At 41.4% G+C, this 1,115,286-nt stretch overlaps 1 protein-coding gene and 9 long non-coding RNA genes across 13 annotated transcripts; 5 read left to right on the top strand and 5 right to left on the bottom strand.

The window, feature by feature from the left end:
* Positions 1-84,467: 84,467 nt before the first annotated feature.
* On the bottom strand, positions 84,468-86,802 carry LOC120395943. The gene is made up of 3 exons (XR_005592896.1): positions 86,400-86,802; positions 85,396-85,532; positions 84,468-84,668 (listed from the first exon to the last, which is right to left on the bottom strand). It is a non-coding gene; the product is annotated as an uncharacterized LOC120395943 (long non-coding RNA).
* Positions 86,803-177,297: 90,495 nt separating this feature from the next.
* On the top strand, positions 177,298-949,343 carry FAM155A (family with sequence similarity 155 member A). Its single transcript, XM_039518247.1, has 3 exons — positions 177,298-178,125; positions 934,912-935,083; positions 949,000-949,343. Exons 1-3 carry the CDS (start codon positions 177,298-177,300, stop codon positions 949,293-949,295), a joined length of 1,296 nt encoding a protein of 431 aa, XP_039374181.1. The 3' UTR covers positions 949,296-949,343.
* Positions 207,332-213,561, top strand: LOC120393748. Its single transcript, XR_005592114.1, has 3 exons — positions 207,332-207,449; positions 212,301-212,419; positions 213,187-213,561. It is a non-coding gene; the product is annotated as an uncharacterized LOC120393748 (long non-coding RNA).
* LOC120393779 lies at positions 241,812-246,536 on the bottom strand. Its single transcript, XR_005592118.1, has 3 exons — positions 246,391-246,536; positions 242,856-242,993; positions 241,812-241,920 (listed from the first exon to the last, which is right to left on the bottom strand). It is a non-coding gene; the product is annotated as an uncharacterized LOC120393779 (long non-coding RNA).
* Positions 296,180-361,506, top strand: LOC120393756. The gene is made up of 5 exons (XR_005592115.1): positions 296,180-296,444; positions 307,834-308,011; positions 353,063-353,133; positions 353,814-353,930; positions 361,348-361,506. It is a non-coding gene; the product is annotated as an uncharacterized LOC120393756 (long non-coding RNA).
* Positions 418,921-439,922, top strand: LOC120393763. Its single transcript, XR_005592116.1, has 2 exons — positions 418,921-418,991; positions 439,010-439,922. It is a non-coding gene; the product is annotated as an uncharacterized LOC120393763 (long non-coding RNA).
* LOC120393771 lies at positions 520,317-523,390 on the bottom strand. Its single transcript, XR_005592117.1, has 3 exons — positions 522,488-523,390; positions 521,491-521,626; positions 520,317-521,384 (listed from the first exon to the last, which is right to left on the bottom strand). It is a non-coding gene; the product is annotated as an uncharacterized LOC120393771 (long non-coding RNA).
* On the bottom strand, positions 655,576-662,036 carry LOC120393786. Its single transcript, XR_005592121.1, has 3 exons — positions 661,900-662,036; positions 657,976-658,115; positions 655,576-657,346 (listed from the first exon to the last, which is right to left on the bottom strand). It is a non-coding gene; the product is annotated as an uncharacterized LOC120393786 (long non-coding RNA).
* Positions 949,344-980,561: 31,218 nt separating the features above from the next.
* LOC120382839 lies at positions 980,562-1,071,943 on the top strand. Of its 4 annotated transcripts, none has more exons than XR_005588255.1 (5): positions 980,562-981,018; positions 982,297-982,351; positions 985,351-985,439; positions 1,063,470-1,063,538; positions 1,071,778-1,071,943. It is a non-coding gene; the product is annotated as an uncharacterized LOC120382839 (long non-coding RNA). The 4 variants fall into 4 exon arrangements; XR_005588259.1 differs by lacking the exon at positions 1,071,778-1,071,943 and adding an exon at positions 1,064,577-1,064,730; XR_005588253.1 differs by lacking the exons at positions 1,063,470-1,063,538; positions 1,071,778-1,071,943 and adding an exon at positions 989,028-989,114.
* LOC120382852 lies at positions 1,030,582-1,032,787 on the bottom strand. Its single transcript, XR_005588261.1, has 3 exons — positions 1,032,704-1,032,787; positions 1,030,795-1,030,980; positions 1,030,582-1,030,696 (listed from the first exon to the last, which is right to left on the bottom strand). It is a non-coding gene; the product is annotated as an uncharacterized LOC120382852 (long non-coding RNA).
* Positions 1,071,944-1,115,286: the final 43,343 nt, after the last annotated feature.

The following is a 1,115,286-nucleotide window of genomic DNA, read 5'->3' as shown; positions in this document are numbered from 1 at the left end:
GGTCCCAGAAGACTGAAAAAGGGCAAATGTAGTACCTATAGTTAAAAGGGGGAACACTGAGGACCCAGGAAATTATAGCCCAGTCATCCTAATTTTGATATCTGGAAAGATACTGGAACAAATTACTAAACAATCAGTGTGTAAGCACCTACAGGATAATGAGATTATAAGGAATAGCCAGTATGGATTTGTCAAGAACAAATTATGCAAAACTAACCTAATTTTATTTGACAGGTTTACAGGCCTAGTAGATTAGAGGGAAGTAGTAGATGTGATTATGATACACAGACCCATTGGTGGTTCATTACTGTGTGTCAGCAACTCTTGTCAGACCTGACATACTCACTATACCTCACACACTGTTCTCATGATATTTACCCAAAAGGTGAGACGTAATATATCACTGGAAAACTAATAACACACTGATCATGAATATTCTTGAATGATGTACATATGGTAAACCCACAAAGGCCTTTATAAATATATGATGGAAATATGTGACTAAAATGTGTTTAAATCAGGCATGTCAGGGGGAGTCGATAAAGGGTATTTCTCCAGAGAAAGGAAAGAGGCCAACACCTCAAACCAGGTGTGATCAAATTCAATGGGCTATTCATTTGTAACAGAGGTTGCAGGATGTGATCATTTGTATTGTAAAAATCACTAGAAGGGGAGAAGCCAGCATGGAGACTGTACCACATGACATGGCATTCACACCCAGCAGGGAAAAGGAGCTTCTTTTCAGAGGCTTCATTTCAGAAGCCCATAGTTATCCATTACTGGACAGATAGAAGAGGCCAGGGCTCTTGTACATCTGAAAATAGTGGATCCTTCAACCATGGGAGTTGAAGTCTCTGAGAATTGAATATAGGTTAGAAACATACTTAGGCAAAGATAGTAACTTTGCTGAAGTTAAGTTTTAATCTTAAAAACATTTTTATTTTTTACTTTTGTTTGTTTGTAACCATTTCTATCCTATCATCGTACTTGGTATCACTTAAACCCCCAATTTTTCTTTAATAAACTTATTTTACTGTTACTATAAACCAATTTAGTGTTGTGATTGAAATAAGAGTGTTGTCAAAGCCCTAGTTAAATTACTGAGGTGCAGTGCCTTGTCTCTTTAAAGGAGCAACAAACTTAATAACTTCTGTGAGCATTCCAGGAGAGGGCTGGACGCTACAGAGGCAGAAAGTTTGGGTGAAATTCAACATTGAGGTGGTGTTGGGGGGTCACTCTTCTAAAAGCAACTGGGCAGTGTAAGCCAAGATGTGATCCGCATGCTTGTATGCTGGCTGTTGGTGTCAGGGCTGTGAGTCCCAGCAGCATAGCATTTAGGGCACCCAGAGTTGCAGGACAGATGGTGACACAACCCCTTACTGGTCTGGGTTGAACCCCAAAGTATCACAGTGATATATCTTGATTTTTAGGAAGGCTTCTGATACAGTCCCACAAGACATTCTCATAAGCAAACTAGGGAAATGTATCCTTGATGAAATTACTGTAAGATGGGTATAAAACTAGGTAAAAACCGTACTGAAATAGCAGTTAGCAATGGTTCATTGCCAAACTGGGAGAGCATATCTAGTGGGGTTCTACAGGGGTCTATCCTTGGTCCAATACTATTCAATATTTTCATTAATTACTGGAGTGGAGAGTATGCTTATAAAATCTGAAGATGACACCAAACTGTGAGAGTAGTATTAGAATTCAAAGTGACCTTGGAGAATTGGTCTGAAAGCAATAAAATGAAATTCAATAAAGACAAATACAAAGTGCTGCACTTAGAAAGGAAAAATCAAATATGTAAATACAAATTGGGAAATAACTGGCTAGGGAATAGTACCACTGAAAATGATCTGGGGGTTATAGTTGATTGCAAATAGAATATGAGCCAACAATGTGAGGCAGTTGCAAAAAAGGCTAATATCATTCTGGGATGTATTAACAGGAGTGTTGTATCTAGGATATAGGAAGTAATTGTTCTGCTCTACATGACACTGATGAGGCCTCACCTGGAGTGCTGTCTCTGCTTCTGGGCAGGGCCGCCCAGAGTGGGGGGCAAGTGGGCCAATTTGCCCCAGGCCCCGGGCTCCACAGGGGCCCCCACGAGAATGGCTGAGGCTCCCGCCCTGGCCCCAGCCTGACCCTGTCTCCGCCCCTCTCCCGGAGCCTCAGCGCATCCAGCAGCATCCTTGGACAGCAGTGCAGCGTGGCTCCAGTGGGGGGGCTGCAAGCTCCGCCCCGCTCAGAGCCGCATGGTAAGGGGGCGGGGCTGCAAACTCCGGGTCTAGCGGAGGGATCTCAGCCTGCAGCTTGCAGCCCCGCCCCCTTACCACACGGCTCTGAGCGGGGCGGAGCTCAGGCCCCGCCGGAGCCATGGTGCAGCTGTCGAGGGAAGCTCCTGGATGCACTGAGGCTCCGGGTAAGGGGGAAGCCGGGGGTAAGAGGCTGGGGCCAGGAGGGTTGGCTAAGGGGCAGGGAGTCCCGGGGACATTCAGGGGACAGGGAGGGGGCAGAGGTTAGGGGGGCAGTCAGGGGACAGGGAATAGGGGGGTTGGATCGTGGGCGTTCCGGGGGTCTGTCGGGACTCAGCGGGGGGGGGGGTGGATAGGGGCCGGGGCAGTCAGGGGACAGGGAGCAGGGTTGGGGTCCCGGGGTGCAGGAGAGGCTCTAAGCATTTTGCCGCCCCAAGCACGCGCTTGGCATGCTGGGGCCCGGAGCCGCCCCTGCCAGGGTGGTGTTTGGGGGGTGGGGTCTCTGGAGGACGAAGAGGGGACAAGGAGCAGGATGGGTCAGGGATTCTGAGGGGGCAATTGGGGGTCAGGAAGTGGGTGGGGCTGTTTGGGAGGCACAACCTTCCCTACCCTATAGCTCATTCAGCAGTTTGAGGCTTGCAGAAGAGCCAAGCTGTTAGCTTTTCCAGTAGGGCTACTTCCCTTTCACGTCTCAAATGCCAAATTATAGTCGATATTTAATTTCAGTCTCATAAGGAGATTCATGTCAGGGGAGGGTAGCTTCATTTAAAATTAGCCACTGGGGGAGGGCTCACATGAGAAGAGCAATATCCTTCCCAACCCTACCAAGGGAGACCCCCGCCTCCTCTACATTCCCTGAAGCTCCAGGGGGTTAATTCAGTGGTTCTCAAACTTTTATACTGGTGACCCCTTTCACATAGCAAACCTCTGAGTGTGACCCCCCCCCCTTATAAATTAAAAACCCTTTTTTTATATATTTAACACTCTTACCGAAATGTCGGGTCCGCCTAGCTGAGAGCCAATAACAGCCAGACAGGGATAAGGAAAAGTTGCTTTATTCTGCAGAAGAAAGGAGAGTTTTGCACCTTGGTACAAAGACTCTACTGGATACAAAAAGCCAAGGATCCTTTATACACACCTACAAGCAAGCTTCAACCGTATTATCATTTAATTGGTGGTTAACAAACTCGTGCAGGAACAGTATTCTTGCAATAGTGCCAGCAAAAACTAGTCTGGGACCAGCTTCAACTGCCTTGAGGCTGCCAAGGGAAGACAGTTCAAAAGTTCAGGCTGCTGTGTACGGGGGGGGGGGAAGAGGAGGGTTGTTGGTTTCCCCATAATGGCTGCTGGCTGCCATAAAGGCTACCAGCTGCTCGGGTCCAACTGTTGCCTGTTACAACACTATTATAAATGCTGGAGGCAAAGCGGGGTTTGAGGTGGAGGCTGACAGCTCGCGACCCCCAGTAATGACCTCGTGACCCCCTGAGAGGTCCTGACCCCCAGTTTGAGAACCCCTGGGTTAATTTAATTTTAGCACCCTGTGTCCATTCACATGCATGTGCTATTTTGAGCATTTCAGTTTTCACAACATAGGCTCATCCCAGATTCTGGAACAAGCTCAAATGCTCAGTTCATGGAGTATGTACATAAGCTATACTAAAGACAAACCCACAGTAATCGTCTCCAGTTTGTGAGGGACCCCATGGAGCCAGTCTCTAGGAAACAGATAAATGCATGGAGGTTAAGTCCATTAATGGCTATTAGCCAGGATGGGTAAGGAATGGTGTCCCTAGCCTCTGTTTGTCAGAGGGTGGAGATGGATGGCAGGAGAGAGATCATTTGATCATTACCTGTTAGGTTTACTCCGTCTGGGGCACTTGGCATTGGCCATTGTTGGTAGACAGGATACTGGGCTGGATGGACCTTTGGTTTGACCCAGTATGGCTGTTCTTATGTTCTAACCTAAATGAACCCAAAGTTATGGAGACAGATATGAGTCAAGGAAGCCAGCAGAGTATCAGAAACCAGGAAAAATCTCTGACTGGATGGGCTCAGGCGTTTGGTCACAAGCTGAGGTGGTTCAAAAGTTTTGGATTTTTTTTAAGCAGAATTTTTTTATTGTTTCTTTAAACAATCAAACACAGCAAGCAGCAAATATTTGGACACACACTTCTGAAACCCCCAAACCATATTCAGGTTTTGGCAGACTAATTTCAGCTTTTCAATAAAAAAAAAAAAACAACAAATTTTGAAGGAAAGCAGACATTGTCCGTGATTTTTTTCTGCTTTTTAAAACCTACTAGTCTTCGATCCAGAAAAAGTTTTGATGGAAAATATTTGTCCAACCCTTTTAATGAGCTTTAGTGCCTTTTAGCACTAGCTGATGCTGAGAACCAGTGATACCTTGTAAAGAAGTTTTCTCAAAACTGGGTTTGTGCCGAGATGCAGAAGGTTTATTTTTCCCAGGGCCGCCCATGGAGAGGGGAGCAAGTGGGGCAATTTGTGCCAGGCCCCACAGGCCCCCATGAGAACATAGTATTGTATAGTATTGCAATTTTTTTTATGGAAGGGGCCCCCAGAATTGCTTTGCCTCAGGCCCCCTGAATCCTCTGGGTGGCCCTGCTTCTGGGCACTGCATTTTAAGAAAGCTATGGACAAATTGGAGAGTCCAGAGGAGAGGAACAAAAGTGATAAAAGGTTTAAAAAACCTGACCTAGGAGGAAAGGTTAAAAAACTGGGTATGTTTTTCTTGAGAAAAGAACACTGAGGTGGAACCTGATAACTGTTCTATGGAGGACTGTGATCAATTGTTCTCCATGTCCACTGAAGGTAGGGCAAGAAGTAATTTGCTTAAATTGCAAGAAGGAAGATTTACATTAGATATTAGAAAAAAAATTCTAACTACACCTCTACCTGATATAACGCTGTCCTCGGGAGCCAAAAAATCGTACTGCGTTATAGGTGAAACTGCGTTATTTTGAACTTACTTTGATCCACCGGAGCGTGCAGCCCTACCCCCCCGGAGTGCTGCTTTACCGCATTATATCCAAATTTGTGTTATATCGGGGTAGAGGTGTATGACAATATTTAAGTAGTGGAACAGATTACCAAGGGAAGCTGTGGAATCCCTGTCACTGGAGATTTTAAAGAACAGATTGGACAAACACCTGTCAGATATGGTCTAGGTGTACTTAATCCTGCCTTAGCGGGGGGGGGGGGGGTTGGTCTAGATGACCTCTCAAGGACCCTCCCAGCTATACATTTCTATGATTCTATGAAAATCACCCCTGAATAGAGAAAAGGAAAGACTACCTACTATCTTCTCTTTGGATTCTGAAAATAGATGGGACTAAAAGAGCTCTTGAAACAAATGATGTCTTTCTAGTGGATTTTGCCCTGCAAAAGGTGTACATTATAATCTGTATTAAAATGTAGAATTTTGCAAAATCATTTTGATTTTACCTGAATAAATCCACCAAGTGCCAGGGAGCAATGCTTTTTATGATGAACTTTATTGATATGTAATTGTGATGGCCATATTCAATCTTTGCAGCTCCCTTCTGGGGGCCTTGTGGTTCTACCACACTCCACCCCAAGAAGCAGCAAGATGAGGGGAAATAAGCAGCAAAGGTGGTTCCTCCAAGCTTACTTAGAGAGGCATCTCTGAAGTAGCCATTCTGGAAACCAGAGACCTGGTTCCACACGGACTTGAAGGGCTTGCAACAGCCAGTCAGGTCTCTGCTGGTCCAGATAAAAAGAGCTGTAGGGCCTTATCAGTTCAGTTCAAGGCTGGTACCCAAGGAGTGAAAAAAGGACGCTGCTCTCTGACCAAAGGATTCTGACAATCAGACAGAGTTTATGACTGGCTGAGCTTACATAACTGGGGTTGCAGACAGTTAGGTTGTATCATCAGGTTGGGGATCTGATGATACTGGCCTTGAGATAGGGCTGGAGATAAAAGGGCCCAGTCAGAAGAGGCTCAGAGAAATAGCAGCAGAGAATTGGAATGAGCAGTGAGTGGCTGCTGTGTGTAGGGTCCCTTGACTGCAACCCAGAGTTGTTGGTAGGCCTGGTTTCACCTACTGGCACAGGTCACTCAAACCCCAAGAAGGCGACAGGGATTATTTGGAAGCCAGAACAAAGGGCTGAATTTCTAGAGCCCACACTGGGGGCTTACAATGCTAATGAGGACAAAGAGACTGTTTATTTATTGGACTCTAACAGCCCAGAAGGGGTTCGTTTGGATTTTGTGGGACATCAAAAACTGCATCATGGGATGGTGAGCCTGCCTCCATGATGCACTGCAATCCTGTCCCAGAACTACTAGTGGTAGAAGGTGGCGATTTGCAGTGGGATAGCTACCCATGGTGTACTGCTCTCTCTGTTGATGCTAGAGCACCAACTGTGGACTCTGGCTAAGCCACTGAAGAACTGATGAGAGGCTGGCTGGCAGCCTGCCAGGGGCTCTGTGGTGAGAAAAGGACTGTAGTACTGCACCTTGCCACTAGGAGGTGCTCAAGAGGTGAGTACCCCTTATCAGTATCTCACCTGACTCAGGCTATGTCTATACTACAGAGTTAAGTCGACTTAAGTTATGTCGATGATAATAAACCGCTGTAATTACATCACTTGTGCATCTTAACACAATGTTTCTTGTGTCGGCAGAGCATGTCCACAGTTTGTGCTCTAGCATGAACAGAGAGAGCAGTGCACTGTGAGTAGCTAGCCCACTGCAAATCACCACCTTCTGCTGCTAGTAATTCTGGAACTGGATCACAGTGCATCATGGGGGTGGGCTCACAGTCCCATGATGTAGTTTTCTCCATCCCATCATTCCATGGGCTTCCAACTTTTCAACTGCCCCTGTAATCTGTGTGCCCACTATCTCTAGCTGAAAGCGTAGGTCCTGCACTGCTCTCCAGTCTTGTGATGAGCATTAGGAATACAACACAGCTGATCCTGCAGTATTTCATGAGCTGCGAATCTGAAAATGAATCTGTGGTGCCTGCCCTGCTGTGTGGCATGGAAAGAAACAATTCAAGATTAATGTTGCCATTCACAGAGCAGCTGCACACAGTGGACCATCACTATTGGGCTTGCCAAACAAACACTGAGTAGTGGGATTGGATCGTGATGCAGGCATGGGATGATGAGCAGTGGCTGCATAACTTTTGGATGTGCAAAACCTCCTTCCTGGAACTATATGCAGAGCTCACCCCTGCAAGAATACAAAAATTATAACAGCCTTCAGAAAGTGAAGTGGCAATTGCTGTGTGGAAGTTGGCAACTCCAGACTGCTACCAGTCAGTTGTGAATCAGCTTGGAGTTGGGAAGTCCACCATGGGGGTTGTGATGATGCAAGTGTGCAGGGCCATTAATCATCTCCTGCTATGAGGGACTGTGACTCTTGGCAATGTGCGGGAAATAGTGGACGGCTTTGCAGCAATGGGATTCTCTAACTGTGGCAGGGCGATAGATGTTATGTATACCCCAATTTTGGCCCCAGCCATCTTGTGATGGAGTACATCAACAGAAATGGCTACTTTTCTATGGTATTACAGGTACTGGTGGATCACGAGGGACGTTTCACTGACATCAACACGGGGTGGTCTGAGAACGTGCTTGATGCACGCATCATCAGGACAACTGGTTTGTCGAGAAAGCAGAGATTTTCTTTCCAGACCAGAATATTTCAATAGGGGATGTGGAAATGCCCATAGTGATCCTGGGAGACCCAGCGTACCCCTTACTCCCATGGCTCATGAAGTCTTGCACCTAAAACCTTGGTAGCGCAAAGGAGCATTTCAACAACAGGCTCAGCAAGTGCAGAATGACTGCAGAATGTGTGTTTGCCAGATTAAAGAGTTTTTGGTGCTGCCTTTTTGGCAGTTTAGATCTCAGTGAGGAAAATATTCCTATAGTCATAGCAGCCTGCTGTGTTTTGCATCACATTTGAGAAGCTAAGGGGGAAAAGTTTCCCCAGCGGTGGAGCACTGAAGTGGATTGCCTGGCAGCTGATTTTTAGAGCCAGATACCAGAGTTATTAAAGGGGTTCAACAGGGGCTATTTGAATCAGGGAGGCTTTGAAACAGCATTTTGACAACGAATGTGCTTTCTGTAATTCATCCAGCCAGGCATTGTTTACTTGCTGCATTGAATGACCCTTGTAATGATTCCTGCCTGAGCATTAATTGCAGTCTGAAAATGTGCTGATTGGCATTATGTATGAATTTCTGCAGCAACCACTCTGTACAGGTCACAAATAAAGAGTCATATTTCTAAGACTAATTTTTTATTAAACAGCAATATACAGTGTGACGGGATCCCCAGAGTGTAGCCTGGTACTGTGGGACCACTGTGCCCCCTTAACTCTACAGCCTGGGCTGTCTCTAATGACAAGTAGCACACCCCTACAGGCCCTCTTATCACTCAGCACAACAGCATGTGGTGCCCCACACCCAGCTAGATTGCATGAATGCTACCGGAGCCACTCATGAATCACAAAGAGAAAGGCACCAGCCAAATCCTCCCAGCACTGTACCTCAGGAATATACCATCTTGCACTGTTCAAGACAAGCAGTACAAAATTATTAATTGGTTCACGACTTCATCAATGGAAAGTGAATATACACCAGCCTTTGCAAACCTGATCAATTTACCACACACTTCAGGCAAACTCACTGGTAAAGATAAACAGTAAAAAAAATTATTGATTACAAAAGATAGATTTTAAGTGATTATAAGTGATAGGCAAAAAGTCAGAGAGGTTACCAAAATAAAAGAAAATATAAGCATGCAGTCTAAACTCTCAACCCTATTAGACTAGGCAACATCTAGATAAAGCAGTTTTTTTCACCCCACTGGATATTGCAGTCCTTAAAGTACAGGTTTTACCTGGGCTAGTCTCCTCTGTTGGAGTCTTCAGTCTTCTGAGTATCTTTGTTGCTTGCAGGAGAAAGGCCAAGCATGGGCCCCATGTGTTCTGCTTTATATCCTCAGTCCCATGTCCTTGGAGAACACAAGTCCAGGAATGTCTGGTGGGCATTCCTGAGTCCCCAGGCAAGGTTGAGCAATTCCCCTGATGTAGCCTGATGCAGGTGAGTAATTGTAGCTCCCTTGCTGGACAATGACTGTTGATGGTTGTTTGACACCCCGCTGGGTGTTGGTTACTTTCCTTGCTGTTGTCTCTGGGGAGCTATTTGGCTGATTCCCCAATGTACAACATGTTTAGTGACCAACATACAACACAATCTCATAATTTCATATGCGCTAAAGATATACATACTCAGAGAGAACAGTGAGTTTCAGCCGATCATAAACTTTTCCCTGATACCTCACATGGAATGCTTTAAATGCAATATCACAATTATATACAGATGAGGAATATGGGGGTTACAGGATGTTCCCCCAAAGTATACAATGTCACACACAGATTTCCATATCTGACAAGGGACATGAAATTGAGGAGCACTTTCTCAAATATCAGAGGGGTAGCCATGTTAGTCTGGATCTGTAAAAGCAGCAAAGAGTCTTGTGGCACTTTATAGACTAACAGACGTATTGGAGCATGAGCTTTCGTGGGTGAATACCCACTTTGTCGGATGCATCCGACGAAGTGGGTATTCACCCACGAAAGCTCATGCTCCAATATGTCTGTTAGTCTATTAGGTGCCACAGGACTCTTTGCTGCTTTTACTTTTTCAAATGAGGCTTTCACTGCTGTGTGTGTAAGTCCAGCTGTCATTATGAAACATATCCCTAGATGTGGAGTGCACTGTGATGGGCCAGGAACATGCAAGGAATGTGTGTGGGAAGTCTGGGAAGGGCATGGAACACAGTTCTGTATGGTCTGCGGGAGGAGTCAAACATGGATGTGTTCTGACTGCAGCACAATCAGGGACCTCAGAATCTCTGTTTGGTTCTCTATCAGCTTTATCATCCACTCCTGCCCTGTTTCCTCTCCTGGCTCTCCAGTCTGAGTTTTTTGTTGATTGTCTCTCTGCAGCATCAGATGATTGCAGCACTTCTCTAAACATGTCCTCCTTAGTCCTCCTTGTTTGCCTCCTTGTCTGACGGAGGCGTTCTGTCTGTGTATAGGACCTGGCCCTCAAGGGCACATCTGCAGAAGCAAATAAAACAATGAACAGAGTCGGTATTGAGAGTGCACTCACAGCCTTGAGTCATAACAGTTACATACACCTCTGTTTCACGTTCCCTTGGCAAGCACACAGCATGGTGAGAGCCCTAAACATGGTGAGTTCAGCCCAGTGGAGAAGGGGCAAGAGGGCACAAAGGGCCTGAGAGGTTTCAGAAGGGGATTAATAAAAGTGCTAGGGACACTATTCCAAATACTGGCACCATTTTCCACAGGCGGGAATGATCAAAGCCGATACTCCTAAGGGTAACCAAGGATGCAAGGGCAGATCTCCTGCATGCACGTGGCTTGAGATCGGGTCCATATGCTTCTCACCTGTGTGCTGTTTTTGTTCCTGAAGAAGTAATTGCCGACTGGCGCGGCAAAGTTTCCTACAGCGGGAGAAGAAACAAAACAGCTCTGCCAAGGAACCTTCAGCAGAGGATTGCAGAGTACCTCCATGAAAGTTTCCAAGAGATCTCTATGGAGGATTCCTGGGAGATCCCATTTTGCATTAATAAACATTTCCTCAGGTCTCCCACTGTGTAGCTGTGTGGGGGAAGGAGAAGCAGATGCAAACAGTATCTAGTGTTGTTAATTACTATCCCTTCTCCCACTTGTACCATGTAACAAAGTAAAGAAGATCTCCACCTCATGTCACCACGCAGTATCAAAGCAAAATGAATACTTACTGGAGCTCCCCTTTCCTGCATCAGGCATGCCAAAGCTGGAGTACTGGGACTGGCTAGACCCCTCCAGAGTCAAAAAGAGGTCCTGGCTTGCAATGCCACTGAATGACCATGTCGCCTGTCCCCCATTCTCCTTCAGCTCCACTTCCTTATTCATTCTTCATCTTTGTGCCAGAAGGGTAGGGGCAGAACAGGAAGTATGAGAGGCAAGGCCTCCAGCTCAGTTGAGGGAGAGCCAGGGAAGGAGTTGGACCCTTCTACCCTGCTGCTGGCCCGTGAACCAGGGACCAAGCTGTATCAACCCTTGTCTCAGGAGGAGTATCCAGAGGAGCTGCTGCCTGGCAAATGCCCCGAAGAGCTGCTGGAGCTGCTGGCTGCTTGGAGAGCCTGAGGGCCTGTGAGTAATGAAGCCCTATGAAGAGGTAGGAGTAGGAGTAGCCAGGGAAACCAGACATTAGTCCAGTTGTGTTTGCTGAAGCCTCAGTCAGCATGTTTCATAAGGATCCCTGCTGACTCAGTGGCAGGTTTCCCCGCCACTGTTAGGGCCCTGGCCTGGGACCCAGTGAAGTAGGGTGGGCTCGGATCCTCCTTGCCCCTGCTGCCAACCCAACTTCTGGGATAGCAGCCTACCACTCTTAGGCCAGATGGCCTGCATTTGTTCGCTGTCTGCCCCCAGCAGGTAGCTGGGCCATAGACTGTTTGCACTCTGCCCAGCCCAGAAGGCTGAGCCTGACCGTGCTAATTCCCTGTTGACTGGTTTTCAGCCACAAGGTGGCGTCATGAGGTGGAGTTGCCTCCCTCTGATGCTGACAGGGAGGAGACACTCCAAGCCACTACAGACTCCACTGGTCACCGCCTCCAGTCCCCCTGATTTATCCACGGGGCTCTTGGCAGTGGAGGTGGGGCCACCATCAAGGATGGTGTGCAACTCCTTGTAGAAGCGGCATATCAGCACCTCACCAGAGTGGTGGTTTGCCTTTCTTGCCTTCTGGTATGCCTGCCTCAGCTGCTTGGCCTTAGCACTGCACTGCTGCATGTCCCTTTCATGCCCCTTCTCCTCCGTGCTATGAGCAATCTGCTCATAAAGATCAAAGCGCCTATGGCTGGAGAGGAGCTGTGACTGCACAGCCTCCTCTCCCCACAGACCCAGCAGATCCAACAACTCTGGTGTACTCCTGGAGGGAGCGCGGTTTGTTGTGGAAAGCCAGCACGGTCATCTGGGAAGAAGTGATGTAAACTCTCCACACCAAGGAAACAGGAAGTGGAATTTCAAAAATTCCTGGGGCTTTAAAGTGGGAGGGGTGCATGCCTGTGTACCTAGCTGCAGGGCAATGGAGTTGAAACTGCTGACCATAGCGGTCATGATGGGCATTGTGGGACACCTCCTGGAGGCCAATTAGCACAACATAAGCAAACATAATGTCTACACCAGGCGTCGGCAACCTCTGGCACGCGGCTCGCCAGGGTAAACACCCGGGCTGGCTAGGCCAGTTTGTTTATCTGCCGTGTCGGCAGGTTCAGACGATTGTGGCTCCCACTGGCCGCCGTTCGCCATTCCAGGCCAATGGGGGTGGCGGGAAACCATGGCCAGCACATCCCTCAGCCCGTGCCACTTTCCACAACCCCCATTGGCCTGGGACATCGAACCGTGGCCAGTGGGAGCCACGATCGGCCAAACCTGTCAATGCAGCAGGTAAACAAACTGGCCCGGCGAGCCGTGTGCCAGAGGTTGCCGACCCCTGCTCTAAACTGACACTGTATTGCTCTAACTTCGTGGCAAAAAGCTGTGTGCCTCTTGTTTAGGTGGCTTTATTATGTTGGCATGGGAGGAGAGTTAAATTGGTGTGAGGAGCATTGTAGTGTGTAAACCTCCACTGTTTTGTTGACGAAAGCTGACTTTTGACGACAAAACTGTGTAGTGTAGACAAGGCCTAAAACAGATTTTCTTCAATCAGTTCAAGTTGGATGTAATACTGCACTTCAGCCACATGATGGCGCCATTAGAAATAATCTAGATATTATTTGTTTGTTATGATTATTTTAATAAAATAAGTATTTGTGTAGTGATATCCTGTACTATATGAATGCCAATTGCATACATTTAGAAATACATCAATACCCTCAAGGAAGAACAAAACTTCCATTGCCTTCCCCACAGATTAAGTTTTTTTCTCCACTGGAATGAAATCTGGCAAGTTTACTTTGCATTTGAGTTCTTACAAGAACTCTTGCCAACAGAGAGAGAACTTCTAATGTGACGTAAAGCTGGCAAGATTGTGATTCAGTCTGATCTCTGGAGATCTGGGAGCATGAAGTCAAGAGCCTTCTATTAACAATGTGCAATTTTCATTCTAAATTTCAGCAGCTCCAGTGATCCTAGTTATAACTGCTGTATAGGGAATGGTGTGAGAGGCCACCCCAAATAACCTGGCACTATATAGATGTTTCCAAATCATTCTTGCAAACCAAAACCCACACTTTTAGGTTTGACCCAAATAAATCTGTTGAGTGCCAGGAAGCAATGCTTCTTATGATGGAGTTTATTGATATGTAACTCACCCAACTAGAATAGAGATTTTTTTTACATACCTATAACAAATAACAAGGGGCATGGACATTGCTGAAAGAAAAGGCCATTTGGAATTTGAATTAGTGTGCATGAACTTGTTTATACAATATATCTTAGGCTCTCAATGTGATATAATGCTGATTGAGTCTTTTAAATGAATGCCTTTTTTATGTAAATAAAAGGATGTGAATCAAACCAAAACATTTTATACATGAAAGAGACTTCTTAAATGATTACATGTGGTATTAAAGGAATAGACCTTTTAACAGAATTGCTTTTGGTACAAAAGGTTTTGATTTAACATTTACAGTGGATTTTTTTTTGTGAGAATGCATGTGTGTGGTAGATATCGCTGGTGGAATCTAAATATGCTCTTTTCTGGCTCAGGTTTGTTTGTTTTTTAAAATATGAATTTCTTTGAGCACTCAGATGCTACAGTGATGAGCATGGTATAACAACTTGGATACATGAGAAGTTGGATTTTTACACTGGCAAGGTACCCAACAGTTACATTAAAATATTGGGAGTGTCTTTTGTTTTGGAAGTACAAATGCTTATATTAAGAACAAAATGCAGTTTCCTAATTCTAGATCATTCTGTAATAATTCTGTTAGGACTACGCTAGATTCTATAATCATCATAAACTCTTAATTGATATCAGCATGTGCATATGCACAATATAATTGCTTCATACTTCATGCACCATCACCAGATAATTCACTCTGAAAGCAACTAGCCGGCTATTGTGTGAATCCAGGCAGAAGTAGGGCTTAGCAAGTATACGCAAAATGTTGTCTGAAATTACTTAACCCTTTCATACTATGAAAATAACTTTTTTTTAGTTATTTCTTGTGTCCTTATAGCAAATGGAAACAAGATGAAATTGGCACTATATGCAGTTATTAAGACCACACTGAAGGAGAGAATATGCATTTGTCTACATTACCTACTGTCTTACAGGGAAAGGAAGTCCTTTCAGTAATGTTATACTTTATTTTAACGATGTGGTAGAAGAATAGACCCTTAGATCTGCATTCTGAGCTGTGCATTGCAAGGAAAGCTCAATAGCGTGTGTGTGTGTGTGTGTGTGTGTGGAACAGAGAGGGTGATCAGACCTTAATTTTTGTATTAGAGCACTTTGTGGAAACACTTTATAAATATATGGATCAAGAATTCTGGAGATGTTCCATGCATTTCCAGTAGGCCCTCATATAAACAATCCTGGAGGTGACATTGATACTGTGCCTATTTATTATAACTCAAACTGTAATCAGATCTTCAGCAGCGAAAACAAACTTAACAAATCCAAAACTTTAATGAGAGGACATTTAAGAGATGTAGTTGTACTTCTGAGTAATAGAATAACACCAATCTTTTTGAAATTTTATAAAAAGACATTTTCCTCTGGAAGCAATGCTGTCAGCTGCTGAGTCTGAGCAGGCCCTTATTTTACTGACTTCAATTATTAGCAAGAAACAGTGCATTAAATATCCCTAGAAATACCCAGGTTTTTTAAACTCAAAATAGTAAATAGTAAGGAAATAGCAGGTCTTAATACTGGATGCTGAACACTCTCCACGTACCTTCAAGATTATTTGCATCTAGCATATTGTTTACTGATTTTTCATGTTTGCCTTTTGGTTCTGCAGAAAACAGTTGTAATTCTGTTATTCCTCTATTACTTATTTGATGCTAGACATGACTTATACGGTAGATGAAAACCTGCCATTGGGCCATATCATCTCCTCTTGTGAGAAAACTCACAGGAGGGAACCGTGTAGGAGGAAATCTGAGCAACGACAATTTTATGGAGACCTTCTCATATCTACCCCTCGGGGGGAAGGTTTGACCTCTCCTGAAGAAAAGGTTCCAGGGCCTTTCTTTCTCAGCTGATGCATCTCCAGAGATTTCCGTACATCTCGGAGGATCTAGAGGAGAACTGGGCCATTCTCATGAAGGTACCTAGTAGCTACCCTTGGTACCCTGGCAGCTCAGCTCCATTGTAACTTCACTACAAGAGGCTACTCATGGCTGTGGTAGCCACTGGGGTCCCCAAAAAGAGCTCAAAAATATTTAAAAAACATTTTCAGGCTGTATTATCTTGAAGGAACAATGCACAACCTCCTGTTACCCTGGTCCATCCAGTCTATCCTCTGCCACCCTGGACACAGCCCTCTCTGGTCTCAGAGCTCTGTCATGATCCTGCAAACATTTACACATTTGCTTAACGCTGAGAATGTGAGTAGTCCCAATGATGTGTGTTTACAGAAGCAGGGCCATTGCATGAATGTTTTATCTCATTCCTAACCCTTCCTCTGGTTTTGTCCTTGGTCACAATTCAAAATCATGCCCACAAGAACGCTTGTCTGGGAGATTAGTGTACGGAAAATTGCTGCCCATTGAGTCCTTTACAGAATGTCTCACCTTAATTTGCACATATGCTTGAGAAGATTCTTTATGTTCTTAACAGCGAGTCTCCTGTGACATCCCACAGGCTAAAGACAGGTGTTTACAGCTATGATTTATACTACATATTAAAATGCATTCAAAGAATTCCCATAAAAGATATTTCATTGCAATTCAATTTTACTGCACCACTTTGTCTAATTGTTCCATCGCTGTAAAATCAAAATGAAACACTGTAATATTAACCAGTTATAATAATTTAATAAATATACTGTAGAAATGCTTAGACCAGAGGATCGTCCTTATTCGAACTTAACATTCTAATATTGTAGTCTAATTTTTTTATTAACTGCACAGTAAATTCTCCACTCTGATATAGGAAGTAATATGACAACTAGATGACTTTTGACTAGTGCTTAAATAACATATCCTCTTGATATGGTATTAGTTTTGTCTTATTTCTGTTTTGAAGGAAGTCTGTCAGGAGAATATATTTTTTGCTTCCTTTTATTCATAACTCTTCATTGTTTGCCATTGCATTTAAGCGTTAGAAAATATTTACGATCTCCTACCAATTTTCCTTTTTCCATTTGGAAAACATTGACTCTTTCCTTTGTATCGATAACACTGAAATTAACAGGGAACACTTTCTTCTTTTTTTCTTTTAAAGTCCTTTAAATACATTCCATGTGCAGAGCAATGGTCCGAGCAATCCTGATACAGCAGATTAACTCCTCGAGGGAAACACCTTCATTCTTATATACAAGGAGGAAAGAAGAGAGAGGGTGAAAGAGTTTTAATATTTAATATTCCAAGCACACCCATAAAGCAATTTGGTCTAAATAAACAGATGGAGAAAACTGTTTACATTATAATCAAAGTTTAATCTGTATCGGATGACACCCAAGAAGTGGTGTGCTTGTTTGCATGGCAACAGCCAGAATGCACTTCCAGCTCAAAGCTTTTTCACAGCAGCACTGGTCTGGAAGTTGGTTGGAACTACACTACTATGAACAGTCTTCTTCAATAAAGATTAATTTGCTTTGGATAGAGATTTATGAATGGTGTTTGAATAACAAAAATATATCATTCTTATGTGTTGCCTTATATTTTCAAAGAATGAATAAACCATTCTAAACTCTTGTTTAGCGGCTGATCTCATGTGCCTCTTTCAGTCTCTAATGCGTTTGACATCACAGGGCTTTTTCCTCCTTCTGTGGACATCTTATAGACAGCAGTTCTGGAACTAAGAAATTATTCCAGTCATAGGGACCTTAGCAATGAACAGACTTGACTGGTGATATGCAAATGATGTCTTAAGAGATCTGCTCCTCTGCATTCTGAATAGTATGACCTCTAGTTATGTCTGAGCACTCTCTTCCCTGCTTCATCCCTCAGAAAGCTACTTTGTTCTATTATTTTAACATGAACTAGTTCTCATTAGACTTTCCACCTTGATTTGCTTTTGACACTACTTTTGCAGACCATTCCCCTAATTCTCTGTATTGATATTGCTCTCACTTGTTCATCTCTGCCTCTGGTAGTGGAATCCCCCTCCACGCCATCAGCTCCTTTGACTATCGCAACTACCCCCTCTAATGCCCACAAGTCCCCACTTGCCATACTCCAGCCCACACAGACTAATGTTGCCTACTTTCTCACATGCACAAAGCATAAGCACCTTAGATCCCAGTTCACACAGATCCATTCACTCCCCCTTAATTGCATGGTTTGGTTTTAGACTGCCCTCCTGTGAAGGATCAGTTGTTCTAGCCTCATGTTGCGTACTTCTTTGTGTTTCCTGCTGGCCCCTAGTTTGTGTATGAGGACAATTTCATTAACTCAGATAGGTGCACTCCTTTCTGAGACCAGTGGCTAAGTTTTCATTTGGTGCCCCAAGCTGAAGTAGTTGAGCACCAACTAAACAATTAATTCCCTTTTCTGCCTTATTACTTTTTTCAGCGCAAAGCCTGGTTAAAATAAATAAATAAAACACACACACAGATGTTAACAGCATTTCCTCAAGCAAAACAGTCAGATTCAATCCAGATTAGCTCAAACAAAAAGCTGCATTTATCTTAAGGTATAGCAAAGTGAGATAAATAGCAAAAGAGATTAGTAGTTTAAATTGACTGCCTGGGTTCTATGAAAAGCTTAATGCATGCTAGTGGAATCCTTAAAGACCACTTAGCTACAAAGCTAGCGTCTAAAATGTGACATGTTCCAGTCTGTTTGACTTATGTTAGCCTGCCTCCTGCCAGAACTGCATAGCGGAGTGACATACTCACTCACTCCCCTTGAGGAAATGGAATGCTCATCTTCTCAGAGCCTGGGCCAAATATAGCCCACTTCTGCTTTGTAGGTGTCTGAGAATAAATAAATGGCAATGTCTCAGGTCCTGCTGTAATTAAAAATATATATATATTAAATCTTTTTCAAAACTGACTACACTAAGCCTCATCAGGGACAATACGAAGTGAATAGGGTGCTATTTTCCTCACATTCCGTCTCATTTCTACCCAAGCTATTCAAAATTCCTTCCCTCCAATTTCCACTGTCTAAATGTCTCTTTACAGGCTGATTGATTCCAACCACTCTTTCCTGGTGCCACAAAGCTATTTTCAAGTTTGTGTAAAATGATTTTTCCATAGGCACTGGTGAGCTCTGTGGTTGCTCTAGATAGAATCCAGCTTGGTAGTTTTGAATGGGTTCTGATACTACACGGATGAGTGTAACAAACACCTCGATTGGATGTTTAAGCCTCTTTAACTCAGTGGACCTGATTCTTTGCAGCCTTGCATCTTGTGCAGTCATTTACATCTGTGCAAGATGGGTGTTAACATTCTGATTTGTTAACTGTAACAGTCCTGTCTGTCCCCATTATGGACCACGGGCATGGGGTTAGCCAGTCATATTCCAAGGCTTGGGTCCTTTAAAGTTAGGTACTCCAAGCAGGATTGACTGAATATTGGGGCCAGGTGACAAAGTCAGGTGATGATTACTGTTGTGTTAATAATTATGATATGTTAATTTCAATGAAATAAATGAACCCAGAGAGTCAAAGGTGTTAACATGACCATGTCACTGTAAAACAGTAAAAAGTTAGACTTGGTTTGGGATTTGGAGTACAGAGACCTTGGGTCTTCTTGGCAAACACACCATTAATTTTCTTTAACCTTTGATTAAAGATACAGAAAAAGGAAACACAGTTAAGGCATTTGAAAAGCATTAAGTAAAGCTTTTATTTTAACAATATCCTTAGTCCCTCTCCCTTTAACTGTAGAGAGTTTTTATAAGAAAATGTCCTTGTCTGTTGATGTTAAATATGGTAATATCGTTCCTTTTTGGGGAAAAGAGAAAAGTTAGTTGAGATGGTCTGCTACTTTTGTTAATGTTTGATCCTGCTTCCCTTAAGACAAAACAAGACAAACACACAAAAAGGAGAGAAAAGGATAGCAAAGAGAAAATGCAGCTTCTGTCTCTGGTACTGACTTTCACTTGCAACCTTACAGCTGGGGAAGCATAGGCCCAGCACAGTTTCATCAGCCACTCTGAGACCTGGCCATTGGACTGTTTAAAACATCTTTTAGCTGTCTCACTGGGCATGGGCTCATATTAGTGTTGCAAAAGAGCCAGTCTTGGCAGGCTAAGCCAGACTCAGAAGGCAAAAGGCGAGAGATAGGCAAGAGATAAAATAAGGTGAAAAAAAGAAAATGACACACCAGAGAGGTGGTGACAGCAGGCACTCAAGTCTCACATCCTGGGTGGTGATAGCATTTAGCTGGAACCACTATAAGTGGTGCTGTCATCCGAGTCCTGGTCTCTCACCCAGCCTGGTCTGAACATCTTTCAGGATCAGGACACACCAATGGTGTCATGGTGGATCTTGGGGTCTCAGGAGATGGTGAATGTGGCAGCCATGCTAAAGCTTATTCCTTCCAGTTCACCCATCTACACCATTTTGATCCCCCACCCAAAGTCTATTTTAAAGGACTTCATGAAGGAATACAATATTAAAACATTACAAACAATTAAATCAACGTTTTGCCACATTATTCTTAAAACAGAATGCTCCACAAACTTTCTGGAGCCTACCTGAAAGACCTGTTTCTCTCTACTGTCTTTTCACATTTGCTTTTGCTTGTCGCGCATTAGACAATACTGTGCCCCTTCATATAATCTTCCCTCTGCTGATGCAAGAGCCTCCTTTTCTGCAGCTTTGCTATATGGAACAACCAGGGGCGGCTCTACCTTTTTGGCCGCCCCAAGCAGTCATGAGCGGGAGGCGCCCCGGAGCCGCGGACCTCCCGCGGGCATGACTGCAGAGGGACCGCTGGTCCCGCGTGGCTCAGCTGGATCTCCCGCGGCTGCGGACGGTTCGCGCGGGTCCGGCGGCTCCGCTTGAGCTGCCGCAGTCATGCCTGCGGGAGGTCCAGCAGAGTCGCGGGACGAGCGCCCCCTCCGCAGTCATGCCTGCGGCAGGTCCAGTCGTCCCGGGGCTCACGTGGACCTCCCGCAGGCATGACTGCGGCAGGTCCGCCGGCCCAGCCTGCCACCCCCACCCCCGGTGGCAGGGGATGGATGAGCAGCGGCAGGATGAGCTGGGGCCCCAGCCTTTTGCCGCCCCCTAGATTTTGCTGCCCTAGGCACCAGCTTGTTTTGCTGGTGCCTAGAGCCGCCCCTGGGAACAACTTTTCTCCATCCCTTTGCCTGTCTGACTCTTTTTCAGCACACAACAAAAACATACATATGTATTCCTTTTAATTTCTGCCTCTGCTGTTTGCCTTCTGACTGCTTTAATTTACCCACAGTATGCTATTTTAAATAAGTGTTATTTGTAGCTTAGGCCATATACTATCATATATTTTTAAACTTTAAAGCATTTGAAGTGCACTTTGTAGTATATTATTGATGGGCAAGACTGGTTTAAAGATGGACCCTGTATTAAGAACAGTAACTATGTGAAGGAATAAGCTAACAAAATTTCTTTCTGCTTTCTAGCTGCAGCCTGCAACTGCCCAGTCCTGGTCTCCTTTGTTTTTTTGGTCCCAGTATGCAGCACTTCACAGGAAAACCAATAGATTGCATAAAGAGTGTGCAGGAAGTATGGTATCTCTATACTTCCTGAAGGACTTATTCCATAGCAGACATATTGGCTGTGATTTTCAAAGGACTTCACTAGAACGCAAAATAAGTTGTGCACCTAACTTCCTCAGGCTCATTTGGAAAATACCAAATAAAACTATAACAGTGTGTGTTATGAGAGAGAAAAGCTGAAACTATTACCCTGTAGAACTAGGTTCTGACCTTATCACCTACTTCGTTTTGCAAAATTAATTAGTTTTTAGTTAATGTTTGCACAGAAAACTGAAGATACAAGTACTATATAAATGCTAAGTACTGTTGGGTGGTCACACATGTGAATAAAATGTTTTTCTAGGTAAGTGAATGATGCATCTTCAAGATGGTCAGTCATATTTCTGAGTTGAGTACCTAGGGCTATTAAACAGTATTTTGTTCCTAGCAAATGATATTTTTTTCTCTTATGTGAAAGATAACTGGAGACACAATACAGAGATCCTTCTTCTCAACACAGGGCCCAGATGGTCTTCATTATTTCATCGAGTTTCAGTTTTTATTGCTACGAAGTTGCTATCACTATTCAAATAAAATGCTGAAGAAGATTATTTTTGACAGTAACTCAATGAACCATTACACTAGGGACAATAATCTTTATAATCTTTATAGTTGTTTTCAATGTTTAGCATAAAAAATGCACACATTGAATTGGATTCAACCACAGACTCTGCTCAGAAATTATCTTGTCCAGATAAATTCTGAAATTAGACCCTATTCTTCAAAAATATTTCCAAGAAAAGTGATTTGCCATGAAAACATTATGCTCTTTAATGCACTAAACTGATTTGTCGTTTAACAAACCAATTTGATGTGTTCTGAGTTCTAAGAATTCTCCATCAATTCTGTGGCATACGACAAACTACTGCTGGCAAAAGATCAATTTAGTATGCTCAACATCAGTAACATTATCATCTACAACAGGGCTCAGCAACCTCTGGCACGTGGCTCTCCAGGGTAAGCACTCTGGCGGGCCGGGCCAGTTTGTTTACCTGCCGCATTGGCAGGTTTGGCGGACTGTGGCTCCCACTGGCCGCGATTCGCCGTCCCTGGCCAATGGGGGTGGCGGGAAGCCGTGGCCAGCACATCCCTCGCCCACACCACTTCCTGCCGCCCCCAATGGCCTGGGACAGTGGGAGCCGCAGTCAGCTGAACCTGCTGATGCAGCCAGTAAACAAACTGGCCCGGCCCGCCGGGGTGCTTACCCTGGTGAGCTGTATGCCAGAGGTTGCCGACCTCTGATCTACAAAGAGCTGACCATTTTGTACAGATAACCTGGCTATGTACACTTATTAACACATCATTTTGTTAGCAGAAGATTGTATAGTCAAACACAAATAGCTAATAGTCTTATAATGTCAAGGAAATGGAATACTGTGCTCTGATACAACCAAACTGTGGTTCACAGTGTACCTGTTAGTGGTCCACAGAGAGAGCAATGTGGTCAGCTTCTGTTGCCTCTCCTTGTTTCCAGGTGCAAAAGTGAATTTTTAGCTCATTTTTGTAATGCACTAAACTCTTCCCTATTATTATTTTTCCATGTACTGTAACCAGCTGCTGGAAAAGGGAGTTTACAGTATGCCAATGAACTTCACAGAAAATACTAAAAACTAGGAAGTTCACAAGAACAACTGAAGACAGATATAAGACCTAGACCTTGTTTATGTTACAGGTTACTTTGGTATAAGTTATGTCACTCAGGAGGGTGAATAATCCACACCCCCGAGCAGTGTAAATTATACCGACCTAAGCACCCATTTAGACAGCACTATGTCAGTGGGAGAGCTTCTCTCATCGACATAGCTACCACCTCTCGCAGAGGCAGGAGTTATTAAGCTGATGGGAGAGCTGGCTTAGAGCATCCCCACCACAGGTGCCCCTGTAAGTGCTGTACTGTAGATGTAGCCTTAGATATGGTTAGGAAAAATTATATTCATTTTGGAAAGATGCAAGCAATGACATAAGTAAAATAATGGAAAACATAGAGATTCAAGGGGGAGGGAGAGAAACCTGTAAATTTGTGAATTTTTTACCATCCCTAGTAGTCCTAGTTTGGACACCGGTGCCTGATCAATTTTTTAAATTGGTATTTTTGATGTATCATTATTCTGTGTCCGTCTCCTAGAGTTGGTCAAAAATCTTCTGTTGTAATTATTTTCCAAAAGAAAATTGGGTTTTCAGGGAATCAAAAATTTTCTGTAGATTTTTTTTTTCAGATGAAAACCATAATATTTTGACCAAACCCCCACATATTTCCATACGGAATTGTTTCCAGTGGTATTTCTCATGCTCCCTTTCTCCTCTGTGGGCTGGGCTCCCCAGCTTGTTTTCATTTTCCATGGTATACAACTTCCCTTCACCAAGTCAAGGAGAATGGGATCTTGAGGCACCAAAACTAAACTTCTTGCATGGGGCATGCACTGGCATATCAGAATCTGAATATTTCCATTTTTGGTGGAAATATTTTGTGTTTTGATATTTTTCCTGAGTAGTCAAACTTTCTGGGGGGGAGAAAAGACCCCCATTTTCCAAACATTTCTAGTACCTACCCAGCCAACTTGAAAAATTCAACTATTATGTGAATTTTAATGTCTTGTGCTTTGTTTTTCATTACTGTTACTATATTTCTGAACAAAAATAAGTTTGAAATTCCTATCAAAGGGAAAACTTTCCTGCAGCCTTCATTATGGAATCGCTACTGCTCCACCACAGCTTATTATTGAGAGCAAATAACTCCTTCATTGCTAAGTGAGAGACTTTAGATTAAATTCAGAAATGCTGTGTACTCTTTTTGCCAACTCTTGAGTGCTCAGACATTATGTTCTCCAAAATACTGTGATTTTAATGGTAGTAAATGATGGGTTCTTGTTATTTGCTTTTGGATTTTCAAACCTTTAGAGGTGTGACAAAGTGCAAATTTTCTGTAGTACTTTTATGAATCCTATGTGTCCCCCAGCTTCCCTGTATACTTGGCATTGCTATTCCAGTAGGGGGAGATGGATTAAGTATGCTCTTAAGGCAGACTAAGAAACATAGCTAGGTGATACACATACACACTTACCTGAGCAACTGAATGGGTCATTAAAGGCACTAGTTGAAGCTGTCCCATATCAGTAGAAAAGCTGAAAACATAATGGAAAGCCCCAGTCATGAGAATATTGACACCTAGCAATCGTCCCAGAGGAGGGACCTTTCCCTGCCTCTCAGCAGTGGTTGTGAAAGCATGGCCCTGCCTGGAGAACAAAGGACAGGGAGGTGACTTATTTTCCGGAAGAGGCTGACTCCTGTCACCTGGTTCTGACTAAGGAAGTCAAAGAGAGACAGAGCCCGAAAATGGAGTTCACTACAGCTTGGACAGTAAATTGCACTGGCTTGACCAGGATGGACTATGCTTTAACCTTTATTTCTCTATGTTAACCTCAGAACTTCCAATGCTGTGTTCCAGTTGACTGACAAATCCTTCTGTTTTGAAAATGCTGCTTGGATATCACTCCAAATACTTGCTGAAGTGTGTCAGTCCCTGAAGAGTATATAAGTCTCTGCCAGGAGTCTCATGGTGTGAAACAGGAGTGCTGGAGACCAAAGGCACAAGTCTAGGAGGCAGTGAGGCCATGTGGCCTACTCTGAAGGACAAGTGGGACTCCCTGGGGGTCTGGCACACTGAAAAGATTCCTCCACATGACTGTTCCAAAGCTGAGGTGCAGCACTGATCCTGTGGACCTGTGACAAGGGGTCACAATTTCAGGCATCCCTGTAATCATGAGGGCTAGAAACATTTTAAAAAAAATATTAAACCTGGGATTTTGATGTATTTTTATGACTCTAGGAACTGGAACTTTAAGAAAAACAATAAATATCACAAGACACTCAACAGCAATGAGTGAGAGTTGGCAGCACTGTGTGTAATCAGTTGTAGCTTAAATTCTCATACATTCACTTCCTTAGACAGACATACACCCATGAAAGGAATCCAATTTGGTATAACTTACCTGCTGAGGAGCCATAGGAAGTGTAAGTATAAGTTGGGTGAAGTGGATGCTAGTCGCCTGACATTAAAGTAGGGCTGGAGGCTTCTGTAAGCTATACCTCACTTCAGCATATGTGATGCACTAACTTAGACTCTCTTACACATCAGCAAAGTTTCATTAAAGAAGCTCTAAAGGTGCTGATAAAGCTTTGCCAGCAGATCGCCCTAGTGTAACATATGCCAACACAATGAGTTTTTCTGCTGGCAGAGTGACACCATCCCCTCTGCTCCCAAATGACATTAGCTAAGTTAACAGGATCGGCGGGTAGCATTCGATTTATCGGGGATCGATATATCGTGTCTCATCTAGACGCGATATATCGATCCCCGAACGTGCTCCTGTCGACTCCGGAACTCCACCAGGGTGAGTGGCGGTAGCAGAGTTGACAGAGGGGGAGCTGCAGCCGTCGATCCTGCGCCATGAGGATGGGAGGTAAGTCGAAATGAGATACTTTGACTTCAGCTACTCTATTCCTGTAGCTGAAGTTGCGCATCTTACATCAACCCCACCCCCTAGTGTAGACCAGGCCTAACTTACAGCAACCAATGCACTTTTCAGTCTGGCCCTTTCTTTCCATTATGAGCCTGACTTTGGCTTCTGTTGACCAAACAAAACCTGAGTCCCATAATGCTTTATGACTAGGCCAAAGGTGGAGTGTAAAACCCTGCTGAGAAGCTATAGTGCCAACATAGCAATGGTATTTTCACTATACACGGAATGGAATGAAAGACTGTGAAACTGGCTCTCACAAACAAATGTATTAATCAAAATATGTCAATTGCTTTAATGCTGTAACTACAATTGTGCTTGAATAAAGTATGCTGTACAATTAAAATAAGAAAGTAGCTAATAGTAAATAAGGTATATTATATAAAATCCTTTGTATTTATCTTAAGTTTCACTGTGGAAACTTACTAAGTCAAATTGTGTAACCTCTGTTCATTGCACATGCATAGTCTGGTGGAATCTGTCAGAGAATAAGATGGATGCCTTATTGAGACTTGCAAAAGCAGTCTACCAGGTCCAGATAATTATCTGTAGTGGGCTCTGGTTGGTACAAGATGCCTCTGTATTTTGCAAAACATATATGGAGCTAGATAAGAGAAAGTCTGTAAGATCTGTGGGTAATACAGTGTTTGTTAGAGTCCTACACAATATCAATATTATATATAACATTACATATGTTTTTATAACTATGAATTGTATCCATGTTAAGCTTTTCCGAGAATGCTTTTCACTTATGCAAAGTTTCTGAACCAAAGAGAAAGGTGAAGTGCTAGATGCAGAAACATACCAGAAAGACAGGATAAGATATGATCTTGTTAATGCTTAAGCAACATACATGCTTAACTACTGTGCACAATTTACTAAGGCATGGGTTGTACAGGCGGCTCTAAGTTTTTCTGATCTCTAGAATACTATGTTAAAAACAAGATAAGAAACTGGTAAGAACCAGTGTGTAAAATCTTTGGTGATGTATGGAATCTCCTATTTTATTAGAAACAACTAGGATATAAATAGGAGCAGAAATGAGATCATAACTTTGAAACAGATTTGAGCTGCAGGGTGCTTTCTCAGAGATTGGTATATATTTACCATTCTGTGCTAATCTATCTTTAACTAATGAACACCAGCTGAATTGAGCTATCTGATGCCTCATTGATGTTAAGTCCTAGGGGCAGCCGGTGTAGGAAGCAATCACTTGAGGCCAGAGAGCAGGCAGCTAACCAAAACCTCCATTTTATTTACAGATATACAGAGAGCTCACTCGGCCGGTTGAAACCGGTTGAGCTAACCCATAATAATCTAACTCAGTTGCCATAGCAACAAAAACCATGACAACCAAATACACAACATATTCCTCCCCCCCTAATAAGAACATCCCCTAAATAAAACACACACTAGACTAGAGAAGGAGGGTAGACTGCCTCCATTCCCGGCTAAACCCTGGGGATTATTTTGCCCCATAACCGTGGGTTTGCCCTAGCTAAAGATCCAGCTGATGAGGAGGCCTTCTGTCTCTAGGTGGATTACGGCGAACTTCTGGTGTTATTGCACCCGGAAGCACTGGGGCTCAGGGTCCGCAGCACGAACAGGTGAGGAGGTGGTATCAGCTCGTGCTGGGCAAAGGCGTATCTCAGCCGCCGGCAGTAATGGAGGAGAACAGTCAGAAACAGGTGACTCGTGATTCGGTCCCTCACCAGAAGAGGTAAAGTCAGACCCCTCAACTGCAGAAGGGTCCTGAGGACTGGCATGACCTGGCAACAGCTGATCTACATGTCGCCGCCAGGTAAGATTCTCTGCAGTCCGGACTGTGTAGGAAACAGGTCCTGTTTGAGTGATGACTGTGGCCGGAACCCATTTAGCTCTGGAAGTATAATTCCGAGCCAAAACTGGCTGTCCCGGGCTAAAGGTTCGGTCTTTTGCTCTGGGTGCCCATCTGATGACTTGATATTGCTGCTGATGTTGCACAATTTGTCGGGGTTCAGAAGGTTTCAGCAGATCAAAGCAAGTGCGCAGCTGTCATCCCATCATTAGAAAGGCCGGAGATGCGTGGGTCGTAGCATGAGGTGTGTTTCTGTAGGAAAGTAAAAAGGTATCCAGATGCTTTTGAATGGAGTGTTGTCCCCTTGCTGATTTCAAAGCGTTTTTCATTGTCTGCACAAATCTTTCAGCTAATCCATTGGTGGACGGATGATATGGTGCTGACGTGATGTGGTGTATCCCATTTGCCTTCATAAAATTTTGAAACTCCTGAGAAACGAACTGCGGTCCGTTGTCGCTCACAAGTTGTTCTGGCAGACCAAAACGACTAAAGAGTCCTCGTAGTTTTTGGATAGTACTCTCTGCAGAAGTGGACTGCATTATAGAGACTTCTGGCCATTTAGAATGGGCATCTATTGCCACCAAGAACATGCTTCCTTCAAGGGGGCCAGCAAAGTCAACGTGAATACGTTGCCACGGGTTTTCAGGCCAGTCCCAAGGGTGTAGGGGTGCCCACTGGGGTGCATTCCTCACACCCTGACATGACATACAAGCTTTTGCCTTCTCTTCAATAGCGCTGTCCAGTCCAGGCCACCAAAAATAGCTTCGTGCAATTTCCTTCATGCGCACTATTCCACAGTGACCAGAATGTAACTGTTCTAACATCTGTGATCTCAGTGGTGGTGGAATAATGACACGTCTCCCCCACAACAAACAACCAGATTGGACCGATAACTCCGTCCGCTTGGACATGTAGGGAACAAGGTCGGATGAGACCGGAGAGGTTTGTCGAGATTTTCCATGCATCACCAGGTCCATAATGTGGGACAATACTGGGTCAACGCGAGTTGCCTTCTTTATCTGAGTAGCAGTGATGGGTGTATTCTCTACCTGTTCAACGTAGAAGATTTCCTTTTGGGCACTATCTTGGTGTTTGACCGGCAAAGGCAACCTTGAGAGGCCATCTGCATTGCCATGCAGAGTGGATTTCCGATATTTGATTTCATATGTGTGTGCTGAAAGTAACAATGCCCAACGTTGCATACGACTAGCAGCTAATGGGGGAATGCCTGTGTAGGGTCCAAAAATTGATGTCAGAGGTCGATGGTCTGTGAGAAGAGTAAATTTTCGCCCAAACAGGTACTGATGAAACTTCCGAATTCCAAAAACAATTCCTAATGCCTCACGTTCGATTTGGGCGTAGTTAGTGTCTGCTTTGCTTAGAGTGCGTGATGCAAAAGCAATAGGTCTCTCTTCTCCTGAAGGCATAATATGTGACACGACTGCTCCCACTCCATAAGGGGAGGCATCGCAGGCCAATTGCAGTGGTAAGGATGGATCAAAGTGCATTAGAACTTCAGAATTTAGCAATGCATCCTTAGCTTTGTTAAACGCAACATCACAGGCTTCAGTCCACTTCCAGGCCTTGTTCTGCCCAAGGAGCTCATGAAGTGGTTTTAGCAGTGTGGCTAACTGTGAGATGAACTTTCCATAATAGTTCAGGAGTCCTAGAAATGAGCACAGCTGGCTTACATTTCAAGGTGGGGGAGCCTCCACAATAGCTTTAACTTTTGCAGGGGCCTTATGAAGACCTGCAGAATCAATGATGTGTCCCAAATATTCAACAGAGGGCTTGAAGAATTCACACTTGTCTTTGCGAACTCGTAGGCCATACTCTTCCAGTCTTTGTAGGGTAGCCTCTAAATTCTTTAAGTGATCCTCTTCATTTCTTCCAGTGACCAGGATATCATCCAGATAGCACTGAACTCCTGACAAGCCACACAAGATCTGGTCCATAGCCCTCTGGAACAGGGCGGAGCAGATGTTATTCGAAGGGTAGGCGACAGTATCGATAAAGCCCCTTATGAGTCACAATAGTCAACAGCTCTTGGGACTTTTCATCGACGCATCTGTAAATATGCTTGACTCAGATCAATCTTACTGAACTTTTGTCCCCAGCCAGGCCTGCGAAGAGGTCATCGATGCGGGGAAGCGGGTATTGCTCTGCACACAACACTGGGTTGACAGTGACTTTAAAATCACCGCAAATCCGGAGAGAGCCATCTTTCTTCACGATTGGAACGATAGGAGTGGCCCATGAGCTATGGGTAACTGGTATTAGGACTCCATTGGTGACCAGGCGCTCCAGGTCTGCTTCAACTTTTGGCCTGATGGCATATGGCACAGTTCGGGCTTTCAGATATTTTGGTGGACTGTCAGGTTTAATGTTCAATGTCACAGTGATTCCCTTCATACTTCCCAAATCATCTCCAAAAACAGCAGCATGTTTCCTTAGAATAGGGGTTAGACTGGTTTCTTTTTTAGTCATCCGGTGCACTTCTGCCCAGTTCAGTTGAATCTTCCCAAGCCAAGACCTACCCATTAAGGCTGGGTAGTCACCTCTCACCACAAACAGTGGCAATTTAGCTGCCTGTCCATTGAGCTCCACCTTAACATCAATAGTGCCCAACATGGGCACAGCTTCACCTGTATACGTCTTCAGAACAGTTTTTGTTGCCTTAAGCGGAAGATGCTGTAGCTTTTCCTTATACACAGTCTCAGGAACCAGCAAGACAGCTGCACCGGTGTCTAGTTCCATGCGTATAGGTTTGCCCTCCAATAAAGGGGTTACCCAGTATTCATCTGAGCCCGCTGCCAAAGACAAAACATGCAGTGGCACTTCCTCTTGTGAGGAGGTGTCACCTTGATCATCCTGGGTCTGCTCTAGGGTATGCAATGTTCCTCTTTTTGTCGGCCAGACCACAGGCCTCTTTTTCTTTTGTTTACAGGCATACTCAATGTGTCCCTTTTTGCCACAGTGTCGACGCACCAGGTCCTTACACCAGCATTCTGATGCCTGGTGACCCAGCTTACCACAGCGGTAATATTCTTGACTCTGCACCGTTTTGTGGGTCAGTTCTTGTGACACTTTTTGCACCCTAGGGGATGCACCGATGTATTGTGCCTCCTTTGTAGCCAGTTCCATGGAGACAGCAATATCAACAGCCTTCTGTAATGTAAGCTGAGCCTCTGTCAGTAGGCGCTTCCGTATAGCTTCACTGCAGAGGCCACACACTAACCTGTCACGCAGGGCATCATTTAACATCTCTTTAAATTCACAGTGTTCTGCTAGCTTTTTTAAAATGGCTACAAATTGTACAACTGTTTCATCTTCCTTTTGGTCTCTTTTGTGGAACCTATATCTTTCAGCAATTACCAGTGGTTTTGGGGAGAAATGAGACCCCAGGATTTCCACAATGTCACTGTAAGATTTAGTCTCAGGCTTAACAGGGTGCAGTAAGCTGCGTAGCAGAGAGTAGGTTTTAGCCCCTACAACAGTTAAGAATATTGGCACCTTCTTCGCTTCTGTAATGTCATTTGCAATACCAAAAAGCTCAAAACACTCAGTATACACATGCCACTGCTCTGTATTCTCATCAAAAGGCTCCAGGGGCCTGGTCAGAGTAGCCATGATTTTTAGTTTCACTTTCACAGTCAGTGCAAACAAGCAGCTTTTTTTGTTTGTTTGTTCTTTACCTTGACTTCTACTTCCTTCTGTTACTGGAGCAGCACCAGGATCCCACCCTCGTCGCCAGTGTTAAGTCCTAGGGGCAGCCGGTGTAGGAAGCAATCACTTGAGGCCAGAGAGCAGGCAGCTAACCAAAACCTCCATTTTATTTACAGATATACAGAGAGCTCACTCAGCCGGTTGAAACCGGTTGAGCTAACCCATAATAATCTAACTCAGTTGCCATAGCAACAAAAACCATGACAACCAAATACACAACAATTGATCAATCTAAATTGAACCTCTAACTCTTCACACCTAAGCCTCAAGAAAAGTCATTTGCACTTTGAATTTTGCATGTGTGGTCTGTGACTGGCAGAGAATTCCCTCCTGCTGCCGCCCCGCATTCCCAATCTGATGCAGCTTGAACAAGCTGTACTCATATTTAAGATGTAAGATTCAAGGGGAAAATGTAGCCAGTCATGTTTTGAAAACTGAAGATTTTGCTTACAACACCAAAATAAACAGGAGTACTTGTGGCACATTAGAGACTAACAAATTTATTTGAGCATAAGCTTTGGTGGGCTACAGCATGTTCTCTGTATGCATATATCTATCTATCTATCTATCTATCTATCTATCTATCTATATATATATATCTTCTTACTATATGTTCCATTCTATGCATCTAATGAAATGGGCTGTAGCCCATGAAAGCTTATGCTCAAATAAATTTGTTAGTCTCTAAGGTGCCACATTTACTCCTGTTCTTTTTGCAGATACAGACTAACATGGCTGCTACTCTTACACCAAAATATGTTAGCTACCTAGCACTAAATACACTTTTTTGTGTCTTTAAATAAAGAAGATGAAAATAAAAAGGCCAGGAAGGTGAATGTAGAGGGAAGTGTATTAAGTAAACAATACAAAAGAGACATTTGAAAGATCTAAAACAGAAATATTACAAAATGAAGTTAAGCCACTGTGAAATAAAGGTAAGGAAAGGAAAGGCAGAGAATGACAGGATGATTGCACAAGAGGTTAAGACAAAGATAAGAAATGTTTCAAGTACACAAGGAACAAAAGGTCATCAAAAGAGACAACAGGAACTTTAAGAGATAAGGGTAATTTATTGGTAAAACATAGACAGTGCTAGAAAGAAATAGATGAATCCTGTATTGCAGTGTTCACAAAGAAATCCAGGGGCGCAGAAGTTGCCAGAGATAATAGACATACTTCTACATATCTCCTAGTGAGGAAGAAGAAACACTGACAGAAATCAGGATCTCTTCAGAACAGGTTACCAAGAAATTACAACTGCAACCTCTCTGTTCATGATCATATCAGCCTTTGTCTGATGGTCTTCATTCTAATGCCTGCCATGTGGAAGAGGTTTCCTATATTTTCCCTCCTTATCCAGCCCTGACACAATTCAGTCCTGGCAGAAACCAGGAATTCTGCTATAATAGGGACAAAGTTTGGTCAAATCTCTTCAATTCTCATATGAAACTATTTTCCCCTTGCCTATTTCTTAAACTTTTCAACATACAATAGTGATTAATTTATATGACACTCATATAGTAAACTGTAATTTATACCACACTCGTATACTGATCACTGTCATGTTTTATTTAACATGGCAGGCAATTTTTAATATCATTTGTAGGAAAAAACACTATATGGAATAAATTATTATGGAACTGTATTTAAAGATTGGCAAGACTCCAAGACTTGGTGAGATCTATAATTGGATTTTGAAGGAAGATTTCAGAGCAAAAGACCATTTATGCACATGGAGTCTGATGCAATATATAAACCCCACACTGATTAAGAAGAGGTTAACTGGAGCCTGAGAGCTCTATTAGCCCCACCTTGTTACACATGAAGCGTGTGTCAGGCTCAGTGTCGAGTTAAAAAAGGAGGCGTTCACAGTAGTTAGGGAGGATGACACCCAGGAGAGAGATTTTGTGGAGTATCTGCTCTGTGGGAAGTTCCTGACAAGAGCTAGGCAGAGAGAGAACTGTGGAAATGCTACAGGAGTGGAGTAAACTCCTGTGGTGGACCTTGGAAAATGAGCAAGATTCTAGGGAGAAGTCCTGGGAGCTATTCCTTTGGAAGAAACAATGAGACTGAAGAAGAGCCCAGGAGAGGCAGAAGATGTATTGATGACCATTATTTTGTCAGACATTGTTTAGGACTCTTGGAGGTGTGGAAATATATCATGACCTGGCCAGAAGGCCGAGCCATCACCATAGCAGACCTTAGCAGAGTTGTTGTAATGCTAGGACACTCTATGAGGGGGTGCTCTAGGATGATGAATCTATGGCAGGGCCTGATTCAATTCTCACTGTAGCCAAGGGAAAGTCCCCGTTGACACCAATGGGAGCTGTGTCAGACAAGTGGTTTGGGAAATTCATATTAATGGTGAACGACAGAATGGATTTTCAATTTAGATAAGAGTTCATGAAAAATTCTATACTTTGTTTCTCCTGATTTTTCTTTTCTCCTAATTTCATCAGTTTGAATTTCTGGAATGCCAAAATTTTTAATGTATGCAAAATGCACAGGCTAAATTCTGCTTTCATTGATAGTGGTATAGATCTGGAGGAACTCCATAGAATTTAGATTTCAGAGAGGTAGCCGTGTTATTCTGTATCATTAAAAACAACGAGAAGTCCTTGTGGCACCTTAGAGACTAACAAATTTATTTGGGCATAAGCTTTTGTGGGCTATAACCCACTTCATCGGATGCATGGAGTGAAAAATACAGTAAGCAGGTATAAATATACAGCACATGAAAAGATGGGAGTTGCCTTACCAAGTGGGGGGTCAGTGCTAATGAGGCCAATTCAATTAGGGTGGATGTGGCCCATTCCCAACAGTTGACAAGGAGGGGTGAATATGAACAGAGGGAAAATTATTTTTTGTAGTGACCCAGCCACTCCCAGTCTTTATTCAGGCCTAATTTGAGGGTGTCAAGTTTGCAAATTAATTCCAGTTCTGCAGTTTCTCATTGAAGTCTGTTTTTGAAGTTTTTTTGTTGAAGAATTGCAACTTTTAAGTCTGTTATTCAGTGTCCAGGGAGACTGAAGTGCTCTCCTACTGGTTTTTGAATGTTATAATTCTTGATGTCTGATTTGTGTCCATTTATTCTTCTGTGTAGAGACTGTCCACTTTGGCCAATGTACATGACAGAGGGGCATTGCTGGCACATGATGGCATGTATCACATTGGTAGATGTGCAGGTGAACCAGCCCCTGATGGTGTGGCTGATGTGGTTAGGTCCTATGATGGTGTCCCTTGAATAGATATGCAGACAGAGTTGGCAACAGGGTTTGTTGCAGGGATTGGTTCCTGGGTTAGTGTTTCTGTTGTGTGTTGTGTAGTTGCTGGTGAGTATTTGCTTCAGGTTGGGAGGCTGTCTGTAAGTGAGGACTGGCCTGTCTCCCCTGGTCTGTGAGAGTGAGGGTTCGTCTTTCAGGATACGTTGTAGATCCTTGATGATGCGCTGGAGAGGTTTTAGTTGGGGGCTGTAGGTGATGGCTAGTGGTGTTCTGTTATTTTATTTGTTGGGCCTGTCCTGTAGTAGGTGACTTCTGGGTACCCTTCTGGTTCTGTCAATCTGTTTCTTCACTTCCCTAGGTGGGTATTGTAGTTTTAAAAACGCTTGATAGAGATCCTGTAGGTGTTTGTCTCTGTCTGAAGGATTGTATCTTAGGACTTGGCTGTAGACAATGGATTGTGTGATGTGGTCTGGATGAAAGCTGGAGGCATGTAGGTAAGTATAGTGGTCAGTAGGATTCCAATATGGGGTGGTGTTTATGTGACTATCACTTATTTGCACTATAGTGTCCAGGAAGTGGATCTTGCGTGTGGACTGGTCCAGGCTGAGGCTGATGGAGGGGTGAAAATTGTTGAAATCCTGGTGGAATTTCTCAAGGGCCTCCTTCCCAGATTATGAAGTTGTCATCAATGTAGCGCAAGTAGAATAGAGTTGCTAGGGGACGAGAGCTGAGTGATCATTTCTCTAAGTCAGCCATAAAAATGTTGGCATACTGTGAGGCCGTGCGGGTACCCATAGCAGTGCCACTGACTTGAAGGTATAAATCGTCCCCAAATCTGAAATATTTGTGGATGAGAACAAAGTCACAAAGCTCAGCCACCAGGTTTGCCATGACATTATCAGGGATACTATCAGGGAATTTGGAGTACATCTACACTAACAACTGTTCACATGTCTATACATGTGGCTGTGCCATAACTTCCCCTATTGTCTGAAAGCATGGCTGAAGGCGAGTAGAGGCCAAATAAGCTAGAAAGCCTGAGAGATGTGGGGAAGTAGGTGCCTTGGGCTGAGTCATGGTGCTTTTAGCCATCTTAATGCAGCTAAATGCAAATGTATACACTTAGGAACAAAGAATGTAGATCATACTTACAGACTGAGTTCTCCTGATATAATTTAGTAAACATGTGTTAACGGTAACACAAAAGCATTGCACAATGATCACAATACAACTGGGTCGACATCCTCCACAGCAGAAACCCAACCCCTAAGGAGTTAACACTGTAGAAGAACCCTGCAACAGTTATCTGTAATAAGTCATTAATTACACAGACATGAAGTGCCAATGACCATTGGCTACAGGGGAACAAAACCCTCACAAAAGAATGTTGGCAAAATAATAGTGCTAATATTCCCTCTTGTGCTTTCCTAGCAGTTGCACAGGGTATGAGGGTCTTCCTCAGCACAGATGGATGTTAAACTTTTGCCTCCTGGCTGTTCAAAGATGTGCACACATATGGCACTCTGGATTTCTCTTGCCTGGCAGGAACCAAGAGCAGTGTGCATGTGGAATCTGGTTGGCTGCACAGAGTTTGCAAATCAGACTTGTCCAATGCCCACTCTGGACAGAAGTACTCTTTTACCCTCACAAACATTATGCACATTGAACAAGGAGTGCTTGTGGCACCTTCGAGACTAACAAATTTATTTGGGCATAAGCTAGCCCACGAAAGCTTATGCCAAAATAAATTTGTTAGTCTAAGATGCCACAAGTACTCCTAAAAAAAACAAACAAACCAGGAATACTTGTGGCACCTTAGAGTACACAAGTACTCCTGTTCTTTTTGCTGATTCAGACTAACACAGCTACCACTCTGAAACCTGTCATTATGCACATTGGCCTCCACTGAGCTTTCAGCCTCCCAGTCATGCACTCCAGGACCATTTTGCAGCTACACAGTTTGTAACTGAATTCACTGTTTCCAGGGTCACTGATATCTGTGTATGGTTTAACAAATCAAGTTAGGAGTGGATATGTGTGGTCCCCCAAATTAACTGTTGGCACAGACACACTGTAGAGAACCATGCCATTGCCGGGGAATAAAATCCTCCCTCCCACCCCCAAGTACAATCCCCCAAGTACATCCTGTCACCATGAACCTTTCCAGTGTTTTCCACATTGGTGACTATTAACCTGCCTCTGGGGACCACTAAATCTTGCAGAAGAACCTTTTCAGTTCACATACTTACGCCTTTTGGTGGGCAAAGTATTGAGATGTGGATGATGTCAATAGCCCTTGCACAGTTTGGAAATCCCATCCTCTCAAAGCCAGCTGTCATTTCTGGTACTTTGCTTATGGCAACCACCCGTGCATAGATGAGAGTGTTAATTGCCTCACAAACCTGTACAACCACAACTCCAATAGTGGACTTTCTAACCCCAAAGTGGGTTTTCAGATGACCTGTCACTGTCTGGTGTTCCCAGCTTTCACAGGGCAATAGCCACCTACTACTGCACCAGTATAGCTTTCCTAAATCTAATGGTTGGCACAGGAGGTGTGGTGCAAGTGCCTCACACAGCTCCATGAAGGTATGGTTCCTCATTCAGAACTTCTGAAGCCACTGATCATTATCCTAGGTTTCCAAAATGGTATGATCCCACCACACCATGCTGGTTCTCCTGGGCCAGAAGCGGCAGTCAACCCATGGCATAGCATGGCAATACCAGCAGTCACTATGTCTATTCCATGGGACCAGAGTGAATTGTCATTCACCCTCAAATGTGTGCTGTCCTGCATAAACATTTGTTCCGCAAGAATAAACAAGAGCAGAACCATATCATCATTCACTTGCTCCATGTCTTCCATCTAGTTTGGCAGGAGGGAGAGGTGGAGCAGGAACTGCTGTGGGCAAATGTGTGAAGGCAGGGGACAGGATCAACTACACAATACAAGAAGGTTCCTAGATTGTCTCTTGTGATGCATGGAACCCTGATATTAGGGTTGCTGGGTGTCCAGTTTTCAACCCGAAAGTTTGGTTGAAAAAGGGACATGGCAGTGTCCAGTCAGCTGTACTGACTGGACACCAAAAGTCCGGTTACTGTAGGTGGATGGGTGAAACACCAGGTCATCAACCTGCACTAGCCCCTGCTCAGCCAGGGCCACTTTCTACTTGCATCTCACAGGCAGGAAGGCAGCAAGCTCTGCATCAGGCTGAAGCTCTTGTCAAATCCCCAGAGCAGAGAGAGCCCAGATGGAGGGGGATAGAGGGGAATGGAGGTGGAGAAGATTGAGCAGTGACAACTCATGAGGAGAGGAGTTAACAAGGGGCAAGGCCTTGAGGGAAGAGGTAGAGCAGAGGCGGGGCCTTAGGGAACAGGCGGAGCAGGAGGGTCCCATTTTCAGAAAGTTTGCCACCCTATCTGGGATACCACCCCTGAAATGGTAGCACTAATGTCATGTAATAAAATAAGAAGTGTGGACGGGGATATATGCTTGTATAGAGTGTTTTATCTGTCTCCAGAACAACACGCTTCCATTCTACTCCATGCTGATTAGGCCTCAACTGGAGTATTGTGTCCAGTTCTGGATGCCACATTGCAGAAAAGATGTGGACAAATTAGAGAAAGTCCAGAGAAGAGCAACAAAAATGATTAAAGGTCCAGAAAACATGGCCTGTGAAGGAAGATTGAAAAAACTGAGTTTGTTTAATCTGGAAAAGAGAAGATAGAGGGGATACAATAACAGTTTTCAAGTACATAAAAGGTTGTTACAAGGAGTTAATTGCTCTTCTGAACCTCTGAGGATAGGACAAGAAGCAATGGGCTTAAATTGCAGTAAGGGAGGTTTAGGTTGGACATTAGGAAAAAAATCCTAACTGTCAGGGTGGTTGAGCATTGGAATAAATTTCCTAGGGAGGTTGTGGAATCTCCGTCACTGGAGATTTTTAAGAGCGGGTTAGACAAACACCTGTCAGGAATGCTCTAGATAAAACTTAGTCCTGCCATAAAACTTAGTCCTGCAGTTCACCGTTCCAGGTCAATGGGAGCTGCAGGAAGCAGCAGCCAGCACGTCCCTCAGTCCGCACTGCTTCCCATGGGCCCCATTGGCCTGGAGCGACGAACTGCGGCCAGTTGGAGCTGTGATCGGCCGAACCTGCAGACACAGCAGGTAAATAAACCAACCTGGCATGCCAGGGGGCTTACCCTGGTGGGCCATGGACCAAAGGTTGCCGATCCCTGTTGTACATGATCAACTAACAGAGTACATGCACCATTGTAGACATTGCTGAATTGTAATGTTATTGAATTAAAGCAGAGATCGGCAACCTCTGGCACACGGCTCGCCAGGATAAGCACCCTGGTGGGCCGGGCCAGTTTGTTTACCTGCCATGTCGGCAGGTTCGGCCAATTGCGGCTCCCACTGGCCGCAGTTCACCGTCCCAGGCCAATGGGGGTGGCAGGAAGCGCCGCGGGCCGGAGATGTGTTGGCTGTGGCTTCCCGCCACCCCCATTGGCCCGGGACAGTGAACTATGGCCAGTGGAAGCCGCGATCGGCCAAACCTTTCGACATGGTCAGTAAACAAACTGGCCCGGCCCACCAGGGTGCTTACCCTGGTGAGCCGTGTGTCAGAGGTTGCCAACCCCTGAATTAAAGCATTCTCTTTTTTACCTAAGAAACTCACACATGCTGTTACACCAGCATCAACCAAGATGATTACACTATGGTTTATGTTTGATTAATTCACTATCAGATCAACAAACCTTTAACCAAAATCCTGAGATTCCAATACCATGAAGCCAAATAGGCAAATTTAAAATTAAATTAGATTTGGATGAAATTTAATAATTTTAGATTCAGGAAAACATTCACTAGCCTGAATACTCACTAATCTGTGACTTGTACTGGTGTGAGAGAATTTATCCCTATGTTTTTAATAATGGCCATACTAATGCAAATTGTAGCTATGTGAGTGGGGAAAAAAGGCAAATTATTCTTTAGGTTATGGTAACATTTTAGTATCCCATATCTAAGCTCAGTCCCTCTCTGACAATACTTTCCATAGTGCTGATATAGGTGTATGTGATGGGGTTTGTACCCCATTAAGTACTGAATGGGTTAATGTGGGCCTTAGACACTGTGACAGAGTTCACTCACTCTGTTGAGAGCAGAAGTAGCTATGGAAAAGACAAATGAGGCAGTCCAAAGACTTTCCAAGTGTGGAAACGACTGGTGATTTAAAATCTGACTTGCAGAAACAAAGGGAAATGCTTTTAATCAGGAAGAAAAATAGAGAATTTCTTTATGGTGAACAAATTCAGATAGTTCAAAACTTTATGTTCCTAGAAGTGGTGCTTGATAGTAAGTTAACTTGGAAAAAGTCATATAGATAATGTCATACAAAAGTGTAAAAGTAGGATGAACTTACTTAAAAGTGTAGCTGGAAACAAATGGGGTGCAGATAAGAACATACTGATGATGATGTAGAGAATATTGATAAGATCAATTTCAGACTTCAGATGCCAAACTTTTGGTCCAGCTTCTAAAACAACTCTCAGAAAATTGGAACTGCTCCGGACCCATGCTCTGCAATTGGCATGTGGCACAACGATAACATCACCAATGTGTGTGCGGCAAATAGCCACCGGGGAAGCACCTACAAATCTAAGGCTGAAACTATTAGATCTAATCTTCTGGGCAAAGGTAAAGGGAATCATGAAAATAGAAGTACACAACATATTTATGAGGATTGCTGGGAGCTTAGTAGACAAAATGATTGTCACAGACTTCCTCGTACTATCAGGGTAAAAAAAATGGATAAGACATATGTAAAAAAGAAAACTTGAGAGAACTGAAAATGTTAAGTCATGGGAAATCAAATTACAGCTGGACAGTTATTCCCATTTATGGATTTTGAACTGTATGAAAAACCAGAGGGAAGTTAAAAACCAGATATTAAGACCAATGAAATTTCTGAATTTATTTATGACCGGCTTTGCCAAGTCTATACAGACAGATTGAAAGATGAGAGCATGGATAGAGTGGGATCAGCCTTCTGTGTTCCTTGTTTTGGAATCCAGAAATCTAAAAGGCTATCGAATTATGTGACCATTCTGACAGCTGAGGTAATGGCAAGACTGTTGGCACTAACCTGGATAAGTGTGACCGGCTGCAACTGTAATTGTATCTGATTCCTTGTCAGGCATAATGACAATAGAACAGGAACTTCAGAAAGCAGAAATGACATAATACAATATGTGAAATAATGTTCCTAACTATGGAAATAATGGAAGCAGGTATTTATGTAGCAATGGCATGGATTCCAGTGCGTATTGGAAATGAGATGGCTGACAAAGCAGCAAAACATGCTCTAAAAAATTAGGAGATGGATATTATGATACCTCGAAGTAGACAAGTCTTTAAAAGTGTGGTCATAAAAGAGCTTGCAAAGAATGACAAGAACTATGGCCTAAGGAAACCAAAGAATGAAGATTCCATGATTTATTCTCAAAAATCGAAGATCAGACTATACTCCACAGTCATGATGGAAAAAGTGAAGTAGTCATTTTTAGAGTGCCCAACAGGTCATTGTGCCATAAATGATAAGTGAAACTGATTAAAAAGACATAGAGACTGGCTGTGTAATGTGGACAAAACCAAAGAAACTTGATCATGTTCTGTGGCATTGTGGGCAATATGCTATGGAAAGACAGTTTCTATAAGGAAAATTGAGTCAGCATGGAATCAAACATTTTATCCTAAAAACACAAATGAGAACGTTAGGGAAATGGAACAGTGCAAAGAAAGCTTTGCTGTGTTACCTTAAGGACACTAGACAGAGTGAAAAGGATGAGACTGCTGTACCAGAAACAAAGACCAGGACAAAGACAGGCTGTAGGGAGAGAGCCTACAGTCATTCTCCGGGAAATAGAGAGGTGGTGAGGAGAAAGGCGGGGGGAGAATAAACCCTGGGATTCTAACTTGAGTTGAGAAGGCTGACAAACAGCTGGGGAGGCATAAAGCTGCCCCTGGGGTGGAGCAGGCTCTGATGGTGCACCCAGAAAGAGGGGTAGGATTTGGACTGCCAGGGATAGAAAGCCCTGGGAGGTGTTCTGTGGAGGAACAGAGAAAAGAGAACTAAAGAGGCTTAAAAGGAAAAGCCTGAGAAGGATGGAAGTTGATTAAAGTTTATATTTTTATGCTGGAATTTTGTTAGGAGATTCCAAAGGAGGACCCTGAAAGAAGGGTCAACCTAGAGAGGTTGTGGGGAAGAAGCCCTGAGAAAGGATGGGTATGAAGGCTTGAAAAACAGCAGGAAGAAGTGGGACTGTGTAGATCTGGACTGCTGGTTATAAAGTCCCTGGGCGGGAACCTGGTGTAGTGGGAGAGACACTGGCAAGATGGCATGAGTCTAGAAAAGGACATTAGAAAGTCCTGAGGCCAGGATGTAAGGACCAAGGGCCCTTAATTGGGTACATAGACTCTCTCGTGAGGGACTTTTGTTATCCCAGAAGGGTTAGACTACATATTGTGACCTGTCTGGAGGGCTGAGTTATGGGAAAAGAGATCACCACAGCAATGGAGTAACAGAGAGAGCCATATGGGGAGAGAGGTGTCACACCTGACCATGAGTGTTCCTGTGGCGAGTGAACACTTTCACAGTTTCTAAGCCTATCTGTGTAGCTATAAGGTGCTGGTTAGTGTAGTATCTATTTCAGGAAGAATAAAAGCTTACCTAAGTGGGCATTTGACATTTTGTGCCAGTTGATGGCTGGCAGCACGAGAGGGTAATGAATCACTCTGACTGCAGTATGATTGTGCTTACACAGATACCCTCGCTCACACGTGAACAAGTTTCTGATGAGCGGCCATTCCTCAGATGTTTTGTGTGAACAAAATCCCGTGCACATGAAAGTTCACAAATAGTAAATAATAAACGGGGTAAACATAGTCAAACCCACTGGCTGTTCATAATTTGAACAAATGTGCCTGAACATTCTTCACCGTATTTGACCAGCATTAGCTGAAACTATGAGCTGCCCATGAGGATTAGTTAGGAAGAAGCTGTTTAATCATTTCCTATTGTACTATAAAAATTTTGTAGGAAGCATAAATTTAGGATGTATTATCAGAGCTAAAGCTTGGTGTTAAGGCTTCCTAGCTCTATATTCTTCCAGGTTTTTTTTAGCATAAAGTTTGACTCTGAATGGGTTTTAAGCACCTGACTTGCTTAGGCACTTTTGAAAATCCCACCAGGCGTCTATATGTATCTCCATGTGCTTAAATAACATTGTAAATCTGGCCTCTAATTGTTTTTTTAAAAAATGCATTATATTAGTTTTGGTGCAGAATTAGGCCACCTAGCAGTTTATACAGGTGGCCGATCGCAGAGGAATACTAGGAAAAGAAGCCTATTTCATGTATAACCACACTGAATGTCAAAAGTCTGAAACCCAATCAAATTAATATTTTAGGTGGTCTGCCTATTGAAATTTGAGAGAGCCAGTCCTCCTATCTCTTCATCATCCTGACCCTTGGATTTATTCAAGAGAGGATTTATAGAAGTCTATACCAAGTCTGACCAGGCCTGGTGTTTTGCCCTGAGGGACTGAAATGCACCAAGGATTGTGCTGTACATGTCATGCAGCCAAATAGCCCAGATTAAACATGGTGCTCAGAAAGCAGTTATTGGATACAGATGAAGTGCTCTGACAGCAAATATGGGCACAAGAAGGGAAAGTCACAAAAACACCCAGATTGATATGTCTCTGGAAATATGTGGAGGATGGAAACAATGGAAAAACAGGTCTCCAGGGATGTTGCTGTGGAACACCAGCCAATAATAAAAAGATAGTTAGGAATGACTAATGCCCTGGTTCTCTAGACAATGGTTTGTCATGAAAGCATGGGAACCAGTTAGTGGACAATGGACCCCACTACTCAAAATCACCTTTGATTGGTCATTCCACCAGTTACTGAAAACAGGTGTGACGTGTAACCACAGAAGATAAAAGTTTTCAGACCGCTCTTTAATATTTAAGTTGAAATAGTATGACAAACTCTATTCCTTTTTATACTAGAATTAATCTTTCTGTGGGAAAATTGTTTCTCTTTGAAGAAGTGTAATTCACTGTTGTAGGATGGAATGCCTCCCTTTTTTTTTTTTTTTTTTGACATGCATATCCCTAAGGAGAAGAGTTGAAATTATGTAATTGCATAACAAAACTGAGGTTTCAATGATTATGTCTAATTAGTAATAAACATATTCTGAGAAATACCAGAAACTCTTAGCCTCAAAATCTAACTTGACTCACATGAAAGGACACAAAGTTTTTAAGAATTATGCCTGTACAGTGGAATGAATTAGTGCTTTGTGGCAATTTTTCCTCAGACTGAATTATTACATTTTCTGACTCTTAAATGGAAGCCAAAATAATCATTATCTTAAACAAAGCTATAGTATAATTAAATTATAACAAAAGGGTTCTTTTAGCAACATGATGTTTAGTCATGGAAGAAAGAAGTCTTGGATCACAGGTGGCATGATCCCAACTATATCAAACCAAGGGAACTTGACATCAAAACAATGTTGTTTATGAAAACACAAAACCCAGGGAAGGTGTGATTAATTATTCCTGTTCTTGGAGGATGTCAGAATTGATTAACAGATAAATGGCTGAATGATTCACCTCCTGCAGGTCAAAATGATTGCACAATGCTGAAATTAAAATACTTAATACCAGGGGTAGAATCAGCAGTTTTTCCATTCCAGAAGAAAGCTCAGCAGAAGATGTCAGCTACCAGCAAACCCATAAACAGTTCCATACTAGCCCTTTCTCTCATGATATATCAGAGTTCAGTGGACACAGTTAAACTTATTCTTTCCTTTTCATTCAATAAATATAAAAATCTTAAGTTCCAAGAAGAAATAAATGCCTTGTCACTCCAGGTGATAACTCCTTTTACATCAATCTCTGTCTCATACTGTTTTCATCCATCCAGTTTTGCATTACATAAAGAGTTCTTTTCAATTTGAAAGGAAAATGTGAAAATAGCGATCGGTATACAAATAGGTAATGGAATATTTGGGAAACAGACTTATACAGATCAGTATCTCTGGATGATGTGTATGAAAGGAATTGACAAATAAATTTCTTGCACACTGGCAACTTTTGAAATGTTCTGGGTTTGTGGGAAGATACCAGAGGATTAAAGAAAATCAAACATAGTACCAGCCTTCAGAAAAGGAAAGAAATATTACAGACAGTTTATTTAAATGTAACAACCATTTACCATAAATCTAACTTCTGTTTCAACTTCAAGCACCTCTCACAGTGTGTATAGTAGATAAGGCACTCTCTTGTGTTATTCTAGGTTTTGGAAGAGTACATACCTCAGTCTGTTCTCTATCCACAGAAACATATTGTAATTTCTTTTTAAATCACCCTTGGTATTCTCTTCTCTCCCCAAAACTATGCCTCCTTCTCCATTGATAAAATGGGACTAACAGTACTTCCCTCCCTCTCAAGGAACCTGTTAAGATAAATATGATTGTGAGGTGCTCAGGTACTACAGTGGTAAGCACCACAAAAAAGCCCATGAGGAAACTAATCATTCTGTGGTTAGTACCAGGTTTGAGTGTTGTGCAGTATCATGGAATCATAGAACCATAGGGTTAGAAGGCTCCGCAAGGGTCATCTAGTCTAACCCCCTGCCAAGATGCAGGATTTGTTAGGTTTAAACCATCCAAGACAGATGGCTATCCAGCCTCCTTTTGTAAAACTCCAGTGAAAGAACTTCCACAACCTCCCTAGGCAACCTGTTCCATTGCCCTTACAGTTAGGAAGTTTTTGCTGAGATTTAATCTAAATCTGCTATGCTGTAGTTTGATCCCATTGCCTATTGTCCTGCCCTCTGTGGCAAGAAAGAACAACTTTTCTCCATCTTTTTTATGGCAGCTTTTCAAGTATCTGAAGATCAGTATCATGTCCCCCCTTACTTTCTTCTATTCCAAACTAAACACATCCAGTTCCTTCAGCCTTTGCTTGTATGGCTTTCATTCCATCCCTTTGATCACCTTTGTCATTTGCCTGGATCTTTTCCAGTTTCTCTACATCCTTTCTATACATTGGTGACCAAAACTGGACACAGAACACCAGCTGAGGCCTAACCAGAACCAAGTAGAGCAGTACTATCACCTGTCATGACTTGCATGCTATGTCTCTGTTAATGCAAGCTAAAATTGCATGTGCTATTTTTTTGCAACAGCATCACATTGTTGACTCATGCTAAGGTTGTGATCCACCACAACTCCCAGATCCTTCTTAGCAGTGCTGCTGCCATGTCAGTTATCCCTCATTCTGTATTTGTCCATTTGGTTTTTCTTCCCTAAGTGCAGCACCTTACATTTATCTTTGTTGAATTTCATTTTGTTGTCTATCACCCATTTCTCCAATTTATCAAGATCCCTTCAAATTTTAGCTCTATCCTCCAAAGTGTTGGCAACCCCCTAACTATGTGTCATTTGCAAATTTGATCAGTATGCCCTCTATACCTACATCCAGGTTATTAGTAAAGATGTTACACAACACTGAACCCAAAACAGATCTCTGTGGAACCCCACTTGAGACCTCCTTCCAGTCAGACATCTTTCCATTAATAGTTACTCTTTGTTTATGGTTGTTTAACCAATTATGTATCCACTTAATGATAGTTCCGCTGAGCCCACATTTCTCCAGCTTACTTATCAGAATGTCGTGTGGGTCTGTATTAACAGCCTTGCTGAAGTCCAGGTATATTATGTCCACCGCATTCCCCCTATCCACCAAATTAGTTACCCTGTCAAAGAAGGAAATCAAGCTGGTTTGGCATGATTTGTTCATAGTAAATCTATCCTGGATGCTAGTGATTACCCCTTCATCCTCCAGGTACTTGAAAATGGAATGTTTCATCCATTGCACTAGTAGCTTCCCAGGTATTGAGGGATGTGCCCTTTTTAAATATAGGCACTACATTAGCCCTTCTCCAGTCTTTCAGGACTTTTCCTGTCATCCACGAGTTTGCAAATACTATTGCCAGTGGATCTGAGATTTCTTCAACTAACTCCTTCAGTACCCTGGGGTGAAAAGCTTTCGGCCCTGCTGACTTGAATTCATTCAAATTGGTCAGAAGATCGGAAATGTTTTTGACTTATCTTGATCTGCATCCCTTCCCTTTTGTTGTCTATGGTAACTTCACTAGTCATCTGGTCACATGTCATTTTTTGTGAGAAGACTGAAACAAAGTAGGCACTGAGCAGCTCTGCCTTCCTTTCATTTTCCATTACCAGCTCGCCTTGTCCGTTGAGCAGCAGACCCACACCATCCTTGATCTTTTTTCTCTGACATATTTGTAGAACCCCTTCTTGTTGTCTCTATTATTTCTTGCCAGCTGTAACTCATTCTTTGCCTTAGCTTTCCTGATTGTCCCTACATGGTCATGCTTTTCCCATGTATACTTCGTTGGTGACATGCCCCTACTTTCATTTCCTGTATATAAAGCCCTGCACAGATAACAATTTGTACCCATGGATGTGGATATCTGCGGATATAAATCGGTATCCATGGAACCACAAGGCTCTCCCTGGAACTGCAGCAGCAAAAGAAGCACCGTGTGGGACTGGGATAGCTCAGTGGTTTGAGCATTGGTTTGCTAAACTCAGGGTTGTGAGTTCAATCCCTGAAGGGGCCATTTAGAGATTGGGGCAAAAATCTGTCAGGGGATTGGTCCTGCTTTAAGCAGGCAATTGGTCTAGATGATCTCCTGAGGTCCCTTCCAACCCTGATATTCTATGACTCTATGCTGCTCCCAGAAGCTAGTGCCCTGTGCTAGCAGCTCCTCCAGCATGGCTGTATTGTCCCCAGCCCTGGTCACAGTGTTGGGGACCAAACTCACAGCTCTCCCTGTGTTCAAGCAGCACACCCCTGGGCTGGGGGAAGAACAGCCACAGTGGAGGAGCTGCCGGTGCTGGCTTCTGCAAGCAGCAGCCCCATGTTCTTCTCCTTTTGCTGCTGGGAGAGCCCTGTGATTCCGTGGATACTGATTTATATCCATGGATATCTGCATCTGGGGATCTAAATTTGTATCTGGGCAGGGCTCTACCTGTATGTATCCCAGTAAATAATACATGGGAACACATAATGAGTAAGAAAGCTAAAAAGACATAATAAACAGCTGCCTGATTTAAGACCTGATCCAAAGCTCACTGAAGACTTGGAAAGATCCTCAGTGATAGCAATGTATGTTGAATCAGGCCTTCACTCTGCACCATCTATCACTTGCACTGAATGAGGCCAGAGTCCTGTGTCGAAAATAGAATGTGATCATATAATTAAAGACTAGGATAATGCATATGCATGAAGGGACCAAATTAAAGTTGGATGGGAAACCTTAATTCTAGCACCTCTAACTTTTGAATTCTTGACTTTACAATCTTAATGTTCCTTTAGCAATTTTGGAGATGGGAGGGCAAAGAGGGGATGGAAGATATACATACGTTTTCAAAGCTGATAATGACACAAAGTGTGAATCTCCATATAAAATGTTTGCGGAACACAAATGAGGCCAGAGTCCTGTGTCGAAAATAGAATGTGATCATATAATTAAAGACTAGGATAATGCATATGCATGAAGGGACCAAATTAAAGTTGGATGGGAAACCTTAATTCTAGCACCTCTAACTTTTGAATTTTTGACTTTACAATCTTAATGTTCCTTTAGCAATTTTGGAGATGGGAGGGCAAAGAGGGTATGGAAGATATACATACGTTTTCAAAGCTGATAATGACACAAAGTGTGAATCTCCATATAAAATGTTTGCGGAACACAAAAGAAGCTTGTGTTCCCTGATCTATGTACAGAACTCATTTTAATGTTAGCACTGTATTTTCAAAATAAGGCAGATACATGAAAAACAGGAGGAAGAGTGAATGAAATAAGAAGACATAAGAAATTAGAAACTTGCAGGTAGTGGGCCAGATTCTTGGCCAGGTTAAATCCCTTTTGCTGCTGTAGTAGCACAAAGTGTATCTAAAGGGGCACTTAGGGCTACTTCTGCTGATGGGGAATTCCCACTTTGGGGACAGGTCCCGAGTTGCAGTAGCCCTGTGACTACTATAATTTATGCTGGTGGTCAGTCTGGCCCACAGCCAGCTCCAGGATTGAAGTCAGTGGGAAGGAGGCTTAAGAGATTGCAAGCACACTACATTTTGCAGGATGTTCTGTGTTGTATTTGAATAAGGCTCTTTGGTCTTCTGCACTGGATAGTCATGTGATGTTCCGAGATAGAAACAGCAACATACCCATTAGCCTAAGGGAAGGGGCACTGGTCAGAAGGCAATGAGTTCTAGTTTCACCTCTGTTGACTGCTCTTAATATTTCTGTATAAACCACAGCCCTTATTAATGAACAAGTCCCTAAATCCCTGTAGGTATCACTCCCCCCACCACCTTGTTTAAAATATAAGTTAACCAAGAGGTTGTACAGGGTCACTCTAGCAGAACTAGGAACAGAAGCCAAGTGTCCAATATAGCAGAGGTAACTCTCATTCACTCATCCCCATTGTTTTTTAGAAAGCATGTCCAAAATCAATGTGCTTGGCTATTGTGTCTCTAATTATTAGACCACAATCCTCTTCCAGAGCAAACAATAGACTCTAAGACTCTATAAATCCTTATCTCCAACTCTCTACTACTGTGCAACCATTTGGTTACCCTCTGGTGCAGTGTGTGTTGAGACTCCTTGAATGAGGGGTCCACAAATAACTTGCTACTTTAGCTTAAGAGTTTTCATAGATTATTATTAGTATTTTATTTATTTGAAGGCAAGAAGATATCATTATGATCATCTAGTCTGGCCTCTTGCATAACATAGACCAAAGAACCTCACCCAATAACTTCTACCGAGGTCTGTGCTGGGGATCTGAAAGTTAAGGGGCTGCTGACAACCCATGTGGGGAATATTTATGGTTGCACACAAAGGATAAGTTTGTTTTCCCCATTTTCTTTTTGATAAGAAAATAAATTGGCTAATTTAATTCACACAATGAGAAAACATCCTTTAAAAACTAGTTTTTTACTTTAAAACATTATTATGGTATGTCATGCAACAAAACAGGTCTTCCATATTTTGGTCATGTGGCATATAGTCTCAGATTTTATGGCTGAAAGATACAGGTGGCTGAAAGATAAAGGGATGACTCTCCCTTCCCCAGCTGCACCCCAGCTGCACAACTGGCATTTATAATATATTTTGTACAGCACCTAGCACAATGGGGCCCAACGTTGTTGTAGCCTTTAGGCACACCTGAAATAGAAATGTTAAGTAACTGAGGAGCAAACCTGTTCTTTAAAATGGTGGTAGAATTGGAAGTTGAAGTGAAAGCAGCTCTCTGTTATCAGAGTAATGGGCATAATCAGCATTTCCATAGCAGATCACTAGTAGCATTTCAAGGGTCGTGGGTTTTTTTTGTTTTTTTTTTCACATGGATGAACTGGGTTTTTTTTAATCTGCTTTTCCAATATATTTGGAACTACGAGGCTTTTTGTTTTCTTTGATATCAGCCATGCATGTCTTCTCTTCCCACTTTATTTTTTTCCTTCAACAAACATTTACTGGGGCTATGCTGAAATCCAAGAAGTTGCCTGGAGGGATAAATCACTTGGTCTCACCACAGCTGCTATTGCCAAATTGACAGCCCTGCAGACTGCCCATGCTATAAAGTAGAGGGCTTCTGTCTCTGTCAATCTGGCACTTTTCACAATCACTAAAATAAATAATAATAAATATCAAGTCCTGAAGTAGTCAAAATGAAATACAGTATTTATGCATTCTTTATCTCACCACATCTGCTGATGCTTCTATTCAGAGATGCTGCAATATTCACTACAACAATAAAATCGCGCTGATTCATGGACATTGCTGTACTGTTTGAGTTCCACTCACAGAACATTCTAAATGCCCATGATCATCCTCCTAAGGGTTCTGATTCCTCTTAAAAAGTACTTTTGCAATGGTCCAGCACAAGCTGTCCACAACACAGCACCATGATCACCACAGCCTCAATTTCCCCTCCAACTCACCAGTGAACTCTTATTCTTCTTCCTGGGGGAAGTTTAGTGGAATATAACAAAAATGTGTTCTGTTCCTTATCCTTACACCACGGCTTCCCCTGGCCCGTCCCAGTAACCCTTGTGTCAGGTCTTCACCAGCTCATTTGGCCCCTTCTGTAGAGTTCTACAGCTACCTGTGATGTCAAGGCTCTAGACACCAATTTTCTTGTTTCCCAGCCCCAGGGTCACCCACCATTTCTCTTAGCCTCTGCTGAAGTACATTCTAGAATGTTGTTGTGACAGATGTGAGACCTGGGAAGTATAAGGAGTTCAAATAACTATACTGAAAGGTGCCAGACAGGCATAGACTTTTGGGACAAGTGTTAAGTTGGTTTCCTGGGGAACCAGATATGGCAAATTCCAACCTTTGGTTGCTATGCCAGTGGTGGGCAACCTGCAGCCCACAGGCCACATGTGGCCCATCAGGGTAATCTGCTGGTGGGCTGCCAAACAGCGGCCATCCGCAGCTCCCAGTGGCTGTGGTTTGCCATTCCTGGCCAATGGGAGCTGCAGGAAGTGGCAGCCAGCATGTTCCTGGGGCCTGCACCACTTCCCGCAGCTCCCATTGGCTGGAAATGGCGAACCACGGCCACTGAGAGCTGCGGGCAGCCATGCAAATGTAAACAAACTGTCTGGCAGCTCTCCAGTGGATTACCCTGACGGGCTGCATGCAGCCGAGGGCCGCAGATTGCCCACCATTGTGCAATGCCCTGCTGAGAGAACCATTGACTGATGATTACCAGTTCCCAGAGACTGGAGAGCAAAGGCCCAAGATGTATAAAGAAGCAGCTGAATTGTCCAGTTGTTGTCTGGTTCCTGATGTAAAAACTGACATGAACTTGTAACCAAGGGGAAAAACCCCAGTTGGCGGGTCTGAAAGACTGACACCTGCTAGGAGTCTATTGTGGAGTTGGGCTGATCTCTTTTAAGCTTTTAGCATTAATGTAGGTTCTTATATTGCTTTTCATATATTTTCTCTGCAATGCTTTTACTCTAAGAATAAATGCAGTTTGCTTTGTGAAGTCTGGCTGGTATCTCCTATAAACTGTTATGGCCCCTGGAGAAAAAGTTAGCCACAAGTGCTAGACACTGGTCAAACCTGCTAAGAAATCACAGTGGGATGCAGAAGGACTACCAGCCTAAAACCCCAGTCTGAAGGGAGAGAGTTGTGGGTTTCCACCCCAAGAGCAGTGACAACTGGGAAGCCTAAAACCTCAAGTGGGTGCCCTCAATGAAGACAAGAGAGGGGGGAAGGAGTCAAAGGTGCAATTAACCCTGAAAATGAAACAGTCGTCCTCTAAAATGGTATGGAAAAGATGGAAAACTAAAAAGGTTCATACTGTAGCATTTTTATAAGGGATAGTATTTCCTAATTCTGAGCTAAGTGCAGAAAGATACTGTTTAAACATGTGATCCTGACATTTGTGATTGCTCAGTGCCTCTGAGGATCAGGCCTTAAACATCCACACATAGCTTTTCCAGTCTGACTTACAACACAATTGCTAATTTAAGCCTAGGTCGCTTCTAAATCACAGTGTTGTGGAAGTAGAGCAAGAACTGACAGGGATTTGAAGGGGATTTCAATGCAAACAAGACTCTGTGAGCAAGAGTCAGGCTAGCTGTTACCCTAATAACGTGAGACTTGTAGAAGCAAGGATTGTGTGAGGCAAGTGGGAAAGAACTGTGTGAGAATTTGTTGCAACCTTGTGTTAGATATGGAATGTAGACTATAGTCTAAATAGAAGTGAGAAAAATAAGATATCAAGATGACCTATGTATAAACAAAATGCAGCTGTTGCTTATTATTGTCTGTAACAAAAGGTATAAATGCTTGCTGTAATTGTTTACCTAGAGAGAGAGACCTGTTTAGCTCTCTCCCTCCATGCACTTGCTAGAGATAATAAAGTATCTGACTTTGCTGCACCCAACCAGAGAGTGAGACCCAACCATGTCAAGTGTAACAAGGAGGCTAAAAGCACTGGCAATCTCTTACAATGGTTTTGTGAGATGGATAAATGTTTGATAAATTCTACTTAAAGTAGGCAAAATGATAAAATAAGTTATAAGTTTTAGTGAAGCCAACTTTTAATGAGATCTAGATGCTTCTGAACCATGACAACCTGTGCAAACCTCTCCTGCCAAATCTCCATTTCCAGAAATTTCACTTATTAAAGAGTAAGACTAAGTGCTGGTCAGTTAGCAATGAATAATCATTTTTAGAATCACTACCTTTGGAGATAGTACTGACAGCATAACCAATTCAGCACAGTCCAGATGCCAATGAGTTAAGTTTCTAAACTGTGTTTTTCTCTAGCAAGCTTTCATGACGTACATATAAAGTTAAATTACTATTTATGGAAACCCTAGGACAATGGTATCTAAGGTGACAATGTTGTCTCTTTAAATACCTCTTCCTGGAAGCTGTCCTTTGGGATGAGAAAGCACATAATTCTGTGAGATAATTGCAGGTACTACAAGTTTGGATCCTCTGTAGAGTACAGACCTGTTGGCTGTATTTTTACTTTTTAAAAAAAATAAAAGTTGAGAAAGAACAATGCTTCCTTGAGAAATTACCTTGAACACACCTTCTTCACATTGTGTCTCCTTCAGTAAGCACTGCAGAAGAACAGCAGGGTGTTGAGCTCAGACAAACGCAGAAATCAAATGCACGTCTAGCTATTCTGTCCTGATTCTTTTAAAAACAAGTAGTGTGGCAGAGAAATACTGCAAATGGAGCGTAATGTCCTAGTCCTTCTTTTCTGTTGTTAGTAGACTACATCTCTACATGAAAATCATTATCAGTTTAATAATAGAATGGAAATTTTTTCAGAAATAAAAGAACTCCAGCACCACAACTTCAAAGCAAATAGTTTAGCACCCCTAATAGAGTCACATGTTTCCAAAACAGGAATGAAAAGAAAACATCTCCCAACTCTCAGATTTTTAAGTGAATTTAGTTCTATCCTGTCCATCAAATCTGTGGAGATTGATTCATGTGTATATCAGGAGATTCAAAGGATGTTGGGGCTTAAGCCAGCTTTTCTCCCAAAGGGAATGAGCTAAAGGAAACTTTGCAAAGTGAATTCCACAGTGTCCTTCCCTATGCAAGTTTATCCCACACAGAGGGATTATCCGGGCCACAGAGACCATAAGGTTTCTGTATCAATTTCAACGGTATTAGACTGAACCTGAAGAATATCTCTTACTCAATTATGATGGGACCAGTTTCCTTTTTCCCTGCTGGGTTCCATAAAAGTAAGTCTGCGATTTGGAGAATGCATCAGAAAGGCTGCCTCTAAAAGGGGAGCATATAGTGATGCAACCCTCACTCCCCAGGGGGCCTGGAGGTGACTGTTGCAAGACCAGTTGACACAGGGGCAGGAGCAAGGCATTTGGTAGACACATTGGTGAAAGTTCTTCCAAGAATCAGGGCTTGTTTGGAGCACCACCTGGAATCTGAAGCTATTTTACCCTAACAGAATCCCGAGGCAGTAGGCTGGGTGTGTGGGGGCGAGAAGTGTACTGGCTACACCCTCAGGTGTGACTCAATTCCCAATACTTATGCTTCACAGTGAAATTTGAAGGAATGATGATAGCCACCTCTCTGCCATATTTTATGTTTTCAGTCTGGTTTGTGTATATGAAGTCAGAAAACCCATATGGGTCTCATGAAATAAAACAATGAAAGAAGACACTGTCTCCTGGCAGGGTTATATTATGATGTCATTGGAGAAAAGCAATACCTAGCAGCAATAGAAAATGGGCAGATGGATGTGAAGGCACATTAGAAATGAAGGAAGCAATTCAGTTTGATCAGTGACTCAATGCTCAGTGGCCCAAGCCACTGATCACGTTAAATCATTGTATTAACTTCAGTCATTGTGAGGCTCCGTGATGAAGCTACTTTTAAGTGTGGGAGTTTCTTTAGAAAGGAGAAGGACCAAAAAAGGATTGTGCAATGTGCACACAATCGCTCACTACTAGTGTTAAAACATCTAACATACGTGTCATAGCACCATAATGGCAAAATAGCATTCTTCAGAAGCTTTGCTGGAACTGGTCAAGTGAGCTAATCTGACTCACATTTGGAAATGCTGTTTAACTATTGATCACCACATTACAAAGCTCCTCTATAGAAAATATTCATTTTTAAATTGTTATTTGTGTTTCAATGTCCAAATGCTTTAGTAAATTTAGCTCCATTGTGAATACAATACTGGGTATATTACTTTAAAATAAATCTTCCATGGCACATTGCGCCTTTATGGGGAAAAATTCTCTGTCAAGTTTGCCACAAATTCATTGTGGGCAGAGGGCCGGTGCTGCACATTTGACCAAGACAGAGGACTCATCACTACTAGCCACAGCCTAAAAGCTGTCTGGCAACAGCAGAGTGGGGTGGGGGGTTAGCTTCCTTAAATAGATGTACCCCTTCTCCTAAGCAATCTGTGTGGGATGGGGATGAAGCAGCCAGGCTGGAGTCATGTTGGTGCTGCTTACAACACATCTTGGAAAGCAAAAACTGCACAGTTCCAAAGGTGTCAAGACTTTAATGCCTTCAGATGTCAAAGTGTACAGGCTGGAGCGTCTGTGTGTTGTCTAGTGAAATGGTCTCACATTATGGAATTTCCTTTTCTTTCAAAAATCTTGTAACAAAAAACCTAAATGATAAGAGGACTAAAAGCTCAAAAGTCAAGGAATGACAACATTAAGGTTGCACAGTCTTAACTCTGCTCCTTTGTATGTATATATTTTGATACAGCCTTTAATTACAGGACCACATACTAATTTTCAAATAAAATTTATAGTACAATATTGTGCACACACACATCCTGTAGTACCGTACATGTGGAGTTCAGAAAATCATTTATATGAAAAGTAAAGAGTGAACTATTCTTAGAAAACATACTAAAAGAATAAGTATAATAAAACCAATAGTGAAAATGTACTGGCCAGCATAGACCACGTAACTGCAAGACACTGAAATACAAGTGCCACCAGATACATATTTTAGAGAGAACTTATCTATAAAATGACTAAATTAATACAGATATACTAGACCATTGTTACAATAAAAGTAGAGCATGTATGCTAGAATGAAAACACATTTTATTCAAGGTGCTGTGCATGGTGTGACAAAGTTTCTCCTCTACCTTGGTGGATCCTGAGCTTATTGGCAGATTTGCTTGCCTCACAGACTCACCCTGTGGGTTGGGAAACAGCCCAGAGACCTTCCCCTCTGGTAGAAGCCACAGTCCAGGTCAATTCCTCCTGTGTTTGATCAGGAGTTGGGAGGTTTGGGGGGAACCCAGGCCCATCCTCTACTCCGGGTTCCAGCCCAGGGCCCTGTGGACTACAGCTGTCTATAGTGCCTCCTGTAACAGCAGCACGACAGCTACAACTCCCTGGGCTACTTCCCCATGGCCTCTTCCCAACACCTTCTTTTTCCTCACCACCGGACCTTCCTCCTGATGTCTGATAACGCTTGTACTTCTCAGTCCTCCAACAGTATGCCTACTCACGCTCAGCTTCTTGCACACCTCTTACTCCCAGTTCCATGCATGCACAGACTTCCTCTCCTCTGACTCCCTGGCTCCTTCCAGCCTGACCGAAGTGAGCCCTTTTATAGCATCAGAGGGGCCTTAATTAGAGTCAGGTGCTTAACAGTCTCACCTGACTCTTAGCAGGTTAATTGGAGTCAGGTGTTCTCATTAGCCTGGAGCAGCCCCTGCTCTGGTCATTCAGGGAACAGAAAACTGCTTATCCAGTGGCCAGTATATCTCCCTTCTTCTACTCTGCTGTTCCCAACTGGCCTGGGTCTATCACAATAGTTATCTAATATTGTGGGTGGGAGAAGTGTATGGAATTGCCGTATTGCCACCCCAAGCATTCAAAAACCATGGGTTAGAGCCCCAAAATCATGAGATTGGCTTAAAAATAATATAATTTGGGTTATTTTAATTTGCTTTCTGCTTTTTAATCTTTAGGGTATATTTTGTTGGTGGTTTTCAAGAATTCTCCAGAACCATGGGGGCTTAAAATTAAATTATTTAAATGAAAGATTAGATTCTCACATTCACAGGACTCCAAGTGCTGAGGCATCAAAGAAAAATATAAATATCAGAAGACCTGTGATAAAATTGTGAGTTGGCAACACTGGAAATAGCATGTAATCGTATAATTAAGATTGGATCTTAATGCACAAGAGGGTAGTATCAAATGTATACAGTTAGTTTAACTTGGAAGGTATCTGATGTTTGAGAAATAAACTGTCCAACTTTAAGAAGAGTCACCATCCTTACTCGTCTCTGAGTACTCATGGATTTCAGTGGAGTAAGGCACTGCTCAGTGTGAGGAAGAATGTCAGAATTCAGCTTTTAGTGTTTTTGAATAATTGTGTCTTATCCCATTCTCTTTTCTTTTATCCAATAACTTTTGCACTCATCATGACTATTATGTGAGGTAGGAATGTTTTGAAACTAGCAAATTTTGTACAGTAGAGAGTTTTTTGTTTGTTTGTTTGTTTTTGGTTTCAGAAGAAGGGCAGTGGGGGCGGGGGGAGGGACTTGCCATTAAGAACCCAGTTGCCTTTTCATGTGTACACACAACTCTCATTGGACTTTATGGGGGTTGCATAGAACTGGCCATAAGACTTTTCTAATGTGTAAAGACTTTTCATATGTGTAAAGACTATCATATTTGTGTGAGTAAGCATTTTGCAGGAGCAACCCCTAAATAAAGATGTCAGGATTTGGCCCTGAATTTTACCTGTCTGTATGTCTATCTCACTTTTTCACACATACATGTTCTAAAACTTCAGGTGCACAGAATAAAATTAGCCTGGGGGTGATATCAAGTAGCTACACTCAATAACTGACCATTTTTAAAGAACTCAGCAGTCCCCACTGATGTCTCTTATATATGATGACAGGAAGAAACAAAGGGCCAAGTTTTATACGCCATTAACAATGTCTAGTTCACATTACAGAGCTAATTAATCAATGTCAATGAGATCAGAATTAAATATAATTGTACACTTTCCACATTGCTTTTGCCTTACAAATAAAATGGATTATTAAAAAATTCAGACTGACAAATCCTATTTTGAATGGGAGAACCGAGCTAAGTGCATACAATATACACTGTTGTAATACAGACTACAGGTGTGTCATGCTTGGCAGTCTTGTTTCATACAGCAGTGGTGCAAAACTCTTCTGTTAGTTTGTGTGTTTTTTTCAACCCTTACACCTTGTTTATATACAGAAGTTACAGGGGGTTGATTTAAATTAATTTTTAAACTGGTTTAGCTAAGCCAGTGTGAACTCTCACTATATATACTCTTATTTCTGTTTGAGTGGCTTATTTTAGGATAGCTTAAATTGATTCCGAATTGACTTTAGATAAACTGAAAAAAACCTGGTTTAAAGAAGCAAGAATGAACACAGCACTGGCATAATGAAATTGGTTTAAAATCACGTCTCAAATTAAACCAGTGCAATTTTGCCATGTAGACAAGCCCTTAGAGCATCCACTGCCTTATATCTCGTGAAATCATTTAACCTTGGGCAAAGTGGGTATGGAACACTAGCATTTCGATTTGATAGTGATTTACAATTTTGTGCTCATTTTAAACAAGCTGCATTGTACAAGGAGAATCAGGCCCTTTCAGTTTTAGATTTGAACAAAACCCGCAGGGAGAATGTTGCCCTTGCTTACAGCCCATGTAACTCCATTGAGCTCAGTGGGGCAGCTGGGGTTCTAAAGCGGAGGGAATGTGGCTACACAACTCAAAGTGAGACTCATCCGTAAAACCTAAAACTTTGCCTGTTTATGGGTCAAAACCACATGAAGCCACTGAGTGTTTCCACTTAACCCATGTCTTGGACAAATTCATTGAAATGTTCATGAATGTTAGCAAATATAGCTCAAGTTTAAAGCTACATCTACACTGGTGATTGGCCATGGGTACTGGGACATATGTAGGGTTGCCAATCCTTCAGGATTGTCCTGGAGTCTCCAGGAATTAAAGATTAGTTTTAATTCAAGATTATGTAATATGATGAAATCATCAGGAATATGTCCAACCAAAATTGGCAACTCTAGCCATGTGTATTCTCATCCATGTATCCAACAGTCGTGCAAGTATCCAACTATGCTGTGCTGGAGACGAGTATACAATCTGTACCTGGGTATACTCTCATCCACATTGTACTGTTTCTGGTACATGAGTTTAGCCCTAGCATTTCAGGGGCAGTATCCCAGGGTTCTGTGCAGCACTGAACACACTCTAGGATATGTCTTGTTGTGTTGGTGGTACTGCAGATGACTTCACATATTTGGCTATGGCAGCTTCTGCTCATCTATCTCTCTTGCCCAACTTTGTGGAAGACCTGGAGCAGTGAACAACAATGTGGTTCTGCTCCTGCTCCTTCCTGGTGTGTGTGTGTGTGTGTGTGTGTGTGTGTGTGTGTGTGTGTGTGTGTGTGTGTGTGTGTTGCAGTATGCAACCAGTGAGAACCTTGGGTAAATGGACTTGGATCTTTCTCACAAGCCAAAGATGGGTGACATAGATAGTGACTGATCCACTGATGTCCTATGACACAGTCACAGGAGACTGCCAGTGTTTCATCTGTATGTCTGTTGGTGGACCACTGCTTCTGAACGAGGAGAACCACCATGCTGTGGTGGGACCACATCATCTTGAAAGCTTGGGATGATAACCATTGACTGCTCAATTTCTGAACGAAGAAGCAGATGGTCCTGGAGTTCTGTATGGAGCTGGCCCCAAACCTACAGCAGCAGAACACTCAGGTTCCATAGACCCACACCGGCACTGAAGTGGGTGGTTATTGCTCTCTGGAAGCTGGCAATGCCAGACAGCTTCCTGTCAGTCACAAATCATTTTGGGGTGGGGAAGTCCACTGTAGGAAGTTGTGGTGGTGCAACTTTGTGAAGCTATGCACACTCTCATCTACTATAGGTGGTCATCATCATTAAAATTCCAAAAATGATAGCTGGGTTCCAGAGAATGGGGTTTCCAACTGCATAGGTAGCATCGAGGGCACCCTCATCCCCATACTTTGCCCCCCTGAAAGTTATGAGTGGATATGTCAAACAGAAAGGGTACTATTCATTTGTTCTTCAAAGCCTAGAGGACTACAAAGGCAGGTTCGTTAACACTAATGCCAGATTCACAGAAAATATTCATGGCAAGAGGATGCTGAGAAGATCGGGACTGTACTTGAAGAGGGAGGAAGAGACTGCATATCCTGAAAATGATATGGTTCAGTACAACATCTCCACACCCTGGGAGGGTGCCGTATACCTGCTCCTACCCTGGCGAATGAAACTCTGCCCTGACATCAACAACCTGGCAAAATGGGAATTACATTTTGAAATATAAATTTATATATATGCAGTGTTGTATAGCAGGTTAGAATTTCCACTTATTTAGTAAATACAAGTTTAGAAGATGATCCAAAATTGTGCAGGGTAATCCAAGAAACGTGGATTCTAAGCTTGTGGATTTCCATTACTCTTAATAACTTAATAGGTTTTATATTCATGTTCCCTCTAGTATTGAGGAATGACTAGATTAATTAAATTTGACAACAGATCAGGAAAAAAACCACATTAAAATCGCTTAAAATATGAATAACTTGCTTTGCTTCTCAAAATTGCGAACTCGCTATATTTCTGGTTGCTATTGCATTACTGTTGCTGGGACTCCACATGTCCAGCTACAGTACATCAGTTAAATTATTTGATACCTAACAACTGACTTAACAAGACATGATGCATGATTAAAATCATCAAGTTTGTCCAAGAAATGCATAATGATAGTTTTCAAAAAATGTGGTTTAAATACTTAAGAGATTTAAAACAACTTTAAACATTTGAACTCTTAAAGAGCAAAATTTGTATTTGTGTTTTTAACTGAAAATCTTACAACGTTAACATTCCAAGTTAGTTTTGGCTTACCTTATATTCCTGTGATACTTGAATGTACTGATTTAATCAAAAATACTTGGGATCTTTGAATAACAGCATTTTTGATGGGCAAATATTATTAAACTAATTACTTCTCTGTGTGAATGCCTGAAATGACCTAAAACGTCTAAAGCAGAGGTCTGATAGCAGTTGTTTGCTAATGTTTTGGTATACTGATGTTCTGATCATGAATAAATTATAATTAATTTACTTTTTAACTTGCTGGCATTCTTAACAAGGGGTGTAACCGCAGATGTCTGTGGTAAATGATCATTTGCTATTAATGTTCGTTATTACCATTGGTTAAAAAAATACTAAATTTTCAACCAAAAAAGTGACATATTTCTGATGATTATTGTGAAAATTGTCCCATTTTAGACCAGTTGTATTAATTTCTTTGGTTATGCTCAAAATATGGGAACATTAATATTTTCTAGTTCCTTAGTAATAGCATTATTGTTGTTGCTGCTAACAGAAACAACAAAGTCCAGACTAGAATCCTTATTGTAAGTAGACACTAGGGAATCTTAATTCAGTTGACTTTATGAGGCCCATTCCTGTAATGCTTGGGACTGAGAATTAACCTTACTCGCACAGGGCTATTGTAACATCTTTTACTCCTATTGAATAAAAAAAACGAGGAATCCGGTGGCACTTTAAAGACTAACAGATTTATTTGGGCATAAGCTGTCATGGGTAAAAAAAACACTTCTTCAGATGCATGGAGTGAAAATTACAGTTGTAGGCATAAGTATACTGAGGCCTGGTCTACACTACGCATTTAAACCGAATTTAGCTGTGTTAAACCGATTTAACCCTGCACCCATCCACACAATGAGGCCCTTTATATCGATATAAAGGTCTCTATAAGCCGATTTCTGTCATCCTCCCCGACGAGAGGAGTAGCATTGAAATCGGTATTGCCATGTCGGATTAGGGTTAGTGTGGCCGCGAATCGATGGTATTGGCCTCCAGGCGGTATCCCACAGTGCACCACTGTGACCGCTCTGGAAAGCAATCTGAACTCAGATGCACTGGCCAGGTAGACAGGAAAAGCCCCGCGAAGTTTTGAATTTCATTTCCGGTTTGCCCAGCGTGGAGCTGTGCTCAGCACGGGTGGCGATGCAGTCCCAAATCCAAAAAGAGCTCCAGCATGGACCGTACGGAGACAAATCCATTGTATCAGAGCTCCATTACAGAAGTCGAAATGACAAAGCATTTGAAAAAATCTCCAATCTATGATAGACAGAGGCCACAGCAGAGACTCAGCACAGTGCTGTGTGAGAAGCGTAACGGAAACCCAAAGAATCAAATGGATGCTCATGGAGGGAGGGAGGGGGTACTGAGGACTCCAGCTATCCCACAGTCCCCGCAGTCTCTGGAAAGCATTTGCATTCTTGGCTGGGCTCCAAATGCCTGAAGGGTCAAAAACATTTTCCCGGGTGTTTCAGGGTGTATGGCGTCAATTTATACCCTTCCCCCCCGCCTGAAGGAAAAGGGAAAAAATCGTTTCTCACCTTTTTTCAATGTCACCCTATGTCCACTGCATGCTGCTGGTAGACAGGGTGCTGCAGCGCTAAACCGCAGCATCCTCTCCCCTCCCCTCCCCTCGGCAGATGGTATAGTACAGAAGGACTGGTATTCATCCTCGTCATCATCCTGTGAGTGCTCCTGGCTGGCCTCGGTGAGGTCAGCCGGGGGCACCTGGGTAAAAATAGGAATGACTCCTGGTCATTCCCAGCAGATGGTACAGAACGGCTGGTAACCATCCTCATCATAGCAACTGGGGGCTGAGCTCCATCAGCCCCCCCCACCCCTTTCATGTCTAAAGAAAAGATTCTGTACTGCCTGGACTATCATAGCAGCGGGGGCTGGGCTCCTCTCCCCCCCCACCCTTTAATGTCCTGATTGGACTATCATAGCAGCTGGAGGCTTCCTCCCCCTCATTTTATCTCACTAAAAACTCAGTGTTTCTTATTCCTGCATTCTTTATTACTTCATCACACAAATGGGGGGACACTGCCACGGTAGCCCAGGAGGGTTGGGGGAGGAGGGAAGCAACAGGTGGGGTTGTTGCAGGGGCACCCCCTAGAATGGCATGCAGCTCATCATTTCTGTGGGATCTCTGGGGCTCTGACATGGAGCAGCTGTGCTCTCTGGTTCTCTAGTACACTTGCCCCATATTCTAGGCAGGACTGACTCTATTTTCAGACAAAACATAAGAAAGGAATGACCCGGGGAGTCATTCCCATTTTTGCCTATGCGCCCCCGGCCGACCTCAGCGAGGCCAGCCAGGAGCACCCATGATAGCAGCAGACGGTACAGAATGACTGATAAGCGTCATCTCATCGCCAATTTACAATGGCATGGCAGACAGTGCAATATGACTGGTAACCATCTCTGCTACCTTGCAAAGGCAAATGAATGCTGCTGTGTAGCAGTGCAGTACCGCGTCTGTCAGCAGCATCCAGTACACATACGGTGACAGTGACAAAAGGCAAAACGGGCTCCATGATTGCCATGCTATGGTGTCTGCCAGGGCAATCCAGGGAAAAAGGGCGCGAAATGATTGTCTGACGTTGCTTTCCCGGAGGAAGGATTGAGTGACGACATTTACCCAGAATCACCCGCGACACTGTTTTTCCATTGGGATCTCAACCCAGAATTCCAATGGGCAGGGGAGACTGCGGGAACTATGGGATAGCTATGGGATAGCTACCCACAGTGCAACGCTCCGGAAATCGACGCTAGCCTCGGTACATGGATGCACACCGCCGAATTAATGTGCTTAGTGTGGCCGCGTGCACTCGACTTTATACAATCTGTTTTACAAAACCGGTTTATGTAAAATCGGAATAATCCTGTAGTGTAGACATACCCTGACACATGAAGAGAAGGGAGTTACCTTGCAAGAGGAGAACCAGTGTTGACAAGGCCAATTCAGTCAGGGTGGATGCGGTCCACTCCCAATAATTGATGAGGAGGTGTCAATACCAAGAAAGGGAAAATTCAATAGTTATTTTGGATCAGATTTGTAAAGGTATGTAATCAATTAAAGATGCAGATGGGATTTTCAAAAACACCTAAACAGGTTAGGTGTCTAAGTCCCTAATTTATTTAAGTGTTCATCTGCCTCTTTACATGCATCTGACGAAGTGGGTATTCACCCACGAAAGCTCATGCTCTGATACGTCTGTTAGTCTATACCAGGGGTAGGCAACCTATGGCACGGGTGCTGAAGGCGGCACGCGAGCTGATTTTCAGTGGCACTCACACTGCCCAGGTCCTGGCCACCAGTCCGGGGGGCTCTGCATTTTAATTTAGTTTTAAATGAAGCTTCCTAAACATTTTAAAAACCTTATTTACTTTACATACAACAATAGTTTAGTTATAAATTATAGACTTATAGAAAGAGACCTTCTAAAAATCTTAAAATGTATTACTGGCATGTGAAACCTTAAATTAGAGTGAATAAATGAAGACTCGGCACATCACTTCCGAAAGGTTGCCGACCCCTGGTCTATAAGGTGCCCCAGGACTCTTTGCTGCTTTTAGGTGCTTAAATACCTTTGAAAATCTGGCCCTTACTTCCAAAATATTCCCACTGAAATCAGTCAGACTCCATATGAAGTAAAGTGCTACTCACTCTGAGTTAAGGTCCTCACAATCCAGTGCACTAGTAGCATTATAGATTTCACTAGGCCTGATATCAGAATTCATATGGGTGGTCATTGTCTCATTAAAGTTTGGATATTAAGGGCTTGATTTTACTTATGCAGTATCTGTTTAGTTTATTATAGTGGTGATTTATAGGTCCTTCAGACTAGCTCTTTAATGGATTATATTACCTGTTTTGAACATGGGAGGAATAGGGAATACCCAAGACAGCCTGAACACCAGACTTTCTTCTAACTTTATATGCATGAAGAGTTAATTACCAGAGCGTAGAAACAGTGGGGCAGGGAGGGGGAGGATTATTAGTCTCTCAGGTAACTAGACTGGAGCACGCAAAGAAGAGAGGAAGTCAGCTTTCTGGCTCTGCTGGAAATGACTAGATAGCTGAATAGAGGAAAGGGAGCTGCACTGAATTCTGGGGGTGTTTATTTTAGTGCTCTCTCTTCTGTGGAAAGATGAAATCTAAAATCCTTTGTTTTTTAAGACTGTTTGGGATATCTCATCTGAGGACCAGGGAGACCCCACATTTTGTGCTCCCATACAGGTCAAGGGATTTGCAGTTTTCCCTCCATTTAATTTTATTAGCCCGTTAAAAAAATTAATTTCTATCCCAAGGACTGGACCTGGAAACGTTGCTGACTCAGGTCCATTCTTAAAGGGACAGGGAGCCCACAGGTATACAGGGAGGCAGTGGTCTTGTGAAAGCAGAAGGGGACAATTTGCAGAATAATTCCTGACTGCTGCCTTTCTGCAGGGGTACTGGAACAATATGTATGGGGGGCGGGGGGAAGGGGCTGCTGAAAGCCACTGAACCAAACTGTAAACCCTGTGTATGACGGAAATCACTTCAAGCTAGTGATTGAGCAGCACCCCCAGTACCTCTAGTTCCAGACCCTATGCCTTTCTTCTGAGTCCAAGACTAGAGTTGCTAGGTGCAAGTGTAACCCACACACCTCCTGAGTGTGGTGTTGTGGCCCATCTAGTGGCACCGAGGCCACTTCGAGAGAGAGAAAATGAGTCTCCTCTACAGCCTTAGCTAACAGCCAGTTGGCTCTTGGCTCATGCAGTAGAAGCTAATGTACTGAGGTCCCTGGTTCAATCCTGCCTGCTGATGCGTGGGGTCTGTCAGCATTACACAAGGTAGGTAGGAGCTCCCATTAACATAGAAAGAACCATTGGTAAGAGTCTTGTACAAACCCCTGGAGGTTTTTTACTTGCTTGTGATTCCATGACAGGGCTGTTAGATTTAGCAACTTTATACGATGCTTAATAAAGGGTAACTTTAATGAACATGTTGATGTAACAGGCAATTTTTTTCAAGTGTCAGGAATTATTGGATTCTTTTAATTTCACACTGTTTCTTTACCTATTCATGGTTGGAGTAGTACTTTTTGATTTACTAGTTCCCTCAAGGTCTTTTCTTTATCAGCCTTCTATTAAAGGAAGTTCTTTTCTTTGATTTCTTTCCTGCTTTTTTTCAAGTCACTAATCTTCATGTCACATTTTTTACATAGTCATGTGTTGCCCCAGAAGACTTAACCCCAATGAGGCTGCACTCTGTTGTTTCTCTCTTAGTTCCACTGAGTCATCTTGAAACTTCTGAGTCTATTGATGAGACACTGGGAGCCACAAGGGTTTTTGGGGGAATATAGAGTCGAGATCTGCACTGTGACTAAGAGGTTGGAGGGACTTTTATCCTTAATTTTCATTGTCTGGCAGCTGATAGTCAGGTGTGATTGTACATTATATGGTTAGTCCTGCCTGGGGTACAACACGAACAACATTTTATCTCAGGAAGGCACACTCACGGGGATCTTTCTGACATAGAACTGGGGAGTGGCCACTGCTACAGTCCTTGAGTGGAGGTAGCACCCCGTCCCTTACATGACCGGTCAATCAGCTGCTAAGAGTTTGTCTACATGGCAAGTTACTGTGCGGCAAGCCAGCAGCACATCAGCTTGCCGCGCAGTAACATCCCGTGTGCATACTGCTATAGTGCAGTGAAAGACCCTGGAGTGCTATTTGGCTTATTACTACTTGGAAGTATAACAAGTCAAATAGCACTTTGGGACTTTCACTGCACTGTAGCTGGTGTGCTGGAGAGCTGCTGGCTTGCTGCACAGTAACTTGCCACGTAGACAAGCCCTAAATGATGGGCATTAGGAAAAACCTTCCTTGCAGGCTGGTTGTTCCATAATTGTCAGCTTTGGGGTGTCTTACTCCTTCCTCAGAAGCATTTGGAACTGGCCATGATAAGAGACAGGATATTGAACAAAATGACTGTAATCTGATCCAGTATGGCCATTCCAATGAGGCCTAGCCCCAGATTAAGATGGACTTTATCCTATATATATATATCAGAGGCAATTATATGCTTGTTAGTACAGCTTGAGTTTTGCTGCAATGTATGCAGCAGAAAGGCTAATCTGTGAAAAAGACTAGTAAAGAGAAATTTATATGGAATCTTTATTCAGTTGTTACTCTAGACAACTTCCCATTAGCTTCAGTATTCTTGCCTCAGTAGCAAATGAGTAAAGACTTTAGGATGGCACAGTGGTATTAATTCTTGACCTATAGCATCAGATCTGAAATAGTGTTTCTTAACAGGTTTCAGAGTAGCAGCCATGTTAGTCTGTATCTGCAAAAAGAACAGGAGTACTTGTGGCACCTTAGAGACTAACAAATTTATTTGAGCATAAGCTTTCGTGGGCTACAGCCTACTTCATTGGATGCATAAAATGAAACATAGAGATATATATACACTTACAGAGAACATGAAAAAGTGGGAGTTGCCCTACCAACTCTAAGGGCTTGGCTACACTTGAGAGTTGCAGCGCTGGTGGAGGCTTTCCAGCACTGCAACTTAGTAACTGTCCACACCTGCAAGGCACATCCAGTGCTGCAACTCCCTGGCTGCAGCGCTGGCTGAACACCTGGTCTGCTTGGGGTGTAGCGAGTGCAGTGCTGGTGATGCAGCACTGCTCGTCAGGTGTGGCCACACACCAGCGCTGTTATTGGCCTCCAGGGTATTAGGAGATATCCCAGAATACCTGTTCAGCCACTCTGCTCATCAGTTTGCACTCTACTGCTCTGGCCTCAGGTGACCCGCCCTTTAAATGCCCCGGGAATTTTAAAAATCCCCTTCCTGTTTGCTCAGCCAGGTGTGGAGTGCAATCAGTGAATCTTTCCAGGTGACCATGCCTCCACGCGCCAAACGAGCCCCAGCATGGAGCAATGGCGAGTTGCTGGACCTCATTAGTGTTTGGGGGGAGGAAGCTGTGCAGTCCCAGCTGCGCTCCAGCCGTAGGAATTACGATACCTTTGGCCAGGTATCAAAGGCCATGCTGGAAAGGGGCCATGACCGGGACATGCTGCAGTGCAGGGTTAAAGTAAAGGAGCTGCGGAGTGCCTATTACAAAGCCCGCGAGGGAAACCGCTGCTCCGGCGCTGACCCCATGACCTGCCGTTTTTACAGGGAGATGGACGCGATACTTGGGGGTGACCCCACTGCCAATCCGACGACCACGATGGACACTTCTGAGTGGGGTGGGGGACAGGAGGAGGAGGAGGAGGAGGGTGGGGAGGGGAGGAAACTGAGAGTGAAAGTACTGTGGTGGGGGGAGACACCCCAGAGTCCCAGGAGGCATGCAGCCAGGAGCTCTTCTCAAGCCAGGAGGAAGGTAGCCAATTGCAGCAGCCGGTACTTGGTGAAGGACAAGCAGAGGAGTGGGTTACCGGTAAGCGGCTTTTATTTTCAGGATGGAAATTTTTGGGAGAGGAGGGGGGGTTAGGGCTGCATGCATGCATGCATGCCTAGATGTGGAATAGTCCATTGATGTGGTCTATCACGTCGCGGTAATCGGCTGCGGTAATCTCCTCAAAAGTTTCAGCCAGAGCGTGGGCAATGCGCCTGCGCAAGTTTATAGGGAGAGCCATTGTGGTCCTTGTCCCAGTCAGGCTAACGCGTCCGCGCCACTGTGCCGCGAGGGGTGGGAGGACCATTGCTGCACACAGGCAAGCTGCATAGGGGCCAGGGCGGAATTCGCATTGCTGTAGAAGACCTTCCCGCTCTTCCCTGGTGACCCGCAGCAGCGAGATATCTTCCAGGATTAACTCCTGTGGAAAATGTTGGGAGACTGTTCAGTGCAGATGCCCCCTGTAGCTGTTTGCTGTCCCCAATGCACAGAAACCCCTGCAGAGCCCTGAAGCAATCAGTCCCCCTTACTCAACATTTCGTGGCTCCTGTTGGGTTATGTGTGCTCTGTTTGGTATGGGAAAAGTATGCTAAAGTGAAGACTGTAAACTCCTTCAGTGTGTGGGAATTATTGTCTGGATGAGATTATGAACAATACTACCCCTGTTAACTGTTGCCATTTTTGCCTTTCCAAAAGTGACCTTGACTGCTGGACTGCCCGTCTCCTCGACTGCACAGAGACTACAAAACCTAAGGAAGAAGCCACGAAAAACCAAGGAGGACATGCTGAAAGCAGTTATGGATCACTCTGCTACAGAGAGTAAAAACCTGCAGGACTGGAGAGAAAGGGAAAGCAGGATCCGCCAGAGAAACGCAGTGGCCAAGAGGAAAAGCACAGAGCAACTGCTAAGCATCCTGGCGCGCCAAGCGGACTCTATCCAGTCACTCGTAGACATGCAGGCAGAGCACTACTGTGCTGCACCCCCGTCCCCCCCCCATCCCAAAGCTTTTTCCCTTGTGCCCCAAGGTCAGCTCCAAACCCCCTTCCCCAGCATCCAGGTTCTTACCTCCACCAGCTGCCTCCAACACCTGTACATTCACCAACCAGCCGTGAGAACTACGACCCTTACCCTATGCACTCAACCCCCATCACCATGCAGTATATGCACCCTGAAGTGCAGCAGTCATTGCACAGCACGCCAGACAGGACATATGCAAACCTGTGACTGCAGTTCACCAACCCACACCCCCTGCCCTTTTAGGTTCCCAAAATGTTGTGTGTCTGTCAAGGAAGTTATTTTCTTTTCAATAAAAGAACTCTTGGCTTTGAAAACAGTCTTTATTATCGCAGAAACTGAAAGATACCTTACCCCAGTAAAGAAACAGGCACTGTAAATCATTTTAGGTAACATAGAATCCTACTAACAGTGTAACCACTGCACTTCACTCCCGTGCAAGGCAGCAAACATTACTGTTGGCTTTCAGCCTCAAATTCCTCCCCCAAGGCATCCCTAATCCTTGTAGCCCTGTGCTGGGCCTCTCTAGTAGCCCTGCTCTCTGGCTGTGCAAATTCAGCCTCCAGGACTTGAACCTCGGTGGTCCATGCCTAACTGAATGTTTCACCCTTCCCTTCACAAATATTATGGAGGGTACAGAATGCGGATATAACCGCAGGGATGCTGCTTTCCCCCAAGTCTAGCTTCCCACACAGAGATCTCCAGTGAGCTTTTAAACGGCCAAAAGCATACTCCACAGTCATTCGGCACCGGCTCAGCCTGTAGTTGAACCGGTCCTTGCTCCTGTCAAGCTTCCCTGTATAGGGTTTCATGAGCCAAGGCAATAACGGGTAAGCGGGGTCTCCAAGGATCACAATGGGCATTTCGATGTCCCCTACTGTGATCTTCCTGTCTGGGAAAAAAGTCCCTGCCTGCATCTTCCTGAACAGGCCACTGTTCCAAAAGATGCGTGCATCATGCACCTTTCCAGGCCAGCCTGTGTAAATGTCAATGAAACACCCACGGTGATCCACAAGTGCCTGAAGAACCATAGAGAAATACCCCTTCCGATTAACGTACTCGGATGCTAGGTGGGGGGGGGGGGTGCCAGAATAGGAATATGCATCCCATCTATCGCCCCTCCACAGTTAGGGAAACTCATTTGTGCAAAGCCATCCACAATGTCCTGCACATTCCCCAGAGTCACGGTTCTTCTTAGCAGGATGCGATTAATGGCCCTTTAAACCTGCATCAACACGATTCCAACGGTCGACTTTCCCACTCCAAACTGGTTCCCGACCGACTGGTAGCTGTCTGGAGTTGCCATCTTCCAGATTGCAATAGCCACCCTCTTTTCCACCATCAGGGCAGCTCTCAATCTTGTGTCCTTGCGCCGCAGGGTGGGGGCGAGCTCAGCACACAGTCCCATGAAAGTGGCTTTTCTCATCCGAAAGTTCTGCAGCCACTGCTCGTCATCCCAGACTTCCATGACGATGTGATCCCACCAGTCACTGCTTGTTTCCCGAGCCCAAAAGTGGCATTCCACGGTGCTGAGCATTTCCATGAATGCCACAAGCAATTTAGTGTCACACGCGGCAGGTGACTCGATATCATCATCGGACTCCTCACTGTCACTTTGGAGCTGAAGGAATAGCTCAACTGCCAAACGTGTTGTGCTGGCGACACTCATCAGCACAGTCCTCAGCAGCTCGGGCTCCATTTCCCACAGAAATCGCGCTTCACAGAGAGAGAGTAAAACACAGCAAGAGACTCACAATGGTGCCAAACGTGGCCGGAAAATCTGTGACTGCTGGGGTGTGAAGCAATGCACCACGGGGCGTTGGGACAGGAAGCAGAATGACCCGCACCCTTCCGTCCCCTTCCCACAACCCATGGCACCAAAATGGGACAAGGTGCTCTGTAGGATAGCTGCCCACAATGCACCTCTCAATACAGCGCTGCAAATGCTGCAAGTGTGGCCACACTGCAGCGCTGTTAGCTGTCAGTGTGGCCACACACCAGCGCTGTCCCTACACAGCTGTACGACCAGCGCTGTAACTCCCAGCGCTGCAAGTCTCAAGTGTAGTCAAGTCCTAAGAGGCTAATTCTTGAAATGATCATACCATGTTGTTCAACCAGTGTTTTGATGGTGTGATGTCACTTGCATAAATGCTGTACTCCAGAAGTGGTTTGTTGCTTCTGTATTGCCCACAATAAGTGAGTCAATCATACTAAATACCAGTTATTCCCTCCTTTGAGCTTCCTAGTACCTCCTGTCTAATTTTTGGGAGGTCTATCTCATTTTAAATGTAAGCTCTGCTGGGCATAAACTTTGTGGTATCTTACATTTTGTACAATGCTGTGCAGACTGTCTGCCTTTAGCAAATGATTGACAAGGTGGGTGAGGTAACATCTTTTATTGAGCCAGCTTCTGTTGGTGAGAGAGACAAGCTTTCAAGCTTACACAGAGCTCTTCTTCAGCTCTAGAAAACTTAGGGTATGGCTACACTTACAAATCTGCAGCGCTGGTAGTTGCAGCGCTGGTCGTCCAACTGTGCAGGGCCAGCGCTGGTGTGTGGCCACACTCACAGCTACCAGCGCTGCAGTGTGGCCACATTTGCAGCATTTGCAGCGCTGTTGGGAGTGATGAATTATGGGCAGCTATCCCAGCATTCAAGTGGCAGCAACGCGCTTTTCAAAAGAGGGGGGTGTGGGGCAGTGTGACAGGGACCCGGGGGGGGAGAGAGAGAGAGTGGATTTTTGGAACCGACACTGTGCAAAATCAGAAAAATTTCCCACCCCCTTACTGTTAACTGCAAACAACCTGCATCCAACATACTGTCTTCCCCCCTCCCCCGTTTCTCTCAAGCAAAGCAAAAACTCAACCCCTGCAGGGGTTATCTCATTTCATTGTTGACAGTAGTTACAGATTAATGACAGCAAACAGGAGCTATGTTTGAAGCAGCTCCACGGAGCCCGGAATTGACAACAAAACAAAGAGAGGCTGCATAACAAAACAAAGGGAATAATTTAGTTAAAAGCATTCTGGGATACTCCTTATACCCTGGAGGCCAATAACAGCGCTGGTGAGTGTCCACACTTGATGACCAGCGCTGCAGAACCAGCGCTGCAACCCTTATACCCCAAGCAGACCTGGGTGTACGGCCAGCGCTGCAGCCAGGGAGTTGCAGCGCTGGTTGTGCCCTGCAAGTGTGGACAGGGTGTAATTGCAGCGCTGGAAAGCCTCTACCAGCGCTGCAACTTGCAAGTGTAGCCAAGCCCTTACATAGAGTGTCACAGCTAAGGGTGGAACAGATTGTTTAGTATAAGTAGTTAATGCATATTTCAAGGGACCATTCAAGGTGAAATGGCCTGTTAACATTCCTCCAGTCATAGTGGGGAATTGAAGGGGGGCCTAAAGGCAGCTGGGGAGCATAGGTGCTGGAACTAGGGGTGCTGGGGGGGCTGCCACACCCCCTGGCATGAAGTGGTTTCCATCATATACAGGGTTTACAGCTCTCAGCACCCCCACTATTCAAATTGTTCCAGCACCCCTGCTGCAACGGGTAGTTAGTGGGTTATAGACAGGGGTGGCTCTAGGCACCAACAAAATAAGCAGGTGCTTGCAGCGGCAAATTACTAGGGGTGGCATAATGCTGGGGCCCCAGCTCTGACCTGAGGCAGTGTCCTGGGCTGGATCCTGACTGCCCTTTGTTCTCTGACCGGGTGCTGCCGGGGCTGTGTGGCAGGGCAGGGGGAGCCGGCTCAGTGGGGAGTGTGTCCCTGCCGCTTTCCTATGGGCAGTGGCCAGCCCCTCTCTGGCAGGAGCTGGTAGCACGGCCCTGCTCCGGTTGTGGAGCTCAGGGGGTGGTGACGGAACATGGAGACCGGGCGGGCTGCTCCTCCACCACCGGTTCCTCCTCGGCTTGTCCCCGCCTCGCCCACTGTGCTGCCTCCTGCCAGGGAGAGGAGTGGCAGCCCATGCTGAGCCGAACTCATGCCGCTGCACAGACTGAGCCCGCAGCCAGCTCGCGGGGGTCCCAGGGATCAGGAGGCCCGGACACGCTGCCCTGTGATCACTAGCTGCCGGCTGCTCTGCCCCGGGCCCCGGCAGCCTAACCCCACAGCTGCCCCAGCTCGCTCCACATGAGTGCTACAGGCGGTGCCCCCCACCCGGCTGGCTCTGTCCCCGGCCACGCCGCGGGGTGACCGCCCGGGACTCTGGGGTGTTGCTGAGGCTGTCCCAATCCAGAGTATCTGGGGTCTGCTGCCCCTCCAGCCATGGGAGCCCTTGGCCAGTGTGGGATCTGGGCTGCAGCCCTGCTCTCAGAGCCTCTTCCCCTCCCCATGCTGCATAGCAAGATGTGGGACCATGGGCAGGGCTGCTACAGCCATTTCAGACTGGAATTGGCGCCGGGGGAGCGGAGGTGATTGTGTCCTGGCTGGAGGGACCGGGCAGCCCCCTCCAACATCCACTGCTTGCTCCTGTCAGCATGGAGCTGCAACACCCAGCTCTGGAGGGCAGCGCCAACCCCCTGGCATGCTCGCAGGGAAGGAGAGACAGGAGGCAGAGCTGTTCTGTGTCTCCCACACTGCTCCAGGCCCCTCTGGCTACTCTGCAGCGACAGCCAGGCTGAGTAGCCTGCCAGCAGCGTGACTTAGTCTGACCCACACGGACCACATGAGCCCTGGGGTTGGTGCTGATGTCCTGCCCATTCCAAGGCCTCCAGCGCAGGGGCAGTCCTAGCTCTGCCCAGCAGACACAGCCCAGCTCACTCCTTGGCCGGCCCAGTCAGTAAATGAGTGCACTAGTCGGAAATTGTTTTATTTCACTAACTACAGAGTCTCTGTTTTCATTTTTTTTAAATTTTAAACCATCTAAAACCAAACAAAACATTGCAAAGTGCAAACGTGTAAAATCCAAAAAACAAAGTGGGGGGGGGATTTTTTTTTGCTTCGGGCAGCAAAAAACCTAGAGCCGGCCCTGGATATAGATAGTTTTAATAAGCCACAGCAGTAGTAAGTGTCTCAAGCTAAGGGCACAGGCAGCCTCTGTAGCCAATCATTCCCTACTTTCCTAGCTCACAGATCCTTTTCATTCATCAATGTATAGATCTTATGGAGTTTTCTTTAGATCTCCCTGCTAAGCATTATGCAATCTTTCTTTTACTCATTTTGCACTGGACAAGGACATTCATGAAGAGTACCTCATGCTAAAGTAGCAAAGAGTCCTGTGGCACCTTATAGACTAACAGACGTATTGGAGCATAAGCTTTTGTGGGTGAATACCCACTTCGTCGGATGCATGTAGTGGAAATTTCCAGAGGCAGGTACAAATATGCAAGCAAGAGAGAGTCAGGCTAGAGATAACGAGGTTAGTTCAATCAGGGAGGATGAGGCCCTCTTCTAGCAGTTGAGGTGTGAACACCAAGGGAGGAGAAACTGCTTTTGTAGTTGGCTAGCCATTCACAGTCCTTGTTTAATCCTGAGCTGATGGTATCAAATTTGCAGATGAACTAAAGCTCAGCAGTTTCTCTTTGAAGTCTGGTCCAGAAGTTTTTTTGCTGCAGGATGGCTACCTTTAAATCTGCTATTGTGTGTCCAGGGAGATTAAAGTGTTCTCCTACAGTTTTTTGTATATTGCCATTCCTAATATCTAATTTTTGTCCAGTTATCCTTTTTATGTAGGAACTGTCCAGTTTGGCTGATGTACATAGCAGAAGGGCATTGCTGGCATATGATGTGCAGGTGAATGAACTGATGATGGTGTGGCTGATCTGGTTAGGTCGTGTGATGTGATAGCTGCTTTCAACTACCTGAAAGGGGGTTCCAAAGAGGATGGATCTAGACTGTTCTCAGTGGTAGAAGATGACAGAACAAGGAGTAATGGTCTCAAGTTGCAGAGGGGGAGGTTTAGGTTGGATATTAGGAAAAACTTTTTCACTAGTAGGGTGGTGAAGAACTGGAATGGGTTACCTAGGGAGGTAGTGGAATCTCCTTCCTTAGAGGTTTTTAAGGTCAGGCTTGACAAAGCCCTGGCTGGGATGATTTAGTTGGGTTTGGTCCTGCTTTGAGCAGGGGGTTGGACTAGATGACCTCCTGAGGTCCCTTCCAACCCTGAGATTCTATGATTCTATGATTCTATGGTGTGGCTGATGTAGATATGTGGGCAGAGTTGGCATTGAGGTTTGTTGCATGGATTGGTTCCTGAGTTAGAGTTACTATGGTGCGGTGTGTAGTTACTGGTGAGAATATGCTTCAGGTTGGCGGGTTGTCTGTGGGTGAGGACTGGCCTGCCACCCAAGGCCTGTGAAAGTGAGGGATCGTTGTCCAGGATGGGTTGTAGATCACTGATGATGCATTGGAGAGGTTTTAGCTGGGGACTGTATGGGATGGCCAGTGGGGTTCTGTTGGTTTCTTTCTTGGGCTTGCCTTGCAGTAGGAGGCTTCTGGGTACACTTCTGGCTCTGTTGATCTGTTTCCTTATTTTCTTGTGCGGGTATCGTACTTTTGAGAATGCTTGGTGTAGATTTTGTAGGCGTTGGTCTCTGTCTGAGGGGTTGGAGCAGATGCGGTTGTATCTCAGTGCTTGGTTGCAGACAATGGATCGTGTGGTGTGTCCAGGATGGAAGCTGAAGGCATGAAGGTAGGCACAGTAGTCGCTGGGTTTTTGGTATAGGGTGGTGTTAATGTGACCATCACTTATTTGCACCGTGGTGTCTAGGAAGTGGACCTCCCGTGTAGATTGGTCCAGGCTGAGGTTGATGATGGAGTGGAAGCTGTTGAAATCGTGGTGGAATTTTTTCAGAGTTTCCTTCCCATGGGTCCAGATGATGAAGATGTCATCAATGTAGCATAGGTGGAGAAGGGGCGTGACTGGATGAGAGCTGAGGAAGCGTTGTTCCAGGTCAGCCATAAAAATGTTGGCATATTGTGGGGCCATGTGGGCGCCCATAGCAGTACTGCTGGTCTGGAGGTATATATTGTCATCAAATTTGAAATAGTTGTGTGTGAGGTGTCTAGTCTATAAGGTGCCACAGGACTCTGCTGCTTTTACAGAACCAGACTAACATGGCTACCCCTCTGATACTTAATGCTAAAGTGAACGTACAGTAAATAAATGGAATTTTTTTGTTTTAAAAGAAGAGGAATTCTTTTGTGAAAAGTTCCAAAAAGGATCAGTTTAATCCTCAGAGATTTATATGAATTGATGTATGTGAAAGGTTGTTAAGGTAATGAGATGTGTCTTTATTCGTAGTATTTTCCCCTGAGAGGTACTTCCTCAGCTTCAGCAAATGCACTTTTGGGAAGAATGCTTTGCATTTGTCTAAAGGATTTGAGATGATGAAATGACATCACAGGAAAGTTTTGTGTGTGTGTGCGTGCGCGCGCGCGCACGCGAGAGAGAGAGAGAGAGAGAGAGAGCATATGCACCCTACAAGTAAGTTTTTGGAGGTACTTCTAACAGAATTTCTGAATGCCTCCTTAGCTGTTCCTGCTGATAGGTACAGGGCCACTAAGAGAAGCTACTGTAATCTATTTTATAAATGTTTGAATGACCACTTGTAAATTATATCTGATGGTGTTATTTTTATTCAGATGCAAAGTAACTATTTAACAGGTTATACTTGCAGCAAAACTGTAGTTCTCAAAAGTACAAATACCCTCTTTTATCTGAGAAATTAAATTAAATAACGCACAAATTAGACCTTGAACTGGCATTCAGTAATTTAACTGAAATCAGGTTCTCAATTCATTTTAAAAAGTCCAATTGTTAATGAGAATGATAGTAATTATGGTTATATTTTAGAGCACTTTGAATTAGATACAATTAATTTTATCTGAAATGGCAACATTCTAATAGCCTGTATCCACCACCCTCTGCTTGTGGCATGATTTTAGCAGCTGATAACATGAGAAATATTTTAGCTAGAAACCAATTCTTTGACAACTGAGAGTTGGGAAATCTGACTTTTGAAAGGTATACAATACATTAGAGAATATATGAAAGTCGCAGAAGACACCTGAAGCCATTAGTTGACTGAAGGTTTGGACAATCATATTTTGAAGCCATTCACATCTGCAGATTTTTAAGTCTGAACTCAGGGTCTGCAGAACCAGCACTCCTCATTATCCAGGAGATGAATGACTTCCCTGAAGTTGACTGGTCAGCAAGGGGAGCTGGAGGAGGAGAAAATGTTGGAGTGGTGAGGTGTTCAGCAGCACAACATTGTATTTCTCAGGTGACTGTCACTGTGACTTTAGAGGCTCAGATCTTGCAATGTTCTCAGCCCCAGACAGGTCTGGGAGCTAGGGCTCAAGGTCCTTCTCCCACTCTAACTGATATCAATGGCAAAATTCCTGTGGAAGCTGAATTAGCCCCCAGGACTATAAGCCAGAATCTGATCTACATGTTGGGACCAGCGGATGGGCTACACAAATAATATCATTTTTCAAATTTTCAGAAGCAGATATTTGCAAGGATGTACATCTCACTCCCCCAACTGATATACACATTAATGTAAGTGCAATTCACTGACATGTATATCAGAAGCTGTGTGAATGTAAGCATAGTGTGTACAAAAGTGCATGCCATGCTTGCACTCACTGAAAATTTGAGTGAGGGCATGTCTACACTACAGACTTTGGTCAATGCAACTTACGCTGGTGTACAGCTGCCAAAGTTTGTATATCACTCAGGCACATGCATACTTGGCTGCTGAGTGGGAGTTGCACATACTCACCAGGAGTGCTTGTGTTGTTTTAAAGTATGGTGTATTACACATCGGTATCCCACTGTGCTATGTGCCATCACCCAGCACAATGCCTTTTGACGTTTCTGCAATGTTTTGTGGAATAGTAATGACTTGCCCCAGGGTTTTCTGGGAACTAGGGGTCACGTTCGTAGCATACAACTTTCTCCACCCCATTATGCCATCCATAGCCCATAATTTTCACCCCCTTTTAAAAAAAATATCCCACCTACTCAGCCGGCACTTTTCATCCTCTGCCATCTCTGAGAGAAGCATGGAGTCTGCACTATTCTCATTAATGTTGCAAATACAGAATACACAATTGTCCTGTATTTTCAGATCCTCAGGAAGTACTGCACCAACTGGGGAGATGAAGATTTCTTCAAGGGCAGTTTGGTGAGGGACATAGTGAAAAACAATTCACAGCCAGCTGCAGATGGAGCACCACTTCTGAGAAATGAGCACTGACTGGAGGGATTGCATTCAGTAGCGTAGCTGGGGAGGAGCGAGGAGAGCGGCCACTCCCCCACTGAGCACAAGTGGGGCGTTGTCAATTTCCTGGCTTCTTTGTACTCACCTGGGGGAGCTATAAAAAAAGTGCTGTGGTGCTTTTATTTTACTCACCCAGCGGTGCTCCGGGTCTTTGGTGGCAATTCGGCAGCGGGACCTTCACTCACTCCGGGTCTTCCACGGCATTTTGGTGGCGGGACCTTCAGTGCCACCGAAGAAACCTGGAGCGAGTGAAGGGCCCGCCGCTGAAGACACAGAGTGCCACCGGGTGAGTAAAAGCACTGCAGTGGGTGGTGCCTTTTTTTTTATTGCTCCCCCTTTTCCCTCCACCTGGATACGCCACTGATTGCATTACAATGCAGATTTGGGATGACAAGCAGTGGCTGCTGAATGTTCAGATGTGAACATCCTGGGTCTGAGTTCCAAGCTTGCGCCAGCTCTCTAGCCCATGAACACCAGAATGAGAGGTGCATTGACAGTGGTGATTGCACTCTGGAAGCTTGCAGTAATGGATTGCTATTGCTCAGCGGGCAATCATTTTGGAGTTGGAAAAAACACAGAAGGGGCCATTGTCATGGAAGCATGTAGGGTCATCAATTGTCTCCTGCTACACAGGACTGTGACTCTCAGCAATGTGCAAGAAATAATGGATGGATCTGCAGCAATGGGGTTCCCTAACTATGGTGGGATGATAGACAGCACCCATCCCTATTTTGGCATCAGTCACGTGGCTACAGAGTACATCATTAGAAAGGGCTACTTTATTATGGTTATGCAGGCATTGGTGGATCACCGGAGACTCTTCACTGAAATCGGCGTGGGCTGGTCAAGGAAGGTGCATGATGTACACATCTTCAAGAACACAGGACTGTGCAGAAAGCTGCAGGCAGGGACATGCTTTCCCAACTGGCAGGTGATCATTGGTGATAGTCATTTGCCAATAGTTGTTATTCTGGGGGTCCCAGGCTCATGAAGCCGTACACTGGCCACCTCAACAGCACCAAGGAAAGATATAGTTACTGGCCCAGCAGGTGCAAAATGGCAATTGAATGTGCTTTTGGTAGCACAGGCACCGACTTCCCAAAGTGATGCAGGGCGCTTGTTCCCCGTCTCTGCCCCAGGCCCCACCACCTTCTCCCAAGGCCCTACCCACACCCCACCTCTTCCCACCCCCGCTCCACCCCTGCTCTGCATCTTCCTGCCCTCACTCCATCCCCGCCCAGTTCCACTCCCTCTCCTGAGTGCACTGCGTCCTCACTCCTCCTTCTCCTTCCCAGCCTCCCACATGCCGCAAGCGAGTTGATCGCAGCAGACACGAGGCATGGGGAGGGAGGGGGAGGCGCTGATTCATGGGGCCTGCCAGTGGGCGGGAGGCACTGGGGGGATTGTGGGGAGCTGATGGGGGGGCTGCCGGTGGGTGCTGAGTACCCAATATTTTTTCCCTGTGGGTGCTTCAGTCCCAGATCACCCACAGAGTCAACACCTATGTTTGGTAGATTAAACGGACACTTTTGGTGTTTACTCATTAGACTGGATCTCAGTGAGAAAAATATCCCAATGGTTGTGGCTGCTTATTGTGTCTGCATAATATCTGTGAGGTAAAGGACTCCACCAGGGCAGAGGTGGAACAGCTGTTTGCTGACTTTGAACAGCGAAACACAAGGGCTATTACGAGAGCCCAGTGTGCAGCTATGCAGTGAAAGGAGGCTTTGAAAGACCACTTTAACAGTCAGCCACAGGAGTGTTCTGTGCCGACTTGTTCTCTCGGCCTGGAGCTTTGGGGGCTGCTAAGAATTGTGCAGAGCTTAGTGTACATTTAGAAACATGACTGGGTGCTTTCTTCAAGCTATGAATTCTGTGGTGCGTGGTGTGCATTCCCTGTTTGCTTTGAGTACAGCGACGCATTCTGCAATATTTGTTGTGAACTAATAAAGATAATTTGAGTCTCCAAAAATAGAACTTAATTGAATGGAAAAACAGTGCAGAAACGAATGTACAAAACATCACAGGCTATGGAATACACTTTTTAACATAGCTTAATAGGGTGAGAATTTAAAATTAGAAAGGAAGTAAATATTTAGTCCACTTGAGTAAACAAATATAGTTTGCTGTGGTTGCACATTCACTAACCAGTGAGAACCACAACTGGTGTATGTGAAGTTATGGTTTTCCTTGCTGTCTCTTGGTGTGGAGTGGTAGGGATAATGATGCATCTTGTGATGTCAAGTGGGATGTGTATGGGTGAAGTCTAGGGAGCACTGAACCCGAGTTTTCCAAGGACTGCAAAGGGTGGAGAATGTAAAGGGTGGAGACTCCAGGATTTTTGGACTTGTAGTTACACCAGCATCTGTAGTATTTGGGTTTGCTCCCTGAGAAGACCCATAAGAAGGCATTCAGCAGCCATGGAGAGGACACCCCTAAGCCTGCCGTACCAGAAGCTGCTGATAAATACAGTCTGATATACCACTGGATTTACTGTCACAAGGGAAAAGGAAAGATAAAGGAAGGGAGTTTTGAAACTTATTACCAAACACAGTTTTAATACGAATTGTTTATTGGAACTTCAGGTTTTGAGCACCTCAGCACACCATTGTTCTCTAGCTCCAGCAATGTTAATATGGCCTGCCAGGGACAAAGAGGGGAAGGCTTTTCTGTTACATGAAGCTATAAAATCTTTGTCCCTATCCATGAGTACAGTGATAGGGCAGTGACACTGAATATTGGCACTATTTTCCACAGGCAGTGGCAATTTTAGCTGATTTCTCACTCCTGAGGGTCACAAAGGCACAGAGAACATCCATCTCTTGAATTCATCACTTTGTAGTCAAAGAGAGGTCCTGTTTGGCATCCTTTAAACAAGTCCCTATGATTTAACATTTTTATCAATGACCTGAAGGAAAACATAAAATCATCACTTATAATGTCAAAGAGACAAGATGGGTGAGCTAATATGTTTTATTGGACCAAATTCTGTTGGTGTCTCTCTCTCAGAAGTTGGCCCATTAAAACATATTAGCTCACCCACCTTGTCTCTCTAAAATCCTGGGACTGACATGTCTACAACTACACTACATACATCTCCAATAATGTTAGCAGATGACTCAAAGATTGAAGGAGTAGTAAATAATGAAGAGGACAGGTCACTGATACAGAGTGATTTGGATCACTTGGTAAGATGAGTGCAAGCAAACAATATGCATTTAGTAAAGTTATACATCTAGGAACAAAGAATCCAGGCCATATTTACAGGATGAGGGACTCCATCCACCGTGACCTCCTAGTCTTTTTTTGAGAGTCACTGCCCAGAATAATCAGCTGAACATCAGCTCCCAATGTGATGCTGTGGCTAAAGGGGCTAACATGATCCTTGGATGTATGAACAGCAGTAAGGAGGTTATATTTGTTATGCTGGCAGATCAGGTGCCAGCTCATGTCCAGGCCCCTAGGCATCAACTGTACACTGACAAATTCATAGCTGGAAAGCAGTCTGGCTCACTCGTGTGTTAGTGTTGTTAAAATAGGTATTAGGTTAATGAAAATGTATTTAGTGTTTAGACTTCATGAAATGCTTGGAAGTTGCTGAATGCATTAATCTCACTTATAATATCTCTATCCTATGTTAAAAGGTAATATGTAAATGTTTACTCTATAATTATAACAGCTTTCACACTGAAACCATAAACCCCCACAGTCAGGAGCCAAGTGTGAAATACTAGTTTGCCACAGGAGGTGTTATCTCCTGCCCAACAAAAGAAGGCCATAGACACCAGACAAACCATTGTGGAACAGCAGAGGACAAAAGACTTTGTTGATTGCCACCCCCCTACCCCAGCCATGAAGAGGAGACGAGCATCAGGACTCATCCCATCAGCTTGAACTCTGGGGGGATCGGAATAAGAATCTCTGACAGGAAGAAACTGCATTTCTATTCTGCTTGGACTTGGAGAGGGCAAGATTTCTAAGCATAAGCAAGGGATTCCCTGTTGCTTAGCCTGAGTTAGCCCTAGAGGGCATATTGAGCTTACATATTACAGGAGCTTCTATTACCTTTTGAAACCTAAGACTAACTAATTTGTGTGTATATGTTTACCTGCTTTAACCTTGTAAATAACTCTTCTTTCCTTTTCCTAGTTAATAATTAGTTTATTACAGGATTGGCTACAAGAATTGTCTTTGGTGTAGGCTCTAAGGCGCAACTGACCTGAGGTAAGTGACTGGCCCTTTGGAACAGGGAGTAACCTGAATATTATTGTGATTTTTGGCAAGATAACCTGGGAGCAAGATAGATCAGAGTACCCAGAGTGACTGTCTGTGCCTCTCTGGTTAGGCTGTTATAGTGCTTGAGGAGTTCACCCTTGATATGTAATTGGTGAAATCTAAGTATAGAACTCATAGTCAATCTGGGGTTTGTGCCCTGGTTTGTAACAGTCTGCTCTGTAGCTGGTACTCAGGCGCTTGAGCCACTCCGGACAGCTTCACAATATTATCTCTGAATTTGGCACTGGTGTGACCGCTGCTAAAATACTGCATCCCAGTTCTGGTGTCCACAATTCAAGAAGGGTGTTAATAAATTACATAAGGTTCAGAAAAGAGCTGCAAGATTGATGAAAAGATTAGAAAACATGCCTTGAGTGATAGATTTAACTGATTACAGTCTATAATGACCTGCACTGGGGAACAGAAATTTGATAAAGGGCTCTTCAGTCTAGTAGACAATGGTATAGCAAAGTCCAATGGCTGGAAGTTGAAGATAGACAAATTCTGACTGGAAATAAGGAATTGATTGTTAACAGTGAGGGTAATTAACCGCTGGAAAAATTTACCACATGTGGTGGTGGATTCTCCATCACAGGCAATTTTGAAATCAAGATTAGATGTGTTTCTAAAATGGGAATTAATTCAGGGACATTCTATTGTCTGCATTATACAGGAGGCACCTACGCCAAGTCAGTCACTTAGGTAGTCCATGGTCCAGGAGCTGAAGCTGTCTCTGTCTTCTGCTCACGCTTGATAGCTCACTCACACTCTGCACACATTTCATGGTGTGCTCGCTATCTTTTGTGCTAATGTTGTCCCTCTGCCTATTGGTGGCCTGCCTCTGAGCCTTCTGATGTGGGGTCTGGCAGCTCTCATGTCTCAATCATGCTCAGAGCATGTCTGCGAGAGCAGGCCCCACTAGAAAGATAAATGTTTCTCTCACCCATTTGGGTATTCAGCTTGGGCTCTGAGCGGCTCATTAGCTGTGGGCGATAGCAGTGCTTATGCCACGTTGAAAACACAGAGACTAAAGTGCCTATGGGGGTTAGGTGGCACCTGAATGGTGGCTCTGAATGTGGCAGTCACACCTACATGGTGAACATAGGCACCTATCTGCCTGTTTAGACCTTAATTTCTTTTAAAACCCTGGCTTCACAGTAATACAACTAATAAATGTTTGTAAATTGATTTGAGTGCCTTGGGCAGAAGGCACTCTAGCATTCTAAAGTAGAGTTATTCAGGCTTTTACCTTGACTCCTTTCCTGAGCCTCACACACTTTTTCTCGATGTATATACACCTCTACCTTGATATAACTTGGGAGCCAAAAAATCTTAGCGCATTATAGGTGAAACCGCGTTATATCGAACTTGCTTTGATCCATCGGAGTGCGCAGCCCCACCCCCCTGGAGCACTGCTTTACCGCGTTATATCCAAATTCATGTTATGTCAGGTCACGTTATATCGAGGTAGAGGTGTATTTACAAAGATCTTATGACCATCTTATATTTATGAAGTGTTGTGTCTATTTATATTTGTATTTTGTTGTTGTATTATGCGCTAGACCCTATTGCTAAGGCATGAAGAGTCAATGGTAATTAAGATTTCTGTTAGAGGTAAAATACTTATGAAAAATCAAATGAAATATGCTAGTTTTCCCTCTGAGTTGATTCAGCAAAAGTAGACAATCTGCAGATTGTTTCGAAGAAAGAGAAAAGGGCAGCTCTTTTTTTGTCTCATTTTAAAATAAATACATATTTTGAAGGTGTGAATTTCATGGTGCCTTAGTATTCATGGCACAGTCAAGAATAGGCTTTAGGAAATGTAGAGTGAAACTGATTTGTCCTACAATAAGGACCAGTGTAAATGGCTGATGACAATGTGTGAAATAAATACACGGTTATTTCAATACTACGAAGAAAGTGTTATTAATGGTGAATAGCAAAATCACTGACCTCACATGGTGTGACAAAGTGGGAATTTTCTGTAATATTTTTGAGTCCTATGTGTGCATAAGTTTCCCTCTGTACTGTGCATTGTTCATGGAGGAATAAGGGTTAAGTCTGCTCTTGGAGGCAGCTCAGGACTTGAAGTGTGGCTATCACCCTGGTGTCAGAGCCGCAGTAAATGGGTTGGTAAGGAACTGCCTGGAACCTGCTGAAAGAGACTCATATTAACGCCAAATTTGAATGAGACAATGTGAAGCCCCAGTGACCAGAACATCGACACCTAGGAAACAGTGACCAGAAGAAGGAGATTTCCCCCCACCTCTCAGCAGGAAAGCTGAGCAGAGAACAAAGGCCTGAGACATGACAGGCAGGAGATAAAGGGTTGGCTTCTGGAAGAGGCTTCTGATCTCACTAGGGTCCAAGGACAAAGGGATAGGGACAGAGACCGAAACAGAATTTGTCACAGCTTGCCTGTCTTTTTGCACTAGTTTTGCCAGGACGGGCTATGCCTCTCTACACTAACCTAAGGACTTCAGCTTCTGTATGCCAGATGACTAATAAATTGTTACCTTGTGTGGTCGTATGGTCTAGTGGCCAGTGTCAATAAAGCGGCCTTTCCTCCAAAAGCATGGCCCAATGATTGCTTTCAATAAGCGGCCCTTCCACTCCAGGCGGCCTGGCACAGTGGCTGGAGTCAATAGAGTAGCCCACCCCTACGGGATTGTGTGGCCGATTGGCCCTTTGGGGAAGTGGGGTGCCACTTAGGGGTGTGTGGTGCCCAGGGTAGGGGGACTTGGGCCCTCCATGCTCCTCCGAGTCCCAGCCCAGAGGGGGCTCACCACTGAGTCAGCAGGGATCCTCCCAAAACATGTTGACTGGTTCCCTGGTTCACTAACCAGAGAACAGTCTAATTCGCATGGGCTGCTTCCTACCCTTTCTCCCTTGGTGATGCTCCACAGTTCCCCCGGGTCTCTGGGATCCTCGGGTAGCATAGCTCCTGCTGGTGCATTCTCTTCTCCGGGCTCATCAGGTAGCCTGCAGTCCATCTGGAGCTCTGCGTGCCATGGGTCTGTAATCAGAGACTGTATCATCTCCCTGGATAGAGCCTGCAGTCTGTATCCTCCCCTTTCAGCAGCATGCCCAGACTGAGTTGGGTTGCTTCCTTTTATACTCTGCCTCCAAGCTGAGCATGCACAGCGGAGTCGGAGGGGTGGGGCTTCCTCAGCCTGCAAACCGTTTCGGAGCTGGTGTGGGGTAGGTACACCCGTCATACTTTGTTTGAAAAGGCTCCTTACTGTTGCTGCAAATACTCACTGAGAGCATTGCAACCTGGAGAAGGGGTTCAGTACAAGCCTCCTGCAGGAATGTGGCTTGGCTGGATTCATTGCAAAGAGCCATGGATAGACACTGGGATTGCAGGTGCCCAAAGGCCCAGCTCTGAAGTCTTGCAGGTCATGGATCTGCCGCTATGGAGTTGTGTGGGTCTTTGGGGCCCAGACCACTAAAGGGGTCACTCCCAAGCGATTGGTCACAGTCTGGGGCATAGATCAGACCCTGTGGGTCTTTGACACATGGTAGCAGCTATTCACTATAATTAAGCTCCACTAACTTCACTTTGGGATTTCCCCTGATATTTATGGTTCAGAGGACACCATCCTAACTGTCAGAAGCTCAGTGTACTCTGGACGCAAGCCTCAGAGTTTATTTTCAGCGGCTTACATCAGTGAAGCCAGGATTCTTCCTGATTCCAGATATTTCCCTCGTGGTCTATTCCATTGGGCCAATTCCCTTCCCATAGGCTTGATCAGGGGCACTCCCAGAAATCTCTTTACATTTACAGGGTACATATAACATACAGCACTGGTTGGGTTCCAGTCCAAAGCTTCTTCTCCACCAACCTCCCACCCCAAGCAAGACACAAAATGGAGTCACCCACCGACATCCATCTCTGGGCCCTAGGCAAAACCTCCTCATGCTCACTTCCCTCCAGGGCTCTCTGCTGCCCCTCTGGCTCCCCCACGCAGGCACTCACCTCACCTCCCCATACCTGAGGCAGGTCTTGAGGATGTTTATGAGTGAGTCCTGTAGGCAGAGCAGAGAGGACATGGGCTGCTGGAAGTGGGACAAAGCTGAGGAGAACCCCTGTGGTGGGGTGTGTGTGGAGCTTTGGTATAGGGGCTGGCCCTGTGGCAGCAGTGAGGAGCAGCATCACTGGCAACCACAGTGCCCACTCAGATTTGGTCCAGCGGCCCCTCCATCTTGATGAGGGGTAGGGCAGCCTGGCACACCTAAAACTGAGTAAGTGATGTTCCGACCTGGTGCATGAGGGTTGCAGTGCCACACAGGTTTGGCCCTGTGGCCCCTCCATCATGACCTGAAAGGAGCTGTGACCCTTGTCTGCCAGGTCACAATGCCACTCACTCAAGGTTGGCCCCACTGTCCCTCCCCTTTGTCATGATAGAGGGCCATGGGGCCAAACCTCAGTGAGCAGTGGAGTGGCCACTGCTGCTGCTCCTCACCACTGTTGTGGGGCCAGCTCTGCCCCTGCCAATGGTACACACCGTGCATATAGCTGGGCTTGGTGCTATGGTTATTGAAGTCAATGGCAAACCGCCCACTGTGATGCTGCAGGATCAGGATCTTACTCCTCAGTGAAAGGAACCTCCTCCCATTTGCTCAGTTTTCTCCCACTATCTCTTTGTAGCAATGGGCAAAAGCCATCCATCTTCCCCAGAATAACATATTGATATATGTGTTATAAGTAAAGAAAAATAAACTTTTTTTCTGAAGCCACATAGTGTTTAGTGCAGTTGTCACTAAATATCCTCTGCGTATGATTTGTAAAGGACAACATAAAATAAACCAAAGGATTTCAATGGAAATACTGACATACCCTTGCTCCCTTATTATAATATTGAATTGTAACAGGAGCTCAAAGTCTGCTTGGCTATTTCACTGGTATGAGAAGGCAGTTGATAAATTGGAGAGGGTTCAGAGAAGAGACACAAGAATGATTGAACGATTAGAACACATGCTTTATAGTGACTCAGCTCCTTGAGTCAGTCTATTTAGCTTAACAAAGAGAAGGTTAAGGGGTGACTTGATAACAGTCTATAAGTCTCTGCATGGGGAACACATATATAATAATGGGCTCTTCACTCTACTAGCAGAGAAAGGTATAACACAATTTTATGACTGGCAGCTGAAGCTAGACAAATTCAGACTGGATATAAGGTGTACATTTTTAAATGTGAGTAAATAGCCACTGGAACAATTTATCAAAGGTCATGGTTGATTTTCAATCACTGAATTGTTAAATCAAGATTGGATAATTTTCTAAAAATAATGTGCTCTAGCAATTATTGTGTGGAAGTTCTCTGGCCGGTGTTACACATGAGATCAGACTAGATGATAACAATATTCCTTTCTGGCTATGGAATCTAGGAATCTATTTTAAAAAGTCTTTTAAAAAGAATGTGACCATCCAGTAAATTACCATGGTATTTAAATGCTGTAAACCGTTGTCTATTTCAAATTTATTGTAATATATTAAAAGGAGGATAAATTTTCAATCTTCAGTAAAGAAGTTCTCAGTGTAGTATAATTATTCATATAGCTAAAATATTTTGTAAGGGCCTGCTCTTGAAATACTTGCAACTACAGCCAGTCTGAGGTTTTTGTAACAAAACCAGAAGATTAATTTTACTGATTTGAGAAGCAGGGAGGGCAATTATAGTCTCATCTTAATGTTCATGATGCACAAATATCCTATTAAACTTTAATATGAGTTGCAAGTGGAAAAAAAATGCAACAAAATCTACAATAAACTGTTTAGTATGCACTGACATTCCCAGTCAAATAGAAAATATTAGATCTATAAATCTTAATTTTCAAAACCAGTGGGAGCTACAGGTTGGAATAGAGATACAGGCATAGTCATACATTAAGACTAGGATACTATAAACAAAAAATATATCTAATGCTTTGAATATTTAAAAAAAAATTCCAGATAGCTGATTTTTCCAGGGGAAACATCAAGTTTTTCTGACTAATATCCTTCATTATTCATTTTCTGTAGTGTAAAACTAAGTACATTAAACAGCTGTGAAGGAACACATTAGCTCAGCCATTCTCAAACGTATTTGATTACGCCCCCCACTTCTTTGTGTCTGTAGTAGTTTAAGCCCCCTCCACCACACAAGTACATATACTGATAAAAAAATCAACAATATTCCCTAAATATTAAAAACAGTAAGGCATTGATTCAGAAATGAAAAAAAAAGCCAGATATTTCCACTCCCTTTTAAAAAAAAAATGTGGTTGTCCATGAGAGCAGCCTGGGAAGCTGGAAGTAGCCTGGGCAGCTGTGAGACAGGAGGTGAGGAGAGCAGGGTGTAGGGTGAGAAAGCAGTGCAGCTCTCAGTGGTGATGGGGAAGCTCTGTGCACGGGGGGCTGGTGTGAAGGCACAGCAGCAAGTGGCGGCTGCTGGCCGGGTGCCAGTTCTGAAGGCAGCACTGCTGCCAACAGCAGTGCAGAAGTAAGGGTGGCATGGTATGCCATTGCCATCTTTACTTTTCCTCTGCTGGTAGTGGCAGTGCTGGCTTCACAGGCTAAGCGGTGGGAAAGTGGCAGCTGCTGATTGGGTGCCCAGTCTGAAGGCAGCACTGCTGCCAGCAGCAATGCGGAAGTGAGGGTGGCATGGGCTATTCACTGCTGTAGGTTAAATGTGCGCAGTAAGTTTTTTTCCTAAAGCTTCTCAGCCTCTTCCCCCAGAATACATTTCATGCCCCCCGGTTTGAAAAACTTTGCACCAGCTGATCAGACGGCAGCAAGGTGCATTGGGTTTATAACACTGAAACACCATATTTTCTTTACATTTCCATGACCTGTTCTGGTGAGGATGGCAACGGAGTGAGGGCACATTGCTCACAGCTGGTATTGGAGAGCTGTGAAATAAAGGAAACTGAGAGGCAGGGTGTGTTATACAACATCTGCTCCTAAACGGAGTCAATAAGATGCAACCTGCTTGCATAAGCAGAAATATGTCAAGTTAAATGGAGCAGGAGCAGTGATGAAGGTAGGGTGCTTGGAAGTTGTGAAAATAAACAAGTGGCACATATTAACATTTGTAGACACCAGTCAACTGCTCAACTGGGCTGGTGCTTTCCCAGTGACACTTCCATTTATTAAAACCACAGTGGAACCGTGGGATTTCACCTGTCGACATGCTGCAGAGGAGGAATATTATAAATTGGGCAGTGCCGACTTGGGAAATATCCATGCCTGAAATGAACTTCAGAAGCCTTGAGAGCAGGTGGAGGGAATATATAACAAATGCTCTATGTTGGCTCTTGGACCAGCCAAGTAATTTAGGGTAAATGAGCACCAGTGGAACACGATGACAGGAAAAATCAGAGGAGGTTTAATTTACTGCCAGAAACAGAGCTTGAAGTGAAAAGAGAGATGGACTTGGGGGAACAAACAAACAAAAAACCCTGAGTAAGAGAGAGCCCACACACAGGCTTCTATTATTTATTTCCAGGGAGAACTGGATCATCTGTTGCCCTGATTCTGTAGCCTTCATGAGACCTTTTCATTCTTATTCATGGCTATCTTTTGCCTTCTTGTTCAAGGTGAACAGGAACAGTGCGCGCATTTTGGATAAAATAGAAAAGAAAAGTACATCCAGAGACACTGCCTCACTCATTTCTCTATAAAGGAGAACTTGCCCCACTCTGCTTTGACTTTGAAAGCCAGGATGCTATAATACAAAGCTAGAGAGCAACAACAGGAGAAAGAAATGGCGAGGCATAGCCAAAATAGAAAATATGTGTTTTGAGATAGGAACTGAAGAGAGCAAATGTGACAATAGGATTCAGAAACGCTGACATGGGGTTGCAGAAGAGAAGGTGTTATGTGTATGGCACTGGCCCTAGTTACCTGAGAACTCACTTATTCTTCTGCAACAATGATTTTGTATGACAGCTTTGTGCCAGTGGCAAAATAAAGCTGTTGACAAACGAGGGAAGAAATGAATCTGCAGGAGACAGACCTTTCACAGGAGCCAGAGCAAGACAATTCAGCTCACTGCCAGAATGGCCAAGCACTTCACCATATTCTGAAGGAAAGGCAAAATCCATCTCTTTGAGTTAGTTTTCCTGCAATAACACTCTCAAATGTGTCAATGGCTTTATGTCTTGTATACATGTTTTTAAAAAACCCAAATGATAACTGTAAGTGTGTTCCTGCCACCAGGAAGAAATATCTTTGTTTGTTTTCAAGTAAAGAGTTCCGGTAACATTATGATGGGTGACCTTAGGGAAGCTTAGGTATATAGTGTTTGAACCAGTGGTAGTGAGTATGTAGATCAGGGCAGGGAGTGGAATGGAGAGAAAATAAAATGTACTTTTCTCCCAGAGCAGACGTTTGCCCCCTGAGGGTTGTGGGGGGAGAATTGGCAGCAGGAAGAAGTACTAGTAACGTTGCTTCTTGCTGTGTATGAGAAGGGCTTGTGCCTACAGCACATACTAAGTATATGGCCACTAGCTTCATCTCAGTTGTCAAATCATTCTCCTTTTAGGGCTACACACTGAGCAAAGCTCAACTCACTTTATGTCAGTGGTGACTTACAGCTTTTAGTGAGTTAACATGAAAAACAGCATGGGAGCAAACACATTTACATAATGCCACTGGAAACAACATAAAATACAAAGTCGCTTGTGTCACCAATGCTGTATTCACTGCACTGCCAATATCCTGTGTCATTATCCAGTGCTTGTAAACATTTTAAAAATATAATTACAAAAACAGATTTTTTTTTTTAAGGTTTCATTTTGTGAAGCCCCCGTGGCTGGCAGCATACACTGTATCATCTAGAGTGCCAGATGCCAGCTTGTTTTGTTGCTGTTTGGTTTACAGTTATGCATTGGTAAGTGGGTGCGGACCCTCAGCTTTGTTCCTTTGTCTCCCTTTATTTAATTGCTTTGTTTATACTTTCATAAGTGGATGGCGTTGTGTAAGTCACACTTTTGTTAGAGCTGAGTAAAGCAGTGGGCCAGATCTTGAGGTGGGCTATGCCCATTTTGTGCTGCATCAGAGGCTAAATCTCAGAGCTGGTGTCAATGGCCATCGGAGGATCACCCTGCCACATGGAGATTGCCTAGTGGTGTAGAACCCTCAGAACAGCTCCTATGTCATTTCTATCCGCAGGAGGCATAGCTGGAGCAAAGCTGGCATTTCCAACACATCTCCGTGCCCTGCTGATCCCTGACTTCCATTATGGTCCCAAAAGCCATTGGCAGCCCCTGTGACTTGGAACTGTTTTCAGGCTGTTCTCGTTGATTCTGGAAGACCACACTGCAGCCTCAGGGAGTGCTATAATGTAGCTTTATGCCACTTTTGTACCTGCCCTCCTGACCTGCTCTTTGAATCTTTGGCAGTTGGTGAAAGTTTGGCCCCATATATATATATATTTTTGGAACCATCATGGCAGCAGAATATTTGTAATAAATGTAAAAGCAGACCTGTAAAATATTTAAGTTGAAGTCATTCTTTAAACAAATCCCTTCCAATAGATGGGTTGGCATTCTTTTCTGCCTTCAGGGCCCAGCTTGCCAGTTTTTAGATTCCTGATGGGGTGTTTTCTTCCAGCTGTTGGTTTTCCCAGGAAGACTGGATTACATTTCTAAATCCCATAAAGCCCAGATGACACTGCACCTATTTTCAAACTCTATTTTCTGAAAGTAGTATCTGAAAAGATCACACTCCATAGTGTATAGGAATGGAATGGTATCCCTTTAACTCAGAGGAGAGCAAACTATGGCCCGCAGGCCACATCCGGCCCTTGAGACCGTCCTGCCCGGACCCTAAGCTCCTGGCTCGGGAGGCTAGCCCCCTGCCCCTCCCCTGCTGTACCCCTTCCCCTGCAGCCTCAGCTCGCTTGCCCCACCACCGGCACAATGCCCTGGGTGACAGGACTGTGAGCTCCTGGGGCAGCACAGCTGCAGAGCCCAGCCTGACCCTGTGCTCTGTGCTGCATGGTGGCGGTGGCGGCAGTGTGGTGCGGCTATAGCCGGGCAGTGCGGCTGTAGCACCGCCAGGTAAGGGGCATCGCGGTAAGGAGGCAGGAAGCAGGGGGGGGTTGGATAGAGGGCAGGGGAGTTTGGGGTGGTGGTCAGGGGGCGGGGGTGTGGAGAGTGGTTGGGGCGGTCAGAGGGCAGGGAACAGGAGTTGAATGGGGTTAGGGGTCAGGGGGCAGTTAGGAACGAGATGGGGGTTGGATGGGGAGGCGGGGTTCTGGGGGCGGTCAGGGACAGGGAGTGGGGTGTTCGGATGGGGCAGGCGTACCCAGGGGCAGATAAGAGGTAGAGGCTTGGCCCCCTCCCTCCCCAACCAGCCCTCTATACAATTTACAAAACCTGATGCAGCCCTCAGGCCAAAAAGTTTGCCCGCCCCTGCTTTAACTAGTTTGGGAGCCCTCTAGTGGTGCACACCCTTTCAGTGTACTGTATTAGAAGACACCAGATCCCAGCTAGAGCAGCAGCATGTAGATACAGGTAGGCCTTGCATGTTGTAGATATTTGGTAAATGCTTATTTGGACCCTAGCATGTTTGTGTGCATATTATGTATGTTATGTAAAGAGAGGGAAAGAAAACTTCAAAACCAACACACACAGTGTCAATGAAAAACTGTTTCAGTATAAAAAATAAACCTGTATTTGCCTGAAGTCTAACCCAACCTCCTGCTCAGAGCAGGACCAATCCCCAAATGGCTCCCTCAAGGATTGAACTCACAATGCTGGGGTTAATAAGCCAATGCTCAAACCACTGAGCTATCCCTCCCTCCTTTCTGCTTCTTTGGAAGAAATTTTGAAAAGGACAATACACATTTCAGAAGTGGCTTGCTTGAATGGCCTCTAGAATTGCCATGACTTGGCCACATAAGTGCTAGTGTTGCTACTGTTATTGACCTTTTCCCAGGTTATTTTAATAATTTCTACTCTCTATTGCACTCTATTAAATCAGACCAGAAAAGTGTTATTGCCTAGGACAGGTAGAAGTGTTATCTGAGTAAGTCTAAGGGTCAAGCTTCCTGCCTGCTGCATAGAAACAAGAAGGGAGGCTAGGGGAGGGCTGAGCGACAGAAGTCACAACAGCACTGAGCTGCCAGTAGAGGGCAGGGGTTGAGTGGGATTACAGCAAATAAAACCAAGTTGCCTCAGGACTAGTGGAAGAGAGCGGCTGGTCAGAGCAATAGAATTGAGTTGCCAGTCAGTGAGGGGGACATGAGTTTAGCTGATGCCTATGACACAAACAATGCCTTGAATCAAGTGTATGGAACATTATAGAAGGTCACTGCTGCATGTTACTCAGGCTGAGCAACATGCAAAACATGTTACCTTTGCAGAGAGATATGTAATGGATGGGTAGGGGAGAGATTGGACTGGGGATTTTCAACCACAGTCTGGTCATTCAAGGGCAATTGTGCACGCCCAAAAGGCAAACAATTGGTTTAATTTGGTGTCCAAGCCACTGGGGGCTTTGTAGGACAATAAAATGCAGTTACTTGCTAGTGCAAAATACAATTTGATTGTAGGGGGAAGATAGCACTTTCTATTACTTTATAAAAATCAGACAAATGTAACTGCTACTTATACACTAATGTCAAGGCGGACAATGGGGTTCATACAGAGGTTGCCTCCTCTGCTGAGGTCATGACCTATAGTGGTAAGGGTTCCCAGAGCCGCCGTTTCCTTCAGGGCAGAAAGGCCTAGTGGCAAGTATCCCAGGCACTAGCGCCTAACGTTAATAGTTAATGACTGTAGTGTGTAATACCATAGTCGCAGGCTGTACAGTCTAGGCATAGGTACAGGGTGGTGAATCTGGGCCCATCCTATTCCATCAGGTTCCAACCCTGGGCCCTATGGAACCAATCAACCCCTGGAGGAGGGTTCAGGTCTGTATGTCTCCCACTGTGCCTCCTGGATCGCTTCCTACCCTAAGCCTACCTCAGGTATCTCCTCAGCTGGCAGCAGCTCAGTGTCCCTTCGTTCCCCCTGGTCAACTGGGTCTCCGTGATGCAATCAGGGTCCCCAGCCTTGGCAGTCTGGAATCTCTGTGGTTCTTCCACAGGAGCCTGGAGCACACATCTGCTCTCCTCCTCAGCCAGCCTAGACTGAACTAAGCTGCTTCCTTTTATATACTTCTTCCACCAGGAGGCTGCCCAGCGAGGACAAGGTGGTATGGCCTCTTGGGCCCAATGTAGTTGGTTAACCCCTGCCTGACCAGTGCGGGGATCATACACACATCCCCATATTAACTATAATAAATACATTTGTATAAAAATTTTGTACATGTCTTTCAACATCAAAGTGTCTGGGATTCACCAAACCACCTTCTTGGGTTTTTTGGTTGAAAAATATAATATCAGCCTGAATCAGTAAAGGTTGATGTTGAAGGTCCTGGACCATGTAAGCATAAAACACATGGCACAGAATTTTTTTGAATTTCTTACCATACTCTTAACTGTAAAAAGGTTTTCCAGAATTCATTAAAATCTAAGTATTCATAGATTATCTATCAGAAAAGAAATTTGTATGTGAAGATAAGACCTTTGGACATGTTTCCCTACATTCACAAGACTGCTGTGATGCTCATGTGAAATTAATGGAACAAGGAAATGTGTCACTTTGCCTCCAAAAGGTTCTTAGTAGTTTGCCACCTTGCTTAGCATGGTTTATGCAGTTACCAAGTATGTTTTTAATTTTAGAGATTTTAAAATACTCTGCAACTTGCAGATAGGGTGACCAGATAGCAAGTGTGAAAAATCAAGACAGGGGGTGGGGAGTAATAGGAGCCTATATAAGAAAAAGACCCAAAAATCGGGACTGTCCCTATAAAATCGAGACATCTGGTCACCCTACTTGCAGACAAATTGTCCTTAGCATACTTCCATCCAAGATTAAGAGCCACATACTGAAAATTTTTAAACAGGCAGTTACAAAGTCTCTTAGGGAATGGTCTTGGAAATGAATACAGAAAGTTAGTTTTTTCATTGTGCTTGCTGATAGGTCAGTAGCTGAGAAAGTTGGTGTACATCAGATTTGTGCAAGATGAGAATCCTTATAACTTTCTCTTTATTGACATAGAATTTGGGAGAGCCTGGGGTATCATACAGGTTTCTCTCGTTCAGGGGTTATTAGGGAGGAGTTAACATAGGTCCATCTACACCAGCTGTATGTTGCCTAGGGATTCCCACTAGAACTCCTTTGGTGGCTGGTTATGCTGGCTTTCTCATTCCTTTGTCTAGTGGGCAGGAGACTACTTCACAAACCATGACCACTGGTTTAGTTTTCCCAATGGAGAGGGAAGCTCAGTTTATGAATTGAACTTCCTTGTGATCCCTAGAGGTGATCCGTCTAGATCAGGATTGAGGTACATTGGCAGAACAGTGCAAGAAAGCCCGAGCTGTTGGATCCCATATTGGGCCGCTTCTACAAATAAACAAAGGACTTATGTCTTCAGTGGCGTGAATCTGGAACCATTCATAAGCATTAAATTCAGAAGAAAAACATAGAAGAGTGTCTGTGCTATGTCTCCTGTGGTTGTTAGTCTTTTTGCCATTGGTGGAGGATCACATGTTCATTTCAGTTCTTCTTGTCATATGGTGTGTTAAAGATTAGATTTAGAAGGAGGATAAAGCAGTCGCTTCCATACTCACCATAATGCTATGTGACTCTCATAAATTGTTGCTGTTTGCGTTAGCAATGTTGGCCATGTCATTGCATATTTAGGGCCAGATCCATAGCCCAGTGATGTCAAGTGAACTTTATCCATTGGCTTCCATGGTCTTTGAATCAGAACTTATTTGTATCTTTCCTGCTGCTCTACATATACCAATCTAATAAACAACACATAAGAAAATAAGAATGGCCATACTGGGTCAGACCAATGGTCCATCTAGCCCAGCATCCTGTCTTCTGACAGTGGCCAATGCCAGATGTTTCAGCAGGAATGACCAGAACAAGTAATCATCATCCATCCCCATCACCCATTCCCAGCTTCTGGCAAACAGAGACTAGGGACACTTATGTGTCAGTGATGGTCAGTTGATGGTGATAAAGAGGATATCATTCACCGAGTTAGCATATTTCAGGTAGTTTAATATTGTTTAGAAATCAGAATTATTTGCATGGTTAAGCTGAGACTGGCTTTCTCCCAAAAGCTGTATAATATTACAGTTAGAAAGTACTAATTGATGGGCAAAGGGAATCAACCAAAATAAATTGCAGAATAATATTATGGATTCAAGTAAAATCTTTTTCTTGTTAAGCTTCACATATATAAATTAATAATGAAATATTCCAATATCACTGTACACTGTATCTCTCAAACCAGGCCATTGCAAATTTGATGCCTCATGTATGCCTCATACATGTCTTTGAACACTTTGGTTCAAGATCATACAAGGTGCTGAGCACATCTTGTGAGGAAAGATACGCTAAAGATTGTGAGATACTTTAGTAACGGGGGTCATATAAGTATCTTAGATAAGTGCCCTCAGCTCCTAAAATGACTGCATTGGCTCTGGTGTGACAGCCTGCATGATATACGGTATAAAGTACTGTGGGGAAGAGAGTGATTTTAAATAAGAGTGGAGCTAAACTGGAAGGGGAATTGAACAGTGAGATCTGATTCTGTGAGGGACTGAACACTTCCTGGTTGTTGTTGAGCATCCTTTACTCCCATCACAGCCAGTCTCCTTGTGATTTCATACCCGAGTTAAGTGCCTCATCATGGAGACACTGACATCCTCATCACTGGCTCATCTAATTTGCATAATGAGTGTCCATACACCCATTATGCAAATGAGAAAGAAAGAAAAAAGAAATAAGGGAAACCATCGTAAAAATAGCCTCCTATTTAGTTTCCTCAATCCTTAGTTTTAATGTTTTTTTCCTAAAGTACTACATTAAATTCTACAGGATTTAGAAGGAAACCAGGCCAAAGTTTGTAGCTTTTTATGCTTCAATACTTCTGATGTGTTTGGTGTTATACAAAAGTCTCTCTTGTGTCCTAATGCTATAACCAAATATGGCCAGATTCTGCAAATCCTCCAAGTGACATACCTTTTGATTTCTGAGGAAACTCTGCATGCAGGATCAAGCTGGTAATCAGGATGTTACTTGGGGGGTGGGGGGGGGAGGCAATAAAATAAATGTAAATTCCCTTAATCCATTCTATACAGTGCTTAGGCACTATACTGGTGAGAGCTATAGAAAACCTTATTGAGATCAACTGAGAATAGCAGTAAGAATATAAAAAGTTCTGAAGTAAAATAGACCTCACCATATTTACCTTAAAACCAACATAAATTAAAATAGTAGAGCATGATTCAATATAGACAAAAGCAAAGAGCAGAAGTGCTGTGAACTGTGTGGAATCTCTCTTGATTATACAGTAAGGTTCTACAATTGAACACTTCAGCCCAGTCCCTGGTCTCCAGTAAGGCTGTCCACCGTTGTCATAATGGCACAAAGCAGCCTTAAAATGATCCTAACGGGGCAGCTGAGAAGTCCCTCAAGTGGGGCAATCCCAGATAATGTAGTGTGACCATCAGGAATAGAGGGAGTGCCCCTCATGGGGTCCTGCACTCACCAGAGTTTTGCCAGGCCCAAGGTAAGGCTTTCAAAGATTGATAAGCCTCTGTTTTTAGCAAAGATATTGTTTCAGCTTTGAAGTGCTATAAGCCATGTTAGCCTCTAACTAAGCTACCTAGTGTTGTTTATTTATTTGCCTTACAGCAGCTTCTCAAGATTCAGATTTTTGTATTTGCTTTTACAGTGATTTTCTGATGCCAGCTTTCCAGGTGGTGATGACTAGTCCTGAGTCACATGTTTCCATGCCGTCTTTTGAGTCATGATTTCAAACATCCCTAGAATTCTCTCCCGGTATATTCAGAAGGGGTTGAAGGATTCTAAATATATTAAAGTCTGGTTCTTGGGCATTAAGACTGCATTGAGCTAAACAGGCAAAAAACAATGGAGCTAGATAATAATACTTTGCATTTCCATAGCGCTTTCTATATGAGGATCTCAAAGATTTTCACAAATGTTAATGAAGCAAACCTTACAGCAGACACATGAGTCATGTAAGCAGTATTAGAGTCCCTATTTTCCAACTGAAGAGGCTGAGGTACTAATGGTTAAGTTATTGTTTAACATCACATAAGACATTTATGATTGTCAGGACCAGATCCCAGATCATCTGACTCAGTTTTGAGATTCAGACACAAGACAATTCATCCTCTCACAATTACATTGCAAATTTACTTACAGGTATATGACTGTTGGATATTTTTAAGTGTGACCAGCAAAGAGGCCTCTAGGGAAGCTATGTACAAAATAAGGGAATTCCTTTTATTAGACTCCATTTGAGCACCCAATGAATCTGTGACTTGGGCTGAGGGGAAAGTGATCAGGAACAGTCAGCATGGATTCACCAAGGGCAAGTCATGCCTGACTAACCTAATTGCCTTCTATGATGAGATAACCGGCTCTGTGGATGAGGGGAAAGCAGTGGATGTGCTATTTCTGGTCTTTAGCAAAGCCTTTGATACAGTCTCCCACAGCATTCTTGCCAGCAAGTTAAAGAAGTATGGGCTGGATGAATGGACGGTAAGGTGGATAGAAAACTGGCTAGATGGTCGGGCTCAACGGTTAGTGATCAATTGTTCCATGTCTAATTGGCAGCCGGTATCAAGTGGAGTGCCCCAAGGATCGGTGCTGGGGCCGGTTTTGTTCAATATCTTCATTAATGATCTGGAGGATGGTGTGGACTGCACCCTTAGCAAGTTTGCAGATGACACTAAACTGGGAGGAGTGGTTGATACAGTGGAGGGACGGATAGGATACAGAGGGACCTAGACAAATTAGAGGATTGGGCCAAAAGAAATATGATGAGGTTCAACAAGGACAAGTGCAGAGTCCTGCACTTAGGACGGAAGAATCCCATGCACTGCTACAGACTAGGGACCAAATGGCTGGGCAGCAGTTCTGCAGAAAAGGACCTAGGGGTTACGGTGGATGAAAAGCTGAATATGAGTCAACAGTGTGCCCTTGTTGCCAAGAAGGCTAATGGCATTTTGGGTTGTATAAGTAGGGGCATTTCCAGCAGATCGAGGGATGTGATCGTTCCCCTCTATTCAGCACTGGTGAGGCCTCATTTGGAGTACTGTGTCCAGTTTTGGGCCCCACACTACAAGAAGGATGTGGATAAATTGGAGAGAGTCTAGCGGAGGGCAACAAAAATGATTAGGGGGCTGGAGCACATGATTTATGAGGAGAGGCTGAGGGAACTGAGATTGTTTAGCCTGCAGAAGAGAAGAATGAGGGGGGATTTGATAGCTGCTTTCAACTAGTTGAAAGGGGGTTCCAAAGAGGATGGATCTAGACTGTTCTCAGTGGTAGAAGATGACAGAACAAGGAGTAATGGTCTCAAGTTGCAGAGGGGGAGGTTTAGGTTGGATATTAGGGAAAAACTTTTTCACTAGGATGGTGGTGAAGCACTGGAATTGGTTACCTAGGGAGGTGGTGGAATCTCCTTCCTTAGAGGTTTTTAAGGTCAGGCTTGACAAAGCCCTGGCTGGGATGATTTAGTTGGGTTTGGTCCTGCTTTGAGCAAGGGATTGGACTAGATGACCTCCTGAGGTCCCTTCCAACCCTTAGATTCTATGATTCTATGGACTTTTTTAAGCCTGTTCTACTAGTCCAGGCTTAGCTTTCTGTTCCTCTCCCAAAGAACTGAATGTAACCCAGGTAATGAGACATTTTAAAATGGAACCTTAAACAATTCTATGTGAAGAGAGGAGCTTTACTGAGCTCTACTTTCTAGGCTTACACCAGAAATTCTGAACACTAAGGGTGGAGGGGGAGCTTCAGACTTTCTAAGGCTGTGTGGTGAGACAAGTAATTCAGTAATTAATAATAAATGTGGGAGGGGGGATTGAGGAGGGGCTAAGCATCAGCTCATAATGCTACTCACTCAAATTTGGCCAGGCAGCTGGGCCAAGTTGAGTGGCATTGCGACCCCATGCACCAGATTTGGCCCTTCCTCTTTTGCAGTTCTTCTGGTTCCCATCATCTGAGCAAACAACTGCTTTCCAGTACCAAACAAGCCCAAATCACTCAGAGTGACATTAGCAACACTAATGGAGATAAAGGGTGTTTTTATAAATGTCTCTGATTTCCCTTTTGAACAGATACATTAGCAATGTTAGGTGGCAATAGCATTCTTGTTATGGTAAGGGAAGGTCCAAGTAAAAACATAAATAAAATAATGCTAAGGTACGGCTTGATTCAAAAATAAAAAGTTGAGAACCCCATGTATTACACCAATGCTCTTCCCATTGATTTTAATGGGAATTGGATCAGGCCCTGTACAGTCTAAACAATGCAAGATTTCATCAAATGCAATGAAACACAGAGATAGAATATAAGGGCCAGTGAGGGGCAAAATGCACATTAAAAAAATCAGGATTCTTAGTGACAGTAGAATCTGGCAGAAGCAGGAAAAATCCTAACAATGACAGTGAACTGATAACATGAACAAGAAAAAAAACTCCAACTGCTATGATGTAGGGACCAAACACACATGAGTAAGAGTCTGTAGCTTCTTTTCTGCCAAGGAAATTAATTTAATCCAAGTCACAGAACAGTTTTTAACCTTTCTTTCAGAAACAAATTCTTCAGCTTGAAAATGCCAGTGCAATCTGAACAAATGCATCTCCCGATGTTACTTAATCTCCAGCTATGTCTAGTCCACCCCCACAACCCCTCTGTCTGGGAGAAATTCTAACAAGCTCCCCACCACCCCCACCCCCCACTCCCTCCTCCTTCCTGTCATCAAGCCCCAGATCCCCAGCCAGGTACCTAGCCATCCTGAAAAGAAGTGTTTTTCACACTGGGAATAGTTTCTTTTTCAGTAGAGAAATCCCCTTCTTCTACCACCTCCAGTTTGCTAGAGCTAAGCTTTCCACAGTGCTGAATTTTCTTCCCCCTTGCAAACACCCACAGGTTCTGCAGTGATAAGAGTACAAACAGCAAACACTCACCAAAACCACGCAGCTCCACTGCTTCCCCCAAAACACTCAGTCCCACTCCTTCAGCAAGCCCAGCAGCAGCCATATGTTACACATTAAAGACAGCCAAAGAGGTTAATACTCTTCTATTTGCTGCCGACATTGATAGAAAAGATTGCAAAATTTAAAAAAAAAGTGTTCATTTTTCTTAACTTGGAAGCAAATCGTCTACATTTCTCCACAGTTAAAATCACGGAAAGTTTCATATTTGAATGTATTAATGGATCATTCCATGCCTTTCTGTAATTATTACAGTGTGTAACTATAGGGATGTATTTGATTTTTCTCCAAGATGAATTATCTCTCCCCTATAATACATACTATTTTATTAAAATTAACATACAATAAACCACTGGTTTTGTATGAGCAATCCTTTTTCTGGGATCAGATAACGAGCCCCAAATTTACTGTTTCTAAGCAAGGTGCCAGAGACCTTCCAGCAGAAGTGTGTATCTTCTGGGTTGCATTTGAGAAGCTTTACATTGTTATGATACTGAATAATCCAAAAACCAACAGCAGTCCAAAAGGCCTGAATCTGCACTCTTCACTCAAAGAAATTCTCCCCTTATATTTTCAAAGTTGACTTCAGTGGGAGTTTTGCTTTTGCAAGATCTAACCCAAGGACCACAACAACTTAATGTATGGAAAAGATCCAGCTGGAGGATGCAAAAATGAACTGGGGGAGATTTTCAAAAGTCAGCAACATTGGCCTAATTCTGTTCCCACTGAATTGCAGTGAGTTTTACCATTGTCTCCACTGGAAGCAGAGGTAGGCCAATGCTGAGCACTTTTGAAATTCCACCTGTGCATGTGTGTGTGTCTGTATGTTTAAAACAATATTTAAAAAATAGTGGCGGCGGGGTGTCTTAGCTTTTCTATAGGCCATGCCTGAACACCTCTTTACACTTATCTTTGTTCAGTACTGCCCTTTTTATTTAGTAAAATTTCTTGAACAATAGTCATTTGTGGGGAACAGTTGCTTCTTTGCATATTTTTTCATATTCTTCTTTAATGAGCCAACCCAGAGGGCTGTCGGTTATGTAACCATCATTAACAAACCCCTGCAAACTGAAAACCCATCTCTTACCTCCAAGCTTTAACATAGGATTTGTTATTCCTGATCAGCTTACTGGTCAATCTGCTCTAGTATCCTTTCTATGACAGTGACTAGTACCAGATGCCTCAAAGAGCAAGAAACCTCAGAACAGACAATTTTGGAAAAATCTGCCTATGGTGAGATTTCTTTTTAACCCCAGGCAGTCAGTGGTTAGCTTATGTCAAACATCCTTAGGATTTACAGCCTTTTGTTTATCCTACCTAATTTATTGGTGGATGTTCTCATTATTAATATAAATGTATAATATTACTTTGAATCCTGTTAAGATATTGGATTTAATATCTAGTGGCAGTGAGTTCCACAGATTGTGCTTTCTTTAAAAGAAAATCCTTTTCAGTTTGAAATTTGCTGTTTTTAATTTCATTGGGTGTCCCCTTATTCCTTCTAAAAATGCTAGAACAAGTAAAAGTCTACTTCCCTAGACCATTAACTGTTTTACTTCCCTTTATCAAGTTACCACTTACCTATTTCCCTGCAAAATAATGACCTAACTTCCTCCTGCCCCTCTTTTTCAACCCCATTACAATTGTATATGGTATTCTTCATTTCCTGTAATAAACTCTTGCACAGTGGTACTCTGCTTTTCTAAACAGTTTCATTCATTTAATTGACCGAATTCTATTCTGACTGTCACCCTGAAGAGAGTATGGCTTTAGGCTTAAACTTAGATTAGATTTTTAAGCCTCCACTGATGTGTCCTCCATTGGCTGTGGTGCCTAAGAAATTAACTCATTTAGAACAAAATTGCATTTGAACAGGACAATGGGGAAATCAAAATAAATCTTTGCATTCCTTAGACCTGAAAGACTCACAGGACCTGAATCTCAAAGGATATTTGCAGCTAATACACACCATTCCCTGAATCAAGCTAGGGAGATGTTACTGACTTTATCGGAGAACAAAAATGTTAACAAAGGCCTGGAACCGTGAAGTCAGTGGAAAGAGTTGGACGCTGCATAGAGCTCAAAGTCAAAAAGAAAAGCAAGTATGACACTAATATTCTTCACATTCTGCTTTCAAGTCCTTTGAAAGTGCATCTTGATCTGAAATAGGAGAAACACATCTAGGTTAATGACTAAGGAAAGCCAATTATTTGAGTAATATCCTATGGGTTAAATTCTTCCCTAAGTATGCAGTATTAGAAGTACAAGACTGAACAGATGATTTGGGGGTGGGCCGCTGCAGACCAGACACTGATTCCCATCATTACTTTAAAAATAGTTCTTCCCAAGACTTTGCTATCATTCTATGGTTCCCTCTTCCTGTAATTTAAACTGTTCTGTTATGAAAGGAATTTAATTTAAAAGATGATAAATTGATTGTTTGAGCAATTTGTCTCCCACTAGCCTCTAATATAGGGCCTTCAGGAGGAGTCTTAAACTCCTAATGACCTCACTGGGTACTAGTTATACCACAGGGCTGGAACAATCCCTTGTTTAAAGTACAGAGTAAATTAAATTCCAGGCTATACAAGCTTTGAAGAAGTGTTACAGATTAGAGGGTAGCTGCACTAACTGACTTTGAAGATGCTAATTATTTTTACTCAGTACTGTCAATTTTCAATGATAATAATTTTATAATTGTAGTGATTTAAAATGGACAAAGATGTTACGTGGAGTTGCAACAGGGTGACAACAGTTTGTACAAACAAGGAGAGGGAAAATGGGATTTTGCTTTGCAACTTAACATTTCATAACTTTATTGGAGTCAAAAGTTTGCAAAAACAAGAGTCAGGAATTTCCCAAAACTCAATGACCTTGTAGAACTTAAGCAAAAGGAGTAATTCGTCCAATAAGATAAAGGAAAACCACTAAAAATTGTTAGAATCATAATTTCCTGTTTATCTCTCTTTAAAAAATACAGCTGAGAGTCCTGAATTAGGATTTTAAATGTGGATGGCTGCAAAGATGCTATTATTTGAGTAATATTTCAATATTACATGTATCTGGTATAACATCATTAGAGTTTCTTTTTGGTAGCCAGGAAAACTATGAGCCGCTATAAGTTAGAAACCAACACACCAATATTTTCATTGTGTAGCAGCTTTCAGTGTTGATGGTGGCCTCATATTTGATGAGAAAATATGAAAGTCGCTTTTACAAATAAGTGTAAAACAGAATTTTTTTTTCTGCCCAGCTCTCATTATAATGGGAAATTTAAAAAAAATTGAAATGGAAAGTCATTTCAAAACAGAATAATCAAAATGTTGAAATAGGATATTGTCACCACCACTACTGTTTTCTCCTAAATGAAATCTCAGCAAAATGAATACTGTTTCCCAAAGCATTTAGACTTCAGTGGAACTACATTCTCTGCCTGAAAATTGTTCCACCACAGTTTTTCAGACCACCTCTTCTTATGAAGGAATAATGATCCATTTGGAGGATTATATGGGAAACATTTTGGTATGAGTTTTAAGCTGTTTAATATATTATGGGAGATACAGTATAAATAGGGAGCTCTGTGAGGTAGTTTACTGAAACTTCGTATGAGCTTCTAACTGTTCCCCTTCCATTCCTGCAAAAGAGTGACTGACTTACTTATCTGAGGGACCGTGACCAGTGCCAGGTCACACTGAATTTGCTTCTGCAGCAGCCTTGGCCCATTTTAAACATTGCAAAAGATGAATTGGTGCCATAAAGGAGTGAACTTGGCTTTTAATGATTTTTGATCATTAGAAACTAATGAAATAAGAAATCAATGATGTTGCACTGCTTGCTCTTAGTGCAAACATAGGTGGGATTGACAAGCCTGAGCCTTTGATTTTTTAAAGATGGAAACAATCATTGCACAGCACCTATGGCCTTCCCAGAAGCAAAGTGGTAGGGCCCAATTATGGAGCTTTTACTCCTGGTAATGAGCAGTTACTCATGTGGGAGGTCCTACTGCAGTGACACTGGTCATGTGAATAAATTTTCACCAATGTGGCTAAAGGTTCCCAATCAGGTGGGAAGCTAGGTTTTTCCCTGTTGATCAATGTACCCTTTGATATTGAACATGCGCTGCATTTGCTTTTTACATTTAATTCCCCTCTGGGTTTTCTTAAAAAAATACCGGTAGTTGATGGGAGGATGGAGAAAGGGGAAATCATAGAAAAACCCCAAACATAATCCTACTCTACACAGAGCCATCCTTGTTACATTTGGCTAGATGAGATAATTTGTGAGGTATTTAAATCAGCCCCAAGCTCTCACCATTCCTTATAAACTGAAGCGAAAAATAACTATTTAAAAGTTCTATGAAAAGCTCCAATACAACAGCCCATCTTCTTCCTTCCTCAGAACACCCCTTGCTGCAAAAATATAAATTCATCTGATGGTTGGTCTTCTCTATGCAGCTCTCATGCTCCATAGCACTTCTCTTTGGCACACAATGTATAGTTTAGCCAGGAGAAGTAATATGGAGTGTGGAATCTCTTTGTTATAAGGACCCAGGGGCTCTGATTCAACAAAACTGTTAAGCATATGCCTAAGTCCCATTGATTTCAGTGGAGCTTAAGCACATGCTTGAAGTTAAACATATGCTTTGCTAAATCAGGGTCAGAAGTAGCAAATGAAAGCATCTGGTACAAGGACTGTCATTTTTTCTCACAGGTGTCGGGGTCATTGGGGAATGGATAAGAAATCATATATGTGGAATAGAAAATGACAGACCAAAGAATGTTAGAAGATATTTCCATGGTCCCTATTAGAATAGTTCTTGAGCATCTTACAGTTCCTAATATATCCTATCAACATCCTTGTGAGATATAGAAGTTCTATTATCCCCATTCTGCAGACAGAGAAATGCAATACAAATTTTAGGTAACTTGCTTAAGGTCACCCAAGAAGTTTGTGGCAGAGCAGGAAATGGAATCCAAGTTTCCCAAGTCCGCAGCTAGTGCTCTAACCACTAAAGCATCTTACCCCAATGAAAGGAGAGGAATGCGTCAAAGGACAAGTTCATTTTCGACATGGGTGTACTGAATACAAATATATGAAACTTTAAATTTCTCTGTACATTAGTGCCAAAGAAAGTTTCAATCTTACAGACTTCATTCAGAGACCATCCACTGTTTTCTGTCAGAGTGCTGTATTATGCTCTCATTGAGAGAATTTTTAATCAGAATTTGGAAAGTGGCACTCAGAATTACATCTGGTACAGCCATCAGCACTGATATAGTAACAACACTTTCTGCTTGCTCTAGAGCAGATATAAGAAGTTCAGAAGGACAGGTGGGTGAACAAGTAGGAATGTCACAAAGTTTGATCACTTAGGTTATTCTAACTACACCATAAAAATGAATGAAAACTGCACAAGAAAATAAGGGAACAGTTATTCCAAAATCAAATACCAACTCATACTATATTAAATATCCTTGTGAAAGTAAGCTGGTGTCATCAGGAGATGGTAGTGTGACTACACTGGAATAATAGTACTTGTTATGAAAAGTTTGCCTTATGATAGGCACCTTGGAAATACCTAAGATAGAACAAAAAAACTTTGGAAACTACAAAATCATGCTTCTTATGTTTGGCATAGTCTAGTTAGACTATGGCTATCTTATTTCTGAGTAAAGTCTGGAGCTATTCATTTGATGTTGTGACGAATCAGCAATCCTGCTGAGGACTTTAATAAGCTACCTACCAAGGAAAAATCTCCACTTTAAGCAGACTGGCTAGCTGCCATTGGTTGCTGTGCTATTTCGAGAAACTGTAACTTGCCCAAAAGATAAGTGAATGGACCACAGTGCTGGCTGGCAGTATCTCAGTTTGTATAATCTATGTTGGGTCCCCAGTATGTATATGTAACATTGTTCTCCTGTAGATGGACTATTACACCTGATTGATTGTATGCGACTGTGTGGTGTCTAGCCTACAGATGTTATAAGCCATAATACTAAGAAAAAATAATAACTAAGCCTTCAGCCCAAGCAGTAAAGGTCTGATATTTAGAGTAAAAAAATATGACTACTTAATGATGTTCCTGATGTTGCAGGTGTAGAATTTAGCTAACAACTAGAACTGGGCTGGAAATGGTATTCCCATCCTGTGAACATTGTCGAGATTTCAGAAAGTGTTTCATGCTCTGAGTGGGAACGAAGTCCAAAAAAAAAAAAATCATATCAGGTAAATTGAAGTGTTTCATTTTGCTTTTGTCCTTTTAAAATTTGTTTTTACATTTTTACTGTAAATTAACAAAATTTGAAACAGTCATTTCAACTCAGAAAACAAATCTTTATTTAAAAACTGTCAACACAGGATGAAAAAAAATCAAAATGGGGTATTAATCAAAACCAACCCTTCCCTCATGAACAATTTTGGTTTAGGTGAAACACCATTTTCTGAGGGAAAAGTTCCCAGCCAGCTCTATTGACAGAGATAGTATCTGCTGTTTTGTAGCCACAGATTTGTTACAAAGTTAGAATGATAAAACCATATGGGGCATTGTTGGCACATGATGGTGTATATTACATTGGTGGATGTGCAGGTGAATGAACCGGTGATGTTGTGGCTGATCTGGTTAGGTCCTGTGATGGTGTCACTGGTGTAGATATGTGGGCAAAGTTGGCATCGAGGTTTGTTGCATAGATTGGTTCCTGAGTTAGAGTTGCTATGGTGCGGTGTGTGGTTGCTGGTGAGAATATGCTTAAGGTTGGTGGGATGTCTGTAGGCGAGGACTGGCCTGCCTCCCAAGGCCTATGAAAGTGAGGGATCATTGTCCAGGATGGGTTGTAGATCACTGATGATGCGTTGGAGAGGTTTTAGCTGAGGACTGTAGGTGATGTCCAGTGGGGTTCTGTTGGTTTCTTTCTTGGGCTTGTCTTGCAGCAGGAGGCTTCTGGGTACACTTTTGGCTCTGTTGATTTGTTTCCTTATTTCCTCATGCAGGTATCGTAGTTTTGAGAATGCTTGAGAATGCTTGGGACCTTGGGACTGAAGTTGAAAAATCCATTGCTATCTACATACTGCACAGACCACAGTGAGAGATTATGCCATACACTATCAAAGAAACTGAGGAACCACCTGATCAGCATCCTCAGTTTATAATGCACTACAAGCCTCTGTTGCTTTTCTGCTGTACTTTTGCCTAGCCAGATATTCCTCCATTCTGTATATATGTATCTGATTTAAAATTTCCTACGTGCAGTACTTTGTACTTGTCTTTATTGAATTTCATCTTATTGATTTCAGACCATACTCCAATTTATCAAGGTCATTTTAAAATTTAATCCTGTCCAAAATGCTTTAAACCCTTCCCATCTTGGTATAACCCGCACATTTTATAACCATAATCTCCACTCCATCATTCAAGTCATTTATGAAAATATTGACTACTACCTGGCCCAGGACAGACTCCACTTGATATGTACTTCTAGTTTGACAGTGAGCCACTGATAACTACTCTGAGTTCTGTGGGTCTACTCCAGAGCCCACTGAAGTCAGTGGAAAGATTTGGATCTGGCCTGATAATGGTATATTTTTGTAACAAACATTACATATTTCCTTAAGTTTTAATGAAAAAACCAGCAGCACAGCTGAGTTCATAGGCTGTTTATAAACAACTACATTTTGAGTAAAATATGTTTTTATGTCTTATATACAGAGTTATAAAATGTATTCTTCAATGTCAATCTTCTCAACTGCCATAAAAAGATAGGAAGAAAGTGCCTATCCTATCCTCTACAGAGCTGGTTGGAAAATGGAAATCCCTTCACACAAAACACTTAAACATCTTTGAATTTGTTTTGTATCAAATCAGGATGAAAAGTTAAAATTGCAAACATTTTTGGGGGCAGAAATTTATAGAAAAATTCTATTTTGTGAAAGCCAAAAGTTTGGCTTGCAGGCTGCCTGCCTGGAAGGCTCTCATCAGTTTCAATTTCTTCCTGATAAGAGCCCTCTAGGTGACCTGGCAGCCAAACTTCCAGGCTTTCCACCTCACTGCCTCTTCCTTTCCAGTTGCCATAGAGGCAGCCAATCTGAGGCAAAAGTGGAGAGCTAGGTTTCTCAAGCTGCCAGCCTGCCCCAGCTCGGCTGCAGCTCCATGGTTGCCTGACTGGAAGAAAGTGAAATTGCCAGCAGCCTGACAGGTGGGCAGCCACAGAGCCATCATTTTGATTTACCCATTTGGGGAAAAAAACTAACCATTTGTTTCTGAAAAATTGATATTTTCCATATGAACATTTTGATTTTGTGAGAAGTGCCAAAATTTCTGGCCAGCTCTAATAATCTCTGATTTAATTTTTTTTTTGGTAATTACATCTTCATGCTGGTTGTGTGTGTCTCTGTGTGTGTGTGTAACTTAGCAAAGATTAATGAAATTTTTCTAAACATTTTCAAGCTCCTTACTGTCACCTCCAGTTTTGGGCATGGGGGACATAATGTCTACATAATTAAGACCTGATTATGAAAAGGCTTAAGCACAGGGATACTTTTAAGCATGTGTGTTGTTATAGCTCTCAGTGGGACTGCTTCTGTGGATAGCTATTTAAGTTTTTCAGGATTGGAGCCTTAATCAGAGCAGAGGCTTTGCATTGAAAACAATATTGTAAAAAAAAATTGACACACATTTTTATCGGCCTTGGAACTTATAATTGTACCCATAAATCAAGCTTGTTCTTCCATTAGAAAACAAAGTATTGCTGGACATAGTTACATGTGACCTATCTTTTTTAAAATTAAAAACAAACCATTGTAAATAATTGATGAGTTACTGTCTATGCATGGTCATTTTTAATTGCTAAGAAGTTTCTGACATGTTCAGCTTACATCTGGCTGTATTGTTATCCTGCTGATTACACTGAAGTCAGATAACTGATTTATTGCCATATTTTAGACCTGGAACTAGGTTTTAATAAAGCCAGATGGGTTTTAGCGTAAGCAATATATTTTAATCTATGTCTTAAATATAACATGAAGGCTTAAAAGGTTAGGGGGGTGGGAAGCAATTATTCATCAGAAATATTGCTACTGTGACAGTAATGTGACTTATGAAATATACTACGTGGTCCTCCAATAACTAGAAACAACCAGGATTATTAAATAAATTATTTGCAACAAGGTCATGCAAGCAACAGTGTCACTTTTAAATATGAATTTTGTAATGTACTGACTAATGTGTACCACTGCCCTCTACTGAAGAAAACATAGGATCCAAGAGCATATCATAATGAACCCTAACGCTATTATCAGCATCTCATAGCTCAGTGGTTAGGGGCACTTTCTGAGCAGGTAAATTATTACTGCAGAAGGGGACTTGAACTGGGTGGGGATCTCCCTGATGCTGGGGGAGGATCTCCCTGATGCTGGGGGAGTATCCTAACCACTTGGCTAAAAGTTACAAGAGAGGCAACCACACCTCCTCTGGCTGGATTTTGAATGAGGTCTGATCTAGCAGGTGTGTTTAGAGCATACCTAACAAATGAGGTTGGTATGATAGGCAGAAGAACATCTGTCTTTCCCCAGTTTATCATGCTGGGATGTAAGAGGGAGATAGGTGTCTAGAGAGAGGCAGGAGTTATCTGAGGCAGAAACTTTGATGCCTAAGGGACTTTTACAGTGAAAGTTTAGGCATCTACAGTGTTAGGCAGCAGCTGTGTGGGGGGTTTTCAATCACAGTAGTGCCTAAAACCTGGGTCTTAGAGACCCGAGTCTGGTGTTTAAGCACCTATGTAACATTGTTGCTCTGGCTGTGATTAACTATGAATTTGTTTGCACAACTGCAGTATGTCTGAAGTTTATTTGAAGTGTTTTAATGTAATATTTTGCTACCTTTGCTAAGAGAATGCATAATGCAATTATAATGAAAGAGCTTGTGGTTTATCATAGCAATAGCTGTGTCTGAGCATGCATGCATTCCAAGGAGATAAACATCTCTCAGCTTGTATTATTGAGACGTTACATTGAAACATTTCACTTTAAGGAGAGTGGCAATAATTAGTCCTAATACCTTAGTGACATTTTTATTAAATAAGAAAGTTCATTTTTAAAACTGTTTTTTCCCCCAAAAAACACTTGTTAGAAATATTTGTCACTGTTTCAGTGTCTCTGTAGCTGTGAATTTTTCTCAGCAGAAGCTGCCAGTTGGCTGCTATTGCCAGCAGGAGGTCCAGTCTGATGATTGATATTAGGATTTAGGGAAGGCAGAGCCATATGCATGCAGGACAAAAATAAGCAGACTTTGCACGTTGTTCTAAGGTGATTTAGACTCTTTTGAGGTTAACCCTGAATTCCATAGTCTGGATTCTTCTCTACACAGGAAGAAATCAGGCGTGACTCTAATGAAGGCAGTTGTAAGTGAGAGGGGAATCAGGCCCCCTGAGCACTAATTTAAATCAAATAGACAAGATGGCAATTTCCTACATTTCCTAATTGGTTTGTGTGTAATTTTTTTAAAAAAGATTTTAAAACATAAACAACAAACTATAGGGTGTGTAAAGAAATATGATGCATAGAGGTATACGCATTATTTTAATTTAATGGACAAAAGACCTAGGTCCAGATCCTCAAATCAATAGGAGTCAGGTACTGAAATACCACTGAGGATCTGGGACTTAAAGTCCTAATTCTGTCTTCCTGCATGTTTGCTCATAGGGAAAAACTAGGTCCCTATTGTTTAGGGACTAGGTGAAGACAGGAAAGCGAAATTACCATCCATAAAAAACTTCTTAACTCGTTATAACTGAATAATCCACTGCATTCAGTCACTGATATGACTGCACATATATAACTGTATTTTCTATTCCTACCAACATAAATACACACTCTGGGTATGTCTACACTATGGGATTATTCCGATTTTACATAAACTGGTTTAGTAAAACAGATTGTATAAAATCGAGTGCACGCGGCCACACTAAGCACATTAATTCGGTGGTGTGCGTCCACGGTCCGAGGCTAGCATCGATTTCTGGAGCATTGCACTGTGGGTAGCTATTCCGTAGCTATCCCATAGTTCCTGCAGTCTCCCCCGCCCCTTGGAATTCTGGGTTGAGATCCCAGTGCTTGATGGGCAAAAATCATTATAGCGGGTGGTTCTGGGTAAATGTCGTCAGTCACTCCTTCCTCTGGGAAAGCAATGGAAGACAATCATTTCGCGCCCTTTTTCCCTGGATTGCCCTGGCAGATGCCATAGCATGCCAACCATGGAGCCTGTTTTGCCTTTTGTCACTGTCACCGTATGTGTACTAGATGCCGCTAACAGAGGTGATTCAGCAGCGCTACACAGCAGCATTCATTTGCTTTTGCATGATAGCAGAGATGGTTATCAGCCGTTCTGTACCATCTGCTTCCATTGTAAATTGACAATGAGATGATGGTTACCAGTCCTTCTGTACTGTACTCTCTGCTGCTATCATGGGTGCCCCTGGCTGAGGTCGGCCGGGGGCGCAAAAGACATAAATGGGAATGCCTCCCCGAGTCAATCCTTCCTTTATGGTATCTAAAAATAGAATCAGTCCTGCCTAGAGTATGGGGCAAGTGTACTAGAGAAACAGTGTATCAGAGAACCAGAAAGCACAGCTGCTCCGTGTCAGATCCCGCAGAAATGATGAGCTGCATGCCATTCACAGGGGGTGCCCCTGCAACAACCCCACCTGTTGATTCCCTCCTCCCCCAGCCTTCCTGGGCTACCATTGCAGTGTCCCCCCATTTGTGTGATGAAGTAATAAAGAATGCAGGAATAAGAAACAGTGACTTGTTAGTGAGATAAAATGAGGGGAAGCCAGCCTTCAGCTGCTATGATAGTCCAGACAGGACATTAAGCGGTGTGGGGGAGAGGATCCCAGCATCCCGCTGCTATGATAGTCCAGGCAGAACAGAATCTTTTCTTTACACATGAAGAGCGGGGGCTGATGGAGCTCAGCCCCCTGTTGCTATGATGAAGACGGTTACCAGCTGTTCTGTACCATCTACTGGGAAGTAGTAGCACTCATGGGCTGATGATGAGGACGGATACCAGTCCTTCTGCACTGCACCATCTGCCACAAGGCTGATGATGATGACAGATATCAGTCATACTGCACCATCTGCCACCAGGGAGGGGGAAAGAGGGTACTACAATTCATTGCCGCAGCATCGCATCTACTAGCAGCATTCAGTAGACATAGGGTGACATTTAAAAGAGTCAAGAGACGATTTTTTCCCTTTTACTTCTGGGGGTGGGGGGGTAGGTAAATTGACGAGCTATGCCCTGAACCACCCCGGACAATGTGTTTGACCCTACAGGCATTGGGAGCTCAGCCAAGAATGCAAATGCTTTTCGGAGACTGCAGGAACTGTGGGATAGCTTGAGTCCTCAGTCCCCCCTCACTCCCTCCATGAGCATCCATTTGATTCTGTGGCTTTCCGTTACGCTTGTCACGCAGCAGTGTGCTGAGTCCCTGCTGTGGCCTCTGTCTGGAGATTTTTAAAAAATGCTTTGGAATTTCATCTTCTGTAACGGAGCTCTGATAGAACAGATTTGTCTGCCCATACAGCGATCACATCCTTACGGTCCATGCTGGAGCTCTTTTTGGATTTGGGACTGCATCGCCACCCGTGCTGATCGGAGCTCCACGCTGGGCAAACAGGAAATGATATTCAAAAGTTCGCGGGGCTTTTCCTGTCTACCTGGCCACTGCATCCGAGTTCTGATTGCTGTCCAGAGCGGTCACAGTGGTGCACTGTGGGATACCACCCGGAGGCCAATACCGTCGATTTGCGGCCGCACTAACCCTAATCCGATATGGTAATACCGATATTAGTGCTACTCCTCTCATTGGGGAGGAGTACAGAAACCGGTTTAAAGAGCCCTTTATAGCGATATAATGGGCCTCTTAGTGTGGACGGTTGTGGCGTTAAATCGGTTTAACGCTCCTAAAATCAGTTTAAACGCATAGTGTAGACCAGGCCTCTCTCTAATAGGACTTAAAAATATTTTAGTAAGATGCTCTTCTTGGCAGTTAGATGTAGTGGTTAGTACACTGCCAAAAGTGAAATCCCTGCAAGCTGCATGGAAACTTTTTAAAGATACCATAATAGAGACTCAGCTTAAATGTATACTTCAAATTAAAATACTTACATAGTAAGAGAACCAAAAAACGTGCCACCGTGGCTAAACACCCATGTAAAAGAAGCAGAGAGAGGCAAAAGGGCATCCTTTAAAATGGGTCGGCAACCTATGGCACGCATGCCAAAGACGGCACGCGAGCCGATTTTTAATGGCACGCGGCTGCCTGCTGGGACTCCGCCGTGCCATTAAAAATTCTGCCTGGCGCAGCAAGCCGCAGGGTCCGCGGGGTCCGCGGTTCCGGGCTGGAGCACCGGGTCGAGCGCAGCAAGCCATCGTCCCCTCCCCCGCCTTCTCCCCTCCCCTGGAGCCCTGCCGCCGCGCACGCAGAGCTCTGGGGGCCGGGGCTGTGTGCTCCCCCGGGGCAGTGTTTGGCTCCGCAGGGAGGGAAAGATGCTCCCTGCTCAACCGGAGCTGTGCCGCTGCGTGCGCAGCGCTCTAAGGGGCGGGGCTGTGCACTCCCATGGGGTAGTGTATCTGGCTCTGCTTGGAGCCTCAAGGTAAGGAGTCCGGGGCTGGGGGGCTTGGATAAGGGGTGGGGGCAGTCAGGGGACAGGGAGCAGGGTGGGTTGGATGGGGGTGGGATCCCGGGCGGGGTGGTTAGGGGCAGGGGGTCTCTGGAGGGGGCAGTCAGGGAGCAGGGGAGGTTGGGGGGGGCCTGGGAGTCCCGGGGTCTGTCAGGAGGCAGGGGGTGGATAGGGGTCAGGGCAGTCAGGGGACAGGGAGCAAGAAGGGTCCTGGGGGGGGCAGTTAGGGTGGGGGGTCTCTGTAGGGGGTTGTCAGGAGACAAGGACCTGGGGTTGGATGACTCAGAAGTTCGGGGTGGGGGCTTTCAGGAGGCAGGGATGTGGAGAGGGGTTGCAGCAGGCAGGGAGCAGGGGGAGGGTTGGATGGGTCGGGAGTTCTGGGGGTCCTGTCAGGGGGCGGGAAGTGGTTGGATGGGGCATGGGAATCTCGGGAGTCTGTCTGGGGATGGGGGGTGTATAAGGGTTGAAGCAGTCAGGGGACAGGTAGGGGGTAAGGTCCTAGGGGGCAGTCAGGGGACAAGGAGCAGGGAGGCTTAGATAGGGGATGGGGTCCTGGGGGGAGCTTAGGGGCAGGGGTCCCAGGAGGGGGTAGTCAGGGGACAAGGAGCAAGGGTGTTGGGGGTTCTGAGGGGGGCAGTCACCCAGCACTCTGCCCTGAACCCTGACCCCCCCCACACACACCGCCCTCTGCCCTGAGCCCTGTGCCCCGCACACACCCCAGACCCCTGCCCTGGGCCCTGTACCTCCCTCATACACACCCAGACCTCTGCTTGACTTCTTCACACACACCCCCACCACCCCTGCACATACCCAGCCCCCCCCCGCCCTGACATCTGCACCCCCCTCACATGCCCCAGCCCTCTGCCCTGACTCTTGCACTGCCCACATACCCAGCCCCCACATCCCCACCCTCACCCTGAGCACCAAACAGGAGCTCCTGCACCTCCCCCCCACATTCCCACCTGCACCCCTCACATCATATGGGAGCTGCCCAGGTAAGTGCCCCACACCCAAACCTTCTGCCCCCAACCCTGAGCCCCCTCCCTCATTCTAGCTCCTGGCCAGACCCTACACCCCCAGCCCTGTGCTCAGTGCACTCCCACCCTCAGCTCAGTGCAGAGAGAGGAAGAGAATGGGCCAGAACCAGAGAGAAGGTAGGTACCCACTGTATGTGGGCAGGGCCAGGACCCCATACTGGCAGCAAGCTGAGTGGGTCCGGCAGTCAGGATCCTGGCTGGCAGGAGCTGGCGGATGGAACCCCAGACCGGCAGTGGGCTGAGCGACTCAGCCCACTGCCGGTCTGGGATCCCGGCCGCCGGCCCCGCACAGCCTGCTGCCGGTCTGGGGTTCTGGCTGCTGGACCCTTGCCAGCCAGGGTCCTGGCCACAGGGTCCTGGCCACAGGCCCCGCTCAGTCCGCTGCCGACCTAGGTGAACAGAACCCCAGACGAGCAGTGGGCTGAGTGGGCCGGCAGCGTAAGATCAACATTTTAATTTAATTTTAAATGAAGCTTCTTAAACATTTTGAAAACCTTGTTTATTTTACAATACAACACTAGTTTAGTTATATAATACATAGACTTATAGAGAGAGACCTTCTACAAAACATTAACATGTATTACCGGCACGCGAAACCTTAAATTAGAGTGAATAAATGAAGACGCGGCACACCACTTGTGAAAGGTTGCCAACCCCTGCTTTAAAAAGTGGAAGTTAAATCCTATTGAGGAAAATAGAAAGGAGCATAAATTCTGGCAAGTGAAGTGTAAACATATAATTAGGAAGGCCAAAAAAGAATTTGAAGAATAGCTAGACAAAGACTAAAAAAAAAATAGTAACAACTTTTTAAAGTACATCAGAAGCAGGAAGCTAAACAACCAGTGGGGCCACTGGATGATTGAGGTGCTAAAGGAGCACTCAAGGATGATAAGGCCATTGCAGAGAAACTAAATTAATTCTTTGCATCAGTCTTTGCATCTTTGCATCTGATGGCTGAGGATGTGAGGGAGATTCCCAGATCTTAGCCATTCTTTTTAGTTGACATTAGTGGAGGTTTTGGAACAAACTGATAAATTAAACAGTAATAAGTCACCAGGACCAGATGGTATCACCCAAGATTTCTGAAGGAACTCAAATGTGAAATTGCAGAACTACTAACTGTGGTTTGTAACCTATCAATTAAATCAGCTTCTGTACCAAATGACTGGAAGATAGCTAATGTGACACCAATTTTTTAAAAGGGCTCCAGAGGTGATCCTGGCAAGTACAGTACTGGGCAAACTGGTTGAAACTATAATAAAGAGCAGAATTGTCAGACACATAGATGAACATAATTTGTTGGGGAAGAGTCAACATGGTTTTTACAAAGGGAAATCATGCCTCACCAATCTGCTAGAATTCTTTGAGGGGGCAACAAGCATTTGGACAAGGGGGATCCAGTGGATATAATGTATTTAGATTTTCAGAAAGCCTTTGACAAGATTCCTCACCAAAGGCTCTTAAGCTGTCATGGGATAAGAGGGTAAGTCCTCTCATGGATCGGTAACTGGTTAAAAAGATAGGAAACAAAGGGTCGGAATAAAAATTGTCAGTTTTCAGAATGGAGAGAGATAAATAGTGGTATTCCCCAAGGTGTCTGTACTGAGCCCAGTCCTATTCAACATATTCATAAATGATCTGGAAAAAGGGATAAACAGTGAGGTGGCAAAATTTGCAGATGAGACAAAATGACTCAAGATAGTTAAGTCTAAAGCAGACTGCGAAGAGCTACAAAGGGATCTCACAAAACTGGGTGAAAGGGCAATAAAATATCACGTGAAATTCAATGTTGATAAATGCAAAGTAATGCACACTGGAAAACATAATCCCTAAATTATGGGGTCTAAATTAGCTGTTACCACTCAAGAAAGTGATCTTGGAGTCATTGTGGATAGTTCTCTGAAATATGCACTCAATGTGCCATGGCAGTCAAAAAAGCTAACAGAATGTTGGGAATCATTAAGAAAGGTATCAGATATCAGAGGGGTAGCTGTGTTAGTCTGGTTCTGTAGAAGCAGCAAAGAATCCTGTGGCACCTTATAGATTAACAGATGTTTTGCAGCATGAGCTTTCGTGGGTGAATACGAAAGCATCTTGCATCCGAAGAAGTGGGTATTCGCCCACGAAAGCTCATGCTGCAAAACGTCTGTTAGTCTATAAGGTGCCAAAGGTATCAGAGGGGTAGCCGTGTTAGTCTGGATCTGTAAAAGCAGCAAAGAGTCCTGTGGCACCTTATAGACTAACAGACGTATTGGAGCATGAGCTTTCATGGGTGAATACCCACTTCGTCGGATGCATGAACCTTAAGAAAGGGATACTGCATGCAGATGTGGTTGCCCCATCTCAAAAAGATATATTCAGAAAAGGTTCAGAAAAGGGTAACAAAAATTATTAGGAGTATGGAACAGCTTTTGTATGAGGAGTGATTAATAAGGTTGAGACTGTTCATCTTGGAAAACAGATGGCTAAGAGGGAATATGATAGAGGTCTATTAACTCATGACTGTTGTGGAGAAAGTAAATAAAGAAGTGTTATTTACTCCTTTTCATAACACAAGAACTAGGGCTCACCAAATGAAATTAATAAGCAACAGGTTTAAAACAAACAAAAGGAAGTTTTTCTTCACACAACGCACAGTCAACCTGTGGAACTCTTTGCCAGAAGATGTTGTGAAGGCCAAGGCTATAACAGGGTTCAAAAAAGAATTAGATAAATTAATGAAGGATGGGTCCATCAATGGCTATTAGCCAGAATGTGCAAGGATGGTGTCCCTAGCCTCTGTTTGCCAGAAGCTGGGAATGGGCGACAGGGGATGGATCACTTGATGATTACCTGTTCTGTTCACTCCCTCGGTGGCACCTGGCCACTGTCAGAAGACAAGATACTGGGCTAGATGGATTTTTGGCTTAACTCATTATGTTCTTATGATATGTTCTTCATTCATAGTCTCTGCTGCTGCACCCCTCAGTAATTTTCCCCCTCTTCATCAGTTTCTTTGCCAGATGCATACAGAGTTTGTATGGCCACATCTCTCGTAGAGGCATACAGAGGCAGTTTCTGGATGGTGGAAAAAACATTTGCTTGAGAAGCAAGTGTGTGCCTATCTTGATTTATTGAGATAAAGAGGAACCATTCAGTAACAGCACCCTCTTCATTGGTAGGTTTGCCAACTCTAGAAACAGAGACAGATGCTTCTTTGATCAAACTGTGCTATTGGGGGGAACTCCATAGCTGGATTCATTTGGCAGATATAAAAAAAAGTCACTATTTGTCTCGAGGTTTCTATGCAGAAAAGCAGCAGGGAATGATGAATTCTCAACCTTCTGCTTATGCTCCCAGTTCCTGCTTCCCTCCTTTCCACTTGTGGAAAAATAATAGGCAAGCAGAGAGATACCTGCTGTTCCTCCTCCGCTGGCAGCTTGTCTGTGCATACACTCTAGTTTACAATGTCTGACAGATTTCTTGATGATCCTGGGGAAGCCTGGCAAGATTAGCTATGTACAGTGTGAGTGGAGGAGCAGCTCTGTTGTGAAGGACTCTGATTGCGTGTTTGCAGTCCAGGAACCCTTTCCAAATGCAGGATTTCAAAAGACATTAAACTCTTGCTTTTAAGACAGTAAAAAGCTACAAATACAACAGTGTCAGGAAATGTTACTTCTTTGTTCCGCGCTGTAGTTAGGACCCTAACCACTGACTAGCTGAACAGAAAGTTAGGCAGTAAGGTGTCCACCACTATTAAGATAGATCTTCTTTTTAATATCGATTTCCTCTGAGGTAACCAGAGACCAGGGAATTTGGCATGCTCATCAGTATTCCTTCTAGTTAACTATTACCCCAAAATATAAATCCTTTGGTGATATCAATGTTTGGCTGAAATATTCAGGTATAATTGGCAGTTTCTTCTGCAGCATCCATGACTTATATGCAAAATTAGCATGTCTGCTGATTTTATGATGTGCTTGCCTAAAGGAAAATCCAGAAGGCTATGATTGCTCTTTTCTGGAGGACTAAAACTCAGATTTTATTCAAGCTTTGGCCACTGAAAAGGTGAGATGAATAATAGCTTGTTGTATGAACCAGGCAAGGTACTAACAAACTTCAACAGGACTTTCTTTTTAAAGTGGAAACCTCTTTACCAAGCTGCTGCTAAGCACCCTCTGTAACTCTCACTCTGCATCCTCAACTCATCTCCCCCTCCTTCCTGTTTCCTGTCCCTTCAGACTCCCAGCAGCCATTGCTCCCAGTTCTAATAATTACAAGCAACATCTAAACACCACATAGCTGCATCATGAAAGTTACTGTATGGCATCCATAAAGCCTTGCTAGGGAATGTGATCTGTAATTCAATACCAGAAAGGCATAACTTAGCAACTGAACCAGTTAATATGTCCTCTCAGAGAGCGGACCACCCAGGGCCGGCTCCAGGCACCAGCAAAGGAAGCAGGTGCCTGGAGCTGCCCATAGAAAGGGGCGGCACTCCATCCGTGATTGGGGAGGCACGTCTGGGTCTTTGGCGGCAATTCAGTGGCGGGTCCTTCACTCCCCTTCTTCTTCTTCGGCGGCACTTCAGCGGCAGCTCAATTGTTTTTTGTTTTTGTTTTGTTTTTTTCCTACGCCGCTTGCGGTGGCAAAAAGGCTGGCGCCTGCCCTGGGACCACCACATCTGTACTGCCTGAAACATACATTTGGAAATAAACAAAATGAGAAGTTGATGAGACTTTAATGATCATGATGTCTAACTTCAATTAGATGCGGTGGGAGCTCACTAATTTTCTCTTGGCTAGTTCACAAAACGCTTGATTCTTGGGAAATCTCTGCTCCCCCCAGCAAAGATTTAAGAGCAGTGAGCTGTTGTGAGGTCTCATATTAATAAGACTTTCCTAGTTTAATAAAATATACAGTGCCTGCTTTATGGTATGTTGACAGGTATAGCTTAGTTTTGTGATAAATTATACCCTTATTGCATGGGCCATATTCACTCTATGTAATTGTCACAGTTCAGGGTAACCACAGGGTTACCCTCTTTCAGCTTCCATCTCCCCAGCTGTTGCCTTTCTTGGGTGGAGACACATGTCTCTTTCCCTTGTGACCAGGGTATTCCCAAGCTGTACAGTTACCTGCCTTCACTGAGTCATTCCCCAGCCTAAACAAACCTGCTTGTTTTCTCTTCACAGACATATCAGAAGCAATTACACTGTTATCTAAGTTACCACAGAGTTCTTTCTAAGCAAGCCTACTTTATTCTTAGGATAAAAAGCATTACAGAGAAAACATATTAAAACACTAAAAGACACACATGCCAATAAGCCTAGGAGACATCATCTGTCAGGCTCTGGGATCTAGGCAGTCAGGCCTGGTGGTCAGAGCCAACCAGAGAGTCAGGAGTGGGCCCAGGGCAGCGCTGAAACCGGGGCCTGTGGGCAGGCTTTGTGTCAGAACAGAGGTCAGAGTCCATAGAGAAGCCAAATCAGGATTGGAGTCTAGGTGCAGGCTGATGGTCAAAGCCCAGTTGGAGTCAGTTCACCAGAGCTTCAGTTCAGAATAGGCACCCAGTCTTACGAGGCCTTAGTAGATCAAGTCCTTCCAATCCTCCCCTAAGGATTGGGGACCTCTGTGGACCAGGAGTCCTGGTATTTGCTAGATAAGGAAGAAAGTCCTGTCAGCCAAAATGTAGTCTTTTTATCCAAAAATCTTTTTCTTTGTCTGTGGGTCTCTGGAGAATCCAGTGTAAACTAGTTATGCATATCTCCCCAGGGGCTGATAGCAGAGGAGGTTCATTAGCATCCCTGTCCCTACTAAAGAAGATACATGCCATGCCACAACAACATGTACACAATTGCATTTTAAATACAACGTGCTCCAAAGGTGTTAACACAAATTTGATAAGGTTTAACTCAGCTCAGTAAAGCTTATTTTAATTCCATAAGGTTTGTTCAGTACATTATGGGATATTGTCAATTGTCACAGTAACTTCACAGAATTCAGCGGTGTTGTGCCCACTACGGCTAAATTGGTATCCATTTATTAAAATAGAAATTTCATAAACATTTTGTGATGGTTATCCATAGAAAGGTTCCTAAGCATTAGTGAGAACTAGGGTCTGACAAAACCCATTAAAGTCATTTGGGTTGGTCCCACAGACTTTGTTGGGAATTGGATCAGGTCCTTAGTATAGCAGTCTCATTGACATCACTGGGATTACACAAAAGTGTAAAGTTAACATATGAATAAGTGTTTGCAGGACTGGAGTATATAATATATGCTTCCTAGAACTGTAGTTTTTGCCTGAGGGGACAAATTTATTCCTCATGACTGAACTGAAGTCAACTCAAGCATGGATTTGATTTATGGTCCATAAAGTATATATTATTCAGAGGACCAATAATTAATATAATTGTATTATTGCATATTTAGACTGCAAGGCCTATTTATTTACTTTTGTTTTAAAAAAAAGCTTTACATAGTGCTGAGATTTTATCGAGGATATAAAACTGATTAGATTTGGCTACTTTAGTTCATATAATTAGTTCAAATGAAAAGCTTCCTACAGATATGTCTGAGTGCCGGAGAAATCGTAAAGTACAATTCTAAATAGTCCCATTTATATGAGTGGTGCAATTTGAGGCCCAGTCCTATTCCCATTAAAGTATTCTGCAAAATTCCCAATGAATTCACTGGTTCTGAATCAGTCCTTTATTTAACATGGTCATCTATAGCTATGTGTGAATTTAAAATAAGTAATCAATTTGCACAAATTGGAACCAATGTCAAGGTCTAATATCACTTCCAACTTGTTTAAACCAAAACACTCTCTACAGTTTCTCAGAAATATCCTGAAAGAACAGATAGGCTTTGAAACAAATTCTGGCTCTGCACATTGGATAAAGCAGGTTTAAAGTAAGTAGATGATTCACACAAGCTGAGAATCTAGCTCATAACATTTTACCAAGATGTCTCTCACTATATAAGCCAAAATATAATATATATATTTCAGCTTATTCATGGCAAAAAGTGTTTGTCTCAAAATTAAAGAATTAACAAAATGGGTATAGTTCTTTTAACATCTGTTCTGTTTCCACTGGATGATATTATGAAAAATATAAACAGAAATATCTTCCAGTAATTATGAAAAAATATTTTTCAGATGAAAACCTGCCACCAACAATGACAGAAAGCAAACACAGGACTGGATATTTACCTAATCATTGATCTTCTTTTGTAAATCAGATCTTCAGCTCTGCACGAATCATTTAGCTTAATAGTCACAAAGAATTTCATTTTGCTGTATGTTCATACAGGATATTGTCTCTATAGTTGCCCAATCAGGATGACTTTCCCTCCTATTTAACCTCTTTTCTTTCTGCATTTTTTAATGTGAACAAGGCTCCCACAAACAGGAGGTTGGCAGCATAGATACTTTAAACAACAGTAACTCTTTTATTTCTCTTTTCCTCCTTCCTCAGCTTCTGTAGATTCAAATACTTTCACTGGTGATGCAGAAATGACCTCTTCTGAACAGACCATGTGACACATGTTAAGCATATTCAGTGTTTACAAATAATGTTTCCACATATACTCTAGATATTCACATGCAGGTTTTTCTTTACCCAGCCATTTCAACTCAGACTCCTGGAATTCCAGATATAGCTTAAGAAATAATCTTCTGTGTGATGGGTTGGATCACAGAAATCCCCAAGGGAGCTGCCAACTGATGTGCCAAGACTACCTCTGCTCCTGTTTTCCCTGCCAGTTCAAAACTCCAGCACCCTGTCTTGCTGAGCCAGACACTCCCATCTGCTCTAACAAAGACCAGGGTCTGAATTACTTGCCCCAAAGCTGCAGGTTTACCTGAAAGCAGCTAATAGAAGTGTGCTTGTCTTTAACATCCAGATACCCAACTCCCAATGGGGTCTAAACCCAAATAAATCTGTTTTACCCTGGATAAAGCTTATGCAGGGTAAACTCATAAATTGTTCGCCCTCTAGAACACTGATAGAGAGAGATGCACAGCTGTTTGCCCCCCCCAGGTACTAATACATACTCTGAGTTAACTAATAAGTAAAAAGTGATTTTATTAAATACAGAAAGTAGGATTTAAGTGGTTCCAAGTAGTAACAGACAGAACAAAGTCAGTCACCAAGCAAAATAAAATAAAATGCACAAATCTATGTCTAATCAAACTGAATACAGATAAGATCCTCACCAGTTCCAGAATGCTCCCTTTTACAGACTAATCTCCTTTTAGCCTGGGTCCAGCAATCATTCACATAAAATATGTTTTATTTTCTCCTTTTGTGTATTGCAGTGAAGCCAGAGATATATTAGAATATCATTTTTCTGTTTTCCATGTATGTAAATGCTGTACATAGTGCAGTTTTACCAGGGCATAAGATCCCTCTGGTAAGTATTTTCAGCAAGTTGTATCTCTTCACTACATCTTGGCAGTGCCCTGATATTCACTGCATTTCAAATGTGCATTCTGGTGTAACAATCCACTTGAGGTAAGGCAACAGAGTATCTCAGCCACATAGACTCAATAATACCCTGTGCACCTACATCTGCATTGTTGTTGTTGTTGTTGCTTTTCTGTTAAAATGTCTTCTTTTACTAATAGACTGGTACATTATGCTGTAAATATGTACCACAAGCTTTGCATATTTGCAGGGCCTTTACCATTTACTTATATCACTCTTACCCTGCCACCTTTACATGGCCTTAAAAATTAACACAATTCCTTTTTAATAGTCTTCCAAGGTCTGGGTTTCTTTTATGTGCCTGGGTATCTGAATTCATATAAAGGAACAAACCATGTGTCTGAGGGGTGGATGTATCCTTTAGTACTCACATTACAATAATCTTTGAAGAAAATATTTCCATGATGCCAAGGAAGTTCCACAACCTAATGCAATAACACTAAGACTCCTATTTTTTTGGTCTTTTTTTTCTTTTTAAATGTAGAGGGCCAGATCATAAACCTATGTAAATCCATGTTGCTTTACTGAAGTTAATAAGCTACCTTGATTTACACCAACTGAAAATAAGTTTACTAGAATTTTAAAAAAAGCCAGTAGCAAGGAGTCATTTTATGTTATTTTGTGTATTCATAATGCACATCTCTGGATACATTTGTATATTATGCATATACACTACATATACTCACTGTCATTGATTTGGTTGGGCTCCTGAGTAGCTTGTCTCTCTCCCCGCCCTCCCCGGTCACTGTCCTTTCAATCCTCCCCATCAGACAGATAACTACCACAGCTAATTACTCCAGCTTTCAAAGCAAGTTTCATGTTATTTTTCAGAGATGGTGTGACATACCAGTGTCCAATCTAGACTAATGATCAGCTGTGTCAGCCCTATCCTGCAGCCTTGAGTGTCTTACAATGCTTTGCTGAAGTAGCTCCCACCTGGGCCACTCACAAACAGCCTTCCAGCATGCAAGCTATATCTTGAGTTACACTCTGGCTCTGACCAACTTTGGTTATACTTCAGGGTGACCCCAAGACACCTCCAGTCTTAGATTTCCCCTCAGAAATGTATGCCCTGTACTGCCCAGCCCTCTCCTGGACAATACAAGTTATATTAAGCCCATTATTTCTTTAAAAGAATAATATGTGCACAACTTGTCACCGCAAATGGAGTTGCCCAGACACTTCAATTTAAATACACTGGATGAGATAAAACAATAAAACAAGTTTATTAACTACCAAGAAACAGATTTTAAGTGAGTACAAGTAATGAGGCATAAAGAAATACAAGAAAAATACAGATAAAATGCTACTGGTGCGTAACTCAACAAACTATGATAAATTCAAAGCAAAGTTCTCTCACCACATGCTCTCAGTAGTCTCTCCCAAGAGTCCAATGAAGGCTTCTGTTGTTGCTTCAGGTGCAATCAATGCAGTGGGCAGGGAGAGTGGGGGGTGGTGCCTTGGGGTGTTTGTCACTCCTTTTTATATTCCTGTCCCCCATTTGAGAAGCATTTCCAGCTGGAAGCAAGGCGACAGGCAGTTTGTGTGGAAGGAAACTCTTTGCTAAAACATAGATTTTTCACCCCCTTTCCTGACAAAGAATGGCCACTTAGCAGGTAATCGTCCATCAGTCTTGTTTATACCTGGCTGAGACAGCTTACTCTTTGTCTCAAGAAACTGGTTTGGCCACTTCACAGACTTCTCTAGAAAACATACTTTTAGTCATGATCTCAGTTTATGTTTATAACTTCACATATAAGTCTACTACATACATTTTGCCATAATAGTACTGATCAGCAAATTATGAGTTTTTAAGTGATACCTCACAAGGCTTGCCTTGTACCAAAACAATGACAATAGTGTGTAGGCTGTGAACACAAACGTATGTTCTGTCACTGATGGGCTCAAACCAGAACACAGAATTTGACATCTCACTCCTTTCCCTTCTTGAAATTCTGTACTACAGATAGAAACGTTACAATCAAACATTTCTAAAATGGACCAAGCTGGAGCACCAAACCCAAGCACTCTGCACTTCAGGGAACATTGTACTCAAATCTGATTCCAGATCTGAATATAAACTTCACTACTCTGTCTAATCTCTGCTATTAATTGAGGCCAGAATAAATGTTATTCATGATGAACTGACTCAGAAGATTTTTTTCCCTATAAATATTTTATTTAATATGTTTTGATCTGAAACTTCACTGAACCTATTTAGAATTTCCCTGTTTTATTAGAACAAAATAGTCATAACCAAGTACACCTTTCAGAGCTGTTAATTAAAAGGGCTTGTTGAGATAAATAAACACATATGCTGTTGATTAACTTCTTTTTAGAGGTCAACAGTTGGGCTCTCCTGCCGTGCTTATGTTAATTGTTGTCCAAAATTTTACCAGGAACTGTTTTGCCCATATGGCACTCGGTGAACATGTTTGTAAATATAGGGTCTGTAGAGAGAAATGAAAATAGGAAAACTATAGTATATATAGAGCAACCTAATGCTTCACCTGCTCTATTATGATATATAATCTGCAGTGGTGATTAAATATGTGTGTGCACATTATATACATGTATACAAGAGAGAAATAGTTATTTATATAGAGAATATTTATCAGAATAACGAGAATATATACTGTACTTAGAGCTGCAGACGGAGGCTCAGATTATTGGGAATAACGAGTTCCCAAGGCTTGAAAAAAGCAAAAGAGACTCTCAGAAGTGAGTATAATGTCCAAAACTGCACGGCAAGGACATTATTGCCCACTGGAGGTCACATTTCTCAACCCAAGAGGCATTGCCATTCCCTACAAAACATATATAGACAGATGGTTCTAGTTAGTTATATCCCTTGAAGATGACTTTGTTACAAATGTGTATTGCAAAAAAGCAGACAAAATGGTGTTTGTCCCTTGATTCTCATTTATGATTTCTAAAGATGGTCTTTTGTTTTCAGAAAATAATTTCTTATTTTTTTTGTTTATTACTCTTTGTTTTTTACATTTATAAATACAAGGTTCTGACTTCCATCATTTTGCTGAAGGACTGTGGCAAGTTCTTTGAAAAAGCTCAATGGTGACATCTTAGCAGTATTTATACTTGAGATGCTGAGATTCAATATTGCCTTTTATCAGAGAGGTAGCTGTGTTAGTCTGGTTCTGTAAAAGCAGCAAAGAATCCTGTGGCACCTTATAGACTAACAGACGTTTTGCAGCATGAGCTTTCGTGGGTGAATGCCCACTTCGTCGGATGCCTTTATCACACTTCTACTTGGAGCTAGGAAAGCTGTTAGTCAAGTTTCAACTTCAAGCAGTGATATCATCATCCAGGTCTTTCAAGGATCTTGGGAAAAACCTCCACCAAAAAGAAGTCAGAACTGATATTTTCTTTTTTATATAAAGAAAAGGGGAAAATGAAACACTTTGAACAAAACCCAGAACCTTGAAGCTCGTTTTCTTTTTTAACTTCATTAAGAATTAAACAAAGGGCAGAAAGTAGATTTAGATTACATTCGATTTCCTGATTACTATGAGATGGCAGCTGGCCAGAACCAAATCTGTATATCATAATACCTGTAAATTCTCAAGGGAGTGGGGATGGTTCTGATCTCATTTCCCTCATGTTAGCCAATACATATATGTCAGGCATAGTATACACCATATCAACAGGTATTATGTGCCTGCTATTAGTGTGTGTGTGTGTGTGCGTGTTTTGGGAAGTTATGTTTACTGAATGTATTATGCTCTCCCCACTATTCTGGTTGCCCATGTCAGGTATCCCACGGCACTCTGCAAAGCTGAAGTCAGCTTTGGCATTAGAAAATAGGCCTGCCAAAGCCAAGATACATGAATGGTGTGTCCTAGCACAGGTTGGGATGTATTTCTACACCAAACTGGTTTGGCATGAAGTATCTGAAACAGAGATAAGGAAAGTACAGAACCAAACAAGTTAAGGAACTGTTATTAACTGATGGGTTGTATTTTAGTGACATATAGAGAGGTTTGTAACTTCTAAAACCATACTATAAATACAGCTAGTTTAAATGCATATTTCCAAAGCACACCTTCTGTGTAAGGTGAACACACTTCAATAATTTGCTTCCCAGAAGGAGTATATATACATATATATATTATACATATATATATTATAATCTCCTTTTCATGTTGTACTGTTTTGTTGTTAGGTGATAAATGTAGCTAAGTTTGGTTATTTGGTCTCTTGAATATTTTTAAGAATGAACTGCGGGTGTAGTCAAACAATCAGCTACACTTTTTAGTCAATACTCAGCAGATTGACCATTCATTGCTCCTCTGTCTTTGGTTCACACCTTCCAAGATTGGATAACACTTACTACCAGAGTTCCTGGCTAACGTTGACTCTTGTGACTACCCCTGATCAGATGGCCCTGACTGTAAAGGAAAAAGAGGATAATGTCAGAAATTTCCTCTCATCTGGCAGAAGAAAAACAGTTACATGATACAAGAACATTGCTAACAGAGCTAACCATCTGGCTGTCTCCCCTCTCATTGAAGTGACTGTGGCTTCTGTTCAAGAACAAGGTGAGAAGCCATGAGGCTGCCATCTGCCAATGGGAAGCACTTATGTAATGGACTCTTGTTTAGTTAGAAGGGACAGAACTGAAGTAATGCTCTGGAAGGTGTTAGCCTGAGGTGTAGGATGCAGGAAGGAAAGCAATGGGAAGAGCATTTCAGATTTTGTCTATGGTGTAAAAATACAATAAGTATCAAACATGTCCTGATTTCTCATCTTTTGTCATCTGGCTCATTTGAATGGTGGCCAATCCCCCTATCCTTTGGATAGCTTTGGGCTGAATGGACAACTTCCTCACAGGAGAGAAGCTGTTACTCCTGGCTCAGGAAGAGCTCTCTGACCACTGCGTGATAAGCTGCCTTTGACCTTATACTAGGTGTGGCTGAAAAAAATGATTTTTTTTAAGATATCACAGATGTTTGTGATTTTTGTGTGTGATATCTTTGAGAAATGTTTCCCACTTTTTGACCTGCTCTTGTTTATATGCAGACAGCATTCTTCTCCACTCTCTGTATGCCCTGCAGATCCCTCCTGTGGCCTCCTACATCATCACAGCATCCAGCCATTTTATCCATAGCCTCTCCCTTGGTTCTTTGCTGTTTAGGATCGAAAACCCCCAAGACAAGCCTCCTTGCTCAGCATGCTCCTTTCTCCCCCTTCCTCAGACAGTTACACTTCCCTGCCTTCTTCCTTTTCTGAGGTTGCCCAGCTTGGCCTACTCACTTTGTGCTGCCCAAAGGAACATGTGGTTTGGAAATAAGTTTTCCTCTGGGTTCTTTGGTTCTTCAGTCTGTCTGCATGAACTGTAATTACAAACTCTAATAAGGAATGGGCATTGCACCTGAAATGACTCATCAGCCATTCCATTGTTTGTATCAGCAGTGGGACAGAGAGACCACTGAAATTAACATAAAGTAGTTGTCTTCTTCCCTTAGCTCAGCTCTTTTGGCTTGTGCCTCTTTTCCATAACACCCAAACTCAAAGGAGATAAAGAGGAAGCCATCAGTATCCCCCCCCACACACACACACACATCACACTCTCCCCCTGGGTAAAAGCGGAGGGGATCAATCTCTGGCACATCTTGGAGATTTCCCCTGCCTCTAGACCTCAACCCAAAATGCCTCTAATTTCACATTCCACCCAGTGCAGGCAAACTAAAAAACCCTGAAGGTTAAAAGCACCTAGATCACTTAAATAAGTTCAGGTACATTTGGCAGTGCTTCCCACCACACATGTAGTACCCATATATCTATCTGTAAGTAGTCTGAGTAAATTACCCTGATTGAGCTGGTGCAATTCATGGCCACCCAATCCAGGAGGAAGGTGAATGAAAGAGAGAAGGGAGAAAATCAGACATGATTCAGCTACAGGGAGTAACAGACAGATGGCATTTTTATTCAAAAAAGGCCTTTTCCCACTTAGCTGGTATTTACATGGCATATTTTCCAGGATTCCAGAATAGCCACCAGGTTTCCTGGAAGTGATCTCATAAGACACAGCTCATCTGCCAATATCAGCACTTATCTTCTTGGGCAAACTTTGCAGGGCACCCATTAACTCTGTTGAAGAGTATCTTCCAAGTGCCAGGCAAGGCATTACAGTTAATGATGGTAGATGCTTGTGGAGAGTATCTGTTTCTGACAGTTCTGTTATCCTGTAAGAAACAGATTGCATGTTATTGTTGGACCTGTACAGCTGAGTTCAGCTCACCGTACCTATGCTTCCTTCTTTCCACCTAACAATAGCCTCATGCAGCACAGAACAAACAAAAATTGGATTTCACTATAAGTTGTATATTTAAAACTGTATTCAAATTGTATGCTACTATTTTACATTTCAGGCTTTTGCCTCATCCTGCTTGCAGGCTATGAAGCACTATTGGGGGGTATGTGGTCTTCATCTAGCAGCTGTCAGTCAGCAGATAGACAGCCTAGAATAAAGTCTGGTGAGTTGGACCTCTCTGTTTCAGGGAGAAGCCTGCTTCGTCTCTCTCAGTTTTGGAGTTCTTATATGTTATCCTTCTGAATTCTAAGAAATAAAGTCGTGCTACATTTTAGCCTTCTAGAAAGAGTATTTTACTTCTCTGTTTATATGCCATAAAACATAACACAATAGCAGTGTAGTGGCCCTTCCCAAACCATAATAATGGAGCTTTTCCTGTAGCTCTCTGAGTTATTTGGCACAGGCTCTGAGAAGAAATCCAAAGACTTTCAGGAGAAATTTCACATTTTAAATCAGCAAATAAAAACGGAGCAGAACTAGCTGCTAGCACATTCCTTTATTTCACTGGCAGTATAATGGTTATGACTATGCATTTTTATGGGCAAAAAACAACCAACCAAATCCACCCCCAATCTCTCATAAAACTCCGAAATGCCAGGAGAACTGAACATATAGGTTAACTGCCTGAGCTTTGGTCAACTCCCAGACTGCTGCACTGAGCAGCACTGCATGGGGAAGAGGTGACCAGCCCTCTGTGGAGAAAGAAGTGGTTCGAGACTATTTAGAAAAACTGGACAAGCACAAGTCCATGCAGCTGGATGCGCTGCATCTGAGGGTGCTAAAAGAGTTGGAGGATGTGATTGCAGAGCCATTGGCCATTATCTTTGAAAACTCATGGCGATCGGGGGAGGTCCCGGATGACTGGAAAAAGGCTAATGTAGTTCCCATCTTTAAAAAAGGGAAGAAGGAGGATCTGGGGAACTACAGGCCAGTCAGCCTCACTCCGTCCCTGGAAAAATCATGGAACAGGTCCTCAAGGAATCATTCTGAAGCACTTAGAGGAGAGGAAAGTGATCAGGAACAGTCAGCATGGATTCACCAAGGGCAAGTCATGCCTGACTAACCTAATTGTCTTCTATGAAGAGATAACTGGGACTAAGGATGAGGAGAAAGCAGTGGATGTGTTATTCCTTGACTTTAGCAAAGCTTTTGATATGGTCTCCCACAGTATTCTTGCCATCAAGTTAAAGAAGTATGGGCTGGATGAATGGACTATACGGTGGATAGAAACTGGCTAGATCGTCGGGCTCAATAAGTAGTGATCAATGGGTCCATGTCTAGTTGGCAGATGGTTTCAAGTGGAGTGCCCGAAGGGTCAGTCCTCAGGCCGGTTTTGTTCAATATCTTCATTAATGATCTGGAGGATGGCGTGGGCTGCACTCTCAGCAAGTTTGCAGTGGGAGAGGTTTAGGTTGGATATTAGGAAAACCTTTTTCACTAGGAGGGTAGTGAAGCACTGGAATGGGTTACCTAGGGAGGTGGTGGAATCTCCTTCCTTAGAGGTTTTTAAGGTCAGGCTTGACAAAGCCCTGGCTGGGATGATTTAGTTGGGGATTGGTCCTGCTTTGAGCTGGGGGTTGGACTAGATGACCTCCTGAGGTCCCTTCCAACCCTGATATTCTATGATTCTATGATTCTAAAATATTCAGCTGTTTTGGTTGTTTCAGAACCTCAGATCATGTTAATGTGTTTTTTTCTTTTCTACAAAAGTACAATATCATAGTGAAACCTCTTAATCACATGTGATTTGATGATAAGATGGGGATAATAATATTGAAAAGGTGAATGCTAAGAGTTTAATTCTCTTGTGATATTAGCTCACTCTGTACAAAGGCTGCAATGTTTTCTGGCCAGCTCCTCAGCTGGGGTGTGTAGCTCCATTGACTTCTGTGGAGCTATGCTGATTTATGTGAGCTGAGGATTTGGCTTATACTGTTTGTTTAGTTGAACTGAAGCTGCCCTCTTCAATATCATTCACTAAAAACAATTTAAATAAGTAACTTCCCTCAAAGTGTACCTATAAATAAGAAACCTAGGCGATAGCACCTTGCTTAATTTAGTACATATGCATGCTCACATGCTAAAGCTGTTTATGATAATAAATGCACTGTCTAATGCTCAGAAACCTGTTTTTGAAGTTCAGAGCAATGTAGCCTTGGGTTAAGTAGTTGTGTAGGAGTGAATATTACCAGCAGGAGTAACAGTAATGAGTATTCATTACAATTTAACGCATTGCTGATCACTTAGATTATTATAGAATATTTATTAGATTTTTAAAATCATTTCTTCTTCCTTTACTTTCTATTAAAAATGCCTGCTTTAGTTGTTTTTTTGAGATGCCACTTTAAATTTCAGGGGTTTTCCTAGACCTACTTGAAGGCAATGAAGCTTTGTAGGAAAGCATGCAGTTTGGGGCTAGGAGCAGTCAGTTCTGCAGCCAGCCAGCCTGGAATAAGGTGGGATGAGTTGTGTCTCTGTTTCAGGAAGCAGCCTGCTTTGCCTCTGTTGGTTTTGGGGTTCTTGTATGTAACCATTCTGAATTCTGAAGAATAAAGTAGTGTTACGTTGCCACCTTCCATCTAGAGTATTTATATTTTTATCTAATTTCTCTGTGTGTATGCCATGAGCATAACACCTATAAAACATGGAGGAAAATCATTTTACAACTTTATTCCATGTTTTCATGTGATCAATTGCAACTCATCCCTGCCAAACAAGGAAGGTTATTTCAAACATTGTACTTTCACTAAGAATGATAGATTATTTAATGAGTTTTACAGAGAAAAGAAAAGTTTGCAATGAGCTTGTCTGTTGTGATTAGGTTAATGTAGGTCAGACTGACTTCCTTATTCATATAGAAGAACCACTGATCCCACTGAAGCTAAGGGAGATTTGCCATAGCCTAACTTCTTTGGGACCGATGAGTTTTGCCACTGAGCCCCCTATGATTTGGGGTGTATATTTTTGTTGTGTTGTAGTCTGCTAATATACATACTTATCACTTGCTTGGGTTTTTTAATACATCATGATTATTTTATTTTTTGATTAATTTAAGATGTTAGGGCAAAGTAATGAGTAATATTCCAATATCCCTTTTGTTTAATGATCTGTATAACACAATACTAAGAGGACCACATTCTCTGCTGATGTAATTGGGTGTAGCTCATTGGGCTGATGTCCCTGATATGTGGTTAATCTGCAAAGCCAGAACCTTTTCTTGTCCTTACACTAGTTGCAACCCTGATTTTTGATCTACTTCCCTCCCCATGCATAGACGTGCTCATAAATACTGTTAGCACAGTTATGTTCAATTGCATGAAGCAGTACACACAACAATATGCTTTCACCCAAATACACTCACATAGTCAGATTCATCTTCCTCATATAAAGATAGTCAGACACTGACATGCACTAACACACTCCAAATTACAGCCCCCAGGGAGACATGCACTAACACATGGTCAACCCTTCATTCCCCACATGCACAAAAACATACTTTGAAAGTAAATGCCCTCCAATCTCAACATGCTCCAGTATAACATATACACAAACACATGTGCTTCCTTCTTTCTCCTCCTCCCTTGCTGGGTGATTCCAATTGAAGTATAGGTAGCTCTCTCTCCCTTTCTCCTTCAATTGCACAGTGTGTTGCTGTGAAAACAAAACCAATTTTAGCATCAGGGATATTTTCAAGCTTCCCCGCCCATCCTGGGTCTGCTGCTAGATTCTTCAGTTGCCATGGTGAGCAAGGGTGTAGGCAATTCCTTCAGTGGGGGGCGGGAGGGGGACATGAAGTGAATGCTAATTTGAGGAAAACTGGCAATACCCTGTTTTTTAAACCAATACTTGTTTGTAAATGAAGGTTATTCCTCCTCAGGCATTAGCAGGGCAACAAAGAAAAAGGTTATAAAAATTATGCACTCCTTGAAATAAACACCTTACTTCTTGTATGATTAAAAAAAAAGCAGAAATACAAGGAAGAGAAAAGTAATCTAGTGGTTAGAGGAGGGAAATGGAAATAGAGGCCTGGATTTTGTTTCAGGCTCCACCACTGACTTGCTGGGTGGTTATAAGCAACACACTTAGGGCTAGATTATGGCAGTGGTAGGAAGTATTGCAATAACAATGGTATGAAGCTTCAGTGCACCAGTAAAAACTCTGGGACATGGTGGTCCCTTTGGAGCTCCCAGGAGTTCAATCACTATGCCACCCCAAGAGAGAAGCTGTCTTCTTTATGTGTAGCCAGCTCTTCTGGCAAGTGCAGAGGGAGATGGGACCACTGAGTGATGCCTGGGGTAACCCTCACACTGTGGTGTCCTTGCACTCAAGAGGTGGGATTTGCACTTGCGCAGATACCAGCACAAGGTCTATGCACCATTTTAAGACCTATTTTGAAGGTTTAAATGGAACTTAAGTAGTATAAATGCCTTATGCTGGGCCGCCACAGAAGCATGAACCCCTTCTCCTGGTGCAAGGAATCCCTTTGGGCCAGACCCATGCATAAGAGAAACAAGATGGTGAGAAACCAGGTTTGTCCCCCCCCACCACTCTGTTAGGCACTTATGCATGTTTTAAACACAAGCTGGCCTCTGGCTTCACTGCGCCCTGCCTTTGTTGTCTGTAAACTAGTGATTGTGATGGTTGGCACTTGATAGACATGTCACTAGTGGCTAGGGGGTCAGTTCTTCCTTAATGAAAAGAGGAGTTGATAGGGGACCCAGGCCTTCCACTCCACTGGACTCCAGCACAGGGCCCTACGGCTGCCCTCCCTGAGCCACTTCCTGCTCCTCCACCAATTCTATAGGCTAGACTTTGCAGGCTGTAGCAAAAGGTACTGAAGAAAAGGTATCGACTGCTCATTTAGTCTGTGTGGACCTAGCAGGTAGGCTCCTCTTTTCCCAGAGGAACTGCCCAGAATCCCTGCTCAGGAGCCTCTGTCTTCTCCCTGCCTTGTCAGACCCCTTCTGAGCTTCCTGGCTTCCTTTTAAGCTCCATTTCCCTCTTTAACCCCTACATTTCTAGCACAGAGTTTATACACCACGTCACAGTGACAATAATTTGCACTTACTTTATAAAGTGAGTTCCAGCTGAGGATCGCATAATGTTTTACAGACCTGAATTAGTTTCACTTCACAACTTTCCCAGTATTAATTCCAGTTGCCAGGTGGTAGAGGTTCTGTGAAAATGTTTGAAAATTTCAAAATAATGTTTGGCATATTTTGAAATGTAACAATTTTTCATTTATTTGAAATTTTTTAATAGAATTTTTTGGTGTTTTATGGCTCTGTTTTTTCCTCTTTTCTCTCCCTTCCAGTCTGCTGCCATTTTTTTCCATTTTGCCACTGGACAAGGCAAAGAAAAAAGAAATGGATGAAATAAATGAAAACCAAGATAAATTTTTTCTCTTGAGTTTCATAATAAAGGGATGATTTTTTGGGCGGGGGAGGGGGAAGAAAATAAAACCTCACATAAAATCTGGGGTTTTTTTTAGAAAAGGCAATTTGATGAAAAAAAAGTTTGTTCAAATAACTTTGACCACCTATACCCGTCAGGTATGTCAGTATTTCATTTCACAGATGACAGAACAAAGACAGAGAGATTAAGGCCAATATTTTCGAAAGTAGTGATTGATTTTCTGTACTTTAAGTTCTGAATGCTGCACTTGACATTTAGTGTTCCAGATGTACCGAGCACCCACAATTGCAGTTGAATTAAAAGGGAGCAGAGGAAAGCTCAGTACCTCAGAAAAGTCAGGCTAATGGTGTGTCAAGTTAAGCTCTCAAAATCTGTGGCTAATTATGAATAAGTGTGATTTGCAGCATGTCACTGATGAGTGGCCAAATTAACGTAGGGCTGAACTGTGGCTTTGCCACAAGCCCTGAATATGGGGCAGTGTGTTGTGGTGCTGCCCCAGGAGCAGATGGAGTATCAGATTGTGATTCAGAGAGACACAAACTGCCTCCCATTTCTCTCCCATCTGGTCAAGGGGGACACATACCCTGTGTCAGCCCTCTATCCGGCACAGTGTACGTCCCCAGCTTGTTCAGCATATTGCATTGAGGGTTGTATGGAGACAAAACTCCACCAGGTCTCTGACCCCACACACCTGTTCAGCTGCACTGGAGGGAGAATAGAGACTCTTTTGAGTTTACTTTTCTGCTGCACTGCTACCTGTTTTAAGGGTGATAGGCCCAGGAGAATAAGGCATCCCTTAAACCCTCTTACTTTCCTGCGTGGGCTTCTCAGGCTGGCCATGATCTGGCCTTTATTGTCTAACTTAAGTATTATTAAGGTCAAGGAAGCTATGCCTGCTTACACTGGTAGTGCAGAGCCAGGACTTCTAACTCCCAGGTCTCTGTGGTACAGGTCACAGTGCTTTATGTATCATGGCCCTCATTACAATAGCCAACTTTGCAAACTGTTCCCACACCACAACAATCAAGAAAAGAAGATTATTTCTGCAATATTTCAGGTACTACAGTGTGATAACTGTTGGTAGTGACTGAGTTCTTGTTAGTAAATATTGTTCCCACTTGTCATAGGGTTAAATTGTGAAGCATAATTAGCATCTGTAAAGTGCCTTGAGATCCTTTTCTGTAAGGCTGTATATAAATGTCAAGCTTTGCATTTGTTAGATAATTATGCCAAGAAAATAGTTAGTGCATATCGACTTTATCATTAAAAAAAAATTGTATAGGATTAACCGCCTTACTGCTGAATGAAGTATTGAGTACACACAGTGATCGTGGTCCTCCAGCGCAGCTAGATGTGCAATGTCTGGGAGAACTCTTCCTGGCAATCTATGGATCTGAACAGAAATTCTTTGGAATTTCCTGCAGCTGGGACAAGGTTAATATTGAAATAGGTGTTTCAGATGTCACTGCTGTATCCTTAACAATAGTGTGCTCCAGTAATGTTTCCTAAATAAAAAGATGACTAATAATGCTTCACACACTATAGAGCACAGCAAATGTTCAAGTCAAACTACATGTCTTCCAGGCATTTCTACTGATACTGTAAACAGAGTGATTCACTGTATCCAGAAATTGATGATCTGCCCTATTGCTTTTGTCTGTAACTGTTCACAAGCTATGGGTGCATAAACAATTAAAAAAAGAATTAAATAAAACAGTGACTAGGGTATTTATATTTCAAATATTCACAGTGTCATAAGGAAGAGTAAGTAGTGTTTGGGGTGTGACAGAAGCTAATGACACGTTACTGCAACTTCCATGACAAATGAGCCTAATGGACCTAGGGTTGTATTTTAGGCACTTAAGCAGTTTAGGCATCTAAGAATCCCATTGATTTCTCAGGGCTGCCCGGGGGGGGGGGGGGGGCAAGGGGGACAATTTGCCCCAGGCCCCAGGCTCTCCAGAGCAGGGCCGCCCAGAGAGTGGGGCAAGAGAGGCAATTTGCCCCAGGCCCCACAGGGACCCCCATGAGAGTTTTTCGGGGCCCCTGGAGCAGGGTCCTTCACTCGATCTGGGGGGCCCGGACAACTCTTGCGGGGCCGGGCCCCTGGAGCATCTTCTGCTCCTGGTCTTCGCCGGTGGGGGGTCCTTCTGCTCTGGGGCCCCCCGCCGGCGAATTACTGCTGAAGCGGGACCCGCCGTTGAAGTGCAGCCGGGTCTTCGGCGGTAATTTGGTGGCGGGGGGCCCTTCCATTCTGGGGCCTGCTGCCAAAGTGCCCCAAAGACCCATGGAAGGCCCCCTGCCGCCGAATTACCGCCAAAGACCTGGCTGCACTTTGGCGGCGGGTCCTGCTTCGGCGGCAATTCAGCTGCGGGGAGCCCCCGCCGCGGGTCTTCGGGGCACTTTGGCGGTGGGTCCCGGAATGGAAGGGCCCCCCAACGCTGAATTACCGCCGAAGCAGGGGCCCCCCACTGCCGAAGGCCCCAGGCCCCCGGAATCCTCTGGGCGGCCCTGCTCCACGGGCCCCACGAGGCCTGTCCCAGTGGCGGTCCGGGTCTTTGGCGGCATTTCGGCAGCAGGGGGCCCTTCAGTCACTCCAGGTCTTCGTTGTCATTTCGGCAGCGGGGGGCCCTTCAGTGCTGCTGAAGACACGGAGCGACTGAAGGGCCCCCGCCACCGAAATGCCGCCGAAGACCCAGACTGCTGCTGGGTGAATACAAGTGCCGCAGCTCCCCCACTTTGCCCCAGGCCCCCTGAATTCGCTGGGCAGCCCTGTAATTTCTGTTAGGTTGCAGAGAGTAATCAGTGCTGAATTTGGCCCAGTATGTATGAAATACATCAAAGTTTGTGCAGCCCTTAGATTATGTAAAGCTCTGTAAGCTCAATCCTCAAAGATGCTGAGTATGTTGACCCCAGTTCAGCAAAGCACTGAGCTAAATTTAAACACAAGTCATTTCATCCCTATTCATCAAAACACCTAAACATGTGATTAACTTGAAGCATGTGCTTAAGTCCCATTGATGTCAATATTTTGTTAGTATGTTGAGAGAAAATAATGGTCCCTCCAGGATGTCCTCTCACTAGGGTGACCATATTTCTCTATGCTAAATACGGGACACATGGTAAAATTTCTCATATTCAAGTGAGTTCAATGGCAATCAATGAGAACTATACAATACAAACGTTCAAATTAACATCAAGTTGACTGAGCCTGTTAACAAGAAATACAGTGTAGTTGGATTCTTTTTATTTACCTTCTTATCTTTAAGGCTTTAGGATTCACACAGGGAGGGGTGACACATACACTCCCCTACCCCCCCACACACACATGTGGGGAGAGGTGACACACACTCCCATACCCCCTCTCACTTGGGGGCAGGGGTGGGGGTGGTGACTGACCAACTGACCAACCTGACCCTCCCTGCCTGGTTCTCTCCACCCTCCATGCCTGGCTGGGCCCTCGGAACACTTCCCAAAGCAACACATGGAGGGGGGGGGGCATGTAGGGGCATATGCCCCCCCTCCCCATATTGTGGCCAGCAGCAGTCTTTTGGCACTCTGTGGGAGGGAAGGGATGGGAGCTGCTTCCAGCCATAGGGGAGATGGGGAAGGGATGACCTGGCCCATGTCTTTGCAGAGCTCATCTCTTCTCCCGTCCCTCACCCCCTCTCCCCTGTGGCTGGAAGCAGCTTGTCCCTTCCTGTCCGCACAGTATCAAAAGGAAAGACAGCTAACACCTCCAGGCTGCTGCTGGCCACCGTCATAACCCAGCCTCCTCCTGTTCCCTCCGGCTACAGCATGGGCAGGAAGGGGTGAAGCCCTAAGGACACATTGTGCACCAGGGTCCAGGGAACCTGACTGCAGGGGCTTCAGCGAACCTGGCAAGAGAGGTGGCTCAGCAGCAGAGGGTGCCTAGGGGGTGGAGCAGCCCCATGCTCCCTGGAGGCAGGACCCAGGGTAGGGGGGGCAGTTGAAGTGGGTGCTAAGCCGCTGCCTGGGGGGCTGCTGTGGAGTCTGCAGGGTTGGGGCACGAACAGGCTGGAAATTGCTTCACCCGGACTCCAGCGCTTAGCTGAGGCTCAGAGAGGTTTCCCTGTGCCAGCGCTGTGCGGGGCTTTGGCACACACAGGGCTCGGCTCCTCCTGGCCAGCACACCCGGCCAGAGGGTCTTGGGCTTTCCCAGGGCACCAGCGCAACCCGAGGCAGTGGGGGAAGGAAGGAGCCTGCTGGCCAGGCTGTTGGTGAACTGAGCGCTCCGACCAGGGGCTGGTTCTCTGCACAGCGCTGGGAGTGGGACGTGCCCTGTTGGGGGAGATATGGAGGAGCAGCGGGGCTGGTTAGGGGAGGTGATGGAGCAAAGCAGGGAGAGGACAGTGGGAGGGGGAGCATGTAAATGGCCACTGGGTGTGCAGGAGAAGTGACACATAATCAGCCAGCGCCTGGCACCTGCCCTCACTCCCCAGCCACCACAGTTGACAGCGTGCATACAGTGATGTCTGGAAATGGGATGGGGGGTGGGGCCCTGCTGGCCGAGTGTCGGCACGCAGTGGGGGCTGCACTGATGGACCAGCAGGGTGAGCGGCCAGCCCCATGAGCTGCAGCTTTGCCCCACCACCAGCCTTGTACACCCACCCCCATTGTTGGTCATTGGATCACTGGTGGTGGGCGGTTTGCTGGCGAGCAGGGATCCAGCCAGCAGCAGGACCCACTAGTACTGATGGGGGTAGGGGGGAGACAGAAAATACAGGACAATTTGCCCATTTTTAAGAAAAAGTCGGGACACATGCAGGAAGGCTTAAATATGGGATTGTCCCTTTAAAAACGGGATGTCTGGTCACCCTACCTCTAACCAATATTCCTAAATCCCACATTAAAAGCCATTAGTGTTTTTATGGCTTGTATAATTTTTTTAGAAAGATTTTCTTCATTTGTAATGATATTATAGTGAAGTCATCCTTATAAAGCTGAATCGTTAAGAAACACTATCTGTTTAAGGATCTTTGGCAACTTAAACTTCTCAGTAAGCTTCAGAATCTTCAAGCTTAAAATCAGTGAAATGTTTCTTTTGCTTTTTGCCTTTTTTTTCAATTAGAGGCAGACTTAACTGAAGCTGGATCAAAATTTCACAAAATGGGCTAGTTTCAACTTTCTATGGACATTTGTAGTAAGATCTACAATTATTTCACGAATATGTATGCTCCAAATATTGACAGGAAAACCCAATGAACTTCCCAATTATTTTCCATTGCCAGAAAGAGATAATCAGCCAAAAAACATTTGCTATTCTATCCCAGGCCTAAAGCCAAAATTGTGGGATCCAAGAGAAAGCTAAATGTATCTGAAACTGTTCTGATACTAACTCCAAAACCTTCCCCCAAATGAAATAGTTCACGATAAGTTCGGCCAAGGTTTTCAAAAGTGATCAGTGATATTGGGTGCCTCAACCGTTGCATGCTCAACTTGAGGCACTTAAAGGGGCCTAATTTTCAGAGTGCTGACACCTACCTCTGATCATTTTAAAGGAGTGTCAAGTTCAGTACCCCAAAACTGAGGCATACAAAATCATGACCCACTTTTGAAAATCTTGGCCCTTCAGCAGCAGAAAGTTTTTTGAGGCAGGGTGTTATTACTGCTTCCTGTTGGGTAGTGTACGCAATTAAATTTAATACAAGCAAGTTTTATAAATTACCTGCAGTAATGTAGCCATGAGATTTTACTATTTCACAAATAGTCACTAATTATAAGAAGTAACCACTTCATAAGTAGTCATAATAATAATTGGAGATATACCAATCTCCTAGAACTGGAAGGAACCTTGAAAGGTTATGGAGTCCAGCCCCCTATCTTCACTAGCAGGAACAGTTTTTGCCCCAGAACCCTAAGTGGCCCCCTCAAGGATTGAACTCATAACTGTGGGTTTAACAGGCCAATGCTCAAACCACTGAGCCATCCCTCCCCGTCCTCAAGAAAAGTTTATCCAGAGCAGACAGAAGTTCTATCAGACAGATTTGGTGAATCTCAACAAAAGAACAGCATGAAGTTTCCCCTTCCCATTATGAAACAGTGTTCACCTGCATAGACAGAGAAATGTAAGATTCAACGTATTCGACTTGTGACAAAGTGACTTTCCAGCCAGGGAGCCCCTTCAAGGTTAGGTGTGGCATTGCAGGATTTTTCCCCATTAAATTTCTGTTGATGGTCTGTCCAGGCCCGCTAGTGCTCCTCTTTGCCTTTTGCCTTGGCCCGCTGGCCAGATCACTTTTGACTCTTGCCTCTTTTAGGGTAATTCAGAGTCTAGTCCAAAAAGACACAACCTCCCCCAAAATCTAGTAGCCTCTATGACAGGCTCTTGGCCCCCATCTGGGGCTCATTGTTCTTGACCTCTTCAGTCTGGAAGCATGCCTTTTCCCCCTTGGTCTGAGACAGCAGTAGGGGAACCCAGGTCCACCATCTCCTCTGGTTTCCAGCCCAGGGACTCCATTTCAGGGGGCTGAGGGGAGGTGAACACCACTATTTCAGCTGTGGGTTTATGGCTCCTCAGAGGTTCTTCCCAGCTGGTAACTGAGGAGCTTCTGCAAAGCTGCTCCCAGCCTCTCTTGTATTTCAGATAGTCTTTCTGTTGCCCCTACAGTACTCTCCCTGGAGCTGGGGTTATGGGTCAGGCAGTCCCTCCATTACTCTCCTCAAGGGGTCCCCCAGCTCTCCTCCCAGGAGCTGGCCTTGTAACTTGGGCCAGCTGTAGGGCCTCAGTCAGGGCTGCCCAGAGGATTCCTGGGGCCTGGGGTCTTTGGCAGCGGGGGGCCCCCACTTCGGCGGTAATTCGGCTGAGGGGGCCCTTCCGTTCCGGGGCCCACCGCTGAAGTGCCCCAAAGACCCGCGGCGGGGGCTCCCCGCCGCTGAATTGCCGCCGAAGCGGGACCCGCCACCAAAGTGCAGCCGGGTCTTCGGTGGTATTCGGCGGAAGGGGGCCCCTGCTGCGGGTCTTCGGGGCACTTCAGCGGCGGGCCCCGGAACGGAAGGGCCCCCCGCCGCTGAATTACCACCAAAGACCCAGCTGCACTTCAGCGGCGGGTCCTGCTTCAGCGGCAATTCAGCAATTCCTGAAAAATTCTCGGGGGGGCCCCTGTGGGGCCCAGGGCCTGGGGCAAATTGCCCCTCTTGCCCCCCCCTTCTGGGCGGCCCTGGCCTCAGTTCACCTTTTCTTCAACTGGCTCCTTTCTCCCAAAATAGTCCCCATGATCAGGAGCTTTGTCAAGCCAGTCTCCTCTTACGGGTATCTCCCACCTGGTAGCTAGTGGGGAGAGGTCTGTCCTTCTCACGGGGTTTGTTTTCTTTCTTTCTTTCTTTCTTTCTTTCTTTCTTTCTTTCTTTCTTTCTTTCTTTCTCCACCAGCTTCAGTTTTCACTTAATCAAAATCTATATCTTCTCACTCTGTCCTGTATCCTTAAAAAAGCACAGTAATGCTTTTTAAATGCTACCCTCATTCCTGGTACTCTCATCAATCCTTTCAGAATATATTCTTTCACCTTGAGGCATCTTGGTTCTTCATAAAGAACCTGTCTTTCTGTAAAATTGTCCCTGCATTGCCATAGCAGATGCTCAACTGTACCTTTAACTTTGCATATTTCTCACAACCCATCTTTCTGCCTGTTTAGTACACATAAATTCTACTCAGGTCACAATTACCTGTTTGCTCTCTAAATATAGATACTTCGCTTCTTATATCAAAACTATGAAGTATAACATTGTCTTGAACTTTAGGACATATTTTGTAGACCCCTGATCCTTTTTTCTCTTTGGTCCATAGTCCTTGCCATTCCTTCTTAAATTCTCTTTTAACCAAACTTTTGAATTCCTGTTTACTCAGAGTGATCTTTATATATATTTTAAAGGCATTTTTCACTGTTCCGGCCATTCTAAACTTGGCTTCTTCCTTTCAAGGCTCCTTCTCTTAAGATTGTCTTGCCTCACAGGCACAGCAAGGTGGGGCTGCCTGAGTTTGAGTCCCACCTTGGGGTACTCTTATCTGAGCCTTTCCCTTTTGTTTACTGTGATTCCCTCAAGAAGACAAGACAGTTGCTAAGCCCTTGTTCCTGGTATGGCTTGGCAAGCATCAGACATCACCTCAGAAAGTGGTAGCCTGTGTCAGGCCCTCAGAGACTCTTGCAGGCAAGGCTGTGCTCTATCTGCAGTCTCTTTTTTTCTTGCTCTCCCATCCCCATGGGATGCAGACAAGGTGGGCTGTGTGGCTCTCTTGAGTCATCAAGGAAAGTAGGACAAGGATGAGGAAGAAACATTGGGCCCCATGGGAGGTAGGGCTAGGAGGAAGAAGAAACTGCGACCACCACCCTTTTCTACTTCAGGAAGCCTGGCCAGTCACAGGTGCCAGATGGAAAGCAGACAGCCCTGCAATGAGCTGCAGGAGCAGCAAAGGGCCCTTGAGAAGGCCTCTGACATCTCGAATTCCATACACTACTTTTGGAAAGCTCAAGATTGGCAAAAGGCAAGCTTGGAAAGGGGAAGACCAGTAGTTGGCAGGATTCAAACATCCACCCAATGGATTTTTACTGTCGCCTTAACTTATCAGAAGCATGTTGTCTGTTATCAGTGTTCTTTCCTTCCCTGAGACATTCATTTCGTACAATTTGTATTCCAAAGTGATCTGTGAGGGCTAAGTGGAGGTGGTAAGGTCTGGGGGGAAATAGCAATATTTAGCTTTATGTCTCAGTGAGAATTCAACAGAGTCCATTGATATCCATGGATAGACCACCCAGATGGGAATATGGTTAGGTCTTTATCTCAGCAAAGATACAATTATTATAGCCCTACTTCCAAACCCAAAGATTAGATCCAGAGTCTGCCCATATGCATGAATTGAGCCCATCTACATGTTTGAACATCTCTTATACAAGAGGTAAGGACAGGAGTTCAACTCTCCTTGTGCAGGACCTGAAAGCAGTTTACATACTTAATAATATGATAATTAAGCTATATACTGGGTCATTTCTCTTACCACTAAAATGCAGCCACCCTTGGGTTAAACATGGCAGCTGTTTAACTGAACACAAAAAATGCTACACAGCATGGTAAAAATGGAAAACAATATTATATCCAATTGAAACTTCAGGAATATAATCACCTCTGGTGGTATTTTGGTTAGGACATTAGAATTAATAAAAACAAATCTTCTGGAAATTGTCATAAGACTTTACAAATGGTCAGAACATGAGTTTTATGTCGGATTTTAAAAATGACACCTCCAGTAGCACATTATCCTCTAGTACCATGCTAGGACATTGATTCAGCACAGAGTCAGTGGTTCAGAAGGATCTAGGTATTCCTTTGTGATATCTATGCCAAGTACTTTTCCACATTGACCTGTGCTAGCTTGTGAAATCTGACCAGATCCTAGAACACAATGTTATGTCTAAAGAGAATTTTTCTTTAAAATATTGAAATCAAGAGAAAGTAAGAGTGTTAGAGTGATTTTGGCAGGTCAAGAAAAAGTTCTAAAATAAAAAAGTTCTAAAATAAAAAGTTCTAAAATAAAATAAAATTTGAAGAACAAATCGACAGGGAACAGGATAAGAAACTGTTCAAGTAAATCAGTAGTAAGAAGCCTAGAGTCATCTGAAATCCAATAAATCCTCTAGACTTCCAAAGGGGGACGATCAGAAAAGACAGTGAAAGTGGATACAGAGATTGCAGGAAAGCTACAGGATTTCTTTTGCATTAGTCTCCATTAAAAATTATGATGAACAGATGCTTATCCTGTGATTGCACTTATTATGCAGCTAAAGCAAAGCTTTATCAGCAATACATATATTAAAAGGTAAGGGAGAAAATCTCAATAAAACCAAATGCCAAATGCTATTTATTCAAATTAATTTATTAAGGGAGTAGTAGAAAGAAGTATTGGAGCTCCTATCCAATATATGGAGTTTATCATTAGAAGCAGTCACTGTCATGGGGGACTGTAAGGCAGTCAATATTTTGCCAATACACCTCTACCCCGATATAATGCTGTCCTTGGGATCCAAAAAATCTTACCGCATTATAGGAGAAACCGTGTTATATCGAACTTGCTTTGATTCGCCGGAGCGTGCAGCCCCACCCCACCGGAGCACTGTTTTACTGCATCATATCCGAATTCATGTTATATTGGGTCGCCTTATATCGGGGTAGAGGTGTATTTCAAAAAAGAGCTAAGAGTGATCTTAAGAATTAGATCATGAACTCCACTGCAATATCAGGACCTGTACATGAGAAAATTATTAAACATGGTTACAAAGCACCTAGAAGAGTATAACTGGAGAGGTAAAAACCAAAATGGTTTCTGTAAAAGTATATTATGCTTCTCCCTCCTTTTTTTTTTTTTTTTTGAGAATTCTCTGAAAGAAGTAACTACAGGGGAACTGGTAGACGTAACTTGTACAGCTTTTCAAATGGCTTCTGTTGAAGTTTCTTATGATGGGCTATTTAAGAAAATTTGATAGCCACAAGGTGAGCAGCCAAGTTGATTAAAATGGGTAAACTAGAAAGCAAATAGTAGAGGTTATAATGGAGTACCAGAAGGATCAATACTGAGGGTAACATTTTCAAAAGCCCCTAAATCACTTAGTAGTAGAGTTGAATTAATAACTGATTTCTTGCTACAGTGGATGAACATAAAAGTAATCAAAAATGTTCATTTCAATGTTAACCAAATTTGATTTTTTTTCAGTTTTCTAACTAAAATGAAACTGCCTACCCCCCCCAACAAAAGTTTCAGATGAAAACCCACCTGAAAAAAGGGAAAAAAACCAAAACAAAACAATAGTTTGGGATTTTTGCCTTTGTTTTTTTTGGGGGGGGGGGGATGTATTTTGAAAGGCAGAATGTTTCATTTTTAAATGATCAAAATGAACAATTTCCATTTTTTTTTTGCTAAAACCATTAGCCAAATTCAACCCAAATTTGTGAATAGTTTCAGTGCCCCTGAAATGCATGTTTTGATTAATTTACTGTCAGGCAGAAGGAGGGTCTAACCACAGGTCTCCCATGTCTTATGTGAGTGTCCTAACAACAGGGCTATTGGGTGGATGGGTGTGGTGATGGTAGAGCAGTAGCAGCACCCCTTTCACCTCCTCCTCATTTTTTTTTTAAAGGACTGTCCTGCATGAGGAAACTTAGTGCCAGGAGAGGGTTCACAGCTATGAATCCATAGCAGAGATAGACACCTAACTCTCTTTGAGGGGTTGGGTGTAGTAAATTCCGTTAGGCACCTCTCTTCACCTTTAGACAACATAGAAACTTTATTAATCTGGCTCTTGAGCACTTTTGACAATTTTACTCTAGCTCATTTATTAATTATCTGGAAATATTGTGCCAAATTATCTGAGCTATACCAATTTACACTGACAGAGTTTGTCTCGTTAGCTGTATGACATGACAAACAAGTGTTAGAAGAATTTTCATGAAATGAATAACACTTTTTTTTGTTTCACATAAAAGAAAGTGCTTGTTTGATACAAAATTCTATAAAATCTCTCCCCTGAAAAAGCATAACACATGCAAAAGTTCAAGCCTAAAGAATCAGGCTCAGAATGGAAAGTTAGCTGCAACCTTAACTCTAAAAAAAACTTGTTAAAATGATCTGATCATGATATAGAGGTATTTGATATCACACATTCCTTCAAATTGCATGTTTTACCAAGTGTGGAAATCCTCTCTGGCAGCTGACTTTGGTTTCCAGAGCACACCTTGCTATCATGACCCACTGTGGTTGGTCACCTCCTGTTTCTTGAAAAAGAATTGTAAAAGAAAAGAAGTGGTTCTCATTTGATCAAACAAGAATGACTATTGAGTTAATTTAGCCCAGATTCATAAATGGGTGAAGGCACCTAAACCACCAAATTAGGCTCCTCCGCCCCAGTTTTGGGTTTCAATGAAATCCACAACACTTGGCTGATTCCTAATCCTGTAGGTCCACAATAGAAACTGCAACCTGTGTAAAATATAAAGCCTACTCATGATACACAAGAACAAAATTCCTTGTGTTGAGTGCTGTCTTTAGGCATGATCCTGCAGCCCTTACTCACAGAAACAGTTCCACTGAACTGTTCTCAGGAGTAAAGGCTGCAGTACTGGGCCTTTAGCCCAATATGACGAAGTGCAAAGCGAGACATAACTGTGTGTGCTGTGAAAGGAGATTCTATGCTCTACTAAGAGTGAGGATCTTTGATGTTTAGTTTTTTTTCTTTGAGTAATATGAAAGCTTCAGGGGAGTTGAATCAGCTAAAATTCCTGTACATAGATATAAAAAAGCTTGACACATCTCACTGCAGAGCTAGTGCTAAATATGATGACACTTTAGCTAGCAGGCAGTTGAGAGGTGTGTGACCATGGGAAACAGATGTTAGAGAATTAATAAGTGTGTTTACGTTCCATGTGGTGAAATATTTAGGAATTATTGTAATAGCAAGGTTTGACAGCTCATGTAAGTTGTTTGTATTGTATAGAAGCTGCAAGTGACAGAAATAATGTGACTAAGATTGTTCTAAAAGAGAAGCATAAGTTGTCAGACTTCTGTGTGAGTCTTGCTGTTAGACTTTCTAACACAGCTACTTGAGGGTCATTGTGTGAAGGTACTTGGATTATAACCACCACTAAAAGGTAAGAAAGCCTCAGTTCCTCAGGGATGGACTTTCTTCACAAAGGGGCAGCAAGCTTATCACAACAGCTGACTAGAAGCTAGTGACTTGTGAGTTCATGGTGAAAGATTTTCCTGGTGAAGATTAAATGGAAACCTAAAGCCTGAGAAGAAGAAGTGTCTTGATGAAAATGTCAAGCCTAGAAGAATGTAAGAATGAAGGAAATTAGTTCATTTCCATTGGGATTTGAAACTACATTTTGGATTCCCACTAAGGACCGAAAATAATTCTTTCTTCTCAAAGCATCTTCACAAATTTTAATAAGAACCGAGGAATAATTATTTTATTACCATTAATGTTATTAATTTTATGGTATAAATTGTTGTTAGTCCATTATTAATTTTACTGTACTTATTAAATATCTATGTTATGTTCATCACTGTACATGACAATGATACATGGGGAGAGATTTGTCAAAGGAACAAATTACAGACACATAGCTCCCTTAACTTCATTGAGAATTAGGCACAAATGGCAGTTAGGCACCTTTAAAAAACTCCATTAGGTCCCAGCACCTCTGCAAATAAAACTAACAGCCCCTTCTTACAATGAAGAATTTGACTTGACATGAACACACTGAGAGTTATTCTCTGAATATTTGTGTGAGGAAATGAGAATTTACTGCTGAAGGCAATCATATGGCAAAGAGGTCACTGAGGACTGAGGTGCTGATCCTATAAAGTTATGCTTAACTTCACATACCAAGAGTAGTCCCGTTAAAGTATGTGCATACATCTTTACAGGCTCATGAAGTATTTTGACCTGCAATCCATTATTATTGGTGATGAAGTGTATGAAGGAAAGAATCCAGCTTGACATTCTGATCCCAGAATTAGTTTTGTAGGGTGGAAGATAGAAAAGACATAGTTTAATGGTAGGTGGGCCTGATGTTACCCATAAGAACATAAGAATGGCTGAACTGGGTCAGACCAAAGGTCCATCTACCAACAGTGGCCAATGCCAGGTGCCCCAGAGGGAGTGAAGCTAACAGGTAATGATCCAGTGATCTCTCTCCTGCCATCCATCTCCACCCTCTGACAAACAGAGGCTAGGGACACCTTTCCTTACCCATCCTGGCTAATAGCCATTAATGGGCTTAACCTCCATGAATTTATCCAGTTCTCTTTTAAACCCTGTTATAGTCCTACCCATCTTGAGTATGTACCTTACTTCTCATATAGTCTCATTGAAACTGAGCATGTTTGACATGAAAAATATTGAGAGACATTAAACATGATGCCCGCACAGTGCCATTTAGTTTTCGGTTTTCTGAGTAGAGCAGCAACTCTTTCAAAGCTTTTATTCTCGGGATAGTAAAAAATTTTAGAAATCCACAGTTTTGATGACGTTAATTGAAATTTTGATAAAACAGGGGAAAGTGTAAAAATGTTCACAAAAATTCAGAAGTTTTACCCAAAGTAAAAACAAAAGTGTTAATGCAAATTCTTGAGAAAATTGTATCCCATTTTTGACCATCTCTATCACATTCTCTTTTTTCTGTCTTGGACAACTATGGTTTGAAAACGTCTTACATGTGGATGATATGTGGAAAGGAAGGGTTGGGGCTGTTTAGTGAATATAATAATCTTCTAAAGAACAATAAAGTTCATTCAGCTTGGATGCGGGGTGGGTGTGGGGGTGGGATGGGTGAATCTGTGAAATGGTGTAAAGGGAACTCCTAAATTCTAAAGTTCATTTTTTGATGAAGAACTTGAAAACCTAAAGTCATTGCGAGTCCCAGTTAGAGAAAGGGTATTAGACTAAGTGGAAAATACTTTAAAATGCCTAAGTCCTATTTTCAAATGTCACTTCAGCTAGGTCTACTAGAGGGGTATGAATTGCAGTGCACACTAGTGTGCTGTACTTTAATGCCCCTGTGTGCACTGCAGGCATGAACTAGTGTGAGTTAATATAGAGTTCTTTAAACAGAACTAAGTTAACATGAACATGAACTAGGTACCTTTTAGTACATTCCTTCAGTGTCCACATGTGGGAGTTACAGCACAATACGCTAGTGCACACTGCAATTTACACCCCCGTACTCTGAAATACAAGACTGTATAGGCCCCTAAAGGCAGGATTCACAAAAAGACTGCCATGTTAGGCACCTGAATCCCACCAGCAGGCACCACTGGGATTCATAAACCCCTGCTCAGCTGCCACCTAACTCTGTATGTGCCAAAACTCACTTGGTGCCTAAATTTTTGTAGTAAAAGTTCCCTAGCTGCCTATGTTTCTGCTTCTGAGCATGTGCCCTGCAGCCCCATGCCAGGCATCTGGACACCTGAGTCCCAGAGCAATGCCTAACTTGCCTGTAGGGCCCAATTTGGTATTCATACTCAGATCCCTCCTACCTGATCAGGGCCCTAAAGGTCAGCTTACAAAACTACCAAGGGGCAAAGAGGCTCTCCTATGTAACTTTTAGCCCAGTGATTAGGTTATACACCTGGGATGTGAGAGATCCCCAGTTCAAGTCCCCCTCCACCTGAGGGATAAAAGGGATTTAAAGAAGTATTTGCTACCTCTCATGTAAGTGCCCTAACCATCAGGCTATCGGATAGTTTGATATCAGGCTCTCTCAGTCTCTCCTGTTGAAGCTGTTTCACTGTGGATAAATAATTTCAAAAGATAGTGGAGCAGGGGGACTGGCTTCTGGGTCTTCCACTTTGCAGGTAAGCTCGCTAACCATCAGACTACAGAGAGCACCATGTCTATGTTTCCTTGTGCATTTAACCCCAAGTGACATTTGCAAATGGGACTTAGACTCCCAAGTCACTAAGGTGCTTTTGAAAATGTTATCCTTGAATGGACAAGTGGTGTGTGATCCCCTATGACAATTCCCACATTACTGTGAAAAGGTAATCAGTTTGCAGTTTCAGTGATATATACCATTAAGGCAAAAATAGGTTGGGCCACCAATAGCTTTGATATTTGGGACAGTCCATTCTTTAGTAACCATCTGTATCTTTGGAGTTCAGTGGATCCTGAGTTAGGGCTTGTGTACATCACCCCACATTTTGGTCTCCAGGGGCGTGAACTGCAGCACACACCAAAATGCTGCATGTAGATGTTGTTAACATAAACTAAAGGTACTCAGTTCGCCTCAGTGTAGTGCTGTTTGAAGATGCCAGTAGTGTCTATATGTGACAGTTACAGTGCAGCATTTTGGTGCACATGGCATTTCTCACTCCCATAATGCAGTGTAGACATAGGTTGAGGGCATCTACTCTACAAACTTTGGTCTACACCAGTCATTTCAGCATAAAGGTACCACAGTTCATATATTGCTTCTGCCCGTGCATACTTGGCTCCATGTGTCAGTGTTGTGTGTACTCACCAGGATTTCTTGTTTTGATGCACAGTGTGGTGCACCATGGACAGGTATCCCAGTGTGCAACTTGCCACTATCCAGGGCACTGTCTTTGGGGAAGTTTTGGCAATGCATGGTGAGGCAGAAATGAATCATACAAGGGTGACTGGGAACAAGGGGTCAAGTTCCCATCATGTGTCTTTCTCCATCTCATAATGACATCTCTATCCCATAATTTTTGGTCTTATTTTGAAAAACCCATGAACCCACATGAGACTTGTCGCTGTCCACCATCTCTGGCAAAAGCATGGAGTCTTCACAGATCTGCACTGTGGTCACGAGCGTTACAAGCACAGGACACACAATCCTCCAGTATTTGCAGAGCCACAGGAAGAGTCAGAGGGAACATGACAATCTCCTGGAGGGCAAATTGCTGTGAGACATAGCAAAAACAATTCAAGATTGTTGGCGGAGTTCACAGAACGGCCGAAAATGGTGAAGCATCATTTCTGGACCTGAGAAATGAGCACTGACTGGTGGGATCGCATTGTAATGCAGGCTTGGGATGCTGAACAGTGGCTGCAGAACTTTTGGATGCACAAGGCCATGTTCTTGGATCTGTGTGCCGAGCTCTCCCAGGCTTCCAGCACAGGGACTCCAGAATGAGAGCTGCACTGACAGGATAAGAGAGTGGCGAGTGCACTGTGGAAACTTGCAATGCTGGATTGCTACCAGTCTATAGGAAATCATTTTGGAATTGTAAAATCCCCTGTGGGGGCCATTGTCATGCAAGTGTTCAGGGCCATTAATTATCTCCTGCTATGCAGGACTGTGACTCTCTGCACTGTGCAGGACATAATGAATGGATTTACAGCAACAGGGTTCCCGAACTGTGCTAGAGTGATAGATAGTACACCTGTCCTTATTTTGGCACCCAGACCAACTTGCCACAGTACATCAACACAAAAGGCGACTTATCTATGGTTATGCAAGTGTTGGTGGGTTACCAGGGATGCTTCACCAACATCAATGTTGGCTGGTCAGGCAAGGAGCATGACACTTGCGTTTTTAAGAACATAGAACTGTTCAGAAAGCTGTGTGCAGGGAAATTCTATCCTGACTGGTGGACTGTCATTGGGGATGCTGAAATGGCTGTAGTGAACCTGGGGGACCCAGCATACCCCTTAAGCCCCTAGCTCATGAAGCCATACACTGGCCACCTCCACAGCACCAAGAAAAGATTCAGCTACTGGCTCAGCAGTGTAGAATAACATAGAATGTGTTTTGGGGAGACTGAAGGGACCCTGGCCTTGTTTAATCACAAGACTGGATCAGTGAGAAAAATATCCCAATGGTTATAACTGCCTGCTATGTCCTGCATAATATCTGTGAAGCGAAGGGAGGAAAGTTGCTACTGGGGTGGAGGGCAGAGGTGGAGTGACTCTCTGCTGAGTTTTAATAGTCAGGCACAAGGGCTATAAAAAGAGCTCAATGCAGAGTTATATGGCTCAGGGAGGCTTTGAAAGAGCACTTTAACAGCCAGCCGCAGTAATAGTGCAGTGGTTTACTGTGCACCAGCTGGCCCTGCAGTCCGGGGGCTTGTTAGGAATTGTGTGGTTGTTGGTGCACATCTCTGCATATAACACTGACAATGCACCTACTGATTTTGTGGTGCTTGCTGTACATTTATAATGATTACACTTTTTTCACTGATCCTATGAGTTGTGTCACAGTGTGCAACAACACGTGGGTGCTTTCACTACTGCCAGGCATTCTGCAGCATAAGTTGGGAACTAATAAATATGAATGATTCGTCAAACAATAGAGCTTTATTGAGTAACGAAAACACTTCAAAAATTCTCTGCAAGTAAAAAGCAAAACCATTAAAACCATAATAAATTTATTGGACAGAGTTTAAAGAAGGGGAAAGAACATTCTTGTCCATTTTAACTACCATACATCAACCATGACTTTCGCAGGTCCGTGTGTGAAGTTGTAGTTGTCCTTACTATCCCCCAGGGTGGAGTGGTAGGGTAGGGTTGGGGCCCCAATGCCACATGCATTGTTGGGGTGGGAGGTGTAGGAAAGTGCTATACTGGAGTTCTCCAAGGACTACAAAGGGAGGCAAGCCTGGGATTATTGAACCAGTAGGTGCACAAGAGTCTGCATCATCAGTTTGCTGCCAGAGTAGCCCCATTATGTCCTGTTCTTTTTCCTCTCCTTTACCTGCTGGAATTACTGGGCGTTTCTGATGTCCGCTCTTTCCTTCTCCAGGCTGTCTGCAATGTTCACCCACAAGGCTCTGTAATCATGGGCTGATGGTAGTAAGGTTTGCAGGATCTAGCTGAACATGTCCTCCCAAGTCCTCTTCTTTCTCCTGCTTATCTGGGTCAGGTGTTCTGCAGGTGTGAATGGAAAATTGCTTAAGGCCTCAATGTCAGCAGCTGCAGATAAAACACACAGTATAGTCACAATGAAAAGTGAAAGTTAAGATTCAGACCTCTCTCCCGAAAGTTTTCAACAAGACACGCTTATTGACACTTCTGCTTCAGAGTGCATGTGCACAGTTCCATTCACAGCACCAGCCATGGTGAGGATGGCCCACCAGGGGTGAGGGAAATCAGGAGGGAATTGCTCAGTTGCATGGAACTATGAGTATAGGGCAGTGGACTGAATGCTGGCACCATTTTTCGACAAGCTGTGGGGATGTTAGCTGATATCTTACTCCTGAGTATAACAAAGGCAGAAAGAGCACAGCTGCTGCTGGTGTCCCAAAAGCTGCCTGGGCCACATGCTACCAGCCTGTGTACTGCAATGGTGCCTGCAGAAGTTATTGCCGACTGCCATGAGAAAGTGTCCTACCGTGGAAGAAGAAATAAGGAAGCCCTCCCTAGAAACCTTTGGGAGAGGATTGCAGAGTACCTCCATGAACGTTTCATTGTGATCTCTCAGGAGGATTCACGGAACATCTCTGCGTACATAAACAAACTGTTCTGCATGCTCCTCCCCTGCACCTTCTGCCTAACTCTACAAGGGAATGAAAAGTGGATAACAGTGCTGCTACCTCTCTTTGTTGTACCACTACCTCTTCTAGTAAGAGTAAATTAATGAAAAGTTGATAGCTGTGTCCTGCCAAGTTGGGGACGCCATCACTGTAATGGGAAATTAATTTACTCACTTACCTAAAGGTCCTTTTCCTGCATCAGGCTCATCTGTGCTCGGCAGCTGGGACTGAATAGACTGCGGTGGAGTCTCAAATAGGCCTTGGCTCACAGCATAGCTGGACCCCCCACCTCCCACCCTGGTCACCTATCTCTCATCCTCTTCCTTTTTCATCTCCACCTCCTTCTCATCCTTGCTGTTTGATAGGGGCCTGTGACTCAGGGTGCTCACAGGTATCCACAATGGTGTGTGGGATGGAGATAGATTATCTGCCAACTATGGCATATCAGTCTTTCTAAAAGTGTCAGGTCTGTGGCTTAGCACCAGATCAATTGCTGTCCTCCCTGGCCTTCTAATACGCCTGATGCAGTTCCTTCGCTTTCATGCAGCACGGCTGCTGATCCTTGTCTTACCCCTTCTCTTGCATCCCCCGTGCAATCTGCTCACAGATGTCCACGTTTCTATGGCCTGCACAGCCTCTTCTTCCCACAGGCCAAGGAGATCCAATATCTCCTGTCTACTTTAAGTTGGAGCACATCCGGAGCATGTAGCTGGCATGGTTGGGTACACAACAACAGAGAGCTGCTAGGTGTGCTCCTCAAGATGGACAATCAGGAAAAGACATTTAGAAAATTTGCATGGTTTTAAAGGGTGGCAGGGGGGGCTACTGTTATCTGTGACTCCTGGGCAGTGTTCACAATTGTGACCAGAGCACAGTGCTTAATTTGTAATGAAAGAAGTGCCAGGGGTCAAGCAATTAGGTGCCAGGGCTCAAGCAAATTTTGACTTTAATAACAGACACAGCAATCCTAGACTGCTAGGGCTATGAACTGCCAAGCCTAGAAGTGCCGGAGCTCAGCCTGGCAAACACTGGCAGAAATTAAGCGCTGTCAGAGCAGTCAGAGTCAGGCATTGCAGGACAGCCACTGGAGGACTGTTAGGGCTGACATAGGTAATGCAGTGCTGTATCAACCTCAGTACATGGCTTAACCCTGGGGAGATGGTGTTACTATGTTGGTATAATAGAGAGCGTACATTGGTGGGAGGCAGATTTAAGTATATATGGATGCACAAGTAGGTTAATGCAAGACATCTTACATCATCCTAACTTTGTAGGTCTTAGTCTACATTAGTCTCACGTAATTCTAGTTAAGCAGAATTGATGATTAAGACTACCATTGACTTCAGTGGGCTTTGGATCAGACTCCTGTATCTTGTGGAAATAACCTCATAGCCTTTCAAGTTTTTAAGAAGACACTGTTTAAACAGGCATATCCGAAATTATATGCACAAACTTCACTAGCTTTTTTATTCATTTAAAGACACACCAGTGTTTTTGGTTAAAGTTAATCTTGTAAATTGTATTCCTCTTCAGATGCTCACATTTGTAGTTAAGATTTTCATAGTGATATTTAATTCATGTTTATATACTGACTACTTGATGAGTTTATAAAATATGCAGCTGAAAAGTAGCATAGTTTAATAATACTGCTTTTCATCAACTTGTCTTTTCCCACATTTCCTTTAGATAATACATTAGCAACCTATTTCTTTACACAAAGGAGTGCTAATTAACCTGTGGATCTTGGGTGATTGTTTCATGGTTACCTCTGGCTACAAGCTCCCCTTAAAACTACAAAAAGAAAAACTAATTGTTTCTTAAGGATGGTGATAGGTGGATGGAGTACATATTTTTTCAACTACTGGTTTGCTAAAAATGAAGCATTCTTCCATCTTCATTCATTATTACCAGAATCTTTATATTCTTACTACTTCTACTATCAACAAATTCTAATAGGTAAATTATACAGTCCTTAATTAAACAAAACTCGCATTGAATCCAAAAGAAGTTTTGCTCTGTTAGCGATCACAGATAGGGTGCTATGCATATAAGTGTTCTGCTACTTTTGAGAACAATGACTAAAAGAAGCAAGCCAGATAGCATGGATGAGCCCTGGAGTACCACAAAGGACTCCTTGAATCAACCTAATTGGAGTAAGCCTTACAATGGAGCAGGTCTCAGCATCTTTCCTCTACCATGTGATTTTGAGTCTATTTGATATTATTAAGTACCTAGTGTGTCACCCTTGCTTAGGTTATGACATGAAAAATAAAAGGAAATAATTATGTACATGTATATTCTTGTAATATATGCAATAAAGAGTTAAAAACAAAAACAAAAAACAGACATCCTCATCCAAATATACCATATAGAACATAGTACTTCCATAAAACAAGGAAATTCCCACACAAAAATATTAAGTTGTATATTAGTTAAGATTGCTTAAAAATAATAACCACCAATCCAAACAATAAAAATCTAGGGAATCATTGAAATTATGTCAAATGTATTAGTTAGCAACTGACTGACATTAGTTTTTGGAAAGCACAGTCTTCATGCAGCCTCATTCAACACATGTGCATCAACCTCCAATTCATAAACAAACATCTCACCAGAAAACTTTAACCAACGCAAACAAATGTAGCCAAGTTGTTAGTAATATGACACCAGCTCACGTGTCCCTTTATGGTCTTATGAATTATTTTTAAAATCGCTGGAATCCTTTTCTGGATAAAATAGTCAATGGCCTCTGCTACTTTTTTCTTGTGTTGTTTTAAAACTATGTTTCACTTTTGCCTCACAAAAGCAATACAATATCTGTGCTATAATAATTCTTTAGCTCTTCAGGTTTTAATCAGATTGAAAACGGTAGCTGCTTTTGTGCTCTGGCATGTGACATAATACTGAACAGTCACAGGTGTCAATTTTCTTTGTCACTCTCTACCTTTAACAAAAATCATTCAACTATTAAAATTGTGGAACACTTTTACCGATGAAAAAATTTAATTTCATAGAAAGACTCAGTAGAAATAGATCTTGAAAGTGACTGAAGAAACTGTTCAAAGGTATTCCACTTAGAGGTATTACAGAAGTTAAATGAAACCAAAATGCAAGCATAAATTGCCTACTGCTTGACAGGCAGAGAAGCTGTACGTACTCAACAGAATTAGGTGTGCAGAAAAGGAGATAAATCAGTCAAGCTAATGGTCTGGTTAGGGAAAATATAAGAAAGCTACAAAATGTTTTGGGGAAGTTTATAATATAGAGGGATTGTGTGTTTCAGATAATGATGATGTTAATGGTTCTTTTAAAGAATTTTATTCCCAGTGAGATAGCTGACCATGACTGGAACAAATCGATTAAAAAATGATATGGAACAATTCTTGAGGGCATTATATTTGCCAACCTTCTCTAATGAGAAAGGGGAAGATTTCAGAGAGAAGTAAGGACTTGATTCTACATGAAGGGTGGAGTCCTGCTCTCAGCTAGGCACTAGTGGTGGGAAGAAAGTTTAGACAGCCTCCTTCTCCCTTTTCTTTCCCCTTTCCCCCTTCACATATTCCTTCCCTAACCATCTGAGTAGCTGCAGGACACGATCTCTCCTATGTGTTCAAGTAAGGACTAGAAGGACCATTCAATAGGTGGGCCCAAGGAGGCATGGACTGATGGCCAATTAGCAGCACATATTAGCAGGTGATGCAAATTGTTCCTTTTTAAACAATCTTAAGAGGACCATCTAAAATGTGGGCCAAGCACCATGTCTCAAAAAAACCCAAAAACAAACAAACAAAAAAGCATGGGCTGATGGCCAGTACTTAGCAGCACACATTAGCAGGGGTTACACACTGCTCCTTTTTAGAGCAGCAGCAAAGTGAACCCAATCACACACGCCCATGCTCACAATGTGGAATCATGGCTGGACCAACAGAGGACATGTCTGCCAGTGTTCTGGCTGTTCCTTGCAGCACCGTCTAGGGCAGGGTTTAGCCAAAATGTCTGCAGCTGTCCGAGCTGTGCAATCCATGTTTCATCCCCACGGTTGGGAAGCATGACAGGGCTGTCTCTGGACTGGATTCTAAAAGGATACAATAACTGAACAAGAAGATGGAGTTTCCCAGAGTTACTCAGAGTAGCCCCAAAAAGACTTTTGGGAAACTGGCAGATTACTACATCTCTGCTACCTTTTGAAATTATAGACTGTGACTCGCTTGTACATATATTTTACCTGCTTTAACCTCTCAATAACTCTCATTCCTTTTTCTTAGCTAATGCACCTTTAGTTCATTTACTACAGAATTGCCTATCAGCACTGTCTTTGGTGTGGTATCTGGGATGTAAATGGATCTACGTGAGTGTCTGGTTTCTTGGGACTGGGTATAACCTCAATAGTTTGTGACTTTTGGTGTAAGTGACCATTTATTACATAGTCCAACTTGCCTGGAGTGGACTATGGGGGTCTGGAGTGTCTAAGCTGGACACTCTAATAGACTGGAGTGTCTAAGTGGGACTGACTGTGACTCCATTATAAGACTGTTGTAGTACTTTGGAGTTCACATTTGGTACTAGGTTGGTGAAATCTAATTATAGAACATATCACCAACAGGAATGTCTGCCTGCTTTTTGACAGTCTGCCGGCACTCATGGTTGTCAGCCACTCTAGACAGCATAACAGCTGACAGACTGAAGAAGAGCTCTGTGTAAGCTCGAAAGCTTGTCTTTCTCACCAACAGATGTTGGTCCAATAAAAGGTATTACCTCACCCACCTTGTCTCTCTAATATCCTGGGACCAACACTGCATAGGATAATCTATTGACAGAACACAATGGAAGCCTGAAAAAGAAAAAAAATGTCTTCTTTAGCCAAGAGGTAAAGCAGCTCAGAAGCAGGACTATTCATGTAAATGACCTCCCTTCCTTCTGTGCTTCATAATCACATGTAAGATCTGTCACCTCCAGTTATATAACTCACAGGAATTATTAGAGTTTCACATTAGTAGTAACTCTCCTGCATATTCAGAGGTGGGTGGACTACTGGCTTTGGTGTAAATTTATGGGCTGTGATAAGGAAAGTTTTATAAAATATTTCACAGGAGTCAGAGGGATGTCATTTACTGTGGTGTTTATGTCCCTGAGAGGCTTCCTCTATGATCAGAGTCCTTCTGGGACTCTCTCTTTATGATTTCTATATATTCTTAACTGCTTAATCCTGCCCAATATTTTGTTCCCAGAACATCTAGGTCCTGGCAATGGAAACAATTAAAGTTTCTATGCTGATTTGGTTTCCTCTGTTGTCAAAACTTTAAAAAAATGGGTACAAGGTTCTGTTCACTAGTATGTGGAGCCATGAGAATGTGTATTGATGGCTATTCTGTAGCTTTATTCCTTCCTCTGTGAGAGGGCTCAAAGGGTGGACATGTCATGTGTACTTTCTTGTTTACTCTAATGTTATCACATGCAGAATTCCACAAAGTTCTATCTTGTCATCATGTCTTTTCATGTACACTGAGTGTTTTAACAAGACATATTGGCCTTCATTCTCACTAATACATAAATACCATTCAGACTTATCTGTGTTCATCAGGCCTTGGTGATGGTTTTTGTGTTCTCCCCATGTCTGACAGAAGAAGTGGAGTAAAAAGTTATTTCATTTAGTAAGGACCAGAGAGAGCTGTGAGGTGCTTCAGAAAGACATAAACAACTTAGGTGAATGGACAACACGATGCAAATGAAATTCAATATAAATAAATGAAAAGTAATGAACATTGGAAGGAAAAAAGAATTACTTGTACAACATACAAGTTTCTAAATTAATTACATCAGTTCAAGAAAGGGAGCTGGGCATCACTGTAGACAGCTCAATGTGCAGCTGCAGCCGAAAAGCAAACAAGATGTTAGGATGCATAAGGAATGAAATGGTGAATTATACAAAGACTATTATAGTGTCTTTATAGAAATTAATGGTACAGTGTCATCTGCAATACTGTGTGCCGTTATAGTAAAAAAGGATATTGCAGAAGTAGAGGGAGTTCAGAGAAGAGTGAGAATGATAAAAAGCATTACAATTTTGTCATATAAAGGCAGATGGAAAAAAATGGGATTGTTTACCTTAGAAAACAGATGAATAAAAGAGGGAACATGATAAAAGTACATACAATAATGAATGGCCTAGAGAAGGTAGATTGGGAACTTCTGTTTTCATAACATGAGTAAAGGGAGACTGAACGAAATTAAAAGGTGGGAAATTAAATATAATAAAAAGAAATACTATTTCACTCAATGTGTAATTAAACTATGGAACTCATTGCCACAGAAAGTTTTTGAGGTCAAGAATTTAACAAGATTCAAAAGGGGTTACACATTTATATGGATATCAAGATTATTCAGAGTTATCACAATTACTTATAAATATAATATCAAAGGGATATTAAACCTTTTGCTTCAGGGATTAAGCTAGTCTTTAAATGTTAGAGATCAAGATATGAACTAATGTGTATGGAGGGGGTGCGGGGGCATGTTACCCAGCACATGCCTACTGTGAGGATCTTGCACCTTCCTGTGGAGCATTTGCTTCTGATCACTCTCAGAGACAGGATACTGGACTTGATGGACCTTGGTCTGGTCCAGCATAGTAATTCCTATGAGACTGTACCAGCTAGGACTCAATTTGTATAAAAAAGAAATTATACTGACAGATATAGGGAAGTAGCTAAAGAAATGGGTGGAGATTCTGAATGGACGTATTGTCAGAGATGTTTTCTGGCTATTGCCAATACATTTCACTGCTGAGAGTCATTTTCAGTCCACAGTCCACAATGGTTCCTGAGTCTCAGATAACAGCTATGACACATAGGTGGAAAAAGGTGCTATGATTGACTCAGAGGCTTCAACCATTCTCTCTCTGATGTGGACCTTGCCCTCTGATGTGGTCTATGCCTCTACAGCTTCAAACTAGAGTACTGCAGTATACTCTACTCCAGGACTAAAGAATACTTAAAAGCTTTAGGGCCATTATGAGCACATAACGCCAATGCTGTGATATCTATCCAGGGATTCTGTTATATTCTGCTTATATGTAACTGACTATTTTTTTACTGATATATGCAGTAGTGTTATAGCCAGGTCAGTCCCAGGATATGAGAGAGACAATGTGGGTGAGGTAACATCTTTTATGGAACCAACTTCTGTTCGTGAGAAGGAAGCTTTCAAGCTTACACAGAGCTCTTCTTCAGGTGAGCTTGAAAACTTGTCTCTCTCACCAACAGAAATTGGTCCATTAAAAGATGTTACCTCACCCACATTGTCTATTTTTACTGATGTAAGGCATAGATTTACTTCTGCAATGGGTGTAGATATAAGTTCATAAATAAATAAAATAAACATACAAGGGACATGTGCCTAATGAAGTGCTAATATTATAATTAGGTCTGTGTGAATAATTCACCACAAACTATTTGATTAATTTTTCTGTTCAGATAATATCTGTGAGCTGATCATGATATCCTTGAACATATGTGTTATTCAGATTTATGGAACAAATACCTTTAAAATATGTTGGTTTGTTCATCAATATTCATGTTGCTAAACTGTGATTGTTCAGATAAAACACATGATATTGTTTTTTTTCCTTGACTAGATAAGTCTGAAAGCACTTCCTGTGTCAATATTGTGAGTCACTTGGTAATTCATTTTCTGTGAATGTTTGTGATGGCAAACAGAATCATTTACAAGTTTGCAGAAAAGGAATGTGAATATGGCCAAGTTAAAATCATTTGAACATTCAAATTAATATTCACAAACTCTTTTTTATTTTGGATTATACATTGTACAGGAATGGTAGAAAATTGGTAAGGGAAGTAAAGGGACACAAGGAGAAATTTATGGCCAGCAGAGTTAAGAACAATAAGAAGTTGTTCTTAAAGTATATTAGGAACAAAATGCTATTGGTTCATTACTATACAGAAATAGTAGAATTATCAATAATAATGTGGAAAAGACAGAAGTGTTCAATAAATATTTCTGTTCTGTATTTGGGGAAAAACAGAAGATGTATCTGGTATCTCAGAGGATGTTAAACAGCAGCTACTAAATTTAAACACTTTAAAACCAATAGGTCCAGATAACTTGCATCCAGGAGATTTAAAAGAGCTAAGTGATGTGCTCAATGGATTGTTAATGCTGATTTTCAATAAGTCTTGGAACACTGGGGAATTTCCAGATGAATAGAAGAAAGCTAATGTTGTGTCAATATATAAAAGTGGTAAATGGGATGATCTGGTAATTATAGGCCTGTCAGTCTGACATCAATCCTGGATAATGGAGAGGCTGATATGGGTCTTGATTAATGAAGAATTAAAGGGTAATATAATTAATGCCAGTCAACATGTGTTTGTGGGACATAGATCCAGTCAAACTAACTTGATGTCTTTTTTTTATGAGATTACAAGTTTGGTTTATGAAGATAATAGCGTTGATATAATATACATAGACTTCTCTAAGGTGTTTGACTTGGTACTGCTGACATTTTGATTAAAAAACTAAAATGTTACAAAATTAATATGGCACAGATTAAATGGATTAAAAACTGACTAACTAGTTGGTCTCAAAATGTAATTGTAAATAGGGAATCATCATTGATTGGGTGATTTCTAGGGGGGTCCCACAGGAAGTGGCTCTTGGCCCTAATCTATTTAATATTTTTATCAATGGTCTGGAAGAAAATAGTAAATCATCTCTGGTAAAGTTTACAGAGACAGGGCATACAAATCGTGGGAGTGATAAATAATGAAGAAGACAGGTCACTAATACAGAACAACCTAGACCGCTTGGTAAACTAGACACAAGAAAACAATATTATTTTTACATGGCTAAATGTAAAGGCATACAGTTAAAGACAAAGAATGTCAGTCATACAGGATGAGGTCTCTATCCTGGAAAGCAGTGACCCCGAAAGAGATGAAGAGGTCATGGTAGGTAATCAGCTGAATATGAGCTTCCAGTGTGGTGCTGTGACCAAAAGGGCTAATACAATCCTTGGATTCTAAATGGGGGAATCTCAATTACGAATAGAGAAGTTATTTTACCTCTGTAGTTGGCACTGATGCGACCACTGCTGGAATATTGTGCCCAGTTCTGGTATCAACTATTCAACAATAATATTGATAAATTGGAGAGGGTTCAGAAAAGAGCCATGAGAATGACTAAAGGAGTAGAAAACATGCCTTATAGTGATGCACTCAAGGAGATCAATCCATGTAGTTTAACAAAAAGAAGATGAAAGGGGTGGCTTGATCACATTCTATAAGTAGCTACACGGGGAGCAAATATTTGATAATGGGTGCTCCAGTAATAGAAAAAGGTATAACATGATCCAATCACCGACAGTTGAATCTAGACAAATTCAGATTGCAAATAAGGTGTACATTTTTAACAGTGAGAGTAATTAATCATTGCAACAATTTATTAAGGATCAGGGTGATTCTCCATCATTGTCAACTTTTAAATCAATACTGGATGTTTTTCTAAAAGATATGCTCTAGGAATTATTTTGGGGAAATTTTCTGGCCTGTGTTATACAGGAGTTCAGAGTAGATGATCAAAGTATTCCCTTCTGGCCTTGGAATCTTTGAATCTATACATCTGGTTCTAGATACAATGGAATGTTGCATGTTTAATTTAAAAAAAAAAGGGGGGGGGGACCTGCTAGCAGATTTTGCTGCAGTGAATCAGTCAATTTGCTGCCAGTATAAATCAAAATAAACAAGTTGCTTCAAACTTTTACGTGGGAATAGGGAAAGAAGCCCAAAATCTAGCTCTAAAATCTCTCAGGCAGTCAAAAATGGAGGATTTAGTTTTCCACATTATTTTTAATTCTCATCAGTGCTGTCATTTGGAATAGTTTTCCACTTCTTGGGCACCTGTCAACTATCCTCTCCTTATACTGCCATTTAAAACAAAGTTCTTTTTGAAAGTCTTTCCTAAATGATCTACCAAGGACACCTATTTTAATTACAGGTTAGTTTTAAAAATATAAAATTATTTAAGCATTGCTAACAAGAAATATGGGAAACAAATCCATGTTCTGGGTTTCCTGGGGAAACTCTCTCTCTCTCTCTCTCTCTCTCTCTCTCTCTTAAGGTTCTCCATGGGCCCATCACAAAAATATGTATAAGCTATTCTCCCAATAAGCACTGTTTGCATCACACTGTTTTCTTCTTTCTTGCCACTACTGCTAAGTGGCAAAAAGTATGTTCAATATTGTTTTGTACTCTGGTGAACACCCTTATTTTTAGGATGTATTTTAGCAACTGTTTACCTACCCCCACTTTTAATTTGATTTAAAAAATACTTTAGCCCTAGATCTAACTTATCAATTTTGCAGCCAATATGTATTTGTTTATGGATGTGAGGGGTAGGGAGACAATTGTGTTCATAATGGAAAGTCAGTTGTAACCTTAACTATGGAGTGACTGTTGCCATTCCATAATTTGCCTATTTATTGTAGGTTTCTTTATAATATCAATCAGTGTTTAAACTATGAGCCTGACCCTTAGCTGGTGAAATCTGTGGATCTCTATTGATTTCAATATATACTGAGGATCTGGCTGTATGTAGGTGTGGGGTCTGTGTGTGCGCACTGTATTTGTGATTAGTCTTACTACATATATACCTTCTAGGAGAACATAGTATTAAAATGGAAAGGAAAGGAAATTTAGTTGAGTCTATTAAAGGAAATAAAAACATAACATGAATTACAAGCTTTAAAGTAGGCAGAAGAAATAATATTTTGTACATTTATGCAGATGATAGTTTTAATTACTATCAAATCCTACATGTTGTCTGCTTGCTAGTTTCAATTTAAGGGAAACCTTTAAGAAATATTTACCTGGGCAGATGTCTCATTGAGATATTTGTGAATAAATATTGTAAAGAACTATGGAATCTTTCAGTAATTAACTTCAATTTTTTTTTACTTTGTAATTAAGAAAAATATAGTTCAAGTTAAAAATACAGGACACAGTGTTTTGCTTTATTAAGAAAGACCCAAATCCTCTGTTCCCTCTTCAGTCAGAATAATTTATTTGTGATCAACTTGAGAACAAAGATGCTGTATAAAGGCTTCCAAAAGGCCACACAGCCACAGTGGCTTCCTAATTGTAGAATGAGAGGGTCCATATAGTAGCAGATTCTCCAGCCTCACAATCCTTCCTGCCTTCCTCCTTCATCTGCTCACCTATCATAAAAGAGCCTTTGCACATTGCCACGCTAAGATCACTGGGTTTTGCAGCATGTATAGCATACCCGTGCAGGTCCCTGGCATTCTTTTCTATTTGAGAGTTGTTCATACACTTACCTGTGATGCTGTGTATAAGAAAGGTTACCATTTATATCACTGTTCTTACCACTGTTACATAATTTCCATACATTTTATACAGTGTCTCATGTAAGGTGTCAATGGAAAAGTTATGATTTGCTAAGTATAATTTTCCTACTTTATGCAGGTATGATCTTTGTATCTGAAGTTATGAATGTTGGCTATGTGCTTGCATCTTAAATCTGTGTTGTATTCCTGAGTGACACCCTCCAGATAGCTCTCTAGCCTTGATATAGATCTACGTGTTGATAGCCCATCAAGGACACTCCGCTATCACAGTGGGCCATGGAAGAAACTCATTCTACCCAAATAGCTTTTCCTGAGGATGCCTCAGACAGCAAAGAGCCAATGGCCATCCCCAATGATTCAGCAAATCATGTAAGAACATATGATATGCTCATGTGACCCGGGACTTCATCTTGGGCCAGTAACTTTCCATGCACCTGGTCTGTGGGCTTTGTTTGGGACAGTAAATATCCAGACATATGGCAGAGGTTATAAAAAGACTCCTGAGATATCTCCATTTTGCCTCTTTTCTGCTTTAATTATCTGGACTGTGGATTTACAACTAAAAGGAGCATCTTGAATTCTGGACTGAAGACTTTCCCATCTTTTGGAAGTTACCAGAGAGACTTTTGCAAGCCAGTAGTCTATTCCATCACTGCTATAAACCTGATATAAGGACTTTGCAATAATTTGTATGTATGTGATCTGTTAAACATTTATAAATCTCTTCTTTTCTTTTATTAATAAATCTTTAGTTAGTTTACTAAGGATTGGCCGACAGCGTGATATTTGGGTAAGATCAGAGATTCATATTGACCTGGAGTAAGTATCTGATACTTTGGGATTAGTATGAACCTCACATATGGAGAATTAGGTTTTCAGTAACCCCTCTCTATATTAGACCTATTTATTTGGATCGGCGCTAAGGCCTGAAATGCCTAAAGGGAACTGTGTTTGGCTTCTGGTTAACCAGTATGGTACTGCAGAAGCTCTTTTCTTAATGGATTGGTGAATCTAATTATAGGATAAACCACCAGTTTTGGGGGATTGTCTGCCCTATTTCTTGCACTTTGCCCTGAGTGTTGCATTCTCTGTGTTGCCCTTCCAGGCACCCAGTCACACTTACACCTATCTATCCATCGATCCGTCCCATCAACATAGTATCTCAACAGTTCCTAGGTAAATTAAATCTGTATGGCGAAGTCACTAGTTAACCTTATGGCACTGTTTGCCCTTCCTCTCCTCTTGTTGGCTATATTAGAGTCTGTTTGGGGAACACATTTGTTTTTTGGTTGAAATACATTGTCAAAGAAATAGGGACGATCTTCTAATATTTCCTGAACGCAGTAAGATTCTGGATGAATCTAGCTGTCTCTGGAAATCAACAACACGTTATTGTCATTGGCATACTGTTGAGAATGATGTCCCACAAAGCCCTTTGGAAATTATTGTGGTGAAGGAGAGCTAGGGTGTTTACCTGAGGGAACCCACCTCCACCATCTGAGGAAGTGGAACCCATCACTACTAAGTGTTTTGTTGGATAGAAAAATGTTTGGATCCATTTTAGAACTGCATCTTCTCTTCCCACTACATGATGTATGTGGGTCAGTAGCATCTTGCGACTGATTGTGTCCAAAACTGCAAAGAAGCAAGAAGAAGGAGCTTTCAGATAGTACCTGAGGCTGCCAATTTCCATGAGAAAGTTGTTTTTTAGTGTTTCCAAAGTATGCTGGACCCCTGCTGGAAGTCTGAATGTGAAACATTCTTTAAGGTTGGTTGTCATTAGCTTACATCTTTCATTCGAGACAATTAGGGATTATTAATAATTCTTAATAACAATTAATGACAAATAACTCTTCCCTTTAGATTCCAGATTCCTAAGTGTTGTTCTGGGAAAAAGATGTTGGCTCACAGATTTGTATATTAAACTTGTAATAAAATTTTAAATTCGCAATTTCAAAAATGATGTACCACCTATACTCGTTCATAAGCCAAATTTTTTTAGTAAAAAAGGAAAGCACCAGAGAAAGGGGTCGGCTTATGAATGGGTATAGAGACGCAGAGGTGGGACACAGCCCCTGCCCCCTACAGAGGGAGCAAGGAGAGGCAGCACAGCCAGCAGAGCCAGAAGAGAAGAGGCGGGGCCAGAGTCTATCTGCTTCTGGCCATGCTGCTCTTCCCCCAGCCTCCGAAGCAACTGCAGCTCCGCAGCTGGCAGGCTGCAGCCGTGCCACTCGGCCCTGCCCCCCAGAGCAGGCTGTGGCCACGCTTCCGGAGCACGCTGTGGCTGTGCTGCCCGGCCCAGCCCACTGGAACATGCTGCGGCCGCACCGCCCAGTCTGGCCCACCAGAGCAGTCTGCAGCCACGCTGCCTAGCCTGCCAGAACAGCTCCAGCCAGGCCAGAGACATCTGCCTCTGGCCCTTCCCAGATAAGGTGGGAAGGGATGGGATGGGGAGAGTGTGGGGGTCCCAGGCTAGGGGTGGGGTCATGTGCGATGTAGTCACAGGGGTTACTCCCCCGACTCTCAGCTTCTCCCCCACAAAAAATTTCCCCACTAGTTGCTGTCCCGGCCCGTCAGAGTAAGCAGCTGGCGTGCTGGGATGCTTTGTTTACTTAGGTTTGCCTCCGTGCCTGGACGCTTGAGGTAAACAAACCATCTTGGCCCACTAGTGGCTTATCCTGAAGGCCTAGGAGCCAAAGTTTGCTGACCCCTGAATTATAGGGTCGGCTTATGAACGGGTTATAAAAATTTTCTATTTTTACTTATCCATCTTGGGGGGGTTGGCTTATAAACAAACCGACTTATGATCAAGTATATACGGTATGTATTTTGGTTAAGTACCAATGGTTTTCAAAATTACTTAATTACCCAGAGATGCAGATAGGCACCTAGTAGGATTTATAAAAGCACGTTGCCAGGTTAGGTGCCTAACTCTTATTGATTTAAAAATATTTTTTAAAACCAATTTTTAAAAAATCACAACAAAAAATCTAATTTTTTGGCCAGCCCTAATGATCACCTTTTAACTCCCCTTGACATCAATGTAATCTATGGCCAGTTCATTGGCTACTATTTATATATGTAAACATATCTCCATTTACTACTACCTGTTTCTGATCTGTCCTGACCCCAGTTTATCTGTTTATCTACCTATTGTATCTTTTCAAAATCCTACATTATGAGCTTTCTGGAGCCTTCTTCCCCAGTAGGTCTCTGCACATTGATTAGCACTCCTAGGTGCAGCTATAATATAAATAATAAGAAGGAGAAGGTAATTTAGGGAATTAACAGAATTATATTTTCTTTCTCTTTTATAACAAGAGTATAAAATTAGAATTTTCTGCCTTTTCATTGACATACATGGTAAAGAAAATACATAGCTATCACCTTCACTTGTATATCAAAGTAACAATTATTTACTGAGGGAAAAAAAAAAGAAAAAAACTTTCTTCAGGACTGCACCTTGAGGTAGGGGAAAGCTTGTGTGTTCCAAAGATCCTGATAGTTATGCTGTCAGGAGTTTGAACTTCCTGTAGAGCCATCCAAGTCAAAGGATACTTCACAATATATATGCAACTGAAAACTGACACCAGCAATCCATGACCCAGGTACAGTACATTAGAATTCCATATAAATGTGAAAATTGTATACAGGAATATAGAAAGTCATCCATGTGCTCATTACTCACCTAGTAGCTATCTCATTAACCTGAAGCCACAATGTGATGTTTACATTCAGGTCAAACACATCAAATGAGTTGTAGGTGGATCCTGGGCAGACAACAAGTACTTGAGTCAGCACACAACTTGAGTCAGACACCATCTGCACAGTAATGCTATGAAAGAGCTTTCTGTTAAAAAAAAATCTTTCTCCCTCATTGGCACATGGCACTGTAGCGACATGAGTGAAGTCAATGCATTCCATTTCCTTGGACAAAGGTGAACTCTGAGGAAAGTCCCAATCGTTCTCAATGTACTGCTCATATTTCTCTGATATTAGGAATATTATCATGTTATTGGCATACAAGAACAGAGGAGCTATGAAATGTCCAATACATTTGGACACAAAAACTAGTACAATTTCAGACACCTCACCAGCTAAACTTTTTGAAGAACCTGTAGCCAGAACACAAAGACTTAGCATTATATTTTAAAGGCAGGAGATGAGGTGGGTGTTGAGTGGCAAACTGTGGAGATAGCAGTTTGCACAACCCATTTATGACATCTGTCCAAATAAAATTGTTGGAATCAGTCAGCGTCAGTATTCTGGTTCCATAATGTATATTCTTACCTAAGTCTAGTTCTTTATGTCATGTCTAATCATCAGGGCATACATAAAAAAATTACGATGGGATGGTTCTGAATATATTTCCTGTAAAGGAGAATGAAAAGAGGAGACCACAGAGATATTTCAATTAACTTGTTAAATATGTTCTTGCACACCTGCCTGGTGTGTGTGGGTGGTGGTTATTGCGTGTTGTGTAATGGAGGTACATGGAAAAAAGAAAAGAAAAAGAAATAGATCAATATGAGTGTGAACTCATCAGCATGGGAGCTGATTCAAAGGTCACTGAAGTCAATGTAAACACTTCCATTTATTTTAGATCTTTGGAGTCATACCCGATAAGCAGAACTGCCCCCCACTCCCTTTTTAAAAAAACACCTGCTTTTGTGGACTTAAGAAAAATATATTTAAAATCAAAGGAGAATGTCTACAAGGGCGGCAGGGAATGAAACACTTAGATGTTCTATGTTGGTTCTTGTCTCACAATCACAATCATATTATCCTTGTTATGGACAAAATACAGAAAATAAAACCTCTGAATCTCTCTTCAATTTGTATATTAAAATGCATATGCGCCTGATAAGTTGAATAAAGTAAAAACAAATTATAGAATATGTTGAAAATACTGAAATAAGTAACTGATGAATAAGTCTGTTGAGGACATAGCAGCAGAAGCATGATCTATAGATGTTCCCATTAAAATCTATCCAAATCACTACATCTAAAACCAAACAGTATATGTAGGAAAAACTATTAAAGTGCCCAGTCTTGCTTTTTTATATAAGGAATGAAGGATCAGATTCTAAATGCAGGGAAATGTAAGGTATTCCTCCTGTAAAGTGAATATTTCCAGTTGTAATTGCCACAACACTAACAGTGTCAGTAAAGCCAATTAACTCAGCTAACTCAGCTAACAAAACAAGATTTACTATATTAAAAAAAATAACCTGCTGCAGGACTTTACAAAAGCTAGTATTCAACAAATGTACAGAATACTCTTCTTAGTGTAAACCCCAGCTATAAAAACACACACACAACAAAGACAAGATAATAATCACAAAGCTATTTATATGGTTTATGTTATAAATCTTCTGAAAGACATACATACTGTCATAGCTTGTAAGCCTGATGGAACAGTTTCTTTTGGTGCTCGTTATATATTGAACACAAGTTTCAGAGCAGGAGAAGAAGGCAACAGACATTTGTAGATTATTACATGTATATTATAAGGTAGAGTTTAAAGATGACTGTTTTAAAATATTTGTTGTCTTTTATATGAGACTAACTTTTTACCCACTAAAATTATCTGTAGCCAATTCTTGTTTCTTGTTAAGATTTGCTAAAAATGCGGAATAAGAAAACTCATAGAGAATCGCTTACGAAATTGTTTCCAGACTCTTAAATGTTGTGCATAGCTTATTCCAATAGATTTTGCACTGAGATAAAATAGTAAATAAATTAGTTGTACTGTGGACTATGAGTCAAAGAATTAAAAGAACATAAACTCTTTAATTCCACTCTTAGAATCACTACCTGGTAAAGTTAATTTACACCGAACTAAGCAACATCCAAGGGATCAATCTGGAGAACATCTGTTGACTCTTGCTTACTAGCAGACTTGCATGAGTTCTTCAAGCTTGCCAAGCTTTGGCAGGCAAGAAGTAATAAGTACTTCCAATAAGAAGTCAGTACTACATACCACCAGAGTTGTTATTAAAACAAAAACAAAAACAAAGTCCTTAGTAAGAATGCTGAGAGTGAGGGCATACTTTTATAATATTTGTGGACAAAAGTTAGCTCTGACTTTTATATCCAAATAACCAATAGTTAACTCATAGTTAAATCAAATTCTAGCTATTCACACCAAAACTATCATAGAAAAAGTATTAATGGAAATCTAAGGGATGATCAATCAGTCACTTTATATATCTGAAGAATTTCCCTCCACATGTAATGAAATTGCTGATTTTCCCATTCTGTAGCATTACTCTTCCCCGCCCCACCATCTGAGCTCCAAGACCTAACACTAAGGGGCACCAGAGAACTGAACTGTAGCAGTTCAGATCCAGCAGGAACCAGCTGCTGCAGATGTCTGCATCAAATCAACATCATAACTTATTTGTTGGCGGGGAGAAATGGGGATTTGGAAGAGATACAGAAGAGGAAACAACACATCAGTTTGATACATTCCCTGGTATAGAAAATCAGATCTGAGATGAAAGCAAAGGAATACAAATTGCAAGAATTACTTTGTAATTTCCCCATTATATTTTATTACTAAATGTCAGTTTAGTGATCGTATATTTTCCAAACAAATGTGGAGGACACCGAATAAAATGCTACATAATACCATATATGTATAATTCCTATCAGAATGACTGTGAATTTAGCTAAACCTTGGGGAAGTGTCACTAAAGAAGTAATTTACACACACACACACACACACACACACACACACACACACACACACGAGCCAGAGCCACTAACATCTTTATCAGTGCACTCTGTTTTGCATGGGGGTCTGAGTAAAATGTTGATCCTGCCAAATCCTGCCACTTTTTTACCTCAGCCCTCCATATTCCACCACCTAAACAGAGAACAAGTTTAGCCACTCCTATTGTATGGGTCAGAGGAAAAAAAACAAACCAAATAAACAACAAAAACTACCTGACCCCAACATATACCAGAGCAACAGTATCACAAAAACCCAGATCCAGCACCTGCATCCTGGTGGATGCAGTCCTTTTCAGGGCCCATCCCATAAATTCCATTGCTTAAACAAGTTTAGCTGTTCCAACTCCAGGAAAATGGAAATCCAAATGCCAATGAATCCTGGTGGAACAGAACCACAAAATCATGATATCTGGAACCGGTTGGATCATGCCTGTTTTTTTCACACTAACCTGCTCCTCCCCCTGCACAAATAGCAAGTTTAGTTACTCTCGTACCAAAATAATAAAAAAAAGAAACAAAAAATTCAGACATCAACATATCCCAATGCAAAAATCCAGAGTTGACACCTGCATCCTAATGGATCCTGAACGTTTTTTGCCCCAAACCTCCAAATCATTAGAATTAAAGTACCAAACTGAAATATGTTAAGGGTTGGCAGATTATGTGTTCTGATTGACTAGGAACTGTGATGTGGTCTGATTGACTGCTGTATAGTTTTTCTTTTAATATTAATGTTCAGTAGTTTTAAATGAACTTCACTCAGATTTTAAGGCCCATTGGGGCCATTATGATGATCTATTCTGGGCCCCTTGCTTAATACAGGCCAAAGAATTTCTCCATGAAACCCATAACTTCTGGTTGAGCTATAGAATATATTTTAGAAAAATATCCAGTCTTGATTTAAGACTTCAAGTGATAGAAAATCCACCACCTCCCTAGGTAAGTTGTCCCCCTGGTTAGTTATTGTCACTGTTAAAAATGTGCACTTTATTTCTAGCTTGCATTTGTCTAGTTTCCACTTCCAACCATTGGATCTTTTTATTCTCTTGGATACTAAATTAAAGAGTCACCTACTATCATGAATCTCTTCCCTCTGTGGGTACTTGTAGATTGTGATAATAGATTTATAGATATATAGGGCTGAAAGGGACCTCTAAAGGTCCCCCTTGTCCCCACTCCCCATTTTCAGGCAAGACCAAGTATATCTAGTACACCTCTACCCCGATATAATGCTGTCCTCGGGAGCCAAAAAATCTTACTGCGTTATAGGTGAAACCATGTTATATCAAACTTGCTTTGATCCGTTGGAGTGTGCAGCCCTGCCCCCTTCCTTCCCCCCTCGGAGCGCTGCTTTACCACGTTACATCCGAATTCATGTTATATCGGGTCACGTTATATCGGGATAGAGGTGTATATTATAGTGTAGCTCTCATTTGCTAAGGAATAAATACATGACTGACTAAATAATGGGGAGGGATTACATTTTATGAAGTACAATGGGTACATTTAAAAAGATTCATCCTGTATTTAGAGATATTACAAGTCTCACCAATATTCTCTATCTTTAAAATGAAGATGACCACCTCTAAAACTGAAATCCATTTTTAAGAGCATCCACTGTGAAAGGAAAGATAAATAACACTACTGATATATGTATAACATGACCAAAACATTGAGATGAATTCTTGTAAATGAAGACTCCACTTTAATTGCATGAGTTGGTTGTTCAGTGCCAAAACCCTTGCCAGACATATTCTGTGGTACTGTTGCACCACAATATGCTAGGATTCTGATTATTCTAGTGGACTATTGGATGCTGCATATGTACTGCATCTAAATGGTATTCTGAAGGATATGCAGCCAAAAAAATAGCCAGATCCAGCAAGATATAAGTGCCAAATTAGAGTTGTAAAGTTTTGGGCTGGGATGTTTTGGTGTCCAGTGGTTTTTTATTTTGTTTTTAGATTTTCTTTTTGGTGTGGTTGTCTTGAATAATAAAGGCAAAAATTGTTCTCTGTTTTGATGGTACAATTTCAGGGTTTTGGGGGAAAATGTAGCAGGATCCAGATGCTGGATCCAAGTGTTTGTGTCACTGTTACACTCAGGTGTATCAGGGTCAGGATTCTGAAGATACACGGGGCTACACGGGTTCTTTATTTAGGCAGTGGAATTTGAGGTTCCAGATGGCAGTTGGGGTGCTGCAGTGCTATTGCACTGTGGTGCTTTGGAGGTCTAGGAGTTATGTCAAGTGACATATGGACGGATAGACTTCGTTTTCATGTGGGCAGTGGAATATTGAGTAATGGGGGCCAAAACACCCTGGCATGATCCAGCTCTCACCCAGACCCTGACACTGTATCTGACACGAGCCATTTGCTGGTTGAGATGACACGGGGCACACACAAAGGACTCACCCAGAGGCAGATCCCGCCAGCCATCACCCTGCGGGGAGGGGGTGGCTCGGGGGCCACAAAGGGAAGGAAGAAGGAGCCACTGGTGGGAGCAAAGGCAAGAGCCGTGAAGCTGGAGCTTAGGACGTGGCGAAGCCAGGCGAGTGGCGCGGGCTGAGGAGGTGCGCTCCGGAAGCCCTGTGGTGGGGCCATGTGGTCCTCGGTGCCTTTCCCCACCTCCGTGGGCAGGCGGAGGAAGAGCGGCTGCCAATGCGCCAGGATAGAGCGAGCTCGGCGCGGGAGGAGATGACGCAAAAGACAGAGCTCCCCCCAAAAAAGTGCTTCTCCAGGACGAAGATGGCGGCAACTTAGCCCAGGGACCAAAGATGACTGTGGCCATCGGGAGGCAAAACCCAGGCAAGCCCGCCCCGCGTGCCGGGGGAGAACGCGCCCGGCGGCAGCAGCAGCAGCCGCCGCCGCCGCAGCAGCTCACTGTCACCAGCCGCCGCGGCAGCAGCCGCCGCCTCCTCCTCCTCCTCTTCAGCATCCTCAGCCGCGCTCCGGGAGCCCTGCAGCAGCGCCGCTCCGGCTAGAGCGCGGGGGGGAGGGAGCGGGGAAGACGGAGACCGGGGTGCAGGCATCTGTGCCAGGGCTCTGGGCTCAGGAGGAGGAGAAGCCGCTCCGGCAGCGCTAGGCAAGAGAGAGGCAAGGCAGGCAGGGGAGCTGCTCCCCTCAAGCCGTCCGTCGCCAGCGGGGGAAGCGGCATGCAGCTGGCAGGGGGCAGCCGGCTTTTCTCAGGAGAGCGATGGAGATCTGCTATCTGACAATGCCTGGGTGAGAGGAGGGGAAGAAAAGAAGCAGCCAGCCAACCCCACCACCAGCCGCCACTACCACTGTCACCACCAGCACCAGCACCACCACCACCTCCTCCTCCTCCTCTCTCTGCATTGTTGCTCTCATCTGCTCCACCGTACTCTGTATTGGATGGATCTGTGGTGAGACCCAGCCGGATCCACCTGCAAAACCCAACAACATTTCAATAGGGAGAGGACGAAGAAGAAAAAGAAGAAGAAGAAAGAAGAGGAAGAAGAGAGAGAGGGAGGGAGAGTGGACGAACGAAAGCGGGAGAGAGAGAGAGAAAGGAAGGCAAGAAAATCCCCCCCAATCTTTTAAGTCAATGCATATTGTGGTGACACTGGCAACGGAGCCCTCACGGTGGAGTCGGCCAGGGCTGTGCGTTCCCAAAATATGACCAGGGGTGCTTGGATGTGCAGTCGGCAGTACGATGACGGCCTAAAAATCTGCTTTGCACCCCGGGAGAACGAGAAACCCTTCACTGATTCAGAGAGGGCTCAGAAATGGCGACTGTCCCTGGCATCGCTCTTGTTTTTCACAGTCCTGCTCTCTGATCATTTGTGGTTCTGTGCCGAAGCCAAACTCACCAGGACCAGAGACAAGGAGCAGCAGCAGCAGCAGCCCGAGCATCCGGAGCGGGAGCTACTCTCTAGCATGGGGGAGCCCTCGCCTGCAGCACAGGCGGCCCATAGACTCCTCTCCTCCTCATTACCCACCCTGCCTCCCTCCCCCAGCAGCAGCAGCAGCAGCGGTGGCAGCAGCAACAATAATAACAATAACAACAACAACAACAAGGCTATTTTTCTAGGGAACTCTACCAAACCTTTTTGGCGCCTGGAGACGTGTTACCCGCAGAGCTCCGCATCTGGCCAGTGTTTCAGCGTGGAGGATGCGGACTCTGTGTGCCGGAGGAGATGGAGCCGGGAGCAGCAGGTGACGGGGAATCATCCGCCTCCGAGCTGGAACTTGACGGATTTTTACCTTTCCTTTTGTAATTCCTACACCCTTTGGGAGTTGTTCACCGGGTTGTCCAATCCGGACACTTTGAACTGCAGTCTGGATGTGGTGCTGGAGGGGGAAGGCTCCTGCAGCCAGTGCGTCCAGGCTTACCAGCGCTACGACCAGCACGCTCAGGAGAAATACGAAGAGTTTGAGGTTATGCTCCAGAAATATTTACAATCGGATGAATACTCGGTGAAATCGTGTCCTGAGGATTGTAAGGTAGGAGCCCTGCTGTGTTTTATGCTCTCTTTCATTGATGGGCCGGCTGGTTGCTTTCCTTTTTTTTTTCTTTTTTTTTTTGGTGGTGGTGTTTTTAATTCGGGTGCTGATGGCTTTAATTATTCGGGAGGAATTGTCTCTTCGAGTGGAAACTGACAAGGGGCCCTTATTTACGCATTGCTTGCAAGGAAAAGAAGAGTGATCCTTGGTCCGCCGGGAGTGCAGAGCTGGATTTCCCCTACTCATGAATATGCGATTGGCTCAAACTCGGCTGCCTGCTTCCACAGGGCTTGGATGCGGCTTGGCAGAGAGGCAGGGGTAGGGGCTGCATGCCAATTAGCAGGACCTAGTACGGCAGTGGGGTGTGAATGGGCTGCCCCTGGTTGTTGACGATCTGGAGCGGACGTGGGAAGTTGGTTGTTCCGCAGGATCAGCTGCGTGGTTGCTTGGCGTTTGTGTAGGCACTGGGTGGCAAAAAAAAGTGTCTGTTTCGGTGCGCTCCGGGGGAACTTTCTGATTGCTGTGTAAGCGACGTGACTCTGTCTTAACTTTCAACAAGTTACTGGTTGTCCTGGGCTTTTGTGTTGAATCTCAGTGTAGTCAATTGATGACTTATGTCCAGTCTTAGCTGACTTGCAAGTCGTCTTGTCTTAGAGCTTCCTTCCAGAAGCAAGATGCTCTCCAGAATCTCTGAAGGACAAATGTTTCGGTGACTTGGCGTAGCATTATGAATACTGATGTGTTGTTCTCTTTAACATGTGCAATTGTGATGGGATTCCGGAGGAATCAAGAATGAGCATTTCCTAATGTACGAACAGAGATTGTGGCAATACAGGCATGTGTAAAAAGGAAGACGTTCCAGGTGACCATCTATGTGTGCGTATATGTCTGTGTCTGAAGTCTGCTCTACACAATCTGTGGAGTGGGGAAGAGCTCAAGGACTAGAGTAGCTGTAAACAGATACTGCAGTGACCTTTACTAGGGAAGTAATGATGACAGAATTTCAATAAACCTCATCGTTATTCTTTATGTATCCCCCATGCTTATTCAGAGCGATCCAAAGAGATTATTTTTCTTCATAAGCAAACAGTGTCCCACCTTGGCTCTTAGGTAACTGTCTCTCCACTTTGCACAAGACTAGTTGGCCCAGCTCTCAAGGCGGGAAAGCTCAGTGAAAGGGGCCGTGTTTGGTGCTTAAAATACAAAGTCTGTGGTTTTTTAAATATTTTTTTGAACAACCAAACAATCTACATGGCTTCTGCTCTGAACTGGCTTGCCTGAATTTTCTTGATTATCTACTGCATTGGTACCTTAACAAATCCAAACCAAATCCTGCTTTAGAAATCTGAACCAACTGAGCACAGCAGCACAAATTACCTATCTGAACAGAAGGCTTTTCTGGTGATCATATTTAACAAGAGAACCTGATCCCACACCCCTTAGTGCCTTTTAACTTTAACAGGGCCTTCTGGTATCGTTTGATGATTACAATATATGCCTTACAGAATCCCATCATGTTGAATATGGGCAGTACTAATAAATGTAGCTTATGTATACTGCTCAGAGGACAAATATATGCATGTCCAACAGCCCAATAATGTTATCTCATTATGTGAATAAAACCCGATGTTATCAGCAAGAAAAATATGTCAATAGAGTTTTTATCATTAAGTTCAATAGGAATGAAAGCAACTCACAAAGCAATTTTGAACCTGCATTTCCTGGATCATTTAACCGTATGTGTATATGTAAACACACACCACATGCATTTTATACTTAGACTACAGTGTAAATATCTTTTATCTCGATATTGGCTGATTTGGAGGCAATAGAAAATTTTGTTCAAAAGTTATCCTGCTAAGGGCTAAAAGTGTGAGGGCATCATTACCATTTCGGTAACTCCTTCACCTGGAAATTGATCTCCTGCCTTGTCCTGCCAAATGATCAATATTTACATTCTTAACATGATGTTTTAAATCATAGGCTGGTTTGACTGGACTTTTTCACCATCCCATTAACAGTTACTTTACCAGATATCATATCATGTGAGAAAGGAGAAATTGCACAGAATACTAATTATACAATACTGTATATTATTTCTTTTTTTTTCCCAGTGGGGCTTGATGTGAATAAATGTTCTAAATAAGTCTTCGGAAGAGAAAAAAATTAAACCAATCACATTTTTTAAAAAATATATAGAAAATATTCCTACTTGTACCTTTCAGCAAGAAAAGGGGAACAGGGGCAAAATGAAATACAGAGCAAATTACTAATTTGGGTTGGGGTTGCATGAATCTGCCAGTGCTGTTCTACTGTGTATTGAGAATTTGTCCAGCCAATCTATGTGACAAAGTGAAGGCGAAACAAGAACAAAAATGCTAGTAGTGTTATTCCTTTTGGAAGATATGACAAAGAAGTGGTTTTTATGTGTGATAATTAATGATCAGAATCAAAGCCCTACTCCTGTTACACTGGCTCTTTTCTAAAAGAGTTGCTGTCCGAGGTGCTGAAAGACAGAGCACAATGCTTACTGCTCACATAGTATGAAAACACTGGAGATATATAACTATGTTACATGTTCTCTCCCTGAATTTATGTGCCCACATCTTTTAGGGCATTTTCAAATCTTATATATCACTGTGTGAAATCCAATCATTTGGCAGTCTTAAGCAGTCTAGCACTGCATATGATGTATAGTAAGTGATTTTGTGTACTGTATACTCAATTGTATGCACATGCAACTATAAAGTCCTATGCTTTGTTTTTATTTTAAGAAAAATGCTCTATCTGGGGGAAATGACCCATTTAAAAACAAAATAAATTGAAAATTCCACTTTACTATCTTGTTTTATTCTTTATAAATACTTGATTTATTAAACTAAAATAGGAAACAGCTTTGCTAATGTACTCAAATCTGTGATAATGTCTAGATGATATTTAAGAATTATGTTAAAGGATCAACATCTAACATCTGATGGCCAAACAGAAATTTGACATCTAATCATATATATTTGTTCTACCCCATTTGACTGATTAATGTGGTGTACTGCTTTTTACTGTGTATTAAAAGATAATATGAAAAATAATGAATTTACTCAATAGTCATGTATATAAAGACAGGTCAGAAGTGAAATAAGAAAACCTATTAAAGAAATCTGTTTGCATTTAAGAACGTTTTAGTATTCTGGGAGAGTAGCTACATTCTGGAGGAGAAGAGAGTATTTCATCCAGTTAACAATGTTTAGTTGATTACAAAATCAGGAAAAGTTACTATGACTACCACTCACTGTAACATTTATATTCTGCTGGACCCTCTACTCTTCCTTACCCCAGCAACCTCAAGAAACAATTGATTCGGAGATTAATAAGTGCAATTATGACATTACTTGTTCTCTCATGCAAATTATTTTACCTTTCAGTAATTATAATGTAAATCACAATTAGCAATTATTGCATAGTTTTTTACTGTATCATTCTGAAATAGTGACTTTATATTTTCATCTTTTTCCCTAAAAGTGAGATTTTTATGAGTTATTGGACTTTCTTCTCTAAATGATCTAAGGTTCATTGAATGTCTAGTAGTTTCTGGGGTTTGTTTTAGTCATGTTTTATATTATGGCAATATGTTTGTAGTCAGAAATTGTTTGGGTTAGTATAAATTCACTTTTAGATAGTATGTGATGCTGAATTTCATATTTAGGCTCCTAGATCATCAAAATAAAAGCATATTAATTAAGTAAAAAGAAATTGCTTCCTGTAACATCAGTAGATCTTGCTTTTAAATGTTACACATATCTGTGTATTTAAATTTGATGCAGATTAGAGTAGTTACTTTAAATTCTCAAGGTTCAGATACTTATGTTTGACAATGCCACATAAACGACATACACAATGTATACTGGTTGAGGTTTAGGTTGAGCTTTTCTGTGGATTTGTTCCTGTTTTACAGACACTAGTTATTATTGTTGTCTCACTGTAATTTTATTTTGGTTTCAAAAATTATTGATCAACTTGCATAAATCTGGTGTCTCCAAACATTTTTTTATTTGCTTTGATAATCACACATACTAGGAATGTACAAAACAAGAAGTACAACAAAGAAAAAAACATTTATTTTAATGCATTTAAATATTGGGGCAGATTCTTAGTTGATGCAAATTAGTGTAGCTCCACTGACTTTAATAGTTATTCTGAGTTACAACGGGTGAGAATCTGAACCATTATCTATTTTAAACTTTGATTTTTTACAACAGAAATTGCTTTTGTTCTGTAAAAATTAAGAAACATTTTGAACTAATGTTTACATCTGGTGAAATTATGGTAATTGTGATTGATAATATCCATATATTCTTGCTAACCAGGAATAACTGATACTGTATATAAATGGTATTGGGTTGATGTTAGAAGACGCAGTTCCTAATAATGAGTTGTCAGCTTTCCGTCAGGGGAAATACTCAAGTTCTTATTCTTAAGTCAGAAGTCTATTGCTTTTCTGGAATAGAGGAAGATTCTGGCTGCTTCTGAGTCTTAACTGGGTCAAAGCACTAAGTAGGCCATACAAATGTAAAGGTTTTTTAAATGCTGGTTTTGGAGACAGAGAATATTTTCTGTATGGAAAGCATTTAAGCTGGAGAACATTCTTTGCAGACGCATTTATTAATGCTTGTAGTTACTGAACAAAACAGCTAGCATCTCAGAGACAATTATTTTACTGTAAGAAACTAAAGTGTTTGAAATAAGAACTTGCTGCCCTTTGTCAATACTAGTTTAAATACTGCAGTGTGTAATTAATGTATTTTCATGGATTATCATTATTCTCTTTTAATGCTAGGATACCAGAGTAGAAAAATTAGAAGATATGCCAATATTTTTACTCTTTTTGTTAAAGAAAATGGGTCAATTCCTGCTGGAAAATCTGTCACCTAACATCAATGAGATGACTGAGCAAGGGCATCAGGCTTGGGCCCACAACTCTAAAACTATTTTGTGCATTACAGTCCTTCATTGCTAAGCTCCCCATTGAAATTGGTTTAAGGAAATTGGCATGGCAGCTTCAATATATTTCGTCAGTCTGAGCCTTATCCAAAGTCCAAATCAGTGGGAGTACTTCCATTACTATAATGGGCTTTGGATCAGGCCCTAGATATCCTATAGGATGATACATAAAACAAATACATGATAAATATTAAATAATATTTAATCAGTTCAGATTTGCAATTTTAAGTCCACACTGCTAGCAAATTTGTAAAAATAGTTGAATTCTAATGCTACTTAGTTAAAAAATATGGGTTCCTGAGTATTATTATTATCGTAAGTATTCAGTTGATCAGTGAATATAGCTGGTATGCTTCTACACCTGGTTTTCATTTGATCACTGTGTTCAACTCTTATTAAGGAAGAGGTTACTCTAGAGCATTTTAAAATAATTAAAATTACATTATTTCTCATTTCATTGGAAATATCATGGTTTGTATGAACCATGAGTTTACTGTTGTACTTTTTTTTTTTCTAAATAGAAGATGCACTGTAATTGGATTTTGGTTTAAGCTCTTAGTTAAGTAGGCAGAGAAGAACAGATGAGAAATTTGAAACCAAATTTCAGGTGATGAGAACCTTTCTATTACAAAGGTCGAATAGCCCAGTATTTGACATAAAGTTACTTAGGAGTTTCGGTCACACAGCAATATTTATAATTTAATACATTGGGGAGTGATTCTTAAAATTAATCACTAAGAGTGAAGTCTTATGATTTGGCACTGGTGGACAGTGTCTAGTATAAAAGGCAATGGTAAAAATTGAATTACAAAGTTGATATTTAAAAAAACCTCTGGAAATGTAGTGTTTATTTTTAAAACTTCTTTAAATATGAATAACATATATTATATTGTAGGAAATTATGATCAGTTTGTTCTGAAGTAAAATTATTTTCATGTGTACAGTTCAAAATACATCATGTAATTTGGATAACTGCACAAACTGATGTTTGTGCATTTTTCTTTGCTGAACTGAATGTAAAAAGTTAAACCAAAAGTGTAATTTCCCCCCCTGGAAATTAGTTTGTGGATTTGACATGTGGCAGAACTCAATACCTCTATTATAGTGCATTACGGCTTTATTGTAATTAAGGGCCTGATCCTGACTCAATTTAAGTCAATGGCAACACTCCCATTTGCATCAATGAGTTTTGGACTGATCCCTAATCTCTCAATTCAACAAACTACTTAAATACATGCCCAATCTTAAGTACGTAACTAGTGCCAATCAAATCAATAAGATTATTCACATGCTTAAACTTAAGTATTTACTCAAGTGCTTTGCTGTTCCAGGGCCAGAGTGCTCAGTAGCTTGTCAGATCAACCCCTTAAAGATCAAATTTCTCATGACCTTAAATCTATCCTAAAGACTGGATTAGTATCAGCTGCCATTGCACATGTGGGGATGTTAGAGCCATATAGGATATGTTCATGCTGTGTTTGAAAACCTGTGGTAATAAGTCTCAGAGCCTGGGCCTAAAGACTTAGGCTCACAGGAGCTTGTGTCAGTGATGAGCTGCCAAAATCTTAACAACCGGTTCCCCAGCGGGTCCGGTTCCCCATCCGACCCCCGCCCACGTCTTGCCCCTGACTGCCCCCCTCAGAACCTGCAACCCATCAACCTCCCCTGCTTCTTGTCCCCTGACCACCACCCCCCGAGACCCCCGCACCCTAACTGCCCCCCACGACCCCACCCCCTACCCAACTCGCCCCACTCCCTGTTCCCTGACTGCCCGACCCCTTCCACCACCACCCCAACAGACCCCCAGAACTCATGCCTACCCAACCCCCCCCCCCCGTTCCCCAGCCCCTGACTGCCCCCCCAGAACCTCTGTCCCCTCCAACCCCTCCTCCCAGCCCCGGCCTGGCCCCCTTACCATGCTGCTCAGGGCAGCTTGCATGGACGCCGCGTGGCCGCTGGAGCTCGCCCCCCCCCATGCCGCTCAAAGCGGCAGGAGCTGCCGAGCTGCCCAGAGCGCTGACTCTGGTGGCCCGGCGTGCTGTGGCTCTGCGAGGGGGGGGGAAGCAGAAGAGGGGCTGGGGGAGCCTCCTCAGCTGGGAGCTCAGGCGGGCCGGACAGGATGTCCTGCGGGCCGGATGTGTCCTGCGGACCGGAGTTTGCCCACCCTCCCGCCCCTTTAACAGCCAGTTCTATGCCGGCTTCTAAATTTAACAACTGGTTCTTGTGAACCGGTGGGAACCGGCTCCAGTTCACCACTGGCTTGTGTTATGGTACTAAAAACCAACAGTTTAACTGTTTGTGCCCAGACTGGAGCTTGGAACCTGAAACCCTCACTCCTCCCTGGGCTTCAGAGCCTGGACTCCAGCCTGAGCCCAAATGTCTACAGAGCTGTTTTTAGCACCGTAGCATGAGGCCAAGTCTGTAGGCCCAGGTTCTGAGACTAGGTTTTAAAACACAGCATAGACATACACATAGTGGTAGGTTTCATTGCTCTGCCTTCAAGCCTCCATTACACACTGGTTCATTTGGATATACCTTGTACAGTTTGCAGATGATGCAGAAGACTCTTTTCTTCATCCCCCTTTCCTATTAGGGAAAATCATCAGAAAGTTGAATACAGTTTGTCATTTATAATGCCTGAAGATCACTTGGTCTTTACTCGATCCTTTGTCACAAGAAACTCACACTGAGATTGGTGCATGTTTTGCTTCATGCTCGCCTGAGTAAGGATTGCCTAAAAGGGTAAAGACAACACACAAATTGTATTCTTTAGTATCACTAAGACACCTCAGAAAACAAAAAGTGACAGCAGTATTAAAATTAGGCTTGTGGAATGTTGTGTTGAAATGCTAATTCCAATGCAGATTGAGTGGGTTTGGTTATGCATGCTGGTATTTGGTGCTGTCTTGCACCAGCATGGACATATCACCAGGTTCATGGGACCTGCACACAGTCTCATGGGAAAATGTGCGAGGAGAGCAATCTGTGTTTTAGAGATGTGAATGGGAGTAAATGTATTAGATTATGTGATTATATCAGTGTTAAATAGGATGAGAGTGGTCTAGCTTTTTGAGGGGGCAGGGGGGCAGACTCTGCAATAGTATTTGTGTCTGACTCTCACAAAAGCAAATCTTGTGAGAACAGGGTGTAAAAGAATGGTGGTCTGGTTGTTTCCCTCCTTATAAGATATTCTGAGGGGTGTGTGTGTGTGTCTGAGAGAGAGAGAGGGAGGTGGATGGATTCCAACAGCTTTAATCATCTTCTTCTCTCAGACCATGCAAGAGGGGAATTCCAAGCCCAGCTATAATCCCCTACAACCCTCTTCACTCAGTATACACAGCTCTGCTCCCTGGGTATACTCAGAAACACAACTGCTTGTTTTAGTGAATAACATGGTTTCACTACATTTTAGTCTTGTAAACACTGTAGAGCCATCATAGCCAAGAAAGCAAGTGAGCTTTAGCCTGTTAAATTCCAGTTATAGGGTCAGGTTGACTGCTTGAAAGCAAGTAAAGGCAATGGAGTTGCACTGCTGTCACTGAGGGCATGTTTTAGCCTTCAAAAACTCTATTTTTTCATGATGAAGATGATGAAGATGTGTGAGATGGAAGGAATGCAGCTTGACTTTTGGAATTCTGGTTGAGTTACTTGTAAGCGCAGCATGTGATATGTGGAAGTCCTGGATCATTCCTGTGAGATCTGCACTTGGAAAGGTCTCCCCAAGTATGTTCCCCAGCTCATGCCCAAATTTGGATTCAGCTCTCTGTGGGTGTCTGGACTGTGGGAAGGGTGAAGATTGGGTGAGCAAGAGAAGATGTGGGCAGGCCAGGAGTGAAGCTGTAGGTTGGGGGGGGGGGAGGGGAAGAAGGGGGTGAATGCACATTATCTGCCCTTACAGTCTCACAGAGATGTTTTGGAAAAGAAAATATATTATTAGTATTATCATTTGTGCTAAGCTCCATCTTCAGAAGTTTCAGGGACAACTGCAGCTGGAAGGAACCTTGGTAGCCTGGGTCCAAAGAACTACACTGCCAAGGAGCCAGAAATGGGGGCAGGCAGGTGCCAATGACACAGTTCAAGAACTTCACATGAATGTCATGGCCTCCTGAACATCCTTGAGGATCTGTCTTTTTTCAGGATGCTGCAGGATGGGGGCAAATCTCCCCCCATCCCTGATAGGATGATGCAGAAAGAGATTCTTATGGGGATTTCTTCCCTGTGATGGTAAAACCTAGGAGATGGGATGATCTGAACTGAACTTATTAACAGGAAATATACATGGGATGAGATTTCCAAAAGTGCTGTGCTCTTTTTGAAGTCAACGAGAGGTTTTCCATTGTCATTAATGGGATCATAGCTAGGGCAAAGGGGCACTTTTGAATGAAGTAATTAATTTTTCAGATGTATCTAGTGCAACATTTAAAGAAGCAGCAATTTTAAAATGGGTTATTTTAGTATTGCTTGAATACAAGATGTTCTATGGTCTTCAGGCAAATCAGAAGCATTTTCTCAGGGAATGTGTGTAATTCCAGTAGTTATAAAAATATCTTGAATGAGTCCTGAATGTGTGTTTAATTCTGGGTGGTCCTTACTTCTGCACAGTTGATCATTAGTTGATTTTATTTGCCTGAGTACAACATGCAGATGTCACTGACAGCCTGGCCAGTGGGTGGCTGAAGGAAATAAAGAAAGAACTGGATGGGTACCTTGAAAGGTCACTGAGTCTAGCCCTGTGCCTTCACTAGCAAGACTAAGTACCGCTTTTGCCTCAGATACCTAAGTGGCCTCCCTCAAGGATTGAGCTCACAATGGCTGGGTTTGGCAAACCACTGAGCTATCCCTCCCCCTGCCTAAAGCAGCACAAGCAACATGTTGTGATTGGTGTTCTCTCTGTCAGGGCTGATGGAGCTATTGATCAAGGTGACAAGGTAACAACATGCAGATGGAATCTAGAGCATGTCAAGCTACTTCATCTTTGTGGAGTATTGTCATTGCAGTGAGTCCTTTCATTACATGTTCAACATATTAGCAATCAAAACCGTAAGGAAATTTCTCATGAAAGTAAAGAAAAAAATAGATAGTCTGTGATAAGTAGCTGATAATGTTTCTCACTTTGTCAGTCATTCTTTTAGGAAACAAACAGACCTGTTTTAGAATTTATTGTGCATTTCTGATCATTTTTCTACTTTGGTTAACATGCTTTTTATTTGTCAAGAGTTACACTTATGGGAGATACTGCCCTTTTCATCACATTTAAATTTGTATCATTATGCATCCACTTAGGAATATAGTTTTGATATAAGGTTTTATTATATAAGGATTATTTTGAAGAACTCTAATATGTATTAAAGCAAATTAGAAAAGTTAATTATATTATCTCTCAGATTAACATGCTACAGTAATTGAGTTCTAAATACTAAATTATAAACAACCAACATTTCTAAATGTGTTATTACAAATTATCTTCATTAGGTGAGAATCCTTCCGGGGTATATCAATATATTTATACAAGTGACAGCTTAGAAATTAGCAAGATTTTACTGGGTTTTGCTTTAAAGTAAAGTTTAGTTTGTAACAACAACAAAAAAAGAAAAAAACAAAGTAAATGGAGGATTATTTTCAAATGTCACATTCTGGCTTTTATTGACACTATATTATTGTAGAATAGATACCACACGTAAATGAATCCTGAAAATTTACTCAACAAAAAGTGAATGGAAATCACACTTGAGTACCCTTAACATTTTTATCATATATGATGTTTGTTCAGAATAGGCTTTTATACAGAAATGTGTTGTGAATAATAGGAACACCTTATTTAGTAACAGCTGCAATAAAAGTGCTTCTATACTGAGAGACTTATAACTGAGCTGTAAAAGGAAATCACTCCAGTCTGAAACTTGGTGTAGAAGCACTCAGTCTAGGAGTAAGAATTCTTTACAATATATAAATTAAAATAGCTCTTTCATGTTCAAGATATCAGAGCAGAAAAAGAAACAAACAGAATTAGGCCCATGTGAATTAAAACTCCAAAATATGAAATGCAGAAGATAAATTTGATTCAGATTACTGAATTTGCTCTATGAACCTTGCTAGAAAAGGGGAAACACAAAATGATTTTTAAAACGCCCAGTTTCCTGTACTAGACTGATTATATTAATTTGCTGTTGATGTCAGACTAATGCTGTTTCTATTCTTTGTTGCTGTGTTTGGTCTTGATCCCATTCTCCTATTCTATTGATTTTTCAGACATACCATGGCAAAATACGATGCACCTAATTTGTTAAAGCTATGAAGGGAAAAATTACTGAGAGACAGCTCAGCAGAATTAATTTGCTTCTTCTAAACAACAGTATAGGTCATTCACCAGTGTTGTTAGGGATGATACTAGTTAATACAGAGCAACTCCATCAACTTCTAGATTTACACTGGTGCATCTGAGTTCAGAATCTAATAGAGCTGGTTGGAAAACAGAATTTCTGTTCCTTGGGAAATTGCAACATTTCAAAATTTGTTTTCATTCTGAATGGGAATGAAAAGGAAAAGTTTGAAATTACACACAGAAGGGAAATTCTGAAATTTTTTGATTCAGAAACATTGAAATATGTAAAGTCAAAACATTTTGTTTCAATATCATCAAAAAGTTTTATTCTGATAATGGTAAAACATTATAATGTAATATAAATTAAACAAACTATATTATTTTAAATTTAATATGCACTATTACAATTGATATAATATAAAAACAAAAATAATCACAATTATAGCAAAAACAAAACATTTTTACCTTATTGAAATGAAATGTTTCAGCATCATTAGAATAATAAATGATTCATTTAAACTTTTTCTCATAAAAAAATTCATAATGTTGCTGTAAACTGCATTTTCAGATGGAAAATGGTTCAAAATGTCACCAGCTCTAATAAATAGTATTGGAATATGATTGGCAGATCAGACTCACAGGGTTGTCAATATTTCAGATAATGAATGATCGGGGAAGTGTTTTCTTATGCAGGCAAAGCAAAATAAAGTCATTATATGTTAACTGATCCAATTGCAATAGATGATGTATCTTAAAGAATTACTTTAATGGATTAACTTATGAACACTTTTTCCTAATAAAACATCAGAGAAGACATTTTTCTGGTACATTTTAATCTGTTTTTTAGGTAGATGGCTCAAGTTATGACAAAAAATATTTAAGACTGTCTGTCATTGAGGGCTGATTCTGTCTTACTGGCTCGTTTAAGCAGAGCTTGTATACACAATAGAAAGGCAACATTTTAAACATTAATTCCCTTATAAATAAATGAGTTGTGGTGGAGTTAAAATGGAGGATATGTCAGTAACCTAAAGGTAAAATCCTTACAAGAAAGTTTCAGTTAGCAATATCTTTATGAGGAGAGGAGCCAGGAAAAGTCAAAGTTCAGAGGATTCTTACATGAAACACAAACTTTGCAAGTATTAAAATTGCAGATAATGAATCAAAACAACCTTATCTCTGCCCCCTTGACTATTTCAATTCTCTTCTTTATTCCTTTATAGATACTTTGTATTGAGCAATTTTATTTGGACCAATGACTTTTTCTAAAGACTTTAAGAAGTCCCCAGCTATTTTACTTATACAGCTTGCAGGTGGAGTAGTAAAGATATGCATACAGATCACTGGTTTATAAATGAGGCTTGGATCATTGGTTGGCATATGAAATTATAAGGCCAGATCATATAAAGTGCTGTATACCTTTTGTACTTAACAAGATAGGGCCCATTAATGGGGACTCAGGAACAATTACTCTCAATATGCTATTTACCTAACCAGGAATTTGTAAATAAGATTTTTCTTTTCCATATAGAGTGTGTAGGATGTAAAGAAGCCTGGAATTGGGACAAGTGTGATTAAGAACAAGGCCTTCTAGTTGTTGTGGTACCCAAGGAAAGTGAAGTTCTTTATTAGGGATGGATAGGCTGAGTTTTTTGGGGGCAGCTTTAAATGCGAGGAGTTAAGTTACTTTGGATACCTTAAGTGTGAATTTTAATACTTTCAGATGTTTGGGCTTAAACTGAATTTGGAATTTTCCTGCTTCCTCAGAATTTTTTTTTAATCATTAAAAATTTCTTCTAAGAATTTTCAGCCTTAAATTGCTGAATGTATCCTGTGACTCTTAATCTCACATTAATGAACTTTTGGTCTAAAATTTCTTAGTTTTCCATAGAGGCCTAACATGATACTGAGCAAAGAATGGAGCTTTGGGCTGGAGAAGGGTGGAGAGTGGGAAAGGAAAGATGTGGCATTCTCTCTTTCTTTTAGAATTCTTGAAGTCTGTAGAGGATATTCATGCCTCTTGAAGTTCCTAGGAGACATCTAGAACTCCCTGTGAACCTTATTAGCTCACCACGAGGGGGCCCAGTTCTCTTCACCTCACAAACTCAAGAGCCTTTCAGACCCCACCACTCTACATTGCTTGCAAGTGTCAGGAGGCTTGTTGGGACCCCCAATCTCCTCCCCACACAAGCCTTAATGTAAGCTGTACAGTTAAAATATCACAATTTCACGCCACACAGAGTGTAATCTATACACAGAGGTACACATGCCACACAAAACCTGAGCGCATGGGCTTTATGTGGGGAATTACTCAGGTATTGAAGAGAATGAAATCTACTCCCAACCTTCACGCAATATCCAAATCAGCTCAGCAGCTTCTTTAGGGCTTCTACAACCCCTGGGCTGGAGAAGGGGTTGTAAACTGCAGGGTATGGATTTGTGATGCCTGGATCCATGCAGTCATGGTCCCAGTGCCTATGCTGCAGTTCTTTCAGTCTGTTCCAAGTCTCCTTCTGCTGGGCCTATATGGGGGTAGAACACAGCGGAGGTGTGGAGTCCTTCTACATATCTTCTTGGCAGCTCCCAATCCTCCATGCAGCAGAACCACAGCAGTTATGCTGCACTGAGGGCCTTCTGTGGTGCCTGTACTGTCGTGTGAATTTCACCTGCAGAGAGCACAACATAGAGTCACACTTTCCCTGTATTTGAACGTCACCAAATAGAGTTTTCAATCTATAGATAAATTAAGTTTAGGAAGCCGCTGCTCTGAACTTTAGGACTACAGAAAATATCAAAGCAACAGTGGAAACAGAGCTTATATTGAGAAAAATAAGTGAGCAAGAATAAGATGTCTGATCTTCTTCCATAACACACTCCCATACCTTCCTACTTATTTTCTTGTCTTCCTACTAAGAGAGGATTATAGGGCACTGCTCAATCTGGATTCTAGATGGCCAGGGAGCTGATAACCAGATACTAAGGAAAACCGAAGTGATTTATTTTCTTTTTAAAATGATACCATTTCAATTTATCTGTAAAGATTTCAGTTTACTTAGATTTTCAGCAGACAGGACAACACTGTAGCTATGGCTATAGATTAAGTCCTGTTTCTTCACATATTAAAGCTGCTTTCTCAGAGGACTTCAGGGATTAAAGAAATACTTCTTTATAACTTGGGAAGGGTCTAAAACACTGAAACGTTGTTATTGCAAGCTGCAGTATTTTGAATAATTCTTGTAGACTATTGCATATTGAATTTTTTAATAACGGAAACTTAAAATGCTGCTTCATTTGAACATTAAGAACTTATATAAATTCTCTTTGGCAGTTGCAGGGTTAAAAAAAATAAACATCAGTGAAATATACCATGTCTAGAGATAGTCTTAAATAAGCTTGTGATGTTACACTCCATAATGTTTTATGGAAATATGCTTATGAGTGTATCATAGAAGATTAGGGTTGGAAGGGGCTTCAGAAGGTTATCTAGTCCAACCCCCTGCTTAAAGCAGGACCAATCCCCAGACAGATATCTACCCCAGCTCCCTAAATGGCCCTCTCAAGGATTGAATTTACAACTGTGGGTTTAGCAGGCCAATGCTCAAACCACCAAGCTATCCCTCCCCTCAATGTGATGTAAATATGATGTAACTGAAATATGCTTTATACAAAAGGTCTCTTGTAAGGTATCATTACAAAGCTTATAATCTACTGAGTGTGTTCATCCTATCTGTATGTATGTATCATTCTTGTATCTGAAGCTAGAAATATAAAGTATAACTCTGAGGTCCTATTGTAATTCTGCAAACTGTAGGCCATTGATGATGGTTTAGAATCTTGATGGCTCCCATTGACTAGGACAATTGGTTGTAAATGGCTCTGTTTACTTGCAAGCCTTCCTGTGTTTGTGTACAAGAATGGTGGAATCCATCTTAAACCTGGTGCTTTTCCATTTAGAAGGAGGGGTGGGGATCTAGAGAGACAAAAGATTCCCACCTTGTGCCAAAACTATGAAAGGGGGTGGAAGAGAGCAAAGGAGGTCCCAATCATGAGAAAGCCCCAGCTTTTCACCTACTAAGTGTAGTCAAGCCCCAGCGCTGGAAAAACCTCCCCAGCTGTCTCCCCCACCAGCCCCCCCCTGGGAATAATACAGCGCTGCAGAGGGTGTGTTTCACACCCTGCAGATGCCTGCTGGAACTAACAAGGACTGTACCAGGGAAAGGATTGGGCCCAGACTCGGAAGGCATCTAGTCTGTGAAAGAAGCTTATTGGAACATCTCTGAGGGTGAGATTTACCTGTAAAATGTTTCTTAATGTATTAGGCTAAGACCTGCGGGTTTTGTTTCATTTTGCTTGGTAACTTACTTTGTTCTGTCTGTTATTACTTGAAACCACTTAAACCCTACTTTTTATACTAAATAAAATTACTTTTGTTTATTGGTTAACCCAGAGTAAGCGATTAATAGCTGGGGGAGCAAACAGCTGTGCATATCTCTCTATCAGTGTTATAGAGGATGGACAATTTATGAGTTTACCCTGTATAAGCTTTATAGAGTAAAATGGATTTATTTGGGGTTTGGATCCTATTGGAAACTGGGTGTCTGGGTGCTGGAGAAAGGTGACCTGCTGAGCAGTTTTTGGTTAAAGTCTGCAACTTTGGGGGCATGGACCAGACTAGGGTCTGTTGCAGCAGGTTAGCATGTTTGGCTCAACAAGGCAGGGTTCTGGAGTCCCAAGCTGGCAGGGAAAATGGGCTCAGAGGTAACGTCAGCACATCAGGTGACAGTCCAAAGAGGGTCTCTGTGACTGAACCCATCACAAAGCTTACCACACTTTTTGGAAGAATACTGGGTTATTTGTACTCCTCTTCCTAGAAATTAAGACAACAAAGAGTGCACCACTGACCGCTCTGGACAGCATTCTCAACTCGGATGCACTGGCCAGGTAGACATCATCACAGGTGACCACGCACAGCTCATCAGCACAGGTGACCATGCACAGCTCATCAGCACAGCTGCTCCCAGCCCTCACAAGCAACTATTGCAGAGAATGACGCCCTGTTTAATGATTGATTTGCCCTGAGGACTTGGGATGTTAACATGTCCGGGGATTGAGAGAAATCCTCCAGGACATCTCGATGAAAGCGCTTGCAGAAGGTTTCTGGGCAAGGCATCCTTGTTCTGCCCACCGTGGTAGGACACTTTACCATGCCATGCATGTGTAAGTAATCAGGTATCATTGACTGCTGGCATTCAAGAAGCATCCGCTCTTTATCTTGTTCTGTTATCCTCAGCAAAGTGATATCGTTCAGGATAACCTGGTTAAAAATCAGGAATTTAAGTATTTTCTACTGGGTTCGTGGAATGCAGCAGCTTAAAAACACTTTCCTGATGATCTTTTCTGTTTGGTCATAGCCATGCGTTGGGGGGTAAATCACTGACACAGTGGGGCTTACATGCATGGCATGCAAGCTGATGAATCCTGCCCCTGGACTGTGTGTGAGAGATCTGTAACCCAGAGATGCAAGCAGTCACTATTAAGATGAAAAGAAATCACATGTGCTATGTAAGGTGAATAGTGCTTTTCACTGTGAAAGAGTATAACCATTGTTCTGTAAAATGTATCTTTCTAAATATTTATCTCCTCCATCCCAAAGGCTAGCACAGATAAGGCGGAGGAAAAAAAGACGCGAGATGAGATGTGTTCAGATATTATGGAAGTTTTATGAATGAAAGAGCTCATCTGAAGAAGTGGAAGGAGTGGTCAAATTCAAAGAGGAGGAAAGAGGTGAGTGAGGAGAGGAGGAGGAGGACAAGATGAGAGAGGTGGCGGCAGCAGGAAGGGAAAGCGAAAATCAGCGGCGGAGGAAGATCAGCGGTGGCGGGATGCAACTCTGGGGCTGCGCAGGATCACAGAGTGCCGCTGCAGCCCTGTATAAACCCCCCCCCTCACCATGTTCCAAAATAAAGAATTAATGCTTTTAAATGTGTTCATCAACAAACACAGCAGTCACACTGTACCTGGCCATTGATGCAGGTGATTTGCCTCAGCCTCCCACCCCGCCATAAAGGTCTCCCCTTACTCTCACAGAGATTGTGGAGAATACAGCGCAGCAGCAATAACATGGACATTGGTTTGGCTGAGGTCCACCATTCTGCACTTGCTCAGCCTGTAATTGAACAGATCCTGACCACTGTCAGGCATTTCAACATCCCCAACTGTTATTTTCTGGTCTGGGAAGTAAGTCCCTTGCTGCAGCCGTTTAAAAGAGTGTAGTCTTCTGGCCATCCCACGTGGATGTTTGTGAAACGTCCTTTGTGATCCCAGTGCTTGCAGCACCATTGCAGTTAGGGAATCCCATTGCAGCAAAGCCATCCACTATGGCCTGCACGTTTCCCAGCAGTCACAACCGCAGCTTAGTGATTGCTTTGGCTACTTGCATCACAGCAGGATTTTCCAACTCCAAATTGATTCCCGACTGACCGGTAGCTGTCTGGTGTTGCAGCTTCCACAGGGCTATCGCCACGCGCTCTCTACTGTGAGGGCTGCTCTCATCTTGGTATTATGGCGTTTCAGGGCACCACACCTGCAACACAATGCGGTCCCACCAGTCAGTGCTTGTTTCCCGGGCCAAAAATCGGTTCAATGGATAGAATCTGCCCCATTACCATCAGGATATAATTCTGTGTCCACGTCCTCATCACTGTCATCGGGTCCTGGTTCAGCATATACTGCACGAGTGCGCGAGGTGTGTAAAAATCCACGATTTGCGGTATGGAGCTGAGCAGGGTCCATGCTTGTTTTGCCCCATCAGGCACTGGGATCTCAAGACCATGGACGCACACCACCGATTTAATGTGTTTAGTGTGGTTTTATAAAATCTGTTTTACAAAACCGGTTTATGCAAATTCGGAATAGTCCCGTAGTGTAGACGTACCCAAACTCTCAACTGTATAGACATTCCATAGTATCTAGTGGGTTAAACTTTTTAATGCTTAGTAGTGGCTGAAAAGTTTTCTTACCTTGGCCACACTGGTGACTTGAATTAGGGACAAAATAAGACAGGAAAAGTGATCCATTGGCTTAGTAAAAAGAGAGAAACAAATCATTTGTTGAAGTGATATCAGCATGTTTGATTGATTGAAACATCAAGGGAAGACCTGCAGGTGATCAGCATTTACTTCACTAACAGATGCTAGTAAGCTAACAGGAATTGCTGGTGAGGATGTCACAGGCCCAAGATCATTTTGCCAGTTGGAAAAAGCAATTGGAGCAGCATATAAACAAAAATGCAGATATATAATTTTCATAAATACAATTATAGATCGAATACCTGTGCCTTATTAAGAGTATATAGGAAAATGACTAATGCATGTATTTGATCTCTCTCAGGTAATCATTGAAATGGTATATGCTGAGATCCCACTCCTCTAATTAGCAAGCTGAACAGTAGAGACCTCTGATGTATTAACTTATGTATTTTCCATCTGCAGAAATATAGGAATTGACATACTGGACCAGCCCAGTGAGCCATCCAGTTCAGTATCCTGTCTCTGGCAGTGAATGGAGGGAGGTGAAATAAACTGTGTACCAGACAGTTGTGAAACACTTTGCTGATGGAGAATGTTTCTTCCTAACTCACACTAGGCAGTGGTTGGCATATAAACATTCATGCTCGGGGACATATCTTTTCTCTATATATTATTTTATAACTGTGAGTGCTCATTATGGAGGAGCTGTGGTAGGGACTCTATTGTTAGGGTAACATTTGAAAATGAGCTTAAAATGGAATATAAATCTTTTTTTTTCTCTAAAAGCCCGTTGTCTTTCAGTGAGAAAATTCACACAGAGCTGGTTTGTAGGCCCTTTGAAGTTTTGGTTTTGTTTCTCTTTGTAATTCTTAATGTGGCTCTGGCTGGAATTGTTCTTTGGTAGCTTTATAATCTATTGTTGATGGGTATCTGAAAAAAACCTATTGTAACCTACACAAAATTTGGTAGAGAGGTGTAACTTTTATGGTAATTTTAAAAACGTTGGATTTCAGGTTATTTTTGTCCATTATACACCATAAGCAAAAATTTATGCACCAACTGTTAGAGAAAGTTTATGTGCAGCTGTGCATAAACCTTCTTTGCTGTTTGTGTCACTGCACATACACTTGGTGCCACTCATGGACAGCTGTTGACGCAAACGGATATTTGTGTGCAGCTTCTATGCATAATGGAGAAGAATTTATTTGTGGCTTCTGTGCATATCTGAAAAGGGTCTTATAGGCAGCTGCTGCCACAAGAGTTTATGGGCAGCTTCAGCTCCTGTCACATAGGGTTCATGTGCAGCAGCTGCTGGTGCATAAAGCCTTCTCTATTAACAGTTACACTAACCTTATGTTTGCAATGCAGTTGAAGGTGTGTTTTGCAGCTTGGGTGGGCTTACCTGTGCTAGATTTAATTTAGCTAGCACGCTAAAAATAGAAGGGAAGATGTGACATCATGGGCTTCAGCGTTGGCTAGCAATGTATGTACCATGGGTCCCTGGTGTGCTTGTACAGCCCACTCTGAATAGCTGTATCTTCATTGCTATTTTAAGCGTGCTAACTAGATTTAAGCTAGCACATGTATGTCTACCCAAGCTGCAAATCACACCTTTTATTGCAGTGTTGACATACACTTAGCAGTTGCACGACACCAGCCCCTAGCTTAGGAACTCTAAACCACTAGGAAATTAATGTACAAAAATCTTTGTTGTGAAGCTATTATTGTTGCTCCTCATATGACGTACTTGACACAAACCAGCAAAAGCAAGGAAATGGCCAGTTAAATGACTTCACAGTACACACCCTCTTCTCCTTCACCCATATGCAAAACTACTTCCCATTATTAAAACTACCATTCACCTTGTTGGATGAAAAAAGAGATCCACTTCAATTTAAGCTTAAACAGTTTCTTTTAGCCTTTATCGTGCACATTTTAAGACAATGCTGTTATTTATGAATTGCATATACATGCAAAAACAAAGGTGAGAAAAGTAAATGATCAAGTTGCTTTCCTAGGGGACAAGGTAATTCTTTTCAAATCTCTGGTCTCTGTTAGGTTTGCCCCTGTGTCTTCTCCACTCTCTCTTAGTGTCAATCACCTATCTTTTATCCCCTGTTCCATAACTTTGCACTGTCTCATCTTACAGGTTACCTCAAATGTGTACCTATCTATTCTAAACCCCTAATTAAAATAATCACATGATTAAATCACAACAACTAACCTGTACAAATATATTTTTGCTTATACTGCTAAAACATATTTTTATCTGTCTACTTTCGTTATGCCCCCTGACTCCACCCAGTTGTTATCTTACAATAATTGGTATTCTTCTTGCTGGTCTGTTGTTTTGTCCTTGAGTTTTTGCTTGTTAGCTTGTCTTGTTGGGGGCTGCACCTGGAGCTAACAGGTCCCTCTTGACACTCTGCTTCACCATGCTATTTGCACAGACCAAAAGTATTACATATAAGATGCACAAACCAGTTTCATGGTTTACACAATTCTGAAGCTGTTTCATCTAAATTCTGAAATGCTGCATCTGCAAGGACCTACAAGAAGCAAAATTATTTTATATTTTCATATAATACCATACATAATATTCACTTCTCTAACATTTAGTATATATATTTGACTAACACTGTTCATTACAGAGTTCTCTAACAACCTCAACCTTCCATTCTCCCCACAGCCCTTTAACCCTCTCCTATCACTATTAGTTATGGATGTCAGGGCAGTAGTGTGTTGTGCTAGGTGAGGATAGATTGATATAAGGGTTGATTGAAAATAATCATCCCTGGGGGGCAGAGATAAGGTTGTGGCATGTGGACTGTCACTGATCTCTGAACCTCCTCTGTTTCTTAAGATAGTTTGCCTACAGCTAAATACTGTATTACAGGTGAGGACATATTATTGATTTATATAATGAGACTGTAATATCATCAGTATTCTTTTCCATCCCATTTCCACTGCTGCAAAAAAAGCAAAAACATCATTCTTGGATGTATTAGCAGGAGTGTTGTAAGCAAGAAGCAGAAAGTAATTCTTCCATTCTACTCCGTGTTAATTAGGCCTCAGCTCCAGGCACCACATTTCAGGGTAGATGTAGACAAATTGGAGAAAGTCCAGAGAAGAGAAACAAAAATGATTAAAGGTCTAGAAAACATGACCTATGAGAAAAATTGGGTTTTGTTTAGTCTGCAGAAGAGAAGACTGAGAGGGAAAATGATAACAGTTTCCAAAGACATTAAAAGGAGGGAGAAAAAATGTTCCCCTTAACCTCTGAGAATAGGGCAAGAAGCAATGGGCTTAAATTGCAACAAGGGTGATTTAGGTTGGAGATTAGGAAAAAATTCCTAACTGTCAGGGTAGTTTCTCACTGGAATACATTGCCTAGGGATGTTGTGGAATCTCCATCATTGGAGACTTTTAAGAGCAGGTTAGACAAACACGTGTCAGGGATGGTCTAGATAAAACTTAGTCCTGCCATGAGTGCACGGGACTAGACTAGATTACCTTTCTATGTCCCTTCCAGTCCTATGATTCTATGATATGTTCAAAGAATTCAAATATGTTAGTGAGGCACATAAGCCATAGTGCTTTGTTTCTGTCTTATCATGTTCATCTAGGTGTTTCAGAATTCTATTTTTAATTATTGCTTCAACCAGTTTATCTGGTACTGATATACAGCTTACTGGTTTGCAAGTCAGGATTCCACCTTCCCGAACGCACCACTTGTTTAAAAGATAAATACAACAGTTGTTCTCTTTCAGGCCTTAGGATGGTAACGGATTTTAATGAGAAATTAAATGGTTTTGTTTTATTATTGTTCTTAAATTGCTTTAGAATTCTTGGATAAATGGCATCCTGTCTTAGGGATGTGTTGATCTTTAATTTATCAATACGTTCCTCTTCTGACACTTGAATCTTTGAATGTACCTTAAATTTATTACTTGAAAAGAATAGGTATCTCTCCAGCATTCTCTGTGGTGAAGAGCAATGTAAATAAATCATTCTGATTCTGCGCAATATCCTTATGTTCCTTTTACTCCCTGGCAGACTAAGGGAGCCACCAATTCTCTTGCAGGTTCATATTTCTGATATATTTAAAAAGTTTTTTATAGCTTAGGCTATTCACTCATCATATTCCTCTTAGCCCTCTTACTCCCCTTTTTATATGTTACCCACCATAGTTTATCCTTGAGGATGGCCTTAAGTTACCAGTGCCAAGTGCATATATTAACCACTTGATAATTAGGGAAATAAACTGGGCAGCCTTCCACTCAGATGAAACTGCTTTTGGTATTCTACCTCCATACTTAAATAGGACTTTTTACTCTGTGACTGGTGGCTAGGCTGTACTAGGCTTTAAGTTAGAGGCTAAGGGCTGGTTTTCACTATGGGGGTAAGTTGACCTAAATTATGCTACTCTAGCTATGTGAATACATAGCTGGAGTAGACATAACTTAGGTCGACTAACCCCAGTGTCTTCACTGCGCTGTATAGATGAGAGACACTCTCCAGTCGACTTCCCTTGCTCTTCTCGGAGAGCTGGAGTATGGGGGTCAACCAAAGAACCCTCTACCATTGATTTAGTGGGTCTTCACTAGATCTGCTAAATCGATCCCTGCTGCATCGATTGCAGCAGCGTCAATCTGCCCGTAGTGAAGACCAGCCCTAAGATATTTGTAGTTTATTTAATGGGTTTTTCTTTACTTTAAGCTGATAAGAAATCAAGCAGCCTACTCATCATCAGTGCTGAATACCCACTCAGGCCAAACTCCTTTGTGTTCACTCTATCAGTGTTTTACTCTGTCTGGGTTTTCTCTCTGCTTGAGATTTTGTGATGTAAAATTACTGTAGCACAAAAATTCTGTCGGGGGGGAGGGTATTCCAGTATTTCAAAAATATTTTTCATCCCAAATTGGGACAAAATGTTAAAATACTGACATTTTTCACAGAACAGAAAGACCAAAACATTTCCATTGGGAAATGCTAAAACATTTTGTTTTGAATTTTTTATTGGAATGGGACATTTCAACATTCCTGAAACAAAATATTATATGAACTGAAATAATCTGTGTCTCCCTGAGCTACCAGGTTGTGTCTGTAATCTGTGATGCTTCATGAGAGTTGTATTTTATGTGCCTCGTGCCATAGTCTCCTTTATGAGCCATGAGTACATTTCCCATGAAGCTTCATGGCTCTCATGTTGCATTGCATCAGTTCATCTAGAGGGGATACTATAATGCATCATAAGAGATGCAGTACAGCCAGGTAGTCTAGACCATAAAGGATAATAGGGAAGGAGGCACATAAAATACAGCTTCCATGAAGCACCACAGCAGCACAGATTAGTTTGTCTTTAGTTAATTCTCATTTCAGTGCCTGATCTCAGTGTGTGCACTGTGCAGAATGCTTTAAACCACTAAAGATTAAAAAGTTTGAAACTTATAAAATGTATGTATGTACACTGAAGCAAGAGATCTATGGAAAATTTTATTTCACTCTGTAATACCGTCTCCTGGGGCTTTCAGTAACTAACGTGTCTGTTGCAGCTATGACACATGTTAGAGGGATACAATGTACACTCCACTCACTAATAGTGGTGTTGCAGAGGGAGTGGGATTATTGTCTCCTTTCTCTTCCATTCTCAGCTCCCATCCAAGTCATGTGCACCTGCAGGGTTACTGTCATGGAGCAATGTCTGTGCTCCTCAAATTGATTTAACAGAGGTAAGTGGGGAGGAGAATATAAGACAGTAAAGTGGAAGAGGGGTTTCTAGCATACAATCTCCCCCTGTGTGGCCTCAAAGGGCACAATCAAGCTCTTTCTCTGGAGATCTACCCTCCAGTAATAGCCTTAATAATAAAACTGTCCCCTCCTCTTAAAATATACTGTCCATATCCGGAAGGAAACAGAATGAAACAAACCACTTTAAATCCAGGTGTTCCCATTCCAACAACATTTCTAGACATGTAAAAGAATAGAGTATGATGGTAATAAAACTGCCCTTTTCAGTCTAAAAAGTTCTCAGATTCCATAGCAGATGAATCAATAGTTTTCTAGCTAAGTCATTGTCCTCAAGTTGACAAATGTTCTAAAGATAATTTTATACAAATAGGGGCAGCTCTTGCCCTGGTGTAAGCAAGTGCAGCTCCATGGATTGCAGAGTAGCTGCTCCTGCTTCATTCCGAGCTAGATTTGGCCCATGCTACTTCCTAAAAGCACATTTCAGCAAAAATACTGAGAGGCAGATCCTCAGTTTGATTTTAAACCAGTGTATCTCTGTGGAAGTCAGAGGTGGTGAGCACCTGCAGTCACCATTGACATCAATGGATTTATGTCAGTTTATACCAAGCTGAGGATCTGGCCCTAGGGTATAATGTTGCTTAAAGGCCAAATTCTGCTCTTGGGCACATATGAATGCCTCATGTTGACTTGTATGAAGCCTCATGTGTCTATCTGAGGGCAGAGTTCTTATGCTAAGGAAAAAAATAACTTTTTAAATGTATTCAAACCCACGTAGTTAATGGGAACTGAATGTGATCACTTCTGAAAATCAGGCCACATTTATTGAGAAACCTAAATATGGATTAGGTGGCTAATATTAGGGGCAGAAATTTGAAAGTTTTGAATGATGTCTCTAAAAGTCTCAAATAATAATTGTAGATATTTTTACAACAGCTACTGACCACCATGCTGAACAGTCCAGAAATCCATACTAACCTCCATATATTTTCAAATACAACATTTTAAATGATGAAGATAGCCTGAGGTCATGTCATTGCCCCTAATACCAATAGGTTATACTCTGTCACTGATCTACTATCTTTGTTGAGTGTAGCACCCCTGTCAATCTGTGAGAAGAAGCACTCTGGGTTTACACAGTCCTTCCTTTCACTGACTGACAAGAGGTGCAACATCCAGAGACACATGCATACAGACAGCACAACTTCCAGCTACATGTCACAGCAGGCAGTGTGGGTTCTGCTCCGAAAGCACAACCCCAAGATACTTGAGCTAAATCTTCATCAGCTGTCAGTGGTATTAAGGCTTGTAAACCAGTCACTAGAAACTGACATCACACACACACTTTAACTTGTCTTATATAATATTCTGTCTAATTGAGGTTGGCAGTACATAGATCAGGGCCGGCTCTAGGCTTTTTGATGCCCCAAGCAAAAAAATGTTTGGCTGCCCCCCACCCCAGTCCTGGGCTCTCACCCCTCCCCTACCAGTGCCCTCCCACACCTGCACCCCCTGCTGCCCAGCCCTGGGCTCTCTCTTTCTCCCCCCGCCCCCCGCTGTCCCAGCCCTGGGCTCCCCCCACACCAATTCTGACTCTTCCCACTCCCCCCTTGCCTCCAGCCGGTCCAATGCTAGCAGGGTCGGGGTAAGCAGTGGGGCTCCCAGGACGTGCCTCAGCCCAGGGTCCCTCCAGCCGGGGCTCCCGCCTCCAGGACTGGCCTGGACCCAGGGGGGCAGAGCTGGGGGACTGCCCCGGCAGGGGGCTGAGGAGCCGGGGCAGGGTAGCCCCAGAGGGAGCGGAGCCCCGGAGAGCGGGACGCGGGCCCCGCCTGGCAGCACCCTGCCCTCTATGGCCCCGCTGCTGCTGCTGCTTCTGGCCGCCCTGCCACACTCCCTGGGTGGCTCAGGCCGCTTCGCCCAGCCCCGGCTGCGGCGCTGGGGGGCGGCTGCCTTGCGGCACCTGCAGGCGGCTCTGTGTGCCCTGTGGGGCGGCCCCCAGCCTGACTGTCCCCCGCTTGGAGCCTGCCTGGCCCAGCCACAACATGCGGGCGCTGCTCCCCCGCGGCGCGAACCACAGCAGCCCCAGGGCACCCCCCCCCCCCGCCCCGGCTCTAGGCTTTTGCCACCAGAAGAAAAAAAAAAGAAAAAAAAAAAAAAAAGATGGCCGGAATGTCATCCCTGAAAATGTGCCGTCCCAAGCACAAGCTTGGTTTGCTGGTGCCTAGACCCAGCCCTGACATAGATAGAGACTTAGCCAGTATGTTATACAGTGCATCTGCTATCTTTTTAGTAAGATAGGCAGATTGATAGAAGTGCTGGTAAAAGGTTTGATATGGCTTGATGACTGGTATTATAGGGCATGCTTGTGCGCACTGCTATGTATAGTGATAATGGATAACTGTTTGGATTAAATGAAACTCATTCTTCTTCCTAAGGTACTACTTTTTGAAGGCCGACTCAACCACCTAACAGTAAAATGCCTGTATTTCTGAACTAATTTTCCTTCTCTTCCCACAAAATCAGTTAATGTGTAGAGTCCTGCACGGATACAAAATTTGTATCCACATCCGATCTGCAAAAATGGTCTGCAGATATAAAGCAGATATCCGTGGATTTGCAGGGCTTTATTCATGTGTTTTTCTTCTTTTTCCTTAGTGAGACAGTCTATCACTTACCATCTATCTCTACTGTATATGCTGTATTATAAAACCGCAGCAACTACTATTATGAAACAGCTTCCAAAATACTGTCATATTTGGATGACGCACAGCACTGGGCACCAATGCTTTGGTGTTGTATTTTAGTATACAGAAGTCTGTGTTTTAAAATACATCAGCAAAGTAACTTTTACCTCATAATCAACACCATCAAAGGACCATCCATTTCAGGGTCTCAGCACACACTGCATGTTGATTTTAACTAAATTTTGTTTAGCAAAAACCCTAAACAAAGAATTTTACTAATGTCAGAAAGTCCTGTTTTGACAAATTTGGAATGGAATATTTTGATTTTCATTTCAAAATGACTTATCAAAACAAAATTCTGAAATATACACGTATGTATATAAGTTTAAAAAGGTCAAAATCAGAACCAAATTTATTTTGGAATCTTGTTTTATAAGAATTTTTTTAAAAAATGGTTTCAAATATTTTTGAAATTCCAGCATTTGCCACAAATTTCTCCTGCCTAACTTGACTGGCAATTCCTGGCCACTGAAATGGTCCATTGGGGCTATAGGAAGACAGAGTAAAATATAGCAGTCCTTACAATATTCTCAGTTTTGCTGGTGTTGCAAGATCAGGGGCTGCAAAGATAGCATTCTTGCAGTCCTGTCCCGGAGCTGTGCTGAACTCAGCTTCTTCATAGCTGATCTTTATCTACATATTTTGGGCCAGAGGACCTTATTCAAAATATCTTACTCATGATAGAGCCGGCTTCCATGTTCCCCTCACTGCTTACTCTGTGGAGTGTCTTTCACAAACTTAGATTACACAGGTTTTGTGGAAAAATGGGGGAAGAGAGTTAAATCTCACCCATTAAGTTATTCAAAACTTTATACACAAAAGCTGCTTTTCAAAATTATTTTTCCAGTGTGCATACACAGCTACCATTAAAAATAAGATGAGCCGAATGTGTGCATGAGGGCAAATTAATCACCTCCCTGAGAATTAGCTGTTTTTAAAAACCTGTCACTTTCAAAACCCACCTATTTCTACTAGTTTTTTAATCCTGAATATGGTTACATTTCCATGTGTTTCTACTTGAGAAGTGGATAAACTGTTTTGCACTGAGAACACTAAAATTGCATGTAGATTGAGAATCTGTATGAAAAGTTACAACCCAATTCACATTAAAATAGAAAGGTTATAAAGCTCTCAAAACTCTCTTAAATAGAAAATTTGACAGGCCGATACAGTAAATATAGGCCTTCTACAGCATGAGGCTTCTTGTGTCTAATACCTGTAATATTCTATCCACAGAATTGAGCTCTTGACATCTCTTAGGGAGGAAATCTACACAAAATGTTAAGTTAAAAACCTAGGTAGCTTTAATGAAGCTAAATAAAAAGGTATTACGTAGAGGGCATATTACAAACTACAGTTGCCTGTTAACTTTGGGAATCAAATATGCCGTGGACTTCTAGTAGTGTCACAGCTATTGGGGATCAGATACATTTATTTCAATGTCTAAGAGACATAATATGGATCTATTAGAATGTTAGGTTTTGCTTTATCTCTTTCGAATTTGTTTCTTAGACCTGTCATCTCTAAACAGAAGAAAAGCTTGCTTAGTAAGTACAGCCATCTACTGTTGGCTTGTTTATTTTTTTCAGGCAAGGATTGTTGACAGATCATTTCCATCTCTAGGGCCAAATCCCACAGCCCATGGTCAGACAAAACACCCTTTGGCGTCAGTAGGAGTTTTAGTTGGGTATGGATGGCAGAACTGGTCTCTAATATGCATGACTGTTATGCTGGGCTAGTATTGGGCAACCAGTCAGTTAAGAGTACACAATATGACTTTACATTCTGTCATATTTAAAAGCATCACTGTAGCTGAAAATGGGAGACTCTATACTGCTTATGTTGAACCTTGTAAGCTGGTGCGTACTACTCCTTTGGGAGTAGCAAATATGAGAGTTCTGTGAGTGTTCACATGGAACAGGGGCTGGTCACTCCAGAGGGACACTTGGAGGACTCAGTGGTTGATGTGTGCCTGTCGCTAAGCTGTACAGAGAGAGCAAGGACTATGGAGACCTGGAAGAAGTGGTTGCATTGCCAGAGGCTAAGGGCAGGTAGTAGCATGATGCCTCCCAACCCTGGATACTCCTGCGAAGCATCACAGTGTTCCACAAAATACTTATGCAATTAGGACTTCACCGTGAGAGATACTGAACACTTGCAACTGTAATTGAAGCCACTAGTCCCACTCAATGAAAGTGAGTCAAAAAATATTGGGCCCTGTGAGAGAGCAGAGGAAGTGAGGGAGCTGTCTGTAGTCTGGAGCAGGTTTGCTAAATGAGCCAACTAGAGACACCTGGAGGGAACTGCAAGCAGCTGGTTCCTCATAAGAGAACTGAAGCAAGTCTTTAAGAGGGAGCTGGCTCTGGGAAATCTGTGAGGGAATCAGCTTTGAGCAGAGTAGCTGCAAGCTGATCTCAAACTGGATTACTTCCTTGGAACTGACAGACGGCTCTGTGAAGAAATCCTTTTGCTCACTCAGACTCTGAGGTAAGAACCATGCCTGGGGCCAGATTTTGGGACCTTGAGTTTTACTTCTGAGTTTGTTTTGTCTGAATAAACCCAGACTCCAGTAAGTGTGTGTGACACAGGGGCCCATTTGTGTTTCATCACTACTGTGTATCAGCAGCTTGTGTCAGGCCTGACATATTCACTATATCTAACACACTATACTCACTGTTGTCATGATATATACCCAGAAGGTAACATGTAAGATATCATTGGAAAACTAATAACTCATTGATTAATAAAATTTCTGTGTAATGTGTGTATATATGGAGTGTGTACAAAAAGTTATGGATATGTGCTAGAATCATGTTTGTTTGGCATAAGCACAGTTTGCCCTAGACAAAGGAATGTGTATTTGTGTCTCTGGCCAGCCTGGTTGTCAGGCAGAGACAATGAAGGTACATTTATGTAAAAGATAACCTAATCCCCTTATTCTTCTCAGAGTTCTTTGACCCTTTCTCAAGATGCAGGATGATCTGGTACTGTTCTTCCTATCCTGGGGATTTCCCATTCCCCTGCTGATTCATATGTAAATGTCGCTTCTACTCTTCTGATTCCACACAATGCTACCTTCCCTTCTGTTTGGGAGAAAACCTTTCTCTTCTGTGTTTGGTCACAGATTTTAAAGCATAGTATCATTAAGTAGCCATACTTCCTTATGTACTGTTAATACTTACATTTCAAAATGATGTTAATCACCATTGTGTCACAGGCTTTCATACTTTACTTGATATACTTTTACAATATAGTAATAGTGTATACAGTCCATTGATTCAATTACTTATCTATTGAAGTGCAGACCACCACAAGAGGCTATATGTGCCACTCACTAGGTTGATGTCTGTTTACCTGTTACGTAAATGTGCCTTCATTGTCTCTGCCTGACCACCTGGCTGTTCAGACACAAACATGTTCCTTTGTCTAGGACACACTGGGTGTCTGCATTGTTTGTTTGCAAAACACATTTTAAGACATAATTTTATCATATCCATAATCCTTCATATACATGCATCATGCAAGAATATTAATGATCAGTGAGTTAAAAGTTTTCCAACGATGATATACCCCAAAGTTGGCATATACATTGTGACAACAGTGTGTTAGGTGTAGTAAGGATGTCAGGCCTGGCAAGAGTTGCTGATACAGAGTAGTGAACCACAAATTAAGTCCCTGTGTCACAGGGTGGTGACAGAATGAGCAAATATGTGGAGTCTGTGTCAAGGAGAACAAAGAGAAGAGCAGGGCAGAGGCACTCCAGCTGTGCGAAGGTGCACGGGGGCATCCAACATGTTTGCAGGCTGTTAGCCTGTAACTGATTTATGTATCTGAATAAATGGGTTTTATTTAGGGATTCTCTGGATTTGAAGAGTTTGAAAGTTTCCCTCCCAGGCTGCAGAACACTAGGAGAGACACTCCTTTACCATGGCTTAGACCTCAGGACAGCAGTAGCAACCGCAGCCCTTCTGTTCTGCATCCATGGGGGAATTTGGTCTGTAGGTCTTCAGTGTCACAGATGCCCTGGCCACCTCCCTGTTGCTTGATTTCCCCAAATCCTTGTGCACCTTGGAGAAAAAGATGGCCCTTCAGGAAGGATAAACATGGAGAATGGGAGTTTCTCTGCACAGGTTCTCCGAATGAGAGGTGTTCTGTGCAGTAGAACTTCGTTAGTTTTGCTCCCCTGGAGGCCTTACACAGCCCTCCTTCAACTTGGCTGGACTGAACTTGAAGGGAGAAGGGGCTGCATTCTTTCTCCCCACCCCCCAATGTAAAAAACCAGAAAAATATTACAATGGAGTGAGGGGGACATCCCAAGCCATTGGATTTACTGAAAAACAAAAGCAATGCAGCTTCAAATTAGTTTCCATGCAGAAACAAGGATCAGGGGATCTAATGAGCTGAATCATTCTAGATATATGTGCTACTTCTCATTAGCAAATGGTAACAAATAGTTTTGTTCCAATGCATCATCCATGGATTAGCTTGGAGGCTGAACTTAACAAATTTATCTTTAACAGCGGTCTGTACTTCAGTGGAACTTTGACCATCACTGAGACAATGTAGCCTGGTGTAATTTCAAAATTATTTCTAAGCATTACAGCACTGACTCCAAAATCATCATAATTTTTACTATTCACACAATTCCGAGATAGTGGAAGATGTTAAGAGAGACTTTTATTATATTTGATAGATGAAAGATTAGGCCAAATCTTCATCAGGGATTGCCTGGGGCTTAGGGAGGGAAGGAAGGAAGGAGGGAAATAAAGGAAGCAGAAGCTTCTTTGATCCCCTGTGTCCCAGTGGCTCATGAAGGAGGGGGGAGAGTTCTCAGTCATAAACCATCATTACAACAGGGAAACCCAAATGTATATTTTCTGTAGATGAAGGAGAAGCTAATAAAGAAGGGGACTGGGCTGAAACAGTGAGTTTGATGTTTTCTATCTAGTTATTGTTCATCACAATGGCAACTGAAGGAAGTAGGTTATTCCTATTAGCTTGTCCTGGTAGCCATATAAACACAGGTTGGGAGTCTGTCCTCTTGCTCCAGCTCTGAGCTTGAGGAATATTCCTGTCGGTCTACCTCGTGTCATGGATGTAGCATTGGAGATACTGGGGTTGTATTTGATTTCCTGCCATTCTGTTCTCCTCCACCTATTTTTGGAGAGATTCCAGAAGACTGGAAAAGGGCAAATATAGTGCCCACCTATAATATGAGGAATAAAAGGTAAATAAGGACAGCCAGGGAATTACAGACCAGTCATCTTAACTTCTGTACCTGGAAAGATAATGGAGCAAATAATCAATTTGCAAACATCTAGAAGATAATAATGTGATAAGTAATGGTCAGCATGGATTTGTCAAGAATAAATCACGTTAAACAAAACTGATAGCTTTCTTTGACAGGGTAACAAGTCTTGTGGATAGGGGGAAGTGGTAGACGTGGTATAGCTTGATGTTAGTAAAGCTTTTGATACTGTCTCACATGACCTTTTCATAAACTAGAGAAATGCAACTTAGATGGAGCTACTATAAGGTGAGTGCGAAACTGGTTGGAAAACCATTCCCAGGGAGAAGTTATCAGTGGGTCACAGTCATGCTGGAAGGACATAACAAGTGGGTTCCCGCTGGCATCAGTTCTGCATCCAGTTCTGTTCAATATCTTAATAATAGGTATATCTCCAATCTCCTAGAACTGGAAGGGACCTTGAGAGGTCATCGAGTCCAGCCCCCTGCCTTCACTAGCAGGACCAAGGATCTTTCAGAATGATTTAGTTGCAGAGAATACACTTATAAAGTTTGCGGACGATACCAAGCTGGAAGGGGTTGTAAGTGCTTTAGAGGGTAGGATTAAAATTCAAAATGATCTGGACAAACTGGAGAAATGGTCAGAAGTAAATAGGATGAAATTCAATAAGGACAAATGCAAAGTACTCCATCTAAGAAGGAACAATCAGTTGCACACATACAAAATGGGAAATTACTGCCTAGGAAGGAGTACTGCGGACAGGGATCTGGTGGTCTTAGTGGACCACAAGCTAAATATGAGTCAACAGTGTAACGCTGTTGCAAAAAAAGGCGAATATCAGTCTGAGGTGTATTAGCAGGAGTGCTGTAAGCAAGACAAGAAGTAATTCTTCCACTCTGCTCTGCTCTGATTAGGCCTCAACTGCAGTATTGTCGGGTGAAAGTGAGCCGGTATGGGCCGGTACAGCGTACTGGTAAGAAGTGGCTGCCAGTACTGGCATACTGTACACAGCTGATGTTAAAGTTACAAGGAGGAGGGAGAAAAATTCTTTTTCTTAACTTCTGAGGATAGGACAAGAAGCAATGGGCTTAAATTGCAGCAAGGGAGGTTTAGGTTGGACATTGGGAAAAACTTGCTAACTGTCAGGGTGGTTAAGATCTGGAATAAATTACCTAGGGAGATTGTGGAATCTCCATCATTGGAGATTTTTTTTAAGAGCAGGTTAGACAAACACCTATCAGGAGTAGTCTAGATAATATTTAGTTCTGCCATGAGTGCAGAGGACTGGATTATATAACCTCTCAAGGTCCCTTCCAGTCCTGTGATTCTATTGCCAATTCTTGGTGTTCAAAAAACGTGAGTTAGGCTCCCAAAATAATGAGATTTTAAAAGAATTCTGATTTTTTTTGTTTGTTTGATTCCCCCCTCCCCATTTGCTTTCTGGTTTTTGAGGTTTCAGGCTTCAAATTTTCCAGCATTCCTTAGCAAATATAAGGACTAGAAATGCATAGACGCCAACTCCGTGGGTGCTCTGGGGCTGGAGCACCCCTGGGGGAAAAATGGTGGGTGCTGAGCACCCACCAGCAGCTTCCTGCCCCTCCCCCAGCTTGCCTCTGCTCCGCCTCCTCCCTTGAGTATGTTGCGTGCCCACTTTTTCTCCCTGGCTCCCACCGCTTGCATTGCAAAGCAGCTATTTCACACAGCTGGGAGGAGAGGGAACACAGTGGGCTCGGGGAAGAGGCAGGGATTTGGGGAAGGGGTCCAATAGGGGCAAGGATGGGGCAGAGTTGAGGTGGGGACTTTGGGGAAGGGGTTGGAATGAATGGAGTTGGGGCGGGGCTGGGGGAGGGGGTGATGAGCAAGCACCCACCAGTGCCAGGGAAAGTTGGCACCTATGTTGAAATGTTCTTTTTTAAAAAAAGATAAACTGAGATTTGCTCCTAATAACATGACTCCAGGAGTTGGGGCTTTCAGAAAACCACCAGATAGTAAGAGAGTTGGCTACAGTGGAATGGGGCTGGCATTGCACTGAGCTTAGCTGTTTTTGGGTGTCTTTAATGCAAGTTTCATGAATATTTATTTTTTCCTAGTCTTTTTGCTGTGCCACTGCAGGTAGATCTATGCCCTGGACTGCGGTGATGTGTCAGGATCATAAGAACTTCTGTTATTCAAGGGGAAGAACTTTAGGTCAGCCCTCGCATCTCTAAAGGTGATTTTGTAAAGACTATGTGGTTCTTTTAGTAAAGTTGTGGCTGGTTTAGGCAGATTTCACAAGAAACTGGGAGAGCACGTGTCTGTGGCAGAGTTAAGAAAACTGAAACATCTTGAAGAAAACAGAATGTTGTCGTTCATTCCTTTTTTAAAAATAAGACTCAAATGTAAAGAGAGCTGGAAAATACTGGTTTATAGTTTGAAACTGTATAACAGCACAAGACAAGTCTACAAAGGAATATTAATAAGTGTTGCTGTAGCCGAGTTGATCCCAGGATATTAGAGACAGTGAAGGAGGTAATATCTTTTTTTACTGGGCCACCTTCTGTTGATGAGAGACTCAGGCTTACACAGACCTCTTCTTCAGGTCTTGATACAGATATACTCATAAGACTCTGGGTATTATTTCTGTTCTAAGCAGGGCTGCAACTACAATGCAAACTGCTTTATTATTAATAGAGAGAAAAGGTGGATGAAGTGCGTGCGCCTTCTCTCTCTCTCTCTCATAATTTTTTTTTTATTGGGCTAACTTCTCTTTGTTAGACCTGAAGCAGAGCTCTGTGTAAGATCGAAAGCTTGTTTCTCTCACCAACAGAAGTTGGTCCAATATAACCAGAGTCTTATGAATATATCTTTATTAGTTGTAAAGAGAAGCTGGAATGATCTTCAGATTCATAAAAAGGTCAGAGTTATATGAACTGACAATAAATAAGATAGATATACACCGTTATACATTAATGTTCTTGTGCCATTATTTATACACAGAACCCCAGCCACAGAAATCCTGGACCTACTGAAGTCAAATGCCATTAACTTCATAGGGGCTGAGATTTCACCCATGATATTTTCTATGCCTGAAGCATTACTGCAGAATGCACCCAGAAGCACTGTACTCCAGAATCTAAGCTTTCATTGGAAAAAACAAAACAAGTTTCTAGCCCTTATAGTTTTGAAGATAAATTTCAAAATGTGAACCAAGCATTAAAATGTTTTCTTTTGAAAGTCTGTGAACTGACTGCATGAAACAATATGCTCTAGTAAACAATAGTGCATATGGCTGCTTTATATTTGCAGTGAGATGTTAACTCTCAAACTTAACATTGTTAAAATGATCACTAATTAAATTGTTCAATGCACAAATATTCAACTAACATTTATTTCTCTCTGTTGGATGCAATTATGTGTATGTGAGGGGATTAACAGTTTTATCCACATTCTGGGTGACAAAATCCAAGCCTACCTCCCAAGCATTATCAGGTGACCAAACTCCACTTGGCTATTCTTCAGTATTCTGCAGTCAGCAAAAATCAGTAGTGCAACAATAGTAGTAAATCTTCACATAAGGTATATCTGCACTGCAACTAATGACGCACAACTGGCCCAGCTCAGTTGACTTTGGATGGGGCTGTTGGGCTATAAAATTGCAGTGTAGATGTTCAAGGTCTGGCTGGAGCCCAGGCTCTGAGACACTGCTGGGGTGCAGGGTCTCAGACCCCAGGCTCCAGCCTGAGCCTGAACATCTACACTGCAATTTTGTAGCCCTGCAGCCCAAATCCTGTGAGCCAGAGTCAGCTGATCCAGGCTCTGAGACTTGGTGCCTTTTTTTTTTAATCAGTGTGGACGCACCCTTATTTACTCTAAAGAGCCGGCTTCTCCTCCGGTGCTGACATCCTTAAGCCCCCTTATGCCCTTGCTTGGCCTCAGAAGCCAGGCCATGACTTGGCCCAAAATGAGGCTCCTATTTTATTCCAGTAATGAAATGACAAGATTCATAGTGGGCTAGCTATTTTAGACATACCGAGTGCAATCATTAAAAGTACCCCACCCAAGGATCTGGCTGTCCTGTGAAATCTTTTAGTGTTACAGACAGTGATTCTTTTCATATGTGGTCAAGTGTGAGCATCTTTTGTCTGGATAGAGAATCCTGAAGACTGTATCTACAGCTAGGCAAGAGTTTTAAGTTAGAAATACCAGCATCTGCTTTGAATAGCAATTAAATGTCCTATGGTTGGAAGTCTTTGTGCAGTCAACCTGCCAGTTGCTGACACCATTTTCAGCATCTTCTTTGATTAGATTTGTTCCTAGGGTGGTTAGATGCCATAACGCTGAAACTTTAGGTTTCCCAGCATTTCAAATACTGAACCTGTTTTTGCAATGATGGGATTTAAAAAAAATAAAATAAAAAATTCCTAGTATAGAAAAAAGCTAAAGGAGAGGTTTAATGTATGAGGCACAGATTAAAATTCATAGATAGGCCCAATAAGAGATTACTTCACCCACCTTGTCTCAGTCATAAAATCAGACAGATTAGTGATGCTGCTTGCTAAACATGATTAGAAATGTGGGTGTGATATCCCTCTGCACTACTCCAGTTTTACGTTGGTGTAGCTCCATTGATTCTAATGGAGTGAGTTTGGAAGGTGGAATTGTGTGCTTAACTTTGCAGCTCCATGTGACAATGATAAGGTGCTATGTACATTTTATGAATAGACTAGAAAAGAACATCCAGAGTCACTGTCACCCATGATCAAGAAATCAACACTCTAGAAGTCCCATACTCTGCTTTTGCTACTTGTAAGTCAGGACAACACATAGAATATAAATATAAAATGTGGTATACAGTATATTATTCATCTTCAAAAAACATCTCACCAGCAACCGCACACCATACAACATAAACACTAACCCAGGAACCTATCCTTGCAACAAAGCCCGATGCCAGCTCTGTCCACATATCCATTCAAGTGACACCATCATAGGACCTAATCACATCAGACACGCCATCAGGGGCTCATACACCTGCACATCTACCAACGTGATATATGCCATCATGTGCCAGCAATGCCCCTCTGCCATGTACATTGGCCAAACCGGACAGTCTCTACGCAAAATAATAAATGGACACAAATCTGACATCAGGAATCATAACATTCAAAAACCAGTGGGAGAACACTTCAACCTCTCTAACCACTCAGTGACAGACTTGAAGGTGGCAATTTTGCAACAAAAAAACTTCAAAAACAGACTCCAAAGAGAAACTGCTGAACTTGAATTAATATGCAAACTAGATACTATTAACTGTGGCCTAAACAAAGACTGGGAATGGTTGGGTCATTACACCAATTGAATCTATTTCCCTATGTTAAGTTCTCCTCACACCTTCTATGGGCCATCTTAATTATCACTTCAAAAAGTTTTTTTCCTCCTGCTAGCGATAGCTCATCTCAATTGATTGCATACCAACAGGCAGAGTCTATACTTCCACCTTTTCATGTTCTCTGTATGTATAAATATCCCCTGTCTGTGTGTTCCATTCTATGCATCCGAAGAAGTGAGCTGCAGCTCACGAAAGCTCATGCTCAAATAAATTTGTTAGTCTTTAAGGTGTCACAAGTACTCCTGCTTTTTTGCGGATACAGACTAACACGGCTGCTACTCTGAAACCTGAAATGACTGTGTTTAACTTTATACATTGTGAGCAGACCCACTCAAGTCAGGTTAAGGAGTTGATAAGTTTTAGCAGTATTGGGGCCTTAATGTATATGTTGCTGTTGAGCTAGATTTTGAATCTTGAAATTTGGTTCATTCATTAGTCAATGGCTACAGAAATAATCCAGATTTGAACATATACCTTTTCAGCAGATGTTGGCAAAATGCCATGAGTCATTTTTATTGGATTTCACTCTGTTCAAATGCCCTTTAATGTCACCCTCATTACAATTTACACATTTTCATGGGTCAGGTGCTCAGGATGGGAATGAGGCTTCTCTTTTTGTAAACTTGATGTTCATCTGGGGTCACTTCTTCTATTTATCAGATTTTAGCCAACAAAACTGCCACAGATAATGACAGCCACTTCTGCCCAAAGGTGCTATCAGATAACTCCCACACCCACCATCCACTCACACTCTTCCACATTGACACTATATGCTTGAGATAACTGACTGACTTGAGCAGTGAAGCGCTGGTGGGTTTGATACCATTCCATCTAAATAGTTTAGGAAAACTTCTAAGCATGGAATTTTGTCCATGCAAGGTACTGAGACTTTCATCTGTGTGGCTTTCCCACTAACAAGCCAGGAGTGGCACAGTGTTATCATTATGCACTAAAGAGGACTGGCGTGTTTTTTTTTTTTTTTACCAAGCTGATAATTGGAAACTTGGCACGTAGATGCTTCAGCTGATGCAGCTGTCCATCTGCTTGATGGAAGTAGCAAAATGAAGCACACTATACAACTTCTTCACCAACCACACTGAATCTGTATTTGAGACCAAAAGCAATTCAAGGTGTTGGCTTTGATCTCGAAAGTTGTATATGGTTTAGGCCAGGGGTTCTCAGGACAAATTTTTGGTCTCTGAGGCCACCGACTCTTGCTGGTGGCCACTCTCATGCTTTTTCCTAAAATACTTGATTGGTTTTAGGAAAAACAAATAAATATGCACATATACACATCCAAATCATTGTAACTTATTTATTGCTAGCTAGTAAGTCTGCTGTGAAAAGTGATATTAACAAATATACAAGTATCATTTTTCACAGCAGACTTACTCAGCCCTGGAAAGCCTGGGGACAAATTAAGCCCTGGAGGGCAGGCCAGGGGAGGCAACAGGGGGCTAGAGCCTGAAGCCCTGCCGCTGGGGCCTGCTGCTGTGCAGCTGCAGCCTGGGACTGGAGCCCGAAGCCCCATGCCCAGAGCCTGTCAGCCCAGGGCTGAAGCCCAAAGCCTGAGCCGCACCACGCCAGGGAAAGCGGGGAACTCACTGGGTGCCTGCTCCTCCAGCATTGTACCCCAGGTGTCTCCGGGGGCGGGGGGCAACCCATGCTAGTGGCCCCAGCAACCAATGCCAAGGTGGGGCATCCGGGAGCACAAAAGAGTGGGAGGGGCCACCGATTTGTCCCCCTCTCCACCAGCCCAGGAGGCTGTGGCTGCAAGAAAAGTCCCTAGTGGCCACATGAGGCTATGGTGGCCGTATTTGAGAAATGCTGGCTTAGGCACTAGCTCTTTGGAATATCACACCTCTTTCTGGGTACCACCGCCACCACAGTAGTAGTAAAGTCCAGCTGGAGCGCTCAAGCTAAACAGTGGGAATAGTATTAAGAACTGTTCTCAGTAATGGAGTCAATACTCTGGAGATCTGTCTGAAGCTGACTGACATTTACAGAATGACCCGATGCCCATCTCTCAAGAGTATATCTAGACTGTAGTTTTAGCCTGTTTTTATCCCACTCTGTGACAGATTTTTGTTCCAATCTGCCTGGAGCATCAGGTGATCAGGTTGATGCCACAGGATCGTTTGGGGAGGAGATGACATAACACAGCAAGTGTTTAAATTTTAAAGCTTTATTAATAAAATACAGCCGCGAGTGCTGGGAATGCTCCCATGTCACTTGGGGGAAGAAAGAAAGCAATAGAGCCCCAAGCCCTTTCATACTTTCATACTTACCCACGCACTACCCAAAGCTGGCCAGGCCTGGGTGTAACGTAAGAAGAAGAGGAGAAGGGATGGATGGGATGTGCTGGCCGCTGCTTCCCGCCATCCCCATTGGCCTGGAGTGGCAAACTGCGGCCAGTGGGAGCCGCGATCGGCCAAACCTGTGGATGCGGCAGATAAACAAACTGGCCTGGCCTGCCAGGGGGCTTACCCTGGCAGGCCGCATGCCAAAGGTTGCCAATCCCTGGACTAGATGGTCACAGTGGTCCCTTTTCATCTTGGACTCTATGATAGCCTTAACCCACATACATATGGGAGAACCAGCCCACCATAAGACATTTTGGCTTTTTGTCAAGACAGCTTGCAGCATCACTGCATTGAAACTGGCTTGAAGTAAACTAATAGTGAAGATAAAAGTTAAACCACTCATTTTAAAATATATTAATTTCATTGTCAAACTATGAGTAGTTGTTGGATTTCTTAGAATCAAAGCATGATTCATATAATTACTGTATTATGATTAGCTTTATTAAAGGACTGAACATATTCTAAAGGTTTGACAAATGAAAGGGAAACTAAATGTGAAGAAATAGGCAGAAGTTCTACATTCAGTATTTAAATTAATATAGTCATTGTTGGGCATCCAATCTCTTTCTCTCAAGATTACTTCTGAATGGGAGGTTACTGTACTCTGACTTCCTTCAGCTCAACTGAAGCACTTTTGTAAGCCTATCTGTATTACAGATTAATTTTTTGCCTTCTATTTAGAGTCTTATGGGTGTACGTTTTAATATATATAATTTACTATTCAAATTATTTTAGCTATTAAGACATCAGTTTTCAGGTTTGGTTTTGGTTTTTTCCTCTTTCCTCAGCCCCTTGGTTTATGGGCTGAAAACATATCTGAGAACTTACGCTTTTGTCAATTTTCAGAAACATGTAGCTGCCATGTGCCTTGTTCTGCTCTACTGAAAAATGAATTAGCAATTTTCCCATGTATTGATGCTAGGCAAGGTAATGTAACGCTAAAAACCAATTCCAATAAATTATAGTATGATATATGTATATGAAGGAGGCTCAGGTCTCCAAAAGAAATGGAACAGAACAAAAGTATCTTTTTTTTTTTTTTTAAAGACTGATTGTGAGACTCATATCATTAGATATGCATTACTTTCATACAGGTAATTCATATTGTGACTAATTGTGCAGAGAAATAATAAACAGGAATAGTGATACTTAGAATAATGAATGGAGAATATCACATTTATAAATAGTTTTGAACTCTGCTGCATCTCTAATACCAAATGCTAACATTTCTCAAGAGAAATGGTCAGTGAATCATACTACTAAATATTACTAGAAGTATTCAAGTTCTAACTATATTTCCTCTTTGTCTCATCTTATCTATATATCTGAGGACCAGAGTCTGCACCCTAGAGTAGCACATTACTCAGCAAGTAGACCAGTTGAAATTTATCCAGACTATTTGCAAAATAAGGTATTACCTAGTGGAAGTAAAACTGGCAGGTTCTGTCCCTAAATCTGGGAATGATAATATGTAATTTGAGAACATTATTAAGTGTGAGAGGAATATATGGCAATACATACTCTTTTTATAAATATTTTTATGTGAAGTTGATTTCAACTTGATTGAAAAGCAGCTTTTCTCTATCAAGATGGAGTTTTCAGAAGATAAGCAGTTTGCTGTATCCTCGTTCTAGACTCGAGAGGTAGAAGAAGGAAGGAACTAATAAGTTCACTTATTTTCAATGTTTCTGATGAATAAATGTTGAGTGACTGGTTGTATCCCTATGGTTTTTCCAGTTAGCTACTTTTGTACGATTTTCATGTTTAATTTTCAATACATTGGTGACACAATGTCACCTTAAGACCTTTCACCCAGATAAGACCATGCCAGCTTCCTTAAAAATGATCTTATGAATCCAGAATTTTGGTATTGTGGGGGAGGAGTGTCACAGATGTAAGTCTCTGTTATGCAAAATTTTTAAATTGCCTATTTAAGTGAGACTTTTCCAAATTGATGTTTGCTAACAATGACATACAGTCCACTCTGACCTCTTACCAGCCTCTCCCAGTGCCCAAAGGAGGCCCACTAGCAAGAAGCACAGTGCCAGCAGGACATCACTGTCTGGCTCCTTGACTGCAGTTTCACCTCCTAGTCCATGAGAATTCAGAAGACAGTGAAAGTAGAAGAGTTTACAACCCTCCTGTTATCTTAAGTATCTTATTTTTCCCTTTGTCAATTTTTTGCTCTTGCTTTTATTAACTGGGAGATATCTCAGCCCTTTTGATTTTTAGGATGTGGCAGTGATAGAGTGAATGTGTCCATCATGTCTCTGTGAACACCCACAAAAGAGAAGGCTCCTGAAAGAAATGTTCGCAATGTTTGAATAGCCCTAAATATTGATTTTAATGAGTAATTTTATAAGACTTTTCTGTTTCTGATGTTTAAAAGGCCTAGGAAGTTTGAGATTGTCATCTGTAACTTCTGGCAAATAAAAGTTGTCAAACTTCTGTCAGAATCTTTTGGAGAGGGGAGGAAAGGATTAACCACCATGTAGGAATTAAAGGAAGCTTTATAATTGGCTCTGAGGTTGTGGTCCAGACATTAGATAATTTGGTTCCAATATTAAACTATTTAACAATTCAAATTACCAATTTGATTGACTTGGATCAAATTCTTAAATTTGTATTTATAATCACACAGACAACTACTTCCTTCGTATTTGCATAAGGATTGATTATTTTTTATATTTGATTTGAGTAATTTAATGATTTAACTTCAATCCAATATTGGGTCTCACTTGTTTCATTTGATTTTGATTTAATAGATGTAATGCTTTGTTTAGTTTAATATTAATAGCTTAGCTTTGGTGATATGTTTTCTTGGTTTTATTTGGTTTTTAGTGTTTTAATAAAATTGATAAAAAGACATTGTCACATCTTTCAATAAGCAGTGTGGATCCAGAAGCTGAGGACCTAGGTGGCTATTAACTGGATAATCTAAAAACCAGACTAGCTCCCCCTAATTAGTCTCTGATTCTCACAGAAATTATGTGGATTAGAGACATGGCACATATGCCAGTTACTCAAAGGAAGCTGCATTTTCTGTCATAAATTATGCTGTAGACATTATGGCAGGATTTAAGACATGCTCTTGCTGTGAAAACAGAAGCAAAATGCTCTCACTTCTATTTTTTTTTAATGCTCAGAAAGAAACAGCATTACAATTTATCTAGAACACAAAAATTGACTTGGATCCCAAATATTCCTTTCTTCATTCTTACAGGTATGAAGAAAACCTGCTGAAATCAATAGGAGTCTTTCAGCTGACTTTGTTAGGCTTTGGATCAGGCTCTTAGATGGTACTTGTCTTCTAAAGCAGTAGTTCTCAACCAGGGGTACACAGAGGTCTTCTGGGGGGTATGTAAATTCATCTAGATATTTGCCTAGTTTTACAACCAGTTTCATAAAAAGCACTAGCAAAGTCAGTACAAACTAAAATTTCATACAGACTATGACTTGTTTATACTGCTCTATATACTATACACTGAAATCTGAGTACAACATTTATATACCAATCCATGTATTTTATAATTATATGGTAAAATGAGAAAGTCAGCAATTTTTCAGTAATAGTGTGCTGTGTCATCTTTGTATTTTGGTCAAACACCATGCAAAAATATCTATCAAAATTTCACATTTTGTCTACATGAACACTTGCGGTAAGCTGGGGTGTGACTCTACTCACACTAGCCTACTGGGGACTAACTATCCCTGTGAAGCCTGCTTATGTGCATTAACAGTTTTTGTTAATCTGCTTTGATCTGGCCCTTTTAAAAACAGGACTAGATGAAAGCATATAACATGCTTACTACAAACTAAATGTTCATATAGAAAACTCCAAAATCAACTTTTTTTGCTGATTTTTTTTTCATTGAAACTGTTGATCTTTTTTTCGCAATCTCTAGAAATAGCCTATTGTCTAAAGTAGCATTGCTGACTACATTAGCAATGCAAAATTCTGTGGTTACTCTAGAAGTGAGAGAAGTATGGTTTAAATGATGCTTAATCAGAAAGGGCATGCTCCTATTGAAATCACAAGGAAAACACCTATTGATTTCAGTGGTGCAGGAAAAGTTGAGATCACTTGTAAAAAACATGGACTTTGTGAAGAATATGCATTACCAGTTGCTATGAAATGGTATAAGCCCCACTACTGCTAGTGGTTCTATGAAGGGGGACCTTGGTGCTGATGTTGGATTTGCCTGCATGAAACAATTCTCAGATCTGAGGCCAACCTGTATCAAGTAAAATGACATCAGTTATAGGAAAGGAGTAAGAGGAGAGAGAAGTTGTCCAAGGTTTATTTGTTGAAGATTGATTTCCATTAGAATTGGGTTTATAAATATCTGAAGTGCATGTAATAGTAGATCAGTTTAACAAAAAGAGCACTTTGAAATTTTATCTTGGTAGGCATTTTATATGATAGAAATGTCATTGATTAGGAAATGAAGGAGAATCAAACACAAATACAGAGATGACTTTAAGTGGCAAGCTACAGCTTTCCCTCTAATCCGAGGGAAAACTTGCTCCCCCCTCAAAGTACCAGGCATTTACGTGGGCCCAGGATGATGACAGATAACCAACATTCAGAGTGTGCCCCCTTCAATCTAACACCAAGAACTGAGCCCACTTCCAACTCCTGTGCCCCCATCCCACACGGGTGAATAAGGGTATGCACATTGGTTATCTCAGTCTGTGAAAACTTAAGGTCGTCCCTTCCTATAGGTCAGGGATCAGCAACCTTTGGCACGCAGCCTGCCAGCACATCCCTCGGCCTGCACCGCTTCCCGCAGCCCCCATTGGCCTGAAGCTGCAAACCGCAGCCAATGGGAGCTGCCATCGGCCGAACCTGCAGACGCGTCAGGCAAACAAACTGGCCCAACCTGCCAGGGTGCTTACCTTGGTGAGCCGCGTGTCACAGGTTGCCATTCCCTGCTATAGGTCAACAGGTTCCCAACCATTTTCTCAGACAAAATTACAAACTCCCCTTATTAAATGTATAGCTTTAAAATCCTGTCCTTACTCTTCAATACCCTAAATCCAGGCTACTAGGCTGCTATGCTGCTTTTGGAAAGCTGGGGAACACTAGACACCTTGTCAACTTTGCCCAGAGGTGGGAAAATATTCTTTCATGATCCCAGTGGTCTGGTGAGGCTCATAGCAATTTGAAACTGAGCATTTTGGGCATGGCTATACTTGCAGACATAAAGCTCTATGAGTTAGACCCGCCTTCGTAGAGCACAGTAGGGAAAGCACTGCAGTCTGTCTACACTGACAGCTTCAAGCGCACGGGCGTGGCCACATTTGCGGCACTTGCAGCGGCATTGGGAGCGGTGCATTATGGGCAGCTATCCCAGCATGCAAGTGACTGCAACGTGCTTTTTCAAATGGGGGTGGGGGTGGAGTGTGACAGGGATTGTGATGTGTGTATGTGGGAGGAGAGAGTGGGTTTTTGGGGTGCCGAGAGTGTCAGCATGCTGTCTTGTAAGTTCAGACTTCCCCCTCCCCCCCGCCTCTCTCTGACTCACTCAAAGCAAATAAATAAATAAATGGTAAATGTTTGCTTTTTTCTCGGAGCTGATAAGTAGCCAGCTACTCTGAAAAGGAGCTTTCAAAGGGCATTTCTGCATTCCTGCAGCCGATTTCACAACAATGACAAGAGTGGCCACTTGAATTAAGGGATTATGGGATGTTTCCGGAGGCTGATCACAGCGCAGTAATGCAACACCTCGTTCACACTGGCTGTGGTGCTCTAGTGGGGGCGCAACAAACGTTATTCCACCCCCTGAGGTGGAGTACCAGCAGCGCTGTAGCTGCGGAGTCAGAGCGCTCTACGTGCCTTGCCAGTATGGACGGGTAGTGAGCTAGGGCGCCTGGGGCTGCTTTATTGCGCTGTAACTCACAAGTGTAGCCAAGGCCTTAGTTTACACTTTTCCTTCCTATAGAACAGGGAGGGTTGGGCACCAAGACTAATTGCTGTTCACCTAGTAGGGCTTCACGTACAGCAAGTGGATAGGGGAGGGCACGAGAGGCAGTCAGAGCTCCCTTCCTTCTACGGAATAGCTAACATGGAGGCAGAGAAATCTCTCCTTCTCCCTTGCCCCACTTGCCTGAATAGGGGCTCCTTATGTTTACAGTGTTCCCCACATGCGTTCTGGGAATGGTGGTGGAAGGAAAGGCTCTGCTGCATTTAACTGGGCATGCCTCTTCTTTTCTCCTTCCCTCCTCACTCTTTCTAGTATCCAGTAGCTGTCTAACACTGCAGGTCTGATCAAACACCCCCTTCTCTTTCACCTCCTGGCCAAAGAGAGGAAGGACACTCAAAAACATAGAAAGTTGACAAGGATCTCTTCTTGATTGTTCTAAACCTGATCTCTTGGTTCACTCTGTCAAATCATTTGAACTTTTACCCGTTGAGAGAGATAATGATGAAGAAATGAGAAAAGGTGCATAAAAGAAACCAGGTGACAGTGAAATCTATCAAATAAAATGAATGTAGTAGTGTGTCCTCTGTATTATATTATCTTTATTTATTTAATAGTGTTCTAGAACTGCAAAAGTACAACCTTCAGAAAGTTGTATTCCTGCTGACAGCTCTCCTGCTATTTTATAGCACATCTGCTATAGTTAATGGTCTATCGCAGTTTACATTGTAAGTTCTGATTTTTTTCTAAGGCTTTATAACAACAAAATTCTTAGGCTCTCATCTGGGAGACTCTTTTTTTTTAAAAAAAAAAGTTTGGTTTAAATGGTTCAGCCCTGTTTAAATTGGAGGACAAAAAAACTTTTGTTCCTATCTTTACATATAATGAGCCAAATTCTGTTTCTGTAAACAGGCACACTTCCCCTGAAGTAAATTAGCAGTTTTGACACCAGTAGAGACTTTGGCCTATGCTCTGTATGTTGTTTATCTTGGTGCCAAAACCAGGGAATTTTGCAGTCTGCAATGTATTAGATATTTCCTTCTCCCCCGCCCCACCTTTTCTTTTTTTGGTGTGTATCTTTTCCTCCGCCCGCCCCTCCCCCTCCCTCCGTGCTCTTTATTAGGGATTTTAAATGTGTACATGTACTGACCCATCGCAGTATAACAGGCAGATTATAGAGCCAAGATATTCAGAAGTGAGATTCTACAGTTATGTTCCTAAATCCCTATGGAGGCCCCTAAACAAGACTTCTGATTTTCAGAAGTGCTGATCACAGGCCACTCCCAACAATAATTTTTGAAAACATTATAAGCTCCATCCTTTGAAGTTGCTGAGCACTCTGGACCAATGCTTAAGCACTTTGCAGGATTAGGCCAGAATGCTCACCACCTCACAGGATCGGACCTTACATGCAATTGAGATACCTGTTGAGGCCATTTGGCAATGGAAGCTAGTTAAGAAAGATGCATATCACATATGTGCTCTGTGAGATGCACTAAAGCACTTATTTATTTTAACAATTAAAGTGAATTAAGAGCCAAAATACAAAAACAAATACCACCTGTTCATGAGTGCTACGTGAATATGTGCACCCAAAAAAGGAATTTAGGCCCCAATTCTGCTCTTGCCTATTCATGAGAGGACCCTTACGCTGCTAATTTCAGTGAGACTCCTTGGAGGCAGCTGGGTATGCCTGTGTAGAGTCAGTGGCAGGATCAAGGCCTAAAAACTCCTGACTACAGGAGTAAACTCTAACTCCAGCTCAAGTTTCTCTTTGGGCCTGTATTACTACTTGAGGTGTCTAAATGCTACCCCAGCTGTGTGACTGCATCTCCCCGCCCCCAGCAGTTGTTTACCTCATCTTTGTATAGGAGGAGCATCTCCCATCCAAAGATTTAATATTTTCTTCTCTATTTGGAGGAAAACAAAAACATAGCACCAAGTGCTGCAATGAGATACTCATCTACATCCACTAAAGTTAGTAAAAATGTGCATGGGTACAGGTGTCTACCTAGGCACATCTCATTGCAAGGTCAAGGCCCAAGTTATTTGACAAATGCTATAAACAGCCAAGTAACCCAATGCCACCCTTGAAGACAAAACTGCATAATAAAACCACATTCTTTAATGTAACTAATCACAAATGCCAATACTTGCAACAGTGTGCCTACCCATTCACCAACTTAAGCTTCCCAACAGGTCAGTTGCCCAAGGTCAAAGTTCACACTACCCTCTCTGATATAAGAAGCCTGATTTCTAACATCCCCTTCCTCCCCGCCTCCCCCTGGCTGCACAGAAAGCTCTGTTTTGCAGTGAGGATACCACAGTAAGTAGTAGCTTCTTGTTATATTGTATTGTTGCATAAGCAAATACAGTTTAAGAGCTGCAATCAGCACAATACAGTAGCTCTAAATATACATAAATCATTGTTAGACTCCAGTTCTCTCTGGGTTGCATGATTGTAACCTTAATTTTTAAATAACCTTTTATTTATTTACTTTTACCCAGAAAGAACATTAATTCCTTCCAAACACTTTATTTTTTTGTTTAAATCTTAGAGTGACTCAAACATCCTTTTTTAGCCAGTATTCTCTTAGTCCTGGAAGTGTCAGGATTTCTTAAGAATCTCTTCCTTTCCCCCTGCCCCTGTAAATCTGTTGGCCAGCAAAAAAAAATTTTTTTTTTAATTTAAGCCAACTCTCTCTCCCACCGCCTCCCAATTCTTCTTTTCATATAGTGTCACTGACTTTTTCCTAATGTTCATTTTTTACCTCCTTTTCTGTAAAGTTATTAGACACAATACTTAAAGCAAGCCATTAGATCACCAGTAAATGTGATGTAGCTAGCTGGATGGAGTTCCCCAGACACCATCATGTTCAACTGCAGCTGAGAAACTGCAGAAAGGCCCAGCAATCATTAATACTAAGGTACTTTTAGATCTTTTGCTGATGTGCTACAGTGGTTTGGATGATCCACTCTTTCCTAGACATACATGATTGTAAAAGTAATTCAAATGCAACAATGGTTGAACTTAGATATTAGTGGTATGTCAGTCTGGTTAGTTTAATTTTATTTGGACAAGGAGATCATGAACCCTTGCATGCATCACCCATAGGAGATGTGAGCATGATGCTGCATCCTCACTCTCCTCAGACTTCTATTGATGGGACTTTGAGTTGCATAAGGAGTGCAGAATTTGGCCAACGTATTTTTGAAGAATAAATAGATTTAACATGCATGTCTAATGTTAAAGAAAAGCTTATCTAATGTCTTAGATAAATTGTTCATTTCTGGGAAGGTATGACCTCTGTAGCTTAGCAAGGTGAATGAGAGCTGAGTAATTCCTACATGACTGCTGGTGAAACAGGCTGACATCCACATCCATTTTATGTGAAACTTTAGGAGAGGTGAAGGTAGTGATTTGGGAGGGTTCTCATGCCTTAGAACGAGGCAAAATTTTTTGATTGAAAATGTTTTTAAAGAAAAATGCAGCTTTGCTGGCACCAGAACATTTTGTGGATGCCATTTTTGCTTAAAAAAATCTAAAAAAAAAAAATCAAAATTTCATTTAGACATTTTTGAAAATGTTTATTTTTCTCATTTGAAACAGTTGTTTCAAAATTCTTTATTTACTTTAAAAATAAAAAATCAAACATTTTAAATCAAATTAATCTTTTACTTTTGATTCACCAAAATTTTGGAATAAATTCATTTTTGGTTTGTCCTGCCACAATTTAAAAAAAAAAACTTTTATACAGAATTGGCAGCAAACCAAAAAAATCCATTATTCTCACAGCTCTGCTCTAGGTTTCCCAAGAATTAAAATATGAAAGAGTTCTGACAACACTCGTGTTTCCCTGCTGTATTTCAAGTATTTGCCAGGAATGTGAAGTGTAAAAACCCTTAACAAATACACACGAAAATTAATATAAATTAAGCCTGCAGTTTCTTATGAATAACTAGAACATCAGTAGATAGCATTATTGATCTACAACCTTATTTATAGTTTAACGTTACTGGATTTCTATTTTGTAAAGTTAACTCTTATTTCAAACAATATGCAGTTCTATTGATCACTGAAACCCCTCCAACCTGCTATTCACAAAAACTGTTTCTGGCAGAATCCTCTTGATGCCATCTACTGCATTACACGGTCAGGTTCACCTTCTATTTTCTGTTCCTACTCCTTTTAATATAGCAATCTGAGGAAACAGATTACCTGGCTGTGAAACATATTTCTCCAGCAGCAGGATCTGGCTCAGTGGCAAGCTCCTTAGACAACTATTTTGGCACTGATAGATAATTGGACAATAGATGACTCCTGGACCTCTGCCTTGTAGTTAAACTGCTGATGTGTTGTCTAAGTTGTCTTCCCTGCTTCTTTCTATATTCTTTATGCCCTGGCTTGATTATGTATAGTATTATGTTTGTGATATAAGCCAGGTCCTCCTCTCCATTGCAAATGCCACAATAAATAGTGTGTGTGTGCGCGCTCGGGTCAGAGAATCCCATTCCCTCTTAAAAGAGTGGAAAAAATTAAATGTCTTTCTATGAAGATCTCGATTTTACTGTAGGATTAGAAACAATTATTTAGGGCATTGTTTCTTGGAGGGAAGTAAGCAATTCATTTCCTTCCTCAGCAGGGTTCAAATAAACAGTCCTCGCTCTTACTTACAGGTGGGCTGATAAATCGAGGGATTCCTTTTTGGCAAGTTTAAGGGGGAAGTTTGTTTCTTTTTGTGGCACAGGAAACAATGTCTACACTGCAGCTGGGAGCAAGCCTCGCAGCCCAGATAGACAGACTTGCGCTAGCCCATCTTGAGAAAGCATGCTAAAAATAGCAGTGTGGATGTCATAGCAAGCAGGGCCAGTACTTTGGGCTAGCTGTCCAAGCCCACCTGACCCCTGCCACTATCGAGCTAATGCGACTCCATCTATTTGAGCTGGGAGGATCCCTGCTGCAGTGTAGACACACCCTAAAAGATCACAGGTCCCAGTTCCTTGGCTCCAGAGCACTTAAGGCCTTTGCTCACTGTATAGATGAGTTCCTGGAGAGAGTCTATTGGTGTATTTGAGAGTAATTAAATACACTCTAATATCTATGTTATAAAGAGATTCTACTTCTGAGTGAGCTCTGGTTTCTCGGACCATGAATCCCAAAATAGCAGGCTGCTGATAAAACACCTACTAGTCCACCTCCCGTTTCTTCCTCTATCCATGATTTATGAGGAAATGTGTCCAAGCAGTATAAAGAAACCTCACTGTTTTGTGATGTTCAAATTGTTGGTATGTGATAACCAGTTTCATAAATGAAGCAAGTATTTCAATACACAGTCATTTTATACTTGTATTTATCTCTTCAGTATATAATATAGTAATCCATTTGAGAACAACCTGAAGCTGCAAATAACATTTTACATTCCAGTGATTTACAGTGTAATAGTGATACACAAATGGTGGGAAAATAAAAGGAAGTATATAATCTGTCATGAGGGAGGATCTTGCTTGTGTGGCAGCTTCAGGATTCATGCACCCTAGGCTGTTTAAGATTTTGAGATAAGTGTTTTGTCAGGTACAACATTACTTGAGTCTGTCAAGCACCTAAAAAGCATCACAGGAATCCAATATTAATTGGAGTCTAGACGGGTACGTTGTGGCTGAAACATGTTGGTTTGAAGCTTTAAATGAAGTTGGCAAGCTGTCTGGTTGCTTAATTCATAGAGATTGTAGGAGACATGATTTGGGTTCATGGATTCCAAGGCCAGAAGGGAAAATTGTGATCATCTAGTTTAACCTCCTGTATAGCACAGGACACAAAACTTTCTTAAAATCCACTGAGCATATCTCTTAGAAAAACATCTCATCTCGATGTAAAAATTATCAGTGATGGACAAACCACCAGGACCCTTGGTAAATTGTTCCAAGGTTAATACGCTAACTGTTAAAAATGTGCACCTTATTTATAGTCTGAATTTATCCAGCTTCCAGACATAGGATTATGTCCTACCTTTTTTAGCTAAACCGAAGAGCCCATTATTAAATATTTCTTCCCCATGTAGATACTTATAGACTGTAATCAAGTCACCCCATAACTTTCTTTTTGTTACACAAAATAGATTGAGCTCCTTTAGTCTATCACTGTAAGGCATGCTTTCCAATCCTTGAATCGTTTTCATGCCTCTTCTCTGAACCCTCTCCAATTTTTCAACATCCTTCTTGAAGGATATGGACTGTTCATTAGTCACTGTTAAAAACTTGGCCATTACCTTTCTGTACAGTCACCAGTCTTATGGACGGACCGGATCACTGGGTCCCACATGCTCCTAAGCAAACTGGATCTGGACAGAGTCTAGTCACTGTTTCTAGCCCTGGGTTTATAGGGTCATACACCCAGACTCAGATTACATGGCTGACACCATCTCCTCCTTGGGACCTGGGACTTGACAGTCTAGCCACCCTAGATCCTAAAACCAGTGCCATAGACCTCCTAAGCTGCCCCAGTCATATACACATGTTCCCCCAGAGCCACCAAAGCTGTGAGTGCTCTGGTCTTCTAGTTTAATCCCTTTTTGGGGACATAGCCAACATTTACATTTGCATTAACAAAGTTCATAACAGATAAGAAATGAAAGATCCATAATCAACACTATGGAGTATAATGGCTAGTACTTCCCTAGTAAATAGTACACAGACCTGACATCTTGGAAGTAGAACCTGCAACAAAAATTAGGTGAATAATTGTCTTCACCACTGAAACTGGCAAAATATTTCACACCTGATTGTGTTCTCAGTTACAGGTATGGACATGAGTGATACTACTGGAAGTCAGTGGAGTTTCAAGAGTGTAAAACAATCATGTGGATGCAGAATCAGGCTCTATGAATTTGTGGAAAATTACTTTTAATATTTTCATCAGACTTTTGTGAAAAACAAAAAAACATTTTTGACCTGAAAGAGAGAGTCCCATTTAAAGACACCCTTTCTTGTTACCAAAATATTACGGGCTTTGGGGGGGGAGGGGATGGTGAATGTGTGCCTCAGACAAATGTGCTTAAATTAAATGAATTACCATGGTTTTTCCAAAGGGAAACTATTTCACCATTTTTATCCCCATTCTCTAAGTTCCATTGCACAAATGATGATGATTTCATAGATAAATTAAGAGATTGCTAAAGTGTAAAGGCAGATGGGATCATTGTGATTGACTAGCTTGACCTAGTTTAGTCTATAACACAGGTCATAGGACGTCCCTAAATTAATTCCTGTTTGAACTAGAGAATATATGTATTTTAGGAAAAGAAATTCAATCTTGATTTGAAATTTTCCAGTGATGGAGACTCCATCCATCACAGTCTTTGGTAAATAGTGTCAAGGGTTAATTTCCATTACTGTGAAAAATGTGTGCCTTATTTCCAATCTGAATTTATCTAAGGTCAAATCACAAATACTATAAAAATACCAATGAATAATGGAACTCCCGCAACTTCCCTTGGGGAACTATTTCACATCCTAAACAAGATTATTTTTTACAAAATGTAGCTTATGTTTTCCTTTGCTTAATTGCCTCCCATTACTATGTTTACCTTAAACAAGTCCTCTACCTCCATAGTATTTACACACCTTGAATAAATCTGTTAGGATATGTTGCTGCACTTCTGCTTATTCCAGTGAGACACTTGAAATAAGAAGCAGCCAATCCTTTAAGAGTGTGTGTTTAAAGCCTGATTTTCTACATTCACATTTACAGCACCTTTCTCTTAAAAATTCTCTTCCCTCTCTCCCTACGTGGCATTTGCTGTCATATAAAACCTGATATTAGTTTGGTGTGCTTGCCTTGTTTCCTTAGAAACCTTTCTGAGTGATTTCCTGTAAAGGAAATTATCATCCCACATTTAGGAAGGTACAGTTACAACTGAATAATGTTTTGACAGAATTATCAAAATTAAATTGCACACTTTACGATAGCATCACATCTGAATTAACCTAATGTATATTTTTGATTCGTAAATGCTTTCTCCTCCATTCTGAGCTGCAGACTAATGTCCATCTTTAAAAAGTCATCAAGTGAAAAAAGGTCAAGGCTAACCCGGGGAAAGAAGCATTATATAGAGTAATTTCACTTTTGAAAATGTGGTTTTTTAGAGGCTCTAAATGGGAACACATGCAGTTTTGAGACAATATTTGCATTAGAATCAGAAAATGTTCTCATAATTTTGTAATGTTTGCTGCAAAGCCTGTTTATTAGTAGTACAATGCATCAGGATTTGTTATATTTTATCAGAGTTCAACTCCAGTACTAACAGTTGGATTGGGATTTTAAGGCCCTCATCCTGTAATCTCTGAGTCCACCCACACAGATCCGATTGCAGGATTGGGTTCTAAAATCCTGTGGCTCTTACAAGGTGCTCAAACATGCAGAGGGAATCCATTTGTTTTATCTAGCTTTGGGAGAATCAGTAACAGATTGACTTGTACTGCTCATGGTGATTTTTTTTTGTATTTGTATGTACAGAAAAACGTATATTCCTCATACAATCATATTACTGGTACCATGGTGCCACATTGTTGGTAATGGTTTTTTTTATTAAAATGTAAATCAAATGGAAAAAGCACTGGAGTGATGCACAAATGACACTGTTGTTAGGGGCTGATTTGACAAAATTAATGCATCTTACTGCAAGTTTGCACGAGTGTGAATTATTTACTCAGAGTGATGGAGCTGTTGTGAAGAATCCACATAAGCTGTGCTGGACATAATTTTAGCATAGTATACACACGTATACCCACATCATTAGGGTTACCATTTCTGTGGCAGTATCCCAGGGATCTGTTCATCACCAGGTGTCACTCTATTGGCTGAATTTTTGGTACTGTCCCCTGTCTTCATCTGTTTGCTGATGGCAGTGCCTGATCATGTCACCCTTCACTGTTATCCCCTGCAAAACTGTGTGGAAGAGATGGAACGCTTGGATGATGATCTGGTCCTGCTCCTTATTGTGGGACACATGGTTATGCAGTGGAGTGGGTGCTTAGTGATATGCTGGGTGGAATTTCGGCAGCAATTTCTGACACTTTGAAGATGTTGGTCAATGACCATTGATTTAGCTCACATTGTACAGATATGGTGAATTCCAGTATTGTCATGTTATGCCCTTCAGTTGACCATCATTTCTGGTGCAGGGAAACAAGCCTGGTGTGGTGGAATCGCATCATCCTGGGAGGACCAGCAGTGAAGTCAGAAATTCCAAATAAAGAAACTGACCTTCATGGAGCTGTGTGAGGAGCTTGCACCAACCCTCCAGTGCCAGAACACTTGATTCAGGGAAGCAATACTAGTTCAGAAGCAAGTTGCTATTGCCTTGTGGAAGCTGGCTACACCAGGCAGCTGTAGGTCCAATGCAAACCATTTTGGGGTGGGAAAGCCCACACTTGGTTCATCATGGCGCAGGTTTGTGAGACAATGAACACAGTGATTTATCTACAGGTAGCTGCCTTAAGAAAAGGTCCAGAAATAATAGCTGGATTCAAAAGATGGTGTTTCTGTGCAAGGGCTATCAATGGCACTCATGTCCCAAAACTTTGCCCACCACAATGGGCAAGTGAGTATGCGAACTGAAGAGTTTTCTTTCCACTTGTTCTTCAAGGCTTAGCGGACCACAGAGGCAGATTCCTGAATACAAATGTGGGAAATATTAGAATGGTTCATGACGTCAGGGTGCTGAGGGGATCAGGGTTGTATTTAAAGGGGGAAGAAGTGACTTTATTTCCTCAAAATGATATTGTTCTGTTTGGCTTGTGTATGCCAACTATTATTTTAGAGACCCTGCTCCAGATATGGGTCAGAAAACTGTACCCTGACATCAATGACCCTGGACAAAGGGAAATCAATTACAAGCTAAGTAGCTGCAGAAAGGTCATGGATTGCATGTTTGGTAAGCTTAAAGCTCATTGGCAATGCCTGTACATCCATCTGGATGCCAATGTGGCAAATGCTGTTTGTATAATTGTTGACTACTGCATACTACGTAACATTTGTAAAGGTAAAGGAGCATGCTTCCATCCTGGGTGGGATCAAGACAAGTCTGTTCAGGCAGCTGGATCCTACCCATTTGCACACTGATTCTGGCTCCCAGTGGGCAAAGAATATCAGGGACACCATATGTGCACACATCTTGGCACAGCAGAGGATGACATCTGCTTGTGCCGAGGGACACCTTCATATCCTATGAAACTGCTGGAAATGCACATGAGGTAACAACACTGATGCAGACTTGCAGGGATACATAGCTTTATGGGTTTTGTTCCTCTGTGGCTGAAAGTCATTAGCCATTCATTTGTGTAACATTGAGGACTTTCAAGGTTGTGAGGTCATATGGTTAGTCATCACTTTTGGGTTTGTTTGAACATAATAAAACTATAACATTCTTGTTGTAATTCAGACCTACTTGGAAATTAAACTTACATGATGACTTCATTGGTATTGACAATAACATTTTGAAGGTAAATCAATGTTTTAGAAAAAGTAAACATGAACGTCAGGGAAGAGTATTTAATCTGCTGGCTGAGAGCGTCTCTAATACTGTACTTAACTATTTTATATATATAATGTAAAATCTGCAGTGCAGTGGTATACAAAAATGAATTACCCATAGGGCTAGTTACCTGAATTAATGGGCACAGGGCAAGTGAGGTGGTCAAAAGGGACTGATCCATCTCCATGGGAATTATTTTTACATTCCAAACACCTGAAAAAGCTTGAAACAACCACCATTGTTTGTAAAAGTCAGTGCCAGGTAAATGTTGCCTTATACTTCTGCAAAACATGGAATTTCCACCCAAATTAAACCTTTCTGCCCTGAGCCTCACAACAGGTATCATTTAGTCCTGGAGCTGTAATAGCTCTTTTGTATATAACAATGAAACCTCTGATATGAGATGGCTCTGCAGATCTAGAAATGAGAATTTTTTACATTCTCAGCTTCCCAGTGGGGCCCAACAATTAATCCAAGCCCTAGAGATTTCTGAGTAGTACATTTATAGTGACATTTTTATGAGTATTAAAAAAAAAATTTTGAGTGCATTATTAGAGGTGTGTTAAAATTTTTCTCCCTGTGACCCTTGCATAGTTACGTACATTGGTAATTAAGCCAACCTGCTTTAGAGACAGATGGATATGAAATAAAGTTCCAATAAAAAGTTAAGACTCAACATTTATCTAAATACTTTAATGTAGCATTGAATGGCATGTAGAGAAAACATTATTGTGGAGTGAGGGTAAGAGGTTTTCACCAGCACTCGGTAGGGGCTGACTACATAATTTATTCATGCCTTTGCCACTCATGAGTGGAGCTGTGCAATTAGCTGATTTTTCTTTTATGGTGGTGGCCAAAATGGAAATAAATAATTGAGTTGACCTGAAACAAATTTTAAAATGGTTTGGTGAAATGAAAAAGTTGAAAACAAATATTTTGGGATCAAATAGGCATTTTTCAAAAGGCATTTTAAATTGAAAAATTAAAACATCTCACTTAGAAAATGTCAATGTTTCATTTTGACTTTCTTGGATTTTTTTTCTAACTAAAACAATTGGTGAATTTGACATGAATTTGTGAAATGTGATTGCATTTGAAAAATATTGCCCAGCTCTACTCACGAGTAATGTGGTTACCCTAAAAGCATGCTGCTGAAAGCTATATTTTACATATCACACCACAACGTGTGTGTGTGTGTGTATATATAGATAGATAGATAGATAGGGGGTGGGGTTGTATTACAGTAGTGTCTAGAGGTTCCAGCTGTAACTGGCACTAGCTGTTCATTGTGTTGAGCAATGTACAGACACACAGTACCCCAAATTGCTTGTACTCTAAATGGTAAATGAGGTTTGCCAGGGATGTCTGTAAGTACAATACTATTCATTAAACAAACCCTGTTTAATCTTAATGCTGTATTATGAAAAGACCTTTGAATTGGGAAAACATACTTTTTTGCTGATGATCAGTGTTGTCTGTTTATTGTGGATTACTGACATGGATATGACAAGTTTCCCCTCATTGTTAATCATTTCCATAAAATTGTAAACTATTCCAACTAGTCTCTTTCTGGGATGTTGTATTTCATGTGGTTTAATGAACTTCGACTAATTACTTACTTCACAAACTTATGAGGATTAATGATTCCCCAGAAATTAACCTTTTGAATTTTACTCTTTAAATAATACTGGTTTTAGGATACTTTAGACCTGTGGTGCTCAAACTTTTTCAGTTGCGCACCCTCTTACCAGTAACAGAATCTGTCCTTACCCCCCTTCCTCCAATACTCACAGCCAAGGCTTCCTCAGCAGCGGAGTTTGGGATGAAGGTAGAGCTGGGGATGGGAGAGGAGCTGGGGCTAGAGGCAGAGCTGAGAGAGTGAATGATGGCAGAGCCAGACTGGGGGCATAGTTGAGCTGTGGCTGTGGTCGGAGCTGGTCTGGGGGGAGAAGGAATGGGGGCGGAGCCAGGCTGGGGGCAGATAAGGGGGCAGAGTGGAGCTGTGGCTGTGGTCGGAGCTGGTCTCAAGGTGGAGAGCGAATGAGGGCAGAGCTGGTCTGGGGCCAGAGCAGTGAGTGGAATGGATCTGCATCTGCGGGTGGAGCAGGGCTGGAATGTGGCACTTCCTCCCTGCACCCACATTGGGGCTGGCCCCAGCCCAGCCACACGTCCCCTCCCCCCAAAAAAACATTCATCTGCCCCCTCCTAGGAGGGTTTGCCCCCAAAATTGGGGACCACTGCTTTAGAGGCAAGAGTGTATGTGCTGAAAACACTATAGAAATGCATTTATTATTGAAATGACTTGTGAAAGATGCTGGAAAGACAGCTAAAGAGACTGAAGTCTTTGGGTTATCCAAAGAAATCCGCAGGGGAAATAGTAGCATGATCCTCCCCATTCTGTTCTTTAATGCAGTGGTTCTCAATCAGGGGTACGTGTACCCCTGGGGGTACTCAGAAGTCTTCCATGGAGTACATCAATTCATTTAGATATTTGCCTAGTTTTATAACAGGTTACATAAAAAGCACTAAGAACATAAGAATGGCCATACTGGGTCAGACCAAAAGTCCATCCAGCCCAGTATCCTGTCTACCGACAGTGGCCAATGCTAGGTGCCCCAGAGGGAGTGAACCTAACAGATAATGATCAAGTGATCTCTCTTCTGCCATCCATCTCCACCCTCTGACAAATAGAGGCTAGGGACACCATTCCTTACCCATCTGGCTAATAGCCATTAATGGTCTTAATCTCCATGAATTTATCTAGTTCTCTTTTAAACCCTGTTATACTCCTAGCCTCCACAACCGCCTCAGGCAAAGAGTTCCACAGGTCGACTGTGTGCTGTGTGAAGAACTTCCTTTTATTTGTTTTAAACTTGCTGCCCATTAATTTCATTTGGTGGCTCTGAGTTCTTCTATTATGGGAACAAGTAAATACCTTTTCCTTATGCACTTTGTCCACACCACTCGTGATTTTATATAACTCTATCATATACCCTCTTAGTCTCCTCTTTTTTACTAGCGAAGTCAGTACAAACTAAAATTTCATACAGACAAAATGAGAAAGCAAGCAATTTTTCAGTAATAGTGTGCTGTGACACGTGTATTTTTATGTCTGATTTTTGTAAGCAAGTACAGTTATTCCTCACTTAAAGTTGTCACGGTTAACATTGTTGCGTTGTTACATTGCTGATCAATTAGAGAACATGCTCGTTTAAAGTTGCACAATGCTCCCTTATAACGTTGTTTGGCAGCTGCCTGCTTCGTCCACTGCTTGCAGGAAGAGCAGCCCATTGCAGCTAGCAGGTGGGGACTTGGAACCAGTGTGGGCCAGCAGCCCCCCTATTAGCTCCCCTAAGTTCCCTGTGTGGCAGCCGCCCAGCAGGCTATCACTTGCTGGGCAGTTCAGCTGTCCCTCCCCTCACTGCCACGTGCTGCTCCTGCCCTCTGCCTTGGAGCTGCTCCCGGAAGCCTCCTGCTTGCTGTGCAGAGGTAGGGGGAAGAGGGATGCTATGTCAGGGTGTTCCCCTCCCCCCATTCCTGCCCCCCTAGCTCCTATACCTCATCTCCACAGAGCAGCAGGTGCGGGTAGGGGTGGAGGGGACATGACAGGGCTCAGGAGGGGGAGCTTGCTGGCAGCAGCTGATGTCTCACCTTGTTGATCTACTTAAAAGGCAATGTACTTAGAGTGGCATCAGCATACTTAAAGGGGCAATGCGTGTCTCTCTCTCTCACACATGGTGTGTGTCTCTGTCTCTCTCTGCCATGCTGTCTCCCCTCCCTCCATTCGTGCTGCCTTGTAGAGTGTGATGCAACATTAACAACTATGTGTTAACCCTTGAGGGCTCAGCCAAGTGCTAGTTCATCATTTAGCAACAAGGCATTCCCTGGGAAATATTCCACCCTCTGACTTTACCACCTCAGCAATCTCACCTCACAATCATCATTGCTGTGTATAGTATTAAATTGTTTGTTTAAAACTTATACTCTGTGTGTGTGTGTGTGTGTGTGTGTATATATGTGTGTGTGTATATATATATATATATAAAAATAGTCTTTTGTCTGGTGAAAAAAAAATTCCTACACCCCCCTTCCGCTCCCACATTTACATTAATTCTTAAGGGGAAATTGGATTCACTTAACATTGTTTCACTTAAAGTAGCATTTTTTTCAAGAACATAACTACAACGTTAAGCAAGGTGTTACTGTAGTTTTTAAAGTGAGGTGAAACTTGGGGATACACAAGACAAATCAGACTCCTGAAAGATGTACAGCAGTCTGGAAAGGTTGATAGCCACTGCCCTAGCACAATGTTTCCCATTTGGTTGTGGGCATATGCACCGACTTCCCCCCTGCCCAGTCGGTGCTGGACCCCTCCCCACTCCTGGCCCCACCTCTGCACTGCCCTCGCCCCACCCCATTCCACTCCTTCCCCAAAGTCCCTGCCCCCGACCCGGTGCACTCGGGGGAGGAGGCGTGTCCCCGTTCCTCCCCTTCCTTCCTGTAAAGTCTTAAGCACCGCCAAACAGCTGTTAGGCGGTGGGGGGTGGGGGGAGAGTAGCAGGGATGCAGTGCACTCAGGACGGGGGGAGGAGGTGAGGAAGTGGGTGCTTGGCCGCTGGTAAGTGCGGAGCACCTGCTAATCTTTCCCTGTGGCTACGTCTATACTACCTGCCCAGGTCGGCGGGTAGCGTTCGACTTCTCGGAGTTCGATATATCGCGTCTCATCTAGACGCGATATATCGAACTCCGAACGCGCTCCTGTCGACTCCGGAACTCCACCACCGCAAACGGCGGTGGCGGAGTCGACGGGGGAGCCGCGGACTTCGATCCCGCGGCGTCTGGACGGGTGAGTAGTTCGAACTAAGGTAGTTCGAGTTCAGCTACGCTATTTGCGTAGCTGAATTTGCGTACCTTAGTTCGACCCCTCTCCCGCTAGTGTAGACCAGGCCTGTGAGTGCTCCAGCCCCGGAGCACCCACAAAGTCAGCACCTATGGTTGTGGGAAGGTTCTGGGTGAGTTGTGTGTGCCCCAGACAGAGGCACTTCCCTAGTCTTCCCTTCACCTTCTATACTCTCACTTCCCCTGGGCAGAAGGGAGCAGGAGCTGGGTAGCAGCAGCAGCACAGAAGAAATGGCTGGAATCAGCAAGTGGCCAGTAGCCTGGTAGTGATCATGGCCTGGCCGCAGGGGGCCAAGGGGCCAGCTGAGGCTGCAGGAGCGGGCTGGGCTGAGAGAATAACAGCAAGGGGCCTGGGAGGAGAGGCTGAGCAGAAGGCTTGGACTGAGGATGAGGGGAGGGGAGAGCAGAGGTAAGGGTACATCTCCCCAAAAGACACAAATGTACTTAATGGGCCCCCTTACTTGAAAGTTTGGGAACTGCTGCCTAACTTCTTCTGCAAGGATATGAGAGCAGCACATTGTTCTTCCTCAATCTCTCTTGTGAGACTGTTGTTTTGAAAGGTTACAAAGAACCCCTCTGAAGTACCTCAGTAAATGCATAACTTTTATTGAAGTACAGAAAAGTTCCAGAGTGGAACAATCAAAGGCAACAGTCTAGTCATCCGAAGAAGTGGGTATTCACCCACGAAAGCTCATGCTGCAAAACGTCTGTTAGTCTATAAGGTGCCACAGGATTCTTTGCTGCTTTTAGTCTAGTCAAGATTCTCTGCACAGCTCTCAGTATTTCATTGCACAGTTCTGGCTTCAGATTCCAGCTGCTGAGAGCTGAAGACTCAAATATTAGTTGCAGCAATCTAGCACATTTTACTGCTTCAGGTCATTGATAGGAGCTCAGCAGCTCACATGAACTTCAGTTTTGCTCATCTTCATACACTTTAGGTACTGAACTGAAATAAAACTGTGCAATGGACCTACATAAAGGCAATCAATTATTGTCCTTTTTCAAACTCTTTTTTGTGAAATGGACATTTGGTCTTCTAGGCTGGACTTCAATCAGCGGCATGTACTTGGAGTCCTGCTTTGCCTAGAACAGAGCTGTGCAAAGAGATGCCAAAAAAAAAAAGAGTAAAGGATAGTTTAGAATTGGTTAGATTGTGATTGCTCAATTTATCATTACTTCTTTGTCTCCATGGGAGTTGCTGTGGATCTAGAAAACTGTCTCATTGGGCCACTGGATAGCCATCCAATGGCATCCACTCCCAGTCACTGGAGATGAAAAGTAATCCATTACAAATGGTTTCTTCCATTACAAATCCCTTGATCTATCCAGTCACCATGTTTCTTTCCTCCAATAGGTGGAAATAAATGCTTATAAAAACAAAAGCATTAGAACAGTTTTTTTCTGTGCAGAGGAGCAAAAAATATTGGGATGGAGTTTGAAAAAGCTCAGCTCACCTTTCTTGTGATGTGTATTATGACTGCTAAACTCGTCAGCATTTTGTGCTCTGTCTCATTTGGTTAATCAAATGGAAAGATCTGATTCTGAATATCAGTTACTATGCATCAAAAGGATCAGAAACATGTCATACAGAGATGACGTTTATATTTTGTGGTGCAGTGGACTTATCTACAGTTGCAGCTCACTGTTATTAGCAAGGCCTATAGACTAGTTGCTACAACTTAGAGTATAAATGGTGGAAGAGGAAGACTTTAGTTTTAATTATTTGTAAGGAATCTTTTCAAAAAGACAGATAAGACTCTGTTTTATTAAAAGTGCTATCTGCTATTTAAGACTAAGCAGAAAATTGCCCAAATGAGAAATAATATGAAATGGTAATTCAAATGCCCCTTTTGTTTCCTTGGACACTTTAAGATCTTTATCACCTGCTGAGTGCCTGGCACAATGAATAAACACTGGAGTCGCAGGCTCGTAGCATTAAATAGATTCTGACTAGAGGACAAAACACTTCCCATTACTATCTATCTGCTCTATTATTCAAATAAAAAAATGCAGGTTTAAAATTTCTAGAAAAAAGTTCATCTCTTTAGTTGGTGGTTCTTAGAAAAAAATTGTTTACCTATCTTTCCTGAAAGTGATAGGTTTCTTCACAAGGCAAAAATTAAACCCATATTACACCAACCAATGCCCTGAAGAAAAGAATGCAATTTAGGAGTCTAATCACTTAGAGAGAAAACACACATGGATTTATATCTGTGAAAAATAGCACACATCCTTTTTATGCAGAATTGCCTCTCTAGAGTGAGTTCATTGGAAAAAGTTAGGAATGTAGTGGGTGGTGGGGACAAGTATAAGAGTAATAAGGAGGTGGTTAATGCATCTTCTACAAAAGTCATTTATAATTGGGCCAGCCTAGTATTCTTATGGTGGTGTCATGGCACATTAAGTTTGGGAAATAAGAGTTTAGGAGTTGAAATGAGTTCTTTGATTCTGGCCCAGTTGGGCTTGGAAGCTTTTTATTAAAGCAGTATATTTAGCTTTTGATTGTAGCATGATAGCTTCCCATCACTCTAATGTCCTGCCTGAAGAGCATTAGTGAGTTTCTGAAAAAGGAACATTCAGACTTTTTCAGGTAGAGTGGCAAGATGATTGCGCAGCAGAAGTTCCTTTAAAAAAACAACAACAATACTTTTGTCTGACAGTTAGATTTTCACTACAGTTGTTACAAGTAAACAGCTAAAAATATTGTAATTGAAAGACTAGAGAAAAGAGAATACTTTGCACTTCTATAATACCTTTCATTTGAAAATATCAAAGCACTTTACAAGCAACCACTCCTTGAATTCCACCCAGGGAGGTAGGGAACTATAACTATTTTGCAGATTGGTAAACTGAGGCACAGAGAGTAAAGTGCTTGACCAAATTGTCAGAGTGACTTATTAGCAAGGCCAGGAATAGATCCTATTGTTCGGACTGACCATCCCAGGCTAGTGGCCAAATATTACACGGTGGATTTGAAAAAAATGGTAAAAGTTACAAATTACTTGGGCACAAGGCTGGTCCTGACCACTGCAAGCTGCCTTAGCTGCTCAGATCACATAATGCCCCTGGCAAGACACTGGAACACCTTTAAACTTTTTAAAAGCAGGAAATGGTAGCACCCTCTTTGGTGATGAGCATGCTGGAATTTTGCTGGATGTGTGTGTGTTGCCCATTGTTATATTACCAGAGCCAACAGAGAAGGAGATAGATCCAGAGGAAGCTTATGGAAAGACAGCTATCTCCTGTCGTGGCTTTAATGTTCTGGGTGCAAAACTGAAACTAGTAGGAAAGTGAGATTTTGCACTGAGGAGGAGGAGGAGAGTACAGAGCCCCCAAAACATTTAAATGGACAGGACATCACACAAGCATCTATACTTCCCCTTTCAGCTCAGAACTGGGATGCATCACACTAAAGGACAGATGGCATATACTATTTCTTCCTCCTCCATCCCTTCTTCTTCTCTATTTGCACTCAGTCTCAACGTATTTTCCACCAAGTCTCTGCTCCTATTTTTAATCCTCCTGACTCACTCCATGGCTTATATTACTGCTTGCTTACTCCTTATCATGTCTTTTATGTGTTCTGCTCTTCTTTGCCTTTGTTTTCTCCCTCTGCTCCTTGCATGACTCCCTGCCGCATAGTGCTGTACATGTGGGAAGGTCCCCCTGGAGCAGGCCAGGAAACTGAATTTCAGTCCTGTGGGGAAAAAAACATTTTTGGCGGGGAGGAGATTCATTCTGAAGCTGAACAATTGATTAAAAATTCTCCCCCTGGGAAGCCATGGAGCTAGCCAGCCTGGAATCTGGAAATTGAGGCAGTTTAGGGAGCCTCAGAGCCCTGTATCATGGGTAACCTGCCACTTGGGCTGTGGGGGAACTGGGATTCCCAGGTACCCAGGTTGTCCACTAGCTGGGGAGTGAGGCAGCCAGCCAGGCAGGCTGTGGGGGCATTGGAGAACCCAGGGAGGCAGACAGCCTGCCTGCCTGGTTTCCATCCAAACTTTTGCTAGAATCGACACATTTCTGTCATATCAGCATTTTCTGACAGAAAAGTGTTCTATCCGAAGATTTTCAACCTTCCCCAAAATCTCTGCTGTCTTTTTAAATCTCTGCTGCCTTTTAGCAGACCGTGAACATATCACCTTACCAGCTATCTCTTGGCCCTTTCCCAGGGCTTATTATTCCCTAGGCCTTTTCATATATTTACATAGTCATCTGTTCAGTACTTGTGTGTTCTGCACTTTCATGCTTCCTTTTTAATTCAAGGACAGTAGTGGCTGCTGAAATGCTTCCCCCTACTGTTGATTACTGGGTACGCGATTGTTCATTGCAATGGTGGTAGGGTTTCTGAGCAGATACTTTTACAGATTTCTACCAACAGCTGATCTCTATAATAAGGATGAGACACCAAGGAATGGTGACAGATCCTGACCCATGCTATCTAAATGGCCCCTAATGCCATAGCATCTGAGTATCCCACATTCATCAAGGTGTTATCCTCACAATGTCTGGTGAGGCAGGGAAGTACTGCTATCGCCAGTTTGCAAAGGGGGAGCTGAGAGTCAGAGATTAAGGTGCAAGTTTATGATAGAACCTGGAATTGAACCTAGCTCTCCCAAGCTCTAGGCAGCTCTAATCACTGGACCATGAAAGAAAAGAAGATTGAAGGAGAATTTTTAAACTAAGCGCCCTCTGTCCTGCTCTGGCCATCTGAGACGTTCTGCCAGTCTGGGAGATTCCTTAGCTGACATAGCTGGCTGTGATCCATACCCTCCTGGTGTAAGGGGAATACTAGGGATTGGGGGTGGGGGTGTAAATAGATTGCCCCTGGGGTGGTGATATGGACATAGCTTAGAGAATCAATGAGGCTGCTCTAAAATTATTCTGGGGATAGGAAATGTGAAGATCAGTGGGAGGATTGGGGAGCTGAAAATCTTTCTCCTTCCCCCTGCACCAGCACTCAGTACAGCAAAGGATTCAGCCATGAAATCTCAGTAGTTCTCACAGTCCACTGATTCTAAGGACTGCTGTGATTAAGCTGAGCAGATAGCAAGTATGAAAAATCGGGACGGGGGCGGGGGGTAATAGGAGTCTATATAAGAAAAAGCCCCAAATATCAGGACTGTCCCTATAAAATCAGGACATCTGGTCACCCTAGCTGTGATAGGTGCATCTTCTTTCTAGATGTGCACTAGCTGGGTCAGGGCCGCCCAGAGGATTCAGGGGGCCTGGGGTCTTTGGCGGTGGGGGGCCCCCGCTGCCGAATTACGACTGAAGACCCGCCCCATGACCCGCCGCCAAAGTGCCGGAAGGACCCCACAGCGGGTCTTAGGGGCACTTCGGCGGCGAGTCCCAGAGCGGAAGGACCCCCCCGCCACCGAATTGCCGCCGCCGACCTGGAGCGGAAGAAGCTCCGGGGGCCCAGGCCCCGCGAGAGTTTTCTGGGGCCCCTGGAGCGAGTGAAGGACCCCGCTCCAGGGCCCCTGAAAAACTTTCATGGGGGCCCCTGCGGGGCCCAGGGCCTGAGGTGTCCCTCTTGCCCCTCCTCCCCCGTCTGGGCGGCCCTGAGCTGGGTTACATGCCTATTAGAGTCATAAGTGACTTACAGGCCTCTCTGTTCCAGTGCACTTATTTGCACAATTTAGTTCTCTGTCTGCAATTTTGTGCTCATGAAGAAGGCTTATCTCCATGAGTTTTGCCTCTCTCCTAGCAGTGAGATTACATTAGCTTGCAGTAAACTCACTTAAGGTGTATTGTTCCTACTACCACTCTACTGGCCTCCTTTTTCATCAGAGGAAATGATGGTACCTCATTTCATGGTCTTAAGTGGTGTTGAGCTTTTACATTAATAAAGATGAATTCCATTAGCAGTCTTGTCTATCAGTCAAATGTTAATTCATCTAAAATGTAAACACTCGTACATGACAAGAAAAGAGTGCCAGAAAATAGCTTTAAATGAATTGACCTGTGTTACTTAGAGTTATTAACCTGTCACAGCAGCGATGGAATAAAATTTCTTTTAAGCATGTCATAGTCTCTCATTCTATCATTTCCACCCTTCCTCTCTTCTTTTGCTGTACACGCTCAGGGAATCCAAACAATAGTGGGTTATGTACCAGAAATGGTTGGAATTTTTTTCATTAAATCTCTTTTCATAGAATATCCCAATTGGTGAAAATTGAAACTATCTGCTGAAAAGAGTCATTTTTGACTAATTTCCCATTTAGAAAAAAATGTTAAAAAGATTGAAAAATTGTCTGTCTCGTTCTGACCATTTCTAAAAGGGAAATGTCCTTTTTTAGGTCAACATGACTTTGTTTTGTAACTTACATTAGTTTATAGTAAAAACAAAACAACAACAAAAAACAGGTTGAAATGAAAATGTATCAAAATATTTTCACCTGATCCATTTTTTCCCCCACTGGATTTTCCATGATTTAAAATTTTTGAGATTGACTTTTTGTCCTAATTCAAGAAGTGAACAAAAATTGAAATTTCAAAAATTCTCTCTGGATGAAAAAACTATTTCAAAATCGATCATATAATTTTATTGAAATAAATCTTCATGTTTGAAGAGCAGATACATTTCAACACACAGATCTTGTGAGAAGGGCTACTTTAGAAAACTACAGCAGCCGTAGTATTAAGTGAATGGTTTCATTGAATTGTAGCAGCAGAATTGAGATAATTTTTTCCTCTGATTTGTTTTTATGGCTAGTGTCTCTGAGATAACCGTGATATGCAGGGGCTGAAATGTTGAATAAGCTACAGCTTCTACTGCAGCTTTATTTTTAAAGCATTTTTATGATCAAATATAATGTAAATGAAAGCAGAAACTAAAGAGAAGGAAGTTCATGTATTTATAATGTACAAAATTGTGCCTCACTGAATCAGCATGTGCCATAAAAGCTTTTGGTGATTAGAAATGTTAAATGGTTTTATGGAAAGGTGATGTTTAAATTGGTCCTTTCCTGGAAGAAGAGAGCAAACTATTGAATCAACTCTCAGAGCTCCTGTACAAAAATCAAATTTCATCTAACTGACTATAGCCAATGGATATTATGGAAAGTATTTACTGTGCCGCTCTGACTTACTTGCTGGAATGGAGCAATCGGAGTGGGGGAGGTAGGAACTTAAGTATAAGGATTAAAACATAAAGACAGAGAATGTAGGTGCATGTTTTCAATTGTGAATATGCTACATTTTTTAAACTGGGACAGTGAGAGCATATTGCTTTAAAAAATACTATCAATACAGCACTCTCATGCTTGACTCTCGTATTCCCAGGGTGAGTCCCCATTCTTTAAGGTTTTTTGAGCACTAGAGTCAGTGGCAATAATGGGAGTATGCAAAATATCTCAAAGTGATGAACGAACAGCTCAAATCAAGACACAGTGCCACAACCCAGAGCAAATTGAACAATCAAGGGACATCAAAATGTCTAGAGATGCCACGCATGATAGACAAATTTCTAGGGAGATGAACAGGTAGGGACTGAAGTGGAATCAAGCCATGGAAGTACTGTGGAACTGAACAAATGGGCAATCGGGAGTTTAAAGAACCAGGCAGGTCAAGAGAGTACCACAGCACAAAACAAACATATTATGCAGCTGCAAGACAGGTCATTGGCAAAGGATTCTTGTAAAAACAGGCTGGGAGGCAGCATTTTGGCTGCTGCCAGGGCAGCTCCTTCATTCACAATAAGCAAAAAAGAACGGATTGAAAGGTGCTGGCTTCTGAAGCAACGGTTGTTGGTAGTACAGTAAAACCAGCACTAATGCATGTTGCTTCTACTGCTCTGTTAAAGCCCCAAGTCCTAAAAATGAGAGGAATTCTACAGAGTGAAGGAGATCCAGGATGAACATCAGTAGGATGATGCCTGCAAAGAATCAGATTTACAGGTAAGTAGGTTTTCTCTTCACCTACCAAGTGAAGATAAGTATGATAATACACTAATGTTATTTTTTATTATTTTGTGTCTCCCAAAAGTGTTACAGGTGCTTCCTAGAGGATAAAGAAAGAAACATTCTCTTTCTAAAAATAAATCTAATATTCAAAATTTTAGGTGTGACAGTCAGTAGACAGGAACCGGCATGTGGAAAGACAAGGGTTAGAATGATAAGATTATATAGTTACTCAGGTTAGAAGTGTGTGCAGTTTGGGTGTTTAGATCAATGTGTGTTTATATCTGTGAATAAAACAGGCAAGAGAAATAAGACAGTGAATGTTTTATTTTGCTTACAGTGGGTGATTACTATTTTTAGCTGTTTGTTTACATATTGTTAGTCTTCCTATGTATTACATATAAAGTAGGATTGAAGACGTGAGTCATCTCATCCCTACCTGATTTCCTTCCTAGCTACTGCATTTCTGTTTTCTCCATACACATGGACAAATACTACTGTTCTCATGTCAGCTTTCTCCAGACTTGATTCCTTATTCAGTGCTTTTCTTCTCATTGTCTGGTCCCTTCCTCCCTTCAGCAGCTACTAGTGTCCTTCTCAATCACCGAAATCTTGGCCCTGTTGAAGTCAATGGGAATTTTCCAATTGACTTTAGCGGGGCCAGGATTTCACCAGAGCTGTGGGTGGAGCCTTCCTCATAATTGATAGCTCACTATTTTTGCAGGAGCACCAGCAAAAGAAACATTTGGGAAAAGACTCTGCCTTTCTCCCACACACTCCTCTAGCTCTGGGTCACTGTAACAGTGTGAGTTGCCTAAGGGTGACTCACCGCTCTGTGCACTTTGTAAGCATCCCCACATGGGAGGGGCCAAACTGATGAGATAATTAAGCAACAGGTGATTAAACCAGTTATCAAGGTAATTCAGCTCATTGGCTGAGGACAATTAAAAGAGGAACAGGAAGAGATAGGGAGAGGGGAAAGAGAGGCTAGAAAAGCACAGAATTTCAGGATGGTGTGGTGTTTAGATGTTGCTTGTAATTACTAGAACGGGGAGCACTGACTGTTGGGAGTCTGAAAGGACAGGAAACAGGAAGGAGGGGGGAGGAATTGAGGAGGCAGAGTGAGAGTTACAGAGGGTGCGGCAGCAGCTTGGTAAAGAGGTTTCCACTTTAAAAAAATAGTCCTGTTGAAGTTTGTTAGTCCTTGCCTGGTTGATACAAGAGGTGGTGAGGTAGCTTTCCCTGGGTCTGGGGAGGAGGTAAAATCCTTTATGCTGTGGAGAACAAGAATTTGTATAGCACAATGTAAATAAAGCACATGGTGTTGAACTTGCCATGGGAATGTGTAAGGACTGTTCATAGCAAGGAATCCAGCATGAGAGAACCCTGCCGTGTCACAGTCGCTCACATAGTATGGTAGGTGCAGAGATACCATGGAGATGGATGAAGTTTAAAACCCCAAGATAGATAAGTAGACATGTTAATGTCCTTGCCAGAGGAACATTCTGATAATAGAAACTATTATAATAGTCTCGGGTAAGAAATGTAAACAGATATAGCTACAGGGAAACAGACCAGAACCAAGTTAAAAATAAGAATTTAAATGTGTTGTGTGAATATTCTGAACTCTTGCAGCCTAAATGAAAGCACCTAGCTTCCTTTTTCCTGTGATGTGACATATTTCATGTCATCAATCTTTTGTGTCCAAGCACGTCAGATCAACATTGACAGTAAAGTGATTTTTTTTCTTGAGCCATGTAGAATGTTTGTTATTATGTCACTAGAAATGTGTATTTCATTTTTTAATTAAAAAGTGTGAACTAATTAATTATTGAGAGGAAGTCTACAAAAATATTCATTTTGGAATATTAAAAATGCAGGACTTTTTTTCAGGCAGACTACATAGCAAACACTCTGCAGACATTTTGTTGCCAGCTTTTGGATTTTGATTTAAGAAAGGCTTTCTAGGCTTCTACAATATTTTACCAACCAGTGACTTCTTTCCTGCTGTTACTAAGCTGTAGGCTAGAAATTGCAATAGACTATAAGCTTCTGATTCTGTGACGGAAATATCAATGTTGTGCTAACAAACAATTCTTTTTTACTAATTTTTTTTTAGCTATTTAAAAACTAAGGGTTCTACCTCTGAGGTGGATTTGAGCAACATAAATTGTTACAATATTTACTTGGAAATAAACATCTAGGGTGTTGTTTATTTAATATGCTTCAGAGCTCTGCAGGAATACATAAACACACTCATTCATTTATACACACACACACACATATTCAGGCAACTTTGACAAGGAAGACAAGAAAAGAGCTTTGGTGTTCTGGATACTTCAGCTGTTTTATGAATAAAGTAGCTTAAATTGATGAGTATTCAGTATTACCAAGCGGCACCTTCCACACATGAACTTTCTTTTTAACAGGAAGAATATATTTAAGTCATAAAAGTCAGAGATGGGAGAGCCCTGTCTAGATAGGTCCCAATTCAGTAAAACATTTAATCATGTATTTAAGTCCATCCCTACCAAGCAAAGAATGTAAATATTTGCATAAATCCATGCCACCCAGATCCAGCAAAGCTATTAAACATGAGAGGGATGGACTTCAACAGGTACTTAAAGTTAATCACATGATTAAATGCTTTGCTGATTTAGGACAATGGTCCCCAATATTAATGAAGTATTGGATATTAAACTGGTATTACACAGGACATAAAAACTTAAAACAATCCATGCTAACTGAGCCCCAATCTGACAAACATGCACATGCTTAAGTTTAACAGTTGAGAATTCCCATTCACTTCCGTGCATTATGCATCTGCATAAGTGTTTGAAGGAATTGGGTCTAATTGATATTACTGCGTGTGCTTTCACAGCCAGAGTTGTGTTTTTAAGACAAACTATGGAAAGGTGAAGACTTGATGTAAGATGGAGTACCTGGTTCAATGTTATCAGCCCAAAGATGATTTGATATTTGCTCCAGCATAACATAGTTTAGCCAGCTACCTGTATTTAGAAAGCCATTGGGCCTAATTCTAATCGCACGCCAGCTTTATGCTAACTTAACTCCATTGACGTCTATGTAAATAGTCCAGATTTACATTGATGTGAGATCAGATTTAATTTCTAATTTGCAGTTATATGTGGCACTGGGAATATAGTATGTAAGGAACTCCTCATCAATTCTTTATATGGTACTATTTTGCAGAAGAAGATTGTCAATTGCTGCAGAGGTTATATCTTACAAAAATATGGTATGTTTTTACAAACCACAGAGGACAGCTTGTCTGTTTTGGTTTCCATTCAGTCCATATCCACCAGATATAAAATGATGGTTCATAAAGTCCTAATGACACTTTGCTGTCCCTTGATTAAATGTCTTTGGTATCTGCTATTGCATTAGATGATTTCCACAATGGAGAATGTTCAGTAGAAATGTTCTGGCACAGGTAATTTTTGTGTAGCCATATAATGTTTGTTTCCTTTTACCTTAATTTTTAATGTGTGAGAGCATAGCATTTACATACCATACTATGACCATTCTAAATATTATTTTAGAAACCACACAAACTACTTGTGATCTCTCTGCCAACTTTTCTATAGACGGAGGAATAATATCTGAATTGAGATTGCCCATGACAAAAAAAAGGTTTGATACACCCTGCTAAATTTCTTATGGACACATTTCAAACTAATTACATTCATCATTTAATTAATGAATTCATGTGTAAAGACTCAGAAACAGTGATTAAATCCCCACTTTAAATTGCAAAACTTAATTCAGCCCTGAATATGAAACTGTAACCAGCACCTACATACATTCTTTATTTTCATTTATTCTGGATATACTGCTTTTATGTGCTGTCCAGTCAGTAGTTTAACTGGAAGTGTTTGGAAAATTAACCTAATGAAGTTTGGCTATGTTTATTTTCCTAATCAGAAACTGTATTTTAAATAGACTTGCACAGTTCATTTAATGAGTCTTTTTTCCTGGAATCAAAGTGGAAAGTGGAGCTGCAGTACCCTGGAAGGTACAATTTAGAATATGACATTGTTTATCTTCCTAATCTCAGGCAGCAAAAATATGAAATCCTAAAAAGTAAAATAATTGTTTTATTCCATAGCAAAACTAAACAATAACAGTGAGTGCCCAATACTAGCAGAGAGTGACTTTTTTTTTATCAATAGGCCACCACCAAGTATTTTCCCTCATGTTTTCTCTTGACTACTGTTCAACTAAAGGTGTGAAGAGGAGGAATTAATATAATGAATGAGACAGCCAGGTGTAGTCTTTATAAACAAATAACTTTTAAAAAATACCACTTACAGGTGGGGAATTTTTAGCTATTTGTCTGCACGTTAGGCATATCACCATCTAGCATGCCTTGATCAATGTATGAATGAAAGTAGATGAGACTGCCAGGACTTATGGGTTTCTATTGCATCTATGTGAAAGCAGTGACTTCCAATTTGCAACCATTCACATGCAGAAACTCAGTCTCATGAGAATGAAATTTTGCAGTTAAAAAATTCCACTAGTTCCAACCCTGAAGCCACTTTCCATGGTGAAAGAATTGTTCTCCTCCCTCCCCACAAGTATGTTCTGCCCCTATATTTACCACCCCAAATGACTGCATAAATCGTGGCTTATTATGCCAAGGCCTGGAGGAAATTGTGCAAAGCTTGCACTTCTGATGGGCTTTGGTTACCTAGATCTGCTTTGCCATTTCAGAAGCTCCCAGATCATCTCATAGCATCTCATAGCATCCTCTGGCTGATTTTCTTCACAGGACAGATTTGAATTATGACTCCCTTGAAGAATTTGATGTCTCATGAACAAAGTTCATTGCCCAGCTAGGTTTTTTTTTTCAGCTTCACCTTGCAACATCTGCAAAATCCTGTCTGGACATTGCATAGCTTTTTATAAATTGAGGAAAGGGAAGGCTTGCATGGATATGCAGTGGATCAATTAGAATCCCAGGTCCCTCTGAGAACAAGGTGAGTTTGAGATTCCAATGGGACCATGAATACCTGCCCCCTGACCTAAGAGCACAACTTATCCCAATGCTAGCCCTCTATGCAAAGTCTATGTAATATGTTCACAGACTCCTCTCCAGCTGTCCTGAGGGACATTACATGGCTTAATCTCTCCCGATCATACTCCCTGCTTGTACTTTATATTCCCAATAATTTCTCACATATTCTAGGTCCCCTCAAGTTCACATCAGAAGACCCAGCAAACCCCGACTCTTCCCATAGCATGTACACGTCCACCTAGTTCTCCTAACATTCCTGATGCACCCTCCATGAACCAACTAATCCATCTGAATCTTGAATTCCATCCACTGGTGCCGTACCTTTTGTTGTCTTCCAAGCATCCACATGTACTGCTCAAGTCCTCCCTCCCCCACACCAAATCTATATACTGTCCCCTTTTTCACTGCACAGTCTGTGGCCCACCAAAAAAACCTATTCTTGCTCCTTACTGGAAACTTAATCTTTTCTGTAAGGAGGTCCTTTCACACCAGATGTTTGCAACAACACTATCTCTTTTGGAGACAAATGGGCTGGTAGCAAAGAATTTTGCTGGGGAAGCCTATTTAGTTAAGCCAAGTTTTTTTTTCTCAGGGGACATGCCTTTCAGGATACAGCAGGATCTGAAGGTAGGCACCACTGGATTCTCCTGGCTGCAGGTGGAAGTTTCTGGGAGGAGTTGCTAGTTTAACTCTTTCTGCTGGAGCCTTATTCTTCTGTGGGGAGCTACCCACGTAAATTCCCTAGATCAGGTTCTCCACCTAAGGGGTGGATGAATAGACAGATAGTCTTGACGCTAATATTCTTCTGCTTCCCCAAAAAGTGGGAAGAGGAGCTCAACAGGGAATCTGAAGACCAGCAAGGGGAATGAAGACCCAGGGAGAATTGTACTATGCGTATTGCTGTACATTTACTTAATGTTCTGCTGGGAGCCAACTCTGCTTTAAACCTGCCACAGTCTGTCACCATCTAGAGCCAGTCTTCCTCACTTGTCAGGGGCCAAACTCTGCTCTATAGCTGATCAGAAAAGGAGAAACATTTGGCAAAAAGTGACTCTTTAGGAAAAATTTCAGTATTCTTTCAAATATGTTTGGTGTTCAGCACTGTGATTTGCACTGGAACTACCTTTTCTACTGCCCTAGTTTTGCCTGTATTTTAGTACTGGCTCTGCCAGATGTTCAGCTGTCCTTTGTCTGAGAGCTGGTGACTCTCCCTACCTACCATTCTTTCAGAGATCAGTAACCTGCCCACATCCTTCACCCCAGTGTTTCCTGGATATTTTTAGGTGGCACTGGATTTGTCTGTCCAAAATAAAATCCCACACTCTCACATGCAGAGACAGGAAAAGATGGATTACCAAGGATGGCTAGATGCTGGGAATGGGTGACGGGGGATGGATTACTTGATGATTACCTGTTCTGTTCATTCCCTCTGGGGCACCTGGCATTGGCCACGTTTGGAAGACAGGATACTGGGCTAGATGGACTTTTGGACTGACCCAGTACAGCCGTTATGTTCTTACACTGTTTTCCCCAAAAATGACACATCAGGTCAGTGACAGAGCTGGGAATAGAATTTAGATTCTCCTGACTAGCTAACATTACTCTTATTTTTTTTGTTGGCTTTCTATTTCTAAGTTTGTATTTGTGACCGGGGACCCACTGGGGGGCCTGCTGAGGTAACTCAGTTAGGGTGAATTGCAAAGAATGGGGCAGATAATCCACAATGCTGGTGGATATTTTCCATACTTAGATTTACCAAGACAGCATAAAACAGCTTCTTTATTACCTCACTGGTTGTCCAGAAACCAACAGCACAGTTTCCTTAAAGTAACCTAGCCTCAGGCCTCCATCCAGATACCCAAGTCAAATATGATGAATATTTCTGAAAATCTTATTTCATCATAGAAAAGAAAAGAGTCTACCAATCCCAAAGGATCAGACACATTACCTCCCAGGTTAATGACTATTCCAGATCTTACCCAAATACACACTGCAGCCAATTCTTGTTAACTAGACTAAAATTTATTAAAAAAGAAAAGGGAGAGAGTATGGTTAGAAGATCAATATATATACAGACATGAGTTCAATTCTTGAGGTTCAGATGCATAGCAGAGATGGTGAGCTTTGTTGTTGCAAAGAGTTCCTTTAGAATTTAGTTCATACGTTATAGTCCAATATCCTATTTCAGGGTGGTCCAGTCAGAACTGGGATCTCAGTCCTTGTGGCTTAGGTTTCCCCTGCATGAAACCTCAGGCAGCTCTGAGATAAACAGGATTAGGACCCAAGGCTCTCTTATACAATTTCAGGTCTTCTTTGACAAGTTGGAGTCCCTTGGGGAACAACAGGTAATCAGTGCGTCTTTGAAGTGGGTCCATCACCGGAACTTAGCTATATGAATTAACATAAGACAATTGCCTGTTTCTCCACCATTCACCGATGATTTGCTATATATTTCAAAGAGAGATGAATACAGCGGTATCCTGTGTTTACAATTCATTTAAATGCTAGAATGTTCTTTTGATCTTTGAATGATCAGAATACAGCATAGATGGGGACTGTTGATTACATTGTTGACCAGTACCCATATATATATATGTAAATACACAAAAACACAAAGATTATCTTCCCATATGTCTTTATGGGTTGAATTTGAGTCATTTATTTTGCAGGATATTTATATCTGGCCATGCATCACAGTATTATAGATTAGACAAGTTAACCGTCAGTTAAGAGGAAAAAAATACATTCTAGATGGGAAGCAATGAGTCTATGTAGAGAAATAGCTTCACAGTTTTTTCTGAGATTGCGAGTGTGACATACCCCAAAGTGCAGACTTGACTTTTGAGCAGCGGTGTCCCCTTAATTCTCCAGCCCCGGGTGTCTCTTAAGCTACTCTGCTAGTGAAAAGCATTCTCTCCAGGTTCTGCTCACAGCCATTAGCATATAAAGGCACATCTAACGAAGTTACATAAATGCTGTCCCAGACACTGGTACAGGTGTTGCCACTGTATCTGTCCATATCCTTCAGTCCCAGCCTTGCACCTGAGAAATGTGCATTTTACACAGTTCGAGTCTTCTTCCTGCCCCCAAAGAAGGTAAACTCCATTAAAAGTTTGTCATTCAATCAAAGGGTAATAAATATGCGACAGCCTTTGTTAACCTGAGATTCCCCAGACACTTCAACCAAAAACACACTGGATTAGATAAACAATTAAACAAGTTCATTAACTAAGGATAGATTTTAAGTGTTTAAGGAATAAAAGTCAAAATTAGTACCAAAAGAAATAAAAGCTAAAACTGCAATCTAATTCCTGAACTTTACCAAGCTAAATAAGATTTGAAGTAAACAGCTTTCTTACCTCAGAAGCTGCTGCATGCAGTTCAGTTTTTAGTTCCCAGGTTGGATTTCCTTTCAGTCTGGGACCACTCTCCTTAGTCCAGTGTCCATTAATGTTCTGAGCAGGGAGAGGTAATGAGGAAGCCATAGTTTTTTATTTTATACCCTCCTCCTCTCTCTGAGGATTGCACCCTTCCTGCGATTAAGGCATTCAGTCTGGCATTTGTGAGATTCAAAGCATCTTCCAGATAAATTGTAAATTTTTTATTCACACCTTCTGCTTACATGAGGGATGACATCCAAATCTTTTCTTTACAGTCCCCCCTGGTGGTGAATGGTTGCTTTGATAGCTAATACTTTTCTAACACCTGTGGTCAGTTCTTTGTTCACATTCGGGAGCTAATCTTTGGGCATTCCGCAGATTTACATGTTTCAATAACAAACATATAGCAAAATATTATCTCCATATACAATGCTGATATACATGTTTTAACAGGGCAGTGATGTTCAATAGATTGTGACTTTTCAAATGATACCTCATGAGGCATACTTTCTACAAAATATATCCTGCCCATATAAAAGTCTATAACACTTCCTGTGTATATAGAATGTGTAAATTGATTTAGCAATTCAAACCATTAGTCATATTATTTATTTTAAGGTCCTTATTTATGTTTATTATATTTCAGTATTGTCATTGTATGATGAGAGATGGACACTGAACTGGATTGAGTATGTGCGTCCCTACAACCTATAATGTGGAAGACATTCTCACTATTGAAGTTAATATCAGAGAGATTGGACAGATGTTCCAGTGTACTGAGTGAGATGGGGAGCTTGAGTTGTTGGCAAAATAGTCAAAGTGAAGTCTTTTCGGGGAAGTGGTAGGTAGTTGTAGACGTGGAGGATATAGATGAAGAACATCAAAGATGCACAAATATCATATTTTCTCCAATAGATAGTGAAACTTGCACTAGACAACCACCACATTTCTGGTACAGAGCAGTTTTCTTAGTCTGAAATATGCAGTAGTTAGTTTCTCAGAATAGGTCTTTCTGTCCCAGTGGTTATGAATAGATTCTGGCCTTCCTTAGAGTCCCAATTAAAACTGTTTCTCTTCACAAATTTTCAACGAGTATGCTGCTTCAATATATCATCTTTTAGGGAAGGCTTTCTTTAATATGGACTAACTACCCAGCAACTCACATTTTTCACTTATATGTGACATGATCAAATTTAGGCTCAAGACTTTTATCTTTTCCTACCTATTTTTTGTGCTATTTAATATTAGTCAGTGGCTGAGAGTGGAAGGGGGAGAGGGGGATGTTCAGTCTGCATTTCCTGGATGTGGCCATAAATAGATGAAAAAATGTTTAAAATAATATATGATCTAGAATATACTAAACATATGTGATATAATGTCAGTGCATGCAAGTTGATGAAAGTAGGACTTACTTTTAACCTAAATTGATGATGTTAGGGGAGGCAACATATTTCATAATCTGATTCATTACAAGGTAAATTATGTACTTTCTACAGGAGTAGGCCAGTGAATATAAATGTAGTATCTTAGCACTTCCAACCATTTTTCATGGTGTTTATTATAAGGTCTTGTGTTTATTGTCCATTATTATTTCAATATTATCATTGTATTCAGTATCTGTGTTAATTTTCAACAAATATTCACTGGTGGCAAAGCAGACGCATACCCGTTTATATTGATTTTGCTTTTGATTCCAGCAATTGGCTTAAGTGAGTGCCTCTGTGTTACCTTGGAAACAAATGGAGACTTGACTTTGAGTGGCTATACACCCAAAATTATGGGTGGAGTTTTGAGTGCTGCAGTGTGAATGTGCGGTACAGAATAATAAGATAACCATTGTAAAGATTATTCCATGAAAAAGAAGAAATCCAGATAATATGATAAAAGCAGTATAATGTTGGAGACTGATGAGAGAGAATAAGGAAAATAGAGTAATTCTACCGAGCAAGCTGCTTTTAAATTCATAAGGTTGGCGTTAAAGTTGCACATTTAATATGGAAAAATCCCCAAACATTGGTGAGAGTAATACTAGTGTTGGTATTTATTTATTTCCAAAATATTGAAAATAGCAACATTTCTGTGTGAAAGTGCTATAATGTCTTTTCTCTGTATAATAACAATACAACCTTGATTACCTACATAGCACAGGGACATTGACTGCATAGGATAACTGAAGTTTCAGATGATCCAGGGAATATTCAGTAGATCCGTTTTAGGCACCTTAATCAGGCAAGACTCCTGTTGAAGTCAATGAGAACTTGACCTAAGGTCTGACTGGTAAAGAAATTCAGAATTTTGCCCAGTCTAATAAAACATACTCATTATTTTGATAAAAGGTTATTTTGGGTCAATGTTTGGATAATCAAGGCAATAGTATAATAAAATTGCTATTTTGGCTTTCAGAATTTGATTTTCGGAATTTCCTTTTGCTTATACAGTGTGAACATAAATATTGCTTTGTATTCCCATCAAGACATAATTTAAGAGTAGAAATGAAGCTGAAATATTAAGCGACAGGAAATTCTGAAAATATAATGACCTGAATGTGCCTGTGGTTTGCAGGTATTATTGAATTAATCCTCATGAAGTCCCAATATGATAGGGAGGCATTATTATTATACCCATTTTACAGAAGGCGAGATTTAGACTCAGAGGTTGAGAATTAGTCTAAATTCTCACAGGAAGTTTGTGGGAGTACAAGAAATAGTACATCCAGGTAGCCTCATTCTCAGTTGTGTGTCTCTAGACCAGGGATCAGCAACCTTTCAGAAGTGGTGTGCCAAGTCTTCATTTATTCACTCTGATTTAAGGTTTTGCGTGCCAGTAATACATTTTAACGTTTTTAGAAGGTCTCTTTCTATAAGTCTATAATATATGACTAAACTATTGTTGTATGTAAAGCAAATAAGGTTTTAAAAATGTTTAAGAAGGTTCATTTAAAATTAAATTAAAATGCAGAGCCCCCCAGACTGGTGGCCAGGACCCAGGCAGTGTGAGTGCCACTGAAAATCAGCTCGCGTGCTGCCTTTGGCATGCATGCCATAGGTTGCCTACCCCTGTTCTAGACTTTCATTCAGGAAAGCACTTAAACATGTAAGTAGGCCCACTGAAGTCAATGGAATTTTACCACATGCATAAGTGCTTTGCTGAACTGAAACTATAGAATACTACACAATTGTGCCCCAATCATGTATAAAGTTGTCTTACACTTAGTAGATCTGCAACAGCAATAAAAAGTCATGGTTGGGATCATTTCGCACAGATTTTTCTATTCTTCAGGCTCGTTTCCAGACTTACAGATGAACTTTCTGTTAATCATTAGAAACAATTAAAAGTGATTTTAATAAATCCTCTAGGTAATGCCTGTGAGCTGCCATCATTTATTTTTTAATTCTGTATAGAAATTGCATTTAGTTGCAAAAAATGTATGCTCACAAGAGAAACACAAAATCACAGTAAGCCATATAAAATTAGCAGTTTTCAATAGGTTAAATGAACACTGTATTCCCCAAAAAATCACATCCCATAAATCTTTATTTATGTTACTAGTAAAAATTAGAATTTGCTTTTTATTTTTGAAAAGCTTGTGTTACTTAAAAAACATTGTGTTACTCAGTAGATTGTTCAAAATCTATGAGATGAGTCCTGCAAGTCCTTATTCATGTGCACAGTTTTGACTTTGACTTTGCAGTATTTGTGTAATGACTACTCAGATATAAGGATAGGCAGGATCAGCCCCTAATTTACTTTTCACTTTTTATAGTTGTTTCTCATATTTTTTAGTTTCATTTAGTTTTGACAATGAATGCAGTCTTCTGTCACATTAAGTACATTTGAGTTGTCCTTTGTCAGTGTTATCTTATAGCTTGCATCTATTAGCTCAGAACTAGTCTGTTTGAATTGCCAATAGAATTCCTGAAGAATTGGTTTCCTTTGTAAAACATCATGAAAATGTTACTATTCATATAAAGCTGTAAATCTTCTCTACCTCCACACAAGGAAAAACTACAAAAAATGTGCATTTTACTATCAGAGAGTTCTTTTATTATATTTTTGCCCCCTTTTTGGCTCTGACAGCTAATTAATGTTTGGGACCCTGGAAATGTTCCAGCTGGAGTAGAAATAGATGAAAAAGTCTGGTATGTTCTTTGATTGAATCTTGTTTATTGACAAGAAATGCATGAAGTCCTGCTTCTCTGAACTTGAGGGACACCCCCTGCCCCCCCAAAAGGCAGTTTGTTAGCATAAAGGTCCAAGCTGCATTCATCCAGGATATCAAACCAGACTTCTCTCTAGGCTTCTTCAGGTTTGCACCATGCTCACAGGCTGCTGCTTGGCTTTCTTCCTGGTTCTCAGTCTCTGTATTTTCTGTTTTCCGTAACACCCACCCACATAAATTTACTGAAAACAATACTCAGCAAAAGCTCCTGGGTGGGTTCACATATTCCTTTTGTTTTAGGTGTGGGCTTAAATTTATAGGCATGTTAATTGAAGAGTGTGTTCACACCTGTTAACCTCAGTGAGGTTTTAACTCAACCCCTAACAAGGTCTCAATGAGCTCATAGTAATATATAGTCACATCTTGATATAATTCACACTAAATTTTCCTGGCTCACTTCACAGAACTATTATAAATAAAGAACATTAAAGTTAGGTCAAAAAAGTCACTGGCTATTAAAATGGCATTGTGGTAATCTATACTGATTCTCCTTTAATCATGAAATGTGTTTACAGATCCAAACAACATTTTTCAGATTGCTAGCAATTCAAATTCAAATTAACACATAATCAGCTTGACGAAGTGGTGTTGATTTTCCAAACTCTACTATTTTCTAGGGGAAGGGATAGCTCAGTGGTTTGAGCATTGGCCTGCTTAAACCCAGTGTTGTGAGTTCAATCCTTGAGGGAGCCACTTAGGGATCTAGGGCAAAAATTGGTCCTGCTAGTGAAGGCAGGGGGCTGGACTCAATGACCTTTCAAGGTCCCTTCCAGTTCTAGGAGATTGGTATATCTCCAGTTATTACCTTTCTGCTTTGTACCTTGTCACTGGCAATAAAAATTCCAGAATCAGAACTTTTCTGGCATTGTTGTTGTTGATGGCACATTATGCAAAATCAAATGCAGTTTGCCCTTCTGCAGCTGTTTTAACTCTATGGCAGTAAGAATATTTTCAGGTGTTAAGCGATCACTGGACTAATTTCATAAACTTGCCTAGATTGCTCTGGTGGTAGTATTAGAAACACAAATATATAAAGGCCCACCTCCCCAAGAGTTTGGAGTTGAATAATACAATCAAAACAACTGCATGGAGAGGCTTTCCTGCTCTCCAGTTGTGATGGAATTCCTAAAACATTGTATATTACCAGTACTTCCTTTCTGCGAGCAATAGGCCTGATTCTGATCTCATAGCCACTAGTTTTATCTCTAGTGGCTTTATTCTCTGTTCCAGCTGAGCTATGCTGCCCTTTCTTAGACTGACACAGGGCCATTCTAGTAATATGAGTATAACCAGAGCTCAGCAGCAGGTGCTGTGAAGGGGAGTGTTGGAATAGAGGGAAATTCCCAAGCTGTAGCAGCAGATGAATATATGGGCTTTTTGAAGCGCCAGAGAGAGGCACAAAAGTGCAGTTAAGCCACAGAGAATTGGGATTGTTCACTTCAGTGGAGTTTCCCCTGACTGGTAGTGGCATAAGTCAGAAGCGAATCAGGCCCATTTTCCTTGGGTGAAAGGTCAATAGCAAAACTCCAGTTTGTTCCAGTCAGACCAGGATTCTACTCTTTGATTCCATACCATCTGGTTATGCTCTTGGGAGCTGGGAATGATTGTTACTAATAATGTCCATGTCTTCTGATTCCTGTGAGGTTCTGCAACTTGCAACAATATAGCTGTATTTATGACACTGTTCTTCGGCGCTTTCAGCACAGACCTGATTGTTTTTTGTTTTTCATCTGAATGCATTTGGCCTGTTGTTGAGTCAGGATTTGTGTGTCCTTCTGGGCTTTACTTGGCTCAGTAACCAATGAGTGGTGTCAGCCAAAGGCAACAGATATTTGCAGTGTCAGGGTGCCATTTTAAGAGTCTTTTTTCCTGATCAGAACCAAACTTTGACCTTTAAACTGCAACTGGCATACTTATATGGTATATTTTATTGATTTATTTATGACTGAGCTCATTAAACACAGCTGCACTCAATGATCAGGAGAAAATGAGCCAAAAACAACACAAGGCGTGATCTGACTGAAGGAAACAAAGGGAAATGGTTGTTTTATGCCTACTATGTGATGATTATCTAGTTCCCTCAGTGGAGCAGCACTTTTAAGGCAGACAACTTCCAGCAAAGCTCAGGCATCACTAAAAATGATGGGGAGCAATAATGCACAATCTCTTCAGCACTAAAGGTTGCATTGTCAGCTGGCCAGGAACCTTCAAATGCTTCAACCATATGTAAATGTACATAATCTTGGCTGAGACTCCTGCTTAGTACCTCTGCATATCAAGGATTTTAATTATATATAAATGCATCCACAGGCACTAGGTAGGATTCATAAGCAAGCAGTCCCAGCAGTGCAACAGAGGGGCTAAGATAACTAATATCTGTTAGTGTTCCATTGCTCTAATTGGATTTTGGGTGTGCTCAGACAATGAGGATGTGCACAGCTCTCTTCGTCAAGCAGCAGTAAGGACAGCTGAAGAGTGCTTTGCCCCAGACCTTCATTGTTCTGCTTGTTCTGCTCTGGAGTGGGGCCATCTAGAGATATTGACCTAGCACGGTTTTAGTAACTTAGGGCACAACTAATCCCCAGTTGAGCAATGCAAATATTTGGAGAAATGATCAAGTGATGTCTTACAGTACAAAAAGTGAAGCATGTATGGCAATGATCAACATGCATAGTCTTATGTGTATAAAACACCAGCAGCCTAGAGGTCAAAATGATGTCTGTGTAAAAAGTCCTGTACTGTACTGACACCTACTCTTCTGTAGCACTGGAAAATAACAAATATTTGTTCATGGTTATAACCATTGTTTACAGGTAATAAAGGTGAATAAGGCATGCCCCTGTTGCCGGCACAAAAGGCCTGAGGCGACAGCAACAGTGGTTCGTTGCCCGGAGTGCCTCGCTCCAATTAGACACACCAGGGTGGAGAAGCAAAAAAAAAGGTTTATTTGAGATCTCAAAGCGCACGTGCTCGGAGACACACGTCTCAGATCAAGCACCCCTCATACAAGCAGCTCTCTCTTTATACATGATTTTAGCTAAGCATGTCTATTACCCCCAATGCCCAGCTCCCCCCTTCCCCCCCTCTTCTTCCCTCCCTTCTAGTTCCCATACATCAAGCACATTATGAAGCAGCAATTATATTGAGCTGGTTAAATCATACTTGGCAAAAAAACATATTATCTCGTTAGTAACTTTTCTTGACCGGTCATTCTGTTTCACTCCCTTCAGCCAGGTGCAAGCAGGCTGTATAATTGCCTCCTGGTACTGATAACTAGTTGCCACACATTCCATTCTTTCCATCTAGCCTGTGGGGTTAATTAAAGTCTAAACATGGAAGCGGTTCGGAAAAGCAGAGGCCTAATACAGGGAGCCTTCATTGGCACTGTCATTTTCCACCCCTCTGTCAACACTGGGCCATGCCTGGTGCCACCAACACCCCCATGGTGGTGTCAATGCATTCAAATGTCTGCATTCAAATGTCTACCCTATCAACTTTTGATGGTACTTCCTGTGCCTACCATGGTGACCATGGGTAATGGGGAATCTGGTTTCGATTCTAGAGAGAGGTCCTGAGAAACAGCTTTCACATCCAAGGAAAGCAGCAGGCGTGCAAATTACCCACTCCCGACCATGGGAGGTAGTGATGAACAATAATACGAATACAGGACTCTTTCAAGGCCCTATAATTGGAATGAGTAAACAGCCCAGGTTGGCTCTCAGTTTAGCAATATGAACTTAGATGTGTTTCTCATTAATCTCCCTCCATAGCTCTACCTACCTATCATCCCAGCCACCTTTTGCCTGAGACAACCCCCTCAGGATGGGGTGGCCTCACCAGGTATACACCTTTTGTATATTACCATAATCTATTTTAAAGCATGGAAATGAATGATTTAGATATGAATATCTGTATACTGCTGATCACAGTGGTCACCATTCATATGCTCATATTTGCCCAGTTACCACATGTGAGAGATCACAGTTGTTCCCTTTTACTTAGAATATAAAATAAGTGGGTGGTGTGTCTTGTTTATTTTAATGGAGAATATTGTCAGGGGGAAAAAACATGGTTAAAGAGGTAAGCAAATCAGAACTCCTAGGATAGCAATCTGCTCTCCCTCGTGTGTTTCAAATGTAAACTGTGCTTTATGTTCTTAGAGTTGCATAAAACATGAAATATCTCCAGTCTTTGAACATGCTCCAGTCAATGAATTACATACCTGGTCAGTGACAGCCAGGCATTGTTTATGAGTACTCAAATGTATATAATTCATCTCTGGCAGGAGTTAGTCTCTTTGCTCTACTTCTTTGGACCTGCAGGTTAGTACAGAATCCTTCACAGTATGTACACAAAGCAAAGGGCAAAATCATTCATAGGGCATGTACATAGCCCTCCACTATGAAAGGTAGTGCATATGTATGAGTTAGACTGTTGTAAAATAAGAGTAAGAAAAAAAATGATGGAAGACGTGTGTCTGAATGAGTTCATCTCTTTATTTTGAGTTCACTCATCATTTCATTGGTCAGGTAGAATTATAGTTAGGAACCCGTGGGTACTAATCTTGGCTCTAGCACTTACTACTTTTGTAACCCTGGACACGTCCTCTTCGAGAAAATGCTGCTCCCTTTGGATAGGTGCACATGGTCCCAAAAGTAGCAGAACCAACACAGTCTAAGTGTGTGTATGTGCGGGTTATAAGGAGGCCTCAGAGAGGGGGATACCACACTGCACCATCATCATGCAGCGGGGTCCCTAGGCATGGGCTGAGGGAAGGGTCAAAGTGTGGCCAATAATTCCATGTGCTACTTGAATCTACTGGCCAACCCCTCACTTGTAGGGAATTCATTGAGGCTTTCACTGAAGCCTATAAGCCATAATAAAAGATGTGGAGTGGCTGCCTGACTGCTCTATGCACTGTTTGCTGGCTGTGGTGGGAGGAGTGTGAACCCACCAAATCATATAGAAGTCCTCTGCACAAAGTTCATTTACTCAGGGTTTGTACACGCATTTGGGAGGAGATTTTCAAATGCTCATATGGCAGTTAGGCAAACCAACTGCCAGTGAACGTTAATGGGTGTTAGCGCCTAATTGCCATTTGTTCTTTTGAAAATTTTCCCCTTTGTTCTTAGAATCAAATCCCATAATTATTATTTAGGAAAAATCCTGTGCAAGGAAGTTTTGCCCGAGTAAGAACTGCAAGATTTTGCCTCAGTCCTTGGTTTTCCCATCTCTAAAATGAGTGTAATACCAGCCTACTTTGCAAAGCTGGTGTTGTGAGATTAATGAATGATGTAATGTTTGCAAAGCACTTTGAAGCTGTAAAGCATTGTTTAAGTGCTCAGTGTTATAACTTTGTGTGTTTGTCTTTAGTGGTCTTTTACCACCTGCAAAGTGATGTGTCCAGTATATAGTTACCATTGGACACTATATAAGTAAGTGTACTGCTTTTTGCTATGAAAATATAATTCTGTGATGGCCTATTTTCTAGACTGCATTATCTTCTTGTGCGTATGTAATTGAAAGATGGGAAGGAAAGACAGGATGTAACTTCTCACTCTGTTATGCTGATATAAAACTGGGGTGGCAGAATGGAGATTTGGGCCTGAACAATGGAATGTCATTAAAAAAAGCCCAGCTATGATGCCCTATATTCCAGCCCCCAACCATCATAGTACCAAATCAGTTGTTCACTTCTACAAAATAAAAAATGGAGCTGTAAATTCTAACATAGAATTGGAGAGAGAAACAAAGATTGTAAACTTTTAGGGACAGGGGTGTCTTTTTGTTCAGTACTTTGGAGAACAGGGTCCTGGTCCATGAGTGGAGCTCCTACGTAACATCCAATACAAATAAATTAATAGTAACACAAGTAGAGAAAACTCCATTACATTCCAGAAAATCAGCATCTAACGCTTAATCCTGCAAATAAATCTTAATTATTGAAGGCAACTACTTGACTTCAGTGTAATGGCATATATAATGGTGATCTCTTGAAAATTATATTCTGGCTGTAATAGCAGAGCTCTGACACTGTGGTGATGGGCACTGTTTATGAAGATACATTGAGTGAGATTAGAATGTGAGGAGTGACAATATTGTTCAAGAATTGAATACAAATTCCAGTGCTTTAAAAAAAAAATCCGAAGTGCTTATCTGCTTCATTGTACAGTTAAAGATGGAGTGGCCATTTGTTTAGGAACTTTGTAACTTTTCCATCTTGATAAAGCTGTGAAAATTGTAATCTAAAAGTAACTGTAAATCAATGTAATCTTGTTTTTTATTTTTTTTTAAATTGCACAGTCATAGCAGGCAAGGTGGTACCTTTTTTCTCTTGTTTTCAGGACATTTTTGCTGATGGCTTCAGTAGGACATTCTTAACTCTCCAGGCATATGGTGAAGAAACTGTCTGAGACATTTGATTCATTATGCTTCATAAAAAAACACAAATTTTATAGGGAAGTCTGAGTATTTGATCTGATGGATGTGTTTGATGCAGTCTTTGGTAACTTAAAAACTACATTGATCAGAGTGAGACTTTTGACACTATTCCAGGGACTTTACTTTTTTGATTATTATTTTTACTATCGAAACATGAGACCATATTGTGTCATCGATTTGGCATGTAATAAGGTTGCACCAGTATAATTGAAAGGCAAATTTGGCCCATTGCTCTTAAAACTTAATTTTCTTCTTCCCAAAACTATGCTAGGCAGACCAGTTGGCTCCAGGCAGCTCCCGTTTAAGTGTAGTAATAGCATTAAACCAACTTAATGTGACAAATGGCAAAAAGCACTTTGCAGAAATTTCATTCAGAGAAAAGAATGAGTTGGGAAGTTGGGGCGGAGGGGGGAAGGTTGCAAATGAATATGCTTATGTTTTCATTGCACATATCTACAGCCAAGGTTAGGAACCAGAGTAAAGAGACAGAAAATTTGGTAAATCTTTAAGTCGAAACATACAGAAATGACTGTCTTTCAGTGTTACAAAGATCTCAAATTAAAATCCATTCTGACTCAAGTGAGTGTTATGCTGGCAATGTAGGGTATACTTTTAGTTACTCTCTGACGGGGTGTTAATTGTCAACTTTCCATCTCTAGGAAAATCTCTTGAAGAATGGACTCTACTGAACTAATGCACTTAATTTCTTAGCGACAGCTGCCAAGGTGCTGCCAAACCCATCTCTTATTACCTTTTCATTGCATTTTCTTGTTGTTCCTTGTATATAAGAGAAGAACCATATCAAAGCATTCCCTGCGACTCCGTTATAATTGCACCCTCTGTTAGTAATTGCTCATCCATTCAAAAAGCTTAGCTGCAATATTTTGAAACAAATTGACATCATTCTAGTACTGCAGCTAATCTACTATTCAGGAAGGCATAACAGGGGATGTCTTATTGCTGTGCTTTCTATGCATGGGTACTTTGGAAAGAAAATTAGCTTTGGAGGCAGCGTTTGAATATTGTAATGAAATCATTATACCTAACAGACTGTAATTTTTAGATTTCAGTTGATACCAAGTAGCCCTGTTTTAGAATAATTTTTCTTTAATGTTGGGATTATGAATGTCTTAATATTTCATTACATGTTGTACACTTTTGTCATTAGTTTACATTAAAGCTCTGAAAGTCTATTATATGGAAATGATAGAAATGCTTAAAGACCTTTAACAGGCAGACTGACAGCTTCTATGGAAACACTAATAGTGATACATTGTGCAAATCAATTTCTTTGAAATGTGATGGTCAGGTTTGTGTAGGCTAGCTTTCTTTAATGCATTGCATGTCAGGAAAATGTGTATTGCTAGATTTTAAAGGTAGAAGGATACATAATGTCCCCTTCATAGCAGGGGATTTTTCAAAATATAAGATTCCCACAGAATGTAAAAAAGGGTAGTTGGAAAGTTATGTTATGAGGGATGGCAAGCAATATCAAGAGGTAGTAAAGGTTTTCCTTCATCTTATTATTCAGGAGCAGTAAATGACTTTGACTTGAATTATAGCATTTGACTCTTTGCCAGGAGGTAAACAGTGGAATAAATACTGACAAATGAATACAAATGATAATTTTGCCAGATAACATAAATATGTAGCATTTTGACAGATAAAGAAAAGCATTTGAAAAACATTTTCTACCAAATAGTCATTTTAAAGTGAAGGCAGTTTGAACATTAGATCCTTCCTGGTTCTGCTGCATGCCCTGATGGTGTAAGTGTAGTAAGAGTCTCTTTGTAGTTTTGACTTAATGTAGTAGGATGCTGTCAAGGCTAGCAGAGTAAAAATTACACTTGCCAAATTTGTTTTGGTTTGCAGGCAGGCACAAACATTTTGCACCATTCCTGTGCTGCTCCAGCCTTCTTTGGTTTAGTGAGAAGTCAGGGCCTGGATGTTCATGAGCTTTGTTCTCACGGGGACAAAGCATGCTGTTTGAGCAGGATGAGGGATGAAGTGTGTGTGAGTGTAAGAGGAGTTGTTATTTTTCCCTAAACCCCAAAACCTACTTCTCTCCTCGAAGAACAAAACACAGGAAAACTCAAGCTAACCCACTAAGTTCTTTATTAAATGAAACAAAAATCAAATACTAGTCAAATCACTTGATAAGCATATTTTTTCTCACACATAAAAGGAACACACATCATAATAAATAAAAATCTTGCTACTCTGTAAATAGAACACAGCTATAGTTCCTGGTAATTAGGTACAGACAGTCTTTTTAGTATTTGCCCTTAGATACCTATTTGCCAGCACTTAACCCATTACAAAGTTTTAACCAGATCAATGCAAATGTGAGGGCAATACACTTAACCAATGCTGCCATGGTTGATCTGGAGTGCAGGACTCTTAAAAATTAGCAAACTGAATTCAACTGTCAGATTAGCACTGAGACTTTGATAGTACTGTTAGCAGCCTGTCTCTCATATTTTACATTTTATTTTTGTGGTTGAAGCAAATGGCAAAGTCTTTCTTATCATGCTCTTCTCTGCATTCTTGGATGACATCTGAACTAGGATGCAGTCTCTGCAGTTTTGCTTTTCAGCTATATAAGTAGGAGTATGTCCTGGCCCTAATACTTTTTAATCTATACACCACAGATATATCAGCGACAGAGTCAAGGAAATTCATGTATGTGGATGATATTGCCCTAGCTGTTCAGCATACAAGCCTCCATACCATCAGCTGCACCCTAACCTGAGATCTTAGCACAATGGCTGATTATTTCCAATGCTGGAAACTTAGGCCTAACCCCCCCCCAAACAAACAAACAAACAAACATGGTAACTGCTTTCCATCTGAACAATAAAATGGCTAATACCAAACTTGATGTGCAGTTCTACAGTGAGAGCATCAGACACAAAGCTAATCCAAAGTATCTTGGTGTTACACTGGACTGGAGTTTGACCTTTCAACAACACCTTGAAGACACCTGCGATAAGGTCAGGTCTTGTGTCGCGCTTATCAGAAAATTGGCTGGAACATCATGGGGCTCCAATCCACGGACCTTATGAACCGCAACAATTGCCTTGGTATATTCTGCAGTTGATTATTGTGCTCCAGTTTGGTCTCATAGCAGTCACACTAAACTCCTTGACACTCAATTCAGTAATGCTATGCACATAGTGTTGGGGACGTGCAAATCTACTTCAGTTGACTGGCTCCCGGTCCTATTGCACATCCAGCCTTCACAGATTAGAAGAGCTGCTCAACATCTCACTTTTTTAATCATATCAATGCAAATATGGGGATCTCATTGCACCATGACATGCAGAACCCACTAAAGATAAGATTAAAATCCTACAACCCTCTGTGGAACTGTATCAATATCCTTACACCCAACTTTGATGATGACGCTCAATGGAGAGTCACATGGAGCACTTTGACTGCTCAAAACAAACAGCTTGTTGTTGATCCTCCGGAGCAGTGTTTCCCAAACTTGGGACACCACTTGTGTAGGGAAAGCCCCTGGCAGGCTGGGCTGGTTTGTTTACCTGCCCCATCCGCAGGTTCCACCGAGTGCGGCTCCCACTGGCTGAGGTTCGCTGCTACAGGCCAATGGGAGCCACGATCGGCGGAACCTGCAGACAGGGCAGGTAAACAAACTGGCCCAGCCCACCAGGGGCTTTCCCTACACAAGCGGCATCCCAAGTTTGGGAAACACTGCTCTGGAAGAACCAGAGTTTTGATTTGTGTTGGAAAGACTGGTGCAGATTGAATTGCATCAGGACATCTCATGGGAAATATGAACAAGCCCTCTTTAAATGGAAAATGAAGCAAACATCTGTATGCAGGGCCGCCCAGAGGATTCAGGGGGCCTGGGGTCTTCAGTGGTGGGGGGCCCCCGCTTCGGTGGTATTTCGGTGGCAGGGGGTCCTTCCGCTCCGGGACCCGCCACCGAAGTGCCCCGAAGACCCATGGCGGGGGCCCCCCGCCACCGAATTACTGCCAAAGACATGGTATTTCGGCGGTGGGTCCCACTTCGGCGGTAATTCGGCAGCGGGGGGTCCTTCTGCCCCGGAGCGAATGAAGGACCCCGCTCCAGGGGCCCCAAAAAACTCTCGTGGGGCCCCTGCGGGGCCCGGGGCAAATTGCCCCACTTGCCCCCCCTCTCTGGGCGGCCCTGCAGCCTGTATGCGACTGTGATCTCCAGGCACAAATGATGAAGCACATCATATCTGAATGTCCCCTTCGTTCTTTTGCCGGGAACTTGAAGGACATTCACCAACTTGCTGCTGCGAAAATGTACTGGCTATCAAACTTAGATATAAATGTGTAGTTGTTGCTACCCAAGACATATGAAAGAATAAGTAGGAATAGATTTCCCCCCCCCTGAATGGACACTCTTAGTCAATTATTGTGACTTTTCCTGATCAAAACCCATTTTGGATTAATATAAATGTTGATTATTTTAATTATATATATTATATATATCCAGGGCAATTATTTCTTTAAACTGTTCATTATGTGAAAGTGTTTGTGTTAGTATAAAAGAAGGGTGCATGTTCAAGTCATTTTGTTTCAATTGTTATGGTATAATCATTGGTTGGTTTTTGCCATTGTTTGGTGTTGAAGGTAAGCAGAGATGGTTCCTGAATGCCTCTGATGCTGAAGATTTTCTGGAAGGCAGACTCAAATTGTCATTGTGGTGGTTTGGATGAGTCAGAAGTCTTACCTGTAGAATCATCACTGCTCAGTGTACTTCCACTGAACAGTCAGTGTTTCATTCAATTTGATCTTGAAGGATCCAATTTTTTTTTTTGCATTGCCTGACGTGAGCAAAATCTTTTATCATGTTAACTCCTGTTTACATTTAGCTTTAAAATGATCCATTATCCTTACTTTAGTTGCCTAAAATTACCTTCAGCTTTAGGCATGCTGAGTCAGATAAATTCTTTTAGTGATTGCTGGTAATCACGAAACACTAAGTCATTTGTAGTATTAATCATTTGCTATAGTTTGAATGAGAAACACCCTCCTAGTAAATTCAGCACTAATAAGACTGGAATATAAAATGAACTAACTAGCTTCATTTAAAATCATGGTATCAGATGTCCTGCACAGCTTCCAAAAGTTTCTAGATTCTAGCAAAGTCCTATCAGTTCACAACTCCATTCACGACCATCTCTGCAACATCCGTTTAATGCCAGCTCATACTAATATACTAGCCATGCTTGCTCTCCCATCACCACTAATCCATTCCCCTTCCTCTCTTGGTTCCTTGCATTGGCTTAACAAGAATCCTGAATAACTCTTCCAAAATATTAAGAGGGAAGTGATGAGCTCAAGTTTTCATTCACAGATTCAAAAAAGAATTGCACGTTTCTAGTATCCAAAAAAATTCAAATATGTGCTATGTTAATATGAATGCTTCAGAGTGAAAAAAGTTAAAAAAAAATCTTGGTAAAATCCACTGGCTTGTTTTTGTTTGTTTTGATAGTTTTTTATTTTTCTGAAAAAAACCTACATTTTTATTATTTATTATTTTATTATTCATTTTTATTTATTATTTATATTGTCTAATGATTAAACAAAAATAATTGGATTTATAAACTTTTGCAAACTTTTTCTTTAAACTTTCTGTCAGCTCAAACAAAGCAATGTTCCTCCAACATGATTCCACTCTTTCATATCAGCCTTAAGCTACTAGGTTTAATCCTCTTGTTGTTAGTGTTGTATATTTTTCATCCCCTATTAATAGCTGCTTCACCTCACATAGGCGCTGATTCAGGAAAGCAGCCCTACTCATGAATGCATTTACGCATGGGACTAAGGTTAAGCTCATGCTTAAGTGAGTTCCTGAGTAAGGATGGACTCAAATTTATGCTGAAGTGCTTTCCTGAATTGGTTCCTTAGAAGGCAAACCTCTGCATTCTGTTGTTGTTGTTGTCAGAGGAAGCTTTAGATTGGTCTTCAGAGTAGACCTCCTTTAGTAGAACTTAGTGTAGTAATGTAGCCTGGATCAGAGAGGAAAGATTACAATGGGTATTCCATAATGGGATGCTTTGTTCCATAATTCCCCATTTTTTTATTTTTTTGCACCTTCTTTTGAAACATCTCTTGTTGTTGTTTGTATTACCATATGTGACGATGCAGTTCTGGCGGGACCCAACTGAGAGTGTCAATTCAGGACCAATTGCTCAAACAGGGCAGTCACAGCCCAAGGCTGGGGTTTTTCCACCTCTAAGGCAAACCAAACCAGCCAGACAAAAATGACTTCGGTTTCACCCCACTGGCTAACCACAAGTCACACAAGCAATTTCCTTAGACACTCCAGTCTCCCAGTATCACCACCAGTCCCACTCGTCCTGGGGATGAATGGTTATAAAAACCAACACCCCAATAAAAGAAAACGGTTCTCTCGATCCCAAAGAATCAAGCCCCAGACCCAGGTCAATATACACATTAGCTCTTACCCACAAATCACGCTGTTGCCAATCCTTTAGAATCTAAAATCTAAAGGTTTATTCGTAAAGGGGAAAAGGTAGAGATGAGAGCTAGAATTGGTTAAATGGAATCAATTACATACAGTAATGGCAAAGTTCTTAGTTCAGGCTTGTAGCAGTGATGGAGTAAACTGCAGGTTTAAATCAAGTCTCTGGAGTACATCCCCCGCTGGGATGGGTCATCAGTCCTTTGTGCAGAACTTCAGTTTGTAGCAAAGTCCCTCCAGAGGTATGAAGCAGGATTGAAGACAAGATGGAGAAGAGGCATCAGCTTTATATAGGCTCTTCCAGGTGTAAGAACCTCTTTGTCTTTACTGTGGAAAATTACAGCAAAATGGAGTCTGGAGTCACATGGGCCAGTCCCTGCATACTTTGCTGAGTCACAAGGAGTGTCTGCCTTCTCTCCATGGGTCAATTGTGTAGCTGATGGTCCTTAATGGGCCATCAAGCAGGCTAGACAGAGCTAACACCAACTTGTCTGGGATGTTTCCCAGAAGCACAGCACCAATTTGAAATACAGACAGTATAGAGACAATATTCATAACTTCAACTAAAAATGATACATGCACACAAACAGCATAATCATAACCAGCAACCCATAACCTGGTCTTAGACACCTTATATGACCCCCTTTACCTAAGATTTGATGCCACTACAGGACCTTGGTTGCAACCCTTGTTCTATATGGTCCCAATTTATATCAATAACGTCACACCATAGCACCTAGGAGCCCTAGTCACAGACCAGGATCCCATTGTTCTAGGCGCTGTACAAAAACAACTGTCAGAGACAGGATACTGGAATAGAAAGTCTACTGGTCTCATCTCATAGGCTAAGTCCTCTGTTCCTATGTATGAATATCAGGAAAAACATTAAGAGTGAGGTAAGTTAGATTCTACAGTAGTCTTCAAAGGCAGAAGACATATTTATTGACACAGGCTGCAACTAGACTGATAACCCATCATAATAAGCACTGTAAAAGCATGAAGTGGCAAGTGGCCATTCCCCGCCCCAGGAAACTTATCTAAATATACAGGACAGATAAGGTTAGAAGAAAATTAGTAGTAGTAATATGCTTGTTTTACAGATGGAGAATTTAAGCACAGAGAAATTAAATGACATGTAAGATCACAAGGAAACTCTGTGGTTGAGTCAGGAACTGAATCCAGACCTCTTGAGTATGGCTTTGGTGGTAAAACGAACCAAAAAAAAAATCACTTACGATCAAACAAAACTTTTAAAATTTCTCAGTGAAATGAAAAAGAAAAAAAATACTTGGTTTGTTTCCTTTTGGGGGCTTTAAAATGCTTTAAAAATGTTTCAAAATAAGATACAGGGAAATTCTGAAATAAAACATCTTTCCTAAATGACTAGTTGAAATGTTTCATTTCAGCAATGCCAAAATAAACTAGTGTTTTGACACTTCTGATTTTATTTTTGTAACCACAAATTCACAAATAGTTTGTTGACCTGAAGCTGCATTTTTCAGTGAAAACTCTATTTGCATGAAAACTTCTGCCTAGCTTTTCTCTTGAGTTCTAGCCCATTTCCTTTACCCCAAAGATCATCCTTCCTCTCTCTTCACACTTAAAACAAGACTGAATGAACACATTAGTAAATACACTGTAAAGAACAACCCCTCCTGGGAAAGAGAGATGTCAGATTATCTAAAAGGTCTTTTCCATCTTTAACTCTTATGATTCTACAACCATGTATCCAAAACAGCCTGCCCAGTTCTTAAACCCTGGTTTAAGGAGAAACCATTCTAAATTGTCCTTCTTTCTCAACTGCTACAGCAGAATTCCCCCCCCCCCCCCGCCGTGTCTCAAAATGTGCTCTACCTTTTTAATCTTTACATTGAACAATCAAATCAATCTAGTTATTGCTTAGGCCCTGTCTACATTAAAGGTGCTATATCAGCATAGCTTTCGTTCCATAGCTGCATTCCATAGCCCTGTAGTGTAGACACAATCTACAGCAGGGATCGGCAATCTTTGGCATGTGGCTCGCCAGGGTAAGCCCCCTGGTGGGCCGGGCCGGTTTATTTACCTGCTGCGTCCACAGGTCCAGCTGATTGCAGATCTCACTGGCTGCAGTTTGCTGCTCCAGGCAAACGAGGGTTTCGGGAAGTGGCGCGGGCCGAGGGATGTGCTGGCCACAGCTTCTCGCAGCCCTCATTGGCCTGGAACGGCAAACCGCGGCCAGTGGGAGCCGCAATCGGCCGAACCTGCACACATGGCAGGTAAGCAAACTGGCCCGGCCCGCCGGGGGCTTACCCTGGTGGGCCACGTGCCGAAGGCTGCTGATCCCTGGCCTACAGTGACAAAAGTTTTTTTTTCCATCCCTGGAACTCGACCTCCCCGATGACGGTTGGTTGATGGAAGCATTCTTCTGTTGACCTAGCTAGATCTACACTGGCACTCAGGGATATGAATTTTTCACACCCCTGAGTGTCATAATTTTTTCATCCTAAATTTTAAATATAGACCTGGCTCTAGTGATCTGCATTTGCCCAGAAATGCCTATGCATTTAAATATTTTCCCTCATGTTCTCATGTGAACTTTTTGACCCTGGTCTATATCTTGTCCTCCATCAAGTTTTGATGATGTGCAAAACTGCTCCTGCATTTATGCATGTGGAAAATTGCACATGGTTTGAAAGTAACATGGATAACTAATTCTGTGTCGGTATCTGGACTTTTACTCACACAAACAGTTTTCTAGGTTTTGCTCCTTGTGGCCTGCATTTTTTTCTTTTTAAAATTGAGCCCTATGGATTTAAGTACATGATTCTCTTTTGTACACATCTGCAGTAGGGAAGTTCTATTATACCTATTTTACAGTAGGAGCAGATTCACAGAGAGAGGCTAAAGGCCAGATTCACAAAGGTTTTTAGCCACCTAAAAATTCAGATAGGTGCCTACTGGGGTTTGCAAAGTACCTAAGCAGGTTAGATACCTAAACTCCTGTTTACTTACTTGCTTTGTAAATCCTACTTAGGCACCCAGATACCTTTGTACATCTCTTTACCCAGAGTCATACAGGAAGTCTGTGGCAGATCAGGGCCTTGAACCTAGGACTCTGTTTTTAGTGTTGATAGATTAAATTGAAACAGGACATATCTACTTCGGATTTTTCTTTTTCTATTCTCTGTAGTTTCTATGATGATTCTTCTTATGAAAGGAGGCCCATTTTGGGCTGGTGACTGTTACTTTTTTTTTTCTCTGAGCTGGATTGCAAACTAATATGAGGTTTCTTTAAAAGTTGTATTAATTTTAAAGAATTTGCAATGACTGCAAAACCCTTTCAAACAAAACTTTGTAGCTGTGATAATTTTTTTTAAAAAATACACTCATAGCTGGCTAATCTGTTTGCTTTATCCAAGTCTGGATACCTGAATTTATAATATACTGTGTAGGAGTGAGTGACTTGATAATCTGAAGTCCCAATAGAAATTGATTGAGATTAACGAAATCTGACTCACAGATGTATTGCTAATGAGAAAAACTTAAAGCCGGGGAGGGGGGAAAGAGAAGACAATCCTACATTACAGCATTGAAACTTTAATTGTTGTTGTGAAAGTAGATACAATAATTAAGACATAAAAGCAGACTCCTGCATGAGTACTGACTAGTGACAACTAATTTAACTTTACTGCAGTTGAATAATTAGGACTGATTGAAGTGACTCAGGATTCCACTTCTATGCTAGCAATATTGTAAATAAAAAGGCAAAATGTTTTTATTTGGATTTGTTAGCTCAATCTAAGCAGTGTTTGCTAGACCTCAGTGCAGGCTGTTACTCCTTACCCTCTTACCACGGCAAGTTCTTGTTAGAAACCAATATTTCATTCCACACAGTGAAAAGGGTTGTAGGAGAGGCTTCTTGCCATATTTCAGTGTTAGAAAATATGAATTTATAGTGGCCAAGCATCTTTCATGTAGATGGTCCTGGGCATTCCTTAATACTGAGCATTGACTGCTGATCAACTTGAAATGAATTGACAAGTGGTCTGCCTATTGAAGAGTATAGATTAGTCTTTTTCTTGTTTGTGTGTTCAATCCACTTTACCTTATTTTCAGTAAAATTAAATAAATGAATAAGCCTTTAACTAGAGCCCATCTATTATTTGGGGGGGGAGGGGGAGAGGGCTGGCCTGTTCACTAGAGGAGATTGTTATAATTTCCTTTTCAACTCTTTATTGAAAGATTCTCATGACTACAACCTCTGAGTATCAAATATTTTACAAATTTAGCAAGTGCACTCTGTGTAAGGCAGGGGTCGGCAACCTCTGGCATATGGCTCCCTGGCGGGCTGGGCCAGTTTGTTTACCTGCCGCGTTGGCCGGTTTGGCCAATCGCGGCTCCCAGTGGCCGCGGTTCACTGTCCCAGGCCAATGGTAGCGTCAGGAAGCCACGGACAGCACATCCCTCGCCCGTGCCACTTTCCGCAGCCCCCATTGGCCTGGGACAGCGAACCGTGGCCAGTGGGAGCCGCGATCGGCCTTACCTGCCAATGCGGCAGGTAAACAAACTGGCCACATGCCAGAGGTTGCCGACCCCTGGTGTAAGGATTAGTGCAAAATGAATATCTTACTATACACTCCTGATTTTGGTGATGCCTCTGTGCTGTGCTTCTCTAAAACATTTCAACTATAAGTACAATTACTATTGTCTTGAAATTAGCTACCCTGGTTAGTTAATAATTTGTAGTGCTGTCAATTAATCACAGTTAACTCAAGCGATTAACTCAAAACAAATTAAATCAATTAAAAATAATTGCAATTAATCACAGTTTGAATTAGACTGTTAATAGAATACCATTGACATTTCATATTTTGGATCTTTTTCTACATTTCAAATACATTGATTTCAATTACAACACAGAATACAAAGTGTACTGTGCTCACTTTATATTACTGTTTTTTATTACAAATATTTGCACAGTAAAAAAGATAAACACCAGAGGACACGCTTCCATGCTAATGACACTAATTTAAAAAAAAGTGTTAATTAAATTTGTGACTGACCTCCTTGGGGGAGCATTGTATGTCTCCTGTTCTTTGGTTTTACCCTCATTTTGCCATATATTTTATGTTATAGCAGTCTTGGATGACCCAGCATGTTGTTTGTTTTAAGAACACTTTTTCAATTCAGATTTGACAAAACGCAAAGAGAGATTTCTAAAGATAGCTACAGTATTCAAACCAAAGTTTAAGAATCTGAAGTGCCTTCCGAAATCTGAAAAAGATGAGATGTGTAGCATGCTTTCAAAAGTCTTAAAAGAGCAACACTCCAATGCAGAAACTACAGAATCCGAACCACCAAAAAAGAAAATAAATCTTCGTTGGTGGCATCCGAGTCAGATAATGAAAATGAACGTGCATCAGCCAGCACTACTTCGGATTGTTATTGAGCTGAACCCATCATCAGAACTGAAACTTGTCCTCTGGAAAAAGGTGGACCACAAATTTAGTCCTCAGGGACCATACACCAATGGAGCATTAGCATTACAAAGCAGAACTCTACCATATCCCTTCCAGTCCAAGTAGGTTGGAGAATGGGATGGATATTTGGCTCAGGAGCTGCTCAGAGGACGTCAGCTTGCCATCTACAGTTAGAGTATGGCCCCTTTGTGCCATCTAATCAAAACAAAGATATAGAATTGTAAACCAGAATTTGGCCCAGTTTATATGAAGAGAGTTGAACATTTCATAATTTGAGTGGCTTGAATAAAATATTAATGACTAGTTTATCCAAATCCTTTCCATCAGTTGGCTAATGAACTTCATAAATACAATAGAATCTTAGAGTTACAAGCACCTTGGGAATGGAAGTTGTTTGTAATTCTGAAATGTTCGTAACTCTGAACAAAATGTTATGGATGTTCTTTTAAAGGCTTACAACTGAACATTGACTTAATACAGCTTTGAAACTTTACTATGCAGAAGAAAAATGCTGCTTTCCCTTTATTTATTTTTTTGTAGTTTACATTTAACACAGTACTGTAGTTGCTTTTTTTTTTTTGGTCTCTGCTGCTGCCTGATTGTGTACTTCTGGTTCCAAATGATGTGTGTTTGACTGGTCAGTTCGTAACTCCGGTGTTCATTACTCTGAGGTTCTACTGTATGTTGTTTTTCATTTATCATGCCAGCTCTACCGATATAAGACATCACCTAGTATTTTATCAAGGAACTGACCTATCCTTTTATTAGTCTTCCTGTGGAGTTCCTAACAAATGATCTGCCAAAGCCTTGACAAGGTGGACTAAGAGCTTCCACCCAACATAATTTATTTTAGCACTTATTTACCTAACTCACCACTTAAAATACAGGAATCTTACTGATTCCCACTTTGCTAACTGTTGTTATGCCAATTGTTGTTATGCCAGAATTTCCCAATTGTTGTTATGCCAGAAAATGGTGACCTCTCCTTCAACAGGAAATAGTAGTGGCATTATCAGATGCCACTGTATAGTAACTGTGGGGAGAGGGGGGGAAATGGGTGAGGGGAATGCATTTTTAATAGTGACCACTGTATGTTATACAAATCAACATTAAAAATACCAACAACCTAAAAACCACAACGCAACATCAATATATAGAAAGCTGGACCATTAATGTTTCACTGTGTAGTCTTAATTCCTTGTGTGCACAGTGCTTAGAATGTTTTTTACTGGTTTGAGAGAGATTTCCCCCACACACAGGGTTTATCTGCAGAATTGATAATCTCTCAAATTGGCAGAAATATATTAGTTGAGCACTGTAAAGTCTGTATTTAGTTTAGTGTAAAGATTAACTCAGCCCATAGGGCCTAATTCAGCTCTGATGAAATACTAGTGAAGTCAGTTTGGTTGCTCCCTCTTACTCTAGGTCTGAATTTGCCTGTAGTCTTAAGTTTGGTCACGAAGGAAGGATGTTTTCAACTTTTTTTCTCATGGTAGTTGAAGGGAATATATTGTACAAACAAAATAATTGCACTGGAAAGCACGGACTGTATCTTTTTTTGTCATTCTTTTTAAGAATGGGATGTGAGAAGCTGAGAGGATTTAAAGGCTTTTTAGTTGAAATGGAGCCATATTCTCTTCTGTTACACTGGAGAAACTTCTGGTGACTTCAGTTGGCACATTGTCTAAATATTACTATTGATAAACTAAGATCCCCAGTTTAATCGTAAACAAAAGTAATGGAAGTCAGCTGTTACTAGTGGGATGGGTCTGTGAAAGACAAATTATGTTTACTTAGCGGGCCTTTTCTGTCACACCATTCAATTTAAACTTGCCACAAAAAATACCTACTCAACTACTGTAGAATATTTTGTTCACTGAAAATAAGGGAGTACTAACTGTACTTCTCCTATGTTGGTAGATCACTTGAAAGGTTACATTTAGTATATTCTGACAGCTTTTATTTTTGACTAATCTAGTCTTACATAAGGAAGGCATACTAAAATATAATAAAATTTTTCTGGTTTATATACTCCGAGGACTTTATTAGTACAATTTTATAATCAGCTGATTGAGGCAAGGGTCTTGTGGAAAAAACAGGGCCAGCTCTAGGCACCAGCAAACCAAGCACGTGCTTGGGGTGGCACATTTTCAGGGATGGCATTCTAGCCACCTCTTTTTTTTTCTTTCCGTCAGCAAAAGCTTAGAGCCAGCCCTGGCAGTAGCAGGGTGTCATGCGCTGGGGGGTGCCATGGGGCCGCTGCAGTTTGCGCCGCGGGGGAGCAGCACCCGCACCTTGTGGCTGGGCCAGGCAGGCTCCGAGCGGGGGATGCTCGGGCTGGGGGCCGCCCCGCGGGTCACATGGAGCTGCCTGAAGGTGCCGCAAGGCGGCCGCCCCCCAGCACTGCAGCCGGGGCTGGATGAAGCGGCCCGAGCCGCCCAGGGACTGCAGCAGGGCGGCCAGAAGCAGCAGCAGCAGCGGGGCCATAGAGGGCGGGGCACAGCCGTGCGAGGCTCACGTCCCGCTCTCCGGGGCTCCGCTCCCTCTTGGGCTACCCTGCCCCGTCTCCTCAGCCCCCTGCTGGGGCAGTCCCCCGGCTCTGCCCTCCCGGGTCCCAACCGGTCCTGGAGGCGGGAGTCCTGGCTGGAGGTACCCTGGGCTGAGACGCAGCCCGGGAGCCCCACTGCTTACCCTGACCCTGCTAGTGCCGGACTGGCTGGAGGCGAGGGGAAGACAGCGGAGTCAGCAGTAGGAGTGGGGGAGAGCCCAGGGCTGGGATGGCAGGGGGTGTGGGTGGAGGGGGGAGCCCAGTGCTGGGGAGGTAGGGGGTTTGGGGAAGAGAGAGCCCAGGGCTGGGGCAGCAGAGGGTGTGGGTGGGGGGCAGCCAACATTTTTTTTGCTTGGGGTGGCAAAAAACCTAGAGCTGGCCCTGGGAAAGAATACTGTGATCCTGTAACTAAAGACCGTATCATGATGCATACACACAAAGAGGGGAGCAATTTAGAATGTAGCATTCTCTAATTTTTGAGTGCTTGTCTGTGTAACCATAATGTTTTAAACATAATTTTGGGGATGTAATATGTATTAACATTGAATATTCATGAGCACTAATACCCTGGTAGCTATCTTTTTACAAAGGTTTCTTACCTTTCTTTAAGAATATAAAGAATTTGAAAGTGAAGAGGGGCACAGAGGGGAAGAGGGAATGCACAGAGAATGATGGTGAGAAAGGAGGGTGTATTGGGTATTGTTGAAAAAAGAAGGAAGGTTTCAGTATTTTTGCAATGAAAATGAGTTTTTAAAAACCTGGAAAGTGGTATTTATAGGAACTATAGAAAGAAATAAGCGCAGCAACACATGGACACTCTAACGCTTACATATAGCTAGTGGATGGCTCAGGGAAATTGGTGAAGGAGGGTAACATTCCTAAAAAGCACCTAAGTGACTTAGGTTACTAAATCTCATTTTCAGAAGTGACTTTAGGTCCTTAGGAGCCTACATCTCAATGAAAATTGCTTTTGAAAGTTTTACTCACAATTAGAGCTGTGCAGAGAATGATAATTCTATTGCACGGAGGATTTTGATATTTTAAAATTTAGTTTCTTCCAATTTTGGGAAAAATCCAAAACTTTTGGAATTCCTTGCATAAGGGAATGGAGCCCCATCCCTGAGGCACACCATCTGGTGGGCGGCCCTACTGCCAAGAAGCCGCAGGTCTGAGAGCTTGATGGCTATGGCTTCCAGGCTATTGGCTCCCCATCATCCCACCTGGAAGTCTGGTGAGGCGCCAGATGGGCAAGCTGGCAGGAAGAGTTCTGTCAGGCCCCTGCTTGTGTTCCATCAAAAGTTGAGTGAAACCAAAGTGTCTCCAGAGCATTTTTATGAATTGACATTTTCTGATGGAAAAATGTTCTGTTTTGAGAATTTCTAATCAGCTCTACCCACAATTCCTTCTGGCTAGTCAGTGTTTATAACTTCAGAATGAAGTGTTAAGCTATGAGTAGTGATAAGATTGACCTTATTTGGTAAGCCAAATAGATTTGGCTGATCAGATATAGCCATACTATTTGCACAGAGGCCAAAGAATGAATAGGCAGTCGGTCACGGTCTCACCCCTAAGATGTAGATCCTCCAGAATAGTTCAGAGGCATGTTGATGTTGTGGTATCAGAAAGATGGCACTGCTTCTGCCCACGCTGTACATGTTCTGTAGAAAAACAGATTTAATTTTTCTGGGCTATCATTTGCAGCAGAGATGTAGCCTGATCTGTGAAGAAGGATTCATGTGTGATAAAGGGGATTTGCCAAAATTTGACTGGACTGGGAAATGAATGAGCAAATAAAAAACATGCACAGACCAAGTTGGCTGTAACAAAAGGTCAGTGTAACCATGGCAATATAAAAATGTTTTCTTTTATGGTTTGTTTAGTTAGGGTTGTATTAGAAAAAGGAGAGTGTGTGGGAATTCCTCAGTTTTTCCAAGGAATCAGAGCTTTAAGAAAATCTTTGAAAATATCTGATTGTATTAGCAGTTAGATCTTTAAGTGATAACCTTCGTGAATGAAAATGTGGGGAAAAACTTCAACTTTAAACCTCACTATGCTGAAATTTAGCATAACACACAACTTAGGTTTCTCTACCCCCATTGCATCACATTAGTTAATGTTTTCCATTGACACCTTCCAGCATAAAAAGCTTTGTGTCCATATATGGCAATATTAATGTGATTTCTTGTTTAGAGATTTGTCCACTTTAGATATGACAAACAGAATCTCACTATAAAGTCTACTCTTATTTTGCCTACATCAATACCTGTTAGCAGTACAGCTACATTTAAATAAGGTTCACTCAGGTCCTATGGATTTGTGTCTAATGTATTTAATTTTTTTGAATACATTGATGATATTTCTGAAAACACTGAAAATGTTATGTCTTGGGTAGATCATGGTAGGTATATTTAAAAACTGAAGCACCTGTCAGAAAAATGTACAGAAAAATGGGTCGTGTGTATCATATATTCTTTTAGAATATTAAAAGTGTATAGGCTTTTACAATCTATTTGTAGTCCATTAATTTTATAAGACCTAATCCTGCTCCAATTGCAGTCAATGGTCATAACTTTTCATGGCTATAATACAATTAACAAAATGTAATTTTCAGAATAATGCTCTAAATATTTTTGTTTATGTTTTCAACCAGACATTGTTTCTCAATGTAAAGCCTGTAAACTGAACTGCCGTTGAAAATCTGAGTAATCTCACCTTCAACCACATGACTTATGCCTAAATTGAAATGGTTAAAGGTGCAAATACTCAAATTTGCACCTATGATTGAATTTCAGGTGCTAATTTTATGGGTGCAAATAGAGGGACCACCTTTTGGAAAAAGTACTGTTCAATATTAACCCACATGTTCATAACAGTTTAACTTAAAACAATTAAACAGAAAACTACAGTGATTTCAACATAAATATTGTAATTTGGACGTATACATTGTAATGTATTTTTCAAGCTCTTATTCAAATTGAAAGCCCTTTTTTTGTTTTATACAGTAATCTGAAGCTTCACTTTGCCTAAATTTTGTCATCTTTGATCCATTAAGATGCAAACTTACTGAAAAGAAATCTGAGGAAAGTATGGCTCTCAGTGGATTTCTAGTGTCTAAAAGGAAAACAAAGAAAGTTCCTTTAAGAGTTTCAAGGAGAATATTATAAGGTTTTCTGTGAAATTAACAATAATTTTATTTTTAAAAGTATGGTATATTTAAGGACATCTTCACTACTCACATACAAAATACAGTAGAGTAACTTTGAAAAAAAAAAGTGAGCCAGATTTTGACAGCTTTCCTTACATGGGGTGTAACTTACTACTCAAATAGTTCCACTGAAATCTATGTTGCTGCTCGTGGGACAAAGTACTACTAGATATGAGAGGCACAATAAGGCTTGGGGGAGTGGGTTTGTATATCTGTCTTTAACTCAGTTCTATGGTCCAGATTCAGAAGGACAACGGAGGAAGTGAAATGAAAAAGAACAGAGGATTTGCTTCTTCAACCTCTGCTCACATTGAGCATTACATTATATTGTGAGTAGTTCTACTGAGTTCCATGGGACTACTCACATGAGTAAATGCTACTAAGTGTGAGTAAGGGACACAGTACAAATGTTCAAATTAACATCAAGTTGACTGAGCCCCTGTTAAAAACAAACACTGTGTAGTTGGATTCTTTTTATTTACCTTCTTATCTTTAATGCTTTGGAGTTCACATGGGGAGGGGTGACATACACACCTATACCTCCCCCCCCACACACGGAGAAAGGTGATACACACACACACACATCCAGGGGGGTGAGCGACTGACCCAACCCTCCCTGCCCGGCACTCTCTGCCCTCCATGCCTGGCTGGGCACCCAGGACACTTTGTAGCAACGTGTGGGGGGGCACACAGTATCATATGTCCCCCCTCCCCAGATTGTGGCCAGCAGCAGCTTTTTGACACTCTGTGGGAAGGAAGGGATGGGAGCTGCTTCCAGCCGGAGTGGGGAGGGGGAGTAATGACCTGACCCATGTCATTGCAGAGCTCATATCTTCTCCCCCTCCACCCCGGGCTGGAAGCAGCTTGTCCCTTCCTGCCCACACAGTGTTGAAAGGCAGCTAACACCTCCAGGCTGCTGCTGGCCACCGACATAACCCAGCTGCCTCCTGTCCCCCAATTACAGTGTGGGCAGGAAGGGGTTAAGGCCTAAGGACGCATTGTGCACCAGGGCCCAGGGAACCTGACTGCAGGGGCTTCAGCAAACCCAGCCAGAGAGGTGGCTCAGCAGCAGAGGGTGCCTAGGGGATGGAGCAGCCTCACGCTCCCTGGGGGAAGGACCAAGGATGCTGTGGAAGCAAGTGAAGACGGTGCTAAGCCCCTGCTGCTGTGGAACCTGCAGGTTTTGGGTGCGAACAGGCTGGAAATTGCTCCCTCCCCTCTCCAGAGCTTAACTGCAGGGCAGAGAGGCTTCCCATGCCAGTGCTGTGCGGGGCTTTGGCACACACAGGGCTCGGCTCCTCCTGGCCAGCGCTCTGGGCCAGAGGGTCTTGAGCTTTCCCAGGGTGCTGGCCCAGCCCGAGGCAGTGGGGGAAGGAAGGAGCCTGCTGGCCAGGCTGTTGGTGAGCTGAGCGCTCCAACCAGGGGCTGGTTCTCTGCACAGCGCTGGGAGCGGGATGTGCTCCATCGGGGGAGATATGGAGGAGCAGCGGGGAGATGAAGGGGCAAAGCAGGAAGAGGACAGTGGGAGGGGGAGCATGTAAATGGCCGCTGGGTGGGCAGGAGAAGTGACACATAACCGACCACTGCCTGGCACCTGCCCTCACTCCCCAGCCACCAGAGCTCGCAGCCCGTGCTCGCGGGAAATGGGATGGGGGCAGGGCCCTGCTGGCCGAGTGCCAGCACGCAGCGGGGGCTGCACTGATGGACCAGCAGGAGGAGCAGCCAGCCCCACGAGCTGAACCTTTGCCCCACCACCAGCCTTGCACACCCACCCCCATGGTCTGCCACTGGATCCCTCCGCCCCCAACTCACAACTGGTGGGGGGGTGGCTGGCGAGCAGGGATCCAGCCAGCAGCAGGATCTGACTGGGAGGAGACAGAAAATATGGGACAAATTGATCGTTTTTAGGAAAAAGTCGGGACATCTGCAGTGCAGCTTAAATATTGGACTGTCCATTTAAAAATGGGACGTCTGGTCACCCTAGCCAGGATTTCACTCCTGGAATCTGATTCTGTATTGAAAAGATTACTGTGCATATGCCTTTGGCATTGCCATCTGTTTATATTACTCAGCCATTGTGACTAGCAATCCGAACAAAGCAAAACGCACTTAGGCCTGGATGCACAAAAGGAGTTTGGCATTGTGAAGCTAAGTATCACAATGCCTAAGTTTGGGGGGGCTAGAAAATCCCTGTGATTCACAAAGCCCAAGTTACATGCCTAAATGGGGAAAAGATGGCAACGTTAGACTGCAGTTCACAAAAGCCAGCACTGTGGGAAGGGAGCAACCTAAGTTAGCCAGTGGGAGATGCTGACGAGAGGGGTATGTGCTAAACCCCTCCCCTCTCGTGGATGTAGATGCCTAAATACAGGCTGCAAGGAGGTGCCTAAGTCTGCTAGCAGTTCTCAGCTGCGAACCCTCTCCTGGAATTAGGCACCTACTCTATTTTAGCAAGAAGTTGATTGGAGGGGTAGGAGGAGCTCCGTCATGGCTTTTAGCCCAGTGGTTAGAGTATTCACCTGGGATGTGGGGGATCCCTGGTTCAAGTTCTCTCTCTGCTTGAGGAGGTGAAGGGATTTGAACAGGGATCTGCCACCTCTCAGGTGAGTGCTCTAACCATGTGGCAATGGGTAATTGTGATGTGGGGGCTCCTTCAGTCTCTCCTGTTGAAACTGTTGCACTCTGGATAAACACATGAAGTGTTACTTGGGAGGGAGGGATGGAGAGGGAGCGAGAATAGGAAGGAAAGACAGAACAATCATGAGTGACTGTAGCCTGGTTGTTAGTACACTCACCTAGGATGCAGGGGACTCAGGATCCACTCCCCCTGCTCCAGTAACTGTCCCCCTGCTTCCTCTGCAGATTTGTGTGAACTCATCTGAGCAGCCTAATTAGTTAGGCACCCTCTGAGCATGCCCACTGGATGGGACCCCACATGCAAGTTAGATGTTTGACCACCTATCCTCCCCTGGTTTGTGAATCACACTGGGATGTAGGTGGGAGACAGACATCTGTGTGTCTAGAGTGGGGCAGTGTTGTGCATGATTAGAGGCAGAAACATAGGTGTCTAGGGAACTTCTACTGCAAAAACGTAGGTGTCGAGCTATTTTAGACACCTACAATGTTCAATGAATGCCTTGTGCATCACAGTGGTCCCCAAACCTAAAACAGGTGCCTAAAACAGGGACTAAGGCTCCTAATTCCTTTTGTACATCCGGGCCGTAGTTCTTTGGCAGAGTTCAGCAACAAGCGTTAGAAGCCAGAAATGAGTTTTGTGTTGTGAGAGAGCTTTCTTTTTGGTTTTGTAAACCTGAAAAATGACCAAATCAAGTTCAATGAAGGGTTAACAATCCTTGGCCTGTGACCTCACATACTAATTATCCAGATTGAGGGCTTTGTCAGACCTACCTCTGCTCAGGTGTGAAAGTGGGAAGGGGAATAAGAGGGTGCTACAAATTCTTTGTATATTCTTGTGCAGGGTCCTGTCTCCTCTCTTCACCAGCCAGAAGAACTAAACTATTTGTGGGGTGGGGAGGGAGAGGTGCATACTACACACTATTAAAATGTCTGCCTCGGTGCACTCCTGGAGGCACTGGCCTGCCCTCAGGTTCAGAGGAGCTCCTCACCATTTTCCAGTGTATGCAGTGGCTTAAAGCCAGAGTCCAGACCTGAACATGTATTGCAGTAAACTGAAATAGACAAAAACCTGTAAATCGTGACTCCCCCTTAATTACACCATAGCTGTATTACTAGGAGGCACTTCTGTAGGAATGTTAAGAATGGAATTTATGGTGGAAAGTCAATCGTACATTAAATGGAGGCTTTAAACATTTTATCGGCTGTACTTCAGTAAATCTATATAACTAGCTTTTTAAAAAACATGATTAGTTTAATTGTTTTTGAATATGTAATAGGCAAAGCTCCAAAAGCCCTGCAGACAAAAAGACAAGTGACTCACGAGGTCTGCTAAAGGTCAAAGAAAATTGATATTGAAATCAAGAAAACCACAAAGAGGAAATAAAAGAATAAATGTCAAAGACAATGAGATTGTGGAAAGGAGAAAGTTAATAAACCCCAAAAAGGAACAAAATATTAAGAGAAGAGAATGAAAGTTTAAGTTATGAAATATTTAATTGAATAGTAATCCCAGACAAAGAGAGAGCAGATATTTGTATATTGAATGTTGTTTAAAATGTGGCTATTGACCAAATAGGTTATCTTTGTAACTGAGCTCTGCATCGGAGAATATTGGGGGTGGGGTATAGAAAGGGAACATAAGTTCTCCCTTTACCTCTCTGCCCAAAGGTTCACGAGTTTGGGCATGACCGTGTGGGAAGTCTCTAAATGGTCATACTCACACTTTGAGTGTGAGGGTAGAGAAGGATGGGGAATGGACAGAGTTTTGACTCTGCTGTCAGCATGCAGGCCAGCAGAGCTGTGCGAGAGTAGAGAATTACTGCATAGTGTAAAGGGCTGTAGTAAATTATTTCCACCTTGGAACAAGTGGGAAGCTGGGAAGAAAACAAACGCTCATGCTTCAGGCTTCATTGGGCCACCTGCAGGGGTCAAGAGGGGACTGTATGCCAACCCCAGCGTATTCTGCGGGTGTTTTGGTCTCCTTCCTCTGAAGAAGATGACCTGGCTGGAGACGGGACACTGGATAGGGTTGGCCAGTTCTCTGTGGTGGCTCTGAGCATTCTCTCTCTCAGGTTCTTGGCTGGCTGGTTCTTGCTCACATGTAATTGGCAGAGACCTTGGTGGCATTTCAGCTTCCTCTGCAGCATATTTGCCAGGATTGTCTGGGTATCTCTCAATCATATCCCTGCAATTGCAGGAGCTTTGGGAAGTGGTGCACCTCAGTCCCTCCTGTTCTCTCACAGTTGCAAACAATAGTCTCGACTCTGGTGGGCAGTAATACTTTGGTCTAACTTGGGATTTTGGGTTTAGTGGGTGCTGGTTAGCATTAGTAGCTTGTGATATACAGAAGGTATTGCCTGATTTTAGGGAATTAATATTATTGTTTATATAATATAGGTTATAGGCTCACCAACTGATCTGATCAGAGGATAATATGGTTTTTGTCCCAGAATCAGGCTACATAGAGTCTTGCAAGGATCCATCAGGATGTATGACAAAGACATTCACACTAAGAACATAATACACCCTTCGAGACTTTGATTGACATAAATGAAAATTTTTAATAAATTGAAAAGCCATCATCACTCGCACCCTTCCTTGAGAACCTAGTGGTAAGAGACACAGGACCAGCCTCATCTCTTGCATGCCAAAAGAGTCCAGTGGTCCAGGTTCTTCAGTGCCCGAGTGGAAGATGAAAAACTCAGGAGGAGCTAGAAAGCCAGAAAACAAAGCCAAGGAAAACCCAAGAAAAACTGACCTAAAACTAACTAGCTAAACATGGTGGGTTGCCCTTCTTATAGAGCCTCAGCAGGATGTGTCCAAACTGCTATGTCCAAACTTAATTCCCTTACCCACATAATATCGGGCAGTGCTTACTCCATAGCCTGGCATAGTCATATGTGTTAATGACCATTAACTCATTCTCACTTCTGTTATTTCTGGCCTGAATAGGTTTGGTGGTTATTTCCATGTCCTTCATGATGTACCTGTTAAGTGGTCTACCAATTGCCCTTCATAAACTTATCTATGCCAAAGGTCACAAACATAGGCATGCTAACTTGCTTTAGCTCATCATACAGGATGTGGCCTATAGGTTCCTTGCATTACTGCCAAAATACTCTATTATAAAACTATAAAGCTGTTATCTATTATAATAAAACAAACAACAAACCCTTAGAAAGATGTAATAAATCAAGCAAGCAGGCTAGCCCTATGGGATACAGAGGTCAGACTAGATGATCTGGTGGTCCCTTCAAGCCTTAAACTCTATGTCTCTAAGTACGATTGAGTCAGAATTTTTCCCCAGTTCAGCAGCTATTTACAGGGCATACACAAAGCTCAATCTAGTCTTATTTTGTATTTTTTCATGATAAATGTTCCTAGGGCCCAATCTTTCATTTCCAAGTAAACCAAACAAAGAGAAAAGCTTTTATTTTCCTGCCTGTTTCTTACATTTAGAAATATCTGGAATATAAAATCTTGTTTATCCTGTTTTCCACTGCCAACACCTGAAGGGCAGTGCCGAACTGTCCCGATAGCACCATCCACTGGCTGGCCCAGCAGAGCTGCATGAATTCCCTGGCAACACCCCTAACAAGCACCATAATTCTTTCTCTCTGGTGCACTCTAAGTAGCACTGGTCAGAAATTTTCTGGGAAAATGTGGTTTCTGCAAAATTGAAATTTTTCCAGAAGAAAATTAGATTTTGCAGGAAAAAAAAATCATTTTTCCATTGGAAAAAAATGACATAGTTTTGCTTCAGTTGAGCTGATGTTAATCTGTACCCACTTGATCTGCTGCAGTGGCTAGTGGGAGTTGTAGTTCTGGTTCCTCATAGCCCCATTGTCCCCTATGGGCATGACTCCTTGGCCAGGCTATCTATCCCATGATGGACCCGGGTCTCCCTTCTGGCTTAGCTACCTTATCACATCATGGGAGTCCCGTGACCATGTTGAATCATGGGAGGTGTAGTTTGGCCTGAGAGCCTGACCCACAGGGTAGAATGGGGGCATGAGGCACCCAAACTACATCTCCCATGAGCCACTGCAGTCAAATTCCTGCATCAAAATGTTCCATTTCCAGTTGGTTCAACATTAAACTGTAATGGCTCATGGGAGATGCAGTTTAATGTTGAACCAACTGGAAATGGATCATTTTGATGCAGGAATGTCACAGTTCATTTAGATCAAAAGTGTCAAAGTCAATATTTTGATATTTCTGAATCTAAATTTTTGACATTTTGACACTTTGTCTGAATTCAGGAAGAAAATAAATGTAAAAATATTGGAATTTCTTGTGAGACAGAAATTCTGATTTTTCAATCAGTTCTAACTGTAAGGCATCCTAAAGACTGAGAGAATAGGAACAGATTGCCTCCTTGCTTAGGAATATAAACACGCTCTGGATAATGGGGACTGTTAGTGGAGAGCCCGCTTTAATCAAATCTGACAAGTAATTTGCGAGGTAAGAAAGTGGCCACTAGCTTTTGATCAGAGGTCACCTACAACTAACTGCAGAGTGAGGGAGAAATACAGTTGCCCTGTTCCTTTTCCTTATAGGCCAACCAAAGCTCATTCTTCCCTAAGGCAGGCAATTCTTGCTATTATGTTCAAGATGTTCTTTAGGAAACTGCTGACATGAAAATTCCAGCCCCAGTTTGTATTCTTTCCTAGTCCTTTATCTCTGGCTTCCTTGCTCCACTATAAACGTCTATATTTCAGGATTCATAAGAAATCTCATCCTCTAGCTAGCATACTGGGCCTGGCATTTTAGTCATGCCCTTTACAATCAGAGTTGAATTGAACCAAAGAGTCACAGCAGAGGAACCTCCCCGAGACGTGTAGAATAAAAAAAAAACCTTGCAGTTAACTCAAATTTACCACAAAGATAGAGTAAAACTGCATTGTCAAGAGTCAGATTCAGGGTAGTCACTAAAGTTCCTCTAATGCTGCCAAGCTAATTCTGTGCCAGCCCAAAATATTTAAAACATGGAGAATGGAAAATCCAAGATCAACAAAAGTGCTAAGTCATAATTCCTCTCTCTTCCAAAATGTTGAGTAAATTTCCCTTCCTGAACTGTCCTTCTAATAAGTCTGCACTGATCCATAAAAAAGTGAATTTAAGGCACTGGGTTGGCTAGGTGCTAATGCAAATAATTTGTTTATGCCCAATATCCTCCAAGAATACTTGTGCAGGTTTCATTCTAAGCACTTTCAAAATACTCCAGCCTCTTACAAATATCTCTATATTATTCTCTGTGCTATTTATTAGGCTAATAGGCTTAAACAAACCAAAGCAATATTTCAGAACTTGTTCAGTCTGACTGGGCCTTTTCAATAATGTAGCCAAGACATAATTTTCTATTTTGTTACCTCTACTACAAAACAAAAAGGAAAGCATTCCTTCCTATTAATTTACATTAGTAGAACAACTGAGAGTTCCAACTCCTATTTAATTCTGTTCTCTTTAAAATGTGGCTCCTTTTTAAACACATACAATCAAAAACTAAATTAGCAGAAATGTGTTTGAATTGGCTCATTACGTTCCACTGCTTAGCTGGAATGACAAGCTGATTTTAGTGCTGCACCGCATTTGTTCATGCAAGGTGTTTTTGCCATTGTGTGTTTTTCAGTGCACATTCTCTACATAACTAAAATATGTCAAGCTCATTCCAATTTAATCTGGTATTAGGATTCCAGAAATGACTTGCTGTGGGAAAACTACAAACATGTTAAATGAAGTGCCATATTGAAATGTGTCTAAGCAGTCAGTGATATTAATGCAGTAGCTAACAGTCATGGTGTGATGAAAAACAGCAAATTGGGGGTGAGGAGGAAGCTGAAGGATTTGAGAAAAGAACTCTTATTTTAACTTCTCAGTTAGTGAGTTTCCTGTAAAATAGTGTTGGTTTGTGTGAGGTGGGGGCTGTTCAACTGATCTTAATAAGGACTTTAGACTATTTTTAGGCAACACGGGTAATATTATCTGCAAAAGTCTACTATGCTGGAATATTATTCAGTGTAAAAGGATGTGTAAGTAAATACATAACATGAATCTGCTGTTTGGATTTTAGCTTAAATATCTTTATAGCAAAGGCTACTCTGACAGAAATTACAGTTTCTCTACTAAAGCAGACGTTGACGTTCTTCGCAATACTATATGTTGAAGATGTTCTTTAGGAACTTATGTGTAGTTTCAGATCCTGTTTTTATTGTGCTTTTCTGACTCTCCTTGCCCATATCCAAGTGCTGTGAATGTCAGGCAAGGTTAATAAGAAGTGAGCCAGAATTGGATGAAATCATGATTTCTTGAGGCCTGTACGTGCTGTAGGAAACTTAAAAAATAAGCCAACCAACAAACATCCCAATTTTCCTTGTTTCTAATTTAATTGACTAATCCCATTTTTGTGCTTCACTTTCTGCGTACTAACAGACTAATTTTTGACCTAATCGAATGAACGCATCGAGTAAAAAATAAGGTTTATAGAAGAGCACAAGACCTACCTCTGAACTGCCATAAGAAAGGTACACTCCATTCTGATTATTGGCAGCCTCCAGGGATGAGAGAAGAAGAACATTTCAAGTGAACAATTGTTGGTCTGCAGCTCCGAGCAACCACCCAGGATGTCTGAAACTCTGTTTGTTTATTTTGGTGTGTAAATTTGGGCTTAGGAGCCTAACGTTAAGCACCCATTTTATAAAATATTGGCCCTGGCCTCTGTCTTCTCACACAGTCTTCATAAAATATGCTACCCATTGACTCAAATATAGCTGGTCAGAATAGCTAAATCAGCTTGATACACTTTTTACTTAAAGTAGTCAGATTTAGGGCCTGATCTAATGGCCATTTAAGTCAATGGGAATCTTTTAATTGATTAGGCCTATCAGGCGTGGCCAAACGGCAGCTCGCAAGCTGCATGCGGCTCTTTGACAGGACAGCTACGCTTCGTGGAGCACGCAGCTTCAGCCCCACAGGTCGGGGGCACCGAGGCTTGGGACTTCCCCCTGCAGTGGGGAAAGCTGGTGCTTGTGGCTCCAGCCCTGTGGCGGGGCGCAGAGGCTTAGGGCTCCCACTGCAGCAGGATCAGCCGGTGCTCATGGCTCCAGCCCCGGGGGGGCACAGGGGCTCAGGGTTTCACCCCACAGTGGGGTGAGTCGGAGCTGATGGCTTCAGCCCTGCAAGGGGAGGAGAGCGCAGAGGCTCAGGGTTTCACCCTGCAGTGGGGTGAGTCAGAGCTCACGGCTTCAGCCCTGCAAGGGTGGGGGTGCTTATGCTTGAGTCTTTATCCCTATAGGAAGCAGCGAGGGCGTTCTCAGGGCTTCAGCCGTGCAGGAGGAGGCGAGCTGGTACTCGGGTCTTCGGCCTTGCAGGTGGTGCCTAGGCTTTGGCTTCAGCTGCACATGCTCATTCTAACAGGAAATGGCATCACTGTAGTGCTGTGCAGACCTCGTGTTCTGTGATTTCCCTGCATGCTGCATGCTACCGGCTGTGTTTACTGTTCATAAATCACATTTGAATAATTTTAGATTAAGTGTTAACCCTATGTTAATTTTGTGGATGACAGTGACATCTTCAAACTGTAAGACATGCAAGTATTAAGAAGAAAGCCCAAGTTTTCAGCCAGAATGGGAGGAAGATTTTGAATTTACTAGTAAACGAGGCAAACCTCTGTGCCTAATCTGCAATGCTTTGCTACAAAGCAAGCAACTTGAAATGTCACTACGAAACAGCTCACAATAACTTTTCGTCTAAGTACCCTTCTGGATCAGAATTAAGGAAAAACAAGCTAACCACATTAAAATTATGCCTCAACAGTCAACAGACACTACTTTCCACATTCATAAGGAAGCTGACACAATGACTGAAGCTATTTTGTTATGGTATGTAATATTGCTCATGCTAAACATCCATATTTTGATGAAGAATTTAAGAAGAATATTGCAGAAGTGGTTTCAATTTTAGATCAAAGTAATACAAAACTTCAATGACTAATAAAGCAAATTCCAATTTTGTGCCACACTATGCAGAGGAGGATCTCCCAGATCAGTGCTAATGTTGCAAGCAACAAGCAAAATGATCTAAGGAATTCTCTATCATTCAGCTGTCGATGAATCTACAAATATTCAAGATAAACCACAACTGGCAATATTTGTTTGCTGTTTCCGCAGATGTAATTGTGAAAGAAGAAATGTTGGACTTAATGATTCTAAAACAAACAACCCACTCAGCAGTGGGGAGAGGGATAGCTCAGTGGTTGGAGCATTGGCCTGCTAAACTCAGGATTGTGAGCTCAATCCTTGAGGGGGCCACTTAGGGATCTGGGGCAAAATCAGTACTTGGTCCTGCTAGTGAAGGCAGGGGGCTGGACTCAATGCCCTTTCAGGGTCCCTTCCAGTTCCTTGAGATAGGTATAGCTCAGGGTTTCTCAAACAGGGGTCACCACTTGTGCTGGTGTGTTTACCTGGTTTGGCTGATTGTGGCTTCCACTGGCTGCTCTGGCCCAATAGGGGCTGCTGCTTCCATTGGCCCAGAGCAGCAATCCACAGCCAGTGGGAGCTACAATCAGCCAGACCTGCAGACAGGGCAGGTCAACACACCAGCCCATCAGGGGCTTTCTCTACACAAGCAGAAGCCCTGGTATAGCTTCATTTTTTTTTGTTAGTATTGACTTAAAGAACACACTTGACAAAGCATTGACAAATCCCAATGTACACTGGATAAACTTATCAGTGTTGCAATGGATGGAGCACTTGCCATGGTGGAGAAAAAATGTAGGCCTTACCAAACTCTTGAAAAGCATTCCCAAATTTCCAGAGTTTCTCCCTGATCATTGTGTCATCTATCATGAACATCTCACAGGCAGATACTTCAAGTATGAAAATGTTACAAAAATAGTCCAAGAAATTGTCATTTTCATCCACAGTTCAAAAATGCAATTGAAGAGCTGGATCTGGAAGACAAACCTAACAATGTCTCTTTCTACTGTATTGTGAGGTGGTTATCAACCAGAAAGGTCTTAAATAGGCTCCAGCAATTCCACAAACCTATCAGCACTTTCCTTGAAGAAAAGGAAAAGTCCTATCCACAACTGAAAGATAAGCAATGGATGCAGGAACTGATGTTTTTCACTGATATTATGGAACATCTGCAAACTCTCTAATTGGTACTCCAAAGGAAGGATAAGATTATTTCAGAACTTACTCAGACAGTCTTAAGCCTCCAGAACAAGTTAAAGTGTCTGCAAAGAGACATATTGTTAAGAGGCTTCAGCCACTTCCCCCATCTCAGGAGTAGAGTAAACACATTCCCTGAAATAAAAACCTCAAGAAATACAGAAGTAAATTACAAGGACTGCTTGATGACTTTCAGGCCAGGTTTGAAGACATGCAGAAGCTGGGATCCTGCTTCACCTTTCTTGTAAACCTATTCATGGTTAATGTGATCAGTGACAGCTGTCCGAGTCCCAAAACCATGGTTACAGAAACATCAACTGTAGAAATAGAACTACTGGAACTCCAGGAAGACTGGGCTCTAAAGATAATGCATAAATCACAGTCTACAATTGAGTTCTGGAAGCAAGTTCCAGGAACGAAGTATCCTCAACTCAAGAAGACTAGCATACGACTCATTTCAATTTCTGGCACAACATACTGCTGTGAATCTCTGTACTGTACTCATCAAATCAAAACACTGTGTGGTCCTTACAAATTAACATCTGACCAAGCTCCTCTGTACAGCCTTGACAATGTATCAACCAGATTTCCGAAGATTTATGACCCGGATGGAGACCCACCAGGCCTCTAGCTCTAGCAGAAATTAGCCATGATACAGTAAGTAGGATGTTAATATTTTTGAAAATGTATTTCTAAATGTTGTGGGTGTCTTGTGGCTCTCGAACGTCTGAAGATTGTCGTATGTGGCTCAGAGTGTCAGTAAGTTTGGCTACCCATGCATAGATAGTAGGATTCTTGCCTCTGGACCAGAAAGTTAAGGGTTTATGTCTATCTCTTGGACTTGGTCAGATACACATTCCTGACATTGCAGTGTACAAAATGAGGAGTGTGCACTATTAGAGCTGTTCATGAGAAAGGTTTAAACATCCTATATCACTTCTTTTCTCTCTAGCAGGTGTCCCAGTAGAAATAAGTTGTTTTCAACAAAAGTTGTATCCGTTTCTGAATATGGTTTGTTTGATTTGTTTATTCTAACAATTTTTTTTCAATCACTGTGGAATTCAGACTGGGGTGATCACTTGTCCAGCTTTTGGAAAGCTAAATCAGGGACCCATTTTAGCCAAAAAAGAAACTTATAAACAACATGGTACCACCCAAACTAATAGTTTGTAGTAGTATCATAGATTGGCTAGCTTTAGCAAAGCCTGTCCCAGGACTATTTCATGCCTGGGAACTCCTTTCCCTGGGCAGGTGGAAAGTGTTCAAAGTAGCCCAAAGGACAGCATGGCTGCTCAGATCAGTCTTTTCTCCAAGGTGAACATATTTCCCTTCAGCCAGTGGGTATTCTGAGGTACCCTTCTGAGGTACCACCCTTTGGGACAGCTGTAATTAGTTCCAGCTACAGAGAATCTTTCTCCCTAGTGCCAGCATCAACCCCTTCTTTACCTATCAGATGAATAGGTTGTATAAACTCCATGACAGTAACAATGACTTCTCACACTCTCTACAAGCTAGCATCTCTTTTTGTCTTTCGAATATATACTCTTGGGATAATCTTGCCATTACTTTAAACTAACCTAGGGGAAAAGTTATCCGCAAGGGGAAGATAAGGAGTTTATCTTTGGCTTCTCCCTGTCATTCTTTGCTCACATCCAGGCTCTTGCCAAGTTTTGTCACTTCTCCCTCTCTAGCAATTTGAACATTGTCCTCTTCCTCACCATCCTCACTGCCAAAAGCCTGCCTCAGTCTATGATAATCTTTGACCTGAGCTGCTTTAATCTTCTCTGGCCTACCTGACTCTTTACTCTCTCCATTTTACTCCCCTTAAATTGACTCAAATTCATCTTCCTCATAAAGTTCAAATTCCTTGATCTAGCTCTTAAGGGACATTCCTACCCTGGCTCCTGTCTTCTCTCTCTTTGTTGTCCTGTGGCTCTCAGTCACTTGCCTTCATGGCATTTCTTCAGACTCCTCACTATGTCAAGAAAAAATAACCCCCTGAGAGTGTGCTGAGCATCAGCATCATCACTCCTCCTCAAAATCCAGTTTCACTTTAATTTCTGGCACATTCTGTTGGTCCTGCGCTTGCTACTCCCCTCCTGACACAACACAGGATTGTTTGGTAATTAGCGGAATTTATCAGATTTGCTTACACGTATCATTTACATCATCTTTATCTGTTTCACTCCTTTCCCTTCCCCCTCCTTTGCCTCTTATTTTCAGTTTCTATGTTTGACTAATTTAAGTTGCAAACTCTTCAGGGATGAGACTATGTCTTTTTATTCTCTGTAGAGTGCTGTGCAAACTTACAGCGTTATAGAAATATTTAATGATTATTGTTAACTATATGGACCTATTTGCAGGAATATTTCACTATCAATAAAACAAGCTTTTAAAAACTCTTTGGAAAGCCTCAATCTGGATAGTCACGTCTATCTGAAGCTCCCACTCCATAGTATCTGAGCATCTCACAACTTTTCATTTATATGTCTTCCCAAGACCCCTGTGAAGTAAAGTGTGATTATCCACATTTAGCAGATGGGGACTGAGGCATAGGCAGAGTAGGTGGCTTGCTAAAGGGCAAACGAGAAGTCTGTAGTAGAGCATGAACCCATTTCTGCAGTCCCAAATTAATACTAACCACTCGACCATCCTTCCTCTATGCATAAGATTTGAATTATGCTCGTAGGTATAGTCTCTCTAGTATTGAAACTGCTTTTATTGCCTAAAGAATATCACCAGAATTATGGTCAGATTTGGGTAAGCCCATACTTTATCACTTCACAATTATCTAATACATTTCTACTGGATTCCATGATAAATCAGTTGGTCTGATATTCAAATGCTTCAGTTTCTTAAAAAGATTCCAACATGAGTATGTATGTACTAGAAATGGGTAGTTATTTAGGTACCCATTTGCTTCACTGCACGTAGGTGCCAAAATCAGGTTTACTCGAGTAACGCCCAAGTTGTTACATCAGTAGAAGCATTACCCAGAGGGTATTACTCTCTGAGGTAACTGTGTATAACAATTAGAGAAGCTAGATATTCAAAATCGCCTAACCTCAGAACTCCTCTGTTTAGAGATGCTTGGGTCTAGATCTGTAGTTCATTCAATTTCTGTTACATATAGGCCTGGATGCACAAATGGACTTAAGTTCCTAAAACAGGGATTTAGGGGACTAAATCCCAGCGTCAGCACCGCAGTGATGCACAAAACTCCTGCCAAACCCTGTAGGCATTTACAATCACTCAACACTGAATTTTTTGCAGTGAAAGTTCCCTAGGCACCAATGTTTCTGCTTCTGGGCATGTGCAGTGCTGCCTGTCTCTAGTCATCTGGTCTCCTATCACCTGCCTAAAACCCAGAGCAATTCACAAACTGGGGGCCCTCTGAGCATGCCTACTGGATCGGGCCCCTCAGCAAGTTCACACAAAACAGATGTGGGAGGGAGAGAAAAGGGATGCCTTCCCTTTTACCTTAGTGTACTCATCTGGGATGTGGGAGACCCCCCACCCAGTTCAAGTCACCTCTCCACCTAAGAGGGAGAGGGTATTTGAATAAGGATCAGCCCCTTCTAAGGGTGGTACTCTAACCAATGGGTTGTGGGTTACTGTATTGTAGCGAGTTCTCTTAATCTCTCCCGTTGGAACTGTTGCACTCTGGATAACTAAAGTGTCATTGGAGCTGGAGGACTGGCACCTGGGTGAGTGCTGTAATGCCTGGACTACAGAGTCATTCTCATGCTTGTGCTCTCTCTGGTCTGCATGACTTTTGAAGTATTTATAGAGCGTGCAACAGCTTCAATGGGAGAGACTGAGGGACTGCCCCCCCACACACACACATGATAATATCCCAGAGTCCAATGATTGGAGCACTCAACTGAGAGAGGTAGATCCCTGTTTTAATGACATCTCCCCCTCAGCTGGAAAGAGGGATTTGAACTCAACGTCTCCCACATCTCAGCTGAGTACCCTATTCACTGGCCTCAAATATATGAGGGACTACATCGCCTTCTCAGTAAAATGGCATAGGTGTCTAACTCCAGGAGATGATTCATAGCTGAGAATTACTAGCACAGATAGGTGCCTAATTCTGAGAAAGGGGTGGGGCTTTGCATACACCCCTCTGGTTGGTATCTCCCCATTTGATAGCTTAGGTTGGTCTCTACCTAGCATAGTGACCTCTGTGAATCACTGTCTCTCCCCATTCACTGTATAGGAGCCTAGGTACCGAACGCAGATTTTGTGAATTGCAATGATTTGCTAGGTGCCTAAAAGTTAGGCACTTAGGACTGACTGCTCAAAAGGAATTAGGCTCCTAACTTCTATTTGGGCATTCGGGCCCATGATGCTCAGCATCAAAACATCTAACTACTGTTGTGTTGTTCTAAATTATCACAAATAACACATCATCCCTGTTTCTGGCCATTGCATTGGTTTGTTGTAATATTTTACAATCACTTTTTAAACAAACAAACAAACAAACAATCAACTATTATTGCTTTTCTAAAGCACTTCAGAGCTTCTGAGCTTCCTACATCATTGATTTGCTGATTCCCTTTATATCAGGACAAGTTCTGAAATATTCATTAGCTACTTTTATTACCAGCCCCACAGATCTTCATTATAAGCAAATCTCAACAAAATTTTGGGCCAGATAGGCTGGATTGTATTCTTAATAGGTAATACAGGATACATAAAGGTCTCAGACATAATTTGAGGCACCTTTGTCTCTGATAGCAGAAATCACAAACTTAGGTCCATCTTGTAGTCTTTTATTATTTTTTATTATTAATAATTATTTGTATTGCTGTAGAGACTAGAGGCTCCAGTCATGTATTGGGGTGCATTGTGCTAGGTACTATCCACTGTTTTGGACTTGTATCCATCACTGATACTGCTGTGTAGTGCAAATATCTGTGAGAGATATTAAACCAGTGTCCCTTCTGCCTTTTTCTCTACTGGGAGAAATCAAAGTTCTCTAAAACACTGAGGAATAAATTACTTCTTTCATTTTAATGTCCATTAGAAAGTAAGTTATTGGCTTGCTCATAATGATGTCTTTCTTTTCCTAAAAATTCCAATATCTAGCTCTTTACTTTGTAATATGGCTTTGTTAGTTATTTTGAATATATTGGTTGCTGCTTAACATTTTCATTTTTATATGATTTTACAGAATTTATTCACCTCTTTTTGGGAGCTATATCAAGTCCAGCATATATGTTTAGTTACAAATAAATAGCATCTGTATTTAATATTTTTTTAAAGAAATACATTTATTCCAATATGACAGGTTGATAGTGTTTTCTATCAGAGAATCTCACATCTCTTTACAAACTTTCTGAATTAAACTCAAAAATTCTTGTGAACTAGGTTAAGAATTAAAGTACACACCTGAGGGAATTGAGTATATGATTTGTGGATGGTTAGACAAGATATCTGTGGCATTCCCAGGATGAGAACAGAGGTCTTCTGGCTTGAGCCCTGTATAGATACTAAATTTATATTTGAGGATATAAAGCAGATATCCAAGAAGCTGCAGGATCTACTAGGAATGGCAGCGGCGAAAGCAGCTACACGTTGGGCCACTGCTCGCAGGAGCCGCTGCCCCACATAGTCTGCTTTTTCAGAATGGCTGTACCACCCCCAGCCCTGCCTTGCAAGCTCCTCGACTAGCGTGACCAAGAACAGTTGCCACTGAGCCTGGTGCTTTCACGGCTGCCATTCACAGTAGATCCCTGCAGCTCCTCAGATATCCAATTTATATCCGTGGATATAAATTTGGTATCTGCACTGGGCCCTACCTCTGGCTTCTATGGCTCTACTTTAACCACAGAGCCATCTGTCCTCACTAGCAAAAGAGGGGGAAAAATAAGGAAGATAATTAAGGGAAATTATAGAAGATAATTCAGGAGAATTATAAACCAGTCAGTCTAACTTCAATACCTGGAAAGATACTGAAACAAATTATTAAAACAATCAATTGAAAAAACCTAGAGACTAATAGGTTTATGAGGAATAGCCACCCTGGATTTGTCAAGAACAAATCATGTTGCAGCAACCTAATTTCCTTCTTTGACAGGGTTTCTGGACTAGGGGACAGGGGAAACAGTAGACATGGTATGTCTTGATTTTTACTAAGTCTTTAGATACTCTCCCACATGACATTCTCATTATCAAACTAGGGCAATGAGGGGTGGGTGCACAACCAGTTGAAAGACGGTATTCAAAAATAATTATCAGTGGTTTGCTGTCAAACTGGGAGGATGTATCCCTCCACATTGGTTAGTTCTGGGTCTGGTACTATTCAATATTTTCATTAATGACTTGGATAATGAAGTGGAGAGTGTGCTTATAAAATTTTCAGGTGATGCCAACCTGGGAGGAATTGCTGGCTATTTTCAGGACAGAATTAGAATTCAAAATTACCATAACAAATTGGAGAATTGGTCTGAAATCAACAAGATGAAAATCAATAAGGATAAGTCCAAAGTACTTCACTTAAGAACGAAAAATCAAATGCACCATTACAAAATGAGCAGTTACTGGGTATTGCTAAAAAGGATATGGGAGTTATACTGGGTCAAAAATTGAATGAGTCAACAATGTGATGCAGTTGCTAAAAATCATTCTGGGATGCATTAACATAAGCATTGTATGAAAGACAAGGGAAGTAATTGTCCCACTCTACTCAGAACTGGCGAGGCCTATGAGGGAAGGTTAAAAAACTACAAATTTAGTTTTGAGAAAAGAAGACTGAGGCATGACCTGATAAGTCTTCAATTATGTTAAGGGTTGTGATAAAGAGGACTGTGGTCAACTGCTCTACATGTCCATTGAAGATAGGTCAAGAAGAAATGGGCTTAATTTGCAGCAAGAGAAAATTAGGTTCCATATTAGGAAAAACTTTCTAGTGAAGGGCTAGAATAGGCTTCCAATGGAGGTTTTAGAATCCTCATCATTTTTAAGAACAGGTAGACAAACACCTGTCAGTGGTGGTCTAGGTAGGTATATTTCATCCTGGGGGCTTGACTTGATGACTTCTTGAGGTCCCTTTTAGCCCTACATTTCTATGATTCTATAAAGAGCTGGATGATTCACCTGTCTTTTCTAAAACTGTGTCCACACAGCAAACTTGAATCGGTACAAAGCTCTCCCACAGCCGGAGGTGTGTACTTATCTTTTGCTTAGACATGTGCTTCTAGGGTTCAGATGTGGACAATTGGGGGAATTATGGCACAGCCATGTGTACTGTCATGCCCATAGTGTAGATATACCCTAATAGTTCTTTGCCTTTGTACCATATTGCTTATACAGTAGTCAAAAATGTGATCTGTGTCTCTTAAGACATGTTTCAGCAGGCCAGTCAATTCCCACTTTCAAATTTGGTTGGGTACATATGTTAATTTCATAACCATTTAAGTATATTCCCACAAGGTTAATTTGTGTCATATTCAATGTAAGTACTTGATGTCTACTGGTAACCATTGAATAAAAGCCTGAACACCAGCATGATATGTCTGGGGAAAGTTCTCTAATTATCGAGAGAAAAGATGATCATTTACACCTTGCTCAGTATTTCCTTGAAGTAAACAGAGCTCATTCCTAAAAGGGAAGTAAATAAAAGCAATTCAGGAACATGTCTGTTACGATGTGATTGAAACAGACAAATCTGTATAACAATGTAAGTTGTTTGAGATCGCTGGCTGTGTGTATTGATTGTTCATATCATACTGTAAGTTAAGATTAAAAAGTCCAAGATTCATATTCCCCAGAGCATTTTATTCAATTTGTACAAAGAAGCCTGCAAAAAAATGGGCTTTCCCAAACGTTCCTGCCACCTAAATCTAGATCACAGCACATTGTGAAGTTGTATTTATCTTTTTGGACTTATAGTGAATTGACAGTAGTCTTGGAGGACCTGATTCTGCTCCCATTGGTGGTACTTTTGTCATTGAGTTTAATGAGAGTAGCATCTGGGCTGGTAGTTCCAAAATCCTCTTGAAAGCATTTGAGTGAATACAATTCTGTGAACTCTTTAAATCCAACAAAATGATTGTATTCTGATCTATGTTTTATTTCTTGTGAATTTAACAGTCATGCAGCAATTTAAGCAGGGAAACACAGAAAATAGACATGAGGTGGCATTTTAGTGGCAAGTGCTTTTATACATTGTTTACGTTGCAAGGTTTTTATGACTAGTTTTTCCCCATTAGTATTAAGATGGAACATCTCAAAGCAGTGAGATTTCAGGGCTTGTAGGGAAGTAAGCATCTGTGTGTTGTCTTCAGTGATTCAGTTATTTAGCTAAACCTGCTATTAATGTTCACATCCATTGGAGACTTTTTTTCTGCAATCTCTACAGCAATCTGCAATCTGCTTAACTGTTTCTGCTTATAGTACTGATGCTTGGTAGTCACAGCTATAACCCAGAAGGAGGAAATGCAAATTGAAGCACTAATTTACAGCCCTTAAACGTCTGACAGAGAGTGGTGAAAGCTTTTGTGAATATATTTTGATAGTTTTTGAGGGGGAGTGGATGAAGTGAGACTTAAAGGAAAAAATACTCTTATGTTCTTTGGTTTTAGCAACAGTTTCATGCTCTGTCTCAGGTGCTATAGTACTACCTGCCTTGAGCTGTAAGTATTAAGACCTAGATTTGTAAAGATAGGTGTTTTTCTGATCAGCATTGCAAAGCCTGTGTTATTTAGACCAGTGGTTCTCAACCAGGGGATACGCATTGGCCTTCCAGGAGGTACATCAACTCACCTAGATATTTGCCTAGGCTACATAAAAAGCACTAGAGCAGTCAGTACAAACTAAAATTTCGTACAAACTATGACTTGTTTATACTTGCTCATGTGAGCAAGGAACGGAGCACTAGGTGCTATATTTCTAAAAATATAATAGAAATCTAAGTGGCATGAAGCAAGGTGTAAGCATACAAATTAAATCACAATACAACCAGATTTATAGATTCATGGAAGATGAAATGAAAAGAAATAATTGCTCCATTTAAAGCCTGGTATTCCTGTTATTCTCCAAAGTATAAAGAAACATTTTGTTTGCCTTTCTGTGGAGTGACAGTTGCACCTGTCAGCTGAAGATGCATGTTGCCTAATAAATTATTTTGTTTGAGAATGACTTGCTGGTGATGAATTATTTGCAAGTGCAGTTTCATTTTGCCATCACAGAAGGAATAGTCACTACCTAGGGGCAATATTGCACCAGTATTCAGCCATGAGTGTAATTTCCATTGTAAATGATTGACAGTTTCATATCTGGTGATCTGATTGAACTAGTCTTCTGGGAAGCCTGATAAAAATTAAAATCAATTGTTACCTGACCTTAGGGTGTTCAGTGTCTGAAAGAGGATTTAGTAATGAAACACTTAGAACAAAACAAGAAACCAAACAAGCAAGCTGGTAATTCTGACACTGCAATCCATTAGTTCAGAGTTTTAGGTGAAGAAATCTGGATCTGATTCTACTCTTGATCACACCATTGTAAATCAGGAATGGTCACATTAGGAGCAGCAGAAGCATAGATGTCAAGAATTTATACTGATATAAAACTGCTGTGAAAGCAGAATCATGCCTATTGGGTAAAATTCCCAGAAGCACCTAATTGTCCTATGAGCCGAAGTCCCGCTGAAAGCCAATTTAAATCAATGTATATTATTATTTACATTAATTTATGACTCTAAAGTTAAGTTTAAAGTGGAAATATAAATAATACTATGAATAAGGGTGGAGCTGAATTCAACAAAATTTTGAAATGGAAAATTATCTAAATATTCAAAATTAACCAAATCCCTGCACCACTGAGCAAATGCTCATGTTTACGATCTGAATGTTTTAGAGCTGATTTTATAGAAATAAAGTTATGATTTCTTGTGATTCTTTCTTTCATTTTGTATTTTTTAAAAGTGAAGTCATCAAAGATCTGTTTTTCTTGCATTTTGTCGTCATAATGAAATCATATCAGTGGTGTGTTCCTGACTTAGCTTTTTGTGGAAATAAATAATTTTATTCCACTAATCTGCAGGAAAAAAAACACAGTTTTTTCACATTGACATATGTTCTTAGTTGGGAAATAAACTGATGTCATAGACTGCCACTGGAAAATAGACTTATTTTCTTCCTCCCCCATGAAATGAAATTGCAGCATATGTTCCAATTTATGAAGTTCCAAATGAGTTATACTTTTTTTCTTGCAAGTTCAAAAAAATTCTCCTTTCCTGGTAAACAAGTACACTTTTTCCAGCTGCATGCCAAAAAAAAAAAAATCTTTCAGTTTTTGTGAAAAATAGTTGTATATTTGAGGCAAGTTTACAATGTTTGACTAGAAAAAAGCAGATATATATTTGTTATTTTGCAAGTATAGTGTTTCATGTTAATGGAACTCCAAGTGACACCATCTTCTGCCCTCCCTTACTGAGACTCTGAAGTCCTGTCACTATGCACTGGGCCAAATTTACAACTGGGAATAGTTGTGTTGGTAATTCTAAGGTCCTGGTCAGGAACCTACAGAGGATTTTCCCTAGACTTTACAGATAGCACTATCATTTTTTGCTCAGCCCTAGTTATATATGTATATTAAATGATGTAGTTGGTAGATTTTACTATTGCTAAACTGTCATACAAAAACTTTCCTGACATTATGACAAAGCTCTTCCCTGACAATATGCCAGTAGATGAGGTGAACTTGAGAGAGAGAACATCTTTCTTTTTAAAGGAAAATTGCTATGTGCTGTGCTCCTATAGCATTTCAGTGAAGATGCTATTATGCCAATGGGAGAGCTTCTCCTGTCCGTGTAGTTAATCCACTTCTGTGAGAGGCAGTAGCTATGTCGACAGGAGAAGCCCTCCCACTGACATAGTGCTGTCTACGCTGGGGGATAGGTCAGCATAACTGCGTCACTCAGGGACCTGTATTTTTCACACCCCAGAGCAATGTAGTTATACTGATGCACATTTGTAGTGTAGACCTGGCTTTAGTCAGGGGCTGACAGTAAATAATAATAGTATTGGTTATCATTGAGCATTGTGGGGGTCTGCAACTTTTTTTTCCTATTGCCTTTTCTTTTGCATCTCAGGCCAAATCTATACTATAAATGTACACTGGCATAACTACGTCACTCAGGGGTGTGAAAAATCCACATCCCTGAGTGACGCAATTATACTGGCCTAACCCCCGGTGTAGACAGCACTACGTCGAAGGGAGGGCTTCTCTCCTTGGCATAGCCTCTCACAGAGAGGATTAAATACCTTGATAGGAGAAGCTCTCCCGTCAGCGTAGTAGCGTCTTCACTGAAGCACTGCAGCAGGGCTACTGCGTCGTTTGAAGTGTAGATCTGCCCTTGCTCATTGTATCACTTCTATTAGTTTATATTTATTATTTTATTTTATTGTCTACATTGCAGCTGCACCTAGAGGCATTAGTCAGAGTTTGTGCTAGCCATTGTACAATGCCTCCTAATGGGACTACTCACTTGCCTAAAGTTTTATGCTCAAGCAGCAATATCTTCCTGAATCTGGGCTTTATAGAGTACATTTAGAGAGTGCATGCATATGTGGTGAATTAGGAGTTCCTTTAGAATTATGTCATTGGTTTATTCTCAGCTGTTTGTTTCTTTTGTGCATCAATTTTCTTTGAATTTTTTTCCTTGCATCCACTGAAAGGGATGAGCAAGAAAGAATTGTAGATGCTCTTCTCCAGCGATGCTTAGAAAATATGAATAAAGGATCTGACAATCGGGATATCCCTGTAAAATTAAGACTGCCAGCAGTAGCATGGCTCAGACTATACTGACATAATTTTAGAGATTTGTCTAAAAGGCTGTATGCACTTGCTGCAATCTAATTTAAGCTCAATTAAAAACTTGAAACTGAGCATTTAAAATATTGAACAATTAATTTTACAGTGATCCAGAGCATACATTGTCACAGAGAAGTATGTGTGTGGGAGGGAGTTGTTTGCTACTAAGGGTTCTTTTTTTCCCTTCCATTGATGACATATACTCTTCCCTGTGCTTCTTTAGGACTGCTGCTGGTCCAGAACACACTTGTGAAAATTGATAGTCACAGTATACAGGCCACAAGGAGTACATTAGAGCAGTGTAAACTCCGCAGAGCTGGGGAACACTGTTAAGACATGCATTTGTAATAAGGAGAGGAAACAACACCTTGAAAACTGTAAAAGGAACCAAAGGCATTCAAGTGAGTATTTACAACTAATGCATATCCGGCAATACATGAATCAGGTTAATAATGACAACTCTCTGTATATACTGGCATCACTAGTCAGCCACAAAGATTTAGCATAAAGTTCCTTTTCTTCAAAACATATTGGGCCGAATTATAATCTTATAATCCACACCGCATAGGTGTCAGTATGTTTCTGTGCTGCCCCAGGAGCAGGGCAGTTAGCAGAAGTGAGGAGCATGCAGAACTGAAAGTAGCTCATGTTAATGTGGCAGGCTAAAAACACTCCTGCAGGGATCCAGGAAGGGCAGACATTTTCTCCTAAAATACACCATAAGCAAATGTCTAGAGCAGCTGTAAATGATGATGAGGTAATAAGAACCATGGGATTTGCCTCCCTCCCTGCCCTCGAAATCCAGCACTAAACATGTTGTGTGTGGCTGCAGGTATACTGGGTATGGCATGCTCGTGTGCTGCTCTTCTACATTGACTCTTAGAGATGCACTTGGCTACCTCGTGCCTGCTTGCATGTATACACTGTAGTGTGGACATAGCCTAAGAGTGCCAGGAATTCAGGAACCAAGATTGTAGCTGCCTCTTGTGCAAGAGAAGAATACTCTTTGCAATCCGTATCCCAATTCTATCTGTTTATATGGCCCCCATCATCTCAGCATAAGAATGCCTCACTTCCATTAATGAGATTCTCCTCAGAACATTGTTTTGAGGTAAGGAATTAACATTATCTTCATTTTATAGATAGAGATTAAGTGGAAAGGAATGGTGTGACTTACTTAATGTCACACAGGAAATTGTGGCTCAGTTGAGAATTGATTCTAGATGGAATACTCCACCTTAACCAGCCTCTTTCCTCCCTTTGGTGTATCTATGTAAAGGTAGACAACAATGCAGCGCAAGACTCTTTACAAGTGGTGGGCAAACATCCAAAAGTTCAGTGCTTCAGTGCTTGAATATTTCTGCTTTTGGTCTGGAAGTGAACCAGAGGATGCAAAGTAGAGTGATTTGTTTTTGCATGTGTGTCTGTTAAAATGTGTTAATTCAGTTTGTTTTGTTCAGAGGTTTAGCCTAGCTCTCAATTTATCTGAAGTGGTTCCCCATCCTAACAACAAACTGGCTTTAAACGATGTCCCCCAAAAGTATAATCATCCCACAATCAATTTACTACCAGACTTTATTGTAGACTGCATTGAACTCTGAATGGTCGTGAGATCTCACAATAGAGTTACAGCAGGAAGATTTCACTTTTTGGTGATCACCTCTAGAACAGTGTTTCCTCTTTTTTGTGGAGTAACTAATTATCAACTGTTTTAAAGTGAGGAGAAAGCAGGAGTATAAAATGCATAATGTCAACACAGGGTGTAATTCATAGAGCAATCTTATTATCAGGAAATAATTGGACTGAAAGCATGCATTCAGATTGATGGAGAGGGTTCATTTGTAGAATAATTAAGTGGGAACAGGATTGTGATGCTTTGTTAAAACAATAATCTGGTTCCCAAATTGGTAATCTGAGATTGAAGGTTGAAACATTAATGTTGAGAAGAAAAATGGCTGGTTTCTGATTGTATGCATAATAGAAATGACAGCAAACATCATGAGTTTATTTAAAAGTTTTAGCCAGGGTATAGTAATGTGCACACTTTGCAGCAAGTAACCATAGGTTGGTCAGGATAGTTCCTTGTGAGCCATCTATGGTAATGAGAGATTCGTCCTTTTTCCTTGCCCAGGCTGCATGTTGTGATGGTGGTTTAGAGCCTGACTGGAATCAAGCTGGCAACCTGGAGCTCAAAGGCTCTATATCTCATTACCAGTCCCCTGAGCCCTGTTTTATGTGTTGATTTTCATTAAAATCACTCTGCCACTATTTGTTTATATAAGATTCCCTGAGGAAGCTCTAGCTGGCAGTTTATAATGCAGATGCTGTTTGTTTGGTCCAAAGCCCATGGCCTTGTGAAAATTCCAAGTGTTTAAGAGTATTCGTTCCTAAAAGGCAAGTTAGTAAGCTTTCTAAAGAGTATTTTCAACCACTAAAACTTCGTAGTTGTATTTTTTTTAACAACTGGCAGCCTTGACCTTACTATAGTCTTTGTCCTGTGTAACATACTTGACCCTGAATCCTTTCATTTTCTATTACTTTTGATCAAGAACCTCACTGCTGTAGCTTGTACATTAAATGCGGTGCTCTGGAGTCATCTTTGTATTTTAGAGTAGATTGAAAGAGACAAGGCAGCTGCTATAGGTCAGATGTGATGGGAGATCTGAGTGTCATAATAAGCTGATTTCTTCGTAACTCACAGCAAAGAAGCACACAGGCAGCCAGCTCTTGCAGCTTCTCAGCAGACTAAAGACTAATTTGAGGGGGGAATGATAGCCTATCCAGACCCACACAAAGCCCTGGCCAGTCCAATATTTTATTAGAGTGCCTGCCTGGCTAAACTACACGAATTAGACTCTACCCGCCCCCAAGATCAGGAGGCAGCCGGATCTTCTTGAGTAAAGTGGCATCTCTCTTGGCCTCTGATGCACCAAGTGTTGTTGTTAGTCCTTGCTCTTAGCCACACCATTCCCTTGGTGATTTCCTATTGCAGGGGAAGGTGAATTCTTCTGAACCTGAGCCCCTATGATGGTTAGTAGACTCATTTAAGAGGACTCAGCCTATATTGTTATCTATAAAAACAGTTTGCACCTGAGAAACAGGGGACCCCATGCAGTCTACCTGCATTTCCAAGTATTAAAGTGAAAGGTGTTACCTGTTCTGAAATATATTCAAAAGACTCATTCTATGTGGAATTCCTCCAGTTCAAAAGCTGCTCCACTCAAAGCAGCCAATCCAATTAATTAACCCCTGCTCTCCAGGACTCCAAGTTTCCTGACTAACTGTCCTCAAACTAGATCCAGTTATGTCCTCCTGTAAAAAAAAATCTTCCATTCCCCATAAAAATATTGCCATTGAAAGGATGTCCTGCATAGGAATATTGAAGGGACCATGCGGCACAACTATGCAGTAATGATCTTTCAACTCATGATCTCCATTTATGACTTTGTACATCTCCAGGGCAGTTTTATAAAATGAATAGTAGAGCTTCAAGCCCACCAGCTAGCTGCCTAGGGAAAGAAGAGTGCTAATGTGTAAAATGTCAACCTAATAGTAATGCTGCAAGAGCCTTATCCCACATGGTGCGGAGTACTCTCAATTCCAATTCACTTCATTTGAAATTAAGAGCACTCATCACACTACAAGATTTGCCTTTAGATTATGATAATACTTTGCACTTACATAGTGTTTTTCATCCATAGATCTCAAAGCACTTTATAAAGCTGAGTGAGTGTATCTCTCTCCACTTCACAAATGGGGGCAAATGAGATACCAAGAGGTTAAGTTACTTGCTCAGTCGCAAAGCTGGCCAGTGGCTGAGCAGAAAACAGAAGCCAGGTTTCCTGGATACTAGGCTGGGCCTATACAGTGATGTAGTGCCAGTGATCATTATAGTGTCAGCTAGCTCTGTAAGGTACTTGATCACAAGTCAATGCATTGTCTTCATCAGTAGATGGAAGGAGACTGCATGGACAAGTGGATGTACTCTAAGGCTCCCAGGCTAAATGATTATCAGAACTGGTTGGGGAGGAAAAAAATAGTGAAAAACATAAACAAAAATCATGTAAATCCAAATTTCACTTGGAAATCTTTCAGGTTTTGAGTTTAGGGTTTCATTTTTGCCAGGAAAACCTGACACATTTTGTTGGAAAGGAAAATGTTCCTTGGAAACTTTTGTTCAGAGGAAAAAGCTATTTTCCATTGAAAATCTTATTTATCATGCATCTTTCACCCAGCTGTAGTAATTATATGAAAAGTAAATGTAGAAGTTGGCTGTGAAAATGTTGGATCCTCCTTAGCTGTTCTCATCCTGGAAGAGTTTGTGGCCTCTCTTATTTGAAAGACTCTTACAGTTGCTCCCAGTCAACAAAGTTTCATTCTGGGCCTCCGGCATCTCAGGTGTTGATCCCTTTTTTATGTACTGACCACCACACCTAGGATTTTCACCAAGATTATAGTGCTTCAGAAGTATTCATATGTGAAATACTGATATTTACACAACTATCTGTAAATTGGACCCAAGGTGAGATAATCGTGTTTCTGACCATCATGGTAAAAATTTTCTCCTTGAGCAAATTACACATTTTTGTGAATTAGCCCCAGTGGAAATTTGGAATTGTCCATCAAAAGACATTTTCTAGGACTCATTAGACACAATCAAAAATGCTACCCAAGATTTCATTTTCATTTGAATAACTATTAGACTTGTGGAACAAAACTAACTTGCTACTCTAGTCATGCTGTGGGCCTGCATCATTTTAATATATTTTGTAGGAGGATATGCAAAATTGACGTAGCTTTTGAAGTATGCCAGAAGCATGTCAATAATGATCATAAATAAAACACACACGCACACCCCGACTGCAACAAAGAAATCCCTAGAAGTAAGTGGTCAGATGTCATTAGGGTTAAACCACTCTTAGCAAAGCTGGTGAAATTCGTAACTAGCTAGAAATTTTATTTCACTTTGCCAGTATGTGGTGCTTGGAGGGTACTATTATAAAAAGGTTAACTGTTTAAAGATAAGCAGTCTTTTATCTCTGCAAGTGGTTCGTGCTCATGGGCTATGTCTACACTGCACACCACCGGTGATGGCGTGTAGGGTACGCGTATCTACATGCCACAATGAAAAGCAAGCTGCATCCATATTGCAATGCATAGCTACATGTAGCAGTAAAAGACTCTGACTGGGGGGAGGCAATGGGGAAAGGCATTGTGGAGCTGCCAGAGTCTTTCCCAGCTACCCACCTCCCCTTCCAGAGCCTTTCCCTGCAGCAGGGAAAGACTCCAACCGAGGGACCCTACACTGTTAAAAATAGTGTATATATGAGAGGCACTGGTTGGGCATGTAGAGGTCTGTGTAGGGTAAGTACTCATAGGGTTCAGGTGTGTATTTGGATGTAGAAAAATTGGAAAGAGTACAGCAGAGGGCAACAAAAATGATTAGGGGGCTGGAGCACATGACTTATGAGGAGAGGCTGAGGGAACTGGGATTGTTTAGTCTGCAGAAGAGAAGAATGAGGGGGGATTTGATAGAAGCCTTCAACTACCTGAAGAGGGGTTCCAAAGAGGATGGAGCTTGGCTGTTCTCAGTGGTGGCAGATGACAGAACAAGGAGCAATGATCTCAAGTTGCAGTGGGGGAGGTTTAGGTTGGACATTAGGAAAAACTTTTTCACTAGGAGGGTGGTGAAGCACTGGAATGGGTTACCTAGGGAGATGGTGGAATCTCCTTCCTTAGAGGTTTTTTAAGGTCAGGCTTGACAAAGCCCTGGCTGGGATGATTTAGTTGGTGTTGGTCCTGCTTTGAGCAGGGGATTGGACTAGATGACCTCCTGAGGTCCCTTCCAACCCTGATATTCTATGATACTATGTTACTCACCTAAGCATTGCCTCACCATCTACACTGCTCTTTCTACCCATGCTTAGCAGGCGTTTAGTGCAGAGGTCAGCAACCTCTGGTACGCGGCTCGCCAGGTTAAGCACCCTGGTGGGCGGGGCCAGTTTACCTGCCGTGTCGGCAGGTTCAGCTGATCGCGGCTCCCACTAGCCGCGGTTCGCTGTCCCAGGCCAATGGGGGCAGTGGGAAGCAGCACGGGCAAGGGATGTGCTGGCCACGGCTTCCTGCCGCCCCCATTGGCCTGGGATGGCTAACTGCGGCCAATGGGAGCCGTAATTAGCCGAACCTGCCGATGCGGCAGGTAAACAAACTGGCCCGGCCTGCCAGGGTGCTTACCCTGGTGAGCCGCGTGCCAGAGGCTGCCGACCCCTGGTTTAGTGTCTGTGCTCACACACCGCTGTAACGAGTGTGCAATGCAGACATACCCACAGAAGAAAACATATGGTGACTTCAAAACTTCTGTGAGAATTGAAATAATCATCTACATCAGTATTTCTCAATCTGGGGGTCGTGGGATGGGTTTAGTGGGGTTGCACATGCAGGCCCAGCATTAGGGGGTGGCAAGAAAGGCAATTGCCCAGGGCCCCATGCCACAGGGGGCCCTGTGAAACTAAGTTACATTCTTCAGCCCCAGCCCTGGCTCTGGGTGGCGGGACTCAGGCTTCAACCATGCTGCCTAGGGCTGACACATTTAACTTAGTTTTGTGGAGCCCTCTATGGTGTGGGGCCCCAGGCAATTGTTCTGCTTCCCACCACCTAAGGCCAGCCCTAATTATTATTCATAATTTACTCAATGATATTTAAAGTAGGGAGGGGGTGCGGTGTCACAATATTTTTTAGTCCAAAGTAGGTCACCAGCATAAAAAGGTTGAGAGACACGGATCTATAACACGAAATGTTGGACTTAACCATCAGTTTGTGATCTAGCCCATTGCAAGGAGGAATTGCATTGCCTCTGGAGCAGCCCTGGGGGAAACCACAATCCTGGTCTTCCAGCTGCTTCAGGGATAGAGTAAACTGCCACAGGTTTTTATCTGTCACAGCACGTGCTCCCTGCCATCATAACTACGCTTCCAAGAATACTGGGGAGGTGGGGTCAAGGCTCCACCAACTTCCCATCCTCTTCTGCGTATCTGCATGATATGGATATACAGTGGATCTGCAGAGCCTGCTTTCCTCTGCATGTGCAGGAAGTGGTGGTGTGGTGCACCAGTACAAGAGAGAAAAGAGTGTGTTACACCTTCTTACTCTCTTTTGCTGGCACATAGGATGGCCCATGATCTATCCATAATCAGGACCTAGATCAGTGAGGTGAGTATTAATACATCTCTGAAGCTGGTGCTTTTATGAAGTACATTTTTCTATAAGTAGTTTAGAAGTTCTGTGTAGAAATATATACAGTGGAAGAATGCATTGCTAAACATGACAAGGAAGGGAAATTGACTTCCTCAATTTATAAAAATGTGCATAGCTTATGGAAATAATAATGCAATATTTAATATAGTTTTGCACATTGCATGTGGATATCTACATTTGTATTAACCACTTGAAATAGATTATACACGAATAAGAGACATCATAAAGCAAAAAGGCACTGCCAGGATGTCATTTTCCTCCCAACTAAGCCCATCATGCCCTTAAATCCAGCAAGGACATTATTTCATGATTAAAAAAAAAAATCCCAAACCTCTGGATGATACCAGGCAGTGAAATTTTTGATGATAGAAGATGGAGTTATCACTTTAGAATGTTTAAGGGCGTATTCAGCGGAGCAGAGTGGGTCACATAGATTAATCTATTTCGGGTCTGTTTTATCACCTAGCCAACTTACTTCCTAAATTAGGCCTGCCACCTCTCAGGCTTTCACCCAGATACTATGTCAGGTTTTTTTTAATGCTGTGTCTGGTGTGAGGTTGAAGACTGCATTTGTCAAGTTTTATATTATTTTATTTTTATTAACTGTAAAACAAATTCAGGTTTTGAACATCCACATACCATACTGCTGCTGCACCATTTTTACATCTTACTATTTTTAGGATTTTGTTTTTAGCCTTCTCCTTTTTTCCCTCGGTTCTTTGTTTTTCAAGGAGTTCATTTTCAATTCTCTCAATATTTTTTTTAAGATAATGAAGTTGGTCCCATTACTGGAGAAGGCATCGGAAGGTTCACAATAGAGCAATGTATTATTAGCTCTTTAATGTTCCACTGTAGTGAGGCTGATCTGTTGTGAATACTGTTCTACACAGGCTACCAAGTGAACATCTATATATGATTATACATATCTCCCACAAGGCTGATGGTTGGTTTTGTGGGTGGGAAATTCAATCCTTCCCTAAATCTTTGGAAATTTATGGTGAAACTTGAAAAAGCCATTTGTTGAGTCCTTTTTCAGAGCTTGTAAGTTTGATTAGAGCTTTAAAATTAAGACCAGCATGGGGGGCAAAGTTAAAAAGACAAATTTTTCAACTCACCATAAGCTTATCGTTTTGTATCCACGACTCGTGATTATTTCTGGATCTTTTAGTCTTTAGACCTTACAGCAAAAGATTCTAATGTCTATTTAGATTGTAAACTGTTTGCAGCAGGGACTGTCTTTTTTGTTCTGTGTTTGTACAGCACCTAGGACAGTGGGGTCCTGGTCCATAACTGGGGCTCATAGGAACTACTGCAATACAAATAATTGATAACACCCCTGCTGCCCCCCCCCCACAAATTTAACAATAAGCTGTTTGGACACATTTATATCTGCTGTCTGATGTGAGCAGCTGTACATAGGAATTAGCTTGGTGTACTGTATGGGCACTGTGGGTGAGCATCAACTCTCTATTATGAAGTGTGCACTAACTATGTGTGTGCACGTGCCTGATGTATGCACACAGTTATGTAACCCCCTGCTTGCTTGGAGTGACGCTCTGTCCCCCTCTAATAAAGGGTGCCTACGCTTACCTGATGTACTCTTGAAAAAATAGACCTAAACTAATAAGCTTGGTGTGATTAGTATGATGTGATTTAATGTTGGTAATGTTTTAAAGAAGAGGCATATTTACAAGATTTAAAAAATGCAAAATAAAATCTCTATTTAGAGATGGCTATCTAGGATCTGGATGCAGATTAGGTTTGAGTTAAGCTTCAAGGTTCATATTTGAGGCTGTAAAGTGGCTCAAGCAATATACAATTAACTATTGTGATGGATAAAGTTGTCTGATTCTTCTCAGGGCTCTGTAATGGGGACAGAGTTAAGGTAATACGAGTACCTTAATTGTGGAATTCCATTTTCAAAGGTTTTGATTTCTTGGAAGTTTAGTCTGTAGTCTGGGTTTCTAATGTTTTGTTTATAGTTTTAACTTGAATGTCCTTACATAATCATAGAAATGTAGGACTGGAAGGGACCTGAAGGTCATCTAGTTCAGTCCCCTCCACTCCCCATGCTGAGGCAGGACCAAGGATACCTAGACAATCCCTGACAGGTGTTTGTCTAATCTGTTCTTAAAAACCTCCAAAGACAGAAATTCCACAACCTCCCTTGAAATCCTATTTCAGTACTTAAATATCCTTATAGTTAGAAAGTTTTTCCTAATATTTAACCTAAATCTCCCTTGCTGCAGATTAAGCCCATTGCTACTTGTCCTATCTTCAGTAGACATGGAGAACAATTGATCACCACCTTCTTTATAACAGGCTCTAATGGGGTTCACTTGGGGCCAGCAGGCCTAAGGGGCAGGCTGTGGCTCAACAGAGTCTTGGGATGGCCTTGCCAAGCAATCTGAAGGTCTGGCAATCAAATTAGTCCACCATCCCCTGGTGCTCCCCCAGATTCCCTCAGTTGGGTAGAGGAGGAGGAAGCAGGAGGGAGAAAAGTAGGAGGACCCAGGCCCCTTCTCTCCACTAGGTCCTTGCCCAAGGAGCAAGGGGTGAGGAAAGTCTCAGTCCTCTCTAGCTGGTACAACAGACCTGCATCCCCTGGGCCACTTCCTACCCCCTTCTGTTCTCTATTCAATTTGGGGCATGATCATGGCATTCTGCTTCCTTCTTAGCAATGGATTGCTCCCCAAATAATAATTCAGTCAGTCGCATCTTCCCAGTTTACTTTCCAGTGTCCACTTGCTCCCCCTTGTAAGAGAGAAGTCTGGGGAGAACAGAGGGGTCAGGCCCTTGGGTCTTACTCACATTCCAGACCCTTCCCCTGTAGATCTGTCTGTCCCAGATGCCTTCCATATGGAACATGATCTGAAGCTGCTGGGGATGGGGAGAGTATTGGCCTGATACTACTCCACAGCTCCCTCAGCCTTAGTGTGGGGTCTGTAAACCGCATCACACAGCCCTTAGTATATCTGAAGATTTATCAGGTTCCAACTCAGTCTTCTCTTCTCAAGAATAAACATGCCCAGTTTTTTAAACTTTCCTCATAGGTCGTGTTTTCTAAACCTTTTATCCTCTTTGTTGCTCTCCTCTAGACTACCTCCAATTTGTCCACGTCCTTCCTAAAGTGTGGTGCACTGAAATGGACACAAGACCCCAGCTGAAGCCCCACCAGAGCCAAGTAGACAGTTACCTCCAGGGTCTTACACACAATACTCCTGTTAAATCACCCCAGAATTATATTAGCCTTTTAATTTTTTGCAACTGTATCACATTGTTGACTCATACTCAATTTGTGCTTCATTATAACTACAGATCCTTTTCATCAGTACTGTAGCCTAGCCAGTTATTCCTCATGTTGTAGTTGTGCATTTGATTTTTTTTCTTCCCAAGTGTAGTACTTTGCTCTTATGTTTACTGAATTTCATCTTGTTGATTTCAGACCAATTCTCCAGTTTGTCAGGGTTAATTTGAATTATAATCCTGTCCTCCGAAGCACTAGGAACCCCTCCCAGCTTGTTGTCACCCACAATCTTTATAAGCATACTTTCCACTCCATTACCAAGTCATTAATAAAATTAATGAATAGTACCAGACCCAGGGCATACCCCTCTGAGACCCAACTAGAGATGCCGCCCTGCCCCAGTTTGACAATATATATGAAAATGTAGAAAAAAATCAATATTTCAATTGGTATTCTATTGTTTAACAGTGCAATTAAAACTGTGATTAATTGTGATTTTTTTAAAATCGTGATTCATTTTTTTAAGTTAATCACATGAGTTAACTGCGATTAATTGACAGCCCTAATAAGCAGTAAATACCCATTAACTCTCTGCACTGCAGATTATGCATCAAAGAGATGTAAGATGATGGTGCAAGAGTTCAAATTGTCAATATGTGTTCGTAATATGCTTCTACACTGAAACTATTCTTTATGACAAATTTCATGACAAAGAGAAAATCTTTTCAGTGGATAAACTCCTAAGCATTCACTTAATTGGCCAAATGAAAAATGTTAGAATGTGAGTGCTATAATATTTCTACTTGTTGAAATATCTTTAAGAGCAGAACAATTTTAGAAAATTAAGATAATTAAGTGTAGAAAATGTAGTGACACATATGACAGATTTTTTAGAAATTGAGATTTTAAAATAAATAATATACCTATTATAGGATTGAACTCAATAATTTAAGAAGTAATGTCAATACTTTATCATCAAACATGCATAGTCTATTGAGGATGCTTGTGCCAGGTAGAGTGACCACCATGGTTGATATCGCACCAGGCATTTATGTAGTGGAGTTCCCAGATCTGGCTCTATCCTGAGAATCCACTGTCTCAGGGGTGGCCCTGTAAGTGGTGCCAGATATAGCCAGTGCATGCATCCTTTCATGAGTCAGTGGAGAGTTTGGTGTGTTGGGGTGTTTTTGCTCATCCCGATTATGTGGCCAAAGAGTGTGAAACACTGCTTTTGAATATAATCAGTTGAAGGAAGGACGGGTCTCTGCAAAATTGTAACATTTCACACAAAGTCAAACCACTTTGGCACTGACAGAGCATATGGAGTGCCTCCAGCTGCTCCAAGTCTTCCTGTAAGAGTCCAGTCCAGGTTTCTGATTCATATAGCAATATATGTAGTGGACAGGTCTGATAGATCCTGAACTTTGTCTCAATGCAAAGGCATTTTTGTGTCCATAACTGAGCCATGGATTTCATGCATATGTCAAATATCTGGTTTGCTGTGACCGTTTAAACTTTGCTTGCAGCCAAGGTAGATAAACTCATCAATGCTCTCCGTGGTACTCGACACTACCTGCACCAGGAGTTCTAATGGCCCAACTCTGAAACCTTGTTTTTCTGCCATGAGATGTTCAACCCCATAGTGTGAGAATCTAGATTTCATTTTATTTAAAAAGTAAATTTCTAGTCCTCATTGTTATAAAGGAAAGCTAGAAAATATAACTCCTAAAGGATCCAACACCAGAAAGCAAATAAAAATAACCCCAAATATATTATTTAAACATCTTATTTTTTAAACCAATCTAACTGTATTTGAGGCCCTACTCATGATTTTTGCACACTTGGGGTTGGGAAAACTGTGATAGTAATGGTAATGCTTTTTTAAAGTACATAAAATCATATAGATGTAGGACTATAAGGGACCTCGATAAGTCATCTAGTTCAGGCCCCTGCACTGGGGCAGGACTAAGTATTATCTAGAGCAGGGATCCGCAACCTTTGGCACGTGGCCCATCAGGGAAATCCTCTGGTGGGCCGGGACAGTTTGTTTACCTGCAGCGTCCGCAGGTTTGGCCAATCGCAGCTCCCACTGTCTGCGGTTCACTGTTCCAGGCCAATGGAGGCTGCGGGAAGCAGCAGCCAGCACATCCCTCCTGTTCGGGCCTGCCAGTGGATTTCTTTGACGGGCCACATGCCAAAGGTTGCCGATCCCTGATCTAGAGCAGTGATACTCAGACTGAGGCTCCTGAGCCGCAAGTGGCTCTTTAATGTGTCTCCTGCGGCTCTTTGCAGCACATGATATTAAAACACTGTGTGATCTAATTATTAACCAATCAGGATGCTTTTACTATGTTATTAACCAGTTGTAGAACACTTGGTCAGTCATTTTGCTGGGAGTATTATATAATAATCATCACCGGTGATCCCTCAATTCGAGGATGATCTCTACCACAGATTTGCATATGGGTCCTGAGATGACTCAAGCGTTCTATCCTGGAACCACAGATCGGTCCACAGTAGGTACAAACATTTCCTGGTGGGTCAGCTGCCTGCTGGAAGATAGTTCTTTCTTTTTTCCTTCTCTCTCTCTCTCTTTTCTGCTTTGAGGGCAAGATGCTTCTCATCAAAGCTGGCCACTGCCTGATGGAGGATGTGGCGCCATTTAGGTCTGTTGGTGGCTTTCTCCTCCCAGCTTGTGATGTCCACATCAGTTTTCTTGAGATACACTTAAATATTAAATGAACCAATGAATTCACACTACTGTGGCTCTTTTGGGTAATGGTCAGAGCTAATTTGGCTCCTGAACCACTGAGGTCAGAGTATCACTGATCTAGACCATCCCTGACAGGTGTTTGTCTAACCTGTTTTTACAAATCTCCAATGATAGAGATTCCACAACCTCCCTAGGTAATTTGTTCCAGTGCTCAACTACCTTCACAGTTAGGAAACTTTTTTCCTAATTTCTAACTTAAAACTCCCTTGCTGCAATTTAAGCCCATTACTGCTTGTCCTGTCCTCACTGGATAAGGATAACAATTTATCACCCTCGTTTTTAGAATAACCTTTTACGTACTTGAAGACTGTTTTCATTTCCCCCCTCACTCTTCTCTTCTTCACACTAGGTAAACCTAATTATTTTTCAATCTTTTCTTGTAGGTCATGTTTTCTAGCTCTGTAATTATTTTTGTTGCTCTCCTCTGGACTTTCTCCAATTTGTCCACATCTTTTCTGAAGTGTGGTGCCCAGAACTGGACACAATACTCCAGTTAAGGCATTATCAGTGCCGAGTAGAGTGGATGAATTGCATCTCACATCTTGCTTATAACTCTCCAGCTAATACATCCCAGAAAAATGTTTGCTTTTTCAGTCTGTGCTCTACTGTAACCCCCCCCAGATCCTTTTCTTCAGTACTCCTTCCTAAAAAGTCATTTCTCATTTTGTATTTGTGCAATTTACTATTGCTTCCTAAGTGTAATATTTTGTATTTGTCCATATTGAACATCATCCTATTTAATTCAGACCAGTTTTTCAAGATCATTTTGATTTTTAACCTTGTCCTCTGAAGCACTCACAAGCCCTCCCAGCTGGATATTGTCAGCAACTTTATAAGTGTATTCTCTATGCCATTATCCAAATTATGTATGAAGAGCCAGACCAGGACAGATTGCATTGGGATCCCATTTGATATCCCTTCCAGCTTGATTGTGAACCATTGATAACTACTCCTTGAGTACAGTTTTCCAACCAGCTGTGCACCCACCTTATAGTAGGTATATATAGTCTATTTTGCTCTAGTTTTTTAATGAGAATATCATGGGAGACAGTATCAAAAGCCTTACTAAAGTTGAGATATGTCACAACCACTGCTTTTCTCACATCCACCAGGCTTGTTACCCTGTCAAAGAAGGATATTAGGTTGATTTGACATAATTAGCTCTTTACAAATCCATGTTGACTGTTACTTATTACCTTATTTTCTTCTAGGTGCTTACAAATTGCTCGTTTGATTATTTGCTTCATTATCTTTCTCGGTATTGAAGTTAACTGGACTTGTATATAATTCCCTGAGTTGTTCTTATTCCCCTTTTTTATAGATGTTTGCCCTTTTCTAGTTCTCTGAGATCTCTCCTGTCTTCCATGAGGTCTCAGAGATGATCACTAATGACTCAGATTTCTTAGGATGTATTTTATCAGGCCCTGCCAACTTGAAGACCTCTAACTTGTCAAAGGGCAAGTCTACACTACAAAATTAAGTCAGTGGAAGATACATTGACACTTCAGTAATTAAATCACTTTTGCGGGTCTACACTATGTTCCTTGTGTCAAGCAGTGCGTGTCCTCACCAGGAGCACTTGCACCTATTTAACTGTCAGTGTGCGGCATTATGGGATGGCTTCTGATAGGTAGCAACAGTCAATGTAAGCAACCCAAGTCTAGACTCTACACTGACACTGCATCCACCTAACTACATCAACTGAAGTGCCACGCCTCTCGCACACATGGAGTTATTAAGTCAGTATAGTGAGCAAGTTATATTGTTACATCGGTGGTTGCTACATTTTAGTGTAGACACTTACAGAGTTAGGTCAATGTAGGCAGCATTACCTTCATCTAACTCTGTAGTGTAGAACAGGTCCAGTCATGTGAATGGGGGGGAGGGATAGCTCAGTGGTTTGAGCATTGGCCTGCTAAACCCCAGCTTGTGAGTTCAATCCTTGAGAGGGCCCCTTAGGGATCTAGGGCAAAAATTAGTACTTGGTCCTGCTAGTGAAGGCAGGGGGCTGGACTCAATGACCTTTCAAAGGTCTCTTCCAGTTCTAGGAATAAAAATGTATGTATATCTCCAATTATTATTATTTTTAATTATCCCACCAAGTTTCTGTAATGCAATGTGTTGCATTTGTGATTATTCACTAGGATTTCTAGTTCTTCCTGTTTATTGCCCATACTTCTTGCATTAGAATACAGACATCTAAGATGTTCATTAGATTTTCCCCTCTATATTCCCTCATCTCTCTTCTGTCACTGCTATGATTGCCTATGAACCCCCCACAGATTCCGAGCCTTAACCTAGGTCTCCAAGTTTTGGACTTACCTGTGGTCTTTTGTCTCCTGCACTGTCAAACCATATTTAAAGCCCGCCTCGCTAGATTAGTCAGTCTATCCGAAGATCCCTTTTCTTTTCCTTGATAGGTGGGCCCCATCTCTGCTCAGCAGTCCTTCTTGGAACAGCATCCTGTGGTTCGAGGAAGCTTCTTGGCAACACCAGGCCATGCATTCTCTTCCAGGATGTGTCTGTCTCTGCTTGGGCTCCTACCCTGGACTGAAAGTATCAGTGAGAACACCACCTGCACACCCCATTCCTTCACCCTCACTCCCAGAGCCCTGTAGTCATTTTTGATCTACTCAGGGACATACCTTGCAGTATTATTAGAGTACTAATGTGTGAGATGCTTGGGGTAATAGTCAGAGGGCCAGATGATCCTCCGCAATCCTTCCATAATGTCTCCGATATGGGTCCCTGGCAGTCAGCACACCTCCTGGGATGCCATGTCAAGCTGGTAGATAGATGCCTTCATCCTTCTTAGAAGGGAGTCACTGATCATTTGTTTCCTTTGTTTCCTCTTGCGAGCATTGACTGTGATACTCCTAGCTTTGGGGGTACATGGCTTCTTCTCTTTCACCTTTTGGGGAGATTCCTCATTTCCAGGGCAATATACCAATTTTTGTATCTCTCTGCATGGTGGGGATGGGAGTTGGGTGGAGCAAGACCTGCTGCTAGAAGTAACCAGCAGCTTCAAGTAACCAGCAGCTCCTGTGAAGAAGCTGTCTCCTCCTCCCCTGTTGGTGCTACTGGATTCCTCTCCATATAGATAGCTTCCTCAACCTTGGATGTCTCTATATGCACGTTTTCAATTAATTCCTTGTGTGCACGAATGCTTCTAAGCCTAGCCACCTCCTCCTGTAGCTCTCCCACCTGCTTCCTGAGACACAGCTCTCACACTGGATGGTCTCCTCTGCCTGGCTTTCTGTGATGGGGAAATGCAGACCACCGTCTCTGTAAGTCCATGCCAGGACCTGGCAGAAGCATCCATGGTCAAGTTCTCTGTCTGGGCCTAGGTGCAGGTGGAGGAGCCAGGAAGTGCTTTGGCATTGGAGATGTGTTAGCATGGGAGATGCGGCCTTTCTGAACCATGCTGATTTTATTCTTTCTCCCTCCTGCAATATGGCTTTGACTTAACTACCTTAACTCAGTACTAGATAGTGAGACTGAGTAGCTATCACATGACTAATCGGACTTCTCATTCATTGATTCTTTACAGTAAGTCCTGTTTCTCTGAACACAGCAGGAATCAAACAGCAGGAGACAATTTCTTTGCTCATAGTTCCAAGTCCCTTCCCAGCCAGCACTTAGCCTAAAATCTCTCACTCTCTTAGCCTTTTTTCCCCCCTCTGAGCCACATTTCCAGTATTTGTTGTGACTGTGTCCTTGGCTTTCTACTACTTTTCTGTTTTTTCTCCTGCTTTTCTGTTTCTTTCTCTCTCTCCCCCCACCCCATATTAACAAAACCCCTCTACCCATATAGCTCCATTTCTGTGGTGTTGCACGTGTCTTTATTTTGGACAGTGACATGTATTACATGTGTTCTGGGTGGAGGCTCCTTTTGTTTAATCCATCTGGTTCCATAAAAGAACTTAATAGCTTCTTATAACTATCTTAAATGGAAGGCAATGGGTATGCCCTACCAGCTTCAATGAGGTTTCACCCATCCCTTAATACTCAGAGTTCTCAACCAAGAGGTCTTCACCATTTTTCTTCATTCCTCATATTTGTGATGATTTCATTGCCTTTTTTTCCTCTCTCAGTACCACTAGCTTAGTCCAAACTTACTCCAGTTTGACTGCTTTGCAAGGCTTTACTAGCCTAAGAAATATTAGATTCATGAATAACATGCTGAGCCACTGCCTTTGACTAACTCTCTTCATTCCACATTAATATTCAGAACATGAATAGTATATCATGAGACACAAAATCATTTTAAGAAATGTGCTGCTGATTGTATATAGAAAAACAAATCAGCAATAATTAAATATTTTATGTTAAGGTTCTATAAAATCTCAGTGGGGAGTCACATACACATTTTTAAATCCTTTGAAAACAAAAACTGTCTTAGAGGTAAAATATTTGTTTATATTTAAAGTAATATTATTAAATAAAGGTAACTATATGCGTTAAATATCTTTATGTCTATTTTTAAGTGCCTTTGAAGTGATTAATGGGGTCTGCTATATGTGATGGGTGCTAGTTGGATGGGTGTTTAGATAAACCTCTTGTACATTATGGAAATGGACCTAGATTGCAAGAACTCCAGTTTTTGTAAAGTTTGTTTTCAGTGTAATTCCAAATCCAGTTTTCGCAATTTGGGCTTTTACCAGTACTCCCTCATTTCAGGCTCTGTTATTTGTTAGTATGCATCAACACTATTCAATGGGAAAAGAGCAATTTTAGCTTTTTGATGTTTTCCAGATGAATGAATAGAAAACAGCATTAGCAGAAAAATACCAGTGTCAGTGCATAGGGATTGTACTGCCTAAGCTACATTCTCTCCTTTCCTCCCACTTCTGAATGCCCGTATGGAGGCTCAATAGGACTCAGGCCTGTGCAAAGAGGCCTGTTCGATTACCAGGGGCGGCTCTAGAAAGTAGGCTGCCCCAAGCAGCGGGGAGCGCTGCGCCGCCCTTCCCCGGTCCCGCGGCGGGTCCCGTCTTCCCGCGGCTCCGGTTGAGCTCCCGCCGGCATGCGTGCGGCAGGTCCACCGGAGCCCGGGACGAGCGGACCTGCCACCGGCCTGCCCGCGGGCGCTCAACCCGAGCCGCGGGAAGCCGGGACCCGCCGCAGTCCTGCCTGCGGCAGGTCCGCTCGTCCCGGGCTCCGGTGGAGCTGCCGCAGGCATGCCGGCGGGAGCTCCACCGGAGCCAAATGCCGCCCCCCCGGGAAACGGCCGCCCCACGCGCCTGCTTGGCGCGCTGGTGTCTAGAGCCGCCCCTGTCGATTACTATGAACGGAGAAATATATTCCTGTAATGAATTATGAACTCTCTTTCACCTCAACAGCCTATCATTAGAGACAGATACTATTCCTGTAAACTCGCCTCCTTCCCAAAATTGAGATGGAGAGAGGCCTTGAAGCAAGGCCTGAATTCAAGTTCTGTCAGGTTATATTAGGTTAGCAAGTTCCAAAGTTGAGTGTGCCTTGCCTGCAGCTTACTCATAGTTAAACGAAGAAGGAAGATGTCACTTGCACATCTCAGCTGATCTTAACTGCAATGGGATAGACATCACTGTGCCAAAGAGACATGTTCAGTGGGTTGGAAAACCTAGATGGGATTTTTCAGGAAAAAACCATGAACAGTGTGTGCTAGCTATTTTTTTTCAGTGCTTGACTTTATATAACACTCAGAATTATCAGCACAAACCTAACATATTTGAAAGGTTTATATGATATGAGAAACGTTGGCCTGTAACTTAATTGTGAATGAAATCTTGAACTATTCAAAAATGATACAATGGAAGTGATGAGATGATCAAGGTTAATGTTACACCTACTCAGAATATTAGGAATCCGTTTGAAAGTTATACTGCAGATTTGTCTCTTTTCTTATACTCTAGACTCTAAACTGCTTGGGGCAGGGCCATCTTTTTGCTCTGTGTTTGTACAACACTTAGCACAATTGGGTCTTGGCCTATGTCTGGTGCTAAAAGGTGCTACCACAATACAAATAATAATAGTGATAGCAATAATAAGGAGAATGGATGGAATCCCTGGGAAGAGAGGTATGATTAGTAAGTGGAATTAAATGCTACTGTGAATGGATGTTGAAGACAGGGTGCGAGTAGAATTGTGAACTGTGAGGGAAGCTTGGTTTGCTAGAATTTAGAAATGTTTGGAAGCTAGGCAGGGCATCTGTGATACTATAGTTCTATATAAAGCTGACTAATTCTTCTTTTGTTTCACTCGCACAGTGTTGAATTCATTAGGTGGTTTTTTGTCATTCTAATGATAGCGCATGTAAAAACTGCTGTTCAGTCTTGCAAATGGAGAGTTAGTGTTTTACGATTACCAAACAGCCATGTATGAATTACTTATTTAATTCATGATGGTTAAAGTTGAAGGAATTGGTAGGAAATAAGTGACTACATGGACTAAAGTCATGAAGACACATAGTATGTGTTTTGTGTTTCATTTAATAAAATTTGGATATTTTTCCCTCAGTTACCTCTTAAACAGGGCAAAAAAGTTTTTGCTTTTACTGCTGGTAAGGGAAAAAACCATAACCAGAGATGTAATCTTTGGGGTAGGCAAGATCAAAATCATTTAGCACTTTATAACTGCACATGCAAGTGAACTGCAGTTAGTGAAGCTAAGAGAGTATACGGGGAATGTATTCCCTGAAGGAGACTAGTCAGCAGGATTCTGCATCACTCAAGTTTTCACATGGTCTTCAAGTGTGTGCCAATATGGAGCATAGTACAGGAATCCAATCCTGAGGTGACCATACTTTGCAGGCAAGCAATTTGGCCAGCAGATGTAAGTTTTCAGTGCTGTAGGCACAAAGCTGCTGCCTTAGGTCCAGTGAGCCATTCGCACATTACTGAAATCTGAGAAATGAAGCAGTTGTATAGCTCCTGCTTCAGTCGTCGCACAAATTTTACCAAGGAATATTTATAGGGTTTCAGTGGGAAAGTATTTAGTATAAAAAAGCATTTCAGTTTATAAGTCTGTTAGTTGTATCTAACATTTATTGAGCTGATTTCACTACCATTAACATGGGGAAGTGCAAAATGGTGAGGGTTCTGTTAGGGGAAACCAATTTTTAGATCCATCCAGGGCACCATATTTTGGAATCCAGCTGCCAGAGGCAGCTTAAGGGATGCACTGGTTTAGTACAGGCCAGACTCCTTTCCATGTGGGCCCGGCCCATTTCCTTTGCTGAATCAGCCAGCTTCAAGTCACCTGAGGGAGCAGTGAGCTGTGGTGGATTGTGTGGTATACAGAGGACTGTGCTAGAATTACAAGCTATCACTTTAAGAGTGGTGCTAGTGGGCATCCAAGTCCTGCTTGCAGGCTAGGGGGCTGTATACCAGCAAAGCGGCGTGAGCAGCCAGTCTCAGAGCAAGGTGGGGTGAGTTGTGACTCTTTGTTTTAGAGAGCAGCCTGCTTTTCTCTCTCTCTGTTTTTTGTTCTTGTGTCTGATGGTTCTGAAGTCTCAGAAACAAAGTAGTGTTAAGTTACAACTGTCCAGCAAGTGTATTTGTTTTTATCTAATTGCTCTGTGTGTATGCTGTGAACATAACAGATTGCACAACTGGCATACCTTCCAGGCAGACTTTCTGCCACCATGGGCTACAGCTTGTGTTCCATTAGCTTCTGCTAGTGAAACTCAGGAACTGATTCGTATTCCACAATGTACAGTGTATTCTGAAAACCAGATGGTACATTTGTTATTTCCTGGCACTATACCAGCACCAACACCCCAATAAGCCTCCCCTTTACCACTGTTGTCCTAGAGGTGTTTCAAGAGCGCACCCCCCGGGGATATAAAAAGATGGCCTTTAAGCAGGTACTGCAGGGTTGTCTGGATGGGGGACTACTGGATCTTAGTTTAAGTAAGACCTCATGGTATTACTGTTGGTGAGATATGCTCACTTATCCAGGTGCTGAGGAAACATATTTGAGGTATATTTAGGTCTGGAGTTTAAGTTTATTACATGTATGAGTCTGAGATGGCACCTGTCTGGTTTATGTGACAGTAGTGCACATACAGGGTAGTCTGTCACCTCCAGCCACCAAATGATAAATTAAAACAACAACAACAACAAAGTTGTTTTATGTTGAACTACCTATATCAGGGGTCAGCAGCCTTTCAGAAGTGGTGTGCCGAGTCCTCATTTATTCACTCTAATTTAAGGTTTTGCGTGCCAGTAATACATTTTAACGTTTTTAGAAGGTCTCTTTCTATAAGTCTATAATATATAACTAAACTATTGTTTTATGTAAAGTAAATAAGGTTTTTTAAATGTTTAAGGAGCTTCATTTAAAATTAAATTAAAATGCAGAGCCCCCCGGACCGGTGGCCAGGACCCGGGCAGTGTGAGTGCCACTGAAAATCAGCTCGTGTGCCACCTTTGGCGTGCATGCCATAGGTTGCCTACCCCTGACCTATATAAATGTTTAGTTCAATCAGTACAGTATTCCTTCTGTTTGTTCATTTGAAACTAAATGTTTTTATGTTATCCCACATGTTTTAGTTTTCAGAGTGCTATAAAATTTTGTATTTAAAACACAATTGCATTGTGGAAATTGTCAGGTAGAAGTTGGACTTTTGTCAGCTAGGTAGGGGAAAATTGGAGATTTTGACACCAATAAAGATGTGGAAAGTAGCTTGCGGTTGTGTGATAGGCATATTAATCGGATGTTTGTGCTGAAATCATCAGCAGTTTAATAGTTGATAATGTTAATATTTCAGTTGTCATTATTAGAGGTTCAGTTAACACCCTAGTAAGAGGATTGAGACAGTTCGCACCTCTCCGAATGATTGTTTCAGGAGGTGTGCAGACTCAGGAACATATCACTGTTTCACTCTGAACTCAGTACATGTATAATAAGTTTTCTTTATAAGTCCTAGAAAGTTAATATTTTATTTGAAAAAAACATAATTCAGAGATCAAGGGTGGATTCTGCTACAAATTCCACAACCACAGAATCAGAGAGAAGACAGGACCCTATACATAACCAGTGAAGACCTTTGAGATCTGAGATCTTTCAATACAGTTTATATAGCAAGGCACTTTTTCCAGCCACCTAAACAAAAACACCAGATTTGGGGCCAGATCCTCAGCGGATGTAAAATGGCACAGACCCATGGAAGGCCATGGAGCTATTCACAGGAGCCCAGGGTTTGGCCCATTATACCTGACTGACAGACTCAAAGTAGCAAATTACAATTGACTAGAGAGTAGAATTATTTGAAAGACGGTACCACTGTCTGCTAGTGACTCTTTTAGGAAATCGTACCAAATTTATGTAATATTGTACCATGCAAACTAATGTGTGTAAAATTAACATAACTGTTTAAAATAACATTTCCCTCATTTCTAGGTTGCTTATTCACAACCTGCAAAAGGAAGCATGTATCCAGATTAGTATTATATATCCAAGTAATTGCAGATATAGATCAAGAAAGCATGTTCAAGAAACAGTGGATAGCAAAATTCTTGTTTTTATATAATCAGTTCTGCAAATCAAACACTTCTTTTACTCACCTATGGCTCTGCAGTTTTATTGAAAACTTCCCTCCCTCCTGTTGTTTATTCTCTACAACAGCAAATGTGTTAGCAGTATTTTGTTTATCTTTAAATAAAATTTGCTTAGTAGGAAGTGAATAGGAAAATAAAAATGCAGTTCAAAGCTTATTTACTGCATGTAGAACAACTAGATTAAATGTGATGACAATTATTTTGCCACCAAAGAGTTCTTATTGCACTCTACTAGAAATGCAGTTGAAATATTTATTCAGTGGTCCCATAATTAATCGACAAACAATAAAATCACCTTCACATTTGTATTCTCTTGTCCCTCTGGCAATTCCCAAAGGCTTAATTCCTATTATTAAGCTACATTTTAAAAAAATGGACTGTATAGATGACTCTCAAGCTACTGGTAAACTGACAGATTAAATAAAGGATTTATATTGCTTCATTTATTTAAAAAATGTAAAAACTGTTTTTAGGAGCTATTCTGTGATTATAATGGGGACTTATAGCCAAATTTCCTCCCAGCTCTGTGTGGGGTCCAAGATAAGGGCAAGTCACTTGACCACTCTGTGTCTCAGTTTACTCACCTGTAAAATAGGGAAAATACAGACCTACTAGTACCTTATAAGGTGCAGAGATAAAGCTTTAACACTTCTAAATCACTTCAAAACCCTCACATGAAATATGATACATAAAGTGTAAAGTATACTACTAATAATGATAGCTTATTAATTCTATTCTCTTCAGTGGGTTTCCTCCAATCCTAATTGCCCCATATATCAGTGATTATGAGGCATAGGTATTTTCTTAGAAAAAACATTGCAATTAATTGTTTATGGCAAACTATCCTGTGTCGTTTCCTTAATGCAATACAAAATAACAAAGGCTGAGAAATTAATTTTGACCTTAAAAAACTAATTCCAGTAAAAAAAAAAAAACAAACTAGTCAAACCAAGGAGAGGTGAAGAGCAGAGAATGCTCTGGACAAATCAAAGGAAATTTTAATTCCTGTATTTACAGCTTCATTCTCTCCCATGCAAGCCAATGAAAAAACTCTCATTAACTTTAATGGTTCAGGATCAAACCCTTAGTGCTCAGCTCCTGCAACAATAGGTGCCCTAGAAATAACTTGGATAAATCATGTTTACTTACAGAAAATAAAAATAGCTAATTAATAGCTAACAGCTAAAACGATCAAAACATGTATCGTCTTTCCCATTCATGATACAGGATGCAGTAAGAGTTCTGAACAGATACCAAGAGTCAGATTACAGTGCAGTGTTTCAAGGTCAGCAGGTTTTGTATTCTGGCAACTGATAGGCCAATGATGGTCTTCATTTTGCCTTTTGTAACAAACAAACTTGTCCAGTGTTTCATCATCTCCATTGTCTAATATACTGAACTAATGAGTCTGATTCTTGCCCTTCACAATACATAGACAATATTTACACTAGTACAAGTGGGCATTAAACACCACCCAGGCCGAATGTGTACTCATGTGTAAATGATGCATTGGTGTAATGATGACTCAAGATGCAGGGCAATGACGAATCAGGCCGATTTATGGGCAACTGTGATTTAGAACCTTGAAGATTTTTTTAATGTATTTGTTTATATTTCACAGTAAAGTTAATTACATATCCCTTGCCGACATATTTATGTATCTCTCCACATTTCTTATTCTTATCCAAATGTATTTGCATATCCCTAGGATCTTTGTATGATACAGAGCTGATTATTTGCAGGCTCAAATCACTCATGAGTCTTACTAGTCAAATTGATGTTTGTGGACCATTTTTACCACCTCCATTAGAAGAATATATTTATATATATACATACATACTTTTAAGACCAAGTTAATCATCTGCAGATCCTGATATGATTTAATGTTAATGTATTATATTAGTTTGGCCTGGCAGAATGGCCACCAATTATGCTACAAGAACTGTATACCTATTTTCTCAATTGTCAATTTGCCTGAACCAAATGATCAGGAATATGAAGCCTGTAGTTTGTTCTGTTTTTAAAATAGCTGCATTTTGTTAAAATTTTTTACATTTTTAAAAAAATCGTTTTTAGTTTTACTAGTTTTGGAACGATTATATTCAATAATATACAGAAGGGGTCGGCAACCTTTGGCACGTGGCTCGCTAGGGTAATCACCCTGGCGGGCCGGGCCAGTTTGTTTACCTGCCGTGTCCACAGGTTCGGCCAATTGCGGCTCCCACTGGCCACGGTTCACCGTCCCAGGCCAGTGGGGGTGGCAGGGGCTGAGGGATGTGCTGGCCGCATACCAGAGGTTGCGGACCCCTGATATACAGTTTGGAACATAATATTCAGTAAAAACTAAAAAAACAGAAGAAAAAATAATACCATATAACCAAAAGAACATTACTCCCTTTTCTATTACAGTAGCACCTGCTACTTTAAGGGACTTTTGGCCAGATATTGAAAGGATTTAGGCACCTAAAGATGCAGATAGATTCTTAAAGGTAGTTTCAAAACTGTTTAGACATTTTCCAAAATTCCTCTAGGCACCAATCTGCATCTTTCGGTGCCTAAATACCTTTAAAGATCTGCCCTTTTTATACTCAAAAGTTTCTTATAACCCTCTATTATAAATTCATTAACACTTAGTGTTACCATCCCTTTGGCCTGTGAGCCATTTGGTATGAATAATAAATATTACTTAATTTTCCCATGCATCCGACGAAGTGGGTATTCACCCACGAAAGCTCATGCTCCAATAGTCTGTTAGTCTATAAGGTGCCACAGGACTCTTTGCTGCTTTTAATTTTTATATGTTCACAATAACTAACTAAGGGTATGTCTACACTACGGGATTATTCCGATTTTACAGAAACCATTTTTAAAAACAGATTGTATAAAGTCTAGTGCACGCGGCCACACTAAGCACATTAATTCGGCGGTGTGCGTCCATGTACCGAGACTAGCGTCGATTTCCAGAGCGTTGCACTGTGGGTAGCTATCCCATAGTTCCCGCAGTCTCCCCCACCCATTGGAATTCTGGGTTGAGATCCCAATGCATGATTGGGCAAAAACAGTGTCGCGGGTGATTCTGGGTAAATGTCGTCACTCAATCCTTCCTCCGTGAAAGCAACGGCAGACAATCAGACGGTGCAATAGAGATGATTATCATCCTTATTGCACCGTCTGCCATTGTAAATTGGCGATGAGATTATGGTTATCAGTCATTTTGCTCCGTTTGCATTTGGAAATTGGTGATGACGGTTATCAATCCTTTTGTACCGTCTGCTGCTGTCATGGGTGCTCCTGGCTGGCCTCGCTGAGGTCGGCTGGGGGCGCATGGACAAAAATGGGAATGACACCCTGGGTCATTCCCTTCTTTATGTTTTGTCTAAAAATAGAGTCAGTCCTGCCCAGAATATGGGGCAAGTGTACTAGAGAACCAGAGAGCACAGTCGCTCCATGTCAGAGCCCCAGAGATCCTGCAGAAATGATGAGCTGCATGCCATTCTCAGGGGTGCCCCTGCAACAACCCCACCCATTGCTTCCCTCCTCCCCCAACCCTCCTGGGCTACCGTGGCAGTGTCCCCCCATTTGTATGATGAAGTAATAAAGAATGCAGGAATAAGAAACACTGACTTTTAGTGAGATAAAGTGAGGGGGAGGCAGCCTCCAGCTGCTATGATAGTCCAGGCAGTACAGAATCTTTTCTTTAGACATGACGAGGGGGGGGGGGCTGATAGAGCTCAGCCTCCAGTTGCTATGATGAGGACAGTTACCAAGCCTTTTGTACCATCTGCCGGGAATGACCGGGAGTCATTCCTATTTTTACCCAGGCGCCCCCGGCCGACCTCACCAAGGCCAGCCAGGAGCACTCACGGGCTGATGATGACGATGGATATCAGTCATATTGTACCGTCTGCCACCGGGAAGGGGATGCTGGTGTTCAGCGCTGCAGCACCCCGTCTACCAGCAGCATGCAGGAGACACAGGGTGACATTGAAAAAAGTCGAGAAACTATTTTTTTCCCTTTTCTTTCAGGGGGAGGGGAAGGATGTAAATTGACAACATACACCCTGAAACACCCGGGAAAATGTTTTTGACCCTTCAGCATTTGGAGCTCAGCCAAGAATGCAAATGCTTTTCGGAGACTGTGGGGACTGTGGGATAGCTGGAGTCCTCAGTACCCCCTCCCTCCCTCCATGAGCGTCCATTTGATTCTTTGGCTTTCCGTTACGCTTCTCATGCAGCACTGTGCTGAGTCCCTGCTGTGGCCTCTGTCTATCATAGCCTGGATATTTTTTCAAATGCTTTGTCATTTTGTCTTCTGTAACGGAGCTCTGATACAACAGATTTGTCTCCCCATACAGCGATCAGATCCAGTATCTCCCGTACGGTCCATGCTGGAGCTCTTTTTGGATTTGGGACTGCATCGCCACTTGTGCTGATCAGAGCTCCACGCTGGGCAAACAGGAAATGAAATTCAAAAGTTCGCGGGGCTTTTCCTGTCTACCTGGCCAGTGCATCCAAGTTCAGATTGCTTTCCAGAGCGGTCACAATGGTGCACTGTGGGATACCGCCCGGAGGCCAATACCGTCGATTTGCGGCCACACTAACCCTAATCTGACATGGCAATACCGATTTCAGCGCTACTCCTCTCGTCGGGGAGGAGTACAGAAATCGGTTTAAAGAGCCCTTTATATCGATATAAAGGGCCTCATTGTGTGGACGGGTGCAGGGTTAAATCAGTTTAACGCTGATAAATTCAGTTTAATCGCGTAGTGTAGACCAGGCCTAATCTTCACAACTCTCTCTAAGGCAGATGGATCCATGGAATGATCTCTATTTAAAGATCGGGAAACTGAAACAATGCCCAACGATGGATTGTTACCGTTTGTTTTTCCTCATCTGTTTTACAAGGGAACCAGAAAAGAATAAAGAAAAGGGATGTTGTTCACACACTAAATTATGGCCAATGAACCTCAAGCTTAGCCTGTCACACCCCTGTTGTGCCTAGTCTGGGACTTCTTGAGCAGAGATTGCCAACGGCATTAAACAGTTTGAAATGGTTTTTAAACCTATATCTCCAGAGTCAAAGGATGAAATCACCAAATGTAGTTTCCTGATTTTCAGTTTATGATAATGCAGCCGTCACTTGTTGGTTTGGCTGAACTGGAAGTGTAAAGTCACACCGGCATCTTGGCTGATGTTATGAGGAACAATAAAACCCTACAGACATTGAAGGCTAGACACTTAGTTCCCACCTTCAAAGCCTGACCAGCCCATCCATGAGAGTGCCTCATAGGCCCAATGCTTTGTCCAGCATGGCTCATCCTAGGTTTAGGCCACTGTTCACACCCGTTTCTCATTGCCCCAGCACCTTTCACTGGTTCTGCCCCCTCTGCCCCCCTCTGCTAGTTTTCCCACTTTGCTCAGGGTTTTGCCAGAACCTTTTTACAAGATACAAGGGGTTTCCCCTCACACACACTTTTGTTAGATAAAGGAACAATGTCAAGCTGTTTTGCAGCTCTATCTCCAATAATTAATGGCAAAACGATTTTTACCATAACTAACATGAGTCTCACCAACTGTATAGGTTTCCAAGTTTGAGCAGTCCTCAAGCTCACATGGTCTAGGACCTTCATGTTAATGTGACTGACAGATGGTATTTTTTGGCTGTTTTTCAAATTCACTTAAATTTCTCTTAAATTGAGAGGGTTGTTTCTTTTTAAGAGCTATGTTTGTATACAGGTTTCGTTGAAGTAGGAAGATTTCACTGAATGACTAGATCAGGAGTCGGCAATCTCTGGCATGCGGCTCACCAAGGTAAGCACCTTGGAGGGCCAGACCAGTTTATTTACCTGCCGCATCGGCAGGTTCGGTGGACTGTGGCTCCCACTGGCCACGGTTCACCATCCCAGGCCAATGGGGGCGGCGGGAAGCAGTGCGGGTGAGGGATGTGCTGGCCGCATGCTTACTCTGGAGAGCCGTGTGCCAGAGGTTGCTGACCCCTGGACTAGATAATAATTCACTGCAAGTAACAAGATGACACAGGTTCACTTTCTTTACCATCCAAATAAGTAGTTGGGATCATACCTTCTAACAATCTTGCACTGTTCACTACTTTTAGCAGAAATCCTACCAGCGGTTTCTCAAATCCCTTCAGTTTTCCCCCTCAAGTATTGATTTATCTGACTGCCTATTTTAGAAGAAAAAGAGCTCTGTACATTCAAAAGCTTGTTTCTTTCACCAACAGAAGTTGGTCCAATAAAAAATATTACCCCACCCACCTTATCTCTCTAATATCCTGGGACCAACACAGCTACAACAACACTGCATATTTCAGCAACAGGCATTTATTGTGTTTCTGTATATTTCTCTTTGAAGTTACTACATGAAGTTTGCACCACATGCAAACTCAAACAAGTGATGCCAAAGCATTCAGACAAGTGAGATGAAGGTGGATCAGTATGAATATGCACTAACTCTTTTTGCTGAGCCAAGATCAGGCCATTTCCCTGGAATATATGCATGCAGGTTAAAAGTGGTCTGGCTGGTGGGAATGTGCCTGGGAGAAATAAGAAGAAAAAGGACCTTGGTTGGGGCAATCTGGGTAGGTGGGTTAGAGGACATGAGGTCAGAGAGAAGGGATAATGGCTAGAGTGCAGGGGGCTTTAGTTAGTGTGTGTGTGTGTGGGGGGGTGTTAAAAAGGGCATGGGGCTCAGCAGGGAGGGTAGAGAGGTAGGAGAATCTTAACTGTGAGTGGGTGCTTTACCTGGGAATAAGGCAGCTTCATAGAAGCATAGAAATGAAGTCTGGATAGGACCTTAAGAGAGCATCTAGTCTGGCCCACAATGCTGAGGCAGGACCAAGGATACCTAGACAATTCCTGACAGGTGATTGTCCAACCTATTCTTAAAAACCTCCAATGACAAGGATTCCACAACCTCCATTGGAAGCCTGTCCCAGTACTTAAATATGCTTATAAATAGAAAAAAAAATCTGATCTTAATCTCCTTTGCTGCAGATGAAGCTCATTGATTTTTGTTCTACTTTCAGTGAACATGGAGAACAATGATTACTGTCCTCTTTATAACAGCCCTTAACAAATTTGAAGACTGTTACCAGGTTGCCATTCACTCTTCTTTTCTGAAGCCTAAACATGCCAAGCTTTTTTTAGCCTTTCCTCATTGCTCAGGTATTCTAAATGTCTTATCATTTTTGTTGCTCTTCTCTAGACTGCCTCCAGTTATTCCATATCTTTTTTTAAAGTGTAGCACCCAAAACTGGACATAGCACTCCAGCTGAGCCCTCCAGTGCCAAGAAAAATAGAACAATTACCTCCCACATCTTACATCTGACAATCCTGATAATACACCGCAGAATAACAGCAGCCTTTTTAGCAACTGCAGGACACTGTTGGCTCAAATTCCAGTTGTGATCCACTGTAACTCCCAGAGCCCTTTCAGCAATATGACTGCCTAGACAGTTATTCCTCATTTTGTAGCTGTGCATGTGATTTTCCCTTCCTAAGTGTAATACACTGGACTTGTCTTTATTGAATTTCATTCTATTGATTTCAGACCAATTCTCAAGTTTATCAGGGTCATTTTGAATTCTAATCCTTTCTTCCAAGTTGGTAGTAACCCCTCCCAGCTTGGTGTCATCCACAAATTTTATAAGCATACTCTCCACTACATTATCCTAGTCATTAATAAATATGTTGGATAGTACTGGATCCAGGGCAGACTGCTGTGGAACCCCACTAGATACGGCCACCCAAGACGACAGTGAACCATTGATAACTATTCTTTCAATATGGTTTTTCAACCAGTTTTGCACCCACCTTACAGTAATTTCATCTAGACCACATTTTATCTAGTTTGTTTATGGGAATGTCATGTTGACTGTGTCAAAAGCCTTACATGAATCATATTATATCACATCTGCTGCTTACTGCTTTTCCCTCATCCACTAGGCCAGCCACCCTGTTAGACAAAGAAATTAGGTTGGTTTGGCATGATTTGTTCTTGATTCCTTAGAACCATATTATCCTCCAGTTGCTTGCAAACTGATTATTTAATAATTCACCTCCTTGAGATCTTTCTTTTCAACAGCTCCGGCCCCACAGCGGAACCCTTGGATGCCCTTAATACTCGGCAAACTGTACAGGCAGGTGACTCTCCTTAGTCCTGTAACCAGGCTTTTACACTGGATCTGACTGACCATTCCCACCCCCTCAACTTCCCTGCAGAAACAGAAGGGCAGCCTTCTGTGCTCCCTTCCTTCCTACTCTGCAGATGCCAGGAGGTAGCCTCTGCAGGGAAGGATTGCAGAGGGATCACCTAGTGGGTAGCAGCTTCCTATGTTGGGGCTCTCTGATGCTGGGGTTCCTTGCGGTCACAGGTTTGGCAGCCACTCAAAACTGGCCCTCTATATTTGTGTCTTTTGGGATGACAGGAGCTCTGGCAATGTGATATGGGACATCCCAAGCTTGCCTCGGTGGCTTGGCACAAGCCGAAGGGTAGGTTTTATCGAAAGACAGCCAGCTGGGCAACAGACAAGAGTACAGTGTGAAAGATTTTTTCCAACAAGCTCGTGTACCACAGTTTGGGAACTGCTATACAGTCTAAAGGCCATTAACAAGATCAGAGTGGTAGTGTACTCCAAACTAATTTTACCCTCATTTGTGGTTCATTAAAAAGAATTTTAAAAAAAGCTTTCCAGTCATCATGATTACAGTAATATAGAACCAGCCAATCCCAGGCTTATTATCCATTACTTACAGATTATACGAGGTATATTTGCAAAAAAGATACTTTAAGAATTTTGACTCTAAGTGATAGCCGAAGGCTTACCTGAAAAGAGAGACATCATTATATTCAATGAAATGTTATACCTGGAAGATCACAAGGATATCCACAACAAATCAAATCCACCACATAAATACATGCTACCCTAGCAAAATATCAGTTAACTGTGATGTTTCCCCCTTAACTTTCAAAACTATTAGTGATGTTATTTTGCCTGGAGATGACTAGCTACCTCAGTAGAACTCTCATAGCTAAAGCCCAGTAAATGCCTTTGAAATCATAGGGGCTCAGTTCCATTTTAGCAAGGTACACTGACGCCAATGTGACTATTCACATATAGAAAATTAGGCATGTGCCTAAGTATCTTAATGATTCACAGCTTAGTCACCAAGATGCCATCAAAGGAAAACCAAACACAGAAATGAAGTAACAAGACCTTACTTTCAGATGAAACCAACCTATTACATCTCCGGTTGACTGATGCTCCATTCCCAGACAGGAAACGCACAATGCCAACTCGAAGGTCTTCTCATATTCAGGGGAGGAAACCCACTCCTGTGGTCTAGGGTGCAACACCATGGCTGATCTCTCAGACCCCCTTTGCTACAGCAGCTCACACACTCTTGGACCAAAGCGCTTGACCCTTTACCACGCATGGACAATCGGCCCTCTCACGGAGTCAAAAATTATGTCCTTATAGAGTGGAAGCATCAGAGAGAGAGAGAGAGAGAGAGAGTCTAACATACTAAGTACATTCCGGATTCCGTCACTGCTCCTGCATTTTTGTCCATTTGATTGTAGATGCTGCACCAGGCTCAACAGGCTACAGTCTGGCTTTACCAGAGTTGCTACAACCATGCCCTGGTTTCCTCTGGTTTTCTCCCCACGCTGTGACTGTGGGACACTTTGCCAGACAATAACTCAAGTGGTGGAAGAGTGCTCAGCCTGACATCTGGAAGGCAGTTTACAATGCCTAGCCTCCATTGATACAGAGACCATCCTCTGGCTACAAAACCTCTGATGTCTGCGTACGAGAGAGAGAGAGGGGTCCTACTTTCTTAGACCAACTAACTTGTCTATTCCAGCTGTAGTCAAGACAGTGAAGACACTGATAGTTCAGCAAACATTCTGTAATGACTCTTATTATGGGATGTCTGCACTGCAGCTGGGAGCGTGCTTCCCAGTGCAGGTAGACACACACTAGGTCTGCTTGAGCTACTGCGCTAAAAATAGCCACATAGTTGTGGTAGCACAGGCAGCGGCAGCTTGGGGTAGCCACCTGAGAATATACCCAGGGGGCAAAACATATATTTACGCAGCCAGGAAGTTGCAACCTGTGCTACTTCATGTACTCTGTTCTATTTAATGTATTGACTTCAGCAAGAGCTGCATATATCTGTCTACCTGCACTGGGAAGCATGCTCCCAGCTGCAGTGCAGACATACAATGGAGCAATGCAATGTTAAGACAAATATGATTATTTAAATACTTCCTAAAAAGAAATGGATTGGTCAAATACAAAAGTAATCTTTTATGATACATACAATTGTGAAGGACATGGGAGAGTGAAAGAAATCCATAAATATTACAGTTTATAACAAAGCAAGAACACTGAGGATTAAAAGCCAACATCTTTTATGAGATCCAGATGCCACAACGTATAAGACTTCATGCACAGAGACTGGGTGCAAGTGGCGACCACAACTTTTATTAATTATTATTTTGTTCAATAACAGAACCAGACGAGGAACAGCCAGGCAGCTCATTCCAATATAAACTACCCAGCAGGATAAATCCAGTGCAGTTCCCATGCAAACTGTCGTAAAACGGGAATAATCTTCATGAGGAAACTACCACTAACTCCTCCCCATCCCCTTGCAAAATTCACCAAGGGATCAGGAGCCAAAAGGACACAGGAGCAAGTAGGCCACATCTTTTCCTTGTGCAAGCCCTTTTGTCTCCTTTCATAGCAAGTGCCCAGTCAGATGCTACATGGTTAAAGCCCAGGACTGCACTGGCAACTTTGGCCCCTCTTCTATTTTATTTCGCCTGCACAGGACATCAGCAATATAGTTGTAATAGATAACTATCAAAACTGTCCTCCTAGATCTAGCAAATGTCCCTTGAGCTCTGAGGAAGGTGGAAAAACCCACACTGCTACATGCCAAGTCTGTGATGTGGGATGAATTTATGCTTGTTCCAATTTTTCTTTTACAAACCTGAAAAGTGATCATCAAAAACTTATCAATGCTGACATGAGATGGCTATCTCCTTGGAAGGTGTTGACACATCTCTTTGAACTTGGTCCGAAGTACAAATTTTCCTCAGTGATTTTAGTTTTAAATGTGCTGGTTGCTTTGCCAATGAGCAATGGCTGTCGAGACTGGCCTATTTAACTGAGTTGTTCATGTGTCTCAATGAGCTGAACACCAGTTTACTGAGACTGAAAACTATACTTTTAATGTTGATGACAAAACAAGGGCAGTAATAAAGAAACTGCAATGTACAGCATGAGAAAGAGAAAAGGGAAATTGGCAAACACTCCCGACCTTGAAAAAATTCCTCATTGAAATTGAATTGCAAGTTCATCCTCACCTCCCTGCTGACATAAAACGTCATAAAATGCCTGAATTTGGTCACTAAGTTTAATACATACTTCCATGAAATAGAAGACACCCTGCCAGATGTCTTCTTGGCAAAGGAAAACGAAGAGTTGATTGAGCTGTCACAGGATAGTGGACTCAAGCTCGAATTCAATGAAGTGCCAGCTCAGTGACTTTCAGATGAGAAGGAAAGAGGAGTTTAGCCTGATATCAGAAAAAAAAAAAGCCTTGAAATGTTTGTGCCCCTCAGAACTACCTATCTCTGCAAGATTGTTTTTTCTTCCCTGATTGCCATTAAAAACAAATACAGGATGAACTTCAATTCAGAGCCAGACCTTTGGTTGAAGCTCACCAGTATCTCACCTTACATGAAGCCCACAATGTTCTGTGAGGCAAGCACCCCTTTCTCCACTTTTTCATTTTTTTCCAAGAGCTGCTCAAAACGTTTGATATTTTTCTTGATTTAAATTATGTAAAAAAGGAAGCAAAGTGAACTTTGGCTCATGTTCATCAATAATTCAGATAAAAATTAGCAGAGTCTTTGATTGAAATTAGACATGTTAAAAGTCAAGCTGTTGATGTAGTACAGCAGCATACCAAAATATATCAAGACATCATTTAAGACATTTAATTGGCATCCTTAGGCATTTATTTTGCTATAGAATCCAGAAGTACTTAAGCCTATTTAGGCCTAAACAAGTGTGTACAAGGAGAAACTTGCATGTAGTACTTAATTTTTTTAAGAAGGTGGTATGTGAAACAATACAATTTGGGAACTACTGATTTAGAGTATTCGATAAGGGAATTTCTGGAACATTTGATTTTGCTGAATCAAGGATGTGATATCATGAACTTTCCAGGAGGAATACCCCAATCAATTCATTTTGTCATGTGTTCACAAATTAAAAGTTGTCTCTGGTGTTAAAATAAAGATCTAGTCTCAATATTGAAAGAAATATTGTGATGTAGATTTTATTAAAGAACTATCAGTTCTTTTGCTTAGTGCTGAAATGTACTGCACTGTGCAAAGGAAATAACCAAGCCTGCAATCCTAGAGAGACTTATGCAGGTGATTAACTGAATACACTGTGAATAGTCCCATTGACTTCAATGGAATGACTCGCAATATGTTGAAGTTAGACATCTACGTAAATCTCTGTAGGATCGGGCATTGAACTGTAAATCTTAAACTGATTTTCTACTCAGAAGCTATGGATAGTGTGAAAGAGAGAGACGAACCTTGGGTCAAATTCTCTTTTTCTTATTCTTTTAAGTAGCATAATTGAATAAATGCCATGGAAATCAGAATTTTATTCATCCATATTTTGTCTTGATCTCAGAAGGATAGATTTTTTTTCTGTACATCATGTGTACATTTCCTCAATTGTTATTGTTTATATTATTATTTGTATTGTATTTGTATATAGCTCGATACACTAATCAAGGATTAAGGCACTATTGTGTTAGCAGAAGGTTATCCCATGACAGCCTGCTGCATGGTTTCTTGTACCTTCCTCTAATGCATCTGATTCTGACCAGGATATTGGATTAAAAGGGCCATTGGTCTGATCCAGTAACTGCATTCCTATGTCCTGTACAGACATGCGATAAAAGCCAGTTACTGCCCTAAAGAATCAAAATTAGGACTGGTTAACATTTTTTTTCAGGGAGGAGCGGGATCAAAATGTATTTAATTGCAAAATGGTCTTTTTTCAAAATTGAAACTTCTTGTGAAAAACTTTCCTCTGTTTTGAACTTTTCTGGGTTTTTTTTTCATTCAGAAAAATGGAAAACATAGCCAGTTCTTCATTTTGTGGTTGTTCTTCTCTCTTTCCCTTCCTTCTCCACATTTTCCTTCCAGTCTCCTCCTCTCCCCTTTCCCTTTCTCGGTGGCAACTTGGAAAAAGGAAAGCAGATGAGAAAGGGGAAAAAGAAAAGGGGTTGGAAAGAGGTAAAAAGGAAAAGGAAAAATTGAAAAAATTTGAAACAAACTTTCAATAACATTTTTGGGAAACTTTTTAAATAAATAAAAATATATATTCATTTTTTAACCCCGTGGAATGAGAATGGCTTCAAAATGTTTGAAAACTTTTACAAAAAAAATATCTTTCAGGATTTGCCCAGGTCTAGGTAAGTGACTTAATAAAATGTGTATATAATTACCACTATTGCTTGAGAAGAAAGGTCTATAAATTTATTGCTACTAACCTAAATTGATAGGGATTATCCTAATGTTCATGGCATAGACTCTTAACACATTACTGTTCTCTCACACATTAAAATGCTTTGTAGCCTCTGATTTTCAGAGCACATTTTTAAGCAGACAGAAAATAATTTCTGACTTATTTTGGTTAACTAAATGCTTGGATCTGATTTTCTTTGTGTGTTTCAAAAGAATAATGGAAATATGGTGATGGACTGTGGTTCGTGCGTTTAAATGACATTTTTAAAATGTTATATTTTAATTGTGTTACATCAGAGTGATAGGAGTTGGTTAATGTGTCTTCATGATGTGTTCTGAGGTCTACATGGTAGCGCAAAACTCATCGCTTGTGTCTTTAATTCATGTCAGTAACAAATATTGAGTGAATTCATTACTGCTTAATAGAGAAACAGTTATGTAAGCTAGATATTGCAAGAGAAGAAAGACATTTTAAAAAGGTAGGTTATCATGACCTTCAACAGCACTGTGTCACAAACAATGGATGTTTGAAACACAGTTGGATCACTAATCATAAATATTCAGGCACAGATGAACTTCATTTTCAGTGGGCATGACCCTGCCTCCGGTGACTGTAACTGGTCAAAACTTAGAAAGGAAGTGCTGGAAACGTGTTGTGCAAGACTTGACCAAATAAACAGGATTCTGTTCCATAGTCTAGTACTAACAGATATATTGGAGTATAAGCTTTCGTGGGTGAATACCCACTTCAAGGTATTTACCCACAAAAGCTTATGCTCCAATACGTCTGTTAGTCTATAAGGTGCCACAGGACTCTTTGTTGCTTTTTACAGATCCAGACTAACACGGCTACCCCTCTGATACATAGTCTAGTACTGTCCTCCTCCTCCCACTCCTTCAAATGACAATTACCTGAGCAAAAGAAAGAGCAGGCTGTATTTTGCCAGTTAAGAACATTAAACACTAATGGTTAATGTCATCTTGATTTGTGAGACACTGGCCAGTGTTGCAGGGTTATATAAACTTAATGTTGCTGCTTTTGTGAGGTGATTATTCTGATGACTGCCAGTTGGGTGTCACATTAATAGACCAGATCAGAATCAGCTCTGTACCATTAGTGACTAAAATCCCCTTAATCAGCACTGCAGGCCTGTCTCAGCTATTGGCAGGAAACTGGGAGTGTTTCCACAGCATGGAACTTTCCTGCTGATTTAACCCGTTGGAAGGAAGCTTTGCTGTAAAGCAGGTTATTTTTCTGGAGCTTTGGAGATGAGGCTTGTTTCTTCTTTGTTGCTCTTGGTTCCTGGCCCACTGACATTTTTCACAATAAATCTGTCAGTATTCCTGTATTACCAACAGATTAAAATGTAACACACTGTTAATGTCCTGGATGGTGTATCTCATGTAGATCCCATTCGTAACTTCTAAATGAGTTAAAATCCACAGCTAAAATTTATGTATGTGTCAATCTCCATTGTGTGTAATTGAATCTAGCAGAAGAAACAGTTCATAAACACAAAATTTTAGTGGCTGTTGTAACTCTTGATTTAAATGATGTGTGGATGATTAACTATGAGATTTGCAGAATGATCGTACTTCTTGGATCCAATTTAGTTCACACATAAATGGGAAAATAAGAAACATTTATTAAAACAGAATGGGAAAACATTTTAGATTGTAATTCTGGTTATATTCTATGTCACATGGAAGGATTGAGTGGAGTTGTTTATTATGTTTGTTCTGAATGCAACATCTCCTTTTTCAAAGCAATTTGTTGACAGCAGCATATTTCCCAACCTGCAAAGGCCCAAATATGGCATGCAATCTATGAAAGACAGCTAAATTGAGTAGCAAACAAAATATTTTATACAAGGAAGTTTAAATGCTCTGTAACTAATTTCTCTATCTTAAATAGCTCTTTCTATAACTACAGTTTCATGATTCTTTATTCTGATGTAATACATAGAAATATGTTCTATATTTCTGATGTAAATAATTTCCCCCAAATTGGACTTTAGGTTACTTTAGGATTAAACGAATGTCATCCCTTGAAATCATGTATGCTTGAGAGGTATGAACAGCAACAGCAGGATTGCAATCAACATAAATGTAGAAACATGCAAAATAAAAATGAATAAGCTCCTCAAATAATAGCATACTGTACAACAGACATTTGATGGGTAAGCTAGACTTCTGAGAGAATAAAATCTTTAAATGACCTTTCCTGTGTCCTTTTATATTTACCAGTGTGTTTGCACTCTTCAAACCTGGTTTCTCAGTATGGAATCCTGTTATTAACTGTCGCAGATGTCACACGGGACTGCTTCTATCGCTGCTTGCTTTAGGTCCAGCTTGTAAAACTGAAGATAAGACTTCACTGAACTATATACAGTATTTTTAATTAATTGCATTTCATTTTTATCCTTTATATTACCTACCATTCCAGACAAAATTCAGTTCTGATGAGCATAACAGCTTTTCTAGAGGTAAAAGTGGTCATGGCTTTAAAGTCTGATACCAAGGGACTTTCTAAATTTAGAAATGGGAACATATTATCAGAAAAGGGAAATGTCTTGGTGTTCCTTTGGACCCATCTTTCTCATATAGCCATAGAAAGACTTGAGATGTTGCAGTTTAAAGGTGTGACATGTTTATTTAGTCAAGCTATTTCAGGGGGTGTGTTTTTACATGCATTAATTTTTATTTTCTCTCCTTTTTGAGCCCCACAGAGTTTGATCATAGTAAGTGAACCACCTGACTTTACAGGTGGACTGACGCAATAAATATTCTTACTAAAATTCTTAAAGCTGTCTAAAAATCTTTTCTATCATATGTGGCATGTGACAAAATATATGATGATGTGATGGGGTATAAAATTTAGATATCATGATGATGAACGATGCAGTCATTTGCGATGACATTCTAAACCCCTTGCAATGATCCCAAATTCATGCTGCTAAAACCTTTATACACACCCTCATGTATAGAGTTGGTCAGGAATTTTTCATCAGAATAATTTTCTGGTGGACAACGCCCTTTTTGTAAATTCAGAATTTCCCGTGAGATATGAAAATGATGGCACCCCAGCTTGATGCTTGTAAGGCTTATATACACAGACACATTATAGAACTGCAAAGTGTCATACAGTTGGTAGCAGAAACTAAGAGAGATCTTAAGACAAAAGACAGAAAAGACACACACGTACTGTGTATATGTGTACATGTATATGTTTATACCTACATGTAATTGAGAGTCCACAATTACACCTGCAGTTGGATAACTTGTAGCCTTTATATATCCTCCAGCAAAGCTAGTATTGATAATTACCTTGATCTTCGAATTAATCGTATATACTAAAAACTACTGAAAAAAACAATTAAAGAACTAACAAATCAATTTCTTAAGTGTGAGTCACATTATACAGAAATAAATTAAGCAGGTTACCATGGAACCAACTCCCCCTGCTCCTCTCCCCCCCCCCCCAAAAAAAAAGCTGTTAAACAAAGCCAAAATAGTGATAAAGAAATTTGAATTGCCTTTGGAGCTGATTTTCATCCAGATGCAAAAAAGCTATAAAAGAGCTATTAAAGAAGCTACCCATTCGTTGTCAATTCATAATGATTTCATAAAGTAAATCATACAAGCCTTCAGTGATATCTTTCCAGCCATCTCCTGTGTCTAGTTTGTAGGCCACTGAACCCATAATTTCTGACCTTCCTTGTTACAGAGTTGGAGAAAACCTAACTGGGAAACATTTTTTTTTCTCTCTCAATTAAAATTTTGTGGGATCTCTAGCTTACCAAGCAACTTTATAGTAAATGGAGAAATTCAGGATTCAGTCCTCTTTTTAACAGCATGCATGTTAGTCTGAAGGAGCAGATATCCAAAGGTAGAATATTTGTGAAAGACAAAGTGGGGAATTCAAATGTTTTATTAGTATGAAACTAATAGTTAGAAAATATTAGCTGTCCCAGAATAGTCTGAGTTGTAGAAATATTGTAGCAGGTTCAGCGAATAAATCAAATGTACCAATTTATTTATTTTTTCCTGGTTTTTCCAGAGAAGAGGAATAAATGCACTTTTCACTGCTACAGTTTTTTGACTCTTCTTAACACTAGGAACAATAGTAATTTCATCACCGAGATGTTTAGTAAAAGTTCTACTATTGCAGAATAGGAAATGAGGGTATGATCATTGATTAAATTTAATGAAATTTAACCTCAAATACAGCAGAGATGTATTTGTGTAATGCCTAACAGAGGAAAGGAGAGGTATTGTAAATGCAGTAGCATATCACAATTTATTTAGCAAAAGGCAAAGTAAACTACAGAAACAGACAGAGGAGAAAATATGTTTTCTGAACATAAATTTATTGAACAGTTAGAGACATGAAATGTGTCATTTAGAGAGGGGAAATTATTTGGGATTAGTTTGCAAATAAATCACTGGCACTCAGTGATCCTAATATAATACTTGGGCATTGATTCAGCACAGACTTAGTGCTACCTATTAATTCATTAAATATATTCACCTCAGAACCTTGCATTTTCCTTTGAGGGCTCCCATCCAAATACTGACCAAACCTGACCCTGGGCTTATTTCTAATGAGATCATATTGCTCAAGAACCTGTGACTGCTGGCACTGGGCCTGGACCAATGTCAGCTGAAGTCAGTGGAAAGACTCCCATAGACTTCATTGACTTTTAGTTCAGGCCCATGATGTGTAAAGTGAAAATGAGACCAGAAAAAGGCAAAGGAAAGACAGAAGATAAACATTTGAGCTTCAAGATAATACCTACGTGCTCTAATAGTATGCTTTGTGGCTATACTTAAGAAAAAAATTGGCTTTAAGTCAGGCTATTTCCCAGGATTTAAAATTGTCAGGCATTTTCAAACATCATTAATAGCTCCCCAGTAATGAATCTTTAGCCTGTCAGACATGACTTCTCCACATGTTGTCATTTCTCCTGGTTAACTTTTAACTCATGATCTTTCCTGTATATAATTTCAGTGGTTAACGCTCTCACATACAGTTCTTGAATGTTCTGCTTTCCTTCTAAGTGGACTATGCCATTTCCATATGTGGGGTGCCTGTTTAAAGTTTACTCATTCTGCAGTAACTGGTACTGTGGTTCACAGGGGGGTAAAGAAATTCAATTTTCATTCATGCATGGACATGTATACACATCTCATTGGATAAATAAAATGATGGCAATAGATAGTACTGCAAGCTCAAGTGTAAAATTTGATTCATGTTTATCTTTTTGGCAAGCTAGCCATTACACCATGTAGTAGGATATAGCTACACATAAATAACACAATGCAAATCATTTAAAAGGAACTTCAGTAAAAGATGGTTTTGTCTGAGTATTTCTGGGATGACATAAAACATTTAAATCACTGTTACAATATTTTAAAACTGACTTATTGCTCTGTTGAACCCAGACAGTATTATGGTTGATTAAACTTGACTCCTTCTTGACACAGGTGAACTAATTCTTTTATTCCCAAAGTGATGATGTTTCAAATTTTTTGACAGAACACTGGAAATGAGTAGGTAGGATTTTCTTATCTCTGTGCTCTGTTCACAGAATATCTACTTCCAGGGTGCTGTCCACAGGAGCTCCACAGTCTTCCAAAGTATTGCACAAGTTCATGGCAAGAAACTCTGTGATTCAGCTCAGGAAGTAGATGGGGGTGCATAGGGCTACCTAGGTAGCTGGTCAGTCCTCAGTATAACTTAGAGCAGCTTCAGGTTTCTCCAACATGTGCTGTCTGCCAACAGCATCGAGGGTTAATTCTGACAGTTGGGGATCAGTCAGATGTGAGTCTCAGGGTATGTCTACACTACGAAATTAGGTCAAATTTATAGAAGTTGTTTTTTTAGAAATCGTTTTTATACAGTTGATTGTGTGTATCCCCACACAAAATGCTCTAGAGTGCATTAAGTCGGCAGACTGCGTCCACAGTACTGAGGCTACCGTCGACTTCTGGAGTGTTGCGCTGTGGGTCGCTGTGGGTAGCTATTCCACAGTTCCTGCAGTCTCCGCTGCCCATTGGAATTCTAGGTTGAGATCCCAATGCCTGATGGGGCAAAAACAGTGTCGCACGTGGTTCTGGGTACATGTCGTCAGGCCTCCCTCTCCCTCCATCCCTCCGTGAAAGCAATGGCATACAATCGTTTCACACCTTTTCTCCTGCTCAGCTCACTGTCACCGTACGTCTCCTGGGTGTTTGCAGCAGGGCCAGCTCCAGACCCCAGCGAGCCAAGCAGGCGCATGGGGCGGCATTGTCCTGGCAGGGTGGCATTTGGCTCCGGCAGACCTTCCGCAGTCATGCCTGCGGGAGGTCCACCGGAGCCCCGGGACGAGCGGACCTGCCACAGGCATGACTGCGGAGGGTCCCCTCTTCCCGCGGCTCCGCTTGAGCTCCCGCAGGCATGACTGCAGCGGGTGCGCTGGTCCTGCGGCTCGGACGGAGCTCCCGCAGGCATACCTGTGGATGCTCCACCGGAGCCGCGGGACCACGGGACCGTCCGCAGGCACTTCTGCCCCGGCCGCGGGACCGGGGAAGGGCGGCGTGAGCGGCGCGGTGCGCCGCCCTGCTTGGGGCGGCTGAATTTCTAGAGCCGCCCCTGGCTGGCAGACGTGGGACTGCATTGCTACACAGCAGCAGCTCATTGCCTTTTGGCAGCAGACGGTGCATTATGCCTGGTAGCCATCATCGTAGTATTCCTGGGTGTTCTTTTAGCTGACCTCGGTGAGGTTGGTCAGGGACGACTGGGCAGACATGGGAGTGACTCAGCCAGGTCATTCCCATCTTCTGGCGAGCAGCCAGGAGATGACGATGGCTAGCAGTCGTACTGCACCATCTGCTACCAGCCTAAGATGTAAAAGATAGATGGAGTGTAAAAGATAGATGTAAAAGATAGTGGATCAAAACAAGAAATTGACCCGATTTGTTTTGTGAAATCAACGGCCTGCTAAACCCAGGGTTTTGAGTTCAATCCTTGAGGGGGCCATTCTGTGTGACAGTTGTTTCTGTTTCTCCTCGATGCAAAGCCACCCCTTTGTTGATTTTAATTCCCTGTAAGCCATGTTGTCAGTCGCTCCTCCCTCCGTCAGAGCAACGGCAGACAATTGTTTCACACAAAACCAGGCGAGGAGGCGACGGCAGCCCGGTGACGAGAGTGATGAGGACATAGACGTGGTCATAGACTTCTCACAAAGTACGGGCCGGGCAATGTGCCCCAGCAATGTGCACATCATGCTGATGAGCTCTGCATGAGCTCTGCATGGTCACCTGTGCTGATCAGCTCGCCATGCTGGCCAAACAGGAAATGAAATTCAAACGTTTGCTTGCCTTTTCCTGTCTACCTGGCCAGTGCATCTGAATTGAGAGCGCTGTCCAGAGTGGTCACAATGGAGCACTCTGGGATAGCTCCTGGAGGCCACACTACCACAAATTTGACCCGGCAAGGCTGATTTCAGTGCTAAACCCCTCGTCGGAGGTGGAGTAAAGAAATAGATTTAAAGAGCTCTTTAAGTCAAAAAAAGGGCTTCATTGTGTGGACGGGTCCAGGGTTAAATCGAGGTAACACTGGTAAATTCGACCTAAAGTTGTAGTGTAGACCAGGCCTCAGTCACACACTTGTTCCTCTAATCACAGACAGAGGGGTGAAGTAGGAGCTAATATGGAAACTGTGCCATACAAGGTTTTGCCTAAGCTGGGGAAATTTCCAATGACTAGATCCACCTGCTTTGGGAGAGCTTCGTGCCAGCACAATGATGCAAAGTCCCCTAATGTAGCAGAGAATGTGGCCTCATATATCTAAATCTAATCATCTTACCATAGAGCTCATCACCTGAATGCCACTTACCTCTTGCTGAAATAGAAGGCTAAGTAATCCTCTCCCTTCTGATAAAATGAAAGTAGTCACCTGTCAATCAGTCTGTGTCAATTAACCCAACTCAGAACCATACATGTATACCCTATATGCATATATAATTTTGCTCAGAATTGTATATGTATTATATCTTGGATGATATATATCCCTAACTAAATATTATTTAGAGCAGGAATAGTCAATTATTTTTTGCCAAGGTCCAAATTTGTTGTTCAAGGTATAGTGAAGGTCCAGACTCCAGAGAAAATAATAAAAAACCCAGCAACAATAACGATACATGATCAATAATAATAATAAGAATGATTAAATAAAAAGATTTGGGTTCCATTTAAAAGTATCTGGTGGTCTGGGTTTGGCCTGCGATCTGCCTTTTGACTATCCCTGGTTTGGAGCTTTTTGAAAGCATGTATCTCACCTGTTTGTCTCCTTTTATTGACAACTGCCACAACAGAGGACACAATATTCTGAACAGACTCTGAGTACAGCTGGGCAGTCCTTGGATTGTGTGCCATTGAAGCTTGTGGATTTGTTATGTGATGAATAGAGCTCTCTAATATTATTTCCTCACTATTCAGTCTTTCATGTATCCATCTGCTGCAATGCTCAGATTCTTGCCTTGCAGTATATCTGGTTCTGGAAAATCTCTAAATAATCACATAATTGAAAGAATCACACACTTCATGTGAGTGGTGTGTGCAGAGATCACACTTGCAAATGTAGAATCACTGTACAGTACTGCAGTGTCCTCCTACCAGGAAAAAAAAATCAAGAGATGTTTCAGCACTTCTGCTCACATACAGCCAGTCAGCAGGATTATTGTAATCAGATATAAAATTCAGTGACAGAACACATTTTAGCAACATGCAGCAGGCGTTCAGAGGGATGGATATTTGAATTCTCTAGGAGAAGCATAACATATAGAGGAGAGGAGACCTGTGAAAAGGGAAATCCCTTCAAAGGGATATTTCAGATTCTGCCTGCTGAGAGGAATTGCACATTAACTCCCCCCACCACCATGCAGCAATTGATACCTTGTTGAGTGAAAGCAGGCGTTGTACCACATGGTGGTGAGTGATGGTGTTATGCAGATTCTTTAACAAAATGTGTATTGCAAAATATTTACTGCATGTTCTAACCCCAAAGGCTGACATTAGAAATGTGAGGAACACTTGACCCAGAGCCAAGAGGAAATCTGTGTGTGGAGGCCTAACAGGGTAAGGCTGATGGTGTGTTTGTTATTACTGATTCATTTGTATTCTGTGCATTAATTCTGATAGTAAAGGATACATTCAGATAGTAAAGGATACATTCTGATAGTAAAGGATACATTCCTGTTACCTAGCATGTGTTCTGTGCATCTCATCCACAGGAGCTGCAGCTAGGTGAGGAAGAGATATTCCCTAATGCAGTGGTTTTCAAGCAGGGGTACACATACATACTCCTGGAACGTTTTCCGGGGGCACATCAACTCATCTAGATATTTCCCTAGTTTTACATAAAGCTACATAAAAAGCACTAGCAAAGTCAGTACAAACTAAAATGTCATACAGATAAAATGAGATACTAAGCAGTTTTTCAGTAGTGTGCTGTGACACTTTTTTGTATTTTTATGTCTGATTTTGTAGTTTTTAAGTGAGGTGAAGCTTGGGGGTATGCAAGACAAATCAGACTCCTGAAAGGGGTACAGTAGTCTGGAAAGGTTGAGAACCACTGCCATCATGCCACTATGCATATGGTGTAATGTGTAGAGTGATCAGACCAGTCTGGAGGCAATAACCAATCTGTACTTTATACCTTGAACTAAAATAAAAGTGTGAAATTTGATGTTCAAAAAGGATTTTGTACTTTTAAAAAAATGGAAACCTCATGAGCCTGTTCTGGTGTGATTTTTCAGCTCAGCTTCCACACAATGATCACTGAAAAGCATGGGATTCATTTAGCCTGCCAAGTACTCCCTGCCTCGTGTTTGCAGTGCAATTCTGGAGAAGCTTTGGAGACCTGAGTTTCTGAGGTAATGAAGGTTAGGATTTAGGCAGACATTTGCAATGCTCTGTTTGATGAGGTGAAAGGATAACTTATTACCAAGTTATATATTATAGTAAAGTGTAAAAGATGAAAATGTATTTGAGGATTAAAGGCTAATTAAGCTATCATATGAGTGGTTGGACAGCTCAGAGAGGCTGGCTGATTCATTCAGTGCCTTTGGCTTGTGGTACTGAACAGAATTAGGAAATAAGAGGACACAGCCCTCAAGAGTTTCCAACTGAAGAGCTGGATGATAGTAGCCTTACTCACACTGAATATTACCCGACTCCCTCAATACTCCCTTTGAAGTCAATAGGACTACTTGGGAGTAAGATGCTACTAAACCAGAGTAACCGTCAAGCAAGGACAAAACAAGGTGATGGATGGGTGAGAGGAGCTAAACTTAGGTTCTGACTTTATTGAACACAGTAACGAAAATCTCTCAGTGAATGCCGCTAAATGCATAACAAGGAAACAAGATGGGGATAAGAGCAAACTCTTGTTTGCCTTTTGACATCAGACTAACATGTGGCCCGCACATACATTTTCAATGTTTAAATATGAGGGCTTAGATAGCCACATACTTTCTGTTCAAGTCAATGGGGGCTGTGAGGCTAAATCACAATGTAATTTTATTTAACTTTGAATTGTTCACAGATGGGATTATTAACAGCAATGCATAAGGAGTAGTCTAAACACATAGACACAGGTGCCTCCATAATATGTGGTGTAAGAGAGAATTGTGAGGTCATGAAGGTTAGGGTGACTATTTTATTATTTTAAATAATGTTATATTGGTTAATTGCCACATTTTTGATGAGCTGCTGCTGAAATATGTATCAGACTACCTCAATACCTCATTAGCTTTTGATGACTACTGACCAACTGCATTTATTCAATTGATCTCCATGTGTGCCTATGGATAGCCTATATGTGTCTGTAGGTATTGCATGAAAATATATTAGCAAAATAAAGAAAAAAAGACAGGCTAGGCCAGAAAATGCTAATCAGAAAATACAGATGCAGTGAGAGATACATCTTCCTGAAAGCAGCATTTTTAGGCTGCTGGTATATTACAACATTTATCAGGCATGCATCATACTGCTATTCCAGAGAACCTGGATATACAAAGTGCATTTAGAAATCTTACAGGTGTTGAAGGAGCAAACCCATTGTCAGTGATTCAGGAGGGCTCTTTTGATTAAGTGAATGGAGTTCTAAGATTTTTGTATTAAAATTATTATAAAACATTATTTGAATCTTTGATTTTTTCCAAAGATTTGATTTTTCCAAAGATCTGGTCCTTGACATAAATGCTTCTGAGCAACAGTACTCTCCATAGTTAGCTCTCAGTTGTTCAAACCTCAGAGGTCTTCCTTACAGGTGTTGAAGCATTTATCACTTGTAAGAAAGTTGCTTCATGTTTGTTTTATCACAAGCAAAAGAGGCCACTGAGGTTTAGAGTATGTGATTTCTGTTCGTATTTAGCTTGGTAGTCACTGCATCATTCTAGTCTAGAAATAAGACTGAATATGTTAGTTCTTCTTTGAAACTGACAATTAAAAACTTGACTTCAGGGATACAGAGAGGCCCCTTTGAGATGAGACTGAAATGAGATTGAAGTTTTGCTACTGGAAAGCTGGAGTGAGTTATTCTATGCAATGATGTTTGTATTCTTTATTTAAGCATTCCTCGGCATACTCCTATGCTACAAGCTTGAGCAATCAAAGGGTCAGGTTTGGGATTTAAAAGCTACCTCAGGATATTGCAATGCATTAGGGAAAGTGAGATTATTATTGTTGCCTCTTTTAATGCAGCAACCACACTAACATCTGAAAAAGAAATGCCTGGAGGGCAAAAGGGCGGGGTAGATGTAGAAAGCTGAAGTATAAAGGCAAAATTGCCTTCAGAGAGCAGAACTTTTTTGTTTCTGGAGAATTTCAGCCATTTCTAAATATTGGGGGGATGAGGGGGGAGCAAATCACCCTTGTGCAAAAGCTAATGCATTATTTTAATCTCACTCCAGCCATATTCTGGGATATGAGATCCTAACAAATCAGGAATCAACTGGCAGTAGCGACAGGCTTTACTGGATTATTAGGAGAGAATTTTTGTTTGAGTGCAGTTGGGATACCATGGAAGAGAAGTGATAACAGATCTGTTTTCCAGTGGTTATTAGGACTATCAGGGTTCAAGAACTGCATGTAGCAGTGTTCATATTTCTTCCATTAAGTGGATTTGAAAGTAAAAAAATAATTTATGGAATTTAGGGCAAGTATTTTTTTTTCAAAACACCACAATTGTGTGTTTTGAAAAGAATTAACCATCTCTACTGTTTTAAAGCCAAAAGGCTCTTAATGTTCATGAACATTCAGCAGTATTTTCAAGTTTATTTTACTTAGAACTCAAATCAGATTTATTCTGGTTTTAAAGAAAGCAAATAGTTCAAAAGCAACCATCCTGTATTTCCAGAGAGATTAAAACTAGAGCTGGCCAGAGGATGACAACTCAGTTTTGTGACAGCTTTCAGAATTTGCTTCTGTTCCACTTTGGAATGAAAACAAAACCTTTGGAATATTTTCAAAAATGAAATTGCGTTGAAATATTCAAATTTTTTAAACTGCAATGATTCAGGTTTTTGGAAGTTTTTTTCTCTCTCTCTCTCTCTGCCTCACTTCTTGGAGTGACTGGGGAGCTTACCTGGGACCTCAGAAAGCTTCCTGTTGAAAACATAGTCAAAATTGATGTTTCTGAAAAATGTTTAAACTTCAGCAAAACAGCATTTTCAATAGGAAAAAACCCTATATAAATACAGGAAGAGAAGTAAGAAGCAAAGACTACGCTCAGTGAATTATCTAGGGAATATGAAAAATTAATTGCTGCAGTCAGATTTCAAGAAGAGAGCAGGTTAGTTGAGAATATTAGGAAGAACAAATTAGTATTTTAAATGAAAAATACTTAGCAGATGTATTACTCTGACAGGTACTAGTTTGACAAGCCTGGAAGGCTTTTGTTTATCCATGGAACAGAGCTGGTCATATTGAGCCTGATTCTTCACTTTGGTACGTTTGTTTTACCCCAGTATAACATTATGGACTTCCGTAGAGTTACATGGTTGTAAAACGTATACACCCAGAGTTGAGAGTCAAACCCACTATCACTTAGCAATGTAAGGAGTTACATTTCCATTTTAATTTTAGTACATTAAACCTCAGTTTTGCACTTTACTCCTGTGAGTAATCTCAATGAAGTCATTGTGACAACGCACATTCTTAAATTTAAAAATCTGTATTTTTGCTAGACTGGAGGCTTATGTACCATGGAAAGTAGTATGTCACATAGTTTAAGTTGAGAACATTTTCAAGTTTACATGCATAAGGAAAGTAAGGCAAACAAATCATATAATTTAACATGTAGCATTTATTCAAACTTAATTAGATTTTGCTCTTATAGTTAATAATTAAGTATCTGGATCAATGGAAAATATTCAGCTTTTCTTTTATAACTCAAATTAACATTTTAAAAATTGATGTCTTTTCTAAAATCTTTCCAGTGACATTTCCTGCTTTTAATTTAAAAACATTACAAAAATATATGTAACAGGATATAATTATTAGCTTGGGAGGACAGCAGGAAAAGCAGGATGGGCATGGCTTTTTAACTAGCTTATTATTGACCAGCAGCAGGCATGCAGAGTAATAACATATGCTGATATCACCAAAATTGGAACTATGGTTAACACCTTAGTGACACAGGTAATTTTCAAACAGATATGAACATAAGAATGTTCATGCTAGGTCAGACCAATGATCCATCTAGCCCAGTATCCTGTCTTCTGATAGTGGCTTGTGCCAGATGCTTCAGCGAGATTGAACAGAATAGGGTAATTTATCAAGTGATCCATCCCTGTTGTCCAGTCCCAGCTTCTGGCACTCAGTGGTTTAGAAGAATTTAGGGCATGTAGTTGCATGCCTGACTCTGACAGGGTATACTTGTCTCTTTGAGGCTCCCTGATAGAGGCATTGTGGTCCTACGGCTCCCTGCCTCAGAAAAGGAGCAATAAAGGTGGGTCCTCCAGGCTTGCCTAAAAAGACTGTAGGGAAGCAGCCAATCAGAGCCCAGCAGGCTCAGTTAAAAGGAGTTTCAGGGCCTGAGCAGATCAGTTCCCAGCTGGGACTAGACAGGACAAGTCAGAGAGACTTTCCAGGTAAGGAGGGCTTCGGGGGACCCTGTGCAAAGAGAGGACATGACAAATAGGACCCAAGGACTGTAACCTAAGGTAACAGGTGAAGGTGATGAAATCAAGTGGGAAGCAGCCCAGGGAATAGCAGCACCAACCAAGTAGAGGAAGCAGCATACGGCTGCTGTTTATAGGGTCCCTGGGTTGGGACCTGGAGTGGTGGGTGGGTCCAGGTCCCTCCCACCGGCCACTGGAGAAGTGGCCTGAGACCCAAGGAGGGGATAAGACTCTGAAATAAAAGCCCAAGAAAGAGACTAGGAGTTTAACCAGGCCCAGAGATGGAGCTGAAGACCCTGAAAAGGGCCAATCATTTGTTGAACTTTGTTATCCCCAGAAGGGGACTGAAGTTAAGGAGTAACCTGTGTGGAGAGCTGGGACTCTGGAGAACCGCTAAAGGTAAAGAGTCTCCAGGGAGAAAGCCCTGGGAGCACTAGCTTATAACAGGGCAGGGACAGACTAAAAGCTAGCCCAGAAAGGGCTGAGAACTGAGACCAGAGATACCAACAAGGGCATAGTGATAGTCTTTGTTGGCCCTTTGTTACCCTGGAAGGTGTTCATTCATTTTAGACCATGTGTGACTTACATAGAGGTTTGAGCCAGTGAAGACCTGCCTGATGAGTGCAACGGCCAACGGGGAGCACCACAAGCAGAGAGAGAAAGAGTGCAGGTTAGCACCCAGCCGACAGGAGGCATTCCTGAGAGGCGAGTGCTCCCCATCACACTGATTGTCTTGGCTAAAAGCCATTGACAGACCTATCCTCCATGAACTTAGCTAATTCTTTTTGGAACCCAGTTATACTTTTGGTTTTCACAACATCACCTAGCAATGAGTTCCACAGGTTGACTCTGTGTTGTGTGAAGCAGTGCTTCCTTACGTTTGTTTTAAACCTGCTGCCTATTAATTTCATTGGATGATTCCTGGCTCTTGTGTTATGTGAAGGGATAAATAACACTTATTCACTTTCCCCACACCAGTCAGGGTTTTATAGACCTCTATCATATCCCCTCCCCCTTAACATCTCTTTTCTAAGCTGCACAATCCAGTCTTTTTAAACTCTCCTCGTATGAAAGCTGTTCCATACCCCTAATCATTTTTGTTGCCCTTCTCTGTACTTTTTCTAATTTTAATATCTTTTTTGGGATGTAAGCCCATCAGTAGAGTAGTCACTGAAATTGCTGACAGGTTTTAATATGAACAGATAAAATAACACATTTAATAGCTAAAAATTGTACCTCTTGCTTTTCTGGGTGATGAACTGGAAGATACTGACAGTAAAGGTGATTAAGGCCCTGATTCAGTGAGTTACTTAAAAATGTGTCTTACTTTAAGTACCTTGCTGATTCCAGGTTTTAGTTCCTGATCTTTCAAACACTTATGCAGATGCATAACTCTAATCATGTACTTCTGTAGTCATATAACTGTCTGTACAAGTCTTAGCAATTACAGCAATCATAAAAATGATCATGCATTGTTCATTTGCCACTATGGAAGCCAATAATGTACTAGATTTCATGGGAATTATGAACAAGAGAAGGGAGATTATTAGAATAACACCTTGATTTCATGAAGGTCCCAGGTGATGGTCTACAAATCTTCATCAAATAAGGAAACTGTGAAGTAAACTACAAAAAGAATGGTTTTTAGTAGGGTATTCTGTGTTAATTTTTTCAAAATGCAATACAGTTTTTTATTAAGTATGAGTCATTCAGATATTACAAATAAGAGTACAAGGCTGTAGGGCTACTGTTGCCCCTTTTGAACTGAGTGGCTAGTCAAACTTTGGAGCCCTGTTGGTGTTCCAACTAGGAGCAGAAATTAATTAAATAGATATTTCTTTGATGCAGTTTTGCATATGTACAATGAATTTACAAAGCCCCATGCCTCTGAATTCAGGAAATAGCTTCTTTTGCTCACAGCACCAAGAGCTCTCTATTTAGTCTGCTCCGCTGGCCCCAAAACTTCTCCCCATATTTCTTCCAGGGTCAGCCACCATGCTCTCAGCTTTTTCTTCGCCTGTGTGTCTGGCCTGGTCTACACTAGAAAATTAAGTTGGTGTAACTACATCGGTCAGGCATGTGAAAAATTCTCACCCCTGGGCGATATTGTTAGGCTGGTTTATGTCCCAGTATAGACAGCACTAACTCAATGGAAGAATTTTCGTCAACCTACCTACCACCTCTGAGGGAGAACCCTTCTTATCAGCTAATGTAGTGTCTATACTGAAACGCCACAGCAGTGCAGCTGCACCATTGCAGTTGTGCCACTGTACCATATTAAGTGTCGACATACTGTCACTCTCCATCTAGTTTATCTCTTCTCAATTCCTTTCTCTCTGTGTGTGTGTGTGTGTGTGTGTGTTCTGCCCTGCCCCACTAACCCCTACTCAAAACAATGCTCAGCAAAAGTCTGCTGGGCCAGTTCACACAGTCTTGTTGTCTTAGGTGGGGCTTAAGCTTCCAGTTATGTTAATTGAAGGGTGAGTTCACACCTATCAATCTTAATACCATAACAAGGTTTCACTCAGCTTTACTACTAAAACATTATTTAAAATGTAAAATCTAATAACATTTAGCAATTCTAGATGATTTAAGGAAGAATTCTCTTCGGTTGAAAGGCACAGGCATTTAGAAAATGGTATTTTATACATTTGGTGTGTAAAAATTGGATATGTTTAATAGTTGTTACAGTAGCACCTATTGACCTTAACCTATTGACCTTAACTTGACTCCACTGGGCTAGGACCTGTGCAAGATGTAGACAAGGTCCCAGACTGAAGAGCTTAGAAACTATGGCCTTGTTCCTTCATCGGGATCCACTGTAATGACCCATGTGCTCTTGCAGAGGTCAGTTGAATACAGCCTCCTTTTATGGGTAGCTAAAATTATGAGCCTCTGACCAATTTAGTAGCTCCTCTCTGATCCGTCTCCAGAATTAGTATCTGAGGCAAAATTCCCATATTGGGATGCTGTACTCCAGGTGAGGCCTTGCCATGACCACCTACAATGATATACTGAAAAATTACAGGAGCTGTTACAGCTCTGTGTAACATTAGTTGATCTTTTAGTCTATGTTGTATCTGATCCAGACTGGAAGGGGAAATGTACAGTCTAGGAATGCTGGTTCCTGACTCCTGTGATCAGCCCATATGTTTTCTTTTTGCAGAGCCTCTCTGTCATGTGGAATTACTGTGGTGGAGCTGGCCAGTTGGCAAGTAGGGTACAGAGAAAAAGGAACATTCCATGCAGCTGCCGTTTCCCTCCAGGCAGCTCCCCCCAACCACCTTTCCAGCTTGATCAAGGTTTTGTTTCCCCCTGAGCTATCAGCAGGGACCTTTTTCCTAAAAATAAAATAATAAAAAAGCTTGTCCTGATCAATTTCCTGCCATTTGTAGGAGGGGCGGTAGAGACTGTTCCCTCCATCCTCTGCCTTGCTTCCTACCAAAGGTCTTTCACTGTCTCTGATATTATACAAGAGATTGTCTCTTGTATTTAAGGAATCTATTACATTTGTGTGAGGTAGTGCATTGGAAAGCTTTTGTAGGCTGTCAGCAGAAAGGTAGCTCATACAAGATTTTCACACTCCATGACATTTTCAATACTTTCCTCACAAGTATAGAAGTTCACCATCTGGCAAGGCAATTTTCCCCACAATCCAGGATACATAACTTAAATTGAAGTGCTTTGCTTTTTTTTTTTTTTTTTGCTTTACAATTTCTACACTTTGTCACAAGCACAGTGGCTTGCTTTACTCTATATTATAGTGATGTGTACCTGTAACATGGAACTTTGTGTATCTTATGATGCAGATCTTTGATCTGTAATGACAGCTTAATTCAGAAGCAGATTCATCATTTTGTCTTGAACTTTTTGACATTTAAGTGTGAGACTTGTCTTTATCTGTCCTTGCAAGAATAGATAGGATTGAAATGGATACATTTTATTTGGATATATTTATTTCCCTAACTGCACGGGATTCTTTTAGAGATGTTATTGATTATAAATGGGGTACTGTACAAGTGAATTAAATTATAGCCCACTTATAGGCAATTGCAAATGACTGATAGACTTTAGGATTCCATTCCTTTCTGTGTGACTTTAGACCCAGATTCACTGGGACCACACAAATGTTTAAAATTAAGCACCTAATTAAGTGCTTTGATGAATTAGGGCTTTCATCTTTGTGCCTCAGTTCTTAATCTATAAAATGGGGTGACACTGACCACACATCCGACAAAGTGGGTATTCACCCACGAAAGCTCATGCTCCAATGTGTCCGTTAGTCTATAAGGTGCCACAGGACTCTTTGCTGCTTTTACAGATCCAGACTAACACGGCTACCCCTCTGATACTTGAGCTTTTCCTTTGTCATCTCTACTTAGATTGTAAGCTTTTGGGGGGTTGGGACTGTCTATTGCTATGGGTATGTTGAGTACCTAAAACTTAATCTTTACTGGTACCACTTGGTTTTATTTTTATTAACAATTATAATTAAAGCTGCATGTCTGTCACTGACCTTGATCACCTTCCATGACTTTGTGACCTCGGTGACTTATACAGCTGCAGTGGCCAGCGTGGCTGACCCCAGGGGATTGCCCAAGCAGCAGCCGGTGCGGCTGGCCCCGCGGGTGACCGGAGCGGCTGCCTCTGCTCCCTCCCCAAGCAGCAGCACCCCTAAGATTTAGTCAGGGGTATTTACAGTGAAGGTCATGGTCAGGTCACAGGCCATGATTTTTTGTTTATTGCCCTTCACCTATCGGAGTTTTATTAAAAATATCCATGACTAAATTGTAGCTTTAATTATAATTGCTACAGTGTTGAATTTGTTCTGATTCTGAATCCACTACAGAACTTCATGCATTATGGGCCATATTGTGGTTTTATGATGCAATTCCAAGTAAAGGTCAGTGGGGAGTTGCAATGTCCCAAGGTGAATTCAGGGAAGGATTTTGCTTATGTCCAGGGGCGGCTCTAGGAATTCCGCCGCCCCAAGCACGGCGGCACATCGCGGGGGGGCGCGCTGCCGATAGCCGGTCCCGCTGCTCCGGGGGACCTCTTGCAGACGTGCCTGCGGAGGGTCTGCTGGTCCCACGGCTCCGGTGGAGCATCCGCGGGCACCAGTGAACCCTCCACAGTCATGCCTGCGGGAGGTCCACCGGAGCCTCCTGCCGCCCTCCCAGCGGCATGCCGCCCAAAGCACGCGCTTGGCGCGCTGGGGTCTGGAGCCGGCCCTGCTTATGTCCCTTCATGAGCTTCCAAGCAAGGAGGGTGGTAGGTGGAAAGGAGCAGACACATCACTCTTTGCTCCACCTCTTTTCACACCTCGTTGGGATCATTGTGAGCACCTGGACTCTCTCAGATGAGGCAGTGCCTAATACAGAACTTCTAAGCAATCTTTAAAAGAACAGTACCTCATCCTAACAAAAAGACTAAACCTCAGTTAGTGTAATGTGACATAGCTCCACTGAAACTAATGGGTGACTTCAGTGAAATAATGCCAGATTATACCAGTTGACAATCTGGCCCTTATATATATAAAAACAACAAGGAGTCTGGTGGCACCTTAAAGACTAACAGATTTATTTGGGCAGAAACTTTCGTGTGTAAAAAACCTCACTTCTTCAGATGCATGGAGTCTTTAAGGTGCCACTGGACTCCTTGTTGTTTTTGTAGATACAAACTAACATGGCTACCCCCTAATACTTATATGTATAAATCATTCAAGCATGGTATGCTGAAAATGAAAACTGAAACATGCTTTCCAATAAAAGCTGATGTTTTCCTCCTTTTGTTAAAGAACAGAGATACTGAGTCCATAGTAATTAAATCAGAACATCTTGTATATTTATTTTAAAGCATTAAAAGCTAATGTTCAACTCTGCAAATCACTTTCCCAAAGAAGAGAGATGTTTAAAAACAAGCGAGAGAAAAAGATAATCAGTGTTCCCAATCAGCGGAACTGAGCTGATGATGCTCAATTCATAATAATGTGAACTTCTTGACTTGAGTTCTGGATTGTGTTTGTGCACTTCTTGTCTATTCCTTTGAAACAGCCAACATATTGATGACACACTAAGAAAAGTATTGGGTATGTGTTAGACCCTGCTGTGGTTTCTTATGTCAGTTCTTTGCTGTCAATTTCACATGTGTGATAGTTTACATTTAATGTGAATTGTTCTTTACTAAACAGATGAAACAATATGTGAAGGGCATGCTTTGTCAAGAGATAGCTAAAAAAGAGTTTCTGGGCTGTTCAACTTGTATCTATGCTCAAAGCAAATCAAGCTGAGCGAACCGGTAGGAAAAAAATCTGGCAAGTCTGCTTGTCTTGCTAAGTTCCTGGGTCATACAAGCTGTAGTAGGTCTGCCCCAGAAAAAAATGTCAAATATTAAACCCCCTGAGTTCTCTCAGCCTATGCGGTATATAAAGTAACTTGTGCATTTTTATTGCTGGGGAAAATAGCATCCTATAGGTTCACATGTTGTATATTTTGTATTCCCATCTCCCCTGCAGCAAGCTGTAAGGAATATAGTCCATGCAATTAGAGCACTGCCATGTCCACTAAAGCCAGCTCTGAGTGAGTGGTATTTTGTGGGTTAAAACTGTCTGGGTGTACTGCTAAGAACTGACAGCTCCTTTGGCATGTTGAGCCACTGCACCACTACATAGGCTTTTTTTGTTGTTGCAAAGATCTGCAGTGTGTATCAGCTGGAACAATAACTAGCCAACTCCTCTCCCCACTGCTGCAAATCCGCTACCTAAATATAACCTTTTGCTGTGAAGAAAAAAAAAATCTTGACAAGTTTTCAGCAACAGTTTTGCATCTGAGGCATCTGTTTGTTTTCTGCATTAGGCCTTTTCATATTCAGGAATATACAATTGTGTGGCTGCTGCTGCTGCTCCCTGCTGAAGTTGACAGTTAATTCTCCCATTTGTCACATTATAGAACTTGTTCCTAAATAGATTTTTTTTATGCACTCTGTTTCTTCACTATCTTCCTTCTGATGCAGTGTTTAAAAAAACATACACACAACCTACCTTTTTCTGCTTAGCTGTGATGATTTTAAGTACTGTGACCACCATTACAAATAGGGGTGCTGGAACTATTTTTATAGTGAAAGTACTGGGAGTCATTGAACCAAACTGAAAACCCTTTATATGATGGAAACCACTTCAAGCCAGGGGGTGCGGCAGCACCCCTAGTACCTCTAGTTCCAGCACCTATGATTACAAATGATCAATCTTCTTCCGTTGAGGTGTAGCCCTTTAAATGCAGTCCAGTTTTGTTTGAGACTGAAAAAACAAGCAGAGTGTTAACCTGGTTTAATAATAAAGCTGTAGGCTGTAAATTGCATAAAGACAGAATATTTTGGCCTACTGTATGTGAAAAGGTGCTTGTTCACAATGCCTGTAAACTGAACCCGTGAGCAGTGCTTTAACTAGGTGGCACAACTCAACTTCTGCTATGGTAATACAGATGATTTATAATAATTAAAGCCAATGTGAATTGGACAGCTTAAATTTGTACATACGGTATTTTGAAATGTGTTCTTTTGCATACTATAGGCATACTAAGAGGATGCTAAATATAGAAAAAGACTATTTTCCTTTGTAAAAGATGCTTAAGAAATAGGGGCATGTGGTGCTTTTGATGGTTTTTTTTTGTTTACCACCAAACTTACATACAACTGCCTTTCATCGTATCTGTATTACAATATATTATGTCCTTGTACTTGTACAATCCCCTTCGAATGAAGCTTCCTGAGCCGTGACGTCTCCAAAATTTTAATCTCTGCTAAATTCAAAAGCCAAAAATCTTTAATGCAATCTTATAAACAAGTTCAGAAGTTGCGTGTTTCCGCAGTTCTTTAAGAGAAAGGGAACATGAAAGATAATTATGATGGGGATTTCTGTTGCTGGTTGTTCCAAACTCCTATCCTTTGCCTTGTGGTGGAAAAACCAGTGATGGGGGTAGGGGGAAGGAGGAAGGATTCACCCAGAAAAGACTCCAGCACCTGTCTCAGTAACAAACAATCAGCATTACCAGCAACAATCACCTAGGTGAAGGGGGTGGCGGAAGTTCCAGTGCCCCCACCATCAACCCCATAGTCATTGATCAGAGGTTTCTTTCCTTTTGGGCTCTGGTTGATTCACATGCAGGCTTTTAGAGGGAACATGCTTAGGCTGCCGCTGAGCCTGTTCTGCAGCCCAGAGCTCAGACTCTTGCCCTGCTGTGTCCCTGTAGTAGCAGCAGCCTCTGCCTGAGCCTGTTCTGGCAGTCCACTGAGTTCCTTCTCCAAATGTCAAAGAGGTGGCAGCAGGAAGTAGGGGCTAGATTTCCTGCCAGCTCTTTAGCCTACTAAGGCTCTGTAGGAGTGAAGATGCTAGGGTTGCCAACTCTGGCTAGATGTATTAATGGAGGTTTCATCACATGACATAATGGCTTTGAGGACTGAGATACTCCAAAACTTATTTACTATGGAGCGAGCTGCTTGCCTTCAGTGGAAAATAATGTCTGTATGTGTATGTATTGGATTTTTCATGTGCATACAAAGTTCAAGCATGTAATTAGGGTTGCCAACCCTCCAGGATTGTTCTGGAGTCTCCAGAAAATTGAAGATTAATCTTTAAAGATTATGTGGTGTGATGAAACCTCCAGGAATATGGCCAACCAAAATTGGCAACTCTAAGCATGTTACATAAATAAACAATATTGAAAAATCATCAGTAATGTTTATTTTTAAAAGAGTGATGGGGGCTATGTTTGTGTCAATTCCATTATTTAAAAATAATGGAAAGAAAATTATATACTATCACCTAATGACTGCTGCAGAAAAAACTCATTCAATAGATTCAAAATAAATAAATATATTTAATAACATTTACCTTATAAAAGTTGGGTTTCCTGTAGTTGAGTGTCCTTGCTCACAGTTGCTATCTTCTTAATCCCGTACTTTTAGTTGGCTTCTTACTGCTTTCAGCAACTCTGGAGACTTTTTGACATGTTCATAAAAGTCAGCACAAGACCTACTGTCGTTCATCTGCATCTGTAAATCTGCTTTCACAACACTTTCACCTAATAGATTCTTTTTTTTTTGTTCCAAAGTTGAATCATTAAGATGCAAACTGTAATTGAAAGTGTAAAAGATATGAGTTTAAAATTTGGTTGTTTTCACTTTGTGGTATTTGTTTGAAAACTTCCACTCATCATTAACATTTTGTTTTGCTCCTTTGAAAGTATTTCTTCTCTTATTTCCTATAAAATCAGTAATCATAATATTGCCTGTCAAAATCAATCTCAAGATGAAGAACTTCAGCCAATTTCTCAATATCAAACAATTGCATTTCATTGTCCAGGGAGAGGACTTGTTTGTTTGAAAACAGATACATGTCTTGAAATCAGATACATTCCACTCCTTGAGACATTATCTTCAGAATGCCTTATCGGTTTCCTCCTCAAATTTTCTCCTATTCCAGAAAGAGCGAGAGAGAGCACAAAATAGCCTGCACTGAACATCCATAGAACCTGTCTTCTTTCCTTCTCTTTAGATTAGGAAAAAGTCCTTCCATGATTCAGTCTAGTTCTCTACAGTTGGCATCATTGCATTCTAATTTTTTAAGTGCTTCATTAAATAATCCCATTGGGTTATGTAGGAAGTAAATATAACAACCAGAACAAGACTTCTGATCATCCTTACTGAATGTGTCCCACATAATCTTGGCATATTCTTCTGCCCCCTGTGAAATGAAATATTCCTTTAATGCAGGCCACCACTGTAGGACTCATTCTATCAGAGGCAGAAGGGACACCCACTTTGTTGGCTTGTGGCGCAGAAGTTCTTTATACTCAATTTCTACGAAGTTGAAAAATGAACTGAGGGATTTTGCCTTTTTAGTGGAGGCAGAGATCTCACCATACACTTTCAGAATAAGACATTCAACCTAAAAATTCAAAGATTTCATGTCATTTTTAATACAGTTATGATTTACATGGCATTTGCATCCAACCTGAATCATTCTTTCATGAAGTTGTTTGAGCTTCTGGTGAACTGACCTGTGTTTCCCAAAATTAGCACAGCTTTTATCAGCTATGTAGGATGATGATGTTTATATGAAGGCTGTTTTTGTCTATAATGTTTGAAATGCGTGCTGTACTTGTCTTGCTGATATGGGAAAAAACAAGTACGCCAATTTTAATCCTTTCCATCTTTGGAGGAAAAAAAAAGTTACAGGGAAAATATTCTTATTTTCCTTATTTGAGGTATCTATTCCAATTGAGGAGAAACAAGCACTAATTCAAAATTATTAACTAAAAGTTCATGCAATTTCAGTGTCAAAATATTTTCAGCAATGCTCTTGACCGGACTTTTACTTGCAATTTCTGAATATGGTAGAAACTTTGGAAATGATTTGTTACCGTATTCTTGAGCAGAATAACTTTAATGATGAATCCCGCCATGGTTAATTTATCCTATTTCTGCTGCTGTTACAAGATTTTCCTGAGGTGTCCTTTTTTTGTGAATAAGGACGGAATTTGAGGGTTTTTTTTCTGATTCCTCCCCCCAGCCCCCAATATCTGGCTATATCTACACTATAGGCCTTAATGCAGCACAGCTAAATCGCTGCAGCTGCGCTACTGTAAGGTCAGCCATGTAGCCACACTGTGCCAGCAGGAGAGAGCTCTCCTGTTGGCATAATTAACCCCCCAATCAGTGGTAGTAGCTATGTCGGTGGGAGAGCGTCTCCAGCCATTTTAGCTGTGTCCACTCCTGTATTTTGGTCAGTGAAACTTATTTTTTTTCACACCCCTGACCAACAAAAGTTTTACCGTCAAAAGTGCTAATGCAGACATAGCATGTGTGTGTGTGTGTGGGGGGGGAAATATCACCACACAATCTGCTGCATAGATTTATTTTCAAAAGTAACTTCCAGATCAGCTGTCAGGGTACAACTGTGTTAGCAGCTGATTTTTTTTTTTTTTTTTTTTTTGAGCGGGTGAGGTTTGAAATGAAAGGAAAAGGCAAAAGGGGGAATTTCCTCAGCATGGCTGAGTGAGAGAATGTCATTGAACAGCAGTGAGCAATTTGTATTATTTATGGCAAGGAAGCTTTCTGCTGAGTTCTGGCTCTTTACTATCGATGTTACTGAGTCAAGGAGAACAGGCAAACCATACAAATTAAAACTAATTCCAGCTTCTTACCAAAATGCACAATTCATCAGGCTGCTGGTGGGAATACTGCAATTCTAAAGAATAAATTACCTTGGGAATATCATAATTTAATCTGTGTTTCCTTCTCCCCAGTGTTTCACAGTTAGAGTGAAAATGTACTTGCCTTCTCAGCAGCAAAAAGATAAACTGTGACTGGATTTGGTGGTTGTGAGAAGTCATCAAGTTGAATCAGATTGTTGCTTCTGTTATTTGTCAGCAAAATAAGTTTTAAGTTTCACTTCCATGATTAAATTGTCAATGTTTAAGGCAAAACATCAGGGTGAAATAATGAAATGTGAAGCTGTTGTAATCTCTGTGGAAATTACAGTATCACCAACCCTCAAATTCAAAATCATGAGTCAGACCCCCACCAAAAACTCATGAAAAAATAGTGAGTTAAAGAAAATGTGGGTTGTTTTGATCTGTCCCTTATTTCATTTCTCTCTTATGAGGTGCAAATATTGTTTATAATTTTTATATATTTAAGCATGTCCCATCTTTTCCACTTAACGTTTCTAAAGGGGAAACATTAACAAGGTGCTTTATGGTGGCATTATTGTGAATAATACTGGTTAATGAGAGTGAAACTGTTGGATATAGTACTGTATATAAAAAAATCTTAAAACTTATTCAACTTTAACAAGTTTCTTACATATATCAGTCTTGTGTATTTCAATGGGAGTTTTTGTGGATATTAAAAAAATATATCATATGTTTAGGATGTGATTTTCATTTTTTTTTTAACCTGTTTTATTCCAGTATTCCTCCACTGACTTTGGTGAATTGCATCACAGCGAAATAGGTATAATAAAGTGGACACTCAGGTCTTATACTCTCTTGTGTACTAATGGATCTTCTATGTTGTGAGGGTGTCTATAGCACTAATGACATCTTTGGAGCTATTATATTAAAATGAATGCAACTTGCCATATTTGTTACCATTGTGATAGTAGTCCATAACATGCTAGATTGCATAGCAGGATCCAAGCATTTTTTCTTTATTTTGTAATTCAAAATTATTTTAGAAATGAAATACTTTCACACACTCACTTTGCTGTTTTTAGTTTTTCCTTTATGTATCTGATAGTTCTGGTCTGTAACATGTCAGTAAAATCTGTTTTTATTGGCAAAAAAAAAAAAGAGAAAATAAAATTCTACACCCTTGAAAACAATCACAAGCAATAAAATAAGCAAAATGACAGACATCTCTGAAATTGTAGACAGCATTTCTTTTTCTCGTTGCAAAGCTTGAAATGTGGATTGTGAGAGAACTTTGTAGTTTTTTTGCTGTGACTCTTTTGACAATAATGTAAAATAATGTAAACTCCAATTGACAAATCACAAAACATTGTTTCTCAACATCACAGAAGTTTGTGCATGATTCAAATTGTTTGGGGGTGGAATTTTTTCCTAAATATTGTGTTTAATGGCTTGCATATTTATCCAACTATATCTAATGACTGTGTAGGTAGCAAAAAGGAGATTTGGCCTGCTAAATCCATCCCCATTATGTTTCTCTGTTCTTCATATTTTCATTCTCATCTTGACTGTATTTTTCAGTCTTCTCTTTCTCATCATAAAATTCTTTGTCCCATAAGAACATAAGAACAGCCTTCCTGGGTCAGACCAACGGTCCATTTAGTCCAGTATCCTGTCTTCTGACAGTGGTCAATGCCAGGTGCCCCAGAGGGAAAGAACAGAACAGGTAATCATCAAGTGATTCATCCCCAGTTGCCCATTCCCAGCTTTTGGCAAACGGAGGCTAGGGACACCATCCCTGCCCATCCTGGCTAATAGCTGTTGTCCCGAATATCTTTGTCTGGCTAGGCCGAAAGAACGACAAGAGACATTAGATATGGATTTAATCAGGCTGCAACTTTATTATGAGATAGATGTTTGGGACTACCCCAGCGGATAAAAAATGTACAGTGCAGGTGCAAAATTTGTGTCCCTCCAGCAATTCCCTTGCTGGCACCTTACTTGCCAGGACCTTACCAATTCCATCCAATTCTGGGGGGGAATTAGAGGGGGCTTCCACCAGTTCCCCTCCCCCCCTTTTCAACCAGGTCCCTCCAGCAATTCCCTTGCTGGGACCTTTCCAACCACCCCCCTTGCAGGAGGGATTAAGGTGGACTATGATGATGGGGGGTTGACTCTCTGCTGTACCAATCATAGGAGTCCCAACTGTCCCCCAACTTGCTTAATTACCAAGCACCTCTCCTTAATTCCTTTTCCGGGCCATTCTTCCATTCTTTTGTGCCTTAATTTATGGAGTACCTGCACTGAACATCCGCTATACAGTTAAATAAATAGTTGCGACATATGGCCTACTGCCCGTCATGCTGTGCATGAACAGAGCCTACCTGCTGTGAGGAAGGCAAACCCACCCCCACACACATTGCACTGGCCAATGTGCTGGTAAAGGAAAAATTCCTTCCCAGCCCCCCTTAGTGGGGCGGCTAGCGTAATGCCCACAGCAGATATAACTAAACACCCAGCATATTTGTGACCTAATTACCACCCCCCAACACACACTTTAAGTGTAGGGTGGTGATAATCCAAATACTTGTATTGGTGACTGCACTTAAAATATTATTCCATGTGTATACTCTTTAGAGATTCTTTTTTGAACTTCACCAGTGTGAACAATTTATCTGTTGTACCTTATCAAAACCCACCCATAATTTTGAACATGTTCAACAGTTTACGTCAGTTTTTGTTTCCACAGATAAGAAAAAACAAAACAAAACCTCTTTAGCCTTTTCACAGAACAAAAAATATTAAAATGGGACATAGTAATACCAGGGTACAAAATATATCAGAAGGACAGAACAGGTCGTGCTGGTGGGAGAGTGCACTATTTGTGAAAGAAAGCGTAGAACCAAATGAAGTAAAAATCTTAAATGAACAAAACTATACCATAGAAACTCTATGGATAGTAATTCCTTGCTTGAATAATAAGAATATAGCAGTAGGGACATATTACAGTCCACCTGACCAGGATGGTGATAGTGACTATGAAATGCTCAGGTAGATTAGAGAGGCTATTAAAATAAAAAAAATCAATAATGGGGATTTCAGCTATCTCCATATTAACTAGGTACATGTCACCTCAGGACAGGATGCAGAGATAAAGTTTCTTGACACCTTAAATGACTGCTTCTTGGAGCAGCTAGTCCTGGAACCCACAAGAGGAGAGGCAATTCTTGATTTAGTCCTAAGTGGAGCACAGGATCAGGTCCAAGAGGGGAATATAGCTGGACTGCTTGGTAATAGTGACCATAATATAATTACATTTAACATCCCTGTGGCAGGGAAAACACCATAGTGGCCCAACACTGTAGCATTTCATTTCAGAAAAGGGAACTACACAAAAATGAGGGGGTTAGTTAAACATAAATTAAAAGGTACAGCACCAAAATTAATGTCCCTGCAAGCTGCATGGAAACTATTTAGACACCATAATAGAGGCTCAATTTAAATGTATACCCCAAATTAAAAAACATAATAAGAGAACCAAAAAAGAGTTGTCGTGACTAAATAACAAAGGAAAAGCAGTGAGAGACAAAAAGGCATCCTTTAAAAAGTGAAAGCTAAATCCTAATGAGGAAAATAGGAAGGAGAATAAACTCTGACAAATGAAGTGTAAAAATATAATTAGGAAGGCCAAAAAAGAATTTGAAGAACAGCTAGCCAAAGACTCTAAAATAGCAAAAAACAATTTAAGTACATCAGAAGCAGAAAGCTTGCTCAACAACCAGTGGGGACGATTGAGATGATAAAGTAGCACTCAAGGATAAGGACATTGCGGAGAAACTAAATGAATTCTTTGCATCGATCTTCACTCTTGAGAATGTGAGGGAGATTCCCAAACCTGAGCCATTCTTTTTAGGTGACAAATCTGAGGAACTGTCCCAGATTGAGGTGGCATTAGAGGAGGTTTTGGAACAAATTGATCAACTAAACAATAATAAGTCACCAGGACCAGATGGTATTCACCCAAGAGCTCTGAAGGAACTCAAATGTGAAATTGCAGGACTACTAAATTAGCTTTTGTACCAAATGACTGGAGGATAGCTAATGTGATGCCAATTTTTAAAAAGGACTCCAGAGGAGACCCCGGCAATTACAGGCTGGTAAGCAGACTTCAGTACCAGGAAAAAGGGTTGAAACTATAGTAAAGAACAAAGTTGTCAAACACATAGATGAACATAATTTGTTGGGGGAATAGTCAACATGGTTTTTGTAAAGGGAAATCATATGTCACCAATCTACTAGAATTCTTTGAGGGGGTCAACAAGCATGTGGACAAGGGGGATCCAGTGAATGTAGTGGTTTTAGATTTTCAGAAAACCTTTGACAAGATCCATCACCAAAGGGTCTTAAACAGAGTAAGCAGTCATGAGATAAGAGGGAAGGTCCTCTCATGGATTGGTAACTGGTTAAAAAATAGGAAACAAAGGGTAGGAATAAAAATGGTCAGTTTTCAGAAAGGAGAGAGGTAAATAGTGATGTCCCCCAAGGGTCTGTATTGGGCCCAGTCCTATTTAACATATTGATAAGTGAGCTGGAAAAAGGGGTAAACAATGAGGAGGCAAAATTTGCAGATGATACAAAATTACTAAAGATAGTTATGTCCCAGGCAGACTGCGAAGAGCTTCAGAAGGATCTCTCAAAACTGGGTGACTGGGCAACAAAACGGCAGATGAAATTCAATGTTAATAAATGCAAAGTAATGCACATTGGAAAACATAATCCCAACTATACCCATAAAATTAGGGGGTCTAAATTAGCTGTTACCACTCAAGAAAGAGATCTTTGAGTCATTGTGGATAGTTCTCTGAAAACATCCACTCAATGTGCAGCGGCAGTCAAAAAAGCTAACAATTTTGGGAATCATTAAGAAAGGGATAGATAATAAGACAGAAAATATCGTATTGCCTCTATATAAATTCATGGTACGCCCATACCTTGAATACTCCATGCAGATGTGGTCACCCCATCTCAAAAAAGATATATTGGATTTGGAAAAGGTTCAGAAAAGGGCAACAAAAATGATTAGGGGTATGGAACGACTGTCGTACGAAGAGACATTAATAAGACTGGGACTTTTCAGCTTGGAAAAGAGATGACTAAGGGGAGATATTATAGAGCTCTATAAAATCATGACTGATATGGAGAAAGTAAATAAGGAAGTTTTATTTACTCTTTCTCATAACACAAGAACTAGCGGCCACCAAATGAAATTAATGGGCAGCTTAAAACAAACAAAAGGAAGTATTTTTTTCACATAACACAGTCAACCTGTGGAACTCCTTGCCAGAGCATGTTGTGAAGGCCAAGACTATAACAGGGTTAAAAAAAGAACTAGATAAATTCTTGGAGGATAGGTCCATCAATGGCTATTAGTCAGGATGGACAGGGGTAGTGCCCCTAGCCTCTGTTTGCCAGAATCTGGGAATGGGTGACAGGGGTTGGATCACTTGATGATTATCTGTTCTGTTCATTCCCTCTGAAGTACCTGGCACTGGCCACTGTCAGAAGACAGGACACTGACACAGTACGGCTGTTCTTATGTTCTTATATCATGCTGGGTGCCCCCCTTTTCCCCTGCAATAAAATTTTCCTTAGAACAGTGTTCTGTGTGTGTTTTTACCAGTGTTTGCACTTGAGCATTGACAATATCATTTATTTTGAGCCATGACTCAGGAAAGCACATAAGCAAGTGCTCAGCTTTAAGCATGTGAGTAGTTCTACTAAGTCAATGAAAATACTCACCTATTTAAAACTAAGTACATGCTTAGATTCTCAGTTCAGTCTGAACCCTGTTTTGCATTCTTTCCCTCTGTTGCTGCAGCTCAGTTTACCCATTATATACTGCAGACATAGGGCCAAGTCATGCTTGTCTGTTGAGCAAGAGTTTGCAAAGAATCCCTTTTTCAGAGCATGGCCGTGTGTGCATCTTGCATGTACTCTGCTAGTGGCCCCAGCATGCAAATCTCTCTAAAGAAGGAAGTTGTGGGGCCATCAGGCCTCCCTTCCATACCAGCCAGCAGAATTACTTGCTCAGACACTCATAAGGCCGCTGCCACACAACCTTTGTGTTCCCTTATGTTTTGGGAGTTATTGTATCTCCCTGCAAATACAATATCTTGTATTTCCATGGGGGTGGTGTGTCCCTACACCACTCTGTGTGTCTCCCAAACACTGAGGCTGTGTTGGACTCATATAGACTCATTGACTTTGAAGTCAGAAGGGACCATTGTGATCATCTAGTCTGATCAGCAGATTGGTCTGATAGATGCTACTGGAAAACAAATGATACTGTGGCTTGTGAACAACAGCTTCTTAACCCTGTACTGTGACAGAAATAAACTCCCGGGGAGGTTAATTTCTATGACACTCCCAAAAGTAATATTAACTGCATGACTTTATTTGGCTTTCAATGGTGTTAAGAAATTCATGCTATTCCAGAAGAGAATCTGTGCTGTGCAACTGCGGTTTTACAGGCCTGTTTGAGGAGGAGTGCTACGATAATCAGGTCATTCTAGCATGAGTACATATGTCTGATGGGTTATATGTTAGAGTTTTATGTGTTTACTCACGAGTCTGTTTGCCATTCCCAGTACTTACTCTGCATATCCTCTTCATTTGATACTGTCTTTTGGAGTCACATTTATTCTTTGTGGGGGGGTTTATGTGTTCACATTCACTTGTACTATACCATGATTGTCCATTTTACTCAGCTAGTGATTTAAAATCATCTGCATTTTCTGACTCTTAATGAGTGCAAGGCTGAAGCTTCACCTCTTCTCTGAAAGCAGACATGAACTTTTCCATAGTTCAGTTTGGTCTGAATAAATTTTTTGTACTTCCATCCTTATCAACCTCCCACAAACCAGCCTCCCTCTCCCCACCCATACTTCTATGCTTCTGAACTAGCTATAGAATTTATCTTAGCACCTTCTATAGCACCCACCTTCTGCATTCCAACCCCTAAACCGGTTCTGCCTCCTCCTGCTGCTGCTGCTGCTGCTGCTGACTCTCCATGCTTTCTAAGGGAGAGTCCAGCAGATCTGTTGCTGGGTTCTGGGGTCCTAATCCCTACCCAGAGGTTTTCTGTTTACTGATGCTTAAAATATCACCTTCATTCTGTAAAAAAAACCCAAAGCTGGGGAGCACATGCCTTCAATGGTAGGGAGAAGGAGAAAAAGGGCATCCTGGGATGGATCCTGGAATGCAACATGAGGGAGTCTGTGAGAAAGGGAGTCAGAGGTTAGAATAGGATTCATTTTCACTCTGGGTGGTGGCTGGGAGTCTCCTGGGGTCAGATGAATATTGCACAAGTGGACCAAGGACTCGTTCAGGAGTCAGGCTGCTATGTCTGGGGGAATTGCATACTTGTGATGAAAGGACTGATGTTTGGCTGATGTTTTAGATACTTGTTTGTGAACTAAACTGAACCTCCTGTCATCGGAAATAACCTCTTACCTGAGAACTTTCTACTTCTGAATCATCATTTTCCTCACTTCCCATCATGTTATAAGTCTTTTCCTTGGCCAGCTATTTGATTTAGAACCACAGCAGTTATAGCTTAAGACAAACTGCAGCACAGGGAATAAGCTCCAGTACTTAGGCAAGACCTTGTCCACCTTACCCCATTCCAGCTATCTCTGATCATATGGCATTATGATTTCTTACCACATTCTTTATAGTATTTCCCCCTCAAATGATGTTAAACTGACTGCTTTATAATTGCTTTTTAAATTTCCTGTTATGTTTCTCATTTTCCAGTCCTCAGGTTCTCCATGGAATAAGAGACCAAAGGGACAGTAAATATTAAAAAAGAGAAATCACTATAAAGTTACAAAGAACCTTCACTGGTTTGCTTGAAAAAATGAGAGAATTTTATTGCAGTGTTATACTTCCTACCCTTGAGTTAACTTACTTTGTTTTATGTTCTCTCATGTGATCAATGATTATTACAGCTGGATTCAGAGATTTTAAGGCCAGAAGGCACCATTAGAATACTTATCTAGTCTGATCTCCTGTATAAAACGGGCCATAGAACCCATTCTCTCTCTCTTATTTTGTGTGTGTGTGCAGGGGAAGGTTTAACAAAGGTTATCAGCTGCTAAAGTCAGAGTCAATCTGATCTAAGATTCCCAAAAGTTTGGGGGTGCCCTGATCTGAGGTTTTGGTCCAGTTTATTATAAAATGAGGGACCTGCTGCAAAGTTTGTATTGTGTCTATATTATAGGGGGAGCGCTCCGATATCAAAATAAAATGCATGATAGGACATTGTCTTTCAGCACTTAATAGAAAAGTTGCAGCTGACTTGTACTGGTGGCCATTTTGAGAAAGGTCTCTCTCTCTCTCTCTCTCTCTCACACACACACACACACACACACACACTGTTTTCAATGGGACTGAACGTTTCTATCTCCTCAAAGAAAAGGGAGCCACCATCTGCCCTTATGATGACTGTGGCTCCAGTCCCATTGAGAAGAATGGGAGCTGGAGGACAACTTGAAAGAGGACAGTAATTTGTGAGTGGTAACATTTCATTATCTGAGTTACTACTGAGAATTATTATTTATATATAAAATCATAAGTGGAGTTGATAGTGCTTCCTATTAAAGCTGTCCAAGTCTTCCCATAAGACCCTGTTTTCGGTTGCTTAAAACTTTACCAAACTTTAACTGTTTGTCCTGAAATTTTCCATGCCAGGTGTCTGATTCAGACTGAATTTGTTTGGAAAATCTCAGTCAAAGCGCACACACATGATTGTGTGTGTTGCCTATACACAAGATTCCGATGGTTTTTTTATATGACACCTTTGAAAAGTCTGTAACAGAGCACAGTTAGGGTTGTCTGGGTGCCCTAACTGCATTTCCTTACCTTCCTTACCTTACCTTATCATGCTTGGATTTCTTTTATATTGAACCTGAAATCTGAATTTCATGGGATTATAATGCATGATTTGGGGATAATTACAACATGCTTTTAATGTAGTTTAACCTGATCTATGCTTTTAATCTAACTGCATTTTAACATAGATTTTTTTTCTTGGAATCAATAGATATCTATAGCTACATATCTAATCAGTTTTCCGTACTACTTAACAGATGCAGTCGTCAGATATTATCAATTCTGTTGTTCTGCATCGAGTGAATTACTTTCTTATCTGAGACAGTTTCAATAACTTGTTCTATTCCCCGTTGATCATTTTCCATTGTAAACAAACAAACAAAAAAACAATGATCTTGTCATCACTAAAGAGTCATCTAAAATATCACTAAAAAGTTATCTAACTAAAGAACTCATGTAGGAGACATACTTCTGGTATAACAGGACCGTCCATTGCTAGGATGCAATCAATTAAAACCCAAACTGTTATTTGCATAGAACACGTTGGTAGGATCACTGGCTTAGTAACAACATACACCAGATTCCCTGAAACTCAGACTGTGTCTGATTATAATCTGTTCATAAATATATAGAGTTAATGATAAATTAGTATCTCTTGCTGCTTTAAATGCACATATACATAGTGTCAGATGGCTATATATTTTAGACATGTGGCCTTTATCAAAGCTTGTCCTTCCTCATATCAGAGCCAAGGATGAATACCCTGGCTAGGGTAGCCTAATACCCATATCTAAAGACTTGGAGAGCTTCACTGGTTCTGAAATGTCAGTCAAGTTAGAAGAACATTAAATTCTATTTTTCTATTAAATGTAGTCAAAACATTACCTTATTTTACACTCTGTTTTGTGAACTGTCCAAGTTAACTGCCCCAGTGCGTAAACCATATTTTATGGCTGAAACAGTTGACGATGTAAAAAAGGTTTATTGTAAATAGATAGAAAAAATAAGTTCAGTGTTTCTCATACTGAATCTAAATGCTTCTCTGACTGCAGACAGAAGATTCCATGCAGTTTACCCAGAGTGATAGAGGTTTCTCTATGGTAGGTCTCCTCCTTTCACCTCTTTGACTAATTAATATTGTTTGAGATGGGAATTTGGTGACTACTGTGGTCTCCTGGGCAACAGTGTTTAAAATCTACTTCTCCTAAGAAGGCCTTTGAGATTTGGTTTCCTGTCTGAGCCTGCTGATTTTTGAGCTGAGCCCTTTTATTTGTCATCTAATGGGTACAAATTAAGGAAATGGACAGCATGTTAGAGCAGTGTGAATAAAGGAAGTTTTGCTAAATGAGGTGGGTGGTGGAACCATCTGGACATTTGAAACTTGCCTATTTCTCGGTTAGATAATTATCTAATTACATTATTATTAGTCTGGGCATGCAAAGATCAAATTGCAGCATTATTGCTTGTGTCTTCAATACGATATTGAAGAGTCTTACTTTATTACAGTCTAAGTCATTTATTAGGGTTTTTTTTTTCTCCATTGCTGCATTGTTGACTTTTAATATCTTGAATCCATGCTGCTGCCACTGATGGAACTTTTCTTTACTAAAATCTTAGCTGTATGCAGAGTTCCAACTTTTTTCATTCATTTTAATGCTGTTTAGGAAACTGCCATTTTGGGTTAAATGTTGCCCATTATTCTGAAAATCTTTTAGAGTTTACATGCCAGCATTCGCACAGTATTTAAAACTTCAGGTTGTCTGAAAAAAATAGTATCTTTATTAATGTCTTTATTCAGTTTCCAGACACCACCTTAAAATACAGAGCAGATACAGGGCGTGCTGGTGTCTGGATTCAAATGCATTTCACATTGTCCATCCTAGAATGCAAAATATTTTCCTGGAATGAGCCTAAAAGGAAACTACTTCTCACCAAGACTATTTACATGTGAAGGGAGACAGCATTTTTCAACCATGTAGTACAGAGGTGCTGGAACAATTTGTATAGTGGGGGTGCTGAGAGCCATTGAACCAAACCGCAAACCCTGTATATGATGGAAACCACTTCATGCCAGGGGATGAAGCAGCACCCCTAGTACCCTTCATGCCAGCACCTATGATATAGCATGTTTCAGGGTTTGGTTGGCTTGTCAGCAGTAGTCATTCATCTGAGGATCTTGTTGAGCACTGAAGATACGTCTGCGTTTTGAGCTAGAGATGTGATTCCTGGCACAAGGAGACATATTCAAGCTAGTTCTGATTGAGCTAGCGTGCTAAAAATAGTGTAGATACAGCAGTGCAAGCAGCAGGAAGGCTCGCCACCCTGAGCACTTACCCACCCAAGATGCTAGGCACATACTGGGGACAGCTAGCCCTCCAGCTACTCACATTGCCTTGGCTACACTCTATTTTTAGTGCTCTAGCTCAATCAGAGCCTAGCATGGCTCTGTCTCCTCAAGCTGGAAACTGCACCTGAAGTTTGAAATGTAGTCATACCCTGAAACGCAGGAGCTAAATGTTGTCATCAATGCAGATAGGATATAGAGGCACAACACTTCTTTGAGCCTGGTAACAGAAGAGTGGTACCATATTATAGTCATATTAGAGACATGCATCCGATGAAGTGGGTATTCACCCACGAAAGCTCATGCTCCAAAACGTCTGTTAGTCTATAAGGTGCCACAAGACTCTTTGCTTTTATTATAGTCTGTGATTTTGCGTTCTTATGCTGTGACTGTAACCAGGATATTTTAGAAGAATTGGTCAAAAGTTTTTCACTTTTTTTTTAAAATGAAAAACGGCCTTTTTACCAAAATAATAAAAAAAATAGATAAAGTTTCATTTCCAATTTTGGTCTTTCCTTTTTTTTTGTTCCTCCCTTTCCAGTGGAAAATAGGAGAAAAATAGCTTTGAATCTACTTCTAACTTGCACTGTAGCATGCCTCTTGAGCAAGGCTGGTCATTAAGAGGCCCATCAGATCAGTGTTTTGTACTATTGAGAAACAGTAGGTGAATTTATCTAGTTTTATAATGACATCCTGCTGAATGTTGAGATAGTACTTAGGAGGAAAAAAAAGGTAGGAAATAAGATGACATAATCCAAAATGAGACATGAGAGATAAAGCCATGTCAGTGAGAAACAGCTGAAGAACACAAGAAGATATGGCACTTGTTTGTGAGTCATGTGTTCCACTTTTAATGTATGACAGAAAACTAGAAGGATTTGTGTTTTTCACTTAGGGATAAACCCAAAAGTAATAAATCCTGCAAAACTGAGCTAGAATTTGTACACATCTCTGGTGCAGCTTCATTGAAGTCAGAGTAACACTGCGGATGAATTTGGCCCAATACAACATGTCTCACAATCCATTTCATCAGCTTGTGGTTCAAAAACTGAAACATAATAAATTACTAAACACTTCCATGACCAGCAGCAGCATACAGCTCTATGGAGATGCCACACAGCACTGTGGCCCATAGGGCAGTCTAGGGAGGCTGTATTAACTTAGTCTTAGGACTGTCTAAATTGTGTCAGGGTCCCTTGAGCAACCCAGGATCAGGAGGGTAAAAAGGTACTTTATAGCTGCTTCAGCTTCCCCCTTGTCCCTGGGCCGCAAGTTCTGTGCTGTACCTATTAGTTGTGCATTGCACAATCTCATCCAATATACCTAAGCAGAGGAAAATTAGCACATAGAGTAGAAACAGCTACTTTAGGTTTAATTAAATTGTCTTTTAAAAATTGATGTCACTGAATCTGGATAAAACCCTGTTGGGATAATGTACTTAATAGGATAACAAAGATGGCAATGCATATACAAATCCAGCCTTCAGTGCTGTATAGTGGTCCATGTTAGTATCAGTTGTAACACAGTAATTGCTGAGTCCACCAAGATTACATTACAGAAAGAAACAAATTGCATAGTCTCAGGAGATAAATATCATATCATATTGCACAGAAGACAACCAAAACAATATTAATGATATAGAGCTATATATAATACTATAATGTATATGGTACTGCTAAGTGGCAAATGTTTACTGAAATTTCATGCAAATTTCATTGATTTTTTGTGACCCTTTCTGACTTTCCCTTTTGTTTTGTGTGTGCATGTGTTACAAAATTTCCGCAAAAGTGACATTTTCACATTATAAAAATATACAATAAAAATGTAATGTGTTTTTAGGTGAATATCATCTGACATATATTTTGACATTTCAAAATGTTTCAAATTTCAGGGTTTTTTCCTCTTGAAAATGCATCTTTTTCATTAAATCAGTCTTATTTTCAAGCAAAAACCAAGCAACATTTTTCACAGGTCATTCATGAAATTAGACCACTTTTAATAACTGGAAGCAAAATGTGAAAATCTTGGTGAGTTTGAAGTTTTCTGATTTAGTTTCAAAATTTTCACATCAGCACTATAACATTGGTTACACGTGAAGAATGACTTTGGTAATTCTATTGTGTATTACTGCAATCCAGGATCACACATATTAAAAAGATAGAGTTGAATACAAAATTATTTTTCTAATGAAGTTTCAGATGAGCCAAAATGAATCAAGTGAAGGAGGAGGAAGGAGAGCTGGAGAATGATATGAGGCAAATAGCAATCTGTGTAAGAAGCAACAATGGCAGAGATATTGATAGAAGACCCAGTGGACTGTGACAGGTGTAGTTATGCTGTCTCAGTGGGAGATATTTGGATACAGTTGGATGCTCTGAATGAAGAGCGATGAGAAGTAGCTGAAGAGCTAGATTTACAGAATTCTCAAGAAAAAAGATTGTTGTTTTCATTTGAACCTCAATTGCTAGGCAAATATTAAACATAAGAGGGTCCGATTCAGAGCTGTTGCAACAGATGTAACTCCACTTACTACTTACACTAGGTTTGCATTTGGCTTTGAATGTTGGCTCATAGATTACCCTTAACTCTTGGGTGGGGTGGGGAGGGGATTTAGACATGGGCACCTAGTTACACCTGCAAAATTTGTAAATGAAAACTCATTTGCATGTAAAAAAGCGGCATTTGCAGATGTGGCTGGGTACTTATGCATGGATTAGCGTATGATGCATGTACAAATGTCTGTTTTCAGGCCAAATGTGGGTTCTGTGAGAAAAGGCTTTGCAAAATTTTCAGTCAGAGACTTAGATGTCCAAGTCAGAAAATTTGGGTCTGGGCATCCTTGTATGTGCATCTGTGTATGTATTAAATAAAATCAAACATAATAATTAGGACTTGTATCATATTTCCCATCTGAAGATCTCAGAGTATTATATAAACCTTGATTTAGCTTCTCAACATACCTGTGAGATAAGTAATTATTATCCGTAGTTTGCAGGTGAGGAAATTGAGACACAGATCCACAAAGGTACTCAGGTGCCTAACTCCTTGTTTTAGGCTCCACAGTGATCCACAAAACTCCCTTATTATCCTGTGGTTAGCTAAGCTTCTGCTTCTGAGCATGTGCATTGCACCCCACTCTCGGTGTCTGGCTGCCTAAGCCATGGAGTGATCCACAAACCAGGGGAAGATAAGCATTTTGTGTGCAGGGCCCAATCTGTGTATTTAGAGGCTGCCTATCAGATTGGGTACCTTTCAAAGTCTGGCAGGAGGAGGAGGAGGTGGTGGTAGTGATGGCAGTACCAACCATAATACTATTCCTGTACTAATTAGAGCACTTATCTGGAATGTGGGAGATTCTATTCCCCTGCTTTGCCCAAGGGGGGTTGGAAAGGATTTGATGAGGGCCCCCACAGGAAAGTGCTCTAACCACTGAGCTATAGGATATGCTGATGTGGGGGCACCCTCAGTCTTTCCTTGTTGGTTCTGTTCCTGTGTGTGTAAATATTTAAATAGCCATTGGGCCAAAGGGAGAGAGAGAGAGAGAGAGATTGTATAGTCTAGTGGTTAGGTCACTAGACTATAGATCACTAGTAGATGTGGGAGACCTCTGTGTCAGTCTCCCTGCTCAAGTGACTTGTTTTAAATATTTATCCACAATGTAACAGCTTCAACAGGAGAAACCAAGGGCTGCTTGTTTTGAATCATTAGCAGAGTTGGGTGCCTCGATGCAGCCCAGATTCAGGTAAATATCTCCATGAGAGAGGTAGGACTTTAGACACACTCCTCATTGGTATCTCCCATTGGCTAACATAGGTGGTTCCCTGTCTAATGTGTTGGCTTTTGTGCATCATATTTAGGTGTCTATATCTCCCCATGACTTATATATGGAGCCTCGGTGCCTAATTCATGCTTTGTGGATTGCGGGGTAATTCCAGTGATCTTCTTGGTGCCTAAAATTAGGTGTCGCAACACTCAGGATATGTCTACACAGCAACTAGACACCCGTGGCTGGCCTGTGCCAGCTGACTCGGGCTCGCAGGGCTCAGACTGCAGGGCTGTTTCATTGCTGTGTAGACTTCTGGACTCATGCTGGAGCTTGGGCTCTAGGACTCTACAGGGTGGGAAGATCCCAGAGCTCAGGCTCCAGTCCAAGCCCAGAAGTCTACACAGCAATGAAACAGCCTTGCAGTCCGAGGTCTGCGAGCCCAAGTCAGCTGGCATAGGCCAGCTGTGAGATTTTCTTTGCTGAGTAGACATATCCTCAGCATCTCAGTGCCTAGGTTCCATTGTGGATCTGGGCCTGAGTGACTTGCCCAAGGTAACCCAAGTTCTCTGTTGGGGACTCCTGGTCATATGCCTTTACCTCCAGACCATCTTTCCACAATTATTTTGGGTATTCCACAGCCAATTATAGCAAATAATTACATAATGATATATGGAATAATTTCTTCTTAGGTAATAAAGGTAATAACTGGAGATATACCAATCTCCTAGAACTGGAAGGGACCTTGAAAGGTCATCGAGTCCAGCCCCCTGCCTTTACTAGCAGGACCAATTTTTGCCCCAGATCCCTAAGTGGCCCCCTCAAGGATTGAGCAGGCCAATGCTCAAACCACTGAGCTGTCCCTCAGTGGTTTGAGCATTATTGGCAGCAATAATGGATTACTCTAGCAGTTGATGGTGGAAAACTTCTTGAGTGTTTTTTTTAAAATTACGTTTTATAAAGTAAAAATATAAAATAGTTATTGTTCTTATTAATATATGAATATGGCATTCAGTGTCTTTTCATATTAGCATGTGGCCACATTCTATGTTTGGGAGGAAAACAAGTAGTTATCTCTGCTTCTCACCAATTTTTGTTTTATTCAAACTGTCCATGTAATGACACTAATAGGAAATGACGTTTTTGGGTGTACATACTATTATAAAAAAACCCTGTATTGTCAAAAGTTGGTGGAGTGATGCAATTGTTTTGGTTTTATTTAAATAAAAGTATTTAAACTGTCAATTTTAATAATAAATTAAAACTAAACACATGAAAATGGAAGAGTTTATCAAAATAAACATATCTATTCAGGTAATCATAGAATTTAAACTCTCATCTTCACTGGCACCCCACTGTAGTCAAACTTTGTGTTACATCAAAACACACACAGGCAAATTTCAAAAAAGAGATCCCAGAAGCCCCAGAGAAAATATACATTTGTAGGAATCTCACTAGTTTAAAGCCATAGTTCCCAAACTCTGGGACATGATTGTTCATGGAGTGTTTGCTGGTATTTTTTCAAAAAATAATCACATGGTGCTGGCTCCTCTTCCTCTGTTTACAGCTGGAAATGGAGACAAGTTAGCCTAGATGCTTGCACTAAAGACTGTCGCTGCAGAGAGATGGAGATGAAACGGATGCTCCCCTTGAGGACTTTGAACCACCAATGGTCCTGGAGAACCCAGGAGCTGCCTGTGCAGTTGGCCAAACCAAAAAAATAATTAACACCTGTCCACCTTCTCCTACCCCTCATTTCAGTACTGGAAGGTGCTCAGACATTACAGTCAGGGTGGTTTAAGAACCTATACAAACAGAATAGAGATGCTAGTGGAAAAAAGGAACAGGCAGCATATGCAGATGAGGGGAAGACCAATCATCAGGAAGTATGAAAGAAGAGAAAGGGGAGGGGGAAGGTTGCAGAAAAGAAAGTTGAGGGAATCATGGGGGGAAAGATTAAATGGAGAGCAACAGTTGAGTGCAGTTAATCTTAATAAAAAGCAGAAAACACTTTAAAGACAGTTTAAAAACCATAAAATACTTTTCTAATGATACTCTTCCATCTGAAGCAGTTACTTCATTTTTATAAAGGTGTTGAATGGTCATGACTGTGAGGAAAGTTGTTACATAAAATATTATTAAGATGTGATCTGCTGTATGAAATATGTTTGGGGATCACTGTTTTAGACAAATGTTACTATCACTTTTAGTTCTATCTCATGAAAAGCTGTTTGGGAATTTGGTAAGATAACATCTATTTTAAGTTCACGCTAGAAAATTACTGATAACTTTGTTCAGAACCTAACATTTGGCATAAGTGGGCCACACCCTTTTCAGAAATAAGACAAAATAGAAACTGTTTGCAAATGCAAGCTGTTTTTAATTTAAAGTGTCCTAATGCCCATTAAAGGTTATACATTAAAAAATATAAATAAACTAATAAGGCAGCAAGTTAAAAATAATGAACCATATCCATCATTGGTGTCTTTCCAATTACTTCAATGGAGTTACATGAGGGATGACATTGGCCCAAAGGTTATTGATCCCAACCAGCATTAATTTACCATTGAGATGAGACTAGCAACTAGTAAAATAATGTTCTAATATACTGAAAGAGAGTTTCAGTGTTAATACTTAAACATTTGACTTAGTATCATTATTTTAGCTCATGCTGACAGTTGGTCTCCACATAATCTTTCCTAGAAATTCCATTAACAGGCATATTTAAATCATTGAGTAATTGCTAGAATTTGAATTACCAATCAGTACAATCAGTTAACAACAATGCAGTTAACAGAGAGACAAGGTGGGCCAGGTAATATCTTTTATAGGGCCAACTTCCGTTGGTGAAAGAGACCAGCTTTTGAGCTACACGGAGCACTTCTTCAGGTCTGGTCAGTCTTGCTTGAAAGCTTGTCTCTTTCTTCAACAGAAGTTGGTCCAATAATAGATGTTGGCTCACTCACCTTGTCTCTCTAATATCCTGGGACCAACATAGCTACAACAAAACTGCAAAATATGGTTAACAGCTCAATTATTTTTTTTGATAATTTTTAAAACAGGGAATGCTTTTAAATATCTGAGGGCTAAATAAGTCTATTTTTAGACAAATCTCTTTCTCGTTTGTAGCGGTTCTAATGTAATATACCACTTGGATGCTTATATACTTTGTGTTTTGTTTTTATCACTTCTTTTAACCTGCTTGTTTATGCTTCTAGAAATAGGGAATTCCAATCATGATTTATTTTCTGATAGCTTGTAACGGTCAGTTGGCAGATCACATTCCTCCATCTGGTGGTTCTTTTCTTGTCTGACTACTCACCAGTCTCAAGGTTGTTTAGTTCACGACTGATGCCTCTGGCTTCCTAGATAGCTAACAGGTCATATGTGGATAGATTTAAGCAGTTGGTATGAAAACTGGCTCATTGCCTGACAAACTTGCTCATAATATGCCTTCCACAATAGGGCTTCAATCTCTATTTGGAGACATGAGGCACTGCTGCAATACAAATATTTAATAATATAATTAATAATATGGCTCAGATCCTGAAAACCAGACCCTCCAGTACAAATTTTTATGCCCATGCATATCCCATTAAAATCTATGTGGTATAAGGGTCTGCATCACTACATTTTTATTTGCAAGATCAAGGCCTGAATGTGGCTACTGTGTCTCGTCTCTAGGCTACATAACTAGGTCCTAGAGAAAATTATTGGGCAAGATTTGGGGGTTGATATATTTGTTGGTTTGTCCATATGATTGCAGAAATGTCCTAGTTAGTGGCATCTCTTGTAAATACTAATGCTAACAATTAATATGTACTCTGTATGTAGTACCTTAGGTGTGCAGACAAAATAGGTCCCAAAACCAAAGAGCTTCTCATCTAAATTAGACGTAACATTATAAGGCAGCAAGAAATGACAGAGTCTTGGGAAGTATGGATACGATATTAAGAGCTTGATATATAATTACCTACACATCCTTAGATACATACAAAATTTGTGAGAAAATATAATTTGAGTGAATGAAATCAAGGAAGAAGTTGTGAGTGAAGGTTGGTGTTGGGAGGCTAACTGGAAGAAGTGAGCCTTGAGAAAAGGTTTGAAGGATGAAAATGAGGATGGATTGCATAGTGCATGGAATCAGGGTGGAGTTTCCAAACATAGGCTCCATTGGTAGGGAGTCACTTGTGAAGGACACCCAGGAGTGACAAGGTTCATAGAGGGTTTGTCACCACTGCTCTAGGTGTGTCTGCAGCACATGTAGGCATACCTGACCCTACCTAGCACAATTACCAATAGTAGTGAAGCTGCAGCAACGTGGACTTCAGCATGATCTAGCTGCCCCAGTAAGTACAAAGGGTTCTGGGCAAGATTGTACACCAACGCTGAAGCCCATGCTGCCGCAGCCTCACTGTTGTTAGTACCTGAGCTCGCTGAGGTATGTCTATACATGTTGCAATCACACCTCTAATTTCAGTGTAAACATACCCTAAACTCTTAGGAGTATAGGGGCATAGGAGAAGGTGAAAGGATGGATGTAAAGATGGAGGCAGTAGCAGAATTTGGAAATGCTGTTGAGGCAACGAGAAGGAGTTTGCATTTGATACAGAAGCAGATCTGAAGTGTGACAGGTACCACTGAGCCCTCTGACCCACCAGCCTGGGATCCCTCTCGCACTGTGCTGCTGTGAGAAGTTGGAAAGCCCTCCAAGCTTGCACTTTCACCAGCATTCACACGGGTATGGACACACCTGGCTGCAGTCACATGCAGGCTCTCTAACCACCAGGCTCCAAGCCTAGGACACCAGAGCAGTACAATCCTACCCTGGTCAAATCTGGCCAGTATATGGGTTTAACACCCAGTCCGCCTCCCCCTCAATGTGAAGAGGACCATGCACACTTGTGGTAACTGAGCTGAGATTTTCCCCAGACACCTTAGTCAAATGCACACTGGCTTGGATTAAAATATAAAAATAGTTTATTAACTACAAAAAGATAAATTTTAAGTGATTATAAGTGATAGTAAGCAGGTGAAAGCAGATTACCTAGTAAATAAACCAAAATGGAAACTGAGTTTAACATACTAGATAAGTAGGATATGAAATAGCAAATTCTTACCCTGAGTTATAAACAGGCTGGCAGGTTCTTAAGGCACAAGCTGCCTTTGCTTTGTAGCTTGGGTCTCCCAGGATTTCACACATGGGCTAGAAATCTCTTTAGCCTGGGACCATCACTTCCCCCAGTTTAATCTTTGTTTCTTGGATGTTTCCAGGTATGTTGTTGTAGGGAGAGTGAAGTGCCATCATGATGTCATTTCCTCCTTTTATATCTTCTTCCCACATGCTGGAATGTTCTTTTGCTGTGACCTGGGTCAAGTAGTTCCCATTGTGTAGTGCTATTTCTGAGAAGTTTCTACTGTGCACAGTTCCTGGGGTAATCCTTGTGCTTGTGTGCATTTTCTCAAAAATCCATTAACATTCTTTGGCCTTTTACTGTTGTACCTGAAAGGCTGCTTCTGAGTGTTTTCAACCTCACAACTTGTTTCTCTAACACAAACATAGTCAAACTTCACATACGATAGCACATACAATCCAACAAGATATTAATGTCTAGTAGACCAAGACTTTTAGAATGATACCTCACAAGGCATACTTTGTACATATCCTAATTACATGATAATGGTGAATAAGGGGGTGCCAGGGTGTCACAGGAGCACCCAAACTACAGGCAGATTTTAGTGGAATTCATCAAATAGTTTTGGCTGAAAAACATATAAAAAAGTAGAAACAGTTAGTTTCAGCTATTATGAAATGAAACATTTTAGCTTTTATTTTGAAATGGCATTTTGTTTAGAAAGATAACTTTTTTTTTAAAGGAGGTTGAAAAACATCTGAAAATGACCCAAACCAAAATGTTAGTGAAAAAATTTGCTCTGGGTTGTATAGAAGATTTCATTTGACCCATAATGATTATTTATCTATTTATTTGTATTTTATTTTTTGGTGAGGAAAAACAAACAAACAAAAATGTCAGTATGGGTTTAATCAAAACTGATTTTTTTTCCAGATTTTTCAGTTTGGCCCCTAAGAGGCAGAGTGGGGTTGGACACAAGGTAATTTTCAAAGTAAAACTACCAAAGAAAACAAAGAATTGATAATTTGAGAGAAAAATAATTAGATCAATTTATTAATTAATTGCTTTTCATATGACTACTTCTGGCAAACCAAGTCAAAAGATGACATTGATTATGGTTATTAATGATACTGCGCCTTGGGGTGACCACATAAAAATTTCCAAGGATTCTTTTTCCTATACGCTAAAGGATACCAAAAATAAACAATTGAATTTGAGTTTGAAATAAAGAAAATGTTTATGTAAGTAATCAAAAATGTTGAAAGAAACCACTCAACAATGAAATGAGAAAGAATCATGCAAATGATAAACACTAGATTATAAAAAGGTCAAGAAAATGTATGATACAATCTAGCAACTCTTAAAACATGACCATGAAATTCTCTTAACTGAACATGAAATTCTAAAGTATAAAGTAAATAAAACAAGGTTGGTTAACTATATTGAATGAACTAGTTTGATAAAACGGAGTATAAAATTCAAAAATCGATGAGAGCATTAACTACAATGGTGTTCATTAGTCGGATACTAATAGCATTAATAGATTTAGTCTAAGATTAATTAGTAGCTACACATTATTAATATAGGTTTCAGAGTAGCAGCCGTGTTAGTCTGTATCCAAAAAAAAAAAACACTTGTTTTTGGCACCCTTAGAACTATTATTTTTTATTTCAGCATGAGCTTTCGTGAGCTAAAGCTTCTTTTTCTATCTAACTATTAATATTAATATAGTTCAACAACTAAACTTAAAGACATAGTATCTGATAACTATGTATAAACTCAATGAATCAGGGGTGGTGGAACTGAGATGGGGTGGTGGTTAGGAGAAAGGGGGGCTAGCAGCTTTGCAATGGAGATATGAGGGGGCAGATCTGTTTCTGTCCTCCCAATGTTTTCCACCTTCACAGTTCTCACAGAAGCAAGAACCGCACCTGTAGGAGGGGCTGCAGCATCCGCTGTGGCTCACAAGATTGGGTCAGCCTCCAAGGAGCAGGTAGCTCAGCCCCACAGGTCCCGACAGGGACACCCAAACCAGAGGAGGTATAGGAACATGTGCATCAGCCACTAGGGTGGGTTGGGGGACAGGACAGGGCACCAGTACTTGGGTAGGGGACAGAGACGTGTTGGTGCAGAGGGCCCCAGCCACCAAGGAAGGATGCGGGGAGCGATAAGGCACTAAGCATCAGCTGCCCAGGAAACGTATTTCTACTCCTCCCATCTCAGTAGCCCCCCTTGCACCCTCTTCTATCCCCCAACCCCCACCATGGGAAGTTCCATCCCTCCATGCAATGTAGTAACTGGGTAAGGGGGATTTGGGGCCCCACATGTGGTACAGCAGGGAGCCAACCCTTTTCCTAGCCCAGGAAAGGAGCTGAGGAAAGGGAGGTCAGATCCCCTATGTCTGGCGGGCGGGGGCACATGCCTTCCTTTTTTATAGCCCCCTTTTACCTCATATGAAGGGAGGGTGGCAGCAGGGGCCCAGCAACAAGATAGCTGGGATCAGGATGGGGATTATGTAGGAATGATGATGACCAGCACTGTACAATTTATTGCTGGGTACAACCAGATACTTTAAGTGAATAAAGTTGCATAATACTGTAATTAAAGCAAATTAATTGCCCCCTGTCTGGCCAGACAATGGTGTTTACTAGATTGCTTAGGATGCTAACAGCTTTAACAGACTGTTTACCCTAACTAAGATTAACTAGTAGCTATGTTTTATTAACATAGTTCCACAGGCTAAATTTAAAGACAGTATCAGGGTATGTCTACACTATGGGATTATTCTGATTTTACATAAACCGGTTTTGTAAAACAGATTGTATAAAGTCGAGTGCATGCGGCCACACTAAACACATTAATTCGGCGGTGTGCGTCCATGTACCGAGGCTAGCGTCGATTTCCGGAGCGTTGCACTGTGGGTAGCTATCCCGTAGCAATCCCATAGTTCCCGCAGTCTCCCCTGCCCATTGGAATTCTGGGTTGAGATCCCAATGCAAAAACAGTGTCACGGGTGATTCTGGGTAAATGTCGTCACTCAATCCTTCCTCCGGGAAAGCAACGGCAGACAATCATTTTGCGCCCTTTTTCCCTGGATTGCCCTGGCAGACGCCATAGCATGGCAACCATGGAGCCCGTTTTGCCTTTTGTCACTGTCACCGTATGTGTACTGGATGCTGCTGACAGACGCGGTACTGCAGTGCTATACAGCAGCATTCATTTGCCTTTGCAAGGTAGCAGAGACGGTTACCAGTCATATTGCACCGTCTGCTATGCCATTGTAAATTGGCGATGAGATGACAGTTATCAGTCATTCTTTACCGTCTGCTGCTGTCATGGGTGCTCCTGGCTGGCCTCGCTGAGGTCGGCTGGGGGCGCATAGGCAAAAATGGGAATGACTCCCTGGGTCATTCCCTTCCTATGTTTTGTCTAAAAATAGAGTCAGTCCTGCCTAGAATATGGGGCAAGTGTACTAGAGAACCAGAGAGCACAGCTGCTCCGTGTCAGAGCCCCAGAGATCCCGCAGAAATGATGAGCTGCATGCCATTCTAGGGGGTGCCCCTGCAACAACCCCACCCATTGCTTCCCTCCTCCCCCAACCCTCCTGGGCTACCGTGGCAGTGTCCCCCCATTTGTGTGAAGAAGTAATAAAGAATGCAGGAATAAGAAACACTGACTTTTAGTGAGATAAAATGAGGGGGAGGAAGCCTCCAGCTGCTATAATAGTCCATGCAGGACATTAAAGGGTGGGGTGGGGGAGAGGAGCCCAGCCCCTGCTGCTATGATAGTCCAGGCAGTACAGAATCTTTTCTTTAGACATGAAAGGGGTGGGGCTGATGGAGCTCAGCCCCCAGTTGCTATGATGAGGATGGTTACCAGCCGTTCTGTACCATCTGCTGGGAATGACCAGGAGTCATTCCTATTTTTACCCAGGCGCCCCCGGCCGACCTCACCGAGGCCAGCCAGGAGCACTCACAGGATGATGACGAGGACGGCTATCAGTCCTTTTGTACTGTACCGTCTGCCACCGGGGAGGGGAGGGGAGAGGATTCTGTGGTTTAGCGCTGCAGCACCCCGTCTACCAGCAGCATGCAGTAGATATAGGGTGACATTGAAAAAAGGCGAGAAACGATTTTTTTCCCTTTTCTTTCGGGGATGGGGGAGGGTGTAAATTGACAACATACACCCTGAAACACCCGGGAAAATGTTTTTGATCCTTCAGGCATTTGGAGCCCAGCCAAGAATGCAAATGCTTTCCGGAGACTGCGGGGACTGTGGTATAGCTGGAGTCCTCAGTACCCCCTCCCTCCCTCCATGAGCGTCCATTTGATTCTTTGGCTTTCCATTACGCTTCTCACGCAGCACTGTGCTGAGTCCCTGCTGTGGCCTCTGTCTATCATAGCCTGGAGATTTTTTCAAATGCTTTGTCATTTCGTCTTCTGTAACGGAGCTCTGATAGAACAGATTTGTCTCCCCATACAGCGATCAGATCCAGTATCTCCCGTACGGTCCATGCTGGAGCTCTTTTTGGATTTGGGACTGCATCACCACCTGTGCTGATCAGAGCTCCATGCTGGGCAAACAGGAAATGAAATTCAAAAGTTCGCGGGGCTTTTCCTGTCTACCTGGCCAGTGCATCCGAGTTCAGATTGCTTTCCAGAGCGGTCACAGTGGTACACTGTGGGATACCGCCCGGAGGCCAATACCATCGATTTGCGGCCACACTAACCCTAATCCGACATGGCAATACAGATTTCAGCGCTACTCCTCTCGTCGGGGAGGAGTACAGAAATCGGTTTAAAGAGCCCTTTATATCGATATAAAGGGCCTCGTTGTGTGGACGGGTGCAGGGTTAAATCGGTTTAATGCTGCTAAATTCGGTTTAAACGCGTAGTGTAGACCAGGCCTCAGATAACCAAGTATAAACTCAGTGAAATAACTAGATTACAACATAATTCAACTTGATATGGACAATTTTAAACTAAAAACATATAGGATGGATAGGACAATATAATTGGAAAAAAAGTATCAACTTAAACAAAAGCTAGCAAAACTATTATTACTAATTTTTACTTCTCTCCTAACAAAATAATATTCCATGGCTAAGCAAGATTTTTAAAGCAAATTCATAGTCATAGTCTCAGCTTGAAAGTAAGCGGTGTTTAGATACACATACTTAGCTGGAAACGATTTCACAAAAAGAGCTTGAGGTACCAGATCACCCAATGTGATTATTATACAGCAGTGCAAAGCAGATTGGATTAGCTCTGATTTGGTGGAGTTAAGTTAAAGTTTGGAAATGTTGAAAGAAAGCAAGGCAGTTTAAGCAAGTACCATATAAGGTTGCAGTTTAAATTCTAGGCAAGATGGACAGTTTAGAAAAGTTGTTAGATATAAAGGAGATGCTTTCTGTCTTAAAGTTAATTTGCATTAACCTTAAGACAGACTAGATACAAATGATCACAGTCAAAGCAGACTTACATCTAAGGAATAAATACTAGCAAGATTGATATGAAGCAAAGTTATTAAAGGAGCACCATGTTTGTAGTAACTAGAATAAACAAAAGTAAACAATAACAATTTAGGTTACCATGCACAAAAATGAAATGAGGGTAGGTTAGAGTGTAAGGTATAAACATGTTAGGTAACTCTGTAGGTAGAAACACACAACTCAATTGTGTGTCTGTTAGTCTATAAGGTGCCACAGGACTCTTTGCTGCCAACTCAATTAAAGTTAGCATAAAAGTATTGTAAAGCTTATAACGCACACCAATAAAAACCGAATAGAGGTTTTGAAGTTAGAAGATAGCTTTTCTCACTTACACACACACTGAGACTGTAATGTTAGAAGGGAGTGAGATCTACCGATACTTCTTGCATGTAATTTTCACTCACACATACAAAGACATCGCAGCTGCAGGGATTTGGGTGTGAAAGACACACAGAAGAGTAGAACAGTGATTTAACCAAATTGCTAGTTCCAAGTACTCTTAAATAGGAATGGAGTTGAAACAAAATAAAAAAGCAAAATTAACCTTCAAGCAATCAAGTATCAGAGGGGTAGCCATGTTAGTTTGGATCTGTAAAAGCGGCAAAGAGTTCTGTGGCACCTTATAGACAAACAAACGTATTGGAGCATGAGCTTCCATGGGTGAATACTCACTTTGTCGAATGCATGTAGTGGAAATTTCCAGAGGCAGGTATAAATATGTAATCTTGCTTGCATATATATACCTGCCTCTGGAAATTTCCACTGCATGCATCCGACGAAGTGGGTATTCACCCACGGAAGCTCATGCTCCAATACATTTGTTAGTCTATAAGGTGCCACAGAACTCTTTGCTGCATCAAGCAATGAATTTCCACAAAGCTGTGATAACACAAGCAGTGCAACTGAGATTACTTATGTACTGATCAAACCAAAGATTTGCAGTAAGCCAAATAATTTAGTGAGCCAAGTGAGCTTAACACTACACATGAGGTGTGAACAATAATTGTAGAAGTTACAGTGGATGCATACAGTTTAAATCAGCACCAAATCAGTTTTAGTTACAATGTTGTCAGAGTCAAGTTCTATAACTTAGTTCAGTTTTGCTCTTACAAGAATTTTCCCCATTCTTAGCTACTTAAGACTCTGCCTTTTTCTTACTTCTAGTGTAATTCATTTCTTTTGTCCTGTTTGAAGTTAGGATATTTTAACAATTGGATGGAAGTTGTTAGTTTCTAACTTTGGTACTTTCCAGTTAAGAATTCCTACCAGCCCAAGAGTCCGGTTTCATGGAATAGATTTGAAGTCCAATAGATGCAGTGTTCTAGGAAAACAATAATTGTGTTCTGCAAGGCTAAATTCTTTCTTCCTTCAAAGCACAGAACTTCCGTGTGGAATTTGAGTAGTAAATGTTGCTTTCCTAAATCTTTTTTGCACTTATAAGCAAGTGGAATTTCTCACCCTTACTCATTTTGTTCAGCATGCAGTCTTTTTCGTGGTGGGACTCAGAATTCGTTGTCTTCAGGGAAATGTCTTTTTCCCCAAGTGGCTTATAACTGGGCATGCATACTGGACTTGGGCATCCCAGGATCCAAAATTCTTGTCTACAATGGACTCTTAGTTAAAGAAAATCCGTCTTTCTTAAGGACTGTTTACACTTACAGCTGCTTGTAGAGTACAGACACTGCATGCCTAGCTAGCGTGGGCATAAATAGCAGAGTAGATGGTGAGGCACAGCTTAGGTGTGTAAGTGCCTTACACGCCTGAACCGCCAGGGTATATAGCCTACACAACTCTCTACACACCCAAGCAGTGCCTCCCACTGTAGTGTAGTGTCCCACTGCAGGAGCCTTTCACCACTGCCTAAACCTTTAACTTTTGTGTGCAGCTACACACCACATTGACCAGTATGGATGCAGTCTGCCTTTCACTGCAGCATGTAGCTATGCATGTAAAGCCCGTACTCTGCATGACACTGTAAGCATAAACATAGGCATAAGGAGAGTTAAACATTTCTTACATGGAATGGACCATAAGAACATAAGAATGACCATTCTGGGTGAGACCAATGGTCCATGTAGCCCAGTATTCTGTCTTCTGACAACAGCCAATCCCAGATACTTCATAGGGAATGAACAGAACAGGGCAAATAGCAATTGATCCATTCCCTGTTGTCCAGTCCTTGCATCTGGCAGTCAGAGGCTTAGGGGCACCCAAAGCATAGGGTTGCATCCTTGATCATCTTGGCTAATAGCCACTGATAGACCTATGCTCGATGAACTTACCTAATACTTTTCAGAACCCATTTACAGTTTTGGCCTTCACAACATCCTCTGGCAATGTGTTCCACAGGCTGATTATGTGTTGTGTGAAGAAGTACTTCCTTATGTTTGTGTTAAACTTGCTGCCTGATAATTTTATTGGGTGACCCCTGGCTCTTGTGTTCTGTGAATGGATACATAACACTTTCATATTCACTGTCTCCACACCATTCATGATTTTATAGACTTCTAGCAGATCCCATGTTAGTCATCTCTTTTCCAAGCTAAATAGTGCCAGTCTTTTTAATCTCTCCTCATATGGAAGCTGTTCCATACCCCTAATCAATTTTGTTGTTTTTCTAAGTACTTTTTTGAATTCTAATATATCTTTTTTGAGATGGAGTGACCAGAACTGCATGCTGTATTCAAGGTGTGGGTGTACCATGGCTTTACATAGTGGCATCATGATATTTTGTCTCTTATTTTCTGTAATGGTTCCTAACATTCCGTTACCTTTTCTCACTGCTGCTTCAGATTGAGCAGATGTTTTCAGAGAACACAATGACTCTATTTAAATCTCATCATTTTATATGTATAATTGGAATTGTTTTCCACTATGCATTACTTTGCATTTATCAACATTGAATTTCATCTGCCATTTTGCTGCCCTGTCACCCAGTTTTGTGAGATCCCTTTGTAACACTTCACAGTTGACTTTGGACTTAACTATCTTGAGGAATTTTGTATCGTCTGTAAATTTTGCCATCTCACTGTTTACTCCCTTTTCCAGGTGATTTATTAATATGTTGAACAGCACTGATCCCAGTACAGATCCTTGGGGAACCCACTCTTTACCCTCTCCACTGTGAAAACTGACCATTCATCCCTACCCTTTGTTTCCTATCTTTTAACCAGTTACTGATCCATGAGAGGACCTTACCTCTTCTCCCATGATTGCTTAGTTTGCTTAAGAGCCTTTGGTCAAGGACCTAGTCAAAGGCTTTCTGAAAGTCCAAATGTGCTGTTTCCACTGGGTCAGTTTTGTCCATATTTTGGTGAAGCCCTCAAAGAATTCTCATAGATTGGTGAGGCATGGTTTCCCTTTTAAAAAAAGCCAAGTTTACTCTTTCCCAACAAATTGTATTCATCTAAGTGTCTGGTAATTCTCTTCTTTACTAGCTTTCTGTGGATCAGTTGTTGATCTGCTGAACATGATCTGCTGCACTTACGTTTTGCTGGACAAAGATTTTGGGTTTGCCAATCCTTTTCATGTATTAACTTCCCATTTGGTTGCTTTGGAAGGTTTAGTCTATGTCAAAAGTACATATCTGGCAATTTTCCATTGGCCCATTACTATTCCGGGGCGTTATTTCCTTTCATTGCAGATGGATATTCAATAACTGGACAGGTCAAAGTGTCATAGTAAGTGTCTTGCCCATCCACTAGGTTGCATTCAAGCTTTACAAAAAGTTCCTTTACAAGAGTTTTCAGCCTCTCCTGGGAATTCTTAGTTTCTCCTTTAACTTAAACAATTCTGTTAGCGTATATTTTAATTAGAGTTTTTTTGGCTCAACTTTCAATTGCTATTTCTTGAACCATTTAACAAGATAACGTTTTCTCATATTGTTGTAACTTGGTAATTATCTTCTGGAAGCTTTCTTCTTCTGACTCAACTTTAATCTGAGGTGTGTTTATCTCATCTTTCTCTTAAGGCAAGGAAAAGTTTTTTGTTCCATCCCAATTCCAAATGTATGAAGAAATTATCCCTATATTTATACAAATTTTAAACAACTTACAGATTCATTAAAAAAGAAAACATCTTAACTCCAAATGGTTAAAATATTATAGCTATTTTAAGCATTGTCCTAGATCGGGGTCGGCAACCTCTGAAACACGGCTCTCCAGGGTAAGCACCTCGGCAAGCCAGGCCAGTTTGTTTACCTGCCGCATCGGCAGGTTCGGCCAATCGTGGCTCCCACCGGCCACGGTTCACCATCCCAGGCCAATGGGTACTGCAGGAAGCGGCGTGGGCAAGGGATGTGCTGGCCACGGCTTCCCGGCTTATACACTGAAATATTTAATTGCTAGTAAAAAAAAAGGATCTTATCATATATGTATAAACTTATTAAATTATACAAGAACCAATTTTATTACAAAATTGGTTGGTTTGAACATTTCATGCTTCAACAGAAAGTTCATAAAATATTTTTTGGCTTCACAGTTTTATTGTTTACCCATGTGTAAAACATTGGTTGTTTACATTTCTTCATCTTATGAATTAGAGAATGTTATGAGATTACCTACTAAGTTAATTTATTTCTTTGCACATTGCTAAGAGATGTACTAATGGTAGTGATGACACCATCTAGTTTGCTCAAAGCTAAGAAATAAACATCTTGAAAACAGTTTTGGAGATGTTGGTACCTTGACTCATTAGCAAGGAGGTATTGCCTGAGTATAGACAGAGAAAACTGATTGTAGCATCCCTTTAGCAGGTTTGTGTCATTTATTAGATTAATTGAAACATCTGTTTTGTCACTAATTGTATTTTGAGACCTTTGGAATGTTACATCTTATTTCTGAGTTTATTAGTATTTTTAGTTTAATTGAGGTTTATTCAAAGTTAAACAGAAATCTAGATGAAGGGCTTGGGGGAGGACAGGTCTCTCTTTTAAGGTCTGGAGTGTGTGGAGGACTCTGTTTATTCCTTCCCTTACAACCATATAGTCTCTTTGATCACAGGCTAACATTCATATAGTTAGAACATGTCTGTTATCTAACGATGCAAGAAAAATATAATAAAACCATTTAAAGCACCCCAGAGCTCAATTGTGGGTAATGTGTCCTAAAGTCAGACCTTGGTTAGGTTTTAATGCAAGGCTACGTGATTCAAGTGTGAGGCATTCCATTATATCATTATCTTATAACTTCTAAATAAAAGAACATTAAAATTGCATAGTCAGGGACCTACATCAGATATTTTAGGCACCGCAGCCCCCCAGTCAATCAGCTCTAATCCGAAGCCAGAGCAGGGACTCAAGGAGAAGGGAAAATGGTTAGAACAAGAAGTGAGAAAGATAACAGCATTCTTGATGGGTGCAATGTGAGAACTAGGGAAGACCCAGAAAAGATAGGGCTATTGTAGAATATAAAGCAGGAGCTGACTAGGATAGACAAGGTTTTAGAGAGAGGCAGAATTTAGACACATTATAAAGAAGAAATGGCATAATTAAGGACACTGCTAGATTAGCTAATTTATTATATTCTTTAAAAAACGGGTCACAGTTTTTAAAGTGCTCGGTCACCACCTCAATATTACTTTTCGAATAAAGAACCAAGCCACTTGGATTACTCACTTTGCTCTGGGTTGCTTATTGTACCAGATTATTTGCCTGATTAACAGGCTCATGGGAGTTACATATTCAATATCCCTGAAAATCAGGTAATTTAGATTGTAAGTATGTGTTTAAGAATCTTACTTTAGGCACCCCTAATTTGAAATTTTGACCTTCACTACTTTTCTCTTTGTGTCTCGGCTGCTTCCCTTGCCAAACAGGGATTATAATACTTGCCTATTTCTGCTCATTCAAGGCTACATCCACCGGTTTAAGCACATACATCCAAAACTAGGCAGCAGGGCACCTAACCATTAAGTATTTCAATGCTGAGTCTAAGTGCCTTTGTGGATCTAGCCTTCAGAGCTTTAGCAGGGTTTTTTTAAATAAATATACCCTGTTAGACCCAAATAAAATAAACACACATGTATCGGGGGGTTACAGAGATTGGCTAATATTTGTACAACACTGTGAAACTACAAAGGGCTATGCAAGTGCTGCATACTGTTTGTTCTTTCTGATTCTTCAGCACTAAGACTGAACATTTGGTGTGGAAGCACATGGATGATACAGGGTTACTGTTCAGAACACTGCACTTTCAAAATCTAATTGCCTGGCTTCTACTACCTTTTGTGTTTCGCTTCAAGTATGAAGATCTGCAAAGGTTGTTAAGGGCTTATGAGAGCGAAGATTGGCAGCTTGCAATGTCAAGCAGTGGAGGTGACTGAGCACTTGAAAAATTGAGATTGAATAGGAAAAGAATGAGGGTGGAAAAAAAGGTTAAAAATCTAGCTGGAACTTGGGCCAGTGGCAGTTTTAGCTGGTAATAACTCAGAAGAGTGCTTAGATGGTCTGAATTCTGTTAGCCTGATCTAAATATTCTGTCCCTGGTTCAGCTGTATGCTTAGCTATTTGTGCTTCTGATCTTTTCTACCTAGTCTGCCTTCTTTTGCTATCCAGCCTACGGCATATATGCCTGTTCCCTGCTAAAGATTTTTGCTGGAAAAATATGCTGGAAAAAAGATGTGGCATTTTCCTGCTTCAGCCCTGGCTATAAAGCTATTCTACATGCTTATTGCATGATATATTCTTGGTATGGAAGGGAAATTAGTATTCTAGACTCAAATTCCCAAGGAGTTCAGAGGTAGTAACCAAATAAAAAATAGTTATAAATTATTACTTATTCCAATAACTAAGACCTTTGTTTTAATGCTCTTTGCTTTTTTCCCCCTGTAGCGAGACTATAGAAGGAGTAGTAACTCACAGGGGTATTGACTTTTGTTCTACTAAGCTGAAACAAGCCCCAGAGAATGCTAAAATAGATGCCATCTCTGGTTCCTAAGTTAATAAACAGGATAAAGTATATGGAAAAAGTTGGCATGGGCCTTTGCCACTAAAATAATAAAGGAAAACATTCTATAAGCTCTCTCTTTATGTTGCTTCATTAATAAGGATAATGTGCTGAGGAAGGAGGAGATGGATTAATTGCTTTGCAGCTTAGTCAATCGGTGTTGGTTGGGGCAGGAACTGTTTTGGTCTGTTTGTACAGTCGCTAGTACATTGGGTTCCTGGTCCATGACTGGAGCTCATAGGCACTACTACAACACATAATAAAATAATAATTTTATACAGAAAATATTTTATTATGTAAAATTAAGGATCAGATTATCTTGTTTGACTGAGAGGAAAGTTTGGCTCTAAACCCAAAAGAGGACCAAAATGACAGTATAAGAAAATTTCTTTAGCACTTTGCATACCTATATATCACTGTTTGACTGACACTAACATCGTGTCCATGCCCGGTGAAGCCCTGATCCTGCCAATTGAATGGGCTGTTCACAGGCTTAAAATTAAGCACACAAAAAATGTTGGCAAGGTCAGGGCCCAAATGAACTGAGTTAACTTTTCCTTATCTATGAATTCTTTCCTAGCAGCAGAAAAACATTCTACACTAAGTATATCTTGTATTTCTAAAGATGAAAAGTGTTTGAACTTTTTACATATAATGCCTTTCAACAATGAATTAGCCAATTGTCTTATTGTTTATTGCTACAGGTATTCAAGTCCTGATAGTTAACTTTGCAATTATTTTTCTATATTTTTACCGTATGTCTGAACATGACTCCTTCAAAAAGCACATATTTCCTGTAGCAGATTCTATTCTTATTTCCATTTGTCTCTAAAATACATGGTTTAAAATCATTCTTAAAATGGTCTATGTGATTAATTATGAAGCAAGTGAGTAAAGATAGAGAACACACATACTGGGAAGCTCTAAGGGATAAGAAGTCTGAAAAACGGGAACAGGATGAAGACTATCTGAGGGAATAGTTGAATAGTTTCATACTGTATCTAAACAAACATAAATGGAGAAGATAACCTCATTTTCTCCTCACAGAATTACTGTAAATTGGAAAAAAAATGTGACGTGGTCAGAATAGAGAATGTTTAATGAACACTGTCTTGCTTCTTAGAGGTACCCAAGGTTGTGAGGCACCTCGCTACTACCTGGCCGTGGAGTGTGGAAGCCTTGTCTACTTGCCGGGGTAAACTCCCTGACTCTCCCAGCCATATGCAACCCAAGCATTCCACACTCAGGTTATGTGTGCTCATGCCAGCTAGTGATAGACACACTCTAACCCCACCCACCCCAAGGCTTCTGGGCAGCCACCTTGAGTGTTCAGCCCATTATCTATTGGACACTCACAGACTTACCAGGCGCTATGTTCCCAAAGCAACAGTACACCCCAGCTAACGAGTTATACCTTAGACCCAGCTTTGCTTAACACACAGTACTTGTACACGTTTATAGTGAAAACAAGAAAAAGTTTATTTAACAAAGAACAGAAATTCAAATGATATCAGGTTGGACTAATGGAAAGTTTTACCTATAAAATAAAATCATAACATGCATTCTAGAGCTTAAACTTAACTAACAAGTTGCCCTCTTGTCTAATAAGGCACTGCTTACCCAAAGTCCTTCTCACAGTTCTTCAATCAGGATGGCTAAGGACCTCCTTTCATGAGAACAAGTCCACTGAAAACTTGTGCTCCCCAGAGGAAAGATGGCAGGGTATCTTTTTGCACCCCTAGATATATTAGACCAGTCCTTTGTTTTTTACTTGTCACTAGGATTCCCTCATGCTCTACTCACCATTACTCTTGAAGTCCCCACAATCTCTTTATCATTAGCATTTGAGTCAGTATGCACTTCCCTTGTAAGACAGCAATGGTCTCCTGCTGTCTCTGAGTACCTAACTGCCTGCCTTTAACTACAAGGCCTTAGGAACATAATTTCTCTTATCTATATATATGTATAATTATATGTATGTATACACACACACACACGGTCCTGTAGTTAAAGGCATATATACTTATATATTATCCACACATACATTTCTCAAAAATTATGATGACCAGCGTGACAGAGGCTTTCAGCAGAAACCTTACATGACCCTCTTTCATGGACTAGAATGTAAATACCATATCCAGCAGATCTCTGTAATTCTTGTATAGTCCTGTGCCAGCTGGTATCCAAAGGTCCTTGGGTCACACACACAAGTGATGGGTAGTTGGATTTCAGAATTAAGCACCAAGAGCATCTCTTGAGGGTCTTAATGTCAAAGTATTTGTGACTCAAAAATCTATGCAGTATTTTAGAAAAGACAAAAAGTGATGTGCTAACACCTGAATACTGGAACATTCTTTATTCTAATCTACTACTAATATTTTAAAGTTTGAATTCTTTGTAAAATGACAAGCAGTTTAGGTGCCCATAAAAATAACAGAAACATGTCAAAGTCACTGTTTTAGCCTCCTTTGGGATCATATATAAATATCTCATGAGGCATTTTCTCAAAACCCTTGTTCTGAAACTTATATAAGGGCAAAATTAGCTTATCTGCAGCTTCACTCACTTGTCAGTTAGACAGTCCATAGCACATTGTCGCCAGTAGTTTGGGAACCTAACAAGGAGCCCAATGGTATCTGGGGACATATTACAGTATGTGGACCTGATTTTTCTTCATCCTATTTAACCTGTTTTTACAATTTCTGCTAATGACAGGGGAATTTCCTAAAAGTGAGTTCTTTTAGACTGGGGGATATTTTCCCCAGAAAGGACGAAACCCAATTTCTTGAGTTATTTAAAATCTTTAGTCAAAGCATTAGAAAACAGGATGGTGAAGAATCCTGTGCTGTCTGGAGGATCAACTCAATGACCTTCAATATCTCTACAATAGGACCAAATACATCTCTGATATAACAATTTCACCGGAGTCATTGGAGGTTGCATAGAGCTGAATTTGGCATATAAGTTTGATAATTCCAGTATTTCTGGGCTCTGGTTTAGTATGCAAGGCTTTGATTTATGTTTGAAAAAGAGAAGTATTCTAAATTCTTAGCAGTTACTTAGTCGAAAAGTTGCTAAATGCCAATTAGATTTTCTCGCCCTTCAACAACATTTCAATGACTATAAGATAAAATATGATATTAAATGATCATGCAAGCTACTAGTTCAATAATTGTTTTGTTTCTTACAGCTTGTGGGAATTGTTAAGCTCTAAGTTATTTCGAGAGCACTCCAGAGAGGTACTGTGTCACTGGTAGTCAATAAATTAGAGAAGCAGTTTAAAGGTTTAGAAAATACAATAAATAAAGTATATAATTTTGATCCTGATGTACTGAAAGACTGAGTGCATCTTTTCTGAGGATTTATCAGATTTAAGAATCAGTCTAAAAATAAATGGAAAAAATAGTTCTGCAGAATAAATTTACTAATTAACAGTTCTTATATAGTTAACTAAACGTTAACTGGATTGTGGAACCTATGTTTCTTCTGAGTTATGAGAGCTGACAGGATGTTATCTCAAACTGTGAGATGGGAGGTAATTCTGTTTTCAGAGCATTTATGTCGTGCTAATTGAATTAATACTTAAACAATATATGACATGTATCTTAAGGTTTGATATGCCCATTGCTTCTATTTTTGACTAAGATACTTGTTTACTTATTTTATTGGCTATTTTCTTCTAAGTATGCAAACACATCATGGACCCAGTGACCTATTTGCAGTAAATAATGAAAAAATCACTGTGCAGTTGTTGGGATGCTGGTATCTGTAAAATATTTTTCAATATCTTACGTGTCTATCAAGAATGTCCGTTTATAGTAAACAGAAACCATAGAATTGCTTTTCCTTGATAGGAAAAATCAGAGCATTGTGCAGATCACGTTGAAAATGTGTGACCAAATATGATATGAATTTATGTGAAAGTATATTCTGCAAATAAAGAGAAAAGAGGGTTTAAATTGGATGTTAAGCTTGACAAATACATCTGGCAATTAGCTGCTTTTCTACTTTATGAAATTTGTATGATTTTGAAATGAATAAAAACATACATATATACCCTTGGACTTCATATAATCTTCATTACCCACAACTAATATGTCTGTTTTGCTTCATGTCCAGGGTGACTATATTGAAGGAAAAGTTTTGTGAAAGAGCAGGTGTTTCTGATCAAAAAATTTATATAGATAGTCATTTCTTCTGACTTGTATTCTAAAGTTTTCTTGCATATGCGTTTGTATTTGTCATGTTTCCAGCTGTTTGTTTATGAAACTAATAGGCTTATAGCTGTTTATTCATTCATTCATAGTTTAACCTACAAACACTATTAAGATTCCAATTAGAAGCCTTTGTTTCTGTGATTGAATTTTCAAAATATTTGTGATAACATGACTGAGTCATTGCTGTAAAATTGAAGGTATTTAAAATGTGCCCCAACAGAGCTCCACTGAAAACTTAACAGACCATGGGGAAATCCTTCTGGTTGCTTTTGCCTGTGGCCCTGGAAGCAACTTGAGACTTGAATAGCCTTTTTCATGGCAGATCTACGTTTCGCTTTGCTTTCGGATTCAAAATCCACATCAGTTTTCCAAACGGGGTGAGTGAAAATTTCATTAAACTTCCCAGAAAAACGGTGACAATTCAAATTTTTCAGAGCTCACAAAACTGAAGCAAAATAATTTTAGACCATTTTGAGGCAAGTTCAGTTGAAGTAAACAGTGTATAGATGTCACTGCTGTGTAAACTATTTCTATATCAAATAGGGCTCCAATACTCAAAACTAATAATTGTTTATTTTTATATTAGCCTGTTTGTTGATCTTCCCCTTGTCTCTGAGTGAATATAGGAGACCAGGTATCTTTTGAGCTTCTGTTTCAAGTTGATCTGCCCTTCATTCATTGTTTAACAAATACTGCCTAACTTGATTAAGTTGTGCTTGCCCAAGCTTTTTTATGTGTTCAGGTTCCTAGTTAGACTGGCTAGGTTCCTACCTAAACTGAATCATAGTTGCTTTTTTTTTAAATATGACCTGAAGGGATTTGGCTTGGTCCATAATGTGTGGTTCTAAGGAGTTAGAAACTCATCTAGTGCAACCATGTTTAAGCTGAATTTAAATACAGCTCCTTAGCTCAGTTAGAATCCCAGTAGATGGAGAATTAGAGTTTTTGAATCACATTTAAAGTGTGTCAGAAAGGAGCTATTCTCACTTCAATATCTGATAGTTCCTTTATTTGGAAACTACATTCTTCATTAGCAGCAGAAATGGACTAAAACTCATTCTGTGACTTATAATTAGTCTGCAGAGGGTTCCTTATGATCTGAGGAATAAAATATTGTAAGAATGAGCAATGAAGAATTAGGGGGTCCCTCACCGCACCTCACCTTTCTAGTGCATCCCTCACCATGCCCTGGCTCCAAGAGCAGGCAGGTTGTCCCTCTATTGCTTGCAGCCTTCAACTCTCTTCCACCTTCTCTGGCCACGGGTCTCTGGCTCAGGAAGGTTAGCAGTCTAGCCTCCACACTGGCTTCTTAGTCCTCAGCCCTTTTCTGCCTTCCAGCACTGGCTTTGTTTTTTGAAAGTCAGTGAGTTAAACCAGGGATTGGCAACCTTTGGCACGTGGTCCGCCAGGGTAAGCCCCCTGGCAGGCCGCGCCGGTTTGTTTACCTGCCATGTCTGCAGGTTTGGCCAGTCGCGGCTCCCACTGGCCATGGTTCACTGCTCCCGGCCAATGAGGGGTGCAGGAAGCAGCGCGGGCTGATGGCCAGTGGGAGCCGCAATCGGCCAAACCTACGGACCCGGCAGGTAAACAAACCGGCCCCGCCCACCAGGGGTTTACCCTGGCAAGCCACGTGCCAAAGGTTGCCGATCACTGGGTTAGACCCTTTACTGACTTCCTGATAATTCTCTCTTTTAGGGAGGACCAGCAGAGAGCTTTCTGTTCTCTGCAGCTTTCCCCAGAGATCTCCTCCAGTCTCTGTCCATCCTAACTCACCAGGTTTATACCTCACTGGGTCTCTCCCTCAACGTTTATAGACCCAACATGCTGTCTCTCCCTCCTAATTGGCCAAACTGGGAGCACCAGTTCTGGCACAAGGGCACTAGGCCAATTTCATTCATAGGTGCCAGCTGCACTGTGAGGGTCCTCTTTTGGAAACTGACAGTGATTAAAGTTTATAGGGTCTACTGGGCTTGTCTAGGTGGAGATTTAGTGTGTGCTAACCTGCTGTGCACTGAGTTGCTGTGCAGACCCTACTGCTGTGTTCTGAAAATTCCCTAGTTTGCTTTGACATACTGTTTCAAACAGCAGTACATCAAAGTGAGTGCACTAGGGAACTTTTAGTGAGCAGTAAGAGGGTCCACGCAGCCAGTCGCTGTTTGGCAAGCTAGTGCACTGTAGATTTGCACTCCAGATTGTCATTGCAGAAGTGTTGTAAGCAAGACATGAGAGGTAATTCTTCCACTCCACTCAGCACTAATAAGGCTTCAACTGGAGTACTGTGTCCAGTTGTGGGCACCACACTTCCGGATAGATGTGGACAAACTGGAGAAAGTCCAGAAAAGAGCAACAAAAACAATTAAAGTTGTAGAAAACATGATCTATGAGGGAAGATTGAAAAAATTGGAAGAGTGAGAGGGGATACGATAAATCTTCAAGGCGGTAAAAGGTTGTTGTAATTTTTTCTCCTTAACCACTGAAGACAGAACTAGGAGTAATGGACTTAAATTGCAGCAAGGGAGATTTAGATTAGACATTAGGAAAAGTATCCTAAGTATAAAGGTAGTTAAGCACTGGAACAAATTGCCTAGGGAGATTGTGGAATCTCTGTCACTGGAGGTTTTTATGAACAGGTTAGACCGGTGGTGGACAACCTGTGGCCCACAGGCCACAGATGGCCTGTCAGGGTAATCTATTGGCGGGCTGTGAGACAGTTTGTTTACATTGACCATCCACAGGAACGGCTGCCCACAGCTTCCAGTGGTCGCGGTTCACTGTTCCTGGCAAAGGGGAGCTGCGGGCGGCCGTGCCTGCAGACGGTCAATGTAAACAAACTATCTCACGGCCTGCCAGCGGATTATCCTGACAGGCCACATGCGGCCTATGGGATGCAGATTGCCCACCACTGGGTTAGACAAACACCTGTCAGGGATGGTCTAGATCAGCTGTATTCAGACCTCAGTAGTTCAGGAGCCAAATGAGCTCTCAAGATTACCCAAAATAGCCGCAGTAGTGTGAATTCATTGTTTCATTTACTGTGGTACCATATATTCATATTTAAACAGTATAACAGGAGAACTATTTAGTTTATATATTAATATATATAATTATTCTCACAGCAAAATGACTGACCAAGTACTATTTCTTCAACTACAATTGGTTAATAACACAGTAAAAGCATCCTGATTGGTTAATAACTTAAATTGGTTAATAATTAAATCAGAGTATTTTCATATCATGTGCTGTGAAGAGCCTCAGGTGACACATTGAAGAGCCACTTGTAGCTTGCAAGCCTCAGTCTGAGTATCACTGGTAAAAATAATACTTAGTCCTGCCTCAATGCAGGGGCCTGGCTCGGGTGATCTATCGGGATCCCTTCTGGTCCTATATTTCTATGATGTTATGTACTAAGTCTCCATGTAGATGAGTCCTTCTGATCCAGGCAGGTAGTGCCACTATTTTTTTTTTCATTCTCTTTTCAGTTAAATGGAAAATAAACATTTTCTGTCGACTACTGGAATTTGCACTTTAAAAAACATTTTTGCAATAGTTGGGAGCCCATGTTGCAGAATGCCTTTGGAAACTGTGTCTCTCTTCTAAGCCATCTGTGAGTCCTCAAACCTGTACACCCACAGTGGAAAATTGGTATAATTTGTTTCTGTAGTTGCTTATGGGATCTGCCAAACTTTTTCTTTTTCAGTTGCTTCTCTTTATCTACATCTGTCTTCATCCTTATTTTCTCTGTATTTTTGACCAGCAAGAAGAGGGAAGAAGCACCATCTGTTATTTAAATGCTCAAAGTTTGGCGTCTTCTGCTGTAAATCATCAGCAAATGAGTCTAAAGCACAACATTTGGTATCCCTTAATTATAATGTATCTAACAGGCAAATGTGAGCAAGCCCAACTGGATTAATGTTGGGTTTCTAAAATGAGCAGTGTGAGGATTGTAGGATTTTTTAACTTAGTTTTTGCAAATGTATGGCTCAAATCTGCAAGCTTTGCACACAGAACTACCACAAAAGAAATCTTGCAGGACTAAGTCAATGGATTGTATTTGGTTTAATTAGGCTGTACCTGAATATTGTTGCTCTTACTATGCCGAGTATTTATACTCTGATCTGATCACTGTGGTATCTGTATGCATCTTCCCCAAAACAGGAACATATATTTTATTTTGTAGCGCTTCACAGCAGTAGTAAATCATCATCTTCTAAACAAACGTGGAGAGGTCGGGGGGTACGGGAGAGGGGTTGGTCTTTGTTGCTAATCAATTTCAAATGAACCTGTGCCAAAATTATAATTTTGTTGTTCTGCATGGTTCCAGCATGAAATCAGATGAAATATGCTGATTCAATTTGAGTTCTGCTTTTGAGGTTTTGGATTCATTCAAAGCCAAAAATTGAAAGCAAAACTTGAGGGGTGAAAATCCACATGAATTGAAATACAAGCAAATATTGATTTGAACCGACACAAAATGAAACAGTTGAGTTTTGTGGAGCTCATCCAGAAATCCTAGCTTCTATTCTTCTACTTTTACTGTTAGAACATATTGTTTCTATTAATTATATGAATAATAAGTAAGTAATCATGTAGGTCAAGAAAAGAATTACATCCAGAGTTTCTGATGTGACAAGCTCCAATGCAGCGACATTATTCAGTCTCCTTTCAATGAGCAGAATTGTCTCTGCAAAGCCTGTAGGAAGAACATAGACCTAAGTGATCTGCCACTAAAATTTCCAGATAACCTCGTAGTACAATGCTACATCAGAAAAAAATGACAAGTAGACTTATTGTTATGGAAGATTTTTGCTATAATGTATACTGTGAAACCAACCAATTTATTTGTTGACACTTACTTAGTAAACTGTGCATTCTGCCTTGGTGTTTGCATTAGTTCTCTGTAGAATGGACAGAAGATGAAGTCCTTCTGCCCGTATATGAATTCTGCACTTAAGTGTGTGGTCAGATGCTATCTAAATATCTATGTGGATGTTCGTTTTTTCCCCCTCCAAATGTCACATATATAGTGTCAACAAAAATGTCCTGTCCTTTTTAAGTACTTGTGAAGAATAAAAAATGAGATTTATTTCTCCTTCTATAGGATGAAATTCACCTATGGCCTGTGTTATATACTAGGTAATCTAATAGATCCTTCTGGCCCTAGAATCTATGAAAGCCTGTGGGCCACTAAGACCTTATTTTATGGTCACAGGTCTTTGTGTAGGCCCTGTGTACAGGGGAGAATTTCACCAGCAATTATTTGATTTCACCCAATTTGCTTCTGCTGATTATTTCACATGTTGTTTCTTAGAGCCAAAACATGTCACTGACTAATCAGAAACAACAAATAACAGGCTTTGTTATTGTTTTAGTTTAAAATTAGTCTTGTTTGTCAGTACTATATTTGTTCAATACGTACAAAATGGGACTGGGAAAAAAAGGGTTTTCTGTTTGTCTATACTTTATTTGACTTTCAAACCACTTAACTTATGTGTAAGTGAAAGATACACTGGAGACAGGATGTGCACTGGTATCATTCACTAGAGTGATGGATATTCACACATTTTTTTATCTATGTAGCTGATATTCTTTGGAAACGTGAAATAAAAAATACTACAAAAAGTGGTGTTTCTTTTCCCCTCTTCCATTCTGTATGTAGAAGCTAGTTTCCTGTATTTTCAAGGTCAGAAGAACGGATGCACAATGGATGTAGCCAAGCAAGAACCCATATACTGCCAGTGCTATCAACCGAGGAAGAATTGCTCATTAGCCTCCTCCTCCTATGAAGCAGTTCTTTCATTTTTATTTCAATCATTATACAAATAAAACGAACCTCATACTCAGTCTCTCCTGACAAAAGCTGGGCAGAGAAAGGTAATTCCATTTTGCTGAGGATTTTCATATTTTGAAATTGGGTTGCATTCCAATTAGAAATGAAAGTGAAAAAAATCAAAATTTTCCATGAAAGAGAAACACTAATCTCCCCAAATCTGGGACAAACCTCTTGGCTGCTTGACTGAGAGCTGTGGACTCAGAAGCCCTGGGATCCCCAATTCCCCAATGTGGTCTGCCTGGCTGACTGTCCCAGTGCTGTGGACTCTGGGAACCCTGGTACCCCCAGCCCTGGCACAATCCATATAGCAGGCTGCCCAGGACTATATATCCTAAAACCCTGGGCTCCCCAGCAGCCCACCAGGCATGAGAAACAAGGTAGGCAGGTTTGGAAAGCTTGCCTGGGTTCTCAAGGAACTTTGTCAAAATCAAACTGTCCTCGCAAAACATTTATATTTTGACAAATTGGTAAATGTAGACAAAAAACAAACCTGCTTCATTGGAATTTTTCTGGCTAGCTCTATTAATGGCATTTTTGGTTTTGAAGTGGTTCCAGGAGTTTTGAGTAGAGCCTCCTATTTTTAGGGCAAACCATTATATCTTTAGGTTAGTTCAGAAGGTGGAGAACATTATTGATTTATATGTGTTTACATTTTGCTCAGAAGTCAGGAAAGAGAAATCTAAAAATAGGTGGCTTGAGGACTGTGTATGAATAATAGGATCCAGAAACAGATACATTATCAGCCTTTAATAGGGATAGACAACATTAGTGCCGTTGACCTTATTTTTGAATTTTTTCTCTTTTCTTTCCTGCTTAATTAATAATTAATTCCTGCAGACACATTCTGCTGCAGCTCAGTGCTTGGATGGGTAGAATGCCCACTCAATCACAGTGCTCTCCAGAGCCTGAAATGGAACCCAAATTTCTAAGACTCCTCATTCCTTTGTTGTCAACAAATATCTGTGAAATCCACTGCCTAAGTGTCCCATCCCCCTCTAATACTGGCCCACATAGAGAATGACAATGTACTACTGCTATCTGTTACTGCATTCGCTCAAGTAACAGTGGTCCATGTGGTGTATCTAAAGATTACAACCAATGACCAGATGTTTGCTTTTATAGAATTTAGGAAATTACATACACAAAAACTATTGTCAAAGAACATTATTAAGGTTACAAAGACAAGCACTCAGAAATTAGTAAATGCCAGATTAAGGTTGCCTTTAATCTTATACCAGTATGATTTTACACTTTTTTTTTCTATGGGGTCACTGTCTTATTCATTGCACAGGATGGCTTTGCTTGGAGGTAAAATCAAGGTTATGGAATAAAGGGAACTGTTATCTGTAGACTGCTGCTTCATTTGTTGTAGCAGTTGGAAGTTGTGTACCTATTGAGTATTTGGAAATGGACAGGCCTAGAAATGCCCCCAAACTAAAGGCCCTTCCCCTCAGCTGTGGGGAAGAATCATTGAGTCCAGGCCACAAATCTCCTTTCCCAGAGAATAAAAGAATGCTAGGTAGGTCACACGTTAAAGATCAGGGAACCAGAAGGGAATACTAAGCAGAAAACCCCTGACAATGCCCATTACTCCTCAAAAGTATCTAAGGAGTCAGTGTACACTGCCCAGAGGAGCTCTTCCTGGACACATGACTTAACAAGGGAATGGAAATAGGCCCCACAGTCACAGAGTAATCCCATGCCCACCCCACATCTAGCTTCCTCCTTCTGGAGGGATGGACATTTATCTCGGCCAGCACTTGGAAGAGGTTGATGAGGCAGTCTCATGACTTCATGGGGGTACGAAGATAAACAAGTCAGGGGAAAAATGCACCCAGAACCTCAGTAAGAGGTTCTGGAGGAGCTGGAAGAAGGGCTGCAGCCTGATGCGTTTTATAGACATGCACCAGGGTCTGCCTCTCACTGCAGTAAAGTATTATTGGGCCAGAGAGAGAATGTGACAATGTCGCTGTAGTCTGGTGTTTGAGCATGCACCTGTGCGAGGGGAGACTCAGGGTCCAGTCCTGATGCTCCAGTGACCCTTTAATTAGTTATACACCATGGAACAGCTTCAACAGGAGAGAGTCCCACATCAGAGAATCCCATAGCTCAGTGGTTTGAGCACACTCCTCAGAGCTTAGAGACCTCTGTTCAAATTTCTTCTCTGTATCAGGCAGAGAGGGGCACTTGAACCAAAGGTTTCTCACATCCCCGGTGACTATACTAACCACTGGGCTAAAGGTTGCAAGGGAGGTCTTCACCAAGCTGTTTTGTGTGGAGTTAGGTGGACTCTGAGCATTCCTACTGGACTGAACCCCCCACATGATTTAGGCAGAAGAACTGCTATCTTCCCTAGTTCCTGTATCTCTGGGGCTTAGATGCCTGGGCGCATAGAACAACATAGCAGTGTACATGCTCAGAGGCAGAAACATAGGCCCCCAGGTACTTTTACTGCAAACTCTTCGGTTCTGAGTGAGTTCAGGTGCTTACAGTATTAGGTGGCAGCCAAGCTAAGGATTTGTAGATTGCAGCAGAGCCTAAAAATGGGATTTAGGCATCGTAATCTGGGGTAGGTGCTTAAATTCTCTGTGGCTCAGTTCCCCATCTGTAAATGGTATACCCCCCTGTCTCCGCCCAGGGGCATTGTGAAAATAAGATCATTAATGACTGTGAAGCACTCAGATACTATAGTGACGAGCACCATAGGAAAGCTTCTGTGGAAATTAATAATGATGCCTTCAGAGCATGGTTTCAATAGTGTGCCATGAGGAGAAAACAAAGTATTGCCTAGTTACTCATTAAGTGAGGACTGCCTATTCTGTGCACCGAATGAGGCAGGAGTCCTGTGGAAAAAAATAGTATGTGATCTTGTAATTAAGGGATGGATCATAGTGCATACACACAAGGGAGGTGAAATAAGATTGCACAGACTATCTTAATCTGGCATTTCCTAATTTTTGAGTACTTGACTTTGTAACCTTAATAATGTTCTTTTAACATACTTTTGTGTGTGTGTAATACAGTGTGCAGAAAGAATCTCTCTTAACTATATGCATGCATAGACTAACGTGTGTGTGTGAGTGTAAAATATATAAAATACATGCTTCATAAAGATATCTAGAAATGCCCCAAATTGTCATAATTAACCATGATTCAATTTTTGGGAGGGATATTAAACGCCATGCTTAAAGATTAAGCCAATCTCTATTAAAGATCAGGATGAAGCCAAATGTAGAGAGCAGATTATCTCACATCTGCCTACTGTGGAGTTTTTGCACCTTCTCTGAATATTTAGTACTGCCCACTGTTGGAGATATGATATTGTACTAGATGGATCTCAGTTCTGATCCAGTATGGCAATTCCTATGTTCCTATTAAATATATGTTTAGGAAAGCTGAACATTTCTTTTTTTCTTCAAAAGTTGATTGCATACTTAAATTATATCCATTTCCTGGAGATATCATGACACACAATCTTGTGAAACTATAGATACTTCCTCCAAGATTTTACACTGTTAAGATGTTTGAGCTCTTCTCTAGTGGGAACCATATGCCTTTGCAGGGTACCTCTTCCTACCCTTTAGATATTGCAATACCTGTTGTTATATGATTGAATCATGCCATCTAAAGACATTTTGACAGTTCCTAAATATCTTTGCAAATACAGGGGCCAATCCTGCAAATGGCTTAACTCTTCCTGCCAGCCCTCTTCTCCTACTGAAGTCAATCATTTCTATAGGACCTGAGGGTAAACTATACGTCAGAGCATCAGGCCTGTATTTTGCTGGAGTTTCATCATCAGGTTATGTGGGGCCATGCACATTTTAATCCATTGTTGCTATTTCCTACATGTGAGTGGAATACTGAAAGATTACGGTTTAAGAAATAAGGAAAACATGATTCCCATGGAGCAGTAAAAAATAACAGATGAATTCTCAGAAAAAAAATATTTATCATGAAATAGGTCATATCTCTGCACCAGTCATTTCTACTAGAAAATACTATTTCAATGAAAAGAACGTTAGCTGAGGCCTCCATATACACAAGGAAGATGAAATCTAAAAACAAAGCTATAATTACCTGTTAACATACTGAGGAGAATTGTGAATAACAGTCCAGACTTTGCAATGCATTTCCTCATCAATGGACAGGGAATATTTACTTGCAATTCACATTGATGCTTTAGGGTTGATAGGTATATAAATCTCCTGTGCATCAGAGGGAGAACAGACGCCTTCGTGTTCAATTGTCCTTATAAATTTCAGAGTGTAAAATGTGTATTAAGTATCTTGACCTGTATTAAGGACGAAAAATCTTTTCTGCTGAATTACATTATAAGGCCCTGAATTGTATTTGACATACTTCCCAGTTACTGTGGTTAGCAGGAATCTGAATTATGTTTGGATTTGACTGAAAGTGGTGATTGCTGTTGTGATTTGGGAGTAGGTGAGGAATGACCTTATCTTTTACTTCTAAAAGAATTAAGACTGTGTGTGGTTTTGTGCACTGATGAACTGGAGAGGGCTCCTGTGAGCTCCTTTTTAATTAACATAGCCATCCTTTGGACAATTTTGGACTCATATAAGATTTCTTTACATATAAGATTCTAACCCATTTCCTTACAATAGCCTTGAATTATAACCCTTGCAATCAGTTTTTAAAAGAAACAAGCAGCAGGGCTTCATTTCTATAGCAGGAGACTGGAGGATGGGAGAAGGAGGGTCCTAAAGCTCCAGCATGCGTACGAGTGTGCACACCTACATGCATGTGCACTTTATATGTCAAATCAGGCATTTGCTTTGAGTATATCTTAAAGACCCTCCCCCCATGAGGCAATCCCATGGATTAACACAAACAGGGTGTTCCTAGTGGACAGAAATTGTTAATGGGGATGGTAGATAACTAACAAATGGCTCCACAAGCCTGCCCTCAAATTACTAAGTCTGACTCTGCTTCTTAAAATTTTCATTGCTGAGGCAGAAACTGAACCAACCGCTCTTCCCTCAGACAGCTGCTGAGCCACAGATGCACCTGCCGTTGTCACAATAGCAGCTGCAAGGGGAACTCCTGTCCTGCACCTTCCAGTGCAAGTGGGAACGTATGGGGGATATGCCATGTAGTCTCCTCAACTTCCTTTCTAGCAGCCTGGCCAGCAGAACATAAAGAGAAATGCAGCAAGTATGAAGATACGCTGAGCTGGAGCCCTACAGACAATGAACACATTTCCCCCCTGCCCCATTGCCTGCCTGACCAGCCCAGTCCATTATATGTAGATCTAATAGTAGGAGGGAGCTTTTTTCTTTCCTGCAACTACACTACCACCCAAGGGAAATTCACCCTAACCCCCCACATGTACACACACATCAGTCTGGGGAAATCCAGTCCTATGAATGACATAACAATGGTATGCAAAACACAGAAGCAACCAGTTCCCTTTCCAAGTTCTGAGTAGCTCCTCAAGTGATGTTTTTATAGATGTTAGCACAGAGCAAGTAAAAAAGCTTACCCACCTTATATCTCATAATAACAGTCATTATAATCCTTCCATTCAAGGGTACATTCACCTCCCTGGGAGGTAGGCCAGTACCATTATCCTCATATTATTGGCGAGGAAACTGAGGTACAAGGAAGCGATATGATTGTCCCAAGATCACACTGGGTATGTCTACAGCGATATCAGAGGTGTGACTGCAGTGCACGTAGACATACCAAAGCTAGCTTTGATCTAACTAGCTCAGATAATAGTAGCAGTGAAGTTGTGGCACTCTGGGCTAGTCAGTGAAATATATACCCAGGGTCCTGGACAGGCTTGTACAGCCCATGCTGCCCCTGCGAGTCTGTGGCAGGGCTGGGAATAGAATCTAGGAGATCTGTAGAAGCAGCAAAGAATCCTGTGGCACCTTATAGACTAACAGATGTTTTGCAGCATGAGCTTTCGTGGGTGAATACCCACTTCTTCGGATGCAAGCAGACTCCCAGTCCTGTGCTTTAGCTACAGAATCGTCCTTCCACTGTTTTTCCCTGTAGTGTTTCCTTTTCCTTTCTTAGCCCAATTTCTCTCCCATCTTTTGTGCTTCATTCTTTTTCACTCTCTTTCTTTGTCTGTCACCTATTACTCCCCCACACCCCTTTTATCACTGCCCCCCTTCCTGCGGTGGCCAGCTGCTTAGATCTGACAATGGCTTTTGCAAATATGTGGAGTTTTACATAAACCTCCAGTTCCTGGAGTGATGTGATTAAAACAACAACAACAAAAGCTGAGGGTCTCAAATAAAGTTTCCAGCCCTTGTGGTGGAGGACGAAAGCTTGGAAGCATGACCCTGTGTACCCTAAAAGTTCAGAAACTAGAAGACAAAGAAAAGTAACCCAAATGTATCATTTTTAAAAAAGGGAAAAAATCTTGATTTTTAGCCCATCTTTTATGATTTTTGAACACTTGGGGTTGACAATCCAGAGTCCTTACTCTCCTTGCTTTTTTTTTTGTTTGTTTTTTTGTTTTTGTTTGTTTGTTTGTTTGTTTTTTCCTAAAACCACTGATGCCATGCTACTGTCCAAGATCAGGAACCAGCAGTGCTGGCTCTCTAATCCTCCTGCTTTTTTGTTCCAAAGTACTGCACCGAGAGGAAAGACCCAGTAGTGAAAAGGGAAAAGAAAAGAAAAGAAAAGAAAAGAAAAGAACCCCTGACTGCCTGTTTAGAAGCCCTGAGATTAGCTTCTAGTAGCTGGAGAAAACAATTGAAGACAGAGCTTTTTTGTTATGTGCAGTTCCACTACTGCATGATTCTGTTGGGTAGGTAAACCAAAACCACCTTTCCTCGTGAGAGTCTTATTTCAAATCAGTTGGGGCTGGCCTTTTACAGGAAGGTTTTTTTTGTTTTTTTTTTATCCCAGCTTGAGTTTTGGACTGGCGTTCCCTTTAAATTCCACAGAGGTGAGTCAGTGCAGCTCTTAGGTGGCCATTTTGAAACCAGTTGTTGTTTGCTGCATTTCCATCTTTCCCAGATGGTAAGTTTCATAATTCCTGTTATATTTATCCTAGTTTTTTAATTCTTGCTGAGGAGAGGGTGCACTGTCACACCAAATATGACTTTTTGCTTCTCTATGTAAACCAGTTAGGAGACCTATCTCCTAAATTTACACCTCATGTTCACATAAGGAGAGAGCTGCTTCCCATCTGACCAACCACCCTACTTCTGCCAAATATAGTTTCCAGGTAGAGTAGGTCCATCAAGTGGAGTCTTCATGCGGTATTGGGGTGGGGGAGCATAGTAGGTCAAGATTGGTGAATGTGTATGGATTGATGGATTTAGGATGGGGGATGTAAAGACTGATGGATTTGGCAATGGAAGGATATGGATCTTGGGGGTGGGGATATTGTAGAAGAGTGGAATCTATTTTATTTGTTGGCAGCACAGCTGTTTTACCTAAGGAATATCATATGTACTGTTGACTGAGGTGGAATTTTTTTGAAAGAGCCCCTTGTAGTATTTTTAGCATCACATACTTGGTTTTGTCAAAATGTAAATATTTCAGAATAGCAAATTCATCTAGAATATCATCAGACGAAGGAATAAAGTGTTTTGTTCTAATAATGATGCTTCCTCCATGTGCCGCACAAGAAAAGCGTTCCTTGATCCCTTTAGTACTGGCTTTGAGACTGTTCTAGCTAAGGAGTCATTTCTAAGCATAAAGCAAAACACTCTCTCATGATTCCCCATAATCATTAATCTCTGTGAAAAAGAGAGACAAAGGCATATGGCTTCATGAAATGGTCATTGCTTTCTCAGAATAACCTTGCATTTTTAGTCATCTCCTTAATTATGACAGATACCACTTTAATCACATGCCTTTTTTGTCTGGTTTTTTTCACACTTATTTTTGTTTAGAAGTGAGGCTTAGAGGCATCACAAAATTTCATATCCATAACAATAAGACAGAAAGCATGGCTGTAAAATCCTTTATGTGACCCACTTTTAGGTACTGTTTTGTTCCACTAGTAATGACTAAACAATAGAACATGCCAGATTATATATAGCTGCTAACATTTGCCTTTTTTTGGGAGTGGACAGCCAAACACTATTCAAAGGTGAGTGCCCCTATTCCCCCATAAAAATAGTATTATTAATCTGAGAACTGAAAGGGGGGAATAAGGAATTTAAAATGATTTCTTAAACTTTTATGGTGGTTTCAATGTCTGTTAGTTGCATCTTTCCACAGCACTCTTTGCTTGACCTTAACAGCTCACACTTTAATTAAAACTGTAATTGGGAAATTAAAGCAGTTTGATTTTTTTTTAAATGTAAATGGAAGCTGAAAGCTAATTGGATCATGGCAGGTAGGAGTTCTAAGGAAAGCCATAGTGGAGAGAGAATCAATAGTATAGGAGAGGAAGAGATAGAAGGTGAGGGAGAGGAGGATTAGGTCTGAGGGGGAATGAAAAATATGTATATGTCCAAATTCACATTACTCACCTAACTGTAGCATACATAATTTAAACATACAGTAGAATCTTGTTTAGCTAAATTTAAGCAGGGACATGGAGTACATTTGAATGCAGTTCAGGTAAGAGTGGCTGTTTCTGTAAGTGGTGCGCATCGAGGAATATAACCTTAGTGGAATTCTATTCTGCTGCACTTACAACATTTAAAATTGTACTATTGCACTGTACATTTAAAATTGGTACTACTATTATAAAAGATGGAACAATACCCAACTCTGGCTGATAAGCTGTTGGTTTAAACCGGTATGGTATAAAGATGGTTATTGGAACTCCCTACAAAAAGGTATATAATATTCTCACACACACACACCCCTACAAAAAGTCATCCCCCATTTCTCTGTTGAAATTTCAAGAATTTAGTTGAAAATCTGAATTTATGAATTTTATTATGAGTAATGTTTTTTTGCTGTCATATTACCTACAGAAAGAGGTTGGAGCTGGGCAGTTCAAAGTCCGCTGTGTAGTCAATTACAATTAGGGTTTTAAGCTTACTTAATTGCAGTGCAGGTATCTGATGTTATGGTTCTGAGAAGAGTACTGTTTTGTCCATAGTTCTGAGGTACTCTTAGTTTAGATGTTGGTCTTTAAAAGCTCAACTTTCTCACATAAGAGAATCTTATGAAAATACAATAATAAAGGAGTTTTTTGGACCAGATATGAATAATGTTTGATTTACTCACTAGAGCTGGCTGGGAATTTTCCATTGTAATTTTTTCAGTGGAAAATGCCATTTTTCAAAATCTGCATTTTCCATAGGAAAATTTTAATTTTGAAAAATAAATAAATAAATGAATAATGTAAATACAATTGTTTTTCTGTTGGAAAAATTGAAATCACAGTGCCCAAGCTTCTTACATGGAAAGTTCTTGTCAATTTCATTTTCTGGAAAAATAAGGTAAGAAAATAAGAATTGCCCAGCTGGGTCAGATATATGATCAATCAGATGATCTAGCCCAGTATCCTGTCTTACAACACTGACTAGTGACAGATGCTTCAGAGAGAATGAACAGAACAAGACAGTTACTGAATCATCCATCCCCATTTGTTCAGTCTCAGCTTCTGTCAGTCAGAGGGCTAGGGACACCCAGAGAATGGGTTTGTGTTCCTGACCATCTTGGCTAATAGTTACTGATGGACCTATCTTTTATGAACTTATCTAATTCTATTTTGAACCCAGTTATCGTTTTGACCTTCACAACATCCTCTGGCAACGAGTTTCATAGGTTGTTGGGAATTATGTGAAAAAGTACTTCCTTTTGTTTGTTGTAAATCTCAGATTTCAGAGCATTTCACAATTGATTTGTGGCTACACACATATAGTGTACACATTTGGAACTCCAAACCTGTTTTCCTTTCATGACCTTCCTGCCCCTCCATCCCCACATTAAAAGTGATCTGAATATAGTGCATGCTTGGTAGTGTATTATGTAGTACCAGTCATACCATAGTTCAAGTGGGAACTAGCATCCCTTATTATCTTCATTTCAGCATCTACCTTCTTAATTTTCCCAGAAGAAAATGACCTTCCTGAACATTTGCATTAGAGCTGGTTGGGAATTTTTTGACCAAATATTTGTTGTTGGGGTTTTTTTTGGTTGCAAAATGGCAGTTCATCAACACCAAAACTTTTCATGGGAAAAGGTTGGTTTGAGCAAATTTCCTGTTCCAAAAGATTTTTGGGGAAAAAAATTGAAATTGCTTTGACATTTTCAAAATTAAAAGTTCTATTTTTCAGTTCAAAATGACTTTGTTTTCAAATGTAAGTTAACTTACAGTGTATGGGGGAAAATGGGAGGGTGGGAAAAAAAAGATTTATTGAAACAAAAGGTTTCAGTTGACCTCATATGACATTTTGTTGAACAAACAAACACAAAAATTGACACTTAAGCTTTTTGTCCTGATTAATGAAGAGAAAAAAATTGAAATCTCAAAAATTCTCAAGGGACAAGAAAACCATTTTTCTCCAAGCTAAAATTTGCGAGTCATATTTTACCCCAGGGAACAGTTTTTGGGTTTTTTTTCAGGAAAGTCAGATAAAAATCAAACAATTTTATCAATCAATCTTGAAAATGTAGCTGAGTTCATTTTAAAATTAGTTTTTCAGACATTTGGTTCACCATATTTCTACAATTGCCTGTCCTACATTATCCAAATTGGGGGAAGGGGGGGCGGGTGGGATTGGTTGCTTGCTTTTTGAATTTTGCAGGCCTTGTTAGGAAGTAGTATATGTTAGTAATTATGGGAGGTTAAGACCAAATGGGTTTAAAGAGAGATGGAGATTTGCTTCTCAGTGTATAAAAAGCAACATTTATAGTGTTTAAATGCAAAAAACTCTTAATGTGTATTAAGGGTTACAGGTGCTCAACTGTGCCCTCTGCTACTTGTGCCTTACCTGAACAGGAGAGTTGAATTCCCAAAATTCAGACATTTGAAAACCAAGAAATGTGGAGTTACACTTCTTTCACATTTCCGTACAAGTGTTAGAATAAAAATATACCAAAAATGTTAGAAAAGTGGGGTAACGAAGAGTTAGCCTGACGCTTCCCAGGCACCACAACCTTCACTCTGTGGCCAAAGATCTTACCCAGCCATCTTCAAAGCAATCTTTTTAAAAATTTATTTTATTTGTGGATTTTAAAAGGATGCAAAACTCAGCTTTAAACAGAAATTTAGTTGCAGCTTTATCTGTGAAGCTATTACAAGCTGCACCAAAATGCATGTTTATAATCAGACCTTTTTCTGATTCCAGATGCAAGGTGGAAGACCAGTGAAAGTATGTTGAGGTAGTAGTATAGGAAGGAAACAAGGAGAAAGTGAATGCTGGACCAAATTCTGCAGTCTTAACTCAGATGAGACTCCCATTGAAGTCAGTGAATGTTTGGCCTGAATCAAGACTGCAGACTGGGCCTTCTTGGTGCAGGCTGTGACTCTATCCTGAATGAACATCTTTGTATATAATATATCATCTTCTAATGCATGGGTCTGACCCTGAAATCTCTTACACATGTGAATCGTCTCACGAAAGTCAACAGGACTGTATGCATGAGTGTTTGCAGAATTGGACTGGTATTTGCCACAGTTCCAAGGTGCCACCCCCACCAGAGTGAATTGATGTGGACTGACAACTGTAGTTCAGAATTTGCTGCCTTCTGTTACTTTGCCAGTCTCTTCAGCTTACTTTTATATAGTTTTTTTTGTGTTAAATTTCTTATTTCCCTCCCAAGCTGGTCATTACGTCTTCTGAAACATTGATCTCAGACTGCACACTTTTTTCCCCTATGAAGGAAAGTACATTTTGTATCATCTAAAATTATTATAAATACAGCAAGGGTGACAGCAAAATAGCAGCAGTAAAAATAACAGTAGTTTTTATCTGTTTAATTGGATGTGCTGTATCAGGAATTCTAAACAGCTTGATGTCAAGCAGTCACACACATGGCTGTTATATAAGCGTTTAGCAGTGTATGCATAGTAAAGTGTTCAATACACTGTACCAAACTTGTTTGGGGGTGGAAAATAAGGATTAAAGATAATGCTACGTTGTAATAGCTTTAAAGTGCTGAAACAATTATAAATAGAATAAGTGAATATTTGGATATCTCCATACATTATTAATACATATAGAATTAGCCCCACTCCTGAAACTGAATCTGTATGGGTGGAGCCTGGGATCTCCATGGAACTTCATTGAACTCAACAGTGCTTCCTGCAGGTGTATTGTTCTGACTGCAGGATCAGAGACTTAAATTGTTAATGACTGTTTAAGAGGATAGTGTGGTTCTGTGTCTAGGGCACTGGACATAGGAGACCTGGGTCCTACTCCTAGCTCTGTCACCAAGTTGCTCTGCAACCTGGGCTGGTGTAATTTCTGTCTTTAATTTTATAATGAAAAAAGCCCTACAAATATTTGAATACATTTTCAGTTAGAACTCATGTGGCAGAATGATGGTGTGTACATAATGAAAGATCTAGATACACTTGGAGACGAGATGTTTGCTTTTCCAACTTGACCAAGAAAAATAATCAGAGTCTAAATAAGGGATTAAAATTCAGTGGCTTTATTTATTTTTTCTTGAAATGGCTATTTCGTAAAATATTTTTTAGAACAAAAACACTTCCCATTTTCATTTATATTGCCAGAGGATTTAAACTAGTATTTTTATAAAACAAAAAACAAATAAAATATTCTATATTCAGCAGTTTATAGTGACTAGAATCAAGTGACTCTAGATGCCAGAATCAAGTCACTTCATACATATTCACTCTCTCTTTTTACACAGCACTCCAGTGTAACATCAATAATTTTACAGCAATTAGTTGACAACACATATAACATCCCATTTACCAGGCCATGAACTGCACTTTACTATGCTGGTATCAAGCTGTTAACTAACAACACATTTAAGAGCTGCTGGTAACAAGTAATGTCTTGTGGGGGTTTTTGTTGTTTTTTTTTAAATAGATGTGACCGTTAGCAGAGTACAGTGAAGTAAAAAGATTCTTCTGTATATAGTACCAGAAGAACATCAAATGGATGTTATTTCCCTCCCTTCCCCCACAGTGACCAATGTGCTTTCATCGCTCATTTTTATAAGTTTGTACACAGATATTTCCCGAGTAATATAGCTGTTCCCCTGAGATATGGGAGTCTGACAGATGGAACAAAATAATCATCGAAAGAAAGTCTAAGAAATAAATATTAGAATTTAGAGATGCCTGTTATGTAAGGTAATACAGACTACTTGTGAGAGTGGGGTAAAGGATGACATTTACCACAGTACAAGCCAGCCTCCTTCATGGTTCTTTACACTTATATCTATCTATCTATCTGAGGGGTTTATACTGTCACCCATCACAATAGTATCTGGGGCCTAGCTTCACAAAGGTACTTAGGTGTGGTGAAGCTGAGTGCCACAGTGCTTACATTTTAGGCACCTAGGAAATCCTAGGAAAAACAATTGTTTTTCACAAAGCCTGAGTTAGGCACCTGGGATCCCAATACCATGAACAGGGAGATATAGGCACCTTAAACTGCAATTCAAAAAAGCTAGCACACTAGGTGAGGAGATGCCTAAGCTAGCCAATGGGAGATGTCAATGAGAGAGGTGTGTACTAAGCCCTGCCCCTCTCTCAGAGATATGTACCTAAATCCAGACTGCAGAGAGGCACCTATCTCTTCTAGTGATTCTCAGTTGTGAACACTCTTTGCATTAGGCACCTATGGCATTTTTTCAAAATAGGGAAGGACCTTGTAATCACTTGGGATGTGAGAGACCCCTGGTTCTAGTTCCCCATCCACCTGATGACAGGAAGGGATTGAAAAAGGGATCTGCCACCTCTCCAGTGGGGGCACTAACTTTTGGGCTATTGGATATTATGATGTGGATTCACCCATTAAAGCTGATGCAATGTTAATAAATAATTAGTCACTGGAGCATGGGAACTAGATCCTGGGTCTCCCACATCTTGGATGAGTGCTAAAATCAGAAAGCTATAGAGTAATTCCCATGACTGTGCTCTCTCTCTCTGTCTTATTGACTGTCTGGGGTTTAGGTGCCTAAGCACCTTTGTGAATCTGGACCTGTGCACCTTCCACATAAAATCAATAGCTATAGTGTAACATGACTACTAATTTATGGTTATTAATAACAATTAAAATAAGCTAGGCTTCTGGGGGCCAGAGAGGGTTGTTTTCACATTTTGATGGATTTTAGGTCCTTTTCTTCTTAGAAAGTTGACAGAGAAATGCAAAAAAACCCAATTAGATATTTGCAACATGGACGTAAAATCATCCCGCAGTCTCCAGGCTCATGATTTATGTGGAAAAAAATATTGATAAAAGGTTGCTCTCCTCTGTTGCTGTGTCTCCCACTGCGCTTCATCTGTCTCTCCTCATGGCCTATATTCCCAGCCCTTTGATGGTTTCCGTTTCCCATCTATTCTAGGAGTTGCTTTTCTGCCCCATTTTTCTATCCCTTGCAGCTTCTTTCTTCCTTTCTATCACCTATTCATGGCTACTTTCTCACGTTTCCCCTGATGTCTCTGTCCCCCGTTCAGAAAGTCATAACTTTCTGCAAAACTCTTTCTTGTGACTAAAATTTTCTGTGAATGGTCTCAGTCCAAAGGTGACTTTCTTCTCAAGTTTTCCACAGCAGCAAAGTCCATTCACCTGTTTTTCAATTATGTCCACTCTGTGCAGGGGAGAGAGGGACATATATCGGAAAGGGAATACTCATTTCCCACTACATCATTCTATTGGTGGTAACTGGCAACAAAAAAAGTATCAATGTGTTGTACAGCTGAGTACTGAGTCAACCCTACCCTGCTATTTGAATATCCACTCTCAGCAATGTATGTGGTGTTTGAGACACTCTGTTGAGGAAAATATCAAAAAAACCCAGAGTGCATGATCATATAGAAGTAAGCTATTTTTCATTTGTTGCAACTCATCAAATTGCATAAGTGTACATATTCAGTGTCACTGGTTAACCATAGAAACTTTTGGTTTATCATATCACTCTTTTCAGCTCATTATAACACAGAATTTTTCTCATGAATGTAAGAGCTACTATATTAGAATAACTTTCACCATTGGTGTCTTTTATTTTTCTGTGAATACCTCTACTTTGATTTATGATCGGAAACCAAATACCTGATTAACACATTCCAATACAGCAGTGTTGAGGTATTATATCTTATTATATACCAAAAGCAATGACATTAAACCTTTGTTTTCCCTACATGCTCCATTTAATCTCTAAAAGAGGGACTTAGCTCAGAGAAATGAATTATTCACCAACATTATACCAATTCCCTCCTGAAATCCCACCAACACTTGGTCATAAATTCTTAAACCTCAGTGATACTTCTCAGAGACGCATAAGTGAAAAGCATGAGAGGTTCTGTAAATAGTAAATAAACACTGGGTTTAACAATCACTTTGCATAACATTTGCAGTAAGCCCCTTCCAGTTGGCTGTATGTTAAGTCTCTTTGGGGCATCTAAGCTTTGGTTTTGGCAACAACAGTATGACCATAGAGTAGAGTGGTCAGAAGTTTAGATTGCATTTCAATTGTTACTAGTTTTGGGCCAGTTTGGAATTTATTTTTTATGTACTTCTAAGAGTATAAAATAGAGAAAATACTTAGACTGCAAACATATTGTATTTGAATATAAATGTAGACTATCATACTTTCCAAGGCATTCTGACAGTGATTCGTGCATTTTGAAGGTATATGTGTTGTCTCTAGAAGAAAACAATATGGCTTTCTTGGAATTAGATGTAAACTGTCTCAGGCGCAAGTGATACGATCTTTCCAGATACAGAACCCTAAAATAGGTTAATACATGAATAAACTTTGTTGTGAAGGAACTAAGTTTGGTACACACATAATATACATGACACATAACCACAAAAGCAAGGAAGTGGAAAAACTAAGGAGCTAAAATACCTTCTACTTCTGCACTGACAGGCACCCACCTTACCACTACCATGATTCCTATGTACACATACAACTACCATAACTGTATCCCCACAGGGATGCCAGCTTTCATCCTTCTTTACCAAACTACCCCTCAATTTTCCCCTCCACACACAGCCCCCTTCACTATATCATTCCCTCCCAAAACTCTTTGGGGATGTCTACACTGCTGCAGGAAGCACAGTTCCCAGGTCAGGTAAACAGACGTGTTAACTCTGCTTGAACTAGCGCATTAAAAATAGCAGTGTATCCAGGGTTAGCATAGTCAGCAGCTCAAGTGGCTAGCCCAAGCCGCCTCATTTGCTGCCCTTGCCTACAGTTGTATTTTTAGAAAGTTAACTGTCTACTTAACCTGGGAAGTGTGCTCTCAGACATACCCTTAGTTGTGGATGTTTAGTGTTATAGTTTGGTATATTAGCAGGAAGTAATTTAGTAAAAGCTGGAAGGTTGGCATTCTAAGTGGGCAGAGTTAAGGTGAATAATCTGTGCTGATAGTTGTGGTAGTGGTCACATGTGGTTGCAGGTCGAGAAGTAGCATATTTATTGTTGAGTTGTTTAACTTTTTGTTTCCTTCATTTTGTGGCTTTATGTCCTGTCAGTTATTTGCAACTGTTTCACAACATAGATGTTGTGTGTTTGTTTTCAGTGGTTAAGCATTTGCATACAAGTCCACACAAGCCTTGCATCTCTCTTCATGCCTGGGCTTCCTCAGAAACTAAGTGGGCTTTGTGCCCATCTCTGCCTACAGTTCAACTTCAGTGAACCCTGAGAACTTTTTTAGACCCAGTAGCAAAGCTGACAGTGCCATTTGTCAGGAAAGTTTGCATTCCAGTTTCACTCCTCCTTCTGTTCTGTGTGTCACGCTGTCTAGAGTGGCTCACAACTGTGAGTACCTATCTCAGGGCAGACTGTCAGAAAACAAGGGCAAACACACCAAACTGGTGGCATATTGTACTACTAGATTTCACCAAGCCAATAACAAACGTGAACTCCTGGATCACTATAACAGTCTTGCCATGCAGTCACAGACAGTCCCCTTAGCCTCTCCAACCTATCTTGCCACCGAGACAAACTGAACTTTGTGATAAAAGGTTATATAAATAAAAAAATCACACTACATCAGGTTTCTATCAATCCCAAAGGATCAGTCACTTACCCCAAGTCAACTGGTATTCCAGGTCATATACCAAAGACAAGACTGACAGACAATTCTATAGTAAACTAGCTATAGGTTTATTAGCTAGGAAAAAAGAATGAGAGTTATTGAGAGGTTAAAGCAGGTTAAATATAGTAACAGGTGAGTCAGTTTGTAAGTCCAAAATGGTAGCAGAGATGTAGTAATCTGCCAGTTTCCCAAAAGTCTTTTCAGAGTTACCCAGAATAATTCTGGGGATCTCTGCTTTTCATCTGTAAAAGTCCAAGACAGTTCAGAGATAAAGGATCTTCCTTTGAATCAGTACTTATAGCTTCTTCAGACAACAATCTGATAAGACCAATTGCTTTGAATTTAGCACTCTTCTTCATTTGCATTCAATGAGTGATTTAGTCACAGGGATATACATAATGTAAATGCTGCCATTACATTATAATAGCAATAGATAAGTGAAAAGAATACAAGTAACATTCCATTAGTTTTCATGAAGTTCTAACACCTGAATACACATTTTCATGTACACACACTTTGATCTAGTGTTATTTAATTACTGGGCATGCATAATGTAAATGCAATGTAATAGTAAACAGGATATAGAGAGTTGAAAATAATACAATTAACATCTGCTTTGATCTCTATTAACACGCCAAATAAATTGACCTGAATATATATACTAATACATTTAACTCCTTTGATATTCACACACAAGTGAACTGGTCTATGGCTCTGGCCTGAGCTAGTCTGTCAGCATCAACCTGTGTATCTTCTAGAGGTTGTGACATGGAACAAATGAGGTAAAGGGAGTAGGAAATTGGCAATAGAAGTCATATCGCCAAACGGGCATTGAAAAATCATGACAACCTCCTGACATCATAAGATTTAAAATCAAATAACGAATCACATTTTGGGCACTTTCGTGTTGGGTTTTTGAGCCTTAGGGGAGAGTTGCCAATCCCCAATTTGTGTGTGATCATTTCAGGTTGAAAATGTTGCCTTAAATACAGAAACAAAATGTGAACCTCCTTATTGGCTCTTAGAGAAAACTCTACCTACCATCTCGCTAACCTCCGGATTGTGGGAGCTGCCATTGTATCCAGTTCATGGGAGGGAGGGAGAGGAATGGCATGAATGGAAGAGGGTAAGAGGTCTCAGGACTGGTGTGAAGGCACTGAGTTCTCACACAAAGTGTGGGGGCCAAACACCTTGTTTCTCTGGGGAAAGGGAGACAAACCCACTCCTTCTTCCAAGATGCGGGGTGGGGGGAGGGGAAATAATAGATAATTCTACATTTTCTTTCTTAGGGTCCAATGGCTGACCCTGGACAGAGCAATCCAAACACTGGTGCTATATCAATGATAAGTGGTGCTATACTAATAGATATAGTATTTTTGTAATTAAGACTTTAATCCAGAAAATAACAAGGTTCCATAACTGATGGTATAACACAGCTAAAACATATTTTGTAGCATTTTCCAGCCTACAAATCGTTTCCATTTTAAATATACTGCTTTGTCAAAGGATAATAAGGGGAAAATTGGAGTAGCTGCTTTCCCCATCTTCCCCACCTATTGAATCAAGAGGTAGGAATGCAAGAAAGAGACAGTGCATCTTATTTATCAAAGGAGGCTTGTGATTTTCTGGCAAAATAAATTTATTAGAAGAAAACAGACTTTGGAGCCTTGACAAATGTATCTGCCCCCCTGATAGCGACCTCTTTACATCTACTTCTTTTCCTTGAGATAATGAAGATTTCTAAATAAAAAAGAGAAAAAAATGTATATATATGTATATTTTTTAATTACAAAGCCAGTGTTACAGTTACCATTTTAGTTCTTTACACTTTGGAAAGAACAAAGCCACTGTACTCTTAAATATAGAGCACAGTGCTGCGATTAATATAATACAGTCTCTCTAGATTATGACATCACTGATGTTATAGCTGGAGAAAACCTTTAAATCTATGTGGTATATGTGTTAGTGTAGGCTTGCCTCTATAGTTGCTTCTTTAGGCTACAGGATAATCAGTAGAGATGGACGCTTTGACAATATCAACTTTTTATATAGCTAAAAAAAGTGCAGCTGTCTACAGTTAAAAATAATACAACTTAAGTATATGATGGCTAGTGGTCTGAAAATCCTATACTGCAGTGGTTCTCAAACTAGGGCCACCACTTGTTCAGGGAAAGCCTTGGCAGGCCAGTCCTGTTTGTTTATCTGCCGCGTCTGCAGGTTCAGCCGATCGTGGCTCCCACTCACCGCGGTTCGCCGCTCCAGGCCAATGGGGGCTGTGGGAAGCAGCGCGGGCCGAGGGAAGGGCTGGCCGCCCTTCCTGCAGCCCCCATTGACCTGGAGCAGCAAACCGCTGACAGTGGGAGCCGCGATCGTCTGAACCTGCGGATGCAGGAGATAAACAAATCGGCCCAGCCCGCCAGGGGCTTTCCCTGAACAAGCGGCAGGCCTAGTTTGAGAATCACTGCCATAGTAACCCTTCTGCCCATTGGAATTTGCAGCAACAAGGGGCGGTTCTCTAGGGGTTTCTCTTCAACAATACAACACAAAACCAGCTTGAGCCCTCCACCCCACCCCCCGAGTGACCTGAGACAATTATATACCACCACCTGGGTGCCTCTAAGAGGCAATGCTTCTCCTCTTACAAACACAGAGCCTGAGTGTAGAAAAGAAGCTTTTAATAAAAAGAGGGAAATAACTCAGCATTAATTTGGGAAAACACCACAAACAGGGTTCATAAACATAAACCATGAGCAAAAGACCCAACCCCAGGTAAATTGGGTAATGTCCTATTCCCTCAGGTTCTTATGTCCAGCAACCAAAAGTCCCTTTAATGCACCCATCCCATCTCTGCACCCCACTCACAGTTGTTGTCCTTGGTCAGTGCAGACCGAGAGTCTACAGGTGCATCTGCAGAGTTCACCTCCCACCCTGGGTGGAGGTGGGGGGTATGAAGGCACTTTACTTGCTCCGCTTCCCAGGTACTCGCTCACTGCTCCTCTTAGTTGGCCGTCCTGCCGGCCGATCAGCGCTCTGATCCTCTTTGCTGGCTACTCTACCAGCCAATCACCATGCCTATCCACCAGCTGCCTTGCTGGCTGATCACTGCGCTTTTCCTCTGGCTTCCCTATTACTTCACCTCTCTGCCGGTCACTTCACTGGCCAATCACCACGCCTCTCTGCTGGCCGCCCCGCTAACCACTCGCCAATCTGCTGGGATGTCTTCAGGTCCCACCACTTAACACAGCTCTCAGTGATTGCAGCTGTTTGTGGGGGAGCCTCACTGCTTGTGCACCCTGAGCAGTCTCTTGCATCAGAGACACTGTCCCAAAGCAGGTCCAACACTTAGATCTAGGTATCAGGTATGCAGCATGTAATAGGACTCTCAATTAGCTCTATTATTAAATAGTGGAGAGAGGAAAGGTTGAATGGTGGTTGGGGCCCACACCACCGGAACACCTACTTGTCCCCACCCTCTCTCAACTCACTTGGCTTTGAAACTCATGTCCCCTGCCTAAAAAGTGCCGTTTACTTGAGGGTGAGTCATTTAATCAGGGTATTTCAGGTTAAGTTCTGCTGCCCTTGATTCACACAACAAGGATAACAACCTTTTATTACCCCTGGCCCAATAACAAGAAGACTGAGGATCCAACAACAGCCAAAAGTGATCATTTGCACAAGCAATCCCATCAGGCTGAGCACCTGGGCCAGGTGGGTGTGCCCATGCAAACAATATCAGCTCCTGAAGTCCTCTTCCACAGCTTATCTCTAGATGTCAGGGGAGAGCTCATCGACACTCTGCTTACATCCATATAAAATGTATCTGGCTTTAGTATTTTCCATATTGCCTGTTGTATGACTGGATGAATACATTTTTAATTTGCTTAATAGTTGTTTTTTTCAATCCCAAGATATGACGAGGAGATGAAGATCAGACTTTAAATTCAATTTGCTGCCTCATTTGATCTAGATCATGTGAGTCAAAATTGCAACACTTACCGTCAAACAAGGGCACTTTGGAATGTGAGGGAGGCAGCATGGGAGCTGAAAAGAGCACAAATAGAAATTTGTTAAAAATAGGTAAAATGTGGCCTCCTTGTTCCTGAAGCTTGTGTATTGTACTTCATGTTATATAATATTGAACAAAGTGATTACAGCAAATTGCTGTAAAAATTCAAACCAGTAACATTTTGTTCTTATTTTGTTATGGAAGAAGGTGAGTTGAGGACTCTAGGGAGTTGAGGAGGGTGGGGAAATGCAGTGAAAGGGATCTGTGGGAGGGTGTGAGTGGGAGAAGCAATGTTTCAGGTGTACAGAAATGAACAGACCCTGAAAAAAAGACAAGGGAAGGGGAAAAAAGAAAAGAAATGTACAAAGGGAGAAAGCAAGACAGTGCTAAAGCAGTTTACTTTCCTTCAGAGAAGGAAAAGAACGAGTGGCCGATTTTGATCATTATTCAATTCTCACTGGCCTGTTCTCTTCCAACAAGTTGATTCCTACCCCATGAAGGGAGTTTCCTCCTCTCCATATATGGAGAAAAAAAATTAGTTTGTTTTTGTTATTGGGAGGAGCCAAAGAAGGGATAGCTGAAAGGGTTGTTTTGTTTATTTTTTTGTTTTCTTTTTAGTAGGGCCTCCACAGTTGGGATTAATAACACAAATCCCTTATATAGTTCTAATTATGCTGATATTAACCGCTGAAATTAATCTTTAAAACACCCCATAAGATAAAAAAACAAATCATCTCCATTTTGCTGATAGGAAAACTGAGAGTGGCACTGTGCCTCAAGCTAGAGAAGAGACTGGACTTGGTTGTAAAGAATGCAATAGGATTTTTAAAATTGAGGTTACTAAACACACAGTCTCTTTAGTTCTCCAGGGTGTTCTGGCTCCCAGATGAATGAAATATAGGGTCTGCTGCCTGCTGTTACCACAAATGGTTTCTCAAAGTCCTGGCCTGTACCTAAAAGGGACTCTGATAACAGTAGGTAGAAGACCAAGTGGTTGAGTGCCACCCAGCAAGAAATGGGGTGAGAATTCTAGCATTCTGGACTCCTGATCTCATGCTCAGACCAGGCTGCACCTAAAACCATGACATCAAAGTAGTTTATTTTTCTTTTCTTTTATAATTTTCCATGGGTAAAAATGGCCAATTCTTTTCTTTGTGGTTCAGCACCAAGTTTCTGATTCAAAGACAAGTTTGATCCAATGACCATTTTTTCCTTCTTACCCACATCAGGGAGATCCTTCTTTTGTTTTTATCACTATTTATTTCTATTTCTTCTATACAAATTGCAGTTTCCTCAGTGGTGCAGTTCCCACCTGTGCTAATTTGTGAACAATGCCTGCTATCAGAGCTCCTATAATTTCTACTCACCATCTCTTCCAGGACTCAAAATGAGATGCATTTTTTTTTTAAATTTTCACAACTCATTCATATGCTCTCTGCTGCTCATCACATTGCGCTAACAAAATTGTGAAAAGGAACTGCTAAACTTCTGCATTAAAAATCTATTGATATTTCTAATTTTTTTTAAAGTTAATTGCTACAGGAGGGAAAATTGCAAAACCTCTTGTTTACTAAAGGAAAAAATGTTTCATGATCATTAACATTTTTAAAATTCAAGTCTTTGTAGCTTAAATCATGTTCTTGTCCTGTGGCTAGGTGCTTCGATGCTAGTCACGTTTCCCACCCACCCCTTAGCCCCCCCCCCCCCCCCGTTGAAGATAAAAATGAACACAACAAAGTTGCTGTAAAAGCTAAAAATATTTAGAAACTCATGTTGGTTAAATAAAGCTGAGGGGGAAGTGGGCACATGTTTGTTTTACAATAAGGAAAAATAACCTTTTTTAAAAAATATTTTTTTGGAAATTTTCTTGTAAATGCTATAAAATTTGAAATCTAGTGTACAATGTCTTTCTGTAAAGTTCTAACTTTACTGTTAAAACTGAAAAATAAATTCCACTTACTGAGAAATGTACAGAATTTTGGGAACTTTGAAATGAGTCCACTTCTTATTGAAATAGAAAGTAAGGCCTGCATATACTCAACATATTTATTCATCATATATACCATATTGTCCTCCTAGAGCAGAGATGGAAATGACAATAGCAAAACTTGAGACATAATTGCACTTAGAATTCAGCCAAAACATTTTTTATCACAGCAGCTTCTTTATCCAACTGACTTTCTCTGTTCTGCATATGCCTTCTCTTCCTCATCTCTCAGCAATCACTAGTCATCATGTAATAGGTAATAATAATAATTGGAGATATACCAATCTCCTAGAACTGGAAGAGACCTTGAAAGGTCATCTAGTCCAGCCCTGCCCCCTACTAGGAATTTTTTTTCCCAGATCCCCCATGGCCTCCTCTCAAATTCTCAACTCATAACCCTGGGTTTAGCAGGCCAATGCTCAAACCACTGAGCTATTCCTCCCCCCACAATGTGATTTCAGTTATATGGATTGACGAGGTTGGCCCTATTGCCAGTAACAATTTATCTGGGGATATCTTGCTACCGAAAGGCCAGATTCTGGCATTCTTACTGACATTAATCATAGAATCACTGGACTGGAAGAGACCTCAAGAGGTCATCTAGTCCAATCCCCTTCACTCATGGCAGGACTAAGTATTAACTAGACCATCCCTGACAGGTGTTTGTCTAATCTATTCTTAAAATTTTCCAATGATGGAGATTCCACAACCTCCCTGAGCAATTTATTCCAGAGTTTAACAACCCTGACAGGAAGTTTTTCCTAATGTCCAACCTTAAACCACTCGTGCTGCAATTTGAACCCATTGCTTCTTGTCCTATCCTCAGAGGTTAAGGAGAGCAATTTTTCTCCCTCCTCCTTGTAACAACCTTTTATGTACTTTAAAACTGTTATCATGTCCCCTTTCAGTCTTCTCTTCTGCAGACTGTAAAAAAATGGGTTTAGTTAATCTTTCCTCATAGGTCATGTTTTCTAGATCTTAAATAACATTTGTTGCTCTTCTCTGGACTTTCTCCAATTTGTCCACATCTTGCCTGAAATGTGGCACCCAGAACTAGACATACTGCTCCAGTTGAGGCCTAAACAGCGCAGAGTAGAGTGGAAGAATTATTTCTTGTGTCTTGCTTACAACGCCTGCTCTAATACATCCCAGAATGATGTTTGCTTTTTTTTTTGCAACAGTGTTACACTGTTGACTCTCATTTAGCTTGTGATCCATATGACCCCCAGATCCCTTTCTGCAGTACTCCTTCCTAGGCAGTCATTTCCTATTTTGTATGTGTGCAACTGATTGTTCCTTCCTAAGTGGAGTACTTTGTATTTGCCTTTATTGAATGTCATCCTTCTAATCTTCTATAATTCTATGATTCTATTACTTCAGACCATTTCTCCAGTTTGTCCAGATCATTTTAATTTTAGTCCTATCCTCCAAAGCACTTGCAACCCCTCCCATTATCATCTGCAAATTCTATGCCATTATCTAAGTCATTGATGAAGATATTGAACAGAGTAGTGTCCGTCATTCTGCAAGTAGCTCCCGTTCCATATGGGAGGAGATTGTCATAGCACTTCACAGTTATGAGTGTTGTAAGGGTTTGACAGTAGCCTATGCTGCTTGGGTCAAAGACAGGTGTAAAAGAGAGAATATAAAAAAGAAGAAATATTTGTCTATTCCTATATGGCATGTCCTATTATTGATTCCTTTAGGCAGGTTTGCATGGATTTATATTAGTTATAGAATAAACAGGCTAAAGTTACCTGACTGAATAAAGTTACCATAATTATATTATAACCTTGACTTGCAACATTTAGCCTGAATTAAAGGAAAATATTTATTTTCAGAAGTGTTATCTTATTTAAGTATTGATCTCAAACACATCTGCCACTAATTCATTAAAATTAGCTATTCTGGCTTTTCACAATTTTCTTGTATAACAATCTCAGAAGTGTTTCTAAATATGAATGATTCAGGCATATGAGGGAAAATGCATTGGTTATGGAATTCGTTCTGGTTCTTAAATGTCTGTAACTTCTTTAATTTGAGAATGCTTTGCTTTTTCATGCATGTTTTAGCCAGACTGTTTTGATACAAATGCATGCAAATTACATGTTTTGTACCAGTACCTTGGAGAAGAGGAGTGGCTATTTTTAGTGCAAATGTTAGCGGTACTGCATACCATATATGATCTTAGAATAAGCAGCTACTTTTTGCCTTCTATAGATAAATATGTACAATGCTCCCTCATCCCTACTTTGTAGCTAACATTTGTGAGACACATTGTCTATGTGACCCTCAAGGGAAACTATATTCCATGAGAGTCATGAGAGTCATGTCAGACCATGTTACCACAATCTATCATTCACTTACAAAGTTCACTTGCAAAGCAGAGGTAACATTGCCACATCATTCACTAATAAAACAGCTATTGTGACGTGCCTGCTTAAAAAATATAGACCACTTCTGACAAGTGAATCAGAACATGCTCTTGTGATGTTATTACAAAAGGTTAGTTATGTTAGTCCATGTATAAAATGCCTGCTGTTACAGGGATACTCTTGCTTTGATGCTCCCTGTTGGTAGAAGAAATCTAAGGCTAATCCAAGGGTACTATCTATTTTTTTTTACCTGAACCAAAATAGCTGGCTCAGAACAAGTGCAGAAATGTATAATGCTCCACAACCACCTGTATGGATCTGGAGCATTTCAGTGGGGAGACATCAGTGTGGAAAGGATTTTAACTGGAATCAACTTACTGAACTACTAGGAGAGGGCATAGAGAAACTTAAAAATCATTAGGTCTTCAAGGTTTGTTAAAGAAATGTTTGGGAGGTGCGTGGGATCATGTAGAGGGTTGTTTCATCCACATTTTCCAAAATAAAAAAAAGTCATTTAACTTCAGTTCTAAGAGGTCTTCTGAATGTGGGAATCACTAATACCTCTCTGAAGCCTAGGCCACTGCAGGCCTGTGGCGGAGGGTCAGAAGGAAGTGGCAAATTTGCAAGAAACAATTTGAATGGCAAAAACTGACTTTCTTGCTGTTAAGCAAGGTGTTTGATGGGCTCACCTGATCTTGACTGATGGGAAAAATTTTGCAGCTCCCTTGTGAAAAGGCTAAGTACTTCAGAGCCACCTCTCCCTCCTGCAGTTCCTTAGGCTATAGAGCAGGGACACTTGCCACATAGCTATACAATGCAGAGAGGGAGGAGTTAAGAGTCCTACAGAGGTAAGTAGTAGGAGATGTTAAGAAAGAAAAGGAGAAAATCAAATTACATTTTTCTCACAGTTTCAATGACAGTCCACAAAATGCATTACAAATAATAAGCTTTGATAAAATATGCAGACTCAGAAATATTATACTTCAAGAAGCAGACTTTTAAAATAATCCAGGTATGTTAAATAATGTCGTATTGTGGAATGATAGGATGTTGCTTATAATCTGAGTATGTACATAACAACCATGATCTACCATAAACCTCTTGTAAAAGCGGCAAAGAGTATTGTAGCACCTTATAGACTAACAAATGTATTGGAACATGAGCTTTCGTGGGTGAATACCCACTTCGTCGGATGCATGTATGTACCTCTTGTGATTTATAACCCCAATCTCCAAAAAGAGACTCTGCATCTACTTAGTCAGCATGGATGAGTACAGGTGTTAGTCATCAGCTTTACCTCTACCTTGGAGATGCTTTCCCCTGTCCCTGTCATTTGCAATAGCCAAGCAGAGTTCACGATCCTGCTCCTTCCTGGTGAAGACTTCTCCAGGCTTCAGAAGTAAGTTCAGTCTGTACACTCCAGCAAGTGGCATCTTTATGTAACTCTGTAAAAAATAGAAGCTATTGGGTTATATCGGCTAAAAAATGTGTATTTGTTTTAATTTACAGGACTTTCTCCATCTGCCCATTCTGTATCTACCAGCAGAGATTTTCCCCTTGACAACAGAACCACATGCTGTCACTGGAGAGTCCCTGGACATTAAAGATGTTTGAGCAGATTGAAAGAGAGAGCATGAGGCAACAGCTGCTCTCTGTGAAGTTCAGTAAAGCAGAGACAGCAGTGAAGCAGAAACCTCTGTTTGATCCCAAGTCCTTTTCCCTTTCCACCATCATCTACTTCATCTCAGACTGAGAGGCCAGATTCTTGCAGCTGTCTGAAATGAGCAGTTATCATACACAGAGGCCCAGAGGATGATTACAAAAGAAAAAGCTCCTTATCTGACATGATGGATTAACAATGGGGCAGGAGGACATAAAAATTCAATTCACAGTATGAGATGGAAAGACTTTCAGAAAAACCAGGTCCCAGTGTGTGGCCCCTGGATGGTATCACCTTCCTATTTTGGAAGCTCCTTATCAAAACTCATGTCCCAAAGGAAATGCTGAAAGAGAACAGTGGCAAGAATACCACAAGAAGCGACTTTCGGATGAGCATCTCAGGTCAGTGAAGGAACAGTCAAACCCAATGAATGATCTTTCAAGTTAACTTCATAATCTTGTCTCTGTATATTTTTGGGCAAGTTAGCTAGTCTGAGAGTTGAAAACTGAGCCAATTGCTACATGAAAGTGTAAAACCTTAGTGTCTTCCTGGTACAAGAGAGGCAGGAGGGAATTCTCTTCTCCATTGCCCTGTCCCAGGAGGACTCCAGCAAGCGTGCTTTATATCTGACTCCTTAACAAAAAGAATGTAGTGGGGAATTTGTCACCATGATCCATGTAATTTTCAAACATTTTATCCTGATATTTCTTCTGTAATGATGTTGTTTTTCAAAAAAACATAATAAAACATTTTTAACTACAAGTTTAATGTATTTTTATTGAAAAAGGCATACCAAGAGAATATTACATCTTCCCATTCTACTAATTGCTTGACGCCTCCATTAAGGTTTTGCTGCTTCTTCCTCTGGTTCCCACCTTTCTCCTAAAGTTCTCCTCATGTGAAAACATCCCTTTTTTAGACTATGCTAGACCTCAAATAACAAACATGAAATTGAAATGGGATAAACTATGGTGCAGCCAATGTGCAGGCACCTAAACCTTATTTTAATATCAACAGAGGTGCACAATTTTCTGGGAATTATAGTATATTTCATTCTGTATTGTGAAGTAGGAAGGAGGTCATTAGATGACATCCAGCATTCTAAGTTTTCACCTGCAACATTAAAACATTTGTATTATAATCATTTTCCTAAACTAGTAGAAGGTATCATGAGCAAATATGTCACTTCTTGAGGTTGTTTTGCACAAAGCATTAAACAGAAGCGGTGTAGCCATAATTTTAATACCCATGACAAAACTTTTAGCTAGAGGAGAAGATAGGCCTAACTGGCTGGGCCCTGAACTGTTTTTGTTGGTTTGTTATTTAAAGTTATGCCAGAGAAACTGTGCAATTCAAATTTCATGAAAATGAGAGAGGATAGAATTCCTAGCAATACTATCTGACTTATGCTAAAATGTACAATCAGACCACCATAAGACATAACCACATATGCGGGTGCTGGGCAAAACCTTGATAAGTTTGCAACATTTACTTCAGATAAGCATCCTAGATGGTGGGTGCTTATCCAAATTTTTCTCATCAAAAGACTAGTCATTTTGTGGTCATCTACTTCTCTGGTGAGTTTCCTCTACAAGGGATTAGCACACTCCTCCCCAGTTCAAGGTTGTATTGCATACGGATGTTCAAAGTATTTTTTTTTAATCTCCATTGTAAATTGTCACTAGGGAACAATCTACTTCCTTCTGCAGCTTAATATACCTGCCTAGTCTCCCCATAATCTTCACACACTAGTGTTTATTATGGGGCTGTAAAAGTCTGGAGCTAGGAGGATCACTCTTTCCATGTCAACCACTAACCTGCCAATAGGGAAAGGAGGTAGGGAGTGAATGTTTTGAATGTTACTTTATTGAGCTGCATTCTGGAGCATAAGATGAGGGAAAACCACAGTGTACCTTTAAAATTAAAAGCTAGTTGGTTTCAGAAGATTGGATACTTCACTGTGGATGGTTGGGAAGGAGGCCTGCCCTTCCATGAGGACCTGCCAGGGCTACTGCTGGATAGTAGATGGTTGTCATGGAGTAGGATGATAAATAGGATAGGCCTTCATTCATGAAGGATCTCAAGGCTGACAGGTTCTCCTAGAATAGGTGCCTGTTGGGTAGTTGCATAGAAACAGAGCATAGCATGTATGGTACAGAGGCTCCAAACACCAGAGAACCAGCAGTGCACTGCTAAAACTCATGAGAAGGGTAGGGGACAATGGATTTGGAAAAGCAACAAAATGAGAGAGAAATGCCTGACTCCGTGCTGCTTTAGCTGGGAAGAGGGGGGAGGAAGAGAGATAAGAAAAAAGATGTTTAAAAATGTCTGGGGCAGGGCAAGCTGAAAAAAATAGGGAGACCGAGAGGAATGAACTCCCACCTGCTCTTCTGAAGATACATCCTATGGATGTGGTAAAGTGCAGGCTTACAATGCCTGTGCACTAAAGACAAAACATGTGGGCTGCAGGTCAGCTGGCTGCCTAGAAGTTCTTTGCAGACCACTAATATACTCTGTCCATCTCATCATCTAAAGAGAGGAAAGACTGAGAGAAATGCATAAACACTAACAAATGCACAAGAGTGGGGCAGGAAAGACAAATTGCAAAACATCAAGGGAGTGTGAGAGCAGTGTTTCTCCATTACACTTTTAAATCCTATCTGAAGCCCTGAGTACTGTTCCTTTAAATTAGGTTTGAGTGGTGGTGAAGGTTTGGGTTAATTCTTAGTTTAACCAAACTTATTCCTCTGTCCCTACTACAGATGTGTCCTTATTCCAGTTTGTGAATTGCTGCTAAGTGAAAATGACAGAGTATGCTAAATGTCACTAAGCCAACTGCAGTCTCTCAGCAAAGCAACACACCTGCAATTCCACGTTCCATTCCATGGGTTTTTTCAGATCAGTGCCAATATTTATTGCACTTCACCTGTGTGCAACCAGCTGCAGACAACTTGTAATCTAATAAACAAGTATTGTATATTCCCCAATGTGTTTTAAAACTACAGTTCACTGAGCATATTCTCAGCTAAAGGCATCCACTTAAAAAATAAACATTTGGTTCATGTTCTCTTTCCCTAACATAATTTATTAATAACACATTATTGAAAAGCATGCAAGTATTGACAATACATCTGAGGGAAATGACCACATTTCTGGGGAAAGAACATGATTTCCATATTCTTTGTGAGGTGGTACGTAACTATTTCATCTCACTTTTAAAAATACACCACCACGTCGCTCCCTTTACTGGGTTTTCAGTAGAGCTTTACTGAATTTGCATAATTTGCCCAAACCCTGCAAACTAGTGAGTTATGTTACCCAGAACTGTCACCTCAAATTTTGCTTATAGTTTTTGAATACTTGAAGTTGTGAAATCCAAGAAAAACTTGAGAATCCTGGAGAAACTCATGAGTCTTATGATTTATTTTAGCAATGTATCCCTCCCACAAAGCTCAGTGACCATCTCTTCTCACTCACCAAAAACATACTCTGCCAACATATCCAAGGAGCTCCTCCACAACCCAAACATGTAGTTGGTTATTAGAGGGAGGGGTAGAAGACATAAGTTTGACCTGTATGAAATATTTGCCTGCATCCAACTAGTCTGCTCGCCACATACGTGTTATGGGACCTGTGAGGCAAGTCATGTTCTCCCCACTCCCACTTCTAGTATATTCAGAGGAAAATATCTTCAGTGAGCACATTCCTGCCACTTCATAGGGCCTTACCATATTCTAGGGCTGATTCATCATGGAATGCTCTGATTAGTAAAAAGGGTTTTGGGGTTCCTTGTTATTATGGTCACTCGATTACTTAGTACTATGTGGTACATTCTGGGGTTCTCCATCCAGTAAAGCAGTAGACGATCTTTAATGCAGAAGAAATAGACAAGCATTTCCTATCTCCACTTCTGTTGCATTAGAAATGAACTCGCCACCTGCTCTTCTGAAGATACATCCTATGGATGTGGTAAAGTGCAGGCTTACAATGCCTGTGCAATAAAGACAAAACATGTGGGGTGCAGGTCAGCTGGCTGCCTAGAAGTTCTTTGCAGACCACTAATATACTCTGTCCATCTCATCATCTAAAGAATACAAATGAGTCAACGGTGTTCATGGTGGGATGTTGGGAGAGAAAGAGGGTTGTGATGGTGCCATGGTTTGTGGGTCCTATGCTGCTCCTGCAGAGCTGACAAGGTTGTGTGATCCCAAGAAACAAGTTGGTTCAATTTAAGATTTAAGTTGACTGAATTTCCCTGTGAGTTTAGCATTGGAATGTGGGTTTGGTTCTAGTAGCACATTTATAATACTCACAGCCATATATTTCCAAAGGGCTATTTCACATAAGCTGAAGCCAATAATAAAAGAAAAAAATACTGTTATTAGAGAACTTTCACTGTTATTTTTTTTAAAGATAGCTGTAGTTTGAGTGTCACTTAATACACACCCCAGCATCTCATTTTGTTAACCATGTATATAAGGCCTGTGTATGAGTAATAAACACAAAAAAGTGTCAACTTTTTCTGGGAAATAATAAAAAGCTGAATAGAGACTATATAATAGTATTTGAATGTGAGTAAAGTACTCATTTCTTCTGCATACCTGTATTTTTGTTTCTGCATGGTAGAAATTCATAATTATCATTATTCTATGGCAAAAAGAACTAGCTAATCTATGGCCAAATGCCGCTAACTTTACTAAGCCAAGTAGCCCAACTGAAGTCAACTGGACTGTTCTGATGTGCGCAGAAATTGTCCCTAACGGTACATGGTTGAAGGAGATCACATGGAGACACTGATACTTGTTACATATTGATGAGTCTGACAGGACCATCAATCTTCCATGAAATGCTTAACATAAATGAAGATTTGTACCCAATGCTGCTTTTTCTTGTCATTAATCTTCCTTTTGGTGTTCTCTTATTTTTCATAATGAAATATCCTACTGTGCTGAATGAGGCTGCTGGCTCTTTTTAAACAATAACGGTTAATCTGTCAAATCAGATTTCTTTGCTTATTTCTGACGATGATCTAGCAGATAACTTAGAGGTGGTAAAATAAAACTCAGAAAGTTTACACTGATATTTGATTCAGATTTTTGTGACATGGGATTTATTATATTAATCTATTAGCAAGTTTGGAATTTTTTTAGTGTAAACATGGATTAAAAATAATCAAGCTACAGCCTTCCATTTTTTGATTTAGCACATTGCAGATCTGAAAACTCCTTTTGTTGTATTGGTATTGACTGACTCTTGGTAGGAACTTCAGTCAAATTAGACAGATACACACCATTAATATCTACACAGGGATTATAAATCTGGTATGTCTGGTATTCTTGTGATTTTATACAGACCTAATCAGTAATATCACAAGTATAAAATTATTTCTAAATAATGTTACTAGACTTTGTATTTATGCAGAAATTTAGAGACAAAATGTTTGGAAATTCTTTTTTAATATATGTTACCCAGGTAGGTACTTACATACTGTAATCAAATCACCCCTTAACCTTCTCTTCGGCTTTGTCTACACTAGCACTTTTGTTGGTAAAACTTTTGTTGGTCAGGGGTGTGAAAAAATACCCCGACCGACATAAGGTTCACTGAAAAAAGTGCCAGTGTGGATAGCGCTACGTCAGTGGGAGGTGCTCTCCCACTGACATAGCTACAGCCTCTCATTGGGGGTGGTTTAATTATACTGGCAGGAGAGTTCTGTCCCTCCGGCATAGAACAGCTACACTGGAGACCTTACAGCGGCGCAGCTACAGCAGTACAGCTGTGCCGCTTTAAGGTCTGTCGTGTAGACATGGACTCAAATAACTCAGTCTATTTAGTTTAACTTAGGCTAGCACTATAAAGCACATTTTCTAATCTTTTAATCATTTTCATGACTCTTCTCTGAACCCTCTCCAGTGTATCAACATCCTTGACTTGTGGGCACCAGATCTGGAAAAAGGATTTTACCCTTTGAATACACACATTCCTTACTGTGAATTAGGAGCTCACTTTGAAATTTTATGTTCAGTTTTTTTAAAGATATTGTTTGTTGTCATTTTCTATATCTTTCTGTGATGAGAGTAATGAAGAAATATGGCAGCTTAATATCTCTACATTCTAGTTGTTGTTTCCTAAATGAAGACTCTATAGCTCAGTTGGTTAAGCTTCTGCTTTTTATTTTACATGTGTTTTATTTTTATAGACAGAGTCACTGTCGCATTTTTTTAAAGCCAAAAAAAAATTGCAAACAATTTAACTTTTGCAGAAAAATCCAGAAACAAAAAAATGCAATGAGAAACGTTTAAAGTAATACAATAATAATTCTTGCTGAGGTTAGACTGCAGAAAAGTAAATATACAAGTCTATTGCTTTATGCTTTTGGCTCCTGTTCTTTCTTTAATTTTAGCACAGGCAAAATATGAATGGTAGCTTCAAATGTAATATTAAAAAAAAGTTCATTTGCATTTTTAAAAAAGCCAATTAAAGAACAGCTTAGCCATAGAAGTAAAGATGTGCTATTATTGAAGAAAGTTAGAATGAAGTGGTTAAATGGTCAAATGAGACACTGGAACTAACTTGGCTGCCCTCTCCCCAGTTCAGAGTTTCCATGTATACATTTATAATCCATAGAGGGGGAAATAAGTTAAAAAAAAAAGAGAATAGTGTCACCATTATTTATACATCTCCTGTCTACCTAGGAATTAAGGGTGGGATTTTTTGAAAGCTTTCAGTGTTTCTCATTGACTTCAGTAGGAGCAGAAATAGGCCAACTCTGAGATTTTTGAAATTCTCAGCCCAAATGCATCCACTAATCAAAATCTAGCATTTTAAAAAAAGAAAGTAGGTTAGTCCCTTATCCTGCAAACACATGTTCATGTACTTAATTATCTGCAGTAATCATATTAAATTCAATGGAATGTCTCAGATGCAGAAAATTAAATCACATGCATATGTATTTGCATTATTGGGACCTTATGATTCTATTTATTGCATATATATACCTGTACTGTTCTTTTCTAACTTGGTGGGTATTATATGTGAAATATTTTGAAACAGGTTGTGCCTCAGACACATGCTAAGCATGATGATCTACCTTAATCTGATTGTCAGCAAGGATGTGTGTGGGAGTAGCATACATCATAGAAATGCTTAATAACTTGGAAAGAGACTATGCAATATGAAAATTAGTGCAAACAGCCCACTGATTTTTTTCAATGTCTGTTCCATATTTTAATATTCTCCCAACTCCATTCAGGAACTCAAACATCTAAAGAGGGATTCTTATCAAAATTCTGTATCATAAAGGATCTCTCCAGGAAATTTAGGTAATACTACTTCATTACTCAAGACTGTTGAGGAGGGTCGGCTCCAGCTTTTTTTTTTGCCGCCCCAAGCGGCGAAGTGGGGAAGAAAAAAAAAAAGATAAAGCCGCGATCGGTGGCAGTTCGGCGGCAGCTCTATTGCGCCGCTTCATTCTTCGGCAGCGGGTACTTTGCTCCGAGAGTGACCGATAGACCTGCTGCCGAATTGCCGCCGAAGACCCGGACGAGCTGCCCCTTTCCATTGGCCGCCCCAAGCATCTGCTTCCTTTGCTGGTGCCTGGAGCTGGCCCTCCTGTTGAGTCCAAAGCAGACTATGACAAGTGTCATCAGATGCTACCGCTTTGGTGCTCTGCTCAGTTCAATGTTGATAACAGTCGGCTGTGTGTGTGTGTTCCCCCTGTGTGCTGTCCCAGCTCTGCAGATCGCTGGCACAGCAGACCCCGAGAGAACCCCCAATGACCACAAACTCTAATAAGGTACGAAGGCACCTGGCCAGGTTTATTGTCAAATGAAGTACAGTAATAGTTCCCCACAGACTCTATAGGACATACTAAGAATATGTGCCCCCTGACAATGGACTGGCTCAGTCAGTGGCGGGACTCTCCACTGTCCCCTAGGCCACACAAAGACATCCACTCAGGGGTGCAGTCTTATACACAGGTACAAACAGGTTTCACATCATTGAACGCACTGAGGTACAGCCCCTCAATGCATTACGGTGTTGCCTTTCTCATGGTGCAGATTGGTTTGAACAAATAAGTCTATCCATCATACTGTCTATTCATTGCATTGTTCTTTTATATTGTTTATACATCATATTGTCTATCCATCATATTATCCTTTTATACTGTCTTTAAACTGGGTCTGCCTCTTCCTTGTTATCTGTGTGGGTGCCGTCCTGGCATAGTTCATCTTATTAGTACTTACATGTGTATATGCTCTTGCCAACTTCTGTGAGCAGGGCCTGCCTCTGGCTCACAGCCTAACTTTGCTTTATGTTAGCAATGTCTTGACCATTACTTCAGTTCAGTCCTTATGCCTCATACTGGGCCACTGATACCAAGAGTTTATGTCTCAGGGTCTCATCTTACTACGACAAGTTACAAAGGGATCTCACAAAACTGGGTGATGGGGCACCAAAATAGGAGATGAAATTCAATGTTGATAAATTGAAAATAATGCATATTGGGTAATATAATCCCAGCTATACATACAAAATGATGGAGTCTAAATTAGCTTGTACAATTCAAGAAAGAGATCTTGGAGTCATTGTGGATACTTCTGTGAAAACATCTGCTCAATGTGTAGCAGCAGTCAGAAAAGCTAACAGAATGATAGGAACCATTGGGAAAGAGATAAGACAGTAAATATGATAATGCCACTATATAAATCCATGGTACACTCTCACTGTGCAAACAGCATGCAATTGGTATTGCCCCATCTAAAAAAAAGACACATTAGAATTTGAAAAAATACAGAGATGGGCAACAAAACACTTATGGGTATGGAACAGCTTCTGTATTAGGAGAGATTAAAAAGACTAAGACTGTTAAGAGATTATTAAGGGGGGATATGATAGGGATCTATAAAAGGTGAGGAGATTGTGAATAAGGAAGTGTTATTTACCCCTTCACATAACACACAAACCAGGTCACCCAATGAAATTAATAGGCAGTGGGTTTAAAACAAGCATGAGGAAGTACTTCTTAACATAATACACAGTCAACCTGTGGAACTTGTTGCCAGGGGATATTGTGAAATCCAAAAGTATAATTAGGTTCAAAAAAGAATTAGATAAGTTCATGAAGGTCCATTACGCCAGGGACGCAACCCCATGCTCTAGGTATCCATAAACCTCTGACTGCTAGAAGCTGGGACTGGATGACAGGATGGATGGCTCAATACATTGCCCTCTTCTGTTTGCTCCATATGAAGCATCTGTCATCAACCACTGCTGGAAGTCAGGTTACTGGGCTAGGTGGACCAATGGTCTGACACAGTGTGGCCATTCTCATGTTCATTGCCAGAATAATTTCCTTTATATGAAGTACCTTTTATGCAACTACCCATAAACTCTAATATTTAAAAACTGGTATTATTCCGTTTTAAAACTTATAGTCAGTGAGTTTATCCCAATATTATATATTCTAAGGTAGAAGGGACCATTGTGATGATCTAGTCTGACCTCCTGTAAAGGCCATAGAATTTCTCCCAAAATAATTCCTAAAGAATATATTGTAGAAAAACATGCAATCTTGGTTTAAAAATTGCCAGTGGTTGAAATTCCACCATGACACTTGGTAAGTTGTTTGTTCTAATGATTAATTACTCTCAGTGTTAAAAATGTACACCTTTATTTCTGATCTGAATTTGTCTATATTCAACTTCCAGCCATTGGATCATGTTATACCTTTCTATAACTCCTTCATCCGGTTTGTTGGCTTTACATCACAGAAAGAAAGTGTTTTTTATTGAATGATCCTTCGTCAAACATTCCTATGGGGTAAATTCTGCCCTCAGATAAGCATTGAACAATATTGTAACATTACTCCTGTTCTGATCCTTTGAGAATAAGTTGTGTTAAAGTTCCTTTGACTTTAAGCAAAGTCGGATTCTTATGTGGTTGTAAAGGAAATGTATCTAATGGTCCTTTTATATGAAGGTGAAGGGACGCTTAAAACTAGATCATGCATAGGTACAGGTTAGATTTGTTAGTGCAATGCTGACCCGCTGGTAAGATTTCTGTGTTGAGCTGATTGGAAATTTTCTAATTTTCCCCTCAGAAAATGCAGATTCACTGATATAAAATTGTTTTGTGAGAACATACCTAGTTTGATCAATGTTCCAACAGAACATTGACAGGTTTCCATCAGCTCCCTGCCTAGTTTTCTACTAGCTCACCTGCCTGGCTCTTCAGCAGCCAACATTCAGATTGCTATGGTCAGGGGTCCCAGGAATTGCAGGCTTCCTGCTACAGAGTCAGAACACTGGAGGTCCTGAGAGCCCTGGATACAAATCCCAGTTCTGTGGCACGGGACCCTGAGTGCCCCAGCTTGAGCCAGAAGCCTCAGAGCTTGGGCTCCCAGGTGGCATTTTGTTACATTTTGATTATTCTGGAAGAAAAAAAGTTTGAAATAATTTCCCTTCCTTGGGAAATTACACAATTTCTACCTTTCTGTTATGAAATTGAATAATATTTTCCCCAAAATGTCAGCATTTTCCACAAAAAGGAAATTCTAACTTTCTGACTTGCTAGTATTTTCTGAATCCTGGATAACTCACTAACTAGCATGATAAAGTAAACTCAGAGAATCAGGCACCGGGGGTTAGCAGGGCCAGCAAAGAAAATGTTCCCAGCACATGTTTTGAAGCATGGAGCAACTAGTTACAGAGTTATAGTTTTGAGAAGAACTGTTAGAACTTATGCTGTGACTGGCCCACATGATAGCTTCGGCTTTCATTTTCTTCTGAGGTCAGTTCTTCTGCGCACTTGGACAAAGTAATGCTATAGGTTGCGAGTAAAAATCCTGCCGTAATGAAAATGGACTATTCACCTGCACACGTTCAACTTTGAGCCACTGTGCCCCATCTCTGTCCACCGACATGCTCACTTCAATACAACTGTGATCGTTACTTGCGTTGCTGAATGCTGTGCACATTTCACTGCACTGTGTGGAAAACGATGTGTGCAGTAGTTGAGCAAACACTGTATTCTAAGCAAGAACATAGTCTCTCCATGGCAGAGTTCAGTAACTTGGAGGAGAGCGTCTTCAACTAACAAAAAAGCAGACTAACCAAAAGGCAAAAAGAAACTTTCTTACCATTGGATGAGCCCAGGAAATTGGAAATGGGCAAAGACCCAATGAATTTCTCTGGTCTTCTTGGCTGCAAGGTGGAGGGGTTTGCATCAAGCAGATGTAACAGCATATAAGAGGAAACATTGCTTCTTCTCAAATAATTTTTGTACATTTAAATGGTAGAGGTGTTTTTAACAATGAACTGAGGAGGTCAGTGGGAACATAATCTTAACTCAGCTGAGGTCCTCCAGAAAGAGGAGAGGTGAATGGGTCTGAAGAAGTCTGGTGCAAGTTCAAAACAAATGGGAGCCATGTATTCCTCTGTCATCCAGGCAAACTGACTGGTGAGGTTCAGATCCTGGACTTGAAGGAGTCCTAGATTTCTGCCAATGGATTTTTTTTTGTAAGTTTCAAGTCTAATCTTAATGTTTCCCATAACAAGGCTTTCCAACAGAAAGAACAAATATACTAGATAGGTTTTAATAATACAATTTTCTAAATATGCAGGATCTCCTATCCATGTAAATCAGGAATAACTGTACTGAAGTCAATGACATTACACCAGTATAAAACCAGTGTGCGAGTAGAATCAACCCCTCTAATTTTAGTTCATGCTTACTGTATTTATGATTTATGACTTTACAGCATATATTCAATGCTCAAATTATTATTTACTGACTGCATTATATGTATCTTGGTGATTTTTTAATCAAGCATTTTTAGCAGAGAAGAAAGGTTGTCAGCACAGCCCCAGAGTCCAGGGAAATATTGGTTTCACTCTATAAGAAGCCATAGAGCTTGTACCACTAGAGTGCAGGCTTGAGTGTGTATGCAGACTACCTCAAGGGTGAGCATTAGAGCTGGTCAGAATGTTGCTCTATGATGTCTCACTGAGACCTAGTGATTTCCACAACACTTTCATCAGGAAGACATGAGGAGACCCTGGGTGACTCTCATCCTACAGCTGGGATATTGGCCAGGGATATTGGAGACTTAAATTCAGATCCCTAGTCTGCCTGGTTTTTAATGATCTGGGATGAGCAATTCTCCCCTCAGAATGAGACAGAGCAAGGATTTGTACCAATATCTTCCACAGACCAGTGCCCCAAACACAAGGCCACAGACATACCCTCTCCCCTCTGACACAATTCTGTTTGTGGAAAAGGTTTAGCTTTGGTTCCAACAAAAATGAATTTCAAAACCTGGAAAGTTTCTGTGAGATGGAATTGTCTTTCTCTGCTCAGTTCTAGTGAGCATTGAATGGACCCAGCATTAAGGCATCCAGGAGAGAAGTTGGAGAGAAGCTACTCTCCAATAATACAAAGTGTCACTGGTTTAAGAAAAAAACCAACCTCAACCATGTTAGTTTTCAGAACAGACTTTTTTTCTGTATGCACATTTCAAACACGTTTATCCTAGCAAGGTGGCAGACGCTCTCAACGCCTGCTTGAAGCTGATCCACAGTGTGCTTTTGTAAACATGAATGCCTGCTTACAGGGAGTCTTGCTGGCTGTTTAACCTGCAGATTTCTCAAAGGTCTGAGCAACAGAAAAATTTTTGACTAATGGAGCACTGGGGCTACAAACACTGGAAAAGGAGTAGAAGAAATGTGGCAGTGATAAAACCTTGTCTAAACAATCTTGTAAAAGAAATATATATTTCCAAACAAGCAGTCCAGAGCCAGTAATTTCAGTTAGAAACACTAGTGTCCAACATAATGAATCTGAGGAAATTCTGAAGGGGCCTGGACTTCCCGTGTTAAATAGAAAGGCTTGAGAAAGGAATAATTGTGTGATGTGGTAGACTGGGGAAAAGACAATAATTGTCAACACAAATTACCATCATGATGGGAACCCAAGGTTTACCGGTATTGACATCTAAATTGTGTGGATCAGTGAAGCTCTTTGAAGTTTCACTGCATATTTCATGGAAAAGAGCCTACATTTTTAAATAATTTATTTTTTAAATGAAAAATACTAAGGAACACATTTCCAGTTTTACATCTGAAAAATATTAAAAAGTTCTCTTTAAAAAAAAATCATTGCTTGTACTGTATAGTTTAGTAAAATTTGCAAATCGAGAAAGGATGATTTCACTAAATGTGATACCTTGAAGGGATAGTCTGGATATTAAATAAAGCTGCCTGAAAATACTTTCTGAGATGCCTTGCATGAAACAATTAAAATGCTGTATTAAAATATAGTTGAAAAGTACATACAAATTACCCCGAAAGACTCTCAAACCATATTACCTTTTGATATGCAAAATAGTTTGGCAAATTTATTTTAGCTAATTATCTCTTCATTTTGTCGTATTCTTGCAAGCACATTTTTATCAATACACATTTTAATATTGTGAAACATATTTTATGGATTGTAACAATGGTTAAGCATTTCACACTCCTTTTTCTTTACTATAAAGGAAGTCAGAGTAAGGGCCACACTGCCTGGAATGAAAACTATAATAAATCACCAGTGTCTTAAGTTTCTAATTGAGACTAACAAAGCAGCAAGAGGTCAATTAATTATCCACTTGACACTGTGCTGGCAAAAAAGAAGGGAAAAAACACATAGCAGTACCTAAAGGGGTGAGAACAGGAGAAAAAGCCAAGGCAAAATGTAGCTTAGGGAGGAATGGCTTAGTTCTGCCTTAAATCTTGCAAGCTGAGCAGCAGAAGTGCAAATGAAGAACTTTGAAGTGTCAGGTGATTTATTAACAGTGACCAGTGCATGAAACCTGGAGGGCTTTTTTTAAAATGAGATATCTTCTGTCTGGAAGGTGTCAGGTTTCTATTAAGTGGCTAATAGGTTTTCATACATTTTTATATAAAAAATAGCCATTCTGTGATAGGAGAGCAGTTGTAGGACACAAAATTACTGATTTTTCCCTGTGTTTTTGAGTGAAAAGCAATGGTGTTTTTTTCAACATCATTGTTTTGCATCATTGTCAGAACTAGCTGTAAATACATAACAGAGTTAGTGGGTAGACTGTGTGGCAAGATGTAGCCTTCTGGCTATGTCATTCTCTCCTCTCAAAGGAAGTATTTTTAAATGGGCAATCGGAATAAGAGTGTCTCAAAAGAAACGTGAGAGGAATCCTATTGATGAGAGCATGTAACCCTATTCATAAGGAAATTTATGTGCATATACATTGTGCTTAACTCACATTGCAGGCTCTAGGAACTTCCTAACATGCATGGTGGATGGGAATGGGCAGGTTGTTCTTCCTTTTAAGTCTGGCCAAATATATTTTCTTTCCTTACCCCTTCTTCAGCCATTTTCCTGCTTTGGAGTATCTAATGGCACTAGATTCATGCAGTTCTACTACATGGGAGTCCACAAGACCTGTGATCATACCTACTTTATCTAATCTAATATTTATCCATAGGCATGGGATCTGAGGGCTAGATTAAGTTCCTTATCACCAACCAGGTGCCTAAGTCCAAAACTTAGTGGCCATTGACATTCACAAAACTGACTGCTCAGCTGCTGCCTATCCCTAACCACAGTCAAGTCCATGTCTTCTGACTCCAGACCCTGCAGAAACTCCTTTGTGGTGCAGGTAGTCCAGCGTGGAGCATATTGATGCACGCCTTCCTCTGCCACCTCTGAGAGCTCTGATATGACCGGCATAATTTTTATCTCCATCTGAGGGGTCTTTCTTGAGACATCTCCGAGCTGCTGGTCTTCTACCAGGACCTTCTCCAGTTTTGGTGATTAGGTCCATGGAGGTCACCGAGGAGGCAGATCTCCTTGCAGAGCCCCTGCAACACAACCCCCAACTTGGTGTGTAAGTGGTGGAATCCCCCTTGGTGCTCCAGAGGTTGGTCCTGGCAGGAACCACCAGAATTGGAGACCTCCTGGACTACAACCAGTGCTTGGCTGGTGCTTGGGGCTCTCCACCCCCAGAATGTACTCCAGGAAGTGAGGGCAGCCTTACTGCCCACCTCTTGGGCCTTCCTTGAACAGGTCCTGTGGGAGGGTGATCCCCACCCTTCACCCTGGCCCTCTGAACCTTTTCCTTGGGCCCCTGCCATGCAAGCCTCCCTGGTCGCCTCTCAGCATACCCCAAGCTGGCTGTGCGACATGCAGCTACTTCATTTCTGAACTGTGCCATCTGTACATGGTCGAGCTCTACACATTCCATTTCCTCACCCTTGTGTCCCATCCTGAGACCAAGTGGCAGGACCTTCTATGGGCCAGCCTATATTCCACCTTGGTCTCATGGCCCACCGGAGATATCAGATGGCAGCTCCTCCATTGAGCCATGAGCACAGACGTGTACCTGGCACTTTTTAACCCCCATCCCCGACACCTGCTCTTTTTTTGCGGTGTGAGGGAGAAACTGGCACACATCTATCTTGAGTGCCCCAGGTTGCCAGCCCCTTTTTTTGGCTCCTCCAGAACCTTCTCCTATAGTTCTGGCTGCACGTTTCCCTACATCTCCTGATCTAAGTACACCCTGTACGTGGTCCTAGAAAGTCACGAGACCGCCTCACCATCCTCCTCCTCCTGGCGATGGCCAAAGTGGTCATATATGACACCAGGAGCAGAATGCTGGACAAGGAAGTGTTCTGCGACCATGGGGCCTATTTCCATTCCTTCCTTTGATCATAAGAACATAAAAATGGCCATATGGGGTCAGACCAATGGTCCATCCAGCCCAGTAGCCTGTCTTCCAACAGTGGCCAATGCCAGGTGCCCCAGAGGGAATTAATAGAACAGGTAATCACCAAGTGATCCATCCCCTCTTGCCCATTCCGACGCATATAGATTCTGGAAGTATGGGTGCAGGGAGTGCTGGCTTGAAGTGGTTTCCATTATATACAGGGTTTACAGTTTTGTTCAGTGGCTCTCAGCCCCCCCATATAAAAATTGTTCCATTTCCCCGATCACGCATCCAGGCAGAGTTCCTCTGGACCACGTGTGCTTGCACCCGCCCACCTCCCATAACTCAATAGGTGCTACTTAACCCTGTAGGTGCCTTAAATCCCTAGGCTCCTATGTTTCCACTGGTGAAGTTCCCTGTGTGCCTCAATTTCTGCTGCTGGGCATGTGCACAGCCACCTAAGTCCTGACACTGCTGTGCAGCTTGTACCTATCTCATGTGCAAGCCCCAGCAGAATTCACAAACTAAGCAGTCCTCTGCCTATCTCACCTGCAGGGTCCGATGTGGTGGGTGTGCTCAAAGACCACTAAGATCATGCCCACCAGATTGGGCCATAAACTAAACAAGAGGTTGGGGTGCTGCTGCCCTATGCCTCTAACTACTGGTTAGAGCATTACGCTGGGATGTAGAAGATACAGGTTCAAATCTCCACTCTACCTGATACAGTACAGGCACTTGCATGTAGGTCTTCCATCTTCCAGGTGAGTGCCCCTAACCACTGGGCTGTGGAAGCATTCTCAGGCTTTGGGTGGCCAGATGAATATTTAAGTACTTTATACAAAGAGGAACAGCTTAAAAGGGAGGAAATGAGAGCTTCATCTCAGACTACCCAATACCTTGGTGGTTAGGTACTCTAACCATGGGTGTTTGGATATAAGGGGGTGGTCACACCACCCTCTCCATTTTTCATGAGGTAAGAGTTAACCTGGCTTAGGCATCTAACTCCAGGAGAGGGTTAACGGCTGTGAATTGAGTGGAGACAAGCATCTAACTCCCTTCAAAGGGTAGAGGGCTTAGGCCACACCTGACTCCCTGACATTTCCCACTGGCTAACTTGGATTGGCTCCCTGCTCATATTGCTGGTTTTTGTGAATCTCTTTTTCAGGAGCCTATCTCCCCATGCATTATAGGGGGAGTGCCTAATTCAGGGCTGTGGATTCCACTAAGTGGCAGGCTGCCTACAAATTAGTTACTGTAATGCCTATGTTCCCCTTGTGAATCAAGTTCTGAGCATCTTTTGTCTCTGAGGATGCTTGAAGGGCAATGAGTGTATCCCATCCCACTCACCATGGGCAAGGCACAGTTTGTTCCAGCACTGTTATGTGTATATGTTTGCAGTTTACTATATCTTTATAAACTATTAGCACAGTGGTCTTTTTACTAGAAAGTACTACTTAGAACTAGAGAAAGTATTTGCATTTGCTCATAGCTCTGCAAAACCAACACACATACTTTGTTGGTGGGAAGCAGCGCGGACCAAGGGATGTGCTGGCCGCAGCTTCCTGCCGCCCCTATTGGCCGACTGCAGTAAACCGCGGCCAGTGGGAGCCGCGATCGGCCAAACCTGCGGACACAGCAGGTAAAAAAACTGGCCCAGCCTGTCAGGGTGCTTACCCTGGCGAGCTGCGTGCCAGAGGTTGCTGACCCCTGATGTAGATGCTTATTGGCCTGCAGATTTCTAGCTAACTCAGGCCAAATGCTTTTTTTTAAAACATAAATATTTTAAATGAATAAATCATTGCATCAAGTCTTGACCTTCATTATAAGCCTTACTAATAAATATCATAATAAAAAAAAAGAATCAGTACTCTGTTTCATTTTAATCAGACAGTGACTGACAAATTATTGTAATGGAATCAAGCTGGTATTGTACTTAATCTCTCAAGGTGCTCATTTCCTTTCATATCTTTTCAAACTCATTGGTTAAATCCCATATGCCAGAAGAAATAATCATATTCCTCTATGTAATTAAAACTTTCCAGACACTGTTTGGTTGTATAAAGAATAGGAATAGACTGAGTAGGGAACATGCCCCACATGCTGTTCAGATCACTTTCTTTTTGGTCCTGAATCAGTTTTGTTGAAATATTACAATGTTTAAGAAAAACTGCAGCCTGTTTCATTTCAGTAAATGCTCCTCCAAGCAGTCTGAAAGAAAAAAAGCTTGTGATATATTGAAGGATGGCTGCAAGATACTGTCAAAATTCCTGTTATCAGAGTTATTGTGTAATGTCACATTCATGTTATTTACATCTTTATTTTCCTGGACAAGTCAACACACCTTTTTGATAGCAGTGTTTTAAAAAAAACTTAAAATACTAGAGTATTGAGATGTGAAATGGACTGTTATATTAATCAACAAATCTGCACTTGCTGTCTGAAATATCCTGATGCAAATGATTTCATCATCACTTCCATGGACGTTATCACATATAGAGTAAAAAGATGAGAGCTCCAAGTGTTAACAATACTGCCTTTATAATATTGCAGATGACTGAGGTCAGTACTATGAGGAATGAGTTTCCTGCAACATCCACTGACGTCACTGAGAGTTGAGGGCACTCAGTAACTCTCAGGAGATGTTCAGCATCTCAGAGATCAGGCCTTGTTGTTCCATGGAGTCCCCTCATAACCTCTGACAATAATATACTACAGCACATGTGCTCAGCAACTACCAAACTATGAGGTTCTCTTCAGCCCTTTTTAGTTATATGAACAATTATATCCCAGCTAAAGGTAATCAGAGTCCATTTAGTAATTGAGTGAGTACATTAGGTTTGAGTTATGTTGTCAATGGTCCACAAGCTGGTCCTATTAAAGTCACTATGGAAGCCTCTGAGAGTTTTGCCATTGGCTTCAATGTGACTAGGATTTGCTCCTATGTATGCAGTTATATCTAATGTAGGATGTGCAGGTTAAAATCAAATGTTTCTGTGTATGTGATAACCGGGCCTTCCACACTTCGAAAATTATTTGTTTGACACCGAAATATGAGTTATTCATAGATAGCTCAATGGTTAGTATATGTAGAAAGTTAGAAGGCAAATGCACTTATTCTACATCACAGTAATATTCAAAGGAATAGAATAAAATGGATTGTTGTTCTGGCTTAGGTCTCAAGTGTATCAGATAGTCAGTAATTCCCTGTGGGTGTTATAGAAGCCAGAGGCATGGATTGTTCTGTAACAATTTTGGCAAAGATGACTGGGTAAGGTTAAATACATTCATTACACTTTATTAATTATTATTATTTATTTTATTTGTATTATCATAGCATTTAGGAACCCTGATCATGTAGCAGGACCCCACTGTGCTAAGAGCTGTTCAAATACAGAACAAAGACAATCCCAACCCTTACAATCTGAGTAGGACAGACCAAAACCCGCTCAGTATTGAATTGTTTAGAGATCCTGATAAGCCTGAGAGAGGTAGCCTGAATGTCAGTTGCAAGCTAAAGCTGAGTAGTAAGTTACCTGTGTATTAGGGAACAGATGCTCACATCCTTCAGATAGTGAGCCAAGTGGAATCTATTACAGCGGTTCTCAAATTTTAGGAACCCAAGGACCCCCATTTTGATTTAAAATTTTTTGTGGACCCCCAAGCTGGCTTCTAATTTCCCTGGGGGTGTTCAACCCTCACTCATCCCAGGCCCTGCCCCCACTCCAACCCTTTTCCCAAGGCCCCACCCTCCTTCCACCCCCTCCCCCAAGCGTGCCCCATCCCTGCTTCTCCCCCTCCCTCCCAGCATCTCTTGCACACCGCTGAACAGCTGTTCCACAGCGTTCAGGAGGCACCGGGAAGGAGGAGGAGGAGTTGATCAGTGGGGCTGGCAGCCCCATACATGACTTGCGGACCCCCTGGAGTACCCTTGTGGATCCGCAGGGGTCCGCCGATCCCAGTTTGAGAACCGCTGATATATTACATTAGGACAATGTTTGCTCTTTTCATCTTGGGCACTACTGAAATGAGTAATCTGCATGTTTTTAGTTTCTCTAGACTCATAGATTACATGGACAGAAGGGACCATTGTGAACATGTAGTCTGACCTCATGTATAACACAGGCCACGAAACTTTCCTGAAAAAAATCCTAGAATATGTCTTTTAGGTCTAGGGAGAGACCTTCCAATGTGGATAGTCAGTAGTTATTTTTCAGGGTTAGCCATCAAAACTAAATTGTTATAGTTAAACGAAGTACTATTTGTGTAAGAAAAAAGAAAGTTAAAAGCAAAGAGATGCATTAATATTTCTATTCTAGAATAGACTAGAAACTATATTCATAGACATTGCAGTGTAGTAGCTGTAATCTCTTGCAGTTTAGCAGAGCCAGTATCTCATAAACTCCAGGGGCACATTTCTCCTGTTATATTTTGGAGCAGTTCCTTTGGGGTGCTCAGACTGAACTAGTCAGAAAGTTGTCTTGAAAATGAAATTTTGGTGAATTTTTTTATTATTCTCACAATGCACACACAACATTTTGCCTACCTCTACTCTCAGGTTCAGTTAGGAAATTAGGGTTCTCAGGTAGCCCCCTCTTTTTTTAATCTTGACTTTTGGGATGTCAGAGAGATTTAGTCCTAGTTAACATTTTAGGACTATGTCAGTATGCCAGGCACCCAATTTTCCTTTGTTCAAGTCCCTCCTCAAAATCCACTTCTCTGAGATGCACAAATACCAACCATATTGGTAAAACTAATTTAAAAAACCTACCTTTAAAAAATATTGCATGGTAAGTTAAAATACTCTAGGTTTCACAGTGCATCCCTGCTTGATTTGTCATCTATGGATTATAAGCTACTTAGGGTAGGAACCATGTCTTTTTCTGGTCCGTACAGCACTGAACACACTGTCTGTGCTTAACACTTTTGTATTCTCCATCTGTAATCTAACTCCCTTCCCCAAAACGCATGCAGGTCTGCATATTATCTATGTTAGTTTATTATTCTTTGTCTTTTATTGCACGAGCTATTCCATTTTTTCTTTATATTCAGGGTATATATTAAATATCCCTTTTGATTTTGGGTATGGAGCTTATACTTTGCATGACCGTATGCTTTTTTTTTAACCTTTTGGCACCTGGTTTCTCCTTCTCCTGGCGTCTTTTGGGGAAAAAAAACTTTTAAAAGGTGCTTAGATGGTGATGAGCTTGGCATAAATGTCTAGCTAGATACATATATTTTGGATGTAAATCAACATCCTCCCCTGAAACAGTTGCCAGGCTAATCCCAGCTGGTTTGTCTTGAATCATGAGGTCTGTAGTTTTGTAGGGGAAAAGTGCTGTATATTGTGTAAATAGCAGGACATGCAGAAGATTGTAACTAAGATGATACATTTATCATTACTATAGAACTCCCTTTGTTTGCTAACCTCTTTAGTAGGCTACTTAATTAAACAGAAGATGGCCTCACTCCATAAATTGGAATAAATTGGAGATGGCCTCACTCCATAACTCTCAATAACAAGACCAATATATGGGACACACACATTTGTGAAGGAAGCTTGAAATGATGTGGAATTAATTTTCCTGCATTTTCTATAACCTCTGTTTCATTAGTTGGTAGTGTGCTCTGACCTCTCTGTCTGTTTCGTCTCAGGCACCTAATCCACCTGATGTCTGAGGCTGTCTTTACAACAGCCAAATATGCTAAAGGTCTTGATTGTGTCCCTACAAATTTCCAGCCAGCCAGAGGTGCAGAGGCAGGCAGGAAGTATGGGAGGCTTTGAGATGGGAGGCTTTTTGAGCAAACAGTCTCAATCTCTCTCAGAAGCAGAAGATCTGTGCTAGCCTGTTGCCTGTGCCACCACACAACCACCTGCTTCTGGGCATCAGCCTTTCATGGCTTTTGACTTTCTTGCTGACTTTGCTGCCATTTTTTTTTCACTTTCCACCACCTGAGCAGGCAACCAGTTGCAACGTTGCTGCTTGTTTGTACTGTTATATATTATACTGTTAGGGAAAATGATATGCTCTATTGTTGTTTTGTTTATATATATAATGCTAATAATAAGCAGTAGCAGCTGTAATCTAGATGTAGACAGATATGGGTGGGTGGTAAAATTCCAACAAAAAAATACCTTTTTAATATGAATTTTTTTTTTTATGGCATGATACATACATCACACAACACAACAAAAACAGACAACAGTTAGAAGTAACATTCACATTCATTTCATTCACATTATAATACTACCATCACAATCATTGATCTGCAACCACAATAACATTTAAATAATAAAACACAAAACACACTTTTTCAATACTCAAATAAAAATAAATATAAAAAAAAAAAAAAAAAGATCAGAGAATAAATGATTTATCCAATTGATAGAAAAATTTGAATGATGGGACATGATAGGTGATTTGAATGATGGGACATTATACATGTATTAATTGTTTGTGTTACAGTCTCCACACTTATCTATCTTAATCCTCTATCTCCTATCTCTCCATTCCATTTGTGTGTCAGAATCCAGTTTTTCCAGATATTGAATATTGAATGATTCTCTTTCATTTTTTGATAGATTTCATTTTTTTTTCACAAATATTAAGGATGGTCAAAGGATTCTGGAAGAGCAAGATGTTGTAGCTAAAGCACAGAACTGGTACTGAGGACACCTGGGTTCACTTTGCTTTCCTTCAGGTTTCCTGTGTAATCTTGGGCAAAAGTCAATTTGAAGACTTGATCCAAAGCCCTTTGAAGTCAATGGGCATCTTTCTATTGCCTTCAAGAGGTTTTGGTTCAGGCCCTTAAACTCTTGGTTGTTCAGATTTCCATCTGCAATATGTAAAACAACCAAACAAAATTGCATAGTGATGGAATTTAAGATATACACAATGTATGAAGAAGACAGAGGAAACCTATTTTCATAAACCTTGATTAGCTAAATGTCATTCTCATAAGAGAAAGTAAGGTTGATCATCAAGGATTTCAAATAAGGGAGGAGGTGGATAGGCAATTGACAAGCTTTAAATATCATCTTCTTAACCTTAGGTGATGACTAGATATGAATCTACACCCTGTATCCTAAGTCCCCTAAAACTTAGTGAAAGTTTTGATCAGATATGAGCTTTGTGCCTTGGTCACATCTCTTTTCTTCTAGTTTAGTTAAATCATCTTGGGTTTTTTGTGGCATGTATAGTCAGAGCTCCAGGATGTTTGATGTGTGTCTCTCATAAAAAGTCAACTGGAGTATGCATTTGTAAGTGTAATAGTTAATTTTCATGGCAATATCACAATACATACCTATGTATAAGAGAGGCAGGTCTGATTCTGTTCATTGTGCCTTTAGTGAGTTCTCATATGGTTATCATAAAATACATTGACATTAGCTAGACAGTTTATTTTATTTTATTTTATTCAGCCACTCAATTAATCCAGTTGTAAGCCCTTGTTAGGACCCATCTAGCAGCGTAGAAAATGTAGGTTTATCATAATAAGCTGCTTGGGTAGAAAGAGAAGGCAGTGCAGTAGGCAGGGCCGGCTCCAGACCCCAGTGCGCCAAGCGCGCGCTTGGGGTGGCATTTTGCCGGCAGGGCGGCAGGCGGCTCCGGCAGACCTCCCGCAGGCATGACTGCGGAGGGTCCGCTGATCCCGCAGCCCCAGTGGACCTCCTGCAGAAATGCCTGCGGAGGGTCCGCTGGTCCCGCGGCTCCGGTGGACTATCTGCAGGCGTGCCTGCGGGAGGTCCCCCCGCGCCGCGGGACCAGTGGACCCTCCGCAGGCACGTCTGCAAGAGGTCCTCCGGAGCTGCGAGACCGGCGACCGCCAGAGCGCACCCCGCGGCACGCCGCTCTGCTTGGGGCGGTGGAATTCCTAGAGCCGCCCCTGGCAGTAGGTTGTATATATGTATTACTACAATTGATAGCTGATATGATAAATCAGTTGTCTAAGTTTGTCTATTGTTCTTGACTCCTAAAAACTATTATCTATGGCTGGATCTCAACAGTTTTGGGGGTGTTTATTTCATAACTGGAAGATGAAAGACTGACCAGTGCAAAATGTATTCCTTTTTTTCTCTTTCTTCTTTTTAAAAAGGGCATGTTGTCTGCTGGAGGCATAACTTGCTTGTTATCTGAGTTCAGCAGCAGGTCAGTTCTTTTCTCAGTAGCTTTCACTGCAGTCAGTTTCAGCTACTATGAGGTTGTTTTGGTTTTTTAATTCTTTCCCCAGATAAGTGGAAATAAATCAACCAAAAAGAGGCTCTATGAAGAAATTTAAAATCACAATTACAATTTAATAAGGATATGGGGATCAGAGGGACAATTCTGTAATATTGCATGACTGCCAATCTTAAAAAAAAAAAAAATCAAGGGAAAATTCTGTAACGCTTGGAGCTTACTGGGTCCTAGACACTGTTGTGGGTATGTCTACATAGTCCATAGCAGTGAGCCTCCCTGCCCAGGTTGACAAACTCTAGCTAGTGGGCACATGCTAGCATTCTAAAAATAGCTGTGTAGACAGTGCTTTGAAGTTGCGGCTGAGCTCAGGCTCCGATGCCTAAGGAGAAGTGTTGTCCGAACAGCAATTTTTAGAGTGCTAGTATGAGCCCCACCAGCCTGAGTCAGTCGGTATGACTACACTGCAAGAAAAGACCCAAGGCAGAGAGTATCTGAGCAGAGTCAACTGACTCAGGCTTGTGGGGCTCAGGGTACAGAGTTAAAAATATCAGTGTAGATGTTCCGGCTAAGGTTGGAGCCCTGGCTCTGAAACCTGATGAGTGGGATGGGTCTCAGATCCCTTCTCCAGCCCAAGCCTGAATGTCTGCGAACCGTGGACAGTGGGAGCTGTGATTGGCCGAACCTGCGGACGCTGCAGGTAAACAAACCATCCTGGCCTGCCAGCAGCTTTCCCTGATGGGCCGAATGCCAAAGATTGCTGATTCCTGATCTAGAAGGTATTCATATCCAAATTTATTGTGACACTCCATAAAACTCATCATATCCCATCCACTACAAACTTCAACAAATTTTTGCCTACTTGTCTATCTTTACTATCTTAGAGAGACTGGGGACACATTTCCATTGTGTCTAGGGAGTATCTTGGAAGCCTGTTCTCCCCCAGCCTTGTTGTCTTTACTGGAAGATGGTAAGGAGTTTTTCATTGACTTCAGTGGAGCCAGGATTTCACACTATGCTTCATGGTAGTAACTAGATATCGGATCAATATAGATATTCAGCAAAATTAGGATATTTCCCATTGTTTACCAAATCAACTAGTAGCACTTTGATTATGTTACAGAAATATATAAACCATGTTTATGGATATATTACTGATAGTGAAATTTAGAGCTTGACTGCACCATAAACAACTCCATTTGTAAGAAGTTAAAATTAATCTTCTGAAACAAACATTCAGTGTACAGATTAAAAAAAACTGTAGTCCCTGAAATGTGCATTTTTGACTGCTGTTTTCTGTTGTTAATCTAAAACATTAGCACATCCGATTCGGATACTCCCATGCTACAATAAAGCAATTTATTGCAGTTGACTTTGTTATTTAAAGGCAAATGGCACTGTTTAAAACCCAGCATTTTATTTTACATTTTAAATATCAACATCAGTATTTATGGGGGTCCGTGGAGTCTGATGATGATAGTCATGGAGTTGTCAGTGTTGAAAAAAAATATTCATTCAAATAATCAGTGATCTTTTTTCATTTTCCTGGGCACAAAATTGAATGGAATTTATGTTGATAAATTGTATAATCAATTGCTTGACCACACTTTGGTTCAGTATGAAATACAGGCGAGACCAAATAACCAATAATAGTCAGGTTTATTACTATAAGCCAATAATAATATTGTACAGGAAAAGTGTTCAGTGCCATACCAGTCTCTGGGAAACTGTCTTGTACTGTATTATTAAATTCACCTTACACAGAAGGTGTGCTTCCAAAATTACACATTTCTGCTAGGAGTATTTATAGGATGATGTTACAAGTTACAAAACTCTTTACACATTACTAAAACCCAGCCCATTAGTTTGTCCTAGTTCCTGAACTTGTTTTTTCTGTTCCTTTCTTTATCTTTGTTTTGGATCCTAGCATTCCACTACCTGGCCCATGAAGGCACCTCCCTGGCTTGTATGAAGACATAGAATGAAACTATCTTGATTTTGACAAATGCTGCTTATGTCAATGCTGAGATGAACTATTGCCGTGTATTGTGGGAGGTAGCTTAGCATAAGTGAACTGAACTCTGGGAAAAAGTCAGCCCTTATAACTGCCTGGCATTCATATAATACTAACTTAACATATATGTGTTGGCTAACACTTATTTCACATGTAAAGTTCTACAGTGAAAACTCACAATGCTTTTAAAACTTATTTTTAAAATGTCTAAGTGAATGTCATGCTTGAGAATCAAGTTCCCTTTCTCTCTCTTGCACATCACAGTCTGCAATACTACAAGCTTATCCCTCACTGCCCATCCATTGAGCATCAGGGAAAGGCCTTTCTCTAGGGTAAAAGAAGAGTTGCCCCCTTACTGCCAGTTCAGTCTCTGGCCTCCTTGCCTAGGATACCCATAGGGCTGCTCAAAATTTTTGTGTCATCTGTTTTTCAATGGAAAATTAGGTTTCAGACAAAATTAATCCTTCTACAAAAGCGTTGCTTTCCATGGTTGTCCTTAGTGCTGGGAGCTCACAGGTATTAAATGTGACCATAATTTTAGTATTCAATCTAATTATGCGGAATGAAATTGATATTGCTTCAGGGTCTGCATTTGTTTTTACAGGGCTTACCCGAACTATTTCAGTGTAGATATGCTTTTATATTGATTGATTGTGTCTAGCAACTTGTAACTAGAGATTTTAGAAAGTATTTTTTCAAAAATACAAACCTGGTAATGAATTGGTACATTGGGCACCCATAGTATTTCAGAAGCTTTTTGTTGTTTCATCTTTTCCCTGACATGCTAATTGGTGACTGTTTATATTTTGAGACAAAATTTGGTACTGATTTACTTTCAAAGGGGTAAATCCTGGTCACTTGGAAAGGAGTTTTGCTACATCAGTTTTGCTACTGATGTAATGGAACCATACTGTCCCTTGATGCAGCTTGGAGATGGATACGATGTTGAGCTGAATCAAATATACATCATTTATCGGGGCTGATGTCAAGATTCCAAATACATTAAAGTCTGGCTGTTTATATGGAAAACTGGCAAATGCAAAAGGCCACTGTCAAAAAGCATCTCTGAAAAAAAAATAGGAGTGTAATCAAGAATGTAATATATTTTCCCCATTCACTCAGGAAAAAAAATGTCTAACTCCTGAGGTAAAGGTGCTGTATCTCTGCCAGATAAGTAAAAATGCTCTTTGTTGAGAATTATTTAATATAAAGAAATAATACAAATAGTAATGGTCCATTCCCTCTAAATCATGATCACGGCACAACCTTAACTTGACCATTTTTTTTTATGTTCAAATAACACACTATACACTTCACCAATGCACATATGTCTACAGAGAATACATCATAATCTAGCTGTAGCTGGAATTAAGTTTCAGCACTTGAGTGTGACTGTAAGGCCTTACAACATTTTATCAATGTTTTTAATGTGATAATTTATTTTTTTTTGGATGGAGTGCCTAAGTATTAGAGCTGTGTGGATAACTGATTTTTTTTCTAGTTGACTGAAACAAAAAGTAAATAAAAACATTAGTTATGGGTGAAACTAATCATTTCACTCCATATTTCATCTGAGTATTGAGATTTTTAACTTTTTAAAATAAAATTGAATTAACACCCCAACAGTCATTTTGTGCAAAAAAAAAAAAAATGAAAAGTTTTGGAGGTTGGGGAATTTTTGGTAGTGGGAGGCGGGGGGAAGGTTGCCTAAAAGAACTCAGTAAATTCAAAATGATTTTGTTAAATGCAAAAATCTGATTTTTTTCATCAAAAGAAATTATCCAAAATTTTTTGCCCAGTTCTAGTAAACATGTTAAGGCATGTGAGAGCAGGTAGACTTTACTGATTTTTTTGTATGTTTTTTACTGATTATATTGATTGGATTTGCACATTAGCAACTGTAACTCTTCCCAATTTTTTTTTTAACCCGGAGGGGTTTTATATGTGTATAATTCTGCTGTTTCACTTACCTCGGGTTAACTTTCCAGTCTTCTTGTCTCTGAGACACCAGCATGTGAGCTCCAACAGCCTATAAAGAAGGAGGCAAGCAACCACCAGTGCTTTCATTTATTAGCAGCCAATAGAAAATGATAGAGTGGCCTGCAGCATAGACCATTTTTAATTATAAAATAGTCAGTTAAAGTCAGGGAAATTGTCAGTACTGGAGAACATTTCAACAAAATTCCTGCATTTTGAGTTAATTATCTCCACAAAGTTTTTGTTCAGAACAAGACTCAAGCACTTCCATGGTGAAGTTGTACCAGGGATTTATTTATAATTGTATATAATATTACCTTATTAAAAATAAAGACATCCAGAAACAATATTTGCACAGTTGTTAAAAAGGATAGAATGTCAATAAATAGAAGTCTGGAATATCAAGTGTTTAACAATCAATTTTATGATGGCAAGTACATCATGAATGTATATTGTATTTAAAAAAAATGAACCTGACCATATGAAAATATGCATACACCTCCCTTCTACTATGACTGCCCATAATTTCAACCCACTTGAACCAGAGAGAGAACCAGATTTAAATGCTGTATTCTAGTGATCCCAGTGTGTGTGTGTGTATATGTGTGTGTTGGGGGGGGGGGGAGTATATGAAATCAATATTTAGATAAAATGTTGTATCATATACCTATCTCTAATTTGAATTAATATAGAAGCAGTTTTTATAGGAGCTGTTCAAATTTTACAACAAAGTTTAGTAAAAGGGAGTTGGAGGGAGGTGGGGGAGGCATTCTGTGACTGAAATCTTGTGCTCTTCCACTGCATGTCCTGTTATTCTTCTTTAGCTATATCTTTTTTAGATGGAAACTGACATTTTTATTTGTGAGAAACAATGCAAAGTAAGTCATTAAATCATGAAATACGCCTTCCAGAGGGCTCATAGTCATTCTTTATGATTTTATAAGAGAAGGACCAATCCCCCTAACACTTTCCCCTATCTCCTGAAAAAAGCTATAGTAACTGCAGCAAAAATAAATGGAAGGCTGATTTTTTCTCAGTTGTTCAGTAATAGGAACTCTGTATCCTCTAGTAATCAAGGACTGGTCTCAGCATGAACAACTGAGGGTTGATGCAGGACTGGAAAAAGCTGGGAGCTGAGAGAAGAAAGAAATAGTTTGAAAAACTCCAGATCTAGCATAAAGTGTTTGGAGTGGAAATGTGATTTCTGTTCAACAATTGCAGACTCGGTCTGTTTCTTCTAACATAATTCCTAAAACTGGTCCTGCCCTCATTCAATATCACTTGTTCTCTGTGAGAGGGACTCAGCTCCAGTTCTTCCAGTCTTGGGGAGGGCAGAAAGGAATAAATGGTTTCGACTCTCACCAGTAGAAATAAAATTATGGAACCATGTAGGAAAAACACTTCAGATAGGCAAGTACTTCAGATGTTTGTTTATGGATAAGAGATGAGTGCCAAAAAAAGTCAATTTCTAGTCTCTGAATTGACCAGCTATACCGAAAGAAGGACAGGAGACATTTGATATGGATTTAATCAGGCCACAACCTTATTATTAGATGTCTGGGACTACCTGGCTGATAAAAGTGCAGGTAACCCCTGTTTATTCTATAATTACCTGGGGGGGTGGGAGGCTTCCACCAGCTCCCCCTGTTTTTCCTCCAAGTCCCTCCAGCAAATCCATTGCCGGGACCTCAAAATCCACCCCTCCTCCTAGGAGGGATAAGGTGGGCTATTAGAAAGGGGGGTTGGCTCCCTGCCGTTCCAACCATAGGAGCCACAAACCCCACACCATTCAGTTCCTTTAACCAGCACCCCTTTTTTAAGTCCTTTACAGGGCCATTTAACTGGTCACTGGATGCCTTCCCTATGGAATACCTGCACTGGACATCCACCACAAGGAGGCTCCAGCAATTAGTTCGGCTGCCTCCCCCACACACCTAGTCAGGATCCCAAACATCTTCCAATAGCCTTTTGTATAGCCGCTCAAAAACATGTTACCCCGCCCCCCAGTTTGATAAGTGAACCACTCCCCCCCCCCCCCCCCGCTTCTCCCAAATGAACTTAGTTGCCCTTTGCAAAGGTCATCAAAGACTTCTGCAGCTGGACTGCCAATATCATGTACTGCAACACCCGTCCCTTCCTGAATGGGCCATATAGATGACCAGCATCCCGAATCCTCCTTTGCCATGGCTACCTAGCATCAGCAGCATCTAGTCACTAGCACCTGGTGCAAGCCCCCGCACTCTGTTGAACTGCAAATGAGACAGGGCATCCGCTTTGACATCATCCAACCGTGGGCATGTCCTTGGAAGGGAAGAGATGTTAAGGCTCAAATAGTGTGACACAAATTCCCTCACTAACTTTATAACCCCTCGTGAGGTGGAAGTTTGGCCTGCCTGCTGCATGGAGAAAGGGGGTTCCAATGCCAGGGCTTGCACCTTTTAAAGCCTTTCACCCTTACATTCCAAGGGGGTGAGTCGGTGCTGCAAAGCTGACCAACGTTCACCTTTTTACAGTAGTTTCTGACCTGATTCCCTGCCCTCCCCTCCATAAAGCACTACTGCCTTCCTCCAGAAAGCCTGGACAACGGCCCCCCGCTTTAGGTGCAAGGCGGTCATGTGTGTACTCTTTTTGGGTACAGTAACTCCTCACTTAACGTTGTAGTTATGTTCCTGAAAAATGCAACTTTAAGCGAAACAATGTTAAACGAATCCAATTGTCCCATAAGATGTAATGTAAATGCGGGGCATTAGGTTCCAAGGAAATTTTTGGGGGACAGATAAAAGGCATTATACTGTATACTGTACTGTACTGTGGTTGGGGAGTGCCCCTGGCTTATCCTACACAGGCACAGCCCACGGCAGGCAAGGACGCTAGGAAGCACCTTTGCAGCAGCAGTTGCAGCTTCCCCGGAGAACAGGCTCAGATTTTGCCAGGAATGCTCCAGACCCGCCTCTTCCTGTCCCCGCTCCACTCCAGACCCGCCTCTTCCTGTCCCCGCTCCACTCCAGGCCCGCCTCTTCCTGTCCCCGCTCCACTCCAGGCCCGCCTCTTCCTGTCTCCGCTCCACTCCAGGCCCACCTCTTCCCACCCCCACTCCACTGCCTCTCTGGAGCACCACATCCCTCCCCCAAAGTCCTAAGCGCTGCCAAACAGCTGTTTGATGGTGCTTAGGACTTTCTGGGAGGGAGGAGGAGGAGTGGAGATGCAGCGCTTCCCCGCTCCTGCCCCTCCCTCCCAGAAAGTCCTAAGCATGTAGTGCTGGGAGGGAGAGGCAGGAGCAGGGAAGCCCCACGTCTCCACTCGTCCCCCTCCCTCCCAGAAAATCCTAAGCACTGCTAAACAGCTCTTTGGCAGTGCTTAGGACTTTCTGTGAGGGAGGGGGAGGAGCAGAGATACGGCGCTTCCTGGCTCCTGCCCCTCCCTCACGGAAAGTCCTAAGCACCGCCAAACAGCTGTTTGGCAATAGGGGAAGCGCTGGGAGGGAGAGAGAGGAGGTGGAGAAGGGGAACTTGTGCAAAAAACCTCTATGGAAGGAGATTCCACCACCTGCCTAGGTAACCCATTCCCATGCTTCACCACCCTCCTAGTGAAAAAGTTTTTTCCTAATATCCAGCCTAAACCTCCCCACTGCAACTTGAGACCATTGCTCCTTGTTCTGTCATCTGGTACCACTGAGAACAGTCTAGATCCATCCTCTTTGGAACCCCCTTTCAGGTAGTTGAAAGCAGCTATCAAATCCCCCCCTCATTCTTCTCTTCTGCAGACTAAACAATCCCAGTTCTCTCAGCCTCTCCTCGTAAGTCATGTGCCCCAGCCCCCTAATCATTTTTATTGCCCTCCGCTGGACTCTTTCCAATTTTTCCACATCCTTCTCACAGACTTATAGACTTTAAGATCAGAGGGACTATTATGATCTTCTAGTCAGACCTCCTGCACAACGCAGGCCACAGAATCTCACCAAGCCACTCCTGGAACAAACCCCTGACCTATGTCTGAGCTATTGAAGTCCTCAATTTCTGTTTTAAAGACTTCAAGGTGCAGAGAACCTCCAGCAAGTGACCCCTGCCCCATGCTGCAGAGGAAGGTGAACCCCCTGTGGGGCCTCTGCCAAACTGCCCTGGAGGAAAATTCCTTCCAGACCCCAAAAATGGCGATCAGCTAAACCCTGAGCATGTGGGCAAGACTAGCCAGCCAGACACCCAGTAAAGAATTCTCTGTAGTAACTCAGATCCCACCCTATCTAGTGTCCTATCAGAGGCCATTGGGCATATTTACTGCTAATAGTCAAAGATCAATTAATTATCAAAATTAGGCCATCCCATCACACCATCCCTTCCATAAACTTATCAAGATTAGTCTTGAAGCCAGATATGCCTATTGCCTCCACTGCTCCCCTTGGAAGGCTATTCCAGAACTCCTCTGATGGTTAGAAACCTTTGTCTAATTTCAAGTCTAAACTTCCTGATGGCCAGTTTATATCCATTTATTCTTGTGTCCACATTGGTAGTGAACTTAAATGATTCCTCTCCCTCCCTGGTATTTATCCCTCTGATATATTTATAGAAAGCAATCATATCTCCCCTCAGCCTTCTTTTGGTTAAACTAAACAAGCCAAACTCTTTGAGTCTCCTTTCATAAGACAAGTTTTCCAATCCTTGAATCATCCTAGTAGCCCTTCTCTGTACCTGTTCCAGTTTGAATTCATCCTTCTTAAACATGGAACAGCAGAACTGCACACAGTATTCCAGATGAGGTCTCACCAGTGCCTTGTATAATGGTACTAACACCTCCTTATGTCTACTGGAAATATCTTGCCTGATGTATCCCGAGACCACATTAGCTTTTTTTACAGCCATATCACATTGGTGGCTCATAGTCATCCTGTGATCAACCAATACTCCAAGGTCCTTCTCCTCCTCTGTTACTTCCAAGTGATGCGTCCCCAGTTTATAAAGTAGTTCTTGTTATTAATCCCTAAATGCATGACCTCGCACTTTTCACTATTAAATTTCTTCCTATTACTATTACTCCAGTTTACAATGTCATCCCGATCTTCCTGTAGGATATCCTGGTCCCTCTCGGTATTGGCAATACCTCCCAGCTTCGTGTCATCCGCAAACTTTATTAGCACATTCTCACTTTTTGTGCCAAGGTCAGTAATAAAAAAATAAATAAGATTGGTCCCAAAACCGATCCCTGAGGAACTCCACTAGTAACTTCTTTCTTGTAGTGTGGGGCCCAAAACTGGACACAGTACTCCAGATGAGGCCTCACCAATGCTGAATAGAGGGGAATGATCAAGTCCCTCGATCTGCTGGCAATGCCCCTTCTTATACAGCCCAAAATGCCGTTAGCCTTCTTGGCAACAAGGGCACACTGTCGACTCATATCCAGCTTCTCGTCCACTGTAACCCCTAGGTCCTTTTCTGCAGAACTGCTGCCCAGTCATTTGGTCCCTAGTCTGTAGCAGTGCATGGGATTCTTCCGTCCTAAGTGCAGGACTCTGAACTTGTCCTTGTTGAGCCTCATCAGATTTATTTTGGCCCAATCCTGTAATTTGTCTGGGTCCCTCTGTATCCTATCCCTACCTTCCAGCATATCTACCACTCCTCTCAGTTTAGTGTCATCTGCAAACTTGCTGAGGGTGCAGTCCACGCCATCGTCCAGATCATTAATGAAGATATTGAACAAAACTGGCCCCAGGACCGACCCTTGGGGCACTCGGCTTGATACCGGCTGGCAACTAGACATGGAGCCATTGATCACTACCCGTTGAGCCCAACGATCTAGCCAGCTTTCTATCTATCCTATAGTCCATTCATCCAGCCCATACTTCTTTAACTTGCTGGCAAGCATACTGTGGGAGACCGTATCAAAAGCTTTGCTAAAGTCAAGGAATAACACGTCCATGGCTTTCCCCTCATCAGCACATCTGTCTCATGCTTTTCTCTTTTTCTAGTCTTCCAAGATATTGGTCTGAATTTTGAAGAACTCTTTCCATAGCATTGAATGTTACATAGGTTTTTTTTCCATTTTCATTGCCATATCTAGTCTAGTCTTGAGTCTTTCTGATACTCTTCCTAATACAGAGTAGGGAGGAGGGCTATTAGGGGGGAGGGATAGCTCAGTGGTTTGAGCATTGGCCTGCTAAACCCAGGGTTGTGAGTTCAATCCTTGAGGAGGCCACTTAGGGTTCTGGGGCAAAAATTGGTCCTGCTAGTGAAGGCAGGGGGCTGGACTTGATGACCTTTCAAGGTCCCTTCCAGGTCTAGGAGATTGGTATATCTCCAATTATTACCTTTTTTTATTACCTTTACACTCTTGTTAGCATCTATGAAATAACTTTTAGTTTTGCTAAAGGCTGATAAGTGTTACCTCAAAGGATGGCATATATATATAAAATGTCTAGGTTTTTATTCAAAAGAGAAGTAAGAGTTATTTTCTCAGCTGATATAAATCAGAATGGCTCCATTTATGCAACCTAGGAATCTACCTTAAAAATATTTTATTTAAAAGAGAGGCGGGGGGAGACAAAATACAAAGGAAGTGGGACAGACAGTCATTTGTACCACTAACATTCATTCTCATTCTCTCTCTCTCTCTCAAACTGTGTTGTTGTCATCTGTCAGAATCATTTATTTATTTTATTTTATTTATTTGTGATTTAATCTGTTTTTTTAGGTAGTCTCCTGATATTTGAAAAAAAATCATTTTCTTCAATCCCTTCATAATAATCGCTTATAATATTCTATTAAATTTTCTGTAAGAAAATGTCTTCATTTTCTGAAACTTTGTAATAAATTTGGTTGTCCTATGCTGAAACTTCTCCAAGAAATAATAATCTCCTGTGAAAATGTGGTTCTGTCATTCATAGAATTACTTTGTATCCAGGACTCAATATTTGGAAAAAGGGCTAAATCATCCATGCAGTTTCTCCACTGATTACAGTGGAAATACATCAGGAATGAATTTGGCTGTATACACTCTGAACACAATTAAAAAAAAAGTTACAGGCTTATCCATTTTTTATTGTGATCACATTACAGTAGTCTGTTTAAGGCACCCTTATAGATAAGGTCTAGCTAGTGTTGTTTATATTAATGGTATCTCATTCTGATTAGTATTTTATCCTTCTGTTGGGGATACTCAGTTTCCTTTCTGCTTTTTACTGTTTACAGACATCACCCAAATCAATGTTATATTTTAAACATTTTTTTTCTGGACTAACCTTTGCATTCCTTATCTGTCTGAATGTTGCATGACCATTCTGTTTGAATGTGAATTTTCTTGTTGCTGTTGTCAGACATCAGCAAATTCTAACATATTGGCCAATGTTGTTAAAGGTTGACTAGTGAATTTGGGTGCCTCAGTTATTGAGACCAATTTGAGACACCTTACTAGGGCCTCATTTTCAGAAAGTGATGAGCTTCTACTCCTTGAAAATCAAGGCCCATTAATGCATCTCATGTAGGGCATTCTTGGAAATCCTGGCCAATATATTTAATATTCACTTCCAAATCATTTACCTAATCTGTAAATAAGGACAGTCCTCAAACTATCCATTTGGGTAATTTACTTCTACTAATACCTTTCCAGCTAGAGAAATTACTACACTTGTATGTTACTTATTTGAAAACACTTTAAACCACAAAAAATTACTTGGTCTTCTTTACTTATAATCTATAATATTAGTCTCTCTTTTAATTTTAACTGTAGAACCTTGTGAAAAATCTAAGGTTATAGAAAGAGATCCATAAAATACACAGGCACTTAAGTCCCTATTTTAGTTGCCTAGATCCCAGTTTTGGCTCCTCTGCTGTTCACAAAACTCCACCCAAATCTATAGGTGCCTAAAGTCACTCGGCATCTAAGTGTTTCAGAGTAAAAGTTCCCTAGGTGACTATATTTCTGCCTCTGGGCATGTGCACTGCTGCCTGCCTGTAAGCATCCATCTAAGCCACTGGTATTCATGGTCCAATGACAGTTCTACTGCGGATAAATACTTAAATAGTAATTGGGCCAGAGAGAGTGGGCACCTGGGAGCTTGGATCCCCAAGATCCAGTCCTTCTTCTCCAGCTACTGTTTCATTACTTACGCACAGTACACAGCTTCAACAGATGAGACTGAGGTAGAACCACGTCAGAAGATCTCATAGCTCAGGGGTTCGGACACTCACATGAGAAGCAAGTAGGAGATCCCTTTCTCAATCCTTTCTCCCCCTCTCCCACATCCCACTGGGCTAAAAGTTTTACAAGTTGGGCAACACCGCCTCATTCAGCCATTTTGTGTTGAGCAAGGCAGGTTCCTAGCTCAGTCTCCTCAAGCAATGACCTTAGATGCCTAAGCCGTCTGACTCAAGGCAATGGGTGCTCGTTCATGGATTTTTAAGGAGAGCTAGGTGACTTCCTTTAGTCTGGACTTAGGCACCTATCTCTAAGAGAGGGGCAGGGTTTAGCAAACACCCTTGTCATTGGCATCTCCCATTGGCTAGAGTGCTGGCTTTTGTGGATCAAATTTTTAGGAATCTGTCTCTCCCCCTATATTGGCTAGGGAGCCTAGGTGCTTAACTTGCTTTTGTGGGTCACAGTGTTTTTCCTGGATTTTATAGGAGCCTAAAAGTTACGTGCCATGATGCTTGGCGTTGCAATGCCCAAGACCCTTCATGGATCCCACCCATAATGTCCACAGAATATATTATCCATGGGAATATTCATTTGAATGAATACCAGCAGATTAGTTGCTTAAGTCCTCATTTCTGTAAATCCATGTTGACAGTCTCTGATCAGATTTATGCTTTTTATTTGAGCTGTTTGTCAGATCTGAAGAATTTTCTATTTGGATACTGGTCATCTGGAATTTAACTTTCAACCAAAAGCTTGTTAAATATATACAACTCTCATAGAAATTGCTAGTGCCACCTATTGTTTAGAATAGAGAAGTGGAACAAGTATTAATTTGCATAAAAACAAAGACATTTATGAAAGAGAAATAACTAGTCATTTTGCTCTCTACATTAATTATGTCAAATTAAAATTCTTATTGTATAATTCTGTTAGACTTTTTTAGCTAAATGTGCCTACTTTGAAATCAGTCATCTTAATGTAAAACACTAAAGAAATGGTGTAGGTGTAACATCATTACAAAGTTATTAATATTTTCTACATTTTAAAAAATGTATCCAAACATCGAATTTCCCTTGTTAATTATTGAAGCACATTGAACAAACATCCTATGAGCTGGGATGATTCCAAGTTCTTTCTGAACATTTCCTGTTAATTCAGAGCCCCTTATTAAACAGTATGTATGAACTTTAAATAACTTTCCCCTACTAGGAGCTCTCTGCTCTCATTTTAATATCATCCCTATCTTAATCTAGTTTCACTCTTATATCTGTGAAGATGGAAACACAATAACTATTTAACATTTCTGCCATTTCTTTAACTGTTTAACAATTGTTCTCTGTCTAGCTTTCCATTTGGTGGTGGACTAATGTTCTGTATTTACCTTGTTCTATGTATTAGAAGTGCATCTTACAGTAAGACATTCTCCACAGTGTGAGGTTACCATATTTTTTAACTTTTCTTTTGAATCATTTTGCTTATCCTGAACCTACTCTTTATACCAGACGTTATTTAGTAATTTTAAAAATTGTCCCAATCCTCTTCAGCTAGTTTTTCATGTCTTACGGAATTTCAGTAATTTTCCCCTCAAAATTAGGTTTCCGAAAGACTAAGCAATTGTGCTTCCCCCATTTATATGGGACATGACAATTATGCAGGACAAATTTAGGGTTTTGGGTTTTTTTTTTTTTTTGCCAGTGTAAGGGCCACATCCTCAGGATTCGCTGTTTGGTACCCAGAGCAACTCTGTGTATGTTTGTTGTGGGATAGCTGGCTGTGGCAGACAGGAGGTACTATGTAACAATCTAAAAAAAAACAACAAAAAAAACAACCCACTGTTTCAGTTATTAACATTGTATGTAGTCTAATTATTGAGATAGATGGTATAACTTATATATGAGGTAGTGGAATTAATTATATGCCTTTATTGCTTTAAATCAGTGGAGACTGTGGAAATAATCAGGAAAGCAACATAATGGCCCTAGATAAGCAACCCACAAACAAACACTGATGGGGCAATTACAGGACAATGGCCTTCTTCCAAGCTCCAGCCCAAAGTGGCACAGCTGTTTTGGCAAGGTTGAGAACTAACCAATCAAAAGGCCACAAATAGTTAAACAATGACTTTGTTTCTGAAATGCTGGGTGATCAAAGATGGGTGATCAACTGCTTTTAAAGAACATTATCCCTGAAGCAGGGGGAGTGAACTGGTTTGTGAGTTATGTGGAAAGATTATGCCACTTGGACCCTAGGGCCTTGGGTGGCCTATAGGAAGCATAGACCTCTCAGGATCCTCATGTGGAAGATGAATAAATACCTGATAAGCTAGACATATGTATAGCCTCTTTATTGTTTTAAGATCTGTTTTCTCTGAAATGCTTTTGTTCTAAATAAATAAAACATTGCTTTAAGAAGGCTATCATAGCTCCTGGAGGGAAATGAACTGCAGGTACAGAATCCAACCCAGGCCTGCTGAGGTAAGCATGGCAGACTTCAGTCCAGGGCCAGTCTGAGAGTGGGAGAAACTGTATGATTCCATAGTGTGAGAGAGAGATAGGTGACAGCTTGAGGCATGAGAACTGAGGGGGGGGGGGTCTAAATGAGACTAGGAGGAGTCCAAGGTCCAATTAGCCAGTATCTGTAACACTGGCTTTCATTCCAGTGCAAAGGAGCAACTTAGAGCACTCTCAGGGCTGCTGCAAAGTGCAACAGATCCTAATGGGCTGTTCTGAGAGCCAGGGATAGCTGAAACTGCTCTGGCCACACCTCCTTTCCCTTAGACACAACTTCCCCCCACCCACCCACATCAATAGCTGTCAGGTAATAGTGTAGAAATGGCTCTGTGCTAATGGATGAATCCCCTACACAACAGCTTTCCTCAAATGTCCTCTTTAAATAGCTGCCAATGTGGTACAAAGTAGACTTAAAGGACCTGAGGCTGTAGCCCTAAGTGTTTCATATTTCATATTTACTACAGGAATTGTCTCCTCGTTTATCATATTGTGGGGGATTATTTTGATTCAATTGTTTATTTGTAAGAAGTTTCTATTGGATTATATCATTTGGCGGCCCCTGCTATTACAGCCTATACATTTGGATTAGCCTGATTAATTCTGTGTTAATGAGAGGAATTTATGCAGAATTGTAGTTGACAACTGAGGTCCTGGCGATGATGATAAATGTTTAATTACAGTATCTCTCTTGATATACCAACAGTTCAAAGTCAGTTTTTATTTCATACATATGTGATACTTCATTGGGTGGATTGTTTACATGTTATATTCTGAACCAAATTAAAGACTGACACTAGAGGTCAGAGGTCGGCAACCTCTGGCATACGGCTCGCCAGGATAAGCACCCTGGCGGGCCGGGCCAGTTTGTTTACCTGCCGCGTCCACAGATTTGGCCAATCGCGGCTCCCACTGGCCACAGTTCGCCGCTCCAGGCCAATGCGGGTTGCAGGAAGTGGCACGGGCTGAGGGATGTGAGGCCGCGGCTTCCCGCCTCCCCTATTGGCCTGGGATGGTGAACTGCAGCCTGCGGACGCGGCTGGTAAACAAACTGATCCGGCCCGCCCGGGTGCTTACCCTGGCGAGCTGCATACTAGAGGATGCCGACCCCTGTACTAGTGCTTCACTGACATTCTGAGGACCTAAGGGCACAATCCAAGTATTATATCCTTCTTAGTTTTTCTGTCCTTTTATCCATTCTGATCATTTTCATTCCAGCTGGAACATTCCAGCCTTCTCAGTTCCCAAACACATGAGAGTGAGGGAGAAAGTGCATCTGAAGAAGTGGGTATTCACCCACGAAAGCTCATGCTGCAAAACGTCTGTTAGTCTATAAGGTGCCACAGGATTCTTTGCTGCTTCTACAGAACCAGACTAACACGGCTACCCCTCTGATATGTAAATATTGACTCCCTTCTCCATGCCCCATTGATGACTAGAATGTTTCATTTATTCAGCCATATTTATTATGGTGCTACACCAGACACATTATGGCCCAGTTGATAGGGCACAGTCTCGTGAAATCTGGGTTTTTCTGCCACTGACCTATTACAAGACATTGGGCAGATCTCCTGGTGCCTATATTCCCCCTCCCACTCTTTTTCTTACCTATTTAGATTGTAAGCTCTTCAGGTCAGGAGATGGGTATATCTAAGCAGGGGTGGCCAACCTGTGGCTCCGGAGCCATTAATATGTTCATTAATATGCCATTAACGGCTCCTTCAGCCGTTAATATGCGGCTCCTTGCATAGGTGCCAACTCCGGGGCTGGAGCTACAGGTGCCAACTTTCCAGTGTGCTACAGAGTGCTCACTGCTCAACCCTGGCTCTGCCCCAGGCCCAAGCCCCCACTCCACCCCTTCCCCCAAGGCCCCCGCCCCTTCCCCTGAATCTGCTGCATCCTTGCTCTCCCCCTCCCTACCGCCCCCCCCCTCCCGAGCCTCCTACACACCACAAAACAACTGATTGCAGCGGGCGGGAGGTGCAGGGATGGAGGGTTAGGTGCTGATCAGAGGTGCCGCTGGCAGCTGAGAGACACAGGGGGTGGGGGGGGAGCTGATGGGGGGTTGCTGATGTGTTACTGTGGCTCTTTGGCAATGTACATTGGTAAATTCTGGCTCCTTCTCAGGCTCAGGTTGGCCACCCCGATCTAGCGCCTAGCACAATGTGCACTACTCTGCTATAAGTAATAATGATACAGTATTTTTATGACCAGAATATAGGATCTCTGCAGGAGACATAACATAGAATACTGAGCAGAGCTGGGAACCAGAATTGCTGAGTGAAATGTTGTGTAGCCTTGATCTAGTATAAAGAAAGAGATTTTCACTTGAGTTATTTCATAAACTGGAATCATCAAGAGGAGGAAAGAATTCAATTTGATTGTCAGAGCCCAGGCTGTTTGCAGGCCTGGCAGTTGAAGAAAAATCATATTACTTGTAAACAGAGCACATTTGATACAAGAACTATTCAGAGAAGACAAACAGAGAACCCCTTCATGTCATTTTTACAGTGCAAATGTTCAGAGTTCAACAGCACTTAAATCTCCTTGTTTCAGCTTCCCTGGGTGTTAAATGGGGCTCAGAATAATTACTTCCCTACCTCACAGGGATGTTGTGAGAATTAATTAGTTAACATTTGTACAAGCTTCCAAGATGCAGAGCGCTATACAAGTGCTAATTAGTTTGATTATTATTAGCTGAATGTCACTTGCACTGTTAGGAAACCCATCCTTCTAAAATCCAGTGTGTTAGTTGAGTTTTATGTTGTATCTCAGCTGATGTATTAGAAATGCCTCTCATGCAAGAAAGAGTGAAAGAAATAAAGGTGTATATTATGTAGCTCACGAGAGCTACTGCCCAAGAGTGCCATTTACATCTTGTAAACATTAACAAAATACTGCAGTAGTGTGTTTTAATTCTCAGAGCAGCCATGCAGACCATTTTATCACATACACGTTCTGGACTCTGGATCTTTAATTACAAGGAAAACGTAAAAATAGAAACAAAGATGGCCTTTGGGTGGAAGGTAGCGTCAGACCAAATAAGGAGGTGCCGTATAATCAGGCTCTCAAATATGGATTTAATTAAGCAATAAGCCATAATTGGCAGCGAACCTTTCTATTACTGTGCCTCAAGTGGCATGTGTTTATAAGGCTTGTGGCTAAAGGCAGAATTACTCTACCTACCCAGGAAATACAGTAGTCCCCTAGAAGTGCACATCCCAGAATTGTTTTTCAGTGTTCTAGGGAATGAAATGTATTGAATACTACTAATAATAAAAACAGTCAGATCAATCCTTACTACCTATAAGTATTTGAAAGTTGTAAGCAGGGATGGAGAAGAGTCATCAATGTTACAAGAGGAGTATGACTAGGAGTAATGGGCAAAATTAAGAAAGGAACATTTATGCTTCATAAAATACCAGTTACACTGCAGAATAGCCTCATAAAAGGAAGTTGAGGAACTTGAGAGCCTGATCCTGCTTCTATTGAATTTGATGGGAGTTTTCTATTGAATTTAGTGGCAGCAGGATTGAGCTTTAGAACATATAAACAAGACTGGACAAACGTTCTGAAAAAATATCCTATTGGGAATATCCCTACATTGGAAGAGAATGGTCATGATGATTTAACAGCTCCTTTCCCTCTCTAATTTCTAGGCTTCTATATATATATACCCTGATTCAGCACTTAGTCATCTGAGTAGTCTCTTTCCCTTCAGTGGGAGTATTCACACACTTAGGATGTGCTTAGACACCTTACTGATTCATGCCTTACTGACTTTGATGGATGTGGGAATTTCTCTGATAGCTAGCTAGAAAAGCTCCTCTGCGTCCAACCATCTAAACTCATGATATCATGTTTAGACAGCTACTGTATGATAAAAGATAATTTAAGGATTTTTACTGAGGATTTTTTACCATGTGGTCAATAAGAATCTGTTACTGTACAAACTGAACACCCTGTTCATTCCCTGAAAATTGCTGCTCTGAATTTCCTAAATTGTCCCAGCTGTCCTGGTGTCACTGATGACCATTACCCATCTACAGTTCCTTAGCTACCATTTCAAGGAGGGAAAAACAGGGGAAAAAGTGAAATCTGATTTTTGTGAGTCTTGTCTACCATGCATGCAAATCTCAAGTGCTTCATAATCTACAATATGTTATAACAGAGCAAGTGTGGCTGGAAAATATCACCCAGCATCATCACAGTAAGGTAGACTCTAGTTTCCTCTGAGGAAGATGGTGCAGGTAATATAGCATTTATAGAACAGGAGTTGAGGAGAAAAATGAGTCTGAAACACTTGTGAGGGAGCGAAACTGGAAGGTCAGAGGATGGGGGTGATGAGCCCCTTCAGACAGACATGGTCTTGGAGTGGGACCAGGAATGACAGAACATAAGCACCACCGTAGGACTCTGCTGTCTATCATTTTCAGGGGCGTCATTCATTTTAGTACCAAAGACACCAAAGGGGATAAATTTCGTATCCCCTCACTTTTATTGTTGAAAATTATTTATGCCTCATATAAAGCTGAAGTTATAGAAAGAGGTGTTTACTCTAAAGCAATGAATTCTCCATGTTTAAATTTCTTGCATGAATACTTTTATTGGCATCTGTTTGGGTCTTTGTCACATACCGCATCCCACATTTAGGCCTGGACAGGTTGAAAGATTATGAGCAACACCTATCTTCCCATTTCCTTCACCCCTTTGTCATGTACCATGTACCATTCTTCCTCATCATTCATTACTGAGCAGATTTAACTAATGTGTTGCTCTGCTGTGAAGCCGGAGTTGGGGGAGGTGGGGAGAAGAGGACAGTGTAGAACAGTCTTGTTAGCTGGGAACAGATTGGAGAATTGATGTCAGGAGACCAGAGGCCAGGCCTGCACACAGTGGAAACAGGCCTCCCATTTCTGTTCACTACTCTGTCAGTTCTACCAAGCCTGCTGTCCTCTTTTTTAATTCCCTCCTTGTGGCTCTGCTAAGAGAGAACCTATATTGTTTCTCTTTCCTCAAGTCAGGAGGGGGAGAGGCGGGAGGGAGCTTCAAATACTATGAGAAAAGAGGAGGAATGAAATATGTTCTCCTTATCATAATTGCTATTGGGACTATCCTGTCATGCCCCTTTATGACCCACTTGCTTGGTCTTTGATTCCTCAATAAATCTTTTTTCCTTTTACGAGGAAAAGACTATGATGAAGTAGTTTCTTTACAAATATAAATAAAAAGTGACCTCCAGACTGTGCTGTAAATCCATTTAAAATGGTACAAATCTATTTTGCGGGCTCAGTTTCTTGAAAAAATTTAGTACAGTTACACAAAAGTCCATGTGGGGATTATTTGCTGGGAAACTTGTGCTTTAAAATGCAGCTCTGTTATCCAAAGCGACAATATTTCATCTAATTGATCATTTTTTTCTGGGGGAGAGTCTCAGTTTTTGGAATGGGCATTTTTCATGCTTCAATCCCAAACCAGGCTACTCACAATAAGAAATAGGCACTTGGCCAGATTTTCTATAGTGTCATATGTGACACTGCATGGCTTTTTTTTTTCATGCAGTAATCAAAAATGCATGTTATTTCCCTATGAGTTCAATCAGAGATACAGTTGCACACACAAAATGCCCCATGATAGGCCTTCTTTTTAAAAGTAATCTGCTTCATAATTTATCCCACCAGTGCAATAAGTCTAAAATGACTGCATAATTTATAGGGAGTCTATGTGGGAGAAGTAGGGAACATTGCACTCTGTGAGAAACACGGAGTAGGAGCATAGGAATTGGATCTGAGCAGTGGTCTATCTAATTCAGGATCTTACATCTGAAAATGGCCAGTAGAAATGCTTCCAAGGAAAAGAGTAAAAAACTCTCCTGTGGGCAATTGTGGAGTCACCTGAAATATCTTCTAAGATTAGTATACTCATAACTTCCCTACCCTAATTTAATCACAAATTTCAGAGGCAAAGTATTCATGTACAGTTTCCAAATGGAATCCCAGTAAAATTCATTTGAAATTAATTTTTAGATTTGGCATTCTTTAACATTGCTACATTTTCCTCTTTCCCGATCACTTGACTTGGTTAATAGATGAAGATTCAAGAGGTATTGAAATGTGGCTTTGTGATACTCTTCCACTCCCACCCCCACTCTGCATCAGGATTCACCCACTCCACCATTCTTGGTCACACTCTTGCTTTTTTTTTCTCTCTTCCTCTGGTGCTCTCTTCATTGTTAGGGAAAGCAGACAATCTGCTCCTTTAAAGGCTGCTGTCAGTGAAGCTGCTGCTGTTGCTAGATCAAACCCAGCTGGAAATATTAAATTCAACAGAGTTGTTCCTTTGCCCCCAGAAGTGGAGAGTGCCCCCGCTAACTTCCAAGAGTAGGAACCTGGAGTCTGAAAGTTGCTCATAAATGGAAGACATCCATGTGACAGTACAGCAGGGCTGTTAGCTGTACTGATCTTTGTCCATAACTATTATGGTTTAAATATGCCAACATTTATTTTTAAATAAAACCAACGTTTTATTGCACAGTTGTAAACTAAAATTTTGCACTGGTGCATAAAATCCTTATGTGCTGACTGATTTTGTGTTAGTGCCTAGGATTCGTTACAACTGAGCTCTCATCCTTATTGATCTTTATTATTTCAAGCCATAGGTAGAAGAAAATAGTGTCAGCAGGAAGGATTTAAATTAAAACCAAAGATGGGTTAACACAGTGCTTTTCCCTTTTCTGGGAAATATATTAAGGTATTCAGAGAGAATGGTAGTTGACAGGCCTGAAACTGCAATTAGGGAATCTGATTCTGCTCTCAGTCATGCCAATGAAAATCAAGAGAAATCTCCATTAAGTTAATGGAGTTGTGCTAGTATAAAACTGGAGCAAGTGAAATAAAAATAAGACCCTGGTATTTTGCACCAATATAACAGAACCAGCCCTTGTGCCACAGGGTCAGAGAATCCAGATGTAGTGGAGCTAGAATTGTAAATGAGAATCTCAGTGTTTATTAAAAAAATTAAAAAGTGGATTTCTAGACCTTTTCCTTTTGAAGGTGGCTTTGAAAATATAGATTGATGTGCACTGGTACAAAATTGTTTACAGAGTTGAAAAGAACAGGAAGCAGGGTCCCACTTTTGTAACAGGCTGAGGGTGGATCTAAAGAACACACACACACACACACACACACACGTTAGCTAAGTTTGGGGTCTTTCCCACAAAAAGATCTTGCTAACCCACCATAAATTATTTAGAATGTTCTTCTGCATGGTGGGACAATAAGGATGGAGAAAAAATGATTGCATTAGCAGATAATGTGTGGTCAGTAGCTAAAACAATTTTTGTGCTGGCCTGCCCAAAATGTTAAGGCCTGTTCTGCCGATATTGCTGAACCCACATCAAGCCTATCCTTTCATAGTGCAAGGACAAATCATTTTTTTAGTTCCAAGGACTCCTGACTACATTTTACAGAGAACGGAGGAAGGTCTAGTAATGACGGCAGGGGATTATGAATAACCATTCTATTCTTGACGCTGCCACTGGCTCATTGTACAACCTCAGCAAGTTATTTAAGCTCTCCATGCCAAAACAAACAGTGTCAACAAATTATGCTCTGTATTACACATCAGGTGTGCATTGGTCTGAAAATGGGTGCAAATGGCAAAGTAGCAAAGATGGCATTTATTCTGTGTGCAAAATACTGTGTTTTGGGGTCAGTATTCAGTCCTGGCATAAACAGCTGCAATGTGCATAGAAGTCAACAGTTGTAGATGCTTATGCAACGCCAACAGACCCTGGTCATCATCAGCCAAGATCAAACCTGGGACCTTTGGAGCTTAATGCATGAGCCTCTACTGCCTGATTTAAAAGGCACACTTAGACAAGGCTGTAGCAGACTCATCATCAATCTCTAGCTGATCTAGCTGCAACTAGAGGGGGACAGAGTGCCACACCAAGCAGGCATGGATTATATTTACAGCAGCCTAGAATATGGCCCTGGAATTTTGGGGGTGGCGCAATGCTTGTAAATGACAAGGAGGACAGCACCTTCCGGTTAGTTGCTTTTTCTACTACTACCTTTTTTGGCCGTCTCCCCATATAAGCAGTCATTCTGCACATCACAGGTTTTCCACTTAGGCCCATTTTCTGACCAGTTTACACAAAGCACCTAATTTATCACTACCTCGATGACAGTGAATTTGGCCCAAGACAGTTACATTCACTTACTCCAGGCTACATTTAGCTGAATTCAGAGCCCTTAGTTTACACATCTATACAACATGTATACGATCCATGATTGAAAAGGGCTATATAAATGCATTGTATTATATATTCTCTTCCATTTTTTTCTATAAGTCAGTCAGGAGAACTTTCCACTCTCCCACTCCAAAACGCCTATTGTGACTTAGGTTTAACTTTGGCTGTACATATAAAGTAGAATTAAATAAACAGGGTGGGGGAAGGAGGAAGAAGATGGAATGAGAGAGGGAGAGAGATGGAATGAATAAGGTCAGTCAAAGTAAAATATTAAAAATGTTAAAGAGAAAACTTGCCTAAGTTCACATTGCAGTATTACTCCTGAGTCCTGACTGGGTGGGAATTTTGCTTGAATTAAGAAGTGAGTAATTCATTTTGGATTTGCTCAAGAATGAGTAAATTGAAGACTCATTTTCTAAGAGGTAAATGAAGTCAATTAGAATCCATGAAGCTAAAAGGGAAGAGATTTTCTAATCCCAGTTTTAGTAAAAGTTGGCAATGGTAATTCTGAGGTGTTCTGTATCACGCTTTGTTTTATGAATGATCAAGGGTATTTTCTTGACTACAAATAATCATTACTTTTTTTAAATCTCTGAGCTTGAATGAACTGGGGTGGAATGTAAAGGAGACATATTGTTTTTTTCCCCTCTACTTTATAAGATTATCAAAGTGTTAGTCGAAATGACAGAAGAGCACAACTTCTGTCTGTAAACATTTTTTTGTCCACAGGTTGCTCCTTTCAAATCTTTCCCATTTACTGGTTTGATTTGTTTGTTATAGGAATGATCTTCCAAATATTTATCTAGCCCTTTTTTCACCAGAGGTCCTGTGTGTTCCTTTCATAGCTCATTCATAATTTGTACCCCTTGTCTCAGAGACCCATATTGCAGCCACCATTTTCCCAGAAGCAGAAGTCTGCAGTTTCTTAGGAGCCAGCAGTAACACAACTTAGTTATTAGAGGAAAATGTTGTAAACAACAGCAACTTCCTTCCAACTTTGGTGGCCTGAGGAATGATAAACCAAGACTGTGGATCAAAACTGAGTCTCTGCAGTGCAGAGCACAGCCAGAAGGCCACCAAGACACCCTAATTTATGCCTTAAAATGCTATTGTATTTAAATATATATACATGCATAAATATAGAAACGCTTTGACCAGCTTGTTTCTTCTATTTGGTACCTTGGGTATTCCACAAAGATTGATAGGTATTTGAATATCCAGATTCACAAGAATCTGCACAAATACTGTTCCAATATACTATGTAGGGCAAGGTAGGACTATGGACTGTTTGTAGACGGGTGTTAGTTTTTACACAGAACTCCCTAGTGAAATCAGCATGGAGTACTTTTTAAAGTTAATGGTGTAATATTGCTCCCTGTTTCCATGCCATTCATGGAAAGAATTGCCACTAAGGTTTACATTACAAAAATAATTGTTTTTACACATTATTGTGAAACATGGTTGTAGTCACCCCATTCTATCCAAGTTAAGGGTATGTTTTAATCCTGGTAAATACCTAGGCTAAAATATGATTCCTTTAATTTAATTATAATATGCTTTTTTTTCTGGCTGCATAGACAAGAAAAAGCAAAGTTTTCTCATGTTTTGGACACAATCGTGGTTAGTGCAGATGTGGCCTGAGTCCTATACTTCCTAGGGTGCTTAGTATTGCTCAAACAATAATATCTGTGTAAGTACCACTTTTAAGAGTGGTAATTTAGGGAATAGTTATTTGAGGTAGAAGTAAGCCACTAGTTCAGAAAAAAAAAAGTAGAATGACATGAAAAGAATAATGTATGTTTTGGTGGATACTTTAGAGCACCATTATGGGCCTAAGTCCAGTTTTCAGGGGGTTAATCAGGAGTTATTCCTTTGAAGTAAATGCTTTATATTGATGTGACACTATTGTAATAGAAGAATCTGGCCCAGTGTGTTTAGACTTGGAAGGCATCTCAAATTCCAAGTTACCATTCAGCCCATTTCTGTTCTCCACATTAACCGCTGTACATAGAGATATATTTTGCCTATATTGCATATACCTGACAATAGTTCAAATAGCTGATAATCTTATTTCTGTTCTCCAAAATTTTGCTCACTGCAGCTAAATACTTCATGCCTTGCTTCTGCAACTTTACAGTAAAATTCAGGTATCTAACATTTCCCAGTTTGGATCTGGAGTTCTGGTTTTGACCCATCACTGAAAACCCAGGCATTTGAAGCCCAGTCACAGCTTTGATCCAAATTTGGAAGAAAAAAAAAAGGTGTCTTCAATTCCTTTTTTAGTGAGGGAAAATAGTTCAAATCATTTTGGTTCCTGTCACTCTTCTGTTTGATCAGAACTCAGAGTTAATTAAGTTATTCCCAGTATATTGTGTCTTTAAAAAATCTCCCATCACTTTTGAAGTTCAGCGAAACAGTCCTCTTTCTGCAGCTGAGTAAATACTTCTCCCTCAGGAAGCTTGACTGTTGAATTGTTTTCCTCTAGACATACATCACGCTTATGCAAATTAACATAGTGGCTTAGATATGCATCCTCTATCCTTTCCAGACAGCAATCAAAGCCTCTAAACTAACTCAGCCAGTTTTACTGTACACTGGGGGGACCTGATTCTCCACTCTGTTAGACTGGTAATACACCTGTGTAATTCTATTGAAGTGAATGGAGCTACACCAGCATAAAACCAATGTATCAGGATGCAGAAACAAGCCCTACGGCTGGTCGAAGCAAATGTGACACCTGCTGCAAAGCCAGCTGCAATTTCCAAAATTCAGCATGCAAACTTCCTCTCTCCCATTCCATATGTCCTGTCTTATGTCCTGTCACCTGTGGGGTTCAGTCACTCCAGGTGAGAAGCTCAGTTACTGTGGTAATGGGTATAATATAGCTCAGAGATGAATAGGTAGTGTGTCTGCATGTGGTGTGATTTCCTATTAAACTGGAGGATCAGGGGAACCTGTGATTTGTCCCAGACAGGACTATGATAGAGAAGGAACATAGTTATTTCCTCATACTTTGTTATGGTGCTCAAGTTATCACTAATGAGCTCTGGGACAGATCATAGCTCCTCATGCTCACCCTCATGTGACACTGGGACATGAGCAGTGTACATCAGGCTATTATTGGTGTTCCCCAATGATGAAGGGGCCCTCTGCAGTTGAGGTTTGGCAGAGTTTACTTTGGCCCTGCTTTGTCACCCATTGTAGTTAATTTAAAAGTGCCCTGAAAGATTTAAGAGTGCCTAGGCGGAATGGTTACCACCCTGTTTTTCATCCAACAAAGGGGATCTGAAGAAAATTAAACACCACATTCTACTTTAGTGGAATAAACCATAATATCACTAATATTTCCTTTGATATTGTTATAATAATTCATTATGCCTTCTATTTGATGCCTTTATGCTTGCAGAATGTTTGCTTCTTTTTTTTTTTTTTTTTTTTTACTTTTGGGCAGATGTTAGTTTTGGTCACTGTTTGCTCCATGTTGTCTGTTATACAACAACAATTTTCTTTTCTTGCATCTGGACCTCTCTTGTTCTTCTCTTGCTGGTGGAACACCCCAGTAGTTAATATATGAAAGAAATCTAAATCCGGTAGTCCAAATGAATACTAGTAAGGCCATCTTTGTATGATTGTTTAACCTGCACCAATCCTCCCTGCCTATGTTACGCACAGGGATTTCAAGCCTGCCTTGCCAGGCTACGCAGGCTATTGTAAATCTGTGGCCCATATGTTCAGGATGAAAAGGGACAAAGATGATCCTTGGTCTATATCTGGTATGTGGAATCTGACTAATCTTTGGAGATTAAATGTGACGCTTCCCGGGGGTACCCAGGGTTGTGAGGCACCTCACTACCAGCTGCCTTTAAAGTGAGGAAGCCTTGTCTGTGACCACTAGGAGTCAGCTCCCTGACTAGACCAGCCACTAGCAACACAAACACTCCCCTCTCAGCCTACACAGGCTCCACTATCCCTCTGCAGGTTAGCAATAGGTCCATCCTCCTGGAGTGTCCAGCCCTTGTTCAGTGGATACTCACAGAATTCACAGATCTGCTGCCCCTGTATACAGGAGTTTGCTGGTTTCATCTCCAGCTCAACTCACAGTGCTTAGATGTGTTTATAGTGAAAGCAAGTAAAAGTTTATGTAACAAAGAACAGAAATTCAAGAAGAAAAAAGTAGAATTGATGGAAACAAATGGCTGAATAAAAAATAAAAAATCATGACATACTTTCTAGACTCTAAAATTAATTAACAGCACATTTTCCTGTCTCATAAAGGATAGCTCACCCAAAGTTTCACTCCCAGGATTAAACAGACAGACTTGCTGTGATCTTCAGTTCAGAAGAGAAACCAACTGTCAGCTTGTCTCCTAGATGAAGCATATGTGGGTGTACTTCTGTACCCTCAGGTATCGTTTCAACCATGCATTGTCTTCACTTGTAAACAGGGTACCCACTGCTGCTTGTTTTTTCTTGTTGAGAGTCTCCCCTTCGCAATCCCTTGACTAGCATTTTGCTCACACTGTAAATGATTGATTATTGCAAAATATACACTACTCAATTTACATATAGGCAGACAGGTAGATAAGCATCTCCTGCCTGAAAGAAACTTGTTTATCACCCAACTCACAGATCATAAGATAATTTTCAGTGTAGATACATAACTCCTTACATATTATCCATATATGCATCTTGCAATGATTATGATGACTAGAGTGAAACAGGCTTTCAGTGGAGACCTTATGTGACGCTCTTGGATGAACTATTATGTAGAGACCAGACCCAGGGAACCCTATAGCACTATAAATCCCTGTGCTCTCTGGCAGTTGGCACAAAGAGGACCCTGGGTCTCAGGGGACAGTGGGGTATCCAACACATATTAGAATGGTAGACAGTCAGGTTCTAGTGTGGTCCTTTATGCAGAGGGGATATAAGCTATTCGGGCTCTGATCCTTACTGCAATAGCTGGGGAGGGTTTTCCTGTCCCAAATTAATGGCTGACTAAGCACTGTAGTTCATAGAACTCTGTCTATAGGGGCTCTGTTGCCTAGAGGTAAAAGTTAGATGAGGAATGGGGGTAAAGGGGTAGAGTTTAGAGAAGATGTTAAAAATTCTACTCAACATTTCCAAACTTTCTGAAATTCAGTGTTTTTCAACTGTGATGTTCAAATTTCCTGACTTTAAAGGTGAAATCCTGGACTTGGGAGTTTTGCCATTGAATTCAGTGAAGGTCATGATCTTACCCTAAATGTCTAGTTCTTTAATTCTGAATTTCCTAACTTTCCATTTTTTTAATAGTTAAAGAAGGTACTAATGTTTTAAATCAATGGTTTGCTTATAACCTTGACTCTGAGGATTTCCTTTTTATTTTGTTAAAGAAATCTAAAATTTCTAATGTGTTGTTTTTAACTCTTCTTGTATGTACACTACTACTATTTTTAAAGAATAACTTTCATGAAAAAGGATCTTCCAGGAAAAAATGAAAATTGAATCCGTATATTATAGACATAAGATGAAGAAAAAAACCAGGAATGTGTCTGTAAAACAAGAGCAGCTGGCATACATTTCACATCCTTGGGCTCAGATTGTGCCTTGCATAAGACTAATATGGGAAGGGATGGAATGAAGGGTGCAAGGACCTTTCTCTTCCATTGTGTTGCCCACATACAGGACAGATGTATTGGTAGTACCTGTGCTCAGAGACACAGATACTGCTCCCTCCACAGTGCCCTAAAGGGAGCAGGAAATAAGGAGGGCCAAGCCTGTTCTCCCACTCTCATAGAGAGGAACCAACACATGAGGGGGAGTATCCTGCACTCCATAGAGAAGTGTAGTGGCAGCCAAGCTCTCCCTAACGCCAGGGAGCTCTCGGAGGCATTCTGCTATACCTTATTAGCTTTGTTTTTATTCAAATTGCCACCAGGTGCTCCCCTAGGGATGGTATAATTCTTCGCTGCCCACAGTGTAGGGCTGTGCCTTAAACCTTGTCAGCGTTTGAAAAATTAGCACACATATTACAGCAACTGCTATCTGTACGAGCGCTAAGCAAGGGTGATATTCCTGTAAACAGGGATCACGTATCTTTATCATCCTCAGGAAATCTAGTCAAATTCCTGACTCTGGTCTCCAGTAGTGGCTTAGAACTGGCACATCTAAGTTCTTGCTGGCTGCTGCTGTAATATGGGTATTAATTTTCCTAGTATAGCTGCACAATTAAGCCTCAAGACAGAATGGGAGCAGAACAGCAGGCCTCCTTACTCTCTAGCAGACACGGGGATCAGCAGAAGCCATCCAGCTGTGCTCTTCTGCTGGAATGTGCTGCTGATACTTGAACTAGACCTTCAGAGTTTTTGCTGTTCAGAGCTCATAAAGTGCACTCTTTAGCCAGGGGCTGCTAGTATGGGTTCTACTGAAATTTTAAGCTCCTTCTATCCAACTAGTTTCCTAGCCCAGTAAATGTTTCAAACTTAGAAACTGTCATAGACTTCTGAGAACTCCATCAGGACATAGCGAAGCTGATAAACTTTCCCTGTGGTCTTTTGGAGTTTTCATCTTCACTGACCCAGGCAAATTTGCTGGATATGCCTTTGGTGAAATTGTAAAACTCTGCCAGACCTTTGGAGTTTAAAAAGTCCAATGGGTGGACCACGGGCTGGATATGGGTCAACAGTGTGATGCTGTTGCGGAGGGGGCATATGTGATTCTGGGATGCATTAACAGGTGTGTTGTGAGCAAGACATGAGAAGTCATTCTTCCGCTCTACTCTGCGCTGGTTAGGCCTCAACTGGAGTATTGTGTCCAGTTCTGGGCACCGCATTTCAAGAAAGATGTGGAGAAATTGGAGAGGGTCCGGAGAAGAGCAACAAGAATGATTAAAGGTCTTGAGAACATGACCTATGAAGGAAGGCTGAAAGAATTGGGTTTGTTTAGTTTGGAAAAGAGATGACTGAGAGGGGACATGATAGCAGTTTTCAGGTATCTAAAAGGGTGTCATAAGGAAGAGGGAGAAAACTTGTTCACCTTAGCCTCTAAGGAAAGAACAAGAAGCAATGGGCTTAAACTGCAGCAAGGGAGGTTTAGGCTGGACATTAGGAAAAAGTTCCTAACTGTCAGGGTGGTTAAACACTGGAATAAATTGCCTAGGGAGGTTGTGGAATCTCCATCTCTGGAGATATTTAAGAGTAGGTTAGATAAACGTCTATCAGGGATGGTCTAGACAGTATTTGGCCCTGCCATGAGGGCCGGGGACTGGACTTGATGACCTCTCGAGGTCCCTTCCAGTCCTAGAATCTATGAATCTATGTTTTCTATTATATTATCCAGAATTTTTTAATTATGTTTTTCACTTTCTAATTTAATTCAATGAAATCCTCTATTTTTCCAGAACTAGAATGAGGAATGAAACCATGAAGTTATATCCAATTTGACATAGTATACAATAATGCCCTGATCCTCCAAACACTTATGTTTCAGAATAGTCATACTGAATTCCCTTGCTGGTGGAGCACAGGGCTACTCATGTGCATAAAGTTACTCATGCATAGAAATTTTTGAAGGATTGGTACCTCTATCTGTATATAATATATGAGCAGGGCTTGAAATGAAGGAAATATCTTGTGGATTTCTGCCCCCTTCCTCCTCCTCCCCCCATTGTTTTGTGACTTCTGTGCAATTCCAAAGATGAATTATGGCTGCAAGGATTTAGTACCCTCATGTGCCCTCCCAGGAGTCAGTTTTTTATGTGATATGAGATTTGTAATGATGCTGCATGTTAAAATGGAGGAGCATGGAGATATCTTGGGATGCAATTCCTTTTATAGCTCAGCCTTTCAAAGGCTGCTTTAACTGTTACAAATAGGTTTTGGCTTTAGCAATATTTGTGTTCTGTACAAAAAAGAATAAAGAGCTGGCTTGACTGTACAACGGCAGCATTGTGGCCTGCCAAATAAGTGACCTGGGCTCAGCAGTGGGCATGGATCCCTGCATCAGGCTGTTACAGACATTGTGTAGATAACAATGTGGTTAACAATGTAGCAGAAGCTACATCTGTTAAGGCCAGTCCTTAAAACAATATGGGGTAGAGGATTTGGACTGGTTCATTTACTAGACATTCCAATAAGAAGAGAGAATACCGTAAATGACAACAAAGTGTGACTGAAAATGGGTGGAATTAAGGGTAAGATTGTGTTGTGCAGAGAACTCCAGAGTCACTATTCATTCAGATTTCACCACTGGCTTCCAAATAGACACAAAACAGGGGGTTCCACATAAAATGCTGTGAGAAGGTAGAATGCAGGCATTTTGGCCACAGCTCTATCTGGTTTATATTGTTGATAATATAAAGGTTCTGAGGGGCATGAAAAATCACACAAATAGCAAATTTCATGTAGTAAAGGGAGGTCCAAAATTTCTTGGCAGTGACCAGTTTGCCATTTACTGCCACAGGTTTCTTTGCCAGCATTTCAATTAAACTGGACTAGAATCAAATCCGTTTTAGCCAAACCCTGCTCTAACCTTTGGTTAAGCTGATCATTTGCAGCTTGTTGAAATGTTTAATCTATATCAAGACTGCATCACACTGTTACTCTTTGGCAGGTTTGGGTGCCTGGTGAATAGAACCCTACCTGGCATCTTTCCCTAGCGCAGTTGCGGAATATTAATAGTGTGGATTCTTTATAAGCCACTTGGTGCTGTCAACTATCTAGTGTAAAGATGCAAAATCTCTTTTCCTCCTGTAAAACATGATTGATTAAATTATTTCGCAGCCAGAATGCCATCTAAATAGTACCAAATGTGCACCATTTAAGAAAAACAGAAGGAAATCTCTTCCTACACTACAGGCAATCCCTATGGTTCTAATATCTCTGTAGCCACATTTAATTTAATTCCAAAACCTGCATGCCAGAAATAGTTCAAGAAATGTCTTTTTATGTTACTTTCCCTTGCTCAACACTGTCACAAGTGACACATTGGTCAGTACATGATAGCTTCGCTGTTTTATAGGATGATGGGCAAGGGCCAGAAAATATATGATTCTTATAATATTTTGCATAGCTCTTCATGTTTTTTGTAATTTACTGTATTTTCAGCTATGTCTTAAGGATATGCAATATGTAATATAAAGAGACTTAATGTAGTGTTATATTGTCATCACAGTGGGTAAAATGGTATCTAATTCTCTATGTATTGAAATGAGACTGTATGTACCTCAGACTGTCTATAATGAGAAATATAATAGGCTATTTTTTTTAGTGTTAGAGAAACTGTAAATCAGTTTTCACCCTCAAAGGTTTGTCCATAAAGCTAATAGCCCAGTAAATTATATTACTGACTGAGTGTTACATACCATGAACATGCAGCAAAACATTAAATAAACAACTTTTCCCAGTTGTGCTATTATTTCCTTCTTGTGAAGTACAGTCATGACCAATGTATTCTGATTTGTACTAAAAACAGACGTTTTACTTGTGAGATGATAATGTAAATGACTGGGGGTTTTTTGTTTTTGTTTTTTTTAAACTGATGCATTATAATAGAGGTGGTTGTTTGTTCTGATGGAATGGGAGTCAGAACTCTTCAGTTTTATACTTGACCCTGATTTGCTATGTGGCCAAGAGCAAATTAATTTAGCCATGTGTAAAATTAATGTATAATAGGTGTTGTATGCTTTCATTAGTGTTTATAATACATGTTAAGTTTCTCACATGAAAGGAGCTATGTACGTGCAATTATTATGTATTTATTTGTTATTAGGTATCCGTTTCCACTACCACCGTCACGAGGTTTTAGTTGACCCCATAAGAAATTACACTCAGCACTCAGTAGACCTATATCATGAGGAAGACTGAACATAGAGGAGGCAGATTTTACTTCTTTAGTTTAGAGAGGCTATAGAAGTGCACAGTTATCAAACTGTGTGTATGTGTGAGTGGTTTTTTTTCTTTGTGGAGGCACATTTCTTGGGAGAAGAGATAATAAAGCCAGGAAAAATGCTTTACCACAGTCTTGCAGTTTCTATAATCCCATTCTAGTTAATCAAGAAGGTGCTTCCATTATCATTATCCACTTTCAGATTTTTTGGGAAAAAAAACCCTATAATCTGATATTTTTCCCCATTTGTATTCATATTTCATAGCTAATTATAATCATTACAAAGTTAGGTTTACAAAAATCTTAGACATATTTTAGTTACCATAATATGTATGTGGGGAACTTTATTTTTCATTCGGTTAAGACATATGTCAGTAACTTTTTGCACTCAAATAACTAAAACTAGTTTATTTTTCAAACCTGAAAGTGGTGATAAATAACCTGAAGATATCTGATTTGGAAATTACAAAATTTCTACATATAGGGTAATTGAGTGCAGAGAATAAACAGTATGCTAACTTCTAATAGATGTTTAATAACATGCTTTCTCAAGATGGGGAGCAAAATTTCAGGATTCACTTTCTCATCCCCCAAATTCACAATGTTATCAGGCTAGATACAGAGTTTATGTTGTAAAGTACTACAGTATGGTGTACATAATGCGGGAGGAGGCAGCTTTAAGTCACAGGTCACACAGGAGAGAGGAGAGTCATATTACAAAAACTGTCTTAATTAGAATTCCATTCAGGTAGGATTGGTCAAAAAAAATGCCAACTGAAAAACTGGATTTTCAACTGCACAAAAATTTTGCCACAGGTTTCTGCTTTTCATGTATAAAATTTGAGTTTTCATCGAAACCTTTTCCAACTGAAAAGGGAAAACTGTCAATTTTTCAACAAAAAGTTGAAATTTTCAGTGGAATTTTTTAGTGGAAAACAGTTTTTAATTTTCATCTAAATTTTCTAGAGGGGATCCCCTCCCCCCAGTTCCCAAATTTAAATCAGCTCTACTTTGGAGCCTATGGGGTAGCACAGACTGGAGCAAGAGCTCAACAACCTTTGTAAGTGTGCAATATATGCTCCCACTCTGCCCTGTTTCCTACTGGTGATTCCTTAGCATAATGACACCAGCTCTTCACATTGATCATGGATAATCCCTTTTTAAAAGCAGGGCTTACTCTGGCTCTGTGTATGGAAGCTGTCTAAAAAATTCCCCCTTGTATTCCACTATATTGTGTTCCCAGGACAAAGACTGATATAGTTACATTCACAGAGACATTTCTTTTGTAGCCCTATATTCAGTAACCCATATCTTTAATGAAATTTTCCAGCATTGGTTCTGACCAAAAAAAAATTTTTCCTTCTAAAATACAAGTCCATTATTAAATATAAGGAGAATGGAGAAGTTAGAAAAAATATTTCTCATTATTAATAAAATCCTTGCACTGTTTTGTTAATAGATGTAGCACTAAAACAGCTGGGGGTAAAAAGCACAAATTGGGCTAGGAAATGGCCCTCCATGAGAAGTATCTTTTGAGTGTTCAGGTGAAAACCAATTTTGTTTGACCGAGTCATGATTCAAAGAAAATTAAACTCGGCACTTTAGCTATACAGCACATTTACATATGCCTAATTTACCTGCCCAGTAAATGAAGCAGGGGTCTGTATTCAATATATTCTACCTGGTCAGATCTGAACATTAGCCCTTATTCTCACAACAAGTGCCATACTTGCAAATGGATAAAAACAAGAGACTGGGGGATTGTGAGGAAGAGTGATTAGGAAATCTGGGTGGGAACCGGATTTCTGTTTCATGAGAAGTTCCGTGATTCTGATTGTTTTTTTCATTCCAAAAAGGAACAAAGCAAAACCAACCAAACAAAAAAGAGATTTCCCATGAAATAAAATAAAACAAAAACAAAAACGTTTTGCATCAACTGAAATGTTTTGTTCAGAGTCTGACATTTAAAAAAATATGTAGTAGAAAATGTTTGTACAAAAAGTCATTTTGAAATAAAAAATGAAGCATTCCAGTCTAAAAATGGAAATCTAACTTTTTTCTTTTTGTCTTTTGACATATTCATTTTTCAAAATTGAAATATTGCTGTGAAATATTTCACTTTTTATGAATCAGCCTTTTCAGATGGAAAAACATTCTGTTGGAAAATTTCTGTCCAGCTCTAGTGATTAGGCCTGGGGCTGGGGGAAGAGGGTAATAATATCCCGTGAGCTGAGCTCAGTTGTCTAGGAGGGAAATGCAGTTCAATTGCCTTGTATATCAAATGTGATTAATTTGTCTCAGTCCTTTATACTGTTGCCAGCCTCTGTAATGATGGGAGTAGAGTGCATAACTCCATGTTTAAATTTAACCACTTAACCAAGAGTAGCCTATTTCAAATGCATCTCCACTAAGTTTTAGGGATGAAACTGGTTAATTTTATGTAACGAAGTTTCAAGTACATTCGGAGCTAATTTTTCAAAACGTGTGCACCAGATGTATGTATAACACCCTATGCACAAACTGCTTTTGAACTGGGTGAGTACAGATAATGAGCAGAGCTACAATTACAGTAGAAAATCAAAGTTACAAACACTACAGTTGCAAACTGACCAATCAACCACACACCTCTTTTTGGAACCAGAAGTACCCAACAGGCAGCAGCAGAGACAAAAAAAAAAAAAAAAAGCAAATACAGTACTGCGTAAACAACTAGAAAAATAAAGGGAAAGTTTAAACAAAAAGACAAGGTAAGAAAACAGTTTCTGTGCTTGCTTCATTTAAATTTTGATAATTAAAAGCAGCATTTTACTTCTCCATAGTAAAATTTCAAAGCTATATTAAATCAATGTTCAGTTGTAAAGTTTTGAAAGAACCACTATAATGTTTTGTTCTTAGTTACGAACATTTCAAAGTTACAAACAACCTCCATTCCCGAGGTGTTCGTATCTCCGAGGTTCTACTGTAGTGTCACCATTTTTAATTTTCAAATGAAAACTGTATGGGATAGTAGCCTTTATGTTTGAGTAAATTGTAGATGAGTGAAAGCATGAGCTAGTACATTCTGATACCACTGATCTGTTGGAACAATAGCAGGAAAGCCTCTCTTCTCTCACTAACCAAGGTGGATTGGGGATGAGCAATAGAGTATTGATAGGAAAAAGAGTGGCAGGAGGCCATCAATGTATAGAGGATCTGTTGTGCATGAGCACTGGGAGAGAATCTATCTAGCTTTCAGTGTTTCTGGTTTTCCCTTCTCATTTACTTTCTCCGCTCTCTGCCCTTGTCTTCCTTTTGCATTCTCTATTCCTCTTTCCGAGTCTTCCTCTTGCTCTGTCTTCTCATCCTCTCCATGGTTTTCTCCATCCCATTCCATCCTTAAAGCATAACTCCTCCTGCATTTCACATCACATAAATGGACTCCTCCCTATTTCTCCCCATTATCTTCTCACTTCCCTCCCACCCACCAACCATGCCTGCATTATGGACTGCACAGGGCCATTTACAATTGCCATCTGATCATCACTGTTGCAACACATGGTCGTGAACCAGAAGTAGAGTGCTGATCAGAAGATTGTTTACTGCTGGGCTTTATATGGGAAGGTTGTACCTGAGCTGGGAGTGCCTACACATGCATTGGGCTGAGTGGAACAGCACCAACCAGAAGCGTTGTGGCAAGGGACAGGAGCTCTCCCTCCAGATCTTCTGCAGAATAGGCTCCCAAAATGTCGCCTTAGTGCTTTGCGTTTTCCCTTTTTACTTCAGATGTTCATCTCAGTGTTTATAAATAATCCACATTAAAGAGCAAAGAAACAAACTTATTGTGGCAATTTCCAAATCACAGATTCTTTTTTTGTTTTATTTCATTTCAACAAAACAGAAGATTTTGCAAAGAAAGGGACTGAATTAATTGTGAACATGAAACAATATTGTGCAACTTCAATCATGTGGCTAATGAAAACCGAGAAAATAAGTAAGAGACTAATAAGAGTGATGCTTTGTTGTTTTGAGGCATTCGTTGTCCTCAGCTGTTATCCAAGAACAGATGGCAGGTCCTGACACCGAGGTTAATAGGGCCCTGCAAGCAGGGGAGTAGGTGATGATAAATGATTGGTAATTTCCCATAGTGGAAGGACTTTCCAGAAGGCTGTGCTGAAATGAATAGATACTGAGCTAAAACATCATTTGAAGAAACTTTCTTTCTTTCTTTCTTTCTTTCTTTCTTTCTTTCTTTCTTTCTTTCTTTCTTTCTTTCTTTCTTTCAAAGCAAAAAAGTGTAACAATCTTAACTTTTGCCTCTGTGATATCTTCTTTTGTGAGACAATAGCACTTTACTGTCTCACTCTCAAGAAAAAAGTCTCCTTCACTAATGATGTGAGATGAAGTAACAGATGCATTTCAGTTAGTTATGGTTGGATTCTTTCTTTTCTTTCCAGCAAAGGTTTGATTGAACAAATGGATCTTCCTTCCCACTTCTCTGAGATGGCCTGTGTTTGAGTGCTTTGCTATAATTAGCTAAATGATTAGCCAGGTATTTTTGAGCTTGTTCCCATTTTCAACTGAAGGAGAAGACAACAAAGTCTGAAATGTTAATTATAAACCAGGTAGGAAGTCAGTGAATTATCTTAAATATATTCCAGCTCATGGGTAAAGAAGGGTTAAATATTCAACTTTTTGGTTACAGATCATTTTGTTTTAATATATATAACATTGTAAGAATTATTAGGATTTTTTAAAAATATCATATTTTTAAAAATATTTGTGTTCGGCACCCTCATGGAATACAACAGTTTTCCAGAGTGCACTGAATATGAAAATCAACTTGCATAGTGTAGGTATAGTTTGATGATTTATTAATTTGATCAGAGCTCCTTGTTTTTTTAACTAAAGTACTGAGATGGAGTTGTGAATTGATTAGCTCAACCAGATGGATAATATTCATTAATTATTAAGAGTTAGAGAACCAGAACATACCTGTGACCTTCCAGGTCAGGCAAGCCCTAGGAAAGTAGGAATTACGTCTGCAGCTGATTAGTCTAACCTATTTTGGCCTGTTGTGCAAAGCCAAATAAAGCTAATCAAAGTTAAGAGATGGATGGAAAAAAAGTTCAGCATCAGCTCCCTGTGCCTACTTAAATATTGAAGGATCAGAGCCCCAGTCTTCCTCCAGCATGCTATGGCCAGAAAGGTCAGAAGAGTGTGGCCACAGAGACGATACATGTGAGTCTTGACCCTGCCAGTTACTCCTGGCTCCACATCTATGGGTAGCAGTTGTCCCTATCTTGTTTAAAATAACATAAAGTCCTCACCAAAAATCACCAAAAATAAACAAACCAAGCCAAAATGTAAAACCAATCTCTCTCTCTCGCGCTCTCTTTTTAGTCCTCCTTTTACTCCCTGATGCTTCCCAAGTGTGTAGAGTTCTGTCTTTCCCTTAAAAGCAACGAGGAGTCCGGTGGCACTTTAAAGACTAACAGATTTATTTGTTCATAAGCTTTTGTGAGTAAAAAACCCCACTTCTTCAGACGCACTGAGTGAAAATTACAGATGCAGGCATTATATTACTGACACATGAAGAGAAGGGAGTTACCTCACAAGTGAAGAACCAGTGTTGGCAGGGCCAATTCAATCAGGGTGGATGTAGTCCATTCCTAATAATTGATGAGGAGGTGTGAATTTCAGGAGACGCGAAGTTGCTTTTGTAGTGAGCCAGCCACTCCCAGTCCCTAATCAAGCCCAAATTAATAGTGTTAAATTTGCAAATGAATTTAAGTTCCACAGTTTCTCTTTGAAGTCCGTTTCTGATTTTTGTTGTTGTTGTTGTTCAGGTATGGCTACTTTTAAATCTGTTATAGAATGTCCAAGGAGATTGAATTGTTCTCCTACTGGCTTTTGTACGTTACCATTCCTGATGTTGGATTTGTGTCCATTTATTCTTTTACGTAGAGACTGTCCAGTTTGGCCAATGTACTTGGCAGAGGGGCATTGCTGGCATATGATGGCATATATAACATTAGTAGATGTGCAGGTGAATGAGCTCTTGATGGTGTGACTGATGTGGTTGGATCCTCTGATGCTGTTGCTAGAGTAGATATGGGGACAAAGTAGGCAACGAGGTTTGTTACAGGGATTGGTTCCTGGGTTAGTATTTCTGTGGTGTGGTATGTAGTTGCTGGTGAGTATTTGCTTCAGGTTGGGGGGCTGTCTGTAAGCGAGGACTGGCCTGCCTCCAAGGTTTGTGAGAGTGAGGGATCATTTTTTGCATTGGTATTCTTCCTGAAAACACCATCCTGGTTCCCATGGATGTAGAAGCTCTTCACGTATTCCAATATTCCACATGAAGATGGACTACAAGCTGTCAAAAACAGTATCCCTGATGAGGCCACGGCACACCTGGAGGCTGAGCTTTGTCCTCACCCACAACCGTTTCAGATTTGAGGACAACTTATACCTTTAAGTTAATGGCACTGCTATGGATACCCGCATGGCCCCACAGTATGACAACATTTTTATAGCTGACTTGGAACAACGCTTCCTCAGCTCTCATCCCCTAGAGCCCCTCCTCTACTTGTGCTACATTGATGACATCTTCATCATATGGACTCACAGGAAGGAGGCCCTTGAAGAATTCCACCTGGATTTCAACAATTTCCACCCCACCATCAACCTCAGCCTGGACCAGTCCACACAAGACATCCGCTTCATGGACACTGCAATGCAAATAAGTGATGGTCACATAAACACCACCCTATACTGGAAACCTACTAACCACTGTACTTACCTACATGCCTCCAGCTTCCATCCAGGACACATCACACGATCCATTGTCTACAGCCAAGCCCTAAAGATTCAACCGAATATGCTCCAATCCCTCAGAGACAAACAACTACCATTTTTACTTCATTTGATTCTACATTTTCTGGCACTATGTGTGAAAGAAAATGTGGAATCAAATGAAGTAAAAATCTTAAATGAATCCACATGTTCCATAGAATCTCTGTGGATAGTAATTCCATGCTCTAAGAAGAATATAACGGTAGGGATTTATTATCAACCACCTGACCGGGACAATGATAGTAACGATGAAATGCTAAAGGAGATTAGCAAGGCTATCAAAATAAAGAACTCAATAGTAGTGGGGGATTTCAATTATCCCCATATTGACTGGGAACGTCACCTCAGGACAAAATGCAGAGATAAAATTGCTCAGTACTTTTAATGACTCCTTCTTGGAGCAGCTATTACAGGAACCCACAAGGGGAGAGACCATTCTTGATTCACTCCTGAGTGGAGTGCAGGATCTGGTCCCTTCCAACCCTGATAGTCTATGACTGCCAAATTAAGTGTAAAAATGTAATAAGAAAAGCCAAAAAGGAGTTTGAAGAACACCTAGCCAAAAGGTAATAAAATGTTTTTTAAGTACATCAGAAGCAGGAAGCCTGCTAAACAATCAATGGGGCCCCTGGATGATCGAGGTACAAAAGGAGCACTTAAAGAAGATAAAGTCATTGTGTAGAAACTAAATGAATTCTTTTCTTCAGTCTTCATGGCTGAGGATGTTAGGGAGATTCCCAAACCTGAGCCATCTTTTGTAGGTGACAAATCTGAGGAATTGTCACAGACTGAAGTGTCACTAGAGGAAGTTTTGGAATTAATTGATAAACTTAACAATAACAAGTCACTGGGACCAGATGGCATTCACCCAAGAGTTCTGAAAGAACTCAAATGTGAAATTGCGGAACTACTAACTATGGTTTGTAACCTGTCCTTTAAATCATCTTCTGTACCCAGTGACTGGAAGATAGCTAATGTAACGCCAATATTTTTAAAAGGTTCTAGAGGTGATGCTAGCAATTACAGACTGATAAGTCTAACATCAGTACCAGGCAAATTAGTTGAAACAATAGTAACAAATAAAATTGTCAGACACAAGTGAATAAGGAAATGTTATTTACTTGTTCCCATAATATAAGAACTAGGGGCCACCAAATGAAATTAATGGGCAGCAGGTTTAAAACAAATAAAAGAATGTTCTTCTTCACATAGCACACAGTCAACCCGTGGAACTCCTTGCCTGAGGAGGTTGTGAAGTCTAGGACTATAACAGGGTTTAAAACAAACTAGATAAATTCATGGAGGTTAAGTCCATTAATGGCTATTAACCAGGATGGGTAAGGAATGGTGTCCCAAGCCTCTATTTGTCAGAGGGTGGAGATGGATGGCAGAAGAGAGATCACTTGATCATTATCTGTTAGGTTCACTTCCTCTGAGGCACCTGGCATTGGCCACTGTCGGTAGACAGGATACTGGGCTGGATGGACCTTTGGTCTGACCCAGTATGACCATTCTTATGTTCTGATGTTCCTAATATCTTTATCAAGCATTCTTAAAACTACAATACCCACCTGGCGAATTGAGGAAACAGATTGACAGAGTGAGACAGGTACCCAAAAGTCACCTACTACAGGACAGGCCCAACAAGGAAAATAACAGAACACCACTGGCCATCACATACAGCCCCCAGCTAAAACCTCTCCAACACATCATCAATGATCTACAACCTATCCTGGAAAACGATCCCTCACTCTCACGGACTTTGAAAGGCAGGCTAGTCCTTGCTTACAGACAGCCCCCCACCTGAAGCAAACACTGACCAGCAACTACACACCACACCACAGAAATACTAACCCAGGAACCAATCTCTGTAACAAACCTTGCTGCCTACTCTGTCCCCATATCTACTCTAGCAACACTATCAGAGGACCCAACCATATCAGCCACACCATCCGGGGCTCATTCACCTGCACATCTACTAATGTTATATATGACATCATGTGCCAGCAATGCCCCTCTGCCATGTACATTGGCCAAACCAGACAGTTTCTATGTAAAAGAATAAATGGATACAAATCTGACATCAGGAATGGTAACATACAAAAGCCAGTAGGAGAACACTTCAATCTTCCTGGACATTCTATAACAGATTTAAAAGTAGCCATACTTGAACAACAAACAAAAAAACCTTCAGAAACGGACTTCAAAGAGAAACCGTGGAGCTAAAATTCATTTGCAAATTAAAATGGGCTTGAATAGGGACTGGGAGTGTCTGGCTCACTACAAAAGCAACTTTGCCTCTCCTGGAATTGACACCTCAATTGACATATAAATTATTGGGAGTGGACTACATCCACCCTGATTGAATTGGCCCTTCTGAGGTAACTCCCTTCTCTTCATGTGTCAGTAAGATAATGCCTGCCTCTGTAAGTTTCACTCCGTGCATCTGAAGAAGTGGGATTTTTACCCATGAAATCTCATGAACAAATACATCTGTTAGTCTTTAAGGTGCCACCGGACTCCTTGCTGTTTTTGTGGATGCAGACTTACACGGCTACCTCCTGATACTTGTCTTTCCCTTGCAATAACATTCTGTCACTGGCACGTAAAACAGAGCTGAGGGTTGTTTTTAATGGTGAATGGGAAAACTTTCCAAAATCTATATTTAAGGATCTGTCTTTTATTGCAGTAAGTGATATGATCTATTGTTTGCAGGGGAAAAGAAACCACAACCCTAAGCCAAGCTTTTTGCAAGTAAAAAAATAATAATATTTCTGGTCTTTTAAGGAACAGCTGGAAATTCAGGTAAGTTTAGTTACCCTCAATTATATTTTGTTACTACTCTGATTTTATATTATGTTGTTTTATTTTGGATTGATACAAATATGGTGCTTTGAATCAGTACCTCCTTTGTAAGGCTGGTTACTTAGTAGCAGAGAATTTTTTCTGTGTATGTGTTTGCTGGGGCATGTTTGCTTAATAATGGTGAGGTGATAATTTTAAAAAGAGTCTACACACAGTATGTGTTTTCTAGCTTGATTTAATGAGTTGCTATGACATCCTTAGATTGGACAAATCTGTTATTGCACAACTTCATAATGTATCCTATGGATTGGATACCTTTTAGCAATGTGAATAGATATTTGCTTAAAGGCAGATTGCCATCTTTTTTTTCCCCCTGCAGTGCAGAGTAAGATAAATACTACTGTATATATCATATTTAAGCAATAAGGCCAACATAAGCCTTTTATCGGTTAGATAAGCATAGTCTGGGGGTAGTTAAGGTTTCCTGGTACTTTAAACAGTTTGGTCCTTGTATAACAGATAAAGCACTGCTACTGAGCTCATTGTTACTATTTCAAACTTGTGTTTTTAAGGGGGAAAAGGTATGAGCTTTTCTATTTCATTTGTCCATATTTCTGAATGCAGCTTGTATCTTTAAAAACAACCCACAGGTCATCATATAAATAGAAAAACATGTGAGGCAATCAGTAAAGCAATTGTCTGTTTTTATGAAATGGATGAGAGCCAGTGACTGCATTGTCTGTCTTCATAATGCAAACTCCAGGAATGAGAATCAGAAGGAGTGAGCAGCCTAACTGATTTTTATTTTCATTAGATTATCTGTACCAAGGAGTTGTGAATTTAAATAACATGACTTCTTGCTACTTGTGCTCTATAATTTAATCATATTTACTAACCCAAACTTACCCTGAAATAAATGTGGTTTTACCTATTCTAACTAGCCAACAAGTTGATTGTGCACCTGTTTTTGACAAATAGTAACTATTTACATACTACCTATTACATAAAGGTCTATGCTGGCTATACTGGAAACTGACATCCAGACAGGGCTTTATTAGGCAAACACTTTGTGATTATTACGGCTACAGTTTAGTCGCGGGTATTTTTAGTAAAAGTCATGGACAAGTCATGGGCAATAAATCAAAAATCACGGACTGTGACCTGTCCATGACCTTTATTATAAATACCCCAGATGAAATCTTACCTATGGAACTGCAGGGCGCTGTTGCTGTAGCGGGGGCTGGGGCCAGTCCCACACTGCTCGGCCTGTCTGCAGGGTCTGCAGCAGAAGCTGCTGTTTGGGCAGTCCCCCAGGCCAGCAGCCAGGAGCTGCAAAGCAGCGGCTGGTGTGGCTGGCCCTGGGGCTGCTGCTCCGACCGCCCACAGGTCCGCTGGTCAGGCGTTCCTTGGGGCCAGCTGCTGGGAGCTGCTGCTCCAGCCTCCGCCAGGACCACCCACTAGCCGCTGCTCTGGTCGCCCCTGGGTCCACTGCTCACACTGTCCCTGGGGCCAACTGCACCAGCCACTGCTCAGGCAGTCCCCAGGGCCAGCAGCCAGGGGTTGCCAAGGAGTGTCTGCTGTGGCTGGAGCTAGGGCTGCTTCAGCAGCGCCAGTGCAGCTGGCTGAGGGGCTGCTCCAGCAGCAGCTGGTGTGGCTGTCCCCGGGCTGCCTAAGAAGCTGGTCCTGGGGCCAGCTGCTGGGGCAGCCCTTTGGTCAGCCACATTGCCCACTGCAAAAGTCATGGAGATTGCAGAAAGTCACAGAATCCATGACCTCCATCTGTGTTGTGCATATATTATCCTGTGCTTATAAAGTGACTCAGCCAATCTTCTCTAGACACCCAAGGAACTGTATTTACACGTGTGCTAACCTACCTCATGAGACTTAGGGCTAGTCTACACTTACCAGCCGGGTCGACGCGGTGAGTTCGACTTCTCGGAGTTCGAACTATCGCGTCTAATCTGGACGCGATAGTTCGAACTCCGGAAGCGCCGCGGTCGACTCCGGTACTCCACCACTGCAAAAGGCGGTGGCAGAGTCGACCTTGGAGCCGCGGACTTCAATTCCACGGCATCTGGACGGGTGAGTAGTTCGAACCAGGGTACTTCGAATTCAGCTACGCTATTCACGTAGCTGAACTTGCGTACCCTAGTTCGACCCCCGCCCTTAGTGTAGACCTGCCCTTAAACATGTACCCACAACTCTTCCTTGTCCAGTATCTCAGGACAGAGTTTATTTTATGTTTTCTTCCATTGCTGCAAACAACTCATGATCAATATTACAACTTCAGTATCTTCTATATTTATTATCCCTTCTCTTATGGATTTATTATAGATTTACAAAATTGATCTTCAGTTTTGCACCTACAATGTATTGTGAGTGCCAGTGATAAAACATCTGTGTGTACCTGTTCTGTAGGCAAAAATGGCATTTGCTTTTGAAACAATGTAGTTTGAAATCTAAATGCAGTCAGGTCTGCCTACAGTAGATTTCAACTGAAATTGATTATGGGCATATACAAACTTAGTGGCTAAGATATATCTACTTGTGTTAGTATTCTGTTCCCACCACTAGAGTATCTGAATGCCTTCCTTTGATTATGAGATGGAGAAAAATCTCTCTCTTCGCCCGCCCCTCTAATCAGTGGTGTGGAATATTTATGTAGGTGACATATTATTGCTGGTTTAAAAAAGTAGATTTTTTTTTTCATTTTGCTTAGAAGACGTTGGGGTCCTAGTTGTCCTGACAGGCTCTTGGAGTTGAAGATTTGCAGCAAAGTGACAGAGAAGATCTGTCTTCTGCACACGTGCTTCACTCTGGAGATTGTTCTTGTGGAATATATTTGTCATGGGAGCATCATGATCATGCAAAGTGAGGTGGTACCTGAGGTAACTTGGGCCAAATCTGTGGACAGCCTTGAAGATGAGTACTAAACCTTTGAATTTCAGCTGGTATTCAGTGAGGAGCCAATCCAAAGGGACGAGAGCACATTGAGATGATATCTGATCAATGTTTTAAAAAGAAAAGAAAAATTAAGATATCCCTTACAGAATTAACTTTAGTATTACCGTAAAGAGTTATCTTGTATGCTTATTGCGGGTATGTTGTCCCTTTCCTGAAGCTGATGGAATCATCACTGGATTCAGATGAAATTTCCTGAGTTTAAAAGAGATTTTTTTCTGAAGAAGTTCATTTAGGGCCTAGGGAGTAGAAATTTCTTACTACTACTTCCTTCAAGAACTTGTTTCAGGCACAGCATGTGTATTCTAGCCCTTTGAGATAAGGAACCACTCCTCCTTAATAGTAGCCTACTTCACTTCAAAACTTCTTGGTGGATTAGGTGTATCTACCATTCCTTCTGTCCTCCTTACTGCCACTATTGTCAATAACCTCCTGTGAGTAGAAGGACCCAGGGCAGGTATCCCTTGAAGAAGAAGATCAGCTACAGTGTTCTCCTTTTCCTCCTCCCATCTCACTCCACCTTTTACTAATCACTTATGTAGTCCAGTGTGGAGTGAGAGAGGGGAGAAGGGGAATTTGAAGCTCTTCTGCTCTTGCAGTGGAATAACATAATGTTTTTTGTCTGTCTTCAGGAGATCACCGACAATGATCAAGACAGGTGGAGTTATTGATTGTGCCCCTTTAGTCTGAGTCTTTCAAGTTCAGTGAATTGTCTTTTGGAAAGGAAGTCCAGTTCTAATACTTTTTAAATGCCTTTAGTCCCCAAATCCTGTATTACATGCACTGGGTTTGGATGCTGAGAAATCTGCATTCCATTGGAGACCTCTCTGTCTTCAGCAGCAGGGTGTATTGGGATAGTTATTAGACCTTTTTCAGTACTGTGGGGACATCTCCTGGATAGTAATAATGTTGTCAGAAAGAAGGAAAAAATATCTACCTGCAACATGGAAGTAAGGATGAAAATTAGTGTAATCTGGAGAACCTCCAAAGCTCCACTTGTAAGAGATTTCTTTTGGTCTGGCCCTTCAGTGGAGTTTATAGAATTTTACAAGCCCGTCTCCTGCTGCTTAATAGTGCTACTACTAATGTATTTACCCCCTCCTTCAAAAAAAGTATTTTTCAAAATCAATATTTATTTATTTAAGCTCATGATCTTGGCAATAAGTGGCAAAATCTAGGTCCATCTGTCCCTTTGTCTCCAGTAACACACATCCTAACTGCATTGTTCTGACAGGGATTTTTACAGTAGAAACTCTCAGAAAGATATGGCTTGAGGGAAGACAATTACACTGTCCTCTAGTCCTTCCATTTATTGATTTCGGAATAAACACTACATTGAATTAGATTAAGGTTCTTTCCCTACTTTGTTCCTACCTTTTCTTTGAGCAAGTTGTGGATGCTAATATACATTAACACCGACACTTTCCTTTGAACTTCAAAAGGCTTTTTCCATGCCAGTATTTAACTAATATCCAATAATTTACTGTATGTAAAATACAATAAATTAAGGCCTCTGTCCTGCAATGTGATTTGCTAGTGCAGATCTCCATGCCCATTGAAAGTAATGATGCTCTGGATGCACAGATCCATTCTAGTGGGCCACACAGGAGGACTCAGACCCATCTTAGTATTCAGGTAATAAGTGAATTAAATACAGCTTGAGATACTGTTCACTTATTCCACCCCTAAACATATATATATGCATAATTTATTCTACAGAAACCAGTTTCCCTGGTTAACGACTTTATTTGCTCCAGTGTTGTCTTTATTACTATTGGCAGCCGGTATCAAGCGGAGTGCCCCAGGGGTCAGTCCTGGGGTCGGTTTTGTTCATCATCTCTATTAATGATCTGGACAGTGGGATCGATTGCAAGTGGGATCGGACAATGGGACCCTCAGCAAGTTTGCGGATGACACTAAGCTTGGGGGGAGAGGTAAATACACTGGCGGGTAGAGATAGTGACCTAGATAAATTGGAGGATTGGGCCAAAAGAAATCTGATGAGATTCAACAAGGACAAGTGCAGAGTCCTGCATTTAGAATGGAAGAATCCCATGCACCGCTACAGGCTGGGGACTGACTGGCTAAGCAGCAGTTCTGCAGAAAAGGACCTGAGTATTACAGTGGACGAGAAGCTGGATATGAGTCAACAGTGTGCTCTTGTTGCCAAGAAGGCTAACAGCATATTGGGCTTCATTAATAGGAGCATTGCCAGCAGATTCAGGAAAGTGATTATTCCCCTCTATTCAGCACTGGTGAGGCCACATTTGGAGTATTGTGTCCAGTTTTCAGCCCCCACTACAGAAAGGATGTGGACAAATTAGAGTCCAGTGGAGGGCAACGAAAATTATCAGGGGGCTGGGGCACATGACTTACGATGAAAGGCTGAGGGAACTGGGCTTGTTTAATCTTCAGAAGAGAAGAGTGAGGGGGGATTTGATAGCAGCCTTCAACTACCTGAAGAGGGGTTCCAAAATTGAAGGACCTTGGCTGTGTGGCAGATGACAGAACAAGGAGTAATGGTCTCAAGTTGCAGTGGAGGAGGTCTAGGTGGGATATTAGGAAAACTATTTCTCTAGGAGGGTGGTGAAGCTCTGGAATCGGTTACCTAGGGAGATGGTGGAATCTCCATCCTTAGAGGTTTTTAAGGCCCGGCTTGACAAAGCCCTGCCTGGGATGAATTAGTTGGTGTTGGTCCTGTTTTGAGCAGGGAATTGGACTAGATGACCTCCTGAGGTATCTTCCAACTCTAATCTTCTATGATTATATGATTCTATTTTATTTATTATTTGGATTATCTTTGTTCAGATTGACTTACTCCATGATGATGGTCATTGCCCAAACTAGCGTAAACCCACTTAACTGCATGGTAAATTTTGGAGATAATATTGTTCCAAATTAGGGTGACATTCTCTGTAAGAGAATAAAGGCTGAATTGTGTGTTTAAGATGCTCCCTAAGGCTGGCACAGTGTTTGCAGGTGCACACAGAGTCATGTCATCTGTGTAAGCCCTTTACCATCTTGACCTTTTTGGGTTTTCTAATGCCAGTCTTGATACTTGAATCTCCCAATCATTATACACTGGGAACAGGAAGACCAATACTGTGTCTGCCCTTGAAAAAGCATGCAAGTGGGGAAAGGGTCTCCTTTATTTTGCACCCAGGCAGCAATAGTTTGGCCCCCACCAAACAAAATTCTATATATTTGGCAGTGGGTATAAGGATCTTGAGCCAGTAGCAAATGTTTAATCCTAGGATTTGAATAGATTTTAGAGAGACTTTCATGGAGTACCGGGATTTACTTGTGCATGTAAATGTATGCATGCACAACTGATATTGGATGATACTTGTACAGGCACTGGATGATAGTGGTAGGTATAATCTACTTTTTTCTGCTATCTGTCTCCATTTCAGGTCCACTGGTGGGAGCATTTGTGTGGACTAGGCATCGGGGGCTCTGAGCAAGGTTGGACAACATAGTGCTTAGAACACTGACAACTGCCAGTAGTCCTGCCTGCTCAAACACTCCCAACATTGCTATTCTAGTGAGTCAGATCCAGTGGTGGCAGCAATAGTGGGGAATTTTTGACAAAAATGGTGAAATTCACACCATTGTGGGAAGCCATCTTCTAGTGAAGCCAGTTACATTTAATTAAAATCAATAAAACATTGGGTGTAAATGTACCCACTTATGCATAAGGCTGAACTGGTCCTATGTTTTTAGTAGTTATTTCTTTATACCCTCATTAGCTCATGCATTTTCAGAACTTACTGTCCATAGTGTTATAGATGGAAAGGGTTTATGAAATTTTTAAGTACCTAAAGGTAATATCCAATAATAAACTGATACTGCAGCTCATAATGGCAAGAATATCATTAGGAATCAAAACAATTGTAAATTAGGCTTGTTTCAAGTTAATTCTCATTTCTAGAATTTTTTTAAGTTATGCAACTGTTATGAAAAGTACTATCTTGATATTCCATATTGCAACTTATATGCAACATAGGTTTTTAAACTGAAAATATATTTCTTTCTTATCAATCATAAATCCCAGTTTGAATTACCAAATGTTACTTGAAAAAAATGTGGTCGCAGGGATTAAAGTAAAGCAATGCAATTTATCAATTAAAGAAAAATCATTAATATGTATTAATCAATCTGATAAGGTTTAGTACCTTAATTCATCCTGCACTTTAAAGTGGTTCATATAAGATTTCAAGACATAGATCCAGACTAGACACTTGATTATTTAAAAAACTGTAAAATAATGAATGGAAACAAAAAAATTACATAAACAAAACAAATAAACAATTTCCTTCCTCTTTAATGCTCCTTTTTGGAGTTGGAGTTATAATTTAAATCATGGGGGGCTGGGGTTATAAGCTAAATAATGTTTTGGCATTGATTTGCTCTTCACCTTTATGTGGCTTTGTGCGCCTTTATTTTCCTAAATATTTTTGCTGAGATCTTTTTCTCTGTATTTTTGTACAGCCTTCCCTTCGCTTCCTCAGTTTTTCTCTTTTCTTAGTTCCACTTTGCCTGCTTTGTTATCTCTGTTTTATAATCTGTGTTTTCTGTATTTTAGATAATTTATTTTCTTCTTCACTAATTCTTTTCCTTAGATTTCGCTCTTAGTTTTTTCCTGGTTCTTTTTCTTGTGATCTCTGATATCCATTTTTCTCTCATGCCAGTTTCATTTTACTGATATGTTTATTTTGCCTGTCTCTCTCACTGTAAAAAATATTCCCTTTTGCCTTTCCCTTATTTGTATCTCTGCTCCACCTTTTTTGTCTCTTTTTTTTTGCTATTTTCTTCTCTTCTTTCTCCTCAATCCACCTGTTTTCCCCTTATTCTCTCCCTATCCCCCACTTTCTCTCATCTCTGATCCTTTCTGCCTTCTCATTAATTGGTTAATGGGCCATAACCGGCCATTGATCTTCCTACAGAGAATCTCATTGATTTCTAGGGAGGTTCCAAATGTAGATCAATAGCAGCATATGGCCCAATGTTTGTAGAGTGTTCTGGTGAGAAAAATACTGTATTATTAGCATTTATTATTTATATTGCAGTAGCACATAGGAGACCCTTTCCTTTCTCCTTCTAACATTCTTTATGCTTTTTCTGTCTTCTCATCCCTTCATTGTTTTTTTCCACAGTTGGCTGCACGGTGGTAGCTCTTTCTACATAGTGATTAAAAACAAATGTGTGGGGGGGGACGGGAGTAGACAAAATGTATTCAGACGCAATCACAGATAAAACTGAGATTCATGTTTTCATTGTTGTCTCTCACTATGGCACTTAATATGGTCTATGCATCTAAATCAAGATGAAGCACTGCAGTCAATGGCAGAGATAAGAGCTTTTCTTGAATCTTAATTTTGTGTGTGACTATGTGATTGAATCTAAGCTCTCATTTTATTTTTTGGTTCATATAAAACACAGCTGGCTCAGTGGGGAGAATGTGGAGCTGGGCTTGTGTGGAAGGCAGGAGAGGAGTTGAAAACCAGGGGAGATGAGAGCAGTACCCCTGGCTTCCTGATGTTGGCTCGGCAGCATCAGTCACCCTTGCAAGCCCAGATGCAGGGTGACCAGGCAGTTGCTACCACTGCGGAACAAAGCTCCTGGGATCCAATTGATAAACCTTATGGCAAGGTTCCAGAGTACTGAACAAAGGATAGTATCTTTTCTGTAGGTTGGTTGGAGTTTTCTAACTATGCTGTAGAATTAAATGGTAAATTACATCCTTTTCAGGAAGCTTAAAAGAAAGGACTTAATTCTCTATTAAATTCTATAGGTTTTTAGAGAAATCCCTATAGAATCCCCTTGATCCATCATTATTAAATTGTATAGGGCTTCTTCTTCCACAAGGGACATACAGGCTGGCAGTAATGAAGAAAGAAGTGACTGTTCATGGGGATTCATCAACTCCTTCCCTCTCCACTTTATTCAGAAAAATCGAGAATAACAAGATGGTAACTTGAGAGACAAGGTGGGAGAGGTAATATATTTTATTGGACCAAGATATTGCCTCACCCACCTTCTCTTTCTAATCTCCTGGGACCAAAATGGCTACAACTACACTGCATACAAGATAATAAATGTCAAGCAATGCTGACCTACTTTCCTTTTTTCAAGGGGGTTGGTAAGCAGTTCCAGCATGCTACCACCATCTTGTTCATGTGATCACAATCAGTGTCTGCATGGAGCCATTTTAAATCCATTTTTACAGGCAGCCATACTTTGCTACAGATATTTTTAGACTGTCCAAATTTCTTATTTTTTTCTTCATAATTTATTTTTAAATGGAAGAGCTGGTAATTGCTGGGTGGCTGGCAATCCATCCTTTTAGCAGGACAATGTGAAGGGTTAATAATAATATGTTTTTCTTATAATATATAACAGTTTGCTCATTGCTCATCTGTGGTAGGCATAGAGTTGGCTGTTTGGAATAGCTACATTTTATTACAGTTATTCTGTAACAAGGTATCAAATATTAGTATAAAGCATTTAATTCATTTTATTCTAAAGAGATTATCTGTATGAAATATTCAGTATGGATTAATTTATGCTTTTTATTTAGACTAGGATGAATAAAATAAATGGAATTAAAATTATACGAGTAAATGCTATTTCAAGCCCTCTAGCAGCAGGAAATAACTTTATAACAAAATTACGTAACAGCTGTTATTGCCAGTGATCAGCATGATAACATTTTCTCTCTGCTTCTCGTGCGGCAATAAGGGTTATTTAACTGAGCTCTCCTCAAGGACTTGTACAGAGAGAAGAAAGCAGAGTTAGGGGACATAAGGGTTATGCAACTGCTGCCTATTAGTAAGTAAAGTAATTGGTAACACAGTATGGAAGTGTCCTTTCATTCTGACCTGGAAATGTCATCTGAGTACGAGTGTCACTGTAAAAGCCCAGGTAATTTTTGTCTTGAGCCATTAGTATCATTGATTGTAGTGATAGCAACTGATTACTGTTATAGGGTATGCCTGCCCTGTAGCGCCCCCTGCTGAATCAGGGTGACACAGCACATACTGCCTTCCTCAATTCCTCTTCTCAGGAGGCCAGGAATTCCACTTCACTCTTGATGCTTGATTCAATAATTCCCTTCTTTAGCACTTGTTTATTACAAAACTTCCTACAAAAGGGGCCACAACAAAAGGTGCTTCTGGCTTTTAGGTTCTTCTGAAGGCTGCTCTCTAAGCCCAGTCCCCTCATGGTTCTCTCTCAGTCTTTAAGTCTTTTCTCATGGCAGGAACACCAGCTCTCTTCTTGGCCATGGATAATTCAATAAATTATTATCCCTCTCCTTACCAGGAGTTTCCAGTTCTCCTTCTGGAGCTGAGTTGAAACTTATCTCCTTCAGCTGGCCCCAATTACTCCTCAGGCTCAGATGGTTTGACAGCTTTCTATTGCTGATGGCTGCTCCCTGCTAGCTCAGGGCCCTGCAGGAGAAGGCATTGTTTATATTGACCCCTTCTGTGGATGAGGGGAAAACACTGGACGTGTTATTCCTTGACTTTAGCAAAGCTTTTGATACAGTCTCCCACGGTATTCTTGCCAGCAAGTTAAAGAAGTATGGGGTGGATGAATGGACTATAAGGTGGATAGGAAGCTGGCTAGATCATCGGGCTCAACGGGTAGTGATCAATGGCTTCATGTCTAGTTGGCAGCCGATATCAAGCGGAGTGCCCCAAGGGTCGGTCCTGGGGCCGGTTTTGTTCAATATCTTCATTAATGATCTGGAGGATGGCATGGACTGCACTTTCAGCAAGTTTGCAGATGACACTAAACTTGGAGGAGTGGTAGATATGCTGGAGGGTAGGGATAGGATACAGAGGGACCTAGACAAATTAGAGGATTGGGCCAAAAGAAATCTGATGAGGTTCAATAAGGACAAGTGCAGAGTCCTGCACTTAGGACGGAAGAATCCCATGCACTGCTACAGATTAGGGACCGACTGTCTAGGCAGCAGTTCTGCAGAAAAGGACCTAGGGGTTACAGTGGACAAGAAGCTGGATATGAGTCAACAGTGTGCCCTTGTTGCCAAGAAGGCTAGCAGCATTTTGGGCTGTATAAGAAGGGGCATTGCCAGCAGATTGAGGGACGTGATCATTCCCCTCTATTCGACATCTGGAGTACTGTGTCCAGTTTTGGGCCCCACACTACAAGAAGGATGTGGGAAAATTGGAAAAAGTCCAGCGGAGGGCAACAAAAATGATTAGGGGGATGGAGCACATGACTTATGAGGAGAGGCTGAGGGAACTGGGATTGTTTAGTCTGCAGAAGAGAAGAATGAGGGGGATTTGATAGCTGCTTTCAACTACCTGAAAGGGGGTTCCAAAGAGGATGGATCTAGACTGTTCTCAGTGGTGCCAGATGACAGAACAAGGAGTAATGGTCTCAAGTTTGCAGTGGGGAAGGTTTAGGTTGGATATTAGGAAAACCTTTGTCACTAGTTGGGTGGTGAAGCACTGGAATGGGTTATCTAGGGAGGTGGTGGAATCTTGTTCTGTAGAGGTTTTTAAGGTCAGGCTTGACAAAGCCCTGGCTGGGATGATTTAGTTGGGGATTGGTCCTCCTTTGAGCAGGGGGTTGAACTAGATGACCTCCTGAGGTCCCTTCCAACCCTGATATTCTATTCTTCTATGATTCTCTCAGCTCAGATGGGTGAGAGGGGAGTCCTGCCCCACTCTCTCTGCAAGGCTCCAGGTCCTTAAAGGTAAAGTATCAGGATTCTTTCTAGAGCTACTTCTTCCTGGTACCCCTTTCCTGTCTTCCCATATTTCCTCAGGCTTTTTGTGTTAGACCACTCCAAACTCATAAAGGGCAATGTCATATGATGGGCAGCACTGACTAGAAATCAGTACTGCCCTTAAGAGGCAGACTAGACCATCACAATCACTAAAGGCTAAATGTAATAAAATAGATGTCCCACTTAAATGGCATGGATGCTCCATGGAAGACCATACAGATTCTGTCCACATAAGTAATTTAATAAATATGCACAGTGACATTGCTTGAACAACTGGTGCAAAGCAGTGGTGAATCAGGCCCTTAATATTACTGAAGGTATGAACAAAATTGGAAAACAGTGAAGATGAAATGTTTAGGCCTGTTTTTCAGAGATGTGAAGGATCACATTGACTTCAATTCCCATTGACTTCAGCTACAATTTGTATGTACTCTGCACCTGAAAATCTAGCCTGACATGTTTCTTTTACAGTATAATTAAGGTTAAAAACTAAATTATAAAACCTATTTAATTAAATTATTATTCCTAAAACCATAAATGTTAAAGGTAAGCATCTACCTTAAGCGTGAGACAGAAAAAGTCATATTTAAAGATGGCATGTGGTATATTTGGAAACTAAAATCACGTAGCTGTAGAATGTGCTGATAACTTTTTAACAATTCATGGGTGAATTCCTGGCTCCACTGAAGTCAATGCCAAGCCCCACTTTATTTTCGTGATATGAGATATTTTTAAAAGTAAAACTTTTTAAAAAAATTAGTGTAATGTTTTAAAAAATATCCGGAGTAATCTTACACTTATGGGGTCAGTTCCATTTTGCAGGAGATTAGAGGGTTGTTTGACATCACCAGAAAGTTGCATCCAGGTATGTAGCTCCAAGTGGGAACTAGGAGACCTTTTGTGAGTCTGGACTTCATATGTTCAGCACATATTTAAAAAAAAATGTATTTTATGGCAACATTGTATTTCTCACTTATTTTGTTGTCTGGTTACTGCCTTAGAGTATTGAAGATCATTCAGTATTCAGAAGTTGAGATATTCGTATTCTCAGCCCTAAACAACATTTTAAGAATGAATTATAAAATCCTGGAAATAAAGGGAAGGTTAATAGAAATGAACACAGGCCTTCATGTATAACAGTGCTAGCAGCTACTACTGTGATACAGAAAAAAGATAAACTTGTTTCAGCAAACTGATATGTAAGAAAATGCTGTAAATTAAAATCCTAATTAAGTACTATGCAAGATGTTACGGAGTCAAGATTAATACCATTCATTTTAGAAATCGCTAATAGGTAAAATTAGCTGGGTTTAATATAATATTCGATGTGTGTTTATATATAATATGGTGTTTTCCTCCAAACAGGGGTCAAGTTCAGGGTCTTGAAGCAGGTAGCTTTTCTGATATTGGAGAGAAATTGATATCATGGAGTAAGGTCTGGTACAACTTGTTTATTTCCACTTTGTACATATACTTAGCTATACTTAGTTCACAAGTCTTGTTCTTCTTAAACCAAGAGAAACCTGACTGCACTCAGGCAACACTCGAAAGCTCAACTCAATCACCCTGAGCCAACACCAGGAATAGCTGCTTCTGTTGTTGTTCCCGTGGCTCTACAACCATCCTCCAAACTGCTACCCAAACTTCCCTTTTTTGCTGTCCTATCACTAGGGCTGAGTGAAAAAGTGCAGTTAAAGTGCAGAGTCGAGGCAAATTCAAAGTGTAACTTATTTTACTTACACACATACACAAGTCCTAGAACAGAGGCGGTCATATATATCATGAATGACAATCCTTTCCTTCAGGAATTTCTGTCATCCCCAGAGCTCAGTTCCCAGTGAGCAACCCTGCCTCAAGAGTTGATTTTAATCAGAGATCCACTCAGAGAGCAAATTCTCCTGCTGCTCTCTCAGCTCCCATCCCCCAGAATGTTGCATAACCAAACTAACAGCAATAGAACATGTCTTCCCAAGGCTTGTTTATATACTAAGAAAAACTTGGGAGACATATAACAATGCCATCTGATGATACCTGCCATTACAATGTATTTATATTTAGATTGATAGTTTCCTTTTTTCTTCTTCTTCTAATTATTATTTCTTCTCAACCTTCTTTTCCTTTCTTTCTTGTAGCTTCTGTACTTCATTCAGAATTTTAACAGAATGCCAGTCTTTTCATTAAGTAATTCCTAGATCACTATTATCTTACTGGTTATTCAGAATAGGCTGCATCAGCTTTAAAAATTTCAACCAATGCAGGATTTGAACCATGGGAAACTGAGTTTAAATACATTTGGTAACTACCAATTTGCAGCTGGACTCTCAAACAAGGGCAAGAATAATTAGACATGTTGTTATAATTATAACAGTCATAAAGTACATAAGATTGTTCAGCCAATTAGATTGCTCGGTTGGTTGACACCTCTTTCTTTGAAAATAGATTCCATCTGGTGCAATGGAATGCTCAACATTCTGATGTAGAAAAGACAAATGATAGGAGGTGATAAGTTTAGAATAAGGATGGGAGAATTAAATATTTATTGGTATGTACTCTTATATTTATAACACTTCCTCTACCTGAAGCTATGTTGTCATTATAAAATATTTATATTTGCTCTTTAGGAAGAACCAGGTGCCAATCAACTGCAGATGATACTTGATATAAGCAAAACCGCTCACAAGGGTACTTTGTTATATTAGGAGAAGACAGACAGGAAAGCCCAGTGTTCAGCAAACTATCTATTACACAGCATTTTATTTATTCCCTAGATGAGGGGCTGTCCACGTGTAATATTTTTGAGTATTTCAGATTGTTTTATGTCTGTCACTTCCATGCTCTTTGTATCAATGGGCCCCTTACAAACTCAAGTCATACTCCCTAGAATATCCTTTACTAATTCGACTCACGTCTTACTTAGATATTGCACTTTCCTAGGTCCTGGTAGTTGAGGAAAAAGGAGAGTCCACTAACAGCTTCACCTTCTCTGTTTCACCAGCAAGCCAACAGTCTTTGAGTAAGAAGTTTGTAACTTGCTTGAACAATGACTAGCTTGACTGTGCGTCCCCCAACTCTGCAAAGGATATTTTTTTCAGATTATTGGATGGTGAAATTTTTGACTTTGTCCCAATTTGGGAAGGGAAGATTTTTTGAAATATAGAAATTTTTTGTGGAACTGGAAAACTATTTCCTATCCAGCTCTAGAAACAATATTGACCCAAAATTCAAATATTGTTGGATTTGCTGATCTCATGTAACATCAATATTCATTGCATTTTGTTGGCTTTTTAAGTTTCAGCAGAATGGCCAGCCATTAAATACTTGATGTCTACATTCATACGTCCCATCTTACATTTACGTCTTCTCCAGCTCTTGCCAGCAAGCTAGTTGCTTTTCATCTCACTTGAATGTTCAATGACTATATTGGCTGCTCACCTTTCATCCCTAGTTCTGCTAAGGAAACTCCACTTTAATGTCAGTAGTCTGCTTTAGTTGGGCCTGCCATTGTTCTGTAACCATGGCAACAGCAACACATTGAGTTAAGAGGGTATTAGCACAAACACTTACTGCAGTGAGTGACTTCAGTACTTTCTAGTCCAACAGATTGAAGAAGGGACAGATGAAAGTTACACAACATTTTGGTTCACAGTTCAATTCTCTTCACTCATGCAAAACAAAAAAACACACCAAATTAATTCACACAAAAGTAGTGTGAAAATTCACTGAATTTTTTTCTCCAGCATCTCGCTCTTTATTCAACACCACAACGAGAAAGAGAACAAAGGAAAGCTTTCACTGAGGTTGTGCTCTTCTCATCTTCAATTACTTCTGTAAACCTACTTCCAATAGATTCAACCAACTTGACCTAACATTTCTGGGCAACTCATATTTTTCCTCCAATCTTCTCAAAATTCACTTTGCTAAATTGTAGGCTTGGGGATAAATAAATTACTTTACTACCAACAAAACATACTTGTTGTGCTTTCTACTAGATTCTCTGGTGGGTTTTTTCCCCCTTTCTCTCAAACTAGATTCATATTCTGAATGATCAGATCTGGCAGCTGCCCAGATACAACAGCTCTGCCAGCTCCAAGATCAACAGCCAAGCTATTAATATTCATATTGTGTCCCATTTTTCTCCGTTGTGCATTTAACTCTCTGTGATTCAGAGAGATCTGTTGGGAGCAGTGATGTGGGAGCTCCTGCTCCACACAGTTCTACCAGGGCCCTACAAAAGAGAAGAGGATAATACCGTTTTTAAAGGCATTGGTTTACTCTAAACTGTAGGGAGGTTTTGTTAAGGATTGCCTAGACATAAGCAAACATAAACTTACAGAGAGAATGTACCCTGATTTTCAGTTGCATTTTACTGTGTTGGATTTCTCAGCTTCATGCCAGAAGAATGAAATACTCCATATGATTGATAAAACTTTTTACAAGATGAGAAACTGCCACCTTCCCCAAGGTCACCTATTTAAAGCATAGTGAAAGACACCACATATAAATAGGGAAAGCATGGTAGCAAATAACTCTTCCTCAGTAATCAAAGTTAGAAATAGATTGCATGCAGATTCCCAAGTAGAGATGGTTAGGAACTTTTCAGTTGAACATTTATTTGCCAGAACATTCCAATTTGTCAAAATTGAAACTTTTTAAAGAAATCTATGAGTTTGGACTAAACTTTTGTCAGATCCAGGATGGAATATCTGGTCTAAGGAAGCCTGGGAGGTTCAGGTTCAAATCCTGGAATTGCCTGATTAGAAGTAGGGATTTGAATCTCTTATATTCCATGAGTGCCCTAGCCATGAAAATATAGAGTTGGCCTCTGTCCTAATCTCTGTTCCACTTTATATCCATAATCATAGATTCACTGGGCCAGAGAGAGAGACTGACTCTATAGATCAACGGTTAGGGGATTCACTTGGGTTCTGGGAGACACAGGTTTAAGTCCCTGCTCTGGCTGATTAAGAGTAGCAGCTTGACCTAGGTCTTCCACATCCCAGCTGAGTCCCCTAACCACTGGGCTGGAGGCATGGCTCTCTCATGACCATGTAGTTCCTGTCATTAAAAGCAAACAGGGTTGTGGTGGGAGTTCATAAGGTTGCAGAGTAATTTTCTGTTGTTCAGCACTATAGTTTTTGATGTTTGTTCCACACATGCCCTCACTTGGACATTCATGCCTAGCTAGTTTTTACACAATCTGACTCATCTAGACATGCTTCTATCCCAAGATGTGAATTGTGTATCCATCTCATGGTGTCAGCTCTTAAATTTGATGGGATTACTGGTTGATCCCTTTTAAATAAAACTCCATCTTTCACACCAGCTCACCTCTCCCTTTGATAGCAGGGGGACATCTTCTGTGGCTGTTGCTCCAGGAAAGCTGGACAACCCTGGAGTAATTTTAATGACAGTAGCACCCTCAAACTGTTTAGTGTTTTGTTGGATTGCCTGGAGCCTCCCATTGGAGGTATAAAGGTATTGTAGCATGTTGATAGGATCTCCTTCCTGTTCCATTGAGCCATCTGTGTTGTACTTTGGAAAGTATAACCATTAGCAGTGTATCTGCCACCAGAAGTGAGTTTCCTGAGCAGTACCATATCCTCACTTCATGATGCTGGAATCTCAGCAACATGTGTTACAGTCACTTGGGTGCAATCAGCAATAGCTTCTTCATGACACTTTCTAATGGGTTGTGAATAAATTGCCTGCCCACCTAGTGCCAAAAGGTGAAGTGATGGAGTCCATTCATTCCAAAGAGCACAGCCAGCAGCTCCTTTTCTATATGAGTATATTCCCTCTTTGTGTCTGTCAGGGCTCTACTAGCCAATGCTCTGGACTGCTGACTTTTCATTAATGATGCACCCTTATATCCCTAAACCTGAGCATTTCTTTAATGAGTCTCAGTTTCCCAGGATACAGAGTCCCTCCGAAGTCAACAGATGTCCATGGTAAGGAATCTCTACTCTCTTCTGCTTCAGCTTGTCTGCATTCAGTGTAATATTTTGCTTGCAGCACCTGTTTAGGAATTGTCACAGCTTGCTCTCCTGGTCCTGGATTGCTTCTTTCTTTTAATCTCTTTCCTTTACCATAAAAATGACATCAGCAACAGTCTTGACTCTTGGGACTCTCCATACTGTCTGGCTCGGTTTACACTGGAACACCTTTGGGGCTGGGCTAATGCACATAGACATTGGTACACCGCAGTACCTGCCAAAGGGTGTGACAAAAGTTGCCAGGTTGCTGGATGCTTTATCTAGCTCAATATTCCAGAACCAATTCTCGACATCACAAACAGTGAACTCTTTTGCCATGGATAGATCAAGTAATATGTCCTCAGTTGATTATACTAGGAAGTGATTTCTTTTCAAGGATCTATTCAGTGGTTTTGGACTAATGGAGATCCTCAGTTTAACTGGGAGTTTTCTCACATTACTAAGCTGCTGATTCACTCATCTACTTTCAACAAGTGCAACGATTCCCCTCCTTTGCAGGCTTGCTAGTTTCTTCTGCAGCGTCTTGACCCGCTAATGGAAATCCATATTTCAGCAATGTTGTGGGCTGTATGTGAGGATCTTATTTCTAACTTCAGCTTGCCTTTTAGGTGCCCATCTGCTTGAAATATGTCTTTATATTGTGCTGGAATGCTGGATGGGGCCCACATGACTGTTCTCTCCCCTCTCTCACATTGAGGATATTCTGGTGATGCACTGTGATCAAATCCACAGCTTGTACTACCCTGCTGCCCAGCAGTGGGTGGCACTCGTGTGTCAACTACTTTAAACTCCAAGTAATCACGTCTCTTGTTTTGTGGGTTTCTTACTGACAGCCTACATTTGCCTATTGGTTTTATTTTATATCGCCATTACTTGGTCACATTTCTGCAGTCTAATATTGCTGCTCATCAGTGTGCAGGGATTACATTGTAGCTGGCTGTGCACAGTCTCTCCTGTAAACTGGAATCACATGTCCTATAAATGAACTTGTCTTTAATTATGAAATCTTTAATGTCCCCAACGTTGCATCTGGATGCCAGAGTTCTGAGCTCTGTAATGTTCCCTCTTCTGCTTCTTGATTTCAAGCTAAAAAAAAAAATCACACACAACACCAGTATCTCTTTACAGTCTTATTTTGTATGGGGTCACGGTGCTCATCAAACACCTTTATCAGCTGTTCCAGTGTTTTGGACATTATTCCTGGAAACAGTGTCTCATTCACTTCTCATGCCTTTGTCCCAATGAGATAGTAAGAAAGCTTTACTGTTATTTTCCCATCTTTATCACCCATAGTCATTTCTGTATACAGACTCATTTCTTGCTTCCATACTTCACGCTTGTGCAAGGTTTTTTTGTCTTGAAATGCAGCATTGCTGGTGGTCTGAATCCCTCCATGCTCCTTGTTTTCTCTGTTTCTAGGTGCTGATTTGTTTTCCTGTTAATCACACACTCTCTTCCTTGTTGTGATTCTCACTGGACTGACTGATGCCAATATGTTTCATGTACCGCGTGCTGGGTAAGAACATGAAAGCACTCTGTTTCTAAAACTAAACTGGCTCTTTATTAAGAGAGCTATTTGCAGAGATACTGCAACTACAGCTAGCATTCTAGCCATGTGCGCACACAGACTGACTTCCTGATGCCTTTCATAAGCTCTTCCTTCCTGCAACCTGGGCTCTTCCCTTCAAGTGCCATGAAGGTTTCTACAGTGCACTAAGCTAACCTTTGTGCTGAATGGGTTGACCCAACACCTAGCAGGCATACATGGTCTTCTGGGGCTTATGCATCCCAGAAAGCCACGCATCTTTACAACTAAAAAAGCCGTTATTTATTTAGGTAAGGTATAAAGTTAATCGTGTAGGATTTTCATTAAAGAAGCAGAGTGGATAAGTAGCTAATAGGAGGGAATTTTATTCATTTAAATGCTAAAAGGAAAGAGATCTGCCCATTATTCTTTTCACAGATCTGGCTTGTGGTCACACAACCAAGACTCAAAACCCAGATGTGTTCAATTTCTGAAATGTTTTGAAATTGTGATTAGGCAGTTTCATATCCTGCACAAATGTGTAACTGTTTTGCATTAAATATCTGAACGTACAAGAGCATTAGGACAAGGATTAGTTAGCTGCAAAAACCAGAAGTGTGTGATGTTCAAATACTTGAGCTTTTACTCTCACCCAAGAACACACTTCTATCAGATGCTGGCAGATAAGCTTGTGTTTGATCTGAAAGACATTTAAAAAAAACAACCATGAATCTCTACTGCATACCTTCATATCACACACTGTCCTTGCATGGCATATCTTTAGGGGGTCCAAAGGATAGCACACGAACAGGATAATGTGTTCAACATAAAGATTCCCAGTGGAAGACACACAAATACAAGCACATTCATAGAGTTTAAGGCCAGAAAGAGGGGGAGGAGGACAAAAGAGAGACAGACGCACACACTTTCATAGAGTTTAAGGCCAGAAGGGACCATTCAATCATCTACTCTGAGCTCCTGTGTAATACAGACACTTACATTTCATGCAGTTACCTCTATATTGAGCCTAATAACTTGAGTTTCACTAAAGCATATCTTTCAGAAAGGAATCCAGTTTTGAGTTGAAGACATCAAGAGATGGAGAATCCACCACTTCTGTTGATAGCTTTTCCAATGGTTAATCACCCTCATTGTTAAATATGTGCTCCTTAATTTGAATGTATCTGGCGTCAGCTTCCAGCCACTTGTGCTTATTATGACTTTCTCTGGTAGATTAAAGAGCCCTTTAGTTAGTACCCACTATTTTCTCCCCACAACGATATTTATGCCCTGTAATCAATTCACCTCTGAGTCTTCTTTTAGTAAGCTATAGAATTGAGTTCTTTAAGTATCTCTAAGGCATTTTCTCCAAACCCTCAAATCAGTGTGTAGCTCTTTTATGAACTCTTTGCAATGTTGCAATATCCTTTTTAAAATGGGTACACTAGAGCTGTACATAGTCTTTTAGTATCAGCCTCATCAAAGCCATGTTCAGAGGTCAAACCACCTCTTCTATACATCCCAGAATCACATTAGCCCTTTAGCTATAGCATCACACTTGGAGGTCACATTGAGTTGCTTGCATACTAGGACCCTGTGAAGGGCTCTACAGAACCCTCACTAGGACCAAAGGAGTGATGGAGCAGTACTGGGCGAAGAAATCCCACCCCTCAGCAGCTTTAGAACATGCTCCAGTTGGAGGTCCTGCTTAAAATGGGACTCTGGCAATCAAATGTGGGGGGAGAGAAGGAAAGGCTGTCTTCAGGAAGGAAGCCAGTACCTTCTGGGACAGAAGAATCCACAGGGAAAGCCCCTGGACTGTGGGTAAGGCCCAGCTTGGCAGCCAGGGGCTTACCCATTTTTCTCTCCCCTTCATCCTAGCAAGGAGGAAATCACTGCACACTGCAAAGCCCTGATTGACTATCTGAATAATTGAAACTGTTCAAACAACCCTCCATGTGGAAGAAAGCAGAAGGCTGTGACCACTTCCCAAACCAGAGAGAGTAGGGGTAGGAAGTGGCTCAGGGGAGGCTAGTCTGGGGTATCTGATGGAGAGGATGGAGATGCTCCTTTGGGCCCTGGGCCAGCACTCAATGGAGAGGAAGGATCCAAGAAGGGCAGACGGTGACTTGGCTGGCGAGGCCCCCAGATTGCCTGACACCACCCCCACCCCCACCAAGATGTTGGAAACTGTTGCACTCTGGCCTGCTGACTAAGCCCACTGGCCCCTAATGGAAGCCTGCTACAACCCATGAATCATTTTCTGAGTCACTGCTTTCCAAGGCACAGTCCCCTATTCCGTAGGGAAAGCTTGTATTCCTTGTTCCTAGATGGATAACTTTGCATTTAGGTATATTAAAAAGCATTTTGTTTGAATGGGCCTAGCTTGCCAAGCTATCCAGATTGCTCTGCCCTGTCTTCAGCATTATTTACAATTCTGCAATATTAGAGTCATTCACAGATTTTATCAGCAACAATTTTATATTTACTTCTAGATCATTGGTGATAGTGTTGAATAATGTTGGGCCTAGTAGTGATTCCTGCGGAAACCCATTAGAACCATTGTCCCTTCCCCCACTGCACCCATTTAATGAAGATTCCCCATTGAAAACTGTTTTTTGAGATCTTTCAATTAGCCAGTCAATTTAACATGTGTTTTATTGGTATTGTACAGTGCAGTTTTTATTATATATATTACACATGTGCACACATATATATTTATGTGTACTGTATTGTATGTGTACTTGAACTTTCAAAGAACAAGGTTTTCTTTTTTATCATTGTTTAGGTATTTACTATCCGTTTCCTACTTTGTTATGGATTTTTGATATATCCTTCCAGATAAAGAGCCAACCCTCCTTTGCCAAGGCTGTTTTGTTCTGAATGGATTGATGTTGTAACTAAACAAAATTTAATAAATGCATTCACCACCAAGAACTAGTATCATCATCTTACCCTAGCTCTGTGCTAGTGCTTAGAAGGTGTGACTCAGTAAATAATTATGTAATCAGCTAAATTATTGATTGATTTATCTAGTTACTGCCAAATGAGATAATTATAGCATAGCAACAATCACCCAAAATAAAGTGATTGTTTTTCAGCCCATCCCTAAGCTTTGTGTACCTATATTATTAGAAAATCCCTGTTAATTATATTCTGTTGCTAGGTAGTGTCTGCTCAGAACATTTTCTGAATAACCATGCTTATCTGAACATTTTATAATGCATACTACAATGTCTACAGTGTTCCAAGGGGTATACTTGGCATTCCTTCTCTCTTAATACTTTAGTTACTTTCCTATTTAGGTATTCTACACAAAGCTCCATGAGTGAATTGAAATTCTGGCTCTTCAGCCAGCCTGATTTTGCATTCTGCAAGAGCAAGGACGTTCACTCCACTTCACGAACGGCAATATTTTTCATTATGCCCTAACACTGCATGCAGCCAAAAAGAGAGAACCACCCTGTAAAATAGTGGACAGCAATTATGCCTGTGGAGCAACCATCAAAGACTGTGAGATATCAAAAATCCATTTCAAAGTCTAAAATTAAATCTCAAGCAAATAATATGTATTGTTAGCAGTGGCAACGTTATGGTTTTGTTGATTACCACCAGCCATGGGTACATTTTGTGTTTTGTGATATAGTTTTGTGATGGAGTACATATAGTAAAGGATAACTTAACTGTTCTAGAATATTTATTCTTTGCCTCATAGACAGGGGTGAAAGTGAGCCGGTACGAGCTGGTTCACCGTACCAGTAAGAACCCGCAACGGCCAACACCCAGCCCACATTAAAGCACTTTAATGTGCCTGCCCCTTTTGCCTGGTAGGCTCCGTACCAGCAGGGCCACCGACAGGGGGGAAGAGGAAGGGGCAGCAACGTTAAAGCGCTGCCGCAGCAGCGCTTTAAGGATGATCTTTTGCTGCAGCAGCGCTTTAAGGACCCTCAAAGAGATGCCGCGGCAAAGGACCTTTAACGTCTTTAACTTTAACATCGCTGCCCCTTTCCCCCGTTGGCAGCCCTGCCAGTAGGGTCCTTTAAATCAACACGAGAGCCCCAGGCAGCATGGGAGAGGCAGCCTGGAAGGGCTGGTTGGGGGATGCTGACCCCCAACCCCACCCCTTCTGCCTGAGGCCCCGCCCCTTCTGGGGGTCGGAGCCAGGGGCGGCTCTAGACATTTTGCCACCCCAAGCATGGAGGGTCCACTGGTCCTGCGGCTTTGGCAGACCTCCCGCAGGCATGCCTGCGGGAGGTCCACCAAAGCTGCGGGATCAGCGGACCCTCCTCAGGCATGCCTCCAAAGGCACCTTGCCTGCCGCCCTAGCAGCGACCGGCAGAGCGCCCCTCGCGGCTTGCCGCCCCAGGCACACGCTTGGTGTGCTGATGCCTGGAGCTGCCCCTGGTCGGAGTTGCCCCGCCCCGTCCTGTTAAGTGTCTTCAGTTACTTTCCCCCCTGCTCATAGACAACACTCATACAGTGCCAGTGCTGTTTATGACATGCAGATTTTACAAACAAAGTAAAATGTGTGTCTGTTGGCCTTGATACTTTACAGACCACAAATAGATACAGTAACTCCTCGCTTAATGCTAGCTTTGTTCCTGAAAAATTCTACTTTAAATGAAACGATGTTAAGTGAATCCAATTCCCCATAAGAATTAATGTAAATGCGGGGAGGGGGTGGTTAGGTTCCAGGGAAATATATATAAATGTATATATACAAACACAGCATAAGTTTTAAACAAACAATTTAATACTGTACACAGCAATGATGATTGTGAAGCTTGGTTGAGGTGGTGGAGTCAAAGGGTGGGATATTTCCCAGGGAATGGCTTACTGCTAAATGATGAACTAGCACTCGGCTGCACCCTCAAGGGTTAATGCATTGTTGTTAATGTAGCCTCACACTCTACAAGGCAGCACAAGTGGAGGAAGGAGACACAATAGATGCATGGCAGTGGCTGCAAACATTCCCTGCAGAAACTGAATGTGATGATGAACCCACGCTTTCCCACTGGAGTGCACCACTCCCTCCACTTTCCAAAGTGCACCACTCCCTCCACTTTCCAAAGTGCCCAGTAATGCATGTGTGTGTGTGTGTGAGAGAGATGGATAGATACACACTGTGTGTGTGAAAGAGAGAGAGACAGACAGACATGGTGTGTGTCTCTGTCTGTCTAACGCATACACAAATGGGGTGTGTGTGTGTGTGTGTTACAGAGACACATGCCGTGTGTGTGTGTGTGAGAGAGAGAGAGAGAGATGCACATTGCCCCTTAAAGTACACTGACCACTCTCTAAGGACACTGCCTTTTTAAGTAGATCAGCAAGCTGAGACAGCAGCTGCTGCCTGCAAGCTCCCTCCGCCCTGAGCCCTGTTGTGTCTGTGGATATGGGAGTGAGAGGCAGGCGTGGCGAGAGGAGGACACCCTGACATCAGCACCCCTCTTCCCCCCACCCCCTGCATATTAAGCAGGAGTCTCCGGGGAGCAGCTCCAAGGCAGAGGGCAGGAACAGCAACTGGCAGCAGGGGGAGGGACAGCTGAACTGCCCAGCAATTGATAGCCTGCTGGGCGGCTGCCGCACAGGGAATTTAGGGGAACTGATAGAGAGGCTGCTGTCCACCCTGTTCCAAGCCCCCACCAGCTAGCTACAACAGGCTGCTCTTCCTGCAAGCAGTGCAGGCAGCTGCCAAACAATGTTATAAGGGAGCATTGTGCAAATTTAAATGAGCAGGTTCTCTAATAGATCAGTGACGTGACAACAAAACAACGTTAACCAGGAGGACATTAAGTGAGGAGCTACTGTATTATGAGAAGTCATGAAGTTAAAGTCAGAGAACAGGGGAAAATACACTTTCAGAAATATGCAACACAAATACACTTTTGTAGACAGAATTTATCTTGACTGCATAAAATAACAGCATATACTCTATATAGCACTATTAAAATCCACAGAGTGCTACATTGCTCTGCACCAGTATTCTGTACTTGGTAATAGAACATGACCACTTTTTTTGTCAGTTTTTGACAAAAAAATTATATTTCATCCAAGTGTTTTTCATTTTAATAAATATTTTCTTTTTTTAATAGGAAAAACCTGAAACCAAACCCCATTTTTATTAAATCAAAATCTGGTTTTGAAAACCTAATTTCTTGTTTGGTTTTCAATATTTTTCTTAATTTTCATGGTACATTTGAAAGAAATATATTTTTAAAAAATTGTATTTTTCATCTTTGTATTGTTTCAGAAATCTCCCCCTTCCCACGCCAAATTGACTTTTCAAATGTCTAGGCAATGTCTGTTTAATGAATAGTTTTAATTCCCCTCCCTTTAAATAATTTTGTCTTTAAACGTGATTCTGAAACCTCTGTCATTCAGATTCCGTGAAAATATAGGTACGTGTACACAAATTGTCCTGGATTTTGTCAAGCCATAGACAAAAGAGTTAGTGACTGTTGAGTATGTGACAATAGAGAAAAAAGTAGGCAATGTCGAGCAGTTTTTTATTTAACTCTAGTTTTCCTCTGAAAATGTCAGGTTAAAGTGAAGCTTTTCTTCCTGTGTTTTAATAATTGCATCAACTAGATATGGCTTTCTTGTTAGCTGGCTTGCAAGGAAATTGAAAGGGCAAGAAACTTAGACATTTACAGGTAGGGTGATGTGTAAGCTTGTAGAGATGCCACTTAAAGCAAAGCATTTGGATCTCAGCTAAGATACAAATTGTGTAATGTTCTGGCTTCATAGTCTAAAAGTCAGATGGTTCAAGAACACTTTTCCACTGGGTATGAAGAATCTTCTCTAGGTATACCAATTAGAGCGATATAGATAGAGGAGAGAAAATGGATAGAGTAAAGGGGAAAATCATCTAGCACCAAAAGATAAATTCTTGGGGTGGAGAAATGACTTAATGGTTTCAAAAATTACCTTCATTTCCCGAAGCTCTAGTTAAGTTTTCTTCTGCTAGAATTCCTCCATTGGTTTCTTGTCTCTTTCTTCATCAAAATAGAACAGCCACAACCCCTGTCCTCTCAAAACTGCATTGTGAAGCACTTTAGGTTGTGCCACACCAAACTTGCCTGACACAAAGGCAATGTTAAGCCACCTAACAGTAAATACCATCTACTTGTCCCACACTAACATTCCCACAAATACTGTAAATAACACACCAGGACCTTAATTTCCCCCCCTTCCATCTGTCTTTCTTTTTGTACAAACTACCCCTTTCTATCACTACTATTGGTGTAGTAGTATGTTATATTAAGATAAGATAGTTTGATGAAGGGATGATGGATGGCTGTGTTGGTTTATAGTCTGTATTATATGGTAGTTGTGGTAATGGTAAAGTGTGCACCTGTGGGTGAAGAAGAGGATATACACTGGCTTTCCTCTTATTTTCCTTGCTTTGGTGGATTTAGGGAAGGTCTGTGGTTTGTGTTATGACTCTAACTGCTTCACAACAGAGTCCTTACATTAATTTCCTAATGTTTAAGAGGGAATGGAAGGTTAGGCAAAATTGGTGGGGAACAGCTGCTGCACATGAACAGTGTATTGCTGCCCATTCCATCAAAAACCTGCTGTATTGTACTATGAAATGTGACAGGAAAGTGTAGATGCTGATGTAGAACATTTTATTTGCATGACAGAGCTTTCATTTGCATGACAGAAGATTTTATCCAATAAAATTGCATCCATCAACAATCCCTGGCACACAAACTTTTAGCTATGAAGAATAGTGGCGAAAAGTTATCTAAAATCCATCTCTTTTCCAAAAACAATATATAAACATTGCATCAGATCCACTCAGCTTACACTGCTCTACCAGATTCTGTGTAGCTAGACAATCTTTTCTAAAAGATATCCATCAACAATGAAAGGTCAAACTGCCAAGGGCAAATTTCAGTCAGATCCCAATTTCAGAGACTTGCTATTGAAATTTCATACAGAAAAAACAAACTACTTCACAAAAAAAAGAAATCAATGTGCATAAAAACTGACAGTGAAATTTCACTTACTTTTAGAAAGAACCACACATTTATGCCTTATTGTAAGTCCATTTTAAGACACAACCATTACATATAGTGTTGCCAGGTTCTGTTTGTGCATGTGTGTATTATGACAATGTAACACCAATATTTTAAAAGGGCTCTAGAGGTGATCCTGGCAATTACAGATCGCTAAGTCTAACATCAGTACCGGGCAAATTAGTTGAAACAATAGTAAAAGAATAAAATTGTCAGACACATAGAAGAACATAAATTGTTGGGCAAAAGTCAACATGGTTTCTGTAAAGGGAAATAATGTCTTACTAATCTATTAGAGTTCTTTGAAGGGGCCAACAAACATGTAGACAAGGGGGATCAAGTGGACATAGTGTATTTAGATTTCCAGAAAGCCTTTGATAAGGTCCCTCACCGAAGGCTCTTATGTAAATTAAGTTGTCATGGGATAAGAGGGACAATCCTTTCATGGATTGAGAACTGGTTAAAAGACAGGGAACAATGGGTAGGATAAATGGCACATTTTCAGAATGGAGAGGGGTAACTAATGGTGTTCCCCAAGGGTCAGTCCTAGAACCAATCCCATTCAAATTATTCATAAATGATCTGGAGAAAGGGGTAAACAGTGAGGTGGCAAAGTTTGCAGATGACACTAAACTGCCCAAGATAGTTAAGACCAAAGCAGACTGTGAAGAACTTCAAAAACATCTCACAAAGCTAAGTGATTGGGCAACAAAATGGCAAATGAAATTTAATGTGGATAAATGTAACCCCAACTATACATACAATATGATGAGGGGTAATTTAGCTACAACTAATCAAGAAAGAGATCTTGGCGTCATCGCGGATAGTTCTCTGAAGATGTCCACGCTGTGTGCAGCAGCAGTCAAAAAAGCAAACAGGATGTTAGGAATCATTAAAAAAGGGATAGAGAATAAGATGGAGAATACTTTATTGCCCTTATATAAATCCATGGTATGCCCACAACTTGAATACTGTGTACAGATGTGGTCTCCTCATCTCAAAAAAGATATACTGGCATTAGAAGTGGTTCAGAGAAGGGCAACGAAAATGATTAGGGGTTTGGAATGGGTCCCATATGAGGAGAGATTAAAGAGGCTAGGACTTTTCATCTTGGAAAAGAGGAGACTAAGGGGGGGATATGATAGAGGTTTATAAAATCATGAGTGATGTGGAGAAAGTGGATAAGGAAAAGTTATTTACTTATTCCCATAATACAAGAACTAGGAGCCACCAAATGAAATTAATGGGCAGCAGGTTTAAAACAAAAGGAAGTTCTTCATGCAGCGCACAGTCAACCTGTGGAACTCCTTGCCCGAGGAGGCTGTGAAGGCTAGGACTATAACAGGGTTTAAAAGAGAACTGGATAAATTCATGGAGGTTAAGTCCATTAATGGCTATTAGCTAGGATGGGTAAGGAATGGTGTCCCTAGCCTCTGTTTGTCGGAGGATGGAGCTGGATGGCAGGAGAGAGATCACTTGATCATTACCTCTTAGGTTCACTCCCTCTAGGTCATCTGGCATTGGTCACTGTCGGTAGACAGGATACTGGGCTAGATGGACCTTTGGTCTGACCCAGTATCCTAAATACATAAATATGCATATGCTAACATTTGCAAAAGTGACTATTGAGTCCGGTGCCTCCATTTTGGGGAGCAGTACGGGGCCAGGAAGGCCCCATCACTCAGGCACTTCTGAGCATGCTCCTGAGAGAAGAGCAGTATAGTATAAAGGGAGCTTCAGCAGCCCAGGCTGGGGGAGGTAGAAAGAGGCTAATTCCTGGATCAGTGATGATCGGCAGCCAGGGCCAGCTCCAGCGTTTTTGCTGCCCCAAGTGGCAAAGAGGGGGGGAAAAAAAAGAAAAAAACCGTGATCGGTGGCACTTCGGCAGCTGTTCTACCGCGCCGCTTCATTCTTTCATTCAAAGTGGCAATTTGGTGGCCAGTCCTTCCCTCCGAGAGGGACTGAGGAACCTGTTGCTGAATTTCTGCTGAACACCTGGGTGTGCTGCCCACTTCCCAGGGCCGCCCCAAGCACCAGCTTGCTGCACTGGTGCCTGGAGCCAGCCCTGTCTGCAGCAACAGGAAAGGAAACCTCTGTTGTGAGGACCTGGCTGTGAGTCTTCCTCAGCCTCTCATAGACACGTCTTAAGAAGGAGGGTGCACCATGGGCAAGGGCTCAAGAAGGCTGCAAGCATTGACCCTTGACTGTAGGGTTTTGAAGTAAAGACTTTACATCCACTCCTGACCACACCCATAACTGAGAGACAGCGGTGATAGGAAGTAGTCCAGAGGAAGGTGAGAAAGTAGGTCTGCCAAACATAGGGAGGGTGGGTCCAAGTCCCTCTACCCACTTTGTAGCCTAGCCCGAGGAGCTAGAGACTAGCATCACTGAGGCCAGTCCAGCTAAGATCTCCCCCACAGTGCTGGGACATCTTGAACTGATAGAAAGGTGGACGTCGGAGGCCCAGACCACTAGGCCTGCTGACCAAATAACCACCCCTTTGTGTGCATGCATGCGCGCGCGCGCACACACACACACACAGTTTATTCTTAATGTTATATCTGGAACTAAAGTAAACATGCCAATCTATACACAGCAATTCATGTTTTCTGTACTTCTTAAGAGCATAAGAATGGCCATACTTACTCAGACCAATGGTCCATCTAGCCCAGTATCCTGTCTTTAGACAGTGGCCAGTGTCAGATGCCTCAGAGGCAATGAACAGAACAGGCAATCATCAAGTGATTCATCCTGTGTCATCCACTCCCAGCTTCTGGCTACCAGAGACAAGGGATATTCAGAGAATGGTATTGAATGCCTGACTGTCCTGCTAATAGCCATTGATGGATCTATCCTCCATGAACTTATCTAGTTCTCTCTTGAACCCTGTTATAATTTTGGCCTTCACAGTATCTCAAGACAACGAGTTCCATAGGTTGACAATGTGTTCTCTGAAGAAGTACTTCCTTTTGTTTGTTTTAAACCTGCTGCCTGTTAATTTCATTGGGTGACTCCTAGTTCTTGTGTTATATGAAGGAGTAAATAACATTTCCTTCTTCTCCTCTGCTCCTTTGTTCATACATTATTTGAGCAGAATTTAAGTTTTGGGGGGCTGGTCTTCATTTACTTGTCTATAAAGAAGCAATCACAGCCATAGTGTTAGAAAAGTAAATAATAGAAAATCAGTCTGTTTTCCTATACGAATGACATATTTAAATAATTGTGTAAAAATCTACTCTTTTTAGTATTTTTTTGAATAGTGGAATTTGCTGGTGTAAAAGCACAAGCACATTATTGTTCCAAAAAAGAAAGGGTGGGTATTGTTTTAGTGATCATGAGACTAAATGGTGCATTTAAAAGAGATGAGCCTTACCCTAACAAGTGTTTTTGTTTTCCTTGTTCCTGATATTTCCTTAATTCTGGAGTTCAGCAAAGTATGAATGAAATGACTGCAATTGTGTTTCTTATTGCACTGTTAAATAATAGTTTATTTTTTTTCTTATTCAAATTTCTGTCTGAATTATAAACTGTATCGTGCTGGAGAAATAGGGATCCTGCTAATTAACATATAGTTAGAGATAAGCCACTTTGAAAAACAAAACCTATTTAACAAGATAGGAAGGTAATTAATCGAATGTGAAAATGTTAAGAGCAGAAAAGCAGCAATCAACACCATATGTGCAAAGTTCAAGTTCAGGATTGAAATGAGAAAGATTAGTTGGAAAAACTATGAGCAAGGGTCTAGCTTTTTATAGGTCATCAAATCCATTGTGAATCTTCTTATTCTGGAAGACAGGTAGCTTGGAAACTGAATCAGTGAATAACCCCTATCTGCATGAATGAGACTTTGCAGGACTGTACCCTAGCAACTACCAGATGATCTAATATCAAGGGTAGTCGGCAACATGGAACAGCTTGCTAGCAACTAAGCTCTAATGATTTGTAATGTGTGGGATATGATTATTAATTTGAAAATAAGAGGCACTGTCACGTCTGTTTGTGAAAGTAAAGAGCAAATGATAGCATCAGGCGCTGCGAAATCTCCTGGCTGTTGCAACAGCTCCTCTATGAAATAGACCCAAAGAGCCTAATCCTGCAATTACTAATAAGGCAAAACTCTCAAATAAGTTAAACTGCCAGTCAGGTGAAGTCAATAGGAGTGGGTTATATGTAGTTATATACATCTAGGGAGGTTGCTGTTACTTCTTCTGTTAACTGCACATTTAAGGATTGGAGTCTCCATACCTGTTTGCTGTGGGGCTGTGGTGTAAATCAAGATCAACATACACTGCTCTCTATAGGACTGATGCTAGATTTTTTGCTGCCTTAGGGCATATCTATACTTGCTATTTAAAGCGGAAAAAGTCCCCTTTTTGCACAAAACCCACTTGCCAATGACTTTTTGTGGTGAAATTCAGAAGTTTCACCACAAAAAGATAACCACCTCCCCGAGAGGCGTACAGCTCTTACTGGTGATGCTTTTGCAGTGACATGCAAGGGAGGACGCTTTCTCCCTGTTTACACAGCTTTTAGCCTCCTGAGGATATCCCACAGTGCCTAGGTGACCACTGTAGTCAGCAGCTCTACTGCTCTGTTACCAGGTAAACAGACATCCACCCCTCCCTCTGTAAAGCCCCGGGAACTTTAAAACTCTCCTTCCTGTTTTCTTGGCAAGTGTTCACTTATCTGGCCAGGTGACAATGCCTGCTCCACAAACCAAAGGATCCCCTGCTTGGAGAATGCTGAGCTACTGGAGCTTAACAGTGTTTGGGTAGAAGAGACTGTGCAGGGACCCAGGATGCCCCGTGATCACACCTCCCCCCGCTTTCCTACAAGACCTAGCATCAAAATGGAGAGAGCTGCACTGTGGGATAGCTGCCCTACAGCGCTGCTCTCATGGTGATGGAAGTGTTGCTAATGTAAACACTCTCTTACACCTGAAGAATTAAGTGAGTACACAAACCAGTGCTTTACACAATCCACAGCAAGCTTCCCAGGATGGTAGAGGAGGCAGCTGGAGCTCTGGCTGCTTCTGCTGGTGAAAACATGTATATATATGGGGGCAGCAGCAAACTTAGTGGCAGACCCCCTGAAAGTTCACCTCCTGGTGGCAGTGGCAGCTATTGCTGTTTCTGGCTAATGGCAGTGGTAGCAGTTGAGAATTCAGTACCCTACACACCCTCCTAAGTGCCCTCTTCCTAAAGCTGGCCCTATCTCTCACTCTATTATATTTGTTTTTCCATTGCTTCTGTTTTCCTGAACTTCAGTTAAAACAATCCTGGAAAGTACATTTTGCTCCATGTTTATAGAAAGCAAGAGTTTTGTCTTCAGAGGGATATCAGATTTACATCCAGGAAAACCTTCTGAGTTTGTACTACCAATGTGGTGTTAATGGCTATGGGAAGACACTTGTATAATCAAAGGGCAGGGAAATCTCCATTAACCCACACTACTCTGTGCTGAAATTACATGATTTAATTCCTTTTGCTTTACTAAACATTTTAAACACATGCATATTACAAAGTCATCAGCAGCAGTTAATATTAGGTGCACTTATTTACAGCCAATTAAGTTTTATTTGGAGTTGTTACAGGAAATAAGAGTTTTGAAGGGATAGAGACCTTCATGCTTCAGAACCAACCTTTAACTACTCAGGATTCAGAGAGAAATTAACCTCTGGATAGTTTATCTCTTTCTTGCCTACTGCTGGTTTTCTTGCACCTTTTGTGAAGCATCTTCTGCTGGCCACTGTTAGTTACAAGATACTGAACTAGATGGAGCACCATAAGAACATAAGACCAAAGGTCCATCTAGCCCAGCATCCTGTTTTCTGACAATGGCCAATGTCAGGTGCCCCAGAGGGAGTGAACAGAACAGGTGATTCATCCCCTGTCGCCCATTCCCACCTTCTGGCAAACAGAGGTTAGGGATATCATCCCTACCCATCCTAGCTAATAGCCATTGATGGACCTATTCTCCATGAATTTATCTAATTCTTTTTTTAACCCTGTTATAGTCTTGGCCTTCACAACATCCTCTGGCAAGGATTTCTACAGATTGTGTGTTGTGTGAAAAAATACTTTCTTTTCTTTGTTTTAAACCCGATGCCTATTAATTTCATTTCTAGTTCTTGTGTTTTGAGAAGGAGTAAATAACACTTCCTTATTTACTTTTTCCACACCAGTCATGATTTTATAGACCTCTATCATATCCCCCCCTTACTCGTCTCTTTTCCAAGCTGAAAAGTCCCAGTCTTATTAATCTCTTGGAAGCCATTCCATACACCAATCATTTTTGTTGCCCTTTTATGAACCTTTTCTAATTCCAATATATATTTTTTGAGATGAGGTGACCACATCTGCATGCAGTATTCAAGATGTGGATGTACCATGGATTTATAAAGCAGCAAGATGATATTTGCTGTCTTATTATCTATCCCTTTCTTAATGATTCCCAACATTCTGTTAGCTTTTTTGACTGCCACGGCACATTGAGTGGATATTTTCAGAGAAATATCCACAATGGCTCCAAGATCTCTTTCTTGAGTGGTAACAGCTAATTTAGACCCCACCATTTTATAGGTATATTTGGGATTATGTTTTCCAATGTGCATGACTTTGCATTTATCAACCTTGAATTTCATCTTCCATTTTGTTGCCCTGTCACCCAGTTTTGTGGGATCCTTTTGTAGCTCTTCGCTTGGAACTTAACTATCTTGAGTAGTTTATCTCACTGTTTACCCCATTTTTCCAGATCATTTATGAATATGGTGAATATGTTCCAGTACAGACCCCTGGGGGACACCACTATTTACCTCTCTCAATTCTGAAAACTGACCATTTATTTTGACCCTTTGTTTCCTATCTTGTAACCAGTTACCGATCTGTGAGATGACCTTCCCTCTTATCCAATGACTGCTTAGTTTGCTTAATAACCTTTGGTGAGGGACCTTGTTGAAGGCTTTCTGAAAATCTAAATACACTATATCCACTGGATCCCCCTTGTCCACATGCTTGTTGATCCCCTCTAAGAATTCTAGTAGATTGGTGATGCATGATTTCCCTTTACAAAAACCACGTTGACTCTTACCCAACTAATTAAGTTCATCTATGTGTCTGACAATTCTGTTCTTTACTATTTTTTCAGCCTATTTGCCCAGTACTGAAGTCAGGCTTACCAGCTTATAATTGCCGAGATCACCTCTGGAGCCCTTTTTAAAAATTGGCATCACATTAGCTATCTTCCAGTCAGTTGGTACAGAATCTGATATAATTGATAGGCTACAAACTACAGTTAGTAAGTCTGCAATTTCACATTTGAGTTCCTTCAGAGCTCTTGGGTGAATGCCATCTGGTTCTGGTGACTTATTACTGGTTAGTTTATCAATTTGTTCCAAAACCTCCTCTAATGACACTTCAGTCTGGGACAGTTCCTTAGATTTGTCCCCTAAAAAGAAAGGCTCAGGTTTGGGAATCTCCCTCACGTTCTCAGCCATGAAGATCAATGCAAAGAATTCATTTAGCTTCTCCGCAATGGCCTTATTGTCCTTGAGTGCTCCTTTAGGATCTCAGTTGTCCAGTGGCCCCACTGGTTGTTTAGCAGGCTTCCTGCTTCTGTTGTACTTAAAAAAATTGCTATTATTTTTTGAGTCTTTGGCTAGTTGTTCTTCAAATTCTTTTTTGATCTTCCTAATTATCTTTTTACACTTCACTTGCCAGAGTTTATGCTCTTTTCTATTTTCCTCACTAGGATTTAAGTTCCACTTTTTAAAGCCTTTTGTTTCTCAATGCTTCTTTTACTTTGTTGTTTAGTCATGGTAACACTTTTTTGGTTCACTCACTATGTTTTTTTAATTTGGGGTATAGATTTAAGTTGAGTCTCTATTATGGTGTCTTTCAAAGTTTCCATGCAGCTTGCAGGGATTTTACTTTTGGTAGTGTACCTTTTAATTTCTGTTTAACTAACTTCCTCATTTTTGTGTAGTCCCCCTTTCTGAAATTAAATGCTACAGTGTTGGGCTGCTGGGGTGTTTTACCTGCCACAGGGATGTTAAACTTAATTATATTATGGTCACTATTACCAAGTGGTCCAGCTATATTCACCTCTTGGACCAGATCTTGTGCTCCACTTCTCCACTTAGGACTACATCAAGAATTGCCTCTCCTGTTGGGGGTTCCAATACTAGCTGCTCCAAGAAGTAACCATGGCAATTCCTACGTTCTAATGATTTGCTTTTTCAATAGTCAGTGTCCTATCTTAGTAAATAAGACCACTTCACTTCTGTATCTAGGCAGAATGTATTGCAATAGGGCAGATTTTTTTAATGTATTTATTTAAAATAAGACTTTCCCAAGTTAAAATGTGTCTCAGCTAGAGATTGGGGCAGATGTGTACTGGATAGGAAAGGTGGTAAAGGATAATTATAAATACAAAGTTGAAGGTTTTTTTGTTTTTTTTTAAACCTTTTGAAGACTCAGTAAATTGTGTTCTTTGCAAAGTAAAATAACTATTACTATTTTTTTCATTTATTATTTGTATTACTGAAGGACCTAGAAGCCCTAGCCAGGGACCAGGACCCCATTGTGCTAGGCACTGTTGTTTACATTTTATCACTAATTCATTATGGTTCACAAAAATCATTTGTAAAATTTTAATTATAACTATATCAAAGTGGGAATCAAAGTGTGTCTGATGCGCTAAGAAATCTTGGCAATTTGCAGTAATAGAAAACGAGATACATTTTTTTCAAGTGTCTAATCATAGGATGAGTTTTCGGTAACATTTTACTTTATTTGAAATATGCCTGAGAGTGGTGGTAAGTTCTAATTGATTTTTCACACTTCAGTGAATACAGTTTTTGCAAATATTTTGGTCACTCTAAATGTGTAACAAATGCAGATTTAATTTCAATGTAGTAAGACAGTCACTGTGCATAGAATTCTAATATAATATTTAAAACAGTTTAAGCGGAATATCAAATAAGACATACAGTATATTTATTTCATATTAAACTTCAACATATACATTCATGGTTATCACCTGGGGTTTAAATGATCTACTCAATTTGAATTGTCAGGCTCAATTCTGCTATTCTATGCATTATCTTTTTTTTTCCAAGTAGCCTCACTAAAATCAGTGAGACTACCGGAGGAGTAAGGCCTTGATCCTGCAAACATTTGCCGATGTGTTTTAGTTTAAGAATGAGAGTTCTCATTGGAGTCAGTTGGAGTACTCCCATCCTTAAATTTAAGCATTTGTATAAGTGTGTGCTGGATTGGGTTTATGGTACTAATCTGAGTCAGAGTGGCAAATCTGCCCCATAGCCCATACTTAGAAGATGATTTAAAATGCTAAAGTATTTTTTAAACCTCTGTAGATGTGCTGTGTCTAGGCAGTAGTTTCCTATTTTCAGCCTTATGATATATCTAACTAGCATTTGCAATGGGATGCATATTAAATATCATGCATAAGCAGATATCTTTGTAACCTAGATACTATAGCAATTGGCACACTATAAATGTCGAAGACAGATTCTTTTACCTAAACCTTATGTTGTAACTATGAATTGTAAGAGAATAAATAGCAGATGATGCCCTTTATTTATACCTCATTTACTTGTTTAGAGATATGTGTTTAAGAAACGAGATCCAGAATTACACATCCTCGCATGTGCTGAAAGGCACAAGTTGATGTGGCCCAGTAGGTAGTATATCCAGCTGATACACTGTGACCGTGGGCTTCTATTTCCTCAGGCCAGCAGTATCATCGAGGAGCCTTCAGTCTTTAGACAGAGGCTAAAGCATACGTCATTCCTTTGCTCCTCCCCATTCCATCCTCCTCCAGTCACAAAATCAAGCAGCAGCATTAATCTCAGTTGAGTATGCTTCATTTAGGCTGAGAAAAAATATAGAGAAATACAAGAAAGGGTGTGAGGGAGGCTGAGGATATCTGGAATGACGGTGTGAGCATGATGCCTTTGCACATTCATTTAGCCCACGAATGGGATTCAGCAGTCTTATCAGAACTGGATGGGCAACTGGGAACCCACAGCTTAGAGTCTGGGAACTCCCTGCTGCCAAAGAAGTTTGATTAAGAAGGTAGCCCCAGCTCTGCTTTATCTTGTGGAAGTCCAGCCTGTATGTGAATTGATGTCCTGATCCCTGCAAGAACCTCTGCAAAGTGTCATTAATCTGACAGCTGCCTAAGGAGGTGTGGGAATATGCCATCAGTACATTCTGCTGCTCTGGGAAACTGGGAAGTATCATGATCATCAGGACCTGCAAGGGGAAGGGAGCAAACAGGAGTTAAAACAGCCGGGAACAGAATATTTGTAATGAAGAGTGGTTAATAATAGTATACCCTGGGACTATTTTCAAAATACATTTACAATTGTATAATAACACTGTTGTATACTGTAGTGAGGCGGCCTGGCTCCCGACGGCCCCTGAGAGAGAGGAACCAGAACAGCCACCTCAGTGGGCGGAGCCACCTCAGTGGGCGGAGCCTCCGCCACCTGTTCCCGCCCCCCGGAAGTCAAGGGGCGGGACAGGAAGTATAAAAGCCCGGCCTCAGCACTCAGTTGGAGCCCAGCGGCCGGAGAGGACGGACGCTCCTGATCGGGCTCCTGCCGGACCGAGCCTGCCCCGAGCCAGGTACCCTGACGCGGACGGACCGAGCCTGCCCCGAGCCAGGTACCCTGACGCGGACGGACCGAGCCTGCCCCGAGCCTGGTACCCCGAGGTGGACTGGCCGAGCCTGCCCCGAGCCCGGTACCCCGAGGTGGACTGGCCGAGCCTGCCCCGAGCCCGGTACCCCGAGGAGCGGCCCGAGCGTCCCCCTGACCCGAGTCCGGAGGAGCAGCCCGACCTAGACCGCCTTCAGCACGTCGAGGAGCCCATGGTGTGGGACCCCGCTGCCGAGCCCAGCGACGAGCAGGTACCCGAGGAGGGGGAGATGGAGTGTAGCCTGGGGGTAGCCAACCCCTGTCCGGCTGAGGGCACCGACGTGCCCATGTCAGTGTGTTGCGGCCAGGATCCCCACTGACTGCAGCGGATCCACGCCGCTGTTAGGGCCCCGGGCTGGGACACAGTGGAGTGGGTGGGCCTGTGTCCCCCCTGCCACCCCACTCACGGGTGGCAGACTCCCCCTCCTACCAGCGGTCAGGCAGAGAAGCCTGCACTTACCTGCTGCGGCTCAGCGCCTAGCACAAGGACCTGAGCCCCGGTATTGTTGTGACTGCTCAGCTCCTGCTACAAGGACCTGAGCCTTGAACTATTGGTTACTGCCCCGCCCTGACTAAGGGCCTGGGCTCCCTGAACTAGTGTTGTAGCTCAGCTCCTGCTACAAGGACCTGAGCCTTGAACTATTGTTTATTGCCCCGCCCTGAGTAAGGGCCTGGGCTTCCGGAACTATTGCCGTAGCTCAGCTCCTGAGACAAGGACCTGAGCCTTGAACTATTGTTTATTGCCCCGCCCTGACTAAGGGCCTGGGCTTCCGGAACTATTGCCGTAGCTCAGCTCCTGAGACAAGGACCTGAGCCCCTGGGACTATTGTTTGTCGCCCCACCCTGACCTAGGGCTGGGGCTTACTGACTATTGTTGCTCAGCTCCTGGGACAAGGACCTGAGCCCCTGGGACTATTGTTTGTTGCCCCACCCTGACCTAGGGCTGGGACTTACTGACCATTGTTGCTCAGCTCCTGATGCAAGGACCTGCGCCCTGAACTCTTATTGTTGCTCAGCTCCTGATGTAAGAACCGGAGCCCTGAACTATTATTGCTGCTCAGCTCCTGCTGTAAGGAGCTGAGCCTAGAACTGCTGTGTTTGGTGCCCCGCCCTGATTGAGGGCCTGGGCTTAGCTTGTTAACTTTGACTGCTCAGCCTGCAGGAAGGATCTGAGCTCCCTGGACTCTTGTGTGCTGCCCCGCCCTGAGCTAGGGCTTGGGGCTTACTGACTTTGTAACGGCTCAGCTCCGGCTGCCAGGACCGGAGCTTAGAACTGGTTTGCTGCCCCGCCCTGAATGAGGGCCGTGGCCTATTGACTGTATGGGTGCTCAGCCTGCGGGAAGGATCTGAGCCTAGACCTAGTGTCTGCTGCCCCGCCCTGACTGAGGGCTGGGACTCATTGCAGTAACCGTGTGCCTTCTGTTCAGCCCCTGCTTGAGGGGCAGAACCCCAAGACCTTCAGAACCCGGAGACTGATTTGGGCCGTGTAGTGAGGCGGCCTGGCTCCCGACGGCCCCTGAGAGGGCACGGCCCCAACACCGGACTATTACATATACTTTTAAAGTTCTGCTCAATCAATGAGTTTCTGTTCTGGAAAATATAACCTCTTTATTTACATCTGAGTCACAGTCAACACATGACTAATGTTAAAGTTACACTCTTAGCCCTCAAAAGCTCAGGGTGCTCACGGTATCCATATTTTGTCTGGGTGAGATCTGTAGCTGATGTAAAATGAAGCTGTGCTATTTTACACCTGCTAAGAATCTGGACCTGTATAGTTATCTGAGTTGCATCTGGACAGCTGTCACTGAGGTTATTTGTAATGGGGGAGAGGGTGCTTATTTAAAAAGAGAGTGATGTAAGGGAAATTACAGACATTTGAGGAATGTCCATACTAAAACACGATTATTATTATTATTATGTATTATTTGTTTTACCATAGTCCCCTGGAGTCCTAGTCATGGTCCAGGATCCCAGTGTGTGTGAGCTAATTCAAGCTTATTGGCAATCACTTAACTTGAATTAATAAACTCAAGTATAGACAAATCCATGGAGATGAGGTTGAGGAAGAGGAAGCAGAGAAAGTATGAGGTGCACCCATCAAACTCTAGGGAAATGAAGCTTCAACCTCATGAAAAGGCTACCCCTCTGCATTTTTCTTTGGGTCACTCACCATCCGTGGTGGCATGTATGGTTCTGTGAGGAGAAGTGCCATACTTGCCCACCTCCTCTCACACTGCACAAGAATAGCATAGCTGAAGTTGACGTATCTTAGTTTGACTTACCTCGCGTTCTCATGTTGCAGGGTTGATTGCCGCAGCTCCCCCATCGACTTTTGCTTCCGCCTCTCGCCAAGCTGGAGTTCAGCAGTCGATGGGAGAGTGATCGGGGATCGATTTATCGCGTCTACATTACACGTGATAAATTGATCCCCGATAGATTGATCACTACCCGCCGATCCGGTGGGTAGTGTAGACATACCCTGTATTCGCCTCTCCTCAGGGAAGAGATGGAAGAGAGCAACAGTATCATAACTCTCAACTTTAAAATTCATACTACACTTGCAGGAATACTGGTTATTCAGTCGGTTCTTGCTCAGTTCTTATAGTTTTGAAAGCTTTAGGAGACTGGATCTAAACAAGAAGTTAGTTACCTGGAGAATGTTAGCTTGTACAGTTGAGTGATTATTGGTTTATGCCCACATGAAGACTCAAGGCCAGCATATCGAAAGAGTTCCACACCCGGCTTCCATTCAGTCCCCTAAATAAGAATCCAGATTTCCAAATTTAGGAGTTTGCTTGAGCACTGGTGATAATCTGGTCATTTTATTGCAATACCTAACTGGAAACTAAACTCTTTTGAAACTTGAGATCTTAGATCTATTTTTTCCAACAAAAAGGTATATTTTTTCATCCTTGGTTCATACCAGTAATATCAAAAAAATTGCAAACAGAGTTTTCTAAATTTTATTTAAAAAATGCCTTGAGATGAAAACTGGGGTAGAAAGCTTTAGTCTAAAAAGGAGAATTTTTCAGAAAGTAATGAGCAAGTAAAAACAGGGTCAGGAGCAAATGTCTTTGAAAACAAATGAATAAAACAAACCCACAGTTTCTAGAGCAAGCTGGCTTTGTAAAATTATGTTTCAAAAAATGAAAACTAGAAGACTTTCGAAAATATAAAAATCCTCTCATTTTCCAAACTCATTTGACAAGTATGTACTACCAAATTAACCTCAATTTTTTCCAAAATATTCTCCTCTGCCTAGATATCAAATGTCAGCAGATGTCTGCCTAGACAGAAAGAGGAGGTCTTATCTTGTGAGGAAGTCATAATTAGCAGGACATCAAAATTGCCATTTTCTAAGCCTAATCAGTGCCTTACCATATATCTAGAGAAAACAGAATATTAACTATGGGGCTGTTTGCACAACTCAATGAAACATAAATTAATGCTTATTTGTTTGTTTAAATTGTTTTAATTCAATGTTGCTGACATGATTTTTGTATTACGTCCAATATATTGCAATAGCTGCAAGATCCTACATTCTTTTCCAGGTCTTGTTCCTGGGAGGAAGTCCCACTTCTTGAGAGGAAGCCACAGGAAAGCCAGCTGGCATTTTCCCTGGGGGAGACTAGCCAAAACAACAAAAAAAGAAAAACAAATAATTTTGACTGCAAAGTGAGATATTACATTAATGCTGTAGTAGAGTGAAGCTGCTTGAACTTGCAGCTAAAACAGTCTTGACCCACTAGGATTGCAGATAGAAAAAAACATATGAGAATGTAAAATAGAGATAAGTGGGCATTTATGGATTTTGGCTGCGATTAAAAACAAATCAAAATAGTTGTTGGAGCCACTTCCTCATTACTTATTGTTGTAGACCTCAATTACACAGGTGCTCCCTATTCAGAAAAACCCTTGAGTTATGTGCTTAAGTCTCATTGGCTTCTGTGGGATGCGAACATCTGCTTAAAGTTACACATGTACTTAATTGCTTTGCTGAACAAGCATGGTCTTGAGCATGTGTTTAAATGCTTGGCTGAAATGGGGCTAGAGGATATGTTGAGAAGCCCTTCAGTAAATGCATGCCTATGGAAAGCCACAAAATACATTCTTGTATCCTTCAGCTGTCCTGCTGACTTGAGTAGAACCTCTTGTGAAACATGCGCATTTTATAAGGTGAACAGTTTATACCTTGGATCATGACATTTGATTACCCTTATATTTAACTTTCATTAATGCAATGATGACATGTGGATTTTTACAATCAGAAATGTTGGTGACTGTGTGAGGTGTAAGCAAAGACAGAGACAAAAAAGCCTACCTTTTTCAAGACATCTTGCATATCTTACCTTCTCATCTCATTTAACACCTTTAGAAACCTAAATATCTTATTAAACCTACACATTTGATAAATGAGTGTACAAATGTGTGCAACTGTGGGTGCAAGTAATTGTGCCTATATTTTCTCCAGCATTTAATTATGGGAATATCATTGTGTTGTGATTTTTAATATTACTATTTTAAAATGGTAAGATTGGAGGTTACATCAAAGCCATCTAAAAATAAGTTAAAGTGCAGGTCATTTGAATTTTAGCCCATGACTGGAAACTCACTTGATTTCCACAGGGAGGTAGAGCACAGTACCAGCAGTCATAAGGAAGAAGGTTTCCTTTTAAAGCCAATTGGCTGCACTGCTGTGTTGCCTATGAAGTTACTCCATCATGTGTCAGTGATTATGTCAGTGTTCTCCATAATCATGTTCAGATGAATTTGTATAATATAACTTGTGCTTCTCATACTGTGTATTGACTCCTGTGCCAAACCTAGGGCAAAATCTTCAGAAAGAATTCCACCCAGAGCTGTTGCTAGACTTAAAAATGTGCCTTCTCGGTTCAAGATCACTTGTTCTGGTTGGCTAATACTTGCTCCCTAGTTCCCCCTAACTTGAACATGCAGGACAGTGAGTAACTCTTTACTAGAACTAATGCTATCTGAAGTACATTTTTAGAAGATTATAACTTCCAAAAGACATTGGAGTATCTCACATAATGTGTTTTGGTTTTGTTTTATTTTTCCAAAAACTCGATTACACATAGGACAAAGATGGTGTAAAACCAGTGCTGGACACTTTGAGTCATAAAAGACTAGGTTCTAAAAGAAAAATGTAGGAACAATGTGATGCATTTGGAGGTATCTCTGTGTATGTCAGTGGAGTGAAACAGTGTGACAAATTCAGGATATGTGTGATATGTTCATGAGGCTTTAGATTTCCCTGTAGCTGTGACATAGCAAAGGGCATATGGCTCTGGATGGCATGTTGTAGTTTTCCCTCACATATGACAATCAGCAATGATGAATAGATTGCTGATGAGAGGGTTAAAAGTGCAGTTTCTTCTATCTTGTATAAGATATTTGGGACCTCTTCTACCAACTGCCAAACTAACACTGTGGGGGTGTTAGAAAAAATCTGTCCTCTAGAAAGTATCCGATAATTGTTTTGTTGAACTGGAATTTTAGGCCAAAATCTTCAAACTTTGCTGCATGAAGCAAGATACCTAAAACCAGATATGGACACATCACTAAACATATCCTGTCTTTCAGAGATGCTGAGCCATCCGACATTGCTTTCAGTATTTCTAGTGGGGAAAAAATCTTAAATGTTTTATATTCAATTACATCAAGAGCAAAACAATAGAGTGACAAAGTTTACAGTCTTATATTAATTTGATATCACCCAACAAACATAATACATTTATAATTAAAATTACAAAATAAACTTGACAAAGCTTTATTGTTAGCATCATAATTTGGTACAATTTTTAAACCTTTCTTCGGTGGGGCTGCTTGCAGTCTTACTGCTGATCATGTGTGCTGAAGTGCCGTGATGGATCACGACCACAGAGCTCTGCATGTTACAAGATAGAGCCCTTTAACAGAACAGCATGAGAGAATGTCTGCTTGCTCTTGTGAAAGCGCCAGTCTTGCAAGTCACTGGGTGCAGGCCCAAGCAGATTGCACTGATGGGCCCTTAACAGAGAAATGCAGAGAAAGGTAAATCTGTTTCCCAAAGGATTCTGAATTTCAAAATTTGGTTTCATTCCAATTAGGAACAAACCCCAAGTATACTGAAATTCTTTGTGAAACGGAATACCTCAGGCTTGTGACTACAGGGCAGACCACTTGGCTAGTTCACATTCCACCAAGGATTGTGAACCCTGGAAGACCTGGAATCCATAACTCAGTCTGCCTGGCTGAATTCCCCAAAATCGTTGATCCTGCAATCCCTGGGTTCCGTAGCTCTGGGGCAAACTGCATGCTAGATTGTTCCAGAGTTGCAGACCCTAGAAGCTCCCCAGCAGCCCACCAGATGGCTGCTGAGGAGTGGGAGAAGACAAGCTAGCAGGAAACCAGGCAGGTTTCCACCTGGGTTCTGGAGGAACTTTGTCAAAATTAAACAGTTACTGTGGAATGTTTCAATTTTGGCATCAGTAAATTCTGAAAACTGTCTTCTTGGAATTGTTCCTACCGACTCTAGTCTTTGGTCCCCAAATTCACTAATGCTAGTGCTCATTGATGAAAAAAACTTATCAAATCATGGTCTTTACTTTACCATAGAAAATAATGTAGTTAATGGAAGGCTCTAAAGCAGGCCGGCTCCAGCTTTTCTGCCGCCTGAAATGGCAAAAAAAAAAAAAAAAAAGAGCGAGGGCACTTCGGCGGCAGCTCAATCGTGCCACTTCTTCTGCGGCAGTTCGATGGCTGGTCCTCACTCTCTTCCTCTTTGGCGGCAATTCAGCGGCAGCTCAAAGAGGAAGAGAGGGAATGAGGGACCCGCCGCTGAATTCCCGCTGAAGACCTGGATGTGCTGCCCCGATACCGGACGGACTGCTGCTCCTTTGAATTGGCCAATCCAAGCACCTGCTTACTACGCTGGTGCATGGAGCCGGCCCTGAGGATGAAAGTGCTGCAGGGAAGATTAAAAAATATTGCCTCCTTCTACCACTTTTGTAAGCTTTTGCTGTCTGGTAAAGAACTATAAAACAGTTTGGCATCTAATACTCAGTGGAATGACCTTGCTTGGGCAACTGGTGAAAATCTAATGCCATGGTGTTACTGTGCAATTATTTCTATCAATAATGATGATGCTAAATATTTCCAACAATTTTCAAAACACATTGAACAAATTGACATAAAAATTAGAGATCTATTCATGTTATATTTCTCTTTGCTTCATATCCCCTATCCCTTTGCCTCACAAAAAGAAGGTAGGGGAAACTTGGAAGAAAGCCACTTATTCCAATAGAATTGTGCCCTGATTTGAAACAATCTTCTTGAAATGATTCTGAGGTACAACACGAATGCAACTGCTAAATGCCATAATAATGATTTTTTTATCATATGAAAAAGCTTCTTATTTATCTATTACATCATGCTCTAAAATTAGATGGATGACTTCAGTTGTGATGTTTTGCCATTTTTCAAAACATATTTTCTGGCATAATTCTTGATTTCAAAATGATCATGACTAACCCTTTGCAAAGAATGATAAGGACTACAGCAGTCACTGTCAAAACATCAGCTTTCCCCCACAATGGTATCTGAGATATCAGTTTTCCCTTTATTTACAACTGGAAACACTTGAGCTGTCTAAGGCACCAGAGGGGTAACTGTGGATAAATGTTGACTATTAAAGATTGTGTACAGGAGAGAATCTGCAATCTCCAGCATGCAGAGCTTTTCCATTAGCACAGTTGTCATTGAGAGGATACAGGTGCAAGTCCTACCTGTGTTTCTTTGTTGACTTCCATGTTGTGTGCCTGTTTATTTGATCAGATGTGTGCATTTCTGCAGCCCCTTCTGCCAAGGGCTTGGTCTGGACACTACACAAAAGTGTCTTGACTCAAGGAAGTGTTGTGTTTTTTTATAGATGATAGGGGAAAAAATCCTGTGTATATATAGTGACACTAACAAGGCTCCAAGTTAATCTTACTACTGTCTCACTAGCATTTTGTTGCATTCCATCCTATTTCCTTCATCTGTATATTGTCCGCTTAGGAATTGATGCCGCAAAAACTTAAGCAAGTGTGTAACTTTACTGGTGAGAGTGGTCCCACAGAAGTCAATAGTGAGTAAAATTAAGCATTTAATTTTTCTGTGTGTGTAAGATTGATGCTTTAAATTGTAAGTTCTTTGGGGGCAAAGACCTGTTCCTCTCATTTGTCTTATTTATACTTCAGCACATTTGGAGCTATATTAATAATGATAATGGGACTACTCATTTGCCTGAAGACCAGCATTCTAATCCAATCTGAATATTTTCTGTGAATTCATATATTAATGCCTGTGTCTGTTTGTGTTTGTTTTATGAGGTGTGTGGAGCCCTCTGCTGGTGCCTGGTTGCATTCAGAATATACACTGTGTTTTTATTTTGTGTCAAACAGTGCCTTGCTAGATTGAGGTTGTCACATGTGTATTTGTTTGACTGCATATTGTACTGCACAGTTTGCTCATTGTTTTCTAGCTGTGTAAACGTTTTCCATGAAACCATGGAGCACAGAACTTAAAAACAGTTGCTATAATAGCATTCAGTATAGTCCTGAGCGAGGGGTTTGTAGCTTTACAATTGACAGTTCTGGGAAAGTGGTTTATTTGATTTCCATAACCACCAGGGATTCCTGGACTGTCTGGCTGTTCTGGAGTCTTTGATTTGATAGAAACTATTTTGCTTTCCTCCATATAAGTGTCCTTAAATGAAAAGAATATTTGATTAGTATTCAGGAATTCCTCCAGAAAAGGGAGAGGAGGGGAGGAGGAAGGAAGGATTAAGGTGCTAACTTTGATAAGATGCTGAAAATAATAAGTGAATGAGAACTGTTAAATGAGGAGAGAAGAGAAATATGATTATGCAGCATCAGAAACTGCAGTCACCTCTGCAGAATAGAGAATAGAAGCAGTACAAGCAGCCAGCATTTCCTCTTTGAAATCACTGAAGGGAGTCTCCCTTATGCAGGCATAAAGATTTTCCCCTGTTTAGTTTTTGACAGGTGAATAGTTAATTACAGTGCATTTGCATAGCTATTGGGGGGACATAAATCTTACATTTCCTTTTTTATTTATTAAAAGGAGATGCCAGGTCTCTGTGTGATTCATTTAATATTCTTAATAATAATGTCTAATTAAGAAATCCATTAGAAGTCTATAATGCTAATTAAACAGAGGGAGATCCTAATGGAGTGCTATTGGAATTGTTTTGCAAAATGAATGCTACAGACTTTTAGGATTTCCTAATAGACATTTCTACTGTCTACAACAGTCGATGAATTCAAATCACACTGAAATCCATAGGCTTATTCTTCTCACTTGGCTTACACTATGCTAACTGTGGAGTGCAAATACAATGTTTCCATTAACATTACCTGCAAATTGCTGACAGTGGTTTGAATGTTTTAAGATGCTTATTCTATTCAAACAAACCAATAATTCTGAGTGTGAAGAGCTTGCTCTAGGTGTTTTCCCCATCAATACTGAGCGTCATAGCAAATACAGACTAACATTTCTAAAATAAGTCAGCGTGTTAGCATTGAAGACATATTGTGGGATGTGGTGACAGGTGGAACTTGTTGAAGGATTTCCCCCATTAATTTACAATATCAGCCTAGTTTGTTAGGTTTCCTTACCATCTACTGCAAACTATCAAAAAAAGGAAATTTTCCTTTGCTTTAGAAAAGAGTCTACCATACAACCTCATAAGAGACACCAAAGGAAAACCCTACACAGCCAATAATTAGAGGGTTATCGTTTGTTCTGTTTGCTTTTGTCTATAAGAGGGTAGCCATAATCGCAGTTATTTCTTTGAAACAAGTATCTGAACAATAATCCCCAAATCCCTTGCTGACTGATAACATTTAAGAATTTGGGACTAGAAAATAATAAACGAATGAGCTGTTAATAATAATAAGATGGTGACTGTTAGGCAAAGCTCAATGTAAGCAGTATTATGGATTTGGTACAGCCCTGCAGAGAGCACTGGGAGGCATTCTGCATCACGGAGATAGAATTCCTCTCTACCCCCAAGGGAAAATGAATTTGTAGCCACTATTTGGTGTGGCATATTCCACTTGCAAGCTGATCCCACCTTATAGGCCTACCTACAAGAGGGTGGCATGACCATAGCCCCCCACAACAATTTCTCATCTCCTTTGGGAACTGTGAAGTCCCCAGGAATAGCAATTCTATGTTGTTTACCTTAGGGAAGCAGAGAGAGGCTCCTAGCTTCTTTTTCCCACACTCCCACTAGTTGTAAAGGGGAGCGAGAGAAGGAACTGCTGAGGGCCATCTGTCCCCCCCAGTTCCCGACACAATGGAGAAGAAAACTGAAGTAGCTAAGAATTGCTCGACGCTGTATGCTTTCTTTGACCGGCTCTTTTCTACCCGAGTTACCTTGTCTATTGGAATAGCTCACAATCTGATGCAGATTTTGCATGAATAGTTTACTGTATCTGCATGTACAGCAGGTAACATTCTAAGACGTTAGCTAATTAAAGCACATGCAAGTGTAGAAGTTTAATCAACAGTTCCATGTTAAAATACTCATCCATAGTTTTTATTTGAAATAGCAAACAATCACAAATGTCTAGAGTTGCTTTCCTCAGGGAGGACTATAACTAAGCAAATTCAACCAATTCGGAGCATCCAAAAATAGGTCTCAATATCTTTTTTTTTCCCCCAGGAGAATTGTTTGTTTTTCTTTTCCCATGCTCACATAAGCTGAAAATGACTCAGCCAATTTTGCTGAAACCTTTAAAACAAAAGACCTTTTGGTTGGTGACCAAACATGGACATGTCCTGCCCCAGTTCCCTTTCCAAGTGTAAGAGGGGGAGAGAGAGTTATGGGTGAGTGAACAGAAGGGTTTGGAATGGAACTGTCTTTTCAATCTTCCATCTGTGAACTCTGTGAGCTAAGTGGCACCTTATGAGAGCATCAAGGGATAGAGTGAATAAGGAACTATCCCTACCTATAAGGAACCAAGGTCAGGCTAAATTAGGATGGCTAGCACTCAGCCTTCCCAAAGGAGCAGGATGAAGTGGAAGTGGAGGCAGTTCTACTACCCCCTTACACACTTCCCATCTGCCATAGCTGAGCTTCCATGTGTGGGGATCAAGGAAGCCATTCTTTAAGTATCCTCATTTGGAGTACTGTGTCCAGTTTTGGGCCCCACACTACAAGAAGGATGTGGATAAATTGGAGAGACTCCAGCGGAGGACAACAAAAATGATTAGGGGGCTGGAGCACATGACTTACAAGGAGAGGCTGAGGGAACTGAGATTGTTTAGCCTGCAGAAGAGAAGAATGAGGGGGGATTTGATAGCTGCTTTCAACTACCTGAAAGGGGGTTCCAAAGAGGATGGATCTAGACTGTTCTCAGTGGTAGAAGATGACAGAAGAAGGAGTAATGGTCTCAAGTTGCAGAGCGGGAGGTTTAGGTTGGACATTAGGAAACACTTTTTCACTCGTAGGGTGGTGAAGCACTGGAATGGGTTACCTAGGGAGGTGGTGGAATCTCCTTCCTTAGAGGTTTTTAAGGTCAGGCTTGACAAAGCCCTGGCTGGGATGATTTAGTTGGGTTTGATCCTGCTTTGAGCAGGGGGTTGGACTAGATGACCTCCTGAGGTCCCTTCCAACCCTGAGATTCTATGATTCTATGATTCTAATATACCCCATTACGTATACTTGTGAATTTCAATATTTTTTCCTCATTTTGGAGTAAAATTACTAGAGCTGCTTAGGCAATTTTTGACAGTGTTTTTCATCAGAAAATGCTGATTAATCCAAAGCAAAATGCATACTGGGAGTGGGTTGGTTTTGACAATTTCTTGACTTGAAAAAAATTTGGTAAAAAAAAAAATTGAAATTCTGGAAATGTTTCATTTTGAAAACGGGCAGAACAAAAAAAATTCCAGTTTTCAGCTTTGAAATACCTTTTTGATTAGAAATGTAAGTTTATTATATTAAAAAACAAAAAACTAAAACAAAAAACCCTGCAGAAGGCTTTGATTTCATTACTAACACAAAAACGTGGTGATTGACCAATACCAATTTTTTTTACACTTCTTGAACATTTTGAAGATTTCAACTTTTTGTTACCAGGTGTGGGTGTTGTTGAGGGCTGGGGAGATTGAAATCTTTAAAATTTTAATTGGACGAGAAAATCATTTCCCATCCAGCTCTAAAACTTACTCCCAATTACACCGAGGCAAATTAGGAAAACTGCCACCATAAAGTTTAGTAAAGGCTGAATCCAAAGCCCAATTATAGTAATTGGAGTCTGTGTACTTACTTCAGTGGACTTTGGTTCTGGTCCTTAGTGCAAAGAGTCTGATCCTGCATTGCTTAATATCTTTATTAGGTGCAAGTGTTTGCAGGATTGGACCCTAATTCAAACTATTATATACAGTCAGCATGAGATCTCAAAGTTTTGCACCCCTATCATATCGAGTGATGACACTCTCAACTAATGAAATATAAGATAAAAGCAAGACATCACTTAAACAGCTCTCATTGGCCAATGCACTACCTAGAATAGGGGTCGGCAACCTCTGGCACATGGCTCGCCAGGGCCAGGCCAGTTTGTTTACCTGCCGCGTTGGCAGGTTCGGCCGATCGCGGCTCCCACTGGCCACGGTTCGCCATCCCAAGCCAATGGGGGTGGCGGGAAGCTGCGCCCAGCACGTCCCTCAGCCCGTGCCACTTCCTGCAGCCCCCATTGGCCTGGGACGGCGAACCATAGCCAGTGGGAGCCGCGATCAGCCGAACCTGTGATGCGGCAGGTAAACAAACCGGTCCAGCCCGCCAGGGTGCTTACCCTGGCAAGCCACGTGCCAGAGGTTGCCGACCCCTGACCTAGAAAAATGGTGAGTGCTTCACCTCTTTGTGGGTGTAAGGTAAGGTACATATTGACTTTAACCATTGGAAAATAATTAATGCAGAAATGACCACCATCTTCAGATACTAGATACCCTCTCATCTTTAATTGACCCATATTCTCAGTGCAAATGTATCTTTGTTTTCAGCAGAAATGTATAAGGGAGGTTGTATTAGTACTAAGAATTACATCTCCATTATGTTTGGTATTCTGGTTCATTTTATTTCCTAAACAATTCTGTAGTGTTGCTTTGCACTGTTAAACAGATGCCACATTCCTCTCCAATAATTCCTGCATTTCAGTTGTGACTAACTGAAAAGCCCCTGTCATGATAGTATGTTCCTATATCCATTCCAAACCTGATGCAGCTATTCAAAACTGTAGATACGGGGCCAGCTGCTGCTACCTTTATTCACATTTTGTAGTACCCCATTCCACAAGTAGCTCATTGGTTTCAATGGGAGTAGCAGTAGAGTAAGGTGTTACCCAATGTGTGACTAAGGGTGGATGGCCCTAGCCCTATTCCTGCCACCCTTACTCACACTTAGTGCCTTACGTTGGGAGTAATCCCATGTACGTAAATGAGGCTGCACCCAGAGCAAGATATTATTCAACTTGAATAAAGTGGAAAAATCTGACTCAGCTATCTTACATTTTTATGGCATGTTTCATCTTGAAGAATTCCAGAATACTTCACATAACCCTGTGTTTTTTTCTCTCTCTCTCTCTCCTCCTACCCTCCTACTTACCCCACCCCATTACAAAGATATATTATTACTGTAAAGCTCTTGAATGACCATATAATAGACCAAAAATATTGGTTGCCTAAATGAACTTCTCTTACTAAAGTAGGAATAAATCTTTACTGGAGACCTTACAGATGAAACAACTTGTATTGTATGTGTGGACACTACACACACACACACAGACATGTTCTTTCACATATTAGAGGAAGAGAAAGGGAATGCATGATGGTGTGGTATAAAGATATGACCATTATGATTTTGTGATGGTTACCTCACTCACGAATTCCAGAGCCATGACTGATGTAGCCATCCCAACTCATGTTTATAAAATCATAGTTACACCATACCAATCATGTGTTCTCTATGTGCCATTTATGTCATAGAACATTCATTTTTAAAATTCTTGTGAATTTAAAAAAATGGTGGTTTTGTATCTCTATCTTAGTAGAACAAGGTGCCTTAGTTATGTGGAGGCCAAGAATTAATTAATATAGGTTTGAAGGGATCTTAATGTATGTTAGAAGTTAATGTGACCCTGCATGCTATGTGGTACAGAGAGAATTGTGTGAAGAGTCATTACGACCTTGTGAATTGCAGTCTTGTTTTCTGTTCTAGTATTGCAGACAAATAAGATAGCGAATAGGCTTATGTATAAACAAATGCAAATGTTTATCTTCAACGTCTCCAAGTATGCTAATCATTGTCTGCTAGAAAGGTATAAAGATTGTTATGATTGTTTACTAATTGAGAGAGATCCGTTCAGGACAAGGGGCAACCCAGTTCCTGACACTCTCTCCCTCTTGTGTTCACTAGAGTATTATAATAAAGTATTTGTTTTTGCTGCACCTAAACATAAAAGTGAGAACTGAGTTTTTCTTCGACAGTTATTATATGCAAAATTGTGAACTCAATTGCACAGGTGAGCAATTGCTCATTTGAGTAGTTCCACTGAAGGCCAGACTATGACTCATAGGCCTGGTCTACACTACGCGTTTAAACTGGTTTTAGGAGCGTTAAACCGATTTAATGCCACACCCGTCCACACTAAGAGGCCCTTTATATCAATATAAAGGGCTCTTTAAACCGGTTTCTGTACTCCTCCCTAACGAGAGGAGTAGCGCTAATATCGGTATTACCATATCGGATTAGGGTTAGTGTGGCCGCAAATCGACGGTATTGGCCTCTCCCCCACACTGCTTAATGTCCTGTCTGGACTAGCATAGCAGCTGGAGGCTGCCTTCCCCTCATTATCTCACTAACAAGTCACTGTTTCTTATTCCTGCATTCTTTATTACTTCATCACACAAATGGGGGGACACTGCAACGGTAGCCCAGGAAGGCTGGGGGAGGAGGGAATCAACGGGTGGGGTTGCTGCAGGGGCACCCCCTGTGAATGGCATGCAGCTCATCATTTCTGCGGGATCTGACAGGGAGCGACTGTGCTCTCTGGTTCTCTGATACACTGCTTCTCTAGTACACTTGCCCCATATTCTAGGCAGGACTGATTCTATTTTTAGATACCATAAAGGAGGGATTGACTCAGGGAGTCATTCCCATTTTTGTCTTTTGCGCCCCCGGCCGATCTCAGCCAGGGGCACCCATGATAGCAGCAGATGGTGCAATATGACTGCTAACCGTCTCTGCTTGTCTTTTGCGCCCCCGGCTGATCTCAGCCAGGGGCACCTATGACAGCAGCAGAGGGTACAGCACAAAAGGACTGGTAACCGTCACCTCATAGCCAATTTACAAGGGTATGTAGATGGTACAGTACGGCTGATAACTATCTCTGCTATCATGCAAAAGCAAATGAATGCTGCTGTGTAGCGCTGCTGAATCGCCTCTGTCAGCGGCATCTATTACACATACGGTGACAGTGACAAGAGGCAAAACAGGCTCCATGCTTGCCATGCTATGGCGTCTGCCAGGGCAATCCAGGGAAAAAGGGCGCGAAATGATTGTCTGCCCTTGCTTTCCCGGAGGAAAGAATGATTGACGACATTTACCCAGAACCACCCGCGACAATGATTTTTGCCCCATCAGGCACTGGGATCTCAACCCAGAATTCCAAGGGGCGGGGGAGACTGCGGGAACTATGGGATAGCTGCGGAATAGCTACCCACAGTGCAACGCTCCAGAAATCGATGCTAGCCTCGGACCGCAGACGCACACCACCGAATTAATGTGCTTAGTGTGGCCACGTGCACTCGATTTTATACAATCTGTTTTACTAAACCGGTTTATGTAAATTCGGAATAATCCCATAGTGTAGACGTACCCATAGTCAAATTGCTGAGTAACTGCTCAGTAATGTGAATTTAAGGGTCATCGTCTGACTTTAAGTCCAACTGTACATGTTCAGAAATGCATGTTCCCTCTGAAATGAGCCACATATAGACTATCATTTGTTGTTGTATGGAAGCTTTTATTGGCATTTGTTCAGGATGACCAGTTTAGTTCAGTCATGACTATAACAGTTTTGAGCACCCTAACCCTATGCACACATTCACCCAGAACAATAGAATTGAATAATTCTAATGCTTGCTTTTCTTTCTGCCACTGGCATGCTTTATACTGTTTGCATAGATGTTGTTTCCTTTCTCTATAGTCATATCCTCTCCAACTGCTAAATAGGAGGAATTATAGAATTTTACAATGTTACAATTTACTATTGATGGTGATTACATGTCTTGATCATTCTAGTGGTTTATAATGGTTAGCTGATAATTTAGAGAAGATAGTACAAAACAGGAATAAAATAGACTTTTTAAATTCTGACTGGCACTCTTTGCTAATGAGATGGATGATGGGAAATTAAAATTCTCTCTTGTGTAAGAGTAGATTATAAATAATGCGCTAGAGAAGCTTATATAGGTTGCTAAAGTTCATCAGACCAATGTAATCATTGGAATGTGGTAGTGCATCATGTTTTTCAAATTTGTTAGTGGCAACCAATAATCGTGTATCCACAAATGTTCATGTACAGACTTGTGTAAGTTAATTATATGTAATATAGCTCTGAAATGTTTCTCTGAATAGGACTTTTGCCTGTTTCCGCTTATCCTTGCCAAATTTTCCAGTTCTGTAGCAAACATGCAGGTCAAAGACCAATGTCTAAAAATAACTGAAGGGTGTAAACCAAGAAAGAAGATGTATTTTAAAATGGCCCAAAAAAAGGGATTGAATGAGCTGAATCCTATTAAAGAAAATCTAGACCTAATATCAGGAAGTATCTCCAACGTTGCAATCTAATACAATGTGGGATAGAGTCTCAAAAGAAGTGCTGGAATGTTTGAGAGATTTAAATCATATTAGACAAAGAACTGGAAGATTTCCAGAACAATCCTTTGTTGGCAAGACAATGGACTTGCAGACCTAATAGACGTTTCCATCTTTATTTCCTTGCCTGCATTCGGTTCTCTCTTGTTTGCTTGCCACATAACTCACATTTGGAAAGAATGTTAATGAGGAACAGACTTACTTTTGTAAATATGAAAGCTTGGCTTCATGAGATTACAGAAGAGTCTGTGGAAAGACCATGAATTTTTAACTGTATGTTTTCTCCATCCACCGGCTCCACATCCCCAAAATACAGGGTACTGATTCAAATGATTACAATAGAATGGTGAATGGGAGTGGATTGTTGTATCTATGGTGCATCCATGGTTGTAGTTGGGGAACTTCTTTTAAGCAGTCCTGGGTAGTCTTTTGAGTACTAAGAATATTCAATATATAGTCCTGGAGTTCACCTGCTGCCTGATCATGTTCCTTTTATGTATCACTAACGTTTTATGTTTAGGATTTCAAAGAATTCTTTGGATTAAACACTTTTCATTGTCCTACCCCTCTGCCTATCCTGAAATAATCCCTCCCAAACAGTGCAATATTTCTTTGCTTCTTGGGAGTTAGATAAAGTCATGTTGGATACATTTACACACAATGAATAATGGCGATAAGTACAATAGGTAGGTAATGAAATCCCCTGGAGGGCGAATGCTAATGCAATGGAGGAAAACAAGGTTCTGCACTTCATAAAAATAGAAATAAACACTTGGAAATGTTTCTGTGAGCCATGCATATACACTATTGCTGATTGTACACTATTGCTTAATCTGTTTGAATAATTTACAGGGATGTTTTACTTATCAAACTGTAATTTAGAAACAGTTTCTGGACTTTGGACTCCTACAAGAATGTAGGTAGGCATAAATGTGCATGTAGCTTGTTTTGTCTCATACAGAGACAGAACTTTTTTTCTCATCCCAATTATTTTACAGAGCCAATAATAGTTCTGCTTGGACTGCAGCACAGTGTGTCAGACACAGCCTAGGTGTTCAGCATTGATTGCAATGGGGTATCTTTGTCCTACTTGTTCCTTCCCTGTTTGCAGCCTGGTTTATTTAAATTGAGTAGCAATGACAATTCTGTAGCTACAACTCAGGAAGTAATTCACTTTCAGAAATTAAATAGCGTGGAAAAAACCCTTATTGTACTGGGTCATATTATTCAAAGTTCTTTTCAGGCTGTTCAGGGATACTTTGTCTTGGGGGCACATAGGGCATCCCAATTCACATATTAAAGAAAACAAGGGTAGGAATTATTCAACCACTCCTAAAAGTGCTCTTTAGAGTAATTCACCAGTTATCACACTGTATTGCGTTGATAACCAAAGGGGAAACAGTGGTAAAAAGTTGCAAAACTTACAATATTTTGCTCTCTGTCTATGCAGTCCTTTGTCCCTCTACTTAATGGACCACATTTTATAGTCTCTGCTCAGGCACATCTCCCATTAAAGTCACTTTGGAGCTTATCAACAAAGCTACTGATCTGGCCAAAGGGATCGCTACAGAATGAAGTGAAGTGCTCCCTCTGTCCAGGGGCTAATTATATTGCTTCTATTTCCTGCCACCCCTGGAATGAGTGACAGGAACTGAAACTTAAACTTGCCCTCTCCCATGAAAGCAGGAAGAATGGTTGAGGTGCTAACATAAGACTCAGATGACCTGGGTTCAGTTCCCTGCTCCACCACAGGCTTCCTAGGTGACCTTTAGTCCAGTTAGTCGCTCTCTGCCTCAGTTCCCCAGCTGGGGATAGTATTACTTCCCTACCCTACAGGAGTGGTGTGAGGATAAATGCATTTTTTAAAATGAGGTGTTGAGATACTATGGTAATGAAAGTGTAATGGGTTTGACAAAGTCCATACTCAGCATAGCCATAAAGGGGAGGAGAGACTTTCCTCTCTATAGTCAAGCAGCTTAATCACACCCCCCACACAGCTGCCAGAGCTGCCAATCTTGGGGGAAGGAACCCACAGCTGCAACCAATACAGAAAACAAGGCTCCCTATAAAGGGGAGAGTACAGAAAAGGAAGGGGAGGCAGAAAGGCCTGGAGTAGCAAAGGGGAGACAGCCCTGCACCAGGCTGCCTCCAAGAAAACAGCCAAGAGACTGAAGAAGATTACAAGTCCTAAAATTGAAGGGTAAATAGATGTAATTGGAGGTGAGGGTCTAGGAACTGACCTGACTAAGAACAAACTAAGGAGGGTAAATCAGGAGAAGCAGAGACCTCTTGAAAGACCACATTAAGAGACAGTGACAACGTGGTACCATAAGTGGGGTTGGAGTTAACCATCCCTGCAGAAAAGGGAAAACAGAAAAAACAAAACAAAGCAAAATAAACTTCCTGACTCCCCCCCCCTGTATTTTTCAAGAGAACTATGTAGGCAAATCAGCTCCTCCAATGGCTGGCTGACTCACAAGCACAACACCAACTGTATAAACAGGTGGCAGCACATCAGCTACAGCTGTTGTGATGGGTGGCATAACTTCTCCCAGCTGCTTCCCCTCAGAGTTCTGCCCCAAGGGAGAATTCATCCCATGTAATTCATGAACCACTCCAACTTGGTGCTCGCCAAGATGATGACAGATGATGACTTTTGAGAGGGTAGTCACAGCTTCCCATTGGCCTCTGCTCAGTGGGAAATCTGGCTCACCCCACTTCTCATTGGCAAAGCCCAGGCACTATACTTGGGGGTTGACAACACAGCAGCCCAGGACTATAAGCAAGTGAAGGCAGGCAGCCATACTGGACAGGTTAGGCCTAGATGAAGAGGCCCACCACCGGCATTTGCACCACAAGCACTACCCCCATCCAAAGCGTGACCAAAGGCTTCTACTGGCACTGATTAAAACCAGAGTCTCAGATAGAACCCCAGATAGACAAACTCATAGCTATGAAACTGTCCATACAGATTCTTCCACCCACTGGCAGAGGCTGGGTTTGTAGACATTAACTGTAACCTTAGCCAAGGCCACCCAACTCATGGAGGACTATATGACCACTCAAGCTCTTTGGGGATCCTCTACGGAGGAAATAATGGCTCCAGATAAACTGAAGAAGAAAATGTGCCAGAGATCCAAGAGTGGTGGCCCCTGTTGAGTACACCTCAAGAAAACGCGGATGGCTGGCTGGTTGGTAGACAGGCTAGGGTGTAGGAGGTCCATGCATAAGACTTCCTCATGACAGAAAACCCATGCCCTTAATTCCTTAATGACTTTTTTGTTTCAGTTTTCACCCAAAAGTTTAGTAGCCATTGGATGTCTAACAGTGAATGCCTGTGAAAATGAAGTAGGATCAGATGCTAAAATAGAGAAAGAACAAGTTAAAAATTACTTACACAAGTTAGATGTCTTCAAGTCACCAGGGCCTGATGAAATACATCCTAGAATACTCAAGGAGCTGACTAAGGAGATATTTGAGCCATTATCAATTATCTTTGAAAAGTCGTGGAAGACAGGAGAGATTACAGAGGACTGGAAAGGGGCAAATATAGTGCCCATATATAACAAAGAAAAAAAAGATAACCTGGGGAATTACAGATCAATCATCTTATCTTCAGTACCTGGAAAGATGATGAAGCAAATAATTAAGCAATAAATTTGCAAACAACTAGAAGATAATAAGATGACAAGTAACAGTCACCATGGATTTATCAAGAACAAATCATGTCAAATAAACCTAATAGTTTTCTTTGACAGGGTAACAAGCCTTATGGTTGGGAAAAAGTGGTAGATGTGGTACATTTTGACTTTAGTAAGTATTTTGATACTGTCTTGACCTTCTGATAAACAAACGCGATGGGATTCCCAAACTGCGGTGGGGCTATAGATGGCACTCACATCCCTATCCTGGGACCGGCCCACCAGGCCAGCCAGTATATTAACCGAAAGGGCTACTTTTCAATGGTGCTGCAAGCACTGGTGGACCATAGGGGACGTTTTACCAACATCTACGTCGGGTGGCCGGGCAAGGTTCATGACGCGCGTGTTTTCAGGAACTCTGGTCTGTTTAGACGCCTGCAGGAAGGTAGTTTCTTCCCGGACCACAAAATAAGTGTTGGGGATGTGGAGATGCCTACAGTGATCCTCGGGGACCCAGCCTACCCGCTAATGCCCTGGCTCCTGAAGCCCTATACAGGCGCCCTGGACAGTGTCAAGGAGCTCTTCAACTACCGGCTGAGCAAGTGCAGAATGGTGGTGGAGTGTGCTTTTGGACGTCTCAAGGGGAGATGGAGGAGCTTACTGACTTTCTCGGATCTCAGCGAAACCAATATCCCCATTGTTATTGCAGCTTGCTGTGTGCTCCACAATCTCTGTGAGAGCAAGGGGGAGACCTTTATGGCGGGATGGGAGGTTGAGGCAAATCGCCTGGCTGCTGATTACGCTCAGCCAGACACCCGTGCGATTAGAAGAGCCCAGCGGGAAGCGCTGTGCATCCGGGAGGCTTTGAAAACTAGGTTCCTCAGAGAGCAGGGTAACCTATGACTGTCCAGTCTCTTTACAGAGAAGCTGAACCTGCCCCTGTTTCAGTTACTATTGACTTTTTTCAGCGGTTACATACCCCGTTCACCAGGTTTCCCCCCTTCCAACAGACGTTTAAAAATAAAGTTATTGGAACATTTTTAATTAACAAAGTTTTCTTTACTAACGAATTCGCATTCAAGGGTTCAAACAGGGACGCAGACTGTGGTGGGTACGGTGTGCAGTGATGTACAGACTGCTTCTACACTCGAGGACTGACAGGCTCCTGCTCCTACAGCGGTCTCTGGGGGGAGGACGGTTACAGGAGGGTGTGCCGGAAGGGGTGGGTTTGCAGGAAGGGGTGAGGGGTGTGTGGGAAGGGTGAGTAGGTGTGGGGGGATGATGGCTCTGGCTGGGGCTCACGGCATTGGAGAGGTTCATGGCTAGGGTGGAAGGGCATGGTAAGGGCAGCCTGCCTTGCCATTTGTGGATGCCAGGCGCTCGGACCCTGGGGCAACATACACCTCCCAGACTGACCTGGGGCAGCAGACACCTCCCAGAGTGACCCGGGTGCCTAGTGACTGCACTCTGTGTGTGACCTGCTGTTGATCCTGCCCCCATGTCTGTACCCTGTTAATGGTGGCTGTCCTATGCAATTAACAAACCCCTCACCCCCCTTCACACAAAGTCTTCTGCAAAAAAAAACATGACGGAAACAGTAATGAACAGCAAACTATTTTTAATACTCAACTACACAGTTGGGGGATGAAACTGGGATTTGGGATCGGGTGAGCCAGGAAGGGAAGCAATTCTCATACTTTAGGGAATGAGAGCTGTTTGGTACATGAGCGCTCTGCTGGGGTGGAGTGACAGTTTTCACGGCCCCTAGCGCCCCGCCTTCTTGTGATTTTGGGTGAGGGGGGGACAGGACTTTGTGGCGGGGGAGGGCGGTTGCAGTTACAGTTCAGGGGGGCTCTCTGATCCTGCCTGCGGTCCTGCAGAACATCCACAAGGCGCCGGAGCGTGTCCGTTTGCTCCCTCATTAGTCCAAGCAGCGTTTGAGTTGCCTGCTGGTCTTCCTGCCGCCACCTGTCCTCCCGTTCGCTGTGTGAGCGCTGCTGCTGAGAGAGGGTCTCCCTCCACTGGCTCTGCTGGGCCACCTCGGCTCTGGAGCAGGCCATCAGTTCAGCAAACATCTCGTCCCGAGTCTTTTTCTTTCGCCGCCTAATCTGCGCCAGCCTCTGTGAGGGGGATGCCGGGGCAGTTCGGGAAAGAGCCGCAGCTGTGTGATGGGAAAAAGGAAGTGATTTCCTTGCAAAGATACATGTTTGCGAACACTGAACACAGTCTACTCAGTTTCTGTGAACAAGACCATACAGGGCACCTAATCTCATGTGCTCTCAGGACAAGTTTGAATTTTCGGCATTCGCTTTCATTGCCTGGGGTCTTGCACCGGAGATCGGACAAACGGGGCAGGACAGCAGAATCCGTGTAGCAGCCAGGCCTGGTAAGCCGTAAACTTTAGGCTGCTTAACAGTTAATGGATAGCAGTGCCCTCCTGCTGCAGGCAATCTGGAAAGCATAAAGTCTGACCCTGTTCCAGCCCCTCGCGGCTGTCCCCGGGAAAGATCCCTGTATGCTTTTCCTCTGCAGCCTCCACCACGTGGCTGTTAAATGACGGTCATTGTTATGCAAAGGAAAAGTCAAGCATTCACAATAGTAACATTAAAGTAATTCCCCTAATTAGATGCAACAGTCGCCGAGCGAGATCACCCTGAGGCGGGTCACCAGGAGAAACAGAGAGCGCATGCTGCGTGAATCCCTGCACAGACCAGGGCCCTATGCTGCCATGCTGGTCGAGGCAATGCTCCCACTATACCTCAGGATGGCCTGGCGCGGAAGAGTGTGCTTCCACGGAGCACCCAATAAGGCACCTCTCCCCAGGAACCTCCTGCCGAGGCTTTTCGAGTACCTCTATGAGAGCTTCGTGGAACTGTCCCAAGAGGATTTCTGTTCGATCCCTATATGCATTGACCTTCTTTTCATATAGTTTTTAATCCTGTTTTTTAAAAAATAAATGTTTACATGTTTATAGAACTTACCGACTGATCCTTCCCCTGATTCAGAGTCTGGGTTAGTGGCCGGGGAGGGTTGGTAGGGGATCTCTGTGAGGGTGATGAAGAGATCCTGGCTGTTGGGGAAAGCAGTATTGTAAGCGCTGTCGCCTGCCTCATCCTCCACAAACCCTTCCTCATCTTCCCCATCCGCGAACATCGCCGAGAAACTGCCCGTCTACACTATCCCATCCTCAGAGTCCACGGTCACTGGTGGGGCAGTGGTGGCAGACCCACCGAGAATGGCATGCAGTGCCTCGTAGAAGCGGCATGTCTGGGGCTGGGCTCCGGAGCGTCCGTTTGCCGCTTTGATTTTTTGGTAGCCTTGTCTCAGGTCCTTGATTTTCACGCGGCACTGCGTTGCATCCCGGCTGTATCCTCTGAGTGCCATGGCTTTGGAGACCTTCTCGTAGGTCTTTGCATTCCGTTTTTTGGAGCGCAGCTCCGAAAGCACAGACTCATCGCCCCACACAGCGATCAGATCCAAGACTTCCCAGGCAGTCCATGATGGGGCCCTCTTTCTACTCTGAGATTGCATGGACTCCTCTGCTGGAGAGCTCTGCATCGCTGCCAGTGCTGCTGAGCTCGCCCCAATGTCCAACCAGGAATTGAGATTCAAACTGGCCAGACAGGAAAAGGAATTCAAATTTTCCTGGGGCTTTTCCTGTATGGCTGATCAGAACAGCTGAGCTCAGACTGCTGTCCAGAGCGTCAACACAGTGGTGCACTGTGGGATAGCTCCCGGAGCTACTAAGTTCGATTTGCATCCACACCTAGCCTAATTCGAGCTAGCCATGTCGAATTTAGCGCTACTCCCCTCGTCGGGGTGGAGTGCCGAATTCGAACTAAAGAGCCCTCTAGGGCGAATTAAATGGCTTCCTGGTGTGGACGGGTGCGCGGTTAATTCAAATTAACGCTGCTAAATTCGAATTAAAGTCCTAGTGTAGACCAGGCCTTAGATTGATAAAGGCCCTCTTTCCTGTGTGGATAAGTGTGGTCCAGGCATAGGCACTATCTTTATGCTAGAGCCCTGCTCCAACCCAGGCCCCACCCTCAACTCCACCCCTTCCCCCAAGTACTCCTGTGTCCCACCTCTTCCTGTCCCCACTCTGCCCCATTCCACCCCCTCCCCCAAGCGCACCCACCCTTGCTCCTCCTAGTTCCCCCAAGTGCCTCCTGCACGCTGCTAAACAGCTGATCCACAGTGGGCAAAAGGCACTGAGGGGGAGGGGACGAGCTGATCGCCGGGGCTGCTGTTGGGTGGGAGGTGCTGGGGGGAGGCGGAGGCGCTGATCTGCAGGGCTGCTAGTGGGTGTTGAGAACCCACAGAGCTGGCACCTATATATCCAATCAATATAGTGTACTTGAATTTTCAAAAAGCCTTTGGCATCAAAGGCTCTTAAGCAAACTAAGTAGCCATGGGGTTGGAGGGAGGGTCCTCTCATGGAAACATAAGGAGAAATAAATGGTCCATGTTTACAATGGAAAGAGGTGAATAGCAGGATCCCCCAAGGATCTGTTCTGGGACCTGCACTGTTCAACATATTCATAAATGATCTGGAAAAGAGTGTTAACACTGAAGTGGCAAAGTTTGCAGATGATAGTAAATTATTCAAGATAGTTAAGTCCAAAGCTGAATGCAAGGAGTTACAGAGGAATCTCATAAAACTGTTTGACTGAGCAACAAAATGGCAGATAAAATTCAACATTTATAAGTGCAAAGAAATGAACATTGGAAAAATAATCCCATCTATACATATACAATGATGGGGTCTAAATTAAGCCATTACCAGCAAAGAAAGAGATCTTGGAATCACTGTGGATAGTTCTTTAAAAACTTCCATGAAATGCACAGCCACAGTCAATAAAGCTAACAGTATGTTAGGAACTATTAGGAAAGGGATAGAAAATAAGAAAGAAAATATTGTAATGCCACTATATAAATACACGATGTGCCCATGCCTTGAATACCGTGTCCAGTTCTGGTCACCCTATCTCAAAAAAGAATATTAGTGGTTGTTCAATTTAGAAAAGAGATTACTGACATGGGGATATGAGAGAGGTTTATAAAAATAATGAATGGTGTAGAAAAAGTGAATAGATAAGTAATATTTATCATTTCCCAAAATAAAAAATGGGGGTAATCTGATTAAATTAATAAGCAACAGGTGTAATACAAATAAGAGGAAGTACTGTTTCATACAGCGCACAACTAACTTGTGGAACTCATTGGCATGGGATATTGTGATGGCCAGAATTTTAAATTGGTAAAAAAAATGGATACGTTCATGGAGGATAGGTCCATCAGTGTCTGTTATCTAAGATAGTCAGGGACACAACCCCATTCTCTGGGCAACTTTAAATCTCTATCAGAAGTCAGGAGTAGAATACACAGATGGAACACTACAGAATTGCCCTGTTCTGTACACTCCCCCTGAAGCTCTGGTATGGGCCACTGTCAGAGACAGGATACTGAGCAAGAGTGACCATGGTCTGACCCACTGTGGCAGTTCTTATGGTCTCTTATGATGACTATCCATACGAATAAAAATGTTGGTAATATCTGATGAGAAGGAACTGTCCAGTTAAGTGTAGTGTACATTATCTTGTGAATACTTGGTGATGTTAAAAATGTATCTCCTATTAACTTTAAAGTCATAAACCTCCTTGTAATTTAGTGAGAAATTTACCCTGACTCTTAGTAAAATAAGTTTCCTTAATAGTTCTAAGAGGACAATAAAATACTATGTCACGGAAATTCAATCTCCAGTTGTAATACAAATATTTCATTTGTAAAGGAAATAGAAATCATTCCAATTATTTCTTTTCTAAAGCTCAACTCTTTAGTAAGCACATACTGAACACCTGTGTGAAACTTCATTAAATGTATGCAGCCTTTTTCCACAGTTAAGAAATAAAAGTGAAGTACTGATTTATCTGGGCCAGAACATTTCATATGCAAAGAAAGCTAAATTAGAATAAGCTATGTAAAGATGTAAAGTGAAACGCTGGCACCACTGAAATCAGTGGCAAAACTCCCAATGGAACCAAAATGTCATGCATGGTATCTTATATACAGTCATATTAGAAAGGGGCTAGTTAATCCTTTAAGTGAAGTGAAACGAGACATAGGGCTAGTTTTTCCCTTCTTCCCCAATGCAGAGCTCATATGGATAGAGATATGAAATGTATAAGGCAGGGACTAAATAACTCCTGATTGATTTTTTACTTCACCGTTTAAATAACTAACCCTTTTCCAATGTGGCACTCACTTTCCTCAGAAATCGCATCTTCATGTAGCTTTGCTGCTAAAGAGTTAAAACAAAGGCTGTTACCTAATCTGTGTCATCAAAAGAACTATAGTACATATATGCAAAATGTCATGAAATTTAGACAACTAAAATTTTGATTACTTGCACAAAAAGAATTGCTTATACTCTTGTTAAATGCAGAATACTTTTGGATAACAAATGAATTACATATCACGAAGTTCATGATCCATGTGACACTGGAAGAACACAAGTTATGGAGAGATCCTTTTAAGACTGCCACAATAATTAGCCTATTGTCCAAAACTCAAACAAGGTATGATTTTCCTATTAATATCAGGATTCAAATCAGGGCATCACATTACACAGAATACAAACTACACAGAATTGTTAGTTGTTTACATGTTCTATTTGGTTTTTTTACAGTGATGTTCTATTTCATCACAGTGAAGCATGGCTGGATTGAGCCGTAAATTAGCAACAAGTGTTGAAAGGTTGCATAGTAAATGATACATCTAATGCCTAAAATTAGGGATAAGGTAAGGGCATTCTTAAAATGTGTCATGTTAATTTGTTTGTTTACCATATTTAAAAAATCAGTTAGGAGAGCTGCAGAGTTCAGAATCTTTCCTGCTTTATTCAGAAAGCTCAAACCTCAACTCACAGAGGACCCAATCCTGCAGTCTTTACAGAAGCAAAGTTCCCATTAGCTTGGGGCTTGAATGTGCTGTGATACCATTGTAAATCAGCAATACTGTATCTCTACTGGAGAATCAATAGCACAGAACTAGAGACAGTATATTCAGAATGAAGCCCAAAGATGATGACTAGGACCCACAGGACCCTGGGTCTGTAGGGAATCAAATGACTTCACGGCCTTTGGGATGGATAGCACAGAGACAAATGTAAAATAATTTTGTACGTGGTTAAGCAAAAATAGCAATGACCTGCTCTGTGTTAAAATGTGTTAAACTACAGTACATTTTTTATTATATTATAATAATTATATTCACATTTAAAGAAACCTGGATTACATGTTTTACTGATAAATCATTGTACAGATTAATGGTGTAGCTAGAGTAACATTGCATAATTTCTTCTACAATTTCAGAAATTTCCCTCTTTCAATTCTTTATAAACCCAGTTATAAATAGGATTTGATTTCCCTCAGGTTATTTTGTTTTGACCTTATTAATTAAGCATAAAACTTCATCTCTTAATGTAAAGCTAGTGTTGAGCTGTTGGGGCACAACAAGCATCTGAAGTGGCAGAAATGTGCTCCCAACCTGCAACTTCCATGCCAAGTTTGAGGCTGAAGCAAATTTTCACAGCTGAATTATAATATTTGAAAAGCTGGATTTATTATGGAAATGCTGACATGCCCATAACTATAGCAGTGATAGTGGGTGCCTATCATTACTTTACTAAGCAGAAAAAAAGTAGACTTCCAGCACTGAGCAGATCCATATGAATGCCAAATCCCTCTTCCAGTTTTGCTTGTTCAAAATTCTCTACCAATCCAAACTGCATTAAGCTCTTCAGCAAATACCAACCTTTTTCTAAAGGAACACTAATAATAATAGTAATAAAAAAAATTAAAAAGTAATCATTGCTGTATGGGTTAATAAGGGAACTTCAGAAGAATATGCAGACAGTTTTGTGTTGCTTGTACAAATCAGTCCTGTCCTGTTTTGAAACCTGTCAGAAAGAATCTCTGGGGAACTCAGGTTTGGGATCAATTCTGGTCTTAAGTAGGTTAGGCACCATTTCTTCTCAGTGTAATTTTATCCTGTCATTTACCAGTCAATAAAGATCTTCCAAGCAGCTTTGTTTATCCATTGGGAGTATTTTTTAAGATGGATTTTCTTAGATATACTTCACATTATTTATCCAGAATGTTCTAGGGTTTGCCCTGTCCATAAAATCCATGTACATTCTCTGAATTCTGATATCAATCATGATGACATCCTGGTGCATGACAGAGTTGCTGACTTCCTTTCAGCTAGGCTTTCCATTGTCGGCCCTTTTATTTCTGGACAAGCTCTAGCTCAACAATAAGTCCTCAATATTTTCTAAATTACATAGCTATACCATTAATAGAGGCTTCGATTCAGCTCATTTAGTATAAAGTAGGAGAGCCTGGCTTGATCTCTGTTATTTCTGGGGACTCATGCTTACAAAAGCTTCCTCATGCTGTGACCAGATGTCTGAAATTACTGCAGCTGTAATACTTCAGTGAGACTGGAACTCATTTGATATCAATAACTACAGAGAGGACTTTGTGTGTGTGTCTGTGTACTAGGGTGACCAGACAGCAAATGTGAAAAATCAGGACGGGGTGGGGGGTAATAGGAGCCTATATAAGAAAAAGACCCCAAAATCGGGACTGTCCCTATAAAATTGGGACATCTGGTCACCCGGCCTAGACTGTGTACAAAGTTCAGAAATGTAATTGGGCTTCCTATATAAATGCAAACTTCTAGTGTGAGAGCCACATTGGGAACGCACAAGGCCCGATAAGGGCTATGTTAACTTTCATATACAAAACCATAACATGTCGTTAAAAAGACAATGCACACAACAGAATTTGACTTGTACATGGTTCTTCTTTGATCAGCAAATATAAATTCTTTGTTTTAGCTGACCAGAATGGGTGAGGAGGAGAAGAAGAAAAGAAAGAAAATGGCAGCTGACCACATCTGTGTTCTCACTCCATAATTTAATTATAGGAAGATGGTGGACGCAGGTTGTGTTTGGCTCATGGAACACACTGTTCCTTCTTTCATTGTGTCCCATCTCTGCCTGAAACTTCATTTCTGATGCCATCCATGATGCGTCTTCCCTCACATCAATTACATAAGCAGCAAAGAGTCTTGTGGCACCTTATAGAATAACAGAAGTTTTGGAGCATGAGCTTTTGTGGGTGAATACCCACTTCGTCGGATGCAAGTGGGTATTTACCCACGAAAGCTCATGCTCATGCTCCAAAACGTCTGTTAGTCTATAAGGTGCCACAAGACTCTTTGCTGCTTTTACAGATCCAGACTAACACGGCTACCCCTCTGATACTTGATATCAATTACATACTTTCTCAAAATCCATTTTTCTTCAAACTTGACTATGAACTAAGGGGCTGGTTCAAATCTCACACTAGCATAAATAAGTAGCAAATAACACCATTTAAATCAGTAGGAGCTATGGGTATCTAAATATGGATTTAGATTCCTAACTTTAGGCCAGGGGTTGGCAACCTCTGGCATGTGGCTCATCAGGGTAAGCACCCTGGTGGGCTGGACCAGTTTGTTTACCTGCTGCCTCTGCAGGTGTGGCCGATCGCGGCTCCCACTGGCCGTGGTTCACCGCTCCAGGCCAATGGGGGCAGCGGGAAGCCATGGCCAGCACTTCCCTCAACCTGTGCCACTTCACGCAGCCCCCATTGGCCTGGAGTGGTGAACTGCAGCCAGTGGGAGCCGCGATCGGCCAAACCTGCGGAGGCAGCAGGTGAACAAACTGGTCCAGCACGCCAGGGTGCTTAGCCTGGCGAGCCGCGTGCCAGAGGTTGCCAACCCCTGCTTTAGGCATTCGTTTTGAAAACTTTAGCTGTATCCACCAAAATATGTACATTAGCCTTCCATTAGATCAGCAATTTTATTGTCACCGCTTTTGTCCCACCTTTCCACATCCCTTCCTGTCTTCTCCCTCCTGTTGTCAGTCCTTACTTAGACCTGGGCTGGCAAACACTCAAAGATGTGCTGTACTTTAAGAACATGCATGTTTTCAGGATCAAGGCCTTACACTGTAAATTCTTTTGGACAAGGAACCTGTCTTTATCTGCTCTGTGAAGTGTCCTGTGTATCTATGGAATGATATAAATAAATGAGTAGATAATAAATACTTAAATCATTAGCGGTTTTGCTAAACCACTCTTGTAACTTGTGCATAAAGTCTCCTCTGCTGTTCCAGCGTTAGAAAATACTGTAGTCATCTAATCCTCATACATGTATGTATTTTGATTATTGAAATCAATGAATGTCCCTCTTTTCAGGATGGTTAGTGGGTCAAGTTAGTGCAACCACTTAAATTAGTGGGATGTTTGCAAAATTGTCGCTGTAGAGGGAGCAAAAATAAAGACAGTGACAGTAGGAATAAGTTATAGTTCCAAACATCTGCTAATGCAGGGATTGGCAACCTTTGGCAAGCGGCCCATCAGGGAGATCCACTGGTGGACCAGGACGGTTTGTTTACCTGCAACATCTGCAGATTCGGCCAATCGCAGCTCCCACTGGCTGCAGTTCACCGTTTCCCTGACAGGCCGCGTGCCAAAGTTTGCCGATCCCTGTGCTAATAGTATAACAGAAATAGTGTTTTAGTGCAGCATTTTAGTAATCAGTGTTCCTAAGGTGGCAATCCCAACTTACTTCTCAGACTACTTTATATACTCTATATAAATGACCTATAAATAAACCTCTAGGCTCTCCGGTTCAGATATAAACAATGAATAAAAGAAGTTAACGAGTCACTTACATATTTTTCTTTATCTCTATTTTCAAGATGTCAGTGTAATATAAATCTGACATTTCATCCCCCGTGGACCATTTCCACTGATTATTCATTGAAAAAAGCCTGCCATGGCACTGGAAAAAATTTCTTTTATTCCACATTTATATGTGATTTGGCGTGCCCTGGGGTTAGTTTAATAAAATGTTATAGCTCCAAAAAAGTGAGAATGTGTCATGAAGATAAAGTACAGACAGCTATTTGTAGTACTCCTCCACCCAAGCCATTGTTTAAATTAATAGTGCAGTTCTGGGATGGCAACACTTCCACGTATGATTGTGTTATCATCCTAAAATATTCCTAGGAAATGAGAGAGGTTGCCAGAATCTGTGGACAAATTGTTTTTAAAGATAACTGCAAATAAAGATGTGTGAGGAAGTCTAGTTTGTGGAAAATCTTTTAAAATAATATGATCAGTGCCATAATCCAATGGTTTCGCCCTTCAGAAAATATGGGTTCTCTATAGGTTATGTGGAATCCTCTTGGAAGTGAATGATGCTTTTGGGGTATCTCCTTCTTGGCCTGTAGTTCTGCGAGAGTGGAGTAACTATCTCCTTGTGCAAAACACCTCCTCGGCAGCAAATGCAGGATATGCCTGTGTTGTATCATTCCATCATCAGGCTTCCCAGCAAAGTTGGAAGCAAGAGTAGAGTAGATTTTTTTCAGCTTCTAAGGGGCTGTACCTTGTGTTTGTACAGCTCCTAGGCATATTGTGGGTACCACTAGAAACAAATAAGTAATCACAATAATAATTAATCATTAATAATGCTTTCCAGTAGCCACGCTGAGCCACCTTCTCTGCTCTTTTTCCACTGAAGGTGATAGCTCTAACGGTTATTTGCCAGATTTTTATAGGGTTCACCACCTGTTTTGCCCATTAAAGGGGGCACTAAAAAAAAAACCCATTGTGTGTCAGTAGCTAGCTAGATCAGGGGGCGGGCAACCTCTGGCGGCGCGGCGGGTAAGTAACTGGGCGGGCGGCGAACAGTTTTTTTACCTGCTGCGCGCCAGGCAGGTTTGGTGGCTGCTCTCCCTGGTAATAGGTAATAATAATATATACCCCAACCTCCTAGACTAAATCTTGAAGGTCATCAAAAGTCCCCCCCTGCCTTCACTACTTAGCATTTTTGCCCCCCCCCCCCAGATCCCTGCTCCAAGGATTGAAGTCACAACCCTGGCTTTAGCAGGCCAATGCTCAAACCACTGAGCTATCCCTCCCACTGGACACAGTTTACCATCCCAGGCCAATGCGGCAGCGCGGCGGCGTGGGGGGAGGACCTTCCGCCCCCCTGGCCTGGGGCGACGGCGGACGTCCAGTGGGGGGCGAGAGATAGGCTGAATCGGTGGAGGTGGCAGTAAAAACAACTGGCCCCTCCCCTCTAGGGTGCTTACCCTGGCGAGCCGCTTGCCAGAGGTTGCCGACCCCTGTGCTAGATTCTGAGCTCTTTTGGAAATCTGGCCCGATGAGGTCTCCATGCTAGTACAGGCTGGTAAGGTAAGACACGTGGGCTCATGTCTGTGTCAAGTGCACATAGCATGGTCATGATTTTAAATGCCAAAAATATGTAGCAGTGGTGTAGGTGCTTTACTGTATCAGTGGAAAGAAAAGCCTTATAAAGTTTTAAATAATATCTTCACTTACAACTATCCACTTTTGGTCATTTTAGCAGAAGACAAATTGAAAACAAATTACTTAAACTTTATGAAGAACTTGGAAGTGTAGAAACACCACATTAATGTAAAGTGTTATTTTTAAGACACACTGGTACAGATAGAATATACAAACTTAGGCAAAGACAATTGAAAGGGGACATTTGAAAAAGTGGGGACAAGTGATAACCTGAAGTTTACACACAGGCATGTTTGCTTTGCATGGTAATGAGGGAAATACTAGCTCATGGTTGCCCATGATGGCATTTTATTTTAAATGTCTGAAACATTATAGAATATCCTTAGGAAATAAATTAATTCCTCAGTGTACACCCCTTTGGGTTTGTCAAATTTCCTATGGGTTTCTGTAGTGACCTAGTGTTGCATCGATATTGGAAAAAATAGACATATAACTCACCACTAGCATATTGCTACTGATGGCAAAATGTCTGTAATTTGTTTACACTGAGTTTCTACCATTGCTTGGACTGGTAGTGAAGTGATTTAGTTGGTGTTCATCCTGCTTTGAGTAGGGGATTGGACTAGATGACCTCCTGAGGTCTCTTCCAACCCGAATATTCTATGGTTCTAAGTGTTTGGCTTTTGCTAGGTTAACCTGAAGAGACTGCAAAAGATAAATGTTGTTATGGATGCTGGGAGGCACAGTTAAGTCAGTAATTGTGTCTACAGTAAATCTTGAATGGGTCTGCCTTTCCCATACTAGGAACCACACATTCTCCTCTAACATGTTCTCCCTGCTGTCTCCTGCCTCCCTCAGTGCCTTCTCCCACTGGTTCCTCAGCCAAAGAATCAGCACACATAGATACCAGGGGTCAGATGTGGAAAGAAGCTGGCACAGTTCATAGAGGGACACTGTGTTTAGAGGCTACCAGGAGTAAGTGAAGGAAGTTCTCACCCTCAGTAATGCAACACAGAATGCTGATTGTGAGTTATTTGTCTTCAGGATACTAAGGGTTAATAAAACCAAGCCAACCGTGCAGCTGTGGATCCCCCATATCATTTATTTTTTATTGCCTTGGTAAATAGGTTGTTCTGTAACAGAATGTTAACTAACAAGCTAGTAACGTAAGTCACAAGTTATCGGTACCTTTGCATATTGATTCTTCCCTGTGTAGCAAATAAGATCACTAGGGTGGATAGTGTGCCACCTGCCTAATACCAAATGATTCATGTTTTGGACATTCCTCGGCTGCGTCGCTTCCCGCAGCCCCCATTGGCCTGGAATGGTGAACCGCAGCCAGTGGGAGCTGCGATCAGACGAACCTGCGGACACTGCAGGTAAACAAACCGTCCCAGCCCGCCAGTGGATTTCCCTGATGGACCGCGTGCCAAAGATTGCTGATCCCTGCTATATATGCACATGCTGCTGTGTTCCCAGTCCTTTTGAAGAACGTTGTAATGTGAAGTATATAATAATAATTTCACCCCACTTTGCGCTGGAACATAGCATCTATTTAGCAGCCAACCATAATCCAGGACAAACCAAACTGCAGGTGGACTTTTTATATAGTTAGCATGTAATTTCCAAAATTAAATGTGTCTGGAACACCAGGGCATTCTTTGTATGATTCAACATTGCCCTGTATCTTATGCAGTTATTTAAGCCAGGGCAAAGTGGGGATAAGATGCTGTTGTTCTCAGTTGCTCCCAAAATGCATGCAAAATGCTATCAAATGATTGCACGGGGTTTAGAGCAATGGAGTTCTCTTATTATAAAAAAGCACGATGGGATTATTGGCTCTGTCTCATCAGGACGCCTGCTTTAGTTGCATCTGAGAGATGGCACTTCCAACAACACATGCTGGAATATTGGCTCAGTTCTGAGTAGAGTGTCCCCTACTGGATCCTGCTGTTCTTTGTTGGTTCAGTGGAGGTCTCTCACTTAATGAATGAGAAGGCCTGACCCTGTTTAACTTGTGAGACCTAAAACTATCTCTGCCAAATGTACTGAGTACAGAATATACACTAACCTTTGAGTAAAATTTTCAAAATCAAAGCAAAATGTAGGTGACATTTGGAAAACTGATATAAAAACCAACCACGGACAGTTGAAAATGGGGAAAATCAAATACTATACCATGAACATTTCCTGAAGTGTCTTGTTTGAGAACAAAAATGGAAATAATTGTATTTCATTTTTAGTCTAATTCAAGTAGAAGGTGTTTCATAACAGCATGCTTTGTAAATTGTTTTATTAGTAGTTACACAAGCAGAACAATTTCCCCCCACAGTGTGTGTTTGCAAAGCAGATAAAAATTTGATCAACAAGTGTTGCTATGACTAGCATTGTTTGGCTAGCAAAGATCTATAAAATTCATCGTAAGTTCAGAGAAAGCTGCTAAGACAGAAATGACTTTTACCCAGTTCTCTGGGCTCAATAAAGTCACTGGGAATCCTTTCATTTACCTTAGTAGACATTGGATCAGGCCATAAGAGAATCAGCTTCTGACTGTTTGTTCATGTTTTAGTAACTTCGCATATTTGCAATCTTTCAGTCCTGCATTTGTAAACTTTAGGGACACAGAGCCATATTCACTACCAGTCTACATAAAGAGTATTCGTTAATAAGTGTCTTCATCCTTTACATGGTAAAGCACTGCATGCATTTCTGGTGTGGTACATCTGTTTTGTCAGCATACAGTGTTCATTACATATAATATGATGCATAGCACAGCTAACAGAGCATAAAAGCAAGAATTCAAAAAACAGCAAATATGTGTTATTAAATTCAGAGGCTAACTAGAGAGTAAAAACAAGATTATTTCTCTTACTTCAGTATGGTTTAAGAATGGAATTAAGGCCAGTGTGAAATGGCCATGCACTGTGATGTTAATGTTACTGGTCACTAACAAACCAGTTATTCATTACTAATTCCCAATTGTCGTTTTGATTGTACATTGTTCAGAAGTGGTCGTTTTGAATGCAGTTTTAATCTGAACATAGAGAATTATGCAGAAGCACTTGGGAACAGTCTCATGAAAGAGCTCTTTGATTACATGCAAACGGAGGGCTTGAGGACATACTTCTAAATACATTTCTTTAAAGCATAAATGGTGGAAGAATAAAGTACAACATATTTGGTTAATGTGCAATGAGTATGGAGTGGTCTTAGAAGAAGTTTCTCAAACTCTTTGCTTCCAGAAGCTTTTTATTTTTAAGGATTTTAATATAATACGCCTCGACATTTTCACAATTCTTTTCTAAATCTTCAAGGCACCTGTATTTCCTGAACTACTTGTTAGGCATCAGATATGGTTAATTGGTTTTATTTTTGCAAGTAGTATAATCAGCATTTGTCAAATCTGGTTATATATTGCACAAAAAGGCAGATTACTGTTTGTTAAGGTTAAGTTCTCCAAATGCTTTTGCTTCTTGGAAAGTGGGTTGCCTGATAAAAGTTAACATTAGGAAGATCAAATGCCTCAGGAGAATAATTGCATTTATTAAGATACACTATTAGCTCAAATTCAATATATTGTAATGTATTATATTATTGTGATTATTTGGCATTGACAGATCGGAGTAAGTATAGCACCCTCATTCTATTCTGTAACTCGTTTTCTATCATTGGAAAATGGGAAGAATTTTCACTAAAATTTCCATCAAACATTTTTCCCTTTTTTGTCAAAAATGTTAAATTCTATTTTATTTTCCAGCCAGCAGTATAGCTGGTGAATTAAAATAAATTTTTCATGAAACTTTTTTGGGAACATTAGTCTTTTTTTCATTGAGAAATTTGAAAATATTCAAACAACTGTACATTATTGCTCACATGTGGAGTCCTTATGCAAAAAAAACTTGTTTAGGGCTGGAGGAAAATTTTCCATCAGAAGGGTTTTTCACAAAATATTGAGTTTTCATGAAAAAAATCATTCTGTCAAAGTGTCTGCTTTCCACATAAAGTTTCAACTTTTTGTCAGAAGCCAAAGTTTTGATTTGGAAAAGTTAGCACACTGCCTCGTGAGAATTGTAGTTTGGTTGCCTCTTGCTCTCCTTCTCCTCTGTGGAGCAGGCTCCCAGGACAGACTACATCTTTTATGTACAGACCACACCACAGCAGCACAGCCAACAGACAGACTCAGGAGCATCCATGGAGCCCAGACCATCAAGTAGAATCAGGTCATGAGGCACCTAAACTACAACTCCCATGAAGAACCCAAGGACATTTCCAAAATAATATTTTCCGTTTTCAGCCCCAATTTTTTGGATTTTGGATGAAACATTCTGGCTTTCAATTTTGCACTGAGGAATTGAAACTTTCCATGGAAAATTTTCATGAAAATGATTTCATTTTCTCCCCCCCACCCCAAATGTTCTGTTGGCGGGGGAAACCCCATATTCTAGCCAGCTCTACTAATGTGGAGTGTGAACAATATGGGGCCATGACCCCATCCACCTTTGTATTAGGCAGCTGTGTAGCTCCATGCTGTGACAGCACAGAGCTTTGACTTGCTTCAATTTAGGCCTTCAGGACTGATGGCAGTTGCTCCATATGCAAAAGTCAGGCTGATGTCAAAGGGAATTCTACACAATTATTGGCTACAGTATTGTGTCTTTAATTAAATACTTCCACCATGCTCAAAGGCTCTACTGCACCATTATTCACAGTTGGACTTGCTTACATTGTCACTGGGGAGATCTCTGGAGCCACTGAATTCAGGAATCAGAATGTCTTTTACTTCATGCAAAGTTAAAAGCTTTCTCCTATAGAAATCTGTTACTTAAAATATGCTACAGGTAAGATTTTATAATGTCCCTGTGTACTGTAAATGTGTGCAGTTCTGAAATGTACTGTTCATGGAAAATATGTTCGGTTTATGGTAAATTCTTAATAGGACTGTACAATCTGAGGTAATTTTAAGAGTACCTCATGACATAGGCCTTCACTGTATTACCCAAACAATTAGGAGAACCATTTAGCAGCATACAAAGTTACATTGCAGGTTAGATAATAATGTGCAGCTGAATGAAAGATGGACAGTGGTGATATACTGAGGATTTGTCATTAAGATGGAGGTTTATCATTTAACTTGGGTAGAATATCCACCACAACCAATCTTCATTACAATACTGGAACTTGTAGCAAGAGTTAGGTCCATCTAATTCTACTAATGATCTACGAGGAGATGTAGTATCAAAGCACTGGAACATAAAAGCATAGCTGTTTTTATCTTGGATTAAACTGCAAAATCTAGATCAAGGTAATGACACTCTGAGACAGAGGACCATATTAGCAGTTCACCAGGAGCTTGACAACAGTGTCCAACTTGCACACACATTTACATAGCTTTTTCTTTACATGGTTTACTAGTTATGGATCATATTGAATGTCATTCCTGAAGTTTATTTATGTTGGAACCTTACTGTCGATAAAACAGTGTAAGCTATCTAGACTGTATTAGTGGGCATTACTTTTTTAAGTGTGTCTGTGTATATACACAATTTTTTAACTCCTATAAATGTACACAATCATTGCTCATGTGAGCATTTTCCTTGATAGGTGGATAGAAATTGCTTGTTGTTTGATTTTGCTACCAATAACAATTTATAAAGATTGCCATCGCTCTTGTTAGAAGAAGGGGTGATTTATATTTTTGCTATCACTCTCTCCTCTTGCACCCCTGATCTGAAGAGATTCAAATGTTGTTGTTTAAAAAATGGGTGAGGAGATACTTTTCACTAACATCATATGATGGAAACATTGTTTGACTATGTTTCTAAGTTGTAAATTTGATATTTGGCTACAATTTCTCATGAAGGTACAGAATGTGGAAGCAGGGATCGAAAGCACAGCTTTGACTCCTGCTAATAATGAGCAGTTTTCCTCCACTTGTTTGGATCGAAGGCATTGTGTTTGTATCCTCCATCACAGTGATGCAATGCAGCCATCATGGGGCCCTAAATAAGGTCATTCCATCTTCTTTTTGGCATTACTTTTGCCTCCTCTGTGGAAGTTCAGAAATTTATGAACTGGAGAAAAAGACTATAGATTAGAACCTCAAACATGCTAGTTAAGGGAGTCTGTGTGACTAGTGATTTTCTGTGAAAAAATCAGCTGAGAGGTTTTGGAAGATCCTGTAACCTGTTTGGGTAGTTAAGGAAAGGAACTTTTACAAACTGTGTTATATAAAAGAATGAGAGTCCCTCTCAGAAATTAGCAGTTTAAGGATCCCCCTCAACCTTTTGAAACGGGAGAGGAATGCTTCTTCTGTAAGCACACTGTAGGAAATAGTTGTTTAAAAAAACTTTTGAGAAAAAATGCTTTGTTCAAATAGATTCTACTGTTTTCTATCTGGAAGGGGGAGGGAAGAGATAAAAGCTTTCTCTTCATTTGAAATGGAAAATAAACACATATGACTGCAGCTTCTCCACTCCATGTAGCCTAAAGGCTTGTTTATCCTCTGAATGCATCTTTCATTTACACACCCAATCCCATAAATTAAAGTTGCAGGGCAGTCATATGTGCTAGCAAATATGCCTCTGGAAGCTCTTCAGTCAAGTTTTTGTACTCTGGCATTTATCATTTAGGCTCAATTTGCGCCTCATGTCTGAATGTACCTATCAGGCTGAAAATAAAGAAATCATGTTAAAACACCCTATGCAGATGTGCTTTGTCAACAAATAATTCAAATTTCCTTAAGTTTAAAGTATATCAAAGTCTAGAAACATGAGGTACAATCTGGAATACAATCTCTGGGCATGATTCGGTCCTGAAGTTGATTTTTTTAGGGAGAAAATGAGGCAGGAAAGGGGTGATTGGATGTCACTATACCCATGTCTGAGGGAAAGAAGACGAGAAAAAAAATCTCAAAATTAGACCTTTAATAAGTGCAATTTCGAACATCAAAGTAACCACATGCCTAAGATGACAGAGAGGAAAAAAAGGCAATTACCAACGTTTCTCTTTATGTTATGTCCCCCAAAGATACGGGATAGATTTGCCATTCTTTAAAATCTTGCATTTTGGCTTGAAGAAACAAGAATTTTAACTGTCATTTGAAAAGAAAAATGAATGTAAGAATCCCCTTGTGTGCATCTAGACACTAAATTGATTAACACCCTATGAAAGTATTAGATTCATAAGTCAGTTGAGTGAAGCACCATTATTTATTTAATTATACTGACTCATTTAAAATGAAAACATTCAAAGCTCTAGGCACATTAGGTTTTAATATAAGCACAGATCAACCCTGCTCCTCTTTTCATTAATGCTTGTATGGGGCACGACAACGATACATTTCTTTAATTAAAAAAAGCTCCAAAAGATAACAAACCAGATACAGATACATACTCAAAATCTGGACAGGTAGCCACTCAAAGAATAGGTATTATACTATGGGTATGTGAATGAGTATGCTAATTAGATTATTTATTTGTATTGCAATAGGGCTCTGGGACCCTAATCAGAGATTGGGATCCCATTGTGCTTAGATGTGATGAAAAGGCAATCCCTGTCCCAAAGAATTTATAATCTAGATATGTGATGTGAGACAACAGACAGATACAGCAAACAGGGGGGCACTGAGGAACATTCAGGGAGCATGGCTGGGACTTTGGCTAGCCCTCATGGGAGACGTGGCGGGGACGCCATCCAGCTTCGCTCCTGGCCCCAGTCCTGTCCCCATGTTCAGCCTTGGTCCTGCCCCCATCTGTGGCCCCAGCCTCAGCATCCTTGCCCCTGTCCACGGCCTGTCCACAGCCCCCCTCACCGAGCCACAGCCCCTGTCCTGGCCCCAGCTCTGGGGGGAGGTGGTACACAGACAGGGATAAGGAGGGAGCGTGAGGTTAAAAGTTTGTGGATCCCTGTTCTAGAGCCCAAATTCTGCCCTCTGTTACATCTGTGCAACTTATTTGCACTCATATGATTTACACAACTATAACTAAAACTGAGCCTACAATATCCTTTTTTCCCTAAAAATTTCCCGCAGTTGCTATCATTGCTGCAATTCCTACAGTAGTAGTAAGAGTGGGACAATTAGTGTAGCTCTGATGCAGGCACCATGTTATTGAACCTACCTCAGAGCAAGTCTAGACAACGTTTCAGTGAAAGGACCAGTGCTTCCTCATTGCTATTACTGGTGGAGCAGCATAACTGATGGAAAATTTTAGGAGGGGAATACTAGTGTACACAAACCCCAATTATATCCAGTGGGATTGTTGGTTTTGCAAGGTGTAATAAGGAACATACCTCAAATCAATCTCTTAGTGTTCTGGCTTAGCTTCGTTAAGAAGAGTAAAAAGAAATAAGGATTTTTTTTCCCGCTACAATAAGCAGATATGTCTCTGAGGACATATAAGGAATGGATGTGCTGTGTGAGAAGGTGACCTCCTGAGGTCCCTTCCAACCCTGATATTCTATGATCCTTCCTACTTGTCTTCTGAGCCATACACACTTGAAAGCCTTGAGATGAGATTTTTTAAAAGGCTAGAGCTACTTCTGCCATGAAATGAGTGACTGTCTTACATTTGTGTAAAATTTGCATTCTAGTGATTGTCCTCCTTGATTCAAGCATCACTGCCAACAAGAACAATACAAGCGCAGAATGCTTTTCAAAGACACCCTAGCAATCTCTGACTGACAATGAAGAGAAATCAGCTAGAACCACTATGCCTCCTCCAGAATCCTCCCTCTTCTATGCCTGTTGTTTCCCCAGCTAATTCTAGGAAGCTTTCTGTCTAAACTATAGCTGGATGCTACCAACTATTTCAAGACTGTTTTTCATAAAATCGGAGTGGAAAAGGCTCTCTATTTTAATACTTTCAGAATTTTGTTTCAGAGCAGCCTACTTAAGTGACAGTAAAATACTCCTACCTGTGCTTACTGTTTTTTCAAATAAAAGCTGTCTCTTGATGGTGACACCCGTCAAACAGTTGATGGTAAACTGCAAAAGAAAAATGAACTTAGTTAAGGCTAAAATTCTGAAAAGTGTCGAAAGTCTCTGCTAACCCAATTGTATTGTGTCTTCAGCAGAGAAATACATTTTAGACAAGATTTCAAAAAATATGTTTTTCCTCTGTAGTATCCTCTTGGTACTTCCTGCTTCACTGCAGATAACCCATTATGTGACATTACAGATAAAAGAGGTTGCAATGAGACTATTAGTGTTTGGGATGTCAGAGTTTGATGCTTTATAGGGTATTGTCAGTGGCCAAGGAAATGCCATGAGCATCATGTTGTAGAAATATTTTTTAAAGGCTAGTTAAAACTTATTCTTGTGCTGAGTGCCCCCACGGCCATATTAGAGGGAACATTCAGCTGTAAAATCTGTACTTAGCCCAATTCTCATTTTTTATTTTGTGAGTGACCTTTAAGTTGTATGAGTTGCCAATGTTTATTTTCCGTGCAACTTGAGAAGCTCTTACTAAGCAATGAACAAAGATACCAGAAATCCACAGAAACAATGGGGAGGGGAGGAAATCTATTTTTATGGAATTTTGCAGTTTTCCAGAATCTACTTTTGTTAACTGTGACATTTCTATATTCTTTTGGTAACATTCAAAATACAAACCAATAGATTGTTGCGATGAGTCTGATTCCTGACACACTGAACCAAATAGTATTGTGAAATTTGAACTTTCTCCCTTCATCTGAATAAGGTGTTAATTTTGTATAGTTTAATATTTGGATTTAGATTGTGCCACTTAGGGTTTATCTATACAACAAAGTTGCACTGATTTAACTGAAGTGTGCATGTTTTAAAATGATTTAGTTAAAGTGGAATTGATAGTTGTGTGGACACTCTTCCTTTGGTTTAACTTAACTCAATTAGGAGCATGTTTAAGATGAATTCTGAATGTCTACAGGGGTTTGCTTTGGTTTAAAATCACACTTCAATTTAAATCAGGGCAACTTTTTTATGCAAATAAGGCTGAAGGCACAGCACATAATAAGAAATTATTTGGAATTGTACTACTATTTGACCCCTTGGAGTGATGCAATAAACTCCTGCCTTCTAGGCAGCTTCCAAACTGCCTCCAGGCCTGGCATGGTTCTGCTTCTCCTGGCTCCCTTTGGGATGCCATATGTCCTGAGCATAGGGGCTGCAATCCTGAAACATTTTAGAAGTAACCACTAAATTATCACTGAACTATTTTGCTGTTGCTGTAGACAAGGATGCAGTATTATTTCCCAGCATAAGTATTTGTTTTCATCATCAAATACCAGCAAAGACAATAGGGTAGTATAGATAAAGCTGCATGGGTTTCCATGACTTAGGTCATTCGTAACTTCCCAAAATGTTCATCTTTGGGCTATTATTTTCTGGGGTTTGTGTCTGAGCAAATGTGACTTTTCTTTTAAATCTCCAGAGGAGAAAATTAGACTTTTAAGTTCAAGGACAGTGTGGGGGAAATAACCCTATTATAAAAATAATTTTGACAGGAAAATGGGCTCTCAGTGTGGTGCAGTGTCTTTCTAGAAGAAATAGATTTTGATTAGAGTACGTTATTAGCTTTGGAATATCACATAATAAGCAAGCACATTTGTTGTTTTTCTTTTCTTTTTCAAAGCTTTGCTATGCTTGTGTGCATGGCTAACTTATCTAAGCTGTCAGTTATGAGGTGGCTGAGGAAGGGCTCCTGCAGATATTGAAAATTGAGAAGGGATTGAAGAAGGGTTCCTAAGCCCATTGCAAGTTGTGCAGCTGAAAGCCCAGTTCTGATGCACTTTCCACAACTTCAGAGCTCTTAAGTTTCACAGCAGCATGATCCTCTCCTCTGTGGGCCTCCTGAGGTGCCTTGGATGGAATCCAGCTCCCCGGTACATTAAGAGTTCTGACGCTGGAGATGGTGTCTGGCACCAGCAGAGCTTTGATGTCTTAGAGTGAGGTTCTTCCCTTTTTATTTTTTCTTGTATCTATCTTTTCTCAAAAAAACCCTCCTCCTACCCCTACCCCTTAAAAACACTAGAAAATTCTGTAGACAGAACTGTTTGTGACACTGGCAGACCAGATACCAGCTCATGCCAAGGCCCCTAGGCCTCACTGAACACTGACTGCATAGGTGGAAACTAGTCTGGCTCGCTTGTGTGTTAGTGTTGTTAAAATAGATGTTAAGTTGAGAAGAATGTGTTTAATGTTTAGACTTGATGAAATACTTGTAGGATGCTTCATGTATTGTTCTCATTTATAAAATCTGTATCCCATGGTATACAGGGCTGGTTTTAGCAAGTGTGGGGCCCGATTCCTGGGGGTGGGGCTTGTACTCACCGGGCAGCACACCCAGTTTTCAGCAGCACTTCCAATTGCTGGCTGGGGGAGGGGAGCTAAGGGGCTTGCCGTGCTCCGGCCGGGGTCGTGGAGCCATGGGGCTGCTGAGCTCCAGCCGGAGCTCCGGCCGCGGTCACAGGGCTGCGGGGCTGCCGCGCTCCACCTGAAGCTCCAGCCAGGAGAGTGAGGCCACGGTGCTGCCGCGCTCTGGCTGAAGCTCCAGCCAGGAGAGTGGGGCCGTGGGGTTTGCCGCGCTCCAGCCGGCGCTTTGGTCAGGGGAGTGGGGCCGCCAAAGACCCTGGCAGAGCGGACTGCTGCCTGGGTGAGTAAAAAAAATTAAAAAGGCACCTAAGGCGCAGGGCCCTCATAGGCGCAGGGCCCAATTCTGGGGAATCGGGCGAATCGGCCTAAAGCCAGCCCTGATGGTATAAAGTTACACTGATGTAAACCTCTGCAACTGTGTATTTCACGAAACAGGAAAGAAGCATTAATTAATGCAATGTTGTATTTATTGTATCTATTATAGATTCATAGATTCTAGGACTGGAAGGGACCTCGAGAGGTCATTGAGTCCAGTCCCCTGCCCTCATGGCAGGACCAAATACTGTCTAGACCATCTCTGATAGACATTTATCTAACCTACTCTTAAATATCTCCAGAGATGGAGATTCCACAACCTCCCCAGGCAATTTATTCCAGTGTTTAACCACCCTGACAGTTAGGAACTGTCCCTTCCTGCAGTTTAAGCCCGTTGCTTCTTGTTCTATCCTTAGAGGCTAAGGTGAACAAGTTTTCTCCCTCCTCCTTATGACACCCTTTTAGATACCTGAAAACTGCTATCATGTCCCCTCTCAGTCTTCTCTTTTCCAAACTAAACTAACCCAGATCTTTCAGCCTTCCTTCATGGGTCATGTTCTCAAGACCTTTAATCATTCTTGTTGCTCTTCTCTGGACCCTCTCCAATTTCTCCACATCTTTTTTGAAATGCAGTGCCCAGAACTGGACACAATACTCCAGATGAGGCCTAACCAGTGCAGAGTAGAGTGGAAGAATGACTTCTCGTGTCTTGCTCACAACACACCTGTTAATGCATCCCAGAATCATGTTTGCTTTTTTTACAACAGCAAAAATTTAGTACTAAGCAACTATATATACATATTATACAGGAAAAGGAAATCTGATTACATATCTAAATGTATATCATATGCCCTCCTTTTATCATTTCCTCCCATTTGTGTGTGAATGTTTACCTGCTTTAACCTTGCAAATAACTCATTTCTTTTTCTTAGTTAATACATCTTTAGTTAGTTCATTATAGGATTAACTACAAGTATTGTCTTTGGTGTGAGGTCTATGGTGCAATTGACCTACGGTAAGCAACTAGTCCTTTCAGACTGGGAGTAACCTGAATATTGTTATGATGGTTGGTATAAGAGACCATCTATCACAAAGGCAAGTTTGCCTGGGTGAGAAGATAGACCCAAGGAAACTGTCTGTGACTTCTTGGTTAGGCTGCTATAGTGCTTGAAGAATTCATACTTGTTTCTTGGTTGGTGAAATCTAAGGGTCTGTCTACACTGCAATTAGACACCTGTGGCTGGCCTGTGCCAGGTGACTCAGGCTCATGGGGCTCATGCTAAGGGGCTGTTAATTGTGGTATAGACATTCGGGTGTGGGCTACAGCCTGAACTCTGGGACCCTCCCACCTCACCTGGTCCTAGAGCCTAGACTGCAGCCCGAGCTCAAACATTTACACCACAATTAAACAACCCCTTAGTCCGAGCCCATGAACCTGAGTCAACTGTTTGCCCATGTTCAAGAAAGATTAATATAACTGGAACAGGCGCAGAAAAGATCTACTAGTTCAATAAGTGTGTTTTAAATTACTTAAATGTTAAGTTATACATTTTTAAATAATAGTGGTTCAATTATTTTGATTTTCTCCTTTGAAAAAAAAAATTATTAATCATGTAAATGAAGTTAGTACTGTATATTCACATCAATGTACAGTTTTCAGTGAGAAGTATGATAATAGAAGAAAACCTGAGCTGTATTACTCTTTATGTAAACTTGTACATTTTACCTGGTGCTGTTAAACATTTTAAGAGTGATTCAACACACCTAATGTGAAATATATGACAGGTGTATGGTATATTTGAGATGGATGGAGTGGCTTTTTCCCATTAATTTATGATGGGATTGTTGTATTTAAATACTTCTATTTTTTCTCATGGCTGTGTCTGTCCACTAAGTATGTATTCTCCTTTGGCTTTGTTTCCAAAACAGGCTGGTATTTAGAAATGCTTAATGCCAAATAATAATGCATGCTTTATGAGTTCAGGTGATGGCTTCCTGTGGGAACAGACAACTTTCATTCTGTTTGGTTTGGGTACTGTTTTAAGGACAGTGGTGGATGACATACAAGTTTTCTGTCATATTTACATAACAAAAAAACACGTTATATCACTTCAAGTGTTTCCGAGAATCTGCTTTTTAAAATGGAGATTTTAACTTTGAAATATTTTAATTTTTTTTAAAAAACATCATTAATATATTGACAAATTATACTGGGGGGTGACCATTGTACTAGTAGCTCATGTCCCGCAGATTATCCACCATAATGCCCAAGTCTTTTTCAGAGTCACTGCTTCCCAGGATAGGCCCCCATCCTGTAAGTATGCCTTACATTCTTTGTTTCTTATATTTTGCTTTATTAAAACACATATTGTTTGCATGTGCCCAACTTACTAAGCCATTCAAGTCACTCTTTGTATTATTTATGTTTTTAAACTCTCAAAATTCTTTCATATGCTAGCCAAAATCTTTTTAATGTTGTGTATCAATATATTTAGTACCCTATATCTGTTAAAACTACAAAGTTATTTGTCCTTCAGTTGAACCAAATGGGTGATGGGAAAATGAACTCAGTAAATGAATGTATGTAATGTGTTGGTTATACTGCTTTTTACCCGGACTGTGCTCATCTAGTCCAGACATTCAGGGAAAAAGCCCCTTGAATTAATAAAAAGTGTTTTAAACAAACTGACGTAATTGATAAGGGATACTTATTATTGCACACATGGTGAAATTAATTGTGGGGAACAATTTTTCCCTCAAGAAAAAAGTGGTTTCTTTGTCTCACCCTCTATAAAAAGAAAGAGGGTTGAAAAATTAGTTTGGGAATGGACACTTTCAGCATTCCACCAGGTACAGAGGAAGGGACCAAACTACATTCTCTTCACCATCCACAGAGGGTGGTGGATAAGGCTTCTTTTTGTACTCTGTATAGTGCTGTATTAACCTTTGATTAACAATCTTTGATTGAATTCCATTTGATCCTGTTATTTGACAATCTCAAATCATTAAATTCGAACATGCAACATTATTTACTCCCTAACTCTGTGTCATCTGCAAGCTTTAATGAATTTATTTTCTTCTAATTCATTGACAAAAATGTCAGGTGGCTTTTAGGGCCAAGAACTGAGCTCTGTGGGAGCCCACTAGAAACACCCCCACTCCTGTTTACAGTTACCTTTTGGGACCTATTTATTAACCGGGGTTTAATCCATTTAATGTGTTCTGTGCTGGTTTTGTATTATTCTACGTTCTTAATCAAATTGTTGTTCAGTATCAAGATTCCTTACAGAAATCTATATTATATCAAAAACTATTACCTTTATTTTATAATTTCATCAAAATATCAAGATAGTTTGACAAGAGCAGTTTTCCATAAACCCAGGTTTATTGGCATTAATTAGATTACCCTTTTCTAGCAGTGCTGATCCCTTGTAGGTTATTGGTTGAGAAAAGGCTGCCAATGTCTTTTGCTGCTCTAATCCCCACTCTCTTGGTGGACTTTCCAGTAGAGGGAGCCCTGTGCAGAGGTTTACTCTAGCACAAGCCAACATAATTTAGGAGTGAATTTGGCTGAAGAATTAGTATCAGAAACATGATCAATGTGCATCTAAATTCTATTTTCATAGAACACAAATAGCTTAACAACTCATTTCTCACCCTTCCCAGCTGTTTTATGTCAGAATTTAAAGTGGCATAAAGTAAACATAGCTTTCCTTCAGGATATATGTCCATCTGAACAGGAAGCTGGCAACATAAACTAAGATTGGGTGGGTGTTTCTAGAAATAACTCACTCTTTTCTAAACCTCAGCATGATCACAATATTTAATAAAAGCTTAGAGTGCGACTCCAAAAGTCAAGAACAGATGGGGAAGGAAGATTTATTATACCTAGAATAATCATAGGTCAGGAGGAAATGATTTCACGGAATATTTATGTTCTAAGTATATCCCAACTTTTTTTCATAGTATATCTGAGATAATAACAGAACTGCAAATTATATTGCAACCAGTTATTATATTTGAAGATTTTAACCATATATTATATACTAGGTAAAACAAATCTAATTGACTTTTTGTTAATGGTAAACATGGAGAATTTTGATTTAGAACATGATTCTGCTGCTGCTACTGATACTGATATAGTTTCTGACTCCATGTAATGTCACTTCAAGATGGGAGACTACAGACTACAAAGACAAATGAAATTCTCTGAACACAAATCCCAGGGCTCTGTTACAATACTTAAAAGCCTTGACTTTTCTGACTAGGAGATTATTTCGTCAAAAGCACAGGCACAGCATTCATGTAGTGTCAAACTGATGTACAAAGTCAAAGGAAAAAAAATACAAAGTCTGTTTTCTCTTCCTCTTCATTATTATTATTATAATTCAGCTACTTATTGTTGAGATGTTTCTTTTGCTATGATTATGGCAATAAGGACATTGGGGAATACCTCTCTGGAGGATGGGAGAATGCTTTTGGTGTTCCTAGCAGTCATAGCATTCAGTAATGGGCTGATTTTCAAAAATGCTGAGCACTACCATGGGAGCTACTGAGTGAGCCATACTTTCTAAAGGGCCATAAGAGACCAAGTATAAGCATTGGGAATTCCAGGGAATTTGGAAAAGGACTGCAGTTAAAGGTAGCATGGCCAAAGGGATAAGAAGAGCTCCAAAGTAAACTGCATTGTTAAGAACAATCCACATTTTTGGTTTTTTTTACATTTTTAGTTACATTGCTTGATTACTCTGATGCTCTGCCTCACACTTTCAATCTGCTCTGCACTTCAAGATGGGAGACTACAGACTACAAAGACAAATGAAATTCTCTGAACACAAATCCCAGGGCTCTGTTACAATACTTAAAAGCCTTGACTTTTCTGACTAGGAGATTATTTCGTCAAAAGCACAGGCACAGCATTCATGTAGTGTCAAACTGATGTACAAAGTCAAAGGAAAAAAAATACAAAGTCTGTTTTCTCTTCCTCTTCATTATTATTATTATAATTCAGCTACTTATTGTTGAGATGTTTCTTTTGCTATGATTATGGCAATAAGGACATTGGGGAATACCTCTCTGGAGGATGGGAGAATGCTTTTGGTGTTCCTAGCAGTCATAGCATTCAGTAATGGGCTGATTTTCAAAAATGCTGAGCACTACCATGGGAGCTACTGAGTGAGCCATACTTTCTAAAGGGCCATAAGAGACCAAGTATAAGCATTGGGAATTCCAGGGAATTTGGAAAAGGACTGCAGTTAAAGGTAGCATGGCCAAAGGGATAAGAAGAGCTCCAAAGTAAACTGCATTGTTAAGAACAATCCACATTTTTGGTTTTTTTTACATTTTTAGTTACATTGCTTGATTACTCTGATGCTCTGCCTCACACTTTCAATCTGCTCTGCATTTAACTGGGTGGTATTCTGGCCCCACTGTTAGTCTCTGGGAGAAATGCTGCATCCTTGTACTTCTTTGTCCTATTTTCCTGTGTTCCCAGGAGTGCTATTCTGCTTGGCAGGGGGCAAACTGTGGGGGGGGGAGTGGGTGAGATGAAGATTGTGGTACTTTTACAAGCTCTACCCATAAGCATTTTCCTCTTGAGACTCCAACATGTGATGCCACAATAAGCAGAAATTTGACCATATATGCTATCTGGGCTCTGCTTGATCTTTTGTTTGCTTCCTCATCAGCAAGGTTCAAATACATGTATATAGTCTTCTGGGCTCCTCTTCTTTTTTCTTGCTTTAGTGTGGCTTGGTTATGTCACTGGGCTCCTTACGCTTGGTTCTTCCTCTCTGGATCTCAGAAAACCCGCTGAGCTGTTAAGCTTCTTGGGTTTGGTTTCTTCTTAATTGTGGGTAGTGTTGGTGGGAGTCCGGCTGCCTCCTCCTTCTCAGTCCCCAGACACAGTTCTCTGGAAAATAACAGTCCAGAGTCCAATCTGCAGGCAATTTTATTGGAGCTAAACAAGCAAGCATATTCTGAAGCCTTTTAAACCAGTTGGGCTTATTTTTATACACCAATAGAGTTTTATAGTGTTTTGAAGCCCTTCACACCAGTCGGGCTATCTTTATACATCAATAGAGTTTTCCTCTTCCCCTTCCCCAACTACTGTTCTAGATGCCGATAGAACCCGCTTCTTCTACTAGCACCTAGCTCCGCACATCGATGGAGCTCCCTCTTCTGCCTCCCTCTTCTTGGCAAACTTAATTATACTTGTAGTGCCCGCCCTGGTATCACCCCTTCCAATATATAGTCATGTTCCATTTTTAGGGGGGAGGTCTTGAATCTGGGGTCAATAAGACTACCTCTTTTGTACCTGATGGGACGGGTAAGGAGCAGGGTTAAGTTTGGCAATGGTTACTTTATTGCAGACTTTGTATCTCCTCCTTACACCTTCCCCTTCCCTCCAGCTGCTTGATTATCATAGTAACCCCTTGCTCGATTATCGCATTATCTTTAAGGCTACCTGCTGGTGTGTGTGTGTGTGTGTGTGTGTGTGTGTGTGTGTGTGTGTGTGTGTGTGTAAGAGATGGGTGCAGCCTTGTCCTTTCACTTACATTCTCTTGCTTGCTTATTCAGCCTTTTAAACTAAAAGCAAGGCCAAAAGCAATATTATTATTGTTTAGTCTCCACCTTATTTACTTCACATTCTCCTAACAGGTAGTATAATTGGTGATACTCAACTAAGTGCCAAACATTCATGGTGCCAAACTGAGACATCATTTAGGGTAGACTGCATACATCTTCATAATGTGATCTTTTCTCTCCTTTCTTACATGGTTAGATCAGCAATGAAATAGTTAGCAGTTCTGATGTTTTAATTATCTTCATTGGTCATGTGAGTTAACACCTCACTCAGATGAATGGCATTGGAATTTTTATATCTAGTTCTTTAGAATAAGGCATACGAGTTGACAATTCACTGAAAGTATCTTAATTTCCCAAAGGCTGATCAGCTTTTTAACAGAGGAAATACATCCCATACACTGTGCTAAGCATAACTATACACGCCTACTAGAACGTGTCCCTAATATTTAGCGATGGCCGTTACTTACAGTAGAGCTAGAAGGAGGACCCAGCAAGGTATCCTGTGGTCTTGGCTGCCCAGGGGGACTTCTGAGCTAAATTGTGATGCTCAAATCCCTCTTTTATATTCTATACCTATGAGTCAGCTGCACTGGTTTGTGTCAGGTATTGTTTCATGTCTCTAAGACATATCCTCTTGCATTACAATACATCCTCTTGCGTTACAGTCCTTCTGGTTATAGTAGTTTTAGCTAATGTAAGCAGAGTCAGGATGAGATCTACCCTGACATCTGGTGGTACATTATGAGGAGTGGGCAAAGGAATTTTAGGAATGTGCATTTGCATTGGAAAACCACTCCACTTAGCATAACACACAGCAGCATGGGATGGTTATTTTCACACTGTGGAATCCCCAATTTCTTTGTTATTGGGGCAGGAAGGAAAAAAAGGGGCTGTTACCTTAATTATGTGAATGAGGAACTATGAGACTGCTTTATGACAGAAATGACTCAACCTACATTAAATAGTACTTGCTAGCCAAGGGACATGGGTTCCAAAACCCAGTGAAGAGAGAGAGGGTGGGGACTGGTGTGTGTGCCTGATGGTATGGGCCCCTTTTGAGGGCCTGGAACACCAATTGCACTTCCTCCTCTCTCCACTGTTAAAGAGCAGAGCTAATTTTGAATCCTTTAGGAGTCTATCTAGAGGTTGCTGACCTGAATTCACATTGGGCCATGTGGCACTGGGGCTCTCCTACTACAAGTTGAAATCACTAAGAGCTGAAGTCACTAAAAGAACTAAGCTTACTGAGCGGAAATCACTGAGTGCTGTGTTAAGTAGTGGGAGAGCCTGAAGATCTATCACCAAGCAGCTGGCAGAGTGGAGCAGTCTGCAGCACGTTGGAGCAGCCCATGGAACAGTGAGCAGTGTGGAGCGGTTTGTGGGGGACGGCTGACGTGGTTCACGGGTCTGCTGGAGGAGCAGCACAGCGGGTGGTGTGGAGACAGTCCTGGTGAAGGCTGCAGCAGAACTCCACGGAGAAGCGGGGCAGTCGGCCCTGGCCCACGTAAGGTGTCCCTTAGCACCCTGTGTGTGCGACCCCTCCCCCCATTTCCACCTGGGGGGGGGGGAACTCTGCAGATAAACTTTTGAACTCTGGGGTGGCACTGACCAGAGACTGAGACTTTTGGGTTGTTGGACTTTGGGGTGATTGGACTTAAGACCCTAAGGACAGTGCCAAATGTACTTGGAGGGGGGTTTTGCTTCTGGTTTGTTCCTCCTTTATTAAAAGGATTTTGCTACACTCAGACTTCGTGCTTGCGAGTGGGGAAGTATTGCCTCCTGGAGGCGCCCGGGGGGGTGGTAGGTAATTGTCCCAGGTCACTGGGTGGGGGCTCGAGCCGGTTTTGCATTGCGTTATTGAAACAGAACCCCTGGATACTGAGCCCGGCCCTTGTTGCTGCCAACTCAGTGCAGAAGGGTTACACTAGCTTAATATATGTTTGTGGGTTTAGCTAGCACAAAAACAACCCCTCTTAAAAATCTTAATTTATCTAACAACAGCAAAGCTAATTATCTGCCTAACAACTATTAAGTTATTACTTTTATATCAAGCGCCTTCTTGTGTTATCTGTATTCCTTCAGTTCTGCCAATGAAGCATTAGTGCTTTAGCATTAAAGCTTCCATATTCTATATACACTAAGCCCCTTTATCACTAACATTTTGGGAGCCTTGTTTATTCTAATAACTCATACATTTCTCTTTTTCCTTAATGACTTATGCATAGCTTACAATTTGAAATACAAAATTGAAACAATAAGCACTATTATTACTTTAACCAAGTTTATCCTGCATCTCACAGAAAGACCTCCACAGTCTATCCTGGTTCCTGCTTAGGCCAGGATCTTCCCTGCAGCAATCGTGTTCACAGTCATTATTCCAATTTCCTGCTTCTCTAGTATCTAGCCTATTAATCCATCCTCACCCACCCGTGAGCCATTCCACTGAGGGCTATATGGGTTATTCCAGACCAACTTTCCCCGCTACCTGAAGTACATTTTCATATATCACTCCTTTCTGTTTATCCTTTAATTCACCTGAGTTCAGATTATTTTTACTTTTAACCACCAATTCTGCCTTCATTATAATATCCCTTAAGTGTGTTGCCATCAACTGCACATTTTCTCTAAGAACATAAGAACATAAGAATGGCTATACTGGGTCAGACCAAAGGTCCATCCAGCCCAGTATCCTGTCTACCAATAGTGACCAATGCCAGGTTCCCCAGAGGGAATGAACCTAACAGGTAATGATCAAGTGATCTCTCTCCTGCCATCCATCTCCACCCTCTGACAAACAGAGGCTAGGGTCACCATTCCTTACCCATCCTGGCTAATAGCCATTAATGGACTTAACCTCCATTAATTTATCTAGTTCTCTTTATATATCTAGTTCTCTCTAATGCTGGGGTGCAAACTGTCCAAATAATATTTTTTATACTTTACTCCTTCTCTGTCAGTCCCTTGCACCACCATCCCATACACAAACTACATGTTTTTTCCTTAAATTCCTTAGCAGTCTCATTTATTTCCTGCCTTCTTTGTGCTAGCAGATTAATGCCACTATTGCTTCCCAGCACCAGGGTCAAAACAAAGGGTTGACTTTGTCTCCACTGAGTTGGTTCCATCCTGTGTTCCATCCAGCAACCTTCCCCATATTCCAGGAGTGGTTCATTTTAACAGTTTTACCACATCTTATCCAGTAAGGCCATTTAACATCACAGACTGATCTAACTTCTTCAGCCACTTAAACACTTCCTCTGGTCTGTAGAAGGGGACCTATGTCTTTGGCTACACTGGTCAATTCAGTGGGACTCAAGGAAGTATTTGTGGTGCTTGTGGTTTGTTGAAACTGACCTTGATTATTTGGATCAGGTGTCTGTACAGTTTTTGTCACAGTAGGCTCCACAGAAAAGGATGACTATGATTACTACCAAGCCTCTATCCCTGGATCATAGCACAGTTCTACTCTTTGTCTACAGTCCTTCCCGCCCCCCCCCCCCATATCTGCCTCCAACACATCCACTATGTTTTTGGTACAGTCTAACCCATCTAATTGGGGGGGGGTTCAAAGTTTGCACAAATATACCTTTTATTTCACAACATTCTCTTTCTAACTCAACATACCTTTCATATTTGTTACAATACTTCAGTTTCCACTGACTATTTTCTTCTGAGAGGGTCTTAACTAACTTGGAGGCTAGGACCAACTGTCCACATAGCTATTGTAGCTCTGATTTCATCTCCTCCTCTTTTATCTCCCATGCATTATACTGGTGCTGCAGTTGATTCTTAGCTTTTTTACACTCAGCTTTTAGGAATAACAGCTTGTCCCACAAAGATGTCCCTAATAAATAAAGTCATTGTATTACAGCTGCCTAGATTTTACCTTTCCTAATTCCTTTCTTGTGTCCACCTCCAGGGCTCAGATTTCCATTGACAGGGATCTCTTGTCCCACATATTTCTGTAGCCTTCAATCATTCTCCACAGTGGTCCGCTACATACTTCTCTACCCAGGTGTCAAGAATTGATAGTACCATGGTCCGAGAAAAGGGGTGGTTGGAAGGTATCCAGTTATGATCTGAATAATCTTCTCAACCAAGATATATTCCTGAGTAGTCTACTCTGCCTTATCGCCTGGCTGGCTCACCAAATCTGTTGGCATTTTTGGATAAGAGTCTTCACAATAAGGCTACAAGCTGACAATTCACCAAAAATACCTTTATTTCCTTAAGGCCAATCAGCCTTTTATCAAAGGAAATATATCCCGTATGTTATGCTCGATATAACTATAAACTCTAATTAGAATGAAGTTTCCCTAATACTATAAGCAATGGTCTGTTACTTATAGTAGAGCTAGAAGGAGGACCCAACACATCATTGAGGAGTCACATGGTCTTGGATAAAATTTGATGCTCATATCCCCATTTTATATTCTATACCTATGTGCCAGCTATACTGATTTGTGTCAATCAGTGTTCCACTTGTCTCAGGGTATGTCTACACTACAAGGTTAGTTCGATTCAACTTAAGTCGAATTTGTGGAATCGACCTTACGAATTCGAATTTGTGTATCCACACTAAGGACACTAATTCGACTTTGTGAGTCCACACTAACGGGGCAAGCGTCGACTTTGGAAGCGGTGCACTGTGGGCAGCTATCCCACAGTTCCCGCAGTCCCCGCTGCCCATTGGAATGCTGGGTATAGCCCCCTATGCCTGCTGGGGGAAAAAATGTGTCGAGGGTACTTTTGGGTAACTGTCATCATTGAACCGTCACTCCCGCCCTCCCTCCCTGAAAGTGCCTGCGGGCAATCTGTTCGCGCACTTTTCTGGTCAGTGACAGCGTGGACGCCACAGCACTGCGAGCATGGAGCCCGCTGCAGTTATGGCCGTTGTCAACTCCTCGCACCTTATCGTCCACCTCTTCCACAGTCAGCTGCTGAGAAATCGGGCTACTTTTCAGTGGTGCTGCAAGCACTGGTGGACCATAGGGGACGTTTTACCAACATCAACGTCGGGTGGCCGGGCAAGGTTCATGATGCGCATGTGTTCAGGAACTCTGGTCTGTTTAGACGCCTGCAGGAAAGTACTTTCTTCCCAGACCACAAAATAACTGTTGGGGATGTGCAGATGCCTATAGTGATCCTCAGGGACCCAGCCTACCCGCTAATGCCCTGGCTCATGAAGCCCTATACATGCGCCTGGGACAGTGACAAGGAACTCTTCAACTACCGGCTGAGCAAGTGCAGAATGGTGGTGGAGTGTGCTTTCAGACGTCTCAAGGGGAGATGGCGAAGCTTACTGACTCACTCGGATCTCAGCGAAACCAATATCTCCATTGTTATTGCAGCTTGCTGTGTGCTCCATAATCTCTGTGAGAGCAAGGGGGAGACCTTTATGGCGGGATGGGAGGTTGAGGCAAATTGCCTGGCTGCTGATTATGCTCAGCCTGACAGCCGTGCGATTACAAGAGCCCAGCGGGAAGCGCTGTGCATGCAGGAGGCTTTAAAACCTAGGTTCCTCAGCGAGCAGCGTGACCTGTGACTGTTCAGTTTCTTTACAGAGAAGCTGAACCTGCCCCTGTTTCTTTACCCAGTTACTATTGACTATCCTCTGCAGTTACATACCCCGTTCACCCCATTTCCTCCCTTCCAACACACGTGTAAAAATAAAATCCGAGTTTCATTGTTACTTAACAAAGGTTTCTTTATTAATGACTTTGCGTTAAAGGGTTGAAACTGGGACGCAGACTGTGCTGGGTAGGGTGTGCGGTGATGTAAAGACCGCCTCTAAACTCGAGGAATGACAAGCTCCTGCTCCTAGAGCGGTCCGCAGTGCCGGACTGGTTGTTTCAACGGAGCCTGCCATCCCTCCTTTTTGGGACTCTGTGTGCGGGGGCTATGTGACCTTGTTGCGGAGGAGGACGGATACAGATTCCCCTGCTGCGTGGCTCTGTGGTCCAGGACAAGGACTGCTGCATAAGATCTGTAACCATCCTCCCCCGCTACAAAGTCACGTACCCCCCCACCCACACAGAACATGGAAACCACCTCTCATACCGACCAGGGTGCCTACTGACTGCACTGTGTGTGTGACCTGCTGCTGATCCTGCCCCCGTATCTGTACCCTGGTAAAGGTGACCGTCCTATGCAATTACCAACCCTCTTTCCCCGCCCCCTTCAAACACAGTCTTCTATACAAAAACATGATGGAAACAGTAATTAACAGCAAAGTATTTTTAATAATCAACTAGACAGTTAGGGGATGAAACTGGGATTGGGGCTTGGGTGAGTCTGGAAGGGAAGGACTTCTCAAAATTTAGGGAATGGGAGCTTTTGGGTACTTGAGCACTCTGCTGGGGTGCGGTGACAGTTTTCATGGCCCCTGGCGCCCCTCCTTCTGGTTATTTTGGGTGAGGGGGGTATGGGACTTTGTGGCGGGGGAGGGCGGTTGCAGATACACTGCAGGGGGGCTATGTCCTCCTGTCTGCGGTCCTGCAGAACATCCACAAGGCGCCGGAGCATGTCCGTTTGCTCCCTCATTAGTCCAAGCAGCGTTTGAGTCACCTGCTTGTCTTCCTCATGCCACCTCTCCTCCCGTTCGCTGTGTGAGCGCTGGTACTGAGAGAGGTACTCCCTCCACTGGCTCTGCTGGGCCGCCTCGGCTCGGGAGCAGCCCATAAGTTCAGCGAACATCTCGTCCCGTGTCTTTTTCTTTCGCCGCCTAATCTTTGCCAGCCTCTGTGAGGGGGATGCTGTGGCAGGTCTGGAGACAGTCGAAGCTGTGTGATGGGAAAAGGGGAGTGAATTCCTTGCAAAGATACATTTCTGCGAACAATAAACACAGTCTAGTCTGTGTCTGTGAACAAGACCATGCACAGCACCTATCTCGTGCGCACTCCTGCTGCAGGCAATCCGGAAAGCATAAACTCTGCCCCTGTTCCACCCCATCGCAGTCTCCCCCGACTCTTGGAATTCTGGGTTGAGATCCCAGTGCCTGATGGGGCAAAAAGCATTGTCGTGGGTGGTTCTGGGTAAATGTCATCAGTCATTCCTTCCTTCGGGAAAGCAACGGCAGACAATCATTTCGAGCCCTTTTTCCCTGGATTACCCTGGCAGATGCCATAGTGTGGCAACCATGGAGCCTGTTTTGCCTTTTGTCACTGTCACTGTAAGTGTACTAGATGCCGCGGACAGAGGCGATTCAGCAGCGCTACACAGCAGCATTCATTTGCTTTTGCATGACAGCAGAGATGGTTAGCAGCCGTTCTGTACCATCTACCATGCCATTGTAAATTGGCAATGTGATGACGGTTACCAGTCCTACTGCACTATACCTTCTGCTGCTGTCATAGGTGCCCCTGGCCGAGATCAGCCGGGGGCGCAAAAGACAAAACTGGGAATGACTCCCCGAGTCGATCCCTCCTTTATGGTATCTAAAAATAGAATCAGTCCTGCCTAGAATATGGGGCAAGTGTACTAGGGTTCCAGTGTATCAGAGAACTAGAGAGCACAGCCGCTCCGTGTCAGATCCTGCAGGAATGATGAGCCGCATGCCATTCACAGGGGGTGCCCCTGCAACAACCCCACCTGTTGCTTCCCTCCTCCCCCAGCCTTCCTGGGCTACCGTTGCAGTGTCCCCACTTTTGTGTGCTGAAGTAATAAAGAATGCAGGAATAAGAAACAGTGACTTGTTAGTGAAATGAAATGAGGGGAAGGCAGCCTCCAGCTGCTATGATAGTCCAGACAGGACATTAAGCAGTTTGCGGGAGAGGAGACCAGCATCCCGCTGCTATGATAGTCCAGGCAGTACAGAATCTTTTCTTTACACATGAAGGGCGGGGGCTGATGGAGCTCAGACCCCTGTTGCTATGATGAAGACGGTTACCAGCCGTTCTGTACCGTCTACTGGGAATGACCAGGAGGCCAGTCAGGAGCACTCATGGGCTGATGACGAGGACGGATAGCAGTCGTATTGCACTACACCATCTGCCACAAGACTGATGATGACGACAGATATCAGCCATATTGCACCATCAGCCACCAACGAGGGGGGGCGAGGATGCTACAGTACAGTGCCGCAGCATCGCGTCTACCAGCAGCATTCAGTACACATAGGGTGACATTTAAAAGAGTCAAGAGACGATTTTTTTCCCTTTTCCTTCTGGGGGTGGGGGTACATTGACGAGCTATGCCCTGAACCACCGCGGACAATGTGTTTGACCGTACAGGTATTGGGAGCTCAGCCAAGAATGCAAATGCTTTTCGGAGACTGCAGGAACTGTGGGATAGCTTGCATCCTCAGTCCCCCTTCCCTCCCTCCATGAGCGTCCATTTGATTCTTTGGCTTTCCGTTACGCTTGTCACGCAGCAGCGTGCTGACTCTCTGCTACGCCGTCTGTCTGGAGATTTTTTAAAAATACTTTGGACCAGACGTGACATTACAGTAATTCCCCTAATTAGGTGCAGGAGTCGCCAAGCGAGATCACCCTGAGGAGGGTCACTGAAGGAGATAGAGAGCGCATGCTGCGTGAAAGCCAGCACAAACCAGGGGCCTATGCTGCCATGCTTGGGGAGGCAATGCTCCCAGAATACCTCATGAAATCCTGGTGCGGAAAAGTGTGCTACCACGGAGCACCCAATGAGGCAGCTCTCCCCAGGAACCTCCTGTGGAGGCTTTTCTACTACCTCCAAGAGAGCTTCGTGGAGATCTCCCAGGAGGATTTCTGTTCTATCCCCATATTTATAGACCTCCTTTTCACATAGTTCAGATTCCTGTTACATTAATAATAAAAGTTTACATGTTTAAAGCACTTACCAACTGATCCTTCCCCTGATTCAGGGTCCGGGTTAACGGCCGGGGAGGGTTGGTAGGGGATCTCCGTGAGGGTGATGAAGAGATCCTGGCTGTCGGGGAAACCAGCGTTGTAAGCGCTGTCAACTGCCTCTTCCTCCTCATCTCCTTTCTCATCTTCCCCGTCCGCGAACATCGCCGAGGAACTGGCCGTCGACACTATCCCATCGTCGTAGTCCACGGTCACTGGTGGGGCAGTTGTGGCAGACCCACCGAGAATGGCATGCAGTGCCTCGTAGAAGCGGCATGTCTGGGGCTGGGCTCCGGAGCGTCCGTTTGCCGCTTTGGTCTTCTGGTAAACTTGTCTCAGGTCCTTGATTTTCATGCGGCACTGCGTTGCATCCCAGCTGTATCCTCTGTATCTCATGGCTTTGGAGACCTTCTCGTAGGTCTTTGCATTCCGTTTTTTGGAGCGCAGCTCCGAAAGCAGAGACTCCTCGGCCCACACACCGATCAGATCCGAGACTTCCCGGTCAGTCCATGCTGGGGCCCTCTTTCTATTCAGAGATTGCCTGGACTCCTGTGCTGGAGAGCTCTGCATCGTTGCCGGTGCTGCTGAGCTCGCCCCGATGTCCAACCAGGAAATGAGATTCAAACTGGCCAGACAGGAAAAGGAATTCAAATTTTCCCGGGGCTTTTCCTGTGTGGCTCATCAGAACATCCAAGCTCGGACTGCTGTCCAGAGCGTCAACAGAGTGGTGCACTGTGGGATAGCTCCCGGAGCTACTAAGGTCAATTTCCGTCCACACCTAGCCTAATTCGACATAGCCATGTCGAATTTGGCGCTACTCCCCTCGTCGGGGAGGAGTACAGAATTCGAACTAAAGAGCCCTTTAGGTCAAACTAATTAGCTTCCTAGTGTGGACGGGTGCACGGTTAAGTCGAATTAACGCTGCTAAATTCGACATAAACTCCTAGTGTAGACCAGGCCTTAGAAACATACTCTTGCAGCAGTTACAAGCCTTTCTCTTTCAGCAATCTTAAATTATTTTTGTGGTTTTGACTAACATAAAAGCAACTCCTGTGAAACAATCTTAATCTACATAACAATAGCAAAGATAATTATTTACCTAACAACTATTGCCTTATAATTGTATATCAAGAGCTATCTTGCATTTATCTATATTTCTTCAAATGGGGCAGTCCACATCTCTTAGAATTATTGTTTCAGGCTTTCTGAACACATAGGTAGCTTTTCCTGCATCAAGTTATACTCACATCAAGCTTTCAAAGGTTTATTTTGCAACAAAGACTGGTAAGGTTTTTTTTTATTTTTATTTTTTGTTTTGTTTTGTTTTTAAGTGAAAGCTTGGATTCTGGAGCACATACTGGTGATGTGAACGAGGTGCTGGTATGTCATAATACCAGTCCCTCCCACAATCTAATTTGAGCTCAGCTTCTGGTTTGGCTGTCAGTTTGGAATATATCTTGGTTGAGAAGATTATTCAGATCACAACTGGATACCTTCCAACCACCCTTTTTGTCCTCCTAGCTGAACTGCTCTGCATTGCATGTTAGCTGCAGAAAGAGAAACCTTGTTTTCTTCAATTTAAGTGGAGATTTGTACTAAGCATTGCTGGTGAGACGCCAAAGAGGGGGCTTCAAAGTATTGGGAGTTCCCGAGAGCCCCTGTTAAAAAATTGTCATAAAACTGAGCACAAGTTTGGGAGGATTTCTACACAGAAATTATTTCTATGGAGCTCACTCTTCCTGTCTAGAAAGTACTACATCAGCCCTGGGTCAGATGACTTCTTGGTGAAAAACTCTACTGAGAAAATCACATGAGAAAGCCAGTGGCAGGAGGAGTTGAACAGCAATTGCCTGTAAGAATTCCTCTCAGTTTCCTATAGATTCCGGTAACATTTCAGCTTCTACTTGTACCATACAAAGGGAACTACTCCCAATATGCTCATCTGACAGTTTCCACTTGAAAACTCCCCATGTAAATGAAATGACTATTACCTGTCGGCTTTCTTCTTTGGAGAAGTGTCTTGCCTTCAGGAATCTCTCTATACCCAAACCCTCCCTGTTCACTCCATGATCTTAAATACTATGTATGTTTTCCTTTTTACATAGCATATTTTTTCTATTTTCTCTGGGCATTTTATCTTCTTCCATCAATAGCAAATCACTGTCAGATTAAGCAGGTGTAACCAATTTATACTATACAAAAAACTGTTGTGAGACATACAGGGCAGGGATAGCTCAGTGGTTTGAGCATTGGCCTGCTAAACCCAGCATTGTGAGTTCAGTCCTTGAGGGGGCCACTTAGGGATCTGGGGCAAAAATTGGTCCTGCTAATGAAGGCAGCGGGCTTGGCTTGATGACCTTTCAAGGTCCCTTCCAGTTCTAGGAGATTGGTATATCTCCAATTATAAATAAAAAAAACATGTTCTCTGGGCTGTGTGCTTCACCTCCTTGCAGTAGCACAGAGCTGATGTTTTGACAGTTCAAAACAAATAGAATGATTACTGTCACACAACTGTATTCCCCCTCATGGTCCACCAGTGGCATTCACTGTAGGCGCCTGGCTCCTTGGCAGTCACCTTTCTTGGGCAGAGATCTGCATCTCTCTCCCAGTTGGCAAGCGTTTTTTCCAGGCTGCACAGTTCCGTGCCTACACTTTGATATTTCCAATAAGCCAGGGTCCCAAAACAGGCCAACATTTGAACTTTGCTTTCTTTTCAAAGGTTATGAAAAGCTATAATTGCCCTCAGCTATAAGTTACCACACAGTTTTTATAAGCAAGCACATTTATTCTTAAGGTGAAAGCATTTCAGAGAAAATATTAAAAACGATAAAACAACCTACACACATGCTAAAATGCTTACTAGAAGTCACCCCAACTCCAACCCCTGGCTCTGGTAGGTGTCTAGCCTTCAAAACCCACAACTGGGTTTTCCCTGTGGTTACCAGTGCACAACTGAATCAATTTAAGAAACAGAACAACTATGAATGTTCAATCTTTCCTTTATACAGCTTGAGCCTTTGATCTTGGCCTCATTTAAAGGTGATTAGTCAATGCTGGTTCACACCTCAGGGTGTAGTTTTAAAGGGATGGGTTTTTGCATAACCAAAAATAAGGAATTTTCTTTTGCCTCCCACTAGAGATCCACAGGAAAACCACTTATTCCTGTTTGTCCCAAAAGTCCATTCTCATCTGGCACATTTTCCCCTATATTCCATTGATGTTCATAATACTTCCCAGGGTTGACACCCCATCTTCTTCCTGGATAGATTACATACAATCACAGCCGATGATAATACATAAACCATTAATTTAATACAGTGGATCCCAAACATGTTTCAACTTAATTCAAGAAAGTGTCCCAAGGATATTACAGGAAGTTGGCATATTAGTCAAAGACACCTCCAAAAATCCATAATCACTAGGAGTCCTGTTTCTGATTTTGAACCCCTGAGGCCAAATTATGTGTTCAATTTTACCAGTGTAAATTCAGAGAAATCTCATAGAAATCAATGGTGTTTCTCTGGGTTTATGCCAATGAAATTCATGAATTTGCCCATGATGTTCAAATGAGTGTTAGGATTCAGTTTATATTATTGATAGATGAAATGTCAGATAACACAGCTCAATCAATTTATTAAACATAGAAATCAGCACAAACTGAGAGGCTTATAAATTACCAATCTGTGGGAAGCCATCTCACAGTGATCACAACCCACATCATCTATGTGTGCTCCAAAGGTAACTTGACTCACATTTACTGGGAACTTGTTTACAACAGACAGAAAATTAATATACCTTACTCTCTTTTCCTTATCCAGTTCCATATGAATTTTTCAGGTTACAAGACATCTGCACCAACCATACATAATAACATTCCAAGTGTTAATAGACTACAGAGTCTATAGGAAAAAAAAACATAATGCATAAATCAAATAGCATAAAACCATAATGACATGAACTGTTTTGTACTAAAGGTGTCTACCAACAGTTCATATTTAACATTCCGTAACAGAACATACATCTTACTCTGAACAGATTTCACACACATAAAGCATAATACAGCTTCCTGGGAGTAAATGCTAAGCATTCTGGGCATATGGTTCATACAGAGTCTTCTATGATCTTGGTTAACATGAGTTAAAAAGTAGGAAAATGAGTTCATCTCTCCACAGTTTCTAGTTAAAAATAGTTGCTGAGTCCAAACACTTAATATAGTGGAGGACACAACTCAGCAAAACAATGCTCAGCAGATATGTCTTCTGAAAGTATCATTCTAGTCTTTAACCAACTCTTTTGCAATTCTGTAAGGGTACGTCTACACTATGGGACTATTCCGAATTTACATAAACTGGTTTTGTAAAACAGATTGTATAAAATCGAGTGCACGCGGCCACACTAAACACATTAAATCGGTGGTGTGCATCCACGGTCCGAGGCTAGCGTCGATTTCTGGAGTGTTGCACTGTGGGTAGCTATTCCGTAGCTATCCCATAGTTCCCGCAGCCTCCCCCGCCCCTTGGAATTTCTGGGTTGAGATCCCAGTGCCTGATGGGGCAAAAATCATTGTCGCGGGTGGTTCTGGGTAAATGTCGTCAGTCACTCCTTCCTTTGGGAAAGCAACGGCAGACAAGCATTTCGCGCCTTTTTTCCCCGGATTGCCCTGGCAGACGCCATAGCATGGGAATCATGGAGCCTGTCACCGTATGTGTATTAGATGCCGCTGACAGAGGCGATTCAGCAGCGCTACACAGCAGCATGCATTTGTTTTTGCATGACAGCAGAGATGGTTATCAGCCATACTGTACCATCTACCATGCCATAAATTGTCAATAAGATGATCATGGTTACCAGTCCTTTTGCACTGCACCATCTGCTGTTGTCATAAGTGCCCCTGGCTGAGATCAGCCAGGGGCACAAAAGCCAAAATTGGGAATGACTCCCTGAGTCAATCCCTCCTTTTTGGTATCTAAAAATAGAATCAGTCCTGCCTAGAATATGGGGCAAGTGTACTAGAGAACCAGTGTATCATAGAACCAGAGAGCACAGCTGCTCTGTGTCAGATCCCGCAGAAATTATGAGCTGTATGCTATTCACAGGGGGTGCTCCTGCAACAACCCCACCTGTTGATTCCGTTCTCCCCCAGCCTTCCTGGGCTACCGTAGCAATGTCCCCCCACTTGTGTGATGAAGTAATAAAGAATGCAGGAATAAGACACAGTGACTTGTTAGAGAGAAATGAGTGGAAGGCAGCCTCCAGCTGCTATGTCCAGACAGGACATTAAGCAGTGTGGGGGAGAGGAGCCCAGCATCCCGCTGCTAGTGCAGGGACAATTTAATCTTTTCTTTACACATGAAGGGCGGGGGCTGATGGAGCTCAGCCCCCTGTTGCTATGATGAAGACGGTTACTATCCATACTGCACCATCTACCAGGAAAAATCAGGAGTTTTTTACACAGGCGCCCATGGTCGACCTCACTGGATGCTAGTCGGCATGGTTACCAGTCCTTTTGCACTGCACCATGTGCCAAAAGGCTGATGATGACGGTGGATATCAGCCATATTGCACCATCAGCCACCCATGGCGGGGGGGGGGGAGCGAGGATGTTGGTGTTGACTGCTGCAGCATCGCGTCTATCTGAAGCATTCAGTAAAGATAGGGTGACATGTAAAAGAGTCAAGAGAGGATTGTTTTCCCTTTCACTTCTGGGGGTGGGTGGAGGGTGGCATAAATTGCCGAGCTATGCCCTGAACCACCGCAGACACTGTGTTTGACCCTAGAAGCATTTGGAGTTCAGCCAAGAATGCAAATGCTTTTCGGAGACTGCAGGAACTGTGGGATTGCTTGAGTCCTCCAGTCCCCGCTCCCTCCCTCCATGAGCGTCCATTTGATTCTTTGGCTTTCCGTTACACTTGTCACGCAGCAGTGCGCTGAGTCCCTGCTATGGTGTCTGTCTGGAGAATTTTTAAAAATGATTTTGAATTTCGTCTTCTGTAACGGAGCGCTGATAGAACAGATTTGCCTGCCCTTACAGCGATCACATCCGCATGGTCCATGCTGGAGCTCTTTTTTTATTTTTATTTTTAACTGCATCACCACACATGCTGATCGGAGCTCCATGCTGGGCAAACAGGAAATATTCAAAAGTTCGCGGGGCTTTTCCTGTCTACCTGGCCACTGCATCCGAGTTCAGATTGCTGTCCAGAGCGGTCAGTGGTGCACTGTGGGATACCACCCGGAGGCCAATACCGTCGATCTGCGGCCACACTAACCCTAATCTGATATGGTAATTCCGATACTAGCGCTACTCCTCTCGTTAGGGAGGAGTACAGAAATCGATTTAAAGAGCCCTTTATATCGATATAAAGGGCCTCTTAGTGTGGACGGGTGTGGCATTAAATCGGTTTTACGCTCCTAAAACCGGTTTAAACGCGTAGTGTAGACCAGGCCTAATCTATGGCATGCAGTATTCTAACTGAACCCTAGCATCAGTAGTAGCTGGCATTAAACCTGGTTTTAAGAAAATGTACTCTACTTGTAGTTTCTCTCACATTGTTTCATATTATTTTTAATATGAACACACTCTCAGATAGCCCATCAAATGTAGTTTTTCAGTAATATATTTGGCAAATTTAGAATCAGATGCATAGATTTTAAGACCAGAAGAGACTGATCCTCATTTAGTCTGACTTTCTGCTTAACAATGACCACAGAATTTTACCCAATTATTTCTGCAACTAGCGTAATAACTGTGGTTTAACTGAGTGTGTATTTTAGATAGACATCAAGTGATGGAGGATATATCCCTGGGTAATTTCGGTCCAATATTTACTTACTCTCATTGTTAAAAAATTGCATTTTATTTCCAGTTTGAATTTTTCTGACTTCAACGTCCAGCCACTTGATCTTGTTATGCCTGTCTTCTTAATGAAAGACTCCCCTACTAGCACCTATCTTCTTCTTTTGCATGAACATAGAGATGGTTGAAAAATCAAAGATTTTCATAAGAAAAGAGTACTCTTCTTTTGTTGAAAAATTTTGAAATTTGAATTGTTTTCACCAGCCAGCCGACCTAGAAAGTATGATCAAATCAGTTCCTAACTTTCTCTTCAGTAAGTTGAATAGGGTCTCTTTATTGTAAGGCCTTTTTTTCAGAACATGAATCATTCTTATAGCTCTTTTTTCATCTCTCTTTTAAAAGTTTAAAAACAAACAAACAAAAAATGTAAACTTTACCATGCTCTTATACTATATGTCTCTAGATAGAAGTTATTTGCTTATTCTGGGTTGTGGAATAGGGACAAACGTGTCATTGCTTAGCACTTAAAACTAAAGCTGGATAGAGAATGATAACTTCTGTTTCATGGAGGATTTTGAAATTGTTTTTATTCTGAATTGAAACAAACCCCAAAATTTCAAAATCCTATCTGGAACCAAAGTCTGGGGAAAAAATGTTTCTCATAATTATGAAGCTACATTACTCCAGGCAGGCTTCTTGGAGCATGGTACCCTCAATTCTGTGGCTGCCTACCTGAGGAGCTGTGAGCTTGAGAGCCAGGGCTCCCCTGGCTTCCCATTTCCCAGGACAGTTGTATCAGGAGTCAGGCTGCCAAGGCAGCTCCCTGATCAGGGACCCTAAGAGCTGTATCTCCATAGAAGTCCACCAGATGGATTGACAGGGAGACCAGGTGATCTGGTAGAAAATCAGGCAGGTTTCCACTGGAAATTCATCACAATCAATATGTTTCTGTGGAACATTGTGATTTTGACAAATTAATAACATCTTCTAATGGAACAACAGTCTTATCAGAAAATTTTCCACCCACACTACTTAAAATATATGTATAAAGATCATCTTCTCTGCTTGTGTAATTATATATAGCTCCATTTAAATCAATAGAACTATGCTGTGGATATGGCCCTACAATTTAATAGTGCAATTTCTGAGGTGGAACTCCTCTGTTGTTTCACTGTACTGTGCTACAGTAGAGATAATGTATTGCATATTGTAAAGGTTCTCATTTGGAGAAATGAGGAGTGACTGTAGGTATGTAGTCAAATTAGAGTTAGATTCACAAAAGGACTTAGATACCTAGCTGCCACTTTAGGCACCTTAATCCCAGAATCAGGATCCACTGGGATTCACAAAAACCCCACTCAGATGTCGCTGAACCCTGTAGGTGCCTCAACTCGCTCAGCATCTACATTTTTGCAGTAAAGATTCCTTAGGCATCTGTTCCTGCCTATGAGCATGGGCACTACAGCCCCACACCAGGTGTCCAAATGCCTACACCCCAGAATGACTACACCTCAGTGGGAGGGTATAGCTCAGTGGTTTGAGCATTGGTCTGCTAAACCCAGTGTTGTGAGTTCAATGTTTGAGAGGGGCCACTTAGGGACTGGGGCAAAAATCAGTACTTTGTACTGCAAGTGAAGGTAGGGGAGTGGACTCAATGACCTTTCAAGGTCCCTTCCAGTTTGAGGAGATAAGTATATCTCCTATTATTATAACAATGCACAGCATTCCTTTCACAAACTTGCCTACATGGCCTGATCTGGTAAGCACACTCAGACCTAGCCTACTGGAGTGGGATCCTATAAACAAACTTGCACAAAACGGTGGGGAAAGGAGGAGCTCCCTCATAACCTTTAGTCCAGGGGCTAGGGTACTCCCTTGGGATGTGGGAGACCCCCAGTACGACTACTTCTCCATCTGCCAGAGAAAAGGCTCTTCCACCTCTAAGGTGAGTTCCCTAACCACTCAACTATGGGCTATTCTGTTACTGGGAGGAGAAGGGTGGGGGGGGCAGGTTTAGGGTGACCAGATGTCCTGATTTTATAGAGACAGTCCCGATTTTTGGGTCTTTTTCTTATATGGGCTCCTATTACCCCCACTCCCTGTCCCAGTTTTTCACACTTGATGTCTGGTCACCCTAGGCGGGTTCCCCAGTCTCTTTTCCGTTGAAAAAGTCATATAAGCAGGGACCCTGGATCTCCCATCTTTCTGGTGACTGCTTTAACCACAGAATCCTTCTGGTGCTTGCTTGTTATCTCTCTGGCCCAATGATTTTGTCCACAGTGGAACAGCTTTAACAGGAGAGACTGAGGGAGTGCCCCCCCATCAGAATATCCGATAGCCCAGTGGCTATGGCACTAGCTTAAGAGGTGGCACTGCCCTCTTCAAATCCTTCCCCACTTCAGTCAGAGGGGAGACTTGAACTGGGGGGCTCTCCCACACATCCCAGGGGAGGATAATCACCCACTGCACTAACAATTATGAGAGTGCTCCTCCTCCTCATCCTCCAACAGCATAGGTGCCTAATGCCAAGAGAGAGTTTGCAGCTGAGACCACCAAGCAGCTGAAGGCACCTCCCTACAGCCTAGACTGCCTACCTCTGAGACAAGGGCAGTGCTTAACACATACCTCCTCAGCTTGGTACTTCCTGTTGGCTAGCATGGGCAAGGAGCTACCTAGCCTGCTGGCCTTTTGTGAATCCCTCTCTGAGGTGCCTTTGTGAATCCCAGCGATTATCTTGGTGCCTAACAGTTGGTCATGACAATGCTCAGTGTCACCATGCCTAAGTTTCTTTGTGAATCTAGCTTTTAGTGTTCTACAGAGATAAACCAGTGATAGATTGCTAAAGACAATGTAGACAAGGGCCAGAGCAGGGCTGAATGTAATGTCAAAATAGTTGATGCTGGACATATTTAAACTGTCTGCTGTGCCTCTTTCTGGAATAGTTCTAAATTGACTTTGTGAAAATGAATAATCCTATGTCTGATCTTTATGCTAGTCTGAACCTGGAGATCATCTTGGCAAAGACTGCTCTCACCCACCCCACCCTGCCTTTTTTTGACTGGCTCATTTTACAAAGCAGTTGCTGTCTCAGCAGCTTACATCTCAGCAGCTGTCTTCATGAAGGGATGAGATGGTACACATTAATGATAACAAGACTCTTCAACAGAAGAGGGAAAAGGAGAGGCAGAGAAAAGCATTGACAGGTTTAAAATGTTGTTCCAGAGATTTTTGTTACAATAAAATATGGGGACAAAAACTGTGCAGCCCCTTACTTTTAGGAAAGCATAGTTTAAGGTGGGGCTGTGATTTTGCTGACACCCAATTATATGCTTCCAATGTGATCAACAGCAAACAAACCAGATGACTCAGTCAATCAGGTTTCCTGAGTGGTGATGCTGGAGAACTTTATTTGTGTCTCTTTCTTTGTTTCGGCACTTCCTATGGTAACATTCAAATAACTATGATTCTCAAAGAAGCCTGCTTGTCTTCTGGAACAAAAAAGATAGAAGGAAAACTGCATCAACATGCCAGCCACAAATAGAACAAAGGAACTGACAAAGTGAGCAAAGTTGTTTTTATTGCTAAAGTTTCTTTATTGGCAGTTGTTTCATAACATAATATAGTTTAAACATTTTAAAAAAAAACATTAAAAAAGAGCATAGCAACATTACATTAATTAGTGTTCAAACCACTGTGGAACTTAGGAAAAAAATCATATTTGCATAGTGCAAGGACATGGAATATAAGGTTGAGTGTTTGGCCATTTGTATAATATCCACAGAGGTCTGTCCTCTATTAAGAGTTTGATAAAGAGGCAATGTAAAAACAGTGTTATAAATAAGCCCAACTATATGATATATAGTTGCCTATTTTTTTTTTTACCACAGCCATGGCGCTTTATTAAATTATCTTAATTAGGATATGATGACTAGAGCTGTGTGACCTATTCAGAACAGGGTTTGCTAAGGTATGTTGGCCTTATGAGCATTTGGTGATACCATGGTGATAAGAATGTTTTAAATATCTAGATGGATGGATGGAGAGACAGAGACAAAGAGAGTGAACCTGAACCAGTTTATGGCTATATACTGAAATAATTGTTCTTTTTCTCTATGTGTTTGCTTCACCGGGGCAAGTGAAACTCTGAGGTTTGGAGAGAATTGCATTTTGATATTTCTTTGAATAAAAAACAACCAATGACAATTCTGAGAGATAGCACCAGATTTCACACAGCTCTGAATTACGAATCTTCACTATGTATAGCTAAAAATATTCTGAAGTTTTGTGCATGTGCGTAATGCAGTAATACAGCATCTGCCAGATATATTCAAAAGCCCACTTTGGCTGGAAAATTAAGTGTCAGGGTTGCTTTAATGTGCATTTATAGTTTATAATGTTAAACTGCATGTATAAGGATCTGGTCAAGTTGGTGTTCATTATCAAACTCTGCTAAAGAAGAGCCCATTGTATTTGTATTTACAGATATTTAGTTATGCAGCACTGAGCTTTAACATGTTAGACTAGTAGTATAACCCCGCCAGTGACTGATTACTATGTAAATGATGAAGACGCTATTGTCAAAGTGTGACAGCTTGTGGGGCACAAAGAAATGGTGCGCAGGCAAAGCCTGTCTGCTTCCTTACAGGTATTCCCCAGTAGTAATGATCATGAGAAATGTGAGGTTTTTAAAATGATGTTATGTCCAGGAAGCCCCTTTAATTATGCCCTGAAGTTCTGAGTATTTGCTTAATTGCTTAGTAGCCATTGTATTCTGAAAACTTAATTAAATAATGATTGACTATTCATTATAACATTTTCCTCTTATTATTCAGTGTAAGCAGATGTAAATATTTTAGAGCTTGCTCTTGTGCAGGGCTGAGCAACCTCAACTAACATTACAGCAAATGTGAGTTGAAATAATTTAGCACGTCATGCAGCTGTTTGTACAGTAGTGTTTCCCAGTCTGGGGGCCAGTTTAATCTGGAGGGAGTTGGGAGGTGCAGAGGAGAAGAGCAGTGGAGGGAGGGGTGAAAAAGCTTCATGACCCCAGCACGCAGACACCTCTGATTGCCCCTAAGCCTAGGAGCCAGACATGTGGCTGCCTCCTGGGAGCCACGCGGTGCGGAGGCTAGCAGGGAGCCTACCAGCTCCTCTGCACGGTGCCACCAACTGAACACTCAATGGCACGGTCAGCAGTTTTGACCGGAGCCACTAGGATCCCTTTTTGACGAGGTGTTCCAGTCGAAAACTGGACATCTGGTCACACTAGCCAAAGCAGCCCAGGAAACAGACTGTAGGGTTGTAGTGAAGCAAATTTTGCTTCTTTGCTCTACTCCTGTAGCAGTTTGCTCAGCTGCAATAGCACTTCTGACCCAGCCCCAAGGGGCCACCAGTGGATGTCTCCACCCCCAACTAGATGAGGAATGAGATTGAGAGTTACAATAAAAGATCAAAAAGAATATGTTAGAAAGCAATATTGATCATCTGTAGGCAGATAACTCTCTCTCTCTCTCTCTCTCTCACACACACACTCACACACACACACACACACACACACACAAGGAACAAAGGAGAAAATGGACAGACAATCATGTTGTGAGGGGACATAAGAAGGTGACAATTTGCCAATTGATTGCCAATGGAAAACTGTGTTGTGAAATGTGTGGAGAATACATACATTAACATATAACTTATGAAACACGTATTTCTATCTCCGTATCTATAAAATATGAAACCAAGTGAAATATTGTTTTTCATTTCACTTAAAATGGCACCCTGCATTGTCATACCTCCCCTCCCCATGAAAGCAGTCTGCTGAATTCTGTACTTTTCAAGAATTCAGGACAATTCATGGACAAGATCCTTAGCTGGTGTAAGTTGATAGAGCTAGACTGATTTACATTAGCTGCAGATGTCACCCCAGATCTTTTTGATGCTGTCATGTCATTAAGTGTATTCAGAACATGACATTGTAGTGCTGGAATTGGTGATCTGTTGGCATTTCTGAAGTCAGGCCTTCCATGAACTTGTGGTGAAGGGAAGAAATATGGCGTGGTGAAGGGAAGAACTATAGAAATAAGCAGCTTATTGCAGGGAGAGCTGCTAGCACTGCCTATAGTTAAAGTTGCCTGACACTTCCCATTATGAGACTCTGTTTTGAGTAGAGTTGTTTGGAACTTGGAATTTCTGTTCTAAGGGAAATTCTGACATTTTAAAAAAGTTTTAGTTTTGAATCAGAAGGAGAACAAGACATTTCCTGTGGTGAGGAAATTCTGGAAAAAAAATAATTTAGGAAAGAAATTGAAACATTTATGTTCAACCTTTCCAAAATGAAATGGAGTAGCCATCTGCCCTGACTTAGGGGGTGGGGGACTCCTCTGAGCAGGGAGTCTAAAAGATATGCTCTAGAAATTATTTTGGGGGAAGTTCCATGAACTGTGTTATACAGGGGGTCAGGCTAGATGATCATACTGGTCCTTTCTGGCCTTGGAATCTATGAATCTATCTATGAAAAGCTCGGAGAGACCCAGCTCTAGTGAGAGCTTCCAGGCTGCCAGGCTCCCAAACACATCAGGGAATCTAGAAGCCTTAGTTTCAGACATTGGGGAGTGGGTAGCCTAGAATCCCTGAGACCCTGGCTTGGCTCCCAGGTGTAGAGTGTGGATCCTAAAAGCCCTGGGCCCCAGGGCAATCCACATATTGGGGCTTCCCTGGAGGTGCGGAATCTGGATGCCTTGGGATCCATAGCAGCCCACCGGATGAACTGGCAGGGAACCATCAAAACTGAAAGTGCATCACAACTCGTACATTTCCATGAAACATTTTGGTTTCATTGAATAAGTATTTTCCAATGAAAATCATTTTTGGGAAGTTCTGTGGCCTGGGTTATATGGGAAATTAGTGCACACCTGTGAAATACTTGGTTTAAGTGACTTGCCTAGATATACATAGAAACTCTGCAGCAGAGGCAGGGATAGAATCTCATTCTCCAAGGGGTCTTTCAACTGCCTGAACCATTCCATCTCTTCCTGAAATCACCTCCCTCTTTCACTGCACAGCATCCAGCTCCTACAGCAAATGAGGCTGAGGTCCTATAGACAATTCTTGCATTGCTTAGCTTCTGGGTGCTTGACCTGGTAACTATAATGGCCTTTTAGCATAGTTTTGTGTGTGTGATATTTGTTTATATGCACTCTAAAACAACAAAGGAGGGAGGGATAGCTCAGTGGTTTGCACATTGGCCTGCTAAACCTGGGGTTGAGAGTTCAATCCTTGAGGGGGTCATTTAGGGATTTGGGGCAAAAATCTGTCTGGGATTGGACTAAATGACCTCCTGCAGTCTCTTCCAATCATGATATTCTATGAACTTTCTCTGTCCTGATGCTGATCACTAATGCTCAAGGGCTTGTGTGGACTGAATTAGGAAGGATCTGAAGCAGTTACACTGGAGCTGGGGTACAGTCAGAAGCTTTCCTGTAGATTAGTGAACCAAAATAATTCTTCCACTGACAGAGAAATTAATTGTAACCTTTTTATTTAAGGTTCATTTCTGGTTTTCAGTTTGGCAGGTGTTTTATTAAAAGAACTCTCTGAACCTACAGAGAGCCTGATCCAAAATCAGTCAAAGTAAATTATTGTTTGTTTGGAAATTTCATCTCAGTCCCATATGTTGGACTGAGTACCTCTGAATGACCCTTTTAATGGTTAGAATTATCTTGATAGAACATAATAATACAGTAATTTGCTAATTTATTCTATCAGTCATAATATTTAGTACTTAATGGTCATTAGCCAAAGCACTACACTGGCTGATTTATAATATATAGGGTAAATTTTGTGGAAGGAGTTAGTGAGTAATGAAATATTAAGATTTATTCCATTGTTGTTTGCTGTGTGGTTGCAGCCATGTTGGTCTGAAGAAGAGCTCTGTGTAAGCTCAAGAGCTTGTCTCTTTTACCAATGGAAGTTGGTCCAATAAAAGATATCACCTCACCCACCATGTCTCTCTAATATTAAAAATTTAAGTAGATATTCATAGACAGATACAATTTGAAGTGATTGGTTCCTATATATATGTTAATTATATATAATAAGGTAAATGACATAGAGTCTGTTTTATTTGCCATTTTTGTTCTATATCTTTATTTTTTCTTTATAGGTGCCACCTCAAGTAAATCATTCACTTTATCCGAATGGCACTCAGTTTAATTTCCAAGAGTAGCTTCTTTTCAAAGTGAAAATTTCAGGTATCTCCTCTCATTTTAAGTATGGGGATGCAATTCTCTGGACACTTACTAGTAAATAGGGCTAGTTATTTGAGGGCTGGAAGTGGAATTCACCTTTGTGCAGAAGGCCATAACAAGGCCCTAAGCAGTATTTACTTTTCCAGGTAGGGCTTAAGTGGTGTATGGGCCTTCTCTGCAGGGGTGAATTTTACCCTGTAAAAAGCACTATTCCTGGTAGTAAATATTTGCAGAATTAGGCCCTTAATTTGCATATATTTCCAAGTGATATCTGAATTGTAAAATCATTTATAACAAATCTTTGCAAACTTAAGAAAAAGGTTAACTGAAGTTGAAAATAAAGTGAACGTGGGGAAAGTTTCAGAAGCTGGACTATAGACCATCACAAATCTCATCACTTTCTACTCCAAGGGCGAGATGCACTTCTTTGACCTTGGCTTCTTCATCATATATATATATATATATCAACATGTACAGTTAAAAACAAGTATATTTAAGAAAAAGAAATCCAACATTCCACACAAAAACCTACCAAACAAAGACATTCCACTGCACATGCTGCTCCTGCAAGGGAGAGAATGACAGAACAAACAACACATGACAGATGTGTAGTCAGACTGCTTATTGCACTACTGGAAAGTGCTTAGATGCTATTGTGATTAGCATGGTATAAGAAACTATATAGAATAGAATAGAAAGCTGGCAAAGGTTCCAATTTGAAGGGATTGTGTCTGTTAGTATAATTCAGCAGGAGGTGCCTTCTCCACTCTGTGGAATTGTCCTGTAGCAATGGGCTAACCTAGGAGCTATGTCTTTGCCGGTTTTTCCAGATTTAGCATTTCTCTTTGTGTCATACTACCAAAAGTGAAATGAACTAATAAGAGCCAATTATTAAGCTAGCTGCTGCTCTAATAGGAGTGCTATTAACTTGCCTAATTAATTTTTACTAATTGACAATCACTGAGAGAAGTGCTGAAATGCACTACTTCCATTGCCACTAGGAAGGCAACCAGGCACAGTTCAGCTGATGAAGCTTTAATTTCATAAGGATGGCAATTATCCATGAGACCATACTTAATAAAACTACTACTATCATAGCTTCACATTTGGTTAACTGTTGTAGAAAACATGATGTTTACATTCCCATGTTGTAGTTTATAATTATTTAAGAAAGTCATAACATCTGGGTAGCCTGTAAACCAAAGAGGAATCTGGAATTTTGAATCAGGTGAGGTTGTGCTAAATATTCATAGTGAAATTGAAAATACTCTGTATTTGCATTTTTTCTCTCGTGTTCCTGGTGTTTCTGTGAAAATGCAGCATATTTGAGTGGATTGATGTTTTGCGTGGATTTTTATGTTTGCACTATGTGCATGGATGCCTGTGAAAACTTCAAGGTAACTGTCTGTGGTACAATTTCCATTTTCAACTAGTTTAATTGGGACTGATCCTGGGGTTTAATTTTCAAGCTGTTGGTTCTGTCTTTCTGACAGCAGAGCTTTCCCCAAGTTGTCAGGAGGCACAGCAGAATCTATTATAACTCTGTCTCTTGGGACGAGGCTGTTGTTAAGTTGCTCTCTGCAAGTTAGTCATAAAAACAGTGTGTGAGGCTTGGTTTGCTTCTTTGGTAAATCAAAATAACACAATTGTCATGTATGAAATAGGGGGGCTGTATTTTTTTATATATGTAAATACGCACACCCAGGGCACAGCTGTTTTTATCCAGAAGTTGTTTTCTGGCAAAAAATAAAAAAAAAGATGTGCTTATTTTAGTCCCTGTGGCTCCTTCTCCATGCTAGCAGGTAGTCGTCCATAGATTTTCTTTTCCTGGGGAAGGGGTGGAGATAGAAACTCTGTTGTTGCCACTGACAATACTGTGATTATACGCGTTCCTCATCACACAAATAAAACAAAAATAATGAAATATCCCAGGAACTGATTTGGTTGCTTGTTTGAGTATAGTAACTCCTCACTTAAAGTCATCCCAGTTAATGTTGTTTCGTTGTTCCGTAGGGAACATGCTTGTTAAAAGTTGTGCAATGCTCCCTTCTAATGTCATTTGGCAGCCGTCTGCTTTGTCCACTGCTTGCAGGAAGAGCAGCCCATTCCAGCTAGCTGGTGGGGGCTTGGAACCAGGGTGACCTGCAGCCCCCCTATCAGCTCCCCGCTTCCCTAAATTCCTTGTGCGGCAGCCGCCCAGCAGACTATCAATTGCCGGCAGTTCAGCTGTCCCTCCCCCGACTGCCATGTGCTGCTCCTGCCCTCTGCCTTGGAGTTGCTCCCTGAGACTCCTGCTTGCTGTGCATGGGGGAGGGGAGGAAGAGGAGGGCTGTCAGGGTGTCCCTCTCCCCTCTGCTCCTGCACCCCGCTTACCCATCTTCCATAGAGCAGGGGGGATGCAGGACAGGGCTCAGGACAGAGGGAGCTTGCTGGCAGCAGCTGCGGTCTCAGCAAGCTGATCTAATTAACAAGGCAGTGTACTTAAGAGTAGGGTCAGGATACTTGAAGGGGAAATGTGCATCTCTCTCTCTCTCTCATACACAGTGTGTATCTCTGCCTCTGTCTGCGATGCTTTCTCCCCTCCCTCCATTCCTGCTGCCTTGTGAGAGTTAACCCCTGAGGGCTCAGCCAATTGCTAGTTCATCATTAACAGTAAGGCATTCCCTGGGAAATATTCCACCCTCTGACTCCTCCACCTCAACCAAGCTTCACAATCATCATCATTGTGTATCAGTATTAAATCGTTTGTTTAAAACTTATACTGTGTGTGCATATATATACATAATATAGTCTTTTGTCTCATGAAAAAAATTTCCCTGGAACCTAACCTCCTCATTTACATTAATTTTTATGGGGAAATTGGATTCGCTTAACATCATTTCGCTTAAAGTCGCATTTTTCAGGAACATAACTAAAATGTTAAGTGAGGAGTTACTGTATCTAACCTCCATTGATTTTAGTATTTAGATTTTTGCAAGGCAACGTAACTTCTAAAAAATATCAGTGTTCTGAACCCCTCAAGACTATTGCCTAGTTAGCGCTCCTGATTTATTCAGCTGGAGAACTGATTGCATTTTCAGTCATTCAATATTTTATTTATTCATCATTCTACCAGTTAACAATGTTTTGTAAGGGCAGCAGCCCTTTGAGTATGGCATGCCTCTGTTCTGCTTTCAGATTGAATCTCTGTTGTCCTTCACTTTATGTGGTCATTTACATCAGTGCAAAGTGAGTTCTAAATGGGTGTAAAACTGTATGTGATTTGGTGTAAATGACCACACACCCCTTAATCCCTCTGTTAGATTACTTGATAATATAGCTAGAGAACAGATTGCATTTCAGAGTTTGACTCAGGCCAGGTCTACGGTCTACACTGTAAGTTTACATTAGTATAACTACATCACTCAGGGGGATGAAAAATCCATAACCCTGAGCTATGCAATTATACTGACCTAACTCCTGGTGTAGACCATGCTATGTCATTCGGAGGGCTTCTCCCAATGACATAGCTACCACCTTTTGTAAAGAGGGATTGACTGCACCAAGGGGAGAAGCTCTCCTTTGGGCATAGTCGTGTCTTCACTGAAGTGCTACAGCACTGATGCAGTGTTGTAAGTGTAGACCTGCCTTAAGGCATCCACTCCGCCTAAATGTAGGTGACTGCCCTATTAAGCTGCCCCCACCTACTGAATCAGAGGGAAAAATTACTCTTTATAATAGCTCTTCAATTGTGTATCGCTGCAGAGCCATGCTCACCCACCCATCTTCTCCACAGAATTGTGGCATTTGTTTTCTTAGATCATTACATGTTACTTTTATATATTTCACTAGAGATGGTTGTATTACATTTGATGTCCATGAACTTCTAAATGATCAATATATGCACTAACTTTAATTTTTTCTTCTGATGGTATTCATAATTTTGGTTTGCACCATGTCACTGTAGATAATTTCTCTTTTTCTTTTATAAAGAAAGGCATAGCAATTTCCAAACTGCAGTGGGAAAACTGCAGTAAACATTTAAGATAGTTTAATATAAGACCACTACAAAGTTTAAACATTATTTGATATCGTTACCCAAACTAATTTATTTAATGGGGAAAAGTAATGTGCAGATTCTTTCTTTCTTTCTTGGAGCTTTAAAGAAAGAAGGAAAAACCCTTATATGAATAAATCATTTTAGATATTCCAATTCAAAGGGAAATTATTAATAACAAGCCCATTTCAAGTTAAGACTTTATTTAATAGGAATTTTAGGCATGGACATTTCACATCTTACAAAGGGAATGATGTCATGAAAGCTCTTCATCTAAATATTGAATGGACATGTTTTTGTTAGTCAGATTGGCCTTTTCTTGATCACAGAGACATTAAAATGCAATTGCAATCTAATTGTGCTTATCAGGCCCTTATCAGGCAATCAGATGATAATGTTTGCCAGATTGCTTTAAAAGTAATTAATAAAGGATACAATCTTCAGCTTCAAATTGCCAGATGCTGCTTCAGAAGCACTTCAGATGGTCATTGAATAGTACATTCTGACCTTGATCTTTGTTGCTTATGTCAAGGTGTTACTTTGGTACAGAAAGATCAAAGACACTCTCTGTCTGACACATCTGTAGTTTGAAATTCAACACACATACACACACACAATCACAAGACTGTAATGAGTAAGTGGCTTTGTATGTAAAAACTAACTAGACTTTTCGGTGAAAACTAAGCGTTAAGTTAACATTTTATTTTTAATCCATTTTTTTTCTTTTTTTGCGTACTGTGTATTAAAATAGATTCCATCTAGGAGTGTGTCATGTTTATGGATTTTCTTCCTCACTTTTCCATTACTGCTTTAAAATACTGTCCTAGAGTAATAGTAATTCATTCTGTAAGACTCTCTGAAGATGTTCAGTTAAGAAGGCTTGTCTACACTTAAAAAGGCAGCAGTAGTGCAGCTGCGCCACTTTAGCGCTTCAATGAAGATGCTACCTATCCTGCCGGAGGGCTTCTCCTGTCGGCATAGGTAATCCACCTCCCTGAGAGGCTAGAAGTTAGGATGGTATAACTAGTCGCTCAGGGGTGTCGGCAGTGACATAGCTATACTAACATAAGTTGCTAGTGCAGACCAAGCTTCAGAGTTATTTCACTCTGATCAAATTAATCAGAAAATCAATTAATACCAATTAACAATGTGGTACTTTAAAAAAAGAAATCATTTGAATTAGTTAGTAATGCAGTTATGCATACCTTGCTTTGAAACAGGTTGGGAATTTTACTCTTCAGAACAATTTTAAATTTAAATTGTAAGCTGAAGATTGTCTAAAAGATACTAGAGTAATAGGCAGCTCATTCAGCAAGTGCAGTAAAACAGGGAGACTGAAATGTGTGTATGAACTCAGAAGTTGTGGAAAATGATTTTGGCCTCGATCCTGCAATGGATTGCTTGTGTAGTGTCCCACTACTTTCAAAGAGGCCTTGTGCTCAGTGTGCATTGCAGTATTCGGCTCTAAGACATTTTCCCAGAGGATCACACATAAATAATTGTGTATCCTGGACATTATTGACATGTTAAAACTCCGTTGTCAACACTGGCCAAAAAAGCAATTCTGATTGCACGGATAAATGTAGCAGGATCACAAAGGACTATGGGTCAACCTGATCAGAGTAAACTTTATAATGAAGCCAAATATCAATAAAGTCTCAGCAAGAGCTGCACAGGGTTTCTGACCAGTTTGAAAGGTAATGCGGAACTAGAATCAATTATTATATAAAAAAAAGAAGAAGGGAGGGGGCATAAAGCATAGATCAACTACTATAGATGGTGTTGCATCCATTTGATACTATCGAAATATAGTGCCATTCTCCCTTATATTTAGATATGTAATTGAAAACAGAAAGCATTGTATACATATCAATACATGTAGTATTATCAATAAAAAGAGGGTCTTTTTAAAAAAGGACATGTTAATTTTATCGCAATGGCTTTTCAGTTATTTAAATTACAGGTAATTAAATCAAACTTTGGGTTGTGATCACCAGCAGGTTACATGTGGGAATGAATCCTCATAAATGGTTTGACCCCCACATCTTGGAAATCAAGGGGAATTTTTCAACAGAAGCAGAATTAGGGCCACACAGCTTTACAACATCGGCTAAGTACTTTATTATGGGTGAGGTGGTCTTCATCTGAACCATGAAGTATGTTGGTGCCTGCTGAACTTTATATCTCAGTTGTCTGATTTGACATGACAAATGCTGTGCTTTAATATTAAAACAGTAAAACAAAACAAACGAAAAAAACCACCAATCTTAATTTCAGCTCTAAATCCAATTTCTTTATTAATATTCTTATTAATATTTGCATTGTGTTAATGCCTAAAGATCACAACCAGGATAGGCCTCATAGTATAAGGCATTGTAAAGATTCAATAAATGACAGTCCTTGACCCAGTAAGCTTGCAGTCTAAAAGAGTTCTTAATCATTGATGTTATTTATTAAGGGCCCCTGTGAATGATTCATTCTCAGTTCCCATTGGTATTGAAGTAACTCAGCCCTAAATATGGCTGAAAATTTTCCATCAATTTTTTTTTGACTGAAAATGGCTATTTTGCAAAACCTAAATTTGCACTGGAAATTTCTGTTTATGAAGATATATTCGGGATTTTTGTTGAAAACCCCCAAATATTTTGCAAAAACTGAAAATTTTCCAAAACAAAAAAAAAAAGGGAGGGCGGGCGGGGCATTCAGCAACTAAAAAGAAAAAAAAATTCACCCAACCAGACAAAATGTTTCATTTTTTGGTTGCCAAAACCCAAACAACTTTTGGTTTTAGCTTTTTATCTTATGAAAACATCTAGTATAAATAGCCGTTAGTTACCAGAGCAACTAACTTATTCCAGAAACATTCAAGTAGATTATTTCCCTGATTTGTTCAATATTTAAATTACTATACAAAAGAAACTTTAAATTTAAAACATCAAAATGATTCTTAAATTAATATTAGAGGAGATTGGACTTGATTTACAGTCTCTTACAGACGGTTACTCTACTGCCAATGTAATATAGAGAGAGGGTATCATTTCAGCATGCAACTTCTACATGCCAATTATAATTAAAATATTTATTTTTAAATAAATTTCCAAATGTATACATGGGGAGTAGCTATTTTTTTCCAGCTGCTGGGGTACTAGAATAGGAAAAGGTTTTATTTTTTAAATAAAACAAAGCCCTAAGACTCAAATCTTCCGAAGGAACCAGAGAGCAGTGAGGCCTGACAGTACTTGCTAAAATTTAAGGCGATGTGGTATTGTGAGTGTCAGATAATCTGGAAGGCACATCGTGCTGAAAAACTGCAATGAGGAGAGTGCCATTCATCTTCATAATCTCATGCTTCAGGGAATAAATGGATTGCTGCATGGGTCAGGAAAAATATTTTCCTCTTTATCCAGCATTACACAATTGGTTGTATATTATGCTTTTCCCCCTTTATAGGGTAGAGTCTGTTGAAAATACTCTACTGCTTCTTTATAAATCAATGGTATGCCCTCGCCTTGACTTCTGTGTTCAGTATTGGCCACACTATCCCCAAAATACATAGCAAAATGGAACGGAGGTAGAGATGGATAACACAGCTGATTAGACACAGAGAGATTTTTATATGAGGAGAGACTGAAAAGATTACAATAGTTTATTTGGAGAGAAAACTAATAAGAGGGATCATGACAGACATATCTAAAACAACGTATGTATAGAGACGGGAGCCAGAGCAGGAGGGGTTGAGGGAAGTCATACTTGATTAGGCAATAATATCAAATTCAAAGGACTTAAGTTATTTTTGTCTACCTAACTGGAGGACTTTTACAGTGGCATCTCTGACATGAATTTGTATAAACTGGATTAGTCTCAGTGCTCCTGGTACGCCACATTTTCAAAAGGACTGAGGAATTGGTGTAGTATCCCTTAGCTCCTGGTATTGTTTTTTCCCCAACAGATGTTGTCAGCTTCAAGAAACTGTAGGTCAGATTTCAATGGCTGAAAACTTTCTTTAAAAAAAAAAACTGTGACATATTTTGAGGACATATTCATTGAACTACATGGAGTTATACACCAGTCTCCTTGCTAGAGATTAGAACTGGTCAGATCATTTTGGTTCCCAAACATATCACTTTAGACTGAATTTTTGTGGGTGAGGATTAGAAGACAGGAGGCAAAAATGCATGCTCTTTAACCTGGTGGTAAGGGCACTGGCTTGCGGCACAGAAGATAGGTTCCAGGCCACACTCTCCTGATTCAAAATGATCTGGGTTGCAGAACTCTCCTCCACTATCTTAACCACCTGGCTACAGAGTAACATGATAGACAGAAACAAAACTTCCTGAATCATAAAGCTCAGGTTTCAATCTGCAAATGGGCAATTCAGCCCAATCCCATTTTTTGTGAAAATGTTTTAAAGGGTTACAGTTAGGGTTCCAGACAGTAGAGTCACACACACACACACACACACACACACACACACACACACACACCTACCTCTCTTCCAATGCAGGATGCAAACAAATTTTGGAATCTCAAAAGTTGCTATGAAATGGAATTGCCATCCTCCACTCAGCTGTACTCGAGACCAGGAGATCCACATTGGTACAGAAGTACTGCAACTATTTCTCTAATATTGGAAAAGTAACTTTTTAATGGCAACCACTGCAGAGCAACATAGTAAAAGAAAAATCATTTTTACCATTGTGATGAAGTTGCCATCTGCTTTTGTTTTCCAAATAGCCCAGAGTCTTTTTTCACTTAGAGGCGGGCAAACCTATTTGCATATAGTTGGAACCCAGCACAATGCAGCCCTGATCTTGACTGAGGTCTTTGGGTGCTACAGAAATATAAATTAATAAAAATAATTAGTCTCAATATACTAATTATTTGGAGTAGATATTGAAATTATGTAATGAAATACCTGTTGTTGGTTGTTCTGTTGTTTTTTTAAGTGTCAAATTGCCAGAAAACTCTCACCATCTGGAACAAGGCTTTTTCTACATCTTCAGAATAGAGATTACAAAATCATACTTTTTAGACTGACTTTTAGCATCTGGGGGTGAAAATTTGGCCCCCCAAAACAGTCATTGTTAAAACTCCTACTGACTTCATTTTAGGGAGCCAAAATTTCTCCCTTGGTGTTTGGTACAAGGTATTCCAATACCAGATTGTACTCTTGTACGAGTTATGGAAAGATCCATATACCACAGTCACACAATTGTCAGTGGTTTTTGACATTAGCTCTATACTATTTAAAGATGAGTATTTTAAACATGTTTTCTTAGTGGCACAGGATCACCCTGAAACACAACCTAAACAGGATTGTGGTGTTCAGGACATTATTATATCTTGCAGCTTGGTGAAATGCACATAAATCAGGAAATAATGAACCCTCAATTATATTGACTGAAAAACAGTTTAAAAGAGCTGTTCAGTCAAGACTATAGACTGGAATTAGAAGAAGATGGATCAGCCTCTAAGGAAGTCTTGAACCGTTATTCAAATCTGGCCTTCCCTCCTTTGTAAAAAGTATAAACCACTAGATATATCTGAATTAGGAAATAAAACAGGCAGCACGATTATCAGATTGGTCAAGGGGTAGCCATACTGTAAACTGTGTGATGAGGGATCCCACTGGGACTACTGACACCTAGGAGAAAGATGTTCTTAAGTGCCATATATAATCGATCATAAGCCAGTTCGTTTATAAGCCGACACCCCCTGCCCCCCCAAGATGGATAAGTAAAAATGGAAAGTTTTTATGACCCGTTCATAAGACGACCCTATAATTCAGGGGTCAGCAAACTTTGGCTCCTGGGCCATGAGGATAAGCCGTTGGCAGTCCGAGATGGTTTGTTTACCTCGAGCATCCGCAGGCACGGAGGTAAACCTAAGTAAACAAAGTTTCCCGGCGCACCAGCTACTTACCCTGATGGGCCAGGACAGCAACTGGTGGGGAAATTTTTTTGGGGGGGGAGAAGCTGGGGGTCAGGGGAGTAACCCCTGTGACCACCCCCCACATGACCCCACCCCACCCCTAGCCCGGGATCCCCACACTCTCCCCATCCCATCCCTTCCCACCTTATCTGGGAAGGGCCAGGGGAGGATGTCTCTGGCCTGGCTGGAGCTTCTTCGGCAGGTGGGGCAGCGCGGCCGCAGCCTGCTGTGGCGGGCCAGACCGGGTGGTGTGGCCGCAGTATATTCCAGCAGGCTGGGCCAGGTGGCACGACCGCAGCATGCTCCGGCAGCGTGGCCACAGACTGATCTGGGGGGCGGGGCCTGGCAGCGCGGCCACAGCCTGCTCTGGGGCTTGGGTCCAAGCGGTGCGGCCGCAGCCTGCCAGCCCCAGAGCTGCAGCTGCTTCGGAGGCTAGTGGGAGAGCAGCGTGGCCAGAAGCAGAGAGACTCTGGCCCCACCTCTTCCCTTCTGGCTCTGCTGCCTCTCCTTGCTCCCTCTGTTGGGGGGGGGGGTTGTGTCCCACCTCTCCCTCTCTATACCCATTCATAAGCTGCCCCCTTCTCTGGTGCTTCCTTTCTTACTAAAAAAATTCAGCCTATGAACGAGTATATACGGTATTCTAAAAACTGTTCTGAAATGAGGGTGAGCTGCTTCACCACTACATACATGCTCTATGCATTAGTAGCCCCAGATTGGTGAATAGCTCTCTGCATGTGTGTAGAAAACTTGTCTCTCTCATCAGCAGAAGTTGGTCCAATAAAATGTATTACCTCACCCACCTTGTCTCTATCATAGTCTTGTCATTGTCATCAGTCTGCACATGCCAATAGTTCAAGGCCAGAAAGAAATACACCGTGCACCCTGTTAAAAGATACAGCAAGAGCTACTGCTGTATGCGCTATCTGAGGATTTCAAGAGGCATTGTGTTTTGCCTCCACCACAGTCCCCCAGGAACTGCACTGGAACTGGTACACCACTACTGGAGGAAGTGTTTTTAAAGCATGATCTAAACCAGTAAATGTGGAAAATAATCCTAAGGGTGTCATTCTTTTCCCTGTACAGTGCTAGGAATGTATGCCAAAAAGTAACACTAGAGGAATTTCAGAGCAGCAGTACCTTTATGAATATTTTGGGTTATTGAGTCTGATTGAAGCATGAAGTACCAGTTGTTAGTAGCACTAGGAAACTCAAGTCTTTGTATATTATTCCTTATATTATCCCTTAAAATTTAACTTAAAAATGCTCTGCACATTTATGCATCTCTCTGCATGTTTGTGAGTGTGAGGGCCTGCAAGGAAGAGATTGCAACTTTTGTAAGCATTTGTTAGGATTGGGTGGCTGAAAGGCTAAAAGGTGTAAACATCACTTTCAAATTGCTTCCCTAGGCTGATAATATCTCTCCCTTTTCTGGAAGCTGTTGATGCACATGTAGACAGGTGGGCACTCAGAGTTAGCCATGGTTGCATTTACAAAGCTACTTTCCTCACATCAGGAGCTGTTAAAATGAGGCGAAAGGGACTTGTAATGGTTTCTGCTTGATGGAAGCATTCAATATTTTTTTCTCATGAAGGAATTCAGTCACAGTCATTGAACAGTTCTCATGCTCAGTGCAGTCCTGTGCAATGAAGCAAAATACCCATTTGGAGAAGTGGTAGAAATGAATAGTAAAAAGAAAATATTACTGCACTCCAAGACCTGTGAAAATAGATTGGAAGATGTATTAACTATTGCACATTTTCATTCATAGATTCTGGTGAGTATATAGGTTAGGACAGGTGACCTGTGCTAATGGAGTAGCTCATTACTTGTCCTTCTATTCTCAGCAACTTTATGGGACAACACTGTTATAGTAACTAGTTTAGATGTAGTAGTCTCTTGATCTCTGAGACCAGCAAAACACTTGCTGGAAATAGTGACATGGCCTAGTGCATTCCAAGATTAAGAAAATCAGGGATGGACCTTACATCAGGGATGGACCTTACTCTAAAGTGCTGACGGATTGGTTAGGTGTAAGGAATATGTTCAGCTATGACATAAACTGTGGGCCTGATTATGATCTCATCCCCAGTCCTATCCTGGAGCCCTCAACCCCCCTGCTACCCCAATCCTCTGCCCCAGCCCTGAGCCCCCTTCCCACACTATGAATCTCTTGGTCCCATCCCCACCAAATGAATTTTGTTATGTGCACCAATATGGAGGTGATGTGTGACATATCACCTCCATACTGGTGCACTTAACAAAATTCATTCCACACATGGGTGGGGAAAATTAGAGGAAACACTGATATCCAGTTGTTTTACTTACCTCAAACCTCCTGGTGCACTAAAGAGTTTAAAGTAACACAGATCTACTGTTGACAAAAGACTCTGTTTTTTTTTTAGCCAAGTTGAGCTGAAATGCAATTGAACTAGAGATATAAAGTGCCAAGAAGTTTGAGGAGTGTTGTAATACCACCACCCCAAAAGTAGATGACTCCTGATAAGGTCTGAAAGGGTCTGTAAGAGATGGACAAACCAGATTTGCTAGAGGACCAGTATTGCAGCAATCTTCTCAGGGAAGATAAAGCATTACTGGTCCCTCAGCATTGCAAAGATCAGATGTCCTTATCTGATTACAATTAATCACCTGCAGGCTCCCCAGTTAAACGAATTACCATCCCAATTAAGCAGCAGTTCTTCCTGTTAAGTATCATTAGATTTAAATCTGTTCCCTGGGAAGTGTCCGGATTATAGGTATTTCTCTATTTAGTGGTGTGTAAGGTAATAGCTAAGGAGGAAAAAAAGAGAAGTCACAAGCAGAACTGAGAAGGAATAGGTTAAAGATATCTTAGATAACTTGAACATGTTAAAATAAGCTCATGCTGATAAAATTCTTCCTCGTAAGCGCTGAAGGAACTAGCTGAAGTAGTATCAGAACCACTCAAGTTATTTTTGAGAACTCTCAGATGCCAGATGAGAGCCTATAAAAATGTAAAAAAGGACAAACATAGGCCAATTTACTAGAGGAAAGTACAGTGGAAACTGGTATAGGAGCAGTATGGTTTTATCAGAAACATATTGTAGCACATTAAATGAATTTCTCATTTTAGTAGAATAGCAAGTTTAATCAATAAATGTCATTTGTACTGGACATTTTAATTTTATTAAGTCATTGTCAACAGCATATGACATTTTCTTAGAGAAACCAGAAAAGTACAGATTAGATGGAATTCTAGCAATCTATGGAATCTCTATGTCCATGTATTTCTTTCAAAACTGAACTCAATGATACGTGTTAATAGTTGTCCAAGCAAAGCAAAGTCTGACACTCATTTGAATGCATTTCTCTGTCTGTTTATCACATTACACACAACAGACAAACAGGCACATAATGTTGTAATGTCGCATCCAAATCAATTAAAAAATTTCTGGGAACATTCTGGGCATCAATAGCCAGAACTCTATTGCTTTTGGTGAAAATTTAAAAATCAAAAAAGGGGAAATGCCGCACATGTGGAGCATGACATGTGGCTACCAGACCCAGCAGCTGCAACCACCTCTGTAATTGTCTGTAGATCAAAGATGGTGGCCATTAACAACTTCCATCATAACAATACCTCCATCTCAGCTCTGCCCATCCTCCCAATAGAATTTACAATGTTGACACCCTGAAAGACTTCTCTCCCAGACAGAAAGAAAAGCAATTAGAATGAAGGAAGTGAAGCAGGAATGTGGGCACACAGAGAGCCACACTGGCATGGGAGGGACAAGAGAGAAGAAAATGGGGGAAATGCATAGACCCTGGGCATGATGGAGAAAATGTAAGAGGTTGTGGGGAGGCCCTGAAATAGAGGGGGATGGAAGGATGGCACATGAGGAGCTTGTGGGGGAAAATGGAAAAATGCAAGGAGCCCTACTTTGTGCATGCATTCGGCCTATGGAAGCAGCAAAGTGTGCAGTCTAGTGTAGTTGCTGGTTGTAGGAAGGAGATATCATTTGGGGATCTCAAGTTTGGCACAGCGAAATCATGTCGGTCATGATACAGGTAGATGTGGACTGGATTCTAGTCACTCAAAGTTCCTTATTAATTGTATCCTTTATTACAGTGTTTCCCAAACTTGGGATGCCGCTTGTGTACGACTGCAGGTCTGGCCGATTGCGGCTCCCACTGGCCGCGGTTTGCTGCTGCAGGCCAATGGGAGCTGCGTGAAGTCGTGGCCAGTAAGTCCCTCAGCCCGCAGTGCTTCCAGCAGCTCCCATTGGCCTGAAGCAGTGAACTGCGGCCAGTGGGAGCTGCGATTGGCCAGACCTGTGGATGGGGCAGGTAAACAAACCGGCCCAGCCCACCAGGGGCTTTCCCTACACAAGTGGCGTCCCAAGTTTGGGAAACACTGCTCTAATATATACATTTTTTACTAATTTATACATATACTATCTTAGTTCCTCCCTGACTTCAGAGCAATATTTCCTAATTTGGTCCATTAAAAACTTGTTAGATTACACTTGTTTATTTTTGATCTACCTCTCATTTCTCCCTTTGTCATCATAGTTCATCAACTCCAGGAACTGATGCAGAGTCACACACCCAGGACTTCCAAAGCATTTACTATGATAATGACCATATATTTAACAGAATCTTTTATGGAGGATGTCATAAATGAAGTACTTGTATAAAGCAGGGAGAAAAGAAAAAGACATACGTGCTTTCAAAGCCAAATGTTATAAATATGCTATAAAGTGATTTCTACTTATTCCGCTGGGGTAATCGCTGCTCATTGGTGCTGACTGTTCTACTGCGTAGGAATAGTAGTTTGGGTACACTTAGCACTTTTCATTCAGGGATTTCAAAACATCTTAAAACATGAATTATTACAACATCTTGTGACCTAGGCAAGTAGTATTAAACCCTTTCAGAGGGTTAACAGAGGCACTGGGATTTAAGACATCCCAAGGCCATGCTGGGCCTGATCCAAAGCCCACTGAAATCAATGGGAGACTTTCTGCTGACTTTGATAGACATTGGACAAAACCATCTCAAAATCCAGATCTCCTTACTTCCAGTTCCCTGCTCTACTCATTAGACGGACACCCATATAGCTTTCTTTCTTTTTTTTAAATTTACTATCCTTGTTGCATGTGTGTTCACCTACCATTAAAGTGAAGGGCAGTTTTGTGTGAAAATCAGGGATAGAATTTGGGCTATTAAAAAGAAAAATTGTTTGTGCTTGAATTAGATAGTTTGAGGCACCATAGATTTTCCCTAATTCAATGTACATTCATGTGTCTTATTTTCAAATTTCCTCAATTTCTGTAGCATGTGTGTAGGTTTGCTCACATAAATAGTCTCATTGATGGTAATGAGACTACTTGTATGGGTAACACTGCTCACCTACTTAAATGTTTCTGGGACTAGCCCCAAATTAGCAGTTTTAAAATTATTCCTTGAAGGTGCTTAGTATTTATAAATGCCCTGTTTCTGCCACTGTTACTCACTTTCAGTTGACTACTGCACAAATAGTCCCAATGAAATCAATTCAAGGTGGGTGGAAGAATCTCATGTGACTTAAAAAAAAAGATATCCTGAGTTAATTTACATTCATAGGTAAGTTAGTTGAATTTAAAAAAAAAAAAATCAGTGAAAAATGCCTTTTCTCCAGAACAAATGGCTTGTGTGTGTGTGTGTGTGTGTGTGTGTGTGTGTGTGTGTGTGTGTCTAAATTTTAATTTCTTTCAAACAAAAATTTGGGTTGTCCAATTAGTTAAGTTGGAGAGAGAGGAGGGAAAAGGGTTCAGAAACAACAAAAACCCTAAAACTTTCAGTTTTTCATTGAAAATAGTTTCCAAGAAATTGTTTTTGGTTCTTTTAAATTTCTTTTTTTGAACTACACTTACTATGTTCTGACCAGCCACACTAACAGGTCAAAGGCCAAGGTATTTAGTAGCCCAGGATTTGGTTAATATCAACTTAACAAAAAGTACCATCAAAGTTATGTGTCCATCTACTAAATGAAAAGAGAAAATTAGGCAGTTTTTTGTAGCAGCAAGTCCAAGTGCAGGAATTTGCACCCTGTGGAGAGTCTTTCCATTGACTTCAGTAGACTTTGGATCAAGTCCACCCACTATGCAGAAAATTAAATGGCACAGTTAGTGGTCACTCTTCTAAGCAAAAATGCAGCATTCTAATGTAATAATAAAATTAAAAAAAAAAACCCACTGCAGTACCACTGTAGTCATTTGAACCATTGCTGTAAAATTGTTTTTTCTAAATAATGGTATCTAAAATGCAATGACTTATATGCTGTAGAGTCGTGATACTCAGATCTTGGTAGTTAAGGAGCCAAATTTGCAATCAACATTACGCAAAAGAGTAGTCTGAATTCATTATTTCATTCTCTCTCTCGAGCAGTGATACTCAGACTTATTTATATGATGTGTATGTGTGTGTGTATATATATAATTCTCCCAGTAACTTGATTAAGTATTATTATATCAGCTACAATTGGTTAATAACATAATATAAGCCGTGTGATTGGTTAATAATTAAATCACACAGTGTTTTCATATCATGTGCGGCAAAGAGCCGCACGAGACACAGAGCTTCAGTCTGAGTATCACTGCTGTAGAGCTATAGTACAGGTGAGTCTCAGTGTATTGCACTCCTATGCTTGATTTAAAACTATTCCATTTTAGTACGAATTAAATTAAAAATGGCTTCTGTCAAGTGTCTTGGAAAATCTGGGCCAGATTCACCTCCTTATCCATGGAGGAATTACCAATGGAAAGGAGCTTGGGGAAAGAAAATTCTGCAAAGGTCCTTTTATGGCTTATCACCCCTTGTGGAATGAGCTGTGGCTGTACCCGGCCCGGAAGGTTGTCTGCTTTAGTGCAGGTGTCCCCGTCTCTCCCTGTATAGTCATGCTGCTAAGGCTTCCTAGTTAGTGCTGTACGTTGGACCCCTCTCAATTTAAGAAAACGATTTATATTTGTTTAGGGATCTGAGCATCTCAGTCGGTATTTTAAGTTGCATAAAGCCCTGCTTCTGTTCTGACGATTCTGGAATCACTCCAACACTCCTGTTACATCTTGTTTAGTATGTTGGTTGTGCCGTACTGACATCTTTCTAAAGGCATTGTGGAAATGTTGTAGAAACTTGGATATATCAGACTTATCACCAGTTCTTCTTTGAAGAGAATTCTCAGACACGTTGAGGTGATGAGGTATCATTCGTGGTTCTCAGAGTTCATTGTAATTGCATTGAATTATTTACACTGCAAAAGTCAAGGCAGACTACATCATTTCCAGTTAGCGACTTTAGCTGCTGCCAGCACCCTCTAAGGGATATGAATATTATGAAATAACACTTTATAAATGCTTTTGTAGTAAATTGTCATTGCTAGGTTTTACCTTCTACTCTGTCTAAAGTCTTATTGGGAAATTAGCTTCCCTAAAGAATACACTGTGCTGAGCATAATGCACAATGAATCTGATGCTAAAATTCAAAAGGAAAAAGATGCACTACTGTAGTATATCAATACATGTAATAGAATATTGTAGTCTTGTCTATCTTACATAACAGATGTCAGTGGTTATTTAAGCAAGAAAGTCCTTGACACTTTCAGAATCACACAGTGAAATACATGAGGTATAAGTTCCAACGTGATTGCTTCCAGTTATATAACTGTGAAAGGGATGCCTGAAGAGCTAGATTCTCATTTCCTAGGAAATCTCTAAGCAATCATAAATGATATTTCAATGGAGAGGGTATGCCCAGTGAGAAAAAAAACGTGCTCTGACACATCATCACGCGTACCTGTCTGTAATATGTGACAGACAGGAAAGGGCATGACTATTTCCTAACATTCAGGGTTTGTAGCCTCCCTCTGTTTCAGTGAAGAATATGCTAAATTGGAAGTGAGGAGGGAATTGGTTATGTAAAGAGTTGACAGCCAAGATAACCCTTGATGCTGTGCCACCAAATGCTAAGTCATCACGTGCAGAACTGTGCTTGAGGGATCTATAGCTGTGCAGTGTGGGATTAGCTGCAGAGTCTGACAATCCCAAGTGGCATCCACACTTTAGCCATGTTGCTTGTCATCTTTTGTCACCTTCCCATTCTTTACTAGTTCATCAGTATTAAGATTAGAAATGAAGATAAAAAGTATTTGTTTTTTTCCCCCACAAAATGCAATACATTTTTCAGAGAAAAAGTAACTTCCCTTCTGAATTTTCAAAATATTTTGAAGCTTCACAGTTTTCCCATGAATTTAATTACCTTTGAATTTGTTTTGTCTAGGTTCCCTTGCTTCCCACAACAGAAAATGATCTCACCTTAGGGCAGGTCTACACTGGGGGGGGGGGGGAATCGATCTAAGATACACAACTTCAGCTACGTGAATAGCGTAGCTGAAGTCAAAGTACCTTAGATCTAATTACTTACCGTCCTCACGGCGCGGGATCGACGTCCGCGGCTCCCCATGTCGACTCCGCTACCGCCGTTCGCGTTGGTGGAGTTCCGGAGTTGACAGGAGCGCGTTCGGGGATCGATATATCGTGTCTAGATGAGACGCGATATATCGATCCCCGAGAAATCGATTGCTACCCGCCGATCCAGCCAGTAGTGAAGACGTACCCTTACATGCTTAGTAAAAGCTAAATTATGGCATCTTTTCTTTGTTTTAATCAGGGCACATTCATTTAAGGAAAGATGGTCATGATCACAATGATCTTCTAAGTGATGGGGACTTTTTTGAATACTGATTTAGTTTGTTAGGTAATTTGTTACAGGATAATCCACCCATAAGCAATGTTTAAAAAAAATGCTAATGGCTTAAATAATGAAACGCATTCAGGCCATCTAAAAAGGCATTTTAAGTAGATAAGTAAGTAACACAGAAATAAATATTAGAAATTGAAACTAGCATAGAAATCATTAAAGGCTAGGGAGATGTACCTAGAAGGTCTCTAATATTTCAGCTTCAGGCAACTGAGAAACAACTTCATGTAATATACACAATAAAAATAAAGTAAATCCATGTAGACCTTTCAGCTAATAGACGAATCAGTTTGTGTTTTATAAAGTGTCTCAGTCTAGTTAAAGTTCTGGCACTTGGATACCTAGTTTCGGTTGCCACTGGCAAGCACTTATCCTTACCTGTGATACTATAGACCAGTGGTGGGCAACCTGTGGGCCGCACACGGCCCATCAGGGTAATCTGCTGGCGGGCTGCTAGACTGTTTGTTTACATTTTCATGGCCACCCGCAGCTCCCAGTGGCTGCAGTTCGCCGTTCCCGGCCAATGGGAGCTGCGGGAAGCGGGGGCCAGCACTTTCCTGCAGCCCACGCTGCTTCCATCAGCTCCCATTGGCAGGGAATGGTGAACCGTGGCCACTGGGAGCTGTGGGCGGCCATGCAAATGTAAATAAACTGTCTGGCAGCCCGCCAGCAGATTACCCTGATGGGCCGCCTGTGGCCCGCAGGCTGCACGTTGCCCACCACTGCTATAGACTATCTAAAAAATGAGGGTGTATAATACATATACATCAAAAATTTTATTATAAAATTTCATTCCACTGTTCACAAGCATTCAAGCATCTGATCGCGCAAAAAAAAATATTTAATACCATGACCAATCACATGAGATCAATAATAAATAACCAGTGTTGCATAGTCAAAGTGAACAATGAGTCAGCTGAAAATTATTAGCTGAAATTAGGTAAATACTTATGAATAGTGTGTAGGTTTGTAGAACTCAGAATTGGATCAGCAGTGATTTGCAAACCAAACAAGAGACTGATGGACCAATCCACCAAACTGATCCATGTGGCTAGAATGCTCTGCTTAATGGTCAACAACCTCTGCTGCTGACACAACATTGTTAAAAGCAAGATCTATATACCTGTCATTTGCATAATTTACATTCCAGTATTCACTTTAAGCACAACAGTTACAATTATCTGTCAAAAGGATGTGAGGAGTGGTGAAGTGTAAACTTGTTTAAGACATACATCTACACAAGAAGCCCAGCATAGCTCCATATTATTAATTTGATGAAGAGCTTGTCCATTCACAAAAGTTGTATCATTCTTATCATACAAGTGTAGAGGCAGCATGGTCTAGTGCAGAGGTTGGCAACCTCTGGCATGCGGCTTGCCAGGATAAGCACCCTGGCAGGCTGCACCAGTTCGTTTACTTGCCGTGTCCGCAAGTTCGGCCGATTGCGGCTCCCATTGGCCACGGTTCACCGCTCCAGGCCAATGGGGGTGGTGGGAAGCCACGGCCAGCACATCCCTTGGCTCGCGCCACTTCCAGCAGCTCCCATTGGCCTGGGACAGCGAACTGCGGCCAATGGGAGCTGCGATCAGCCGAACCTGCGGAGGTGGCAGGGAAACAAACTGGCCTCACCCACCAGGGTGCTTGCCCACCAGGGTGCTTACCCTGATGAGCAACAGGCCAGCAGCTGCTAATCCCTGGTCTAGTGGATAGCACACAGGACTGGTATGGAGAAAATCTGGGTTCTAGTCCCAACTCTACCAGGTCACTTCCCTCCTTTGTGCTTCAGTTTCCCCATCTGTAAAATAGGAATAAAGATACTGACCTCCTTTATAAAACACATTCTGATATGTGGACAAAAAGTGCTATTTAGGAGGTAGGTATTATGATGATGATTTATTATGACAGCTGCCCCTTAGAATTAACACAATTTACATAAATTAGCTTAATGCTGGTCTAACTATTCTCATACAGGATGTGGAATAAGTTGTACAGGTATAAGGTACCTTTATACCAGTAAAGTGCATGCCAGTGGTTTGAGAGGTATAACTATTTCAGTGAAAAAAATAAATAAATCAGATACTATAAACTATAAAACTAAGAAAAAGGGGGAGAGGGATAGCTCAGTGGTTTAAACATTAGCCTGCTAAACCCAGGGTTGTGAGTTCAATTCTTGAGGGGATAATTTGGGGAGTGGCTCTGCTTTAAGCAGGGGATTGGACTAGATGATCTCCTGAGGTCCCTTCCAACCCTGATATTCTCTTCTACCTAAGACTCTGGTCTCTCTAACTTCATTAATACATAGTAAAATCCAAGCTGCATTAAATGTCATGTCTCAGGAAATCAGGCATCGTGGGATTAACTGAATTCCTAAGAGTATTATGGTATGGAGTCACATTCCATCCTTCTATTGCTGTTTTGTTACTGGGAGGTTTTTTTCCCCTCCACACACCATGATGCAGTGGAATAAAGCAAAAAAAAAAAAGTTCCCACACTGCAGTACTGTGAATCATGTGGCAAATTGCTGGCACTACTATGATGGGTCTTGCACTTTCTCTTCTTGGGGAAGGGGCGGGGGGTTCAGCACACCATTTCTTGCCCTAGGCAAGAACTAGGATATTAACTGCCCCACTAGTGTCCTAGAGGAGGGGCGTGGAGAGGGAGGGACCCAGGCCCACATCCACCCTCTATTCCAGACTCCAGGCCTCAGCCCAGGGACCCTAGGGATAGTGGTAAACCACTTGAACTAGCAGTTCCTTCCCCTGGGCTACTTCCCTGTCCTGCCCTTCAGCTTGTGGGGGGTTCCTGCCCTCCCTCTGCACAAGCCAGGTGTCCCTTTACCTAGGGTCTTGGTCTTAGCCTGCTGCAGCACTTCTCCAAACTTTCCTCTGCTTCCCTCCAAATTGCTCTCTGCTTCGACATCTCCACTTGTCTGATTGAAGCGGGGGATTTTTATCAGGTGACTGGCTTCAGGTGCTCTAATTGGCTTCAGGTGCTTTAATCAATCTATAGCAAACTTTCTTCCCTCTACAGGGAATAAGGCTCCCTTCTAACCCACTCCTGCTGCCCTCTGGCCATGCTATATCACAATAGAGAGTTTTTTGTTCTTGTCCAGAGAGGTCCCTTTGCAAAACTTTTCTTCCCTTTTTCCTTGTGGAAATATCCCTCTCCAAAAACCCTGTCGGATGTCTTTTAGCTAACAGGAATGATGGTGTATGGGCCAGGTCAAAGTAGTCAACACTAATGCTTTGCTGGCTTTCTTTGTAACTTAAATTTTACACCACAAATATTAGGAAGATGTGTAAAAATATAATATTGGTATTCATCATAACAGTGTAGGAAGCCCAAAATGACACAAATAAACTTATGAGAAAAATTCTGCACAATTATTTATAAAATGACGTACAAAACTACATTAAAAGAACATTAAGGTTACCAAGTCAAGTGCTCAAAAGTTAGGCAATGGCAAAATTAAGGTTTCCCAAGCAACAATCCCAGGCTGTAAAATCTTTTTTGTTGATCTACCTACCTGGGGGAAGTCACGACTGAGATCAGTTCCTAGCACTGTGGCTTCATTGATGTTGAGGAATGGAACTACAGCAGAAGAACAGAATATTTGCTCATATCTCCTGGGAGGTGGCTCCTGCTCACATCTACCTGGTTCAAAGGTGGCTTTTCTACAAGGGGAGAGGCAACCTTATGGCAGGATGTAGGAGTATTGCCATGAGAAAACACCTTTGGAGATTTCCAAGTGAAAAGTCAATTCCTCTATTTTTTACCATGGAGGGATGATTTGGTCTTGAATTAGGGAGCACAAGGATTGATTTTAGGACCAGTTTTATTTATTATCTAGGGGAAGCAGTGAAACACTCACCATTTTAATTGCCAGATCACATTAAGAGGATTTGCAAATGCTGATTCTGGTCCCAGCTCTCACACTGAGTTCTTATGATCACTTCATCTGTCTCTGCTTTTGTTTACTCATCAGTAAATACCTACCTTCTGCCCCTCACAGATGTATTTTGTTTCATGAATTAATATTTGTAAAGTGCTTTCAGATTATTGGATAAAAGATTTTTTTCCTTTCTCTCTCTGTACTGTTGAAAGTTTATTACAATAGGATACTCCCTTGGCATAAGAGTGCAGAGTATAGCATTACATATTTTTCCTGCTTTTGCTTTATTTGTTTTTGTGACTCATGAAAAATTTAAACTTAAGAAATAGGCATCATCTCTGTATAGAAATCATTTACTGTAAAGGAATATTGGTAAGCTTTGAAGAACTCAAAAGTTTTAGAAACAGCTGAATGTTTTGAATTTAGTTTAGCTGATGGACTGTGCCCAAAACATACAGAGTCTATTTTCTCAGAAGCACAATAACTTAGTCTAAAAGATTTGCTACAGTAAAATAAGCAACCTTGAGCAAAATCAATGCAATCAATGATTTTCCTATTTGTTTGAGTATGAACTTGACAGTACTGATTTGTTAAAGCATGCTCAAATTGTAGGTTCTGTACGACTGTGGTTGTACTGCATTATGCTGGATGCCTTTAACCTTCCCATTTCTTACAAAGCAACATCATTATTCTTCTCTACTGCAAGGCAGCACCTGAGAGAGGAGAATCCTCTCCAATGATTTCACCAGGAATGCAGAAATTCTCTGTGTTCAGGGTGAAGCCTTCTCATGGTTAATTCTAAAGCCCTGTAGTGAATGAAAGTAATAAAAAGGCTTTTCACACCTCAAATAGCAAGGAGATGGTGTTTCACATCGCTGTGTGTTCATTCCTCAATGGCTCTTGTATACACACATCTATCAAATTGCCTCTCCTTATTTAACATTACTTTCCCCTCTAAATGATTTAGTTCACTTACCTTTTAATTACAGGATGATTTCAGAACTACCAAATGTGCAGTGATCCTGAACTCCAACTAGACATACATTAATTTTAAGTTCACATGCTAAATATTTAACTCTTTGTTGTCAGTCTCAAAAATCTCATTTCATCATAATTTTTAAGAAAGGAAGGAGATATCCATTATTCCCTCTCCTCAGCTGTTGATGTCAGCTCAGTAACCTCCACTCAGCTCAGCAATTGATGCTAGCTTGCCAGCCCACTCCTCCCTTTCCCCTGACCCATGTGTTCAGTTTGACGGTACTTTTTTTCCCTGCCACCCCTACTAAGTACGGAATGACCTTCCTGACCTAATAGAGCAGGCCACTACTGTCTCCCCATTTAACTCAAAGTAGTCAACATTATCGCATCTGTTTTATCTGCTTTAGGGTTTTATAAATCTGTCCATCGCTGTAGTATCTGAGTGTGTAGAACTGATAAATTAAATTGTTTTTAATTGTTCACTTTATTAATGTAACTTCTGTTCACCATTCACTACACTTGCCTACATTGTAACTTCTGTTCACTGTTTGCCATATTGTAATTCAAACCCCATTTTAAAACGCTCACTCCATTTTGTAAAAGCTTCCCCCACCCTTCATTTTTGCAAACCCTGCTGTAATCTTATTAGTTTAGTTTAGATGTGTGAATGAGACATGTATGAATAATGGAATCAACCTCCAGCCCCAGCCTGTCCTGATGAAATAAAGTTCAAACACCAATGGCTGAAGATGCAGACAAGAGCCCTAACAAAGTAAGAAGTGTCCACCCTAAAAAGAAAAGGTACAATAGAAGGAAGATCAAAGCCAGGTCCCAGGCTGAAAGTCACACCTGCAACTGACGGGTGATCAATCACCAAACCCAGAGGCAGCGTGACACAGCAAGACCTATAGACTCTGGATTCAAACTAAAGCCTACAAAAAGGATGGGTGAGATGGAAGACTTTGGAGGGTAACATTCTGCTGCCAACATGGAAGGGCATCGGTGCATGCCCAACAGAGACCCAGCTCATCCTTGTGCCTGGCTTTCCTGGCCAGTTAGCCGCCACAAGCTATGAACCCAAGCTGCAAAATCAAGCCACGAACTCAAGCTATGTCCAGGACTGGTAACTATGCAGCAGCTGCAGAACATCTAATGGATGTGTGTGTGTGTGTGTATAGGTATTAGGTATAATGTGTGTGTATAAGGATTAAGATATTAGTTATTGGTCATAAATCAGATTGTTATCATAATAAATGTGGCATCTTTGTCTTGCCCCCTGAAAAGATCCTGTGTAGTTTTGTCTGTACAACAAGTGCCTACCATATAAAATTGATAATAGTGAAATCCTCAATGGAATTCATAAAATCATGTTGGCTACCAGAAATGAGTCCACAACTAAATTTATTTAAAAATATATTTTTCTACCCCATGCTATGTTGTTTTTTAATGAGTAATCCCATAAACTCATCCTAATCCTAATCCTTCCTATTGTGTTGTCATCCCCATCATTACATCACACCTGAAGTCAGATTGTAAATTCTGCAGAATTGGACCATGTCTTCTTATTTGTACCATGAAATATCTAATATTGTGGTTGATCCAGTAATAACAGCTTGTTATTTATTCATTATTACTATTACATAATGTCATTTATCAGTATGGAACTTTACAGACAAAACAAGAAGAGCCAAACTAATTGTCTCATTGAATTTATAGTGCAAAGCAGTTAACATCAGGGAGGGTAACAGACTGGGATGGTAGAGGGAAATGAAGACACATGACAAAAATCAAAAGGAAAAGGAAACTATGTTTGAACTCCTTTTCCTCCTCTCCCATTGTACATGCTTCCCTGTGGATTGCTTCCCTTCCTTGCACTCTTGGACATAGTGCCCTGCTGTTTCATTCCTACCTGTTCATCTTCTGCTTATGACTGATAACTCCAATCTCACTGATGGCTCTAGTCCCTAAATGTCTTCAGTTTCTTTTCTTCCACCTTATTTACCAGCTGCCCCTATTTGCATGTGCTTTACATTCCTGCGCAATAATTATGTGGACCAAATAAGAAATTGTGTTTGGACATTGTGTGTAAGAGAGGAAATTAGGTAAACTAGTCCCACAGCCAGGATGTATTTCCTTTCATGTGTTAGTTCTGTATATTCGTATGGACTCAGTATATTCATTGGTCCGGCTAGCGTGCTGCCTCCAGCACAGTCTGATACCTGATGTTTCAGAGGAAGTTTAAGAGGCCACATTATTCACCTGACCAATCATAATTAAATAGATGCATGTATAGCCTGAGGGGGATATACTTGTTACTGACGCTTGCCAGTAATCAGTGCGTACCTAGAGCTTTTTGTACAGCCCCTTCATGGTTAGCATTTATATTGCAGCACAAACACTCTTTCAGTCACATTGGTAGTAGCAAGACTCTACCAAAGCTCTTACTGCTTTGCTGTCAGACAGCCATACCACAGCTCTCAGTTGATAGAGAATGCCTGCAGAGTAGTACACAGCTGTTTTAATTGCCTTCCTTTGCGTTTTCCTTTCACCTGCAGGCAACTGCTTTGAAAAGGGCCACTTCCTCTGTCTGACAAAAATAATCTAGAATGTCAGTGTTATTTTATGCGGTTGCAGTTACTCATCAGCATAGCAAAACCAGGAATTGAAATATAGTCTTCAGCACCCAGAAGGTTTTGAAGTATTATGCTCGTTACTAACAGTCTGAGTGGTCTCATGATTATTTATGGTATTTAAATATATATATGCTGCTAATGATGATGAGGCTGATTAAATGTTAACATTTTGTATCACAAAATGAGATGTTACCTTTATAATTCACATCCATTTGTGTCAATGCAAAATGAGCAACACTCAGAGAATGTATGTGGTCTATTGATATCAAACTGTTCCACATTAAATATTGTTTGCAGTGTTGTTGTAGCCATGTTGGTCCAAGAATATGAGAGACAAGGTGATGGTAGAAGGATAATATATTTTACTGAAGTTGGTCCAATAAAAATATTACCTCACCTATGTGTCACCTACATTAAATAGTCATAAGTGCAATGCTTTCTGATGTCCTCATTCAATGAGCTGCTAATGGTTTACGTTGCTCAGATAGGAGTACAACTTTCCCCATTTTCCTTATGCACCTGTTGCAAAGCAAACTGAATTCAACAATAAGAGTATCTATTGATTTTTAGTGGGCATTGGATGGGGTCCATTATTCTTCTTAATTTAGATTCAAATTAGAATGAGTTTCTTGTTTTTCTTTCTTAATCACAGGTTTTGCTGTACATATTGCATGTTGGATTATTTGTGAAATAACGAGTGAATTAGCTTTCAAATATATACTCTAATTCTGTATTTTTCTAAATCAGAAATCTAATGATATAATATGATGCTCATTGTACAAAAGATAGAATGAAGAAAAATCACTCTGTTTGTCCAAAGGTACTTCACAATATTTCTATGTGCTTTTATCAATGAATGTGCAATATTTTTTTCTGGTGACCTTTATGCTGTACTGTTTCTTTATCAGCTTGTTTTATTATACTATACACTTCTACAAGAAAATATAAATGATGAGTGGTCTCTGGTCAGAATAAATACTGCACCGATTGCTTTTAAGTAAAATTACAAGGCACAGAATACTTGGAGTTACCAAAGCTCTAAAATCAATGTATGCAGTGGTGTGATCACACAACACTACAGATGTAATATATTAAGTTGTTACGGCAACTGAATGTTTAGATCAAAATTTATGTAACCAGAACTTGAAGGCTAATCCTAAGCAAATAAAATAAACATATTTTCAAACAAATTAAATATTGCCATCCACATATTCTATTTCTAGCAATCATCATGTAAGTTTACTGAGAATTATCTTTTTTTTATTTGGACTTTATCATTCATCTTTTTGATGTCTAATCAATTGTTCAACTTGCTGGGTAACATAATGTCATGTGTTGTACAAAAGCATTTTTTTATTTGTTTCTATCTCATAGTTATATCATTTTATTTCAACTTTTTTGTTGTTTTGATTTTGGAGTTTTGTTTGTGTTTCATTTTGTTTTTAATATATGCTCTTTGTTTCCCTGTGGACTAGACATGCTTATTAAATATTATCACAACACAGGACCAGATTTTGATATCCTTACTCATGCTGAATAGTACTTGACACCAATAGTAATCTCAGGGAAGTCAATGGAGCTATGACAATTTAAACCAGCTGAGGCTCTAGCCCAGTGTGATTAAAATGCACAATCTTTCATTTTCAAGGAATTAGCAGATGAACACTATTTCTTGGTATGTAGTTCTTAATTTTCCTTTCTAATCCAATCCTGCAAGGTGCTGAGTGCCTCCAGCAAAGTGATGAGCACTTCAACCACTGGTTGATGAAATATAGCTGAACTAGTGCTGAGTGTGCTCACCACATTTCAGGAGTGTCTCCTTATACAGCTATTTTAGTTTATTATTTTAATTCCATTCATAAAAGAACTCAGACAAAATGCATTTTTCCCCTTCTGGTGTTTACTATATTCATTTTGGATGTTGATACATTTGTTTGATTTCCCATATATGGTATGTAATTTAAAAAATAATGCATTTCAGGGAAATTAATGTAAAATAAGTTCTCAGCCATTACTGAATCACGAGAAAGTGACAAGTGATTTCACTATTTTCAAACTGAAATAACATAGGGCAATTGCTTTGTAATTTAAACTGGTACTTATAATGGCGTGTTTACTAAACTACCCTTGACTCAAAAGGAGCAACCTTTGGCCTCTACTGTACATCAGTCTGCACTACAGAATGCCAGCTCTCCTTCCTTGCAACAGCTCATTTTCAGGTTTAAAGGTGTTCCTATTTTCTATTCACCAACTTCTCCCTAGTTTTCAAAACAAAAAGGTAGAAAAGAAGCTTGTAATAGAAATTGCATCCAAGTTTCCATGTATCTCAGGAATGCAATGAATACACTCATTAAATATATTTGCACATTTTCCTTTAGGGCAAAGTGTAGTTGAGCAGAACACATTTTCCAATCTCTGCATATTGCAGAGTAACAATAATAAAACCTCTACAAATTCTTTTTGGAGACCTAGCTCTGTTGGGCTGTTTTGGCAGATTCATATTTCCAAAACCCAAGTCAAAACAAACGCAAAAAAATCAGTATTGAGCCAAAAGCTAGCACCTTATCTGGGGCCAAACAACATGTCCCCCCGCCGCCCCCCGTTCTGACCTCAAACCAAATACAGGCTTTCTAGTAATAATCTTACTTGAAAAAAACATTGATCATCTTTCCAACAAGGAATATTATCTATAGCACATTTATGTTAACACTAAAAGATTAGACTCACAAGATAGTCTAAAAATTGCTCCAGAACACATTATTATTGATATTATTTAGCATGCTATTTGGCACATTTAAATCACAAATAGGAACCAACAGGAAATCTGTTCTCACCAGTATAATATTAGCAGTATCACAATATCGTATATGAAGGGCTGTGAGAGTCCCACACTAACTTTGACATTGCAGTAGATTTATCAGTCTTTTCAATATCAATAATGAAGATGCTTTCTTGCACTGAATTATATACCGTATTTTCCGGCGTATACGACGGGTTTTTGGGCTAAAAAACAACCCCCAAAAAAAATCGGGGTCGTCTTATCGCGGGTACCCCACAACCACTGGGATTTAAAAATTTAAAAGCTGCTGTCCGCCCTTGCCGCGGAGCCCCCCCTCTCTCTCCTGCTCCTGATGCATTTGGGATTGCTCTGCTCTGTCCGGCCGGCGCGCGCGGCAGGCCTTCCCCTGACTCCCCCGCAGGGGGGGGGCAAGTAGTATAATACAAAACTAAAAAAAAATTTTAAATGAAAAAAAAAATTAGGGTCTTATCCTTATTATATATATTATATTAAATAGTAATCCAGCAATAAAATATACTAGTACCTGGCTGTTATGCATTATAGCATGTGTCATGCACATAACGTGAGACATTGCATATATGCTTTTGGGGTGTAGTAAATCACTCAGTGCTAGAATCTTTATTCATGACCAAATCTTGCTTGCCTTACTTATGAGTAATCACAGTGAACTCACTGTGTTTACTTTTATCAGTGAGGTAATCAGGTTTAGACTCTTTTTTACTCAGACAATGGGAGTTTTGTCTGAGTAAGGAATGCAGGATCAGGCAGTTGGGCTACGTGAACTGGCTGTTGTTTAAGGCAAATCATAATGTAAGTAGTCTATAAAAAGCATATTTGCAGTTGCTTTTTATTTCATTCACACAAAATATTGCAATCCTATCTCAATTTTTGGATATATGATTTATACAGGAATTACCACATTGGATCAAACCAATGATCCATATAATCCAATGTTGTATCCAATAGTGGCCGCTGTACCAGATGCTTCATATGAAAATGTAAAAAACTCCATAGTAGATTATAGGATATTCTACCCATCAGAGGAAATTCTTCCTAACCCCTTCAGTTAGTGAAGAATGATGCTGTGAGGGTTCGCACCCCTCATTGCAAGGTAGCACAGCCTAATGGTCATAGTCCATAGGATTGCCCCTGGTTACAGCGCTGTAGGGCCTTGACACTGGCTCAGCGGGGAGATCCTACCGAAACATGCTGAGGCTTACCGGGGGCAAGGTACCAGTCTGTCCTTCCCACTCCAAGTAGCTTCCACGTGTCTCCGGGTCTGTCACCTCCTCGGGCTCCTCCCACAGCAGGGGTTTGTGCTGACCAGGGGAAGCTTCAGATCCCAGCAAGTTCAAGGGTGGTGGCCGGTTCTCCACAGGAGCTTCCCAGGTAGGTCCTTCCCCTGCAGCCACCAGCCCAGACTGAGCTGAATTCCCTCCCTTTATACAGGGCTGGCTCTAGGTTTTTTGCCGCCCCAAGCAAAAAAAATTTTGGCTGCCCCTCGTCCCAGCCCTGGGTTCCCCCTGCACCTCTCTGCTGCCCCAACCCTGGGCTCTCCCCCTTCCCACACCCCCTGCCGCCCCAGCCCTGGGATCCCCCCTTCCCCCCCCCCAGTGCCCCCCCCCACACACCTCCTGCCGCCTCAGCTCTGGGCTCCCCCCCCCACCTGCACCCTCCTTCCGCCACAGCCCTGGGACACTGGTAACTCGCTCCCAGGGCGGGTCATTCAGCAGGAATTTTGGATGTGCACAAAACACAGACAGAATTGGTTCCCATATGGTTACAGAGCTGCAGTAAAGTGGAACAATTTTCAGCTTGTGTGATTGGAGGATATCTGGATGCATATTATAAGACTGTCCTCCATAAATGAGGAAAAGTTGAGGTGCCTTTATTATTCTTTTGTTCTACTCTTTCTTTCTATGGGGAATTTGCCAATGCGATATTAGTGTCTTCCTTTTAAACAAACAAAAAAAGGCAATGGCTGTTGAAAATAGCAATTCCAGTCCTAATAAGCATTTCTTGCTCAATTTTCTCCTACTTTTTCTACAGCAAGTTACAGTGGATCAGTATATTTGATTTGGGAGAAATGAAGTAACAGCTGCCCAAACTGAGCTTGAGCACTCCTGAATTTTGAGGTGTTCCAATCTGGAAGGTGGGTGCTGGGTGTGTGTTTGGGGGGTGGTGCTGTGGGCTCCGCGGGGAAGCACGGCAGCATGTATGCAGCAGCGTGTCTGGAGTTGCGAGGAGCCAGACACGCTGGTCTGAGTGGCACAGTAAGAGGGCTGGGGGGTTGGAGAAGGGGTAGGAGGTTCTGGGGGGACAGTCAAGGGACAGGAGGGCTGGATGGGGTGGAGGTTCGGGGGCAGTCACGGGCAGGGAGAAGGGGGTTAGATGGGTCTGAGGTTCGGGCGGGGCTGTCTGGGGCCCGGCAGCGGTGGGAGCGGCAGGGGCGGCCCCGGGGTTTGTCAGGGGACAGGTAGGGGGTGGGGTTCTAGGGGGGAAGTTGAGGGGGTGTCTCAGGAGGGGGCAGTTGGGGACAAGGAGAAGGGAGGCTTAGATAGGGGGTGGGATCCCAAGGGGCAGTTAGGGGCAGGGGTCCCAGGAGGGGGTGATCAGGGGACAGGGAGCGGGGGGCGGGTTGGATGGGTTGGGGTTTCTGTGGGGGGCAGTTGGAGGGAGTGGATGGTGGCAGGGTGGGGGCTTCCCTCCCTCCTCGTGGAGTGTCCTGTTTTTTTGAATGTTAAAATATGGTCTCCCTACCAGTCACAGCACTCACAGCGCGCTGCCGCATGAGGTCCCCCTCCTTCCTTTCCAGTTGGTAGTGGCCAAGGGAATGCTGGGAAATGTAGTTCTTTCCCTGCTCCAGAGCTGGCTCTATAGGCAGGGACCTAACCAAGGAACTACAGCTCCCAGAGCCCCCTGTTGATGCTCAGCTTCCCTGCTGCCCCTGCAAATGGGCTGCCCCAAGCAGGTGCTTGCTTTGCTGGTGCCTAGAGCCGCCCCTGCTTTTATACTCCTATAGCACTTGGAGCATGCCCAGTACGAACGAGGCAGGACTTCCTCCATCAGAGCTACTGGTCTGATGCTGCTGGGGCTAGTGCGGGACGGGGCTGCCCCGTCACAGATGCCCCAAAGAATGTGGAATTTATACCTCTTCTAGGGAAAAAAAAACCCTCTGTGTTTAATGTAACTCTGGATGGTTTCATTTGCCATATAAATATTTAATCCATTTTGAATACCATTAAGCTGCTGGTTCTAACTAGATCCTGCGGCCATGACTTTCAGTTAGGTTAAGCATTGATATCATCTCAGTAGATCCTCAATTTGGACTAGAATGGGAATCTCTGAAACTCAGAAAGAAAGTAAAATTTCAGCTGCTTTCCACATTTGATGATCTCATGCACACCTAATAACTTTTCTTTGATCATTATTAATTATAATACTCAGACAAAACTCCCATTGTCTGAGTAAAAAAGAGTCTAATTATTATTTATATGATACCTTATTATATGGGTGTGTTTTGTGCCCAACAATTCATAGTTCCTATCCCAAATAAGTCAATCTAAAGGCATGAGAAAGAACAATTCATAGTTCCTAGCCCAAATAAGTCAATCGAAAGGCATCTAAAACAATACAAAACATGACACAGAAGTTGTCTCAACAATAGTCTTCAGTTTTGTATTCACATCAACCAGTTTGCAGGTATATTCTAGCAAATCATCTATCAAATATCTTCTCATGGAAAAAGTCCCATTAAAAACAATATTAGGCTATAAATAGTGACGAACTGTTTTGAGTGGTCAAATCAGCAGCTGTCAAATCGGTACATACAAACAATAATTAATCTTTTGTCTTGATCATCTATTCTTCTGCCTACTAAAAATCATTTATTCAAAACTTAGTAAGCAGAGAGACACAGAATTGTAACTTTACTAAAACATCATCTTGGTGTAGGCTAATCAGTTTGTTGAATGTAGACTATTTAGAATTTTGGTTCAGTCTCTATCAATGCAAACAGCTAGTTCTGTCCACGGATCTAAACAATTAGAAGGACTAGTAGCGACACAAAACAGTAGCCTGGACCAAAATGAACATAACATTTATTTTTTGAGAAAACATATAACATGAAAATGAAACAATATTTTAAAACAAATTTGCAAAAGTTGTTTGAATGATAAAGATTTTGCTAGAAAATCCATAATTTAATTTATTTTTCAGTCATTTATAATTTAGCCATTAAAATGTATCCCAGATAAGACAGGTCTATTTAATCTATATGTCCGTCTTAAGTCAAAGCATTGGATATCAGACTGGGTCTCCTATGACCATTTACAATGTGACTCCCACTCCAAAGGGAAAGTTTGATATGTGACCATCTCCCCTTTCACTTGTTCTAAACTGCTCTGTAATTAGGGTTGCCAACTCTGAATGAAGCTATTTTGGGAGATTTTTTTTCCCAACATGACAATGTCATTTTCCTAAAATATCCTATTAAAAGAAATGGCCATCTACCGAGAGGGGAAAAAAACATGGAATGGGTTAGAATCACTGCCTGGGCTTCCAGCCAAACACAGACCATAGTGTTTGATGTCAATAAGTCCATCTGGAGGTGGGGTGCAATGGGACAAACTTATTCCTTAGGAAGCTTGTGGGTGGCTATGGCAGCCCACATAATTGAGTGTGACTGGCATGGAAAGAGCAAGGAAAGAGACACCCAAAATCTTCTGTTCTACATAGGTTCTTACACTGGTCTTGTCAGCGTGGTATCTGAGTGAATGCTATAAGCTTTATGGCTAATATCCTCTTCCCAGGGAGAGAATTTTGTCTACAGTATAGTGTTTCGTTTTGGTAGGGTTTTTTTATTATTATTATTATTTTGTATACACTGCGATGTGTTTTTGTTTGAGAAAGCAAGGTCAAAGACTCACCCTTTGAAGTGGAAGGTGGTTAGGGTTGCTATGCTCCTTAGTTCCTGTTAGAATTTGTTCCACAATCTAGATACTACTCCTGAGAAAGCTCTGGCTATGTCTAGACTGCCCCGCAGTTTGGCCTACAGGAGTGTGAATTGGAGTGTGCACCAAAGTGCTGTGCTGTAACTCTCCCATGTGGATGCTGTGGCGTGAACTAAAAGGTTCCTAGTTCACATGAATGTGATCTTGTTTGAAAATGTGAAATAGGAACCTTTTAGTTTGTGCCCACAGCATCCCTGGGGGGAGCTACAGAGCAGCACTTTGGTGTGCACTCCTTTTCACTCCTGGAGTCTAAACTGTGGGGCAGTGTACACAAGCCGTCTGTCTGCTGCACAGGTGGCTTTTACTCTTGTGAAAGAAAGTTGTGCTTCTGGGGAGTATCCACTAGCAAGGCTTCTGAGGAGCCCCACATGTCTTTAAATCTGCATTCTGCTGACAGATGGTGGTTGTGAGAATGCTGCCTGCCTTCCTCAGATGGTGAATTCCTGCTCAGGCGTGGGCATAGGGGAATGATATAAAGTGTATACACACATACTGTGCATTATCTATCTATCTAGTGAGGAAAAATATATTTTAGTGGTTTACGAGTTGAAAAAACCCATTACTATTAGTATTTTATTCTGTATTGTGGCAACACCTAGGGACCCCAATCATATACCTGGGCCTCTTTGTGCTAGGTACTGTACAACATATAATAAAAAAGCAGTCCCTGTCCCAAGGAGCTTACTCTCACTAAGGGTAAAAAACCACACCCTTTTCTTTTTGGTTTTTTAAAATGTTGCACTCTTGAAAAACACCTCACTGAGATCGCTTAAAATGAAGTCCTCTTGTTTCTGCACACAGCTAGTACATCACTGGAAACAGCAGTGTAAGTTTTCCCACTCTGACCTGCCAAGGTACTTTCTTGCAAGGACTAAATTTAAGGATGATAGGTAATTCAGTCTCCACACAGCGAGCCATTCCTTGGCTTCTTTTCTGAGACTGACAACAAGAGTGTCTGCTACAACTAACTGTGGCAATGATTTTTGTGATGAAAATACCTAACAACCAGGAACAGGACGGAGACCAACAGTTTTTTCACATAGGCCATCAGATAGCTATTAGAGGGCAATTTTTTGGTCACTGTCACCTGAGTCAGTTCAAACCAGGGATTAGAACAGAAAGGCACCCTTATCACATTCCATTACCAATCTCAACGGTCATCCTTTCTAATATCGTTTAGTATATGAAAGGCCTGATCCTGAAACTCCCTCATGTAAAATTCTTCTTATTTTACTTTAAATATATTACAATTTACTGATCCATATAACAATAAATTGTTATGCTTTCCAAAGATCTAAGAATGCTTTTTAAAATGGAGTAAATATCACAATATGGCATCCTGGTGTATTGTATCAGTAATCTACATTTTTTAGAAAAAACATAGTATCTACAATCTTGTAAATTATTTGTAAAAACTTATCTCAATATATGTATAGCCATAAATACCTATGGACACTAGGTCTTGGTGCCCTGCATGAAGTGTTATAGTTTGTCATATAATGAATGCATAGTATAAACAAGTATATATTTAGATGATTAATCACAACAGATTTGAAGTGTTATGAGTCAATAATAAGCAGCTGAATTGCTCAATAATTGTGCATCTGTAATCACAATAATTCTTATGAACCATTTTGTAAATATGAGCTAATCCTGGTCCCAGTTTAGCGAAGTGTTTATGCACATGTGTAATTTTATGCATCTGGCTGAAACCACAAAGGATTTTTGTTAGAATCAGGCTCTTTGATTTTAAACATTTCTGGAAACATAAACCATATTGTGCTAATATAGCTACACATCCAAGAAATGGTCTTTGCTTGCTTGATTTGTCTCTCTGATAGGACCACTATGTGGTGGAGATTATCCAAAGGATAAGGTTGAGATAATATTGAGTTCCTATCATGAACATATAGGAAATGTGGAGGTTATGATATCATCTTAAATATAGGATTTTGATGAACCTTTCCCCATCTCCCATTAAATCAAAAAGGTGTCCTGGCATTGATGTCAAGGAAAACAGGGGCAGGCCTTTAGTTTCTGTAGTGACTATAAAAGCAGTATGGCTCTGTGACAGAATGCTGAGCTCCGACAGGTGGGTCCACAAGCTGATCCCTGTAGCTTCAGGTAGTTTCCCCATTGATGGCTGATTGAGCAATTAGCTAATCAGAAGAAGAGGCTGGGGGAGGTAAGGAACTAATTAGCTCTACTTGTTTTGGGTTTTTTTAATTTTCAATTGTGGGAAATTATAGGGGGTGTTAAGCAATAACCATTTAGATTCAAAAAGTTTGTTAAAACACAAATTGTCAACATCCATGTAAATAACCCTACATTAAACTCTAAATTTTTAAACAGCATTTTTAATTTGCCTATCTGTAACTTTGATTATTATCAATGGAAATATTTTTTCAGTTTGTGTATACTGTGAAATTGACATTCACTGACATTTACCAATAAAAATCTATTTCTTCCAAACCTACCTATAAAGCACTGCTTCCTGAAACAGTCATTGATTTATAACTGGTTAGTTGTTGTTATATGATCACAATAAATTAACAACATTGTGGGTTATTACTCTGCCATGATTTATCTCAACCATCAGAGATGTTATTTATCTTTTCAATGTAGGCTTTATATCTCAGAATATTTTTTTCTTCAGATGAAGAGTTATCACACAGTTACTTTTTGCAATAGTTCAGTACTATTTTATTTGCTGCATTTATGAGAACATTCTACCAAATCCAAGTTATCTGAGTTAAATATAACACATCTTTCCCTTGCAGCCTGTTAGATAGAATGACATATAATATTATTTTATTGACATCAGTGTAATATTAAGAGTTGAAGAAAAGAACTTGTATAGTAGGCTAAAGTCAGAAAAATAGTTTGTTTTTTAACCAAAGCATATGTTTCCCACTACTGTTGCTTTAATTGTGGGCCAGAATTTTATAGCAGTAGGGTTCAAAGCATGAATAACAAAATTCACAAGCCTTAAACTGTGGGTTTTCACGTTTTATTTTGATATTGCATAAGAAGTCATGCTTCAGCAAAAACCTTCTGGAATATTGTGGGATTTTGCTTGAAAATGGGACTTTACAAAACAACACATATTTTAGGGGTTTACCTTTTAAAGGGCCATTTCTTGAAATTTCATGTGAACCTAGATCAGTTTATATATCAAATTAATGAAAATTTGAAATTTCACCTTTTAAGTGAAAATCACCATGTACATGGCCTTTTTGGAAAAGCAATATTTTGTTTTGCAAAGTTTCATGAAGATCTGTTAACTAGTTTCTCATAGCACAGTGGAATGTATGATTGTTTGAAGTTCTCGCATCAGATATTTGATAGCGGGGGATATTTAAAGCTAAAAATGCTGTTTGCATATTAGCATGGGAGCTTTTTTGTTGTTATCCCAAGTTACTTCCCAGCAGAGGCTGAGTTTATAATGCAGATTGCTGTAGAAACTGATTAGTGTGATCACAAGCTTCCAGAGCAGGTCTATTGGCTGGAGGAAAGAGAGAGTCTCCCATTCAAATATCATCCTTTTCCTCACACAGCTTTTGGGCAGCAGGCCAGGAGATAACAGGAAGTAGAGGTTAGAAGATAATTTCTTGTTATTTATTTCATTGTATTATAAATACACAATGAACATTGGGAAAGGCAGATATATACAATATACCAATTACTGTAATAAGTAAGAGTATGAGTTCATAATAGAAAAGTAAATCAGATAATACAGAGGATCAGGTTAATCTGTGCACAAAACACAACTCAGATTATTGGCAAAAACTTGAAGCAAAATACAGAAAGATTGGCATAATCCATAAACCCCTTCCCTGACCACAAAAAAGTTTCAAGCACAGCTGGTTTTAGCCACTGGGTGTGTCCTCAGTGAAACATATGGCCTAGAATCTTGGTGGTGGCTAAAACGTGAACATGGAAAGGGTGGTGCTTTAAGGCACTCTGGTTACACCCATGATCATTGACCAATGTGCATCAAATCAGTCCTCCTGCAAAAGGGCAGCCTGAAGGCAATTCTAAATTATACAGACTACCAGTGGTCTCAATGGGCTGATATAGCAGCTGAAGTGCAGGAAGTGTTGCCATTGCCTATTGGGTCATGACCAGCGCAGGGATTGTCATACTGTGGGATTTCACTGCCCTTGACCTTTAATGCAGTTTTATGCAGGAAGCATAGGCGCCGACTCCGTGGGTGCTCCAGGGCTGGAACACCCATAGGGAAAAAAATAGCTGTTCGGCAGGCCCCGCCGATCAGCACGTCTCCCTCCCAATCCCCCCAGTGCCTCCTGCCCACTGCTGATCAACTGTTCAGTGGTGGGTGAGAGGAGCGGGGGCAAGAAGAGGCAGGGTGGGGTGGGGCCTCTGGAGGAGGGGAAAGGATGGGGGCAGGAACAGGCAGAGTGAGGGTTGGGCTTTGAGGGAAGGGGCAGAATGGGGACAGGGCCTTTGGGCAGAGTGGTGGTGGAGCACCCCTGAGGAAAGCTGAAAGTCGGCACCTGTGGCAAGACGCATGGTGCAACACATTCCAAATGCAGGGGAGCATCTATGCCTATTACCCTGAATGCTCCCTGACAATATATTGTATTTTTTTAACAAGTTCTTTACCAGTAGAATTTCCGTCTTCGTTTGGAGGACATTAGTCTTGAGGCAAATGCTTTTTCATTTTATGTAAGTCCATAAAACTGTGTCTTTCCAAACTCTGACATGACACCTGCCACATGGGATTGCGGGTCATAGATTCCTTTAAACTCACTGAAGGAAGAAAAGGTAGAAATAAGCTGGGAGTTTATGGGTATTTCTTCTTACCACACTCAGGAGAAAATAAAAGCTCCATTAATATCTATTCAGATCAACATTGCCCATTCCAAGTCCCCAGTTTTATTAACAAGCACTTGCCAGAACTGATTCCTAGCTGAACTGCTTGCCTGGGGCTGGATTCCAACTTTATAGTCACTTGGTTCCTTTTGGCTTCAACCAATCAACCTGTTTAGCAGTGAGAGTAATTAAACGACTTGCCATGGGATCGCACCATCCCTTAAAGTCTTTAAATCAAAGCTGGATATGTTCTCTAAAAGATATGCTTTAACTTAACTAGCAGTTATGGGTTTGATGCAGGAATTACCTGGCCAAGTTCTATGGCCTCTATTATACACTAGGCTTATGATCATGGCATTACAATGATGATCTGGTCTTAGGAGTTACGATTCTATGAATGTTTTCAACCTCCCCCTACTTGTTTGTTTGAGTTATCCTTTACAATGAATTTGCAGCAGTGGCCAGGAGGGAAATATAAAGCCACACATACCAGCCACCCACAAACGTACATAAATGTCAAAGAAGAATTAAAACCAACCAAAGAAATTCAATTAGCTAGTACATACCAGTTCCCCCATTCCTCTCAGTGGAGAGTCGAAGTGCTGCATTCCTGACACCTTGTGATGCTGTGTGCTGCTCCAGATCAGCTGCTCTCATCTGATCCAGGATGGCTTCCTTCAACAAATATTCCTGCCTTTTCTCCGAGCTGAAGGAAATTCAGAATAAAAATATTCCCCGGAGGTAGAGAAGAATGCTCATGTTTCTTTTGTAGTAAAAGTATTTACACTGCAAATAGAGCTCCGATTGCAGCTGGCACAGGTAACAATATTAGTGACGACACAGTGGAATGAGCTTCAACATGGGCTCTCTGCCCCCTTATAGCCCTGCTTGAGGCACCGGTGGCTGGCGGCGCTACAGCCACGCTTCCTGGCTGCAGCTGGGCCCCGCTACCACCATGCAGCACAGAGCACCAGGTCAGGCCGGGCTCTGCAGCTGCACTGCCCCAGGAGCTCACAGCCCCGCCGCCCAGAGCGAGCTGAGGCTTCAGGGGAGGAGGGCCAGGGGCTAGTCTCCTGGGCCAGGAGCTTGGAGGCCAGGCAGGACGGTCCCGTGGGCCGGATGTGGCCCACAAGCCGTAGTTTGCCCACCGCTGAACTAGATTACAGTTAGCATGGGTATGCCTACCTATCCTGCAATCACATGTTCATTTGTGGTGTAGACACACCCTTGGAGGAAGGAGGAAACCTGCCTTGCAGTGTGCACAGCACAGTTATTTATCCTTTATCTTTCTATTTGAGGCTTCATATATGGTTTCAGTCAAAATCAGTCTGTCTCTTGGGCTGTCTCAGCCTCAGTGGTGGATTGTGCCAATACACAAACAAGAGCAGTGAGAATAGAAAAGCCTGTTTTGGTGGAGTTTTACGGATTTTGTAAAAAATAGGATATTTTTATAATGTGAATAAACACTGGACATAGTTTGGGCTTTCCTCACCCTTGTTTTGAGTCACTCTTTTTTTTTTTATTATGGCATTTACAAGGTATATGTAAATCATCACTATACTCACTTTGCACATAAGTTGTACCCTGCTCCCCATATCTGTCTGTAGAGCCCTGCACGGATACAAAATTTGTATCCTCATCTGATCTGCAAACATCGATATAAAGTGGATATCTGCAGATTTGCAGGGCTCTTTCTGTTTTTTTCTTTTTTAGGCTCCAGTCCTGCAAGTGCATAGTTTATGCAAAAATTATGCAAGTGCATGGTTAGAGTAGAAGTTGATTCCAGTGGCACTATTAACAGTGCATAAAGTTAAGTACATGTACAATAGAATCTGAGTTACAGGTCAGTTACGAACTGACCTGTCAACCACGCACCTCATTTGGAACCGGAAGTACGCAATCAAGCAGAAGCAGAGACACTACTCCCTTCCCCCCCGCCCCAAGCAAATACAGTGAAGTATTGTGCTAAACATAAACTACTAAAAAATAAAAGGAAAGCAGCATTTTTCTTATGCATAGTCAATTTTCAAAGCTGTATTAAGTCAATGTTCAGTTATAAACTTTTTGAAAGGACTACCATAACATTTTCTTCAGACTTACGGACATTTCAGACTTATGAACAACCTTCATTTCCAAGGTATTCGTAACTCTGAGGTTCTACTGTAAGTCTTTTCAGGATCAAGGACTTAGATTGTAATCTCCCTAACTGGGCAGTGACAGTCTCTTATTGCATGATGGGTTTTAGTTAAACTGACAAAACATCACAAAACTGGTGTTTTTTTAATAGTTGCTTAGAGAATCCTGGTCAAAAAACCTTGCCATTCATTCAATTGTTAATTTTAGCCATGCTGCCAGTGTGAGCCATCAGATTCATCTAAACGTGTTTCAGCATGCCCATTTATGGCTCAGTCTTACTGACCCTTACTTGCAAGAACACTGCCATTGAGTTCAATGGGACTACTTGCACAAAGAAGTTGTATCCTCATCTGTTGGTGTTGGTCCTGCTTTGAGCAGGGGATTGGACTAGATCAGGGGTCGGCAACCTTTCAGAAGTGCTGAGCCGAGTCTTCATTCATTCACTCTAATTTAAGGTTTCACGTGCCATTTTAACGTTCTTAGAAGGTCTCTTTCTATATGTCTATAATATATAACTAAACTATTGTTGCATATAAAGTAAATAAGGTTTTTAAAATGTTTAAGAAGCTTTATTTAAAATTAAATAAAATGCAGAGCCCCTCAGACCAGTGGCCAGGACCCAGGCAGTGTAAGTGCCACTGAAAATCAGCTCGTGTGTCGCCTTCAGCACCCGTGCCATAGGTTGCCTACCCCTGGACTAGATGATCTCCTGAGGTCGCTTCCAACCCTAATATTCTATGATTCTAAGCTGAAAGTTTGCAAGCTCATGGCTTCAGTTTATACACTCAAGACTCATTTTTTAAATATGGTAGTGGAGATCCCCATGTAAACTCTCTGTGTAAACATGCACCCATATCTGCACATGCAAAACTTGCTTTTATATACAAACCCACTTTTCAGTACCCCCTGTATCCTGTGTTCTCAATAACTAATATCTGATGTTTCAGAGCCCAATGCTATTAAAAACTTTTTCCACATGCAAATCAAATAAATAAGTGCCAAGTGGTACTTATGGGTGTAAAGTACCTTCTATGAGTGCAATTACCACATTCTCTAATAATCTGACATTAAAATCAGTTATTTTTATAGATAATTATAAGAGAAAAGTAGAATTAGCAAAATAATTGAAAATAACAAATATTTTTGCTTTATGTACAGATATGTAATTAAATACATTAGTGAGCTTAGTCTTATATAAAAATCTTTGTAGTTTTAAGAACCGAGAAAAAGCCTTAATATAAACACTTGATTGAAGATTGCTTTTTAAAAAAAATATATTTTACATGGATGTCTAAAAAACAAACAGACCAAATTAAAATACATAAGCTATTATTTCTTTGAATATTGTTGAAAATCTAATTCACAGAAGACATTTTAAAGTGCATTGCATTTTTGTATTCTATAGTCTGGATGGTTCTGTACTTCACACTTAATGTAGTGGAGCCTGATGCTCCAAACTGGACTGTATTCAAGAGATTTGGGTCAGTTGCTATGTGACCTTGGGCAAGTCACTTAAACTCTCTGAAAAGGTAAATCTTTCATCAGTAAAATGGAGGAGAATGCTTCCTTTCTCCCACTCTTTGACTTGTCTACTCTAAATTGTAAGCTTTGTGGAGCACAGGCTGTCTTACTCTGGGCTTGTGTAGTGCCTAGCAAAATGGGCTCACTATCTCAGTTGAGGTCTCTAGGTGCTATCATAATATAAATAAATAATCTATTGCTTAAATTGTGGCTGGGCCATGAGATCTGTGAGTAGGGAATCCACTGTTTATACTTCCCCAGAAGCAGACTGGATCCCTTCTTGCTCAATGTGTGGACTTACTCTGTACCAATCATAGAATATCAGGGTTAGAAGGAGCCTCAGGAGATCATCTAGTCCAACCTCCTGCTCAAAGCAAGACCAATCCCCAATTAAATCATCCAATTGATTTTTGTTCTGTATTTAAGCCCCCTTAAAGTTTGAGCTTACAACCCTGGGTTTAGGAGGCCAATGCTCAAACCGCTGAGCTATCCCTTCCCCCTCTGCTAACACACTTTGGATAGAGTATTCAGGCAAGGCTCCACCTATTTACTGCCTACCAGTGCAGGAGGGGAAATAGCTATTTTGTGGAAGTTTTTTTTCCCCACCTCTGCTTCTACCCAGGGCTGGTGCAAGGATATTTTGCACCCTAGGCAAAACTTCCACCTTGCACTCCCCACCCCTTCCCCTCCCCCCGGAACATTGCTTATTATAAACTTTCAAAAATGAATACTTCATAATGTGGCATTGTTCATTAGAATTAATACACATTCGGCTTGAAAATTTATTAATTTCATTATTTAGACTACATATTTAATGAAAATAAATGAATAACCTGACAGGGTGTGGGGCTGGCTGGCTTCGGGCAGGGCAGGGGATGCGGAGCTGGTTGAAGATGGGGTGCGGAGTTGGCTGGAGATGGGCGTGTGAGGTTGGCTGGCTTTGGGCATGGGGGTGCAGCAGGGGCTGGCTGGAGACAGGGAGTGCGAGGCTGGCTGTGGGCAGGGCAAGGGATGCACAGGGGCTGGCTGCGGGCAGGGGGTGTGGGGCTGGAGGCAGGGCAGGGGGGTGCGGATAGGGCAGGGAGTGCAGGCAGGGGGTGCAGCAGGGGCTGGCTGCAGGCAGGGTGGTGGGTACCAGGGCCGTCCCTAGATATTCTGAGGCCCTACGCCACCCCCCACGGGGGGTGGGGGTGGTGCCCCAGGCTTCCGGGGGGCGGGGTGGGAGTGGGGAGGCCCCAGGCTTCCGTGGGAGGAGGGGGGAACCACCCCCCCAGCACTCACCAGCAGCACAGATGGGGCCGGGGTCTCTGCTCTCCCCCCTGCCGGTGAGCACAGGCCTGGCCCTGCTGCAGAGCTCGGGGGAGTGGGGAGCGGGCGGGGCTGAGCAGGGGCTGGGGCCCTGGGGCAGAGCCAGAGCAGCAGGGAGCAGCACAGCACCCTCAGTGGCTGGAAAAGGAATGACATCACTTCCTGGCTGGCCGGAGCTGATCAAAGCCGCAGCACCACCTTGCATAGTGGCGGCAAGAGGGTTACACGTTTAGCCGGCGCCGGGTGAGCATCCCAGACATTTTGGGCACCGCTTTTTGGCACCCTCAAATCTTGGTGCCATAGGCGGCTGCCTAGTTTGCCTAGTGGCTGCACCAGCCCTGCCTCTACCTGTGGTGCAGGACAGTAAGGGGCATACCATTTTTTCCCTGCGCAGGCAAGCATGGCAGGCCATGATCTGACCCACGAGTAATGACATTTCATCCATTTTGTGTATGTGTAAATGATTACACCATGCACAAGGTAATCTACACCTACAGTATGCAACATTGACTTGAGTTATGATCACAGATGGTGGAAGGAATTAAGTGACCTACCTGCCATTTCAAAATAGGTCACGTTAGTCAAAAGGCACTGATTCCATTAGCCAGGATAATTCATGCTAATCTACAATAATGTTCTCATATTGTCTTGGGAAATTGGAAAAAAATAACTCTGGTCATCACTTCAGAAGATGACTGGACTCCATTGTTGCTAAGTGGGTAAGGATGGAGTACACTTTACAGTAATACAACCATGTACTGCATGTGGAGAAAAAAACATAGATTTTTCAGAAGATAAATATTTAGCCATTTCACTGGTCTATGCAAAGGGGGTGGTGTAGGTAGCTTCAGGTTAATGCTCGAGTTTGTCACTTCTTAAGACGTGAATTCAAATAGTTCAGACTGGAAAATGATTCTGGTAGAGTCCTCAAAGCTCCAGTTCATACACACCAGGTAATCACCACTGAAATGTCCATTATTGGTAACTTCTGCTCAAGAGAGGTTCAGGACTTCAAAAAGCAGGGATCATGTATGTGCTAGGACTAGCATACATGGTCGGGCATGGGAGAGCTTGCATTGTTCATGCCTGCACTATATCTGTTCTAAGCCAACATCATTTCTTCTGCTTTCACTCATAGATGAATAAATTAAATACATTTCAACAACAGATAAATCTCTGCATTTATTTTATGTAATTTAAAGTTTTTTCTGAGAACAACTTGCAAAAGAATTATAATTTGTGATCCTTATTAATGTTTAGATTCCAAGGCAAGAAGGGACCACTGTGATCCTTTAGTCTGGCCTGTGTTATGCAGGAGGTTAGAACTTTCCCAAAATAATTCCTAGAGCAGATCTTTTAGGAAAAAAAACAAACATCCAATCTCAATTTAATATAGTCAGTGATGGAGAATCCACCATGACACCCAATTGGTTGATCCAATGGTTAATTACTCTCAATGTTGAAAATTTATACTTTATTTCCAGTCTGAATTTGTCCTCTTCAGCTTACAGTCATTGGATCATATTATTCCTTTCTCTGCTAAGTTTGAAGACCTCATTATTAAATATTTGTACCCTATGTTGGTACTTAAACTGTAAGCAAGTCACCCTTTAATCCTATATTTGTTAGATTCAAGGATACCAGTCTATTTAGCTTATCACTATATGTCATTCTCATGGGTCTTCTCTGAACCCTTTCCAATTTATCAATCTCCTTCTTGAATTGCAGCACCAGAACTGGACACAATATTCCAGCAGTGATCACACCAGTTCCAAATACAGAGGTAAAATAACCTACTTGAGATTTCCTTCTTTAGGCATCCAGGATTGCATTAACCCTTTTGGCCACAGCATCACTCTGGGAGCTTGTGGTCGGCTGATTATCCACTTTGACACCCAAACTTTTTCAGTCACTGATTCCCAATATAACCCTGCATCCTGTACATATGGTCTACATCCTATATTCCTAGATGTATACATTTAAATTTAGCTATGTTAAAGTGCATGTTTACTTGTGCTCAGCTTACAAAGCAATCCAGATCACTGTGTTTCAGTGACTTGTCCTCTTTGTTATTTACTATTCCTCCTAGTTTGTGTCATTTGCAAATTTTGTTTTCTTCCACATCATTAGTACAAATGTTAGATAGCATGAACCCAAGAACCAAGACCCCATTAGAAACACACCTGTTTGATGATTCCCCATTTACAATTACATATTGAGACCTATCAGTTAGTCCGTTTTTACTCCATTTCATGTGTGCCATGTTAATTTTATATCTTTCTAGTTTTTTTAAATCAAAATGTCATGTGGTACCAAGTCAATGCCTTAAAGAAATCTAACTATATTACATCAACACTATTAATGGAAAAGAGACATAGAACTCTTGGAACCTGAGTTGGGGATAGACACGGAATATGGCATATTGGCTTAATGGCATGTTCCTCCTTGTCATCGTTGTGCACTCTTCACCCTCCCTCTGCCTCTTGCATAAGTCTTCCACCTAGATCAGGCTCCACAGGTGAGAAGGATGAAAACCAAGGTTTGTAGGAAGACGATTTCTATTGCATTCAGTCAATGTTATCTTATACACTCTCCCACTCTGCAGTCTGAACCATGCATTCCGTGCCCTGGAATCTGGGATTTCCCATGAGGCAGGAAGATCTGTTATCTCTGAATTGCTTCCTACAGGAAGCTTTAGACTTTAGTGGATACAAGAGGGCAACAAGTTCCATGGGCCAACCCCCCTGCCTTATTCTAGAAGGGGCAAATCTTGCTTCTCCCCACTTGAATAGAGAACAATCAGTCATAGTAAACATATGTTTCCAGTGCTTTGCACAGGAATAATCCACATAGGATATGATTTGATCCAAAATATTTATGACCAGCAGTGCATGGCCTGAAAAACCAACCTTCCTTATTCACTATGCATATATGAGTATGTGATGGTGCCTTCTAGTGTCTGCCCCAATGAAAGCTTAGAAATGTTAGTTTGCCCTGGATGCCAGCCAAGCTCTCCCCATCCTGCAACTATAAATTACACAAGTTTTCAACTAAGAGAGAAGAACAAAAGAACTACTCATTACTTTCACTGTATTACTCCCAGTCCCTATGACCATGAGGAAAACAGACTTAATGCAGCTGTAGGCAGTAGTAGTTCCCTTGTGCAGTCATGGGTGGGAGATTTAATAGTCTTTGGGATATTTTCTAGATAAGATTTGGATTTTTTTTTCTTAAATCTGCAAAGTGCTACACTGAAGCCATTCCATCTCCATGAGCTGCTCTGAGTCACCTTTTCTCCCCCTCTTGATTACTTATTTTATTTTCTTTTTAATCTTCAGGAACCAAGCCCCCCTTTCTGCCCTCTCTTGCTGACAACAGAGGTGTCAACCAGCAAAAATCCATCACGTCCCCCTTTAAATCTTTTACAGCAGCCTGACACTCATTAAGAGTCAAAAACAAAATGTGTTAGGATGTTCTAGGATTCCCACAAGATCCTCCTCCTTAAGACTCACCTCATTGGTATTTCCCTGAACATCCCTTGACATTGTCTTACGTAACAATATATGGCAGCATTTCAATTAATGACATCCCTTCCTGTAAAGATATGCAGAGCCATCTCCAGAAGGCAATCTGCTGTTAAGCAACAACTTCAAAGCTTCCCCAGGGTTTCTAAAACAATTTTACTTGACCTTTAGTTAAAGACCCAACTCTTCTAGGAAACAGATTTTGCTGCTCTCTTGGGTGGCTGCTGAAGAAAGCTTTCACTCTGTTTTATATTTACAATCCTTGACATAAGGCTGTAAAATACAAGGCTGTAAAGGCTTATAATTTATTTGGAGACATCAAGAACTCATGTATTATATTTGTATTTACTTTAAATACCATGAATCAAGATAAAGAATAGCTTATTTTAAGGTACGTGTGTAAGGAGAATTACACTGGAAACGATAAACCTCATATTAAGAAGACAACTCTCAAAATACTTAGAAGTTCAGTGCTTATTTCCTAAGGAATTATTCAGAATCTCTTCCATCCAGGATATACATGAGCAACAGAGATATAAATCTAGACTTGCAGATCATATGTTAAAATATACAGTCAAATGAACCCCTCGGAAGCTGTACTGGGAAGGTGACATTTCCAAGTGTGTACTGCTGCTATGTGTGGCAACACCTGACAAGTTTTTTTTCCCACAGTCATGTGTGGAAGAAAACAAATAGGGGTAAAGGCAGCTATCACATTTTACAGGTCTTTTAAAAATATAATGAAAGTTGTTACATCAGAACCAATGGTGTTAGGCTAATATTTTCAAACCTGGGTGGCTAGTATAGGCTCCTATTTCCATATTCAGGCACATAAGTAACAGTTGCCTGATTTACAGAATTACCCACTGAAGGTAGTGGAGCTAGAGGTGCTCAATAGAAAAACCAGGCCACGTTTACTTAAGTGCCTTTAATATGGAGATATTTTCAAGCCTAACTATAGCTGTAGCTTTTATGGCTTATGCCATTTGTAGCTGTAGAGTCCAAACTGAGATTTGAATTGTAGCCTGATCTATATATCATGAATAAATATTCCCAGTTATCACTTTGAAGGATGACAGGTTCTTGTCCGAAGATCAGGCCCAGTATTATTAAAATTATTATATAATTGGGAACTCCGATGTGCACAGGTGCAAACTCACACTGTAGGAACTCTTCTATATTTACAAACAAATTATTTATTAATACATTTAGCAAAGTCACACACTCTAACTCAGTAAAGGGGAGACAGAAATGATTGAGAAAGTACATCTGAATAGCCATACTCAGACCATCCCTTGCAGAAGAACTTCAAATGTTAGCCATTATATTCCTCATCACCATACCCTTCCTCATCTTCACCAGTGGCCATCATTCTGGCTCCTCCCAAAGGCTATATCTCACTCTCCTACTGCCCCAGGTTGGGATGCCACTTTTATAATATGTTATGCTGATGTTACCATGTCCAGTTAGAGGTTTTTCCCCTTTTCCTTATATGTATTTCCTTCTCTTACCAATGTTAAGGTGTCTTCTTCTATAGGTTAGGGTATTTATGATTTCACCCCATTATCATATGTCAGTTCGTTACCATGGCACTCTCGCAGTTGGATATTCCATCCAAAACCTTCAAGAAGAAGGTTGTCACTATCTGTGGGACTGTAGCCATTGTACGAAGGACAGAGACTATTCGACTTCTCCTTAGAGGGCACATCTGAACAAGCACTACCTTGGTGAATTGTGGATGTAACTTTGACATTATTTGATGCTTATTATGATACCAAATTGTATCACAACTTAAACATCAAAAAGGGTCACAGGCTACAAAGGAGCAGGATCCCAGGAGGGAGGGAAGATGACAAGAGACATCTAAAAGTAGAGATCACATTTCTGACATTTTGCTTACACAAAGGCTCAGGGAGAAAGGGATATGCTGAAGAGACAGCATATAATCTCTAGAAATGAGAGGTATTGTTTTATTTCTGTAACTGGTACCTATCCAGCTAGGGTGACCAGATAGCAAGTGTGAAAAATTAGGACGGGGTGGGGGGTAATAGGTGCCTATATAAGACAATGTCCCAAATATTTGGCACGGTCCCTATATTAAGCCCACCTTAGATGCATCTTAAGCCTAAACATGTTATTTTATTTTTGTTCTAATCTGATTTTCTCTCTCCACTCTTAAAAATGAAAGTTTTACTACATCCCCTGTGTTTTTACAATTGTTTGGCAACTTCATGTATGCTGTAACCCTCCTTTCAGCCTCTGAAATGAGGTTGTGAAGAAAGGGTGTCTACAGTCTACCCAGCTTGGGGTGCTCAGTCAAAAAGGAAAGAGAACCAAGGAATTGCTCTCCACAAAGTGTGCTGTAGTCCCTTCACATGTACAGGAAATGGCTAATAACCATGGAGAAAGACTGGACTAAAGTTCCTAGGATGACACTGCCTCCCAATCCTCGAGAGTAAGTGACACTTTGACATCTGTTTGTAATAAATAAAATGGAAAAATATAATGAGTCTTTATTGATTACTGTCCCTTTTAATCTGCTTAACCCTATTTTGCAACAGGTACTATTGACCTGGTCCAACTCAGATAGTATAAAATAACTTCCTCATATTAGCCTGTTCACTGGCATCCTCCCAAATACCAGGCTCAGCTCAGAAGTGATGGGTGAAGAAATGGTCATGCAAGCTAAAGGGGAACTCTGTAAGTGTGACTCCCTCATACTCCCTGTCACCTCACATATTTCTTCATTCCCTTCTCAATCTTCCTGTTCCAGGACTGGTAACCCTAGTGCTTTTTAGGAGTGGGGATTGTTCCTCCAGCTCCCCATCCAGCCTTTACCTCCTTCAGTAGCTCAGCCAATGGAGCAGCCGGCTGAGTGAAGAGCAGTGAGGCTACTTTGAGTGAGCGATTATATTTGGGAGCACTGTGGGTTTGAAGGATATGCATAGGGACAATTCTGGAACTTGCCCTATACTGGACATGCTGCAGACCCACCCCATTCCCTTGAGCTGCAAGGTAATGGTCAAGTGGGCAGTTAGTCCCCTGTCCTGCTTTCTCGCTTCTGCATTACATGCTGCTCTCACCGCTTGCTTCACTGAAGTCCTGTCTGCATAGGCAGTGGCCAAGCCTAGGGCACAGTCCAAAGTCAGACAATCATTGCTCTTGCTGAATATAACAACCTTTATCAATCCAGCTGCTCAGTCTAGTGACTAGTGAAGTTTGTGATTAGTGTGCAAGCCTTATCCTGAGTTACTGACACTAGGTTCTGAAAGCTGTAACTTGCATGTAGCTTAACTACAAACCAGCTTGATTTACTCTCATAGGATAATTCATGAGTATAAAAACCAAAAAATAAAATATCCTTGTAAACATTCCAAAGCCAAAATGCCTCTGGACAAACCTTTAAAAATACTTTATTTCTCCCTAAGCTTATTCTGTTTGGCCCGTGCTTCTGACTGCTTTTGGCAACTTGTGTACAAAGATGATACATAATGATGAGGGCTGTGCTGTCTACTTTAATCTACCCACTCCTGAGCTCTGAAGTCATCCCTACCGTGTGAAAATAAGTTCTACAGAATCACACTACCTCTGTACAATTTATGGAGACAGATCCCAACTGAGCAAAAATTTCCCTATTAAGAATAGTGCAAACACATTTTTAACATTAAGCACATGCTTAAGTGCTAATGTCTTTAATGAAACATAAACACATGTATAACTTGGGCATACGCATAAGTGTTTTTCTGACCTGGAACCAGAGTGAATACACAAGAACTGGTAGATACATGAAGATGTAGATAGTATCCTAATGCCTGATTGGGAAAACCCCTAATGTGTTTTTCACACATCATCCCAAAGCAAATGAAAAAATGCTGTATCTAAACTATGCCACTCTAAACAGGTACTAGATAACTTAACAGATCTTTCCCATTACTACCTGCTTTGATTTTACTAAATGGATCATGGTTTTACAAATAATGTAATAATAGCTAAAGCTTTTCTAGATCACAAGAAAATATAATCTTGCTTACTGTACGTCACTTAGCTAGCAATAACAAAAGATTGACTAGGAGGCAGTGACTTAGAAGAGTGGGACAATACAAAGGAGTACATTACATTAGAAAGAAAATGTCCTGACAGTTTGGAAATACTGTCTTTTACTTTTTATTCACCCACCCTTCCCCTGGAACACCAGGGGGGAAACTCCATGAAGGAAACATTGGTGATTTCCTCCTCAGACCCCTCCAACGAGATTTACTATGGGAGGAAGGAATCTGGCACTGAACCTTTGTGAACATCAGTGATTGAGTAGGCGGTGATCTTATGGGAACCATACATTATTATTTGTATTACTGTAATGCCTAGCATCCCCGATCATGGACCAGGGTCCATTGTGCTAGGAAATGCAGAACAAAAAGATGCTCCTTTTCCTGAAGAATTTACAATCTAAACAGACCAGACTGTCACAGGATGGGGGAAGGTAAAGAATGCAGAAGCAGAGTGAACCATGAGATGAGGCTAGTGCCACAATTTTATTTATTTATTTTGGTGGGTTTAGTTAGGAGGGGATCTGTTAAAGGGAAGGGAGAGATCAGTAAAGCGTGTCCAGGTTAGAATACATTGGTATTGTGCGTCTTTGGCAATGTAAACACAACAACATACAAATCACTGACTAGAATCCCTACAAAGTGTATACAGCATTTAGGGGTGGAAGTTAAAACATATGGCCATCAGCTCACAGTTTTACTAAGGCCAAGCTGCCATTGACTAAAGTCTGACTATTTTGTCTGAGTAAGGAATGCACGATTGAGCAATATATACTTGCATATCTTAAGATAATTGATAAGCTATGCAAGAATATATAAGATCTGGATCCTGGCATATATTAACTACCATATATTAAGAGGTACCTGCACACACATTATGTACTTGCATATGCTAGTGTTTCTATACAAATACGGATACTTCTCATGAGAATTTTTGCACATAGCTTCTCAATATGGTAGCACTTAAGATATGCAAATAATTGATATACAATGAAGTCAGTGGTATATGCAGCATTCAGGTGATGATAAATTCTGAGCCTCAAATGATGTTTGCATTTACAGTAGGACTTGATGCTACGGTGTGCTGAACACTTACTGTGAGATGCTTTCATGCCCTTGACTCGTTGAACTTAATGGGACTTGATGGTATTCAGCATCTCCCAGCATCAGTTTTATTTTTACACAATGGTTTGTAATGTAAAGCAAAAGCCAAAAAGAATCAGTAATATTGCTCGCCCGGAGCACAGACCATTAGCTATATTAAAACAATATTGTTTAGGAAATCTGAAAACATTTAAACTCTTCATTACACATAAGTATTTTCTTGCTTAGTAGTCATTAGACTGGTGCCTGAGGTGTTCTTTACTTCTAGCTGTAAAGAAACCTCTGATTTGTTAAATCACCAATAGTGTTGCAATAAGATTAGAGTTCTGAAAAAAGGAATATACAAGTCAAGAGAAAATATACCACTTTCCATTTACATTGCTGAAACATTATAATCCCCATAGTTGAAATAAGTAAAGTTCAGAGAATAAAAGCTTCTGCTGTGTTTGTTGCAGTTGAAACTTCAATATACCAGAGCATGCAGCAAATCTTCTGCAAATGTAAACAAACTTGTTTGTCTGAGTGATTAGAACAAGAAGTAGGACTGCTTGGACTTGTAGGCTCTAAAGTTTTATATTATTTTCTTTTTTGATGCAGGAGCTTTTTGTACATAATTATACATTTGTAAATTCAACTTTCATGATAAAGAAATTGCACTAAGTTACTTGTATTAGGTGAATTGAAAAATACAATTTCTTTTGTTTTTGACAGTGCAAATATTTGTAATCGGAAATAAATATAAAGTGAGCACTGTACACTTTATATTCTGTGTTGTAATTGAAATTAATATATTTGAAAATGTAGAAAACACCAAAAATATTTAAATAAATGGTATTCTATTGTTTAACAGGGCAATTAATCACGATTCATTTTTTTAATCATTTGACAGCCCTAGAAAAAATCACTTTGAAACAGCTCAATATATTTTCCCTAAATTGCAATTAATTAAACAATAATGTTTGGACAGTTGTGCTGATCCAGTCCTTGAAAAGATCCGTGTTCTTGCTTGGCTCACTATTCAAGGTTATTTGTCCACTGACTGGAATCACAGCTTCCAAGTTATTCCCTTGGAAACCTTAACCATATGCCTAGTCTGAGGTCCAGAACTAAAGAACCAACAGTGTTGCCTTTACATTAGTAAATTGGCATCTAATCCTGGAAACTCTGACATTTGGGAGTAGTTTTATTTAGATGAGTAAAACAATAGAATTAAATGGAATTAATCATGTGAGAAAATCTATTCCAGTACATGTTTGTGGGCTTGGGAAGGTACTCAAAAAAAGTCACTCTCTTGAGACCTGGTTTAAGTAAGTAGGTTGTTTAAGTGTTGTGGAAAATGGGGGGAGGGGCTCCAGACATGCACTATGAAGAAAAGAGGGCTGAGATGGCAGGAGACAGGTGAACCCTTCGTTCCCCCACTTTTCCATGCTGTCAGGATAATTCACCTTTCAGGAGCCAACCACACATAGATTATTCTCTTTGCATTTGCTTGGTAAATACAGTTGCAGCCACTTGGCCAATATTTTCAACAGATGTCTGTTTCCATCCTCATTAGCCTCTTGCCATTTGCAATTTATCACAATCATGTTCAGTGGAGAAAGGCAGCTAGGAAAGATTCTGAATTCCAGGTATACTGCATACAACCAGAAAGAAAATTGCTCTCTAACCGATTGCAAATGTATTGACTGTGTTCTCTATAAGATTGTTCTGTTTCAATTTAAAACATCATTGGTTCTGTGGGTGTACCTCCATTGTGAGCTAGCATATCACTTTTAGCACCTTGTTCCCATGTGAAATTAACTCACTGGAGTGTCCTTCCTCTTTTCTCTACCTCTCATTTTGCTGCTAGTATGAAATGATTTTGAACATCCATGCTGCTGTCTTCTGCCAAGGGTTCTGTTTTCCTTTCCCCTCTGATTTTTCAGTCTGTTACAGCAAGTGCTGACAATAGATTATTGTGCCGATTCTTTTTCAGATCTTCTAGCTATGTATCTGTAAAGGATGTCAGTGGGGATTTTTCTTCCTTTACATGCCTGGATACACTATGAACAATGATGGTTTATGTACTAAAAGTGACTTTAACATATATAATAATTCTCATAAAAGATTATTTGGATCTCTCCAAAGCTGTTCAGGTACCTTTAAATTAAACTTCATAGGTAGGGCAAATATTTTTATATCTGTCTCTTTAAGGGCCTCATGCCAAGAAGCCCTGAGCACGGGCAGTACCTGTTGACATCTGTGGGAGTTGGAGGTGCTCACCATATTACTTGATCAGGTTCATAGCTACCTGTGTGAGCACTAAGTAATGTGTTCTAATCCCCAAACACTGGTTTGCAGGATAGTTATTGTGACATTTTCCAAAATGTTGCCTCCCAGAAGAGGTTTTATTTAGGAAGGATTTCACACTTAGGCCTGGTCTACACTAGGACTTTAATTCGAATTTATCAGCGTTAATTCGAACTAACCGCTCAACCGTCCACACCAGGAAGCCATTTAATTCGAACTTCCACCCGGCAGGTGGAGTATTGGTGTGGATGCTAATCGAACTTAGCAGCTCGGGAGCTATCCCACAGTTCACCACTCTGTTGACGCTCTGGACAGCATTCCGAGCTTGGATTCTCTGGCCAGCCACACAGGAAATGACCCGCGAAAATTTGAATTAATTTTCCTGTCTGGGCGGTTTGAATCTGACGTTCTGGTTGCACATCGGGCGAGCTCACCTGCAACGATGCAGAGCTCTCCAGCAGAGGAGTCCGCAATCCCAGAATAGAAAGAGGTCCCCAGCATGGAGTGACCGGGAAGTCCAGGATCTGATCGCTGTGTGGGGCGAGGAGTCTGTGCTCTCGGAGCTGCGCTCCAACAAGAAGGTCTCTAAAGCCATGAAAGACAAAGGATACAGCCGGGATGCGATGCAGTGCCGCGTGAAAGTGAAGGACCTAAGACAAGGGTATCAAAAGTCAGCCCAGACATGCTGCTTCTACGAGGCACTGCATGCCATTCTAGGTGGGTCTGCCACCAGTGCCCCACCAGTGACGGTGGACTCCGAGGACGGAATAGTGTGACAGTTGGGAAGATGAGGAAGGGTCTGTTGAGGACGGCGCAGGCGACATCGAACCCACTCCCGCTTTCCCTGACAGCCAGGATCTCTTCATCACCCTCACAGAGATGGACTCGGAATCAGGGAAGGATCAGGCGGTAAGTGCTACAAACAGGGAAACATTTATTTTTTAAGAAACAGGGATATATATAAAAATAGAAATACTATATAACAATTTTTAAATATGAAACTATACAAACAGCAGGTCTACACAAACAGCAATGGAGCAATAGTCCTCTGGGGATAGTTCAAAAAAGCTCTCAGAGAGCAGCTGGAAAAGCCTCAGCAAGAGGTTTCTTGGGAGAGGTGCTTTATTGGGTGCTCCGTTGAAGCACACTCTTCGCGCCAGGCCATCCTCAGGTACAGGGGACCATCACCTCTACGAGCATGGCAGCGTATGGTCCTGGTCTGTGCAGGGCTTCTGTTAGCATCCGCTCTCTCTGTGCGCCTGACACGCCTCAGGGTGATGTCGTTGTGGAAGTGCTGCATCTAATTAGTGGAATTAGTGTACTGTTACTATTGTGCATGGTAGACTTTTACTTTGCATAAGAATGACCCTCGCTAACAGAGTTTTACTTTGCATAAGAATGACCCTTGCTTAACAGAGTTTTACTTTGCATAAGAATGAACAGCCACGTGTTGCAGGCCACAGAGGAAACGCTTACAGGGTCTTTCCGTTCACTGGCGGGAGGTGCCGCATAACGCTCATCTTTTCTGCTTTGCACATTGCCTCCAGCAGGAGAGCACAGCTAAGCAGTAACTGATAAGCACTCTGTACTGTAAGGCTTACCAGGACTTTGTGCAAGAGGATGCAGCTGTCTCTCCCGCTATCCAGTGCAATAAATCTCGGACTAGTTCCGAGATCTCCTGAGACTTGGTTCCCTGTTTGGTCTTCTTAACTGAAACTGACTAGACTGTGTTTACTGTTGGCAAACATGTATTTGTTCAAGGAAATCACCTACTTTTTCGCATCACACAGCTTGCTCCTTCCCGGACTGCCCGCCATCCCCTGCGCAGAGGCTGGCTCAGATTAGAAGAAAAGACAAGGGACGACATGTTCCAGGAACTGATGGCCAGCTCCAGAGCGGAGGCGGCAGAGCAGAGACAGTCGAGGAGAGCCTGTGTCAGCAGCATCGCACACACATGGAATGGGAGGATAGGTGGCGGCAGGAAGACCAGCAGGCGACTCAAACGCTGCTTGGTCTAATGAGGGAGCAAACGGACACGCCCGGCGCCTTGTAGATGTTCTGCAAGACCGCAGTCAGGAGGAGAGCCCCTCTGCAGTGCATCTGCAACCGCCCTCCAACGCCAAGAAGTCCTGTCCCCCTCACCCAAAGTGACAAGACGGAGCGGTAGGGGCCGTGAGAACTGTCCCTGCACCGCAGCACACCGATAATGTTCGAGACAACTGTTGTAAATTTGTACAAGCTCTTTCCTTAAAGCATCAACCAGTCCCAACTCCAAGTTCAAACCCCCACTGTGTACTCCATTATTAAAAGCGGTTTTGTGTTACTGACTGTTTCGTTTCTGGTGTCAGAAGACTTTCTGTTGTTCTGTGGGGTTGTAATTTCACTGCATAGCCCACAGTGCCATGCTACAGACTTGGCTGCAGGGTCAACTGCAGGGCACACACAGACTGCAGTCACTAGGCACCAGGGACAGTCTGTGTGGTGTATGCTGGTCTTTCCTTGATGTGTATGCTTGTGCAGGGTCCTGGTGCCTGACATCCCAGAATGTAAAGGCAGGCTTCCCTTCACATGCACTTGGACCGTAGTCACGATCCTCCCGGTGCCCTGAGCCCCAAAGAGCCCTCATCCAGGGGCAGGTACTCACCCTTCCCCACCCTTCCAACGCCCAAACCCACAGCCGTCATGTTAACCCCTATCCAAAGCCTTCCTGCAAACCCACCCATCAGTGCACACCTTAACCAGCACAGAGTGCTTCCATGTTTCAACGAAGAAAGAGAAATGCAAAGTCAACGAAAGATTTATTATTAATTACTAAAACATGTCCTTAGTTTTAAAACGTCCTTCGGAACTGGGGGAAACTTGGTTGATGATCAGGCTCTCTTAAAATCAAGTGGACAGTCACAGGTTACCCTGCTCTGCGAGGAAACTCGCTTTCAAAGCCTCCCTGATGCATATCGCTTCCCGCTGGGATATTCTCTCAGCACGGGTGTCTGGCTGATCGTAAACAGCAGCCAGGCGATTTGCCTCAACCTCCCAAGCGCTCTCACAAAGATTGTGGAGCACACAGCAAGGATATTCTTTCGCTGATGTCCGAGCAAGTCAGTAAGGTCCGCCATCTAGCACACTCCACCACCATTCTGCACTTGCTCAGCCGGTAGTTGAAGAGTTCCTTTTCACTGTCCAAGGCGCCTGTATAGGGCTTCATGAGCCAGGGCATTAGCGGGTAGGCCGGGTCCCCGAGGATCACTGTAGGCATCTGCACATCCCCAACCGTTATTTTGTGGTCCGGGAAGAAAGTGCCTGCCTGGAGGCGTCTAAACAGACCAGAGTTCCTGAACACTCCCCTATGGTCCACCACAGCTTGCAGCACCATTGAAAAGTAGCCCTTTCGGTTAATGTACTCGCTGGCCTGGTGGGCTGGTGCCAGGATAGGGATGTGAGTCCCATCTATAGCCCCACCGCAGTTTGGGAATCCCATCGCTCTATGATGACCTGGACATTTCCGACAGTCACTACCTTTGAGAGCAGTTGCTCAACGATTGCGTGGGCTACTTGAATGACAGCAATTGCACACTCAGGGCTGCTCGCATCCTTGTGTCCTGGCGCTTCAGGGCAGGGGACAGCAAGTCACACAGTTCAAGGAAAGTGTCCTTACGCATCCTGAAGTTTCGCAGCCACTCTGTGTCATCCCAGACCTGCAGCACTATGCGGTCCCACCAGTCTGTGCTTGTTTCCGGGCCCAGAATCGCCGTTCCACACCATGAACTTGACCCATTGCCACCATGATCTCCACTGCCCTGCTTTCTGAGAGGTCTCTCAGCATCTGACTGTGGAAGAGGTGGGCGATAACGCCATAAGTGCAGCGATGATGGCTCCATGCTCGCAGTGCTGTGGCGTGCTGTAACCGACCAGACAAGGGCGCGAACAGATTTAAGGAAGACAGGAGGGCGGGATTGACGGTTCAATGACACATTTTCCCCAGCATGCATTGAACTGTGGGATAGCTTCGTGAATGTGGACTCAGAAGTTAATTTGTGTATTTAGTATGGATACACAAATTAATCCACAAATTCGACTTAAGTAGATTCGAAATAGTCCTGTAGTGTAGACAAGCCCTTAGTGCTTTGCAAAACAATCATACCTAAATCCAAAAACAGGCAATAACACTCACTTATTTTTTGAATTTAGTTACAAAGGCAAATTTTGGACTAGCTCAGTTATTTAAGGTTCACCAAGTTTTGCTAACTTAGACCATAAGAAAATTCATACTTGTTCAGACCAATTATCCATCTAGCTTAGTATTCTGTCTTCTGACAGTGGCCAGTGCCAGATGCTGCAGAGGGAATGAACAGAACAGAGCAATTTTGAATGATCCATACTGTTGTCCAGTCCCAGCTTCTGGCAGTTGGCGTTATAGAAATACTCAGAGCATGAGGTTGGTTCCCTGACCATCTTGGCTAAAAGCCATTGATGGACCTATCCTCCATCAAAGTCCTTGGGATGAAATTCAAACAAACCAGTACCACTTTATAGTTTCAGGTGGAAATCATGAGACATCTCGTGACTTTGCATAAATTTAACCTCAAACTGAGCAAAACATGGTGATTGTTTCTCTTCTGGTTAGGGGTCTTAGGTTAATCTACAAATTAAAGAATAACTCATGGTGAGTGAACCCATATGCATTATGAAAACAGCCTTATTCTCAAGTGCTTAGTACTTCTGATTAGAGTTGTGCAAACAGGTTTTTCAATTTGCTGGCTGAACCAAAAAAATGGGAATAGAAACCAAACAATTTATTTCGGGTCAGACAAAACACAAAATTAAAAACCAAATGTTTCCTTTGATCCTAAATGTTTTGTTACATTTGGGGATTTTAAAGCTCATTTTTGCAGATACAATTTAAAAATTCCTACAGAATGGCATTTTAAATAAAAAAAATCTAAACAATTTGTTTCCGAAATGTCAGAATGAAACATCTTGACTTATTCTTTTGCCAAAATAATTGAGTGAATTCAACGTGAAAAGTGTTTCAGTCAACCTGAATCTTCATTTTTCATAGAAAGAAATAGTTTAGTCTGAAAAATTTTACACACCTCTCATTCTGCTTAAAATCTACACTGACCCCAGAAAATGATGAGGGCTACCTTCCCAAAAAAAAAAAAAAGTCACAGAACAAGTTTGGCTTTTAGATGGAACTTAAAGGTGTTTCTTACTTCATAAGAATTAATAAATATGTCTCCCCTCTGAGAATGCTGTAAAAGTAAAATGGAATTTACTGTCTGTTTCCCTCTGAATTTTTCATTAAAAATAGAATTATTGAACATTTGAATGATAAAATGGTCTTTACAAATATAAACTAATAACTTAAATAAACTAATAATTATTTTGACCTTTATAGAATGAAGTAACACTACCCGTCATCCAAATTATTGTGGAGCCCTCCATAAAATATCCTAGAAGGAGTGGCTCTTTAAGAAATCCCCAGCATCCTCCTTGAGCATGTATCCTCACTGTGAGCAGCATCCTGGGGCAGAAGGTCATGGAGATTTCCATCACTGAATCAAGGCTCCAACAGTAAATTCATACATCCCTGTCCCAGCAGCAGCAGGGCCTAGATGATACCTTTACTGCTGTAAAAATATGCCTAAATTTTTAAATAGTTAAACTAGTTACGCAGCTTTGATATTTTCATTTTTTCTTGCAAAATATGTTAAAACACAAAACCCTCCTCTTTGAACCAAATCAAGAAAACACACAGAAATCAGAATGGGTTTCTTAGCTGTTCCAGAGCATTAAAAATTAGCAGCATTTACCCTTTGAGACCTAATCCTTTTTTTTTTACCAGAAAATTATCGTGTATAGCATATGCTGAAATATCATTGACCAAGATGTGGCAGAGCTAATTATATGTTTTCAATACAATGAATAATAATGATGATGATATCTGTAAAATACCTACATTGGAAATTAAAGCAATAAAAGCTGGCTGGTGAGAATCTGCTGCTGGCTGATGTATTCTGTAGATCTTATTTACTGATTTAAAGCAGTGGCTCACTTTCCGTCAACTGAGGTCATGACAATTATGTATGTGGTCTTTAGCCTCACTCCATGTGGAGCAATTGAATTCTCTCAGATTTTGTTCCAAGAAGAGGTTTTAAATAAAACCAGTTCTTGGAACCTCCTGCATAGAGATTTGATCAATTTTTAATTATGGGCCTTAACCCAAAGAATCTGTTTTTCATTTGCAAATATTGGATCGACCAGATTGCAATCCCAATTACACCCATGAAAATGTGAAATATTTCCATTTATGTCACTTCACTGGAATTACTTCTGATTTATCCCATGTAACTGCAATTGGCGTTTTTCCCATTCTCTTTTGATTTCTGCTCAGGAATCATATCTTAGGTGCTAAGTTGCTCTTGCTCTCCATATTGGTGCACAAAAATAAACAGCCACTTATCATTTTTTTTTCTAGTGTTCCATGTAAACTTCCATCTGCATTTTGGAGTCAGTGTCAAATCCTTATCCAGTGTAAATTAGCATAGCTTCATTTGAAATCTTGTACAGTGGCTTAGGGTCTGACCCAAATGGTTTTGTGTTTTTTAAATATAATAACACTAGATACATAGAAAAAATTAAAATCATCTATGGGTTTTGGAGTCAGGGCTGCCCAGAGGATTCAGGGGGCCTGGGGTCTTTGACGGCAGGGGGCCCTCATCGCCGAATTGCTGCCGAAGACCCGGCACTTCGGCGGTGGGTCCCGGGGCAGAAGGATCCCCCGCCGCGGGTCTTCAGGGCACTTTGGTGGCAGGTCCCTGGGCGGAAGGACCCCCCGCCGCCGAATTGCCACTGAAGACCTGCCTGGGGACCCGCCGCTGAAGTGCCGGAAGGACCCCCCGCCACGGGTCTTCGGTGCACTTCGGCGGCGGGTCCCAGAGTGGAAGGACCCCCCGCCGCCGAATTGCCAACGACGACCCGGAGCGGAAGAAGATCCGGGGGCCTGGGCCCCGCGAGAGTTTTCCAGGGCCCCGGAGAGAGTGAAGGACCCTGCTCCAGGGGCCCCGAAAAACTCTCGTGGGGGCCTGGGGCAAATTGCCCCTCTTCCCCACCCCCCTCGGGCAGCCCTGTTTGGAGTAACTCTATTCAATGTCTATAGAGCCCTTCTTTTTACAGCCATTAAGTCATAACGGATGTTTTTATTTTAATTTATTTTAGGAGAAGGGGATTTCCTACACAAGATGTAAAGATCAAGTGGCCTTTCCCATCTTAGTCTCCTCTTTGTGTATTGCCTGATAACATGGCAAATGTAGAGGGGGTATAGTTGAGCCATAATTTGCACCCTTCCTCTGTTTGACTATGGTGTTTCTGTAAAAATAAATTAGAAAACAGGTTGTATCCCATTGTGCTCTGAGAGAGCTGCACATGCCAATAACCTGTCCCTATACAACCTCTAACAGAAGGCACCCTATTGACCCAAGCAAATTTCCATCTAATCTATGCTTTAATTAATGGCTTTTTGGCACACAGAGTCATTCCTGGCTTTCCAAAAAGCTGATGAAGGAGGGCGCTGTATATATCATTTGTTTAATGGAGTCTGTTGAAGATCCTTATATACCATAAAAGTAAATTAGCAACAATTGGGCAGATTTTAGACAAATTTACCTCCCTTTTGGCTTCTGTGACACTGATAAGGTCTTTGAAAGAACCAGTGATGGCACTGCATTGCATTTTGTGGCCATCACAGCATTAACTACAGTGAAATACCCTCAGAAAAAATATATTAAGAAATTGGACATTAAACACTATTGTTCTTTCAGATCACAGATTCAAAGCCTATCACTTTCCTCAACTTAGAATGCCCAGATGACTAATATGGATGCAGAGTGAGGCTAAGAGATGCAGCTGCTACTGATGTATCTGTCCTTGCATCTATTACTTTTCCTTGGCCTGGTCTACACTAGGGGGTGGTGTCGATGTAAGATACGCAACTTCAGCTACGGGAATACAGTAGCTGAAGTCGAAGTATCTTATTCCGACTTATCTCCCGTCCTCACCGTGCGGGATCGATGTCCGCGGCTCTCCCGCTGACTCCGCTACCGCCGCTCACTCCGGTGGAGTTCCGGAGTCAACAGGGAGCGCGTTCAGGGATTGAAATATCGTGTCTAGATGAGACGTGATATATCGATCCCCGAGAAATCGATCGCTACCTGCCAATACGGCGAGTAGTCTGGATGTACCCCTTGTCTCCTTTCCCAAAGTCTCCTCATGATGATAATGAAGTTGGTGATGATGTCTGTAGCTTCCAGATTGAACTAACTATTGCAACAGGCTGCCTTTCGCTTATGGCAAAGATGAACTAGGAGGAAAGTTCATTTTTCTGTTCAGGGGTAGGTATGGTGAGGCAGCAGATTATAAGCCAGTTTAAACAGCACCATGTTCACACTACTCTGATATGTTTGTACCTGTATACATTTGTGCCATAATTATAGCATGAGCAAGTTTAAGTAGTTTGCTTTGTGTAGTAAATATCTTGGTTAATCATTGTATTGAAACTGTAAGGTAATTCTGAGAGTTAAAACAAAAATTATTAATTTCATGTACCAATACTCAGACTTCATGTCCTAATGTTAATCATACATGTGAAATTCACAAAGCTCTAACATATTCAGTGCTTATAAGACAGACAAGCCGATAGAACAATCATGATTTATTGCACCTGTGCAATTTATTTAAGAAAGCAGGCTAAATCACTGTCACAGAAAATTAGTCATCTAACTTCTCATTTGAACTAGTTTTTCCTTGACCTCCTATATGTGGTTACTGCTTCCTATCTTTTTGCAATCTTGCAGCTGAGACAGTGCTAATGGAACTTGTTAGCTAACTTGACAAGATGTTTATGTACAGAGCAAGCTCTGTCTGTTCACCTGAATAAGCATATGTCACTTCCACTGTCCTGTGGCCTTTGAATCGGCATGCCTCTCAAAACCAGTTCAGGTTCGCCATTTAACAGTTTATCATGCTGATGGCTCACACTGTTAACCACAAATCCCTTTTATTCACCTCACTATTGTAATTTCCCTTCTAATATCTCTAATTAGCAACAGCAAAATTACTCTTTCTAATTACCATTTTTCAGAAACCAGTAGCACAGTACAGTACAAATTAATAGCACAGTGTGTCATATGATTCGTAATCAAATAGAATTGCTGTCTTTAAAAAAAAGAAGTAATATATTTTGACTTTTTCAAATTTTTGGCATTATTATTTGAAGTTAAGGAAGTAGAAAAACTAAACAGCTGAGAACTGACTGGTAATTACTTAATGAATATGATCAGACCCTTCATTTTTACATTGTCCAATAATGTAAGGAGGATGCAATTAATGAAATTAATGGTATGTAAATTTAAAATCAATAAAAACAAACATTTGTATTCACAAAGTATCTAGGCAGACCTTAGAATTTTCTATCATTCCAGGAGGAAAATTTACTACTACTGTGTAGTTAAATTAATACAGCAGCTGAATTGTTTAAAAGGGATTGAATAGTTTAGGAACAATAACTTTCACTTTCTGAGGTGGTTAGCTCTTTTATAGACAGGAGACTGTTCATACATAGACCATATCTGTCTCTATACTAGGACAGCACTTAGCACAGCAAGGTTCTAGTGTAGATCAGGGCCTCTGCATGCTGCCGGTAATAAAAATATTAGACAATAAAGCTCTGCAAGCTAAGATAACATTTCCGTTTTCATGTCATAAAATAATCATCACAGGGGTTAAGAAGAATTCTCCCTTCATTACTCATCTTCTCCTTTTTGGATGTTAGCACAGGCCGGCAGATTCCAGAATAACACTGGTATGAACTCATTAAACAATGGAACAAGTATTTGTTATTGGAAGATGGTACAGAGTCAGCTCCCATCCTGCTGCTGGTGCTGCAGAGTCCAATAAGTTATTGAAAGAGACCAAAATCTATAGGTGTGGGAAAATACTCCATCACTGAAAACCATCTCTCCCCTGAGATAGACATGGAATTATACAATGAAATAAATAAAAGAAGCTGATTGATAAATATACAAGACACAGCAAACCAATATACTTGTGATAAGTGGGGACTCTATTGCCAAATATATACAGACAGTTCCAAAGAGGTAGGAACAGGAAGAGTGAGAATAGCTTTCTACGTACCGTCACTTGGCCTCAAGAAAGCCATAAGGTTAACTAACTTTTTATCTGTCTTTATGGCTGAGCTAACAGGGATTATGCTAGCATTAAATGGAGCTTAGTTCTGTGGTCAGCTGCTGTGGCCATCCTGTCTCACTCCTTATCAGGGCTGCATGCAATGTACAGTGGTCTGTCTGACAGCAGAAATGATATTATTAATGAAATATTACTGCTAACAACTGAACTGGTGCAGCTGGATACAATTATAGTAATAGCGTGGATCCCAGAGCATAGAGGCAGTCAAACAGGCAAAAAGTGTTATTAATCATGAACAAGTTAACCTGGGAATCCCTTTAAGCAAAATGGAATGTAAACACCTAATAAAAAATGAGCTAAGGAAGGAATGGCAAGAACTGGGGGTTAATGAATCAAAGGGGAAAAATTGCCAAGATGTATGCCCAATAGTTGAAAATGTTGACATAATCCAAGCCCCTGAGAGGAAGAGTGAAGGGCTTTATTTAGAATTCTAACAGGGTATTGTGGATTAAATAATTTATTTCTAATTAACATGCACAAAGATGGATTATACATAACATATAACGTCTATGAAAGATAGCTAATACCCTTTGAAATTGTAAAGACTGTACCAATGAAATGAGGTGTTTATATAGAAAACTCAGACACTTTAAAGTAACTAAGATTTCCTTTAAACATCTATCAAAAATACAAGGAAACTGGAGTGCAATAAAAAAAATCTCTTCTGCAATTCTTTAAGCATACCAGGAAAGATATGAGATGTGAAGTCATGAAATAAATACAAAGTACAGTCTGTGGTGGTCATGAACTCAGGAAGCAAGTCTGCTGTGCCACTAAACTGAAGAAGATGAAGAGGGGAGGGTTGTGGTAAAGAGAGGCTGGAAGTCCTGCAGGAAGCTGCAGAAGCTCAGGAAACAGGAGACTGTGGGGAACTGAGGCTGATGGAAGAAGCAGCTACAGGGAGCAAGTTAAAGCCTGGGAGATAAAGCAAGATAAAGCCTGGGAGTGGGAGTTAAAGAAGGGAAGATGAACTGAAAAACTGTGTTCTGCTTCTTGACAAACTCTGTTCCCTGCCTGAGGAGAACGGATGAAGAGTGAATTAAAAGATTTGAGCTTAGAAGGTCACTGGAGACAGAGTGACTTCTTTAGGGGGCCAGATGAAGGAGAAATAGAGGCAGGGATGCCAAAGAGGAAGGCATCACTATGAGAGGTCGCTCGGGAGACAGTAAGTGGCACTAGTGCTACAAGGGGTCTCTGATGTTGCCTCCCAACCCCCGTAACTCTGGTACTGTACAACTGGAACGGTGCAGTAAGCATTTACTAAACTTTGGCACCATAAAAATAATTACATACAAAAAACAATATTAATAGAATGTTATGGTTACAAAAGTCAAGCATTCAAAACAGCGGATGCCAGAATCAAAGTTGCCTGGACGAGCTTAATTCAGCCCCCTTGCATGTAGGCATTGTGTTACAGTCTTTAATTATGTGGTCACATACTATTTTTTCCACAGAACTCTTGCTAATTTATTGAGTGTTAATCTCTTCCACAGAGAGGAGACTGGATTTGATGAATAAACAGTGGGATCTGGTATGGCAAATCCTGTGTTTCTGGTAAGAGCCTGAAGCTTAAAACACTCCAGCGGCACAGCTGTGGCACTGTAGTGCTTCATTGTAGCCACTACCTACACTAACAGGAGAGATTCTCCTGTCGGTATAGATAATTCACCTCCCTTAGAGGTGGCAGCTAGGTTGATAGAATAATTCTTCTGTCAGCATAGTGTTGTCTACCCCAGGGGCACAAATAGTGGAAAATAGTGGAAAAAATAGTATGTGACCACATAATTAAAGACTGTAACACAATGCCTACATGCAAGGGGGCTGAATTAAGCTCGGCATAGCTACATCTTTCAAGGGGTATAGATTTTTCACTTCCCTGAGAGATGCAGCTATTTTACCAAAGTAAATTCCCAGTGTAGACCAGGCCTGAATAACTATAACCTCAAAACAGTGAACAATCAAACCCACTGCCACCCACAAAGCCACAATTAAATTAGATTAACTTCTAAGAAGAGGACAGAAGTCCTGTGAGAAGGTTTCATGCTTTATATCAAGGATTAAAAAAAATCTTTTTAATCAAACGAAACCTCCCGAACAAGCAATGATACCTTGACTATCGTGCACTGGCTTTTCAGGGAATATGCACACAGCTCACATGGAGATTTTTAAAAGATGTCTGATGCCTTCCAAGGATTCAATTGCATGAGTCTGATTGATGCCAACTCCATTCTAGAGCCAGCATTTTCAGGCCCATTTAATTAGTTGGCAGGCTGCTGATATTAACAAAAGAGAGAGCCAGACCTATGGTAAATGAAACACAAAGCGTGAATTCCTGGTCAGTAGAAGTAAATGAGAGTTTTGCCATTGACTTCTGTGAAGTCAGGATTTAACCCACGGTATAGAGAGGACGCGAAGATGTTCACATCTCCCTGTCTGATCTCTGGACTGTTTGCAGACTACCACAATTGGTATCATCCTTTACTGATTTGTGCTTCTTGTTGTGCTCCAGGTTTCCAGGGCCTTCTTACATCAAAGCACAGAGGTACAACAATCAAGTCCATAGCTATGAACTTAATTGATTACTATTGAATTCTCACAGTCTATTGCAGCATGCACTAGGTCAGGGATTGGCAACCTCTGGCACACGGCCCGCCAGGGTAAGCCCCCTGGCTGGCCAGGCCGGTTTGTTCACCTGCTGTGTCTGCAGGTTTGGCCGATCGCAGCTCCCACTGGCTGCGGTTCGCCGCTCCAAGCCAATGGGGGCTGTGACAAGCTGCAGCCAGCACATCCCTCAGCCCGGGCCACTTCCTGCAGCCCCCATTCGCTCTGAATGGCAAACCATGACCAGTGGGAGCCGCGATTGGCCAAACCCGTAGATGCGGCATGTAAACAAACTGGCCCGGCCCGCTAGGGGACTTACTCTGGCGGGCCGCGGGCCAAAGTTGCTGATCCCTGCACTACGTTCAGGCCTTGTCTACATGGAAAGATTTACCAGTTATATCATGATACCACTGTAACTTCCCCCTAATTCCCTAGTGCAGTCATACTTATATTAGAATAAAACTGCTGTGCACGTGGGTGGTGGTGGTGGGGTTATACCAGTATAACAATATCAGTTCACCCCTTGATCATAATGCGAAAAACTCTAGAACAGGGACTCAAACTATGTTCTCCCTCTCCCTATGTGAGTACTCTAACCACAGGGCTATTGAGTATAAGGGGGGGATCACTACCATCTGCTCCTCTGATTTTGTAAATGGTGCTTAAATTCCCTTGTGACTCTGTCTTAAGAAATCAAAATATTAATTTTGATAATATCCAAGGGGTTCATTTTGACAGTTCCACAACATTTTCTGTTTTCATTTCAACCGAAACAATTTGCTGACTTCAACATTAATTCGCGAAATGTTTTGGTCAACCCAAATGTGCATTTTTTTGTCCATAAAAAGTTCTGTCCAAAAAATGTTGCCCAGCTCTACTCAGTACTGCATTCAGAATTTTATTTAACATTTTACACAATGCAGGAAGAGATCTTCAAGCAAATCATTTTTTTTTGTTTGGTCTGTCTTTTTTGACAGTATATCATCAGTCGTCATAGTGCTTCTTCTAACATGATTTGATTAAAGTAACTATTTTTAACTGAATAAAAGGGAAGATTCTTTCAGGAAAAGGGAGTTAATTATCTTATTAATCAGTGTGCCACAAATTATATGGACGTGACATCTAGCAGTTAAAATTGTGGCATTGGAACAATGAAAATAGTGGTGGTAATAATAATAATTAGTGTTCATAATAAGTCACAATGCATAATTCATCTGACAAATTTAGCCACTTTTTCTACTCATAGAATATCTACATGCAGAAAAAGATTTCCTTGGATTTATTCCTTATTTCACTTATTAACTAATTATTTTATTTACGTAGGGAAACTTTAAGGTACATCTAACCAGCAAAAGCTGTGCATGGATGACCCTACCTGATTTAGCTTGAATCCAGCTACAGTGGGTAACAATAGCTGTGAAGACAGCACAGTATGTACTTGACTCGCAAGTCCACACTGAAGCTTGCACTGCACTGCCTTCACTGCTATTGTTACCCAGGGTAGCTGGATTTATGGTGACTCAGGTAAGATAGCACCTGTTCAGCTTTTGCTGGGTAAATTCACTGAGTGTGTTAAGTTAGATAATGGGGATGTTTAGCAATAGTCAAATAAGATGGATGGTATTGTTTGTGTTTACACTTCTGGGTGAGTGTTCAAAAAAAATCCACAACACTAGTAAGTGTAAATTTGGTTGCCATGAATACTTGTGTATGCAACTTTAAAATCTACATTCCACAAGAATGCATGCCACGATCATCAATGGAAAGTGAACACAAAAGAAATATGACTATGGATGAAACAAAATTCAAGTGAATATTCGTGGATTTTTATATATTTATTGCAATATTCAGTTTATTCTCATAATAATTGCACTGTCTACCATTTCTGCAGGATTTTTTCATTCTTACCTCTTTTTAAAGGTGGGTAAATGTCACTATCCACATTTTACTCATGGGAGTGTACAGGCACAGACAGATTAAGATTACTTTTCCACCACCAAACAGGAAGTCAGTAGCAGAGTAGGAAACAGACCCCCTGCTTTGTGCTGAATCTAATACGCCACAGCGGCCCTTTATCACAGAGGAACATTCATTCATATTTCAACATTTAAATATATTGTCTTGTTTGCGGCTATTTATATTTTATCTTCAATTTAAAAAAAATGATGTGACTCATGTAGAGTTTTTTCTGTTCCTTTCATGAAGTGGTCCTTATGTTGACTTGGTGAGTAGGCATAGTAAAATACATGAATATATTGTTGGAGAGAGAAGGTGGGTGAGGTAATATCTTTTATTGGACCAACTTCTGTTGGTGAGAGAGACAAGCTTGTGCGCTCACACGGAGCTCTTCTTCATGTCTGGGAAATGGATTAAGAGAGTATGGCTACATTGCTATAATTAATAAGAAGAGTGCTCTGTAAGCTTTAAAGCTTCTCTCTCACCAACAGAAGTTGGTCCAATAAAAAATAATGCCTCATCCACCTTGTCTCTATAATACCCTGGGACCAACATGGTTAAAATTACACTTCAGAATCACAGAGTGGTAGTTTATAGGCACCAGCCAAGGCAGGGATGGATTACAGAGGTGGGGCCAGATGATTGGTAAACTCAAAGACAGCGGCTCTTATTGGGAGGGCTATCATTCTTTCCTAGTATTTCTATGAAGTCATGATCTTAGGCAGCATGCAAACAGCAACACCCATTAAAGGAAGCAGCAAATGTAAAGTACCCGTTTTCAATTTGCATCCCGTAGCTTGCTGATGCTTGTGACCACAATCAAGCCATGCTGCTAGTGAGTAGACCTTGCTCTGCCTCACATCCCCTCATTAACCAGAGCAACAAGCAAAGTGCAGAACATCACTAACAACTACCTCTCTCCACCTCCTTTCTAGTACCACTTATTTCTGTAGTTTTATTATTTATTTGTGTTGCCCATCCATGGTACATTGCTTCAGTGGCTCAGCACAGAGCTTATCAGTTCCAAGATTAATGCAAGATGAGATACATAATCTGTTGAACCATATGAATTGTGATTGCACATTATGCTGTTCTGCATCATCATCAATCATCATCATACCAAACTCTTACTGTTTTACTTTCTATTATTGAATCCCCCACTGCATATCAGTAAAGGGAGTGCAACAGTCTGACTGCCTAATCCCTTTATGCTGTTATGAGGCTATTTTAGCAAGGCTGCTGGAACTTTAGCTTTTTGATTTTCTCTAGTGGCTTTCTGTAGCCTTCACCATTGTCACATGCCAATGACGGGAGTTGTGCATATATGTTACTTAACCTATTAACCAAGCCAAAAGCAGTGCTATTCCTTCGTATTTTAACACTGTGTATGCAGAGAAGATCTGAAATGATGTGGAGGGCTGATTGTTATAATATGGACACACATATCCCAGAGATATGACTTCTCACAGTACTAGTTGTTGTTTTATTTACTGAGTAACCAATTGTTTTTTGTGTCTTCCACCGTTGCTTTTGAACTGGTTGCTGAGAGTTACTAATGAGTAAGGCAATCATTCTTTTCCTTAGTGCTTAAGCCAACTCAGGTTACAGTCTGGAATAACCAGGCTATAGTTCAGAATAAAATGCAAATGAAATACTGGATTTAGTGGAAATTTAACCAATCCTGTTGATATTTTCATTTTGCTTCTAAAGTACACCACATATGTGAATCGTTTTTCTCTTTGAAAAAATAAATATAGTGCCATCTGCAAATAAAAAGTGTAATGTCACCAAACTAGATAGTATAGTTGACAGCACATACATATTGATGTCAATGATCTTGCACTATGACAGTAGAAGTTAATTCTGCCCTCTTCAGAGGTCTGTTTTAGTTCTATCTAGAGGAGGCATTCTATTGGCTGATCTGACTTTATTTTTGTCTTAATAATGAGGATAAGTTGGAACCTTAAATAATTGAAACCTGATGAGGCTAACAGAAAAGAATAGCTGTGCGGGATATTTCTCAAATATGTAATCAACTGTATGATCAACCCTGAGAAACTGATTTTGTATCTTGAGAAAAGGGGGAAATTGCTCATCATATGTTTGACTATTGGGAATAATACTTCTACGTCTATATCAGAGTGGCAGTATTTGATGTCTTTTCACACCTTCCTGCCAAGAGCTTAACAGAATTCAAAAAAGAAGTGGACATTTTTATTGATAACAAAAATCCGCAGCAGCATAACCATAAGGATTTTTAAAAAAAGTGAACACCCCTCTCAAACAAACAATCCATCCCACGACTGAAAACCTGCCCCTATTAAAGTCAATGGAAGTTATTCCATTCATTTCAATGGGGCAGGATTTCACTTCTTGTCTTCAAGCCATAAGACACCCTCTAACTAAAAGGTGTTTAAGAAGACACTTTCACGGTGGGTCTGTTATTCCATAACTGCCACCACTGGATTTTTTTGCACCATACTCTATACACCTTGCCACTCTCAGAGGCAGGAAACTAGATAAAATGGAACACTGATGTGATCCACTAGACTATTCCTATATTTCAACTAGACCTATTTGTAATCAAAAGTTTTCACAGAAAATGTCTGTTTCTTTGTCCACAAATATCAGCAAAATGGAAATACTTGTATGGAAAATTCCTAATTTTTCCAATAGCTTGCTCTTTGAATAATTTTTGCTATTCAGATGAACTGAAGACATTGATAATTTTTCCCTTTCTTTTCAGTTTCAAGGTAATTTAGTTGCACTTGGTCACCAAAGTCACATAGTACGAGTTCTGGCTCTCAGACTTCTGGAGCCTACCCCACATAGTCACAAAGTTTAGCAAAAGCTGTCTGAACTCCTAATCTCTCAGATCCATTCAGAAAAAAATGGCAACATCACCATGGATCTCTGCCTTTTTCTTCAGCAGTGTTTGGGGCAGGACCACAGATTGTCCTGTTCCCACACAAACCAAAGACTACCAGAGATTTTAAGGCGCAAGTGGGCCTACCTGTCAGATCTCCAAAACACAGCTTGAGGAAGATAAATCCCCCAAATAGTCTGGGGAAAATGGATTTAGCTGGGTGTCAGTCCCTCTCACAAGAAGGCAACCTAGGTGCTGTTCCTATGTGAGGGCAGAATGTGGCCTAGCCTAATGGTGTTCTCCACAAGTCCGGATAGTTCAGATCTAAATCTTTTGAAGTTCCTCAGTGGCTAGATTATTGTGGTTTGGCTATGGCAAAGTCATTTTTACAGCATGCTTCTCTATGAGACTTGGCTACAATAAGGCTTGTTTATTGCTCCCTCTCACTTGGAGTTTGGTAACAGCGAGAGAGGCTGGGTGTGCTTTTACAGAGTGTTTGGCTATGGTAGTGCTGGGATTTGAACACTTAATAAAAATGTGTTCCCTGCATTTCCCCTGTAGTCATAATGTAATATAAAAATTAGTATGGAGTCCTGGGGGGAAACCGGTTTATTCATTGGCTGCCTGATCATAACAATACCAGCAACAAAACCCTCTTACTCATGTTGCCCTCTTACTCATGTTGTTCTCTCCATGGGCTCAAAATGCTGATAGCTCCCATGTATCTGATTTTAATCTGTAGTACTGGTATATATGTCTAGTTTAACTTTGTGGAGTTACTGCAGAAATAATATGGAGCACACAGCTCCTACATGGGAAATGGGTGTGTGTAAGACCCATGTGCCATTTCTGCAGGTGGAATCAGAGTTAATATGTCCTTGCAACATCTGTCCAGTTTGGTCTATCTGTCTCTGTCGACATATCTACATGTACAAAATATTAGAAATGTTTGCTGTGACTTTAAAAGATACTCTATCCCTTCTTGTCTTCTTTCCAAAGTCAAAGTTCCTAGAAAATGGATGCTGTGGTTTCTTGTGGAAGTGACTAACTTCCAGCATGGGTTATTACAACAATATGGTGGCATATCATTACTGATGTTGTGGTAATTTTTCATGAAGTGTTGAATGGGTGATATTTGTAGTCAGATTTTTGCAAGATGGGCTGTAAAATATTTTGAGATATTTGTGAGCCTTAAAAATGGGAATGCTAAAAAGATTTTTTGGGAAAAAAAGAAATGTATCGATTTTTAACCTATTGTGATAATCCCCAGTTATGACTCCTCTAAACATAATTGTTCTGAAGTTTGAACAGCAAAGATTCCAGAGTAAGTGCAAAATGAAGGGACTATAGAAGTGTCCTTTCTCTTCATTTTCTAGTCAATCTAAAATATGAAGCATGTTCCCCTTTTGGACTGAATCTAGACTGGAGAATTATAGAGAAACCAATCCAGGTCATGAAGTTTCTCTGAGACCATTAGCTTGAGAAAAATCCCATATGGCCACACTAAACCTATTCATAAACATTTTCAGCACTGAATTATGTTCAAAATCTCGGAATGAGCCTAAAGTGGAACAAGTGAGTGTCACCTAACATTAGATGTTCAGCAACCAAGGGAGTTAACCATCTTGATGTGATGGCTCTGTGGTCATTTTGTTTCCATTTTAATGCAATATTAGCCTTAATAGGGCATTTTGTTTTGTGTTACTGTACAGATCATAGGTTGAGACTTTGAAAGCTGTGCAGGGAATTTAGCCATACGTCTTCCATTAACTTAACAATCATAGTAATTTTGGTTTAAAAACCAATCAACCACTACTTCAGAGGTGGTTTTATTTTATTTTATCCATTTAGATCTCTCTGCACTGTTTTTTTTTGTTAGATAGAACTTTTGTGTCTATTTGTATTTCTTTCCTTTCCCTAAGATCTTCAGAAAACTGCATTTGGCCTTCCAACAGGTTATGTACGAAGAGATTCCTCTAGCACAGCAGATCTAATATCTGAGACATCAGTTCTGTAAATATTTGTAGAAAAAAGCAAAATGAAGAGAACATTCATGAGTATTAATATACCGGTGTTGGGATACTATGGTTCGGATACTATGAGCGTGGTATAAGAGCCTATATAGCAGGGATCAGCAACCTTTGGCATGCGGCCCATCAGGGGAATCTGCTGGCCGGCCGGGAGGGTTTATTTACTTGCAACGTCCGCAGGTTTGGCTGATCGCAGCTCTCACTGGCCACGGTTCACCGTTCCAATGAGGGCTGCGGGAAGTGGAGACATCCCTCGGTCCACGCCGCTTTTCACAGCCCCTGGAACGGCCAACTGCAGCTAGTGGGAGCTGTGATCAGCCAAACCTGTGGACACTGCAGGTAAACAAACCCTCATGGCCCACCAGCAGATTTCCCCGGTGGGCCGCGTGCCTAAGGTTGCCGATCCCTGCTATATAGAATAGACCAGAATCAGTTGTAAAGTCCCCTGACATCTCTAATAAATAGACTTCATGTCCGTTCAGTGGTCATCATGAGCAGTCTAGCCAGAAGTTATCTTGGCTTACTGCAGAAAAAAGACTGCTCATGATGACCACTGTACTGGCATCAAGTCTATTTATTAGAGATGTCAGGGGACTTTACAACTGATTCTGTTCTATTTTATATAGGCTCTTATGCCATGCTTATTACTATAGTATCTGAACATCCAAATAAAATTTGACCTAAATAAAATGTTTTCTTTTATATTTTGTTAGGTTTTTTACATTTTTAATTTTGAAAAGTAAAATGGAAACAAATTATAAATGAGCAGTCATTCTGAATCATAAAATTGAAACATTACATTTTGAAAATATTGAAATGAAGTTTGTAGTTTTGTTTTGTTTTAAACAATTATGTGAAACCAACACAAATTTGAGAAACATTTCAGTGTTACTAAATCTCTTTTTCACCACAAATAAAAAGTTTCAGTTGAAAAATGTCACCCATCTCTACATATAAAGTCTGCCTTCCCATCCTTACATATCACCAGGATGGGGATTGCAGACATACAAGTATGTCTCCGAGCAGTGGGTTTGAAATGTCAATAACTGGGAAACCTACAAGAAATGTGGAGAATTTCCAGTAATCTCCCTGTGTCCTTGGTCTAATTCTCCTGTTAGAAAAACCAAAGACACTCTAGCTGTCCTTAATGATGCTAGAGTGGAGAACTGCAGGAGTTTATATTAGTACATGTGTAGTCTGGTATAGTTTCATGTTTGAGAAGAACAAGGTATATATCAACTCAGTGGGATTTTCATAGAGCATCATAGAATTCCCATTTCACTACCAGCTGTGGGAGAATTTTGGAGCAAATCAATTTTTCTTTGTCACAAATATATTTTCAATCTTTAACAGTATCTATTGTTATGAAGTCCCCTACTGGTGGCTTTAGTGGTCCAGTTAGAATTTGTCTAGTACTTAAAGCTATGAGGAATTTTCACTGTTTATCAGTGGTTACCATTAAAAACTTACCATTTGTCAACAGTTACCACACAGTGGTATCTGTGATACCAAAGTATTCATCTATATTTAGAATATGAAATAACTGTCATATCCCAGATACAGTGGTGTGGTCATTATTGTGGTTAATATTTTAATGGTGATCACTGTATGCTATATTTTATTTATATCTCAAATGAGTCTTATACCCAATCCACCCATCTTGCATCATCATTTGAGGTTCAATCTTATTCTTTAAGAAGGTCACATACACCACACCACACTGTAATTTTTCTGCAATGACAGTTTTTCAATAGTAAGGTTAACTCCTTCACCAGCCAACAACTAAATCTAATTTCTGCCATTAGGTACAACAATGATGTATTAAACAAATAGGTGGCTGCTAAATTCTGAATAGCCCTGATGCATGTTGCATAAATGCAAAGCTACACTAATCTCTGGCACTGTTATTTTCCCCCAAAATATACGATCATGTATGGCAACATAATTAGTAAGAAGACATAAATGAGTACTTGGAGCTTATTCATATTCAAGGCCATGGCTATGATGTGGAAGAAAATGTGCACAAATTTGAAAACATTCTCTTGGCAAAACTACACTTTGAAGACAACTTTCATTAGCCAGAATAAACTGTGTGTTGAGAAAAGATTACACTGGATGCTGAAACCAACTCTTAGGACAAAGACTCTGCCCTCAGCATATCAAACAAAATAAAAAGATGTTCATGTCCTGATGGTGGCTTATCCTGCATTGTTTTCTGCTTCTTTCTCTTGTAGATGCCTCTCGGCGGCCTCCATGATAGTGATGGTGAGTATGCTGTTCAATTCCAAAGACCTTGATAATCACTGAGTGCCGCAGAGCAAATCTCACTTCTTGATCACGTACCTCTTTATAAATCTCACCATATTGTTTTCATTTAGACACCACTCCTATCATACAATGCAGTAAGAAGGGAGTTTTGTGACTTTTTTTTTGTTCAATCATTCTCTCTTTTTTTGATGGGTGGCCCATAATAATCTTTGTTTGATCTGGTCATGTTGAAATCTGATTATGATAGGGACTTCAACTGTTCTCAAACTCAATAAGGATGGGCCATGTCAATAAGGGTTTCCAAGATTAACGTCTCTGTGAGCCATTTTTTCAAAGCACACTGTCACATCTGAGAACCCAAGACACTGATGGGTCTTGTGTTGTTTCTCCTTTCACACTTTGCAAGCTCCTTAGGTGTTTCTTTTCCTTGTTTCATGGATCTACCACATTGCCAGGGGATAAAGGGTTAACAATATCATCCATTGCCATGAACGTGTCATCGATTTCCTTCATCCTAATTCATGTTTGCTTACACATTTTGCTTAATCATTCATGATCTTGGGGATCTATAATTTGGGGGGATTGATTGTGCTGATCATCTTGCTGGTAATATTTTACTCCTGGTATTATGGCAAAAAAGGCTTGATCATCTTTCAGCCTTATCTACCACTTCAAGGCAAGATTTTATTGAGTTCTGTAAGTTTCTAATGGCTGGTTAAAACAAAGTTCAATGAAAAATTCAGCACATAAATTACATCTTTCCTACATAGATAATAACTGAGTACTAACTAGTGTAGTATTTTTTTTTAATATTATTTGAAAAATATCTTAACTGATTTCAGAAAAACACTTTGTTTTTAACCAGGAATACCATGATTCTATAGGAGCATTAGTCTCTGCGGTAAAGTGTGTTTTGCTCAGTGTAGTGTGTGGAAAAGGCTTCAGAGGCTATGCTATCCTATATAAAGTCCCTCCTTAGAGTCTACTTCCTCTATCAAGTCTACAAGAAAATAGCCAATTATCACTTCTATTTTATTTCTAAGAGAAGACAAAATTTAAAAAACTCCTTCCTGCATCATGCTATGTACTTATCTCACTAAACGGTTGTATACTCATTGATAGCCCTTGTCCTTCCTTCCCTACCTCGTCCTAATGTCTTGTTACTCCTCATGTTGTGTCATGTCACTAATTACTTCATAAGCTTCTTGGGGAATGGGTCTTCTCTTTTCCCTACACTGGGAGGCATCTAGCTCTACAATGTAAGAAATAACTCCAAATTTTTAGCTAAATCAAAGAAAAATGTCTTGCTGTAGTTATATATTATTTCCTTTTCGGGGGGAGGGAATACTCTTTCAGATTCACCTGGCGGATCTGAGCTGTGATATTCTTTTCTCCTTATATACAAGGCATTTAATTCATGTACTGACTAGAGATCAAAGCATGAATGGGAAGAACAGAATTTCAAAATCTAGATCCATGGGCAGTTGATACATCTAGGGAGATAAAAACACCAACTGAGATCAGAGAGGAGAATTTGCCCTTTATTGTTTGATCGATCATACTTTCTTCTTTACAAGCCCTAACTATTAGCACGAAACCAAGTACTATTGGAACTTTGGTATGTCTACACTTGAAATGCTACAGCAGCTTAGCAGCTTAGCTGACTTACACCGACAGGAGGAGTTCTTCCATCAGTGTAAGTAATCCACCAGGCAGTCGCTAGGTCGATGGAAGAATTCTTCCATCAACCTGGGCTGACACTGAGGGGTTAGGTCAGTACAGCTACATCTCTCAGGGGTGGGTTTTTTTCATACCCCTGAGATGCAGCTATACCAATTAAGTTCCAGGTGTCGACTAGGCCTTCAAGTTGTAATAAAATTGAAACTAGGGATTAATCCATAGCTAAATAGTATGACATATATTGGATCTGCTCCTTAGTCAAAACAAATTAAGGTCTAGATTGTTTCTTCCCATTCAAGGGGTTATATGAAAACTGCATCAGCCTGGGAATAATCCCAGGAGGCACTGTGCCTCAGAGACACACTTCTGAATCACAGTTCCTTATCTGTTTCCTCCTTGTTCCCTATACCAGCAATAAATTACAACATTCCATAGCTCAGTCTTTCTAACCAACAGTTAGAAAGGTGGAACCACTCTATCCCTGAACAATTGCTTAGGGAGAGGGTAAGTTAGTGATACTTTCCCCAAAACAACATCTGAGAAGGGTTATAATGTGGTTTCTTACTCAATCTTAGCTTACCTCATGGTCATGTTGTTCCAGTTACAATCTAGCATTAAATAAACTATTGGGTTTCTTACCTTATACCGTATATCAGTAATGCTGGAACTAGGAGTGCTGGGGGTGCTGCCACACCCCCTGGCTTGAAGTAGCAATAACAAACACCAAAATACATGGTTTCTGTCATCAACACCCCCACTATAAAAATTGTTCAAGCACCCCTACCATATATAAAGTTGTGTGTCTCTTTGTACCTGGTTCAGAACGTTAGTAGCATTTTTAAATGTTTCACTGTGCTTTAGTTTATGTAATGAATGGGTAACATTGTGGAGAGGAGTGAAAGGTATTGTATAAAAAGTCATGTTAGTCCTAGAATTAGAGTTTTATGGTAATAGTTTTTAGTACACTGGGTATCTGTTAATAGACAGAATGAATGTTCACAGAACTGTAAAAATGATTGAAATAGCATACTGACCCATGCAACAACCTTAGCTTGCTTGCTTTTCTTTAGTTAAAGACATATGTGCATGTGTTTCAGGACTAAACCTGCAAGAACAAATACTATACATTTAAAAGTGAAAATGCTGCCTCAGATTCAAGGTTATCATAAAAATAAAAGGGAAGAAAGTATGTTTTATCTCGTGAAGAATTGTATAGAAGTTTTCTATTGACAAATATGAAAAGACTGTAAAACTGAAGATGAATGGAGCTTTCATACTGGATGTATTTTTAGGGCTGGTAACCAAAGGACAGGTCACTGATTCAGAGTGATCTGGATCACTTGGTAAACTGGGTGCAAGCAAACAATATATGTTTTAATATGGCTAAATATAAATGTTTATATCTAGGAACAAAGAATGTAGGCCATAATTACAGGATGAGGACTGGGAAGCAGTGACTGAAAAAGATTTGGCAGGGGGTGGGGCATAGCACCTTAGCATGAGCCCCCAGTATGATGCTGTGGTCAAAAGAGCTAATGTGATCTTGGGATGCGAAAGCAGGGGTATCTTGAACAGTAGAGAGGTTATTTTACCTCTGTATTTGGCATTGGTACAGCTGCTGCTGGAATACTGTGTACACGTCTGGTGCCCACAATTCTAGAAGGATGTTGATAAATTGTAAAGGTTCAGAGAAGACCGACGAGAATGATTAAAGGATTAGAAGAAAAATGCCTTGTACTGGTAGACTTTAGGGAGCCCAATCTATTTAGCTGAACAAAGAGAAGGGTAAAGCGACATGATTACAGTTTATATGTACCTACAGGGAAAACAAATATTTAATAGTGGGCTCTTCTTTCTAGAAGAGAAAGGTATAATAAGATCCAATGGTTGGAAGTTGAAGCTAGATAAAGTCATACTGGAAATCAGATGCAAATTCTTAATGATGAGGGTAATTAACCATTGGAACAGTTTACCAACTATTGGGTCATGTTATACCTTTCTCTGCTCGATTGAAGAGAGCATTATTAAATATTTGTTCCCCATGTCAGTACTTATAGACTATAATCAAGTTACCCCTTAACCGTCTCATGAATTGTGGGCACCAGAAGTGGACACAGTATCCCAGCAGCAGCTGCACCATTGCCAAATACAGAGCTATAGAAATATGGAGATGGAAGGCCTCTCAGGGTACGTCTACATGGGGAGAAGAGTCATTCAACATGGCCAAAGTGGGCCCAGGTCAGCTGACTCATGCTTCTGGGGCTTGGGCTGCAGGGCTAAAAATTGCAGTATAAGACATTTAGGCTTGGGCTAGAACCTGAGTGCTGTAACTCTCCACCCTTGAAGGGTCTCAAAGTTTGGGCTTGAGCCCAAATCTAAACATCTACACAACAATTTTTCAGCCCTGAAGCCCAAGCCCTGCAAACCCGAGTCAGCTGACCTGGGCTAGCCAGTGGTATTTTATACCCGTGTAGACATACCCTCATTCGTTGGTCAGGATGCTCCAACAGGCATTCAGGAGTGAGAGGAAACAATAAGCAGGGAGCAGAATCTGAAGTATGGAGGAGAGAGTGAAGCTCTCCCCACTGTGCAATGTGAAATAAAGCAACTCAGTGCAACCATCCCTGGTTGCTTCCTATTCCTTTTTTCAGCCTTTTCTATGAGCACCTTTTCTTTTCAGTTCTGCCAACTCCCTACCTTCAGGTATTCAGTAAACATAAATACTGCCATTTACAGCTTAATGCAAGTGTACTAGGATATCACAGTATGTACAGTGCTGTATTTGGGTTTCAAGACATTCCTTTAAAAATATAGCATTGTTCTCAAATTTTTAGAACTTTGTTAAGTTTAGGCAGTTTACACCACTTGGTGTGGGCTTGCTGTGGTTCGGTGAACAAAAAAATTGTTTGTTAGTTTCTAAATCTGAATTTCTGTACATTTGCAGGATACAATGTAAAACATCTGTCTGTGCTAACTCTGGGACAAAGTTACTAAATTCAGTTTCCTTCGTTTAATAACGAACAGGGAGTACCCCCCAGATTATGTTTGTGCCAAATGACAATACCTGACAAGAACAAACATTAAAATACATCAATTTATCAATTCTGAATACCTGTTGGAATACACAGACCTGCCAAAATCAATTTTCCCCGTCTAAACTCTGGGAAAAGTCATTAAAGATGTTCCAACATTAAAAAGGATGAGCAAGAGTGGTCATCAGAAATCAAAGGGTAATGAGTATCTCTTCTAAGAAATCAGCCTCAACTAGCAAAGAAAAGCAATTTGTTTTCTTCCCACAAAATAATGAAAACTAGAACTTTTGCACAGGGTGTACTTCAATATCTTTGTTTTTGTCTGTTGATTGCTTTTTAATGCGTAAATAAATCAATCAATCTGTATTTTGCAGGACTTTACTGTCCTTCACTTATTAGTTTCCTGTGTTCTGAGTCCAAGATACAATGTCATACTTTCATAGGGAGATATTTTGTTTTCATTACCTTCAGTAAACACTAACTGTACAAATCCCTGGTAAACAAATATAAAACAAGCAGCTCTGGCAGCATAGGGAAGCTTTAAATCTATTTATTGTAGAAAAATAGCTTTGGAACTGGCACCAGGTTAATATCTCAAAAGGACTGAAAAGCAGATTTCTGTTCTGAAGTATCTGATCTCCCCATGACCATTGCACATATTAAAGTAAAGTGTTGAGGACCCAAGATTTTTCTTAAAATGAAGAGAATATATTTTACATTACAAAAAGTCTCTCCTTCTCAAATGCACTTATCATACTGAAAAGATATGCTTGGGAACTGGGTTTCAAGAGCATGCTTACAAGCCTTCAGCATGGAAATGAAGCTAGATATTTTTATCCATTGCAGTAGAAATGACACTCCTTTTTAATTTTACAAGCCAAAACCAAGTCTGAATTGGTGAGCCCAGAGGTGGGAATCGGGAACTGGATGGGAAATCAGAAACTGAGGTCATATATCCTAATAAAAGAGTCATTGAGAGGTTGTGGTACAATTTCAGTTCATAGGAACATAAAAATTACCATACCTCATTGTGACATTGCACCCCACAATACTTTATAGAAATATGCTTATGAGTTTAAATATGACATAACTGGAATATGTTTTATGCTAGATATGCCATGTAATATCTTTGCAAAGGTTATGATCTACTGAATATATTCATCCTATTTGTATGCATGTATAATTTTTATATCTGAAGTTATGAGTGTTGGCTCTGTGCTTGTATTTAAAGCATTTGCTGTAGGAAGCACATATGACAGATTTGGTCGACCTAGTGTGAAGGGGTTATTCAAGTAATTGGGAGTACTTAACTAACAATGGACTTTGGAAGACACCAATCCACATCTGTGCTTTCTTGGGAATGTTCAAATTAACATGTAAACAATGACACCAGCCTGCAAAAAGCTGAATCATTTGTAGATTTGTGACTTTCCCAGGTGGTTAGAGACCCCATTTTGTGGCTGTGATGTTGCACAAGAAAAAATATAAAAGGCCCTGAAAGCCCCTCCATTTTGTCTTCTGCTGGCTCAAGAGATAGCCTCTCCACCTCAAAGAGATGTCTGAAAGGAACTGGAACAAAGGACAGTAACTACGGGGGGTGGGGTGATTGATTGCTGGAACCAGACTAGGAAGGAGTCTAGTCTGTCAAAGAAGCTTATTGGAACACCTCTGAGGGTGAGACTTACCTGCATTTAGTTTCCTACAGTATTAGGCTTAGACTTGTATGTTTTTGTTTTATTTTGCTTGGTAATTAACTTTGCGCTGTCTGTTATTACTTGGAACCACTTAAATCCTACTTTTTGTATTTAATAAAATCACTTTTTACTGATTAATTAACCCAGAGCAAGTAATTAATTCTTGGGGGAGCAAACAGCTGTGCATCTCTCTCTATCAGTGTTATAGAGGGCGAACAATTTATGAGTTTACCATGTATACGCTTTATACAGAGTAAAATGGATTTATTTGGGGTTTGGATCCCATTGGGAACTGGGTATCTGGGTGCTGGAGACAGGATCACTTCTCAAACTGTTTTCAGTTAAGCCTGCAGCTTGTGGGGGACGTGGTTCAGACCTGGGTCTGTGTTTGCAGCAGACTAACATGTCTGGTTCAACAAGATGGAATACTGAAATCCTGAGCTGCCAGGGAAAATGGGCTCAGAGGTAGTCTCAGCACATCAGGTGGCAATCCCAAGGGAGTTTCTGTCACCCAACCCATCACACTCATCAGACCAGTGGTTCATCTAATTCAGTATCTTGTTTCTGATGATTGCCAGTACCAAATACTTCAGAAGAAGGTGTAAAATACTCCATAATAGATAACAAGGGAATTACATTATAGGGGCAATTAACTGGTAGTGGAAATTTCTTCCTAACCTGAGATAATTAATAGGTGCCTTATGCCATGAAATTTGATTGTTTGTGTACCTTATACATGTTTTATATTATCTAGTAACTGTGGATGGCTTCATTGTCCATGTAAACATCAATTCCTTCTTTGAATCCTACTAATTGGCCTCAATGATAGTGTGTGGCATAGAGTTCCACAGAGTAATTATCTGTTGTGTAAGAAAATATTTACTTTTATAGGTTTACATTTATTATTTTTAACTTTATTGAGCGTCTTCTTGTTCATTATGAGTGTGTAAATAGGAGCACCCAATCTATTTTCTGTGGCCCATTCACCCTCTTATTTGTCTCTTCTGTAAATTAAACACAGGCAAATTTAAGGGGTCTCTGAGATAGGAGAATGGGGGTAAACCATATAGATTCCACCTGAATTCATTCCATCACTTTGTCTGAGTTACACTTTTCACTTTACCCATTGTCCTAGTTCCACAGGATCCGTGCCACTTCTCACTTGGATTTCTTGGGTTTCTGTCCAAGGAAACTGAAGCGGCAGTGAACCATGTGAATGAAACCACTGGCTAAGGTCTGTGAAACCCATAAAAAGGCAAACCACCAAGTTTTGATCAGGTCTCCTATGCAGCCTATAAATCCAACCCCTCCTTTTTTGGCTACTTCGTTTTGAATATTTTTTCTTCCAAAGAGTACTGTGTGATTTTTGTCCTTTTGGCTTGAGAAAAAGTTGTAAGGAAAGAACTAAGTAAAACACTGGAACCAATTGCCTGTCAAAGAATTCCTTTGCTGACCATGGTCACAAGGGGACTGAAATGAAGTATTATGAAGGGCTCTGAGGCACTGGCAGCTAGCCAGTCTACGGGGAATGATGGCTACACATGTGCATACACAGACCTTGGTTATTAGTAGGGAACAAACCCAGAACCTTCAAATCTCAAAACCCAAGCCCTTACCACTTGAGCTGATGAATTAATACTTGTTTATTAGTAAATATCAAGCTCTTATTTTATTGGGACCAGCTATCAAAGGAAACAATCTACTGTAAGTCAGTAATTATTTTGACCCGCAAAGATCTATTTTTTTGGTGTCCCTATTTGTTTCTCACTAGAAGTAGTGGTGGACATAAGAGTAGGAGGCCAGGTAACTGTAGATAGGCCAGGCTACAAGGAGTGTGACCTAATCCTTAAAAACAAAAGTATACTGAATGGCAAAAAGAAAATAATAGTAACACACATTTGAAAGTAATATGGATTTTTCACTTATTTGAAAAAAAATATGACCAGTGAAGAAAAGTCTCTTTTTGAAGTTTTGATACTCAGAAAATGGAGAGGCAAAATAATTATACTGTAGTTCATCACACTGGGATGATCTGAACATCCCTGAATAGAAAGAATTTAGAATGAAGATTTCTCTAGCAGTATTTTTATAAAAACCTATATGGCATAAATGATTAAAAATAATGCTTGATTGGATTTTGTTTAACTGGAGATAGAACATTGTTCATCATTGTTTCCTTTTTTAGTCTCTAATCCCAACCCTCCAGCTGTTTTTCTTATTTCCCCCTTTAAATCTTTTCTTGCTCCCTAAGCAAATCTGATTTTTCACATATATTATCCTGTTTAATCATACAAGGAACCCTATCTGGCCTCCAGAGTTACCATCCACTTCTTGGAATGAAGAGTTAAGGAGGAGGACATGTTGTGTGTGTTTTAATCTTTAGTTTGCTTTCTGAACTTTGAATGGGATCCTACAACAGGGTGACCGTATAGTTATCTACTTAGAATTTCAAGGTCTTATGCAGTCACTTACACCAGTGCAAAGTGAACATAACATGCTGCTTTTCTGATCTGGTACTGGTTTAGATTTACTTTGCACAGGTGTAAATGACAATGCACGAGCAAGGCAGTGGAGAAACAGGCTTTTGATTTCCAATTCTAGTGGTTGATATAATTTAATGAACAAAACAGGAAGAATATAGCAGCCAGTGAATTGTTGTACCCACGGGCCAGATGAAAGAACTTGTCTTTTTTCCTATAAATGGAGTCAGCTTTTAAAGGTTATCTTATTTCTAGGCACTTAATCCAACTCATTCGTACCCAGTCCTAAATTCAGTGCTGTGCCTTGCTTATGATACATCCTTCTTATGGATTATCAGCTGATCTGATAATAGTCTATCTTCTCCTTTACTTATAATTACACACAAAAGGTAAAAAGAAACCGACCCATCACTATTTTCATAGCTTGCTAAACTTGTGAAAAATGTGCTTTTTAATGAGTTCAGAAACTGGACTGTATCTGTTTTTCCCTTTCTCTGTCTTTGAGAGAGGGCAACCTCACTGAGGAAACCTTGTTAATGCTTTTGTTCCATTCTGAATGCCTCTTGTTCTCAACATACTTGCAGTGGGAGACCATTGGGAGTGATAATAAGATGACATGGGCTTCACTATCTTTTTGGTAAGATAATGATATCTAGCTGTGCATCACTATCACATGTGATTCACAGCGGAATGAACGACCTAATGTTTCCAGGAGATTGGGGGCTGTTTGAAGGCTAAATGGACTGAGGCTCAATCCAGGGAAGCCTGAGATGATACTGGTAGGATGGGGGAAAGTGAGGCTCATGGGTTTGATCCAAAGCTCATTTAATTCAATGAGAGTTTGGATCCAGACAGTGGTTAATGTAAACTGGAAAAGCTACAGGAGGTGAAGTTATGCAGGAACATTGCTTACCTAAACTAGACAGATGGGGGAAGGCGTGCTCCCAGTCCTCGTTTTTCTAACCCCTGAATTACACTTCATATCATCACCCCTGATATAGGGAGGATGCTTGTGACTTAGATTCACAATGAAGGAATCTTTTTAAACCTGAAGCTACTACTGGATGCTCAGGTAGTCGCTGTGGCCAAGAGCATTTCCCCCCTTTCTGTTCCTAGTAAAATGACTCTCACCATTTCTTTCAGATGCAGACCTTGCTACAATTATCTATGTCTTTGTCACCTCTACTTTTAGGCTGGAATGTGGTTTTGTTGTTCTTTTTTTACGCAGGACATACATCTTTACATCTCCGACATGTCCCTCACCCCAGCTATGCCCCAAACAAAAATAATCCTCTTTGTAGGTTACACTCAGATGGATCCACTGGTTACAATGACTCTGTATATAACAATTTGTGTATTCTGTTCACTGAAGAGTGGGGGAGAGACTGCTACTGTCAATGAAAACATTGCCCTTTCTCAGGATTTGGTTGGAAATGGGATTGGCTGGTTAGTTTCCCTTACTTCACTACCATAGTTCCTACATTAACACAGCCTTTAGGAATTCAAAATTGTATCTAATAAGCACTATTATAGTTTTAAATTCTTTCTTCATGTTTCCCTAATAAAACAGGACATATTTTGGGTCTCCCCGTGGCAGACTTTCATGGCTGCTCAAGCAGCTGAGGTGTTGTCAGGTTGGAGTGAGAAATAAGATTTCACCCTTTATGCCCCCCGACAGAAGTCAGCCACAGTCTGATTGCAGAATGCAGGCACTGCTCTCAACTCATGCTGCTGCTGCTGCTAATTACTGGAAAGCGGGTGAGAAGAGGTGGAATGCGGAGGGGTGGGAGGGGTGTCCGGGATGTAGCCTTCCTTAAGCACCAGGAGGCAAAGGTATCCATGAACAAGATAAGCACATGCAGTAGCTGTTGTTTCTATTGTAGTATGCAATCTCCTGGGGCCTCTATATTCCTTCTGGGGCTTCCACTGTTGTGTCTCCCCACTCCTCCCATGCCTCTGGTTAGTGCTACAGTATTCCTGTGACTGTAAATTTCAGAATCTAGCCCTTTGTATTCAGGCAATGTTTTTAATATGAGATTTTTCATTTAAGATGAACAAAGAAAAAGATAACTGAACATAGGTTTTCATGGTTTGCGTTCTCACTTTTCAAAATGCCTTAACTTATTCTATAATTTCTCTATCTACCATCCCAATAAATATCTCAGGCTCATCTATGGAAATGAATTAGAGCACATATAATTTGAGATCTTGCTGATAAGCTTCTTTTAGGAATGATTTAGAAAATTGTCTCTTGTATTTGTAATAGAAAGGCAGACTTGATTACAATACAAGCATTTTTTTTCTTTACACACAGAGATACAAATGTAGTTTCGTAAAGAAAATCAGAATTGACTACTTCAGAGAAAATGATTTACTAGATAAAATGGCAGTTCACCTGTGGGACCAATTAACCTTAGTTCTCAAGAGCAAAGAGGATTTTTTATGGCATCAAATCATTCTCAGCTGGATATTAGTGCAAATTACAAATTCACACAACACATGTTCCCAAAGTGTCACAATTTGTCTCTGTCCTCCACTTCTCTTCCCACTCCTCCTTTTCTCACCTCTGCTCCCCAAAGGCAGAAGAAAAGACTGAATTTCCCACAAAAGAGTGACCAAGTAGGACAAGAGCGAGAACTTTTATTTCATTTGGTTTAATTAGAAGTGAATATCATTAGACATTAATGTAATGAAGATAAATTGCTGTTGCATGCTAGAAGGTAGTGTCTCATGAAGATGGCGTTTTAGGAATATGGCAGCAAATTGCCAAGCAGGGCATATCCATCCATCTTCACCAGATATAATAGATCTGACTAGTGCAGAAGTAGATCTCTGAATTTTTTTTAAATACCCATTGGTTCTTCCCTTAAAACACTGAAAGGAGAAGAAATCTTAATCTGTTGGATGTACTGAGGTCCATTTCCAAAGGTATGTGTGGTCAATTAGAGCTACAGCAATGGGTTTTGTGCAGTTAATCCACCAGGTGGGATGCTGCCATTTGAACCCAAATTCTCCTGTCTGTCGATCACTGGTGTTGTGGATTTGTGTCCAGCTGAATCATTCATTATTGTAAGGGGATAAAGGAAATATTTTCCCTTTGAACCACTTTGCTATTTAGTGTGTATTAATACTATATAATCAGTGAAATAGGGAACAGTCATGGAAAAAAACTACTCCCTAACTTTGAAGGACAACTGGAACAAATCATGGGTGGGCTTTTTTAATGGCTGGGAAATATGGTTTACTCGTAACTCTGAAAAATGTTGGGAAGCTTTTCAGTGGAAGCAGTTAGAACATTTTGGACATCAACAAGCCTAAGAGAGTCATGTATATGTGGAGGCAGGGAAGAACTATCCTAAAAATCGTTTATGCAGGCCTTTGAAGTGACAGTGCTTGGCTAGGGAGGTTGTGACATGTAATACTCTGTCCAACACTCCAATGGGAGTAATTGCAAATAATGAGGGCTAGGATAATTTGACTCCTATCTCCTTGTACATTTTATTCTTTTCTAAAAACAAAATTACCCTTCTTGAGTAATGATATTCTTGAATATTTGTATCCATCATGATACTTCCATATTCTCATACATATATATCTGATATATAAATACCACTAATTATTTGATAGATCACTTGATGATTAGCTGTTCTGTTCATTCCCTCTGGGGCTCCTGGCATTGGCCACTGTTGGTAGACAGAATACTGGGCTAGATGGACCTTTGGTCTGACCCAGTATGACCATTCTTATGTTCTTATGTTCTTTTGATATATAATTGCAAAGAGTTCCTTAGAGAATTCCATGATCCTCAAATGGCCTTTGGTGTAATATCTTATTGTAGTCCATATACCATTATTTGATTAAAGGGATAAATACATTTTAGGTGTTTTTTCTGTTGTTCCTTAGCACCCACAATTTTTGCCTTGATTAGAAACTAATTGTGCTGGAAGTACACAAAGGCTGTTGTTTCCAGTCCTAGGCCTGAGTTGTTTCATTTGGGTTCCATCAGTCATTAGTACCCTAGCATTAGCATCAGAATCCCACCACCCTAGGGTTCACTCGGGGAAGACTTCCCATGGGTTCAGAATTCTTCATAATTGCTGGGGACAACACAACTGCTGGTTATACTTCTTCTGCTGTGTGTATCATAGCTCCCTCTGTGTGCCAGGTCAGCTTGCCAGCAAGGCACCTCCTCCCCTGGAATTGTGCCTGGCTGCTGCACAAAGGTGCAAGCTATGTTTCCTAGGGAGGTTTCCTGTGCCCTCTCACCCCACACCCACAGAGGAGTCTAACCCTCCCAGCCTTGTCTAATCCCCCCATACCCTACTGCAATCTGAGGGAATGTTTAACTCAAGTTAATTGGTGATTGCCGACTGATATGAGTTAGCCAACACATCTGTATGTGCTAGTCTAGACACTCCACAAATGTTTGTGGCGTATTTCAGGACACAAGGACCTTGCAGCCCTGTGTAGCAGCTGAGCTCTAGGGGAAAACATTCCACAAATGTTTGTGTCCTGGAACAAGTGTACACAGAGTGTGCAGACCAACAGGTACAAATGTATTGGCTAACTTGAGTTAATTGGCTATGAATTAACTTCAATTAAAAACTCTAGTATAGCCAAAGCTTGAATAACATTTCCTCTCCCCCATTCAGATTTACAGTGTAGTTCTCTTTGAAACTGAATAAAGTATAAACTTTAAAATGTTCTTCAAGCAGTCCCATGATCCATGATTGTGAACTAAAGCCTAATAGCAGAGTAGTGAGGACTAAGGGGGGACCATGTTAGTCAGCTGAGCTCCTGCCACTTCCACTGGATGCCATGACAATGGCAAGATAAATAAATTGCTGACTAGATATATGGATATATGAAGCAACCCCTAGGTTTTATTTTGTTTGTTTGTTTGTTTGTTTTTGTTTTTGTTTTTAATTAAAGCAGCTAGTGGCCAAGGGCATGGTTTATTAATTATTGTATTTGTTGTTATTATTTGCTATTATATAGTCTCTACATAACTTGCAGAAGAAACAAACCTGAAACACTCTTTTTTCCCCAGTAAAATTCATGTAAAGCAAAAGTAACAGTACTAAATAATTTTCAGTCTCAATTGCACAGTATGTACTGCTGAAAGCAAGCACATTATTCCCTGGTTTACAATGTAATATAGATTTGGCTAGTTTCTGTTTACTGCAAACTTTTTCTTCCTTAAGAGATGGGGAATGGGCATGGGCCAATTTGCTTTGCTGAATTTAGACCCACTCAAAGATAGTGGATTCTCAGGTTAGAAAGTAATTTAAATCATTTGAGGTCTAAGTTTTGTTTGGGACTAGCAAAGGATGGATTTATTTTTTATCTCACAGCAGCCCTAGAAGCAGGATAAGAATTATTTTTAAGCAACAATCATTATTGTGTCCATCTGTAAAGAACTTCTACATAGTTAGAACTACTGAAATTAATTTCTCTAGGACTGAGAAGAGTGTCTTAAATTAATGGGGAAATATATAATGAAATTCAAGTTTTACAAAACAAAATAAAATAATAAAATTCTAGAAGTTCTGTAAAATCAAATACCCCATAGAGTTCTCCCATCTTTAATAAGGACATTACAAACTAGTAAATGTCAGGAGGTAGATACATTATTGGTTATTTTAAATGATAGCATGAGCCTCCTGAGATTTACAACAAATGTTTCATCATGTAGTCTATCTAATGTAACCCCTACTTGGAATTTGCCAGCTCCTGTAACTGTCTGCACTGAGCCTTTAGTTTCCCATGCTATGGAATACAACAGTAATGGCTATCTGAGCCCTGTCTGACACAGTTTCCCATGCCTGGAGTCAGGGGTGGGGACAGAATGGACTAGAAACTCTTGCTGAGGCCAATAGGGAGGCGTCAAGCAATTGACTGGGCCAATGATGAGCCAGTGTCAGGGCTGGGATTTAGGCAGATGCGTCTAGTGGGTAGCACAGGGCAGGGGACTCAGTCCCCATGACAGGAAGGGTTGAGAATCAGGAGCTGAGGTCAGGAGCCAATAGTTAGATAAGATACCAGGAAACAGGAGCAGATAACAGTGGGTAAGCGATCCAAAGCAGAGCAGGAGCCCAGTTATAGGGACAGCTTCCTTTTCCACCTTCTTGTTTTAAGTAGGGGAAGCTGGCCAATCAGGAGCTCCAGTATTCTACCAGTCGGAGCATAGGGGTGGAGGAGCTTTCTGTCTGAACTGGACTTCAAAGAGTCCCAATTCTAGCTGAAGCCAGTATGCGGGATGATCCCCCTCCCTCCCAGGAACCCTGTGGACATTGTTTTGAGACCTGTGTCATGAAAGCCAGGGCTGCTTAGGCTGGTGGGAAAGAACAGCCTGAGAAAGAGACTAGTTTCACCTTTGAGTTGGTCTGAGGGAGAAGCAGCACTGCTCAGGGAGTCTCTGATTAACTCTTCTCCCCATAAATGGAATGTGTAAACAGCTGAGAGATTTAGTGCATAGGTCAGGCAGCTCCACCCTGCAGAGATCCAACCTGGCATCAGCTGCCAAGACCCGCACGTGGCTCCCAACAAGGGAGCTAGGAGAGGACACTGCCTCACACAAGAGTGAAGACATAGTCAGGGGTCCCTTTATGTTTAATCTAGCCAATGTTCACAGAGCTGCAGCACTCATCTCCAGACTCATCCCCAGCATGGCATCTGCCTGGAAGGGTGCCAGGGCGGGACTTGGGGACTGGGAAGAGCTGTGTGTATGAAAGGTAGGGAATATGTTGACATTTTACTATTTATTAGTTAACCCTAACCCTTTCTTTCCCGAGAGCCTATTTTCCAGGTCCCCAAAAATTCCCTTTTATTATACTGTTATTTTTGGGTGTGTAATTTCTTTGGGGGTTTGTGCCATGTACTTTATTGTTTCATGTTTACTGGGTTTTATATACCTTGCCAGCAGTGGTAGTATTATTCATTTCCCCAAGAGACAACACCCCTTCTGTATCAGGCACAGTGAAGAGCATCAGGTGTCACTAAAAAGAAATCCAGGACCCAATCCCTGTGAGAAGCCACTCCAAGCAGTAAGCACCAGGGAGGAGGCTAGAGCCAAATGTCTGTGGTTGGGCTACACTAACAAGACTGAGGACTTGTCTACACTTGAAATGCTCAGTGGCACAACTGCAGCTGCGCTGCTATAGCGCTTCAGTATAGACACTAATTATGCTGACGGGAAGGGTTCTCCTGTTGACATAGGTAATTCACCTCCCTGAGAGGAATTATTCTGTGGATCTAGTACTGCCTACATAGGGGTTAGATTGGCTTAGAAAGGAGACTCAAAGAGCTTGGCTTGTTTAGCCTAACCAAAAGAAGGCTGAGGGGAGATATGATTGATTTCTATAAATATATCAGAGGAATAAATACCAGGGAGGGAGAGGAATTATTTAATCTCAGTACCAATGTGGACACAAGAACAAATGGATATAAACTGGACACTAGGACGTTTAGACTTGAAATTAGATGAAGGTTTCTAACCATCAGAGGAGTGAAGTTCTGGAACAGCCTTCCAAGGGGAGTAGTGGGGGCAAAAGACATATCTGGCTTCAAGACTAAGTTTGATATGTTTATGGAGGGGATGGTATAATGGGATAGCCTAATTTTGGCAATTAATTAATCTTTGACCACTAGCGGTGAATATGCCCAATGGCTTGTGATGGGATGTTAGATGGGGTGGGATCTGAGTTACTACAGAGAATTCTTTCCTGGGTGTCTGGCTGGTGAGACTTGCCCACATGCTCAGGGTTTAGCTGATTGCCATATTTGGGGTTGGGAAGGAATTTTCCTCCAGAGCAGATTGCAGAAGCCTTGGGGGGGTTTCGCCTTCCTGTGCAGCATGGCGCACAGGTCACTTGCTGGAAGATTCTCTGCACCTTGAAGTGTTTAAACCATGATTTAAGGACTTCAATGGCTCCGACACAGATTTGATACAAGAGTGGGTGGGTGAGATTCTGTGGCCTGCATTGAGCAGGAGGTCAGACTAGATGATCATAATAGTCCCTTCTGACCTTCAAGTGTATGATTTGAGATCTTTTGTTCAGTCATTGCAATAGCTTCACAAAACTCTGTGGTAATCCATAAAAGTTTTATTTTTGTGTACACATATTAGTAAATTATTGTTATTAGTAACCTATGTGCATCCACCCAGAGAAACCATAGAAAAAGGGTTTATATGGCAAACTCCATGATGTTTGACATGTGGGCATGACATTTTATGCAAATCTGTTCATTTTGTCAAAAACCAAATTTTCCACCAAAAAACAAATTTGCCAGAGTATTTTCTAATTGATCTAACCATGAGGAGCCCCACTGAAATCAATGGGTCTACTTGTAGTAGTAAAACAAAGCATGTGCATAAGTATTTGCAGGATCAGAGCCCAGATTGTAAGTTGTTTGGGGGTAAGGACTGCACCTTCATATGGGTTTGTATAGCACCTAGCACAATGGGGCCCCAGTCTTGGTTGGGAAGTCAGGAACCCTTGGTCAACTCAGTTGCTACCCTCATTGGCATCTCTCTGAAGTAGATGGAGAGAGACAGGGGCTGGCAGCCCTAGCATGAACATCTCCTCCTGCCCTTACCAGACATCAGTCTCCACCTTGTGGAATGCCACCACAGAAAGTTGCAGCAGGACAGGGGCTGGCTGACTGGCTACAGTGTGGGATGTATCGTACACTGTACTGCAGTGGAGAGTTCTAGAAACTAATATGTTGTAAAAATTTAATAATAAACAAAATTGGCATGCATAGTTTGGAGAGTAGTTTGAGGTCAGCTAAAATATTTATCCCTGAATATTTTGTTCCATAATTAAATATTATAGGAGTTCTTCTCATGATGGAAACTGGATTGCTGTCTTTTTTATGAGCTTCCCATACGTTTAGTATTATAAACTTTTCAGCTAGACAGCTGAAGCCAGCAAGTGGCCCAGCAATGCCAATTAGAGTTACTTTTAAAAATATGGTTTTTTCCCTCAGATGCATTGTACATTTCATTTGTTTGGTGAGAGAGGAAAGGAGGATAACTTCTCTTTCGCCCTCCATTTTGATAATGACCTGCTAAGGGATTCTTTTAAACAATCCCAAATACTTCCTGTTTTCTACTGTGTCTACAATGACAAAATTGGTATGTGCAGGATACCATGAAGAAGGCAAACAGGAGAGAATATAAGCCCTTCGGCCAAGTATAGGCTTGAATAATGAGGAACCTGATAGAGGGGGAATAGTATAGGGAAGCCTGTGTTCTGGGGAAGAGGCCCCCTTGCTGAAGTTGACTTAAGCCTGTGTGCCAAGGAGCACCAGTGGCTGGTGTGTAGAAGATTCAGAAGCACAGTGACCATTACTGCAGGTTGGATGGGTAGGAGTAAGATGTTTAAATTCCAACCTTTCCAGAGTTCTCCAGGAAAAGCCAGGTTTCAATTTCACCACTGGCTAGATTTTGAATGGTATTTAGGTGCCTAAAGTTTCAGAGAGACATCTAGCAGGATTTTTCAAATGCGTCTAGGACCCTGATTTCAAGAACATTTAGTTGCCTTGATTCTTTTGGGAATCCAACTAGACACTTAAGTACCTTTAAAAAAATCTGGCTCTCAGGGTCTGTACATATTAGCATTTAAACAATATATTGTGTTGTCAAGACATATCTTTGTAGCTGTCTTGCTGCATTACCTGTGTTAGCCGCTATGCCATCATTTTCCAGTTATTTATTAATGATTCTTTTATGTTTCTTGATGTTAGTCCATATTGCCTACATCACTGGTTCTGAACCTGGGGTATGAGTTCTCCTGGGGTTACTCAGAGATCTTCAAGAGGGTACATCAACTCATCTAGATATTTGCCTAGTTTTACAACAGGCTACATAAAAAGCACTAGCAAAGTCAGTACAAACTAAAATTTCACACAGACAATGACTTGTTTATACTGCTCTATATACTACACACTGAAATGTAAGTACAATATTTCTATTCCAGTTGATTTAATAATTGTATGGTGAAAATAAGCAATATTTCAGTAATTATGTGGCGGTCACACTTCTATATTTTTGTCTGATTTTGTAAGCAAGTAGTTTTTAAGTGAGGTGAAAATTGGGGTACGGAAAGCAAATCAGACTCCTGAAACAGGTACAGTAGTCTGGAAAGGTTGAGAAACACTGGCCTAAATCACAGCTGCCTAACGGTCAATTAAATAAATTTGACACTATTTTTGAAAGCAAAGGAGCCAGTCCTGAGAGAGTGTGGCACTCTGCACCTTGCAGGTTCAGACACAGATTTAGCAAAGAGATTAAGTTAACACTTTTCCTTCTGGGTACACAGTGCAGTCATAGTTTTTATTATACCTTTCCAGACACTTTGTGTAAAGACTGAGTGGCAACAAATTGCAGAAAATACAACTTTTGTATAGGCTATGGCCCAGATTCTGCAAGCACTTGCACACACAGGTAAATTAATAGACACATGAGCAGTCCCACTGACTCCACATTGTTCACACCAATGCATGTCTATACTTGCACTATGTTTTTCGCTTCCAAATCTTGGGTGAGGGAAGTGTGGATATCACTAGAAATAGACACAACAGACATAAGACCTCACATTAACAAACTGCTTTTCAAATATAGCACATAGAGCAGGTTCAGGCAAAATAAAAGATCTTGTTGGACTCTTGATTGACTTCAGTGGAAAAACTAACATAATTAAAGCTACTCACATGTATAAGTGTTTGAAGGATCAGGATCTTACAGTGATTCAGCTATTTGTTTAAACTTTCAAAATTGCATTTACATTAATATAAATAAAGGGAACAGGGCCATTTTGATGAGTTCAAAGTAGACTGAACAGCGTTGTGGGAAAACAGAAGGTCAAAGTTAGCCGCAGCCTAAAAGTGTTTTTTCTTTGCTGTCATCATGATTTACCCTTTTTCCCCATCCATGCTTTTCCCATACAGCAATCCATGGATGGGAAGGAGGTTTAATGATTCACACACATCAGACTCATGAGTGCCATAGCACACATGAATTATGAGATTCCGCCAGCAGTTTCTCTCCCAGGAACCATTCTGACAGCAAAGAATGGCCTGTCAGAGCACTCCAGTGATGAAGGAAACATCACTTCCATAGTGGTTAGAGTATAGTGATTGTCAGGCTAGAGCTTGACTCATACATACCGAATTTCATACAGGAGAGTTTAGGATATCAACAGCAGGAACAGCAGGGGAGGAGTTGCCTGTGCATGGAATTGACCACTGATCATTTGTCTGGCTGGCCAAATGAAGGGAACAGTGCTTTATGTGGTGGGGAAAGGGGTCAAACTGCTTCAAAAGGGGACAAGTGGTGACTCTGACTCATCCCCTGGAATCCAGATGGTAGAAGAGTTTAAAAGGGGCAGCCCATGTGGTAAATCCCCCTTTTACAAGTAGCACACTGAGGCAGCACCAACCCTCCTTCCCTTTAGATGTTGAAATAGTGGGGGTGGATGGTAAGGTCCCACCAATGGATTGGCTGGGGAACCTGGATGGGAGGGAAAAAAAAAAAGAGGGATCCGGTGGAAGCCTCCCAAGAAGTTATTGAATGAACATGGGGTTACCTGCACTGTACACTGCTGGGAAGTTCCAGACATTGTGACAAAGTTCCTCCTCTACCTTGGTGGGTTCTGCGCTTATTGGCAGATTTGCTCACCTCAGTGATATTCCCCTCTGGTGGAACCCACAGTCTGGGTCACTCCTCCTGTGTCTGATCAGGAGTTGGGAGGTTTGGGGGGAACCCAGGCCTGCCCTCCACTCCAGGTTCCAGCCCAGGGCCCTGTGGATTGCAGCTGTCTATAGTGCCTCCTGGTACAGTTGCGTGACAGCTACAACTCCCTGGGCTACTTCCCCATGGCCTCCAAACACCTTCTTTATCCTCACCACAGGACCTTCCTCCTGGTGTCTGATAACACTTGTACTCCTTAGTACTCCAGCAATGCTCACCTTCTTGCACCTCTTGCTCCCAGCTCCTCACACACACACACACACCACAAACTGAAGTGAGCTCCTTTTTAAACCTAGGTGCCCTGATTAGCCTGCCTTGATTGGCTGCAGGTGATCTAATCAGCCTGTCTGCCTTAATTGGTTCTAGCAGGTTCCCGATTACTCTAGTGCAGCCCCTGCTCTGGTCACTCAGGGAACAGAAAACTACTCATCCAGTGACCAGTATATTTGCCCTCTACCAGACTCCTGTACCCCACTGGTCTGGGTCTGTCACAACATCTAATAATAAAGTTGTGACCTGATTAAAACAATATCAAATGTCTCCTGTCCTGCTTTTAGTATAGCCGGACAAACAGATGGCATTATTGCCTCTTGCCCCCTTTGAGGGTTGAGCTCCTGAGGGCTCAGAAGGAAGAAACTGAGGACATAGAGGTATAAATCACACCTCTGTCTTCCTTCAAATGTGGGTGAATTATACCATTATATAAAGGATAAAATAAGCAAACACAATTTTGAATTATAGAGGCATAGTTCCATGTTAAGGCTTTGGTAACAACAGCACAAGCCACTTGAACTTCATTGTTATTGTTTATGATGCCATTCAGAACCTTTGAAATTATAGCCTCAGAATTTATAGCTGCCTGGTTTTTATTCTGCATGCACTGATTGTATATATTTAATTTTCTACCCGTTTGCATATTTATAAACCTTTGGCCAGATCCTCAGCTGGTGTAAATCATCATTGAAGTCAATACAGCTACACCAGAATCAGCAGAGGATACAGTCCATAATACAGACTAGAGCTGTACTTGACTGCCTTGCACCTGGTAGATTCATTTACTCATGTACAGATTGGCTATAAAATTCTATCAGATCAGAATAGTAACATTTTACTCCAATTTGGCACTCACCTTTCCCAAGTATAAACAACTACAGAAGTTGCAAGGCAGTGCAGAATCAGGCCAAGGATTGATGTGAAAAACTAATGCTCCATGGGTTGACATAGTGATGGACACTGGAATATCAAAACCACAGGGGAACTTTGCTGACTTAAACACCACAGCTGCTAGCACAAAAAACTCAGGGAATACTGGTCAGTGTGAGTAAGGGGTTTGTGAGGAGAATAGTTTCATGCCATTTGTCTGGCTATGCCAAAAGAAGGACAGGAGACATTTGATATGGGTTTAATCAGACCACAATTTTATTATTAGATGTCTGGGACTACCTGGCAGATAAGTGTACAGTGCAGATAACCTCATGTTTATTCCATAATTAGCCAGGGTCTTTTCCAGCTCCCCCTCTTTTTCCATCCAGCTCCCTCCAGAAAATCCATTGCTGGGACCTTACCATACCCAGGATGGGAGACTTCTACCAGCTCCCCCGCTTTTCCCGCCAGGTCCCTCCAACAAATCCATTGCCGGGACCTTACCATCCACCCACCCCGTCCCCCACCCCTCGTAGGAGGGTTAAGGTGGGCTATAGGAATGGGGGGCTGTCATACCTATCATAGGAGTCCCCAACCACCCCCTGTTTGTTCCTTTAATGAATACCTCTTTTTTAAGTCCTTTTCCAAGCCATTTATCTGGTCACTTTCCTATATAACTTTCCTATGGAGTACCTGCACTGGACCATCGCTGGCAGATGACAGTGTACAGTGCAGGTAACCCCATGTTTATTCTGTAATTACCCAGGGGGCTTTTACCAGCTCCCCCTCTTGTTCCATCCAGGTCCCTCCAGCAAATCCATTGCCGGGACCTGTGTGAGTAAGAGGTGGGGCAGTTTCAAACCATTTAGTGTTATAGCAAAATGGGAATATAGAGAAGATGCTATGGTGCTGATTCAGTAAGGAATGCATGCCCATATCTAACTGCAAGCACAGGAATAGTCCATTGACTTCAATGCACTCCCATTTTTACTGTTTGGCACAGTTAAGTACCTTGCTGAATCAGGACCATAGCAGCAACATTAAAAGAATGAAAAAAAGAAGGAAAGTCAGTGTGGCTAACAGAATAAATAAAACAGAGTTGCTTTCTCTATTATGTAAACAGTGTAATACATAGTATATGCAGTAGATTATGGACCTGATTCTCCACTCTATCCATGTGGTTACCCAAGTGAAAAACTTGTATAATAGCATGAAGACTCAAGCCTTATATATTTTACTTACAAGAAACAATATTAATTTCAGTTTCAGTGTAATACCCCAGATCACTAGTAACTTTATAAAGCTATAGATCAGGGGTCGGCAACCTCTGGCACATGGCTCACCAGGGTAAGCACCCTGGTGGGTCAGGCCAGATTGTTTACCTGCCACGTCCACAAGTTCAGCCAATCGTGGCTCCCACTGGCCGCGGTTCGCCGTTCCAGGCCAATGGGGGCTGCGGGAAGCGGCGCGGGATGAGGGACGTGCTGGTTCCCGTCACCCCCATTGGCCTGGAGCAGCTAACCACGGTTGATCGGTTGAACCTGCTGATGCGGCAGGTAAACAAACTCACCCGGCCCGCCAGGGTGCTTACCATGGCGAGCCACGTACCACAGGTTGCCAACCCCTGCTATAGATGAAGAGGCTTCAACTGGAACAATCAACTCCAGTCAAATGTATTAAAAATATAGATGTAGTGTATTATTTCACTATCACTACTGTGATAACTGTTGTCTAAATGCCAGTATTTACAGGTTTACAAACATTTTCCTTTCTTTTGGATTATTTTGTATATTTCATTTCATTTTATTACTTGGGCTACTTTCAATTGCTAATTACACATATGTTTAGAGTACAAAACATTTCCTTCGAGAAGCAGTGGAAAACGGGACATTCAAGGGAACACAGAAGTCAGGCTTGCATAGATGATGAGTTACGACAGCTATACATAATTATTATAAAAGTTATATCATTGATTCTTTTTAACCAGTTCTTCCAATTGGTTCCATCTTTCTGAAAATAGCTCAGCTGCTAATTAATGAAGGCAGTAAATCTGTTTCATTTCTTTGATTTTATTTTTTTTTATTTTTATTTTTTGTCAGCCACGTTGGAGCAAGCAGTTCATGGAACAGCAAGAGGCAGCTCTATAGTTTAGTCATGCTCATTTTCAAAGGAATGTTTACTGGTTGTTAGTTTATAGCAGTTTTTACTGGGTCCAGGAAGAGCATCGGTGCTTTAGAATTGTTTTCAATAACTGTTCCTGTTGAGATTACAGCACCACTTGTTTGAGGTCACTACTTTACTCTTTACTGCTGTTCCTCAAAGGAGAACATCTGCTTTTAAAAAATATATATTCATAAAAATGTGCTCCTTCCCTCCAAAAACCTTAAAATGCCTTACACATGATTAGTTAAACCTCACAAAACTCTGTGAAGTACTATCTCAATTTTACAGGTGGGGAAACTATAGCAGAGATAAATTAAAGGCAAATTTCCAAAGTTTTCTCTAAGTTTGTGTACCAACTTTAGATATCTAGGCCTCAGGGCTGCAGGTCCACATACTGATTTCATTGAGACTACACATGTATCTACATGTAAGTACATGTTCCTACAACAGATTCAGAAGACAGTTTCCATGAACTTCAACTGAATGATTTGATAACCAAAAATTTGCACAGCTCTATGCAGCATGTTTCCTTCCTTCTCCATTCCTATTTAGTATTTATCAGTTCTTTATCACGTTGATATGCTCCCTGACAGGCTACTCAGCTTGGATGACAAATGTATCCAAACAACAAAACGTTCCAACTTGCTGTCAATAGCATATATACATTTGCATTTTCAGCCTTCTAACTTCAGTTTATTTTTTATTTGGTTTCTACAGAGGTGGGGACTTGCATTTTTCACTTCCATATCTTTGAGCAGGTCGGGGTTGAGGACACACACAAAAAAGACACAGAAATAAGGACTCATGGTAACCATAATGTTCCATGTTTAGCACTAGTAGAATATAAAGCAGCTTATTGAAAAGCCTGAAGATTTTCAGAGAAAGTGTTTGTGAAACTTTGAGATTTTTTTTGTGCCAAATCAAATTAACAATGAGAAACCATTAAGAAAATTAAAATCCAGAAAATTTCAACCAGTTCTATTTTGGAATTTTTATCTGTTTCCTCAGTGATGGGATTTTATATTTTATGTTTTCCCACCTTTAGTTACAATATAAACTGAGATCGTTTCCTCAAACAAAGTCCTTAGACCTGAAAGTAGAAAAATTGTGGGGTCTGGCTTTGATTGTAAGAATTAAAAATGGAAAAGATCTATGAAATTATCCAGAATTTCCCAATTAGTGCAGAATTTTCTCAACAGTATATTTGCAAATGTTTACTTCAGTCTTGTTTTAAATAATTAAAGTTACAGGTCTTTCATGACTATTTGTGAGAGAGTATGAACATCCCTCTCCAAATCTTAAAACTGAAGCTGTTTGCAAACTGAATCTCCTTTTCTGTGTTTACATATTGTGTTGAGAATTGCTAAGCTTTAGTTGTTCAAAATATTTATTACTTGTATGAATCTGACACTCTGTGATTTGCAGAAGTTCATACAACAAACCCGGCTTAACATGTTGTTTTCCCCTCAGCTAAGATCTTCCTTTGCCAATCGATCCTTCTTTGAAAAAGCTCTGGATACCCTCTTTATTTTTGGTTGTCATATAGAAATAAGCCCAATGGTTTTCTGCCAAGAACGCTCATGCCAGGGAGGTTGGGCTCTTCTGCTGATCTACCCTGCATAAAACTGCTGAAGTTCTGCTGACTTATTGTGGCAGATGTGGCTTGCTAAGCCATCTTGCATATAAGGGAGATCAGAATCTTTCTCTAGAGAGAGAACTAGGACAGATGAAGTCCTCAAGTAAAGCCCTAGGGACAGTGTGACATGGTAAAGCCCTGCTCTCCTATCTTCTTGTACAAATGGCTCTAAGACCTGTGGTTTGTAAACACTGACATGTAGTTTGCATTATCTCAACCACCACCACTTTATAGGCCCATGCAACAACTCTGTTTACAGTGACACACAAACATCATCCCCTTTTACATGAGAGAAGAGATCTCTCCATGCAAAGAGAGATCTCTTCCTCTACTTAACCCTACTAGCCTTTCCCTTTTTCTCTCTCATTCTCCCTTTGCTCTTCTTTTCTATGTGCCTTTCTACTTTTCCAATTAATGGGTTAACTAGCTTCTTGGGTCCCCTAGCTCAGACTGATCTAGTAATTAGTCCCAGCTTCTAGCAACCAGGTCCTTCTCCTGGGAAACTAAATTGTATTTACAGTGACCAGTGCTGGTTCAGCTGTTGGTTCTCAGCACTCTGCCACAGACAGCCATACTAAGTGAGGAAGCTTAGGCTAAGGTTTATGATGTGGAGTTAATATTTCTGAGTTATCAAGTAAAGCCAAGCCCCAGGCAAGAAAAGGTAAATCTAGACACTTGTGTTTTTCTGGGGTAGAGAATCAGACTTAAGTTGGGAAGTGGCTACCTTTAGGGAAATACACGGTGGCCTCTCCTGTATCTTGAAGCTGATAGGACCCCAAGGCTGAAATGGGATATGAGTGAGCTTAGCTGATGAAAGATAATAATACACTGTTGTAATACCTAGCTGGCTTTTTCTGTAGATTTTATGCTGCTGGTTTTTTTCATTTGCCTATGGGAGCCCAGGGCTATAACAACATATATGACCGTGATTTGGTATCTTATTTCCATAACTCTGTATTTCATTATTTTAAAGATTTGTTAATTTACATGAATAGGGAATGTGGAAAGTGTTCTAGATGACCTGAGGAAATAGATTTAATTTTTGGATTCAGCAGGCTAATTTTGAGTGTGATAGGAGACTTTCACATATATCTAAGGGATTTAGGAGCAAAAAGTTCCATTTAAAAGAAAATTTTCTCCTGTCATCCATAACAATGGCTCTTTAAATGTGTAGAAGTAAAGTGGGTGACAAGTAATGAGGGCTAGATTGTGCCCAGCGGGTTGACAAGATAATAGCCAGTGTAAGGCTCTCAGGGGTATGCAAAGGGATTGGTGCTCACGGCAGTATTAGCCTCTTCAAAGGGAAGGGCAAAAGATGCAGTCTCTGCATCAGCCAGAAGAACTGGATCCCCATATGGGAAAGGACATACCTTGTAAAAGGGGTGGGTAGAGCAGTCATACTGCTGTATTCCGTGGGGCTGCAGGGGCAATTGTGCTTGTTTCCCTCAGAAACAATGGCATCCAGAGCACCTGTTGGAGTCCTGTATAGGGTTGGGAATAAAGCTACAGCCAGGCCCTTTTCTATAATGGGTCAAATCCTGATCCCAGTGAAGTGAAGGGGAGTTTTGCTATTAATGCTAATGAGACTGGAAGATGACCCTAGTGACAGTCTATCTTTTCTGCTTCTTGCAATCAATTTGTGAAATGTGGCACCTATTAACTTTATTTCCTGCTGTTCTACAGGTGTGATGATTCATTTTAAAAAAAAGTGCTTAAGAAAATGGACTGTCTGACCATCTATTCAATTTACTATGGATGAAGCCTAAAAAATAGTTTTAGATTCATGTTTGATGTATGTTTGGGTGCAAATACCAACAAGAGAGCAATATTTATTTCCCCAAAATAATTAAGGAAAATGCTTTTTCTTTAAATGATATTATGTGCTCAAATATGAAACCTAGGCAAATGTGAATCACTTAACTACATTGGTAACACATCCATGAAAAGGCTATGTGAGTCAGAAGCATGAAACTGAAGTCTCCATGGGCCCAGGGATTGCCACAGGTGAAAACTGTTAGCTAATTAATTAGACCTAATGATTAGGTAGACTGAGAACTCCTATTTGTCTGATACTGCACTTGTACAGGCTTCCTTGTTGCCACTCATAATGCCTGGCACACATTGTGGGTAATTTTTTTTTCCAGGAGGCAAACTTTTCATGAAAATCTTTATTTTATTGCAAAATTAAATATGTGAAATTAAAACAGGAAGAGTCACGTCTACTCCATCCAGGTCAGCCAAAGGAAATTGTTATGAATTCTGTATCTACACAAATAAACTCTAGCAACCTCTGCAAAACAGCACTGCTCTGATTTGTTACAGCATTATAATGAAGTGTGAGCATTTAAAGTAGGATTTTGAGGGTCAGATTCAGTTGAATTGAGGGATTTAGCTGCAATTACATTTACAGCTTCTGAGTCCTATCTAGCATTCTTTATGCACCCAAAACTTCTCTCAAAGTCAATGGTAGTTTTAGTTCATGGGAAATGCAGGATTGGGCCTACCATTAACAAACATAACTCAAATTCATGCCTATGATGTTACGGCAAGATTGCCACACCCACCCCAGGTCACCTGTGTTAAGGAAGTACAGGAGAGAAGAAAATCAAATGTTATGAAACCCCTGGAAAATGTCTATTTGTAACCATCATGTAATATAATTTTACCCTTAATCTGTTAGAGTATTGTTATTTTTATACAGAAACACACTTTTCTTTTCAAGCTATTAAAAAGCTAGTTACTAGTGACCTGTTAGCTTGACACCAATAATCCCAAACCATTCCTTTTTTATAAAACTGGATTTAGATTGAAGAAACTGAAATCATCTTTTGGCCTGATGAGAACTATTCAAAGGTGAAATCCCCACTTGTTTATGTCTTAAAGGAAGAATAGTAAATAAGCCTCCACATCCTTGAGCCTTTTATTGCAGTCCTAGTCGGTATGATAGAAATACAGCTGATATTAGAAGAGCCAAAGACCAAATGGTTTGTGCTGATGAACTCTTCCTCACTACTATACAATATTTCAGAAAAGGAATCAGGTAGCCACTTCACTTAGTGTAAACTGCTACAATGTTATGGTAATTTTTCGTATGGTATAGAAAGGAAGGCGGGTGTGTGTGTGTGGCGGGGGAATGGTGGAAATCCAACCAATGTGTAAATGTAGCGATAAAGATAACATTTCTAACAATTTACATATAAAGGTTTAATATGCCTTAGAATTACTTTTTCCTCCTAATAAAACTATTAATGGTATCCACTGATAGAATGAGGATGGACTCTGAATTTTGTGATTATAGTTTCATATGGGAAAGAACTGGAATTACGGAAACACTGACAACTGTATGAACAGTGGATTTTTTTCCTGTAACTTATCCACGTGTCTTCTCTCCAGATCTAGAAATTACAAATTGATTGATTGTGAATTTAAAAAAACCTCTTTAAAATACACTGTCAATGTAAGTTATGTATTATCGTGGCCAAATATTGCTCCTTGCTTGTTTGCCACTCTCATTCTCCCCATCTCTTCATTTCTGTGTCTATTTGCTTTGTCCCTTTTTAGACTGCAACTGGGACTTTTGTGTTGGGAAGTATCCAGCATTTTGTGGGCACTATCAGAAACAAAGAGTAAATAATAACTACCAGTAGTTGCTTGCACACAGTGAAGCCACAAAGAAGGTCATCCCAAAACAGTGTTGATAAAACCGTTATGCCACGTTTCAGTCATGTATTCTGCACCTGCCACATACGTTATAGAAAATAATTTGAGAGTTTGTAAAATAATACAAATGCTACTTTGTGTCTTTATTTTTCCATCTGAAAGCCAGGATACCTTGACACAAGTCCAACAAATTATTTGGGATTGTCTGTATCTAGATAATCCCAAATGGCACTATAACCAGGCTGCTATGGGTACTTATTACCCTCTTTCCTCCACAGGACTATGAAAGCTGTAAAAGCTTTAACAATGATGGAAAGGTTTTTATTGTTCATAGACCCCTCTCTCCAATCAGGTGACACTCTCCTGAGTAATCCCACTGAAGTAGAGTAACTACTTGTACTAGTAAGGGCATTAGGATCAGTCTCTTAATTTTTGTACAGGCTTAATTTTACAGAATTTAAATCTTAATCCTATTCCCATTGAAATCAGTTTCAAAACTCCTATTGATTTCAATTAAAACAGGCCAATGTGTTTTGCCTAAATCTGAATTTACAATGTCCCTTTAAACTTGATAACATTTTTCTTCTGTCCTTAAGGTGACAATGAGATATAACCATTAAAAGTAAAAGAGGCTTCTTCTGGTCACAGGATGATAAATTTTTTTTCTTTTGAGAGAGAGCGAGCTGTGGGGGGGCGGGTAGTGGGTGGGTGGGAAGCGGTAGTCCATGATTTGAAAATGCTTTTATTCAGTTTCAGCAGTCATCTTGAGATACATCTTTGGAAAATACTTGCCATTTCCCCTTGCTTAATTCATTCATTTAAACGGGTTTTACAGATGACAGATTTGCCAGAACTGTTACATGCACCAGCATCATCCTCCTCTCTCTGTGCCGGTGTCCCCCTTTGCTTTCTGGTTCTGGAGAACTTTTTCTTTCCTGAGGTTGTCTGAAAACTCAGAGAAATCTGTGTACCACATATGTTAGCTTTAGTATCTAGCATGCTGGGCAGCTTGAATAATAAGGAAAATGCAAAAGATTTTCAGTTTTTTAAGTAAAAAAGTATTTTATGTGTTTAGTATAAACTGAATCATGATATTGCATCTCCTCTCTTTGCAAGAAATTAGGAACTCTATTTGAGGATAGAATTATTTGTTTGATCTCATTATTTACTGTCTGTTCTTAATATTCTCTTGCTTCAGTATAAGTAGAGCCATATATTACTACAAGTGTATTTATATATACTAGTTAAGATAGATATTGATACACTCCTAAAATTTCTTCTGGATATTGCTTTTTTCAATTCCAGAATAACAGAGCACAGGGAACCATTTGCAACGTGAACTTCCACTGTATTCAGGATACATTGAGTTATTAAGTTACTATTGAGTTATTAAGTTACTATTTTGGTTGTTTGCAGTGAATAAAAATGACAGTTTGTTACATGAAGTAATAAAATTATAGTAGTTACTGATGTAAAAGATCTGCTAGGTCATCTAATCCAACTTCCGGCCAAGATTGGCTGTTCCCTACAATATATTTTCTATTACTTTGTCCAGATTTGTCTTACCTAAAGTTAAATTACTTTTATTTTATTTTACATTGTAAAACTAAATTCTGGTTGAAAAATGTTGCATATGATTACATGTATTGATAGAAACGGGTTTAATAAGACCTCTATCCTGGCAAACACATAACCACAATATCCAAACCCCTTAAAATGTCAGGGCGCAGTTCTGATTCAATATCCCAGATTTTACCCTTGTAATTTTGGTTTTGGTTTGTATCCTGACCTGGAAGAGGCCTGTTCCCTGTTTCTCTATTTGATTGTATCCATAATCTGTGCAAACAGTTATATTAATGAGATTTCCATTTAAGATGTGAGAATTTGATCAAGCCACTGTTCTTGTGAAAGTTCCACAATTCAAGAACACAGACAGCTCATGAGCCAGGTAAAACTTTTGAGACTGTAACCATTTGGGTTAAATTTTTATGATCTAAATTCCAGACTTCCATTAAACCCAAACCTCAAAGTTCAGCTTTAACCTAATCCAGAAGTGGATTTAAGCATTGCCTTGTCAGCCCATCTCAGCTCCAATAGCAAATAGGGGTCTTCCTCACTTAAATTCACTGTACTCATTTAATTTACCATAATATACTTTAATTTATTATAATGCTATGAAGAAACAAATTGCAGTCATTTTTGGCAACTGCTTATTTTACCACCTAAGTTGAACTAATATGTTACACTTCTATGTATGGAATACAGCTACTGTAGCTTTGCATGTTCATCTCATATGTTCACAGCATCACTGACTTCTCATGTTGGCACCATGCCTCAGTGGGTCACAGCTGAGAATACCAGATTCAGGACAAACTGCTGAGAAATAGGGCACACTCACCCCAAACTGTCATTGTGTATACCAAGCTGGTAACAAAAGTAAACTTCTTTCTCACCACGCTGGTTAACAAAAAGTAAAAAATGCAGTCTCCTTAGGCATTCCAAACCTTATTTCACCACCCAGACACTAGACTTTATGATGAATGGTCATTGAAAACCAACTTCATCAAACAAAGGGTTCTGCTGATTTCAAGAGATTAGCCGCACAGCCAGGTCAATATATAACTCAGATCTTTCCCAATAATCATGCTGCTGCCAATCCTTCAGTAACTAACGGTTTATTTATAAGATGAAAAGAATAAGAGTTAAAATGATCAGTAGATCATATATATACAGTAATGGCAATGTTCTTATATCAGGTTTGTAGCAGTGATGTTGCAGACTGCTGGCTTGTAAAGTCTCTGGTAACTTCCAAGAGATTGGACAGTCCTCAGTCCAGAGTTCAGATATGCTACTTTTAGTTGTAAATACACCGTCCAGAGAATCAGAGCAGGAAAGAAGCAACATGGAGATGTCTCAGATGTCTTTCTATACCCTCTGCCATGTGTTTGGAATTTTACTGTCCCAAACAAAGCCCACAGCACAGTTTGTGGGAAAAGAACTGGTACAAGATGGAGTCCAGGTTTCATGAACAAGTCACATGCCCATACGTGATTTGTTGCCTTACAGGAGCAGTCATTGGCTAAGGCATCTGCAGGAAAAGCCATTTGGGTGGAATTAGTTTTTTTCCATGGCCCATTGTGAGAGTTAATTGCTTTTGATGGGCCATCAATACAAAGCTGTCTGGCTTGAATGTAGATTTTGCCTGGTGAGTGTTACCCCATGAACAAACACATTTGGGATACAGATCTATAGCTTATGTTCATAACTTCAGATACAGTGATGATACATGGATTTAAACAGGATAATCATCTCTAGCAAATCCATAACTTTTCCACTGACACCTTATGTGATATAGTACGTATAAGTTTTGTTGCAATTGTCTAACTGTGGCAATATTAATGATTGATTATATTTTTATCATACAGCATCGCACATGTAGAATCCAAAATACTTCATTATTAGACACCTTCTAAACTCAGCTTGTGTCTTCCTATCCTTATTGTATCTCCTCATGAATCATCACTGCACCTACACACTCTTTTTTTTCCTTTTCTTGTCACAATCAAAACTGATGCTATAGCTTCCTCCCCAACCCCCCCCCCCCAAAACAAACAAAACAAAACCCCCCAAACCCTTAGTTGACAGTCCTTCATGCATTCCCCTTTGTCAGTCTTGGAGCCTTCTGTGTAGAACAACATATGAACATCAACAGGTTGTACTGCATGCTCCGCCTCTTCGGCCTGCAGGAATGAATCCCACACTGTTGACCAATATACCGCTCGCTCCGACAAACACATCACGAGTGGCAGTGGAATTATTCCTTTAACTACAAAGGCAAGGGTAGTGCAACATTCATCTCGCCACGTGTAGTGGTTATGACAGGAGATTGCTTGTGGCATTCACAGAGGTGCTGACCCAGTGGAACACCGCTGGAAACAAGCGGTTAGGCTCTGTAAACAAGCACTGAGTGGCGGGATCACATCGTTGTGCATGTCTGGGATGACAAGAGTGGCTGCAGAACTTTTGGATGAGAAAACTACATTCATGGGACTGTTTGACCTCAGCCCAGCCCTGTGGCGCAAGGACACAAGAATGAGAGCTGCCCTGCCATTGGAGAAGCACGTGAAAATTACACTGTGGAAGCTGGCTACTCCTGACTGCTACCAATCGGTCACCAGCCAATTCAGAGTAGGAAAGTTGACTGTTGGATTTGTGCATGACGTTGTGGTTGGCTTTCCACAAATGGGCTTCCCTAACTGCGGAGGGGCGATAGATGGCACACCTATTCCATTTCTGGCACCAGACCACCTAGCTACCGAGTACATTAATCAGAAGAGGTATTTTTCAATGGTTCTCCAGGTGCTTGTGGATCACCATGGGCATTTCACGGACATTAATGCAGGCTGGTCTGGAAAGGTGCATGACACATGCATCTTTCAGAACACTGGCCTGTTCAGGAAACTGCAAGCAGAGACTTTCTTCCCGGATCAGAAGATCACCATAGGGGAAGTCAAAATGCCCATTGTGATCCTGGGAGACCCCATCTACCCCTTAATGCCGTGGCTTATGAAGCCATACACAGGGAATCTTGACAGCAGCAAGGAGTGGTTTGACAACAGGTGGTGCAAGTGCAGAATGACTGTTGAGTGTGCTTTTGGCCATTTTAAGGCCCGCTGGTGCTGCCTATATGGGAGGCTGGACCTGGCTGATGACAATATTCCTATGCTTACAGCTGTGTGCTGTACACTTCAGAATATTGGTGAAGGGAAGAGTGCAAGATTCACTCAGGGCTGGACCACTGAGGTTCCGTGCCTGGAGGCTGAATTTGAACAGCCAGAGACCAGGGCTATTAGAGGGGCACAGTTTGGTGCCATAAGGATCAGGGATGCCTTGATGCAGCAATTTGAAGCTGAAAGCCACTAATATTTATTGCTATGCTTGGGAGTGCAGTGCTTGTAGTACTAGGAGGTGATTGTGATTGGTGCAGATGATGCACTTTGAAGGTGTAAGAAAATTGCCTGTTGCTTTGCAGGGCTCTGTTTGCTTTCAATTAATAAAGATTGCTTTCAAATGAAAACAATTCTTTTATTAAAAAAACAGGGGAGGGCAGTCATGGAGCTGCTCAGTTTGCAGTGCTAGTAGCGCTTGGAACGTGTCTGCCTGGTGCTCAGTAACGTTTGAGATGCTCCCTGGCTTCATTCTAGTGCACTGCGGTCTCCTTTCGGTTCCTCTTCTCGCTGTCCCGCCACTCCTTCAATTCTTGTTTTTCAGCCGTGCACTGCATCATCACCTCACACAGAAAGTCCTCTTTAGTTCGTCATAGCCACTTTCTAGTTCTGTGCATCCGTTCAGCTGTCCACTGTTCACATACCTATCACTAACTGGCTGACCCCAGTCAAACACACATGAGCCACAAGACCCCCAAAGTGATGAATAACCTCAGGGGAAATCAGTGTTCCAGGTCCATACTGTACACTGGACATTTGGATCTTGGGGAGAGCCAGCACTGTAGAGGGGGGCTTATAATCATTACTGTCCCCACATTTTCCACAGGCTGTGTTCATTAATGAAGATATCTCACTGCTGAGGATGAGCAGAGAATCAAGGGAGGGTCTTCTCCAAGACTGCAGCTTCTGCCCTGGCCCTTATGTGGCTTGCCTATGTGCAGCAATGGTGTCCCCCAACCCACCACCCACCCCCCTTATCATCAGAGTGGCATGGGAAAGTTACCCTTCATGGGGCAAGAAACCAAAGCAGCTCTGCAAAAGAACCTGGGGCATCAGATTGTATTCACCAAGGGAAAGTCATGCCTGACTAAGCTAATAACTGGCTCTGTGGATGAGGGGAAAGCCGTGGATGTGTTATTCCTTGACTTTAGCAAAGCTTTTGATACGGTCTCCCACAGTATTCTTGCCAGCAAATTAAAGATGTATGGGCTGGATGAATGGACTATAAGGTGGATAGAAATCTGGCTAGATCATCGGGCTCAACAGGTAGTGATCAATGGCTCCATGTCTAGGTGGCAGTTGGTATCAAGCGGAGTGCCCCAAGCGTCAGTCCTGGGACTGGTTTTGTTCAATATCTTCATTAATGATCTGTAGGATGGCATGGATTGCACCCTCAGCAACTTTGCAGATGACACTAAATTGGGAGGAGTGGTAGATATGCTGGAGGGTAGGGATAGGGTACAGAGGGACCTAGACAAATTAAAGAATTGGGCCAAAAGAAATCTGCTGAGGTTCAACAAGGACAAGTGCAGAGTCCTGCACTTAGGACGGAAGAATCCCATGCACTGCTACAGACTAGGGACCGAATGGCTGGGCAGCAGTTCTGCAGAAAAGGACCTGGGGTTACAGTGGATGAGAAGCTGGATATGAGTCAACAGTGTGCCCTTGTTCCCAACAAGGCTAATGGCATTTTGGGCTGCGCACTAAGTGGCTTGGCAGTGTGTACACCTCGGGAGTTACACCTCAGAAAGCTGCTTTACTGTGCAGAAACTTGCCAGTGTAGACAAGGCCTAGAGTTCTCTTCTCAAACAACTCTAAATGTTAAATCCAATTTTCTTTTCAATATATCTGGTGATGATGACTTCTAAGGACATGTTACCCTCCCCTGACTCCACTGACAGGTGTCCTCTCCTAATAACTGGAAGTTTTATTTTAAACACCTTTACTGCTTGTATTGACCCCACTGACCATCCTAAATTATTCCTCCCCTTCTTTGTCTTTCTAAATTTCATTAGCTTATTGGCCATCGTTTCCTATTCTTTTCTACCTTTTTCCTAAAATGAACAATTTACTTCCTTTTGTTATTAATGTAATTCTCATCCTTTCACTAGCTGCCATGAATAATGGTATTAAAAATAGGATATGAAATATCTCCCTGCTTTATTTTGACTTTGGAGTGATTTTTTAAAACTGTTTTTAATGCTAGTGAAAAGTTTGTCTGATTACCCTAAAGTTCTCTGTTTATTTACAAGAGTGGGAGAGGATAGCCAGTGGCAGAGTAGATGTCTTCACATTGCCTTCCCAATATGCCTTAACCGTACCAATATAACTTTGTTGTTCAGGATGAACCAGCTCTATGGTGAGAGGGTGTCTCAGGGCTGATCTTCACTATGGGGAGATTGACGTTTAATGGGTCTAGTTAAATCAACCGCAGTGTGCTGTCTGGTCAACCCTGGTATTCCAGCTCCCAGAGAACAGTAAGGGAAGTCGACTGGAGAGTGTTTCCCATCGACACAGCTCAGTGAAGACACTGTGGTAAATTGACCTAAGCTATGTCGACTCCAGCTATGTTATACAGGTAGTAAAGACAAGCCCTTAGTCTCCAGGTCTGTTACTCCTTGGGATTTCTCCTGACATTGTCAGCAGAGGTTCCAGTTCTGATTATGAGATGTGGGTACCAGGCCAATAATAACTGAAATAATTTCTCATAGGCCATCAGACAGCCAAATAGAACATAATGACTGCATCATGCCTATTCTTTAAAAATTAAATGAATTATCAGTCAAAGATAATTCATTTAATTTTTAAAGAATAGGCATGATGCAGTCATTATGTTCTATTTGGCTGTTTGATGGCCTATGAGAAATTATTTCAGTTATTATTGGCCTGGTACCCACATCTCATAATCCAGTGTATATTTTCCATAAATAGTCTAGTAAATTAGTTTACTGACAAGAATATTTATGAAAAGTGAACTAATTACATATAGACAATATTATTGGAGAGCAAATTTTGAATTTGTAAACATGAATATTTTTGTTCAGTCCTGAGAGATAAACTGTGGCTTTGTCTACACTAGAGATCTTACAGATGTACCGATGCAGCTGTACCACTGTAAGATCTCTCATGTAGCCACTCTATACTGATAGGAGAGAGCTCTCCAGTCAACATAATTAAACCACTCCCAACAAGTGGCTGTAGCTGTGTTGGTGGGAGAAGCTCTCGCACCAACAAAGCAACATGCACACTACCCCCATGCCGGCAAAATGTAAGTAGCTCAGGGGGAGGTGTTTTGTTTTGTTTTGTTTTCCACACCCCTGAGTCACATAAGTTTTGCTGACATTGGTGGTAGTATAGACATGGCCTTACTATGTGACCTTTGTGTAATTCATCTCACATTTCTATTTCTTCTTGTATGTTGTTCTATAAGTTCTTCTTTATAAATGATCTGCAGATTGAGAACTATTCACAACAAATATTCTGTGCATAACTTCTAATAAATACATTTAAGAAAACTAAGTTGTTTGCAAAAAATTATGCAAAGTGAGACTTCCCATTTTATCAAGAGTGAAATAACTATTAAAGGATACAGTATTTAATAAAAATTGGTGAAAGAGGGTTTGTTGTTTACCTACAAACCTTCTAATAAAACATTCACTATTTCCTGCTGAGTAGAATGAGTATATAAAAACTTATTTGTAAGTTTAGGATCATTTCTGTGAAACCCATTAAACTTTAAGTTAAGATTCAAATATTCAAGGTTAAGGCAAAAGATTGAAAACAAAACAGAGAAAATTCTGGGCCACAGTCATGAAATCGAGTGCATTAAAAAAGTGCACAAATTGCATTTCCAAAATACACTTGCAGATGATTGTGTGAGTAATGGAAGTAATTGTATTTGCAAACATGAGATTGCACATAGAATCGTTTTATGTGCACAACAGCATCTAATTATGCTGTCATATGGCATATCTAGTGGGTATCTAAGTTTCTATTTTTAAAATTTGGCCCTCAGTACTTGTGCTGTCAGAAACTTCATCTTGAATTGAAAGTGAAGTTTGCAAAACTATCATTTTCTCAGGGGTTTCAGTCTCGATTAAACTGCACAGATCCTATTTGCTGTCCCAGAGAACGGCCTTTAATCTTGAAGCAGATTTTTCAATTGAACAAGACAGCAGTAGACAGACAAGAAGTGAAACCCAATCAGTTGGGGTTGACATTGGCCTATTAAAGGTGTTAAAGATAAGTCATGTCCTATTCTGAAAACTTCAGCTCTGTTGGATAAAAAAAGGAGTTGGAGCTCAGCTTTGTAGGATGGATGTATAAGCATGTTCAAACACAGATATCAAAAACAAAACCTGTCAACCACTCAGCATCTTTGCTTTAGAAAACAGAAGTACCAGTTCTCAAACTGCTATTTATATTGGTTTGTAAAAAGCAAAATTGAAATGCTAACATTTTATCTCTATCATTACTGTAAATTCAAATTTTTCATAATTTCTATTGACAGCATAGCATTTCTGCAACAGCTTTCTATTGATAAAAATATTTTATGCAATTATGTCATGCAGTATATTCTCTACTGTGTTTAATATTGTGTGTGTGAAGTGGATGCAGGTGGAAGCTCTCAGTTCTTTGCAGGATGAAGTCTCTTAACTATTTGCCCAGATATGTTTCTAGTGCGCAATTACTAACTCTTGGTGACAGACATAATAAGGCATGGTCCACATTCCACTGTTGTCAATACAAAGACTTCCGTCCCCTAAAGGCTTTGACTTTTGAAATAGGCCTTCAGCAGACATTTTATTTTTTTGACAGTAAGAAAAGAACAATGCTGACACTACTTTCCAAACAGAATAGCAACCTCGAGTCTGATGTGATTCTCACATAATCATATATAAAAGCAAATGTAATGTTGAAGACAGTATGCAAAATTTTGGTTCTCAGAACTAACAATTCTGTTGATGGACAAGTCAGAATAGAATCATGCTCATTGCATCATACTTCTGAGTACTATCCGGCAGCCCTTTCCCAAACAGTGCTAAGAGGAGTAAAAAGCATCAAAGATGTATTCTAGCATTTATTTTAGTCATAGTAAGATAAAACTCTAAATACGCATGGGAATGGTTCTGTTGAATAAGAAGGTCCTGTTTTTACATAGTCACTTTTCTGTGTTTAATAACGCTTAGAAACTTGCATAACTTATTGCAGTGTGAAAATTGGCTAATTTCATTAATTAAATTAATGTCAAATATTTTTAAGGAGTTTTACCACTGACTTCAGCAGGTATGGAGTTAGGCCAGAACTGATGTTTTTGAAAATCTCTGGGTGTATATGTATATTGAATCATAGGACTAGAAGGGACTTGGAGGTCAATTCCAACCCTCAGCACTGAGGTAGGACCAAGATCAGCTGGACAGGTGTTTGAAGGTTTTTAGGAATAGGTTGGATAATGATGGGGATTCCACAATCTTCCCTTGGAAGCTTGTTCCAGAATTTAACCCCTTTATAGTTAGATTTTTCCTAATATCTAGCCCGGGGATCGACAACCTTTGGCATGTAGCCCACCAGGGTAAGCACCCTGGAGGGTGGGGCCAGTTTGTTTACCTGCCGTGTCTGCAGGTTTGGCTGATTGCAGATCCCGCTGTCTGCGGTTCGCCGTCCCAGGCCAATGGGGGCTGTGGGAAGTGACGCGGGCCAAGGGATGTGCTGTCCACCGCTTTCCACCACTCCCATTGGCCTGGAGCAGCGAACTGCGGCCAGTGGGAGCCGCAATTGGCTGAACGTGCAGACACGTCAGGTAAACAAACCGGCCTGGCCCACCAGGGTGCTTACCCTGGCAGGCCGCATGCCAAAGGTTGCCGATCCCTGATCTAGCCTAAATCATTTTGGTGCAGTTTAAGCACTTTACTACTTATCCTGACTTCAATGGACATGAAGAACAATTGATCACAGTTTTCTTTATAACAGTGCTTAACATAGTTGAAGAACTAAGGTTCACTTCAGTCATCTTTTCTCAAGACTCAACACCCCCAGTTTATTTAACTTTTCTCTGAAGAATAGTTTTTCCAAACCTTTTATCATTCCTGTTGTTCTCCTCTGGAATCTCTCCAATTTCTCCACTTTTTTTTTAAAGTGTGGTACCTGGAACTGGGTATGGTACACCAGCTGAGGACTCACACTTCTGTTAACCGATCTCAGAATGATATTAGCCTTTTTTTCAACTGCATCACATTATTGACTCATATTTAATTTGTAATCCACTATTGCCACCACATTCTTTTCAGCTGTACTATTACCTAGCCAGTTATTCCCCGTTTTGTAGCTGTACATCTTATTTTATGTATTAAGCATAATATTTTGTACTTGTCTATTGAATTTTATCTTGTTTGTTTCAGATCAGTTCTTTAATTTGTCAATTTATTTTGAATTCTTATCCTGTCTTCCAAAATGCTTGCAAACCCCTCCCAATTTTGAGCCCAGGACTGACCTCTGTGGCATTTCACTTGGTTCACTCTCCCCATATGACTGTATCTATATGTATGTATTACAAGGTATTGTTTATTCTTGGTGGTTCTTTGGTGAATATCTATATTAAAGCTTTAACATACACCTATAGAACATTTATTCATATTTGAACTGTTTTGTTTCTCAATTACTGCATTCCCCTTAAATATTTTAGGAAATGTTCTACTCTTGTAGATTGGTGTTAATCTGGTAATAAAGTAATAATTAGAGATATACCAATCTCCTAGAACTGGAAGGGACCTCAAAAGATCATTGAGTCCAGCCCCCTGCCTTCACTAGCAGGACCAATTCTTTTGCCCTAGATCCCTAAGTGGCCCCCTCAAGAATTGGGCTCACAACCTTGGGTTCAGCAGGCAAATGCTCAAACTACTGAGCTATCCCTGTCCCCTGGAGTAACTTCACTTCACTTCACTGACTTCAATAGATTTACACTAGGGCTGTCAATTAATCACAGTTAATGCCTGTTAATTTTTAACACATTAATCACATACCTGTGGGTGGGGTGGGAGTCATCAATGGTGGAGGGGCCTCAGCCCACAGCTAAATGGGCAGCGGGGGCTGGGGCTGAAGAAGCAGTGGCAGTGGAGGCACTGAAGCAACCCCAGGCAGCAGCGGGGGGAGGGGAGGCAGAATCCTTGCATCTCGAACTCCAAGGGGGGCTGAATCCTGGAGCCCAAGGGTGTCTGAAGCCCCAAACAGGGCTGAAGCCCACAGTCCCCAGCCCTGACCCTATATTTAAACATATAGAAAACCCCAACAATATTTAAATCAATGGTATTCTAATATTGTCTAATAGTGTGATTTAAAACTGTGATTAATCACAATTAATTTTTGTAATCACTTGACAGCCCTAATTTACACCAAAGTTGCTAAGAGCAACTAATTTCCAAATTGTATGGTTCCACAATACTGTGGGCATATTCTCTTGCTCTAGGTATCGCTGTTCAGTTACCTTCACTGGCTTCCTGCATGTTTCTGAATTTAATTCCAAGTTATCCTAATAGATGTCAATCCTCCAAGTGGACTTCTGCTCACTACAATTCTGACGTTTCATCTACTGATTTCCTAATCTGATTGTTCTGCTTCTCCAATCCTGGCATCCTATGCTTCCTCCCTGAACGTTATTTCACTTGTGATGCTGAGTCATATTCTACATCGCTTTCCCAAGCACAAATACCACTGACTTCAGTGGGAGTTTTGCATGAGTAAAATCTGCTGGACTGTGCCTTTTCATTTGAAACTTTATCTCTCCCTTTGTTGTTGTCTCCATCCTCACTTCAAATATTACCTTAAAAGCAGTTCAGTCTGTACTTGACTGTAAGCCTATATCTGTAATTTTTACTTTCTATTTGTTTGAGAGTCACTGTACTCAACTTTGCAAAGCAGAGATGGGCCCTAACCAAAACTTTGTCCTTGAACACCCACAAACTCTGGGGCAAGAATAATTTAAATCTGAAGTAAATTAATCTCTACTGTACTGTTTCAATGCATATGTCTACATTGCAGTCAGGAGGTGTGGCTTGTGTAGACATACCTGAGCTAACTTTGTTCTAGACAGATCAAAGTTCACTCAGGTAACTACAGCAGTGAAGCTACAGCAGAGTGGGCAGCAGCCACTCAAATACGTATCCAGAATCCTGTGTGGGTAGGACTAGCCATATAACCACCCGTGCTGTTGCTTCACTGATACTATAACTTTAGCTGTCTAGAACAAAGCTAGTCTGGGTATGTCTGTGTCCTGCAATCACACCTCCCAATTGCACTGTAGACATACCCACAGAGAACTGAGGCAGGATTAAGGCTAAATTATCTATTTAACCACAAGAAATAACTTGCAAAGTAAACACGGTACTGATGCTGTTGTAAACTAGCGTGGGCTGTATCTTGTGTCTCAGTCCCTGCAACTTTTTTCCTGTCACTATGTGTGGAAGTGTGACACTGCATGCTGTCCTATGTGATTTGTGGCAACTGTCAACTTCCTGATTAGAGGTGCTTAATTAAAGATTAATTTTCCTGTGAATTGTTCTCTCTCCTTTACCATTTATAATCATCTTGAGATATTTTGGGCCAAATTTTTAAAATGACCTCAACGAGTCTTAATGCTAAAGTAAACACTTTTGTACCTTCAATCATTATCAATTCAATTTTGCAGGCATAAACAACTATTTCTGCAAATTATGTCATCTAGCTACCTAAATACATTCAAAGAATGACACATACAGTTGAAGAAAATCAAGAGCAGATTGTGAATGATTGATCTGACAACCAAAAGAATGGTCAAAGCATTCATAACAAATAATTATAACAGCTATAGTTATACTTTTACAAGATATTCCACAAAATTATTTCTCACACTTTAGAAATCAGTTTAATTTTCTTTCTTTTTTTTTTGTATACCTGTCTTTGAAGAATAAATGTTTCCTTTGGAGGAAATGGATCAGCATCAAAGTGAAGAGACTAATAAGAAAAAAGTACAAATCTTTAAAAAACAGTAAACAAAAAAGTAGTGCTGCTTGGATGGCATCCCAGGAAAGCACAAGAAACCCTTTCTCTTGCATGACAAAAGCAGTCGCACTCATACCCACCCACACACAACATTGTATCCAATGTTATTTTACATAGCCTACACAGAGCTAATGGCATAAATCTATGATAATTATAAGAGTTTTGTGTGTATAAAATATATAGCTTGTTTGTTATCAAGAAGACTTAACATTAAAGTTTTATAACTTTTATTCCAGAATATTGAATTCGTATATTAAAATCTTGCAGAAGAGAACATATATACTGTGCTTCTGTGGCCCTTCAGGCTACGAAGAGGCTAATAAAGTTTCAACTAAGGGGTTAATATTTAATTTCTTGTTGTTGAAGAATAAATAGTGAAGATCTTGGAGGAAATTGATCCGTGTTAAGAGATTAAGTATGAGTATCCAATCAAAGTTGGCCATGCCTTTTCCAAAGAAAGGATTCCAGGGCTTTCCGACAGTGGTGTCTCTGTAGTGATTACTCATATTTCCAGAGCTGGGCAGTGGCTCTCTTTGCCTCTAGAAATTGTAATTTGTTTAACAAATAGATACCATAAAACACTGGAACTGCTCCGATAGCCATTATTTGTGTTTTAGAAATGCAATTTGTTTCAGAAGCAAAGTATTAGAATCAACAGATCATTGTAGCTTCTACATCTCTCGCCAAAAAAAAAAAATCTATTTAGAAAATTGATTTTAGCTGATTTTTTTTAATAACCTTTTTATTACAGTTTCATTTTAAGCATAAACAAAATTGGGAATACTAATTTGTGCTTGGTTTGAAGTGTACCCATTTAGAAGTCTAAGCCCTGGAATGTACCCAGCAATCAAATAATTGGGGTTCTAAATGGGGATAACTGCAAACTCTGTTATGTACAATGTTGGTGGGCAGGTTGAACCCTCTTTAAAAATTAGGTTTTATCTGATTTATTTTTTTTAATTCTATAGGAATTTTTCATATGGGATAACATGTTAATTTGCCCCTTGTTCAGTACAGAAAGGAGGTTTAGGTGACCTATCCCTATAAGGTTTAGCTACAGCTATGCACTCTTTCTGCATGTCTGGAGCATCAGGAATACTTATGCTTCCTGGAAGCATAATTTAATCTGGAGTTCCCACTGGGGTCCCACACCTCTGTGACATCCCCAAGGCAAAATGGTGCCCAACAGGCTCAGCTGAATCATGACAAACTATGTCTTACAAAGTCATTTGAAAATAAATACATATCCTGTAAAATACTTTATTTGGCACCACTGCCAAAACTGCTGTTAATGTCTAAAGATTTTGTACTTTTTCAATATCTGGAGAGTAAAAATCATAGATTATCAGGGTTGGAATGGACCTTAGGAGGCCATCTAGTACAACCTCCTGCTCAAAGCACCCAGATAAATTTTTGCCCTAGATCCTCGAATGGCCCCCTCAGGGATTGAGCTCATAATCCTGGGTTTAGTAAGCCAATGCTCAAGCCACTGAGGTATTCCTCCCTCCCAGTCCCAGAGCCTGAGTAGAGATTAATTAATACTTCTCCATTGAAGTTGCCTATATATTAAACTCCTCCAGTAAGAATAGATTAAAGGTGTATAGTAGAAGTAGTGCGTAAAAGGTATTTACTGTAAATATACATGTTATATTTGTAACCCAGATTAGTTAGGCAAAGCACTGAATGTGTCCGGATAACTTACATTCAAGTTTTATAGAACTGGCAGAGTTGCTATCTGAATCACTGAAATATTGGAACACTGGGGAAGTTCAAGAGGACCGGTAAACAGCTATTGTTCTCTTAAAATTAAAAAAAGAGTAAAGGAGATGACCTTGGAAACTATAGGCCAGTCACGGACAGTCCCAGGCAAAATCATAGAAAGTCTGATATGGGATGAAATTGGTAAACAATTAGAGGATGGTAAAATAGTTAATGTCAATCAACATAGCTTTATGGACTGTAGGTCTTGTCAAAAAACTTCATGTAAGGTTTTTTTAAATGAGATTACACGTTTGACAAATAACTGTGCTGACAGTTTATTTAGACTTCTTTAAGGCCTTTGCCTTAGTGCTACACAACCTTCTGATTAAAAAAAATAGTTCTATACAAAATCAATATAGCATATTACATTGATTAAAAACTGGCTTATAGAGCTCAAAGTAATTGAAAGTGAAGGCTTGTCATGTAATGGGGACATTTCTAGTGGGTTCCTGTGGGAATCTGTTCTTGACCCAATGCTATTTATTTCGGAACCAAGAATGTAGGTCACTCAAAGGCTCAAAAGCAGACTAAGCAATTGCTTAGGGCCCTGACCAGCTCAAGGGCAGGGAGGGGTTATCTGCTTTTTTAGTATGTGTCATGGGGGGGGGGGTAGAGGAAATATATTTCTGCTTAGGGCCCCCAGTGGACTGGCTCTGCCCCATAGGATTTAAGCATGTCCTTCACATTAAGCACATCTGAAATGCTTACTTGAATAGAAATGTTTTCTTCATAGATCAGGGCCCAAGTGCTGATGGGGTTAATATGCCATAGACAGATGATAATGTTAGTGCCTGATTCTCCTCACATGTATAAAGCTGTAAAGTTCTGAAGTAATACCAGTGTAAACAGGTATATGTGAGAGGAAAATCACATGGATTTCTCTTTAACCACCTTGTGGAGAATACATTCCTTGCCCTTACCTTTGAATACATTTTTTCCAGATTTTATAAGTACATTTTTGCCTTTTCTTTTGAAACATATTGTGCAAACAAAGAGTCTGTTCTGTAATTAAAAAACAAACAAACAAAAAAACCATAAAAAAGAGAACACTTTGTACCGTATCAGATAGTCAATGCTGAACTGTGGTGAGAAATGCATATATTATTATGATTATCTATGGATTTCCTGAAATCTGCTTATGTAACTATGCTTATTCAAGCATTGACCAGTTTGTGATTATATGCAGAAAGATAACCAAATATTAGTGATATTGAACATCCTGTTCTTTGGATAATATATTTTATGAGCAGTACTGGAGTTTAAAGCAATAGAAAAAAAATTCCGGTGTATTTGCTTTCTCTGAAATCCAGAGTCAGGATATTTGGCCCTCTCATAGATGTTCCAAATCCATATATGACTACTAAAAGAAATAATGCCATGAAATTATGCAAAAGGACCATCTAAGGAAGGTAAAGAATCTTTATAAAACTGAACAAGTTTAAATACCTATCAGAGAAAGTGTCTGCCAAATAAAAGAAATAGCAAGACTGACATAAGGAAAGAGGCTCACAATGGCAGGGCAATATTGAGCCAGTGATATTTCCCTGGTATGGGGAGAGATGATTACTGGAATGTTGTGTCCAGTTTAGGCGTCTGCACTTTAAAAGTCTGATGAAAAATTGGGGAAGATTCAGAGAAGAAGTATGGAAAACATGCCTTTCAATGAGAGACTAAAGAAACTCTATCTATTTTGCTTATTGAAAATAAGGTTAAGAGGTGACTTTATCACACTATTTACACAAAGAGAAGATATCTGATACTAGAGGGTTCTTTAATTTTATAGGCAAAGGCACAGCGAGATCCAATGGCTGGAAGTTTAAATCGGCAAAGTACAAATAAGGTGTAAATGTTTAATGGTGTAGGTTATTAATATTTTAAATAGATCCCTAATGGATGTAGTAAATTCTTATTGTTTGGCCTCTTTAAATCAAGACTTGATGTCTTCCTGAAAGATTTGCCCCAGTTCAACCACAAGTTGTTTGCTGAATGTAGAGATTACTGGGTAAAATTGTACGGTCTGTATCCTGCTGGAGATTAGACTAGACAATCTTAATGATCTCTTCTGGTTTTAAATTTAGGAATCTATGGATATCTGAACATTTAGAGATATTATATAAGTAATCAGCCAGTTATCTATTCTCTCTGTGAGTAGAGGAATATCTGAGTGGGTGGCAGACTGTTTACTTGTGAGAGTGATTCTATACTTTTTGATACATTGTCCCTTCTGAAAGGGATGCCTCTTTAAAAGAGGTGCTTCTAAGAAATTACTTTGTAGTAGCAGCCAATCATTATTTTGGCACTGAAGGAGCCATTAGGATATATTATGTCAAATATTTAGCTATTATCTTTTACATGATTTGATAGATATGACACATTATATTTCTTATCTTTTTGCAAACCGATGCCTCAATACTTTGAAGGTGTCACTGTCAGGGTGATCCAATTCTAAGGAAACTTTGAAGCACTTCAAAGCAATGTGGCAAGAGCTGTGACACAAGTGCCTGCAAGCAAACATAAAATACAGTACTGAAGCACTTAACCCTTTTTCTTTTCTTTATGATGCTGGGTGTAATTTTTTTGTTCTGATCAAAGTGAAAGTCTAATAGAACTGGCTTCAGGTAAGTATAATATCGGCAGACAGTGCAAGCATCCCTAAATACCTTTGCCAATATATCTCCTTTGTAGCTGGCAAAAAAAACAAAACAAAAAAAGAGAACCCAGCAACAAAAACCTATCCCCAAACAATATAACACATCCTTGTTATCTTTGCCCTACCTCTAAACATGCCCTTTTTATGGTGATTTTTGTGACATGGCAAAAGGGGATTACAATCAATACATTTTCACTTCCATCGCCTTTCTTTTTCCATGCTGCTCCCATAGGCATGGAATGGGATCTATCGCAATTTGCCTAACCAACCCATACTCTGCATTCAGATCCTTTCTAAAAACTCACCACTTTTATGATGTTCTCAAGAAAGGAGTAGTCATTAAGAAAGGAAAAAATAAAAATGAAACCATGCCAAATTATTCCTTCTTCTATGCTTACCCATGCATCTTGCATTCTGTGGGCCAAATTCTCTCTTTTGAAAATGAGTGAAATGTTGTTAAAACAAATGTGCTGTGCCTGTTTACATTAGCAGATAGGGCCAAATTATCTGTGTCCATTTAAAATCTTTGAAAAAGGGATGTGTGTTTTGTACAGCTCCCAGCACATTGTCAGTGATAAATAAATTAATGATGCTTAGGATATTTTCTAATAATACAGTGCAAGTTCAAAAGATAAAATATATGTTTTTTTTCTTTCTGGAGTTCTTTCTGTTTTAGTATTTAAAGGTGCTATTTGGAACATTGATAGAGCATTTAAAACAAACAAACAAACAATGAAATACTTGGCCTCAGAAAAAGCAGAATCTGGGTGGTTCTCACCACACAGGGGAAAAATGGAAATTAGGTAGCCCATTCACAGTGCTCCCAGCAGCATGTCTTTGTTTACCTGGGTGTGCAGGGTAGGTCAGAGGCTAGGCTGGCAGATGTTATTAATCCATCAGCAATCAGTCACTAAGCCTTGTGCGAGCACAGGAACAGTAGGGACTACTCGAGCCCTAGGCCACCAGGATCTACGGAAAAGCAGCCTGGGTATGATGATTCCTTCTCATCCCTACTGGTTTAGCAGAAATACCTGCACGTGTTTAATTACTTGAGTTGGCTGTGGGAGGTGAGATTTGGGCCTAAGAGTTTTTTGTTCTTGATACTCATAAGAGATTAGTTCTCTTTGTCGCATAATGATCAGTTGCTCTAAAAATATTTGATGTGGCAAAAAAATCTGACTTCATGTGAACAAACAGCAGCAAGCACAGATCCTGTATTCATGCTAATATCCTTAAGAACAAGGATGAAACAGTGCAGTTCTGGAGTGTTGTTGGTGTTAAGTGGTAAAATGTGATGAGCAGGACAGGGAAAGAGGTGGGGAAACAGATCTTGTGTTAAGGAGAGTGCTGCTGAGTTGTCACTGTCACTCCTGTCTCTTTGTAAGGTTGAGGAAAAAGAGCGAAGCAAATAGTTAACCACCTCATTAGCATTATGAGGATACCATTTGAGCCAGTGTTTCCTTGTACACATACACATTCTTCACCCCCACCTTCTTCTTTTTACCCTGAACATTAGTGAGTAGAAGAGCGGGAGTGCAGGATGCCTGAGATTTACAGCTTCTCAGTGTGGAGGACTATACCTATTGCTTAACCTTGCTCCTACATTTAGCCTCCAGTCACATTTGCATTGGAGCACAACATACTTGCATGCTCTGCTGTGCACAGAGTTTTGCAGGATCAAAGGAATAGACATAATTGCTTTGAAAGACAACGTACTTCATTTGTCACCCTGAATCTTCAATGGCTCCTGAATGTTCTTTCGTCCCTGTATCTTTTTAAATGTCTGTTTACTATGTTTGGATTAATTGGTGAGAATGTGTTTATTTGAAAGCAGATTTTAGACTGTGTATACAAAAGAAACAATTACACTATTGAGAGAGCAGTTGTAATGTGGATTGTAATTATTAGAGTTTCTTGAGTTGCTTCTAATTTTCACTTTGGAGAGAATAGATTTAAAAAAAAGCAAAGGGAACGTTACACATTTAACTCCAATGTGTTTCTTGTAAGCAATATGAATGAATGGTGCATTTTATAGGAACAAGCCTTTTCTCTTCAGCATGTCACTCATATCATCTGCCTGCTGTACAACAAATGGATAAACAGGTTACCCAGCGCTTATATCCTCAGTCACCTTGTCAGATGGGCACAAAGACTGGCACTGAGGAAATCCTAATAACATCTCTACTTATTTTTCCTCTTAATTTTGGGTTTCCTCAAAACACTGGAGATAGCATTTTCTTTTCTTTTTAGTTCTTAACTCTTCCTCCCTTTTTTTCACTGATGTCTCTTTCTCAGGACGGTTTCCTCAGCTGGTGTTTGTGAAGGATGTGTGTTCATTATGCTTCAATTCTCATACCTGTGATTTTTTGACCCTATTTAACAAAGCACTTAAACATGTACAACATTTTAAACATGGGCGTTTTGCTAAAACGTGGCTTTTAAGAACAAACACCAGAATTCAGTTCCCCAAATATAAACTGCTGCAGAGTCTGAACTGGATTCCCAAAGTTAAGTGCCTGTATTGCACTGATGAAGGTTAAAGTTAACACTGGCTCCAATAAATCTTCTACAGCCAGATCTGTGTTAGAGGTGAGGGAGGAGATACAGTGTGGCGAGAGTCACATTAGTTAACATTAGTGGCGAGAGTCAGTATATTCCATGTAGGTAGGAGAAGCATATTGTTCTGCACTAGTGCAGCATACTCACCCACAACCCAGGCGCCCCACATTGCTGGGCAGGCTGCTGTCATTGTGAGTGACTAAAAGGAAGATTGGAATCATGGCCATCCCATAACATTGCAGGGACAGTAGAATTGCTAGAACCACCCCTGTAATTTTGATGAGCACTGGTTGCAGCATTATAACTCCATGATAGTGTGGAAGCTCAGGGCATGAGCTCCAGGTGCCCTTTCATTTCCAGTTCACCTCTAATGAAACAGCCATAATTGACCATTTGGTTACTGTATATGAACTGGTAACTAATTAATTAATGTGAGTAGCTTAACGTTCAGCTGTGAGCACCTTAATTGGGTTCCTAGATGTGGGTATCAAATAACTCACAGATAGAAAATCAAGTACTTGGGACTGACTCATAGTGCTCTTGTAATTTCTTCTTTTCTTTTTTCTCTTCCATTTTTCAGCCTCTGCCACACAGTAAACAAATACTGTAAAAAGCTTACAAAAAGCAACAATCTTTCCTTGCTGGGAGAGGAATAATTTTCAGTACTCAAAGACCTGTAAACCTATATATTAAAACTCTCAGGGCAAATTTTTCCTGGTAGTCATTCAATTGACCTCTGTGTTCTGCTCTTATATAAATACTGTTGTAGCCATTTTGTTCCCAGGATATGAGAGAGACAAGATAGATGAGCTAATAGCTTTTATTGAACCAACTTTTGTTGATACAGGGGACATGCTTTTGAGATTCACAGCTCCCCATGTGTGAGTTGTAATTGTCTGATACCTGCATGGGTTCTAGCAGGGGTTGTATGTGACAACTCTGGGTGTGATGTCTGTTTTTAATCTGCAGTGAAGCAGGTTCTCCCAGGGCATTTGGATGGCTCATTCCATGATGTGATCTACTTCTCTGGTGAAGAATCCTTGTTTGCTATGACCACAAGGAATGCAATCACTTAGCCATACGTGGCTGAAAGGCCACAATATCTGGCAAGCACAATACATTCTGGTGTGTGTGTGTGTGGTTCAGCTAGTAGTGTTATTATTTAATACTGCTATATTACAGTAGCTTCCCCCCCAACAAGATTAGGGCCCCATTGTGCCACATGCTGTGAAGACACATAATAAGAGCCACTCTCTGCCCTAAAAAGTTTAAAATTTAAATAGGCAATGCGTTTCCTTTATACCACTCTTTGTCTTATTATCGCAATTTATACAGCTGGAGAGATTAAGGAATTTGCCCAAGGTCACAGAGGCAGACTGTGGCAGAGTCGAGGATTGAAGCCTGATCTCTTGATTCTCAGTGCAGTGCCTCAACCAAAAGATCTTCCTTCCTCTCAAAGAATGGTCTAGAAGCTCACACTTCCCATGTCCTATTTTCCCATCTGCCCATTTGACCCAGATCTGAGGAAAACTGAACAACCACCTATGTCACTACTGGAGTGGAAGAAGATCTTGTGACACTCCCATCTCTTAACTTAGCATCACAGGGTCTGTAGGTCCCATAGCAGAATAGGAACTTTACATCATAGCATACATGAGGCTTTTTCAACCATCAAGGCCCTTATATAAGCAGTTGTGATTACTGGAGTTACTTAGTATCCAAAACCCACAGGATGCAAGCAGCATGCCCGATATACCACATCTCGGAGGCAAGCACTGTAGATAGGGTGACCAGACAGCAAATGTGAAAAAATGGGATGGGGGTGGGGGGGTAATAGGAGCCTATATAAGAAAAAGACCCCAAAATTGGTACTGTCCCTGTAAAATCGAGACATCTGGTCACCCTAACCGTAGATGTTTCAGCAGCTAGGCCTTGTAGGTAGTAGCCCTCTCCAGTCTCTATTCAAGCAAATAAGCATCTGTAGGTTTCCAGGCCAAGCTTAGTGTTTCTCACTGGGGCCCATTGCACTAGCTCCTTGCCCAGCTACTGCTGCTCCCCCCGTAAGTCCCATGGAGACCTGCAGCTCCCACACTCACAAACAGAGCCTGGCCACTTTACAGTTCAGCTCCTTATCCCTGACCTGGTACAGGGAAGGGGAAGTGCAATGGGGATGGGGCTGATGGGCAACATAGTCCCTGTTTAGCCAGGAGGAAGGGATATACAAAGGGGAGGGGACTAGTCCCCTGCTTTGAAGATCCATCAAACAATGTTTTTTTTAAACTTACTCTTTATGGAGTTTATGAATGCTACAGTACAGATCAAGCTCCTAGGAAAGTTGAGGGTCCCCTTGATAGTTTTTTTTTGGCTTTAAAACCATATTTGCTATAATCCCCCAGTTTCAGGCCCTATTCCCTTTTCCTGTCCTATATTAATCAGCCTAAAAGCACCATTCTCTCTCTCAGTGCAGAGAGGCTATAACAGAGAACAGCAAAATGGCTAATGAGGTAGAAAGCCAGGGTGTGCGAACTTCTTAAGATGCACTATAATCATACTCCATAGAGTGCAATGAGAAAGAGAATAATAATGTGTAGAATAAACATGCATTTTTGCTCCATTTGTGCTTTTTGTTTGTAATTTATCTAGGTAGTTTTGAGAAAATAATTGTAAATTATTATGGAATAACAAAATACATTCCTGATTTGATACTCAGGCATATTAAGCCATTGTTATGTGTTTTAATTCTGCTTCCTTGGTAATAACAGATGCCATTATTAAGTAAGAGCCTACTGTCATGGTTGTCTGTGAGTTTTCACTCACTAGATTTTTTTTCTTTTTTTTGAAAGCCCAATATCAAGGCAAAAACTGTTCTTTTATCATAGGAGGTGATCTGTTTGGGTAAAAATATTTATAGCTTGAAAAACCCTACTTCACCCTTAAACACACAATTTAAAAATGAAATTAAAATTGATAAATTACAGAATCAATTGGGTTACCAACTAAGAGTCTGATCTTCCAAACATCTACTGCCAGGAGCAGTGCTTACCATCACATGTGGGTCCCACTGATTTCTGTGGGACTGCTCAAATGCATGAAGTTATGCATATGTGAAAGTGTTTTTAGGATTGACACCTACATTACAAGAGTAACTTCAAATATTCACAACTTGTCAATAATGTCTCTATATCAAACAATCATCTGTTTGAGTTATCATAGGCTTTTATCTAGCAGTGCTCTTAAGAGGAACAACAAATATGTATATAGATGCTGTATGTTCTATAGCTAAATACTGTATTTTCTACCCTTTTTGATTTGTCAGTACTATATATATTTATTGACATCCTATCCATACAATCAGACTAATCACACATTTCTAAGACACATTCAGCTCCAGTGTTATTCTTGCACTTCTATCCTATCTTTTCTCATAAAACCACTGTATAGAGTTGCCAGAAATAACTTTAAAAAGAAAAATATATATAAAATAGAGACTGGACAATAATAAATTACATGACAAATATCAAATACATTCCATATCTGTATTTTTATTTGTATTTTTATTTGTTCAAATTACAAATACTGTGTGCATATTTCTTCACAGATATAAATTTTCAAGTCTGAGGAATGGGAACCATGATTTTCCTCTTTAAAGGAAATCAACATCAAAGTAATAGTCTGAAGTTCATATTTTTTGCTAATTTAAGGTGCTATCCATTATAAAAATAATGTGGTTGTATGAGGTTTGTCTAGGAAGCCCAGCTATGGGGTTATGTGTTGAGACCTCCGCATCTAATCTATCTAGGGATTTCATTAAGTGCCTTATATCAGATAGTTTTCAGTTTGGGGAAATTACTTGCCCCTGATATCCATCATCATCTATCTGTCATGACTAGGAAACACCATTTAGAAACTTTTTTTCTTGTTTCTAAGGTATTTATATTGGGTAAAAGCTACTATATAAATGCAAAGTTTTAAAGATTTGTGAAACAAATATAATGTTATTGGTTTTGATTTTTTGAATGATGTAAAGATTTGAAACATTGTAGAATAGGAGAGTCAGAAGAACAAGAAAATATATTCAATTACATTGATAGTAAGTAACTTGTTAACTTGGCAGTCTCCTATGTCAATTGTAATGAGGTCCACGTGGTGCAATGGAAAGAAAAGAAAATATTTCATATTTCAAGTGCTATCTACCATCACACAGCTGAATATTTATAAAATGTATTACTGAGAGATCTTTCCACCAAGATAGAGAAATTCCATTGTAGTAGAATATACTATTTTGTCTGCAGACTGCTTTATATTATGAGACACTTGCAATTAAATATTGCAGGTGTCACTACAAACTCTCTATATATGCTGCTAAAGTCACAATTAAAATAATTCTAATTCATAATAATTTGGATACATCGTACATTGAAAGGTTCTATGTTTTGTGGATAAAATGGGTAAGCGGTTTGGAAACAAATGATGCACAAAATGTTTTCTAAATGTTGAGTGGATATTGTTGTGGTCAAAAAACATCTTAAACTCATGAGCTAAAGTAGAACATCTCATTGGGGTATTATAACTGAAGAATTGATTATTGCCCCCCTCAATTTCCTTTCTTACTGCTCAATTTACTAGAAGACTGGAATGGAGAAATATTGTGTGAATATTTTTTTTTAAACTTCAGTAGAGTTAATACCTTCCACAAAATTGTCCTAACCTTTGAAATATATTAGTAATTGTTAGTTTGATTACAACACACACACACGAGACAACATTCAACATAAGCTATTTCAGGGAAATCTTATTTATGTTTTTAATTTATCTATGCAGAGGAAGTCTTGCAATGCCTCTATACCTTTGTCATGTAAGCAAGATTTTAGTCCAGATCCTTTTCTTTTGTGGTGTATCTACTTTAAGGGTTCTTAGGACAGATTTGCATAAGAAATTGCTTTCTATTTATTCTATTTATTTATTGGTCCAAAGTGAATCCCCCCTTTTGTTGCAGAAGTCAATAAAAGAATGTGCGAGCAGCAATATGAAGCTGGAAGGGACATAAAAAGAGAGACCATCTGGATTAGCAGACAAGTGCTATAATAGCAAGTCAGTCTTATGGGGTCAAATTCTGCTCTCTAACACACATGCCTGCTAATCCAGATGGTCTCTCTTCTTCTGTTGAACTGAGCCTAACATGTCTGTGGGCATAATTTGGCCCTTAGATAATTTGTATTGGTAAGATATGTAAAATATGATATTAAGGAGTTCTTAGGTGAGTCAATTGACTTCAATGGGGCCAGAATTACACTACTTGTGTATAGGTGAAAATAATAATTTTCTTCCATATTTGATGTCTACACTTACATACTGCATTGTCAGCAAACTCAGCTATTTGGTTCTTGTGTTCTATAGCAGTTCATTTTTTTCTGATGTAAAATTAATGGCCACTTCCTTTTGTATAAAACACCTACAGAGGAAAAAAGACATAAATATCTTTTTCTTTTTTCCCTTTTTTTAAAGGATTCAATTTTTCACTTGTGTATAAGATAAATCAAAACACACTTCAATTTGCTATGCTGCTTTGAAATGAATAGGCAAAAATCTTTTACTTTAAAACCGTAAATGTTTTTATTTTAATTCAGTGTTATTCATTGCAAGCAAAACTGGAATAAATAGAAGGTAACATATATTAGTAGCATTCGTATGGAATATTATATCTCCATAACTGAATGCTTAGTTATGAAACACAGGACATCTCATTTGCTTTTAAATTCTTTAATATCATTAGAAGATGGAGAGTAGCCAAATTATTACAAGAAGTTGGGTAACTCTGTCCATTGATGCTCCTCAGGGTTCTGTGTTTTGCCTGTATTGCATATATTTTCAGAATTATGAATATAAAAATATATAAATGATTGGGCAGATTCATCCTTCTGAGTTTAAATTCCTTGCTGAGATCATTTCCCCTAAATTTACGGTCAGGTCTTGCATATGATGCATGACTCAAATGACCAGAATTCTTCAAACTTCTCTAATTTAATGTATTTAGTAGCAATCTGGGGAAAGGGAAAATATTGATTCAATGTAAAGAGAACAAAAAACTGGAGGAAAATATTTAGGGCATCAAAGGACAGATAGACAAGTATTTAAATCTATTTAAACTGGAGGCATGAGAAGAGAGAAATAGAATGCAATTTACCAAGGATCAGCATGAAAGATTGTTCACACCGGGAAGTGGGAGGGAACACACATACAGGTGTAAAATAGGAAACTAGTGGCTAAATAGTAGCAATGCAGAGAGAGGCACAAAAGAAAAATGAGTGTAATTCCACAATTGATTATAAACCTGAGGGGTCTTTAGTACAATAGAGTACCATGGTTAAAAAAGAAACCCTGTGGGGAGTGTTCACAGGAACTGGCATTAGGAAAGTTTCAGGACTCCAACCTCTGAAGGCTAATGTGGGGAAGGCTGGGGTTGATCATGTGTCTGCAGATGGAGGATGATAGCTCAGGGCAACTGAGAGGAAGTGAGGTCTATGTAAAGTACATTAAAATTAGTTCATAGTGTCAAGTTTTGTGGAGTATTCTACATAAAGGATAAAAAGAAACTGGAGAAAATGCAGAGGGTAATAGTTAGGAAACTAAAGGATTTGAAATTAATAGAAAGATTAAGGTAATCCATATGAGTAAGGGAATTGTCAGGCTCAGTCCCTGCCTGAACTCCCTAGGGTGCAGGACACACCATCCCATGAAATTCAGAGCCTGCTACTCCGTCTATTAATTGCCTATCAGTAGGGATGGGATCAGGCAAGAGAAGGGATACCATGGATTTTGGAGTTAGCTGTCACCCTTTCTTAAATATTTCCTGTATACATTCTTGCAGGGTTAACATACTTTCATATGAAACACTCAGATAGTACACAGTAATGCAGAACAGTAGGGAAAGCACAATTAAGAAGTGTCAGTTGAAGCTACGCAGTATGTTCCAGGACACATGTAGTTAGTAGTACTGCAAATTGTAGAATGCCACACAGAGCATCCATCACCTTGACCCACCTGGCCCCTGCAACTCCATGGTTCCCACATACTGTCTCTTTCCCCACCCTATCCTGGTCCCTCTGTGCTTTGTTACTCCCTTCCCACTCTTAACTTTAGCTTATAGTCACTGATGCTTTTAGACCTATCAATGTTAACTGTATCAAGTGTTAATACTTATAATATGTATAAACATTGAGATTGTATTGGAGTTGAAATGCTGAATGAGATAAGGAAGTAAGGGAGCATTTTAAGAAGAAGGGAAGTGGGGATAAGCCCATGCTTTCCAAATGAAAGAATATACTGCATATACTTCTAGAACAGGCAAAACATATATGTTCCAGTTTTCAGTGGTATAGAAAATCATATCCTCCCCATCACTTTACTACTACTCTCGCTTTCTTAATGAGAGAACACATATTGGGATATTGTTAAGGAAGCCCTGACAACTAAAGAGGGAACAACTTCTGACACTGCCTTCTTAGACTGTCACAAATTAGCTTCCTGTCTTAGACTGCAAGTGAACAAGACTGTCTGAATGTTTACGGCTTTAGCTTTCTGAGAGTACTGCTGGCAGATACTCAAACTAATTTAATTCAGCTAGGCACCACAAGACCTCTTCTTCAGGCTCATAAGAAGTATTATTTTCAACAACTGAACCAAAAATAGAGAGTAAAAGGTCCTTTCAACATTGGACGCCATACACATTATCTGGAAATGAATGGGAATGTGCCTGCTAGTGGTTAATCAATGTAACAAAGAAAAATAAATGGTTAAAGTACTTAGTAGAAACTCAGGCCTTGTCTACACTACCACAGCAAGTCGATCTAATAACGTAGCTGAGGTCAACTTACTGTGGTGGCTTCACCATGCTGCCTCAATGGGAAACACTCTCTCGTCAACTTACCTTACTCTTCTCATTCCACTGGAGTACTGGAGTTGACCAAAGAGTGCTCTGCCATTGATTTAGCGGGTCTTCACTAGACCTCTTAAATCGACACCCCTCCCACTGCATCGATCACAGCAGCATCGATCTCCGGTAAGTGTAGACATGGCCTAAAATGTAAGACTCTTCAGATCTTAGCAAAATGTACAATGGCATTCTCAAACATGGTCCAATGACCAAAATATTGTTTCTAATCTTATTTTCATATTTCAAGTATGCACTTCCACTAATACATTCCTTAGTCATGTTCATTATAAATGTGAAAGCTACACTTGACATTTCCACTCTACTAAGCCAATGCAGACAAATTGAAAACCTTTATTACATCCCTCTCCTCTCAAGAGGGCCACTGTGGAAACTGTTGCTATGATCTAATTCACAAAAATTCAAGTAATTGTGAAAACAACATTTGTCGTAAAGAAAGGACAAAAAATCGTAGAGGACAAAAAATTGCCGTAATGTGAATAGCTTCTAAATTCTTTGCCATTTTCTATCTGTGTTGCAATGCATCTGATGCTATATTCACTCCTACTGTGTATTCATTTACAAGCAAATCCTTCTTGAGCAGCTAATATTGGGTGTTGGGTCTTTCCACTGGGGAGAAGGGGTATCATCCCCAGATGATGGATCAGAAGGGAATCTATTCTTTGGCTACTATTTCTGAACTGATAATGAAGTAACTAACAACAATTAGCCTTAATACCCTCTGATGCAATGTCTTTCAGAAATTAAATATTCGTTGGGCTGGAGCACAAATAAGTTTGTCTCTATAGCTCAGTCATTATGCTGCTCCCACAGGGCGGAGAATTAGGCTCAAGTCCATGCTTCAATTAATATTTAAGTATTTTATGCAAAGTGGAACAGCTTCTATAGGAAAGATTGAGAGAGACTCATCTCAGAATACCCCATAGTTAGGGCACTTACCTAGAAGGTAGGGGTAGGAGACCGGGGTTCATGTTCTTCTTTTGAATCAAGTGGTGGGGACCAGATTTGAATCTGGGTCTCCCAACTCCAACCATTAGGATATTACATAAAAGGGGGGCACCGCCTCCTTCTCCTCTCTTTTGTGAGAAAAGGATTTCCAGGTCAGTTGCCTACCTTCAGGAGAGGGTTCATGACTGTGAATCCCAATGGAGATAGCTGCCTACCCAGAGGTACAGATCCCAGAGGTAGGTGCCTAAGTCCCTTTGAGGAGTGGGGCTTAACCCTCACCCCTCTCTTTGGCATTTCTTATTGGCTATCTTAAGTATCTACCACTCATGTTGTTGGTTTGTGTGGATCCCAATCTTAGCTACCTAACTCTCCCCATACAGTGCATAGAGAGCCCGGTCACCTGACTCAGGGCAAAGGATTCCACTCAGTAACAGGGTTCTACAGTTAGGCCTTGGGACACTGAGCCTATGTCCCCTTTGTGGATATAGTCCTCAGAAGCTATGGTGAGTGTGGGATATAATTACTTATATAGGTATGCTGGATTAGATGGATAGGAACTGAAGACTGATGAATACAAAACTCCTACTGTGAAGGTGGGGTAAAAAGAGGTTGACTAGAACCAGACATTCTCCTCTCTCTTCCCAGTCCAACTTTTGTTCATCATTAGCTCAGAAGATGTGTCAAGGTTCCTCCCCCACTCTGAACTTTACGGTACAGATGTGGGGACCTGCATGGACACTTCTAAGCTTAATTACTAGCTTAGATCTGGTAACACTGCCACCATCCAAAAATTTCAGTGTCTGGATACTTTCTGTCCCCCCAAAACTTTCCCCTCCCTGGGCAGCCTTGAGAGGCTTTTTCACCAAGTTTTTGGTGAACACCGATCCAACCCCTTGGATCTTAACACAAGGAGAATTTAACCATCCCCCCTCCCTTCCCCTACCAATTCCTGGTGAGTCCAGATCCAATCCCCTTGGATCTTAACACAAGGAAAAAATCAATCAGGTTCTTAAAAAGAAAGCTTTTAATTAAAGAAAGAAAGGTAAAAATTATCTCTGTAAAATCAGGATGGAAAATACTTTACAGGGTAATCAGATTCGTATAGCTCAGAGGAACCCCCTCTAGTCTTAGGTTTAAAGTTACAGCAAACAGAGGTAAAATCCTCTCAGCAAAAAAGGAACATTAACAAGTTGAGAAAACAAAAATAAGACTAACATGCCTTGCCTGGCTATTACTTACAAGTTTGAAACATGAGAGACTGATTCAGAAAGATTTGGAGAGCCTGGATTGATGTCTGGTCCCTCTTAGTCCCAAGAGCGAACAACCCCCAAACAAAGAGCACAAACAAAAGACTTCCCTCCACCAAGATTTGAAAGTATCTTGTCCCCTTATTGGTCCTCTGGTCAGGTGTCAGCCAGGTTTACTGAGCTTCTTAACCCTTTACAGGTAAAAGAGACATTAACCCTTAACTATCTGTTTATGACAAGATGTGACTGGAGCAAGTTGTTATTAGGGGGCATTGAAAAAGCCATTGTGTTAGGGAGGTCAAATGACCAGCTCATTTGATGCATTTATGTAGCCCAAAAGACATATTAGATTTTGTAGAAAAGTTTCAGTATCTCCTGGTTGTGAAAATAACTTTCAAAATGTGGACCTCATGGAACCAATGTAGCATAGTTCTTCCTGAGTTTTGAGACCACTTAAATTATGTGAGTTGTGAGCTCCTCCACCCGCCATTAATCTCAATGTGGTGTTATCTCTAAAGACCAGAGATGACACTTCAATGGAAGCATTAATTGTGTAATTTCTAATCACTTTAAAATATCCCCCATGGAATGTGGAAGGGATCATAGTAAAGCCCTCAAGGGGGAGTGGGAATTAGGAGTTGCAGGAGAGAAAGGAAAGCAGAAGGAAGAACAGGATGGATGGGGAGATATCAAGGGAAGTCTCCTGGTAGTCCCTCAGTGCTGAGAATACCACCAACCCATCATGCATCTTGGTAGCCCAGAGCCAAGACGGGAATCTGGGTTGGGTTCCACAAACTTCTTTTCATTTCCAGACTCCTTCCTGTCCACAAACACCTATGTTCACTTTTCCATATGAGGGTTCCCTGAGTAAACCACAGAGAACATGTTAAACCTCTTTATCACATAGCTTTTTTTTTTTTTAAGTTTTTAAAGTGCTTGTACACAAATGCCAGAAGTCTAAATAATAAGATGGGTGAACTAGAGTGCCTTGTGATAAAGGAGGATATAGATATAATAGGCATCACAGAAACCTGGTGGACTGAGACCAATCAATGGGACACAATCATTCCGGGGTACAAAATATATCGGAAGGACAGAACAGGTCGTGCAGGGGGAGGAGTGGCACTATATGTGAAAGAAAGTGTAGATTCAAATGAAGTAAAAATCGTAAGCGAATCCACATGTTCCATAGAGTCATTATGGATAGAAATTTCATGCTCTAGTAAAAATACAACATTAGGGATCTATTATCGACCACCTAACCAGGACAGTGATAGTGATGATGAAATGCTAAGGGAAATTAGAGAGGCTATCAAAATTAAGAACCCAATAATTGTGGGGGATTTCAATTATCCCCATATTGACTGGGAACATTTCACTTCAGGACGAAATGCGGAGATAAAATTTCTCGATACTTTAAATGACTGCTTCATGGAGCAGCTGGTACGGGAACCCACAAGGGGAGAGGCAACTCTAGATTTAATCCTGAGTGGAGCGCAGGAGCTGGTCCAAGAGGTAACTATAGCAGGACCGCTTGGAAATAGTGACCATAATACAATAGCATTCAACATCCCTGTGATGGGAAGAACACCTCAACTGCCCAACACTGTGGCATTTAATTTCAAAAGGGGGAACTATACAAAAATGAGGGGGTTAGTTAGACAAAAGTTAAAAGGTACAGTGACTAAAGTGAAATCCCTGCAAGTTGCATGGGCCCTTTTTAAAGACACCATAATAGAGGCCCAACTTCAATGTATACCCCAAATTAAGAAAAACAGTAAAAGAACTAAAAAAGAGCCACCGTGGCTTAACAACCATGTAAAAGAAGCAGTGAGAGATAAAAAGACTTCCTTTAAGAAGTGGAAGTCAAATCCTAGTGAGGCAAATAGAAAGGAGCACAAACACTGCCAACTTAAGTGCAAGAGTGTAATAAGAAAAGCCAAAGAGGAGTTTGAAGAACGGCTAGCCAAAAACTCCAAAGGTAATAACAAAATGTTTTCTAAGTACATCAGAAGCAGGAAGCCTGCTAAACAACCAGTGGGGCCCCTTGGTGATCAAAATACAAAAGGAGCGCTTAAAGACGATAAAGTCATTGTGGAGAAACTAAATAGATTCTTTGCTTCAGTCTTCACGGCTGAGGATGTTAGGGAGATTCCCAAACCTGAGCTGGCTTTTGTAGGTGACAAATCTGAGGAACTGTCACAGATTGAACTGTCACTAGAGGAGGTTTTGGAATTAATTGATAAACTCAACATTAACAAGTCACCGGGACCAGATGGCATTCACCCAAGAGTTCTGAAAGAACTCAAATGTGAAGTTGAGGAACTATTAACCTGTCCTTTAAATCGGCTTCGGTACCCAGTGACTGGAAGTTAGCTAATGTAACGCCAATATTTAAAAAGGGCTCTAGGGGTGATCCCGGCAATTACAGACCGGTAAGTCTAACGTCGGTACCGGGCAAATTAGTTGAAACAATAGTAAAGAATAAAATTGTCAGACACATAGAAAAACATAAACTCTTGAGCAATAGTCAACATGGTTTCTGTAAAGGGAAATCGTGTCTTACTAATCTATTAGAGTTCTTTGAAGGGGTCAACAAACATGTGGACAAGGGGGATCCGGTGGACATAGTGTACTTAGATTTCCAGAAAGCCTTTGACAAGGTCCCTCACCAAAGGCTCTTACGTAAATTAAGCTGTCATGGGATAAAAGGGAAGGTCCTTTCATGGATTGAGAACTGGTTAAAGGACAGGGAACAAAGGGTAGGAATTAATGGTAAATTCTCAGAATGGAGAGGGGTAACTAGTGGTGTTCCCCAAGGGTCAGTCCTCGGACCAATCCTATTCAATTTATTCATAATTGATCTGGAGAAAGGAGTAAACAGTGGGGTGGCAAAGTTTGCAGATGATACTAAACTGCTCAAGATAGTTAAGACCAAAGCAGATTGTGAAGAACTTCAAAAAGATCTCACAAAACTAAGTGATTGGGCAACAAAATGGCAAATGAAATTTAATGTGGATAAATGTAAAGTAATGCACATTGGAAAAAATAACCCCAGCTATACATACAACATGATGGGGGCTAATTTAGCTACAACGAGTCAGGAAAAAGATCTTGGCGTCATCGTGGATAGTTCTCTGAAGATGTCCACGCAGTGTGCAGAGGTGGTCAAAAAAGCAAACAGGATGTTAGGAATCATTAAAAAGGGGATAGAGAATAAGACTGAGAATATATTATTGCCCTTATATAAATCCATGGTACGCCCACATCTCGAATACTGTGTACAGATGTGGTCTCCTCACCTCAAAAAAGATATTCTAGCACTAGAAAAGGTTCAGAAAAGGGCAACTAAAATGATTAGGGGTTTAGAGAGGGTCCCATACGAGGAAAGATTAAAGAGGCTAGGACTCTTCAGCTTGAAAAAGAGAAGACTAAGGGGGGACATGATAGAGGTATATAAAATCATGAGTGATGTTGAGAAAGTGGATAAGGAAAAGTTATTTACTTATTCCCATAATACAAGAACTAGGGGTCACCAAATGAAATTAATAGGCAGCAGGTTTAAAACAAATAAAAGGAAGTTCTTCTTCACACAGCGCACAGTCAACTTGTGGAACTCCTTACGTGAGGAGGTTGTGAAGGCTAGGACTATAACAATGTTTAAAAGGGGACTGGATAAATTCATGGTGGTTAAGTCCATAAATGGCTATTAGCCAGGATGGGTAAGAATGGTGTCCCTAGCCTCTGTTCGTCAGAGGATGGAGATGGATGGCAGGAGAGAGATCACTTGATCATTGCCTGTTAGGTTCACTCCCTCTGGGGCACGTGGCATTGGCCACTGTCGGTAGACAGATACTGGGCTAGATGGACCTTTGGTCTGACCCGGTACGGCCTTTCTTATGTTCTTATGTTCTTATGTTATGTTCTTAACTCAGCTAAGAAAAGAAAATCCTAGAAGTATAGGACTGGAAGGGACCTCAATAGGTCATCTAGTCCAATCCCCTGCATGCAAGGCAGGACTACATAATAACTAGACCATTCATATTCAAATAAATGATGCATTCAGTATTTTACTTGTATATAGTGACTATTACAATTTCTAAAACAAGGCCCAAGTATTTGAGAGAAATAAGTAAGTGCCACACAACTGTTTGAATCACAATGCAATCGTCTTGGGCTTCTGAGATGTTTCTTTGCAGTCCATTGGGTTGGAATGGAACTTTTCCCCTATAGTCTCTAGGTGTTAGAGAGGATAAAAAATTCTGTCTTCTAAAGAGAGAAACTTGGCAGTTCTGTACCTCCTTATATCCATGAAAAGACCTTTTCCTCTCTCTTCTGGCTGGTGAAAAGGAACAAGTAAAAGCAAAGGAAGCAAATGTTCTTCTTAATTTTAAACTAAGAAATATTGAACTCTAGAAGAAGAGCTTGTTTTTCTCATGTTTTGGGACTAACTCAAAAGCTTTTAGGCTAGCTTCAGTAGTTTTCAACTGGAAAAAAAAATCCAGAAGTTTTCTGTAAAGAGGGAAAGTGAGAGAGGACTGGTGTGATTTTTTTGTATTTCTTAAGAAGGAACTGAGTACCGGGACCTAAAGAATTTCCAAGGGAACAGAGTTTGAGCGGACACAGTGACAAAACGTTGTCTTTTTCTTTCTGGGCCAACAATTAGTGAAGCAGCCAAAATAAATTATGGGAGAAATTAAATCACTTTGTAACTTGCATTTATCGATCATGCACAAATATACAGGGAGTAGCCTACATTTCACTCTTTTCCTATCCATCCTAGCTGTCACAGCAATTATTGCTATTGCCACACATATAATAGTGCCTTGTCTTTTGCATGTTGCTACAAGCCATTTGTAAATTCCCGGACTATGCAATACATAACAAATATTTGTGGTCGTCAAGTTAAAATGATTTTTTCCCTTGTGCCCATAGTGAATCTGATTACAGGTTGTATAAATGCAAGTTTTAGCATGACAGCAGAACAGAACTGATGCAGCATACTAATTTATTCATTAAAGTGTAAATGAGCAAATTATAATCTAAGGTGGTTGGATGGTTTGTTCCGGCTACTTTTGCTGTAAAACACATATGTCCATTCAAAACATAGTCTCTACTGAAAAGACAGCCTTGCACATCCTTAAGTGCAGTCTGGTCTGCCTTCATTATAATAGTGATTACAGTGTCTCACTGAAGAGGCATCAGCATATCTCATGTTTGATTCCCAGTCATCTAAGGATCAGATGTCACTAAGAGTTTTCTGGGGAAAAAAAATCCTTGTTGAAGAAAAAGCTGTCATGCCAGGTCTTGTTGATTTACTTTTGCTGAAATTCTTGTGGGAATCAATATAGCTGAAATGAATAAATAAAGTAAAGAACTCACTGGAAATCTGCTTAAAGCACTATAACATAAAGTTTTGTTTATCTTATTAACAAACAGGGGAAGAGCTTCAATATTGCACCAAATGCTATAGCTGGACATGATCATAAAAGTATTTTTTTTAATATATTAAGCAGTTTATTTTCTGTTATGTTATTATATAAATGTATATTTTTTTCCTATGGAGCAGCAGTAGCCACTTCATAATTAAAGTTCCAAATTAGTTTATGTTGTGTTTTGTTTCCTCAATATACTCTTTTAATATCTACCTCAGAGTTCATATTAGCCTCAAGATTGGTAGTGTTAGGCAAAAAGATTCTTTTCCCCAGGAATCAGGCAAGCACAGACAATACTGAGTTTGTTTACCTGGAAGATTGACAAGCAGCTTCAAAAATATGGTGCCATAGTGCCCAGTCTCTTTTCAATTCATTTGAATTTATCTGTACATACAGAGACAGACATTGTTACAAAGAAAAAGAGAACTCTTAACAAAGACAACGGTAGGAACAATACATACATATGGACCCATCCTGATTACATCAGTTGTCTGTGACTACTTTCGGGGGGAAGAGGCAGGGTGGGGAGGGGTTGGGATGAGTGCTTACAGATATCATGGGGTCTTGAGGGTGGTCAGAATTGTTCTTTCTTACCGATAAGCTGAGCTAAGTTATCATGTATTGACAGAAACTATGTCCTTGCTTCTCAGCAGTTTGTCTTTTCTGCTGGCTAAATTTTAACTCCTTCCTGATAGTAGGTTCAGATGGGATTGATCAGTGTAAGTGAATGAGGTTCCTGAATTATGACCCCCTAATAATGGAGGTGTTCACCGAGTTCATGAAACCTTCTGTTTTGTCACTTTGTAAGAAAAAAACAACAAAGTATGGAAAAGAAGTAAAACTTCATTTATAGGATTCTTCATGTAAGATCTAGGGTAGGTTTTTGTGTCTTTGTCGTCCCCCACCCCAAACGAAGCATCTGTAAGTTTATTTTCATAAATTCATCTGACACAATTTTTAAAATGTGTATTGTTAAAGCTCAGGGGTCTATAATAAAGTTTTGCATGCAGTTACAGTAGTTCATGATATGGAGATTTTAATGTCAGATAGTTCACCTAGTACCAAATCAGAGCCCTTACTCAGCTTTTATTAAGGGAAAAGTCCTGGTAAGTGAATGAACCAAATCCTGATATTCTTACACAGGGCCTACTGAGCCCTCAAACAGGCAAAATTTCCATGGGCGCTAATGGGAATATTGCCTTACTAAGGACTGGACAGAAACTAATGCCCCTCTCCTTCTGTAACGGAAGAGGAGTAATATGCAGCATATGTCTTAGGGGGAAAGATGTGAAGAGGGGAAAGCCTTAGTATCATTTCCCGCCTCAAGAGATCACAACAAAAATTCTGCTGTGGGATTCCACAGAGTTTGGCAGTTAGGAGAGAGAAGCGATGAGCAAGGAACCTGTTGCTCACCATTGTGCAATGCCCAGAATATTCACATGAAAATAGAAGAAGTTACTGTCAGATGATGCATCATTAATCAGTAATGGCTTTCAAGACATCTCAGACAATGGCCCCAGGTGAGTGGTGCTATCAGGAGGGAGGGGCCTTGGCCAGTGGAATGTCACAGTGGAACAGCTTTGCTTCTTTAGACCTATAATACACTTTCCATGTCATACATTGAGCGCAGAGGGTCTGACTACATTGTGTTGAGAGACATGTCTCCTGCTCAGCCAGCAGCCCCATGGAAACCCCAATAGAGGCATTGTGTCCTGAAAATGTGATGAGCTTCACCTCATGTTCAGTCTCCTCTAATCACTTAGTGTGTGTTTCAATCTGTCCTGAGTAAGAAGTTAAGGATTTAGTAGCTATCTTTTTCTCAATCTGTTCCATCACATTGATGGCATTGTGCTATGGACCGGCATGGTATTTTGGAAGATACCAGATCAAATATCCATCCGGTAATACCAGTTCCTTGGTTGACTGACTGTACAATCAAACCTCCATTTTAAAAAGATTTCTTCAGAATAAAGATTTACACAAAAAGGATCATTAGAAGAAAAATGTACAAAAAGAATGTTAAAAAAACAGTAAAGATAATCTTTATTTCTATTTTGCACTGAGATACTGCAGTGATTGGTGGCAATGTAAAACCCTAAGATATTTTATTTATTTTTGGACTTCTATCACTTAATAGCAGCAAAATCTGTCAGACTGCAGCAGCATTTTTCAGCCAACATATAAACCTCTGATAATGTGGGTATATAATGGTAAAGATTACTGACAGTGAATATAGCAGCCCAAGCAGCTATTCTTAGAAGAATACACTGACATACTTCATGTAATCCTAACTTAATGGTCCTCATCAGCTTTTATTTTCTCAGGGCTAAAAGGGGTCAAGTTTAACTCTAGTAGTAGTAGACTTGTGGTTTTGATGTGGAAGGTCCCACTTAAGGTGCTATTTTGTAACAGACCATGGCTGTATTCACAGAAACCCATCATGGACAACTTGTGACTTTCAGCACTGAAAGAAAAAAGCTTCTACTCTTCAAGGCAAAAAAGAACTCTCTTAGCTCTGTGAAAGTCAAATGTATAGGCTCATACATGCTAGGTCAGTGTACTATAAAAGCCTTTTATCATTGGGTTTTTGGTATCAAGGAGAACCTCTGGATATGTTTGTCTGAAGGTCAAAGTTATTCAGCAATGGTTTTCACTTTTTAATATCAAAAGAGACCCTGAATAAAAATTAAAGATCAGATAATCCTTTATAATATATAGGAGTCAAAAACTAATTTCTTAAGGTATTTGTAAGAGATATAATTAAAAGCACTGTTCATATTCTTTTAAGAAAGGGCATTATTAGCACAAGAGAAATGTACAACCTCTACTTAACATTTAATGCACCGACCTTAAAAAATCGTAATTATCAGAGGTTTTCATTGGCAAATATTAAAAGTTGATGTGTCAAATACTATGATATTAAACACAAAGGCTGCATCTTCTGGAGTGTATGTTTGAAAAGGAATTTCAGCTGATATTTGATGCTTTCTTTGGAACAATGTTCTGTTGAAAATGTTTTTTCTTTACTTTTCTCTTCTTTTTATGTGGTGCATTACAAACAAGGACAGAGTCAGATTTTGTAACATTTTCCTTTCCTGGTTTGGAGAGTGTATGAGCAATACCATCTGCGTCATAACAACGAAGGCTTTCTAGAGCTTGGAACATTTCATGGACAACTGGCAATTAAGTTTCATCAGCATAACAGCTTCAGTGGCCAGTGTTTAAACGTGTTTTTACATTTGTGATTTGAATGTAACTACAATATTTGTAGCTACTTATCGAAATATGAGCAGTACCTAAACACTTTTAGGTATTTTACTTGGCTGCTGTAGACAATTCTTTAGTGAAAACCATAAAACTACATTTATATTCTTAAGACCCAGATCCTGAAAATTGTTCCATGTGGGCACATCCCTTCACCATATTGAAATCAATAAGGATTAGTGTGTGTTCAGTGGTCTGCATGTAAGGAATAGATCAGTGTTTCCCAAACTTGGGATGCCGCTTGCGTAGAGAAAGCCCCTGGCGGGCCAGGCCGGTTTGTTTACCTGCCCCGTCCGTAGGTCCGGCTGATCGCAGCTCCCACTGGCCGCAGTTTGCTGCTGCAGGCCAATGGGAGCTGCTGGAAGCAGCGTGCGCCGAGGGACGTGCTGGCTGCCACTTCCAGCAGCCCCCATTGGCCTGGAGCAGTGAACCGCAGCCAGTGGGAGCTGTGATCAGCCGGACCTGCGGACGTGGCAGGTAAACAAACTGGACCAGCCTGCCAGGAGCTTTCCCTAAACAAGTGGTGTCCCAAGTTTGGGAAACACTGGAATAGATTGTAGGATAGGAGCCTAATGCTGGACTTCCACTTAACACTCCCCACTCTACTGGAAACTTACAGTGAGGCTGCTTGGAGGGAGGATGCAGGCAGAGCGACCATGCAGGAAATCCATTGGATATAGGCCAGGAGTGGAACTATGGGATGTACACTTGTACAGTGGAAACATATCAAAATGCCCATACAGGGGGCATGAATGACAGCAGGTGCTACTCCTGTACGTAGAGTGAAATAGTGGCCATGTTGCAGCCCTGCCAACAGGTTATAAGTGGTTTAGGGTGACCATATTTCCCAACAGGAAAACAGGAAGCCATGGGGCCCAAGCCCCCGCCTCCTCCCTGCAGGGGGTTGGCCTAAGCTGCTCGCCTGAGCCCTGCATGGGCCTGGCATCACTGCTTGCCCGAGAGCTGCCTCCCCCCTGCCTGAGCCCTGCCTTCCCCCATTTCCCCCACATGGGGCTGGCCTCGTTGCTCCTCCTCCCACCCACACATTCCTCTGCACCCCACTTTTTTGACAAATGGCCACTTTTGCCAAAAAAGTCAGGACGGCTGAGTCAGGGCTTAAAAAAGGGATTGTCCAGGCCAAAACGGGATGTATGGTGGTCACCCTAAGGTGGGTGGAAGGAAATTCCATCCCTTCCCAGTGACCTCTTAGTCCCCTCCGCAAAGCTCAATTTCTCATGCTTTGCAAAGCTCAATTTCTCATGCTTTGCATGAGGAGGAGTTAATTTTATCTTAAATTAAAGCGGTAAACTGAGAGCAATAGTGATGGCATGGGCACCTACTTTTTCCTTCTTTCTTATTTGAATTGAGAACTTATTTTAGCTATGAATGGCAACTAACTCTAAACATGAGGGTGCTAAATCAATCGATTCAAACATAGCACATATCAGGAATGGGTTTCAGGCCTAGTTTGTTTTTTTCTGGATCAGTGTAACAATTTAAAGCAGTTTCTAGGCTGAGAGTTGTAAAAAACATTTGCTGGTACGGTACTGAATTTAGTACTCATCAGTGCCTCAGGTGTACTGCATAATTTATGCTACAAAAACATACTACGGAAATGTCAGGCTTAAAGATTTAAAGACTCCTAAGGCCAGGTACATGGATTTTGCTCTGAGACTCCCATTAAAGGAGAAAATTCAACCAAAAATATACATGGCTGTCCTGGGATAGGCAAGCTCTAAATGCAATATGGAATGGACAGGAACATGATCTCTGCGTATGTCTAGACTGCAATCATGGGGTGCAGTTGCAGCTCAGGTACACATATCCAAGATAGCTTTAATCTAGCTAGCTCAGGTTCTGAAACAGTGAAGCCATGGCAGTGTGAGTTTCTATGCAGGTTAGCCCGGCAAGTAATTGCCCAGGGGTTCTGGGTGGGTTTGTATAGCTTACACAGGAGCACATGTTGCTGCAGCTTCACTGGGAACTGAGCTAGTAGGATTATGGCTAGCTCGGGTATGTCGGCTCAAGCTGGAATCACACCCAGTGAGGTCCCAAACTGCTAAGGGATGAGGATTGTTGTATCAAGCAGGCAAGATACTAACAAGCTTCAACAGGACTTTATTTTTACAGTTGAAACCTCTTTACCAAACTGCTGCTGCACACTCTGTAACTCTCACACTGCCTTCTCAACTCCTTCCCCCTCCTTCCTGTTTCCTGTCCTTTCAGACTCCCAGCAGCCAGTGCTCCCAGTTCTAATAATTACAAGCCCATCTAACACCACTTTCTCTCCTCTCTTAAGAAAGTCTCCCAATTAAAATAAACATTGTTGTTCTAACCACAGGAACAAATAGGAAACAAGACACTATACTATTGGCAGAAATATTACACCGAACACACTGTAGATACTACATAACATAGTCTCTAGTTCAGACAGGTGGTCATCTGGGTCTGACAGGCCGTCTCTCAAGTCCCGGTTCCAGTGCAATGTCTTGTTGTGTTGGTTCTATGGTGAAGTCATCCAATGCAGACTGGGTGTTGACATAATCTCCTCTTGGTGCATAGGCAGGTACAAGATGAGAAGCATTTTATACCCGCCCATCAGAAAGTTGATAGATGTAAGGGCCCTTCTTCTCTATGATTTTAAGAGGTGCTGTGAATTTATGGTACCCTTTGCATAAAATTCCAGTTTTTCGTATTCTAACAAAGGAACGACACTCAAACTTTGGTTCCTTAGCACCCCACTGCTTGTCTGTGAAAGCCTATTTTGCTTGGTTCTGTTCAACTGTTTTTCTCAGATCATCCTCTGTTGGGGCATCAGGTCACGCCTTTCACAGTCTAGCAATGGTCAGTTTAGTATTTATCTGTTTCCCATGCAGTAACTCTGCGGGCTCCCACTTCTAATAGTTACAAGCATATCTAAACACCACAAGGATGTCTCAAGAAATGTAAATATCCTGCTGCTCCAAACAGTCAACTGTCTGTCTCCCATAAGTCCTAAAAGGGCAGCCTGGGGACTTGTTATAGCCCCACCACAGGAGTAATCCAGATGAGCAAGCTCCTTGTTTTAGTGGTGGGGGTAAGCGCTCCTGAACCTGATGAATGCGGGAGTGGATTGCTGGCAGACTTCTTCCTCAGATCACTAGCCCAGATGCTGTGGGAGAGCTCAACCTCCCATTTTTGGGAGCCCTTCTCTCTCCCTGTTTTGGGAGAGTTGTGGCATCTCTTATCCTGGACTAAGTTCCATCTCTGAGTTGTGAGCCAGAAAGAAGTAATTTGGACCACAGTGCCTTGTAAATTACGTTCCCATCACTAAATAGAAAGGCAGGGAAGAACCCACTCACTGCATCAGAATGTCTTTCAGTTATTGGTCGGTGTCAGTTACTTTTCCCCTTGGAGAGGGCAGGCTTAGATAGACATTTAAAGGTGAAATTAGCATTACACAACCTCTTTCAAAAGGAAAACGCCACCTTTCAATAGAATGGCCTCTCCAATTGGGTAGCCTGGGAGACTCATAGACACTCTACACACCATCAGTTACAGAGATGAAATTGGGGTAGTAATCTGTGTAGCAGAAGTTCCCACCTGTAACATCTTTCCAGGATCCTCTTCCCAAACTCTGTGTGAAAATGTGGGGCTAGGTCCTATTAAGTGCATGTGATGTGACTACTCAGTGCAGCCTCCAGAGAGTCTTCTCTTCCATTGCTGTGCATTGATACAGCATCAGTTTTGCTGCATCTGCCACCTTCTGTGGCCACATGGGGGCAGGGTTTTTGTTCTCTATATTTAAAGATCCTGATAACTTTTGCTATAGCCATAGCTTCATTGCAATCAGTTTCCATGTAGAGTGTACACACTGCAATTGAATCTACCAACTATTGCTCATTCCTTCTGGGCATCTTGCCAGAATACACCAGTGATATTCTGATAGAGAAGCAGTCAGCAGCATACTTTGATCAAGATTTTTTTTTAATGAATTTTCTCATTCCCTTCCATCCCGCATATTTTTTTCAAAGGCAGTTCAAGATACATATCTTGATCAAAGTGCAATGCTGTCTGATTCCAACATATACCATGCAAGCATTCAAACTAGTACGCCTCTTAACTAATGTGATTACAACAGGATGTTGTAGGTCATAGACTCATAGACTTTAAGGTCAGAAGGGACCATTATGATCATCTAGTCTGACCTCCTGCACAATGCAAGCCACAGAATCCCACCCATCCACTTCTATAACAAACCCCTAGCCTATGTCTGAGTTATTGAAGTCCCCAAATTGCGGTTTGAAGACCTCAAGCTGCAGAGAATCCTCCAGAAAGTGCCCCGTGCCCCATGCTGCAGAGGAAGGCGAAAAACCTCCAGGGCCTCTGCCAATCTGCCCTGGAGGAAAATTCCTTCCCGACCCCAAATATGGCGATCAGTTAAACCTTGAGCATGAGGGCAAGACTCACCAGCCAGCACCCAGGAAAGAATTCTCTGTAGTTAACTCAGATCCTAACCCATCTAACATCCCATCACAGACCACTGGGCATACTTACCTGCTGATAATCAAAGATCAATTGCCAAATTAATTGCCAAAATTAGGCTATCCCATCATACCATCCCCTCCATAAATTTATCAAGCTTAGTCTTAAAGCCAGATATATCTTTTGCCCCCACTACTCCCCTTGGAAGCCTGTTCGTTCTAACTCAATTTTAGATGCAATGTGGTCTGCAATATTTGGGTAGCACACCGTGATTTAAGGACTGAGGACCAAACCCCTCAACTGTTCTTCCTTAAAAGGAGTAGTATTCATTAGACACACATGTTTACCTCTGTCCCTGGTAGCACTATATTTACCATGTATTATATTGATCTGAAGTGGTGAAACATGAAACTGAATTTACAGAGTCTGTTGTTTACATTGAATGAAAATGACATTACTTTAAGCTCCTTTTCCCCTTATGCCTCTCATTTTAGTCCTTCACATTGGAACCATGTCAGCATGATCACTATAGCCGGAACCTTAGCTTTGAATTATCACAGCCTTAATGTCACTTAATATATATAAAATATATAAAAGTCAGCTGATAGGACATTAGTAATTTATTGAAATATGCTGTTAACCAAGAGAAGAAAGAACAAAATCAGTATAAATTTCTGGGCATGAGTAAATGCTTCATTTTTTTTAATGTATTCACTCAAATGAACATTTTGACCAAATGGCTGGAATTACTTTAATTATTCTTTTCCTAGAGTGAATATGATAACGGGAGATAAAGGATCATTGCCTGAAAATAACCTTCTTTATCTGTGATCCGAATATTCTTCGGGCAACTGCAATGCAGTTCAACTTCCATGCCATTGATCTTGACCTTGATTTCGAGGGACCATGCTTTCTGGGTCTGAAAAATAATTTGAGTATCTGTTTTGCTTTCTCTAGAGCATTTCCTCAGGGAAGGCTCTAGTCTATCAATAGGATCTTGCAGCTTTATGGGTTGTGGAAGCCACTGAAGTCTGTACAACTTAGGACTACATCCTGCTGGCTGGGAATTCATAGAAACTTATTTTTTTTGAACGGCTGTGGAAAAGCCAGACACAGATATATAAGTATAGGGCTGAATTCTGAGGGGGCCTGAGGTCAATAAACTCCTGAAAAATGAAAGGAGCAGAATCATGCCCCCAGATGTGTGCACAAAGATTTTCCTTCTGTGTATAAGGAGGTACTTAGGAGCCTTTGAAGCACCCCAGGGTCCCACAAAGGTGTGAGGTGAAGATGAAGGTGGGAGGAAGGGTAAATTATCCCCTTCCCACAGCATCAAGTGAAGTTTACAAGAAAATGATTATGCAGCCTGATGCTGGAGTGTAATTTCTGTAGAGCTATTGTGACCATGTGGATTCTTCACTCAGGTCAGCTATGGTCAGGGAGATTTTCTGGGCAGTGTGACTGCAATTGATGTATTCTGCCTGGGGTGAGAGGTATAGATCCATTCACAGATTCCACTGAGAACTGTGGGGTTTGGGGGACAGCCCAATAGCCAATTTTGTAGGTGGGTGAACATACTCCCAACTTCCTCATCCTAAATGGAATTACATGGGGGATTCTCATGAGGGGATCCTCACAGGGATTTCCTTCTCCCCTTATTATGCCCTTATTATGAGAGCAGGCAAAATGGTGATGTTAGGTTGAACTCAAGTGATTGAATTGCTCCCTTGGGTGGGCAGGCGATGCAGCATCCCAACCTTCTATCCCACCTCTACTTTGGGACCCACAGCTAAAGGAAGCCCAGCCCTGGCAAAAGCCAGCCCTTCTGCACTGCTCTTCTTGCTGCCTCACTGCTGTCACCTAATACGAGCAATAGAAGTTCCATAAATCCTAGTAGGAGTGGGCTATCCAGGGTTAGATATTCTGACTGATCTTCAACTTATTTCTTTTCTCTTGCTGAATTTCAATCCAGGCTTTAATGAGAAACCTTTTATGTGCATTTGTAAAAGAAAAGAAATGGTAATCAGCACTCCAACATTTGTTTTGTCTGAAGTCAGGGATCTGATGTGCCTGCCTCACTCAATGACAAACTAAAATAGCATCAGCAAGCTCTGCCAAGTTTATGGGACAGAGCAAATAAAATAAGGGAAACCTTTTGAAGAGGAAATTAGGCATTATGTAAAAGTTTCAAAATGGGAGTTAAGCACCGAGTTGCTTTTGAAAATCTCACTGGGGGTCTAGCTACATCTTTAGGAGCCTAAATACCTTTTAAAATCTGGCTCTTAGAAATGTAACTCAGTGACTTTCAATGAGACTTAGGCTCCTACGTACTCAAGTCATTTAGAAAGTGGGGCTCGGGCTCCTAAGACACCCATTGCCAAATATCAAGCAGAACTTTGACCCAGCTAGTGTTCAGATTCTACCACTATTAGTGAATAATACTTGATATTTCAGAGGAAGGTGAAACCCCCCTTTTGGGGATGTATAAGAAACAATTGTTCCTTACTCATACTGAGGTCACTTTAATTCCTGAACTTAAACTCTTCCTGGGCAAGCCTAGCCTCACCTTTTAGTGGGGGGGTTAGCAATTTAATGTGAAGTAAATGTTTGTTATACACTTGGGGAGGTGAATATACCCAGAATACATACACATTTGAAGATCATCTCAAAGGACTATTACATGCTCTGCTTTCTAGTTAAAAAAAATATGTGGGGGGGAAAAAGGCCATGCCCCTCAAACGTATACTACAAAACTTAGCTGTGTGTGTTAATACATAGCATGCCACTCAATAATCAAAGAACAATATATGGCCTTTTACCAGGAGGGAATTATTGTTTCCCCCCTGAGTAGCATGCATATTGTTCCAACACACAGACTCTAGGGAAAAGACCATAAAGATTTAATGCAACATCACACTTCAATGGACCCCACAGCCACTAGAAGGGTAAGGGCCAACACTGACAGATTTTAAGGTCAAATTCTGTTCTCTAATACAAAGCAATGGTGAAACTATCTGGGGATTGACAGGCACAGAATCCTCTCTTTCAGCCAAGCAGTGGAATGTGTGAGCTGCTAGTCTGAGGCAACTACTATACTGCACTGTTTCTCTCATACCTACCTTGTACGAGGTGTTTGTCTGAGGCCTAACTAGCCGTGCTCCTACCATTCTTCTATCCTACACTGTATTTACTTTCTGCAGGCTGCTCAGGAGCATGACAGGCAGGAGGTCTGTACCATGGCACAAAGGTAGATGCCCCTGTGCAGTCTTTTTGTGGCTTGAGCAGTAGAAGCATAGAAGTTCTGCCTCTTTGGGGGGTCTTGCAAATCCCTGTAGTTGGGACCCAAAGAGCTACCAACTATTTTCCCTGCTGTGTGTTATCGACAAGCTGATGGAGGCACTAACCCTGATGCAGATTAATAAGGTAGGATCCTCAGCTGCCTCACGTTCAAGCCGATTTTAGAAGATCGGAGACTGTGTCTGACTGGAGACATAGAAAATTCACTGGAATAAGGAAAGAAAGTTGGAACCATCCTTATTGCTTTGACAGCAGCCTACACTATTATATGACGTGTTTGGCTGGCTGCCAAGCTGCTGCAAGTTTGTCCTTGCTGGCCAATGGTGCGGTTCATCCAAGACATGATTAGCACCTGAAACTTCATCCTGTAAGTTGGGGGAAAAATGAGTTGCCTTAAATGTCTCTGCAATGGCTTCCACAAAGGTCAGTTTTGGCTCCCCTTTTGTTCAATATATATAAACATACAACCTCCATGAAACACAAGCTAAGAAGTATATGTATACTGCTGACACTGGAAACGACATTCACAGGAATTCCAGCCAAGACAGGAATCCTTTGACCACATACTTCCAATAATAGTGACTAATTCTCAATGAAATTAAGACAATAACAGCTACTTTCCATTTAAAAAATCATCTTGCCAATCAACCCATCCCGATCCCTGTCCAAGGACAGCTACTGCCCTTCCTTTTAGATGTCATGTACTTGGAAATAAAACCCAACGACAGCTTGACATACCGGCCTCACTTGGAGCATCTGACATATCGCCTTCCCATATTGCCTTGATATGATAACTATCAGGAACCTCATGGGGAGCAGACCCTTTGGTCTTTCATACCTCTGTAATTGCCCTCGTGTTTGCTCCAGAGAAGTGCTGATCTGCAATCTGGGAGCACAGCCATCACACTCAGCTTGTTGACTTGGAGCTGAATTTAGCCACTTGTATTATTATTGGCTGCTTGAATTATTCACCAACCTTCAAACTGTATGTGCTAGAACACCTATCTCTACCAGACCTTTGTCGAGAGGCTATTACTGTTCAATCTGCCTGAAGAGCTGACAGAGATTAAGCCAGCCTATTACATCTCCAGTTGACAGATGCTCCATTCCCAGATAGAAGCAACACAGTGTCAATTCAAAGGGCTGCTCATATTCTGTGGAGGAATCCCCTTCCCACCTGTGGACTGGGGTGTGACACTATTGTTGATCTCTTCTGTGGCTGTTCATGCATTCTTCGACAAGAGCTCTACTGGTCCTTTACTTTGCCTGGATGATCAGCGCTGCCAGAGAGCTGAGAAATGAGCCCTTACAGAGTGAAAGGATTGGTGGGAAAGAATCTAACATGCTTATTTCAGGAGTCTAGCGCTGAACCTGACTCATTGCCCTCTTGTCATAGATCCTGGACCAGGTTGAACAAGCTCTCTCTGGCTCGGCCAGAGTTGCTGCACATGTTCTGCTTTGGTCTGATTTCCTCCTGACACTGTGGCCATGGGACAGCGTTACAGACAATAACTGAATTGGTGAAAGAACGCCTAGCCCTTCATACAGAGGCTATCCTCCGGTTATGTCACCTTGACATCTAACTCTGATGCCTGAGAAAAGTTTGTTACCCTATTATAAATGGAAACAAAATAAATTAAATGTTCCCTCACTCCTCTGAGTCAAGTATTATAGATGATATATCATGTTTGATGAGTGGTGAATATCTGGAGATGAAAATGTTGTAGAAAAGAAAGCTAAAACAAATGAGAAATAAAAAAGAGAGAGAATGAAGGTGAGATGGAGGAGAAAAAACTGGAAAAGGCAAACTCAAGAAAGAAAAGTAGATTAAAAAAAAAAGAGAAAATTTCCCAAAAACAAAGGGAAAGAAAGAAAGCAAAGTACAGAATAAGAACATAAAATAACTGGTAAAGGAAGAATATAGATGGACACCAGTGAACAAAAAAGGTCACAAAAAGAAAAAAGAAAAAGCAGCAGATCAAGAAAAAAAGACTCATGAACAAAGGTCTAAATGAAGATCCGTTGCTGCTAAAACAGGTCTGTCTATAATTGCTTTCTGTTAGAAATGGCCTCTATGCTATGTATGCCGTGTACTGCATTTTGATTATAGCTGTGCTCAGGAGTCAAGCACAAGTACTGATTGCAGGAAACAGGGGTTGGGGTTAGAGGAATTGTTTTGGAAGAACATAATTATTATTATAAAGAAGATAATTATTACTGGAGCTCTGGGGGCAGGATATTGTAAATCATTTTCAGTTAACAGCCATTCACATTTTTAAAACAATGAGCTTCAACAGTCTGTGTACTCCTTTTGTGTTCCCTTTCTGTCATTTTTCTAGAGAATGAGTTCACTGATAGAAGTGTGCACAGAAGTGTGCACAGAAACAGCAATAGCAGAGAATGTTAACGAATAGCAAATTTTGAACTGGTGGGTTCAAGTACTTGTTACAGAAACCTGCTCCAAGAGTTATGCTCACCCACTGGGGAAACAGAAAGCTATCATGTAATACCTGTGAGAGAGAGACATTTTATGTCTGTTTTATGGATGGGAACTGAGTCACAGAGAAACAACATGACTTCCCCCAAGGTTACATATGGAATATGTGGCAGAGCCAGGAATTGGACCCACATCTGCTGAATTCCAGTTAATTTGACCACAAGCACATAGTCACTCAGCGGGATCTGCACTATTGGATACTGCTGAAGGGTTATGGCTTTAAATTGTAAGCTCTTGAAAGAAAAAAGATCTCTGTGTAATATGAAGCATCTGCTCACTTCAGGGCAATGTTACTTTTGGGATAGTCCATTATTAGAATTGTTGCACAACAGCAACATTTGTGTTACTGTTTGAAAGCAATCTAGCTATGATTTTAGTTATCCAATACCATACATGCATGTTAGTGGTTTACATTTTGGACAGGTATAGAGAGTCCCCAAACCGTTCAACTTACAGAAATCACAGAATAAAAGATCATTCAATTCTTCATATTTCATTTCACACTTTTCCATTATATCAATGCTTAATATTTTAAATTGCTTGCTTATCAGTCACATTATTTTTGTTCGCATCTCTGACAGCACAGACTTCTAGATTAAGAGTGACTCTCATTACTTCCAGTTATAACCAAGATTTAAATTGCAGCAATACATGAAGAAAGATTTTTGTTTCCTTTGAAGACTGTATTTGACTAATTGTAAACAATCATTCTGATTGCATGCGAATCATCAATAGAAAAAAATAACTAAGTTTACAAAGTGGTGGGTATTGTTTTATCATCTGATTCTGTTCACATTCTAAATAAAATGTTTCCATATGGTAATGTCTGCCTTACCGTTTATGATTCTGGATACATTTGATAAGATATAGTCAGGTTGGGCAGGTATTTTTTCTTGTGTATTTGCTGTTGTAAAATAGAATCATGGGAATAAAAATTCTTTAGATAAACATGTTCAGGGAAGTTCAGTTTCATATCTAGATTGGCCACCTATTCAGTAGCTTCTGACTTGAATTATACCAAAAGTGGCATCCCTTCAGCACTCGTTCTGAATGGTGATGTTTAGGAACAAAACAGACATTCTCATTCTTTGCAGGTCTTTTATTTTTCCATCAAGAACTTCTGAGATTGAAGTCTCCTCAATTCAACTGATAGAGGGGAAGAACATTTAAATGAAAAGAGTTTGTAATACATAGCCTGGAAGATATTGGGCTATTTTTACTTGTTAAGGTCAATTTTGATCATAAAATTGTATGGGCAGATTAGTTTGGGTTAAAGTATTGTATCTCTGTCAAATTTCATGATTTCAGTGGAACTGTGACAATTCTCCCCACCTGAGGATCTACTCCTTATGTGACTGTTGATGATTTTTATGTTGACTCTTTTTGTGGAGACCTAATCTTGAATTATGTAATTCTAAGGCCTGGTCTACACTAGGACCTTAAATCGAATTTAGCAGCGTTAATTCGAACTAATCGCTCAACCGTCCACACCAGGAAGCCATTTAATTCGAACTAGGGGGCTCCTTAGTTCGAATTTGGTACTCCACCCCGACAGGTGGAGTAACGCTAAATTCGCACTTGCTAGCTCGAATTAGGCTAGGTGTGGATGCAAATCAAACTTAGTAGCTCCGGGAGCTATCCCACACTGCACCACTCTGTTGACGCTCTGGACAGCAGTCCGAGCTTGGATTCTCTGAGCAGCCACACAGGAAATGACCCGGGAAAATTTGAATTCCTTTTCCTGTCTGGACAGTTAGAATCTCATTTCTTGCTTTGACATCGGGGCGAGCTCCGCGGCACCTGCAACGATGCAGAGCTCTGCAGCAGAGGAGTCAGCCCAATGGAAGAATAGAAAGAGATCCCCAGCATGGACAGACCGGGAAGTCCAGGATCTGATCGCTGTGTGGGGCGAGGAGTCTGTGCTGTCGGAGCTGCGCTCCAACAAGCGTAATGCAAAGACCTTCGAGAAGGTCTCCCAAGCCATGACACAGAAAGGATACAGCCGGGATGCAATGCAGTGCCGCGTGAAAGTCAAGGACCTGAGGCAAGGCTATCAAAAAGTCAGAGCGGCAAACGGACGCTCCGGAGCACAGCCCCAGACATGCCGCTTCTACGAGGCACTGCATGCCATTCTCGGTGGGTCTGCCACCACTGTCCCACCAGTGACCGTGGACTCAGTGGATGGCATAGTGAACCAGGACAGTTCCTACTCGATGTTCGCCGATGGGGAAGACGAGGAAGGGTCCGTGGAGGAAGGCGCAGGCGACAGCGAACACAATGCCGCTTTCCCTGACAGCCAGGATCTCTTCCTCACCCTCACAGAGATCCCCTACCAACCCTCCCCGGCCGTTAACCCGGACTCAGAGTCAGGGGAAGGATCAGGCGGTAAGTCGTATAAACAAGAAAACATTTATTTGTACGAAAACATGTATACAAAAAATAGAAATTCTAAATCTAAATACTATATCTAAAAGATTTTAACGGGAAACTATACGAACAGTAGGTCCACACAGATTGGGATGGAACAATAGTCCTCCATGGACAATTCCACAAATGCGTCAAAAAGTTCCTCAAATACCCTCTGCAGGAGGTTTCTAGGAAGAGGTGCCTTATTTGGTCCTCCGGTGAAGCACACTCTTCCACGCCACGACATCCGTAGATACAGGGGAACCATCGCCTCAACCAGCATGGCCGCGTAGGGTCCCGGTCGGTGAAGTGCTTCCCTTAACATCCTGTCTTTCTGTACTTGAGAGACCCGCCTCAGGGTAATCTCGTTCATGAAGTGCTGCATCTAATTAGGGCAATTAGCGAATAGTTACTGTTCTTAATGGTTTACTTATACTTTGTATAACAAAGCCCCTCGCTTAGCAGCCACGTGCTGTAGGCCACAGAGGAAAAGCATACATTGATCTTTCCCCTGCAGTGTCGGGAGTGGCTGGAAAAGGGTCATAGTATCTGATTTCCAGATTGCCTTTAGCAGGAGGGCACAGCTATCCGTTAACTGATAAGCATAATCTACTGTAAGGCTTACCAGGACTGTCTGCTAGACGGATTCAGCTATCTCTCCCGACTTCTCCGCTCTCCTGTGCAATGCCGCAGCCAATCAGAGCGTAGCCCAAAATGTCGTGCTTGTCTTGAGACCACGTGAGACTTGTTGCCCGGTACGGTCTTGTTCATAGAAATTGACTAGACGGTGTTCACTGTCCGCAAAAATGTATCTGTTCAAGGAAATCACTAACTTTCCCCATCACACAGCTTCGGATCTTTCCCGGACTGCCCCGGCATCCCCCTCGCAGAGACTGGCAATGATTAGACAGCGAAAGAAGAAGACTAGGGACGAGATGTTCACTGAACTGATGGCCTGCTCCCGAGCAGAGGCTGCAGAGCAGAAACACTGGAGGGAGACCCTATGTGAGCAGCATCGCACACTCATGGAACGTGAGGATAGGTGGCGGCAGGAAGACCAGCAGACCACCCAAACGCTGCTTGGTCTCATGAAGGAACAAACGGACACGCTTCGTCGCCTTGTTGATGTCCTGCAGGACCGCAGGCTGGAGGACAGGGCCCCCCTGCAGTGTCTCTGCAATCGCCCTCCCCCGCCAAGAAGTCCTGGCCCCCCCTCACCCAAAAGTACAAGACGGAGGGGCGGTAGGGGCCGTGAGAACTGTCACTGAACCAGAACAGAGCGACCATGTACCCCGCACTTCTCACGTTAGAAATTTGTAGAAGTGCTTCCCTTATAGGCTCAGACAGTCCCAAATCCAAGTTTCATCCCCCCACTGTTTATTAGATTAATAAAAGATGTTTGTTGTTAATCACTGTTTCGGTCATGTCTTTCCTGTCAGAGGATTTTTCGGTGTATGGGGTGGACAGGGGTTTCATACTTGCACGGTATAGCCTACAGTACCAGGGTACAGACTTGGGGAAAGGATCAACTGCAGGGCACACACACACTGCAGTCAGTAGGCACCAGGGTCATTCTGTGTTGTGTATGCTGCCCCTGGTCATTCCGTAATGTGTATGCTTGTCCAGGGTCCTAGCGCCTGCCACGCCATTAATGTAAAGACAGGCTGCCCTTTCCATGCACTTCCAACAGATCAACGAGCCTATCCGCTGCCCTGAGCCCCAACAAGAGCCCTCATCCACGGACAGATACTCACCCTTCTCCCACACCCATCACCCCTTCCTACGCACAAACCCGCAGCCCACTGCCGTCATCCAAACCCCTATTCAAAGAAGGCACCATTCGCCCCTTCCTGCAAACCCTCCCCTTCATGCAGAACCACTTTCAGCCGTCCCCCACCCCAGAAACCTATGTAGGAGCAGGAGGATGTCAGTCCTCTATGGAGGAAGCGGTCTGTACGTCAGTGCACACCGTGCCCAGCACAGTATGCGTCCATGTTTCAACACCAGAACAGAAATGCAAAGCAAAACAAAGATTTATTAATAATGAGTGTAACAATTACTTTGCTTTAAAACGTGCTTTGGAAGTGGGGGAAACTTGGAGAACGCGGCATGTAGCCGCAGATCGAAATCGACACAAACAGACACAGGCCCAGGGTCAGTTTCTCTTGAAAGCAAGTGGAGAGTCATAGGTTACCCTGATCTCCGAGGAAACTTGCTTTCAAAGCCTCCCGGATACACAGCGCTTCCCGCTGGGATATTCTCTCAGCACGGATGTCTGGCTGAGTGTAAACTGCAGCCAGGCGATTTGCCTCAACCTCCCATCCGGACAAAAAGGCCTCGCCCTTGCTCTCACACAGATTGTGCAGCACACAGCAAGCAGCAATAACTACGGGGATATTCTTTTCGCTGATGTCCGAGCGAGTCAGTAAGCTCCGCCATCTCCCCTTGAGACGTCCGAAAGCACACTCCACCACCATTCTGCACTTGCTCAGCCGGTAGTTGAAGAGCTCCTTGTCACTGTCCAGGGCGCCTGTATAGGGCTTCATGAGCCAGGGCATTAGCGGGTAGGCTAGGTCCCCGAGGATCACTGTAGGCATCTGCACATCCCCAACCGTTATTTTGTGGTCCGGGAAGAAAGTACCTGCCTGGAGGAGTCTAAAGAGACCAGAGCTCCTGAACACACGCGCGTCATGAACCTTGCCCGCCCACCCGACGTTGATGTTGGTAAAACGTCCCCTATGGTCCACCAGTCCTTGCAGCACCATGGAAAAGTAGCCCTTTCGGTTAATGTACTCGCTGGCCTGGTGGGCTGGTGCCAGGATAGGGATGTGAGTCCCATCTATAGCCCCACCGCAGTTTGGGAATCCCATCGCGGCGAAGCCGTCTATGATGACCTGAACGTTTCCCAGGTTCACTACCTTTGAGAGCAATTGCTCAATGATTGCGTGGGCTACTTGAATCACAGCAACCCCCACGGTAGATTTGCCCACGCCAAAGTGGTTCGCTACTGACCGGTAGCTGTCTGGCGTGGCAAGTTTCCAGAGGGCTATGGCCACTCGCTTCTGCACACTCAGGGCTGCTCGCATCCGGATGTCCTGGCGCTTCAGGGCAGGGGCCAACAAGTCACAGAGTTCAAGGAAAGTGCCCTTACGCATCCTGAAGTTTCGCAGCCACTGTGATTCGTCCCAGACCTGCAGCACTATGCGGTCCCACCAGTCCGTGCTTGTTTCCCGGGCCCAGAATCGCCGTTCCACACCATGAACTTGACCCATTGCCACCATGATCTCCACTGCGCGGCGTACCCTGCTTTCTGAGAGGTCTGCGCCACTCTCCTCACCGCGCTGCCGGAGCCTCCTCGCCCGATTTCTCTGCAGCTGGCTGTGGAAGAGGTGAACGATAAGGTGCGAGGAGTTGACAACGGCCATAAGTGCAGCGATGATCACAGCGGGCTCCATGCTCGCAGTGCTGTGGCGTCCGCGCTGTAACCGACCAGAGAAGGGCGCGATCAGATTTCCCGCCGGCGCTTTCAGGGAGGGAGGGCGTGATTGACGGTTCAATGACGACAGTAACCCAAAACCACCCTCGACACATTTTTCCCCCAGCAGGCATTGCGAGCTCTACCCAGCATTCCAATGGGCAGCGGGGACTGTGGGAACTGTGGGATAGGTTCCCACAGTGCCCCGCTTCCAAAGTCGACGCTGGCCCCGTTACTGTGGACTCAGAAATTCGAATTAGTGTATTTAGTATGGATACACAAATTCGACTTCATAAGGTCGAATCCACAAATTCGAACTAAGTTGATTCGAAATAATCTTGTAGTGTAGACAAGGCCTTAGAAGGACTCAACAATTTGGAAAACTACATACAGACATAATCCAAACTCCTGTCCTGTGCATGGAGGTGATGTTGATAATTGAAGGTTTCTCAGAGTTCAAACAGACACTGTATAGCATATGGGTAGCTGGTGCAGGGAGGTATGGGAGCATATATACTTAGCATGCAACACAAAATGGCCTAGTGTGTTGAGGCTGGGATTTCAGACTAAGCCAAATGGACTTGTTGGTGTGTGTGTGAAAAAAGACTAGGAAGAATAAGTAAGAAGGGACAAAGACAAGTAGACGGCTTAAAGCAAGACCAAGAAACTTAAACTTGATCCATGGGAGGAGGTAGAATGAGTAAAGGGGTTCATAGACAGGGGTTACATAGTCAGATTGGTGGGCCAAGAAAATGATTTTAGGGGGCAGAATTTTGTACAGGCTAAAAGGAGCGGTGTGGGGGATGGGATTGTTGAGGAGGAAGTTGCAGTAATCAGGATGGGAGATGATGAGGGTGTGAATAAAGCTTTAGCTGTTGGAAAAGATATATGCACATTACACCATCTGTGCCTAGAATTATGAGACTATTAAAATATTCTGGATGGAAGGAAAGGACGGGGGAGGGAAGATAGAGAAGAAATTAGTTGTGTTTCTCAATGTTCCTGGCTTCTTTGTTTCTTTAAGTATCTTATAATAAATAAGGCCTCTGGATGAGTTAAAAGAGTTTGTTATTGTGTGACAGAAAGATATAACAAGGAGTAACTTTATTGTGAGCACAACAGTGGAATAAGTTATTGCCCTGCAGGTTATTGGGTACTACTAATACTCATTTGTCATGTTAGGACTTTCCTGTTGCTTGCTGACTGGCTGAATTGTTTATGGTAGTTTACAGCTTCAAAACTATGTCATCCAATCGGGGCGGGGCGAGTCAAAGGTGCTGGCATTTTTTGCTAGACCTTTTTTAGAAATTGTCATGCCACAGTACTTATAATAAATCCCAGGTGACTATAGTCCCAGACCTCTTCTATAGACTTAGACTCTGATTTATGGATAGTAAATTATCAACTGTAGCTTTGGGCAATATTTGACATTCACAGTAAAGGACCTGGATGACATGAGATTAACAGAAAAAAGTACATCCTAAGCTCAAAAAAACCTCTACTGAGGCTTTTAAAGCAAATTGAACTTTTTTTTCCTGTCCAAATAAAACTCAGATTTCCTGATTAGAGTTCAAAACACTGAGCCTTATGAATTCCTTTAATAAATAACTGCTTTCCATTCTAACTACATAAATTATAATAATGGCTGAGTGTGTTTAATAAAGTCTCTGAACTCTTATTTGTTCTGTTTTCTTATGATATTTCTGTAGCCGTAGGTTCATGTTGTGTTCTGCACCCCCAGCCTCACAACTGCATCTGCTGTCATACAGAACAGAAATATTACAAAGCAATCTCTAGAAGTTGTTTTAAATGAGATAATTATGTTGCCATGAGCAAGGCAACCATGAAAGTTAAAATAACCAAAGTGAACTCTTAAGGCCAAATTCAAATCCTCTTTTTTGTCATCACCTTCCCCGTCCCCTGCCCCCCCAAATCCCATTCCTTTCTCCTTCCCCCGTAGCCCTCCTGAAAATTGTGCAAAATAAAACATCAAGGGCAGCAATAATGTGTATACATACTCTGCGGGCTCAGGGGTGACCACATTCCCCTGTAGTCAGGCCAAGAGCACAGTCAATCTCAGCAAAGGTTCTGGCTGTATCCACTAACGTGTAGATTGTGAGCACTCAGCACAACCTGAATAATAATGCCTAATTCTAATATAGTACTTTGAATGTATTTATCCTTACATTACCCCTGTGAGGTAAAGAAATACTATTATTCCCATTTTACAGATGAGGAGCTGAGGCACAAAGATGCTGATTGACTTGCCCAAGTCACACAGGAAGTCCACAGGAGAGCAGGGAATTGAGCCCTGGTCTCCCAGAGCCTAAGCCAGGTCCTAATCACTGGACCATCCTTTTCCTGTATGTGCCCCTTACTGCTTCAGTTTCCAGGGAGCTGCATGATGGTAACATAATCTTGTTTTTGGAACAAGGAACAGGATCCAATCTTGCGCCCTCCAGTTCCCACTCCTGACCTTGGTAACAATGCACAGCCTAAGCATGCATTTGGGTCAGAATTGCAAATCTGTGAAAAAGAGCTGGCTCTCTAGTGCCATTATTGCAGAGGATGAGTAATGAGAGAATTGTAGTTTTCCCTCCTTCCATATGACTTTGTTTTGATTTGTTATGCAAGAGAATCTATTGTTTTTGTGTCAGCTTTTGCCATTAACCTGATACAAATTACAGGCACTTCATTCAGAAAGTATTTGGCCTTTTTAGTCAAAGAATTTTTATTTTTTGGAGGGAGGGGGAGCCGGGGGGGGGGGTTCCTTTACTGCCTAAAAAATATAGTTACTAAAATGTTAAGTCAATCTTCAGTACTTAATTGTGCTCCATACATTAATAGCCCTGCTGAAAGTGAACCTTCTCTTGCACCAAAGCAAATTGTTCTTTGCCCTAAATGCTAATTAAATGCTACCTACTATCCAATTAGGCTCTAATCCAACTCTGTGAATTCAATGGCAGCCTTTCCATTGATTTCAGTGAAAGTTAGTTTTAGACCTACTTAAAACAAACTGTGAAATCCAGTTCACAGACTTGAAATTCTACAAACCATTTTGTCACAAACTTTAGGACTCCAAAGCTGGACCACGGGAAACTAGGTCTTTGCAAGAATCAAACCAGTTCTCCCTTGTAAATAGTACCTACGGTCTTTATAATGTAATTTAGCCAATTTTTTTTAAAAGTTTTTTTTCTAAACCTCTGTGATAAAAGACCTTTGGCACAGCAGTGGCTGGCCCTGGTCATCTGACTTGCACTTGGGCTGCAGGGCTATAAAGTTGCAGGGTAGACATTCAGGCTTGAGCTGGCTCCTGGGCTCAGACCCCACGAGAACCCTGTGAGCTGCCCTGGGCTCTGAGACTTTGTGCCATAGGTTTTTTATCACAATGTAGACATGCCCTAAGGGCTTGTCTTCACTGTAGTGTTAACTCAGGCTATAACTCTAGTTTTGCTTCTAAACTGACTTCCATCCACACACACACATCTAGTCCATGGGGATGGCGGTTGGAATAAATTGCCTAGGGAGGTTGTGGAATCTCCATCTCTGGAGATATTTAAGAGTAGGTTAGATAAATGTCTATCGGGGTGGTCTAGACAGTATTTGGTCCTGCCATGAGGGCAGGGGACTGGACTCGATGACCTCTCGAGGTCCCTTCCAGTCCTAGAATCTATGAATTTATGAGGGGTGCTGAAGCTTCAGCTAGTAATGGAAAGGGAATACAGCAGCTTGATTTACAACAGCTCATCAACTGTTAATCCAGTCCTGGTGTGCAGCTCATGATTGGGTTGTTTCAGAGTGTGGTCACTCTCTAGCTAAGTGAACTTGAGTGGAGTAACCAGAGTGTACTAACTCAAGCTAACTGCTTCAGTGGAGACAAGCAAGTCAGTTGTGACTTGCAACATTAAAAGTAGATTGATAGCCCCTTATGGATCAGGCAGATCTGATCCTTTTATGGTTATTCTCCATTGTATTTATCAAAAGATTTCCAGCTAGCTGTGTTATTTTCTTATTTTACATCAATGCAAAATAAATTAGGCCATTTAAGTTCCTTTCAGCAAATCTTTAGTAACAGTGATAATAAATACTAATACATTTTAAAACTGTTATGCTCTTGAAACTCAGTAATGAGAGGGATTGAAAAACGAAGTTGGGCACTCATTCCCACAGTTCCATTCTAAGTTTAACTGAAGCACACTACCATTACAATACCAGTAGGTAACATCCTAGGAAACTCAGGGACAGCTTCCTAACATAGCAGTTGACCTATTGTTGTTTTGCAATTAGATAACTCGTGAGACTTTCAAGCTTCATTCAGTTCAATTGGTCCAGCAGATTGTAATGAATAGATTGGCACAGAAAGTATGCTTGTCCCTTAAAATAAAGTGAGGGAACGTAAAGCCTTATTCTCCTTTCTGCTATTTTTGTGCATTAGGAAACAAAATGGAAGTGAAAACCAACATATTTGTGAAAGTGGGGTGGTGTCCCTCTGTTCCATGCTCCCCTAGCCTCCAGTCACTACAGATGCCACTCCGCATGGTTAGGACTTTGTGTGTCTGCAGGGTGCATTCTGGGGCCAAGAGGGAGCATACAGTTCTCACCAGAAATCTGATGTCCTGGTGGCACTTCTTTCCATGTTGGCAACCCTTCTCAAAGGGGGCAAGCACTGGGGCCAGAGCCAGTCCAGCACATCTCAAGAAGTAGCCTGTGGGCAGGTGGGCGACCAGAGACATTTGCAAAGAGATCCACATAGTTGGATTCCACATAGTTCTCTTCCCAGCAGATCCACTGAATCCACTGGCTGTGTCACCTTCCACTAGGTACTGGCTCAAACTCTTCCCTTTGTTGGAAGGATGTGATTTGAACTCTACTTGAGTTAAATGGGCAAATGTTTTATCTTCCTCTATATTAATCAGCAGGAAGCTATTCTGTGGCCCTCAAATGGTGTATCTCGGGGGTCGGCAACCTCTGGCACGCGGCTCGCCAGGGTAAGGACGGTGAACCATGGCCAGTAAGAGCTGTGGTTGGCTGAACCTGCTGATGCGGCAGGTAAACAAACTGGCCCAGCCCGCCAGGGTGCTTACCCTGGTGAGCCGCGTGCCAGAGGTTGCTGACCCCTGGTGTATCTATTCCCTCAACATCTGTCTCTCCTCTCCAAAAAGGCAGGAAAAGACAGTTAACCCAAGAAGAGAAGATAAAAGAGAAACATATTATTTCATAATCTCACGTTGATCCAAAATAAGCTGAAATAATAAACCAGATGTGGCCAAACTTACTGACCGTCTGAGCCGCATATGACAACCTTCAAAAGTTTGAGAGTCAGGGAGCGTCTGCTGGAGTTTGAGGCTTCAGCCCCACTCCTGCTGAAGCCCCAAGCCTCAGCAGGCACCCCCCATGGGCCTGAAGCCCCAAGACCCCACTGTCCCACTGGTCAGAAGGCAATGCATGGGGTGCCCCCCTCCCAGATTTTTGCCCGGGTTTTCTGGCCCCAATCAGTCACATGATGATGGTGGGATCCCTCCCTGCATGGCAGCTGCTGGAGCCAGTAAGCTGGGAGCTGCAGGGAGAGCTGCGGCTTTTGTTGTTGCCTCTCTCCTTGGAGCCAAAGCAGCAGCCCCTCCCTGCAGCTCCCAGCTCTTTGCTGCTGCCTCTCCATGTGGAGCTAACACCTGGGAGTTGCAGGGAGGGGGCCACTGAGGGTAAAAGAGGGTATGTGCCTGGGAAGGCAGAACTTTTAAATTGTGCCTCCACACACACACTCAGCAGGCACCAGTTTTCTCTGGCAAAAGCTCCTAGCCCCACTACCCTGCCACAGGGCAGAAGCCTCAAGCTCCCCCACCCTAGTCTAGTAGTGGAGAATGGGGGGGGCGGCTCCATGAGCCGCACTTTAACTGTAAAAGGGTCATATGTAGCTTGCAAGCTGCAGTTTGGCCACCCCTGTTGTAAACCAAATGTAATTTATATTGTTATGAAGGTTTTTGATTATTATGATTATTATGGCCTAAATCGGTTAAGCATTTATGCATATGCTTAACCATAAGCATAAAAGTTGTCCCACTGAAGCCAATAAACTACTCAACGTGCTTAATGCTAAATATCAACTTAAGTGTTTTGCTCAGTAGGTTTGGAATCATTCATGTGCTCAAGTCTTTTGCTGAATCAGGACTTAAATCCTTATAAGTTTTGTACCATTTATTTATTTAAAAAAATAACTAGGCAGATAGGAAATGGTTAAAAATGGCAGCTCTGTTGTATTTCTACCACTCTGGGGACTGCTGTGAACACCATTTATGATATAGAAACTATTGTTCTCCTTCATGGCATTAGAAACACAAAGATTTCCTGTAATAGCTCTTTCAGTACTCTTACACACATGAACTCTTATACATTCGAATATATTTGGAAAACAATCCCTAAGACTGCCTGGTGCAGGAAAGGAAGAAAGAAATGGTGATGATTGCTATAAGTTGGCCCTGGTTCAGTTAAAGAAAGACAGCAAAACCTATGAAGATATTTGATTGTCCCTAACACTTGTTCTGTTACTATTGTTTTAAGCCCAATTGTACACTAGCACGTTTCTCTGTGGGATATTCGTCATTATGACACTCAACCTTTTAAAGGCATCTGAATGGTAACAAAAGACCAAATTTGAGTCCCAGTGAAGAAAAGTAAAACAAATTCCTTGTCCTGATATTTTTAACTTCAGTTCTAGCAGCAAGCTGTCTGGAAACATTATCGTTTACCCCTTAGTTCTGTCACCAGTGTGATTACTATGAATGGCAGCATCAATATTTGTATTCTAGTGAGATAGGCCAATGCCCTCCAGCAAATGGAAGTGGGCCTTTCTTCATAATTCCATAGCTGTGAGGAATGCCATCTGCCACAGCAGGTAAAAGAGATGCCCTCGGGTCATGTTTTATTTTCCTGCTGCTCCTCTCTAGAATTTGTCTCTGAACAATTTTGACTTTTCTCTTCGGTGTTTGTATTCCCCAAACACATTTTTTGTCTGCAAAACTCTTCATCTCTTTGTGACCTAGGTAGCTGACTAGTGACCTGATCCTGAGAGGTGCTGAGGAAAGAGTGAATAGGAGTTGAGGGCACTCAGCACTTTCCTTCTTGGGCCCTTTAATTTCTTAGCTTAAAACATAATTATGACTCTATCTTACAGGATTCTTCAAACAAAATTATCATTGAGCTCAATGCAAGTTTTGCCGCTAGAGGATTCTGATCATCAGGCCCTACATTTGTCCATGAAACTAGCATTCATATATCTTCATTAGCATAATGGTATTGCTGTTTGTGTGAACTTTTGTGTGTACTGTCTTGTACTGGTCATGTATCATTTGTATTGATTATGGACATGATTCTGCAAGAAGAGCTATGCAAGTGAACTCCTGTGGCTGTCTGGAAGTTCAGTGAAGTCAGAGGGGCTTTGTATGGGCTCAGGAGTCTATCTGCACTGTTTTCTTGGCAGGATTGCGTCCCATGCTTGCACATTAGAAATTGCTGTAGGTGTCGATGTAATAGGAGGGGTGGGAGGAGTTTATGTAGAGCTTGTAGTTGTATAAAACTGTATTTTCTGTCTTATACATTATTATAGACTTAATAATCAAGGGACCTAAACACTCACCATACCTGGCCTACTCCAGTGTGCTGCAGGGGTTTTGTACCCTTTCAGCCACCATAAATGATCACTGAAGTTGCTGCTTCTGGACACCTGTATAAGGAACTTAGGGCAAACAATGAAGGTAATCTTCAGCCACAATAATCACTCCAGCTTCCACCTAACAGCTAACCCAGCAATCCCACAAACATATCTCCCCATAGCCACGCAGAAAGGGAGTTTCCCCAACTCAAACCCTGCCTATCATGCTCTAAAGGATCCATGCTCTGGCTCTCAGCTCTGCCATTAACTTGATGTATGACTTCGGTAAGTCACCTAACCTCTCTGTGCCTCAATTTCCCACTCTATAATATGTAAAAAATATTTAATACTAATTACTTAATAATTAATGCTTTCAGATCTGTAGAAGAAAGGCATTACAGTAAATCCAAATTATTAGAAAAGAGGTCTTTTTAATTTATTTGGAAGCTCATGCTAAAATAAATGTGTTAGTCTTTAAGGTGCCACAAGTACTCCTGTTCTTTTTTTAGTTTTATTGTTTATAATGCTAGTAAGCACACTGCAGTATATTCTGTAAGAGTCTTCAGAGCATTTCTCTTTATAGCAAAGATTAAATAGCAATGTGATACTATCAGAGTTTTATTAGTCTATGAACTATAGTGTTTATAGATTGGCAACGGGTTATATAGGCTCTGATCTTGCAGTAAAATCTACATGGGAGGATCCCATTGCAAGAATGGAGCCTCACAGAGCTTCTGCTTTATCATAGACTGTGTGTGTGTGTGATGTGTATATAACATGCATGTAAATTGGTACTTTTGTATGTATGTAGCGATGTGTCTATGGGAAGAACTCTAAAAGAGCTATTTCACTAAATCATAATTTACTGTAATTTAAAATAAAACAAAAGCCCTGGTACTTTCATACCACTGCCCAGCAAAGATTATAAAATGAATCGTTATGGGAAGACCACTTATGACAAAAACCTTATTACTTTTATACAGTAATGATCAGTAATAAATTTGAAAGGTAGACTCGCAAGTGGGTTTTTTTTTATTAGTTTGTTGCCCAGTTTTATCACTCTGCACTCCCTTTGAAGTCAATAGTAAAATTCTCATTTACCTCATAAGAACATAAACATAAGAACATAAGAAAGGCCGTACCGGGTCAGACCAAAGGTCCATCTAGCCCAGTATCTGTCTACCGACAGTGGCCAATGCCAGGTGCCCCTGAGGGAGTGAACCTAACAGGCAATGATTAAATGATCTCTCTCCTGCCATCCATCTCCATCCTCTGACGAACAGAGGCTAGGGACACCATTCTTACCCATCCTGGCTAATAGCCATTTATGGACTTATCCACCATGAATTTATCCAGTCCCCTTTTAAACATTGTTATAGTCCTAGCCTTCACAACCTCCTCAGGTAAGGAGTTCCACAAGTTGACTGTGCGCTGCGTGAAGAAGAACTTCCTTTTATTTGTTTTAAACCTGCTGCCTATTAATTTCATTTGGTGACCCCTAGTTCGTGTATTATGTGAATAAGTAAATAACTTTTCCTTATCCACTTTCTCAACATCACTCATGATTTTATATACCTCTATCATGTCCCCCTAGTCTTCTCTTTTTCAAACTGAAAGTCCCTAGCCTCTTTAATCTTTCCTCATATGGGACCTTCTCTAAACCCTAATCATTTTAGTTGCTCTTTTCTAGTGCTAGAATATCTTTTTGAGGTGAGGAGACCACATCTGTACACAGTATTCGAGATGTGGGCGTACCATGGATTTATATATAGGCAATAATATATTCTCAGTCTTATTCTCTATCCCCTTTTAATGATTCTAACATCCTGTTTGCTTTTTGACCGCTCTGCACACACTGTGTGACATTCAGAGAACTATCCACGATAACTCCAAGATCTTTTTCCTGACGTTGTAGCTAAAAATTAGCCCATCATGTTGTATGTATAGTTGGGGTTATTTTTTCCAATGTGCATTACTTTACATTTATCCACATTAAATTTCATTTGCCATTTTGTTGCCCAATCACTTAGTTTTTGAGATCTTTTTTTTTTTCTTCTCTTGCTTTAGTCTTAAAACTCTTGATCTTGAGTTTAGTATCATCAGCAAACTTTGCCACCTCACTGTTTACCCCTTTCTCCAGATCATTTATGAATAAATTGAATAGGATTGGTCCTAGGACTGACCCTTGGGGAACACCACTAGTTACCCCTCTCCATTCTGAAAGTTTACCATTTATTCCTACCTTTGTCCTGTCCCCCTTCACCAGTTTAATCCAATCCAAGAACCTTTCCTTTTATCCCATGACAGCTTATTATCCCATGACAGCTTATCTCATATGAAATATCTGCCATTGGACATTATCAGTGCTCAGTAAATAGTATATAATCATGGTATTCTGAATACATTCTTCCATGTTTAAGTATTGTCTTTTTAAATTATTGATATGCTTATATGTATTTAGGATTTTTCTCCTCATAAACTATGCACAGCATAACTCTTTGTTTGTTGTTTATGGAATCGGTGTCCTTATTTCAGTTAAAAAGAGGATTTCAATTGTAACCTCATTCTGTGAAGAAGCAGAATGAAAAACGGATGGCATAAAAGAATAAGCTCTGGATAGAAGTCTCTTGTGTACTGGGGAAAATTATGTTAGCATAAATCTTCATTTTTTCCTCTTGTTTTAGGTATTATATCATGCTTCTTGTCACAGGATTCAAATTCTGAATGGTCTCATGTTCAAACTGAAAGATGCAGTTCAGCAGTTTGTATACAAATATCCAGCAATTATTCTGAAACCAAATACATTCTAGAATGTCAGTGTTACCATAGAGTAGTTACAAATAATCCCAATACTTTAAGTGGAACTATAAACAATCACACAGCCAAAAGAAAGCAATGTCGTTATGGATTTATGACTATCCCATAGTTTGTTAAATATTTTTGGGACCATGTGAAAGTTGTATTCAGTTTCAGTAGCAACAGGTATTATCATTTATTTTATACTTAGTAATTGGATTGAGTCCCCATCTTCAGGTTTCTGATGACTTCCTCATTATCCAGATATTCCTTGCCGTCTCAAGACTTTGCATTTTTAGCACAGAGAAAATGTAAACTCCCTTCCAATACACACCTTGTTTTTCTTAGGATTTTTTTAACTTCAGTTGCCAGTGCCAAATTTTCAAAGGCATGTGACTGCAGGGTAATGCAGAATATGTACAACACATGTTACACCTGCAAATTCCCATATTTGCAAGTGGGATTCTGTAAATAGATCCATATGCAAGGAGCTCTACTTTTGTGCTAAGTCCTATTGAAGTAAATGGAACGCACTGTGGACATGTCTGTTTGTACAATGGGCATTAAATATAAACTGGATAACTTAATTCATTGATATATGATTCCACTAGAGCTGGTAAGGAATTTTCCATCAGACAAACAATTGTCCAACTGAAAACATAGTTTCCACATGAAAAAAAATTTGATTCTTGAAAATTTTTATTCAAGAAAATTCTTAATTTTTCTGTTGGGATTTCAGGTCAGTTTGACACAAATAAAAAAATAACCCCAAAACATTTCATTTCAAATAAATTCAATAAAATATTAAACTACATTTTCCTATTGGCACATTGCCTTATAGGAATTGTAGTTCTTCACAAAATGCACAATCAACCTGTGAAACTCTTTGCCAGAGGATGTTGTGAAGGCCAAGACTATAACAAGGTTCAAAAAAGAACTAGATAAATTCATGGAGGATAGGTCCATCAATGGCTATTAGCCAGGATGGGCAGGGATTGTGGCCCTGGCCTGTTTGCCAGAAACTGGGGAATGGGTGACGGGCGATGTATCAGTTGATGGTTACCTGTTCTGTTCATTCCCTCTGGGGCACCTGGCAATTGGACTCTATCGGAAGACAGGATACTGGGCTTAGATGGACCTTTGGTCTGACGCAGTATGGCCCTTCTTATGTTCTTATGTAGTGTGGGTCTATGGGTTGGGCTCCCTGGTGGACTACATCTCCCATAACACAATGCAGATTTCCCTTTGAGCAAGGTTTGTGTGGCTTCATGAGAGTCACATGACTGAGTGCATTACGGGAGTGCATTATTAGTCCATTCAGGTAGCCCAATCTATAGAGGAGAATGGAGGCATCAGGCTCCTGAACCATAATTGCCATGAGACAGTGTCCCATTTTGGAACATGCAGTTTAATAATGAACTGACTCGAAACAAACCTTTTAGGGTCAGTACAATAAACAAAAAGAAAATTTCAATTTTGGGAATGTTGAAATGTTCTCTTTAAATTGAAAACCTCAAAACTGAAATATTTTATTTATTTATTTTTTGAACTTCTGTTCTGCAAAAGAGTTTGCAATTTCTATTTTTTCATACCAATTTGGGACAAAAACAAATATTGAAAAGCTGGAATTTCCCATGAACAATTCAGAAATTCTGTATGTTGTTTTAGTTTCCAATATGCAAATACAGGTGTCTAGATAAGTGATTTTTACCTTCCACTTTTTTATACAAGTGGCAAAAAATCAAAATGTCCCATTTTCAACACAAAAACCTTTGGTGTGTCTTTAAATCGTCTGTTCCTGAAGAGAAAGTCTTGCAAGAAGCCAGAAAACATCATCATTTGGTACTCAAACTTCAGTTTCTGTCTCTATGAACTATGTTCTTGGCAGTACAGGAATTTGATTCCATGGATACTATAAGTTTTCAGTTCACTACAATATTAGTATTGTATTTTGTCATATTTGTCTGCTATTACTGATGAAAGTACTCAGTGAGAGAAGTTCAGACCTGAAAAAAATCAAGAAAACCTTTTTTTCTGAAGTAACCTCAGCAGTGTGCTGAGCATATTTCAACAGTGAAGTATATCATGGTGAAAGAAGTTCAGAAATCCTGCCCACCTTTAATAACACTCTCATTGAAGCCAATGGCTCAAATCCATAAGTCTTTACTCTGTTTTCGTTCACACTTTATTTCAACAACTTTACAAGGACTTCAGAGGGGGTCTGCTTGAGCAAAACTTGAATATAAACTGAGTAAAACCTCAGGATTTGGTCCAGTGGACCCACTCACATGAGCATTAATGGGTATTAATGAGTATAATAACATAGTAGAAATAGAATTTTCAGAAGTTCCTGTGTGACTTTGGAGAAAAAGTGCAAAATATTTACTAAGGCCCCAGTCCTGCTCACTCTGAAATCCATGGCAGAAAGATAGAGTCCAATTTGCTGGATGCTAGCCAATGCACAGTAAAGGCCTCTTGCACTCTCAGTGAAGAACATAGGGTGCTTTGAAGCCAGAGATCTGTAATGGAAAATAAAGCAAGGGAAAGAGGAACTCCAAAGGGCTTTGTTTACTAAGAAGTTGCAGCTTGATGTTGATTTGATGTAACACAATTGTGTCATGACACTATTTACCATTCATAAATATTTCTTTAGGGTTTGGATACTTTTTTCTAAAGCAAGGGTCAAATGAAAGTTAATAGGAAAATTATTTTATTTCCTATTTTCTGTTTGGTTTTTGAGACATGAGGTTTATTCAGCATGAAATTTTAGTTAACTCCTTAACCACTCTGTACACAGAATAATAATAATAGTAGTTGCTTACATTAGGGCATAACGCTTGAATCACCCCTACATTTTGCAGTATCCCCCCCACCCACACACACACCTAATATCAACAAATATATAACCTGTTTTTCAATAGCTACTGAGATGGCGCCTTTATCACTTTGCTTGGTGGTCTGTTATGTTGCCCCTTTATTTCTACTGTGTGAGAGTATGGCTGCACTACAGAAAAAGTTGTGTTTTAACTTAGTTAGCTAATCCAAAATAAGCCAATCTGGGTAATGTAGCAGTGCAGACACTGCAGCTTGGCTTTTAACTCAGATTACCAGCTCAAGTTAAAGCCTATAGCAGTATGTCTTCCCGGCAACTGGGAGCAAGCCTCCCATCCCAGGTAGACAGACTCATGTTAGCTTGGGACGACTAGCATACTAAAAATAGCAGTATGGAGATTGCAGCACTGGCTTGGGCTGGCTACCTGGGCTCAGACCCAGGGGGTCAGGTGGATCCAAGCTCAGATGGCTAGCCTGAACTGCCACTGGTGTCGCGATATCCACATTGCTACTTTTAGTGTGCTAGCTTGAGCTGAACGATTGTGTGCCTGTCTGCCCAGGCTGGGAGGCTCTCTCCTAGCTGCAGTGTAGGAGCCTGGGGTTGAATTCAAGCTGCTAACCTGAGTTAAAAGCCAGGTTATCATGCCTTTGCTGCCATTTTAACCTGAGTTAGCTAACCTGGATTAGAGTTAAGAACTCACCATTTTTTTCAGAGTAGATGTACACTGAAAGTCACCCCAGTACAGAGCACTAGATGGCCTATGCCCCACTTAAACCCCACCAAAGCCCTCAAAATAGAGTTTATGGTGGTCCCACTATGAGTAGGCTTTGTGCTGGCCCTCTCTGAAAAGTATGAATGTAACCCATTGTGAAGCACTTTTTCCTGCTACCTAGGCTAACTCTTCATTTCTTAGCTTCAGGCTCTTGCTACTTGTCCTACCAGAACTCTTTACCCACATTTTTACATTATTACCTTGAAGGTATTTATAGCCTGTGATCATGTTTCCTTTCTTTCCTAGATGAGTTATATTTAGCGCTCCCTGTTTGTCCCATTATGCTTTATCTTCTAATTCTTGTATCATTTTTCACCCTTCTTTATATTTTCTCAAGTTTTTTCAAATATTTTTCCTAAACTGTGGAGATGTAAGAATGGCCATACTGCATCAGTCCATCTAGCCCAGTATCTGGTCTTCTGACAGTGGCCAGTACTGGAGCACTAAGATGAGAACTGTATAAGTATTGCAATTGCAGTCACATCAGAGCTATACCTTTCTAGTTTTACATGTGGGCCTCCTTTACACGCCATTAACTTTTTAAAAGAAAGAGCATTGCACTGCAAGCTCATGGTTACTTTTCCAGTGTATCCCCTTAGTCCCAGAAATACTTAAGCATATGAGTAACTTTATTGATATGAATAGTCCGATTTGAAGTCCATGGAAGGAAAGTTACTTGTGTGCTTAAGTGTTTGCAGGACTGGTACTAAACCCCTAATCTTAGTTTATCCTCTAATTCACTGTTTTCCAAAGGGGGGTGGGGAAATGGCCAGTATTGTGTATGGATTAATTAAACATGTATTTGCACTTTGAGACACTGCTGCACTTTAGAAATCTTAAAATTAACTTTTGAAATGCATGTGAAAAGATCTGGTACTGTTTCTGCAAATTTGCAGATCTTAGGCATTTGAGGGAGGGGAGGTATTATGACTGAGATTTTCTGAAACAAGGAGAAGAGAGAGTTAAACCATCTAAGAGCAAATCTAACCAGTAAATAGCCATTTCCTAGCCACACATGGCCATTCCTAGTAATGTGCCATCAGCCATGAATTAGAATTGTCCAGATATCTCAGTGATGGATGCAAGCAATGTTTCTACAAACTTATTGGTAGGAAACCTAATCAGGTTCAAATTCTGTTTTCTGTGTCTGAAATATCCTCTGAGCCAAGGAAGTAAATGGAGGGGAATGAATGAGAAGCCATGCAATATTATGACTGATGTTCTGTATTTTCTCCTTATCAGGGATATAACATTGGTAGCAATTACCTTGCTGCAGGGAGGGCAGTTGAAGGGTCACCATGACTATGAAATAGGACTGCTCAAAAAAGTGATTCCCTTCTTAGATTAGACTTTTACCCTTTTTTCAAACAAAATAAGTCAGATTGTCTGCCCTCTGCATTGTCTCCTGAGTAATATCCCTCGTGTCTAGTCACACTGTCATGAACATTGCTCATTAGGACTATGTCTCTGCTGCAGCAGGCAGGGTACCTCCCAGCCCAGCTAGACACACACACTAACTCTGCTCCAGCTGGAGTGCTAAAAACAGCTGTGCGGCTGTTGCAGCACAAGCGGCAGCACAGGCTACCTGACGGAATACAACACCCTGGATCAGTACTTGGATGGGTTGCCTGTACCACTGCCTGAGCTGTTACATCCACACTGCTCTTTTTAGTATGCTAGCTCAAGCAGAGCTAGTGCATGTCTGTGTACCCAGCCTGGCAGGCTCACTCCCAGCTGCTGCATACACATACTGAGCTGATGATGTTTCCATTTTTTAAGTTCAGCGAGATTCTCAGTGTTTTCAGTGGTGAAAGGTGAGGTTTAGAGCTCTGTGAAAGGGTGCCACGATTCAAGATAGTTTATGACCAACAACATTTCTGAGGGAAACTGAGTTGGCCAACTCAGAAAGCTTAATTGTGTTTAGTTCTACAAAGTGCACAAGTGACAATATTGCATTAGTCAATGACTCTTTTTGGCCTACAAAAGTTATGATGTGTACCATACTGGCAGCCTGCAAAATCTAAAAAAGCAGAATCCACTTACTTGGACACAGAATAAACTTGAAGGCCACGACTATAACAGGGTTAAAAAAGAACTAGATATGCTCATAGAGGATAGGTCCATCAATGGCTATTAGCCAGGATGGGCAGGGTTAGAAAACCATGCTCTGAAGTTTCTCTAGCCTCCGTTTGCCAGAAGCTGGGAATGGGGAACAGAGGATGGATCACTTGATGATTACCTGTTCTGTTCATGCCCTCCGAAGCACCTGGCATTGGCCACTATTGGAAGACAGGATACTGGGCTAGGTGGACCATTGGGTCTTATATACAGAGAGTTCTTAGGAGACAGTCAACCTGCCTGGTAATTGTTATTAACTCAACTCTCTAGGGAATTCACAAATGTGCTTGGTAATTGTATTGCCAGAGTTATATGAAACATTTTTAAAGTGAATGAGTTTTACTACTTTGAATGATTAAAGTAGGATTATCCTAAAATCCTCATACACAAATGTCACTGCATCTCTCAGCTATGTGGGATTTGGTTCAAACTACAATATATATTTGGCTCACAGTGCTTCTGTAGAGGTTAAAGTGTACTATATAGTACTGTTCTTGATTTTTAGGGTGGGGAGGATATTTAAATTAGGACTTAATTTTGAGCTATTCTGAGCAAGTAGAGATGAGGGGAGGAAAGGGGGCTCAAAGACACAATTCTACACTCACTCACTCTGATCCGCATCTTGACAGGGAACCAAAAATGCTTGGAGCAGCATGGAGTACTCCTAGGCCTGATCCAAAGCCCATTGAAGTCAATTGACTTTGAATCAAGCCCTTAGTGTTGGATCTAGCCCCAAGTTTCCTTGATCTTGCTAAGAACAGTAGGATTTTCACAAGCTGATAAGGCTCTACATTTATTACATTTTTGTTTTGTTAGTGAATGCATATCTACCATTTGGGGGCACAAAAAGAAATACCTGTTTGGCACTAAAGGAAACTGCTGCAAGGAGTGCCAGTTTTCAGCTGAGATGTAAAATAGAGTCCCTGAATATTAATGGTTCTGTTAGTTTTCACAAGGATATAGAATTTTACCTCCAGTTTGGCCGAATTTCAATACGTATAAATTCAGTCTGCCTCCCATAGTTTCCACTGTGGATCAGCTGAATAAGTTTAGTTTTCAAATAACATCTCTTAAAAATTGTCTGTAGTGCTGTGGACCAAAAAAATAACACATTTCTATAATTGCACACGTAGACAAATAGCTTTTCATCAAATTATCTTACCCTAGATGTGGCTGCACTTCACTGCCAAGAGAGATGATCCAGGTATATACAGTATAATCTTAGAAGTACATTTGGATAAAAGGAGATGCAACAAAGTGAAAGACATTAGTGTGTCCCATGTAGTAGAAAAATTATCATGTATTTAGTGCATAACATCCTTGCCTGAAAGCTGTAAAATTTCAGCTGCACATGTTCTGAGTTGATGAATCCTAGCATAAAGGAGGGAGAGCTTGCTTTGGTGAGATTTCCAGATTTCCTGGCGTATTCATAGTAGTGAAATTAAAGTGTCTGTCAAACTTCTGTTGACTTTAAAAGGAAAGTTTAGGACAAATTGGGGATTTCAGTAATAAATGAAAATAACAGGTTTCCAAGTTTGCTGTAGTTTTCTAAAAGCATGATAAAACAGCTTCATTTTTTTAGAAAGGATCAGAGCTTTATAATTTCAATTCCTGAATTAGAGATTGCAAACTGTTAGGAAAATTATCATATTACGGTGTTTTTTAGGTAACTATGAGGAAAAGGAATTTCCACAGTAGGATATTTGTGTAAAATATAATATATTCTTCAGCAGATCAAGCCTCTGGTGCTAATGCCTTACTTTTTTCCTTCTGATTTGTGTTAGAGTATTTGAAAGAAAACGGGATCCTTGCCATCAACCAAATTCAAAACTGTAATTCTTCCTTCTCCACATACCTCCCTTGTAGATTTCAGTCTTGAGTAATGCGGCCATCCCAAACTTGTACAGATAAAACCTTAGTGTGCATGCATGTGTTGAGGTAAAAACTCCTCCCTCCTCCCTTTGAATAAGGAATGTCATTGTGATTCAGAGACAAACCTCTCCGGCACAATCCCTTCCTTGCTTTCCCTTTTTTGACTGGGACAGAATTTTCTGTGGCGCAGATCACCCTTTACCTGTCAGCTATCCTGGTCAGCACCATGGCAAAAGTGGGGAGAAACCAAGGTTCACCCCACTAGCGGTCCCCTTGCCCACCTGTTTGGGATAGCCCCTGTAGACGTATAATTGGGGTTCTTACCTCACTCCCATGTCTAGGTGTAGAATACAAGTCACAAGTTAGCCCACAGTGGTCTTTTATTATTTGTCAATAGAATGCAACAGCACACCAACATGCTAGGCACAGAGAGCTGTGAATAAGGTTCCAAGCCGGCAGATGCCATGGGCCTAGAAATATCTACACTGGCAACATGAAGAACTGTGTCTATCCAACAAATATTCAGTAAAGAAAGGGCAAGGATGAAGAGAGAGAGGAGGGGGAATAGGGAAGTAGCAGAAGAGAAAAGGATGAGACAAAATCAGAGAAAGAGTTTATTGCCCCACCTCCTAAAAATTATTTCTGAAAAGGACAGGTGAGAGAGGAGCCAGGATCTATCCCCCCGATTCAAGACATTGTGCCACCCTACACTCCGGTAGACACAGAGGGAACCAGAGGCCTATCCCTGAAGACTTTTTGCTCTTGTGGTGGGAACAGAAAGGCCTGCAATCATTCCAGTATCCACTGGGACACCCTGCAGATATCCTATGCAAAAATAAAATTGGTATTCATAAAACAAATATTAACTTGATCTAAATAAATTGTCGGAGGGGAAAAGATCATTTCCATTTGCCTTTGGGTGATATTCAGTGATTTCAGGAACTGCGCTCCTCCTTCAGACAAAATTTTAATGTTAAGCTCAGAGTTAGTCCAAAAATCTTTACTTCTTTTTTTTTTTTAAGAAATTTATATTTTTTTAAAGTAAAAAAAAAGAAACATCATTTGTGCGTTTCCAACTGCTAAATCACACCCTGGGGCAATGCAATTCATTACAGTGTCAGCACTACTTCAGGGAAAGTGGCCAATGTAATTATTAGATTAGTAAAATGGACATAACATTTCTTGAATTCTTTAGCAAGTGTAAAACAGTGGTTCTCTAGTATTCAGGCAAATCTTTGAAATTCAAGTAAAACTGTTTAAACAGATATTGATTTGGACTTAGAAGCAATATGACATGTTGCAGCAATGATAATCCTAGTTCAAGTATACCCATCTTTCTTGCTTAAAATGGGCATGATCCATTTCCCTTTGTAGTCAGTGGACAAGCTCTGATTTATTGAGAAATTGATTGGGCTCAAGGTTGGAGATTGCAAATGTAACATATTTGGGGTTGGAGAGTGGTTAAGGCCATTATAATAACAAGCTGTCCTAGTGTGAAATTTACCCCATTGCAAAGGATCAGCATGGTACCTATGCTTCACTTAAAAACCATGTAAGCCCTGTTTTCAGGGGTGAAAGTAGGCTGGTATGGGCCAGTATGGCATACTGGTAAGAAGTGGCCGCCAGTACCAGTCCATATGCAGTTGACATTAAATTGCTGCCATGACCCATTTTGCTACCTCCTGAGTGGGGGGGGGCGGTAAAAAGAGCAGCTGCCCTGGGGCCCGGTGATTTACTCTACACCCCAGCGGTATGGGCCAGGCAGCGTGGAAGGCCTGGCTGAGGGAGGCTGACCCCCAGCCCCGCCCCATCTGCCCAAGGCTCCACCCCTTCCAGGGGCCTGGAGCCAGGCCCCCATCCCGGTAAGTCTTTTGTGTTACTTTCACCCCTCCCTATTTTGAATGTTTGACTAAGGTTATGTACACACTACAGCTTAGGTTAGTATAAGTTATGTCGCTTGGAGTATAAATAAGCCACCACCCTGAGCGACATAAGTTATGCCAATCTAAGCGCCAGTGTGGACAGCGCTGTGTTGGCAGTGACTGAATGAGTCACAGATGTCATTGAGATTGATGGCTGGGAATTCACCCTTCAATTAACATAACTAAGGATAAGTTAATCGCCAGCCCACACCTAAGACAAAAGAAATTTTGAGTGGCTGGAGCTTGCTACAATTTGTGAGTCATAGGTGGCAATTTTAGTTTGCAGTGAATGTAATAAAAGTATTTGGGGAAAAAACTAGACATGAATTCTTCCTGGGAGGTGCATTAGGGGGCAGAAGAGTGGGGATATAGAGGTAGAGGGATTTGAGGATGCAGTGAGGGGAGGGTGATAGGGGAGGGGAAAGAGGTTGGGGGACTGGAGGGGTGGAACATTGAGAAGGAGGCTGTGAGGGTGAGTGGCAGGGGAACTGGAGGAGAATAATGGCAGGGGCAACTGTCAGAACCACATTGTCCCTTCCCATGTGTGTGCCCGGATCTAGGGGTGTCTGAGCCCCTCTCTCTGTCCCCTGTATGTGTGCCAGTATCTAGGGATGTATGTCCACCCATCTACAGGGATTGGACCCTCTCTAGGGTGACCAGATGTCCCGATTTTATAGGGACAATCCTGATTTTGGGGTCTTTTTCTTATATAGGCACCTATTACCCCTCACCCCCTGTCCCGATTTTTCACTTTTGCTGTCTGGTCACCCTAACCCCCTCCCTCTCTTTCCTTGTGTGATCTTGGTTGGGGGGGTTGCCCTTTTGGGAGGGTCTGAGGCCTCTGTGTCATTGGAGGCAGGATCTGTGGAAGACCTGCCCCTTTGGGTAGGGAGATGAGAATGGGCATAAGCACCTCCTCAAATCACTCGGAGGTGGGGGGGAGGGGGAGAGGGAGATGACATCCATTGTGTTGAATGGAGCAGTTCACAGGCTGAAAGCTATTGCTTTGGGTTATGTTAATCTCCCTGAAGTGTTCTGATTCAGCTGAGAACATCACATTGAGCTGAATGGGCCATGTCACAATTTTCAGAGCTTCCTATGCTGCAGATGAATGTGTAAAGGAGCCCTTTCCCTCCATCATCCCTCTATCCTTCCTGTTTAAAGGATGATGATCTTAAATGCTGTGAAATCTAAATACTTGCATGGATTTTCCTGAAGTCTGCTGCGCTTCACGGAAATGCAGATTAGGATGAATGACCCAAATTTGAGGTCATTTGAGCAAGGGATTCCAAAGATATAAGCCCCGAAAATAATAGGAACTTTTCAAAATGTTCAAGGTTTGTTTGTGCAGAGCTAGAGATCATGATATTGATGTGATTTGGATCAGAATAGTCTCAATCTGTCCATTTTTACCCAAGGTCGTGTATGACTAGTCTTTGGGGAATATGAATCATATTTCAAAACATGTTCACTTCTTTGCTTGTGTGGATATGGAGCTGGAATGATTCCAGTGTGCCTGCACCAATAAAGAAAAAGCTGAGAAGGTTTCTATGCAAACACTTTATTCTTGCCTGGGTAGTTTGAGGGACTGTGCCAACACCATTATCATAGAATCATAGAAGATTAGGATTGGAAGAGATCTCAGGAGGTCATCTAGTCCAACCCCCTGCTCAAAGCAGGACCAAACCCAACTAAATCATGCCAGGCCTTAAAATCCTCTGAGGATGGAGATTCCACCATCTTCATAGATAACCCATTCCAGTACTTCACCACCCTACTAGTGAAATAGTTTTTCCTAATATCCAACCTAAACCTCCCGCACTGCAACTTGAGACCATTGCTCCTTGTTCTGTCTTCTGCCACTGAGAACAGCTGAGCTCCATCCTCCTTGGAACTCCCTTCAGGTAGTTGAAGGATGCTATCAAATCCCTCCCCACTCTTCTCTTTTGCAGACTAAATAAGCCCAGTTCCCTCAGCCTCTCCTCATAAGTCATGTGCCCCAGCCCCCTAATCATTTTCATTGCCCTCCACTGGACTTTCTCAAATTTGTCCACATCCTTTCTGTAGTGGAGGGCCCAAAACTGGATGCAGTACTGCAGATGTGGCCTCACCAGTGCCGAATAGAGGGGAATAATCCCTTCCCTCGATCTGCTGGCAATGCTCCTACTAATGTAGCCCCATATGTCATTAGCCTTCTTGGCAACAAGAGCACACTGTTGACTCATATCCAGCTTCTCATCCACTGTAATCCCTGGTCCTTTTCTGCAGAACTGCCGCTTAGCCAGTTGGTCCCCAGCCTGTAGAAGTGCATGGGATTCTTCCGTTCTAAGTGCCGGACTCTTCACTTGTCCTTATTGAACCTCATCAGATTTCTTTTGGCCCAATCCTCCAATTTGTCTAGGTCATTCTGGACCCTATCCCTACCCTCCAGAGTAACTACCTCTTCTCTCCCCCTAGCTTAGTGTTATCTGCAAACTTAATGAAGGTGCAATCTATCCCATCATCCAGATCATTAATGAAGATGTTGAACAAAACAGGCCCCAGGACCGACTCCTGGGGCACTCCACTTGATACCAGCTGCCAACTAGACATCGAGCCGTTGATCACTACCCGTTGAGCCTGATGATCTAGCCAGCTTTCTATCCACCTTATAGTCCATTGTCTCTGGGTAACACACCACCACTGATGTTTCTAGTCTCAACCTTTGTATACGTCTGCAATAAAGATTTAGTAACTCATATTGCTTGCTGGATATTGTCTCTATTATAATAGAACATGTTTATATTTTCTTGTATTATGGTTAACACAGCATAATAGTCAGCAGCTAGTCTAACCCAAATTTTAGGTCTATCGGGTGGAGCAGAGCTGGAGACAAAGGACTTTGTATGGTGGGGGTTTAGAGTAGGAGAGGAGATGGGGGGGACAGGGATGGGGAGACTGGCTGCATCTGTGGGAGGAGTCAGGAAATGATGACAGGTGATAGGCAAGCCTTGGATTGGTTGTTTGGGGAAAATCTGTATTTTATTAGTTGCTGGAAAAGCAAGTGGCTACTCCCTGATCTCAGAGCAGATTAATGTGCTGTTTCCAAAGACACATAGCATAGATTTTTGGAATTGACAGTGCAGTTACCTTGACCGCTGAGGTGAAAAAAATATGCATGTTGCCAGGGTTGCCAATATGTGAAATATCCTGAATATTTCCTGGATCACACGATTGAAAAAGTTTGTGGGAGAGCAAGGAGTACACACTGACATGGGGATTGATGGCTACAAGATAATTTGGGTGCAGAGAGGTGACCTGCATGGGCATCATGTTTTACCCATTCTGCAGCATCTAAACAATGACATAAGAGGTTGTGATATAGTACCATACATTGTGGCGATTCACTTCAGCAGAAATGATCTGGCCTTATTCATGGTGTGCACCTCATAAAATGTGTGAGAGGAGATTTGGACCACAGCAGAGATTTGTTTCCAGGAGCGAAGAGTTTTCTCTGATTTGGCTGCATGTCTGCATAATTGCTACATTGACAATATGAAAGCTATTGATAGTGTTGGAAGAACATTAATCGAGAAATTGGAGGGTTCATGGCTGACCAGAAAATGTGCACTGTATGGCGCAGGAACAATGCAAACTGCTACACCTCATTGTTTCTTGGAGATGTAGTACATCTATCAGACAGGGGCCAGAGAATCTCTCTCTCAGCATAAAACTGTCAGTATATTGGAACAAACACTCTGTCTGTGATTTCTTTCACTGGTCCTGTCACAACCTCCATTCCCCAATCATTCTGAAAAATGACCAAAACCACCATTTGACTGTACCATATTTGTCCTTCACTCCAAGTAGCAGCAATAGAAATGGTTGTATACCAGGAAGAAAGGACTTCAGGGAGATGTCTTCCCAGCTTGTGCGTGCATGTTTGAGTATAGTAATGGGGAAGGGACCTGGCTGAGGAGGTGTGCAAGAGCAGGGCTGATGGGGCCCTGTTAATGTGTATGGGGGAGCTGACTTGGTATGCACATTGTGGAACATAATTTGTACGACTATTATAGGGTGACCAGATGGGATGAAGAAAATATCGGGACACATGAGGGGGGGAGTCCCGCCGGAGGGGGTGGGGGGAAGAAAGGGAAACAAACGGAGTCTCAGAGTCCCGCCGGCGGGGGGTGAAGGGGAAGAAAAAAACCGGAGTCCCGCCGGGGGGGGGGGGGAGGGAAAGGAAAAAAAACAGAGTCCCGGAGTGCCGCCGGCAGTGAGGGGTGGGGGAAGTGGAGTCCCGCCGGCACAGCAAAAAAAAAAGCACGGAGTCCTGGAGTGCTGCCGGCAGAGAGAGAGGGGGGGAAAAAAAAAAAGCAGAGTCCCGCTGGCGGAACAAAACAAACAAACAAACAGGACTGTGAAATATCGGGGCAAATTGCGTCCCGACCAAACATCGATCGGGACGTGGGACAAACGCCTAAAAATCGGGACAGTCCTGATTTTATCGGGACGTCTGGTCACCCTAAACTATTAACTCCTACCAACAACATCTTTTCCTGTTCAAAAAGGTAGGAAATTCAATGACAAAATATTATGATAACACAGGGTTAAGATTGCTTGGTGGTATGTTGTCCCCTTGCAGAATGCTGAGTTGAGCAAAACTCAAACTTATGAAAACCCTGCAACCTTAACTCAGCCGTATTTCAGCAATGCTGCATTGTGCCTCATTAACACTCATACCTTTTACTCTGCTGACCCTACAGTTGCTGAAATGTATAATCTTTTCACTTTCTTTTACAATCCATTCACTCTCATCTACAAGATTCCATCTAACACTACTGAAGGAAAAAAAGGAAAAAGAAAAAGGTTGCCACCTTCCTTCTACCCTCTTTGAGCAGTACCTCAGTATGTACATGGCACAGTACATACTGAGGTACAGTATGTACAGTGGGCCTTGGCACTATAAGATTCAGGAAGTTCTAGGACCTGGTGTACATTCCTAGACATAGCCAACTTCCCAGACAAAATAGCACAGGTGTACAGCTTAAGAACCATTTCACAGCCTTTTACAGCTCCCTTACACTCAGGGCCAGCTTTAGGCTGATTTCCCGGAATAGGGCCCCGCGCCTAAGAGGGCCCTGCGCCAGGGTCCCACGCCTTAGGTGCCTGCAGCATTTTGGCAGCGGGGGATCCTTCGGTGCCACGGAAGACCTGGAGTGGACCCCCCCACCGCTGGAGCGCTGCCAAAGTCCCGGACCACCGCCGGGTATTCAAATCGGGCTCCGCAGTTCATAAAGCCGGCCCTGCTTACACTTACTCACAGGGTACCACCTCAACCTACACTTTCACTTAACCATCATTAAAGCATTAGAATGCCATTGAATATGTATTCTACAAACTTTTATATTCTTCAATCCCTGTAAGCATGCCAGATCTGCAATTGATAAGCTTTCACATTGCCTTCCCTAAGAAAATAACTGGCAATACCAAGGAGTTTGAATATTCACACCTACTCATATTCAAGAAATATCTTGGTGCAATACAATTGTTCCCAGTCAGCATGATGTGGTACATGATTCAGTGCGTTCAGGAATAACCAAAGCCATATTTCCACAGGAAATGGGGGGTTATCAACTGCCTAATAGCCTACAAGATAGAGTAAAAAATGTCTCCACTGCAGAGATAAAAAATATTTTTCAGACATCCCATTTAGATTATTTAAAGAAAATAAGCAACAGAACCAAGCCAATGCTTTTACATTTACTGCAGGAGAGTTCGTAATAAATAATATCTCCATCAATCTACCAATTAAAAAGTTTCTTATGGTGATCTGAATAAATCTGATATTATTCTTCACAAGTGGTCAATTATAGAAAGAAGAAATTGAAAGAGAGAAAGGTTAGGTGACTGACCCAAGGCTACAAGGCAAGTTATCCTCAGATCTGGAATTAGAAAACCTGCTTCCGAATCCCTGCCCTATGTCCCAAGCTCCTCCTTCTATACAGTTTTTAGTAAAACACCAATAGTATTATGTGAATAAGGGAGAAGTTGGAGATTTTGTGAATGTGAGTAAGAGAAGCAACCGTTTTCATTGACATTTTCAGAGGTAATGCGTGTCTCCTTTTTGCCTCTGTCCAATCTATATGGTTAGTTTAAAGAACACAGCTCTTATAATTACTATTCTATCTGTGGAATCAGTTTCCTAATGACTACATAAAACAATTCAACAGCAATCAAATAGTATGAGTGATTTTTTTTTCCCAAATAGCACTAGAAATGTTTGAAAACTATGACTATGGAGTAGTCACTCTTGTATGGGATAAATCTCTCTTGCCTTACTCATGAACAACTATGACTGATATGGGAATTGTGTACGAATAAGGCAAACTAAATGTACCCATGTGTGAGATTTTTCTAGAAGGTAGTAATAACAACAACAAAGCTATTTATTTGAGATGTTAAAATGTGAATCTGCACAGCTTCATGCTTCAGTATATCTGTTGTTATTGGGCTAAGTAACAAATATAAAGAAAACATGTTAATTGGGCACCAGGTGCAGTAAGTAATTGTTTAGAAATGCTCAGTCTATCAGCAGCAGAAAAACAGAGCAAAGTGAGATAAAGGGAAAAACCGTGAAGAGAGCAGAGTGCCGCCCTAAATTCATTGTAGCTAAAGTCCAATAACCAGCAATGATATCACTTGTTAATTATAGTCTATAGAACACAAGGGTTTCTAGGAATTCTTTGTCAGAGCCTTTCCTTACCCCTCTGGGGTCATGCCATGATGGGAAGGTGTCTCCTGGGCCTGATCCTGTTGTGAATATTTTTGGCTAATGCTTAGAACTGTGTTGTTGCTAGGGTATAGAACATAAGGGTGTGTATTGATGTTTTGGATATAGTCGTCACCAAGGGTACATCTACTCAGCAACTAACCAGCCCTGGCTTGGACTGCAGGGCTGTATAGTTGCTGAGTAGATGTTCGGACTTGGAGTAGCGTCCGAGCTCTGGGACCCTGTGCTGGGGAGCGTCCCACAAGCCAGGCTCCAGCCTGAGACTGAATGTCTACACAGCAATTTTTAACCCCTCTACCCAAGTCCCTCAAACCTGAGCCAGCTGGCTTTGGCCAGCTGTGGCCATGCCACGGGTCTTTTATTCTAGTGTACATGGACCTCAAGTGGCCTATGGGACTAATGGAAAGAATGCTTGTGTAGCAACTGTGTTGTGCTAAATATTAATAAACTTTTTTAGGGATATTATTTCCTGCAATATTCCTGCCTTATAATTCACTTTAGCCTCTGAGGTACAAAATGCACAGCATACTAAATCTTCCTTATTTTTGTTTATGTACTTTGACTGAACTAAATGAAGTATATGACCTACATTGTGCATAGTGTAAAATCACTTCTACAATTGGAAGTTACTTATCTACAACAAAGATCTGAGTTCCAGTATTTTATTCCAGTAAACTGGGTAACTTGTTTTCTAAAATTGTTTTTTCTGTATCTGAATAACAAAAGGTGGCACAAGTATATATGTCATTTTATCATAAATGCTAGTACACCAGTAGCTCCAGGGAAGGGCAAGTTAGCTCATAAATTTTATGATGTCATCTCCACCTGTTCTCTCACTTTAGAGTGACAGATTTACAAAGAGAGCTTTATTTTCTCAATGATAGTTGGAAAGCAGTTTGATGCAATATTCAGTGAGTGGTAGCATTCTAAGATGGCTAACTATTTTATATGCATTTTGAACATGGGAGGATCTTTCAAGTTATTTATTTCTTTTCAAAAGTGTTTTAATTGAGCTCAGTGGTATTTCAGAAGCGGAGAGTTTTTAGAATGTTCTGTTGTTGTTTTTTCAAGTATGTAGCAGTATTACATAACTTTATTTTTCATAGCACCTTCATGCCAGCATTGTGAAGCTAAATAGGGATGTGCCAAGCAATGCTATGCTGGCAACATGTTAGCTGTCAGCATAATTCACAGGATGCACATTTTAATTTTCTTGAGAAGAAAGGTTGTTAGTTAAGGCAGTCTGGGCATAGAGTTTTTGCTTGAAGAGAAGTGAAATCTCAATCTAGTCTAGTGAATGAATGACAGAACCAAGTTCTTTGTTCAAAGGCAGCCTGTTGAGCAGTGAATGAAGTTTGGTTTCCATTTATTAAGATGGAAGATAGGGGAGGAAATTTTAGTTAAGTTAAGGATAGTGTTACCAACTACAACATATTTGTCCTGTTCATCCTTAGACATTAGTTCTTATGGCAATTTCTTATGTTGTTCTTTCAAAGCTGGTTCAATTTTCTTTTTCTCTTTTGTATATTTATATATGGACAATTACTAGGATTACATTTTTATGGGCTTACATCCTCAGCAGTACTGATGTGAGAGGGCTAGCTTAGCTCCCACACAGAGCCTTGATTAATGAGAGAAGTGGGCAGAGGAAAGGAGAAGTCTCTCCGCCCGCAGAGCCGGGGTTGGATGGAGATCTGGCAGGAAATCCTATTTCTGGCTTCATGCTGCTAGACCTTCTCCTATTAGAATATTGCTCTGGAGAAGTTGCTCAGCCTTGATCAAGTGAGGACAGGTGGTTGTTTACAGGACATCTGTTTTGTTCTGGGCCCATCAACTGGCAGGAAGGTGACTGTGCAGCTTGGGCTGCAGGCAAGGGCATATGCTGCAGGAGGGGAACCAGGCCGAAACAGAAACCTGAGCTCAGGGCTGGGAGATTGGTCTAGGTATGAGTCCAGGTGCACAGCCAGAGCCATTGTGGCACAGAGATACAACCCCAGCAAAGGATCACATTGCACTGCCGATGTATAATTGCTGTGGTGAACGAATGACACACGTGTTATTTACCGTTCCTTTTAATGGCACTAAGATTATGTCAACACTTAAAATCCTACAGCGGTGCAGGGGTTCTCCCATCACTGTTGTTAATCCACCTTGCTGAGAAGTGGTAGGTAGGTCAATGGAAGAATTCTTCCACTGGCCTAATGCTGTTTACACTGGGGGCTAGGGTGGCTTAATTTCATCTCTCAGGTGTGTGGATTTTTCATATCCTAGAGACATAAGTATGCCGATGTAAGTTTCCAGTGTAGACCAGCCCTACGATTCTCTTGATACCACAGAATTGGCTGATAAAAGGTTTGGAATATAGCACTGTTAAAGTGGTTCTGGGATAAATCTATGTCTCCCCAAATGACAAAAGGTTTCTCGACCCAAAAAAAGTGGATGGGCAATTTGGAACAGTCTCGCTTTAAGAGAGAAGACTCCACCATACCTCTATCTTGTGGATACAGCTTTATTTTAAAAAAGTATCCCCATACAAAAGAACAGAAGGTAACAGAATCTAACATGACTGTCTTCAAAGCACACTATTACTACTATAAGAGAGACCTAGAGAGGTAGCCCTTGAAAGTGTAAACACTTAAAATAAGGGTAATTTGGGTGCAGTAAATGTCTAATTTATTTTATGCACTATTGAAAAGAGCTGGCTGCAGCGCAGGCTCAACATGTTCTTACCTTGGTCCCTTAGGACAGAAGACTTTTATCACAGTGCCCTGGCATTTACACCAATATGGTGTCATCAATTTATGCTGCATTGTTATGTAACTGGAGTTGGTTGTTCCTGACATACTACACTAAACCTCTAGGGGACTTGCTTCTGGTCTATAGTAGCAATGGCAGTAGATGCTCAAGACTCTGTTTCCCAGGTTCCGTACAGTGTAGGGCAGAGGTAGAACAAGCTGGAATCCTCTACAAGAACCAATTATCAGCCTGAACTCAAAGACAAAGGATTTGGTTTTACTTTTGGTTTGGGCTGTTGTTGGAGAGGAGCAAAGGGAGAAATATCACAGCAGCCTGAGGTCCCATTAAACTTCCCATTTTTTTTCAAAGGGAAACTTTGAACTCTGCTGGTAGTTATTGGCTCATTGAAAAGTGTAAGCCCAGCAGAGGCCAGCAACCTGGAGGCGGAGAAGCAATTTCTGGTCAGCCTACTCATATTCAGCCTATCTTTCCATTGGACTCCAAACCAGGACAGACAATCCTTACCTTTCAGAGTTGAAGGCCTTATGAGAAATCTCATGTTTCTTTATTTTTCTGATCAGTTTTAAATTGGCCAGCGGTCACAGCCCTGCATCACCGCTCAAAGAACCGATTCTCTACTCACGTTTTGCCCAGGCAGATGCTGGAAGGAAGCTGGGGCTCTTGGGACCATTGTAAATGTTGAGATGAATTAAAGATATTGTTGGTGTTTTATTATTTTAGTTACTCCTATTCTTCCACTATCCCCTGTACTATGTTCCTTGTATCTAATAAAGCTTCCCCTGTTGTTGTATTGCTACATTCAGGGTTGTGATAATTATTGTATTCCTTGCATATTGGACTATGTTTCTAATATATTATTTGGTAATAAACATTTTCCCAAGGGTCAGCACCTTTTATGTTCGATGCACTAGGAAGGGTCCCCCTTGGGGGAGGCATCAGACACAAGATAAAGAACCCAGGACTCTGAGGTCAGAGAGACAAAGCCGTTCCAAGCAGCAGGCAAAAGGGAGAAGGTTGAGCCACACCTTTGGGAAGGGGACAACAGTTACATTGTGCATTAGCACCACATCATGCCAGTGCAACCAAGTTACAAATTTGTGCCAGCCCAGAGGTGAAAGTGTGATCCTTATAATATGCCATTAAGGTCTGGTCTACACTACGGGGGGGGGGGGGTCGAACTAAGGTACACGACTTCAGCTACGCGAATAGCGTAGCTGAAGTCGAACTACCTTAGTTCGACTGACTTACCCATCCAGACGCAGCGGGGTCGAACTCCGCAGCTCCAAGGTCGACTCCGCCACCGCCGTTCGCGGTGGTGGAGTTCCGGAGTCGACCGGAGCACATGGGGAGTTCGAACTATCGTGTCTTGATTAGACGCGATAGTTCGAACTCCGAGAAGTTGAACTCACCGCGTCAACCCGCGCGGCAAGTATGGACCTACCCTAAATTAACTCTCTTATTCAGGATGTGGAGCGGCCCTTCTACAAGGATTAAAAACCAACACTTCAATGAAACAAGACCAGGAGAACCAGCCGGCTAAAAGGATCTGTAGCTTGTGGCAAGAACCAAATGCCCAGTGCATAAGGTGATATAAAGGAGAATTGACCCAACTGCATGTAACATCTCTATACAAATCTTCATTTGTTTCCTCATCCTTAAAAGCCCAGGAAGCAGGCCATGGTAGTAGCTGATGTAGTTCTGCAAAATGATTCCATTCTTTGAAAGGGAAATTGAATTGAAAGTGGTCTCAGTTCCTAGATCATTAGGACTATTTGGAAATTTGGGGAGTGCATAGCTTTCTGAGAGCTCATACTTGTCATGTTTTCCATTTCTCATCCCCATTTATACAAAATAATTTCCACCATGGTCCCTGTCATAAATAAACAGATCGGGGTTAAGGTCTCTTTTACCTGGAAAGGGTTAACAAGCTCAGTAACCTGAGAAACACCTGACCAGAGGACCAATCAAGGGACAGGATAATTTCAAATCTCTGTGGAGGGAAGCCTTTGTCTGTGTTCCTTGTTGGCTCTGTGTTCTCCCTTTGGATCTAAGAGAAGCCAGACATGTCTCCAAGTTCTCCTGGAGTAGTTCCTACTATCCAATAGTACGTATTAATTAAAAAGGCGGATTAGTCTTATAATTTGATTTCTACATTTGCAATTGTGTCTTTGCTGAAGGAAATTCTTTATTTCTGTTTGCTGTTACTCTGATTATTCTGAGGAGGAGGGAGGGGAAGTCTCCCCAGTTTTTATAAGTTAAACCCTGTATTTTTGCATCCTGGTAATACAGAGATAGTGTACTTTTTTCTTTCTCTAATAAAATCTTTTCTTTTTTAGAACTTGATTGATTTCTTCCCTTGTTTGGATTTTCAGGGGAGGGGGGGGAGTGAATCCCTCTTTGTTTGATTCAAGGAGTTTGAATCAAGGTATCTCTCTCCAGGACTAGGGAAGGGGAGGGGGAGGTGAGTCCCTCTTTGTGTTGAGTCAAGGATTTGACTCGGTGTGTATCTCTCCGGAGCAGGCTGGAGAGAGGGAAGGGGGGGAGGGGAACTGGCTGTTTCTCTCTCTCTGGTGAGATTCAAGGGGTTTGAATCTGGGTTCCCCAGGGGACATTTGGGGGACAGGCAGTGTGTCAGACACTTAAAAACTGACTGGTGGCAGTGAGAACCGGATCTAAACTAGAATTTTAGTTTAGAGGAGTTCATGCAGGTCCCCATCTTGTAAACCCAAAAGCTCCAAGTGGGGGAGAAGCCTATGACATGGTAGGCAGCGGTTGGGATGTTTTAAGAACCAGAGAGCCATTCTCTTCTTCTAAAGCAGTGAAGGAGAGATACCCCGAAGGCAAACAGACAAGGTTTTCTAACTGGCTTTGTTAGAAGGAGACTTTTTTTTTCTTTTCTTTTTTTCTTTTTCTTTCTGGTTGCTTGGACAAGCAGCTTGAGGAAAAGTTGGTGTAAGGTTTTCTAACTGGCTTTGTTAGAAGGAGATTTTTTTTTCTTTTCTTTTTTTCTTTTTCTTTCTGGTTGCTTGGACAAGCAGCTTAAGGAAAAGGAGGTGTAAGGTTTTTCTAACAGGCTTTGTTAGGAAGGACCCCTACTGGGAGAGCATTAGAAATTGCTAGAGACAAGTTACCAAACCAGAATTTCTAGTTTCTTGTGAGCCAGCAAACAAACAGCACCACATTTGCAAATGAAAAGTTTTGTTTCTTTTTATTCAGTCGTGAATAGAAAGGGTAGTAATTTGTAAACCAAACAACACAGTTCACTGACTGCAGAGGGGTGTGGCCAGCACCAAAAAGCACAAAGACATGAGTACCAGTCAAACAGCTGACCACAAAAAAGACATGGAGAAGCAACAAGCCAGAGAGGCTGACCACAGGAGGGCGTTGGAGCTCCAGAGGGAGGCCCACCAGCAGGCCCTGGAATTAGCAAGAGCTAACCCAAATGTTCCAGCCAACCCTAACAATCCTTCTCCAGGCACTGTTCCCCATCCCAAGAAATTTCCCGCCTACATGGCAGGTGAGGCCTTCTTGGAAAATTTTGAAAAAACCTGCCATGGGTACAGCATCCCTGAAGACCAGTACAAGGACTGGTCAGGAAAGTGGACTTTTGCTGTCTATAACAATTATTCCATCCCCATGCTACTGGGGAAAGAGTTGGCCAACCATGTGCAGCTGGCCAAGAGGGGGGGAGTGGTCACCCACAGTCAGGCCAAACAAGCTTCCACTCCCATCCCTGTTCCTGAGCCATCTGTGTTACCAGAGACCCAGACCAAGGTGGTGGAACCAGATCTCATGCCAACAACTACAGCAGCCATAGTACATCCAGTCCCAGAACCGGAACTGGAAAAGCAACCAGCGGCAGAACCATTGCCAGCACTGACGCCAGCGCTTGCAAACCCGTCACCAACCTCATTGCCAGAGGGCGCCAGCGGGCCTGAACTGTCAAAAGCAGCAGACAACCCTACCCAAGGGGCTCAGCCAGAGCCTAAAATATCACCTTGTGCACCAGCGGAGAGCGGTTCACAGTCAACGGAAACAACCTCATCACCTACATCACTTCCAGAGGGACCCAGCCCAAGTCCACAGTCTATGGAGGAACTGGTGTCTCCAGCCTCAAGGAAACAGTTCCAGACTGAGCAGGAAGCCGATGACAGCCTTAAGACAGCTTGGGCAGCGGCACAGAGCAACCCACCGCCTCTCAGCTCTTCTAATCAATCCCAGTTTGTTGTAGAACAAGGACTTTTATATAAAAAAATTCTTTCTGGTAAACACCAGAAAGGCCAGCATCCTCAAAAACAGTTGGTAGTTCCAACTAAGTACCGGGACAAGCTCTTAAGCTTGGGCCATAACATCCCAGTGGTCATTCTGGGGTGAACAGAACCAAGGACAGGTTGGGGAAGTCCTTCCACTGGGAGGGGATGGGCAAGGACGTTGCCAAGTATGTCCGGTCAAATGGTTAAAAAGTGTTCTTCAGTGTCAAATATCTTGTTGTTTACATACTTAGTAGTATATGTAATAGTGCATGTGTTTTGTTAATCTGTTTATTTTAAAGTTCTAGAAGGAAATCACCGCCAGTGTGGTTCCCCCACTGTCTGCGATTTGGGGGACGTGTCATAAATAAACAGATCAGGGTTAAGGTCTCTTTTACCTGGAAAGGGTTAACAAGCTCAGTAACTTGAGAAACACCTGACCAGAGGACCAATCAAGGGACAGGATAATTTCAAATCTCTGTGGAGGGAAGCCTTTGTCTGTGTTCCTTGTTGGCTCTGTGTTCTCTCTTTGGATCTAAGAGAGGCCAGACATGTCTCCAAGTTCTCCTGGAGTAGTTCCTACTATCTAATAGTAAGTATTAATTAAAAAGGCAAATTAGTCTTATAATTTGATTTCTACATTTGCAATTGTGTGTTTGCTGAAGGAAATTCTTTATTTCTGTTTGCTGTTACTCTGATTATTCTGAGGAGGAGGGAGGGGAAGTCTCTCCAGTTTTTTTTTTAACCCTAAGTTAAACCCTGTATTTTTGCATCCTGGTAATACAGAGATAGTGTACTTTTTTCTTTCTCTAATAAAATCTTTTCTTTTTTAAAACTTAATTAATTTCTTCCCTTGTTTGGATTTTCAGGGGAAGGGGGGCGGGAAGTGAATCCCTCTTTGTTTGATTCAAGGAGTTTGAATCAAGGTATCTCTCTCCAGGACTAGGAAGGGGGAGGGGGAGGTGAGTCCCTCTTTGTGTTGAGTCAAGGATTTGGCTCGGTGTGTAATCTCTCCGGAGCAGGCTGGAAAGAGGGAAGAGGGGGAGGGGAACTGGCTGTTTCTCTCTCTCTGGTGAGATTCAAGGGGTTTGAATCTGGGTTCCCCAGGGGAAGTTTGGGGGACAGGCAGTGTGTCAAACACTTAAAAACTAACTGGTGGCAGCAAAAACCGGATCTAAACTAAAATTTTAGTTTAGAGGAGTCCATGCAGGTCCCCATCTTGTAAACCGAAAATCTCCAAGTGGGGGAAAAACCTATAACAGTCCCCCAAATCATAAACCGGGTCTGCAACTAGCAATCAGACGATTAATGCCCACTGGAGGGTAACAAGGAAGAAGTGTTAGAGGAATCATGGATGGAGACTTCCTGCTAAGCAGGAAGAGGGAGTAACCTGCATCATGCCTCAGGAAGGAATGATAAAATGGAGAGAAGCATCCTAGTTCCCCAACAGACTTTATCAATCTATTTTAGGATTTTGGATTATGCCCCTCACTATGGTTTCTTGCAGGGGAGACTAGATCTGTGTGGTGAGGTTCTTAGTGGGCTTCATGCTGTTTCTGCTTTTCTCCTTTCTAGTGTTATAGGAGGCTCTGCTTGTGTGTAATCTAGTGTAGTCTATATCATTTTTATGCTGCACTAATCACCATAGTATCTGAGCGCTTTCCAGTAGGGCATTAGCAAAATGACTACAAATCAGTCCGGTATTGTTCTCTCATTAGGTCCCCAGAGGGAGAAGAGTGTTCAGTGGAATGTCTAGTTTGGGGAATGTCTTTTTATATAATAAATAATAATAATTAATAATAACACATATACATAGTAACACATCCCCTCAGAGCTATCAATCAGCCTGAAGTAACTTGCAGCACTAGATCCCGAGTAGTAAATTTCAGCCAGTCTCTGAAAGAAGTGATCGCTGTGTCTGCAGGATTGAAAGCATTTTTTAAAGTGACCCTGAAGAGGAGAGAATTGTGGGCAAAAAAACCCAAAAACCTGTTCCCCCAATTTTAGGGTCTCTTCAATTTTAACTACATGCTACAACACTCTGCAAATTTGACAGGCACATACATATTTCTGAAGATAGTCAAACATACAGGAAGATATGATACTGCACTGCTAATCAAGCCTCTTTGAAAAGAAAGTCCCCAACCACACAGCACCAGCAGTTAGGGTAGGAAATCACTCCTTATATACATTTATCTCAATGGCATGTATACTTCAGAATGAAACAGGGACAGTTTAATTGGTAACATTATTAAGCAATTTCTTCATTTTCTCTTTTTAAACAAATTAAATACAGAAATTGATATCAGTCCAATGTTAAAGTGGCATAGTTCAAACCACTAGTCTAGAAACGCAAATTTATGAAATTACATTAAAAAGGAAAAATATATTAGACCATCCAGCCAATCTTTCTAGACTAATCACATAATAAAAATATTAGTATAGTTTTATTGCTCAGTGTTGAAATTTAATGGTATTATATGTAATATAAAAAGAGAATGTATGTAGCATCTATTTTCTTGACTACTATAATTCTCAGAATTGTTTTTCATTAACAATACAGTTATTGCATATTACATGATGAGAGAGACTGTACTGTTATCCGGTGCATATTTACTGGGATCTTTCTCTAGTTCCTAAACCTGTCTTTTGCACTATCATTAAGTCATATGCTTTTGTTCATTTCATTCATTTTTTAAAAATACAGTTAAATGTAAATATTTCAGATATTTTGTTAACAATTTTGAGTACTTAATCTGGCAATGTTTTGTAGATTGACATTGTGGTGTGTTTCTCCCAGTTTATCTTGTCCACAGCTAATCTTATTGTACTGAGTTCTATAACTAAACCAGCATTTAGAATTGTTCATTTCTTTTTGGTTTACATACTCTCTACTTCTGAACAAGAAATCATTTTATTTTTTCTTCATAATAGCCATGTTAATTAGAACTCTTAAAAGATCTAATGTTGTACTCTTTAAAATTCTGACAGTTAAGTTAAAGCAATAATGTCAATCCATTTAATTTTAGGTCAGCTCTTTTAAAACCAACACAATGATTTCAATTGAAATCTAAGCTTGGATGATAAGCTTATGCTTATCTTAAAAAGAAACAATTTAGAAGGATACTTAGATTATCTTTCTTTCAGTGGTGTTTCTCTCATGCCCTCCTTTCTTGTGTAGGCTAGAAATATGCTGGAGGCAGGGTTTTTAGATGTAGATAACTGCAGAGCAGTCTCTGTTCTTGGAAAAGTTGGACCTCCCTTTCTCCGTAATACCACTGTATTTGTGGCTGAAAATGTGAGGATTTTTAAAATCTGATTCATTTGGTGGCAGTTTCTTCTGATTGACTGAGATTGGCGTGGCCATGGGCACTGAGCTAAGCACTCATCAGTGGAATGTGTATCATGAAATCAAAGATAGCAGGAATTTGGCAGGCAGGAATTTGGAAGCCAAAGGAAATTTCCCTGAATAAGGAATGAGTGTGAAAACAAGTAATGGTCTCAGGATATGGTGAATTTTTGTTACTTTCATTGTTCCAAACCCTGCTACATGTTTTGTATTTATGCTGGGTTTTTTTGTGGTGGTGGTGGTTGTTTTGTTTTTACTCTTCTTGGGAGTAGTAATGTATATATTAGTTAACACATTTTTCCTGGTTTTCTGTAGTATCCACTGCTCTGATATTCCAGTTTGGTATTATCTTTCTGTATGCTACACCTCCCTTCAGTTCTGAAGTCAGTCCACAGTTTTGGTCATTGCCATATTCACACCAGAGAAACATCCCACAAAGGAAGAAATGAAGCCGCCATTGAGGATACAGAGGAATGCCTGTTTTGAGGGCGGGAGGAGTGGGGATGTTGTTTTGGGGTTTTGTTCTGTTTTGGTTGATTTTTTTTTTAAGTTCAGTTGCATCGCACACGCAGAAAGAATGTTCAAATGTTGAAAGTGTCCTAAACTATGTGCTTCAAGTAACAAAATGTGTCACTGCAAGTATACTGAGAGATCATTCACTATTAGGTCAGAAGCAGCTCTGCGAACAACCTCAGCATGTTCTGTGGATCATACTTTGAGAACCATTGAAAGAGAGAACTTTATTCTCCAAGATTTTGTCTCGCATCTTTTACCAGCACTGGATTTATATTAACGTGGGGGGGAGAGAGGGGGAGAGATACCACATTTTATGGAAATATATTGTTCCATATTTTCTGAGGCAATATAATCCCGCTTAAAGCAGGACAGATCTCAAAGGATCTTAAAAGGCTCTTCTGCAGTATGTGCAAGTAGAGTCCTAGGATCACTATGACAGACACTCACTCTGTGCTGCTGATAACTGTACTATTTTTGTGGATAAAAAAGGACTTCAGTCTCCATGGCTATTAACCTAGGACATTTCACAAGTATTAAATAAAATAAGAATAAATAAACTTAAAACCTTGACATAGCTTTTATGTCAAAGATGACTTTGTTTGCCCTATTTTTTAAGGGAATTGATCAAGAGCATTCCTGGTATATGCTTCCTGGGGTGGCGCATATAAATCTCTAGACAGGTAGAGAAAAGGAAACAGAAGAGTCCAATTCAATGGATGACTATTATTATTTGTATTTATTTATTCATGACATTATATGCATTTTTGATGGGCCTATCACCTTAGGTATCTGGATGTGGGTTTTGTTTTTTTTTTGCATATTTCTAGAATTTTGCACCTAAGGATCTCAAAACAGGGTACAAATATCAATTAATTAAACTTCACAACACTTCTGTGTTATAGATGATTCATTACCTGTGAGATAGGTAACTATTATTACAAATTACCTGAATTTTATGGAAAGGGCAACAGAGATATAGCTGAAAAACCTGTAGTAAGCTATAAACACCTTGATTAAAAGGATTTCATGAACCGACTGTTTTGAAACTATTGAGTTTGCCACCGCTCTGTTTATAACAGGAATAGCCTTTATTTCATAAGTGTTTCCTTTGGGATATACATAAGCCAACAAACTTTGAGAGTTACTGGGTGGCAGAAGACATCCACTTAAATGCATATGAGTTTTGTATGTGTAAAAATATTTCTGACTGTTTTTAGGAGATTCAGAATTAAAAATGCATTGAAATATGTTTGTTTTTTTCCCTTTGGTTTAAAAAACAAAACCCAAACCCAAACACAAGACACTCTAAAGAAAAAACTATGGTCTTCATTCAGGAAAGCATTTAAGCATTTAACTTAATTCCACCCTATATCAGGACAGCACTTAAACATGTGCTTAACTTTAAGCATGTGTTTAAATTGAATTGATTTTAATAAAATGTAAGGGTGTGCTTGAAGTGAATCATGCACTTAAGTGCTTTCCTGTGTAGGGATGCTTTCCTGAATAAGATCCTGTATTAGAAACCCAGGAGAGGATTTGTGTGCCCTCCTTAATAATGTGTGATCTTTAGGCCCTGATCCAATTGGCATTGAAAGTCATCTCAGGCCTTTAGTCAGCACTCTCATCAGCATCTGAACCAAGCTCAGTGAGACAATAAAAGTCACATTTCTGGCAGGGTAATAAGATTTATCAAAGAAATCTAGGAAATATTCTGGCAATATACATTATACTAGTTTGTACAATGGAGCCTGTGTCTATATTTAAATATGTATGAATGTTAACCATACTAGATTATAGATCTTCCAGGAACTATGGATTAAAATCTTTTTGAGGGTTTAGGAGGCATGTTCCTATGCACCAGGTTGGAAGGCATAGTTTATAAGAAGAAACAAATTCCACAAGAATCAAGGCAAATTCTGCCTTTGGACCTGAATATGCAAATCTTATAGATTTCAGGGTGCATGCATTTGAGAAAAAAAAATGGTTCACTTTGACATTTGCGTCAATGTGCAATACCAGAGTTGTTCATTTAAACCTCAGTCTATGTGACGCTCTGTACCTTGGGGGAACACCCTTGACCCCCATGTTCATCCTTATAATTATGATTGTGTGGTATCCAATGCAAAGTTTGTCATGTTGAATGTCTTCAGAAGGCTCATGATGCACTGAACATTGTTGTTATAGTAGTGTTATAGGTTGTAATTTCATATATATAGTTATGAGGCTGAAAATGTGTCCTCATGGCTTAAAAAAAGCCCAGGCAAAACTCTCCAGGAGCAGAGGGGCAGTTCACACCTCATCAGGGCAGGTATGGGACAAACGCAGCCCAGCCTCACAGGAAAAAAGGACAGTGGCCTAGGCAGCAACAAAGGATATGTTGGACTCTCAAGTGGTTTGAAGTGTGTCAGAGATTCCCCTTGGGATAACAAGCCTGTTACATATCAATTTCTTTGTTAAATTGATGAACTCATATAACCTTGCAGCATCCAGCAGGCATAACTGGACACTGCAAGATGGAGGTTCCTAGAGTTGTGTCTGGGACTGGAGATACTGGATAGTGTCATTCGGTTGCACAATCCAAACAGCAGCTGGCCAAAAGTGCTCACTCACGTAGCTGGGAGCAGCTTACACGCTAGAGGCTGTGTGTAAACAGCCCAGGGGTGGGGGTTCTCACAGCAGAGCAGGGTAAGGCTGGCTCCCTGAGTCGAGGATTGGAGTGACCTAGCAAATCACCGGTCCAGATAACACCAGGGAAAATCACAATCTATTGATTGAGTTACCAGAGTTTTATACTGTGTGGCTATCCTTCCTGGTCCAGTTCTAAAACCCATTTTTTCCCACTAATGGTTCTGTCCCAAGTGTGTGTGGGGGGGGCCGGAACTGAGTAATTTTCATTTTTAATTGAGGATTGACTTTATCTCTACTTAAAATGGAGTTTGGTTATTGACTTGCAATGGGTTACCTGGCCTGGTAACAGAAAGGGGAAATGAAGAAAGATTAATCTTGGCTCCCAGATTTCCATGAGTATTTAGTTTACTTTTCTTAACTCTTTGTTCTAACCTGAGCTGCAAAGAAGTGAAAATTAGTCATTGTGACTTAGGGCATGTCTACATTACAAAGTTAAGTCATCATAAGGCAGATTATGTTGACCTAACTATGTAAGTGTACACACTACAGCAGTGGTTCTCAAACTGGGGTCGCCGCTTGTTCAGGGAAAGCCCCTGGCGGGCCGGGCTGGTTTGTTTACCTGCTGCATCCACGGGTTTGGCCGATTGCGGCTCCCACTGGCCATGGTTCACCGCTCCAGGCCAATGGGGACTTCAGGAAATGGTACGGGCTGAGGGACTTGCTGGCCGCCCTTCCTGCAACCCCCATTGGCCTGGAGTGGCGAAACACGGCCAGTGGGAGCCGCGATCAGCCAAACCTGCGGATGCGGCAGGTAAACAAACTGGCCCGGCCCGCCAGGGGCTTTCCCTGCACAAGCGGCGACCCCAGTTTGAGAACCACTGGGCTACAGTGTTCCTCCCATCACTGTAAATCAGCTGCTACGATGACTTAGTAAATCCATCTCGATGAGAGGCGAAAGGCTTAGGTTGACGTAGTTTGGGCAATGCTGGTCTCAAACTAGAGCTGAATACCACCTGAGCTCTCAGTGCCCTGCTCTGCACGGACTCCCTCTCACGTTCCCTTTCTGAATCAGCTGAACCAAGAAAGTACTGGTAGCACTACTTATGAATGGAGTTCACATCATTTGGGGGTTTGGACACCCCTGAATGCACCACAGTATAAGTAATAGCCAGGGAGGTTCCCCATTACATAATATAGTCTAGAGCATCTCTGCCCCAAGAAGAAATAAACATTTTGATAATCAGCAGCAGTGGGATTACGTAAGCATTTCCCAGTGCCAGTGCTACAGACAGGAGAAGCACAAATAGAACCCACCCTAAAAGTTGCAATGTGGATTTCAGAGGATTGGCTCTACCAAACTGAGCACCAATCCCTTTCAGAAAAAAATGAAGAGGGAGGAGCATGCCAGCCTTTCCCTTAGAAAACACCAGAAAGGCAGGGGGAGTTTCTGGACCCACTGGGAGACAAGCAGAGGAAACACACTAGTTTTGCTCTTGTTTCATTTGGAAATTCAGTATTCAAGTGATCTTGAAACTTGGGAATTGTAATTATCTGCTGGGATTGGTTCATTGCAACTGGCAGGTTTTGCTCTGTCCTAGTTATTGCTGCTTCTTTTTTATTACAATTACAATACATTCTTCTATCCATATCAGTCTGCCTCTTCAGACTGTTAAACCATTCAGACCATTTCTCAATCACAGCAGTGTTATTTCAATCTATCACATTTTTTGGGGGGAGGGGTGGTGATGAATACTGATTGCTCATATCAGAATGTATTAAGGATTTATACGTATTAAGTATTTGGGTGATTATTTCTTGGAATAATTTGTTGCACTTATATTAAGGAACACAGAGTTCCTTCATTTGCTCAAGTGAACTGGCTTTCTGAAGCACAGAATGATAAACCATGCAGTGTGCTTTCTAAGACCCATTTCTCTCCTGTACGTCATTTGCCCATCAGGCTAAACATTTTCTGTCAAAAACTCCATCAGTTTGCTTCCAGAGGTAGTGGTGTGTCTTAAAATAACATGAGTTGTACTTTACCTTACCTTCCAGATTAAGAAATAAGATTAGACTTTTCTGCTAGTCTCTCTCAATATATTACAGTAAGGCCACATACTTCATTCGGGTTCATTAGATTACAAAGAGTAAAGAATTATATTATGTATAGCCACAATTCATATAATCCTTTTCGTTAGAGCAACTGCAGAAAATTGACAGAGAGGCTTACGACACAGAGAGAAATCCCTTTTCCAGTTAGTAATAACAACTGAAAGTCCACAATCGAGCTGCAAATACACAGCCATGGATTGGAAACCTAGCACATCTCCCATGCGATTGCATTCATTCAGTTATACTGATGAGCAGATCCAGATATAGTGGTACAGTCGTAACAGTAAGTAGCAGAACTGTGAGAGAGCAATTATGGATCCCAGTAATATCTAACATAAGCCACAAAGAGCCGTGATTTGAGGGAAAAGAGCAGTCCCATTAGTTTTTGTTTGTTTATTTATTTATAAAATACGAATTACCTGCTTACACAGAGCATGATTTTGCCACTGTTACTCACATTAACTAGTGCAGTGTTCCATCCACTGAAGTCATGGATAGAGCAGTAGGAGTAGTACTCAGTGTGAGTAAGGGTGGCAGAATGGGCCCACAGATCGATTAGAGCATGAGGATTGATTACAATAGCCGCAGGGCCTCGCTATGAAAAGAGCAAGCTTGCAGACATAAAGAATTAAACTGGGTTAAAAACTAGACTGGGAAAACACTAGCAGTATTGGCAACTCAAGAGATCAAAAACCATGAGTCAGACCCCCAAAATCTCAAGATTTTTTAAAAAAATATCAAATCATGTTTTTAACTCCCCTCTACTCCTCTGCCAAAGTGTGGGTGATAATTTCAGGTGGAAAAGCAACCTTTAGTCACACAGAAAAGCACACCTCTCCCTGGCTGCTCAGATGGAGACTCCACTTTTACTATCTCCTTACCTCTGAGATTGGGGAACTGCCATCCATTTCCTATTACTGTCTTGACTCTCTCCCCTCGCTAGTTTATTTCCTTTGATAAAAGAAGGGCTGGATGGTAAAAAGTTTGAGAACCACTTCCTAATTAATGCACCATCATTCACATTCACACACACATTATATTACTTTTGAGGGCTGATGAGTTACAGGTATACATATTAAAGAACTTTAAATATATGATCATTCATATAAGCAAGAATGTCACAGTAAAAACAGTATGAGATTGGTATAGCCTTTTGCAAGAAGCAGCACTTCCATCCCTCTTCTGCTTCCTGCTGCTTCAGGCCTCAGCCCTCCACATCTTTCCCCTGCCCTGTCCTGCCCCCTATATCCCACTGCAACCTCCAAATCTCCCTCCTGCTTCTCCTTATTCTCCCCATGTATCTTTCACAAGCTACATCTACACTGCGCACCACTGGCAGTGGTGTGATGGGTATATGTATCTACACACTGCAGTGAAAAGCCAGCTGTGCCCACATTGTGGCGTGTAGCTACATGCATCGGAGAAAGGCTCTGGCAGTAGGTAGACAGCAGGCAAAGGCTTGGCAGTGGGGAGCTTCCGGAGCCTTTCCATGCTGCCTCCCCACTGCCACAACCTTTCCCTGCTGCTGGAGTCTTTCATGGAGTGGCATGACACTATCCTGCTAAGAAAAGCAAGGTAGATAGGGCAGGCACTGCTTGGGCAAGTAGAGGGCCATGTAGGTATGTACTCACAGGATTCAGGTGTGTCTTTACTCACCTCACCTAAGCAGTTCCTCACTGTCTACACTACTATTTATGCTCATGCTGGAAGGGTGTGTAGCGTATATACTCTGCATGCAACCAAAAGGAACATTTAGTGTAGACACACCTATAGTCTCTGTTGCTCCTCAAAATTCCTGTGCCCTGTCTAGCCCCCTGGACCATGGAGTGGCAGACATTTTCCCCCTAGGCATGGCTTCAGTCTTGCAGAAAACACTGGGAGGTAGCAGCTAACTTTATTAAGGACAGACTCACTTTCACATGCAGATGGACAGTAGAGAAATGATAGCCCTCCTGCTGGCTTCAGCCCCATTGACAGTCATAGGTGAAGGTGGCCATTTTAAGTAAGGGGAAAAATTGTGAGCTGGCATTTCATCATGTTTTCATGAGACAAGTAAAAAAAAATCACTCCAAAATTGCTGGTGTCATGATAAAATCACCAGGAAATTGCATTAGTGCACAATATTAAGTGTGTGTATAGTGTAGAGAACAGTCTTAGCACGGGTGCCCTCTGCTTCACCACTAATTTCTGTGAGATCTTATCTAACACAGTTTTTGTACTGATTTAACTATGCCAGTCTGAAACGGAAACTGATCTAGATAAAGTATTATAACTGCTGAGGGTGGATGCAGTTATGCTTTTACTGAGAGCGATAACTCTAGTTAATTTAGGGGTATGTTCACACTAGCATAAGTGTCAAATATCAGAGGGGTAGCCGTGTTAGTCTGGATCTGTAAAAGCAGCAAAGAGTTCTGTGGCACCTTATAGATTATAAGGTGCCACAGAACTCTTTGCCACTAGCATAAGTGTGTCCACACGAGGAATTGTATCAATGTAACTATTTTGGTAAGAAATCACATTTCTAACTGAAATGATTAAACAGATACAAAAACTGTGTAGACCAATGATAAACCTTTCAAAAGCACAAAAGTGATTTAGGTGCCCAAGTCCCATTGACTTTCACTTTTGAAAATGGGACTTAAGTTCCAAAGTCACTTGGGTCAGATTTTCAAAGGTATTTAAGCAACTAAAGGTACAGATTGATGCCTAACAGACTTTTCAAAAGTGCCCAGGCAAATTAGGCACATGGAAAATAATAGGAGTTAAATACCTAACTTGCTTAGGTTCTTTTGAAAATCCCACTAGGCACCCAGCTGCATCTTTAGGCACCTAAATGTCTTTTAAAATCTGGCTCTTAGGCACTTCTGACATTTTTATCCAAGGCCTAATTTCCATGGAAACTGGCTAATGTCCCCAACTACGCAATTGGATTAAAATACATTGGTTGTAATTCACATATTCATAGTGTCTATTTGTAATATGATTTCCATTTGAAATTGTACAGTAAAACCGAAAGGATGAAGCAACCTATTCTAAAAGTATGGATGCTATTGCTAGATATCATTGAATTCATACAGAACTAGGCACACACACATATTTTAGGTTAATTGCTTCTGGAGCTCAAACACCAGCATTCCTGTGAAATATGTGAGAGCTGAGATTCCTCCTGGCTACTGATATGGCATTGAGCACACTTTGTCTTTATAATGCTGCAGCAATGCAGTGTTTGTTGCTGGAGTGGGGTCTTTCTTGTCATTGATGTATGACTTGTGTGGTTATAGTTCATCTGCATGGCGCAGTGTGATAGAAAGCGTTCTTTCTGTTAATTCATATGCATTTGTTTGTGTGGGCGCTAGCTGAATATCCTTGTTTATGTGTTCCAGGCAAGGTTACTATACCTATTGTTTTGCTCCAGATGTAGAACCAGAGTTTCTTAATATTTAAGAAAGTTTACTTTCAGACTTACATAAATATTGTTCTGAGAAGAAACTGTGAACTAGAGCCTGGTGAAATTCAGTGGATTTGCTCTCTGAGGATTTGAGGGAACATCTTGTTTGCTTTTGATCCACAGGCATTTGCACTCATCAATTTTAATTTGGTTTCAAGTCTGAAAGAACTCAAGATCTCAGAGTGACACTCAATCCAAACCATTTATCCTTAGAGGCTGAAGAAAGTTGGAACATGAAATGGGGAAGGGCAGAGTTCAAAATAGCCAGATAAATTTGGATAAAAAGCAAACTTGTGATTTGTAAGAGGTTAGCCTCTGTATAATTTTTATATTGTTAACTCTTGTCTGTTAGACAAGGAATATAAATCCAATAATACATATTATTTCCTCAAATGTTGTTTTTTTATCTGTTTTGATCTGGATGTTTATTCTTTAGCTTTATGAGATCTGAAGAGTTTAGATTTTTGACTTGTTGAGATGAACATTGCAAGAACGGATAATCAGATTTTCTGTTAATGAGAATACACAATTTGACTAATGTATTTCAGAGATGCCTGTTGAACAGACTGAATGTAAGTCATCAAGCATATGAGCATTGCATCAAGATACCAATTGTAAATTTGGCAATTTTTCTGTGTGACACTGTGGCACTGAAACAGCATTAGTTGTAGGATCTTGGAAACATGATGCATCCGCAAGGAACAGCAATAAAAAAAATAAAAAAAAATCTTTTAAAATAATTTAATATTAACTGTTAGCATTTACTGTCTTATGTAGTTTATTTTATCCTGCAGGGATACAAGGAGAAAATCTTTGTAGCATTCAGTACCAGTAATTTCTGTAAGAAGATTAGAAAATAATACAGAAATGAATGTAAACTACTCAGGTATCCTAGCAATAATTTTAAATGAGGAAGATAAACTCAGTGTTGTTTCTGATTCATTCTGAAGATTATCTTCAGTCATCAGGGATAAAAACTTCTTATTTTTAAATGAAACTTTAAATTCTGCAGAAAGGGATAAACTCTCACTTTCTCTGACTTTCTGGTGGTGAGTGGATGAGTACTTTGTCAAGACCTGCGCATAAAGGGAGATATTCAGCTCTGTACAGAGGGCATAGACAAAAGTCTTGCTTAAAACCTATCCTAAGGACTTAAATAAGAAATGAGTGGCACATTGGCCCTGTGAGGGTCTTCTGAATGGGATGAAATCATCCAAGGACTGCAGGAACAGAGTGTGTGTGTGTGTGTGTGTAAATCTTACATCCATAAGTCACAAATCCATAAAGACTTACTTAATGTTATGCACCGTGAATAACTAAAGTCAATCAATGACTCAATTGAAGCACATGCCTAAGTCTTTTTGGGATCAGCGCCACAGACTGCGAGAGAAATTTAAGCTGCCTGAGACAGCTCTCTGATTAAAAATGGTTTTGAAGTATCTTTGTATTAAATAGTCAATAGTTAGCCGGACTATTCGACTGTTTGCAACTGGCTGATGTTGGCAAGTAACTTGCAAACAATAGGCCACTCAAAGGACTACTCATGTAAAATGTCAACATTCCTTTCAATGTCCAGAGCATTAATAGCACACCATTTTAAAATCATACAAGCATAAAAATACCCTTTCACTATGAAAAATAATACTGAAATCAGTTTTTATATTCTTTAAACTAGATCATATGAGAAACTATTGCCTCTTGGATTGAAAAGTGTTCTTTAGCACAGTGGTTCCCAAACTTGTCACACTGCTTGTGCAGGGAAAGCCCCTGGTGGGCCGGGCCGGTTTGTTTATCTGCCAAGTCCACAGGTTCAGCTGATCGCGGCTCCAGGCCAATGGGAGCTGCTGGAAGCGGCGCGGGCTGAGCTGCCACTTCCAGCAGCTCTCACTGGCCTGGAGCAGCGAACCTGCGGACTTGGCAGGTACACAAACCGGCCCAGCCCACCAGGGGCTTTCCCTGCACAAGTGGTGGAACAAGTTTGGGAACCACTGCTTTAGCAGAATAATGATGTTACTGTTGTTCACTAGAGTTATTTATTTGTACTACTGTAGTACCAGAATATCATTTAGGGCTTCTGTGGAAATAAGATATGCTAAGTAATACATAAGAGCAAACAGACTAAGACATATGAGGTTACTATGGGTTTAAGACAAGGATGCCTTATGTCACTATGATCTTTTTACTAGCAGTGGATTAGGTAATGAGAGAGACCACAAAACAACCATGGGGCATACAATGGATTTTCACACAGAAGTTAGATCTTGACTTTCCAGATAATATCAGCTTGCTAGCCCATACCCAATGAGACATGCAAGCCAAAACAAATGATCTCCAGGCCTATGCACAATTTCTAGGGCTGAAAATAAACCACAAGAAAACTAAATACAGGAGAATCAACACACAATACAAAAAAACTCACAACTTTTTGAGGCTGACATAGGAGAGGTCTGATATTTCACATATCTTGACAGCATTGAAAGCACAACAGGTGAAGCAGATAAAGACAATAAAGCCAGAATAACGAAAGCTTTGTAATTCTAAAGCCAACATGGAAAAACAGCAATCTTGCCTTCAGAACAAAACTTCTAACATATAACACCATTGTAAAGTCAATCTTACTATATGGCGCTGCAACTTGGAGACTTAAGACTTAACTATCTAAATTCCAGGTTTTCATAAACAGCTGCCTTAGATGAATCCTCAGTATCAGATAGCCAGAAAAAAAATCACAAACAAAGAATTTTGGAGGAAGACAAAACAGAAACTGATAGAACAGGAAATTATAGCATGAAAATGGAGATGGCTAGGACATATATGAAGAAAAGACCCGAATAACATAAGAAGACAGGTGTTGGACTGGTACCCCTAAGACAAGAGGTGACAAGGTAGACCAAGGATAACATGCAAATGCACAATAGAAGCAGAATTGAAAGCTGACAAAATTACATGGGAAGAAGCTAAGCCTGAGCAGAAGACCAGCAAAGATGGAAGACAGTGGTCAAGGCTCTATGTTCTGCATGGGTTAGAGAGCCATAAGAGAGACAGATTGCCTCGGAGCCCTAGTCATGGACAGAGCTCCATTGCGCTAGGCATTGTCAGGGCCGCCCACAGGGGAGGGCAAGAGGGGCAATTTGCCCGAGGCCCCGAGCCCCACAGGGGCCCCCACCAGAGTTTTTCGGGGCCCCTGGAGCAGGGTCCCTCACTCGCTCCGGGGGGCCCGGAAAACTCTTGCGGGGCCAGGCGCAGGAGCTTCTTCAGCTCCCGGTCTTCGCCAGCGGGGGGTCCTTCCGCTCCGGGGCGGAAGGACCCCCCGCCGGCGAATTACCGCCGAAGACAGAGCGGGACCCGCTGCCGAGTTCAGCTCGGTCTTCGGCAGTAATTCGGCGGCGGGGGGCCTTTCCGTTCCGGGACCTGCCGCCGAAGTGCCCCACAGACCCGCGGCGGGGGCCCCCCTCCGCCGAATTACCGCCGAAGACCGGGCTGCACTTCGGCGGCGGGTCGGGCTTCGGCGGTAATTCTGCGGCGGGGGGGCCCCGCCGCGGGTCTTCGGGGCACTTCGGCGGAGGGTCCCGGAATGGAAGAGCCCCCCCGCCACCGAAGATCCCGGGCCCCCGGAATCCTCTGGGCGGCCCTGGGCATTGTACAAACATAGAAGAAAAAGATGAACTCTGTCCCCAAAAGATTACAATCTAAGTAATGTACAAAATTATGAATTGTTATAGGGGTGCTAACAGTAACATATATATTGAAAGAGACAGAGCAATTCTTTAGCTCAGGGTTTCTCAAACAGGGGTCGCCGCTTGTGTAGGAAAAGCCCCTGGTGGACCAGGCTGGTGTGTTTACCTGCCCCGTCCGCAGGTCCAGAGCAGCGATCTGTGGCCAGTGGGAGCTGCGATCAGCCGGACCTGCGGACAAGGCAGGTAAACACACCAGCCTGGCCCGCCAGGGGCTTTCCCTACACAAGCGGTGACCCCTGTTTGAGAAACCCTGCTTTAGCTTTTCATTGCCTGAGTATTTGATATATATCATACCCCTGTAAAAGGTGTAGCATCTGTAAAATAGGGATAGTAATACATACCTACCTTACCACAGTGGCGTGGGGCTAAATTCATTAATATTTCAGACATAAATTTAATCAGATTAAAGGTGCTGCAGAAGTACAAAATATTATGATTGTTCATAAAAACTGCAATTTTTCTAAGTAATCCAATGATACTCAAAGTTACAAATCAATTTTGAGGATTAACAGACTTTTCAAACCATCAAAGAATAGAGCTATATTTCCATTACAGAGGTGTAAATGAAGGGTGTGCAAGCAAGAAAATGTAAGTGAGTGAAACAATAAACATGACCTATTATTATTATCCCTCAGTGTAACATAACGGGGGTATATATATTTAAACAAATAGCCTTCACAATGTACAAGATCTTTAAGCATAAGAAGGGGAAATGAGTCACCAATAAATCCTGACCATGTTAAACTCTCTGCAGAATTCCTGCATTTTAGGTGCTCAAATGCCTCATTCTTCTTTGACTTTTCTTGCCATTCTCACAGGGCCTAAGAGCACTGTCTTCTGGAGGTCACAGATTTTTTGTGCTCCTAATGTGTTCTTAAGCTGATGATTCATACTCTTAGGCAGGGGTGGCCAACCTGTGGCTCCGGAGCCACATGTGGCTCTCCAGAAGTTAATATGCAGCTCCTTGTATAGGTACTGACTCCAGGGCTGGAGCTACAGGCACCAACTTTCCCATGTGCTAGGGGGTGCTCACTGCTCAACCCCTGGCTCTGATACAGGCCCTGCCCCCACTCCACCCCTTCCTGTCCCCTCCCCTGAGCCTGCCCTGCCCTCGCTACTCCCTTCCCCCCCCCCCCAGAGCCTCCTGCATGCTAGGAAACAGCTAGGGGGGTGAGGGGAGCTAGTGGCGAGCTGCTGACGTAATACTGTGGCTCTTTGGCATTGCACATTGGTAAATTCCGGCTCCTTCTCAGGCTCAGGTTGGCCATCCCTGATCTTAGGGATCGCTCCAAGTGCTCCAGTAATCACTGGGATCATCTTTGTTCTAGTTTTCTATAATATTTACACTTTGTGGCAGAGTTCTTCATACTTCACTATCTTCTCTTCTTGTTTCTTTTGTATGTTTCTCTCTGCTGGTATGGCAATAGCAGTCAACATGGTCTTATTTTTCATCTTTTTTACAACAACTTTGTCCAGCCTGTTTGCCTGCACTGTTTGGTTTCTGACAATTGCCAGATCCCATCAAATCTTATCTTCTTCATTCTCTAGAGTGATTTCAGTTCAGGGGTCATAATACTGCATAGTGCTTTTATATCCATACTTGCCACAGAATCTCCAATGAAGACATTTGGCACCTCATTGTGTCTGTTCATATATTTTCTCCCAGCCAGGCTTGTGCAGGTTCTCAACATATGCTCCACTGTCTCCTCCTTTTTGTAATACACTTCTACCTCGATATAACACTCTCCTCGGGAGCCAAAAAATCTTACCGCATTATAGGTGAAACCGCATTATATCAAACTTGCTTTGATCCATCAGAGTGAGCAGCCCTGCCCCCCTGGAGCACTGCTTTACCGCATTATGTCCAAATTCATGTTATATCGGGTGGCATTGTATCAGGGTACAGGTGTACATTCTGCAGTTTGAGGAGCAGTTCTGTCAGTCAATTTTGTTTCAACTCTAATTAAGCCTTAAGGACTGCTCTTGTGCACTCATAATGAGGCTGTCTGTATCTCTTTTGAGGTGTCCTCCTACAAGCCATGAGTTTGTTAATCTTCAATCACTAATGGGTTTAATCTCTCTCTGCAACTGTCTCTGCATTGATTTCCGTGTAAATCTTTTGATTCTTTCTTTGATGATTTACTTTCTCCTTTCTCTTATGCTTTCTTGGCCTGGGATGCACATTCAGCCATCCCTTGTTATCAAGGCCAGATGATCTTTTACTCTAACTCCTCATATGTTTTGATGTTATATTCTTCATTGTCAGTTGCTTCCTCCACAAATAGTAGCCTTTTTTCCTCCATCATATCATCAAATGTACATTCTTTTCACGTCTTGATTTGATATTCATTATTTTATGCAGCATCAGGAGCTCTTTTGTTTGGATTTTTTCTTCTCCTTTTGATTCCACTTGATTGCTTTGGCAGTGTACCATTTTACGGATATCGCCACATATTAATGGTTTGGATCAAATTCTTCAAGGTTTCTCCTTAGAGCAGTTCTTATTTCCCTGTAATATTCCTTCTTCACATCATCTTTGACTTCCTTACAATGTAACTCCAACAGTTCCCTGATTCCAAGGTATTGATAGGGGAAATGCTGGGAGATATCTTGGATAGTACTGTCATTAACTTGTATGCCATCTGATTGTACCAGCTGGCCCCTTGTTACAAATGCCGACCACATTTAGTCAAGGCACTCTGTAGCTTTATAGCTTCACTGATTTTTTTCTTCATGAGTCCTCAATCCCTGCAACTCCTTTTGTTGCCTTCATACAGTTTCTGATCATCCTTGTATAACAAATGGTTAACGGGCTGCTGCTCTTTGTTGCTATGATAAATTGAGGTTACATCATGGAGAATCCATATCAATAGCCGCATCGCTGCCACCAACAGCAATGGTGAGAGAGTCCCCTTGACAGATTTCTCTTTTTAAGTTGGATTTCATATGAGAGCCCCTTCTAGGCAGAGTTGAGTGTTCCAGTTACCCAGGGGTTTCTGCAGAAAGGAAATGATCTTTGGATGAAACTTGTTCATTTTCAGTATCTCGATGATCCATGAATGTGGGGTGCTTGTCGTATGATTTTTACTTTATTATTTTTTATTATGTATTCGTATTAGAGTTGCACCAATCATATTACTGGGTGTTATGCAAACAGGTAGTAAGAGACCTATCCCTGAAGAGTTTACAATGTAAATTAAGATAAAACTCAGCAACTAGATGTGTCAAACAGAGGGAATAGGGGAAGGTTGATTAACTATGAGCACAATTTTTAGGTTTTTGTTGTTGTTTGTTGTTTGTTTTTTTCAGAATATTAACAAACAAGAGATATTGTTGATTTTGGCAATCACTGCTGGTCACCAGCCCTGCCATTATGAGTTGGATGGTTACCACAAAATCAGATTTTGACGGGGTATTTTGAAGGTATCATGCAGAAGTATTGGTAGAAGATTGTTTTTTTATTTCCTAGTTTCAATCATATGGCATGGGTCAGGATTACAAAAAGCAGTGGTCACATGGTAGGGATAAGCATCCACCTACTCCAGTGGCTAATTATAGACTAGTTAGTGGTTTTATATACTAATTGAAGGAAGGTGTTCTATAGTACTTAAATATATTGATAACTATTACTTAAAGGCATCAGAACACAAAAAGCCATTGACATAGTGCGTATCAATCTGTAATCTAATATTGTTAGTGTGGTGGTTGGGTCTGAGTGTGTGGCACATCTGCATTCAGCCCCTAAAGGGTTGGGCTTCTCCCGCATGGGAAAGACTTATTTCAGGAAGTAACTCAGAGAGAAAGTTTGGGAGGGAGGGCAAAGTGCCTCTGCCTTGGAGAGAAAACAAAATTATTTTTGGGCAGTAGCACCAGTGGTAAGAGGGGAGCTGCCTTGTACCCTCTCTTTGTAATAAATACATGTTCTGTTTACTGAGCTCATGCCTGTGTCATCATTCCAGGGACTCTGCCTGCTTGTGCTAACCCAACCAATAAGGAGGCGAGGAGGTCACATAATACTAATCAGACTATAGAAATTCATTTCTGGAAACTAGCTGGCAAGCCCTATGTAGGAAATACTGTAGTAACACATATGCTGTCGTGTGGTAGCTTGGTAAACATGCAATCCGTAGTGTTGGCTAATGTACATAATAAGTTATTAAAATGGTGAGCTTTACGTTAGATTGCTTCAAAACAACTTCATTTATTCTGCAGAGAGTAAATTAGAATGTAAAACACTTCATTAAAGCTGTTGGTACATCTGTCCCGCACATACCATCTAAGTTAATGAGAACAGTTTGGGTATGAATGCATGTCAAGTACTCGAAGAAGGCTTTCAATTGAAACCACACACTCACTGAGTAATATGTAAAATTAAACACTTCAAATGGACTTGCCCCCTGCCGAGCTGGCCATTGTTGTTTTTTGAGTTGTGTTTTGCCGCTGCTTCTGCCAATATAGATGTAAAAAGAGATTTCTTAAGGGGAGGATAAATGGAGCACAAATCCATTCATAGGTGGGAGTAATGAATACTGCTCCTTTGTGCATGCGCTTCTATCACTAAGAACTGACTTTGGCTACGTCTACATGGTGAGTGAGGGGTATGATTCCCCGGCTTGCATACGCATAATTGCAGAGATCAATAAGAGCTAGCACAAGAATAAATAGTATTATAGCCTGTCATAAACAGTTAGTTAAGGGTTAAGGTCTCTTTTACCTGTAAAGGGTTAACAAGCAGTACCTGATGAACACCTGACCAGAGGACCAATCAGGGACAAGATAATTTCAAATCTCTGTGGAGGGAATTTTTTTTCTGTGTTTTTGTTTGTGTTGAGTCTCTCTTGGGAGCTAAGGGAGTCCAGACATCTTAATCAAGTCCTCCCAGGTTTCTGCAGTATTTTTCATCTATTCAGTCTAGTGAGTATTAGAAAGGCGTACTAGTATTATAAGTTTATTTCTACATTTGCAATTGTGTGTTTTGCTGAAGGAATCTCTTTATTTCTATTGCTGTTACTTTGCTTTTACTGAGAAAGAAAGGGGGAGGGGGAATTCTCTCCAGGTTTATAGGTTAGACTCTGTGTATTATTCCATCCTGGTATTACAGAGATAGTGTACTTTCTTTTTGTTTTTTTTTAATAAATTCTTTTCTTTTTAGGACTTGATTGATTCTTCTCTTGTTTGCATTTTCAAGGGAAGGGGAGGGGGAGGTGAGTCCCTCTTTGTGTTGAGTCAAGGATTTGACTCGGTGTGTATCTCTCTGGAGCAGGCTGGAAAGAGGGAAGGGGGAGAGGGGAACGGGCTGTTTCTCTCTCTCTGGTGAGATTCAAGGGGTTTGAATCTGGGTTCCCCAGGGGAAGTTTGGGGGACAGGCAGTGTGTTACCCACTTTAAACTTAACTGGTGGCAGCAGAACCGGATCTAGACTAAAATTAGTTTAGAGGAGCCCATGCAGGTCCCCATCTTGGAATCCAAAAGCTCCAAGTGGGGGAGAAGACCTATGACATAGCCACTGTAGCACAAGCATTGGCAGCAGCCACATGGTTTCTCCATGTCGAGTACATGCCCACCGGTTTCAGGCGGGTTTATGCTCGGCACAACTGACCCATGCACCACTGCCTCTGATATTGCAGCTGCACGACTATTTATACTGTCGCTGGTTCTCACTGAGCTACTGCAAATGTGCATACACGAGTTAGGGAATCACACTGTTAGCTTGTAGTGTAGCCTTTGACTTTGAATGTGAGTTAGGTTCTTCACTCATATAGATGCTTTTGAAAATGTCACCTAAAAGCCTGATCCAAAGCCCATTGAAGTCAATACAAAGACTCCCAATGACTAACAAACAAAATGTTGATCTCAAAACCTAAAACATTTCTGATCATCAGATTCTAGTCAATCTACTATATTAAATTAGGGGATGATCCAAAGACCACTAAAGTCAATCTGTATAATCTGGTGCAAAATAATGGCAGGCAACTAAACCCAATCCCCGTATCACTTATAATATTACAGAGTCACATCAGCAACACCATCAGGAAGATTGAGAATGTACTTCCATACTGCAGGCAAGATCGTGTTTGGTTCTACAAGGGTACATGGGGACCAGCTGCAACATGAAAAGCAAAACTGATGGCAACTTCAACTGTGCTTGCATCTCAAAAGAGAGTGGGGAGTGGAGGGGAAAACCTTAGCTCGGTCTCCATTTCCAACAGGGTTCAATAAAGAACTAGATAAGTTCATGGAGGATGGGTCCACCAATGGCTATTAGCCAGGATGGGCAGGGATGGTGTCCCTAGCCTCTGTTTGCCAGAAGCTGGAAATGGGCAACAGGGGGTGGATAATTTGATGATTACCTGTTCTGTTCATTCCCTCTGAAGCACCTGGCGTTGGCCACTGAGGGAAGACAGGATTCTGGGCTAGATGGACCTTTCGTCTGACCCAGTATGGCTGTTCTTATGTTCACAAGCCAGAAGAATTGTCTGGGTTCAGGAGAATCCACACTTTGCATCTGTTTCAAGTGGTGGCAGAGCCGCTGCTGAAACATGGATTCCATTACAGATACAGGAAGAATTGTGACTAAGTCAGTAGCATACTAAGTACATGCTTAAGTCTGTCTGTACACAAGAAAGCACTTAAGTTCTTTTCTGAATAGAAACTCTTTCCTGACTAGAGGCAAAGTCACCCCATCCTTACCCACCCTAGGGCTGTTCTTTAAACCATGAACTCCTTTGTTTAATTTGATTCTATTTTCATCTATTTTTATTAAAATTTGTTAACATTTCATCTGCTTAGTCTGATCCCAGAAATGAGTCTTTTCAGAAACTTTCATCAAAATAAATGTATCCATTTGGGGGATATCCCCACAAAGGTAAAAAATGCAAATCCTACCACTTAAGAATTTCTTCTGAAGCATTTTGTGTCCTCATTTATCATAATTCCAATATATTTTAACTGGAACTTCAGAACTGGTATTGCTGCATGAAGACTACTGTCCTATGAATGAAATAATTTGATTTTGAAATGACGAAGTTATTGATATTTTCATTCAAATTTATAGTAAAGGAAAGCTGGGGTCTACAGAGGGAAAATATTGTGAACAATGGCACATCTGTGGCCCAAGTCCTGCAACTAGATCTATGCCAGCAGACCCCTGCACCAATGTAGAGTCCCATTGCCTCCAATGGAGCAGCACACAGTTTCAGGGATCCTCTGTTGCCGAACTAGTTGCAGGATCAGGGCCTATATTTGTACATGCAGATACCACCATTGCACACTTGAAGCACTAGTTACTGTCTACCATTTTCCCACTACCATTTTCATTCACACTTTTATTGTCTATACAGCTGCAGATTGGTTTTGCTTATGATATTTTTTCCTGCGTGAACCTCGGGCTTCCCCTTTTAAAAAAAATGGCTTATTAAAAGGGCTCATCTAAATTGACTATAGAATTGAGTAGTAGGGTGTAATGCTCTGAATAATCATATGTATGTTTATTTTATATTCACAATTGCTTTTATTCTGCTAAGGGAGAGAGGCAAGTGAGGCTTCATGCAGTACAGCAATTGGCACTGTAGCAATAAATTGAACATTTATAAATCCTCTCTCAACGTTGTTTAGATCTTTTATTCACTTCCCAACAATACCCTTTTCCTACAATAAAAATCTCTGAATACTGTACCTACCTACCTATGTCACCTGCACAATAGCTTAACATTTTAAAGTTAATAGCCTATAATAAGCTCAATTACTATTACAGATTTATAAGTGTATCCTGGGAATAATGAATCAGGTGAGTTATGGTAAATTGAAAATGAAGGGACAGACAACAGATGGCCTTTAGGTCTGAACAGATCTCATCTTATCTGATTATAATAACTAAGCAGGTGTTGGACCAGTTACCACCTGAGAATATCTGGTGTTCCACGTCTGTTACTTCTTTGGGATGTCAACTGCAAGTTTTTAATGTATTTTATTTTGGAATTCTCCTATTTATATATTTGATGTCATGTTGAGTGGCACAGTGCATTAGTGTTATGCAGGAGACCTGGATTTGATTTCTGATCTTGTTAACTAATTTCCTGAGACTACTATAAATTCATACCCCAGTAGGCACTTCCATGGATTGTGTTCTCGAGAGATTTCCTAAGCTAAGCCAGTTTCAGCATTGCCCATCCTGGGCATTGCCATAGGCAGAGGTCCTATGGAAAAAGCAGTGTGTGATCATGTAATTAAAGGCTGACCATGCAAACTTGTGATACAATCTCAATTCTGGCATGTCCTAATTTTTGAGTCCTTGATTTTGCAACCATAATAATGTTCTTTTAGTGTCAAGTGTGTGGTTTTTTTCCATATGTAATTTCATATCTGTTTTATTCATTTAAAAAAAGAAAAAAGTCATATTCCATGTTGTGGAATCATACTGATGCCCACTAGGGTCATCAGCAAGGCCTTTAACCTCACATCCACAGCACAAACCTCTCCCAGTTGAGCCAGTAGACGTAGCCTGCATGTGGACCAGTTGGTGGAGGCAAACAGAGTAGGTTTGCCAGTGAGTTACACCAGTGGCTCTTAACCTTTCCAGACTACTGTACCCCTTTCAGCAGCCTGATTGGTCTTGTGTACCCCAAGTTTCACCTCATTTAAAAACTACTTGCTTACAAAATATACAAGTGTCATAGCACACTATTACTGAAAAAATGATTACTTCAATTGGAAGCAAATCAATTGGAATATAAATACTGTACTTACATTTCAGTGTATGGTATATAGAGCAGTATAAACAAGTCATTGTCTGTATGAAATTTTAGTTTGTACTGTCTTCACTAGTGCTTTTTATGTAGTCGGTTGTCAAACTAGGCAAATATCTAGATGAGTTGATGTACCCCCTGGAAGACCACTGCATACCTCCAGGAGTATACATACTCCTCATTGAGAACCACTGGGTTACACAACTATTTGTCAGTAGGTTACTCAATTATTTGCAGGATAGTAGGTTAGGGTAGGTTGAAGGGTATTTTTGTTGAGAGCAAGCAAGTGGATTGACTGGCACAGTAGGTTTGGCAGCATGTGTGGTACAGCTAGAATATTCCGATAATTAAGAAACAAGCGCATAATACATTTTACTGCATGTGTGCAGTAGACGATTTCCTGTAGTTTACAAATCAGACAAATCTGGACAGATTTTTATGGGGAAAACAAAAGACACCTCTTTGACCTCAGGATTATATTCTCTACCTAATTCTAAATTCTTGTTCCAAACACAGAGATGCTTGAACAGTTCAAAAAATGGTCAAAAATCATTTTGCATTGATAACATTGCCTATTGTTCATTAATTTCATTCTCAGAAATACTGAACCTTTCCTGTCCAAATGTTCAGATTTTGGGTGGAGGGGGAGAGAGAGAGATTAAGCATGGAAAAGTTCAGCCTGAAGTGTTGAAATTTGGGAAAGTTATAGAGTCATCACTGGTGACTCCACATTAAAAAAAGGAAAGGGAAAGATGGGGGAGGGATAGCTTAGTGGTTTGAGCATTAGCCTGCTAAACCCAGGGTTGTAAGCTCAATTCTTGAGGGGGGTACTTAGGGATCTGAGGCAAAATCAGTACTTGGTCTTGCTAGTGAAGGCAGGGGCTGGACTCAATGACCTTTCAGGGTCCCTTCCAGTTCTATGAGATAGGTATTATATCCAGGCACCAGCAAAGGAAGCAGGTGCTTGGGGCAGCATAACCAGGTCTTCAGCAACAATTTGGCAGCAGGTCCCTCACTCCCTGTCAGAGGGAAGGACTTACTACTGAAGAATGAAGCAGCACAGTAGAGCTGCTGCCAAAGTGCCACCAATCACAGCTTTATCTTCTTTTTGGCTTTGCCACTTGGGGTGGCAAAAAAGCTGCAGCCGGCCCTGGGTATTTCTCCATATATTATATTATAAAGAGAATTCAACAAGGGACATAAGGACAACAGGAAAGTGTGCTGTCTCCCTGGAGCAAAACTAAGTGAGAAAACCACAAGAATATACAGGATTCTGGTCATCTGGCAAATCTCCACTGGTAATGATACACAGTGGAGGTGATGACTTGGCATCAACTGGAACGACACAGATTATAAAGACTTCAGGGATGTTAGAAGGGATCTGAAGAAGAGGAAACTCCAAGTGATAGTCTCAGTGATCATTCCAGTCCCATAAACAAGAGAAGGGAGAAGGCAGAAAACACTGAACCACTGTCTGTGTGACAGGTCTGAAGCCGAAGGTTTTGGTTTTGTGGAGTATTGGGCCACATGCCAGTGGGAGACTAGGCTGTATAAATGGAATAGCCTGTATCTCACAGGTAGGAAGGGGTAATGATCATGGATCGAAATTAGCTGGCACATCCGGGAAGGCGTTAAACTAACAACGCAAGAGGAGAGTGCTAAGATAGTGATTATAGTACAAACTCCACATCTTGTGATAAAATTGAACAAATCTGAACTGGAATGTGACCAAGAAGAATATTTTCAGCTCCTTATGTACCAATGCTGAGTTTGGGTAATATGTGAGAGAACTGAAAATTCTTATTGATTAGAAGAAATTTGATATAATTTGGCATTAATGAAATTTGGTAGGATGATTTGTATGATTAAAATATTAAAATCACTGGTTATGACTTGTTTAGGAAGGATAGACTTTTGAAAAGAGGTGGATGGACACTCTACAGTAAAGAAAAACTCCATTACCTATTTTAGAGTTTTGATAACTCAGAAGAGTAGAATCTCGAATGCATATGGGTCAATGTGGAAGAAGCTCAGGAGAGGGTACTGGTGGGGGTCTAGTACAGACAACTAAATCAAAACCACAGAACAGGGTGAGTTACTCTTTAAGCACCTCTCTGTAATGTATGAAAAGAAAAACTGTGTTATGGGGGCCCTTCAGTTTGTGAGACACAGGATGGAGGTCTCAAGATGTCTGTAGTAAAACATCATTAAAGTTTCTCAGAATTAGAGATGATGATTTTCTGGCATAAACAGTATTTCAACTAATAGAAGATAACTCTTTTTTGGACCTCACTATGATAGATTTAGATCAGGGGTCGGCAACCTCTGGCACGGGACTCCCCAGGGTAAGTACTCTGGCAGGCCGGGACAGTTTCTTTACCTGCTGCATTCGCAGGTTCGGCTGATCGCAGCTCCCACTGCCTACGGTTCGCCGTCCCAGGCCAAGGGGGGCGGCGGGAAGCCGTGGCCAGCACATCCTTCGCCTGCGCCGCTTCCCGCCGCCCCCATTGGCCTGAGACGGCGAACCGCAGCCAGTGGGATCCGCGGTCCACTGAACCTGCCGACGTGTCAGGTAAACAAACTGGCCCGGCCCACCAGGGTGCTTACCCTGGCGAGCCGTGTGCCAGAGGTTGCTGACCTCTGATATAGATGAATTCATTAGTGGAGTGGAAGTTGGTAGTTGCTTAGGGATCAGTTATCATGATATGATTACATATGTGTTATTATTACATTCAATGTAGGCAAACAGAGGAGAGTACCAAACATTAATATGTATGCTTGGTGCGTCAGGAGGGCTACTTTCCCTAAGATTATGAGTGAAACTGATTGGGAGGAAAAATTTAGAATGAATGAAAACTGGGAGCTCTTTAAAACGAGAATATTAGATGACCAAAAAGTTAAGATTCCAGAATCAAGAAAGAGAACAACTTTAGCTAAAAGTCCATTCTGGTGCAGTGGAAAAGTGAAGGCAGCCATTAGAAATGATACAAAAACAATATATAACAAATGGACAAAGGGGCAAATAGATATCAATTTTCTGCACTTCATAATTTCTAATTTACATTGATTGTTAAGGGAAGCTGGCAGATTTAATGACAAGAAGGTATTTTGTTAGTACATTAAGAACAAAAGAAATCCTAACAATGGTATAGGCCCATTACTAGCTGGAGATGGTAAAATTGGTAATACTGATGCAGTAAAGGCAGAAGTGTTCAGTAAATATTTCTGTTACGTATTTGGAAATAAGCAGGAATTTATCACATAATGATGATGAAGTACTTTCCAGTCCATTAGTAACTGAGGAGAATGTTCCACAATATCTACAAGGGATAGTCATTTGTAAATCAGCAGGCTGTATATCTTGCACCCAAAAGTCCTAAAAGTGTTGTCTGAGAAGATCTCAGGCCCAATGATATTAAAATTTATAATACATTTTGGAATACCCGGGAAATTCCAGAAGACAAGGAGGCTAGTGTTGTGCTATTATTCAAAAAGAGCAACTGGGATGACCCAAATAATGAAAGGCCAATTAGTCTGACATCCATTATTACAAAATAATGGAAAAGCTGATATGAGATTTAATTGATAAAGAATTAAAGGACAGGCATATAATTAATTCCAGTCAATATGATTTTATGGAAAATAGTCTTGTCAAATAAACCTGATTTCATTCTTTGATGAATTTGCCAGTTTGATTGATAAGGATAGTTGTAGATGTAATATTCTTAGACTTTTGTAAGTACTTAGTACTACATGACATTCTAATTAAAAAATTGGCACTATACAATATCAGTAGAGCACATATTAAATAAATTAAGAACTGGCTGGCAGCTCTCAAAAGTAACTGTCTATGGGGAATCACTGAATGGGATGTTTCTGGTGGGATTTTAGGTTCCAAGCCCAATGCTATTCAACATTTTTTTTCCTATTCTATTCTGCATAGGTTTTTATACTGAGCTCATCAACACAGTATCTGATCTCCTTCTAGTAGTACAGGGGTCAGCAACCTCTGGCACACGGCTCGCCAGGGTAAGCACCCTGGTGGACCGGGCCAGTTTGTTTACCTGCCGCATCGGCAGGTTCGGCGGACCATGGCTCCCACTGGCCAATGGGGGCGGCGGGAAGTGGCACAGGTGAGGGATGTGCTGGACGCAGCTTCCTACCACCCCCATTGGCCTGGGACGGCAAACTGTGGGCAGTGGGAGCTGCGATTGGCCAAACCTGCAGATGCAGCAGGTAAACAAACTGACCCGGCCTGCCAGGGTGCTTACCCTGGCGAGCTGCGTGCCAGAGGTTGCCGACCCCTGCAGTAGTACATTAAGCAGTGTGACTACACATCTGTCATGTGTTTCTTCTCTCTCTCCCTAAAGGTAGAAGTGTGTGGCATGGAGTGTCTTGTTTTGGTAGTCGTTGCAGTGTTTTGGTTTTGTTGTTTGTTTGTTTGTTTGTTTTGTTAAATATACCTGTTGCCATGTGTGTATATTAGAGAAGGCAAGGTCAAAGAAATGCACTTTGTACTTGTAATGGAAAGTGGTGAGCTTTGTGATAGTCCTTAATTCCTGGGGAAGTAAATTTCACAGTCTTGGACCACCCAGGCACAGATGAGCTTTCTTCTTACTGTGGAGACTTCCATTGTACCAGAGGAGCCATGTAGTTGACCACAATCTTTGTCCTGGAATTTTAAACTGTTTTTAAGTATTCAGGGCCTGGGCCATGGAACACTTGAAGATAAGCAGACCTTGAACTTGATTTAAATTCTATCCCTGTGTAGAGAGTGGAGGACAGGTGTGATGTGATCACAGTAGCCTGTATGGCTGAGAAGATGTGATTCAGCATTTTGCATTAGTTGGAGTTTCCTAAATGCTGAAGGTTTCATGCCTGGGTATTCTGCGTTGTTGTAGTCCAGTTGAGAGGTCATGAAGGCATGACTAGAACAGTTCAGGTCTTCATAGTCAAGGAACATAATGTAGTAAAATCTAATTCCATGGGCAAGTTAGTGATAGAAGGGCAAGGGAGGTGTCATTTGAGTCATAAAAATCTACAGAATCATAATTTCAAAGGTGTCACCCTCTGTGGTGTGGCTATGGAGACTAATTGACCCCCCCACCCCGTCCTCAGCCCCCAGCTCCATGCTCTCCAGTTCGTGGAAATTTTGTCAGAAATAGGTCAAGGTGGGTATCATTCAAAAGCCCTTTTCCCATGAACACACCAGAATCATATATAACAAAACTAGAAGAATTGTGTCAATATATATTCAATAAAATGTTTAAAAATGAACGTTATCTTTATTATACTACAGCATGGGGATGCATTGGTTACATTAAAAAAGACATTGATCTTTGGTAATCCTAAAGATGTTAGCTTTGACATATAGAACTGAAAACATTTATTCATAAAAGTCATCATCCGCGTTATCTCCATCTAGGGCACCACCACTAGACATGTCACACTGATCCTTGTCTGCGCCGTACTCACACATCTCCATGCCTGGCAGGCTGCTGGTCAAACATTTGCAGAGTGGTGAGGATCTGGTCTTTGCACACGAGCTTTGATTAGCTGAAGGTTTGATTTGGGAGCTCATTGTATTTCAGGTATAACTGGTGTGATCAGTCCATCCTCCAAGACCCATCCATGCCAACAGGAGGATAGTTTTGGACGCATTTGGTAATCCCAGAGCCATTCTTTTGGTTGATAATTTACCCTCCTGATGGCAGGTGTAAATTCATCTCTTGTTAGTGAGAATTTTTCTCTGCTAGTCTGCTTCTTGGAAAACATCCACTAATGTAGCTCTGCAGGTGTTGTAATGTTAGTCTTCAAAGGGTAAACTTGGCATATGAACACCTCCAGTACATTTATGACTTCATCAGTGACTGTCTCAGCCATTCTGAGCACCTTCAGATGGAGGATAGAGTCTTTGGAGGCAGAATCAAATGCCTTCCAATAAGACAATTTGGTCTTTCCAGCCGCATTCCAGTCGTATTGCATTCTGCAAGGCCGTGGAAGTGATTTTTACTGCTCTGAGTGATAACTGAGGGATATTCAGAAATTCTGTTCCCCAACAGCAGGCACAAAACCAGAATCTTGCAGAAGTCTTGGATAGTGTCTCACAGAGAGCACTAGAACATCTCTGTCTTATGCAAAAATCTAGCACTTAGTAGCACTTTTCTCTGTGGCATTGATGGCATACAACATAATTTTAGTTTCATATCCTCATGGGAACTACAAGGAAACTTCACTGAACAATGTGAGGCAGCAGCTTCATTATACCATGAAACAATGAAATTATTTGAGCAATTCTTCAAATGCAGGAGCATTATTCCTGCAAGGTATATAGTTAACTCATCCTTCATGCAAATATCAGATAGTAGCATCTCCATTATGACATTGGAAATGTTCATGGAGTCAATGATTTTGTATTGGACAGGTGCAATACCTGGAGTTTCTTCTTTCTGGATATATTTAATTGATTCCTCTGCATACATGTCAAACACACAGGGTGGACTTCATCATAGGTCAAGTATTTTCTCTGTAGCCTCACACTGAAGTATTCAGCCAAATCTTTGCAGGTGTTAAGTTTCTGGTTTGTCAAGAACTTGTATCTCAGCCATAGTATCTATGACTGGTATGTTGAAAGGACTCTGCTGGCATATGGTATTAGTCACATTGTCAGTAGGTGCTGGCTTAGGAAGACCATGCAAGGTGTGCTTGCTTTTTGCCTGGCACATATGCACTATTTCATTGCATTCAAAAATACATCACAATACCAACTCTTACCAACTGACCCAGGATTCTTCCAGGGTCTTAACCTTTGGTGGTGGTGTGGGCTGGCTACACACCTTCCTTCAAACCTTTGTTTAACAGCAAAGGGCAATCAAACAGTCATTTCCCATAATGATTAGTGCAAGTCTTACCTTACAGTGACTGTTGCAGTGAGAGATTTCCTGCCAGAGTCAAGCTGTAATGTTACATTCAGACTAGCAAAAGTCAGATAAAGCAACTGATAAAATATTTAACACTTATCTAACCGCTTGAGAGAGATAAAGAAAAGAAAGAAAGCCTAATTAAGAACATTCAGTTCTATACAGTTAGTGTGGCAGAGCAGGTAAAAACACACAATACTCAATTCAGCAGTCAGAGTGGCAGAGGAAGTTGCATGCACTCAGAATTAGCACTCAGCTCTGAAAGAAGCAAGCAGTAACACACAGGGCTTAACTACACGACAAACGTTAGCTTGACGTAAGTCCCATGTGTCGACCTAGTTGTATATGTGTCTACACTTAAATTTGTCTCCCACCAATGAATGAAACCTGTTACAGAGATGCAATAACACTACCTCCCCGAGTGGCACTGTGCCATGGTTGGTGTACTGAAGTCAACGCAGCACAAGTGTAGACACTGCATTACTTATATTACAGTCCTCCAGCAGCTATCCCACAATGACTGATGCTGACCATTTCGGTCATAATTGTGACCAGAAAAGTCTGGAGAGGTACTACCAACGATGCCTCTGGAAGTGGGAAGATTGCCCACATCAAGTGGGAAGATTGCCGTACTAACACCAGCATCTCACTGAAGCCAATGTCACCAGCATTGAAGCAATGATACTTATGCACCAACACTGTGTGCCAGATTCTCACCTCCCAAAACAAGCCCTCTACTCTCACCTATAGTCAGAGATCCTGTGGTGGTCAGAGGAAATGCTACAAGGTCACACTGCAAGCATATATCAAGAATGTGGACATCACAAGCTGGTAGGAGCAAGCCACCAACTGACCTCAATGGCCCCACATCCTCCATCAGGCAGTGGCCAGGTTTCAGGAGAAGCACCTTGCCCTGGAAGCTGAAAAGAGAGAGCAAAGGAAGGAAGAAGAAAGAACGTTCTCCCAGCAGGCAGCTGACCTGCCAGGAAATGTCTGTACCTACTGGTTCCAGAATCGGACTCCTGAGTCTTCTCAGGACCCATATGTAAATCTGAGATAGAGATCATCCTCAAATCAAGGGATCACTGCTGTCATAATTGTGAACTCCACTGCCCAGGGGTCATGGAGACTGAAAGGCCCCCCCATCTCTTTAAATCGCTATGACTGTTTGAAATGCTTTTTCCTGATTGTCCTAGCAGCTATCCATTGTTGTGCGCAATTGCCTTGTTGACCATGTTGGCTACATGCTCCAGATGTGCTCAGGCTTGGAGTAGACAGGAGATATTGGATTTTCTCTGCCTGTGGGGAGAAGAGACTGTGAAGCACAGCTACAGCTCAGCTGTAGAAACATGGACATCTATGAGCAGATTGCACAGGGGATGCAGGACAAAGGGTACAACAGGGACTAGTAGCAGTGCTGCATGAAAGCGAAGGAACTGCAGCAGACATATCAGAAGGCCAAGAAGGCAAACAGTCAAAGCAGTGCCAAACGACAGATTTACTGCTTTTACAAAGAGCTGTATGCCCAGACTTGGCAGAAACCCCACTACCATCCCATAGACCGCCATGGATACCTCCAATGGGCCCAAGTCACAGTCCCATAGCATGAACAGCAAGGTTAAGGAGGACAAGGAGAAGGATGGGGGATATGCAACCAGGGAGTCCAGCTATGCTGTAAGCCCAGACTTCTTTGAGACTCCACCACAGTCCAGTCAGTCCTGGCAGTCGAACACAGGCGAGCCTGATGCCGGGGAAGGAACCTCGGGTAAGAGTGTACATTTATTTTCCATTACAGTGATGGTGCCCCCAACTTAACAGGACACAACTATCAACTATTCATTAATTTACTTGTACTAGAAGAGGTAATGGTACAACAAAGAGAGGTAGCACTGTTATTTGCTTTTCATTCCCCTGGAGAATTAGACAAGGCAGTGGGGGGTGCAGAGCAGTTTGTTTATGTACATAGGGATCTCCCTTGACTCCTCCTGAGAAAAATCAATGAAACTTTCATGGAGATACTCTGCAATCCTCTCCCAAAGTTATCTAGAGAATAGCAGCTTTTTTTCTTCCTCTGCAGTAGGACACTTTCCTATTCTACACCAGTCAGCGAAAACTTTAGCAGGCATCATTGCAGTAAACAGGCTAGCAGCAAAAGGGCCCTAGTAACTTCAGGATGCCAGTAGCAGCTTTGCTTTCTGTACCTTTGTTATGCTCAGGAGTGAGATATCAGCTAAAATCACCAACACCTGTGGAAAATGGTGCCAGCATTCAGTCCATTGCTGTATACTCATAGTTTCATGCAACCGAGCAATTCCCTCCTGATTTTCCTCACCCCTGGTGGGCCATCCTCACCATGGCTGGTGCTGTGGGTGGTGCCATGAACAAGTACTCTGAAGCAGAAGTTTCAATAAGCATGTCTTGTTTAAAACTTTAGGGGGGCCAGGGAAGGGAGTTCATAATCTTAACTTTCACTTTCCGTTGTGACAATACTGACAATGGTACCTCTGTGTGTTTTATCTGCAGCTGCTCCCGTTGCAGCCCTGAGGGGTTCACCTTCCACACCCGCAGAATGTCTGAGCCAGATGAGAAGGAGAAAGAAGAGGACTCAGAATGACATGTTCAATGAGATTCTGAAAGCCAGTGCTACATCAGGGTGAACATTGCAGACAGCCTGGAATGTTGCAGGAAAGAGCAGACAGGAGGAAGGCCCATGAGTGCCATCAGGAAAAGGAGAGGGAGATGCACCAGGACATAGTGGGGCTTCTCTGGCAGCAAACACAGATACTGCAGACTCTTGTGGACCTACGGGTTCAACAGTCATGGGCTTGCCTCCCTTTGCGGTCCATGGAGAACTCCATTACAGCACTTTCCTACCCCACCCCTCAACATTCCATGTGGCATCAGAGGCCGCATCCCTACCCTTCCCACTCTACCCTGGAGAATATTAAAGACAACCACAACTTCACACACACTGACCTGTGAGAGACATGATTGCTGTATGTGTAGCTAAAATGGACATGAATGTTCTCTCCCCTTGTTAGGTTCTGTTCCACTAATATATTAAGTTTTTAATGTATTTGCTCTTAAATTGCACAGATTTTTTTGCACTTGTTTTGTTACTGAATAAAATTGTATTACTTGGAAAATAATTCATCTTTAGTAGTTCACAACATATGCTGCAGAGTGCCTAACAGTTCAGAAAGCACCAACTTGTTACTGCACAGTATGATGCAAATCATGGGGTCAGTGACACCATGTAATAATCATAAATGTACAGCAAGCACTGCAAAATTAATAGGTGCACTGACAATGTTAAATTCCTAGGTGTGCTCCAAGCATCACACAATGCCTAACAGGCCTCCAAACCCAGGGACGGCTCCAGGCCCCAGCAAGCCAAGCGCATGCTTGGGGCGGCATGCTGCGGGGGGCACTCTGCTGGTTGCCGGGAGGGCGGCAGGTGGCTCTGGTGGACCTCCCGCAGGCATGCCTGCGGCGGGTCCGCTGGTCCCGCGGCTGGGGTGGAGCATCCGCAGGCGTGCTAGCGGGAGGTCCACCGGAGCCGCGGGACCAGCGGACCCTCTGCAGGCACATCTGCAGGAGGTCCACCGGAACCGCGGGACCGGCGACCGGAAGAGTGCCCCCCGTGGCGTGCCGCCGTGCTTTGGGCGGCGAAATCACTAGAGCCGCCCCTGTCCAAACCACAGGGCCAGGTAGAGCATGGTAAACTACTACATATTCCTGTGATTCACTGTGAAAGTGCTCTTTCAAAGCCTCCCTGAGCCAGGTTGAGCTCTTCTAGTAGCCCTTGTGTCTGGTTGTTCAATCTCAGCAGACAATTGTTTCACCTTCTCCCTCCACCATCGTGGCAACTTTCCCCTTTGCTTCTCAGATATTATGCAGGACACAGCAGGAAGCTATAACCATTGGGATGTTTTTTTTTCACTGACATCCAATTTGTAAGTAAACAACACCAGCATCCCTTCACACTACCAAAAGCACACTCAGCATTCTGCACCCGCTGAACCAGTAGTTGAATCTTTTCTTGCTGCTGTCAAGGTAGCCAGTGTATGGCTTCATGAGCCATAGACTGGGTCCCACAAGATTCCTACCGGCATTTCAGCATCGCCAATTGTAATCTGCTAATCAGGAAAGAAAGTCTTTCTTTTAGCTTTCTGAACAGTCCTGTGTTCTTAAAGATGTGAGTATCAGGCACCTTCCATAACCAGCCAACTTTGATGTAGGTGAAGTGTCCCCCGTGATCCACCAATGGTTGCATAACCTTAGAAAAGCCAACCTTTCTGTTGATTGTACTCTTTGACAAGTGGGTCTGGTACCATAATAGGGATATGCGTGTCATCTCTTACTCCACTGCAGTTTGAGAACCCCATTGCTGCAAATCCATCCACTATGTCCTGCACATTGCCAAGAGTCACAATCTTGTGTAGCAGGAGACGATTAATGGCCCTGCTAACTTGCATGTTAATGGCCCCCACAGTAGATTTTCCATCTCCAGAATGATTTCCCAGTGACTGGTAACAATTGTGTGTTGCAAATTTTCACAATGGGATTGCCATTTGCTTCTCCACTTTCAATGCAGCTCTCATTCTGGTATCCCTGAATTGCTGGGGTGAGCTCGGCACACAGATCCACGAATGTGACCTTGCGGATCTGAAAACTCTGCAGTCATTGCTCATCATCCCAACCCTGCATTACAATGTGACCCCACCAGTCAGTGCTTGTTTATCAGGCCCAGAAGCAGTGCTTCTTAACCTATTAATCTGCAGCTGCTCCATGAACACTTGGATTGGGTCTCAGTAGTCCTGCAGCAATCTGCCCTCCAGGAAATTATCATGTTGGCCACTGATTCACTTCTTCTTATGGCTCTGCAAATACCGGCCGATCCTGTGTCCTGTGCTTACAATGCTCATGACAATAGTGCAGAATTGTCCAGGTTCCAGGCTTGTGTCAAAGATAGTGGACAGTGAGGAGTGCCATGTGGATTTGTAGAATTTTTTAAAAAGAAACAAAAAAATGGGATTATAAATGACATTATGGGATGGAAAAAGTTACATGCTGGAAAATTGATCCCTTGCTTCCAGTCACCCCTCCATGGCTCATTTCTGCCCCACTAAGCATTACCCTAACTTCCCAAAAGATAGTGTGCTGGCTGGTAGTGGGTTGCATACTGGGATAACTACCTGTGGTGCACCACACTGTACATTCACACAGGCACTCCTGGTGAGTAAGTGCAGCACTGACACAAGGATCCAAGTATGCCTGTGCACACCCAAAAGGTGAAGTGTACATATGGCCTCAGCTCTGCAAGAAGCAAGGTCAGTTACACTCAACGTGTTCTAGAGGAGGGGGGTATAACGGAATTCTCTCTGATCTTGCTACAGACTGCTTCATACAGTTTCTCACTTGTGTCACATGCTGAAACTGTGCTTAGTGGATGCCTTTGGGCTTCTGGCTTACTACAGAAGAAAGAGGTTTCCTTCTCAAAATGGCACCAAATATAAAATAAGTCTTGCCCACAGCTGTCACTTGTTCTGGCATCTTCAACTTTTTCCTGATCCTCAATGTACTTCCTCTCCAACCTAGCCAAATTCATTTTATTGATGCACTTCTTAATGCATATAGGGTGCCACCATGCATTGCATTTAACCAGTTCCTCTGTGATGGTATGCTCCAAACATTCAGCTACTAGTTGGTGCTCTTTGTCTCCCCATTGATGCCTAAAAATGACCAAAGTAAAAGCAAGGATTTTGTAATAAATTACTTTGGGACTGTGATTAATTAGATTATATAATGTATGTTATTTATCTATGTGCATACCATTTGTGGGTGGATTCCAGTAATTTTTGGCTGGATGCTGACATCTTAACAAGTGCCTCATTACAACTCTCTTGGCATGGTTAATAAAGCTGATAATCAATACCACTTTTTTGCCAATGATGGCAAATCAACTTGAACCACTCCTTTTATTTACAGTAATCTGTAAGGTGAAAAAATTAATTAGGTATCAAGTTCTGATCATTAATTGATAACACAGTAATGCCAGTTGAGGGCCACAATTTAAGTTTGTGAGGGCTGCACGGTTGACATGCCTGTGTTAAAGTATAATTTAAATTTGATTTTTAAATATTTTCTTTACTATATGTCTACATAATTGTTTTAAGTTTGTCGTGTTTGGTACCATTGTGTTTGTGGGAGAAAGGATTTTCAAATGATATCCAACTCAACCCATTTCCAACAGAATTCTATTATCAAAATTTCCACCTATCAGAGAACCTCGAGCTGGGAGGTGGGAGGGTAGAGTGAGTCGTTTCCCCCTTCCCCCCCCCACCCCCCGGCCACCATTCTGCAGAGGGTTACACCATTGAAATTAAGATTCTGTAGATTTTACAAATCAAATGACACCTCCCTTACCTTTTTATCATTAACTTGCCCATGGAATTACATATGCTTCCAGACTGTCATCTGCAAGGATGGAACAGTCACCTAGACAACCAGAGATAGTAGAAAGCATTACCTGCGGTTATTGCAATGTGAGAGCTTAGCACCAGTGAAGAATCCAAGAGTATTCCCAGACTATGCACTGAACTGACCCATTGTGAATGTGAGCCTTCAGTCAAAGGAGAACTGCATTGAGGTTGCAAACTCCTCAAAATACTTTCCTCTGCCCACCAGGATCAATTCTGTTTTTCTCAGGTTCAGCTTCAGCCATCTGTTCTTCATCCAGGAGCTGAGCTCATCCAGGCACTGGGCCATCTTGGTGTTAGTGTTGTGGCCATATGTGGTGAAGGATAGGTAGAGCTGTGTGTCATCTTCATATTCCTGGCACTTGAATCCATGTTGAGTGACCAGTTCACCTAGTGGTTGCATATAGATGTTGAAACGAACTGGAGATTGAATTGAACCTTGAGGAACCCCACCAGTGAGGAGTCTACTGGAGGACATGAAGTTTTGTATCACTACTCTTTGGGCATGTTCCTCCAGGAAGAACTCAAACCATTTTAGCACATTACCTGGACTTTTGCCACCTCTCAGGCAAAACAGCAATATTTCATGATTAATAGTGTCAAATGCTACAGAAAGATCCAGGAGGATGAGAATGGATGTCTGTCCTCTATCTGTTAACAGAAGGGGATCATGCAGATTGTGCTGGGTCTAGAATGCTGGCTTCAGTTAGATGGGCTTGTGGGTGGCCTTTGGCTAGCTTCTCTATGAGCTTCCTCAGGAATGACAGGTTTGACGCTGGGTAATAGTTGGCTAGGACTGACGTATCCAGGGTGGATTTCTTCAGTGTTGTCCTGATTATTGCATGTTTGAGGGGGAAGGGGAAGTTTCCTTTTCTAAGAGAGGCATTGGCTATTTTGGTCAGGAGTAGTATCAGCTATTCATGTTTCTCTTTCACAAGCTAGGAAGGACTTGGGTTGGATTAATTTGTCTTAGATTGGGACTCTTTTAGGGTGTCCAGAACTTCTTGATGAGTGAATATACCGAACTCCGGGAATGCGGGTGGGCTGTTGGTTGGTGCAATTGAGAATGCTTCCTGAATGTGCTGACTTTTCTCAGTGAAGTAGGATCACAGTGCTTGTCTCTGATGCAGGCTGTAAGTTCATCAGTGAACCTGGAAGTAAATATAAAATCTGATAAAATTTGCAGATGACACAAAGATTGGTGGTGTGGTAAATAATGATGAGGACAGTGCAGTCATACAAAGTGATCTGTATTGCTTGGTAATATGGGCCCATTCAAACAACTAAATGTTTTAATACAGTCAAATTCAAAATTATACATCTAGGAACAAGTAATACAGCCCATATCCACACAAAAGGGGACTGTTTCCTGGAAAGCAGTGTATCTGAAAGGGATGTTGGGGTCATAGTGGATAAGCAACTGCATATGAACTCCCAGTGTAATGCTATGGCAAAAAATTCTAATGTGATTTTTGCATATAAAAACTGGGGAGTAGGATTATGGAAGTGATTTTACCTCCATAATATATATGGATAATATATGAATATATGGCTTTGGTAAGAGCAAAACTGCAATACTGCATCCAGTTCTGGTGGCCACATTTTAAAAAAGATGTTGAAAAATTGGAGAGGATGCATAACAGAGACATCAAATTGTTCAAGTTTCTGGAGAAAATACCTGACAGTGAGAGACTTAAAGATCTTAATCTTTTTAGTTTATCAAACAGAAGATTGAGAGCTGACATGAGTATAATGTATAATAAGTACCTTCACAAGGAGTAAATACTGCTTACTAACGGGCTCTTTAATCTAGTGGAAAAAGGCATAAGAACCACCAATGGTTGGACGCTGAAGCTAGACAAATTTCAATGAGAAAGTAGGCATCACTTGTAACAGTGAGGCTGATTGAACCACTTGAACAAGTTTTCAAGGGAAGTGGTGGATTCACCATCTCTTGATGTCTTCACATCAAGACTGGATGCCTTTCTGGAAAATATGCTTTAGCCAAACACAAGTTATTGGACTTAACAGAGGGGTAACTGTGTGAAATGTAATGGCCTGTGATATACAGGAGGTCAGACTAGATGATCTATTAGTCCCTTCTGGCTGTATACTATGAATCTATGAATGCAAGTGAAATAGGGTGGTTACAATGGGAAATGTTAGGCAACCTTAACTATAGACATTGCTTAGTGCTCTTCTAACAAAGGTAGCACATTTAAGGTGTCTCTGGAAGCTTAAGCGCTGAATAGCTTTGTGGATTGGAATCTTAACTTTAATCGTGCATTAATATTGTTTTTTTGGCATATAGACCCCCATTTTTAGAAAAATGTATGTGCAAAAATGTTTGTGCAATTTTACACTTATTACATAATCTGGGACCAACTGAAATACAGAAGATTCACCAGTGCCTGTAATGGGAGCAAAACCAAACTCCTAATTTGTGTGGATAGTCAAATGACTGCATGCACAGATGGGGTAACTGTATTCACAAATGACCAATTATATGTCAAATTGTTCATTTGCACATGCTATTAGCAGAGTAGTATACTCCATTACAGTAATGGTGGACACAGATTAGACACATTTGAAAAAAGGCATTAAACACACTTTCTGAAAATGTAGGCTATACTGTCTCTTGATTCCTGGGGAAAATGCTGTACAGTTGATAAGACAGTTTTTCAATAAAAATTGGAGGAGGAGGTCATGCTCATAATGATTGCTGTTGTGTGCTTATTAAGTCTAACAGCAAAAAAATCCGCTAATCAGAGCATAATTTGACAAATTCTTGATTATGACAATATGACTAACGGGAAAATAGTAGTCATTCTGGGAAAAGATACAAATTTAGGATGGTGACTTTGCATATTTGTGTTTAATAACTAGTTCAATATATAATCAAAGTACAAAGTATGGAAAGCTAGATAATGTGCATGAAAAGTGGAGGCATGTTGTGGTTAACCATGAATATGTATTAGCCAACACTGAATAATTAAAAGTTTTTTTGTCTTCTGAAATTTGCATTAGAATCTCAAGTGCTATGTAGAGGACTTCATGAGACATTGTACCACAGATTAATAGTTGTTCTCAAACAATGTAATCTTCACATTTTCATTGAAATGAAATTTTAAAACAATCCCTTCCAAATGCACCCAAATCATAAAGATTAAAACATATGTGCTCTAAGTGTTCCTAGTTTTGCTCAGAGACCTAGAAGAATTAGTGATACAGTCTACGCTAATCAAATAGGGGTAATGTCCTAGACTGTGCATCATTGTTGTAATACACAGAAAATCTTTCAATATGGTGGGGAAGCAGAATCTTTAATTATTATCTGGTTCACTATGTTAGCTAAATCTGCCAGGCATTTTAAATGTGTGTTGGTATTGAACTAAATGGGTTGTACAGTTGAGGATACTGTACTTAAGGGCACCCTTAATTAATAAAGAGGCTTATTTGGACTGATCATAAACTTGGTATTTTAATTGTCTTATCTATAAGTGAAGCATTGCTATCACCTTGAATTGGCATTTTCAAAAATAAATCCTAGAGAGAAGATATTCCAGAGTTCAACTCACGGGTGAACAGCGTGCTTCAAGTTTTCTTTGTAGTGCAATAATAGAACAGTCCTGAGAAAAAAAAGGTGAGCATTACACCAGGGGTGAAAAAGCAAATATCCTGTTCTCTTTCATCACTGACCATGTTCCATGAAAGAGGTAGCTTTCAACATTTTCACACATCTGAACAGGATTAATACTGTTTATTTCTAGTCATAGAGAATGGTGTGTCCATCAGATTAACCTAGGCTTCAATTGCTATACACTTGATCTTGGCCATTTATACAAAGGAGGATGTTTCATTTTCAAGTGGTGTTTATCATCATTTGGGCCAGCTATAGATTAAAGTTTCTTCTTTGGTAAATTTTGCAAAGAAGTTACTTATATAAACTACATAGATGCTTAAGGGACATCATCAAGTCAAACAGACTCAAATTTGAGGATTTTGGTTTTGTTATTTTTTTAAAAAGGGTTTTACAAAATTCAATATAAAGATCAATTATTTTGACTTTTCATCAAATAACTGAACACACAATGCCTGAAGTTTCATCCTAACCTCAAACATTTCCATTGAAAAATGATGCCTTGGTGTATCATGGAGGTTTTAGTACGAGTGCCTCTAGCCACCATTCTCTCTTATGGGGCGGGCTTCCCCAGGTGTATATAGAAGTTGTGAGATGTGAACTGAAACGGATCAATTCTCACAACTACAATACATTGACGGAGTTATGTGGCAGGGACAGGAGCCCTAATAGCTTGGACTGGAATTTGCTGAAAAAATTAAGAATTTCACACACACACATAGAGTTAGTTTTTTTGTTTTGAAGAGTTCGGAACAGACCCATGTTCACAGAATTGTTATCAACAATTTTATTCATGTAGTTATTAAATTATTTTACTTATTAAAAACATTTTTCAGTGAACAAATATTGAAAAGTTTGTATTATGTTGACACTAAAGTCATGAAAAATGAAACATTTAATAAACATCAAGTTTTTCTGCAAAATGTTTTGTTGTAAAAAAAGTTATCTTCCAACTGGAATTGTTTTTTGTTGCTCTAAACAAGGCCTTTCACTAATCTACTGTCAGGAAGGTGGAGAGACAAGAACAAAACCTTCCCTTCTAGAAATCAGGACAGGTTAGGAAGGCATTGTATATGGCAGGGGTCGGCAACCTCTGACACGCGGCTCACCAGGGTGCTTACCCTGGCGAGCCGCGTGCCAGAGGTTGCCCATCCCTGGTATATGGAGTCAGTTGACCTGGTTCTGATGAGCCAAGTTTTGAACACAGGAAGCGGTAGCAATTGAATCCTTAATGATGCATTAGATTCTAATACATCATTAAGGATTCAATTGCTACCACTTTCTGTGTTCAAAACTTGGCTCATCAGAAGCAGGTCAGATAGCTATAGGAAAGGAGAGTTGCTTTTTTTTCCTTTTCAGATATGTGCAGCTTCAGAGCCCAGGAGGTTTGTGATGTTTCCATAAGACAAAAGATATGGAAATTAATTATAGTTGGAGCCTTAGTGTCAGATTTTGAGCCATTTACTTAAGTAGGTTAACAGTCAGTTATTCAGGTAAGTAATCCCATTCAATGAATGAGGCTATTCATATGAGTAACTGCTCACCAGTATGAATAAGGATTTCAAAATCTGGCCCATTGTGTTGTATGTGGCAATTTTTAAGTCCATTTTTCTAACAGTGAGAAAGAAAGCAATGGTGAAAGCCAATCAGAATCCAGCGTGAGATGAAAGGGATAGCAAAAATGTAGTCTGGGACATTGGAGAACAGAAGGACTCTTGTATAATCGACAAAGGAAGAATTAAAATCTTGATGTTCCACTTCTGTTGTCCAGAGGTAGAGGAGAGAGAAAATAAATTCTTCCCACATTCACATAAAATAAAGGTTGAGTTTCTTTGGCACTTTTCGTAATATTCACTGTAAAATTTGTACCTATATTAGCTTAAAAATAAATGGGTCTGATTCTCATTTATACTTTATCTCCTTTACTTTGCCAGAGTGTCATGAAGGAGCTTTAGTGTAAATGAGAACTAGGCCCTAATATCTTTGCTTCTGTGTGTTGTCTACACATAAACCTTGCATGAAAATTACAAAAAGTGCCAGTTAAAGCCAATTTACTAATTGTGGTGCAAGTCTGAATGTGGACACTGTTTTGGTATGAAAGTGGCTGAAATCAATGTGTGGTAATTAGTTAGCTTCTTACCAGAGCTTGTTGGAAAAAAAAATTCAGAACAGTTTTCCACTGGAAAATGGTCTTTCAATGAAACTGGATTTTTTTCATAAAATTGTATTGATTTCAACAAAATTTTAAAGAGGAATTATTTTTTTAAGATAATTTCAAAATGTATCATTTTGTCAATTTTGGAATAAAAAGTTTTGATTTGTTTTGTTTCAAATCACCTTTTCATTTCAAAATATATTGCATCTAAATATTTTAAATAAAATTTAAAAAGCAAAAGCAAAAATTCAAAACATTTTATTATCAGAATTAAATATTTTGATTGACCCCAAACTAAATCTTTTGGCGGAATTTCACTTCACACTAAATTTAGAAATTTTGGCTTTCCTCCCCAATTCAGGATGAAAAACTGTTGAAATCTTGAAGTTTTTTGTGCGATGAAAAATCCATTTCCTAACCAATTCTACTTGTTACCAACTTTAGTTAAATCAACATTATCTACTTTTATTCTAAAATAAGGATATCTATATGCAGACTTGCACCAAAATAATTGAATTAGTTTAGGAAACCAATTTAGTTCTAATGGTGTAAGCTGGTATATAGTCCTTTATCTTGGTGCATTGCTATTTGCCAGATCAAAATTTTATTTGGTGAAATCCCTGCTATGTTTCTACATCTAAGTACTATTTGCAAGGTTCAGCTTCTTTCTTCAGTAAGAATTTTTTTTAAAGTGCCTCTTTTTAATCAGGCTTTGGGAATCGTAAGTTCCAGCCTAGAGATCTCTCTCCTTAGTGTAGCTAACCTAAAAGATAACTGACCTGCTCTTACTTTAGCATCACCAGTATGTATCACTGAGGCTTTGGGAAAATACTTTCCGTGCTAGAGATTAAGTTAAATTATTCAGTCAGGCATACATGCACATATAAATGAAAGATGCTGAGATTACTGTGGTGTTTATGTACTGAGGTTGTTGTGGTACCCTGTTGACAACCGACACATCATTAAGTGCATCTGCTTGTGTCAGCTGTCTGTTTCTTTGGCTGCCTGCTGTTATGAGATGTACGTAATTTCTTTTGCCACTGAATATGTTTAGAGTTTTCTTAGACAACCAATTCAGTCATCCAGCAATTTTGTGAATTTATTTTTCCACAGAACACTTTCAGAGAATAAATGTATTAAGTGCCTATGTAAAGTGCTCTTATATTTGTTATAAGCTAAATTTATTTTGACAGGTTTCAGAGTAGCAGCCGTGTTAGTCTGTATCCGCAAAAAAAACAGGAGTACTTGTGGCACCTTAAAGACTAACAAATTTTCTTCTTCGCATCCGAAGAAGTGAGCTGTAGCTCACGAAAGCTCATGCTTAAATAAATTTGTTAGTCTTTAAGGTGCCACAAGTACTCCTGGTTTTTTTAAATTTATTTTGTAACTGTGAAGCATTTATTATCTTTATGAGGGATGTTATTCCCTGTATGTCAGGTTTTTCTTTGAGTGCTTTCATGTTACATTTTTGTGTCTGTTTTCTATGAGTAGTTCATCCATGAAATTTGAATCCACATACTGAGCATGTGTCTTTTCTTTTTTTTAAATCGTCTCAAAACAAAGAGCCTGGAGTACACAATTGTGCACATACATTTGCTCATGCCTGCTTGAACTACATAAACACCTGAAGTGAACATGCAAATAAGCTATGTAATGTGGCCAGTTAGTGTGCAAATACCCAATATGCTCATGCAAATTGATCATGCAAACATATAAATTAGGTATCCATTAATATATGGAGTCAACTGTGTCTAATTTTGAAAATCTGGTCCAACACACCATTTCCCCCCACATTAGGCTAAATTTGAATCACAACAGAACTATAAAGCACCCAAAAGGAGCTTGAGAGTAGGAAATGGAATTGCCAGGGAAGTGAGGAAATAATATAAATCAAGTAGGGAAACAGAAAAAGAAACAGAGAATTTATCTTTCTCATTCCAAAAATGAGACACCACTATGACTCAAATCCTGAGAACTGGCACACAAGCAGAGTAGAAGTCTGTTCCCTATTGCTCATCTTGAGGGACTGCGGAGGAGAAATCCTCCACCTTAGGCCACAGAGAGGCTGATGTGCCACCTTGCATCAAGTACTGCAGGCATCCCTTGAGGCTGCAGTAGCCCTCAACTCCCTGGATCCTGCTGCCCTGAGAGGCAAAACAGCCCTGTACATGTGCATGGTGGTATTTCTGGCTTTTCCCCTCCCCAGCCTTGCTCCCACCATGTACCCAACTACCTGTCCATGCAGAGGTACAGTGTTCCTGTGTGGGGCTGCTCTCCGCGCTGCATTGAGGTGAACAACACTTACAGGTCCCCCCTCCAAATCTGGCTTCGCCACCCACCCTGTGCTGCAGAACCACACAAATGTTTCTGCACGTGGAGCCCTCTGCACCATGAAGAAAGAGCAACATTTGCCCTAAAAATCGTAACTGTGTTGGTGCTAACTTTGCCGGTCTGAGTCTGACTCCATACAGCCATTACCGATGTCATGCTAATGAGAACCTGACAGTAGAACTGCAGACATAGATTCTGATAATACCTCTTCCAAATCTGCAGCTCCCTACAGTCAGCAGGTCCTGTGCTTTAGCACCGAGCAGGCAGTTCGTTTAGGTCTATTGGTTTCAATAGGAATTGCTCAGGGCAATTTCAAAGTTATATTCATCTGCCATCCCAAAGGAAAGAAACAAGAAAGAGTGGAAGGGAGTGATCCCACCTAGTAACCTACATATTTGCCTTAATTTTCCAGGTGCTTTAACATGCTACCAGATAATGAACATGCTGATATCAATGCACTCTTACACGGTGCTTCTAGGCTGCAATACATACAATCCTTCATTTGATTTTCACATTGTGATGATATTAGACGCAAATGAATCTAATCTAGATTAATTGGAAACTCATACAGTTTCACAGGCAAAGCTGTCAGACAGGTGGTGTAGATGAAGCCGTTAAAGGGTTTTCTTCCTCTAAAATGGAAAAAAAAACTGATAATTTTAGTAAGTTACATAACATGAAATAAGAAAAAATGAGCTGGTTTCATCTCAGTCTTGTTATATTTTAATTCACAGTTCAGATGAGCCCAGGCTGGCTCATTTATACCAATCAGCCACCTCCTACATCTAAACCAACCACAGGGTTTTGGAGAAAAAGGAGATTTACAAAGGTGCAGACAAAATGATCCACAGTTAAGATGCTTCCATTGTGCACCATCCACAATGTCCCTCTCCATGCTGTGTAGGTAGAAGATTATCACTGTGATTATTCTGAATGAAACAGCAAACAAGCCAGTGTGGACAGGTAATAGTCTTTTACCCATTTCTTGGGGATGTTTCATGAGTTTCTTTAATGATACAGAAAGGTGGTAGGGTTTGTGCATCAAGAAAAGAAAAGTTCACACAGAAAATGTTTGGTTGATAGCAATGGGAGATTATGGGACATTAGCCATAATGGAGATGGAGTTCATTTTGTTTAATATTATCTGTGTAATGAGGTGGAGAGGCCTCCCTTAGAGCCCAATGGGGAGGGCCAATTCCTTTCCCCCCTGGTGGGTGGAGCCAGCCCAGCCCCATTCACCACTTCGGAAGCAGAATGGAGGGACTGGAAGGATAAGAAGTGGGGCCCCCAGCTCAGTTGAGCCAGAGCCAGAGAAGGAGACAGACGTGTCTGGCCCTCTGCAAGACTCTGGACCAGACCCCGAACCATGCACTGCCCTGACTCCAGAGGAGACCGACCACAGGGAAAAGTTGCTAGGAATGCTGTCTGGGGACTGATTGTGGAGGGGTTCTGCCAGGACTGCTGGCTGCTGCGTACACCAAAAGAGACTGAGGACCCACAGACTATGGAGCTGCAACAGAAAAGGGCAGTAGGAAGTTACCCAGGAAATCAGATTTTAGTCCGGTGGTGTTGCCAGAAGATGTCATTATGTTTCAGGGGATCCCAGCTGACCCAGTGGCAAGATCATTTGCCACTGTTAGGACCCTGGATGACACCTGGTGGAGTAGGGTGGGCCCCTATCCCTTGCCACCCCTGAGGTGGTTGCCTGCTCACCTTATGCCAGATGGCCTGTGTTTAGTCATGACTGGCTCCAGCCTGAAGGCTGCCACTAAAGACTGCTCCTTGCTCTGCCCTTCACAGAAGACCAGAGCACTCGACTGTATTTGCTGTCTGCCCTAGCCAGCAGGCTTTGGGCTAAAATCTGCTCCCTGCTCAAGGGGTTAGACCACTAGACTGTTTGCTGTCTTCCCTAGCCAGGCGGCTTGGCTAAAGACAGCTTGTTGCTTGGGCCCGCTCAAAGAGCCAGGACTATAGACTGGTGATTGTAGCTAGGAGCTGCTAATTCCCCTGAGCACGGGTCCGCTGCTCTATCTCGGCGTTTACCTTTCTGCCACGCATCCGTCTCCGCTGGAGAACTGGCAAGGTTTGCAGGGCAGGATGGCGGAGCGGCTCTGGAAATGGACAGGACACCTCCGGTGCCTTTCCCTCCAAGGGAGGGCACTGGTGCTCAATCAACTGGTCCTGTCCATGCTCTGGTACCAGCTCAACACCCTGGTCCCGGCCCCGGTGTTCCTGGCCGACCTCCGGAAGGTGGTTCTGGAGTTCTTTTGGCCGGGACTGCACTGGGTCCTTGCAGGGGTGCTCCACCTGCCCCTGGAGGAGGGAAGGCAGGGCCTGAAGTGCCTGCGCACTCAGGTCCACGTCTTCCACCTCCAGGCCCTGCAGAGGCTCCTTTATGGTGCGGGTAGTCCGGCGTGGAGAGCCCTGGCGCACGCCTTCCTGTGCCGCTTCCGAGGGCTCCGATACGACTGGCAGCTCCTTTATCTCGATCCGAGGGGTCTTCTGCGAGACCTCTCCAGGCTGCCGGTCTTCTACCAGGACCTCCTCCAGACCTGGAAGCTGTTCTCTGCGACCAGGTCCGTGGCGGCCACCGAGGGGGCGGATCTCCTCGCGGAGCCCCTGCTACACAACCCCCAGCTCCGTGTGCAGGTGGCGGAGTCCCCCGCGGTGGGCCAGAAGTTGGTCCTGGCGGAAGCTACCAGGGTCGGAGACCTCCTGGACTACGACCGGGGAGACTGGCTGGATCCCCTGATGCTCGCTCGGCATATCGGGCGGCACTCCAGACCTTGTACTCCCCGGCGCATACTACAGGCCTATCTCGGGCCTACCTCGACCGGGTCCTGCATGAGGGCACGCCCCGCCCGCCCCCCACCCCGAGCCCTCCGGACCTTTTCATCGGGCCCCTGCCCCGTGGACCCGACCGGCCCCCCCGCCCCTTCTCCGCGAGCCAGCTGCATGATCTGCAGCCAGTCCGTTTCCAAACCGCGCCAAGGAAGCATCTCTACACGCTTGTGCTCCACACCCTTCACTTCCTCACCCTCGTGTCCCACCCCGACACCAAGTGGCTGGACCTCCTGCCACCTCTGGAGGGTGAGGAGCCCCGGTGGGCCAGCCTCTACTCCACCACTGGGGATATCAGTTGGTGGCTCCTCCATGGGGCCGTGAGCACGGGCGTGTACTTGGCGCGGTTTACCCCTGTCCCAGACACCTGCCCCTTCTGCGGTGTGAGGGAGACCCTGGCGCACGTTTACTTAGAGTGCGCCAGGTTGCAGCCCCTATACCAGCTCCTCACCAATATCCTGTTGCATTTCTGGCTGCACTTTTCCCCTCACCTCCTTCTCCACGCACACCCTATCCGTGACCCCACAAAGTCGCAGGACCTCCTGGTCAACCTCCTCCTCGCCCTGGCTAAAATGGCCATCTACGCGACCAGGGAGAGGCGGTTGGCCAATGGAGACTCCTGCGACTGTGGAGCTTGTTTCCGATCCTTAGTCCGTTCACGTCTCCGGGCGGAGTTCCTCTGGGCGGTGTCCGCTGGCTCCCTTGACGCCTTCGAGGAGCAGTGGGTGCTGTCCGGGGTTCTCTGCTCGGTGTCCCCATCAGGCTCCCTTCTTATGACCCTTTGACCGCACTCCTGTCCCTGTTCTTTTATTAGTTGTCCCCCGCAATTAGTGGGTTTCTGAGGTCCTGTAGATCCTCCCCTTAGACTGAGGGGGGATCCGTTAGCATGGGGCGGGCTTCAGCCTGCCCCGTTTCCCGGAAACCCAATAGATAATTGACTTCTGATTGCTGTAGGTAGTGAAGCAGAGTTGCCTCCCTCTGAGCCTGATGGGGAGGGACGACTGCTGATGCACTACAGTCTGTGTTTTATATGTGTGCTCAGAGCCCGTATTATGGGCATCTTAGCTACGCTGAAAAATAAATAAAAAATAACTGAAATGGAAGACAGAATAGTAAAAATGCAAAATTAGAGGTAGCTGAAAAATTAGGCTCTGAATGAAAAGTTTGAGAATATTTTAATATGGTATTTGGAATACCATTTCTATTGAAATTTGTTATTTTTAGCTTCCAATAGGATACATTTTTCTTTGAGAATCACTCTGAAAATTATGTACTAAGACTGCTCCAAAAATATTTTTTAAAGAAATCAAAAAATCCTAAATTCGGGCTTGTCTGAACATTTGAAACAGCAGTAGGTCAGAGCATATTACGGAACTTTTAGTGTGCAGTTGCAGAGTCCGCATGACAGGTTAGTGCATAGCAGGCTCATCAAACATTTTGATTCAGTTCCATGTGCCAAAATATTTCTATTCAGGTCAACACAAGCTAAAATTCAATATTTAGTTTTGTTTTTCCCAACAGAAAATTAATACATTTGGGCAAAATTGAAATTTTCCCAACTTAAAATACTGTAAAGGGGCCTAATTTTCAGAAAGCTGTACAAGAGATTTCCGGCATTCACTATGGGGTTTTGATGTAATGCCATTTATGTATGTGCAGAAAGGAACCACCATCACTTCTGTTTCAAATCATATTCCCGGTGATGTTCTATCCTGAAAACAATATGTGCTTCAGTGAAAGCAGAAAATAATTTGAGTATGTATTACAATGCCACTAAGACCTCTGTCAGACAAGATAGAGAATAACCAGGAAGCAGCCAAGCTTAATTTCATTTATATCTAATTTATTGATCATATTTCTGTTTAAATAATTTTAATATATCTAATCTGATACCATCTCTAGTCACAGAGAGAAAATATTCAAGCAAGGCTCCTGAAAGCTCCAAACGTTTACAGCCATTAGTGCCTATATCTTTCCATAATTACCTAATAGCAGTCACAAGAGAGAGCACTTCAGTATGAAACTCTAAGTGCCTCATTTAATTACGTATCAGGTGAAAAAAGAACTGCAAAAGACTATGCAGAATCAAGAAGCAATAAATGCTGAGTTTACTGAATTTTAATCTGCACTAGATTTTAAAATAATTGTGCAATAAATTGATCCAGGTAACTATTCCCTTTTCAAAAGAGACATCTGATAACATTCTGTCTCTCTAACCATAATTCAAGTTCTGTTCAACCATAATTCTTGCCTTTAGATGAAGGGGACTGTCAAAGGAAAACAAACTAGTGATGGAAAATCCCTCAAAACACTCTCTAAAGAGTGCCCAAAAGAGTATTCAAAACACAAGTGGCTGGTGAATATACAGTAGAACTTGGCCACCACTGTAAACTCTATGGGCTTCTCTACATGCAGAGCTGCACTGGTTTAAGTCAAAGTGTCATATTAAACCATTTTAAACAAACATTTTTTTGGTTTAAAACAGGTTTATTTCAGCTTTTTAAAAGTCCTTTAGCAATAAGTTTGAGAGAAATTGAAATGAGCCACTCTTAAGCCAAAGCGAGATTTCCACACAATGGAGCTGTTCAAAAAGGAGGAGGTAGGCTGGTGTCATTAATCTCTTATTGCTGGAAGCTTGGGTTCAAATCCTGATCTGTAGTGAAAGTAAAACTTAAATCTTCATTCCTGAACCCTTGGAACTAAAAATGGAGCAGCAGTTATGTGTAAGCGATTGTAACAAATTGCACCAAGCCAGTGCCAGTTACCAAGTTAAGTTCCCTTAGCTGATGTTCTAAAGTAGTAGTCCTAAAGAGCTAGATAAGTTCATGGAAGATAGGTCCACCGATTGTTATTATCCAAGATGGTCAGGGATGAAATCCCATGCTCCGAGTATCTCTAGCCTTTGATTGCCAGAAGCTGGGAATGGATGACCAGGGATGGATCACTCCACGATTGCCTGTTCTCTTCACTCCCCTCAAAGCACTTGGCATTGGCCACTTTCAGAAGACAGGACTGGGTTAGATGGACCATTGGTCTGACCCACTATGGCCATTCTAATGTATTTTGCAGTTCTGTGTAACAGAAATAATTTGGTCTGCACTGTACTTCCTAATGTAAGTCCAACATCTATTAATCATCACCTCATTTACATTGTTACTGAAACTGCATGAAGTTCACTAAGGGTGAAACTCATCCATGAGCAGATGGCCCACTCTCTAAGCCTTGCAATGGAGCGCCGAAGGAAAGACAGGTTTATCTGAATTGCCAGTGCTGGAAAAATTAGGTTATTGTAATATTATGCACTGGGGTTGAATTAAAATTTAATTGCACCTATTCACATTCATACCAATGTAATTGCTTGTGATGGGTAAATGTGTGATCCTAATCATGACAGGCATAGCTGAATCTTTGTTTAGATTATTTAATTGCCTATGTTCCTGTGTATGGTCTGTACAGCCCTAACTGTGAAGGGTGCGGTCACATTAACTGTGTGAGTACAAGGTCACTGACCTGATGTTTGAGAAACGCTGCTACACCCCATGTTGCTTTATTAAGCACTGGACAGCAATGTGTCGTATCTACCAAGTGTGTTTATTGACCTTACTTATCTCCAAGTGTGACATAAGCGTTGTGTTCAGTCCTAGTTGGTGCTCTGGCTGGATCCCTCTAATAGCCTCTGTGTCTTGGCTCTGGCCATGTGCTGGGGAACATTTCAACAGGTCTGTCCATCTGGAGTGTTAATTAACCTTTGTTTTATGTGCTGCTACCTCAACTGCTCATTATCATTAGCCCACGGAAGGAATAAAAATATGCTAGCAGTGAAGAGATGAAGGAGACTGCCAAAACACACATTTAGGGCCCGTGCAGCCATGAGAGGACATTCTCAACATGAATGAGGCCAGCATAGCTTTATCACCACAACTTCACTTCTGCTGGTATCAGACCACAGTGAACTGCTGCAAAGAAATAGCAACAAACTGACTATGAAAAGCATTTCTACTACCACTTGAAATTAAATTTTGTTTCATTGCAAAACTAATTTTGGCAAAGGACTTAAAATTCATTGACATGTTCATAAAAAGAAAATATGAAAAGAGCAAACCTGGTGAAGCAAAATTCAATTTATAATTTATCAAAATGTTTGCCAATAATGTTCCCTACATTTTCCCCAGATCTAGTCTGAAATTAGATGCATCAAGTTGGAGAATGATGTCTCAATGATGTACCACAGGGGAGTTGGTATTAGGTTTGATCTTATGTAACATCTTACTTAATTACCGGAAAGTGAAAATAACTAGTACATTAGTGGCAGTCACAGATAATTCTAAATTAGGAAGTTTTACAAAATCTGTGAGGATGCAATATAACAGAAAGGGATCTAGAGAAGTTAAAAATCAGGCAGGAATATGAGATTCATCTGAGAAAAATGTAAATTAGTACATCTGGATGGAAAGTTATTCAAAACTAGAGTTGTTTGAAACCTTTTTTCATCAAAATATTCTGTTATATTGACACTGAAATTTTTTGCGAAACATATAGATTTTGACAAAGGTTTTAATGAGATGGTTTGTCAGGGCCAGGGTGGATTGCAGAAAGACAGACCTCTTCAGTTAAAAATATATGTATCGACAATTCGGTTTCACAAAAACCATCAAGCTTTTTTTGTTTTCGTTCCAATGCAGAATAAAAAAACAAATTTCAAAACCTCTAAACTTGTCATAAAATGGAATTGTTGTCTTCTGGCCAGCTTTACTCAAACACATAAATTAAATGGGAGGGATAAATAGGAAAATAGTGTAGTGCCCATAAAAATATTAGGTGAAAGGGAGCAGCAAATAACATACAAGTCTGCAATGTGATATGAAAGTATCACCTCTCGAACACCCCATTGTTGCTATGGATGGCTCTGCAGTTCCTTGCCTTGGTTTCCCTTTTTGGATGCCTCAGACACTCTCAAGAGATGTTCATAAGTCCACAAACAACAGCCCTTCCTGGGGTCTGGTTTATTAACATGAAGTCCAAAATAAACACACTTCCACTCTAACCTTAAGCTGGGCACAGTCCTTCCTCCTTCAGGTGCCAACTCTGCCTGCTGTCTAAGCAGCTGAAGATACGTTGCAAGCCCTGGATTACTTCTCCGCAAAAGTAAAACAAAACTTCCAGCCAGGCTTTCCTTCTTCAGGGGTCATTGCAGGAGAGAGACTTTCTTCCTGCAGCTTCACTCTACATTCCTCACACTTCCTTGGCTGTCCACTGGCCTCTGTTTTTCTAGCCTGTCACAGGGTCGGAGCAGACTATCCCACTTTTGTGCCTGCACCCTGTGTTTAGGCTGGTATAATAAAGAGCCTTCCATGCCTTCTTTTGCTGGATCATCCAAGTGTCTTTATTGATAGTGCTTTTGCAGTTCCCAGATCCCCCAACAGTTAGTGCCCCACAGACCCTCCCCAGGGTCTCCCGGCCCTTGAGGCTTCCTTGTTGATAAGGGGACAGAGATACTGCCCTCCTCTCTCCTTCCAGGCTAGCCTTCCCACTGAGGTTTGCCCAGGGCTTTTATAGCCCTCTCCTGCCCCAGCCCAGCTGTCACTATTTAGCTCAGCATGTTCCTCTGAGCCAGCTCTTGTTAGGGCTTGCAGCTGGGCTCCCTGCTGAGTACCTGCATCTCTACACCTGGCCTCCTGGCCAGAGAGCAGGCTGCAGCCTGCATTTTGGAAAGTCTTTAAAGGGTGTTTTACCCCTGCCCTGCCACATACCCCTATCGCCTCAGCAGGGGTGACTCCAGGCACCAGCGCAGCAAGCGCGTGCCTGGGGTGGCAAGCTGTGTCTCTGCCTCTGGGTCCCCCTTCTGCTCCCCCTCCTCATCCAAGATTTCCTCCTCCTGGGTCAGTCCAGTCTCAACTGGCACGCAGGCCAGCAAAGTATCCACAGTGGCCTTCGCAGTGGAGGTGGGGTCACCACCGAGAATCATGTCCAGCTCTTTGTAGAACCGGCAGCTTGTGGGCGCAGCACCAGAGTGGTGGTTTGCCTCCCTCGCCTTGTGGTAGGCATTCTGCAGCTCCTGCGCTTTGACCCTGCACTGCGTGTGTCCTGGGCATGGCCTCTCTCTGTCATGCATTGTGAAATCTGTGTGTAGATATCATAAGTCCTGCTGCTGGAGCGCAGCTGGGGTTGGACAGCCTCCTCTTCCCAAATGCTGCTGAGGTCCAGCAGCTCGGCATTGCTCCAAGTGGGGGATCGCCTGGTGCGTGAAGCAGGCATCGTCACCTGGAAAGATGCGCTGAGACCACTACACACGTCACCGAGAAAACAGGAATGGGACTTTCAAAATTTCCAAGTAATTTAAGGGGTGGGGCTCGTGGTTGGTCACCTGAGGGCAAGGCAGTAGAGTTCAAACTGATGACCAGAGAGGCGAGAACAAGCATTGTGGGACACTTCCTGGAGGCCAATCGCAGTGCTGTAATTGACCAAGGTGTCTACACAGTGCTGTAGCCCCGGCGCAGAAAGCTGCACGCCTCTTGTTGAGGTATTTTTTATAGCGCTGCAACTGCACAGTTTCTGTGCACTAAATGGTTTGGCAGTGTGTACACCTCGGGAGTTACACCGCAGAAAGCTGCTTTACTGTGTAGAAACTCGCCAGAGTAGACAAGGCCTGTGTGTATGAGCAATTAACCCAAACCACTCTGAAATCCCTATGAAAGGCAGGAGCAGTCCTGTTTAACTGCTATCCCAACTCTCCTACTGGGGCCCACAGTTGGATGGTAGGAAATGTTACTGATTGATTTAAGAGTCAGCAATAAAATCTGGACTGAAATCCTAGCTCTACTGAAATCAATAGCAAAGCTTCAATTAATTTCAATGGAGCCAGGATTTCTCCGCTGACCTTTGTCCTCTACTAGGAAGAGATTATTTATTGTGACAACAGGGGAGTTACCATACTATACTCAAGCCACAAATCTGATTGAACTAGGTAAAATGAGGACTCCAGGTGATATAAGAATAGCTTTGCCCAAAGGGCCAGGATAAAATCAAGTGAGAATATAAATGGTAAGTGTTGGTTTCTGTGCCAATGGACCCCTCACCCCACACTTGATTTTGGTAGCTATAAAGAGAAGAGGTCAAGCTTAGAGGTAGCAGCTTGAAGCATTCTTAGCACATGAAGGACCTTCATAGATGAAACTTGGTTGTGACAGCCAGACACAACGTTGTGTTTTGAACCTTCCAGATTGTCCCATGGAAGAACCTGTTTCAGTCCACATCCACTTGACCTCATATTCAAAAGAAAAAAAAATTAGAAAAGTCCTCATATCAACACCTATTCATTTGTTTCCAGGAAATTGCAACCCAGATTCACCAACTTCCCTCTGTTTGGGAGACAAACTACTTTATCAGGTTCAAAGACAGCAATTGATCCGAACATCTCAGTAATGGAGTGATTCGCCTATTGCACAATATCCTTCTTTATAGATATCTGGAACTGATTCAGATCCACTAATCCCCAGGGTCAGACCAACAAAACAGCATAACAGGAGCAAAGGTGAACACCCCTTCCATACAGAAAACTTCCAGCTGACAATGGTTAGGCAGGTCGTGAGCTGTGATTACTGCTGCTGATTGGCTAAGATCTGTGCCAAAACATCGTATCATTTTTTTTACACAGTTTGCCTCATCCACTTCAGATGTTTTGTTTTTTTGAACTGCAAGCTCTTTAGGACCACAATGGGGCACTGAGTGCTTAAGTCCTTCGGGTGCCTGTTTGCTGAAGTTTCTCAAAGCTCGCACAGACATACAGAAATGGATACATCACCTTACACAGGCTTCTACCATAATATCAATGATTAATAATAACCATAACGTCAAACAAAAGATGTGTGCTACCAGTATACTTGAATTGCAGGACAAATACACCCACAGTACTGAGTATTTGTGGACCTGTATTAAATGAACATAGTAGAACTGGAAAATATTGGTTACTGTACCCAGATTAATAGAAATGCAAAATAAATAGTGCATGAAAAGTAAATTAATCTGCACCAGATTATCCCAAAATTTTGTGTGGCTTTATGGGGGTAGGGTGCAAGGTCTCTGCACCTATTTTGTATCCACTCAAGAGCTAGGGATGAGTACAGGAAAGTGCAGGGATAGCTCCTTCAATGTACCCTTAAAATCACCCGAAAATAGGTGAAGTTGGATGGTGGCAGGGTGCAGTCATAGCACCAAAACGTGTTTAGGTACCTTGTGGGAAACAGGTTGTGCACACTCAGTCCTGGTATTGTGCTTCTCTATGCAACCTCTGGAGCTGGGTAGGCTTTGTCACTTCCTTCTACTCAGAACAGTGCCTAAATGTACTATCTAGCCCTTCGCATATGTAAATGACAATGTGGAAAGCTGAAGCCAATGTCCTATTTTCATGACCATTGTTTGATTTGTAAAGAAAGTCCCTACTGTGGTCTACAATAAATTCTTCATTTCTCTGAGTAGATTATAATGGTAGAGAAAAACATAACACAGGTGATAGTTGTAGCAGAATGTCATGAACAGAACAGCAGCATGAGCAATATGTTCACAGCTGCATACAAAGAATAGTAAAATGAGCAGTATTTTACTCTGTTTCATAGGGACAAAATAGTTTGTTATACGGTTACCTTATCCTCCCACATCCAAGAAATTAAGCTGACATATAACATATGCCCTGTTTTAATAAATTTAATTTGCAATCAATCTGGCCACTGGGAAATCTTTCCTGAAAATCTTTCATAGGTGAAGTATAAATAGATTGATGGAGTGACAGAAAGTTTGAGTCAGGAAGGAAATGAAGTTTACTGATGAGAATCCTTTCCTCTCTCCTCCTAGAGTATCTGAAGGTTGCTGAATCATATAGAATAGAGGTAGACAAACACAATAAAAGACTCAGAAAATTGCAGCCAGCACAGCCATTATCTTCTTCTTTTACCCAGAGTTTTTCAGAGTTACAGCTCTCACCTGAGAGGTCAAGAAACTAACTAACTCCATATTAAATGTTTTTTTTCTTTGAATTCATATCAGCCATTGAGAGAGAAAGGAAATACCACTAGAATGATCCGAGGAATGGAAAGCCTGTCGTATGAAAGGAGACTTGAGGAGCTCGGTTTGTTTTCCTTAACCAAAAGAAGGATAAGAGGAGATATGATTGCACTCTTTAAATATATCAGAGGGATAAATACCAGGGAAGGAGAGGAATTATTTCAGCTCAGTGCTAATGTGGACACGAGGACAAACGGATATAAATTGTCAGTCAGGAAATTTAGGCTTGAAATTAGACGAAGGTTTCTAACCATCAGAGGAGTGCAATTCTGGAACAGCCTACCAAAGGAAACAGTGGGGGCGAAGGACCTCCATGACTTTAAGATTAAGCTAGATAAGTTTATGGAGGGGATGGTATGATAGGATAACTGGCTTAGTCAATAGGTCAATAAAGTGCCACACTGGTAATTAGTACAATGGGTCAATGATAGGATATTGTTAGCCTTTTTCCAGAGGGTCTGGCTGGAGAGTCTTGCCCGCATGCTCGGGGTTCAGCTGACCGCCATATTTGGGGTGGGGAAGGAATTTTCCTCCAGGGTAGATTGGCAGTGGCTCTGGAGGTTTTTCGCCTTCCTCCGAAGCATGGGGCAGGGGTCGCTTGCTTAAGGAGTGGGTGGATCGGCTTATGTAGCCTGCATCTTGCAGGAGGTCAGACTAGATGATCATAATGGTCCCTTCTGATCTTGAATTCTATGATTCTATGATTCTATGATATGTCTGCATAGTTTACTTAAGGTTTTAGCTTATTGTAAATTATACATATTTTACGTGGAAGTAATTCTATCAAATCAAACTATTTGGCATAGTTAAAGTGAAGTGTTCCAGGTGCATGGCAAAACATGAGTGATATGTTTCCCTGATATATTATTATTAGACATAGCCAGCAATTTGTATAGTTCCTACAAGATATTAGATACATGGCCTGATCAAAAGGCTGTGGTAAGCAATCTATCCATTCACTTCACTGGGCTTTGGATATGGCCTTATTAGCCCTCTGGGACCTTCTTAAGACTGGTGGTTCATTACCCATATTTTCTATTTCCCTGTCCAGAAATACAAGGTCCTAACCATTTGGTGATTAACGGGAAAAACTGTTACTATCTTAGGTTATAACAGCATACCAGTGAAACTGTGCCTTTGTGGGTCATAACTGAGAATACCAAATTCAGGACAAACTGCTAATAAATAGGGCACACACCCTCCAAACTGATGGTTATTCCTCCATAAGATATACCAAACCAGCAACAAAAGTAAACGTCTGTCCCACCACACGGCTAACAAGAAGTCAGGAAAGCAATTTCCTTAGGTATTCCAGTCCTTATATCACCACCAAAACCACTAGACTTAAAGATGAGTGGTTCTTTAAAACCAATTTAATCAGATAAAAGTTTCTTCTGATCCCCCAAAGGACCAGCCACACATCAAGGGCAATATATAACTCAGATCTTACCCCAAAATAACCCTGTTGCCAATCCTTTAGTATCTAAAATCTAAAGGTTTATTGATAAAAAGAAAGAAAGGTGAGGGTTAAAATTGTTTAAAGGAATCAAATACATACAATAATTGCAAAGTTCTTGTATCAAGCTTGTAGCAGTGATGAAATAAACTGCTGGCTTAAATCAAGTCTCTGGTTGCTTCCAAATCATTGGAAGGTCCTCAGTCCCTTGGTTAGACTGCTCCCATTAGTATAAATTCATAGTCCAGAGGCTTGAGCAGGAAAGAGGCAACATGGTGATATTTCTGGCACCTTTTATAGCCTCTGCCATGTGGAGGGGAATCCATTGTTTCAAAGAAAGCCCTCAGCACAGCTAGTGGAAAATTACAAGTAAAAGATGGAGTTTGGAGTCACATGGGCAAGTCACATGTCCATGCAGGACTTCGCTTAGTCATAGCAGGAAAGTCCATTAAGAGTAGATAGGTGTCTTCTATTGTAAGTTGTGTCCTTTAATGGGCCATTCTACTTGAATAATTCCTTCACAATGTGCTGGCTAAACATCTTGTTGGTGCTACCCAGAAACAAACACCTTAGAATACAGGCACATAGTTAATATTCCTAACTTAAGCTACAAAATTGATACACACATACAAATAGCATAATGATATTCAGCAAATCATAACCTTTCCATAGACATCTTACATGCCACATTTTGTACCAGATTTGTTGCAATTATATAACAGTGGTAGCAACAGTGATATACATGGTCATAGTTTAATCAGATAACATCACAACCGGTATTCCAATAATACCATTACAAGAATTTTTTAATCTAATCCCTTGGTAGTACTTGGATGGCTACTTCCATCTCACCGTGATTTTTGTCATCTAGGTAGACCTTTCTTTGCTGCTGCTGTTTGGTTGTTCTCTTCTTTTTCTTAGCTGTCTTTGCCAGCTTGCTTGTAGAGATGGATGGGATGAACTGAGGAGTGCTTGAACTGGGAAAATTATGGGTGGCCATTTCAGAATATGAATACTCATCTCCTTGCTGTTTTCATGAAATTATGGAAAAATCATCTCTTTGTCAAGCTTGTTTAGATTTGAAGTTTGCTGCTGTCATCCTTTCACTGGCTCTATGCCTCTGGGTTTAGTTTGGTGACACATTCAGCTCCTAAATATGTAGCTTACCAAATAAATATACCGCATACTTCTAATTGTCTTTGTTTTCTCACGTGAGGAAAGCCACATATAACTTGTAAAGTTAATTTTAACTCTTTCTTTTAAGTCAGTCCATTTTCTAAGGTATTTTTTAAATTTCATCTGGGTTAACGGGATTTGAAACTTGTATTTTAAAAAGTCAAAACTTTTGTGTTCCTTGTGTAAATGTGTTTTTAGATCTTAAAATGGTTCTTTTCTTTTTTAATTAAATAGTTTTTTTAAAGAGTCTTTATCTTAAATAGTTATTAAAGAAGTTTACATTTTTGGAGAGATAAATCTTGTCTTCCTGAGTTGGGTGAGAAAGTTGCTTATGTAGTGTTAAATGGTTACTTACTTTTCCATTAATATGAGTATTCTGTGCATAAATGACTTCTTATATTAGTAATTAGTTTAGCAAGGTCATTAGATTTCATGTTTATGCATAAAGCATTTTACCATGTATATAGCAATAATATTGGGAAATTAGATTAGAAGTTTTGCATTTAGCTCACATATTTACAAGTATACAGATAGATGTTCATATGTTTACAAATTAATTCTGTGAAAGCTGACTTCCATTATTGAATTCTGTGCAAGATAATTTCTCCTTGAATTGCTGCTGACTCCAAATTCTCATATCGATGTTAAATGCAATATGACCCAAATCCAAGTGTTGGAGATTGTATGTAGTGGGAAAAATAATACAGTTTTCATTACTGGAGGTTGTAATAGTAATGAGGGCTCTAGGAAATTTTTTGTCTAGGAAAGATTGCAGTAATTATACCATCTTTCTAAAAGAGGAAATCATATATCTGATTACTTTCAGGGGCAGCTTTTTTCCTTCTTGATTCAGAGAACAAGCTTTGAAATCTGAGCCTGATAGTTCCATATAATTTTGTCTAAGTAAACCTTAGTGTTAATCACCAGATCTGAATTTACTTATCTTCCATGTTTACAGAAACAACTATACACTGATGATCCCTTTCCGTGCCTCCTTCTGGGAACTATTCCCTGTGATGTTCAATATAATATACTGCCTTACTGATATAAACTGTGCTTTTATATTTATGTGAGGAAAGTAATCCCAGCATTTATTACAGGTAAACTAGGTGGAAATAGTTTCTAGGAACAGTTAACCTGGTGTTATCTGGACCGATGATCTGCTAGATCACTCCAATCCTCAATGCTGGGAGCCAGCCTTACCCTGCTCTGCTCTGAGAACCCCCACTCCTGGGTTGTTCATGCACAGCCTCTGTCACGTAAGCTGCTCCCAGCTACATGAGTGAGCACTTTTGGCCAGCCGCTGCTTGGATTGTGCAACCAAATAATATTAGCTAATATCTCCAGTCCCAGACACAACCCTAGGAACCTCTATCTTGCAGTGTCCAGTTATGCCCATTGGATGCTGCAAGCTTACATGAGTTTGTCAGTTTAACAAAGAAATTGATATATACCAGGCGTGTTATCCCAAGGGGAGTCTCTAACACGCTTCAAACCAAATGCACTGCTTCAGGTAGAATCAACAAACAAATGTATTAACTACAAAAGATAGATTTTAAGTGATTATAAGTCAAAGCACAACAAGTCAGATTTGGTCAAATGAAATAAAAGCAAAATGCATTCTAAGCTGATCTTGACACTTTCAGTGCCCTTACAAATTTAGATGCTTCTCACCACAGGCTGGCTGGTTGTTCTTCAGCCAGGCTCTCCCCTTTGATCAACACTTCAGTCTCTTGTTGGTGATGCCTGTAGATCAGGGGTCGGCAACCTTTCAGCAGTGGTGGGCCGAGTCTTCATTTATTCACTCTAATTTAAGGTTTTGCGTGCCAGTAATACATTTTAACATTTTTAAAAGGTCTCTTTCTATTTCTACAATATATAACTAAACTATTGTTGTATGTAAAATAAATAAGGCTTTAAAAATGTTTAAGAAGCTTCATTTAAAATTAAATTAAAATGCAGAGCACCCCGGACTGGTGGCCAGTACCCGGGCAGTGTGAGTGCCACTGAAAATCAGCTCGCGTGCCGACTTCAGCATCCGTGCCATAGGTTGCCTACACCTGCTATAGATGGAGGTGGAAGAGAGAGAACATGGCAAACATCTCTCCCTTTTATCATGTCCTTTCTTCCCTCTTGGCTTTGCCCCCCCCTTCAGAGTCAGATGAGCATTACCTCATTGTAGTCCCAAACTGACCAAAGGAAGGGGGGGTGACTCACTCAAGAGTCCAACAGATCCTTTGTTGCTGCCTAGGCCAGTGTCCTTTGCTCCTGTGAGGCTGGGTTGGGTTTGTCCCATACATGCCCTGATAAGGTGTGAACTGCCCCTCTGCTTTTGGAGAGTTTTGCCTGGGCCTCTGCTCCTGGAGAGTTTTTGCCTGGGCTTGTTTTAAACCATGAGGACACATTTTCAGCTTCATAACTATGTACATGAAATTACAACTTATAACATTACTATAACAACAATGCTCAGTGCATCATGAGCCTTCTGAAGACACCCAACATGACAAACTTTGCATTGTATACCACACAATCATATTATAAGGATGAACATGGAGGTGAGGGTGCTCCCCCGAGGTACAGAACATCACAATACTGCCTTACTGATATAAACTATGCTTTTATATTTATGTGTGGAAAGTAATTCCAGCATTTGTTACAGCTAAACTATGTGGAAATAGTTTCTAGCAACAGTTAACCTTCATGCCACTATACCTACACAGTATGTGATCTGTCTTATTATATATAAAAATATACATTTTTGGGGAAAACTCATTGCTTTCTCTCTGCTCCGCACTTAGCCTCAGCTCACCCCATGTATCAATATGAGTACAAAAGCTGTGTTCTTTTTATTAATTACTATTATTAAAATTCATTAATTATTATTAAAGCAGGGTTAGAATTTGTTTACAATCTTTTCCATGCCCAAGACTACAAATGATGAGGATATTTTATCATAATGGCTTTTTTGGCATGATTTCGATCAGCCTGGCCATACATTACAAACACTCTTTTTCATTAATTAACCCCAGTGCTCTCTTCACAAAACTGATCATGTTCTGCTGTTGAATCATCATTTAAGATTTTTCTTAGTTTAGTTTGGGCATATTTTTTTTAAAAAAAACAAATATTTTGGTGTTCTTATTGTTCTCTTTAGTCCTTGTTAATATTTCAAAGAATACTGTCAAGTTGTCTAGGCCCTAAAATTTAACTTCTATAAAGGATTTTTTAGAGGTTTTTAAGGTAAGGCTTGACAAAGCCCTGGCTGGGATGATTTAGTTCAGTGGTTCTCAAACTAGGGCCACCGCTTGTTCAGGGAAAGCTCCTGGCAGGCCGGGCTGGTTTGTTTACCTGCCGCGTCTGCAGGTTCAGCCGATCACGGCTCCCACTGGCCATGGTTCACCGTTCCAGGCCAATGGGAGCTGTGGGAAGTGATGCGGGCCGAGGCATGTGCTGGCTGCCCTTCCTGAAGCCCCCTTTGGCCTGGAGCGGCAAACCACGGCCAGTGGGAGCCCCGATCGGCTGAACTTGCGGACACGACAGGTAAACAAACCAGCCCGGCATGCCAGGAGCTTTCCCTGAACAAGCGGTGGCCCTAGTTTGAGAACCACTGATTTAGTTGGTGTTGGTCCTCCTTTGAGCAGGTGAATTGGACTAGATGACTTCCTCAGGTCCCTTCCAACCCTGATATTCTATGATTCTATGATGGAAATTCCTATGGAGCACCTTTGAAAGATGCATATGTTTTCAGTTTCCTACAGCCTGAGCTTACCAAATGTAGTCTAGCTGACTGTGGTAAGGTCTTCTGGGCCACCCAGTGGTGAAAACAATCCAGGAAACGCCAGCTGAAGCTGCCACATTATTTAGGGCAAAAACTGCATGTATTAGAAACACATATGGTTACTGCATAATTTGGTACATATTGCCTTTCTCCTCTTCTCTTTTATAGGCTTCTCAGCTGAATTGTAGGAAGCAAATATTTTGTGTCAGGGTCGGATGGGGGAGAGGAGGTGTTGGAGATGAAGCAAAATTGGAGTTCCCTTTATACTGTTCTGGCAGTTTAAAAAAATCTATAAATTAGACTCTGGCCCACAGTATTTTAAAACAATGTTAGGGATTAGGATGTAACAGAATGGGAATCAGGCCCTCAACTTCTGATGACACAGTTCTAATATATAATGGTTTATTCAATATCTTTTGCCACTGGTATCCTCCTCATGTCCTCTAAAAATACAAAGCAAAACAAAGGATCAGATTCTCTCTTGCACCAAAACTGGATGCAGAAGAGAATATACCCAAAAGAGAGGCACATGCAGGTCCCTGTTTCTTATGCTTCTCTGGCCTCTGCCCAAATGTAAATTCAAGCAACCTATGGACTGCTTAGATTAAGACCCTTAAGGGACTATATGACAATTAAGAATTGCTATAGAGGGGCTTTGTTGTACTCTCTCTCTGCTCCTCACTTACTCTCAACATACCCCATGAATCAAGATCAGTACAAAAATTGTGTTCTTTTTGTTAATTACTATTATTAAAAGTTTGTTAATTGTCATTAAAGCAGAGTTGGGACTTGTTTACAATCTTTTCCATATGCCCAGGACTACAAATAATATTGATTTTTTTTTTCAAAATGGCTGCTTTAATATGCCAAATGCAATTGGAATCTGTATTTTGAGATACATTTCACTTTACTCACATGGAGAAGTGTTTATTACCATATAAATTATCAGATGACAATTATAGGGATCTGTTGGACAGTGAAATAATTTTTCCAAGAGAAGTGGTAGAAGCACCCTTTTAAATTTAAGGTATAAAACTAGATATTTTTGTTTGTAGTGCATAATCTTGCAGTCACATAAATAACACAGCCTGCATTGATATGACATCTAGATGCCTTCCATTTGTGACTCCTATCTGTGATTCTTCCCCAGTTGTGCTGTTACATTTCATGATTCACCTTAGCCCAGGCCAATAGAATCATTAAGTGTATGGGATCACTCATACTCAGGGTTAGATTTTATCTGTAGGTGGGCGGCATTGAAGCTGCATCACCCTAGGAGTAGCCCCAGGAGACATCTCTTAGGCACAGTTCTCTCTATACTCCCCCACATACACTGCGCTGTGATGGCAATTTTCTGCTGGCATACACCAACATTAAATTATGACACTTCCTGTGCCATCTTAGCTGCGTGTTGGGAAGCTGGAGCCAACACTCCACTCTTGCTCCATCCATCTGCTCCAGGGAGGAAAAAGCAGTTAATGGTTTATTCAGTATCTTGCCTCTAGTATCCCACTGGGAAAGAATATACTCCAAGTTTCAGTCCAGTCCTGTTTGTATGATCCATGTCTTGAGCATATTGTGCTTGTCTGAGAATTAAAACACAAAATGAATAATGACAGGAATGTGTTTAAAAATCATGTTCCCTCCCAATTCCACTAAATAATTACTTCACTAAAAATCTGTGGAAAATAGTGTACTTGGTATACATGGAAGATTATTGATTTTCTTAGAAGTTGTCAAAAAAAGGAACTACCCAGTGTAAATATGTCAGAATTGATAAAGACAGACATTTTCTCTTCCCCCTCCTCACAGAAAGAATATAAAAGCCAGCTCATAATAAATAAAGTATGTCAGACCAACATTCCTGTCACATCTGCTTGCTGAAAGTTATTACTGCATGAACTGACATTAAAGAATATATATGAGAAATGTCAAGAATATTCATAAAATGCACTCCACTTTAAAAGGGCATTTTGAGAGTTCACATTAAAAGTCATGTCTGTCATAAACAAAAGGATACTATTGACTTTGTTTACAATTGTTGAGTGCAGTAATTTTCAATCTGTCCTTCTCTCTCAGCTTGTGCATCCATGATAACGTATATCCTCATGGCTTTCAGATGTATACCCAAGTGGACTGAACAGCTAACCTTGTGTGGGAAAAAAATACATCTTAACAAAAATACAAATCAACCTCATCTACATGGAATTTTTATTCCACTGTACTGCAAAATGCATTTCTGCAATGGCAAAATGGTACAATAACAACAAATTAATATCCAGCTCCAACTAAATATCTTGGACAGCCAACAAAACAATGGGGTGGTGGGTGGGGATCTAATTTAAACCCGAAGAAACAATGTGTGTTTTCAGGAGGGATTTGGAAAGAAATTGAAAATATGAAAGCTGAAGGAAGACAAGATGTGTTTTTAAATAACAGGAGAAAAGTACTGTAAATATTCAATTCATTTTAATTGATTTACATTTGGGTTTTGGCTGTATAGAACAATATCTGTTGCAATTTATATATGTATAAAATTCTATAAGAGAAATGGATTTAATTTATCCCTGGTGTAACTAATTTATACTGACTTCATGGGAGTTATACCAGGAATGAATCTGCCCCATAGTATTATAGAAGCAGTGAGCTTCCTGTACTTATAGTTGCCACCGGCTTCCATCATTTTAACCTCTCTATAACTTTGGTTTTGAAAAATTGGTTTGTCTTTAAAATTGTCATATTTAGTCTATAGGCCCTGGAGAATATTTCTGCCATTTGAAAGATATTTATCATCTTGAATAACAGGTCTTCAAAGATTACAGTGATTTGAAATGTCTTTGGTCTAACATTTCCTTGTCTCCCTCTTCTTCAAAAGCAATTTGTCTCTGTCCCTTCAAAATTTCCATAGAGTTAAATCTCCTTTAAAACTTGCAAAGTAGCTGTATCTGGAGAAAATACAGATTTATGAATAAGGTTATATTTAAACAAGGTTATCAGCATTTTTTTCTAGATAGTTCAGGGCCTCATCCTGCTTCCAATGGAAGTTAAGAGCACCAGACCTGCTCTCATTAATATACGTTGTGTTGCAATTGCCTTTGGTGGGAGCAGTTGTCATACATTTGTGTGAGCATAGTGTCCTCTATTGGCTGGTTGAAACTTAGGAACACACTGCCTGAGGCGGAGCATGGACTTGAAGCCAAGTCTCCCGTTTCCTAGGTGAGTGCCCTACCCCCCTGGGCTATTGGGTATTCTGGGGTCAGTGGAGTTCTCTCACTCTCTGCTGTGGAAGATGCTCCACTGTGAATAAATAATTAAATATTAATTGGGCCAGAGAGCATGAGAATGACTCTATGTCCTGGTGGTTAGGGTACTCAGGGGTGTGTGTGTGTGTGTGGAGGGGGGGTGCATTACCTGAAAAGGATTAACCTGGTTTAGGCACCTAACTTTGCCACCTCTTCTTCCTCATTATTTCATGAGAAAGGACTAACCTGGCTTAGGTGTCTAAATTCAGGTGAGAAATCATGACTGGATCCTGAACAGAGATAGGCATCTCCCTCTGGCTTAAGCACCTAGCTTTCTCTGAGAGGAGGGACCTACAGCCCACTCCTTTCCTCCTCATTTCCTATTCCTAGCTTAGATAGCTCCCCACTCAGTGCTGGCTTCTGTGAATGCCTTTCTTAGGTTCCTAACTCTCCTGCTGCTTTGTATGGGAGTCTGGATGCCTAACTCAGGGCAGGTCTACACTAAGGGCGGGGGTCGAACTAGGGTACGCAAGTTCAGCTACGTGAATAGCGTAGCTGAACTCGAAGTACCCTAGTTCGAACTACTTACCCGTCCAGACGCCGCGGGATCGAAGTCCGCGGCTCCAAGGTCGACTCCGCCACCGCCGTTTGCAGTGGTGGAGTACCGGAGTCGACCGGAGTGCGCGGGGAGTTCAAACTATCGCGTCCAGATTAGATGCGATAGTTCAAACTCCGAGAAGTCGAACTCACCGCGTCGACCCGGCAGGTAAGTGTAGACTAGCCCTCAGAGTTAGTAGGCAGCATGTCACCTAAAAGCTAGGCATGGAGATGCCTAAGTCCTTCTTGTGAATCGAGACCTAAAAAGGCTTTTTGAAAAGTTTTCAATATGCAGAGTGGTTTTTTTACAGAACATAATGTTTCTTTGGATTCCTTAGTGAAATCACATTACTACAAAATTTGAAACATAGGCGGATTTTGACATTGGCTTATGCAAGAAAGTTTTAAATGGCAAAATATCTGCACAATATATGTGGGGGTTTGTGTGATCATAAATTATGAGCAGAAAATTTGTGGGTGCAATATTAGAGGCTATTTAAAATAATGGCTTTATGGAAATATTAAAAACTTTTATTAGTAGACACATCAACAAACCCAGTTATATTCCCCCTACTTGTTTTCAAAAAGCTGTGAAATAATTCCAGTAAAGAATGTATAGAGTGCCATACCTTTTTATGTACTGCAGGATTTTTTTGGGGGGGGGGTTAAGCCATTTGGATGAAGGCTGTAAAACGAAGTGTTCTAGCTTGCCCAAACTGTGAACAAGATGTCCTATCATACAAAAAGTTACTCTTGAGGCAGCATATAAATTCATTATGAAGCATAAAATGAAACTGTTTTACTGAATTTAGAATTAATATAGAACATCTGTTTTCCCCTCAGCCAAATGGTATCAGGCTGTCTGAACACTCCTGGAGATGACAGTGTAAGTCACCTGTGTCCCAAATTACTGAGGTTGTAAGTGGGGGCATTCAAGTTATCTGATTGGCTGAACATTACTAAGTGCTTGATTATGTCATTTCCATGAATTTACATACTCCATTACAGTAACTTAAGTTCTGCTTGAAGAAACTGTAATTATACATTTGACCTTAAGAAATGTAAAACCTAATAGGAGAGAAACATAAAATTACATAATTCATAAGTGTAACAGCACTGGAGACACTGAGTGATCTGTATATATTACACTTTACATGAGTATACTATTTAACTCCAAAGCAGTTATGCACTTCGTGTTCTAAGTAGTCCAACTTCTCTGACTATCCATAATTGATCCACAGTTAAAATTAGAGCCAACATTTCTCCTTCAGGCATCACACCTCCCCTTCCTGCCCTCCTCCAAGCAGGTCACCCTAGGAAAAAGGTATCAGGATAATTTACAATTACTGTAAGTGGCTGATTTCAAATAAGGTTGATGTACTTTGTACTTCTATGCCTCTTACTCTTTAAAATAAACTAATTATTGAGCTTTAGCTCTCTATGATCCTATCTCCAAAATGTATGGTACTACGAAGAAGTGAAATAGAGAGGATGAAGATGGTCAGAAGGGAAGGTCACAGCCATTCCTGTGCAAAAATTTGCTGAAGAGGTACATCATCCTAGAAAAATTATTCTCTCACCTGCCCAAGTTTGTTGCATTTCAGGTTGCAAGGTGGCCCACCAGCTCCTGAGGAAGAAACATGGGATTCTACACAGATGATATGTGGGTCCAAGAAGATCCATTAGGTTATGTCTACACAGTGAGATTGCCCCTGCTCATGCACACATATTCATTCTCAGTCTTATCATGCTAGCACGAATATAAATAGCAGCGTAGCCCACGGTAGCATTTGAAGCAGCCACGGAGGCACGGCTGAGCTGTGCCAAGTACAAACCCATCTGAAATAGGTCCAGCACCATACCTCTCCAATGGCTCCAGGGCATGCTTCCCACTATTTCTAGATTCTGGAAGCACCGTTCTATTAGAGCAACTTCCTTCTCAACTCACAGCTGCCCCCCTCAGGCTGAGTTAGCTAATTGGAGGATTCCTTTAAGGCGTTTTGATCAGAGGATTCTGCATTTCTTTCTCAGACCTGCCACACCCCTAGTCTTCCCCACAAGTTCTTCCATCGACCCACAGAGAGCTTCTTTTGTTGTCTAGAGTGGGGCAGAGGGTTGTGGAGACAGCTGACCCTCCATATACAAACACACAGGAAAGGGAGATTCATGTGCACAAATCCCTTCTGTACACAGACCTTGGGATAAAGATAGCCTTAGATGAATGTACAAGATAGTGCAGAATCAGACCCACTAATAACCCTATCCTTCCCCAGCCTCAAACATGGAACTGCCTTCCACCCCCGGCAACATTTCCAGCCTCCAAAAACCTATGATGCAGGAATTTGGGGGTAGGGGGAAGGAGAAAGTTGTTAAACTTCACAGCCAGGTGCCCAGCCAAATGTTTCTTCAGTGGATCCAAATGTGTTTGATCCAGCCCAGAACTTTTCAGATACTTCTAGAAGGCTGGGAGTGTTTGGAGGTTTAGCTGGTCTGATTCACTAAATACTGATGACTTGAGACCTAGACATCTTTTGGTACTCTCTCCTCTGCCCCACCTCCTTCCCCAGCATGGTAATTTCACCTAATTGATTTTACTTAAGTATGATATATATATATATTTCCAGCTTGAAAATCTTTTAGAAAAAATAACTTGTTTGCCAGATCATGTACTGTAGGTTTTCTCAAGTGGTGCATCATAAAAGAGATTTTAGACTATGTTTTTGTGAAAGAGATTCTATTCAGAACAGAAAATAACACAAATTAATTCCCGTGATAGTGCTGTGTACTAAAATAGTTGTCAGTTTTTATTTATTAAAACCACTGAAAGGATGTTACATGAGCAACTTTCAGTGTTACATTTGTTTTTAATGTATTACATTGAAAACCGTTTCGATATTTTGGACATTAGAATTGCACCTTGCAGGATCAAGCGGGAAATCTCTGTTGGAGTTCACTCTCATGGTTTCTCTATACACTAATTGTTGCATGGCTCAGTTTGTTTAATTTTTTTCCATTTAATATGAATGTAATTGGTTTGTTTAAGACTTACAATTTTGATCAATACCAATTTACTGAGATTTCCTGGTTAAATCCAATTTGTGTCTTCTTAGGTTTGGTGTAGCATCAGATCAGTGTCTCTTTATTTTTTAAGAGCATAAATTATTTACTCTGTTTTTCTTTAATTATATGTTGTTACATGCTGACTGGAGCTTTTGTTGTTACAGTTGACAAGTTTCAAAGTACATCAAGTCTTGATTTGTTTTCATTTGAGGACTTTTCTCTTATTGCTGATTTAATTAGCGTATAGCAACCTTTATACTTTAGATCATAGGAAATTCCTTCCTGCACTCTTTAGGCTATAATACAGTATTACACTATTGGGGAATTATTGGGAGTTGCCTTCCTCAGAGTTTTTCTCTCTCAAACCTGAAAGCCCAATGGCATATAGAAATCTCATTCAAGTCAATATGAGTTTTATATACAAGGGGCTTGTGGAATCAGATGTGTTTCCCATGGCTTTCTTGGTGACTGAGAGCTTTTTGAACCCCTCTTGGATTCTCATGTCCTCCCAAGCAGGGTATTCTTCCCTCTTTCCCTCCTCTTTTCCATGCCTTACAGGTCTTTCATGAAACAAAATGATCCAATTTTGAAAATCTGGCCCTACATCCCCTTCTCACTGAAGTGTATTTTTATCTATAGCTGAGCTGAACAAAGCCTGTACTATAAAGTCTAATCCATCCTTTTTTGCTAATAACTAGATTAACTATCCTCTATCAAGGTCTCACAAACCAAGACTGTGTCAATGTGCCTCAGCCCTCTACTTAAAATAGACAATAATGCTCTTGTGTCCTATATGGAGACAGAAAGGTATTATGAAAATTAAAGTTCTCATGAAAATGAGAATTGTGCCTCAAATTCAGTCTCCAAATGTTCTTGTTCTTCAGGTTCTTGCTTCTTTACAGTACTCTGTAGATTTACTCGGAGCAAAATTTGCAATGAACAGTTTATCAAGAAATACGCAACAGGAATGTCTCATTATATTGAGAGAAACTCAAAACTCACAACATGCTACCTGCTTTGTAGCCGTAACACTCTGCTGGGAATACTCGGAGCTACGAGCCACTGTGTTATCTCTCTGCCTCAGCAGAAGTCAGTTTTGCTGGAAACTGGACTGTGCATCAGCTACCTGCCACACCAGTCTGTTTTCCTCCCCAGCAAACTCCTCGAGGCTCTCCCAGCCCGAACCTCACCTAGCAGGTAACAATGAGTGAACTCCAGCCCTTGAGTTCCTCAGAGATGTTTCTCTGCAATGCACACCTTCTATCACTGGCATTCATAGTGTTTCCTTCTCTGTTAAAGAGCCAATATATCACAGTTTATTAGTTGAACTGGGGTATATAGACCTTTTCCTTCAAGCATAGCACTGAATTGGTTTATTGTAAAAGTAAAATAAATGTATTAAAACAAGAGAGTCATAGGTTTAAGTGGTACCAAGTAAAAGGAATAAAGGTAGAAGAGTTACAAACAAACAAAAGTAAAAATATGATTTTAAAACTAGAATCTAACTTAAACTGTTTTTGTTTGTTTGTTTGTTCAAAGACATTTACTCACCACAGTCCTTCTTCCAGCATGGCTTGCAAGGTCTTAGTCAGAAGCACCACAAACTCCAAGGAACTGGTTTTCCTGATCTTGTCAGGTGAGGGATAACTTAGGGGTTCACTCCCTCTCTCTGCAATAGTGTGTAGGATGTGAATACAAGGGTGCCTAGGGTCACAGTGTTTTAAATGTCCTTTTCCTGTATGCAAAGAACCATTTAGATTTTTGATATACTAAACTGTGCAACACCATCTATGTCTAACAAATGCCATACATGTGGCTATAATTGGTGGTCCGAGTCTGTTAAAGCTCTGAAGCTTCATCTATGCCCTATGTTAGATATAGATATAGGGTTGGATTTTCTAAAGCAATGAATCTCAATGAGACTTGTGCTCCTAACTTCACTTCTAAAATTTCTACTTGTAAGGTGGGAGCCTCAGCTGGTGTAACTCATTGTAGCTCCCTTAAATTCAGCTGAGGATCTGGTCCATGCTCTGATGTCCAATAGTAGTGATTCTTGAAAATAAATAAATGTTGGGGGACGTCCCCAAAACTAGAGCCCCTAGAATCATCTTAGACTATTAGAACTCCATTACTTTTCCCTGAATGATTCAACAGAATTTTCTCATTGAAAAAAAGAGAATGCTGATTGGGTTAATAATTATTCTATTTTTTACAAAACTTAAAAAAAAAAAAACAGTTTCAATTTGCAATTGGTTTGGCTGGCATAACCATCACAATGCTGTTGGGATATGTAAGGGTTCAGTAAAGACATGGAAAACTGCTGGTGTGCTGGCATGGTATCAGGGAGTAAGCACAGGCACACACTATTCCTTCGCTTAATAGATAAAATGTTACCCCTTTCCCCTCCCTTCTCCTTATTAAGAATTGACAAGTGTTGCAGCTGCATAAGAAATGTGGGGATCTAAAGGATACCTTTTGGGTAAAGGTATCCTTCCTTCCTTTCCCAGCTACATAAGTAAGCCCTGGGTCTCGGCCCCTTCCTCCCTCTCCTGAGAACTGCTCACAGCCCATTCCTCCCTCTCCTGAGAACTGCTGATGAAGGAGATTTATGGCAACAAATTGTTGCAAAGAAATGGATTTTCAAGAAATGTGTCTGTATAACATTAGATACAATTAACTCAGGCCTAAACAGAGACTGGGAATGGTTGGGTCATTACACTAATTGAATCTATTTCCCTATGTTAAGTTCTCCTCACACCTTCTATGGGCCATCTTAATTATCACTTCAAAAAGTTTTTTTTCCCTCCTGCTGATGATAGCTCATCTCAATTGATTAGACTTTTCCTGTTGGTATACATACTTCCACCTTTTCATGTTCTCTGTATGTATAAATATCTCCTGTCTGTATGTTCCATTCTATGCATCCGAAGAAGTGAGCTGTAGCTCACGAAAGCTCATGCTAAAATAAATTTGTTAGTCTTTAAGGTGCCACAAGTACTCCTGTTCTTTTTGCGGATACAGACTAACACGGCTGCTACTCTGAAACCTGTATAACATGGGTAATACTATGAGTAATAGATGGGGTGGATTTACTAACAGTGGGTGTTTCTATTACTTAATAAGGGTTTTTGGGGTGTTGTAATGGATGTAGGCGTGTACATACTAACCTAAACAAAAAGAGTGTGTTGTAACTAATTCAGTGCTCACTGGACAATTGGGTCCAGGGGAACAAATATCACAATAAAGACTTCCATCTACTCAATCCACCTCTGGGTCAACCTTTTTTTTTTTCTTCTAATAAATGCAAGAAAGCATTTGTCCTTCTCCCTCTTGATGTTCCCCTCTGTATACCATTTCCACAGAGGGTGCATGGGCTGTGTGTGAGTATGTGCCTGCTCAGTACCCCTGAGGTATTGTGTCATGCCTGCCTTTGGCCTCCCCCAGACACCTGCTCACAGGGTGCTTCTGCCACCAGCACCACAACTGAGGCACTCAAAGCCAGTTACTCAGCTTCTGATTCCAACATTATCCCCCATTTTGTTAATGAGGAATCTCTATCAAGCCAATAGAATCTTCCAGAATGAAAGAAATGTTTTAAGTACAACCACTGTATCTCACTGAATTAAGAGACATCAAAATCAATGAGCAAAGTTGAGGCAATGCTTTATCTGTCAGGAAATCATATTAGCTGAAGACTCCCAGCCAGAACAATATACTCCATTGCCGTTGTCTTTGTCTTCATGGCGCCTGGGGATTTATTTTTAGTTTATGAACTTGCATGGGTCTGCTTATGCATTGTATATAAAAAAATAATGTGTTAAAGAGTCTCTTGTGCAAATTCTTTGTTGATGTGATAATTAGGCTTTGATTGGATCTGTGACCTAAGCAAGTGATGGTCTCTGAAATGTTCTTGAATTTATTTCAACAGTTTTCTCCTCTCACTGTAGTATCATTCTTTTAAGGGCTTGATTTGTTAAAGTAGTTATGTATAAATGGGAAAAAAATCTTGTGCTTTCTTTTAACCTTTCAAGTGCTCTGCTATTTGGATTTGTTGCTGTCATTGAACTGAACTCCTGTAGAGTTCATCCCAACAAATGGTGTGTTCTGTCTTCTTGCTTTCGCTCATCATCCTCTGTGGTCTTTTATTATTATTCTAGTAGGTGCAGCAGCAGCCAAGGACCAATATGTACTCATGAACATGTGCTTTGTGCCTGGAGCCTGAATTCAAAGTGTAACTGACTAACATGTCAGCCAGCTCCATGAGTAAGATTTCTGTGTATGAACATTAGAGTGCTAATGGGTCATGCCATAGAAAGCTATCCCCGAATGGCTCCTGTGCCATAAATGGTTGCTAAGATAATGAAAACTATAAGTCCACATTTACTTTCTTTTGGGTTGATTTCTAGATAAAGGAAGATCTGTTTAGATAATCTTTTGAGGCAAAAGATAGAGTAGCCAATCTGCAAAACTCAGTGGGGATGTTGGTACAGTCCATCTGAAGTATCCAACATCTTTCTGTCTATAAACATATGTTTAGGCCCTGATTCAGCAAAGCACTTAAAGTTAAGCACATGCTTTAGTCCCACTCAAGTCAATATTTAAAATTAATCATGTGCTTAAATATTTTATTTGATTTGGGCCTGTATCTGCATCTTAAAAGTCTCCTGATATCACTGTAGAAACACTGTAGAAAAGAAGATATTCAAACTGTACTTTTAAAAAATAATTCACAGTGAATACTGGACAATTCTAAATGCTAATTCAGTTTTCACATCCAACACTTAAAAAAAGATTTTTGAACCCACTATATTATGAGACTGAATTTTCCCACAGTCTTCTGCCCAGATTTCACTTCAGATATATTTTTTTGAGTACATTTTAGGGATGCGGGGCCTTTATATCTATGTTCCTTCACACCATGCATATCTCTCATGCTGTATAAGTAAATTATTCATTATCGTTATCATAACAGGCATGATCATCTCTGATGTAACTCCAGTAAAGAAACTAGGGATTAATTTGGCATTATAACTTTAATGGCAGGACCCATTCATATCAGAATAGAAAGGGCAATACTGTGATTTAACACAGTTTTGACAGTATTAATCTGTTGAAGAAAGAGAAACAATTCCCTCTGGTTTATTTTTGCTGTGGAAGAAGTAGGGACATGTATTGTGGTTCATGGAGGTTATTGCTCTAGGAAGTTATGACAGAACGTTTCAGCAGAGAAAAGAAAAATACTTATAGGAGTAACAGTGAATTTAGATAACCTTTTAATCTATTTATCAGCGGACTTGAAGTTCCGTTTAAAGGAAGGTGAAACAATGAACCTATAAAATGAATCTAGATCCACAGCACTATACTATCTAAAAAAGGAGGAGGAAATCAGAGCAAACCTGGTAGCATCTGCCAATTCTTATTAAGAAGTTTGAGTGCTTTTAAAAATAAAGACGCAGCGTAGCTCAATATTTTCTTTTAAGTTTCTCCTGGCTGAGTTCTCATGTGTACTGCTGTGCACTACAGTGAAACAAACATATCATATTTCAAATCCCTAGAACTGGAAAAGCATTGTAAGTTATAAATAACAGAGCAACTTCTCTTCAAGCATTATGATTATTTTTTAAAGAATCTATCAGTGCTGTTCCTGAAGTGTTGCTGCTCTAAAGCCAAGGAAGGCTCAGCATTGCCTAGGAACATATCTTTGCACCTTTTAGGACATATGAAAATGGTTTTACTAGGCATATGGATGCCTGTGACCCAGGAACCTCTTGGTGCTAACTGGCAGAAGGCACAGGGTTTCATAAAGTTTTGCAGGGTTCCCCTGGGTCGGATATATGCATAATAATTCACTAAAGGGTTGCATGCAAAGTCTGTATGAGAGCCCACTGGCTACTTGTCATCACCATTGTAAAATGTATGTACAGATACTATTTAAGGAATTATGTATCTGTGCTGAAAATTATGTTCTAAGGCAGGTAGCCAGGACAGGACGTGTCTTGGGGTAAGTTCCTCTCAAGTAGGAGGTACCAGATGCTTATCTCACTGTCTAGTCATGTGTGGTATGTCTCTCAACACATGCCGGTTTGCGTACTGAACCAAAGTAGTCCCAGGAAGCACCACAGTGGCACAGTCAGAGGGATCTTACACCCCATTTACTTGTTAACCAAGGTTCACACTCCAGGTACTTGTTTACCAATTAAAATAGACACTGAGAGATTCAAAAGTGAGGTCAGAAGCAGGTAAAGAAAAAGATTGTGGTTTATTGTCTGTTTGTTTATTTTGGCTAAGGGAAATAGACAGGATAAGTAAGCCAGAGACTTATGCTAAACGTACCAGATCATCAGATCCCAGTTTGAAAAACTGTGCACAGGCCATGGCTTGAATATCACAGGCAAAATTATGGAAGGCGTGAAATCTCTACTCATAGAATTTAAGCATCAGGAAGATCTGATTAAGCCACAGAGAGTGCCTGAAGCCTTGGTGGGGGAGGGAGGGACAGGCTTAGGAAACCAGCCTGGCACAATTCCCAGTGAGACAGTGCTACAGTTAGAGCTGGCCAAAATAGAGCTCCAAAAGCTGGAAATAGCAGAGAGGGCCTTAAAACTGGAACTTGAATTTATTTCAACAGTTTTCTCCTCTCACTGTAGTATCATTCTTTTAAGGGCTTGATTTGTTAAAGTAGTTATGTATAAATGGGGGAAAAAATCTTGTGCTTTCTTTTAACCTTGTGGGAAGAGCCAAAGAGCGAGAAGCAGAGGAGAAAGCCCAGGAAAGAGAGATGCTAGCAGAGAAGCAATAGCAGGAAGAAGACAAGTGAAAGCAGATAGCAGCACCCCAAGAAAGGGGGATGGAAAAGGCAGCCTGAGCTTAAAAAAAGCTGGAAATGCAAGGCTAGAACCCTCAGCCCATAGATTCACCTCCCCCGGGATCACATAGCTGGTACAGCCTTTGCCCAAGTTACAGAGAGACAAATTGCATTGAAGTATATTTGACCACCTTTGAAAGGCTATGAGGGCACACAAAATCCCTGATAACCAGATAACAACTGTTTTACACTTGAAATTGTCTGGTAAAGCTATATAGGTGTTTAATGGTATGGATGTTAATGATACTATGTTGTAAGATCTATTTAAGGGGTCTGTGTTAAAAAGGTTTCAAATTACTCCAGAGACAAATCGCCCCAAAGTTTAGAAACCTCATCAACTTGATAAATGACAGGGAACACATTCATAAAATGGGGGATTATTTAAGAAAATGGATAAAGAGTAAAGGGGCAGAAACTTATAAATTGGTAGATGTATTTGCTTAGGAGCAGTTCTTTGATGTCTGTTCTGTTTAGGTGAGGGCCAACATGTGGGGAAAAATCCCCAGAACTGTGGAAGAGGCAGCTGAAGCAGCTGACTTATACATACAAGTGAGACCATGCATAGAGTGCAGGTCCCAAAGAGAAAGGTAAAAGCTTGGTGTAAATGAGTTCCCACCTGTTCCTAGGAAAAAAGGACAAAGGGGAGCGGATTAAGTGCACATCACTCAGGTACAGGTCCCCTTCTAGTAACCCTAATTATAAGACACCAGCTTAAGGGGACATTCCAAGCAAATGCTTCTTGTGTGGTTCCTTGAACATTTAAAGAAACAATGCCCTACATTTGGGAAGTTCAAACACCATGGCCAAAATACCTATGCTACTGTAGCTACTCTCGAGTCAGAGACTTCAGTAGGGGCAGAGAGACTACTAATTCATTTTATCTGCTCTATCCTCCTGGCAGGGGCGGCTCCAGACCCCAGCACGCCAAGCGCGTCCTTGGGGTGGCATGCCGCGGGGGGCGCTCTGCCGGTCGCCGGGAGGGCAGCAGGCGGCTCCGGTGGACCTCCCGCAGACGTGCCTGCGGAGGGTCCGCTGGTCCCGCGGCTTCGGTGGAGCATCCGCAGGCACGCCTGTGGGAGGTCCACAGGAGCCGCGGGACCGGCGACCAGCAGAGCATCCCCCGCGTCATGCCACCCTGCTTGGGGCGGCGAAATGTCTAGAGCCGCCCCTGCCTCCTGGAGGTAAACAAAGAGTTTATTAAAGAAGCTGAGGTAAATGGTAAAGTGTGCCAGGATGGAGAGAACTAGTGCCAAGTTCTCTGTAGTCCGGAGGGATGTGATTAAGAAGGTTGAAATGCTCCTAGGGGAGGAGGTAAAACTCCTTACTAGCTATATTGGTGGGAAATGATATAGTATCACTCCTCAAAGCTGTTAACATTGTGACCTGTAGCAAGAAGAAAATGTCCTTAAGTCCCCAGGGGTAAGCTCTGAGGAAGAAGAGGTGGCTGAGATGGGAGAGGTGCCCTTTGTACTCTAAGCAGAAACAGAAACAAGGTACCTCCAGTGGCACTTCAGCGGCTGCTCTACCACGCCGCTTCATTCTTCAGCGGCAATTCGGTGGCCGGTCCTTCCCTCCAGGAGGGACTGAGGGACCCGCCGCCAAATTGCCGCCGAATACCCGGACATGCCGCCCCTTCCCATTGGCTGCCCCAAGCCCCTGCTTCCTGCACTGGTGCCTGGAGCTGGCCCTGCTCCAGGGCAGGGGAGGGAGGAATTGGCCCTTACCTGAGACAGCTCTCAGGGCAAGCCAAAGCCAATGGAGTTTGCTGCAGAACAACATACAGACCTCCCCAGAGAGCACAAGGAAGGCCATCCTCAGTAATGCACCAAAAAGAGCAAAGATAGAAGAAGAAAGAATTTCCAGGAAAGCCCTGGCTGGGGCAAAATAGAAGCCCTGGGAGTCCTAATGATTGTACCTGAAAAGCATCAAATGGAGTTAATGTACTAGCCAACAAATTGTCCTTTTGCTCGTCACTTGAGAATGGAGAGGACACATGAAAGACTGAAGAATATTTTGGCCCAATATTCAAAATGAGGCAAAGGAATACTGCAAGGCTTGTGATTTATGTCAAAACAGGGAAAACCCTGTAGGTTTCCACAAGGCTTCTTTGCCAGTAATCATGAGAGCATTTTTCAGGGTTGCCAAGGATGTCATGGGGCCCTTACCCAGACTGACCCAGCCGGGAAAAAAGATTTATATTAGTAGTAGTGGTGGATTTCACCACCACATATCTAGAAGCAGTTGTTCTATCAAATGTGGAAGCTGAAGCAGTTTGCTAAGGGACTCTTCTATGTATTCATCAGGGCAGGTTTGAGACCTTATATCGGGGGTCCAATTTCATATCCCAGCTATTTGGTGAGTTGTGGAGGATGTATGGGGTAAAGCAATTGAAATCTGCCCCATATGACCCAGAGATACATAGTTTAGTTGAGAGGTTCATCTATGCTGAAAAATGTATGTAAACAAGAGAGCCAGTCACTGGGATGTAATGTTACACTGTCTGTTGTTTTCTTATTAGGGAAGTACACAAAGAGTCCAAGGGGCTCCCTCCATTTCATCTCCTGTATGGGAGAAAGGTCAGAGTCCCCCTGGCTCTCATTAGAGACTTCTGGAAAGGTGGCACTGAAGCAGAGTGGGAACCGGTGGCTGAATCGTGCCAAGGTTTAGAAAGGATTTAAAGTCTTGATGGGGCTGCTGCAGCAAAACCTCACAAAAAGCCCAGCAGTTCAGAAAGCACATACGCTCATAATACCTGCGCTCGATCACTTCATGTGGGGGTTTTAGTACTGGTGTTACTCCCTGCAAAAACAAGTACAAAATGCAGAACTCCTGGGAGGGACATTTTGACATGGTAGAAAGGGTTAACGGTGTTACCTACAATGCACAAAGGCCTCACAGCACAGCACTTCAAACTGTGCATTTAAACAGGTTAAAAGTGTATCACAACCATGAAGCCATTGTGAACGTGATATAGATAGAGGAGGACTCTGAGACATTCCCTCTGATTGATTTGATGCCTGAATGCTGTAGTGACATCCCATTAGAGAGCACTGACCTTTATAAAGGGTTAAGCCTGACTGAAAAGACAGATTATGGCTGTGGTGCAAAGTCACCAGCAGGTATTTTCCAGCAGGCAAGTCTTGACTCATAGAATGGTCCATACAATTAACCCTGAAGGACCCAGCAGAGCATACTTGAATACTGACAAAATGCAGGAGTACATTTGTAAGGAGATAGCAAACATCCTGGAAATGGGAATAATTCGAGTCTGAATCCTTGGGCTTCTCCAGTTGCTTTGATTCCCAAAGAGGATGGGACCATAACGTTTTTTGTTGATTATAGAAAGCGTAACGATGTCACTGTTTTTGATGCATACCCTCTGCCCAGAATTGATGACATGTTAGACACCTCAGGCAAGGCAAAGTTCCTAAACACTCTGGATTTAAGAAAAGGAGTATTGGCAGATGCCCTTGCATACTGAAGTGCAGAAAAAAATCCACCTCACAGAACCTGTGGTTGCAGGGCAGTTTCCTCCCCTGTAAGGGAACTGTATAAATATAGAATGATATCTGTTCATGCTCCTCACTCCTCCAAGTGCCCTTCTCTCAGCTTCTCTCCAATAGAGACGTTTCTGTGTATCCACTTGTGTTTATCTTTATTTTCGTATTAGAAAGCATACAGTTTCAACTGTGAGCACAGGGGAGTGAGATAAAAGACTATGTGGGAGGGAACCCCAGTTGAGTGGCTCAGCAGGTATCTTGGATGTGCTTGAATCACCCCTGAACAGAGACCGCTAGAACTGATTGGAAAGTTTAGTCAAAAAAATCTCCAATGAAAAAAACCCGGTAATGTGTGGGTGTATGTGTTGGGGTGGGGGGAATCAGGTGTTTTTATCAACTCTAGAGATCAAACAGTAGTGTGAACTCAGGGGGACTCCATTGAGATCAGTGTAGAAACCAGAGCTCAAATTGATTTGGGATGGGATGGGATACAACATACTTTTGTCTCCTGGAACATTGCAGGCTCTTTGATTTGAAGCTGTGCTGCAGCACTTCATCTCTTTGTCCTGCAGAGGGCAAGGAGCCTGAATCGCCTACCTTACCATTGGCTCATTTTAATCCCAAAGAGCCGAAGTCCAGGCCCTCTCTCAAAGAGAAAGGGAACATATTCTGCTGCAGATAAAATATAGGATGGGGGCAAAAGGAAAAACATTAAGGGACGGAACCATTTGCATTATAGGGGGAAATGAAGCTTTCAGGATGGAGAGGTAGCTCAATAACAGAGAGAAGGCTCTGAAAGTCCATGCTTTGCCAGTATTCCCTACCTGAACTACCATCGAGTAGGGCATGAGAGAACCCAGAAAAAACATGTGAGTGGAATGTGTGGGGACATCTTTAAAGAGAGCAAGCACATGCTGGGAGGGAAAGAAAGAGTGACACTGGTGGGATTCGAAGCGAGAGAGAAAATTACTATGAGAGAAAATAGATAGAAAAAAAGACACCAAGGAAGGAGACACCGTATGAGGAAGGAGTGGGCAGAGGTCCTGTGAGGAATGGTAGGAGAACATGGAAGAGAGAAGAAGGAGAAGGAAAGAGTGATTGACAGAGGATTCCAGTGGGGGAGAGTGACAGGGTTAGTTAAGGAAGAGGGACAGAAATTATTAGATTCTCTAAAGGCATCAACATTTAAAATACAACTTTTCCTAACCAACAATGGAAATGGCACAGATCTTTCTTTTTAGAATAGAACTGTAGGAGATATAGGATTCTTGGTAAATATTGACTAGAATCCTCTCCTTAGCAAGGAATCATGGAGTTGGGAGTAGGTGCAGAAAACATACGGACTATGTAAAGCAATAACTTTTGAAATAAACAAATCCCCCAGGTTAATCCAAACATATCCAAAGTTCTCTCTGAACATGAAAATAGTATTGATTAAGCTTTGTAAAAATCTCTAGGCTTGAATCTTATTTACACTAAAACTCCTTTACACAGCTCTGATAATGTAAAGGACCTAGAAGTGGGGTTGAATATAATATATAATAAACATTTATAGATACTGCCTGAGAGGTGTAAAGGATCCACAGAGTAAATGAGAATCAGGCCCTCTGTGTCTGCCTAACAACAGTGTATCGATCATCTACTTGTCCTTGATCTGCAGTAAGATTCCACACATGGATAAAGGCCAGCAATCTGTATGATCCTGAAAGTGAAACAATACAATGCTCTTTATGCCTTGGCAAGTTTTATTCCTTTTTTAAAGCATACCATATTTTGCCACAAGAGTACATTGCAAATAAGCATTAATTCAACATAGGTTATTGATCTAAACTGCAGTGAATTTCTCTAAATTTGCTTTGAATCACCTTGTGCTCATTTAATTAATTACATTCTTCTGACCTCAGTACTCTTCTCACTAATTAGAATTCAAGCAGAAGAGAGTGTTCTTTAAAAGTTTGCTTTGTGTTCATTAACTTCATTTATGACAATAATTGTTATGAGCAGCTGTTGTGCAAGTTTGTGAGAATTGGAACTCGTGACTTGTCACATTTCATGGGGCTTAGTAGCTGGGACTCAGAGTTTAGAGCAAGGAATGGGACTCAAAGTCTAAGGCAGGGGTTGGCAACCTCTGGCACGCGGCTTGCCGGGGTAAGCACCCTGGCGGGCCGGGCCAGTTTGTTTACCTGCCATGTCGGTTTGCCATCCCAGGCCAATGGGAGCTGTGGGAAGCGGCAAGGGCGAGGGATGTGCTGGCCGCGGCTTCCCACCACCTCCATTGGCCTGGAGCAGCGAACCGCGGCCAGTGGGAGCCACAATCGGCCGAACCTGCCAATGCAGCAGATAAACAAACTGGCCCAGCCCGCCAGGGTGCTTACCCTGGCGAGCTGTGTGCCAGAGGTTGCCGACCCCTTCCATAGAGTCATTTTCCTGCTTGTGCGTGCTAGCTCTCTCTTATCCAAATGACTCTTGAGTGAAAGAGTGAGCACAAGCACAACTCTATAGCCCGGGGCAGACCCATGATCTAGTCTTCCTGTTCCAATGACTTAACTATTTATCAGTAGTTCAATAGCTTCCACAGGGAAGACTGAGGGAGCCCCCACATCAGAGTGTCCCCTAGCCAAATGTCAGCTGAGCAATGGCAGAGCCCTGGTCAAATCCCAGCTCCTCCTCACGGGTTCTTGAAGGGGTTCTTGAACAGAGATGTCCCACATCTGAGATAAAAGTTATGAGGGAAGTTGTTTTCTTCCCCCCGCCTCCAGCTGTTTTATGTGAATATGCCTGAGGGGCCCAATCCAGTAGGCATGCGCTGAACATACCTACAGGATCAGGCCCCACATGTGAAGTAGGCTGCAGAGGAATGCCAGCCTTCCCCTGGTTTCTGAATTGTGCCAGGAACTTTTGCTGCAAAAACTTAGGTGATAAGTGAGTTTAAATACCTACAGGGTTGGCAAGAGTTTTGTGCATCGCAGTGACACCAAAACTGGGACTTAGTTATAGGTGCTGGAACTAACGGTGATGGAGGTGCTGCTCACCCCCTGGTTTGAAGTAGTTATAACAACCCAAATACATGGTTTCTGCCTTCAGCACCCCTGCTCTAAAAATTGTTCCAGCACCACTGGAGTTAGGTGCCTATCTCCTTTTGAGCATTCAGTCCTTCGGCTAATATTTTTTAACTCAGGGCCAAAAGTTAAGCACTTCAATCCATATTTACACATTGTAATAGCTAGCTTGGTTTGCAGTGCTGGGCAACCACAATTTCCAATTGAAGTCAATAGGAGCTCTGGAAAAACAGCCTCTCAAAAATCAGGCCACTTATTTAGGTGCCTAAGTATCATTTGGATGCCTAATTTTAGACATCTATGTTTGGAGTTTTTGACTTTGTGCCCTCTCTGACTTTTTACTCATTTGCCAAATATTTTCCTTGCCTCACAGTGATGTTGCGAGGCTTAAGCAGTGTCTGTAAACTGCTTTGAGATGCATGGATTGAAGAGGTTACAAAAATGTAAAGTATATAATGAGACGTATTCTGCCCTCAATTTTTGAACAGAGTGCCCCATTCATGTCAGTGGGGGAGGTCTGTGTAAAAAACCAGCAGAATAGGTCTCATTATTGTTAGTTCCTTCTTCTACCCTCTTTGGATTGTTGCTACTACTTTCTCTCTCTAACTTGATAAGATTGATACACCTCTCCCTCTCTCTCTCTCTCTCTTCCCCGCCCTTCCCCCCTGCCCAGTTAATTGGACAGAAACTACTTCTGGGAAGGGTTATGTGGGTCAAACAGACCCTAACAAAAGCACTGCTTGAAATGACTCATATGTCAGTCCCAATCTTGCCAACTCTTGCAGTTTTATGCAGTCATTAAATATTTTGTAAATATCAGAGTAAAATTAAAAAAAAACCATAATGGAGATGAGCAACAAGTGCAAATTAAAATCAATAAATCAGAGGGTCTCAAAACATGCCAAAGTCATTGTTTTATCTTTTCTTATTCGTATCTTAGAAGAGCATTCTCTGTATTGGCCTAGGCAATTTGTATTATGTAATTAGCTCCCATCTCCTACTGCTTTGCTTATGGACCATATTCATTGCACTGTGAATGGGAATTGGAAGTTTAAGATGAATGAATGGGTCTCCCAGTAGAAAGAAAAGACCTACTCATCATGTGCAATTGAAATTCATGCGTGCCTTTGCCCGTCCTTCAGGGGGGGAAATGAATCAACTCTCTTTATTATGAACTTTGTCAGCATGATAGAGCTAATATTTTAATTTGAAAATAAATAGCAAGGTTGACATTTATATACAACACTTTAATGTGACAGCATACCGTATGCTGTGATGTGTGTCATTGGCTGATACAGCCTGAGCACATTACACCAGGCAGTCTTTCTGTGAATAAATCAGTGTAATTATTTAATCTTTAATTTTAAAAAACTACCACTTTGGTCTAGCTGAGACATTTCATTGCACAATATGGACAGTGGAATTATTTTTGCAGCACACAGAGAGGGCTTCCCGGTGGGGGAAATTATATGGCAACATTTTGACAAGAAATTACTTTGCACAGCTTGTTGATAAGTCCTTGGCCTGTCTTTTAACAGGGGTTGGGTCAATTTCAAAGGAGATTATAATGCCCAAATAGTTGATCCATATTTTTGTGGTGACAGCAGGTTTTGCCAATAGCATTGTCCTGGTATTGTGCTGACCAGTCTGACAGATTTTATTTTTGTTTTGAATAATCCAGAGCAATTTTGCCTACTGTGTAATTTATGTATAAAAGGATCTAAATTTAGATCCACCATATATAACATAACAGAAGGGACTGTATGTTTATATAGATGCCTATTGCTAATCAGAATTCTGACATTTTTGGTAAAATCAAAGTCTTTTTCTGTTATTTTTCCTATTGTATACCTGCTTGGAGAGCTGTTTTAGCCATATAAAGAATAAATGCCTTACTTCATAAGCACAGATATTTGGGTGATTTCATCAGTGATTTTTAGCATAAAGATGACTAATTGGACAGTTTGCAGTATCTTTTCATACATACAGTATTCATGTTAGATGAAAGAATGTGACAGATTACTATGTTTGTACGCTTATAAGGGTGGACTGTTTCCTTTATGCTTATTTCTTTATCTTCTCATTCTTCATTTCATTTATTTGTACGCTTTGTTTATCTCAGTGCAGTTCATGCTTATCTGTTCTTTCATTCTATGGTCTGTGGAAATAAGACAAGGTTTCATAGCTAAAACAATGTTATCAACCTCCTTTTATTTGCCTTGTGTGTCACCTGTCTCATAGGATTTGTATTTAATAAATATATTATAAGTTTCCCGATATGATGCTGCAATATCAAAGCCTCATCCTTAAAATGTCCATCCTTATCTCATGTCCTGGAAGTATTAAGAACATCCTGAGTATGCCACAGTGGTGCAGCTTTGTTTGGACTTAAAATGAGAGTATTCCTTAGGAGCAGGAGGCATGTAGTTCCTCTCTCAGGCTGTCCCACCTAATCTGAAGACTAGCAGATCTGACTCTGATGAATGGTCTTTGGTAACAGTCCTTCAAGAGGCATGTCAGGAGTGAATGCCCTTTAAACAAAGGGGAGTCAAAAAGTATTATACATAGGGAGTCAATTTCTGACCTCAGTTATGAGGATGCAACAGTTATAGTCATGGGGTTGCCCAGTAGTTTGGTTTATTTAGAAAGGCCAAAATGCACTAGGCAAAACATGAAAATAAAAGTGATTTGAAAACAAATGACTGAAAGGTAATGTGATGGTAATAGAGGTAGAAAACTTAGTTACAAAGGATAGGTACAGATTTACTGATTGACGTCCATTTTCTCTGAGATTGCATGTAGACACTGGTGCTGCAAGAGACCATGACATGTCTCTTAACCTGCCAAAGCCAAAATGTGGGGTAGAATGCATGACAAAAAGTTTGTCTTCATAGCACTGTTAGCATGATGTATAACTCAAGTGTTACCCTTAAAGAAACTCCTGTGCACACACAAAAATCTCTAGCTTGATGTAACTGGAGCTTTAAATTCTAGTTAGCTGTCCTGGCAATGGAGGGGGAGGGAAGGATTGAGTGCCTCTGAAGCTTAAAATACTAATGCAGTTGGGACTCAGCTACAGATCCAAAATGTAGGCCAGCAAAAGTATTCATGCAGGAAGCCTAAAATGGGGGGGGCACTTCTTTAATCTAAATAACATTTCTTATAAACCCAACCCGATTCTTTATTTCTGACCTAAGTAGTTTTCAAAAAAAGAAATGAGGGGACACAAAACTGAGTGGAATGTAGGTAACACTGGGACTAAGATGAGTGACCCTGAAAATGAGGTAAAAGTGAGAGGTATGGAACATGGCATCTGAGGGAGAGAGAGAGAGAGAGAGAGAGACAGAGCCTGTCACATATTTTGCCTTATTTCTATGCTCAAGCTCCCCTCATCCTCCCTCCTTTCTCTGGGAAGTTTCAACCCAAATCAGGTGGCCTTCTGTCAGGCACTGCCAACTGATCATGTAAATAAACCTAGAGGGGCTGCTTCACTCTATCCCCTGTTACCTAAATGTTAGGATTCAGTTCACAGACCCTGTCACAAACCAAATCCTGCAGGACTTGCAAAGTCCTAGTTATTATTCACTCTGCAATAGCTCACACATAGTCATGGCATTAGAGACTATGTTATTGATAGAGGAAATATTGGTCAGAACACTGGGGTTAACTATTCTTTTTGAAGTGCATCATGGGACTTTAACTTACCCCTGAGCTTCTGTTCCAGAGATAAATTTTAGAGATTTTGATTTAATGTGAAGGAAAGCACACCTAGCAACCCGGGAACTGCTCTTGGTGTCAGCCCAAGTCTATATCGGTAACCTGAACCCTGTCCATCAACTTCTGTCCAAGTCCCCAGCCCCACCCTTCCCCGACTATTCCAGTCTTGCTCTGCTGATGCCTCCCGTATCTTGGTTCAGAGCTTCCTCCTGTCCTATCTCCATGCTGCTACTCCAGCCCTGTGCTCCCCTGTATATACAGTATCAACTCCTCAGTCTCAATTCCCAGCTCCCTTCTATTCTAGCCCTTTGCTTTCCAGGGCCGCCCAGAGGATACAGGGGGCCTGGGGTCTTCGGCAGTGGGGGGCCCCCACTTTGGTGGTAATTTGGCAGTGGGGGGTCCTTCCGCTCCGGGATCCACCGCTGAAGTACCCCAAAGAGCCGCGGCGGGGGCCCCCCACTGCCGAATTACCACCTAAGACCCTGCACTTCGGTGGCAGGTCCCACTTTGGTGGTAATTTGCCGGTGGGGGGGTCCTTCAGCCCCGGAGCAGAAGGACCCCCCACCGCCGAAGACCTGGAGCGGAAGAAGCTCCGGGGGCCTGGGCCCCGTGAGAGTTTTACGGGACCCCTTGAGCGAGTGAAGGACCCCACTCCGGGGCCCCCGAAAAACTCTCGTGGGGGCCCCTGCGGGGCCTGGGGCAAATTGCCCCACTTGCCCCCCCTTTGGGCGGCCCTGTTGCTTTCTACACACATGGTTGTAGTTAATGAGGGATGGATTAAGGCATAGACTGCCTCTCTGGGGAGGGATCCTCCCCTGCCACTGCCACTTCATGTAGGGACAAGTTCACAGTGTGGGATGGGGCTGCAGACATGGAGCCATTCATAATTCCTTTAATCAAGCCCTAGCAAAGGGGCCAACAATGATACCAAGCAACCTACACTGTCTTTGCTGCGACAGTCTACAAAAGAAAAATCTTCTAGGAACAGATTCTACTGCCCCCCACAAAAAGATGCATGAAATTTAGCCATCAATGCCCATTTCAGTTCCATACAATACCCCAGATAACTTGAATAATGGACATTATGTGGCTAAAGTTCATGCAATTGTTTGATTGTTTACAGGATAACTGTTGTAAAAGCAAATGTGAAGACAATTTCTATTTAGTATTATACTGACTATGTATTTACAACATAAAAAGAAAAAAAAACCCATCTAGGATTTAGTAGAAATCCTATGTATTGGTTTAGTTTTTATTTACCTCTAAAGTGAACTGTATTGTTCATAAAAGTGATGAGATTGATAGCGGTGGCAGAATCTAGGTGGTTGTGTGCATGTACAGCAGCAGAAATGTAGGTAGTTGTCTCCAGGAGTGACTGTAATGCAAATAAAAATTACAATAACGAGGAAGTTAACAAATAAAGCAAAATAGAAAAGTTTAAAAAAAAAGAAACAGAGGGTTTGAATCTGAAGCAGCACTATTGGGGAATTGATTTAATATAAATAAGAGGTAAAAATTAGGAAGGAGAGAGCTGTTGAATTTCTTAGCCACTCGTTAGCATTCATGAGAGCTGATTATAAGGAATTATCATGTCACAGTTAGTTCGCAGCCTAGACGAAGGGATTCTGTATGTCAGTCAGCGTAACAGTAATCACCCGAAATAGAGATGTTCCAGACTAGTTTCCAAGATTAACCAAGTTTGAAGGAATTTAGAACTTTAAAAGCAAAGGAGCACAGGGGCTTAATGTATTATTTTTCTGCTTTGCTTATATCTAGAGAGAGGAGTTTCTTAAGAAGACACACTGACTTGCCATTGTAAAGATTCTTATTAGTAAGGGTGAGACTCTGACACTGAAGGAGAACAGCTGATCTTAGAAAAAGGGAACTTGGCTCTCTGCTCTGTTTTTTTTCTTCCCCTCACAGGGCACAATATGCTTCTCTTCAAGAGCAGGTTGACAGACTATTGCTGTGCTGAAGTTCTCTTTCCATGCTGGCTTTGATGTTCATAAAGATGGCATCCTCATTAAAAAAAAACACAAAAATATGTGCCAACACAAGGAGAAGTACTTTGTAAAAAGATAATTAACTAGGTCGCAGATTGGCAACGAATGATCTGTGGTTATCATATTATCTTGTACAGCATTTTAAAAGATGGCTGCATTTTAATGCAACCAAAAGAAGCAGAGCTCCCTTAGCAAACAAAGATGGTTACAAAAGTACACTGGAAGCATAGAAGTAGCAGCTTACTCAAAACTTTAACATCATGGAAGTCTAAGTAGTACAGACTAGAGATCAAAATTAATCTCTGTCCTAATTTTAACTAAATCAAACTACTCTTAAAGGAGCCGCTAATACCTCAGATAAAGCATTTTAGTATTAAACAATGTTGATTTCACTTCATATGTTTTTCTGTTTCCTTGTTCTTTGTTACTAAGAATTTGCACAAAACACACAATGTTTATTTCTAAAGAGATGTATCCACTCCTGCTGCTCATGGTCCATCTAAAATTTTAGCATACATTTGTACTACCAAAAAACCAAAACCCACAGCAATAAGTCTCAGAGCCCATGTCAACTGATTCAGGCTTTGGGGGCTTGTGCTACAGGGCTGAAAATAGCAGTGTAGACATTCCCTGGAGCCCAGGCTTTGAGACCGTTGCCCCTTGCCTGGGCTGCAGTGTAGACATATCCTCAGAATCAGATTTATTATTGGTTAGATTAGACTGTCACAGCCCTTATTCAGTCATGCAGGCAAGTAAAGGGGACTAGTGCCTGCCTTAGGCCTGCTGTACACTAAAGCTTGGGTTGACTTATGGCTTGTCTCCACTTACTGGTGGATTGATGCTGCGGCAATCAATCCACCGGGGTCAGTTTAGCGAGTCTAATGAAGACCTGCTAAATCGACTGCAGATCACTCTCCTGTCAACTCGAGTACTCCACCGGAATGAGAAGAGTAAGGGGAGTCGATGGGAGAGTATCTCCTGTCAACATAGCATAATGTGATTTGTGTCCATTTATTATGCCATCATGTGCCAGCAATGCCCCTCTGCCATGTACATTGGCCAAACCGGACAGTCTCTATTCAAAAGAATAAGCGGACACAAATCAGACGTCAAGAATTATAACATTCAAAAACCAATCTGAGAACACTTCAACCTCCCTGGTCACTTAATTACAGACTTAAAAGTCACAATTATTCAACAAAAAAACCTTCAAAAACAGACTCCAACGAGAAACTGCAGAACTGGAATTAATTTGCAAAATGGACACCATTAAATTAGGCTTGAATAAAGACTGGGAGTGGATGAGTCATTACACAAACTAAAAACTATTTCCCCATGCTAATTTTCCCCTCTACTGTTACTCACATCTTGTCAACTGTTTGAAATGGGCCATCCTGATTATCACTACAAAAGTTTTTTTTCTCCTGCTGTTAATAGCCCACCTTAATCAATTAGTCTCATTAGAGTTGGTATGGCAACCCCCATTTTTTCATGTTCTCTGTGTATATATATATATATATATATATATATATATCTAATGTGTATATTCCTACTGTATTTTCCATTGCATGCATCTGATGAAGTGGGCTTTAGCCCTCGAAAGCTTATGCTCAAATAAATTTATTAGTCTCTAAGGTGCCACAACTACTCCTCATTCTTTTTGCTGATACAGACTAACATGGCTACCACTCTAAAATGTATCACCCACTGTAGATGCAGCTAGGCAACAGAAGGATTCTTCCGTAGACCTATCTGTCACCTGTTGGAGAGGTAGCTTTACTACAGCAATGAAACCCCCCTTTCCATCAATGTGGGAAATGTCTACACTAGAGCGGCACAGCTTCTGCGCCATAGCTGTGCCTCTGTATCTCCTTAATGTAGACATACTCTTACTCCCCTACTCAGCTTGTGACATCTGCTTCAGGGATTACTCTTCCATTACTAACACCAGTGAGAAAATGGGTGGAGGGGGGGTAGGAAGAGCCCAGGTTGGGTGCCCAGGGGGAAGAAAACTGCTTCATGAAAAAGGGTTAAGGAAACATGGGTGCATTTTTAAATAGAATTTTGCAACTATTATTATATAGAGGATAAATCATATTTTAAAATAAATTAGCTGACCACAGTGAACTCTAGACTCCTTTTAGCTAATACATTTTAAAATATGACCTGTTTTCCTCATCTAGAGTTACTCCTAAGGTTTTTCTATGCTGAGAAAATGAGTGGTGTTAAAAAATAGTATTAATGAACACGTTTTAATTAACACATTTTCAAACATCACTTAGCACCTAGTGCAGAGAGACAGTCATGTTTAAAACCATGTGAGCTGGTTGTGGTTTACCTTAGGGGGCGATAGGGCACAGTTCCATTTCTGTCCTTCTGAAGTCAACAGGATCAATAAGTGTGTACTTAAAATTAAGCATGTATTTACCTGAATTGGGGCCTTACATAGCAAGATTGTAAGGGAGATTACTCTACACTACAAAAAATGTCCCAGACCTTGTTGAGGAAAGAGGGAGCTGGGGAGGTTGAACCTTTCTGCAGGAAGGCATTAGCTAAAGAGGGTCTCTCTACTAGAGGATTCCCCTGGGAAGTTTGACTAATTGAACTCAAATCTCCAAGCAAACAGACCAAGGTTGCTTCACTTCCAAACTATATAAACAAAATTGCAGAATTTAGTTTATCCCTTCATAAAACAAGACCTGCAAGACTTGCATAGATTTAGTTCTTGCCCATAATTCCTGTACAACTAATAGAAGCAAACAACCAACGTACACCTGACTTCAGTGCCCATTTGCACCAGCTGAGGACCTGGCCCTCTGTTTTCTAGTACAAGATAGAGCATCTGGCATTATATTAGCTGATTTATTTTTCTTTAATACAGAATTGTTAACTAGTGTACATGTCTATTATTTTCTTCTTGTTTCAGTTAATAGTCTAGCTTTCCACATATCTTACACCTATTTGGATTGTTATGGAAGAATAATATGTAGCCAGGCTGCCCATAGAAAATCAAGTTCTCTCTCTCTTCTTGCCCTGACCTCTGTATACTTGTGTATCATTAGGTACTTTAGTTCCTTGGAGCAGGTACTGTCCTCCTTAAGTGATTGGGAAGCACCTAGTATACAGTTGATGCCACCACAAATAAAAAGTAATAATAATTACTTTCATCTTCTTTACCTGTTATGTGGGAACTACAGTATGGTGATAAGTTTATTTCTTGTCTTAGTTCTTTTTAACAGGAAAGGAAATTAAAAAAGGAGTAAGCTGATGATGCGAGCAGCACACATTTTGTGAACTTTTAGAGAAATGAAATGCTGCTGTATTTAGTGTTAGTTATTATTTACTGTAAACATTGCATTGGACATGTGCATTCATGTGAGGAACATTACTAAATGGGTTTGTTCATCCCTGCATTATGAAACAGTTTATCATTTTTCCCTTAGTACTCTCTATAAAAGTATGATTTTTTTCTTCCCTTGTTTATACACCAATTTAGATTTTACTTTTACTTCTAGTTCAGCAACAGTTCAGTAGAAAACCATACTTTTTATCTTACCTTCAGTGGACATGGAGACCAATTGACATGTGGGACTGTGTCATAAGCCTTACCAGAATCAAGATATAACATGTCTACTGCTTCCCCGCCCCCTCTACCCAGTAGGTCAGTAACCCAATCAGAGAATGAAGTTAGGTTGGTTTGGCATGATTTGTTCTTGACAAATCCACGCTGACTATTCCTTATTACTCTATTATCCTCTAGGTGCTTACAAAACAATTGTTTAATAGTTTCTTCCAGTATCTTTCAGGTATTGACGTTAGACTGACCAGTTCCTCAATTCCATATGTTGGGCCACTTCTATGAGCAGTACACTGCCATACAAGATTTTTCCTCACATGGTCTTATTTCACCCAGAAAGATAGCAGTTTGCTTGTTCACAAGCAGATTGGCCACTGTGTAAGGATCATGTGTGAGGAGAAAAAGAAATTCTATGGCTGAGTAATAAAAGAAGGAAAATGACAAGACAAGTATAGCTTTGGAAAAATTACTGCACACATTCTCATGGTGTCCGTTTTAATTACAGTTAGAGCAGGTCCAAAATTTTCCATATGAAAAATGTCTTTTTTTTTTTCAAAATCAGAACTTTTCACATGTTCTGTCTTGTCTGTGTCTTAGTGATGTCTGCTCTCCCAGTTTTTGTTTGCTTTTGGTGTGTGCATTCTTTTCGGTTTTTAAATATCTAATAATATTTCATATTCTTTCATATCAGTCCCACACTTTATGTACTGTAAATGCTATAGCTCACTATAGCCTCCATCTTGAAAGCTGAATCACACAAAACCAGACCCATCAAGTCAGTCAGGCATGGGTGGCAGGGACTGGTCACACACTTCTCCCTTGCTGAATTGGGACCTAGATTGCATATTCCTTATAGTTATATATTTGAAAGCAATACATAGTCTACTAAAGGTTCCCCATCATATTATAAACCATAAATAAACTTTAAACACTATAGATTAGTCCACTTGGCTGGCAAGCCTACAGCAATTAGCATTGATGCATTTAGAACTATTATTGGACTCATGCTGAAATAGTGAAAGAATAGAGAATTCAGAGCAAAGATCTTTTCTGTCTGGAGTGAAAATCCTAGACCCACTGAAGTCAATGGGAGTTCATCCTCCCTCTTTAACTATGCCACAATATAAAGCATCTTTCTATGCTAGATGTTTTTGGTCCTGATCCTACTTTAGTGGGATCAGAACTGGGCCACTGGCTTCCTGAGTCGTTCAATAATCAGGGCCCTTTGATGTGCCTTAAATTGAACATCCAAACTCTCTAGTTGCTTTTGCAAATCTTGGGTACAGAGCTTAGCTATAGGCACACATTTAAAAATTATTGACCCATGTTTCTAATGGAAATCTAAAGAAGAATTTGTTTTAAAATGCTAATAAAATTGTAAGAGACTTGTAAGTAACATCAGATGATCAGATTGCAGATGATTTTAGTGCTTACAATTTTTAAATTCTTCCCCCCCTCCAAGATTTGAACGTCCTTTCTTAGATGACTGCTTGCAGCAGATAGCAGGGAGTACTGTAATTGGCTTACTGTAGTGTGGTATAGGAAATTGCTCACGGTGGCTTTGTTTTCATTGGGGCTGGGTTTTAGAGCAAGGAGATCAAGCATAATGTACCAGTGATGTTTCTTTCACTTCAGTTATTATATAAACCAGTTGCATTACTCCTTGGTATCCTGTTTTCAGACTGCTTTCAGACAAAGTTTAAATGATATCTTGTTTGTTCCCAGGTACCATTGTTCTTTCCCTGAGAAAATAAATGCATATTTTAATATGTGCTCATTGTTTAAATGTAGCAGTATCAGGAGTCTAATTATTCAGCATTGCACTGAAGTTCTGATCCAGCCATTTTTAGTCAAAAGGTCTGTTATCACCTATGCAGGGTAGATTTTATTACCTCTTTAAAAAAAAAATCCTGGTCACTGGCAATGGGTGAGCCTCAAAGCTTTGAAGTTTGTTTGGTTAAAATATAAATCTAAAAGTCTGAGTTTGACCAAGAAATTTGAACCTAACAATCTGGGCTCTGCAAAATTAGTGTGTGCTCTGATTCTGTTCAAAGTCAGTGGGATTTAGATTGGGTCCATAGGTTGAAAATCTTGTGAGAACAGGTTATTTCATGCAGTTTTATTACTTTTTGCTTCTTGACTCCAGACAACTTTACAAAAGGTTTTTATGATATTTCTATTCTTCCACCTCCTTTCTCAATCAGAACCAGAAAGTGGCAGAGGAAAGAAGAACATAAAGAGGAATATTTTTTAAATTGTCCAAACTTTTTGGAAGTTCCAAAAATGTCCAGATTGAATTTTTGGTGAAAGTTTGGGTCACTTGGATGAGGTTTTTTTTGTTTTTGTTTTTTTTAATGTGAATTAGTATGGATATCCTTACTGGAAATGAATGACTTCCTAGCCTACCCTCGTTCCATTAGGATACTGGTTTGGAATTGGTGCAGGAGAGTTGGAGTCAAGTTTATGCTAGAAAAATCACTTGGTTTTAAAGGAGAAGGAAACCTCTGGAAGTTAGTGCAGCAGATAGAGGAAACGCCTAAAACCTCTCACCTAGTCCACAAACCATCACTAACGCACACGTTTAACATTAAGCATATGAAATGAGTAGTCCCAGATGAATTCATTGTGCTTAAGTTTTTTGCTAGATCACGGCCAAAGACTTTTCTATTCATATAAAATCTGAATGAAGCCTCATATTTGGGCAATACCTAGTGGATTGATTTATTGCAGGTCCATAGGCCACACCCATCTTCCTCTAAACTTACCCCATACTACACATGGGAAGGTGTAGAGAGACTTTATGCAGCAGAGCTTCACAGCATGCAGGAGTTGTGCATCATTGTTCAATTTCTGCACATCAGCCCCAACCCCTCCAGAACCGCAGCAGTTCTACTGCCTATTAGGCCTTCCATAGCTGTGAAGGGTGGCAAGATTTGCCACTCACAAAACGTATATACAAAATCCCATATTATAAAAAGATTAAAAGCCAAGCTTCTCTTGAACCCTAATTACAATCTTCTATATTTTGTATGGAAACATAGCTGGAGGCAGTCAGCTGCAGCTAACAAATTATTCAATATACTCACAATTACCTTAGTCCTTCAGGACAAAATCATATAAGGAAATGAATTTTTGCTAATGTTGCCATGCTTCTATAACAATTGCATGATGTTATTAATTGGGCATTCATTACTCCTTCCCAGCTTTTGGAAAGATTGATTTCTAAATATGTGTGTGTGTGAGTGTGTGTGTGTGTGTTTAGTTTTGCTAATGTAGTGCTAAAAAGATTTGCAAGGGGATGGAATATCCCACCTGACAAGCAAACCATCTAAAGAGAGACCACAAACTGTCCATAGAGAGACCATAATTCAAATTAATTGAGAAACCTCCATCAACAAAACCCAATTAAGCACTGAAATGTTCTATCTTTGGTTCTGTCGAGAGACAGTCAGGTAGCCTCACTTTCACAGTATAAATATTGAAAGCTTTCAGTTTTGTGTTTTCACTCCAGCTCTGAGCTTGTAAAATTTTTAAACAGGGTCCTGTCTGTAAGGTTCTTGGCAAGCTACTGGTGCAATATAAATAATTATGGTGACTTAAGTGATGTTTGAAACACTTGTAGCTGGCTCGTTGCCAGACTTGACAGTTACCCATGTAAAAGTTAGCTACAATATTCGCTAAAATATAACTACAACTATATTTTAAGGCCCACGTTATAATCACCATTCCCACACATAGAATCACAGAAAGGTAGAGCTTGCGAAGTCAGCATGTCCAGCCCCCTGTGCTGTGACAGGAACAAGTAAACCTAGACTATCCCTGACAGGTGTTTGTCCAATTTGTTTTTAAAAGTTTCCAATGATGGGGACTCCACAACCTCCCTGGGAAGCCTATTCCAGAGCTGAACTCTCCTTATAGTTAGAAAGTTTTTCCTAATGTCTAACCTAGATCAGCCTTGCTGCAGATTAAGCATATAACTTCTTGTCCTATCTTAAGTGGACCTGTAGAGCAACTGATTATCATCCTCTCTATAGCAACCATTAACATGGTGGAAGACTGTTATCAGGTTCCCCCAAGGTCTTCTTTTCTCAAGACTAAACATGTCCATTTTTTTTAACTTTTCCTCATTTTTCAGGTTTTCTAAACCCTTTTTGTTGTTCTCCTCCGGACTCTTTCCAATTTGTCCATATCTTTCCTAAATTCCGGTGCCCAGAATTAGACACAGTACTCTAACTGGGGCCTCATTAATGCTGAGTAGAATGGAACAGTTATCTCTTTTGTCTTACATACAAATACTCCTGTTAATACACCCGAGAATCATATTAGCCTTTTTGCAGCTGCCTCACACTGATGACTCATATTCATTTTGTGTCCACTATGAACCCCAGATCCTTTTCAGCAGTACAATCACCTAGATCAGGGTTCAGCAACCTTTGGCATGCAGCCCATCAGGGAAATCTGCTGGCAGGCAGGAACGGTTTGTTTACCTGCAGCGTCCACAGGTTTGGCCAATCGCAGCTCCCACTAGCCAATGTTTGCCGTTCCAGGCCAATGGGGGCTGCAGGAAGCAGCGGCCAACACATCCCTCAGCCTGTGCCACTCCCTGCAGCCCCCATTGGCCTGGAACAGCAAACTGCGGACAGTGGGAGCTGCGAGTGGCCAAACCTGTGGAGGCAGCAGGTAAACAAACCTTCCCAGCCCGCCAGCAGATTTCCCTGATGGGCCGCGTGCCAAATCCCTTTTGCTGATCCCTCTTTTAGCCCTAAATAAGGTGAGCTGAGTGTCTGCTGTTTTCACTTTCATACGTATATGGAAGTACAGCGAATACTGCAAATAATGAGGAAAAGTTATACAGTTAGATAAAACAAAATAAGAAGGGTTTTAGTGGCAAGCACTGTACATTACGGCCCTGAGCTTCAAAGGTATTTAAGCTCCTTATTGCCATTGAAGTCAGTGGGAGTTAGGTGCCTAAATGCCTTTGAGGATCCTTGCCCACATTACATCTTCATATTCTCTAGTTAGATTCCATTTCCCAAAAAGTGGATATTACAGTTAACAGCATAAACCATTTCATAGAGCAACATATTATTGTTTGTATTTTAATATAGGTAATGTAACTATTAAAAGGAAAAACAGGGGCTACTTCTGGCTTTTACACTTATATCAACTAAAGACTTACTACAGGAGTAGACCCATGGCAACCAATGAGGCGTCTCACACAGAAATGCAAGAATAAGCATAGAACAGAATAAAAGAAAATATTTTAATAGAAGAAAATGGTGCCTTACGTCACCTGCCTTGTATTGTTTTTAGTATCCACCCCAACTAGCCTCCAGAGGATCATGAAAATCAGCTGAGGTTTTGCTGAACTGAGGAGTGCAGGATTGGCCCCAATATTTGTTAAGCACTTTGAAGATAAAAAGTTTCATAAATGCAATGTGTTATTTAAATGAGTGATTTCATTTGCAAAATGTGTTCAGTAACTCTGAAAATAGGCATGTCTTCAAATGGAGGCTCTGTCAGATGCTTAGCTCCTGTCTGACAGCTCCAATAGTGCTACAGTAATGATGAAAATGATCAAAGGCTTGCTCACTTATTTTTTCCCTTCTCCATATTACCAGGCATCCAGACATGCAAACATGTTAGACCACTGTGAAGACATACACAAAACAGAAAAGGAAAAAGCAAACACCCACTCATGTAAAAAAGAGCTTTTATATGTCATATCAGAGCTACAATACCAAAGTAATAAATTTCAAAGAGACTCTGAAAGTTAATGTTTTCAATTGCTTGTTGGTTTGCACGGAACACTACTTGGCTCTGATCCTGCCCTTCCAAGCATGCGGACGGACTGCTTCATCAGTGCAGAAACCCATTCAATTTCATCCGCATGCTCTCAGATGCGGAACTGGGGTCTGGTGCTGATCTTGTCATCTAAAATCTGCCTGGGTTTGGTTCTCTTCTGCCCAGCTCTCTGTGTAAGCATTGACTTGTGTGCAGAAGGAGTCTGAAGTTGGTGTGAATGCTGCCAAATCAGAACAGTAGAATTTCCTGCACACTTTGCATTGTGGCAGAGGAATACACAAGGGGCAGGGAAATGGAGAAGCAGGCTCTCTGTATTTAACTGCTTAGTAGCTATTTTCTTAACTTCACAGTTATGTAGCTGTAATAAAATCAATGACCAAATTTGTCCTGCGAGGAACATCCCAGACTTCAGTGGAATTACATCAGGATCAAATTTGGCCCACTGAAAACACAGGGTGGGAGTAAATTAGAGCCCACTCCTACAAAAACAGCCTTCAGTATACTGCATCTGAAATGAATGTAGATGTCTGATTCCAATTACAAAAAGATAAAAATGGAATCTACCTCAACTAGTCTGACTTCACATCAGAGTTCTCTCTTAATTATTCAAAATCTGCTTGTTTACGTCTTGCATCCGAAGAAGTGGGTTTTCTCCCACAAAAGCTCATGCTGCAAAACGTCTGTTAATCTATAAGGTGCCACAGGATTCTTTGTTGCTTTTACAGATCCAGACTAACACGGCTACCCCTCTGATACTTGTTTACGTGGGCATCTTAATGGGATATTCTCAGTCTAGGAATCCCATTTTTTAAATATTTAGTTATGGTTACACCTTACAGAAATGATCTTGAGTCTACCGGTCTGATTCCTTGGGTGAAATTATGGCCCCATTCAAATCAATGGTATTTTTGCCTTTATCTTCATATGCTCATTGCTCCCATGGAAGGAGATTAGTGGTATAAAGATCAGAAGGCGTTTCAGATGCATGGGGAGTACATGATCAGACCTTAGGTGGCTAAAACTGAGAAGTGGAGCTCTCTCATTTAATTTGTCTCTATTTATATTGTTTATGTTTGCACTTCCCTCATCTTGCAGACTGAAATTAGATGGGTCTGATTATAGACTATTGCACTTTCTGGTTGTGAAGAACTGGCACTATGTTTGGGTTGCAAACACTACTAAGGAAACGCTTAAATAAAAACATGTTTTTAACTGGAAATTTAAAAATACCCCCAAAAAACTGGACCATTTCTATAGGTTTTGCAAATATTAAAATAAACCCTAAATTTGGGGCATCAACTACAAGACCTGACAATATTTTCTACTCCTAACATGGCCTTTTTTGGTTTAAGAATCTACTTGATGAAGACTGTATTCTACATTCATATGAATTCTCTTTCTAAGTGCCTGGCATAGTTCTTGCTAGTTGCTTGAATAATATGATAGGATTTTAAATCTCATGGCGAAAATTATATTATTACCCTTACACAGGAGCAAAATACAATATAAAAATGATAAAACAAATACATCTTAAATTCTCTCTAAGGAAAACCAAGGATTTGGGGAGGTAACATATGAAAGAAAAAGTTCAAAGATAGCATAAGAACTAAGAGCTTACTGTTGAGGTATAAGCTTCATAGGCAGAATGTTTTTCATATGCCTGGTTATATTGAATACATTAGCTTTCATGGGATTTCTCACAGGATATTGGGGTGAGATTAATATAAAGAAAACAGAACACTAAAAAACCCAACATGGACTTCCTAAAGTGTCTGGGAGGATGATGTTTTGTGAATACTGCACTGTACATCGTGGGCTCAGATTGATCTCTTTTGAATAATGAACAGAGTTTCAAACATATAGTCTCTCTCCCTGGATCATACTCCAGTCACTTTGCACTGCTCCTCTGATGCAAAACAGCCCTAACTTGGCAGCTCAAGCTGCTATGGGATACTACTGCAGCAATTTCTACACAAGTAGCTACCAGCTTAGAAGGTGTGGATGCAGGAAAGGGGCATAGCTAGGGCTGCCCTGTGGGTTGTAGTCATCCCCAGCTGCTGTCACAGCTCCTTCAGGATGTTCTAGCCCATCTCAGAAAAACTAGCCCAGCATAGGACAGCCACAGGATCAATGGAATTCAGGGGGCACCTTTGTATGCCTCCTTCTCAGCTGTGCTATGAGCCCTTTGACCTGAGGTGATCTAGCACAGGGGTTGGCAACCTCTGGCACGCAGCTTGCCAAGGTAAGTCCCCTGGTGGGCCGGGCCAGTTTGTTTACCTGCTGCGTCTACAGGTTTGGCCGACACCACTTCCCACAGCCCCCATTGTTCTGGAGCAGTGAACTGCAGCCAGTGGGAGCCGCAATCAGCTGGACCTGTGGATGCGGCAGATAAACAAACCCGCGTGCCAAAGGTTGCCGACCCCTGATCTAGCACATAGGATCTGACTTTATGGTGCTCTGACTGAAATAATGTAAGCTAGTGATCCCAGAAGAACTGCACTCGACATTTTGCACAAGTGACCAGAATTAAAGTATTGTTTTTAATCAGATCTATGTAAAAAATATGGTGACTAATGCTTTAGAATCTAATTTGATGCTTGGTGGTGCATACATATCTCCCATTGAAGTTGGGGCAGCTACATACATATGTGCAGGCCTGGAAAAGGGTTCCAATCCAGGGAATTAGCTCTTGCCCCATCTGCTACCCAGTTCCACTAGTTGCTCACGCTAAGGCCCCTCCCTGCCAGTGACTCAGGGTGCTCCCTTTTGTTGACTCAGCCCCCTGGGCATGTCACTATATAGTCCTCTGCTCCCTCCCCCCCCCCAACTTCTGAGGTAACAAAGTCCCCCTGGACAAGCTGTCCAAATGTTGCCTCAAGTAGTCTTCTGTTCTAATTCTCAGTCCAGTTCCACTTTCCCAGAGACTGATAAGGGAACCCAGGCCTGCCTACTACTCCAGGTTCCAGCTCAGAAACCCTGTGATGAGCAATGTAGGTCTGCTCAGTCTCCAGCCCCATTGCAGTGTCCTTCGACTTCTTCCTACCCCACCGCTCTGTCTCCTTAGATTCTTCTGCTCCCCGTGGCCACTTCACCCTTCTTGGCAGACTTCCCAGGTCAGGGCAAGAGTCCAGGGCTTACTCTCCTTCTTATCCCTAGCCAACTCCCTTTCCCTCTGGGGAACAACTGCAGAATTCCTCCCTACATCCCCTTACTGCTCTCACCTCTTGGCTTTATAATGCTAGCCCAGCTCCTCCCCCAGCTGGGCTTCATCTGCTATTAGGCCCTGTCAATGCCTGGTTCCCTTCCAGGTGCAGCATCTAAAATGAATGGCCTCTCCTGTCCCACATTAACCCAATCAGGGCTTGTGGGGGGTGGATACCCCATCAAAAATCCCTTATGAAGAAAGTGTATCAAAATAAAAAATAGTATAACTCCAGGAGACATGTTGGCTGGTAGTGTCATTTAGTTCAGTGGCCCCTCAAGCCTTGTTTGCTGGGCTCAGTTTGAGTGAGGATAAAAAAGTAAGGTTAGTCTAAGTTCTCAGGACAGTTTGCAGTACAACTGACAAATTCTGGTTAGAAGATGTTTGTGACCATGGCTAAAATAAAAGCATTTTAAATCAGTCAAGTAACACAACTTGCAGCTTGCATAGTATGTAAACTATCCCAGGCTCTTGTCATTATTGTGAGTCTTTCCTCTTCTGAGTAATTTTCATGTTGTGAAGGGTTTGACTTGTCTTCAATGCCATGTATTATTTCCTCTGAGTGCTTCAACTCTTTATCTTGAGTCTCCGTCAGCTTATTTACTGAATTTCCAGTCGTTTGCTTGGATTTAAACAGAGAATTCTTAAGTCTGAGTGAGCAAGCTGAAAATTCAGTACAAGTTCAAAAACTCTTCTGATAAGACGTGACAGTTCCAAAGGAAACAAGAATCTCAAAGCACTAGAAACCAGACACCATCCTTAACATATACATTTATATAGCCCTTGACAACATCACTTCCCTGCTTGCAGTTTTTAAATTATAGACAGCTGTGGCAAAGCAGTTCTTATACACACCACAAAAGCTCTGCCTCAAAAGGGCATGGAGCCTCTCTCCTGTGGAACTTAGGAGCTCTGTAGAAAAAAGAGAGGGGAACCTTAATTTGAGCTCCTCCAGGAGGAAGAAGAGGAGATGAGGAAGGAGCCAACCCTGGCTTCCTCCCTTAGAATCATGCATGCATTGGTGGTGGGTAGCTTAAGTCTTCTGACAGGTGACTTGCTGGGTTGATTTATATAGAGCAAAGTCACTTGAAAAAGGTGATGGAGCCCGGGATAAAATATGAGATCTTACAAAATATATTACAATCCTGTCAGAGATCAAGATTCATGAATTCAAATGTAATTGTATAACAGAAGGTGAAAATTTATAAGATACCATAGATGGAAACTTATGGAAGGAGTGATTCCAGCATGGTGGCCCTGAGAGCTTACAGTAAGGCTGACTTTTAGGAACAGTTGGTTTATTTTAAAAGAGTCTCATTTAAACATTGATGTGGTGATTTCACTTTAAGAGTTCATGGAAACCACTGGCATCTATTGCCCAAGTGAAAATGTTTTTCATCAAACTTCAGTAATTGTCCAATTCTAGTTTGATGAAGCATTAGTGGGGTAACAGAATCAAATGCTAATCCCCACTTTTCCTCATTCCACCAAGATAATTGCCCTGGTAATTAATTATTTAGTTTAAAATATCCCTTAAGTTAACCATAAGGGATATTTATGATTTCTAAAAGACAGTTTATAGGCACTAATACAGAAGAGCTCTGTTATAACATCATCTGTATTGTACTGCTTAGTGAATTCTGTTTTTAGAGAACTATGATGATACTCCTAATGATGACACTAGTCCAGTGGATACTTTTTTCATACAATATCTGTTCCTTGCAGAAATTTAATTTAATTGGTTAGTTAGGATTCTGTGCAACGAACACTTTAGATTTTTCTGTGATTGTTTTTAATGTTACTTAAAGATTGCTAAAATAACAGGAAGACACTGATGCAATCTCTACTGTGGTAATTTGCCTATCTTCAAAGAAATATATCTGTAAGAATAACTGTCACTTCTACATTTTTCTCGGTGTCTTTCTCAGACCAACAACAAAGAGATGAGCATGGCAGCTTTTTATTCTTTGTGTTTGTGTTTTGTTAAGAGAAAGCTAATTATGTAACACCTGACTTGAAACTAAAGTAGATAATATATTAGAAAACAAATCTCAGCCTCGTCTTAACATTTAATCTATTTTCAAATCAAATTGAAATAAAATGTTACGTATATTTTAAAAGAAAAACTCATACACCATGCCTCCCATGAGATCATAGTCTTTTGTGCCTTTATTAAAACAGACAAAAACAAGTTATTCTGTTTGAATTAGTATTGGTCAGGAAACACTAATAAACTGTTTTGCCTCTTCTCTTAGTACACAGTATTGTATCTACCGGAGTCAAAACTTTTTGAGCAAGCATTAAAATGTTTTTCATGCTATACTATGTATTCAACATGCCATATTCCTGGAGTCAAGCAGTTCTCAGTGCTCAAAATTGACAAAGTTCCTGAGGGAGTTCATATTTGTATCAGAACTATTGTCAGATTTAATCAGATCTTGTATCAGTTGATCATCTATATTTTGGTCATGTAGTCTGTATAAAGTACATTTGTAAGCAATCTATATTATATCTCAGGTCTTGATTCACAAAGCAGGTCTTTGGTTGACCCATGTATTCCTAAAGAAGAGCCACTGTTACTCAAGAGAACACATCCTAGGGTGATCCTAATGTAATGTTTCAGACACGGTTACTGTGCATACATAGCATTGGTCAGTAGGTGACAAGTGCTATTATATTCTCTGCTGTGGAGCCTACATAAGCATTAATAGTGACTTTTAGAGCAAACTTTTAGCTGCTAAACAAAGAGGATGCTTGAGCTACTGCAACTTTGCCTTGAAATCAATAATTATATTAAGATCCAGTCACACGTGGTCATAGATTTTCTTTCAACTGTGTATCCTCATGATGCCAACATTGGGCCCAGTCCTGAAATCAATGGGTGTTTTTCATGAATAAGGACTTCAGGTTTGGGATTTAGGATTTATCTGGCAAATAAATGCTTAAAAAGCTCTCTCAAAAAGTAATTTGCTGGCGTTTACCAAGGCTGAGTCAATCATTGGCATATTCAGCAATATCTTAGCTTGGCGAGCTACAATCTCAAATACCAGTTAGGGGACTGGTAACTCAGTCCAAATGTTTGGAATGATGATAGCTGACACAGACTGTGCTAAAAATGAGGTAAAGGAAATTCAGCCAAAATAGATATTTAGAAAATGGTTTAAAAATAAGTTTATGTCAAAACTCCAGCAAATGCTATTAATTGAGGCACACATGCATGAACAAATGCCTATGAACTAGAGGCAGAGCAACTGATCATCTAATAAAATACTTACAAACTAAGAAAAAAATCCATATTTTGGACATTTCAGATGATAAATAAAACTCGTGTTCTATTGCCCTTCATGAATGTTTTTGTATTTGCTGTACTAAAAACAAATATCAAGATAGAACAGGTTTGTACAGTATAAAATGAGCGTTAGAATCCATTTAGAATGGACAGGTTTTTTTAATATATAAGTATGTCTATTCTCATGGTGCATTTTCCTCCACTAATGTACCAGAATAATGCATGTAGGCCCCCCCATTCAGGAAAGGCCAGCCAGCAAATTAGCAAGGTACTTTAAGTATGTGCCTAATTTTAAGTACATTAATGAACCCATTGAATGATACTGAGGTATCTTGCTGCATTGGGGCCATAATAAAGAGGTAGATCAATCATACAATATTTGCACTGTGATACTATCAGCTTGCAATAAAAAGGAATTTTTAAAAGTATTTTTTGTGTCCTGTGTTTTCTATGGGTCTAATTCTGCCACCCATACTCAATCTGAGTAGTAACTTATTCCACCAGTAGTCTCAGTGAAACCAATGGGACCAGTCACAAATTAAGGTACTGCTCAATGTTAACTAAGGTGGCAGAATCACGCCCTAAATAATTGCAATCTTTGTTACTGGTGAGACTGGAATCATAACACACTGTTCCCCAAAGCAGTATCGTCAGTGGTACTTATCTCAGTTAGTAGGATATACTTATCTGAAATGGTGTATAATGTCCACGGACAGAGCATCTGTAAAGCCAACACAGGTCTCTCACCATTCTATCAGTTGATGAAAATACATTATAATGGTGTGCTTTGTTTGAGAGTTAGACTCCATTCTGAGGAATCAGTGTGAGGGAAGTTCATTGTGCAGGAGTGTGTCAGCTCTGAAAGTCTGACATGAGTGATGGTTTTCAGGGAGTTTTTTTTTTTTCACAGCTGCGCTATAAACCCTTTAGAAGGCTTCAGGAACTGAGTTTTGATTGTTATTTTGATAATCCAGCTGCTAACATCAGAATATTGTTAATGAAGAAAGTCAAAATATTTGAGTACTTATTCACATTCTTTTGAAATATTACACAGAATCTCTAGTGTTGTGGTGTGAGCAATGGTGGAGGGGGAAGGAGGAAGAAAAGATTCATATCTTGAAAATGATGAAGAATTGACAGCAGTAGAGAATGAAACTGATTAGACACTCTAGGGCTTTTCCATTCTACTCTGCTGATGCACTTCATACAGTGTGACTCAGATGATTCAGTCTACATGCTAAATCTGTTTTGACAGAAGGCAGATTATTTAGAACTTGTGTGTGTGAGAAAGAGACAGACAGTGAGATACGTTGGGTATATATGCATATATAATTTAACCATTTGCCACTTATAATTTTGACAATCTGGTTGAATATTGGTCACATGGCGCAAAGTTAGTTTTGTGCCAGTATCCTGCCGGTCATACCATACTATATGCTGTTGGGCAATGGACAACATCACTGACATTTAATGTGGACACCTTCCAAAGGACAGCCAATGTGAAGAGCAGCTCTATGACCATCCAACATGGTGACCTCCTCTGCCTGATGACTTGCAAAAGTCACCTGGTTCATTTGCACCCACTGTGGATAGGAATTAGTAAGATTCCAGGTGTTTTGCTTTGGGTAGATAATCCAGCCAGCATCCCTGATATCTCTTACATGCACATATTGCAAGGTCAGAGGGAACCATTATGAGCAGCTCCTGCACAACACAGGTCATAGAATTGCCTCAGAGGAGTCAGCCAGCTGGCCCGACCCTCCCCAAGGAGAAGGAGATGGGTGCCCACCCAGGTCTACAGCTTGGAAGAGGAGCTGCCTGTGAGTCTGTCTCTCATTTAGCGGGGCTGGTTTTATATCCTGAATATAGCTGGTTGAATTATTCCTTGTCAATAATATGAGTTGAGAAGTTAGCTCCTTTTTGCTGTTCACAAATTGTTCACAAACAGGCTTTCCTCCCCCGCCTCCCAAATCCACTTGCTATGATTTGACAAGCAAACAAATTTCAGCCTCTGGTTTGTCAATTAATAATTTCTTTAATCACTATCATTAACTACTTGTGACATGTGACTAGGCACCAAAGTCGCACAGTATTTTTTTCCACTTCCTGACCTCTGACTGAACCTTTTTTAACAGGAATATAATGAATACCAAATGGTGAATAACTAAACAGCTTTATCATCTGCCTAACAGATAACAAATATTTCTATGGTATAAATATATTATTTGCAAGGAGCAATAGTAAAGATTATTATGATTATTATCACTTTTCAATAGAAAGAATGTAATTACCTAAATTGGAACATGAAGGCTAACATTTTTAGTAAAGTCAATCTGACAAATGCACTTATTCTGTTCCCTACAGAGTTTTTGGTTTAATGTACAAATCACTAAGTTTTGCATGCCTGGTTTCACTAGAGTCTCTTGATAGTTAACACATTCTTATAACAGAGAGTATAGTTTATATACCCTTTCCTTGGTTAAAGGTCCACTTCATTTTAAAAAAAAATGTCAGGCTTCTGTACTGTGTTAGCCATAAAAATGGATTTTCTACAGCTTCCACAGCCTTACGTTGGTTTCCATGAAACATAAGTTTTATTGAATTGAACCCTTAGAGAGTATGTCAGATTTTGGAGAGCCAACAATTTTGCACTAGAGACCTATACTCAATGTGAAATCTTGAGGATTCTTTCTACCCCTGACACTTTGACATACAAACCTTTTTCTTGCGTTGGCATTTCAGAAGAGAAGCAGGTAAGAGATCAGGGAGTGGAATGAAGAGTGAGAAAGCCAGAATATGTCAGTATGTTTAGAATTTGAGAGAATATACATTTGCCCTTGCAGCCATTGTGCAGTATGGTAATGGGTAAGGCGCTATTTAACTTGCGATAGTGTGGAAATTGCAAATTCCTCAATATTAGGCTTCCATTGAAATTTTGACAGCAGGAAACCCCCTCTCCCCCATGTGCAGGGTTGACAGTGGGAGCACCAGATGCCCAGGAGCTGAGAGTGGGAGCCCCCGCTGTCAGCCCTGGGCAGCCACTATCAGCCCCGGGCCCCCACTCTCAGCCCCGGAAGACCGACAACGGAAAATCTCAGAAGAGTAATAACGGACTTTGTTACCACAAATAATAATGTCCATTACTACTTTTCTGCAATTTTCCATGGCTTGTCCACAACTCAGTTGCAGTTTTTTGACAATCACCCCACAATTCAAGTAGGGCCTTAGTAATGGGCTAGCTCACTAGTAAATCAGAAATCACGTATATGCATTGGAGCCTGTCCAAAAACAGCCGTGGCATTTTGTTTAAATAAAGAAAAGAAGAGGAATGGTGGAGGAGAGAAAAGGAAAATATGCCAGAGAAGAATGAAGAGATTTTGAAAGAAGTGTTTTTCACAGCACTGAACTTTTTCACTTGCTCTTATATTCTGACAGCTACATATATGTGTAGAGTTCCAGATACAAGCTGTCATTCATAATGCTAAATTATTTACCCCAAGTTGAGTTCAGAGGAATGCATACATCTATCTATCTATCTATCTATCTATCTATCTATCTATCTATCTATCTATCTCTCTATCTAAGCATAGTTAAACAGTAGTCCTGCTTGTTAAGTGGGTGCTTAAAGGTGAGCTCTGCAAACATGTCAATTGGAGTGATGCATCTACCATAATTCCTTTTAGGTGCTCTTGAAAACCCCACCTTAATTGCTTTGCTGGTTTGGGTTCCTCGTGTTTTGCCCAGCATCATACAGAGAAACAGTGGTAGTTATAGGACAGGTTGTATAAAGAGCCATAGTTTTCTTTTGACTTTGTTTTGCTTTAGAGCAACAGTATCTACCTGGGAAGAAATAGCAGTGTCCTTTCTTTGGCAGTGACTGAGCCAGCATATGCTGAGAAAGAGCTTTCTGTCTTATCTGATGTCCACGAACGAGAACTCCCATGCCCTTTGTCAATGACGTGATAATTTGATGAAGGCACTATAAGGGCTCACCCTCCCCAAGATTCCAGTTAAGCTCCTCTTTTATCTTACAAGTGGGGGTGCTTAGTTGTTTTAACGTGTCTGTTGAGTGTGTGTGTGTGTGTGTGTGTGCAGGTATGTTTGAGCACGTGTGTGTTGGATGCTTGAGTCATTCATATTCTGTAGGTATTTGCTCGGTTGTAAGTAAATTTACAAAGTATTGACTTGGAAAACAATGGAGAGAATATAGAAATGGAAGTATTTTAATAGAAAAGGCAATATGGAGGTCCCCCCCCCCTTTTTTTACTTACTCACAGACAGCTGAAGACCAATTCACCTTAGCAAGTAATACTGGGCAGTTTGAATAGATGTTAAATTAGAAGATGAAAAAAACAGGGTAGTGTAAAGGTGGAAGCAATGCCCACTTGAAGGGAGGGGAGCAGAGAGAAACAGTGAGAGAGAATGAAAAAGAAAATCCTCCTCAAAATGATGGTCATGAATAATTTATCTTGTGCTATGAATGAACAAAATTGGTGCTTCATTTACTGTACATGAAAATGTATGAGCCTGGTGCATTTTCTATAGCAATTTAATACTTGTATAACACAATTACAACCCCACACATACAGTATTCATCCCATATCTCAGAAAAATTCGATGGAAAATTTTTAGCAATAACATTTATTATTTTAAATAGTTGTATTGTGTACAATAAAAGGTAAGGGGATGGGGAACATCTACTGTGACTATAAATCTTTGGCTTAGCCACTGAAGTGCTAAAAAAAGACGAATAGCTGCCTATAAATACATAGTTGCAACATGCATAGCCAGCATGTAAGTCAACATACATTCTCATTGATGGTTTCACATGTAACTTCTTATATAACAGCAGAAACCTATGGGAAGAATCTGTGAACTCCAAGGATTTGGGGCATTTCAGCAGATAGGACAAGATTCCTAACAATCTGAAAGCCAGACAGAATGTGAACTTCTTGGAGGCATGCTGACAGGGATGTGGAACTGTACTGGCAGAGGGCAAGTTATAACAAACCTATGTGTTGCATAAATACCACACATACTTCAACTCCAAAAACACAGGTTCTTTTCTGAGTAGTGTCTGTAGGAGTGCTTCACTTCAGGTGCACATAGAATCATAGAATTCAAGATCAGAAGGGACCATTATGATCATCTAGTCTGACCTCCTGCAAGATGCAGGCCACATAAGCCGCTCCACCCACTCCTTTAGCAAGCGACCCCTGCCCCATGCTTCGGAGGAAGGCGAAAAACCTCCAGGGCCACTGCCAATCTTCCTTGGAGGAAAATTCCTTCCCGACCCCAAATATGGCGGTCAGCTGAACCCTGAGCATGCGGGCAAGACTCTCCAGCCATACCCTCTTGAAAAAGGTTATATCACATCATTGACCCATTGTACTATTTACTTCAGTGTGGCACTTAATTGACCTATTGACTAAGCCCGTTATCCTATCATACCATCTCCTCCATAAACTTATCTAGCTTAATCTTAAAGTCATGGAGGTCCTTCGCCCCCACTGTTTCCCTCGGTAGGCTGTTCCAGTATTGCACTCCCCTGATGGTTAGAAACCTTCGTCTAATTTCAAGCCTGAATTTCCTGACTGACAATTTATATCCGTTTGTCCTCGTGTCCACATTAGCACTGAGATGAAATAGTTCCTCTCCTTCCTGGTATTTATCCTCTGATATATTTAAAGAGTGCAATCATATCTCCTCTTATCCTTCTTTTGGTTAAGGAAAACAAACCGAGCTCCTCAAGTCTCCTTTAAATGCGACAGGCCTTCCATTCCTCGGATCATTCTAGTGGCCCTTCTTTGTACCCGTTCCAGTTTGATTTCATCCTTCTTAAACATGGGAGACCAAAACTGCACACAATACTCCAAATGAGGTCTTACCAACGCCTTATATAACGGGACTAGCACCTCCTTATCCCTGCTAGAAATACCTCGCCTAATGCATCCCAAGACCGCATTAGCTTTTTTAACGGCCACATCACATTGCCTACTCATAGTCATCCTACGATCAACCAGGACTCCTAGGTCCTTCTCCTCCTCCGTTACTTCCAACTGGTGCGTCCCCAGCTTATAACTAAAATTTTTGTTAGTCATCCCTAAATGCATAACCTTACACTTCTCACTATTGAATTTCATCCTGTTACTAATACTCCAGTTTACAAGGTCATCCAAATCTCCCTGGAGGATATCCCGATCCTTTTCCGAATTGGCAATACCTCCCAACTTGGTGTCATCCGCAAACTTTATCAGCCCACTCCTACTTTTGGTTCCCAGGTCAGCAATAAATAGATTGAATAAAATCGGACCCAAAACCGAACCGTGAGGAACTCCACTGGTAACCCCCCTCCAGCCTGACAGTTCCCCCTTCAATACGACCCTCTGCAGTCTCCCCTTTAACCAGCTCCTTATCCACCTCTGGATTTTCATTCCGATCCCCATCTTTTCCAATTTAACCAGTAATTCTTTGTGCGGTACCGTATCAAACGCCTTACTGAAATCCAGATATATTAGATCCACCGCATTTCCGTTGTCTAAAAAATCTGTTACTTTCTCAAAGAAGGAGATCAGGTTGGTTTGGCACGATCTACCTTTCGTAAATCCATGCTGTAATCTATCCCAGTTGCCATCGGCCTCATGCTCCGAAACCACTCTCTCTTTTAAGATTTTTTCCATGACTTTGCATACTACAGATGTTAAACTAACAGGCTTGTAGTTACCCGGGTCACTTTTTTTCCCCTTCTTGAATATAGGAACTACATTCGCTAATCTCCAGTCAAACGGTACAATCCCCGAATTTAGAGATTTATTAAAAATTATCGCTAACGGGCTAGCAATATCACTCGCCAATTCCCTTAATATTCTAGGATGAAGATTATCCGGGCCCCCCGATTTACTTCCGTTAAGCTGTTCAAGTTTGGCTTCTACCTCAGATACCGTAATGTCTACCCCCATATTTTCATTCCCATCGGTCCCTCTATCACTATTCCTTAGCTCTTCATTAGCCTCATTAAAGACCGAGGCAAAATATTCGTTCAGATATTGTGCCATTCCAAGATTATCCCTAATCTCCACTCCGTTTAAAGTTTTAAGCGGTCCCGCTTCTTGAACCCCATGCACCTTTGATTGGAGATTTTCAGAAGCAATATCCATTTGGCCTGCACATGTGCCCCAAACATCCTAGTCAATAGGAACACAGCATAGGAAGTCCTTAGTTAGCACTGAGAAAATAAAGTTATAACATGCTCCATTCTGGCTAGCCCAGAGCCCCAGCCAAACGGTGTGTTCCTCTTGACATCTGCTCTGTCCCCTTTGTCCAAATTCCCAGGCCAGTCCCACCTGGCCCTTCTTCAGGCCTTTGTTGTCCAGCTGGTCAAACAAAGCTGGCTTCCTGTGGGGGAAGGGAAGAGAGCTCTTCATGCTTCATAAGTACTAGGTAGTAACTCTCCAATCACAGAGGGCCAGGCCCCAGACAACTAGGCATCAGTCGCACATGTGTGTGGTAGCCTGCCTGAGAGTTAAACAGCCCTTTTCCACCCCTTAGGTGACAATTGAGCATATGGGGGAAACTGAGGCACACAAACCATACAAAATATTTACAGAAAATTCCCACTCTATCACATATCTAACTTCAAAAGTGGAAAATATTCAGTCATTAGTATGACCAGCAGCATCTTTCACCAGCTTATTCTCCCTTCTCAGCTATCCTGGACTACCTCATGGAATTGGGATTATCTGCAAACTTTATCAGAGTTCACTTGGCTGCTATAAAAGCTTTTCATTCCCTGGGTGTGGGATTCTCAGTGTTCACTCATCCGACAACAGTGAGATTTATCAAGGGATTAGGGGACATTTTCCTTACAGGAAAGAACCCACTCTGGTTTGGGATCTTAATTTAGTACTCAAGTGTCTTATGAGACCTTCCTTTGAACCAGTGGAGACCTGTACCCTCCTTACATTGTTCATGGAAGATGGCCTTCTTGGTGGTTTTCACCTTGACCCAAGGAGTCGAGAAAATAGGGGTACTAATGGCTGACACCCCACACACCTTACAGTATTTTTCTAAGATAATGTTTCACTATGTCTGCACTCTAAATTCCCACCAAAAGTCTCTTCTGAGTTTTACATTAACCAGGACATCCATCTCCCAGTTTTTTCCTTAAACCACATGAGACACAGGAGGATGCTGTGCTGCAAACTGTGGATGTTAGGAGGTCATTAGCCTTCTACCTGAATAGGACCAAGCTATTTAGGAGGTCTCCCAAACTGTTTATGTCAATTCTGACAAATATAAAGGGTCTACAGTGACCACCCAGAGGCTCTCTAGGCAGAGTTCTGGTTGTACCATTTCCTGTTATGAATCTGAAGATATACAACCTCCTCCTAGGACATGGGCCCAATCCACCAGATTTCTCTCCACCTCTGTGACTCTTCTTTTTATTGCTGAGATCTGCAAGGCTGAAACTTGGACTTCAGTACACATATTTTCCAAGCACTATTCAGTTGTCCATTCTTCCCTTGTGAATGCAGTCTTGTCTACAGTCTTGGACACAACTCCAAACCTCCCTGCTCCAGCTGGGGATACTGCTTGGTAGTCATCTGAAGTGGAGCACCCATAGCGACATTACTCGAAGAAGAAGGACAGGTTACTCACCTTGTGTATTAACTGGAGTTCTTTGAGATGTGCATCCCTATGGGTGCTCCACTATTCATCCTCCTTCTCCTCTGCTTTGGAATTTCTCTGGGGGACTTGCAGTGGAGAAGTAACTGAAGGAGGTTCTCCTGGGAAACCTTATATAGCCCCAGTGAAGGGCACAAGGATGTATGGGATTTATGCATATGGGCATTGCTACTGAAAATTTCTGAAGGTGCATAGGGCGTATGCACACCTGAAGTGGAGCACCCATAAGGATGCACATCTTGAGAAACTCCAGTTACTGCAGAATGTGAGTAATCTCTCCGTTCTAACACTTGAGCTATAGGTGATCTCATTTAACTAGTATTAATGTTAGGTTCTCCCTCTAGTGGGCAACATCACTCCCTCAGTCATACAAGGAGCCAATACCTTACAAAGAGCTATTAGATGTTCTGCTTGCACAGGACAAGTGCAGGCAGAATGCCTCGGGGTGCACTGGGAGGCAAGTTTGGGTGTATGTGTGTATGGGGCAGCGAGACGAGTGGTTGCATTGCTGTATGGCACTCCTACTTTGGAAAGGAGAAACATACTCTTCCTCCAATGCCTGATCACAGGGCACACACAGAGATGGGACCCTAGTCATAACCCTACTGCTGCCTGCACTGTCTTTGGGCCATAGACCACCACAAGGAACACTAACTACCTAATCTGCCCAAGTGCTCAGGGAGTTCTAGTGTTAGTAGTCTAGGTAGGTTGCATACAGGTGCAAGCGAAAGGAGAAAGAGGCTTCCTGTGCCCTCTTCCCCCATTAGCTTTCTCATTCAGAATCAGCCAAAGGGCCAGTTTTGTAAAAGTTTACAAGCCAAAAAATGCACATAGAAGCTCAGTAGGATTTTCAAAAATACCTATATGCCTATCTCCTACTGAAATCAGGAAAAAATGAAGTTGCTAATAGGGATTTGGGAAGTGGTTCTACTCCTCCATGAACTTTGCTCCATGTTTAGAACCTATAATCTTTCTGAGCTTTGCAGTGGTAGGCTAGTGTTTTCCCATGTTGAGTACATGGCTAGCAGCAAAAGTGCAAAATTCTGTGAGAGAGACTTTTAACATGTAATTTCATGTCCAGTTTGTAGATACAAGAAGTGCAGTCAGAATAAGCATCAAATAATGTTCCAGACTTTGGGATAACGCTAATGGACCAGGAGTCCAATTCAATACCCTTTTAAATCAATTAACGGTCTTCCATTAACTTCAATGAGCATTGGATCCTGCCTGAAATTCTGGGAGATGTGGAACACCTGCAATATCCATTGACTTCAGTGGAAATTGCAGATGCCGACCATCTTTTAGGATTAGGTTCATTTATAATGCTTTGCACTTATCTAGAGTGTTCTATTCAAGGGTCTGTTTCAAGTTCACTTACCTATAGCTGTGAGTCTGAGCCTTTGAAGCATCACTCTGAGCACTTAAATGCCAGTTTAAATAACCATTTATATTAGGAGTTTAATCATAGAAACATCCAGCAAATGTGTGCATCCAGTAAAACTAGAATCACCAATTTTGTCCCTTTGAATCTTTAAGTGAGCTTTCATATTACCGCATCATAGAGAATCATAGAAACGTATGACTGGAAGGGATCTTAATAGGTCATCAGTCCAGTCCTTTGCACTAAGGCAGGACTAAGTATTATCTAGACCAGCCCCACCAGGTGTTTGTTTAACCTGTTCTTAAAAACCTCCAGTGGCAGAGATTCCACAACCTCCCTAGGTAATTTGTTCCAGCGCTTAACTATTCTTACAGTTAGGAAGTTTTTCCTAATGTCTAACCTAAATCTCCTTTGCTGCAATTTAAGTCCATTACTTTTTGTTCTGTCCTCAGTAGATAAGGAGAACAATTTATCACCCTTTTCTTTATAAAAGCCTTTTACATACTTGAAAATTGGTATCATGTCCCCCCTCAGTCTTCTCTTCTACAGAGTAAACAAACCCAATATTTTAAAACTTTCCTTGTAGGCCATATTTTCTTTAGAACATTAATCACTTTTACTGCTCTCTTCTGGACTTTCTCTGGTTTTCCCACATCTTTCCCAAAGTGGGTGCCCAGAACTGGACACACTCCTCCAGTTGACTTAACAGTGATAAGCCAAGAGGAAGAATTACTTCTCATACCTTGATTACAATACTTCCATTAATATATCCCAGAATGATGTTCAACTTTTTTGCAACAGTTTTACATAGTTGACTCATAGGTAGCTTGTGATCCACTATAGCCCCCCAGATCATTTCCTGTAGTACTCCTTCTTACGCAGTCATTCCCCATTTTGTATATGTGCAAATGATTATTCATTCCTAATTGTAGTACTTTGCATGTGTCCTGATTGAATTCCATCCTATTTATTTCAGAACATTTCTCTAGTTTGTCAAGATCATTTTGAATTCTAATCCTGTCCTCCAAAGCATTTAAAACCCCTCCCATCTTTGTATCATCTATAAACCATATCCATTATCCAAATCATTTATCTACTCCTTTATCCAAATCATTTATGAATATATTGACTAGAACTAGATCCAGGATAGATCTCATCTTATAGTACGTTAATCTAGGTGATACTTCCCCGGTTTTCTATTGAGATGGTCACGTGAGACAACATCAAAAGACTTTCTAAAGTCAAGATATATGATATATGGCATATCATGGCAATTTCTGCAGTTGACTTCTATTTGTAGCCTGTTTACAGACTATAATCAACTGCAGAAATCACCTGTGATGATTTTTTATGAAAGCTGTTATGCAAAATAAATGATATTACATAGCAAGTTTTGATTATGCAAGTAGAGGATACTTCTTGTGAGTATTCATAAGTTTGCTAATGTCCATAAATATTAAGGTAAAAGTTGTTGGATTCAGATAACATGATTAATGAAGAAGTACAGGCTCATACAGGTTGTCTATAGAACCTGGTTCTACAGAATCAAAGGCAGTTAGTCCAGTTTAGTAAGTATATAAACTGGTATCTGGTATTATGTGATATCAGTGTGACACCAATTGTCTCTGTTTAAATATATCAAACACCTACTAATAGAGTTTCCACAGTATAGAAATATAGTATTTCAAATAAATCCCACATCTCTGTTGAATGCCATAAACACTGGGCTATAGAGACACTGTCTGTCAATCTCTTCTGTTAGAGCTGTTCCGCTTTGTATATATAATTAAATGTTCCTTGGGAAAGACAAAGAGAGACTGGCTCCAAAGCTAAGTGGTTAAACCACGCACCTGGGATATAGGAGACTCAGGTTCATGTTCTTGCTCTATCTAATTCAGAGTAGCGAATTGAACTTGGGTGTTCCACACCCTCGGTGAGTGACCTAGAGACCCACTAGTCTACTGGCTATTCTGATTAGTTGGTTTTGAAGAGAAATTCAATTCTGGATCTGAGAAACTTTCCCAATTAAATTTTCATTGAAACCAATACACTTAAAATTTCAGTTTCGATGAATCAACATTTTTCCAATGGAAAAAAAACATTTCATCAAAATGTTCCGAACCAACCCTACTCCTGAATAATGCTCACATCGTGTTCCACTTAAATGTATACACCAGTTTATCTGTTTTTTTTCTATACTGCATAATTGACATTCATAAACCAATATTGATTTTTGCAGATAATTCACATGGCAGCTTTCATTTTAGGATTGTTTGCACTTTATACATAGTAAGTGTCAGACTGTGAAATACAGTGTATATTACAGATAGGTAAACTGAGGCACAGGGAGGTGATTGACTGGTCAAAATTAATCTTTTGTCAGAACCAGGATTCCTTCTCCAACCAATAGACTATGATCTACCACATATTACAAAGAATGTACTTGTTATTTTCATTATACCAACAGGTGACAATATATGGTATTAGATCAATCGAACTATTGAAAGCATGGTGGGGTATATATTAAATATGGAGAGAATCATTTGGGTGAGGTAATATCTTTTATTGGACCAACTTCTGTTGGTGAGAGAGACACATTTCAAGCTTACACAGAGCTCTTCAGGACTGAAGTGCTCTGTATAAACTCTAAAACTTGTCTCTCTCACCAACAGAAGTTGGTCCAGTACAAGATATTACCTCACCCACCTTGTTCTCTAATATCCTGGGACCAACACAGCTACAACAACACTGTATACAGAATCAGGGTAGGTCCATACTTATCCGCCGGGTCGACGCGGAGAGTTCGACTTCTCGGAGTTCGAACTATCACGTCTAATCTAGACGCGATAGTTCGAACTCCGAACGCGCTCCCGTCGACTCCGGAACTCCACCACCACGAACGGCGGTGGCGGAATCGACGGGGGAGCCGCGGAGTTCTATCCCGCGGCGTCTGGACAGGTAGGAAATTCGAACTAAGGTAGTTCGACTTCAGCTACGCTATTTGCGTAGCTGAAGTCGCGTACCTTAGTTCGACCCCCCCCCCCGTAGTGTAGACCAGGCCTCAGTTGTAATTTCAAACTTTATCTGAGAACAATAGAATACATATATCATCTGGACTGCTGCCATGATAATCATTTATTGTGAATACGCTCCGTGTAAGCAGTTACAAAGGGGTTAACATAAACCACATTAGTGACACTATTTTCAGTTGTCACATAAAAACCTTGCCATGTCTGCTGCCATTGCAAATATTCTAAAAATAATAGCTCCGTGGTTCTTGAGCTACCACCTTGGAAATAATTATAGATAATTATAGAACTTAAAATTTTACTGACACTAATAAAAACTATAACTGATAAGATGAAGCATGCCTACGTTGAACCAAACCCTCTAGCAAATTAGTCCTTTCAAGTATCAGCTATTGAATTTTCAGTGTTTAAACTTTTTAATCTCAGTTTTCCTTTTTTTTTGTTGTTATTAAAAACATAGAAAGAGGAGAAATAATCAGTTAAACTATATTGCTTTTCAGCCTCTGATAGAAGAAATGTCGTTACTAAATCTTTCAGATATTTTTGAATGAATACAGAATGGAAATTTTCATTATCCAGCAAACTAGATAAAATCTTAGCCAGTAAATAACGTGTTTAAAAATAAAAATAAATTATATATTGGGAAACCAGGAAATTGTTTTGGGACTCGGTTAGTTGGTGTTTCCCCACAATGGCTGCTTGATAGTCAGCAAATGCAACTCTTCACATGTATGAAGCAGTTGTATACCTAATAGGCTCAAGTTACCATTATGAATGATAGCGTGTCTTAAGAAAATACCTTCCACAAGACTAAACCAAACAAAATCAATTTTCTTTAAAATAAATTATTCGGCTGGATTGCTTTACTGCTTCAGATGATGGACTCTTTAATGGGTTGGATCTGGATCACATGTAAATATGCTCCCTGACTTTATCCCCTAGTGTGTGGCTGTTGGTGTTCAGGCACTCGAATGTGCTCCTTAATCCTGCAGACTGCATTGGAGTTTAATTGAGGGGAAACAGCACCATCTACTGTGACCTGAAGGCTTTGCCCTATTTGGTAAAATTATGAGGAGCAAATAGGCCGGAGTGTATTAAATAAATCTCTTTGAAATTCCTTCTGCTGTTTAGGTTCTGTGCCTTTTTACCAAATTATTTCTAATTTTTTTAGAACCACAGCTTATCTGTAAAGTACAGGACACGTGTATAATTAAAAGGAGCATCAGAGAATGGTACATCTCTACACAAATAAGATTACAGAATAATATTAATCCAATCATGATTGAGTAATGTTTTGTGTTTTTACATCACAGTCATTTTAGATGGCTTGGTTGGGATTTTCTTTACAGAAGTGGGAGAGTAGTGATATGTTATGGGTTTATTTTACTCAGGTGATATTCTCTTAAAATTTGCTTTAAGAACCAGCATCAGTGTAGGTGTGCAGTACACTATGTGCTTCTGATAATGACAGTGCTATTGTCATCCATCTATACTTCTGATTCTTCTCTTTTTCCAGACTGTCTACAAAGCCTGGCTCTGTTCCCAGTATTTTGAAGTCACACAGTTTCACTGCAGCAACAGAATTCCTTGCAAGCAATACTGTTTGGAGGTTCAGACAAGGTGTCCATTTATATTACCAGACAATGATGATGTCATCTATGGAGGACTATCAAGTTTCATCTGTACAGGTACGGTGCAGATCAACATGTCTCACTAGTTTTAATTCCAAACTTAACTTTGAAGAGCGTGGCTAGCCATGTTGTTTCCTAATAGTTTTAACTATGAGAGCCTGAAGGGATGCTTCATCAAACAGTTTCTGAAAGGTTTTAGGCATTGAATCAATACTTTCTATGCCACATTTTCTATAGTTTACCTATGACCAGAGTAATTAACTTGACAAAAGCACATTTCCAACAGAAAAATATTCTAATAATTTGTTATGCTTAATAATTTTAGTGAGAAGAGGTAACTTCTGTGTTATATAATACTAAGACTTTGCAGACAGAATAGTGACTTAAGCTGTGAGGCTAGTGTCTGCCACACTCAACTTCCTCAGCATTCTCACATCTTATGTCTACCACACATTTATAGTAATTTGCTAGTCATGTTCTCCTCCTAACTTTTAAATGGACACTGTCAGGATAAAATCAAGGGTAATTTCATATTCTCCTGTTGGGCATGGGACAGAAAGCCCAGAAAACTCTACACAGTGGAGGAATGTGGAGGATTCCGAAGAGGATATGAGGGCCTAAATTTGCAGAAGTTTAGGATTCGTAGCTGAACTTTTCTCCCTTCCCCATGGATCCAGGATCATCCGCAATGATCTATGGGTCTTCTTCCCCAGTGTTGGCTGAGCTGCCTCTGGCAGATGTATTGCCTCCCCAGGCAGATGTTTTGGGCATCTAGTGAGTGAGATAGCTATGGGAACTAATGTTGTTCAGAACAGCACTAACTGTCTCTGAGGATGTTCAGGGAGTCTGGAGAGGAACACTCCACAGAGAACAGATGCTCCTGCACTGGCTATACCCTGCTCTCACCTTCAGAACCCCAACACTGGTAGATTTGGAATAAAGGGGCTTCAGTGGGCTTTGGTGGAGACAGTGTCATAGAGCTGCTACTCCCTATGCAGATCTTCCCAGTCTGGTTCTCCCAGACTTCTGTTACTTTAGCAAGTACTGTTCCCCCAATATTTTTAATGATAAAATATTATCCATATAACGATATTTCTTTAGGTATGCACCTTGATTGTTAAAATAGTGTAATTCTTGCTCTTCACTCATTTTTGACAATGAAACTCAATTACTGACATGGAATGTCCCAAACCTTCAGATAATCAGTGGGTTGAAACATCAAAGGAAGCTAGGTTCTTCAGTCCCAGAGTGCAGACCTCAAAGTTGCTCCCGTCCATTCTTGATTGGTAGCCAGAATGGTGCCACGTAGGCTGCCACTCAAAGACTGTACTCTGGGTTCTCCAGGTTTGGATCATAGTTTAAAATAGTCCACCAGCTTTCCCCATGCCAATTAGTTCTATGAGAATAGTACATGCTCTGGATCCTCCAAGCTTAGCACTGTGAATATCTGTTGTTGTACCCTTGAGAAGCCAATTGATGCAACATCAGTGGCTTCATCCCAGGTTTGGGGAACCTGGATTGCAATGAAAATGTCCCATTGGGCCTTGGTGAAGACACACCCAATCTTTGGGTTACATTAAACAATGTTTAATTAACCAGATGTTTTGGACACCTGGGATTCAGTTACTTAAAACAGTTCTGTGCCCTGTAGAATTGATTTCATACTGTAATGTGCTAGGACAATGGCAAAATGCAGTTGTATTTGGAATTCCATCATGGCAGATGAATTTTAATATAATGGCTCAAATTTTCAAAAGCCACTTCTCTTTTGGGTACCTCACTTCATTGGCTGCTAACTTTAGAAGCCCACATCCTGATTGTCCAAGGCACTGAGCACCCAAATTGTAATTTAAAGTCAGTGGAAGATGCAGGTGCTCATGACCTATAAATATCAGGCTCTAGGTTTCTAACATTGGGTCTTCAAATATTGACATCTGACCCCTTCCCAAGCCAGCCCAAAATACATGGCCATTACAAAGCTTTCTTAAGGTTAAGGCGAATGGGCTCTGGCACACTAAAGTAAGGAAAGGAGCAAGCTTCATGATCAAGAATTTCTTAAGGACAGTGCTCTGCAACAAGCCTTCGCTCTTTCAAACCAAGGCACCGTTAGCTTGAGCAACTCTGCTGTGCCTAACTGTGGCAATACCCTGCAGGGAGAAAGTCGGCAGGTTCTCCTGCAAGATTTTGACTTTTACTTTTATAGAGATCCAGCAGGAACTGAATCTGATTGTGCTAGTGGGAGATTTTTGGAGATTTGCTTGCCCCTGGGAGGGGCAGGACTTTGACTGGCTATGGAGCTGATTGCATTACACCAAAGCTTGTCTGGAAAAGAAAGGAATCCCTGTGTTTATGGGGTGACCTTCTCTATGAGAAATTACAGCCCTCCAGAGCCCCTGCTTTTCTTTAATGAGGTTTCAGGAGCAATAGTTTCACAATCGAGGTTTCTCTTCTTCCTCTCCATGGTAACAGGCTGTTTTCTCCAGGTTCCACCAGAGATTTAGGCCAAATGGAAAGATGGACTGATTGACTCCTGCAGGAAGATGTTTCATTGTATTACTGCAGAAGCCAAGAAAGCTGAAAAGGTGTATTGGCAGTTACTGTTTTTATTTGATATAGAATGCAGCACATAGCCCAAGATGAAAATATTAACGTCACATGCTGTTTTCTAACTGTGCCTAGATAAGAGGATAGAGAGGGCTTTTTCACTCAAAATACTGTGAACTGTGATTGCTATACAAGGCTTTTAACTATTAGTATCCTTTTGTATACATAGACTGTGACTTTTGATAGAGCAGGGGAGACACCTAGTGGGGAAAAGGTGACATCTCAGCATCTTAAGAAAAGCCAGGTGGCTTACTGGTTTGAAACAAGGAATAAATATTATTTATCTAAACCTGCCTGAAAAGAAACTCTGCGTATTATTTATAATATGGGGATTCCCTTTACTTTTCCAGAGCATGATGTTTCAGTGAGCAAAGCACTGGGGGGAATTAAGGACAGGTATTTCCTTGGAAGGGTCAGATGGGAAGAAAAGAGGCACTAGCAATTCTTACCCATAACACTTTCCAAATCATTCTATTGCTAGAACATCTGGCTGTATGTATTTAAACTGCTTCTCTCTGTTCTTAAAAAAGTGGTTGCATTTTGGGTTATAAAATCTAATGGGTTAGATCCTCAGTTGTGACTGAGAATCATACAGAAAAGTTCAGCAGTGGAGGTGCAAGACACTCTTTGTACACTTTTGGCCCTACCCAGCATCATTTAGAGCAATTTAAAGGTTTCTCTAAATTACATGGACTGCCAATGACATATACTTCTGTGTCCCCCAAAGCAGTGGTTCTCAACCAGGGGTACATGTACCTCTGGGGGTAAACAGAGGTCTTCTGGGGGTACATCAACACATCTAGCTATTTGCCTAATTTTACAACAGGTACATAAAAAGCACTAGTGAAGTCAGTACAAACTAAAATTTTGTACAGACAAAATGAGAAAGTAAGCAATTTTTCACTAATAGTGTGGCTGTGACACTTTTGTATTTTTATGTCTGATTTTTGTAAGCCAGTACTTTTTAAGTGATGGTTGGCGCCTTATGCTCCACAGGGAGTGAAGAAGAAGAAGAAGAAGAAGAAGAAACTTGGGGTACACGAGACAAATCAGACTCCTGCCTCTGTGGGCAGTAAGGCCTAGCACTAGAAATACCCTGACTCCCAGGGCAATGGGGCCTAGTGGCCAGATCCAATACCAACATCCTGCATCACAGGGCAGTAAGGCCTAGCAGCCAGAATCAACAGGTTCACTCTTGTCTGCAGGGCAGTTAGGCTTAGGGGCTGGAGTCAATAGGGTTGGGCCACTTGCCAGATGGGGGCAGCCATGGTAGGGAGACTTGGGCCTTCCCTGTTTCACCAGTTCTCAGCCCAGGACCCTGATAGTGGCGACCTCCGAGAGGCATCCTCAGGTACCTGGGCACTTGCTTGAGTCTCAGTATCTCCAGCTCCTGAGCTGGAGCCTGCAGCATGCATCCTTCCTCTCCGGCGACTAGCCCCGACTGAGCTGGGCTGTTCCCACTTATACTAGTGCTACATCTTGAGCATGCCCAGAAGAGACATGGGGGTGTGGCATCCTCAGCCCACAGTGGGGAGTGAACCCTTCCCCATCCTGAGTGCACCCCATCATAGGCAGCCTCATCCAATTGTAGAGAATTTCACTGGAAAGTTTTAGCCAGGGTTTGTGTGCATGTGTGTTTGAATGTACACTCCCCTATTTCAATTTGATATGAATAGCAATCTAACTGTGCTTTACTCAGAAAATGTTGGTCTCATTTAGGTTAGCACCACCACATATTTGGGACAAAGCAAAATTAGCAACCTTTTGGGGGAGAATACATGAAACGATAAATCTGAGTTCAATCTGATTTATGATGCTCTTGGCACATACCAGGAGAAATTACATACTTGGTCCAACTTCTTACCCCAGAAATATGTTACAGTAAATTTACTGTTTGTCCCCTGCCTTCATCTCCCAGTCTTCTTGTTTCTTGCCACTTCCCTATTCAGGGTCAGTGATTTTATAGCCTTCTCCTAAAACTCATGATTGTATACCTGGCTGTCGTGCAAATTGGTCTCTCTAAGGCAGTGGTGGCTAACCTCCGGCCTGTTAGGGTAATCCGCTGGCAGGCCACGAGACAGTGTTTACATTGACCGTCCGTAGGCACGGCCACCGCAGCTTCCAGTGGCTGCGGTTCGCTGTTCCCAGCCAATGGGAGCTGCAGGAAGCGGGGAGGGCTGGCTGCTGCTTCCCACAGCTCCCATTGGCCAGGAATGGAAAACCTGTGGACAGTCAATGTAAACACTGTCTCATGGCCTGCCAGTGGATTACCCTGATGGGCTGCAGGTTGCCCATCACTGCTCTAAGGTCTGCTGATATCTGGTCTATGTATCGAGTCTTTGGCCTCCCCTCTGGTTGTCTTCCATTCATAGTAATTGCAAGAGCCATCTTACCAACATAGCTCTCCAGTCTCCAATAGCTAGGCTTATACCCACGTAGTCTAGCCTCTCTCAACTTGTCTTCAACTGAAGCAGACCAAATTAGGCCCTTTACAACCTCGGTCATTTCCCATCATGGAGTGTCCAACTATTTGACCATCTCAACATCTTCACTGCCATAGTGAATAGCACACTGCTTTCCTTTCTTGTGGCTGGTCAAGTCTCTGTTCCATACAGTAAGACGGGTCATATTACAGCTTTATACATACATACATTCTACCTTTTACCTTTACTGGCATCTTTTTATCACAGAGAACTGGGGTCAGCTTGCACCATACCAAACAGCTTTAGTATAATGCCAGGATACTCATCAGCAACCATTGATCCTAGGTATTTAAATTATTTCACTCTTTTAAATTCTCTGCCTGTGATGTATCAGAGGGGTAGCCGTGTTAGTCTGGATCTGGTGAAAAGAACAGGAGTACTTGTGGCACCTTAGAGACTAACAAATTTATCTGAGCATAAGCTTTCTTGGGCTACAGCCCACTTCATCGAATGCATGTAGTGGAAAATACAGTAGGAAGATAGATATATATAGATAGATATATATATACACACAGAGAACATGAAACAATGGGTGTTACCATACACACTCTAAATAAGAGTGATCAGTTAAGGGGAGCTATTATCAGCAGGAGAGAAAAACTTTTTGTAGTGGTAATCAAAATGGTCCATTTGCAGCAGTTGACAAGAAGGTGTGAGGAACAGTGTGCGGGAGGGAGAAAATAAACATGGGGAAATAGTTTTACTTTGTGTAATGACCCATCCACTCCTAGTCTTTATTCAACCTAATTTAATGCAAATTAATTCCAATTCAGCAGTCTCTCGTTGGAGTCTGTTTTTGAAGTTTTTTTGTCGTAATATTGTGACTTTTAGGTCTGTAATCGAGTGACCAGGGAGATTGAAGTGTTCTCCAACTGGTTTTTGAATGTTATAATTCTTGATGTCTGATTTGTGTCCATTTATTCTTTTATGTAGAAACTGTCCGGTTTGGCCAATGTACATGCCAAAGGGACATTGCTGGTACATGATGGCATATATCACATTGGTAGATGTGCAGGTGAACGAGCCTCTGATAGTGTGGCTGATGTGATTAGGTCCTATGATAGTGTCCCCTAAATAGATATGTGGACAGAGTTGGCAATGGGCTTTTTTGCAAGGATAGGTTCCTGGGTTAGTGTTTTTGTTGTGAGGTCTGTGGTTGCTGGTGAGTATTTTCTTCAGTTTGGGGGGGCTGTCTGTAAGCAAGGACTGGCCTGTCTCCCAAGATCTGTGAGTGATGGGTCATCCTTCAGGATAGGTTGTAGATCCTTGATGATGTGCTGGAGAGGTTTTAGTTGGGGGCTGAAGGTGATGGCTGGTGGCATTCTATTACTTTCTTTGTTGGGTCTGTCCTGTAGTAGGTGACTTCTGGGTACTCTTCTGGTTTTGTCAATCTGTTTCTTCAGTTCAGCAGGTGGGTATTGTAGTTGTAAGAACGCTTGATAGAGATCTTGTAGGTGTTTGTCTCTGTCTGAGGGGTTGGAACAAATGCGATTGTATCATAGAGCTTGGCTGTAGACAATGGATCGTGTGGTGTGGTCTGGATGAAAGCTGGAGGCATGTAGGTAAGTATAGCTGTCAGTAGGTTTCCGGTATAGGGTGGTGTTTATGTGGCCATCGTTTATTAGTACTGTAGTGTCTAGGAAGTGGATCTCTTGTGTGGACTGGTCCAGGCTGAGGTTGATGGTGGGGTGGAAATTGTTGAAATCATGGTGGAATTCCTCAAGGGCTTCTTTTCCATGGGTCCAGATGATGAAGATGTCATCAGTGTAGTGCAAGTAGAGCAGGGGCATTAGGGAACAAGAGCTGAGGAAGTGTTGTTCTAAGTCGGCCATAAAAATGTTGGCATACTGTGGGGCCATTCGGGTACCCATAGCAGTGCTGCTGATTTGAAGGTATATGTTGTCCCCAAATGGGTGAGGACAAAGTTCAGCCACCAGGTTTGCCGTGACATTATCAGGGATACTGTTCCTGATGTAGTCCATCTTTGTGTGGAATGTTGGTGTAGAGGGCTTCTACATCCATAGTGGCTAGGATGGTGTTTTCAGGAAGATCACCAATGGATTGCAATTTCCTCAGGAAGTCAGTGGTGTCTCGAAGATAGCTAGGAGTGCTGGTAGCATAGGGCCTGAGGAGGGAGTCTACATAGCCAGACAATCCTGCTGTTAGGGTGCCAATGCCTGAGATGATGGGGTGTCCAGGATTTCCAGGTTTGTGGATCTTGGGTAGCAGATAGAATACCCCTGCTCAGGGTCCTAGGGGTGTGTCTGTGCAGATTTGCTCTTGTGCTTTTTCAGGAGTTTCTTGAGCAGATGGTGTAGTTTCTTTTGGTAACTCTCAGTGGGATCAGAGGGTAATGGCTTGTAGAATGTGGTGTTGGAGAGCTGCCAAGCAGCCTCTTGTTCATATTCCGACCTATTCATGATGACGACAGCACTTCCTTTGTCAGCCTTTTTTATTATGATGTTAGAGTTGTTTCTGAGGCTGTGGATGGCACTGTGTTCTGCATGGCTGAGGTTATGGGGCAAGTGATGCTGCTTTTCCACAATTTCAGCCCATGCACATTGGCGGAAGCACTCTATGTAGAAGTCCAGTCTGCTGTTTCAACCTTCGGGAGGAGTTCACCCAGAATCCTTCTTTTTGTAGTGTTGATAGGAAGGTCTCTGTGTGTTAGTATGTTGTTCAGAGGTGTGTTGGAAAAATTCCTTGAGTCGAAGACATCGAAAATAGGATTCCAGGTCACCACAGACCTGTATCATGTTCGTGGGGGTGGAGAGGCATAAGGAGAGGCCCCGAGATAGGACAGACTCTTCTTCTGGTCTAAGAGAGTAGCTGGAAAGATTAACAATATTGCTGGGTGGGTTAAGGGAACCACTGTTGTGGTCCCTTGTGGCATGTAGTAGTTTAGATACTTTAGTGTTCTTTTTCCTTTGTAGAGAAGCGAAGTGTGTGTTGCAAATGGCTTGTCTAGTTTTTGTAAAGTCCAACCACGAGGAAGTTTGTGTGGAAGGTTGTTTTTTTATGAAAGTATCCAGTTTTGAGAGTTCATTCTTAATCTTTCCCTGTTTGCTGTATAGGATGTTGATCAGGTGGTTCCACAGTTTCTTTGAGAGTGTGTGGCACAATCTGTCAGCATAGTCTGTGTGGTATATAGATTGTAATGGTGAGTCCTACTCCTTCAGTTATCATAGCCTCAGACTTACCAGTGTTCACTCTAAGTCCAGCCCACTCAAAACTGTGTTGCCATTGTTCAAAGCTGGCTTGCGGGTCTCACAATCTTTTGCGCATATTACTAAGTCATCTGCAAGCAGCATGTTCCGAGGCAGCTCCCTTTGTATATTTTCACTTATCACACCCAAAACAACTACAAGGTAAAAGGGGCTGAATTCTGACCCCCTAATGCAACATGTACTGAAAATTCTGTACTGTAGCCCCATGTAGTTTTGACGAAAGTAGTCACTCCCTCATATATACCCTGGATAAGATGGACATAGTCTTCTGGCACATCTCTTAGTCACAAACTCCATCAAACTAGTTCTCTTGGTACATGACCGTACACCTTCTCCAGGTCCTCAAAGACCATGCCCAGTTGCCATTCCTTTCTCTGAACTTATCCATGAGCATTCATAACGCAAACATGTCATCATTCATGCTTCGTCTTGTCATGAATCCATACTGACACTTCCAAATTTCAACCATTCAGCACAGATACTTTTCAGTAATCTTCTCCAGTACTTTCATAGCATGTGATGTCAGCTTAACTGGACAATTATTAGCACACAGAGTAATGTTTCCTTTGTTAAAAAATAGGTATCATAAAGCTTTTACACCATCGAGCTGGCATTTTCCCTTTCTTAAAAATATCATTTCTGGTTGTAAACTCACTTTTCTCAAATCATAGTAAGTTTGGGTGTGGGCTTCTGTGATTTCCGGAAACCGCAAAGCAATATTACAGTATGTAAGTTGTTATATAATTAGTTGTTTAAATGTGTATCGCATTTACCCTTTCCATAATACACTCAACAGTGCTAATACCTTTCACTAACAATTGTGTTCTGGCCTGAGTTGGGTTAGAAGCAGGCTATGTATTCCCTCTCCTCTTTGCTCAGCACAAGGCACACCAAAAAAAGGAAGTAAAAAATTAGTTTATTACATAGCTTTTGGGGACAGGCCTTTAGCTGTTATGAATCACTGAAGCTCCATTGGCTGCAGTGGTGCCACACTGATTTACACCCTCAAAAATCTGGCCCTATATGTTTTTGTATAAAAATGGTGTAAATATTGCATAGAATAACACTGTGTTCATTCCCTTCTCCCAGCACACGCACATACACAGAAAAAATGCCCCAGGGACAACTGCCTGAAACAGCCTGCCAGACTCTACCATGCTTTGGGAAATTAAAAAACAAACAAACAAAACTTCATCAAGCTTGTAGTTTGAATGGAATCTTGAAAGGCAAATTAGTTCTTAGAAGAGGAAAACAACTTCTTCATTCGTCTAAAAATAATCTGTCTGAAGGAAGACTAATTTGTTTGTTTTAAAAAAAAGATTTGGTTTACATTTCATTTTATTACATTTTGTATAGTTTATATTATAAAATGTATATCCAGACAGAAGCATTAATGTATATCTCAGACACAGCAATCTGGAAATGTAGAAGACCATCTGGATAAGATCAAGGAAAGCTGACTTCCAGACCAAATTTAAGCAAGTACTTAAAATCTTTTCCATTCTCTCTCCTTCCATTTTAAGAAAATGCTAATATAGCCATCACCAGGCAATAAGATACAGACGTATATTCTAGATAACTAATTCTACCCATTGTGACGGGTTATCTGAGCCACAGATTGCAGATGATTCATTTCTGTCCATTTGGGCCAGTGGACACTCTTGATAGTACAAATATTATCCACAGAAGCTTAATTTAAATACCAATTCATGTCATCCCGCAATGACACTGTATGGTGGAAGTTTATTTAGTTGCAGTGTGGCAGGGGACTCTCAAAGTCCAACTGTTTCTTTGTTGCTGTAGTGTATTAGATGCTGGTTTTTAATGTTTTCCTGAATCCTTTCCATATATTCTTGAATCTGTTACTTTTTCACTAGGAACTCCGATTGTGTAACCCTTTCTCACAGCATTGAGTATTTCTGTGAGTAGTCCCCCTGCAGTCATAATACTTGCACGAGTGGATGTTCACTGGCATAAATGTAGAAGAATCCGGCCTTATATGTGCTTAATAAAGCTGCAGGCAATAAACATCTCATTTTCTGAGAATAATTAGTTTGTTTGCTCAGGACATGGAATTAGGGCCAAAGGCCACAAAGTTTAGATCAAAAGTTTTGGTGTTTTAGTTCAGACCTTTCTCTAGAAAGATGTCCAAGTGCATTGTAAAGGAAGAGGAATGTCTAGTTCTCTTATTTACCTATCTATATTTCCCAGAATTAATTGCTCTGAAAGGGGCAATGTTACTCCAAGTGCTGGCATTGTATGATGCAGTGATGTCACCTTTGGGTGTTTCACTCCTGGAGCCATTATTTGCTCTGTGCTTCACAGCAAAATGAATCAGGCAACATTCCTGGCTTACTCCATCTGTTCCTGCAGTTACCTCTTATTTTTGGGTGTACCGTCTTTAGGCAGAGCAGGTTTTGTCTGTCCCTCAGATTGGATTAGAAATCTTGAAGAAAACATAGTTTATGATTAGAGAGAAAAAGCTTTATTGAAAAAAACTCATTTTCAAAACCTTTGGCTTTCGAAAATATTTACAAGTAAAATTGTGAGGACTAAATCACGAGAGATGATGTGCACCCGCAACTCCTACTAAAAGGAATTGAGGGAACATTGTCCCAAATGACTTTAAATTCTGTATGTGAATACGTTTTATGCCTCTTTTTGTTTGTCCCCCAGTAGCTCTTTCTGTGTAAAATGTAGTAGCTTATAATTCCTTTTTTACTTGACTCAGTTAAAACTGAACACATTTAATTTAATCACACTAATATCTCCATTAACCTAATCACATTCAAATGTCCATCCTTAATGCTGACCTCACCTATAGTAAGTTATATTCCCTACTGATATATGTGCAATGCTGAAGTCTATCACGTGTCATTTGTTTGTGGGAAATTATGTGGTTATAGCTAAGAGTTTGCTTTCGGATGTACCTTTTCAGGAATTGCAGGTGTGGAGAGGCCAGTTTTATGTTGAAAATTAATTAACCTTATCAGGTTCCTCAGACTGAGGGTGAGGGATGGGGTAAGGAATGATGTATGTAAGTAACAAGGTGGGGGAGGGAAAGCTGTGCAGCCCGGGAGGGTGTATCAATAAATGGAAGCACATATTGGATTCCCTTGGTGCAGATATACAATGCAGTGATGAATTAGGGAAATACCCTTTTTCTGTTCAGTTTTACAATTTCAAATGTGGCCAGTCTGACAGGTGTCATGGTGATTCAAATGTGTATAAACTTGGGAATTTGTAGAGACTATGGCTATGGTAATTTAGCTACACAAAGACAAAAGTGATACATAGGGTCAAAATATCTTGAGTGATGTTTCATTGTTTTCACTGGGCAAATTGGTGGCTAGATTATCTAAATAATATGGAAAAGTTATTTGTCATTCAATTTAGAAGTAATTCTGGAATTAATAAATTATTAAATATGTCATTGTACATGCAGAGACTAAATTAAATTGCTGAATTGAGGAAGAGAAGAATTTTAATTGTTAGGGAAAAAAACCTCAATGCCACTTACGGAGTTGCTTCTACCAATGTACTTACAGTGTTCATGAAGTACAGTATTTAAATGCCTTTTGATGGCTAACTTGTATAAATGGCCTTTGGTTTCAAAGGAAGTCTGGGTTTTCCTAAAAACAAGAAAGTCAGGAAATATAGTTGGAACGGTAAACAAGCAGCAGTGGGATCAAAGCACTAACAATATTCTGTGTCTCTTCAATTACAGCTAATAGTTTGAGCTACTGCAGGTACAGAGCTGTTTGCATAATTTCCTCCATTTTAAGGTATTTCCTTTATAGAAGTACAGTTACCAAGGATTTTTTATAAATATTAACATGTTTATGCCATAGAATGATTCTCATAATACCTAAAGTTAAAAATGAGACTGTTTCATCATATATGCAAGAAAAAAATGCTGACGTGTTTCCAAAGCACAGCAGAGTATCTTAAAAAAACATTAAATATGAGTGGTGCTGATAAAGGTAAGAATGCAAAATTTTCAAATCTGGGTAACCAAAGGTAAGCACCTGACTCCATATTTTAGGCAGCTACAGAAGTGGATTGCTGAGCACTTGTGGAGCAAATCCTGAGTGTGAGCACTATAGGAAAGCCAAGAGCCTATTCTAGCTTTCAAAGAGAGTTCAAAGAAACTTTAAAAAACATAGATGAATGCAAAAAAAATTGGACGTGCTTTTTAACATAACACACTATAGCACTGTTTACTTGGATGTGAATATAAAATATGCCATCTCAGATTTAACTTGTATTTACCAGTGCATTGAGTAAACTCTTCTGTTTAGTAGCAAATCTGTACCATAGAAATATTGGATGAAAGGGCTAGGTTTTATCTTATGTTATGCTGTGCTAGTTTCCTCTGTATGATTAGTTAATGAAATGCCAACAGTATAAAGTTTGGGCCTGAACACATTAAGATACACCTACACGTTTATCTGCTAGTTCCCAAGGGACATTGTGTAATTGGCGGTATTTTTTAGACAAAACATTTTTCTAGACAATAGTTCAATCTATAAACAATAACAGTTGCTTGGCCCTTCAAAAGGCCCTGATCCTAATAATTCATTACCGGTAATTTACTTTCTAGCAATACCTAAAGCTGTCCTGTGTGAGAATTGCTGATATAATGCTGAAAGAAATGTTTTATTACAACATGACTTTAAATCAAGAAAAGATCTCTGATTATTAATAAGACATTCTTGGACTTGTAATGTCAACTCTGAACTGTGTTCTCTTGACTCTTCTGTAAAGCAGATTTGTGGGAAGTAAATAGCACACTATGGCATTTCTGATCTAATCTATAATAATACAGACAGTACCATGAGTTATAACCATCAATAACTGTCAGAAATATAGAAATAACTATTCCAAAATACACAAGTTATGTCAAATTGATTAATCCAAACCAGTTCATAGCGAAGGGAGTTAGAATATTGCCTGATGGCCTAGTTATCTACCAAGAAATTTCAGGAGATCCAGTGACTGTGTCTTTTTTTTGTTTCCACTTCTGGGGTGTAGAGAAAAGAACTGAATCAGAGGAACTTGTTGGGGTAGGATCTGAAAGTGGATGGGGAACAATTGCAAGCTGATGGGTTTAGAAAGTTTTGTGGTGAAGTGTTATGCACCAGTTTACACCAGCTGAAGATTTGACCTTCTCACTGACAGTGATATTATGAAGACAGGTTCATTATTCAATAAGACCTTTCAAAATGGTTTATAGAATTAGAATTTTGTGGAAAGGGGGTCCAAAGTTTGGGAACTCCCTCATTAGCATGAACCTATCCTTAGGAATAGAGTTCTCAGTACCCCAACGAAGGGATTTTGAATGTTAGGTTATTCTGACTGGAATACTTGAGTTATTGCTTTTTCATTGTAACCCACATTTTTCCACAATGACACTCAATTCCATACTTTTATGAAAATGTTGTTTAGCTGCTAGTTCCTTGATTCTCCCCTTTGATAGACTAAAAGTATTACCTCAGCAACTCTTATGACCCAGGAAGGCAAGATCTACGTGAGCCCCAAACTTACACTCAGACCTGGAACTAACAGCTACGTCTAGAAAAGTTAATTTCTGAGAACTACCAACTTCTGCCATTCAGTCTGTTAATGAAATTAATTTTCTGTTGTGTTTATCCTACAGGGCTCTATGAAAATTATCCAACCAATGCAGAACCAGAATGCTGTGATGTCAGATGGGGACTATTACCAGATAATCAATCCAAAGGGACTATAAAAACAAGTGACTCATCAATGTGTCACAGGACATCGCTCACAGTTTCATCAGCATCAAGACTGTGTAACAGCAGACTTAAACTGTGTGTTCTTGTATTAATTCTCTTACATACAGTACTTACAGTCTCAGCAGCACAGAACTCAACAGGACTGGGCTTTGGAGGCATAACAACTTTGGAAGATAATTCAACTAATGAGGAATAAAAGAAAGGATACATGTCAAATGATAGACACACAACAGGCCCATGTGTACTACAGTCAAATATAACAGAGACTGGGTGCTTTTACCCTCAAATCACTTCTTGAAAGGCCTTCTGGGTAAAATTAAAAGGATGGGCAACAATCCAAACAAGGACACATGAACACAGCTTTTTATTGACTAAAAGGCTGTATGGTGACTTAAATTTCTCACACCATTTTATACACTGTGTTTTAATGTTTGGAGTTTCTTTTTTTGTTTGTTTTTTGCACTTGTTAATACAGGATTTTATTTTTGGGACCGTTTCTCAAAGCTAAACTAAGTCTTTTCACTGTCGATATATTTCTATTCATTGTGTATGTTCATCTGATAGTTCTGTCTTTTATGTCCTGTCAGTTTCTATTAGAGGAATGACTGCTATGATTCCATGGCATAACAAAAAACAAAAAAACAACAAAAACAAATTTAAAAAAAAAACAACAAAAACCACAAAAAAAATACAAAAAAACACACACACCCCACCACCAAGCTAACTGTCCTTTTTACCTGTGGAAACCATTCTCTTCCTTCCCCTTCTCCCATCTCCCTTAAGCAGACAACATCCACTTGCTTCTGTCTGTGTAATCACAATGAATGGGTACACATGATTCTGGTGTACCTCTGCCACTGTTGCACAAACCAGCTGACTGAGCAAACCGAACCAGAGCATGAGGGGGTTCCTTTTAGCTGAACAAACAAGTGCTCTCCTTACAAGGTGGGATCGGACAGTTAACAAATTTTTATGTAAAGAAATCTATAACAAACTGTTGCTCCAATTCCCATTTTAAAGAAGTCCAGTCCTTTCTCACTGGTCAGTTGAACAGGAGCAGCCTTTTTAGATACAGTATGGGAAACCAGTTAAGCTCAGCAAGTTGAATAGTTGGGAGGCCTTCCTATTGGAGGTAAAAGATTGGCATTCATTGTGAATTACGTTTTCAGTTCCACTGCAGTCACATAACCAGCAAAGATTCATAATGTCTGGGAGCAAAGAGATTCAGAAAAAAAGAAGCCTTTTTGTTCTGACAAAGCTGCAGTAGAATCATTTAAGCACCGACAGTACAAATGATGTGTTCAGTGTTGAATCCATTGTTTTTCTAACAGCTACATGTTGTTGAAAGTTATTTGAGTTATTAAGGATGCATTGTGATGTATTAGCACAGCTGAAGAACATGGGTTTTTTAATAAATAGGTCAACCATTTTCATAAGTATGCAATAAAAAGCAAAGAACATACCAGGCTATCAATAATCAAGGGAAAGAAGAGTAATCTGATTGCCTTTTCCATTGCATTTTTTTATTTTTTATTTTTTGGGGGGACATTTTACCCGCTGAGTGTATGAGTATTTGCTTTATAAAAAGGCTTTTTAGAGTTTACAATAGAATCAATGGAAGGAAAAGTTAATAAGGGCTGTTTTTAAACATTTTACATTCCTTCCTATTCTCTAACTACACTTGGGAAGTGCACTTTAGAGATGTTTGCTGTGTAGCTGGGAAATGAAGGAAAACTATAAGAAATGTTCTCTTAGCAAATAAAGTTTAGTTACCTACTTTCTAGCTTTGAAATATCCCTTGATAATTATTTCCATTATAAGAGCATTTAATCACTGCTACTTAGGTATGCAATTTTTTTAAATTCACATTTTATGGTTTGTGAAATTCTGTGGGGGTGGGGGGAGAAGGAAACCCTACTGCTTAAGCTGCTTAAAATGCATTTGTTAAGATGTAAAAGCTCAAATATTTTGCAAGAGTATTTGTTTTGATAGTGTTTTACTATTACTGGGACTGAGGGTCCTAAAATGATCTGTGCAAATACAAAAAAGCACCAAAAAATGCAAAATTCTTCAGCTCATTTGTGTTTCCATAACCCGTTCCCCCTACACAATATATTCCATTTAATAAAACATGGTGCTTTTTTTTGCTAGGGGCACATGTGTTAATTGCATTGAACTGATGCAAACTGTGGGAAAAAGTGTAGAAATGAAAATGAAAAAGCCTTAACTAATGGTAGAATGTAGATTACAAAGAGGATGGGAATATTCCTGAAAAGTAGTGGAGCAATAACTGGACAGTGCTGCGGTACTGTACGATAGCTTATGAGTCACATTACTGAGAAAGCACTTACTAGGTGAGCTCTTGTTCAACTGACCTCTTAATTATATTAAGTGTATATGGTCAGTAAACAGTTTGTTATAACCTTTATCTACCTCTGCTGTGCAAAGGCCATTCAACATCTATCTCTGTGATGTTCTTCATATTTTTGTTCACACCATAGTTCACTTTCATCTATTTTTACACTGCACCAGTACAGTAGCAAGTCCTGTTCATCCCCATTAAACTGGCGTATAAAGAAGAGTTACCATTTCTACTCACTGAATCCTATTTTTCCTCATGGTGACCTAATGTGACAAATCATCTTTAAGAAATATTATTTCTTCCCTCTCTGTCCTCTCTCCCCTTTATTTTTTTCTTTAAAGGTGTTTTCAACTGGTGTCAGTGAGAAATATGACTCCTCCACTGCTTGGCTACACTCAGTAACATATGTCATACAATATGGGGAGAAAGACAGCTGAGAAAAAACAGTGGTGACATCATCACATGCATAAAATAGCCAAACTAAAGTTGGGTAAAATGGAGTAGGAAGCAATTACAGAGTCTTAATCATTAAATATAAAATGTAATAAAATACTCCCCGTATCTCCACCCCGAGTCAGTGCCTGCAGTTAAATGGTCTGTGAATTCTTTGTCTTTTTTTTTCTTTTCTATTTCTTTTGTTTAAAAAAAAATCATGTTCTTGGGGTGACTACTGCTGTGATATTTGTTACCATTCCAACAAGGTATTTCTACTCCAGCAGCGTGGTATGAAGCTTCTCCTGGTGACAACTAGGAAATCACAAGTAGACAAAGACTCTTTTATGAAGTTAAGCAACACGTAATCATGTATGATGCAAAATTTCATTTCATCCACTCCTCCTTCGTAATAGTTTTCCTGGCACAAATTTAAGCATGCTTGATATTGTGCACATCTTACTTTTTTTGCCAGAATAAATTTGCATCTTGCCACTGCTGTAACTGCCATCTTGTTCCATTTCTCCTTGTACTGTATGCCTATTACATACATGATAAAGAACTGGCTTAAAAAAGAAAAGATAATGCTAAAATATTTCTTCAAGCAAGTGACAAAAAAAAGAAGAAAGAAAGAATAGAATAATATTTATTTTGTAGTCATATGGTACAGATTTTCCCCATGTCTTTTATTGTCTTCTTTTCTGCTATAGGGATAATCCAGAGTTTGTGCAATATGTTAATACTGCTCAACCAAATGTCATATAACATAACCAGAGCTATATGTTATTCCTTATTGCATTTACATTTGGTAATATGTTATATTGACTTTTTTCTTTCATTAAAGAGCCAGCATCCATTTTTTGCAAATATAGCAGGTGAAGGCTGTCCTTCTGCACGCCATAACTTAATGACAAAAACAAATGTAGAATAAAGGTTTAGCTCCATAATTGATGAAACAGAGCCATTGACTGTCAATGAATCTGTGGAACAATAAAGACACACCAAAAATGGGTTTTCAAGAAATTCCATCATGAGTGGTCAAACAGTAGTTTTCATCTAATAAAACAGGGGAACAAAGAGCTGTATACCAAATAGTGGAGATGGCAGGTTTCATTGAGTATGTGGTGTTGGTCTCAACACTTAGCCAATATAATTATATTCTGTTATTACAAAGTGGAGGGACAAGGACATTGTCTTCCTTCTTTCTATATATCTATCTATTGTGAATGGCCTTGCCCTAAGTATTGCATTGAAGCAGAAAGCACATCTGCTTATCATTATAACTGAAGACTCCACACACGTGTGCACGTACACAGTGAAACCTGTCTTAAGTGACTACCCAAAGCGCAAGCAAAAATAATTTGCCTAGCAGAGGTAGTTAATTAAAGATCAGACAAAATTATACTAGAAACCTTAGGGAGAAATTGAAATGGCCAGGTGAGGTTCTCACTGGAGGTGTTCCTCACTGCAGGTTTCACTGTATATCTCAAAAATGCCCCAGCCCTTCAGTGAACTCTTTGTAGATGGAACTCTGACTCTGCTTGGAGCCCCATTGACTTCAATGGAACTCCATGCGAACACTGGGTCTATTCACTGAGAGCTCATTTCAGAGTCTGGGTCTAAATTTCTGATCATGTAGTCTTTACTCCAGCAGCGTGACTAAGTAAAGATGTCAGGATTGCTCTCTACTGGGCTAACGCTTAGTTATATATTGATAAATGGTATACTGTGAATGGTTCCATTTTCTTTATTAATTTGGTAGAAATCTCATCTCAAAACTAAATCCACTGCATGGAGCGCAGACTACCAGAAATTTCTCCATTACTGAGGGGAAATTAAATAGCAGTTCTGAGGCAGCAAGAGATTTCGGAAGTTTGGAAAGTGAATGTGAGTGGGATGTATCAGTTGGATATTTGGTAATGGTGATATGGTGGTTAACATTAGTAGCCTTGGGATGAAGCCTAAATAAATACAATTTGGGATTTTTACTTGCAAGAATAAATAAATAAATAAATACAAATCCCTGAGCAAAGGCTTGAATTAAACACTTCTGAATTTTCCAGCATTGTTGTTAATTATTAAGACTGGTCTGTATATGTGAAAAAACCTATAGAGTGTGATGGTATAAAAAGCAAAAATAGAGCTGGGACAACCTTGGAAAACCCATCTGGCAAGCAAAATGGGTTTCTTTAAAAATATACAGTATGTCAATGGGCAGATAGATGCATATATAGATATGGATCTATCTATATATAAATATCTATTTATAGATATAGATATAAGGTTTCCAAGAGGCATACTGTATGTTTAAAAAAAAAATGCCAGTGGGTAAAAAGGTAACATATAGGATGACATTCTCCTCTCTGACTCATAGTCACACTATGGAATGTGTATTGCCAAGGAGAATTTTGGGGACATATAACTATTTTATAATGTGACAATAAAATGTGAGTTTGCAGGGTTTTCTTAATGAATATTTTGATGCTCATTCCATGCTCCTCTCTCCTCTTAGCTTCTCTCAAATTCTTTTGGGTCTTTCACTTTAAACCTTGACTTTTGCTGAACCTTGGCCTAATATTCCATTCAGTTCAGTAGAATGTCAGCAGCTCAGAGAGTGTTAATCAAGAACCAGAAGTGAGAGGATTCAAAGTGCTGTTTTGTGCATCAGTCTGAGTTCCCAGTCTCTCTCACTCTCTCAAAACTAAGCCCCTCTCTATGATTCACACACGGTGAACTTCGTCCTTGTGCAGAGGACCAGTACTAGACCTCTGCACATCTTAAGTCTCATTTAAGGCCCCACTTAAGTTATTATTAGGATTCTCATGCTTAAAGTTAGACATATTTTAAGTGTTTTGCTGATTTGGGACCTAAGACCTCACTATAGGTCTTAAATGGGATTTAGGGGGCACATAGGCTTTGTACAGGTCCTCAGCATGTGGGTGGGGATATCACTAACAGTTCCTATCTTAAGAATCTTCTGCTTTCCTCAAACACCAAACTCTTCCAACAGAGAGTTCTCCACATGTAATATGGTCACATGTTCCATATTAGATAGCATTATCTCAATATTACAGTATTCTCTATATATTATATTGGGAATACTGCAAATAGGGCTCAATCCTGTGTGGTGCTGACTACGTTTAACTATCATTACTTAATTGAGGGTTGAGAGTACATAGCACCCCACAGGGGCAGGTCCATACTGAAATAATGATACTTTGGAGAAGAAGGTGGTTAAAAATAATTAAAATAGACTGTTTTTTCCCCCTTTCTCCTGTCTTTTCTTTTCTTTTCTTTTTCTGTCTCTGACGGAGTCAGCTGCCTGGTCTGGAACATGCTTTAGCCTTAATAGCCCTCTAAAAAATAAAGTAATTTTAAGATGTAATGTTCCTCTACTTTATATTTCTGCAGCCATCATGGCTGCTGTGCTTGCAAAAAAGATTTTGAACTTTTTGAACTTTGAAAATTTTATGATTTTGTCTTTTCATTTTTTCCTCTCCCTCTGCAATCCAAGTCCCACGGAAGTTAATGGGACTCTTGCTTTTGACTTCAATAGGGCCAGGGTTAATGGCACGGTCCAAAGCCCACTGAATTCAATGTACATTTTCCCATTGATTTCAAGGAGTTCTGGATCAGGCCCAAACACCTTCTGAGCACTTGTGTGATAAGAAGATAAGGAAGCAGGTGAACAACAGAAAGAATACAATGTTCCACAGGTTTGTCCAAGTGATGGGTCTAATAATTAGCTGCAGCTCTATGCAAAGGTTATATTGAGCCAAAGCTTTGAGCTTGATTTGATACACCTTTTTTTTCCCTGAAATCTAACAAGCTTCATTCAGGGTTTGAATATGCAAAAACTTACACAGGATTATAAATACAAAAGGAAAAATATTGAAAAGATTCTAAAATATTTTCACGGGTACAAGTGGAAATTTAATTTAGGATTTTTTTTTAATTGCAATTTTTTTAACCCCTTAAAGAGACCCCTTATGTAGTTTTGCAAAGCTGCTTTTTGTTTTTTAGGTTTTTTTTTAAACCAGCTTTTTAGTCTTTTCAAGAATCATATTGACTATGCAGCTACAAATTACATGCTTATGTTAAAGGATTTGCAATTAAAATTATTCTACTCTTCTGTTATTCCCAAATTGTGTGAAACTGAAAGCTCATGTTAAAAGCAGATATAATTAAGTGTGTTTATTCTTGTTTCCTTTTTTTCTTTTCTTTCTTTTTCTTTTTTTGTCAAAGTTAAGGACTGGGTTTTGTTTGAAATGGGCTAAAATGGCAACAGTGGTTTTAACTATATGGAATGTCTTATGATTCTTAGCATTGAAAAGAGGGCTAAGTGTTCCAGTCAGAAAAAAATATTAAAAAGATGTAAATTGTAATAATATATTAAATATTGTATTATTATAGCAAGTTTAGTTAAGCAACTAATACTATCTTTACTTTTTTACAGAGAACTTTGATGAAATAATTTATTACAATGACTCACAAAAAATCATGTTTTCAAAATGACAGGGGAAATTGTTGAAGATTGTGAAAAAATACTAAAGCGATGCTCTGTCAAGAATAAATGTAACAATGCAAACAGTGAGTCTGACTTTTTGGAGGCTAGGGATTCGGGAATACCATTAACTCCTTTTTAAACAGATGGGGATAATTATTTTTAAAAATACTCATAAAAAACCCTAAACAACTCCCCTTCCCCCCCCCACAAATAAATCTGAAATCTCTTACCTTTTTTACTGGACTGTAGATCAACAACTACCTATTTAGTAAAATGCTTATAATACAAGTATAAGGACTAAGGTTATTTCCTCCTCTTTTTCTAGCTTCCCGGATTACATTGTGCAGACATAGCAGGAGCTCTGTTGTGGCTGTCCACTTGAAAATGTTTAGAAAAGAAAGAAAACTAGAACAAATGCAGAAAAACAAATCTTATATTTTTAGGTTATGTATCTGTAAAATTTAAGTTGTATGAAATCTCCAACAATAACAAAAATACAGTGATTTTTCTACATACTGGTCGTTCAATATTTCATAACAAAGAGTTAATGTACAAGTGGCATTTGATTCTTTGTCTGTCTGGTGGTCTCCTGGTTTTCTTAATCTTTGTATTCCTCAAAAGGGGTTGACAAGAAAATTGCTACTCCCAGAGGTAGGTACATAAATGCTTATAACTTAGAACATGTTGATAAATTGGAGAGGGTTCAGAATAGAGCCACAAGAATGATTAACGGATTAGAAAACATGCCTTATAGTGATAGACTCAAAGAGCTCAATCTGTTTATTTTAACAAAGAGAAGGTTAAGTGGCTCAGGTTTCAGGGATTACAGTTTGTAAATACCTGCATGGGGAACAAATATTTAATAATGGGTACTTCAATCTAGCAGAGAAAGGTATAACATGATCCAATGGCTGGAAGTTGAAGCTAGACAAATTCAGACTGGAAATAAAGTGTACATTTTTAATGGTAAGAGTAATTAACCACTGGAACAATTTACCAAGATCATGGTGGATTCTCCATCACTGAAAACTTTTAAATCAAGAGTGGATGTTTTTCTAAAAGATACACTTTAGGAATTATGTAGGGGATGATCCATGACATGTGTTATACAGGAGGTCAGGTGAGATGATAACAATGGTCCCTTCTGGCCTTGGAATCCGTGAACATTTTAGGAACTATGCGGGGTAATATTAAAATCCTGACCCTGCATCCAAAGTGAATGACAAAACTCCCAGGGAGAGCAGCCATAGGTCCAAAATGAGGTTATAAAAGGTTTGCATTTGTAGGCCAGCATCAGATGTTTCTGCAGATAACAGATGAAAGTCTACAGTCTTTTATAATAATGAGATATATGGAGAAATATGCATTCTGCAAGATATCCTGGAACCTGATAGCCTTGATGGTTTGATTATGTTGAAGAGCAGGCAGGAAAGTGAAATTTAACTTCTACTGCTATGACAGCAAGACCATATGGAGAAAAATCTGGGGTGAAGAAAGAAGAACATTCTCATGTTTAATCCACAGTTCATTGTTATCCTATACTTTTGTCTATGTTATCCCTGACAATTAAGTTCTATTATAGTTATCTTGAACCCACATTTCATTTGCAGTGCCCATCCATAGTTTCAAAATCATTAAGCTTCCTCATCTTAAATATATAAATGCAAGTTATATGCACATTATTTAAAAATGAAACACAATATGAGTGTTTTATTTCAAGAACAGTTTTATTACCTGTTTCATTTTGTAGTTTAATATAGTGTGAATCTATTTTTTGCATGTATGTATAGGTAAGACAAGGAACCTCACTGACATTCATAAATCAGGAATAATTCCATTGAAGTCATTGGATTTACGCAAATGTAAAGTGGTGTAAAATCATAATCAGGCCCTGTTTTTAAACTGTAGGGGGGAAATCCTGGCAGCATTGAAGTCAAAGGCAAAATTCTCATTGATCTCTATGGAGCCAGGATTTCACCTTAAATATTCAAACTGCAATAGATATTTTAGTGAATGCCAATTATATAGTACATGGTCTTAAATAGAAAAGCAATCAGAACATAGAATAGAATGTTTTTTGTGACTAGATTTTTATTCATGTATGGTAAACAACATGCATAAAGCAAAGTAAAACTCATTAAGCACCTCATTTAGCAAGGCACTTAAGCATGTGGTTAATTTCATGCATGTGCCTAAAGGTCTGATCCAAAGCCCATATAAGCCAGTAGAAGCCTTTCCATTAATTTCAGTGAATTTTGGATCAAGCCCATTATGAAAAAAAATTCCCTTTACATAATGTTATTTCAAGAACACTACCATTCTGTTTTTCTACGTAAGCATATTTCACATCTTTCTTAATTTACATTTCAGTAGTTACTCATTTCTCACTAATATATTATAGGCTGAAAGTGACAGACTACATTCAACAAAAGTAACACAAACACTTATCATCGCATATGCAGACCTGGCGTGTTTGTTACCTTCTATGAAAGAAACAAACATCCTTTAAAATATGTATCCATGTCAGCGTAGCTGGTCCCCGTCATTCTCTTAGTGGTTTTAATTTAATACTTCCTGAGTACTTACTCTCTGAAATACATCAACTATTTAAACATGAGGCAGTTATTTTTTTTCGAAATACATCAGACTAATGGTAACAACTTGTACATGAAGCACAAGAAGAGACAACAAGTGGTTGAGTATAGATGTGGAAAATACTTTTAATGTTTGATTATCGCCTATAAAAAAAGGTCTGAAATGTCCTTCAGAGTGTTCTATTTGATTCCAAAATAGTCTAGAGATGGAAGATTTTTGTTTGTTTGTTTGATTGTGCTCCTTCACTGTTGTAATTAGCTGAAATTCAGGTGTGTGTAAACATTTTATCTATATGGACAGCTCTACTCAATGAAAACATATGTTCAATTTGCAGCAGTGGACATAGCAGCAATTAAGATGTTAGATTTTGTTGAGGAAAGGACAGAGGAAAAATGGAAATTTGGAGGCAGGGACCATCCTTTTGTTCTGTTTGTATAGTACAGGGGTCGGCAACCTCTGGCACGCGGCTCGCCAGGGTAAGCACCCTGGCGGGCCGGGCCAGTTTATTTACCTTCTGCCTCTGCAGGTTTGGCCAATCGCGGCTCCCACTGGCTGTGGTTCGCCGCTCCGGGCCAATGGGGGTGGCAGGAAGCCGCGGCCAGCATATCCCTCACCTGTGCCGCTTCCCGCGGCTCCCATTGGCCTGGAGCGGCAAACCACGGCCAGTGGGAGCTGCGATCAGCCGAACCTGTGGAGGCTTTCCCTGAACAAATGGCAGACCGGCTTTGAGAACCACTGCAGTAAACCAAGCCCCTTATCTGGCATATTGGGGTCATGATCTATGACCCGAGCATTCCTACCGGCATATAATCATCCCCAACAAGAGGCAGTAGCTATGTCAGAAGGAGATGGTCTCCCCCCTCATAGCGTTGTCCACACCAATGCTTTTGTCAGTGAAACTTTTGTTGGGCATGGGTTTATTTTTTCACACCCCTGACCGACAAAAGTGCTAGTGTAGACATAGCCTAACAGCATCTGAATCCATCAGTTTTGAAATGACCAGATGCAAATCACAAAAGGGAAAAGGGGATCTGTTACTACTGATTAGAGCTGGACCTGGATTGAAATACCTGATCCATTTGGAACCTGGGAAACTACAGACAGGTCAGCCTTAGCACAGTCCCTGGAAAAATCATGGAGCAGGTCCTCAAGAATCCATTTTGTAGCACTTGGAGGAGAGGAAGGTGATCAGGAACAGTCAGCATGGATTCACCAAGGGCAAGTCATGCCTGACCAACCCGACTGTCTTCTATGATGAGATAACTGGCTCTGTGGATATGAGGAAAGTGGTCGACATGATATACCTTACCTTTAGAAAAGCTTTTGATACAGGCTCCCACAGTATTCTTGCCAGCAAGTTAAAGAAGTATGGGTTGGATGAATGGATTATAAAGTGGATAGAAAGCTGGCTAGATTATCAGGCTCAATGGGTAGTGATCAATGGCTCGATGTCTAGTTGGCAGCTGGTATCAAGCGGAGTGCCCCAGGTGTCTGTCCTGGGACCGGTTTTGTTCATCATCTTCATTGAACTGCACCCTCATCAAGTTCGCACATGACACTAAACTGTGGGGAGAAGTAGATATGTTGGAGGATAGGGATAGGGTCCTGAGTGACCTATACAAATTGGAGGATTGGGCCCAAAGAAATCTGATGAAGTTCAACAAGGACAAGTGCAGTTTCCTGCACTTAGGACAGAAGCTCCAAAGCACTGCTACAGGCTGGCTAAGTGGCAGTTCTGCAGAAAAGGAGCTAAGGATTACAGTGGACGAGACGCTGGATATGAGTCAACAGTGTGCCCTTTATGCATCAGAGGGATAGCTGTGTTAGTCTGGATCTGTAAAAAGCAACAAAGAGTCCTGAGGCACCTTATAGATTAACAAATATATTAGAGCATAAGCTTTCGTGGGTGAATACCCACTTCGTCAGGCTCATGTAATGGAAATTTCCAGAGGCAGGTATAAATATGCAGGCAAGAATCAGTCTAGAGATAAGTCTAATGTGCCCTTGTTGCGAAGAAGAAAAATAGCATATTGGGCTGCATTAATAGGAGCATTGCCGGCAGATCGAGGGAAGTGATTATTCCCATCTATTCAGCACTGATGAGGCCACATCTGGAGTATTGTGTCCAGTTTTGGGCCCCCCCACTACAGAAAGGATGTGACAAATTGGAGAGAGTCCAGTGGAGGATAACGAAAATTATTATGGGGCTGGGGCACATGACTTATGAGGAGAGATTGAGGGAACTGGGCTTATTTAGTCTGCAAAGGAGAAGAGTGAGGGGAGATTTGATAGCAGCCTTCAACTACCTGAAGGAAGGTTCCCAAGAGGATGGAGCTAGTCTGTTCTCAGTGGTGGCAGATGACAGAACAAGGAGCAATGGTCTCAAGTTGCAGTGGGGGAGGTTTAGGTGGGATATTAGGAAAATCTTTTTCACTAGGAGAGTGGTGAAGCACTGTAATGGGTTACCTAGGGAGGTGGTGGAATCTCCTTTCTTAAAGATTTTTAAGGCCCAGCTTGACAAAGCCCTGGCTGGGATGATTTAGCTGGGGTTGGTCCTGCTTTGAACAGCAGAGGTGGACTAGATCAGTGGTTCTCAAATTAGGGCCGCCGCTTATTCAGAGAAAGGCCCTGATGGGCCGGGCCAGTTTGTTTACCTGCTGCATCCGCAGGTTTGGCCAATCGTGGCTCCCACTAGCCGCGGTTTGCCTTGGTGAGGTAGAGTAGTGCTGTTATCCCCATTGTATAGGCTGTGTACCTATTGGGTTCCGGGAAGTGGGCGGGCGGAGGCTCGCCCACTGCTAAAGGATCCCCCTCTCCCCCAGCCTAAGGGGAGGATCTACAGGACCTCAAAACCCAACTGAGTTCAGGGGACAACTAATAAAAACAGGAATAGGAGTGCGGTCAGAGGGTCAAAAGAAGGGAGCCTGACGGGGGCACTGAGCAGAGAACCCCAGACAGCACCCACTGCTCCTCGAAGGCGTCAAGGGAGCCAGTGGACACTGCCCAGAGGAACTCTGCCCAGATGCGTGAACGGACAGAGGATCGGAAACAAGCCCCACAGTCACAGGAGTCTCCATTGGCCAACCTCCTCTCTCTGGTTTTGTAGATGGCCGTTTTAGCCAGGGTGAGGAGGAGGTTGACCAGGAGGTCCCGCGACTTTGGGGGGCCACGGACAGGGAGTGCATAGAGAAGGAGGTGAGGGGGAAAGTGCAGCCAGAAATGCAACAGTATATTGGTGAGGAGCCGTATAGGGGCTGCAACCTGGCACACTCTAAGTAAACGTGTGCCAGGGTCTCCCGCACGCCGCAGAAGGGGCAGGTGTCTGGGGTAGGGGTGAACCTCGCCAAATACACATCCGTGCTCACGGACCCATGAAGGAGCTGCCAACTGATATCCCCGGCGGGCCTCAGGACCAGGGTAGAGTATAGGTTGGCCCACCGGGGCTCCTCACCCTCGAGAGGTGGCAGGAGGTCCCGCCACTTTGTGTCAGAGCGGGACACGAGGGTGAGGGAGTAAAGGGTGTGGAGCACGAGCATGTAGAGATGTTTCCTTGGCGCGGTTTGGAAGCGGACCGGTTGCAGATTGTGCAGCCGGCTTACGGAGAAGCAGCAGGGGGGCCGGTTGGATCCACGGGGCAGGGGCCCGATGAAAAGGTCCGGAGGGCCTGGGGTGGAGGGCGGGCGGGGCATTCCCTCGTGCAAAGCAGCCTTCACCTCCTGTAGTACGCGCCGGGGAGTACAAGGTCTGGAGAGCCCTATACGCCGAGCGAGCGTCAGGGGATCCAGCCAGTCTCCCCAGTCGTAATCCAGGAAGTCTCCGGCCCTGGTAACCTCTGCCAGGACCAACCTCTGGTGCACCGCGGGGGACTCCGCCAGATGGGGCTGTGTAGCGGGGTGGTTACCTGCTTCTGCCTTAAGGCGTTTAAAACAGCCCTGGAGGAGGGCTGTGGGAGGAGAAAAGCAATGAGGCTGATTGGGGGAAACAGCTTCAGCTGGGGGCCATGCCCCAGTCAGGGCCCAGCTGGTTCTATAAAGGCTTGAGCCAGAAGTAAAGGCAGACAGTCTCTCTCTGCCTTACATAGAATCATAGAATCATAGAATCTAAGATCAGAAGGGACCATTATGATCATCTAGTCTGACCTCCCGCAAGATGCAGGCCACAAAAGCTGACCCACCCACTCCTGAAATAATTCTCTCCCTTGACTCAGCTGTTGAAGTCCCCAAATCCTGATTTAAAGACTTCAAGTAGCAGATAATCCTCCAGCAAGCGACCCCTGCCCCATGCTGCGGAGGAAGGCGAAAAACCACCAGGGCCACTGCCAATCTACCCTGGAGGAAAATTCCTTCCCGACCCCAAATATGGTGATCAGCTGAACCCCGAGTATGCGGGCAAGACTCTCCAGCCAGACACTCAGGAAAAAGACTTTCAATATCCCAACATTGACCCTCGGTACTAATTACCAGTGGTCGCACGTTATTGACCTATTGACTAAATCACGTTATCCTATCAAACCATTCCCTCCATAAACTTATCAAGCTTAATCTTAAAGCCAGAGAGGTCCTTCGCCTCCACTGTTTCCCTTGGTAGGCTGTTCCAGAATTTCACTCCCCTGATGGTTAGAAACCATCTAATTTCAAGCCTAAACTTCCCGACTGCCAATTTATATCCATTTGTTCTCGTGTCCACATTAGTACTGAGCTGAAATAATTCCTCTCCCTCCCTGGTATTTATCCCTCTGATATATTTAAAGAGAGCAATCATATCTCCTCTCAACCTTCTTTTGGTTAAGGAAAACAAACCGAGCTCCTCAAGTCTCCTTTCATACGACAGGCTTTCCATTCCTCGGATCATTCTAGTGGCCCTTCTTTGTACCCATTCCAGTTTGAATTCATCCTTCTTAAACATGGGAGACCAAAACTGCACACAGTACTCCAAATGAGGTCTCACCAACGCCTTGTATAACGGGACTAGCACCTCCTTATCTCTACTAGAAATACCTCGCCTAATGCATCCCAAGACCGCATTAGCTTTTTTAACGGCCACATCACATTGCCGACTCATAGTCATCCTGAGATCAACCAGGACTCCGAGGTCCCTCTCCTCTTCCGTTACTTCCAACTGGTGCATCCCCAGCTTATAACTAAAATTCCTGTTAGTCATCCCTACATGCATAACCTTACACTTCTCACTATTGAATTTCATCCTATTACTAATACTCCAGTTTACAAGGTCATCCAAATCTCCCTGGAGGATATCCCGATCCTTCTCTGAATTGGCAATACCTCCCAACTTCATGTCATCCGCAAACTTTATCAGCCCACTCCTACTTTTGGTTCCAAGGTCAGTGATAAATAGATTGAATAAGATCGGACCCAAAACTGAACCTTGATGAACTCCACTGGTAACCTCCCTCCAACCTGACAGATCACCTTTCAATACGACCCGCTGCAGTCTCCCCTTTAACCAGTTCCTTATCCACCTCTGGATTTTCATTTTGATCCCCATCTTTTCCAATTTAACCAGTAATTCTTCATGTGGTACCGTATCAAACGCCTTACTGAAATCAAGATATATTAGATCCACCGCATTTCCCTTGTCTAAAAAATCTGTTACTTTCTCAAAGAAGGAGATCAGTTTGGTTTGGCACGATCTACCTTTCGTAAAACCATGTTGTAATTTGTCCCAATTCCCATTGACCTCAAGGTCCGTAACTACTCTCGCCTTTAATATTTTTTCCATGACTTTACATACTACAGATGTTAAACTAACAGGCCTGTAGTTACCCGGGTCACTTTTTTTCCCCTTCTTGAAAATAGGAACTATATTAGCTAATCTCCAGTCAAACGGTACAACCCCTGAGTTTAGAGATTCGTTAAAAATTATCGCTAACAGGCTTGCAATTTCACTCGCCAATTCCTTTAATATTCTAGGATGAAGATTATCCGGGCCGCCTGATTTACTACTGTTAAACTGTTCAAGTTTGGCTTCTACCTCGGATACTGTAATTTCCAACCCCGCACCTTCAGTCCCATCAGTCACTCTGTCACTATTCCTAAGCCCTTCATTAGCCTCATTAAAGACCAAGGCAAAATATTCGTTTAGATATTGTGCCATGCCTAGCTTATCCTTAATCTCCACTCCGTTTACAGTTTTAAGCGGTCCCACTTCTTCTTTCTTGGTTTTCTTCCTATTTATATGGCTAAAAAACCTTTTACTATTGGTTTTAATCCCTCTCATCATCCATCTCTACCCTTTTTTTTTTCTTTTCTCACTGCATACCTACACCCTCTGACCTCAATGAGGTAGGTTTCTTTGCTGATCCCTCCCATCTTCCACTCCTTGTACGCTTTCTGTTTTTTCTTAATCTCCCCTCTGAGATGCTTGCTCATCCAGCTCGGTCTAAAACTGCTACCTAAGGACCGTTTTCCCTTTCTTGGGATACAGGCCTCTGACAGCTCCTGCAACTTCAACCTGAAATAATCCCAAGCGTCTTCCGCCTTTAGATCCCTAAATATGTTAGTCCAATCCACTTCCCTAACTAGTCGCCTTAATTTAGTAAAGTTAGTCCTTTTGAAATCGTAAACCTTAGTCTCAGATGCAATTTTGTTTATCCTTCCATTTATTTTGAACCGAATTAGCTCATGATCACTCGAGCCAAGGTTGTCCCCTACAACTATTTCCTCAACAAGGTCCTCACTACTCACCAAAACCAAATCTAAAATGGCATCCCCCCTCGTCGGTTCAGCTAGTACTTGATGAAGGAATTCATCAGCTATCACGTCTAGGAAAAGCTGAGCCCTATTATTATTACTAGCATTTGTTCCCCAATCTATATCCGGGAAGTTAAAGTCTCCCATGATCATACAGTTCCTATTAGTATTTACCTCCTTAAAAACATTAAAGAGTTCTCTATCCATATCCAGGCTAGATCCCGGCGGTCTATAGCACACCCCAATCACTATCCCAGGGGAGGCTTTAGTAGTTTTCTTCCCTAATGTGACCATTGCCCAAACAGACTCCATATTATCCATTCCATTACTAGTTATTTCATTACAGTTTACCTCTTTATTGACATACAATGCTACTCCCCCACCTTTACCTTTGTTTCGGTCTTTCCTAAACAGCACATACCCTTCCATACCTGTACTCCAGTCATGACTACCGTTCCACCATGTTTCAGTTATTCCTACGATATCCAGTTTCAATTCTCAGACCAGGAGCTCCAATTCCTCCATTTTGTTACCAAGGCTTCTCGCATTGGTGAACAAACATCCTAATTTTTGCTGTTTGGCTTCTCTCACCTTTGTTACCCAATTTGGTAGGGACACAGTACCACCAGTATGACCTATTGGTCTAGTATCCATCACCCCCAAACCCGTCCCTCTGGCTATATCCGTTCTTATCCTGTTGTCCTCCCTCTCAATGTTTAAATTTGGCGTGGAGAGTGCCTGGACATCTCCCAACCGTCTCCCCCCATTTCTTTTTTATTTTTTTTTTGTTTTTTTTTGCTTAAGGCATATAGCAGAGCAGCTAATTTTCTAACAATCTTAACATGGATATTTGTCCATTTTTCCAAGAACAGGTTAATCAATACACCCACTTTGAAACACTACTGTATATACAGACACCCAAACTACTACATACATGTCCTGTGAGACTTCATTAACCACTCGCTGGCACACATATTCCTAATTTCAGATACAAGAATGATACATGCATCCGACAAAGTGGGTATTCACTCACGAAAGCTTATGCTCCAATACGTCTGTTAGTCTATAAGGTCCCACAGGACTCTGCTGCTTTTACAGAACCAGACTAACACGGCTACCCCTCTGATACTTGACAAATAGGATGAACACACTCAGTCAATTATACACTTTGTAATGATACTTTACACGAGACCTTTTGCATAAAGCATATTCCAGTTCCATCATATTTACACTTATAAACATATTTCTATAAACATATGGGGTGCAACGTCACAGAAGGAATGAGGAAGTGCTGTATGAGTATCAGATGTCTTTATGCCTCAAATTCTTAGGGTTTCAGCTGTATCCAGGCCAACTGCAGAAAAAGAACAGAAATTTCATCTACAGAATTCATGAAGTTGATTATTGTTATGATTTGTATTATTCACTGGGCACCATCTGTGCACTCAGTACTATTCAGAATATGCCAATGTAGTCAATGAGCCAATGTATATGTGTAGCCCTAGATAAGATGGCTCAGATATTTAAGTCTGAAGTGTATAATTATTAAGCACACATTAATATCTATGAGTGGAGGTGATGATGGCTATAGAAGTTTTACTTGATTAAGGACTAGGAGATCTGACCCTCCACCTTTCTTTCAAGAGGAAGAAATACCCAGAACTCCTGCCTGCAGTGGCCCTCAGATACCTTCGAAGTCTCCATTTTTTCCTGAACTTTAAAATCTGGAATTTTCAAAATAAAAAGAACACCGAATCTATTATTTTTACATAATCTCATTATTTTATAGCCAATCTCATGATTTTTGGTGAGCCTGATTCATGATTTTTGAACTTTTGGGGTTGGCAATATTGTGAAAGTGACTTGAAATTGTCAGTTTCACTCCTATTTAAGGTCAGTGTCTAGTCTATTATTTGTAGTGAGGTAACACCCCTACAGCCCCAGGCAGGTGCAGTATAAACATATGGGGCCTTGCCCTAGTAGGATGTTTCCAAAATTTAAATGATCTATTCCAAGCTTGGTGAACTGCAAAAAAGTGATAGCAAGTCATCTAGATTTTTCTACAATTGTTTTCATTGTTGTATTCAAGAGTTAGTAAAAAAGTCAGAATATACATTAAAATTTTAAACCTAACCAGTGTCCCTTAAATGACTTGATGCAAGATGTGAGAACATGTTACTATTAGATCTGAGTGGGTCTAATATTTATTTAATTCCTTTTTTTATATAGGAATCAGATACAGTGCTCCTGTATGCTAATTTCTCAGTTATTATCTGCAAAAAATCCTAGAGTTTTCAAATGCCTAAGTAGCCTTATAACTGGAATCATGTTTACAGTTGCTTCCCGTTCCAAAATCTGAAATGGTGCCCCTGGGTTGAGCCGATCCACTGGTGTGGATGGAGAGACCCTCAAGGCAACATCTGTAGATGCAAAAGAAACAATGGACAAAGTTACTATTTTGAGTGCATTCACTCCCCTTAATCCATACAAGTTACAAGCACTACCTTCTCACTTCTCCTTGTGATTCATAGAGCACAGCAGTTTTCTCAGCCGTGGTGAATATGGCCCGGGAGTGGCAGGGGGCCTAGGTCAGGCAATAAGCTGGGGGAAGGTAACAGGCAGGCATGAATATATGCGGATAGAGCAATTGAACTAAATACTGGTACTGTTTTCCACAGGCAGAGGTGACTTTGGCTCAGTGATTCTCAACCAGGGGTATGAGTATCCTGGGGGTACACAGAGGTCTTCCAGGGGGTTTCCATCAACTCATCTAGTTTTACAACAGGCTATATAAAAAGCACTAGCGAAATCAGTACAAACTGAAATTTCATACAGACAATGACTTGTTTATACTGCTCTATACACTGAAATGTAAGGGCAATATTTATATTCCAATTGATTTATTTTATAATTATATTGTAAAAATGAGAAAGTCAGCAGTTTTTCAGTAATAGTGTGGCTGTGACACTTTTGTATTTTATGTCTGATTTTGTAAGCAAGTACTTTTTAAGTGAAGTGAAATTTGGAGGTACACAAGACAAATCAGACTCCTGAAAGGGGTACAATAGTCTGGAAAGGTTGAGAGTCACTGCTTTAGCTGATATCTTAGAGGGTAATGGAGGCTGAAAGGGAACAGCTCTTGTACACGTCTGGCTGCACACTGGGTCCGTATGCTGTTATACTATGTGCTGCAATGACGCCTGCTGAAGCCATTGCTGAGTGGCGTGGGAAAGTGTTCTACCAAAGCAAAAAAAAATAAGGCAGCTTGCTCGAGTTCTCTTATGGAAGATTCATGGGCCATCCCTCTGCCTAACTATTGAGAAGTAGATAGCAACTCTACTTCTATTGATTATTTCATTACCTCTTGCAGCATGATTACAGAAGAGCAAATGAACAGATGTGTCCCCGCAATATCAAAGCAAACTGCCTACTTACGAGATGTTCCTTCCCCTGCATCTGGCTCGCCCAAGCTGGACTGCTGGGAGCGGCTCAACTGCTCAGGAGTCAAAAAGAGGTCCTGGCTTGCAGTGCCACTGGATTCCCCGGTCACCTGTCACCCATTCTCCTCCTCATCATCCAACACCTCATCCTCAGGGTTTACTATGGTGGCCTGTGACTCCAGCTCCCCAAAGTATCCATAGGGTCCTTGAGGGTAGGGGTGGGGCTGTCACTGAAAATGGCATGCAGCTCCTTGTAGAAGTGGTATGTCTGTAGCTCTGCACCAGAGCAACTGTTTGCTTCCCTAGCCTTCTGGTATGCCTGTCACAGCTCCTTGATTTTCACCTGGCATTGCTGCACGTCCCTGTCATAGCCCTTCTCCCCTATATCACAAGAGATCTGCTCGTAGATGTTTGCAGGGTGGAGCCAGCATGGTCAGGTGGGCAGTTGCTATGTGATCTCTCCACGCCAAGCAAACAGGAAATGAAATTTAAAATGTGTGGGGCTTTAAAGGGGAGGAGTGTACCTAGCTGCTGGGCAGTGGAGTTCAAAACAGTAACCAGAGCAGTCAAGGGGGGCATTGTGGGACACCTCCTGGAGGCCTCTAAAGTCAACGTAAGTAACACAGTGACACTGCCTCGACCTAACTACATTGAACTAAGTGCTGTGCCACTCGTGGAGGTGAAGTTATTAAGTCGGCGTAGCAGGTGAGTTATATTGGTGGGAGCAACATTGTAAAGTAGACACTTACATGGTTAGGTTAACATAAGCTGCCTTGCATCAACCTAACTGTAGTGTAGACCAAGCCTTTGTCAGGTGACATCATTAACAGATTCTTCACATAACCACAAACCCCTGCTAAGTTATGTCATTGCCAAGGCAACCTCTCCCCTGACAAACCACTTCTCCTGGTTTCTACTCTATTGTCTAATGCAATTACATTTTAGTGGAAGATAACCTAATTTCCATGACTCTCTTTTGTTATTTTTTTGGGACCAGCCTTGGAAATCTTAACCCACCAAAAAGGCAAACATATCACAGAGAAGGCAAAAGGCTGCATATGCCATCTGCAGCCTGACACAGATACATAGAGTTCATAATTTCACACAGAATTCTTAAATGATACAGACATAGTTTCAAATTCTAATAACCTTTTCCCCAAGTGTCACCTACACACTTTATGAAATGCTGGTCTGTGCAGCACGTTCACCACTCACAGACCACACAGTACCAACAGCTTTCCAACAGCTAATTCGAATTTCCTGAGTAGCCACTAGGTGGCAATCATAAATCTTGTCTTCACACCAAACTATGACAAGGAAGATACTAAAAGCCTGCTGCTACACTAGAAAAGCTAGAAAAGTGTCTCCATCTCCACAGTGATGTGTTGCTTATTATGGATGAGCTAGCTGCAACCATGTTTGTGTTCCTAAAATTACATACTTCGTCTCATTATACCCCACACAGCCAACCTTGGGAAATGTATTTGGTTGAAAGATATAGCTAGTCTCACAAATAGCATGTAGAAAGCTTATTAGCCATTTGGTTCTTTCAGCCCTCTGGACTCAGTGAGACCAGTGATCACTCCTGCAAAAAGTCTATATTGGTTGAGAATGTGACTTTTTATAGTCAAAGATCTGATTTACTGAGCATTAATTCTAATTTACTGGGCGGTAATTCTAAAGAGTGTTCTTTCCTTTGACCTCTTTTGGGGCACAGGATGAGTTGTGAGAGCAGAGAAGATGCCACCTCACAATCCCTTTATTATTGTCTTTTTCTGAAAGGGATGGAACACAACAAACATCTGATGGAGAGTTAACATTCTCCCAGAGCTTGGAGAGCTGCAAGAGCATGTCTGGTGTTGTCTCATTGTTTCCTCGTACTCCCCACATCTAGTTGTATCCATTTGTCGTCTCTTATCTTATACTTAGATTGAAGTTCTTTGTGGCAGGGGCCATCTTTTTGTTCTGATGGTATAGCATCTAGCACAAATGGGTCCTGCTCCATGACTAGGATTCCTAGGTGATACTCCAGTACAAATAAATAAATAAATAAAGCCAAGATCAGCATTCTGAACATGGATCTGCTCTGGTAGAGCAAAATTTTGTGACAATCTGGCATGGAAAGCTCAAGATTTTTAAGTCCTTGGCCAAATTTTTTTAAAAGATATTTAAGTGTTGCTCTGACTAGGATGGCTAAGTCTCATTTTCAAAGTTGACTACAAGCGCTACAGAGATAGAGCTGCAGCACTGCTATTCCGCTATAGCAGGGGTTGGCAACCTCTGGCATGCGGCTTGCCAAGGTAAGTACCCTGGCGACCCGGCCCAGTTTGTTTACCTGCCGCGTCGGCAGATTCAGCCGATCGCGGCTCCCACTGGCCGCGATTCGCCATCCCAGGCCAATGGGGGCAGCGGGAAGCGGAGCGGGCGAGGGATGTGCTCGCTGCAGCTTCCCGCCACCCCCACTTGCTAACATGGCAGAAAAGGTTTTTCCATCAATGATGTAAATCCACCCCCTCAAGAGGCGGGGTGATCTTAGATTGGCTTAACTAAATCTTTTCACATCCCTGAGTATTGTAGCTTTGTCAGCCTATGTTTGAGGTGTAGAACAGGCCATGGGCACTTAGGAGTCTAAGTCCTTGTCATAGGTCTCACCCCCACTTGGAGCTGTTGGGTTCCAATGTGGGGACCTGCCTGGTTTCCCTCTAAACTAAAATCCTAGTTTAGATCTAGTAAGCTGCCACCACTCAATCAGATATGTGGATTGAGACACAGTCCTTCCCCAAAATCCTAGGGGATTCCAAGAGCCCCAAATCCATGGAGTTCTACACCCAGGAGAAATAAACCATTCCCCACTGCTTCCTCCCCCCTCCCTTTTCCTAGGAGAGACACCGGGCTCTAACTACAGAGGGATACCTCCCCCTCCTCTTTCCCTGAGAATCCACCCAAGGAAAGACCAACCAAGTCCTTAATAGAAAAGAATTTAATAAAGAATAAAAAGAAAAGTCACGGTCTCTGTAACCAAGATGGAACAATACAGGGTCTAAACTTATTAATCTCTGGAGAGAATTCCCCCTCCCTTCTTTCTCAGTAAAAGCAATCTCAGCAAACAGGAATAAAGAATTTCCTTTAGCAAACACACAATTGCAAATATAGAAAGCAACTTAAAAGACTAATCCGCCTTTCTAATTAATACTCACTATTAAATAGTAGAAACTACTCCAGGAGAACTTGGAGACATGACTGACCTCTCTTAGATCCAAAGAGAGCTCTAACAAAGAACACAGACAAAGGCTTCCCGCCACAGAGATTTGAAATTATGTTGTCTCTGATTGGTTCTCTGGTCAGGTGGTCATCAGGTACTGCATGTTAACCCTTTACAGGTAAAAGAGACCTTAACCCTTAACTATCTGTTTATGACACGCCCCCCAAATCGCAGACAGTGGGGGAACCACACTGGCGGTGATTTTCTTCTAGAACTTTAAAATAAACAGAACAACAAAACACATGCACTATTACATATACTACTAAGTATGTAACAACAAGGTATTTGACATTGAAGAACACTTTTTATGCATTTGACCGGACATACTTGGCAACGTCCTTGCCCATCCCCTCCCAGTGGAAGGACTTTCCCAACCTGTGCTTGGTTATGTTTACCCCAGAATGACCACTGGGATGTTATGGCCCAAGCTTAAGAGCTTGTCCCGGTACTTAGTTGGAACTACCAACTGTTTTTGAGGATTCTGGCCTTTCTGGTGTCCACCAGAAAGAATTTTGTTATATAAAAGTCCTTGTTTTACAACAAACTGGGATTGATTAGAAGAGCTGAGAGGCGGTGGGTTGCTCCGTGCCGCCGCCCAAGCTTTCTTAAGGCTGTCATCAGCTTCCTGCTTAGTCTGGAACTGTTCCCTTGAGGCTGGAGACACCAGTTCCTCCATAGACTGTGGACTTGGGCTTGATCCCTCAGGAAGCGATGTAGGTGAAGAGGTTGTTTCTGTTGACTGTGGACCGCTCTCCGCTGGTGCACAAGGTGATATTTCAGGCTCTGGCTGAGCCTCTTGGGTAGAGTTGTTTGCTGCTTCTGCCAGTTCAGGCCCATTGGCGCCCCCTGGCGGTGGAGTTGCAAGCGCTGGCATCAGTGCTGGTGCTGATTCTGCCGCTGGTTGCTCTACCCGTTCCGGTCCTGGGACTGGATGTACTATGGCTGTTGTAGTTGTTGGCATGGAATCCGGTTTCACCACCTTGGTCTGGGTCTCTGGTAACACAGACCGGGTCCTGGTGGATGGCTCAGGAACAGGGATGGGAGTGCCTGCTTGTTTGACCTGGCTGCGGGTGACCACTCCCCTCTTCTTGGCCAGCTGCACATGGTTGGCCAAGTTTTCCCCTAGTAGCATGGGGATAGAATAATTGTCATAGACAGCAAAAGTCCACTTTTCTGACCAGTCTTTGTACTGGTCTTCAGGGATGCTGTACCCATGGCAGGTTCTTTTAAAATTTTTCAAGAAGGCCTCAGTGTCCTCACCTGCCATGTAGGTGGGAAATTTCTTGGGATGGGGAATAGTGCCTGGAGAAGGATTGTTAGGGTTGGCTGGAACATGTGGGTTAGCTCTTGCTAATTCCAGGTCTTTGTCTTTTAACTCCATTTGTTTTTTGTGCTCAGCCTCTTTGGCTGCCTCTTTGGCTTTGTGGTTAGCTTCTTGTTTTTCCAGCTCCCTCTTGTGGTTAGCCTCTCTGGCTTGTTGCTTCTCCATGTTTCTGTGCTTTCTGGTGCTGGCCACACCCCTCTGCATTTAGTGAACTGTATTGCTTGGTTCACTTTTCCTACCCTTTCTATTCACGACTGAATAAAAAGAAACAAAAAACTTTTTATTTGCAAATGTGTAGCCGCTGTTTGCTGATATACTGAGAAGACAAAAAAACAACAACTGGTTTGTCCTGTTTCTAGCACTTGCTAAGTACCTCACAGTGGGGGTTCTTCTAACAAGCCTCCTAGAAAACTTACACCTCTTTGCTAGCTGTTTTTTTTTCAAGTAGACAGAAAGAAAAAAGGAAAAAAAAGAAAAGAAGAAGAAAAAAAAGTCTTTTCCTAACACAGCCCGTTAGAAAACCTTATTTCCCTCAGCTAAACCCAGCTGAAAATCTGTTTCCAAAAAAAAAATCTCCCCCTCCTGGCTCCCAAGAAGGTAGAAAACCCGGTTTTGCAACTCTCTCTCGCAATTGCTAAGTACCCTCTCAGCAGGGTGTTCCTATAACAAAGCCTGGTTAGAAAAACTAATTCCCTCCAGCAAGATAGCTCTTTTCAGCTTAGCTCAGCTGAAAAAAAAACTGCCTCTAACAATACCAGTTAGAAAACGAATACTTGTAAACCCCTTCTTCTCTCAGGTTGCTTTCCTGCTCTAGAAGAAGAGAATAGATCTTTTCAGCTTAGCCTAGCTGAAAAAAAAACTGCCTCTAACAATACCAGTTAGAAAACCTGTGTCTGTTTGCCTTCGGGGTCTCTCTCCCTCCTAACCTGCAGTCCTGCTTTAGGAGAAGAGACCACCATGTCATAGGTCTCACCCCCACTTGGAGCTGTTGGGTTCCAATGTGGGGACCTGCACTGGTTTCCCTCTAAACTAAAATCCTAGTTTAGATCTAGTAAGCTGCCACCACTCAATCAGATATGTGGATTGAGACACAGTCCTTCCCCAAAATCCTAGGGGATTCCAAGAGCCCCAAATCCATGGAGTTCTTACACCCAGGAGAAATAAACCATTCCCCCTGCTTCCTCCCCCCTCCCTTTTCCTAGGAGAGATACTGGGATCTAACTACAGGGGGATACCTCCCCCTCCCCCTTCCCTGAGAATCCACCCAAAGAAGGATCAACCAAGTCCTTAATAGAAAAGAATTTATTAAAGAATAAAAAAGAAAAGTCACTGTCTCTGTAACCAAGATGGAACAATACAGGGTCTAAACTTATCAATCTCTGGAGAGAATTCCCCCTCCCCCTTTCTTTCTCAGTGAAAGCAAAGTAACAGCAAACAGGAATAAAGAATTTCCTTTAGCAAACACACAATTGCAAATATAGAAAACAACTTAAAAGACTAATCCGCCTTTCTAATTAATACTCACTATTAAATAGTAGAAACTACTCCAGGAGAACTTGGAGACATGACTGACCTCTCTTAGATCCAAAGAGAGCTCTAACAAAGAACACAGACAAAGGCTTCCCTCCACAGAGATTTGAAATTATGTTGTCTCTGATTGGTTCTCTGGCCAGGTGGTCATCAGGTACTGCATGTTAACCCTTTACAGGTAAAAGAGACCTTAACCCTTAACTATCTGTTTATGACAGTCCTATTGACTTTCAATGAGATTTAGGCTCTTAAGTGCCTAGATTGAAAATTAGACTTAGCCATATGAGTCACTTAGTCTTTGCACTGCTGAGCAAATCAATGCCTAAATACCTTTTAAAATCTAGGCTTTGATGGCTGTATTTTGTGTTTGTATATAAAATGTCTCTGATTCTAATTGGAGTTGCTGGGTATCAGAGTAGGATAAATATTAAATAGCAGTAAATATTCTGGGCTGCTGTTAAAAGAATGTATGTTGCCAAAACCTTAAAGTAAATTTTGTGGGGTAAAATGCAGGCCTGTCCATTCTCATGAATATATTGCATGTCTCAGCATTTTGCAATATTTTAAAGTGCTGGCCTAATGTGAAGATGTTCTCAGTTCAGGTTTCTTGTTGAGCCATGAGAAGTTTCTGTTGAGAGTATGGGTTGATGGCCTTTGAGGTCCAGTTCTCCTTTGCCATCAGCAAATGCTGCTGGTCCAGGTGCATTCAGCATCACTGCTCTATGCATAAGAACATAAATCCATGGTACGCCCACATCTCAAATACTGAGTACAGATGTGGTCTTCTCACCTCAAAAAAGATATACTGGCACTAGAAAAGGTTCAGAAAAGGGCAACTAAAATGATTAGGGGTTTAGAGAGGGTCCCATATGAGGAAAGATTAAAGAGGCTAGGACTCTTCAGCTTGGAAAAAAGGAGACTAAGGGGGGATATGATAGAGGTATATAAAATCATGAATGATGTTGAGAAAGTGGATAAGGAAAAGTTATTTACTTATTCCCATAATACAAGAACTAGGTCACCAAATGAAATTAATAGGCAGCAGGTTTAAAACAAATAAAAGGAAGTTCTTCTTCACGCAGCGCACAATCAACCTGTGGAACTCCTTGCCTGAGGAGGTTGTGAAGGCTAGGACTATAACAGCATTTAAAAGAGAACTGGATAAATTCATGGAGGTTAAGTCCATAAATGGCTATTAGCCAGGATGGGTAAGGAATGGTGTCCCCAGCCTCTGTTTGTCAGAGGATGGAGATGGATGGCAGGAGAGTGATCACTTGATCATTACCTGTTAGGTTCACTCCCTCTGGGGCACCTGGCATTGGCCACTGTCGGTAGACAGATATTGGGCTAGATGGACCTTTGGTCTGACCCGGTTACGGCCGTTCTTATGTTCTTATGCTCAGCAGTTCTCAACATTTGTAGTGTCAGGAAGCAACCACCAGGTCAGGCAGGTAGGACAGTGGGAGCCAGGGAAAATACATCAAGCAACTGATGCTTCAACCTTTTCACCCCAGCAAGGACCCCAGGTAGCAGTTTGAGAAAGCATGCTGGGGTTGTTTGTGCTGCTCCCACCACTCATTGCTGTCCTCTAATTGAAACACATTTTAAAGACTGGATTTTAGGGAATCTTGTGGGGGACAGGATGGGCTATAGATCTTTCTCAGTTTGTGCTGCTGCTTTCAAGATTGTCTCTTTCCTGTCATAGACATTTTAGCTAGGGCAATTCATTCCTTTATGGTCTCTTGGGGGATGAACTGTCGGAAGTGAGCGAGAGGGGGACAACAACAGGGTATCGAACTTACATGTCAAGTGTATTGAAGAGATGCTATGCATGCGATCAGTGCTGTGGCTGCATGTTTCATAGATAGGAGATGGGGTCACTAGCTTCAGACAGTAACTACCAGAAATCTTTGGCAGATGAGCTGTCCAAATACTGATGCTTTTCCCACTGCTCTCAGCTGTACTGGACTTTACCTCATTCTTGTTCACGGAGCCTTAGACACCGACTCCATGGGTGCTCCAAGGCTCAAGCACCCATGGAAAAAAATAGTGAGTGCTCAGTACTCACCAGCCACAGCTGTTTGGCAGTGGCGCCAATCAACTGTTTGGCGGCTGGCAGGAGGAGGTTGGAGGAGGGCAAAAAACAGCGAGCAGTGGGTGGGGGCCTCGGGGAAAGGGGGCAGAGTGGGGGAGGGTCTCAGGGGAGGGGGCACAGTGTGGGTGGGAAGAGGTGGTGCAAGGGAGGGACCTCGGGGGAAGGGGTGGAGTGGGGGAGGAGCCTCAGGTCGGAGCACGAGTGGAGCAACCCTGGGGAAAAATAAAAGTTAGCACTTTTGCACAGAGCTTCCTTTTGTTCTTCTTTCCACTTCTGCCCGACTTTATTTTTCTGGCTGAAGTTGATTCACACTCTAGATCCTACATGCTTTTTTATATTCCTATACGTAGTGCCTTGTAGACTTCTAAGTCAAATGCACTTCCTTATAGTTTCTCCCTTAAAAGATTTGGCATATTTCACTGCTTCCAATCACATTCAAAAGAAAATTGAAGTGGTTTGGGGTTTCTCCTTGCAAAACCAAAGCAGACAGTTGAGGGGTTTTTGATAAAAACAAAACATGGCCCATCTCTGCTCAACTCGTGCATCATTAAAAAGTAAGGGGGTCAGGCCCAGATTCTCAAAAATATTTGGGACCTAAATCCCATTGTTTTCAATGAGAGTTAAGCACCTAAATACCTTTGAGGATCTGGGCCTCTGTGAATACAAATGTCTTGTTCTTTACCTGGTTTGCTGTTGAAATAACATACTGTATTTTCTGACAGTATGTGATTCTGTGGTCGAACAGGTAGATGGCAGTGCTGTTTTTTTGTTCAAAGCTACAATCCTTTACTTTCTGGATTTGTCAAAAATCATCCTTTCAATTCAATGCTAGAAAGTCAACGCCTAATTACCAGCTAATGCTTCCCTTCTCCTGAGCAATGCCATCATCCTCAAATTATATTAGACACCCATACTGTATATTTCAGCAGTGCTGGTGTTGTCTTGGTTTCGTGTGCGTCATTATATAAGAGATAATAAAGTAATAGAACAAAAAGCACAGTGATAAAACTCCTTTGTCGTATAAACACTGGGCACTAATCAATCTGTGAATTATGGCCCAATAATCTGAATACTCTTCAAATTCAATTACTGTGCTTTAGTATTCTACATATGTCTCAGAAAGGAGAAAAGAAAAATAGGGGGAAGCAGTAAATGCAATCCCATTTTAATTCATGTGTTTTCATTAATCTATAAAGAAGTATTACTTTACATTCAATTTGCTTTCAGATATATTTCTTCATTTCCAACCCAGGCTCAAGCGATACATTGAAGGCAATTAATTATAATATATATGTAATATATAATGCCTAGCCCTTAGGAAAATGCTGATTTGTCTACACATAAAGATGTGCTACCTTAACTGTAGCAATAACCTTAAGAACCACCCTAGTGTGGACAAAGTTATACTGGTATAAATGTGATTATACTGGTGTAGCTTATTCCTGTACAGGAAGGGAAATATGTTATATTAGTAATTTGTTATACCAGTAACAAGGCACCTTTATACTAGAATAACTGTGTCCACACTAAGGATTGTACTGGTATAATTATATTGGTAAAACAATCACACCCCTAACTGCCACAGGTGGAATGTTCAAGTGTAGTCAGAATTGTAACATCAGAATTGGTTTCACAGTCACAGGTAGGAGGATGTAAGTAAGTAGTACAGTAAAGCAGTGGTTCTCAAAGCTGGTCCGCCACTTGTTCAGGGAAAGCCCCTGGAGGGCTGGGCCAGTTTGTTTACCTCCCACGTCCGCAGGTTTGGCCAATCGTGGTTCTCACTGGCCGCGGGCTGCTGCTCCAGGCCAATGGGAGTTGTGGGAAGGGCAGCCAGCACATCCTTCGGCCCGCGCCGCTTCCCGCAGGGCCTGGAGCGGCGAACCACAGCCAGTGGGAGCCGCGATCGGCCGAACCTGCGGACGCAGCAGGTAAACAAACTTACTTTTGCCACATACACCTTACATCTTCCTGTTACTCTGCCTTCTGTCTCCCATTTCCACCTGCTGCTACATAAAGAAGCTACAGAAACAGACACTTACACCTAGTAATTGACATAAGCTTTTCACTATGATTTGCAACACTTCTAAATTTGGCCCAACAAGTGAAAGGTGATTTCTTTTCAATTCTGTAAATTTACACTCAGCCTCTCTTGCAGTTCTTAGTTGTATCAGACAACAAAAGGGGTTTTGGTTTTCTTTGTAGGGAAAGAAGTCAGCTTGGAAACCTGAAAAGAAAAGGGAGGGAGGGAAACAAACAAAAAACCCCAGCAATCATCTGCCCCAGATATTCACCAATATCTTACCTTCGCTCAGTCACCCAGGGAGCTGTCAGTTGTTTCTGTCTAGTTATGTGGCATATCACTAGATCTGCCGATTAGATCAACCTTCACATGCATCCTGCCCCCCACCACCCCACCACAAAAAAAAACCCTCATAAGAGGAAAAAATAAGCAAAGAAAATACCCTCCACAAAGGTGCTCACAAAGAAGGTCCCCAAATAACTACCATTCCCTACGGTGCAGTCAGTAAAAAGCTCTCACACAAGTGCCAAACGGACAAAAAACTACCTCAACCTTCTGCTGATCAGTACAAGATCTGGAGGCAATAAGACTTTTCTCTATCCATACTCTTATTGCTGATCTGCTGCCCAACCTCATCTGTATCAAGAAATATGGCTGATTAATACAGTAGGAGAAATGATAGTGTGATGCTGGCAGACCGGGGTCAGCTCATGCCAAGGTTCCCATAGCTCAACTGAACACTGAGAAATACATAAGTGAAATTAGTCTGGCTTACCTGTGTGTTAATATTGTTAAATTAGGTATTAGAATTATAAGACAGTGTTTAGTGTTTACACTTTATTGAATGCTTTTGAATTGTTCCATTAATCTCACCATTACCAGGTTTACAATGATGTGTGGTGCCATGGTGTTGGGCCCATGCTCAGAAGGGGCCCTGGCCTGCACCACTTGTGCTGTGCTCTGACTCCGCTGTCCATACCCTTAGGCAGGTCGGGTGTGTGTGTACCTGGCGTCCTCCTTGCTGCGCATGCTCAGAGTAAGTCAGGACAAGTTGAGGTTTAGTTGGGGTTTGTTCTGCTTTGAGCAGGTGGTTGGACTAGATGACCTCCTGACGTCTCTTCCAACCCTGATCTCCTATGATTCTATGATTCTATGACAACCAATCAACAGCATGGGTGGGAAATTTAAAATAAAACAGGAGAAGAAGCTCCTGCCTGCCTGTTGGTTTCTCTCCACCTCCCTGGCCCCTCCTTCCCCGTCCACTACTCACTCCTCTCGACCACCTGCTGGGGCCGGCTGAGGGCTCCTCTCCACCCCCTGGCCAGACCCCAGTGCAGCTCCAGCTCTGAGAAGTCTATGCTACCTGCCACCTGTGGGGCCCCACCTGCCTCCCTGGAGCCAAGCCGCCTGGGTCGGGTGGAGAAGCCAGGCCAGTCTCAGCCAATGAATGGGGGTGAAAGGGTGGAGAGCTTCGCTGGGATCCTGTAGGCAAGTGGGTCCTGAGGGAGCCTGGCCCAGGCAGGCCCTGCTCCTCCTCTGGCCTGGTTGATTGCGCTACTCCCAAGGGGACAGACTGGAATGATTCCCTGCCCCAGGACCAACCCAGCTCAGCCTGGCAGACAGTCACCTCCCAGCAGGGCCAGTGAGTGCAGCCAAGGGACAGGGTGTTGTGGCCTGGGGGGTCGGGGGGTGAGGGCTGGGCAGTGGGAGAGGTTTGTGTATTTTGAGGTGCTAGACAGGTGGGGCTCAGTTGAGGGAGCACTGGCTGGTGGGGGAGGTCTGTATGTACTTGTGATTGTGGGGCTGTGGGTAGTTGAAGCTGAGCAAGGGTGGTGGTGTGCAGGGCGCTGTGTATTTGTGGTGGGAAGTGACTGAGGGGGGTCTCTGGGTGTGGAGGCGCTGGGCATAGCAGGTCCAGGGGGCACTGGGTATTGGGATGTGTGAGGGGTCACTAGGTGGAGGAGAGCTGGGCATAGGGGTTTGTACAATGTCTGTGGACAGGGTGTGCTGGGCATAGGGAGTTGGGGGCTATTTGGCTAGCGGGGAGGCTGTGTGGTGTGGCACAGGCCTGCCCCTGAGGGGAAGGGCCACACTGGCAGCACAGGGCTGGGTGGCCCAGTGTGTGTCTGGCAGCTGCTGGTTTGTAAACAGTGCCCTCACACTGGGCTGGGCAGAGCAGGGCCACCCCCACCATGCCATGCCCCATTGCCCTGGCCGGCCCCTCGCTCTGGGTACCGACTACCCTGCAACATGCTTTATTGCCCCAATGAGGGCCTACAAATAATTTGGTGCTGGGGCCACAAAAGGTTAATCCAGCCCTGAATCTCACATATAACATCTGTATCTCATACTGTAAGGTAATATTTGAGCCATTGTATTGTGAACCTCTGTGACTGTGTAAAACACTAGACCAGAGAGAGACATTAATTAATGTGAAGGGCTCATCTTCAATAGAAGGTGTTACAAAAGGAAAGGTTCATCGATACCAGACAGACTATTGTGGGACTTCCAACTGGTATTTCCCTATGTACCATCAACAAGAGGGCAAAAGACTTTTGTTGTTCTGCCCTTCTCCCCATGAATGTGAGTCAAGCAAGTGGCCTCTTCCCTCAGTTGAGTGTTCAGCTCAGAGCACATGGCAGGAGGGGGATAAAAACACACACAAAAAAGGAACTTGGATTTCTATGCTGCTTGGACTTTGGAGGCAAGGTGTTTCTAGGCATAAAAAGAGATCCCCAGCTGCTTAGACTGGGTTAGCCCTAAAGGTCATATAGAACTTGTTGATTATAGCAACTTCTATTACTTTTTGATACTTAACATTGTAACTCACTTGTGTCTCCATGTTTACCTGCTTTAACCTTGTAAATAACTCTCTGGTTTCCCTTTTCTAGTTAATGAATCTTTATATAATTTGTTATAGGATTGGCTATAGGCATTGTCTTTTGGTCTGAGATCTAAGATTCAACTGGCCTGGGGTAAGTGATTGGTTCTTTGGAATGGAAGTAACCTGACTTTTGCTATCATTCTTGACATAAGGAACAAACTATCACAGAGGTATGCTTACCTAGGTGGCAAGACAGACCAGAGTACTCCAGGGGGCTGTCTGTGACTCCATGATAAACCTGTTATAGTGCCTGAGGAGTTTACACTTGACAGTTGGTGGAATCTAAGTATGGACCTCACAGCCAACTTGGGGTCTGTGCCCTGGCTCCTCACAGTCTGCCCTGAGGTTGGTACTCACACTCTTGAGTCAGAGTAGGCAGCATTACAGATAGATCACTTCATCTCCTAGGACACTCTCTCTGTTCATCATAGACTCAGACCGAGGGAGAACAAGTCTGAAGGCAGAGTAACCATTCTATTCCCATCTTGGCTTTCATACCTCAAAAGCTCATTTGAAACAAAATCACTTATTTTCAATCCGAAGGCAAGACAAACTTCCGCATCTTGCTAATCAATACACTTCCAGATACCAAAGATTTTCCAGAAAAGCTGATAGAGATGCCATTTAACATGGTGGCGGGAGACAGTTTTCTTGGGAGACTTTTGCAACCATGCATGTGATAGCCCCAAATCTCCAATATTTCTTCAGTTTTCCACCTTAAGTTTCTCATAAGCAGTTACTGGACCAATGCACACACTGCCAGTCATATTTTGGATTGGATGCCTGGGACCTCCCCTGTGGAGTCCCGGAGGCTCAGATCTCTTCTCTATAATGTTCAGTCCTCTTCCCCATACATGAAGCTGTTAGGAAAACTGGAGCCATAACATAGGCTGAAGTGCCAGCAGTGTGCAGATGATAACCATAACTGTCTTCTCTTTTCATAAAACATAGACAGCACCACCTCCCAGCATTTTCAGTGCTTAACACAAATGAAGAGCAGCTGGCTGTCACTGAACCCAGGCAAGACTGAGGTATTGTTGATAGGAACAACTTGCCTCCTCTATAACTACCTGTGACACAGGTTGCCATGAATACATCATTCCAGTAATCTACTCTGATCTTGTCTTCCCTTAAAAACAGGCTTCAGTTCAAACTCTCCGTCCTGATATTCAAATCCTTCCATGGTAGTGGCTCTAGTTACCTGAGATATCAACCATAGCTACATTTTACTGAAACTGTCAGCCAGTAAGAGTAGGATTGTGAGCATGAAAGAAAGCTTTCATCCCAACACAGGGCAAGCGTGAGCACAAAACTAACTAGTTAGAAATGCAAAATTCATTCCTTCAATGTCATTTTCTCTTGATAAGTTTACACATCCAAAAATAGAGTCACAGAGTGCCCCTTCAGCCCCACATATAAACAAATTTAAAACAACCATAAACTAATCAAGTTATTTTTTACATAAAATGGATAGAGAGAGTGAGATTGTTATTGTTATTTCTATTGTTAAACACTTGGCAGTTGCTCAGACCATAGATAGATAGATTAATGAAAAAAGCAGGGGAAAACATGAACCAGGAATGTAGCAGGCACAGTTGTCAACTTTCATGTGGTAAATAAGCACCCAACTTTCACAATAAGCCAAAAATCAAGCTTATCCCATTTCAAAACAAGGCCAAAAGAAGCCAACCCCTAAGAACCCCAACACTCTATGTGACTAGATCCCACCGGTGTACAGTCTGGGACTGTGATGGGCCCACTGTGCACCCCTGACTCTCTCTCCTCCCCCCCCTTGCGACTTCTTGCCTCCCCTTGGCCCTGCTTGCTGGGAGACGATCAAAAAAAGAAGCATCAAGCTACAACAAGCAACAAGCCAAAAACTAGCCAACAAGCAACTCACAAGCCAATTAAGCTGAAAACAAGTCCAATTTCTGCATTTTTTTCACGGGTTTGGCATGTCTGGTGGCAGGCCCTGCAGGGGAAGCCCTAATCAGCTCCTGCCACTCCAATCCCAATCAGGGGGAATTGGGCTGGGACTGGGCAACTAGCTAGGACTGGCCTGGAAACTGGCCACACCTGCCAACCTCATTAACAGGGGCTAAAAGCTTGGGAGGAAGTGAGTCCGAAGGTGGAGGGGAAGAGGGAGGAGATGAGAAGAGATGAGATGAGATGAGATGAGACGAGACGAGACGAGACGGAGACCAGAAGGGGAGAGTAGACTCAGAAGGAGCCAGGAGCCACTGAGGCCTGTTCTAGGCCAAACCTGCAAATACTCTGTACATAGTTGGAGCTTGGTGTTGGGGACTGAACACAGGAATAAAGAGCATGGGTGTTGCACCAGCTTGGAGTGGTCCTGATTCATTGGGGAGCGGGGCCAAGAGAATGAACCCAGCAGGATGTGGTGAGCACCCTATTACAAGGAAGAACTTTTTTCATGGGAAAGAGTTGATTTTTCCTAATTTCTCAACTCAAAAGTTTCAAAATTCTTTACATGTCCCATTTCAACATTTTCAAAATGAAAAATTCCTCTTTTCTAGTTCAAAACAACTTTTTGTTTTGAAATTTGAGCTAATTAAAGTAAAACAAATTTTAAAATGGTGGAAATGGAAACAAAACATTTTGATTGACCTAGCCTGAAACTTTTTTCAGATTTTTCTGCTTGCAAAAATTTTATAGATTTTTTACTTTTTGGGGATAGCAAATATGTTCAAAATCTTGACAATTTTTACTGAATGGGAAAACCATTTATTATGATAAGTACATGTCTGAGACTAATAGAGAGAAAGAGAAGCTTTCTTAAAACCAGGAAGAAAGCAGAGTAGAAATGACCTTATGATAAGAGATGTCCAATCCCTTAATTGTGATTGGCCAGAGCAGTCACATGCTTGTAGTTATAAGCATAATCCCACTGCTGTTTAGAATTTCTTTTGCACTAGCTGACATTATCACAATCGTGAAGAAAACTATAGATCAATATGCAAAACAAATGTGAATAAATATGGAGTTCCTTCTTGCCTCAGGGCTTCCTTTCTCCTAGAAATCTGTATATCCCTTCCTCTTTCTGTGGTTTCTATCCACCATCTGCTACAGATGCTGAGGAACAACTCAACCTTTCTTGTCCAGATCACTTCTCTTCCTGCAGTGGAAACTTTCAAGAAACCCTCTTCTCTACCACCCAGGTATTCAGTGTATTTATATTAAACAATATAATTAAGTGCTGCTGTGCTCCCATATGTTTATTTCATTATATAATCAGAATAAGAGATTAAATGGGGGCAGGATGGGGGTAGCTCACTTCAATACTATTACATTTTAAACAGGCAGGGTTTTCATCTTCTTTCAGTCACTGCCCTGAATTTCCACAGTCCTCCTCTTCTCATCTGATCAGCTGGTTAATTTAATTTAGTACTGAAAAAATCCAATTGGGTGCTGCTTTGTGCTCCTGATTGTATTTTTCAATGCAAAATGAAACTAACCCACTGAAGAGGCTGTGGGAAGAGACCAAAGAGCCAACAGAATGCAGAAGTTTAAAAGCTGCTTTTTTCCCTCTTCCACTTCAAGCACTAAGCAGCTCCTGGTTGTATTTTTCAAGACAAAATGAAACTGACAGGATGTTAGGGTGGGAGGAATAAGATGCAGTAGGCACAGAGTCAGTAGAGGCAGAATTGGTAAAATGGGGGAGAGAAGATAGGAAATCAAATGAGAAAAAAATTGACCCAAACCCAAAAATATTATATAAAAATACAGGGTGGGGGAGGGTTTGTTTTTGTTTTGTTTGTTTCTAGACATTGTTTGAACAAAACTCCCTAGAATTTGTGGTGTAAGATTATTTTTAAATTATCACCATTTCTGATATTAATTTATGTCAGTATTTGGGCCCCATTGTGTTAGGAACTGTACAATAAAGAGGACACCATCTAGGCCCAGACACTAACGTTACATGGTGGCTTTGATTACTTCAGTAGAAGCATGGGGCAGGAAGGGGTGCACACTAATCAGCACTACCACATGATCCATTGTGTCTTAAGGGAAAATACAGAGCTCAGTGTTCAGCCCAGTTACTTGGATGTGCAGGGAAGCCAGGGAGAAGGAATCTTCCCCACACAAGAGTGCTCAATGGTTGGAGTTGGCTCCACAGCCATTACATGGCCACCTGTGGGAGAGAGGGATGTTCTTCTTCAACTTGCTCGTGATCCCTTCTTATTGCCATCAAAGACATTCCATTATTTTTGAACTTTGTACAGTAAAGGAGGCACACACACACTGCATGTGCTCTGAACTACCATGCAAACTGGACCCAGCAGCAAGGGTTGAATTTGCAGCATATTCCAAAGCCAAACTCTTAAGCACCGATGCAACTTTCACCATAAGAACAGTCCCATTAATTTCACACATGTGGAACTACTCATGGGTGTAATGTTACACACATGTGTAAGTGCTTTGCTGGGTCAGGACCCAAATAAGCTTTGCATTTCTTGAAGAGCTGCATGTAAGTCCAAACCATTCCTAGTGTAAATCCATAGTGGAGTTTTGCCAAGGATGTCTATATGGCTCTTCGTATTTTACCACGTCTGTGTCGAAAGACCTCCTTAAATAGCCCTTTTCATGCCTTCTCTTCTGTTTTGGAAGATGTCAGTGCCCAGCAAGGAAGTTTTATTATCTCCAAACGTGAATACCTGCTGACCTACAAATAGGATAGGTATATGGTGCATGTCACTTTTGCTTGCCTGAAGAGAAATATTTTATATCTCTGCTGTCATTCCCAGGGAATTGTACTTCCAGGACAAATATTATCGCATCAGAAATTTCAATTTACTAGTGCTATAATTTTGCAGAACTGGAACTTCCAAAAGGACCTGTGCAGGCAGGCAAGTACAGAGAGAATGGGCAATATACCCAAACAGATTGTTTAAATTAAATGTATCGGGGCACAGTAGAAATTGAAATATTTTTTGTTTAGCTATGGACGGATATGGGTACAAGTAACATATACCACTGGTTACTTCTTTGATTGATGAGCAATATCTAATTAGGTAATAAAAGGTAATTGATCGTTGTTTGTATAGGTGCAAACAAATACCACAAACCTCATGGTTAGCTCAATCAGGGTATGAAAATTTAACACTTGCAAGTAAGTACAGCATGTCTCACTTCTCATTTCTTAACTTCTTATAATACCCACTCAGATTTCAGCTTAAGAATTCACCATTAATCATGAAAAGTCATAGGCTTATATATTCATTAATTCTAGATAGGCTCATGTTTTCTCTAGAAAGTGAATAAACACAATTTTCAGTTAGTTTCTCATCTTTCTTTAAACAGATAGGAAGGAGCTGGTTCCATTACATTCTGTCTCAGTTTAATCCCTTGCTGTTACGAGAAGTGGAAAATGCAATTAAATGCACTTCAGAAAGCTTTCCCTAGAGTGCTGTTTACAATATTGCCTGCATTAAGCAGCCTGCATAAGGTGATGCATCCACTTTTCTATGTGTCTGCTAGCTTTGAGAAACTTCAGAAAACTATTTTCAGAATCAAAGAATTCAGGCAGCTGCACTTCCAAAATTAAGGTCCCACTCCTTATAAAAATGTTGTTAAATTGTGTGCTAATATTACATGTGTAGTACTTTGGGCGGGTGACAGGTTTGGCAGTGGGTCTCTGGCACGAGAGCATAGATCATGGATATGGATCATCTCTTCCATACTTTATTATTGTGCCAAGAGTGCTGTCACCTTTCTGATGATGCTAACTCACTCCAAATGGTTCTGCTCCTCCCTGGGCCCACATATACATTTATGTTAAAAAAAAACTGAGCTAAGACAAACAGCTATGTCATTATACACAAGCCAGATATATGTTTTTCTTAAGCAAGCTGATAACTACACATGTAATATCCGAGCTTGCAACACTTTCTCATATAAGTAGTTATACTAAATTCAGTGGGGCTACTCGTCTCAGTAAGGTTTCAGGACTGAGCCCATAGCTGCGGGAGCCAAGATTTTCAAAAGTGACCATTGCATCCATTGGCTGGGTGTCCAAAGTAATACACCTTAAAGGGGCCTGATTTTCAGCTAACAGGTGCTCACCATTCTTTGGAAATCTTGCTTCTTTAAGTTGTCTCAAGTTGGACACTCAACTATCAAAGCATCCCAACTCATTAGAGATGTTTGAAAATCTCAGCCTCTGAATAGACAAATGTCTTTAAGTATGAAGTTTGAAATGTTACTAAGCTCAGCATCCACTGTTCATATAACCCACGTGACACTGGATCAAATGGGACAGAGCAATATAAACTACAATAAATAGTTACAGATAATCAATGAAGAAAAAACACAACAGAAAAGCAAAAACCACCCCAAAATAATTGAACCATGCCTCTCATCAAGGGAAAACTTCTGGTTGGCTGACTAGGGGAAAGTCCACTCAAGTTAGCACCCACAGATAAAACAACTTGTCATAATTCAGACTACAAACTTGGATGAATGTACAATTTTATATTTCCGTTTTATCATACAGCAAAAAGGGAGACAGTGTCTCAAAAATAATTGTGTATTTACTCTGAAATGTTAAGGTTAACTTTTCTAATTCAGCTACACCAGATTTATTTCTGCCACTTTGGTGGAATATATTCCTCAGACTATAGCATGTTTCCTAGACAGTAGTTGTATCCAGAGCAAGTTTGGAGACTGAGAGTCAATTGTGTTATGTACTACATGTTGCTAGTCCTGGTATGAACATGACCTGAATGTTTGATTTCTTCTTTTCATAGTGACTGATTACTTCTCAGAAGATTTAATTATAGGGCACAACCATTGGATGCGGATCAGTGTCCCTGCCATATTGCATTCCCTCCAGCACATGCCTGAATTAAATCATATATTTTTAAAAATTTTAATAAGGTCAAGTTGTAATCATCCAGGATTTTATATTGGGTTCCACCAAGGTTGGTAGTGGTCACTCATTTTTCTAATAATATTGAAATATGTCTGCCCAGTCTCCCACCCACATGTTATCTGCCCCCATTTAGTCAGGAATCTTGTCTGTGCTATTTGTTAGGTTGCCAAGCAACTTGTATAGTCTACCTGATAGACCTTTTCATTGATTCAGAATGACAAAGGATATTTAACTCCTTACTGCTACAAGAAGTGTAAAATGCTTTTAAAATCCACTTCTGAAATCTTTGCTCTCCTCAGTCTTGAAGGAATGTGTGGAGTTCTTTGAAACATGGTCATACAGAGCAAAGTTCCTGATCTAGTAATAGATCGTTATTGGATAATGTAAACCATACCATGCAAATTTTCCCCTGCGGGCACCAATGAATATGTCATCTCTGGGATTAATTGGGTATAGTGTAATATTCTCCCCTCCTTTATCTGGTCTACCATATCCTCAAATCTATGTGTGGTCTACCATAGCCTCAAATCTATCTGGGAGTTAGGAGTACCAATAAGGAGGAAAGCACCTTGCGTAAATCCTCAGGGTTGTTTTTTCTTTATATTATCCCAGTCTGAAAACACTTCCTATACAACTGGGTAGGTTGATATTCCTGTGTTGATTAAGGAAGCCAGAGTAAAAGTCAGTCAGAGGGGACTATGTCAGCCTGTTAAAGGTTTAGATTTTGTCTTTTCTTTTGTTTTAGACATCCCTCTCCCATTACAAAGTTTCCTCTAATATATTAAGAGAAGCTGGGGAACAAGCTTTGATAATAGAAAAAGAAATACTATACTATAAATCAGAAAAATATGGAGATTAAAATAACCCATAAATATTAGGGGGAAAGAGATGTACTATTTTACTTGACTGTACATTTAAGGTTGTGGGTGGCTTTCAAGAAAAAGAACATTTGGGGGATAGAAAATGAAATCACAACAGGGTGATCACTTTCCTGGTCTCAGAGAGAATCTCTGCAGTGTACAGAAGTTCAATTCCCCTCCAGTTGTTTAATCATTTATATCATTAACTCTGTAGCCAAAGTAAACAACCCACCAGGGCTAAGGCTACCATTCAGTGTTACTAGGAATTTAGTCCTATGTCTCCACAATTATCTTCACCACTAAAGATTCTGAAGAGAGTTTCTTCCAAGCCAGGGTTGCTAGGACTAGGGGAAAGTAGGACTTGCAGTTTATAACTTGTTTGTGTTGGTGTCACTTTAATTCCTTTATTAGCAATCCTTGCTTCCACTTTGCAGATGTGTTTTTATTTTTTATCTTTATCAAAATGAAAACAGTTTGTTTTGTTTTGGGTTGAATGATGTGGTAGGTTTTTAGGTTGATTGGTTTTTTATAGCATAAAGCACAAGTAACAGATTGTGGATTGCCGTACACAGAAAGGAAACATCTAACAAAACCTGTCTCCAGGAAACTTTGTTTGAATAATGATTAATTTAACCAGATTCTCCCAATATCTTGCGAAGTTAAGAAAAGTAAATGTAAAAATGACCTTCTCAGGTCACCTTTTTCCAGCTCTATAAAAGGCTGCAGAAGTTGGTTCATCTGTGACCTGCAGATTCTGGATGCAGATACTTTATCTGCAGGCACTTTCCCAGTTTACAGTTGTCTACTGAACATGAAATCCTGCACTTTCCTTGGCCCTAATCATATACTAGGACTAGCTATATACTGAAAGTTATTCACATGTGTAAGGGCGTGTAGGATTGGGGGCTTTGTTTCTTGGGGTATAACTCATGGCCCCTTAGTGTGCAGCAAGCTGGTGCAATGTACACTGTTATCCTGGTTTGCCCAGCACTAAATTATCTTGTACACAAACCCTAACTGTAAAATACTTAAGCCAGCCCTCTTGACAGAGTCAATTTATATGACCTGTGGAAAACTGTAAAATGAAAAAAAAAAAAAAAAAAGCTTCAAATTTTTCATAGGAAAAAATCCAGAAATGTTTCAAAAAATAACGTTTATGGATGGTCTGTATTTTCTTAATTTTTAAAATATCTATTGAACAAGTACTGCTTTCAATGACAGGTGTGTAAATCTGGTGTAGTATAGATTTACCCTGAGTCACACTAATGCCAACCCTGTTTTACAGTGGTGCTGCATGTCTACATTGAAAATTTGCAGTATAGCTGTGGGGCAAATGCAGACCTTTTTTAAAACTGTTCATAATTTATTTCAATTACTTTTAAAAAATAATGACTTTGCTATATACAGATAGAAAAACAGCAAAAATATTTGCTTGACATGTAAAAAATATTTAGTCAAAAGTTCAAACATCTTTCATCAGCTCTAGTTTGCCCTGATGTAGCTATGTAATTATAGCTACTCCAGTGCAAATTGCCTTGTGAAGACACATACTGTGTGTGTAAACTGGGTGGTATAATACTTACTTTACTCCACAGTGTCTTTTGAGGCTTAACCCTGTTGGTAGACAGCTTTAAGATTATTGGATAAATTGGTTAAATACTGTTAATGCAAAATAATATATAAAACAAACAAATAAATAAATTTGCTCAAATTTTCACTGGAACTGAGGATTTTCAGGCCAACTAGAAGCAGAATGTATCAGAATCTTGAAAGGAAGCACGTTCTTATGAGATCTTTAGGTCAATTTTATAGGTCTTAAAGATTCAAAACAGTCCACATAACCACAGACAGCCAAACTTTGTGTAATCATCTGAACTGAATTTCTGCACTTTAAGAGGTCCACCAGTCACTAGGGAGAAAGTTTCCTTAAAAGTGATCACCTCCCCTTGGGCAATGGGAGAAAGGATTATTGTATGCTTTTGTTCCACAGTGAATAGTTCCATATTCTACCTTTCCCATTGCTCCTCCCCCACACCCTCTTCTCTTTTGCTGTCTCCATTTTCACTTTTCATTTCTCCTTCTTCTTCCTCCTCCTCATTTTAAAAATTGCTTAGCCTCCATTTCCCCTCTTTTCTTTCTTCCCTGTGAACCATTCCTTTATTTTCTTTTTCTCCTCTGTGCCTCCTCATATCTCCCCTATTCTAGTGTGCTTGCAGGCTGCTGCCCATTCTCCACAGAGGCTCCTAAACTGACAACATTATTGCCAGGTGACAGAAAATTAAGGAGTGATCTGAAATTCATAGAATCTACTATTTTATCTTGCTCAGGATTTTCAGTGGCTCTAGCTATAGCTCCTGCTAGTAAAAATGCAGCAATTATCCTTACAGATGTCTTTATGAAAGTAGAATTTCTGGCTCTCTCTAGTATTTTCTCAACTGGCCCATCATATAGCTTCCTAAAGTGAAATAGTATCTTATATAGTGTTGGACTAATATCGGTGACATGGGTATATTAGTTTAAGATGAGCCAGTCAATTTGTATTAATGTACTGAATCATCTCCAGAGGGACACCAAACATTCAGAAGCTACTTCTCATCTCACATACTCTCTCAACAACTTGTTGGCACTTCCAGCAGCCATTTCAGGTTATTGTTATTGATAATGAACAAGGAAGTTCATTAAGTAAGTTAGAAGAGAAAACAAAAAGCTAAAAATAGTTTCAAAATATGTATGAATTAGGGTAAAAATACTATACCCTATTTGGGGGAGGGAAGTGTTGTATGTAGGAAGTGTATACAGAAAAGCTTCACTTTGCAAAGGCTTAAGAAGGCAAGTGAGAAAGAGACCTAAAAATGAAAATTGACAAATTAAAAAATGGTTTAATTTAGATTAAGTTTGGGTGTTTCTGAACTTCATACTACTTGGCTTGCTGAAGATTTACGGCTATATTGGAGGCTAACATAAAATTTATGGATTGAATTCTTCCCCCTAAGGTATGCATCAGTCCAAATGTTTGCAATGAGAATTGTGCATGTATTTCCAAGGTCAGAATGTGCCTACATAGCAAATAGCAAAGCAATGCTCACAAAGATCACAGTGCTTTCATCAGGAAGACCTTTATTGGAAAGGATGGACTTGTTTACACAGAGTTCATCCCTAAGTCACACAATTGCCATCAGTGCTCCTCCTCCAGGCCAGAAAAGGTGGAACTAGTTCCACTTTAGAACAAAACATCCTATAAAAATTGGTCACTACAGGCCACCATACATGAGGTTGAAAGTGTTGTTTCACAGCATACACACTGAGAAGTTAGATAAAAGCATAACATACCCTTCCTGGTAGGTTGCTATATAACACCACTTTATTTAATAGAATTCAAATAGTATACAAAACCAAAAAGAGAGACAGAGAAAGCAAGCTGCTCCTAAAAGAGGGGCACAACCCACCGCATCTTATTCTAAACTGACTGTCTGCAGACTCTGACTCTGATCTTCTTATGCTTCACTATAGAGACTTCTAGCTAGCAAGCAGGTCCAGAACACTCTGACTATACACACTCTTAAAGTGATACCTTTTAATTCTAACTCGTTCCTTAATACAAGACAGAAAGCATCACCTTCCAGAAACAACATTTTCTGTTGTTTGTTTTCATGTCCTGGTCATTCTCTTCTATCTCAAGCAGGTGATTCAGCTATTTGAATCTCTACATTTTAAATACTTGAGAAGCATTGAAACAGCACATATACAATATTAGAAAGATACATACTGGAATGAGAGCCAGTGGATAATATGAGTCTTTTGTCATCTTCCCAGCCTGGGGGTAGAGCTATCCAGTTAAATGCATTTTCCCTTTGACAGTGGAAGAAGATTTACATCATCAAAGCAAATATATGTGTAGTGTGTTGGGGACTGCAGTGGGCACATCTAGCAAAGATTATTGTTCTTTACCTGAGATGCTCACCTCCAGCATTCTCAGAACTTCAGAATCCATGGTTAACATTAACGTTATAGGCAATGTTATAGTCAGAAGGAGTCTACCAAGTACAGCTAATGTTGCATATCTCCATTTTAAAAAGCTAAATCTTAGAAACCTAGATTACACAGAATTCTTTATTAATACTTGTATGTATGTATTGCTATGTTTTCAAACTAGACATTGTGTAAACTCTTCATCTGACCCTGTCAGTGTTGACAGTGCAGTGTTGAAGTGTGGTCCATGAGAGACCAACATAATCAAAATGCTGGAGTGATAATCTGTACAACAGTTTGTTACATTTGTAAAGCTGTGGGGATGCAAGGAAACAACATATAGGGTATGTCTACACTGCGAAGTTGTCGACAAAACTTTTGTCTTTCGTGGGTACTTAAAAAAGCCCCCCTGCGAAAGATAAGTTTTGCCAATGCAAGTGGCAGTGTGAATGCAGCTTTGTTGGCAGGAGGACTCTCCTGCTGACAAAGCTAACGCCGCTTGCGGGGCTGAAAGTGTTTTGTCCGCAAAAGTGCCGACAAAGTGCCAACAAAGAATGTTTACACATGCTGACTTTTAGCGACAAGGCTATGTTGACACAGCCTTGTCGCTAAAAGCTGCGTGGTGTAGACAAGCCCATAGTCCTTTAAATCCCACCTGTCTTGCAAGGGACTTCTTGCCTGGTGTGGTGGGTTCCATTCAGAGGAGTTCCCAGCATGAAAGAAATCCCTGTTCTGTGGGATAGAGGGATGTCTAAGGGTTTGGCTACATGGGGATAAGAAAACAGTGGCTGGCCCCAGGTCAGCTGACTCAGGCTCAGGCTCCAGGGCTGAAAAACTGCAGTGTAGACATTCGGGCTTGGGCTGGATTCCTCGCAGGGTTCCAGATCTCGGGCTCTAATCTGAGCCCAAATGTCTACACAGCAATTTTTAGTCCTGCAGCCCAAGCCCCACAAGCTCAGGTCAGATGACCCAGGACAGCCATGGCCATGCTGCAGGGCTTTTATCTCCATGTAGAAATACCCTAAGGCTCCAGGATTGTATTGTAATGTAGTTGTTAATTACTATTACCTTAATTTCTCCTTAATTACTATTACCTTAATTTCTCCTCCCCTCATCCCAAAATCTGCCTGCTCGATGGCTGGCAAACACAAGCTACAATACATCTTCTGTAAGAACTGCAATACAGTCCTCAGTGTTGAATCCTCTACAATAAATACCACATGTACAATTTATCATTTGACTATTGGTTGATAGAAGATAAAATAAATAGATAATGCTTATGGTAGTTATTGTTCCTTCCTGCCTCCAACTGCTCTCTCTTGTTTCCATCATATATTATTTTTTCTATAAGAGCAGCACCTAAAGACCCCAGTTAGGCCCCTTTGTGCTAGGGACTCTACAAGCAAAAACACAGAGTGCCTGCCCCAGAGAAATCCCAATGTAGAAGGAATTTTGCTGTCACTACAATTGCCTTCAGTATACACAAGTATGTGCCTGTGGCCATGCCTTGGCAGGAGTACTGAATACCGATGACATAATGGATCAAATTTTCTGCTGATGTAAATAGTTTCATAGAATTTAAAAGGGGGGGGAATCATTAGAACATCTAATCTGACCTCCTATATATCACACACATTACTTTTCACTAAGATACCCTTATATTAAGCCCAAAGACTTTAGTTAAACTAAAGCATTTCAATCCTTAGGAGACTGTGTGCCACAGGGAGAAAACAGATACCAAGACAAATGCCCAAGGGCCCTGGAATGGCATGGAATTTATGAGCTGAGGATGGGTGAAACCCACTCATATCAATGGAGTTGCACACATTTACATGAGCAGAGAATTTGGCCAAATATTTTGTAAAACCTTAGGAAGTCATTTTTACCTCTTAAACTGCTTAGGGACAAATGTGGCCCAACAAGGTTGCCAACAAGTGTGCCAATTAGTGTTGATTCTTTTGATAATATGTTTTTGTCATGCAGAAACTCTTCAGTAGAACATGTATTGACTGAGTCCACCAGTCAATACATTTCAGATAGGCTGTTTATGGAGAAACAGCTTTGAGTCCTTCCTAACTTGGGTCAGATTCAAACAGAGTTACTGGAAGAGAACCATACCCATCTCAAGATACACTCCCTCCCTCAGGTTGAGTATTCCAATACCTACCCATCTATAACCTTATCCTTTCCTCACAGAACATGCTATAAGGCCTATAATTTATTACAGTATTATTTTCTAGACACGGTAAGTTATATTAGTGATTTTATTCACCTATGAAAGATCATTCAGAAGGTGAAAGACCTTAGAGAGATGGTAAATGTTACTCTAACAAATAGTGATGAAGAGCACAGCATAAATCATGTTTTGGGGCTGGATTAAATGTTCATTGGTGAATCTAAACATCATATATCATGGGAAGAATTTTGTCAAACACCCTAGTTCATTATATGAACAAAATGTTTTCAATCAGACCCTTGACATGAATTCATAACTGCCCAATCAGTTCTTTAACCAAAATAATGTCATTTTTGTCAACCAAATATGCACATTTAAATTGATTGAATCTTTCTGCTTATATGTGTACAGTTTGGTCTGCATTGCATGAGTACTTTACCTTTTTTTAGTGGATGTGTCCACAGAAGGAGAGAGGGTAAAATTCTATAATTCTGTGACAAACTTAGAGAGAATTTAATTCTGTTGACAAAATGATAATGCAGCCATTTCGGGGCAGAGCCTCAGCTACTGTAAGCTGTCATGAATCCCGACTACAGTGGAACTATGATAATTTACACCAGCTATGGATATGCCCCTGAAAGTGTTAGAATACTGTTCATTCTTGGACAGAATCTTAATAACTGGCACACCTTGATTCTAGCCACTGGAAATAGCATAAAAGATTAAAGGCCCATTCCTGCATTCCTTACTCTGGCACAATGTCCAATGGAGGCAGAATAAGAAGTGTAAGATCTAGTTAATAAGAATAAGATTTCAAAATAAAGACATTCCTAATAATATGTATATTGCACAAAAATATAAACATGAGCTTCTGTTTGAAAAGAGGATGTAGCAGGACAAACTCTGCTCTGGTGTAAGTGAACACAGACTCATGAGAGAGATGTAGTTCAGCTGGGAAACCCAGCCTATGGAAGAGAAGTGACACATGAAGCGCTTGAACTACAACTCCATGAGGCAGCAGTTCAGCCCTCACAGAATTTCCAAATCATGATTTTCAGTTTTCAGCAGAAAATTTTAGGGCTTTGTCCTACATATTTTGGTTTTCTGCTGAAAAGTAAAAACTAGATCTGCACATTTCCATTAATTATAACTAAGACCCTGCTGTGATGTCATTTTCATCCTTTGAAAGCCTGTAGCTCTAATAACATTTGGAACACCCATAACTGCTTTCAAAATCTAACAGTGTTTGCAGTTCACTCTCTTCCAGTGATGATGAAAGATCAAAAGCCTCTATGAGCCATATTACCCGGCCTGCTGATGAACTTGTCAACTATTTTATTTGTAAAGACTGATCATGTAATTTTGTTCTTATCTTGCTTTTGTGGCTTACAGAGAACATGGCATCATTTTGAAAAACCTTAGTAATAATACCTTATTAAAATAAAATGTTTCCCTATGGGGATTTACTCTACAGGTTATTACACTGTCATTTGATCACGTTACTATTTCATTTCATTAGAAAGTACTTTAATGGAGAAACAAAATACATTTTGTATGTTTATATATTTTAAGGTTTATACTGTCAAATCCTGTAGGCCTACTTCATGATCTGTGATATATAAACTACTAATTAACTTGATTCATCTGTTTTCAAAGCAAGCCTCCCTCAGTTAGGACAGATTTTACTCTCCAAGTTTCTAACACTAGAGTACATTTCCTCATGGCTCTGTTGTTTTTCAAGCATCCTAAACTCTACTTCCATACAGAATCCTCATTCAGTGAATGTTTTGTATTTGAATGAGCTGACTCTTTTGTTCATCTTCTTTTAAAAAAAAAATCATTCACACACAGGCACGGAGGGGTCTCTCCCACTGAAGTAGGTTCTTCAGTGCTGAGGTTTTAGTTGAGATAACCTAAGCATTCAAGGCTGTGCCCTTTGGAGAAGTCCTTCAGTCTGTTTAATGAAGCAAAGGACTGCGAAAGGACTTTGTTCTTTCAGCTTCTTATCCATCCTTCAGAGCCACAGTGTTTAACAACACACTAATAAATCTGGTTTATTGGATGGAAATACAGTATTCTTCATTACAGGCATTTTAACAAATGCAATCAATTAACAGAATATTTCAGCAACTCAGAAGAGATCAAATGATTCCTAGTTATGAAATTGCATTGGTGTAACTATCTATTGGATATTCAAAAGTATGTTTAGAAACCCTTTAAAGGGAAATTCTACACTGACACATTACTGTGTTAGAAATGGCAGCTTTTTCTTCAACAGCTATCTCCCCCATGTCAAGGCACAAACAGTATAGCACAAATTAATACAGATTGAATTTCAGTTCCCAGGTTGACTTTTTTGAGGCTGGTAGGTAGAAATAACATCTTTTTACTAGTAAGTTTAGGAGCTTTCATCTGGAAGTCCCTGAGTAAGACTAAATTTTGGAGTCCACACAATGTCATTTTTACAGTCACTCTTCAGAGTACAACTGCACTTTAACACTCCAATAATAAGAATCCACAACATATTTAATTTAATAGTTTAGCTGTCAGCGATTGCTGGCATTAAAATGATGTAGTACAAATATCTCAAAAAAATCTCTCTGAAAAATGAGACTAGACTGATATATTCTGAGGACTTTTTCTCACAACCACTGTCAGTTAAAATATTGTCCCTTCTTCAAAAAATATTTCAAAATTAAATGGCACAAATAAAAAGACCCAAGTTTAGAAAAATAACTTAGACATTTAGATATTTTTAAAATGGGCTGAGGTGAAGTGTTTGTGGAGGTACCCCTCTCTTAAATAGGGGCAAGAAATCAGTTCCATCTCTCTTTTACACTTTTAGTACATCACAATCACAGGATGAGTATGTATATCCCCGGAGATCAGCCTCCTTTTTATAAAACACTTTAAAAATGTTTACAAAAGACTGTGAAAACAAAGCTAAAGACAAGGAAGAAGGGACGAGATTATAGATTCCAGTCTGTAAGCATCAGTATTTGAGCACGCAGTATTTGAGCATGCAGTATTTGTGGATGGGGATAGTATAACATAGTCATTCATCTCAACAGTATAACTATGTCTGAACTCGCAAACCCATTCTTCACTCCTTGCAGATTTATGCTTTTATATTTGTATAAGCAGATTTCCAGTTCAGTTCTTCATCATGCCTCCTTTTATTAAACACACACACACACACAAATCGGCTAATCGATTTTTCTGTATAGTTGGAAGCAACCTCTTCAATATCTGCTGTAGGTGGTCTATCAGTAGCTGTTTGACTAATGTTCCACTCACCGTCCTCCCTCCCCCCCACCACACACACCTTCTGTTCTCTCTTTCATCTTTTCTTATCTACTATCAGATATACATGAAGATGGCTTTTAGGTGTTAATCAATAACTCTGACCTGATCGGACATATTTCCTTCCCTTATATTATGTTAGAGCTGTTGTTCTTGTTGGTGGTGTTTGTTTTTTGTTGGTGGTGTTGGTTTTTTTTTACTTGAAAGCATCATACTTCGTTTTCATAAAGGAAGGGGACATCAGAACTCCCATACCAGGTCAGACCAGTGGTCCATCAACAACAGTATTTTGTGATTGATAAACAGTGCCACAAGCTTCAGCGAAAGGCACAAGAAAGCCTGTAATGTAACACTATAGCCATAGGTGAAGTTTCTTCTTCATCCTGTCAGTTAGTGATTGGTTTATCCCCTAAAGATAGAGGATATATATATATATATATCACGTGTTAAATTTTTTTCTCCCATCCAGTCTAAATATGGATATTCTCATTATTTATATAAATATCTAATCATTTTTAATGCTACCAAGTATTGGACTCATTTATATCATGTGACAGTGAGTTACACAAGTTAATGTTTTGAGGTTTAAGTGATTTTTCAAAAATGTGTTTTGAAATTATACTATTTGAATAAAATGCTTCTAAAATAAATAAAATTAGACAATATATAAACCTGTTCATAAAACAAACAAAACATTTGTTTCAAACTGTTTCAAATATATTTTGGTTCAAATTCTACTTGTCAATGAAAAATTTTGTTTAATTTTTTTTTAAATGAGCTACTCTAATTACTTGTGCCTTGTAGGGAAAAAAAATCCTTTACATCATTTTTAAATGTATTATTCTTATGGTCATGCCTTGTTATCCCAGTCATGGAGCAGGCACTGTACAGTCACAGAACAAAAAAGTACCAAAAAGCTTACAACCTAAGTACAAGACAAGAGACAACAGGTGGATCTAGACAGACAAGCAGAAGACCACAAGGAAACAATGAGAATATTGGTCAACATGATAAGTTTTCAGTTTTGCTGAATGCGTCCCCACCACTTCTTGTATATGGAGAAAAGGTAAATATCAGCACCCAATTTGCCTTGTCCATACCTCTTTAACTTGCTGGCAAGAATACTGTGGGAGACTGTATCAAAAGCTTTGCTAAAGTCAAGGAATAACACATCCACTGCTTTCCCCTCATCCACAGAGCTCATCATAGAAGGCAATTAGGTTAGTCAGGCATGACTTGCTCTTGGTGAATCCATACTGACTGTTCCTGATCACTTTCCTCTCCTCTAAGTGCTTTAAAATTGATTCCTTGAGGACTTGCTCCATGATTTTTCCAGGGACTGAGGTGAGGCTGACTGGCCTTTAGTTCCCTGGATCTCCCTTTTTCCCCCAAGACCCCACCCCTCCTCCTCCTCTTCCCCACCTCTTACCACCCCTCCCCTGAAAACTTCCCGTGCCCACTCCCTCACCCCCCTCCCGCACTCCAACTGCCTGCCCCAGCCCAGTGAAAGTGAATGAGGGTTGTGGAGAGTGAGCGATGAAGAACATAAGAACGGCTGTACTGGATCAGACCAAAGGTCCATCTAGCCCAATATCTGTCTACCGACAGTGGCCAATGCCAGGTGCCCCAGAGGGAGTGAACCTAACAGGCAATGATCAAGTGATCTCTCTCCTGCCATCCATCTCCACCCTCTGACAAACAGAGGCTAGGGACACCATTCCTTACCCATCCTGGCTAATAGCCATTAATAGACTTAACCTCCATGAATTTATCCAGTTCTCTTTTAAACCCTCTTATAGTCCTAGCCTTCACAACCTCCTCAGGTAAGGAGTTCCACAGGTTGATTGTGCACTGTGTGAAGAAGAACTTCCTTTTTTGTTTTAAACCTGCTGCCCATTAATTTCATTTGGTGACCCCTAGTTCTTGTATTATGGGAATAAGCAAATGACTTTTCCTTATCTACTTTCTCCACATCACTCACGATTTTATATATCTCTATCATATCCCCCCTTAGTCTCCTCTTTTCCAAGCTGAAAAGTCCTAGCCTCTTTAATTTCTCCTCATATGGGACCCGTTCCAAACCCCTAACCATTTTAGTTGCCCTTTTCTGAACCTTTTCTAGTGCCACTATATCTTTTCTGAGATGAGGAGACCACATCTATACGCAGTATTCAAGATGTGGGCATACCATCAATTTATATAAGGGCAATAATATATTCTCCTTCTTATTCTCTATCCCCTTTTTAATGATTCCAAACATCCTGTTTGCTTTTTTGACTGCCTCTGCACACTGCATGGACATCTTCAGAGAACTATCCATGATGGCTCCAAGATCTTTTTCCTGATTCATTGTAGCTAAATTAGCCCCCATCATATTGTATGTATAGTTGGGGTTATTTTTCCCAATGTGCATTACTTTACATTTATCCACATTAAATTTCAGTTGCCATTTTGTTGCCCAATCACTTAGTTTTGTGAGATCTTTTTGAAGTTCTTCACAGTCTACTTTGGTCTTAACTATCTTGAGCAGTTTAGTATCATCTGCAAACTTTGCCACCTCACTGTTTACCCCTTTCTCCAGCTCATTTATGAATAAGTTGAATAGGATGGTCCGAGGACTGATCCTTGGGGAATACCACTAGTTACCCCTCTCCATTCTGAGAATTTACCATTAATTCCTACTCTTTGCTCCCTGTCTTTTAACCCAGTTCTCAGTCCATGAAAAGACCTTCCCTCTTATCCCATAACAACTTAATTTACATAAGAGCCTTTGGTGAGGGACCTTGTCAAAGGCTTTCTGGAAATCTAAGTACACTATGTCCACCGGATCCCCCTTGTCCACATGTTTGTTGACCCCTTCAAAGAACTCTAATAGATTAGTAAGACATGATTTCCCTTTACAGAAACCATGTTGACTTTTGCCCAACAATTTATGTTCTAGGTGTCTGACAATTTTATTCTTTACTATTGTTTCGACTAATTTGCCTGGTACCAACGTTAGACTTACCGGTCTGTAATTGTCAGGATCACCTCTAGAGCCCTTTTTAAATATTGGTGTTACATTAGCTAGCTTCCAGTCATTGGGTACAGAGGCCGATTTAAAGGACAGGTTACAAACCCTAGTTAACAGTTCCGCAACTTCGCATTTGAGTTCTTTCAGAACTCTTGGGTGAATGCCATCCGATGAAGGGAGGGGATTGGGGGCGGGGCCTCAAAGAAGGGGCAGGGAAGGGGCGGGATCTCAGGGGCAGGGCAGTGGCGGGGCAAGGATGTTTGATTTTGTGCAATTAGAAAGTTGACAACCCTACTTTGTATGCATAACATTTAACAAAAAAACTGTGTTAGAAATATTCTTCCTTCCACCAAGCATTGAAGAACTCATGAGGACCTCAGGGGGTTGAGGAGCGTGGAGTGGAGATGAAGAGACGTTTCAGCATGCTCCCTGCTTCCCTGGATCTCTGTGGAAGTCTCCTCACATGAGCTGATGCGGTTGGGGCTCTCTTTAGATTTCATGTTGGACTCAGGAAACATGCTCCCTTGCAGACTTTGAGGTGGGAATTAATTCTGCTCCAAGGAACATTATTTCTCTCTGGGTCATCCCCAAGGCTGTTACTGTGCAGCCATGACAAGACACAACACACAGTTCCTACATCCTTACCTTGTTGCCATTATAGAGAGGATGTCTCACACTCCTAGGCAAAGGCACAACGTCTCTTCAAGTGTCCCAGCACAATGTTTTTTTAGCTTCCTAATCATTCATATCCATGATGGGGAATGGGCAAATCCCTTCCTCTCTCAATGGGGTAATTCAGAAAAACTAATGTCATTTCCTGCCCCCTAGATGCGTTATTCTTGCATAAGGAATGACATGGGTCCTTGAACTTTCTGAAGTCAGACCTTCGAATTTTTGACTTCATTTCTGAAACTGAAATAAAACAAAATCTAGAGTACTTATTATCTGTGATGGAAAATAAATTATTCATGTATGCAATCTACTATATGCATTATATACAGAAAGGGATATAAATAATGAAAACCTCATTTCTACAAGGGACGAATATTCTGTTGTCACATGTTCTGCAATATATTAGTTATTACTGCTTGTTTTCTGCCCTAAATCCATTTAAAGCTCGTATTAACAAATTCCACCTCATTGAAACTGAGTCTCAAATGTGCATTTGTTCATCCTCCTCAGAGGAAAACTGAACATATATTTACCAGTTAATGTTCTGTTTGCTTTACCCAGAAAAGTGAGACTGTTACTGCAGACTAAAAACAAATAATTTAGTCTAAATGCAAGAAGGTCATATAGATGCCTATATTTAAAAAAGACATTTTAGAAGTAAAATATAGTTCATCTAGGTCTGATTAATTAAACTAAGAAATAATTTTACTTATACAACTTTGTTACTATGTAGTGGCCAAGCAACATATACATATGGTTGTGTGCATATGCATAAGTGCTTTCAGGATGGAAGTCTTAAATAGGAAGCAATTAGGGGCAGTGGCCATAGTGAAAATCTTCATACCGGAAGTTAATGGGCATTTTGTCACTGACATCAATGGAGTCAGGATTTTACCCCATTTCTTCTAATGATTTTATACTGCACCTAGCGCTATGGGATGCTGATGCTATATTACTATTGTGACATTGCACCCCATAAGGCTTTATTGAAAAATGCTTATGAATGTATATATGACATAACTGCAATATGTTTTGTGCTACATATGTCATGTAACATACCTCTTCAAAGGTTATGATCTACTGAATATATTCATCCTATTTGTATGCATGTATCATTTTTTAATTCAAAATTATGAATATTGGCTACTTGTTTGATTTTAAGTAGCCTTAGTAAGGCATTTGGTCAGCTTCTTAAGAAAGGAATTTGCAAGTTAAGAGCCCAATCAAGAAACACTTAACTGACAGTGGAACCCTAGAAGACTCCAATCCACATAAGAAGTCTACCTGAGGATGCTCAAGGTAGCATGTGAACAATGGCTGCCACCTGTAAAGTCCTGAGTCATGCATGGACACATGACATGCCCATGTAACTCCAAAACTCCATCTTGTATCTACCTTTCTGCATAGCAGAGAGGAGGGGGTCTCCAACCACAAGATAAAGTCTATTTAAGCCCGTGGGAAACCCCTCCATTTTTGGTCTTCAGCTGGCTCTCCACCCCCAAAGCATACCTGAAAGAAACTGGAACAAAGGACAGTAACCACAGGGGTGTGAGTGATTGCTGCACCCAGACTAGGAGGAGGCTAGTTTGTAAAAGAAGCTTACTGGAACATCTCTGAGGGAGAGATTTCATCTGTAATCACTTTCTTATTGTATTAGGTTTAGACTTGCGTGTTTTATTTTATTTTGCTTGGTAATTCACTTTGTTCTTTCTGTTATTACTTGGAACCACTTAAATCCTACCTTTTGTATTTAATAAAATCACTTTTACTTATTAATTAACCCAGAGTATGTATTAATACCTGGGGGGTGGGGGAGTGGGGAAACAGCTGTGCATCTCTCTCTATCAGTGTTATAGAGAATGAACAATTTATGAGTTTATCCTTATACGCTTAAAACAGGATAAAACAGATTTATTTGGGGTTTGGACCCCATTGGGAGCTGGGCATCTGAGTGCTGGAGACAGGAGCACTTCTTAAGCTGTTTTCAGTTAAGCCTGCAGCTTTTGGGGGATGTTGTTCAGACCTGGGTCTGGGTTTGTGTCTGGCACAACCAGGCTAGTGTGTCTGGCACAACCAGGCAGGGCACTGAACCCCCAAGCTGCCAGGGAAAACAGACTTAGAGGTAGTCTCAGCACATCAGTTGGCAGTCCCAAAGGGGGTTTCTGTGATCCAACCCATCACAACTATTTCAAAAGTAGAATATGATTATGTAAAGTACATACACAAGGGCAGTGGAGTTAAGATGTCATATACATGACCTTGGGTCCCAATCACTCAGTGGGTTCGGGTAGGTACAGAAATTCACCCAGGTGAATCTCACAGCTGGATTGGGACCTTCTTTTTTTCATCTCCTGATTTTTGTATGCTTTAACTTGCATCCTTACTTTTCTCTTAAAATAGTTTCTGTTATAACATTTCTTAGGAGCTTTCAGTTTAAAGGCAGCTTTTTGGAGGAATGAGTTTTATAACTTCTAGAAGCATAAACAAGCATCCTGGAAGAAGTTTGGTGTTACCTGTCCAACTGAGTTAGAGGACAGTACACTTCAAAAGTCAACAATGATGTAGTCAATTCACAGGGACATCATTCCTTTTTAGTAATACTGGGTATAACTTTGAGGTAATAGCTAACTAAAATCAGTGCCAAGAGTTGCATTTTGTGAGCAGCACCGAACCCATTCAGAGAGCTTTGAAATACCTCTTTCCAGAGAATATGTTGAGAAATCATTATCAATGTGATCATTTAGACAGCTATTTGTATTCAAAGGTTTTCTTGGCCGATGCTTATTTTTTCCAGTTTGTCTGCATTGTGCTGAATTGACAGACTATTTAATTCATTACTGTCATATTTTATCCCATCTCCCAGATGATTGTGTGCAATACATTCATTCATATTTAACTAAACTGTATTGGATATTTGTAATATTTCAAATATTACACAATAAAGATGTGATTCTGTAGTTACATTAAAAAAATTAATATTGTTCTTGAGCTATATGGGAAATGAGCTTTTAATTCTAGTGATATTTTTAGCACTACCATTTTAGTTCCATTTCACAAATTTATTTTTTTACTAAATCTCACTTTCCTAATTTTTTTCCTGGACAGGAAATAAATATTTAATAAAGCAAACTAGAGCTAAGTTTGTCTGGGGCACCTGTAAACATAAATGTTAAGAAACCAGCCAACGGTACAGTATTGGAAAATGTAATGCTGCTCTATCATTTAGGGGGGGAAATTGCATTTTCAATTTTTCATCACATTTCACAGTACTGGTGTGAACAAATTGCATCTAAAATATGCGTTTTGACTAAAGTAATTAAAGTGGGGACATTTTGAGTTATTTTGATATTTGAAACTAAAAATTGTCTGCTTTATTATTTCTCTTCCATCAATTCTTTTTCTCCCCACTTGCAGTGATCTCAAAGCTACTTTAGCATAGTCACCTTGAAGGTGAATTCTAAGACTCTGATTAGGAGCTAGTACTTTATTTTCTAGATACACTTTTGGCAAGTACAATAGCATGATGATATGACTCATTTGGGAGGATGGGTTGGAGAGTCTGGCAGAGATTTGATTCTTTAATCAAAGGTAATGTCCTTTGGTCAGGAGCATAATGTAAACAGACCAGAAAAGCAGATTCAGGATTGCTTTAGTAAATGCCAGGTCCCAGATCTATTTTTAGGTAGAAGGGATGCATGGACAGAAAGCCCATCTAAACGCTACATCTAACTTTTTCCAGTTGAATGTACACTCAATTTTATCTCTTTCTCTCTATCATATTCCTGATGTTCCCATAACTTTAGTATCCAGGTGGCATTATGTATATTCAAGAAGACCCCACTGTGATGCTGCATGGAATCTGGGGGATACTTTAGCATACTGTGAATACCAATATTGTAAAATTGCAATGAGTTATGCCAGATATGCCATGTAAGATATCTGCAAAAAAGTTACAATTTGCCAGATATGATAATCTCATTTATGTGTTTGTATCACCTTTGTATTTTGGGTTATAGATATGTATGTATGTCTGTATTACCAAACTTGGGTTATGCTTCTGGGTGACACCCTCAGAGAGTTTGGCATCAGCACTGCCTAGCCTGCTTGATGGCCCATTAAGGACCATCAGCTATAGAACTGACCCATTGAAAGAAGGCTGAGGATACAGCTTATGACTCAGCCAGGCATGCATGGCCATGCCTATGGACAGAAAAGGCTTCCAAGCCATGTGCTGGGCAGCTTGTGCTGGAAACAAAGGAAGCACAGGCCGCATGGCAAAAAACTATAAAAGGCAGCTGCATCTTCATTTTTTCTTCATTCCTGCTTCTTACCTCTGGAGTAGCTTTTCTACAAACAAAGCTCTGAACAAAGGACTGAATGACCCATCCAAGCGGTGGATGTGTTCCAGAGGGACTTTCAAGTCAGCAAACTCACCAATAGTGCTAGGAACCTGATAAATGGACTTTGAAGTCTTTGTATGTATGTGACTGTTTTACCATTTAGCATTGAAACAGATTTCTCCCAACTCATTAATCTAAAAGTTAGGAAGGGATGGAATAGGGAGAGTATGGGGGTCCCAGGCTAGGGGTGGGGTCATGTGGGGGGATGGTCAGAGGGGTTACTTCCCTGACTCCCAGCTTCTCCTGTCCCCCCCCTACCCCCCCAAAAAAAAATTGCCTACCAGTTGCTGTCCCGGCCTGGTGTGCCGGGACACTTTGTTTACTTAGGTTTACCTCCTGCATACGCTCGAGGTAAACAAACCATCTCGTCCCACCAATGGCTTATCCTGATGGTCCAGGAGCCAAAGATTGCTGACCTCTGAATTATAAGGTCGGCTTATGAACAGGTTATAAAAATTTTCCATTTTTACTTATCCATCTTGGGGGGGGGGGTTGGCTTATAAACGAACCGGCTTATGATCGAGTATATACAGTAATAGTTATTGTGCAATTGTTTCTTAATCGCCTGTAAACTTTTGCTGAAAATGTTGAGTTCCGCTGAGCAATATTAGGTGAAGAGATGGAGGATTCTCTGCAGCTTGAGGTCTTCAAACCACAATTTGAGGACTTCAGTAACTCAGACATAGGTTAGGGGTTTGTTATTGAAGTGGATGGGTGAGATTCTGTGGCCTGCATTGTCCAGGAGGTCAGACTAGATGATCATAATGGTCCCTTCTGACCTTAAAGTCTATGAGCCTATCTCTCTTCTTGTTCTTTCTTTTTTCTTTATAATAAGCCTTTGTTTTAGACACTAAAGTATTGGCTGGAAGTGTGGTATTTTGGGTAAGATCCAAACCTATACTGCCCTGGTAACGTGGCTGACCCTTTGAGGTCAGAAGAACATTTTGTATATGTGAGTAGAATTTTTTAAATAACTTCTCACTGTACTGGACATAAGTGTTGATTGGGAGCCAGAGAACTAGAATGCAATAAAGGGGGCTGTGTGATTTCTTTTTTGCTTCTTGATGGTTATCAAGCACAGTTTGTGACTGGTTGGGAATCTTAACTTCAGTGTTACCTACCAGTCTTGGGAGTATCTGTTTTCCCTTTTGCAGCCTGCCCTGATGATGGCATTTCCAGTGAGAGCTGCCCTAGGCCACCGGGTCACATCTACTCCTTACCCTTCCTAAGCTTAGGTGCTCTCACTTTTTGGTAATATGTATATTATCTTGTTTCCTATTATTTTTCTGCTCCCTATGCCTCTTTTCTTTGTTCTAAAGGTTTTATTATTAGAGGATGGCTTTTGGAAAAGGTAAGTTTTGCATTGTGTTCAGAAAACGGCAATGTATCTGATCACCTGTGGAAAGGAGTTCTACAGTTGGGATCTCATTGTAGAGAACTTCTTGGCCCATGATTTTGAACATTTGAACCTACTTTCTCTCCAGTTTAGATTTCTATTGAGCAAGTTGTTGTGGAGGGTCACAGACAAAGCCTGGTTCTAATCCATTAAAAATTTTGAAGATAAGAACCCTCAATGGGATCTTGAATTGTATTTGGTAATCAATAGAAAGGCAATGGAGCACGCACAGCAACTGTGTCCTGTGCTCTTGGCATGTTCACAGGCAATGTGAGTTGCAGTAGTGAAGCCTGAATGATCTGCAGGAGGTGCAGGACATCTGTTCTGAGGTCTGGTGCTTTCTCACGGGCCCTGGTACTCCCCCCACCTTCAACTCCTTGGCTGCACAACTCCATTGCAATTAGGATGACCAGACAGCAAGTGTGAAAAATTGGGACCTGGGGTAGGGAGTAATAGGAGCCTATATAAGAAAAAGACCCCAAAAATCAGGACTGTCCCTATAAAATCAGGACAGCTGGTCACCCTAATTGCAACTGTACTACCAGGGATTGACCCCCGGCTATCGATGCCTGCGGAATCCTCACAAGTTACTGCTTGGAAAAACTAGCATAGCCTTCATCTGTGTTATCTTTTCTGACCAAACTAAACAGAACCTTGAACCTGGCCCACTGACTTCTCCTCCTGACCACCCAATCTGCTCCCCTCAGAGCCATCCCTTGGGTAGGGTGAATCAGGGCGACCGCTCCGGGCCCTGCACTTTGTGGGGCCTTGTGGGCTGGTGCGATTGGCCGGTACCATTAGTCCCGGAAGGCATAGGTGTGGGAACTAGAGGTGCGGGGGGTGCTGCAGCACCCCTGGGCTCCTGGCTGCCAGCCCCATGCCTGGGTTCCCAGTTGCAGGCCCTGTGCACCCAGGGCTATGCTGCCACCCCAAGCGGCCCAGCAACAGGCTGGATCTGTTCCACCGGCCCAGCCGCCGATGCAGAGCAGGGCCCCCAAGCCAGTGGGGCCTGATTTGTCCTGGGGCCCGCACCGCCCTAGGGATGGACCCTGGCTCCTCTTCTCTCATGCAGATACCCAGACCTTCACAGAGGCCTCCACATGGTTTGGAGGAGGAGAATGTAAACAAGACCTCTTCTGTTAGTATGGATAGAAATCTGTGTGCAGGAGAACTTGATTTAGTCCATCAATTTAATGGGACTGTTCGCAGAGTATGGTATTACTCAACATGAGCAAAGGCTATACAATCTAGTCCAATGGAGTTGTGCAAATAGTTTCAATGAAATCAGAGTGTGTCTTCTGCTTTTCATTGTGTTTGTGAAATCTTTGTGAAATTTTTAGATAAATTATAAAGCTAAACATGAATCATTTCAGACAAAATAGATCCCTTTTTGAGAGAAATTTTCATTATGCAAACAATTAAATATAATGATTTCCACATGATTTTACAGCCAAATTACTACTTTTGTGAAAATTTCATGAAAATATTAAATTCAGGGAAAATGTAAATGTAAAATTTTTGCAAATATATTTTCCATAATTTTGTACTGTCCAGTTAGTAGTGGGGTCATGTATGAAAAACATAGGATTCTTTTCTGGGTGGCTGATGCATTAGTTTGTGGCTTGCCAGTTGGTACTTTACTGTTTTAATTGTTTCAGATCATGTGCCATCACAATTTGACTGATGTATACTTCAGTGACATAGTACAATGCTGCAAACGAGTCTGTACACAGTTTCCTCAAGACTTTACCTAGACAACATAGATTTCTGAGAACAGTCTATAATATACATTGAAGAAAACCCTCCTACTTCTAATGATTGTGTCTGAATTTCTTGACATTGACAATCTGTGACCTTCACAGGTACTTGTCTTAGCTTCCATCATGCTATTTCTGTTTGAGGAATCCTCCTCTAAAATGATAGGTCCTTTCTGAATGAGAAGTAATGGCAAATGTTTCACATTTGGAACAGGGAGTTGGTATTTTGTCATTTAGGCATGTCACATTGTTAAGATGCATAATGCAATGTGTCAAAATGATTCAATGCTGTCTCCACAACAAACATTTATTGTGATTTACAACACACTAGAGATGTGCAGCTATTTAAAAATAAAATCTTCAACCAATACCTACATTGCTTGCTAATGATTATATACACACATCTACAGCTCAACACATATTCTTCACATCTATTGGCTTTGCACTATAAAACCCTAAGTAGTTTGACTTGCATCCGACGAAGTGGGTGTTCACCCACGAAAGCTCATGCTGCAAAACACCTGTTAGTCTATAAGGTGCCACAGGATTCTTTGCTGCTTTTACAGATCCAGACTAACACGGCTAACCCTCTGATACTTAAGTAGTTTGGGATCTGCCTACTTAAGAGGCAGCTTTTCTCTCCATGCCATATGGCATAGTTGCAACAAGTACTCAAGCTGAAGTCCCTTCATAGGAGGGATCTGCTGGCAGACCATTGAGGGGCCCAGTTCAGCTGCCTTGCGTGGTTCAGTCATTTTTAGAAACAGTAAAACAACATTTTCCATGTTGGTTAGATTAATGGGCACTTCCATACTGTATGGCAGTATGCCAATTTCTTAGCTACATCCAGCCAACATCTAAAACATATCTAAAAACATTTATCAGTCCCTCTGGTATGATATTGTGACATTGTTTAAAGTTTGTACATTTCATTTTAACGGTTTCAAAAAATACCATAGTATTTTCTCAGATACCCTTCCTGACTAAAGCTTTATAAAATATGTGCATTTTTGCCTTTCGAGCATCAAGGAAAAAGAACTCGTACAAACAACCATAAATCTGTAATTTCCTAACTTTTCAATGCTTGACTTTGCAACCTAAATAATATTCTTTTAGCTTAGTTTGCGACACGCATACACACATACATTCAAGGGAAACGATTTAAAGGAAAAAACCAAGAGAAGTTATTTTTGCTCTTAAGTAATGAGCTGTTGTAATTTCCCTAAATTTAACTCTGAAAATCAGGAAAACACACTAAACAAAACCAGCCCCAAGCTAACAAAATAGAACACATCACAAGATGATCCTTGGTTTAATCTGAGGAGTATAATAGTGTACAGAGTTGAGTGAAAGCAGCAAAGAGTCCTGTGGCATCTTATAGACTAACAGACGGTTTGGAGCATGAGCTTTCGTGGGTGAATACCCACTTCGTCGGATGCAGAGTTGAGTCAATAATTGATTTTTTGGTTTGGGGGGGCCACATAGAAAATTAAAAAATAATAATAAAATAATTGGTTATGACCGAACTGAAACTGACATTTTTGTGGGTTTCTCACCAAAACAAGAAACCCTCCCCACCCCCCAAAAAAATAGTTTCAGAAACATGAAATATGACTGGCATGTAATGAATGAAACTGATGTGCAATAGCAGTCATGAAACTGTGAAGAATGTCAATTTCAGTCAGAATTTGCAGGGGCTCCCAGGGTCTGAGGCTCTGACGCAGCCCCTGGCCCCAGCGTACTCCACATGGACTCTGGGAGCCTATTCCAAGATCTCCAGTTGGGGCTCTCGGGATTTCCAGTCTCCCTCGTGCAGAGCCAGGAGCCAAGTCCCAGTTAGCATTGGGACTTCCAGGACTACCAGGCTCCCGGCTCCACAGCAGGGAGTGGAATCTGAGAACATAACATAAAAACATAAGAACGGCCATACTGGGTCAGACCAAAGGTCCATCTAGCCCAGTATCCTGCCTTCCGACAGTGGCCAATGCCAGGTGCTTCAGAGGGAATGAGCAGAACAGGTAATCATCAAGTGATCCATCCCCTTTTGCTCATTCCCAGCTTCTGGCAAACAGAGGCTAGGGACAACCATCCCTGCCTATCCTGGCTAATAGCCATTGATGGATCTATCCTGCATGAATTTATCTAATTTTTTTTAACCCTGTTATAGGCTTGGCCTTCATAACATCCTCTTGCAAGGAGTTCCACAGGTTGACTGTGTGCTGTATGAAGAAATACTACCTTATTTACTTTCTCCACACCAGTCATGATTTTATAGACCTCTATCACAGGGATAGGCAACCTTTGGCCCACGTCCCACCAGGGTAAACCCCTAGCAGGCCGGGCTGGTTTGTTTACCTGCTGCGTCCACAGGTTCCGTTGATCACAGCTTCCACTGGCCGCAGTTCGCAGTTCGCCGTTCTCTTTTCTAAGCTCAAAAGTCCCAGTCTTATTAATCTCTTCTCATATGAAAGCTGTTCCATACCCCTAATCATTTCTGTTGCCCTTTTCTGAACCTTTTCCAATTCCAATATATCTTTTTTGAGATGAGGCGATCACATCTGCCTGCAGTATTCAAGATGTGGGTGCACCATGGATTTATATAGAGGCAATTACGTCCATTACTTTGAATTTATCAACACTGAATTTCATCTGCCATTTTGCTGCCCAGTCACACAAGGCTTTCAAATTCTCAGCTGCATGGCAGTTGAGCCTGAAACCCCTGAGAACCCTGGCTCCAGTCTGGGTCCTAGAATCACCATGGTTCCCAGCCCTAGGGCAGATTGCATGGTGGAGCTGACCCTTGAAGCTCCAGCTGGGACTCAGGGTGTTGGCCGACTCTCTACTGTGTGTTCATTGACCCTGAAACACCAGCAGGTATCCATTGGATATTGGTGAAAGTTTTGTCACATCTGCAATAGCTTTGGCATAACATTTTGGTCCAGCAAATTAGCATTTTCCAAGGAAACTAAGGTTTGTTGACACCACCTTTGTACTCCTCCAATCCCAGACTGGCTAACTACCTAGTGTAAGCCAGAACTGCCTGGGGAGTTGTTCTATAGTTCATCAGCTGTCAATGGCCCAAAAAAAGGCTGTTTGACAGTTGGGGATTTCTATGGGGCAGGGGAGCATCGGCAGCATCTCCTTTCACCGTGTCATACCCCTGATTCTGCACAGAAGTGTGGGGTTGGCATAGCAGATGCTATAGTGGCTGTATGACACTGGAAGATTTCCCTAACAATGGAATGATCCTCCCAAGGCCAGTTATGCTTAAGAACCACAGATGTCAATGTTTTGTTTTGTATTGGTATTTTTTAAGCATTTTAAACTTGCTGATCAGACTATCTGTAGGGTTCTATACTATTTCAGTTTATGGAAAGCAGGATCAGGACATGTGTTTAACTTTATGATCGATTAATAACTTGTTAGAGCTGCTAACGAAGCTCGAACATATATTGAAATTAAAAATAATTTGAACAAGGCTCAACATATTTGTAAAATACATTGCATCATCTTAAAAACAGTTCAGTCAGGGAAACTATAAAGACTCCAGCAAGGAAAAAAGCTCAATGCATCTAGGATGTGCTATAGTAGTTTATTCAGCCTTCTTTTTGGAGTATGCTGTTTGAATGGTTAAAACATTGTATGGCTTTTATCTCCAAGGTCTCTGATCCTACTAATTGCACTGATATTTTTTAATATTATATTAATAACAATAGATCAGATCTTTTCTTCTCTTAGAAGTTTATAATATCAGATAAATTATTCCTTTCCATTAGCGTTTCACAAGCAAATGTAATTGTGCAATTTGCATAAAAGAGACAACATAGGACAGATGGTACTGCACTTTGCTCATTTATGGCCTGATCTACAGCCTGTTGAAGTAGATGGGAGTCTTTCCAAGATTTACAGGCAGAAAGCTAAAGCTAGAAAAATTGAAACGGGAAGTAAAGAGCAAATTGTAACAGTGAGGGTAATTAACCATTGGGATAGCTTAGCAAGCAATGTGATATATTCTCCATTACTTGATGTCTTTAAATGAAAACTAATCTCTTTCTGAAATTTATGTTCTATGTCCACCTCACATTATTGAGTTGGATGCAGAAGTAACACAACATCCCTGGATAGGCTGTTGGCAACAGGAATAGAAACCTGGGACCTCTGGACCTAAACGTATGAGCCGCTAACACCTGGGCTAAGACCTACCTCTGCTACCAAATGTCTGTAGCAGACTCAAATTTCCATATGTGGTCCAAATACTAGAGGAGGACAGAGAACCACATTGAGCAAACATGGGCTATACAGGAATCACTGGGTGAAACTCTATGGCCACTGTTATACAAAATGATCAGAATGGTCCTGTCCTGTCTTAAAAACTATTACCTTCAATAAGCTTTGGATGGATTTTGTCTCATTTTCATTAAACCCCTATCTGCTATTTTCAGTTGGCTGCTCTGCGGAAGTTTTTGTTGTTGTGTTTTGTGATATGAAGGGACAGGTGAGCTTATAGAATCATATAAATGTAGGGCTGGAAGAGACCTTGAGATGTCATTAAGTCCAGCCCCCTGCGCTGAGGCAGGACCAAGTAAACCTAGACCATCCCCAACAGGTATGCGTCCAATCTGTTCTTAAAAACCTCCAGGGACAGAATTCCAACACCTCCCTTAGAAGCCTATTGCAGAGCTTAACTACCTTTATAATTAGAAAGTTATTCCTAATATCTAACCTAAATCTCCCTTGCTACAGATTAAGCCCATTACTTCTTGTCCTACAAGGCTCACAAGAACACCCTCATCCATATTCCCCTGCATACACTCCCACCTATTTCTCTTTTGCCTTTTCTGCCTCCAGACTGTAGCTTGGCTTCGCTCCCATTGGGAAAAATGGGAGGCTGTGGCCATTTTGCAAAGGGCAGCCTGAACTTAATCCTGCAGAGGTTATACGGAAACAGTGACCATTTTAAGTAGGCTGCCTGTGACCTTAATCATAAAGAGACTAATGGGTGATGGTAGAACTATTGAAATAATGAAATTCTTAGTGAGTTATTTTGGAGATTATTTTTCAGCTTCTGGTAAAAGAAAAACATTCAGTTATAAAGAATGATGGAAACAAATTACCCTATTTCTTTTCTTTTAAAGAAATACATTGACAATAAGATATTAGAATGCCAGAATACTTTCAGCCAAAGACCAATTTTAAATACTTTCCGTTAAATGATACGTGAAACCAATCAGAAATGGCATGTAAAATTCAAAAGGCATAACAACAATACTTTTACAACTCTGGACAAGCTCCCTTTTGTGGACACTTATCAGGCTGCTGTTCTGGACCCAAACTTTTGTGTTCCACTTGCTCTTGGCTTGATGGAACTGACAGAGTTTAGGTATCATCTCTCTGACTCTGGGCTTTTAGGGTTACAGTTCAGGTGCAGATTCGGTGTCTGACACCCCTTTTCTCAGTGGGTACCCTATAGTCTAGGGATCAGCAACCTTTGACACACAGCCTGTCAGGGAAATCCGCTGGTGGGCCAGGACGGTTTGTTTACCTGCAGCATCTGCAGGTTCGGCCTATCGCAGCTCTCACTGCCCTTGGTTTGCTGTTCCAGGCCAAGGGGGCTGCAGGAAGTGTCAGCCAGCACATCCCTCAGACCACACCACTTCCCACAGCCCCCATTGGCCTGGAATGGCAAACTGCGGACAGTGGGAGCCGCGATTGGCCGAACCTGTGGACGCTGCAGGTAAACAAACTGTCTCAGCCCACCAGCGGATTTCCCTGACGGGCCACATGACAAAGGTTGCCAATACCTGCTATAGTCAAATTACCTAAGCCCAGTGCCATCTCCCCACTAGCTACTGCACACTCTCAGATTTCCCCCTAAGCTGTGGGCACTCTGGCTTACTGTTTCCTTCTTTGGGGACTACATGACAGTGTAGGCAAGTAACACACAGAGTCAGCAAAGGAATTTCTAAACTCACATGCAGTTTGCTCTGAGACAGCACGTGAGATATATCATTCTATAGAAAAACAAAACCTGCATCCAAATCCTGGCCCGTTTTCTCATCACTCCATGAGACCTTTGGCATTCCATAAGTGTCTTTTTCATGGGGTCCAGAATTCCTTATCTTTTCCTACTACACCTTTTCTGTTTCTGGTCATGGCTTGCGGCCTTTGGTCTCTTGCTGAAGCCAGTGCTTTTAATAAAGTTTCAGTCACCTTTGCCAGGTGACCACTTCAATTCCCTCCTTAGGTGGTCAGTTGCTTGGTTGATAGCCTAGCCTAAAGCATCCTGTACTAGCCTGCTTGGAAGAATGGCTTCCCTTGGGCATTAATCGCCTCATTGTTCTGCTACAGCAGGGTTATTCAGTCCTTAATGAACCTTAATGACTGTCCCATTAAGGAGTAGAGAGACAAGGTGGATGAGGTAATATCTTTTATTGGATCAACTTCTGCTGGTGAGATAGACAAGCTTTCAAGCTTACTCAGAGCTCTTCTTCAGGTCATCTTTGGGTGGCTCAGAAGTTTGTCTCTCTCACCAGCAGCAATTGGTTCAATAAAAGATATTACCTCACCCACGTTGTCTCTCTAATACCCTGGGATTGACACAACTACAACTACATTGCACACCATTAAGAAGACTCTCAGGTGCCAAGTCTCCTCCCCTTAACATAGGAGGCATAATGCAAGGATACAGTGAAATACAACCATAAGGGTATTGTAGACGGGTCGGACTCACCCCCGCGGCGCCTCCTGCTGGTGACTCCGGGAATTAGCTCTCTGCAGCGCTGAAGCGCCCTCTGCAGGCCAGTGATCCACCTGTCTTCAGGCCCCCCATGTCCCTCCCTGGACCCGGTGCCCTCTTACATGGGGTGCTGCCCCCTAGCAGTAACCCTTTTCTTTCAGGGTCTCCCCACCTCAGGGAACCCTCACCCTCTTTCCCCACCTTGCCTCAGTATTGGCTACTGCCAGTCATTTTCTAGCCCCACACCCTGGGGCAGACTGCAGTATCAGCCTACTCATCACAGGCAAGGAGGGTTTGGACCTGCTGCCTTGGCCTACCCCTGGGCTGCCCTCTGCAACCCCCAGTACCTTTTAGCCCTCTGCTAGGCCGCAACCTGGGGCTTTCCAGGCTGGAGCTCCCCAGCTCCTCTGCCTTTCCCCAGCCCTGCTCCACTCAGGTACCTGGTCTAGTTCCCTGCAGCCAGGCCCTTCTCTCTCTGACGGCAGAGAGAGACTGTCTTTCTCTGGCTTCCCTGGCCTTTTATAGGGGCCAGCTATCACTCAGTTTGGGGCGTGGCCTCACCTGCAGCCACTTCCCCAATCAGCCCAGCCTAAAGACTGTTTTCTTGAGCCTCGGCCCCTTCCCAGGGCTGTTTTTAACCCCTTCAGGGCCGGAGCAGGGGTCCACCCTGGTACAGGTATAAACACACAGAGCAGGGGTGCCAGAACAGGGGAGCCAAGGGGCCATGGCCCTTCCACTTTTGAAAGTGGATGGGCCTGGCCCATCTATTTTTTGCCATGGGCCAGGCCCCCTGCCCCTTCTCTGCCCCCTGAGGCCCCACCCCCAGGCCAGGCCAGAAGCTGGAGCCAGGAAGGGGTAAGAGGCACATGGGCAGCTATGGGAAGCTGCGGACCCACCACCTGCCCTGGGTGAGGGGCCCAGCGGGGGCGAGGATACGGGCTGGGGGTTGCTCTCGGTCCCCTCCACCCCAGGCAGGTGGAGTGACCTGGGATCCCGGCCCAGTTCCAGCTTCTGGCGCGGGTGGGGGTGGGTTTCTTTTAGGAATAATCCATTGTCGCTGATACAGCATGTTCATAAAATCAAACTGGAATTCATAAGTTCACATGGACAGGTTCCCAAACTGTCCCACCATTAATACATAAAGAAAAGCATGCATTTATCCCATTTTAACCAAGTTTCAGAACCCTCTCTAAGCTATACTGTCACAGCCAGCACTTCCACAATGAAATATGGAGGTTTGAATTGATGGGACTTAGGGGAACTAGTGGAAATTGTGTAGTTCTGATCTTTCCTTTTGTGCACCTAACATACAAATAACAAGGTCTATTTGTTTGCTGACCCTTAATTGCTATCTGAACAAAACCGTCAAATGACTTTGCAAATCTAAAATAACTGTTTGACATGTAAGCCAAGACTCCAGATTTCCAGTTACATGTTTTCTTTCTAGCTTTGGAGGTGCATCAGTCATCACACCTAAAATCACATTATTCAAATTATATTCTGGCACGCCTAATGCATCCTGTACTATCAGAACAGCCAACCTGACCTGTGACCCAGACAGTCTACCCAACTAAAATCCTTATTACTAATATTTCTGGGAAATAATCTTAGCACATATTAATTTTTTTAATTAAAAAAAAATGCTGAAGGTCTGTGCAGGCTATTTTGGAAAAACTCTGACTGAAGGTTTGATAATTTGAAGATAAGAAAGAAGCTTTCATGTTAATTATTTTTGAAGAGATGTTAACATTACTTTTTAAAAATAATCTTTTGCAATTTACAGATTGTAAATAGTTAAATTCTTGGCTGTCTTTTAAAATAATTCTAGCATTCTAAATCTATCAGTCCTGTGAAATACAGAGGGGGCAAGCATCTTGAAAGCTTCAGTGGCAAGAATTTACAAATGTTATTGCTAAGGTGAGGCACCTATGTCCATATTTGACACCTGCATCAAAGTGACCTGACTTTCAAAAGTGCTTAGCACATTCCAGCTTCCATTTAGGCATTGATACTTTAAAATGTTTGCTTGTATGTTTTATTTAGAAAATTGAATTAAATGCTCAGGTACAGTACTGTTAAATAAGATCCATTTATAGTAGCTGGTATTGTAAAGCTGATTTCTTTAAAATATGTATATATGTAACAAGCTTGTATGAATTGGTCCTTTCTGAAGAGTCTTAAATAAAAACTTAATAAAGTGATAATGTGAAACAAAGAATAAAAACATTGGGAGAGTAGGTCAGATGGCTAGTGATCATTCAAACTTCACAAGTCTCCAAGTGACTACACTGTACCTCCATTAGGGCCAGTCTACATTAGCTACACTGTACCGATGTAGCTATGCCACTGCAGCGCAGCTAATGCAGGCGCTCTATGCTGATGGGACACAGCTCTCCCGTCAGTGTTATTACTCCACCTCCCCGAGCAGCCGTAGCTATGTCACTGTCCATGCTGGCACTTAGATTGGTGTCACTTATGTTGCGCAGGGTGGCATTTCCATATGTCTGAGCGACTTAAGTGATATCAAAGTAAGCACTAGTGTGTACAGGTCCTTAGTGTCATCTTTGACTTGACTCTCTTTAGTTCCACACATATAACATCTCCGTTTTGCCACTTCCTGCCAAACCTCTGCCTTTCCTTTCTGTCCACACCTTCAATGCTTTTGTCTGGGCTCTTATCATTCCGTGTCTTGACTACTGCAACCTCTTCCTCACAGGTCTCATCTACTCACGTCCATCCAAAATGCTGCCAAAGCCACTTATCTGGCTCATTACTCTGGCCCTGTCAAGCCTCTCCACAGGCTTTACCCTCCCACCCTCTCACCTTTCACATCAAACACAAATTTTACCATTATTAAGACCTTTACCTTTAAGGTCCTTCACAACTCAGCCCTGCACAGCCTAGCTGCTCTAGTATTGTATCACCACATCGATCTTCGCTGTCACTGAGCCAGTTACCCTGAGCCATTGCAGTCAGTTTCTCCCTTAAAAAACCTTCACGCCTGTTATACCCTCCACAATGTGCACCCCCACCTACAGTCCTCCCCGCCTATCAGCCTCACTACAGGTCCCCCCCACACACACACTCACACTGCTACCCATGCACTCATCCACCACCCCTACCCAGACCCTCTGCTCTACACCCCCATCCATCTACAACCCCACCCAAACTCCCACCCTTCCAATGATTCCCCCACCAAGGCCCTGCACCTCTCTACACTCCCCACCTACTGATGTTCCACCCTGCCGTCCCACTGCAGCACCCCAAATGCTGCCCCCCACCCCCTGCACTGTCACAGCATGGCAGAGAGAGCATGCAAGAGACAGGATGAGACCCACCTCCATATTCTCCTGCACCCCCACAGGTAACTCCTCCCCTTTCCCCAGGTCCTGTATTACCACAGCACAGCTGAGGGGGGCACAAGAGACAGGGTAAAACCCTCCTGGAGTTCAATAGGGGGCTTTCATGTAGGGCTAACATGTTTCAGGTTCCCAAAAAGAAGACACTGCTGGAGGAGGGGAGGGGGAGCTGTAAGGGGAGTACAGTTGGGAGGTACTGGAGAGGTGTGTGTGTGTGTACTGTAGGGGGGTGCTGGAGGGGGATGCTGGAGGGGGTAACTGGGGACTCAGTGTCGCTCCCTGTCACAGTGGCAGGCTGGCACAGACTGATGATACAGACAGACAGTGCCTCCCTGCAGGCCCCATTCTCCAGTGCTGGGAGCCAGGGTGTGGGTGGGCAGGATCCAGGAGCTGCGAGGGACCAATCAGATATGGATGAAGGGGAGGGGTCAATCGGGAAATGGACCAATCAGGGCTCTTTCTGATCTGCAATGTCTGTTCCGCAAAAAACCTGGACATTGCCTCTTATTTGAAAAATCCTGATGGACAGAGAGTGAAGGATCAAAAAAGAGGAAACCAGATGTATGGTAACCCTACTTTCATGAACACTTGGATTCTGGTTCTTGTGAAACCAGCCAGCTTTGCAAGAAACTGAACATTGCTACTTTATTACATAGGAGAGGTAACTAGAAAGACATGTAGACCCAGGTTCATGTTTTAGGATTTTTGTTTTATGTTGTAACCAGTTGTTTCCATCACTTTCTCTCTCTTTCAGTTAAATGTTTATTCTTCCTTAAATAAACCCACTTTTGTTTTATTATAAGTGCTCACAAGTGTGGTGTGGTTCACAGGCTAGGTGGTTTAAAGTAAAACTGGTAAATTGGGGTACACTGCTTCTTTGGCTGCAAATGATCAGGAGTGTCTGGGAGTAGCTAGTGTTAGGGGCTGGATATCATAGGGGGGATGATTCAAGGAGGCTCAGGGATTGGGGTTCACCTCTTGTTAACATGCAAGAGGAAGTTAGGGCTGGTATAGCCCAGAGGAGCATGCTTGAGTGGCCGAAATACTGGTTAGGGAGCTAACATGCAGCTACCACAAGGAAAACTCCTTCTCACAGAGGCAGAGGGTAACAAGGTGACTCTCAGTACTGGGTACCCTAAGAGCCATCGCAACATCTATAAGGAAGTCAATTGTAGGCATCAACATCTTTGAGATGAAAACTGTTGTATTATTTGCTAACACTTATCTGGTTACCTGTGCAGTGAAGTAGCATAGCAGCATCCCCAGAAATAAAGTCACACGTTGCTAGCACAGAAGAGAGATACTGAATGATCCATTCCACTTCTTTTTTGCACTCAGCCACCTCTGCCTTCCTCCTGAGATATAACCTGTCACGTCCTTCCCCCCATTTCATAGAAATGGTTGTATTTACAAAATGGAGAAAAATAAATAGAAAAATGACCTATGTATAACAAAACAATACCGCTAAGGAATAAGGATAAAACTAGAGGGGGGTTTCCTGAACACATTGTTTCAGTTTTATTATACAGAAAAGGGGTATTTCCAAGGAGTTTGAAGATCACAAGTAGCACTCTAGCCAACTTCTACTATCATTTAACTTTGTCTAGCAGCTTTGTCTTGTTCTCTCTTTAGTAGCTAAAATTAAATTCCTGAGGCAAATCTCAAGCAGTCACACCCAGATTTAATTAACCTGGATTTTAGATTCTGAAAGTTCATGTTATAATAGCTAACACAACCTATCACATTTGGCAGATCCCAGGTTCTTCAAGGCAACACAAACACGAAAAAACACTCAATTGGTGTAAATTGATGTAGCTTCACTGATTTCAGCAGACCTATGCCAAGTTCCATCAGCCGAGGACATGGCCAATAGATTCAACATTAGCCCCCATGCATACATGCCAAGGACTAATCTTAAATTTGCAGGATGAAGGTATTGTGCAAAGTACATACCAGACACAGACACAATCGACCCTTCCCCTAGCTGTCTCATGGGAACCAAAAAAAAGTTAGAAGAATGAAACAACTGAGCTATCATTGCTGGGTCAAATACCAGTTTACAATTTTGCCCATAGAAAGTGTCTAAATGCCGCGAGATATTCACTGTGAGCAGTCACTCAAAATTCCTGTTTGAGTAGCATTTTATTTAATAAATACATGCTTGGTGGTGGGGCTGAAGATGAAGGGGAGGTACTGAACAACCCTTTGGTACTTCCACTGTATTTAAAGGCTAATGAAACAGATTGCTGTATGGACATTGATCTTGAAGAGAGTCTGTTTGGGAGCCAAAATATTATTAACCTTCCCTGTATGAATTTTTGTAAGTGCACATTACTCTATTAAGCTTTTGGGAAACTGAGATGACGTGAATTTATTTTGCAAAAAAATGAGTGCATTTAGTGAACTACTGTTCTCATACTGGAAAAATAAAAATAAAATGCCCATTGCCTTCAGAAATTCAGGTCAGATGGTCAGTACCTGAATTAATTATTTGATTATGACTGATTGGGGTTAGACCAAATATTTGCTCATTAGCATTCAGCACCACTGGTATACTGTATTTTGCATACTACAGCATAGCATGCCCTTTTTAATTTAACTCTGACTCCTTTTTGGGTTACACCACATTGTTCTGCATGACTGGGAAATGAAATTAGAAATGGGGAAAGGAAGGTTCAGAGAATAGTAGCAGACATGACTTTATACAAAAATGCACGTTTCACAAATTTTCCTACCAATTGGCACAATCCTGTAAGGAGCCCGCACACACAGCTTTGAAGTCAATGGGAGGGTTTTGTACAGAAATATTTACAGGATCAGGTCCTAAGTTTGCAAAAATCCTTCAGAATCAGTGTTCATTGTTTAAGCAATCATGTAAATTGCAAAATAATACCACTGCTCTCTTTTTTTTCCTTCCACTTCTGTAACATTTTTCACCCAAGACACTTAAAGGGCTTTCCAAATTTACACTAAATTAAGCTTTATGAGATCACAGTTAAGTAGGTATTATCATTACAGCCCTGTATCCCATATGGTAGGGACACTGGATTTATGTGGTATTGTCCCAAAACTCTCTTCCTGCAATGCATATTTATGAGAGCTGTAGAAATAACCAGAAATAATACATAGGTACACTGACTACAGGGAGGGGGAGGGGTGCAAATGGGTGCTGAGCATCTTCTGAAACTAAGCCTATTTATTGTGAGGGCTACATATAGATGAAGGTGCCTAACTTTAGGCACTCAAGTTTTAACACTTTGGCCTAAGTCACTTACAGAAAGCATAATCCAAAATAAATCCCCTTAAAAACTATAGTAAGAAAATGATTATTTTCCTAAATATCTTGGTAATAGTTTGTTACATGATATAAGCTATCACACGTGCCTGGAGATCAGTTTCTCATTCCTTGTATTTACTCTGGCAGTAGAGTGACCAGATAGAAAGTGTGAAAAATCGGGACGGGAGTGGGGGGGTAATAGATGTTTATATAAGAAAAAGCCCCAAATATCGGGACTATCCCTATAAAATCGGGACATCTGGTCACCCCGTCTGGCAGTGAAATATGATCTATTTTCATACAGGTTTCATGTGAACTGTGTGAAGGACTACATTTATAACTATGTGTTTTCAAAGGTTAAACAGAAATTAATCTGGACTGTGTGACAAAGTTCCTCCTCTGCCTTGGTGGGTCCTGCACTTTCTGGCAGATTTGCTCGCTTCAGAGGTTCACAGCAGCCCTCAGTTTAGTCGCTTTTGCTAGAGGCTCAAGCCTGCTGTTCACTCAGCTAACCTCATCATTGACTGACCTGGGGGGGGGGGGGGGTGTGGAGAACAATCTCTGCAGTCTCTGTTGTCCCACCTAGTGGCCAACCAGATCCAGGCCAGATCCCTTTCCAAATTAGACCTTTTCCTCTGGTGTGTCTCACAGACCAGGTCAACTCCTCCTGTGTCAGAGAGGGAGTTGGGGGGATGGAGGGAACCCGGGTCCGCCCCCTATGCGGGTTCCAGCCCAGGGCCCTGTGGATAGCAGCTGTCTACAATGTCTCCTGTATCAGATGTGTGACAGCTACAACTCTCTGGGCTACTTCCCCATGGCCTCCCACCAGCACCTTCTTTATACTCACCACAGGACCTTCCTCCTGAAGCCTGATAACGCTTGTACTCCTCAGTCCTCCAGCAGCACACCTTCTCACTCCCTGCTCCTTGCACATCCCCCACTAACTGATGGGAAGTTCTTTTTAAACCAGGTGTCCTGATTAGCCTGCCTACCATAATTGATTCTAATAAATTCTTAATTGGCTCCAGGTGTCTTAATTAGTGTGCCTGTCTTAATTGGTTCTAGCAGGTTCCTGATTGCTCTAAGACAGCCCCTGGCTTTGGTCACTCAGGGAACAGAAAGTTATTCATTCAGTGGCCAATATATTTGTCTTCTACCAGACTCCTGCACCCAACTGGTCTGGGCCTGTCACAACTGTTAAGTTCTTAAAAGTGCTGGCTGTGACATACTCCATATTTTAACTGCAACTTTTCAAAGCAGAAATAAAATGTTTGTAGAGTGCCACATAGACTTGTGTACAGTATGCATCAGAAAGAATGTAGTCTCTCTTTTTTTAACCTTTTGTACTCTAGTTATTTAGTGTGGCTTTTGTTGTCTGATATAATTTAATGAATCACATGAACTTTGGCACAAAACAGCATGCACTGACTGAAATATCACACTTTCCTCTGTCCATGGCAAGTACATACTCTGTAGCAAATGACATGCTAATAGGTAGACAGGTTTACTTGCATCTATTAAAATTCCCAAACACAAAAGTCAACTAATTAACGTAGAGTTAAGATTGCTCAAATATCTGCACATAGCACCACAAATACAACCCTGAACCCTCATCCAAACCCCAATAAAATAACAATTTGAGGCACACCCAACACAATACCATTCTCCAACCATTAATTATCATAGTGAAACAATCACTCCAATGCTAATTGTTATTCTAATACACACATTTTAATTCAACAAAGCCATCATGCTCAGTGCATAAAAAGAACTAAAAATCACATGGCACATCCTTACTTCACCCTTCTACCACCACATTATTTAATAACAACAAATATAATCTTAAAATAACAATCTTAATATTTGTATAAAAGGGTATACTGTCTCTTTAAGTCTGATGAGGTAAGCTTCTGCAGCCCGCATTAGCCTTTCCAAGATTTTATTCAGGGGATATGTACATTGGAAAGAGGATGCAGTTGCTGAGGAAGAATAGGCACATGGTATAGACTCATTACTAGATGGAGATGGTATAATTGTTAATCATGGTGCAGAAAAGGCAGAAGTGTTCAATACATATTTCTGTTCTGTATTTACAAAGAAGCAGGATGATGTACTCATGTACTTTCCAGTCCATTAGTAGCCAAGGAGGATGTTAAACAACATCTACTATGAATCAAAATATTTAAATCAGCAGACTGGAGAACTTGCATCCAAGAGTCCTGAAAGAGCTGTCTGAGGAGGGCTAGAGAAGGTTCCATGTTTCAGAACACAAGCTCCAGACTGAAAGGCCAGGAGAGGACCTTGCCTCACCCAGGGGTGAAGACACAGTAAGGGGACCCTTTGTGTAAGCTGGCCAGCATTCACAGCGCTAAAGCATTCCTCTCTGGACTCATCCCAGAATGCCAGCTGACTGGGAAGATGCCAGGGAGTGAGCTGGGGGTGGGAAGAGTTGTGAGGATTGGAGGTGGGGAATCTGTTATTGTTCTAGTATTTGTTAATTAACCTTAAACCTTTCACAGGTCCTATTTTCCAGCTCCCAGTAAAGTCCCCCTTTGTTATATTGTTACTTTTGGGGTTTGTCATTCTTTTGCTGGAGTTTGTATCGATGTACTTTATTGTTACGTGCATACTGGGTTTTATTCTTCTTTCCCGTTAATAGTATTTTTCATTTTCCCAAGGAATAGAATCCCTTTTGTGTCAGGTATAGTTAGGAGTCACATGAGGTGGAGGCACCATGTGTCAGAAAAAGAACTCAGGACCCAACCCATGTGAAGAGAGGAGAGAAGCCACTCCAAGTAGCAAGCACTAGGCTGGCAGCTAGAGACACACCTCAAAGTAGGGGCTATAGATATAGATATAAAATATCCATTAACCAGCAATTTCATAATAACAACTTCATAACATCAGCCAGATTCCGCAAACAGTCACATAGTCTGATGTCAATCCCTGGCAAAGTATTGGAAAAGCTGATATGGGATTTAGGTAATAAAGAATTAATGATAGGAGTTTAATTTATGCAAGCCATACCTACAGAATAGGGGACTCTATCCTGGAAACCAGTCACTCTGAAAAGGACATAAGGATCATAGTGGACAAGCAACTGACCCTGAGCTCTCAGTGCAATACTGTTGGCAAAAAGGGCTAATATTTTCCTTGGATGTATAAATAAGGGAGTAGTGAGTAGGAATAGAGCAGTGACTTTACTTTGTACATGGCATAGGTGAGACCAGTACTGGAATAGTGCATCCAGTTCTAGTGTCAATATTTTAAGGATGTTGAAAAACTGGAGAGGATGCCAAAAACAGACATCAAGTTATTGCCTTACAGTGAGAGCCTTCAAGAACTCAGCACTAAAAAGAAGATTGAGAAGTGACTTGATTACAGTTTAAAAGTTTGTGCATGGGTAGAAAATACTATGTTCTAAAGGACTCTTTAATCTACTGGAGAAAGACATAGCAAGAACCAGTGGTTGGATGCTGAAGCCAGACAAATTCAAAATAGAAATAAGGCGTATTTTGTAACACTCCACAAAGGGAAGTGGTAGATATTCCATCACTTGATATCTTCAAATCAACACTGGATGCCTTTTTAGAAGAGATACTTTTAGCCAAACACAAGTTATTGGCCTCAATACATCCATAACTAGATGAAATTTAATGGCTGGTGATATACAGGATGTCAGACTAGATGATCTAGTACTCCCTTCTGGCCTTAAACTATGAATCTATGAAAGGGGAAGAAATCTCTGAATGGCAGCACCAGGCTGCTGATGGTGTTCACAACCAGTGACCAGATTTCCAAAAGCACAGTGGGATGGAACACTCTGCAAACTTTATCGGTGATGATTTAATGTTTACTTCCAGGTCATTAATAAAAATGTTAAATTGCATAGGACCAAGAACTGATGGTCATGGGACCACACTGGAAACACACCTGCTCAATGACAATTCCCCATTTACAATTACATTTTGAGATCTATCAGTTAGCCAGTTTTTAATCCATTTAATGTAAGGCAGGTTAATTTTATATCATTCTAGTTTTTTAAATATATCATATGGTACCATTCAAATATCTTACAGAAGTCCAAGTATATTATATTAACACTATTATCTGTATCAACCAAACTTGTAATCTCATAAAAAAGATATCAAGTTAGTTTGACAGGCTCTATTTTCCATAAACCCATATTTATTTGCATTAATTACATTACCCTCCTTTAATTCTTTATTAAAAGATTCCTGTATCAGCTGCTCAATTACCTTGCCAGGGATCAATGTCAGATTGAAAAGTCTATAATAATCAGGTCATCCCATTTACTCTTTTTAATATGATTGGTTCACCTAGTTCCCAGTTTCCCTAGTTATGCTCCCTAGCCAACTACCCTTCTGAGACGCACAGCAAATATTCATCCATTCTCAATCCCAGACAGGCACCTCCTGCTTCACCTCCCATCCATTGTCCCACATACAGTTTTCATCTTGTAAACTATGGCTCTGATTCAGCAAAGTACTACAGTATATGCTTAATGTGAGCCACGTGAGTAGTCCCATTAAACCCAATTGTAGTCCCAATGAAGGGCTAAAGGAAGCCTGAAATCACAGAGACTTCTCAAATGCTTAAAGCTAACTGCATGGTTAAGGGCTTTGCTAGACTGGGACCTATCTGTATACATTTTTATATGCATTCCATTTTATAAAATGTCTGGCTAAACATGTTATTTCCCAACAATTTGTTACAACTTTGCTGTTAGCTGCATATCTCTTTTCCCTTGACATCTCTCTTGGGAAAAGACTATAAAGTTAAACTTGAGATAATGATAAAAGCCAATCTTTCAGAATCTTCCTGTTATAGTCATTTCCAAAGCAAGCATATTAAGTCAGAGATATTAAGAGAAGTGTTATACAAAACGGTGTTGCTATATACCATGTAAGTGAATTTGGGTCTTATCTCAAATATCAAGAGAGATAATTTAGGACTAAATAAAATGAAGTAAATCAGTTATTGAGCCCTAAGGCGCCCTCAGATAGTAAGAGTAATAAATCAGATCGATAACCTAAAACAGTCACTGATTCTTCCTCCTAATTAAATAAGATCAGAACTGAGCCATCATTCCAGCAGAAAAGCAAAATGTAATTAGCTTATCTAGCAGTGTCATTTAGTGAATCAAAAGCTTTTGAAAGCTCAATGAATCTTGCCCTTATCATCTCATTACCTTGCATTGCTAACAAGATATCATTAAGCAACTTCACAAGAGCAATTCAGCAACACTGACACAGTTAAAGGGACATGCATATGACGAAGTGGGTATTCACACACGAAAGCTCATGCTCCAATACGTCTGTTAGCCTATAAGGTGCCACAGGACTCTTTGCTGCTTTTACAGATCCAGACTAACATGGCTACCCCTCTGATACTTGACAGTTAAAGGGAAATTGCTAGATATTTTTAAAATTCAGGTTTTGTTTATATTTCCATCAACAGAAATGCCTCAAATCCTTTTAAAGAATGATTTTCAAAACAGATTTTGCCCTTTCATGTCAAGTTATTTCCATATTTGTTTCTACTACTGTAAAGACTAAGGGTATGTCTACGCTGGCAAAATTACAGCTCTGGCAGTTACAGCACCGCTCAGGGAGCGCTGAAGGGAAACCGCTGTTGTGTAGTCACACTGTCAGCTGCCTGTACAACAGCATGTTCACACTTGCAGCGGTATTTGGAGTGGTGGACTCTTGGCAGCTATCCCACAGAGCATTTCTTCCTCTTCTGCCGCTAAGAGTTGTGGGAAGGCCTGAGAGATGGTAGCTATGGTGACAAGAGAAGTTCTCTCACCAACTTAGTGCTGTCTACATTGAGGGTTATGTTGGTATAACTACGTCGCTCAGGGGTGTGGATTTTTCACACCCCTGTGCAACATACTATATATAGCAACATGCCGATATAGCTCTGTAGTGTAGACATGGGCACAGCAACCAAAAGGAGTTTATTAACTTTTTAAAATGAAAGCTGAGATTCAGATGACATTGCATAATTCTGGCAGCTGGGGCTCTGGTCTATTGGCACAGATCTATTGCACTCATGACATAATCTGGTCCTGGCCAAGATTGTATCCAAACCCTACCGAGCAGGAACCAAACATGAGGAAATAATGGTCCTAGCCTGGGACTGTGTTCAATTCCTAGCTGTCACAAAATTCCTGTGTGACTTTGGGCAAGTCACTTAGAGCCAGATTTTTAAAGGTATTTAGGCACCTCACAAATCTGGCCCTTTGTGTATCTGTCTCAGTTCCCCATCTCCAAAATGGGAATAATAAGGCTTCCCTCTCACAGCTGTATTATGAGGGACAATATTTATAAAGATTCTGAAGTAACTGTGGCTATGTGATAGACGAGCACAGGAGGTTATGTACAATCATTTTTTGAATATTGACACCATCTACTGAGTGGCATCACATTTTGGCAACTCAAGTGGGCATAATTCAGCATATGGACAAAGCTTGGGAGAAATGAACGCCACTATTTATTTTCCATTTTGAGTCCTGGCTCTGAGAGACGGGGAAGCAGAACTTCAAGGATCTGTCTGCATAGTCCCTTAAAACAATGCTCCTCAATCCTGATAGCTGAGGTCTGCTGTGAGTGGGGAGAAGAAAAGAAGGGTGAAGCCCTGGTTCCACTGGCCTCCTGAACCTTAGAAACGCTAGGTTCCTCTTCCAGCCCCAGCCACTTACCAGTCTGAGAGACCACACCGGCCTTAGACAAGATTGTAGGATATGATGGTTCGTGGGATGATTTTTCACTCATTTTTGTGGGTCGTGTCCCAATACTGGTTGAGAAGCAGTGGACTAGCAAATAGGCATTTGTTACAGCTAAAATTAAAATGCTAATTTGGGGGCTACGAATCCATGATTGGATATCTGTAGGAATTTTAATGGAGGAAATTAGGGAAGTTAAAGTACATTTTTTTAAAAATCACTGCTCATATGGATAAAATGAATGCAATTTTTTTCATACCCATTTTTCCTATTCTTACTACAAAAATATAATAACAGGTGATTAATATAGTGAGTGACTTTGGGGCCCAAATATTCAAAACATTTTTGGATATGTGATTTTGTGCATATAATCACTTGCACTCCCATGTTATAGAAATAACAGGTGAAAGCCCATTCTACTAGGAGGAATTGAGCATAAAATGGGATTTGCACATAAAAATTTGACCATTTGCATGTGCAACTGGTAATGCATCTAGATAGATAAATGGAAATGTAAGTTATTTCAGTTGGAAAAATAAGAGAGCGACTGGATTGAGGACCCTTTAAAAATTGGCCCTTTAAATGTGCATCTTCCCATTGACAAAATAGACCATAAAGGCTTGTATCAATAATCTACTGATTAAAGCTCACTGTATATACTCTAACACGATAGACCACAGCAGCCCCAGAGGAAGCATAATGATCAATTGTGGCAATAATCCACAAATTAAAGGTCCCTAATGGTATGCACTGACTTGATAGACTGCAACGGCTTTGATAGAGCCTTGCATTCTATCATATCAATGATCCATGGATTGAGGGCTCACATTTATATAGTACACTGTAATGGGTTTGAGGGAGCCATTAGGGTCTATCATGTCACTGATCCATGACTAATGGGAGTTGTTTGAGGAGTATCATTTGTCCACGCTGCAGTGCTTTAAGGCTGCAGCAAAGTTGGCTAAAGCTTAGTAAATGTTTATGTACCTCAGGCAGTACCTTATGCACTTTTATTTACACATGGAGGAAATATAATATTGAAATCCTACTAAGGCCAAAGGAATAAATATAGCTTTAAGGGGCAAATAATGCTTTCTTCCCCCTCCTTGCCTGGCACCAGATTCTGACATTCTTCCTCGTGTTGAATAGTAACTTAATCCCTGAGTGATTCCCCTGGAGTTAATAGGGCCACTCATGGAGTAACACATGCTAAGCAGCATGAGTAACGTTACCAGAATCGTGCCTCTTCCTAAGCATAGTGGAGGCAGTGTCAGGAACAGTGGTGGGAGCTTATGCAGGGCATCTTCATCAAGCTGCGCTATGTTGTGTCATAGGGGATTCACTTCATCCCAATGTATATGGAAGATTAGGGGCAGATCAAGAGATGGGAAGGATCAGGGTCTGTATGATTCAGCTGATCCACCACTGTAGCCCTTCACGGGCTACTACAGCTTTATGGTCATGGTTTAAAAAAGCATTAGAATTGATGGAAGGCTGTCCATTGCCTGCAGTGGATTTTGGCTCAAGCTGAAGGTTGTAATAGTAGCTGCAGAGCAACTCGCCTTTGCTCCACAGTCAGGAGTGATCATGTATCTATTCCTAGCTGTGGTGGAGCTCCTCAGCAGATAACCCATCCATATTTGGCTGTTCCCAGGCTTTAGGATTTGGCCCAATGACAGTGCCTCATATACGATCATGAAATTGTTGTCTTTTTTCCCCTTTCTATTTAAACATCATAAAATATCATAAAAATACAGCAGCATAAAATATTATCCAAGTTGTGACTTAATCCCATGCAAAAGCTAAGAAATTCAGAGTTAATTAAGGAATGTCTTAGAGGTAAAAGATTTCCAATAGAGCATATTTAAAAGGGTATTCTCTTCACCGTTGGTATGTCCTTAGCAGTTCTCTCCATCAAAGCTATTTGTGTTGGAATAATTTTCCTTCATTGCCCACCCTCTTTGCAAAGTGATCCTGAAGTAAAATCACAACACTAAACTTGTATTATTATAGTTGTTTCCATGGCAAAGGCTGTGAAGTCATAAATACAGGATTGTGAATTCACTGTACAATCAATCTGAAATGCTGGGTAATGAGGGAGAACAGTTCTATTCAGACACAGATATCTACAGCAGTATAAAACACACTGAAGAATACTTTTACAAGCAAGGAAAATTACTTTTTGTCGAGATAGTCTCTTTTCAAGGAAACCTAATTGATATCTATAACATCAGAACAGCTGAAAGTTCAACTACCCTTGGAAAAGATATTGATTGTACAGGTTACTACTACTAAGATGAAGTTTCCTTCCACATTCAGGAATTATGCCTGCACACACTTGAGTGAGATACATACTAAGTGCAAGTTAAAAAGTGATAAACAGGACAGAGAGCTCAAGGTAACTAGATCCTGCATTGACAAGAACAGCTGTGTAGCCACCAAGTTACTTCTGCCGTGTAGCAAAGGTCTCAGATGAGAACGAGTAGCTAAGTGTCTCCTCAGTATGATTAGTAGAATACTTAACTCAATGTCTTCTCAGAACTACTTATCCTACATCTCTGCTCCATTTTCACCCTGTGTATTAATATCTCTATTGTGCTACTGCCTAGATGCCAAACAGCTTGGGCTCCTATTGTATGAGATGGGGTATTGTACAGACATATAACCCTTCTGCCGCTAGTTGATGGAAGCAAAAGATGCCAGGTTCAATTTTCCAGGGGTTTGCTTAAACAGTAAACACCAGCTCAAGCCCCCACCCAGAAACCTGGGAAACTATATTTGCCACCCTGGGTGCCCTTACATAAGAACAGCCATTCTGGGTCAGACCAAAGGTCCATCTAGCCCAGTATGCTGTCTTCTGACAGTGGCCAAAGCCACCTGACTCAGAGGGAATGAACAGAACAGGTAATCAGCAAGTGATCCATCCCTTTTCATCCATTCTCAGCTTTTGGCAAACAGAGGCTAGGGACACTACTCCTGCCCATCCTGGATAATAGCCATTGATGGACCTATCCTCCATCTAGTTCTTTATTGAGCCTGTGACGAAGTGGGAATGTTCTTAATCTTTTCTTTGACTACTGTGTGGGTGCCTCACTTTCCCCTATGCATTTCTTGGGTATCTAGGTGGGAGGATCAGGGTGTATGATTTTTGCAGAGCCCAAGAGGGCCCCTGTGATACTGTCTGCACAGAGAATGGCTGGCACTCTGTCTCCTGGCAACTAATGGCCTGGGCCCCTCCTCTGCAAAGATGCCAACTGAAGGTGTTGGAGAACAAAGAGATCAGGTGACTTTCTGGCCCAGGAAAGAGACAAAGGCCAGAGAGAAGGGGCTGGAGGGCCTCAGTTTGGAACTGGCTGGAAAAATGGAGGGGAGCCCAGACAGGGCTCTGACCTCCCTGGGGCCCACAAGATGGACCTAACTGAGGGGGTCCTGTTGTCTGTACCTGCAAGACCTGTCTTGGATGGTGTTCCTGTTGTCTAAATAAACATTCTGTTTTACTGGCTGGCTGAGAGTCATGGTGAATGGCAGGAAGCTTTGTTTCCCCCAAACTCCGTGACAGAGCCCTGTTATAGTCTTGGTCTTCACAAAATCCTCTGGCAAAGAGTTCCACAGCTTGACTGTGCGTTGTGTGGAGAAATATTTCCTTATGTTTGTTTTAAACCCGCTGCCTATTACTTTCATTTGGTGATCCCCTAGTTCTTGTGTTATAAGAAGGAATAAATAACACTTCTTTATTTACTTTCTCAACACCAATCATGATTTTACAGACCTCTATCATATCCCTCCTTAGTCATCTCTTTTCTAAGATCAAAAATCCCAGTCTTATTAATCTCTCCTCATACAAAAGCTGTTTCTGTTGCCCTTTTCTGAACCTTTTCCAATTCCAATATATCTTTTTTGAGATGAGGTGACCACATCTGCCTGCGGTATTCAATATGTGGGTGTTCCATGGGTTTATATAGAGACAATATGATATTTTCTGTCTTATTATCTATCCCTTTCTTAATGATTCCCAACATTCTGTTCGCTTTTTTGACTGCCGCTGCACATTGAGTGGATGTTTTCAAAGAACTATCCACGACTATCCAGATCTCTTTCTTGAGTGGTAACAGCTAATTTAGACCCATAATTTTACATGTATACTTGGGATTATGTTTTCCAGTGTGCATTACTTTGCATTTATCAACATTGAATTTCATCTGCCATTTTGTTGCCCAGTCACTCAGTTTTGTGAGATCCCTTTGTAGCTCTTCATAGTTTGCTTTGGACTTAACTGTCTTGAGTAGTTTTCTATCATCTTCAAATTGCCCTTGATGAGTGCTATCAGTACTCTACCACCTGATCAAGCTAAAATTTCAGCTTTAATTACTGGGTAGGGATGCCCACACCAAAATACTTTGGTTAGGCTGTTATCTTCTGTGTGGCTTGAGCCCAAGCTGCCTCAGCTCTACCCTAGCCTCCACTGCTCTGCCCCATCCATCACCTCCTTGCCATCACCACTGTGCTGTGCTCCATTGCCTGAAAGCTGCCACCACCTCTCTGTACTGTCTGTTACCTCAAAGCTTCCCTCAACTTTCTACAAGGAGAGTTCTGCAAGGGTGCAGCTGGTTGGGTCTCAGTGAGGTGTGGTCCAGAAGTGGGAGGCTCGGTGGGATGGTCTAGGTGCAGGGGGAGAGGTAGGTTTAGTGGGGTGGAGGTTCAAGGGTGGGGGCTCAGGAGGAATTGGTGGTAGTGCAGGGGGTCAGGCTCTTGGAGGGGAGGGATTTCTGATGCATGGGGTTGGGCAGATGGGTGGGGAAGCTCCCCTACAGTGACCCCTCCCAGTGGCTGGGAAGTGATGGGGACAGGAAGTGGGGGAGTGCAGAGCTTCCTGCAGCTGGGGTAGATTCACAGAGGTGGGTCTGACCTGGCCCTGGCCCCAGGAACAGCCCATGCAGGGGAAGAGGAAGTCCCCCTTCCTGTTTCCCTCCCCCCAGCTCAGCCAGGACTAGCAGCTGGAGCATGGCACACAGTAGAAGCCATGAACTGGGATGTCCCCAGCCCTGCTCTTCCCTGGCTCTGGGCACACCATGACAGTAAGCCAGAGGGACAGAGAGAGCCCAGCCATGCCCCCCAAGGTATTGAATTACATTTGCCCTCGCTGCTCCTGTCACCCAATCCAGATGCACCCTCTTGTTGTCATCAGCTGCCCCAGAAGGACGTGTGAATCAATTTTTCTGTGGGGAAAGAGTAAAATCTGTGGGAGAATATTAGTTGTGAGCTTGTGCAGTGGCAAAGAATTCCCCCATGAGTAGTTATAGTAATCTAGGAGTTCACATTTGTTACTGACTTGGTGAACCCTAATTACAGAACACACCACCAGTTTTGGGTATCTTCCCTGTTTTTGACAGTCTGCCTTGAGGTAGGCACTCATAGTCGTGAGTCAATCTAGTCAGCATGATAAGAGAGTGTAGACAAACATATCCGGCCTGCACAAACAGGTCACAGTTTTCAAATACTGCTCATCTGAGTAACATCTAGGTGTTGCCATAGTTAATTTTGTCAATGACTAATATATCAATTATAGTACACTTATGACAACAAACATTTGTTAGAATGGTTTCTGATAAGCTAAAAGCATCTTTTGATTTATTATTTTATTAATCACGGAAAACACCTGGCTTCATCAATTACAAGTGATCCCATTCTGGCCACCTGACACATTTCCCTGAGGGTCAAGAGTTAGAGTAAAAGGGCTCATGATCCATTACTCAATAACATGCTACGGTCCAGCTAAAATTCAGCTTATTGATAACACACTAAGGTCAGCTAAAGTTCAGGGAAAAACAGAGTGGATAATTAAGTACAGGCTTATTATGATTAAAGCCTTTCATTAGCCCAAAGCAAAACACTCTAACTAAGTTTAGATAGCACTTACAGCTAACACAGAAAGGATCTGGGGATGTTTGGCCAGGAAATCATGAAAGTGTAATATAGAAAAGAGTCATGAAAATAAATATTTACTAACATAGCGGATCCTCAAATCCTCTCCCTTCTGCCCCTGCTGTTGCTAGGGTTGCCAGGTACCCTATGTCATCATCACTCCTGCACATTACCACCAGCAATGATAACAAGGAGTTCCAAGTGAAAAATCCTCCTCCCTTTTGCTTCTGTTGCTACTAGGGAAACGAAGCCCTTCCATTAATCCCTTTCATCTCCCTCCTGACACTTTAAGTGACTTCTAAGAGCAGGGTGAAATTTTTACTCCCTCCAGTTTCTGTTGCAATCTTTTAGACTCTTACAGATATGGGGATTTTCGGGGGAGGGGTTAATAGGCTGCAAAGAAAGATTTTTCTGCAGTTTTTTCATCCTTTTCCTTCACTTATGTGTAAACTGGAAAAATAGAGGTTTCAGAAGCTGCCTAATTGACCATATATTTCCTTTAGCTGATGCACCCAAAGCCGGCAGTCCATCTGTTTTCTTTCTTATTTAATATGTTCAATTGTTGCTGTTCATGGCTGAAGGAGAAAATATCTGTGTCCTTGATTTATTATTGTATGTGTATGTGTTGTTACAATACCGTCAAAGCTCAAAGGGAAAAACAAGGATGGAGATCCCTTAGAAAAATTATAGCACAAGAATAGTACAGAATTAGAGGGAGTTAGGCTTAGACACAGAAAATCATAGAATCATAGAATATCAGGGTTGGAAGCGACCTCAGGAGGTCATCTAGTCCAATCTCCTGCTCAAAGCAGGACCAATTCCCAACTAAATCATCCCAGCCAGGGCTTTGTCAAGCCTGACCTTAAAAACTTCTAAGGAAGGAGATTACACCACCTCCCTAGGTAACCCATCCCAGTGCTTCACCACCTTCCTAGTGAAAAAGTTTTTCCTAATATCCAACCTAAACCTCCCCCACTGCAACTTGAGACCATTGCTCCTTGTTCTGTCATCTGGTACCACCAGGGCCGGCTCCAGGGTTTTTGCCGCCCCAAGTGGGGAAAAAAAAAAAGCTGTGATCGTGATCGGTGCCTGCTCCACCGCGCCACTTTCTTCTTCGGCGGCAATTCGGTGGTCAGTCCTTCCCCCCGAGAGGGACTGAGGGACCCATCATCAAATTGATGCCAAAGAGCCCGACATGCCACCCCTTTCCCTTGGCCGCCCCAACCACCTGCTTGCTGAGTTGGTGCCTGGAGCCGGCTCTGGGTATCACTGAGAACAGTTTAGATCCATCCTCTTTGTAAACCCTTTTCAGGTAGTTGAAAGCAGCTATCAAATCCACCCTCATTCTTCTCTTCTGCAGACTAAACAATCCCAGTTCCCTCAGCCTCTCCTCAGAAGTCATGTGCTTCAGCCCCCTAATCATTTTTGTTGCCCTCCGCTGGACTCTCTCCAATTTATCCACATCCTTCTTGTAGTATGGGGACCAGAACTGGTCACATTACTCCAGATGAGGCCTCACCAATGTCGAATAGAGGGGGATGATCAAGTCCCTTGATCTGCTGGCAATGCCCCTACTTATACAGCCAAAAATGCCATTAGCCTTCATGGCAACAAGGGCACACTGTCGACTCATATCCAGCTTCTCATCCATTGTAACCCCTAGGTCCTTTTCTGCAGAACTGCTGCCCAGCCATTCGGTCCCTAGTCTGTAGCAGTGCATGGGATTCTTCCGTCCTAAGTGCAGGACTCTGCACTTGTCCTTGTTGAACCTCATCCGGTTTCTTTTGGCCCAATCCTCTAATTTGTCTCGGTCCCTCTGTATCCTATCCCTACCTTCCAACGTATCTACCACTCCTCCCAGTTTATCTGCAAAGTTGCTGAGGCTTTGGCTACACTTGCATTTCAAAGCACTGCCGCGGCAGCGCTTTGAAGCGCTAAGTGTAGTCAAAGCGCCAGCGCTGGGAGAAAACTCTCCCAGCGCTGTCCGTACTCCACCTCCCTGTGGGGAATAACGGACAGCGCTGGGAGCGCGGCTCCCAGCGCTGGGACTTTGACTACACTGGCGCTTTGTAGCGCCGCAATTTGCAGCGCTGCAGAGGGTGTGTTTTCACACCCTGCTGCAGCGCTGCAAATTTGTAAGTGTAGCCAAGCCCTGAGAGTGCAGTCCACGCCATTCTCCAGATCATTAATAAAGATTACACTATCTGTGCTATTGATAGGGCCGGCTCCAGGCACCAGCTCAGCAAGCAGGTGCTTGGGGCAACCAAGGGGAAGAGGCAGCACGTCGGGTTCTTTGACAGCGGGTCCCTCGGTCCCTCTCGGAGGGAAAGACCTGCCACCGAATTCCTGCTGAAGAAGAAAGTGGTGTGGTGGAGCTGCTGCCAAAGTGCCGTAGATCCCCATCGCGACTTTTTGTTTGTTTGAGGTTTTTTTGTTTTCCGCTTCGGGTGGTAAAACTCTGGAGCTGGCCCTGGCTATTGAGGGGAAACTTGAGTCTTATGGTTCTAAATTGGATACTGTAACTAATAAAATTGTCCAGATTAATAATCACATGGAAATAGTGATCCTAAAGGATATCAAGGAAAGATTTTTGGCTCTGGAAACAAAATGGTGGAAGTGTTAAAATATTAATGTGTGTCCTGGCATCCTAATTAAGTCTACTATCTTTTTGTACCAAAAAAATGGAAAATCTAGAAACCTTTACTAAAATATCTAATATCCCCATATTGTTCCTAAGACATCTGAGGGAAAGATCTCAATAATTTTATTTTGTAATTTTTGAATTCCTTGGAAGAATTTGACCCTCCCCTTTGGATATCAATATTTTATTTAATGTTTTGTTAAGGAAATCTAATCACTCGGTATTTAAATAAACCCAGCTTATCCTCAGGTAACTACAGGGACGCCCAGAGAGGGCAGGGCAAGTGGGGCAATTTGCCCCAGGCCCCACAGGGGGCCCCCACAAGAATATAGTATTCTATAGTATTGCAACTTTTTTATGGAAGGGGCCCCTGAAATTGCTTTGCCCCAGGCCCCCTCAATCCTCTGGGCAGCCCTGGGTAACCACACCCTTTTTAAAAAATATACCAGAGGATTGGAGATAGTTAGAAAAAGAAGTGATACAAACACCACAAAATCCAGATGTGTATCTACACCCACTGATTAAGCAGCTACGTTGTACTGCTAGAATGTGAAATTTGCTGTTGCAGGTTTTTTCACTTCTGTCTTGTTTCCTGCTATGTCTAGATTAATTAAAGACCAGCAGTATGAGTTTCAAAAATACCTGTGTGATTTAGGACCATAAGTCTCATTGAGAGTTCGAATGGGGTACTGTGTTCCTTAGTCACTTACTTACACACTTCGGAAATTTCTATCTCAAAATCAGTCAATGATTTTTTGACAATGGTGATAAAAAAGCTTTTTTCTTGTTTCTCAAATTAAAAATAAGGATTCTGTCTGTCTGGGTAATAGTTCAGACAGAAAAATGAGCTGAATTTTAAAAGTATCAAAAATATTATAGAAAAAATAAACTAAGTGACTGAGGGGGGAAGATACTTAAAAGATGGTAGAAAGATGAGTAAAAACAAAAGGAGACAGAGAAAGTCGATGTTCCCTATTATTATTAAAGGCTGAAAAATGTTACAATAATTTGATTTCAAATAAGTTTATATACAGTGGTCTCTATTTAAAAAGTATCTATCTTAATGAAGTTAAATTAATCTAACTACAGTTATGCTGTAGGGTCCCATTCCTGAAGAGGGAGGTTACACATATGCTGTCCTATGGCCTTACTTCAGTGGGATTTTGTGCCAGAGTAAGGGTTTGTCTACACATGCAGTGGTACAGCTGCACCGCGGTAGCGCTTAGTGAAGACACTGCCTATGCCAACAGGAGAGCTTTTCTGATTGGCATGAGTACTTCACCTCCCCAAGAGGCAGCAGTTGTGTCATTGGGAGATTTTCTACACCCCTGAGTGACATAGTTATAGTGACATACGTGTGTAGCATAGACCAGCCCTGAGTCTCTCTCTGCACTAATGCCTTTATCAGGATCAGGATCATTAGTTCACCAAGTGAAAAAGAAACCACTATATATACACCAATGCTAGAGTGATCAAATTTAGGGTGGGATGAGGAATCGTGATTTTTTTAAAGCCCCCAAAAAACCAAAATGTGAAATATCAAAAATTTACAATCTGATAATGTTCAACCACATAACCACCCTATCACTGATAAACTCCTAGGGTGACCTCCTGGTTTATGGCTTGTGCTACGTTTACATTGTAATGTGCCTTTCCTGTGTAACAATCACCAATTGGTATTCATCAACATATATTTAGCAGCTCCAGATAAGGGAGCATCTATGCACAGACAGGAGGACAGAAGTTGAAAAAGAGAAGGAAGAGAGTGAAACCTATTGAAAAAGACACATATATATTTTACTTTAAAGGATGGCAATGGGCCAATATGTGCCAATAGCTGATTTAGTTCCGTTTTTGATCACCTGCAAATGCCAGCGCCACAGAACTAGAGTTTGGGCTTTAAAAGAACATTCTGCACAAGTAGTTCTGCCTTTTCAGAAATAAGGCTGATTTTCCTCATATTTGTAAGTGAAGATCCATGAATAAATTTGCAGCATGATGCACAAGAAACTATACTCCCAAACAATTACTGTTATTGGCCATTGCCTTTTCCATTCACTGCACAGAAAATCTACCCCTTGAGTGTAGCCTTTCTCCCATCTCTTAAGTGTGTGGAGAAGAGGCATCAGCAGAGATTGTGAAAGGAGCAGCTCTGAGGGCATCAGAAGAGACAGCAAAAAGTGGGCTGAGGTAGCACTCCCTTGCTATGAACTGAAGCCTGTTCTCATTTACTACTTGTTGACACAGGTAGCTCCTTTGTTCCACCGTGAAGTGGAAAATGCAATCACTTTTAAGACTCACACTGTCATATTATAGGGTTAAAAAAACCTTGGATTTTTCTGGCCATCATCAGAATTCATGTTATTTTATAATAGGTAAAGCTTTTAGGCAGTGGCAAGGAGCCAATAAGTATTTTATTAATAAATACCTTGCAGTTCTATGTATGCAGATACCGTATGATCTCCTATCAAAATTCCTTTTAATTCACCATCAGTTAATGTTCCATAAAAAATTAAAGGTTACTCAACAACAAAAGAATTATGGTTCACTGCATAGAAAAAATGAGTTGGGAGTACAGTTTCTTGATGAGTTAATAATAGCAAAACATTAACTTCCCCAAGGTCTTTGGAAGCTCTGAAAGCAGCCCCCGTTGAATGATGTCAGTTTATAAAAATACATTTTGAATATGTACTTTGTATGTTCTTTTTTTCAAAGTTTGGATTTCCTGCTTAAACAAAGAAGCCCAAAGTTCAGGTGTACTGACACAATGTAGCGCTTCCTTATCTACAGTTCACCAGCCTCAAGTCAGATGTAGGTCCCAATCTGGCAACCTTTACTCATATGTGTAATCCTTATTCTTACGAGTAAGAACAGTGAAATTTACCATCAATAAGGTAATTTGCAAGAGTCAGAAATACTCACCTGAGTAAAGGCTGCAGGATAGGGCATGTAAATCCTCACCATTTTCATCTGCAAAATAGTACAAGTAGATGGCTTTTGTAAAATGAGTGAGTATATTTATTGCATTACAATCTGGACTGTTGAACAGCTGCATGTCCTCAATTCTCCAGCTTGGGGTGCCTTTCACTCTGCTTCACTGTGAGAACAACCACTCCTGGCCTACTCTCAGGGTATGTCTACACTACAAAATTAGGTCGATTTTATAGAAGTTGATTTTTAGAAATCAATTTTATACAGTCAATTGCGTATGTCCCCACTAAGCACATTAAGTCGATGGAGTGCATCCTCACTACCATGGCTAGCATTGACTTACAGAGCAGTGCACTGTGGGTAGCTATCCCACAGTTCCTGCAGTCTCTGCTGCCCATTGGAATTCTGGGTTAAGCTCCCAATGCCTGATGGAGCAAAAACATTGTCGCGGGTGGTTTTGGGTCATGTTGTCAGTCACCCTTCCCTCCATGAAAGCAATGGCAGACAATCATTTCATGCCTTTTTTCCTGGGTTACCTGTGTAGACACCATTCCACTGCAAGCATAGAGCCCACTCAGCTCACCATCACCGCTGCTGTTGTGAGCATTGTAAACACCTCGCACATATCCTGGAGTATATGTAGAACTGGCCTAAGAGATGCCAGCACGAGGAGGATTTTGAGGAGGATATGGACACAGACATTCCTGAAAGCACGGGCTGTGGCAATTGGGACATCATGGCAGCAGTGTGGCTGGTTGATACAATGGAATGCCGATTCTGGGCCAGGCAAACAAGCACAGACTGGTGGGACCGCATAGTGTTGCAGGTATGGGATGATTCCCAGTGGCTGCGAAACTTTCACATGCATAAGGCCACTTTTCTGGAACTCTGTGAGTTGCTTTCCCCCACCCTGATGCACAGGAATACCAAGATGAGAGCTGCCCTGACAGTTGAGAAGAGAGTGGCGATAGCCCTGTGGAAGCTTGCAACACCTGACTGCTACTGGTCAGTCAGGAATCAATTTGGAGTGGACAAGTCTACTGTGGGGGCTGCTGTGATCCATGTAGCCAATGCAATCATTGACGTTCTGTTATCAAGGGTAGTGACTCTGGGAAATGTGCAGGTCATACTGGATGGCTTTGCTGCAATGCGGTTCTCTAACTGTGGTGGGGCGATAGACGAAACACATATCCCCATCTTGGCACCAGACCACCTTGCCAACCAGTACGTGAACCGCAAGGGGTACTTCTCAACAGTGCTGCAAGCTCTGGTGGATCACAATGGACATTTCACCGACATCAGCATGGGATGGCCGGGAAAGGTGCATGATGCTCACATATTTAGGAACTCTGGGCTGTTCAAGCAGCTGCAAGAAGGGTCTTACTTCCCAGACCAGAAAATTACCGTTGGGGATGTTGAAATGCCAATAGTTATCCTTGGAGACCCAGCCTACCCCTTGCTCCCATGGCTCATGAAGCCATACACAGACAGCCTGGACAGTAGTAAGGAGCAATTCAACTATAGGCTGAGCAAGTGCAGAATGGTGGTAGAATGTGCCTTTGGACATTTTAAAAGCTCACTGGTGCTGTTTGCTGACTAGGTCAGACCTCAGCACAACCAACATTACCATTGTTATTGCTGCTTGCTGTGTGCTCCATAATATCCTTGAGAGTAAGGGAGAGATGTTTATGGCAGGGTGGAAGGTTGAGGCAAATTGCCTGGCATCCGATTTTGAGCAGCCAGACACCAAGGTGATTAGAAGAGCACAACAAGGTGTGCTGCACATCAGAGAGGCTTTGAAAACTAGTTTCATGACTGGCCAGGCTTCGGTGTGACAGTTGTGTGTGTTTCTCCTTGATGCAAATCTGACCCCTTGGTTGATTTTAATTCCCTGTAAGCCAACCACCCTCCCCCCTTCGAAAGAAAGTAATTATTGTTTTGAAACCATGGGAGTAAGGAAGGACAAGGCCACATTGTTTATTGTAGCCACACTAAAAATCAAACTGTTTGAAAAACCTTCTGTTGCTTGGGCCATCCTCTGGAGTGGAGTGGCTGGGTGCCCGGAGCCTCCCCCACAGTGCTCTTGGGCATCTGGGTGAGGCAGATATAGTACTTGGGGAGGAGGGCGTGCGGTTATACAGTGGATGCAGCGGGGGTCTGTGCTCTTGTTGGCTTTCCTGCAGCTCCAACACATGCTTCATCATGTCTGTTTGCTCCCCCATTAGCCTCAGCATCGCATCCTGCCTCCGTTCTTCGTGCTCACTTAATTCTTTTCTGGCCTCTGCCATTGAATGCCTCCATGCATTAAGTTGTGCCCTATCAGTGCGGGAGGACTGCATGAGCTCGGAAAACATGTCATCGCGAGTGCGTTTTTTTCACCTTCTAATCTGCAATAACCTCAGGGACGGAGATGATAGGGGGAGCATAGAAACATTTGCACCTGCGGGGAGATAAAAAGGGAGAGTAAAATTTAAGATGATACATTTCTGAGAAAAAAGGAAGACTCTTTCACAGTGAATCAAGCAATTCACAGCAGACAGCACATGTGCTTTAGGTACAAGGTCGCATTTTGCCTTTTATATTGAGCGCCTGCCGGTATGGTGACACACCACACATGGCCAGGCAACAGAATTTGGCTTCCAGGCAGCCATGGTAAGCCTTTTGGTACATAGGGTTGGCTTCTTATGCCTTCATAACATGTGGGAATATTTTCAAACTGCAGTGCCCTCCTTTCCCAGAGCAAGCAATGGGTTGGGTTTCACATTTAAAAGAAGGGGCTGTGGTTTTCGGGTGGATGTGCAGCACACACCTACCTCCACCCCACTACGTGGCTATTCTCTGGGATGATTTCTTCGCCCTCCCCCATTCACCCCCCCCCCCCGCCATGTGGCTATTCTCTGGGATGATCCCTTTTAGCCAAGCACAAACAGCCCAGCATGAACAGGGTCCTTTTACTGTTCCATTACAAAAATTCCCCTATTTCAACCAGGTGATCATGAATGATATCACTCTACTGAAGCTAACACAGAAAGATATAGACCGAATGTTGCTTGAATGTGACCAAAACCCAGGACCATTCGCTGCCATGCTTTGTGCTTCAGTGATTTCAGACTACTTGCTACTGGCTTAGCATGGTAAAGTGTCCTACCGTGGAGGAAGAAATAAGGCAGCCCTCCCCAGAAACCTTCTGCAAAGGTTTTCAGAGTACCTCCAGGAGAGCTTCATGGATATGTCCCTGGAGGATTCCCACTCCATCCCCAGACATGTGAACAGACTTTTCCAGTAGCTGTACTGGCCGTGAATGCATCCCAATTCTTCAGAGCAAATCAAACATTAAACACTATTGCTTTTAAGCCCTGTACCATAGGTACAAATGTGCACTCACCAGCGGTGCCTTCTCCGGCTTCAGGGTTGGGGATCCTGCCTTGGGAGGGTATTGTCTCCCAGGTGATGAAAAGGTCCTGGCTGCCAGGGAGAATGGATTCACTGCTTGCCTGCTGTGCATTCTCCCCCTCCTCCTCTTCCTCATCCACAAAATCCTCCTCTCTGTTGTGTGAGACTCCCCCTTTGCAGGTGTCCATGGACAGTGGTGGGATAGTGGTAGGGTCCCCCCCTAGAATGCCATACAGCTGATCATAGAAGCGGCATGTATGGGGCTCTGACCCGGAGTGACTGTTTGTCTCCTTTGTCTTTTGGTAGGCTTGCCTGAGCTCCTTAACTTTCACACAGCACTGCTGTGTGTCCCTGTTGTAGCCTCCATCCAACATGCCCTATGAGTTTTTGGCAAATATATTAGCATTTCTTCTTTTTGATCGGAGTTCGGCCTGCACAGATGCTTCTCCCCATACAGCAATCAGATCCAGTGTCTCCCTTTCGGTCCATGCTGGAGCTCGTTTGCGATTCTGGGTGGACTGCATGGTCAACTATGCTGCTGAGTGCTACTGAGTTTGCCACAATGACCAAACAGGAAATGAAATTCAAAAGCTCCCGGGGCTTTTCCTGTGTACCTGGCTAGTGCATCGGAGTTCAAAGTGCTGTCCAGAGCGGTCACAATGGAGCACTCAGGGATAGCTCCCAGAGACCAATACCGTCGATTTGCATATGCACTACCCTAAATTCGACCCAGCAAAATCGTCAGGGAGGAGTACAGAAGTCAATTTTAAGAGCCCTTTAGGGCATCGGAATGGGGTTGGTTGTGTGGACGCAATCATTTTAAAATCAACCTAACATGGCTAAATTCGATCTAACCCCATCGTGTAGACCAGGCCTCACACAGCCTCTAGCATGTAAATTACTCCTAGCTGAGTTATCGGAGTACGCTTAGCCAGCCTCTCATGAATTATATTGCAGTGATACCTGTAAATTCCTAGTCCCAGACTTGTCCTCAGAAATGTGTGTCTTGTACTGCCCAGCTCTTTCCTTCTGGGCAATACAAGCTCATAGAAAGTCCGTCATTTTATTAACAGAAAATGATATGCACAAATCCTGTTATCTCAACTGTAAGTTTCCAAATACTTCAGTCCAAACATACTGGCTTCAGTAAAAAAATAAAACAAGTTTATTAATACAGAAAGAGAGATTTTAAGTAAATACATGTACTGAGGCATAAACGTCAGAATTAGTTTCAAAGAAAAGGTAAAATGCAAACTAATACACAACTTAACAAGCTAAGTGAATTCAGAGCAAAATGTCTTTCTCACCACATGCTTTTGCAGTGTTACTGGCTGGATACATTTCAGGCATGACTCCTTCCCCCAGTTCAAAGCTGTCTTTCTTATTCAAGTGTTGCTGATGCCATGAGCAGAAAGAAAGGGAGGAAGATATGATTTTGGGGCCTCTGTTCCCCTTTTCTTATAAAAACAATGAGGAGTCTGGTGGCACCTTAAAGACTAATATATTTATGTGGGCATAAGCTTTTGGCCACATGCATCTGAAGAAGTGGGGTTTTTTACCCATGAAAGCTTATGCCCAAATACATTTGTTAGTCTTTAAGGTGCCACCAGATTCCTCGCAGTTTTTGTGGATACAGACTAACACGGCTACCCCTCTGGTCCTTTTCTTATAGTTATCCTTTTCTTTTGAAAGTCATCTCCAGCTGGGATTCAGGAGACAGGATGTATGTGGGGATGGGAACTTGCAACTTTTCCTAAGCCAAGATGTAAATTTCTCACTCACACTCTTTTCTGCCAAAGAATGGCCGCTTAACCAGGTGATAGTCCATTCGGTGTTGTTGACACCTGACTGAGGTGTTGGCCAGCCTTTTGTCTCTGGTGAACTAGTTTGAAGCTGTTTCCCCAGACTTGGAATCTGTCTTGTACTATACTGTAGAATTTTATAACTTTACATACAATGTTGCCACACATTTTACCCGGAAAACAATGTTCAGCAGAATATGAGTTTTCAAATGATACCTCACAAGGCATACTTTGTACAAAATTTATCATTGTCTTGTAAAAATGGTGAACATAGGAATACAGACTGTCACAATATCATAACAGAAACTATGTGAATTTGGGATTGCTTGGGGGTAGTTTTTGATTTTTAAAACAATGAACATACCTGTAAGCAAGAGACCATCTTGTAATAAATAAACTTTCTTTTTGGTTCAGTTTGTGGTGATTTGCAAGAGTTTGTAACAGATAGTAACTAGCTTAAAAATAAATGTGTAAATAAATATAAATGGAAGGCTAAACATTTTTGCTTTCTGTTGCACATGCTAACATCAAAGGATCTATGACAGTTTATACAGCTGAAGATCTGGTCTGGAGCATCTACTGACTGATTTGCTTGTGTGTTACTTCCTTATTTCTACATTTTAATAAAACATCCAAGCATATACAGTGTATAAAAGGATGAATAATCAGGTTTGCCATTGCAATTGCATTTGTTATCTATTGTCAATAAAGAGCCAGATTTTGCCTAACACCAATGCCAGGGGAAGTGAATGTGGATACAAAAAATCTCATTGCCTCTTTTTCCCCACCATGCAGTGGCTAGGCAAAGACACTATGTCAACTATAAGAATAACTCCTTTCTAATTCCATTAATCACTAGCCAAAAGAAAATGGGGGAAACAAACAGCAAATCCATATACATTACAAGTTATGAAATGCAGAAAATTGATAAGAGAAGCTAAAGACATCAGGGAAAATCCATGGCTGCAAGAGCTAATGACAATAAAAAGGCATTTTAAGTATATTAGCAATGATGTAGACCCATTATTTAAAAGAGCTGGTAAAATTTTGAAAGATGCAGAAAAGGTACAAGTGTTCAATAAATATTTCTGTTCTATATTCAGAAAGAAGCACAATCATGTGCATGTATCACATGAAGCTCCATTAGTAAGTGAGAAGGATGAAAGACAACATCTAGGAATAAACATTTTTCAATCAGCAGGCCTGGATAACTTGCACCCAAGAATTAAATGATGCGATTGCAGACCCGCAGTTGTTAATTTTAAATAAATCTTGGAATATCAAGAAAATTCTAGGAGACTGGTAGAGTGTTAGTGTTGTGCTAATATTAAAAAAGAGCAAGCAGGATGACCTGGCTAACTATATGCCAATGAGCGTGAATTCTATCACACGCAAAATAATGGAAAACCCAATATCGGATTCAACTGATAAAAAACTGAATGATAGGAATATAGTTAACGCCAGTCAACATGGTCTTATTGGAAATAGGTCTTGTTAAGCAACCTGATTTCAACTTTTGAGGTGATTACATGTTTGACTGATAAAAGTAACTGTTAGATGTAATATACTTAGACTTTTCTAAGGCTTTTCACTTAGTATTGCATTATATTCTTATTAAAAAATAGCACTACACAATATCAATAGCTGTGTTTATCAGCAGCACAGTGAGTAGGAACCTGAAGCTAAAAAAACCCCCCAAAAACTGTTGAGGGGAAAAATTATTTTAATAAAGAAAGTGGTTAGAGGAAGAGAACTTGAGCACCAAGAAAAAAGGAAAGCAAAGCAGGGGAGGAAAATATATTGATCCAGTACTATATTTTCTATTATAAGTAAGTTGTATGCTTTTATATTCACACAGTTGTAGTGTCCCATAAATATGATACAATCTTTCCTGCAATTTATTCGCTTCCTGGCCAACCCCATCAATGTGATAGTCAGGAGATTTGTTGAAGTGGTTTTCAGTTGGCATTGAGCTGAAAAGACATGATATAGATGGATGATCACAAATCCAGCACCAATTTCTATACACTAAGCATAACAGTATCACACTGTAAAGAAACAGTCAGAATACAATGGGCATTTTTTAAAGGACATGTAATCACAAGTAGTTCACTGTACTGTAGTATTCCGCATACCTTGGTTAGATTGTGAGATATTACACGTATTGTGGTAAATTTAACTACTGCAGGTGATAAGTGTCCAGTTTTTAGAGCAGTCCAGTTTTAAGTCAGTGGAGTTCCTTAAGGGCCTGTCAATGCAGAGACAGTTGCAAGATGTCGAGTCTAACTTCAGGCATGCACTGTGTTGGTACAACGCCTAGCACAATGGGGTTCTGGTCCATGTCTTCAGCTCCTACATGCAGCTCTTTAGAAAGGGATCCATTGTATTTTTGAAAATCTCAGTTTTAAAACAAACTAGCATAAAACCACAGCATTATATAGTATGTAGCATAGGCGGTGTGTACGGGAGCCATGCAGGGTCAAGTGCCCCCCGCCTCCAGATTTCTGCTTGGCCTGCCGGGAGGAGAGGGAGAGGGGCTCTGTCCTTCTCCTCCTGCGCCTGCCCCCCAGCATGCTCGGCCCCTGTCCCTGGCAGCCTGGCCAAGGCAGGGAACAGAAGGGGCAGGACCAGCCCCTTCTCATGCTGGCTGCTCTGGGTTACTGTTCTGTGAAGTGCAGCGGCTAACGGAGAGAGTCTGGCTGGGGAGGTGGTAGCTCACTGTCCTCGCCTGGGCCAGCTTCCAGGGAAAAGGGCCAAGCGAGCTGGCCTCCCCTCTTCCCCTCTGGCACATTTCCGGCTTGCTCGTCCCCTATCCCCAGCAGCCGGGCCAGGCTTTCTCAGGCAGCTGCTGCACTGCATAGTCAGCGACCCAGATTGGCCAGTTTTACCCACTGGAAAAGTGGCTCATTCCTGCTCCTCACCCAGACCCAACTGACAGGGAAAATGTCCGAATATGCTGCAGGGGCAACACAGTGGGAGAAGGACAGAGCTCCACCACCCCCCGCAGGTAACTCTGGTGGGGCAGGGAGAGTGTGTTGACCCCAGGCTGGGGGGGGGTCACTGAGCAGAGGAGCTACACAGGGCAGTTATGTGTCCTCCCCTTTAAATTGTGCTCTCCCCATATCAGGAGGCATGACTTGTCTATGGTATGTAGCTTGGATAGTAATGAGCATGCTCTGACTGAAATGTCTGCCTTTAACTGTTAAGATAAAGGTTTTGGTCATTTTAAAATGACTGAAGAATTGTATGGAAAAGTTTTGCTGCAAGAATGTTGCTTTAGGTATAATTTAGTTTTGGATAGTTACAGATAGTAATGCATGAGCAACAAGCAAGTGCATTAATTTCTTCTTACACCAATTGAGAAAAAAGAGCACAGCAGACCTATAAATATAAAGCCCAGAGGTGAGAAAGCAACATTTCAACCATGAAATTGTGTTAATTCAATAATTAAAGTGAGTCCTGATTCAAATGTAGAGTCTGGTTATGTAGCAGAAATGGGACAAAACAATTGGGAATGGAACCATCACATTACACGCATATTAATAGTCGTGAGAGAAGAGATCCTGTAAATAGAATGTTTTATTAACTGTACAGTACATTTAAACACCAACCTGCCATCATTTCATTAATCAAAGTAGATAAAGGGGAAGTGAAACTTTCACCATTGTTCAATTCTGAGAAAGAGATTGTGAGAGGAAAAGGTGACTTTTATGAGATCCCAGCAGCAATAGTAGAGGTAGGTGTTTCTAGTACTCTTCCTAGTTCCCAGCAAGGAAATTAAGACAGTGCTTTAGCGGGGTATTAGTTATTAGCAGGGGCCTTCCAGCTGGAAATCCATGAAGCTACAAAATTTACACATTTCAAGGATTTAGAAGTTTCCTGCTGATTATGCTGTCTTTATTTATTTATTTATTTCCCCCTATGCTTTAGTAGATTTGAAGGTTCCATTTAAAAGAAAGTTTCCAGTCCTCCTGATTGAAAGCCTTCAGAATGTAAATTGTAGCAAGATTAATTTATAGTGCTTTATTGCACAAGTACTCAGGGAGCATATGCCCATGCTGATTCCTCTTTGTCTCTCAGTAAGTTTTGCTACAGTTGGTCACAAAGTTCCTTTGCCCGACTGTTGACATCTAACTGAAAATGCAATTGTGCCCTGTCAGCATTTGAAAGCAGCTCAGCTGCACGCTCAAATGAATAGATTTTCAAAATTACAAATGTCAGAGAAAGTTTGTGTTCAAAGTTGCACACAACTCAAAAGCCCTTTGCCCTATTACATGCACACCATCAATAATTACAGCATTGATGCTTACAGTTTACAGCACAGCACTGTTCATGCTGAAAGTGCTTTACAAATATTATCTAATTCATGCTCACACTGGTAGTGAAGTGTTATCCTTGTTTTGCTGATGCAGAAACTGAGGCAAAGAGATGAAGTGATTTGTCCAAGATCACAGACTACATTAAATGTCAGAGCCAAGATTACATCTTCTGTGCTTCAGCCACTGGAACACTCCTCATGTTCACTTTGCTTTCCTACATATGTTCATATACATCTATGCTAATGCAGACTAGCTAAAGATCTTCTTACCCTGTAAAACAAACTGCCTCTGAAATCAAGATTAAAATTAGTAGATGAAAAAAAACCCTTTTTTTTTACACTGATTGTAAGCCAGGCATTTCAATTACTTGTTAACCTAATATCTAGCTAGTTAATTATTAAAAATAGCTTGATTACCAAACCTGTATCTCTAAAATACTTCTTCCACTGAAATGATTTTGCCAGTTCTATTTGCACAACATAAACACTTTTCTCATTCCCCCCCATGCATATGATGAAAGTATTTTCACACTGATTTCAAAATCAAATCTGTCCCTTAGTGATTTGATATGTAGGAACTGGAGAAGAAAGTATCACCAACTGAGTGATTTAAAATAAATCACCATCATGCATGCAAGTGGATCAGCTAAATTTGGACAAGCAATTAAGTCAGTAATTATGGCAGAGATGCATGTCTACCTAAATAGCTGACCATTTCCCTGAAGTTTACAGAGGCAGCTCTGATCTATCATGCACAGTGGTTTCCTGGCAATTTCTTGGTCAGATTTTATTTTGTGAAAATTGACAGAAGATGGAACTGGAACTATGTACCCATTCTAGATGTGAGGTTCCATTCCTTATGGACCCAGTAGAAACATGTATTTTAGAAAATTCTGCCTGGCAGTGAACTGTAACATCCTTGTCTCTTGACACTGGAAGTGTTCACAAGACCTAACATAAATTTCTTGTTTGGTGTTGTTCGATCAAAGTTATGCAAAGCCAAGCATTTTTCTTCCTCTTAAAATCTATTTAGTCCATGGATTCCCATCTGTGGGTAGACTGACTTGTCACATGGTGCCGGCTCTCTTTCTCGTTTCCATTTGAGAAAAACAGAATTGAGGGGGGTAAGGAGGAGTAGAGATCAAATGAAGAGCTCCACTGGCTCTCCATACTCTACTACATCAAACAAAAGTTGTTGTCTTCACTTTCAAGGCCCTTCACAGCCTATCCTCACCCTACCTATCATGTCTTATTTGCTATCCAGCTGTCAATATTCGCCTCCTATTAGTCCATGATGTCAGCCTCTCCTGCTCACTTATAAAGTTTTCAGACAAGCACCTCCCAAACTGCAGCTCATACATGGGACTTAAACATCTGCAAAGCTATTTCATTTTCCACCTGTGATGCTGCATGATTGAAGATGACCATTCATATCATTCTTGCTACCGCTGTCATACAATTGCAACAAATGTTATACAAAGTATGTTATGTAAGGTGTCAATGGAAAAGTTACAATACGTCATGTTTAATTATCCTGTTTACATGCATGTATCATCTTTGTATCTGAAATTATGAATATAAGCTATGTACTTCTATCTCAGACATGTTTGTACTCCTGGGTTATATCAGGAATAGACATTCCACTCTGACAATGGGCCATTGAGAAACTTATTTAGCCCAGTAGGCTTTTCCTGTGGATGCCTCAGACAGCCAGGAGTCAATGGCCACCCCTGTGATTCAGCAAAACATTTAAGGCCATGTGATGGGGACATGTGACCTTGGACCCCATCTTTGTCAGTAACTTTAAATACATAGAGGCTGTGGGCTTTGTTCAGGACAGTAAATTTTCCATACACATGGCAGAGAATATAACAGACATCTGAGGAGACATCTCCATTTTTGCCTCTTTCCTGCTCAAATTCTCTGAACTGTGGATTTACAACTAAAAGGAGTATTTTGAACTATGGACTGAAGACCTTCCAATCTTTTGCAAGATACCACAGAGACTTTTGCAAGCCAGCAGTCTATTCTATCACTGCTACAAACCTGATATAAGGACTTTACAATCATTTGTGTGTGTGTGTGTATTTTATAGCTAACTAGATAGATAGATAGATTTGGGTAAGATCTGAGATAGATATTGACCTGGGGGGGTCAGTCTCTGATCCTTTGGGATTAATAGAACCTCACATATGGTGAATTGGGTTTTCAATAATTTCTGATTATATTAGACCTGTTTGTCTGGTGGGAGCCATGGTCTAGAATGCCTAAAGAGGACTGTATTTAGTTTTCGGTTAACTGGTGTGGTGCTGCACAATCTCTTTTGTTACTGGTTTGGTGAATCTAACTATAGAATAAACCACCACTTTGGGGGAATTCTCTTCCCTGAGTCTGTTTGTGGCATTCTCATGTGGTCCATCCCAGTCATACCACCATCTACTCCAAACTCTTCTTCATCATGATTTATTTTCTGGGTTATGTTCAACCAGTAAAGAGTTGTGTCACCTCTTATCATATAACCTTTAAGTGCCTGAATCTGTCTGCTTGGATGCCCAGGGTCAGCAGCAAGCATGCACTTTATGTCTATGTATTGGGCAGTCCTGGTCCAATGCCTGCCTGCAATACCACAGACTTCCAGTGGTCTACATCAGCCTTGGTTAATAACTGGTAAGGTGATTCCACAGTCTTGCAAGGAACAAATGTCCCCAAAAACTTGTGTTCTGAAATGACCAGCTCTGCCCTGGAACAATCAGAGGAATCTTAAGGCTCATTCCTCATTTAAAGATTTAATATGCAACAGTTTATTACTTTAACTGCAGTTACTAAACAGTTTCATTCAAAAACAGCACTGGATTGGTTTAGACTAAAAATAAAACAAGTTGACTGAATTCCACAGAGAGAGATTTTAAGTGAGTACAAGTATAAGGATTACATTCAGAAATGGTTATAAGAGAAATAAAAATAAAACACTTTCTAGTAAGTAAAACTTAACAAGCTAGACTTAGGTCAAGGTAAAATCCTCACTACATATTTCCATCAAGATGGCTGCCCAAACTCCTGAACCAGGGCTGGTACCTTTTGACTTCTTAGGTGAAAGACAGATAACTTGGGGTTTCTTTGCCCTTTTATAGTCCAGTGAAGCTTTGAAGTGGATTCTTCTGAGGTTTACTCCTAGATAAAGTTCATCCAAGCTGTGAGGAAAGCAACATGGAGTCTCTTGTTAAAGGAATTTTCTTGCTGGGGTTGTCTGCTAAATACATGATTATGTAGTTCCTGCCCACTCCTCTTTAACTGCATGAACATTAAACATCTGATTGTCAATCTCCTCCCCCATCGTGATAATGTGAGATTTGCCTCCATCTCTTGTTAGCTTGACGGGTCTGTTTACATGCTATGTAAACACATTCTCATTGTCTTTCAAAGTACTTTGGCAGTAACATCTAGGTGGAAAAACTAAATTCCTTTGTCTAGTAAAGAGTAACTCCTGCTTGGCTGCCAAACACATTTTAAGAATTATAATTCCAGTTTATGCCCATAACTTTGCATTGGTTGCTTACATCTACATTATGAGATGATATTAATAGCCCCCAGTGAGTCATGAGCTTTCAATGACACCTTGCATGACACTTATCAGATACATTTCATGATATTAAAGCATTGGGATATACTTGAACTAGTTAAGCCAACTGCAGTTGATTACCAGACATGTGGGTAACCCTGGACCGCTGCCCTTGGGCTGCTCTTAATGTCACAATGATGCTGACAAAAAACTTTATAATAGTTAGGGTTCCTTGTGTGTAGTGACCAATGCCAGTCCCCAAGATTGTCTCATTCTTTCCTTGTACAACTGCATCTGTCTGTATCTATCTGTCTCTTTTCTTATACATAAATGATTACCTTTTTCAGGCAGGGACTGTCTTTTTGTTGAGTTTGCATAGCATAGATTATGGTCCATGACTAGGGCTCTTATGTGTTACAGCAATACGAAAAAAATAAATAGTGTGATTAATCTTTAAAACAAGTATTACTGGTGCTGATCAAGAAACTTACTTTTTCCCCATGAAATCTTTAATAAAAACAGATTTGTTTGTGTGTGTGTGAAAATTTCTGTTTTATCAAAAAGCCAGTTTTCACTGAAAATGTTTTGACAAAAAAATTCCAACCAGCTTCACAATAAAGACAGATCAAAAATACACAAGTGCTTTCCTAATGTTACATTTCTATATAGTTGTTACACACATCCCATGTTTCACATGGGATATATAACAGTATTGTTATAAGATCACTATCAGGAAGGTCATCTATTCATAGTCTACCAGCCTCTCTTGTTGTCAACAATGAGAAATAGCATAACTAGTAGAAGTTTAGTATTTTAGAGCTTTTCCAAGACAGCTCCCATCAATATATATCTCAGTCAAAATAACAAGCAGGCTCCACAATCCACAGCCTGAATCAGACAACAAGGCTGCAGCAAAATGAAATGATCTTGATCAAATAAGAAAGTAACACTGATCTGTGTATTCTCACCACAATTATGAGACTTTTGACATATCTTCAAGTGATTTCACTTACACGTAGAACAGCAACATATCAGTAAGTTGAACTCTATTTAGGAAGGCCCTTCACAGGACTCTATTTTGGAGGCCCTTCTTTATCAGGAGTAGTTATGCATAACCCAGGCCCCAAGCAACATTTCCCCGAGCCCAGGACAACCTCATAACATGGGCCCCCTATCCCATCCCACGCATACACTGTAATTAACTAAACAAAAATATATACATATATATTTCTGAAATGGCATAGATAGTCCTTATCATTTTACAACTTTATTTTCTGGCCTTTTTCATTGCAAAATCATGAATGACCTCACTAAAGTCAATTTTTCTCATGAGTTCACACTCAATAGACCAATACAGCAAGATGACTTAAGTGTTCCTGTGCCACAGCACACTGTCCGCAGTTTTTAATGAGTTTTCTTTCAGCTTCTGCCACTGTCACTGGCAAGATGCAAAAAATTCATAGGGCTATGCACACTTCACTGTAAATTAGTGGAAGGTTTTTTGTTGTAAATCTCATTAAGTAAGATTAGTTGTGGCAGTTTGAGTTCTTTTCCAAAAGTAGACTTGAAGATTTTTTTTCAGATGCAATATTTCACATGGAAATTTCTCCAAAAGTTCCATTGAGAATAGTTGAGACCTTGACATTTGAATGTTTTCTTCCAGTTTGTTAGGATCCAGTGTGATATATTTTAGGATTGAATGGAATGTACAACAAATGCCATTTGTTGCTTTGATTCGCCACTACAACTCTCAGACAACATCGTCTAAAGTTGCATAGAATATGTTCCTTCTGAATAAAGACTTTGTCTTATCTTCAAAGGTTATAGAACATGATTCATTGGGTGTCTCATCATGAAATCTTTTCCATTTGCTACCTCTCTTTTGCAGTATTCTTGGAAAAATTCTCATTCCTTCTGCCACAAGGCATGCTTCAAATAGAATTTTTGGGCAACTGATCTTCAATCATATCAGCAATGAGAGTTGACTCTGAATCAAAACAGATTCCTTTGGCTTTAAAAATCTTGTTTTTCTCCTCAGTACTTGAAAGAAATTTATACCAGAAGCTAGCCAACAAAATGCATGAAAATGAGCTGAAGTGCTGTTCCAGTGCTTCCACTTCTGCCTGAGCTTTGGGTGCCAAATTTAACTCAAGAGCACATTCCAATGCTTCCAGAATACCTGGGAGATGCTTTGTCCTTGGATGAACAGCATCACCTCACAGGACTGACACTGAAAAACATGAAAATTCACTGCATACAACCAAAAAATATTACTATTTGAGTATATGAAGCTGCAACATTAACTTCTATGAGATTAAGTGAATCGGATGCACAAAGAGAATACACGGCAAATTTATTTGGACATAATGAGGGCCTGAACACCTTTTAGCTTTCCTGACATATTAGATCCATTATCAAATCCTTGACCTCTACAGTCATCAAATGGAATGTTGTTCTCCACTTTTTTTTATCTAAACTGATGAACACAAGAAATAATTCTTGAATATTAAATATACCATTACCATAGTCCTGAACTACAAACCTGAATTACAATACTTTTGTTCATGGTGAGAGCACCTGGAGTAGCATCAAATATAATAGAATAAGATGGCTTTTTCTCTCTCACTGCAAAAATGCCCTTCTGCATGCTTTTACCACACAATTCAATAAAATTGTTCTGACTTTCTCATCAGAAGTAATGTGCCTGTCCTTGCACTTTTCTACTCTCTATCTGTTTTTGTAAGTCTTTAGCCAAATGGTCACCAGTTATGTTATAATGAGCTAATAACTTAAGAATTCCAAGGAAGTTGCCATTGTGTGAATCACCAGTCAGATTATCTCCTTGGAATGCTAAACCTCAAAGCAAGATGTAAGGTAACATCCAACATTCTTTGCAATATTGCTTTCCATTTTGCAGCTTCTGTTAATATTTGTTTTTGAATCTCACTGTCTACTCCCTCTCCACCTGAAAGCGACTGCTCTACCTCCTTCCACCGGCAGCTGCAGGTTTCATGTTCTATGCACTTTTCATATTCAGTAAATGTACTATAGTTTGTGACATTTTTTCACCGTTGGCAAATACCCTTCCCTTTTTGGCAGTATACTGTACTGTTCACAGTTGTTTCCCCTTTTAGAAAGTAACTAACATGGAAAGAAGTACAGTGCTTGGTTTGTAACACTCCAACCAAGCCAGTCTCTTGGAATCTTTCTTTACTATTGGAAATCCTAATTTGAGAAGAAATTCAGGAAAACTATGGCCATCAAAATCTTTTGGCATTGACTTCACTAGCTTCCACATTTCTTCAAAATTTGGTACACCAGCTAGAACAATATGTTGATTAACAGAATCTGTAATGTGGTTAGGCCACAAACCTGAATCTTTTAAAAAACATGAATCAGTAAGTAGTGCAGCACTACTCTCTCCTGCTTCTTGCAAACTTTCGTTTGAGTCTGGTGGTGGTATTACTCGACTATCTTTGGAGGTCATTAAATTGGAATCACATAATATATCTGGCTGCTTTTCTTCATCAATTGCCACAGTGTCTATATTGAAATCACCTTCACCTTGCTGTTTTCATTCATCCGGTTCCTCTGTTTGTTCATTGCTTGAACCAGACAGTTGAGAGATATTGTCTGTCAGGAAAAATGGGAGGACTGACTGGTTTCCTTTAGCTTTTTTTCTTTCAGCTGCTGCCAGTTCTGGCTGCCCAATTAGTATTTTTAGCCAGACATGGCAATATGGCAAATATATTAGTGATACACAAGTGACAAATTCCCTCTAGACACCTCAGAGGTACTGTTCCCTGTTCTTGGGATTTTGTCTCAGCCCTTCTATGAATCTTGGAGGATTAGTACATTATTCAGAATGTTGCTTCTATTTTAACACTGCATCTGATTGGCTCAGGTAAATCTTGCGAGATCTTGTGAGATCTGGATGTCGCATCAATACATAGGTACAAACATACTCACTGAGATTATATACATAACATTTAGTTAATCTCAAATGTCTACAATTTAGCCTGAATCTTTTTCTCATGGTGATGGGCTTGTGATCCTCTGGCCTGCCCTTTGAACTGGACTCTAGTAAAATATACCAATTCTCCTCCCACCCCGCCCCCCTTACTTGGGGCCAGCTAAAAACCATTGACTGGAACTTGCCAGAAAGGAATGAAACAAACTACTCAAGGAGTGTCCTATTTTCCCCATCAGGTCAGCATTATCTCCTGGTCATTAGTGGTAAAAGCAGTTGATAGATCTAACTTTATCAGTATGGGTTGGCAAGCACTCTCAGAAATCCATCATTTGAGAAGATCATCCTTCACACAATTTTAGGCAAGAGTTTGGTATTTCAGCTCCGATTAAGTCTAGATTGTAGAAACTCCAATACTCTTTGGTTTTGGTCAAGATGAAAATACATGAAAATAGACTTTCCTGCTATTTCAGTTTACAGCTAAAACCAAAAGAACTGCAGAGATTAATGGAAATTTTAAAGAAAGGTCTTCGACCTAAACTTCTGCAAACTTCCAGCAATGTCTGGGCATCATTCTGTTCAAATTTTGGTTGACGGTTTGGAGTGGGTTCTAATTTTATCCTAAAATATCCACTGAACTCTAATCTAAAGCATCTGCTCTCTCTTTATGCTGCTAACCCCTAAATATGTATGTGTTTTCCCTAACTTCTACAAAAGCTGCTCCTCAAGATAAATAGTGTGTAAATATTGTTATTGAGGATTTGAGATGTATAGTTATGGTTTCTGGTTTTAAGTTTAAACCAATACTAACTAGTCAGTATACTGCTAAAAAAGATCAGGATGATGAATGAAATCCTCTGAGTTTTCAATTTGAGTTTGTGTGAGTGAGAGAGAGAGAGAGACTTTTGATAGTTTTTCAGGGATTCCAAATACGAAATATGCTAGAAATGCTGTAGAGTAGCATGGGACTGACTGTTAGGGATACAAAGCGGAAGATCAGCTGGGATTTCTTACTTCAGATTTCTTTGCAAAAATAGTTCCATATTTTTTAACAAACTAATGTTGAAAAACCTCTTTCAGAATTAATTTAATTAAATGTTAATGCTGTAGCTTTTAAAAATACCATGGATGATGAACTACCTAGATAAAGTAACTATCTTATTAGAGTGAAAACTAGATCTTTGGGTTACATATGTTCCCTTCTGCTGCACATTGTGGAGGGCATCGCATTGAGGCAGAAAGGAAATGTAAGACTACCTTAGATATGAAACACGCAAGATTGAAGCTTCCTGGGCCTAGAAAATGTAGTCCAGCAGATGAGCCAGCAAACAGCTGCTGTATGCAGCATGCTTCTTTGTGCAGCATAGCTTTTCCAGATTAAAACCACTTGGGAGTTACAGTTGATGCATATGTGTACTTCCCCTGAGGCACAGTTAGGGCATAGGCATGGGGTCAAAGCCACTGGTTCCAAAGGGCAGCTAGCCTAGAAAAAGTGCAGTTCTACACAGATTCAGTATTATATCCAGTGGAGGTGCCTTTTACACTTCATGTACTAACTTATGAAGTTTGAGGCATGTGGCTTACCCTCTCGCTGATTTATTCACAGGAGAATAGCATTTGGAGATATGAGTACTTTTATTTTCACTATTTTCACATTTGTTATCAAATGAAGGAACTGAAAATCAAAGTTCTCATTTTAAAGACATGACACATGTGATGATCTATGAGGTGGAGTGCAGGCAGCTGCAATTTGCAATTCACTTTTCTTACCAAATCTTGTCTGGGAACGATCCCTATAGGAGGAGAAGAAAGGAATCAAATTCTATGTATTTGCTGTCTTAAGTCTCTCATGAGCAGAGGCTGCTTGTAAATTCTGAGACATTTTCGTAGGAGATAAACACATGTCCTCTGAACTGGATTGAACATTAAGCTGATATTAACTATTGCATGGGGTTGGCAATATTCGGCACATGGCCCATCAGAGTAATCCACTGACGGGCCACGAGACATTTTGTTTATGTTGATTACTGCTTCCCATAAGTCTCATTAGTTGGAAATGGTGAACCGCAGCCACTGGAAGCTTCGGGGGGGTTGTGCCTGCGGATGGTCAATGTAAACAAAATGTCTCATGGCCCGCCAGCGAATTACCGTGATAGACCGCATGCCGAAGGTTGCTGACCCCTAGACCATTGGCTTGTATAACTGCTATGTCCATTGCACTAAACTAGAGACATGAACCATGTAGCCTGCTCAAAAGTTCTTACTATATTGAAACACCAATATCTTTGCTTTAGAGAAAAAAACGGTTACACATTCAGTTAATCATGTGATGTTTACTGTGTGTTTGAAATTCCTTAGTGCGTACATTCCTTCCTTACTTAATCAATACACTGTTTCTATGAAACCCGGATTCAACCTGAATTCTTTTATGGCTCATTTATTTACAAAACATTACCCACATAGGTTGATCATTATTACTTAACAATCTCTGTGATTATTATCTGATACCCATATCTGGTTTCCTTCTTGTTTGGGGTTATTTTTGCTGACCTTTATCCAACCCTGAGAATGCTTTCAAGACTGTGATCTCTCTACCTGTGGGCACTGAAACAATATTTACTTTAGATTAGATACTTCTGGAGACCCTTCACATCCTTTTTCACACATCATGTGTTATACTGTAAGTAGAACTATCCAAAACATTTGCATATAAAGTGATATTAGGTCTTAATCCCAGCAAAGCTCTTAACAGACCTGGTGGTTTGGTGGATATTTTCCAGGCAAAAGATTTTTTTAAAAAATCATGGGAAATTTTTAAACTAAAAGAAAATCTTTATTTAGATTTGATATGAAATTTCCCATCTAAAAAAATTCCAACTATCTTGTGGAAAATGATATTTTCTAGCGACAAAATATTGTTGTTGACAAAACACTGTTTTTCAGTAGGAAAATTATTTGGTTGAAATATTTCAGCCTGCTCTAATTCTTAGTTTTAAGCATGTGAATTGTCCAGCTGAAGTCTACAGGACTCCTTATGTGCTTAAAGTAAAGCACATACTGAAATGTTTTGCCGAATCGGGATCTTAATGTATTGTGCATCTATGTCAATCCCCACAAAAGGCAAACAATCAAATCACTTTTTTTGTATCAGTTTCATAAGGCTTGCCATAAATAAGTTGCATTTTTTGCTAGAAAAATTGTAATACATTCCTGGGAAGTTTTGCATTTGCTAAAAATTGCAAATTCACAACATTTGTCAAAATTAATGACTTTTTACTATAAATTTTAAAATGTATTCTGTTTTGTCAGCATATTTTGCAAAGCAAAACTCATATTTCACCCAGTTTTAATTGTGGTGTGTGTTAATAATGACCTCTCTTCCTAGGTGTGAATGCAGTAGTTTAGACTTAAATTTGAAACAAAATTAGTAAATTTAATTATGTTAATACATAACCTGATAAGTAGCCAGGGAAAAACGTAACACTACAACAATACATTTTCAGTTCAGGAAGCAGAACAATTCTCACTATAGCAGCAAAATATATTTCAGAATTTCTTCCTTTGAGGAGATGCAAATTATATATATATGCTCTGGCTTAAATCAGGGCAAATATGGATGGGCTGATATGACCCTGATATGTATGTACCAATTTCTGTTTGAAAGGCTTCAACTCTGCAGCTCCTGCCATCTGGATCAGCCTTCCTGTATTTCTTTGCTTTATTGACTCACGATCTCTTTTTAGATCTCATCTGAAAACATGTCTGTGTTTTCAATGTTCTTGGTCCCTCTGCTTTTTATTGTGGAAAGCTGTATCTTTAGTTGAATCATTTTCCTAAAGCGTTTGGGCCTACACTTTGCATGGGGGACACTTTACATAATAAATATGCATTGTTTTATGGAAATTTTTGCCATTATGTTAAAACAAATTAATCAAATGGAAAATCAATGCAATAAAAAGAATACAAAGATCCACATTGACAATTACAGATTAATGGACAGAACAAGTTACAAAAAGTTAAGGGCAAGGAAAAAGCATTAAAGACACTGTATAATGCAAAAACATTTTAATGTTGTTTTATTGAACAATGACAGCTCCTAATCTTTGGTTCCACAGGCCAAATTTAGGCACGGTATAAGAAAAAGCAATGCCACTGAAGACCATAGGCCAAATTCTGGTCCTACTGTAAGTATCATATAACTCTATTAAAGCTCCATTGCTTGGGAACAGGGAATGGGAGGGTAGGACTGGTGAGTAGAAAGCTCCTTGATGGGACCCTTCCACATTTTCCCTTCTTTCCAGAATCCCCTCTCAAACATATTTACATAGAAGGGGACAGTGAGGACCGTATAATTACTAGAAAAGAAAATTATTTTCCTTTTTATTGATCTGAAGAGAACGTAAATGAAAATGTTTCTATACAAGGAGAATCTCATATGCAGCTGTGGAACTGGTCTGGAGGAGAGAAAATATCAATTGTCCTACCTCAAACAAACTTTCAGACACAACATAAACACAGACCTCACACTAGTAAACATTTAAAAATTAAAATTAGGAGAGGGGTATCATGTACAAAGTTATTATACGATTTTTGCCTCTGCCCTGCATCTTCACATTGCTAAGGAGTCTGTGGGTATGTCTACACTGCAATTAAAACCTGCGGCTGGCTCATGTCAGCTGACTCGGGCTGGAGTCCCAGGCTCTAGGGCTCTGCAAGGTGGGAGAGTCCCAGAGCTCAGGGTCTAGCCTGAGCCTGAACATCTCCACCACAATTAAGCAGCCCCTTATCCTGAGCCTAGCAAGCCCAAGTCAGCTGGCACGGGTACCTCTAATTGCCGGGTAGACATTGCCTCACAAAATGACAGCTGCTCATTTAGGATAAGTTGATACAATATGCTACAGAAGAGACACTCATTGGGTCTTTCATATGGACAGCATGCACTAGATCCACTGGAACTACACCTATCTGCACTTTCTGTGGCTCTGTTATAATTACTTATTTGAACTTCAGTAGCATCCAAAGGCCACAATCAGGATCAGGGCCTCGTTTTTTTTTAGGTGCTGTATAAAGTCATATAAGAGTCAGTCCTTGCCCCAAAGAGGTTACAACTTGCTGTCTGTTTTTTTAGTTTCCCCTAATCTGAAAAGTTATTCAGACTGAATACTTTGTTTGGTCTTTGTGCATGAAAAAACACAATCCCTCTTCCCTCACTTCCAAATAAGTTCTAGAGAAGGCAAAACCATAAAAAAGGAGATTCCGTGTGTATGAGATCCAGAGTGTATGCACTTTCACCAAACGGCTGGTCCCAAAGAGCCCAAGAAAAAAAAGAATTCTTCCATCTGTGCCTGCTATGACAGAGAGAACTAACTTGAGTCAGACAGCTCAGGCAAGTACAATACAATCTTTCACACAGGTTTGATTTCCAGCACCCTTGCTGTCCTAGTCTTGGGACTCTCTCAAACACAGACTGTGATTCATGCCAAAGGGTACCAATGTATGTTATTTAAGCAAATAATATATAAACTACTCTCTAAAATCTACTAAATCAAATACTTTTAGTACAGTTCCGCAGACACAGTTTCTCCAGTGACTCTCGATGCTACAAAAGCTGTACTGATGTTGCAGTTCACTTTCCTTGATGTTTTTATGTAGCTGCACTATCCTGAGATAAATATGCTTTATTTTGTAAAATATAATATATATTCTGTACATCTTAAAATTTCTGATAAATAAGTGGTAAGAATGAAACCATGTAATGAAATATCCTAGGTTTTCCCTCCCAGATTATACCACCATTTCATTTCACAGAAGGTAAATTCCATCAATCACCTTGTCCTTTGCTGCCAAGAGAACAGCTTCAAGTTTATTTCTATAAAGAAGGTAATGATCAAATGGGCAAACAGTCAAAGTAAATAAATTAAATTAACAGCCAAAGGGAGGAAATATATCAGCTGTGGATTTTTCTCATCTAAAAATCTGAGACGTCAACCTGCTTGTGTTGTAGTTAATTTTAAAGAAGAAATTATATAGACAGTGAAAACTTAGAAATGGGTAGGATTAAAATAAACCCAGTTTATAAATGTATGTCTATTGCATACCAGCAGCACTGTACCATTAGGCCTGATCCTGCATCAGTTCGAAGTCTCTGATACCTCAACTCCCTTAACAGTAGCTGAGGGGCTCCACATCTCAGGCCTGTAAGCAGGCAATGTTTAAGAATATCATAAATCAGGCAAAACATTTCCCATAAATTCCATTCCTGTAAATTCAACCCAAATTGGTAGCTTCAGCTGGGTTTCAATTTGATTTTCTGGGAGTCATTCAAACCAGAAACTCAAAGTGAAAATCAGTTCCTCAGATTATGATCTCAGTTTCACCTGAGTAAACGTCAATTAACTTGGATTAGAATCTGGCCCAAAGTAAGCAAACCAATGTGAACAAAAAATAGAATAAAGACTTGCACATATACCTCCCCCACAAAAAAAAAGGAAAGTGCTAAACCTCTCAAAGGTCTAGTCTCATTGTGGATGTGCTGTTATCGCGCACTGACATTTTTCCTCTGTAAATGGAATATTTGACCCTATACCAGTAGTCATCCCATTACAGTCAGTAGGAGTTTGTCTGTGAAAGGACTGGACAGATGTTGTACTAAATAATTTCCTAAAAATGCTATATGACAATTGAAGAGGACAGCTGAGAAGAGGATTGTCACAGTATCTAATCTAAGGCTTCATCCAGATCAAATTGAGATTCAGTAGAAATATTTCACCCACTTCTTAGTCCCTGCAATATCAGGTTGTGCTGCTTATAAAATGGGTGCAGATTTCTTTCTAATCTAGCACTGTGGATTGGAGAATATGGAACCATTAAATGATGGATCCATATTTATACCTAACACTACATCTAAATATTTTACTACATAAAACCAAATGACTGGCCAAATTAACCCCTGGACTAAGCAAGCACATCAGCATTAGCTTCAAAATAGTTATGCACGTTTATGCCAGCGGTGACTTTGGACTGTAATTGCCATAAGACACTCTTGAGCACACACTCTGATGGATCTAGTCTCTTTTCAGGTGGGAGGATGCATTTAGTTCACTTCACCTTGTGCACCTGAGGCACGCTGATCCATCACTGCACATGGTCTGTCACGTCTTGTGGCTTAAGTAAAGCTGTACTGAAATGTTGTCAGCAATATATTTATTGACCAGCATAGCTCAGCTAAGAGAGAATTTATCTTCCTTAAACATGTGTTATCTTTGTTACCTAACTCATCATCATTTAGACAGCTTAAGTTCACACACATGAAGGACACATTGGCCAATACTGCCATGTGTACTTTGAAATCATCCATGAAGGAGCCTACATTGCCACTACTTAATACTCAGATGCTAGAAATGATTTACCTTCTGACACTTTTTTACATCACTTGAATGCTGACTGTTTAAAATAATGTATTTATTTCCCTAAGGAGGCTCAGCTTAGATGCAGTATCTACTTTGCAGTTTTGCAGCTGGCTAGATTGAGGTCAAGTGATTCACCTGAGGTCACACAATGAATGAATGACCGACAGAATGATTTTGAACCCAGGGCAGGACCTTTCAATCTCCCTGCTGTAACCACTGGAGCACAATGTCTCCCTTGAATAAGTCTGAGTATTGGTTCCCATTGAAGGTATAGATTTCATAGTCCCCTGTGAAATGAAAGTTTGCACTTATATTGTTTTAGAGTTAGAGGAAGGCAGGAACAAATAGTTCAGTGTATAGATGACATTGCTTCCAATCAGCTTGAAGTATACTATGAAATTCTGAAGAGATGGAACAAACTACAAGCCCAGATCCAAACACTTCCAACTTCAGCCAGAACCTAACTTTGTGATTTCATACCATCTCTAGCTTTGATCCACTCCACATTGGTTAAAGGTCTCTCAACACAATGGAAAATTCTGACAGAGTTTAATTTTCTTGCTGGGGAAACATGATGTTTTGACTGTAACTATTCCACGTGTCAGGCCTTAACTTATGACCCATCACAAGATCAGGCCCTTGGTATGAAAGTTCTTCAGGCCAGGGATACTAACTCTGCTTTCACTTCCGCTGGTTTTACAGATTTCAGTGGAATTATATCCAATTTACAACAGTGTAAGTGAGACCAGAATCAGGCCCATTATTTTTTTGTCTGGAAGGCACCAGGCATATTTACAGCATTGTGTAAATAATGGATGCTATTGCTATTAAAGATGAATGCTTCCTATTTCACAAAAGATTAAGACAAACAAAACAAAACAAAATCATCAGAGAATACTAAATTGACACAAAGAAAATGGCAGGATCTATAAAGGAATAAGTGCCATCTAAGTACCTACTCTGGTACAGAGTCATCTCATCTGATGTCTACGAGCCTAATTTTCTTTTTTCCCCTCTTGACTCATAAGATGCATCAGTGACTACATGGGATGCATCAATGTTATGTTTTTAATTTAGAGCAGACCCTGGAGTAAAATACCTCTTTACAAATCTTTTAAATAAACACTCTCATACTTTGGCTGTGTATGTGTGGCAAGAACGGAGAGAAGAATAAGCATGATTAAAATTTAATTTGGATCATTAATAGCTGTTCATTTAAAAAACTCAGCTCTTCTCAGGCTGGCATCTAAAGTTTTCTTTCTTCTATTGTCAACTGCTTTGGAGTCATAGCTGGAATTGAAAGTAGTTCCTAAAGTGCTTTCCCTCATATCCATGTGTGCAGCCATTGTCAGCTCACATTCCATTATCTATCTACAGAGCAAGGGCAAAAGTAAAAGTAGAACAAAGCAGGAAACATCTCCGCTCTTTGCAGTCACAGTGCAACTCAGAGAAGTGTAGGTGATGTAGGCCATACCTAAATACACATACTCTACTCCTCTAGGTTTATGTTCAAGTTGGGGCAGGTGACTTTCCCATATCTCATCTCAGCATGTCCCTTTATTTATTTATTAACAAGACCCTATTGATTTTTGACTCAGCAAACTTTCTTGTTAGGATGCTATATGAATCTATTTTGTCATGGTGTAGCAAAAATTCTTCCTGGCATCTGCTCTGAAATGTATTTTTCTTTAACTTATGTGTGCCTCTTTTTCCTGTCATCTGGGTTGAACTGAAAATAGCAGTTTGGAATACGGAGATCTATACCATTTATAGTAATAATAACAAAAACAAACAACAACTATTTACATCCTCAGGGACCTCAGCAAGGATCACTTTACTCACTAACCAGGGCTGGCTCTAGGCACCAGCGCTCCAAACATGTGCTTGGGGTGGCACTTTCCAAGGGGCGGCACTTCGGCTCTTTTTTTTTGCTTGGGGCGCAAAAAGCCGGGAGCCAGCCCTGAGCGGAGGTGAGCTGCAGTGGGGGGGGGGGCGTGGGGAGGGCTGCAGGAAGTAACCCTCGGGGGGGCAGAGGAACCACTCCTCCCCCAGCTCACCGCCGTGCCACTGCCACCTGCTCCCCCGAGTGCGCTGCCACTCTGCTTCTCCTCCCTCCCTGCCAGTCTTGACGCATGAATCAGCTGTTTTTGCTGCAAGCCTGGGAGGGGGGGGAGAGAAGCTGAGCGGCGGCAGCATGCTCAGGGGAGCAGGCGGAGCGGAGGTGAGCTGCGGTGATGGGGGGCGCGGGGAGGGTGGCAGGAAGTAACCCTGGGGGGGCAGAGGAACCGCTCCCCCCCAGCTCACCTCTGCCTCCTCCCCCGAGCACGCCGCCACTCCGCTTCCCCCCCTCCCTCCCAGGCTTGCCTGGGAGCAGGGGCGGCTCTAGGCATTTTGCCGCCCCAAGCACTGCAAGCAGGCTGCCTTCGGCGGTTTGCCTGCGGGAGGTCCGCCAAAGCCGCAGGACCAGCGGACCCTCCGCAGGCAAGCCACCGAAGGCAGCCTGCCTGCCGCCTTCGCGGTGACCGGCAGAGCACCCCCAGTGGCTTGCCGCCCCAAGCACGCGCTTGGCATGCTGATGCCTGGAGCCGCCCCTGCCTGGGAGGGAGGGGAAATGTGGTGTGCCTGGGGGGGGTGGGATTTGGGAAAGGGGATGGAATGGGGCAGGAAAGGGCGGAGTTGGGAAAGGGCAGGGCCGGAGGGGGGGGTGGGAAAATTTTTTTGCTTGGGGGGGGCAAAACATTTAGAGCCAGCCCTGTCACTAACGACATGCAGCTACCTCAGATTGGAATACCAGAGCCATTTTATACTACACAACAGTTTACAGAAGAGGAAATGAAACACACATTTATACATAGTTGAAATTACAGGAAAATTCTAGGGGTGTAGAATACAATTAACTTGGAAATTGGCCAGAACATTGGGGGGAAAAAAAGTGTCTTGGGATCTTTAATAAGCATGAGTGGTCTAGTCTGCAGCTTTGTGTCTCATTTGAAAGACAGAGTATATCTAGCGGCTGCATGGTGGGGCAATGGTTAAGTATTGACTCAAAGGAGAGCATTAGGAAGACCTGATCCAGCGCCCATTAAAGTCAATGGGAATCCTTCCATTGCTTTAAATAGGAGTTTTATCATAGCAAATCACCAACCCCACTGTCTATTACACCCTTTGTTTTTCCTTCACATTTTCCCAGTGATCAAACCCACCTCTTTTTAGTTTATGAGATCTGACAGGATCACAGCCTGAAGTGGTATGGCTTTTATCTCACATGCCGTAATTTAATCTACTCTGAAACCCTCTATTTACTAAGTTGTTTATCTTGTTCATTTAGCTTTCAGCAAAGAAAACCTGGCTCAGTTACGCTACGCACTATTTAAAATGAGTTTTTTTATTTTCCCATGGGGATTTATTCTAAGAAAAATGCAGGCCTTGCTGAGAAATACAGTAGTTAATTCCATTGGTTTCCTATGGCCTCAAGCTCTCTGCTGCTCTATGTAAAAACATACCCTTCAATTTTCAAAGCAGTAACAAATAGAATTAGATGTGTGATTCTTTAGTCATACTCTGAGAATTTAAAAATTTATTGTCCATAACGCTTAGGGTCCGATCCTTCCCCCATTGAATTTAGTTGGAGTTTTCACATTGGCATCAATAGAAGTAGCACTGGAATATTTTCAGCGTAGATTTCAAAACAAAGGCATGCAATTGGCAGAAACGATGGCATAAATCAATAGAACAATTTTTCACATGGTAGCTTTTCAGTGAGGTATACACACAAACTGGTTTGATCAATAGAAATATTTGAAAGAAATGGAAGGGGGGAAATCTCCAGAAGTGTTACTGGATGGTCAAATTTGATTCTCTTGACTCGGGAAAAGTCTTTTGTACTTCACAAATGTAACTGATTTGTAACCAGATCTGAGTGATCTCCCTCTGCATTACAACTTCAACTTAATTTCTAGAATTATAAATTACAAATTTTTAGAACTGCCCATTGCACCATGGTTTACATTGGCACTGCTGAACCAGTGAAGGCAAACAGTCAGAAAAAGCATGGGGTAAACACATTACTACCGGCAGGAATTGGTTTTGGAAAGTAACTTTGGTTCTGTTTAGAGAGTTGACCTATACTAGTAGTAACTAATAAAAATTGGATTTCTCTGAATTCAAAAATCTTATTATTTTGTTTTTTCCCTAAGTAAACAAATAAAGGGATATATAGGCCTGAGTGACAAAGAGAGGCTACTAAAAAAGCCAGCTGTATACTGTGACAAATCCTCTTCTCAGCTGTCATGTAGCTGCTTTTTTTAAACAAATAAATAAATAAATAAGAAGGAAAACATTTAGTACAACATCTGTCCTGCAGTCCTTTTGTCCACAAACTCCTGCTGATGTGATGAGAGCTGTGCATGTGGAATGACAGATGGATCATTGTTTAGAGCCAGTTCCTCAAAGGTATTTCACCACCTACCTCCCATGGATTTCAATGGGATTTAAATGCTGAAATACCTTTGAGGATTTGGACCTTAGCTAATAATATACCCCACATTCCAAAATGATATGTGACCGTCCCAATCAGGCAAAGTATATTTTTAATGCTCATATTTGTCTTCTGAGTGCCACTGCACGTTCCCATGCCTGCTGGCATTTTGCCATCTCTATTTTAAGCTGTACAGACACTGGGGACTGGGGAAATATCTGCCTCTTCTTTTTAAGGGAAAAAAATCCAAGTGAGTGACTATTTAAACAATTTAGACTGTAAAATGCATATCTACTTAAATGGCTATACTGATTTTAATCAAACAAATTGTACTGCATCTCTGAGCTGGTTAAATTAACCTTGTGTCCCATACAGTCAACCCTTATGGCCTACACTGACCTCTTAGGCAAGGCAAATCAAATCAGCTGTGAACTGCTTGAACAAACTTGTCTGAACTCACTGAGCAGTAAATTCTACATCTGCAATATTTACTAGGGAGGGAAGCTGGCCTTTAAACACTTCCTATATTTCCTTCAGAATTACCTATGGATCATCTAACCAAACTAGGCAAGGGCAAGCATTTGAACTCATTAGCTGAAAATGATTCTTTGGATTGACCAAGTATTTCACCCCATCAACGCTGTGGATCACTGCTATAGCATGGAACAAGGGATAAAGCGCGATTAAGAAGAGAGGAGATCAAACAAATGCAGTAGGAGACCACAAATAAAAACTTGTAAAGTCTGCTGGAGAAGTTTCATTTAAAATGGTTCCCCCTCTCAACATACTTTAGAGACTGGCATATGGCATATGCTACAGATGGATAGGCAATGATACACATACCGCTGCATGTCTCTTGTACACTTGGTCCAGCTTTATGTTGCCAGCTGGCCAGAAGCAGCCAGGTTTGCAGGATGATTTGATTCCCCACAGCTGTCGTACAAAGCAAGAGGTCAGCAGGAGGAGGAGCGGGGGATATAGTTGACTAATCCTCACCTATAACAGATAGAGATTGAGCCCAAGACAGGCAACAACAGCTTCCCAGACAGCAACGTTCTTGATGTACAAACCCTTCATTTAAATGATGTGTTAATGTGAAGGTTAGGTTTGGATAAGGTTAGGTGACTTTGTGGAATCACTCACTGCATCAAGTTATGAATAATATATGAAATGAGTGATCCCTGGTGTACAGGGAATACGTGATGCAGCTTTTTGTAATGTTTCTCCTCAGACCCCCTTTATTGAGCCCACAGGGATAAACAGCCAGGAAAACTCATTTAGACCACCATATGCTGATGTCTCAACAAGCATGCCGACTTCTGAAAGCCATTTTTACTCTCAAGTGATTTTTAAATTAGTAGTATAGTAAATGCCTTCGTATTTGGAACCAAAGTTAACCAAAGGTAAGGAGGGCCTCTGCACACCTCTAAGAGATTTCATTTTATAAATGTGTTTTGGATGTAAAAACCCAGTGATTCATTGTGACTATGACTGCTAATTGTGAGTATGTCTCAGTAACTTCTAGGAAAAGATGCTGGTTAGTCATGGTGCAAAGGCCAAAAATCACAAACAGATTTTTCCAGAACCATATAATAAGGTATTGTGTATTGTTGATCTATTTTAATAGCATGGATAACCAGAAATGTAATAACAAATGTACTAGCAAATAGTCTGATCAATTAGCCTTTTTCCCCCATTTGCAAATTATTTGAAAACAAACTTTTTAATGATGAATTACTTAGTTACGTGAAATAGAAAATTTTCAACTGTTTTTTGTTATTTCTGCTTTGTGAAGAGTGGTTGGTCACCTAAGTCACCTGGTATTGTTTCTGCTCCCTAACTGGATGACAAACTTTTACACAGAAGAGGAGGGAAATGCTAACTTTCAAATGTCAGCCACTCTTCATTTTATTAGCCCGCAGGAGAGATATTTTCAAATTATGCTACCTGTTAAACATTGTTCATCTTCTCTGTAGAGTTGGGAGATTATTCTTAAAACCAGCACGCTAGCCTAATATTTTGCCTTATAACTTCATATAGGATATAGGTAAAGGGGGTACAAATTTCTTGGGCACTTAAGTGACTTAAGAGCCCAAGTCCAATTTTCAAAAGTGACATGCAATTAGGAGCCTAGGTCTCATTGAAAGTCAATGGGATTTAGGCTACCAAGTTCCTGTGTAATTTTTTGATAATGGCACTTAAGCACTTTTGAAAGGTACTTGCCAATACAAACCAGAACAGTATGGTGAACAGTGACTCACACCCAGTGATGTGGAAGACAGGGGAGAAAGAAAATCTTTAGTTTCAAGCAGGTTTCCCTCCTGCACATTCAGTCTGGGGGAAAGAGGATGACCCCTCTGGAAAGTTGCTGCTCCTTCACTGTTGTCTCCAAGCAGGACTCTATAAGTACTCATGTTCATATTTTCCTCCAGCTTTTTTGACAAACTGGGACTCCTGAGGCGCTTGAGTTCCTGCAGTGGCTTGGAGAACTCTTCTGCAAGCACAAGTAATAACCCAGGAGTCACTGTCAAGGTCACAGTCAGTGCAGGATATCCCACTCTACCTCTTCCGTCAGCTCTCGATCAAACCATCTAAAGTAATTGGGTCAGTAATCACAGGTCATTTGATCTTCTACGCTCAGTATGGGAACTCTGAGTCCCTCACATGATTTCCCCAACACATGCAAAGGAAAATACCTACACATGCATCCTAAGACTCCCACACCTGTGCCAGGCACCTATATCACACAAAAGGAGAGAATGCACTGGGCAACACTTTAGGATGGACAAGAGTAAAGAAGAAAGGAGCTGCTCTCCTCTAGTCACCCACCTGGATCCAACCTTCTTCTGGGGAGAACACATTACACCCTTCCCTGGATAATAACTTCCCCATTCTGTGAGCTGCTAACTCCCTCAGACTGTACCTCCCACAGCTAGTCAAGAACTTTTCCATAGGAACCCACCCCCACTGAATACAGGAAGGACTTATCTCCAGTCAGGATTGCTAGACTCAAAGCTCTAAATGGACACTTATATCAAGGATGCTGGCAGCTGCTCTGATCTCAGCTAGGCCACTGTTGCTTGCAGCTGTCTATGCCAAACAGGGTAAACTTGCCTGTCTCCATGTCTCAGGTCTGGGCTCAGATCCTCTAATGGCAGAAAGCAAACCATGAGAAGATAAAGAGGTTCTTTGTCTGTAGAACACAACATTCTTTGTATAGATTGTTTCTGACAATTGTATGTATATAACCAGGCAGTGCAATATATTAGTAATAGAGGTTGCGTTCTTGAGGTGACTCATTAATTTCCAGCTAGAAGGGTCTGCAGCACTGTGGGATAGGCACGTTGGCCCTACTTCACACAGTCTGTGTTTAGGTACCTAAATCTCAGTTTTCGGCTCTACTGCAATTCTTAAAACTCCTGCCAAATTCTGTAGGCACCTAAACTCACTCACCACTTACATTTTATAGGTAAAATTTCCCTAAGCACCTAAGTTTCTGCTTTTGGGCACATGCACTGTTGCCTCACTCTAGGCATCTGGATTCCTATCTCCTACTTAAGCCCCATAGTGATTCATGAAACAGGGAAAATATGTGTTCATCTGCCTAACTTGTATAGAGGGCCTGATCCAGAAGGTATGCTCAGAGTGCGCCAATCAGATTGGGTCTCATTCAAAATCTGGCCACTAGAGGAGAAGAAGGAGGTGGTAGTGGTGCCCACTTTTACCTTTTAGCCCAGTGGTTGTTAGCAGGGGCGGCTCTACAAAGTAGGCTGCCCCAAGCAGCGCGGACTCTGCGCCGCCCTTCCCCAGTCCCGCGGCGGTCCCCCTTCCGCTCCCGCCCCCTGGAGGGGGGTATTTGTGTTGGTGGAGCTCTCGGCATGCCCGCGGCAGGTCACCACACGAGCCCGGACGGCGACCCTGCGCCCAGTCATGGCTGCGGGAGCAACAGCCGGGGCGGGGGGGACGCCGCCGCGCGCCGCGCGCGGCGCGGCGGCGTCTCGGCGGGTGACCTCGGGCAGGCATGCGCCGCCCGGCATGCCGGCCACCGAGCCAACCACCCCCCCAGGATGCCCCCCCCTGCTGCGTGCTTGGTGCTGGCCCGCCCGCCCCCTGGTTGTTAGAGCACTCACCTGAGAGATGGGAGGCCCTTGTTCAAATCCTTTCTCCCCATCATGGGCAGCTGGTGAACCAGCCACTGGGGGAAGGTTAGTCCCTGGCCCTCCCCTTCTGCCTGAGGCCCTTCTGCCTCTGCTCCCCCACAGGAGCTCAGCTCAGAGTACACACACCCTGAGGCCCCTCATCCCTCTGCCCCAGTGCCCCCAGCCCCAGAGTTCCAGGCAGGCCCCCCAACCCCAGAGCTCTGGGTGAGCCCCCAACCCCAGCAACCTAAGCACCAGGTGGGCGGTGTGGCCCCAGACCCAGAGCCAGCCACCCTGAGTCCTGGCAGCACGCCAGCCTACCCCAGCCCCAGCCAGCCTGAGCTAGGGAAGAGTGGGAAGTACGACACACACACAGCCTCTCCTGGCCTTTAATCCCTACTGTCCATGCTCCCCATCAAGAAATGGGTGGAATTGAACCTGGATTTCCCATATCCCAGATCAGTGCTCTAACCACTGGGCTAAAAAGTATAAGGTGGACACCACTTTCTCTTCCTCATCCTCTCATGTGTGGAGCTAGGCAGCTGCCTAAGTCATTTTCACATGAACCAGCTTAGGCCCCTGACTCCTGGAGAGGGGTCTCATTTATGAATCTTTAGCAGAGATAGGTACCTCCCTGAAGCCCAGACTTGGGTGTCTATCTCCCTGAGGGGGTGGTGCTTAGGACACATACCTCTCATTGGCATCTCCCATTGGATAGCTTAGGTGGCTTCCTGCAGAGAGTTCTGGCATTTGTGAATTGCATTCTAAGGCACCTGTCTTTCCCTATTTATTGTATAGGACAGTGGTCCCCAATGCGGTGTTTGTGGGCACCATGGCGCCCGCCAGGGCATCTATCTGCACCCGCGTACTGGCCGGCGGACAAGCATCTGCCAAAATGCTGCCGAAAACGGCAACGTCAAGAGGCATTGCCGCCGAAAAGCCACTGAAAAGCAGCATCATCAAGAGGCGTCGTTGCCAAAATGCCGCTGATTTTTGGCGGCATTTCAGCAGCGACGCCTCTTGATGTTGCTGCTTCTCGGCGGCATTTCGGCAGATGCTTGTCTGCCAGCCATGGTCCTCAGTGGCTCATCGTCTGGCTCCCGCCAGATGAAAAGGGTTGGGGACCACTGGTATAGGAGCCTACACACCTAACTCAGGCTTCGTGAATCACAGGGTTTTCCTGTGATGTTCTAGACACCTGAAAATTAGGCATTTCAATGCTCTGCATCACCACATCTAAGTATCTTTGCGATTTGAGGCCTCTTCCCTGAAGTAAAGTACTACTCTATTTCACTCTCTTACAGTGACATCTATGGTAGCTGATTAAGGGCAGAATTGTGGCTTTTAAGAACTGTGCTGCATTGATGGCTGTGAAGAGCTGTGCCATCCCAGAAAGTAGCCTGGGATCTCTTGTGCCCCTCCAAAGGGGATTCATGATCCAAGACTAACCTGGCACACAGAGGAAGTGCAGGTCCCCCTGGAGCAGAAGGATTAAGGGTCATGGCCAACCTTTTGGAGGGCCTAAGGCTGATAATGGTTCAAGCTCTGTTAAGTCTCTGCTCTCATCCAGATGTAACTGCACTTGTACCTTACACCTGTTCAAGGCCATAGGAGGAATATGCTTTCACCCTCTTCATTCTCCTGAGTAAAAAAAGGGAACCATCAGGCCCTCTGAAAATAGCATCAGGATATCCAGAAGTTGCTGCACGTAGACCTCATGGGTTGCTGGGATGTGTCTCTTCTGTAATGTAAGAGAGGTGCTCAGGGATCTGAGTGGACCCTTTGCCTCTGGAAAGGAAAAAAAAGATGTTCAGTGTGTGCTATTAACTGCTGTAGAAATTTGGCTGCCTTTCAAATAAAAAAAAACATTGAAAAGGCTCACAGATCCTATCGGCTGCAAGCAGAATCTGCACCAGACTTCTTGTCAGATATTATTTCTCTGAGAGCTATGAAGGGTTTTCTCTGAGAGTTTTAAATCCCAGAATGAAACCTGGATGGCCTGTGCCATCAGAGCAAAAACTTTTGATGATGCATTAACATGGCACTGACCCATCTGGTTGGTACACGCTGTCACTCCGAAATTCCATTAATAGGAAGCCTGCAGACATGAACTCAGTTTGACTTTAAAGCTTTATGTGTTTCTATTAAAAGTGCATTTATTTAATTAATGCATATTTTAGAGAGAACATGTCTTTAAAAAGAAGCAGTGGATTTGACAGACTAACTTTGTCTACCTCTCTGCAAGTCAGCTGGGAAATACTGCTTTATTTATATGCAGTACGTACAAGGGGGAAATGGAAACCTTACAAGTGCCTACAGCAGGGGCACTGAGGAAAAATCAGCCCTGCTGAACCCAGATTGTAAGGTTTGAAGTTTGGCAGATTTGATTTTGTTTGCAACTATTCAGCCAGCACTAATCTAATTTGAAGGTGTAAGCAGGAAGAATATTCTTTGGCCACAATGAAATTTATGTCAGCTGGCATCATTTCAATATAGGGACAATATTTTATGTAGTTTGGTAAATGGGACAAATTCTACCTTCAGTTGAAACCTCATTGAAAGAAGCATGTGAGTAAATGAGGAAAGCATTTAGCCAATGGAGGTACATCAGAGATGAATTTGCCCTACTGTGTCTAAACACAATCCTGATTTTCATTTACAGTAAGAGGTCCCTTACCATTGAGAGGTTTAACCTACTTTACCCAGCTCAATTTCTGGAGACTATTATGCTAGGAAAAACAACACAGTGAATTTTGGAAGACACCACTTATGCTGCTTTTATATATTGAAATTTCTGATACACAAATTGTAAAGTGAATTTTAAATAATTAGCTGCCATGGAGACTGCAGTTACGAATGCATACATCCTTCCTGAGACACTCTGGATGGTATCCACTTTTATCATCCTAGTGTAAACAGAGATTTAGTAGCTGACAGACACACCACATAGATCTTATCTATCCTAGCAATAGCAAATTAGCATTTCACTGACTCATTCTTAGGTAGCTATCAACTTGGCTGGCAGCTGTGATCTTTCATATCCAGTACTTCTATTCAATACCATATGCCAGAGCTAGATCTTGGGATTTTGGCACCTTGGTTTTGTTGGACAAGTCCTTGACATGTTTTTCTCCTTCATGTGAGGTGAAACAATTCAATTGCATTTGCACCTCGTATTGTCAGGATTATTTATTTACTCTGGATAGTTGTACAAATGGGACAATTCTGCAATGTGATACAAAGAAGAGGGCTTTGACATGTCACAGGATAATGATTAAGACTGCCTTGATGAATATGTAGAGTAGACCCAGAAGTATTACTTCTGGAATTGCTGTCACAAAGCTTGCTGTTACCTAATGGAATGAGAGTTAATGTTCTTGGAATTAGAGGTTACGACCTGCTGATGAAGATATGAAACCTTCAGGGGGAGAGTAGGAGAAAAAAAAACACTAGAAACTCCTTAAGAGACCATAATATAATACCAAATTGAATCATATTACTTCTTCGTGTTTTGACTGTGATCTAATGGGGAAACAGTTTAATATCTGATCTGCTCTCTGCTGTGGTACTTACAGCCCCTTGTGAGCGCAGGATAAAAGAAATGATCTATAGTAATTTCCATCACCAGGAATCATCTGATGTTCTGAATACACCTACAACACAGCAACTATAATGGTATAATAGTATATAACAGGGATCAGCAACCTTTGGCACGCAGCTTGCTGGGTAAGCACCCTGGTGGGCTGGGCCGGTTTGTTTACCTGCCGCGTCCACAGGTTTGGCTGATCACGGCTCCCACTGGCCGCGGTTCACTTGTGAGCCGCATGCCAAAGGTTGCTGATCCCTGGTATATAAAATGCTTTTTGATTAGGGAACTCCATCACCTCATTAAAATAGGAAGAAGCTGTAAGATGTGTCACATTTACAGAAACAAAAAGATCTGTAGCTAAATTAATTCAAAATTAAGTTGTTTAAAATTATTTTAGCAAACTTCTCTTCCTGGTAGTCTAAAAGGGCTTTCTAAAATGGTGAGAAGTGAGTTCCAATGGTGTATAGGCCTACAAATAAATGGCTATCTAAACCCAGTTAATAGCTGGGTGAAGGTTATCAGAAAAAACAACAAAATCACAAACATTCTTTTGAATTTAACAAATTTGCTTCAGTTTTGTTCACACATTTTTGTATGTCTCCTTTTGGTGAATATTCTAGCAGATGAGTTTACCAACAGGAATGTTCACTGAGATAAGATTTTTTTGCAAATATTATAGAGGATTCACAAAAAAATATATTTTGAAAGTGTAGCTGCGTGTTTTCACACTGGAAATTTGATTCTAAGTTAGGCGTACCCAGTCAGGGAACAGAAACATCATATGACCTGTCTATGCAATCAGAAAAGCTTGAATTTCGATATTCACAATGAATTGCTTTCAATCAATCTGGAGATTAAGCACAAGGGCCAACTCCATGGGTGCTCCGGGGCTGGAGCACCCGCAGAAAAAAAATAGTGAGTGCTCAGCACCCACCAGTAGCCCAGCAGATCACCTCCTCCCTCTTCTCCCTAGTGCCTCCCACCCACCAGCGGCCCTGCAGATCAGCTCCTCCACCTCCTTCCCAGCCCTTCCTGCCCACTGCGATCAGCTGTTCTGCGAGGTGCAGGAGGTGTTGGGGGAGAGTGGGATGAGCAAGGGTGGGGCGTGCTCAGGGGAGGGGGCAGAACAGGGTGGGAAGAGGTGGAGCAGGGATCAAGCACTACCAGGGAAATGAAGAAGCTGGCATCTATGGGACCAAGAATTATTCATAGAAATTAGTGGGTAAATAGTGCTGAATAATGAATACATTTGAGAAAATTGTGATTTGTTGGTGGAGAATTCAACACCAAAATGGGTTAAATTAGTTATTAAATTGCTTTTATTTTTATTTAATTACAAATGATTGGTTCACCTCTATACCCACCATAGAAATCCAGGAAACCTTATGTGGGTCTATACTCAAAGGTGTGTTCTAATAAAAGCTGATAGAAGTATTAATTAATGGAAGAACATATGGTCAGAATCAATGGTCCCTCCTGCATGTTCCTGAGTCCCTTCCCCAGAGACTATGTACCTTGAGAAACTCACAAGTGAAAGCTTGCAGAGATTCTGCATCACTTTTCCTCTCCTACAGGTTCTTCTGTTGGGGAGAATGATATGGCACATGGTTTTTATCTTTTTAAATTACAGCTCTCTTTATTTATAAAGACTTCAGTTTGAAAGCTGTTAAAAGTAATAATCCACATCTTTTTGAGGAATACAACTCCATAATTGAATCATGCCCACAGGCAGCAAAGACAGAGCAAATAATTGTCTTTGTGTCGTTCAAGCATGAAATGCCCAGCATTGTTTGAAACCTTATTCTAACTAACCTCTACGGTTCTGTCTCAGAAATCCCCTGATCATGGATGACTATAATCTCATTTCTCAGTCCCTAAAAACAAAATTTGATGAAGTATCCCAGAAGGCAAAAGTTTTGTTTGCCTCTGCAAAGTAATTTTTTTCATGCCTGCAAGATTTAATATTTTTCCATCTGCATACCAAATCACAAATCCATTAATATTATAGCAGTTCAACAAGACATTCATTCATGTAATTACATACATCTGAAAATGCCTGCTTTAATTCTGTGCAAACCACAACTGCATATAGCAGATCAAAATGTCCAGAACTACTGTGGTTAAACACACATAATAAAACCCTGCAATGATAATGGAAGTGTTTTGGCATAAGGTACCTTCCTCGGACTAATGCCAATGCTTCTGCAGAGCAATAAGCACTTGTTGAGCCTCTTACTTTACTCTTCCCAGCTGCCATCAAAAGTGTTGCCAGTTCACTCATTTATAACAAAAATCACTAGGTACAGACACTTTGAAATCAATTAGCTCAGGGCTGGGCAAACTTTTTGGCCCAAGTGACTTATATGGATATGGAAATTGTCTGATGGGTCATGAATGCTCACGAAATTGGGGTGAGGGTGTGGGAGGGGGTCAGGGGTCTGTCTGGGGGTGTGGGCTCTGGGGTGGGGCCAGAAATGAGGAATTCAGGGTGTGGGAGGGGGCTCCAGGCTGAGGCAGGGGGTTGAGGTGCGGGGGGGAGGGCTCCGGCTGGGGGTATGGGCTCTGGGGTGGGGCTGAGGATGAGGGGTTGGGGGTGCAGGAGGTTGCTCTGGGCTAGAAGGGAGGGGTTCAGAGGGCAGGAGGGAGATCAGGGCTGGGGCAGGGGATTGGGGTGCAGGAGGGGGTCGGGGTGCAGGCTCCTGGTGGCGCTTACCTCAAGCAGCTCCCAGAAGCAGGGGCATGTCCCCTCTCTGGCTCCTATGTGTCGGCACGGGCAGGTGGCACTGCATGCTACCCTGTCCGCAGGCACCGCCCCTGCAGCTCCCATTGGCCATGGTTCCCAGCCAATGGGAGCGGCGAGGGCAGTATGTGGAGCCCCCTGGCTGCCCCTATATGTAGAAACTGGAGAGGGGACATGCCGCTGCTTGTGGGAGCCATGCGGAGCTTGAAGGCCAGATTAAAACGTCTGGAAGGCTAGTTGCATCCCCTGGACCATAGATTGCCCACCTCTGAATTAGCTGGTTAACATTACCATTCTGTCATATAATTAAGAGTGTTCCTGTAAGAAGAGTAGGAATGCTCTAAAATGTTATTGTTAAAGGCCCTAATACTTCACTCTGAATCTGCAAGCCAAGGGCAGCAAAGAATAGCAGAGTCAGATGGTAGGTTGTGTCCATATGTATCATGTGGTTTCAAATCACTCGGTAATGTATGTGCTTTATGTTATATGGACTGATACAAAGTCATATCCAAAGCTGACAGGCTCAGTTTTACTCTCAGATTTACAGGCACAATTTCTTCGATTTGGGCCGCAAACTTCCAGGAGTTCAAGCATCATGTAATATTAGAACTGCAGACAGGGAGGGGAAATCAGCATCCTGTGGGAATGGGGGTAAGTGGGGAAAATGTGGATATTTAAAAAAAGGAAACGTGAGATTCTGCCACGTTGTAATAAAATAAAGTGTTTTCTTCAAAAAACTATGCCTATTTGAACAGAACCTTACTTTTCAAACATCATTTAATATAAATAAACTTATGCTCTTTGTCTTTAACACAGAATATGCAATAACTTTTATACCTAGGAAGTATCACTGTAAACTCAAATAGCATTGGACAGTTGATATTACTTTTAAAAAATGGTGCCACTGTATAATTTGAAAAACAAATGCATTTACCTAAGTTCTGTAGTTTCACTAATGTTTTCTCCACATGTGGGGGTGGAAGGGATCACCATGGACACAGTTTGGGGGAGGATTGCCCCCCCAAACAGAGGTGAGGCATGGGGGGGAGGGTCACATGGGGTTACATGCCATTGCTTCCTCCTCATTTCTGCAAGCACAGAGCTGCCCAGCTGAAGGAGGCTGCATCTTGCCTCCACTGGTTGTGCAGCTGAATGCCACCTACTGGGTCGTAGTGTCAGTTGTGCTTGCTTTTCGAATGCTGGGAGTCTTCCTGTTTTCTGTGCAACTGTGAATGCCCGTGGGGCTGGGTAAGGGGCGGCGGGGAAAAATGAGGGACGGGAGTGAGGGGGTGGAGGGAAGAAGCAGTAAGGAAGGAAGGGGGAGGGAGAGGAATGTGGAAGTGAGGGGAGGGAGATGGGGAAGAAAAGGTGATAGAGGAATCGCAGGGGGAAGCGGGAGCCCAGCATGTGGCATCCCCTTGGCAGCAGCTGGGACTCCCCCCCTGAGCCCCATGTCCCCACACCCAGACTCCCCCTGTGAGCCCCAACCACTTTCACCTGGATCCACTGTAGTGCCCCATTGCCCCTTCACCCAGAACCCCCCAGTGAGCCCCTGTGCATCCAGATCTCCCACTGAGCCACCTGTACCCAGATTGCCCCACACAGAAGCCTCTCGCCCCAGACCTGGATCCCCCACACTAAGCCCCTCCACACTTGGATCCTGCCTTGCTGAGCCTGCCTGCCCACACCTGGTGGACCTGGCACAGAAAGGTAGGGCCCCAGGTAGGGCCCCTTGCACTGTGTCACGGTTGGGTGCAGCCTCACTACCGAGTGCCTGTACTGGCGGAGGTGTGGACTTCAGGGTGATCTCCCACCTCAATGAAACCAGGGGCCTGTGCTCCCCACTCCCATGCTGGAGCCACATTTATATATTGACAAATAAAATTTGCAGAATTTTAAAATATTCTGTGCATAATTTTTATTTGTTTGGCACAGAATTCCCTCATGAGTAACATACAGTAGCGCCCTATGGAATTTATGTCATATTCTGTCTTACAGAAAACTATTAAATATTAAAAACAGTTAAAAAGCTGCAGACTTTGGTTTGGGATATAGGCTACACGCAATATTTTTATGGAACTCCCAATCCAGTCAATAGAAGATGCATGCTGTGAAGAAGGGTAGAATAAAGATTTAGGGCCCAATCCTTCACGTGATAATGTGCACCCAATGAAGCCAGGGCCGGATATAGGCATCAGCGCTCCAAGCATGTGCTTGGGGTGGCACTTTCCAAGGGGCGGCACTCCAGCCCCCCTACCCGCCTTTTTTTTTTTTTTGCTTGGGGCGCAAAAAGCCAGGAGCCGGCCCTGAACCAAGATGTTCCCTGTCAGCTGAGGCTTTCAGGCTGAGCTGGAACTGACACTGCAGTTCAGGCTTCAGTAGCTAGATGACACTCAGGTCAGCCTGAGTTGCACAGGCTGGACAGTTCAGGCTGCCCTGCTGCTGGAGTGCCAGAGCATCATCCCCCGGAGCTGAGCCTGGGCTGCGGCGGCGAGAGGGTCTCAGCTCCGGGGGATGATGCTCTGGCTCTCTAGCAGCAGGGCACCCTGAACTGCAGTCCAGCCTGTGTATAAGGAGCCAGGGAGGGAGGGAAGTGGGGCCCAGGATGCAGGGAGGGGTCCTGCTGCTGCTGCTGCTCTGCTCTGAGTCTCCCCAGGGCGGTGCGGCGCTTCCCCAACCGAGTGGGCTGTGCAGGGCGCCACCGGGCTGGGTAGGGGGCGCGGATCCTGGCTCGCGCACTGACAGGGCGAGTGGCTGGGCAGCCCAAGCTGCCAGGGAGCTGCCGCCACCCCCTCCTGCCCCTGGACCCAGCCTGCAGCGCACCTCTCCCGCCTCAGCCCCGCGCTGCCTGTCCTGGGCTGGGAGAGGCAGAGCTTGGCTCTGAGCGCCAGGGGACCCCCACGGCTCAGGCACCTGGGGGTCAGTGTCTGTCCTCTCGGCTCTGCCTGCACGGGGCTCGGGAAGCAGCTGTCAGCGCCTGCTCCTCTCAGTCCTTGCACCCCCCATCCCGCTCGCAGCCTCTTCACTTGTACCTCCCCCCATCGCTCCTTTGCCGCACCCCTTCCCCTTGTACTCTCCCTTCCCCCGCTCCTCCCCCCTCGTGCCCTCCCCCAGCCCTCTCCTCCCGCACCTCCCCCTTACCCTGCACCTCTTCTCCCACAACCCTCCTGATACCCCCTCTCCTCCTCCGCCCTCCTCCGCGAGTACATCACACCCCGCTGCTCTGCCAGTGTAGAGCCCCCAAGCACCCCCACACCCGCTCTTCTGCCTGAACCCTCTTTACTAGATCCCCATCCCTTTCTGGGTACAAGGTGTGAGGGTTAGTCCCTATGCCTTCCATGTGCATTTGGAGCACTAAAGATGGGGTTGTAGGGTCCGGGGGTGGTGGTGAGATTTATACTAAAGTGAAATAAAAATAGGAGAAACGGTTTGATCCCCACTGCAAGTGTAAATGGAGATTGCTGTGGTGAATGAAGAGGTCACGTTTGGGGGAAGGGGAGCCCAGGGCTGGGGTGGCAGGAGGTGCGGGTGGGTGGGGGGAAGAGAGATCCCAGGGCTGGGGAGGCAGGGGGTGGGGGAGGGCACTGGTGGGCGGGGGAAGCCCAGGGCTGGGGGGCAGCCAAATTTTTTTTTTGCTTGGGGCAGCAAAAAACCTAGAGCCAGCCCTGAATGAATCCACTGGGGCTCTGCACAGGGAAGTAACTTGAAGGACGGGGCCTAAGATGGAGTGGGTGGAGGAGTAGATTTAAACCAATTTCTAGCCTCCCTCAAAAAGGGAACCCACAGTACCTCAAGCAAAAAAACAGATCACTGTTAGCAAAGAAGGTCATGCTGAAGAACATCAAGAAAACTATTTTACTTCTGTGCAGTTGGTAGATAAGAATTGTGCTGGTGCAATCAATGGAAAATAATGTAAACCAACAATTTTAACATGAGGTGGAGGGTGGGGAGAAAGAGTTAATTTCATGTCAGTGCCTAAAAAAAAGTTCCTGAAAGTCATTGTTAAACATTCCAAGTATGGTGTGTGAACACACGGGGCTTGATCTTTGAACATGTGGAGCACTTCTTGCAAAGTGCTCAATACCTTTAACTCCTATTCAATGCAACAGTAGCTGAGTGCACTGAACAGCTTGTAGGATCAAACCCAGAGTGCACTTATTTATAAATCAAACACAGCAAAAGTGTACCAGCACTATTGAAAATTAGCTTATTATGTTCAGGTATATTATTTTCAGTCATGAATAATGAAAATCAATCCACCAACCATTAACAAACATATATTGGTTCAAAGCCAAATTCTAAGTCATTATCTATATACTATATATTCCAATTCACTTTTCTGAATTCACTTCAGAAATGATTACACAAGAGACAAGCTTTGGTGTACCATAGACTTGAAGAAAAGCTCTATCAAACTCAACAGCTTCTCTCTCACACCGACAGAAGCTGGTCCAATGAAAGATATTACCTCACCCACCTTGTGTCTCTCATGCCCTGAGACCAACATGGCTACAACAACACTTCAAAAATTGTGTCATTTTTTACTTTACAAAAAGCCATTTCATGATTCCCTTTGATTTTCTGTGTATGTGCCCTTCATTAGTTCTTATGGTTATATTTTTAGCAGATAAATTAAGGTACGGTAAAACTGAATCTAAATTTTTGGGAAAAGTATACCAGCATATACAAAGAAAACAATCTTCCACTACTAAGGAACTTTAGAAGATAGAGAATAGATTCCACCACCAATCCACCATCCTCTTGGTATTGTATAGGCTTTGCTGAATTCACAGTGATACTATAATAAAAGAACTCACTAAGCAGATTTTAAATTAACTGGCAATTTGAACTTTGAATGATCACTGCCTTGTGACTGCTTGGGATCACGATTGCTAGATCTAAAAATGGATAAAGACAAAAACTATTCTACTCTGACAAATCATTCTTCTGAGCAAATTGAATCTTTTTTTTTCCCCAGCGGAGAAATGATACTTAATCCATTGTAATGTAAAATCTTTATAAAAAGGACTCCTTACGGGAGCACTTAGGTCATCAGGTTAAAGAAAGTGAACAGTATTCTTAATGGAAGATAAATGGTTGCCCTGTAAGGTTTTATCTGTCATAAAAATCTCAAAAAGTATCTCATATAAAACTAAGTTTTAAAAGATTGTTGAAGGCAAGCTTCACCAATCCACTCAACCAATACCTGTGGCTTACCTCCTGTGCCCTAAACATGTGAAATGTTTAAAATGTTTGGCAGGAAGCTTTTTCCCACATTTGGCTCGGCTTACTCAGTGAACCCAATGTGAGATAATCCAAAACAATTCTGGTTCAACAAAGGTTGGGAAAATATTATAGAGGACATAAAGCTTTGATGGAAAGCTTCTTTGATCTTAAGATTATAAAATACACAATTTCTAATCTGACAAATTTTTAGCTGCAAAGCATAATATCTAAACATTCCTCTTTTGTCATAACAGTTTAATCCTTTAAGAATGTGATTTAAACCATTAGGGAGCAAAGGTTACCACAAGATTTGTATGAAAGAGGAAACCTGCCTCAGACACCTATATAGAAAAATGTGAAGGCCATTAAATTATATAACTAAATACTCTCTACAGATTGGCACTGCCAGGTCACACTCAGTTCAAGTTATGTCAGATATTCAGTTTTCAAACACAGTTTTGCTGTAGATGAATACAGAATTAGTTATGTTTCTTTTTAACTTTTAGCTGGAGTTTAAAATAGGCCAGATGGCAGTACATGAAAAACAGTGTCAATAATTATAACATTCATTGTATCTAAAGACTCTTAAATTAAAATACACTTATTACCTGTTAGATGCATTAACTCTACCAAGGAAATTGGTCAGCAAGCAAAAAAATGCAAAGATATGTTGGCAATTATACAGACAATATGTTTTAGTATTACAAGTTATAGTTTTCCACCTATGTGCCAGCAAGTATGGTTGTCGGTCCTGATAAACTAATAGGCTTTTATTTTAGTGCTCATTTAAGGGCCTGATCTTATAAACTGCTAATGACTGCAAAGCACCGTCAACTGGACTGGACCCTTAACAAATTTCTACAGTTAGGCATCTAATTCAGTGTTTAGACATGTGAGCAAATGGCCTGATTTCCAGTAGTGCTGAACCACTACATCTCCTGTTGACATAATAAACTTCAAACTAAAAATTTTGGTCTTAAACATATTTAAGTCTTTAATTTTAGGGGAAAATGCACACTATGTTCTAAGCACGTTTGATAAAAAACGGGGCTAATAGCAGCCCAAGTCAAGGTTCACAGAGTAATGACTAGAATGTGGATTTTACCACCAATTTTCAAACAAATCTAAATAAATGGGTCAGACAACTGAAGTAGTGGTAGCAAATTTGGCTAAATTAGGGGGAATTAATATATATCAGAAACATATATTACTTGCTACCCAAGTAAAATAAAACACATAGACCCGATAATATTGGAGAAGTCAAAGAAAGAGATATTTGGACATTTAGAGTAGGATTTTTCAAAAGCTCTCAGCATTGACCTAAATGCGCTCCCAATGAAGTCAATGGCACCCCTCCCCATTGATTTCAAAGGGAAGAGAGTTAGGCCACAGCTAAGTGCTTTTAAAAATCAGACCCTTGATGTGTGGATGTGCCCCAAATTCAAAGGACATAACCCAGATCAACTTTATGCTGAAAAGTGCACACTTCTTGGCATTACATTGACTGATTGAACTATCACTTCTTTCTTAATAAAACTGATCTACATTTTAATCTTTTGCTAAAAAATGCTCATAAAATGATGCACTGGCAACCCCCAAATCCAGCAGTGCTTCAAGACTGAAATACTGAAGTTTCAAATCTAAACATCTCCCTCCACATCCACCTCTATGCAGTCAGTCAGCTCTACTGCCTACCATGTAGAGCAGCAGAGCCATGACTCACCACTCCCCATGGACTTCTGGTGTCTCTTCCTATCTCTCTAATCACTCCTTCAGCCTGTCCCTTGGAACATCCTCCTCATCCACCCTCCAGCTTTCTTTGGGGGTTCCACAGGGCTCGGTCCTTTCTCCTCTTCTTTTCTCCCTCAACAATTCATCTCTGGCTAATTTCATCTGCAAACAACTTCAACTACCATCCCTATTCTCACGACTCACGGGTCTCTACTCCAGACCTGTCTCCTGTTCACACTTTCCTTGGCCTGTCTCTCACTCTGACATCTCCAGCTAAACAGAGGTCCTAATTTTTCCCTCCCCAAATTCCACTACTTCCTTTCTCAATCACTATGGACACCACAACCATCTTTCTGCCACTCAGGCCAATACCTGGGCATCATCTTCAGCTCCGGCCTCTTTCTAAATCCTCACATACAGGCAATATCTAAATCTTGCTGATTCTTTCTGTATAACATTTCTAAGTTACAACTTTTCCTACCCAATCACAGTTAAAACTCTCATCCAAGCTTTCGTCATCTTGCATCTCAGTTACTGTAGCCTTCTTCTCTCTGGCCTTGATAAATACATCCTTGCCCCTCTCAATCAGAATCCTGCTGCAAAAATCCTTTCCCTAGGTTGTCACTTTGAACATGTAACCCCCTCTTCTTGCATCCCTCTACTGGCTCCCCAATCTTTACCTCATCAAACACAAACTGCTTGTCTTCACTTTCACTCTCCACCCTACTTATCATCCCTCATTCACTACAGAGCTGTCGATGCTCACTTCTGATTGGCCCCTTCACTGCCCACTTGTTACATTTTCTAACACTTTTTGCTTTTTCTCATGTTGCTCTACATGCTTGGGAGGCGCTCTTCTATAAAGCAACTGCATCATAGGCACTGACTCCATGGGAGCTCCGGAGCTGGAGCACCCTCAGGGAAAAAATGGTGGGTGCTCAGCACCCACCGGCAGTTCCCCATCAGCCCTCCCTCTTTACCCCCGGTGCCTCCCACCTGCTGGTGGGCCCCGCCGATCAGCGCTTCCCCTTCCTTCCCCATGCCTCCCACCCACCGCACGTTTCACGGCACGCAGGAGGGTCTGGAGAGGGGAAGGGGAGGAGTGAGGACACGGCACACTTGGGGGAGGGGGCAGAATGGGTCAGGAAGAGGCGAGGCAGGGGTGAGGACTTGAGGGAAGTGGTGGAGTGGGGCCGGGGCCTGGGGCAGAGCCGGGAGTTGAGCACCCCCTGGCACATTGGAAAATCAGTGCTTGTGTACTGCATTATTCACCTTCACATCCCTCCTCAACACTCTTTTTGCCATGATGTCTACAAAAAAATTGAAAATAATTAGACTGCTGATGTGCAGAGACCACTGCCTATCATGCTGAGCAATATTATCTCATTGTTTATTTGTACTCCCCTGTCTGTCTATGTCCATCTGTTGTCTCTTGTCTTATACTTTCATTGTAAGCCCATGTTTTTGTTCAGCACCTAACACAATGGGGTCCTGGTCGATGACTAGGGGCCCTAGAAGCTATAATAGTACAAATAATAATTAATAGTAGGGTAAGCAAAATTTTTCATCTGAAACTTTTTTTGCCCAAAAAAGCAGATTCAGGTTAACAAAAATATTTCATGAATTCATGTCAAATTTGCTAAATTATTTCAGTGAAAAACCTGAATGAAATCAGAAAAAAACAAAATATTTCATTTCAATGTTTTCTAAAGGAAACACTTTGATTTCTGATTTGACACACCTTTTCATTTAGAAATTTACTTCAATTTTATTTAAAAGCAAAAAAAAAAGTTTTAAAAGATAAAAAATTAAATGACCCAAAACAAAATGTTTTTTGTTTTTTGTTTTTAACTTATTGGTACAACCAGTGAACCAACAAACACTATTATGTGCCCAGCTCTATCCCTTAAGTGGAGACTCCTTACAGCTTCACACCCGAGTACCAGCATAAAGGCCAGGGATTATTAGGTCCTTAATGAATGCTTTCCCCCAAGAGTTCTCTGAGCCCTGGGTGAATACAATTTGAAAAATTAAAATTCATAGACAGTTAAATCCAACATATTGCTTTAGCAGATAGAATTCATTTTGGACAGCAGTACAATTAACCATTAAATCTTCCCTTACCGTTCTCCATTTTTCTGAAATGGAATCCTATAATTCAAGATAACTAGGGTGACCATATTTCCCAAAGGGAAACAGGACACTTCACAGGGCTGGACCAAGCTGCTTGCCTGAACCCTTCCCCTCTCCCCGCGATGGTGGGACTGCCTGTGCCCTACCACCCCTCCACTCATGGGGCTGACCCAAGTCTCTGGCCCAAGCCGTTCCCCCACATGCAGGGCTCTCATCCGAGCCCAGCCTGCTCCCTGCATGGGGCTGTTGTCACTGCTGATGCGTGAGCTCTGCCTGCCCTCCCACCCCCTTGCGGCTGACTGTTACTCCTCATCGTAGCCCTTTTCCCCCCACCCCTACAGGGCTGGCCTTGCCGTTTCCCCCCCTCACATTCCTCTGTGCCCTGCTAGGGGTGCAGGCCTCACATTTTTGGCAAAAGTGGGCATTTGTCCTGTTTGTTCTTGCCAACTGATCATCAGTTGGCAAGAGCAAATGAGACAAATGCCCCCTTTTGCCAAAAGAGTCAGGACAGCTAGGACGAGGCTTAAAAAAGGGACTATCCCGGCCAAAACTGGACATATGGTCACCCTAACGATAACCCAGTGTACTTGGGTAGATTAATTTCTGAACCATATCGGTATGCTCATATAACACAGAAAAGAATACATAAAATAATAATAAAAAAGAAATGTTTCTTTTGGTGCATTTCCTAGGCAAAGCCTCCCCAAAATTTAGCTACAAGTGAATTAAATTGACAAAGGGAATGTATACCTCAAAAATCAGAAAGCATTTTTACATGAAACACACAGTAGGATTAAGGTAGACTGTATTTTAACTGCAAAAATGGCTTGCAAAATATTCTCATGAAGTATTCGTGTGAAAGTTTCATTAAATATATTAAGTTGTTATATCCATCAGAATCAAAGAATAGTCATGGGGGGAAATGTAGGAGATGAATATGGAGTTGAGAGAATGTTTGAACTGAAATAAGCTATATACACTGACCCAGAAACATCTCTGACGTTGCCAGCACAGCTGTCTTTGGAGTCAGCCAAAAAGCCACATTTCTCTGCCAAATAAAAATAAAAATATTCATAGCTTGGCATCTCAGTACTGCAATTAGTCAGTCACCATTCTGGATCTGTTATTTCAAATTTTAAAACTATTCTTTCTGAAATTAATTTTTTGTTTCTAACTTCAGTTCTATACTGTATCTTGAATATTAATTATTGCCCAAAACAAAAGCACCTCCTCACTGAATGCTTGGCTGTTGCCTTTGGCCACATTCCCTCTCTACTGGAGGTTTCACTGTCAAAATCTAATCTCTCTTGAGAAAAATCCTCATTTGTCAGCTACTGTCCCATCTGCAAACTCCCCTTCCTCAGCAAGTTCCCTCAGCCCCTGACTATCTGCCTGCCTTTTCTTGATGCTGTTAGATGTTGGCTCCAGCCAAACTCGATATTAAATATTTCAAGATTTGAAATCTTCCTTCTGGGTAAAGTGCCTCTCTAAATCCCAGACTATCACTCCTTTCATCTGAGGTTTTGCTATGGCCCCAAATCTGGGAGTCATCTTTGATCTTTGACCACAGACACTTCCTTCCACCCCAAATTGTTCTTGTCTGCAGGTCTCCTGTTTAGTACGTCCTGTAAACCCCTCCAATGATTTGTCTTTACTCTAACTCTGGTACTCTTGAGATCTTTATTCAGGTTTTAGCTACTGCCCATTTTATCTACTGATATTCCCTTGTTCATAGTCTTCCCAATTCAATACTCTCCATGGTGTATGGGGGTTGCAGAATGCTGAACCCAGATTATTTCATTCCAGGAAGTGAAACCATATTTCTATCCACCTCTAACATTCTTTGCCTTCCTCTCCACCTCCTACACAGTTCAAATTGTCCTCTTAACTTTTAAGTCTCCCCAAGGAGAGACTACACCTTCCTTTTACTGTCTCTTTAAAACACTTACCTTCTCACCCACTCAGTCCATTTCTACACCTTGCTGTCTTTTCCTTGTGACTATGGGAACCTCGGGCTATTTATTAGTGCTGCCCTATGTCCCTGAAACTCTCTTCCCCCATTTTATTGAACCATTGCATTCCTTTCTTTTTACATTTCACCTTAAAACCTTGCTCTTCACTTTAGCTCATGACTGGCTTTTAAAAACTTTATTGAGGCTGCCTTGTGATAAATGGAAGAGTCTCAAAGAAACAAGGAAGGACTGAGACCCAGTGATAGTAGCAATCATACCTCATATCCCCAAGGATTTCCTTGCCTGAGGCTTTCACTCAAATAGAAACTAACTAACTCTGGCAATTCGGAGAGCTAAACAAAAGATAATATATTAGAATCCTGTCCAAAATGATCACTGAAGTAAAGACATTTGATGTGGCTAAATGAAGCACAAGTAAATGCACATACCGCAATGTACTCTATTTTAGGTTGACATGATACTTTGAAGAGTCTAAGTTGATTTTTTTTTAAAAGATAGGATGTTAAATGAGGTCAACAACATCAGACCAAAGTCAAGAAAGCCTGAATTGCAATTTTATGAGGCTGGCATTCAATCATCTGAAAGACCAATATTGCAGACCTTTGGCTGCTCTAACGCAGGAAGAGATTTAACCTGGTTCATTTGGCTCACAAATGTTGGACACTGAGCACCCTCATCTCCCATTGACTTCAAATGGGAGTTGGGGATACTCAGTATCACCCTGGAGGGTCTGAGCACTAAGCAGGATCAGGCCATCCTTTAGCAGAGAAGAGGAAAATAAAACCAAAGTTATTAGGACAGCATGCTGAAGGCCCTGTGAATCAGAATGGCTGTGGGTCAGAATGCTAGAAAATAGATATCGCTCACTACCGTTGAGGACTATAGAGGCCATGACTTTCAGGAACTCTCTAAACCTGAGTTTCTTTCTGTATTTCTTTAATGGCTTCCTAAGTAGGGGACACCAGATTCCTGGGATTTGGGAGCCATGATTTCTAGTCCACTTACCACAAATACTTCAGATTCTCTCTGGCTGTTTACTAGTAGCTAGCAATTTAAGAATGTAGCAAACCTCCTTTCTGGGTTGCCAGGTAGCTAACTGCCCTTTCTCAGGCTGTTAATCAGTTAGTGACAGTTGGTCTCATTCAGAAGAAAAAAATTAACATTTCCTGTAGTACGTGTAAATGGGCCCCACATTTTCAGAATTAGCTTTAAATTAAGGACTAAATGCTCCACTGGCCCAGACGAGAACTCTGTTTGGACAGGAGGTGGAGAGTTATCTCTGTAGGCTTTTTCCCCCCCACAAAGTGACTGCCTCCCACTTGGATGATTTTGGTTTAACCCACACCTGTGAGAGAACTGCACTTGATGGTGCAACTAGAATGGGAAAAGCTGAATTGGCTGGGAATTGGAGTCGGGGCAAGTAGATACAGAAGCATGGAGTGAGGAATGGGAAAAAGAGAAACTGGTAAGTAGGGGGCATAGTTTGGGAATGGGGAGAAACAAAGTAATGAGGTTGGTGAGGAACAGGTATGGAATAGAAGGGGAATACTGGGAACCAGTGAGAGTGGACTGGGGGGCTGCAGGGTGTATTTCTGGAGCTGTGAGGGGAATAATCAGGAGGGGAGAGGAGACTGAGAAGCAGCAGGTGAAAAAAGCCCAGTAAGCACTGCTGATGAAGAGACAGATCAAGGCTGCTGCCAGAGAGTTTTGCAAGGGAAGAACTACAGCAATTTACTCAGCAAGATACTACAGTTGGAACTACAGTCGATACTGTGGTGGCAGACTCATTTTAGATTGTAAGTTCTTTGGGGCAGGGAATATATGCTTTTTGGCCCAGAACACCTTCCCAAGTTGTTCCCTTTTGCATTAGCCTGGAGCCAGACAGATATATATTAAATATTAGTTCTTTTCCCCAGAAGGCAAAAAAAGTCTCTTCTTATAATAAAATAACACAGTTAGCTTATCATTCTTCAAAGGAAAAAGGGGCATTCCAATGAACTTTTCAGCAAGCACATAGGTGGAAGGTAGGTTGGATAGAAGGCACAACATTTTTCTTGAAATTTCTACTTCACACTGGACGTGTTAAGAGGCTTAACATGGTTATTAGTACAGTAAAAGCAGCAAAGAGTCCTGTGGCACCTTATAAACTAACAGACGTTTTGGAGCATGAGCTTTCGTGAGTGAATACCCACTCCCATGTTAACATTGTACCAGCTTATTGGCACAGACAGTCCCATACCAGTGACTTGATATATATTCTTTTGTTGAGCTATTGGTCAAGAGATTTTGAATTACTTTTTTAAGTCACTTAATTGGTCAATTATATTTTATTTCAGTCTTATGAGTATCCAGCTGGTTTCCTCAGGATACAGGCACTAAACATGATTCACTCCAAGATGATTATGTTTTAGCTTTAGCCAGGTGCAACTTGGACTTGGCAACATTCAGGATGCGGGTGTCTGTGCTAATTCTGCAGTTAGTGACCTTCAGGATGTGGGAGTTTGCAATGATTCTGCTGGCACTAATACAAATTCTGTCATACCACCATCTGCTCCTTGTGGAGCTGAGTTTTCAACAGGTAGCTGGTATGCTTCAAATATTTCACATCAATCTTGATGAATTATCTGGTACATCTCATGCATCTTCCAGCCAGAACTACAACTGTGGTTGTGCTGTGTGCATGTAACAGTAGTCCCTGGAGGTTAAGTCTCACCCCTACTGCCACTACCCATGCCACCCCGGCTACACAGCTGATTATACTCATGCTAGCTCAGCGAGAGCTAGCGTATGTGTACTGTAGAAGAGGAATCACACCCCCAGCAGTTAGTGTAGGTGTAGCCTATGTTTTTATGAAGTAAACAATTAGCAGTAAACAGATTTCAAGGTTATTCAGCCTAACCTTTCCCATGGTGTCTCTCAAATGTACACATATTGACTAAGACATAACAGGATTTATTTTTTTTAAGTATTTTACACACACACACACACACACACACACACAGAGGCAATATTTTCTTACACATTTCAGTAACTTTAAACAGTCACCTCATCGCTATTTAAATCTTATTTCAGTGCTTATACCCATGTGTTTAATATAACACTACGCTGCCATGCAACTGTAGGACTCAGTCCTGTGAGCTGCTGACTACCTCCAACTCACACTGTCTTCAAGTTGCTGCAGATATACTCCCAATACATAGTCACCACCATGAAGAATCAGGCCAGGACAGCTGGTACAGTATAGAATTTCTGTGTCCCTCTACTTCATTGACTCAAATTTCCTCTCCGTACTTCAAAAAACAAAACAAAAGTTCTCTCTTGCCTTAGAGTATCTGTTTATTTCTCCATCCTGCATGAGTTTCTTGTTTTATCTTTGTAAATGCATTAAGTTCTTTAATATATTTGGGGATAGTTTGTATAGAGGCAAAATAAGGGCCCCAGTCCATGAAGCACCCAGTCCAAAATAAGCACACTCCACTCCATGAAGTCAAAGGGAACCGAGGCTATTCAGAACCTGCCTGGGTGTCAGCAACTCATGGGGTTTGGCCCTGAAAAAGTACTGCAGTATATTAATATTACTAATTAATATGACATTAAGCAGATGGGTGTAGCACTGCAGAGATAATTAAGCTAAGATGGTTTATAAATAAAGACCGTCTTTATTTTTTTATTAATATTTTGCATATTCCAGAAAGTAATTATTTAGATTAAGCATTTGAAACACCTGCTTAAACTATTTTAATTCTTAAAAGAATCTCCTCCAGAAAATGATTGGGTCTAGTGGTTCAGTAGCTTTTTATAGATTCACATATAACAAAACACCTAATTCAAAAGTCAGGGAGCTTGGTGTAATATGCATATTTGTACAGTCAGCTTTAATCACACTACCTTCACAAATACAATTAGGCACAAACTGCTATAGATTAGGAACAGGTGAGCTAGTTTGGTAAAACAAGAACCAACCTGAGTCTTCGCTTCCAAATTTCAGCCAAACTTTTCAGATACTCAGATTAATGTGATTCTTTTCTCCCATTATTCTTCTTTCTTGCTGATATATTTCCAGGTTCCATCCAGCATCTGAATCAGAAGGACCCAAAAGCCTTTCCTCTTAGTACCTCTGTCTGGGTCATCAGGTGGATCATGGGATGGGAAAACTTAAGTATCTGCACATTATTTAATATGCAAAAAGGTTACCTTATATTTCCAATGGAAATACAGTACACTGAACATGCATCCCTCAAACTGCTTTGAATAATATTAAATTAATGGAAAACTAAAAGACCATATCTAAAGCCCACTGAAGTCAATGACCTTCTTTCCAATGATTCTCATGGGTTTTTGCTCCGACCCATAATGCAATTAGCACTTTGTTTCAGTGGAGATTGTCACAAAGGGATGTTCCAACAGTGTGTCTCTGCCTAAGTTTGTCCTGCACTATTTAAGTGGATGTATGTGTGTGTGTGTGTGTGTATGTGTGTATAGTTTACTATGTAACTGCATTTCCAGAGGAACAGTTACCAGGGTGTCACCAAAATTCCACAAGTGCTGGAATTTTACATATATATCAATAAATATGCAATGCTACCCTACCCTGGCCAAGGGAGCTGGTTGATGATTTATATTTATTCCGAATGAAAGCTTGTGACATTTCTTTTAAACCCCAGTCTAAGCTATTCCTGAGCCAGCTCTCTTAGGAAATGTTGTGTCTTGATTATTTAAATTTAGTTTATTGATTTGAAAGCCTGGCTGTGATTTATAATGCAAACCTCATGTATTTGCTCTGCCTTTTTGTTTAAAGTGTTATTTTAGGAAATTGTCCTGAGAGAAAAAGATTAAGCAAAGCACAGAAGAGGTAGAGTAAAGACAACAGTGGAGAGGGCTAACCTGCATAACCCCAATCATTGCACTTGGAGGTAGAGAGGGGAAGGTCCCAGGCTTTATGGCTCCCTGGGACTCCTGTTCAACACACTTCCAGGTAAGTCACTGGGACCTTCAGTCCTAGGGAGCCTAGAACCATAGGGTCAGAAGGGACCACAAAGGTCACCTAGCCAAGATGCAGGATGTGTTGGGTCTAAACCATCCAAGACAGATGGTTATCCAGCCTCCTTTTGAAAACTTCCAGTGAAAAAGCTTCCATAACCTCCCTAGGCAGCCTGTTCCATTATCCTACTGTTCTTACAGTTAGGAAGTTTTTCTTGAGTTTTAATCTAAACCTGCTATGCTGTAGTTTGAATCTATAGCCTCTTGCCCTTTCTGCTATGGCAGCAGTTCTCAAGCAGGTGTCCGAGGCTCCCCGAGGGGCTGCGAGCAGATTTCAGGTGGTCCGCCAAGCAGGGCCAGCATTAGACTCACTGGGGTCCAGGGCAGAAAGCCCCACCACCTCAAGCCCCACCACCTGGGGCTGAAGCTAAAGCCTGAGAAGCTTAGCTTCACTGGGCCTCATGTGGCTAGGGGCCCCAGGCAATTGCCCCGCTTGCTACCCCCTGATGCTGTCCCAGGCTTTTATATGCAGAAAAACAGTTGTTGTAGCACAGGTGGGCCATGGAGTTTTTATAGTATATTGGGAGGGTGAGGGGCTCAGAAAGAAAAGGTTGAAAACCCCTGCTCTATGGCAAGAGAGAACAACTTTTCTTCATCTTTTTTATAGCAGCTTTTCAAATATTTGAAGACCGTTGTCATGTCCCCCCCTTAATCTCCTCTTTTCTAGACTAGATATACCCAACTTCTTCAGCCTTTGCTCATATGGCTTGCATTCCATCTCTTTGATCATCATCTTGGTCACTTGCCTCTAGATCCTTTCCAGTTTGTCCACATCCTTTCTATATATTGGTGACCAAAATTGGACTCAGTACTCCAGATGAGGCCTAAACAGTGCTGAGTAGAGCAATACTATCACGTCCCGTCACTTGCATGCTATGCCTCTATTAATGTAACTGGAAATTGCTTTTGCTTTTTTTGCAACAGCATTGCATTGCTGACTCATGCTGAGATGATGATCCACCACAACTCCCAGATCCTTTTAATCAGTGCTGCCGCCAAGCCAGTTTTTCCCCATTCTATATTTGTGCATTTGGTTTTTCTTCCCTAAGTATAGCACCTTACATTGGTCTTTTTTGAATTTCATTTTGTTGTCTATACTCCAGTCCTCAATTTATCAAGATCCCTCTGAATTTTAGCTTTATCCTCCAAAGTATTGACAACCCCCCCCCAGCTTAGTGTCATCTTCAAACTTGATCAGTATGCTCTGTATTCTTACATCCAAGTCATTAATAAAAATGTTAAACAACACCAGACTCAGAACAGATCCCTGTGGAATCCCTCTTGAGACCTCCCTCCAACCCGACATCATTCCATTAATCATTACGCTTTCTCTGCAGTTGTTTAGCCAATTATGTATCCACTTAATGGTAGTTCCTGCAACCCCACATTTCTCCAGCTTGCTTGTCAGAATGTCACGTGGAACTGTGTCAAAAGCCTTGTTGAAGTCCAGGCATATTATGTACACCTCATTCCCGCTATCCACCAAACCAGTTACCCTCTCAAAGAAGGAAATCAAGCTGGTTTGGCATGATTTGTTCTTAGTAAATCCATGCTGGCTGCTAGTGATTACCCCTTCATCCTCCAGGTATTCGCAAATTTAATGTTTTGTATATTTCTCTCATAGCTTCACAGGTATTGAGGTCAGGCTGACTGGTCTATAGTTCCCTGGCTCTTCCTTTTTCCTCTTTTTAAAGATGGACACTACGTTAGCCCTTCTCTAGTCTTCTGGGATCTCTCCTGTCATCCATGAGTTTGACAATGTTATTGCCAGTGGCTCCAAGATTTCTTCAGCTAACTCCTTCAGTACCCTTGGAGAATAGCATCAGGCCCCACTGATTTGAATTGATTCAAATTGGTCAGAAGGTCTCTGATGTGTTCTTTACTTATCCCATATGCATCCCTTCTCCTTCATTGTCTATGGTAATTTCACTAGTCGTCTGGTCACATCATGTTATTTTTGTTGGAAGACTGAGGCAAAGTAGGCATTGAGCAACTTTGACTTCCTATAATCTTCCGATACCAGCTCACCTTCTCCATTGAACAGCAGACCCACACCGTTCTTCAACTTTCTTTTTTGTCTGACATATTTGAAGAACCCCTTCTTGTTGTCTCTAACATTCCTTGCCAGCTGTAATCATTCTTTTCCTTGGCTTTCCTGATTTTCTCCCTACATGCTCGCACTATTACCATGTATACTTTCTTGGTGACATGCGCCTCCTTCCATTTCCTGTATGTGTCCCTTTTGATTTTTAGATAGCTATAAAATCTCCTTGTGGAGCCACATCAGCGTCCTGTGACTCTTCTTATCTTTCCTCTGCATCAAAATAGCTTGATGTTGAACTTCTAGTATTACATCTTTTAGGAATTGCCAGCCTTGTTCAAATCCTTTTACTTCCTAACTGGTCTTTCCATTGGACCATTTTGCCTATTATTTCTCAGAGGTGGTTGAAACCTGTGTTTCTGAAGTCCCATTTCCTTGTTTTTCTATTTTTGTCTCCTCCTTTCCAGAGGATCTTGAATTCTATCAGATCTACTCACACTGATGTCCCAGAGCTCCCAGTTTAGTTTACCCTCAACCATGCCCCATTGCTGTTTCTACAGCAGCAGAAACCTTTCTTTCCTGTCTCCCCTCCAGTCTTTCCTCAGAAGATGCTTGAAGGGTAGGACTAACCAAAGGATAGTGTAAAGTAACAGAAGGCAAAGCAGTGGAGCGACGGGAGGGGAAAGAGTGGGTTTGGAATCTTAATAGCTCAAAGAGCTGTGCTGAAGTCAGCAGATCCAGTATTCTGAACTATTGGACTTTCCTTTGCTGGATTGGAAGGGGGGAGATCTGGTAGATGGGAGGTATAGGAAAATAAGCTGGGAAGGAGGCAGGGCTTACTGTTTTAAAAGGCAGGCTGGAGTGTAGTGAGAAGAATGGGGTGCAGTGAGAATGGAAGGGGAAAAGAGTAAGCTGCAACAAAAAAAAAAGATTGTGAGTAGGGCCAAAACAGTTAGTAATGACAGATAGAGAAGAGATAATGATGAATAAAAAAACAAAACAAAAGGTTAAGAATTTTAAAGGGAGGGTGTCATAAACAGATAGTTATGGGTTAATGTCTCTTTTACCTGTAAAGGGTTAAGAAGCTCAGTAAACCTAGCTGACACCTGACCAGAGGACCGATAAGGGGACAAGATACTTTCAAATCTTGGTGGAGGGAAGTCTTTTGTTTGTGCTCTTTGTTTTGTTGTTGTTCGTTCTCGGGACTGAGAGGGACCAGACATCAATCCAGGCTCTCCAAATCTTTCTGAATCAGTCTTTCATGTTTCAAACTTGTAAGTAGCCAGGCAAGGCGGATTAGTTTATTTTTGTTTTCTCAACTTGTAAATGCTTCTTTTTGCTGGAAGGATTTTTACCTCTGTTTGCTGTAACTTTGAACCTGGGCTATCTGAATCTAAGTACCCTGTAAAGCATTTTCCATCCTGATTTTACAGAGATAATTTTTACCTTTTCTTCCTCTAATTAAAAGCTTTCTTTTTTAAGAACCTGATTGATTTTTCTTTGTTTGAAGATCCAGGGAATTGGGTCTGCACTCACCAGGAGTTGGTGGGGGAAAGGAGGGGGGAATGGTTAATTTCTCCTTGTGTTAAGATCTAAGGGGTTTGGATCTGTGTTCCCCAGGGAAGGTTTTGGGGGGACAGGGAGTGTGCCAGACACTAACTTCTGGCTGGTGGCAATGTTACCAGATCTAAGCTAGGAATTAAGCTTAGAAGGGTCCATGCAGGTCCCCACATCTGTACCCTAAAGTTCAGAGTGGGGGAGGAAACCTTGACAGAGAAGTTTGTAAAAAAAAAACCCTGTCACTTCCTTTATCTTCTCCTTTGTATATTATCAGGTTTTAGGCCCTGTCTACAATAAGGATTTCAGCCAACAGGGGCTAGCCACTGGTGCAAATTCCTAGTGTGGACAGGAACAGCCTCCATTTGCACTGATGGTGGAGCGTTCCTCTTCTTGAAACTGTCTACATTAGAGGGCTGCACTCGTGCATCTACATCAGTGGCTGTAATCAGCGCAAATCCCCAGTGCAGTCAAAGTCTAAGATTGTATATTCTTCAGGGCAGGCACCTAGAAGAAATTAAAACAGGTACAGGTACCGCATCAAGAGAAGATTGAAAGCAGACACCATACTCCGAATATATTGGATAAAATAATGAACTCAGCATAAAGACTGCCATGTACAAAAGCAAGAGATTACTGGCATTAACCCAATAACTGAGTGAAAGGTGAAATTTAATGGCCTGTGGTATACATGAGGTCAGATTAGATGATCTAATGGTCTCTTCTGGCCTTAAACTATGTGAATCTAAACTCTATAAAATGAATTCATAAAAAAAATGTGGATGAAACACTGAAATCTAGGAGTACATTACTGTCATTGTTGGACTAATTATTATTATTAGCTGTATTACAAAAGCAGTGCATAAAGACCCCAGTTCAGATCACTGTCCCACTGTGATAGGCACTGTCCACCTAGTCACAAACAGTAACTATGCCAAGAAGCTTATAATCTATATCCACACTTGGAGCTGGAGGTGTCACTCCCCACTCAAGGAGAGACACATACACTAGGTCTGACAGAGCTAGCACACTGAAAATAGAGCGTAGTAACAGTAGCATGAGCAGCAGAAGGGGCTAGCCATTCTGAGTACATGCCTAGCATCTCGGAGGGGCCCTTATGTGGGGCAGCTAACCCCTCCAACTGTTTGCACTGCCACAGCTACACTCTATTTATAGCACACTAGCTTGATCAGAACCAGAGCAGGTATTTCTTCTCTAACTGCAATTTACAACCCCAGTTCAAAGTGTAGACATACCCTAAATATATAAGGAAGGTAAAAGATGGGAGAGAAAACAGAAGCAAACAGACGGTCACTATAGCAGGTCAGTGGCTGAGCCAGGACTAGAACACAGGTCTCCTGACTCCAAGTCCAGTCAGTGCTCCATCCACTCGACCGCTGGGTATCAAAAGGTACAAGGAGTGGACGCAAAAAAGAAAAGAGAAAGGTGACCGAGAAAGAGGAGCAGAGGAAGACATAAAAAGAGGACAAGAAAGAGGAAGTGTCTTTATTTTCAAAGGTGCTTAGCAGAAAATCAGGCTAAGCAGAATAGTTTGGATGTCGAGAGAGAGAGACAGGGATGATGGAGTTACATGTTGGTAGTGACAAAGAGTCCTGTGGCACCTTATAGACTAACAGATGTATTGGAGCATAAGCTTTCATGGTGTATTTATAAACTTGCACAAATGGCCCTGAGGAAAGAAACTCATCCAGGTTATTGTTTGTTGGGTGGGTAGTCTTCTCCATGATAAGGGTTTTCACTGAGGCTCGCAACAGAGGCAGAAACACATCCATCCTAAGGGCTGGTAGAAAAGTAGAGAATGATTCAGGTTTGATTTTTTAAAAGCTCAGGCAAAAAATTGCTGGCCAACCAGTTTTCTTTCTCTGATATGTTTTGTTAATTAATTACAGTAAATTAATTCTGGCACTATGCAGCGCACTGGCAAGTTTGATGCCAGATGGCATTTCTCTGTGCTTTCAAATGAGGCTCAGTAGCATAGACCCACCAGGGGCTAACAAAAGACACAACCTCGTGTTGAGGAAGCCCAAAGTATCATGATGTTTTTGCCATGAAAGTCATATCTATGGCAAAAGACAACCCGATTCCTGAGGAAATATAAATAAGATGGAGATTTATGCTTGTATTTCTTCACAGCTTGGGTTTTGTTACCACAGTTCAAGAATTCAGATAATACTAGTTTAGAAAGAATTTATATTGAACAACTATAAGCTTGGAAGTTAATGGTCCCCATCTGATCTCTTCTAGCCATTTCAATGAACTCTTTCAGTACCTGTGTCAGACACTTTAGTGCTGTAGATCTCAAAACATTCACATTTGGTGAATGCTTTAAAAAGGAGTCACTTTGTTGGATTTTCCTTTGGTGATTTCTTGATTCAAAGGGAATAAAGGTTTGTTATTTCAGGAGTGCTAAAACATGGGTACTCATGCAGCTTGGGTATCACAATGGCCAGGGGAGTTGTGACCACCCTTCCTTTACAATATTGCTTATTAGGAGGGGGACCCCAGATAGATCCTGGCAAGATGAGAGAAGGGTCCTAAAGGGGCAAATATGGAAAAGGGGGCTTGTGATGGTATGTACTCCCCACACTGCTTCTGAGAGGGCTGAATTAGGCCATGTGGGCCCAATCAGCCAATTAAGCAGCTAATGATGATGATATATATGCTGTGTGGGTGGAGCTAATTGGGAGGAAGCTCACCTGTGAAGGAACAGGAGGGGTCTGTATAAAGTCTAGTAGCTGAGAGAAACTGGGGGCTGCAAGGAGGTAGTCTTCAGTCATTTCCTGGGAGGCGGGTTTGGGGACTACCGAGCCAAGGTAGCCTACAATCACTCACTGGGAGGAGGGAGTTTGGGCTGGCAGACCTGGAAGGAGGTAGGAGAGGGCTCAGGGAAAGACAGCAGTGTTCAGGGGGGAACAGACCTGCACAGCTGATTAGAGGGTCCCCGAGCTGGAACCTGGAGTAGAGTGCAGGGTCCAGATTCCCCTACCAGCCACTGAGAGTGGGATATGGGGCACCCAGGGCAGTGAAAGGGAAGACTGAGAGGGACTTTGATACAACCCCGTGTAGGACCTGACTGGAGGGCCAAGTAACGAAGAAGAGGCTTCAGTTTTGGGAATGAGAGAGGGCCCACGGGAGAAGAGAAATGGTGTGCAAGTGCAGGAAGGGGCACTGGCTGCACAGAGCTAATCCCCAGAACGGCCAGAAGAAGGTACCATCCTGGAGTGAGTGGAGCACCCTGTCACAGAGCTGTAGCATGGCAGAGTTCAAGAAACACTGTGCTAATATATACAAAGTCTTTCTGGATGTTAAAAACGCCCTATCCTGTTCCAATTAAAGTGATAAAACTTCCCATTGACTTCAGTGAATGCATGATTAAGTCTGAACAATGAAATATTCAAAAGCACCTCCATGATTTAGGAGAGTAAGTCTTATTGAAAATCACTCTTGAAAATTGTACCTGAAATGAATAAGTCAGTGATGTCCAGCCTTTTCAGCGTTATAGCTGAACGTGTTTTAGAAAAGATGAAAGGGCCACAATCATTACTTTGGCAAGTTTTTCCTGTTCTGTTTCATTCCCTGTGTGTCATTCAGGCAACATGAAAGTAGAAGAAACATCCCACAAGTCTCTTTCTGCAGATTCCCGCAGTGTCAGCTGTTAGTCCCCAGAAAGCATAGAACAAGCTCAGCCAGCTCCATCCTATGCCTCCCAGTCTGCAGCCTCTGGCATAGGGGGTATATGAAGGATGCAGCGATGGAACAGATAGTGCATTTCACTCTGGTTATCCCCAGGTAGCGGGTGCATGGTTTCTTGGAGACCATAGGGAGCAAACCATAGCAGCCCCCAGGCTGGGACAGAGAATCAAAGTCATTATGGTGGTTGTTTTGCAGCTATCGTCCCCTTTCACTGGTCATGTGGAGCTTTTTGCTAGCAGCTCTCCTACACTCAGGCAGAGCCATTCAAGTTCCTGTGCTGCTCTCCCCGCAGTGCCCATAGAGATGCAGGCAATGGAGGACTAGAGCTACTTTTCTCCATCCTCAGCAATGCAGCAGGGAAACAATTGCTCAAAGTGCTCGTGGCTCACACAGAATTGCCCCCTGGGCTGCTGGGGAAGGTGTGGGAGGCAGCAGAGGAAGCAGTGCCCCCTCCTCACTACAGTGACATGTCTGATTTACACACTTCAGTTTAAGAATCACAGGGCATGGCTCAGGGAGCAGTGAGCACACATTCATTTCATAATCAGATACACATTTTCTCCTTAAAGGCATGGCCTTTGAGGGTGGCTGTTAACACCACTGAAGTGTTCATCCTGCCGGGTCAGCCAAAAGCCAAGGAAAGTTTTAATCTGAGCCAGAACTAGGATCACAGAAGTTAGAGATGGAAAATACCTATGCTATTTGCACCTATATGCCACAGTGATTGGTGCCCTAGAAACAGAGACACACTGACAGGGAAATGGTACAGATGTCAATCAATCAATCAAGATTATTTATCTTATAGAATCATAGAATCATAGAATCATAGAATTCAAGATCAGAAGGGACCATTATGATCATCTAGTCTGACCTCCTGCTAGATGCAGGCCACATAAGCCGATCCACCCACTCCTTTAGCAAGCGACCCCTGCCCCATGCTTCGGAGGAAGGCGAAAAACCTCCAGGGCCACTGCCAATCTTCCCTGGAGGAAAATTCCTTCCCGACCCCAAATATGGCGGTCAGCTGAACCCCGAGCATGCTGGCAAGACTCTCCAGCCATACCCTCTGGAAAAAGGTTATATCATATCATTGACCCATTGTACTATTTACCAGTGTGGCACTTAATCGACCTATTGACTAAGCCCGTTATCCTATCATACCATCTCCTCCATAAACTTATCTAGCTTAATCTTAAAGTCATGGAGGTTCTTCGCCCCCAGTGTTTCCCTCGGTAGGCTGTTCCAGTATTGCACTCCCCTGATGGTTAGAAACCTTCGTCTAATTTCAAGCCTGAATTTCCTGACTGACAATTTATATCCGTTTGTCCTCATGTCCACATTAGCACTGAGCTGAAATAATTCCTCTCCTTCCCTGGTATTTATCCCTCTGATATATTTAAAGAGTGCAATCATATCTCCTCTTATCCTTCTTTTGGTTAAGGAAAACAAACCGAGCTCCTCAAGTCTCCTTTCATACGACAGGCCTTCCATTCCTCGGATCATTCTAGTGGCCCTTTTTTGTACCCGACTTTGTATATATTATAATATAGTGCTGTACATTTCCCAATGCTTTCTCCAGTTTAGTTTTAAATCTGTCAGTGCAGTTGCTAAAACAGCTTAAGTTATCCTGCAAGGTGTTAATAAGATCACTTAGTACTTCAGGAGCATTTCAAGCCATTTAATCATTTCCCCCCCTTCCAGAGTCCCCCAAAATTATGAGGAAACATTGAAAAGAATGGAACACCCTAACTACACAATTGCTGATTTTTTGTTCTGTGGTTACTAATAGCTGCTGTTGGGGAAGTGCTTCCTCAGCAGAGACAGGAGTAAATACAGTAAATGAATGCAAAGAAAGTGACACATCTCCAAACACTGATAAGGGTAAGATTTTCCCAGGGGTTACGTGGGAGAGTGTGTCGTGGGAGCAGACGTGATTTGGGTACTGTCTGTGTCACAGTAGGTGCTAGGAAGGAAGTCTCCAAATGGTCGATTTACCATGACTCTCATGCAGTCACATCACAAAGCACACAGGAGTGGGCTGAACCCTCCCGGCCCCTGTGAGAATCAATCTAAGGAAGCCTGATGCCATAGAGCTGTTTCCTGTATATTGTGTGGGAAATTTGAGCAAGTGCAAACTGCAGGCAACAATGAGACAATAAATTATGATAAACAGGAAAAATCGCATTGGCTCCTGAAATCAATGGCTGGAGCTCATGAAGCATTCACAGCATTGACAAATGAATAAATAAAACAAAAACCATTGGGCTTTTAAAAGAATAGGTTATTTTATCTACACTGAAAGGCTTCTTTTCAGTCTGAAATTAATGCTCCTGGTAACTAAATATGTGCAAAATAGAAACATCAGATCCACTAAATGGCTAAGATTGAGATTTTCGAAGCTGAATAGGTGATTTTAAAGACACAATTCCCATGTCTAAGGCCATGTCTATACTACCAAAGTGACAGCCACACAGCTGTGCCGAGGCAGCTGCACCACTGGAGAGGGCTTGTGTAGCAGCTCTGTGCCGATGGGCGAGAGCTCTCCTCTCAACGTAATACAACCACCTAAATGAGCGGCAGTAGCTATGTCGGCAGGAGAAGCTCTCCTGCTGACATAGCACTGTGCACACGAGCATTTATGCCAGAAAAACTTGTTACTCGGGTGTGTTTCTTCACACCCCTGAGAGACATACTTTGGCAAAACATAAATGGCAGTGCAGACAAGGCCTAAATCTCTTACTTGGCTTTGTAAATCTCAACCTATATTGCTTGCACTATGTTCAGATTTCACTATATGTAAACACTCACCTTCAGCAATCCATTGCATTGTGCAGCCATGATTGCTATTCAGCGTGTACATCTTGAACAGGAGTGGAGGCTCTCAAACTAGTCTGTTTTGCTGTTTTTGTTTTGGTTACAAAAACTTGCTAGCAGCAACCACTTGCCCTTCCAAGATGCAATTAAATACTCTAACGGTCAAAAAGCACTCATCTTATGCACAGGCACAGCATCATCAAATTCAAAGGCACAAACACTGCGATGAAATCAGTGGGAGTTTGAGAGTATTCAGCACTTCACAGAAGATGGTTAGCACCTTGCAGAATGGAGGGATTTGACAGCACTAAGCCTGCCTCAGTAACTTTGCTATCTAGCTCAACTCAGCAAAGCACATAAGAACGTGCTTAACTCTGAGCTGGGTGAGTAGTCCCACTGAAGCACAGTTTAAGTGCTTGCTGGATCACAGCCAGAATGCAGCACCTTGTAGGATTGAGCTCTCAAACCTGGGAATACCTATATGAGTTATATAAACAAGATTTGGCCAATTGTGGAGAAGTTTTCTCTTCAGCAGTGAAGGGCCCATGGGAGTTTTGCTATTGATTGGAATAGGCTCCGAAACAGATCCTGTATACTGGAATATTATAATCAATTATTGTGCCAAAAACAATACAATGGAATCTCTCCAAAAGACACACAAATTCCTGAACTAATTTAATATATATTAACAAATTTTAGATGCATAAAGAGCCTCAGAGTTACGAGGATGTTATGGTTGTTCTTTCAAAAGTTTACAACTGAACATTGACTTAATACAGCTTTGACACTTTACAATGGAGAAGAAAAATGCTGCTTTTAACCATCTTAATTTAAATGAAACAAGCACAGAAACCGTTTATTTATCTTGTCAAAACTTTCTTTTAAACTTTCCCTTTTTTAGTAGTTTACATTTAACACAGTACTGTACTATATTTGGCTTTTTTTTTTTGTCTCTGCTGCTGCCTGATTGAATACTTCTGGTTCCAAATGAGGTGTTCATAACTCTGGTGTTCTACTTTATACATAACTGTTAAACTTTACATTTTGGAAAATTGTGTAAAAAAAAAAGAATCCAAACTGGTTTTGCTGCCTTTTTAATAGTAACATATTACAATACATTATTTTTTATTCAAGCTTCAGCAGATCCTTATCCTTGCAGTTTATTTTCACTCAACCTTCAATTTATAATCAACACTCCATGCGACTGTTTTTCTTTACTAGCCTTTTGGGTTAGTGACATTAGATGAGTTTCACTGTTCATTAATATCCACAAACTATATCTCCATGAACATTATATACATATATACATACATACATACACACTCACACACACACACACATGGCTGAAGAAAGATAGCACCATTTATAGAACATACCCTGTGTACATCTTAATCTCAATTAATCTAATCTATAAAAATAATTTATTAAACATGTGGTTTGTATAGAATGCATGATGTTGTGCACCACAAAGGCTTTATTGGCATTCATTTCCGAGGAGCAGCATAATTTATTTCCCACTTGAATTTCTTCTAAAAACACCATAACATGGGATGGGTTCAATAACTCCTCGAAGGTTCCACCCTCCTGCTGCCTGACATTCCTCCAATGAGGCCCATACTTTGGTTTGATGGTCATGAAGAGGCATCTGCAGACTCTGAGGGAAGGTAACCAGCATCACAATGGCTCTCATCCAAAACTTTTTCTCTCTACTCAAATGGAATGAGGCCCTGACACACTATTCTAAAGCCTGTAGGATGTAGTCTTAAGATTTATATCCTAGAGGATAGTGGAATTGTGAGCCATATACAGCATACATTTATAAAGAATATTTGTTGTCAGAATAAATGGACTGCTTTCCTGCTGGAAGTTCAGAATTAGTGGTTGAAGCGAATGCAGCAGATATGATATATTTGGATTTGAATACTGTATTTGATGCTGTGTCTCAAAGTCTTACATAAAAATTAATTCAAATTGGCTTTGCTAGGAACACAGTCATGTGGACTGGAAACTGGCTAAAGAACTGTAAACAAAAAGTAATGATAAATGGCACTGTGTTGAGCAGTGGGGAGATGTCTGGTGGGCTACTGCTAGGATTGATGTTACATCCATCTTCACTGATGAGGGAGTAATGTTGAAGTTCAGAAGAGATTAAATTATAGACACTGACATAGATGGGGAGGAGGACAGTGGCAGATTTGAGGCCCCTGAAAAATCTCCCCCCACCACAGCTCCACGGCTAAAGAGCTCTTGCACCCCACCGTGGTTCCATGTGGTGGGGATATGGAGCTTTCCAGGTCTTGGGGCAGCAGGGGGAGGAGCGAGGAGGGGGCCGGGCCTCAAACGGAAGAGGTGAGTAGAGGGCTAGCCTCCAAGGGGAAGCTTCACCTGCCGCCCATGGACACCGAAATCATACAATGGGACCCAGGGATATTAGAACCATGGTAGAAAACAATGGAACAAGGCTCAGCCTGGAAAACAGAGGCTGATGCACAGCAGAGAAAATAATCAGACGTGCTGTTATCAATTAAGTGAAACCTGTTATTCTGAAAGCCATTTGGGATGATCTCAGAGAGCAAATCAGATGTGAGGTTGCAATAAATATGACAGCAAAAAGGGACAAAGAAATGTAAGGCTAAATACACAGAGGCTTCATGCAATGGGAAAGGAAAATAACAGCACTCTCTTTGTGACTTTGCTACTTCACTTTAAATGGTGTGTTCAGCTCCAGGCATCTCATTGCCAGAAAGATACTGACAAACTGCAGGGAGTTCCAAATAAGCGAAGCGGTTAAGAAGCTGCAGGGACTGACCTACAAAAAATAGGATAAAGGGATTTAAATATGTATAAGGTTGGATAAGAAACAACAGAGGATGGGTAACATGATAACAGCCTCTATATATTTGAACACCAAAGAAGGAGAGAACTTACTTAACACAACAAAAAGGGAGTAAAGAGAAAATTCAAGCAAACTTTCTCACGGCAAGATCCATTAGCTGATGGAATAGTTCCCTAAGGCAAGGGGGTAGAATCCCAGTCATTTGGCATGTTTAGAATTAGAATAGACAAAACACTAGTAACGTATTTTAGGGAGTTGTTCTGCAATACCAGGGGGATGGACTGAATGACCTGATCGATACTTTCTAACTTCCTCAAGTGAAATTGCATTTTAAATTCAATCAAATTCTTTTGTAGTTTTTCTTATTTGGAAAGGCAGTAACTTTATGGTGTTTTAATTGGTTTGCACAGTTCTGAGAAATGTTTCCATTTAGCCTAATCAACTCCTGTCCTTGAATATCTATAAACATACCTTTGTGCTAGAAGAAATATGTTTCTAGTTCTGTGATCACCCTTTCGCCATACTATCTCAGTGTTCACAGTATTCCTATATATCCCCAAATATTTCCTATATTAAGTACAGGAATCACCACACCAACACCATGTACTGTAATTGCAAAAGCAAAACTGGAAAGGTTTTAAGGCTACCACTGCAGCTGTGAAATTGATCAGAAGAGGGCAGAATATACTAGCACAAGCTCTGGAACAACTTTTTTCCAGAAAATAATGTGTAAGAGTTTAGGTCTTCAAGTTTAAGTGCATGTCGATTTGTTACCTGTGATGCACCACAATATATGAAACCACAGGAAGTTGTTACCTGCCCTTCCTCAAAGAGAATCTCTAGCCTCTCTAGTGGCTGCCAGACCCCATGTTCTTTCACAAGGTGACCTCACCTTATTTCACAACTGATATTTGTGCTGGAAACTGGTGCACATCCTATCCCCTCACTTCCCTCTTCCATCCCATCTTCTAGGCTCCATGTATCAATATCTGAAGTTGGATTTACTTGAAAAGCAGGTGAACAGGGATTGAATGAAAATTTTGTTTCCCAGGTGAAGGGACGTGTTGCTATTTCATCCTCTCAACCTTCTTTCTTCTATTTCTTCAAATCTGTTCAGAGACTAAAGATATTAGAGCTGGAAAAGCTTCCCCTCAAGCTGGGCTAGGATCCTGCCTGCTGTGGTTGCCTCCTCTTGCTGTCTTCTCTTCTGTTTTATGCCTCTCTCCAGCCAGGTCTGATTCTCTCCCTTCTTTTGTTTTAATATAGCATAGAGTTCATATTTTCACTAGTGCTTTTGGCTGAGATCTCAAATCTATTGTCCCATGGCCTCCAACCCATCTCACCGCATTCTATCTGTCTAGCAGTTCAGGTCTCTTATTGTTCCATCTTTACAAAATTTTTCCTTTCCTTTTTTTCTTTCTCCATAAAATCACCAAGATGTTCGGCGTGCACTTTCCTGAAAAAAAATAATGCCTCTGCAGTCCTTTGAAGGGGGTGTAAAGCATGGCATAAATGCTAAGTGTTCTTTTTGTTACATTAGATCACATTACATACATGCATGTGCAATCACACAGGCCCCACAAAGAAAGTGCTTTCACAGGCACATTTTTCTTGAGGCTACATGAGGAAAGGAGAAGGCTCCAGTCTCAGCCTGTTTGCTTCTGTGAATTCGGCTGTTTAAATACCATTGGAATGAGCAGACAGAGTAATATTATTTGAGACTCCAACCAAGATCTGATCACGGTGCAAGACCATAATAAAACACAATCCCTGCCCTGAACAGCTTTCAATCTAATGTCCAGTCTACACTAGAAAATTAGGTCAGTTTAAACACGTCAGTCAGACATACGAAAAATCCACACCCCTGAGTGGCATAGTTAAGCCAATCTCAGGCCTGGTGTACACTACGACTTTAGGTCAAATTTAGCAACGTTACCTCAATTTAACCCTGGAACCATCCACACAATGAAGCCCTTTTTTTCGACTTAAAGGCTCTTCAAATCAATTTCTTTACTCCACCTCTGACAAGGGGATTAGTGCTGAAATCGGATAGCGCTCTCAATTCAGATGCACTGGCCAGGTAGACAGGAAAAGGCCCGCGAACTTTTGAATTTTATTTCCTGTTTGGCCAGAATGTTTGCAGAGCTCATGCAGAGCTAATCAGCATGATGAGCACATTGCCGGGGCACATTGCCCAGCCCGTACTTTGTGAGAAGTCTATGACCATGTCCCTCTCGTCACCGGGCTGCCGTCGCCTCTCTCGCCTTTTTTGAAACAAACAATTGTCGCTGTTTTTGTTGAGAGAGGGAGGACTGATGATGATGATGAAGCAGGAAAATCAAAAAAAAAAAAGTGGTGGCTTTGGGCAAAAACAACACACAACTGTCACAGAATGGGAATCCCTCAAGGAAACCCACAAAAAAAAGGTTTTTTAGCAGATTTTTTTTTCAAAACAAATCAAATTTCTGGTCAATTTCCTTCTCATCTATCTTTTCTATCTTCTTCTTAGGCTGGCATCAGATGGTGCAGATGAGCTGCCATCGTCATCTCCTGGCTGGCTGGAGAGAAAGATGGGAAATGACCTGGAGTCACTCATCACCTCTGTCCAGGGCTGCCTGACCCTCACCAAGGTCCAGACCAAAAAGAAGCATGAGCATGATGATGATGGCTGATGTGCGTAATGCCAAATGCCCTGCAAATGTGCTGCGCTGCTGGCTGCTGCTGCACAGCAGTCCCACAGCACCCAGCACCAGTGGCGGTCAGCTGACGCTGCTCCTTGCTTCTGCATGCTGGGTGTGGGCTGTAACCCAGGAAAAAGGAAAAAGTGGAAAAAAAAATCTGCCATTGCTTTCACAGAGAGAGGAGGGAGGAGAGGGGGAGGGGGGGGGGGGACAACACCAACCCACAACCTGCCCCCATTTTGCCCCATCAGGCATTGGGATCTGAACCAGAAATGGCAAGGGAGGAGGAGAAACTGTGGATAGTTATGGGGAGTGCAACGCTAGTGTGGGACAGTCGCTAGCGCTCTGGCTCAACGCAGTTTCCGACTACTTAATGCACTTACCGACCACCATTTTGTGTGGGGACACACACAATCCACTGTATAAAAACAATTTCTAAAAAATCGACTTCTATAAATTCGACCTAATTTCATAGTGTAGACATACCCAAAGTCTCTGTGTAGACAGAGCTAGGACAAAGGAAAAATTCTTCCATCAATCTAGCTACTGCTTCTCCAGGAGGTGGATTATCTACGCTGACAGGAGAATACCTCCTGTTGGCATAGGTAGTGTCTACAATGAAGTGCTACAGAGGTGCAGCTATGCCACTGTAGTGTATTAGGCAAGTCCTAAATAGACAAAGACTGGAAGAGAAACCAGACATGTTCAGTGATTAGCCCAATCACACAGCAAGTTAGTAACAGCTCCATGATTAGCTCTCTTCTCCTCCTATCCACTAGACCACACTTCTTCCCTATAAAGAAAATGATGATAATAAGAATATTCAGTCTGCTGTAGAGATGACTAAAAGAAGAGAGTTATAGAAGGAACTATTGCTGGCTCTGGTACATAAGAATACTGACTTTATTCTGTTTAGGTTTCTGTCTTTCCTCCATCATCATTGTATCTGGATATAAATGAAAAGGGTGAACACCAAATTTTACTACAGAAACGCATTTAACAAGCAGCACAGCTAGGAATCTATATGGTAGTACTGCTACTGTACCAAATAGTTACGATATCAATCAATTACACTTAAGAGTCTAGTTATACTGCACTGACTGGGCAGACCTTTGCATATTTATGAACTTAATTAGCAGCCACATATAAAATATTCAGAACTATAACTTTTAATAGTTTCAACTCAATGGCTCATAGCTACTATCTTGAATTTTTCTTTCTTCTGAGGACTGAGGGCCCAGGCACATTGAAACCTTCAACTTTCCCTGGCAAAAACATATTTGAGCATTTCCCCATTTCAAAAGCAGCTGTAGATACTTGCTCCTTGAAGAGGGAATTCAAGATGATGGACACAAGAGAGTGTCTGTAGACAAACTTAAAATAAGGACGTGCCATATATTATCCATTGATAAATATTGGGGGAAAAAGCCCATTTGAAAACAGAATGTTACTACACTTCTGCTATACAAAACAGAAGCAAACCCAGCCTTCTTCTCCTTGGTGGCACAGAGCCCTACCTCCAACAGAAGCAGGGCTCTTCTGCTGCATGTGAGTGAAAACTCACAAGATGCCTCCACGGAGGTGCACACCCCCTTGCCTTAGAGCTCAAGTCTTTGGAAGGTCTGGCATACCTCCACACAGAAGGAATTTGGGACTCAGGTAGGGACATGCCAGGGGAAGGTCAGGGTGAGCATGTGGAACCACCACTATACGAAGAGTGGCCAGGTGACACAGAGGCACCTCATATCCTGACACTGAACTAACTACTATGGAACAGCTCCACTTCCCAGCATGGATGGGCTGGATTCCTTGCTCCTCAACACCTGAGAAAC

Source organism: Mauremys reevesii, linkage group 1 (assembly GCF_016161935.1).
Source record: "Mauremys reevesii isolate NIE-2019 linkage group 1, ASM1616193v1, whole genome shotgun sequence".
Classification (NCBI taxonomy): Eukaryota; Metazoa; Chordata; order Testudines; family Geoemydidae; genus Mauremys; species Mauremys reevesii.
Note: the sequence above shows the minus strand (reverse complement) of the source record. Positions and strands in the feature narration are given on the sequence as shown.

Bases quoted from the DNA above. Each gene is read 5' to 3' on its own strand.
- FAM155A (XM_039518247.1), top strand. From the start codon at position 177,298: ATGACCAGGGGTGCTTGGATGTGCAGTCGGCAGTACGATGACGGCCTA. The intron at 178,126-934,911 runs GTAGGAGCCCTG...CTCTTTTTCCAG, and splicing joins CGTGTCCTGAGGATTGTAAG to ACTGTCTACAAAGCCTGGCT. The intron at 935,084-948,999 runs GTACGGTGCAGA...TTTATCCTACAG, and splicing joins ATCAAGTTTCATCTGTACAG to GGCTCTATGAAAATTATCCA.